The sequence below is a fragment of the Heterodontus francisci genome, chromosome 9, assembly GCF_036365525.1.
Source record: "Heterodontus francisci isolate sHetFra1 chromosome 9, sHetFra1.hap1, whole genome shotgun sequence".
NCBI classification, from domain to species: domain Eukaryota; kingdom Metazoa; phylum Chordata; class Chondrichthyes; order Heterodontiformes; family Heterodontidae; genus Heterodontus; species Heterodontus francisci.
The window spans coordinates 93,870,534-94,896,430 of NC_090379.1; the positions used below are offsets into that span (position 1 = coordinate 93,870,534).

Below are 1,025,897 nucleotides of genomic sequence, written 5' to 3' on the forward strand. Positions count from 1 at the left end.
GTCCGGAGGCGCATTCGGGGCGGGTAGGCCTCCCGGAGCCTGCCGCTCAATTTTATGCTGCCACCATCCAGCCTCTGTGTAGATTGAAGTCCCCCATGATTACACCATGCCCTACATTATCACTACTGTTTGGTAGTTGTTTTTTATAGACCAATGTTTGCTGCCCCTTGCTATTTTCTTAGCTTTTGTTACGACCAGATGAGAAAGAGTTCTAGGGTTCCCTTTCAGCCTTCACCTGGTCTTAATGTAACAGGGCTTAATTTTAAACACACCATGTTTTTAGTTCCCCCTTGGTCAATCCTTGTTCACCGCTTTCCAATTATAAGGCAAAGAAACCAGCACAAACAGATTTTCTTAGGGTTTAAAGAAGAAAAGTTGAAATTGATTAAACTTAAACTAATTCGGTTGGCACCTACGGATACACGCCATGCCCCACACTAGCATGCATATGCGATGCAAATAGAGAGGAAAAAGAGCAGACGAAAAATAAAGTGGAAAGGTTTGAGGCAATATTTGAAGAGTTGTTATTACAGTTCTTCAAGCTCACTGTAGAGTCCTTGATTGTAGGTAGATCTTGCTTTTCGTTGGGACCCAGTTTGGAAGGACAAAGCCTTAAACCTTCTGCAGGAGACTTTTCTCTCTTGAGGTTCATGTGTCTTCAGTGGATTCAGAGGCTTGTGAGAAAGAGAGATGTGAGCAGACAGGAGAGAGGTCTTCAGTCCCGGAGCAATCAGAATTTCAGCCCAAACTGTTTGTACAAATTAAAAAAATTCAGGTTGCCCAGCAGGTTAGTCATGTGACTAACTGGTTTGACCATTTCCGTTTGTGCATTCGGCCATCTTGCAAGTCAACCTGGAATGCGAGCTCCCTCACCTCGAACGTATGGTGATCAAAAGTCCATTGTAGGTTGAATGTGTCACGGAATGACTGCTTTGTCCTTCCAAACACTCTGTGTTAATATACAAATGTCTTTTCCAGCCAAGTCTGAACTGTTTAACAAGTCCTTTCTTCACTCCAGTAACAGTTTAAAATCAATGTTCATGACAAAATGAATGTGCCTCATTCTTGGCAGGTGGGGGCCTAGCATGACAGCTCCACTCAAACTGATTCTACATCTTGATCTTTCGATTTCTCTCACTAATGTACCGATCTCATCCCTTGCTAACACCACTACCCCACCGCCTTTTCCTTTTTGCCTGTCCTTCCTAAATGTCAAATATCCTTGAACATTCAGGTCCCAGTCTTGGTCACCCTGTTGTCACGTCTCCATAATGGCAATTAGATCATACCTATTTACTTCTGTTTGTGCTGTCAGTTCATTTACCTTGTTGTGAATGTTGTGTGCATTCAGGTAGAGCGCCTTTAATTCTGTCTTTATTATTTTCACAGCCTCTAGCCTTATCTGCTGGTGCATTCTTAAGTTTGTACGCTCTGTCCCTTCCTGCCACACTCTGATTATCATTACCCTTATTACTACCTTGCTATTTTTTCTTCTCTCTCTTTAAATTATCACTTCTCTCACTTGGTCCCTCGCCCCCACAATTTATTTTACAGCCTTCTCTACTGCCCTAGTTATACGACTTGTCAGAACACTGGTCCAGCATGGTTCAAGTGAAGACTGCCCCAATGGTACAGCTCCCACTTTCCCCAGCACTGGTGTCAATGCCCCATGAATCGAAACCCATTTGTCCCACACCAATCTTTGAGCTACGCTTTAATCTTGTTTATCCTACGCTAATTTTCTCATAGCTCAGGTAATAATCCGGAGATGATTACCTTTGAAGCTCTGCTTTTTAATTTAGCCCCTAGCTGCTCATACTCCCTGTGCAAAACATCTTTTCTCGTGCAGTCTATGTTATTGGTACCCACGTGGACCACGAAAACTGGATCCTCCCCCTCCCACTGCAAGTTCCTCTCCAACCCGAGCAAATGTCTTGAACCCTGGCACCGGACAAGCAACAGATTTCTAGACTCTTGCTCTTAGCCGCTGTCATGCAGGCCCTCACCTGCCAAGAATGAGGCACATTAATTTCACCACATGGACATTAAATTTCAAATTGTTGCTGGGAAGAGGAGAAGGCCTGTAACAAGGGGTTGCCAGGCCCCTGGCTGAAAAGACATTTTTGCATATTAACAGACGGTCTACTAAGCACTAAGGAGCTATTCCCTGTTTCAATTCAATCCACAAACAGACGTGGTCAGACCGGTTAGTCACATGACTAACTAGCTGTTGCAGAGTTTGAACTGAGAGTTTTTGAACTAGAAAGCAGAATGCTCTTGGACTGAAGCATGCCTCCTCTCCTGTCCTGTCTGCTCCCATCTCTTTCTCACTGAACTCCAAAAACCGACTGAAGACACATGAACCCCAAGAGAGAAAAGTCTCCGACAGTGAACAAGGTTTAAGAAGAATACTGGGCCCCAACGAAAAGCAAGATCTACCTACAAAAGGGCTGTACAGTAAGCTCGAAGAACAGTAATAACTCTTCAGATATTGCCTCAAACCTTTCCACTTTAATTTTTCCTTCTCTTTTCTGTCTCTATTTGCAAGTGTGTATTGCGTATGCATGTGGGCGCGTCGTGTATCCATAGGTGTCAACCAAATTAGAGTTTAAGTTTAATAAAATTTCACCTTTAAATCTAAGAAAACCTGTTTGTGCTGGTTTCTTTGCCTTATAATTGGAAAGCAGTGAACAAGGATTCACCAAGGGGGAGCTAAAAACAGTGTGTTTAAAAATAAAACCTTGTTGCAGTAAGACCAGGTGAAGGTTGAAAGGGAGCCCTAGACCTCTTTCTCACTGGTCGTAACAGCCGCAAAGGACTGTTTATCCTGCTGACTATACTAACTTCTCCTACCGCTACATTCCTGTTTTACTCCCTCCTGCTTGACTGACGTCCTGTTCCACAGTGCTATGGTCAGTTTGCTCATCCACCCTGCAGCCAACGCTCTCATCCATAGAAACTGAAAGACCCTCAAATCTGTTGGACAATTGCAAAGGCTGAGGCTCCTCCACTTCTGCCTTCTCGATCCTCTTACCTGCCTCCCCCGCAGTCACACCTTCCTGACCACTGACCAAATCAGATGACCCTATCCTGTGACTGCTTCTGGAACAAAGTAGCCAGGTACCTTTCCCCCTCCCTGATGCATCGCAGTGTCTGTAGCTCAGCCTCCAGCTCATTGACTGTGATCTGAAGCTGCTCGAGCCGCAGACACCTACTGCAGATGTGTTTGTTGTGGATGACACTGGAGTCCACCAGCTCCCACATGCTGCAGCAGCAACGCATTCCCTGCCTTGCTTTATTATGTTAACTTATTTTTCTTGATTTTATAATTAATAAACCCCACTACTAACAAGCTTTACCACTGCTAGAAAAGCTTACTACTAATAAAACCTTACTAATAAATTACCTGAGTGTCAGAAGATTCTTCTTTCAATTAATGTTCTACTAACCCCTACTAAAATTCCTTAGTTTAGATAAGAGAAAAGTAGAAAATGTTCACCAACCAATCATTTACCACCTTTGCTGTAATGTCACATGTAAGTTTTCTTTGGAATGCTCTGAACCCACTGACTCACTATCCAAGCTCCTAAAGCTTGTGCTGCTGTCTCTAGGTTACCCTCTATTTCTGGGCAGCAACTTCTGTCTTTTATAGCTACTGGAGGCTGAAAAAGAAGCCCCTCTTTCCCCCTCTGCATCAAATTTCCACATGAACCAAATTCCCACCTTCACGCTCTGACTTCGTCTCACTCAGGCAAAGTCTCCTCTCCGTGCAGGGAGAAAGGAGTAGAAGAAAATGGTTAGGGGTTAGATAAAGAAGGGTGAGAGGAAGCTTGTTTGAAGCCAAAGGCTGGCATAGACCAATTGGGCTGAATGGCCTTTTTCTTTGCTATAAATTCTGTGTAACGCAGAGTGAACTAGTGTAGCATTTTCAGCATATCACTTTTACAGGAGAAACAAAGATTCTCTGACTTGCAACTAGAATTTTTTTGAAAATGCTCATCAAATCATAAAATCTATGCTGGATCTCTGTATGTTGATACTGTTGGATCTTGCAGTAACGATTTGTACCTAGATTAGAATAGTTACATCTATATGATAAACTTCATATCTTTAAAGGCAAATTCTGAGTTGAGGGACAAATCAACCAGGTGCTGATGTGTTATTTATGATCTAGATTTCAGTGGTGAGGATTGGAGAGTTTTAAATTTGGTATGTCTTGATTGCTGTTGTAGCTGTAAGATGAAGAGACTCCCCTCTGTGCCTCTGCCCAGTACAGATTTTCCATTGTGACCTTTTCCAGTTGAGAGGTGGGCAGTTCTTATACCTTGGTGTGTTCAGTAAGAGCAACTGATAGCAATAAGATTGGTCTGAATGTCCTTCCCGATTCAATAAACTGGTGACCATCATAAGTGATACTGTGAAATGACTCTATATGACCACACTTTGTCTGTGGGGTTGGAGGAGGGGAAGAACAAAATTCTTCAAATGTATAAGTATACTCTTTTATGTGTAAAATGACTTTTCAAGTGTATAAGACTCAATCTAAAATATGGCGCATAACATGCAGTAAAACCAAAATAGGTCCTAATGCAGATAAATAATACACCAAAAAGAAGGCAAATCATTTACAAGAAAATTGTTCAGTACAGTGTATATACATTTTAATTCCAAAATATTTCTAAAAGTATGTCTATCCTGTGACTCCATCTGCAGAATGTTGGTCCCGTGATGACTAGGATACAAAATTTGTCACACTATTTGTGGTTTTCAGGGTACACTTGCAGTGATGGCAGCTATTATAAGGGCTTGATGGATTAACATTTTTATGTATGTAAAGCATTCCTAAATTCTTTACTCCTATAAAAGCATCCTTCTGCCATTCATAAAATCTTTGGAATCTTCCCTTGTATTCAGTCAGATCCCTCATGTACTGAGGCAACAGACCTTCTCATTGTTGAGGTTTGGAATGCAGTGCTGGGCACTAAGTGGTGCATCATTGCCCCGACCATGTCCAAGATTTCAGTTCAAATATAGCCCAAACTGACAGGATTAAAGTATCCTTTCCCTGTGGGTTGCTGTGACGGTTCAAAACCTCAAATTGACATGAACATAAAACCTCCCTTAATTCAGCATTGATTGGCAACCTCAGCATTTGCTAATTATAGCTAACTTTAAATGTAGCACTTTGTTCGCCATAGTTTTGTGCAAGTTTTGAAAGGTAAATGGTTTGCCAGAGTTTGCTATAGTGATATTTGATAGTTTGGTGGCAAATAAGAAATATAGTACGTGATCCCTGCCCTGTCTTACGGTACGTGATCCCTGCCCTGTCTTGGGGTACGTGATGCTTTCATTAAATCCTGTTTTTGAACAGTTTGGGATACCCTTATTTGGAAAGATGAATAATTTGGGTATTACTTTGAATGTTTTACTTAGAATCATAGGATGGTTACAGCACCGAAGGTGGCCATTTGGCCCATTGTGTCCATGCCAGCTCTCTGCAAGAGCAACTCAGCTAGTCCCACTTCCCTGCCCTTTCCCCGTTGCCCTGCAAATTTTCTCTCTCCAGTTGCTTATCCACTCCCCTTTTGAAAGTCATGATTGAATCTGCCTCCTGCACCATTTTGGTCAGTGCATTCCTGATCCTAACCACATGCTGTGTTTTTATTTTAAAGTTTTTTTTCCTCATGTTGCTACCGGTTCTTTTGCCATTCTGCTTAAATCAATGTCCCCTGGTTTTCAACCCTTTCACCAATGGGAATAGTTTCTCTCTATCTACTCTATCCAGAACCCTGATTATTTTGAACACCTCTATCAAGTTGCTTCTCAACCTTCTCCTCTGAGGAGAATCTGTCCACAGAACTGAAGTTCCTCATCCCTGGAACCATTCTTGTGAATCTTTTCTGCATCCTCTCCAAAGCCTTCACACCCTTGTAAAGTGTGGTGCCCAGAATTGTGTACACGTACTCCAGTTGAGGCTGAACCAGTATTTTATAAATGTTCATCATAACTTCCTTGCTTTCTTGCATCTTCATTACAAATATTAATCCAGGAAAGAAACTGATGTGCAGCATGATGAATTAATTATACTATTGCACCTCAGAGATGCTACTGGAAGTGGATGTGATGTTTTGAATAAGTGGTTTCCCACTTTTAAAGCAATGCAACTCACAAGCTGTTTGCTGAGGGCTACAATCCCAAGCAAATGCCTTCCTCAAGGGCTCTTTCACAAGCACCATATGTTGCTCCATTAGAGCAGAAAAGCCTCTGGGATTTCCCGAGCAGTGAGCTCTTTACTGCAGCTGTGTGATTGTGGCCTGGTATTTCCCCATAAAAAGGAGAGAGGGAGAGAAGACAGACAATCCCATTTGCTCCTTAACAGCCTGCTGTAGGGTGAAAAGAGAGCAGGTCCCATCTTAAATTAATATTTGAAATATTCTTTGTTAGAGGGAGTAAGTGCAGTATAGGAAAAGAGAAAGGAGGAGAAAAATAAATGACTTGGGGAGGGAGGATAAAAATTATTTCTGCATGCAAGTGTTTTATTCTCCTCTGAGGTCGTCCTTTCTTGTTTCTGGTTCTAGGATTTTCCCTTGCATTCCAGTGTGGGAAAACATCAGGATGCTGTTGGGAAAACAGGGACTGGATTTTACCAGCTCCTAGATGGCGTGGGTGGTGGCTGGGAGGCCCACAAAATTCTTGCGGGAGCAGCCTGCCACACTAGGGGGGACAATTTATAATGGCCAATTAACCTGTCAACCAGCAAGTCTTTGGCGGTGGGAGGAAACCGGAGCACCCGGCGGAAACCCACGCGGTCACAGGGAGAACTTACAAACTCCACACAGACAGTACCCAGAACTGAACCCGGGTCGCTGGAGCTGTGAGGCTGCGGTGCTAACCACTGCGCCACTGTGCCGCCCCAGTTGGGGGAGAAGCGGGGAATAAACTTGATTGGTGTGGGGATGGTGGGAAGGTGCCAAGGTTCAAAGTAGCTAGAGGTTGGGATCAGACCAAAAATTGTTTTGGGGAGAATGTCCAATTAATCCATCAATTCTTCCTTGGGCGTGTGTGAGAGCGCAGTGAGAATGTTATTAGGTGTTTCACTTACATTTGCGCCATCCTTTATCTTTAAAAATTTAATGCCATGTAAGGGCTTAAAGCCTTTTAAAAATGGCGCCAGCGCCTGCGTGGTGGCGTTGGACGGCGTTGTCAGGGACGCAGGAGCCGCCCTCTCTGTCATTGGGGGAGACTGCTCTGCCCCTCTATTTAAATGAGCCCCGGCGTGTAATATCGCGGGCACTCACGGCGACACGCCGTGTAGGAAGGCTGCCAACTTCACAGCGCACTGCCATGGAGCCCAGCGTGCTGATAAAATTCTGCCCCAAGCAGTGTGAAAGCTCGTTAAGAAAGACAAATGTCTCCCAATAGATATCCCTTATTTTCTCTCACTGGAGAGCAAGTGGGAATTGCTGAATCCTAGCACAACAACATCCTAAAGCATAAACTGCCATGTACAGAAACCCATGGAGCAGCAAGTCTGCCGGAGAGAGAAAGCACTGACATGAAGAATAGCATTTATTGCCACCTTTGTAATTACAGTTAAGTGCGTTTTTGGAGCAGTGGTGGTGTGGTATATTTTACATTTGTAAAAATGCTTGATATGTCTTTCAATCCATTGAATTAGTGCCATTTCCATTATCCCATAGATCAGTAGCCTACATGCTTTCCTTCTGCTTTGTGCAAGAACATGTTGCATTGGTTATGTTTATGTGAGACAGTGAGAATGTACAACTCTTTCCTTTTAAAAACAGAAGCTACAGGACCGTAACTTGGATGACTGGGTAAACATCCGTGGACCACGTCCCTGGGAAGATTCTAAAACGCTCCAAGATCAGCAGCGGAAGACTCAAAATGCAAATAATACACAGTATTAACATGAAGCACTGAGTTTTATACATGTGCATCTGGTAACTGGCTGAACTGAACACCTGAGCTGCTGGGTTTTCTGAAATTGTAAGAATTGAACATTTGTATTTTTGCATTGATTTAGTAATGGGAACTTTATTGAAACATTGTAATTTAAAATGGCAGATCAGAGGGAATGTGAGAGAGACCTGCTGATTATTGTAAATCTGTTTCAGTATATCAGTTTGATTTTTTTAAATAAAATTATCCTGAAGGTTTCATCAACAGTGCAAAGTGAGTTTTAAACTATTGCTGTAGAAAATTACAGCTTTGTCTTTATTTATTTCTCCAGTAGAAGCCCACTGCTCTCAAACAGCAGCCATCCTTCTGTTTCATAGCAACCAGTTCCAGTAACTCTAAATTAACATAGCATTGGACTTGTGCAAGATGCTGCTTCTCATGAGCTTTTTTTGACTGCTTTCATTATCGAGGTCCAGAACCAAGCAATATGCCTGTTTCCTGCATTCATATAATTGCACCTATAATTGCACATCCCTCGCAATTGTCTGAATATATTTTGAGGAATTTTCACTGTTAACTGAACAGACCAAGTTTCAGTAAGAGTTCTATTAACAGTTTGTCAAAGCAGAACCCCAGAGAAAACCTGTAATTTTGTTTTTAGGTATCCCACTTCAGTTTATTCATCAGGAAAAGAAAAGAATGTAAGCTTGGTGCTATTCAGTAAATTAAATATTGGAAGGATGTACCCATCTCATTTTACCTTTCCTTTTCAATGTCTAAAACAGCCTTGGCCCAAACTAGGAGCTTGTGAGCATAGGCTTTTCTTTGTTACAAGAAGAAATGATAAGTTGGAGAAAATTTCATGCATCCAACCTTCTTCTGATCCAAACAATTTCAGGTGCAGCATATGAGAATTTTTTCTTCATGAAAAACAATAAAGTTTAAATTATTTTTGTCAAAAAGCAGCCTGGTGCAGTTCATTCTTGACTCCTGATAAACTTTCAATTTGTGGGATAGCAGTGTTTAATACGTTGCTATACCTGGAGCGATGATACTTGCGAGGAACTGGTCCATTTCAGCCGAGCCTTTTGGTAAAGAGGCCAAGCAGAAGCCAGGTAAGCAAAGGTTTAAATATTTTTGACGGTAATGGTTCCATGCCTGTTGACAAGATGAATGTCCTCTGTGATATGTTCTAGGGTTCAGCATCACCGTAAGTAGATTTTGTGCCTCCCACATTCCAGAGTGTGCCCAGTATCCTGGTAACTGATGGCTGGACTCAGTGTTTGTAACAGAGAAGTTTTACTCAGTACAGGAGCTTTTGGAACGTATCACGTGCTCCCTATACATCTGTATACTTAAACCTTAAAACAGAAACTTGCTTTTTACACTGTGGAACATGCCTCAGCTTCACACTGGTCTAATTTCTTAGTTGTTTTGGTGCACGCACACACTTTTTCTGTGGCTGAAACGTTAACCAATTAATTCTGGCTAAACATCCTACCCAGAGAAATACAATCCAAACCTTTTTCAGGTTATATTGAAGCAAAAAACTGCATTTCCCTTATCAGTATTACATATGTAGTCAATCCTCGACAGGGCACTATGTTTGCAATGCATTGGGGCAATGCATTACTTGGGTGTACAAGGTGCAATTTCAAAATTTGCAGATGGCACAAAACTTGGAAGTATATTGAAATGAGGATAGTGATGGACTACAACAACTTGCATTTATATTGTGCCTTTAACCTATTAAAACATCTCAAGGCACTTCACAGGAGCATTATAAAACAAAATGACACCAAGCCACGGGCTGCTGGAATGGACGGATACGTGACAAATGTAATTTAATGCAGAGTAGTATGAGCAATACATTTTGGCAGGAAAAATGAGGAGAAGCAATATAATGGGAGCAATTCTAAAGGGGGTGCAGGACCAAAAAGTCCTGGGGGTATATGTGCACAAATCGTTGAAGCTGATGGGGCAGGTTAAGTAAGTGGTTAAAAAGGCATATGGGATTATGGATTTATAAATTGAGGCAGAGGCTACAAAAACAAGGAAGTTATGATAAACTTTTATGAGATGTTGGTTTGGTCTCAAATGGAAGGATGTGAACGTTCCAGAGAGGTTGCAGAAAAGATTCATGAGAATTGGTGAAGCTGTGGTTGTTCTCGTTAGAGCAGAGAAGTTTGAGAGGAGATTTAATAGAGGTGTTCAAAATCATGAGGGGTCTAGACAGGATAGAGAAACTGCTCCCATTGTTGGAAGGGTTGAGAACCAGAAGACGCTAACTTAAGGTGACTGGCAAAAGAACCAAAAGCAACATGTGGAAAAACATTTTTACACAACGTGCAATCTGGAATGCAATGCCTGAGAGGGTGGTGGAGGCAGATTCAATCATGGCTTTTAAAAGGGAATTGGCTAAGTACCTGAAGGTTATAGGGAAAAAGCAAGGGAGTGGGACTAGCCACATTGCTTTTGCAGAGAGCCAGCATAGGCTTGACAAGCTGCATGACCTCCTTTGGTGCTGTAACCATTCTATGATTCTATGTCAAATCTGTAGTCCTATATCCCAATTAACAGCTTAACCCCCCTTTATTGTGTTTCCCTGACACTGCATACATGGTGGAGTCTTCTGCTCCCAGCCTGACGGATTTCTGAGCTAATTGTATTAATGGAAAAACTGTGACTACAGGATTTTAACCCCTCATGCTGTTTCAGCCATAATGAAACCTAATCAATTTAATACAGACATGAAGTCCTGAGGCAGAAATTTTTGAAATAATGCAGATACTGTTTGAAGTCACTGGGTGCAGGTGGCAGAAGCTCCATTTTCAGCCAGCAGTACAAAGGAGTCGGTGTGTCCTGCTGTTTTTGGAGTATCCTCAGTTGTGCCAAGAGGTTCTCGATCAAGTCTGGCCAGGCAATCAGAATGTCACCTATGTTGAAGAATTGTAATTTCAGATTGATATCCTGGAATTTTTATCTGACTACTTACTGGGGAATCGGGAAGAAGATCCAGTCCTTTTTTGGAACTTAAAAGTATTCATCCTCTGACATGAAATTAAGCAACTTTGGGAGATTTCATGTCTTAATGGGTGGAATAAACATGCTGGGTCAACTAGCTTTTTCTTATTGCATGGTTCTCCTCTGCATGTTTCTTCTTTTGGGAAAGAGGTGTGCTGGAGGAGTTAGGAGGCAGTGGGTACAGCATGGTGCATGACAGAAGAAGAACAAAATAGTTTTAAAAATATGCATTAGTATAATAGTATTTAAATAATTTTCTACGATTATTTTCTGACTGTCCCTATTAAAATACCAGGTTAGATCCTTGTACACTACATATTTAATTTTGTCTACTTTAATTTCTTTAAATGCTGGTTTGTACAGAAATAATGTAGGATGCAGGAATAACTATAATTCAAAATATGATTCATTGTCATTATTCTGCTCACAGGTAGTTTCCATTCTGTCTTTATTCTGAAACAGGGTCACTGGAGCCACAATTCAGCTTGTGTCTGATATAAGTGGAGAATGATGTCAAGCATATTTTAATGCAGCACCAATACTGGGGAGCTGTTTATATATAAGTTGTGTCATGGGTATAAATATAGAAACGCAATATAAATATATTTTTTAAATCCTGAGGTGACAGTCAGCTACCTTAATGCTGATTTTCTATGCTCTAAATATCTTTGCAGTGATTTTAGTCCTGCATTGCCACACTCTGCTTGGGTAGAAGTATTCTTTAAATATTCTGCATAATGTGATATGGTGGAACTGTGGTTATTGGAAATGCAATTGTTAATTTATAAAGTATAGATTTTGATTGCCTGGCCAGCTTTGATTGGCATGACTGAGGATACTCCAAAAACAGCAGGACGCACTGACTCCTTTGTACTGCTGGCTGAAAATGGGGCTTCTGCCACCTGCACCCAATGACTTCAAACAGTATCTAACTGCATTATTTCAAAAAAATTCTGCCTCAGTTATTCACATTTAAATGTTCACAAAGTAGGAAATCTCAATAGTGTAGACTGTCTGTTCTGTGGTAGACTAAAATGCAGAGCAGTAGTCTTCAGAGATTCTACAAACCTGTGGCTCTTTACTAGATTAGATTAGAGATACAGCACTGAAGCAGGCCCTTCGACCCACCGAGTCTGTGCCGAACATCAACCACCCATTTATACTAATCCTACACTAATCCCATATTCCTACCAAACATCCCCACCTGTCCCTATATTTCCCTACCACCTACCTATACTAGTGACAATTTATAATGGCCAATTTACCTATCAACCTACAAGTCTTTTGGCTTGTGGGAGGAAACCGGAGCACCCGGAGAAAACCCACGCAGACACAGGGATAACTTGCAAACTCCACACAGGCAGTACCAGGAATCGAACCCGGGTCCCTGGAGCTGTGAGGCTGCGGTGCTAACCACTGCGCCACTGTGCCGCCCTACTGGGCAGATTCATCTCAGCAATGACTCACTCCCTTGCGCAAGTGAAGTAATGAGGAGTGAGCCAATTACATTGCTCCCATACACCTCTCACTTTGGTTCAGAGTGAACAGTTTCCATCTCAAAAGGGATTGTTTTGATCCTGGGAAGAGGATATTGTTCATTTCATATATGACAATTAGTTAAATTAACTTGAATCTACTAATCAGGCTTTTCCTTCATAAATCCAAAGAGAGCGAGTTCATAGCATAGCAAAGCTACAGTCTGGGAATAGAAAGAAATATCCTGTGGAATTGCACAATTACCTATTGTAATAATATTTTATAACTTGTGTACATCTTTGATATGAGGAAACAAAATCTATGTTGATATTTGGATATTTAGCCGAATTTAAGATCAATTGCAAAGAAATGTGGTTAATTCAAAAGACTCTATGATGCTAAGACAGATAATGAATCCCATAGTACATATCCTTACCAAAAGCCTTGTATTGAAACAACACACAACTCCAAACTGTCATTTAAAATAAAAACTCTGCTAAAAAGACAAGGATTGATCTCTTCTGTGCTGCTCAGCTGCTTTCAGCTGGGATAGTAGTGCGGGTTCTACAAATGATTTCAGTGACTCTGGATAAGGGAGGAATAAGCAAAAATCAACCAGGATTCTGGACCTTGATTGCTAAATATCGACCTCCTGTCAGAAAGTGCACCTGAGAAGAAGATCGGTCTTGAGAGACCTTCGGTGATCAAATAGCCTGATGCTGCTTGCTGTGGACGTTCACATACCAAGTGCATCCACTTAGATGAGGAAACAGGACAGCTGTACTGCAGCACGTCGGTGTCTTCAAAATCCAAGAAGAAAACCTAATGTGCTGATTGTGTTGGCCCACAGTTAGGTTCCAAGAATTATTGTTTGCAGTGACAACACAGTCACTAATTCTTCCATTTTTGACTCAACACTTATCAATTATGAGTGCCAATTCAGTCAAATTAGATTTATTAACCAAGCAACTGTCCTCTTTACCTCTATTATTTTACATCTTTTACACGTGCCAGGTATACATTGTGTATGGTAGACTAAACCCAGAAACTACACTGAGAAGCTCCATCCTCAGAAAGTTCACCAATGTTAAAAGAATGTAATCCTTTATCCTATTAAATGTGAAATGTAATTTCATGATTAAGTGTTATATTTAAACTGAGGTGGAAGTTGAAAGCAAGTACCGGATTATTGAATGCAAGCAGTAAGTTCCCTCAAGCCTATAGATCATGTTTAATGGTGTCCCACTGAGCCTATTGTTAGATATTAGAGTGTACATTATTGAATGTTAGCATGTGTGATTCCGCATTGAAAAGGTGATTTCCTTTAACAATTTGTTGCAGGTCACCAGAGCCCCAGCAAAATTGCCTATTTTAAATAAACCAATTGGGGGTCGGTCTAGCAATGGCAATTGCATGAGTGCCTCCTCAGTCTGAGGAGGCATCGCTAATATAATTAATGTAATTAAACATAATATCTAATGAAGCTAAAATAAACTCATTGTAATGTTACTGTATTATCAGAGTCAACATAGAGCAATGTAGGAGCCGTTTAAAACTGGCTGACATACCCAGCTGTATTTAATATTGGCAATGGGTGCTAAACGATCCATTCCTGAATAGTAACATAGCCACAGAAAGAGCCCTTGTATGTAGTTTCTGTTAAAGTACAGTATTACTTTACTTTTTAAAATTTGCCCCGGAATGGGAAGTAAAAATAATCACTTGCATAATTGCTAATCATTTTTAAACTAAAAGCACTGGAGTTGCTCAAATGACTATTTACATTTGTAGAAAAAACATTTTTGGAGGGAACTTGCCTGCTTTCTCCTGTGTTCCTTACAGAAAGAAATGCAAGATTTTTCTCTTTGCATATTTATATTGCACTTTTTTTTTTTTAAAAGTGTTTTATCCTCTGGTCTCCCCCGTCATTTACAGTTTCTGGCAGAAAGGTCAAACAGGTTCTTTGCTCCCAAACCCTTGCCAGTGCCATTTTGTATTTGACCACTAGGATGTGCATGAGAGTACTGTAGAGTGATTTACTCTGGTTTTGTTCCTTGTGAGAAAGCAGCTGGTTTCTGCACAGCATTATGCTATGGATAAGGGTTTCTGGGCTGTGGCACCCCAAATCTTGGTAACCTGGTGCTCAAATCCCAGGTTCCGAGTCTTATTTGTATGTATATTATTTGAATTTTTTTGGCCTTGAGATTTTGAAAGGATGCCACATTATTGGATAAATTCTCAAGCAAAGCACCAAGATCTATTTATATCAGCAACTTGAGATATATGGAAATTAATGAGAATTTGAGTTAAAACTTAGTGTAAGGTCCCCGAACTCCGCGGTACACGCTGAATGCTGTTCATGGATACAACAGTTTGGGTGTTTGAGGTTGGGAATTTGCTCTATTAGCAATGACCAATCAAAACTAGAGCATTTTTTTTTATTGTAAGAACAGTACTCACAAAGAAGTGACTTATTGTGTTGGTATCCAAGGCTCTGGATGTGAATAAGATCTCACTGTTTCTTTTCAAAAAACTTTCAACATTGCCTTGAAAAGCTAATTAAAAGTGAGGCACTCCATCTTCTGCAAGGGAGCATCAAAATGTATAAATCCAGTTTATTCTCTCTCTTCCAAATACCAGCATTGGCCTGAGGAGTTCAGTTGTCTGATGTCTTGGTCAGTGAGTGATGCAAGTAAACCTAATGGGGTAGGTGTAACACAATTTAAAATTGGAGTATAGACATTTAGGTAGTACCTTTCACATCTTCACATCCAAAGGACTTTGCAGCCATTGAATTAATTTTGAACTGTTGTCACTGTTATCTAAGTAAATATGTTAGCCAATTTGTACATGGTCCAACAAACAGCACCTTGTATTTAAGTAGCACCTTTAACATAGTTGCATGTTCCAAGCGGCTTCACAGGAGTGTTATCAAACAAAATTTGACACTGATCCACATAAGGTGGTATTAGGTCGAATGACTGAAAGCTTAGAAAGAGGTAGGTTTTAAGGAATGTATTAAAGGCGGATAGTGAAGCAGAGAGATTTAGAAAGAGGATTCCAGAGGTTTAGGGCCTAATCAGCTGAAGGCACGGCCGCCAATGGTGCAGTGATCAAAATAGAATGCACGAGGAGGCTACAAAGATGGGGTGGGGCAAGGCCATGGATGGATTTGAAAACTGATATGAATTTTAAAACTGAAGTACTGACGGACCAGGTGCCAGTGTAAATCAGCAAGTGCAGGGCTGATGGGTGAACAGGTGACTTGGTGTGAGTTAGGTTACGGGCAACAGTTTTGGATGAGCTCAAGTTTATGCTGGGGGTGGGGGAAGATGGGAGACTGGCTGCAAGAGTAATGGTGAAGTCTAGAGGTAACAAAGGCATGGATGAGGTTTTCTGCAGCAGGTGAGCTGATGGTGAAATTGGGCAATGTCATGGGGTGGAATTTTGCAGTCTTGGTATTGGCACAGATATTTGGTCAGAAGCTCCTCTCAATGTAACAGAACGACACCGAGGATGCGAATAGTCTGGTCCAGCTTCATAGTTGCCAGGGAGAGGCATAGAGTTGGTGGCTAGGGAATAGAGATTATGGCGGGGACAGAAGATGATGTTTTTTGTCTTTCCAGTATTGAGCTGAAGAAAATTTCTGCTAATTCAGTACCAGATGTTGGACAAACAGTGTGATAAATCAGAAGGTGATGGTGAAGGTAGAGCAGGGTGATCGTGTATGTGTTTATGGATGATGTCATTGAGAGGCAGCATTTAGATCAGAAATCAGAGGGGGCCAAGAATAGATCCATGGGGAGCTAGAGAGGTGAGGTGCAGGAGAGGGAAGAGCAGCCATTGCATGTGATTCTCTGGCTATGAGTGGGTAATTAAGAATGGAACCAAGCAAGAGCGATACCACCCAGCTGCATGACAGAGGAGAGGCATTGGATGCGTATAGTGTAGTCAACCATGCCCAAGGCTGCAGACAGGTCAGGAAAGATGAGGGGGGATAGTTTACCACAGTCACAGTCCCATAAAGAGCCATTTCAATACTGTGGCAGGGGTGGAAATCTGATTAGAGGCATTCAAACATGAAGTTGTGGAAAAAATTGACAGATTTGGAAAGTGATAATGCGTTCAAAGAATTTGGAGAGGAAAGGGAGGTTGGGATGGGCCAGCAGTCTGTAAGGGACAGAGGGGACAAGGGTGGAGTTTTTTGAAGAGTGATGTGATGATGACAGATTTGAAGGGAAGGGGACAGTGCCTGAGAAAAGGGAACAGATAACAAGGCAAGGGGGGAGGGGTGGTGGCAGGAAGGGAAGTTTGGTGGGAATAGGCTTCAGGGAGCAAAAGCTGGGGTCATGAACAAGATGAACTCAAAAGAGGGCATGAGGGAGATAGCAGAGAAACTAGAGAAAGGTGAGAGCTCAGGGCTGGAATAGGAAAGGTTGACCTGGTGAGGTAAGGGATGGTAGAGGGAGCTGATCGGATAATCTCAATCCTTGTGGCAAAGAATTCCATGAGCTCCTCACAATTCTTGTTGGAGTAAGGCATTTAAGAACATGGTTTGTAGTGAAGAAAAGAGAAGGTGGGGTGTGGTTATCTTTGCATTTGCAGATGATCCTTGAACAGTAAACAGTTTTGGCAGAGGAGGACAGAACCCGATGGTGCTTTAGGTGGTCCAGCTTGATCAGAATGAATAATTAAACCAGTTGTCTGCCATAGATGTTCAAGTCTGCATCCTTTGGATTTAAGGGAGTGGAAGTGATGGCCGTATCAAGAGAATAACACTATGTTAAAGAGTAATAGTTTTCATGGGGACAAGGACATCAAAGGAGGTGAGGGTGTGATTGAACAGAGCAATAGCTGTAGAAATGTTGTGAATGGAGGGTGAAAGAGTATACAGTAGGGAATTTGAAAGTGCAGTTGTAAGTAATTTGTGTCATGCAGGCCCCTACCTGCCAAGAATGAGGCATATTAATTTCGCCACATGGACATTAAATTTCAAGTTGTTGCTGGGAAGAGAAGGCCTGATACAAGGGGTTGCCAAGCCCCTGGCAGGTAAGACAATTTTGCATTTTAACAGACAGTATTTGTAGACAAAGGACCATTTCCTGACCCACGCAATACACAAGCCAGAAGTGGTTATACCAGTCACGTGACTACCCTGCTGGCCAACTTGGGGAGTTTTAAATTGTAGAGACAGTGTTTGAACTGTCAGAAAGCTGTTTGCTCCTAAATTGAAAAGACCTCTCCTGGCTGGCTCGCCACATCCTGTCTGCTCCCATCTCTTTCTCATGGAACTTCAAAAACACACTAGAGACACATGAACCCCAAGAGAGAAAAGTCTCCTACAGTGAACAAGGTTTAAGAAGAATACTGGGCCCCAACGAAAAGCAAGATCTACCTACAAAAGGATTCTACAGTGAGCTCAAAGAACCGTAACAACTCTTCAGATATTGCCTCAAACCTTCCAACTCTATTTTTCTTCTGCTCTTTTCTGTCTCTGTTTGCACATGTGTATCGCGTATGCATGCTAGCGTGGGCGTGTCGTCTATCCGTAGGCGTCAACCAAATTAGAGTTTAAGTTTTAAGTTTAATAGAATTTCAATCTTCTTTAAACCTAAGAAAGCCTGTTTGTGCTAATCTTTTTCCCTTATAATTGGAAAGTGGTGAACAAGGATTCACCATGGGGGAGCTCAAAACACACTGTTTGAAAAATAAAACCCTGTTACAGTAAAACCAGGTGAAGGCTAAAAGGGAACCCTAGACCTCTTTCTCACCTGGTCGTAACACTTGGGTGAGGAGTTTTGGAGAGCAGACATGGAAGGAAGTGGGATTGGGAGGAGGATACAGGTGCACAGGGATATAAGGAAGTGATCAAAGATGGCCTTATCTGTGATTGACACAATGGGAGTAGTGAGGCCATGTGAGATAAGGTCATCAAATGAGACTGATAGCTTGTTAATCTGTTTTGATTGTGATTAACTGATGAATATTGACCAGGCACCAGAATTCTTTATCCTTTTGAATGGTGTCATGAGATCCCACGTCTACCTGACGAGGCAGTTAGGACTATGGTTTAACCCCATCGGAAAGACAGCCACTGACAGAGACATTCAGTACTACAATGAAGGGTCAGCCTATAATGTGTGTTAAAGTCTTGAGTTGGGATTGAACCCACAACCTTCTGATGTTGATGGGAAATGCAGATGGGGTGGGTAAAGTGCAACCACTAAGCCAAGCTGGCAGTTAAAAGACAGTTACTCAGGGTTCCCTCAATGCCTCAGTGAGTTTAACTCATGAACTGCTCAATCATATAAACGGGAAATATCTCTGATCAAATTTCTAATTTGTGTTGAGCTGCTTGACCTCAGCCAGGAATGAATAAACATGTTATATAGGCTTGAGGGCCTCTCAATTAGAGGTGCGACAATTGGCCTGGGTGTTCTCTCCTAATCCCTTTAGAATGACCCCTCTCCTGGAAATGTAGGCATCCAAATAGCACAAAATGGGACTTAACCAAGATAGGTTTCATAAAGCTTTCTGATACTCATTGTCATAGCTTAAGCATGAATAATCACCACTTGGACAAACTAGAGTTGAGCGCAGACACCAAGGAGTCAAGGCTGTTAAAAGGAGATGATATATGTTGTGGTAAGACAAAATGCTATAAACCATATGATGTGCAAGTATCAGAATAACATTGTCCTGGGCTAAATTATAACCCTTCAACACAGAGGATGGAGGTCAAGTCCTAGGTTCAAAACTGCATGGATTTTCAAGCATCAGCAGTCTCCCTTCACTGAAGCATGAATCAAGACCCATGCTGTTGTAATTTACTTGCCCTTATGGATATATGTGTGTTGGTGACATGAAAATTTTGTTCTATGTCCTGTCAATTGAAGAAATCTTTTAGTGAAGCAAGTCAGAAGAGTTAAAGCCTTTTTTATAAGAAGAACAGGTCTGTGACAGTGTTTCATTGTTCACTGAAAGGCATAATTGATATTTGCAATAGTATTTGGAGATAGATTTTTGTATACTGTGTGTGTTGTCTGCAGTAAAGGCCTTCTACCCGATCCGAACCCGACGGGACCCGATGACGTGTCTGGTTCGGGTTGGCTCAGGACGCACTTCCGGATCGGGCCGGATCGGCCACGCTCTATCACCACCTCAGGTAAGTGACTCTAATGTTAATTTACTTTTTGGACTTTAAAGGTGGTTTTATTACAGTTATTTTAAGCTTGGGCAGGTAAGGAACAAAGTGAAAAACGGAAGGTAGGTTAACTGATGGTTGGGTTGGGCGCGGGAAAAAATGGAAGGAATGGGGTCGGGCTCGGAGTCGGATGGGGTTCTGTCGGGCTCAGGTCAGGTCTCATTTGCAGATCCGAGCAGGCCTTTAGTCTGCAGACTCTCACTTTACACTAAAACTTGAGCTTTTTGCTGATTGGTTCCATCTGGCAAGGCAGATATGATAGGTCATGCCGCTGCTTAGGAGACGAGTGCCATTCTAAACTAATATATCAATCAATTTAAATGATTTTATAAATACAAAAAAAAACCTCTTCAGATGGATGGAGATTTGCAACTGTGTTCACAAAGTATCTTGATCACTATCCAATAGTACGTGCTGGAAATACTGTGCAGATAAAACAGAAAATCAGTTGTTTTTTGATCAATACGTCTTATCCTGAAATTGACGCAACTGTATCCGCTCATGCATTTGCGCGCACGCACGCACACACGCACGCACACACACACACACACACACACACACACATATATACACACACACACACACACACACACACACATATATACACACACACACACACACACATATATACACACACACACACACACACACACACACACACACATATATACACACACACACACACACACACATATATACACACACACACACACACACACATATACACACACACACACACACACACATATACACACACACACACACACACACATATATACACACACACACACACACACATATATACACACACACACACACACACACACACATATATACACACACACATACACACACACACACACACACACACATATATACACACACACACACACACACACATATATACACACACACACACACACACACATATATACACACACACACACACACACACACACATATATACACACACACACACACACACACATATATACACACACACACACACACACACATATATACACACACACACACACATATATACACACACATATATACACACACATATATACACACACACACACACATATATACACACACACACACACACATATACACACACACACAGACAGACAGAGACAGAGACAGAGACAGACAGACAGAGACAGAGACAGACACACAGAGACAGACACACAGAGACAGACACACAGAGACAGACACACAGAGACAGACACACAGAGACAGACACACCGAGACAGACACACCCCGAGACAGACACACCCCGAGACAGACACACCCCGAGACAGACACACCCCGAGACAGACACACACCGAGACAGACACACACAGAGACAGACACACACAGAGACAGACACACACAGAGACAGACACACACAGAGACAGACACACACAGAGACAGACACACACAGAGACAGACACACACAGAGACAGACACACACAGAGACAGACACACACAGAGACAGACACACACACACACACAGAGAGACACACACACACACACAGAGAGACACACACACACACACAGAGACACACACACACAGACAGAGAGACACACACAGACAGAGAGACACACACAGACAGAGAGACACACACAGACAGAGAGACACACACCCATGGAGAGGAAAAAAGGGGTAAGCGATCATAAATGTTTCGGAGGGAGTCACAGTAAGCCTGTTGAATTCTCTTGGAAGTCAAGTTTTTGTTGGTTGCAGGCCTGAGATGTTGGTAGATTTCTCTCTTGGGTGAAAGTTCAGTTGAAGATAGTGGATCACTTCTAGTTCACAGCTGTATAGGTATAGATGTAGAATTCTACAACAGGGCACATGCCTCCTGGTTTGCTGGAAACATGCTTCTGGGGTGCTGCTTTCCGGGTGTCTTCTCTGTCCCTCTCTAGGCTTTTTAAGGTAAAGCTATGTTAAATCTCGTCTCCAGGTAAGAGGCGCTTTGATCTATTCCCCCATGGTGATCACACAATGGCCCAGGACGTGGCTACTTCGCACCTTCTTTGTTTCAGAAGAAGACATTCAATTCTGGAATGTTTTAGGATGGGTGTAGGATGAATGCAATTGACACCTCCTTAGCTTTGAAGATTTTCCTTTGTCCCTGTCAGACAGTTTGAATATACAAATGTGAAGTCCTCGTCCTTTGGTGGCCATTTTGGAGCATTGCTCATTTTAAAAAATAAAAAAAAAGGAATTTTCTTCTAAAAAGACAGTCAGTTTTTTTAACTCTTCAAATTTTGTCCATAATTTTTGTATCATCGCACTTCTTGTGTGCGTGACAGGATGGAAAATGGAAAGCAGTTTACCCAGAGTTTGCTATTTAGTTGCCTAAAGTACGTGAGGACCTGTAGGTGGTATTGGGCCTCAAAGTTTTGCCCAAAGTAGCAGTAGATTAAGAACATGGGCATCACAACTGAGCCCCATCTTGTCCTGGTCCATCAACCCGTTATGTGCATTTTTAATAAGGATCACTGGAAAGAAAATATGCTGGCAATCTGAAATAAAGCCAAAAGTTTTGGACCTACACAGCAGACCCTCCAGCATGTACAAAAAAAATTAGTATTTTGGGTGTCGACCCTTCTCTGGACAAATATCAAGGGGGTAGGAACTCTTGCTTGACTACTTTTTCTCCTGCCCTGGCTTAGCAGTTCTGAAGCAAATTCCAATACTTCTCCACATCCCTACCCCTCCACCGCCAGAGCTGAGATCAGTTAACCCAACACTAATGTGGGATTATACCTGGGATCTCAGCCTCTGTACATCAACAGAGCCATTGGGGAGCCAACTCCATTTATATACCTCGAGTCTGTACAGTCTATGTACTGTAAGATATGGATATGATGTCCTTGGAGGGAGCACAAAGAAGGGCAAAGTAAGTTGATAAGTGGGATTTGAAACCTGAATGACGAGAAGAAAACTATGTATTAGGGATGCTTGCATTAGAAAATAGGTGACAGTTTAGCTTATTGAGGTATTTAAGATCTTCAAAGGAATAGACAAACTGGGTCTCAGAATGATCAATATTAACACAAGCTCTCTGGTAAGAGGACATTGATTCAAACTCAGATGAAAGGGTGGTGCACAATTCAGATACAACTTCCTCACAGAGGGTAGTAACACTATAATATCCTACCAAGGGATGTAGTGGAAACTGAGATCGTTATAAGTTTTGAGGGAGTGATGCATATTTTTGAGAGGGCAATTGAATGAAGGGTTGAAAGTAAAAAAAAAAAATGAATCAAGTCTGTGAATTTTGGGACCGACCACGTGGGCAGTTGTTTCCAGTTCTGTTTAGTTACATTAAGTGTTCAGCACAGGAACCAGCAACTGCTCTATACCAGCATTTAGGCTTCACATGAGCCTCCTTCCACCCTACTTCATATAACCCCATCAGCATATCGTTCTTTTCCTTTCTCCTGATGTGCTTATTTAGCTTATCCTCAAATGCATCTATGCTATTGCCTCAACTACTCCTTGTGGTAACAAGTTCCACATTCTAACCACTCTCTGTATAAAGATGTTTCTTCTTGATTCCCAATTAGATTTATTAGTGATTATTTTATAGTTATAATCTCTAGTTTTGAACTGTTACATGTGGAAACATTTTCTGTGTAGCTACCCTATGAAACCCTTTCATAATCTCTATCAGGTCTTGGTTCTGAAACATATTGTTCGACAAAACTTTTCTGAATACGTTCTAGAAATGTGTTACCTTTACAATTTGGGCTATTCTGCTTCTTCCATTCTCTGTAAAACTTGACATCACCCATTTTAACTGCATAACTTTTGCACCATTTTTCCCTGATCTCCATATTTATATACAGGGAGTTTTCTGTAAGTCAATATACGATAGGCCACGAGTTCTGTGTTCCGAAGAAAATTGAACCAGATGGGGTTAGGAGATGGGTTTGATTAAGTATGTCTAGTAATGTTTCCTTTATCTTTCTTGATTGCCTTAGGGAGTTGTGAAGGAATTTCAGAATTTTTTCCCTGCGATTGGCCATGATTTTTAAATTATTTTTTTGGTGCTTCCTAAGCAGACAGCATTGCTATCAGTTGGGCATTGTGGCGTGAGATTTTATCATCTAATAAACAGGCTGAATATGGATGAGATTTGTGTACTTTTCGTACCTTTTACATCTGTCAAAAAGCAAGCAGGGATGCCCGTATGTATAATTTAATAGTTTCCTTTCAAAAAAAAGATGCCTCATGAAAGCTCAATCAACTGTAAAATGGTTTGTCACTGTGAAACCAAAGAGCAGAGCAGCACATTTAAAACAGTAGTACTCTTGGTTGGTTAAAATGGATTAATTGCTCATTTAATATGCCACAACAAAAATATCAACTTCCCCAATATTTTTCTATTTGATCCAGCTGAAGTATACAAAGTACCTTATTTTCAATTTTAACTTCAAATATTGAACTATCAACATTTCGCTAGTCTGTCTATTACAGCCTTAATTTGTCCCTTGGTACAGAGAAGAGCTTGACAGCGCACTTGAACCCAGTTAACCTAGATTTACTTCGGTATATGCCTACGTTAAATTGATTATCAGAGGTTTGATTGATTTTTGTGACACTTCCACTAATGAGTATACTGTAAAGCCACAGAAATCAAAGGAGCAAAATATATGAAGCATTTTTTTAAATGTTTTACCAGTTTCTGCAAGGAGATATTCCATCTCCATGGAGAGTAATTCATTTCATTTATAGACCATCAGCAGCAGTGCAAATCAAATAATGGGTCTTGGTGCTGTGCATGATACGCAAAGAGTAGCGTCTGATGCAATAAAGCATGATCTGCCGAGAAGTGGTTTTAATTTTGTAATGTACATTCAAACCAGAACAGACCAAGCAACTAGTTATATATTTGAACACGCTCAATAAGCAACAGATATGCTATGTAAAATCTCATGTAGATGCATGGGTTGTGTAAATATGTAAGGTCACCAGTATAACATTGTTTTAGTAGCCAGAGGCTGGTACAATATCCCAGTGCTTCTGTTACCGCTGTGTCTTACAGTAAGTAAAACTGCATCATATACTTTCAGAGACGTTTATGCTCTGGAAAAGAGCATGATCTCCAAGTTCAGATGGTGGTAGTTGTTACCCATACACCTCGACATAGATGGAAACACTTTGTTAGCATGTACTAAAGGTGAGACTGTCAGCTGTTAAATGATTTTGGAAGAGGATGAATGAAGAAGGGAAAATGATCGACAAATGGTGATTTAGAAGAAATGCAAGAAATAATATTGGCAGATGAAGTTAAAAGGCATGTGACTAGAAAAGGATGAGTAAATGTGATAGAGCTAAAATTTGCTTAAATTGTTTGATACATGCACCTGTAATGCAAGTGTACAGGAGAGCTAACTAGCTACTAAGCAGTGGAGAACTTAAGGGTGCATAAGTGGTATCGCAGTTTGGTTCCACTGACTAGTTGCATTTCCTCTTTTAGTTGATTGAACTGTGATCTTTCAATGACATCATTGCTGGTTACTCCACTGTTTAACCATGAAACACATCACTATGACTGATGGAGCTGGGCCATCCAAGAAAGTGAGTAGCAAAAAAATTGTGTGTATAAGAAAGCACACAAAATCCCATACTTACTTTCAGAGTTTTCAAACCATGTTACTTTTCCTGTTTGGGTTGTTTGGTAAACTAAGCTTGTCTGAGTAGTGATGATAAAACTACCAAATTGTCATAAGGAAGGAAATCTGCTGTCCTTACCTGTTCTGGCCTATATGTGACTCCAGACCTACAGCAATGTGGTTGTCTCTTAACTGCTCTCTGAAATGGCCCAGCAGGCCACTCAGTTGTATCAAATGGATGCAGAAAAGTTGAAGAATAAAGCTGTATGTACCACCCAGCATCGACCTAGGCACCAGAAATGACAAAAACACACCCTGCCCTGTCGACTCTGCAAAGACCTCCTAACTAACATCTGGGGACTTGTGCCAAAATTGGGAGAGCTGTCCGTCCCACAGACTAATCAAGTAATAGTCTGACATAGTCATACTCACTACTCACCGAATCATACCTTATAGCCAATGTCCCAGACTCCTTCATCACCATCTCTGCACATGTCCTACCTCACCAGCAGGACAGATCCACCAGAGGTGGCGGCACAGTGGTATTAGTTGGGAGGGAGTTGCCCTAGTAGTCCTCAACATTGACTGTGGATCCCATGAAGTCTCATGACATCAGTCAAACAAGGGCAGGGAAACTGCTGCTGATTACTACATATTCTCCACGCACCCGCCCCCAAGTCACACATCATCCTGACTTGGAACGATATTGCCGTTCCTTCACTGTTGCTGGAACTCCCTCTCTAACAGCACTGTTGAAGTACCTACACCCCAAGGACTGCAGCAGTTCAAGAAGGCAGCTCATCGCCTCCTTCACGAGTGCAATTAGGGATGGGCAACAAATGCTGGCCTTGCCAGCGATGCTCACATCCCATGAACGAATAAAAAGAAACTTGAGAACCACTAAAGGAAGTTTACTTAGTTTAATTTAGTTTAGAGATACAGCACTGAAACAGGCCCTTCGGCCCACCGAGTCTGTGCCGACCATCAACAACCCATTTTATACTAATCCTACACTAAAACATATTCCTACCACATCCTCACCTGTCCCTATATTCCCCTACCACCTACTAGGGGCAATTTATAATGGCCAATTTACCTATCAACCTGCAAGTCTTTTGGCTATGGGAGGAAACCGGAGCACCTGGAGGAAACCCACGCAGACACAAGGAGAACTTGCAAACTCCACACAGGCAGTACCCAGAATTGAACCCAGGTCGCAGGAGCTGTGAGGCTGCGGTGCTAACCACTGCGCCACTGTGCCGCATAGATGTGGCAATCGTGTGTTGACCCTTCTTCATGATGTATCTATAGGACTTCCCATCTGATCACATGAGAACATGTGGAATGGGTTCAAGCCCCACTACTGATTTGAGTGCAAACGCTAAGTTGACACTCCAGTGCAGTCGGGAGGAAATGCTCTCTTTTGGATGAAGCATTTTAACTTAAATCGAGGTCCTGGCTACCTGTTCAGATGGATGTGAAAGAGTCCACACACAATTTCAAGAGCAGAAATTTCTCCTGGTATCTTAGCCAATGTTCTCCTCAACCAATACCACAAGGCAAAATATAGACCTGAAATGTTAACTCTCTTTTTCTCTCCACGGATGCTGCCACACCTGAGTATTTACAGCCCTTTCTAAAAGTAATATATTGGGTGTGTCGTCAGAATACACGTGAAAACTAACGCTGATGATGTTGCTGAAAGGCAGCTTGTAGATGAGAAATAGGACGGGGCCAAGGATAAATCCTTGGGGACACCAGAGGTAACAGTGAGGGAGCAGGAAGAGCAGCCATTGCAAGTGATTCTCTGGCTATGCTTAGATATATAAGAATGGAACCAGGTGAGAGCAGTCCCACCAGCTGGATGACAGTGGAGAGGTGTTGGAGGAGGTGGGTGTGGTCAGCTGTCAAAGGTCACAGGTTGAGAAGGACAAGGAGGGAAAGTTTACCTTTGCCATAATGACATAGGATGCCATTTGTGACTTTGATAAGAGCTGTTTTGGTACTCTGGCAGGGATGGAAACCTGATTGAAGGGATTCGAACATGGATTTCTGGGAAAGATAGGAATGGATTTGGAAGGCGACAACACATTCAAGGATTTTGGAATGGAAAGGAAAGGAAGGGTGGAGAAGGAGTAACTTAAAGGAGGAGAAAGAGGTGGAGAGGATTAGGAAGGAAATTCCAGAGCTTCGGGCATGGGCAACTGAAGGCACGGCCACCAATGGTAGAGTGAAGGGAATCGAAGTTGTGCAGGAGGAGCGTAGAGATCTCTGAGGAATGTAGGGCTGGAGGATGGAATGGTGAGGCTATCAAATAATTAATTGTGCAAGCCACAGGACTTTCCTTGTGAAAAGCACTATATAAATGTAGTATATTGCTATTGAATGCAGGAAAATGGTACATAAAGGGAGTAATTAGCAGACAATCTAGAATTCTCCCACATACATGTCTTGAAGTTTTGTCTTCAAATTAGTGGCAAAAAATACACTGCTGACTTTTCCTTAAAATAAACACTGGATTCTCCTGTGTTGCTAATCAGAAATCTAGTCAGTTTATCAAAGACTGAAGCCATGTAATGAGATATACCAACTGGGTATCTGTGTATGTAACCACATGACTCTGGTCCTACAGGAGTCAGGCTCTACATGTGTTATCTTGTCTGGGATGGACAGCTGGACCTGAACCTTCTCCCCATCTCTTGTCAACAGAAGTTAACATCAGAGCATTTTGTTCTAAAGTGAAGGTTGGATTAAGCAACTCCCAATTATCCTCCTTGTACTCCATTCATTTCCCAATGATACTAAGTTATTTAGGACTGTCACTTTCGATGACATGGATGCTGACGATCCTGAGTTTGTCAGTTCTTATCCCTGACGACCTCCTTTACTGTCAGCATCAATGAGTTTTGCTTGACCTACGCGTGACCATAACCAGGGTCAGTGTCATACTGAAGCGGGATTCATCCTCCGGAGACCCAATAAGCCCTCAAGCCATCTCATGCCTCAGTCAGTAAACTGGAGAAGAGCCTTGTTGAGACCTTGAACTTTAAGGCAATGTGGTATCCATTTGATTCAATATTTGACACAACTTCCTCGGGATCCACACTGCCTCCAAAACCATCTCTGTAACGGTACAGTTGGAATGCAACTCTCCATACAGAACTAAAGCGAGTAGCTTGTTTTTCAGGCTGTGGAGGGAGTACAAGAGCAGGACTCGTGATAATCTAATGGTTGATTTGGTCATTCCCCCCCCCCCCCCCCCCTCCCCCCTCAGCACCCCGATATGATGAGTGTAATGGGAGGAAATCAGGCAGAAAATTGCAGTCCACTGACTCGTAGGGGAACGCAGGAGGAATAAAGTGTAGCCAAATATGTGCTGGAGGATTAGCGGAGCTGAGTAACTATTATCTATCTTCAACCTCGTGTTTTAAGATCAGAGAATAGCACATTTTTGACGATTCAAAGTTACTATCTTTCACCAGGTTAAATAAGGATGAAAAAATCTGGTTGAATTCAGCAAATGGAAATGTAACCTGTAGCTTATTCTCAAACTGGCGCAGATACCTAACTCGAAGTATTCCGCTTCGTGTTACTGATGCCTTCTAATCGGAGACCTTGGTTTATGGTGACACAACAGGTCAAATTTCATTTTTATTAAATCAGATTCTAGGATTTTAGGGGGGCTGTTGGCATTCTTTGTAAGCAGGATTGAGAATCCCACCTGGTATGTTGCCAACTGGTGCCAGGGTGAGGGGCATCTCGAACTGGCTTGAAAGCATTTTGCAGAGGGAGGGGGTGGATCCAGTTGTTGTAATCCATGTTGGGACCAACAATATTAGCAAGAGGTCATATTTGGAGAGTGATAGGAGCGAAATTAAAGAATAGTTCCTCAAGGGTTATAATCTATTATTATCCGAGCAACGTGCAAATTGGCATAGGGATAAACAGATTAGGGATATCCACAGGTGCCTGAAGGTGTAGTGTGGGAAAGAGGGCTTCCAGTTCATCCAACACTGGAACCAGTACTGGGACAGGAGCAGCTGGATCATAGGGATGGTCGAATTTGAATGCGGAATATAGGCTTAAAGACAGGATTCTTGGTAGTGTGGAGGAACAGAGGGATCTTGGGGTCCATGTCCATAGATCGCTCAAAGTTGCCACCCAAGTTGCTAGGGTTGTTAAGAAGGCGTATGGTGTGTTGGCTTTCATTAACAGAGGGATTGAGTTTAAGAGCCGCGAGGTTATGCTGCAGCTCTATAAGGCCCTGGTTCGACCACACTTGGGATATTGTGTTCAGTTCTGGTCGCCTCATGATAGGAAGGATGTGGAAGCTTTAGAGAGGGTGCAGAGGAGATTTACCAGGATGCTGCCTGGACTGGAGGGCGTGTCCTACGAAGAAAGATTGAGGGAGCTAGGGCTTTTCTCATTGGAGCATAGAAGGATGAAAGGTGACTTGATAGAGGGGTACAAGATGATGAGAGGCATAGATAGAGTGGATAGTCAGAGACTTTTTCCCAGGGTGGAAAGGGCTATCACCAGGGGGCATAATTTTAAGGTGATTGGAGGAAGGTTTCGGGGAGATGTCAGAGGTAGGTTCTTTACACAGAGAGTGGTGGGTGCGTGGAACGCGCTGCCAGCGGTGGTAGTAGAAGCAGATACATTAGGGGCATTTAAGCGACTCTTGGATAGGTACATGGATGATAGTAGAATGAAGGGTAGGTAGTTAGTTTGATATTAGAGTAGGTTAAATGTTCAGCACAACATCATGGGCCGAAGGGCCTGTACTGTGCTGTACTGTTCTATGTTCTATGTTCTAGAGTGATTATGAGGGCCCTTAAACTAGGAAATGATGGGGGAAGGGCTCAGGTGAAAAAGATGGCATAAATATCAATTCTAAAACAAACAAAAGGGAAGAGACTACAGTAACAGTCAGAAATTGTGCTTTATGCACTACAGGTAAAGGGAAAACTATATGATGTAATGTAATTAAATTTGATGAGAGAAATAAGAAATGTGTGAGTAAACCATTAGAGCAAAAGGACAGGTGAGGATGTATGGCCCAAATAAGCATCCTCTATGCAAATACATGGTGTATAAGGAACAAACAATGAATTGTAGGCACAAATTCAACTTAGTAGGTATGACATGGAAGTCATTACCAAGACATAGGTCCAAGACGGTTTGGACTGGGAATTAAATATACCAGGTTCTATAATCTACAGGAAAGATGGAGAAAATGACAGAGAGAAAGGGGTAGCCTTAGTGTTTATGGATGAAATCAATTTGATGAAGAATATAACGAGAGGTTATATTATTATTAGATCCATAGATTCATGGTGACTGTGTAAGTCAAATTCCTTTCTTGTTAGGAAATTTTTGAGGAGTTTGAGCTATTGTGTCCAATTTCTGAGTGAAATCAAGTATGTGTGCCTAGTGTATTGACATTTTATTATAGAACTATTGATGCAGAAGGGCAGGGAAAGGAGTGATTGAATGTTATGCTGCCGGGTGGTTCACATCAGACATTTAACTAAGCTGGTGATAACTTAAAGGAGCTTTCAAAAAATGAGATGACAAAAGAAATCAGTTCTCAGATTAGTACAATAGAAAATAACTCACTGTACTTGTAGATCTGAAATTATAATCACCCACTCACCAGGTTTTCTCATTCTCAAATTGACTTGTCACTTTAAGGCTATCCTGTGTGACTCTGTCCCATGTTTTGGGAGACAGCTGTCTCTGGGAAATGCCAACAAGCAAAGTAAAAGTAACCACACCTTTCTGCAGGTGGCTGCGCTGTTCCCTGATATAACCAGAGATGACCACTGTGTCGCCAGTGTTGTCCTATTGGTGCTGGAGGAATGTGTATTGAGTGCTTGCTTTGTGACATGAATGAACTGAACACTGCAATGATGAATGGGAGAGAGCTTGGGCACCCAGTAATGCAGTGGATGTAAAATATGGTTATCCAATAAAATCCATTGAATATTTATCATTGCAAATAGAAATATCTGACCCTAAACAAGGACTAACAATTTCCCAGCAAGAGCAGTTTTTAAAAAAGGTAGTCATTGAACAAGCAAGACATGACCGTGATGGTCACAATCTTCCAGCTGGGAAGCTGCACTATTCCCAATAAAGAAGGAGAAAGAGGAAGTGGTACACACAGGAAGTGAATTCCCACTACTCCCTCAAGGAACCCCACTTGACTTTGGTGTCTAGACCAGCCTTGCGCCATGTCCCAGTAAACTGGGATTGGAAAGGTGGATTGCTTTGGGAAGCTGATGAGTTGTAGGCCTATGGTTGATCCACACTGATGTTTGTGTTCTTGGACCACAGCTGCTCCTGTCTGCCCTGAGGGTGTTCCTGAGCTGCCTTGTTCAGCTTGCCTTGTACAGGTGGCACCATGCATGTTTTAGAAGGCCACAGCCTGGTTTGGTGCTGCAACCCAAAGCAGTGGCAGCAGCAGACACTTGACCTGCACCAGCTGCCCTACCAGTGTGGTTTTAATTTGCAGCCCTAGTCATCTCCCTGATGTCTGGCACAATGACAGCCATCAGGTACACCGTGGTAGCAATGTGTACCATCTACAACGTGCATTGCAGCAACTTGCCAAGGCTTCTTTGACTGCTCCTTCCAAACCTGCAACTCTACCACCTAGAAGACCAAGGGCAACAGGTGCATGGGAACACCACCACCTGCAAGTTCCCCTCCATGCCACACACCACCTTGACTTGGAAATATATTGCCGTTCTTTCTTTGTCACAGCATCAAAATCCTGGAACTTCCTCCCTAAAAGTATTGTGGGAGTATCTTTGCCACACACAATGCAGCAGTTCAAGAAGGCAACTCACTATTACCTTCTCCAGGGGAATTAGAGAAGGTCAATAAATGCTGGCCTTGCCAGTGTAATGCACATCCCATAAATGAATAAAAAGAGACGAAGCCATGATTCATCTGTTCTCCAGTCTGTCATCTAACACCTCAGGAACAGAAGTCCTAACTGCTCCATCACCATTCCCTGCCAGGGCCCCATGTCCCAATATAGCAGCTTCATGCTGCATTGTTTCTTGCAGCATCAACATTGCCTGTGACTGCAATATTGGTGCACTGCAGCAGCTCTGGCTTTCCATTTATTCCTCATCTGGCAGCTCAATCAGCACAAGTTATATAACAAAGCCAGGTTCCATATTCTCCAGTTCCTCTGGAATCTGCTTCCCCGCCCTCACCCCCTCCTCCATTTCACAGCAGTTGCCTTCACGAAGCCTTGAAAGACCTGTCAGCAGAAAAAGCAAAAGGTTAAATCAGTTGCCTTTGCCAGTGCTGAGATAATCCATTGGAAGGATGAGTAAGGGAAGCATAGGCCCCTGTACTGAATATTGAGAGATAGCAAGCAGACTGGTACTCATTTGCTACTGGACTCTTTCCATGCCCCACTCCCTCCTCCACCCTTCACATTGGTCTCCACTACAGCTACTGTGGTAACCCAGGAACTGCACCACAGCATGAGAAGAGTCAGAGATCGGAGGTTTGTGAGGACTGCACCCACCCCACCCCCCCCCCCCCTCCTTTCCTCCCTCTCACGACTGATGCACCATCATTCCTGCAAAGATAGAGTAAAAAATTAGGCATGCGGTTGTGTGGAATAATTGCAGGTAATAATCTGGATATTTCCTTGGGTTTTTCTTGCAAGGTCATTGATCAACTACTTCCACCTCAGACTGTGCAGTGCCGACAGTGGGTGAGGGAGAACATAGTAAATGTTTTACTGTCCCTTCTCAGGTCGGGTTGTTGAAATTCTTCCAGCACCATCCTGGGCACTATTTATGTGTCACTCAGTGCCCATGCCACCTCCGTCCACGCCCGCCTCCCCTACACTACCGAGACTGGCAGGAATTTTGAGCATGACCTGACTGTCCGAATTAATGTAATTTTGGGGGCAAATTCATGGTAGAGCACCAACTGGAATTTCTAAATCTCAAGACTACTGATTCTGATAATTTACGACCTAAACTAAGGCCACCAATTCTAGCAATTTATGTTAGAAACTGAGTCTACTAATTCTTCTACTTCACATCCTAAACCTAGTTATCGAATCTGGTAATTCACATTCTAAACCAGAGTTACCGATTTTGATCACTCACATCCTAAACCACAGTTATTGATTCTAGTAATTCTGATCCTAAGCTAAGGCTCGTGAAGCTAGAAACAGTGGTGAATTAGACGGCGGTATCATTATCCTGGTCGTTGCTTATTCCATTACCCATCTCGTTTGGCTTTTTTTTTGCACCGTTGCTCTGAGGCAATGTTTATGAACCACTTTTAAATTAAAAGCTCGTGAAAGCTGGCAAGAAGAATGCAGACGGGTTAAAAGACCTGACATGAATCTGAATGAAACTGATTGCTGTGTGAACTGCGCTAGCTGCTGGACCGTACAGCTGTGGCATAGCTGCTATTTTACCAGTGTTCTGCCAGGGTAGAACAGTTAACTGCGGAGAACAGCTCACGGCTTGCCTCTGATTTATGGAAATAAAGCCAGTGGTTTTCAAATCGTCCATTTAACTAGTCGGCGATTTTGAATCGCACATATATGCCCGTTCTTTGTGAAAAATATCAGCTTGGGTTTACTGGTGATTTCATTTGCTTTGGCTCGCATTTCTCAGCTCCAGCTCAGACCCGGTCCGAGGTGCCTTTAAATCAAAGGACGCGCCGTGGGGCCACGTTAGTTCGTTTCTCTGCATTTCAGTCAGCATCTCCATCATTTGGAGAAGGATGGGGGATGTGAACACCTGCAGGTGCCGAGACCGCACTTTAACTCCTGGTGGAATGTAGCTTCCAGCAAGAAAACAAGCAAATCCGGAGGTAAGAACCGAGTCTGCACAACGCCAGCAGATGTCATCGTGTTATGCAACAGAGAGAGAGTCGATTTATTGTACTAATATTATAAGCAATGGCATGCTTGGCACCCAGGCTCAGTCTGGAGCTAACTAGATCAATCCCGATGCTGTGGACAGGATGTGGGGTTTACAGCAGCACTGTAAGGCTGGGATCTGTCCCAGTCTCTCAGATAACAGCACAGGGATGCCCCCCTCTCTCAGTCAGCACATGCTCGCCTGATCTAATCTGCCCCAGTGAGAATCGGTCAGCACTTCGGATGTCAGTTGTTTGGCAGGGTACGGTGCAGTCTGGCAGTCCTGTCTATAGATGCCTGGGTGCTGGGCTGGGCATTGTATATTCGCTGTGTTGGACTGGGCTGTCCGGCTGATAGGGTGACGTCGAAGCAGGCAACAAGACTGAGCTTTGCTTTGGTATAGCTGTCAGATCTGCTGATCTTTTCCTCTCTCTCTCTCTCTCTGCTGATACAGAGCAATGTCGGATTATAGGAAAGTCCCTCTCTGGGGTAGGGTGGGTGGGTTTGGATGACTCTGTGGGTCTCGGCGGCGCAAGTGGTTCTCTCTTTCCCCCCCACCCCCGCCCGCCACACACACACAACACACACAATTACTCTCTCGCACTGTCACCGCAGTGGGGATTTTTTTTTTTGGACACCATCATCACCATCCGCCAACACCGAGAACCCCCAACAAGCAGGAGGCTGCCAGCCGAATGGAGCTCTCTCGCCAGCACATCTCCAGCAGCCCATCTCCATCGGCAGCTGCAAAATCGCCCCGTTTTTAGCGAGCCAGGCAAGTTGGTGTCTTGCACAGGATCCCTGTCTAGTTACTTGATTCCAGAGAATACTATGTGTGGTGGTTAGAATCCAGCATTATTTTAGTTTTGTGTGTCTGTGCAGAAAGGAAACAGCAGGTAACATCTCTTTTATCTATATATATGTACTTAATTGTTTTTAAAGGCACACTGTGGATTATATAACACGATCAGCAGAGCTCGATGTGCTTTTTGCTCACCGTAATAATCAGTTGACTCGCTTTAAGTGGACAGAATCTCTGCTAAACTGCTACTTTAGAATACATTGGAAAGAACCTGTTTTCTTATTAAAGGCTGATAAAACGAACAGTTTTTACGCATGAGTATTCCTCCCCCCCAACACTTTTTTTTTCTCACTGTGGTCTTTTCTGGCTGGCAAGATCTTTTTGCTTTTCCGATTGGTTGCAGTGTCAAAAAAGCCAATCGACCCTCTCCCTCAATGTAAATCAGGCAAATTCAGGAAAACCCTGCTTTGCTTGAAGCCACCAGCAAACAAATAACAGTTGTACTTTGCAACGCAGTGGGGTTCTGCACAATATTTAGGATGGCCTTATTCTTTGATTTAAGAGTGTGAAGGGAATGAGCGAACCGTTAGTGCATGTACATATTGCATTCCGCGTCCATCCTGACAGCTGTCGTGTTCATTCACTTCAGCTGAGCTCTTGTTTACCTCGGTCAAATTTAGCGACTGCGCCACCGTCTTGCCTAAATAGGGCAAGCACTTGCCTTTGGGTGGGCAGGCAGGCGGTTCGCGGATGCTGGGGCTTTTGGGGGACTATCCTGACACTTCAGGTCCTCCTTCAGCCACGGCCGCAAGCGCGTTGACATTGCTTGGACCTCACAACAGCAACCCCTGACACCCCACTCCCCACCCCTCTCCGAAGCTGCAGCTCACAGCCCTCCTCCTGCCAGAGCGGCACCAAACTAAACAGGAATCCTCAAGGAAGCCCCCAAAGTGGCTCACGTTGTTGTCGTGCGTACGTGACCGTCTGAATCCAAAGTTGCCCACGGGCCATGTGTCTCTCTTACTTTTAGTCAGTGGAGCTGGTCTCCGGGGTGACTCTATTACACTGTTTACAGTGCACAATTGAGCTGGCTTGCACCATTGGACATTTGTTATTAATCTGCGACATTTCTGCTCCTGTCAGTGGCACCTTTAAACATTTTACATGGAGATCTGTTGAGCTTCGGTTACCTGCTGTAAATCAATTTATCCTTAATTTTCAATTCATGATGTTTAGCTATAAATTACCATCAGATCTCGAGTCGATTAATTTTCTTCAAGGTGGCATTTAGCTCTGCTTATTGCAAACTGGGTGCTCTTTAACACTGTGAGTTTTTTTTTCTTGTAACCCATTCTTCCAGACACTTCCATCCTAAAACAGTAATGCCATGAGTGGCCATTATAAAGCTTTCATTCCTGGGTGCCTGAGTTTCACACAGGTTGAGGCTTAGCCTGGGTGCTGGGAGTGAGTGTTGATGCCTGCACCTTCTGTCACTCATACCCCTCATAGATAAAGTTATTCTGTTTATTTCTGATGTGTGTCGTAAATTTTACATAACTCCTCAAACAGAATTATATTCCTGAACTGTAGCATTAGGGGACTTAACAAATGGCGGAAAGTTATCACCAAACATCGTCTTGGCAATGCAAGCACCTCCATGATGAGTTTAAGAATATATATTCTCGGGGCGTGGGTGTCGCTGGTTAGGCCAGCATTTATTGCCCATCCCTAATTGCCCTTGAGAAGGTGGTGGGGAGCCTTCTTCTTGAACTGCTGCTGACCGTGTGGTGAAAGGACTCCCGCAGTGCTGTTAAGTAGGGAATTACGTACAAACATATGAATTAGGAGCAGAAGTAGGCCATTCGGCCCCTCGAGCCTGCTTCACCATTTGATAAGATCTTGGCTGTTCCGATTGTGGCCTCAACTCTACTTTTCTGTTTACCCCTATACCCTTTGATTCCCTTGTCAATCAAGAATCTATCTAATTCAGCCTTAAATTCCAAGATTCTGATCCAGCAGCATTGAAGGAGCATTGATATGGGCCCAAGTTGGGATGGTCTGTGACTTGGAGGGGAGTTTGGTGGTGATGGTGTTCCCATGCACCCGCTGCCTTCGCTCTTGTTTACTTTAAACGGAAGTAGTTCTGTGTAGATTGGTCCCTGGCACTGTAGAATCCAACCCATTTATGGGGACATATAAACAAGTGGGTTTGCATTTAAAAGTTGTAATTGCAATGCTGTGAGAAGGTCTGTACAGGCCAGCAATTTAACAACTGCTTTGCAGCCTTGTGCAAGATGAGCTGAGTTCCTACCCCATTCACAGCGGAAAACGAGGCTGAAGAGGTCAAGCGTTATTAGAAGCAGTTGTTTCTGTATACCGCTTGAAATGGTACTGTATGTCGCCCATTGCAGTAGCCCTGCCTCATTTATTTCACAGCACTGCCATTAAAAGCTGGGCTGTCACCAATGGTAGCATTGTAGTATGTGCAGCATTAGACGATGAATCATTAGTCTATCTCATTAGTCTCTAAAAGGAGCATGTTTTCCTTTCCTTGCATGCACACTGCATGAAGATGTAAATTGCATGAAATGTGAAAAACATTCCTAAAATAAAGGGTTTGACAAATATCTCCCATGAAGTCCGTACCATTTCAAACCTGATGAGTGTGAACAATGTGAATGTTTCTGCTGCTGTTAACATGAGAATGTTGAGAAAGTCAGAGTTCACCTCATTAATAAACTACCTCTGGATTATATCCACTGATAATAGGCTTCTTACAACTAACTGGTTCAGAAATGCAGGATACATACTGAAAGAAAATATTAACTTGATTTGATTGTCACGAATAAGGAGCAAATGTCTCAATTTGCCTCATTATAGTTAATCTCTCTTTAGCTTCCTGATGTATACCTTATTTCCTGGCTGAGATTGCATAGGGGTCAGCTCCCAGGCCTCAGCTAATGTTACTTTTAAGGGGGACTTGAAAGTCCTATAGTAGCCTGAGGTGACTCAATCTCTAATTTTTTTTCCTCTTCCTGCCTGTGAGGAGATCCCTGACTTCTGCTTGACTCAGTGGGTAAAACCACATATTCATGCTGTTAGGAACCCACTTCCTACAGATCCATGGTACAGCATGTGCCATCCCACACCATACAAATAGACATCTGTTTAAACAGCTCATAAACTGCACCGTAGATTGTTTACTGCTGTTGTTTGCTGCCATCTCCTTGTGAGGCTCTGTGTGATTTCTGAGCTTTGTAGTAGAGTAAAAGTTGTTGTTGGAGTGCATCTGAGTGTCCAAAAATTGTAGCTTAGTTGTTGGTTCCAGCTGAAAATTTGTGTTCTTTTTAAAATTTTATTTCAGATCCTGCAGTGGAGGCTCTTTGGTTCTGAAGATTGACTTGATTCATAGAGGACGTTGGGATTGAACCCATTTGCATGGCGTGGTTTAGGCTGCAGATGCTCATGTCGTTCTGCCTGCATTTGGGCCTCGTAGCTGTAATGCTACTAATGTATCCTCTTCATGTGGAGGCAGATACACCTGGACCTACAAGCTCGCCGAAGCAAAATAAATCCTGCGTGGGCTCATATGAATGCAAACAAGGAGTTATTTTGCCAATATGGTACCCAGAAGACCCATCCCTGGGGGATAAAATTGCCAGAGTTATTGTTTATTTTGTGGCGCTGATCTACATGTTCTTGGGTGTCTCCATTGTCGCTGATCGATTTATGGCATCAATAGAAGTGATTACATCACAAGAGAAAGAAATTACCATCAATAAGCCGAATGGAGAGACTAGCACCACCCTGGTTCGAGTCTGGAATGACACCGTGTCCAACTTGACCCTTATGGCTTTGGGCTCATCTGCTCCAGAAATTATGCTTTCCCTAATTGAAGTGTGTGGCCATGGGTTTAAAGCTGGTGAGCTGGGCCCCAGTACAATTGTGGGCAGTGCTTCTTTTAATATGTTTGTCATTATTGCCATCTGTGTCTATGCCATTCCCGATGGCGAAACTAGGAAGATTAAGCATCTGCGTGTGTTTTTTGTCACAGCTGCTTGGAGCATTTTTGCCTACATCTGGCTGTACATGATTCTCGCCGTCATTTCACCAGGCGTTGTGCAGGTCTGGGAAGGACTGGCCACTTTTTTGTTTTTCCCAGTTTGTGTCCTACTCGCCTGGATTGCTGACCGGAGGCTTCTCTTTTATAAGTACATGCACAAGAAGTATCGCACCAACAAGAACAGAGGCGTCGTCATTGAGACTGAAGGCGAGCCTCCGAAAGGCATCGAGATGGACGGCAAGCTGGTGAACTCGCACTTCATCGATGGGACGCTAGTCGCTTTGGAAGGGAAAGAAGTGGACGAGTCTCGCAGGGAGATGATTCGCATCCTTAAGGACCTGAAGCAAAAACATCCTGAAAAAGACCTGGATCAACTGGTGGAAATGGCTAACTACTATGCACTTTCCCATCAGCAGAAAAGCAGGGCTTTCTATCGTATCCAGGCCACCAGGATGATGACTGGTGCGGGCAACATCCTGAAAAAGCATGCAGCCGAGCAGGCCAAAAGGAGCATGAGCATGCATGAGGTTAGGGCGGAAACACCAGAAGATCTCTGCTCCCGCGTCTACTTTGATCCCTGCACTTACCAGTGCCTGGAGAATTGTGGTGCTGTTTCACTGACTGTCGTTCGCAAAGGCGGGGACATCTCCAAAACAGTAGTGGTGGACTACAAAACAGAGGATGGCTCAGCCAATGCCGGCGCAGATTATGAGTTTAGCGAAGGAACTCTGGTGTTCAAGTCTGGTGAAATGCAGAAGGAAATCACAGTCGGCATCATCGATGATGACATCTTTGAGGAAGACGAGCATTTCTTTGTGCGCCTTAATAACATCAGAGTGTTGGAGCTGGAAGATGCTCTTGAGCCAAATAACGTGCCGTATCCGAAAGCGTTAATCGTTTCCCCACTAGTTGCAACAGTGACTATTTTAGATGATGACCACGCAGGTATCTTTACCTTTGAGAGTGATATCATCCATGTGAGTGAGAGCATTGGTGTGATGGAGGTGAAAGTGCTAAGAACATCTGGGGCACGCGGGACAGTCATTCTCCCCTTTAGAACAATAGAAGGGACGGCTAAAGGTGGTGGAGAAGACTTTGAAGACACCTATGGAGAACTGGAATTTAAAAACGACGAAACTCTGTAAGTAGTGTTCTTATCCCTTTTCCATGAATGTCTGTGTTGATGTGTAGTTGGAGAACTGACTGCTCAATATCTGTTTTGTTCAAAGTGCAGAATTTATAGCAGTGGTCGGTCAGGATAAAGGAAGTTGCTTTTGAACAAAACCAAACCGGTGCAATTTGGGAAAAAACTTGAAAGGGTGTTTTACTTTAAACATAATTTTGACCTGTGTGATCTAGTATTTGCACAAAGCTGAGCGCAAAGCTTACTTTTGTACTTGAATGGATTGGTTTCATCCCTGGAGAGTTACTAATACTGCAGTACATTATTGCCTTTGTAGCGCTTCTGTGGATTACCTACAAATGCACAAAAGTTACATAAATGTTAATGTAATTGGGTATTAACGGGCTCAGACATTGCTTCCTGACTTGGCTTGCTGGACATCAAAGTTTGCAGTGAAAGCAAAACCACTGATTTAGGTAGACTACCGCTCAAGTATTTGAATGCTGTTAAATTGGTGGGATTGGGGGGAAACTTTTCCAATTAGACTGCATACAGTCTGCCCTTATACATTTCTTGCTGTGAACACTACATGTCGTCAAATCTCTCCATAGGATCAAGAGCTAGAATCTGCTAATAACTGAGTAACAGTCAGGTTGCCGTTTTAGACATGGACCAAATCTCCAGTAAATAATCACATTCTTGCTGTAATTTGTGTGTTTTAAAACAAGCTCCTTTTGTGTTTATAGTTCTTTACTAATCTTTATGAATCGTTTAAAATACTAGTTTAAAAAGTAAAGAAGGCTGTATTTTACGTGTAGTATAGTGGTGTACAATGGTAACACTTGTTGGAGAAGACCTGTCCATCTGGTTTTTCTGAACATGTACAAGAGCCTTGTGTTTCTGCATGATTTCTGCCTAGATATCATCATGATTGTAATAGTATTAAAGATCAGAATTTTAAGCATAACTCAGTTGCAGTCATAATCACTTTACATGCAAGTATCCGTGATCTTTACGCTGATTAGAAATTTCATATGCCTGAAGCAGTCCGCACCCACAAAACTGGCCTTATCGCCAGGTTGGCATGCCAAGTTTCTATTGGTTGCACTCGTTTGGGGATGTTTATCACATTGTGCCCAGATCCTTGGGCACACAGGCACCCATGGACACATTAATCCAGCGTTAATCACCTGTACCTGCAGTCATCAATAGTCCATTGAAGCCTGACCCTGCTGTGTTCCTCCCTCTGCTGTTATAATTTAAATTACTTGAAATTCTGTCTAAATTCAGTCTATTACAACTGAGTAGGATGCACCTGTGTGGCTTCAATTGACAGCTGGTCACAGGTCATACATACTAAAAGCAGATCAAAACAGTAAAGAAGCCAGTTAAAAAGTAAGACCAAAGGTATTAAACCAGTCAGTTAAAGAACGGCTCATTTCCTGTCAACATTACTCTTCATGGTGATGCTGGAGAATGCCCAGTCCAGCCATGAATTAATTGCAATTATTACGCTGCGCGAATGCACTGATCCATGGGAGATTTTACTGAGTTTATGTTAATGAGTTTTACATGGGTTTATGCTGATGAGTTTGCACAGACACCTGAGCATAACTTTACCCTGGCAAAACAGTGTCTAGCCCATTTTAGCTGGTTATGCCATGCCAACCTGTAGATTAAGTATCTTTCAAAGAATGATGAACTCTGGATCCCAGTTTGTGAATATGGATATGATATTATGACAAAATAAGGAATTGAATATAAATAATTTTATAATTCTCAGAAAAATAAGAAATTAAGTATTAAGCATACAAGTTTATAATTCTTGGAAATATTGCTTAATGATAGGTCTTTCTCAGTGACATGGTCTAGTATGTGCTGCAATGTTTCTTTTCTCTGTTGTTGCTGTTAATTATGTGGGGTCATAGGGCAAGAAAAAGCAGCACTGGTTTAAAGATGTGTAATTAGAGTGGACTCAAGAGGCATGTTTCTATGGACCTGATGCCTTCTACCCTTTGAAAGGTGGGAACCCATCTGGAATACACTCCTTGCAATCTACCCCTCACACAGATGGCTAGAAACTGGTTTAGTGAAGTGATTTGCATACTGTTATAGTTTTCCCCTGAGAAAAACAGGATCGGTAGTGATTCTCCTCTAAGTTGCTGGCCTTGCTCATCCTGCTTGTCTCCTTAACAAATGACTTAGCATTTTCAGGAAGTGTTCTTATGAGGATTGTATCTATAAATAGCTTTTGTTGAAATAAATGCTGTTCTACAATGAATTGATTCAAAGATCATCCAAACATGTTAAGTGATAAGTATTGCAAATATTTAATTGTAATTATTTTTCATTGACAAGATATAGTCACACACTTATGCATTTTCTTGTCATTTGGTGTATGTGTTAGCGAGCAAGCAGCACACAATGGCTTAAAGACTGCTCAGTGAATTGGCTCTGATGAGTCAATTGATGTGTGGTTCTCTTGCAGTAATATTGGATGTTGTTAGCTGTGTCATCATAGCTTCATGAGCTTCCAAATATCTGTTGTGCAGATCAGTGTTGATATAAACAGTCCAGTGATTTTATTTACATGCAACAAATCCATTGATTTATTTTACTGTTTATTAAAACTGCACGGAAATAGTCCATGGGTTTTTTTCCATGTGCTTGAATTACTCCAGGTTAATGTAGACTAGCATTTCAAAGTGATGTTTATCATGCGTTTACCCATTCTCGATATTCTGAGGTGTCAGGACAATTTAAAGCGGGTCTGTGTAAAATAATTTTTTAATAGAGGAAGTCTGTACATCAGGCTTATAACAGTGCTGCATGAGGCCTAATTAGTCGCTTTGTGTGAATTTAAAGAAAAGATCCATGTTTGAGTGAAAAGATGTTCAGAGTTTTAATTTGCAGTACAGATCTTGAGTAAACAATATCTAACCATTAAGTACTAACTCACTCCTGCATCAGTGGGTAATGTAAGGCTTTTAAAAGAATGCAAATGCTGAAATTTGTGAATAGACAGCAGTAACAATGTTTGTAGCTGTCAAAGTACTCACAAGTCAAAAGTATAACAAAAGTTAATGAAAAAAGTAATTGATTCTCCCTGTAGGTTGCATTTTGGGTAGACCAGCAGTTTAGACTATATTCTGTTATCATAACTTCTAAGTTTTTTGACCGCCCTGGTGGGACATCAGTGTTCCATTAAAGGGACAGTAGTGGAATCTTCTTAGATAATCTACTTGGTGCACTCCAAAATCTGCACCTAATTTTGAGCTTGGATGGAAAGATTTATTGAAAGAAATGCTTCTTACAGTAAAAAGTACTACCAAACATCCCCATTGAAACTAATCTAAAACTCGATATCTTTAAGCTATAATGTCTGTATCATCTCCATAGCTTTTCACTGGCTCTTTAGATCTGAACATAGGATTCAAAATTCAATTCTGGTAGAATCCAATAAACTAATGAAATCTACAAAAATTCTACATCCAGCAACACAGCGGCAACATTCTCTAACAAAGTCCCTTGACACTGTGCTACTCAGAGTGGTGAAGGAAGTAGTTTTTTTTTGAAGAAACAAACTGTGATTTATGTTAGTACTATATAAAGTAAATGCAAAACCTGATAATTGATCAAGTACATGTAGGCAACAGATCTTACTAGAATCTTTGCAGAGCCAAAGGAAAAAAAGAGAAGTTGACTTCAACCCAAGTCTGTCCTTGGAGTACTCTTGAATACTCAATTTGGGATCCATTAGGACCATTGGCTATTTTACAGTCCTGCAAAGTCAACTTGGTGATAATCACGATTTAACCAATTGACTGGAAGAACTAGTTATGATGTGCTATTATAACATTTATGGAAGAATTCAAGTAATGGTTCAATCATGAAAGGCACCTTCTAGCCACAAATACTAGGAAGTTCCTGTTTTGCGCATTGGCCTTCCCTGGATTTGTTGACCACAGCCGCAGTAGTTGTAAGGATGTTAGAATTCATCTCTGTGCTAAGAAGGCGAAAAGTTAGCCAGGGTTACCACCCTCCGTGTCTGCTGCTGGAAAATACATACGTGCAGTCATGCAATGAAGCCTCGATCAGGCTCAGCTATAATGCTTTCCACAGCTGAATGGCCCACCTACACTCATTAGCTGGAATTAATATGTGAAGAATGCCCACTTGGGTGAGCTATCTGGGGGCAGCTGTCACATGTGAAACTATATCTCAGCATGTGTCAGTGCCTTTGGGAGAGAATCCTGGAGCAACTATCCATGGTATTTGGTATGGAAACCATAGATCATATGTTTAAATATTGGTTGGAGACACTTTGAGACTGTATATACCCTGGGTAAATGTACAATGAATTGATTTCTGTCGTCCACTATTCTGAAAATGGCAGCTGTGGCTTCACTGAATCTACCGATAATCTGCACTTCAAAAAAAACCTAACAAATTATGATTTAGCTTGAACAAGGTGGTGATGTGGGAAAAGGTCAGGGTGAGTTCAAACAGGATTCAGATAATGGAACAGTCATTTCCAATTCCTCCTTTCTTGAGCTGAAATTACTGTTAAACTGTAACATATCACTTGAAGAGGAATCCTTAAAAGTCTACTATTGATGACGTGTACTTTGAAATTATAGCGTGCTGTAGTGTGCTAAAATTTTCAAATTAAAATTGTTAGTTTACAGCTCAGACAATATGGTACTACACGCTGACTACTCTATCACAACATGAGGTAAAGCTCTGCTGTGCTGTAACTTCCATGCCTTTGGAAATTAGAAACAAAGGAAATTAATTTATATCTCTAGAAACAACTGCCAGATTTTATTTAATTCACATGTTCTTATGTAGATCAAGAACTTAAGTTCTGACCTTCTCGAACTGCAGATGCTGAACAGGAATTCAGGTTTGACCCAACCACATGTCCAAAAAACCAGTACATGATTGACATTCCACCGCGGAAGGAATCAGTGATGTTCAAAATGGACAGCCTGTGGATTATATTGGAAGCAAAGTTTTATACAATATTGACGTTGGATTCTATTAACACATTTAGGAAACATTAAATCAAATCATATGTACAAAGCACTGCTAAAGATATCTAGATGCAGGATGTTATCACTGCACCAGGGCTTTCCTCATTTGAGCTCTTCAGACTCTGAAGTTTGTGGGGAGGTCTTGGGGAGCAAATTTGGTTGGAGTGGGACCTGCGTCCGTTAGAACTCAGATAGCCAGGCGGTGAAGGATAGAATTGGAGCCTAGTCTTTATATACTTACAAGTTTGTATTAACAGAGACACACATTGCGGAAAGTATATGTCCTAACCCAACAATCATAGTTTCAGTCTGCTCCTATGATACCAGGTGGAATCCCCAGTTAATGTTCACTACTTAAATATAGTTAAACACCATTTGATGTACACCAAACAGGTCACTTACTGCTGACATTCCTGATCCTTGTCCAAAATCCCAGGGTCAGTGCCATTTAAATGGTTTGGGTGGGCTTCCGCATAGTGTATGGAGAAACTGGGATGCCTACCTAAGTGCTTTTTATTTGTTGAACTAAATCTTTATTTGTATATATATATTTATAAAATTCTATTAAGGTATGAAGCTGTTATTTAGAGGCAAATAGACAAAAGTGATTAGTTGGACTGAAATCCTTTTTTTCGTTATCCATGGGGAGCAATTTGGTGGATAACTTGCACCATTTTCACTATCTCATCTACGGTGTTGTCCTAGAACAGCCAATAACAATATTGTGGGGTATAAAAATACTTCAGTTAATGGTAGATGGGTGTTCTGGGGCACACACAGTACCAGAACTGCCCCCTCAACAACTGCCATTGTAGAGGGCTTTCTGAGTAGACTGGCCATTCCAGGAAGTGACCCTATATACATAGCTCCCATCCAGAAGAGCATGCCCCTTTAAATAGAAGTCTGGTTTTGATGAGGCCAAATAACAGAACTTGATGGCCATTATAAGTCAGCATCTTTCAAAGAATAAAATGGCAAAATCTGGAGTGGATAATAAACGCCTACACAAATATATCATAGATGAAAATAGTAGTTGACAGTTGCAGCAAATTGTTGTGTTAGAAGATCTGCTGCAGTGATAAGAGGTGACACAAGCAGCACTTCTGTTATGACTTTCTCTTCTTTTTAGTTTGCTATTATTTTATAAATGCATAGAATCAAATATCTTTCATGCTGCCATATTTGTCTCATTGTGCTGTGAAATGGTGTAACATGTGGTGTGGAATCGTGGGAATGTCAGAAAAGGCATTTAGGAGAATGTTTAGATTAACATCATATGGAGTTGGACATCATGAAGCTGGTGCAGTGATAGTTTTTTTCTCTCTCAACAGCAAACAAACAAAACTAGTGCTTAACTTTTGGAGTTCTTTTATCATTCTTTTTCTTTCCCTTTGTCCCTACTGTCAAGTGATGAGGCATTATTCCCTAACACAGCAGAAAGCTTTTTCTAACTCTCTACGCGACATAGGCTGCGTGTGAGTGTACTCTGGATTGATATGACACTTTTCAATTTTTTTTTGTCACCCTCCTCAGCTGCCACGGCTCTGCTTGGTACAGTACCTTACCAGGGACTGGGACTAGGGACTGGCGATGAAAATGCACATCCTAGCACTCCATGACACAACATTAGGCACAACATTCACATCCAAACGGATGTGAAATCAATTGATTACAAAAATTCCAACTCAATTCAAACTAAATTTTGATGGAGCGGTTTTGAAGGAAAAATAACTTTTAATTTTATACTTTTCCCCCTTGAAATATTTCTAATATTTGTCATTCTTTTTGACCATGTACCATCCAATCTCTCTAGTCAAGAAGGCAGACCAGCGTTCGTCACTAGTATTACAGCACGTGATAGTGGGATCAATTTGAAGTAATAGGTTTTGCATGGTTAGCCTTGGCATAACCCAAAAACATATTGCCTCAAATATAACTCATCCTACCATATGTTGATACTAATATGCTAACAACTCAGTACACTGGAACTCTACAATGGTGTGCCTCTACTCAACTGCATTCTTCCATCTTCAGTCCTTGGTATGGAAATGGTGTAATATTGAACAGAAATACAGTGTGTTTGGGAGGTTTAAAAAATAAATGTGACTAGTGAGGGGGAAAAGGAGAAAGATTGTTCCAGACCTTGTAAACCTCTTACTGGTTATACCCAGAATAATGGTGTCATTAGCAATTGTTGAGGAGATTGTGAGGCTGACAGAGGACAAGTTTAACTAACTTATTGGAGTTTTTTTGATGAGGTAGCAGAGAAGGTTGATCAGGGCAATGAAGTAGTGTACATGGATTTCCAAAAAGCATTTGATAAAGTGCCACACAAAAGATTTGTGAGCAAAGTTACAGCTCATGGAATAAAAGGGACGGTAGCAACACAGATACGAAATTGGCTGAGTGACAGGAAAGAGAGAGTTAATGGATGTTATTTGGCCTGGAGGAAGGTTTGTAGTGGAGTTCACCAACAGTCAGTGTTAGGACCCTAGCTGTTCCTGATATATATTAGTGACATAGACCTTAGTATACAGGGCACAATTTCAAAATTTGTGGATGATACACAACTTGGAAACATTGTGAGCTGTGAGGAGGATAGTGTCGACCTTCAAAAGAACATAGACAGGTTGGTAGAATGAGCAGACAAGTGGAAGATGAAATTTAATGCAGAGAAGTGTGAAGTGATTTATTTTGGTAGGAAGGACGCAGAGAGGCAATATAAAATAAAGAGTACAATTCTAAAGGGGATGCAGGAGCAGAGGGACCTGGGTGTATATGTGCATAAGTCATTGAAGGTGGCAAGATAGTTTGAGAGCGTGGTTAATAGAGCATGTAGTATAAAGGGTCTGAAAGGGTTAATTTGAGAGGGTGTAAAGAATACTGCCCACCATGTTGATGTAAAGGATCATGTGGGAGAGAATCGAGAACAGACACAGGGAGGCTTTTGAAGGAGCCACATAGGCTAGTGTGGAGTGTATATAGTTGTTATGAAATAAAGATTAATGTTTAAATACTACAGTCTAAGAACCTTTCTGGCTAGACTCAGTGCAGTGGCAGCATACAGAACCAAACATATAACATGGTGAACAGTGGTGGGGTGGTGATCAGCAGTGGATCCTACATCCAGAAAAACTAATTTGAAGCAACTGAATTTTGAAGCAACTACCATCCTTCAGCCAGAAGAGAAATTTAAAGCAACTAGCTGAAAAGAGAAAAAAACTACAGATCTTAAGAGACTGAGAGAAGCTCCACAGAACGGAAGTATGGCTGCCTACAAATCAATCGATCGGGTGAGTTATAGTGTCGATGGTCGAGGAATTGTGGAGAAAAAAGCCTTTGAAGAGCTTAAAGTTATTTTCTGAAGGCATCGGGCTAGAGAAAGAAAAGAGGAAAACCCACGCTTCCACACGGGCTGAACATGAGGGCGAAGAATGGAAACCTCCCGAAAAGCGTGTGAACTGCCGAAAAGTGCAGGAAACACCCAAACACAGCAGGGAGATGCCATTAACGCAGCCAAGACTGAAGATGAAAAACAAATGATCTGCAGTTCTCAAAGAAAGAGGAAAACCCTAGGAGAGTCCATTAAAACAGCAGGGAACTTTCAAACAGCTCTGCCAACTCCATTAGACAAGCTGAATAAACAAATAAAGTGAAGTGCTCAAGGAGAGGGGGAAAAACCTAGAACAGCCTATTTAAACCAGCAGGGGATACTCAAAAGCACCTGCTACACTCCATTAAAGCAAGCTTGCCTGAAAAAAAGAGTTTCTTAAAGGGGAACATTCTAAAAAAAAAGTCTATAAAATAAAACAATATGGATCAAAAATTGGAAATACTGGAGACTTTCAAAATCAAGAGGGACCCAATCAGATTCAAAACTGGGTATTATGGGGAAAAAGGATTTCTCAGATATAGAATTGCTTCTAAGTTAGACATCAAGTCTGAAGCAAAGCAAGTGAATACATTATTGTATTCACTTGGTGCTATAACTGACGACATAATCACAAGACAAGGTCTTAATGAAATATCTGCCAAATTTGACAAAGTTTTAAAAGCCTGTGATTCCTATTTCAATTTGTGGTAATAAGATTATAGAAAGAACAAAATTCAACAAAAGGGTCCAGAAACGGGGTGAAATGGTCAACACTTTATCAATGACCTTTACAGGCTTGCAGAGGGTTGTGAGTATGGAGACCTTAAAGATCAATTGATATGAGATCGTATTGTTGTGATGTTTTGGATGATTCCATATCAGAGCTCTTACAATCTAAAGAAGACCTCACCCTGGACAAAGTTATTCAGCTAGTGAGGCAAGCTGAGTGAGCAGTCAGAACCATTAAAGCTAAGTTGAAGAAAAAGAATAAGATTTCCAATTATCACTTCTGATCTACAGAACTATTCCAATATTGTGCAGATTAGCACCATCAGAATTCTTAATGGGAAGAAAACTTCGAATGCAACTTCCAATTCTACCCAATTCACTTCCAGGGTTACAAAGCAAAAATTATCGGAGAATGCAAGACAAAGAAAAGTTGTATCGAAAGAAATCCATAATTATAACAGAAGGTACCATACCAGAAACCTACCAAAGTTGTCAGAGGGAAAAAGTATGGATATGAGACCAAAATAGAGGAGTAATTCTCCAGAAACAGGAAAATCAACAGCATTCTTCTGTACTACAAACTCAAGAAGGTACTATATGGAAACATAAAAGGAATCATTCCTATTCAGCAAATATGTCAATTGGTCATACATTTGGACAAATCAGATGTTGAACCAGAAATTCCGAAAGCACCGAATACTACAAACCTTAATGAAGGCCATCTAAGTCAAGGCACAAGAGATCGGAGAAAGACGACTGATCTTTCACATCTGGCGACAACAAGATCAGGGAGAGTTGTGAAGCATCTTGACAGATTGAATCTATGAAGTCAGAGACTTGGGGTCGCATGTAAATAAAAAAGTGCATGTATGTATATATTTGGATAAAGGCTTCGGGGGAGATATAGTATAAGGGTCTGAAAGTGTTAATTTGAGAGAGAGCAAAGAATACCACCCACCATGATGATGTAAGAGATCATGTGGGAGAGACTTGAGAACAGATACAGTGAAGCTTTTGAAGGAGTCACATAGGCTAGTGTGGAGTGTATATAGTTGTTATGAAAGAAAGATTAATGTTTAAATACTACAGTCTAAGAACCTTTTCTGGCTAGACTCAATATGGTCGCAGCATACAGAACCAAACATATAACAGAGCGTACAACATCCTAGGCTTCGTTAATAGGGGCATACAGTACAAAGGCAAGGAAGTTATGTTAAACTTGTATGGAACACTGGTTCGGCCTCAAGTGGAGTATTGTGTCCAGTTCTGGGAACCACACTTTAGGAAAATTGCGAAGACGTTGGAGAGAGTGCAGAAAAGGTTCACGAGAATGGTTCCAGGGACGTGAACCTTCATTTATGTGGATAGATTGGAGAAGTCAGGACTGTTTTCCTTGGAGAAGAAATGGTTAAGAGGAGATTTGATAGAGGTGTTTAAAATCGTGAGGGTCTGGACAGGGTAGATAGGGAGAAACTTTTCCCATTGGTGGAGAGATTGAGAACAAGAGAGCACAGATTTAAGGTAATTGGCAAAAGAAGCAATAGCGACATGAGGAATAGCTTTTTCACACAACGAGTGGTTCGGATCCTGAGAGTGTGGTGGAGGCAGGTTCAATCGAGGCATTCAAGAGGGAATTGGATTGTTATTTGAAAAGGAAGAATGTGCAGGGCTACAGGGAGAAGGCTGGTGGGTAGCACTAGGCAAACTACTCTTTTGGAGAACTGGCACAGATACGATGGGCTGAATGGCCTCCTGTGTTCCTGTGTTGTAACAATTCTATGATTCTGTGATGTAGTTAAAGTGGACACCTGTCTAATCAAGGAAAGGGAAAGGTAACATCTAAGATACAATATACATATAAAAATTAAGAACTGTGTGCCGAGCACTTAGCTCCTGACTGGCTCTTTCCCAAAATGGCCCTGTGTAGCTTTAAACATAGCTCTGTATGTTATCAAAACTAAACACAGCCTGAAATTGTATAGGGACATTGGAAGTAAATAATAAATGTATGCTAGAATTTTGCGGCGTACCAGTTTTCCTTTCCCAGCTGTGACAAACGGTTTGCACCTGAAGCATTAATCTGACATTTCTGTTTTCACAAATGCTGACAGACCTGCTGTGTATGCCCAACACTTTCTGCTTTTAATTGCAGATTGTTAGCATTCGCATTTTATCTTTTAACTGTTTAGTTGTTTTAACTATCTAACTAGTTGATGGTAGGGAGTGCAGCTTCCCACACTGTGTTCTGTCCATTACCCTGAGGTGGTGTGTTTGCATCCACTGAGCGAATACTGGACTAGTGGTTTTGGGGTACAGGGGAGGGGAGAGACGGGACTGTGCCTGTGCAGAGCTAATTCAAAGTTCTGGTACGCACGGCATTCTGAGTGGTTTGTGTGTCAACTTTAGTTGAGTTTCGAGCATCGCTGCGTGCAATTGTAAGGTAAACCACTTGGCCCCGAATTCTGCTTAAGATATTCCTGTGTTCAAAGAACATATTGGAAGGGCCTCAGAAAGCACTAGTGAATCTTGGAGAATTTGTACTGATGTGATAATGGGAAAAACAGAGTTTCTTTTTATGACCAGCAGCTTGCTGCAAGAGATGAACAGGTTGGCCCAGAGGCCACGGTTGATTTGATGTTGACTCATCATTCACAGGCAAAGCAGCTAGATATTACTTAGACTAGAGTCCACTCTCCCTTCACAGCTACCGTGCCCCATATACTCTGTTATAGAATCATAGAAACTTACAGCACAAAAGAAGGCCATTCAGCCCATCATGGCTGTGCTGGCTTTTTGAAAGTGCAGTTGCACTTCATCCCACGTCCCCGCTTTGTGTGAGAACTCTCAGTCCCTCAACCTCAGGTATGTGGTCCATCTCCCTTTTAAAATTATTTATGGTATTTATCAGATAGAGCGTTCCAGATCCTGACCACTCTCTCAGTGAAAAAAGTCCCCCTCATGTTCCCTCTCGATCTTTTGCCAATGATTTTGAATCGCTGGTGATTGACCCAATCACTAGATGGAATAGTTTTTATTTGTCTACACTTATCAAAACTTCTCATCATCTCGAAAGCCTCTACCAGGTCACTTCTTAACCTCTCAGTTCCCAGGAGAACAGACCTAACCTCTCCTTATAACCTCTTCTCATGTAGACACCAAGGTCCTTCAGTTCATCAACACTTTTGAAAATTGTGCCATTTATAGTATATGGTCTTTCCAAAATAATGCTCTCAAAGCGCATCACTTCAACTTCTCCACTTTGAACAGCATCTGCCATGCTTCTGCCCATTTCACCATGCTGTCTATGTCATCCTGAAGTCTATAATGACCCTCATTATGATCTACTATTTTGTCAAATTTCTTATTAGATTAGATTAGAGATACAGCACTGAAACAGGCCCTTCGGCCCACCGAGTCTGTGCCGACCATCAACCACCCATTTATACTAATCCTACACTAATCCCATATTCCTACCAAACATCCCCATCTGTCCCTATATTTCCCTATCACCTACCTATACTAGTGACAATTTATAATGGCCAATTTACCTACCATCATCTGCAAACTTTATCATATTGCTCCCTACACCCGGGTCTGGGACATTTAGAAAGAATTGAAAACTGTTGTGCATCGTTAAGTTCCAACGTCAGAGGAAAAAACATAAATCACCTTCTTATTGCGTTCAATATAGAAGATACTTGTATTTTTCTGTCGTGCAATCAGTTTCTTAGACCAAACTCACAATTTATATGTACAACCTATGTTATTGTGTGTCCTGGGCTGCCAGCTCCTGTCGCTAAGATCTGAGGGATAAAAGTGGCTGAGTCAGTTTGTGTCTAATATACTCATTCGTCCCAATGCTCCAGAACCAACTTTTTATATAGAACTTCCTATAGTGATTTAATTTCATATATAGTACGTCCACCCAAGATCGAAAGAAAGCTGAAAATAAACTTTTCTTCCATCTGCAAAGCCTTTTCACATTTACTGCATTGTAGTTTGTTATGAACAAGGATACGATCAAATCTTGAATAAATATTTTCAGACCAGCTTAAACTTAGGATCAGTTTTTTTACCCTCTATCCCAGTGGTTGAGTGGAGCTCAATGTTATGAAGGAACACCACTAGATGTCTATCATGTGTATAATATGGTACAGTGCAGTAGTTATAAAGCCTGTCGCCACATCTAGTGGTGAAAATTGGTATTGCATGAACATTTTCATGTTATCGTGACAATTATATCCTAATACTAGATCATATTAATATTCTATCTCTTCTGTTTTCCTTTGCCTCAACCAACAAACAATTACTGTATTTGAACTAGTCTGATTCAGGGTGAATCTTTTATACCTTTAGATCCTGAGTGTTATGCAGTGTTGACATTGAGACCTTTAAGATACTATCTGCTCAGAATAGTACAGAATAACACAATACTGTTCAATTAGTGTCTCATATCAGTACATTGGTGGAGCAGTGACAGCACCCAGCTGCAGACATTACTGTATATCTATAGGGAGCAGTGGGGCATGGAAGGCCATTACAGAATGGGAATTAGCTACTGAGTGATCCATTGACATCAAAACCCCTTAAAGCACCATATCTCCGATATCCATCAATCTCGATGAACAAGTTTATAATTGGCACTAAAGGGAGTGTACATATTTTGGAAAAAATTGTATGTGTGTTCCATGTGTTTGTTTTACTCCACAATGGGCAATGGATGTTAAGTAAAGTGTCAACAGGGAATGCAGTCTGGAATGTAGCAGTTTCACTGACTGATGACTATCCTGATGCATATGTTCTCTCTGGAACCTGCCTTTAATATTTAACCTAATGAGCGCTGTGCAATAGAAATGCAGATTATTGAAAAGTCCAAGTCAATGCTGCCTATAGCTGACAGGAAGGTTTCTGCTTTTAGTGTGTGGGAGAGAAACTACTTTGGGAAGCATTGAAGAATTGTGATTTTTCAATAGATTTCCCGGTGGCCAATGTTTATATGAATATGACCTACTAACGCATGGCAATTTTGTAAGCAGCAGATTGGATGAGAAGCTGACTTTGATATGCTGCATGCCGACTGTATTGCTGGACTCTGGCTGGCTGATGCATAGGCAACTTGGAGTGATCCATAAATAAATTTGGCATAGTTTGCCAGTGAAGTATTTTAGTCTGGTACTGTGATGCGGTGCTACTGCTGCTGTTGCAACTTCTGTGCAATACGTTCAGGACGTCTAACGTCAGAGATTAAACCCTCTGCACATATTCTCGATCGGTTTAATTGACAGAGCACCTGGCTGTCCTGATCTCATTTCTGCTGATTGGTAGATATTCTGTGTATCATCAGCAAGGGACTGGAATAGAATGAACTTCACATGTCCATCTCTCACTTTGCTTTGGATAATTAAAGCAGAAGAGCCTGACCATTGAAACTCTGTATGGTTGCCCTTTTTAACTTGTTCATGCAGCTTCAATGGGAACATTTTTACTCGACTGGCTAGCACATAGTTAAAGGGAATATCTGGGGAAGTAAATGGTTAAACAATATCAAGTTTTGTCAAGACAACCGAAAGTAATAACCGTCAAATTATTTCAGATTTCCAGCACCTTGCAGTATTTTGCTTTTGCAGTAGTTGTTGTGTTTGATTCTGAGGGAACCTGGGTAGTGCATTGGGTCTGCAAATTGCCTTTTCACCCCTCTGATTTGTGCTTATATCCAGATGAGACTGATGGGAGACATCCTCCATTTTAGAGTTATACATGAAGTAGGTTTGGGCTGTCTCAGCTCCTCGGAAACTATCAATGAATCCAGAACAAATGGCACTTGAGGGATGACTGAAGTAGACAATTGATATGGCAATCTGGTAAAGTAGGAGATGGTCCTCTGAGGTAGATGTTGTTCAGGCAGAGTAGAGGAAATTCACTGTCTTTGTGGCCATAATGTTTCTGTGGTGGGATTGTTGACCTTGATACTGGGAAGAAAACCAGGAAAATAATATTCCATTCCTCAGAACTGACATTGTTCAACTTGAGCACAAGGTAAGAAAGAACTTGCATTGATATAGAGCCTTTCACAACCTCAGGACATCTTAAAAGTGCTTCACAGTCAGTGAAGTATATCTGAAGTGTGCTCACTGTTGTAATGTATGAAACGCACGGTTATGATCAGGTGAGGAGGGTTCACAAGGCTCCCCTCTTGTCCTTCCTCTTATTTGACTGCAACAGGGTTATTTCCTTTTTGATTAAACAGTGGATGTGTTTAGCACTTCAGTAAGTGTTTTACCTTTTACCTTTGTTGTGATCGTAAAAGATCCAATCAGACAGGTTTTCTTGATTTTAAACAAGAAAGAGGTGAGTTTATTATACTTAACAATCTAAATCCAATTTAAAAAAATCATGCAGCACATTCACGCACACACTCACACGAGGATCACGCACACATAAATAGATTACAGAGTGATAAGATTTGTGGTTAAATTAGAGTCCAGAACAAATAAAAATTAATACACAGTCTGTGGGGTTGGATGATTCAGTTGTCTTCCAGCTGAAGTCTTTGGCTGGTAAATGTGCAGCTTGTGGCTGGCCCACATGGTTAAGGCTTTTCTTAGGCAGAATTGTAGGTGGTTTTCTTCCCCTGGTGTCTTTGTCTTGGATCCAGTAATCAACAGCTCGGCTTTGTATGCCCCCACCAGGCCTTCTGGAGAGAGAGAGAAAGATCTTCTGGTTTCTACCCAGAATCAGTCACTGGCTTGTCTACTTTGGGAAAGCTCCCAACTTTCACAGAGATGGACAGATGTTCACTTGACTGCCTCAGTGTATTGTCTGGAACCTTCTAATGAGATTCAAGTTTAGGAATTTCAGTCCCTCAAGCCTCAGGATGTTCACGTTTGCACCTGGAAGGATTGGCCCTTTCAAGGGTAATGTTCCAGGATGGCTTTGAATCTCCTGTTAATGAATGCAATCTCCTGTGGTTCACTCAATAGAGTGAGCCATTGTCTTGGGTACAGGCTCATCAGACCTGTGTCTCCTCTTTGGGACCTTGGAATGTGTAAGGTGTTCAAATGCAAATTGCATGGCCATCTTGGCCGCCAGCATTTCTAATAAAAAGTTAACTGTACAATTCCAGCTCTTTCTGTTTCATTATAAGTTTACTGTAGGTTTCCTTTCTGTTTCATTAATAGTTAATGTAGGTTGATGAATTAAAAAATTCCCCTTTGGCATAGCAAGTTTTCTTAACATGCAGCAGCCCATTTGCACACAGCAAAATCCCACAAACAGCAATGAAATAAATGGCCAGGCACTTAGCTTTGTGGTGGCGGTTAAGGGATAAATGTTGGATTGGAGAAATGTCTTGCTGTCCTTCAAATAGTGCCGTGAGTTTTTTTGCGTCCATCTGCGAGGGCAAAATTAATAGTTTCAGTAGTTGATATCACACAGGTTTGTGCACTGTTTCAAAAACATCTAATTAACCTTCCACTCCCAGAGGAAGAATGCTCTTGCAATTGGTTTTGTTTGTTTTGGTGGGTTTTCCCGCTCCTGTGCTCACCAGCGCCCAAGTGGAAATCTCTGGTCAACATGCTGGGAAAACTCACATTGCAGGATGGGAGAAGTCCTGTCTGATCAGAAATGTTTGATTGATCACAGGATCAAAATGTCATTAGGGGAAAGGAAGAACATTTATCCCATTTCACCCATCCAGAAAAAGTCCAACCTCCTATCCCAGTACAGTATCCCACAGTATCACAAATGATTTCAGAGTTTTTGGCATCACTATCCACCCCAGATATCCATTCCATTTCTTGGTTGCTCTCTATTGCGAAGCGGAACTTCCTGATATCAGTCCTGAATTTACCGTTCATCAGTTTGAAACACTGTCTTCTTGGTTTCACTAAAAGTAGTGCTCCAGATTTACCTATTCTACATCTCTTACTATCTTGTATACTTCAATGAGGTTTGCTCTTATTTACTTCCTTTCAAGGCTGGAAAAGGCCAAGGTTATCCAGTTGTTCCTTACACCTTAATTCTCTGATACTAGGGATCAGTCTGGTAGCTGCTCTCTGTCTGCTTGAAGGGCTTTAATGTTCTCTTACTTCTTGGGTGTCCACAAGTAGACAGAGCATTCAAGACACAGTCTGACTAGAGCACTATGTTTTAAACATGACTTGCTGTATCTGATACTTTACTGTTTTATCTATTAGTTCAGCATTCTGTTTACTTTGTTGATTTGATGGGTCTCTCAACTCGAAAGACTACTGCTAAATTAAACATTAACCACATACAGCAAAGTTGGAAGCATGTAAAGTGGACAAATGTATTGGGGAAACAGGAATTTTCATTTTCAGGCAACATCAATAGGAACCACTGTACTTATGAGCGGTGTAACCCACAATAGCATCTCTATATAAGTTGCATCTCCATTCCTGCCTCAGTGTCCTCTAAATGCAAATGATAGCATTTCTTCAAGTGCTTCTGTTTTAACCAAACTGTTAGCCATATAAAAAGGCATATTTATACATTTACTGGGAAGTTCTGTTTTATGATTCAGTTTATGTTTCAGTGTGCTATTTCACTTAAAATCCTTAAGTCTGACTTGATTAAAAAACATTATTGGACTAATATAACATCCCCAGATGAGGAAAGTGTGTTTTCTTTTCCTTGTGCTTACTAAGAGTTCGGACATCAAGGCACTAATCACGCATTGGGGGTCAGTAAACACTTAAATAGTGGGTTCCTTTATTGAGGGTAGCAGCATGGCATTACATTGCAAGAGAACATTTGTACATGTCTGGTTTGTTTGGTGATAACAGCATACTGAGAGTGAGACTCAGTCACATGCTTTGTTACATCATTTCCTCTCTCGCAAGGTGTACTGAAAATGTAACTACACCCACTGAAAGGTGTACTACAACAGAAAGATGACAGATGATTTTGATTTTTGTTCAGATTTTTCACCCAGAGGGTGGTTGGAATCTGGAACACACTGCCTGAAGAGGTGGTAGAGGCAGGAACCTTCACAACATTTAAGAAGTATTTAGATGAGCAATTGAAACGCCACAGCATGCAAGGCTGCGGGCCAAATGCTGGAAAATGGGATTAGAGTAGTTTGGTGCTTGATGGCTGGCACGGACACGATGTGCTGTATAACTCTATGACTCTAAAGAACTTGCATATTACTTCCAGTGATGCAATGTTTTAGTGCATCAGTGTGTACTGCCATTTGCTGTCCAGAACCAAATCTGTTTTAAAAATGAAATACTGTGGATGCTGGAAATCTGAAATAAAAACAGAAAGTGCTGGAAATACTCAGCTGGTCTGGCAGCAGCTGTGGAGAGAGAAGCAGAGTTAACGTGTCAGGTCTGTGACCTTTCATCATCTATTTTAATAGGAGAAATGTATGGCTGCAATCTTTGTAAGAGGTGCTAATGTAGTTTCAGATAAGTTTTATTTTGCCCCAATCAAAGGACAGTCAACATATCTTTTATACAATGATCACATGAGCACGTTAGTAAGCTATATTTTAGACACAAAGGGATTCAAGGGATATGGGGCTAGGCAGAAAACTGTAATTGAGATAGAAGATAAAACATGACCTTATTGAATGGTAGAGCAGGCTTGAGGGGCTGAATGACCTACTCCAGCTCCCTTTTCTTATGTTCTTAAATTAGCCACAATTTATACATCATTAACACATTCTTTCACACACCAGCATCTTTAGGATAAAAATACCTTGATAAACGTCCCAGCAATTTGCAGGGGATTGGGATGGGAATATTGTTGTGATTGATGGTGCTTGCTTCTTTCATTATATGTATTCTGCATTTTCACCCCTCGCAAGGGACAAGCCCAACTGACTGTGTTGATTCCCAGCTGACTACAACTTTAACTGTGGAAATTGTATTGGTGTGACTTTTGTTGTAGTTGTGTTTTTGGTAAACCCCTGCAAAGTATGGCTACTGAATGTAGATTTGCAATATTGCAAACATTAAAGATCCCACTAATTGAATTAGAACAGGGAGTTCTACTGGTTTTGGTTGGCCAATAAATTAACCTGTTAGTCACCTCTTTGCTGTTTGTATTGCTGCAGATTGGCAGCCATGTTTGCTTACAAAAGAACTTTGAAACTTCAATTCACTTTGAAGCAGTTGGAGATGTTTTGTCATGAGTTGCTTTTCTAAATGCCAGTGTTACGACCAGGTGAGAAAGGTGTCTAGGGTTCCCTTTCAGCCTTCACCTGGTCTTACTGTAACAGGGTTTTATTTTTAAACACAGTGTTTTTAGCTCCCCTTGGTGAATCCTTGTTCCAATTATAAGGCAATGAAACCAGCACAAATGGGTTTTCTTAGGTTTAAAGAAGAAAATTTGACATTTAATAAACTTAAAACTCTAATTCGATTGATGCCTACTGATATACAACGTGCCCATGCTAGCGTGCATATGTGATACACACGTGCAAAAAGAGACACAAAAGAGCAGAGGAAAAATAAAGTGGAAAAGTTTGAGGCAACATCTGAAGAGTTTTTGTTACTGTTCTTTAAGCTCACTGTAGAGTCCTTGATTGTAGGTAGATCTTGCTTTTCGTTGGGGCCCAGTATTCTCCTTAAACCTTGTTCATTGTAGGAGACTATTCTCTCTTGGGGTTCATTTGTTCTCTGTGGATTCAGAGGCTTGTGAGAAAGAGATGGGAGCAGGCAGGAGAGATCTTCTCAGTCCAGGAGCAAACAGACCTTCTGCCCAAACTGTTTGTACAAATTCAAGAAAATGCAGGTTGCCCAGCAGGTTAGTCACGTGACTAGCTGGTTTGACCATGTCCGTTTGTGTATTCAGCCATCTTAGCACTCAACTGGAATGTGAGCTTCCCCACCTTCAACGTTTGGTGATCAAAAGTCCATTGTGGGTTGAATGTGTCAGGGAATGGCTGCTTGGTCCTCCCAAACACTGTTTGTTAATATGCAAATGTCTTTCCAGCTAAGATCTGGCAATCTTTTAAAGCAAGTCCTTTCTTCACTTCAACAACAGTTTGAAATGTAATGTCCGTGTGGTGAAATTAATATGCCTCATGCTTGGCAGGTGGGGGCCTGCATGACACCAGTTTAAAAAAAAATGTTCAAAATCCAAAATAATGCTGCAGTTAAAAGATCGGTATAAGTGGGATTGGATCAGGTAGTCAGATTGAAGTTTGGAACATTAGGAAATCGATTATATCGGAGAGTTCGGAATGTCTTTCTGCTGATATTTACCTTTTAAATGTAAAGATAAAACAATTAAACTGTTGCAGGGATGCTGCAAATCTTAATGCTAATTATGACCTGCACCAGAGTAGGTGTGTGTTGTGTGCCTCTCTCTGTCTGTATGTATCTGTAAGTGTCTGTGTGTGTCTGCATGTATAATAACTTTTCAATTGTTATTTATTGATCGGTACATTGAGTTGTTCCATGTACACCTGTGTTAAGTGGTTATTGCTGTCCTATTGAATCAAGTCTAGAAAGGTTCCGAAGAAGGGTCACTGACCCGAAACGTTAACTCTGCTTCTCTTTCCACAGATGCTGCCAGACCTGCTGAGTGATTCCAGCATTTCTTGTTTTTGTTTCAGATTTCCAGCATCCGCAGTATTTTGCTTTTAAGTCTAGAAAGGTGACTAGGTAGTGAAGGGAGAAAAAATGATTTCACATACATCCATAGTGGCTTTTCACAACATTACATGACTCCACTAATGGGCAAAATAAGTAACTCCGCTCCCCTTGAGAATAACTGAATATGAAATACAGTGACTTACTTGAGATCAGTTTGCATTCCACAGCAACAGGGGCATGTCTGAGCTGGAGCCAAGCATCGCATAATCCCAGCACCGTGTGTGTGGCCACTTCAGCTGGCACCATGCATGCCTTCCCCTTGCCGGAATTAGCAGCTGTTTCACTAAAGGTCCTGCCTTTGCTTCTCCTATTCCCCTCAGCCTGATGGCTCAGCTGGTTAGCATGATGAGTGACTGAGCCATACAGAGCAGAAGGGTTCCAAGTCTGATTCAGAAACTGCAGACGCTGGAAATCAGAAGATGTTGCAAGCACCCAGCGGGTCAGGCAACATTTGTGAAGGAATGAACACGCTGACGTCTTGGATATGGACCAATGCTCACTTTAAAATTTAGTTGTTGTGAGCGGCCCATTTTTTTTTAGTGCATAGTCCCTTTAATTTTTTTAGTTCGCGGCAGCACACTCTAATGGCGGCGTGCATCCCGCGCAGATGCGCCATCCGTGAACCCCCGTGATATTATGCGCGGGGGCTCATTTAAATAGAGGGAGCGGAGCGGCCGCCCCCGATGACATAAGGGGGCGGTCGCAACGTCCCTGGAAGTGGTGTCCGGCGCCACTGCGCAGGTGCCGGTGCCATTTTTAAAGAGCTTTAAGCCCTTCAGTACAGTTTTAATATTTAAAGTGGTAGCATTGTGGAATTGTATTAAATTAAAATTTTTGTGATGGAGGCCCTTTTCCAACCCTTGCAATGGTCATTTAAGTGGCACCTAACGTCAGAAACGAATTTGGCCTAACCATCAGCCTCAAGAAAACGAACATCATGGGACAGGACGTCAGAAATGCTCCATCCATCAATATCGGCGACCACGCTCTGGAAGTGGTTCAAGAGTTCACCTACCTAGGCTCAACTATAACCAGTAACCTGTCTCTCGATGCAGAAATCAACAAGCGCTTGGGAAAAGCTTCCACTGCTATGTCCAAACTGGCCAAGAGAGTGTGGGAAAATGGTGCACTGACACGGAACACAAAAGCCCGAGTGTATCAAGCCTGTGTCCTCAGTACCTTGCTCTATGGCAGCGAGGCCTGGACAACGTATGTCAGCCAAGAGCGACGTCTCAATTCATTCCATCTTCGTTGCCTCTGGAGAACCCTTGGCATCAGGTGGCAGGACCGTATCTCCAACACAGAAGTCCTCGAGGCAGCCAACATCCCCAGCTTATACACACTACTGAGTCAGCGGCGCTTGAGATGGCTTGGCCATGTGAGCCGCATGGAAGATGGCAGGATCCCCAAAGACACATTGTACAGCGAGCTCGCCACTGGTATCAGACCCACCGGCCATCCATGTCTCCGCTTTAAAGACGTCTGCAAATGCGACATGAAGTCCTGCGACATTGATCACAAGTCGTGGGAATCAGTTGCCAGCGATCGCCAGAGCTGGCAGGCAGCCATAAAGGCAGGGCTAAAGTGTGGGGAGTTGAAGAGACTTAGCAGTTGGCAGGACAAAAGACAGAAGCGCAAGGAGAGAGCCAACTGTGTAACAGCCCCGACAACCAATTTTATCTGCAACACCTGTGGAAGAGTCTGTCACTCTAGAATGGCCTTTATAGCCACTCCAGGCGCTGCTCCACACACCACTGACCACCTCTAGGCGCTTACCCATTGTCTGTCGAGACAAGGAGGCCAAAGAAGAAGAAGAATGTCAGAAAAAACTGCATTCCCTTCCCAAACTTCCCCCCTCCCCCCCACAAACCTTCTAACATTTGGCCTCTAAGCCCTTCACACTATTCATACAACCAAAAACATTTGTTTTCCCTGCTCCCCACCCCTCCCCCCCTGAACATTTTATTCCTCCCCCTCCCCACCAGGTTCTCGCCTCGGATCTCCGTGCTTAGTTCCGAAGGCACACGAAGCACAAACGGCGGCAGCCTGCAGGTAAGTTTATTTACATATGCTTAACTTTACTTTCCATATGCTGATGAAGGGCCTTCTGCTAGGTGGCGGGGAGAGGGGGGTGCACACCGAGGTCCCCCTGCCGCTGGTAACATGTAGCGGGCCCTTCTTGAAGACGCGGGCTAAGACTGGTCTCTCCCTGTAAAATTTTACCGGTCCCCGTGCCACGACCCACGGTGTCGAGGCGCCAGTAAAATTCAGCACATTATGTATCCCAGAGCAAGGCCTGTGGCGTACCTTTCAGGCTGTTTTAGTGGGAACATTGGTGCGGACCCTCAATGAGAATGTCAGCTGTTCCGATGAAGGGCCCACACTGTCTGTTTCTTCCACAGATGCTACCTAACTTAAGAGTGATTCCAGCATTTTCTGTTGTTGTTCCCAAGTTTGATTCTTGGTCTGTGCCACTTTTTTTGTTGTTGATCTGGCACATTACCATTGTCCTCAGCTGACTTGGATTACGAAGAGATAAAGAAATCAGCCAGGATTCTTGCTCCTCTTTGGTGTCCTGACTCACCTGCTGGTAGTGCAGGTCTGTGGATGTCCAGTGAGGAGAGGGTAGGATTTGACTGTAATGCTGCATGTGGTCAAATAGCTTGCAAACTCTTTCTGGGTGCACACACAAAGAATAGTGAGATGCCGGAGGGTGTGCACCCCCTCCCCCCCCCTATGGGCCTGACAAGGAATCAATATCATCAGGAAAGAAGGAGAGAAAGGGAGGGTGGAACATTGCTAAGGGAAAGCAAGTCAGCCACCAGTAGCCTTGTGATTTAAGCAGATTTATATCAACTTTCATTTCTTTGTGACAGGGTTCTATTGTTTTGCACATCTGATCATGTTAATCAAAATAGAATAAAGGTTTGCAGTTGAGGCATAAAATATATAGCAATACATAATATTAACTGCCATTCCAAAAACATAATTTATTGCATAAAGGACTTTAAGATGGTTCTGTTTGAAAGATGCCATGTAAATGCAATTATTTATATTATAACAATTTTTAATATTCTGAAGTGGTGAGCAGAGTGGGTAATTTGCAAAAGCATCGCCAGCAGTTTGACAAGTACTCCCGACAGATGAATTTAATGACGTGGTTGTCTATTGAATTAGCCTAAAGCTGGTGCTATTTTTAGTTGCGTTCATATTTCAGCAACAGAACAATTTCTTAATGACCAATTTCCCATTATTCCTTGCCGTGGCACATCAGTGTTTGCAGAGAATCAAACCAAGACTGACTTGGTATTAAAATACTTAGTTAAAAATTCTTTGCATCACAACTGGAGACAAGAGTGTGAGAATCCTCAAAAATGTAATTCTCAAGTTGGCATAAATATCCAGAAATGTCTTGAGGAACTTTAAACATTTTTCTGGTCACTCTTTGAATAGATCTATTAGTGGTGTAAATTCTGCCTGTGGCTATGTTTATTTTTAAGTAGTATTGTCTTCACGCAAAATGTGTTGTCAATGAAAACGCTAGATTGTACTAAGTTAAGATATCATTTGAGACTCTATGATTAACATCAGTGACCCTGGACCAGGGACAGGAATATTAGCCAGTGTTCCTAATCCTTGTTGCTATCCTGCTGTAATGTGTGTGTGTATGCGTGAGCAATCATGCATAAAGAATGATTACATGAGTGATGTACTTCTGGCTCACTTGGAAGTCCTGAAGGAAAGGAGAAAAGTGGTTCATGTCGCACATAAACACACCAGAGCCGTAAGCCCATAATCCAGGTTCTTATTTCAGTGCAGTACCAAGGGAATGCTGCACTGTCAGAGGTGCCATTTTCAGATGAGATGTTAAATCAAGGCCCCATTTGCCCTCGCGGGGATGTAAAAAAAAATTCAAACTGTACTATTTGGGAAATAGCAGCCTGGTTCTCCTAGTGTCCTGGCCAACATTTATCCCTTAACTAATGCCACAAAAATTGGTAATTTATTACATTACCCATGAAGCATGTTGGGCCATCTTGAGGTGCTGAAAGACGCTATATAAATGCAAGTTATTTCTTTTCTTAACTGATCAAAGCTGAGCTAACTTTTTTCTTCACATTACAAGTAGGTTTTATCTGCCATTCACAAGTATGCATCTGTATCTGGGACTGACTCAGGCTAACAGCAAGAGAAAGATCCACCATGTGTCTCACTGTCTCAGACGACCTTTCCAGTGAAAAACAAAGATCATCCCCTGAACCTTCCCTCAACTCTGGTTGTCGATGATTTGTTTGCTGAACTGCTAATTCATTACCACCCTGAATGAAAAGCATGTTGTAACATGAAATATGGGCGTGGAATGAATAGGATTCTGTTAGCAAATGTTATCAGGCAAAAAGAAACGATTCAATTTCTTCACGATGAATGAAAGCTGCGTTCCCTTCTCATGTTTTATCAATCCTCATTCTTGTCCTTTAAGGCACGGAGTCTGTCCAGAAGAGGAGGATGGGAATAATGCCACATGGATTACAGCCAGTTTATCCAAATCGTTTTTTTTTAAATTTGCTTGTTGAGCTGAACCTCCTACCTGGCATAATGAATGAAAACCGTTCTATCCCAATGGCAAAAGATATGAATGACCATCCCTTAATGCCCTTCATTGCCTCAAAGTTAATAGAGAATGCATAAATAAATATGATGTCTGTGATGATTGACCTCCTATTTTGGGAACCATCCTATTCAACAGTTGTAGTGTTTTGCATACCTCTGAGAGTTAACCTTTTATAAGCTTAAGAATATGAGCGTATAATAATACCATCTGGGCTCCAAGAGCTGAAGTGTTACTGAAGTTTCATTGGAGAATAAAAGATTAATAGATGTATATGACAGATTTAGTGATAGTTGTAGAGGTAAGCCAATTTTTGAACTTGTGCTGTGATTTTGGACTAGAGGGTATGTAAACAATGTTACCACACTTCTACAATAGAGGTAAGAATAATTCCTCCCTTCCTCTCTGCCCCCAATATTTGTTCTGTGGAATAGACACATAGAAACAATGGTAAATCCTGTGCAAATTTTTTTTTAAAAATTGGATAAACTGGCAGTAATCCATGTGGCATTATTCCCATCCTCCTCTTCAGATATAATTGAAGTTATATGGATGATCCAAGTGTTTTCTATAACACTGTTTCTTCTTTTTACTGGATTATAGTCCTTGTAATGAATGGGTAAGCATTGAATAGTGTTGCAGGTAAATGTTAGATCGTTAATCTGTCGTTTTGTCAGGAATTTCATCCTGCTTTATCATCCTGGAGGTTGTAACTATGGTCAAGATCCTTCTACTGGAGATTGAAAGAGTTGGCAGGAGTCTATATTTAGGGCACAATGTACATGGAAGCATAACAGGCCCATTGACCTTTACTGGTTCATATTTTTGCATGGTGAAAAGGCACATTTTGCTTCTGGACAAGTGTAGCACTTTGCAGCCTGATGGTTGATATTTCCAGTTGATCTAAGTGCTACTGTTCATATTTATCCACATTGCCATTTTCCATGTGTTTGGGCAGTTGGCGAGAGGAACTTCTTAATACACCCTCGTGGATGACAGTTTTTAAAAATAGACTAAATTGTCTGGAGGTGGATTGCTGTGCATTCCATTGAACATTTCCCTCTGGATCTTTTGAACGATGAAATTTTAGAGCAAAAACGAAGTAAAGAAGGAAGTCAGATAGTACCTTTTTAAAGCTTGACTTTGGACTTAATGGGCAGTCTCGTGGCCTGGGTTTCCGCCCTCCTCCCCTTGGTGAGTGTGGGCAACATTGTGTTGGTAAAACCCATCCAAATGTCGATGACAGCCACAACTGTGCCTCTGACAGGTTCATGCTGTAAATACAGCAAAGAAAATGTTCCATCCTCTGGGAAACAGGAAGCTCGTTACAGTCGTGGTATCTCACTGAGATGGAATTGTATCTTGTGACAATCCATTGAGTACAACACAATGTGTTGTGTCTATTTATGAAAGAGACATGAATGAAATGAATGTTTCATTTTCTTTCTTCCCCACTCCACCCAAATCTTTAGTTGTAACTGTAAATGATGGAATAGTGATTTATTAACACATCACTCCCTCAAAGAGCAAATCCATGACTCGCACCTCTGTTATCAACGCCTGCCACTTATATCATATTGCTTTTGATTTATCTATTCCAGATGGTTTCTTAAAAAAAGTATTTCTGTTTTAAAATGTGAGTACTGATGAACTGTTTGGGAGAGCTGGCTGGGAGGAGTTGCTGAACCTGAGTGTGTGAGAGAGCTGAAGTGAATTCAGGAGAGACAGAGAGAGAGAGACGGCTATTAATCCTGATGCTTCAGCTTCAAATGTGTATGCTCTGCTGGAAGGCCCAGTATTCATTCCAGCCAGTTCCACTAATGATGCACTGGTGGTGACACAGTCTGACGGTTGGTACAGAGAATGGTGTGAAAAACATGCTGGGATGGAATTTTCTGAAAAATAATGGCGTCTGAATGATGTGCGCTGTTATTAGTGTGCAAGTCAGAGAGCAACTTGTAGCGAGGAAGAGATACCCTGCAAATTGCTGGATGTTAGCTTTGTCAAAATGGCATCTTGCACTTAACCTCTCCGTGGTTTCCATGAAGTTTCTGGATCTACATAATAATTTTCCATTAAATTTGCACAAAAGATTAAATCTAGTAATTAACAGCACAAGTACCCTTTTAGTGATGTAATAATTGTTAATGTCTGCCAATCAATTTCTCTTCCCCAGAAAGTGAACAGTTGAAAGTGTGACATCTTATTCCTTCAGGTTTTAATTGTTGGGGATTTTTAAAATGCCAAATTTTAAAATGTATTTTTTTTTTCCTTTCAGTCTCTTTTTCTTTCTCTGAGTCCAATCTTTCTTTCCCTCGCTTTATTTCTCTTTCTGTACCTGATTTAACATTGAATTCACCCCCTTTAATTCACCCTCCTTCTCATCCTTAAATTCTCAATCCTTAAATTTCACTGGTGATAGAGATACACTGTCGGTCCTCCCATCGTTCACTAAGGTTGCAGATGGCCTGTTGCGTTCATCACGCTGTTACCAGCTCACACTTTGAGCTGAAGGGTGCAGGCTAAAATGCTAACTGGGCACCCCACAAGATGCCCTGCTCCAGCAAAATCTGGCCTACAACAGTTTATTGCACATTCTGTCTAAAATGAACAGGCTGTTTTGTAACTAAATGAGCCTTTTAATTTTATACATCAGTGTGAGGAATTTCACTGCGTAGGCACCCCCTGTCCATCTGTCTTCATATCAGTACAGCTGTAGAAGTCTCAGATAGCAAGAGTTGGCCTGAAATCTGATACCTGTGTGGGTTATGTAAAAATTGAATGCCTGCTATTGATTTTAGCAGTTCTCTGTCATAACATTTTGAAAGCGAAGAGTAAATTTTAATTTATTTGCAAAATAATGTTGTATTAGTGATGGAGGCAGCGAGCTCCTGATGTGATGGCAGCTGCAGTGACTGAGCCACTTTTTGTAACCAGTGTAGCAAGCATCTAATATACAGGAGCGATCATGTCTTTTCAGCTCCTTTTGAGCACACTGACAAAGAGGACTGTGAAAGAGTGAAAATGGAATTACTGAGAGTGAGATAGCAAGAGAAAGTATATAGGACTCATAGAAATGGACATCAGTGTCGATTATTGCCAGTCAGACTGGTGCAGAGAATAGCACGAGACTGATCTCAGGCATCAAATGATTGAGTCACGAGAAAGACTGGAAAAAGTGGAACCGTTAGCCTTAAAGGAGGGAACTGAGCGAAGACCTTAATAGAAGCATATGAGATATTCAGCGGTGTAGGTAACTTAAACCTGAGCACTATATCAAGGTATGCTGGAAAACTAGAACAAGAGGCCTTTGGTTGAAACTGATGGAAGGAACATTTAAGATAGTGGTCAGGATGTTCTTTTCAGGCAAGGGATCAACACTTAGAATGGGATTTTGGGTAACAGTGAAGGCAAAAAGCTTAAATTCATTCAAGGTAAAATTAAATGGCACAATGGAGAATTGTAAGTTGTTCTATGTGGGCCCAGTGACCTCCATTAGTTGTTTAAGGGATCTTGCTGTGTACATTGACTGCTGCCATTCCTGCACTACAACAGTGACTACACTTCAAACATATTTCATTTGGGACGTTCTGAGGTTGTGGAAGGCACTATATAAGTGTAAGTCTTTCTATGTCTTTTACTTGCTATAGTTCTTAGTGCAGTCTTTTCATGCAGGAAATTGTGGGTAAAACCAAGGCAAGTTCTGGTCAAGATCCCACCTGAAAGATTAACTGTCTTTCTCATTCAGATGAACTTCCAACATTTTCTGGTCTAATTTCAGAGTTCTAACATACACACTATTGTAGAATTAGTATCATATAGCACAAAAGGAGGCCATTTGACCCATCTGCACAAACAGCAACCAGTTCCAATCTCCTGCTCTTTTCCCATATCCCTGCACTCTTTTCTCCTTCAAGTATTTATCCAATTCTCTTTTGAATCTCTATCCACCACCTGATCAGGCAGTGCATTGCAAATCCTGACCACCTGTTGCATATACAATGCTTTTCCTCCTGTCGCCTCTTGTGCTTTTGCCAATGGCCTGAAATCTCTTTCCTCTGGTTATCAACCCTTCAGCCATTAGAAACAATTTCTCTTTGTTTACTCAATCTAAACCATTCATGATTATAAACACTTTTTTATTCTTAAAAACCTTGATGGAAAAGGCTTCTTGTGCGAAACCAGTTTGGCTACAATTCTCACTTTTTAAAAAATCGGTAGCATATAGTCACATACAAAAGAAGCTAGCAAAAAATAGATTCCTGCTGGCATGATGGATGTAACAAATGATGGATGCAGTACTTTTTTTCTAAATAACAGATCTTAACCAAAGTTACTGGAGGAAATCTCTCGGTTTAGCTTGAAAAGGAAGTCTCCAGTGATTTTCTTTTTCCCTGAAATTCTTCTCAAAGTGATAGGATTTTGCCAGTGATATCTTTCATCTACTTGTTAAAAATAACTCTATGTGTCAATCATTCCTTATTAATGCACAGTACTGGAAGCTCTCTTTTTTTTGTTTTGTTCTGCTTTTAAGATTGGCAGGTTCTTTTTTTAAAAATAAACTACTGCGTATTTGCCTTATTACTGAAAGCATGTTCCACTAGGTATTCAAATGCTTCACAAGTGTGTGGCTGATGACAGTGCTGTTAAGCGAGTTGTCTGGTGCCAGTTGGTCTCAGAGCTGGGACTCTTAGTTAAAAGTTAGAGTTTGACTTGTGTTGAGGGAGATGTTGTTGAAATTGTGCTGGTGATGGCTTTTGTTGACAACCTCTTCAGTCTCGTAACATAATTAAGGTGTCTGAGTGTTTTTAGATGTGTGCGATGTTAACAGCATCTCCTTCTTTAAGACAAACATTCTGGTTAAAAAAAATTTTTTTTATGGGTATCAGAACATGCATGGCAACGTAGAAAACTAGCACCAGCAGCTTCACAAAAGCTGACACAGCGCTAGAAAAGGTGACAGCTCAAAAACAGCCCTGAATATAGGCCTTATGGCATGTGACGTTCAGGGCGCTGTATTGAAAATGCAGTGGAACTCAGGCAGATGATAAATGAGCAGGCTTAACATTTGACCATTTTTACAGGAGGAGTAAATGTAGGAATGACTGAAGTGGGAAGATGAACGCAGGGGGAGAAACGTGAGGACTGAAGTTGTAAGAATGATTTTTTACAGGAGATCTGGAGTCATGCCTCCAGCAAGTTTTCACTTTCGATGCTTCATTTGTGTATTTTTCAACATTTTGGAGCCCACTGAAATTCTGCCTAGAATAGAGTTCCACACACTTTAAATATATGAAATTAAAAGTAGTTGTCCAGACCAAATAAAGTCAAAATAAATGAGCCAACGAATAGAGGAACATCAAAGTAATGTGATAAGTATTCCTCTGCTATTATTCCCAGCAGTAATTACTCGCCTGTTTTGCTCTGTTGAACCTGTCAAAAAGGTTTATTTTCTTCCGCTGGAAATAAAAGTCATTACAAACAGCAATCTTTTTTTTTAAGTGGATTCCTGAACCAAGCATGATGGGCTGTATTTGTACCCTCAGAGGCACCAGTCTGCTGGACTCAAGTCTAGCAATGACCATGATACTATTATAGATTATTATAACTGCGCATATTTCCTAGAGAATGTTGACTGCTCTGACAGAAGTGCTATCAGCCTTGTCCCTGAGCATTCCATGGTAACCGAGGGATCTCAGTGATGTGCACGTAAGCAAACTGAATGCAGCTAAGTGACAGAACATCACTGGACCCTGCGACTCCCACGCAAATTAGCCAATACTCTGTAAGATCCTAAATATTGGATTCTCTGTTTAAATTAAGTAAAACTCTTCACCATTTCTACTCCACTTGATTCTCAAACCCTGGTGATTCCACCAGTCCGGTAACAGGAAAGCTTAATAAAGCCAAAGAAAACATTGCTGAAACTAGTTATGAAGAAAATAAACCTTTGTATAAGATAACAGCTGGGCATGCCCCAAAAGCACTTGTGAGGAATAAGTAAAAGAATTAGTAGTGTCAGCTGTGGCTCAGTGGTACCTCCCTCACCTTGGGGTCAGAAGGTTGTTGGTTGAAGTCCCACTCCAGAGACTGGAGCACAAATTTCTAGGCTGACGCTTAGCACAGAGGGAGTGCTGCACTGTCAGAGATGCTGTCTTTTGGATTTTTATAACAAGGCCCATCTGTTCTCTCAGCATCATAGCACTATTTTGCAGATGAGCATGGGCGCTTTCCCCATGCCCTGGCGAATGTTTATTGCTCAGTCAACATCACTGAATCAGATTATCTGATCATTATCACATTGCTGTTAATGGGAACTTGCCATGTGCAAATTGCTGCTGCATTTTCTACATTACAATAGTGACTACACTTCAAAATGAGTTTCGTTGGCTGCAAATAGCTTTGGGATGTCCTGATTTTGTGCAAGGCCCTGTATACATGCGATTCAATGGCTGCAAAATTTGCCTCCGTACCGCCCGCAATTTCAGTGCTACTTGTGTGGTTTTGATTCCACAATAATGTCCACGCTGCATGCGGGTGCACACACTTACAGCTTAGCCAGAATCAGATGCCATTTTGGGGAAGTCAGTAGCTCGGCAAGAGTGTTCTGGAAGTATGTAGAGTAGGCAGATCATTACATCAGTCAGCGGGTAAAGCTGATTTAATGCCAGCACTGCCATTTTGAATCATGCCTCTCCAACTAACACCCTCTCTTAAACTCTTGAACTGAAGTGCCAACCTGGTGAAGCTACAGCACAGGACTACATGCACGCTAAACAGTGGAAGGAGCATGCGATAGACAGAGCTAAACGGTCCAAAAACCAATGGATTAGATCTAAGCTCTGCAGTCCTGCTACATCCAGTTGTGAATGGTGGTGGACAATTAAACAGCTAACTGGAGGAGAAGGTTCCACGAACATCCTCATCGTCAATGATGGGGGAGCCCAGCACACCAGTGCAAAACAAAAGGCTGAAGCATTTACAGCCATCTTCAGCCAGAAGTGCCAAGTAGATGATCCATCTCAGCCTCCTCCTGAGGTCCCCAGCATCATGGATGCCGGTCTTCAGCCAGTCCGATTCACTCCACGTGATATCAAAAAACAGCTGAAGGCACTGGATACTGCAAAGGCTATGGGCCCTGACAACATTCCGGCAATAGTAATGAAGACTTGTGCTCCAGATCTAGCTGCGTGCCTAGCCAAGCTGTTCCAGTTCAGCTACAACACTGGCAACTACCCGGTAATGTGAAAAATTGCCTAGGTATGTCCTGTCCACAAAAAGCAGGAAAATTCCAACCCAGCCAATTATCGCCCCATCTCAATAATCAGCAAAGTGATGGAAGGCACGTCGACAGTGCTAGCAAGAGGCACCTACAAAGCAATTGTCTGCTCTTGATGCTCAGTTTGGGTATTGTCAGGGCCACTCAGCTCCTGAACTCATTACAGCCTTGGTTCAAACATGGACAAAAGAGCAGAACTGCAGAGGTGAGGTGACAGTGACCGGCTTGACATCAAGGCAGCATTTGACCCAGTGTGACATCAAGGAGCCCTAGCAAAACTGAAGTCAATGGGAATCAGGGGGAAAACTCTCTGCTGATTGGAGTCATACCTAGCACAAAGGAAGATGGTTGTGGTTGTTGGAGGCCCATCATCTCAGCCCCAAGACATCGCTGCAGGAGTTCCTCAGGGTAGTGTCCTAGGTCCAGCCATCTTCTGCTGCTTCATTCCTGACCTTCCCTCCATCATATGGTCAGAAGTGGGGATGTTCGCTGATGATTGCATAATGTTCAGTAGCATTTGCAACTTCTCAGTTAATGAAGCAGCCTGTGTCCACATGCAGCATGATCTGGACATACATTCAGGCTTGGGTTAAATGGCAAGTAACATTCGTGCCACACAAGTTCCTGGCAATGACAATTTCCAACAAAAGAGAATCTAACCCTCTTCCCTTGACATTCAACGGCATGAATCCCCCAACATCAACATCCTGGAGGTTACCATTGACCAAAAAATTAACTGGACCATCCACATGTGGCTACAAGAGAAGCGCAGAGGCTGGGAATTCTGCAGTGAGTAACTCACCTCCAGACTCCCCAAAGCCTGTCCACCATCTACAAGGCACAAGTCAGGAGTGTGATGGAATACTGTCCACTTGCCTGGATGACTGCAGCTCCAACAACACTCAAGAAGCTCGACACCATCCAGGACAAAGCAGCCGGCTTGATTGGCACCCCACCCATTGTTTTAAACATTCAGTCCATCCACACAGTAGCAGCAGTGTGCATCATCTACAAGATGCACTGCAGCAATGCACCAAGGCTCCTTCCAAATCCACGACCTCTTCCACATAGAAGGACAAGGGCAGTAGATGCATGGGAACATCACCACCTGCAAGTTCCCGTCCAAGTCACACACCATCCTGACTTGGAACTAATTCGCCGTTCCGCAGCAGTTCAAGAAAGCAACCCACCGCCGCCTTATCAAGGGCAATTAAGGATGGGCAACAAATTCTGGCCTAGCTAGCAATGCTGACAACCCATGAAAGAAGAATGCTCACGCAGCTGAACATGTGCTAACAGCAGATCAGCCCCCACACCAGTGCTATTTAAAGGAATCATCAACTACTCTCAGGTTGGTTGCTGATTAATCTCTACTTGCTGTGTCTGAGTTTGTGGACGTGCTTGGTAGTTTGCAGAGTTATTTAATATTGGTGAAGATGACAGGGAGTGGTGTTGTATATGGAGAAAGCCGTGGTTCTGACTTCAAGGGTTCTGGGCAGACCATTTACTCCCAGTCATGGATGCTGTAGTTACCATCCCAATTGACCTGTAGCATGAGAGGGAGTTTGAGCCGAGGCAGCACAGATGAGGACAACCTGCTCACAGAGGAAGGAGGAGGAAGAGATGAGCTCTCAGCAGGAAACTTTATCCACCTGGGATTGTAAGAGAGCAATTCTCTTGCCTCAACCTACGTCAGTGCGTGCTTTGCTTCCGTTTTAAAAATGTTCAGATAAATCGTTCATATCTATTGGGCAGAATTTTTCATCCCTGGAGGAGACGGTATGGGAGGCAGGAGGACTGAAAAATTGGCCACGGAGAATGGCGTGCCAGTTCGCCAGCATCTTCCTGCCTCTGGGCCATTTTAAAAGTGGATGGATGGGAGGGGTGCACAGCTACCCGCCCGCAAGCAGCGGGTAGTCATTTAAGGCCCTTAAAAGGCCTATTCGGGTCACTGGGGAAATGCCGACTGCAATTTTCCAGTCTGCAGTCGGGCCCTCTGCGACAGCTGTATCCCAGCCAATGCATGGAGGCTGCCTCCTGGCGGAAGGCCTGGGAGGGGCCAACATTCCAAATAACTTTTTTAACCACCCACCACTGTGGCTGCATCTGCTCGATGGTCATAGCTGTGGCCACAGGCCTCCCTGTGGAGGGGTTCCCTCTCCACAGTCACGATCTGGCAGCTGTGGCGAGTGTAAGTTTCATATTTATTAAAAAGTCTTCAGGGGACGCCCCAATCTTGAGACACTCTCTCTCTCTTACCTACATCGGCAGTTCCCACCTCTGATGGTGGGGTTGGCGATCTCTCAGGGCTGGAGGGCCTCCTATTGGAGCCCGCCCACCATCCTTAATTGGACACTGGCCAGCCATTGAAAAATCACGTTGGGCCTCGGGCGCCGACGCTATGCGGAGTCAGATCCCGACCACAAAACAAAAATCCTGCCCATTGAATTTGGTTGTCAGAGTTGCAGAGTGCCAGACTCCTTCAGCAAGCAATGGTCATAGCTCTTGACTGTGAGACCAGATCAGAAGAGAGATGCTTGAAGGGTCATGTCAGAAAATGGAAGCTCTCGCAGTCTCTTTCTGCCAAATGGACATCTTGTTGGCTGGCAGTAGCTTTGGTGCCCACAGTCAAAAATTACAGTGCAATGCAAGAGTAAAAACTGTGAAGTCGTTTTAAACCTCTTGCTAAATATCACAACTTTATTACTTGAACTTGAGCCAGAGAAAATTCAAATGGAAAATAAAATACACATGTTGGGAGGAACAGTTCTCTGAGGGAAGAAACAAACCACATTGGGCCACAAAGGATCAGACACAGCAAGAAACCAGTGATAGAGTAAGTCACAGATTGTTAACGGCAGGATGAAAACAGATGTTTCCTTGCAAATTAAGTGACATGTTGCTTCTCAGTCCTTGGTGATAGAGACACTGTTCATGTATGGCTGGTTGAGAATGGAATTTCCCAGAACTGTAAGAATGTCGTGCACCACTGAGAACTCAGCAGCCCTACATAAGCTAACTGGAGGGAGGAGATCTGAGCAATGATCTTCAGGAAGATGTAGACTGGGGCTGATTGTCAGATACACTATGGAATTTGGTCGTGAGTGGATGGGTTTTTCATCATTAGTGCTGAAAATTACTGTTGAGGAAGAATAAAATTCATCTAGCTTATTTTCACACAATGAAGCCCACTGTCTAATTAAGGCTTCATTAGAAGTACCATATATACTTGTGTAAAAGTCAATCTATGACATTTGGCCAGAAAATCTTCAATTTTTGATATATCTCGTGTAAAAGTCAAGCTTAGTTTTTCAGGGATAGTAGCCCGACACTTTCAGAATGCAGACAGAACATTCTAATAATGCACGAGTACAAATACCCGAGCGTTCAGCTGGGAACCCCACATTTTGTTCAATATGACATCAAGGAAGAACAACAAATACACAGTGCAGTTTAATCTGAAAGTCATTGCGTTTGCAGATTGACGATAAATTGTGTGTCAGCAAAGAATTCAAAGTATCAGAGAGCAGACATTCACCAAGGGAGGCAGCATGTGGGCTCCAACTTTGTGTAAATGGGTTGTGGATTCTTGGAATGGGCTCAAAACTGACTGTTGTGAAATCTTTCAAGAAATGTGGAAATTCCAATGCACTCGATGGTTCAGAGAATGATTATTTGTGGAATGATGAAGGCAATAATGACATAACTGAGGCTGATGATGATCCATATGATGATGTGATGCAAGCAGCTAACAGGAAAGAGTTATTTGGAGCTGCAGACGATGCTGGGAGTGATTTTGATGGATTTTAATGCACGTTCAGTGCTAACTAATTTTCATTACTAAATTGCTCCATGTTGTTATGACCAAGGCGGGAGGAGTGCTCTGTTTATTCTAGTTCCACTTCTCCACGGTCACAACATATATTTACATTTTTTCCCACTTACCGATACGGTCAATCATAGAGTTTATTGTTATCCCAGAACAAAACACACCAACCAGGTGTCTTTAACAAAGAACAAAATTATCAGTTTATTATAAAACAAGTCTTAACCAGTAATGAAGTAAAGCATAAACATACAGATTGAAATATTAAAGTTCCCTTTTTACCTCAGCCTCCTTGCACTCGCATACATATACACTGGTCAAATGGGAAAATAAAGGGATTTTTGTTTTTAGAGCTCTATTACAGACAAAAAACACTTGGGCTAAATACTTGCTCATTCTTGAAGAAACAGCAGATGAGATATGTTGTGTTTCAAAACTGGCATACAGTCTGGCCTCCGAGTAAACGTAGACGGGTCACTGGGACCTTTTAGAACAGTTCTTTTCAGGCAGTGTTGAGAATTAATTTAGCAGGCTTTTTTTCAAAGACAGGAGACAAGATGAGTTGACACAGTGGACTTCTCAGGGTCTTTTAGAGAGGTGCTGGAAAGCTGAGTTGGGTTGTGGTCTTCTCTCCTTCCTTGGAAACTTTCTTCTCTCCTTGGAAGTTCTCTCCCTCTTTATACGGTTCAACCCTAACTCTCAACAATTCAAAAGCAAAACCGACAACAGGAGGTCAACCTTTTGACCTCCATCAATCTTGACCTGTCACTTCCTTGTAAACAACTTCTCCAGGTGTCCAAAGTTCTCTGTTGTTTATTGAGCTGGAGGTCAGGTGGTTTCTTGAACAGGCTTTTTGTTGTTGCTGGAAGTCAGGTGGTTTCCCGGAAAAGCTTGTTTTACTCACAAGACCTCTCAGTGCCCCTTTTAAAAAACATTTCCAGGGACTGTTTATCAAAGTCAAGTGGCCTTTACATGACTCCTTTTAAAAACCCCAAAGTTTAACATTTCTTCAATCTTTCAAAAATGAATCCTCAAAAAATATATTTAACAAAACACAAAGGCACTTTTGTAGCAATGTACTGTAATAAAAATTGCATAAAATTGCATGTGACTTCAGTTTAAATATATATGTGTACACTAATTATGTCTGTCTCCATGGTGGCTATTATTTTGTTAATAAAAGTTTGATATAAACGAGAAACAAAGAAAGGAAAATGGCTGGCAACAATGCCACAGGCATTGGTGGAGAGAGGAGGAGGGAGGTGGTGGTGAGGGAGGGAGGGAGAGGTAAAGGTTTGCTTTAGGTTGGAAAAAGAACCCGACCCGAACCCGACTGAACCACAGTGGGCCCAAGCCCGACCTGACCCGAGTCCCTACGATTTTGCCCCGAACCCGCCACTAGTCAGCCCGACCCGACCATCCCTTTATGTTCCTGACATCGACCCTGTAAGAAGCTGCAGCGCATACGCGAGACGTCATAGTGACGTCACTCGCTCACTGCGCAGACTCAGTTTTGTCCTGGACTCCCAGCTCAGGTACGTTTTTTAAAAATTTTTAATACTTACCAGCAGAACACTTACCATGTGTGTCTGGCCTGACCCGACCCGACCCGACTCGATCTGGACTCGGCCTGAGCCCGAAAGCCGGCCCCGGAAGATGGGCCCGACCCAACCCGAACCCGACACATGTCGTTGGGTCCCGTTGCATTCGGGTCGGGCAGCAAGCTTCTAGGGAGGGGGGAGTAGGCCTACTGTTGTGAGTTTTGTTGCATACCAACTCTCTCCACCCCTTTCCACATCATGCACCCCTCACTCGTTGATATCAATTGGGCTTTTGTTTCATGTTTTGTGAACTCAAAATAAGCATGGATTTCAACCCCTCGACAATATTACTCATATAAAATTCGACCCCCCCCCCCCCCAAATTTTAGTCTTAAAAAATATTGGTCTAAAAAATTCAACTTTTACATGAGTCTATACGGGAATGATAATGCTGACAGATTCGGGGCTGTCTTATGCTCCCATGATCTGACAACAAGACAGGCTTATGACCACCTCGCCCGCCACCATAAATGGTGACTCATCATGAGTGACATTTTTGCTGCTGTTCTCTTTTTGACGCTGTTATTGTGACTTTAGATGTCAGCATTTATATAATCAGTGTTAGTGCCACTGTACTAATTATTGCTAATAATTTTAAGAATTGATAATTGGTTCTGCATCTGGCAATACTATAGTGTCAATGATATCTTTCTGCAAGTGTCTGAATTACATATCCTCAGGATGAAATGTTGATCCTCAGTGACAGAGCAGGGTTCAAAAGTCCCACTGTCTAAATGCCCAAAAGCACGACAATAATCGAGAGGGCACACCCAAATAATATGTGCTTACATTGGGCATATTGGGAATAAACAAACATCAGGTCGGTGATATTTTAATTAGAAATCCTTCATCGCGCTGGGAAGGTTGCGAAAGGCGGAGAGGATAGATCAGAATATCATTTCTGAAACTGCTACAGAGTGGGAAGGGGAAAAAATGGTGAGAAAATGTAAAGAATTCCCAAAATATAGGAATGCAGGGCAATAATTAAATGTGTACTGTCACATTTCAGCATTTTGATTAATTTTTTTAAAACCTGAGATTCCTAAAGTGGTACGACTGTTTTTGTAGAAACCTTTCATTTGCTTTCTATGAATAATACTGCCTTTCAGTTCACCGGACTGGTTGTTTTCAGCTCGCTTTCTTGATGTCCACAGACCCAGAGATGCCCTGGGATGGCCAGTGTGGAAATGGAGGATGTTAAGCCAAGAACAGGGAGCGCTCTTTGGGGTTCAAGGTGGTGGTGATCTGTTGGGAGGCAGTCTTTATTAATCTCCACTACGCCACCACCTAGGAAGACTCAAGTGCTGACACTAGGTGCCAGAAATAGAAAAGCATTCCACTTCTCAGCACCAACATCCTTCTTAATGAGCACAAAATTCATACAAAAAAAATGATTTTTCGAATTGAAGGTTGGTGACACAGAATGTCAGAGCAAAACAATCATACAGCAAATGTTCTTAAACCTTTCATGCAAGTTTCCCTCAAACTAAACGTTTTTTTTTTAAGACTGCATTCACTTTGCAGTTGTAGTGTACATGTGAACCAGTTTTGTACAGCAACAGTTGGGGTCTCAGCTGAATGAGAGTGCCTCCAGGCTGGGCCTCGACTTGCATTACAACTTCCGGGTCAGTGCGAAGAGAAACCGCTATGCACTCTTGCTACAGTTGTAGTATAAATGTAGCTGTAAAAGATTCCGCGTAGAAGTATTAAAAGCCACTGCATGATTCTGAACTTGTCCTGGCCTCAAGAGAGCTTGTATAAGAGACCACCCTCGATTTTAACCAGGGTTGGGAATCATGCGGGCAGGATGGGTGAGGCATGTGGCAAACACCCTGCCCACCCTTTTTATTGACAGGCCCAGGGGATTTTATCTCCCATGCCTCATCTGTATGCTGCCGATCAGGAAGAGCAGATGGCCAGTAGGTGAGATCTAAATTTCAGGTGGCAGGACCTTTAGGTCAGTACCAAACGAACCGTCATCACTAATAAGGTAAGTGATGGGGAGGAGGCTCCGGGAGGAGAGTGGTGAAAAAGGCATATGGAATGCTTTCCTTTATTGGCCGAGGTATAGAATACAAAAGCAGGGATGTGATGCTGGAACTGTATAAAATGCTGGTTAGGCCACAGCTGGATTATTGCGTACAGTTCTGGTCACCACATTACAGGAGGGATATAATTGCTCTGGAGAGAGTACAGAGGAGATTTACAAAAATGTTGCCAAGGCTTGAAAGTTGCAGCTATGAGGAAAGATTGGATAGGCTAGGGTTGTTTTCCCTGGAACTGAGGAGGCTGAAGGGTGACTTAATTGAGGTGTGCAAAATTATGAGCCAAGCTGATAGAGTGGACAGGAAGGACTTGGTTCCCCTGGTGGGGAGGTCAGTTACCAGGGGACACAGAGGTAAGGTGATTGGTAGAAGGATTAGCGGGGACATGAGGAAAAACTTTTTCACCCAGAGGGTGGTGGGTGTCTGGAATTCGCTGCCGGGAACGGTTGTGGAGGCAGAGACTCTCAATTCTTTTAAAAGGTACCTGGACATGCCCCTGAAGTGCTGTAACCTGCAAGGCTATGGACCAGGTGCTGGAAGGTGGGATTGGATTGGGTGGCTAGTTTTTTCGGCTGGCACGGACACGATGGCCTCCTTCTGTGCCGTAGTTTTTTTTATGATTCTATGGTTCACGCAAGAGGGAGCCTGGGGCAAGGAGGCCTAAACTTCCCTTGTGGGGCCTGGAGTTGCACTACTGCTCTTCCTGTCTCCACTAGGGATATTGTAGAATGTACTTGTTTCAGGCTTCAACTGGTCCCTGTTCCCATTGTCTTCATCTTTCATGCCACAGTTAAAATTGCAGTCAGGGCCCAATGACATTATCAGACTCCGATCCACATACTTAAAGAAAGACCCTACCAGCTGCAGCAGGTTCAAATAAAAGATAGTACGACTGGAAAGGGACGTTGGCAGGTAAGTCACCTGGCCAGTTTTAACCACATGCCTGCCCGGTCTTTAGGACAGTCAAGGAGTTGAATGCTGAACCTACAGAATGTCTGGGGTTGCTGCCATAAAGAGATAACAGTTGCTCAAGGCCCACTTTAGTAATATAAAGTCGACTGGATAGAAGTGAATTGTCTTAGCCCACTTGTCGTCATTTTTCTCCTACTGGGTTACTGAGACAACCATTTGGCAGCTATCTCGCAGGATACTAGAAAGCAATGGCAGGTCACAAAAAAAAAACCATGATTACATTTTTGCAAGATTTTGCTGCTGGGCTGAGAAAATGCACTGGTTTATAATATCACCGCCTGGCAGGCCCCGAAGATAGAAGGCAAGGTAGACTTGACACTAGAGCCTGGGGGCACAGCATGAACAACACAGGAATGAGACCAATCACGTCCGGGGCAGCGGCGGACCTGAAAGGAACTGGGCTGAAAACCTATAAATAAAGAGCGGGGCTCAAGGCCCTTCACCTACCTGTCGTCCGGGGCAGCGGCGGACTCTCTGACTGTTCCTGCGCGCGCTCTGTTTGGATTTAGTAAAAAAAATAAGAATAGTGACGACTGAAATTCTGGGCACTGGTCGGTGGGCGGCACCTGTTATTGCCTGGGGATAACAGTGATTGATTGGAGTTAAAAAAAAAGTTCCCTTTAAATTAAAGCCTGAGGATAGCTACTTTTAAATTTTTGGTATTTAATGGCTATTCTAGTGGTGTTTGCATGGAGTGAGGCTGTAAGTTAAATGTGGGTATTTCATTGGCTGGGGGTGGTGGTAAGTGTTCTTTGCTCTTTTTCTTTCTCAGCCTCAAAGGTACAGGGCATAAAAGTTGATTGTAAATAGCTGATAAGTTATTACACTAGCAAGTTCTTTTTTCTCATTGTAAAAGTAAGTAATGGCGAGGCAGCTTGGCCAAGCGGAATGTACCTCCTGTGCAATGTGGGAAGTCATGGAAATGCCATGTGACTTCGGTGAACATGTCTGCAGAAAGTGTCTCTGGTTGCAGAAGCTTGAATTTTGGGTTTTGGAGCTCGAGCGGCGGCTGGAGTCACTGTGGCGCATCCGCGAGGTGGAGGACTACATGGAGGTAGTCAAGCTGGTGCCTAGGCAAGCACAGTTGGGGGGTGACTTGGTGGATGCCGGACGGACAAAGAAGTCAGGGCAGGTAGTGCAGGAGTCCCCAGAGGACATTCTATTTTCTAACCGGTATTCAGTTCTGAGTACCGATGGGGGAGAGGGTTCCTCTGGAGAATGCACCGAGAGTCATGACCGGAATGTCATGGCTAACTCAACTGTGCTAGGATGGAGAAAAAGGGACAAGAGAGCAATAGTGGTAGGGGATTCTATGGTTAGAGGAGCAGATAGGTGTTTCTGTGGTCACAGACGTGATTCCAGGATGGTATGTTGCCTCCCTGGTGCAAGGGTCTTGGATATCACTGAGCGGCTACAAAGTATTCTGGAGGGTGAGGGTGCACAGCTGGAAGTCGTGGTCCACATTGGTACCAATGACATAGGTAGAAAGAGGGATGAGTTCCTGCAAAAATAATTTAGGGAGCTAGGCAGTAGATTAAAAAGTAGGACCTCAAAGGTTGTAATCTCTGGGTTTCTTCCAGTGCCATAGGCTAGTGAGTATAAGAATAGGAGGTTAGAACAGATGAATGCATGGTTGGGGAGATGGTGCAGGAGGGAGGGCTTTAGATTCTTGGATCACTGGGTCTGTTTGTGGCGAAGGTGGGATCTGTATAAGATGGACGGGTTGCTCCTGAACCAGAACGGGACCAGCATCCTTGCTGGGAGGTTTGCTAGTGCTGTTGGGGGGGATTTAAACTAATTTGGCAAGGGGATGGGATACAGGGTGGAAGCACAGTAGGGGGTGATGTACAATAAAATATAAATGTGAAGCTAAGTCAGTCCGGAGGACAGAGTAAATGTAGATCTGTTAAGGCTCAGACAAATAATGCAAGGCTGGATTGTATCTATTTTAATGCAAGGAGTCTTACTAGTAAGGAAGATGAATTGAGGGCATTGATTAACACATGGGATTATGACATTATTGCTATTACTGAGACATGGCTGAGGGAAGGGCAGGACTGGCAGCTCAATATCCCAGGGTATAGAATCTTTAGACGTGATAAGGGAGAGGGTAAAAGAGGAGGTGGCATTGCACTGTTGATTAAAGAGTCAATTACTGCAGTAAGGAGGGATGATATTTTAGAAGGTTCCTCTAATGAGGCCATATGGGTAGAACCTAAAAACAAAAAGAGGGCTATTACTTGGCTGGGAGTGTACCACAAGCCTCCAAACAGTAAGGCAGTGGTAGAGGAGCAGATATGTCGGTAAATCTCAGAGAGGTGCGGTAATAATAGTAGGGGATTTCAACTTCCCCAATATTGGAGGGAATAGTATTAGTGCAAAAAGCTTAAAGGGGGCGGAATTCTTCAGGTGCATTCCGGAGAGCTTTTTGAGCCAGCACGGAGAGCGTCCTATAAGAGGAGGAGCGGTACTGGACTTAATCCTAGGAAATGAAGCTGGACAAGTGGTAGAAGTGTCAGTGGGGGAGCATTTCAGGGAAAGTGATCATAACTCTGTAAGGTTTAAGGTTGTTATGGAAAAGGACATAGAGGGTCTGGAAATAAGAGTACTGAATTGGGGGAAGGCAGATTTCAATATGATAAAACAGGATCTGGCCAAAGTGAACTGGGAGCAGCTTCTTATAGGAAAGTCTACATCAGACCAGTGGGAGTCGTTTAGAAGGGAAATTGTGAGGGTTCAGGTGCAGCATGTTCCTGTAAAGGTGAAGAGTAGGACCAAGAGGTCAAGGCAACCCTGGATGTCAAGGGATATAGAGGATTGGATAAGGAAAAAAAAGGAGGCGTATGGCAGATTCAGAGTGCTGAAAACAGCGGAGGCCCTAGAGGAGTATAGAAAGTGTAGGGGAGTACTTAAAAAAGTAATTAGGAGAGCGATGAGGGAGCATGAAAAATCATTGGCAGACAAGATAAAGGAAAATCCCAAGGCGTTTTATAAGTATGTTAGGGGCAAGAGGATAACCAGGTAAAAAGTGGGGTCCATTATGGATCAAAGAGGCAATCTGTGTGTGGAGCCAGAGGATATAGGTGAGATTTTGAACGATTATTTTTCATCTGTGTTCACTATGGAGAGGGATGATGTAGGTGCAGTGATCAGGGAAGGGATTGTGATATACCTGATCAAATTAGCTTTGAAAAAGAGGAAGTATTAGCTATATTAGTGGGCTTGAAGGTGGATAAATCCCCATGCCCAGATGAGATGTATCTCAGGCTGCTATGTGAGGCAAGGGAGGAGATAGCAGGGGCTCTGGCACAAATTTTCAGATCCTGTCTGGCCACAGGAGAGGTACCAGAGGATTGGAGGACAGCGAATGTGGTACCACTATTTTTGAAGGGTAGCAGGGATAAACCAGGTAATTACAGGCTGGTGAGTCTAACATCAGTGATAGGGAAATTATTGGAAAAAATTCTGAGACAGGATTAATCTCCACTTGGAGAGGCAGGGATTAATCAGGGATAGTCAGTATGGCTTTGTCAAGGGGAAATCGTGTCTAACAAATTTGATTGAATTTTTCGAAGAGGTGACTAGATGTGTAGATGAGGGTGAAGCAGTTGATGTAGTCTACATGGACTTTACTAAGGCTTTTGATAAGGTCCCACATGGGAGATTGGTTAAGAAAGTAAAGATCCAGGGCAATTTGGCAAATTGGATACAAATTGGCTTAGTGGCAGGAGGCAGAGTGTGATGGTCGAGGGTTGTTTCTGCGAGTGGAAGCCTGTGACCAGTGGTGTACCGCAGGGATTGGTGCTAGGACCCTTACTGTTTGTAGTGTACATTAATGATTTAGACGTGAATATAGGAGGTATGATCAGTAAGTTTGCAGATGACACGAAAATTGGTGGTGTCGTAAATAGTGAGTAGGAAAGCCTTAGACTACAGGACGATATAGATGGGCTGGTAAGATGGGCGGAGCAGTGGCAGATGGAGTTTAATCCTGAGAAGTGTGAGGTGATGCACTTTGGGAGGTCTAACAAGGCAATGGAATATACAATGGATGGTAGGACCCTAGGGAGTACAGAGGGTCAGAGGGGCCTTGGGGTGGTTGTCCATAGATCACTGAAGGCAGCAGCACAGGTAGATAAGGTGGTTAGGAAGGCATATGGGATACTTGCCTTTATTAGCCGAGGCATAGAATATAAGAGCAGGAAGGTTATGATGGAGCTGTATAAAATGCTGGTTAGGCCACAGTTGGAGTACTGTGTACAGTTCTGGTCGCCACATTATAGGAAGGATGTGATTGCAATGGAGAGGGTGCAGAGGATATTCACCGGGATGTTGCCTGGGCTGGAGTATTTCAGCTACGAAGAGAGACTGGATAAGCTAGGGTTGTTTTCCTTAGAGCAGAGAAGACTGAGGGGGGACCTGATTGAGGTATACAAAATTATGAGGGGCATTGATAAGACAGATAGGAACAGTATTTCCAACATTTTCTGCTTTCTTTTATTCCAGTTTCTCTAGCCTCTCCAAGTAAATGAAGTCCCTTATCCCTGCACTCTCTCCAAGGCCTCGACATTCTTCCTAGTGTGTGGTGCCCAGAATTGGACACAACACTCCAGCTGAGGCCTAGCTAGTGTTTTCTAAAGGTTTAACAAAATTTCCTTGCTTTTGTACTCTGTGCCTCTACTTATAAAGCCATGGATGCTTTTTTAACATCCTTCTTAACTTGTCCTGCCACCACCAACACTGTGGTTTCTCCATCTTCACTTTGTATAAACCAAGGTCTAATTCCTCTTTTAGGGAGGTTGACATCGTATTGGGACACCTTTCAAGTTGGGTCAGTTATGGAATGTCCAGCACTGCTAATGCTTCTGAGTTCAAAACCAGACATGGTTAGGATAGTGTTATGACCAGATGAGAAAGATGTCTCAAGGGTTCCCTTTTAGCCTTCACCTTGTCTTAATGTAACCGGGTTTTTTTTTAAACACACTGTTTTGAGCTCCCCCTTGGTGAATCCTTATTCACTGCTTTCCAATTATAAGGCAAAGAAATGAGCACAAACAGGCTTGCTTAGGTTTAAAGAAGAAAAGTGAAATTTTATTAAAACTTAACTGAATTAGAGCTTACGAATACACGCTGCACCCCACGCTAGCATGCATACATGATATGCACATGCAAATAGAGACAGAAAAGAACAGACGAGAAATAAATAAAGAGCTTTGAGGCAATCTCTGAAGAGGGCTTTTTGTTACTGCGCTCGAGCTGTAGTCCTTGCTTGGAGGTAGATCTTGCTTTTCGTTGGGGGCCCAGTATTCTTCTTAAACCTTGTTCACTGTCGGAGACTTTTCTGTTTTTAGGTTCAAATGTCTTCAATAGTTTTCAGTTCCATGAGAAAGAGTTGGAAGCAGACAGGAGAGACTGTGGCAAGCCAGCCACAAGAAGACTTGTCAGTCAGGAGCAAACAGTTTTCTGAATTCAAATTCTCTGTGGCAAGTTCAGCAACAACCTCCAACAGCCAGTTAGTCATGTGACTAAATCTATCTCTAAATAAATAAATAGAATAAATAAACTGGTCTGACCACGTCTGTGCATTTGGCCATCTTAGCAGTCAACCTGGAATGCAGGCTCCTCCACCCTCAACGTCTGGTAATCCAAAGTCCATTGTGGATTGAATGTGTGAGGGCATGGTCTTTTGTCCCTTTTAAGCACTGTCTAAATATGCAAATGTCCTTCCAGTCAAGGGTCTGGTGCTTTTTTTTTTAAAAGCAAGTTCTTTCTTTACTCCAGTAACAGTTTAAAAATCAATGTTCCTGTGGCAAAATTAATGTGCCTCATTCTTGGCAGGTGGGGGACTGCATGACAATAGGAACATGGCAGTGGGTGGGTATATAGCTGGAATTGATGTTTGCTTGGCAGCTGACGAAAATGACGCAGAAATCTCAATTACATTAATTAATCATTGTTGTTTCCCCATCAAGGGATTCAGAAGGACAGTCAAAAGCAAACTGTTATTTTTAAAAGAAACTGACATCGGGGGTGAATTTTATGCTCTCCCCCGCGACATGTTTGGAGGCGGGGACAGCATAAAATCAGGTGGGCTGGTGGTGGGGCAAGGTTCCCGCCACCGTCCTGCCTCCGCCGAAATTTAGTCTGGGGTGGGATGGCCTGTGAATGGCCTTCGCACCCCGCTGCCAATTGAGGCCCTTAACTGGGTAACTAACCCCCAATTAAGGGGTTCTTCCCGTTGCAGCCACAAATACCCATGCGGCGGGTAGCCCTGTCGCCACACGCGAAGCACAGCATGAAAAATTGTGCAGGCTGCTTCTCGGCTCCGGGGTCAGATCCTTTATTCAAATGCAAATAGTGCCTGAGCGAGGGATCCAGCATCGGGAATGGGGGGCCCTGCTGAGGGCCAACCCCCCTGCCCTTGCTGCCGATCTCCCTCCCCCACCCTGTGAGACCTCTCCTGCTCTGACCTACCTGAGGCCTGGGTCCAGCGACACTCCTCAGCCTCCAGGGCGGTCACCTCCAGCAGCACCCACCAACTCCGCGATGGTGCTGCAGCTGCCGGCCTCTGATTGGCCAGCAGGTCTCCAAGGCGGGACTTCCGGTGATGGGATCCTAAATCCTATTGAAAGCCTGCTGCTGTTGGCACTAAATTTGGCGGGTCTTCCGAAAACCGAGGCAATGCAGAGATTTTGCGTCAGTGTCCCTTGACATTGAGACACCCGCCACTAGCATAAAATTTCCCTGGTATCTAGTTTCTCTTTCAGAAATTTTCAGACAACCTGTTCAAAAACCAGACCAGTGACTGCCCTGGGAATATCCTGCTCAAAAATGCCTATGAAAATCCAGTAAATAGGCTGCCAAAGTGTGTCTGCAAAGCAGCAGGTGCTGTTGCTGCTGCAGTTAAAGATGTTTGCAAATGCTTTTATTCATGTGCAAAATCTGCAATTGGCTGCCATATTGCCCAATTACAACAGTGGCTACATTTCAGAAGTACTTATTGGCTGTGAATCTCTTTGGGAAATCTAAAGATTGTGAACAATATTCCTTCTAATTTCTCTTTGCTGTGCATGGCCTGTTTGTTTCACTGCACAGTCCCTTTAAGATTGCCATGCAGCTTTGCATGTGTGCATTTTAAAGGGAACATTGCTATGTTTGTTCCCTGTACAGTACATTCCAGATTGCTGTGTGGCTATGATCCCACACAGTTTAGAGGGAATATTGGCCATGAAAGGTGATATATAAATGCAAGTTTTCCTTTTTTTCTTAAAAAAAAATGTTCAGCATGGCAAATGTAATGGCTGTACAGTCACCAATGACATATTTGTGCACCCCATGTAATAAATTCTGTGCAAGCTCTACAAAACATTGTACCAGAGGACAATATCCCTTTATATGTATGGCACCTGGTGCCCTGCTCTGTTATAATGGGCTCCGACAGGACCAAAAAGTAGCCTAATGACATCTGTGCATAAAGTGCAGCAGAGAGCATGTTGAAGTTATATACAGTATGAGGAGAGCAAAGAAGCTTGACCTTTCATTGAATAAATTTGGAGCATGAGTTTGATCCCTGCAGTCCAGAGTGTAATACATGCAGAACCATGTGGGGAGATGGGCCAATCGACCAAGGATACTTAGGACACTTTCTGTGCTGGATTTACGATGCAATGTAGGTAACACTCCTCTAAAGGGATGCAACTTTGCTGGAATTTACTGTGTAGCAGTCAGGGCTATTAGCATTTCTACCCTTTGCTATCCAGTATTCACCTCTGGTTTCTGAAATTGTGTGCGCAGCTGAGAGTGGCTTTGGTGTATGTGGTGTCTCATGAAATAGCCTTAAAGAATTCACTAAGGCTTTATGACTGGATGTACTTCCATCGCAAAGAATAAGCAGAGACAGTGTTAATGCACACCTGAACTGCTCTAACAATGTCTGGATTTGGACCCATCTGGTTTTATAAGCAGGGTATTTTGAATTTTCTAAACTGAAAACAGCTTGATTTTTTAAAATGGAAGCTTCTTTTAGTTCTGGGTTTTAAGATGTGGAGACATTAGCTGTGAGGGAGAGGGAATTTCTTCTGTATGCACGAGGTATAGTGAATTCATAATGCTCTTTTCAATAAACAGATTCATGATGTCACTGCCTCCAGTGCTAAAAAGAAATATTCCCCATAAGTTATTAAAGTTTCTGGTGGATTCCTATCAGCAGTAAACTATAAATGTGCAAACTACGCAAGTTGGTTACCACACTGACACAAAATGCAATCAACTGGGCCGACCTCTAGCTTCGAAATCCTTATCGCTCAATTGCCATCAATCACAGTGTCGAGAGGAGCTTGCCTGTGTCTTCCTGTAGAAACTTATTACAGCAATTGATCTGTCCAGGTAGGAAGCAAGCTTCTGAAAATCCACTAAACCACAGATAGCAAACTGCAAAGTTTTGATATGACAATGAGCTGCGAGCAAGGGTGTCACTGCAATTGGTGCTGAGGCCAGTACTGTTCACAATGAATATAATGAACTGAAGCTACCGTTTGATGCAATCTGGTTTTGGAGAGGACATTTTTCTTTTTTGGGAGGGGTTTCAAACAATAGGAATGAATAAACAAACTACAAAGGGATCAGGATAGGTTGGGAAAGTAGGCCTGATGACTGGCAAGTGGCCTTTAATGTGGAAAAATGTAAGATAATGAGACTGAGGAAAGGCAAAACACTATGGGAGTATAGACTAAATGACTCCAGGCTACAGAAGACAGGAGAGGGATATGGGGTATTGCATAGCTTACTGAAATCAACAGCACAGTGCAGCAGCAGCAAAAAGAGCTTAGCAGATCGAGTGATGTGTTGCTAGAGAGATAAAGAAAAAATAATGATAATGAGTCTGCATAAGGTATTGGCTTAGCCATACCTGAAGTACTGTGTATAATTCCAGTCACTGTACTACAGCAAGCATATCCAGGCATTGGAGGCAGTGAAGGAAAAGGAAAATAAATGGGCACCTAGCTTAAAACATCTGCGTAATGACAAGTTTGAGAGCCTGGAATTGTTTCTTAAGGAGAAGACAAAACTCACAGGAGATATTATTCAATGATTCTTAAAGGAAAAGATAAAGTAAACTTCAATAATTGGTTTGAAATTGCCACAAACTCCGAAACTAGCATAAGCTGAGGAGAAGGAAGATTTAACCACTTTGGGCAGAGGCTGGTGGGGAATGGAATGTCTAGAGAGGCAGGGAGAAGCTGATAGTTATTTGAGAAAGTGGGCAATTGACATATTAGCTTCTGTGCACAGGACAGTCTTTATAGGCCCTGCACCTTTCTATGCTCCGAAGTATTGTATTATTTTATAGAAATAGTGGGTTTTGCACTGTATCACCAGTATAACTACAATAATCATTTCAATTCGTATTTATATAGTACTTTTAAAAGAAAAACATCACTGGGAGAATAGCAGTCCAGCCTTTGCAGGAGAGGTGACACAAATCTTCTTTTGAGAAGACTTCTAAAGGCAGGGAGGAAGGTACAGTAGAGGAAATGTTCGGGAATGAAATTCTGAAAAGAATAGGGCCAAAGGAGCTGAAAGCTCCAGGACCAAAAATGACTGGGGAGGGACGTCTCTCTTGGCATTTCTTCATGGACGAAGATTTTGGAAAGGTTGTAGCTAGTAGCTAGTCAGGCCTGTCCGTGACCGGCAGATTTTTCCACAGCGGGTACAAGTGAAAGTGTAGTCACTGCTGGGGACAATTGGATCTATCCTTCTCCTTTTCTCTTTCATGCTGGTTCTTCGCTCAGTCTCAAAGGTGTCTGTAGCCCTCCTGATGTAGCATCTCCAGGCATCACGATCTATGGCCTGCACTTCCCACTGGTGATGGTCAATGTGGCACACAGAGAGGGACTTCTTCAGGGAGTCCTTGAAATGTTTGCATTGGGGCCCCTTTGTTCCATTTACCCACGGTCAGCTCTCCATACAACGCGATCTTGGGCAGGCGATTAAAGGTCACAGTCAGCAAACTGGAGGATGCAGGTGGGGCTGAAGGAGATTCCAGAGGTGGAGAGGGATGAGACTCTAAAGGGATTTGTAGACAAGGATTTTAAATTCTTCTCAGTGATTACCATTCCAATCAAAGTATTCTAAAAATAGGACAACAAAAAACGCATGAAAATAAAGTGGTTTAAATGTACAGAGACCAGAAAATTCTGGAATAAGAGAGACAACAGCAAAATTGTCCAGTTTCAAGAGGTTATTGGGTTTGTTGGCAATCAACCTGACCTCAGCTCAATTTGTTCTGACCACAAATTCTAAAGTAATGGCAATATACCTTTTGCAGTGCCTTTGCTGAATGCCATACTCTTGTCTTTTGTAATTACTGGCCTTCCAAGTGAAAAACTATTTCATAGCCTGCAGATTTAAAAATCAATAAGATTTTGAATGTTTTCAGCAGACCTGAAGTGCTGTTCTCAAAAACATGGTTCTTGTCTGATTTGCTGTAACATCTTTTGGTGTTTTCCTGTGCAAGACCACGAAAGAAAGAATTTTCACTCCAGGAAAAGTATTTTGACTTCGCTTCTTGCCATCTCCAAAGCAATTTCCTATTGTCTGTGGACAAATTCATAGACAATTTCATGCTACCTCAAAGGAGTTCCAAAGATTCCTTATTATCCCCTATACAGATTCATAAACAGCTTCCCTCTGTCTCATAAACTAGGAGGGCTGGCGGAAGGATAAAAGATAGAGGAAGTTGATGCTAAGGTTTCCAAATTCTAAGCATGAATTTTGGTGAGATTATTTGGTAAATTTGGTCAAAACCCAACACATCCCACTTTACGGAACGAATTCATATCAGGTACTGAATCTCCATGTGCATGCTTCATTTGTGAGATTTCAATATGTTGCAAGCCTAAATATAATAACATTCGTCGTCATTGAGAACTCTTACCATTATCTGCAAGGAAGTTGCAAAATTCTGTCTCCAAATGCAACTTTGTCTGCAGGTAAGTACAATCAAACCTCCCAGTGATGGAGTGGGTAACTGCACTGCATGGTGTGGCACTGAATCGCAACATCGACTCCGGATCCCATGAAGTCTCGTGGCATTAGGTCAAACATGGACAAGGAAACCTCCTGCTGATTACTACCTACTGCCCTCAGCTGATGAATCAGTACTCCTCCATGTTGAGCACCACTTTGAGGAAGCACTGAGGGTGGCAAGGGCACAGAATGTACTCTGTGTGGGGAACTTCAATGTCTATCACTAAGAGTGGCTTGGTAGCACCACTACTAACCCAGCTGGCCAAGTCCTAAAGGACATAGCTGTTAGACTGGGTCAGTGGCAAATGACATATGAACCTGCTGCAAATGCATCTGTCCATGTTAGTATTGGTAGGAGTGACCACCGCACAGTCCTTGTGGAGATGAAGTCCCGCCTTCACATTGAGGATACTCTGTCGTGTTGTGTGGCACTACTACCGTGCTAAATGGGATAGATTTCAAACAGATCTAGCAATGCAAAACTGGGCATCCATGAGGGGCTATGGGCCATCAGCAGCAGCAGAATTGTACTCAACCACAATCTGTAACCACAATCTGTAACCACAATCTGTAACCTCATGGCCCGGCATATCCCCCACTCGACCATTACCATCAAGCCAGGAGACCAACCCTGGTTCAATGAAGAGTGCAGGAAGGCATGCCAGGAGCAGCACCAGACATACCTCAAAATGTGGTGTCAACCTGGTGAAGCTACAACACAGGACTATCTGTGTGCCAAACTGCGTAAGCAGCATGTGATAGACGAAGATAAGCGATCCCATAACCAACGGAACAGATCTGCAGTCCTACCACATCCAGCTGTGAATGTTGGTGGACAATTAAACAACTAACTGAAGGAGGTGGCTCCACAAATATCCCTATCCTCAATGATGGGGGAGCCCAGCACATCAGTGTGAACGATAAGGCTGAAGTATTTGCAACAAACTTCAGCCAGAAGTGCCGAGTTGATGATCCATCTCGGCCTCCTCATGAAGTGCCCAGCATCACAGATGCCAGACTTCAGCCAATTCGATTCACTCCGAGTGATATCAAGAAACAACTGAAGGCACTGGATACTGGCTATGGGCCCTGACAATATTCCGGCAATAGTACTGCAGACCTGTGCTCCAGAACTTGCTGCGCCCCTTGCCAAACTGTTCCAGTATAGCTACAACACTGGCATCTACCCTGCAATGTGGAAAATTGCCCAGGTATGTCCTGTACACAAAAAGCAGGACAAGTCCAACCCGGCCAATTACCGCCCCGTCAGACAACTCTCAATCATCAGTAAAGTGACCGAAGGTGTTATCAACAGTGCTATCAAGCGGCACTTGCTTAGCAATAACCTGCTCAGTGACACTCAGTTTGGGTTCTGCCAGGGCCACTCAGTGTCCTCAGTATCTTGCTCTATGGCAGCGAGGCCTGGACAACGTATGTCAGCCAAGAGTGACGTCTCAATTCATTCCATCTTCTCTGCCTCCGGAGAATACTGGCATCAGGTGGCAGGACCGTATCTCCAACACAGAAGTCCTCGAGGCGGCCAACACCCCCAGCTTATACACACTACTGAGTCAGTGGCGCTTGAGATGGCTTGGCCATGTGAGCCGCATGGAAGATGGCAGGATCCCCATAGACACATTGTACAGCGAGCTCGCCACTGGTATCAGACCCATCGGCCGTCAATGTTTCCGCTTTAAAGAAGTCTGCAAAAGTGACATGAAGTCCTGTGACATTGATCACAAGTCGTGGGAGTCAGTTGCCAGCGTTCGCCAGAGCTGGTGGGCAGCCATAAAGGCGGGGCTAAAGTGTGGCGAGTCGAAGAGACTTAGCAGTTGGCAGGAAAAAAGACAGAGGCGCAAGGGGAGAGCCAATTGTGTAACAGCACCGACAAACAAATTTTTCTGCAGCACGTGTGGAAGAGCCTGTCACTCTATAATTGGCCTTTATAGCCACTCCAGGCGCTGCTCCACACACCACTGACCACCTCCAGGCGCTTACCCATTGTCTCTCGAGATAAGGAGGCCAAAGAAAGTGAAAGGGCCACTCAGCTCCTGACCTCATTACAGCCTTGGTTCAAACATGGACAAAAGAGCTGAACTCAAGAGGTGAGGTGAGAGTGACTGCCCTTGACATCAAGGCAGCTTTTGACCAAGCATGGTATCAAGGAGCCCTAGCAAAACTGAAGTCAATGTGATCAGGGGGGAAACTCTCCGCTGATTGGAGTCATACTTAGCGCAAAGGAAGATGGTTGTGGTTGTTGGAGGTCAATCATCTGAGCTCCAGGACATCACTGCAGGAGTTCCTCAGGGTAGTGTGCTAGGCCCAACCATCTTCAGCTACTTCATCAATGACCTTCCTTCAATCATAAGATCAGAAGTGGGGATGTTCGCGGATGATTGCACAATCTTCAGCACCATTCGCGACTCCTCAGATACTGAAGCAGTCCGTGTGGAAATGCAGCAAGACCTGGACAATATCCAGGCTTGGGCTGATAAGTGGCAAGTAACATTTGCGCCACACAAGTGCCAGGCAATGACCATCTCCAACAAGAGAGAATCTAACCATCTCCCCTTGACACTCAATGGCATTACCATCGCTGAATCCCCCACTATCAACATCCTAGGGGCTACCATTGACCTGAAACTGAACTGGAATAGCCTTATAAATACCATGGCTATAAGAGCAGGTCAGAGGCTAGGAATCCTGAAGCGAGTAACTCACCTCATGACTCCCCAAAGCCTGTCCACCATCTACAAGACACAAGTCAGGAGTGTGATGGAATACTCTCCACTTGCCTGGATGGGTGTAGCTCCAACAACACTCAAGAAGTTCGACACCATCCAGGACAAAGCAGCCCACTTGATTGGCACACCATCTACAAACATTCACTCCCTCCACCACCGACGCACAGTGGCAGCAGTGTGTACCATCTGCAAGATGCACTGCAGAATGCACCAAGGCTCCTTAATTAGCACCTTCCAAACCCACCACCTTTACCAACTAGAAGGACAAGGGCAGCAGATGACTGGGAACACCACCACCTGCATGTTCCCCTCCAAGTCACACACCATCCTGACTTGGAACTGTATTGCTCTTCCTTCACTGTCGCTGGGTAAAAATCCTGGAACTCCCTTCCTAACAGCACTGTGGGTGTACCTACCCTCCAAGCACTGCAACGGTTCAAGAAGGCAGCTCACCACCACCTTCTCAAGGGTAATTAGGGATGGGCAATAAATGCTGGTCTGGCTAGCGATGCCCACATCCCATGAACAAATAAAACAAAAGACCAGAGATTACAGGTTTGATCGCAATGTGGGTGCTGTGTTAATTGATCTCAGCTTTCCAACAGTTGAGACTCTACAGGTGGTCTCATTTTTTCCTCGTGAGAACAAAGATCCTGCTCCCAATTGCTGTTTAGTAATTCCTGATGGAATGTATGGATGTCAGAGTAGGACTGGGTCAAGTTCAAGTTCATCTGTGATGCCCAGGACTGTTGACACTCTCAGTCTAGACTCCCCTTGGATAGCTGCTGCACATGGGAAAGTAACACAGTCAAATGAGCAGGGAAGAACTTTGGACAAAACAAACCCTGCCCTGTTGAGTAGCTGCACAACACTGCCTTCACTGGTCTATTGGAGGCTTATAGCAATAGAAAATATCCTTGGCCTGAAATAGTTAAGCAGTAGCTAGTCAATGTGCTCAGTAAAAGCCTTCACAATGTTCTCTTCCAATAAATTGGAAATCACTTCAGCTTCACTGTTTCTCAGTATGCAGGCAGGGAATTACAAGACGGTTTCTACCACCTCCACATACTCGCAGTGCTGCATTCAACAACAACTTGTATTTATATAGCACCTTTAATGTAGAAAAGTGTCTCACGATACTTCACAGGCCTGGAGGAAGTTAGAGAAATAGGGAGGGGTTTGAACACATAGATGAGAGTTTTTAACTGGAGATGTTGGTGGTCTGGGAGCCAATGTAGGTGAGTGGGTGCAGGGGTGATGGGTAAGCAGAGCTTGGTGTGAGTTAGGATACAGGCAGCAGAGATCTGGAGGAGGTTGTTTGTGAAGGGTGGAAGTTGGGAGGCCGGCCAGGAGAGTATTGGAAAAGTCAAAATTGGAGATAACAAAAGCACGGATGACAGTTTCAGCAGCTGATGAGCTGAAGCAGGGTTGGAGACAGGAGATCTTACAGAGATGGAAATAGGCAGCCTTTGGAGAGGATTTGGGATTGGAAGTTCAGCTCAGGGTCAAATAGATTGCAAACAATCTGGCTCATTGCAAAGAAGCATGCAAACATGCTGTACATGACTGAGTGCTAAAATGGTTATGTGAGGCCCATCAGTTTCTTCAGCCACCAGTTACTGTTTTTCTATTTCATGCTGATCAATTTAGCTATATTCCAATTGCCTAACCACATTTCCTATTGGGCTCATTTCCTCTCCAAACAGTGTCTGTTTGAGGTAAGGTATGTAGGCTGCTGAGAGGAAACAGTTACAAGAGATAAGTGGGAATGTCAGCTCTTAATTGGTTTTTATATTCTTATTTTAAAAATAAAAGCAACCTTTCGAAGGACGTTACTTGGCGGCCTACTTTTATTGTTATCTCTCATCCATAATTTGTTTTGACAACCTTTTAATCATTGTAATGCCCTGTTCTCTCTGGGGAACACAGTGCTAACTACAGAGGTATTACACCAAGATAAATTGGATATTTGTTGGTTGTAAGGAGAAACCATGTTTCTCATACTTCAGAGTCCGTGCATTTGTTTTTCTCTGTGGATTTACTTTCTGTAGCTATTGTGGCAACAAGCTGCCTTTTATATCATCTTCTCAAACTCTGCGTTCTTACCCCGCACTCCACCAAAACAGGCCTTTGCAGGGTGATTTTCAAATTGTCAAAAAAAACATCAGGCTGGTAGCTCAAGGAGTTGAGCACTTGATGTCGATCCATAAGTTTGAGTCCCTGGGTCATTTCATATTTTGATTTGCTTGCACCAGTTTTTTTTATCTGTTAAAATGAGTGTGCTACATCAGTGAGCCATTTAATTGGGCAAGAGGGAATGGGGGAGAAAGCAAAATCGGACATCAAACCACTTGTCTGGCTGACAGGAAGTGAAATCTAACCAGTGATGAAGCATTGACACCAGTCACAGAGAGGTTCCGTGTCAGCCAAAGAGAAGCAGTATTGGCCACAGTCATGGAGAGGTCAGTTTCAGCTAATGATGAAGCATTGACCATAGACAAGGAGAGGTCAGTGTCAGGCAATGCGAATCAGCATTGACCATAGACAAGGAGAGGTCAGTGTCAGCCATTGTGAAGCAGCATTGACCACAGTCATGGAGAGCTTGCTGGTGGCTGACTGGAGATGGATGCACCATCCTGCATTCTGCAACTGACTGACTAAACATGCCAGATACCCTGCACTGCATCACAACTGTAAGTGATACTCATAACTTCAAACTCCACGACAGCTGATGATCAGAGAATGGCAGCAGTTGGCATTATTTCGAAAAGATATCAAGTAAGGTCATGCAGCCTTCAAGGGGTGGGTGAATACATTTGAATTTCCGGTCAGAAAATCATGAGCAATGTGAGCCACATTATCAGCATGCGTTCCCAGAAAGCAAGGCTCCTTGGCAGCCAAGCTGTTTGGTAAATTGGTCCTCATGTGTTCTCGGGAGCCCTCAGAAAGGAATGGATGAAAATAGTAAATAGCTTTACAAAGAAAACTATATGGGCCAATTTTAGCTTGGAAAAACATATTACTTTCAGACAGATGTACAAAGATCCATTATTCTTGTAGAAACAGTTGTCCAAATGTGGACCATGTTTCATAATTCAGTATTTCAAATGTTCGGGATTTGAAATCCCTCAGTGACATTTTCCTTTTTTGTTGCCAATTTTATGCCTTCCCAATGATATTGATTCCTTCCTAGTGGTCCATTCAATAGGTGCAAGGCACCTACATCTACTAGTATCTTGCCCAAGTAGCCATTTTTATGCACATGCCTCAACACTGAGGCCTAGATATTCCAATTTGGCACAGTGGAATGAGAAGGCCCTAGCGTAATTGCCCCCTCCAGCACCTCCCTCTCAGCTTATGGAAGGAAAGAGGCAAGCACAAGCTTTTCTTGCGACAACAAAAGCAATGCAACCAACAGCAGGGCCTTCTCAGTCTGAAAAGGATCCTGCAGAAATGCAGCAGCCATCCACTTCACACATCCGTGCCATAGAGGGAACACATAAGAGAAGTAGGAGATTTGGTTTGAAAAAGCACATAACAGGACAGAGGCATTAGAATGAAACATAATGGAATGAAAGTAGAGAGGTACAAAAGAATGGGTTAGCAATAAAATTACGGTTGCACTAAAGATATGTGCTCATCATTTTTCACTGGAACTGGAAGTGAGGGATAGTGCCAGGAAAAGTGTCTATTTTGATATATATTCAGGAGGATGATTAACTTCATAATTACGGTAACATACACTATTTGGACTGAATACTGTTCATTTGCCTAATCTTTGTTTTAAAAAAAATAATCTGTTTATGGCTGTAGTCTAAGTCTAATAGAGCGTCTGATAGATTGTGTATTCAACTCGTCAAGGGAACAAAAGGAGAATCACATACCAGGAGGTCTGCATATAGTGGGATGGGGATTATGTTCAACCCCTGTGTCTTGCTACCATTTACCTAGATATTTGATGTGTAAAGGCACACTCCAGATCATAGGGGATGTAAGGTCTGTTTATGAAAGTGGTGAGTGGCACTGAACCAGAATAGAATATTAAAATAACACTTCGTTATTAGCACCCCCATTGTTATATAACAACATATCCTACGACTTCATGTGCATGTGCAATTGAACATCTTTTTGTATTCATTAAATTTGCATTTGTGTCAAGCAGGGACAGAGTACCAGTTATGCGAATATGACCGTTTAGAATAATTGGTTAACTCACAAAGCAGCAGTCGAGTCCAGTGAAGCCTGTGTAAGTGCATAACTTGGAAGAGTGAGTGTTCATTTTCATACCTTTTCTCTTAATTGTTTACACGGACCTATGGCTGATTGAATGAAGATATGGACCTGCATTTTCTACAGTAAAAGCAAATTGTGTAGAACCAACCATTATTGCCATTTGATAAAACAACTAGTTGAGGTGAAAATGATGTTTGCATTAGCTAATAAGACATTGCAACTCTGCACGCAAACCCGAGAGTTTAGAGAAATCACATTTACAAATTCATTCTGTTGAAAGGTTTGTATAGAATTTTCTTTTTTAAAAACAGAAAATCAAGAACGCGTTAATGTGACTCAAGCAATTATACTGATTGATTTTATTTCGACAGTGAATAGAAATGCTCAAGGTATTTGATTGAGTTCTGGCAAAAACAACATAATGCAATGGAAACTTATCACATACTTTAAAAATGAAAAAGACTTGTATTTGCATAGCACCTTATCTTATCCAAACATCTCAAAGTACTGCACATAAAATAAATAATTATTGAGGTACAGCAACTGCTACGTAAGGCAACGATAGCAGCCTTTCTGTACCAGAACCTTCCCATCAACCAGGATGCAAAGGTTTAGCTCAGTTGTTTTTGCTCACTGATTGAGGAAGGTATGTTCACCAGAATATGGGGAGAACTTCCTGCTCTTCAGATAGTACCATGGGATCTTCATCACCTCAATCACCAAAACAGATACATATGGTTTAGCATCTGTGTAGTCTGGAATGGGCCAAGGGCAAACACAAGCTAAAATTAACCAAATTGGACAGCTTGTCCCTTTGGTAGCTGATTTGCCTCAAGTCAGAAGGTTGTAGGTTCAAACTCCACTACAGATTTAAAACATATCATCTAAGCTATACTTCAGCGCATTACTGAAGGGAATCTGCAATGTTGGATGAGATCTTATACTAAGGACTTCTACTCAGGTGGATGTGATGGACTTAAAAGACCCCATGACACTATTTCAAAGAAAGGCAGGGAATTCTCCTGTTTTTTTGGCAAACATTCTTCCCTCAACCAGCATCACTAATTCATGCCATTTGCTGCATGTGAAAATTGGTTGCTGCAGTTGCTGTGCTTCAACAGTAATCCATGACTTTAAAGTACTTTAGGACGTGCTGAGCAAGTAACAAGGCACAATATAAACACAAGTTAATTCTTTCTTGATACAATAAGACTGTTGGTCCCATTGCTAGTGGGGCAATTTACACACATTGGGGGGAATTTTATGCTCTCCACCACGACGGGTTTGGAAGTGGGGAGAGCATGTAATTGGGTGGGATGGTGGCGGTTGCGGGGGTGGGGGGGGGGGTGGTGCGGGGGGGTGGTGGGGTGCGGGGGAGCCCGCCATCTTCCTGCCTCCAGCGAAATTAAGTCCGGGGTAGGAAGGCCTGTGAACGGCCTTCCCACCCTGCCGCCAATTGAGGCCCTTAAGTGGGCTATAATGCCATTAGCCTAGCTGCGGTTGGGCCTGTCGCCACACAGGAAGCACAGCAAAAAAAAAACATGCTGTTTGCTTGCTGGTTGCAGGTTGTGGGGGCTGTGGGGGGTAGGGTGTGGTGGTGGGTTCCTCGTTAAAAGGCATTTAGTGCTTAAGCAAAGGGATCTAGCATCGGAAGGGGGGGCGGGAGGGGGTGCTCGCTGAGAGCCACCTGGCTGCCCTTGCTGCCGACCCCCGTACACCTCTCTCCCCGCAAGACCTCCCTGTGGCCTGGGTCTAACGCTGCTCTTGGGCCACCGTTGCTCAGTTAAAGAGCTGCCAGTCTCTGACTGGCCGGCAGCTCTCAGAGGGCAGGACTTCCGTCACCAGGGTCTTTGATCCCATGGAAGGCCCAGTGCTGTCAAGTTAAGTTCCTCATGGTACTTGATTCAGTGGGCTTCCCACAGAAGGGGCAACGCAACACAAGGTTCTCACCAGTGCTTCTGCCAGAGGTTGAGACCCACTCGCCTGGATAAGATCCCGGCCATGCGGATATTTTGGCATGTTTAGCTTGCATCATGTTTGACTTCACATTACATCAGTTGAAAGAATATTTTAAGAGCTAGTCCTTTCAATCTGATGTCCTGTCTCTCAACAACAATAATATCTCAAGCTCGGTGGAACATCTCTATTCTTTTGTCCTTTCCTCTGCTTAATTCAGTTAACAATCACTAACCATGACTCAACACAGAAAATTAAATGAAATGTCTCATCTCTAATAGCTATGAAAGAAGGGCTGGTCCTCAACAGATTGGTCATTACTTTCCTGCAACATGAACAATGCTGCCTATACAATAACTAGTCTTTATATAGCACCTATGACGTAATAAAATATCGCAAGGTGCTTCCAAGGAGCATTATAAAACAAAAGTGAGCGACATAAGGAAATATTAGGGCAAATGACCAAAGCCTTGGTCAAAGAGGCAGGTTTTAAGGAGCGTTTTAAAGGGGGAAAGGGAGTTAGAAATGCAGAGAGGTTTCGGGGGGGAATTCCAGAGCTTAGGGCCTCGGCAGCTGGAGCAATTAAAATTAGGGATGCTCAAGAAGCCAGTTGCATTCCAGATTGTGTATAGACTTTTGGCTCCCGCCATATTCTATGTTATTCATGTCAAGTACAGTTACTAGCAGAGGGATTATCTCAAAATCCATAAACTCGTAACTAGATTTCCATGAGGTTCTGATAATTTTATAGAAGATAATAAGAATTGAGGGGGATAGTTATCTAAATAAAATGGGAATTTATTTTACAGTTTAAAAAATGTTACAGAGAATAGTTTCTGCTCATTGTTGCCCTCTTTGCACTGAATAAGGAAAGAGTGGGGTCAGAGGATAATTAGTACAACATAAGTGCATCCAAAATCTTGCTTATTAGACTTGTTCAACAGTGTAGAACCCAATGATGGATGCATGCCTGGCTAAGAAATAGCTGAAATTGGGCCAGCCTAACAAAAGAGGTTATGATCAGATCCATCTACCATCTGTTTGGAAAGTAATCTGTGCGATGTTTTTACCAGAGGATCATTACTCACCAATGAAGAAATGGGTTGTGCTCTCCCATTCTTCTTTGCTATTTTAGGGCATCCTATGTGATATCCCTCTGATTGAGGGGCTGGGGTGGGTTCCCTGCTCCTACATGGTTCCACTACTGCTCTTAGCTGACTATCAGTGGAGACATAGCAGCAGTCTACTGGGGACATCTTTTCTCAGTTCTCTCCCCCAGGGAGATGATGCCTGACCTTCATCTGGTAGCTCTGCACATAGCAAGACTGAAACTGGGAACTCAGCAGAGTGAGGACATGATCTGGAGGGCCTGGTGTAACCTGCGTGCTCCAACTGGAAGTGTCACCGTTACACCACAGTTTGTGTGACAAATGATGCTTTTAATAGGCATAAGAAGGTCGACATTAGAAAAAGCCTCCAGCCCATCCATCTGACCTGCCATTTAGGCCCAGGTACAGGAGGTGCTGAGGCTATTTTTAGTTCTCCTCTGCCTTAGTGTATAATCCATATCCTTCTACTCACTGATTAATCTTTTTTTTTAATACATAGCTAAGATTATCATTGTATTTGCTAAAGACAGCACAATGAAAAAAGTACTAAATTTGAAATTTTCGCAGGCAGGCAAAGCATGCGCTTGGCATTTGTTTCGGGAGAAAGCCCGTTCAAGCAGGTGCAGTGGAAACCTCTTGTTTGTCCACTGTAAGGATTGTAAATTAATTGAGTTTGGGTGGTTTTAATCTCATCCCCAGAGCACAGCACCACCCTTTAGTTTGGCACTAACTGACATTCTGAGTCAAGAGGGACCACAAGCTGGTGTATAAGATGAAAGATTGCACAGTGATTCAGTGGAGGATGCTTTTCTGAGGTTGAAGGTATTGAGCATGGCTGGAGCAGAGTAAAAGGAGCTTTACCCTGTATCTAACTAGGTTATATCTGAGCTGATAGTGCTTGATTCTAATACTAGATGTCTGAAAAAAAAGACATTTCATTTCCCAGCACAGAATCCCTCATCTTGACATGAATACCAAACATCAGCTTTTAATGCTTATGGCCAAGTTTTCAATCCATCTGTCAGTTTTTCAGCCTCTCTTGAGAAAGATCAGGAGTCCCCCGCCACTTGATTAGAGGCTGTCAACATAAACTAGTCGGGTCAGGTGAAAGGCACAGCTGGAGGATGTCAGGGCCCATCTGATTGGCCAGATTGTTTTCTCTTCCTGTTGGATGTGTATACACTTGAAGTGGAAAGATACTGGGAAGAGCTGATGGATTCTGAGAATTGTATTTGCAGGAGTGTTTTAATCTTTCTACCCCAAAAGATATATAACAAGTAAGCTCCTAAATTCAGCATTTTGCTTAAAAAGGGGGAAAAATTGGATAAGACCTGAAAATGGCAATGTGTGGTTAACCCATGCCCGTTCGTTGTGATGCAGGCAGCATGCAAACTTTGTGCTATCTGCTTGTTATAATAGTATCGTGCAGCCCAGTACAAAATGCTGCATGCCTCAGCAGGGAGGCTAAGATTGTGTGAGGCAAGCACAACTTAAAGCTAGCCTGCACTACTTAAAGGCAGTCTGTACCTCTTAAAGGGGAGTTGCATTCTGGCTGCAGCGGGGGCTGGAAGCAGCTAAGGAAGTGTCCCTAAGCAGGAAGAGCAGTACAAATGGTGTAACAGGGCAGAGAGCATGCTCCAGTGTACTCTGATGCCGCCGTGGAGGGCTTGGCACAGGAGGTGGACAGGAGGAGCGTGGTCCTCTATCCACAGGGGGACTAGGAGGCCCTCTGGACAGACACTCAGAAGATCATGGGAGCAGGTGGCCACCACTGTCAATGCAAGCAGTCTGGCCCCGACTACCTGGATTCAGTGCAGGAAGAAGTTTAATAATCACATAGGAGTGGTCAAGCTCAGTGAATGTATCATCAAATGCCGTATCCTTACAAATGAACCACCAGCTTCACACATTGCTCCATTCACCAGCCCTGCGTACTCACCTGTCAACAATATCTATCAAGCACAACTCATACCTTACATTTATAGCCTCATCTCCCCCTTACACTCTTAGCACTGTTGCAAGTCTCACAGCCACATTTCAGCATGCACACACTGCCAGCTATTCAACAAATACAGGCACATCACCCAAGCACATTGCACCACACTCACTGACACACTTCCCTCTCTCTTGCAGAATCAGGTGGCACATAACCAGAGGCAGCAGAACTTAACTGGCCAGGGATAGGTACGGCTGCATGTCCTCATACCCATGTAGGAGACAGTGCTGGCAATCATTGGAGTGGCCATGACTGAGGCTGTGGTCAGTGTCGTGGCTGAAACCAGTGAAGGTGATGGTGAAGTCCTTCTGAATCTACCTTCTCACGTCCCATTTCCTCCTCATCCCACAATGTCTCCTGATATACAAGCTGCAGATGAAGTAATCTTGCACCTCTGCTTTCCCCCCTTCCCTCACTGCAGCCCTACCCTTGCACCTTTAATTTTTCAGATCCCCCAAGAACTGGTGTGGGAACATGAGGTGCAAGAGGAGCAGGACACTAATGAACAAAAAACACCGTCACCCGATCTAACGCTCGCAGCCACCAGCTCAGATCCTGGCACGACACAAACTTCAGAGGATAGCATAGAAGTAGGATCTGTATGTGGTGAGTCACCAGACATGAGTGGCCTGCAGCCAAGGCAGGGGAAAGGGTAGCGTAGATGCCATCTCCCCGGAGGACGCAGTCACAGATGAGTTCTGCTGCAGAGGACTCAGAAGAGGACTTTGAAGTGTACAGAAAAAGGCTGATGGACATGCACAATTAAATGCTTGGTGCCTTTGAAGGGCTTCCAGAAAGCCTGCTGTCACTGTCAAGAAGCATGGAGGGGGCTGGCTCCAACTTGGCATAGAGCTCGGAGCCCATTTCCAGCGTGGAAGTGGTGGCCACCTCTATGGCAGCGCTTGCCGATCTGACCGTGATGGATTGTCTGATGGCTGATATCTCAGCGTCCATTGCAGTGCAAGCAGAAGCCACCCAACGTCTGAGTGCTGCAGTGGTCATTCAGACTGGTGTCATGCAAGGTCAGCTTGTAGCCATGCAGGTTCAGACTGCTGCCATCATGGCTGCAGATACCAGTGTTCAAAGGGGATTGCAGGGTCTCACAGCAGTCCCAAATACATATTGCTAGGATTTCTGAGGCACCACCTGGGCGAGTGGCAGTGATTCCGTGGAGCACAAAACTGCTGTCCTTCCTGAGGATGACAGCATTCGTGCTGCCTCCACCAGTACCCTTGTTATTGCTTGTCAGCCAGCCAGACCAGACCAGACAGTTGTCACCCATGCTGAGGTGGTGCAGTCCAAAGCCAGGCCCTCAAGGTCCAGAGCTGCTCGAGGATGTTCTGCAAAGCCATCTGCTGTCTCACCCAGTGAAATTCAGCAGCCTTCCACCAGTCATGCTGCAATCACTGGGGTAGCACTGAGTAGGAGCACTAGGACAGGCAAAGGCATCTGCAAGAGAGGCACCAAGGGAATTCACAATGGTGATTAGTTGGCTTTTGTATGGAATATTGGATGTTTTGTTTGATAAAATTGGTTTGGAATGAGTTGTTTTCTTGTAGCTTTTATTTCAGCATTATGATGGTTGTTGACACAGCCACATGCACACTCTGGTCATACAGAACACAATGTACTCCCTTCTCCTGGGATAAATAGTGTCATTCACCTCCTTTACAGTAGTGGACAGCAAACTGGGTGATGTTGCAGATGCCGGCTGTTTTTTGTTTGTTGATTTTTAATGAGTTATAAAAGTGATTTTGAAAGATTATATTGACAGAGCAGTGATAGATACCCAGATTCTAGATACACTCTGAACAATATCTGTTTTGTGACATTTGGTAATTTTTGTGTTGATTTTATACTTTTGCTTCTGCCTCTGTCAGCATCATTGACTTGCAGGTCAGGTAGAGTCTGACAAGATGCATAGTAAAGTCTGTCATTGCCCTGAAGACACTCCTGAGTTTGGAGTCATGTGCCTGGACTTAAATCATATACCACTCCACAGCACAGGATGTTAGAATGTTTTATGCTGTCATTGGTGCATGTCATCCCACATTGTATTTTTTTCCTTCAAACATCAGCTAGTTATATTACATTGACTCTTAAAAATGAATTATAATGCTGGATGTCATTTTTAAATTCTGTTCCACATGTGTATGTTTAGCTTTTACCAGCATACTTAATCAATGTTATATTTAACAATATTTGACATTTTCTCACTGTTCCATATTTCTCTACCAATGTGCTTCAACTTCAATCTCAAAAGAGCTCTGTAGGATTTTTTTCCTTCCCATCTTTTTGGCCTATCTGCATGAGAATGCCAATTCTTGCTAGATTTGTAGGCAGTTTTTGTGCTTTTGGTTTGTGCTCACCAGGAACTGGATTGAGAAAATGCAAACTGGTTTCATTAGCGGGAAGACTTTTTATCTTATTAGTTTGGACTGGGTCTTCAAGACAGTGGTGTTACGGACAGGTGGTAAGGGATGTGGGTGGTTCCCACTTGTTCGCCTCCCAACTGACCGCAATCGGCTTTATTTAAAATTCTGAACATAGAAACATAGGAAATAGGAGCAGGAGTAGGCTAAATCCCCTTGAACCCTCCCATATCAAATTATTGCTACAGATTGTGAATAGCTGGGGCCCAAGCACATATCCTTGTAGTACTGCACTCGTCACAGCCTGCCAAACTGAGAATGACCCGTTTATTCCTACTCTCTGTTTTCTGTCCATGAACCAATTTTCAATCCATGCCAGTATATTACTCCCAATCCCATGTGCTCTACTTTTGCTTACTAACCTCTTGTGTGAGACCTTATCAAAAGCCTTCTGAATGAATGAGTTAACCCCTGAGTGTTTTTAGGGTCAAATAAACAGACAAATGACAGGTTTTCTTGTAGGTTAAAAACAGAAGATTAACTATATGTTAAACAATATTCCATCCCCGAAATGTTCACAACATCACTCGTGCACATATTCTTCTTCTTTGGCCTCCTTATCTCGAGAGACAATGAGGTGGTCACTGGTGTGTGGAGCAGCGCCTGGAGTGGCTATAAAGGCCAATTCTGGAGTGACAGGCTCTTCCACACGTGCTGCAGAAAAATTTGTTTGTCGGGGCTGTTACACAGTTGGCTCTCCCCTTGTGCCTCTGTCTTTTTTCCTGCCAACTGCTAAGTCTCTTCGATTCGCCACACTTTAGCCCCGCCTTTATGGCTGCCCGCCAGCTCTGGCAAACGCTGGCAACTGACTCCCACGATTTGTGATCAATGTCACAGGACTTCATGTCGCGTTTGCAGACGTCTTTAAAGCGGAGACATTGACGGCCGGTGGGTCTGATACCAGTGGCGAGCTCGCTGTACAATGTGTCTTTGGGGATCCTGCCATCTTCCATGCGGCTCACATGACCAAGCCATCTCAAGCGCCGCTGACTCAGTAGTGTGCATAAGCTGGGGATGTTGGCCGCCTTGAGGACTTCTGTGTTGGAGATACGGTCCTGCCACCTGATGCCAAGTATTCTCCGGAGGCAGCGAAGATGGAATGATTGAGATGTCGCTCTTGGCTGACATACGTTGTCCAGGCCTCGCTGCCATAGAGCAAGGTACTGAGGACACAGGCCTGATACACTTGGACTTTTGTGTTCCGTGTCAGTACGCCATTTTCCCACACTCTCTTGGCCAGTCTGGACATAGCAGTGGAAGCCTTTCCCATGCGCTTGTTGATTTCTGCATCTAGAGACAGGTTACTGGTGATAGTTGAGCCTAGGTAGGTGAACTCTTGAACCACTTCCAGAGTGTGGTCGCCAATATTGATGGATGGAGCATTTCTGACATCCTGCCCCATGATGTTCGTTTTCTTGAGGCTGATGGTTAGGCCAAATTCATTGCAGGCAGCCGCAAACCTGTCGATGAGACTCTGCAGGCACTCTTCAGTGTGAGATGTTAAAGCAGCATCGGCAGCAAAGAGGAATTCCCTGATGAGGACTTTGCGTACTTTGGACTTCGCTCTTAGATGGGCAAAGTTGAACAACCTGCCCCCTGATCTTGTGTGGAGGAAAATTCCTTCTTCAGAGGACTTGAACGCATGTGAAAGCAGCAGGGAGAAGAAAATCCCAAAAAGTGTGGGTGCGAGAACACAGCCCTGTTTCACGCCACTCAGGATAGGAAAGGGGTCTGATGAGGAGCCACCATGTTGAGTTGTGCCTTTCATATTGTCATATACACACACAAGAATAGATAGATAGAGAGAAAAGAGTAGCATGCAGTTCAGAGTGTGGTATGTGTTCGTGGTTTGCAGTAAACATGTCGAATTTTCTCAGGAGGACAGTCTCTTTTAAAGGAGCAGGCCTGGGTGCTTATAGTCTTGAACTTGTTGAGGTGTTGTAGATTTTCTGGTGGTTAAGACTTTAGACTGGAGGTGGTGGTCACTTTCAGTTCTCTGCTGTGCATGTTGAAGTGTAGAATTATCAGCACAGCTTCTTCCTTGCCTGGCTGGAATTAGTTCCATATCCACTGGCTGGATTGCTTTCTGTGATGTAAATGTGATCTCTCCTCTCTCTCCGTTGGGCTACCTTTTAAGGTCAAAATCCATCACATTAGCATTTCTCTTAGTTGATACGGCATTCTTTCCTGGTGTGACCACACAATACACTAGGATGTGGAATCGATTGTTATCTATTGATGTCTGGATGGATACCGTTCTGTTATGATCTGGCTACTTTGCACCCTCTTTATCTCAGAAGAAAACCATTCAATTCAGGAATGTCTCTTGATGGTTTCGGCATGGGTGTAGTTAACACCTGTTAGTCTGTAATGTATCCCTTTGTCCTTTCAAGACAGTGAGGCAGTTCTTGAATACACAGGCCAGGTCATCTGACCTTCGGCAGCCATCTTTTCAGCATATTGCCCACTTTTTTAAAGGTAAATCTCTTTGAGGAAGTAGTCAACAGAAACCAGTCTAAATTTGCCAATTTTGACCTCGCTACAATTTGAATGAAAAGGTACAACATCTAAATGTTATAAATCTAAAACAGGGCAAATCTCAATTGCATCATTTTGAGAAAAAATGTACGTTTATCACTTTTTGTGGTACTGAGTGCAGTTAGATGATAATTCTTGGGCTATGCGTTGCATGAATACAGTATCAGCTGGTGTGGCAATGGAAGTGAATGGCTGTGTGAAGGATTGAGAATACAGCTTGTCTCCCGGTGAGTTCCTGATGGCATTTGGGCCATCACAGATAGCCAGAAAGCATAGATCAGCCCAGAATTTCAATGTTGCTCCCATGAATGAGAAGGCTATTCTATCAACTGTATAGCACTACTAGACATGATACAAGAAAATGGTTGTTGTCCAACAGGGGATCCTCCTCTTTGCTCATCACAGTTTTAAAACTTTTTTTACTGCAATGGTCATTGCCTCTCTTAATTTTGTAGGTCTTCCTCAGTACCAAATATGCTATCTTACACACTCTTCTTCCTGCAGGTAGATCTTAACACCATCCTTTATTCAAATTCTTTGCCAAGACTGCAAAAATTCTTACTTTCTTCAGTCTTATCTCCTTCCAACAATCTACAGTTTTGTAAAACCAAAGCCTTCCATTCCCTAACCACCCTACCTTAGCTGCTCCCCTATTCTTTTCATCTTTGTTGTTGGTTTGCACTATGAACTTGGGCCTTTCTTCCAGGCTTCTCAATTTTGAAAAATAATTGCACAGAAGAAACTTGCTCACGCGAATGTTTGGAACCTTAAAGAAGCAGCTGCACAATTATGATTGATAGATACACGTTGTCATGATGTGTACAAGATTGTAAACACCTAATGAAAGGTTAACAGTACTAATGTAATTGCAGTTTTGTTTACACTTGAATTCTGGCAAGGCAGAGTCTGTGCAACGAAATTATACTGATGACAACAAATAGAAGGCTAATAGAACATCAAAGCATCATGTGTGAGAATACAATAGTATCTTATTAATTATACATTGAACCTCATTGTACTTGTGCACTGCAGTCAACTCTACCGACCCATTGTCTTTGGTCTCACTTGTTAGAAAGGCCTGAATTGACTCATTAAATACATATATAGGAATTAGATCAGTGCAGTGTTAACTGTGGTTTATGCCCAACTTAAAATACAGTGTTCATCAATGGTCCAAACATAACACATCCTCTGTGCTGAAATTCAGATGGTGGCAATTAGCACTGAACGTAATTAATGCAAAGCTGAATTTGGCTGTTAATCTAATGTATATCTTGGCTTTTTTAATATGAGAAGTCAACTATTCTCTGCACTTTGTTCCCACTAAAAGCAAATTATATTAATGCCACATTTTGAAAGAACCTTCTATATTTGTAGAATAATCCACAGAGCCTGGCACATTAAATGGAAGAAGGTTTTGAATTGATTACCCAATAGTTGCTGCTGTGCACCAAATGCACTGCACTGCACGGCAGTGCTACTCACAGTATGGCCTGTAGGCCACTTGCAGCCCTCCTCCTCTCCACCTTGACAGTCTTGTTGTAGATTTATTTTTTAAAAGGTAACATGTATTTTAAAATTCACTTTTTAAAAAAACTGTATAGGTACGAGGGAACATATTTTCAACAGCAAATTTTTCTCCCTGGACTTTCCTTCCTCTAAGTTACAACCCTCAAGTGTAAGAAGACCACACTTTAGGAAGGATGTCAAGATCTTGACGAGGGTGCAGAGGAGATTTACCAGAATGATACTAGGGGTGAGGGACTTCAGTTATGTGGAGGGACCAGAGAAGTTGGGCTTGTTCTCCTTAGAATGGAGAATGTTAAGGGGAGTTTTAATTGTGAAGGTTCTTGGTACAGTAGAACTGTTTCCACTGGTAGGAGGGTCAGTAACCCGAGGACACGGATTTGAGATAATTGGAAAAGAACCAGCAAGTTGTTATAACCTGAAATGCGCCACCTGACAGGCTGGTGAAAGCAGATTCAATAGTAACTTTCAAAAGGAAATTAGATAAATATTTGAAAAGGAAAAATTTGCAGGACCATGGGGAAAGAGCAGGGAAGTGAAACTACAAGAACAACAAAAACTTGTATTTATATAGCACCATTAGAGTAGTAAAACATCCCAAGGTTCTTCACAAGAGCATTATCAAATAAAATTTGACACCGAGCCACATAAGGAGGTATTAGGTCAGATGACCAAAAGCTTGGTCATAGAGGTAGGTTTTAAGGAGCATCTTAAAGAAGGAAAGCGAGGTAGAGAGGCAGAGGGGTTTAGGGAGGGAATTCTAGAACTTAGGATTTTGGCAGCTGAAGATGCGGCCAACAATGGTGAAGTGATTAAAATCAGAGATGCTCAGGAGCCCAGAATTGAAGGAACGCAGATATCTTGGAGTATTGTAGGGATTGAAGATTTAACAGAGATAGAGACTGTTGAGGCCATGGGAGGGATTTGAAAATCATAGAAAAGTTATGGAAAGTTTAAGGCACAGAAAGAGGCCACTTGGCCCATCGTGTCTGTGCCAGATGAAAAACGATCCACCTATTCTAATCCCACCTTCCAGCATTTGGCCCGTAGCCCTGAAGATTACGGCGCTTGAGGTGCATATCCAGACTCGTTTTGAATGAGTTGAGGATCTCTGCCTCGACTACTCTTTCAGGCAGTGAGTTCCGGACTCCCACCACCCTCTGGGTAAAAAGGTTTTTCCTCATCTCCCCTCTAATTTTTCTACCAATCACTTTAAAACTATGCCCCCTCGTCACTGACCTCTCTGCTAAGGTGAATAGACCCTTCACTTCAATTCTATCCAGGCCCCTCAAAATTTTGTACATTTCAATCAGAACTCCCCTCAGCCTTCTCTGTTCCAAGGAGAACAACCCCAGCCTATCCAATCTTTCCTCATAGCTGCATTTTTCCAGTCCTGGCAACATCCTCGTAAATCTCCTCTGTACTGCCTCTAGTGCAATTACATCCTTTCTGTAATGAGGTGACCAGAACTGCAAACAGTACTCAAGTTGTGGCCTAACCAATGAGTTATACAGTTTCTGCATAACCTCCCGCTCTTATATTCTATACCTCGGCTAATAAAGGAAAGGATTCCATATGCCTTCTTAATCACCTTATCGACCTGTCCTGCTACCTTCAGGACTCTGTGGACATTCACTGCAAGGTCCCTCACTTCCTCTACACTTCTCAGTATTTTCCCATTAACTGTGTATTCCTTTATCTTGTTTGACCTCTCCAAATGCATCATCTCACACTTTTCCAGGTTGAATTCCATTTGCCACTTTTCTGCTCATCTGACCAGACCATCAATATCTCCTGCAGCCTGCAGCTATCTTCCTTGCTGTCTACCACACGGCTAATCTTTGTGTCATCTGCAAACTTCTTGATCATGCCCCCTATATTTACATCCAAATTGTTAATATATAACGACAAAAAGTAGGGGACCCAGTACTGAGCCCTGCGGAACGCCACTGGAAACAGCTTTCCAGTCGCTAAAACATCCGTCAACAATTATCCTTTGTTTCCTGCCACTGAGCCAATTTTGTATCCACCTTGCTGCATTTCCCTGGATCCCATGGGATCTTATTTTTGTAACCAGTCTGCCATAGAAACATAGAAAATAGGAGCAGGAGTAGCCATTCGGCCCTTAGGACCTGCTCCGCCATTCAAAAAAGATCATGGCTCATCGTCGAATTCAGTACTCTGTTCCCGCTTTCTCCTCATGTCCCTTGATCCCTTTGGCGTTAAGAAATATATCTATCTCCTTCTTGACTATATTTAATGACTTGGCCTCCACTGCCTTCTGTGGTAGAGAATTCCACAGGTTCATCACCCTCTGATGAAGAAATTTCTCCTCATCTTGGTTCTAAATGGCATACCCCATATCCTGAGACTGTGACCCCTGGTTCTGGACTCCCCAGCCATTGGCAACATCCTTCCTGCATCTAGCTTGTCTAGTCCTGTTAGAATTTTATAGATTTATATGAGATCCCCTCTCATTCTTCTAAACTCTAGTGAATATAGGCCTAGTCGACTCAATCTCTCCTCATACGTCAATCCTGCCACCCCAGGAATCAGCCTAGTAAATCTTTTTTGCACTCCTCCTTGGCAAGAACATCTTTCCTCAGATGTGGTCTCACCAAGGCCCTGTATAATTGCAGTAAGACATCCATGCACCTGTCCTCAAATCCTCTTGCAATGAAGGCCAACATACCATTCGCCTTCCAATCTGCTTGCTGCACCTGAATGCTTTCTTTCAGCAACTGGTGTACAAGGTCTCGTTGCACCTCCCCCTTTCCCGATCTATCACCATTCAGATAATAATCTACCTTTCTGTTTTTACAACCAAAGTGGAAAACCTCACATTTATCCCCATTATACTGCATCTGCCATGCATTGCCCACTCACCCAACTTGTCCAAATTAAATTGGAGCCTCTTTGCATCCTCCTCACAGCTCACATTCCCCCCCCGCCCCAGCTTTGTGTCATCTGCAAACTTAGAAATGTTACATTTAGTTCCCTCACCCAAGTCAATAATATATATTGTGAATAGCTGGGAAAAAGACCTGTTTATTCCTACTCTCTGTTTCCTGGCAACCAATTCTCAATCCATGCCAGTATATTACCTCCAATCTCATGTGCTTTAATTTTGCACACTAACCTGTTATATGGGACCTTCTGAAAGCCTTCTGAAAATCCAAATACACCACATCCACTGGTTCTCCCTTATCTATTCTACTAGTTACATCCTCAAAAAACTCCAGTAGATTTGTTAAGCATGATTTCCCTTTCGTAAACACATGCTGACTTTGTCCAATCCCGTTTATGCTTTCCAGGTGTGTCGCTCTTCCCAAAGGGACCCCGCACAACAAGATTGTTAATTAATCCTTTCTCATTGCACAATACCCAGTCTAGGATAGCCTGTTCTCGAGTTGGTTCCTTCATGTATTGGTCTAAAAAACCGTCACGTACACACTCCAGGAAATCCTCCTCCACAGTATTATTGTTAATTTGGTTTGACCAATCTAAATGTAGATTAAAATCATCCATGATTACAGTTGTACCCTTATTGCATGCATCTCTAATTTCCTGTTTAATGCCATCCCTTACATCACCTCTACTGTTTGGGGGCCTATAGACAACCCCCACCAACGTTTTCTGCCCCTTGGTGTTTCTTTGCTCCATCCATACAGATTCCACATCATAATTTTCTGAGCCAATATCCTTCCTCACTATTGACTTGATTTCCTCCTTTACTAACAATGCTACTCCACCTCCTTTCTTTTTTGGCTGTCCTTCCTAAATATTGATTACTCCTGGATGTTCAGTTCCCATCCTTGGTCACCCTGCAGCCATGTCTCCGTAATCACAACTAAATCGTAACCGTTTATATCTATTTGCGCTGTTAATTCATCATGAACACCAGATGCCCCTCTATGTTGCTTTCATAGATCTCACCAAAGCCTTTGACCTCGTCAGCAAATGTGGTCTCTTCAGACTACTAGCAAAGATCAGATGTCCACCAAAGCTACTAAGTATCATCACCTCATTCCATGACAATATGAAAGGCACAATTCAGCATAGCGGTGCCTCATCAGACCTCTTTCCTATCCTGAGTGGCGTGAAACAGGGCTGTGTACTTACACCTATACTATTTGGGATTTTCTTCTCCCTGCTGCTCTCACATGCGTTCAAGTCTTCAGAAGAAGGAAATTTCCTCAACACAAGATCAGATGGCAGGTTGTTCAACTTTGCTCGTCTTAGAGCGAAGACCAAAGTATGGAAGGTCCTCATCAGGGAACTCCTCTTTGCTGACGATGCTGCATTAACATCTCACACTGAAAAGTGTCTGCAGAGTCTCATCAACAGGATTACGGCTGCCTGCAACGAATTTGGCCTAGCCATCAGCCTCAAGAAAACGAACATCATGGGACAGGACGTCAGAAATGCTCCATCCATCAATATCGGCGACCACGCTCTGGAAGTGGTTCAAGAGTTCACCTACCTAGGCTCAACTATCATCAGTAAACTGTCTCTCGATGCAGAAATCAACAAGCGCATGGAAAGGCGTCTGCTGCTATGTCCAGATGGGCCAATAGGGTGTGGGAAAATGGCACACTGACGCAGAACACAAAATTCTGTGTGTTTCAAGCCTGTATCCTCAATACCTTGCTCTATGGCAGCGAGGCCTGGACAACGTATGTCAGCTATGAGCGACGTCTCAACTCATTCCATCTTCACTGCCTCCAGAGAATCCTTGGCATCAGGTGGCAGGTCCGTATCTCCATCGCAGAAGTCCTCGAGGCGGCCAACATCCCCAGCATATACACCCTACTGAGCCAGCGGCGCTTGAGATGGCTTGGCCATGTGAGCCGCATGGAAGATGGCAGGATACCCAAGGACGCATTGTACAGCGAGCTCAACACTAGTATCAGACCCACCGGCCGTCCATGTCTCCGCTTTAAAGACGTCTGCAAATGTGACATGAAGTCCTGTGACATTGATCACAAGTCGTGGGAGTCAGTTGCCAGTGATCGCTAGAGCTGGGGGACAGCTATAAAGGCGGGGCTAAAGAGTGGCGAGTTGAAGAGACTTAGCAGTTGGTAGGAACAAAGACAGAAGCGCAAGGAGAGAGCCAACTGTGTAACAGCCCTGACAACCAATTTTATCTGCAGCATCTGTGGAAGAGTCTGTCACTCTAGATTTGGCCTTTATAGCCACTCCAGGCGCTGCTTCACAAGCCACTGACCACCTCTAGGTGCTTACCCATTATCTCTCGAGACAAGGAGGCCAAAGAAAAAAAAATCATCCACCTTACTGCAAATGCTCCATGCATTAAGACGCAATGCCTTTAGACTTGTCTTTTTAACATTGTTAGTCATCTTAGCTTTAGCCATGTGGGACCTTGTCAAAAGCCTTGCTAAAATCCATGTGGATCACATCAAATGCACTACCCTCATCTAAGATCTTCCTTTTGATTTCTTCAAAATATTCGATCGAGTTGGTCAAACAAGATCTTCCCTTAACAAATCCGCGCTGACTATCCTTGATTAACCTGTGCCTTTCTAAGTGACAGTTTATCCTGTCTCTCAGAATAGATTCCAATAATTTTCTCACTACTGAGGTTAGACTGACTGGCCTGTAATTATTTGGTCTATCCTTCGCTCCCTTTTTAAACAGAGGTACAACATTAACAGTTCTCCAATCCTCCGGTACCACACCTGTATCCAGTGAGGACTGGAAAATGATGGTCAGACCTTCTGCTATTTCCTCTCTTGCTACTTTTAACAGCCTAGGCTACATTTCATCTGGCCCTGGTGATTTATCAACTTTCAAGAATGCTAATCCCATTACTACTTCCTCTCTCCCTCTGTTTATCACATCCAATAATTCACACTCCTCCTCCTTGACTACAATATCTGCATCATCCCTCTCTTTTGTGAAGACAGATGCAAAGTATTCATTAAGAAACATACCAACATCTTCCGCCCCGACACGTAGGTTACCTTTTTGGTCTTTTATGGGCCCTACTCTCTCCTTAGTTATCCTGTTACTCTTAATGTATTGATAAAGCATCTTTGGGTTCTCCTTGATTTTGCTTGCCAATATTCATTCATGCCCTCTCTTTGCTTTCATTATTTCCTGTTTGATTTCACCCCTCCACTTTCTGTACTCCTCTCGGCTTTCTGTAGTATTGAGTTCTCAGTGTCGGACAAAAGCTTTCCTTTTCTGCCTTATCTTACCCTGTAGGCTCCTTGACATCCATGGGGCTCTAGATTTGGCCATCTCACCCTTTTTCTTTGTGGGAACATGTTTACTCTGAACCCCTTGAATCTTTCCTTTGAATGCCTCCCACTGCTCTGACACTGATTTACCTTCAAGTAGCTGTTTCCAGACCACTTTTGCTAAATCACTCCTCAGTTTAGTAAAATTGGCCTTGGCACAATTGAGAACTCTAACTCCTGTTCTATCTCCATCCTTTTCCATAATTATGTTAAAACTGACTGAATTATGATCACTACCACCAAAAAGCTCTCCCACTGCCATCCCTTCCACCTGCCCATCTTCATTTCCTAAATCTAAGTCTAAAACTGCACCTTCTCTTGTTGGACTTCTACATACTGGGCAAAAAAGTTCCCCTGAATGCACCTCAAGAATTCTGCTCCCTCAATTCCTTTCACATTAAAACTATCCCAGTTAATATTGGGGTCGTTAAAATCCCCTATTACTGCCCTATTGTTTTTGCACTTCTCAGAGATTTGCCTACATATCTGCTCTTCTATCTCCCTCTGACTGTTTGGGGTCTATAGTACACTCCTAGCAGTGTGATTGCCCTTTATTTTGTTCCTTAGCTCAATCCATATGGCCTCATTTGATGAACCTTCCAACATATCATCCCTCTTCATTTCCTTGACCAAAATTGCCACTCCATCTCCTTTCTTATCCCCCTCCATATCGCTTCTGAAAATCCTGTAACCAGGAACATTGAGCTGCCGTTCCTGTCCCTCCTTACATCATGTTTCTGTAATAGCTATGATATCATACTGCCACGTGTCTATCTGTGCCCTCAGCTAATCTGCTTTATTTGCTGTACTCCTTGCACTGAAATAGATACTCTTGAGCACTGCCACACTTTTTTTATTTTCTAACCTTTGTCTCCTCTGTCTTCCAGACTCATCCGTTAACTTTCTGCCTTCCATTTTCCTTTCTGATTTTGTCCCAACTGAGTCGACCCTCAGGTCCCCATCCTCCTGCCAAACTAGTTTGAACCCTCCCCAATAGCACTGGCAAAACGTCCTGCAAGGAACTCAGTCCCGGCTCTCTTCAGTTGCAACCCGTCTGGCCTGAGGTTAAAAGTTTGAAAATTAAGGTGCTTCTTTACTGGGAGCTAATGTAGGTCAGTGAGCAGAGGGGCAATGGGTGAACAGGACTTGGTGAGGTTAGGATATGGGCAGCAGTTTAGGATGACCTCAAGTTTACGGAGAATAGAATGTGAGAGGCCAGCCATGAATTCTTTATAATTTGTTCATAGGATCTGGGCGTCGCTTGCACAGCCAGCATTTGTTGCCCATCCCTAATTGCTTTTGAGAAGTCCGCTAGAGTAGTCAAGTCTAGAGGTAACAAAGATATGAATGAGGACTTAGCAGCAGATGAGCTGAGGCAGGGTTGGAGTTGGGCCAGGTTACAGAGGTGAAAATAGATTGATGCTGCAGATATGTGGTTAGAAACTCATCTTGGGGTCAAATAGGTCACCAAAGTTGCAAAAAGTTTGTTTCAGCCTCAGACAGTTGCCAGTGAGAGGCCTGGAGTTGTTGTCTCGGGAATGGGGTTTGGGCAGGGACTGAAAACAATGGCTTTGGACAACATTTAATTGGAGGAACTTTCGCTCATCCAGTGCTAGATGTCAAACAAGCAGTCTGATAATTTAGGGACATTGGATGGAAGGGTCATGAGAGGTAGTAGTGAGGTAAAACTGGGTGTCGTCAGCATACGTAATTGACTCTGTGTTTTTGTATGATGCTGAGGGCCAGTATATCGAAGTAGGGAGGGGCCAATGATAGATCTCTGGGGAAAACCAGAGGAAATGGGACAGGAATGGGAAGAGAGGCCATTGATGGCAATTCTCTGGCTATGGATAGACTAATTGAATAGCTCTATTGAAATGCTGGCACAGGCATGATGGCCTGACTGTAAGATTTGTAATGCAAATATGCTTTTAAACAGCATTATGATAAGGCTTACTGCTGAGCCCCAGTAACTGGGACGCACCAGTTCATTTAATTACATTTTTTTTAACAGCATCAACGAATCTCTGAGCTAAGTTCTTAAACTTAGTTGTAAATAGTTTTTCAAAGATTTTGCCTGGAATTATACATTGGGAAGTCAGTGGCGAGCTCACCTCTGCTGGGCCTGGGGAGCCAGGCCAAGATTTTTCATTCCCCAGGCCCTTAATTGGCCTTGGGCGCGACTTCCACCGCCTTGAGGCAGGAAGTCCCGCCGAATGGAGCTGTCAGCCAATCAGTGGGCTGGCAGCTCTTAGTCCCAGCAGCGCCACCAACAGCGGTGGCCACTGCAGGAACTATACCCAACCATTGGCGGCAACAGGAAGGATGGCCCTGGAACTCAGGTAAGTGTTTCTGGCGAGGCCCTTTAAAATCGGCCAGGCCCCGGCGAGGCAAAGGGGGGTGGCAGGAGAGTTGGGAGGGGGGTGGTGCATTGTGGGAAGTTGGGGCTTCTGGGACGGCTGGCCATAGGCCACAGGGTGCCTAATCAGGAAGGCCCCCCTCCAGCCTGCATGAAGGCCGCCTGATTTTAACAGGCGGGATTCTTGGGGCCTTTGATGTCCATCTGCCGAAGGTACAATGCCCGCGGTGGCAGGAGGAGTTCCCTTAATTGGAAGTTAATTGGCCACTTAAGGGCTTTGATTGGCTTGGGATGGTCGGGCTGTTTCTTGCTGCCGCCCTATGTAAAATTGCAGCAGGGACAGGAAGAGGTCGGGAGTGCTTCCGCCACCTCCCCCACCCCGCCCCACCACCTCCCACTCAATTTTATGGCCCCTCACCGCCACGAGCCTGCTCATTGGGGGAACTGTAAAATTCCGGCCACTGTGATGGAGATTTGAATGAGGAAATTCTGGTTTAGAGTGTACGAGAACGGCAAAAAAATTGACAAGTTTATGCACATATTTTGAGTTATGCAAATGTATTCAAACACTGCATCTCCAAACATGGTTATAAATACCAATGTATCTTGATACGTTAAACATAGGATAAACATGAGGATTTGCATTTTTTCCCTACCAGGATAATTGTAAATGGTGATAATTGTGGTAATTGTGATAAATCAACAAGGAAGTGTTGTTATGGAAACAACAGGAAAGGCCTTTTTGCCTCAGAGTAGTTGATGCAGCACATTAGTAGTAAGGAGATCAAGTTCAAATCTCTGTCTCAGCCAATTCTGGTACTCACTCCCTTCACAACCGCTGCTCCTCCTGGCCAGGTTGTCAGGTTCAGACAAGGCGAGCAAAACCTTCATGCAGTGTAAGAATTTGTACAGACTGCACACTCAGAGCTGGATTTTAAGAGGCACCGCGACTTTGGCGGCGAGTGGGCTGCACGCCAAAGGTTCGATGCAATCTCAAGCGCGGTGGCTCATTTAAATAAATGGGGCGGCCCCTCCCCCGCCCGATCTCGTGAAGGGGGCGGGCTGTCCGTCTCTGGCAATGGCATCAGCTGCCTGTTTTTAAAGGGCAGGCAACTCTGCTGCCCAATTTAAATTTACATTTTGTAAGTCCTAACCCCAAAATTAAAAAAATACATTTCTAATTCCCCTTTCCCATGCCCCCAATAACAATTACAATAACTATTTGCCCTTCCCACCCACCCAAAGCACTTACCTTTTACATCTGACCTTTCTCCCCAAACTGCACAAAGTTTAAGGTTCAACACTTCCCACCATCCCCTATACGTATTACGTGCATTTTGACCCCATTTCCTCCCCCCCCCCCAACCTGCAGTGACAAACTTACCTCCTCCCCCCTCCCCACCAGTGTGGTGCAGCATTTCCCCGGATGGGGATCTGAAGGTGCGGGAGTGCTGGCTGCCGCGACGAAGATCGCGGTGAGCCCTCAAGATCGTAGGTAAGTCTATGTAACTTTATTAATTTTATTCATTTGAATATTTAAATTGTGGTTCCTTTGCCCAGTGGTTCAAATGCTCAGTTAAAGAGGTAGGTTTTAAGGAGTGTCTTAAAGGAAGAGGATGGAAACATTTAGGGAGGGAATTCTACAGCTTAGTCACCAATAGTGGGGTAAAGGAAGTCGGCGTTGGAGGAGTTATCAGAAGAGGGTAGAGTTGGAGAAGGTTACAGAGATAGGGAGTAGTGAGGCTATGGAGGATCTTGAACAGGGGAATGCAAATTTTAAAACCGAAGCATTCGGGGACTGAGAGGTAATGTAGGTTACTGAGCACAGGAATAATGAATGAATTAACACTTGGTGTGAATGAGGATACAGGCAGAGATTTTGATCCCTTATATAGAGAGTTGGTGAGGAACATTAGGAGCTATTCCAGGATATGAAGCAGGGAGAGGGAGGCTATAACCTGTATGCAATCACAAGGACCAGCTAAGGACCAAAATGGTCTTTTCTAATCCTGTAAATTATTACCACTAAAAATAAAATTAAAGGAGTGATACGATTCTCCTCCCATTTCCCAAATTGTTATGTCTATATACAGTGGCATCCTAACAAACATTTCTGTTTTTCATATTGCAAGCAAATACTTTGAACCTGTAACCTTGCCTGTGTGTGTGCAAGGGTGTATGCATACATGTATATTATTTGAGAAAATACATGTATTTCTTGCTGGGGTTGTTATACAATGGTCATTTCATGTTATAGGCTCTAGACTGGCAGATGCCAGTGAATGCAAGCTTGCAGACTCAGTTGTCATCCTTAATGACAGAGACATGGGAGGGAAAGAAAGGTCTGCAGAATTCAAGCCAGGTACTTCAATTTACAAATCAGTAGAATGTGTTTTCCCAGAACTATTCCGATTGAGCCTCATCAAAGCCCTAATTGGGAATGCAAAGCATGGATAAGATATGAACTGTCATTCCTTCAAAAGGTGCCAGGCTGAAAATGTTCCACTTTATCTTTGAAGCTAGCTTATTGATAGCTTTGTGCTTGGAGGACTCTTTAGGCTGTGATAAATATCAGAACCTGTTGATCAGTTTATTAGTTCTCTAAAGTCTACTATATATTCACATCATTGTGGCAAAGCAGAACTCCATGAGTTCCAAAATGTATGTTGAGACAAGAATTCAATTCAAAGAAATCTGAAAACAGCCTATAAGAATCTCAGAACAATTTGTCATGTAGAGTAGTTCAATGTACTGATGGAAGTTAAGCACTGTAGTATATTGCTATTTTATCTCCTGATTTCCCCTTGTATTTCTTCCTTGTAAGAAATTGTAATTGTTGTTTAGCCTGATCGTAATGATCTGGCAGCATTGTGTTTTTTCACCTGTTGGAGAGACCGGACTACCTGGTGAGCATCCTGTAAAGCCCTGCAGGAAAAGGTACATTATTAGCTCTGTATCTTGTTCATTACACATGCCAGATTTAGATTTGGTCCACAACAACAACAACTTGCATTTCTGTAAGACCTTTAACGTAGTGAAATTGACCCAAGGCACTTCATAAATCGGACAAAAAAAATTGACTCAAAGCCAAAAAATATGTGTGGACGGGTGACCAGATCCTTGGTTCAAGAGGTAGGTTTTAGGAGCTTCTTGAAGGAAAAGGGGGCTGCATTTTAATAGCTTGCTACCAATCTTGGTGACGAACCTCTAACATGGCGGCCCGCACGTGCGGACCGCCTGTTGCGGAGCTGCTGTGATATTGCTCGTGGAGGCTCATTTAAATGGCTGGGGTGGACAGCCCACCTCCAATGATGTGGAGGAGGCGTGCACTCCTTCCCTAGCAATGGTGTCTGGTTTAGAGCCCTAAATGAGAAGTTAAAGTTTTAAAGGAAAAGTTGATGCAAAATTAATAAAACTAAATTTTGAAAAATCTTTCCAGCCCCTCTCCCAACTCCATAGTAGCCATACATGTCATTACTGCCCTCTCCCCGCCCCCGCCCCCGACCCTCACAAAATATTTACCTTCAGTACCTGACCTTCCCCCACCAAAGTTCAGACACTTTTACCTTTACCACTTCCATCACCCTCTCGACCCCTGGAAACGTTTAAGCCCGCTCCCACACATCTCCCCCCAGCTCCCCCCTCCCCACCAGTGTTCCGACTTTCTTCAGTGGGCGGGGATTGGATGACGCGGGTGTGCCGGCCACCAACCGTAATATGGGAGCGGGACAGACGGCACAACGAGGTATGTATTTATTGATTGATTATAATGTATTAACATATTTTAATGATGTTCCCATTGCAGAGTGGCAGGGGGCCGCCACAAGGCCTTGCCGCCGGCGGTAATATGGTGTTGGGTCTTCCCGGCATCGAGACCCATGGTGGGCCTCACTTGGAGGTATTTTCCGGGGGCCCCCCCGCCACGACCCCCGATGGCGGGGGCCCGGTAAAATTCGCCCCAGGGTCTTGTTTAGTCAAGCTGCATTTTGTGAGTGCAAATACTATTTAGGACACTGTCCAAATTACAACAGATGCTTTGTCAATGTATTCCAAACCTTGCACTATTTCAGTTGCACTGCAGTTAACTTATAGGCAACCTGGACAGTTCCATCCTGCTTGATTGTGTGTGTTTTGCCATAATTTCTTCTTTGGCCTCCTTATCTCGAGAGACAATGGGTAAACGCCTGGAGGTGGTCAGTGGTGTGTGGAGCAGCGCTTGGAGTGGCTTAAAAGGCCAATTCTAGAGTGACAGGCTCGTCCACAGGTGCTGCAGAAAAATTTGTTTGTCGGGGCTGTTACACAGTTGGCTCCCCCCTTGCGCCTCTGTCTTTTTTCCTGCCAACTGCTAAGTCTCTTCGACTTGCCACACTTTAGCCCCGCCTTTATGGCTGCCCGCCAGCTCTGGCGAACGCTGGCAACTGACTCCCACGACTTGTGATCAATGTCACAGGACTTCATGTCGCGTTTGCAGACGTCCTTAAAGCGGAGACATGGACGGCCGGTGGGTCTGATACCAGTGGCGAGCTCGCTGTACAATGTGTCTTTGGGGATCCTGCCATCTTCCATGCGGCTCACATGGCCAAGCCATCTCAAGCGCCACTGACTCAGTAGTGTGTATAAGCTGGGGATGTTGGCCGCCTCGAGGAGTTCTGTGTTGGAGATACGGTCCTGCCACCTGATGCCAAATATTCTCCGGAGGCAGCAAAGATGGAATGAATTGAGACGTCGCTCTTGGCTGACATACGTTGTCCAGGCCTCGCTGCCATAGAGCAAGGTACTGAGGACACAGGCCTGATACACTCGGACTTTTGTGTTCCGTGTCAGTGTGCCATTTTCCCACACTCTCTTGGCCAGTCTGGACATAGCAGTGGAAGCCTTTCCCATGCGCTTGTTGATTTCTGCATCTAGAGACAGGTTACTGGTGATAGTTGAGCCTAGGTAGGTGAACTCTTGAACCACTTCCAGAGCGTGGTCGCCAATATTGATGGATGGACCATTTCTGACGTCCTGCCCCATGATGTTCGTTTTCTTGAGGCTGATGGTTAGGCCAAATTCATTGCAGGCAGCCGCAAACCTGTCGATGAGACTCTGCAGGCACTCTTCAGTGTGAGATGTTAAAGCAGCATCGTCAGCAAAGAGGAGTTCCCTGATGAGGACTTTCCGTACTTTGGACTTCGCTCTTAGACAGGCAAGGTTGAACAACCTGCCCCCTGATCTTGTGTGGAGAAAAATTCCTTCTTCAGAGGACTTGAACGCATGTGAAAGCAGCAGGGAGGAGAAAATCCCAAAAAGTGTGGGTGCGAGAACACAGCCCTGTTTCGCCACTCAGGATAGGAATGGGGTCTGATGAGGAGCCACCATGTTGAATTGTGCCTTTCATTTTGTCATGGAATGAGGTGATGATACTTAGTAGCTTTGGTGGACATCCAATCTTTTCTAGTAGTCTGAAGAGACCACGTCTGCTGACGAGGTCAAAGGCTTTGGTGAGATCAATAAAAGCAATGTAGAGGGGCATCTGTTGTTCGCGGCATTTCTCCTGTATCTGACGAAGGGAGAACAGCATGTCAACGATCGATCTCTCTGCACGAAAGCCACACTGTGCCTCAGGGTAGACGCGCTCGGCCAGCTTCTGGAGCCTGTTTAGAGCGACTCGAGCAAAGACTTTCCCCACTATGCTGAGCAGGGAGATTCCACGGTAGTTGTTGCAGTCACCGCGGTCACCTTTGTTTTTATAGAGGGTGATGATATTGGCATCGCGCATGTCCTGAGGTACTGCTCCCTCGTCCCAGCACAGGCATAGCAGTTCATGTAGTGCTGAGAGTATAGCAGGCTTGGCACTCTTGATTATTTCAGAGGTAATGCTGTCCTTCCGAGGGGCTTTTCCGCTGGCTAGAGAATCAATGGCATCACTGAGTTCTGATTTGGTTGGCTCTATGTCCAGCTCATCCATGACTGGTAGAGGCTGGGCTGCATTGAGGGCAGTCTAAGTGACAACATTCTCCCTGGAGTACAGTTCTAGGTAGTGCTCAACCCAGTGGTCCATTTGTTTGCGTTGGTCAGTGATTATGTCCCCTGATTTAGATTTGAGGGGGGCGATCTTCTTGATGGTTGGCCCAAGAGCTCTCTTAATGCCATCATACATTCCTCTGATGCAATGTAAATAATAGTTGGGTTATGCGATATTCTGCTACTCTTCTATTTAGCTTATGATTTGTATCCTGCACCCCTCTGACAAGTGACAGTTTCATAATAGAAGCAAAGATTCTGAAATTAAAGTCTGATTCTGTGGCAGTCCAGTGATAGTACGTACTTAAGTATAGATTAGGTTGGGAAGCTTTCTCAGAATTTACATTCCAGCTATTTTCCTTCAGCTTCATGTTGGCAAATGCTTGAGTCTCTCAGGAAAATGGTGATGATGAGTTCCTTTAAGATGGGATTCCCATAAATTGATGTATTCATATGTTGTCATATTACTGGGTCTTTTTTTAAATTTTTACCGTAGATAGTTTGGCTCTAGCGTCATTTATCACTTGCATGAATGTGACCCAACTCCCGAACCTTCAAGATTTAGGTAAGCTTTCTGTAACATGCTGGGTAAACAAACAGCAAATCTTGCCTGGGAGTTGTTTATAAGTATGAACCGAATCTTATGCCTCCATAAGATCCCTCTTTAGTCTTTGAAAATGATACAACGTCACCGCACACCTCACTTAAAGCACAAAATATAAAGTACATTTATTAAACTAACAATGTACAAAGGAATATTCAGAGAAATACCGTTGTTTATGGGAGAATGTTTCTTGCCTAAACCTCTTGACGAGATTAAATAATTAAAAATTGCAGCTCTCAGAACTAAATCTTTTGCAGCCATGCACTGAAATGCCAAGCTTTCTCTTAAGACTTCCAAACAGCCTCTTGGCTCCTCTTGATACTAGTAAACTTTTATTTTTCATGATCATCTAACTGTTCACTGACCACAAATACTCCTATTTATGTGCCGAGAAAGAGCTACTAGGCATCATGGATTTTGAATATTTCAAGTTCAAAAGAGAACTGTTAGTTAAATACAAACAGAACAAATCAAAAAGTTGTATTTGGAAATTGTGTGTTGGACTGCCTGTCGATCCTGTTACCAGGGAGACCACACAAGAAACCCTCCAACATTGTACGGGGACAGGTCTGCTGCAATATCCTGGCTCCAGTTTGCTGTTAATCTCCCTGTACAATAACATGACTTTTAAGGAGACAGCCACTAAATCAGAATTTGGACAAAAATAAAAAGTTTTGGTGACATATGGTGAAGAGCACATTTTATTTCAACACTGAAGTACTTTGATGATATTTGCAACAGGCACTGCTTTAAAGCCTTCAAACAATCTTTGACAAAGCCTCAGAATCTTTAGATTCTGATCATATTGAACTGAGGAAGCCTGTGGGTGTATCGAAATTTCAGAGCAGATATAATTAGGCGAAATAATAGCTAGGATGTAGGAGAGCAATGAAGGGAGATATAGTGGTGGAGTTGCTGTAAATATCTGGTCACTTCTTCATCCCCCTTCAGTTAAAATCAGTGGCTGAAGTGTGAATCGGTCTGAATATCAGACTGTAGATAGCTGACAATGAATGGACCCTCACCCTAATGTGTATAATACTGGCAGTGAGAGGTCAGAGTGTCTGTATATTACTGGCAGTGTGAGGTCAGAGTGTCTGTATAATACAGGCATTGTGAGGTCAGAGTGTCTGTATAATACAGGCATTGTGAGGTCAGAGTGTCTATATTATTGGCAGTGTGAGGTCAGAGTGTGTGTATAATACTGGCTGTGAGGTCAGAGTGTCTGTATAATACTGGCAGTGGGAGGTCAGAGTGTCTGTATAATACTGGCAGTGGGAGGTCAGAGTGTCTGTATAATATTGGCAGTGTGAGGTCAGAGTGTCTGTATATTATTGGCAGTGTGAGGTCAGAGTGTCTGTATAATATTAGCAGTGTCAGGTCAGAGTGTGTATAATACCGGCAGTGTGAGGTCAGATTGTTAATAAACTGGCAGTGTGAGGTCAGAGTGTCCATATAATATTGGCAGTGTGAGGTCAGAGTGTCTGTATATTATTGGCAGTGTGAGGTCAGAGTGTGTGTATAATACTGGCAGTGTGAGGTCAGAGTGTCTGTATAATACTGGCAGTGTGAGGTCAGAGTGTCTGTATAATACTGGCAGTGTGAGGTCAGAGTGTCTGTATAATACTGGCAGTGTGAGGTCAGAGTGTCTGTATTATACTGGCAGTGTGGGGTCACAGTGTGTATAATACTGGCAGTGTGAGGTCAGAGTGTCTGCATAATACTGGCAGTGTGAGGTCAGAGTGTCTGTATAATACTGGCTTTGTGAGGTCAGAGTGTCTGTATAATACTGGCAGTGTGAGGTCTGAATGTCTGTACAAAACTGGCAGTGTGAGGTCAGAGTGTCTATATAATACTGGCAGTGTGAGGTCAGAGTGTTTGCATAATACTGGCAGTGTGAGGTCAGAGTGTCTGTATAATACTGGCAGTGTGAGGTCAGAGTGTGTATATTACTGGCAGTGTGTGGTCAGAGTGTCTGTATATTATTGGCATTGTCAGGTCAGAGTGTCTGCATATTATTGGCAGAGTGAGGTCAGAGTGTCTGTAAATTTTTGGCAGTGTGAGGTCTGAGTGTCTGTATAATACTGGCAGTGTGAGGTCAGAGTGTGTATAATAGTGGCTGTGTGAGGTCAGAGTGTGTATAATACTGGCAGTGTGAGGTCGGAGTGTCTGTATAATACTGGCAGTGTGAGGTCAGAGAGTGTGTATAATACTGGCAGAGTGAGGTCAGAGTGTCTGTTTAATACTGGCAGTGTGAGGTCAGAGTGTCAGTATAATACTGGCTTTGTGAGGTCAGAGTGTCTGTATCATACTGGCTTTGTGAGGTCAGAGTGTCTGTATAATACTGGCAGTGTGAGGTCTGAATGTCTGTACAAAACTGGCAGTGTGAGGTCAGAGTGTGTATAAACTGGCAGTGTGAGGTCAGAGTGTCTGTATAATACTGGCAGTGTGAGGTCAGAGTGTCTTTAATACTGGCAGTGTGAGGTCAGAGTGTCTGTATAATACTGGCTTTGTGAGGTCAGAGTGTCTGTATAATACTGGCTTTGTGAGGTCAGAGTGTCTGTATAATACTGGCAGTGTGAGGTCTGAATGTCTGTACAAAACTGGCAGTGTGAGGTCAGAGTGTGTATAAACTGGCAGTGTGAGGTCAGAGTGTCTGTATAATACTGGGAGTGTGAGGTCAGAGTGTTTGTATAATACTGGCAGTGTGAGGTCAGAGTGTCTGTATAATACCGGCAGTGTGAGGTCAGAGTGTGTATAATATTGGCAGTGTGAGGTTAGAATGGATGTATAATACTGGCATTGTGAGGTCAGAGTGTCTGTATAATTCTGGCAGTGTGAGGTCAGAGTGTGTATATTACTGGCAGTGTGTGGTCAGAGTGTCTGTCTATTATTGGCATTGTCAGGTCAGAGTGTCTGTATATTATTGGCAGTGTGAGGTCAGAGTGTCTCTATATTATTGGCATTATGAGGTCAGAGTGTGTATAATACTGGCAGTGTGAGGTCAGAGTGTGTATAATACTGGCAGTGTGACGTTGGAGTGTCTGTATAATACTGGCATTGTGAGGTCAGTGTGTCTGTATAATACTGGCAGTGTGAGGTCAGAGTGTCTGTATAATATTGGCAGTGTCAGGTCAGAGTATGTATAATACTGGCAGTGTGAGGTCAGATTGTGTATAAACTGGCAGTGTGAGGTCAGAGTGTCTGTATAATACTGGCAGTGTGAGGTCAGAGTGTCTGTATAATATTGGCAGTGTGAGGTCAGAGTGTCTGTATATTATTGGCAGTATGAGGTCAGAGTGTGTGTATAATACTGGCAGTGTGAGGTCAGAGTGTGTATAATACTGGCAGTGTGAGGTCAGAGTGTCTGTATAATATTGGCAGTGTGAGGTCAGAGTGTCTGTATAATATTGGCAGTGTGAGGTCAGAGTGTCTGTATATTATTGGCAGTATGAGGTCAGAGTGTCTGTATAATACTGGCAGAGTGAGGTCAGAGTGTCTGTATAATACTGGCAGTGTGAGGTCAGAGTGTCTGTATAATATTGGCAGTGTCAGGTCAGAGTATGTATAATACTGGCAGTGTGAGGTCAGAGTGTCTGTATAATGCTGGCAGTGTGAGGTCAGAGTGTTTGTATAATACTGGCATTGTGAGGTCAGAGTTTCTGTATAATACTGGCATTGTGAGGTCAGAGTGTCTGTATAATACTGGCAGTGTGAGGTCAGAGTGTCTGTATAATACTGGCTTTGTGAGGTCAGAGTGTCTGGATAATACTGGCAGTGTGAGGTCTGAATGTCTGTACAAAACTGGCAGTGTGAGGTCAGAGTGTGTATAAACTGGCAGTGTGAGGTCAGAGTGTCTATATAATACTGGGAGTGTGAGGTCAGAGTGTTTGTATAATACTGGCAGTGTGAGATCAGAGTGTCTGTATAATATTGGCAGTGTCAGGTCAGAGTATGTATAATACTGGCAGTGTGAGGTCAGAGTGTCTGTATAATGCTGGCAGTGTGAGGTCAGAGTGTTTGTATAATACTGGCATTGTGAGGTCAGAGTTTCTGTATAATACTGGCATTGTGAGGTCAGAGTGTCTGTATAATACTGGCAGAGTGAGGTCAGAGTGTCTGTTTAATACTGGCAGTGTGAGGTCAGAGTGTCTGTATAATACTGGCTTTGTGAGGTCAGAGTGTCTGTATAATACTGGCTTTGTGAGGTCAGAGTGTCTGTATAATACTGGCAGTGTGAGGTCTGAATGTCTGTACAAAACTGGCAGTGTGAGGTCAGAGTGTGTATAAACTGGCAGTGTGAGGTCAGAGTGTCTATATAATACTGGGAGTGTGAGGTCAGAGTGTTTGTATAATACCGGCAGTGTGAGGTCAGAATCGTTTATAATATTGGCAGTGTGAGGTCAGAATGGATGTATAATACTGGCATTGTGAGGTCAGAGTGTCTGTATAATTCTGGCAGTGTGAGGTCAGAGTGTGTATATTATTGGCAGTGTGAGGTCAGAGTGTCTGTATATTATTGGCAGTGTGAGGTCAGAGTGTGTGTATAATACTGGCAGTGTGAGGTCAGAGTGCCTGTATAATATTGGCAGTGTGAGGTCAGAGTGTCTGTATATTATTGGCAGTGTGAGGTCAGAGTGTCTGTATAATACCGGCAGTGTGAGGTCAGAGTGTGTATAATATTGGCAGTGTGAGGTCAGAGAGTCTGTATATTATTGGCAGTGTGAGGTCAGAGTGTCTGTATATTATTGGCAGTGTGAGGTCAGAGTGTGTGTATAATACTGGCAGTGTGAGGTCAGAGTGTCTGTATAATACTGGCAATGTGAGGTCAGAGTGTCTGTATTATACTGGCCGTGTGGGGTCACAGTGTGTATAATACTGGCAGTGTGAGGTCAGAGTGTCTGCATAATACTGGCAGTGTGAGGTCAGAGTGTCTGTATAATACTGGCTTTGTGAGGTCAGAGTGTCTGTATAATACTGGCAGTGTGAGGTCAGAGTGTGTATATTACTGGCAGGGTGTGGTCAGAGTGTTTGTATTATACTGGCAGTGTGAGGTCAGAGTGTGTATAAACTGGCAGTGTGAGGTCAGAGTGTCTGTATAATACTGGCAGTGTGAGGTCAGAGTGTCTGTATAATACTGGCAGAGTGAGGTCAGAGTGTCTGTATAATACTGGCAGTGTGAGGTCAGAGTGTCTGTATAATATTGGCAGTGTCAGGTCAGAGTGTCTGTATATTATTGGCAGTATGAGGTCAGAGTGTGTGTATAATACTGGCAGTGTGAGGTCAGAGTGTGTATAATACTGGCAGTGTGAGGTCAGAGTGTCTGTATAATATTGGCAGTGTGAGGTCAGAGTGTCTGTATATTATTGGCAGTGTGAGGTCAGAGTGTCTGTATAATACTGGCAGAGTGAGGTCAGAGTGTCTGTATAATACTGGCAGTGTGAGGTCAGAGTGTCTGTATAATATTGGCAGTGTCAGGTCAGAGTATGTATAATACTGGCAGTGTGAGGTCAGAGTGTCTGTATAATGCTGGCAGTGTGAGGTCAGAGTGTTTGTATAATACTGGCATTGTGAGGTCAGAGTTTCTGTATAATACTGGCATTGTGAGGTCAGAGTGTCTGTATAATACTGGCAGTGTGAGGTCAGAGTGTCTGTATAATTCTGGCTTTGTGAGGTCAGAGTGTCTGGATAATACTGGCAGTGTGAGGTCTGAATGTCTGTACAAAACTGGCAGTGTGAGGTCAGAGTGTGTATAAACTGGCAGTGTGAGGTCAGAGTGTCTATATAATACTGGGAGTGTGAGGTCAGAGTGTTTGTATAATACTGGCAGTGTGAGATCAGAGTGTCTGTATAATATTGGCAGTGTCAGGTCAGAGTATGTATAATACTGGCAGTGTGAGGTCAGAGTGTTTGTATAATGCTGGCAGTGTGAGGTCAGAGTGTTTGTATAATACTGGCATTGTGAGGTCAGAGTGTCTGTATAATACTGGCAGAGTGAGGTCAGAGTGTCTGTTTAATACTGGCAGTGTGAGTTCAGAGTGTCTGTATAATACTGGCTTTGTGAGGTCAGAGTGTCTGTATAATACTGGCTTTGTGAGGTCAGAGTGTCTGTATAATACTGGCAGTGTGAGGTCTGAATGTCTGTACAAAACTGGCAGTGTGAGGTCAGAGTGTGTATAAACTGGCAGTGTGAGGTCAGAGTGTCTATATAATACTGGGAGTGTGAGGTCAGAGTGTTTGTATAATACCGGCAGTGTGAGGTCAGAATGGTTTATAATATTGGCAGTGTGAGGTCAGAATGGATGTATAATACTGGCATTGTGAGGTCAGATTGTCTGTATAATTCTGGCAGTGTGAGGTCAGAGTGTGTATATTATTGGCAGTGTGAGGTCAGAGTGTCTGTATATTATTGGCAGTGTGAGGTCAGAGTGTGTGTATAATACTGGCAGTGTGAGGTCAGAGTGTCTGTATAATATTGGCAGTGTGAGGTCAGAGTGTCTGTATATTATTGGCAGTGTGAGGTCAGAGTGTCTGTATAATACCGGCAGTGTGAGGTCAGAGTGTGTATAATATTGGCAGTGTGAGGTCAGAGTGTCTGTATATTATTGGCAGTGTGAGGTCAGAGTGTCTGTATATTATTGGCAGTGTGAGGTCAGAGTGTGTGTATAATACTGGCAGTGTGAGGTCAGAGTGTCTGTATAATACTGGCAATGTGAGGTCAGTGTGTCTGTATTATACTGGCCGTGTGGGGTCACAGTGTGTATAATACTGGCAGTGTGAGGTCAGAGTGTCTGCATAATACTGGCAGTGTGAGGTCAGAGTGTCTGTATAATACTGGCTTTGTGAGGTCAGAGTGTCTGTATAATACTGGCAGTGTGAGGTCAGAGTCTCTGTATAATACTGGCTTTGTGAGGTCAGAGTGTCTGTATAATACTGGCAGTGTGAGGTCAGAGTGTGTATATTACTGGCAGTGTGTGGTCAGAGTGTTTGTATTATACTGGCAGTGTGAGGTCAGAGTGTGTACAAACTGGCAGTGTGAGGTCAGAGTGTCTGTATAATACTGGCAGTGTGAGGTCAGAGTGTCTGTATAATACTGGCAGAGTGAGGTCAGAGTGTCTGTATAATACTGGCAGTGTGAGGTCAGAGTGTCTGTATAATATTGGCAGTATCAGGTCAGAGTGTCTGTATAATGCTGGCAGTGTGAGGTCAGAGTGTCTGTATAATGCTGGCAGTGTGAGGTCAGAGTGTTTGTATAATACTGGCAGTGTGAGGTCAGAGTGTCTGTTTAATACTGGCAGTGTGAGGTCAGAGTGTCTGTATAATACTGGCTTTGTGAGGTCAGAGTGTCTGTATAATACTGGCTTTGTGAGGTCAGAGTGTCTGTATAATACTGGCAGTGTGAGGTCAGAGTGTTTGTATAATACTGGCAGTGTCAGGTCAGAGTATGTTTCATCCTGGCAGTGTGAGGTCAGAGTGTCTGTATAATACTGGCTTTGTGAGGTCAGAGTGTCTGTATAATACTGGCAGTGTGAGGTCAGAGTGTGTATATTACTGGCAGTGTGTGGTCAGAGTGTTTGTATTATACTGGCAGTGTGAGGTCAGAGTGTGTATAAACTGGCAGTGTGAGGTCAGAGTGTCTGTATAATACTGGCAGTGTGAGGTCAGAGTGTCTGTATAATACTGGCAGCGTGAGGTCAGAGTGTCTGTATAATACTGGCAGTGTGAGGTCAGAGTGTCTGTACAATATTGGCAGTGTCAGGTCAGAGTATGTATAATACTGGCAGTGTGAGTTCAGAATGTCTGTATAATGCTGGCAGTGTGAGGTCAGAGTGTTTGTATAATACTGGCGTTGTGAGGTCAGAGTTTCTGTATAATACTGGCATTGTGAGGTCAGAGTGTCTGTATAATACTGGCAGAGTGAGGTCAGAGTGTCTGTATAATACTGGCAGAGTGAGGTCAGAGTGTCTGTTTAATACTGGCAGTGTGAGGTCAGAGTGTCTGTATAATACTGGCTTTGTGAGGTCAGAGTGTCTGTATAATACTGGCTTTGTGAGGTCAGAGTGTTTGTATAATACTGGCATTGTGAGGTCAGAGTTTCTGTATAATACTGGCATTGTGAGGTCAGAGTGTCTGTATAATACTGGCAGAGTGAGGTCAGAGTGTCTGTTTAATACTGGCAGTGTGAGGTCAGAGTGTCTGTATAATACTGGCTTTGTGAGGTCAGAGTGTCTGTATAATACTGGCTTTGTGAGGTCAGAGTGTCTGTATAATACTGGCAGTGTGAGGTCTGAATGTCTGTACAAAACTGGCAGTGTGAGGTCAGAGTGTGTATAAACTGGCAGTGTGAGGTCAGAGTGTCTATATAATACTGGGAGTGTGAGGTCAGAGTGTTTGTATAATACCGGCAGTGTGAGGTCAGAATCGTTTATAATATTGGCAGTGTGAGGTCAGAATGGATGTATAATACTGGCATTGTGAGGTCAGAGTGTCTGTATAATTCTGGCAGTGTGAGGTCAGAGTGTGTATATTATTGGCAGTGTGAGGTCAGAGTGTCTGTATATTATTGGCAGTGTGAGGTCAGAGTGTGTGTATAATACTGGCAGTGTGAGGTCAGAGTGCCTGTATAATATTGGCAGTGTGAGGTCAGAGTGTCTGTATATTATTGGCAGTGTGAGGTCAGAGTGTCTGTATAATACCGGCAGTGTGAGGTCAGAGTGTGTATAATATTGGCAGTGTGAGGTCAGAGAGTCTGTATATTATTGGCAGTGTGAGGTCAGAGTGTCTGTATATTATTGGCAGTGTGAGGTCAGAGTGTGTGTATAATACTGGCAGTGTGAGGTCAGAGTGTCTGTATAATACTGGCAATGTGAGGTCAGAGTGTCTGTATTATACTGGCCGTGTGGGGTCACAGTGTGTATAATACTGGCAGTGTGAGGTCAGAGTGTCTGCATAATACTGGCAGTGTGAGGTCAGAGTGTCTGTATAATACTGGCTTTGTGAGGTCAGAGTGTCTGTATAATACTGGCAGTGTGAGGTCAGAGTGTGTATATTACTGGCAGTGTGTGGTCAGAGTGTTTGTATTATACTGGCAGTGTGAGGTCAGATTGTGTACAAACTGGCAGTGTGAGGTCAGAGTGTCTGTATAATACTGGCAGTGTGAGGTCAGAGTGTCTGTATAATACTGGCAGAGTGAGGTCAGAGTGTCTGTATAATACTGGCAGTGTGAGGTCAGAGTGTCTGTATAATATTGGCAGTGTCAGGTCAGAGTATGTATGATACTGGCAGTGTGAGGTCAGAGTGCCTGTATAATATTGGCAGTGTGAGGTCAGAGTGTCTGTATATTATTGGCAGTGTGAGGTCAGAGTGTGTATAATATTGGCAGTGTGAGGTCAGAGAGTCTGTATATTATTGGCAGTGTGAGGTCAGAGTGTCTGTATATTATTGGCAGTGTGAGGTCAGAGTGTGTGTATAATACTGGCAGTGTGAGGTCAGAGTGTCTGTATAATACTGGCAATGTGAGGTCAGAGTGTCTGTATTATACTGGCCGTGTGGGGTCACAGTGTGTATAATACTGGCAGTGTGAGGTCAGAGTGTCTGCATAATACTGGCAGTGTGAGGTCAGAGTGTCTGTATAATACTGGCTTTGTGAGGTCAGAGTGTCTGTATAATACTGGCAGTGTGAGGTCAGAGTCTCTGTATAATACTGGCTTTGTGAGGTCAGAGTGTCTGTATAATACTGGCAGTGTGAGGTCAGAGTGTGTATATTACTGGCAGTGTGTGGTCAGAGTGTTTGTATTATACTGGCAGTGTGAGGTCAGATTGTGTACAAACTGGCAGTGTGAGGTCAGAGTGTCTGTATAATACTGGCAGTGTGAGGTCAGAGTGTCTGTATAATACTGGCAGAGTGAGGTCAGAGTGTCTGTATAATACTGGCAGTGTGAGGTCAGAGTGTCTGTATAATATTGGCAGTGTCAGGTCAGAGTATGTATGATACTGGCAGTGTGAGGTCAGAGTGTCTGTATAATGCTGGCAGTGTGAGGTCAGAGTGTTTGTATAATACTGGCATTGTGAGGTCAGAGTTTCTGTATAATACTGGCATTGTGAGGTCAGAGTGTCTGTATAATACTGGCAGAGTGAGGTCAGAGTGTCTGTTTAATACTGGCAGTGTGAGGTCAGAGTGTCTGTATAATACTGGCTTTGTGAGGTCAGAGTGTCTGTATAACACTGGCTTTGTGAGGTCAGAGTGTCTGTATAATACTGGCAGTGTGAGGTCTGAAGGTCTGTACAAAACTGGCAGTGTGAGGTCAGAGTGTGTATAAACTGACAGTGTGAGGTCAGAGTGTCTATATAATACTGGGAGTGTGAGGTCAGAGTGTTTGTATAATACTGGCAGTGTCAGGTCAGAGTATGTTTCATCCTGGCAGTGTGAGGTCAGAGTGTCTGTATAATACTGGCTTTGTGAGGTCAGAGTGTCTGTATAATACTGGCAGTGTGAGGTCAGAGTGTGTATATTACTGGCAGGGTGTGGTCAGAGTGTTTGTATTATACTGGCAGTGTGAGGTCAGAGTGTGTATAAACTGGCAGTGTGAGGTCAGAGTGTCTGTATAATACTGGCAGTGTGAGGTCAGAGTGTCTGTATAATACTGGCAGAGTGAGGTCAGAGTGTCTGTATAATACTGGCAGTGTGAGGTCAGAGTGTCTGTATAATATTGGCAGTGTCAGGTCAGAGTGTCTGTATATTATTGGCAGTATGAGGTCAGAGTGTGTGTATAATACTGGCAGTGTGAGGTCAGAGTGTGTATAATACTGGCAGTGTGAGGTCAGAGTGTCTGTATAATATTGGCAGTGTGAGGTCAGAGTGTCTGTATATTATTGGCAGTGTGAGGTCAGAGTGTCTGTATAATACTGGCAGAGTGAGGTCAGAGTGTCTGTATAATACTGGCAGTGTGAGGTCAGAGTGTCTGTATAATATTGGCAGTGTCAGGTCAGAGTATGTATAATACTGGCAGTGTGAGGTCAGAGTGTCTGTATAATGCTGGCAGTGTGAGGTCAGAGTGTTTGTATAATACTGGCATTGTGAGGTCAGAGTTTCTGTATAATACTGGCATTGTGAGGTCAGAGTGTCTGTATAATACTGGCAGTGTGAGGTCAGAGTGTCTGTATAATTCTGGCTTTGTGAGGTCAGAGTGTCTGGATAATACTGGCAGTGTGAGGTCTGAATGTCTGTACAAAACTGGCAGTGTGAGGTCAGAGTGTGTATAAACTGGCAGTGTGAGGTCAGAGTGTCTATATAATACTGGGAGTGTGAGGTCAGAGTGTTTGTATAATACTGGCAGTGTGAGATCAGAGTGTCTGTATAATATTGGCAGTGTCAGGTCAGAGTATGTATAATACTGGCAGTGTGAGGTCAGAGTGTTTGTATAATGCTGGCAGTGTGAGGTCAGAGTGTTTGTATAATACTGGCATTGTGAGGTCAGAGTGTCTGTATAATACTGGCAGAGTGAGGTCAGAGTGTCTGTTTAATACTGGCAGTGTGAGTTCAGAGTGTCTGTATAATACTGGCTTTGTGAGGTCAGAGTGTCTGTATAATACTGGCTTTGTGAGGTCAGAGTGTCTGTATAATACTGGCAGTGTGAGGTCTGAATGTCTGTACAAAACTGGCAGTGTGAGGTCAGAGTGTGTATAAACTGGCAGTGTGAGGTCAGAGTGTCTATATAATACTGGGAGTGTGAGGTCAGAGTGTTTGTATAATACCGGCAGTGTGAGGTCAGAATGGTTTATAATATTGGCAGTGTGAGGTCAGAATGGATGTATAATACTGGCATTGTGAGGTCAGATTGTCTGTATAATTCTGGCAGTGTGAGGTCAGAGTGTGTATATTATTGGCAGTGTGAGGTCAGAGTGTCTGTATATTATTGGCAGTGTGAGGTCAGAGTGTGTGTATAATACTGGCAGTGTGAGGTCAGAGTGTCTGTATAATATTGGCAGTGTGAGGTCAGAGTGTCTGTATATTATTGGCAGTGTGAGGTCAGAGTGTCTGTATAATACCGGCAGTGTGAGGTCAGAGTGTGTATAATATTGGCAGTGTGAGGTCAGAGTGTCTGTATATTATTGGCAGTGTGAGGTCAGAGTGTCTGTATATTATTGGCAGTGTGAGGTCAGAGTGTGTGTATAATACTGGCAGTGTGAGGTCAGAGTGTCTGTATAATACTGGCAATGTGAGGTCAGTGTGTCTGTATTATACTGGCCGTGTGGGGTCACAGTGTGTATAATACTGGCAGTGTGAGGTCAGAGTGTCTGCATAATACTGGCAGTGTGAGGTCAGAGTGTCTGTATAATACTGGCTTTGTGAGGTCAGAGTGTCTGTATAATACTGGCAGTGTGAGGTCAGAGTCTCTGTATAATACTGGCTTTGTGAGGTCAGAGTGTCTGTATAATACTGGCAGTGTGAGGTCAGAGTGTGTATATTACTGGCAGTGTGTGGTCAGAGTGTTTGTATTATACTGGCAGTGTGAGGTCAGAGTGTGTACAAACTGGCAGTGTGAGGTCAGAGTGTCTGTATAATACTGGCAGTGTGAGGTCAGAGTGTCTGTATAATACTGGCAGAGTGAGGTCAGAGTGTCTGTATAATACTGGCAGTGTGAGGTCAGAGTGTCTGTATAATATTGGCAGTATCAGGTCAGAGTGTCTGTATAATGCTGGCAGTGTGAGGTCAGAGTGTCTGTATAATGCTGGCAGTGTGAGGTCAGAGTGTTTGTATAATACTGGCAGTGTGAGGTCAGAGTGTCTGTTTAATACTGGCAGTGTGAGGTCAGAGTGTCTGTATAATACTGGCTTTGTGAGGTCAGAGTGTCTGTATAATACTGGCAGTGTGAGGTCAGAGTGTGTATATTACTGGCAGTGTGTGGTCAGAGTGTTTGTATTATACTGGCAGTGTGAGGTCAGATTGTGTACAAACTGGCAGTGTGAGGTCAGAGTGTCTGTATAATACTGGCAGTGTGAGGTCAGAGTGTCTGTATAATACTGGCAGAGTGAGGTCAGAGTGTCTGTATAATACTGGCAGTGTGAGGTCAGAGTGTCTGTATAATATTGGCAGTGTCAGGTCAGAGTATGTATGATACTGGCAGTGTGAGGTCAGAGTGTCTGTATAATGCTGGCAGTGTGAGGTCAGAGTGTTTGTATAATACTGGCATTGTGAGGTCAGAGTTTCTGTATAATACTGGCATTGTGAGGTCAGAGTGTCTGTATAATACTGGCAGAGTGAGGTCAGAGTGTCTGTTTAATACTGGCAGTGTGAGGTCAGAGTGTCTGTATAATACTGGCTTTGTGAGGTCAGAGTGTCTGTATAACACTGGCTTTGTGAGGTCAGAGTGTCTGTATAATACTGGCAGTGTGAGGTCTGAAGGTCTGTACAAAACTGGCAGTGTGAGGTCAGAGTGTGTATAAACTGACAGTGTGAGGTCAGAGTGTCTATATAATACTGGGAGTGTGAGGTCAGAGTGTTTGTATAATACTGGCAGTGTCAGGTCAGAGTATGTTTCATCCTGGCAGTGTGAGGTCAGAGTGTCTGTATAATACTGGCTTTGTGAGGTCAGAGTGTCTGTATAATACTGGCAGTGTGAGGTCAGAGTGTGTATATTACTGGCAGGGTGTGGTCAGAGTGTTTGTATTATACTGGCAGTGTGAGGTCAGAGTGTGTATAAACTGGCAGTGTGAGGTCAGAGTGTCTGTATAATACTGGCAGTGTGAGGTCAGAGTGTCTGTATAATACTGGCAGAGTGAGGTCAGAGTGTCTGTATAATACTGGCAGTGTGAGGTCAGAGTGTCTGTATAATATTGGCAGTGTCAGGTCAGAGTGTCTGTATATTATTGGCAGTATGAGGTCAGAGTGTGTGTATAATACTGGCAGTGTGAGGTCAGAGTGTGTATAATACTGGCAGTGTGAGGTCAGAGTGTCTGTATAATATTGGCAGTGTGAGGTCAGAGTGTCTGTATATTATTGGCAGTGTGAGGTCAGAGTGTCTGTATAATACTGGCAGAGTGAGGTCAGAGTGTCTGTATAATACTGGCAGTGTGAGGTCAGAGTGTCTGTATAATATTGGCAGTGTCAGGTCAGAGTATGTATAATACTGGCAGTGTGAGGTCAGAGTGTCTGTATAATGCTGGCAGTGTGAGGTCAGAGTGTTTGTATAATACTGGCATTGTGAGGTCAGAGTTTCTGTATAATACTGGCATTGTGAGGTCAGAGTGTCTGTATAATACTGGCAGTGTGAGGTCAGAGTGTCTGTATAATTCTGGCTTTGTGAGGTCAGAGTGTCTGGATAATACTGGCAGTGTGAGGTCTGAATGTCTGTACAAAACTGGCAGTGTGAGGTCAGAGTGTGTATAAACTGGCAGTGTGAGGTCAGAGTGTCTATATAATACTGGGAGTGTGAGGTCAGAGTGTTTGTATAATACTGGCAGTGTGAGATCAGAGTGTCTGTATAATATTGGCAGTGTCAGGTCAGAGTATGTATAATACTGGCAGTGTGAGGTCAGAGTGTTTGTATAATGCTGGCAGTGTGAGGTCAGAGTGTTTGTATAATACTGGCATTGTGAGGTCAGAGTGTCTGTATAATACTGGCAGAGTGAGGTCAGAGTGTCTGTTTAATACTGGCAGTGTGAGTTCAGAGTGTCTGTATAATACTGGCTTTGTGAGGTCAGAGTGTCTGTATAATACTGGCTTTGTGAGGTCAGAGTGTCTGTATAATACTGGCAGTGTGAGGTCTGAATGTCTGTACAAAACTGGCAGTGTGAGGTCAGAGTGTGTATAAACTGGCAGTGTGAGGTCAGAGTGTCTATATAATACTGGGAGTGTGAGGTCAGAGTGTTTGTATAATACCGGCAGTGTGAGGTCAGAATGGTTTATAATATTGGCAGTGTGAGGTCAGAATGGATGTATAATACTGGCATTGTGAGGTCAGATTGTCTGTATAATTCTGGCAGTGTGAGGTCAGAGTGTGTATATTATTGGCAGTGTGAGGTCAGAGTGTCTGTATATTATTGGCAGTGTGAGGTCAGAGTGTGTGTATAATACTGGCAGTGTGAGGTCAGAGTGTCTGTATAATATTGGCAGTGTGAGGTCAGAGTGTCTGTATATTATTGGCAGTGTGAGGTCAGAGTGTCTGTATAATACCGGCAGTGTGAGGTCAGAGTGTGTATAATATTGGCAGTGTGAGGTCAGAGTGTCTGTATATTATTGGCAGTGTGAGGTCAGAGTGTCTGTATATTATTGGCAGTGTGAGGTCAGAGTGTGTGTATAATACTGGCAGTGTGAGGTCAGAGTGTCTGTATAATACTGGCAATGTGAGGTCAGTGTGTCTGTATTATACTGGCCGTGTGGGGTCACAGTGTGTATAATACTGGCAGTGTGAGGTCAGAGTGTCTGCATAATACTGGCAGTGTGAGGTCAGAGTGTCTGTATAATACTGGCTTTGTGAGGTCAGAGTGTCTGTATAATACTGGCAGTGTGAGGTCAGAGTCTCTGTATAATACTGGCTTTGTGAGGTCAGAGTGTCTGTATAATACTGGCAGTGTGAGGTCAGAGTGTGTATATTACTGGCAGTGTGTGGTCAGAGTGTTTGTATTATACTGGCAGTGTGAGGTCAGAGTGTGTACAAACTGGCAGTGTGAGGTCAGAGTGTCTGTATAATACTGGCAGTGTGAGGTCAGAGTGTCTGTATAATACTGGCAGAGTGAGGTCAGAGTGTCTGTATAATACTGGCAGTGTGAGGTCAGAGTGTCTGTATAATATTGGCAGTATCAGGTCAGAGTGTCTGTATAATGCTGGCAGTGTGAGGTCAGAGTGTCTGTATAATGCTGGCAGTGTGAGGTCAGAGTGTTTGTATAATACTGGCAGTGTGAGGTCAGAGTGTCTGTTTAATACTGGCAGTGTGAGGTCAGAGTGTCTGTATAATACTGGCTTTGTGAGGTCAGAGTGTCTGTATAATACTGGCTTTGTGAGGTCAGAGTGTCTGTATAATACTGGCAGTGTGAGGTCAGAGTGTTTGTATAATACTGGCAGTGTCAGGTCAGAGTATGTTTCATCCTGGCAGTGTGAGGTCAGAGTGTCTGTATAATACTGGCTTTGTGAGGTCAGAGTGTCTGTATAATACTGGCAGTGTGAGGTCAGAGTGTGTATATTACTGGCAGTGTGTGGTCAGAGTGTTTGTATTATACTGGCAGTGTGAGGTCAGAGTGTGTATAAACTGGCAGTGTGAGGTCAGAGTGTCTGTATAATACTGGCAGTGTGAGGTCAGAGTGTCTGTATAATACTGGCAGCGTGAGGTCAGAGTGTCTGTATAATACTGGCAGTGTGAGGTCAGAGTGTCTGTACAATATTGGCAGTGTCAGGTCAGAGTATGTATAATACTGGCAGTGTGAGTTCAGAATGTCTGTATAATGCTGGCAGTGTGAGGTCAGAGTGTTTGTATAATACTGGCGTTGTGAGGTCAGAGTTTCTGTATAATACTGGCATTGTGAGGTCAGAGTGTCTGTATAATACTGGCAGAGTGAGGTCAGAGTGTCTGTATAATACTGGCAGAGTGAGGTCAGAGTGTCTGTTTAATACTGGCAGTGTGAGGTCAGAGTGTCTGTATAATACTGGCTTTGTGAGGTCAGAGTGTCTGTATAATACTGGCTTTGTGAGGTCAGAGTGTCTGTATAATACTGGCAGTGTGAGGTCTGAATGTCTGTACAAAACTGGCAGTGTGAGGTCAGAGTGTGTATAAACTGGCAGTGTGAGGTCAGAGTGTCTATATAATACTGGGAGTGTGAGGTCAGAGTGTTTGTATAATACCGGCAGTGTGAGGTCAGAGTGTGTATAATATTGGCGGTGTGAGGTCAGAATGGATGTATAATACTGGCATTGTGAGGTCAGAGTGTCTGTATAATTCTGGCAGTGTGAGGTCAGAGTGTGTATATTATTGGCAGTGTGAGGTCAGAGTGTCTGTATATTATTGGCAGTGTGAGGTCAGAGTGTGTGTATAATACTGGCAGTGTGAGGTCAGAGTGTCTGTATAATATTGGCAGTGTGAGGTCAGAGTGTCTGTATAATATTGGCAGTGTGAGGTCAGAGTGTCTGTATATTATTGGCAGTGTGAGGTCAGAGTGTCTGTATAATACCGGCAGTGTGAGGTCAGAGTGTGTATAATATTGGCAGTGTGAGGTCAGAGTGTCTGTAGATTATTGGCAGTGTGAGGTCAGAGTGTCTGTATATTATTGGCAGTGTGAGGTCAGAGTGTGTGTATAATACTGGCAGTGTGAGGTCAGAGTGTCTGTATAATACTGGCAATGTGAGGTCAGAGTGTCTGTATTATACTGGCCGAGTGGGGTCACAGTGTGTAGTATACTGGCAGTGTGAGGTCAGAGTGTCTGCATAATACTGGCAGTGTGAGGTCAGAGTGTCTGTATAATACTGGCTTTGTGAGGTCAGAGTGTCAGTAGAATACTGGCAGTGTGAGGTCAGAGTGTGTATATTACTGGCAGTGTGTGGTCAGAGTGTTTGTATTATACTGGCAGTGTGAGGTCAGAGTGTGTATAAACTGGCAGTGTGAGGTCAGAGTGTCTATATAATACTGACAGTGTGAGGTCAGAGTGTCTGTATAATACTGGCAGTGTGAGGTCAGAGTGTTTGTATGATACTGGCAGTGTGAGGTCAGAGTGTCTGTATTATACTGGCCGAGTGGGGTCACAGTGTGTATAATACTGGCTTTGTGAGGTCAGAGTGTCTGTACATTACTGGCAGTGTGAGGTCAGAGTGTGTATATTACTGGCAGTGTGTGGTCAGAGTGTTTGTATTATACTGGCAGTATGAGGTCAGAGTGTGCATAATATTGGCAGTGTGAGGTCAGAGTGTCTGTATATTATTGGCAGTGTGAGGTCAGAGTGTCTGTATATTATTGGCAGTGTGAGGTCAGAGTGTGTGTATAATACTGGCAGTGTGAGGTCAGAGTGTCTGTATAATACTGGCAATGTGAGGTCAGAGTGTCTGTATTATACTGGCCGAGTGGGGTCACAGTGTGTATAATACTGGCAGTGTGAGGTCAGAGTGTCTGCATAATACTGGCTTTGTGAGGTCAGACTGTCTGTATAATACTGGCTTTGTGAGGTCAGAGTGTCTGTATAATACTGGCAGTGTGAGGTCAGAGTGTCTGTATAATACTGGCTTTGTGAGGTCAGAGTGTCTGTATAATACTGGCAGTGTGAGGTCAGAGTGTGTATATTACTGGCAGTGTGTGGTCAGAGTGTCTGTATAATACTGGCAGAGTGAGGTCAGAGTGTCTGTATAATACTGGCAGTGTGAGGTCAGAGTGTCTGTATAATATTGGCAGTGTCAGGTCAGAGTATGTATAATACTGGCAGTGTGAGGTCAGAGTGTCTGTATAATACTGGCATTGTGAGGTCAGAGTTTCTGTATAATACTGGCATTGTGAGGTCAGAGTGTCTATAATACTGGCAGAGTGAGGTCAGAGTGTCTGTTTAATACTGGCAGTGTGAGGTCAGAGTGTCTGTATAATACTGGCTTTGTGAGGTCAGAGTGTCTGGAAAATACTGGCTTTGTGAGGTCAGAGTGTCTGTATAATACTGGCAGTGTGAGGTCTGAATGTCTGTACAAAACTGGCAGTGTGAGGTCAGAGTGTGTATAAACTGGCAGTGTGAGGTCAGAGTGTCTATATAATACTGGGAGTGTGAGGTCAGAGTGTTTGTATAATACCGGCAGTGTGAGGTCAGAGTGTGTATAATATTGGCGGTGTGAGGTCAGAATGGATGTATAATACTGGCATTGTGAGGTCAGAGTGTCTGTATAATTCTGGCAGTGTGAGGTCAGAGTGTGTATATTATTGGCAGTGTGAGGTCAGAGTGTCTGTATATTATTGGCAGTGTGAGGTCAGAGTGTCTGTATAATACTGGCAGTGTGAGGTCAGAGTGTCTGTATAATATTGGCAGTGTGAGGTCAGAGTGTCTGTATATTATTGGCAGTGTGAGGTCAGAGTGTCTGTATAATACCGGCAGTGTGAGGTCAGAGTGTGTATAATATTGGCAGTGTGAGGTCAGAGTGTCTGTAGATTATTGGCAGTGTGAGGTCAGAGTGTCTGTATATTATTGGCAGTGTGAGGTCAGAGTGTCTGTATAATACCGGCAGTGTGAGGTCAGAGTGTGTATAATATTGGCAGTGTGAGGTCAGAGTGTCTGTATATTATTGGCAGTGTGAGGTCAGAGTGTCTGTATATTATTGGCAGTGTGAGGTCAGAGTGTGTGTATAATACTGGCAGTGTGAGGTCAGAGTGTCTGTATAATACTGGCAATGTGAGGTCAGAGTGTCTGTATTATACTGGCCGTGTGGGGTCACAGTGTGTATAATACTGGCAGTGTGAGGTCAGAGTGTCTGCATAATACTGGCAGTGTGAGGTCAGAGTGTCTGTATAATACTGGCTTTGTGAGGTCAGAGTGTCTGTATAATACTGGCAGTGTGAGGTCAGAGTGTGTATATTACTGGCAGTGTGTGGTCAGAGTGTTTGTATTATACTGGCAGTGTGAGGTCAGAGTGTGTACAAACTGGCAGTGTGAGGTCAGAGTGTCTGTATAATACTGGCAGTGTGAGGTCAGAGTGTCTGTATAATACTGGCTGAGTGAGGTCAGAGTGTCTGTATAATACTGGCTGAGTGAGGTCAGAGTGTCTGTATAATACTGGCAGTGTCAGGTCAGAGTATGTATGATACTGGCAGTGTGAGGTCAGAGTGTCTGTATAATGCTGGCAGTGTGAGGTCAGAGTGTTTGTATAATACTGGCATTGTGAGGTCAGAGTTTCTGTATAATACTGGCATTGTGAGGTCAGAGTGTCTGTATAATACTGGCAGAGTGAGGTCAGAGTGTATGTTTAATACTGGCAGTGTGAGGTCAGAGTGTCTGTATAATACTGGCTTTGTGAGGTCAGAGTGTCTGTATAATACTGGCTTTGTGAGGTCAGAGTGTCTGTATAATACTGGCAGTGTGAGGTCTGAATGTCTGTACAAAACTGGCAGTGTGAGGTCAGAGTGTGTATAAACTGGCAGTGTGAGGTCAGAGTGTCTATATAATACTGGGAGTGTGAGGTCAGAGTGTTTGTATAATACTGGCAGTGTCAGGTCAGAGTATGTTTCATCCTGGCAGTGTGAGGTCAGAGTGTCTGTATAATACTGGCTTTGTGAGGTCAGAGTGTCTGTATAATACTGGCAGTGTGAGGTCAGAGTGTGTATATTACTGGCAGTGTGTGGTCAGAGTGTTTGTATTATACTGGCAGTGTGAGGTCAGAGTGTGTATAAACTGGCAGTGTGAGGTCAGAGTGTCTGTATAATACTGGCAGTGTGAGGTCAGAGTGTCTGTATAATACTGGCAGAGTGAGGTCAGAGTGTCTGTTTAATACTGGCAGTGTGAGGTCAGAGTGTCTGTATAATACTGGCTTTGTGAGGTCAGAGTGTCTGTATAATACTGGCAGTGTGAGGTCTGAATGTCTGTACAATATTGGCAGTGTCAGGTCAGAGTATGTATAATACTGGCAGTGTGAGTTCAGAATGTCTGTATAATACTGGCAGAGTGAGGTCAGAGTGTCTGTATAATACTGGCAGAGTGAGGTCAGAGTGTCTGTTTAATACTGGCAGTGTGAGGTCAGAGTGTCTGTATAATACTGGCTTTGTGAGGTCAGAGTGTCTGTATAATACTGGCAGTGTGAGGTCTGAATGTCTGTACAAAACTGGCAGTGTGAGGTCAGAGTGTGTATAAACTGGCAGTGTGAGGTCAGAGTGTGTAGATTATTGGCATTGTGAGGTCAGAGTGTCTGTATATTATTGGCAGTGTGAGGTCAGAGTGTGTGTATAATACTGGCAGTGTGAGGTCAGAGTGTCTATAATACTGGCAATGTGAGGTCAGAGTGTCTGTATTATACTGGCCGAGTGGGGTCACAGTGTGTATAATACTGGCAGTGTGAGGTCAGAGTGTCTGCATAATACTGGCAGTGTGAGGTCAGAGTGTCAGTAGAATACTGGCAGTGTGAGGTCAGAGTGTGTATATTACTGGCAGTGTGTGGTCAGAGTGTTTGTATTATACTGGCAGTGTGAGGTCAGAGTGTGTATAAACTGGCAGTGTGAGGTCAGAGTGTCTATATAATACTGACAGTGTGAGGTCAGAGTGTGTATATTACTGGCAGTGTGTGGTCAGAGTGTTTGTATGATACTGGCAGTGTGAGGTCAGAGTGTCTGTATTATACTGGCCGAGTGGGGTCACAGTGTGTATAATACTGGCTTTGTGAGGTCAGAGTGTCTGTACATTACTGGCAGTGTGAGGTCAGAGTGTGTATATTACTGGCAGTGTGTGGTCAGAGTGTTTGTATTATACTGGCAGTATGAGGTCAGAGTGTGCATAATATTGGCAGTGTGAGGTCAGAGTGTCTGTATATTATTGGCAGTGTGAGGTCAGAGTGTCTGTATATTATTGGCAGTGTGAGGTCAGAGTGTGTGTATAATACTGGCAGTGTGAGGTCAGAGTGTCTGTATAATACTGGCAATGTGAGGTCAGAGTGTCTGTATTATACTGGCCGAGTGGGGTCACAGTGTGTATAATACTGGCAGTGTGAGGTCAGAGTGCCTGCATAATACTGGCTTTGTGAGGTCAGACTGTCTGTATAATACTGGCTTTGTGAGGTCAGAGTGTCTGTATAATACTGGCAGTGTGAGGTCAGAGTGTCTGTATAATACTGGCTTTGTGAGGTCAGAGTGTCTGTATAATACTGGCAGTGTGAGGTCAGAGTGTGTATATTACTGGCAGTGTGTGGTCAGAGTGTTTGTATTATACTGGCAGTGTGAGGTCAGAGTCTGCATAAACTGGCAGTGTGAGGTCAGAGTGTCTGTATAATACTGGCAGTGTGAGGTCAGAGTGTCTGTATAATACTGGCAGAGTGAGGTCAGAGTGTCTGTATAATACTGGCAGTGTGAGGTCAGAGTGTCTGTATAATATTGGCAGTGTCAGGTCAGAGTATGTATAATACTGGCAGTGTGAGTTCAGTGTATCTGTACAATACTGGCATTGTGAGGTTTTAGTGTCTGTATTTTACTGGCAGCGTGAGATCAGAGTGTCTGGATAATACTGGCCGTGTGAGGTCAGAGTATCTGTATAACACTGGCAGTGTGAGATCAGAGTGTCTGTATAATACTGGCAGAGTGAGGTCAGAGTGTCTGTATAATACTGGCAGTGTGAGGTCAGAGTGTCTGTATAATACTGGCAGTGTGAGGTCAGAGTGTCTGTATAATATTGGCAGTGTCAGGTCAGAGTGTCTGTATAATATTGGCAGTGTGAGGTCAGAGTGTCTGTATAATATTGGCAGTGTGAGGTCAGAGTGTCTGTATATTATTGGCAGTGTGAGGTCAGAGTGTGTGTATATTACTGGCAGTGTGAGGTCCGAGTGTCTGTGTAATACTGGCAGTGTGAGGTCAGAGGGTCTGTATTATACTGGCAGTGTGGGGTCACAGCGTGTATAATACTGGCAGTGTGAGGTCAGAGTGTCTGCATAATACTGGCAGTGTGAGGTCAGAGTGTCTGTATAATACTGGCAGTGTGAGGTCAGAGTGTCTGCATAATACTGGCAGAGTGAGGTCAGAGTGTCTGTATAATACTGGCAGTGTGAGGTCAGAGTGTCTGCATAATACTGGCAGTGTGAGGTCAGAGTGTCTGTATAATACTGGCAGTGTGAGGTCCGAGTGTCTGTATTATACTGGCAGTGTGGGGTCACAGTGTGTATAATACTGGCAGAGTGAGGTCAGAGTGTCTGTTTAATACTGGCAGTGTGAGGTCAGAGTGTCTGTATAATATTGGCAGTGTGAGGTCAGAGTGTCTGTATATTATTGGCAGTGTGAGGTCAGAGTGTGTGTATAATACTGGCATTGTGAGGTCAGAGTGTCTGTATAATTCTGGCAGTGTGAGGTCAGAGTGTGTATATTATTGGCAGTGTGAGGTCAGAGTGTCTGTATATTATTGGCAGTGTGAGGTCAGAGTGTGTGTATAATACTGGCAGTGTGAGGTCAGAGTGTCTGTATAATATTGGCAGTGTGAGGTCAGAGTGTCTGTATATTATTGGCAGTGTGAGGTCAGAGTGTCTGTATAATACCGGCAGTGTGAGGTCAGAGTGTGTATAATATTGGCAGTGTGAGGTCAGAGTGTCTGTAGATTATTGGCAGTGTGAGGTCAGAGTGTCTGTATATTATTGGCAGTGTGAGGTCAGAGTGTGTGTATAATACTGGCAGTGTGAGGTCAGAGTGTGTGTATAATACTGGCAGTGTGAGGTCAGAGTGTCTGTATAATACTGGCAATGTGAGGTCAGAGTGTCTGTATTATACTGGCCGAGTGGGGTCACAGTGTGTATAATACTGGCAGTGTGAGGTCAGAGTGTCTGCATAATACTGGCAGTGTGAGGTCAGAGTGTCTGTATAATACTGGCTTTGTGAGGTCAGAGTGTCAGTAGAATACTGGCAGTGTGAGGTCAGAGTGTGTATATTACTGGCAGTGTGTGGTCAGAGTGTTTGTATTATACTGGCAGTGTGAGGTCAGAGTGTGTATAAACTGGCAGTGTGAGGTCAGAGTGTCTATATAATACTGACAGTGTGAGGTCAGAGTGTGTATATTACTGGCAGTGTGTGGTCAGAGTGTTTGTATGATACTGGCAGTGTGAGGTCAGAGTGTCTGTATTATACTGGCCGAGTGGGGTCACAGTGTGTATAATACTGGCTTTGTGAGGTCAGAGTGTCTGTACATTACTGGCAGTGTGAGGTCAGAGTGTGTATATTACTGGCAGTGTGTGGTCAGAGTGTTTGTATTATACTGGCAGTATGAGGTCAGAGTGTGCATAATATTGGCAGTGTGAGGTCAGAGTGTCTGTATATTATTGGCAGTGTGAGGTCAGAGTGTCTGTATATTATTGGCAGTGTGAGGTCAGAGTGTGTGTATAATACTGGCAGTGTGAGGTCAGAGTGTCTGTATAATACTGGCAATGTGAGGTCAGAGTGTCTGTATTATACTGGCCGAGTGGGGTCACAGTGTGTATAATACTGGCAGTGTGAGGTCAGAGTGTCTGCATAATACTGGCTTTGTGAGGTCAGACTGTCTGTATAATACTGGCTTTGTGAGGTCAGAGTGTCTGTATAATACTGGCAGTGTGAGGTCAGAGTGTCTGTATAATACTGGCTTTGTGAGGTCAGAGTGTCTGTATAATACTGGCAGTGTGAGGTCAGAGTGTGTATATTACTGGCAGTGTGTGGTCAGAGTGTTTGTATTATACTGGCAGTGTGAGGTCAGAGTCTGCATAAACTGGCAGTGTGAGGTCAGAGTGTCTGTATAATACTGGCAGTGTGAGGTCAGAGTGTCTGTATAATACTGGCAGAGTGAGGTCAGAGTGTCTGTATAATACTGGCAGTGTGAGGTCAGAGTGTCTGTATAATATTGGCAGTGTCAGGTCAGAGTATGTATAATACTGGCAGTGTGAGGTCAGAGTGTCTGTATAATACTGGCATTGTGAGGTCAGAGTTTCTGTATAATACTGGCATTGTGAGGTCAGAGTGTTTGTATAATACTGGCAGAGTGAGGTCAGAGTGTCTGTTTAATACTGGCAGTGTGAGGTCAGAGTGTCTGTATAATACTGGCTTTGTGAGGTCAGAGTGTCTGGAAAATACTGGCTTTGTGAGGTCAGAGTGTCTGTATAATACTGGCAGTGTGAGGTCTGAATGTCTGTACAAAACTGGCAGTGTGAGGTCAGAGTGTGTATAAACTGGCAGTGTGAGGTCAGAGTGTCTATATAATACTGGGAGTGTGAGGTCAGAGTGTTTGTATAATACCGGCAGTGTGAGGTCAGAGTGTGTATAATATTGGCGGTGTGAGGTCAGAATGGATGTATAATACTGGCATTGTGAGGTCAGAGTGTCTGTATAATTCTGGCAGTGTGAGGTCAGAGTGTGTATATTATTGGCAGTGTGAGGTCAGAGTGTCTGTATATTATTGGCAGTGTGAGGTCAGAGTGTCTGTATAATACTGGCAGTGTGAGGTCAGAGTGTCTGTATAATATTGGCAGTGTGAGGTCAGAGTGTCTGTATATTATTGGCAGTGTGAGGTCAGAGTGTCTGTATAATACCGGCAGTGTGAGGTCAGAGTGTGTATAATATTGGCAGTGTGAGGTCAGAGTGTCTGTATATTATTGGCAGTGTGAGGTCAGAGTGTCTGTATAATACCGGCAGTGTGAGGTCAGAGTGTGTATAATATTGGCAGTGTGAGGTCAGAGTGTCTGTATATTATTGGCAGTGTGAGGTCAGAGTGTCTGTATATTATTGGCAGTGTGAGGTCAGAGTGTGTGTATAATACTGGCAGTGTGAGGTCAGAGTGTCTGTATAATACTGGCAATGTGAGGTCAGAGTGTCTGTATTATACTGGCCGTGTGGGGTCACAGTGTGTATAATACTGGCAGTGTGAGGTCAGAGTGTCTGCATAATACTGGCAGTGTGAGGTCAGAGTGTCTGTATAATACTGGCTTTGTGAGGTCAGAGTGTCTGTATAATACTGGCAGTGTGAGGTCAGAGTGTGTATATTACTGGCAGTGTGTGGTCAGAGTGTTTGTATTATACTGGCAGTGTGAGGTCAGAGTGTGTACAAACTGGCAGTGTGAGGTCAGAGTGTCTGTATAATACTGGCAGTGTGAGGTCAGAGTGTCTGTATAATACTGGCTGAGTGAGGTCAGAGTGTCTGTATAATACTGGCTGAGTGAGGTCAGAGTGTCTGTATTATACTGGCAGTGTCAGGTCAGAGTATGTATGATACTGGCAGTGTGAGGTCAGAGTGTCTGTATAATGCTGGCAGTGTGAGGTCAGAGTGTTTGTATAATACTGGCATTGTGAGGTCAGAGTTTCTGTATAATACTGGCATTGTGAGGTCAGAGTGTCTGTATAATACTGGCAGAGTGAGGTCAGAGTGTCTGTTTAATACTGGCAGTGTGAGGTCAGAGTGTCTGTATAATACTGGCTTTGTGAGGTCAGAGTGTCTGTATAATACTGGCTTTGTGAGGTCAGAGTGTCTGTATAATACTGGCAGTGTGAGGTCTGAATGTCTGTACAAAACTGGCAGTGTGAGGTCAGAGTGTGTATAAACTGGCAGTGTGAGGTCAGAGTGTCTATATAATACTGGGAGTGTGAGGTCAGAGTGTTTGTATAATACTGGCAGTGTCAGGTCAGAGTATGTTTCATCCTGGCAGTGTGAGGTCAGAGTGTCTGTATAATACTGGCTTTGTGAGGTCAGAGTGTCTGTATAATACTGGCAGTGTGAGGTCAGAGTGTGTATATTACTGGCAGTGTGTGGTCAGAGTGTTTGTATTATACTGGCAGTGTGAGGTCAGAGTGTGTATAAACTGGCAGTGTGAGGTCAGAGTGTCTGTATAATACTGGCAGTGTGAGGTCAGAGTGTCTGTATAATACTGGCAGAGTGAGGTCAGAGTGTCTGTATAATACTGGCAGTGTGAGGTCAGAGTGTCTGTACAATATTGGCAGTGTCAGGTCAGAGTATGTATAATACTGGCAGTGTGAGTTCAGAATGTCTGTATAATACTGGCAGAGTGAGGTCAGAGTGTCTGTATAATACTGGCAGAGTGAGGTCAGAGTGTCTGTTTAATACTGGCAGTGTGAGGTCAGAGTGTCTGTATAATACTGGCTTTGTGAGGTCAGAGTGTCTGTATAATACTGGCTTTGTGAGGTCAGAGTGTCTGTATAATACTGGCAGTGTGATGTCTGAATGTCTGTACAAAACTGGCAGTGTGAGGTCAGAGTGTGTATAAACTGGCAGTGTGAGGTCAGAGTGTCTATATAATACTGGGAGTGTGAGGTCAGAGTGTTTGTATAATACCGGCAGTGTGAGGTCAGAGTGTGTATAATATTGGCGGTGTGAGGTCAGAATGGATGTATAATACTGGCATTGTGAGGTCAGAGTGTCTGTATAATTCTGGCAGTGTGAGGTCAGAGTGTGTATATTATTGGCAGTGTGAGGTCAGAGTGTCTGTATATTATTGGCAGTGTGAGGTCAGAGTGTGTGTATAATACTGGCAGTGTGAGGTCAGAGTGTCTGTATAATATTGGCAGTGTGAGGTCAGAGTGTCTGTATATTATTGGCAGTGTGAGGTCAGAGTGTCTGTATAATACCGGCAGTGTGAGGTCAGAGTGTGTATAATATTGGCAGTGTGAGGTCAGAGTGTCTGTAGATTATTGGCAGTGTGAGGTCAGAGTGTCTGTATATTATTGGCAGTGTGAGGTCAGAGTGTGTGTATAATACTGGCAGTGTGAGGTCAGAGTGTCTGTATAAGACTGGCAATGTGAGGTCAGAGTGTCTGTATTATACTGGCCGAGTGGGGTCACAGTGTGTATAATACTGGCAGTGTGAGGTCAGAGTGTCTGCATAATACTGGCAGTGTGAGGTCAGAGTGTCAGTAGAATACTGGCAGTGTGAGGTCAGAGTGTGTATATTACTGGCAGTGTGTGGTCAGAGTGTTTGTATTATACTGGCAGTGTGAGGTCAGAGTGTGTATAAACTGGCAGTGTGAGGTCAGAGTGTCTATATAATACTGACAGTGTGAGGTCAGAGTGTGTATATTACTGGCAGTGTGTGGTCAGAGTGTTTGTATGATACTGGCAGTGTGAGGTCAGAGTGTCTGTATTATACTGGCCGAGTGGGGTCACAGTGTGTATAATACTGGCTTTGTGAGGTCAGAGTGTCTGTACATTACTGGCAGTGTGAGGTCAGAGTGTGTATATTACTGGCAGTGTGTGGTCAGAGTGTTTGTATTATACTGGCAGTATGAGGTCAGAGTGTGCATAATATTGGCAGTGTGAGGTCAGAGTGTCTGTATATTATTGGCAGTGTGAGGTCAGAGTGTCTGTATATTATTGGCAGTGTGAGGTCAGAGTGTGTGTATAATACTGGCAGTGTGAGGTCAGAGTGTCTGTATAATACTGGCAATGTGAGGTCAGAGTGTCTGTATTATACTGGCCGAGTGGGGTCACAGTGTGTATAATACTGGCAGTGTGAGGTCAGAGTGTCTGCATAATACTGGCTTTGTGAGGTCAGACTGTCTGTATAATACTGGCTTTGTGAGGTCAGAGTGTCTGTATAATACTGGCAGTGTGAGGTCAGAGTGTCTGTATAATAAGGCTTTGTGAGGTCAGAGTGTCTGTATAATACTGGCAGTGTGAGGTCAGAGTGTGTATATTACTGGCAGTGTGTGGTCAGAGTGTTTGTATTATACTGGCAGTGTGAGGTCAGAGTCTGCATAAACTGGCAGTGTGAGGTCAGAGTGTCTGTATAATACTGGCAGTGTGAGGTCAGAGTGTCTGTATAATACTGGCAGAGTGAGGTCAGAGTGTCTGTATAATACTGGCAGTGTGAGGTCAGAGTGTCTGTATAATATTGGCAGTGTCAGGTCAGAGTATGTATAATACTGGCAGTGTCAGGTCAGAGTGTCTGTATAATACTGGCAGTGTGAGGTTGGAGTGCCTGTATAATACTGGCAGTGTGAGTTCAGTGTATCTGTACAATACTGGCATTGTGAGGTTTTAGTGTCTGTATTTTACTGGCAGCGTGAGATCAGAGTGTCTGGATAATACTGGCCGTGTGAGGTCAGAGTATCTGTATAACACTGGCAGTGTGACATCAGAGTGTCTGTATAATACTGGCAGAGTGAGGTCAGAGTGTCTGTATAATACTGGCAGTGTGAGGTCAGAGTGTCTGTATAATACTGGCAGTGTGAGGTCAGAGTGTCTGTATAATATTGGCAGTGTCAGGTCAGAGTGTCTGTATAATATTGGCAGTGTGAGGTCAGAGTGTCTGTATAATATTGGCAGTGTGAGGTCAGAGTGTCTGTATATTATTGGCAGTGTGAGGTCAGAGTGTGTGTATATTACTGGCAGTGTGAGGTCCGAGTGTCTGTGTAATACTGGCAGTGTGAGGTCAGAGGGTCTGTATTATACTGGCAGTGTGGGGTCACAGCGTGTATAATACTGGCAGTGTGAGGTCAGAGTGTCTGCATAATACTGGCAGTGTGAGGTCAGAGTGTCTGTATAATACTGGCAGTGTGAGGTCAGAGTGTCTGCATAATACTGGCAGTGTGAGGTCAGAGTGTCTGTATAATACTGGCAGTGTGAGGTCAGAGTGTCTGCATAATACTGGCAGTGTGAGGTCAGAGTGTCCGTATAATACTGGCAGTGTGAGGTCCGAGTGTCTGTATTATACTGGCAGTGTGGGGTCACAGTGTGTATAATACTGGCAGTGTGAGGTCAGAGTGTCTGTATAATACTGGCAGTGTGAGGTCAGAGTGTCTGTATAATATTGGCAGTGTGAGGTCAGAGTGTCTGTATATTATTGGCAGTGTGAGGTCAGAGTGTGTGTATAATACTGGCAGTGTGAGGTCCGAGTGTCTGTATAAAACTGGGAATGTGAGGTCAGAGTGTCTGTATTATACTGGCAGTGTGGGGTCACAGTGTGTATAATACTGGCAGTGTGAGGTCAGACTGTCTGTATATTATTGGCAGTGTGAGGTCAGAGTGTGTGTATAATACTGGCAGTGTGAGGTCAGAGTGTCTGTATTATACTGGCAGTGTGGGTTCACAGTGTGTATAATACTGGCAGTGTGAGGTCAGACTGTCTGCATAATACTGGCAGTGTGAGGTCAGAGTGTCTCTATAATACTGGCAGTGTGAGGTCAGAGTGTGTATAATAGTGGCTGTGTGAGGTCAGAGTGTCCATATATTATTGGCAGTGTGAGGTCAGAGTGTGTGTATAATACTGGCAGTGTGAGGTCCGAGTGTCTGTGTAATACTGGCAGTGTGAGGTCAGAGTGTCTGTATTATACTGGCAGTGTGGGGTCACAGTGTGTATAATACTGGCAGTGTGAGGTCAGAGTGTCTATATATTATTGGCAGTGTGAGGTCAGAGTGTGTGCATAATATTGGCAGTGTGAGGTCAGAGTGTCTGTATTATACTGGCAGTGTGAGGTCAGACTGTCTGCATAATACAGGCAGTGTGAGGTCAGACTGTCTGCATAATACAGGCAGTGTGAGGTCAGAGTGTCTGTATATTATTGGCAGTGTGAGGTCAGAGTTTATGTAAATTTTTGGCAGTGTGAGGTCTGAGTGTCTGTATAATACTGGCAGTGTGAGGACAGAGTGTGTATAATAGTGGCTGTGTGAGGTCAGAGTGTGGATAATACTGGCAGTGTGAGGTTGGAGTGCCTGTATAATACTGGCAGTGTGAGTTCAGTGTATCTGTACAATACTGGCATTGTGAGGTTTTAGTGTCTGTATTTTACTGGCAGCGTGAGATCAGAGTGTCTGTATTTTACTGGCAGCGTGAGATCAGAGTGTCTGTATAATACTGGCCGTGTGAGGTCAGAGTATCTGTATAACACTGGCAGTGTGAGGTCAGAGTGTCTGTATAATACTGGCAGAGTGAGGTCAGAGTGTCTGTATAATATTGGCAGTGTGAGGTCAGAGAGTCTGTATAATATTGGCAGTGTGAGGTCAGAGTGTCTGTATATTATTGGCAGTGTGAGGTCAGAGTGTGTGTATAATACTGGCAGTGTGAGGTCCGAGTGTCTGTATAATACTGGCAGTGTGAGGTCAGAGTGTCTGTATTATACTGGCAGTGTGGGGTCACAGTGTGTATAATACTGGCAGTGTGAGGTCAGATTGTCCGCATAATACTGGCAGTGTGAGGTCAGAGTGTCTGTATAATACTGGCAGTGTGAGGTCAGAGTGTCTGTATAATACTGGCAGTGTGAGGTCAGAGTGTCTGCATAATACTGGCAGTGTGAGGTCAGAGTGTCTGTATAATATTGGCAGTGTGAGGTCAGAGTGTCTGTATAATATTGGCAGTGTGAGGTCAGAGTGTGTGTATAATACTGGCAGTGTGAGGTCCGAGTGTCTGTATAATACTGGCAGTGTGAGGTCAGAGTGTCTGTATTATACTGGCAGTGTGGGGTCACAGTGTGTATAATACTGGCAGTGTGAGGTCAGAGTGGCTCCATAATACTGGCAGTGTGAGGTCAGAGTGTCTGTATAATACTGGCAGTGTGAGGTCAGAGTGTCTGTATAATATTGGCAGTGTGAGGTCAGAGTGTCTGTATATTATTGGCAGTGTGAGGTCAGAGTGTGTGTATAATATTGGCAGTGTGAGGTCAGAGTGTGTGTATAATACTGGCAGTGTGAGGTCAGAGTGTCTGTATATTATTGGCAGTGTGAGGTCAGAGTGTGTGTATAATACTGGCAGTGTGAGGTCAGAGTGTCTGTATTATACTGGCAGTATGGTGTCACAGTGTGTATAATACTGGCAGTGTGAGGTCAGAGTGTCTGCATAATACTGGCAGTGTGAGGTCAGAGTGTCTGTATAATACTGGCAGTGTGAGGTCAGAGTGTGTATAATAGTGGCTGTGTGAGGTCAGAGTGTCTGTATATTATTGGCAGTGTGAGGTCAGAGTTTATGTAAATTTTTGGCAGTGTGAGGTCTGAGTGTCTGTATAATACCGGCAGTGTGAGGTCAGAGTGTGTATAATAGTGGCTGTGTGAGGTCAGAGTGTCCGTATATTATTGGCATTGTGAGGTCAGAGTGTGTATAATACTGGCAGTGTGAGGTCAGAGTGTGGATAATACTGGCAGTGTGAGGTCAGAGTGTGGATAATACTGGCAATGTGTGGTTGGAGTGCCTGTATAATTCTGGCAGTGTGAGTTCAGTGTATCTGTACAATACTGGCATTGTGAGGTTTTAGTGTCTGTATTTTACTGGCAGCGTGAGATCAGAGTGTCTGTATTTTACTGGCAGCATGAGATCAGAGTGTCTGTATAATACTGGCCGTGTGAGGTCAGAGTATCTGTATAACACTGGCAGTGTGAGGTCAGAGTGTCTGTATATTATTGGCAGTGTGAGGTCAGAGTGTGTGTATAATACTGGCAGTGTGAGGTCAGAGTGTGTGTATAATACTGGCAGTGAGAGGTCCGAGTGTCTGTATAATACTGGCAGAGTGAGGTCAGAGTGTCTGTATAATACTGGCAGTGTGAGGTCAGAGTGTCTGTATAATATTGGCAGAGTGAGGTCAGAGTGTCTGTATAATACTGGCAGTGTGAGGTCAGAGTGTCTGTATAATATTGGCAGTGTCAGGTCAGAGTGTCTGTATAATATTGGCAGAGTGAGGTCAGATTGTGTGTATAATACTGGCAGTGTGAGGTCCGAGTGTCTGTATAATACTGGCAGTGTGAGGTCAGAGTGTCTGTATTATACTGGCAGTGTGGGGTCACAGTGTGTATAATACTGGCAGTGTGAGGTCAGAGTGTCTGTATAATACTGGCAGTGTGAGGTCAGAGTGTCTGCATAATACTGGCAGTGTGAGGTCAGAGTGTCTGTATAATATTGGAAGTGTGAGGTCAGAGTGTGTGCATAATACTGGCAGTGTGAGGTCAGAGTGTCTGTAGAATATTGGCAGTGTGAGGTCAGAGTGTCTGCATAATACTGGCAGTGTGAGGTCAGAGTGTCTGTATAATATTGGAAGTGTGAGGTCAGATTGAGTGTATAATACTGGCAGTGTGAGGTCCGAGTGTCTGTATAATACTGGCAGTGTGAGGTCAGAGTGTCTGCATAATACTGGCAGTGTGAGGTCAGAGTGTCTGTATAATACTGGCAGTGTGAGGTCAGAGTGTCTGTATAATATTGGCAGTGTGAGGTCAGAGTGTCTGTAGATTATTGGCAGTGTGAGGTCAGAGTGTGTGTATAATACTGGCAGTGTGAGGTCCGAGTGTCTGTATAATACTGGCAGTGTGAGGTCCGAGTGTCTGTATAATACTGGCAGTGTGAGGTCAGAGTGTCTGTATTATACTGGCAGTGTGGGGTCACAGTGTGTATAATACTGGCAGTGTGAGGTCAGAGTGTCTGTATAATACTGGCAGTGTGAGGTCAGAGTGTCTGCATAATACTGGCAGTGTGAGGTCAGAGTGTCTGTATAATATTGGAAGTGTGAGGTCAGAGTGTGTGCATAATACTGGCAGTGTGAGGTCAGAGTGTCTGTATAATATTGGCAGTGTGAGGTCAGAGTGTCTGCATAATACTGGCAGTGTGAGGTCAGAGTGTCTGTATAATATTGGAAGTGTGAGGTCAGATTGAGTGTATAATACTGGCAGTCTGAGGTCCGAGTGTCTGTATAATACTGGCAGTGTGAGGTCAGAGTGTCTGCATAATACTGGCAGTGTGAGGTCAGAGTGTCTGTATAATACTGGCAGTGTGAGGTCAGAGTGTCTGTATAATATTGGCAGTGTGAGGTCAGAGTGTCTGTAGATTATTGGCAGTGTGAGGTCAGAGTGTGTGTATAATACTGGCAGTGTGAGGTTGGAGTGTCTGTATAATACTGGCAGTGTGAGGTCAGAGTGTCTGTATAATACTGGCAGAGTGAGGTCAGAGTGTCTGTATAATACTGGCAGTGTGAGGTCAGAGTGTCTGTATAATATTGGCAGTGTCAGGTCAGAGTATGTATAATACTGGCAGTGTGAGGTCAGAGTGTCTGTATAATACTGGCAGAGTGAGGTCAGAGTGTCTGTTTAATACTGGCAGTGTGAGGTCAGAGTGTCTGCATAATACTGGCAGAGTGAGGTCACAGTGTCTGTTTAACACTGGCAGTGTGAGGTCAGAGTGTCTGTATAATACTGGCTTTGTGAGGTCAGAGTGTCTGTATAATACTGGCTTTGTGAGGTCAGAGTGTCTGTATAATACTGGCAGTGTGAGGTCTGAATGTCTGTACAAAACTGGCAGTGTGAGGTGAGAGTGTGTATAAACTGGCAGTGTGAGGTCAGAGTGTCTATATAATACTGGGAGTGTGGGTCAGAGTGTTTGTATAATACTGGCAGTGTGAGGTCAGAGTGTCTGTATAATACCGGCAGTGTGAGGTCAGAGTGTGTATATTACTGGCAGTGTGTGGTCAGAGTGTCTGTCTATTATTGGCATTGTCAGGTCAGAGTGTCTGTATATTATTGGCAGTGTGAGGTCAGAGTGTCTCTATATTATTGGCATTATGAGGTCAGAGTGTGTATATTACTGGCAGTGTGAGGTCAGAGTGTGTATAATACTGGCAGTGTGAGGTCAGAGTGTGTATATTACTGGCAGTGTGTGGTCAGAGTGTCTGTCTATTATTGGCATTGTCAGGTCAGAGTGTCTGTATATTATTGGCAGTGTGAGGTCAGAGTGTCTCTATATTATTGGCATTATGAGGTCAGAGTGTGTATATTACTGGCAGTGTGAGGTCAGAGTGTGTATAATACTGGCAGTGTGAGGTCAGAGTGTCTGTATAATACTGGCAGTGTGAGGTCAGAGTGTCTGTATAATACTGGCAGAGTGAGGTCAGTGTGTCTGTATAATACTGGCAGTGTGAGGTCAGAGTGTCTGTATAATATTGGCAGTGTCAGGTCAGAGTATGTATAATACTGGCAGTGTGAGGTCAGAGTGTCTGTATAATATTGGCAGTGTGAGGTCAGAGTGTGTATAATACTGGCAGTGTGAGGTCAGAGTGTGTATAATACTGGCAGTGTGAGGTCAGAGTGTCTGTATAATACTGGCAGTGTGAGGTCAGAGTGTCTGTATAATATTGGCAGTGTGAGGTCAGAGTGTGTATAATACTGGCAGTGTGAGGTTGGAGTGTCTGTATAATACTGGCAGTGTGAGGTCAGAGTGTCTGTATAAAACTGGCAGAGTGAGGTCAGAGTGTCTGTATAATACTGGCAGTGTGAGGTCAGAGTGTCTGTATAATACTGGCAGTGTGAGGTCAGAGTGTCTGTATAATATTGGCAGTGTGAGGTCAGAGTGTCTGTAGATTATTGGCAGTGTGAGGTCAGAGTGTGTGTATAATACTGGCAGTGTGAGGTCCGAGTGTCTGTATAATACTGGCAGTGTGAGGTCCGAGTGTCTGTATAATACTGGCAGTGTGAGGTCAGAGTGTCTGTATTATACTGGCAGTGTGGGGTCACAGTGTGTATAATACTGGCAGTGTGAGGTCAGAGTGTCTGTATAATACTGGCAGTGTGAGGTCAGAGTGTCTGCATAATACTGGCAGTGTGAGGTCAGAGTGTCTGTATAATATTGGAAGTGTGAGGTCAGAGTGTGTGCATAATACTGGCAGTGTGAGGTCAGAGTGTCTGTATAATATTGGCAGTGTGAGGTCAGAGTGTCTGCATAATACTGGCAGTGTGAGGTCAGAGTGTCTGTATAATATTGGAAGTGTGAGGTCAGATTGAGTGTATAATACTGGCAGTGTGAGGTCCGAGTGTCTGTATAATACTGGCAGTGTGAGGTCAGAGTGTCTGCATAATACTGGCAGTGTGAGGTCAGAGTGTCTGTATAATACTGGCAGTGTGAGGTCAGAGTGTCTGTATAATATTGGCAGTGTGAGGTCAGAGTGTCTGTAGATTATTGGCAGTGTGAGGTCAGAGTGTGTGTATAATACTGGCAGTGTGAGGTTGGAGTGTCTGTATAATACTGGCAGTGTGAGGTCAGAGTGTCTGTATAATACTGGCAGAGTGAGGTCAGAGTGTCTGTATAATACTGGCAGTGTGAGGTCAGAGTGTCTGTATAATATTGGCAGTGTCAGGTCAGAGTATGTATAATACTGGCAGTGTGAGGTCAGAGTGTCTGTATAATACTGGCAGAGTGAGGTCAGAGTGTCTGTTTAATACTGGCAGTGTGAGGTCAGAGTGTCTGCATAATACTGGCAGAGTGAGGTCACAGTGTCTGTTTAACACTGGCAGTGTGAGGTCAGAGTGTCTGTATAATACTGGCTTTGTGAGGTCAGAGTGTCTGTATAATACTGGCTTTGTGAGGTCAGAGTGTCTGTATAATACTGGCAGTGTGAGGTCTGAATGTCTGTACAAAACTGGCAGTGTGAGGTGAGAGTGTGTATAAACTGGCAGTGTGAGGTCAGAGTGTCTATATAATACTGGGAGTGTGGGTCAGAGTGTTTGTATAATACTGGCAGTGTGAGGTCAGAGTGTCTGTATAATACCGGCAGTGTGAGGTCAGAGTGTGTATATTACTGGCAGTGTGTGGTCAGAGTGTCTGTCTATTATTGGCATTGTCAGGTCAGAGTGTCTGTATATTATTGGCAGTGTGAGGTCAGAGTGTCTCTATATTATTGGCATTATGAGGTCAGAGTGTGTATATTACTGGCAGTGTGAGGTCAGAGTGTGTATAATACTGGCAGTGTGAGGTCAGAGTGTGTATATTACTGGCAGTGTGTGGTCAGAGTGTCTGTCTATTATTGGCATTGTCAGGTCAGAGTGTCTGTATATTATTGGCAGTGTGAGGTCAGAGTGTCTCTATATTATTGGCATTATGAGGTCAGAGTGTGTATATTACTGGCAGTGTGAGGTCAGAGTGTGTATAATACTGGCAGTGTGAGGTCAGAGTGTCTGTATAATACTGGCAGTGTGAGGTCAGAGTGTCTGTATAATACTGGCAGAGTGAGGTCAGTGTGTCTGTATAATACTGGCAGTGTGAGGTCAGAGTGTCTGTATAATATTGGCAGTGTCAGGTCAGAGTATGTATAATACTGGCAGTGTGAGGTCAGAGTGTCTGTATAATATTGGCAGTGTGAGGTCAGAGTGTGTATAATACTGGCAGTGTGAGGTCAGAGTGTGTATAATACTGGCAGTGTGAGGTCAGAGTGTCTGTATAATACTGGCAGTGTGAGGTCAGAGTGTCTGTATAATATTGGCAGTGTGAGGTCAGAGTGTGTATAATACTGGCAGTGTGAGGTTGGAGTGTCTGTATAATACTGGCAGTGTGAGGTCAGAGTGTCTGTATAAAACTGGCAGAGTGAGGTCAGAGTGTCTGTATAATACTGGCAGTGTGAGGTCAGAGTGTCTGTATAATATTGGCAGTGTCAGGTCAGAGTATGTATAATACTGGCAGTGTGAGGTCAGAGTGTCTGTATAATACTGGCAGAGTGAGGTCAGAGTGTCTGTTTAATACTGGCAGTGTGAGGTCAGAGTGTCTGTATAATACTGGCAGAGTGAGGTCAGAGTGTCTGTTTAATACTGGCAGTGTGAGGTCAGAGTGTCTGTATAATACTGGCTTTGTGAGGTCAGAGTGTCTGTATAATACTGGCTTTGTGAGGTCAGAGTGTCTGTATAATACTGGCAGTGTGACGTCTGAATGTCTGTACAAAACTGGCAGTGTGAGGTGAGAGTGTGTATAAACTGGCAGTGTGAGGTCAGAGTGTCTATATAATACTGGGAGTGTGGGTCAGAGTGTTTGTATAATACTGGCAGAGTGAGGTCAGAGTGTCTGTTTAATACTGGCAGTGTGAGGTCAGAGTGTCTGTATAATACTGGCTTTGTGAGGTCAGAGTGTCTATAATACTGGCAGCGTGAGATCAGAGTGTCTGTATAATACTAGCAGTGTGAGGTCAGAGTGTCTGTATCATACCGGCAGTGTGAGGTCAGAGTGTGTATAATATTGGCAGTGTGAGGTCAGAATGGATGTATAATACTGGCATTGTGAGGTCAGAGTGTCTGTATAATACTGGCAGTGTGAGGTCAGAGTGTGTATATTACTGGCAGTGTGTGGTCAGAGTGTCTGTATATTATTGGCATTGTCAGGTCAGAGTGTCTGTATATTATTGGCAGTGTGAGGTCAGAGTGTGTATAATAGTGGCTGTGTGAGGTCAGAGTGTCTGTATAATACTGGCAGAGTGAGGTCAGAGTGTCTGTATAATACTGGCAGTGTGAGGTCAGAGTGTCTGTATAATATTGGCAGTGTCAGGTCATAGTATGTATAATACTGGCAGTGTGAGGTCAGAGTGTCTGTATAATACTGGCAGAGTGAGGTCAGAGTGTCTGTATAATATTGGCATTATGAGGTCAGAGTGTGTATAATACTGGCAGTGTGAGGTCAGTGTGTGTATAATACTGGCAGTGTGAGGTTGGAGTGTCTGTATAATACTGGCAGTGTGAGGTCAGAGTGTCTGTATAATACTGGCAGAGTGAGGTCAGAGTGTCTGTATAATACTGGCAGTGTGAGGTCAGAGTGTCTGTATAATATTGGCAGTGTCAGGTCAGAGTATGTATAATACTGGCAGTGTGAGGTCAGAGTGTCTGTATAATACTGGCAGAGTGAGGTCAGAGTGTCTGTTTAATACTGGCAGTGTGAGGTCAGAGTGTCTGCATAATACTGGCAGAGTGAGGTCACAGTGTCTGTTTAACACTGGCAGTGTGAGGTCAGAGTGTCTGTATAATACTGGCTTTGTGAGGTCAGAGTGTCTGTATAATACTGGCTTTGTGAGGTCAGAGTGTCTGTATAATACTGGCAGTGTGAGGTCTGAATGTCTGTACAAAACTGGCAGTGTGAGGTGAGAGTGTGTATAAACTGGCAGTGTGAGGTCAGAGTGTCTATATAATACAGGGAGTGTGGGTCAGAGTGTTTGTATAATACTGGCAGTGTGAGGTCAGAGTGTCTGTATAATACCGGCAGTGTGAGGTCAGAGTGTGTATAATATTGGCATTGTGAGGTCAGAATGGATGTATAATACTGGCATTGTGAGGTCAGAGTGTCTGTATAATTCTGGCAGTGTGAGGTCAGAGTGTGTATATTACTGGCAGTGTGTGGTCAGAGTGTCTGTCTATTATTGGCATTGTCAGGTCAGAGTGTCTGTATATTATTGGCAGTGTGAGGTCAGAGTGTCTCTATATTATTGGCATTATGAGGTCAGAGTGTGTATATTACTGGCAGTGTGAGGTCAGAGTGTGTATAATACTGGCAGTGTGAGGTCAGAGTGTCTGTATAATACTGGCAGTGTGAGGTCAGAGTGTCTGTATAATACTGGCAGAGTGAGGTCAGTGTGTCTGTATAATACTGGCAGTGTGAGGTCAGAGTGTCTGTATAATATTGGCAGTGTCAGGTCAGAGTATGTATAATACTGGCAGTGTGAGGTCAGAGTGTCTGTATAATATTGGCAGTGTGAGGTCAGAGTGTGTATAATACTGGCAGTGTGAGGTCAGAGTGTGTATAATACTGGCAGTGTGAGGTCAGAGTGTCTGTATAATACTGGCAGTGTGAGGTCAGAGTGTCTGTATAATATTGGCAGTGTGAGGTCAGAGTGTGTATAATACTGGCAGTGTGAGGTTGGAGTGTCTGTATAATACTGGCAGTGTGAGGTCAGAGTGTCTGTATAAAACTGGCAGAGTGAGGTCAGAGTGTCTGTATAATACTGGCAGTGTGAGGTCAGAGTGTCTGTATAATATTGGCAGTGTCAGGTCAGAGTATGTATAATACTGGCAGTGTGAGGTCAGAGTGTCTGTATAATACTGGCAGAGTGAGGTGAGAGTGTCTGTTTAATACTGGCAGTGTGAGGTCAGAGTGTCTGTATAATACTGGCAGAGTGAGGTCAGAGTGTCTGTTTAATACTGGCAGTGTGAGGTCAGAGTGTCTGTATAATACTGGCTTTGTGAGGTCAGAGTGTCTGTATAATACTGGCTTTGTGAGGTCAGAGTGTCTGTATAATACTGGCAGTGTGAGGTCTGAATGTCTGTACAAAACTGGCAGTGTGAGGTCAGAGTGTGCAGAAACTGGCAGTGTGAGGTCAGAGTGTCTATATAATACTGGGAGTGTGGGTCAGAGTGTTTGTATAATACTGGCAGTCTGAGGTCAGAGTGTCTGTATAATACCGGCAGTGTGAGGTCAGAGTGTGTATAATATTGGCAGTGTGAGGTCAGAATGGATGTATAATACTGGCATTGTGAGGTCAGAGTGTCTGTATAATTCTGACAGTGTGAGGTCAGAGTGTGTATATTACTGGCAGTGTGTGGTCAGAGTGTCTGTCTATTATTGGCATTGTCAGGTCAGAGTGTCTGTATATTATTGGCAGTGTGAGGTCAGAGTGTCTCTATATTATTGGCATTATGAGGTCAGAGTGTGTATAATACTGGCAGTGTGAGGTTGGAGTGTCTGTATAATACTGGCAGTGTGAGGTCAGAGTGTCTGTATAATACTGGCAGAGTGAGGTCAGTTTGTCTGTATAATACTGGCAGTGTGAGGTCAGAGTGTCTGTATAATATTGGCAGTGTCAGGTCAGAGTATGTATAATACTGGCAGTGTGAGGTCAGATTGTGTATAAACTGGCAGTGTGAGGTCAGAGTGTCTGTATAATACTGGCAGTGTGAGGTCAGTGTCTGTATAATACTGGCAGTGTGAGGTCAGAGTGTCTGTATAATACTGGCAGAGTGAGGTCAGTGTGTCTGTATAATACTGGCAGTGTGAGGTCAGAGTGTCTGTATAATATTGGCAGTGTCAGGTCAGAGTATGTATAATACTGGCAGTGTGAGGTCAGAGTGTCTGTATAATATTGGCAGTGTGAGGTCAGAGTGTGTATAATACTGGCAGTGTGAGGTCAGAGTGTGTATAATACTGGCAGTGTGAGGTCAGAGTGTGTATAATACTGGCAGTGTGAGGTCAGAGTGTCTGTATAATACTGGCAGTGTGAGGTCAGAGTGTCTGTATAATATTGGCAGTGTGAGGTCAGAGTGTGTATAATACTGGCAGTGTGAGGTTGGAGTGTCTGTATAATACTGGCAGTGTGAGGTCAGAGTGTCTGTATAAAACTGGCAGAGTGAGGTCAGAGTGTCTGTATCATACTGGCAGTGTGAGGTCAGAGTGTCTGAATAATATTGGCAGTGTCAGGTCAGAGTATGTATAATACTGGCAGTGTGAGGTCAGAGTGTCTGTATAATACTGGCAGAATGAGGTCAGAGTGTCTGTTTAATACTGGCAGTGTGAGGTCAGAGTGTCTGTATAATACTGGCAGAGTGAGGTCAGAGTGTCTGTTTAATACTGGCAGTGTGAGGTCAGAGTGTCTGTATAATACTGGCTTTGTGAGGTCAGAGTGTCTGTATAATACTGGCTTTATGAGGTCAGAGTGTCTGTATAATACTGGCAGTGTGAGGTCTGAATGTCTGTACAAAACTGGCAGTGTGAGGTCAGAGTGTGTAGAAACTGGCAGTGTGAGGTCAGAGTGTCTATATAATACTGGGAGTGTGGGTCAGAGTGTTTGTATAATACTGGCAGTCTGAGGTCAGAGTGTCTGTATAATACCGGCAGTGTGAGGTCAGAGTGTGTATAATATTGGCAGTGTGAGGTCAGAATGGATGTATAATACTGGCATTGTGAGGTCAGAGTGTCTGTATAATTCTGGCAGTGTGAGGTCAGAGTGTGTATATTACTGGCAGTGTGTGGTCAGAGTGTCTGTCTATTATTGGCATTGTCAGGTCAGAGTGTCTGTATATTATTGGCAGTGTGAGGTGAGAGTGTCTCTATATTATTGGCATTATGAGGTCAGAGTGTGTATAATACTGGCAGTGTGAGGTCAGAGTGTGTATAATACTGGCAGTGTGAGGTTGGAGTGTCTGTATAATACTGGCAGTGTGAGGTCAGAGTGTCTGTATAATACTGGCAGAGTGAGGTCAGTTTGTCTGTATAATACTGGCAGTGTGAGGTCAGAGTGTCTTTATAATATTGGCAGTGTCAGGTCAGAGTATGTATAATACTGGCAGTGTGAGGTCAGATTCTGTATAATACTGGCAGTGTGAGGTCAGAGTGTCTGTATAATACTGGCAGTGTGAGGTCAGAGTGTCTGTATAATATTGGCAGTGTGAGGTCAGAGTGTCTGTATATTATTGGCAGTGTGAGGTCAGAGTGTGTGTATAATACTGGCAGTGTGAGGTCAGAGTGTGTATAATAGTGGCTGTGTGAGGTCAGAGTGTCTGTATGTTATTGGCATTATGAGGTCAGAGTGTGTATAATACTGGCAATGTGAGGTTGGAGTGCCTGTATAATTCTGGCAGTGTGAGTTCAGTGTATCTGTACAATACTGGCATTGTGAGGTTTTAGTGTCTGTATTTTACTGGCAGCGTGAGTTCAGAGTGTCTGTATTTTACTGGCAGCATGAGATCAGAGTGTCTGTATAATACTGGCCGTGTGAGGTCAGAGTATCTGTATCACACTGGCAGTGTGAGGTCAGAGTGTCTGTATATTATTGGCAGTGTGAGGTCAGAGTGTGTGTATAATACTGGCAGTGTGAGGTCAGAGTGTGTGTATAATACTGGCAGTGTGAGGTCCGAGTGTCTGTATAATACTGGCAGAGTGAGGTCAGAGTGTCTGTATAATACTGGCAGTGTGAGGTCAGAGTGTCTGTATAATATTGGCAGTGTCAGGTCAGAGTGTCTGTATAATATTGGCAGTGTGAGGTCAGATTGTGTGTATAATACTGGCAGTGTGAGGTCCGAGTGTCTGTATAATACTGGCAGTGTGAGGTCAGAGTGTCTGTATTATACTGGCAGTGTGGGGTCACAGTGTGTATAATACTGGCAGTGTGAGGTCAGAGTGTCTGTATAATACTGGCAGTGTGAGGTCAGAGTGTCTGCATAATACTGGCAGTGTGAGGTCAGAGTGTCTGTATAATATTGGAAGTGTGAGGTCAGAGTGTGTGCATAATACTGGCAGTGTGAGGTCAGAGTGTCTGTATAATATTGGCAGTGGGAGGTCAGAGTGTCTGCATAATACTGGCAGTGTGAGGTCAAAGTGTCTGTATAATATTGGAAGTGTGAGGTCAGAGTGTGTGTATAATACTGGCAGTGTGAGGTCCGAGTGTCTGTATAATACTGGCAGTGTGAGGTCAGAGTGTCTGCATAATACTGGCAGTGTGAGGTCAGAGTGTCTGTATAATACTGGCAGTGTGAGGTCAGAGTGTCTGTATAATATTGGCAGTGTGAGGTCAGAGTGTCTGTAGATTATTGGCAGTGTGAGGTCAGAGTGTGTGTATAATACTGGCAGTGTGAGGTCCGAGTGTCTGTATAATACTGGCAGTGTGAGGTCAGAGTGTCTTTTTTATACTGGCAGTGTGGGGTCACAGTGTGTATAATACTGGCAGTGTGAGGTCAGAGTGTCTGCATAATAGTGGCAGTGTGAGGTCAGAGTGTCTGTATAATGCTGGCTTTGTGAGGTCAGAGTGTCTGTAGAATACTGGCAGTGTGAGGTCTGAATGTGTGCACAATACTGGCAGTGTGAGGTCAGAGTGTGTATAAACTGGCAGTGTGAGGTCAGAGTGTCTGTATAATACTGGCAGTGTGAGGTCAGAGTGTCTGTATAATTCCGGATTGTGAGGTCAGAGTGTGTATAATATTGGCAGTGTGAGGTCAGAATGGATGTATAAGACTGGCATTGTGCGGTCAGAGTTTCTGTATAATACTGGCAGTGTGAGGTCAGAGTGTCTGTATATTATTGGCAGTGTGAGGTCTTAGTGTCTGTATAATACTGGCAGTTTGAGGTCAGAGTGTCTATAATTCTGGCAGTGTGAGGTCAGAGTGTCTGTGTAATACTGGTAGTGTGAGGTCAGAGTGTCTATAATACTGGCAGTGTGAGGTCAGAGTGTCTGTATAATATTGGCAGTGTGAGGTCAGAGTGTCTGTATATTATTGGCAGTGTGAGGTCAGAGTGTCTGTATAATACTGGCAGTGTGAGGTCAGAGTGTCTATAATACTGGCAGTGTGAGGTCAGAGTGTCTGTATAATATTGGCAGTGTGAGGTCAGAGTGTCTGTATATTATTGGCAGTGTGAGGTCAGAGTGTCTGTATAATACTGGCAGTGTGAGGTCAGAGTGTCTATAATACTGGCAGCGTGAGATCAGAGTGTCTGTATAATACGAGCAGTGTGAGGTCAGAGTGTCTGTATAATACCGGCAGTGTGAGGTCAGAGTGTGTATAATATTGGCAGTGTGAGGTCAGAATGGATGTATAATACTGGCATTGTGAGGTCAGAGTGTCTGTATAATACTGGCAGTGTGAGTTCAGAGTGTGTATATTACTGGCAGTGTGTGGTCAGAGTGTCTGTATATTATTGGCATTGTCAGGTCAGAGTGTCTGTATATTATTGGCAGTGTGAGGTCAGAGTGTGTATAATAGTGGCTGTGTGAGGTCAGAGTGTCTGTATATTATTGGCATTATGAGGTCAGAGTGTGTATAATACTGGCAGTGTGAGGTCAGTGTGTGTATAATACTGGCAGAGTGAGGTCAGAGTGTCTGTATAACACTGGCAGTGTGAGGTCAGAGTGTCTGTATAATACTGGCAGAGTGAGGTCAGAGTGTCTGTATAACACTGGCAGTGTGAGGTCAGAGTGTCTGTATAATATTGGCAGTGTCAGGTCAGAGTATGTATAATACTGGCAGTGTGAGGTCAGAGTGTCTGTATAATACTGGCAGAGTGAGGTCAGAGTGTCTGTTTAATACTGGCAGTGTGAGGTCAGAGTGTCTGCATAATACTGGCAGAGTGAGGTCAGAGTGTCTGTTTAACACTGGCAGTGTGAGGTCAGAGTGTCTGTATCATACTGGCTTTGTGAGGTCAGAGTGTCTGTATAATACTGGCTTTGTGAGGTCAGAGTGTCTGTATAATACTGGCAGTGTGAGGTCTGAATGTCTGTACAAAACTGGCAGTGTGAGGTGAGAGTGTGTATAAACTGGCAGTGTGAGGTCAGAGTGTCTATATAATACTGGGAGTGTGGGTCAGAGTGTTTGTATAATACTGGCAGTGTGAGGTCAGAGTGTCTGTATAATACCGGCAGTGTGAGGTCAGAGTGTGTATAATATTGGCAGTGTGAGGTCAGAATGGATGTATAATACTGGCATTGTGAGGTCAGAGTGTCTGTATAATTCTGGCAGTGTGAGGTCAGAGTGTGTATATTACTGGCAGTGTGTGGTCAGAGTGTCTGTCTATTATTGGCATTGTCAGGTCAGAGTGTCTGTATATTATTGGCAGTGTGAGGTCAGAGTGTCTCTATATTATTGGCATTATGAGGTCAGAGTGTGTATATTACTGGCAGTGTGAGGTCAGAGTGTGTATAATACTGGCAGTGTGAGGTCAGAGTGTGTATAATACTGGCAGTGTGAGGTCAGAGTGTCTGTATAATACTGGCAGTGTGAGGTCAGAGTGTCTGTATAATACTGGCAGAGTGAGGTCAGTGTGTCTGTATAATACTGGCAGTGTGAGGTCAGAGTGTCTGTATAATATTGGCAGTGTGAGGTCAGAGTGTGTATAATACTGGCAGTGTGAGGTCAGAGTGTGTATAATACTGGCAGTGTGAGGTCAGAGTGTCTGTATAATACTGGCAGTGTGAGGTCAGAGTGTCTGTATAATATTGGCAGTGTGAGGTCAGAGTGTGTATAATACTGGCAGTGTGAGGTTGGAGTGTCTGTATAATACTGGCAGTGTGATGTCAGAGTGTCTGTATAATATTGGCAGTGTCAGGTCAGAGTATGTATAATACTGGCAGTGTGAGGTCAGAGTGTCTGTATAATACTGGAAGAGTGAGGTCAGAGTGTCTGTTTAACACTGGCAGTGTGAGGTCAGAGTGTCTGTATAATACTGGCTTTGTGAGGTCAGAGTGTCTGTATAATACTGGCAGTGTGAGGTCTGAATGTCTGTACAAAACTGGCAGTGTGAGGTGAGAGTGTGTATAAACTGGCAGTGTGAGGTCAGAGTGTCTGTGTAATACTGGTAGTGTGAGGTCAGAGTGTCTATAATACTGGCAGTGTGAGGTCAGAGTGTCTGTATAATATTGGCAGAGTGAGGTCAGAGTGTCTGTATATTATTGGCAGTGTGAGGTCAGAGTGTCTGTATAATACTGGCAGTGTGAGGTCAGAGTGTCTATAATACTGGCAGTGTGAGGTCAGAGTGTCTGTATAATATTGGCAGTGTGAGGTCAGAGTGTCTGTATATTATTGGCAGTGTGAGGTCAGAGTGTCTGTATAATACTGGCAGTGTGAGGTCAGAGTGTCTATAATACTGGCAGCGTGAGATCAGAGTGTCTGTATAATACGAGCAGTGTGAGGTCAGAGTGTCTGTATAATACCGGCAGTGTGAGGTCAGAGTGTGTATAATATTGGCAGTGTGAGGTCAGAATGGATGTATAATACTGGCATTGTGAGGTCAGAGTGTCTGTATATCATTGGCAGTGTGAGGTCAGAGTGTCTCTATATTATTGGCATTATGAGGTCAGAGTGTGTATATTACTGGCAGTGTGAGGTCAGAGTGTGTATAATACTGGCAGTGTGAGGTCAGAGTGTGTATAATACTGGCAGTGTGAGGTCAGAGTGTCTGTATAATACTGGCAGTGTGAGGTCAGAGTGTCTGTATAATACTGGCAGTGTGAGGTCAGAGTGTCTGTATAATACTGGCAGAGTGAGGTCAGTGTGTCTGTATAATACTGGCAGTGTGAGGTCAGAGTGTGTATAATACTGGCAGTGTGAGGTCAGAGTGTGTATAATACTGGCAGTGTGAGGTCAGAGTGTCTGTATAATACTGGCAGTGTGAGGTCAGAGTGTCTGTATAATATTGGCAGTGTGAGGTCAGAGTGTGTATAATACTGGCAGTGTGAGGTTGGAGTGTCTGTATAATACTGGCAGTGTGATGTCAGAGTGTCTGTATAATATTGGCAGTGTGAGGTCAGAGTGTGTATAATACTGGCAGTGTGAGGTCAGAGTGTGTATAATACTGGCAGTGTGAGGTCAGAGTGTCTGTATAATACTGGCAGTGTGAGGTCAGAGTGTCTGTATAATATTGGCAGTGTGAGGTCAGAGTGTGTATAATACTGGCAGTGTGAGGTTGGAGTGTCTGTATAATACTGGCAGTGTGATGTCAGAGTGTCTGTATAATATTGGCAGTGTCAGGTCAGAGTATGTATAATACTGGCAGTGTGAGGTCAGAGTGTCTGTATAATACTGGAAGAGTGAGGTCAGAGTGTCTGTTTAATACTGGCAGTGTGAGGTCGGAGTGTCTGCATAATACTGGCAGAGTGAGGTCAGAGTGTCTGTTTAACACTGGCAGTGTGAGGTCAGAGTGTCTGTATAATACTGGCTTTGTGAGGTCAGAGTGTCTGTATAATACTGGCAGTGTGAGGTCTGAATGTCTGTACAAAACTGGCAGTGTGAGGTGAGAGTGTGTATAAACTGGCAGTGTGAGGTCAGAGTGTCTATATAATACTGGGAGTGTGGGTCAGAGTGTTTGTATAATACTGGCAGTGTGAGGTCAGAGTGTCTGTATAATACCGGCAGTGTGAGGTCAGAGTGTGTATAATATTGGCAGAGTGAGGTCAGAATGGATGTATAATACTGGCATTGTGAGGTCAGAGTGTCTGTATAATTCTGGCAGTGTGAGGTCAGAGTGTGTATATTACTGGCAGTGTGTGGTCAGAGTGTCTGTCTATTATTGGCATTGTCAGGTCAGAGTGTCTGTATATTATTGGCAGTGTGAGGTCAGAGTGTCTCTATATTATTGGCATTATGAGGTCAGAGTGTGTATATTACTGGCAGTGTGAGGTCAGAGTGTGTATAATATTGGCAGTGTCAGGTCAGAGTATGTATAATACTGGCAGTGTGAGTTCAGAGTGTCTGTATAATATTGGCAGTGTGAGGTCAGAGTGTGTATAATACTGGCAGTGTGAGGTCAGAGTGTGTATAATACTGGCAGTGTGAGGTCAGAGTGTCTGTATAATACTGGCAGTGTGAGGTCAGAGTGTCTGTATAATATTGGCAGTGTGAGGTCAGAGTGTGTATAATACTGGCAGTGTGAGGTTGGAGTGTCTGTATAATACTGGCAGTGTGAGGTCAGAGTGTCTGTATAAAACTGGCAGAGTGAGGTCAGAGTGTCTGTATAATACTGGCTTTGTGAGGTCAGAGTGTCTGTATAATACTGGCAGTGTGAGGTCTGAATGTCTGTACAAAACTGGCAGTGTGAGGTCAGAGTGTGTAGAAACTGGCAGTGTGAGGTCAGAGTCCTCATATAATACTGGGAGTGTGGGTCAGAGTGTTTGTATAATACTGGCAGTCTGAGGTCAGAGTGTCTGTATAATACCGGCAGTGTGAGGTCAGAGTGTGTATAATATTGGCAGTGTGAGGTCAGAATGGATGTATAATACTGGCATTGTGAGGTCAGAGTGTCTGTATAATTCTGGCAGTGTGAGGTCAGAGTGTGTATATTACTGGCAGTGTGTGGTCAGAGTGTCTGTCTATTATTGGCATTATGAGGTCAGAGTGTGTATAATACTGGCAGTGTGAGGTCAGAGTGTGTATAATACTGGCAGTGTGAGGTTAGAGTGTCTGTATAATACTGGCAGTGTGAGGTCAGAGTGTCTGTATAATACTGGCAGAGTGAGGTCAGTTTGTCTGTATAATACTGGCAGTGTGAGGTCAGAGTGTCTGTATAATATTGGCAGTGTCAGGTCAGAGTATGTATAATACTGGCAGTGTGAGGTCAGATTGTGTATAAACTGGCAGTGTGAGGTCAGAGTGTCTGTATAATACTGGCAGTGTGAGGTCAGAGTGTCTGTATAATATTGGCAGTGTGAGGTCAGAGTGTCTGTATATTATTGGCAGTGTGAGGTCAGAGTGTCTGTATAATACTGGCAGTGTGAGGTCAGAGTGTGTATAATAGTGGCTGTGTGAGGTCAGAGTGTCTGTATGTTATTGGCATTATGAGGTCAGAGTGTGTATAATACTGGCAGTGTGAGGTCAGAGTGTGTATAATACTGGCAGTGTGAGGTTGGAGTGTCTGTATAATACTGGCAGTGTGAGGTTGGAGTGTCTGTATAATACTGGCAGTGTGAGGTCAGAGTGTCTGTATAATACTGGCAGAGTGAGGTCAGAGTGTCTGTATAATACTGGCAGTGTGAGATCAGAGTGTCTGTATAATATTGGCAGTGTCAGGTCAGAGTATGTATAATACTGGCAGTGTGAGGTCAGAGTGTCTGTATAATACTGGCAGTGTGAGGTCAGAGTGTTTGTATAATACTGGCATTGTGAGGTCAGAGTTTCTGTATAATACTGGCATTGTGAGGTCAGAGTGTCTGTATAATACTGGCAGTGTGAGGTCAGCGTGTTTGTATAATACTGGCATTGTGAGGTCAGAGTTTCTGTATAATACTGGCATTGTGAGGTCAGAGTGTCTGGATAATACTGGCTTTGTGAGGTCAGAGTGTCTGTATAATACTGGCTTTGTGAGGTCAGAGTGTCTGTATAATACTGGCAGTGTGAGGTCCGAATGTGTGTACAATACTGGCAGTGTGAGGTCAGAGTGTCTGTATAATATTGGCAGTGTGAGGTCAGAGTGTGTATAATACTGGCAGTGTGAGGTCAGAGTGTGTATAATACTGGCAGTGTGAGGTCAGAGTGTCTGTATAATACTGGCAGTGTGAGGTCAGAGTGTCTGTATAATATTGGCAGTGTGAGGTCAGAGTGTGTATAATACTGGCAGTGTGAGGTTGGAGTGTCTGTATAATACTGGCAGTGTGAGGTCAGAGTGTCTGTATAAAACTGGCAGAGTGAGGTCAGAGTGTCTGTATCATACTGGCAGTGTGAGGTCAGAGTGTCTGTATAATATTGGCAGTGTCAGGTCAGAGTATGTATAATACTGGCAGTGTGAGGTCAGAGTGTCTGTATAATACTGGCAGAGTGAGGTCAGAGTGTCTGTTTAATACTGGCAGTGTGAGGTCAGAGTGTCTGTATAATACTGGCAGAGTGAGGTCAGAGTGTCTGTTTAATACTGGCAGTGTGAGGTCAGAGTGTCTGTATAATACTGGCTTTGTGAGGTCAGAGTGTCTGTATAATACTGGCTTTGTGAGGTCAGAGTGTCTGTATAATACTGGCAGTGTGAGGTCTGAATGTCTGTACAAAACTGGCAGTGTGAGGTCAGAGTGTGTAGAAACTGGCAGTGTGAGGTCAGAGTGTCCATATAATACTGGGAGTGTGGGTCAGAGTGTTTGTATAATACTGGCAGTCTGAGGTCAGAGTGTCTGTATAATACCGGCAGTGTGAGGTCAGAGTGTGTATAATATTGGCAGTGTGAGGTCAGAATGGATGTATAATACTGGCATTGTGAGGTCAGAGTGTCTGTATAATTCTGGCAGTGTGAGGTCAGAGTGTGTATATTACTGGCAGTGTGTGGTCAGAGTGTCTGTCTATTATTGGCATTGTCAGGTCAGAGTGTCTCTATATATTTGGCATTATGAGGTCAGAGTGTGTATAATACTGGCAGTGTGAGGTCAGAGTGTGTATAATACTGGCAGTGTGAGGTTGGAGTGTCTGTATAATACTGGCAGTGTGAGGTCAGAGTGTCTGTATAATACTGGCAGAGTGAGGTCAGTTTGTCTGTATAATACTGGCAGTGTGAGGTCAGAGTGTCTGTATAATATTGGCAGTGTCAGGTCAGAGTATGTATAATACTGGCAGTGTGAGGTCAGATTGTGTATAAACTGGCAGTGTGAGGTCAGAGTGTCTGTATAATACTGGCAGTGTGAGGTCAGAGTGTCTGTATAATATTGGCAGTGTGAGGTCAGAGTGTCTGTATATTATTGGCAGTGTGAGGTCAGAGTGTGTGTATAATACTGGCAGTGTGAGGTCAGAGTGTGTATAATAGTGGCTGTGTGAGGTCAGAGTGTCTGTATGTTATTGGCATTATGAGGTCAGAGTGTGTATAATACTGGCAGTGTGAGGTCAGAGTGTGTATAATACTGGCAGTGTGAGGTCAGAGTGTGTATAATACTGGCAGTGTGAGGTTGGAGTGTCTGTATAATACTGGCAGTGTGAGGTTGGAGTGTCTGTATAATACTGGCAGTGTGAGGTCAGAGTGTCTGTATAATACCGGCAGTGTGAGGTCAGAGTGTGTATAATATTGGCAGTGTGAGGTCAGAGTGTCTGTATAATATTGGCAGTGTGAGGTCAGAGTGTCTGTATATTATTGGCAGTGTGAGGTCAGAGTGTGTGTATAATACTGGCAGTGTGAGGTCAGAGTGTGTATAATAGTGGCTGTGTGAGGTCAGAGTGTCTGTATATTATTGGCATTGTGAGGTCAGAGTGTGTATAATACTGGCAGTGTGAGGTCAGAGTGTCTGTATAATACTGGCAGTGTGAGGTCAGAGTGTCTGTATAATATTGGCAGTGTGAGGTCAGAGTGTGTATAATACTGGCAGTGTGAGGTCAGAGTGCGTATAATACTGGCAGTGTGAGGTTGGAGTGTCTGTATAATACTGGCAGTGTGAGGTCAGAGTGTCTGTATAATACTGGCAGAGTGAGGTCAGAGTGTCTGTATAATACTGGCAGTGTGAGGTCAGAGTGTTTGTATAATATTGGCAGTGTCAGGTCAGAGTATGTATAATACTGGCAGTGTGAGGTCAGAGTGTCTGTATAATAATGGCAGTGTGAGGTCTGAATGTCTGTACAAAACTGGCAGTGTGAGGTGAGAGTGTGTATAAACTGGCAGTGTGAGGTCAGAGTGTCTATATAAAACTGGGAGTGTGGGTCAGAGTGTTTGTATAATACTGGCAGTGTGAGGTCAGAGTGTCTGTATAATACCGGCAGTGTGAGGTCAGAGTGTGTATAATATTGGCAATGTGAGGTCAGAATGGATGTATAATACTGGCATTGTGAGGTCAGAGTGTCTGTATAATTCTGGCAGTGTGAGGTCAGAGTGTGTATATTACTGGCAGTGTGTGGTCAGAGTGTCTGTCTATTATTGGCATTGTCAGGTCAGAGTGTCTCTATATTATTGGCATTATGAGGTCAGAGTGTGTATATTACTGGCAGTGTGAGGTCAGAGTGTGTATAATACTGGCAGTGTTAGGTTGGAGTGTCTGTATAATACTGGCAGTGTGAGGTCAGAGTGACTGTATAATACTGGCAGAGTGAGGTCAGTGTGTCTGTATAATACTGGCAGTGTGAGGTCAGAGTGTCTGTATAATATTGGCAGTGTCAGGTCAGAGTAAGTATAATACTGGCAGTGTGAGGTCAGAGTGTCTGTATAATATTGGCAGTGTGAGGTCAGAGTGTCTGTATATTATTGGCAGTGTGAGGTCAGAGTGTGTGTATAATACTGGCAGTGTGAGGTCAGAGTGTGTATAATAGTGGCTGTGTGAGGTCAGAGTGTCTGTATATTATTGGCATTGTGAGGTCAGAGTGTGTATAATACTGGCAGTGTGAGGTCAGAGTGTCTGTATAATACTGGCAGTGTGAGGTCAGAGTGTCTGTATAATATTGGCAGTGTGAGGTCAGAGTGTGTATAATACTGGCAGTGTGAGGTTGGAGTGTCTGTGTAATACTGGCAGTGTGAGGTCAGAGTGTCTGTATAAAACTGGCAGAGTGAGGTCAGAGTGTCTGTATAATACTGGCAGTGTGAGGTCAGAGAGTCTGTATAATATTGGCAGTGTCAGGTCAGAGTATGTATAATACTGGCAGTGTGAGGTCAGAGTGTCTGTATAATACTGGCAGAGTGAGGTCAGAGTGTCTGTTTAATACTGGCAGTGTGAGGTCAGAGTGTCTGTATAATACTGGCAGAGTGAGGTCAGAGTGTCTGTTTAATACTGGCAGTGTGAGGTCAGAGTGTCTGTATAATACTGGCTTTGTGAGGTCAGAGTGTCTGTATAATACTGGCTTTGTGAGGTCAGAGTGTCTGTATATTATTGGCAGTGTGAGGTCAGAGTGTCTCTATATTATTGGCATTATGAGGTCAGAGTGTGTATATTACTGGCAGTGTGAGGTCAGAGTGTGTATAATACTGGCAGTGTTAGGTTGGAGTGTCTGTATAATACTGGCAGTGTGAGGTCAGAGTGACTGTATAATACTGGCAGAGTGAGGTCAGTGTGTCTGTATAATACTGGCAGTGTGAGGTCAGAGTGTCTGTATAATATTGGCAGTGTCAGGTCAGAGTATGTATAATACTGGCAGTGTGAGGTCAGAGTGTCTGTATAATATTGGCAGTGTGAGGTCAGAGTGTCTGTATATTATTGGCATTATGAGGTCAGAGTGTGTATAATACTGGCAGTGTGAGGTCAGAGTGCGTATAATACTGGCAGTGTGAGGTTGGAGTGTCTGTATAATACTGGCAGTGTGAGGTCAGAGTGTCTGTATAATACTGGCAGAGTGAGGTCAGAGTGTCTGTATAATACTGGCAGTGTGAGGTCAGAGTGTCTGTATAATATTGGCAGTGTCAGGTCAGAGTATGTATAATACTGGCAGTGTGAGGTCAGAGTGTCTGTATAATATTGGCAGTGTCAGGTCAGAGTAAGTATAATACTGGCAGTGTGAGGTCTGAATGTCTGTACAAAACTGGCAGTGTGAGGTGAGAGTGTGTATAAACTGGCAGTGTGAGGTCAGAGTGTCTATATAAAACTGGGAGTGTGGGTCAGAGTGTTTGTATAATACTGGCAGTGTGAGGTCAGAGTGTCTGTATAATACCGGCAGTGTGAGGTCAGAGTGTGTATAATATTGGCAGTGTGAGGTCAGAATGGATGTATAATACTGGCATTGTGAGGTCAGAGTGTCTGTATAATTCTGGCAGTGTGAGGTCAGAGTGTGTATATTACTGGCAGTGTGTGGTCAGAGTGTCTGTCTATTATTGGCATTGTCAGGTCAGAGTGTCTGTATATTATTGGCAGTGTGAGGTCAGAGTGTCTCTATATTATTGGCATTATGAGGTCAGAGTGTGTATATTACTGGCAGTGTGAGGTCAGAGTGTGTATAATACTGGCAGTGTTAGGTTGGAGTGTCTGTATAATACTGGCAGTGTGAGGTCAGAGTGTCTGTATAATACTGGCAGTGTGAGGTCAGAGTGTCTGTATAATATTGGCAGTGTCAGGTCAGAGTAAGTATAATACTGGCAGTGTGAGGTCAGAGTGTCTGTATAATATTGGCAGTGTGAGGTCAGAGTGTCTGTATAATATTGGCAGTGTGAGGTCAGAGTGTGTGTATAATACTGGCAGTGTGAGGTCAGAGTGTGTATAATAGTGGCTGTGTGAGGTCAGAGTGTCTGTATATTATTGGCATTGTGAGGTCAGAGTGTGTTTTATACTGGCAGTGTGAGGTCAGAGTGTCTGTATAATACTGGCAGTGTGAGGTCAGAGTGTCTGTATAATATTGGCAGTGTGAGGTCAGAGTGTGTATAATACTGGCAGTGTGAGGTTGGAGTGTCTGTGTAATACTGGCAGTGTGAGGTCAGAGTGTCTGTATAAAACTGGCAGAGTGAGGTCAGAGTGTCTGTATAATACTGGCAGTGTGATGTCAGAGTGTCTGTATAATATTGGCAGTGTCAGGTCAGAGTATGTATAATACTGGCAGTGTGAGGTCAGAGTGTCTGTATAATACTGGCAGAGTGAGGTCAGAGTGTCTGTTTAATACTGGCAGTGTGAGGTCCGAGTGTCTGTATAATACTGGCAGAGTGAGGTCAGAGTGTCTGTTTAATACTGGCAGTGTGAGGTCAGAGTGTCTGTATAATACTGGCTTTGTGAGGTCAGAGTGTCTGTATAATACTGGCAGTGTGAGGTCAGAGTGTGTATAATAGTGGCTGTGTGAGGTCAGAGTGTCTGTATATTATTGGCATTGTGAGGTCAGAGTGTGTATAATACTGGCAGTGTGAGGTCAGAGTGTCTGTATAATACTGGCAGTGTGAGGTCAGAGTGTCTGTATAATATTGGCAGTGTGAGGTCAGAGTGTGTATAATACTGGCAGTGTGAGGTCAGAGTGCGTATAATACTGGCAGTGTGAGGTTGGAGTGTCTGTATAATACTGGCAGTGTGAGGTCAGAGTGTCTGTATAATACTGGCAGAGTGAGGTCAGAGTGTCTGTATAATACTGGCAGTGTGAGGTCAGAGTGTTTGTATAATATTGGCAGTGTCAGGTCAGAGTATGTATAATACTGGCAGTGTGAGGTCAGAGTGTCTGTATAATACTGGCAGTGTGAGGTCTGAATGTCTGTACAAAACTGGCAGTGTGAGGTGAGATTGTGTATAAACTGGCAGTGTGAGGTCAGAGTGTCTATATAAAACTGGGAGTGTGGGTCAGAGTGTTTGTATAATACTGGCAGTGTGAGGTCAGAGTGTCTGTATAATACCGGCAGTGTGAGGTCAGAGTGTGTATAATATTGGCAATGTGAGGTCAGAATGGATGTATAATACTGGCATTGTGAGGTCAGAGTGTCTGTATAATTCTGGCAGTGTGAGGTCAGAGTGTGTATATTACTGGCAGTGTGTGGTCAGAGTGTCTGTCTATTATTGGCATTGTCAGGTCAGAGTGTCTGTATATTATTGGCAGTGTGAGGTCAGAGTGTCTCTATATTATTGGCATTATGAGGTCAGAGTGTGTATATTACTGGCAGTGTGAGGTCAGAGTGTGTATAATACTGGCAGTGTTAGGTTGGAGTGTCTGTATAATACTGGCAGTGTGAGGTCAGAGTGACTGTATAATACTGGCAGAGTGAGGTCAGTGTGTCTGTATAATACTGGCAGTGTGAGGTCAGAGTGTCTGTATAATATTGGCAGTGTCAGGTCAGAGTAAGTATAATACTGGCATTGTGAGGTCAGAGTGTCTGTATAATATTGGCAGTGTGAGGTCAGAGTGTCTGTATATTATTGGCATTGTGAGGTCAGAGTGTGTATAATACTGGCAGTGTGAGGTCAGAGTGTCTGTATAATACTGGCAGTGTGAGGTCAGAGTGTCTGTATAATATTGGCAGTGTGAGGTCAGAGTGTGTATAATACTGGCAGTGTGAGGTTGGAGTGTCTGTGTAATACTGGCAGTGTGAGGTCAGAGTGTCTGTATAAAACTGGCAGAGTGAGGTCAGAGTGTCTGTATAATACTGGCAGTGTGAGGTCAGAGTGTCTGTATAATGGCAGTGTCAGGTCAGAGTATGTATAATACTGGCAGTGTGAGGTCAGAGTGTCTGTATAATACTGGCAGAGTGAGGTCAGAGTGTCTGTTTAATACTGGCAGTGTGAGGTCAGAGTGTCTGTATAATACTGGCAGAGTGAGGTCAGAGTGTCTGTTTAATACTGGCAGTGTGAGGTCAGAGTGTCTGTATAATACTGGCTTTGTGAGGTCAGAGTGTCTGTATAATACTGGCTTTGTGAGGTCAGAGTGTCTGTATATTATTGGCAGTGTGAGGTCAGAGTGTGTATAATACTGGCAGTGTTAGGTTGGAGTGTCTGTATAATACTGGCAGTGTGAGGTCAGAGTGACTGTATAATACTGGCAGAGTGAGGTCAGTGTGTCTGTATAATACTGGCAGTGTGAGGTCAGAGTGTCTGTATAATATTGGCAGTGTCAGGTCAGAGTATGTATAATACTGGCAGTGTGAGGTCAGAGTGTCTGTATAATATTGGCAGTGTGAGGTCAGAGTGTCTGTATATTATTGGCATTATGAGGTCAGAGTGTGTATAATACTGGCAGTGTGAGGTCAGAGTGCGTATAATACTGGCAGTGTGAGGTTGGAGTGTCTGTATAATACTGGCAGTGTGAGGTCAGAGTGTCTGTATAATACTGGCAGAGTGAGGTCAGAGTGTCTGTATAATACTGGCAGTGTGAGGTCAGAGTGTCTGTATAATATTGGCAGTGTCAGGTCAGAGTATGTATAATACTGGCAGTGTGAGGTCAGAGTGTCTGTATAATATTGGCAGTGTCAGGTCAGAGTAAGTATAATACTGGCAGTGTGAGGTCTGAATGTCTGTACAAAACTGGCAGTGTGAGGTGAGAGTGTGTATAAACTGGCAGTGTGAGGTCAGAGTGTCTATATAAAACTGGGAGTGTGGGTCAGAGTGTTTGTATAATACTGGCAGTGTGAGGTCAGAGTGTCTGTATAATACCGGCAGTGTGAGGTCAGAGTGTGTATAATATTGGCAGTGTGAGGTCAGAATGGATGTATAATACTGGCATTGTGAGGTCAGGGTGTCTGTATAATTCTGGCAGTGTGAGGTCAGAGTGTGTATATTACTGGCAGTGTGTGGTCAGAGTGTCTGTCTATTATTGGCATTGTCAGGTCAGAGTGTCTGTATATTATTGGCAGTGTGAGGTCAGAGTGTCTCTATATTATTGGCATTATGAGGTCAGAGTGTGTATATTACTGGCAGTGTGAGGTCAGAGTGTGTATAATACTGGCAGTGTTAGGTTGGAGTGTCTGTATAATACTGGCAGTGTGAGGTCAGAGTGACTGTATAATACTGGCAGAGTGAGGTCAGTGTGTCTGTATAATACTGGCAGTGTGAGGTCAGAGTGTCTGTATAATATTGGCAGTGTCAGGTCAGAGTAAGTATAATACTGGCAGTGTGAGGTCAGAGTGTCTGTATAATATTGGCAGTGTGAGGTCAGAGTGTCTGTATATTATTGGCAGTGTGAGGTCAGAGTGTGTGTATAATACTGGCAGTGTGAGGTCAGAGTGTGTATAATAGTGGCTGTGTGAGGTCAGAGTGTCTGTATATTATTGGCATTGTGAGGTCAGAGTGTGTATAATACTGGCAGTGTGAGGTCAGAGTGTCTGTATAATACTGGCAGTGTGAGGTCAGAGTGTCTGTATAATATTGGCAGTGTGAGGTCAGAGTGTGTATAATACTGGCAGTGTGAGGTTGGAGTGTCTGTGTAATACTGGCAGTGTGAGGTCAGAGTGTCTGTATAAAACTGGCCGAGTGAGGTCAGAGTGTCTGTATAATACTGGCAGTGTGAGGTCAGAGTGTCTGTATAATGGCAGTGTCAGGTCAGAGTATGTATAATACTGGCAGTGTGAGGTCAGAGTGTCTGTATAATACTGGCAGAGTGAGGTCAGAGTGTCTGTTTAATACTGGCAGTGTGAGGTCAGAGTGTCTGTATAATACTGGCAGAGTGAGGTCAGAGTGTCTGTTTAATACTGGCAGTGTGAGGTCAGAGTGTCTGTATAATACTGGCTTTGTGAGGTCAGAGTGTCTGTATAATACTGGCTTTGTGAGGTCAGAGTGTCTGTATATTATTGGCAGTGTGAGGTCAGAGTGTCTCTATATTATTGGCATTATGAGGTCAGAGTGTGTATATTACTGGCAGTGTGAGGTCAGAGTGTGTATAATACTGGCAGTGTTAGGTTGGAGTGTCTGTATAATACTGGCAGTGTGAGGTCAGAGTGACTGTATAATACTGGCAGAGTGAGGTCAGTGTGTCTGTATAATACTGGCAGTGTGAGGTCAGAGTGTCTGTATAATATTGGCAGTGTCAGGTCAGAGTATGTATAATACTGGCAGTGTCAGGTCAGAGTGTCTGTATAATATTGGCAGTGTGAGGTCAGAGTGTCTGTATATTATTGGCATTATGAGGTCAGAGTGTGTATAATACTGGCAGTGTGAGGTCAGAGTGCGTATAATACTGGCAGTGTGAGGTTGGAGTGTCTGTATAATACTGGCAGTGTGAGGTCAGAGTGTCTGTATAATACTGGCAGAGTGAGGTCAGAGTGTCTGTATAATACTGGCAGTGTGAGGTCAGAGTGTCTGTATAATATTGGCAGTGTCAGGTCAGAGTATGTATAATACTGGCAGTGTGAGGTCAGAGTGTCTGTATAATATTGGCAGTGTCAGGTCAGAGTAAGTATAATACTGGCAGTGTGAGGTCTGAATGTCTGTACAAAACTGGCAGTGTGAGGTGAGAGTGTGTATAAACTGGCAGTGTGAGGTCAGAGTGTCTATATAAAACTGGGAGTGTGGGTCAGAGTGTTTGTATAATACTGGCAGTGTGAGGTCAGAGTGTCTGTATAATACCGGCAGTGTGAGGTCAGAGTGTGTATAATATTGGCAGTGTGAGGTCAGAATGGATGTATAATACTGGCATTGTGAGGTCAGGGTGTCTGTATAATTCTGGCAGTGTGAGGTCAGAGTGTGTATATTACTGGCAGTGTGTGGTCAGAGTGTCTGTCTATTATTGGCATTGTCAGGTCAGAGTGTCTGTATATTATTGGCAGTGTGAGGTCAGAGTGTCTCTATATTATTGGCATTATGAGGTCAGAGTGTGTATATTACTGGCAGTGTGAGGTCAGAGTGTGTATAATACTGGCAGTGTTAGGTTGGAGTGTCTGTATAATACTGGCAGTGTGAGGTCAGAGTGTCTGTATAATACTGGCAGTGTGAGGTCAGAGTGTCTGTATAATATTGGCAGTGTCAGGTCAGAGTAAGTATAATACTGGCAGTGTGAGGTCAGAGTGTCTGTATAATATTGGCAGTGTGAGGTCAGAGTGTCTGTATAATATTGGCAGTGTGAGGTCAGAGTGTGTGTATAATACTGGCAGTGTGAGGTCAGAGTGTGTATAATAGTGGCTGTGTGAGGTCAGAGTGTCTGTATATTATTGGCATTGTGAGGTCAGAGTGTGTATAATACTGGCAGTGTGAGGTCAGAGTGTCTGTATAATACTGGCAGTGTGAGGTCAGAGTGTCTGTATAATATTGGCAGTGTGAGGTCAGAGTGTGTATAATACTGGCAGTGTGAGGTTGGAGTGTCTGTGTAATACTGGCAGTGTGAGGTCAGAGTGTCTGTATAAAACTGGCAGAGTGAGGTCAGAGTGTCTGTATAATACTGGCAGTGTGATGTCAGAGTGTCTGTATAATATTGGCAGTGTCAGGTCAGAGTATGTATAATACTGGCAGTGTGAGGTCAGAGTGTCTGTATAATACTGGCAGAGTGAGGTCAGAGTGTCTGTTTAATACTGGCAGTGTGAGGTCCGAGTGTCTGTATAATACTGGCAGAGTGAGGTCAGAGTGTCTGTTTAATACTGGCAGTGTGAGGTCAGAGTGTCTGTATAATACTGGCTTTGTGAGGTCAGAGTGTCTGTATAATACTGGCAGTGTGAGGTCTGAATGTCTGTACAAAACTGGCAGTGTGGGTCAGAGTGTTTGTATAATACTGGCAGTGTGAGGTCAGAATGTCTGTATAATACCGGCAGTGTGAGGTCAGAGTGTGTATAATATTGGCAGTGTGAGGTCAGAATGGATGTATAATACTGGCATTGTGAGGTCAGAGTGTCTGTATAATTCTGGCAGTGTGAGGTCAGAGTGTGTATATTACTGGCAGTCTGTGGTCAGAGTGTCTGTCTATTATTGGCATTGTCAGGTCAGAGTGTCTGTATATTATTGGCAGTGTGAGGTCAGAGTGTCTGTATATTATTGGCATTATGAGGTCAGAGTGTGTATAATACTGGCAGTGTGAGGTCAGAGTGTGTATAATACTGGCAGTGTGAGGTTGGAGTGTCTGTATAATACTGGCAGTGTAAGGTCAGAGTGTCTGTATAATATTGGCAGTGTCAGGTCAGAGTATGTACAATACTGGCAGTGTGAGGTCAGATTGTGTATAAACTGGCATTGTGAGGTCAGAGTGTCTGTATAATATTGGCAGTGTGAGGTCAGAGTGTCTGTATAATATTGGCAGTGTGAGGTCAGAGTGTCTGTATATTATTGGCAGTGTGAGGTCAGAGTGTGTGTATAATACTGGCAGTGTGAGGTCAGAGTGTGTATAATAGAGGCTGTGTGAGGTCAGAGTGTCTGTATATTATTGGCATTATGAGGTCAGAGTGTGTATAATACTGGCAGTGTGAGGTCAGAGTGTGTATAATACTGGCAGTGTGAGGTCAGAGTGTCTGTATAATACTGGCAGTGTGAGGTTGGAGTGTCTGTATAATACTGGCAGTGTGAGGTCAGAGTGTCTGTATAATACTGGCAGAGTGAGGTCAGAGTGTCTGTATAATATTGGCAGTGTGAGATCAGAGTGTCTGTATAATATTGGCAGTGTCAGGTCAGAGTATGTATAATACTGGCAGTGTGAGGTCAGAGTGTCTGTATAATACTGGCAGTGTGAGGTCAGAGTGTTTGTATAATACTGGCATTGTGAGGTCAGAGTTTCTGTATAATACTGGCATTGTGAGGTCAGAGTGTCTGTATAATACTGGCAGTGTGAGGTCAGAGTGTTTGTATAATACTGGCATTGTGAGGTCAGAGTTTCTGTATAATACTGGCATTGTGAGGTCAGAGTGTCTGGATAATACTGGCTTTGTGAGGTCTGAGTGTCTGTATAATACTGGCTTTGTGAGGTCAGAGTGTCTGTATAATACTGGCAGTGTGAGGTCTGAATGTGTGCACAATACTGGCAGTGTGAGGTCAGAGTGTGTATAATACTGGCAGTGTGAGGTCAGAGTGTCTGTATAATATTGGCAGTGAGGTCAGAGTGTCTGTATATTATTGGCAGTGTGAGGTCAGAGTGTGTGTATAATACTGGCAGTGTGAGGTCCGAGTGTCTGTATAATACTGGCAGTGTGAGGTCAGAGTGTCTGTATTATACTGGCAGTGTGGGGTCACAGTGTGTATAATACTGCCAGTGTGAGGTCAGAGTGTCTGTATATTATTGGCAGTGTGAGGTCAGAGTGTGTGTATAATACTGGCAGTGTGAGGTCAGAGTGTCTGTATTATACTGGCAGTGTGGGGTCACAGTGTGTATAATACTGGCAGTGTGAGGTCAGAGTGTCTGCATAATATTGGCAGTGTGAGGTCAGAGTGTCTGTCTAATACTGGCAGTGTGAGGTCAGAGTGTCTGTATAATATTGGCAGTGAAAGGTCAGAGTGTCTGTATATTATTGGCAGTGTGAGGTCAGAGTGTGTGTATAATACTGGCAGTGTGAGGTCCGAGTGTCTGCATAATAGTGGCAGTGTGAGGTCAGAGTGTCTGTATAATGCTGGCTTTGTGAGGTCAGAGTGTCTGTAGAATACTGGCAGTGTGAGGTCTGAATGTGTGTACAATACTGGCAGTGTGAGGTCAGAGTGTGTATAAACTGGCAGTGTGAGGTCAGAGTGTCTGTATAATACTGGCAGTGTGAGGTCAGAGTGTCTGTATAATTCCGGATTGTGAGGTCAGATTGTGTATAATATTGGCAGTGTGAGGTCAGAGTGTGTATATCATTGGCATTGTCAGGTCAGAGTGTCTGTATATTATTGGCCATGTGAGGTCAGAGTGTCTGTAAATTTTTGGCAGTGTGAGGTCTGAGTGTCTGTATAACACTGGCAGTGTGAGGTCAGAGTGTCTGTATAATACTGGCATTGTGAGGTCTTAGTGTCTGTATAATACTGGCAGTTTGAGGTCAGAGTGTCTATAATTCTGGCAGTGTGAGGTCAGAGTGTCTGTATAATACTGGTAGTGTGAGGTCAGAGTGTCTGTAATACTGGCAGTGTGAGGTCAGAGTGTCTGTATAATATTGGCAGTGTGAGGTCAGAGTGTCTGTATATTATTGGCAGTGTGAGGTCAGAGTGTCTGTGTAATACTGGCAGTGTCAGGTCAGAGTGTCTATAATACTGGCAGTGTGAGGTCAGAGTGTCTGTATAATACTGGCAGTGTGAGGTCAGAGTGTGTGTATAATACTGGCAGTGTGAGGTCAGAGTGTGTATAATAGTGGCTGTGTGAGGTCAGAGTGTCTGTATATTATTGGCATTATGAGGTCAGAGTGTGTATAATACTGGCAGTGTGAGGTCAGAGTGTGTATAATACTGGCAGTGTGCGGTCAGAGTGTCTGTATAATACTGGCAGTGTGAGGTTGGAGTGTCTGCATAATACTGGCAGTGTGAGGTCAGAGTGTCTGCATAATACTGGCAGTGTGAAGTCAGAGTGTCTGTATAATACTGGCAGAGTGAGGTCAGAGTGTCTGTATAATACTGGCAGTGTGAGATCAGAGTGTCTGTATAATATTGGCAGTGTCAGGTCAGAGTATGTATAATACTGGCAGTGTGAGGTCAGAGTGTCTGTATAATACTGGCAGTGTGAGGTCAGAGTGTTTGTATAATACTGGCATTGTGAGGTCAGAGTGTCTGGATAATACTGGCTTTGTGAGGTCAGAGTGTCTGTATAATACTGGCTTTGTGAGGTCAGAGTGTCTGTATAATACTGGCAGTGTGAGGTCTGAATGTGTGTACCATACTGGCAGTGTGAGGTCAGAGTGTGTATAATACTGGCAGTGTGAGGTCAGAGTGTCTGTATAATATTGGCAGTGTGAGGTCAGAGTGTCTGTATATTATTGGCAGTGTGAGGTCAGAGTGTGTGTATAATACTGGCAGTGTGAGGTCCCAGTGTCTGTATAATACTGGCAGTGTGAGGTCAGAGTGTCTGTATTATACTGGCAGTGTGGGGTCACAGTGTGTATAATACTGCCAGTGTTAGGTCAGAGTGTCTGTATATTATTGGCAGTGTGAGGTCAGAGTGTGTGTATAATACTGGCAGTGTGAGGTCAGAGTGTCTGTATTATACTGGCAGTGTGGGGTCACAGTGTGTATAATACTGGCAGTGTGAGGTCAGAGTGTCTGCATAATACTGGCAGTGTGAGGTCAGAGTGTCTGTATAATACTGGCAGTGTGAGGTCAGAGTGTCTGTATAATATTGGCAGTGTGAGGTCAGAGTGTCTGTATATTATTGGCAGTGTGAGGTCAGCTTGTGTGTATAATACTGGCAGTGTGAGGTCCGAGTGTCTGTATAATACTGGCAGTGTGAGGTCTGAATGTGTGTACAATACTGGCAGTGTGAGGTCAGAGTGTGTATAAACTGGCATTGTGAGGTCAGAGTGTCTGTATAATACTGGCAGTGTGAGGTCAGAGTGTCTGTATAATTCCGGATTGTGAGGTCAGAGTGTGTATAATATTGGCAGTGTGAGGTCAGAATGGATGTATAAGACTGGCATTGTGCGGTCAGAGTTTCTGTATAATACTGGCAGTGTGAGGTCAGAGTGTGTATATCATTGGCATTGTCAGGTCAGAGTGTCTGTATATTATTGGCCATGTGAGGTCAGAGTGTCTGTAAATTTTTGGCAGTGTGAGGTCTGAGTGTCTGTATAATACTGGCAGTGTGAGGTCAGAGTGTCTGTATAATACTGGCATTGTGAGGTCTTAGTGTCTGTATAATACTGGCAGTTTGAGGTCAGAGTGTCTATAATTCTGGCAGTGTGAGGTCAGAGTGTCTGTATAATACTGGTAGTGTGAGGTCAGAGTGTCTATAATACTGGCAGTGTGAGGTCAGAGTGTCTGTATAATATTGGCAGTGTGAGGTCAGAGTGTCTGTATATTATTGGCAGTGTGAGGTCAGAGTGTCTGTATAATACTGGCAGTGTGAGGTCAGAGTGTCTATAATACTGGCAGTGTGAGGTCAGAGTGTCTGTATAATATTGGCAGTGTGAGGTCAGAGTGTCTGTATATTATTGGCAGTGTGAGGTCAGAGTGTCTATAATACTGGCAGTGTGAGGTCAGAGTGTCTGTATAATATTGGCAGTGTGAGGTCAGAATGGATGTATAATACTGGCATTGTGAGGTCAGAGTGTCTGTATAATACTGGCAGTGTGAGGTCAGAGTGTGTATATTACTGGCAGTGTGTGGTCAGAGTGTCTGTATATTATTGGCATTGTCAGGTCAGAGTGTCTGTATATTATTGGCAGTGTGAGGTCAGAGTGTCTGTATATTATTGGCATTGTGAGGTCAGAGTGTCTGTAAATTTTTGGCATTGTGAGGTCTGAGTGTCTGGATAATACTGGCAGTGTGAGGTTGGAGTGTCTGTATATTACTGGCAGTGTGAGGTAAGAGTGTCTATATTATTGGCAGTGTGAGGTCAGTGTCTGTATAATACTGGCAGTGTGAGGTCAGAGTGTGTATAAATCTGGCGGTGTGAGGTCAGAGTGTCTGTATATTATTGGCAGTGTGAGGTCAGAGTGTCTGTATATTATTGGCAGTGTGAGGTCAGAATGTGTATAATACTGGCGGTGTGAGGTCAGAGTGTCTGTATAATACTGGCGGTGTGAGGTCAGAGTGTATGTATAATACTGGCAGTGTGAGGTCAGAGTGTCGCTATATTATTGGCAGTGTGAGGTCAGAGTGTGTATAATATTGGCAGTGTGAGGTCAGGGTGTCTGGATATTATTGGCAGTGTGAGGTCAGAGTGTGTATAATTCTGGCAGTGTGAGGTCAGAGTTTCTCTATAATACTGGCAGTGTGAGGTCAGAGTGTGTATCATACTGGCAGTGTGAGGTCAGCTTGTCTGTATATTATTGGCCTTGTCAGGTCAGAGTGTGTATATTACTGGCAGTGTGAGGTCAGAGTGTGTATACATCTGGCAGTGTGAGGTCAGAGTGTCTGTATATTTTTGGCAGTGTGAGGTCAGAGTGTCTGTATATTATTGGCAGAGTGAGGTCAGAGTCTGTATTATCCTGGCAGTGTGAGGTCAGAGTGTCTGTATATTATTGGCATTGTGAGGTCAGAGTGTGTATAAATCTGGCGGTGTGAGGTCAGAGTGTCTGTATATTATTGACAGTGTGAGGTCAGAGTGCATATAATACTGGCAGTGTGAGGTCAGAGTGTCTGTATAATACTGGCGGTGTGAGGTCAGAGTGTCTGTATATTATTGGCAGTGTGAGGTCAGAGTGTCGACATAATACTGGCAGTGTGAGGTCAGAGTGTCTGTATAATACTGGAAGTGTGAGATCAGAGTGTCTGTATAATACTGGCAGTTTGAGGTCAGACTGTATATTATTGGCAGTGTGAGGTCAGAGTTTGTGTATAATGCTGGCATTGTGAGCTCAGAGTGTCTGCATAAAACTGGCAGTGTGAGGTCAGAGTATGTATAATACTGGCAGTGTGAGGTCAGAGTGTCTGCATAATACTGGCAGTGTGAGGTCAGAGTGTCTGTAGAATACTGGCAGTGTGAGGTCAGAGTGTCTGTATAATATTGGCAGTGTGAGGTCAGAGTGTCTGTATATTATTGGCAGTGTGAGGTCAGAGTGTGTGTATAATACTGGCAGTGTGAGGTCCGAGTGTCTGTATAATACTGGCTTTGTGAGGTCAGAGTGTCTGTAGAATACTGGCAGTGTGAGGTCTGAATGTGTGTACAATACTGGCAGTGTGAGGTCAGAGTGTGTATAAACTGGCAGTGTGAGGTCAGAGTGTCTGTATAATACTGGCAGTGTGAGGTCAGAGTGTCTGTATAATTCCGGATTGTGAGGTCAGAGTGTGTATAATATTGGCAGTGTGAGGTCAGAATGGATGTATAAGACTGGCATTGTGCGGTCAGAGTTTCTGTATAATACTGGCAGTGTGAGGTCAGAGTGTGTATATCATTGGCATTGTCAGGTCAGAGTGTCTGTATATTATTGGCCATGTGAGGTCAGAGTGTCTGTAAATTTTTGGCAGTGTGAGGTCTGAGTGTCTGTATAATACTGGCAGTGTGAGGTCAGAGTGTCTGTATAATACTGGCATTGTGAGGTCTTAGTGTCTGTATAATACTGGCAGTTTGAGGTCAGAGTGTCTATAATTCTGGCAGTGTGAGGTCAGAGTGTCTGTATAATACTGGTAGTGTGAGGTCAGAGTGTCTATAATACTGGCAGTGTGAGGTCAGAGTGTCTGTATAATATTGGCAGTGTGAGGTCAGAGTGTCTGTATATTATTGGCAGTGTGAGGTCAGAGTGTCTGTATAATACAGGCAGTGTGAGGTCAGAGTGTCTATAATACTGGCAGTGTGAGGTCAGAGTGTCTGTATAATATTGGCAGTGTGAGGTCAGAGTGTCTGTCTATTATTGGCAGTGTGAGGTCAGAGTGTCTATAATACTGGCAGTGTGAGGTCAGAGTGTCTGTATAATATTGGCAGTGTGAGGTCAGAATGGATGTATAATACTGGCATTGTGAGGTCAGAGTGTCTGTATAATACTGGCAGTGTGAGGTCAGAGTGTGTATATTACTGGCAGTGTGTGGTCAGAGTGTCTGTATATTATTGGCATTGTCAGGTCAGAGTGTCTGTATATTATTGGCATTGTGAGGTCAGAGTGTCTGTAAATTTTTGGCATTGTGAGGTCTGAGTGTCTGTATAATACTGGCAGTGTGAGGTCAGAGTGTGTATAATAGTGGCTGTGTGAGGTCAGAGTGTCTGTATATTATTGGCATTATGAGGTCAGAGTGTGTATAATACTGGCAGTGTGAGGTCAGAGTGTGTATAATACTGGCAGTGTGAGGTTGGAGTGTCTGTATATTACTGGCAGTGTGAGGTAAGAGTGTCTATATTATTGGCAGTGTGAGGTCAGAGTGTGTATAATACTGGCAGTGTGAGGTCAGAGTGTCTGTATAATACTGGCAGTGTGAGGTCAGAGTGTGTATTATACTGGCAGTGTGAGGTCAGAGTGTCTCTATATTATTGGCAGTGTGAGGTCAGAGTGTGTATAAATCTGGCGGTGTGAGGTCAGAGTGTCTGTATATTATTGGCAGTGTGAGGTCAGAGTGTCTGTATATTATTGGCAGTGTGAGGTCAGAATGTGTATAATACTGGCGGTGTGAGGTCAGAGTGTCTGTATAATACTGGCGGTGTGAGGTCAGAGTGTATGTATAATACTGGCAGTGTGAGGTCAGAGTGTCGCTATATTATTGGCAGTGTGAGGTCAGAGTGTGTATAATATTGGCAGTGTGAGGTCAGGGTGTCTGGATATTATTGGCAGTGTGAGGTCAGAGTGTGTATAATTCTGGCAGTGTGAGGTCAGAGTTTCTCTATAATACTGGCAGTGTGAGGTCAGAGTGTGTATCATACTGGCAGTGTGAGGTCAGCTTGTCTGTATATTATTGGCCTTGTCAGGTCAGAGTGTGTATATTACTGGCAGTGTGAGGTCAGAGTGTGTATACATCTGGCAGTGTGAGGTCAGAGTGTCTGTATATTTTTGGCAGTGTGAGGTCAGAGTGTCTGTATATTATTGGCAGAGTGAGGTCAGAGTCTGTATTATCCTGGCAGTGTGAGGTCAGAGTGTCTGTATATTATTGGCATTGTGAGGTCAGAGTGTGTATAAATCTGGCGGTGTGAGGTCAGAGTGTCTGTATATTATTGACAGTGTGAGGTCAGAGTGCATATAATACTGGCAGTGTGAGGTCAGAGTGTCTGTATAATACTGGTGGTGTGAGGTCAGAGTGTCTGTATATTATTGGCAGTGTGAGGTCAGAGTGTCGACATAATACTGGCAGTGTGAGGTCAGAGTGTCTGTATAATACTGGAAGTGTGAGATCAGAGTGTCTGTATAATACTGGCAGTTTGAGGTCAGACTGTATATTATTGGCAGTGTGAGGTCAGAGTTTGTGTATAATGCTGGCATTGTGAGCTCAGAGTGTCTGCATAAAACTGGCAGTGTGAGGTCAGAGTATGTATAATACTGGCAGTGTGAGGTCATAGTGTCGGTATGTTATTGGCATTGTGAGGTCAGAGTGTCTGTATATTATTGGCAGTGTGAGGTCAGAGTGTCTGTATATTATTGGCAGTGTGAGGTCAGAGTGTCTGTATATTATTGGCAGTGTGAGGTCAGTTTGTGTATAATTCTGGCAGTGTGTGGTCAGAGTGTCTGTATATTATTGGCATTGTCAGGTCAGAGTGTCTGTATATTATTGGCATTGTCAGGTCAGAGTGTCTGAATATTATTGGCAGTGTGAGGTCAGAGTGTGTATAATTCTGGCAGTGTGAGGTCAGAGTTTCAGTATAATACTGGCAGTGTGAGGTCAGAGTGTGTATAATACTGGCAGTGTTAGTTCAGAGTGTCTGTATATTATTGGCATTGTCAGGTCAGAGTGTGTATGTTCCTGGCAGTGTGAGGTCAGAGTGTGTATACATCTGGCAGTGTGAGGTCAGAGTGTCTGTATAATACTGGCAGCGTGAGGCCAGAGTGTCTGTATATTATTGGCAGTGTGAGGTCAGAGTGTCTGTATAATACTGGCAGTGTGAGGTCAGAGTGTCTGTATAATACTGGCAGTGTGAGGTCAGAGTGTCTGTATATTATTGGCAGTGTGAGGTCAGAGTGTGTATAATTCTGGCAGTGTGAGGTCAGAGTTTCTGTATATTATTGGCAGAGTGAGGTCAGAGTGTCTGTATAATACTGGCAGTGTGAGGTAAGAGTGTCGGTATATTATTGGCAGTGTGATGTCAGAGTGTGTTTATTATTGGCAGTGTGAGGTCAGGGTGTCTGTATATTATTGGCAGTGTGAGGTCAGAGTGTGTATAATTCTGGCAGTATGAGGTCAGAGTTTCTCTATAATACTGGCAGTGTGAGGTCAGAGTGTGTATAATATTGGCAGTGTGAGGTCAGCTTGTCTGTATATTATTGGCCTTGGCAGGTCAGAGTGTGTATATTACTGGCAGTGTGAGGTCAGAGTGTGTATACATCTGGCAGTGTGAGGCCAGAGTGTGTATAATACTGACAGTGTGAGGTCAGAGTTTCTGTTTATGTTTGGCAGTGTGAGGTCAGAGTGTCTGTATATTATTGGCAGTGTGAGGTCAGAGAGTGTATAATATTGGCAGTGTGAGGTCAGAGTGTCTGTATAATACTGGCAGTGTGAGGTCAGAGTCTGTATTATCCTGGCAGTGTGAGGTCAGAGTGTCTGTATAATACTGGCAGTGTGAGGTCAGAGTTTGTATAATACTGGCAGTGTGAGGTCAGAGTGTCTGTATAATACTGGCAGTGTGAGGTCAGAGTGTGTATAATATTGGCATTGTGTTGTCTGAGTGTGTATATTACTGGCAGTGTGAGGTCAGAGTGTGTGTAAATTATTGGCAATGTGAGGTCTGACTGTCTGTATATTACCGGCAGTGTGAGGTCAGAGTGTCTGTATAATACTGGCAGTGTGAGGTCAGAGTGTCTGTAAATTTTTGGCAATGTGAGGTCTGAGTGTCTGTATATTACCGGCACTGTGAGGTCAGAGTGTCTGTATATTACCTGCAGTGTGAGGTGAGAGTGTCTGTATATTATTGGCAGTGTGAGGTCAGAGTGTCTGTATATTAGTGGCAGTGTGAGGTCAGAGTATGTATATTATTGGCAGTGTGAGGTCAGTTTGTGTATAATTCTGGCAGTGTGTGGTCAGAGTGTCTGTATATTATTGGCATTGTCAGGTCAGAGTGTCTGTATATTATTGGCATTGTCAGGTCAGAGTGTCTGTATATTATTGGCATTGTCAGGTCAGAGTGTCTGTATATTATTGGCAGTGTGAGGTCAGAGTGTGTATACATCTGGCAGTGTGAGGTCAGAGTGTCTGTATAATACTGGCAGTGTGAGGTCAGAGTGTGTATCATACTGGCAGTGTGAGGTCAGCTTGTCTGTATATTATTGGCCTTGTCAGGTCAGAGTGTGTATATTACTGGCAGTGTGAGGTCAGAGTGTGTATACATCTGGCAGTGTGAGGTCAGAGTGTCTGTATATTTTTGGCAGTGTGAGGTCAGAGTCTGTATTATCCTGGCAGTGTGAGGTCAGAGTGTCTGTATATTATTGGCATTGTGAGGTCAGAGTGTGTATAAATCTGGCGGTGTGAGGTCAGAGTGTCTGTATATTATTGACAGTGTGAGGTCAGAGTGCATATAATACTGGCAGTGTGAGGTCAGAGTGTCTGTATAATACTGGCGGTGTGAGGTCAGAGTGTCTGTATATTATTGGCAGTGTGAGGTCAGAGTGTCTACATAATACTGGCAGTGTGAGGTCAGAGTGTCTGTATAATACTGGAAGTGTGAGATCAGAGTGTCTGTATAATACTGGCAGTTTGAGGTCAGACTGTATATTATTGGCAGTGTGAGGTCAGAGTTTGTGTATAATGCTGGCATTGTGATCTCAGAGTGTCTGCATAAAACTGGCAGTGTGAGGTCAGAGTATGTATAATACTGGCAGTGTGAGGTCAGAGTGTCTGCATAATACTGGCAGTGTGAGGTCAGAGTGTCTGTAGAATACTGGCAGTGTGAGGTCTGAATGTGTGTACAATACTGGCAGTGTGAGGTCAGAGTGTGTATAAACTGGCAGTGTGAGGTCAGAGTGTCTGTATAATACTGGCAGTGTGAGGTCAGAGTGTCTGTATAATACTGGCATTGTGAGGTCTTAGTGTCTGTATAATACTGGCAGTTTGAGGTCAGAGTGTCTATAATTCTGGCAGTGTGAGGTCAGAGTGTCTGTATAATACTGGTAGTGTGAGGTCAGAGTGTCTATAATACTGGCAGTGTGAGGTCAGAGTGTCTGTATAATATTGGCAGTGTGAGGTCAGAGTGTCTGTATATTATTGGCAGTGTGAGGTCACAGTGTCTGTATAATACAGGCAGTGTGAGGTCAGAGTGTCTATAATACTGGCAGTGTGAGGTCAGAGTGTCTGTATAATATTGGCAGTGTGAGGTCAGAGTGTCTGTCTATTATTGGCAGTGTGAGGTCAGAGTGTCTATAATACTGGCAGTGTGAGGTCAGAGTGTCTGTATAATATTGGCAGTGTGAGGTCAGAATGGATGTATAATACTGGCATTGTGAGGTCAGAGTGTCTGTATAATACTGGCAGTGTGAGGTCAGAGTGTGTATATTACTGGCAGTGTGTGGTCAGAGTGTCTGTATATTATTGGCATTGTCAGGTCAGAGTGTCTGTATATTATTGGCATTGTGAGGTCAGAGTGTCTGTAAATTTTTGGCATTGTGAGGTCTGAGTGTCTGTATAATACTGGCAGTGTGAGGTCAGAGTGTGTATAATAGTGGCTGTGTGAGGTCAGAGTGTCTGTATATTATTGGCATTATGAGGTCAGAGTGTGTATAATACTGGCAGTGTGAGGTCAGAGTGTGTATAATACTGGCAGTGTGAGGTTGGAGTGTCTGTATATTACTGGCAGTGTGAGGTAAGAGTGTCTATATTATTGGCAGTGTGAGGTCAGAGTGTGTATAATACTGGCAGTGTGAGGTCAGAGTGTCTGTATAATACTGGCAGTGTGAGGTCAGAGTGTGTATTATACTGGCAGTGTGAGGTCAGAGTGTCTCTATATTATTGGCAGTGTGAGGTCAGAGTGTGTATAAATCTGGCGGTGTGAGGTCAGAGTGTCTGTATATTATTGGCAGTGTGAGGTCAGAGTGTCTGTATATTATTGGCAGTGTGAGGTCAGAATGTGTATAATACTGGCGGTGTGAGGTCAGAGTGTCTGTATAATACTGGCGGTGTGAGGTCAGAGTGTATGTATAATACTGGCAGTGTGAGGTCAGAGTGTCGCTATATTATTGGCAGTGTGAGGTCAGAGTGTGTATAATATTGGCAGTGTGAGGTCAGGGTGTCTGGATATTATTGGCAGTGTGAGGTCAGAGTGTGTATCATACTGGCAGTGTGAGGTCAGCTTGTCTGTATATTATTGGCCTTGTCAGGTCAGAGTGTGTATATTACTGGCAGTGTGAGGTCAGAGTGTGTATACATCTGGCAGTGTGAGGTCAGAGTGTCTGTATATTTTTGGCAGTGTGAGGTCAGAGTGTCTGTATATTATTGGCAGAGTGAGGTCAGAGTCTGTATTATCCTGGCAGTGTGAGGTCAGAGTGTCTGTATATTATTGGCATTGTGAGGTCAGAGTGTGTATAAATCTGGCGGTGTGAGGTCAGAGTGTCTGTATATTATTGACAGTGTGAGGTCAGAGTGCATATAATACTGGCAGTGTGAGGTCAGAGTGTCTGTATAATACTGGCGGTGTGAGGTCAGAGTGTCTGTATATTATTGGCAGTGTGAGGTCAGAGTGTCGACATAATACTGGCAGTGTGAGGTCAGAGTGTCTGTATAATACTGGAAGTGTGAGATCAGAGTGTCTGTATAATACTGGCAGTTTGAGGTCAGACTGTATATTATTGGCAGTGTGAGGTCAGAGTTTGTGTATAATGCTGGCATTGTGAGCTCAGAGTGTCTGCATAAAACTGGCAGTGTGAGGTCAGAGTATGTATAATACTGGCAGTGTGAGGTCATAGTGTCGGTATGTTATTGGCAGTGTGAGGTCAGAGTGTCTGTATATTATTGGCAGTGTGAGGTCAGAGTGTCTGTATATTATTGGCAGTGTGAGGTCAGTTTGTGTATAATTCTGGCAGTGTGTGGTCAGAGTGTCTGTATATTATTGGCATTGTCAGGTCAGAGTGTCTGTATATTATTGGCATTGTCAGGTCAGAGTGTCTGAATATTATTGGCAGTGTGAGGTCAGAGTGTGTATAATTCTGGCAGTGTGAGGTCAGAGTTTCAGTATAATACTGGCAGTGTGAGGTCAGAGTGTGTATAATACTGGCAGTGTGAGTTCAGAGTGTCTGTATATTATTGGCATTGTCAGGTCAGAGTGTGTATGTTCCTGGCAGTGTGAGGTCAGAGTGTGTATACATCTGGCAGTGTGAGGTCAGAGTTTCTGTATATTATTGGCAGAGTGAGGTCAGAGTGTCTGTATAATACTGGCAGTGTGAGGTAAGAGTGTCGGTATATTATTGGCAGTGTGATGTCAGAGTGTGTTTATTATTGGCAGTGTGAGGTCAGGGTGTCTGTATATTATTGGCAGTGTGAGGTCAGAGTGTGTATAATTCTGGCAGTGTGAGGTCAGAGTTTCTCTATAATACTGGCAGTGTGAGGTCAGAGTGTGTATAATATTGGCAGTGTGAGGTCAGCTTGTCTGTATATTATTGGCCTTGGCAGGTCAGAGTGTGTATATTACTGGCAGTGTGAGGTCAGAGTGTGTATACATCTGGCAGTGTGAGGCCAGAGTGTGTATAATACTGACAGTGTGAGGTCAGAGTTTCTGTTTATTTTTGGCAGTGTGAGGTCAGAGTGTCTGTATATTATTGGCAGTGTGAGGTCAGAGAGTGTATAATATTGGCAGTGTGAGGTCAGAGTGTCTGTATAATACTGGCAGTGTGAGGTCAGAGTCTGTATTATCCTGGCAGTGTGAGGTCAGAGTGTCTGTATAATACTGGCAGTGTGAGGTCAGAGTTTGGATAATACTGGCAGTGTGAGGTCAGAGTGTCTGTATAATACTGGCAGTGTGAGGTCAGAGTGTGTATAATATTGGCATTGTGTTGTCTGAGTGTGTATATTACTGGCAGTGTGAGGTCAGAGTGTGTGTAAATTATTGGCAATGTGAGGTCTGACTGTCTGTATATTACCGGCAGTGTGAGGTCAGAGTGTCTGTATAATACTGGCAGTGTGAGGTCAGAGTGTCTGTAAATGTTTGGCAATGTGAGTTCTGAGTGTCTGTATATTACCGGCACTGTGAGGTCAGAGTGTCTGTATATTACCGGCAGTGTGAGGTGAGAGTGTCTGTATATTATTGGCAGTGTGAGGTCAGAGTGTCTGTATATTAGTGGCAGTGTGAGGTCAGAGTATGTATATTATTGGCAGTGTGAGGTCAGTTTGTGTATAATTCTGGCAGTGTGTGGTCAGAGTGTCTGTATATTATTGGCATTGTCAGGTCAGAGTGTCTGTATATTATTGGCATTGTCAGGTCAGAGTGTCTGTATATTATTGGCATTGTCAGGTCAGAGTGTCTGTATATTATTGGCAGTGTGAGGTCAGAGTGTGTATAATTCTGGCAGTGTGAGGTCAGAGTTTCAGTATAATACTGGCAGTGTGAGGTCAGAGTGTGTATAATACTGGCAGTGTGAGTTCAGAGTGTCTGTATATTATTGGCATTGTCAGGTCAGAGTGTGTATGTTCCTGGCAGTGTGAGGTCAGAGTGTGTATACATCTGGCAGTGTGAGGTCAGAGTGTCTGTATAATACTGGCAGTGTGAGGCCAGAGTGTCTGTATATTATTGGCAGTGTGAGGTCAGAGTGTCTGTATAATACTGGCAGTGTGAGGTCAGAGTGTCTGTATAATACTGGCAGTGTGAGGTCAGAGTGTCTGTATATTATTGGCAGTGTGAGGTCAGAGTGTGTATAATTCTGGCAGTGTGAGGTCAAAGTTTCTGTATATTATTGGCAGAGTGAGGTCAGAGTGTCTGTATAATACTGGCAGTGTGAGGTAAGAGTGTCGGTATATTATTGGCAGTGTGATGTCAGAGTGTGTTTATTATTGGCAGTGTGAGGTCAGGGTGTCTGTATATTATTGGCAGTGTGAGGTCAGAGTGTGTATAATTCTGGCAGTGTGAGGTCAGAGTTTCTCTATAATACTGGCAGTGTGAGGTCAGAGTGTGTATAATATTGGCAGTGTGAGGTCAGCTTGTCTGTATATTATTGGCCTTGGCAGGTCAGAGTGTGTATATTACTGGCAGTGTGAGGTCAGAGTGTGTATACATCTGGCAGTGTGAGGCCAGAGTGTGTATAATACTGACAGTGTGAGGTCAGAGTTTCTGTTTATTTTTGGCAGTGTGAGGTCAGAGTGTCTGTATATTATTGGCAGTGTGAGGTCAGAGAGTGTATAATATTGGCAGTGTGAGGTCAGAGTGTCTGTATAATACTGGCAGTGTGAGGTCAGAGTCTGTATTATCCTGGCAGTGTGAGGTCAGAGTGTCTGTATAATACTGGCAGTGTGAGGTCAGAGTTTGTATAATACTGGCAGTGTGAGGTCAGAGTGTCTGTATAATACTGGCAGTGTGAGGTCAGAGTGTGTATAATATTGGCATTGTGTTGTCTGAGTGTGTATATTACTGGCAGTGTGAGGTCAGAGTGTCTGTAAATTTTTGGCAATGTGAGGTCTGACTGTCTGTATATTACCGACAGTGTGAGGTCAGAATGTCTGTATAATACTGGCAGTGTGAGGTCAGAGTGTCTGTAAATGTTTGGCAATGTGAGGTCTGAGTGTCTGTATATTACCGGCACTGTGAGGTCAGAGTGTCTGTATATTACCGGCAGTGTGAGGTGAGAGTGTCTGTATATTATTGGCAGTGTGAGGTCAGAGTGTGTATATTATTGGCAGTGTGAGGTCAGAGTGTGTGTATAATACTGGCATTGTGAGGTCAGAGTGTCTGTATATTACCAGCAGTGTGAGGTCAGAGTGTGTGTATAATACTGGCATTGTGACGTCAGAGTGTCTGTACATTACCGGCAGTGTGAGGTGAGAGTGTCTGTATATTAGTGGCAGTGTGAGGTCAGATTATGTATATTATTGGCAGTGTGAGGTCAGAGTTTCTGTATAATACTGGCAGTGTGAGGTCAGAGTGTGTATAATACTGGCAGTGTGAGGTCAGAGTTTCTGTATAATACTGGCAGTGTGAGGTCAGAGTGTGTATACATCTGGCAGTGTGAGGTCAGAGTGTCTGTATAATACTGGCAGTGTGAGGCCAGAGTGTGTATAATCCTGACAGTGTGAGGTCAGAGTGTCTGTATATTATTGGCAGTGTGATGTCAGAGTGTCTGTGTAATATTGGCAGTGTGAGGTCAGAGTGTCTGTATATTATTGGCAGTGTGAGGTCAGAGTGTGTATAATTCTGGCAGTGTGAGGTCAGTGCTTCTGTATAATACTGGCAGTGTGAGGCCAGAGTGTGTATAATACTGACAGTGTGAGGTCAGATTGTCTGTATATTATTGGCAGTGTGAGGTCAGAGTGTCTGTATAATACTGGCAGTGTGAGGTAAGAGTGTCTATATTATTGGCAGTGTGAGATCAGAGTGTGTATAATACTGGCAGTGTGAGGTCAGAGTGTCTGTATAATACTGGCAGTGTGAGGTCAGAGTGTGTATAATATTGGCATTGTGTTGTCTGAGTGTGTATATTACTGGCAGTGTGAGGTCAGAGTGTGTGTAAATTATTGGCAATGTGAGGTCTGAGTGTCTGTATATTACCGGCAGTGTGAGGTCAGAGTGTCTGTATAATACTGGCAGTGTGAGGTCAGAGTGTCTGTAAATTTTTGGCAATGTGAGGTCTGAGTGTCTGTATATTACCGGCACTGTGAGGTCAGAGTGTCTGTATATTACCGGCAGTGTGAGGTGAGAGTGTCTGCATATTATTGGCAGTGTGAGGTCAGAGTGTCTGTATATTAGTGGCAGTGTGAGGTCAGAGTATGTATATTATTGGCAGTGTGAGGTCAGAGTGTCTGTATATTATTGGCAGTGTGAGGGCAGAGTGTGTATAAGTCTGGCAGTGTGAGGTCAGAGTTTCTGTATAATACTGACAGTGTGAGGTCAGAGTGTCTGTATATTATTGGCAGTGTGAGGTCAGCGTGTGTATAATACTGGCAGTGTGAGGTCAGAGTGTCTGTATATTATTTGCAGTGTGAGGTCAGAGTGTGTATATTATTGGCAGTGTGAGGTCGGAGTGTCTGTATATTATTGGCAGTGTGAGGTCAGAGTGTCTGGATATTATTGGCAGTGTGAGGTCAGAGTGTGTATATTATTGGCACTGTGAGGTCGGAGTGTCTGTATGTTACTGACAGTGTGAGGTCAGAGTGTGGATACATCTGGCAGTGTGAGGTCAGAGTGTCTGTATATTATTGGCAGTGTGATGTCAGAGTGTCTGTATAATACTGGCAGTGTGAGGTCAGAGTGTCTGTATATTATTGGCAGTGTGAGGTCAGAGTGTGTATAATTCTTGCAGTGTGAGATCAGAGTTTCTGTATAACACTGGCAGTGTGAGGCCAGAGTGTGTATAATACTGACAGTGTGAGGTCAGATTGTCTGTATATTATTGGCAGTGTGAGGTCAGAGTGTCTGTATAATACTGGCAGTGTGAGGTCAGAGTGTCTATATTATTGGCAGTGTGAGGTCAGAGTCTGTATAATACTGGCAGTGTGAGGTCAGAGTGTCTGTATAATACTGGCAGTGTGAGGTCAGAGTGTTTATCATACTGGCAGTGTGAGGTCAGAGTGTCTGTATATTATTGGCAGTGTGAGGTCAGAGTGTCTGTGTATTATTGGCAGTGTGAGGTCAGAATGTGTATAATACTGGCAGTGTGAGGTCAGAGTTTCTGTATAATACTGGCGGTGTGAGGTCAGAGTGTCAGTATAATACTGGCAGTGTGAGGTCAGAGTGTGTATAATACTGGCAGTGTGAGTTCAGAGTGTCTGTATATTATTGGCATTGTCAGGTCAGAGTGTGTATGTTCCTGGCAGTGTGAGGTCAGAGTGTGTATACATCTGGCAGTGTGAGGTCAGAGTGTCTGTATAATACTGGCAGTGTGAGGCCAGAGTGTCTGTATATTATTGGCAGTGTGAGGTCAGAGTGTCTGTATAATACTGGCAGTGTGAGGTCAGAGTGTCTGTATAATACTGGCAGTGTGAGGTCAGAGTGTCTGTATATTATTGGCAGTGTGAGGTCAGAGTGTGTATAATTCTGGCAGTGTGAGGTCAAAGTTTCTGTATATTATTGGCAGAGTGAGGTCAGAGTGTCTGTATAATACTGGCAGTGTGAGGTAAGAGTGTCGGTATATTATTGGCAGTGTGATGTCAGAGTGTGTTTATTATTGGCAGTGTGAGGTCAGGGTGTCTGTATATTATTGGCAGTGTGAGGTCAGAGTGTGTATAATTCTGGCAGTGTGAGGTCAGAGTTTCTCTATAATACTGGCAGTGTGAGGTCAGAGTGTGTATAATATTGGCAGTGTGAGGTCAGCTTGTCTGTATATTATTGGCCTTGGCAGGTCAGAGTGTGTATATTACTGGCAGTGTGAGGTCAGAGTGTGTATACATCTGGCAGTGTGAGGCCAGAGTGTGTATAATACTGACAGTGTGAGGTCAGAGTTTCTGTTTATTTTTGGCAGTGTGAGGTCAGAGTGTCTGTATATTATTGGCAGTGTGAGGTCAGAGAGTGTATAATATTGGCAGTGTGAGGTCAGAGTGTCTGTATAATACTGGCAGTGTGAGGTCAGAGTCTGTATTATCCTGGCAGTGTGAGGTCAGAGTGTCTGTATAATACTGGCAGTGTGAGGTCAGAGTTTGTATAATACTGGCAGTGTGAGGTCAGAGTGTCTGTATAATACTGGCAGTGTGAGGTCAGAGTGTGTATAATATTGGCATTGTGTTGTCTGAGTGTGTATATTACTGGCAGTGTGAGGTCAGAGTGTCTGTAAATTTTTGGCAATGTGAGGTCTGACTGTCTGTATATTACCGACAGTGTGAGGTCAGAATGTCTGTATAATACTGGCAGTGTGAGGTCAGAGTGTCTGTAAATGTTTGGCAATGTGAGGTCTGAGTGTCTGTATATTACCGGCACTGTGAGGTCAGAGTGTCTGTATATTACCGGCAGTGTGAGGTGAGAGTGTCTGTATATTATTGGCAGTGTGAGGTCAGAGTGTGTATATTATTGGCAGTGTGAGGTCAGAGTGTGTGTATAATACTGGCATTGTGAGGTCAGAGTGTCTGTATATTACCAGCAGTGTGAGGTCAGAGTGTGTGTATAATACTGGCATTGTGACGTCAGAGTGTCTGTACATTACCGGCAGTGTGAGGTGAGAGTGTCTGTATATTAGTGGCAGTGTGAGGTCAGATTATGTATATTATTGGCAGTGTGAGGTCAGAGTTTCTGTATAATACTGGCAGTGTGAGGTCAGAGTGTGTATAATACTGGCAGTGTGAGGTCAGAGTTTCTGTATAATACTGGCAGTGTGAGGTCAGAGTGTGTATACATCTGGCAGTGTGAGGTCAGAGTGTCTGTATAATACTGGCAGTGTGAGGCCAGAGTGTGTATAATCCTGACAGTGTGAGGTCAGAGTGTCTGTATATTATTGGCAGTGTGATGTCAGAGTGTCTGTGTAATATTGGCAGTGTGAGGTCAGAGTGTCTGTATATTATTGGCAGTGTGAGGTCAGAGTGTGTATAATTCTGGCAGTGTGAGGTCAGTGCTTCTGTATAATACTGGCAGTGTGAGGCCAGAGTGTGTATAATACTGACAGTGTGAGGTCAGATTGTCTGTATATTATTGGCAGTGTGAGGTCAGAGTGTCTGTATAATACTGGCAGTGTGAGGTAAGAGTGTCTATATTATTGGCAGTGTGAGATCAGAGTGTGTATAATACTGGCAGTGTGAGGTCAGAGTGTCTGTATAATACTGGCAGTGTGAGGTCAGAGTGTGTATAATATTGGCATTGTGTTGTCTGAGTGTGTATATTACTGGCAGTGTGAGGTCAGAGTGTGTGTAAATTATTGGCAATGTGAGGTCTGAGTGTCTGTATATTACCGGCAGTGTGAGGTCAGAGTGTCTGTATAATACTGGCAGTGTGAGGTCAGAGTGTCTGTAAATTTTTGGCAATGTGAGGTCTGAGTGTCTGTATATTACCGGCACTGTGAGGTCAGAGTGTCTGTATATTACCGGCAGTGTGAGGTGAGAGTGTCTGCATATTATTGGCAGTGTGAGGTCAGAGTGTCTGTATATTAGTGGCAGTGTGAGGTCAGAGTATGTATATTATTGGCAGTGTGAGGTCAGAGTGTCTGTATATTATTGGCAGTGTGAGGGCAGAGTGTGTATAAGTCTGGCAGTGTGAGGTCAGAGTTTCTGTATAATACTGACAGTGTGAGGTCAGAGTGTCTGTATATTATTGGCAGTGTGAGGTCAGCGTGTGTATAATACTGGCAGTGTGAGGTCAGAGTGTCTGTATATTATTTGCAGTGTGAGGTCAGAGTGTGTATATTATTGGCAGTGTGAGGTCGGAGTGTCTGTATATTATTGGCAGTGTGAGGTCAGAGTGTCTGGATATTATTGGCAGTGTGAGGTCAGAGTGTGTATATTATTGGCACTGTGAGGTCGGAGTGTCTGTATGTTACTGACAGTGTGAGGTCAGAGTGTGGATACATCTGGCAGTGTGAGGTCAGAGTGTCTGTATATTATTGGCAGTGTGATGTCAGAGTGTCTGTATAATACTGGCAGTGTGAGGTCAGAGTGTCTGTATATTATTGGCAGTGTGAGGTCAGAGTGTGTATAATTCTTGCAGTGTGAGATCAGAGTTTCTGTATAACACTGGCAGTGTGAGGCCAGAGTGTGTATAATACTGACAGTGTGAGGTCAGATTGTCTGTATATTATTGGCAGTGTGAGGTCAGAGTGTCTGTATAATACTGGCAGTGTGAGGTCAGAGTGTCTATATTATTGGCAGTGTGAGGTCAGAGTCTGTATAATACTGGCAGTGTGAGGTCAGAGTGTCTGTATAATACTGGCAGTGTGAGGTCAGAGTGTTTATCATACTGGCAGTGTGAGGTCAGAGTGTCTGTATATTATTGGCAGTGTGAGGTCAGAGTGTCTGTGTATTATTGGCAGTGTGAGGTCAGAATGTGTATAATACTGGCAGTGTGAGGTCAGAGTTTCTGTATAATACTGGCGGTGTGAGGTCAGAGTGTCAGTATAATACTGGCAGTGTGAGGTCAGAGTGTCGGTATGTTATTGGCAGTGTGAGGTCAGAGTGTGTATAATACTGGCATTGTGAGGTCTTAGTGTCTGTATAATACTGGCAGTTTGAGATCAGAGTGTCTGTATTTTACTGGCAGCGTGAGATCAGAGTGTCTGTATAATACTGGCAGTGTGAGGTCAGAGTGTCTGTATAATACTGGCTGTGTGAGGTCAGAGTGTCTGTATAATACTGGCTGTGTGAGGTCAGAGTGTCTGTATAATACTGGCACTGTGGGGTCAGAGTGTGTATAATACTGGCAGTGTGAGGTCAGAGTGTCTGTATCATACTGGCAGTGTGTGGTCAGAGTGTCTGTATAATAACGGCAGTGTGAGGTCAGATTGTCTGTATAATACTGGCAGTATGAGGTCAGAGTATCTGTATAATACTGGCAGTGTGAGGTCAGATTGTGTATAATACTGGCAGTGTGAGGTCAGAGTGTGTATAATACTGGCAGTGTGAGGTCAGAGTGTCTGTATAATACTGGCAGTGTGAGGCCAGAGTGTCTGTAAATTTTTGGCAATGTGATGTCTGAGTGTCTGTATATTACCGGCACTGTGAGGTCAGAGTGTCTGTATATTACCGGCAGTGTGAGGTGAGAGTGTCTGTATATTATTGGCAGTGTGAGGTCAGAGTGTGTATATTATTGGCAGTGTGAGGTCAGAGTGTGTGGATAATACTAACATTGTGAGGTCAGAGTGTCTGTATATTACCGGCAGTGTGAGGTCAGAGTGTGTGTATAATACTGGCAGTGTGAGGTCTGAGTGTCTGTAAATTTTTGGCAATGTGAGGTCTGAGTGTCTGTATATTATTGGCAGTGTGAGGTCAGAGTGTGTATATTATTGGCAGTGTGAGGTCAGAGTGTCTGTATATTATTGGCAGTGTGAGGTCAGAGTGTCTGTATATTAGTGGCAGTGTGAGGTCAGAGTATGTATATTATTGGCAGTGTGAGGTCAGAGTGTCTGTATAATACTGGCAGTGTGAGGTAAAAGTGTGTATAATATTGGCATTGTGTTGTCTGAGTGTGTATATTACTGGCAGTGTGAGGTCAGAGTGTGTGTAAAATATTGGCAATGTGAGGTCTGACTGTCTGTATATTACCGGCAGTGTGAGGTCAGAGTGTCTGTATAATACTGGCAGTGTGAGGTCAGAGTGTCTGTAAATATTAGGCAATGTGATGTCTGAGTGTCTGTATGTTACCGGCAGTGTGAGGTCAGAGTGTCTGGATAATACTGGCAGTGTGAGGTCAGAGTGTCTGTATATTATTGGCAGTGTGAGGTCAGAGTGTCTGTATATTAGTGGCAGTGTGAGGTCAGAGTATGTATATTATTGGCGGTGTGAGGTCAGAGTGTCTGTATATTATTGGCAGTGTGAGGGCAGAGTGTGTATAATTCTGGCAGTGTGAGGTCAGAGTGTCTGTAAATTTTTGGCAATGTGAGGTCTGAGTGTCTGTATATTTCCGGCAGTGTGAGGTCAGAGTGTCTGTATATTACCGGCAGTGTGAGGTGAGAGTGTCTGTATATTATTGGCAGTGTGAGGTCAGAGTGTGTATATTATTGGCAGTGTGAGGTCAGAGTGTCTGTATATTATTGGCAGTGTGAGGTCAGAGTGTCTGTATATTAGTGGCAGTGTGAGGTCAGAGTATGTATATTATTGGCAGTGTGAGGTCAGAGTTTCTGTATAATACTGGCAGTGTGAGGTCAGAGTGTGTATAATACTGGCAGTGTGAGGTCAGAGTTTCTGTATAATACTGGCAGTGTGAGGTCAGAGTGTGTATACATCTGGCAGTGTGAGGTCAGAGTGTCTGTATAATACTGGCAGTGTGAGGCCAGAGTGTGTATAATCCTGACAGTGTGAGGTCAGAGTGTCTGTATATTACTGGCAGTGTGATGTCAGAGTGTCTGTATAATACTGGCAGTGTGAGGTCAGAGTGTCTGTATATTATTGGCAGTGTGAGGTCAGAGTGTGTATAATTCGGGCAGTGTGAGGTCAGAGTTTCTGTATAATACTGGCAGTGTGAGGCCAGAGTGTGTATAATACTGACAGTGTGAGGTCAGATTGTCTGTATATTATTGGCAGTGTGAGGTCAGAGTGTCTGTATAATACTGGCAGTGTGAGGTAAGAGTGTCTATATTATTGGCAGTGTGAGATCAGAGTGTGTCTAATACTGGCAGTGTGAGGTCAGAGTGTCTGTATAATACTGGCAGTGTGAGGTCAGAGTGTGTATAATATTGGCATTGTGTTGTCTGAGTGTGTATATTACTGGCAGTGTGAGGTCAGAGTGTGTGTAAATTATTGGCAATGTGAGGTCTGACTGTCTGTATATTACCGGCAGTGTGAGGTCAGAGTGTCTGTATAATACTGGCAGTGTGAGGTCAGAGTGTCTGTAAATTTTTGGCAATGTGATGTCTGAGTGTCTGTATATTACCGGCAGTGTGAGGTCAGAGTGTCTGTATAATACTGGCAGTGTGAGGTCAGAGTGTCTGTATATTATTGGCAGTGTGAGGTCAGAGTGTCTGTATATTAGTGGCAGTGTGAGGTCAGAGTATGTATATTATTGGCGGTGTGAGGTCAGAGTGTCTGTATATTATTGGCAGTGTGAGGGCAGAGTGTGTATAATACTGGCAGTGTGAGGTCAGAGTGTGTTTCCATCTGGCAGTATGAGGTCAGAGTGTCCGTATAATACTGGCAGTGTGAGGCCAGAGTGTGTATAATACTGACAGTGTGAGGTCAGAGTGTCTGTATATTATTGGCAGTGTGAGGTCAGCGTGTGTATAGTCCTGGCAGCGTGAGGTCAGAGTGTCTGTATATTATCGGCAGTGTGAGGTCAGAGTCTGTATATGATTGGCAGTGTGAGGTCAGAGTGTCTGTATATTATTGGCAGTGTGAGGTCAGAGTGTGTATATTATTGGCACTGTGAGGTCGGAGTGTCTGTATGTTACTGACAGTGTGAGGTCAGAGTGTGTATACATCTGGCAGTGTGAGGTCAGAGTGTCTGTATAATACTGGCAGTGTGAGGCCAGAGTGTGTATAATCCTGACAGTGTGAGGTCAGAGTGTCTGTATATTATTGGCAGTGTGATGTCAGAGTGTCTGTATAATACTGGCAGTGTGAGGTCAGAGTGTCTGTATATTATTGGCAGTGTGAGGTCAGAGTGTGTATAATTCTTGCAGTGTGAGGTCAGAGTTTCTGTATAACACTGGCAGTGTGAGGCCAGAGTGTGTATAATACTGACAGTGTGAGGTCAGATTGTCTGTATATTATTGGCAGTGTGAGGTCAGAGTGTCTGTATAATACTGGCAGTGTGAGGTCAGAGTGTCTATATTATTGGCAGTGTGAGGTCAGAGTCTGTATAATACTGGCAGTGTGAGGTCAGAGTGTCTGTATAATACTGGCAGTGTGAGGTCAGAGTGTTTATAAATCTGGCGGTGTGAGGTCAGAGTGTCTGTATATTATTGGCAGTGTGAGGTCAGAGTGTCTGTGTATTATTGGCAGTGTGAGGTCAGAATGTGTATAATACTGGCAGTGTGAGGTCAGAGTTTCTGTATAATACTGGCGGTGTGAGGTCAGAGTGTCAGTATAATACTGGCAGTGTGAGGTCAGAGTGTCGGTATGTTATTGGCAGTGTGAGGTCAGAGTGTGTATAATACTGGCATTGTGAGGTCTTAGTGTCTGTATAATACTGGCAGTTTGAGGTCAGAGTGTCTGTATTTTACTGGCAGCGTGAGATCAGAGTGTCTGTATAATACTGGCAGTGTGAGGTCAGAGTGTCTGTATAATACTGGCTGTGTGAGGTCAGAGTGTCTGTATAATACTGGCACTGTGGGGTCAGAGTGTGTATAATACTGGCAGTGTGAGGTCAGAGTGTCTGTATAATACTGGCAGTGTGAGGTCAGAGTGTTTATAAATCTGGCGGTGTGAGGTCAGAGTGTCTGTATATTATTGGCATTGTGAGGTCAGAGTGTCTGTGTATTATTGGCAGTGTGAGGTCAGAATGTGTATAATACTGGCAGTGTGAGGTCAGAGTTTCTGTATAATACTGGCGGTGTGAGGTCAGAGTGTCAGTATAATACTGGCAGTGTGAGGTCAGAGTGTCGGTATGTTATTGGCAGTGTGAGGTCAGAGTGTGTATAATACTGGCATTGTGAGGTCTTAGTGTCTGTATAATACTGGCAGTTTGAGGTCAGAGTGTCTGTATTTTACTGGCAGTGTGAGGTCAGAGTGTCTGTATAATACTGGCTGTGTGAGGTCAGAGTGTCTGTATAATACTGGCACTGTGGGGTCAGAGTGTGTATAATACTGGCAGTGTGAGGTCAGAGTGTCTGTATCATACCGGCAGTGTGTGGTCAGAGTGTCTGTATAATAACGGCAGTGTGAGGTCAGATTGTCTGTATAATACTGGCAGTATGAGGTCAGAGTATCTGTATAATACTGGCAGTGTGAGGTCAGAGTGTGTATAATACTGGCAGTGTGAGGTCAGAGTGTGTATAATACTGGCAGTGTGAGGTCAGAGTGTCTGTATAATACTGGCAGTGTGAGGTCAGATTGTGTATAATATTGGCATTGTTTTGTCTGAGTGTGTATATTACTGGCAGTGTGAGGTCAGAGTGTCTGTATAATACTGGCAGTGTGAGGTCAGAGTGTCTGTAAATTTTTGGCAATGTGATGTCTGAGTGTCTGTATATTACCGACAGTGTGAGGTCAGAGTGTCTGTATAATACTGGCAGTGTGAGGTCAGAGTGTCTGTAAATGTTTGGCAATGTGAGGTCTGAGTGTCTGTATATTACCGGCACTGTGAGGTCAGAGTGTCTGTATATTACCGGCAGTGTGAGGTGAGAGTGTCTGTATATTATTGGCAGTGTGAGGTCAGAGTGTGTATATTATTGGCAGTGTGAGGTCAGAGTGTGTGGATAATACAAACATTGTGAGGTCAGAGTGTCTGCATATTACCGGCAGTGTGAGGTCAGAGTGTGTGTATAATACTGGCAGTGTGAGGTCAGAGTGTCTGTAAATTTTTGGCAATGTGAGGTCTGAGTGTCTGTATATTACCGGCAGTGTGAGGTCAGAGTGTCTGTATATTACCGGCAGTGTGAGGTGAGAGTGTCTGTATATTATTGGCAGTGTGAGGTCAGAGTGTGTATATTATTGGCAGTGTGAGGTCAGAGTGTCTGTATATTATTGGCAGTGTGAGGTCAGAGTTCTGTATATTAGTGGCAGTGTGAGGTCAGAGTATGTATATTATTGGCAGTGTGAGGTCAGAGTTTCTGTATAATACTGGCAGTGTGAGGTCAGAGTGTGTATAATACTGGCAGTGTGAGGTCAGAGTTTCTGTATAATACTGGCAGTGTGAGGTCAGAGTGTGTATACATCTGGCAGTGTGAGGTCAGAGTGTCTGTATAATACTGGCAGTGTGAGGCCAGAGTGTGTATAATACTGACAGTGTGAGGTCAGATTGTCTGTATATTATTGGCAGTGTGAGGTCAGAGTGTCTGTATAATACTGGCAGTGTGAGGTAAGAGTGTCTATATTATTGGCAGTGTGAGATCAGAGTGTGTCTAATACTGGCAGTGTGAGGTCAGAGTGTCTGTATAATACTGGCAGTGTGAGGTCAGAGTGTGTATAATATTGGCATTGTGTTGTCTGAGTGTGTATATTACTGGCAGTGTGAGGTCAGAGTGTGTGTAAATTATTGGCAATGTGATGTCTGACTGTCTGTATATTACCGGCAGTGTGAGGTCAGAGTTTCTGTATAATACTGGCAGTGTGAGGTCAGAGTGTCTGTAAATTTTTGGCAATGTGATGTCTGAGTGTCTGTATATTACCGGCAGTGTGAGGTCAGAGTGTCTGTATAATACTGGCAGTGTGAGGTCAGAGTGTCTGTATATTATTGGCAGTGTGAGGTCAGAGTGTCTGTATATTAGTGGCAGTGTGAGGTCAGAGTATGTATATTATTGGCGGTGTGAGGTCAGAGTGTCTGTATATTATTGGCAGTGTGAGGGCAGAGTGTGTATAATACTGGCAGTGTGAGGTCAGAGTGTGTTTCCATCTGGCAGTATGAGGTCAGAGTGTCTGTATAATACTGGCAGTGTGAGGCCAGAGTGTGTATAATACTGACAGTGTGAGGTCAGAGTGTCTGTTTTTTTGGCAGTGTGAGGTCAGCGTGTGTATAGTCCTGGCAGTGTGAGGTCAGAGTGTCTGTATATTATCGGCAGTGTGAGGTCAGAGTCTGTATATTATTGGCAGTGTGAGGTCAGAGTGTCTGTATATTATTGGCAGTGTGAGGTCAGAGTGTCTGTATATTATTGGCAGTGTGAGGTCAGAGTGTGTATATTATTGGCACTGTGAGGTCGGAGTGTCTGTATGTTACTGACAGTGTGAGGTCAGAGTGTGTATACATCTGGCAGTGTGAGGTCAGAGTGTCTGCATAATACTGGCAGTGTGAGGCCAGAGTGTGTATAATCCTGACAGTGTGAGGTCAGAGTGTCTGTATATTATTGGCAGTGTGATGTCAGAGTGTCTGTATAATACTGGCAGTGTGAGGTCAGAGTGTCTGTATATTATTGGCAGTGTGAGGTCAGAGTGTGTATAATTCTTGCAGTGTGAGGTCAGAGTTTCTGTATAACACTGGCAGTGTGAGGCCAGAGTGTGTATAATACTGACAGTGTGAGGTCAGATTGTCTGTATATTATTGGCAGTGTGAGGTCAGAGTGTCTGTATAATACTGGCAGTGTGAGGTCAGAGTGTCTATATTATTGGCAGTGTGAGGTCAGAGTCTGTATAATACTGGCAGTGTGAGGTCAGAGTGTCTGTATAATACTGGCAGTGTGAGGTCAGAGTGTTTATAAATCTGGCGGTGTGAGGTCAGAGTGTCTGTATATTATTGGCAGTGTGAGGTCAGAGTGTCTGTGTATTATTGGCAGTGTGAGGTCAGAATGTGTATAATACTGGCAGTGTGAGGTCAGAGTTTCTGTATAATACTGGCGGTGTGAGGTCAGAGTGTCAGTATAATACTGGCAGTGTGAGGTCAGAGTGTCGGTATGTTATTGGCAGTGTGAGGTCAGAGTGTGTATAATACTGGCATTGTGAGGTCTTAGTGTCTGTATAATACTGGCAGTTTGAGGTCAGAGTGTCTGTATTTTACTGGCAGCGTGAGATCAGAGTGTCTGTATAATACTGGCAGTGTGAGGTCAGAGTGTCTGTATAATACTGGCTGTGTGAGGTCAGAGTGTCTGTATAATACTGGCACTGTGGGGTCAGAGTGTGTATAATACTGGCAGTGTGAGGTCAGAGTGTCTGTATCATACTGGCAGTGTGTGGTCAGAGTGTCTGTATAATAACGGCAGTGTGAGGTCAGATTGTCTGTATAATACTGGCAGTATGAGGTCAGAGTATCTGTATAATACTGGCAGTGTGAGGTCAGAGTGTGTATAATACTGGCAGTGTGAGGTCAGAGTGTGTATAATACTGGCAGTGTGAGGTCAGAGTGTCTGTATAATACTGGCAGTGTGAGGTCAGATTGTGTATAATATTGGCATTGTTTTGTCTGAGTGTGTATATTACTGGCAGTGTGAGGTCAGAGTGTCTGTATAATACTGGCAGTGTGAGGTCAGAGTGTCTGTAAATTTTTGGCAATGTGATGTCTGAGTGTCTGTATATTACCGACAGTGTGAGGTCAGAGTGTCTGTATAATACTGGCAGTGTGAGGTCAGAGTGTCTGTAAATGTTTGGCAATGTGAGGTCTGAGTGTCTGTATATTACCGGCACTGTGAGGTCAGAGTGTCTGTATATTACCGGCAGTGTGAGGTGAGAGTGTCTGTATATTATTGGCAGTGTGAGGTCAGAGTGTGTATATTATTGGCAGTGTGAGGTCAGAGTGTGTGGATAATACTAACATTGTGAGGTCAGAGTGTCTGCATATTACCGGCAGTGTGAGGTCAGAGTGTGTGTATAATACTGGCAGTGTGAGGTCAGAGTGTCTGTAAATTTTTGGCAATGTGAGGTCTGAGTGTCTTTATATTACCGGTAGTGTGAGGTCAGAGTGTCTGTATATTACCGGCAGTGTGAGGTGAGAGTGTCTGTATATTATTGGCAGTGTGAGGTCAGAGTGTGTATATTATTGGCAGTGTGAGGTCAGAGTGTCTGTATATTATTGGCAGTGTGAGGTCAGAGTGTCTGTATATTAGTGGCAGTGTGAGGTCAGAGTATGTATATTATTGGCAGTGTGAGGTCAGAGTTTCTGTATAATACTGGCAGTGTGAGGTCAGAGTGTGTATAATACTGGCAGTGTGAGGTCAGAGTTTCTGTATAATACTGGCAGTGTGAGGTCAGAGTGTGTATACATCTGGCAGTGTGAGGTCAGAGTGTCTGTATAATACTGGCAGTGTGAGGCCAGAGTGTGTATAATCCTGACAGTGTGAGGTCAGAGTGTCTGTATATTACTGGCAGTGTGATGTCAGAGTGTCTGTATAATACTGGCAGTGTGAGGTCAGAGTGTCTGTATATTATTGGCAGTGTGAGGTCAGAGTGTGTATAATTCGGGCAGTGTGAGGTCAGAGTTTCTGTATAATACTGGCAGTGTGAGGCCAGAGTGTGTATAATACTGACAGTGTGAGGTCAGATTGTCTGTATATTATTGGCAGTGTGAGGTCAGAGTGTCTGTATATTACTGGCAGTGTGAGGTAAGAGTGTCTATATTATTGGCAGTGTGAGATCAGAGTGTGTCTAATACTGGCAGTGTGAGGTCAGAGTGTCTGTATAATACTGGCAGTGTGAGGTCAGAGTGTGTATAATATTGGCATTGTGTTGTCTGAGTGTGTATATTACTGGCAGTGTGAGGTCAGAGTGTGTGCAAATTATTGGCAATGTGAGGTCTGACTGTCTGTATATTACCGGCAGTGTGAGGTCAGAGTGTCTGTATATTACCGGCAGTGTGAGGTCAGAGTGTCTGGATAATACTGGCAGTGTGAGGTCAGAGTGTCTGTATATTATTGGCAGTGTGAGGTCAGAGTGTCTGTATATTAGTGGCAGTGTGAGGTCAGAGTATGTATATTATTGGCGGTGTGAGGTCAGAGTGTCTGTATATTATTGGCAGTGTGAGGGCAGAGTGTGTATAATTCTGGCAGTGTGAGGTCTGAGTGTCTGTAAATTTTTGGCAATGTGAGGTCTGAGTGTCTGTATATTACCGGCAGTGTGAGGTCAGAGTGTCTGTATATTACCGGCAGTGTGAGGTGAGAGTGTCTGTATATTATTGGCAGTGTGAGGTCAGAGTGTGTATATTATTGGCAGTGTGAGGTCAGAGTGTCTGTATATTATTGGCAGTGTGAGGTCAGAGTGTCTGTATATTAGTGGCAGTGTGAGGTCAGAGTATGTATATTATTGGCAGTGTGAGGTCAGAGTTTCTGTATAATACTGGCAGTGTGAGGTCAGAGTGTGTATAATACTGGCAGTGTGAGGTCAGAGTTTCTGTATAATACTGGCAGTGTGAGGTCAGAGTGTGTATACATCTGGCAGTGTGAGGTCAGAGTGTCTGTATAATACTGGCAGTGTGAGGCCAGAGTGTGTATAATCCTGACAGTGTGAGGTCAGAGTGTCTGTATATTACCGGCAGTGTGAGGTCAGAGTGTGTATAATTCGGGCAGTGTGAGGTCAGAGTTTCTGTATAATACTGGCAGTGTGAGGCCAGAGTGTGTATAATACTGACAGTGTGAGGTCAGATTGTCTGTATATTATTGGCAGTGTGAGGTCAGAGTGTCTGTATAATACTGGCAGTGTGAGGTAAGAGTGTCTATATTATTGGCAGTGTGAGATCAGAGTGTGTCTAATACTGGCAGTGTGAGGTCAGAGTGTCTGTATAATACTGGCAGTGTGAGGTCAGAGTGTGTAAATTATTGGCAATGTGAGGTCTGACTGTCTGTATATTACCGGCAGTGTGAGGTCAGAGTGTCTGTATAATACTGGCAGTGTGAGGTCAGAGTGTCTGTAAATTTTTGGCAATGTGATGTCTGAGTGTCTGTATATTACCGGCAGTGTGAGGTCAGAGTGTCTGTATAATACTGGCAGTGTGAGGTCACAGTGTCTGTATATTATTGGCAGTGTGAGGTCAGAGTGTCTGTATATTAGTGGCAGTGTGAGGTCAGAGTACGTATATTATTGGCGGTGTGAGGTCAGACTGTCTGTATATTATTGGCAGTGTGAGGGCAGAGTGTGTATAATACTGGCAGTGTGAGGTCAGAGTTTCTGTATAATACTGGCAGTGTGAGGTCAGAGTGTGTTTCCATCTGGCAGTATGAGGTCAGAGTGTCTGTATAATACTGGCAGTGTGAGGCCAGAGTGTGTATAATACTGACAGTGTGAGGTCAGAGTGTCTGTATATTATTGGCAGTGTGAGGTCAGCGTGTGTATAGTCCTGGCAGTGTGAGGTCAGAGTGTCTGTATATTATCGGCAGTGTGAGGTCAGAGTCTGTATATTATTGGCAGTGTGAGGTCAGAGTGTCTGTATATTATTGGCAGTGTGAGGTCAGAGTGTCTGTATATTATTGGCAGAGTGAGGTCAGAGTGTCTGTATATGATTGGCAGTGTGAGGTCGGAGTGTCTGTATGTTACTGGCAGTGTGAGGTCAGAGTGTGTATACATCTGGCAGTGTGAGGTCAGAGTGTCTGTATAATACTGGCAGTGTGAGGCCAGAGTGTGTATAATACTGACAGTGTGAGGTCAGAGTGTCTGTATATTATTGGCAGTGTGATGTCAGAGTGTCTGTATAATACTGGCAGTGTGAGGTCAGAGTGTCTGTATATTATTGGCAGTGTGAGGTCAGAGTGTGTATAATTCTGGCAGTGTGAGGTCAGAGTTTCTGTATAACACTGGCAGTGTGAGGCCAGAGTGTGTATAATACTGACAGTGTGAGGTCAGATTGTCTGTATATGATTGGCAGTGTGAGGTCGGAGTGTCTGTATGTTACTGGCAGTGTGAGGTCAGAGTGTGTATACATCTGGCAGTGTGAGGTCAGAGTGTCTGTATAATACTGGCAGTGTGAGGCCAGAGTGTGTATAATACTGACAGTGTGAGGTCAGAGTGTCTGTATATTATTGGCAGTGTGATGTCAGAGTGTCTGTATAATACTGGCAGTGTGAGGTCAGAGTGTCTGTATATTATTGGCAGTGTGAGGTCAGAGTGTGTATAATTCTGGCAGTGTGAGGTCAGAGTTTCTGTATAACACTGGCAGTGTGAGGCCAGAGTGTGTATAATACTGACAGTGTGAGGTCAGATTGTCTGTATATGATTGGCAGTGTGAGGGCAGAGTGTCTGTATAATACTGGCAGTGTGAGGTAAGAGTGTCTATATTATTGGCAGTGTGAGGTCAGAGTGTGTAAAATAGTGGCAGTGTGAGGTCAGAGTGTCTGTATAATACTGGCAGTGTGAGGTCAGAGTGTTTATCATACTGGCAGTGTGAGGTCAGAGTGTCTGTATATTATTGGCAGTGTGAGGTCAGAGTGTTTATAAATCTGGCGGTGTGAGGTCAGAGTGTCTGTATATTATTGGCAGTGTGAGGTCAGAGTGTCTGTATATTATTGGCAGTATGAGGTCAGAATGTGTATAATACTGGCAGTGTGAGGTCAGAGTGTCTGTATAATACTGGTGGTGTGAGGTCAGAGTGTCTGTATAATACTGGCAGTGTGAGGTCAGAGTGTCGGTATGTTATTGGCAGTGTGAGGTCAGAGTGTGTATAATACTGGCATTGTGAGGTCTTCGTGTCTGTATAATACTGGCAGTTTGAGGTCAGAGTGTCTGTATTTTACTGGCAGCGTGAGATCAGAGTGTCTGTATAATACTGGCAGTGTGAGGTCAGAGTGTCTGTATAATACTGGCTGTGTGAGGTCAGAGTGTCTGTATAATACTGGCACTGTGGGGTCAGAGTGTGTATAATACTGGCAGTGTGAGGTCAGAGTGTCTGTATCGTACTGGCAGTGTGTGGTCAGAGTGTCTGTATAATAACGGCAGTGTGAGGTCAGATTGTCTGTATAATACTGGCAGTGTGAGGTCAGAGTATCGGTATAATACTGGCAGTGTGAGGTCAGAGTGTGTATAATACTGGCAGTGTGAGGTCAGAGTGTGTATAATACTGGCAGTGTGAGGTCAGAGTGTCTGTATAATACTGGCAGTGTGAGGTCAGATTGTGTATAATATTGGCATTGTTTTGTCTGAGTGTGTATATTACTGGCAGTGTGAGGTCAGAGTGTGTGTAAATTATTGGCAATGTGAGGTCTGACTGTCTGTATATTACTGGCAGTGTGAGGTCAGAGTGTCTGTATAATACTGGCAGTGTGAGGTCAGAGTGTCTGTAAATTTTTGGCAATGTGATGTCTGAGTGTCTGTATATTACTGGCAGTGTGAGGTCAGAGTGTCGGTATAATACTGGCAGTGTGAGGTCAGAGTGTCTGTAAATGTATGGCAATGTGAGGTCAGAGTGTCTGTATATTACCGGCACTGTGAGGTCAGAGTGTCTGTATATTACCGGCAGTGTGAGGTGAGAGTGTCTGTATATTATTGGAAGTGTGAGGTCAGAGTGTGTATATTATTGGCAGTGTGAGGTCAGAGTGTCTGTATATTATTGGCAGTGTGAGGTCAGAGTGTTGAGAAATCTGGCGGTGTGAGGTCAGAGTGTCTGTATATTATTGGCAGTGTGAGGTCAGAGTGTCTGTATATTATTGGCAGTGTGAGGTCAGAATGTGTATAATACTGGCAGTGTGAGGTCAGAGTGTCTTTATAATACTGGCGGTGTGAGGTCAGAGTGTCTGTATAATACTGGCAGTGTGAGGTCAGAGTGTCGGTATGTTATTGGCAGTGTGAGCTCAGAGTGTGTATAATACTGGCATTGTGAGGTCTTAGTGTCTGTATAATACTGGCAGTGTGAGGTCAGAGTGTCTGTAAATGTTTGGCAATGTGAGGTCTGAGTGTCTGTATATTACCGGCACTGTGAGGTCAGAGTGTCTGTATATTACCGGCAGTGTGAGGTGAGAGTGTCTGTATATTATTGGCAGTGTGAGGTCAGAGTGTGTATATTATTGGCAGTGTGAGGTCAGAGTGTGTGGATAATACTGGCATTGTGAGGTCAGAGTGTCTGTATATTACCGGCAGTGTGAGGTCAGAGTGTGTGTATAATACTGGCAGTGTGAGGTCAGAGTGTCTGTAAATTTTTGGCAATGTGAGGTCTGAGTATCTGTATATTACCGGCAGTGTGAGGTCAGAGTGTCTGTATATTACCGGCAGTGTGAGGTGAGTGTGTCTGTATATTATTGGCAGTGTGAGGTCAGAGTGTGTATATTATTGGCAGTGTGAGGTCAGAGTGTCTGTATATTATTGGCAGTGTGAGGTCAGAGTGTCTGTATATTAGTGGCAGTGTGAGGTCAGAGTATGTATATTATTGGCAGTGTGAGGTCAGAGTTTCTGTATAATACTGGCAGTGTGAGGTCAGAGTGTGTATAACACTGGCAGTGTGAGGTCAGAGTTTCTGTATAATACTGGCAGTGTGAGGTCAGAGTGTGTATACATCTGGCAGTGTGAGGTCAGAGTGTCTGTATAATACTGGCAGTGTGAGGCCAGAGTGTGTATAATCCTGACAGTGTGAGGTCAGAGTGTCTGTATATTACTGGCAGTGTGATGTCAGAGTGTCTGTATAATACTGGCAGTGTGAGGTCAGAGTGTCTGTATATTATTGGCAGTGTGAGGTCAGAGTGTGTATAATTCTGGCAGTGTGAGGTCAGAGTTTCTGTATAATACTGGCAGTGTGAGGCCAGAGTGTGTATAATACTGACAGTGTGAGGTCAGATTGTCTGTATATTATTGGCAGTGTGAGGTCAGAGTGTCTGTATAATACTGGCAGTGTGAGGTAAGAGTGTCTATATTATTGGCAGTGTGAGATCAGAGTGTGTATAATACTGGCAGTGTGAGGTCAGAGTGTCTGTATAATACTGGCAGTGTGAGGTCAGAGTGTGTATAATATTGGCATTGTGTTGTCTGAGTGTGTATATTACTGGCAGTGTGAGGTCAGAGTGTGTGTAAATTATTGGCAATGTGAGGTCTGACTGTCTGTATATTACCGGCAGTGTGAGGTCAGAGTGTCTGTATAATACTGGCAGTGTGAGGTCAGAGTGTCTGTAAATTTTTGGCAATGTGATGTCTGAGTGTCTGTATATTACCGGCAGTGTGAGGTCAGAGTGTCTGTATAATACTGGCAGTGTGAGGTGAGAGTGTCTGTATATTATTGGCAGTGTGAGGTCAGAGTGTCTGTATATTAGTGGCAGTGTGAGGTCAGAGTATGTATATTATTGGCGGTGTGAGGTCAGAGTGTCTGTATATTATTGGCAGTGTGAGGGCAGAGTGTGTATAATTCTGGCAGTGTGAGGTCAGAGTTTCTGTATAATACTGGCAGTGTGAGGTCAGAGTGTGTATACATCTGGCAGTCTGAGGTCAGAGTGTCTGTATAATACTGGCAGTGTGAGGCCAGAGTGTGTATAATACTGACAGTGTGAGGTCAGAGTGTCTCTATATTATTGGCAGTGTGAGGTCAGCGTGTGTATAATACTGGCAGTGTGAGGTCAGAGTGTCTGTATATTATCGGCAGTGTGAGGTCAGAGTCTGTATATTATTGGCAGTGTGAGGTCAGAGTGTCTGTATATCATTGGCAGTGTGAGGTCAGAGTGTCTGTATATTATTGGCAGAGTGAGGTCAGAGTGTGTATATTATTGGCACTGTGAGGTCGGAGTGTCTGTATGTTACTGGCAGTGTGAGGTCAGAGTGTGTATACATCTGGCAGTGTGAGGTCAGAGTGTCTGTATAATACTGGCAGTGTGAGGCCAGAGTGTGTATAATACTGACAGTGTGAGGTCAGAGTGTCTGTATATTATTGGCAGTGTGATGTCAGAGTGTCTGTATAATACTGGCAGTGTGAGGTCAGAGTGTCTGTATATTATTGGCAGTGTGAGGTCAGAGTGTGTATAATTCTGGCAGTGTGAGGTCAGAGTTTCTGTATATCACTGGCAGTGTGAGGCCAGAGTGTGTATAATACTGACAGTGTGAGGTCAGATTGTCTGTATATTATTGGCAGTGTGAGGTCAGAGTGTCTGTATAATACTGGCTGTGTGAGGTCAGAGTGTCTGTATATTATTGGCAGTGTGAGGTCAGAGTGTCTGTATATTATTGGCAGTATGAGGTCAGAATGTGTATAATACTGGCAGTGTGAGGTCAGAGTGTCTGTATAATACTGGTGGTGTGAGGTCAGAGTGTCTGTATAATACTGGCAGTGTGAGGTCAGAGTGTCGGTATGTTATTGGCAGTGTGAGGTCAGAGTGTGTATAATACTGGCATTGTGAGGTCTTCGTGTCTGTATAATACTGGCAGTTTGAGGTCAGAGTGTCTGTATTTTACTGGCAGCGTGAGATCAGAGTGTCTGTATAATACTGGCAGTGTGAGGTCAGAGTGTCTGTATAATACTGGCTGTGTGAGGTCAGAGTGTCTGTATAATACTGGCACTGTGGGGTCAGAGTGTGTATAATACTGGCAGTGTGAGGTCAGAGTGTCTGTATCGTACTGGCAGTGTGTGGTCAGAGTGTCTGTATAATAACGGCAGTGTGAGGTCAGATTGTCTGTATAATACTGGCAGTGTGAGGTCAGAGTATCGGTATAATACTGGCAGTGTGAGGTCAGAGTGTGTATAATACTGGCAGTGTGAGGTCAGAGTGTGTATAATACTGGCAGTGTGAGGTCAGAGTGTCTGTATAATACTGGCAGTGTGAGGTCAGATTGTGTATAATATTGGCATTGTTTTGTCTGAGTGTGTATATTACTGGCAGTGTGAGGTCAGAGTGTGTGTAAATTATTGGCAATGTGAGGTCTGACTGTCTGTATATTACTGGCAGTGTGAGGTCAGAGTGTCTGTATAATACTGGCAGTGTGAGGTCAGAGTGTCTGTAAATTTTTGGCAATGTGATGTCTGAGTGTCTGTATATTACTGGCAGTGTGAGGTCAGAGTGTCGGTATAATACTGGCAGTGTGAGGTCAGAGTGTCTGTAAATGTATGGCAATGTGAGGTCAGAGTGTCTGTATATTACCGGCACTGTGAGGTCAGAGTGTCTGTATATTACCGGCAGTGTGAGGTGAGAGTGTCTGTATATTATTGGAAGTGTGCGGTCAGAGTGTGTATATTATTGGCAGTGTGAGGTCAGAGTGTCTGTATATTATTGGCAGTGTGAGGTCAGAGTGTTTATAAATCTGGCGGTGTGAGGTCAGAGTGTCTGTATATTATTGGCAGTGTGAGGTCAGAGTGTCTGTATATTATTGGCAGTGTGAGGTCAGAATGTGTATAATACTGGCAGTGTGAGGTCAGAGTGTCTTTATAATACTGGCGGTGTGAGGTCAGAGTGTCTGTATAATACTGGCAGTGTGAGGTCAGAGTGTCGGTATGTTATTGGCAGTGTGAGCTCAGAGTGTGTATAATACTGGCATTGTGAGGTCTTAGTGTCTGTATAATACTGGCAGTTTGAGGTCAGAGTGTCTGTATAATACTGGCAGTTTGAGGTCAGAGTGTCTGTATAATACTGGCAGTGTGAGGTCAGAGTGTCTGTAAATGTTTGGCAATGTGAGGTCTGAGTGTCTGTATATTACCGGCACTGTGAGGTCAGAGTGTCTGTATATTACCGGCAGTGTGAGGTGAGAGTGTCTGTATATTATTGGCAGTGTGAGGTCAGAGTGTGTATATTATTGGCAGTGTGAGGTCAGAGTGTGTGGATAATACTGGCATTGTGAGGTCAGAGTGTCTGTATATTACCGGCAGTGTGAGGTCAGAGTGTGTGTATAATACTGGCAGTGTGAGGTCAGAGTGTCTGTAAATTTTTGGCAATGTGAGGTCTGAGTGTCTGTATATTACCGGCAGTGTGAGGTCAGAGTGTCTGTATATTACCGGCAGTGTGAGGTGAGAGTGTCTGTATATTATTGGCAGTGTGAGGTCAGAGTGTGTATATTATTGGCAGTGTGAGGTCAGAGTGTCTGTATATTATTGGCAGTGTGAGGTCAGAGTGTCTGTATATTAGTGGCAGTGTGAGGTCAGAGTATGTATATTATTGGCAGTGTGAGGTCAGAGTTTCTGTATAATACTGGCAGTGTGAGGTCAGAGTGTGTATAACACTGGCAGTGTGAGGTCAGAGTTTCTGTATAATACTGGCAGTGTGAGGTCAGAGTGTGTATACATCTGGCAGTGTGAGGTCAGAGTGTCTGTATAATACTGGCAGTGTGAGGCCAGAGTGTGTATAATCCTGACAGTGTGAGGTCAGAGTGTCTGTATATTACTGGCAGTGTGATGTCAGAGTGTCTGTATAATACTGGCAGTGTGAGGTCAGAGTGTCTGTATATTATTGGCAGTGTGAGGTCAGAGTGTGTATAATTCTGGCAGTGTGAGGTCAGAGTTTCTGTATAATACTGGCAGTGTGAGGCCAGAGTGTGTATAATACTGACAGTGTGAGGTCAGATTGTCTGTATATTATTGGCAGTGTGAGGTCAGAGTGTCTGTATAATACTGGCAGTGTGAGGTAAGAGTGTCTATATTATTGGCAGTGTGAGATCAGAGTGTGTATAATACTGGCAGTGTGAGGTCAGAGTGTCTGTATAATACTGGCAGTGTGAGGTCAGAGTGTGTATAATATTGGCATTGTGTTGTCTGAGTGTGTATATTACTGGCAGTGTGAGGTCAGAGTGTGTGTAAATTATTGGCAATGTGAGGTCTGACTGTCTGTATATTACCGGCAGTGTGAGGTCAGAGTGTCTGTATAATACTGGCAGTGTGAGGTCAGAGTGTCTGTAAATTTTTGGCAATGTGATGTCTGAGTGTCTGTATATTACCGGCAGTGTGAGGTCAGAGTGTCTGTATAATACTGGCAGTGTGAGGTCAGAGTGTCTGTAAATTTTTGACAATGTGAGGTCTGAGTGTCTGTATATTACCGGCACTGTGAGGTCAGAGTGTCTGTATATTACCGGCAATGTGAGGTGAGAGTGTCTGTATATTATTGGCAGTGTGAGGTCAGAGTGTCTGTATATTAGTGGCAGTGTGAGGTCAGAGTATGTATATTATTGGCGGTGTGAGGTCAGAGTGTCTGTATATTATTGGCAGTGTGAGGGCAGAGTGTGTATAATTCTGGCAGTGTGAGGTCAGAGTTTCTGTATAATACTGGCAGTGTGAGGTCAGAGTGTGTATACATCTGGCAGTCTGAGGTCAGAGTGTCTGTATAATACTGGCAGTGTGAGGCCAGAGTGTGTATAATACTGACAGTGTGAGGTCAGAGTGTCTCTATATTATTGGCAGTGTGAGGTCAGCGTGTGTATAATACTGGCAGTGTGAGGTCAGAGTGTCTGTATATTATTGGCAGTGTGAGGTCAGAGTCTGTATATTATTGGCAGTGTGAGGTCAGAGTGTCTGTATATTATTGGCAGTGTGAGGTCAGAGTGTCTGTATATTATTGGCAGAGTGAGGTCAGAGTGTGTATATTATTGGCACTGTGAGGTCGGAGTGTCTGTATGTTACTGGCAGTGTGAGGTCAGAGTGTGTATACATCTGGCAGTGTGAGGTCAGAGTGTCTGTATAATACTGGCAGTGTGAGGCCAGAGTGTGTATAATACTGACAGTGTGAGGTCAGAGTGTCTGTATATTATTGGCAGTGTGATGTCAGAGTGTCTGTATGTTATTGGCAGTGTGAGGTCAGAGTGTGTATAATTCTGGCAGTGTGAGGTCAGAGTTTCTGTATATCACTGGCAGTGTGAGGCCAGAGTGTGTATAATACTGACAGTGTGAGGTCAGATTGTCTGTATATTATTGGCAGTGTGAGGTCAGAGTGTCTGTATAATACTGGCAGTGTGAGGTAAGAGTGTCTATATTATTGGCAGTGTGAGGTCAGAGTGTGTATAATACTGGCAGTGTGAGGTCAGAGTGTCTGTATAATACTGGCAGTGTGAGGTCAGAGTGTTTATCATACTGGCAGTGTGAGGTCAGAGTGTCTGTATATTATTGGCAGTGTGAGGTTACAGTGTTTATAAATCTGGCGGTGTGAGGTCAGAGTGTCTGTATATTATTGGCAGTGTGAGGTCAGAGTGTCTGTATATTATTGGCAGTGTGAGGTCAGAATGTGTATAATACTGGCAGTGTGAGGTCAGAGTGTCTGTATAATACTGGTGGTGTGAGGTCAGAGTGTCTGTATAATACTGGCAGTGTGAGGTCAGAGTGTCGGTATGTTATTGGCAGTGTGAGGTCAGAGTGTGTATAATACTGGCATTGTGAGGTCTTAGTGTCTGTATAATACTGGCAGTTTGAGGTCAGAGTGTCTGTATTTTACTGGCAGCGTGAGATCAGAGTGTCTGTATAATACTGGCAGTGTGAGGTCAGAGTGTCTGTATAATACTGGCTGTGTGAGGTCAGAGTCTCTGTATAATACTGGCACTGTGGGGTCAGAGTGTGTATAATACTGGCAGTGTGAGGTCAGAGTGTCTGTATCGTACTGGCAGTGTGTGGTCAGAGTGTCTGTATAATAACGGCAGTGTGAGGTCAGATTGTCTGTATAATACTGGCAGTGTGAGGTCAGAGTGTGTATAATATTGGCATTGTGTTGTCTGAGTGTGTATATTACTGGAACTGTGGGGTCAGAGTGTGTACAATACTGGCAGTGTGAGGTCAGAGTGTCTGTATCGTACTGGCAGTGTGTGGTCAGAGTGTCTGTATAATACTGGCAGTGTGAGGTCAGAGTATCGGTATAATACTGGCAGTGTGAGGTCAGAGTGTGTATAATACTGGCAGTGTGAGGTCAGAGTGTGTATAATACTGGCAGTGTGAGGTCAGAGTGTCTGTATAATACTGGCAGTGTGAGGTCAGATTGTGTATAATATTGGCATTCTTTTGTCTGAGAGTGTATATTACTGGCAGTGTGAGGTCAGAGTGTGTGTAAATTATTGGCAATGTGAGGTCTGACTGTCTGTATATTACTGGCAGTGTGAGGTCAGAGTGTCTGGATAATACTGGCAGTGTGAGGTCAGAGTGTCTGTAAATGTATGGCAATGTGAGGTCAGAGTGTCTGTATATTACCGGCACTGTGAGGTCAGAGTGTCTGTATATTACCGGCAGTGTGAGGTGAGAGTGTCTGTATATTATTGGCAGTGTGAGGTCAGAGTGTGTATATTATTGGCAGTGTGAGGTCAGAGTGTCTGTATATTATTGGCAGTGTGAGGTCAGAGTGTTTATAAATCTGGCGGTGTGAGGTCAGAGTGTCTGTATATTATTGGCAGTGTGAGGTCAGAGTGTCTGTATATTATTGGCAGTGTGAGGTCAGAATGTGTATAATACTGGCAGTGTGAGGTCAGAGTGTCTGTATAATACTGGCGGTGTGAGGTCAGAGTGTCTGTATAATACTGGCAGTGTGAGGTCAGAGTGTCGGTATGTTATTGGCAGTGTGAGGTCAGAGTGTGTATAATACTGGCATTGTGAGGTCTTTGTGTCTGTATAATACTGGCAGTTTGAGGTCAGAGTGTCTGTATTTTACTGGCAGCGTGAGATCAGAGTGTCTGTATAATACTGGCAGTGTGAGGTCAGAGTGTCTGTATAATACTGGCTGTGTGAGGTCAGAGTGTCTGTATAATACTGGCACTGTGGGGTCAGAGTGTGTATAATACTGGCAGTGTGAGGTCAGAGTGTCTGTATCATACTGGCAGTGTGTGGTCAGAGTGTCTGTATAATAACGGCAGTGTGAGGTCAGATTGTCTGTATAATACTGGCAGTGTGAGGTCAGAGTATCTGTATAATACTGGCAGTGTGAGGTCAGAGTGTGTATAATACTGGCAGTGTGAGATCAGAGTGTGTATAATACTGACAGTGGGAGGTCAGAGTGTCTGTATAATACTGGCAGTGTGAGGTCAGATTGTGTATAATATTGGCAGTGTGAGGTCAGAGTGTGTATACATCTGGCAGTGTGAGGTCAGAGTGTCTGTATAATACTGGCAGTGTGAGGTCAGAGTGTCTGTAAATGTTTGGCAATGTGAGGTCTGAGTGTCTGTATATTACCGGCACTGTGAGGTCAGAGTGTCTGTATATTACCGGCAGTGTGAGGTGAGAGTGTCTGTATATTATTGGCAGTGTGAGGTCAGAGTGTGTATATTATTGGCAGTGTGAGGTCAGAGTGTGTGGATAATACTGGAATTGTGAGGTCAGAGTGTCTGTATATTACCGGCAGTGTGAGGTCAGAGTGTGTGTATAATACTGGCAGTGTGAGGTCAGAGTGTCTGTAAATTTTTGGCAATGTGAGGTCTGAGTGTCTGTATATTACCGGCAGTGTGAGGTCAGAGTGTCTGTATATTACCGGCAGTGTGAGGTGAGAGTGTCTGTATATTATTGTCAGTGTGAGGTCAGAGTGTGTATATTATTGGCAGTGTGAGGTCAGAGTGTCTGTATAATACTGGCAGTGTGAGGTCAGAGTGTTTATCATACTGGCAGTGTGAGGTCAGAGTGTCTGTATATTATTGGCAGTGTGAGGTTAGAGTGTTTATAAATCTGGCGGTGTGAGGTCAGAGTGTCTGTATATTATTGGCAGTGTGAGGTCAGAGTGTCTGTATATTATTGGCAGTGTGAGGTCAGAATGTGTATAATACTGGCAGTGTGAGGTCAGAGTGTCTGTATAATACTGGTGGTGTGAGGTCAGAGTGTCTGTATAATACTGGCAGTGTGAGGTCAGAGTGTCGGTATGTTATTGGCAGTGTGAGGTCAGAGTGTGTATAATACTGGCATTGTGAGGTCTTAGTGTCTGTATAATACTGGCAGTTTGAGGTCAGAGTGTCTGTATTTTACTGGCAGCGTGAGATCAGAGTGTCTGTATAATACTGGCAGTGTGAGGTCAGAGTGTCTGTATAATACTGGCTCTGTGAGGTCAGAGTGTCTGTATAATACTGGCACTGTGGGGTCAGAGTGTGTATAATACTGGCAGTGTGAGGTCAGAGTGTCTGTATCGTACTGGCAGTGTGTGGTCAGAGTGTCTGTATAATAACGGCAGTGTGAGGTCAGATTGTCTGTATAATACTGGCAGTGTGAGGTCAGAGTGTGTATAATATTGGCATTGTGTTGTCTGAGTGTGTATATTACTGGAACTGTGGGGTCAGAGTGTGTACAATACTGGCAGTGTGAGGTCAGAGTGTCTGTATCGTACTGGCAGTGTGTGGTCAGAGTGTCTGTATAATACTGGCAGTGTGAGGTCAGAGTATCGGTATAATACTGGCAGTGTGAGGTCAGAGTGTGTATAATACTGGCAGTGTGAGGTCAGAGTGTGTATAATACTGGCAGTGTGAGGTCAGAGTGTCTGTATAATACTGGCAGTGTGAGGTCAGATTGTGTATAATATTGGCATTGTTTTGTCTGAGAGTGTATATTACTGGCAGTGTGAGGTCAGAGTGTGTGTACATTATTGGCAATGTGAGGTCTGACTGTCTGTATATTACTGGCAGTGTGAGGTCAGAGTGTCTGGATAATACTGGCAGTGTGAGGTCAGAGTGTCTGTAAATGTATGGCAATGTGAGGTCAGAGTGTCTGTATATTACCGGCACTGTGAGGTCAGAGTGTCTGTATATTACCGGCAGTGTGAGGTGAGAGTGTCTGTATATTATTGGCAGTGTGAGGTCAGAGTGTGTATATTATTGGCAGTGTGAGGTCAGAGTGTCTGTATATTATTGGCAGTGTGAGGTCAGAGTGTTTATAAATCTGGCGGTGTGAGGTCAGAGTGTCTGTATATTATTGGCAGTGTGAGGTCAGAGTGTCTGTATATTATTGGCAGTGTGAGGTCAGAATGTGTATAATACTGGCAGTGTGAGGTCAGAGTGTCTGTATAATACTGGCGGTGTGAGGTCAGAGTGTCTGTATAATACTGGCAGTGTGAGGTCAGAGTGTCGGTATGTTATTGGCAGTGTGAGGTCAGAGTGTGTATAATACTGGCATTGTGAGGTCTTTGTGTCTGTATAATACTGGCAGTTTGAGGTCAGAGTGTCTGTATTTTACTGGCAGCGTGAGATCAGAGTGTCTGTATAATACTGGCAGTGTGAGGTCAGAGTGTCTGTATAATACTGGCTGTGTGAGGTCAGAGTGTCTGTATAATACTGGCACTGTGGGGTCAGAGTGTGTATAATACTGGCAGTGTGAGGTCAGAGTGTCTGTATCATACTGGCAGTGTGTGGTCAGAGTGTCTGTATAATAACGGCAGTGTGAGGTCAGATTGTCTGTATAATACTGGCAGTGTGAGGTCAGAGTATCTGTATAATACTGGCAGTGTGAGGTCAGAGTGTGTATAATACTGGCAGTGTGAGATCAGAGTGTGTATAATACTGACAGTGGGAGGTCAGAGTGTCTGTATAATACTGGCAGTGTGAGGTCAGATTGTGTATAATATTGGCAGTGTGAGGTCAGAGTGTGTATACATCTGGCAGTGTGAGGTCAGAGTGTCTGTATAATACTGGCAGTGTGAGGTCAGAGTGTCTGTAAATGTTTGGCAATGTGAGGTCTGAGTGTCTGTATATTACCGGCACTGTGAGGTCAGAGTGTCTGTATATTACCGGCAGTGTGAGGTGAGAGTGTCTGTATATTATTGGCAGTGTGAGGTCAGAGTGTGTATATTATTGGCAGTGTGAGGTCAGAGTGTGTGGATAATACTGGAATTGTGAGGTCAGAGTGTCTGTATATTACCGGCAGTGTGAGGTCAGAGTGTGTGTATAATACTGGCAGTGTGAGGTCAGAGTGTCTGTAAATTATTGGCAATGTGAGGTCTGAGTGTCTGTATATTACCGGCAGTGTGAGGTCAGAGTGTCTGTATATTACCGGCAGTGTGAGGTGAGAGTGTCTGTATATTATTGTCAGTGTGAGGTCAGAGTGTGTATATTATTGGCAGTGTGAGGTCAGAGTGTCTGTATATTCTTGGCAGTGTGAGGTCAGAGTGTCTGTATATTCGTGGCAGTGTGAGGTCAGAGTATGTATATTATTGGCAGTGTGAGGGCAGAGTTTCTGTATAATACTGGCAGTGTGAGGTCAGAGTGTGTATAACACTGGCAGTGTGAGGTCAGAGTTTCTGTATAATACTGGCAGTGTGAGGTCAGAGTGTGTATACATCTGGCAGTGTGAGGTCAGAGTGTCTGTATAATACTGGCAGTGTGAGGCCAGAGTGTGTATAATACTGGCAGTGTGAGGTCAGAGTGTCTGTATAATACTGGCAGTGTGAGGTCAGAGTGTTTATCATACTGGCAGTGTGAGGTCAGAGTGTCTGTATATTATTGGCAGTGTGATGTTAGAGTGTTTATAAATCTGGCGGTGTGAGGTCAGAGTGTCTGTATATTATTGGCAGTGTGAGGTCAGAGTGTCTGTATATTATTGGCAGTGTGAGGTCAGAATGTGTATAATAATGGCAGTGTGAGGTCAGAGTGTCTGTATAATACTGGCCGTGTGAGGTCAGATTGTCTGTATAATACTGGCAGTGTGAGGTCAGAGTATCTGTATAATACTGGCACTGTGAGGTCAGAGTGTGTATAATACTGGCAGTGTGAGGTCAGAGTGTGTATAATACTGGCAGTGGGAGGTCAGAGTGTCTGTATAATACTGGCAGTGTGAGGTCAGATTGTGTATAATATTGGCATTGTTTTGTCTGAGTGTGTAGATTACTGGCAGTGTGAGGTCAGAGTGTGTGTAAATTATTGGCAATGTGAGGTCTGACTGTCTGTATATTACTGGCAGTGTGAGGTCAGAGTGTCTGTATAACACTGGCAGTGTGAGGTCAGAGTGTCTGTAAATTTTTGGCAATGTGAGGTCTGAGTGTCTGCATATTACCGGCAGTGTGAGGTCAGAGTGTCTGTATAATACTGGCAGTGTGAGGTCAGAGTGTCTGTAAATGTTTGGCAATGTGAGGTCAGAGTGTCTGTGTATTACCGGCACTGTGAGGTCAGAGTGTCTGTATATTACCGGCAGTGTGAGGTGAGAGTGTCTGTATATTATTGGCAGTGTGAGGTCAGAGTGTGTATATTAATGGCAGTGTGAGGTCTGAGTGTCTGTATATTATTGGCAGTGTGAGGTCAGAGTGTCTGTATATTAGTGGCAGTGTGAGGTCAGAGTGTCTGTATATTATTGGCAGTGTGAGGGCAGAGTGTGTGTAATTCAGGCAGTGTGAGGTCAGAGTTTCTGTATAATACTGGCAGTGTGAGGTCAGAGTGTGTATATTACCGGCAGTGTGAGGTGAGAGTGTCTGTATATTATTGGCAGTGTGAGGTCAGAGTGTGTATATTATTGGCAGTGTGAGGTCAGAGTGTCTGTATATTATTGGCAGTGTGAGGTCAGAGTGTCTGTATATTATTGGCAGTGTGAGGTCAGAATGTGTATAATACTGGCAGTGTGAGGTCAGAGTGTCTGTATAATACTGGCCGTGTGAGGTCAGAGTGTCTGTATAATACTGGCAGTGTGAGGTCAGAGTGCCGGTATGTTATTGGCAGTGTGAGGTCAGAGTGTGTATAATACTGGCATTGTGAGGTCTTAGTGTCTGTTTAATACTGGCAGTTTGAGGTCAGAGTGTCTGTATTTTACTGGCAGCGTGAGATCAGAGTGTCTGTATAATACTGGCAGTGTGAGGTCAGAGTGTCTGTATAATACTGGCTGTGTGAGGTCAGAGTGTCTGTATAATACTGGCACTGTGGGGTCAGAGTGTGTATAATACTGGCAGTGTGAGGTCAGAGTGTCTGTATCATACTGGCAGTGTGTGGTCAGAGTGTCTGTATAATAACGGCAGTGTGAGGTCAGATTGTCTGTATAATACTGGCAGTGTGAGGTCAGAGTATCTGTATAATACTGGCAGTGTGAGGTCAGAGTGTGTGTAAATTATTGGCAATGTGAGGTCTGACTGTCTGTATATTACTGGCAGTGTGAGGTCAGAGTGTCTGTATAATACTGGCAGTGAGAGGTCAGAGTGTCTGTAAATTTTTGGCAATGTGATGTCTGAGTGTCTGCATATTACCGGCAGTGTGAGGTCAGAGTGTCTGTATCATACTGGCAATGTGAGGTCAGAGTGTCTGTAAATGTTTGGCAATGTGAGGTTAGAGTGTCTGTATATTACCGGCACTGTGAGGTCAGAGTGTCTGTATATTACCGGCAGTGTGAGGTGAGATTGTCTGTATATTATTGGCAGTGTGAGGTCAGAGTGTGTATATTATTGGCAGTGTGAGGTCAGAGTGTCTGTATATTATTGGCAGTGTGAGGTCAGAGTGTCTGTATATTAGTGGCAGTGTGAGGTCAGAGTGTCTGTATATTATTGGCAGTGTGAGGGCAGAGTGTGTATAATTCTGGCAGTGTGAGGTCAGAGTTTCTGTATAATACTGGCAGTGTGAGGTCAGAGTGTGTATAATACTGGCAGTGTGAGGTCAGAGTGTGTATACATCTGGCAGTGTGAGGTCAGAGTGTGTGTATAATACTGGCAGTGTGAGGCCAGAGTGTGTAGCATACTGACAGTGTGAGGTCAGAGTGTCTATATTATTGGCAGTGTGAGGTCAGCGTGTGTATAATACTGGCAGTGTGAGGTCAGAGTGTCTGTATATTATTGGCAGTGTGAGGTCAGAGTGTGTATATTATTGGCAGTGTGAGGTCAGAGTGTCTGTATATTATTGGCAGTGTGAGGTCAGAGTGTCTGTATATTATTGGCAGTGTGAGGTCAGAGTGTCTGTATATTATTGGCAGTGTGAGGTCAGAGTGTGTTTATTATTGGCACTGTGAGGTCTGAGTGTCTGTATATTATTGGCAGTGTGAGGTCAGAGCGTGTATAATTCTGGCAGTGTGAGGTCAGAGTTTCTGTATAATACTGGCAGTGTGAGGTCAGAGTGTGTATAATACTGGCAGTGTGAGGTCAGAGTGTCTGTATATTATTGGCAGTGTGAGGTCAGAGTGTGTCTACATCTGGCAGTGTGAGGTCAGATTGTCTGTATAATACTGGCAGTGTGAGGTCAGAGTATCTGTATAATACTGGCAGTTTGAGGTCAGAGTGTGTATAATACTGGCAGTGTGAGGTCAGAGTGTGTATAATACTGGCAGTGGGAGGTCAGAGTGTCTGTATAATACTGGCAGTGTGAGGTCAGATTGTGTATAATATTGGCATTGTTTTGTCTGAGTGTGTATATTACTGGCAGTGTGAGGTCAGAGTGTGTGTAAATTATTGGCAATGTGAGGTCTGACTGTCTGTATATTACTGGCAGTGTGAGGTCAGAGTGTCTGTATAATACTGGCAGTGTGAGGTCAGAGTGTCTGTAAATTTTTGGCAATGTGATGTCTGAGTGTCAGCATATTACCGTGAGGTCAGAGTGTCTGTATAATACTGGCAGTGTGAGGTCAGAGTGTCTGTAAATGTTTGGCAATGTGAGGTCAGAGTGTCTGTGTATTACCGGCACTGTGAGGTCAGAGTGTCTGTATATTACCGGCAGTGTGAGGTGAGAGTGTCTGTATATTATTGGCAGTGTGAGGTCAGAGTGTGTATATTATTGGCAGTGTGAGGTCAGAGTGTCTGTATATTATTGGCAGTGTGAGGTCAGAGTGTCTGTATATTAGTGGCAGTGTGAGGTCAGAGTGTCTGTATATTATTGGCAGTGAGGGCAGAGTGTGTATAATTCAGGCAGTGTGAGGTCAGAGTTTCTGTATAATACTGGCAGTGTGAGGTCAGAGTGTGTATATTACCGGCAGTGTGAGGTGAGAGTGTTTGTATATTATTGGCAGTGTGAGGTCAGAGTGTGTATATTATTGGCAGTGTGAGGTCAGAGTGTCCGTATATTATTGGCAGTGTGAGGTCAGAGTGTCTGTATATTATTGGCAGTGTGAGGTCAGAATGTGTATAATACTGGCAGTGTGAGGTCAGAGTGTCGGTATGTTATTGGCAGTGTGAGGTCAGAGTGTGTATAATACTGGCATTGTGAGGTCTTAGTGTCTGTATAATACTGGCAGTTTGAGGTCAGTGTGTCTGTATTTTACTGCAGCGTGAGATCAGAGTGTCTGTATAATACTGGCAGTGTGAGGTCAGAGTGTCTGTATAATACTGGCTGTGTGAGGTCAGAGTGTCTGTATAATACTGGCACTGTGGGGTCAGAGTGTGTATAATACTGGCAGTGTGAGGTCAGAGTGTCTGTATCATACTGGCAGTGTGTGGTCAGAGTGTCTGTATAATAACGGCAGTGTGAGGTCAGATTGTCTGTATAATACTGGCAGTGTGAGGTCAGAGTATCTGTATAATACTGGCAGTGTGAGGTCAGAGTGTGTATAATACTGGCAGTGTGAGGTCAGAGTGTGTATAATACTGGCAGTGGGAGGTCAGAGTGTCTGTATAATACTGGCAGTGTGAGGTCAGATTGTGCATAATATTGGCATTGTTTTGTCTGAGTGTGTATATTACTGGCAGTGTGAGGTCAGAGTGTGTGTAAATTATTGGCAATGTGAGGTCTGACTGTCTGTATATTACTGGCAGTGTGAGGTCAGAGTGTCTGTATAATACTGGCAGTGTGAGGTCAGAGTGTCTGTAAATTTTTGTCAATGTGATGTCTGAGTGTCTGCATATTACCGGCAGTGTGAGGTCAGAGTGTCTGTATAATACTGGCAATGTGAGGTCAGAGTGTCTGTAAATGTTTGGCAATGTGAGGTCAGAGTGTCTGTATATTACCGGCACTGTGAGGTCAGAGTGTCTGTATATTACCGGCAGTGTGAGGTGAGATTGTCTGTATATTATTGGCAGTGTGAGGTCAGAGTGTGTATATTATTGGCAGTGTGAGGTCAGAGTGTCTGTATATTATTGGCAGTGTGAGGTCAGAGTGTCTGTATATTAGTGGCAGTGTGAGGTCAGAGTATCTGTATAATACTGGCAGTGTGAGGTCAGAGTGTGTATAATACTGGCAGTGTGAGGTCAGAGTGTGTATAATACTGGCAGTGGGAGGTCAGAGTGTCTGTATAATACTGGCAGTGTGAGGTCAGAGTGTCTGTAAATTTTTGGCAATGTGATGTCTGAGCGTCTGCATATTACCGGCAGTGTGAGGTCAGAGTGTCTGTATAATACTGGCAGTGTGAGGTCAGAGTCTCTGTAAATGATTGGCAATGTGAGGTCAGAGTGTCTGTGTATTTCCGGCACTGTGAGGTCAGAGTGTCTGTATATTACCGGCAGTGTGAGGTGAGAGTGTCTGTATATTATTGGCAGTGTGAGGTCAGAGTGTGTATATTATTGGCAGTGTGAGGTCAGAGTGTCTGTATATTATTGGCAGTGTGAGGTCAGAGTGTCTGTATATTAGTGGCAGTGTGAGGTCAGAGTGTCTGTATATTACTGGCAGTGTGAGGGCAGAGTGTGTATAATTCAGGCAGTGTGAGGTCAGAGTTTCTGTATAATACTGGCAGTGTGAGGTCAGAGTGTGTATATTACCGGCAGTGTGATGTGAGAGTGTCTGTATATTATTGGCAGTGTGAGGTCAGAGTGTGTATATTATTGGCAGTGTGAGGTCAGAGTGTCTGTATATTATTGGCAGTGTGAGGTCAGAGTGTCTGTATATTATTGGCAGTGTGAGGTCAGAATGTGTATAATACTGGCAGTGTGAGGTCAGAGTGTCTGTATAATACTGGCGGTGTGAGGTCAGAGTGTCTGTATAATACTGGCAGTGTGAGGTCAGAGTGTCGGTATGTTATTGGCAGTGTGAGGTCAGAGTGTGTATAATACTGGCATTGTGAGGTCTTAGTGTCTGTTTAATACTGGCAGTTTGAGGTCAGAGTGTCTGTATTTTACTGGCAGCGTGAGATCAGAGTGTCTGTATAATACTGGCAGTGTGAGGTCAGAGTGTCTGTATAATACTGGCTGTGTGAGGTCAGAGTGTCTGTGTAATACTGGCACTGTGGGGTCAGAGTGTGTATAAAACTGGCAGTGTGAGGTCAGAGTGTCTGTATCATACTGGCAGTGTGTGGTCAGAGTGTCTGAATAATAACGGCAGTGTGAGGTCAGATTGTCTGTATAATACTGGCAGTGTGAGGTCAGAGTATCTGTATAATACTGGCAGTGTGAGGTCAGAGTGTGTATAATACTGGCAGTGTGAGGTCAGAGTGTGTATAATACTGGCAGTGGGAGGTCAGAGTGTCTGTATAATATTGGCAGTGTGAGGTCAGATTGTGTATAATATTGGCATTGTTTTGTCTGAGTGTGTATATTACGGGCAGTGTGAGGTCAGAGTGTGTGTAAATTATTGGCAATGTGAGGTCTGACTGTCTGTATATTACTGGCAGTGTGAGGTCAGAGTGTCTGTATAATACTGGCAGTGTGAGGTCAGAGTGTCTGTAAATTTTTGGCAATGTGATGTCTGAGTGTTTGCATATTACCGGCAGTGTGAGGTCAGAGTGTCTGTATCATACTGGCAATGTGAGGTCAGAGTGTCTGTAAATGTTTGGCAATGTGAGGTTAGAGTGTCTGTATATTACCGGCACTGTGAGGTCAGAGTGTCTGTATATTACCGGCAGTGTGAGGTGAGATTGTCTGTATATTATTGGCAGTGTGAGGTCAGAGTGTGTATATTATTGGCAGTGTGAGGTCAGAGTGTCTGTATAATTCTGGCAGTGTGAGGTCAGAGTTTCTGTATAATACTGGCAGTGTGAGGTCAGAGTGTCTGTATATTATTGGCATTGTCAGGTGAGATTGTGTATGTTACTGGCAGTGTGAGGTCAGAGTGTGTATACATCTGGCAGTGTGAGGTCAGAGTGTGTGTATAATACTGGCAGTGTGAGGCCAGAGTGTGTAGCATACTGACAGTGTGAGGTCAGAGTGTCTATATTATTGGCAGTGTGAGGTCAGCGTGTGTATAATACTGGCAGTGTGAGGTCAGAGTGTCTGTATATTATTGGCAGTGTGAGGTCAGATTGTGTATATTATTGGCAGTGTGAGGTCAGAGTGTCTGTATATTATTGGCAGTGTGAGGTCAGAGTGTCTGTATATTATTGGCAGTGTGAGGTCAGAGTGTGTATATTATTGGCACTGTGAGGTCTGAGTGTCTGTATATTATTGGCAGTGTGAGGTCAGAGCGTGTATAATTCTGGCAGTGTGAGGTCAGAGTTTCTGTATAATACTGGCAGTGTGAGGTCAGAGTGTCTGTATATTATTGGCAGTGTGAGGTCAGAGTGTCTGTATATTAGTGGCAGTGTGAGGTCAGAGTGTCTGTATATTATTGGCAGTGTGAGGTCAGAGTGTGTATATTACCGGCAGTGTGAGGTGAGAGTGTCTGTATATTATTGGCAGTGTGAGGTCAGAGTGTGTATATTATTGGCAGTGTGAGGTCAGAGTGTCTGTATATTATTGGCAGTGTGAGGTCAGAGTGTCTGTATATTATTGGCAGTGTGAGGTCAGAGTGTCTGTATATTATTGGCAGTGTGAGGTCAGAATGTGTATAATACTGGCAGTGTGAGGTCAGAGTGTCTGTATAATACTGGCGGTGTGAGGTCAGAGTGTCTGTATAATACTGGCAGTGTGAGGTCAGAGTGTCGGTATGTTATTGGCAGTGTGAGGTCAGAGTGTGTATAATACTGGCATTGTGAGGTCTTAGTGTCTGTTTAATACTGGCAGTGTGTGGTCAGAGTGTCTGTATAATAACGGCAGTGTGAGGTCAGATTGTCTGTATAATACTGGCAGTGTGAGGTCAGAGTATCTGTATAATACTGGCAGTGTGAGGTCAGAGTGTGTGTAAATTATTGGCAATGTGAGGTCTGACTGTCTGTATATTACTGGCAGTGTGAGGTCAGAGTGTCTGTATAATACTGGCAGTGAGAGGTCAGAGTGTCTGTAAATTTTTGGCAATGTGATGTCTGAGTGTCTGCATATTACCGGCAGTGTGAGGTCAGAGTGTCTGTATCATACTGGCAATGTGAGGTCAGAGTGTCTGTAAATGTTTGGCAATGTGAGGTTAGAGTGTCTGTATATTACCGGCACTGTGAGGTCAGAGTGTCTGTATATTACCGGCAGTGTGAGGTGAGATTGTCTGTATATTATTGGCAGTGTGAGGTCAGAGTGTGTATATTATTGGCAGTGTGAGGTCAGAGTGTCTGTATATTATTGGCAGTGTGAGGTCAGAGTGTCTGTATATTAGTGGCAGTGTGAGGTCAGAGTGTCTGTATATTATTGGCAGTGTGAGGGCAGAGTGTGTATAATTCTGGCAGTGTGAGGTCAGAGTTTCTGTATAATACTGGCAGTGTGAGGTCAGAGTGTGTATAATACTGGCAGTGTGAGGTCAGAGTGTGTATACATCTGGCAGTGTGAGGTCAGAGTGTGTGTATAATACTGGCAGTGTGAGGCCAGAGTGTGTAGCATACTGACAGTGTGAGGTCAGAGTGTCTATATTATTGGCAGTGTGAGGTCAGCGTGTGTATAATACTGGCAGTGTGAGGTCAGAGTGTCTGTATATTATTGGCAGTGTGAGGTCAGAGTGTGTATATTATTGGCAGTGTGAGGTCAGAGTGTCTGTATATTATTGGCAGTGTGAGGTCAGAGTGTCTGTATATTATTGGCAGTGTGAGGTCAGAGTGTCTGTATATTATTGGCAGTGTGAGGTCAGAGTGTGTTTATTATTGGCACTGTGAGGTCTGAGTGTCTGTATATTATTGGCAGTGTGAGGTCAGAGCGTGTATAATTCTGGCAGTGTGAGGTCAGAGTTTCTGTATAATACTGGCAGTGTGAGGTCAGAGTGTGTATAATACTGGCAGTGTGAGGTCAGAGTGTCTGTATATTATTGGCAGTGTGAGGTCAGAGTGTGTCTACATCTGGCAGTGTGAGGTCAGATTGTCTGTATAATACTGGCAGTGTGAGGTCAGAGTATCTGTATAATACTGGCAGTTTGAGGTCAGAGTGTGTATAATACTGGCAGTGTGAGGTCAGAGTGTGTATAATACTGGCAGTGGGAGGTCAGAGTGTCTGTATAATACTGGCAGTGTGAGGTCAGATTGTGTATAATATTGGCATTGTTTTGTCTGAGTGTGTATATTACTGGCAGTGTGAGGTCAGAGTGTGTGTAAATTATTGGCAATGTGAGGTCTGACTGTCTGTATATTACTGGCAGTGTGAGGTCAGAGTGTCTGTATAATACTGGCAGTGTGAGGTCAGAGTGTCTGTAAATTTTTGGCAATGTGATGTCTGAGTGTCAGCATATTACCGGCAGTGTGAGGTCAGAGTGTCTGTATAATACTGGCAGTGTGAGGTCAGAGTGTCTGTAAATGTTTGGCAATGTGAGGTCAGAGTGTCTGTGTATTACCGGCACTGTGAGGTCAGAGTGTCTGTATATTACCGGCAGTGTGAGGTGAGAGTGTCTGTATATTATTGGCAGTGTGAGGTCAGAGTGTGTATATTATTGGCAGTGTGAGGTCAGAGTGTCTGTATATTATTGGCAGTGTGAGGTCAGAGTGTCTGTATATTAGTGGCAGTGTGAGGTCAGAGTGTCTGTATATTATTGGCAGTGAGGGCAGAGTGTGTATAATTCAGGCAGTGTGAGGTCAGAGTTTCTGTATAATACTGGCAGTGTGAGGTCAGAGTGTGTATATTACCGGCAGTGTGAGGTGAGAGTGTTTGTATATTATTGGCAGTGTGAGGTCAGAGTGTGTATATTATTGGCAGTGTGAGGTCAGAGTGTCCGTATATTATTGGCAGTGTGAGGTCAGAGTGTCTGTATATTATTGGCAGTGTGAGGTCAGAATGTGTATAATACTGGCAGTGTGAGGTCAGAGTGTCGGTATGTTATTGGCAGTGTGAGGTCAGAGTGTGTATAATACTGGCATTGTGAGGTCTTAGTGTCTGTATAATACTGGCAGTTTGAGGTCAGTGTGTCTGTATTTTACTGCAGCGTGAGATCAGAGTGTCTGTATAATACTGGCAGTGTGAGGTCAGAGTGTCTGTATAATACTGGCTGTGTGAGGTCAGAGTGTCTGTATAATACTGGCACTGTGGGGTCAGAGTGTGTATAATACTGGCAGTGTGAGGTCAGAGTGTCTGTATCATACTGGCAGTGTGTGGTCAGAGTGTCTGTATAATAACGGCAGTGTGAGGTCAGATTGTCTGTATAATACTGGCAGTGTGAGGTCAGAGTATCTGTATAATACTGGCAGTGTGAGGTCAGAGTGTGTATAATACTGGCAGTGTGAGGTCAGAGTGTGTATAATACTGGCAGTGGGAGGTCAGAGTGTCTGTATAATACTGGCAGTGTGAGGTCAGATTGTGCATAATATTGGCATTGTTTTGTCTGAGTGTGTATATTACTGGCAGTGTGAGGTCAGAGTGTGTGTAAATTATTGGCAATGTGAGGTCTGACTGTCTGTATATTACTGGCAGTGTGAGGTCAGAGTGTCTGTATAATACTGGCAGTGTGAGGTCAGAGTGTCTGTAAATTTTTGTCAATGTGATGTCTGAGTGTCTGCATATTACCGGCAGTGTGAGGTCAGAGTGTCTGTATAATACTGGCAATGTGAGGTCAGAGTGTCTGTAAATGTTTGGCAATGTGAGGTCAGAGTGTCTGTATATTACCGGCACTGTGAGGTCAGAGTGTCTGTATATTACCGGCAGTGTGAGGTGAGATTGTCTGTATATTATTGGCAGTGTGAGGTCAGAGTGTGTATATTATTGGCAGTGTGAGGTCAGAGTGTCTGTATATTATTGGCAGTGTGAGGTCAGAGTGTCTGTATATTAGTGGCAGTGTGAGGTCAGAGTATCTGTATAATACTGGCAGTGTGAGGTCAGAGTGTGTATAATACTGGCAGTGTGAGGTCAGAGTGTGTATAATACTGGCAGTGGGAGGTCAGAGTGTCTGTATAATACTGGCAGTGTGAGGTCAGAGTGTCTGTAAATTTTTGGCAATGTGATGTCTGAGCGTCTGCATATTACCGGCAGTGTGAGGTCAGAGTGTCTGTATAATACTGGCAGTGTGAGGTCAGAGTCTCTGTAAATGATTGGCAATGTGAGGTCAGAGTGTCTGTGTATTTCCGGCACTGTGAGGTCAGAGTGTCTGTATATTACCGGCAGTGTGAGGTGAGAGTGTCTGTATATTATTGGCAGTGTGAGGTCAGAGTGTGTATATTATTGGCAGTGTGAGGTCAGAGTGTCTGTATATTATTGGCAGTGTGAGGTCAGAGTGTCTGTATATTAGTGGCAGTGTGAGGTCAGAGTGTCTGTATATTACTGGCAGTGTGAGGGCAGAGTGTGTATAATTCAGGCAGTGTGAGGTCAGAGTTTCTGTATAATACTGGCAGTGTGAGGTCAGAGTGTGTATATTACCGGCAGTGTGATGTGAGAGTGTCTGTATATTATTGGCAGTGTGAGGTCAGAGTGTGTATATTATTGGCAGTGTGAGGTCAGAGTGTCTGTATATTATTGGCAGTGTGAGGTCAGAGTGTCTGTATATTATTGGCAGTGTGAGGTCAGAATGTGTATAATACTGGCAGTGTGAGGTCAGAGTGTCTGTATAATACTGGCGGTGTGAGGTCAGAGTGTCTGTATAATACTGGCAGTGTGAGGTCAGAGTGTCGGTATGTTATTGGCAGTGTGAGGTCAGAGTGTGTATAATACTGGCATTGTGAGGTCTTAGTGTCTGTTTAATACTGGCAGTTTGAGGTCAGAGTGTCTGTATTTTACTGGCAGCGTGAGATCAGAGTGTCTGTATAATACTGGCAGTGTGAGGTCAGAGTGTCTGTATAATACTGGCTGTGTGAGGTCAGAGTGTCTGTGTAATACTGGCACTGTGGGGTCAGAGTGTGTATAAAACTGGCAGTGTGAGGTCAGAGTGTCTGTATCATACTGGCAGTGTGTGGTCAGAGTGTCTGAATAATAACGGCAGTGTGAGGTCAGATTGTCTGTATAATACTGGCAGTGTGAGGTCAGAGTATCTGTATAATACTGGCAGTGTGAGGTCAGAGTGTGTATAATACTGGCAGTGTGAGGTCAGAGTGTGTATAATACTGGCAGTGGGAGGTCAGAGTGTCTGTATAATATTGGCAGTGTGAGGTCAGATTGTGTATAATATTGGCATTGTTTTGTCTGAGTGTGTATATTACGGGCAGTGTGAGGTCAGAGTGTGTGTAAATTATTGGCAATGTGAGGTCTGACTGTCTGTATATTACTGGCAGTGTGAGGTCAGAGTGTCTGTATAATACTGGCAGTGTGAGGTCAGAGTGTCTGTAAATTTTTGGCAATGTGATGTCTGAGTGTTTGCATATTACCGGCAGTGTGAGGTCAGAGTGTCTGTATCATACTGGCAATGTGAGGTCAGAGTGTCTGTAAATGTTTGGCAATGTGAGGTTAGAGTGTCTGTATATTACCGGCACTGTGAGGTCAGAGTGTCTGTATATTACCGGCAGTGTGAGGTGAGATTGTCTGTATATTATTGGCAGTGTGAGGTCAGAGTGTGTATATTATTGGCAGTGTGAGGTCAGAGTGTCTGTATATTATTGGCAGTGTGAGGTCAGAGTGTCTGTATATTAGTGGCAGTGTGAGGTCAGAGTGTCTGTATATTATTGGCAGTGTGATGGCAGAGTGTGTATAATTCTGGCAGTGTGAGGTCAGAGTTTCTGTATAATACTGGCAGTGTGAGGTCAGAGTGTCTGTATATTATTGGCATTGTCAGGTGAGATTGTGTATGTTACTGGCAGTGTGAGGTCAGAGTGTGTATACATCTGGCAGTGTGAGGTCAGAGTGTGTGTATAATACTGGCAGTGTGAGGCCAGAGTGTGTAGCATACTGACAGTGTGAGGTCAGAGTGTCTATATTATTGGCAGTGTGAGGTCAGCGTGTGTATAATACTGGCAGTGTGAGGTCAGAGTGTCTGTATATTATTGGCAGTGTGAGGTCAGATTGTGTATATTATTGGCAGTGTGAGGTCAGAGTGTCTGTATATTATTGGCAGTGTGAGGTCAGAGTGTCTGTATATTATTGGCAGTGTGAGGTCAGAGTGTGTATATTATTGGCACTGTGAGGTCTGAGTGTCTGTATATTATTGGCAGTGTGAGGTCAGAGCGTGTATAATTCTGGCAGTGTGAGGTCAGAGTTTCTGTATAATACTGGCAGTGTGAGGTCAGAGTGTCTGTATATTATTGGCAGTGTGAGGTCAGAGTGTCTGTATATTAGTGGCAGTGTGAGGTCAGAGTGTCTGTATATTATTGGCAGTGTGAGGTCAGAGTGTGTATATTACCGGCAGTGTGAGGTGAGAGTGTCTGTATATTATTGGCAGTGTGAGGTCAGAGTGTGTATATTATTGGCAGTGTGAGGTCAGAGTGTCTGTATATTATTGGCAGTGTGAGGTCAGAGTGTCTGTATATTATTGGCAGTGTGAGGTCAGAGTGTCTGTATATTATTGGCAGTGTGAGGTCAGAATGTGTATAATACTGGCAGTGTGAGGTCAGAGTGTCTGTATAATACTGGCGGTGTGAGGTCAGAGTGTCTGTATAATACTGGCAGTGTGAGGTCAGAGTGTCGGTATGTTATTGGCAGTGTGAGGTCAGAGTGTGTATAATACTGGCATTGTGAGGTCTTAGTGTCTGTTTAATACTGGCAGTTTGAGGTCAGAGTGTCTGTATTTTACTGGCAGCGTGAGATCAGAGTGTCTGTATAATACTGGCAGTGTGAGGTCAGAGTGTCTGTATAATACTGGCAGTGTGAGGTCAGAGTGTCTGTATAATACTGGCACTGTGGGGTCAGAGTGTGTATAATACTGGCAGTGTGAGGTCAGAGTGTCTGTATCATACTGGCAGTGTGTGGTCAGAGTATCTGTATAATACTGGCAGTGTGAGGTCAGAGTGTGTATAATACTGGCAGTGTGAGGTCAGAGTGTGGATAATACTGGCAGTGTGAGGTCAGAGTGTGTATAATACTGGCAGTGTGAGGTCAGATTGTGTATAATATTGGCATTGTTTTGTCTGAGTGTGTATATTACTGGCAGTGTGAGGTCAGAGTGTGTGTAAATTATTGGCAATGTGAGGTCTGACTGTCTGTATATTACTGGCAGTGTGAGGTCAGAGTGTCTGTATAATACTGGCAGTGTGAGGTCAGAGTGTCTGTAAATTTTTGGCAATGTGATGTCTGAGTGTCTGCATATTACCGGCAGTGTGAGGTCAGAGTGTCTGTATCATACTGGCAATGTGAGGTCAGAGTGTCTGTAAATGTTTGGCAATGTGAGGTTAGAGTGTCTGTATATTACCGGCACTGTGAGGTCAGAGTGTCTGTATATTACCGGCAGTGTGAGGTGAGATTGTCTGTATATTATTGGCAGTGTGAGGTCAGAGTGTGTATATTATTGGCAGTGTGAGGTCAGAGTGTCTGTATATTATTGGCAGTGTGAGGTCAGAGTGTCTGTATATTAGTGGCAGTGTGAGGTCAGAGTGTCTGTATATTATTGGCAGTGTGATGGCAGAGTGTGTATAATTCTGGCAGTGTGAGGTCAGAGTTTCTGTATAATACTGGCAGTGTGAGGTCAGAGTGTGTATAATACTGGCAGTGTGAGGTCAGATTGTCGGTATATTATTGGCATTGTCAGGTGAGATTGTGTATGTTACTGGCAGTGTGAGGTCAGAGTGTGTATACATCTGGCAGTGTGAGGTCAGAGTGTGTGTATAATACTGGCAGTGTGAGGCCAGAGTGTGTAGCATACTGACAGTGTGAGGTCAGAGTGTCTATATTATTGGCAGTGTGAGGTCAGCGTGTGTATAATACTGGCAGTGTGAGGTCAGAGTGTCTGTATATTATTGGCAGTGTGAGGTCAGAGTGTGTATATTATTGGCAGTGTGAGGTCAGAGTGTCTGTATATTATTGGCAGTGTGAGGTCAGAGTGTCTGTATATTATTGGCAGTGTGAGGTCAGAGTGTGTATATTATTGGCACTGTGAGGTCTGAGTGTCTGTATATTATTGGCAGTGTGAGGTCAGAGCCTGTATAATTCTGGCAGTGTGAGGTCAGAGTTTCTGTATAATACTGGCAGTGTGAGGTCAGAGTGTGTATAATACTGGCAGTGTGAGGTCAGAGTGTCTGTATATTATTGGCAGTGTGAGGTCAGAGTGTGTCTACATCTGGCAGTGTGAGGTCAGATTGTCTGTATAATACTGGCAGTGTGAGGTCAGAGTATCTGTATAATACTGGCAGTGTGAGGTCAGAGTGTGTATAATACTGGCAGTGTGAGGTCAGAGTATCTGTATAATACTGGCAGTGGGAGGTCAGAGTGTCTGTATAATACTGGCAGTGTGAGGTCAGATTGTGTATAATATTGGCATTGTTTTGTCTGAGTGTGTATATTACTGGCAGTGTGAGGTCAGAGTGTGTGTAAATTATTGGCAATGTGAGGTCTGACTGTCTGTATATTACTGGCAGTGTGAGGTCAGAGTGTCTGTATAATACTGGCAGTGTGAGGTCAGAGTGTCTGTAAATTTTTGGCAATGTGAGGTCAGAGTGTCTGTGTATTACCGGCACTGTGAGGTCAGAGTGTCTGTATATTACCGGCAGTGTGAGGTGAGAGTGTCTGTATATTACTGGCAGTGTGAGGTCAGAGTGTGTATATTATTGGCAGTGTGAGGTCAGAGTGTCTGTATATTATTGGCAGTGTGAGGTCAGAGTGTCTGTATATTAGTGGCAGTGTGAGGTCAGAGTGTCTGTATATTATTGGCAGTGAGGGCAGAGTGTGTATAATTCAGGCAGTGTGAGGTCAGAGTTTCTGTATAATACTGGCAGTGTGAGGTCAGAGTGTGTATATTACCGGCAGTGTGAGGTGAGATTGTCTGTATATTATTGGCATTGTGAGGTCAGAGTGTGTATATTATTGGCAGTGTGAGGTCAGAGTGTCCGTATATTATTGGCAGTGTGAGGTCAGAGTGTCTGTATATTATTGGCAGTGTGAGGTCAGAATGTGTATAATACTGGCAGTGTGAGGTCAGAGTGTCTGTATAATACTGGCGGTGTGAGGTCAGAGTGTCTGTATAATACTGGCAGTGTGAGGTCAGAGTGTCGGTATGTTATTGGCAGTGTGAGGTCAGAGTGTGTACAATACTGGCAATGTGAGGTCTTAGTGTCTGTATAATACTGGCAGTTTGAGGTCAGAGTGTCTGTATTTTACTGGCAGCGTGAGATCAGAGTGTCTGTATAATACTGGCAGTGTGAGGTCAGAGTGTCTGTATAATACTGGCTGTGTGAGGTCAGAGTGTCTGTATATTATTGGCAGTGTGAGGTCAGGGTGTGTATAATATTGGCAGTGTGAGGTCAGAGTGTCTGCATAATACTGGCAGTGTGAGGTCAGAGTGTGTATAATACTGGCAGTGTGAGGTCAGAGTGTCTGTATATTATTGGCATTGTCAGGTCAGAGTGTGTATATTACTGGCAGTGCGAGGTCAGAGTGTCTGTATATTATTGGCATTGTGAGGTCAGAGTGTGTATAAATCTGTCGGTGTGAGGTCAGAGTGTCTGTATATTATTGACAATGTGAGGTTAGAGTGTGTCTCATACTGGCAGTGTGAGGTCAGAGTGTCTGTATAATTCTGGCGGTGTGAGGTCAGAGTGTCTGTATAATACTGGCAGTGTGAGGTCAGAGTGTGTATTATCCTGGCAGTGTGAGGTCAGAGTGTCTGTATATTATTGGTAGTGTGAGGTCAGAGTCTGTATTATCCTGGCAGTGTGAGGTCAGAGTGTCTGTATATTATTGGCAGTGTGAGGTCAGAGTGTGTATAAATCTGGCGGTGTGAGGTCAGAGTGTCTGTATATTATTGGCAGTGTGAGGTCAGAGTGTCTGTATATTATTGGTAGTGTGAGGTCAGAGTCTGTATTATCCTGGCAGTGTGAGGTCAGAGTGTCTATATTATTGGCAGTGTGAGGTCAGAGTGTGTATAATACTGGCAGTGTGAGGTCAGAGTGTCTGTATAATACAGGCAGTGTGAGGTCAGAGTGCGTATTATACTGGCAGTGTGAGGTCAGAGTGTCTGTATATTATTGGCAGTGTGAGGTCAGAGTGTGTATAAATCTGGCGGTGTGAGGTCAGAGTGTCTGTATATTATTGGCAGTGTGCAGTCAGAGTGTCTGTATATTATTGGCAGTGTGAGGTCAGAATGTGTATAATGCTGGCAGTGTGAGGTCAGAGTGTCTGTATAATACTGGCAGTGTGAGGTCAGAGTGTCGGTATATTATTGGCAGTGTGAGGTCAGAGTGTGTATATTATTGGCAGTGTGAGGTCAGAGTGTCTGTATATTATTGGCAGTGTGAGGTCAGGGTGTGTATAATATTGGCAGTGTGAGGTCAGAGTGTCTGCATAATACTGGCAGTGTGAGGTCAGAGTGTGTATAATACTGGCAGTGTGAGGTCAGAGTGTCTGTATATTATTGGCATTGTCAGGTCAGAGTGTGTATATTACTGGCAGTGCGAGGTCAGAGTGTCTGTATATTATTGGCATTGTGAGGTCAGAGTGTGTATAAATCTGGCAGTGTGAGGTCAGAGTGTCTGTATATTATTGACAATGTGAGGTTAGAGTGTGTCTCATACTGGCAGTGTGAGGTCAGAGTGTCTGTATAATTCTGGCGGTGTGAGGTCAGAGTGTCTGTATATTATTGGCAGTGTGAGGTCAGAGTGTCGACATAATACTGGCAGTGTGAGGTCAGAGTGTCTGTGTAATACTGGCAGTGTGAGATCAGAGTGTCTGTATAATATTGGCAGTGTGAGGTCAGACTGTATATTATTGGCAGTGTGAGGTCAGAGTGTGTGTATAATACTGGCATTGTGAGCTCAGAGTGTCTGCATAAAACTGGCAGTGTGAGGTCAGTGTATGTATAATACTAGCAGTGTGAGATCAGAGTGTCTGTATAATATTGGCAGTGTGAGGTCAGACTGTATATTATTGGCAGTGTGAGGTCAGAGTGTGTGTATAATACTGGCAGTGTGAGGTCAGAGTGTCTGTAAATTTTTGGCAATGTGATGTCTGAGTGTCTGTATATTACCGGCAGTGTGAGGTCAGAGTTTCTGTATAATACTGGCAGTGTGAGGTCAGAGTGTCTGTAAATTTTTGGCAATGTGAGGTCTGAGTGTCTGTATATTACCGGCACTGTGAGGTCAGATGGTCTGTATATTACCGGCAGTGTGAGGTGAGAGTGTCTGTATATTATTGGCAGTGTGAGGTCAGAGTGTGTATATTATTGGCAGTGTGAGGTCAGAGTGTCTGTATATTATTGGCAGTGTGTGGTCAGAGTGTCTGTATATTAGTGGCAGTGTGAGGTCAGAGGATGTATATTATTGGCAGTGTGAGGTCAGAGTGTCTGTATATTATTGGCAGTGTGAGGGCAGAGTGTGTATAATTCTGGCAGTGTGAGGTCAGAGTTTCTGTATAATACTGGCAGTGTGAGGTCAGAGTGTGTATAATACTGGCAGTGTGAGGTCAGAGTGTCTGTATATTATTGGCATTGTCAGGTGAGAGTGTGTATGTGACTGGCAGTGTGAGGTCACAGTGTGTATACATCTGGCAGTGTGAGGTCAGAGTGTCTGTATAATACTGGCAGTGTGAGGCCAGAGTGTGTATAATACTGACAGTGTGAGGTCAGAGTGTCTGTATATTATTGGCAGTGTGAGGTCAGAGTGTGTATATTATTGGCAGTGTGAGGTCAGAGTTTCTATATATTATTGTCAGTGTGAGGTCAGAGTGTCTGTATATTATTGGCAGTGTGAGGTCAGAGTGTGTATATTATTGGCAGTGTGAGGTCAGAGCGTCTGTATATTTTTGGCAGTGTGAGGTCAGAGTGTGTATAATAATGGCAGTGTGAGGTCAGAGTGTCTGTATATTATTGGCATTGTCAGGTCAGAGTGTGTATGTTACTGGCAGTGTGAGGTCAGAGTGTGTATACATCTGGCAGTGTGAGGTCAGAGTGTCTGTATATTATTGGCAGTGTGAGGTCAGAGTGTCTGTATAATACTGGCAGTGTGAGGTCAGAGTGTCTGTATATTATTGGCATTGTCAGGTCAGAGTGTCTGTATATTATTGGCAGTGTGAGGTCAGAGTGTCTGTAAATTTTTGGCAGTGTGAGGTCTGAGTGTCTGTATAATACTGGCAGTGTGAGGTCAGAGTGTGTATAATAGTGGCTGTGTGAGGTCAGAGTGTCTGTATATTATTGGCATTGTGAGGTCTGAGTGTGTATAATACTGGCAGTGTGAGGTTGGAGTGTCTGTATAATACTGGCAGTATGAGGTCAGAGTGTCTGTATAATACTGGCATTGTGAGGTCTTAGTGTCTGTATAATTCTGGCAGTTTGAGGTCAGAGTGTCTGTATTTTACTGGCAGCGTGAGATCAGAGTGTCTGTATAATACTGGCACTGTGGGGTCAGAGTGTGTATAATACTGGCAGTGTGAGGTCAGAGTGTCTGTATCATACTGGCAGTGTGAGGTCAGAGTGTCTGCATAATGCCGGCAGTGTGAGGTCAGATTGTCTGTATAATACTGGCAGTGTGAGGTCAGAGTGTCTGTATAATATTGGCAGTGTGAGGTCAGAGTGTGTATAATATTGGCATTGTGTTGTCTGAGTGTGTATATTACTGGCAGTGTGAGGTCCGAGTGTGTGTAAATTATTGGCAATGTGAGGTCTGACTGTCTGTATATTACCGGCAGTGTGAGGTCAGAGTGTCTGTATAATACTGGCAGTGTGAGGTCAGAGTGTCTGTAAATTTTTGGCAATGTGAGGTCTGAGTGTCTGTATATTACCGGCAGTGTGAGGTCAGAGTGTCTGTATAATACTGGCAGTGTGAGGTCAGAGTGTCTGTAAATTTTTGGCAATGTGAGGTCTGAGTGTCTGTATATTACCGGCAGTGTGAGGTCAGAGTGTCTGTATATTACCGGCAGTGTGAGGTGAGAGTGTCTGTATATTATTGGCAGTGTGAGGTCAGAGTGTGTATATTATTGGCAGTGTGAGGTCAGAGTGTCTGTATATTATTGGCAGTGTGAGGGCAGAGTGTGTATGTTACTGGCAGTGTGAGGTCAGAGTGTCTGTAAATTTTTGGCAATGTGAGGTCTGAGTGTCTGTATATTACCGGCATTGTGAGGTGAGAGTGTCTGTATATTATTGGCAGTGTGAGGTCAGAGTGTGTATATTATTGGCAGTGTGAGGTCAGAGTGTCTGTACATTAGTGGCAGTGTGAGGTCAGAGTACGTATATTATTGGCATTGTGAGGTCAGAGTGTCTGTATATTATTGGCAGTGTGAGGGCAGAGTGTGTATAATTCTGGCAGTGTGAGGTCAGAGTTTCTGTATAATACTGGCAGTGTGAGGTCAGAGTGTGTATAATACTGGCAGCGTGAGGTCAGAGTGTCTGTATATTATTGGCTTTGTCAGGTGAGAGTGTGTATGTTACTGGCAGTGTGAGGTCAGAGTGTGTATACATCTGGCAGTGTGAGGTCTGAGTGTCTGTATATTACTGGCAGTGTGAGGTCAGAGTCTGTATAATACTGGCAGTGTGAGGTCAGAGTGTCTGTATATTATTGGCAGTGTGAGGTCAGAGTGTGTATATTGTTGGCAGTGTGAGGTCAGAGTGTCTGTATATTGTTGGCAGTGTGAGGTCAGAGTGTCTGTATATTATTGGCAGTGTGAGGTCAGAGTGTCTGTATATTATTGGCAGTGTGAGGTCAGAGTGTGTATATTATTGGCAGTGTGAGGTCAGAGTGTCTGTATATTATTGGCAGTGTGAGGTCTGAGTGTGTATAATTCTGGCAGTGTGAGGTCAGAGTTTCTGTATAATACTGGCAGTGTGAGGTCAGAGTGTGTATAATACTGGCAGTGTGAGGTCAGAGTGTCTGTATATTATTGGCATTGTCAGGTGAGAGTGTGTATGTTACTGGCAGTGTGAGGTCACAGTGTGTATACATCTGGCAGTGTGAGGTCAGAGTGTCTGTATAATACTGGCAGTGTGAGGCCAGAGTGTGTATAATACTGACAGTGTGAGGTCAGAGTGTCTGTATATTATTGGCAGTGTGAGGTCAGCATGTGTATAATACTGGCAGTTTGAGGTCAGAGTGTCTGTATATTATTGGCAGTGTGAGGTCAGAGTGTGTATATTATTGGCAGTGTGAGGTCAGAGTTTCTGTATATTATTGTCAGTGTGAGGTCAGAGTGTCTGTATATTATTGGCAGTGTGAGGTCAGACTGTGTATATTATTGGCAGTGTGAGGTCAGAGCATCTGTATATTTTTGGCAGTGTGAGGTCAGAGTGTGTATAATACTGGCAGTGTGAGGTCAGAGTGTCTGTATATTATTGGCATTGTCAGGTCAGAGTGTGTATACATCTGGCAGTGTGAGGTCAGAGTGTCTGTATATTATTGGCAGTGTGAGGTCAGAGTGTCTGTATAATACTGGCAGTGTGAGGTCAGAGTGTCTGTATATTATTGGCATTGTCAGGTCAGAGTGTCTGTATATTATTGGCAGTGTGAGGTCAGAGTGTCTGTAAATTTTTGGCAGTGTGAGGTCTGAGTGTCTGTATAATACTGGCAGTGTGAGGTCAGAGTGTGCATAATAGTGGCTGTGTGAGGTCAGAGTGTCTGTATATTATTGGCATTGTGAGGTCTGAGTGTGTATAATACTGGCAGTGTGAGGTTGGAGTGTCTGTATAATACTGGCAGTGTGAGGTCAGAGTGTCTGTATAATACTGGCATTGTGAGGTCTTAGTGTCTGTATAATTCTGGCAGTTTGAGGTCAGAGTGTCTGTATTTTACTGGCAGCGTGAGATCAGAGTGTCTGTATAATACTGGCAGTGTGAGGTCAGAGTGTCTGTATAATACTGGCTGTGTGAGGTCTGAGTGTCTGTATAATACTGGCACTGTGGGGTCAGAGTGTGTATAATACTGGCAGTGTGAGGTCAGAGTGTCTGTATCATACTGGCAGTGTGAGGTCAGAGTGTCTGCATAATACCGGCAGTGTGAGGTCAGATTGTCTGTATAATACTGGCAGTGTGAGGTCAGAGTATCTGTATAATACTGGCAGTGTGAGGTCAGAGTGTGTATAATACAGGCAGTGTGAGGTCAGAGTGTGTATAATACTGGCAGTGTGAGGTCAGAGTGTCTGTATAATATTGGCAGAGTGAGGTCAGAGTGTGTATAATATTGGCATTGTGTTGTCTGAGTGTGTATATTACTGGCAGTGTGAGGTCCGAGTGTGTGTAAATTATTGGCAATGTGAGGTCTGAGTGTCTGTATATTACCGGCAGTGTGAGGTCAGAGTGTCTGTATAATACTGGCAGTGTGAGGTCAGAGTGTCTGTAAATTTTTGGCAATGTGAGGTCTGAGTGTCTGTATATTACCGGCAGTGTGAGGTCAGAGTGTCTGTATAATACTGGCAGTGTGAGGTCAGAGTGTCTGTAAATTTTTGGCAATGTGAGGTCTGAGTGTCTGTATATTACCGGCAGTGTGAGGTCAGAGTGTCTGTATATTACCGGCAGTGTGAGGTGAGAGTGTCTGTATATTATTGGCAGTGTGAGGTCAGAGTGTCTGTATATTATTGGCAGTGTGAGGTCAGAGTACGTATATTATTGGCATTGTGAGGTCAGAGTGTCTGTATATTATTGGCAGTGTGAGGTCTGAGTGTCTGTATATTACCGGCAGTGTGAGGTGAGAGTGTCTGTATATTATTTGCAGTGTGAGGTCAGAGTGTGTATATTATTGGCAGTGTGAGGTCAGAGTGTCTGTATATTAGTGGCAGTGTGAGGTCAGAGTACGTATATTATTGGCATTGTGAGGTCAGAGTGTCTGTATATTATTGGCAGTGTGAGGGCAGAGTGTGTATAATTCTGGCAGTGTGAGGTCAGAGTTTCTGTATAATACTGGCAGTGTGAGGTCAGAGTGTGTATAATACTGGCAGCGTGAGGTCAGAGTGTCTGTATATTATTGGCTTTGTCAGGTGAGAGTGTGTATGTTACTGGCAGTGTGAGGTCAGAGTGTGTATACATCTGGCAGTGTGAGGTCTGAGTGTCTGTATATTACTGGCAGTGTGAGGTCAGAGTCTGTATAATACTGGCAGTGTGAGGTCAGAGTGTCTGTATATTATTGGCAGTGTGAGGTCATAGTGTGTATATTGTTGGCAGTGTGAGGTCAGAGTGTCTGTATATTATTGGCAGTGTGAGGTCAGAGTGTCTGTATATTATTGGCAGTGTGAGGTCAGAGTGTCTGTATATTATTGGCAGTGTGAGGTCATAGTGTGTATATTGTTGGCAGTGTGAGGTCAGAGTGTCTGTATATTATTGGCAGTGTGAGGTCAGAGTGTCTGTATATTATTGGCAGTGTGAGGTCAGAGTGTGTATAATTCTGGCAGTGTGAGGTCAGAGTTTCTGTATAATACTGGCAGTGTGAGGTCACAGTGTGCATAATACTGGCAGTGTGAGGTCAGAGTGTCTGTATATTATTGGCATGGTCAGGTGAGAGTGTGTATGTTACTGGCAGTGTGAGGTCAGTGTGTGCATACATCTGGCAGTGTGAGGTCAGAGTGTCTGTATAATACTGGCAGTGTGAGGCCAGAGTGTGTATAATACTGACAGTGTGAGGTCAGAGTGTCTGTATATTATTGGCAGTGTGAGGTCAGAGTGTCTGTATCATACTGGCAGTGTGAGGTCAAAGTGTCTGTATAATTCTGGCAGTGTGAGGTCAGAGTTTCTGTATAATACTGGCAGTGTGAGGCCAGAGTGTCTATAATACTGGCAGTGTGAGGTCAGAGTGTCTGTATATTATTGGCAGTGTGAGGTCAGAGTGTCTGTATGTTATTGGCAGTGTGAGGTCAGAGTCTGTATTATCCTGGCAGTGTGAGGTCAGAGTGTCTGTATATTATTGGCATTGTGAGGTCAGAGTGTGTATAAATCTGGCGGTGTGAGGTCAGAGTGTCTGTATATTATTGACAGTGTGATGTCAGAGTGTGTATAATACTGGCGGTGTGATGTCAGAGTGTGTATAATACTGGCGGTGTGAGGTCAGAGTGTCTGCATAATACTGGCGGTGTGAGGTCAGAGTGTCTGTATAATACTGGCGGTGTGAGGTCAGAGTGTCTGTATATTATTGGCACTGTGAGGTCAGAGTGTCTGTATAATACTGGCAGTGTGAGGTCAGAGTGTCGACATAATACTGGCAGTGTGAGGTCAGACTGTATATTATTGGCAGTCTGAGGTCAGAGTGTGTGTATAATACTGGCATTGTGAGCTCAGAGTGTCTGCATAAAACTGGCAGTGTGAGGTCAGAGTATGTATAATACTGGCAGTGTGAGGTCAGAGTGTCGGTATGTTATTGGCAGTGTGAGGACAGAGTGTGTATATTATTGGCAGTGTGAGGTCAGAGTGTCTGTATATTATTGGCTGTGTGAGGTCAGAGTGTGTATAATTCTGGCAGTGTGTGGTCAGAGTGTCTGTATATTATTGGCATTGTCAGGTCAGAGTGTCTGTATGTTATTGGCAGTGTGAGGTCAGAGTGTCTGTATATTATTGACAATGTGAGGTTAGAGTGTGTCTCATACTGGCAGTGTGAGGTCAGAGTGTCTGTCTAATACTGGCAGTGTGAGGTCAGAGTGTGTATAATAGTGGCTGTGTGAGGTCAGAGTGTCTGTATATTATTGGCATTGTGAGGTCAGAGTGTGTATAATACTGGCAGTGTGAGGTCAGAGTGTCTGTATAATACTGGCAGTTTGAGGTCAGAGTGTCTGTATTTTACTGGCAGCGTGAGATCAGAGTGTCTGTATAATACTGGCAGTGTGAGGTCAGAGTGTCTGTATAATACTGGCTGTGTGAGGTCAGAGTGTCTGTATAATACTGGCACTGTGAGGTCAGAGTGTGTATAATACTGGCAGTGTGAGGTCAGAGTGTGTATTATCCTGGCAGTGTGAGGTCAGAGTGTCTGTATATTATTGGCAATGTGAGGTTAGAGTGTGTATAATACTGGCAGTGTGAGTTCAGAGTGTGTATTATCCTGGCAGTGTGAGGTCAGAGTGTCTGTATCTTATTGGCAATGTCAGGTCACTGACAGGTCACTGGCAGTATTATGTGTGTAATACTGGCAGTGTGAGGTCAGAGTGTCTGTAATATACTGGCAGTGTGAGGTCAGAGTGTGTATATTACTGGCCGTGTGAGGTCAGAGTGTGTGTATATTATTGGCATTGTGAGGTCAGAGTGTGTATAATACTGGCAGTGTGAGGTCAGAGTGTGTATTATCCTGGCAGTGTGAGGTCAGAGTGTCTGTATATTATTGGCAATGTGAGGTTAGAGTGTGTATAATACTGGCAGTGTGAGTTCAGAGTGTGTATTATCCTGGCAGTGTGTGGTCAGAGTGTCTGTATATTATTGGCAATGTCAGGTCAGAGTGTGTATAATACTGGCAGTGTGAGGTCAGAGTGTGTATAAATCTGGCGGTGTGAGGTCACAGTGTCTGTATATTATTGGCAGTGTGAGGTCAGAGTGTGTGTATAATACAGGCTGTGAGGTCAGAGTGTCTGTATAATACTGGCAGTGTGGGGTCAGAGTGTGTATAATACTGGCAGTGTGAGGTCAGAGTGCCTGTATAATTTTGCCAGTGGGAGGTCAGAGTGTCTGTATAATACTGGCAGTGTTAGGTTTGAGTTTGCATTAACTGGCAGTGTGAGGTCAGAGTGTCTGTATAATATTGGCAGTGTGAGGTCAGAGTGTCTGTATATTATTGGCAGTGTGAGGTCAGAGTGTTTGTATAATACTGGCATTGTGAGGTCAGAGTTTCTGTATAATACTGGCAGTGTGAGGTCAGAGTGGGTATAATATTGGCATTGTGTTGTCTGAGTGTGTATATTACTGGCAGTGTGAGGTCCGAGTGTGTGTAAATTATTGGCATTGTGAGGTCAGAGTGTGTATAATACTGGCATTGTGAGGTCAGAGTGTCTGTATAATACTGGCAGTGTGAGGTCAGAGTGTCTGTATAATACTGGCAGTGTGGGGTCAGAGTGTGTATAATACTGGCAGTGTGAGGTCAGAGTGTCTGTAAATTTTTGGCAATGTGAGGTCTGAGTGACTGTCTATTACCGGCAGTGTGAGGTCTGAGTGTCTGTATATTACCGGCAGTGTGAGGTCAGAGTGTCTGTATATTACCGGCAGTGTGAGGTGAGAGTGTCTGTATATTATTGGCAGTGTGAGGTCAGAGTGTGTATATTATTGGCAGTGTGAGGTCAGAGTGTCGGTATATTATTGGCAGTGTGAGGGCAGAGTGTGTATGTTACTGGCAGTGTGAGGTCAGAGTGTCTGTAAATTTTTGGCAATGTGAGGTCTGAGTGTCTGTATATTACCGGCAGTGTGAGGTGAGAGTGTCTGTATATTATTGGCAGTGTGAGGTCAGAGTGTGCATATTATTGGCAGTGTGAGGTGAGAGTGTCTGTATATTATTGGCAGTGTGAGGTCAGAGTGTGCATATTATTGGCAGTGTGAGGTCAGAGTGTCTGTATATTAGTGGCTGTGTGAGGTCAGAGTGTCTGTATATTATTGGCATTGTGAGGTCTGAGTGTGTATAATACTGGCAGTGTGAGGTTGGAGTGTCTGTATAATACTGGCAGTGTGAGGTCAGAGTGTCTGTATAATACTGGCATTGTGAGGTCTTAGTGTCTGTATAATTCTGGCAGTTTGAGGTCAGAGTGTCTGTATTTTACTGGCAGCGTGAGATCAGAGTGTCTGTATAATACTGGCAGTGTGAGGTCAGAGTGTCTGTATAATACTGGCTGTGTGAGGTCAGAGTGTCTGTATAATACTGGCACTGTGGGGTCAGAGTGTGTATAATACTGGCAGTGTGAGGTCAGAGTGTCTGTATCATACTGGCAGTGTGAGGTCAGAGTGTCTGCATAATACCGGCAGTGTGAGGTCAGATTGTCTGTATAATACTGGCAGTGTGAGGTCAGAGTATCTGTATAATACTGGCAGTGTGAGGTCAGAGTGTGTATAATACAGGCAGTGTGAGGTCAGAGTGTGTATAATACTGGCAGTGTGAGGTCAGAGTGTCTGTATAATATTGGCAGAGTGAGGTCAGAGTGTGTATAATATTGGCATTGTGTTGTCTGAGTGTGTATATTACTGGCAGTGTGAGGTCCGAGTGTGTGTAAATTATTGGCAATGTGAGGTCTGAGTGTCTGTATATTACCGGCAGTGTGAGGTCAGAGTGTCTGTATAATACTGGCAGTGTGAGGTCAGAGTGTCTGTAAATTTTTGGCAATGTGAGGTCTGAGTGTCTGTATATTACCGGCAGTGTGAGGTCAGAGTGTCTGTATAATACTGGCAGTGTGAGGTCAGAGTGTCTGTAAATTTTTGGCAATGTGAGGTCTGAGTGTCTGTATATTACCGGCAGTGTGAGGTCAGAGTGTCTGTATATTACCGGCAGTGTGAGGTGAGAGTGTCTGTATATTATTGGCAGTGTGAGGTCAGAGTGTGTATATTATTGGCAGTGTGAGGTCAGAGTGTCTGTATATTATTGGCAGTGTGAGGTCAGAGTACGTATATTATTGGCTTTGTGAGGTCAGAGTGTCTGTATATTATTGGCAGTGTGAGGTCTGAGTGTCTGTATATTACCGGCAGTGTGAGGTGAGAGTGTCTGTATATTATTTGCAGTGTGAGGTCAGAGTGTGTATATTATTGGCAGTGTGAGGTCAGAGTGTCTGTATATTAGTGGCAGTGTGAGGTCAGAGTACGTATATTATTGGCATTGTGAGGTCAGAGTGTCTGTATATTATTGGCAGTGTGAGGGCAGAGTGTGTATAATTCTGGCAGTGTGAGGTCAGAGTTTCTGTATAATACTGGCAGTGTGAGGTCAGAGTGTGTATAATACTGGCAGCGTGAGGTCAGAGTGTCTGTATATTATTGGCTTTGTCAGGTGAGAGTGTGTATGTTACTGGCAGTGTGAGGTCAGAGTGTGTATACATCTGGCAGTGTGAGGTCTGAGTGTCTGTATATTACTGGCAGTGTGAGGTCAGAGTCTGTATAATACTGGCAGTGTGAGGTCAGAGTGTCTGTATATTATTGGCAGTGTGAGGTCATAGTGTGTATATTGTTGGCAGTGTGAGGTCAGAGTGTCTGTATATTATTGGCAGTGTGAGGTCAGAGTGTCTGTATATTATTGGCAGTGTGAGGTCAGAGTGTCTGTATATTATTGGCAGTGTGAGGTCATAGTGTGTATATTGTTGGCAGTGTGAGGTCAGAGTGTCTGTATATTATTGGCAGTGTGAGGTCAGAGTGTCTGTATATTATTGGCAGTGTGAGGTCAGAGTGTGTATAATTCTGGCAGTGTGAGGTCAGAGTTTCTGTATAATACTGGCAGTGTGAGGTCACAGTGTGCATAATACTGGCAGTGTGAGGTCAGAGTGTCTGTATATTATTGGCATGGTCAGGTGAGAGTGTGTATGTTACTGGCAGTGTGAGGTCAGTGTGTGCATACATCTGGCAGTGTGAGGTCAGAGTGTCTGTATAATACTGGCAGTGTGAGGCCAGAGTGTGTATAATACTGACAGTGTGAGGTCAGAGTGTCTGTATATTATTGGCAGTGTGAGGTCAGAGTGTCTGTATCATACTGGCAGTGTGAGGTCAAAGTGTCTGTATAATTCTGGCAGTGTGAGGTCAGAGTTTCTGTATAATACTGGCAGTGTGAGGCCAGAGTGTCTATAATACTGGCAGTGTGAGGTCAGAGTGTCTGTATATTATTGGCAGTGTGAGGTCAGAGTGTCTGTATGTTATTGGCAGTGTGAGGTCAGAGTCTGTATTATCCTGGCAGTGTGAGGTCAGAGTGTCTGTATATTATTGGCATTGTGAGGTCAGAGTGTGTATAAATCTGGCGGTGTGAGGTCAGAGTGTCTGTATATTATTGACAGTGTGATGTCAGAGTGTGTATAATACTGGCGGTGTGATGTCAGAGTGTGTATAATACTGGCGGTGTGAGGTCAGAGTGTCTGCATAATACTGGCGGTGTGAGGTCAGAGTGTCTGTATAATACTGGCGGTGTGAGGTCAGAGTGTCTGTATATTATTGGCACTGTGAGGTCAGAGTGTCTGTATAATACTGGCAGTGTGAGGTCAGAGTGTCGACATAATACTGGCAGTGTGAGGTCAGACTGTATATTATTGGCAGTCTGAGGTCAGAGTGTGTGTATAATACTGGCATTGTGAGCTCAGAGTGTCTGCATAAAACTGGCAGTGTGAGGTCAGAGTATGTATAATACTGGCAGTGTGAGGTCAGAGTGTCGGTATGTTATTGGCAGTGTGAGGACAGAGTGTGTATATTATTGGCAGTGTGAGGTCAGAGTGTCTGTATATTATTGGCTGTGTGAGGTCAGAGTGTGTATAATTCTGGCAGTGTGTGGTCAGAGTGTCTGTATATTATTGGCATTGTCAGGTCAGAGTGTCTGTATGTTATTGGCAGTGTGAGGTCAGAGTGTCTGTATATTATTGACAATGTGAGGTTAGAGTGTGTCTCATACTGGCAGTGTGAGGTCAGAGTGTCTGTCTAATACTGGCAGTGTGAGGTCAGAGTGTGTATAATAGTGGCTGTGTGAGGTCAGAGTGTCTGTATATTATTGGCATTGTGAGGTCAGAGTGTGTATAATACTGGCAGTGTGAGGTCAGAGTGTCTGTATAATACTGGCAGTTTGAGGTCAGAGTGTCTGTATTTTACTGGCAGCGTGAGATCAGAGTGTCTGTATAATACTGGCAGTGTGAGGTCAGAGTGTCTGTATAATACTGGCTGTGTGAGGTCAGAGTGTCTGTATAATACTGGCACTGTGAGGTCAGAGTGTGTATAATACTGGCAGTGTGAGGTCAGAGTGTGTATTATCCTGGCAGTGTGAGGTCAGAGTGTCTGTATATTATTGGCAATGTGAGGTTAGAGTGTGTATAATACTGGCAGTGTGAGTTCAGAGTGTGTATTATCCTGGCAGTGTGAGGTCAGAGTGTCTGTATCTTATTGGCAATGTCAGGTCACTGACAGGTCACTGGCAGTATTATGTGTGTAATACTGGCAGTGTGAGGTCAGAGTGTCTGTAATATACTGGCAGTGTGAGGTCAGAGTGTGTATATTACTGGCCGTGTGAGGTCAGAGTGTGTGTATATTATTGGCATTGTGAGGTCAGAGTGTGTATAATACTGGCAGTGTGAGGTCAGAGTGTGTATTATCCTGGCAGTGTGAGGTCAGAGTGTCTGTATATTATTGGCAATGTGAGGTTAGAGTGTGTATAATACTGGCAGTGTGAGTTCAGAGTGTGTATTATCCTGGCAGTGTGAGGTCAGAGTGTCTGTATATTATTGGCAATGTCAGGTCAGAGTGTGTATAATACTGGCAGTGTGAGGTCAGAGTGTGTATAAATCTGGCGGTGTGAGGTCACAGTGTCTGTATATTATTGGCAGTGTGAGGTCAGAGTGTGTGTATAATACAGGCTGTGAGGTCAGAGTGTCTGTATAATACTGGCAGTGTGGGGTCAGAGTGTGTATGTTACTGGCAGTGTGAGGTCAGTGTGTGCATACATCTGGCAGTGTGAGGTCAGAGTGTCTGTATAATACTGGCAGTGTGAGGCCAGAGTGTGTATAATACTGACAGTGTGAGGTCAGAGTGTCTGTATATTATTGGCAGTGTGAGGTCAGAGTGTCTGTATCATACTGGCAGTGTGAGGTCAAAGTGTCTGTATAATTCTGGCAGTGTGAGGTCAGAGTTTCTGTATAATACTGGCAGTGTGAGGCCAGAGTGTCTATAATACTGGCAGTGTGAGGTCAGAGTGTCTGTATATTATTGGCAGTGTGAGGTCAGAGTGTCTGTATGTTATTGGCAGTGTGAGGTCAGAGTCTGTATTATCCTGGCAGTGTGAGGTCAGAGTGTCTGTATATTATTGGCATTGTGAGGTCAGAGTGTGTATAAATCTGGCGGTGTGAGGTCAGAGTGTCTGTATATTATTGACAGTGTGATGTCAGAGTGTGTATAATACTGGCGGTGTGATGTCAGAGTGTGTATAATACTGGCGGTGTGAGGTCAGAGTGTCTGCATAATACTGGCGGTGTGAGGTCAGAGTGTCTGTATAATACTGGCGGTGTGAGGTCAGAGTGTCTGTATATTATTGGCACTGTGAGGTCAGAGTGTCTGTATAATACTGGCAGTGTGAGGTCAGAGTGTCGACATAATACTGGCAGTGTGAGGTCAGACTGTATATTATTGGCAGTCTGAGGTCAGAGTGTGTGTATAATACTGGCATTGTGAGCTCAGAGTGTCTGCATAAAACTGGCAGTGTGAGGTCAGAGTATGTATAATACTGGCAGTGTGAGGTCAGAGTGTCGGTATGTTATTGGCAGTGTGAGGACAGAGTGTGTATATTATTGGCAGTGTGAGGTCAGAGTGTCTGTATATTATTGGCTGTGTGAGGTCAGAGTGTGTATAATTCTGGCAGTGTGTGGTCAGAGTGTCTGTATATTATTGGCATTGTCAGGTCAGAGTGTCTGTATGTTATTGGCAGTGTGAGGTCAGAGTGTCTGTATATTATTGACAATGTGAGGTTAGAGTGTGTCTCATACTGGCAGTGTGAGGTCAGAGTGTCTGTCTAATACTGGCAGTGTGAGGTCAGAGTGTGTATAATAGTGGCTGTGTGAGGTCAGAGTGTCTGTATATTATTGGCATTGTGAGGTCAGAGTGTGTATAATACTGGCAGTGTGAGGTCAGAGTGTCTGTATAATACTGGCAGTTTGAGGTCAGAGTGTCTGTATTTTACTGGCAGCGTGAGATCAGAGTGTCTGTATAATACTGGCAGTGTGAGGTCAGAGTGTCTGTATAATACTGGCTGTGTGAGGTCAGAGTGTCTGTATAATACTGGCACTGTGAGGTCAGAGTGTGTATAATACTGGCAGTGTGAGGTCAGAGTGTGTATTATCCTGGCAGTGTGAGGTCAGAGTGTCTGTATATTATTGGCAATGTGAGGTTAGAGTGTGTATAATACTGGCAGTGTGAGTTCAGAGTGTGTATTATCCTGGCAGTGTGAGGTCAGAGTGTCTGTATCTTATTGGCAATGTCAGGTCACTGACAGGTCACTGGCAGTATTATGTGTGTAATACTGGCAGTGTGAGGTCAGAGTGTGTATATTACTGGCCGTGTGAGGTCAGAGTGTCTGTATATTATTGGCAATGTGAGGTTAGAGTGTGTATAATACTGGCAGTGTGAGTTCAGAGTGTGTATTATCCTGGCAGTGTGAGGTCAGAGTGTCTGTATATTATTGGCAATGTCAGGTCAGAGTGTGTATAATACTGGCAGTGTGAGGTCAGAGTGTGTATAAATCTGGCGGTGTGAGGTCACAGTGTCTGTATATTATTGGCAGTGTGAGGTCAGAGTGTGTGTATAATACAGGCTGTGAGGTCAGAGTGTCTGTATAATACTGGCAGTGTGGGGTCAGAGTGTGTATAATACTGGCAGTGTGAGGTCAGAGTGCCTGTATAATTTTGCCAGTGGGAGGTCAGAGTGTCTGTATAATACTGGCAGTGTTAGGTTTGAGTTTGCATTAACTGGCAGTGTGAGGTCAGAGTGTCTGTATAATATTGGCAGTGTGAGGTCAGAGTGTCTGTATATTATTGGCAGTGTGAGGTCAGAGTGTTTGTATAATACTGGCATTGTGAGGTCAGAGTTTCTGTATAATACTGGCAGTGTGAGGTCAGAGTGGGTATAATATTGGCATTGTGTTGTCTGAGTGTGTATATTACTGGCAGTGTGAGGTCCGAGTGTGTGTAAATTATTGGCATTGTGAGGTCAGAGTGTGTATAATACTGGCATTGTGAGGTCAGAGTGTCTGTATAATACTGGCAGTGTGAGGTCAGAGTGTCTGTATAATACTGGCAGTGTGGGGTCAGAGTGTGTATAATACTGGCAGTGTGAGGTCAGAGTGTCTGTAAATTTTTGGCAATGTGAGGTCTGAGTGACTGTCTATTACCGGCAGTGTGAGGTCTGAGTGTCTGTATATTACCGGCAGTGTGAGGTCAGAGTGTCTGTATATTACCGGCAGTGTGAGGTGAGAGTGTCTGTATATTATTGGCAGTGTGAGGTCAGAGTGTGTATATTATTGGCAGTGTGAGGTCAGAGTGTCGGTATATTATTGGCAGTGTGAGGGCAGAGTGTGTATGTTACTGGCAGTGTGAGGTCAGAGTGTCTGTAAATTTTTGGCAATGTGAGGTCTGAGTGTCTGTATATTACCGGCAGTGTGAGGTGAGAGTGTCTGTATATTATTGGCAGTGTGAGGTCAGAGTGTGCATATTATTGGCAGTGTGAGGTGAGAGTGTCTGTATATTATTGGCAGTGTGAGGTCAGAGTGTGCATATTATTGGCAGTGTGAGGTCAGAGTGTCTGTATATTAGTGGCTGTGTGAGGTCAGAGTGTCTGTATATTATTGGCATTGTGAGGTCTGAGTGTGTATAATACTGGCAGTGTGAGGTTGGAGTGTCTGTATAATACTGGCAGTGTGAGGTCAGAGTGTCTGTATAATACTGGCATTGTGAGGTCTTAGTGTCTGTATAATTCTGGCAGTTTGAGGTCAGAGTGTCTGTATTTTACTGGCAGCGTGAGATCAGAGTGTCTGTATAATACTGGCAGTGTGAGGTCAGAGTGTCTGTATAATACTGGCTGTGTGAGGTCAGAGTGTCTGTATAATACTGGCACTGTGGGGTCAGAGTGTGTATAATACTGGCAGTGTGAGGTCAGAGTGTCTGTATCATACTGGCAGTGTGAGGTCAGAGTGTCTGCATAATACCGGCAGTGTGAGGTCAGATTGTCTGTATAATACTGGCAGTGTGAGGTCAGAGTATCTGTATAATACTGGCAGTGTGAGGTCAGAGTGTGTATAATACAGGCAGTGTGAGGTCAGAGTGTGTATAATACTGGCAGTGTGAGGTCAGAGTGTCTGTATAATATTGGCAGAGTGAGGTCAGAGTGTGTATAATATTGGCATTGTGTTGTCTGAGTGTGTATATTACTGGCAGTGTGAGGTCCGAGTGTGTGTAAATTATTGGCAATGTGAGGTCTGAGTGTCTGTATATTACCGGCAGTGTGAGGTCAGAGTGTCTGTATAATACTGGCAGTGTGAGGTCAGAGTGTCTGTAAATTTTTGGCAATGTGAGGTCTGAGTGTCTGTATATTACCGGCAGTGTGAGGTCAGAGTGTCTGTATAATACTGGCAGTGTGAGGTCAGAGTGTCTGTAAATTTTTGGCAATGTGAGGTCTGAGTGTCTGTATATTACCGGCAGTGTGAGGTCAGAGTGTCTGTATATTACCGGCAGTGTGAGGTGAGAGTGTCTGTATATTATTGGCAGTGTGAGGTCAGAGTGTGTATATTATTGGCAGTGTGAGGTCAGAGTGTCTGTATATTATTGGCAGTGTGAGGTCAGAGTACGTATATTATTGGCTTTGTGAGGTCAGAGTGTCTGTATATTATTGGCAGTGTGAGGTCTGAGTGTCTGTATATTACCGGCAGTGTGAGGTGAGAGTGTCTGTATATTATTTGCAGTGTGAGGTCAGAGTGTGTATATTATTGGCAGTGTGAGGTCAGAGTGTCTGTATATTAGTGGCAGTGTGAGGTCAGAGTACGTATATTATTGGCATTGTGAGGTCAGAGTTTCTGTATAATACTGGCAGTGTGAGGTCAGAGTGTGTATAATACTGGCAGCGTGAGGTCAGAGTGTCTGTATATTATTGGCTTTGTCAGGTGAGAGTGTGTATGTTACTGGCAGTGTGAGGTCAGAGTGTGTATACATCTGGCAGTGTGAGGTCTGAGTGTCTGTATATTACTGGCAGTGTGAGGTCAGAGTCTGTATAATACTGGCAGTGTGAGGTCAGAGTGTCTGTATATTATTGGCAGTGTGAGGTCATAGTGTGTATATTGTTGGCAGTGTGAGGTCAGAGTGTCTGTATATTATTGGCAGTGTGAGGTCAGAGTGTCTGTATATTATTGGCAGTGTGAGGTCAGAGTGTCTGTATATTATTGGCAGTGTGAGGTCATAGTGTGTATATTGTTGGCAGTGTGAGGTCAGAGTGTCTGTATATTATTGGCAGTGTGAGGTCAGAGTGTCTGTATATTATTGGCAGTGTGAGGTCAGAGTGTGTATAATTCTGGCAGTGTGAGGTCAGAGTTTCTGTATAATACTGGCAGTGTGAGGTCACAGTGTGCATAATACTGGCAGTGTGAGGTCAGAGTGTCTGTATATTATTGGCATGGTCAGGTGAGAGTGTGTATGTTACTGGCAGTGTGAGGTCAGTGTGTGCATACATCTGGCAGTGTGAGGTCAGAGTGTCTGTATAATACTGGCAGTGTGAGGCCAGAGTGTGTATAATACTGACAGTGTGAGGTCAGAGTGTCTGTATATTATTGGCAGTGTGAGGTCAGAGTGTCTGTATCATACTGGCAGTGTGAGGTCAAAGTGTCTGTATAATTCTGGCAGTGTGAGGTCAGAGTTTCTGTATAATACTGGCAGTGTGAGGCCAGAGTGTCTATAATACTGGCAGTGTGAGGTCAGAGTGTCTGTATATTATTGGCAGTGTGAGGTCAGAGTGTCTGTATGTTATTGGCAGTGTGAGGTCAGAGTCTGTATTATCCTGGCAGTGTGAGGTCAGAGTGTCTGTATATTATTGGCATTGTGAGGTCAGAGTGTGTATAAATCTGGCGGTGTGAGGTCAGAGTGTCTGTATATTATTGACAGTGTGATGTCAGAGTGTGTATAATACTGGCGGTGTGATGTCAGAGTGTGTATAATACTGGCGGTGTGAGGTCAGAGTGTCTGCATAATACTGGCGGTGTGAGGTCAGAGTGTCTGTATAATACTGGCGGTGTGAGGTCAGAGTGTCTGTATATTATTGGCACTGTGAGGTCAGAGTGTCTGTATAATACTGGCAGTGTGAGGTCAGAGTGTCGACATAATACTGGCAGTGTGAGGTCAGACTGTATATTATTGGCAGTCTGAGGTCAGAGTGTGTGTATAATACTGGCATTGTGAGCTCAGAGTGTCTGCATAAAACTGGCAGTGTGAGGTCAGAGTATGTATAATACTGGCAGTGTGAGGTCAGAGTGTCGGTATGTTATTGGCAGTGTGAGGACAGAGTGTGTATATTATTGGCAGTGTGAGGTCAGAGTGTCTGTATATTATTGGCTGTGTGAGGTCAGAGTGTGTATAATTCTGGCAGTGTGTGGTCAGAGTGTCTGTATATTATTGGCATTGTCAGGTCAGAGTGTCTGTATGTTATTGGCAGTGTGAGGTCAGAGTGTCTGTATATTATTGACAATGTGAGGTTAGAGTGTGTCTCATACTGGCAGTGTGAGGTCAGAGTGTCTGTCTAATACTGGCAGTGTGAGGTCAGAGTGTGTATAATAGTGGCTGTGTGAGGTCAGAGTGTCTGTATATTATTGGCATTGTGAGGTCAGAGTGTGTATAATACTGGCAGTGTGAGGTCAGAGTGTCTGTATAATACTGGCAGTTTGAGGTCAGAGTGTCTGTATTTTACTGGCAGCGTGAGATCAGAGTGTCTGTATAATACTGGCAGTGTGAGGTCAGAGTGTCTGTATAATACTGGCTGTGTGAGGTCAGAGTGTCTGTATAATACTGGCACTGTGAGGTCAGAGTGTGTATAATACTGGCAGTGTGAGGTCAGAGTGTGTATTATCCTGGCAGTGTGAGGTCAGAGTGTCTGTATATTATTGGCAATGTGAGGTTAGAGTGTGTATAATACTGGCAGTGTGAGTTCAGAGTGTGTATTATCCTGGCAGTGTGAGGTCAGAGTGTCTGTATCTTATTGGCAATGTCAGGTCACTGACAGGTCACTGGCAGTATTATGTGTGTAATACTGGCAGTGTGAGGTCAGAGTGTCTGTAATATACTGGCAGTGTGAGGTCAGAGTGTGTATATTACTGGCCGTGTGAGGTCAGAGTGTGTGTATATTATTGGCATTGTGAGGTCAGAGTGTGTATAATACTGGCAGTGTGAGGTCAGAGTGTGTATTATCCTGGCAGTGTGAGGTCAGAGTGTCTGTATATTATTGGCAATGTGAGGTTAGAGTGTGTATAATACTGGCAGTGTGAGTTCAGAGTGTGTATTATCCTGGCAGTGTGAGGTCAGAGTGTCTGTATATTATTGGCAATGTCAGGTCAGAGTGTGTATAATACTGGCAGTGTGAGGTCAGAGTGTGTATAAATCTGGCGGTGTGAGGTCACAGTGTCTGTATATTATTGGCAGTGTGAGGTCAGAGTGTGTGTATAATACAGGCTGTGAGGTCAGAGTGTCTGTATAATACTGGCAGTGTGGGGTCAGAGTGTGTATAATACTGGCAGTGTGAGGTCAGAGTGCCTGTATAATTTTGCCAGTGGGAGGTCAGAGTGTCTGTATAATACTGGCAGTGTTAGGTTTGAGTTTGCATTAACTGGCAGTGTGAGGTCAGAGTGTCTGTATAATATTGGCAGTGTGAGGTCAGAGTGTCTGTATATTATTGGCAGTGTGAGGTCAGAGTGTTTGTATAATACTGGCATTGTGAGGTCAGAGTTTCTGTATAATACTGGCAGTGTGAGGTCAGAGTGGGTATAATATTGGCATTGTGTTGTCTGAGTGTGTATATTACTGGCAGTGTGAGGTCCGAGTGTGTGTAAATTATTGGCATTGTGAGGTCAGAGTGTGTATAATACTGGCAGTGTGAGGTCAGAGTGTCTGTATAATACTGGCAGTGTGAGGTCAGAGTGTCTGTATAATACTGGCAGTGTGGGGTCAGAGTGTGTATAATACTGGCAGTGTGAGGTCAGAGTGTCTGTAAATTTTTGGCAATGTGAGGTCTGAGTGACTGTCTATTACCGGCAGTGTGAGGTCTGAGTGTCTGTATATTACCGGCAGTGTGAGGTCAGAGTGTCTGTATATTACCGGCAGTGTGAGGTGAGAGTGTCTGTATATTATTGGCAGTGTGAGGTCAGAGTGTGTATATTATTGGCAGTGTGAGGTCAGAGTGTCGGTATATTATTGGCAGTGTGAGGGCAGAGTGTGTATGTTACTGGCAGTGTGAGGTCAGAGTGTCTGTAAATCTTTGGCAATGTGAGGTCTGAGTGTCTGTATATTACCGGCAGTGTGAGGTGAGAGTGTCTGTATATTATTGGCAGTGTGAGGTCAGAGTGTGCATATTATTGGCAGTGTGAGGTGAGAGTGTCTGTATATTATTGGCAGTGTGAGGTCAGAGTGTGCATATTATTGGCAGTGTGAGGTCAGAGTGTCTGTATATTAGTGGCTGTGTGAGGTCAGAGTGTCTGTATATTATTGGCATTGTGAGGTCTGAGTGTGTATAATACTGGCAGTGTGAGGTTGGAGTGTCTGTATAATACTGGCAGTGTGAGGTCAGAGTGTCTGTATAATACTGGCATTGTGAGGTCTTAGTGTCTGTATAATTCTGGCAGTTTGAGGTCAGAGTGTCTGTATTTTACTGGCAGCGTGAGATCAGAGTGTCTGTATAATACTGGCAGTGTGAGGTCAGAGTGTCTGTATAATACTGGCAGTGTGAGGTCAGAGTGTCTGTATAATACTGGCAGTGTGAGGTCAGAGTGTCTGCATAATACCGGCATTGTGAGGTCAGATTGTCTGTATAATACTGGCAGTGTGAGGTCAGAGTATCTGTATAATACTGGCAGTGTGAGGTCAGAGTGTGTATAATACAGGCAGTGTGAGGTCAGAGTGTGTATAATACTGGCAGTGTGAGGTCAGAGTGTCTGTATAATATTGGCAGAGTGAGGTCAGAGTGTGTATAATATTGGCATTGTGTTGTCTGAGTGTGTATATTACTGGCAGTGTGAGGTCCGAGTGTGTGTAAATTATTGGCAATGTGAGGTCTGAGTGTCTGTATATTACCGGCAGTGTGAGGTCAGAGTGTCTGTATAATACTGGCAGTGTGAGGTCAGAGTGTCTGTAAATTTTTGGCAATGTGAGGTCTGAGTGTCTGTATATTACCGGCAGTGTGAGGTCAGAGTGTCTGTATAATACTGGCAGTGTGAGGTCAGAGTGTCTGTAAATTTTTGGCAATGTGAGGTCTGAGTGTCTGTATATTACCGGCAGTGTGAGGTCAGAGTGTCTGTATATTACCGGCAGTGTGAGGTGAGAGTGTCTGTATATTATTGGCAGTGTGAGGTCAGAGTGTGTATATTATTGGCAGTGTGAGGTCAGAGTGTCTGTATATTATTGGCAGTGTGAGGTCAGAGTACGTATATTATTGGCATTGTGAGGTCAGAGTGTCTGTATATTATTGGCAGTGTGAGGTCTGAGTGTCTGTATATTACCGGCAGTGTGAGGTGAGAGTGTCTGTATATTATTTGCAGTGTGAGGTCAGAGTGTGTATATTATTGGCAGTGTGAGGTCAGAGTGTCTGTATATTAGTGGCAGTGTGAGGTCAGAGTACGTATATTATTGGCATTGTGAGGTCAGAGTGTCTGTATATTATTGGCAGTGTGAGGGCAGAGTGTGTATAATTCTGGCAGTGTGAGGTCAGAGTTTCTGTATAATACTGGCAGTGTGAGGTCAGAGTGTGTATAATACTGGCAGCGTGAGGTCAGAGTGTCTGTATATTATTGGCTTTGTCAGTTGAGAGTGTGTATGTTACTGGCAGTGTGAGGTCAGAGTGTGTATACATCTGGCAGTGTGAGGTCTGAGTGTCTGTATATTACTGGCAGTGTGAGGTCAGAGTCTGTATAATACTGGCAGTGTGAGGTCAGAGTGTCTGTATATTATTGGCAGTGTGAGGTCATAGTGTGTATATTGTTGGCAGTGTGAGGTCAGAGTGTCTGTATATTATTGGCAGTGTGAGGTCAGAGTGTCTGTATATTATTGGCAGTGTGAGGTCAGAGTGTCTGTATATTATTGGCAGTGTGAGGTCATAGTGTGTATATTGTTGGCAGTGTGAGGTCAGAGTGTCTGTATATTGTTGGCAGTGTGAGGTCAGAGTGTCTGTATATTATTGGCAGTGTGAGGTCAGAGTGTGTATAATTCTGGCAGTGTGAGGTCAGAGTTTCTGTATAATACTGGCAGTGTGAGGTCACCGTGTGCATAATACTGGCAGTGTGAGGTCAGAGTGTCTGTATATTATTGGCATGGTCAGGTGAGAGTGTGTATGTTACTGGCAGTGTGAGGTCAGTGTGTGCATACATCTGGCAGTGTGAGGTCAGAGTGTCTGTATAATACTGGCAGTGTGAGGCCAGAGTGTGTATAATACTGACAGTGTGAGGTCAGAGTGTCTGTATATTATTGGCAGTGTGAGGTCAGAGTGTCTGTATCATACTGGCAGTGTGAGGTCAAAGTGTCTGTATACTTCTGGCAGTGTGAGGTCAGAGTTTCTGTATAATACTGGCAGTGTGAGGCCAGAGTGTCTATAATACTGGCAGTGTGAGGTCAGAGTGTCTGTATATTATTGGCAGTGTGAGGTCAGAGTGTCTGTATGTTATTGGCAGTGTGAGGTCAGAGTCTGTATTATCCTGGCAGTGTGAGGTCAGAGTGTCTGTATATTATTGGCATTGTGAGGTCAGAGTGTGTATAAATCTGGCGGTGTGAGGTCAGAGTGTCTGTATATTATTGACAGTGTGATGTCAGAGTGTGTATAATACTGGCGGTGTGATGTCAGAGTGTGTATAATACTGGCGGTGTGAGGTCAGAGTGTCTGCATAATACTGGCGGTGTGAGGTCAGAGTGTCTGTATAATACTGGCGGTGTGAGGTCAGAGTGTCTGTATATTATTGGCACTGTGAGGTCAGAGTGTCTGTATAATACTGGCAGTGTGAGGTCAGAGTGTCGACATAATACTGGCAGTGTGAGGTCAGACTGTATATTATTGGCAGTCTGAGGTCAGAGTGTGTGTATAATACTTGCATTGTGACCTCAGAGTGTCTGCATAAAACTGGCAGTGTGAGGTCAGAGTATGTATAATACTGGCAGTGTGAGGTCAGAGTGTCGGTATGTTATTGGCAGTGTGAGGACAGAGTGTGTATATTATTGGCAGTGTGAGGTCAGAGTGTCTGTATATTATTGGCTGTGTGAGGTCAGAGTGTGTATAATTCTGGCAGTGTGTGATCAGAGTGTCTGTATATTATTGGCATTGTCAGGTCAGAGTGTCTGTATGTTATTGGCAGTGTGAGGTCAGAGTGTCTGTATATTATTGACAATGTGAGGTTAGAGTGTGTCTCATACTGGCAGTGTGAGGTCAGAGTGTCTGTCTAATACTGGCAGTGTGAGGTCAGAGTGTGTATAATAGTGGCTGTGTGAGGTCAGAGTGTCTGTATATTATTGGCATTGTGAGGTCAGAGTGTGTATAATACTGGCAGTGTGAGGTCAGAGTGTCTGTATAATACTGGCAGTTTGAGGTCAGAGTGTCTGTATTTTACTGGCAGCGTGAGATCAGAGTGTCTGTATAATACTGGCAGTGTGAGGTCAGAGTGTCTGTATAATACTGGCTGTGTGAGGTCAGAGTGTCTGTATAATACTGGCACTGTGAGGTCAGAGTGTGTATAATACTGGCAGTGTGAGGTCAGAGTGTGTATTATCCTGGCAGTGTGAGGTCAGAGTGTCTGTATATTATTGGCAATGTGAGGTTAGAGTGTGTATAATACTGGCAGTGTGAGTTCAGAGTGTGTATTATCCTGGCAGTGTGAGGTCAGAGTGTCTGTATCTTATTGGCAATGTCAGGTCACTGACAGGTCACTGGCAGTATTATGTGTGTAATACTGGCAGTGTGAGGTCAGAGTGTCTGTAATATACTGGCAGTGTGAGGTCAGAGTGTGTATATTACTGGCCGTGTGAGGTCAGAGTGTGTGTATATTATTGGCATTGTGAGGTCAGAGTGTGTATAATACTGGCAGTGTGAGGTCAGAGTGTGTATTATCCTGGCAGTGTGAGGTCAGAGTGTCTGTATATTGTTGGCAATGTGAGGTTAGAGTGTGTATAATACTGGCAGTGTGAGTTCAGAGTGTGTATTATCCTGGCAGTGTGAGGTCAGAGTGTCTGTATATTATTGGCAATGTCAGGTCAGAGTGTGTATAATACTGGCAGTGTGAGGTCAGAGTGTGTATAAATCTGGCGGTGTGAGGTCACAGTGTCTGTATATTATTGGCAGTGTGAGGTCAGAGTGTGTGTATAATACAGGCTGTGAGGTCAGAGTGTCTGTATAATACTGGCAGTGTGGGGTCAGAGTGTGTATAATACTGGCAGTGTGAGGTCAGAGTGCCTGTATAATTTTGCCAGTGGGAGGTCAGAGTGTCTGTATAATACTGGCAGTGTTAGGTTTGAGTTTGCATTAACTGGCAGTGTGAGGTCAGAGTGTCTGTATAATATTGGCAGTGTGAGGTCAGAGTGTCTGTATATTATTGGCAGTGTGAGGTCAGAGTGTTTGTATAATACTGGCATTGTGAGGTCAGAGTTTCTGTATAATACTGGCAGTGTGAGGTCAGAGTGGGTATAATATTGGCATTGTGTTGTCTGAGTGTGTATATTACTGGCAGTGTGAGGTCCGAGTGTGTGTAAATTATTGGCATTGTGAGGTCAGAGTGTGTATAATACTGGCAGTGTGAGGTCAGAGTGTCTGTATAATACTGGCAGTGTGAGGTCAGAGTGTCTGTATAATACTGGCAGTGTGGGGTCAGAGTGTGTATAATACTGGCAGTGTGAGGTCAGAGTGTCTGTAAATTTTTGGCAATGTGAGGTCTGAGTGACTGTCTATTACCGGCAGTGTGAGGTCTGAGTGTCTGTATATTACCGGCAGTGTGAGGTCAGAGTGTCTGTATATTACCGGCAGTGTGAGGTGAGAGTGTCTGTATATTATTGGCAGTGTGAGGTCAGAGTGTGTATATTATTGGCAGTGTGAGGTCAGAGTGTCGGTATATTATTGGCAGTGTGAGGGCAGAGTGTGTATGTTACTGGCAGTGTGAGGTCAGAGTGTCTGTAAATTTTTGGCAATGTGAGGTCTGAGTGTCTGTATATTACCGGCAGTGTGAGGTGAGAGTGTCTGTATATTATTGGCAGTGTGAGGTCAGAGTGTGCATATTATTGGCAGTGTGAGGTCAGAGTGTCTGTATATTAGTGGCAGTGTGAGGTCAGAGTATGTATATTATTGGCATTGTGAGGTCAGAGTGTCTGTATATTATTGGCAGTGTGAGTTCAGAGTGTGTATTATCCTGGCAGTGTGAGGTCAGAGTGTCTGTATCTTATTGGCAATGTCAGGTCACTGACAGGTCACTGGCAGTATTATGTGTGTAATACTGGCAGTGTGAGGTCAGAGTGTCTGTAATATACTGGCAGTGTGAGGTCAGAGTGTGTATATTACTGGCCGTGTGAGGTCAGAGTGTGTGTATATTATTGGCATTGTGAGGTCAGAGTGTGTATAATACTGGCAGTGTGAGGTCAGAGTGTGTATTATCCTGGCAGTGTGAGGTCAGAGTGTCTGTATATTGTTGGCAATGTGAGGTTAGAGTGTGTATAATACTGGCAGTGTGAGTTCAGAGTGTGTATTATCCTGGCAGTGTGAGGTCAGAGTGTCTGTATATTATTGGCAATGTCAGGTCAGAGTGTGTATAATACTGGCAGTGTGAGGTCAGAGTGTGTATAAATCTGGCGGTGTGAGGTCACAGTGTCTGTATATTATTGGCAGTGTGAGGTCAGAGTGTGTGTATAATACAGGCTGTGAGGTCAGAGTGTCTGTATAATACTGGCAGTGTGGGGTCAGAGTGTGTATAATACTGGCAGTGTGAGGTCAGAGTGCCTGTATAATTTTGCCAGTGGGAGGTCAGAGTGTCTGTATAATACTGGCAGTGTTAGGTTTGAGTTTGCATTAACTGGCAGTGTGAGGTCAGAGTGTCTGTATAATATTGGCAGTGTGAGGTCAGAGTGTCTGTATATTATTGGCAGTGTGAGGTCAGAGTGTTTGTATAATACTGGCATTGTGAGGTCAGAGTTTCTGTATAATACTGGCAGTGTGAGGTCAGAGTGGGTATAATATTGGCATTGTGTTGTCTGAGTGTGTATATTACTGGCAGTGTGAGGTCCGAGTGTGTGTAAATTATTGGCATTGTGAGGTCAGAGTGTGTATAATACTGGCAGTGTGAGGTCAGAGTGTCTGTATAATACTGGCAGTGTGAGGTCAGAGTGTCTGTATAATACTGGCAGTGTGGGGTCAGAGTGTGTATAATACTGGCAGTGTGAGGTCAGAGTGTCTGTAAATTTTTGGCAATGTGAGGTCTGAGTGACTGTCTATTACCGGCAGTGTGAGGTCTGAGTGTCTGTATATTACCGGCAGTGTGAGCTCAGAGTGTCTGTATATTACCGGCAGTGTGAGGTGAGAGTGTCTGTATATTATTGGCAGTGTGAGGTCAGAGTGTGTATATTATTGGCAGTGTGAGGTCAGAGTGTCGGTATATTATTGGCAGTGTGAGGGCAGAGTGTGTATGTTACTGGCAGTGTGAGGTCAGTGTGTCTGTAAATTTTTGGCAATGTGAGGTCTGAGTGTCTGTATATTACCGGCAGTGTGAGGTGAGAGTGTCTGTATATTATTGGCAGTGTGAGGTCAGAGTGTGCATATTATTGGCAGTGTGAGGTCAGAGTGTCTGTATATTAGTGGCAGTGTGAGGTCAGAGTATGTATATTATTGGCATTGTGAGGTCAGAGTGTCTGTATATTATTGGCAGTGTGAGGGCAGAGTGTGTATAGTTCTGGCAGTGTGAGATCAGAGTTTCTGTATAATACTGGCAGTGTGAGGTCAGAGTGTCTGTATATTATTGGCATTGTCAGGTCAGAGTGTGTATAATACTGGCAGTGTGAGGTTGGAGTGTCTGTATAATACTGGCAGTGTGAGGTCAGAGTGTCTGTATAATACTGGCATTGTGAGGTCTTAGTGTCTGTATAATACTGGCAGTGTGAGGTCAGAGTGTCTGTATATTATTGGCAGTGTGAGGTCAGAGTGTGTATATTATTGGCAGTGTGAGGTCAGAGTGTCTGTATATTATTGGCAGTGTGAGGTCAGAGTGTGTATAATTCTGGCAGTGTGAGGTCAGAGTTTCTGTATAATACTGGCAGTGTGAGGCCAGAGTGTCTATAATACTGACAGTGTGAGGTCAGAGTGTCTGTATATTATTGGCAGTGTGAGGTCAGAGTGTCTGTATATTATTGGCAGTGTGAGGTCAGAGAGTGTATAATATTGGCAGTGTGAGGTCAGAGTGTCTGTATAATACTGGCAGTGTGAGGTCAGAGTGTGTATTATCCTGCCAGTGTGAGGTCAGAGTGTCTGTATATTATTGGCAGTGTGAGGTCAGAGTCTGTATTATCCTGGCAGTGTGAGGTCAGAGTGTCTGTATATTATTGGCATTGTGAGGTCAGAGTGTGTATAAATCTGGCGGTGTGAGGTCAGAGTGTCTGTATATTATTGACTGTGTGAGGTCAGAGTGTGTATATACTGGCGGTGTGAGGTCAGAGTGTATGTATAATACTGGCGGTGTGAGGTCAGAGTGTCTGTATATTATTGGCAGTGTGAGGTCAGAGTGTCGACATAATACTGGCAGTGTGAGGTCAGAGTGTCGACATAATACTGGCAGTGTGAGGTCAGAGTGTCTGTATAATACTGGCAGTGTGAGGTCAGAGTGTCTGTATAATATTGGCAGTGTGAGGTCAGACTGTATATTATTGGCAGTCTGAGGTCAGAGTGTGTGTATAATACTGGCATTGTGAGCTCAGAGTGTCTGTATAATACTGGCAGTGTGAGGTCAGAGTGTCGGTATGTTATTGGCAGTGTGAGGACAGAGTGTGTATATTATTGGCAGTGTGAGGTCAGAGTGTCTGTATATTATTGGCCGTGTGAGGTCAGAGTGTGTATAATTCTGGCAGTGTGTGGTCAGAGTGTCTGTATATTATTGGCATTGTCAGGTCAGAGTGTCTGTATATTATTGGCAGTGTGAGGTCAGAGTGTCTGTAAATTTTTGGCAGTGTGAGGTCTAAGTGTCTGTATAATACTGGCAGTGTGAGGTCAGAGTGTGTATAATAGTGGCTGTGTGAGGTCAGAGTGTCTGTATATTATTGGCATTGTGAGGTCAGAGTGTGTATAATACTGGCAGTGTGAGGTTGGAGTGTCTGTATAATACTGGCAGTGTGAGGTCAGAGTGTCTGTATAATACTGGCATTGTGAGGTCTTAGTGTCTGTATAATACTGGCAGTTTGAGGTCAGAGTGTCTGTATTTTACTGGCAGCGTGAGATCAGAGTGTCTGTATAATACTGGCAGTGTGAGGTCAGAGTGTCTGTATAATACTGGCTGTGTGAGGTCAGAGTGTCTGTATAATACTGGCACTGTGGGGTCAGAGTGTGTGTAATACTGGCAGTGTGAGGTCAGAGTGTCTGTAATATACTGGCAGTTTGAGGTCAGAGTGTGTATATTACTGGCAGTGTGAGGTCAGAGTGTGTGTATATTATTGGCATTGTGAGGTCAGAGTGTGGATAATACTGGCAGTGTGAGGTCAGAGTGTGTATTATCCTGGCAATGTGAGGTCAGAGTGTCTGTATATTATTGGCAATGTGAGGTTAGAGTGTGTATAATACTGGCAGTGTGAGTTCAGAGTGTGTATTATCCTGGCAGTGTGAGGTCAGAGTGTCTGTGTATTATTGGCAATGTGAGGTCAGAGTGTGTATAATACTGGCAGTGTGAGGTCAGAGTGTGTATAATACTGGCAGTGTGAGGTCAGAGTGCCTGTATAATTATGGCAGTGTGAGGTCAGAGTGTCTGTATAATACTGGCAGTGTGGGGTCAGAGTGTGTATAATACTGGCAGTGTGAGGTCAGAGTGCCTGTATAATTTTGCCAGTGGGAGGTCAGAGTGTCTGTATAATACTGGCAGTGTTAGGTTTGAGTTTGCATAAACTGGCAGTGTGAGGTCAGAGTGTCTGTATAATATTGGCAGTGTGAGGTCAGAGTGTCTGTATATTATTGGCAGTGTGAGGTCAGAGTGTGTGTATAATACTGGCAGTGTGTGGTCAGAGTGTTTGTATAATACTGGCATTGTGAGGTCGGAGTTTCTGTATAATACTGGCAGAGTGAGGTCAGAGTGTCTGTATAATACTGGCAGTGTCAGGTCAGAGTGTCTGTATAATATTGGCAGTGTCAGGTCAGAGTGTGTATAATACTGGCAGTGTGAGGTCAGATTTTGTATCAACTGGCATTGTGAGGTCAGAGTGTCTGTATAATATTGGCAGAGTGAGGTCAGTGTGTGTGTATAATACTGGCAGTGTGAGGTCAGAGTGTGTGTATAATATTGGCAGAGTGAGGTCAGAGTGTCTGTATAATACTGGCAGTGTGAGGTCAGAGTGTCTGTATAATATTGGCAGTGTCAGGTCTGAGTGTGTATAATACTGGCAGTGTGAGGTCAGATTGTGTATAAACTGGCAGTGTGAGGTCAGAGTGTCTGTATATTATTGGCAGTGTGAGGTCAGAGTGTGTGTATAATACTGGCAGTGTGAGGTCAGACTGTCTGTATAATACTGGCATTGTGAGGTCAGAGTTTCTGGATAATACTGGCATTGTGAGGTCAGCGTGTCTGCATAATACTGGCAGTGTGTGGTCAGAGTGTTTGTATAATACTGGCATTGTGAGGTCAGAGTTTCTGTATAATACTGGCATTGTGAGGTCAGAGTGTCTGTATAATACTGGCTTTGTGAGGTCAGAGTGTCTGTATAATACTGCTAGTGTGAGGTCTGAATGTCTGTACAATACTGGCAGCGTGAGGTCAGAGTGTCTATATAATACTGGCAGTGCGAGGTCAGAGTGTCTGTATAATACTGGCAGTGTGAGGTCAGAGTGTCTGTAATATACTGGCAGTGTGAGGTCAGAGTGTGTATATTATTGGCAGTGTGAGGTCAGAGTGTGTGTATAAAATTGGCAGTGTGAGGTCAGAGTGTCTGTATAATACTGGCATTGTGAGGTCAGAGTTTCTGTAAAATACTGGCATTGTGAGGTCAGAGTGTCTGGAGAATACTGGCTTTGTGAGGTCAGAGTGTCTGTATAATACTGGCTTTGTGAGGTCAGAGTGTCTGTATAATACTGCTAGTGTGAGGTCTGAATGTCTGTACAATACTGGCAGCGTGAGGTCAGAGTGTCTATATAATACTGGCAGTGCGAGGTCAGAGTGTCTGTATAATACTGGCAGTGTGAGGTCAGAGTGTGTATAATACTGGCAGTGTGAGTTCAGAGTGTGTATTATCCTGGCAGTGTGAGGTCAGAGTGTCTGTATATTATTGGCAATGTGAGGTCAGAGTGTGTATAATACTGGCAGTGTGAGTTCAGAGTGTGTATTATTCTGGCAGTGTGAGGTCAGAGTGTCTGTATATTATTGGCAATGTGAGGTCAGAGTGTGTATAATACTGGCAGTGTGAGGTCAGAGTGTGTATAAATCTGGCGGTGTGAGGTCACAGTGTCTGTATATTATTGGCAGTGTGAGGTCAGAGTGTGTTTATAATACAGGCTGTGAGGTCAGAGTGTCTGTATAATTATGGCAGTGTGAGGTCAGAGTGTCTGTATAATACTGGCAGTGTGGGGTCAGAGTGTGTATAATACTGGCAGTGTGAGGTCAGAGTTTCTGTATAATTTTGCCAGTGGGAGGTCAGAGTGTCTGTATAATACTGGCAGTGTTAGGTTTGAGTTTGCATAAACTGGCAGTGTGAGGTCAGAGTGTCTGTATAATATTGGCATTGTGAGGTCAGAGTGTCTGTATATTATTCGCAGTGTGAGGTCAGAGTGTGTGTATAATACTGGCAGTGTGTGGTCAGAGTGTTTGTATAATACTGGCATTGTGAGGTCAGAGTTTCTGTATAATACTGGCAGAGTGAGGTCAGAGTGTCTGTAAAATACTGGCAGTGTGAGGTCAGAGTGTCTGTATAATATTGGCAGTGTCAGGTCAGAGTGTGTATAATACTGGCAGTGTGAGGTCAGAGTGTGTGTATAATACTGGCATTGTGAGGTCAGAGTTTCTGTATAATACTGGCATTGTGAGTTCAGAATGTCTGTATAATACTGGCTTTGTGAGGTCAGAGTGTCTGTATAATACTGCTAGTGTGAGGTCTGAATGTCTGTACAATACTTGGCAGCGTGAGGTCAGAGTGTATATAATACTGGCAGTGCGAGGTCAGAGTGTCTGTATAATACTGGCAGTGTGAGGTCAGAGTGTCGGTATGTTATTGGCAGTGTGAGGACAGAGTGTGTATATTATTGGCAGTGTGAGGTCAGAGTGTCTGTATATTATTGGCCGTGTGAGGTCAGAGTGTGTATAATTCTGGCAGTGTGTGGTCAGAGTGTCTGTATATTATTGGCATTGTCAGGTCAGAGTGTCTGTATATTATTGGCAGTGTGAGGTCAGAGTGTCTGTAAATTTTTGGCATTGTCAGGTCAGAGTGTCTGTATATTATTGGCATTGTCAGGTCAGAGTGTGTATAATAGTGGCTGTGTGAGGTCAGAGTGTGTATAATAGTGGCTGTGTGAGGTCAGAGTGTCTGTATATTATTGGCATTGTGAGGTCAGAGTGTGTATAATACTGGCAGTGTGAGATTGGAGTGTCTGTATAATACTGGCAGTGTGAGGTCAGAGTGTCTGTATAATACTGGCATTGTGAGGTCTTAGTGTCTGTATAATACTGGCAGTTTGAGGTCAGAGTGTCTGTATTTTACTGGCAGCGTGAGATCAGAGTGTCTGTATAATACTGGCAGTGTGAGGTCAGAGTGTCTGTATAATACTGGCTGTGTGAGGTCAGAGTGTCTGTATAATACTGGCACTGTGGGGTCAGAGTGTGTGTAATACTGGCAGTGTGAGGTCAGAGTGTCTGTAATATACTGGCAGTTTGAGGTCAGAGTGTGTATATTACTGGCAGTGTGAGGTCAGAGTGTGTGTATATTATTGGCATTGTGAGGTCAGAGTGTGTATAATACTGGCAGTGTGAGGTCAGAGTGTGTATTATCCTGGCAATGTGAGGTCAGAGTGTCTGTATATTATTGGCAATGTGAGGTTAGAGTGTGTATAATACTGGCAGTGTGAGTTCAGAGTGTGTATTATCCTGGCAGTGTGAGGTCAGAGTGTCTGTGTATTATTGGCAATGTGAGGTCAGAGTGTGTATAATACTGGCAGTGTGAGGTCAGAGTGTGTATAATACTGGCAGTGTGAGGTCAGAGTGCCTGTATAATTATGGCAGTGTGAGGTCAGAGTGTCTGTATAATACTGGCAGTGTGGGGTCAGAGTGTGTATAATACTGGCAGTGTGAGGTCAGAGTGCCTGTATAATTTTGCCAGTGGGAGGTCAGAGTGTCTGTATAATACTGGCAGTGTTAGGTTTGAGTTTGCATAAACTGGCAGTGTGAGGTCAGAGTGTCTGTATAATATTGGCAGTGTGAGGTCAGAGTGTCTGTATATTATTGGCAGTGTGAGGTCAGAGTGTGTGTATAATACTGGCAGTGTGTGGTCAGAGTGTTTGTATAATACTGGCATTGTGAGGTCGGAGTTTCTGTATAATACTGGCAGAGTGAGGTCAGAGTGTCTGTATAATACTGGCAGTGTCAGGTCAGAGTGTCTGTATAATATTGGCAGTGTCAGGTCAGAGTGTGTATAATACTGGCAGTGTGAGGTCAGATTTTGTATCAACTGGCATTGTGAGGTCAGAGTGTCTGTTTAATATTGGCAGAGTGAGGTCAGTGTGTGTGTATAATACTGGCAGTGTGAGGTCAGAGTGTGTGTATAATATTGGCAGAGTGAGGTCAGAGTGTCTGTATAATACTGGCAGTGTGAGGTCAGAGTGTCTGTATAATATTGGCAGTGTCAGGTCTGAGTGTGTATAATACTGGCATTGTGAGGTCAGCGTGTCTGCATTTCCTGGCAGTGTGTGGTCAGAGTGTTTGTATAATACTGGCATTGTGAGGTCAGAGTTTCTGTATAATACTGGCATTGTGAGGTCAGAGTGTCTGTATAATACTGGCTTTGTGAGGTCAGAGTGTCTGTATAATACTGCTAGTGTGAGGTCTGAATGTCTGTACAATACTGGCAGCGTGAGGTCAGAGTGTCTATATAATACTGGCAGTGCGAGGTCAGAGTGTCTGTATAATACTGGCAGTGTGAGGTCAGAGTGTCTGTAATATACTGGCAGTGTGAGGTCAGAGTGTGTATATTATTGGCAGTGTGAGGTCAGAGTGTGTGTATAAAATTGTCAGTGTGAGGTCAGAGTGTCTGTATAATACTGGAATTGTGAGGTCAGAGTTTCTGTAAAATACTGGCATTGTGAGGTCAGAGTGTCTGGAGAATACTGGCTTTGTGAGGTCAGAGTGTCTGTATAATACTGCTAGTGTGAGGTCTGAATGTCTGTACAATACTGGCAGCGTGAGGTCAGAGTGTCTATATAATACTGGCAGTGCGAGGTCAGAGTGTCTGTATAATACTGGCAGTGTGAGGTCAGAGTGTCTGTAATATACTGGCAGTGTGAGGTCAGACTGTGTATAATACTGGCAGTGTGAGGTCAGAGTGTGTATTATCCTGGCAGTGTGAGGTCAGAGTGTCTGTATATTATTGGCAATGTGAGGTCAGAGTGTGTATAATACTGGCAGTGTGAGTTCAGAGTGTGTATTATCCTGGCAGTGTGAGGTCAGAGTGTCTGTATATTATTGGCAATGTGAGGTCAGAGTGTGTATAATACTGGCAGTGTGAGGTCAGAGTGTGTATAAATCTGGCGGTGTGAGGTCACAGTGTCTGTATATTATTGGCAGTGTGAGGTCAGAGTGTGTTTATAATACAGGCTGTGAGGTCAGAGTGTCTGTATAATTATGGCAGTGTGAGGTCAGAGTGTCTGTATACTACTGGCAGTGTGGGGTCAGAGTGTGTATAATACTGGCAGTGTGAGGTCAGAGTTTCTGTATAATTTTGCCAGTGGGAGGTCAGAGTGTCTGTATAATACTGGCAGTGTTAGGTTTGAGTTTGCATAAACTGGCAGTGTGAGGTCAGAGTGTCTGTATAATATTGGCAGTGTGAGGTCAGAGTGTCTGTATATTATTAGCAGTGTGAGGTCAGAGTGTGTGTATAATACTGGCAGTGTGTGGTCAGAGTGTTTGTATAATACTGGCATTGTGAGGTCAGAGTTTCTGTATAATACTGGCAGAGTGAGGTCAGAGTGTCTGTAAAATACTGGCAGTGTGAGGTCAGAGTGTCTGTATAATATTGGCAGTGTCAGGTCAGAGTGTGTATAATACTGGCAGTGTGAGGTCAGATTGTGTATAAACTGGCAGTGTGAGGTCAGAGTGTCTGTATATTATTGGCAGTGTGAGGTCAGAGTGTGTGTATAATACTGGCAGTGTGAGGTCAGAGTGTGTGTATAATACTGGCATTGTGAGGTCAGAGTTTCTGTATAATACTGGCATTGTGAGTTCAGAATGTCTGTATAATACTGGCTTTGTGAGGTCAGAGTGTCTGTATAATACTGCTAGTGTGAGGTCTGAATGTCTGTACAATACTGGCAGCGTGAGGTCAGAGTGTATATAATACTGGCAGTGCGAGGTCAGAGTGTCTGTATAATACTGGCAGTGTGAGGTCAGAGTGTCTGTATAATACTGGCAGTGTGAGGTCAGAGTGTCTGTATAATACTGGCTTTGTGAGGTCAGAGTGTCTGTATAATACTGCTAGTGTGATGTCTGAATGTCTGTACAATGCTGGCAGTGTGAGGTCAGAGTGTCCATATAATACTGGCAGTGTGAGGTCAGAGTGTCTGTATAATACTGGCAGTGTGAGGTCAGAGTGTTTGTATAATACTGGCAGTGTGAAGTCAGAGTGTCTGTATATTATTGGCAGTGTGAGGTCAGAGTGTGTATAATACTGGCAGTGTGAGGTGGAGTGTCTGTATAATACTGGCAGTGTGAGGTCAGAGTTTCTGTATAATACTGGCATTGTGAGGTCTTAGTGTCTGTATAATACTGGCAGTTTGAGGTCAGAGTGTCTGTATTTTACTGGCAGCGTGAGATCAGAGTGTCTGTATAATACTGGCAGTGTGAGGTCAGAGTGTCTGTATAATACTGGCTGTGTGAGGTCAGAGTGTCTGTATAATACTGGCACTGTGGGGTCAGAGTGTGTGTAATACTGGCAGTGTGAGGTCAGAGTGTCTGTAATATACTGGCAGTTTGAGGTCAGAGTGTGTATATTACTGGCAGTGTGAGGTCAGAGTGTGTGTATATCATTGGCATTGTGAGGTCAGAGTGTGTATAATACTGGCAGTGTGAGGTCAGAGTGTGTATTATCCTGGCAATGTGAGGTCAGAGTGTCTGTATATTATTGGCAATGTGAGGTTAGAGTGTGTATAATACTGGCAGTGTGAGTTCAGAGTGTGTATTATCCTGGCAGTGTGAGGTCAGAGTGTCTGTATATTATTGGCAATGTGAGGTCAGAGTGTGTATAATACTGGCAGTGTGAGGTCAGAGTGTGTATAAATCTGGCGGTGTGAGGTCACAGTGTCTGTATATTATTGGCAGTGTGAGGTCAGAGTCTGTGTATAATACAGGCTGTGAGGTCAGAGTGTGTGTATAATACAGGCTGTGAGGTCAGAGTGTCTGTATAATTATGGCAGTGTGAGGTCAGAGTGTCTGTAGAATACTGGCAGTGTGGGGTCAGAGTGTGTATAATACTGGCAGTGTGAGGTCAGAGTGTCTGTAATATACTGGCAGTGTGAGGTCAGAGTGTGTATATTATTGGCAGTGTGAGGTCAGAGTGTGTGTATAATACTGGCAGTGTGAGGTCAGAGTGTCTGTATAATACTGGCATTGTGAGGTCAGAGTTTCTGGATAATACTGGCATTGTGAGGTCAGAGTGTCTGCATAATACTGGCAGTGTGTGGTCAGAGTGTTTGTATAATACTGGCATTGTGAGGTCAGAGTTTCTGTAAAATACTGGCATTGTGAGGTCAGAGTGTCTGTATAATACTGGCTTTGTGAGGTCAGCGTGTCTGTATAATACTGCTAGTGTGAGGTCTGAATGTTTGTACAATACTGGCAGCGTGAGGTCAGAGTGTCTATATAATACTGGCAGTGCGAGGTCAGAGTGTCTGTATAATACTGGCAGTGTGAGGTCAGAGTGTCTGTAATATACTGGCAGTGTGAGGTCAGAGTGTGTATAATACTGGCAGTGTGAGGTCAGAGTGTGTATTATCCTGGCAGTGTGAGGTCAGAGTGTCTGTATATTATTGGCAATGTGAGGTCAGAGTGTGTATAATACTGGCAGTCTGAGTTCAGAGTGTGTATTATCCTGGCAGTGTGAGGTCAGAGTGTCTGTATATTATTGGCAATGTGAGGTCAGAGTGTGTATAATACTGGCAGTGTGAGGTCAGAGTGTGTATAAATCTGGCGGTGTGAGGTCACAGTGTCTGTATATTCTTGGCAGTGTGAGGTCAGAGTGTGTTTATAATACAGGCTGTGAGGTCAGAGTGTCTGTATAATTATGGCAGTGTGAGGTCAGAGTGTCTGTATAATACTGGCAGTGTGGGGTCAGAGTGTGTATAATACTGGCAGTGTGAGGTCAGAGTTTCTGTATAATTTTGCCAGTGGGAGGTCAGAGTGTCTGTATAATACTGGCAGTGTTAGGTTTGAGTTTGCATAAACTGGCAGTGTGAGGTCAGAGTGTCTGTATAATATTGGCAGTGTGAGGTCAGAGTGTCTGTATATTATTAGCAGTGTGAGGTCAGAGTGTGTGTATAATACTGGCAGTGTGTGGTCAGAGTGTTTGTATAATACTGGCATTGTGAGGTCAGAGTTTCTGTATAATACTGGCAGAGTGAGGTCAGAGTGTCTGTATAATACTGGCAGTGTGAGGTCAGAGTGTCTGTATAATATTGGCAGTGTCAGGTCAGAGTGTGTATAATACTGGCAGTGTGAGGTCAGATTGTGTATAAACTGGCAGTGTGAGGTCAGAGTGTCTGTATATTATTGGCAGTGTGAGGTCAGAGTGTGTGTATAATACTGGCAGTGTGAGGTCAGAGTGTGTGTATAATACTGGTATTGTGTGGTCAGAGTGTTTGTATAATACTGGCATTGTGAGGTTAGAGTTTCTGTATAATACTGGCATTGTGAGGTCAGAGTGTCTGTATAATATTGGCAGTGTGAGGTCAGAGTGTCTGTATATTATTGGCAGTGTGAGGTCAGAGTGTGTGTATAATACTGGCAGTGTGTGGTCAGAGTGTTTGTATAATACTGGCATTGTGAGGTCAGAGTTTCTGTATAATACTGGCAGAGTGAGGTCAGAGTGTCTGTATAATACTGGCAGTGTGAGGTCAGAGTGTCTGTATAATATTGGCAGTGTCAGGTCAGAGTGTGTATAATACTGGCAGTGTGAGGTCATTTTGTGTATAAACTGGCAGTGTGAGGTCAGAGTGTCTGTATATTATTGGCAGTGTGAGGTCAGAGTGTGTGTATAATACTGGCAGTGTGAGGTCAGAGAGTGTGTGTATAATACTGGCAGTGTGAGGTCAGAGCGTGTTTGTATAATACAGGCATTGTGAGGTCAGAGTTTCTGTATAATACTGGCATTGTGAGGTCAGAGTGTCTGTATAATACTGGCTTTGTGAGGTCAGAGTGTCTGTATAATACTGCTAGTGTGAGGTCTGAATGTCTGTACAATACTGGCAGCGTGAGGTCAGAGTGTATATAATACTGGCAGTGCGAGGTCAGAGTGTCTGTATAATACTGGCAGTGTGAGGTCAGAGTGTCTGTATAATACTGGCAGTGTGAGGTCAGAGTGTCTGTATAATACTGGCTTTGTGAGGTCAGAGTGTCTGTATAATACTGCTAGTGTGATGTCTGAATGTCTGTTCAATACTGGCAGTGTGAGGTCAGAGTGTCCATATAATACTGGCAGTGTGAGGTCAGAGTGTCTGTATAATACTGGCTGTGTGAGGTCAGAGTGTCTGTGTATTATTGGCAATGTGAGGTCAGAGTGTGTATAATACTGGCAGTGTGAGGTCAGAGTGTGTATAATACTGGCAGTGTGAGGTCAGAGTGCCTGTATAATTATGGCAGTGTGAGGTCAGAGTGTCTGTATAATACTGGCAGTGTGGGGTCAGAGTGTGTATAATACTGGCAGTGTGAGGTCAGAGTGCCTGTATAATTTTGCCAGTGGGAGGTCAGAGTGTCTGTATAATACTGGCAGTGTTAGGTTTGAGTTTGCATAAACTGGCAGTGTGAGGTCAGAGTGTCTGTATAATATTGGCAGTGTGAGGTCAGAGTGTCTGTATATTATTGGCAGTGTGAGGTCAGAGTGTGTGTATAATACTGGCAGTGTGTGGTCAGAGTGTTTGTATAATACTGGCATTGTGAGGTCGGAGTTTCTGTATAATACTGGCAGAGTGAGGTCAGAGTGTCTGTATAATACTGGCAGTGTCAGGTCAGAGTGTCTGTATAATATTGGCAGTGTCAGGTCAGAGTGTGTATAATACTGGCAGTGTGAGGTCAGATTTTGTATCAACTGGCATTGTGAGGTCAGAGTGTCTGTATAATATTGGCAGAGTGAGGTCAGTGTGTGTGTATAATACTGGCAGTGTGAGGTCAGAGTGTGTGTATAATATTGGCAGAGTGAGGTCAGAGTGTCTGTATAATACTGGCAGTGTGAGGTCAGAGTGTCTGTATAATATTGGCAGTGTCAGGTCTGAGTGTGTATAATACTGGCAGTGTGAGGTCAGATTGTGTATAAACTGGCAGTGTGAGGTCAGAGTGTCTGTATATTATTGGCAGTGTGAGGTCAGAGTGTGTGTATAATACTGGCAGTGTGAGGTCAGACTGTCTGTATAATACTGGCATTGTGAGGTCAGAGTTTCTGGATAATACTGGCATTGTGAGGTCAGCGTGTCTGCATAATACTGGCAGTGTGTGGTCAGAGTGTTTGTATAATACTGGCATTGTGAGGTCAGAGTTTCTGTATAATACTGGCATTGTGAGGTCAGAGTGTCTGTATAATACTGGCTTTGTGAGGTCAGAGTGTCTGTATAATACTGCTAGTGTGAGGTCTGAATGTCTGTACAATACTGGCAGCGTGAGGTCAGAGTGTCTATATAATACTGGCAGTGCGAGGTCAGAGTGTCTGTATAATACTGGCAGTGTGAGGTCAGAGTGTCTGTAATATACTGGCAGTGTGAGGTCAGAGTGTGTATATTATTGGCAGTGTGAGGTCAGAGTGTGTGTATAAAATTGGCAGTGTGAGGTCAGAGTGTCTGTATAATACTGGCATTGTGAGGTCAGAGTTTCTGTAAAATACTGGCATTGTGAGGTCAGAGTGTCTGGAGAATACTGGCTTTGTGAGGTCAGAGTGTCTGTATAATACTGGCTTTGTGAGGTCAGAGTGTCTGTATAATACTGCTAGTGTGAGGTCTGAATGTCTGTACAATACTGGCAGCGTGAGGTCAGAGTGTCTATATAATACTGGCAGTGCGAGGTCAGAGTGTCTGTATAATACTGGCAGTGTGAGGTCAGAGTGTGTATAATACTGGCAGTGTGAGTTCAGAGTGTGTATTATCCTGGCAGTGTGAGGTCAGAGTGTCTGTATATTATTGGCAATGTGAGGTCAGAGTGTGTATAATACTGGCAGTGTGAGTTCAGAGTGTGTATTATCCTGGCAGTGTGAGGTCAGAGTGTCTGTATATTATTGGCAATGTGAGGTCAGAGTGTGTATAATACTGGCAGTGTGAGGTCAGAGTGTGTATAAATCTGGCGGTGTGAGGTCACAGTGTCTGTATATTATTGGCAGTGTGAGGTCAGAGTGTGTTTATAATACAGGCTGTGAGGTCAGAGTGTCTGTATAATTATGGCAGTGTGAGGTCAGAGTGTCTGTATAATACTGGCAGTGTGGGGTCAGAGTGTGTATAATACTGGCAGTGTGAGGTCAGAGTTTCTGTATAATTTTGCCAGTGGGAGGTCAGAGTGTCTGTATAATACTGGCAGTGTTAGGTTTGAGTTTGCATAAACTGGCAGTGTGAGGTCAGAGTGTCTGTATAATATTGGCATTGTGAGGTCAGAGTGTCTGTATATTATTCGCAGTGTGAGGTCAGAGTGTGTGTATAATACTGGCAGTGTGTGGTCAGAGTGTTTGTATAATACTGGCATTGTGAGGTCAGAGTTTCTGTATAATACTGGCAGAGTGAGGTCAGAGTGTCTGTAAAATACTGGCAGTGTGAGGTCAGAGTGTCTGTATAATATTGGCAGTGTCAGGTCAGAGTGTGTATAATACTGGCAGTGTGAGGTCAGAGTGTGTGTATAATACTGGCATTGTGAGGTCAGAGTTTCTGTATAATACTGGCATTGTGAGTTCAGAATGTCTGTATAATACTGGCTTTGTGAGGTCTGAATGTCTGTACAATACTTGGCAGCGTGAGGTCAGAGTGTATATAATACTGGCAGTGCGAGGTCAGAGTGTCTGTATAATACTGGCAGTGTGAGGTCAGAGTGTCGGTATGTTATTGGCAGTGTGAGGACAGAGTGTGTATATTATTGGCAGTGTGAGGTCAGAGTGTCTGTATATTATTGGCCGTGTGAGGTCAGAGTGTCTGTATAATACTGGAATTGTGAGGTCAGAGTTTCTGTAAAATACTGGCATTGTGAGGTCAGAGTGTCTGGAGAATACTGGCTTTGTGAGGTCAGAGTGTCTGTATAATACTGCTAGTGTGAGGTCTGAATGTCTGTACAATACTTGGCAGCGTGAGGTCAGAGTGTATATAATACTGGCAGTGCGAGGTCAGAGTGTCTGTATAATACTGGCAGTGTGAGGTCAGAGTGTCGGTATGTTATTGGCAGTGTGAGGACAGAGTGTGTATATTATTGGCAGTGTGAGGTCAGAGTGTCTGTATAATATTGGCAGTGTCAGGTCTGAGTGTGTATAATACTGGCATTGTGAGGTCAGCGTGTCTGCATTTCCTGGCAGTGTGTGGTCAGAGTGTTTGTATAATACTGGCATTGTGAGGTCAGAGTTTCTGTATAATACTGGCATTGTGAGGTCAGAGTGTCTGTATAATACTGGCTTTGTGAGGTCAGAGTGTCTGTATAATACTGCTAGTGTGAGGTCTGAATGTCTGTACAATACTGGCAGCGTGAGGTCAGAGTGTCTATATAATACTGGCAGTGCGAGGTCAGAGTGTCTGTATAATACTGGCAGTGTGAGGTCAGAGTGTCTGTAATATACTGGCAGTGTGAGGTCAGAGTGTGTATATTATTGGCAGTGTGAGGTCAGAGTGTGTGTATAAAATTGTCAGTGTGAGGTCAGAGTGTCTGTATAATACTGGAATTGTGAGGTCAGAGTTTCTGTAAAATACTGGCATTGTGAGGTCAGAGTGTCTGGAGAATACTGGCTTTGTGAGGTCAGAGTGTCTGTATAATACTGCTAGTGTGAGGTCTGAATGTCTGTACAATACTGGCAGCGTGAGGTCAGAGTGTCTATATAATACTGGCAGTGCGAGGTCAGAGTGTCTGTATAATACTGGCAGTGTGAGGTCAGAGTGTCTGTAATATACTGGCAGTGTGAGGTCAGACTGTGTATAATACTGGCAGTGTGAGGTCAGAGTGTGTATTATCCTGGCAGTGTGAGGTCAGAGTGTCTGTATATTATTGGCAATGTGAGGTCAGAGTGTGTATAATACTGGCAGTGTGAGTTCAGAGTGTGTATTATCCTGGCAGTGTGAGGTCAGAGTGTCTGTATATTATTGGCAATGTGAGGTCAGAGTGTGTATAATACTGGCAGTGTGAGGTCAGAGTGTGTATAAATCTGGCGGTGTGAGGTCACAGTGTCTGTATATTATTGGCAGTGTGAGGTCAGAGTGTGTTTATAATACAGGCTGTGAGGTCAGAGTGTCTGTATAATTATGGCAGTGTGAGGTCAGAGTGTCTGTATACTACTGGCAGTGTGGGGTCAGAGTGTGTATAATACTGGCAGTGTGAGGTCAGAGTTTCTGTATAATTTTGCCAGTGGGAGGTCAGAGTGTCTGTATAATACTGGCAGTGTTAGGTTTGAGTTTGCATAAACTGGCAGTGTGAGGTCAGAGTGTCTGTATAATATTGGCAGTGTGAGGTCAGAGTGTCTGTATATTATTAGCAGTGTGAGGTCAGAGTGTGTGTATAATACTGGCAGTGTGTGGTCAGAGTGTTTGTATAATACTGGCATTGTGAGGTCAGAGTTTCTGTATAATACTGGCAGAGTGAGGTCAGAGTGTCTGTAAAATACTGGCAGTGTGAGGTCAGAGTGTCTGTATAATATTGGCAGTGTCAGGTCAGAGTGTGTATAATACTGGCAGTGTGAGGTCAGATTGTGTATAAACTGGCAGTGTGAGGTCAGAGTGTCTGTATATTATTGGCAGTGTGAGGTCAGAGTGTGTGTATAATACTGGCAGTGTGAGGTCAGAGTGTGTGTATAATACTGGCATTGTGAGGTCAGAGTTTCTGTATAATACTGGCATTGTGAGTTCAGAATGTCTGTATAATACTGGCTTTGTGAGGTCAGAGTGTCTGTATAATACTGCTAGTGTGAGGTCTGAATGTCTGTACAATACTGGCAGCGTGAGGTCAGAGTGTATATAATACTGGCAGTGCGAGGTCAGAGTGTCTGTATAATACTGGCAGTGTGAGGTCAGAGTGTCTGTATAATACTGGCAGTGTGAGGTCAGAGTGTCTGTATAATACTGGCTTTGTGAGGTCAGAGTGTCTGTATAATACTGCTAGTGTGATGTCTGAATGTCTGTACAATGCTGGCAGTGTGAGGTCAGAGTGTCCATATAATACTGGCAGTGTGAGGTCAGAGTGTCTGTATAATACTGGCAGTGTGAGGTCAGAGTGTTTGTATAATACTGGCAGTGTGAAGTCAGAGTGTCTGTATATTATTGGCAGTGTGAGGTCAGAGTGTGTATAATACTGGCAGTGTGAGGTTGGAGTGTCTGTATAATACTGGCTGTGTGAGGTCAGAGTTTCTGTATAATACTGGCATTGTGAGGTCTTAGTGTCTGTATAATACTGGCAGTTTGAGGTCAGAGTGTCTGTATTTTACTGGCAGCGTGAGATCAGAGTGTCTGTATAATACTGGCAGTGTGAGGTCAGAGTGTCTGTATAATACTGGCTGTGTGAGGTCAGAGTGTCTGTATAATACTGGCACTGTGGGGTCAGAGTGTGTGTAATACTGGCAGTGTGAGGTCAGAGTGTCTGTAATATACTGGCAGTTTGAGGTCAGAGTGTGTATATTACTGGCAGTGTGAGGTCAGAGTGTGTGTATATCATTGGCATTGTGAGGTCAGAGTGTGTATAATACTGGCAGTGTGAGGTCAGAGTGTGTATTATCCTGGCAATGTGAGGTCAGAGTGTCTGTATATTATTGGCAATGTGAGGTTAGAGTGTGTATAATACTGGCAGTGTGAGTTCAGAGTGTGTATTATCCTGGCAGTGTGAGGTCAGAGTGTCTGTATATTATTGGCAATGTGAGGTCAGAGTGTGTATAATACTGGCAGTGTGAGGTCAGAGTGTGTATAAATCTGGCGGTGTGAGGTCACAGTGTCTGTATATTATTGGCAGTGTGAGGTCAGAGTCTGTGTATAATACAGGCTGTGAGGTCAGAGTGTGTGTATAATACAGGCTGTGAGGTCAGAGTGTCTGTATAATTATGGCAGTGTGAGGTCAGAGTGTCTGTAGAATACTGGCAGTGTGGGGTCAGAGTGTGTATAATACTGGCAGTGTGAGGTCAGAGTGTCTGTAATATACTGGCAGTGTGAGGTCAGAGTGTGTATATTATTGGCAGTGTGAGGTCAGAGTGTGTGTATAATACTGGCAGTGTGAGGTCAGAGTGTCTGTATAATACTGGCATTGTGAGGTCAGAGTTTCTGGATAATACTGGCATTGTGAGGTCAGAGTGTCTGCATAATACTGGCAGTGTGTGGTCAGAGTGTTTGTATAATACTGGCATTGTGAGGTCAGAGTTTCTGTAAAATACTGGCATTGTGAGGTCAGAGTGTCTGTATAATACTGGCTTTGTGAGGTCAGCGTGTCTGTATAATACTGCTAGTGTGAGGTCTGAATGTTTGTACAATACTGGCAGCGTGAGGTCAGAGTGTCTATATAATACTGGCAGTGCGAGGTCAGAGTGTCTGTATAATACTGGCAGTGTGAGGTCAGAGTGTCTGTAATATACTGGCAGTGTGAGGTCAGAGTGTGTATAATACTGGCAGTGTGAGGTCAGAGTGTGTATTATCCTGGCAGTGTGAGGTCAGAGTGTCTGTATATTATTGGCAATGTGAGGTCAGAGTGTGTATAATACTGGCAGTCTGAGTTCAGAGTGTGTATTATCCTGGCAGTGTGAGGTCAGAGTGTCTGTATATTATTGGCAATGTGAGGTCAGAGTGTGTATAATACTGGCAGTGTGAGGTCAGAGTGTGTATAAATCTGGCGGTGTGAGGTCACAGTGTCTGTATATTCTTGGCAGTGTGAGGTCAGAGTGTGTTTATAATACAGGCTGTGAGGTCAGAGTGTCTGTATAATTATGGCAGTGTGAGGTCAGAGTGTCTGTATAATACTGGCAGTGTGGGGTCAGAGTGTGTATAATACTGGCAGTGTGAGGTCAGAGTTTCTGTATAATTTTGCCAGTGGGAGGTCAGAGTGTCTGTATAATACTGGCAGTGTTAGGTTTGAGTTTGCATAAACTGGCAGTGTGAGGTCAGAGTGTCTGTATAATATTGGCAGTGTGAGGTCAGAGTGTCTGTATATTATTAGCAGTGTGAGGTCAGAGTGTGTGTATAATACTGGCAGTGTGTGGTCAGAGTGTTTGTATAATACTGGCATTGTGAGGTCAGAGTTTCTGTATAATACTGGCAGAGTGAGGTCAGAGTGTCTGTATAATACTGGCAGTGTGAGGTCAGAGTGTCTGTATAATATTGGCAGTGTCAGGTCAGAGTGTGTATAATACTGGCAGTGTGAGGTCAGATTGTGTATAAACTGGCAGTGTGAGGTCAGAGTGTCTGTATATTATTGGCAGTGTGAGGTCAGAGTGTGTGTATAATACTGGCAGTGTGAGGTCAGAGTGTGTGTATAATACTGGTATTGTGTGGTCAGAGTGTTTGTATAATACTGGCATTGTGAGGTTAGAGTTTCTGTATAATACTGGCATTGTGAGGTCAGAGTGTCTGTATAATATTGGCAGTGTGAGGTCAGAGTGTCTGTATATTATTGGCAGTGTGAGGTCAGAGTGTGTGTATAATACTGGCAGTGTGTGGTCAGAGTGTTTGTATAATACTGGCATTGTGAGGTCAGAGTTTCTGTATAATACTGGCAGAGTGAGGTCAGAGTGTCTGTATAATACTGGCAGTGTGAGGTCAGAGTGTCTGTATAATATTGGCAGTGTCAGGTCAGAGTGTGTATAATACTGGCAGTGTGAGGTCATTTTGTGTATAAACTGGCAGTGTGAGGTCAGAGTGTCTGTATATTATTGGCAGTGTGAGGTCAGAGTGTGTGTATAATACTGGCAGTGTGAGGTCAGAGAGTGTGTGTATAATACTGGCAGTGTGAGGTCAGAGCGTGTTTGTATAATACAGGCATTGTGAGGTCAGAGTTTCTGTATAATACTGGCATTGTGAGGTCAGAGTGTCTGTATAATACTGGCTTTGTGAGGTCAGAGTGTCTGTATAATACTGCTAGTGTGAGGTCTGAATGTCTGTACAATACTGGCAGCGTGAGGTCAGAGTGTATATAATACTGGCAGTGCGAGGTCAGAGTGTCTGTATAATACTGGCAGTGTGAGGTCAGAGTGTCTGTATAATACTGGCAGTGTGAGGTCAGAGTGTCTGTATAATACTGGCTTTGTGAGGTCAGAGTGTCTGTATAATACTGCTAGTGTGATGTCTGAATGTCTGTTCAATACTGGCAGTGTGAGGTCAGAGTGTCCATATAATACTGGCAGTGTGAGGTCAGAGTGTCTGTATAATACTGGCTGTGTGAGGTCAGAGTGTTTGTATAATACTGGCAGTGTGAAGTCAGAGTGTCTGTATATTATTGGGATTGTGAGGTCAGAGTGTGTATAATACTAGCAGTGTGAGGTCAGAGTGTGTACAATACTGACAGTGTGAGGTCAGAGTGTCTGTATATTATTGGCAGTGTGAGGTCAGAGTGTGTATAATACTGGCAGTGTGAGGTCAGAGTGTCTGTATAATACTGGCAGTGTGAGGTCAGAGTGTCTATATTATTGGCAGTGTGAGGTCAGAGTTTGTATAATACTGGCAGTGTGAGGTCAGAGTGTCTGTATAATACTGGCAGTGTGAGGTCAGAGTGTCTGTATATTATTGGCATTGTGAGGTCAGAGTGTGTATAATACTGGCAGTGTGAGGTCAGAGTGTCTGTATAATACTGGCGGTGTGAGGTCAGAGTGTCTGTATATTATTGGCAGTGTGAGGTCAGAGTGTGTATAATACTGGCAGTGTGAGGTCAGAGTGTCTGTATAATACAGGCAGAGTGAGGTCAGACTGTGTATATTACTGGCAGTGTGAGGTCAGAGTGTCTGTATATTTTTGGCATTGTGAGGTCAGAGTGTGTATAATACTGGCAGTGTGAGGTCAGAGTGTCTGTATAATACTGGCATTGTGAGGTCAGAGTGTCTGTATAATACAGGTCGTGTGAGGTCAGACTGTCTGTATAATATTTGCAGTGTCAGATCAGAGTGTGTATAATACTGGCAGTGTGAGGTCAGATTGTGTATAAACTGGCAGTGTGAGGTCAAAGTGTCTGTATATTATTGGCAGTGTGAGGTCAGAGTGTGTGTATAATACTGGCAGTGTGAGGTCAGAGTTTCTGTATAATACTGACAGTGTGAGGTCAGCGTGTCTGTATATTATTGGCAATGTGAGGTCAGAGTGTGTATAATACTGGCAGTGTGAGGTCAGAGTGTGTATAAATCTGGCGATGTGAGGTCACAGTGTCTGTATATTATTGGCAGTGTGAGGTCAGAGTGTGTGTATAATACAGGCTGTGTGGTCAGTGTGTTTGTATAATACTGGCATTGTGAGGTCAGAGTTTCTGTATAATACTGGCATTGTGAGGTCAGAGTGTCTGTATAATAACGGCAGTGCGAGGTCAGAGTGTCTGTATAATACTGGCAGTGTGAGGTCAGAGTGTCTGTATAATACTGGCTTTGTGAGGTCAGAGTGTCTGTATAATACTGCTAGTGTGATGTCTGAATGTCTGTATATTATTGGCATTGTGAGGTCAGAGAGTGTATAATACTAGCAGTGTGAGGCCAGAGTGTGTACAATACTGACAGTGTGAGGGCAGAGTGTCTGTATATTATTGGCAGTGTGAGGTCAGAGTGTCTGTATATTATTGGCCGTGTGAGGTCAGAGTGTGTATAATACTGGCAGTGTGAGGTCAGAGTGTCTGCATAATACTGGCAGTGTGAGGTCAGAGTGTCTATATTATTGGCACTGTGAGGTCAGAGTGTGTATAATACTGGCAGTGTGAGGTCAGAGTGTCTGTATATTATTGGCATTGTGAGGTCAGAGTGTGTATAATACTGGCAGTGTGAGGTCAGAGTGTGTATAAATCTGGCAGTATGAGGTCAGAGTGTCTGTATATTATTGGCAGTGTGAGGTCAGAGTGTGTACAATACTGGCAGTGTGAGGTCAGAGTGTCTGTATAATACTGGCGGTGTGAGGTCAGAGTGTCTGTATATTATTGGCAGTGTGAGGTCAGAGTGTGTATAATACTGGCAGTGTGAGGTCAGAGTGTCTGTATAATACTGGCAGTGTGAGGTCAGAGTGTGTATATTACTGGCAGTGTGAGGTCAGAGTGTCTGTATATTATTGGCATTGTGAGGTCAGAGTGTGTATAATACTGGCAGTGTGAGGTCAGAGTGTCTGTATAATACTGGCAGTGTGGGGTCAGAGTGTGTATAATACTGGCAGTGTGAGGTCAGAGTGTGTATATTACTGGCAGTGTGAGGTCAGAGTGTGTGTATATTATTGGCATTGTGAGGTCAGAGTGTGTATAATACTGGCAGTGTGAGGTCAGAGTGTCTGTATAATACTGGCAGAGTGAGTTCAGAGTGTGTATTATCCTGGCAGTGTGAGGTCAGAGTGTCTGTATATTATTGGCATTGTGAGGTCAGAGTGTGTATAATACTGGCAGAGTGAGGTCAGAGTGTCTGTATAATACTGGCAGTGTGAGGTCAGAGTGTCTGTATAATATTGGCAGTGTCAGGTCAGAGTGTGTGTAATACTGGCAGTGTGAGGTCAGATTGTGTATAAACTGGCAGTGTGAGGTCAGAGTGTCTGTATAATATTGGCAGTGTGAGGTCAGAGCGTCTGTATATTATTGGCAGTGTGAGGTCAGAGTGTGTGTATAATACTGGCAGTGTGAGGTCAGAGTGTGTGTATAATACTGGCAGTGTGTGGTCAGAGTGTTTGTATAATACTGGCATTGTGAGGTTAGAGTTTCTGTATAATACTGGCATTGTGAGGTCAGAGTGTCTGCATAATACTGGCAGAGTGAGGTCAGAGTGTCCAGATAATACTGGCACTGTGAGGTCAGAGTGTCTGTATAATACTGGCAGTGTGAGGTCAGAGTGTCTGTATAATATTGGCAGTGTGAGGTCAGAGTGTCTGTATATTATTGGCAGTGTGAGGTCAGAGTGTCTGTATAATACTGGCAGTGTGAGGTCAGGGTCTCTGTATAATACTGGCAGTGTGAGGTCAGAGTGTCTGCATAATACTGGCAGTGTGAGGTCAGAGTGTCTGTATAATACTGGCTTTGTGAGGTCAGAGTGTCTGTATAATACTGCTAGTGTGAGGTCTGAATGTCTGTACAAAACTGGCAGCGTGAGGTCAGAGTGTCTATATAATACTGGCAGTGTGAGGTCAGAGTGTCTGTATAATACTGGCAGTGTGAGGTCAGAGTGTCTGTATAATACTGGCTTTGTGAGGTCAGAGTGTCTGTATAATACTGCTAGTGTGAGGTCTGAATGTCTGTACAATACTGGCAGTGTGAGGTCAGAGTGTCCATATAATACTGGCAGTGTGAGGTCAGAGTGTCTGTATAATACTGGCAGTGTGAGGTCAGAGTGTTTGTATAATACTGGCACTGTGAGGTCAGAGTGTCTGTATATTATTGGCATTGTGAGGTCAGAGTGTGTATAATACTGGCAGTGTGAGGCCAGAGTGTGTACAATACTGACAATGTGAGGTCAGAGTGTCTGTATAATACAGGAAGTGTGAGGTCAGAGTGTCTATATTATTGGCAGTGTGAGGTCAGAGTGTGTATAATACTGGCAGTGTGAGGTCAGAGTGTCTGTATAATACTGGCAGTGTGAGGTCACAGTGTCTGTATATTGTTGGCATTGTGAGGTCAGAGTGTGTATAATACTGGCAGTGTGAGGTCAGAGTGTGTATAAATCTGGCAGTATGAGGTCAGAGTGTCTGTATATTATTGGCAGTGTGAGGTCAGAGTGTGTGTATAATACTGGCAGTGTGAGGTCAGAGTGTGTGTATAATACTGGCATTGTGAGGTCAGAGTTTCTGTATAATACTGGCAGTGTGAGGTCAGAGTGTCTGTATATTATTGGCAATGTGAGGTCAGAGTGTGTATAATACTGGCAGTGTGAGGTCAGAGTGTGTATAAATCTGGCGGTGTGAGGTCACAGTGTCTGTATATTATTGGCAGTGTGAGGTCAGAGTGTGTGTATAATACAGGATGTGTGGTCAGAGTGTTTGTATAATACTGGGATTGTGAGGTCAGAGTTTCTGTATAATACAGGCATTGTGAGGTCAGAGTGTCTGTATAATACTGGCTTTGTGAGGTCAGAGTGTCTGTATAATACTGCTAGTGTGAGGTCTGAATGTCTGTACAATACTGGCAGCTTGAGGTCTGAGTGTCTATATAATACCGGCAGTGCGAGGTCAGAGTGTCTGTATAATACTGGCAGTGTGAGGTCAGAGTGTCTGCATAATACTGGCTTTGTGAGGTCAGAGTGTCTGTATAATACTGCTAGTGTGATGTCTGAATGTCTGTACAATACTGGCAGTGTGAGGTCAGAGTGTCCATATAATACTGGCAGTGTGAGGTCAGAGTGTTTGTATAATACTGGCAGTGTGAAGTCAGAGTGTCTGTATATTATTGGCATTGTGAGGTCAGAGTGTGTATAATACTAGCAGTGTGAGGCCAGAGTGTGTACAATACTGACAGTGTGAGGGCAGAGTGTCTGTATATTATTGGCAGTGTGAGGTCAGAGTGTCTGTATATTATTGGCAGTGTGAGGTCAGAGTGTGTATAATACTGGCAGTGTGAGGTCAGAGTGTCTGTATAATACTGGCAGTGTGAGGTCAGAGTGTCTATATTATTGGCAGTGTGAGGTCAGAGTGTGTATAATACTGGCAGTGTGAGGTCAGAGTGTCTGTATATTATTGGCATTGTGAGGTCAGAGTGTGTATAATACTGGCATTGAGAGGTCAGAGTGTCTGTATAATACTGGCGGTGTGAGGTCAGAGTGTCTGTATATTATTGGCAGTGTGAGGTCAGAGTGTGTATAATACTGGCAGTGTGAGGTCACAGTGTCTGTATAATACTGGCAGTGTGAGGTCAGAGTGTGTATATTACTGGCAGTGTGAGGTCAGAGTGTCTATATTATTGGCAGTGTGAGGTCAGAGCGTGTATAATACTGGCAGTGTGAGGTCAGAGTGTCTGTATAATACTGGCAGTGTGAGGTCACAGTGTCTGTATATTGTTGGCATTGTGAGGTCAGAGTGTGTACAATACTGACAGTGTGAGGGCAGAGTGTCTGTATATTATTGGCAGTGTGAGGTCAGAGTGTCTGTATATTATTGGCCGTGTGAGGTCAGAGTGTGTATAATACTGGCAGTGTGAGGTCAGAGTGTCTGCATAATACTGGCAGTGTGAGGTCAGAGTGTCTATATTATTGGCACTGTGAGGTCAGAGTGTGTATAATACTGGCAGTGTGAGGTCAGAGTGTCTGTATATTATTGGCATTGTGAGGTCAGAGTGTGTATAATACTGGCAGTGTGAGGTCAGAGTGTGTATAAATCTGGCAGTATGAGGTCAGAGTGTCTGTATATTATTGGCAGTGTGAGGTCAGAGTGTGTACAATACTGGCAGTGTGAGGTCAGAGTGTCTGTATAATACTGGCGGTGTGAGGTCAGAGTGTCTGTATATTATTGGCAGTGTGAGGTCAGAGTGTGTATAATACTGGCAGTGTGAGGTCAGAGTGTCTGTATAATGCTGGCAGTGTGAGGTCAGAGTGTGTATATTACTGGCAGTGTGAGGTCAGAGTGTCTGTATATTATTGGCATTGTGAGGTCAGAGTGTGTATAATACTGGCAGTGTGAGGTCAGAGTGTCTGTATAATACTGGCAGTGTGAGGTCAGAGTGTCTGTATAATACTGGCAGTGTGGGGTCAGAGTGTGTATAATACTGGCAGTGTGAGGTCAGAGTGTGTATATTACTGGCAGTGTGAGGTCAGAGTGTGTGTATATTATTGGCATTGTGAGGTCAGAGTGTGTATAATACTGGCAGTGTGAGGTCAGAGTGTCTGTATAATACTGGCAGAGTGAGTTCAGAGTGTGTATTATCCTGGCAGTGTGAGGTCAGAGTGTCTGTATATTATTGGCATTGTGAGGTCAGAGTGTGTATAATACTGGCAGAGTGAGGTCAGAGTGTCTGTATAATACTGGCAGTGTGAGGTCAGAGTGTCTGTATAATATTGGCAGTGTCAGGTCAGAGTGTGTGTAATACTGGCAGTGTGAGGTCAGATTGTGTATAAACTGGCAGTGTGAGGTCAGAGTGTCTGTATAATATTGGCAGTGTGAGGTCAGAGCGTCTGTATATTATTGGCAGTGTGAGGTCAGAGTGTGTGTATAATACTGGCAGTGTGAGGTCAGAGTGTGTGTATAATACTGGCAGTGTGTGGTCAGAGTGTTTGTATAATACTGGCATTGTGAGGTTAGAGTTTCTGTATAATACTGGCATTGTGAGGTCAGAGTGTCTGCATAATACTGGCAGAGTGAGGTCAGAGTGTCCAGATAATACTGGCACTGTGAGGTCAGAGTGTCTGTATAATACTGGCAGTGTGAGGTCAGAGTGTCTGTATAATATTGGCAGTGTGAGGTCAGAGTGTCTGTATATTATTGGCAGTGTGAGGTCAGAGTGTCTGTATAATACTGGCAGTGTGAGGTCAGGGTCTCTGTATAATACTGGCAGTGTGAGGTCAGAGTGTCTGCATAATACTGGCAGTGTGAGGTCAGAGTGTCTGTATAATACTGGCTTTGTGAGGTCAGAGTGTCTGTATAATACTGCTAGTGTGAGGTCTGAATGTCTGTACAAAACTGGCAGCGTGAGGTCAGAGTGTCTATATAATACTGGCAGTGTGAGGTCAGAGTGTCTGTATAATACTGGCAGTGTGAGGTCAGAGTGTCTGTATAATACTGGCTTTGTGAGGTCAGAGTGTCTGTATAATACTGCTAGTGTGAGGTCTGAATGTCTGTACAATACTGGCAGTGTGAGGTCAGAGTGTCCATATAATACTGGCAGTGTGAGGTCAGAGTGTCTGTATAATACTGGCAGTGTGAGGTCAGAGTGTTTGTATAATACTGGCACTGTGAGGTCAGAGTGTCTGTATATTATTGGCATTGTGAGGTCAGAGTGTGTATAATACTGGCAGTGTGAGGCCAGAGTGTGTACAATACTGACAATGTGAGGTCAGAGTGTCTGTATAATACAGGAAGTGTGAGGTCAGAGTGTCTATATTATTGGCAGTGTGAGGTCAGAGTGTGTATAATACTGGCAGTGTGAGGTCAGAGTGTCTGTATAATACTGGCAGTGTGAGGTCACAGTGTCTGTATATTGTTGGCATTGTGAGGTCAGAGTGTGTATAATACTGGCAGTGTGAGGTCAGAGTGTGTATAAATCTGGCAGTATGAGGTCAGAGTGTCTGTATATTATTGGCAGTGTGAGGTCAGAGTGTGTGTATAATACTGGCAGTGTGAGGTCAGAGTGTGTGTATAATACTGGCATTGTGAGGTCAGAGTTTCTGTATAATACTGGCAGTGTGAGGTCAGAGTGTCTGTATATTATTGGCAATGTGAGGTCAGAGTGTGTATAATACTGGCAGTGTGAGGTCAGAGTGTGTATAAATCTGGCGGTGTGAGGTCACAGTGTCTGTATATTATTGGCAGTGTGAGGTCAGAGTGTGTGTATAATACAGGATGTGTGGTCAGAGTGTTTGTATAATACTGGCAGTGTGAGGTCAGAGTGTGTATAAATCTGGCAGTATGAGGTCAGAGTGTCTGTATATTATTGGCAGTGTGAGGTCAGAGTGTGTGTATAATACTGGCAGTGTGAGGTCAGAGTGTGTGTATAATACTGGCATTGTGAGGTCAGAGTTTCTGTATAATACTGGCAGTGTGAGGTCAGAGTGTCTGTATATTATTGGCAATGTGAGGTCAGAGTGTGTATAATACTGGCAGTGTGAGGTCAGAGTGTGTATAAATCTGGCGGTGTGAGGTCACAGTGTCTGTATATTATTGGCAGTGTGAGGTCAGAGTGTGTGTATAATACAGGATGTGTGGTCAGAGTGTTTGTATAATACTGGGATTGTGAGGTCAGAGTTTCTGTATAATACAGGCATTGTGAGGTCAGAGTGTCTGTATAATACTGGCTTTGTGAGGTCAGAGTGTCTGTATAATACTGCTAGTGTGAGGTCTGAATGTCTGTACAATACTGGCAGCTTGAGGTCTGAGTGTCTATATAATACCGGCAGTGCGAGGTCAGAGTGTCTGTATAATACTGGCAGTGTGAGGTCAGAGTGTCTGCATAATACTGGCTTTGTGAGGTCAGAGTGTCTGTATAATACTGCTAGTGTGATGTCTGAATGTCTGTACAATACTGGCAGTGTGAGGTCAGAGTGTCCATATAATACTGGCAGTGTGAGTTCAGAGTGTTTGTATAATACTGGCAGTGTGAAGTCAGAGTGTCTGTATATTATTGGCATTGTGAGGTCAGAGTGTGTATAATACTAGCAGTGTGAGGCCAGAGTGTGTACAATACTGACAGTGTGAGGGCAGAGTGTCTGTATATTATTGGCAGTGTGAGGTCAGAGTGTCTGTATATTATTGGCAGTGTGAGGTCAGAGTGTGTATAATACTGGCAGTGTGAGGTCAGAGTGTCTGTATAATACTGGCAGTGTGAGGTCAGAGTGTCTATATTATTGGCAGTGTGAGGTCAGAGTGTGTATAATACTGGCAGTGTGAGGTCAGAGTGTCTGTATATTATTGGCATTGTGAGGTCAGAGTGTGTATAATACTGGCATTGAGAGGTCAGAGTGTCTGTATAATACTGGCGGTGTGAGGTCAGAGTGTCTGTATATTATTGGCAGTGTGAGGTCAGAGTGTGTATAATACTGGCAGTGTGAGGTCACAGTGTCTGTATAATACTGGCAGTGTGAGGTCAGAGTGTGTATATTACTGGCAGTGTGAGGTCAGAGTGTCTATATTATTGGCAGTGTGAGGTCAGAGCGTGTATAATACTGGCAGTGTGAGGTCAGAGTGTCTGTATAATACTGGCAGTGTGAGGTCACAGTGTCTGTATATTGTTGGCATTGTGAGGTCAGAGTGTGTATAATACTGGCAGTGTGAGGTCAGAGTGTGTATAAATCTGGCAGTATGAGGTCAGAGTGTCTGTATATTATTGGCAGTGTGAGGTCAGAGTGTGTGTATAATACTGGCAGTGTGAGGTCAGAGTGTGTGTATAATACTGGCATTGTGAGGTCAGAGTTTCTGTATAATACTGGCAGTGTGAGGTCTGAATGTGTGTATAAACTGGCAGTGTGAGGTCAGAGTGTCTGTATATTATTCGCATTGTGAGGTCAGAGTGTGTATAATACTGGCAGTGTAAGGCCAGAGTGTGTATAATACTGGCAGTGTGAGGTCAGAGTGTCTGTATAATACTGGCGGTGTGAGGTCAGAGTGTCTGTATATTGTTGGCAGAGTGAGGTCAGAGTGTCTGTATAATACTGGCAGTGTGAGGTCAGTGTGTCTGTATAATATTGGCAGTGTCAGGTCAGAGTGTGTATAATACTGGCAGTGTGAGGTCAGATTGTGTATAAACTGGCAGTGTGAGGTCAGAGTGTCTGTATAATATTGGCAGTGTGAGGTCAGAGCGTCTGTATATTATTGGCAGTGTGAGGTCAGAGTGTGTGTATAATACTGGCAGTGTGAGGTCAGAGTGTTTGTATAATACTGGCAGTGTGAGGTCAGTGTGTCCATATAATACTGGCACTGTGAGGTCAGAGTTTCTGTATAATACTCGCAGTGTGAGGTCAGAGTGTCTGTATAATATTGGCAGTGCGAGGTCAGAGTGTCTGTATATTATTGGCAGTGTGAGGTCAGAGTGTCTGTATAATACTGGTAGTGTGAGGTCAGAGTCTCTGTATAATACTGGCAGTGTGAGGTCAGAGTGTCTGCATAATACTGGCAGTGTGAGGTCAGAGTGTCTGTATAATACTGGCTTTGTGAGGTCAGAGTGTCTGTATAATACTGCTAGTGTGAGGTCTGAATGTCTGTACAATACTGGCAGTGTGAGGTCAGAGTGTCTGTATAATACTGGCAGTGTGAGGTCAGAGTGTGTATATTACTGGCAGTGTGAGGTCAGAGTGTGTGTATATTATTGGCATTGTGAGGTCAGAGTGTGTATAATACTGGCAGTGTGAGGCCAGAGTGTGGACAATACTGACAGTGTGAGGTCAGAGTGTCTGTATATTATTGGCAGTGTGAGGTCAGAGTGTCTGTATATTATTGGCAGTGTGAGGTCAGAGTGTGTATAATACTGGCATTGTGAGGTCAGAGTTTCTGTATAATACTGGCATTGTGAGGTCAGAGTGTCTGTATAATACTGGCTTTGTGAGGTCAGAGTGTCTGTATAATACTCCTAGTGTGAGGTCTGAATGTCTGTACAATACTGGCAGCGTGAGGTCTGAGTGTCTATATAATAACGGCAGTGCGAGGTCAGAGTGTCTGTATAATACTGGCAGTGTGAGGTCAGAGTGTCTGTATAATACTGGCTTTGTGAGGTCAGAGTGTCTGTATAATACTGCTAGTGTGATGTCTGAATGTCTGTATATTATTGGCATTGTGAGGTCAGAGAGTGTATAATACTAGCAGTGTGAGGCCAGAGTGTGTACAATACTGACAGTGTGAGGGCAGAGTGTCTGTATATTATTGGCAGTGTGAGGTCAGAGTGTCTGTATATTATTGGCCGTGTGAGGTCAGAGTGTGTATAATACTGGCAGTGTGAGGTCAGAGTGTCTGCATAATACTGGCAGTGTGAGGTCAGAGTGTCTATATTATTGGCACTGTGAGGTCAGAGTGTGTATAATACTGGCAGTGTGAGGTCAGAGTGTCTGTATATTATTGGCATTGTGAGGTCAGCGTGTGTATAATACTGGCAGTGTGAGGTCAGAGTGTGTATAAATCTGGCAGTATGAGGTCAGAGTGTCTGTATATTATTGGCAGTGTGAGGTCAGAGTGTGTACAATACTGGCAGTGTGAGGTCAGAGTGTCTGTATAATACTGGCGGTGTGAGGTCAGAGTGTCTGTATATTATTGGCAGTGTGAGGTCAGAGTGTGTATAATACTGGCAGTGTGAGGTCAGAGTGTCTGTATAATACTGGCGGTGTGAGGTCAGAGTGTCTGTATATTATTGGCAGTGTGAGGTCAGAGTGTGTATAATACTGGCAGTGTGAGGTCAGAGTGTCTGTATAATACTGGCAGTGTGAGGTCAGAGTGTGTATATTACTGGCAGTGTGAGGTCAGAGTGTCTGTATAATACTGGCAGAGTGAGTTCAGAGTGTGTATTATCCTGGCAGTGTGAGGTCAGAGTGTCTGTATATTATTGGCATTGTGAGGTCAGAGTGTGTATAATACTGGCAGAGTGAGGTCAGAGTGTCTGTATAATACTGGCAGTGTGAGGTCAGAGTGTCTGTATAATATTGGCAGTGTCAGGTCAGAGTGTGTGTAATACTGGCAGTGTGAGGTCAGATTGTGTATAAACTGGCAGTGTGAGGTCAGAGTGTCTGTATAATATTGGCAGTGTGAGGTCAGAGCGTCTGTATATTATTGGCAGTGTGAGGTCAGAGTGTGTGTATAATACTGGCAGTGTGAGGTCAGAGTGTGTGTATAATACTGGCAGTGTGTGGTCAGAGTGTTTGTATAATACTGGCATTGTGAGGTTAGAGTTTCTGTATAATACTGGCATTGTGAGGTCAGAGTGTCTGCATAATACTGGCAGAGTGAGGTCAGAGTGTCCAGATAATACTGGCACTGTGAGGTCAGAGTGTCTGTATAATACTGGCAGTGTGAGGTCAGAGTGTCTGTATAATATTGGCAGTGTGAGGTCAGAGTGTCTGTATATTATTGGCAGTGTGAGGTCAGAGTGTCTGTATAATACTGGCAGTGTGAGGTCAGGGTCTCTGTATAATACTGGCAGTGTGAGGTCAGAGTGTCTGCATAATACTGGCAGTGTGAGGTCAGAGTGTCTGTATAATACTGGCTTTGTGAGGTCAGAGTGTCTGTATAATACTGCTAGTGTGAGGTCTGAATGTCTGTACAAAACTGGCAGCGTGAGGTCAGAGTGTCTATATAATACTGGCAGTGTGAGGTCAGAGTGTCTGTATAATACTGGCAGTGTGAGGTCAGAGTGTCTGTATAATACTGGCTTTGTGAGGTCAGAGTGTCTGTATAATACTGCTAGTGTGAGGTCTGAATGTCTGTACAATACTGGCAGTGTGAGGTCAGAGTGTCCATATAATACTGGCAGTGTGAGGTCAGAGTGTCTGTATAATACTGGCAGTGTGAGGTCAGAGTGTTTGTATAATACTGGCACTGTGAGGTCAGAGTGTCTGTATATTATTGGCATTGTGAGGTCAGAGTGTGTATAATACTGGCAGTGTGAGGCCAGAGTGTGTACAATACTGACAGTGTGAGGTCAGAGTGTCTGTATAATACAGGAAGTGTGAGGTCAGAGTGTCTATATTATTGGCAGTGTGAGGTCAGAGTGTGTATAATACTGGCAGTGTGAGGTCAGAGTGTCTGTATAATACTGGCAGTGTGAGGTCACAGTGTCTGTATATTGTTGGCATTGTGAGGTCAGAGTGTGTATAATACTGGCAGTGTGAGGTCAGAGTGTGTATAAATCTGGCAGTATGAGGTCAGAGTGTCTGTATATTATTGGCAGTGTGAGGTCAGAGTGTGTGTATAATACTGGCAGTGTGAGGTCAGAGTGTGTGTATAATACTGGCATTGTGAGGTCAGAGTTTCTGTATAATACTGGCAGTGTGAGGTCAGAGTGTCTGTATATTATTGGCAATGTGAGGTCAGAGTGTGTATAATACTGGCAGTGTGAGGTCAGAGTGTGTATAAATCTGGCGGTGTGAGGTCACAGTGTCTGTATATTATTGGCAGTGTGAGGTCAGAGTGTGTGTATAATACAGGCTGTGTGGTCAGAGTGTTTGTATAATACTGGGATTGTGAGGTCAGAGTTTCTGTATAATACAGGCATTGTGAGGTCAGAGTGTCTGTATAATACTGGCTTTGTGAGGTCAGAGTGTCTGTATAATACTGCTAGTGTGAGGTCTGAATGTCTGTACAATACTGGCAGCTTGAGGTCTGAGTGTCTATATAATACCGGCAGTGCGAGGTCAGAGTGTCTGTATAATACTGGCAGTGTGAGGTCAGAGTGTCTGCATAATACTGGCTTTGTGAGGTCAGAGTGTCTGTATAATACTGCTAGTGTGATGTCTGAATGTCTGTACAATACTGGCAGTGTGAGGTCAGAGTGTCCATATAATACTGGCAGTGTGAGGTCAGAGTGTTTGTATAATACTGGCAGTGTGAAGTCAGAGTGTCTGTATATTATTGGCATTGTGAGGTCAGAGTGTGTATAATACTAGCAGTGTGAGGCCAGAGTGTGTACAATACTGACAGTGTGAGGGCAGAGTGTCTGTATATTATTGGCAGTGTGAGGTCAGAGTTTCTGTATATTATTGGCAGTGTGAGGTCAGAGTGTGTATAATACTGGCAGTGTGAGGTCAGAGTGTCTGTATAATACTGGCAGTGTGAGGTCAGAGTGTCTATATTATTGGCAGTGTGAGGTCAGAGTGTGTATAATACTGGCAGTGTGAGGTCAGAGTGTCTGTATATTATTGGCATTGTGAGGTCAGAGTGTGTATAATACTGGCATTGAGAGGTCAGAGTGTCTGTATAATACTGGCGGTGTGAGGTCAGAGTGTCTGTATATTATTGGCAGTGTGAGGTCAGAGTGTGTATAATACTGGCAGTGTGAGGTCAGAGTGTCTGTATAATATTGGCAGTGTGAGGTCAGAGCGTCTGTATATTATTGGCAGTGTGAGGTCAGAGTGTGTGTATAATACTGGCAGTGTGAGGTCAGAGTGTGTGTATAATACTGGCAGTGTGTGGTCAGAGTGTTTGTATAATACTGGCATTGTGAGGTTAGAGTTTCTGTATAATACTGGCATTGTGAGGTCAGAGTGTCTGCATAATACTGGCAGAGTGAGGTCAGAGTGTCCAGATAATACTGGCACTGTGAGGTCAGAGTGTCTGTATAATACTGGCAGTGTGAGGTCAGAGTGTCTGTATAATATTGGCAGTGTGAGGTCAGAGTGTCTGTATATTATTGGCAGTGTGAGGTCAGAGTGTCTGTATAATACTGGCAGTGTGAGGTCAGGGTCTCTGTATAATACTGGCAGTGTGAGGTCAGAGTGTCTGCATAATACTGGCAGTGTGAGGTCAGAGTGTCTGTATAATACTGGCTTTGTGAGGTCAGAGTGTCTGTATAATACTGCTAGTGTGAGGTCTGAATGTCTGTACAAAACTGGCAGCGTGAGGTCAGAGTGTCTATATAATACTGGCAGTGTGAGGTCAGAGTGTCTGTATAATACTGGCAGTGTGAGGTCAGAGTGTCTGTATAATACTGGCTTTGTGAGGTCAGAGTGTCTGTATAATACTGCTAGTGTGAGGTCTGAATGTCTGTACAATACTGGCAGTGTGAGGTCAGAGTGTCCATATAATACTGGCAGTGTGAGGTCAGAGTGTCTGTATAATACTGGCAGTGTGAGGTCAGAGTGTTTGTATAATACTGGCACTGTGAGGTCAGAGTGTCTGTATATTATTGGCATTGTGAGGTCAGAGTGTGTATAATACTGGCAGTGTGAGGCCAGAGTGTGTACAATACTGACAGTGTGAGGTCAGAGTGTCTGTATAATACAGGAAGTGTGAGGTCAGAGTGTCTATATTATTGGCAGTGTGAGGTCAGAGTGTGTATAATACTGGCAGTGTGAGGTCAGAGTGTCTGTATAATACTGGCAGTGTGAGGTCACAGTGTCTGTATATTGTTGGCATTGTGAGGTCAGAGTGTGTATAATACTGGCAGTGTGAGGTCAGAGTGTGTATAAATCTGGCAGTATGAGGTCAGAGTGTCTGTATATTATTGGCAGTGTGAGGTCAGAGTGTGTGTATAATACTGGCAGTGTGAGGTCAGAGTGTGTGTATAATACTGGCATTGTGAGGTCAGAGTTTCTGTATAATACTGGCAGTGTGAGGTCAGAGTGTCTGTATATTATTGGCAATGTGAGGTCAGAGTGTGTATAATACTGGCAGTGTGAGGTCAGAGTGTGTATAAATCTGGCGGTGTGAGGTCACAGTGTCTGTATATTATTGGCAGTGTGAGGTCAGAGTGTGTGTATAATACAGGCTGTGTGGTCAGAGTGTTTGTATAATACTGGGATTGTGAGGTCAGAGTTTCTGTATAATACAGGCATTGTGAGGTCAGAGTGTCTGTATAATACTGGCTTTGTGAGGTCAGAGTGTCTGTATAATACTGCTAGTGTGAGGTCTGAATGTCTGTACAATACTGGCAGCTTGAGGTCTGAGTGTCTATATAATACCGGCAGTGCGAGGTCAGAGTGTCTGTATAATACTGGCAGTGTGAGGTCAGAGTGTCTGCATAATACTGGCTTTGTGAGGTCAGAGTGTCTGTATAATACTGCTAGTGTGATGTCTGAATGTCTGTACAATACTGGCAGTGTGAGGTCAGAGTGTCCATATAATACTGGCAGTGTGAGGTCAGAGTGTTTGTATAATACTGGCAGTGTGAAGTCAGAGTGTCTGTATATTATTGGCATTGTGAGGTCAGAGTGTGTATAATACTAGCAGTGTGAGGCCAGAGTGTGTACAATACTGACAGTGTGAGGGCAGAGTGTCTGTATATTATTGGCAGTGTGAGGTCAGAGTTTCTGTATATTATTGGCAGTGTGAGGTCAGAGTGTGTATAATACTGGCAGTGTGAGGTCAGAGTGTCTGTATAATACTGGCAGTGTGAGGTCAGAGTGTCTATATTATTGGCAGTGTGAGGTCAGAGTGTGTATAATACTGGCAGTGTGAGGTCAGAGTGTCTGTATATTATTGGCATTGTGAGGTCAGAGTGTGTATAATACTGGCATTGAGAGGTCAGAGTGTGTGTATAATACTGGCGGTGTGAGGTCAGAGTGTCTGTATATTATTGGCAGTGTGAGGTCAGAGTGTGTATAATACTGGCAGTGTGAGGTCAGAGTGTCTGTATAATACTGGCAGTGTGAGGTCAGAGTGTGTATATTACTGGCAGTGTGAGGTCAGAGTGTCTGTATAATACTGGCAGTGTGAGGTCAGAGTGTCTATATTATTGGCAGTGTGAGGTCAGAGCGTGTATAATACTGGCAGTGTGAGGTCAGAGTGTCTGTATAATACTGGCAGTGTGAGGTCACAGTGTCTGTATATTGTTGGCATTGTGAGGTCAGAGTGTGTATAATACTGGCAGTGTGAGGTCAGAGTGTGTATAAATCTGGCAGTATGAGGTCAGAGTGTCTGTATATTATTGGCAGTGTGAGGTCAGAGTGTGTGTATAATACTGGCAGTGTGAGGTCAGAGTGTGTGTATAATACTGGCATTGTGAGGTCAGAGTTTCTGTATAATACTGGCAGTGTGAGGTCTGAATGTATGTATAAACTGGCAGTGTGAGGTCAGAGTGTCTGTATATTATTCGCATTGTGAGGTCAGAGTGTGTATAATACTGGCAGTGTAAGGCCAGAGTGTGTATAATACTGGCAGTGTGAGGTCAGAGTGTCTGTATAATACTGGCGGTGTGAGGTCAGAGTGTCTGTATATTATTGGCAGTGTGAGGTCAGAGTGTGTGTATAATACTGGCAGTGTGAGGTCAGAGTGTGTGTATAATACTGGCATTGTGAGGTCAGAGTTTCTGTATAATACTGGCAGTGTGAGGTCTGAATGTGTGTATAAACTGGCAGTGTGAGGTCAGAGTGTCTGTATATTATTCGCATTGTGAGGTCAGAGTGTGTATAATACTGGCAGTGTAAGGCCAGAGTGTGTATAATACTGGCAGTGTGAGGTCAGAGAGTCTGTATATTATTTGCAGTGTGAGGTCAGAGTGTGTGTATAATACTGGCAGTGTGAGGTCAGAGTGTGTGTATAATACTGGCAGTGTGTGGTCAGAGTGTTTGTATAATACTGGCAGTGTGAGGTCAGTGTGTCCATATAATACTGGCACTGTGAGGTCAGAGTTTCTGTATAATACTCGCAGTGTGAGGTCAGAGTGTCTGTATAATATTGGCAGTGCGAGGTCAGAGTGTCTGTATATTATTGGCAGTGTGAGGTCAGAGTGTCTGTATAATACTGGTAGTGTGAGGTCAGAGTCTCTGTATAATACTGGCAGTGCGAGGTCAGAGTGTCTGCATAATACTGGCAGTGTGAGGTCAGAGTGTCTGTATAATACTGGCTTTGTGAGGTCAGAGTGTCTGTATAATACTGCTAGTGTGAGGTCTGAATGTCTGTACAATACTGGCAGTGTGAGGTCCGAGTGTCTGTATAATACTGGCAGTGTGAGGTCAGAGTGTGTATATTACTGGCAGTGTGAGGTCAGAGTGTGTGTATATTATTGGCATTGTGAGGTCAGAGTGTGTATAATCCTGGCAGTGTGAGGCCAGAGTGTGGACAATACTGACATTGTGAGGTCAGAGTGTCTGTATATTATTGGCAGTGTGAGGTCAGAGTGTCTGTATATTATTGGCAGTGTGAGGTCAGAGTGTGTATAATACTGGCAGTGTGAGGTCAGAGTGTCTGTATAATACTGGCAGTGTGAGGTCAGAGTGTCTATATTATTGGCAGTGTGAGGTCAGAGCGTGTATAATACTGGCAGTGTGAGGTCAGAGTGTCTGTATAATACTGGCAGTGTGAGGTCACAGTGTCTGTATATTGTTGGCATTGTGAGGTCAGAGTGTGTATAATACTGGCAGTGTGAGGTCAGAGTGTGTATAAATCTGGCAGTATGAGGTCAGAGTGTCTGTATATTATTGGCAGTATGAGGTCAGAGTGTGTGTATAATACTGGCAGTGTGAGGTCAGAGTGTGTGTATAATACTGGCATTGTGAGGTCAGAGTTTCTGTATAATACTGGCAGTGTGAGGTCAGAGTGTCTGTATATTATTGGCAATGTGAGGTCAGAGTGTGTATAATACTGGCAGTGTGAGTTCAGAGTGTGTATAAATCTGGCGGTGTGAGGTCACAGTGTCTGTATATTATTGGCAGTGTGAGGTCAGAGTGTGTGTATAATACAGGCTGTGTGGTCAGAGTGTTTGTATAATACTGGGATTGTGAGGTCAGAGTTTCTGTATAATACTGGCATTGTGAGGTCAGAGTGTCTGTATAATACTGGCTTTGTGAGGTCAGAGTGTCTGTATAATACTGCTAGTGTGAGGTCTGAATGTCTGTACAATACTGGCAGCTTGAGGTCTGAGTGTCTATATAATACCGGCAGTGCGAGGTCAGAGTGTCTGTATAATACTGCTAGTGTGATGTCTGAATGTCTGTACAATACTGGCAGTGTGAGGTCAGAGTGTCCATATAATACTGGCAGTGTGAGGTCAGAGTGTCTGTATATTATTGGCAATGTGAGGTCAGAGTTTCTGTATAATACTGGCAGTGTGAGGTCAGAGTGTCTGTATATTATTGGCAATGTGAGGTCAGAGTGTGTATAATACTGGCAGTGTGAGGTCAGAGTGTGTATAAATCTGGCGGTGTGAGGTCACAGTGTCTGTATATTATTGGCAGTGTGAGGTCAGAGTGTGTGTATAATACAGGCTGTGTGGTCAGAGTGTTTCTATAATACTGGGATTGTGAGGTCAGAGTTTCTGTATAATACTGGCATTGTGAGGTCAGAGTGTCTGTATAATACTGGCTTTGTGAGGTCAGAGTGTCTGTATAATACTGCTAGTGTGAGGTCTGAATGTCTGTACAATACTGGCAGCTTGAGGTCTGAGTGTCTATATAATACCGGCAGTGCGAGGTCAGAGTGTCTGTATAATACTGGCAGTGTGAGGTCAGAGTGTCTGCATAATACTGGCTTTGTGAGGTCAGAGTGTCTGTATAATACTGCTAGTGTGATGTCTGAATGTCTGTACAATACTGGCAGTGTGAGGTCAGAGTGTCCATATAATACTGGCAGTGTGAGGTCAGAGTGTTTGTATAATACTGGCAGTGTGAAGTCAGAGTGTCTGTATATTATTGGCATTGTGAGGTCAGAGTGTGTATAATACTAGCAGTGTGAGGCCAGAGTGTGTACAATACTGACAGTGTGAGGGCAGAGTGTCTGTATATTATTGGCAGTGTGAGGTCAGAGTGTCTGTATATTATTGGCAGTGTGAGGTCAGAGTGTGTATAATACTGGCAGTGTGAGGTCAGAGTGTCTGTATAATACTGGCAGTGTGAGGTCAGAGTGTCTATATTATTGGCAGTGTGAGGTCAGAGTGTGTATAATACTGGCACTGTGAGGTCAGAGTGTCTGTATATTATTGGCATTGTGAGGTCAGAGTGTGTATAATACTGGCAGTGTGAGGTCAGAGTGTCTGTATAATACTGGCGGTGTGAGGTCAGAGTGTCTGTATATTATTGGCAGTGTGAGGTCAGAGTGTGTATAATACTGGCAGTGTGAGGTCAGAGTGTCTGTATAATACTGGCAGTGTGAGGTCAGAGTGTGTATATTACTGGCAGTGTGAGGTCAGAGTGTGTGTATATTATTGGCATTGTGAGGTCAGAGTGTGTATAATACTGGCAGTGTGAGGTCAGAGTGTCTGTATCATACTGGCAGTGTGAGTTCAGAGTGTGTATTATCCTGGCAGTGTGAGGTCAGAGTGTCTGTATATTATTGGCATTGTGAGGTCAGAGTGTGTATAATACTGGCAGAGTGAGGTCAGAGTATCTGTATAATACTGGCAGTGTGAGGTCAGAGTGTCTGTATAATATTGGCAGTGTCAGGTCAGAGTGTGTATAATACTGGCAGTGTGAGGTCAGATTGTGTATAAACTGGCAGTGTGAGTTCAGAGTGTCTGTATAATACTGGCAGTGTGAGGTCAGGGTCTCTGTATAATACTGGCAGTGTGAGGTCAGAGTGTCTGTATATTGTTGGCATTGTGAGGTCAGAGTGTGTATAAATCTGGCGGTGTGAGGTCACAGTGTCTGTATATTATTGGCAATGTGAGGTCAGAGTGTGTGTATGATACTGGCTGTGAGGTCAGAGTGTCTGTATAATTATGGCAGTGTGAGGTCAGAGTGTCTGTATAATACTGGCAGTGTGGGGTCAGAGTGTGTATAATACTGGCAGTGTGAGGTCAGAGTGTCTGTATAATACTGCCAGCGGGAGGTCAGAGTGTCTGTATAATACTGGCAGTCTTAGGTTTGAGTGTGCATAAACTGGCAGTGTGAGGTCAGAGTGTCTGTATAATATTGGCAGTGTGAGGTCAGAGTGTCTGTATATTTTTGGCAGTGTGAGGTGAGAATGTGTGTATAATACTGGCAGTGTGTGGTCAGAGTGTTTGTATAATACTGGCATTGTGAGGTCAGAGTGTGTATAATACTGGCAGTGTGAGGTCAGATTGTGTATAAACTGGCAGTGTGAGGTCAGAGTGCCTGCATAATACTGGCAGTGTGAGGTCACAGTGTCTGTATATTATTGGCAGTGTGAGGTCAGAGTGTGTGTATAATACTGGCAGTGTGAGGTCAGAGTGTGTGTATAATACTGGCAGTGCGTGGTCAGAGTGTTTGTATAATACTGGCATTGTGAGGTCAGAGTGTCTGCATAATACTGGCATTGTGAGGTCAGAGTGTCTGTATAATACTGGCTTTGTGAGGTCAGAGTGTCTGTATAATACTGCGAGTGTGAGGTCTGAATGTGTGTATAAACTGGCAGTGTGAGGTCAGAGTGTCTGTATATTATTGGCATTGTGAGGTCAGAGTGTGTATAATACTGGCAGTGTGAGGCCAGAGTGTGTATAATACTGGCAGTGTGAGGTCAGAGTGTCTGTATAATACTGGCGGTGTGAGGTCAGAGTGTCTGTATACTATTGGCAGAGTGAGGTCAGAGTGTCTGTATAATACTGGCAGTGTGAGGTCAGAGTGTCTGTATAATATTGGCAGTGTCAGGTCAGAGTGTGTATAATACTGGCAGTGTGAGGTCAGATTGTGTATAAACTGGCAGTGTGAGGTCAGAGTGTCTGTATAATATTGGCAGTGTGAGGTCAGAGCGTCTGTATATTATTGGCAGTGTGAGGTCAGAGTGTGTTTATAATACTGGCAGTGTGAGGTCAGAGTGTGTGTATAATACTGGCAGTGTGTGGTCAGAGTGTTTGTATAATACTGGCAGTGTGAGGTCAGTGTGTCCATATAATACTGGCACTGTGAGGTCAGAGTTTCTGTATAATACTCGCAGTGTGAGGTCAGAGTGTCTGTATAATATTGGTAGTGCGAGGTCAGAGTGTTTGTATATTATTGGCAGTGTGAGGTCAGAGTGTCTGTATAATACTGGTAGTGTGAGGTCAGAGTCTCTGTATAATACTGGCAGTGTGAGGTCAGAGTGTCTGCATAATACTGGCAGTGTGAGGTCAGAGTGTCTGTATAATACTGGCTTTGTGAGGTTAGAGTGTCTGTATAATACTGCTAGTGTGAGGTCTGAATGTCTGTACAATACTGGCAGTGTGAGGTCAGAGTGTCTGTATATTATTGGCAGTGTGAGGTCAGAGTGTCTGTATATTATTGGCAGTGTGAGGTCAGAGTGTGTATAATACTGGCAGTGTGAGGTCAGAGTGTCTGTATAATACTGGCAGTGTGAGGTCAGAGTGTCTATATTATTGGCAGTGTGAGGTCAGAGCGTGTATAATACTGGCAGTGTGAGGTCAGAGTGTCTGTATAATACTGGCAGTGTGAGGTCACAGTGTCTGTATATTGTTGGCATTGTGAGGTCAGATTGTGTATAATACTGGCAGTGTGAGGTCAGAGTGTGTATAAATCTGGCAGTATGAGGTCAGAGTGTCTGTATATTATTGGCAGTGTGAGGTCAGAGTGTGTGTATAATACTGGCAGTGTGAGGTCAGTGTGTGTGTATAATACTGGCATTGTGAGGTCAGAGTTTCTGTATAATACTGGCAGTGTGAGGTCAGAGTGTCTGTATATTATTGGCAATGTGAGGTCAGAGTGTGTATAATACTGGCAGTGTGAGTTCAGAGTGTGTATAAATCTGGCGGTGTGAGGTCACAGTGTCTGTATATTATTGGCAGTGTGAGGTCAGAGTGTGTGTATAATACAGGCTGTGTGGTCAGAGTGTTTGTATAATACTGGGATTGTGAGGTCAGAGTTTCTGTATAATACTGGCATTGTGAGGTCAGAGTGTCTGTATAATACTGGCTTTGTGAGGTCAGAGTGTCTGTATAATACTGCTAGTGTGAGGTCTGAATGTCTGTACAATACTGGCAGCTTGAGGTCTGAGTGTCTATATAATACCGGCAGTGCGAGGTCAGAGTGTCTGTATAATACTGCTAGTGTGATGTCTGAATGTCTGTACAATACTGGCAGTGTGAGGTCAGAGTGTCCATATAATACTGGCAGTGTGAGGTCAGAGTGTCTGTATATTATTGGCAATGTGAGGTCAGAGTTTCTGTATAATACTGGCAGTGTGAGGTCAGAGTGTCTGTATATTATTGGCAATGTGAGGTCAGAGTGTGTATAATACTGGCAGTGTGAGGTCAGAGTGTGTATAAATCTGGCGGTGTGAGGTCACAGTGTCTGTATATTATTGGCAGTGTGAGGTCAGAGTGTGTGTATAATACAGGCTGTGTGGTCAGAGTGTTTCTATAATACTGGGATTGTGAGGTCAGAGTTTCTGTATAATACTGGCATTGTGAGGTCAGAGTGTCTGTATAATACTGGCTTTGTGAGGTCAGAGTGTCTGTATAATACTGCTAGTGTGAGGTCTGAATGTCTGTACAATACTGGCAGCTTGAGGTCTGAGTGTCTATATAATACCGGCAGTGCGAGGTCAGAGTGTCTGTATAATACTGGCAGTGTGAGGTCAGAGTGTCTGCATAATACTGGCTTTGTGAGGTCAGAGTGTCTGTATAATACTGCTAGTGTGATGTCTGAATGTCTGTACAATACTGGCAGTGTGAGGTCAGAGTGTCCATATAATACTGGCAGTGTGAGGTCAGAGTGTTTGTATAATACTGGCAGTGTGAAGTCAGAGTGTCTGTATATTATTGGCATTGTGAGGTCAGAGTGTGTATAATACTAGCAGTGTGAGGCCAGAGTGTGTACAATACTGACAGTGTGAGGGCAGAGTGTCTGTATATTATTGGCAGTGTGAGGTCAGAGTGTCTGTATATTATTGGCAGTGTGAGGTCAGAGTGTGTATAATACTGGCAGTGTGAGGTCAGAGTGTCTGTATAATACTGGCAGTGTGAGGTCAGAGTGTCTATATTATTGGCAGTGTGAGGTCAGAGTGTGTATAATACTGGCACTGTGAGGTCAGAGTGTCTGTATATTATTGGCATTGTGAGGTCAGAGTGTGTATAATACTGGCAGTGTGAGGTCAGAGTGTCTGTATAATACTGGCGGTGTGAGGTCAGAGTGTCTGTATATTATTGGCAGTGTGAGGTCAGAGTGTGTATAATACTGGCAGTGTGAGGTCAGAGTGTCTGTATAATACTGGCAGTGTGAGGTCAGAGTGTGTATATTACTGGCAGTGTGAGGTCAGAGTGTCTGTATATTATTGGCATTGTGAGGTCAGAGTGTGTATAATACTGGCAGTGTGAGGTCAGAGTGACTGTATAATACTGGCAGTGTGAGGTCAGAGTGTCTGTATAATACTGGCAGTGTGGGGTCAGAGTGTGTATAATACTGGCAGTGTGAGATCAGAGTGTGTATATTACTGGCAGTGTGAGGTCAGAGTGTGTGTATATTATTGGCATTGTGAGGTCAGAGTGTGTATAATACTGGCAGTGTGAGGTCAGAGTGTCTGTATCATACTGGCAGTGTGAGTTCAGAGTGTGTATTATCCTGGCAGTGTGAGGTCATAGTGTCTGTATATTATTGGCATTGTGAGGTCAGAGTGTGTATAATACTGGCAGAGTGAGGTCAGAGTATCTGTATAATACTGGCAGTGTGAGGTCAGAGTGTCTGTATAATATTGGCAGTGTCAGGTCAGAGTGTGTATAATACTGGCAGTGTGAGGTCAGATTGTGTATAAACTGGCAGTGTGAGTTCAGAGTGTCTGTATAATACTGGCAGTGTGAGGTCAGGGTCTCTGTATAATACTGGCAGTGTGAGGTCAGAGTGTCTGTATATTGTTGGCATTGTGAGGTCAGAGTGTGTATAAATCTGGCGGTGTGAGGTCACAGTGTCTGTATATTATTGGCAGTGTGAGGTCAGAGTGTGTGTATGATACTGGCTGTGAGGTCAGAGTGTCTGTATAATTATGGCAGTGTGGGGTCAGAGTGTGTATAATACTGGCAGTGTGAGGTCAGAGTGTCTGTATAATACTGCCAGCGGGAGGTCAGAGTGTCTGTATAATACTGGCAGTCTTAGGTTTGAGTGTGCATAAACTGGCAGTGTGAGGTCAGAGTGTCTGTATAATATTGGCAGTGTGAGGTCAGAGTGTCTGTATATTTTTGGCAGTGTGAGGTGAGAATGTGTGTATAATACTGGCAGTGTGTGGTCAGAGTGTTTGTATAATACTGGCATTGTGAGGTCAGAGTGTGTATAATACTGGCAGTGTGAGGTCAGATTGTGTATAAACTGGCAGTGTGAGGTCAGAGTGCCTGCATAATACTGGCAGTGTGCGGTCACAGTGTCTGTATATTATTGGCAGTGTGAGGTCAGAGTGTCTGTATAATACTGGCAGTGTGAGGTCAGAGTGTCTATATTATTGGCAGTGTGAGGTCAGAGTGTGTATAATACTGGCACTGTGAGGTCAGAGTGTCTGTATATTATTGGCATTGTGAGGTCAGAGTGTGTATAATACTGGCAGTGTGAGGTCAGAGTGTCTGTATAATACTGGCGGTGTGAGGTCAGAGTGTCTGTATATTATTGGCAGTGTGAGGTCAGAGTGTGTATAATACTGGCAGTGTGAGGTCAGAGTGTCTGTATAATACTGGCAGTGTGAGGTCAGAGTGTGTATATTACTGGCAGTGTGAGGTCAGAGTGTCTGTATATTATTGGCATTGTGAGGTCAGAGTGTGTATAATACTGGCAGTGTGAGGTCAGAGTGACTGTATAATACTGGCAGTGTGAGGTCAGAGTGTCTGTATAATACTGGCAGTGTGGGGTCAGAGTGTGTATAATACTGGCAGTGTGAGATCAGAGTGTGTATATTACTGGCAGTGTGAGGTCAGAGTGTGTGTATATTATTGGCATTGTGAGGTCAGAGTGTGTATAATACTGGCAGTGTGAGGTCAGAGTGTCTGTATCATACTGGCAGTGTGAGTTCAGAGTGTGTATTATCCTGGCAGTGTGAGGTCAGAGTGTCTGTATATTATTGGCATTGTGAGGTCAGAGTGTGTATAATACTGGCAGAGTAAGGTCAGAGTATCTGTATAATACTGGCAGTGTGAGGTCAGAGTGTCTGTATAATATTGGCAGTGTCAGGTCAGAGTGTGTATAATACTGGCAGTGTGAGGTCAGATTGTGTATAAACTGGCAGTGTGAGTTCAGAGTGTCTGTATAATACTGGCAAGGTGAGGTCAGGGTCTCTGTATAATACTGGCAGTGTGAGGTCAGAGTGTCTGTATATTGTTGGCATTGTGAGGTCAGAGTGTGTATAAATCTGGCGGTGTGAGATCACAGTGTCTGTATATTATTGGCAGTGTGAGGTCAGAGTGTGTGTATGATACTGGCTGTGAGGTCAGAGTGTCTGTATAATTATGGCAGTGTGGGGTCAGAGTGTGTATAATACTGGCAGTGTGAGGTCAGAGTGTCTGTATAATACTGCCAGCGGGAGGTCAGAGTGTCTGTATAATACTGGCAGTCTTAGGTTTGAGTGTGCATAAACTGGCAGTGTGAGGTCAGAGTGTCTGTATAATATTGGCAGTGTGAGGTCAGAGTGTCTGTATATTTTTGGCAGTGTGAGGTGAGAATGTGTGTATAATACTGGCAGTGTGTGGTCAGAGTGTTTGTATAATACTGGCATTGTGAGGTCAGAGTGTGTATAATACTGGCAGTGTGAGGTCAGATTGTGTATAAACTGGCAGTGTGAGGTCAGAGTGCCTGCATAATACTGGCAGTGTGCGGTCACAGTGTCTGTATATTATTGGCAGTGTGAGGTCAGAGTGTCTGTATAATACTGGCAGTGTGAGGTCAGAGTGTCTATATTATTGGCAGTGTGAGGTCAGAGTGTGTATAATACTGGCACTGTGAGGTCAGAGTGTCTGTATATTATTGGCATTGTGAGGTCAGAGTGTGTATAATACTGGCAGTGTGAGGTCAGAGTGTCTGTATAATACTGGCGGTGTGAGGTCAGAGTGTCTGTATATTATTGGCAGTGTGAGGTCAGAGTGTGTATAATACTGGCAGTGTGAGGTCAGAGTGTCTGTATAATACTGGCAGTGTGAGGTCAGAGTGTGTATATTACTGGCAGTGTGAGGTCAGAGTGTCTGTATATTATTGGCATTGTGAGGTCAGAGTGTGTATAATACTGGCAGTGTGAGGTCAGAGTGACTGTATAATACTGGCAGTGTGAGGTCAGAGTGTCTGTATAATACTGGCAGTGTGGGGTCAGAGTGTGTATAATACTGGCAGTGTGAGATCAGAGTGTGTATATTACTGGCAGTGTGAGGTCAGAGTGTGTGTATATTATTGGCATTGTGAGGTCAGAGTGTGTATAATACTGGCAGTGTGAGGTCAGAGTGTCTGTATCATACTGGCAGTGTGAGTTCAGAGTGTGTATTATCCTGGCAGTGTGAGGTCAGAGTGTCTGTATATTATTGGCATTGTGAGGTCAGAGTGTGTATAATACTGGCAGAGTAAGGTCAGAGTATCTGTATAATACTGGCAGTGTGAGGTCAGAGTGTCTGTATAATATTGGCAGTGTCAGGTCAGAGTGTGTATAATACTGGCAGTGTGAGGTCAGATTGTGTATAAACTGGCAGTGTGAGTTCAGAGTGTCTGTATAATACTGGCAAGGTGAGGTCAGGGTCTCTGTATAATACTGGCAGTGTGAGGTCAGAGTGTCTGTATATTGTTGGCATTGTGAGGTCAGAGTGTGTATAAATCTGGCGGTGTGAGATCACAGTGTCTGTATATTATTGGCAGTGTAAGGTCAGAGTGTGTGTATGATACTGGCTGTGAGGTCAGAGTGTCTGTATAATTATGGCAGTGTGAGGTCAGAGTGTCTGTATAATACTGGCAGTGTGGGGTCAGAGTGTGTATAATACTGGCAGTGTGAGGTCAGAGTGTCTGTATAATACTGCCAGCGGGAGGTCAGAGTGTCTGTATAATACTGGCAGTCTTAGGTTTGAGTGTGCATAAACTGGCAGTGTGAGGTCAGAGTGTCTGTATAATATTGGCAGTGTGAGGTCAGAGTGTCTGTATATTTTTGGCAGTGTGAGGTGAGAATGTGTGTATAATACTGGCAGTGTGTGGTCAGAGTGTTTGTATAATACTGGCATTGTGAGGTCAGAGTGTGTATAATACTGGCAGTGTGAGGTCAGATTGTGTATAAACTGGCAGTGTGAGGTCAGAGTGCCTGCATAATACTGGCAGTGTGAGGTCACAGTGTCTGTATATTATTGGCAGTGTGAGGTCAGAGTGTGTGTATAATACTGGCAGTGTGAGGTCAGAGTGTGTGTATAATACTGGCAGTGCGTGGTCAGAGTGTTTGTATAATACTGGCATTGTGAGGTCAGAGTGTCTGCATAATACTGGCATTGTGAGGTCAGAGTGTCTGTATAATACTGGCTTTGTGAGGTCAGAGTGTCTGTATAATACTGCGAGTGTGAGGTCTGAATGTGTGTATAAACTGGCAGTGTGAGGTCAGAGTGTCTGTATATTATTGGCATTGTGAGGTCAGAGTGTGTATAATACTGGCAGTGTGAGGCCAGAGTGTGTATAATACTGGCAGTGTGAGGTCAGAGTGTCTGTATAATACTGGCGGTGTGAGGTCAGAGTGTCTGTATACTATTGGCAGAGTGAGGTCAGAGTGTCTGTATAATACTGGCAGTGTGAGGTCAGAGTGTCTGTATAATATTGGCAGTGTCAGGTCAGAGTGTGTATAATACTGGCAGTGTGAGGTCAGATTGTGTATAAACTGGCAGTGTGAGGTCAGAGTGTCTGTATAATATTGGCAGTGTGAGGTCAGAGCGTCTGTATATTATTGGCAGTGTGAGGTCAGAGTGTGTTTATAATACTGGCAGTGTGAGGTCAGAGTGTGTGTATAATACTGGCAGTGTGTGGTCAGAGTGTTTGTATAATACTGGCAGTGTGAGGTCAGTGTGTCCATATAATACTGGCACTGTGAGGTCAGAGTTTCTGTATAATACTCGCAGTGTGAGGTCAGAGTGTCTGTATAATATTGGTAGTGCGAGGTCAGAGTGTTTGTATATTATTGGCAGTGTGAGGTCAGAGTGTCTGTATAATACTGGTAGTGTGAGGTCAGAGTCTCTGTATAATACTGGCAGTGTGAGGTCAGAGTGTCTGCATAATACTGGCAGTGTGAGGTCAGAGTGTCTGTATAATACTGGCTTTGTGAGGTTAGAGTGTCTGTATAATACTGCTAGTGTGAGGTCTGAATGTCTGTACAATACTGGCAGTGTGAGGTCAGAGTGTCTGTATATTATTGGCAGTGTGAGGTCAGAGTGTCTGTATATTATTGGCAGTGTGAGGTCAGAGTGTGTATAATACTGGCAGTGTGAGGTCAGAGTGTCTGTATAATACTGGCAGTGTGAGGTCAGAGTGTCTATATTATTGGCAGTGTGAGGTCAGAGCGTGTATAATACTGGCAGTGTGAGGTCAGAGTGTCTGTATAATACTGGCAGTGTGAGGTCACAGTGTCTGTATATTGTTGGCATTGTGAGGTCAGAGTGTGTATAATACTGGCAGTGTGAGGTCAGAGTGTGTATAAATCTGGCAGTATGAGGTCAGAGTGTCTGTATATTATTGGCAGTGTGAGGTCAGAGTCTAAGAGCGAAGTCCAAAGTACAGAAAGTCCTCATCAGAGAACTCCTCTTTGCTGACGATGCTGCTTTAACATCTCACACTGAAGAATGCCTGCAGAGTCTCATCGACAGGTTTGCGTCTGCCTGCAATGAATTTGGCCTAACCATCAGCCTCAAGAAAACGAACATCATGGGGCAGGATGTCAGAAATGCTCCATCCATCAATATTGGCGACCACGCTCTGGAAGTGGTTCAAGAGTTCACCTACCTAGGCTCAACTATCACCAGTAACCTGTCTCTAGATGCAGAAATCAACAAGCGCATGGGTAAGGCTTCCACTGCTATGTTCAGACTGGCCAAGAGAGTGTGGGAAAATGGCGCACTGACACGGAACACAAAAGTCCGAGTGTATCAGGCCTGTGTCCTCAGTACCTTGCTCTACGGCAGCGAGGCCTGGACAACGTATGCCAGCCAAGAGCGACGTCTCAATTCATTCCATCTTCGCTGCCTTCGGAGAATACTTGGCATCAGGTGGCAGGACTATATCTCCAACACAGAAGTCCTTGAAGCGGCCAACATCCCCAGCTTATACACACTACTGAGTCAGCGGCGCTTGAGATGGCTTGGCCATGTGAGCCGCATGGAAGATGGCAGGATCCCCAAAGACACATTGTACAGCGAGCTCGCCACTGGTATCAGACCCACCGGCCGTCCATGTCTCCGTTATAAAGACGTCTGCAAACGCGACATGAAATCGTGTGACATTGATCACAAGTCGTGGGAGTCAGTTGCCAGCATTCGCCAGAGCTGGCGGGCAGCCATAAAGACAGGGCTAAATTGTGGCGAGTCGAAGAGACTTAGTAGTTGGCAGGAAAAAAGACAGAGGCGCAAGGGGAGAGCCAACTGTGCAACAGCCCCAACAAACAAATTTCTCTGCAGCACCTGTGGAAGAGCCTGTCACTCCAGAATTGGCCTTTATAGCCACTCCAGGCGCTGCTTCACAAACCACTGACCACCTCCAGGCGCGTATCCATTGTCTCTCGAGATAAGGAGGCCCAAAAGAAAAGAAGAAGAGGTCAGAGTGTGTGTATAATACTGGCAGTGTGAGGTCAGAGTGTGTGTATAATACTGGCATTGTGAGGTCAGAGTTTCTGTATAATACTGGCAGTGTGAGGTCAGAGTGTCTGTATATTATTGGCAATGTGAGGTCAGAGTGTGTATAATACTGGCAGTGTGAGTTCAGAGTGTGTATAAATCTGGCGGTGTGAGGTCACAGTGTCTGTATATTATTGGCAGTGTGAGGTCAGAGTGTGTGTATAATACAGGCTGTGTGGTCAGAGTGTTTGTATAATACTGGGAGTGTGAGGTCAGAGTTTCTGTATAATACTGGCATTGTGAGGTCAGAGTGTCTGTATAATACTGGCTTTGTGAGGTCAGAGTGTCTGTATAATACTGCTAGTGTGAGGTCTGAATGTCTGTACAATACTGGCAGCTTGAGGTCTGAGTGTCTATATAATACCGGCAGTGCGAGGTCAGAGTGTCTGTATAATACTGCTAGTGTGATGTCTGAATGTCTGTACAATACTGGCAGTGTGAGGTCAGAGTGTCCATATAATACTGGCAGTGTGAGGTCAGAGTGTCTGTATATTATTGGCAATGTGAGGTCAGAGTTTCTGTATAATACTGGCAGTGTGAGGTCAGAGTGTCTGTATATTATTGGCAATGTGAGGTCAGAGTGTGTATAATACTGGCAGTGTGAGGTCAGAGTGTGTATAAATCTGGCGGTGTGAGGTCACAGTGTCTGTATATTATTGGCAGTGTGAGGTCAGAGTGTGTGTATAATACAGGCTGTGTGGTCAGAGTGTTTCTATAATACTGGGATTGTGAGGTCAGAGTTTCTGTATAATACTGGCATTGTGAGGTCAGAGTGTCTGTATAATACTGGCTTTGTGAGGTCAGAGTGTCTGTATAATACTGCTAGTGTGAGGTCTGAATGTCTGTACAATACTGGCAGCTTGAGGTCTGAGTGTCTATATAATACCGGCAGTGCGAGGTCAGAGTGTCTGTATAATACTGGCAGTGCGAGGTCAGAGTGTCTGCATAATACTGGCTTTGTGAGGTCAGAGTGTCTGTATAATACTGCTAGTGTGATGTCTGAATGTCTGTACAATACTGGCAGTGTGAGGTCAGAGTGTCCATATAATACTGGCAGTGTGAGGTCAGAGTGTTTGTATAATACTGGCAGTGTGAAGTCAGAGTGTCTGTATATTATTGGCATTGTGAGGTCAGAGTGTGTATAATACTAGCAGTGTGAGGCCAGAGTGTGTACAATACTGACAGTGTGAGGGCAGAGTGTCTGTATATTATTGGCAGTGTGAGGTCAGAGTGTCTGTATATTATTGGCAGTGTGAGGTCAGAGTGTGTATAATACTGGCAGTGTGAGGTCAGAGTGTCTGTATAATACTGGCAGTGTGAGGTCAGAGTGTCTATATTATTGGCAGTGTGAGGTCAGAGTGTGTATAATACTGGCACTGTGAGGTCAGAGTGTCTGTATATTATTGGCATTGTGAGGTCAGAGTGTGTATAATACTGGCAGTGTGAGGTCAGAGTGTCTGTATAATACTGGCGGTGTGAGGTCAGAGTGTCTGTATATTATTGGCAGTGTGAGGTCAGAGTGTGTATAATACTGGCAGTGTGAGGTCAGAGTGTCTGTATAATACTGGCAGTGTGAGGTCAGAGTGTGTATATTACTGGCAGTGTGAGGTCAGAGTGTCTGTATATTATTGGCATTGTGAGGTCAGAGTGTGTATAATACTGGCAGTGTGAGGTCAGAGTGACTGTATAATACTGGCAGTGTGAGGTCAGAGTGTCTGTATAATACTGGCAGTGTGGGGTCAGAGTGTGTATAATACTGGCAGTGTGAGATCAGAGTGTGTATATTACTGGCAGTGTGAGGTCAGAGTGTGTGTATATTATTGGCATTGTGAGGTCAGAGTGTGTATAATACTGGCAGTGTGAGGTCAGAGTGTCTGTATCATACTGGCAGTGTGAGTTCAGAGTGTGTATTATCCTGGCAGTGTGAGGTCAGAGTGTCTGTATATTATTGGCATTGTGAGGTCAGAGTGTGTATAATACTGGCAGAGTGAGGTCAGAGTATCTGTATAATACTGGCAGTGTGAGGTCAGAGTGTCTGTATAATATTGGCAGTGTCAGGTCAGAGTGTGTATAATACTGGCAGTGTGAGGTCAGATTGTGTATAAACTGGCAGTGTGAGTTCAGAGTGTCTGTATAATACTGGCAGTGTGAGGTCAGGGTCTCTGTATAATACTGGCAGTGTGAGGTCAGAGTGTCTGTATATTGTTGGCATTGTGAGGTCAGAGTGTGTATAAATCTGGCGGTGTGAGGTCACAGTGTCTGTATATTATTGGCAGTGTGAGGTCAGAGTGTGTGTATGATACTGGCTGTGAGGTCAGAGTGTCTGTATAATTATGGCAGTGTGAGGTCAGAGTGTCTGTATAATACTGGCAGTGTGGGGTCAGAGTGTGTATAATACTGGCAGTGTGAGGTCAGAGTGTCTGTATAATACTGCCAGCGGGAGGTCAGAGTGTCTGTATAATACTGGCAGTCTTAGGTTTGAGTGTGCATAAACTGGCAGTGTGAGGTCAGAGTGTCTGTATAATATTGGCAGTGTGAGGTCAGAGTGTCTGTATATTTTTGGCAGTGTGAGGTGAGAATGTGTGTATAATACTGGCAGTGTGTGGTCAGAGTGTTTGTATAATACTGGCATTGTGAGGTCAGAGTGTGTATAATACTGGCAGTGTGAGGTCAGATTGTGTATAAACTGGCAGTGTGAGGTCAGAGTGCCTGCATAATACTGGCAGTGTGAGGTCACAGTGTCTGTATATTATTGGCAGTGTGAGGTCAGAGTGTGTGTATAATACTGGCAGTGTGAGGTCAGAGTGTGTGTATAATACTGGCAGTGCGTGGTCAGAGTGTTTGTATAATACTGGCATTGTGAGGTCAGAGTGTCTGCATAATACTGGCATTGTGAGGTCAGAGTGTCTGTATAATACTGGCTTTGTGAGGTCAGAGTGTCTGTATAATACTGCGAGTGTGAGGTCTGAATGTGTGTATAAACTGGCAGTGTGAGGTCAGAGTGTCTGTATATTATTGGCATTGTGAGGTCAGAGTGTGTATAATACTGGCAGTGTGAGGCCAGAGTGTGTATAATACTGGCAGTGTGAGGTCAGAGTGTCTGTATAATACTGGCGGTGTGAGGTCAGAGTGTCTGTATACTATTGGCAGAGTGAGGTCAGAGTGTCTGTATAATACTGGCAGTGTGAGGTCAGAGTGTCTGTATAATATTGGCAGTGTCAGGTCAGAGTGTGTATAATACTGGCAGTGTGAGGTCAGATTGTGTATAAACTGGCAGTGTGAGGTCAGAGTGTCTGTATAATATTGGCAGTGTGAGGTCAGAGCGTCTGTATATTATTGGCAGTGTGAGGTCAGAGTGTGTTTATAATACTGGCAGTGTGAGGTCAGAGTGTGTGTATAATACTGGCAGTGTGTGGTCAGAGTGTTTGTATAATACTGGCAGTGTGAGGTCAGTGTGTCCATATAATACTGGCACTGTGAGGTCAGAGTTTCTGTATAATACTCGCAGTGTGAGGTCAGAGTGTCTGTATAATATTGGTAGTGCGAGGTCAGAGTTTTTGTATATTATTGGCAGTGTGAGGTCAGAGTGTCTGTATAATACTGGTAGTGTGAGGTCAGAGTCTCTGTATAATACTGGCAGTGTGAGGTCAGAGTGTCTGCATAATACTGGCAGTGTGAGGTCAGAGTGTCTGTATAATACTGGCTTTGTGAGGTTAGAGTGTCTGTATAATACTGCTAGTGTGAGGTCTGAATGTCTGTACAATACTGGCAGTGTGAGGTCAGAGTGTCTGTATAATACTGGCAGTGTGAAGTCAGAGTGTGTATATTACTGGCAGTGTGAGGTCAGAGTGTGTGTATATTATTGGCATTGTGAGGTCAGAGTGTGCATAATACTGGCAGTGTGAGGCCAGAGTGTGGACAATACTGACAGTGTGAGGTCAGAGTGTCTGTATATTATTGGCAGTGTGAGGTCAGAGTGTCTGTATATTATTGGCAGTGTGAGGTCAGAGTGTGTATAATACTTGCAGTGTGAGGTCAGAGTGTCTGTATAATACTGGCAGTGTGAGGTCAGAGTGTCTATATTATTGGCAGTGTGAGGTCAGCGTGTGTATAATACTGGCACTGTGAGGTCAGAGTGTCTGTATATTATTGGCATTGTGAGGTCAGAGTGTGTATAATACTGGCAGTGTGAGGTCAAAGTGTCTGTATAATACTGGCGGTGTGAGGTCAGAGTGTCTGTATATTATTGGCAGTGTGAGGTCAGAGTGTGTATAATACTGGCAGTGTGAGGTCAGAGTGTCTGTATAATACTGGCAGTGTGAGGTCAGAGTGTGTATATTACTGGCAGTGTGAGGTCAGAGTGTCTGTATATTATTGGCATTGTGAGGTCAGAGTGTGTATAATACTGGCAGTGTGAGGTCAGAGTGACTGTATAATACTGGCAGTGTGAGGTCAGAGTGTCTGTATAATACTGGCAGTGTGGGGTCAGAGTGTGTATAATACTGGCAGTGTGAGATCAGAGTGTGTATTATCCTGGCAGTGTGAGGTCAGAGTGTCTGTATAATACTGCCAGCGGGAGGTCAGAGTGTCTGTATAATACTGGCAGTCTTAGGTTTGAGTGTGCATAAACTGGCAGTGTGAGGTCAGAGTGTCTGTATAATATTGGCAGTGTGAGGTCAGAGTGTCTGTATATTTTTGGCAGTGTGAGGTGAGAATGTGTGTATAATACTGGCAGTGTGTGGTCAGAGTGTTTGTATAATACTGGCATTGTGAGGTCAGAGTGTGTATAATACTGGCAGTGTGAGGTCAGATTGTGTATAAACTGGCAGTGTGAGGTCAGAGTGCCTGCATAATACTGGCAGTGTGAGGTCACAGTGTCTGTATATTATTGGCAGTGTGAGGTCAGAGTGTGTGTATAATACTGGCAGTGTGAGGTCAGAGTGTGTGTATAATACTGGCAGTGCGTGGTCAGAGTGTTTGTATAATACTGGCATTGTGAGGTCAGAGTGTCTGCATAATACTGGCATTGTGAGGTCAGAGTGTCTGTATAATACTGGCTTTGTGAGGTCAGAGTGTCTGTATAATACTGCGAGTGTGAGGTCTGAATGTGTGTATAAACTGGCAGTGTGAGGTCAGAGTGTCTGTATATTATTGGCATTGTGAGGTCAGAGTGTGTATAATACTGGCAGTGTGAGGGCAGAGTGTGTATAATACTGGCAGTGTGAGGTCAGAGTGTCTGTATAATACTGGCGGTGTGAGGTCAGAGTGTCTGTATATTATTGGCAGAGTGAGGTCAGAGTGTCTGTATAATACTGGCAGTGTGAGGTCAGAGTGTCTGTATAATATTGGCAGTGTCAGGTCAGAGTGTGTATAATACTGGCAGTGTGAGGTCAGATTGTGTATAAACTGGCAGTGTGAGGTCAGAGTGTCTGTATATTATTGGCAGTGTGAGGTCAGAGTGTGTATAATACTGGCAGTGTGAGGTCAGAGTGTCTGTATAATACTGGCAGTGTGAGGTCAGAGTGTCTATATTATTGGCAGTGTGAGGTCAGAGCGTGTATAATACTGACAGTGTGAGGTCAGAGTGTCTGTATAATACTGGCAGTGTGAGGTCAGAGTGTCTGGATAATATTGGCAGTGTCAGGTCAGAGTGTGTATAATACTGGCAGTGTGAGGTCAGATTGTGTATAAACTGGCAGTGTGAGGTCAGAGTGTCTGTATAATATTGGCAGTGTGAGGTCAGAGCGTCTGTATATTATTGGCAGTGTGAGGTCAGAGTGTGTTTATAATACTGGCAGTGTGAGGTCAGAGTGTGTGTATAATACTGGCAGTGTGTGGTCAGAGTGTTTGTATAATACTGGCAGTGTGAGGTCAGTGTGTCCATATAATACTGGCACTGTGAGGTCAGAGTTTCTGTATAATACTCGCAGTGTGAGGTCAGAGTGTCTGTATAATATTGGCAGTGCGAGGTCAGAGTGTCTGTATATTATTGGCAGTGTGAGGTCAGAGTGTCTGTATAATACTGGTAGTGTGAGGTCAGAGTCTCTGTATAATACTGGCAGTGTGAGGTCAGAGTGTCTGCATAATACTGGCAGTGTGAGGTCAGAGTGTCTGTATAATACTGGCTTTGTGAGGTTAGAGTGTCTGTATAATACTGCTAGTGTGAGGTCTGAATGTCTGTACAATACTGGCAGTGTGAGGTCAGAGTGTCTGTATAATACTGGCAGTGTGAAGTCAGAGTGTGTATATTACTGGCAGTGTGAGGTCAGAGTGTGTGTATATTATTGGCATTGTGAGGTCAGAGTGTGCATAATATTGGCAGTGTGAGGCCAGAGTGTGGACAATACTGACAGTGTGAGGTCAGAGTGTCTGTATATTATTGGCAGTGTGAGGTCAGAGTGTCTGTATATTATTGGCAGTGTGAGGTCAGAGTGTGTATAATACTTGCAGTGTGAGGTCAGAGTGTCTGTATAATACTGGCAGTGTGAGGTCAGAGTGTCTATATTATTGGCAGTGTGAGGTCAGAGCGTGTATAATACTGACAGTGTGAGGTCAGAGTGTCTGTATAATACTGGCAGTGTGAGGTCACAGTGTCTGTATATTGTTGGCATTGTGAGGTCAGAGTGTGTATAATACTGGCAGTGTGAGGTCAGTGTGTGTATAATACTGGCAGTGTGAGGTCAGAGTGTGTGTATAATACTGGCATTGTGAGGTCAGAGTTTCTGTATAATACTGGCAGTGTGAGGTCTGAATGTGTGTATAAACTGGCAGTGTGAGGTCAGAGTGTCTGTATATTATTGGCATTGTGAGGTCAGAGTGTGTATAATACTGGCAGTGTGAGGCCAGAGTGTGTATAATACTGGCAGTGTGAGGTCAGAGTGTCTGTATAATACTGGCGGTGTGAGGTCAGAGTGTCTGTATATTATTGGCAGAGTGAGGTCAGAGTGTCTGTATAATACTGGCAGTGTGAGGTCAGAGTGTCTGTATAATATTGGCAGTGTCAGGTCAGAGTGTCTGTATAATATTGGCAGTGTGAGGTCAGAGTGTCTGTATAATATTGGCAGTGTGAGGTCAGAGCGTCTGTATATTATTGGCAGTGTGAGGTCAGAGTGTGTGTATAATACTGGCAGTGTGAGGTCAGAGTGTGTGTATAATACTGGCACTGTGTGGTCAGAGTGTCTGTATAATACTGGCAGTGTGAGGTCAGGGTCTCTGTATAATACTGGCAGTGTGAGGTCAGAGTGTCTGTATATTGTTGGCATTGTGAGGTCAGAGTGTGTATAAATCTGGCGGTGTGAGGTCACAGTGTCTGTATATTATTGGCAGTGTGAGGTCAGAGTGTGTGTATGATACTGGCTGTGAGGTCAGAGTGTCTGTATAATTATGGCAGTGTGAGGTCAGAGTGTCTGTATAATACTGGCAGTGTGGGGTCAGAGTGTGTATAATACTGGCAGTGTGAGGTCAGAGTGTCTGTATAATACTGCCAGCGGGAGGTCAGAGTGTCTGTATAATACTGGCAGTCTTAGGTTTGAGTGTGCATAAACTGGCAGTGTGAGGTCAGAGTGTCTGTATAATATTGGCAGTGTGAGGTCAGAGTGTCTGTATATTTTTGGCAGTGTGAGGTTAGAATGTGTGTATAATACTGGCAGTGTGTGGTCAGAGTGTTTGTATAATACTGGCATTGTGAGGTCAGAGTGTGTAGAATACTGGTAGTGTGAGGTCAGATTGTGTATAAACTGGCAGTGTGAGGTCAGAGTGCCTGCATAATACTGGCAGTGTGAGGTCACAGTGTCTGTATATTATTGGCAGTGTGAGGTCAGAGTGTGTGTATAATACTGGCAGTGTGAGGTCAGAGTGTTTGTATAATACTGGCATTGTGAGGTCAGAGTGTCTGCATAATACTGGCTTTGTGAGGTCAGAGTGTCTGTATAATACTGCGAGTGTGAGGTCTGAATGTGTGTATAAACTGGCAGTGTGAGGTCAGAGTGTCTGTATATTATTGGCATTGTGAGGTCAGAGTGTGTATAATACTGGCAGTGTGAGGGCAGAGTGTGTATAATACTGGCAGTGTGAGGTCAGAGTGTCTGTATAATACTGGCGGTGTGAGGTCAGAGTGTCTGTATATTATTGGCAGAGTGAGGTCAGAGTGTCTGTATAATACTGGCAGTGTGAGGTCAGAGTGTCTGGATAATATTGGCAGTGTCAGGTCAGAGTGTGTATAATACTGGCAGTGTGAGGTCAGATTGTGTATAAACTGGCAGTGTGAGGTCAGAGTGTCTGTATAATATTGGCAGTGTGAGGTCAGAGCGTCTGTATATTATTGGCAGTGTGAGGTCAGAGTGTGTTTATAATACTGGCAGTGTGAGGTCAGAGTGTGTGTATAATACTGGCAGTGTGTGGTCAGAGTGTTTGTATAATACTGGCAGTGTGAGGTCAGTGTGTCCATATAATACTGGCACTGTGAGGTCAGAGTTTCTGTATAATACTCGCAGTGTGAGGTCAGAGTGTCTGTATAATATTGGCAGTGCGAGGTCAGAGTGTCTGTATATTATTGGCAGTGTGAGGTCAGAGTGTCTGTATAATACTGGTAGTGTGAGGTCAGAGTCTCTGTATAATACTGGCAGTGTGAGGTCAGAGTGTCTGCATAATACTGGCAGTGTGAGGTCAGAGTGTCTGTATAATACTGGCTTTGTGAGGTTAGAGTGTCTGTATAATACTGGCAGTGTGAAGTCAGAGTGTGTATATTACTGGCAGTGTGAGGTCAGAGTGTGTGTATATTATTGGCATTGTGAGGTCAGAGTGTGCATAATACTGGCAGTGTGAGGCCAGAGTGTGGACAATACTGACAGTGTGAGGTCAGAGTGTCTGTATATTATTGGCAGTGTGAGGTCAGAGTGTCTGTATATTATTGGCAGTGTGAGGTCAGAGTGTGTATAATACTGGCAGTGTGAGGTCAGAGTGTCTGTATAATACTGGCAGTGTGAGGTCAGAGTGTCTATATTATTGGCAGTGTGAGGTCAGAGCGTGTATAATACTGACAGTGTGAGGTCAGAGTGTCTGTATAATACTGGCAGTGTGAGGTCACAGTGTCTGTATATTGTTGGCATTGTGAGGTCAGAGTGTGTATAATACTGGCAGTGTGAGGTCAGTGTGTGTATAATACTGGCAGTGTGAGGTCAGAGTGTGTGTATAATACTGGCATTGTGAGGTCAGAGTTTCTGTATAATACTGGCAGTGTGAGGTCTGAATGTGTGTATAAACTGGCAGTGTGAGGTCAGAGTGTCTGTATATTATTGGCATTGTGAGGTCAGAGTGTGTATAATACTGGCAGTGTGAGGGCAGAGTGTGTATAATACTGGCAGTGTGAGGTCAGAGTGTCTGTATAATACTGGCGGTGTGAGGTCAGAGTGTCTGTATATTATTGGCAGAGTGAGGTCAGAGTGTCTGTGTAATACTGGCAGTGTGAGGTCAGAGTGTCTGGATAATATTGGCAGTGTCAGGTCAGAGTGTGTATAATACTGGCAGTGTGAGGTCAGATTGTGTATAAACTGGCTGTGTGAGGTCAGAGTGTCTGTATAATATTGGCAGTGTGAGGTCAGAGCGTCTGTATATTATTGGCAGTGTGATGTCAGAGTGTGTTTATAATACTGGCAGTGTGAGGTCAGAGTGTGTGTATAATACTGGCAGTGTGTGGTCAGAGTGTTTGTATAATACTGGCAGTGTGAGGTCAGTGTGTCCATATAATACTGGCACTGTGAGGTCAGAGTTTCTGTATAATACTCGCAGTGTGAGGTCAGAGTGTCTGTATAATATTGGCAGTGCGAGGTCAGAGTGTCTGTATATTATTGGCAGTGTGAGGTCAGAGTGTCTGTATAATACTGGTAGTGTGAGGTCAGAGTCTCTGTATAATACTGGCAGTGTGAGGTCAGAGTGTCTGCATAATACTGGCAGTGTGAGGTCAGAGTGTCTGTATAATACTGGCTTTGTGAGGTTAGAGTGTCTGTATAATACTGCTAGTGTGAGGTCTGAATGTCTGTACAATACTGGCAGTGTAAGGTCAGAGTGTCTGTATAATACTGGCAGTGTGAAATCAGAGTGTGTATATTACTGGCAGTGTGAGGTCAGAGTGTGTGTATATTATTGGCATTGTGAGGTCAGAGTGTGCATAATACTGGCAGTGTGAGGCCAGAGTGTGGACAATACTGACAGTGTGAGGTCAGAGTGTCTGTATATTATTGGCAGTGTGAGGTCAGAGTGTCTGTATATTATTGGCAGTGTGAGGTCAGAGTGTGTATAATACTGGCAGTGTGAGGTCAGAGTGTCTGTATAATACTGGCAGTGTGAGGTCAGAGTGTCTATATTATTGGCAGTGTGAGGTCAGAGCGTGTATAATACTGACAGTGTGAGGTCAGAGTGTCTGTATAATACTGGCAGTGTGAGGTCACAGTGTCTGTATATTGTTGGCATTGTGAGGTCAGAGTGTGTATAATACTGGCAGTGTGAGGTCAGTGTGTGTATAATACTGGCAGTGTGAGGTCAGAGTGTGTGTATAATACTGGCATTGTGAGGTCAGAGTTTCTGTATAATACTGGCAGTGTGAGGTCTGAATGTGTGTATAAACTGGCAGTGTGAGGTCAGAGTGTCTGTATATTATTGGCATTGTGAGGTCAGAGTGTGTATAATACTGGCAGTGTGAGGCCAGAGTGTGTATAATACTGGCAGTGTGAGGTCAGAGTGTCTGTATAATACTGGCGGTGTGAGGTCAGAGTGTCTGTATATTATTGGCAGAGTGAGGTCAGAGTGTCTGTATAATACTGGCAGTGTGAGGTCAGAGTGTCTGTATAATATTGGCAGTGTCAGGTCAGAGTGTGTATAAACTGGCAGTGTGAGGTCAGAGTGTCTGTATAATATTGGCAGTGTGAGGTCAGAGCGTCTGTATATTATTGGCAGTGTGAGGTCAGAGTGTCTGTATAATACTGGCAGTGTGAGGTCAGGGTCTCCGTATAATACTGGCAGTGTGAGGTCAGAGTGTCTGTATATTGTTGGCATTGTGAGGTCAGAGTGTGTATAAATCTGGCGTTGTGAGGTCACAGTGTCTGTATATTATTGGCAGTGTGAGGTCAGAGTGTGTGTATGATACTGGCTGTGAGGTCAGAGTGTCTGTATAATTATGGCAGTGTGAGGTCAGAGTGTCTGTATAATACTGGCAGTGTGGGGTCAGAGTGTGTATAATACTGGCAGTGTGAGGTCAGAGTGTCTGTATAATACTGCCAGCGGGAGGTCAGAGTGTCTGTATAATACTGGCAGTCTTAGGTTTGAGTGTGCATAAACTGGCAGTGTGAGGTCAGAGTGTCTGTATAATATTGGCAGTGTGAGGTCAGAGTGTCTGTATATTTTTGGCAGTGTGAGGTTAGAATGTGTGTATAATACTGGCAGTGTGTGGTCAGAGTGTTTGTATAATACTGGCATTGTGAGGTCAGAGTGTGTATAATACTGGCAGTGTGAGGTCAGATTGTGTATAAACTGGCAGTGTGAGGTCAGAGTGCCTGCATAATACTGGCAGTGTGAGGTCACAGTGTCTGTATATTATTGGCAGTGTGAGGTCAGAGTGTGTGTATAATACTGGCAGTGTGAGGTCAGAGTGTGTGTATAATACTGGCAGTGCGTGGTCAGAGTGTTTGTATAATACTGGCATTGTGAGGTCAGAGTGTCTGTATAATACTGGCTTTGTGAGGTCAGAGTGTCTGTATAATACTGCGAGTGTGAGGTCTGAATGTGTGTATAAACTGGCAGTGTGAGGTCAGAGTGTCTGTATATTATTGGCATTGTGAGGTCAGAGTGTGTATAATACTGGCAGTGTGAGGGCAGAGTGTGTATAATACTGGCAGTGTGAGGTCAGAGTGTCTGTATAATACTGGCGGTGTGAGGTCAGAGTGTCTGTATATTATTGGCAGAGTGAGGTCAGAGTGTCTGTATAATACTGGCAGTGTGAGGTCAGAGTGTCTGGATAATATTGGCAGTGTCAGGTCAGAGTGTGTATAATACTGGCAGTGTGAGGTCAGATTGTGTATAAACTGGCAGTGTGAGGTCAGAGTGTCTGTATAATATTGGCAGTGTGAGGTCAGAGCGTCTGTATATTATTGGCAGTGTGAGGTCAGAGTGTGTTTATAATACTGGCAGTGTGAGGTCAGAGTGTGTGTATAATACTGGCAGTGTGTGGTCAGAGTGTTTGTATAATACTGGCAGTGTGAGGTCAGTGTGTCCATATAATACTGGCACTGTGAGGTCAGAGTTTCTGTATAATACTCGCAGTGTGAGGTCAGAGTGTCTGTATAATATTGGCAGTGCGAGGTCAGAGTGTCTGTATATTATTGGCAGTGTGAGGTCAGAGTGTCTGTATAATACTGGTAGTGTGAGGTCAGAGTCTCTGTATAATACTGGCAGTGTGAGGTCAGAGTGTTTGCATAATACTGGCAGTGTGAGGTCAGAGTGTCTGTATAATACTGGCTTTGTGAGGTTAGAGTGTCTGTATAATACTGCTAGTGTGAGGTCTGAATGTCTGTACAATACTGGCAGTGTGAGGTCAGAGTGTCTGTATAATACTGGCAGTGTGAAGTCAGAGTGTGTATATTACTGGCAGTGTGAGGTCAGAGTGTGTGTATATTATTGGCATTGTGAGGTCAGAGTGTGCATAATACTGGCAGTGTGAGGCCAGAGTGTGGACAATACTGACAGTGTGAGGTCAGAGTGTCTGTATATTATTGGCAGTGTGAGGTCAGAGTGTCTGTATATTATTGGCAGTGTGAGGTCAGAGTGTGTATAATACTGGCAGTGTGAGGTCAGAGTGTCTGTATAATACTGGCAGTGTGAGGTCAGAGTGTCTATATTATTGGCAGTGTGAGGTCAGAGCATGTATAATACTGACAGTGTGAGGTCAGAGTGTCTGTATAATACTGGCAGTGTGAGGTCAGAGTGTCTGGATAATATTGGCAGTGTCAGGTCAGAGTGTGTATAATACTGGCAGTGTGAGGTCAGATTGTGTATAAACTGGCAGTGTGAGGTCAGAGTGTCTGTATAATATTGGCAGTGTGAGGTCAGAGCGTCTGTATATTATTGGCAGTGTGAGGTCAGAGTGTGTTTATAATACTGGCAGTGTGAGGTCAGAGTGTGTGTATAATACTGGCAGTGTGTGGTCAGAGTGTTTGTATAATACTGGCAGTGTGAGGTCAGTGTGTCCATATAATACTGGCACTGTGAGTTCAGAGTTTCTGTATAATACTCGCAGTGTGAGGTCAGAGTGTCTGTATAATATTGGCAGTGCGAGGTCAGAGTGTCTGTATATTATTGGCAGTGTGAGGTGAGAGTGTCTGTATAATACTGGTAGTGTAAGGTCAGAGTCTCTGTATAATACTGGCAGTGTGAGGTCAGAGTGTCTGTATAATACTGGCTTTGTGAGGTCAGAGTGTCTGCATAATACTGCTAGTGTGAGGTCTGAATATCTGTACAATACTGGCAGTGTGAGGTCAGAGTGTCTGTATACTACTGGCAGTGTGAGGTCAGAGTGTGTATATTACTGGCAGTGTGAGGTCAGAGTGTGTGTATATTATTGGCATTGTGAGGTCAGAGTGTGTATAATACTGGCAGTGTGAGGCCAGAGTGTGGACAATACTGACAGTGTGAGGTCAGAGTGTCTGTATATTATTGGCAGTGTGAGGTCAGAGTGTCTGTATATTATTGGCAGTGTGAGGTCAGAGTGTGTATAATACTGGCAGTGTGAGGTCAGAGTGTCTGTATAATACTGGCAGTGTGAGGTCAGAGTGTCTATATTATTGGCAGTGTGAGGTCAGAGCGTGTATAATACTGGCAGTGTGAGGTCAGAGTGTCTGTATAATACTGGCAGTGTGAGGTCACAGTGTCTGTATATTGTTGGCATTGTGAGGTCAGAGTGTGTATAATACTGGCAGTGTGAGGTCAGATTGTGTATAAACTGGCAGTGTGAGGTCAGAGTGTCTGTATAATATTGGCAGTGTGAGGTCAGAGCGTCTGTATATTATTGGCAGTGTGAGGTCAGAGTGTGTGTATAATACTGGCAGTGTGAGGTCAGAGTGTTTGTATAATACTGGCAGTGTGAGGTCAGTGTGTCCATATAATACTGGCACTGTGAGGTCAGAGTTTCTGTATAATACTCGCAGTGTGAGGTCAGAGTGTCTGTATAATATTGGCAGTGCGAGGTCAGAGTGTCTGTATATTATTGGCAGTGTGAGGTCAGAGTGTCTGTATAATACTGGTAGTGTGAGGTCAGAGTCTCTGTATAATACTGGCAGTGTGAGGTCAGAGTGTCTGCATAATACTGGCAGTGTGAGGTCAGAGTGTCTGTATAATACTGGCTTTGTGAGGTCAGAGTGTCTGTATAATACTGCGAGTGTGAGGTCTGAATGTCTGTACAATACTGGCAGTGTGAGGTCAGAGTGTCTGTATAATACTGGCAGTGTGAGGTCAGAGTGTGTAGATTACTGGCAGTGTGAGGTCAGAGTGTGTGTATATTATTGGCATTGTGAGGTCAGAGTGTGTATAATACTGGCAGTGTGAGGCCAGAGTGTGGACAATACTGACAGTGTGAGGTCAGAGTGTCTGTATATTATTGGCAGTGTGAGGTCAGAGTGTCTGTATATTATTGGCAGTGTGAGGTCAGAGTGTGTATAATACTGGCAGTGTGAGGTCAGAGTGTCTGGAAATACTGGCAGTGTGAGGTCAGAGTGTCTATATTATTGGCAGTGTGAGGTCAGAGCGTGTATAATACTGGCAGTGTGAGGTCAGAGTGTCTGTATAATACTGGCAGTGTGAGGTCACAGTGTCTGTATATTGTTGGCATTGTGAGGTCAGAATGTGTAGAATACTGGCAGTGTGAGGTCAGAGTGTGTATAAATCTGGCAGTATGAGGTCAGAGTGTCTGTATATTATTGGCAGTGTGAGGTCAGAGTGTGTGTATAATACTGGCAGTGTGAGGTCAGAGTGTGTGTATAATACTGGCATTGTGAGGTCAGAGTTTCTGTATAATACTGGCAGTGTGAGGTCAGAGTGTCTGTATATTATTGGCAATGTGAGGTCAGAGTGTGTATAATACTGGCAGTGTGAGGTCAGAGTGTGTATAAATCTGGCGGTGTGAGGTCACAGTGTCTGTATATTATTGGCAGTGTGAGGTGAGAGTGTGTGTATAATACAGGCTGTGTGGTCAGAGTGTTTGTATAATACTGGCATTGTGAGGTCAGAGTTTCTGTATAATACTGGCATTGTGAGGTCAGAGTGTCTGTATAATACTGGCTTTGTGAGGTCAGAGTGTCTGTATAATACTGCTAGTGTGAGGTCTGAATGTCTGTACAATACTGGCAGCGTGAGGTCTGAGTGTCTATATAATACCGGCAGTGCGAGGTCAGAGTGTCTGTATAATACTGGCAGTGTGAGGTCAGAGTGTCTGTATAATACTGGCTTTGTGAGGTCAGAGAGTCTGTATAATACTGCTAGTGTGATGTCTGAATGTCTGTACAATACTGGCAGTGTGAGGTCAGAGTGTCCATATAATACTCGCAGTGAGAGGTCAGAGTGTCTGTATAATACTGGCAGTGTGAGGTCAGAGTGTCTGTATAATACTGGCAGTGTGAGTTCAGAGTGTGTATTATCCTGGCAGTGTGAGGTCAGAGTGTCTGTATATTATTGGCATTGTGAGGTCAGAGTGTGTATAATACTGGCAGAGTGAGGTCAGAGTATCTGTATAATACTGGCAGTGTGAGGTCAGAGTGTCTGTATAATATTGGCAGTGTCAGGTCAGAGTGTGTATAATACTGGCAGTGTGAGGTCAGATTGTGTATAAACTGGCAGTGTGAGGTCAGAGTGTCTGATTAATACTGGCAGTGTGAGGTCAGGGTCTCTGTATAATACTGGCAGTGTGAGGTCAGAGTGTCTGTATATTGTTGGCATTGTGAGGTCAGAGTGTGTATAAATCTGGCGGTGTGAGGTCACAGTGTCTGTATATTATTGGCAGTGTGAGGTCAGAGTGTGTGTATGATACTGGCTGTGAGGTCAGAGTGTCTGTATAATTATGGCAGTGTGAGGTCAGAGTGTCTGTATAATACTGGCAGTGTGGGGTCAGAGTGTGTATAATACTGGCAGTGTGAGGTCAGAGTGTCTGTATAATACTGCCAGCGGGAGGTCAGAGTGTCTGTATAATACTGGCAGTCTTAGGTTTGAGTGTGCATAAACTGGCAGTGTGAGGTCAGAGTGTCTGTATAATATTGGCAGTGTGAGGTCAGAGTGTCTGTATATTTTTGGCAGTGTGAGGTTAGAATGTGTGTATAATACTGGCAGTGTGTGGTCAGAGTGTTTGTATAATACTGGCATTGTGAGGTCAGAGTGTGTATAATACTGGCAGTGTGAGGTCAGATTGTGTATAAACTGGCAGTGTGAGGTCAGAGTGCCTGCATAATACTGGCAGTGTGAGGTCACAGTGTCTGTATATTATTGGCAGTGTGAGGTCAGAGTGTGTATAATACTGGCAGTGTGAGGCCAGAGTGTGTATAATACTGGCAGTGTGAGGTCAGAGTGTCTGTATAATACTGGCGGTGTGAGGTCAGAGTGTCTGTATATTATTGGCAGAGTGAGGTCAGAGTGTCTGTATAATACTGGCAGTGTGAGGTCTGAATGTGTGTATAAACTGGCAGTGTGAGGTCAGAGTGTCTGTATATTATTGGCATTGTGAGGTCAGAGTGTGTATAATACTGGCAGTGTGAGGCCAGAGTGTGTATAATACTGGCAGTGTGAGGTCAGAGCGTCTGTATAATACTGGCGGTGTGAGGTCAGAGTGTCTGTATATTATTGGCAGAGTGAGGTCAGAGTGTCTGTATAATACTGGCAGTGTGAGGTCAGAGTGTCTGTATAATATTGGCAGTGTCAGGTCTGAGTGTGTATAATACTGGCAGTGTGAGGTCAGATTGTGTATAAACTGGCAGTGTGAGGTCAGAGTGTCTGTATAATATTGGCAGTGTGAGGTCAGAGCGTCTGTATATTATTGGCAGTGTGAGGTCAGAGTGTGTTTATAATACTGGCAGTGTGAGGTCAGAGTGTGTGTATAATACTGGCAGTGTGTGGTCAGAGTGTCTGTATAATACTGGTAGTGTGAGGTCAGAGTGTCTGCATAATACTGGCAGTGTGAGGTCAGAGTGTCTGTATAATACTGGCAGTGTGAGGTTAGAGTGTCTGTATAATACTGCTAGTGTGAGGTCTGAATGTCTGTACAATACTGGCAGTGTGAGGTCAGAGTGTCTGTATAATACTGGCAGTGTGAAGTCAGAGTGTGTATATTACTGGCAGTGTGAGGTCAGAGTGTGTGTATATTATTGGCATTGTGAGGTCAGAGTGTGCATAATACTGGCAGTGTGAGGCCAGAGTGTGGACAATACTGACAGTGTGAGGTCAGAGTGTCTGTATATTATTGGCAGTGTGAGGTCAGAGTGTCTGTATATTATTGGCAGTGTGAGGTCAGAGTGTGTATAATACTGGCAGTGTGAGGTCAGAGTGTCTGTATAATACTGGCAGTGTGAGGTCAGAGTGTCTATATTATTGGCAGTGTGAGGTCAGAGCGTGTATAATACTGACAGTGTGAGGTCAGAGTGTCTGTATAATACTGGCAGTGTGAGGTCACAGTGTCTGTATATTGTTGGCATTGTGAGGTCAGAGTGTGTATAATACTGGCAGTGTGAGGTCAGTGTGTGTATAATACTGGCAGTGTGAGGTCAGAGTGTGTGTATAATACTGGCATTGTGAGGTCAGAGTTTCTGTAGAATACTGGCAGTGTGAGGTCTGAATGTGTGTATAAACTGGCAGTGTGAGGTCAGAGTGTCTGTATATTATTGGCATTGTGAGGTCAGAGTGTGTATAATACTGGCAGTGTGAGGCCAGAGTGTGTATAATACTGGCAGTGTGAGGTCAGATTGTGTATAAACTGGCAGTGTGAGGTCAGAGTGTCTGTATAATATTGGCAGTGTGAGGTCAGAGCGTCTGTATATTATTGGCAGTGTGAGGTCAGAGTGTGTGTATAATACTGGCAGTGTGAGGTCAGAGTGTGTGTATAATACTGGCAGTGTGTGGTCAGAGTGTTTGTATAATACTGGCAGTGTGAGGTCAGTGTGTCCATATAATACTGGCACTGTGAGGTCAGAGTTTCTGTATAATACTCGCAGTGTGAGGTCAGAGTGTCTGTATAATATTGGCAGTGCGAGGTCAGAGTGTCTGTATATTATTGGCAGTGTGAGGTCAGTGTCTCTGTATAATACTGGCAGTGTGAGGTCAGAGTGTCTGTATAATACTGGCTTTGTGAGGTCAGAGTGTCTGTATAATACTGCTAGTGTGAGGTCTGAATGTCTGTACAATACTGGCAGTGTGAGGTCAGAGTGTCTGTATACTACTGGCAGTGTGAGGTCAGAGTGTGTATATTACTGGCAGTGTGAGGTCAGAGTGTGTGTATATTATTGGCATTGTGAGGTCAGAGTGTGTATAATACTGGCAGTGTGAGGTCAGAGTGTCTGTATATTATTGGCAGTGTGAGGTCAGAGTGTCTGTATAATACTGGCTTTGTGAGGTTAGAGTGTCTGTATAATACTGCTAGTGTGAGGTCTGAATGTCTGTACAATACTGGCAGTGTGAGGTCAGAGTGTCTGTATAATACTGGCAGTGAGAAGTCAGAGTGTGTATATTACTGGCAGTGTGAGGTCAGAGTGTGTGTATATTATTGGCATTGTGAGGTCAGAGTGTGCATAATACTGGCAGTGTGAGGCCAGAGTGTGGACAGTACTGACAGTGTGAGGTCAGAGTGTCTGTATATTATTGGCAGTGTGAGGTCAGAGTGTCTGTATATTATTGGCAGTGTGAGGTCAGAGTGTGTATAATACTGGCAGTGTGAGGTCAGAGTGTCTGTATAATACTGGCAGTGTGAGGTCAGAGTGTCTATATTATTGGCAGTGTGAGGTCAGAGCGTGTATAATACTGACAGTGTGAGGTCAGAGTGTCTGTATAATACTGGCAGTGTGAGGTCACAGTGTCTGTATATTGTTGGCATTGTGAGGTCAGAGTGTGTATAATACTGGCAGTGTGAGGTCAGTGTGTGTATAATACTGGCAGTGTGAGGTCAGAGTGTGTGTATAATACTGGCATTGTGAGGTCAGAGTGTGTATAATACTGGCAGTGTGAGGCCAGAGTGTGTATAATACTGGCAGTGTGAGGTCAGAGTGTCTGTATAATACTGGCGGTGTGAGGTCAGAGTGTCTGTATATTATTGGCAGAGTGAGGTCAGAGTGTCTGTATAATACTGGCAGTGTGAGGTCAGAGTGTCTGTATAATATTGGCAGTGTCAGGTCAGAGTGTGTATAATACTGGCAGTGTGAGGTCAGATTGTGTATAAACTGGCAGTGTGAGGTCAGAGTGTCTGTATAATATTGGCAGTGTGAGGTCAGAGCGTCTGTATATTATTGGCAGTGTGAGGTCAGAGTGTGTGTATAATACTGGCACTGTGTGGTCAGAGTGTTTGTATAATACTGGCAGTGTGAGGTCAGTGTGTCCATATAATACTGGCACTGTGAGGTCAGAGTTTCTGTATAATACTCGCGGTGTGAGGTCAGAGTGTCTGTATAATATTGGCAGTGCGAGGTCAGAGTGTGTGTATAATACTGGCAGTGTGAGTTCAGAGTGTGTGTATAATACTGGCATTGTGAGGTCAGAGTTTCTGTATAATACTGGCAGTGTGAGGTCTGAATGTGTGTATAAACTGGCAGTGTGAGGTCAGAGTGTCTGTATATTATTGGCATTGTGAGGTCAGAGTGTGTATAATACTGGCAGTGTGAGACCAGAGTGTGTATAATACTGGCAGTGTGAGGTCAGAGTGTCTGTATATTATTGGCAGAGTGAGGTCAGAGTGTCTGAATAATACTGGCAGTGTGAGGTCAGATTGTGTATAAACTGGCAGTGTGAGGTCAGAGTGTCTGTATAATATTGGCAGTGTGAGGTCAGAGCGTCTGTATATTATTGGCACTGTGAGGTCAGAGTGTGTGTATAATACTGGCAGTGTGAGGTCAGAGTGTGTGTATAATACTGGCAGTGTGAGGTCAGAGTGTGTGTATAATACTGGCAGTGTGTGGTCAGAGTGTTTGTATAATACTGGCAGTGTGAGGTCAGTGTGTCCATATAATACTGGCACTGTGAGGTCAGAGTATCTGTATAATACTCGCAGTGTGAGGTCAGAGTGTCTGTATAATATTGGCAGTGCGAGGTCAGAGTGTCTGTATATTATTGGCAGTGTGAGGTCAGAGTGTCTGTATAATACTGGTAGTGTGAGGTCAGAGTCTCTGCATAATACTGGCAGTGTGAGGTCAGAGTGTCTGCATAATACTGGCAGTGTGAGGTCAGAGTGTCTGTATAATACTGGCTTTGTGAGGTCAGAGTGTCTGTATAATACTGCGAGTGTGAGGTCTGAATGTCTGTCCAATACTGGCAGTGTGAGGTCAGAGTGTCTGTATAATACTGGCAGTGTGAGGTCAGAGTGTGTATATTACTGGCAGTGTGAGGTCAGAGTGTGTGTATATTATTGGCATTGTGAGGTCAGAGTGTGTATAATACTGGCCGTGTGAGGCCAGAGTGTGGACAATACTGACAGTGTGAGGTCAGAGTGTCTGTATATTATTGGCAGTGTGAGGTCAGAGTGTCTGTATATTATTGGCAGTGTGAGGTCAGAGTGTGTATAATACTGGCAGTGTGAGGTCAGAGTGTCTGTATAATACTGGCAGTGTGAGGTCAGAGTGTCTATATTATTGGCAGTGTGAGGTCAGAGCGTGTATAATACTGGCAGTGTGAGGTCAGAGTGTCTGTATAATACTGGCAGTGTGAGGTCACAGTGTCTGTATATTGTTGGCATTGTGAGGTCAGAGTGTGTATAATAATGGCAGTGTGAGGTCAGAGTGTCTGTATAATACTGGTAGTGTGAGGTCAGAGTCTCTGTATAATACTGGCAGTGTGAGGTCAGAGTGTCTGCATAATACTGGCAGTGTGAGGTCAGAGTGTCTGTATAATACTGGCTTTGTGAGGTTAGAGTGCCTGTATAATACTGCTAGTGTGAGGTCTGAATGTCTGTACAATACTGGCAGTGTGAGGTCAGAGTGTCTGTATAATACTGGCAGTGTGAGGTCAGAGTGTGTATATTACTGGCAGTGTGAGGTCAGAGTGTGTGTATATTATTGGCAGTGTGAGGTCAGAGTGTGTATAAATCTGGCAGTATGAGGTCAGAGTGTCTGTATATTATTGGCAGTGTGAGGTCAGAGTGTGTGTATAATACTGGCAGTGTGTGGTCAGAGTGTTTGTATAATACTGGCAGTGTGAGGTCAGTGTGTCCATATAATACTGGCACTGTGAAGTCAGAGTTTCTGTATAATACTCGCAGTGTGAGGTCAGAGTGTCTGTATAATATTGGCAGTGCGAGGTCAGAGTGTCTGTATAATACTGGCAGTGTGAGGTCAGAGTGTGTATATTACTGGCAGTGTGAGGTCAGAGTGTGTGTATATTATTGGCATTGTGAGGTCAGAGTGTGTCTAATACTGGCAGTGTGAGGCCAGAGTGTGGACAATACTGACAGTGTGAGGTCAGAGTGTCTGTATATTATTGGCAGTGTGAGGTCAGAGTGTCTGTATATTATTGGCAGTGTGAGGTCAGAGTGTGTATAATACTGGCAGTGTGAGGTCAAAGTGTCTGTATAATACTGGCAGTGTGAGGTCAGAGTGTCTATATTATTGGCAGTGTGAGGTCAGAGCGTGTATAATACTGACAGTGTGAGGTCAGAGTGTCTGTATAATACTGGCAGTGTGAGGTCACAGTGTCTGTATATTGTTGGCATTGTGAGGTCAGAGTGTGTATAATACTGGCAGTGTGAGGTCAGTGTGTGTATAATACTGGCAGTGTGAGGTCAGAGTGTGTGTATAATACTGGCATTGTGAGGTCAGAGTGTCTGCATAATACTGGCGGTGTGAGGTCAGAGTGTCTGTATATTATTGGCAGAGTGAGGTCAGAGTGTCTGTATAATACTGGCAGTGTGAGGTCAGAGTGTCTGTATAATATTGGCAGTGTCAGGTCAGAGTGTGTATAATACTGGCAGTGTGAGGTCAGATTGTGTATAAACTGGCAGTGTGAGGTCAGAGTGTCTGTATAATATTGGCAGTGTGAGGTCAGAGCGTCTGTATATTATTGGCAGTGTGAGGTCAGAGTGTGTGTATAATACTGGCAGTGTGAGGTCAGAGTGTGTGTATAATACTGGCAGTGTGTGGTCAGAGTGTTTGTATAATACTGGCAGTGTGAGGTCAGTGTGTCCATATAATACTGGCACTGTGAGGTCAGAGTTTCTGTATAATACTCGCGGTGTGAGGTCAGAGTGTCTGTATATTATTGGCAGTGTGAGGTCAGAGTGTCTGTATAATACTGGTAGTGTGATGTCAGTGTCTCTGTATAATACTGGCAGTGTGAGGTCAGAGTGTCTGTATAATACTGGCTTTGTGAGGTCAGAGTGTCTGTATAATACTGCTAGTGTGAGGTCTGAATGTCTGTACAATACTGGCAGTGTGAGGTCAGAGTGTCTGTATACTACTGGCAGTGTGAGGTCAGAGTGTGTATATTACTGGCAGTGTGAGGTCAGAGTGTGTGTATATTATTGGCATTGTGAGGTCAGAGTGTGTATAATACTGGCAGTGTGAGGCCAGAGTGTGGACAATACTGACAGTGTGAGGTCAGAGTGTCTGTATATTATTGGCAGTGTGAGGTCAGAGTGTCTGTATATTATTGGCAGTGTGAGGTCAGAGTGTGTATAATACTGGCAGTGTGAGGTCAGAGTGTCTGTATAATACTGGCAGTGTGAGGTCAGAGTGTCTATATTATTGGCAGTGTGAGGTCAGAGCGTGTATAATACTGGCAGTGTGAGGTCAGAGTGTCTGTATAATACTGGCAGTGTGAGGTCACAGTGTCTGTATATTGTTGGCATTGTGAGGTCAGAGTGTGTATAATACTGGCAGTGTGAGGTCAGAGTGTGTATAAATCTGGCAGTATGAGGTCAGAGTGTCTGTATATTATTGGCAGTGTGAGGTCAGAGTGTGTGTATAATACTGGCAGTGTGTGGTCTGAGTGTTTGTATAATACTGGCAGTGTGAGGTCAGTGTGTCCATATAATACTGGCACTGTGAAGTCAGAGTTTCTGTATAATACTCGCAGTGTGAGGTCAGAGTGTCTGTATAATATTGGCAGTGCGAGGTCAGAGTGTCTGTATATTATTGGCAGTGTGAGGTCAGAGTGTCTGTATAATACTGGTAGTGTGAGGTCAGAGTCTCTGTATAATACTGGCAGTGTGAGGTCAGAGTGTCTGCATAATACTGGCAGTGTGAGGTCAGAGTGTCTGTATAATACTGGCTTTGTGAGGTTAGAGTGCCTGTATAATACTGCTAGTGTGAGGTCTGAATGTCTGTACAATACTGGCAGTGTGAGGTCAGACTGTCTGTATAATACTGGCAGTGTGAGGTCAGAGTGTGTATATTACTGGCAGTGTGAGGTCAGAGTGTGTGTATATTATTGGCATTGTGAGGTCAGAGTGTGTCTAATACTGGCAGTGTGAGGCCAGAGTGTGGACAATACTGACAGTGTGAGGTCAGAGTGTCTGTATATTATTGGCAGTGTGAGGTCAGAGTGTCTGTATATTATTGGCAGTGTGAGGTCAGAGTGTGTATAATACTGGCAGTGTGAGGTCAAAGTGTCTGTATAATACTGGCAGTGTGAGGTCAGAGTGTCTATATTATTGGCAGTGTGAGGTCAGAGCGTGTATAATACTGACAGTGTGAGGTCAGAGTGTCTGTATAATACTGGCAGTGTGAGGTCACAGTGTCTGTATATTGTTGGCATTGTGAGGTCAGAGTGTGTATAATACTGGCAGTGTGAGGTCAGTGTGTGTATAATACTGGCAGTGTGAGGTCAGAGTGTGTGTATAATACTGGCATTGTGAGGTCAGAGTGTCTGCATAATACTGGCGGTGTGAGGTCAGAGTGTCTGTATATTATTGGCAGAGTGAGGTCAGAGTGTCTGTATAATACTGGCAGTGTGAGGTCAGAGTGTCTGTATAATATTGGCAGTGTCAGGTCAGAGTGTGTATAATACTGGCAGTGTGAGGTCAGATTGTGTATAAACTGGCAGTGTGAGGTCAGAGTGTCTGTATAATATTGGCAGTGTGAGGTCAGAGCGTCTGTATATTATTGGCAGTGTGAGGTCAGAGTGTGTGTATAATACTGGCAGTGTGAGGTCAGAGTGTGTGTATAATACTGGCAGTGTGTGGTCAGAGTGTTTGTATAATACTGGCAGTGTGAGGTCAGTGTGTCCATATAATACTGGCACTGTGAGGTCAGAGTTTCTGTATAATACTCGCGGTGTGAGGTCAGAGTGTCTGTATATTATTGGCAGTGTGAGGTCAGAGTGTCTGTATAATACTGGTAGTGTGATGTCAGTGTCTCTGTATAATACTGGCAGTGTGAGGTCAGAGTGTCTGTATAATACTGGCTTTGTGAGGTCAGAGTGTCTGTATAATACTGCTAGTGTGAGGTCTGAATGTCTGTACAATACTGGCAGTGTGAGGTCAGAGTGTCTGTATACTACTGGCAGTGTGAGGTCAGAGTGTGTATATTACTGGCAGTGTGAGGTCAGAGTGTGTGTATATTATTGGCATTGTGAGGTCAGAGTGTGTATAATACTGGCAGTGTGAGGTCAGAGTGTCTGTATATTATTGGCAGTGTGAGGTCAGAGTGTCTGTATATTATTGGCAGTGTGAGGTCAGAGTGTGTATAATACTGGCAGTGTGAGGTCAGAGTGTCTGTATAATACTGGCAGTGTGAGGTCAGAGTGTCTATATTATTGGCAGTGTGAGGTCAGAGCGTGTATAATACTGGCAGTGTGAGGTCAGAGTGTCTGTATAATACTGGCAGTGTGAGGTCACAGTGTCTGTATATTGTTGGCATTGTGAGGTCAGAGTGTGTATAATACTGGCAGTGTGAGGTCAGAGTGTGTATAAATCTGGCAGTATGAGGTCAGAGTGTCTGTATATTATTGGCAGTGTGAGGTCAGAGTGTGTGTATAATACTGGCAGTGTGAGTTCAGAGTGTGTGTATAATACTGGCATTGTGAGGTCAGAGTTTCTGTATAATACTGGCAGTCTGAGGTCTGAATGTGTGTATAAACTGGCAGTGTGAGGTCAGAGTGTCTGTATATTATTGGCATTGTGAGGTCAGAGTGTGTATAATACTGGCAGTGTGAGACCAGAGTGTGTATAATACTGGCAGTGTGAGGTCAGAGTGTCTGTATAATACTGGCGGTGTGAGGTCAGAGTGTCTGTATATTATTGGCAGAGTGAGGTCAGTGTGTCTGTATAATACTGGCAGTGTGAGGTCACATTGTGTATAAACTGGCAGTGTGAGGTCAGAGTGTCTGTATAATATTGGCAGTGTGAGGTCAGAGCGTCTGTATATTATTGGCAGTGTGAGGTCAGAGTGTGTGTATAATACTGGCAGTGTGAGGTCAGAGTGTGTGTATAATACTGGCAGTGTGTGGTCAGAGTGTTTGTATAATACTGGCAGTGTGAGGTCAGTGTGTCCATATAATACTGGCACTGTGAGGTCAGAGTTTCTGTATAATACTCGCAGTGTGAGGTCAGAGTGTCTGTATAATATTGGCAGTGCGAGGTCAGAGTGTCTGTATATTATTGGCAGTGTGAGGTCAGAGTGTCTGTATAATACTGGTAGTGTGAGGTCAGAGTCTCTGTATAATACTGGAAGTGTGAGGTCAGAGTGTCTGCATAATACTGGCAGTGTGAGGTCAGAGTGTCTGTATAATACTGGCAGTGTGAGGTCAGAGTGTGTATATTACTGGCAGTGTGAGGTCAGAGTGTGTGTATATTATTGGCATTGTGAGGTCAGAGTGTGTATAATACTGGCAGTGTGAGGCCAGAGTGTGGACAATACAGACAGTGTGAGGTCAGAGTGTCTGTATATTATTGGCAGTGTGAGGTCAGAGTGTCTGTATATTATTGGCAGTGTGAGGTCAGAGTGTGTATAATACTGGCAGTGTGAGGTCAGAGTGTCTGTATAATACTGGCAGTGTGAGGTCAGAGTGTCTATATTATTGGCAGTGTGAGGTCAGAGCGTGTATAATACTGGCAGTGTGAGGTCAGAGTGTCTGTATAATACTGGCAGTGTGAGGTCAGAGTGTGTATAATACTGGCAGTGTGAGGTCAGAGTGTGTATAAATCTGGCAGTATGAGGTCAGAGTGTCTGTATATTATTGGCAGTGTGAGGTCAGAGTGTGTGTATAATACTGGCAGTGTGAGGTCAGAGTGTGTGTATAATACTGGCATTGTGAGGTCAGAGTTTCTGTATAATACTGGCAGTGTGAGGTCAGAGTGTCTGTATATTATTGGCAATGTGAGGTTAGAGTGTGTATAATACTGGCAGTGTGAGGTCAGAGTGTGTATAAATCTGGCGGTGTGAGGTCACAGTGTCTGTATATTATTGGCAGTGTGAGCTCAGAGTGTGTGTATAATACAGGCTGTGTGGTCAGAGTGTTTGTATAATACTGGCATTGTGAGGTCAGAGTTTCTGTATAATACTGGCATTGTGAGGTCAGAGTGTCTGTATAATACTGGCTTTGTGAGGTCAGAGTGTCTGTATAATACTGCTAGTGTGAGGTCTGAATGTCTGTACAATACTGGCAGCGTGAGGTCTGAGTGTCTCTCTAATACCGGCAGTGCGAGGTCAGAGTGTCTGTATAATACTGGCAGTGTGAGGTCAGAGTGTCTGTATAATACTGGCATTGTGAGGTCAGCGTGTCTGTATAATACTGCTAGTGTGATGTCTGAATGTCTGTACAATACTGGCAGTGTGAGGTCAGAGTGTCCATATAATACTGGCAGTGTGAGGTCAGAGTGTCTGTATAATACTGGCAGTGTGAGGTCAGAGTGTTTGTATAATACTGGCAGTGTGAAGTCAGAGTGGCTGTATATTATTGGCATTGTGAGGTCAGAGTTGGTATAATACTTGCAGTGTGAGGTCAGAGTGTGTACAATACTGACAGTGTGAGGGCAGAGTGTCTGTATATTATTGGCAGTGTGAGGTCAGAGTGTCTGTATATTATTGGCAGTGTGAGGTCAGAGTGTGTATAATACTGGCAGTGTGAGGTCAGATTGTGTATAATACTGGCAGTGTGAGGTCAGAGTGTCTATATTATTGGCAGTGTGAGGTCAGAGTGTGTATAATACTGGCAGTGTGAGGTCAGAGTGTCTGTATATTATTGGCATTGTGAGGTCAGAGTGTGTATAATACTGGCAGTGTGAGGTCAGAGTGACTGTATAATACTGGCGGTGTGAGGTCAGAGTGTCTGTATATTATTGGCAGTGTGAGGTCAGAGTGTGTATAATACTGGCAGTGTGAGGTCAGAGTGTCTGTATAATACTGGCAGTGTGAGGTCAGAGTGTGTATATTACTGGCAGTGTGAGGTCAGAGTGACTGTATATTATTGGCATTGTGAGGTCAGAGTGTGTATAATACTGGCAGTGTGAGGTCAGAGTGTCTGTATAATACTGGCAGTGTGAGGTCAGAGTGTCTGTATAATACTGGCAGTGTGGGGTCAGAGTGTGTGTATATTATTGGCATTGTGAGGTCAGAGTGTGTATAATACTGGCAGTGTGAGATCAGAGTGTGTATAATACTGGCAGTGTGAGATCAGAGTGTGTATATTACTGGCAGTGTGAGGTCAGAGTGTGTGTATATTATTGGCATTGTGAGGTCAGAGTGTGTATTATCCTGGCAGTGTGAGGTCAGAGTGTCTGTATATTATTGGCATTGTGAGGTCAGAGTGTGTATAATACTGGCAGAGTGAGGTCAGAGTGTCTGTATAATACTGGCAGTGTGAGGTCAGAGTGTCTGTATAATATTGGCAGTGTCAGGTCAGAGTGTCTGTATAATACTGGGAGTGTGAGGTCAGGGTCTCTGTATAATACTGGCAGTGTGAGGTCAGAGTGTCTGTATATTGTTGGCATTGTGAGGTCAGAGTGTGTATAAATCTGGCGGTGTGAGGTCACAGTGTCTGTATATTATTGGCAGTGTGAGGTCAGAGTGTGTGTATGATACTGGCTGTGAGGTCAGAGTGTCTGTATAATTATGGCAGTGTGAGGTCAGAGTGTCTGTATAATACTGGCAGTGTGGGGTCAGAGTGTGTATAATACTGGCAGTGTGAGGTCAGAGTGTCTGTATAATACTGCCAGCGGGAGGTCAGAGTGTCTGTATAATACTGGCAGTCTTAGGTTTGAGTGTGCATAAACTGGCAGTGTGAGGTCAGAGTGTCTGTATAATATTGGCAGTGTGCGGTCAGAGTGTCTGTATATTTTTGGCAGTGTGAGGGTAGAATGTGTGTATAATACTGGCAGTGTGAGGTCAGAGTGTCTGTATAATATTGGCAGTGTCAGGTCAGAGTGTGTATAATACTGGCAGTGTGAGGTCAGATTGTGTATAAACTGGCAGTGTGAGGTCAGAGTGTCTGTATAATACTGGGAGTGTGAGGTCAGGGTCTCTGTATAATACTGGCAGTGTGAGGTCAGAGTGTCTGTATATTGTTGGCATTGTGAGGTCAGAGTGTGTATAAATCTGGCGGTGTGAGGTCACAGTGTCTGTATATTATTGGCAGTGTGAGGTCAGAGTGTGTGTATGATACTGGCTGTGAGGTCAGAGTGTCTGTATAATTATGGCAGTGTGAGGTCAGAGTGTCTGTATAATACTGTCAGTGTGGGGTCAGAGTGTGTATAATACTGGCAGTGTGAGGTCAGAGTGTCTGTATAATACTGCCAGCGGGAGGTCAGAGTGTCTGTATAATACTGGCAGTCTTAGGTTTGAGTGTGCATAAACTGGCAGTGTGAGGTCAGAGTGTCTGTATAATATTGGCAGTGTGCGGTCAGAGTGTCTGTATATTTTTGGCAGTGTGAGGGTAGAATGTGTGTATAATACTGGCAGTGTGAGGTCAGAGTGCCTGCATAATACTGGCAGTGTGAGGTCACAGTGTCTGTATATTATTGGCAGTGTGAGGTCAGAGTGTGTGTATAATACTGGCAGTGTGAGGTCAGAGTGTTTGTATAATACTGGCATTGTGAGGTCAGAGTGTCTGCATAATACTGGCATTGTGAGGTCAGAGTGTCTGTATAATACTGGCTTTGTGAGGTCAGAGTGTCTGTATAATACTGCGAGTGTGAGGTCTGAATGTGTGTATAAACTGGCAGTGTGAGGTCAGAGTGTCTGTATATTATTGGCATTGTGAGGTCAGAGTGTGTATAATACTGGCAGTGTGAGGCCAGAGTGTGTATAATACTGGCAGTGTCAGGTCAGAGTGTGTATAATACTGGCAGTGTGAGGTCAGAGTGTGTGTATAATACTGGCAGTGTGTGGTCAGAGTGTTTGTATAATACTGGCAGTGTGAGGTCAGTGTGTCCATATAATACTGGCACTGTGAGGTCAGAGTTTCTGTATAATACTCGCGGTGTGAGGTCAGAGTGTCTGTATATTATTGGCAGTGTGAGGTCAGAGTGTCTGTATAATACTGGTAGTGTGATGTCAGTGTCTCTGTATAATACTGGCAGTGTGAGGTCAGAGTGTCTGTATAATACTGGCTTTGTGAGGTCAGAGTGTCTGTATAATACTGCTAGTGTGAGGTCTGAATGTCTGTACAATACTGGCAGTGTGAGGTCAGAGTGTCTGTATACTACTGGCAGTGTGAGGTCAGAGTGTGTATATTACTGGCAGTGTGAGGTCAGAGTGTGTGTATATTATTGGCATTGTGAGGTCAGAGTGTGTATAATACTGGCAGTGTGAGGTCAGAGTGTCTGTATATTATTGGCAGTGTGAGGTCAGAGTGTCTGTATATTATTGGCAGTGTGAGGTCAGAGTGTGTATAATACTGGCAGTGTGAGGTCAGAGTGTCTGTATAATACTGGCAGTGTGAGGTCAGAGTGTCTATATTATTGGCAGTGTGAGGTCAGAGCGTGTATAATACTGGCAGTGTGAGGTCAGAGTGTCTGTATAATACTGGCAGTGTGAGGTCACAGTGTCTGTATATTGTTGGCATTGTGAGGTCAGAGTGTGTATAATACTGGCAGTGTGAGGTCAGAGTGTGTATAAATCTGGCAGTATGAGGTCAGAGTGTCTGTATATTATTGGCAGTGTGAGGTCAGAGTGTGTGTATAATACTGGCAGTGTGAGTTCAGAGTGTGTGTATAATACTGGCATTGTGAGGTCAGAGTTTCTGTATAATACTGGCAGTCTGAGGTCTGAATGTGTGTATAAACTGGCAGTGTGAGGTCAGAGTGTCTGTATATTATTGGCATTGTGAGGTCAGAGTGTGTATAATACTGGCAGTGTGAGACCAGAGTGTGTATAATACTGGCAGTGTGAGGTCAGAGTGTCTGTATAATACTGGCGGTGTGAGGTCAGAGTGTCTGTATATTATTGGCAGAGTGAGGTCAGTGTGTCTGTATAATACTGGCAGTGTGAGGTCACATTGTGTATAAACTGGCAGTGTGAGGTCAGAGTGTCTGTATAATATTGGCAGTGTGAGGTCAGAGCGTCTGTATATTATTGGCAGTGTGAGGTCAGAGTGTGTGTATAATACTGGCAGTGTGAGGTCAGAGTGTGTGTATAATACTGGCAGTGTGTGGTCAGAGTGTTTGTATAATACTGGCAGTGTGAGGTCAGTGTGTCCATATAATACTGGCACTGTGAGGTCAGAGTTTCTGTATAATACTCGCAGTGTGAGGTCAGAGTGTCTGTATAATATTGGCAGTGCGAGGTCAGAGTGTCTGTATATTATTGGCAGTGTGAGGTCAGAGTGTCTGTATAATACTGGTAGTGTGAGGTCAGAGTCTCTGTATAATACTGGAAGTGTGAGGTCAGAGTGTCTGCATAATACTGGCAGTGTGAGGTCAGAGTGTCTGTATAATACTGGCAGTGTGAGGTCAGAGTGTGTATATTACTGGCAGTGTGAGGTCAGAGTGTGTGTATATTATTGGCATTGTGAGGTCAGAGTGTGTATAATACTGGCAGTGTGAGGCCAGAGTGTGGACAATACAGACAGTGTGAGGTCAGAGTGTCTGTATATTATTGGCAGTGTGAGGTCAGAGTGTCTGTATATTATTGGCAGTGTGAGGTCAGAGTGTGTATAATACTGGCAGTGTGAGGTCAGAGTGTCTGTATAATACTGGCAGTGTGAGGTCAGAGTGTCTATATTATTGGCAGTGTGAGGTCAGAGCGTGTATAATACTGGCAGTGTGAGGTCAGAGTGTCTGTATAATACTGGCAGTGTGAGGTCAGAGTGTGTATAATACTGGCAGTGTGAGGTCAGAGTGTGTATAAATCTGGCAGTATGAGGTCAGAGTGTCTGTATATTATTGGCAGTGTGAGGTCAGAGTGTGTGTATAATACTGGCAGTGTGAGGTCAGAGTGTGTGTATAATACTGGCATTGTGAGGTCAGAGTTTCTGTATAATACTGGCAGTGTGAGGTCAGAGTGTCTGTATATTATTGGCAATGTGAGGTTAGAGTGTGTATAATACTGGCAGTGTGAGGTCAGAGTGTGTATAAATCTGGCGGTGTGAGGTCACAGTGTCTGTATATTATTGGCAGTGTGAGCTCAGAGTGTGTGTATAATACAGGCTGTGTGGTCAGAGTGTTTGTATAATACTGGCATTGTGAGGTCAGAGTTTCTGTATAATACTGGCATTGTGAGGTCAGAGTGTCTGTATAATACTGGCTTTGTGAGGTCAGAGTGTCTGTATAATACTGCTAGTGTGAGGTCTGAATGTCTGTACAATACTGGCAGCGTGAGGTCTGAGTGTCTCTCTAATACCGGCAGTGCGAGGTCAGAGTGTCTGTATAATACTGGCAGTGTGAGGTCAGAGTGTCTGTATAATACTGGCATTGTGAGGTCAGCGTGTCTGTATAATACTGCTAGTGTGATGTCTGAATGTCTGTACAATACTGGCAGTGTGAGGTCAGAGTGTCCATATAATACTGGCAGTGTGAGGTCAGAGTGTCTGTATAATACTGGCAGTGTGAGGTCAGAGTGTTTGTATAATACTGGCAGTGTGAAGTCAGAGTGGCTGTATATTATTGGCATTGTGAGGTCAGAGTTGGTATAATACTTGCAGTGTGAGGTCAGAGTGTGTACAATACTGACAGTGTGAGGGCAGAGTGTCTGTATATTATTGGCAGTGTGAGGTCAGAGTGTCTGTATATTATTGGCAGTGTGAGGTCAGAGTGTGTATAATACTGGCAGTGTGAGGTCAGATTGTGTATAATACTGGCAGTGTGAGGTCAGAGTGTCTATATTATTGGCAGTGTGAGGTCAGAGTGTGTATAATACTGGCAGTGTGAGGTCAGAGTGTCTGTATATTATTGGCATTGTGAGGTCAGAGTGTGTATAATACTGGCAGTGTGAGGTCAGAGTGACTGTATAATACTGGCGGTGTGAGGTCAGAGTGTCTGTATATTATTGGCAGTGTGAGGTCAGAGTGTGTATAATACTGGCAGTGTGAGGTCAGAGTGTCTGTATAATACTGGCAGTGTGAGGTCAGAGTGTGTATATTACTGGCAGTGTGAGGTCAGAGTGACTGTATATTATTGGCATTGTGAGGTCAGAGTGTGTATAATACTGGCAGTGTGAGGTCAGAGTGTCTGTATAATACTGGCAGTGTGAGGTCAGAGTGTCTGTATAATACTGGCAGTGTGGGGTCAGAGTGTGTGTATATTATTGGCATTGTGAGGTCAGAGTGTGTATAATACTGGCAGTGTGAGATCAGAGTGTGTATAATACTGGCAGTGTGAGATCAGAGTGTGTATATTACTGGCAGTGTGAGGTCAGAGTGTGTGTATATTATTGGCATTGTGAGGTCAGAGTGTGTATTATCCTGGCAGTGTGAGGTCAGAGTGTCTGTATATTATTGGCATTGTGAGGTCAGAGTGTGTATAATACTGGCAGAGTGAGGTCAGAGTGTCTGTATAATACTGGCAGTGTGAGGTCAGAGTGTCTGTATAATATTGGCAGTGTCAGGTCAGAGTGTGTATAATACTGGCAGTGTGAGGTCAGATTGTGTATAAACTGGCAGTGTGAGGTCAGAGTGTCTGTATAATACTGGGAGTGTGAGGTCAGGGTCTCTGTATAATACTGGCAGTGTGAGGTCAGAGTGTCTGTATATTGTTGGCATTGTGAGGTCAGAGTGTGTATAAATCTGGCGGTGTGAGGTCACAGTGTCTGTATATTATTGGCAGTGTGAGGTCAGAGTGTGTGTATGATACTGGCTGTGAGGTCAGAATGTCTGTATAATTATGGCAGTGTGAGGTCAGAGTGTCTGTATAATACTGGCAGTGTGGGGTCAGAGTGTGTATAATACTGGCAGTGTGAGGTCAGAGTGTCTGTATAATACTGCCAGCGGGAGGTCAGAGTGTCTGTATAATACTGGCAGTCTTAGGTTTGAGTGTGCATAAACTGGCAGTGTGAGGTCAGAGTGTCTGTATAATATTGGCAGTGTGCGGTCAGAGTGTCTGTATATTTTTGGCAGTGTGAGGGTAGAATGTGTGTATAATACTGGCAGTGTGAGGTCAGAGTGTCTGTATAATATTGGCAGTGTCAGGTCAGAGTGTGTATAATACTGGCAGTGTGAGGTCAGATTGTGTATAAACTGGCAGTGTGAGGTCAGAGTGTCTGTATAATACTGGGAGTGTGAGGTCAGGGTCTCTGTATAATACTGGCAGTGTGAGGTCAGAGTGTCTGTATATTGTTGGCATTGTGAGGTCAGAGTGTGTATAAATCTGGCGGTGTGAGGTCACAGTGTCTGTATATTATTGGCAGTGTGAGGTCAGAGTGTGTGTATGATACTGGCTGTGAGGTCAGAGTGTCTGTATAATTATGGCAGTGTGAGGTCAGAGTGTCTGTATAATACTGTCAGTGTGGGGTCAGAGTGTGTATAATACTGGCAGTGTGAGGTCAGAGTGTCTGTATAATACTGCCAGCGGGAGGTCAGAGTGTCTGTATAATACTGGCAGTCTTAGGTTTGAGTGTGCATAAACTGGCAGTGTGAGGTCAGAGTGTCTGTATAATATTGGCAGTGTGCGGTCAGAGTGTCTGTATATTTTTGGCAGTGTGAGGGTAGAATGTGTGTATAATACTGGCAGTGTGAGGTCAGAGTGCCTGCATAATACTGGCAGTGTGAGGTCACAGTGTCTGTATATTATTGGCAGTGTGAGGTCAGAGTGTGTGTATAATACTGGCAGTGTGAGGTCAGAGTGTTTGTATAATACTGGCATTGTGAGGTCAGAGTGTCTGCATAATACTGGCATTGTGAGGTCAGAGTGTCTGTATAATACTGGCTTTGTGAGGTCAGAGTGTCTGTATAATACTGCGAGTGTGAGGTCTGAATGTGTGTATAAACTGGCAGTGTGAGGTCAGAGTGTCTGTATATTATTGGCATTGTGAGGTCAGAGTGTGTATAATACTGGCAGTGTGAGGCCAGAGTGTGTATAATACTGGCAGTGTGAGGTCAGAGTGTCTGTATAATACTGGCAGTGTGAGGTCAGAGTGTCTGTATAATATTGGCAGTGTCAGGTCAGAGTGTGTATAATACTGGCAGTGTGAGGTCAGATTGTGTATAAACTGGCAGTGTGAGGTCAGAGTGTCTGTATAATATTGGCAGTGTGAGGTCAGAGCTTCTGTATATTATTGGCAGTGTGAGGTCAGAGTGTGTGTATAATACTGGCAGTGTGAGGTCAGAGTGTGTGTATAATACTGGCAGTGTGTGGTCAGAGTGTTTGTATAATACTGGCAGTGTGAGGTCAGTGTGTCCATATAATACTGGCACTGTGAGGTCAGAGTTTCTGTATAATACTCGCAGTGTGAGGTCAGAGTGTCTGTATAATATTGGCAGTGCGAGGTCAGAGTGTCTGTATATTATTGGCAGTGTGAGGTCAGAGTGTCTGTCTAATACTGGTAGTGTGAGGTCAGAGTCTCTGTATAATACTGCTAGTGTGAGGTCTGAATGTCTGTACAATACTGGCAGTGTGAGGTCAGAGTGTCTGTATAATACTGGCAGTGTGAGGTCAGAGTGTGTATATTACTGGCAGTGTGAGGTCAGAATGTGTGTATATTATTGGCATTGTGAGGTCAGAGTGTGTATAATACTGGCAGTGTGAGGCCAGAGTGTGGACAATACTGACAGTGTGAGGTCAGAGTGTCTGTATATTATTGGCAGTGTGAGGTCAGAGTGTGTATAATACTGGCAGTGTGAGGTCAGAGTGTCTGTATAATACTGGCAGTGTGAGGTCAGAGTGTCTGTATAATACTGGCAGTTTGTGGTCAGAGTGTGTATAATACTGGCAGTGTGAGATCAGAGTGTGTATATTACTGGTAGTGTGAGGTCAGAGTGTGTGTATATTATTGGCATTGTGAGGTCAGAGTGTGTATAACACTGGCAGTGTGAGGTCAGAGTGTGTATAAATCTGGCAGTATGAGGTCAGAGTGTCTGTATATTATTGGCAGTGTGAGGTCAGAGTGTGTGTATAATACTGGCAGTGTGAGGTCAGAGTGTGTGTATAATACTGGCAGTGTGAGGTCAGAGTGTTTGTATAATACTGGCATTGTGAGGTCAGAGTGTCTGCATAATACTGGCATTGTGAGGTCAGAGTGTCTGTATAATACTGGCTTTGTGAGGTCAGAGTGTCTGTATAATACTGCGAGTGTGAGGTCTGAATGTGTGTATAAACTGGCAGTGTGAGGTCAGAGTGTCTGTATATTATTGGCATTGTGAGGTCAGAGTGTGTATAATACTGGCAGTGTGAGGCCAGAGTGTGTATAATACTGGCAGTGTGAGGTCAGAGTGTCTGTATAATACTGGCAGTGTGAGGTCAGAGTGTCTGTATAATATTGGCAGTGTCAGGTCAGAGTGTGTATAATACTGGCAGTGTGAGGTCAGATTGTGTATAAACTGGCAGTGTGAGGTCAGAGTGTCTGTATAATATTGGCAGTGTGAGGTCAGAGCGTCTGTATATTATTGGCAGTGTGAGGTCAGAGTGTGTGTATAATACTGGCAGTGTGAGGTCAGAGTGTGTGTATAATACTGGCAGTGTGTGGTCAGAGTGTTTGTATAATACTGGCAGTGTGAGGTCAGTGTGTCCATATAATACTGGCACTGTGAGGTCAGAGTTTCTGTATAATACTCGCAGTGTGAGGTCAGAGTGTCTGTATAATATTGGCAGTGCGAGGTCAGAGTGTCTGTATATTATTGGCAGTGTGAGGTCAGAGTGTCTGTCTAATACTGGTAGTGTGAGGTCAGAGTCTCTGTATAATACTGGCAGTGTGAGGTCAGAGTGTCTGCATAATACTGGCAGTGTGAGGTCAGGGTCTCTGTATAATACTGGCAGTGTGAGGTCAGAGTGTCTGTATATTGTTGGCATTGTGAGGTCAGAGTGTGTATAAATCTGGCGGTGTGAGGTCACAGTGTCTGTATATTATTGGCAGTGTGAGGTCAGAGTGTGTGTATGATACTGGCTGTGAGGTCAGAGTGTCTGTATAATTATGGCAGTGTGAGGTCAGAGTGTCTGTATAATACTGTCAGTGTGGGGTCAGAGTGTGTATAATACTGGCAGTGTGAGGTCAGAGTGTCTGTATAATACTGCCAGCGGGAGGTCAGAGTGTCTGTATAATACTGGCAGTCTTAGGTTTGAGTGTGCATAAACTGGCAGTGTGAGGTCAGAGTGTCTGTATAATATTGGCAGTGTGCGGTCAGAGTGTCTGTATATTTTTGGCAGTGTGAGGGTAGAATGTGTGTATAATACTGGCAGTGTGAGGTCAGAGTGCCTGCATAATACTGGCAGTGTGAGGTCACAGTGTCTGTATATTATTGGCAGTGTGAGGTCAGAGTGTGTGTATAATACTGGCAGTGTGAGGTCAGAGTGTTTGTATAATACTGGCATTGTGAGGTCAGAGTGTCTGCATAATACTGGCATTGTGAGGTCAGAGTGTCTGTATAATACTGGCTTTGTGAGGTCAGAGTGTCTGTATAATACTGCGAGTGTGAGGTCTGAATGTGTGTATAAACTGGCAGTGTGAGGTCAGAGTGTCTGTATATTATTGGCATTGTGAGGTCAGAGTGTGTATAATACTGGCAGTGTGAGGCCAGAGTGTGTATAATACTGGCAGTGTGAGGTCAGAGTGTCTGTATAATACTGGCAGTGTGAGGTCAGAGTGTCTGTATAATATTGGCAGTGTCAGGTCAGAGTGTGTATAATACTGGCAGTGTGAGGTCAGATTGTGTATAAACTGGCAGTGTGAGGTCAGAGTGTCTGTATAATATTGGCAGTGTGAGGTCAGAGCTTCTGTATATTATTGGCAGTGTGAGGTCAGAGTGTGTGTATAATACTGGCAGTGTGAGGTCAGAGTGTGTGTATAATACTGGCAGTGTGTGGTCAGAGTGTTTGTATAATACTGGCAGTGTGAGGTCAGTGTGTCCATATAATACTGGCACTGTGAGGTCAGAGTTTCTGTATAATACTCGCAGTGTGAGGTCAGAGTGTCTGTATAATATTGGCAGTGCGAGGTCAGAGTGTCTGTATATTATTGGCAGTGTGAGGTCAGAGTGTCTGTCTAATACTGGTAGTGTGAGGTCAGAGTCTCTGTATAATACTGCTAGTGTGAGGTCTGAATGTCTGTACAATACTGGCAGTGTGAGGTCAGAGTGTCTGTATAATACTGGCAGTGTGAGGTCAGAGTGTGTATATTACTGGCAGTGTGAGGTCAGAATGTGTGTATATTATTGGCATTGTGAGGTCAGAGTGTGTATAATACTGGCAGTGTGAGGCCAGAGTGTGGACAATACTGACAGTGTGAGGTCAGAGTGTCTGTATATTATTGGCAGTGTGAGGTCAGAGTGTGTATAATACTGGCAGTGTGAGGTCAGAGTGTCTGTATAATACTGGCAGTGTGAGGTCAGAGTGTCTGTATAATACTGGCAGTTTGTGGTCAGAGTGTGTATAATACTGGCAGTGTGAGATCAGAGTGTGTATATTACTGGTAGTGTGAGGTCAGAGTGTGTGTATATTATTGGCATTGTGAGGTCAGAGTGTGTATAACACTGGCAGTGTGAGGTCAGAGTGTGTATAAATCTGGCAGTATGAGGTCAGAGTGTCTGTATATTATTGGCAGTGTGAGGTCAGAGTGTGTGTATAATACTGGCAGTGTGAGGTCAGAGTGTGTGTATAATACTGGCAGTGTGAGGTCAGAGTGTTTGTATAATACTGGCATTGTGAGGTCAGAGTGTCTGCATAATACTGGCATTGTGAGGTCAGAGTGTCTGTATAATACTGGCTTTGTGAGGTCAGAGTGTCTGTATAATACTGCGAGTGTGAGGTCTGAATGTGTGTATAAACTGGCAGTGTGAGGTCAGAGTGTCTGTATATTATTGGCATTGTGAGGTCAGAGTGTGTATAATACTGGCAGTGTGAGGCCAGAGTGTGTATAATACTGGCAGTGTGAGGTCAGAGTGTCTGTATAATACTGGCAGTGTGAGGTCAGAGTGTCTGTATAATATTGGCAGTGTCAGGTCAGAGTGTGTATAATACTGGCAGTGTGAGGTCAGATTGTGTATAAACTGGCAGTGTGAGGTCAGAGTGTCTGTATAATATTGGCAGTGTGAGGTCAGAGCGTCTGTATATTATTGGCAGTGTGAGGTCAGAGTGTGTGTATAATACTGGCAGTGTGAGGTCAGAGTGTGTGTATAATACTGGCAGTGTGTGGTCAGAGTGTTTGTATAATACTGGCAGTGTGAGGTCAGTGTGTCCATATAATACTGGCACTGTGAGGTCAGAGTTTCTGTATAATACTCGCAGTGTGAGGTCAGAGTGTCTGTATAATATTGGCAGTGCGAGGTCAGAGTGTCTGTATATTATTGGCAGTGTGAGGTCAGAGTGTCTGTCTAATACTGGTAGTGTGAGGTCAGAGTCTCTGTATAATACTGGCAGTGTGAGGTCAGAGTGTCTGCATAATACTGGCAGTGTGAGGTCAGAGTGTCTGTATAATACTGGCTTTGTGAGGTTAGAGTGTCTGTATAATACTGCTAGTGTGAGGTCTGAATGTCTGTACAATACTGGCAGTGTGAGGTCAGAGTGTCTGTATAATACTGGCAGTGTGAGGTCAGAGTGTGTATATTACTGGCAGTGTGAGGTCAGAATGTGTGTATATTATTGGCATTGTGAGGTCAGAGTGTGTATAATACTGGCAGTGTGAGGCCAGAGTGTGGACAATACTGACAGTGTGAGGTCAGAGTGTCTGTATATTATTGGCAGTGTGAGGTCAGAGTGTCTGTATATTATTGGCAGTGTGAGGTCAGAGTGTGTATAATACTGGCAGTGTGAGGTCAGAGTGTCTGTATAATACTGGCAGTGTGAGGTCAGAGTGTCTGTATAATACTGGCAGTTTGTGGTCAGAGTGTGTATAATACTGGCAGTGTGAGATCAGAGTGTGTATATTACTGGCAGTGTGAGGTCAGAGTGTGTGTATATTATTGGCATTGTGAGGTCAGAGTGTGTATAACACTGGCAGTGTGAGGTCAGAGTGTGTATAAATCTGGCAGTATGAGGTCAGAGTGTCTGTATATTATTGGCAGTGTGAGGTCAGAGTGTCTGTATATTATTGGCAGTGTGAGGTCAGAGTGTGTGTATAATACTGGCAGTGTGAGGTCAGAGTGTGTGTATAATACTGGCATTGTGAGGTCAGAGTTTCTGTATAATACTGGCAGTGTGAGGTCTGAATGTGTGTATAAACTGGCAGTGTGAGGTCAGAGTGTCTGTATATTATTGGCATTGTGAGGTCAGAGTGTGTATAATACTGGCAGTGTGAGGCCAGAGTGTGTACAATACTGGCAGTGTGAGGTCAGAGTGTCTGTATAATACTGGCGGTGTGAGGTCAGAGTGACTGTATATTATTGGCAGAGTGAGGTCAGAGTGTCTGTATAATACTGGCAGTGTGAGGTCAGAGTGTCTGTATAATATTGGCAGTGTCAGGTCAGAGTGTGTATAATACTGGCAGTGTGAGGTCAGATTGTGTATAAACTGGCAGTGTGAGGTCAGAGTGTCTGTATAATATTGGCACTGTGAGGTCAGAGTTTCTGTATTATACTCGCAGTGTGAGGTCAGAGTGTCTGTTTATCTTGGCAGTGCGAGGTCAGAGTGTCTGTATATTATTGGCAGTGTGAGGTCAGAGTGTCTGTATAATACTGGTAGTGTGAGGTCAGAGTCTCTGTATAATACTGGCAGTGTGAGGTCAGAGTGTCTGCATAATACTGGCAGTGTGAGGTCAGAGTGTCTGTCTAATACTGGCTTTGTGAGGTCAGAGTGTCTGTATAATACTGCTAGTGTGAGGTCTGAATGTCTGTACAATACTGGCAGTGTGAGGTCAGAGTGTCTGTATAATACTGGCAGTGTGAGGTCAGAGTGTGTATATTACTGGCAGTGTGAGGTCAGAGTGTGTGTATATTATTGGCATTGTGAAGTCAGAGTGTGTATAATACTGGCAGTGTGAGGCCAGAGTGTGGACAATACTGACAGTGTGAGGTCAGAGTGTCTGTATATTATTGGCAGTGTGAGGTCAGAGTGTCTGTATATTATTGGCAGTGTGAGGTCAGAGTGTGTATAATACTGGCAGTGTGAGGTCAGAGTGTCTGTATAATACTGGCAGTGTGAGGTCAGAGTGTCTATATTATTGGCAGTGTGAGGTCAGAGCGTGTATAATACTGGCAGTGTGAGGTCAGAGTGTCTGTATAATACTGGCAGTGTGAGGTCACAGTGTCTGTATATTGTTGGCATTGTGAGGTCAGAGTGTGTATAATACTGGCAGTGTGAGGTCAGAGTGTGTATAAATCTGGCAGTTTGAGGTCAGAGTGTCTGTATATTATTGGCAGTGTGAGGTCAGAGTGTGTGTATAATACTGGCAGTGTGAGGTCAGAGTGTGTGTATAATACTGGCATTGTGAGGTCAGAGTTTCTGTATAATACTGGCAGTGTGAGGTCAGAGTGTCTGTATATTATTGGCAATGTGAGGTCAGAGTGTGTATAATACTGGCAGTGTGAGGTCAGAGTGTGTATAAATCTGGCGTTGTGAGGTCAGAGTGTCTGTATATTATTGGCAGTGTGAGGTCAGAGTGTGTGTATAATACAGGCTGTGTGGTCAGAGTGTTTGTATAATACTGGCATTGTGAGGTCAGAGTTTCTGTATAATACTGGCATTGTGAGGTCAGAGTGTCTGTATAATATTGGCAGTGTCAGGTCAGAGTGTGTATAATACTGGCAGTGTGAGGTCAGATTGTGTATAAACTGGCAGTGTGAGGTCAGAGTGTCTGTATAATATAGGCAGTGTGAGGTCAGAGCGTCTGTATATTATTGGCAGTGTGAGGTCAGAGTGTGTGTATAATACTGGCAGTGTGAGGTCAGAGTGTGTGTATAATACTGGCAGTGTGTGGTCAGAGTGTTTGTATAATACTGGCAGTTTGAGGTCAGTGTGTCCATATAATACTGGCACTGTGAGGTCAGAGTTTCTGTATAATACTCGCAGTGTGAGGTCAGAGTGTCTGTATAATATTGGCAGTGCGAGGTCAGAGTGTCTGTATATTATTGGCTGTGTGAGGTCAGAGTGTCTGTCTAATACTGGTAGTGTGAGGTCAGAGTCTCTGTATAATACTGGCAGTGTGAGGTCAGAGTGTCTGCATAATACTGGCAGTGTGAGGTCAGAGTGTCTGTATAATACTGGCTTTGTGAGGTTAGAGTGTCTGTATAATACTGCTAGTGTGAGGTCTGAATGTCTGTACAATACTGGCAGTGTGAGGTCAGAGTGTCTGTATAATACTGGCATTGTGAGGTCAGAGTGTGTATATTACTGGCAGTGTGAGGTCAGAGTGTGTGTATATTATTGGCATTGTGAGGTCAGAGTGTGTATAATACTGGCAGTGTGAGGCCAGAGTGTGGACAATACTGACAGTGTGAGGTCAGAGTGTCTGTATATTATTGGCAGTGTGAGGTCAGAGTGTCTGTATATTATTGGCAGTGTGAGGTCAGAGTGTGTATAATACTGGCAGTGTGAGGTCAGAGTGTCTGTATAATACTGGCAGTGTGAGGTCAGAGTGTCTGTATAATACTGGCAGTTTGGGGTCAGAGTGTGTATAATACTGGCAGTGTGAGATCAGAGTGTGTATATTACTGGCAGTGTGAGGTCAGAGTGTGTGTATATTATTGGCATTGTGAGGTCAGAGTGTGTATAATACTGGCAGTGTGAGGTCAGAGTGTGTATAAATCTGGCAGTATGAGGTCAGAGTGTCTGTATATTATTGGCAGTGTGAGGTCAGAGTGTCTGTATATTATTGGCAGTGTGAGGTCAGAGTGTGTGTATAATACTGGCAGTGTGAAGTCAGAGTGTGTGTATAATACTGGCATTGTGAGGTCAGAGTTTCTGTATAATACTGGCAGTGTGAGGTCTGAATGTGTGTATAAACTGGCAGTGTGAGGTCAGAGTGTCTGTATATTATTGGCAGAGTGAGGTCAGAGTGTCTGTATAATATTGGCACTGTGAGGTCAGAGTTTCTGTATAATACTCGCAGTGTGAGGTCAGAGTGTCTGTTTAATATTGGCAGTGCGAGGTCAGAGTGTCTGTATATTATTGGCAGTGTGAGGTCAGAGTGTCTGTATAATACTGGTAGTGTGAGGTCAGAGTCTCTGTATAATACTGGCAGTGTGAGGTCAGAGTGTCTGCATAATACTGGCAGTGTGAGGTCAGAGTGTCTGTATAATACTGGCTTTGTGAGGTCAGAGTGTCTGTATAATACTGCTAGTGTGAGGTCTGAATGTCTGTACAATACTGGCAGTGTGAGGTCAGAGTGTCTGTATAACACTGGCAGTGTGAGGTCAGAGTGTGTATATTACTGGCAGTGTGAGGTCAGAGTGTGTGTATATTATTGGCATTGTGAGGTCAGAGTGTGTATAATACTGGCAGTGTGAGGCCAGAGTGTGGACAATACTGACAGTGTGAGGTCAGAGTGTCTGTATATTATTGGCAGTGTGAGGTCAGAGTGTCTGTATATTATTGGCAGTGTGAGGTCAGAGTGTCTGTATATTATTGGCAGTGTGAGGTCAGAGTGTGTATAATACTGGCAGTGTGAGGTCAGAGTGTCTGTATAATACTGGCAGTGTGAGGTCAGAGTGTCTATATTATCGGCAGTGTGAGGTCAGAGCGTGTATAATAGTGGCAGTGTGAGGTCAGAGTGTCTGTATAATACTGGCAGTGTGAGGTCACAGTGTCTGTATATTGTTGGCATTGTGAGGTCAGAGTGTGTATAATACTGGCAGTGTGAGGTCAGAGTGTGTATAAATCTGGCAGTTTGAGGTCAGAGTGTCTGTATATTATTGGCAGTGTGAGGTCAGAGTGTGTGTATAATACTGGCAGTGTGAGGTCAGAGTGTGTGTATAATACTGGCATTGTGAGGTCAGAGTTTCTGTATAATACTGGCAGTGTGAGGTCAGAGTGTCTGTATATTATTGGCAATGTGAGGTCAGAGTGTGTATAATACTGGCAGTGTGAGGTCAGAGTGTGTATAAATCTGGCGGTGTGAGGTCACAGTGTCTGTATATTATTGGCAGTGTGAGGTCAGAGTGTGTGTATAATACAGGCTGTGTGGTCAGAGTGTTTGTATAATACTGGCATTGTGAGGTAAGAGTTTCTGTATAATACTGGCATTGTGAGGTCAGAGTGTCTGTATAATACTGGCTTTGTGAGGTCAGAGTGTCTGTATAATACTGGCAGTGTGAGGTCACAGTGTCTGTATATTGTTGGCATTGTGAGGTCAGAGTGTGTATAATACTGGCAGTGTGAGGTCAGAGTGTGTATAAATCTGGCAGTTTGAGGTCAGAGTGTCTGTATATTATTGGCAGTGTGAGGTCAGAGTGTGTGTATAATACTGGCAGTGTGAGGTCAGAGTGTGTGTATAATACTGGCATTGTGAGGTCAGAGTTTCTGTATAATACTGGCAGTGTGAGGTCAGAGTGTCTGTATATTATTGGCAATGTGAGGTCAGAGTGTGTATAATACTGGCAGTGTGAGGTCAGAGTGTGTATAAATCTGGCGGTGTGAGGTCACAGTGTCTGTCTATTATTGGCAGTGTGAGGTCAGAGTGTGTGTATAATACAGGCTGTGTGGTCAGAGTGTTTGTATAATACTGGCATTGTGAGGTAAGAGTTTCTGTATAATACTGGCATTGTGAGGTCAGAGTGTCTGTATAATACTGGCTTTGTGAGGTCAGAGTGTCTGTATAATACTGCTAGTGTGAGGTCTGAATGTCTGTACAATACTGGCAGCGTGAGGTCTGAGTGTCTATATAATACCGGCAGTGCGAGGTCAGAGTGTCTGTCTCATACTGGCAGTGTGAGGTCAGAGTGTCTGTCTCATACTGGCAGTGTGAGGTCAGAGTGTCTGTATAATACTGGCTTTGTGAGGTCAGAGTGTCTGTATAATACTGCGAGTGTGATGTCTGAATGTCTGTACAATACTGGCAGTGTGAGGTCAGAGTGTCCATATAATACTGGCAGTGTGAGGTCAGAGTGTCTGTATAATACTGGCAGTGTGAGGTCAGAGTGTTTGTATAATACTGGCAGTGTGAAGTCAGAGTGTCTGTATATTATTGGCATTGTGAGGTCAGAGTGTGTATAATACTAGCAGTGTGAGGCCAGAGTGTGTACAATACTGACAGTGTGAGGGCAGAGTGTCTGTATATTATTGGCAGTGTGAGGTCAGAGTGTCTGTATATTATTGGCAGTGTGAGGTCAGAGTGTGTATAATACTGGCAGTGTGAGGTCAGAGTGTGTATAATACTGGCAGTGTGAGGTCAGAGTGTCTGTATAATACTGGCAGTGTGAGGTCAGAGTGTCTATATTATTGGCAGTGTGAGGTCAGAGTGTGTATAATACTGGCAGTGTGAGGTCAGAGTGTCTGTATATTATTGGCATTGTGAGGTCAGAGTGTGTATAATACTGGCAGTGTGAGGTCAGAGTGTCTGTATAATACTGGCGGTGTGAGGTCAGAGTGTCTGTATATTATTGGCAGTGTGAGGTCAGAGTGTGTATAATACTGGCAGTGTGAGGTCAGAGTGTCTGTATAATACTGGCAGTGTGAGGTCAGAGTGTGTATATTACTGGCAGTGTGAGGTCAGAGTGTCTGTATATTATTGGCATTGTGAGGTCAGAGTGTGTATAATACTGGCAGTGTGAGGTCAGAGTGTCTGTATAATACTGGCGGTGTGAGGTCAGAGTGTCTGTATATTATTGGCAGTGTGAGGTCAGAGTGTCTGTATAATACTGGCAGTGTGAGGTCAGAGTGTCTGTATAATACTGGCAGTGTGAGGTCAGAGTGTGTATATTACTGGCAGTGTGAGGTCAGAGTGACTGTATATTATTGGCAGAGTGAGGTCAGAGTGTCTGTATAATACTGGCAGTGTGAGGTCAGAGTGTCTGTATAATATTGGCAGTGTCAGGTCAGAGTGTGTATAATACTGGCAGTGTGAGGTCAGATTGTGTATAAACTGGCAGTGTGAGGTCAGAGTGTCTGTATAATACTGGTAGTGTGAGGTCAGAGTCTCTGTATAATACTGGCAGTGTGAGGTCAGAGTGTCTGCATAATACTGGCAGTGTGAGGTCAGAGTGTCTGTCTAATACTGGCTTTGTGAGGTCAGAGTGTCTGTATAATACTGCTAGTGTGAGGTCTGAATGTCTGTACAATACTGGCAGTGTGAGGTCAGAGTGTCTGTATAATACTGGCAGTGTGAGGTCAGAGTGTGTATATTACTGGCAGTGTGAGGTCAGAGTGTGTGTATATTATTGGCATTGTGAAGTCAGAGTGTGTATAATACTGGCAGTGTGAGGCCAGAGTGTGGACAATACTGACAGTGTGAGGTCAGAGTGTCTGTATATTATTGGCAGTGTGAGGTCAGAGTGTCTGTATATTATTGGCAGTGTGAGGTCAGAGTGTTTATAAGACTGGCAGTGTGAGGTCAGAGTGTCTGTATAATACTGGCAGTGTGAGGTCAGAGTGTCTATATTATTGGCAGTGTGAGGTCAGAGCGTGTATAATACTGGCAGTGTGAGGTCAGAGTGTGTATAAATCTGGCGTTGTGAGGTCAGAGTGTCTGTATATTATTGGCAGTGTGAGGTCAGAGTGTCTGTATAATACTGGCAGTGTGAGGTCACAGTGTCTGTATATTGTTGGCATTGTGAGGTCAGAGTGTGTATAATACTGGCAGTGTGAGGTCAGAGTGTGTATAAATCTGGCAGTTTGAGGTCAGAGTGTCTGTATATTATTGGCAGTGTGAGGTCAGAGTGTGTGTATAATACTGGCAGTGTGAGGTCAGAGTGTGTGTATAATACTGGCATTGTGAGGTCAGAGTTTCTGTATAATACTGGCAGTGTGAGGTCAGAGTGTCTGTATATTATTGGCAATGTGAGGTCAGAGTGTGTATAATACTGGCAGTGTGAGGTCAGAGTGTGTATAAATCTGGCGTTGTGAGGTCAGAGTGTCTGTATATTATTGGCAGTGTGAGGTCAGAGTGTGTGTATAATACAGGCTGTGTGGTCAGAGTGTTTGTATAATACTGGCATTGTGAGGTCAGAGTTTCTGTATAATACTGGCATTGTGAGGTCAGAGTGTCTGTATAATATTGGCAGTGTCAGGTCAGAGTGTGTATAATACTGGCAGTGTGAGGTCAGATTGTGTATAAACTGGCAGTGTGAGGTCAGAGTGTCTGTATAATATAGGCAGTGTGAGGTCAGAGCGTCTGTATATTATTGGCAGTGTGAGGTCAGAGTGTGTGTATAATACTGGCAGTGTGAGGTCAGAGTGTGTGTATAATACTGGCAGTGTGTGGTCAGAGTGTTTGTATAATACTGGCAGTTTGAGGTCAGTGTGTCCATATAATACTGGCACTGTGAGGTCAGAGTTTCTGTATAATACTCGCAGTGTGAGGTCAGAGTGTCTGTATAATATTGGCAGTGCGAGGTCAGAGTGTCTGTATATTATTGGCTGTGTGAGGTCAGAGTGTCTGTCTAATACTGGTAGTGTGAGGTCAGAGTCTCTGTATAATACTGGCAGTGTGAGGTCAGAGTGTCTGCATAATACTGGCAGTGTGAGGTCAGAGTGTCTGTATAATACTGGCTTTGTGAGGTTAGAGTGTCTGTATAATACTGCTAGTGTGAGGTCTGAATGTCTGTACAATACTGGCAGTGTGAGGTCAGAGTGTCTGTATAATACTGGCATTGTGAGGTCAGAGTGTGTATATTACTGGCAGTGTGAGGTCAGAGTGTGTGTATATTATTGGCATTGTGAGGTCAGAGTGTGTATAATACTGGCAGTGTGAGGCCAGAGTGTGGACAATACTGTCAGTGTGAGGTCAGAGTGTCTGTATATTATTGGCAGTGTGAGGTCAGAGTGTCTGTATATTATTGGCAGTGTGAGGTCAGAGTGTGTATAATACTGGCAGTGTGAGGTCAGAGTGTCTGTATAATACTGGCAGTGTGAGGTCAGAGTGTCTGTATAATACTGGCAGTTTGGGGTCAGAGTGTGTATAATACTGGCAGTGTGAGATCAGAGTGTGTATATTACTGGCAGTGTGAGGTCAGAGTGTGTGTATATTATTGGCATTGTGAGGTCAGAGTGTGTATAATACTGGCAGTGTGAGGTCAGAGTGTGTATAAATCTGGCAGTATGAGGTCAGAGTGTCTGTATATTATTGGCAGTGTGAGGTCAGAGTGTCTGTATATTATTGGCAGTGTGAGGTCAGAGTGTGTGTATAATACTGGCAGTGTGAAGTCAGAGTGTGTGTATAATACTGGCATTGTGAGGTCAGAGTTTCTGTATAATACTGGCAGTGTGAGGTCTGAATGTGTGTATAAACTGGCAGTGTGAGGTCAGAGTGTCTGTATATTATTGGCAGAGTGAGGTCAGAGTGTCTGTATAATATTGGCACTGTGAGGTCAGTGTTTCTGTATAATACTCGCAGTGTGAGGTCAGAGTGTCTGTTTAATATTGGCAGTGCGAGGTCAGAGTGTCTGTATATTATTGGCAGTGTGAGGTCAGAGTGTCTGTATAATACTGGTAGTGTGAGGTCAGAGTCTCTGTATAATACTGGCAGTGTGAGGTCAGAGTGTCTGCATAATACTGGCAGTGTGAGGTCAGAGTGTCTGTATAATACTGGCTTTGTGAGGTCAGAGTGTCTGTATAATACTGCTAGTGTGAGGTCTGAATGTCTGTACAATACTGGCAGTGTGAGGTCAGAGTGTCTGTATAACACTGGCAGTGTGAGGTCAGAGTGTGTATATTACTGGCAGTGTGAGGTCAGAGTGTGTGTATATTATTGGCATTGTGAGGTCAGAGTGTGTATAATACTGGCAGTGTGAGGCCAGAGTGTGGACAATACTGACAGTGTGAGGTCAGTGTGTCTGTATATTATTGGCAGTGTGAGGTCAGAGTGTCTGTATATTATTGGCAGTGTGAGGTCAGAGTGTCTGTATAATACTGGCAGTGTGAGGTCAGAGTGTCTATATTATTGGCAGTGTGAGGTCAGAGCGTGTATAATACTGGCAGTGTGAGGTCAGAGTGTCTGTATAATACTGGCAGTGTGAGGTCACAGTGTCTGTATATTGTTGGCATTGTGAGGTCAGAGTGTGTATAATACTGGCAGTGTGAGGTCAGAGTGTGTATAAATCTGGCAGTTTGAGGTCAGAGTGTCTGTATATTATTGGCAGTGTGAGGTCAGAGTGTGTGTATAATACTGGCAGTGTGAGGTCAGAGTGTGTGTATAATACTGGCATTGTGAGGTCAGAGTTTCTGTATAATACTGGCAGTGTGAGGTCAGAGTGTCTGTATATTATTGGCAATGTGAGGTCAGAGTGTGTATAATACTGGCAGTGTGAGGTCAGAGTGTGTATAAATCTGGCGGTGTGAGGTCACAGTGTCTGTATATTATTGGCAGTGTGAGGTCAGAGTGTGTGTATAATACAGGCTGTGTGGTCAGAGTGTTTGTATAATACTGGCATTGTGAGGTAAGAGTTTCTGTATAATACTGGCATTGTGAGGTCAGAGTGTCTGTATAATACTGGCTTTGTGAGGTCAGAGTGTCTGTATAATACTGCTAGTGTGAGGTCTGAATGTCTGTACAATACTGGCAGCGTGAGGTCTGAGTGTCTATATAATACCGGCAGTGCGAGGTCAGAGTGTCTGTCTCATACTGGCAGTGTGAGGTCAGAGTGTCTGTCTCATACTGGCAGTGTGAGGTCAGAGTGTCTGTATAATACTGGCTTTGTGAGGTCAGAGTGTCTGTATAATACTGCGAGTGTGATGTCTGAATGTCTGTACAATACTGGCAGTGTGAGGTCAGAGTGTCCATATAATACTGGCAGTGTGAGGTCAGAGTGTCTGTATAATACTGGCAGTGTGAGGTCAGAGTGTCTATATTATTGGCAGTGTGAGGTCAGAGCGTGTATAATACTGGCAGTGTGAGGTCAGAGTGTCTGTATAATACTGGCAGTGTGAGGTCACAGTGTCTGTATATTGTTGGCATTGTGAGGTCAGAGTGTGTATAATACTGGCAGTGTGAGGTCAGAGTGTGTATAAATCTGGCAGTTTGAGGTCAGAGTGTCTGTATATTATTGGCAGTGTGAGGTCAGAGTGTGTGTATAATACTGGCAGTGTGAGGTCAGAGTGTGTGTATAATACTGGCATTGTGAGGTCAGAGTTTCTGTATAATACTGGCAGTGTGAGGTCAGAGTGTCTGTATATTATTGGCAATGTGAGGTCAGAGTGTGTATAATACTGGCAGTGTGAGGTCAGAGTGTGTATAAATCTGGCGGTGTGAGGTCACAGTGTCTGTATATTATTGGCAGTGTGAGGTCAGAGTGTGTGTATAATACAGGCTGTGTGGTCAGAGTGTTTGTATAATACTGGCATTGTGAGGTAAGAGTTTCTGTATAATACTGGCATTGTGAGGTCAGAGTGTCTGTATAATACTGGCTTTGTGAGGTCAGAGTGTCTGTATAATACTGCTAGTGTGAGGTCTGAATGTCTGTACAATACTGGCAGCGTGAGGTCTGAGTGTCTATATAATACCGGCAGTGCGAGGTCAGAGTGTCTGTCTCATACTGGCAGTGTGAGGTCAGAGTGTCTGTCTCATACTGGCAGTGTGAGGTCAGAGTGTCTGTATAATACTGGCTTTGTGAGGTCAGAGTGTCTGTATAATACTGCGAGTGTGATGTCTGAATGTCTGTACAATACTGGCAGTGTGAGGTCAGAGTGTCCATATAATACTGGCAGTGTGAGGTCAGAGTGTCTGTATAATACTGGCAGTGTGAGGTCAGAGTGTTTGTATAATACTGGCAGTGTGAAGTCAGAGTGTCTGTATATTATTGGCATTGTGAGGTCAGAGTGTGTATAATACTAGCAGTGTGAGGCCAGAGTGTGTACAATACTGACAGTGTGAGGGCAGAGTGTCTGTATATTATTGGCAGTGTGAGGTCAGAGTGTCTGTATATTATTGGCAGTGTGAGGTCAGAGTGTGTATAATACTGGCAGTGTGAGGTCAGAGTGTGTATAATACTGGCAGTGTGAGGTCAGAGTGTCTGTATAATACTGGCAGTGTGAGGTCAGAGTGTCTATATTATTGGCAGTGTGAGGTCAGAGTGTGTATAATACTGGCAGTGTGAGGTCAGAGTGTCTGTATATTATTGGCATTGTGAGGTCAGAGTGTGTATAATACTGGCAGTGTGAGGTCAGAGTGTCTGTATAATACTGGCGGTGTGAGGTCAGAGTGTCTGTATATTATTGGCAGTGTGAGGTCAGAGTGTGTATAATACTGGCAGTGTGAGGTCAGAGTGTCTGTATAATACTGGCAGTGTGAGGTCAGAGTGTGTATATTACTGGCAGTGTGAGGTCAGAGTGTCTGTATATTATTGGCATTGTGAGGTCAGAGTGTGTATAATACTGGCAGTGTGAGGTCAGAGTGTCTGTATAATACTGGCAGTGTGAGGTCAGAGTGTCTGTATAATACTGGCAGTGTGGGGTCAGAGTGTGTGTATATTATTGGCATTGTGAGGTCAGAGTGTGTATAATACTGGCAGTGTGAGATCAGAGTGTGTATATTACTGGCAGTGTGAGGTCAGAGTGTGTGTATATTATTGGCATTGTGAGGTCAGAGTGTGTATAATACTGGCAGTGTGAGGTCAGAGTGTCTGTATAATACTGGCAGTGTGAGTTCAGAGTATGTATTATCCTGGCAGTGTGAGGTCAGAGTGTCTGTATATTATTGGCATTGTGAGGTCAGAGTGTGTATAATACTGGCAGAGTGAGGTCAGAGTGTCTGGATAATACTGGCAGTGTGAGGTCAGAGTGTCTGTATAATATTGGCAGTGTCAGGTCAGAGTGTGTATAATACTGGCAGGTGAGGTCAGATTGTGTATAAACTGGCAGTGTGAGGTCAGAGTGTCTGTATAATACTGGCAGTGTGAGGTCAGGGTCTCTGTATAATACTGGCAGTGTGAGGTCAGAGTGTCTGTATATTGTTGGCATTGTGAGGTCAGAGTGTGTATAAATCTGGCGGTGTGAGGTCACAGTGTCTGTATAATTATGGCAGTGTGAGGTCAGAGTGTCTGTATAAAACTGGCAGTGTGGGGTCAGAGTGTGTATAATACTGGCAGTGTGAGGTCAGAGTGTCTGTATAATACTGCCAGCGGGAGGTCAGAGTGTCTGTATAATACTGGCAGTCTTAGGTTTGAGTGTGCATAAACTGGCAGTGTGAGGTCAGAGTGTCTGTATAATATTGGCAGTGTGAGGTCAGAGTGTCTGTATATTTTTGGCAGTGTGAGGTTAGAATGTGTGTATAATACTGGCAGTGTGTGGTCAGAGTGTTTGTATAATACTGGCATTGTGAGGTCAGAGTGTGTATAATACTGGCAGTGTGAGGTCAGATTGTGTATAAACTGGCAGTGTGAGGTCAGAGTGCCTGTATATTATTGGCAGTGTGAGGTCAGAGTGTGTGTATAATACTGGCAGTGTGAGGTCAGAGTGTCTGCATAATACTGGCATTGTGAGGTCAGAGTGTCTGTATAATACTGGCTTTGTGAGGTCAGAGTGTCTGTTTAATACTGCGAGTGTGAGGTCTGAATGTGTGTATAAACTGGCAGTGTGAGGTCAGAGTGTCTGTATATTATTGGCATTGTGAGGTCAGAGTGTGTATAATACTGGCAGTGTGAGGCCAGAGTGTGTATAATACTGGCAGTGTGAGGTCAGAGTGTCTGTATAATACTGGCGGTGTGAGGTCAGAGTGTCTGTATATTATTGGCAGAGTGAGGTCAGAGTGTCTGTATAATACTGGCAGTGTGAGGTCAGAGTGTCTGTATAATATTGGCAGTGTCAGGTCAGAGTGTGTATAATACTGGCAGTGTGAGGTCAGATTGTGTATAAACTGGCAGTGTGAGGTCAGAGTGTCTGTATAATATTGGCAGTGTGAGGTCAGAGCGTCTGTATATTATTGGCAGTGTGAGGTCAGAGTGTGTGTATAATACTGGCAGTGTGAGGTCAGAGTGTGTGTATAATACTGGCAGTGTGTGGTCAGAGTGTTTGTATAATACTGGCAGTGTGAGGTCAGAGTGTCTGTATATTATTGGCATTGTGAGGTCAGAGTGTGTATAATACTGGCAGTGTGAGGTCAGAGTGTCAGTATAATACTGGCAGTGTGAGGTCAGAGTCTCTGTATAATACTGGCAGTGTGGGGTCAGAGTTTGTGTATATTATTGGCATTGTGAGGTCAGAGTGTGTATAATACTGGCAGTGTGAGATCAGAGTGTGTATATTACTGGCAGTGTGAGGTCAGAGTGTGTGTATATTATTGGCATTGTGAGGTCAGAGTGTGTATAATACTGGCAGTGTGCGGTCAGAGTGTCTGTATAATACTGGCAGTGTGAGTTCAGAGTGTGTATTATCCTGGCAGTGTGAGGTCAGAGTGTCTGTATATTATTGGCAGTGTGAGGTCAGAGTGTCTGTATATTATTGGCATTGTGAGGTCAGAGTGTGTATAATACTGGCAGAGTGAGGTCAGAGTGTCTGTATAATACTGGCAGTGTGAGGTCAGAGAGTCTGTATAATATTGGCAGTGTCAGGTCAGAGTGTGTATAATACTGGCAGTGTGAGGTCAGATTGTGTATAAACTGGCAGTGTGAGGTCAGAGTGTCTGTATAATACTGGCAGTGTGAGGTCAGGGTCTCTGTATAATACTGGCAGTGTGAGGTCAGAGTGTCTGTATATTGTTGGCATTGTGAGGTCAGAGTGTGTATAAATCTGGCGGTGTGAGGTCACAGTGTCTGTATAATTATGGCAGTGTGAGGTCAGAGTGTCTGAATAAAACTGGCAGTGTGGGGTCAGAGTGTGTATAATACTGGCAGCGTGAGGTCAGAGTGTCTGTATAATACTGCCAGCGGGAGGTCAGAGTGTCTGTATAATACTGGAAGTCTTAGGTTTGAGTGTGCATAAACTGGCAGTGTGAGGTCAGAGTGTCTGTATAATATTGGCAGTGTGAGGTCAGAGTGTCTGTATATTTTTGGCAGTGTGAGGTTAGAATGTGTGTATAATACTGGCAGTGTGTGGTCAGAGTGTTTGTATAATACTGGCATTGTGAGGTCAGAGTGTGTATAATACTGGCAGTGTGAGGTCAGATTGTGTATAAACTGGCAGTGTGAGGTCAGAGTGCCTGCATAATACTGGCAGTGTGAGGTCACAGTGTCTGTATATTATTGGCAGTGTGAGGTCAGAGTGTGTGTATAATACTGGCAGTGTGAGGTCAGAGTGTCTGTATAATACTGGCTTTGTGAGGTCAGAGTGTCTGTATAATACTGCGAGTGTGAGGTCTGAATGTGTGTATAAACTGGCAGTGTGAGGTCAGAGTGTCTGTATATTATTGGCAGTGTGAGGCCAGAGTGTGTATAATACTGGCAGTGTGAGGCCAGAGTGTGTATAATACTGGCAGTGTGAGGTCAGAGTGTCTGTATAATACTGGCGGTGTGAGGTCAGAGTGTCTGTATATTATTGGCAGAGTGAGGTCAGAGTGTCTGTATAATACTGGCAGTGTGAGGTCAGAGTGTCTGTATAATATTGGCAGTGTCAGGTCAGAGTGTGTATAATACTGGCAGTGTGAGGTCAGATTGTGTATAAACTGGCAGTGTGAGGTCAGAGTGTCTGTATAATATTGGCAGTGTGAGGTCAGAGCGTCTGTATATTATTGGCAGTGTGAGGTCAGAGTGTGTGTATAATACTGGCAGTGTGAGGTCAGAGTGTGTGTATAATACTGGCAGTGTGTGGTCAGAGTGTTTGTATAATACTGGCAGTGTGAGGTCAGTGTGTCCATATAATACTGGCACTGTGAGGTCAGAGTTTCTGTATAATACTCGCAGTGTGAGGTCAGAGTGTCTGTATAATATTGGCAGTGCGAGGTCAGAGAGTCTGTATATTATTGGCAGTGTGAGGTCAGAGTGTCTGTCTAATACTGGTAGTGTGAGGTCAGAGTCTCTGTATAATACTGGCAGTGTGAGGTCAGAGTGTCTGCATAATACTGGCAGTGTGAGGTCAGAGTGTCTGTATAATACTGGCTTTGTGAGGTTAGAGTGTCTGTATAATACTGCTAGTGTGAGGTCTGAATGTCTGTACAATACTGGCAGTGTGAGGTCAGAGTGTCTGTGTAATACTGGCAGTGTGAGGTCAGAGTGTGTATATTACTGGCAGTGTGAGGTCAGAGTGTGTGTATATTATTGGCATTGTGAGGTCAGAGTGTGTATAATACTGGCAGTGTGAGGCCAGAGTGTGGACAATACTGACAGTGTGAGGTCAGAGTGTCTGTATATTATTGGCAGTGTGAGGTCAGAGTGTCTGTATATTATTGGCAGTGTGAGGTCAGAGTGTGTATAATACTGGCAGTGTGAGGTCAGAGTGTCTGTAAAATACTGGCAGTGTGAGGTCAGAGTGTCTGGATAATACAGGCAGTGTGGGGTCAGAGTGTGTATAATACTGGCAGTGTGAGATCAGAGTGTGTATATTACTGGCAGTGTGAGGTCAGAGTGAGTGTATATTATTGGCATTGTGAGGTCAGAGTGTGTATAATACTGGCAGTGTGAGGTCAGAGTGTGTATAAATCTGGCAGCATGAGGTCAGAGTGTCTGTATATTATTGGCAGTGTGAGGTCAGAGTGTGTGTATAATACTGGCAGTGTGAGGTCAGAGTGTGTGTATAATACTGGCATTGTGAGGTCAGAGTTTCTGTATAATACTGGCAGTGTGAGGTCTGAATGTGTGTCTAAACTGGCAGTGTGAGGTCAGAGTGTCTGTATATTATTGGCATTGTGTGGTCAGAGTGTGTATAATACTGGCAGTGTGAGGCCAGAGTGTGTATAATACTGGCAGTGTGAGGTCAGAGTGTCTGTATGATATTGGCAGTGTGAGGTCAGAGTGTCTGTATATTTTTGGCAGTGTGAGGTTAGAATGTGTGTATAATACTGGCAGTGTGTGGTCAGAGTGTTTGTATAATACTGGCATTGTGAGGTCAGAGTGTGTATAATACTGGCAGTGTGAGGTCAGATTGTGTATAAACTGGCAGTGTGAGGTCAGAGTGCCTGCATAATACTGGCAGTGTGAGGTCACAGTGTCTGTATATTATTGGCAGTGTGAGGTCAGAGTGTGTGTATAATACTGGCAGTGTGAGGTCAGAGTGTCTGCATAATACTGGCATTGTGAGGTCAGAGTGTCTGTATAATACTGGCTTTGTGAGGTCAGAGTGTCTGTATAATACTGCGAGTGTGAGGTCTGAATGTGTGTATAAACTGGCAGTGTGAGGTCAGAGTGTCTGTATATTATTGGCATTGTGAGGTCAGAGTGTGTATAATACTGGCAGTGTGAGGCCAGAGTGTGTATAATACTGGCAGTGTGAGGTCAGAGTGTCTGTATAATACTGGCGGTGTGAGGTCAGAGTGTCTGTATATTATTGGCAGAGTGAGGTCAGAGTGTCTGTATAATACTGGCAGTGTGAGGTCAGAGTGTCTGTATAATATTGGCAGTGTCAGGTCAGAGTGTGTATAATACTGGCAGTGTGAGGTCAGATTGTGTATAAACTGGCAGTGTGAGGTCAGAGTGTCTGTATAATATTGGCAGTGTGAGGTCAGAGCGTCTGTATATTATTGGCAGTGTGAGGTCAAAGTGTGTGTATAATACTGGCAGTGTGAGGTCAGAGTGTGTGTATAATACTGGCAGTGTGTGGTCAGAGTGTTTGTATAATACTGGCTGTGTGAGGTCTGTGTGTCCATATAATACTGGCACTGTGAGGTCAGAGTTTCTGTATAATACTCGCAGTGTGAGGTCAGAGTGTCTGTATAATATTGGCAGTGCGAGGTCAGAGTGTCTATATTATTGGCAGTGTGAGGTCAGAGTGTCTGTCTAATACTGGTAGTGTGAGGTCAGAGTCTCTGTATAATACTGGCAGTGTGAGGTCAGAGTGTCTGCATAATACTGGCAGTGTGAGGTCAGAGTGTCTGTATAATACTGGCTTTGTGAGGTTAGAGTGTCTGTATAATACTGCTAGTGTGAGGTCTGAATGTCTGTACAATACTGGCAGTGTGAGGTCAGAGTGTCTGTGTAATACTGGCAGTGTGAGGTCAGAGTGTGTATATTACTGGCAGTGTGAGGTCAGAGTGTGTGTATATTATTGGCATTGTGAGGTCAGAGTGTGTATAATACTGGCAGTGTGAGGCCAGAGTGTGGACAATACTGACAGTGTGAGGTCAGATTGTCTGTATATTATTGGCAGTGTGAGGTCAGAGTGTCTGTATATTATTGGCAGTGTGAGGTCAGAGTGTGTATAATACTGGCAGTGTGAGGTCAGAGTGTCTGTAAAATACTGGCAGTGTGAGGTCAGAGTGTCTGGATAATACAGGCAGTGTGGGGTCAGAGTGTGTATAATACTGGCAGTGTGAGATCAGAGTGTGTATATTACTGGCAGTGTGAGGTCAGAGTGTGTGTATTTTATTGGCATTGTGAGGTCAGAGTGTGTATAATACTGGCAGTGTGAGGTCAGAGTGTGTATAAATCTGGCGGTATGAGGTCAGAGTGTCTGTATATTATTGGCAGTGTGAGGTCAGAGTGTGTGTATAATACTGGCAGTGTGAGGTCAGAGTGTGTGTATAATACTGGCATTGTGAGGTCAGAGTTTCTGTATAATACTGGCAGTGTGAGGTCTGAATGTGTGTATAAACTGGCAGTGTGAGGTCAGAGTGTCTGTATATTATTGGCATTGTGTGGTCAGAGTGTGTATAATACTGGCAGTGTGAGGCCAGAGTGTGTATAATACTGGCAGTGTGAGGTCAGATTGTGTATAAACTGGCAGTGTGAGGTCAGAGTGTCTGTATAATATTGGCAGTGTGAGGTCAGAGCGTCTGTATATTATTGGCAGTGTGAGGTCAGAGTGTGTGTATAATACTGGCAGTGTGTGGTCAGAGTGTTTGTATAATACTGGCAGTGTGAGGTCAGTGTGTCCATATAATACTGGCACTGTGAGGTCAGAGTTTCTGTATAATACTCGCGGTGTGAGGTCAGAGTGTCTGCATAATATTGGCATTGTGAGGTCAGAGTGTGTATAATACTGGCAGTGTGAGGTCAGAGTGTCTGTATAATACTGGCAGTGTGAGGTCACAGTGTCTGTATAATACTGGCAGTGTGGGGTCAGAGTGTGTGTATATTATTGGCATTGTGAGGTCTAAGTGTGTATAATACTGGCAGTGTGAGATCAGAGTGTGTATATTACTGGCAGTGTGAGGTCAGAGTGTGTGTATATTATTGGCATTGTGAGGTCAGAGTGTGTATAATACTGGCAGTGTGAGGTCAGAGTGTCTGTATAATACTGGCAGTGTGAGTTCAGAGTGTGTATTATCCTGGCAGTGTGAGGTCAGAGTGTCTGTATATTATTGGCATTGTGAGGTCAGAGTGTGTATAATACTGGCAGAGTGAGGTCAGAGTGTCTGTATAATACTGGCAGTGTGAGGTCAGAGTGTCTGTATAATATTGGCAGTGTGAGGTCAGGGTCTCTGTATAATACTGGCAGTGTGAGGTCAGAGTGTCTGTATATTGTTGGCATTGTGAGGTCAGAGTGTGTATAAATCTGGCGGTGTGAGGTCACAGTGTCTGTATAATTATGGCAGTGTGAGGTCAGAGTGTCTGTATAATACTGGCAGTGTGGGGTCAGAGTGTGTATAATACTGGCAGTGTGAGGTCAGAGTGTCTGTATAATACTGCCAGCGGGAGGTCAGAGTGTCTGTATAATACTGGCAGTCTTAGGTTTGAGTGTGCATAAACTGGCAGTGTGAGGTCAGAGTGTCTGTATAATATTGGCAGTGTGAGGTCAGAGTGTCTGTATATTTTTGGCAGTGTGAGGTTAGAATGTGTGTATAATACTGGCAGTGTGTGGTCAGAGTGTTTGTATAATACTGGCATTGTGAGGTCAGAGTGTGTATAATACTGGCAGTGTGAGGTCAGATTGTGTATAAACTGGCAGTGTGAGGTCAGAGTGCCTGCATAATACTGGCAGTGTGAGGTCACAGTGTCTGTATATTATTGGCAGTGTGAGGTCAGAGTGTGTGTATAATACTGGCAGTGTGAGGTCAGAGTGTGTGTATAATACTGGCAGTGCGTGGTCAGAGTGTTTGTATAATACTGGCATTGTGAGGTCAGAGTGTCTGCATAATACTGGCATTGTGAGGACAGAGTGTCTGTATAATACTGGCTTTGTGAGGTCAGAGTGTCTGTATAATACTGCGAGTGTGAGGTCTGAATGTGTGTATAAAATGGCAGTGTGAGGTCAGAGTGTCTGTATATTATTGGCATTGTGAGGTCAGAGTGTGTATAATACTGGCAGTGTGAGGCCAGAGTGTGTATAATACTGGCAGTGTGAGGTCAGAGTGTCTGTATAATACTGGCGGTGTGAGGTCAGAGTGTCTGTCTAATACTGGTAGTGTGAGGTCAGAGTCTCTGTATAATACTGGCAGTGTGAGGTCAGAGTGTCTGCATAATACTGGCAGTGTGAGGTCAGAGTGTCTGTATAATACTGGCTTTGTGAGGTTAGAGTGTCTGTATAATACTGCGAGTGTGAGGTCTGAATGTCTGTACAATACTGGCAGTGTGAGGTCAGAGTGTCTGTATAATACTGGCAGTGTGAGGTCAGAGTGTGTATATTACTGGCAATGTGAGGTCAGAGTGTGTGTATATTATTGGCATTGTGAGGTCAGAGTGTGTATAATACTGGCAGTGTGAGGCCAGAGTGTGGACAATACTGACAGTGTGAGGTCAGAGTGTCTGTATATTATTGGCAGTGTGAGGTCAGAGTGTCTGTATATTATTGGCAGTGTGAGGTCAGAGTGTGTATAATACTGGCAGTGTGAGGTCAGAGTGTCTGTATAATACTGGCAGTGTGAGGTCAGAGTGTCTGTATAATCCTGGCAGTGTGGGGTCAGAGTGTGTATAATACTGGCAGTGTGAGATCAGAGTGTGTATATTACTGGCAGTGTGAGGTCAGAGTGTGTGTATATTATTGGCATTGTGAGGTCAGAGTGTGTATAATACTGGCAGTGTGAGGTCAGAGTGTGTATAAATCTGGCAGTATGAGGTCAGAGTGTCTGTATATTATTGGCAGTGTGAGGTCAGAGTGTGTGTATAATACTGGCAGTGTGAGGTCAGAGTGTCTGTATATTATTGGCAGAGTGAGGTCAGAGTGTCTGTATAATACTGGCAGTGTGAGGTCAGAATGTCTGTATAATATTGGCAGTGTCAGGTCAGAGTGTGTATAATACTGGCAGTGTGAGGTCAGATTGTGTATAAACTGGCAGTGTGAGGTCAGAGTGTCTGTATAATATTGGCAGTGTGAGGTCAGAACGTCTGTATATTATTGGCAGTGTGAGGTCAGAGTGTGTGTATAATACTGGCAGTGTGTGGTCAGAGTGTTTGTATAATACTGGCAGTGTGAGGTCAGTGTGTCCATATAATACTGGCACTGTGAGGTCAGAGTTTCTGTATAATACTCGCGGTGTGAGGTCAGAGTGTGTATAATACTGGCAGTGTGAGGTCAGAGTGTCTGTATAATACTGGCAGTGTGAGGTCAGAGTGTCTGTATAATACTGGCAGTGTGGGGTCAGAGTGTGTGTATATTATTGGCATTGTGAGGTCTAAGTGTGTATAATACTGGCAGTGTGAGATCAGAGTGTGTATATTACTGGCAGTGTGAGGTCAGAGTGTGTGTAGATTATTGGCATTGTGAGGTCAGAGTGTGTATAATACTGGCAGTGTGAGGTCAGAGTGTCTGTATAATACTGGCAGTGTGAGTTCAGAGTGTGTATTATCCTGGCAGTGTGAGGTCAGAGTGTCTGTATATTATTGGCATTGTGAGGTCAGATTGTGTATAATACTGGCAGAGTGAGGTCAGAGTGTCTGTATAATACTGGCAGTGTGAGGTCAGAGTGTCTGTATAATATTGGCAGTGTCAGGTCAGAGTGTGTATAATAATGGCAGTGTGAGGTCAGATTGTGTATAAACTGGCAGTGTGAGGTCAGAGTGTCTGAAAAATACTGGCAGTGTGAGGTCAGGGTCTCTGTATAATACTGGCAGTGTGAGGTCAGAGTGTCTGTATATTGTTGGCATTGTGAGGTCAGAGTGTGTATAAATCTGGCGGTGTGAGGTCACAGTGTCTGTATAATTATGGCAGTGTGAGGTCAGAGTGTCTGTATAATACTGGCAGTGTGGGGTCAGAGTGTGTATAATACTGGCAGTGTGAGGTCAGAGTGTCTGTATAATACTGCCAGCGGGAGGTCAGAGTGTCTGTATAATACTGGCAGTCTTAGGTTTGAGTGTGCATAAACTGGCAGTGTGAGGTCAGAGTGTCTGTATAATATTGGCAGTGTGAGGTCAGAGTGTCTGTATATTTTTGGCAGTGTGAGGTTAGAATGTGTGTATAATACTGGCAGTGTGTGGTCAGAGTGTTTGTATAATACTGGCATTGTGAGGTCAGAGTGTGTATAATACTGGCAGTGTGAGGTCAGATTGTGTATAAACTGGCAGTGTGAGGTCAGAGTGCCTGCATTATACTGGCAGTGTGAGGTCACAGTGTCTGTATATTATTGGCAGTGTGAGGTCAGAGTGTGTGTATAATACTGGCAGTGTGAGGTCAGAGTGTGTGTATAATACTGGCAGTGCGTGGTCAGAGTGTTTCTATAATACTGGCATTGTGAGGTCAGAGTGTCTGCATAATACTGGCATTGTGAGGACAGAGTGTCTGTATAATACTGGCTTTGTGAGGTCAGAGTGTCTGTATAATACTGCGAGTGTGAGGTCTGAATGTGTGTATAAAATGGCAGTGTGAGGTCAGAGTGTCTGTATATTATTGGCATTGTGAGGTCAGAGTGTGTATAATACTGGCAGTGTGAGGCCAGAGTGTGTATAATACTGGCAGTGTGAGGTCAGAGTGTCTGTATAATACTGGCGGTGTGAGGTCAGAGTGTCTGTATATTATTGGCAGAGTGAGGTCAGAGTGTCTGTATAATACTGGCAGTGTGAGGTCAGAGTGTCTGTATAATATTGGCAGTGTCAGGTCAGAGTGTGTATAATACTGGCAGTGTGAGGTCAGATTGTGTATAAACTGGCAGTGTGAGGTCAGAGTGTCTGTATAATATTGGCAGTGTGAGGTCAGAGCGTCTGTATATTATTGGCAGTGTGAGGTCAGAGTGTGTGTATAATACTGGCAGTGTGAGGTCAGAGTGTGTGTATAATACTGGCAGTGTGTGGTCAGAGTGTTTGTATAATACTGGCAGTGTGAGGTCAGTGTGTCCATATAATACTGGCACTGTGAGGTCAGAGTTTCTGTATAATACTCGCAGTGTGAGGTCAGAGTGTCTGTATAATATTGGCAGTGCGAGGTCAGAGTGTCTGTATATTATTGGCAGTGTGAGGTCAGAGTGTCTGTCTAATACTGGTAGTGTGAGGTCAGAGTCTCTGTATAATACTGGCAGTGTGAGGTCAGAGTGTCTGCATAATACTGGCAGTGTGAGGTCAGAGTGTCTGTATAATACTGGCTTTGTGTGGTTAGAGTGTCTGTATAATACTGCGAGTGTGAGGTCTGAATGTCTGTACAATACTGGCAGTGTGAGGTCAGAGTGTGTATATTACTGGCAGTGTGAGGTCAGAGTGTGTGTATATTATTGGTATTGTGAGGTCAGAGTGTGTATAATACTGGCAGTGTGAGGCCAGAGTGTGGACAATACTGACAGTGTGAGGTCAGAGTGTCTGTATATTATTGGCAGTGTGAGGTCAGAGTGTCTGTATATTATTGGCAGTGTGAGGTCAGAGTGTGTATAATACTGGCAGTGTGAGGTCAGAGTGTCTGTATAATACTGGCAGTGTGAGGTCAGAGTGTCTGTATAATCCTGGCAGTGTGGGGTCAGAGTGTGTATAATACTGGCAGTGTGAGATCAGAGTGTGTATATTACTGGCAGTGTGAGGTCAGAGTGTGTGTATATTATTGGCATTGTGAGGTCAGAGTGTGTATAATACTGGCAGTATGAGGTCAGAGTGTCTGTATATTATTGGCAGTGTGAGGTCAGAGTGTGTGTATAATACTGGTATTGTGAGGTCAGAGTTTCTGTATAATACTGGCAGTGCGAGGTCTGAATGTGTGTATAAACTGGCAGTGTGAGGTCAGAGTGTCTGTATATTATTGGCATTGTGAGGTCAGAGTGTGTATAATACTGGCAGTGTGTGGCCAGAGTGTGTATAATACTGGCAGTGTGAGGTCAGAGTGTCTGTATAATACTGGCGGTGTGAGGTCAGAGTGTCTGTATATTATTGGCAGAGTGAGGTCAGAGTGTCTGTATAATACTGGCAGTGTGAGGTCAGAGTGTCTGTATAATATTGGCAGTGTCAGGTCAGAGTGTGTATAATACTGGCAGTGTGAGGTCAGATTGTGTATAAACTGGCAGTGTGAGGTCAGAGTGTCTGTATAATACTGGCAGTGTGAGGTCAGGGTCTCTGTATAATACTGGCAGTGTGAGGTCAGAGTGTCTGTATATTGTTGGCATTGTGAGGTCAGAGTGTGTATAAATCTGGCGGTGTGAGGTCACAGTGTCTGTATAATTATGGCAGTGTGAGGTCAGAGTGTCTGTATAATACTGGCAGTGTGGGGTCAGAGTGTGTATAATACTGGCAGTGTGAGGTCAGAGTGTCTGTATAATACTGCCAGCGGGAGGTCAGAGTGTCTGTATAATACTGGCAGTCTTAGGTTTGAGTGTGCATAAACTGGCAGTGTGAGGTCAGAGTGTGTGTATATTATTGGCATTGTGAGGTCTAAGTGTGTATAATACTGGCAGTGTGAGATCAGAGTGTGTATATTACTGGCAGTGTGAGGTCAGAGTGTGTGTATATTATTGGCATTGTGAGGTCAGAGTGTGTATAATACTGGCAGTGTGAGGTCAGAGTGTCTGTATAATACTGGCAGTGTGAGTTCAGAGTGTGTATTATCCTGGCAGTGTGAGGTCAGAGTGTCTGTATATTATTGGCATTGTGAGGTCAGAGTGTGTATAATACTGGCAGAGTGAGGTCAGAGTGTCTGTATAATACTGGCAGTGTGAGGTCAGAGTGTCTGTATAATATTGGCAGTGTCAGGTCAGAGTGTGTATAATACTGGCAGTGTGAGGTCAGATTGTGTATAAACTGGCAGTGTGAGGTCAGAGTGTCTGTATAATACTGGCAGTGTGAGGTCAGGGTCTCTGTATAATACTGGCAGTGTGAGGTCAGAGTGTCTGTATATTGTTGGCATTGTGAGGTCAGAGTGTGTATAAATCTGGCGGTGTGAGGTCACAGTGTCTGTATATTTATGGCAGTGTGAGATCAGAGTGTCTGTATAATACTGGCAGTGTGGGGTCAGAGTGTGTATAATACTGGCAGTGTGAGGTCAGAGTGTCTGTATAATACTGCCAGTGGGAGGTCAGAGTGTCTGTATAATACTGGCAGTCTTAGGTTTGAGATGTGCATAAACTGGCAGTGTGAGGTCAGAGTGTCTGTATAATATTGGCAGTGTGAGGTCAGAGTGTCTGTATATTTTTGGCAGTGTGAGGTTAGAATGTGTGTATAATACTGGCAGTGTGTGGTCAGAGTGTTTGTATAATACTGGCATTGTGAGGTCAGAGTGTGTATAATACTGGCAGTGTGAGGTCAGATTGTGTATAAACTGGCAGTGTGAGGTCAGAGTGCCTGCATAATACTGGCAGTGTGAGGTCACAGTGTCTGTATATTATTGGCAGTGTGAGGTCAGAGTGTGTGTATAATACTGGCAGTGTGAGGTCAGAGTGTGTGTATAATACTGGCAGTGCGTGGTCAGAGTGTTTGTATAATACTGGCATTGTGAGGTCAGAGTGTCTGCATAATACTGGCATTGTGAGGACAGAGTGTATAATACTGGCTTTGTGAGGTCAGAGTGTCTGTATAATACTGCGAGTGTGAGGTCTGAATGTGTGTATAAAATGGCAGTGTGAGGTCAGAGTGTCTGTATATTATTGGCATTGTGAGGTCAGAGTGTGTATAATACTGGCAGTGTGAGGCCAGAGTGTGTATAATACTGGCAGTGTGAGGTCAGAGTGTCTGTATAATACTGGCGGTGTGAGGTCAGAGTGTCTGTATATTATTGGCAGAGTGAGGTCAGAGTGTCTGTATAATACTGGCAGTGTGAGGTCAGAGTGTCTGTATAATATTGGCAGTGTCAGGTCAGAGTGTGTATAATACTGGCAGTGTGAGGTCAGATTGTGTATAAACTGGCAGTGTGAGGTCAGAGTGTCTGTATAATATTGGCAGTGTGAGGTCAGAGCGTCTGTATATTATTGGCAGTGTGAGGTCAGAGTGTGTGTATAATACTGGCAGTGTGAGGTCAGAGTGTGTGTATAATACTGGCAGTGTGTGGTCAGAGTGTTTGTATAATACTGGCAGTGTGAGGTCAGTGTGTCCATATAATACTGGCACTGTGAGGTCAGAGTTTCTGTATAATACTCGCAGTGTGAGGTCAGAGTGTCTGTATAATATTGGCAGTGCGAGGTCAGAGTGTCTGTATATTATTGGCAGTGTGAGGTCAGAGTGTCTGTCTAATACTGGTAGTGTGAGGTCAGAGTCTCTGTATAATACTGGCAGTGTGAGGTCAGAGTGTCTGCATAATACTGGCAGTGTGAGGTCAGAGTGTCTGTATAATACTGGCTTTGTGAGGTTAGAGTGTCTGTATAATACTGCGAGTGTGAGGTCTGAATGTCTGTACAATACTGGCAGTGTGAGGTCAGAGTGTCTGTATAATACTGGCAGTGTGAGGTCAGAGTGTGTATATTACTGGCAGTGTGAGGTCAGAGTGTGTGTATATTATTGGCATTGTGAGGTCAGAGTGTGTATAATACTGGCAGTGTGAGGCCAGAGTGTGGACAATACTGACAGTGTGAGGTCAGAGTGTCTGTATATTATTGGCAGTGTGAGGTCAGAGTGTCTGTATATTATTGGCAGTGTGAGGTCAGAGTGTGTATAATACTGGCAGTGTGAGGTCAGAGTGTCTGTATAATACTGGCAGTGTGAGGTCAGAGTGTCTGTATAATCCTGGCAGTGTGGGGTCAGAGTGTGTATAATACTGGCAGTGTGAGATCAGAGTGTGTATATTACTGGCAGTGTGAGGTCAGAGTGTGTGTATATTATTGGCATTGTGAGGTCAGAGTGTGTATAATACTGGCAGTGTGAGGTCAGAGTGTGTATAAATCTGGCAGTATGAGGTCAGAGTGTCTGTATATTATTGGCAGTGTGAGGTCAGAGTGTGTGTATAATACTGGCAGTGTGAGGTCAGAGTGTGTGTATAATACTGGCATTGTGAGGTCAGAGTTTCTGTATAATACTGGCAGTGTGAGGTCTGAATGTGTGTATAAACTGGCAGTGTGAGGTCAGAGTGTCTGTATATTATTGGCATTGTGAGGTCAGAGTGTGTATAATACTGGCAGTGTGAGGCCAGAGTGTGTATAATACTGGCAGTGTGAGGTCAGAGTGTCTGTATAATACTGGCGGTGTGAGGTCAGAGTGTCTGTATATTATTGGCAGAGTGAGGTCAGAGTGTCTGTATAATACTGGCAGTGTGAGGTCAGAGTGTCTGTATAATATTGGCAGTGTCAGGTCAGAGTGTGTATAATACTGGCAGTGTGAGGTCAGATTGTGTATAAACTGGCAGTGTGAGGTCAGAGTGTCTGTATAATACTGGCAGTGTGAGGTCAGGGTCTCTGTATAATACTGGCAGTGTGAGGTCAGAGTGTCGGTATGTTATTGGCAGTGTGAGGTCAGAGTGTGTATAATACTGGCATTGTGAGGTCTTTGTGTCTGTATAATACTGGCAGTTTGAGGTCAGAGTGTCTGTATTTTACTGGCAGCGTGAGATCAGAGTGTCTGTATAATACTGGCAGTGTGAGGTCAGAGTGTCTGTATAATACTGGCTGTGTGAGGTCAGAGTGTCTGTATAATACTGGCACTGTGGGGTCAGAGTGTCTGTATAATACTGGCAGTGTGGGGTCAGAGTGTGTATAATACTGGCAGTGTGAGGTCAGAGTGTCTGTATAATACTGCCAGCGGGAGGTCAGAGTGTCTGTATAATACTGGCAGTGTGAGGTCACAGTGTCTGTATATTATTGGCAGTGTGAGGTCAGAGTGTGTGTATAATACTGGCAGTGTGAGGTCAGAGTGTGTGTATAATACTGGCAGTGCGTGGTCAGAGTGTTTGTATAATACTGGCATTGTGAGGTCAGAGTGTCTGCATAATACTGGCATTGTGAGGTCAGAGTGTCTGTATAATACTGGCAGTGTGGGGTCAGAGTGTGTATAATACTGGCAGTGTGAGGTCAGAGTGTCTGTATAATACTGCCAGCGGGAGGTCAGAGTGTCTGTATAATACTGGCAGTGTGAGGTCACAGTGTCTGTATATTATTGGCAGTGTGAGGTCAGAGTGTGTGTATAATACTGGCAGTGTGAGGTCAGAGTGTGTGTATAATACTGGCAGTGCGTGGTCAGAGTGTTTGTATAATACTGGCATTGTGAGGTCAGAGTGTCTGCATAATACTGGCATTGTGAGGTCAGAGTGTCTGTATAATACTGGCTTTGTGAGGTCAGAGTGTCTGTATAATACTGCGAGTGTGAGGTCTGAATGTGTGTTTAAACTGGCAGTGTGAGGTCAGAGTGTCTGTATATTATTGGCATTGTGAGGTCAGAGTGTGTATAATACTGGCAGTGTGAGGCCAGAGTGTGTATAATACTGGCAGAGTGAGGTCAGAGTGTCTGTATAATACTGGCAGTGTGAGGTCAGAGTGTCTGTATAATATTGGCAGTGTCAGGTCAGAGTGTGTATAATACTGGCAGTGTGAGGTCAGATTGTGTAAAACTGGCAGTGTGAGGTCAGAGTGTCTGTATAATATTGGCAGTGTGAGGTCAGAGCGTCTGTATATTATTGGCAGTGTGAGGTCAGAGTGTGTGTATAATACTGGCAGTGTGAGGTCAGAGTGTGTGTATAATACTGGCAGTGTGTGGTCAGAGTGTTTGTATAATACTGGCAGTGTGAGGTCAGTGTGTCCATATAATACTGGCACTGTGAGGTCAGAGTTTCTGTATAATACTCGCAGTGTGAGGTCAGAGTGTCTGTATAATATTGGCAGTGCGAGGTCAGAGTGTCTGTATATTATTGGCAGTGTGAGGTCAGAGTGTCTGTCTAATACTGGTAGTGTGAGGTCAGAGTCTCTGTATAATACTGGCAGTGTGAGGTCAGAGTGTCTGCATAATACTGGCAGTGTGAGGTCAGAGTGTCTGTATAATACTGGCTTTGTGAGGTTAGAGTGTCTGTATAATACTGCTAGTGTGAGGTCTGAATGTCTGTACAATACTGGCAGTGTGAGGTCAGAGTGTCTGTATAATACTGGCAGTGTGAGGTCAGAGTGTGTATAATACTGGCAGTGTGAGGTCAGAGTGTCTGTATAATACTGGCAGTGTGAGTTCAGAGTGTGTATTATCCTGGCAGTTTGAGGTCAGAGTGTCTGTATATTATTGGCATTGTGCGGTCAGAGTGTGTATAATACTGGCAGAGTGAGGTCAGAGTGTCTGTATAATACTGGCAGTGTGAGGTCAGAGTGTCTGTATAATATTGGCAGTGTCAGGTCAGAGTGTGTATAATACTGGCAGTGTGAGGTCAGATTGTGTATAACCTGCAGTGTGAGGTCAGAGTGTCTGTATAATACTGGCAGTGTGAGGTCAGGGTCTCTGTATAATACTGGCAGTGTGAGGTCAGAGTGTCTGTATATTGTTGGCATTGTGAGGTCAGAGTGTGTATAATACTGGCAGTGTGAGGTCAGATTGTGTATAAACAGGCAGTGTGAGGTCAGAGTGTCTGTATAATATTGGCAGTGTGAGGTCAGAGCGTCTGTATATTATTGGCAGTGTGAGGTCAGAGTGTGTGTATAATACTGGCAGTGTGAGGTCAGAGTGTGTGTATAATAATGGCAGTGTGTGGTCAGAGTGTTTGTATAATACTGGCAGTGTGAGGTCAGTGTGTCCATATAATACTGGCACTGTGAGGTCAGAGTTTCTGTATAATACTCGCAGTGTGAGGTCAGAGTGTCTGTATAATATTGGCAGTGCGAGGTCAGAGTGTCTGTATATTATTGGCAGTGTGAGGTCAGAGTGTCTGTCTAATACTGGTAGTCTGAGGTCAGAGTCTCTGTATAATACTGGCAGTGTGAGGTCAGAGTGTCTGCATAATACTGGCAGTGTGAGGTCAGAGTGTCTGTATAATACTGGCTTTGTGAGGTTAGAGTGTCTGTATAATACTGCGAGTGTGAGGTCTGAATGTCTGTACAATACTGGCAGTGTGAGGTCAGAGTGTCTGTATAATACTGGCAGTGTGAGGTCAGAGTGTGTATATTACTGGCAGTGTGAGGTCAGAGTGTGTGTATATTATTGGCATTGTGAGGTCAGAGTGTGTATAATACTGGCAGTGTGAGGCCAGAGTGTGGATAATACTGACAGTGTGAGGTCAGAGTGTCTGTATATTATTGGCAGTGTGAGGTCAGAGTGTCTGTATATTATTGGCAGTGTGAGGTCAGAGTGTGTATAATACTGGCAGTGTGAGGTCAGAGTGTCTGTATAATACTGGCAGTGTGAGGTCAGAGTGTCTGTATAATCCTGGCAGTGTGGGGTCAGAGTGTGTATAATACTGGCAGTGTGAGATCAGAGTGTGTATATTACTGGCAGTGTGAGGTCAGAGTGTGTGTATATTATTGGCATTGTGAGGTCAGAGTGTGTATAATACTGGCATTGTGAGGTCAGAGTGTCTGTATAATACTGGCTTTGTGAGGTCAGAGTGTCTGTATAATACTGCGAGTGTGAGGTCTGAATGTGTGTATAAACTGGCAGTGTGAGGTCAGAGTGTCTGTATATTATTGGCATTGTGAGGTCAGAGTGTGTATAATACTGGCAGTGTGAGGCCAGAGTGTGTATAATACTGGCAGTGTGAGGTCAGAGTGTCTGTATAATACTGGCGGTGTGAGGTCAGAGTGTCTGTATATTATTGGCAGAGTGAGGTCAGAGTGTCTGTATAATACTGGCAGTGAGAGGTCAGAGTGTCTGTATAATATTGGCAGTGTCAGGTCAGAGTGTGTATAATACTGGCAGTGTGAGGTCAGATTGTGTATAAACTGGCAGTGTGAGGTCAGAGTGTCTGTATAATATTGGCAGTGTGAGGTCAGAGCGTCTGTATATTATTGGCAGTGTGAGGTCAGAGTGTGTGTATAATACTGGCAGTGTGAGGTCAGAGTGTGTGTATAATACTGGCAGTGTGTGGTCAGAGTGTTTGTATAATACTGGCAGTGTGAGGTCAGTGTGTCCATATAATACTGGCACTGTGAGGTCAGAGTTTCTGTATAATACTCGCAGTGTGAGGTCAGAGTGTCTGTATAATATTGGCAGTGCGAGGTCAGAGTGTCTGTATATTATTGGCATTGTGAGGTCAGAGTGTCTGTCTAATACTGGTAGTGTGAGGTCAGAGTCTCTGTATAATACTGGCAGTGTGAGGTCAGAGTGTCTGCATAATACTGGCAGTGTGAGGTCAGAGTGTCTGTATAATACTGGCTTTGTGAGGTTAGAGTGTCTGTATAATACTGCTAGTGTGAGGTCTGAATGTCTGTACAATACTGGCAGTGTGAGGTCAGAGTGTCTGTATAGTACTGGCAGTGTGAGGTCAGAGTGGGTATATTACTGGCAGTGTGAGGTCAGAGTGTGTGTATATTATTGGCATTGTGAGGTCAGAGTGTGTATAATACTGGCAGTGTGAGGTCAGAGTGTCTGTATAGTACTGGCAGTGTGAGGTCAGAGTGTGTATATTACTGGCAGTGTGAGGCCAGAGTGTGGACAATACTGACAGTGTGAGGCCAGAGTGTGTATAATACTGGCAGTGTGAGGTCAGAGTGTCTGTATATTATTGGCATTGTGAGGTCAGAGTGTGTATAATACTGGCAGTGTGAGGCCAGAGTGTGTATAATACTGGCAGTGTGAGGCCAGAGTGTGTATAATACTGGCAGTGTGAGGTCAGAGTGTCTGTATAATACTGGCGGTGTGAGGTCAGAGTGTCTGTATATTATTGGCAGAGTGAGGTCAGAGTGTCTGTATAATACTGGCAGTGTGAGGTCAGAGTGTCTGTATAATATTGGCAGTGTCAGGTCAGAGTGTGTATAATACTGGCAGTGTGAGGTCAGATTGTGTATAAACTGGCAGTGTGAGGTCAGAGTGTCTGTATAATACTGGCAGTGTGAGGTCAGGGTCTCTGTATAATACTGGCAGTGTGAGGTCAGAGTGTCTGTATATTGTTGGCATTGTGAGGTCAGAGTGTGTATAATACTGGCAGTGCGTGGTCAGAGTGTTTGTATAATACTGGCATTGTGAGGTCAGAGTGTCTGCATAATACTGGCAGTGTGTGGTCAGAGTGTCTGTATAATACTGGCAGTGTGAGGTCAGGGTCTCTGTATAATACTGGCAGTGTGAGGTCAGAGTGTCGGTATGTTATTGGCAGTGTGAGGTCAGAGTGTGTATAATACTGGCATTGTGAGGTCTTTGTGTCTGTATAATACTGGCAGTTTGAGGTCAGAGTGTCTGTATTTTACTGGCAGCGTGAGATCAGAGTGTCTGTATAATACTGGCAGTGTGAGGTCAGAGTGTCTGTATAATACTGGCTGTGTGAGGTCAGAGTGTCTGTATAATACTGGCACTGTGGGGTCAGAGTGTCTGTATAATACTGGCAGTGTGGGGTCAGAGTGTGTATAATACTGGCAGTGTGAGGTCAGAGTGTCTGTATAATACTGCCAGCGGGAGGTCAGAGTGTCTGTATAATACTGGCAGTGTGAGGTCACAGTGTCTGTATATTATTGGCAGTGTGAGGTCAGAGTGTGTGTATAATACTGGCAGTGTGAGGTCAGAGTGTGTGTATAATACTGGCAGTGCGTGGTCAGAGTGTTTGTATAATACTGGCATTGTGAGGTCAGAGTGTCTGCATAATACTGGCATTGTGAGGTCAGAGTGTCTGTATAATACTGGCAGTGTGGGGTCAGAGTGTGTATAATACTGGCAGTGTGAGGTCAGAGTGTCTGTATAATACTGCCAGCGGGAGGTCAGAGTGTCTGTATAATACTGGCAGTGTGAGGTCACAGTGTCTGTATATTATTGGCAGTGTGAGGTCAGAGTGTGTGTATAATACTGGCAGTGTGAGGTCAGAGTGTGTGTATAATACTGGCAGTGCGTGGTCAGAGTGTTTGTATAATACTGGCATTGTGAGGTCAGAGTGTCTGCATAATACTGGCATTGTGAGGTCAGAGTGTCTGTATAATACTGGCTTTGTGAGGTCAGAGTGTCTGTATAATACTGCGAGTGTGAGGTCTGAATGTGTGTATAAACTGGCAGTGTGAGGTCAGAGTGTCTGTATATTATTGGCATTGTGAGGTCAGAGTGTGTATAATACTGGCAGTGTGAGGCCAGAGTGTGTATAATACTGGCAGAGTGAGGTCAGAGTGTCTGTATAATACTGGCAGTGTGAGGTCAGAGTGTCTGTATAATATTGGCAGTGTCAGGTCAGAGTGTGTATAATACTGGCAGTGTGAGGTCAGATTGTGTAAAACTGGCAGTGTGAGGTCAGAGTGTCTGTATAATATTGGCAGTGTGAGGTCAGAGCGTCTGTATATTATTGGCAGTGTGAGGTCAGAGTGTGTGTATAATACTGGCAGTGTGAGGTCAGAGTGTGTGTATAATACTGGCAGTGTGTGGTCAGAGTGTTTGTATAATACTGGCAGTGTGAGGTCAGTGTGTCCATATAATACTGGCACTGTGAGGTCAGAGTTTCTGTATAATACTCGCAGTGTGAGGTCAGAGTGTCTGTATAATATTGGCAGTGCGAGGTCAGAGTGTCTGTATATTATTGGCAGTGTGAGGTCAGAGTGTCTGTCTAATACTGGTAGTGTGAGGTCAGAGTCTCTGTATAATACTGGCAGTGTGAGGTCAGAGTGTCTGCATAATACTGGCAGTGTGAGGTCAGAGTGTCTGTATAATACTGGCTTTGTGAGGTTAGAGTGTCTGTATAATACTGCTAGTGTGAGGTCTGAATGTCTGTACAATACTGGCAGTGTGAGGTCAGAGTGTCTGTATAATACTGGCAGTGTGAGGTCAGAGTGTGTATAATACTGGCAGTGTGAGGTCAGAGTGTCTGTATAATACTGGCAGTGTGAGTTCAGAGTGTGTATTATCCTGGCAGTTTGAGGTCAGAGTGTCTGTATATTATTGGCATTGTGCGGTCAGAGTGTGTATAATACTGGCAGAGTGAGGTCAGAGTGTCTGTATAATACTGGCAGTGTGAGGTCAGAGTGTCTGTATAATATTGGCAGTGTCAGGTCAGAGTGTGTATAATACTGGCAGTGTGAGGTCAGATTGTGTATAACCTGCAGTGTGAGGTCAGAGTGTCTGTATAATACTGGCAGTGTGAGGTCAGGGTCTCTGTATAATACTGGCAGTGTGAGGTCAGAGTGTCTGTATATTGTTGGCATTGTGAGGTCAGAGTGTGTATAATACTGGCAGTGTGAGGTCAGATTGTGTATAAACAGGCAGTGTGAGGTCAGAGTGTCTGTATAATATTGGCAGTGTGAGGTCAGAGCGTCTGTATATTATTGGCAGTGTGAGGTCAGAGTGTGTGTATAATACTGGCAGTGTGAGGTCAGAGTGTGTGTATAATAATGGCAGTGTGTGGTCAGAGTGTTTGTATAATACTGGCAGTGTGAGGTCAGTGTGTCCATATAATACTGGCACTGTGAGGTCAGAGTTTCTGTATAATACTCGCAGTGTGAGGTCAGAGTGTCTGTATAATATTGGCAGTGCGAGGTCAGAGTGTCTGTATATTATTGGCAGTGTGAGGTCAGAGTGTCTGTCTAATACTGGTAGTCTGAGGTCAGAGTCTCTGTATAATACTGGCAGTGTGAGGTCAGAGTGTCTGCATAATACTGGCAGTGTGAGGTCAGAGTGTCTGTATAATACTGGCTTTGTGAGGTTAGAGTGTCTGTATAATACTGCGAGTGTGAGGTCTGAATGTCTGTACAATACTGGCAGTGTGAGGTCAGAGTGTCTGTATAATACTGGCAGTGTGAGGTCAGAGTGTGTATATTACTGGCAGTGTGAGGTCAGAGTGTGTGTATATTATTGGCATTGTGAGGTCAGAGTGTGTATAATACTGGCAGTGTGAGGCCAGAGTGTGGATAATACTGACAGTGTGAGGTCAGAGTGTCTGTATATTATTGGCAGTGTGAGGTCAGAGTGTCTGTATATTATTGGCAGTGTGAGGTCAGAGTGTGTATAATACTGGCAGTGTGAGGTCAGAGTGTCTGTATAATACTGGCAGTGTGAGGTCAGAGTGTCTGTATAATCCTGGCAGTGTGGGGTCAGAGTGTGTATAATACTGGCAGTGTGAGATCAGAGTGTGTATATTACTGGCAGTGTGAGGTCAGAGTGTGTGTATATTATTGGCATTGTGAGGTCAGAGTGTGTATAATACTGGCATTGTGAGGTCAGAGTGTCTGTATAATACTGGCTTTGTGAGGTCAGAGTGTCTGTATAATACTGCGAGTGTGAGGTCTGAATGTGTGTATAAACTGGCAGTGTGAGGTCAGAGTGTCTGTATATTATTGGCATTGTGAGGTCAGAGTGTGTATAATACTGGCAGTGTGAGGCCAGAGTGTGTATAATACTGGCAGTGTGAGGTCAGAGTGTCTGTATAATACTGGCGGTGTGAGGTCAGAGTGTCTGTATATTATTGGCAGAGTGAGGTCAGAGTGTCTGTATAATACTGGCAGTGAGAGGTCAGAGTGTCTGTATAATACTGGCAGTGAGAGGTCAGAGTGTGTATAATACTGGCAGTGTGAGGTCAGATTGTGTATAAACTGGCAGTGTGAGGTCAGAGTGTCTGTATAATATTGGCAGTGTGAGGTCAGAGTGTGTGTATAATACTGGCAGTGTGAGGTCAGAGTGTGTGTATAATACTGGCAGTGTGAGGTCAGAGTGTGTGTATAATACTGGCCGTGTGTGGTCAGAGTGTTTGTATAATACTGGCAGTGTGAGGTCAGTGTGTCCATATAATACTGGCACTGTGAGGTCAGAGTTTCTGTATAATACTCGCAGTGTGAGGTCAGAGTGTCTGTATAATATTGGCAGTGCGAGGTCAGAGTGTCTGTATATTATTGGCATTGTGAGGTCAGAGTGTCTGTCTAATACTGGTAGTGTGAGGTCAGAGTCTCTGTATAATACTGGCAGTGTGAGGTCAGAGTGTCTGCATAATACTGGCAGTGTGAGGTCAGAGTGTCTGTATAATACTGGCTTTGTGAGGTTAGAGTGTCTGTATAATACTGCTAGTGTGAGGTCTGAATGTCTGTACAATACTGGCAGTGTGAGGTCAGAGTGTCTGTATAGTACTGGCAGTGTGAGGTCAGAGTGGGTATATTACTGGCAGTGTGAGGTCAGAGTGTGTGTATATTATTGGCATTGTGAGGTCAGAGTGTGTATAATACTGGCAGTGTGAGGTCAGAGTGTCTGTATAGTACTGGCAGTGTGAGGTCAGAGTGTGTATATTACTGGCAGTGTGAGGCCAGAGTGTGGACAATACTGACAGTGTGAGGCCAGAGTGTGTATAATACTGGCAGTGTGAGGTCAGAGTGTCTGTATATTATTGGCATTGTGAGGTCAGAGTGTGTATAATACTGGCAGTGTGAGGCCAGAGTGTGTATAATACTGGCAGTGTGAGGCCAGAGTGTGTATAATACTGGCAGTGTGAGGTCAGAGTGTCTGTATAATACTGGCGGTGTGAGGTCAGAGTGTCTGTATATTATTGGCAGAGTGAGGTCAGAGTGTCTGTATAATACTGGCAGTGTGAGGTCAGAGTGTCTGTATAATATTGGCAGTGTCAGGTCAGAGTGTGTATAATACTGGCAGTGTGAGGTCAGATTGTGTATAAACTGGCAGTGTGAGGTCAGAGTGTCTGTATAATACTGGCAGTGTGAGGTCAGGGTCTCTGTATAATACTGGCAGTGTGAGGTCAGAGTGTCTGTATATTGTTGGCATTGTGAGGTCAGGGTCTCTGTATAATACTGGCAGTGTGAGGTCAGAGTGTCTGTATATTGTTGGCATTGTGAGGTCAGAGTGTGTATAATACTGGCAGTGCGTGGTCAGAGTGTTTGTATAATACTGGCATTGTGAGGTCAGAGTGTCTGCATAATACTGGCAGTGTGTGGTCAGAGTGTTTGTATAATACTGGCAGTGTGAGGTCAGTGTGTCCATATAATACTGGCACTGTAAGGTCAGAGTTTCTGTACAATACTCGCAGTGTGAGGTCAGAGTGTCTGTATAATATTGGCAGTGCGAGGTCAGAGTGTCTGTATATTATTGGCAGTGTGAGGTCAGAGTATCTGTCTAATACTGGTAGTGTGAGGTCAGAGTCTCTGTATAATACTGGCAGTGTGAGGTCAGAGTGTCTGCATAATACTGGCAGTGTGAGGTCAGAGTGTCTGTATAATACTGGCTTTGTGAGGTTAGAGTGTCTGTATAATACTGCTAGTGTGAGGTCTGAATGTCTGTACAATACTGGCAGTGTGAGGTCAGAGTGTCTGTATAATACTGGCAGTGTGAGGTCAGAGTGTGTATAAATCTGGCAGTATGAGGTCAGAGTGTCTGTATATTATTGGCAGTGTGAGGTCAGAGTGTGTGTATAATAGTGGCAGTGTGAGGTCAGAGTGTGTGTATAATACTGGCATTGTGAGGTCAGAGTTTCTGTATAATACTGGCAGTGTGAGGTCTGAATGTGTGTATAAACTGGCAGTGTGAGGTCAGAGTGTCTGTATATTATTGGCATTGTGAGGTCAGAGTGTGTATAATACTGGCAGTGTGAGGCCAGAGTGTGTATAATCCTGGCAGTGTGAGGTCAGAGTGTCTGTATAATACTGGCGGTGTGAGGTCAGAGTGTCTGTATATTATTGGCAGTGTGAGGTCAGAGTGTCTGTATAATACTGGCAGTGTGAGTTCAGAGTGTGTATTATCCTGGCAGTTTGAGGTCAGAGTGTCTGTATATTATTGGCATTGTGCGGTCAGAGTGTGTATAATACTGGCAGAGTGAGGTCAGAGTGTCTGTATAATACTGGCAGTGTGAGGTCAGAGTGTCTGTATAATATTGGCAGTGTCAGGTCAGAGTGTGTATAATACTGGCAGTGTGAGGTCAGATTGTGTATAACCTGCAGTGTGAGGTCAGAGTGTCTGTATAATACTGGCAGTGTGAGGTCAGAGTGTGTGTATAATAATGGCAGTGTGTGGTCAGAGTGTTTGTATAATACTGGCAGTGTGAGGTCAGTGTGTCCATATAATACTGGCACTGTGAGGTCAGAGTTTCTGTATAATACTCGCAGTGTGAGGTCAGAGTGTCTGTATAATATTGGCAGTGCGAGGTCAGAGTGTCTGTATATTATTGGCAGTGTGAGGTCAGAGTGTCTGTCTAATACTGGTAGTCTGAGGTCAGAGTCTCTGTATAATACTGGCAGTGTGAGGTCAGAGTGTCTGCATAATACTGGCAGTGTGAGGTCAGAGTGTCTGTATAATACTGGCTTTGTGAGGTTAGAGTGTCTGTATAATACTGCGAGTGTGAGGTCTGAATGTCTGTACAATACTGGCAGTGTGAGGTCAGAGTGTCTGTATAATACTGGCAGTGTGAGGTCAGAGTGTGTATATTACTGGCAGTGTGAGGTCAGAGTGTGTGTATATTATTGGCATTGTGAGGTCAGAGTGTGTATAATACTGGCAGTGTGAGGCCAGAGTGTGGATAATACTGACAGTGTGAGGTCAGAGTGTCTGTATATTATTGGCAGTGTGAGGTCAGAGTGTCTGTATATTATTGGCAGTGTGAGGTCAGAGTGTGTATAATACTGGCAGTGTGAGGTCAGAGTGTCTGTATAATACTGGCAGTGTGAGGTCAGAGTGTCTGTATAATCCTGGCAGTGTGGGGTCAGAGTGTGTATAATACTGGCAGTGTGAGATCAGAGTGTGTATATTACTGGCAGTGTGAGGTCAGAGTGTGTGTATATTATTGGCATTGTGAGGTCAGAGTGTGTATAATACTGGCATTGTGAGGTCAGAGTGTCTGTATAATACTGGCTTTGTGAGGTCAGAGTGTCTGTATAATACTGCGAGTGTGAGGTCTGAATGTGTGTATAAACTGGCAGTGTGAGGTCAGAGTGTCTGTATATTATTGGCATTGTGAGGTCAGAGTGTGTATAATACTGGCAGTGTGAGGCCAGAGTGTGTATAATACTGGCAGTGTGAGGTCAGAGTGTCTGTATAATACTGGCGGTGTGAGGTCAGAGTGTCTGTATATTATTGGCAGAGTGAGGTCAGAGTGTCTGTATAATACTGGCAGTGAGAGGTCAGATTGTGTATAAACTGGCAGTGTGAGGTCAGAGTGTCTGTATAATATTGGCAGTGTGAGGTCAGAGCGTCTGTATATTATTGGCAGTGTGAGGTCAGAGTGTGTGTATAATACTGGCAGTGTGAGGTCAGAGTGTGTGTATAATACTGGCAGTGTGTGGTCAGAGTGTTTGTATAATACTGGCAGTGTGAGGTCAGTGTGTCCATATAATACTGGCACTGTGAGGTCAGAGTTTCTGTATAATACTCGCAGTGTGAGGTCAGAGTGTCTGTATAATATTGGCAGTGCGAGGTCAGAGTTTCTGTATAATACTGGCAGTGTGAGGTCTGAATGTGTGTATAAACTGGCAGTGTGAGGTCAGAGTGTCTGTATATTATTGGCATTGTGAGGTCAGAGTGTGTATAATACTGGCAGTGTGAGGCCAGAGTGTGTATAATCCTGGCAGTGTGAGGTCAGAGTGTCTGTATAATACTGGCGGTGTGAGGTCAGAGTGTCTGTATATTATTGGCAGTGTGAGGTCAGAGTGTCTGTATAATACTGGCAGTGTGAGTTCAGAGTGTGTATTATCCTGGCAGTTTGAGGTCAGAGTGTCTGTATATTATTGGCATTGTGCGGTCAGAGTGTGTATAATACTGGCAGAGTGAGGTCAGAGTGTCTGTATAATACTGGCAGTGTGAGGTCAGAGTGTCTGTATAATATTGGCAGTGTCAGGTCAGAGTGTGTATAATACTGGCAGTGTGAGGTCAGATTGTGTATAACCTGCAGTGTGAGGTCAGAGTGTCTGTATAATACTGGCAGTGTGAGGTCAGAGTGTGTGTATAATAATGGCAGTGTGTGGTCAGAGTGTTTGTATAATACTGGCAGTGTGAGGTCAGTGTGTCCATATAATACTGGCACTGTGAGGTCAGAGTTTCTGTATAATACTCGCAGTGTGAGGTCAGAGTGTCTGTATAATATTGGCAGTGCGAGGTCAGAGTGTCTGTATATTATTGGCAGTGTGAGGTCAGAGTGTCTGTCTAATACTGGTAGTCTGAGGTCAGAGTCTCTGTATAATACTGGCAGTGTGAGGTCAGAGTGTCTGCATAATACTGGCAGTGTGAGGTCAGAGTGTCTGTATAATACTGGCTTTGTGAGGTTAGAGTGTCTGTATAATACTGCGAGTGTGAGGTCTGAATGTCTGTACAATACTGGCAGTGTGAGGTCAGAGTGTCTGTATAATACTGGCAGTGTGAGGTCAGAGTGTGTATATTACTGGCAGTGTGAGGTCAGAGTGTGTGTATATTATTGGCATTGTGAGGTCAGAGTGTGTATAATACTGGCAGTGTGAGGCCAGAGTGTGGATAATACTGACAGTGTGAGGTCAGAGTGTCTGTATATTATTGGCAGTGTGAGGTCAGAGTGTCTGTATATTATTGGCAGTGTGAGGTCAGAGTGTGTATAATACTGGCAGTGTGAGGTCAGAGTGTCTGTATAATACTGGCAGTGTGAGGTCAGAGTGTCTGTATAATCCTGGCAGTGTGGGGTCAGAGTGTGTATAATACTGGCAGTGTGAGATCAGAGTGTGTATATTACTGGCAGTGTGAGGTCAGAGTGTGTGTATATTATTGGCATTGTGAGGTCAGAGTGTGTATAATACTGGCATTGTGAGGTCAGAGTGTCTGTATAATACTGGCTTTGTGAGGTCAGAGTGTCTGTATAATACTGCGAGTGTGAGGTCTGAATGTGTGTATAAACTGGCAGTGTGAGGTCAGAGTGTCTGTATATTATTGGCATTGTGAGGTCAGAGTGTGTATAATACTGGCAGTGTGAGGCCAGAGTGTGTATAATACTGGCAGTGTGAGGTCAGAGTGTCTGTATAATACTGGCGGTGTGAGGTCAGAGTGTCTGTATATTATTGGCAGAGTGAGGTCAGAGTGTCTGTATAATACTGGCAGTGAGAGGTCAGAGTGTCTGTATAATATTGGCAGTGTCAGGTCAGAGTGTGTATAATACTGGCAGTGTGAGGTCAGATTGTGTATAAACTGGCAGTGTGAGGTCAGAGTGTCTGTATAATATTGGCAGTGTGAGGTCAGAGCGTCTGTATATTATTGGCAGTGTGAGGTCAGAGTGTGTGTATAATACTGGCAGTGTGAGGTCAGAGTGTGTGTATAATACTGGCAGTGTGTGGTCAGAGTGTTTGTATAATACTGGCAGTGTGAGGTCAGTGTGTCCATATAATACTGGCACTGTGAGGTCAGAGTTTCTGTATAATACTCGCAGTGTGAGGTCAGAGTGTCTGTATAATATTGGCAGTGCGAGGTCAGAGTGTCTGTATATTATTGGCATTGTGAGGTCAGAGTGTCTGTCTAATACTGGTAGTGTGAGGTCAGAGTCTCTGTATAATACTGGCAGTGTGAGGTCAGAGTGTCTGCATAATACTGGCAGTGTGAGGTCAGAGTGTCTGTATAATACTGGCTTTGTGAGGTTAGAGTGTCTGTATAATACTGCTAGTGTGAGGTCTGAATGTCTGTACAATACTGGCAGTGTGAGGTCAGAGTGTCTGTATAGTACTGGCAGTGTGAGGTCAGAGTGGGTATATTACTGGCAGTGTGAGGTCAGAGTGTGTGTATATTATTGGCATTGTGAGGTCAGAGTGTGTATAATACTGGCAGTGTGAGGTCAGAGTGTCTGTATAGTACTGGCAGTGTGAGGTCAGAGTGTGTATATTACTGGCAGTGTGAGGCCAGAGTGTGGACAATACTGACAGTGTGAGGCCAGAGTGTGTATAATACTGGCAGTGTGAGGTCAGAGTGTCTGTATATTATTGGCATTGTGAGGTCAGAGTGTGTATAATACTGGCAGTGTGAGGCCAGAGTGTGTATAATACTGGCAGTGTGAGGCCAGAGTGTGTATAATACTGGCAGTGTGAGGTCAGAGTGTCTGTATAATACTGGCGGTGTGAGGTCAGAGTGTCTGTATATTATTGGCAGAGTGAGGTCAGAGTGTCTGTATAATACTGGCAGTGTGAGGTCAGAGTGTCTGTATAATATTGGCAGTGTCAGGTCAGAGTGTGTATAATACTGGCAGTGTGAGGTCAGATTGTGTATAAACTGGCAGTGTGAGGTCAGAGTGTCTGTATAATACTGGCAGTGTGAGGTCAGGGTCTCTGTATAATACTGGCAGTGTGAGGTCAGAGTGTCTGTATATTGTTGGCATTGTGAGGTCAGGGTCTCTGTATAATACTGGCAGTGTGAGGTCAGAGTGTCTGTATATTGTTGGCATTGTGAGGTCAGAGTGTGTATAATACTGGCAGTGCGTGGTCAGAGTGTTTGTATAATACTGGCATTGTGAGGTCAGAGTGTCTGCATAATACTGGCAGTGTGTGGTCAGAGTGTTTGTATAATACTGGCAGTGTGAGGTCAGTGTGTCCATATAATACTGGCACTGTAAGGTCAGAGTTTCTGTACAATACTCGCAGTGTGAGGTCAGAGTGTCTGTATAATATTGGCAGTGCGAGGTCAGAGTGTCTGTATATTATTGGCAGTGTGAGGTCAGAGTATCTGTCTAATACTGGTAGTGTGAGGTCAGAGTCTCTGTATAATACTGGCAGTGTGAGGTCAGAGTGTCTGCATAATACTGGCAGTGTGAGGTCAGAGTGTCTGTATAATACTGGCTTTGTGAGGTTAGAGTGTCTGTATAATACTGCTAGTGTGAGGTCTGAATGTCTGTACAATACTGGCAGTGTGAGGTCAGAGTGTCTGTATAATACTGGCAGTGTGAGGTCAGAGTGTGTATAAATCTGGCAGTATGAGGTCAGAGTGTCTGTATATTATTGGCAGTGTGAGGTCAGAGTGTGTGTATAATAGTGGCAGTGTGAGGTCAGAGTGTGTGTATAATACTGGCATTGTGAGGTCAGAGTTTCTGTATAATACTGGCAGTGTGAGGTCTGAATGTGTGTATAAACTGGCAGTGTGAGGTCAGAGTGTCTGTATATTATTGGCATTGTGAGGTCAGAGTGTGTATAATACTGGCAGTGTGAGGCCAGAGTGTGTATAATCCTGGCAGTGTGAGGTCAGAGTGTCTGTATAATACTGGCGGTGTGAGGTCAGAGTGTCTGTATATTATTGGCAGTGTGAGGTCAGAGTGTCTGTATAATACTGGCAGTGTGAGTTCAGAGTGTGTATTATCCTGGCAGTTTGAGGTCAGAGTGTCTGTATATTATTGGCATTGTGCGGTCAGAGTGTGTATAATACTGGCAGAGTGAGGTCAGAGTGTCTGTATAATACTGGCAGTGTGAGGTCAGAGTGTCTGTATAATATTGGCAGTGTCAGGTCAGAGTGTGTATAATACTGGCAGTGTGAGGTCAGATTGTGTATAACCTGCAGTGTGAGGTCAGAGTGTCTGTATAATACTGGCAGTGTGAGGTCAGGGTCTCTGTATAATACTGGCAGTGTGAGGTCAGAGTGTCTGTATATTGTTGGCATTGTGAGGTCAGAGTGTGTATAATACTGGCAGTGTGAGGTCAGATTGTGTATAAACAGGCAGTGTGAGGTCAGAGTGTCTGTATAATATTGGCAGTGTGAGGTCAGAGCGTCTGTATATTATTGGCAGTGTGAGGTCAGAGTGTGTGTATAATACTGGCAGTGTGAGGTCAGAGTGTGTGTATAATAATGGCAGTGTGTGGTCAGAGTGTTTGTATAATACTGGCAGTGTGAGGTCAGTGTGTCCATATAATACTGGCACTGTGAGGTCAGAGTTTCTGTATAATACTCGCAGTGTGAGGTCAGAGTGTCTGTATAATATTGGCAGTGCGAGGTCAGAGTGTCTGTATATTATTGGCAGTGTGAGGTCAGAGTGTCTGTCTAATACTGGTAGTGTGAGGTCAGAGTCTCTGTATAATACTGGCAGTGTGAGGTCAGAGTGTCTGCATAATACTGGCAGTGTGAGGTCAGAGTGTCTGTATAATACTGGCTTTGTGAGGTTAGAGTGTCTGTATAATACTGCGAGTGTGAGGTCTGAATGTCTGTACAATACTGGCAGTGTGAGGTCAGAGTGTCTGTATAATACTGGCAGTGTGAGGTCAGAGTGTGTATATTACTGGCAGTGTGAGGTCAGAGTGTGTGTATATTATTGGCATTGTGAGGTCAGAGTGTGTATAATACTGGCAGTGTGAGGCCAGAGTGTGGACAATACTGACAGTGTGAGGTCAGAGTGTCTGTATATTATTGGCAGTGTGAGGTCAGAGTGTCTGTATATTATTGGCAGTGTGAGGTCAGAGTGTGTATAATACTGGCAGTGTGAGGTCAGAGTGTCTGTATAATACTGGCAGTGTGAGGTCAGAGTGTCTGTATAATCCTGGCAGTGTGGGGTCAGAGTGTGTATAATACTGGCAGTGTGAGATCAGAGTGTGTATATTACTGGCAGTGTGAGGTCAGAGTGTGTGTATATTATTGGCATTGTGAGGTCAGAGTGTGTATAATACTGGCATTGTGAGGTCAGAGTGTCTGTATAATACTGGCTTTGTGAGGTCAGAGTGTCTGTATAATACTGCGAGTGTGAGGTCTGAATGTGTGTATAAACTGGCAGTGTGAGGTCAGAGTGTCTGTATATTATTGGCATTGTGAGGTCAGAGTGTGTATAATACTGGCAGTGTGAGGCCAGAGTGTGTATAATACTGGCAGTGTGAGGTCAGAGTGTCTGTATAATACTGGCGGTGTGAGGTCAGAGTGTCTGTATATTATTGGCAGAGTGAGGTCAGAGTGTCTGTATAATACTGGCAGTGAGAGGTCAGAGTGTCTGTATAATATTGGCAGTGTCAGGTCAGAGTGTGTATAATACTGGCAGTGTGAGGTCAGATTGTGTATAAACTGGCAGTGTGAGGTCAGAGTGTCTGTATAATATTGGCAGTGTGAGGTCAGAGCGTCTGTATATTATTGGCAGTGTGAGGTCAGAGTGTGTGTATAATACTGGCAGTGTGAGGTCAGAGTGTGTGTATAATACTGGCAGTGTGTGGTCAGAGTGTTTGTATAATACTGGCAGTGTGAGGTCAGTGTGTCCATATAATACTGGCACTGTGAGGTCAGAGTTTCTGTATAATACTCGCAGTGTGAGGTCAGAGTGTCTGTATAATATTGGCAGTGCGAGGTCAGAGTGTCTGTATATTATTGGCATTGTGAGGTCAGAGTGTCTGTCTAATACTGGTAGTGTGAGGTCAGAGTCTCTGTATAATACTGGCAGTGTGAGGTCAGAGTGTCTGCATAATACTGGCAGTGTGAGGTCAGAGTGTCTGTATAATACTGGCTTTGTGAGGTTAGAGTGTCTGTATAATACTGCTAGTGTGAGGTCTGAATGTCTGTACAATACTGGCAGTGTGAGGTCAGAGTGTCTGTATAGTACTGGCAGTGTGAGGTCAGAGTGGGTATATTACTGGCAGTGTGAGGTCAGAGTGTGTGTATATTATTGGCATTGTGAGGTCAGAGTGTGTATAATACTGGCAGTGTGAGGTCAGAGTGTCTGTATAGTACTGGCAGTGTGAGGTCAGAGTGTGTATATTACTGGCAGTGTGAGGCCAGAGTGTGGACAATACTGACAGTGTGAGGCCAGAGTGTGTATAATACTGGCAGTGTGAGGTCAGAGTGTCTGTATATTATTGGCATTGTGAGGTCAGAGTGTGTATAATACTGGCAGTGTGAGGCCAGAGTGTGTATAATACTGGCAGTGTGAGGCCAGAGTGTGTATAATACTGGCAGTGTGAGGTCAGAGTGTCTGTATAATACTGGCGGTGTGAGGTCAGAGTGTCTGTATATTATTGGCAGAGTGAGGTCAGAGTGTCTGTATAATACTGGCAGTGTGAGGTCAGAGTGTCTGTATAATATTGGCAGTGTCAGGTCAGAGTGTGTATAATACTGGCAGTGTGAGGTCAGATTGTGTATAAACTGGCAGTGTGAGGTCAGAGTGTCTGTATAATACTGGCAGTGTGAGGTCAGGGTCTCTGTATAATACTGGCAGTGTGAGGTCAGAGTGTCTGTATATTGTTGGCATTGTGAGGTCAGGGTCTCTGTATAATACTGGCAGTGTGAGGTCAGAGTGTCTGTATATTGTTGGCATTGTGAGGTCAGAGTGTGTATAATACTGGCAGTGCGTGGTCAGAGTGTTTGTATAATACTGGCATTGTGAGGTCAGAGTGTCTGCATAATACTGGCAGTGTGTGGTCAGAGTGTTTGTATAATACTGGCAGTGTGAGGTCAGTGTGTCCATATAATACTGGCACTGTAAGGTCAGAGTTTCTGTACAATACTCGCAGTGTGAGGTCAGAGTGTCTGTATAATATTGGCAGTGCGAGGTCAGAGTGTCTGTATATTATTGGCAGTGTGAGGTCAGAGTATCTGTCTAATACTGGTAGTGTGAGGTCAGAGTCTCTGTATAATACTGGCAGTGTGAGGTCAGAGTGTCTGCATAATACTGGCAGTGTGAGGTCAGAGTGTCTGTATAATACTGGCTTTGTGAGGTTAGAGTGTCTGTATAATACTGCTAGTGTGAGGTCTGAATGTCTGTACAATACTGGCAGTGTGAGGTCAGAGTGTCTGTATAATACTGGCAGTGTGAGGTCAGAGTGTGTATAAATCTGGCAGTATGAGGTCAGAGTGTCTGTATATTATTGGCAGTGTGAGGTCAGAGTGTGTGTATAATAGTGGCAGTGTGAGGTCAGAGTGTGTGTATAATACTGGCATTGTGAGGTCAGAGTTTCTGTATAATACTGGCAGTGTGAGGTCTGAATGTGTGTATAAACTGGCAGTGTGAGGTCAGAGTGTCTGTATATTATTGGCATTGTGAGGTCAGAGTGTGTATTATACTGGCAGTGTGAGGCCAGAGTGTGTATAATCCTGGCAGTGTGAGGTCAGAGTGTCTGTATAATACTGGCGGTGTGAGGTCAGAGTGTCTGTATATTATTGGCAGAGTGAGGTCAGAGTGTCTGTATAATACTGGCAGTGTGAGGTCAGAGTGTCTGTATAATATTGGCAGTGTCAGGTCAGAGTGTGTATAATACTGGCAGTGTGAGGTCAGATTGTGTATAAACTGGCAGTGTGAGGTCAGAGTGTCTGTATAATATTGGCAGTGTGAGGTCAGAGCGTCTGTATATTATTGGCAGTGTGAGGTCAGAGTGTGTGTATAATACTGGCAGTGTGAGGTCAGAGTGTGTGTATAATACTGGCAGTGTGTGGTCAGAGTGTTTGTATAATACTGGCAGTGTGAGGTCAGTGTGTCCATATAATACTGGCACTGTGAGGTCAGAGTTTCTGTATAATACTCGCGGTGTGAGGTCAGAGTGTCTGTATAATATTGGCAGTGCGAGGTCAGAGTGTCTGTATATTATTGGCAGTGTGAGGTCAGAGTGTCTGTATAATACTGGTAGTGTGAGGTCAGAGTCTCGGTATAATCCTGGCAGTGTGAGGTCAGAGTGTCTGCATAATACTGGCTTTGTGAGGTCAGAGTGTCTGTATAATACTGGCTTTGTGAGGTCAGAGTGTCTGTATAATACTGCTAGTGTGAGGTCTGAATGTCTGTACAATACTGGCAGTGTGACGTCAGAGTGTCTGTATAATACTGGCAGTGTGAGGTCAGAGTGTGTATATTACTGGCAGTGTGAGGTCAGAGTGTGTGTATATTATTGGCATTGTGAGGTCAGGGTGTGTATAATACTGGCAGTGTGAGGCCAGAGTGTGGACAATACTGACAGTGTGAGGTCAGAGTGTCTGTATATTATTGGCAGTGTGAGGTCAGAGTGTCTGTATATTATTGGCAGTGTGAGGTCAGAGTGATTATAATACTGGCAGTGTGAGGTCAGAGTGTCTGTATAATACTGGCAGTGTGAGGTCAGAGTGTCTGTATAATACTGGCAGTGTGAGGTCAGAGTGTCTATATTATTGGCAGTGTGAGGTCAGAGCGTGTATAATACTGGCAGTGTGAGGTCAGAGTGTCTGTATAATACTGGCAGTGTGAGGTCACAGTGTCTGTATATTGTTGGCATTGTGAGGTCAGAGTGTGTATAATACTGGCAGTGTGAGGTCAGAGTGTGTATAAATCTGGCAGTATGAGGTCAGAGTGTCTGTATATTATTGGCAGTGTGAGGTCAGAGTGTGTGTATAATACTGGCAGTGTGAGGTCAGAGTGTGTGTATAATACTGGCATTGTGAGGTCAGAGTTTCTGTATAATACTGGCAGTGTGAAATCAGAGTGTCTGTATATTATTGGCAATGTGAGGTCAGAGTGTGGAAATACTGGCAGTGTGAGGTCAGAGTGTGTATAAATCTGGCGGTGTGAGGTCAGAGTGTCTGTATATTATCGGAAGAATCAGGTCAGAGTGTCTGTATATTACTGGCAGTGTGAGGTCAGAGTGTGTATAATACTGGCAGTGTGAGGTCAGACTGTCTGTATAATACTGGGAGTGTGAGGTCAGAGTGTCTGTATAATATTGGCAATGTGAGGTCAGAGTGTCTGTATATTATTGGCAGTGTGAGGTCAGAGTGTCTGTATAATACTGGCAGTGTGAGGTCAGAGTGTCTGTATAATACTGGCAGTGTGAGGTCAGAGTGTCTGTATTATACTGGCAGTGTGAGGTCAGAGTATCTGTATAATACTGGCAGTGTGAGGTCAGAGTGTCTGCATAATACTGGCAGTGTGAGGTCAGAGTGTCTGTATAATCCTGGCTTTGTGAGGTCAGAGTGTCTGTATAATACTGCTAGTGTTAGGTCTGAATGGCTGTACAATACTGGCAGTGTGAGGTCAGAGTGTCTGTATAATATGGGGAGTGTGAGGTCAGAGTGTCTATATTATTGGCAGTGTGAGGTCAGAGTGTGTATAATACTGGCAGTGTGAGGTCCGAGTGTCTGTGTATTATTGGCATTGTGAGGTCAGATTGTCCGTATAATACTGGCAGTGTGAGGTCAGAGTGTCTGTATAATACTGGCAGTGTGCGGTCAGAATGTGTATAATATTGGCAGTGTGAGGTCAGAGTGTCTGTATATTATTGACAGTGTGAGGTCAGAGTGTGTATAAATCTGGCGGTGTGAGGTCAGAGTGTCTGTATATTATTGGCAGTGTGAGGTCAGAGTGTCTGTATATTATTGGCAGTGTGAGGTCAGAGTGTGTATAATACTGGCAGTGTGAGGTCAGAGTGTCTGTCTAATACTGGCAGTGTGAGGTCAGAGTGTCTGTATATTATTGGCATTGTGAGGTCAGAGTGTGTATAATACTAGCAGTGTGAGGCCAGAGTGTGTACAATACTGACATTGTGAGGGCAGAGTGTCTGTATATTATTGGCAGTGTGAGGTCAGAGTGTCTGTATATTATTGGCAGTGTGAGGTCAGAGTGTGTATAATACTGGCAGTGTGAGGTCAGAGTGTCTGTATAATACTGGCAGTGTGAGGTCAGAGTGTCTATATTATTGGCAGTGTGAGGTCAGAGTGTGTATAATACTGGCAGTGTGAGGTCAGAGTGTCTGTATATTATTGGCATTGTGAGGTCAGAGTGCGTATAATACTGGCAGTGTGAGGTCAGAGTGTGTATAAATCTGGCAGTATGAGGTCAGAGTGTCTGTATATTATTGGCAGTGTGAGGTCAGAGTGTGTATAATACTGACAGTGTGAGGTCAGATTGTCTGTATATTATTGGCAGTGTGAGGTCAGAGTGTCTGTATATTATTTGCAGTGTGAGGTCAGAGTGTGTATCGTACTGGCAGTGTGAGGTCAGAGTGTCTGTATAATACTGGCAGTGTGAGGTCAGAGTGTGTATAATACTGGCAGTGTGAGGTCAGAGTGTCTGTATATTATTGGCATTGTGAGGTCAGAGTGCGTATAATACTGGCAGTGTGGGGTCAGAGTGTGTATATATCTGGCACTGTGAGGTCAGAGTGTCTGTATATTATCGGAAGTGTCAGGTCAGAGTGTCTGTATATTACTGGCGGTGTGAGGTCACAGTGTCTGTATATTATTGGCAGTGTGAGGTCAGAGTGTGTGTATAATACAGGCTGTGTGGTCAGAGTGTTTGTATAATACTGGCATTGTGAGGTCAGAGTTTCTGAATAATACTGGCATTGTGAGGTCAGAGTGTCTGTATAATACTGGCTTTGTGAGGTCAGAGTGTCTGTATAATACTGCTAGTGTGAGGTCTGAATGTCTGTACAATACAGGCAGCGTGAGGTGTGAGTGTCTATATCATACCGGCAGTGCGAGGTCAGAGTGTCTGTATAATACTGGCAGTGTGAGGTCAGAGTGTCTGTATAATACTGGCTTTGTGAGGTCAGAGTGTCTGTATAATACTGCTAGTGTGATGTCTGAATGTCTGTACAATACTGGCAGTGTGAGGTCAGAGTGTCCATATAATACTGGCAGTGTGAGGTCAGAGTGTCTGTATAATACTGGCAGTGTGAGGTCAGAGTGTTTGTATAATACTGGCAGTGTGAAGTCAGAGTGTCTGTATATTATTGGCATTGTGAGGTCAGAGTGTGTATAATACTAGCAATGTGAGGCCAGAGTGTGTACAATACTGACAGTGTGAGGGCAGAGTGTCTGTATATTATTGGCAGTGTGAGGTCAGAGTGTCTGTATATTATTGGCAGTGTGAGGTCAGAGTGTGTATAATACTGGCAGTGTGAGGTCAGAGTGTCTGTATAATACTGGCAGTGTGAGGTCAGAGTGTCTATATTATTGGCAGTGTGAGGTCAGAGTGTGTATAATACTGGCAGTGTGAGGTCAGAGTGTCTGTATATTATTGGCATTGTGAGGTCAGAGTGTGTATAATACTGGCAGTGTGAGGTCAGAGTGTGTATAAATCTGGCAGTATGAGGTCAGAGTGTCTGTATATTATTGGCAGTGTGAGGTCAGAGTGTGTATAATACTGACAGTGTGAGGTCAGATTGTCTGTATATTATTGGCAGTGTGAGGTCAGAGTGTCTGTATATTATTTGCAGTGTGAGGTCAGAGTGTGTATCGTACTGGCAGTGTGAGGTCAGAGTGTCTGTATAATACTGGCAGTGTGAGGTCAGAGTGTGTATAATACTGGCAGTGTGAGGTCAGAGTGTCTGTATATTATGGGCATTGTGAGGTCAGAGTGCGTATAATACTGGCAGTGTGGGGTCAGAGTGTGTATATATCTGGCACTGTGAGGTCAGAGTGTCTGTATATTATCGGAAGTGTCAGGTCAGAGTGTCTGTATATTACTGGCAGTGTGAGGTCAGAGTGTGTATAATACTGGCAGTGTGAGGTCAGACTGTCTGTATAATACTGGGAGTGTGAGGTCAGAGTGTCTGTATAATATTGGCAATGTGAGGTCAGAGTGTCTGTATATTATTGGCAGTGTGAGGTCAGAGTGTCTGTATAATACTGGAAGTGTGAGGTCAGAGTGTCTGTATTATACTGGCAGTGTGAGGTCAGAGTATCTGTATAATACTGGCAGTGTGAGGTCAGAGTGTCTGCATAATACTGGCAGTGTGAGGTCAGAGTGTCTGTATAATCCTGGCTTTGTGAGGTCAGAGTGTCTGTATAATACTGCTAGTGTTAGGTCTGAATGGCTGTACAATACTGGCAGTGTGAGGTCAGAGTGTCTGTATAATATGGGGAGTGTGAGGTCAGAGTGTCTATATTATTGGCAGTGTGAGGTCAGAGTGTGTATAATACTGGCAGTGTGAGGTCAGAGTGTCTGTGTATTATTGGCATTGTGAGGTCAGATTGTCTGTATAATACTGGCAGTGTGAGGTCAGAGTGTCTGTATTATACTGGCAGTGTGAGGTCAGAGTATCTGTATAATACTGGCAGTGTGAGGTCAGAGTGTCTGTATAATATTGGCAATGTGAGGTCAGAGTGTCTGTATATTATTGGCAGTGTGAGGTCAGAGTGTCTGTATAATACTGGAAGTGTGAGGTCAGAGTGTCTGTATTATACTGGCAGTGTGAGGTCAGAGTATCTGTATAATACTGGCAGTGTGAGGTCAGAGTGTCTGCATAATACTGGCAGTGTGAGGTCAGAGTGTCTGTATAATCCTGGCTTTGTGAGGTCAGAGTGTCTGTATAATACTGCTAGTGTTAGGTCTGAATGGCTGTACAATACTGGCAGTGTGAGGTCAGAGTGTCTGTATAATATGGGGAGTGTGAGGTCAGAGTGTCTATATTATTGGCAGTGTGAGGTCAGAGTGTGTATAATACTGGCAGTGTGAGGTCAGAGTGTCTGTGTATTATTGGCATTGTGAGGTCAGATTGTCTGTATAATACTGGCAGTGTGAGGTCAGAGTGTCTGTATAATACTGGCAGTGTGAGGTCAGAGTGTCTGTATAATACTGGCAGTGTGCGGTCAGAATGTGTATAATATTGGCAGTGTGAGGTCAGAGTGTCTGTATATTATTGACAGTGTGAGGTCAGAGTGTGTATAAATCTGGCGGTGTGAGGTCAGAGTGTCTGTATATTATTGGCAGTGTGAGGTCAGAGTGTCTGTATATTATTGGCAGTGTGAGGTCAGAGTGTGTATAATACTGGCGGTGTGAGGTCAGAGTGTCTGTATATTATTGGCAGTGTGAGGTCAGAGTGTCTGTATATTATTGGCAGTGTGAGGTCAGAGTGTGTATAATACTGGCTTTGTGAGGTCAGAGTGTCTGTATAATACTGCTAGTGTGAGGTCTGAATGTCTGTACAATACAGGCAGCGTGAGGTGTGAGTGTCTATATAATACCGGCAGTGCGAGGTCAGAGTGTCTGTATAATACTGGCAGTGTGAGGTCAGAGTGTCTGTATAATACTGGCTTTGTGAGGTCAGAGTGTCTGTATAATACTGCTAGTGTGATGTCTGAATGTCTGTACAATACTGGAAGTGTGAGGTCAGAGTGTCCATATAATACTGGCAGTGTGAGGTCAGAGTGTCTGTATAATACTGGCAGTGTGAGGTCAGAGTGTTTGTATAATACTGGCAGTGTGAAGTCAGAGTGTCTGTATATTATTGGCATTGTGAGGTCAGAGTGTGTATAATACTAGCAATGTGAGGCCAGAGTGTGTACAATACTGACAGTGTGAGGGCAGAGTGTCTGTATATTATTGGCAGTGTGAGGTCAGAGTGTCTGTATATTATTGGCAGTGTGAGGTCAGAGTGTGTATAATACTGGCAGTGTGAGGTCAGAGTGTCTGTATAATACTGGCAGTGTGAGGTCAGAGTGTCTATATTATTGGCAGTGTGAGGTCAGAGTGTGTATAATACTGGCAGTGTGAGGTCAGAGTGTCTGTATATTATTGGCATTGTGAGGTCAGAGTGTGTATAATACTGGCAGTGTGAGGTCAGAGTGTGTATAAATCTGGCAGTATGAGGTCAGAGTGTCTGTATATTATTGGCAGTGTGAGGTCAGAGTGTGTATAATACTGACAGTGTGAGGTCAGATTGTCTGTATATTATTGGCAGTGTGAGGTCAGAGTGTCTGTATATTATTTGCAGTGTGAGGTCAGAGTGTGTATTGTACTGGCAGTGTGAGGTCAGAGTGTCTGTATAATACTGGCAGTGTGAGGTCAGAGTGTGTATAATACTGGCAGTGTGAGGTCAGAGTGTCTGTATATTATCGGAAGTGTCAGGTCAGAGTGTCTGTATATTACTGGCAGTGTGAGGTCAGAGTGTGTATAATACTGGCAGTGTGAGGTCAGACTGTCTGTATAATACTGGGAGTGTGAGGTCAGAGTGTCTGTATAATATTGGCAATGTGAGGTCAGAGTGTCTGTATATTATTGGCAGTGTGAGGTCAGAGTGTCTGTATAATACTGGCAGTGTGAGGTCAGAGTGTCTGTATAATACTGGCAGTGTGAGGTCAGAGTGTCTGTATTATACTGGCAGTGTGAGGTCAGAGTATCTGTATAATACTGGCAGTGTGAGGTCAGAGTGTCTGCATAATACTGGCAGTGTGAGGTCAGAGTGTCTGTATAATCCTGGCTTTGTGAGGTCAGAGTGTCTGTATAATACTGCTAGTGTTAGGTCTGAATGTCTGTACAATACTGGCAGTGTGAGGTCAGAGTGTCTGTATAATATGGGGAGTGTGAGGTCAGAGTGTCTATATTATTGGCAGTGTGAGGTCAGAGTGTGTATAATACTGGCAGTGTGAGGTCAGAGTGTCTGTGTATTATTGGCATTGTGAGGTCAGATTGTCTGTATAATACTGGCAGTGTGAGGTCAGAGTGTCTGTATAATACTGGCAGTGTGAGGTCAGAGTGTCTGTATAATACTGGCAGTGTGCGGTCAGAATGTGTATAATATTGGCAGTGTGAGGTCAGAGTGTCTGTATATTATTGACAGTGTGAGGTCAGAGTGTGTATAAATCTGGCGGTGTGAGGTCAGAGTGTCTGTATATTATTGGCAGTGTGAGGTCAGAGTGTCTGTATATTATTGGCAGTGTGAGGTCAGAGTGTGTATAATACTGGCAGTGTGAGGTCAGAGTGTCTGTCTAATACTGGCAGTGTGAGGTCAGAGTGTCTGTATATTATTGGCAGTGTGAGGTCAGAGTGTGTGTATAATACTGGCAGTGTGTGGTCAGAGTGTTTGTTTACTACTGGCATTGTGAGGACAGAGTTTCTGTCTAGTACTGGCATTGTGAGGTCACAGTGTTTGTATAATACTGGCAGACTGAGGTCAGAGTGTCTGTATAATACTGGCAGTGTGAGGTCAGAGTGTCTGTATAATATTGGCAGTGTGAGGTCAGAGTGTCTGTATAATATTGGCAGTGTGAGGTCAGAGTGTGTATAATACTGGCAGTGTGAGGTCAGAGTGTGTATAAATCTGGCGGTGTGAGGTCATTGTGTCTGTATATTATTGGCAGTGTGAGGTCAGAGTGTGTGTATAATACTTGCTGTGAGGTCAGAATGTCTGTATAATACTTGCAGTGTGAGGTCAGAGTGTCTGTATAATACTGGCAGTGGGAGGTCAGAGTGTCTGTATAATACTGGCAGTGTTAGGTTTGAGTGTGCATAAACTGGCAGTGTGAGTTCAGAGTGTCTGTATAATACTGGCAGTGTGAGGTCTGAATGTCTGTACAATACTGGCACTGTGAGGTCGGAGTGTGTATAAACTGGCAGTGTGAGGTCAGAGTGTCTATGTAATACTGGCAGTGTGAGGTCAGAGTGTTTGTATATTACTGGCAGTGTGAGGTCAGAGTGTCTGTATATTATTGGCATTGTGAGGACAGAGTGTCTGTATAATACTGGCAGTGTGAGGCCAGAGTATGTATAATACTGACAGTGTGAGGTCAGAGTGTCTGTATATTATTGGCAGTGTGAGGTCAGAATGTGTATAATACTGGCAGTGTGAGGTCAGAGTGTCTGTATAATATGGGAAGTGTGAGGTCAGAGTGTCTATATTATTGGCAGTGTGAGGTCAGAGTGTGTATAATACTGGCAGTGTGAGGTCAGAGTGTCTGTATATTATTGGCATTGTGAGGTCAGATTGTCTGTATAATACTGGCAGTGTGAGGTCAGAGTGTCTGTATAATACTGGCAGTGTGAGGTCAGAGTGTCTGTATAATACTGGCAGTGTGAGGTCAGAGTGTGTATAAATCTGGCAGTGTGAGGTCAGAGTGTCTGTATATTATTGGCAGTGTGAGGTCAGAGTGTCTGTATATTATTGGCAGTGTGAGGTCAGAGTGTGTATAATACTGGCAGTGTGAGGTCAGACTGTCTGTATAATACTGGCAGTGTGAGGTCAGAGTGTCTGTATATTATTGGCAGTGTGAGGTCGGAGTGTGTGTATAATACTGGCAGTGTGTGGTCAGAGTGTTTGTTTACTACTGGCATTGTGAGGACAGAGTTTCTGTATAGTACTGGCATTGTGAGGTCACAGTGCCTGTATAATACTGGCAGACTGAGGTCAGAGTTTCTGTATAATACTGGCAGTGTGAGGTCAGAGTGTCTGTATAATATTGGCAGTGTGAGGTCAGAGTGTCTGTATAATATTGGCAGTGTGAGGTCAGAGTGTGTATAATACTGGCAGTGTGAGGTCAGAGTGTGTATAAATCTGGCGGTGTGAGGTCATTGTGTCTGGATATTATTGGCAGTGTGAGGTCAGAGTGTGTGTATAATACTGGCTGTGAGGTCAGAATGTCTGTATAATACTTGCAGTGTGAGGTCAGAGTGTCTGTATAATACTGGCAGTGGGAGGTCACAGTGTCTGTATAATACTGGCAGTGTTAGGTTTGGGTGTGCATAAACTGGCAGTGTGAGTTCAGTGTGTCAGTATAATACTGGCAGTGTGAGGTCTGAATGTCTGTACAATACTGGCACTGTGAGGTCGGAGTGTGTATAAACTGGCAGTGTGAGGTCAGAGTGTCTATGTAATACTGGCAGTGTGAGGTCAGAGTGTTTGTATATTACTGGCAGGGTGAGGTCAGAGTGTCTGTATATTATTGGCATTGTGAGGTCAGAGTGTCTGTATATTATTGGCAGTGTGAGGTCAGAATGTGTATAATACTGGCAGTGTGAGGTCAGAGTGTCTGTATAATATGGGAAGTGTGAGGTCAGAGTGTCTATATTATTGGCAGTGTGAGGTCAGAGTGTGTATAATACTGGCAGTGTGAGGTCAGAGTGTCTGTATATTATTGGCATTGTGAGGTCAGATTGTCTGTATAATACTGGCAGTGTGAGGTCAGAGTGTCTGTATAATACTGGCAGTGTGAGGTCAGAGTGTCTGTATAATACTGGCAGTGTGAGGTCAGAGTGTGTATAATATTGGCAGTGTGAGGTCAGAGTGTCTGTATATTATTGGCAGTGTGAGGTCAGAGTGTGTATAAATCTGGCGGTGTGAGGTCAGAGTGTCTGTATATTATTGGCAGTGTGAGGTCAGAGTGTCTGTATATTATTGGCAGTGTGAGGTCAGAGTGTGTATAATTCTGGCAGTGTGAGGTCAGAGTGTCTGTATAATACTGACAGTGTGAGGTCAGAGTGTCTGTATATTATTGGCATTGTGAGGTCAGAGTGTCTGTATAATACTGGCAGTGTGAGGCCAGAGTGTGTATAATACTGACAGTGTGAGGTCAGATTGTCTGTATATTATTGGCAGTGTGAGGTCAGAGTGTCTGTATATTATTGGCAGTGTGAGGTCAGAGTGTGTATAGTACTGGCAGTGTGAGGTCAGAGTGTCTGTATAATACTGGCAGTGTGAGGTCAGAGTGTGTATAATACTGGCAGTGTGAGGTCAGAGTGTCTGTATATTATTGGCATTGTGAGGTCAGAGTGCGTATAATACTGGCAGTGTGGGGTCAGAGTGTGTATATATCTGGCACTGTGAGGTCAGAGTGTCTGTATATTATCGGAAGTGTCAGGTCAGAGTGTCTGTATATTACTGGCAGTGTGAGGTCAGAGTGTGTATAATACTGGCAGTGTGAGGTCAGACTGTCTGTATAATACTGGGAGTGTGAGGTCAGAGTGTCTGTATAATATTGGCAGTGTGAGGTCAGAGTGTGTATAATACTGGCAGTGTGAGGTCAGAGTGTCTGTATAATACTGGCAGTGTGAGGTCAGAGTGTCTATATTATTGGCAGTGTGAGGTCAGAGTGTGTATAATACTAGCTGTGTGAGGTCAGAGTGTCTGTATAATACTGGCAGTGTGAGGTCAGATTGTGTATAAACTGGCAGTGTGAGGTCAGAGTGTCCATATAATACTGGCACTGTGAGGTCAGAGTGTCTGTATAATACTGGCAGTGTGAGGTCAGAGTGTCTGTATATTATTGGCAGTGTGAGGTCAGAGTGTCTGTATTATACTGGCAGTGTGAGGTCACAGTATCTGTATAATACTGGCAGTGTGAGGTCAGAGTGTCTGTATAATACTGGCTTTGTGAGGTCAGAGTGTCTGTATAATACTGCAAGTGTGAGGTCTGAATGTCTGTACAATACCGGCAGTGAGAGGTCAGAGTGTCTGTATAATACTGGCAGTGTGAGGTCAGAGTGTTTGTATATTACTGGCAGTGTGAGGTCAGAGTGTCTGTATATTATTGGCATTGTGAGGTCAGAGTGTGTATAATACTGGCATTGTGAGGTCAGAGTGTGTATAATACTGGCAGTGTGAGGTCAGAGTGTGTATAAATCTGGCTGTGTGAGGTCAGAGTGTCTGTATAATACTGGCAGTGTGAAGCCAGAGTGTGTAGAATACTGGCAGTGTGAGGTCAGACTGTCTGTATAATACTGGGAGTGTGAGGTCAGAGTGTCTGTATAATATTGGCAGTGTGAGGTCAGAGTGTGTATAATACTGGCAGTGTGAGGTCAGAGTGTCTGTATAATACTGTCAGTGTGAGGTCAGAGTGTCTATATTATTGGCAGTGTGAGGTCAGAGTGTGTATAATACTGGCGGTGTGAGGTCAGAGTGTCTGTATAATACTGGCAGTGTGAGGTCAGATTGTGTATAAACTGGCAGTGTGAGGTCAGAGTGTCCATATAATACTGGCACTGTCAATTCAGAGTGTCTGTATAATACTGGCAGTGTGAGGTCAGAGTGTCTGTATATTATTGGCAGTGTGAGGTCAGAGTGTCTGTATAATACTGGCTTTGTGAGGTCAGAGTGTCTGTATAATACTGCTAGTGTGAGGTCTGAATATCTGTACAATACTGGCAGTGAGAGGTCAGAGTGTCTGTATAATACTGGCAGTGTGAGGTCAGAGTGTGTATAATACTGGCAGTGTGTGGTCAGACTGTCTGGATAATACTGGGAGTGTGCGGTCAGAGTGTCTTTATAATATTGGCAGTGTGAGGTCAGAGTGTGTATAATACTGGCAGTGTGAGGTCAGAGTGTCTGGATAATACTGGCAGTGTGAGGTCAGAGTGTCTATATTATTGGCAGTGTGAGGTCAGAGTGTGTATAATACTGGCGGTGTGAGGTCAGAGTGTCTGTATAATACTGGCAGTGTGCGGTCAGATTGTGTATAAACTGGCAGTGTGAGGTCAGAGTGTCCATATAATACTGGCACTGTGAGGTCAGAGTGTCTGTATAATACTGGCAGTGTGAGGTCAGAGTGTCTGTATATTATTGGCAGTGTGAGGTCAGAGAGTCTGTATAATACTGGCTTTGTGAGGTCAGAGTGTCTGTATAATACTGCTAGTGTGAGGTCTGAATGTCTGTACAATACTGGCAGTGAGAGGTCAGAGTGTCTGTATAATACTGGCAGTGTGAGGTCAGAGTGTTTGTATAATACTGGCAGTGTGAGGTCAGAGTGTCTGTATATTATTGGCATTGTGAGGTCAGAGTGTGTATAATACTGGCAGTGTGAGGTCAGAGTGTCTGTATAATACTGGCAGTGTGAGGTCAGAGTGTCTATATTATTGGCAGTGTGAGGTCAGAGTGTTTATAATACTGCGGTGTGAGGTCAGAGTGTCTGTATAATACTGGCAGTGTGAGGTCAGATTGTGTATAAACTGGCAGTGTGAGGTCAGAATGTCCATATAATACTGGCACTGTGAGGTCAGAGTGTCTGTATAATACTGGCAGTGTGAGGTCAGAGTGTCTGTATATTATTGGCAGTGTGAGGTCAGAGTGTCTGTATAATACTGGCAGTGTGAGGTCAGAGTGTCTGTATAATACTGGCAGTGTGAGGTCAGAGAGTCTGTATTATACTGACAGTGTGAGGTCACAGTATCTGTATAATACTGGCAGTGTGAGGTCAGAGTGTCTGTATAATACTGGCTTTGTGAGGTCAGAGTGTCTGTATAATACTGCTAGTGTGAGGTCAGAGTGTCTGTATAATACTGGCAGTGTGAGGTCAGAGTGTCTGTATATTATTGGCAGTGTGAGGTCAGAGTGTCTGTATAATACTGGCAGTGTGAGGTCAGAGTGTCTGTATAATACTGGCAGTGTGAGGTCAGAGTGTCTGTATATTATTGGCAGTGTGAGGTCAGAGTGTGTATAATACTGGCAGTGTGAGGTCAGAGTGTGTATGAATCTGGCTGTGTGAGGTCAGAGGGTCTGTATAATACTGACAGTGTGAGGTCAGATTGTCTGTATATTATTGGCAGTGTGAGGTCAGAGTGTCTGTATATTATTGGCAGTGTGAGGTCAGAGTGTGTATAGTACTGGCAGTGTGAGGTCAGAGTGTGTATAAATCTGGCTGTGTGAGGTCAGAGTGTCTGTATAATACTGGCAGTGTGAGGCCAGAGTGTGTATAATACTGACAGTGTGAGGTCAGATTGTCTGTATATTATTGGCAGTGTGAGGTCAGAGTGTCTGTATATTATTGGCAGTGTGAGGTCAGAGTGTGCATACTACTGGCAGTGTGAGGTCAGAATGTCTGTATAATACTGGCAGTGTGAGGTCAATGTGTCTGTATATTATTGGCAGTGTGAGGTCAGAGTGTGTATAATACTGGCAGTGTGAGGTCAGAGTGTGTATAATACTGGCAGTGTGAGGTCAGAGTGTCTGTATATTATTGGCATTGTGAGGTCAGAGTGCATATAATACTGGCAGTGTGGGGTCAGAGTGTGTATATATCTGGCACTGTGAGGTCAGAGTGTCTGTATATTATCGGAAGTGTCAGGTCAGAGTGTCTGTATATTACTGGCAGTGTGAGGTCAGAGTGTGTATAATACTGGCAGTGTGAGGTCAGACTGTCTGTATAATACTGGGAGTGTGAGGTCAGAGTGTCTGTATAATATTGGCAGTGTGAGGTCAGAGTGTGTATAATACTGGCAGTGTGAGGTCAGAGTGTCTGTATAATACTGGCAGTGTGAGGTCAGAGTGTCTATATTATTGGCAGTGTGAGGTCAGAGTGTGTATAATACTGGCAGTGTGAGGTCAGAGTGTCTGTATATTATTGGCAGTGTGAGGTCAGAGTGTCTGTATTATACTGGCAGTGTGAGGTCACAGTATCTGTATAATACTGGCAGTGTGAGGTCAGAGTGTCTGTATAATACTGGCTTTGTGAGGTCAGAGTGTCTGTATAATACTGCTAGTGTGAGGTCTGAATGTCTGCACAATACTGGCAGTGAGAGGTCAGAGTGTCTGTATAATACTGGCAGTGTGAGGTCAGAGTGTTTGTATAATACTGGCAGTGTGAGGTCAGAGTGTCTGTATATTATTGGCATTGTGAGGTCAGAGTGTGTATAATACTGGCAGTGTGAGGTCAGAGTGTGTATAAATTTGGCTTTGTGAGGTCAGAGTGTCTGTATAATACTGCCAGTGTGAGGTCTGAATGTCTGTACAATACTGGCAGTGAGAGGTCAGAGTGTCTGTATAATACTGGCAGTGTGAGGTCTGAGTGTGTATAATACTGGCAGTGTGAGGTCAGACTGTCTGTATAATACTGGGAGTGTGAGGTCAGAGTGTCTGTATAATATTGGCAGTGTGAGGTCAGAGTGTGTATAATACTGGCAGTGTGAGGTCAGAGTGTCTGTATAATACTGGCAGTGTGAGGTCAGAGTGTCTATATTATTGGCAGTGTGAGGTCAGAGTGTGTATAATACTGGCGGTGTGAGGTCAGAGTGTCTGAATAATACTGGCAGTGTGAGGTCAGATTGTGTATAAACTGGCAGTGTGAGGTCAGAGTGTCGATATAATACTGGCACTGTGAGGTCAGAGTGTCTGTATAATACTGGCAGTGTGAGGTCAGAGTGTCTGTATATTATTGGCAGTGTGAGGTCAGAGTGTCTGTATTATACTGGCAGTGTGAGGTCACAGTATCTGTATAATACTGGCAGTGTGAGGTCAGAGTGTCTGTATAATACTGGCTTTGTGAGGTCTGAAAGTCTGTACAATACTGGCAGTGAGAGGTCAGAGTGTCTGTATAATACTTGCAGTGTGAGGTCAGAGTGTTTGTATAATACTGGCAGTGTGAGGTCAGAGTGTCTGTATATTATTGGCAGTGTGAGGTCAGAGTGTGTATAATACTGGCAGTGTGAGGTCAGAGTGTGTATAAATCTGGCTGTGTGAGGTCAGAGTGTCTGTATAATACTGGCAGTGTGAGGCCAGAGTGTGTATAATACTGACAGTGTGAGGTCAGATTGTCTGTATATTATTGGCAGTGTGAGGTCAGAGTGTCTGTATATTATTGGCAGTGTGAGGTCAGAGTGTGTATAGTACTGGCAGTGTGAGGTCAGAGTGTCTGTATAATACTGGCAGTGTGAGGTCAGAGTGTCTGTATAATACTGGCAGTGTGAGGTCAGAGTGTCTGTATTATACTGGCAGTGTGAGGTCACAGTATCTGTATAATACTGGCAGTGTGAGGTCACAGTGTCTGCATAATACTGGCAGTGTGAGGTCAGAGTGTCTGTATAATACTGGCAGTGTGAGGTCAGAGTGTCTGTATAATACTGGCAGTGTGAGGTCAGAGTGTGTATAAATCTGGCTGTGTGAGGTCAGAGTGTCTGTATAATACTGGCAGTGTGAGGCCAGTGTTTGTATAATACTGGCAGTGTGAGGTCAGAGTGTCTGTATATTATTGGCATTGTGAGGTCAGAGTGTGTATAATACTGGCAGTGTGAGGTCAGATTGTGTATAAACTGGCAGTGTGAGGTCAGAATGTCCATATAATACTGGCACTGTGAGGTCAGAGTGTCTGTATAATACTGGCAGTGTGAGGTCAGAGTGTCTGTATATTATTGGCAGTGTGAGGTCAGAGTGTCTGTATAATACTGGCAGTGTGAGGTCAGAGTGTCTGTATAATACTGGCAGTGTGAGGTCAGAGAGTCTGTATTATACTGACAGTGTGAGGTCACAGTATCTGTATAATACTGGCAGTGTGAGGTCAGAGTGTCTGTATAATACTGGCTTTGTGAGGTCAGAGTGTCTGTATAATACTGCTAGTGTGAGGTCAGAGTGTCTGTATAATACTGGCAGTGTGAGGTCAGAGTGTCTGTATATTATTGGCAGTGTGAGGTCAGAGTGTCTGTATAATACTGGCAGTGTGATGTCTGAGTGTCTGTATAATACTGGCAGTGTGAGGTCAGAGTGTCTGTATATTATTGGCATTGTGAGGTCAGAGTGTGTATAATACTGGCAGTGTGAGGTCAGAGTGTGTATAAATCTGGCTGTGTGAGGTCAGAGTGTCTGTATAATCCTGGCAGTGTGAGGCCAGTGTGTGTATAATACTGACAGTGTGAGGTCAGATTGTCTGTATATTATTGGCAGTGTGAGGTCAGAGTGTCTGTATATTATTGGCAGTGTGAGGTCAGAGTGTGTATAGTCCTGGCAGTGTGAGGTCAGAGTGTCTGTATAATACTGGCAGTGTGAGGTCAGAGTGTCTGTATTATACTGGCAGTGTGAGGTCACAGTATCTGTATAATACTGGCAGTGTGAGGTCAGAGTGTCTGCATAATACTGGCAGTGTGAGGTCAGAGTGTCTGTATAATACTGGCTTTGTGAGGTCAGAGTGTCTGTACAATACTGCTGGTGTGAGGTCTGAATGTCTGTACAATACTGGCAGTGTGAGGTCAGAGTGTCTGTATAATACTGGCAGTGTGAGGTCAGAGTGTTTGTATAATACTGGCAGTGTGAGGTCAGAGTGTCTGTATATTATTGGCATTGTGAGGTCCGAGTGTGTATAATACTGGCAGTGTGAGGTCAGAGTGTGTATAAATCTGGCTGTGTGAGGTCAGAGTGTCTGTATAATACTGGCAGTGTGAGGCCAGAGTGTGTATGAATCTGGCTGTGTGAGGTCAGAGGGTCTGTATAATACTGACAGTGTGAGGTCAGATTGTCTGTATATTATTGGCAGTGTGAGGTCAGAGTGTCTGTATATTATTGGCAGTGTGAGGTCAGAGTGTGTATAGTACTGGCAGTGTGAGGTCAGAGTGTGTATAAATCTGGCTGTGTGAGGTCAGAGTGTCTGTATAATACTGGCAGTGTGAGGCCAGAGTGTGTATAATACTGACAGTGTGAGGTCAGATTGTCTGTATATTATTGGCAGTGTGAGGTCAGAGTGTCTGTATATTATTGGCAGTGTGAGGTCAGAGTGTGCATACTACTGGCAGTGTGAGGTCAGAATGTCTGTATAATACTGGCAGTGTGAGGTCAATGTGTCTGTATATTATTGGCAGTGTGAGGTCAGAGTGTGTATAGTACTGGCAGTGTGAGGTCAGAGTGTGTATAAATCTGGCTGTGTGAGGTCAGAGTGTCTGTATAATACTGGCAGTGTGAGCCCAGAGTGTGTATAATACTGACAGTGTGAGGTCAGATTGTCTGTATATTATTGGCAGTGTGAGGTCAGAGTGTCTGTATATTATTGGCAGTGTGAGGTCAGAGTGTGCATACTACTGGCAGTGTGAGGTCAGAATGTCTGTATAATACTGGCAGTGTGAGGTCAATGTGTCTGTATATTATTGGCAGTGTGAGGTCAGAGTGTGTGTAATACTGGCAGTGTGAGGTCAGAGTGTGTATAAATCTGGCTGTGTGAGGTCAGAGTGTCTGTATAATACTGACAGTGTGAGGTCAGATTGTCTGTATATTATTGGCAGTGTGAGGTCAGAGTGTCTGTATATTATTGGCAGTGTGAGGTCAGAGTGTGTATAGTACTGGCAGTGTGAGGTCAGAGTTTGTATAGTACTGGCAGTGTGAGGTCAGAGTGTCTGTATAATACTGGCAGTGTGAGGTCAGAGTGTTTGTATAATACTGGCAGTGTGAGGTCAGTGTGTCTGTATATTATTGGCATTGTGAGGTCAGAGTGTGTGTAATACTGGCAGTGTGAGGCCAGAGTGTGTATAAATCTGGCTGTGTGAGGTCAGAGTGTCTGTATAATACTGACAGTGTGAGGTCAGATTGTCTGTATATTATTGGCAGTGTGAGGTCAGAGTGTCTGTATATTATTGGCAGTGTGAGGTCAGAGTGTGTATAGTACTGGCAGTGTGAGGTCAGAGTTTGTATAGTACTGGCAGTGTGAGGTCAGAGTGTCTGTATAATACTGGCAGTGTGAGGTCAGTGTGTCTGTATATTATTGGCAGTGTGAGGTCAGAGTGTGTATTATACTGGCAGTGTGAGGTCAGAGTGTCTGTATATTATTGGCATTGTGAGGTCAGAGTGTGTATAATACTGGCAGTGTGAGGTCAGAGTGTGTATAAATCTGGCTGTGTGAGGTCAGAGTGTCTGTATAATACTGGCAGTGTGAGGCCAGTGTTTGTATAATACTGGCAGTGTGAGGTCAGAGTGTCTGTATATTATTGGCATTGTGAGGTCAGAGTGTGTATAATACTGGCAGTGTGAGGTCAGATTGTGTATAAACTGGCAGTGTGAGGTCAGAATGTCCATATAATACTGGCACTGTGAGGTCAGAGTGTCTGTATAATACTGGCAGTGTGAGGTCAGAGTGTCTGTATATTATTGGCAGTGTGAGGTCAGAGTGTCTGTATAATACTGGCAGTGTGAGGTCAGAGTGTCTGTATAATACTGGCAGTGTGAGGTCAGAGAGTCAGTATTATACTGACAGTGTGAGGTCACAGTATCTGTATAATACTGGCAGTGTGAGGTCAGAGTGTCTGTATAATACTGGCTTTGTGAGGTCAGAGTGTCTGTATAATACTGCTAGTGTGAGGTCAGAGTGTCTGTATAATACTGGCAGTGTGAGGTCAGAGTGTCTGTATATTATTGGCAGTGTGAGGTCAGAGTGTCTGTATAATACTGGCAGTGTGAGGTCTGAGTGTCTGTATAATACTGGCAGTGTGAGGTCAGAGTGTCTGTATATTATTGGCATTGTGAGGTCAGAGTGTGTATAATACTGGCAGTGTGAGGTCAGAGTGTGTATAAATCTGGCTGTGTGAGGTCAGAGTGTCTGTATAATCCTGGCAGTGTGAGGCCAGTGTGTGTATAATACTGACAGTGTGAGGTCAGATTGTCTGTATATTATTGGCAGTGTGAGGTCAGAGTGTCTGTATATTATTGGCAGTGTGAGGTCAGAGTGTGTATAGTCCTGGCAGTGTGAGGTCAGAGTGTCTGTATAATACTGGCAGTGTGAGGTCAGAGTGTCTGTATTATACTGGCAGTGTGAGGTCACAGTATCTGTATAATACTGGCAGTGTGAGGTCAGAGTGTCTGCATAATACTGGCAGTGTGAGGTCAGAGTGTCTGTATAATACTGGCTTTGTGAGGTCAGAGTGTCTGTACAATACTGCTGGTGTGAGGTCTGAATGTCTGTACAATACTGGCAGTGTGAGGTCAGAGTGTCTGTATAATACTGGCAGTGTGAGGTCAGAGTGTTTGTATAATACTAGCAGTGTGAGGTCAGAGTGTCTGTATATTATTGGCATTGTGAGGTCCGAGTGTGTATAATACTGGCAGTGTGAGGTCAGAGTGTGTATAAATCTGGCTGTGTGAGGTCAGAGTGTCTGTATAATACTGGCAGTGTGAGGCCAGAGTGTGTATGAATCTGGCTGTGTGAGGTCAGAGGGTCTGTATAATACTGACAGTGTGAGGTCAGATTGTCTGTATATTATTGGCAGTGTGAGGTCAGAGTGTCTGTATATTATTGGCAGTGTGAGGTCAGAGTGTGTATAGTACTGGCAGTGTGAGGTCAGAGTGTGTATAAATCTGGCTGTGTGAGGTCAGAGTGTCTGTATAATACTGGCAGTGTGAGGCCAGAGTGTGTATAATACTGACAGTGTGAGGTCTGATTGTCTGTATATTATTGGCAGTGTGAGGTCAGAGTGTCTGTATATTATTGGCAGTGTGAGGTCAGAGTGTGCATACTACTGGCAGTGTGAGGTCAGAATGTCTGTATAATACTGGCAGTGTGAGGTCAATGTGTCTGTATATTATTGGCAGTGTGAGGTCAGAGTGTGTATAGTACTGGCAGTGTGAGGTCAGAGTGTGTATAAATCTGGCTGTGTGAGGTCAGAGTGTCTGTATAATACTGGCAGTGTGAGGCCAGAGTGTGTATAATACTGACAGTGTGAGGTCAGATTGTCTGTATATTATTGGCAGTGTGAGGTCAGAGTGTGTATAGTACTGGCAGTGTGAGGTCAGAGTGTGTATAAATCTGGCTGTGTGAGGTCAGAGTGTCTGTATAATACTGGCAGTGTGAGGCCAGAGTGTGTATAATACTGACAGTGTGAGGTCAGATTGTCTGTATATTATTGGCAGTGTGAGGTCAGAGTGTCTGTATATTATTGGCAGTGTGAGGTCAGAGTGTGCATACTACTGGCAGTGTGAGGTCAGAATGTCTGTATAATACTGGCAGTGTGAGGTCAATGTGTCTGTATATTATTGGCAGTGTGAGGTCAGAGTGTGTATAATACTGGCAGTGTGAGGTCAGAGTGTGTATAATACTGGCAGTGTGAGGTCAGAGTGTCTGTATAATACTGGCAGTGTGAGGTCAGAGTGTGTATAATACTGGCAGTGTGAGGTCAGAGTGTCTGTATATTATTGGCATTGTGAGGTCAGAGTGCGTATAATACTGGCAGTGTGGGGTCAGAGTGTGTATATATCTGGCACTGTGAGGTCAGAGTGTCTGTATATTATCGGAAGTGTCAGGTCAGAGTGTCTGTATATTACTGGCAGTGTGAGGTCAGAGTGTGTATAATACTGGCAGTGTGAGGTCAGACTGTCTGTATAATACTGGGAGTGTGAGGTCAGAGTGTCTGTATAATATTGGCAGTGTGAGGTCAGAGTGTGTATAATACTGGCAGTGTGAGGTCAGAGTGTCTGTATAATACTGGCAGTGTGAGGTCAGAGTGTCTATATTATTGGCAGTGTGAGGTCAGAGTGTGTATAATACTGGCAGTGTGAGGTCAGAGTGTCTGTATATTATTGGCAGTGTGAGGTCAGAGTGTCTGTATTATACTGGCAGTGTGAGGTCACAGTATCTGTATAATACTGGCAGTGTGAGGTCAGAGTGTCTGTATAATACTGGCTTTGTGAGGTCAGAGTGTCTGTATAATACTGCTAGTGTGAGGTCTGAATGTCTGCACAATACTGGCAGTGAGAGGTCAGAGTGTCTGTATAATACTGGCAGTGTGAGGTCAGAGTGTTTGTATAATACTGGCAGTGTGAGGTCAGAGTGTCTGTATATTATTGGCATTGTGAGGTCAGAGTGTGTATAATACTGGCAGTGTGAGGTCAGAGTGTGTATAAATTTGGCTTTGTGAGGTCAGAGTGTCTGTATAATACTGCCAGTGTGAGGTCTGAATGTCTGTACAATACTGGCAGTGAGAGGTCAGAGTGTCTGTATAATACTGGCAGTGTGAGGTCTGAGTGTGTATAATACTGGCAGCGTGAGGTCAGACTGTCTGTATAATACTGGGAGTGTGAGGTCAGAGTGTCTGTATAATATTGGCAGTGTGAGGTCAGAGTGTGTATAATACTGGCAGTGTGAGGTCAGAGTGTCTGTAGAATACTGGCAGTGTGAGGTCAGAGTGTCTATATTATTGGCAGTGTGAGGTCAGAGTGTGTATAATACTGGCGGTGTGAGGTCAGAGTGTCTGAATAATACTGGCAGTGTGAGGTCAGATTGTGTATAAACTGGCAGTGTGAGGTCAGAGTGTCGATATAATACTGGCACTGTGAGGTCAGAGTGTCTGTATAATACTGGCAGTGTGAGGTCAGAGTGTCTGTATATTATTGGCAGTGTGAGGTCAGAGTGTCTGTATTATACTGGCAGTGTGAGGTCACAGTATCTGTATAATACTGGCAGTGTGAGGTCAGAGTGTCTGTATAATACTGGCTTTGTGAGGTCAGAGTGTCTGTATAATACTGCTAGTGTGAGGTCTGAATGTCTGTACAATACTGGCAGTGAGAGGTCAGAGTGTCTGTAAAGTACTGGCAATGTGAGGTCAGAGTGTTTGTATAATACTGGCAGTGTGAGGTCAGAGTGTCTGTATATTATTGGCATTGTGAGGTCAGAGTGTGTATAATACTGGCAGTGTGAGGTCAGAGTGTGTATAAATCTGGCTGTGTGAGGTCAGAGTGTCTGTATAATACTGGCAGTGTGAGGCCAGAGTGTGTATAATACTGACAGTGTGAGGTCAGATTGTCTGTATATTATTGGCAGTGTGAGGTCAGAGTGTCTGTATATTATTGGCAGTGTGAGGTCAGAGTGTGTATAGTACTGGCAGTGTGAGGTCAGAGTGTCTGTATAATACTGGCAGTGTGAGGTCAGAGTGTCTGTATAATACTGGCAGTGTGAGGTCAGAGTGTCTGTATTATACTGGCAGTGTGAGGTCACAGTATCTGTATAATACTGGCAGTGTGAGGTCAGAGTGTCTGCATAATACTGGCAGTGTGAGGTCAGAGTGTCTGTATAATACTGGCTTTGTGATGTCAGAGTGTCTGTCTAATACTGCTAGTGTGAGGTCTGAATGTCTGTACAATACTGGCAGTGTGAGGTCAGAGTTTCTGTATAATACTGGCAGTGTGAGGTCAGAGTGTTTGTATAATACTGGCAGTGTGAGGTCAGAGTGTCTGTATATTATTGGCATTGTGAGGTCAGAGTGTGTGTAATACTGGCAGTGTGAGGTCAGAGTGTGTATAAATCTGGCTGTGTGAGGTCAGAGTGTCTGTATAATACTGGCAGTGTGAGGCCAGAGTGTGTATAAATCTGGCTGTGTGAGGTCAGAGTGTCTGTATAATACTGACAGTGTGAGGTCAGATTGTCTGTATATTATTGGCAGTGTGAGGTCAGAGTGTCTGTATATTATTGGCAGTGTGAGGTCAGAGTGTGTATAGTACTGGCAGTGTGAGGTCAGAGTTTGTATAGTACTGGCAGTGTGAGGTCAGAGTGTCTGTATAATACTGGCAGTGTGAGGTCAGTGTGTCTGTATATTATTGGCAGTGTGAGGTCAGAGTGTGTATTATACTGGCAGTGTGAGGTCAGAGTGTGTATAAATCTGGCTGTGTGAGGTCAGAGTGTCTGTATAATACTGGCAGTGTGAGGCCAGTGTTTGTATAATACTGACAGTGTGAGGTCAGATTGTCTGTATATTATTGGCAGTGTGAGGTCAGAGTGTCTGTATATTATTGGCAGTGTGAGGTCAGAGTGTGTATAGTACTAGCAGTGTGAGGTCAGAGTGTCTGTATAATACTGGCAGTGTGAGGTCAGAGTGTCTGTATTATACTGGCAGTGTGAGGTCACAGTATCTGTATAATACTGGCAGTGTGAGGTCAGAGTGTCTGCATAATACTGGCAGTGTGAGGTCAGAGTGTCTGTATAATACTGGCTTTGTGAGGTCAGAGTGTCTGTATAATACTGCTAGTGTGAGGTCTGAATGTCTGTACAATACTGGCAGTGTGAGGTCAGAGTGTCTGTATAATACTGGCTTTGTGAGGTCAGAGTGTCTGTATAATACTGGCAGTGTGAGGTCAGAGTGTTTGTATAATACTGGCAGTGTGAGGTCAGAGTGTCTGTATATTATTGGCATTGTGTGGTCCGAGTGTGTATTATACTGGCAGTGTGAGATCAGAGTGTGTATAAATCTGGCTGTGTGAGGTCAGAGTGTCTGTATAATACTGGCAGTGTGAGGCCAGAGTGTGTATAAATCTGGCTGTGTGAGGTCAGAGGGTCTGTATAATACTGACAGTGTGAGGTCAGATTGTCTGTATATTATTGGCAGTGTGAGGTCAGAGTGTCTGTATATTATTGGCAGTGTGAGGTCAGAGTGTGTATAGTACTGGCAGTGTGAGGTCAGAGTTTGTATAAATCTGGCTGTGTGAGGTCAGAGTGTCTGTATAATACTGGCAGTGTGAGGCCAGAGTGTGTATAATACTGACAGTGTGAGGTCAGATTGTCTGTATATTATTGGCAGTGTGAGGTCAGAGTGTCTGTATATTATTGGCAGTGTGAGGTCAGAGTGTGTATAGTACTGGCAGTGTGAGGTCAGAGTGTCTGTATAATACTGGCAGTGTGAGGTCATTGTGTCTGCATATTATTGGCAGTGTGAGGTCAGAGTGTGTATAATACTGGCAGTGTGAGGTCAGAGTGTGTATAATACTGGCAGTGTGAGGTCAGAGTGTGTATAATACTGGCAGTGTGAGGTCAGAGTGTCTGTATATTATGGGCATTGTGAGGTCAGAGTGCGTATAATACTGGCAGTGTGGGGTCAGAGTGTGCATATATCTGGCACTGTGAGGTCAGAGTGTCTGTATATTATCGGAAGTGTCAGGTCAGAGTGTCTGTATATTACTGGCAGTGTGAGGTCAGAGTGTGTATAATACTGGCAGTGTGAGGTCAGACTGTCTGTATAATACTGGGAGTGTGAGGTCAGAGTGTCTGTATAATATTGGCACTGTGAGGTCAGAGTGTCTGTATATTATTGGCAGTGTGAGGTCAGAGTGTCTGTATTATACTGGCAGTGTGAGGTCACAGTATCTGTATAATACTGGCAGTGTGAGGTCAGAGTGTCTGTATAATACTGGATTTGTGAGGTCAGAGTGTCTGTATAATACTGCTAGTGTGAGGTCTGAATGTCTGTACAATACTGGCAGTGAGAGGTCAGAGTGTCTGTATAATACTGGCAGTGTGAGGTCAGAGTGTTTGTATAATACTGGCAGTGTGAGGTCAGAGTGTCTGTATATTATTGGCATTGTGAGGTCAGAGTGTGTATAATACTGGCAGTGTGAGGTCAGAGTGTGTATAAATCTGGCTGTGTGAGGTCAGAGTGTCTGTATAATACTGGCAGTGTGAGGCCAGAGTGTGTATAATACTGTCAGTGTGAGGTCAGATTGTCTGTATATTATTGGCAGTGTGAGGTCAGAGTGTCTGTATATTATTGGCAGTGTGAGGTCAGAGTGTGTATAGTACTGGCAGTGTGAGGTCAGAGTGTCTGTATAATACTGGCAGTGTGAGGTCAGAGTGTCTGTATAATACTGGCAGTGTGAGGTCAGAGTGTCTGTATTATACTGGCAGTGTGAGGTCACAGTATCTGTATAATACTGGCAGTGTGAGGTCAGAGTGTCTGCATAATACTGGCAGTGTGAGGTCAGAGTGTCTGTATAATACTGGCTTTGTGATGTCAGAGTGTCTGTATAATACTGCTAGTGTGAGGTCTGAATGTCTGTACAATACTGGCAGTGTGAGGTCAGAGTGTCTGTATAATACTGGCAGTGTGAGGTCAGAGTGTTTGTATAATACTGGCAGTGTGAGGTCAGAGTGTCTGTATATTATTGGCATTGTGAGGTCAGAGTGTGTATAATACTGGCAGTGTGAGGTCAGAGTGTGTATAAATCTGGCTGTGTGAGGTCAGAGTGTCTGTATAATACTGGCAGTGTGAGGCCAGAGTGTGTATAAATCTGGCTGTGTGAGGTCAGAGTGTCTGTATAATACTGACAGTGTGAGGTCAGATTGTCTGTATATTATTGGCAGTGTGAGGTCAGAGTTTGTATAGTACTGGCAGTGTGAGGTCAGAGTGTCTGTATAATACTGGCAGTGTGAGGTCAGTGTGTCTGTATATTATTGGCAGTGTGAGGTCAGAGTGTGTATTATACTGGCAGTGTGAGGTCAGAGTGTCTGTATATTATTGGCATTGTGAGGTCAGAGTGTGTATAATACTGGCAGTGTGAGGTCAGAGTGTGTATAAATCTGGCTGTGTGAGGTCAGAGTGTCTGTATAATACTGGCAGTGTGAGGCCAGTGTTTGTATAATACTGGCAGTGTGAGGTCAGAGTGTCTGTATATTATTGGCATTGTGAGGTCAGAGTGTGTATAATACTGGCAGTGTGAGGTCAGATTGTGTATAAACTGGCAGTGTGAGGTCAGAATGTCCATATAATACTGGCACTGTGAGGTCAGAGTGTCTGTATAATACTGGCAGTGTGAGGTCAGAGTGTCTGTATAATACTGGCAGTGTGAGGTCAGAGTGTCTGTATAATACTGGCAGTGTGAGGTCAGAGTGTCTGTATAATACTGGCAGTGTGAGGTCAGAGAGTCTGTATTATACTGACAGTGTGAGGTCACAGTATCTGTATAATACTGGCAGTGTGAGGTCAGAGTGTCTGTATAATACTGGCTTTGTGAGGTCAGAGTGTCTGTATAATACTGCTAGTGTGAGGTCAGAGTGTCTGTATAATACTGGCAGTGTGAGGTCAGAGTGTCTGTATATTATTGGCAGTGTGAGGTCAGAGTGTCTGTATAATACTGGCAGTGTGAGGTCTGAGTGTCTGTATAATACTGGCAGTGTGAGGTCAGAGTGTCTGTATATTATTGGCATTGTGAGGTCAGAGTGTGTATAATACTGGCAGTGTGAGGTCAGAGTGTGTATAAATCTGGCTGTGTGAGGTCAGAGTGTCTGTATAATCCTGGCAGTGTGAGACCAGTGTGTGTATAATACTGACAGTGTGAGGTCAGATTGTCTGTATATTATTGGCAGTGTGAGGTCAGAGTGTCTGTATATTATTGGCAGTGTGAGGTCAGAGTGTGTATAGTCCTGGCAGTGTGAGGTCAGAGTGTCTGTATAATACTGGCAGTGTGAGGTCAGAGTGTCTGTATTATACTGGCAGTGTGAGGTCACAGTATCTGTATAATACTGGCAGTGTGAGGTCAGAGTGTCTGCATAATACTGGCAGTGTGAGGTCAGAGTGTCTGTATAATACTGGCTTTGTGAGGTCAGAGTGTCTGTACAATACTGCTGGTGTGAGGTCTGAATGTCTGTACAATACTGGCAGTGTGAGGTCAGAGTGTCTGTATAATACTGGCAGTGTGAGGTCAGAGTGTTTGTATAATACTGGCAGTGTGAGGTCAGAGTGTCTGTATATTATTGGCATTGTGAGGTCCGAGTGTGTATAATACTGGCAGTGTGAGGTCAGAGTGTGTATAAATCTGGCTGTGTGAGGATCAGAGTGTCTGTATAATACTGGCAGTGTGAGGCCAGAGTGTGTATGAATCTGGCTGTGTGAGGTCAGAGGGTCTGTATAATACTGACAGTGTGAGGTCAGATTGTCTGTATATTATTGGCAGTGTGAGGTCAGAGTGTCTGTATATTATTGGCAGTGTGAGGTCAGAGTGTGTATAGTACTGGCAGTGTGAGGTCAGAGTGTGTATAAATCTGGCTGTGTGAGGTCAGAGTGTCTGTATAATACTGGCAGTGTGAGGCCAGAGTGTGTATAATACTGACAGTGTGAGGTCAGATTGTCTGTATATTATTGGCAGTGTGAGGTCAGAGTGTCTGTATATTATTGGCAGTGTGAGGTCAGAGTGTGCATACTACTGGCAGTGTGAGGTCAGAATGTCTGTATAATACTGGCAGTGTGAGGTCAATGTGTCAGTATATTATTGGCAGTGTGAGGTCAGAGTGTGTATAATACTGGCAGTGTGCGGTCAGAGTGTGTATAATACTGGCAGTGTGAGGTCAGAGTGTCTGTATAATACTGGCAGTGTGAGGTCAGAGTGTGTATAATACTGGCAGTGTGAGGTCAGAGTGTCTGTATATTATTGGCATTGTGAGGTCAGAGTGCGTATAATACTGGCAGTGTGGGGTCAGAGTGTGTATATATCTGGCACTGTGAGGTCAGAGTGTCTGTATATTATCGGAAGTGTCAGGTCAGAGTGTCTGTATATTACTGGCAGTGTGAGGTCAGAGTGTGTATAATACTGGCAGTGTGAGGTCAGACTGTCTGTATAATACTGGGAGTGTGAGGTCAGAGTGTCTGTATAATATTGGCAGTGTGAGGTCAGAGTGTGTATAATACTGGCAGTGTGAGGTCAGAGTGTCTGTATAATACTGGCAGTGTGAGGTCAGAGTGTCTATATTATTGGCAGTGTGAGGTCAGAGTGTGTATAATACTGGCAGTGTGAGGTCAGAGTGTCTGTCTATTATTGGCAGTGTGAGGTCAGAGTGTCTGTATTATACTGGCAGTGTGAGGTCACAGTATCTGTATAATACTGGCAGTGTGAGGTCAGAGTGTCTGTATAATACTGGCTTTGTGAGGTCAGAGTGTCTGTATAATACTGCTAGTGTGAGGTCTGAATGTCTGCACAATACTGGCAGTGAGAGGTCAGAGTGTCTGTATAATACTGGCAGTGTGAGGTCAGAGTGTTTGTATAATACTGGCAGTGTGAGGTCAGAGTGTCTGTATATTATTGGCATTGTGAGGTCAGAGTGTGTATAATACTGGCAGTGTGAGGTCAGAGTGTGTATAAATTTGGCTTTGTGAGGTCAGAGTGTCTGTATAATACTGCCAGTGTGAGGTCTGAATGTCTGTACAATACTGGCAGTGAGAGGTCAGAGTGTCTGTATAATACTGGCAGTGTGAGGTCTGAGTGTGTATAATACTGGCAGTGTGAGGTCAGACTGTCTGTATAATACTGGGAGTGTGAGGTCAGAGTGTCTGTATAATATTGGCAGTGTGAGGTCAGAGTGTGTATAATACTGGCAGTGTGAGGTCAGAGTGTCTGTATAATACTGGCAGTGTGAGGTCAGAGTGTCTATATTATTGGCAGTGTGAGGTCAGAGTGTGTATAATACTGGCGGTGTGAGGTCAGAGTGTCTGAATAATACTGGCAGTGTGAGGTCAGATTGTGTATAAACTGGCAGTGTGAGGTCAGAGTGTCGATATAATACTGGCACTGTGAGGTCAGAGTGTCTGTATAATACTGGCAGTGTGAGGTCAGAGTGTCTGTATATTATTGGCAGTGTGAGGTCAGAGTGTCTGTATTATACTGGCAGTGTGAGGTCACAGTATCTGTATAATACTGGCAGTGTGAGGTCAGAGTGTCTGTATAATACTGGCTTTGTGAGGTCAGAGTGTCTGTATAATACTGCTAGTGTGAGGTCTGAATGTCTGTACAATACTGGCAGTGAGAGGTCAGAGTGTCTGTATAATACTGGCAGTGTGAGGTCAGAGTGTTTGTATAATACTGGCAGTGTGAGGTCAGAGTGTCTGTATATTATTGGCATTGTGAGGTCAGAGTGTGTATAATACTGGCAGTGTGAGGTCAGAGTGTGTATAAATCTGGCAGTGTGAGGTCAGAGTGTCTGTATAATACTGGCAGTGTGAGGCCAGAGTGTGTATAATACTGACAGTGTGAGGTCAGATTGTCTGTATATTATTGGCAGTGTGAGGTCAGAGTGTCTGTATATTATTGGCAGTGTGAGGTCAGAGTGTGTATAGTACTGGCAGTGTGAGGTCAGAGTGTCTGTATAATACTGGCAGTGTGAGGTCAGAGTGTCTGTATAATACTGGCAGTGTGAGGTCAGAGTGTCTGTATTATACTGGCAGTGTGAGGTCACAGTATCTGTATAATACTGGCAGTGTGAGGTCAGAGTGTCTGCATAATACTGGCAGTGTGAGGTCAGAGTGTCTGTATAATACTGGCTTTGTGATGTCAGAGTGTCTGTCTAATACTGCTAGTGTGAGGTCTGAATGTCTGTACAATACTGGCAGTGTGAGGTCAGAGTTTCTGTATTATACTGGCAGTGTGAGGTCAGAGTGTTTGTATAATACTGGCAGTGTGAGGTCAGAGTGTCTGTATATTATTGGCATTGTGAGGTCAGAGTGTGTGTAATACTGGCAGTGTGAGGTCAGAGTGTGTATAAATCTGGCTGTGTGAGGTCAGAGTGTCTGTATAATACTGGCAGTGTGAGGCCAGAGTGTGTATAAATCTGGCTGTGTGAGGTCAGAGTGTCTGTATAATACTGACAGTGTGAGGTCAGATTGTCTGTATATTATTGGCAGTGTGAGGTCAGAGTGTCTGTATATTATTGGCAGTGTGAGGTCAGAGTGTGTATAGTACTGGCAGTGTGAGGTCAGAGTGTCTGTATAATACTGGCAGTGTGAGGTCAGAGTGTCTGTATAATACTGGCAGTGTGAGGTCAGAGTGTCTGTATTATACTGGCAGTGTGAGGTCACAGTATCTGTATAATACTGGCAGTGTGAGGTCAGAGTGTCTGCATAATACTGGCAGTGTGAGGTCAGAGTGTCTGTATAATACTGGCTTTGTGATGTCAGAGTGTATGTATAATACTGCTAGTGTGAGGTCTGAATGTCTGTACAATATTGGCAGTGTTAGGTCAGAGTGTCTGTATAATACTGGCAGTGTGAGGTCAGAGTGTTTGTATAATACTGGCAGTGTGAGGTCAGAGTGTCTGTATATTATTGGCATTGTGAGGTCAGAGTGTGTATAATACTGGCAGTGTGAGGTCAGAGTGTGTATAAATCTGGCTGTGTGAGGTCAGAGTGTCTGTATAATACTGGCAGTGTGAGGCCAGAGTGTGTATAAATCTGGCTGTGTGAGGTCAGAGTGTCTGTATAATACTGACAGTGTGAGGTCAGATTGTCTGTATATTATTGGCAGTGTGAGGTCAGAGTTTGTATAGTACTGGCAGTGTGAGGTCAGAGTGTCTGTATAATACTGGCAGTGTGAGGTCAGTGTGTCTGTATATTATTGGCAGTGTGAGGTCAGAGTGTGTATTATACTGGCAGTGTGAGGTCAGAGTGTCTGTATATTATTGGCATTGTGAGGTCAGAGTGTGTATAATACTGGCAGTGTGAGGTCAGAGTGTGTATAAATCTGGCTGTGTGAGGTCAGAGTGTCTGTATAATACTGGCAGTGTGAGGCCAGTGTTTGTATAATACTGGCAGTGTGAGGTCAGAGTGTCTGTATATTATTGGCATTGTGAGGTCAGAGTGTGTATAATACTGGCAGTGTGAGGTCAGATTGTGTATAAACTGGCAGTGTGAGGTCAGAATGTCCATATAATACTGGCACTGTGAGGTCAGAGTGTCTGTATAATACTGGCAGTGTGAGGTCAGAGTGTCTGTATATTATTGGCAGTGTGAGGTCAGAGTGTCTGTATAATACTGGCAGTGTGAGGTCAGAGTGTCTGTATAATACTGGCAGTGTGAGGTCAGAGAGTCTGTATTATACTGACAGTGTGAGGTCACAGTATCTGTATAATACTGGCAGTGTGAGGTCAGAGTGTCTGTATAATACTGGCTTTGTGAGGTCAGAGTGTCTGTATAATACTGCTAGTGTGAGGTCAGAGTGTCTGTATAATACTGGCAGTGTGAGGTCAGAGTGTCTGTATATTATTGGCAGTGTGAGGTCAGAGTGTCTGTATAATACTGGCAGTGTGAGGTCTGAGTGTCTGTATAATACTGGCAGTGTGAGGTCAGAGTGTCTGTATATTATTGGCATTGTGAGGTCAGAGTGTGTATAATACTGGCAGTGTGAGGTCAGAGTGTGTATAAATCTGGCTGTGTGAGGTCAGAGTGTCTGTATAATCCTGGCAGTGTGAGGCCAGTGTGTGTATAATACTGACAGTGTGAGGTCAGATTGTCTGTATATTATTGGCAGTGTGAGGTCAGAGTGTCTGTATATTATTGGCAGTGTGAGGTCAGAGTGTGTATAGTCCTGGCAGTGTGAGGTCAGAGTGTCTGTATAATACTGGCAGTGTGAGGTCAGAGTGTCTGTATTATACTGGCAGTGTGAGGTCACAGTATCTGTATAATACTGGCAGTGTGAGGTCAGAGTGTCTGCATAATACTGGCAGTGTGAGGTCAGAGTGTCTGTATAATACTGGCTTTGTGAGGTCAGAGTGTCTGTACAATACTGCTGGTGTGAGGTCTGAATGTCTGTACAATACTGGCAGTGTGAGGTCAGAGTGTCTGTATAATACTGGCAGTGTGAGGTCAGAGTGTTTGTATAATACTGGCAGTGTGAGGTCAGAGTGTCTGTATATTATTGGCATTGTGAGGTCCGAGTGTGTATAATACTGGCAGTGTGAGGTCAGAGTGTGTATAAATTTGGCTGTGTGAGGTCAGAGTGTCTGTATAATACTGGCAGTGTGAGGCCAGAGTGTGTATAATACTGACAGTGTGAGGTCAGATTGTCTGTATATTATTGGCAGTGTGAGGTCAGAGTGTCTGTATATTATTGGCAGTGTGAGGTCAGAGTGTGTATAGTACTGGCAGTGTGAGGTCAGAGTGTCTGTATAATACTGGCAGTGTGAGGTCAGAGTGTCTGTATAATACTGGCAGTGTGAGGTCAGAGTGTCTGTATTATACTGGCAGTGTGAGGTCACAGTATCTGTATAATACTGGCAGTGTGAGGTCAGAGTGTCTGCATAATACTGGCAGTGTGAGGTCAGAGTGTCTGTATAATACTGGCTTTGTGATGTCAGAGTGTCTGTCTAATACTGCTAGTGTGAGGTCTGAATGTCTGTACAATACTGGCAGTGTGAGGTCAGAGTTTCTGTATAATACTGGCAGTGTGAGGTCAGAGTGTTTGTATAATACTGGCAGTGTGAGGTCAGAGTGTCTGTATATTATTGGCATTGTGAGGTCAGAGTGTGTGTAATACTGGCAGTGTGAGGTCAGAGTGTGTATAAATCTGGCTGTGTGAGGTCAGAGTGTCTGTATAATACTGGCAGTGTGAGGCCAGAGTGTGTATAAATCTGGCTGTGTGAGGTCAGAGTGTCTGTACAATACTGACAGTGTGAGGTCAGATTGTCTGTATATTATTGGCAGTGTGAGGTCAGAGTGTCTGTATATTATTGGCAGTGTGAGGTCAGAGTGTGTATAGTACTGGCAGTGTGAGGTCAGAGTGTCTGTATAATACTGGCAGTGTGAGGTCAGAGTGTCTGTATAATACTGGCAGTGTGAGGTCAGAGTGTCTGTATTATACTGGCAGTGTGAGGTCACAGTATCTGTATAATACTGGCAGTGTGAGGTCAGAGTGTCTGCATAATACTGGCAGTGTGAGGTCAGAGTGTCTGTATAATACTGGCTTTGTGATGTCAGAGTGTCTGTATAATACTGCTAGTGTGAGGTCTGAATGTCTGTACAATACTGGCAGTGTGAGGTCAGAGTGTCTGTATAATACTGGCAGTGTGAGGTCAGAGTGTTTGTATAATACTGGCAGTGTGAGGTCAGAGTGTCTGTATATTATTGGCATTGTGAGGTCAGAGTGTGTATAATACTGGCAGTGTGAGGTCAGAGTGTGTATAAATCTGGCTGTGTGAGGTCAGAGTGTCTGTATAATACTGGCAGTGTGAGGCCAGAGTGTGTATAAATCTGGCTGTGTGAGGTCAGAGTGTCTGTATAATACTGACAGTGTGAGGTCAGATTGTCTGTATATTATTGGCAGTGTGAGGTCAGAGTTTGTATAGTACTGGCAGTGTGAGGTCAGAGTGTCTGTATAATACTGGCAGTGTGAGGTCAGTGTGTCTGTATATTATTGGCAGTGTGAGGTCAGAGTGTGTATTATACTGGCAGTGTGAGGTCAGAGTGTCTGTATATTATTGGCATTGTGAGGTCAGAGTGTGTATAATACTGGCAGTGTGAGGTCAGAGTGTGTATAAATCTGGCTGTGTGAGGTCAGAGTGTCTGTATAATACTGGCAGTGTGAGGCCAGTGTTTGTATAATACTGGCAGTGTGAGGTCAGAGTGTCTGTATATTATTGGCATTGTGAGGTCAGAGTGTGTATAATACTGGCAGTGTGAGGTCAGATTGTGTATAAACTGGCAGTGTGAGGTCAGAATGTCCATATAATACTGGCACTGTGAGGTCAGAGTGTCTGTATAATACTGGCAGTGTGAGGTCAGAGTGTCTGTATATTATTGGCAGTGTGAGGTCAGAGTGTCTGTATAATACTGGCAGTGTGAGGTCAGAGTGTCTGTATAATACTGGCAGTGTGAGGTCAGAGAGTCTGTATTATACTGACAGTGTGAGGTCACAGTATCTGTATAATACTGGCAGTGTGAGGTCAGAGTGTCTGTATAATACTGGCTTTGTGAGGTCAGAGTGTCTGTATAATACTGCTAGTGTGAGGTCAGAGTGTCTGTATAATACTGGCAGTGTGAGGTCAGAGTGTCTGTATATTATTGGCAGTGTGAGGTCAGAGTGTCTGTATAATACTGGCAGTGTGAGGTCTGAGTGTCTGTATAATACTGGCAGTGTGAGGTCAGAGTGTCTGTATATTATTGGCATTGTGAGGTCAGAGTGTGTATAATACTGGCAGTGTGAGGTCAGAGTGTGTATAAATCTGGCTGTGTGAGGTCAGAGTGTGTATAATCCTGGCAGTGTGAGGCCAGTGTGTGTATAATACTGACAGTGTGAGGTCAGATTGTCTGTATATTATTGGCAGTGTGAGGTCAGAGTGTCTGTATATTATTGGCAGTGTGAGGTCAGAGTGTGTATAGTCCTGGCAGTGTGAGGTCAGAGTGTCTGTATAATACTGGCAGTGTGAGGTCAGAGTGTCTGTATTATACTGGCAGTGTGAGGTCACAGTATCTGTATAATACTGGCAGTGTGAGGTCAGAGTGTCTGCATAATACTGGCAGTGTGAGGTCAGAGTGTCTGTATAATACTGGCTTTGTGAGGTCAGAGTGTCTGTACAATACTGCTGGTGTGAGGTCTGAATGTCTGTACAATACTGGCAGTGTGAGGTCAGAGTGTCTGTATAATACTGGCAGTGTGAGGTCAGAGTGTTTGTATAATACTGGCAGTGTGAGGTCAGAGTGTGTATAAATCTGGCTGTGTGAGGTCAGAGTGTCTGTATAATACTGGCAGTGTGAGGCCAGAGTGTGTATGAATCTGGCTGTGTGAGGTCAGAGGGTCTGTATAATACTGACAGTGTGAGGTCAGATTGTCTGTATATTATTGGCAGTGTGAGGTCAGAGTGTCTGTATATTATTGGCAGTCTGAGGTCAGAGTGTGTATAGTACTGGCAGTGTGAGGTCAGAGTGTGTATAAATCTGGCTGTGTGAGGTCAGAGTGTCTGTATAATACTGGCAGTGTGAGGCCAGAGTGTGTATAATACTGACAGTGTGAGGTCAGATTGTCTGTATATTATTGGCAGTGTGAGGTCAGAGTGTCTGTATATTATTGGCAGTGTGAGGTCAGAGTGTGCATACTACTGGCAGTGTGAGGTCAGAATGTCTGTATAATACTGGCAGTGTGAGGTCAATGTGTCTGTATATTATTGGCAGTGTGAGGTCAGAGTGTGTATAATACTGGCAGTGTGAGGTCAGAGTGTGTATAATACTGGCAGTGTGAGGTCAGAGTGTCTGTATAATACTGGCAGTGTGAGGTCAGAGTGTGTATAATACTGGCAGTGTGAGGTCAGAGTGTCTGTATATTATTGGCATTGTGAGGTCAGAGTGCGTATAATACTGGCAGTGTGGGGTCAGAGTGTGTATATATCTGGCACTGTGAGGTCAGAGTGTCTGTATATTATCGGAAGTGTCAGGTCAGAGTGTCTGTATATTACTGGCAGTGTGAGGTCAGAATGTGTATAATACTGGCAGTGTGAGGTCAGACTGTCTGTATAATACTGGGAGTGTGAGGTCAGAGTGTCTGTATAATATTGGCAGTGTGAGGTCAGAGTGTGTATAATACTGGCAGTGTGAGGTCAGAGTGTCTGTATAATACTGGCAGTGTGAGGTCAGAGTGTCTGTCTATTATTGGCAGTGTGAGGTCAGAGTGTCTGTATTATACTGGCAGTGTGAGGTCACAGTATCTGTATAATACTGGCAGTGTGAGGTCAGAGTGTCTGTATAATACTGGCTTTGTGAGGTCAGAGTGTCTGTATAATACTGCTAGTGTGAGGTCTGAATGTCTGCACAATACTGGCAGTGAGAGGTCAGAGTGTCTGTATAATACTGGCAGTGTGAGGTCAGAGTGTTTGTATAATACTGGCAGTGTGAGGTCAGAGTGTCTGTATATTATTGGCATTGTGAGGTCAGAGTGTGTATAATACTGGCAGTGTGAGGTCAGAGTGTGTATAAATTTGGCTTTGTGAGGTCAGAGTGTCTGTATAATACTGCCAGTGTGAGGTCTGAATGTCTGTACAATACTGGCAGTGAGAGGTCAGAGTGTCTGTATAATACTGGCAGTGTGAGGTCTGAGTGTGTATAATACTGGCAGTGTGAGGTCAGACTGTCTGTATAATACTGGGAGTGTGAGGTCAGAGTGTCTGTATAATATTGGCAGTGTGAGGTCAGAGTGTGTATAATACTGGCAGTGTGAGGTCAGAGTGTCTGTATAATACTGGCAGTGTGAGGTCAGAGTGTCTATATTATTGGCAGTGTGAGGTCAGAGTGTGTATAATACTGGCGGTGTGAGGTCAGAGTGTCTGAATAATACTGGCAGTGTGAGGTCAGATTGTGTATAAACTGGCAGTGTGAGGTCAGAGTGTCGATATAATACTGGCACTGTGAGGTCAGAGTGTCTGTATAATACTGGCAGTGTGAGGTCAGAGTGTCTGTATATTATTGGCAGTGTGAGGTCAGAGTGTCTGTATATTATTGGCAGTGTGAGGTCAGAGTGTGTATAGTACTGGCAGTGTGAGGTCAGAGTGTCTGTATAATACTGGCAGTGTGAGGTCAGAGTGTCTGTATAATACTGGCAGTGTGAGGTCAGAGTGTCTGTATTATACTGGCAGTGTGAGGTCACAGTATCTGTATAATACTGGCAGTGTGAGGTCAGAGTGTCTGCATAATACTGGCAGTGTGAGGTCAGAGTGTCTGTATAATACTGGCTTTGTGATGTCAGAGTGTCTGTATAATACTGCTAGTGTGAGGTCTGAATGTCTGTACAATACTGGCAGTGTGAGGTCAGAGTGTCTGTATAATACTGGCAGTGTGAGGTCAGAGTGTTTGTATAATACTGGCAGTGTGAGGTCAGAGTGTCTGTATATTATTGGCATTGTGAGGTCAGAGTGTGTATAATACTGGCAGTGTGAGGTCAGAGTGTGTATAAATCTGGCTGTGTGAGGTCAGAGTGTCTGTATAATACTGGCAGTGTGAGGCCAGAGTGTGTATAAATCTGGCTGTGTGAGGTCAGAGTGTCTGTATAATACTGACAGTGTGAGGTCAGATTGTCTGTATATTATTGGCAGTGTGAGGTCAGAATTTGTATAGTACTGGCAGTGTGAGGTCAGAGTGTCTGTATAATACTGGCAGTGTGAGGTCAGTGTGTCTGTATATTATTGGCAGTGTGAGGTCAGAGTGTGTATTATACTGGCAGTGTGAGGTCAGAGTGTCTGTATATTATTGGCATTGTGAGGTCAGAGTGTGTATAATACTGGCAGTGTGAGGTCAGAGTGTGTATAAATCTGGCTGTGTGAGGTCAGAGTGTCTGTATAATACTGGCAGTGTGAGGCCAGTGTTTGTATAATACTGGCAGTGTGAGGTCAGAGTGTCTGTATATTATTGGCATTGTGAGGTCAGAGTGTGTATAATACTGGCAGTGTGAGGTCAGATTGTGTATAAACTGGCAGTGTGAGGTCAGAATGTCCATATAATACTGGCACTGTGAGGTCAGAGTGTCTGTATAATACTGGCAGTGTGAGGTCAGAGTGTCTGTATATTATTGGCAGTGTGAGGTCAGAGTGTCTGTATAATACTGGCAGTGTGAGGTCAGAGTGTCTGTATAATACTGGCAGTGTGAGGTCAGAGAGTCTGTATTATACTGACAGTGTGAGGTCACAGTATCTGTATAATACTGGCAGTGTGAGGTCAGAGTGTCTGTATAATACTGGCTTTGTGAGGTCAGAGTGTCTGTATAATACTGCTAGTGTGAGGTCAGAGTGTCTGTATAATACTGGCAGTGTGAGGTCAGAGTGTCTGTATATTATTGGCAGTGTGAGGTCAGAGTGTCTGTATAATACTGGCAGTGTGAGGTCTGAGTGTCTGTATAATACTGGCAGTGTGAGGTCAGAGTGTCTGTATATTATTGGCATTGTGAGGTCAGAGTGTGTATAATACTGGCAGTGTGAGGTCAGAGTGTGTATAAATCTGGCTGTGTGAGGTCAGAGTGTCTGTATAATCCTGGCAGTGTGAGGCCAGTGTGTGTATAATACTGACAGTGTGAGGTCAGATTGTCTGTATATTATTGGCAGTGTGAGGTCAGAGTGTCTGTATATTATTGGCAGTGTGAGGTCAGAGTGTGTATAGTCCTGGCAGTGTGAGGTCAGAGTGTCTGTATAATACTGGCAGTGTGAGGTCAGAGTGTCTGTATTATACTGGCAGTGTGAGGTCACAGTATCTGTATAATACTGGCAGTGTGAGGTCAGAGTGTCTGCATAATACTGGCAGTGTGAGGTCAGAGTGTCTGTATAATACTGGCTTTGTGAGGTCAGAGTGTCTGTACAATACTGCTGGTGTGAGGTCTGAATGTCTGTACAATACTGGCAGTGTGAGGTCAGAGTGTCTGTATAATACTGGCAGTGTGAGGTCAGAGTGTGTATAATACTGGCAGTGTGAGGTCAGAGTGTGTATAATACTGGCAGTGTGAGGTCAGAGTGTCTGTATAATACTGGCAGTGTGAGGTCAGAGTGTGTATAATACTGGCAGTGTGAGGTCAGAGTGTCTGTATATTATTGGCATTGTGAGGTCAGAGTGCGTATAATACTGGCAGTGTGGGGTCAGAGTGTGTATATATCTGGCACTGTGAGGTCAGAGTGTCTGTATATTATCGGAAGTGTCAGGTCAGAGTGTCTGTATATTACTGGCAGTGTGAGGTCAGAGTGTGTATAATACTGGCAGTGTGAGGTCAGACTGTCTGTATAATACTGGGAGTGTGAGGTCAGAGTGTCTGTATAATATTGGCAGTGTGAGGTCAGAGTGTGTATAATACTGGCAGTGTGAGGTCAGAGTGTCTGTATAATACTGGCAGTGTGAGGTCAGAGTGTCTGTCTATTATTGGCAGTGTGAGGTCAGAGTGTCTGTATTATACTGGCAGTGTGAGGTCACAGTATCTGTATAATACTGGCAGTGTGAGGTCAGAGTGTCTGTATAATACTGGCTTTGTGAGGTCAGAGTGTCTGTATAATACTGCTAGTGTGAGGTCTGAATGTCTGCACAATACTGGCAGTGAGAGGTCAGAGTGTCTGTATAATACTGGCAGTGTGAGGTCAGAGTGTTTGTATAATACTGGCAGTGTGAGGTCAGAGTGTCTGTATATTATTGGCATTGTGAGGTCAGAGTGTGTATAATACTGGCAGTGTGAGGTCAGAGTGTGTATAAATTTGGCTTTGTGAGGTCAGAGTGTCTGTATAATACTGCCAGTGTGAGGTCTGAATGTCTGTACAATACTGGCAGTGAGAGGTCAGAGTGTCTGTATAATACTGGCAGTGTGAGGTCTGAGTGTGTATAATACTGGCAGTGTGAGGTCAGACTGTCTGTATAATACTGGGAGTGTGAGGTCAGAGTGTCTGTATAATATTGGCAGTGTGAGGTCAGAGTGTGTATAATACTGGCAGTGTGAGGTCAGAGTGTCTGTATAATACTGGCAGTGTGAGGTCAGAGTGTCTATATTATTGGCAGTGTGAGGTCAGAGTGTGTATAATACTGGCGGTGTGAGGTCAGAGTGTCTGAATAATACTGGCAGTGTGAGGTCAGATTGTGTATAAACAGGCAGTGTGAGGTCAGAGTGTCGATATAATACTGGCACTGTGAGGTCAGAGTGTCTGTATAATACTGGCAGTGTGAGGTCAGAGTGTCTGTATATTATTGGCAGTGTGAGGTCAGAGTGTCTGTATATTATTGGCAGTGTGAGGTCAGAGTGTGTATAGTACTGGCAGTGTGAGGTCAGAGTGTCTGTATAATACTGGCAGTGTGAGGTCAGAGTGTCTGTATAATACTGGCAGTGTGAGGTCAGAGTGTCTGTATTATACTGGCAGTGTGAGGTCACAGTATCTGTATAATACTGGCAGTGTGAGGTCAGAGTGTCTGCATAATACTGGCAGTGTGAGGTCAGAGTGTCTGTATAATACTGGCTTTGTGATGTCAGAGTGTCTGTATAATACTGCTAGTGTGAGGTCTGAATGTCTGTACAATACTGGCAGTGTGAGGTCAGAGTGTCTGTATAATACTGGCAGTGTGAGGTCAGAGTGTTTGTATAATACTGGCAGTGTGAGGTCAGAGTGTCTGTATATTATTGGCATTGTGAGGTCAGAGTGTGTATAATACTGGCAGTGTGAGGTCAGAGTGTGTATAAATCTGGCTGTGTGAGGTCAGAGTGTCTGTATAATACTGGCAGTGTGAGGCCAGAGTGTGTATAAATCTGGCTGTGTGAGGTCAGAGTGTCTGTATAATACTGACAGTGTGAGGTCAGATTGTCTGTATATTATTGGCAGTGTGAGGTCAGAGTTTGTATAGTACTGGCAGTGTGAGGTCAGAGTGTCTGTATAATACTGGCAGTGTGAGGTCAGTGTGTCTGTATATTATTGGCAGTGTGAGGTCAGAGTGTGTATTATACTGGCAGTGTGAGGTCAGAGTGTCTGTATATTATTGGCATTGTGAGGTCAGAGTGTGTATAATACTGGCAGTGTGAGGTCAGAGTGTGTATAAATCTGGCTGTGTGAGGTCAGAGTGTCTGTATAATACTGGCAGTGTGAGGCCAGTGTTTGTATAATACTGGCAGTGTGAGGTCAGAGTGTCTGTATATTATTGGCATTGTGAGGTCAGAGTGTGTATAATACTGGCAGTGTGAGGTCAGATTGTGTATAAACTGGCAGTGTGAGGTCAGAATGTCCATATAATACTGGCACTGTGAGGTCAGAGTGTCTGTATAATACTGGCAGTGTGAGGTCAGAGTGTCTGTATATTATTGGCAGTGTGAGGTCAGAGTGTCTGTATAATACTGGCAGTGTGAGGTCAGAGTGTCTGTATAATACTGGCAGTGTGAGGTCAGAGAGTCTGTATTATACTGACAGTGTGAGGTCACAGTATCTGTATAATACTGGCAGTGTGAGGTCAGAGTGTCTGTATAATACTGGCTTTGTGAGGTCAGAGTGTCTGTATAATACTGCTAGTGTGAGGTCAGAGTGTCTGTATAATACTGGCAGTGTGAGGTCAGAGTGTCTGTATATTATTGGCAGTGTGAGGTCAGAGTGTCTGTATAATACTGGCAGTGTGAGGTCTGAGTGTCTGTATAATACTGGCAGTGTGAGGTCAGAGTGTCTGTATATTATTGGCATTGTGAGGTCAGAGTGTGTATAATACTGCCAGTGTGAGGTCAGAGTGTGTATAAATCTGGCTGTGTGAGGTCAGAGTGTCTGTATAATCCTGGCAGTGTGAGGCCAGTGTGTGTATAATACTGACAGTGTGAGGTCAGATTGTCTGTATATTATTGGCAGTGTGAGGTCAGAGTGTCTGTATATTATTGGCAGTGTGAGGTCAGAGTGTGTATAGTCCTGGCAGTGTGAGGTCAGAGTGTCTGTATAATACTGGCAGTGTGAGGTCAGAGTGTCTGTATTATACTGGCAGTGTGAGGTCACAGTATCTGTATAATACTGGCAGTGTGAGGTCAGAGTGTCTGCATAATACTGGCAGTGTGAGGTCAGAGTGTCTGTATAATACTGGCTTTGTGAGGTCAGAGTGTCTGTACAATACTGCTGGTGTGAGGTCTGAATGTCTGTACAATACTGGCAGTGTGAGGTCAGAGTGTCTGTATAATACTGGCAGTGTGAGGTCAGAGTGTTTGTATAATACTGGCAGTGTGAGGTCAGAGTGTCTGTATATTACTGGCATTGTGAGGTCCGAGTGTGTATAATACTGGCAGTGTGAGGTCAGAGTGTGTATAAATCTGGCTGTGTGAGGTCAGAGTGTCTGTATAATACTGGCAGTGTGAGGCCAGAGTGTGTATGAATCTGGCTGTGTGAGGTCAGAGGGTCTGTATAATACTGACAGTGTGAGGTCAGATTGTCTGTATATTATTGGCAGTGTGAGGTCAGAGTGTCTGTATATTATTGGCAGTGTGAGGTCAGAGTGTGTATAGTACTGGCAGTGTGAGGTCAGAGTGTGTATAAATCTGGCTGTGTGAGGTCAGAGTGTCTGTATAATACTGGCAGTGTGAGGCCAGAGTGTGTATAATACTGACAGTGTGAGGTCAGATTGTCTGTATATTATTGGCAGTGTGAGGTCAGAGTGTCTGTATATTATTGGCAGTGTGAGGTCAGAGTGTGCATACTACTGGCAGTGTGAGGTCAGAATGTCTGTATAATACTGGCAGTGTGAGGTCAATGTGTCTGTATATTATTGGCAGTGTGAGGTCAGAGTGTGTATAATACTGGCAGTGTGAGGTCAGAGTGTGTATAATACTGGCAGTGTGAGGTCAGAGTGTCTGTATAATACTGGCAGTGTGAGGTCAGAGTGTGTATAATACTGGCAGTGTGAGGTCAGAGTGTCTGTATATTATTGGCATTGTGAGGTCAGAGTGCGTATAATACTGGCAGTGTGGGGTCAGAGTGTGTATATATCTGGCACTGTGAGGTCAGAGTGTCTGTATATTATCGGAAGTGTCAGGTCAGTGTCTGTATATTACTGGCAGTGTGTGGTCAGAGTGTGTATAATACTGGCAGTGTGAGGTCAGACTGTCTGTATAATACTGGGAGTGTGAGGTCAGAGTGTCTGTATAATATTGGCAGTGAGAGGTCAGAGTGTCTGTATAATACTGGCAGTGTGAGGTCTGAGTGTGTATAATACTGGCAGTGTGAGGTCAGACTGTCTGTATAATACTGGGAGTGTGAGGTCAGAGTGTCTGTATAATATTGGCAGTGTGAGGTCAGAGTGTGTATAATACTGGCAGTGTGAGGTCAGAGTGTCTGTATAATACTGGCAGTGTGAGGTCAGAGTGTCTATATTATTGGCAGTGTGAGGTCAGAGTGTGTATAATGGCGGTGTGAGGTCAGAGTGTCTGAATAATACTGGCAGTGTGAGGTCAGATTGTGTATAAACTGGCAGTGTGAGGTCAGAGTGTCGATATAATACTGGCACTGTGAGGTCAGAGTGTCTGTATTATACTGGCAGTGTGAGGTCACAGTATCTGTATAATACTGGCAGTGTGAGGTCAGAGTGTCTGTATAATACTGGCTTTGTGAGGTCAGAGTGTCTGTATAATACTGCTAGTGTGAGGTCTGAATGTCTGTACAATACTGGCAGTGAGAGGTCAGAGTGTCTGTATAATACTGGCAGTGTGAGGTCAGAGTGTTTGTATAATACTGGCAGTGTGAGGTCAGAGTGTCTGTATATTATTGGCATTGTGAGGTCAGAGTGTGTATAATACTGGCAGTGTGAGGTCAGAGTGTGTATAAATCTGGCTGTGTGAGGTCAGAGTGTCTGTATAATACTGGCAGTGTGAGGCCAGAGTGTGTATAATACTGACAGTGTGAGGTCAGATTGTCTGTATATTATTGGCAGTGTGAGGTCAGAGTGTCTGTATATTATTGGCAGTGTGAGGTCAGAGTGTGTATAGTACTGGCAGTGTGAGGTCAGAGTGTCTGTATAATACTGGCAGTGTGAGGTCAGAGTGTCTGTATAATACTGGCAGTGTGAGGTCAGAGTGTCTGTATTATACTGGCAGTGTGAGGTCACAGTATCTGTATAATACTGGCAGTGTGAGGTCAGAGTGTCTGCATAATACTGGCAGTGTGAGGTCAGAGTGTCTGTATAATACTGGCTTTGTGATGTCAGAGTGTCTGTCTAATACTGCTAGTGTGAGGTCTGAATGTCTGTACAATACTGGCAGTGTGAGGTCAGAGTTTCTGTATAATACTGGCAGTGTGAGGTCAGAGTGTTTGTATAATACTGGCAGTGTGAGGTCAGAGTGTCTGTATATTATTGGCATTGTGAGGTCAGAGTGTGTGTAATACTGGCAGTGTGAGGTCAGAGTGTGTATAAATCTGGCTGTGTGAGGTCAGAGTGTCTGTATAATACTGGCAGTGTGAGGCCAGAGTGTGTATAAATCTGGCTGTGTGAGGTCAGAGTGTCTGTATAATACTGACATTGTGAGGTCAGATTGTCTGTATATTATTGGCAGTGTGAGGTCAGAGTGTCTGTATATTATTGGCAGTGTGAGGTCAGAGTGTGTATAGTACTGGCAGTGTGAGGTCAGAGTGTCTGTATAATACTGGCAGTGTGAGGTCAGAGTTTCTGTATAATACTGGCAGTGTGAGGTCAGAGTGTCTGTATATTATTGGCATTGTGAGGTCAGAGTGTGTATAATACTGGCAGTGTGAGGTCAGAGTGTGTATAAATCTGGCTGTGTGAGGTCAGAGTGTCTGTATAATACTGGCAGTGTGAGGCCAGTGTGTGTATAATACTGACAGTGTGAGGTCAGATTGTCTGTATATTATTGGCAGTGTGAGGTCAGAGTGTCTGTATATTATTGGCAGTGTGAGGTCAGAGTGTGTATAGTACTGGCAGTGTGAGGTCAGAGTGTCTGTATAATACTGGCAGTGTGAGGTCAGAGTGTCTGTATTATACTGGCAGTGTGAGGTCATAGTATCTGTATAATACTGGCAGTGTGAGGTCAGAGTGTCTGCATAATACTGGCAGTGTGAGGTCAGAGTGTCTGTATAATACTGGCTTTGTGAGGTCAGAGTGTCTGTATAATACTGCTAGTGTGAGGTCTGAATGTCTGTACAATACTGGCAGTGTGAGGTCAGAGTGTCTGTATAATACTGGCAGTGTGAGGTCAGAGTGTTTGTATAATACTGGCAGTGTGAGGTCAGAGTGTCTGTATATTATTGGCATTGTGTGGTCCGAGTGTGTATTATACTGGCAGTGTGAGATCAGAGTGTGTATAAATCTGGCTGTGTGAGGTCAGAGTGTCTGTATAATACTGGCAGTGTGAGGCCAGAGTGTGTATAAATCTGGCTGTGTGAGGTCAGAGGGTCTGTATAATACTGACAGTGTGAGGTCAGATTGTCTGTATATTATTGGCAGTGTGAGGTCAGAGTGTCTGTATATTATTGGCAGTGTGAGGTCAGAGTGTGTATAGTACTGGCAGTGTGAGGTCAGAGTTTGTATAAATCTGGCTGTGTGAGGTCAGAGTGTCTGTATAATACTGGCAGTGTGAGGCCAGAGTGTGTATAATACTGACAGTGTGAGGTCAGATTGTCTGTATATTATTGGCAGTGTGAGGTCAGAGTGTCTGTATATTATTGGCAGTGTGAGGTCAGAGTGTGTATAGTACTGGCAGTGTGAGGTCAGAGTGTCTGTATAATACTGGCAGTGTGAGGTCATTGTGTCTGCATATTATTGGCAGTGTGAGGTCAGAGTGTGTATAATACTGGCAGTGTGAGGTCAGAGTGTGTATAATACTGGCAGTGTGAGGTCAGAGTGTCTGTATAATACTGGCAGTGTGAGGTCAGAGTGTGTATAATACTGGCAGTGTGAGGTCAGAGTGTCTGTATATTATGGGCATTGTGAGGTCAGAGTGCGTATAATACTGGCAGTGTGGGGTCAGAGTGTGTATATATCTGGCACTGTGAGGTCAGAGTGTCTGTATATTATCGGAAGTGTCAGGTCAGAGTGTCTGTATATTACTGGCAGTGTGAGGTCAGAGTGTGTATAATACTGGCAGTGTGAGGTCAGACTGTCTGTATAATACTGGGAGTGTGAGGTCAGAGTGTCTGTATAATATTGGCACTGTGAGGTCAGAGTGTCTGTATATTATTGGCAGTGTGAGGTCAGAGTGTCTGTATTATACTGGCAGTGTGAGGTCACAGTATCTGTATAATACTGGCAGTGTGAGGTCAGAGTGTCTGTATAATACTGGATTTGTGAGGTCAGAGTGTCTGTATAATACTGCTAGTGTGAGGTCTGAATGTCTGTACAATACTGGCAGTGAGAGGTCAGAGTGTCTGTATAATACTGGCAGTGTGAGGTCAGAGTGTTTGTATAATACTGGCAGTGTGAGGTCAGAGTGTCTGTATATTATTGGCATTGTGAGGTCAGAGTGTGTATAATACTGGCAGTGTGAGGTCAGAGTGTGTATAAATCTGGCTGTGTGAGGTCAGAGTGTCTGTATAATACTGGCAGTGTGAGGCCAGAGTGTGTATAATACTGACAGTGTGAGGTCAGATTGTCTGTATATTATTGGCAGTGTGAGGTCAGAGTGTCTGTATATTATTGGCAGTGTGAGGTCAGAGTGTGTATAGTACTGGCAGTGTGAGGTCAGAGTGTCTGTATAATACTGGCAGTGTGAGGTCAGAGTGTCTGTATAATACTGGCAGTGTGAGGTCAGAGTGTCTGTATTATACTGGCAGTGTGAGGTCACAGTATCTGTATAATACTGGCAGTGTGAGGTCAGAGTGTCTGCATAATACTGGCAGTGTGAGGTCAGAGTGTCTGTATAATACTGGCTTTGTGATGTCAGAGTGTCTGTATAATACTGCTAGTGTGAGGTCTGAATGTCTGTACAATACTGGCAGTGTGAGGTCAGAGTGTCTGTATAATACTGGCAGTGTGAGGTCAGAGTGTCTGTATAATACTGGCAGTGTGAGGTCAGAGTGTTTGTATAATACTGGCAGTGTGAGGTCAGAGTGTCTGTATATTATTGGCATTGTGAGGTCAGAGTGTGTATAATACTGGCAGTGTGAGGTCAGAGTGTGTATAAATCTGGCTGTGTGAGGTCAGAGTGTCTGTATAATACTGGCAGTGTGAGGCCAGAGTGTGTATAAATCTGGCTGTGTGAGGTCAGAGTGTCTGTATAATACTGACAGTGTGAGGTCAGATTGTCTGTATATTATTGGCAGTGTGAGGTCAGAGTGTCTGTATATTATTGGCAGTGTGAGGTCAGAGTGTGTATAGTACTGGCAGTGTGAGGTCAGAGTGTGTATAGTACTGGCAGTGTGAGGTCAGAGTGTCTGTATAATACTGGCAGTGTGAGGTCAGAGTGTCTGTATAATACTGGTAGTGTGAGGTCTGAGTGTGTATAATACTGGCAGTGTGAGGTCAGAGTGTCTGTATATTATTGGCATTGTGAGGTCAGAGTGCGTATAATACTGGCAGTGTGGGGTCAGAGTGTGTATATATCTGGCACTGTGAGGTCAGAGTGTCTGTATATTATCGCAAGTGTCAGGTCAGAGTGTCTGTATATTACTGGCAGTGTGAGGTCAGAGTGTGTATAATACTGGCAGTGTGAGGTCAGGCTGTCTGTATAATACTGGGAGTGTGAGGTCAGAGTGTCTGTATAATATTGGCAGTGTGAGGTCAGAGTGTCTGTATATTATTGGCAGTGTGAGGTCAGAGTGTCTATATTATTGGCAGTGTGAGGTCAGAGTGTGTATAATACTGGCGGTGTGAGGTCAGAGTGTCTGTATAATACTGGCAGTGTGAGGTCAGAGTGTCTATATTATTGGCAGTGTGAGGTCAGAGTGTCTGTATAATACTGGCAGTGTGAGGTCAGAGTGTCTGTATAATACTGGCAGTGTGAGGTCAGAGTGTGTATAATACTGGCAGTGTGAGGTCAGAAGTGTGATAGTTCAAATTATGAACTAACTCTGAAGAGTTGTAAAAAACTGCCTTTGTCTTTTAAAAATGAGCCTTTATTTTAAAAGTGAACAATGGTCCAAAATGGCTTCTGAAGAAAAAGGATTGGACTTTGTGTATTCAAACAGTCTGACAAAGATGAAGGACAAATCTTCAAAGCTAAGACTTATCCCTGAACCAGAAGAAGAAAGCCTAGAATCAGAATCTGAAAAAAAAAATTCTAGCTGGAATCCAGTTGCAGATGAAAAGGGAAGAGAGAGAGTTTCAATTACAAAAGAAAAAATAGGTAAGAGAGTTTAAGTTACAAAAGGAAAGCTAGGAAAGAGAATTTCAGTTGAAAAGAGAGGAAATACAATTGCAGATGGTTGAGTGATTGAGGCTGCAAACCTAAACTGAAAATGCTGCCAGCCACTCAAATCTCATCCCCAATTCAGAGCAAAACTTTGATGTGCTGAGACACTCAAGACTAGTGCCAAAATTTAATGAGGAGGAGGTTGAGTCATATTTTATTTCATTTGAGAAAATAGCTACCCAGGATAAAATGGCCGAAAGCATTTTGGACTCTCCTCTTACAAGGTGAGTTTGTGGACCTTGTGAAGCTTTTTCCCTGTTATCAGAAGAAAGTTCCTGTCATTATGACTAAAACTGCAGTTCTAAATGCATAGTAGCTGGTACCGGAAGCATATCGACAGAACTTCAGACATACCCAGAAAAGACTTTCACCGACTTTAATTGAATTCAAAAGAATTAGACATATGGCTTTTGATGGCTGGATACGATCTCTCAAGCTAGAACCCATATATGAAAATTTTCAAGATAAGTGATGTTACATACTAACATATGAATTGGGAGCAGGAGTAGGCCACTCGACCCCTCGACCCTGCTCTGCCATTCAATAAGTTCATGGCTGAATTGATTACTCCACATTTCCACCTACCCCCAATAACCTTCCACCCCCTTTTTTAACCAAGAATCTATCTACCTCTACCTTAAAAATATTCAAAGACTCTGCTTGCACTGCTGGAAGAGTTTAAAAATAGCATCCCAAGTAGTATAAGACCCCACATTGAAGAACAAAAAATCACAAGAGTAAGGGAAGCAGCTAAAATGGCCAACGATTATGAATTAATACTTAAATCCCTAACTCTGAATAAATTTGTGTCCAGTAACTCTTACAAATTAGGGAGAGATAGCAGGAGTGCAGATGAAGCAGAAATGGGCTTGAGAGAAAATGAGAGTAGGAAAGGAAAACCTGACCTGTCTCTAACTTTTAAAAGAAGGAACCCAGGTGATAGACCACTTGAAGTCTGCCCAACATGTTTCCAGTGTGGCAAATATGGGCATGTCCTGACAAATTGTTGATATGCCAAAAAACAGCAGGAGGTGCTGCAGTCAAGCCTGTGTCTATGGCTTTGAAAGTGTTAAGCCTGTGTTCTGATATAACTCAAGAGCAGAGCACAAGCCAGAACTTTTTATACAAAGGAGAAATGACTACTTTTGTGCCCCAGGTACAAGATAAAGAAATAATCATCCTCAGGGATACCAGATGTTTTCACACCCTGCTGACAGCCAAATTTACAGAAATGCTACCGGAAAGGCAAACAAATACCACGGTATTGGTAAAAGGGCTTCCTGGAAAATGCTTGAAGATTGCTTTAAGTTAAAATTTACCTGCAGAGTAAGTTGGTCACCAGGATAGTGACAGTCAGAATCATTCTGACCTTAGCCATGCAGGGGGTAGACCTATGGTTGGGCAATAACTTGACAGAAAGCATAGTATTGTACCCAGTGGGTCCAGAACAGTCCAGGAAGACTGGGAAAACTGAGGGGAGTAAACAAAACACTGCTGCAGAGAGCTGGGGAAGTCCTCAAAATCCCATGGGGGTGATAGAGCCTGAAGAACATTAAAACAGCCCATATAGAACCAAAAAGATTGAAAGAAGCTAAGATAAAAGCCACAAAAGTTGAAGGAAAAACACCAGAGATATGGTTAGCTGAAATTTTTTTAAAGATTTAGAAAGGGTCAAGGAAAGTTCCCAAACAGGCAAGCCAAGAGTGAGGGAGATGCCTAACCTAGTTGAAGTGTCATAGGAGAGTGCAGTGGAAGCCAGACAACCACCTGCGAGCAGTAGTGTCCCAGAGGGCATGGTGCAGATTAGGGAAACACCTATCTCTGAAGTAAAATTAAAAGGGGAAGGTAACATACCATAAAGTGAACCACACTTGTCAAAATCATATGAAAACTAAAAGTGAAGTCAGTATGGATTTACCCACTGAAGCAAATGATCAGGCTCCAAATCCAAAACTAATCAAACCCAAAAATTTAAGAGTCAGAACTTAGCAAGAACAAGGGGCAGGAATAAATCCCAGAAGCCTGTATGTATCACCCACTATCACCCTAGATATAAGAACTATCAATGTGCCAGAACCTGAATGGTTAACACCATGTATTGTGGAAGCAGTAGTTAAAGCTTGTACAGACAGGGAACCATGCCACAAGCAGTAATAGAAATTTGCATACTCCAAGCTTCACCAGCAACCACATGGTCCTGAAGATTAACATTCCTAAAGTAGTACAAACGGGTGCGAGATAAACTACAACCCCATTTGACAGCACGTAACCAAAAGTAAGGCAATTTTTTAATGGTACCTTATCCAAAGGAAGGATGATGAAAAAATTTAAACTTGAAACTGAAATGGCTGATATAAACAATGTCAACTGCAGCCATCGCAAGGTGGAGGAGTGAATCAAATGAATGTGTACAGTGGTGTGACCCTAAACCTTCTTACTGTTTTACCCTTCTTTCTAACCACCCCACCCCCCAAAAAAAACACATAACAATGAAATCCAAGAAATTTAATTTTTTTCCCTTTTTGGGGTGCACGGGAAGTGCGATGATACAAATTATGGACTAACTCTGAAGAGTTATGAAAAAGTGACTTTATCTTTTAAAAATGAACCTTTTTTAAAAAAAGGAACAATGGTCCAAAATGGCCACCAAAGAAAAAGGGATCGACCTTTGTGTATTCAAACTGTCTGGCAAAGACAAAGGACAAATCTTCAAAGCTAAGAGGTGTCAATTGCACCCCATCCTAAAACATTCCAGAGCTCAATGTTTTCATCTGAAACAAAGAAGGTGTGAAGTAGCCACGTCCTGGGCCATTGTGCGATCACCATGAGGAAGAGATCAGAACATATGTTACCAGGAGCTGAGAAGTAACAGTGCTTTACCTTTAAAAAGCACAGCCAAAAGAGAGAGAAGCAGAGAAAGTGAGAAGCAACATCCAGCAGCTTGTTTTCCAGCAAACCAGAAGGCACGTGCCCTGCTTTAGAAATCTACATCTCCATTAGACAGCTGTGAAACAGAAGTGACCCACCGTCTTCAACTGAACTTTCAATCAAGAGAGAAATCTACAAGCACCTCAGGCCTGCACCCAGCAAGAACATGATTTTCAAGAGAATTTAGCATGTTTATTTTGACGTCCCCACCACTCAAAAATCGCTTTACTTTTTGTCTTCTCTATCTGTCTCTGCTTGTGTGTGTGTGTGTGTGTGTGCGCGCGAGCGTGCGTGCGCATGCATGCATGAGTGAATGTGTGAGTGGATGTGGTTGCGACAATTTTGGGATAAGTCATATTGATCTGATCTTCTGTTTTCTTAAACCTACGAGAAAACCTGTCGCTGTCCGTTAATTTGAAAAATAAAATGTCAAGGGGTTAAACCCTAATAACAAGACACTTGCTGCAGTCAGGTGGGGAGTTGAACAGTCGGAACCACCCACATTGTACCACGTGGCTGTAACAATAAGCAAGTACAGAGTCAGTGGAGGGAAAAGAACATGAGTTGGGAAGAAAAAGGCAATAGAAAGTTCTGCAATAATTTTGCAAGGGAAAGAGTGATTAAATGACAAAAGGCAAGACAAAAGGCAATGGGCCAATAAAGAAACAAAAGATTGGTCCGATGGTGGTGTAAATGGCAACTCCAGAACCATTTCCAGCATCTGTTGTCCAGGAAAAAGGGAATGGTGGTTATGATTGGAAACTGTTGAACTCAGTTTTAAGTAAAGGCCGACTCGGGTCTGCAAATGAAACCCGACCCAAGCCCGACAGTACCAGATCCGACCCAGCCTGAGTCCTTTCATTTTTTCCAGCGCCCAACCCAACCCAACCCGACCATTAGTTAACTTAGCTTCTGTTTTTCACATTGTTGGTTATCTGCACAAGCTTTAAAAAATTGTAACTGGTCTTGAAAGGCTGTTTAAAAAGTACATTAACATTGGAGCCATGTACCGAAGGTGGTGATAGAGTGTGTCCGACCTGGTCCGACCCGACCCAAGCCCGAATCGGGTCCTGTCGGGTTCAGGTTGAGTAGCCATGCTCTAATGATAAGTCTGAAAGGTTATGAAGTACCTACTCGAATGATCAGGTGCCGTTCTTCATATTTGTCACCTCTAGTTTTAGATTCCGCACAAATGGAAATATCTTCTCTATGTCTACTCGATCAAACTCCTTCAGAATTTTAAAGACGTCTATCAGGACATCTCTCAGTCTTGCACAGCCTGTTGACTCTTTCCTTATAATTGCACCCCTCTCAGTTCTGGTATCATCCTTGTGAACTTGTTTTGCACTCACTCCAGTGCTTCCATATCCTTCTTGTAATATGAGATCAGAACTGTGCACAGCACTCTAAGTATGGTCTAATCAAGCTTCTGTATAAGTTTAACATAACTTCTATGCTTTTTGAGTACTTTTCTTCTATCAATAAAATCTAATGCTTTGTTTGCACTTTTTGTGGCTTTGTTAACCTACTTTTAATGATCTGTGAATCTATACCTCTGGATCGCTTTGTGCCAGTACCCCATTTAGACACATTTTCCCAAGGGATAGGCAGCCTTCTTATAACAAATACCAAAATCTACCACCTCACGCTTGTCTTTATTGAAATTCATTTGCAATTTACATCCCCATTCTGAAAGTTTTTTGTTGTAGTCTTCCTCAGTAATTACTATAACCCCAATTTGGTGTTCACAAATTTTGATATTGTACTTCTGATTCCCGAGTCCAAACAATTTATGTAAACAGTTGTCCCAACTTTGATCCCTGTGGAACACCACTTCCTAGTCTGAATAACAACCTTTAAACCCTGCCCTCTGTTTTCTGTTTTGGAGCTAGTTTCCTTTTCATTCTGCAACTTATCTCTGACTCCACATGCTCTGACCTTAGTTATGTGGTACCTGATTGAAAGCCTTTTGAAAGTCCATGTATATTACATCCAGTGCATTAGCCTTACCCTTATCTACTCAGTAAATAATGAAACTTGACAGTTAATGAAAGACTGACCCTGATGGAAAGATCTTAACACAGGAGCTTCAAAAAAGCAGAAAGCAATTCAGGAAAGTAGAAGAGCAGCCACAGTGGTTTTTTATTTGAGGCTGTGAAATATTTCCGTGTCTGTCAGTACTACCTTCTCGCCTGGAATTGAGAGGGAATGCCAGTGGACCAGCTTCAGAATTCCATTTGGTAGCTGATAAATTCATATATCAGAGATGGAAAAGAAAAGATTATGATTGTATGTCTTTTCCTTGTTAATTAAATGTGTACATGGTCATAGCAAGACCCATTAAGGTTCATATAAGAGAAAGGGAATGACTTTCCTCCTTCTCAGTACCTCCTTCTTTAGGTTCCATCACATGTCTCCGTTGGGTGGGCACAATCGAGACTGAATATTACAGGGATATTATGAGTTAAAGCCTTTCAGATCTTTATTCAATCTGTATGCCCTGACTTCAAAAGACTCCAGTGATGATCATTTCACAATTGAGCCCACCTGTTAATGGATATTGAAAATAATTTAAAAAGACAAGAGCTCGTGCTATGACTCAGACTAATTATTGTGCTATTAGGATAACTTATTAATGAGTCAGACTAATTGAATGCAATTTATGTATGCAAATTAGTTTCATTAGTATCCACACTTTCCTCATATCTCAGAACAACAACTAGTCCTGGGTCCCTGAATTCATGAAATGGCGCTACCTGGGGATAACATCTTAATGACTGCTGCTTTCACACTTAACTAAAGGGAATAGTGCAAAAGCTAACTTTGGAGAATAGCACACCTGGACCATCAACCTCAGAGAAAACTGTAACAATGGTGGGCTAAGAGATCTAGTATATTAGGTTGACACACCTTTCTATCACTACAGCGTTGCCAAGGTCAGATGGAGCATTCTTTTCTTTGTTGGTGAACCTGGATGAAAATCTGTAGTGCAGGGCACAAAAAGTCATTAAGAGAAATTAAGCAGGCATTAGGTAATGCCAAGCTTGGCCTTTAGAAATCTAAATTCTGGAAGAAACGGAAGATTGTGAGAGCTCCTCACCTCCACAGGATTAAGATCCTAAGAAAGAATATTAAGAGATAGTGCAATGAGTCTTAATTTCAACATTGAAGGATGGAGGGCATGGGAATAGTGCAGAGGACACTGTGCATTTGCAGCTTAGAAAGACCAAGACAGAAGAGTTCACAGGAGCCATATGTGTTGCAGTTTTGAAGCAGTACCATCTCTCACTTTGACGAGAACAAAATTCACTGGTTGGGAAATAACCCTATAAACGTGTATTTCAATGACCTCACCAACTGCTTTCCTCACACAGACTGAGACGCCTGCTGCTTTGCAGACCCCAGGACATGCCTTTGGCCTGACTGCTAATTGACACCCTGTTGCCTGTAGGTCTCCACTCCTTATTACTTTCAGTGAGAACTGCATTAGCTTCAATTTAGCTGCTACAGGACACTTGGCAACTGGCTTGCACTGTAGTGAGCAGTTCTGGGATATCTGCTATTCAATTAAACGGACAAAAATCCCATCTCATTGGTGCCACTGTGGCAGAAGCTTGATGGTATGAGCAACAGACAACCAGCAACCCTTCACAACACCTTCACACAGACACATTTGTTGTCAATCAACAGGATTCTCACATTTAATGAGAAACTTCGATGGAAGTCTACAGCTCATTGGGTAGGACACCATGGAGACTGAAAAGAGTAGATTAGAAAGGGAGGTAAATAAATTAATGGTTAGATGGATTCCAAACTGGGGGCTTCATAAAATTTTAGGTTGTAGGAGAAAGTGGAGGTTCTTGGAAAGAATGGGTGGCAGTAGGAGATGCTGCAATGAACTTTTATAACACCACAATCATAATGCAGAGAGGTGAAAGATTGAGTGGGGTCTTGTACTGGGAGCTCAGATGAACAAAAGGGGTAAGTTCCTCGAAGTCATATATGGGTCTTTCAATCATTTACTTTAGAAAGAACCCAGGACTGAGTTTTGTCCTAGCTCTAGGGGCAAAATAAGCATGAGCAAAAAGTGGTATTTTGTCTTTTGACTAAAATTAACAAAGACAGGAATTTCACCAGTGACTCAAATCCCCATTTATCAGTTATAAGCAAGGTTAAAGAGAAGCAGAATTCCTACATTTAAAAAGAATCTTTTTTTTTTACTTGGACTGAGTTGTGGTGAGAAAGAGTGAAATATTTTTCTAAAACTGTTACACTTTTCAAGCTCAATGTACCTTACACGAGAATGCTAACTGTCCAACCGCTAAACTACGGTAAACAGTACAAATAACTGAAATAAAAACAGAAAATGCCAGAAATCACTCAACAGGTCAAGAAGCATCAGTAGAGAAAGGAAGAAGCTTAGAGTAACATATCAGGTCTATGATGCTTCATTTGTGCAGCCATTGTGTATATATTTTTTCTGCAGTTTTCTTGGTGATTTTTAAAATTGCTACTAATGTGTTTTAACTCCTCTACCTGCTTTCATAAGAAACACACAAGAAATTTAAAGACTAGCTTGTTTACTCCACTCCTCGAGTTGCCTCCGGACTCTGTCCAGACAGTAGATACCTGAGGGAAAGGGGAATCTGTTGATTTAGTTTCTGGTGTCTAATACAGTTTTACTGCAGATTGGCAAGGAGTGTAGCTGGGAATGTGAGGTATTATGAGAATATTGAAGAGGTGGGAATGATGAATTTGGTATTTATATTACAGCATTGCCTTCAGAGGGAGGCTGTGTTTTAGATATCGTGCCCTCATGTAAATGAGGTGAAGCTAGTGGCATTGAGACATAACCTGCTGCAGTGCAGCCAAACGCAAAATGTAAATCTTTCTTTCAAACTGCCTGCAGAAAATACCAGTGTGCTTTTCACATCACCAGCTTGTAGACACACTCCTACATGGGGAGATTTAGCTCTGCAAGGTAAGAAAAAAATCCTGGTGCAGTTTGGGCAGCTACTTTAAAGAGGTAATCATGCAATCTGAGTAAGTGCATATACGGTTATTTCAGTGTTCAACAGTACTGTGATTCTGCCTCACAGCACAAGCAGCAACAGCTTCCGCATGTGATAGTACTTCCTATCGAAAGCATGACATTGTGTAAACACATGAGAAGAGGGAATGAAGAATAAGAGGGGTGCTGTGATTGGAAATCATTGTAAAGTAGAGTCAAGGGATTCAGATGATATTATAAACTATGAGAGCATTGACTGTGTAGCTGCCAGCTGTCATCTGAACCCTGAGATTAGATTGCAACCTGTGGATTACACCCTCTTATCTGTTTCTTTATTTCTAATATTTACTTTCGAGGGTTTTGAGTTTGTATCCTTGATGCAGGCTGATGTGTAATCATATGAATTTTGATATTCCTGCAGACTTATTGGGCCAGATTTTCAAACCCCCATGGAGTGCAGAAACGGCTGGGTCTCACCGCCTCCGGAACGCAATGCTATTTTCAAAGTGCTGCAGACAGGGAGTGAACGGGTCAGGTGCACGCCTCCAATTAGGTGTTGAGCTCATTGAAGAGCTCATTGGCATGCTTGTCAATATCAGTGAGCAGTTTTTGTTGAAGGCTGGGAATGGGGAGGATGCCATGGAGGGGAATAAGACAGGATTGTGAAGACTTAAACAGTGTGGAGGGCCACGAGGGCTATGAGAAGAGCTGATTAAATTAATTCCGAGGCAGCAAATAAAGCTCAGTTGCTTCAGATGAGTCTCAGTATGGCTACTACTGCAGCTGGCAGTGTTTAATGTCACACTGGAGAGTGGCAGGAAAGCGGAGAGGGAGGTGAGCCTGCTGGCAGCACTGTGACAGTTGTGGTTGGCACGGGAAGGCCTGGTGAATACACAAAGCCCAGCTGAGGGAGGTCAGATGCAAACATCCCACTCTGACATTGGCCAGAGCAGCCAGGATGAGCTGCAGGAGATGCAACCTCCTGCACAGGAGGTCGTCAGAGGAGCACGACGGGGGGCTGCAAGGGAGTGCCCAGGCAGGCCATCCGCAATCCCTGGTAATTCATTTGTATCGGCAATGGACAGCCCAGCAACGGCTGCTGCTTACCTTTAAATATTCCATTCCATTCCCTGTTCCCAGCTCCATAACTCTTCCGGCCCCTCAAATTGGGCACCGGACTCACTCCCAGGCCAATTTCTTATTTAGAAATTAAAAATAGTGGTTGCTGACATGGAGCAGGGTCAGGACCCGGAAATGCTCCGGTCGTCCAAAACGAAAACCTGGCCCATTATTCCTGAGTTTTATTGGATTTCAGAAAAGGCCTTGAGGAAAGGCAGCTGCAAAGTGGAAGGTTTTATCATAAAAAGCAGATGATTTTCTAACCTCTCTAACATATGGTAGTAGCATGCAGATTTTTGACCATTCTCATGGTACCCATAGTACTGGAAGGAGACACTTGGCATAGATATATGGAGATGGGGTGGCAGTTTGCAAGGAAGATGGGCCAAGAGTTTTTTTTTGAGGCGTGGGGTGATCCTGGGACTAGAGAGGGGAAGAAAATCATCACATGGTTGCGATAGAGTGCCCTTTGCTGGAAAGTGCATACATATTGAGTGCGAGCAGAATCAGGCTCAGCCTGTGATACCCTGCACTCTGACAGTCGTTCAAACACTCAGGCAGTGAGTGTTAGCAAAGGTAATGGATTGGTGAGGAGGTCTGCCAGTGCCCATGCCATTGAACATATAGTAATGACTGGAACAGATTGATTGTAAACGCTGAGATCAAGGCAATAAATTTGAGAAAATAAATGTGAATATACTTGGAAATAGAGTAAACAAACTCAATATTAGGAGTGCCCATGTGGGTTTTCGCCCGGTGCTCCGGTTTCCTCCCACAGCCAAAGACTTGCAGGTTAATAGGTAAATTGGCCATGATAAATTTCCCCTAGTTTGGGTAGGTAGTGTGGGAATGTGGTAGGAATGTGGGATTAATGTAGGATTAGTATAAATGGGTGGTTGATGGTCGGCACAGACTTGGTGGGCCAAAGGGCCTGTTTCAGTGCTGTATCTCATAAAAAAAAATGAAACTGAGAGAAACAGAAAGAACCAATTGCATTACAAGACTGTTTGGGTGCAAAATTCAGCGTCGCAGCTGTATGAAGGCATACTTGAGGTTTTCTTTGTGCGCTTCACAGTGCCACTGCCACTAGTCACATCATGCACCCCCCCCCAGCCCCCCATGGTGCTACCTCAGCGAGCCTAGTAATCTGCTGGAGCACAGACTGCTGTGAAATCCTGCGTACCCCATTGAGCACTAAGATCCGCATCCACAATGGCAGCAGTCTGAGCCTGCGTGGCAGCAGCCAGGGATCTCATGACTTCTGTCTGAACTTCCATTGTAGCACTGAGACATCAGGAGGCTTCGCCTGTGCTGCTGTGGAAGTTGAGACAACAGCCAGCAGATGCTCCATCATGGGTCGTCTGGCAACTTTTAAGGTGAGGTATGAGAGGAGAAAGTGTATTAGGCAGCAACTTACCATCACCCTGGAAGGCCTCAGCAGTGCTGGGTGCCACTGCTCCAGGGATGAATGCGCATTGGTCCTCCATCGATCCTGTGGGCCCCCTTCCTGTTGTGTGCCATCTTCTTCTGCAAGAGAGAGGGCAGAATGTCAGTGATTGTGTGTCACTGTGCTTGGGTGATGTGCCTTCCATAGCTGAATAGCTGTAGATTGTGGAGGCGTGTAAATCTATGTGTGCGGCTGCCGTGATTGGAAGGTCTGTGTGGGTGAGGTGTAGTGTAAGGGTATTAAGGGTGAGTCCTGAGTGTCAGGGCGTGCTGCTGGGTGAATGATGGGGTGTGGTGCAGTGAGCAGTGTGAGAGGTGGGTGATGTGCAGACGCCTCCACTCACCTTGACCACCCAAATGAGGTCATTAAACTTTTTCAGCACTGCTGCCATGTCCTGGGTGCCACGTCCTGGGTGCCACGTTCTTGCCACGTGCTCCTATTCCCTGCAGAGGCTCATTCTTGATGGCTTCCTGCCACCCTGGAGGGAGCATAGTCTCCATTGTAGCCTCCAGATCGCTAACCTGGGCATCCAGGGTGGCATCACAGAAGCGGGGAGACCTTTCCTTCGCGTGGCGTGCCATCCTGCAGTGCTGCAATGTGATTATCCAGCAGCTTGCAGTGCATTGCTGCAACTTCCCTTTTATAGGGATTGTGCCTTTTAAAAGGGAAGACTGGCTGCACCACATGTTTCTTCAGAATGCTACGAGGTCCTCCATGGTGCGCAGAGGATTCCGGCAGTGCATTGGGCTCCAGGGCAGCACAGGAGCCACTCGTGGCCACGTTACAAACAGGGAAATGAGGTGGGTACTCAAATTTTACATGGTGCCCACCGCATTTCCAACAGATGCAGGCAGGTTGTGAATCGCAGCCCCACATACCCCAAAAATGAGGACAAATGAGTTTCTAGCCCTTTAAGCTGAAAAGAAAATACATGTACTGTAAAATATTGGGGAGCATAACAGAGGCAAGGGAAGATCAGAAGTGTTACAGATAGAGGAAGAGAGGGAAAGAAGAGGGTGAATTGCAGATAGAGTGAGAGAATGAGTAGCAGATAGTTGGAGAAAGAAGACAGGAAGAGATGGAGCAGTTATCAATGAAAGAACAATACAACAATTTTAGCTGTCAGCTGATGAGATCTAGGAGGCAATATCGTCTTAAAATTTTAACATTCTCTGTCTGGTGAAGTCTGTCTGCTGAAGTTACCCAATTTACAGAAGTCAGACCTACACGACACAATCACTGAAATGATTGTTGCACTTTTAGTTTTTACATGCAACAGATGATTTAATTTGGACAAAAGCCTTTTCCTCAGGTTACCACATCCTGTTGCATATGGGTTACAAGTTACAAGGTTGAAAGACAGGAACAGTAATGATGTCCTGCATACAATGAAATACATTGGCTTTGTTTCAGAATTTTGATTTCAGTGCAGTTTGCTTTATGGAATGGGTTTACAGTCAGATAAAGATAATCTTCAGTGTGGCTGAAAGTAGGACACTGAAGGCATCATTTAGTTGCCGTCTCGGATTTGATGGTAATATTCTTGCATGGTTACATATGAAGCTGAATAGCAATGAAGTTGAGAAAATTAAATAGACAACTTAGAGTTATGCACACAATGCATTTATGGTGTATTTGGTACTTTTGTTTACAAGGGTTACCTTTAACAATAACAAAAGATGAACCGACAGAACCAAATGGAAATACATAACAGTCTAAAATTAAAATATGAGTAAAAATGGAAAAGGTTATGCAGTTTAAAATAGACCTCCAAATACATATAATCTGTCTAAAATATGGGTACACAAGCAGCACAGATTTCCCTTTGGGGTTATCCAAGTACCCGAATATAACCAGGGAGGCAGCTCAAGGAGATTTCTTAACTGCCTCCCGGCCCCCTGCCGTCAAGTAAATGATTTCCCACTGAAGTGATTATGGGCAGGAAAACCTGGCACCAAATACTGGTGGGCACATTGAAATTAATTCAAAATGACTGGAATATGTCACACATGAACTTCACGTCATAGCTTCAACTGCATGTACCCAAGGTCTGCATCAGTAATCTCCCTGCTTCCCCTCAGATGGGCGCCTCAACACAGCTGAGGGAATTCAGCTGAAGGGTCAAGGATGAAGATATCAATGGATGGAAATCGTACCTCACTGAAGTCGTGTTGCTGCAGGAACTGCGCGCATAGACAACAACAAAAAGTCTGAAATAGAAATACAGATGCACACAGTCGAATAGAAATAGACTCACACAGTCGAATAGAAATACAGAGACACACAGTCGAATAGAAATACAGGGGCACACAATCGAATAGAAATACAGACACACAGTCGAATAGAAATAGACTCACACAGTCGAATAGAAATACAGAGACACACAGTCGAATAGAAATACAGGGGCACACAATCGAATAGAAATACAGACACACAGTCGAATAGAAATACAGAGGCACACAGTCGAATAGAAATACAGGGGCACACAATCGAATAGAAATACAGACACACAGTCGAATAGAAATAGACTCACACAGTCGAATAGAAATACAGAGACACACAGTCGAATAGAAATACAGAGGCACACAGTCGAATAGAAATACAGGGGCACACAATCGAATAGAAATACAGACACACAGTCGAATAGAAATAGACTCACACAGTCGAATAGAAATACAGAGACACACAGTCGAATAGAAATACAGGGGCACACAATCGAATAGAAATACAGACACACAGTCGAATAGAAATACAGAGGCACACAGTCGAATAGAAATACAGGGGCACACAATCGAATAGAAATACAGACACACAGTCGAATAGAAATACAGAGGCACACAGTCGAATAGAAATACAGGGGCACACAATCGAATAGAAATACAGACACACAGTCGAATAGAAATACAGAGGCACACAGTCGAATAGAAATACAGGGGCACACAATCGAATAGAAATACAGACACACAGTCGAATAGAAATACAGAGGCACACAGTCGAATAGAAATACAGGGGCACACAATCGAATAGAAATACAGACACACAGTCGAATAGAAATACAGAGGCACACAGTCGAATAGAAATACAGGGGCACACAGTCGAATAGAAATACAGGGGCACACAGTCGAATAGAAATACAGGGGCACACAATCGAATAGAAATACAGACACACAGTCGAATAGAAATAGACTCACACAGTCGAATAGAAATACAGAGACACACAGTCGAATAGAAATACAGGGGCACACAATCGAATAGAAATACAGACACACAGTCGAATAGAAATACAGAGGCACACAGTCGAATAGAAATACAGGGGCACACAATCGAATAGAAATACAGACACACAGTCGAATAGAAATACAGAGGCACACAGTCGAATAGAAATACAGGGGCACACAATCGAATAGAAATACAGACACACAGTCAAATAGAAATACAGAGGCACACAGTCGAATAGAAATACAGGGGCACACAATCGAATAGAAATACAGGGGCACAGTCGAATAGAAATACAGAGGCACACAGTCGAATAGAAATACAGGGGCACACAATCGAATAGAAATACAGACACACAGTCGAATAGAAATACAGAGGCACACAGTCGAATAGAAATACAGGGGCACACAATCGAATAGAAATACAGACACACAGTCGAATAGAAATACAGGGGCACACAGTCGAATAGAAATACAGGGGCACACAATCGAATAGAAATACAGACACACAGTCGAATAGAAATACAGGGGCACACAATCGAATAGAAATACAGACACACAGTCGAATAGAAATACAGAGGCACACAGTCGAATAGAAATACAGGGGCACACAATCGAATAGAAATACAGGGGCACACAATCGAATAGAAATACAGGGGCACACAATCGAATAGAAATACAGACACACAGTCGAATAGAAATACAGAGGCACACAATCGAATAGAAATACAGATGCACACAGTCGAATAGAAATACAGAGGCACACAGTCGAATAGAAATAGACTCACACAGTCGAATAGAATTACAGATGCACACAGTCGAATAGAAATACAGGGGCACACAATCGAATAGAAATACAGACACACAGTCGAATAGAAATACAGAGGCACACAGTCGAATAGAAATACAGGGGCACACAATCGAATAGAAATACAGACACACAGTCGAATAGAAATACAGGGGCACACAATCGAATAGAAATACAGACACACAGTCGAATAGAAATACAGAGGCACACAATCGAATAGAAATACAGATGCACACAGTCGAATAGAAATACAGAGGCACACAGTCGAATAGAAATAGACTCACACAGTCGAATAGAATTACAGATGCACACAGTCGAATAGAAATACAGGGGCACACAATCGTATAGAAATACAGACACACAGTCGAATAGAAATAGACTCACACAGTCGAATAGAAATACAGAGACACAGTCGAATAGAAATACAGGGGCACACAATCGAATAGAAATACAGACACACAGTCGAATAGAAATAGACTCACACAGTCGAATAGAATTACAGATGCACACAGTCGAATAGAAATACAGGGGCACACAATCGAATAGAAATACAGACACACAGTCGAATAGAAATAGACTCACACAGTCGAATAGAAATACAGAGACACAGTCGAATAGAAATACAGGGGCACACAATCGAATAGAAATACAGACACACAGTCGAATAGAAATAAACTCACACAGTCGAATAGAAATACAGACACACAGTCGAATAGAAATAGACTCACACAGTCGAATAGAAATACAGAGACACACAGTCGAATAGAAATACAGGGGCACACAATCGAATAGAAATACAGACACACAGTCGAATAGAAATAGACTCTCACAGTCGAATAGAATTACAGATGCACACAGTCGAATAGAAATACAGATGCACACAGTTGAATAGAATTACAGAGACACACAGTCGAATAGAAATAGACTCACACGGTCGAATAGAATTACAGAGGCACACAGTCGAATAGAAATACAGACACACAGTCGAATAGAAATAGACTCACACAGTCGAATAGAAATACAGACACACAGTCGAATAGAAATACAGATGCACACAGTTGAATAGAATTACAGAGACACACAGTCGAATAGAAATAGACTCACACAGTCGAATAGAATTACAGAGGCACACAGTCGAATAGAAATACAGACACACAGTCGAATAGAAATAGACTCACACAGTCGAATAGAAATACAGACACACAGTCGAATAGAAATAGACTCACACAGTCGAATAGAATTACAGAGGCACACAGTCGAATAGAATTACAGAGACACACAGTCGAATAGAAATACAGAGACACACAGTCGAATAGAAATACAGACACACAGTCGAATAGAAATAGACTCACACAGTCGAATAGAAATACAGAGACACGCAGTCGAATAGAAATACAGAGACACACAGTCGAATAGAAACAGACTCACACAGTCGAATAGAATTACAGAGGCACGCAGTCGAATAGAAATAGACTCATACGGTCGAATAGAAATACAGAGACACGCAGTCGAGTAGAAATACAGAGACACGCAGCCGAGTAGAAATACAGAGGCACACAGCCGAGTCAAAATACACTCACATACATATTCTGAAATAGAAACACAGATACACAAAAAAACACTCAGACACACACAGGACTAGATTTTACCAACCCCATGATGTCGGACTCTGTGGCGGGGTTGTGGGGGTGTGTGGGTGCAGCTGGAAGATGGTTGCAGCAGAGGCTTGCCACAGAGGTCGATGCTGGGTGGGCTCGGCCTGTCCTCCCGGCGGCGGTGAGGTTCCCTGGTGTCCCTCCTGCCGCTGGGTGACGGGACCTCAATTTTGATATTTAAATTAATGGGATGAATAAATATAAATGAATTTACCTTGAAACTTTCCAGCCTGCTGCGATCCTCAGTGCAGCGGCTGGCACTGCCATGCCTTCAGTTCCCTGTCTGGGTAAAAGCAGCGAGAAACTGGTGGGGACGGGGAATGAGTTAAGATTTTCAGTGCGGGGGTGGGTTTGGGGGACGGGGGCAAATAAACATAATGAATGTAGGGGGTGGTGGGAAGGGCTACACTTTCAACTTTGTGCAGTCTGGGAGTGTGGGGGTAAGGTCAGATTTAAAAGGTAAGTGTTTTGTGGAGGGTGAAGGGCAAATGTTAATGTAATTGTTATTGTGGGGGAGGGTGGGAAAGGGGTTTTAGAATTTTATTTGATAAAATTTGGGGTGGGGTATCTTTAAAAATTTTAAATATGGCGGCATGGCTGGCTGCCCTTTAAAAATGTCCATTTCTGGCATCGGACAGTCCGCCCCTCCACATGATCGGGGTGGTCGCGGGGGGTGGGGGGGGTGCACACAGGCCACCCTGGCCATTTAGATGAGCTGCTGCATGGGCGATCCTGGCTGCTCTATGGCGTGCGACCCACCATTTTTTGAGTTCACCACCGAGATCGATGGTGGGCTCTTAAAATCCAGCCCACAGTGTCTCAAATGGAAATACAGGTCTCATAGAAGTAAATGCACGCGCACACTCTGAAATTAGAACACAAGCACACAGTCTAATAGAAATACAGATACAAACACACAGTCTGAAATAGAAATGGAGATGCACACACAGGATAGGATTTTTTTCTGCCCTTGCAAGCAGGCGCAGAGGCTGGGGAGGGCGGGGGGGGGCACAGATTTAAGGGCCTCTTCCCATCTCCACTTCAATTTTGTGGAAGTGGGAGGGGCCCGCTGCCACATGGAGATGCCGCCATGGAAAGCCTGGCAGCATCCTAGGAGGGTGCATGGATTGGGTGCAATCCATGGCCCCGGAGGGCCCCCCCCCCCTCCCCGCAGCAATCTCCGTCTCCCTGGGGAGACCGCTCCCCCCACCCCCCCCACCTCGTCGCTTCATGGCCCCAGCAATTCCGACCCCACTCACCTGCATACTGCAGTGCCTCCTGCAGTATTAGCAGTGGCCACCTCTCCTGGTGGAGCTACCAGTACTGCAGAGCTGCCTGCCTTCCAATTGGCTGGCAGCTCTGGAGGCAGGAGCTTATTCCCTTAAAGGGACGGCGTCCCCGATGGCGGGCAATTAATTGCCTGTCCAATGTGAAATAGCAATGGGGGTCCGATGGGGGGCCAAGGCGGAGTCTTTCCCACCTTCTGGTCCGCCGCTGGGATCCCCGTCACCAGAATAGAATCTGGCCCACAGTCTAACAGAAATACAGATACACCCACACTCTGAAATAGAAAGAGATACATACATACAGTCTAATAATTATACAGTCGAATAGAAATACAGATACACACACAGTTTAATTGAAATACAGGCCAGGATTTTCCCTGTGGGCTTCAGGACCCTGCCATCAGGCTTAAATTGTGTCAGAAGCCCACATGGTGCGGGGACCAACCGCTCACCTGTAATTTTCCCCAAACTAGTAAATTAGTAGCCGTGGGTTTGCTGCCCAATTAAGGACTGCACGCGGGCTGTTGAAGCTGGAGGGCCAATAGGAGGCCCTCCGGCACTGAGGGAGCAGCAGGATGCCTTTACAGATAATTGAGGGAGAACGCGCCCCAAAATGGAGTCCCCGTCACTACAACTTTTAAAATCTAAAATAAAAAAAGGCCTTTGTAGCCGGGCCACCTTTGTGGGTTGGAACTCCTCCACAGGGTGGCTGGCGGCTGATGTTGAAGCCAGGTAGGCTGGGAGGGCTTCCTTGTTTGCCGCCTCCAGGCAGCAGCACTGTCTCCCGTCGACTGGAAAATCCCAGCGAATAGACATTTGATCACCTTAATTGGCTACCAGCCGCACATTGGCCAGTGGCATGAAATTCCGTGCCCGCCCACCTCCATGCCCGTCCCCATCAGAGGCTAAAAATTTAGCCCACAGATACGCACATACATACACAATCTAACAGAAATATGGATACACACACAGTCTCATAGAAATACACATACACACAGAGTCTAATAATGACTGTCAATTAACATTTTTAGTTTGATCACTCATGGAAATGTATTTGACCTTTTATGTCTGACTCTGGCTACCTATTGCTGAATCACATATTTGAGCAACGTATAATAATACATGTAGTTTGCCCAGAGGTACAATATTACAGAAACACTCTTGAATTTTTTATGTATTGTAAAGAGTTTGCTGCAGACCAGTAAGAAGTCCTGAGCTCGGGAATGTCATCTTTGGCACTGCTTAAGAAATTGCATCATGCTTACTCCAAATGGGAAAGGGTTATACAGATGAGAGCTTAGAACTGAATGGATTCCACATCACTGCTGAGTGTTCAGTCAGTCGCACATAATTTCCTCCACATCTGTCCTTTTCAGATCTGCACCATTTATGAGGAGATGTAAATTTGTGGACTCCAAAAATAAAAATGACGGCGTTCCCAACCAACCAAGCACAAAGTGTTTCTGAACTCTCACAGACTGTTTACTGAAATAAAACAAGTTAGCAATGCCATCTATGCAACCAACCCCTTGCAAAGAAAATGACTGATTACTTTTAAACAGTGAATTTGAATTAAATATGAGGGAGGGAATGTTATAGGAGGGGGATGAGGGGGTGAGTGGTGCAGAAGGGAACCCTAGTGACTCAAGAGCCTAGCTGTCTCATTAAATTGTCAAGCTTTGCGTGCATTGGCAGGGTTGGTTCGGCTATTTGCAAAGCAGTACATCTCTTTGGGTCTCCCAAGCGGCTGTGCATTGAAATAGTGCAGAATCTTCTGTCATTGCTTTCATTATCACAAGTCCCAATTCAGAAAACTCAATTATCGTTTGCCTACTTGTCGGCTTTGGCCAGAAAACAGGCCGTGCACGTGACTGCAGGGTTCCTTACATCAGTGAATCAATTGCCATTTTGCAAATGCTCAAGGAGAGATGAAGGAGTGGTTACGTAATGATTTCATTACCAACTTTGATGCTTGGCTTTTGCACACATTGAAACAGCAAGATTAAATAGATGGAAATGGCAATTATTTCCATCGAGTTGATTAAGAATAAAAAAAAGGTTTCCATTTATTTTTTGGAATGTTCTCCACTCACTTCTAGAAGGCCATTTGTAACAACTTGAGTAGACAATTGGTGATGTAGCACAGATGATGAAACTGAAGCTGAGGCTTTCTGATCTGCTGTACAATCAGCGGGAAATTCGAAACAAAATTAAACCTCTGGCCGACTTGTTTTAGTGGGACAGCACTCTCACCTCTCAGTCAGAAGATCTTGAGTTCATTCTTCACTCCAGGACTTGAGCACATAATTGAGGCTGATATTCAATGCAGAACAGGCAGAATGGCACATTGTTGGGAAACATCAACAAAATACAAATACTTATGAAGTGCAGTTACTGTTACTGAACAGACAAGTATGGCAACCATTTCATACAAAGCAAAATCCCATGAACTTCAATTATGTAAGTGACCAGTTACTCTATTTTTGAAGGTGTTGGTTAAAGGAGGAATGTTTCCCGGACCTCCCAGCTCCTATTCAAATGACACCATGGGATCTTTATCTCTACCTCAACTTGTAGATGGGGCCTTTGCTTTAACACTTTGGGACAGCACCTCCGGCAAAGCAGCAACCCCTCCGTACTTCACTGAATTGTCTACCTAGGTTAGAAACTCACAACCTAACTGTGTCAATGTTGACTATTTATCTTTGTAAAGTCCACAGCCCCAACATTTACAGGGGTGGATGTTGATTGGGGTACGAGGAATTTCACTTGGGAAATTTGGAAGTCTGCATTTCCCTACATGTTGTGGAGTTTTAACATCACAGCGTGCATCTTTTTTTTTTCAAGCAGATTGTCTGCCCAGAAGCCAGTCTGATTGACAGGCTTGGCTCCTTATCAAGCAGGGAATTCTCTGAAGAGGATGCAGGCTGGGAGCAGCTGGGAAGCTCGCATCTAGGTTAGTAGCGGGTTCAGTGGTCTGTATCTTGGGGTGGGTTGTTGCTGATGTCGTGGTCCCGGGGATGGAGAGGGTCTGATCTCCAATCCCAGGAGTGTGATGTCTGAACACAGGCTGGGGAGGTTCTTGGGATCCCGTGGAAGGGTGCCTGATGGCAGGCAGGAAAGAAGGTAAGCTTGGGGCAGGGTCATGGGGAAGCACTCCTGATCCTCCTGGCCCAAGGTTGTGCTATAAAGACAAATACTTTTTATGAAAAGCCTCCCTTCCACTGCTGGGTTTCCCGAAGTCCAGGAAACCTGGCCAGCCAGCCAGGGGTTCAACCTAGAAGATAGGTTAAATCTGACACAAGCATCCTCATTATATTAAAATGATCAACCTGCCTCCGCTTCTGGGAGCGGTTTGGTTGCTCACATCTAGTCTCACATCTGTTAAAATCAGAAGTAGGTGGCTTGGTAACGGGTTGGGGTTGGGGTTGGGTTTGAGAGTTTTTAAATTTTCACATCTCACCCGACCCAAACCACCTGTTTTTGGGGGTTGAAATTCCCTCTATGTTTCAAATATATTTCTGGCAACTTCAAGGTCAAAGACAACGTCAGTGAAAGAAAAGCCTAGTGGCCATCCTGCTTGTGGAATCTGATATGTGTACATAGTGCAAGAGTCACTTCTACAGTCAAAATAACATGTTTAAATAGTGCATTAGCCTCCTCTGGAAACACACTAGTACAATCACATAGTGCGCTAGCTGTACAAAAGGTTTGACCTTATCCCGTAGATTTATTTTCCCATTTCACAATTTCAGGGACTGAACCACAGTGTTTATATTAAAAAAGAGAAGGAAATTTTTCAAGCTTGCATTGACAACAAATCTGTCTGTGTGGAATTGCTGTGAAGAGCTATCTGTCGTTTGCTTTTGATTGCAAGAAGCCTTTGCCACAGAAGAACTGATGAGATGACAGTTTTGTCCATTTAATTGAATAGCAGAGTTCCTTAAAAGCTACTCTAAGACTATTTTGTCATGTGAATACTCCAGAACCAATCTACGGTACAAGCCAGTTGCCAACTAATTGTGTCCCATTGCAGCTGAATTAAAACTAATGGCACTGCAGTTCTGACTGAAAGTAATGAGAAATGGAGACCTGCGAGTGACAGTGACATTACTAGTCAGGCCAAAGGCATGTCCTGAGGTAATCAAGGCAGCAGGAGTCTCAGTCTGTGTGATGAAAGAAACATTACTGTAGTTGGCAGGGATATAGAAATATGGGGCATTTTGGGGCTATAATTTAAGCAGCAAAAATTTGTTCCCATTGAGATGAGGGATTGTAGTGTTTGGAAATGGAATGATCATTATGCGCACCCAATGCCATTGTCAAGCATTCCCAGTTCATCTGTACAGAAGACACACAATAAATATTCCAACTCTGTCCCAACAATATACTGAATCCCCATTGGAGTTACCCCACTTTCCATTGTAGTGTGTTTTTTCCTTTTCCAACACAAGACCATTCTGTGTCCTCTCTGACTGAGATTGTCACTTTAGTGGCAAAAATGCAGCTGATGCATAGCTGAAAATGCCCAAGTGGACTTCATCATAGGATCCTTATAACCTGCAGAAAGAAGAGACTATTTCCCCATTTAATGACCATTTGGAAAATACCTTGTGGGAAGCAAAGTGTTGGATTAACCCTGAGTTCAAATCTCAATCTATTCACATAGTGGCTTCACCCAAGGAGGATGAGGTTGTCAGTCTGGGCCAGATGGTCTGCCAGAGATAGTACCTTTCCTTTTTTTTTTAAAAAGACACTAAACTTTCACACATGTTGCTGATGATTCCCAACCACTTGTAATTTCTGCCAAATGTTTGGAGTGAATTTTAACCCCCGGAAACCGGGTGAGTTGGGGTCAGATGAGATGTAAACATTTTAAAAATCTCAAATCCGACCCCAGTCTGCCTCCCTCCTTTATTTTTGATGGAGGTGGGATGCGAGGGGTGGGAGTTGAAGGGCCGACGACCAACCCGCTCCCAGAAAAATATTTTCATGAGACTGGCGGCCTCTGTTTTAATATGCCTTGCAGGTTAAACCCTGGCCATCCAGCTTTCCAGACTTCAGGAAACATGGCAATTCAAAGGAGGTGAGGATAGCTTTGGTATGGAGAGAAGTGCCTTTACAGCACTGCTTGTGGGCCAAGAGGAGCTTAGCTTCTTCCCTCAGATTGACTCCCCCCACCCCCCCACTCCCCATCAGGTGCCTTCTCTCATACAAAGACAGGGATTGACCTCATCCTGGCACCATGGGTTAGGGCATCGACCCCCTCTCCTCCCTCAACTGGGATCGGACCCCCCTCTTCATGCTTCTAGGAGCAACTGCAGGCTACCTACCTTGGGCTGTGGCTGACTGCCAGCGTGCTTCCCGCCAGACTAGAAGCCAAGCTTGTCAATCAGGCTGCCTTCTGGGCAAGGATGCTGTCCAAGTTAGAACTCCACAGCAAATGGGGAAACCTGGACTTTGGGTTTCCAGTACAAAACTCCACTTCTCCAATGCACCAGCTTACCCAATACATCCCTATCAATATTGGGGCCTTTGTGTTTCTTGTACATTATTTAAGGTCAAGATTGGACAATGATTGTTAAGGATCTCTCTGCTCAGCCCCAACGAAGGACCTTGACTCCAAACTCAGAAACACAGCGTCAATTAGCATTTTCATTTCCGGTCTAATTGTTGTTAGTTTGGGGAATTCTAGAGTCTTTATTTTAAAAATGATTTTGAATCAGCGTAAAAATTGTGTGAGCTGCAAAAAACAGCAGCAATTCATTTTTGACAGGCTTTGTCATGATTTTAGCACCTGCCTTTCCTATCTTTATCAAAAATAACAACAATTTTAATTTTTATGTTGCCTTTGATGTAAAGAAATATCCCAAGATGCATCACAAGTAGTTGTAAAGAGAATGGACACTGAGCATGATCACAATTTAGTACAGTTTGCCTTTGATGGGGTGCTAGAGAGAGAATGAGAAAACACTACACCAGTGGAAGGAAGCCAAATTTCACAACATGCACTACAATCATTAGATTGTGACAAATCTCACAAGCTGTCAATTATCAGATGAAAATTAGTAGGAGTGGAAAATGAAGACCCTTCCATCACTCACACCAACCATCCTTGCGGTCTTGCTAAGTGAGATGATAGTAGCATCTACTGATGTTGCATCATGTGTAGTTTGGGGCAATTACATCCATTAGGAACTGGGTTGAAATTGTCCCAAACTCACTTCACTTCTAACCCTTACAACTGGCAACCCATCAGCCTGCCTGGATTCAAGCCTAGATCCTACAGGTGAAAAGGAAAAATGTTGACCCACTGTACCAGCAGAACTTCAATATAGACTATTTACGTAGCAGTTTTTTGACTTAAACAAAGTTTTGAATTTAGTTTAAAGGTTGCGGTGGAGATTTTCAAATTCTATGGCTTAATGGATAATTAATTCAAAAATGATGAATTATTGCATATAAAAACAAGAACAACTTCATTGTTTTGAAATAATAATATTATCAGTGCAATAGAACTGTGAAGCACTGAGTTCCAGATTATTTGAGGAAGCTTTGGGACACTACCAGCCATTTATGGCATTTAATTTGCCCTGACCAATGGTTGTTAATAGCCTGGAATGCTGCCCTGCCATTCTCCTGCTGTATATTTCTACTTTATGATTATTTTCCATCCTCCGCTACTTCACTTAACGTACAGACTCATTATTTACATGACTGTGCATTTCATGGGTCGTTTGGAGATTTTGACATTTGATTGAACAGTAGACAAGAAATATTTGAAACATCTGTAATTAGTCTTCATATCTACAGTAATTCTGTTGTTAGAGGCACTCATGTTTAAAACAAAAATTGCACTTCAATATTATGCTCATAAACAAAATCATCTTCCAAGTGTTCTCATAGAATTACAGCACTGAAGCAGGCCATCTGTCTCCTCAGGCTTGTGCTGGTGTGTTTCTCCACTTGTGCTACTAAATCTAATCCTTGTCTCTTACTCAGTGCTATATCTTTAATATTCTTTTTCAAGCACATGTCTAATTCCTTTTCAGTTAAGTTTATCGTTTTTGGTGGAGATTTTCAAATTCTAACCATCCTCTATGCCAAGAAATATTTGTCTAATCTCTTTCAGTTTGTGATTATCTTAAAGTGTGACCTGTTGCTACTGTCACAATAAGCTGTAGAAACAATGTTATCATTTATTTTATCATAACTGTTACAAATTGTGGGTCTGCAACAGATATTCTGTCACATTTGGCATCTCTGATCCCTCCCATAAATGGACTCCACGCCCCTTATGATCAGGAGTTTACCTTCACTGTCCAATATTTAATCGTATGATAGCAGGACCAGGAAGTTGTAACAATGAAACTCCTTGATATCTGAACTGGGTACTGCCATTCCAAATGCACCTCGCATTTGTTTCTCCTATTTTTCGAAAGACACTGTGATGAACACTGAAGTGAGATGAGGCCAATTACGAGTTGTTTTATTTTACATATGTGATTGAATAGAGTAACTGTTGCTTTCAATTTTAACCAATTTTGTGATGCTCTTTGTTAACATAGAAAATAACAAAGCATGCCACAGAATTTCATTATTATTATTCCCTGAATATACTTTTAGTGCCTAGTAATCTTTCTGCGCCTACTTACCATTACACTGAAGATCAAAGCTTTCAGTTTTTGTGTCTTCTCCTTGCCCGAGTTTGCTTCAGGCAGTTTCTACAGACCATGCATTTCTTTCTTAACTTGATAGGAAGGAAGCGCCTTGACCTCTGACCCCACCTGTCAGTGTCTGGGGATTGGCCAGTTAAGCTGTCAAACAAATTTTAATTACTGGCTATTCCCTTTCAAAAGAAAGACTGACTTGTCATTTATATAGCACCTTTCAGAACCACAGGACGTTGTAAAGAGTCTTACAGCTCATTAAGTATTTTTGAAGTGTAGTCACTGTTGTAATGTAGGAAATGCTGCAGCTAATTTGTACACAGCAAATGCCCCCAAACAACAATTAGATAGTAACCAGATAATCTGTTTTTGTGATGATGATTGAAGGATAAATATTGGCCGGGACACCAGGGATAACGCCCCGGTTCTTCTTCGTGATAGTGCTGAGGGATCTTTTACATTCACCTGAGAGGGCAGACGGGACCTTGGTTTAATCTCTCATCAAAAGGATGGCACGTCTGACTGTGCAGCACTCCCTCAGTATTGCACTGGATTTTTGTGCTCAAGCCCTGGAGTGCGACTTAAACCCACAACCTTCTGACTTGAGGAAAGAGTGCTACCACTGAGCCACAGCTTTGTTGGAGCTTCCCCCAACAGCATCCCTGCTGTGCTGACAGGGATGAATCCATTCTGATGTTTCATATGTGACTATCACTTGGAAGTGTTGGAATATGTTAACAATCTCCCCATTGTCTCAAATTGATATGGATAACAGTTTTGACAGCTGGCCTGTTGTCTTTCAAGATAGCTCATCAAACTACCTTGTCCCCGTTGGTTGCAGCCGCTCCAGGCTTATTTTTGTAAAAAAAAATGTTGCGCTTTTGGGATTTAATCCTTCGAATCTGAATGTAACATCATATCAAAAACGCATTATGATTTAAATCAAAAATCCCTTCTGGGATGAGTAGTAACAAATCTTGAAATGCAAAAATAACTCCTCTTGATCTTGAAGACCTCTATCAGTTCACCCTCTAGTCATCTCAGCATCACAAGAGAAGTCCCAATTTCTCAAGATGAATGCTGTAAGTATATCTGCATATTGGCAGAAATCTGAGTGAATCTACACTACTCCCATCTCCTTTTTTATATGGGCTGGTCAGAACTCTACACAATACTCCAACTACAGCCTAAGTAAGCTCTTGTATAAGTTCAAAATTACCTCCTTACATTTGTATTTTAGATATTTAACTAATGATTTCATTCACCTGTTTTATATCTAATTGTACTGTCAACTTTAATGACCTCTGTATTAAAATTATGAGGCGTGTGGTCATATGGTAAAGGAACTACTAGAGCACAGAAAGCAAGGGGAAAAGGAAGTTACTTGGATGTGAAACATGTGAATAAAGTAATAAAGAAAGAAGAAAATACCTCTTTTCCTCTAGAGTTTAATAGATATTCATCCCGGTATCATGGGCGCCACTGGTAAGGTCAACATTAAATGCCCATCCCTAATTGCCCTTGAGACATGATGATGAGCTGCCTTCTTGAACCGCTGCAGTCTGCGTGGTGTAGGTATTCCCACAGTGCTGATCGGTAGAGGGTTCCAGGAGTTTGACCCAGCGACGATGAAGGAACTGCGATATAGTTCCAAGTCAGGATGGTGTGTGACTTGGAGGGGAGCTTGGAGGTGATGGTGTTCCTATCCACCTGCTGCTCTTGTTCTTCTAGCTGGTGGAAGTCTCGGCTTTGGCAGGTGCTGTTGAAGATGTTAATGACTATAAAATCATGGGAACGCATCACTTTTTAATATTCATTCCTGAGGTTGTGATATTGTTAGAGTTTCATTGTTCATAGGAGCCTGTTTGGGAGGCCCGCTAGACTTTTCTCTTTACAAATCACAGCATTTAATGGTAAAACATTCTGCAAAGTCGTTGGACAGGTCTTTATTACACAGTTTTTTTTAGAAACTTGGCAGAATTTCTTCACAATCATGAAGGTACAACCTCACACTTTTGTTTAATGTTGATTGTAAGGACATTTGACCTACACAGAGCAAATGTCTGGGGCTGGCTTCCTGTGTTTATCTAACAGAAACTGGTTCCCTTATCCTTAATGACTGGATTGAGGACCCACATTTTTGTGATGTAGATAGTTGGTTCCTGGATACTAGGATTCTTTACACCGCTGACTGCATCTTCAATCCTTGCATTAATACCACGTAACGGTGCCCAATGATGCCCCAAGCACCAGTACCTCCTCATAGATTATCTAGTTATTGGAACAATAAAAGCTGCCATTGTAATGTTCTTGTGTTGTATTAGTGCCATCAACTCCTGGTGTCGGGGCTCATGCAGTTGGCAGCAGTACCAAAGAAATCTTATCAGATTTGCTAGGGTGGAAAACTAGGAAGGTATTGCAAGTGACCAGTCTTCCTGGTTGCATGGCTCAAATGAATCTGGCATTTTTGCTTGGGTGTTGTCACCATTTGCACGGAACCCATCCATTGGGAACCAATGACACGAGAATGACACCAAGCACAATATAAAAGTAGCTGAAGTGAGGTGTGAATAGGGTAATACAGCCCTTCTCCCACTCAAGTACACACATGATGGCTATCCACTGCTCCCTCATCTTTTCATGACCAGCACTCTCATCTCTGGGATCAAGTTCCCACTCCAGAGACCTCAGCATAAAATTTGGGCTGATACTCCAATGCAGTACTGAGTGAGTGCTGCACTGTTGGAGGTGCCATCTTTCAGATTAGATGTTAAACCGAGGCATTATCTGCCCTCTCAGATGGACATAAAATATCCCATGGCACTATTTTGAAGAAGAGCAGGGGAATTCTCCCTGTTCTTCTGGCCAACAGTTATCCCTCAACCAACATCATTAAAAAAATAGATTATCTGGTCATTATCTCATTGCTGTTTGTGGGAGCATGCTGTATGCAAATTGGCTGCTGCTTTACCTACATTACGACAGTGATTCCACTTCAAAAGCACTTCATTGACTGTAAAACACTTCAGAATGTCCTGAGGTCATGAAAGATGCTGTATAAATATGAATCTTTCTTCCAATTCCATTGCCATATCTCACATCTATAGCAAATTAATCAGGCTTGTACACAACACAGCTAAACACTGATGTGTTCCTGTTGACTGTTTGATCCATGCATTTTTAAAGAAACCAACAAATATTTTAAATATCTGGCATAAAGGTAGGCTACATTGTTTGCATATCCATGAGAATGATTGCTTTTTGCAAGGAACATGATCTTGCAGAGATACAGGAGAGAAAACCAAGATGGGAAGCATATTGGGGGAGGGGTAAGATATAGAGACAGAGAAAGAAAGAATGAATCTGTGTATTTTAAAACTGGGAGATTGCAGGGTGAAGTGAAACACAGCAGGCAGAAGATAATGTTTTCTATAAGGACAGAACCAGGCACCACAAAAATAGCAATTTTCATTGCGTGGAGTCCATTATGGACTTGCTGCTTGTACTTTAGTGAGGTACAACAAGCTCGGCTAGTTAAAATTGTTCTATTTAGCACGGATTTAGGAAATTATTATTTAGGAAAGGATGAAGCGCCCATTGTTTCTACACCATTCTTTGTTGTGTTTTCACTCTTGCAGGAATACATTAATGGAAGAGCGATTAAAAACTGACACCAGTGACTGCTGGATAAATACGTGTGTTTCACACAAAGGGTGGTAGAAATCTGAAATTCTGTCCCCCAAGACAATTGGAGTCTCAAGACTGAGGTCGATAGACAAGAGATGTGAAGCAACTGAGTTAGGCACAGATCAGTCCTGATCTAAATGAATGGTAGAGCAGGCCCAAGAGGCTGAATGGCCTACTCCTGTTCCTATGCATTTCCTGCATAAAGTGTTCACTCAAGATCTGGGAACTTGGATAACCCTGAAATGTTGGATCTGAACAAATGCTGATGATGTGACAAATGCTAACTGTTCATTTGTCCATTTTCTTTCTCACCCTGTATCTGGTAAGCAGTATAGTGGCTCTTAAGATTGCACAATGCTGTAATGTGGCCCTGTCACACTGTATGACAAAAGCTCAATTATCTGCAAATATATTATCTACACTTCTGATTATCTGCTGTACTGTTTGAGAAGCTGGGACTTAGTCTTGTAGAAACCAGTTAAAATGCAACCGGGAATGTTTTGAATAGGTTTTTCATAGCTCCTGGGTTCTTGATCCACCAGGATAAGAGAGTCGTGAATGTCCAATATCTGGGACTCTTTGGGAAGTCCTTGGGTCAGGAGATCATTGGAAGTCAGGGTTCTAAGTTCATTCAACCATCAGGAATTTGTCTGCCAGCAAAATTTTCAAGTACTATATATCTCATCTTTAAACGGAAATAAAGTTGGTTTTGCACACACAGGGAGGGAACTTGAGTAGATAATCTAAATAGATCAGCCAGATGCTTAAAAACTCACTAGCCAGTAAATTCCTTGGAGCCCCCTCACTCCCTGGATGTTACTTCGCTGGAAGTGCATCATAAACCCTGTTTACTGCACCTCTGGCAAGGAATGTCAATAGAGAAGGAGACCTTGGGGGAATTTCCCAGCCACTATGTCAGACTAAGTACAAGGGGGCTCTTATCTATCCACCAATTTCCATTAACTGTCAGGAACATCCCTCAGTCGTGGGGTTGATCCAGATTCCATAATGAAGCTACTCAGAAAAAATGTATTTATTGAAAGAAATTGTGTCTATGATAAATAAGGCCACTTCAATTTTTGAAAAAAAGTTACCGGTTTTCTGTATAGTTTGATAAATTCTGTTTCCTTCCACCCTTTGGGGTGTAGAAATACACACTGCAAACCCGCTGAACTACCCCACTCACTAGGAGGGGCTGAACTTTACTGGCCCACCGATGTCAGGGGCTGTGGCGGGGTGGGACCACTCCGGGAGTGGTCCGCCCCATATTATCTGCGGCGGTGAGGCCTCATGGCAGCCTCCCCAGCCACTTGGCGATGGGAGCAGGATCTAAATATGTGAATTAATGACCTATCTGTTCCCATCAGCTGTCCCGCTGCGATATTCAGGTAGGTTGCCGGGACTTCCGTGCCTTCGATCTCCATTTGGAGATCCGAGGCAGCACACTTGTTGGGAGGGGGGAGCAGGTAAGTTTTCGCGGATGGGGGGAGCGGGGGAAACTATTGCGATTGGTGGAGGAGATGATGGGAAGAGGTTGAAGGTAAAAGTAAATAAACTTTGGCGAGTGGGGTGAAGGTCAGGATTACAAGGTAGGTTTTTTTGGGGTGGAGAGGGCAATTAATAAATTGTTTAGTCATTGGGGGGTGGGAGAGGGGTTTGAATCTTTTATTAAATTTTTTACTTTAATTTTATCATGTATATAACTTTAAAAATTCAAATGCAATGGAAGGGCTTGAAGCCCTTTAAAAATGGCGTCTGTGCAGTGGCGCTGGACGCTGTTGCCGGGGATGGAGCGCCTGCCCCCTCCACGTCATCAGTTGGGGGGGGTGATCCGCCCCGGCCTTGTTAATGAGCCACCACGTACAATTTTGCAGCGGCTCTGTGGAGTAAATCCTGTGCGTGCGGCCTGCCATCTTTTATGGCCAGGCGACGGCCAAATAAAATCTAGGCCGAGGTGTTGCTGGAGTAGCCTGGGCAGGTAGCCTAACAAATAATTCCCATCCTTCCCTGGGGAAAGTGCCTGGCTTCCACTTCCTGCTAAAATAAAAGCAAAATACTGTAGATGCTGGAAATCTGAAACTAAAAGTGCTGGAAATATTCAGCAAGTCTGGCAGCATCTTTGGAGAGAGAAGCAAAGTTAACGTTTCAGGTCTGTGACCTTTCATCAGAACTGGCAAAGGTTAGAAAAGAATTAAGTTTTATGCAAGTGAAGGGGAGAGGGGTGGGAGAGAGAATGAAGGGGAAGGTGCTTGATCGGGTAGATCTGAACAGTGCTGAATTCTCTTCTCTCTTTGACCTTCTTGTCTCGAGAGACAATGGGTAAGCACCTAGAGGTGGTCAGTGGTTTGCGGAGCAGCGCCTAGAGTGGCTATGAAGGCCAATTCTAAAGTGACAGACTCTTCCACAGGTACTACAGATAAAATTAGTTGTGGAGCTGTTACACAGTTGGCTGTCTCCTTGCGCTTCTGTCTTTTTTCCTGCCAACAGCTAAGTCTCTTCGACTCGCCACTCTTTAGCCCCGCCTTTATGGCTGTCCGCCAGCTCTGGCGATCACTGGCAACTGACTCCCACAACTTGTGATCAATGTCACAGGACTTCATGTCGCGTTTGCAGACGTCTTTAAAGCGGAGACATGGACGGCTGGCGGGTCTGATACCAGTGACGAGCTCACTGTACAATTTGTCCTTGGGGATCCTGCCATCTTCCATGCGGCTCACATGGCCAAGCCATCTCTAGCGCCGCTGGCTCAGTAAGTTGTATATGCTGGGGATGTTGGCCGCCTCAAGGACTTCTGCGTTGGAGATACAGACCTGCCACCTGATGCCAAGGATTCTCCAGAGGCTGACGTACGTTGTCCAGGCCTCGCTGCCGTAGAGCAAGGTACTGAGGACGCAGGCTTGATACACTTGGACTTTTGTGTTCCGTGTCAGTGCACCATTTTCCCACAATCTCTTGGCCAGTCTGGACATAGCAGCTGACACCTTTTCCATGCGCTTGTTGATTTCTGTATCGAGAGACAGTTTACAGGTGATAGTTGAGCCTAGGTAGGTGAACTCTTGAACCACTTCCAGAGCGTGGTCACCGATATTGATGGATGGAGCATTTCTGATGTCTTATCCCATGAAGTTTGTTTTCTTGAGGCTGATGGTTAGACCAAATTCGTTGCAGGCAGGTTGGTTAGGAGTGCTGAATTACTCGTCTGTATAACAGGAAACTGCCAGTATTTCCTGGAGTGAATTCAAAGCTTTGAAACCATATTCTATGGGCCATCGTGATTACGATGGTAATTACATTACCTGAGCTATGCAGATCAAAATATATCATACGATGGGAAGGAATAGAAAGTATTTCAAGCATTAGCATAAGAGAAGTTTAAATAAATACTCAAAAGAAACATGTTATACAGCACATTTTGTTGAGGAAGATTTAAAATTGGTTCATGGCTTCAATAATCATGTGATGGAAACTCTAAAGCTTAATGGCTGTGCACTTTACATTATCTATGTCTCATTAGGTGCAGTCATTATGCTCAATAAACTTTCACTGATGTGCAGCATTGTATTACTGAAAATTCATTTGCAAAAATACATCATTGGTTTAATTCCTATTAAAACTTTGGACTCCAATTAGTGAGCTTAAACTAGCCAATTAAGGGTAATCTCTTCAAGTATAAAGCCTGTGGATAGAGAAGAGCTAAATTCCTGACAACTTTATAATGACATAGGGGCGGCACAGTGGTGCAGTGGTTAGCATTGCAACCTCACATTTCCAGCGACCCGGGTTCAATTCTGGGTACTGCCTGTGTGGAGTTTGCAAGTTCTCCCTGTGTCTGCGTGGGTTTTCTCCGGGTGCTCCGGTTTCCTCCCACATGCCAAAGACTTGCAGGTTGATAGGTAAATTGGCCATTATAAATTGCCCCTAGTATAGGTAGGTGGTAGGGAAATATAGGGACAGGTGGGGATGTGGTAGGAATATGGAATTAGTGTAGGATTAGTATAAATGGGTGGTTGATGGTCGGCACAGACTCGGTGGGCCGAAGGGCCTGTTTCAGTGCTGTATCTCTAAAAAAAATAAAAAAGACATTTCTTGTGTCAGTTATGACTGTCATCAAGTCTGCCAATGTTCCTTTTCCTCGTCTATTAAATCTCTTCCTAATCAGTTCTTCTTTCTTTAAACTCTGATAGAGGTGTAAGGAGAGGGAGAGAGAGAGACAGATGAGAGGAGCCAGAAGTGAGAGATTTAAATAAACGAGAAAAGAATCATTAACAAACACAGTGATTCTAAAATGAGGTGTACAATGAGAAAGAGTGGGAGAGCAGAAAGACCCAAGGAGCTGGAAAGAATTATAGTGTGTGACAAGCAAAGAGTCAAAGGAAACTAAAAATAATTAGGCTGTGGAAAATGAGCAGAGACAGGACGATGGAAAGAATTAGAGAACGCGAGATTTGTTTATAGGAGGAGCATCACTTTTTTAGTCTGTAAGCAATGCTGGGCCAACAAGTATTTTTTTTTAAGTGAGAAACCTGTATGAAAGGGGAGGCACTCTAGTAGAGGGCATCATCAAGATTGAAAAAAAATAGAAATGATTAACTGAATCAGGAAGAATCAGGAGATATCAAGTTTGAGTTTTAAGAAACATTAGTGAGGAAAGATGGACGGAGATAAAGAGTTCTGCAGTCTTGAAGTTCTGAAAAGCAATGAGTTAAAGCAGGAGACATCTCCTTACATCTTGAATTCAACAAAATGAGTATTGCAGGGAAAAGGAGGAGGAGTATGTGAAAGTAAGGTTCAGAGAAATGCTGGCCATAGTAACATTGGTGAAGAGAGAGAGAGACAAGTAAGGGTGCAATATAGAGAGAGAGGAGGGGTGGTTGAAGGCTATTTGTGAGAGTAGAACAGATGCTGAACTTTTCCTTGTACATTAGTGAGGAAAGAGAAAGTTGTTCGGAGAACCTCCCAGAGATGCGGAGCTGTTTGAAAATGTTGGCTTTTTTTTTACAAGCAGAGATCGATAGCAGAAAATACGAATGAGGTTCTGCGTGGTTCATGATGCTGATGTTTGCTACTCCCCTCTGCTAATCACAGATGCCAGTGACCAGGAAGAGAGCTCTGAGTATCCAGCAGACATGTGCCTAGCTCTTGAAAGCTGCATTGGGAGAAAAAAATCATCAGCTTTCTATATTCTGCCATAAAGTGACAAGTGAAAAGGAAAAAAAAACTGCAAATGCTAGAAATTGAGAAAAATGCTGGAAATATCTAGTAGGTACATCAGCATCTGTAAAAGTCAGGTTAAGATTTCTGGTGTAGGGCCTTTGTCAGTTCTCAGGAAGGGTTACACCCAAAACATTCATCTATCCTTTCTCCTTACTTATGCTAGTATTTACAGTATTTTCTCTTTTTATTCCATAAGTAAGTGATGTTGTACAGATGTAAACAACTTTAGTTCCAACCTTGGCTTCAGAATAATACAATTATATAAATTTACTGCTTTAAATATAGTATTCTCTGAAAATACAGCTTTAAATCTTTTATGGAGAACAATGAGATAATGTAGGAGAAATTAGGTTTCAGTTGTGCTGTAAAGCTAGAATTGCCAAAAAAAAGGATATTGCAAGTTTGAAAACTTTCATCAAAACAATGAGAAATGAAGCCTGCTCCAACCTACTTAGAATGACTCCGCTATGTACTTATTCAGGTTACATTTCCCTAAAATCATGATTTATTCATTATTACTCTGCAACATTATTAGCTTTGGTACCAAAAGGACCTGATGTTCAACATGTCTTATGTGGGTGGGCTATGCGGTGAGGATCAGAGTAATGTTAAAATATTTCTTAATGTATTCTGTTTGGCAAAGGAGCCAGCCTTTGGATGATGCAGTCTTGCCCAGTGGTGATTCCCCCTACTGTGTTTTTTTTTGCTTTGATTTTTGTCTCTAATTTTTCTATTCTACTGTCCTCTCCTGGAGGTATTGAATTCTTCACTCTCTGATACCTTGTCTCAGTGGCCATTGTTCACACGAGGCTTGATGGTGGCTATTAGCAGGACGTTTGACTGTCAACAGATTATCATGGACAAGCCCATTCCTGTCCTTACCTGAGATCCATGGAATTGTGATCAGGAGCAAGAACGCTAGCCAATTACCCCCTTCCTAACTAGAGACACCTCAGAAAATTATAGTAAAATGATCAGCTATCTTAGCACAGAGCAGGGAACAAATTTGGCCCATTCCTGAGCTAGCTCAGCTGAGTACAGCTGGACTTAAGCAGACGGCGGAGGAAGACTAGGTTGTGCTTTCAAAGGCAGGTGAGAACCTTTACTTTTGGGACATCAGCTAATTTGCCCAAGGTGAAGGAACATTCAATAATAACTTTCAAAAGGGAATTGGATATAATTGAAAAGGAGAAACTTGCAGGGCTATGGGTAAAGAACAAGGGGTGGGACTAATTGAACAACCCTTTCAAGATCCAGCACAGATACTGGGCCAAATGGACTCCTTCGGTATTTTTTTTTAGAACATTACAACGCAGTACAGGCCCTTCGGCCCTCGATGTTGCGCCGACCTGTTAAACCATCTGACCTACACTATTCCATTTTCATCCATATGTCTATCCAATGACCACTTAAATGCCCTTAAAGTTGGCGAGTCTACTACTGTTGCAGGCAGGGCGTTCCATGCCCCTACTACTCTCTGAGTAAAGAAACTACCTCTAACATCTGTCCTATATCTATCACCCTTCAACTGAAAGCTATGTCCCCTCGTGTTTGCCATCACCATCCGAGGAAAAAGACTCTCACTATCCACCCTATCTAACCCTCTGATTATCTTATATGTCTCTATTAAGTCACCTCTCCTCCTCCTTCTCTCCAACGAAAACAACCTCAAGTCCCTCAGCCTTTCCTCGTAAGACCTTCCCTCCATACCAGGCAACATCCTAGTAAATCTCCTCTGCACCCTTTCCAAAGCTTCCACATCCTTCCTATAATGCGGTGACCAGAACTGCACGCAATACTCCAGGTGCGGCCTCACCAGAGTTTTGTACAGCTGCAGCATGACCTCGTGGCTCTGAAACTCGATCCCCCTACTAATAAAAGCTAACACACCATATGCCTTCTTAACAGCCCTATTAACCTGGGTAGCAACTTTCAGGGATTTATGTACCTGGACACCAAGATCTCTCTGCTCATCTACACTACCAAGAATCTTCCCATTAGCCCAGTACTCTGCATTCCTGTTACTCCTTCCAAAGTGAATCACCTCACACTTTTCCGCATTAAACTCCATTTGCCATCTCTCAGCCCAGCTCTGCAGCCTATCTATGTCCCTCTGTACCCTACAACATCCTTCGGCACTATCCACAACTCCACCGACCTTAGTGTCATCCGCAAATTTACTAACCCACCCTTCTACACGCTCATCCAGGTCATTTATAAAAATGACAAACAGCAGTGGCCCCAAAACAGATCCTTGCGGTACACCACTAGTAACTAAACTCCAGGATGAACATTTGCCATCAACCACCACCCTCTGTCTTCTTTCAGCTAGCCAATTTCTGATCCAAAGCTCTAAATCACCTTCAACCCCATACTTCCGTATTTTCTGCAATAGCCTACCGTGGGGAACCTTATCAAACGCCTTACTGAAATCCATATACACAACATCCACTGCTTTACCCTCATCCACCTGTTTGGTCACCTTCTCGAAAAACTCAATAAGGTTTGTGAGGCACGACCTACCCTTCACAAAACCGTGCTGACTATCGCTAATGAACTTATTCTTTTCAAGATGATTATAAATCCTATCTCATAATCTTTTCCAACATTTTACCCACAACCGAAGTAAGGCTCACAGGTCTATAATTACCAGGGCTGTCTCTACTCCCCTTCTTGAACAAGGGGACAACATTTGCTATCCTCCAGTCTTCCGGCACTATTCCTGTCGACAATGACGACATAAAGATCAAGGACAAAGGCTCTGCAATCTCCTCCCTGGCTTCCCAGAGAATCCTAGGATAAATCCCATCTGGCCCAGGGGACTTATCTATTTTCACACTTTCCAAAATTGCTAACACCTCCTCCTTGTGAACCTCAATCCCATCTAGCCTAGTAGTCTGAATCTCAATATTCTCCTCGACAACATTTTCTTTCTCTACTGTAAATACTGACGAAAAATATTCATTTAACGCTTCCCCTATCTCCTCTGATTCCACACACAACTTCCCACTACTATCCTTGATTGGCCCTAATCTAACTCTAGTCATTCTTTTATTCCTGATATAACTATAGAAAACCTTAGGGTTTTCCTTGATCCTATCCGCCAATGACGTCTCGTGTCCTCTCCTTGCTCTTCTTAGCTCTCCCTTTAGATCCTTCCTGGCTAGCTTGTAACTCTCAAGCGCCCTAACTGAGCCTTCACGTCTCATCCTAACATAAGCCTTCTTCTTCCTCTTGACAAGCGCTTCAACTTCTTTAGTAAACCACGGCTCCCTCGCTCGACAACTTCCTCCCTGCCTGACAGGTACATACTTATCAAGGACACACAGTAGCTGCTCCTTGAATAAGCTCCACATTTCGATTGTGCCCATCCCCTGCAGTTTCCTTCCCCATCCTACGCATCCTAAATCTTGCCTAATCGCATCATAATTTCCTTTCCCCCAGCTATAATTCTTGCCCTGCGGTATATACCTGTCCCTGCCCATCGCTAAGGTAAACCTAACCGAATTGTGATCACTATCACCAAAGTGCTCACCTACATCTAAATCAAACACCTGGCCGGGTTCATTACCCAGTACCAAATCCAATGTGGCATCGCCCCTGGTTGGCCTGTCTACATACTGTGTCAGAAAACCCTCCTGCACACACTGGACAAAAACTGACCCGTCTAAAGTACTCGAACTATAGTATTTCCAGTCAATATTTGGAAAGTTAAAGTCCCCCATAACAACTACCCTGTTACTCTCGCTCCTGTCGAGAATCATCTTCGCTATCCTTTCCTCTACATCTCTGGAACTATTCGGAGGTCTATAGAAAACTCCCAACAGGGTGACCTCTCCTCTCCTGTTTCTAACCTCGGCCCATACTACCTCAGTAGACGAGTCCTCAAACGTCCTTTCTGCCGCTGTAATACTCTCCTTGATTAACAATGCCACACCCCCCCCCTCTTTTACCATCTTCTCTGTTCTTACTGAAACATCTAAATCCCGGAACCTGCAACATCCATTCCTGCCCCTGCTCTACCCATGTCTCCGAAATGGCCACAACATCGAGATCCCAGGTACCAACCCATGCTGCAAGCTCACCCACCTTATTCCGGATGCTCCTGGCGTTGAAGTAGACACACTTTAAACCAAGTTCTTGCTTGCCAGTGCCCTCTTGCGTCCTTGTAACCTTATCCCTGACCTCACTACTCTCAACATCTGTGATTCTGTGTTTATTCTGTGTATAGTTTTATCACTTTACTGGTTGTGGGCTGTTCTATGTGGAACTGGGTTCAGAATAAAATTGTAGACAGCTGTCAGACCTATATACCTTTTGCAATTGCTGACCCTCTCCCCCCATCTTATCTCAGCTAGCACTTTACAAAAGGAATGACACCACCATCTCCATGCCGAGCTTCCTCTCCAAGCCTAGTTCCCTCTCCTGCAATTACATGCTGGTAGTCTAAGTCTGTCGCACTGGCACGATAATTCACTTGCATTACCACTTAGCATAGCACTTTCTCAAGTGAAGTTGAAGCTTTAAAAGTCTTTAATCTACAAGATTCCCTGATGACTCAAATAATCACACCATGTGGTATTGAGCCAGGCAGGTGAAAACTCCTGGTCTGTGCAAGTTAATTGGCCTCAGTGGTGGTGAAGTTGCTACAATTGGACTCTAGTTCCATGAACTGGTTCCCTAAATTGAGGAATTCGACATGCAACATCTCCCAGGGCAGCTACTGCTGTTGAGAGCTGCTACTCGTGAGAGATGTCTACAAGATGTGTGAGAGCGCAGGATGGCAACCAAGCAATCCAGTCTGTGCATCTATATCCTTTTCATAATATGGGGGACTGGAACTGTTCACAATACTCCATGTGTGATCTAACCAAGATTCAATACAAGTTCAGCATAACTTCTCTGCTTTTCAATTCTATCTTTCTAGAAATGAACCCTCATGCTTTGATTTTTTTAATGGCTTGTGAATCTGCATTGCTACTTCTAGTGAGTTGTGTATCAGTACCCATAGATCCTTCTATTCCTCTATCCGTTTAGTCACTTGTTTTCCAACGAGTATGTGGTCTTCTTATTCTTCCTACCAGAATTTACTACTCACACACTTGTCTATATTGAAGTTAATTTGCCAATTGCATGCCTTTTCTGCAAATTTATTAATATGTTCCTGTATTTTTTCACAGTCCTTCTCTGTATTAATTATACCTCCAATTTGTTGTCATTTTCAGATTTTGAAATTGTGCTTCCTTCGCTAAGATAACACATAGTAGATTCATGACTAAGGACAAAACATGTGGAGTCGGGACAAATAGCAAAATGGAAAGCAAGCTGGCTAGGAAACAGAAAACAGAGAGTTGGGGTTTAAAGGTAGTTACTCAGATTGGCAAAAGGTGGGAGGTGGTGTTTCACAAGGATCACTGTCTCTTTCTTCACTTTCAATGTTTCCCTTATTTCTTTATTTAGTTTTGGTGTATCATTACTGGCTAGTTCTTGCTTTTGAGTGGAATATATTTCTCCTGCAAAATTTTCCAGTTTATTTTCCCTATTTCCAATCTCATTCGCTTAAAATCAGCTTTTAGCCAATTTATTACTTTGGCCTTTGTCTGACATATGTCCTTCACAATCTTATTAAACCTTATTATGTTGTGATCGCTATTGCCTTGATGGTTCCCAAGCTTACATCTGTTATTTGGGCACCTTAAGATCTGAGGCCCTCAATCTGAACATCTATGCTCTAGACTGAAGTTAGTAAACATACAGTGGAAAATTAAGGATATGTTAAAAGTTGGAATCCTTAAATTCTACAGTTAATGACAGGATACTTGGGCTGCGGCAGTCCTCTGAAATGAGGAAGACCTTTCAAAGGCAGAGCTCCCTTGGCACTAATCAAACAGAGGTGGCTTCAGTGGATCAGACATGATCACAGGATGGAAGACAGTCGCATACCCAAAGACCTTCTGTATGGTGAGGTAGCCGGGGTCAGACGACCAGTGGGGTGCCCACAGCTCTGCTTCAGGGATGCTTGTAATCGTAACATGAAGGCCCTAAATGTTGACTATCGCACCTGGGAGTCACGAACTGGCAGAAGAGGGAAATGGCGACTCATCCTATGGACTGGTGTGCACTACCATGACGACCAGTTGCCACAGCATCTTGGCACCAACGTCAAAAACAATAACTCACAGCATCACTTGGCAGCTTCATGTGTGGCACTTGTGGCAGAATCTGCCACTCAAGTATTGGCCTTCACAGCCTTCAGCAAAGGTGCACCCAAGAGAAGACACCTCAACGAAATGGATTGTTTGCTGCATGTTGATTATCTTTCATAGATGGAAGGGTGCCAACCAACTTGGACTGCATCTACACTGTAGGTACCAGTCTTAGAAAGGTAGCTGTGATGTTCATTCTAACCAGACAGTTAACCCTTTTACACTGCCTGGCTGGAACTCTAATTCATCAGCACAAGAAAGATTACATGGATGCACAGAGCTCCTCTCCTACCAGTTAAATTCTAAATGTTAAGAGCAGTGTCTGCACTGTCTGAACATTTACATTAATTGCAGGTATGTGTAAAAAGTCTCCTAAGGAGTCCAAGAGATCCCTAAGCAATTTTTAAACCCAGTTTGACATTGCACTGCAGTTACATTTGAGACAATGTCAAACCCAAGTTGTGTCACACTACCTCTTCAGGGCATCTGTGATTAGGTCAGGCCCTAACTCCATATTTGCAGCTTATCTTTAGCATTGGTACAAACCACTTCCCAATTTGCATCAATATTAAAGTTGCACTGGAAGTGCACTCTTGTGGACTCCAGTACTCAGAACAAGCTAGAGAGCACTTCTAGATTGCATACAAAATTGATGTATTCAACATGATTACAATGCACATTTTTAATGATTTGCTGATCTGCATAGAGACCCTCAAAGGGATTGTGTTTTGATATCATTAGGGAGCTTACAATCTTGAGCTACAAATGACTGGAGCATCAGCTATTTACAATCTATATTAACGACTTCGATGAAGAGATGAGAGTAATGTATCTCAGTTTGCTGATGATACAAAGCTAGGTGGAAATGTAAACTGTGAGGAGGATATAAAGAGGCTGCAAAGAGATACAGCCAGATTAAGTGAGTGGGCAACAAGGTGGCAGATGGAGTATAATGTGGGGAAGTGTGAGGTTATTCACTTTGGTAATAAGAATTTAAAAAAAGAATCTTTTTTAAAAGGCGTGAAACTTTTAAATGTTGATGTTCAGACAGACTTAGGTGTACACATTTTTGGAACACAGAAAGTTAGCATGCAGGTACAGCACGCAACTGGCATGTTATTGCAAGGGGATTGGAGTACAAGACTAATGAAATCTTGCTACAATTGGTATAGGGCTTTGGTGAGACCACACCTGGAGTACTGTGCACAGTTTTGGTCTCCAGATCTAAGGAAGCATATAATTGCATTGGAGGCAGTACAGTGAAGGTTCAGTAGATTGGTTGCTAGGATGAGAGAGTTGTCCTATGATGAGAGGCTGAGTAAATTGGGTCTATACGCTCTGGAGTCTAGAAGAATGAGAGGTGATCTCATGATCTCATACGAGATTCTGAAGGGGCTTGACAGCGTAAACACTGAGAGGTTGTTTCCCCCTGGCTGGGGAATCTAGAATATGGGGGCACAGTCTCAAGATAAGGGGTTGATCATTTACGACTGAGACGAGGAGAAATTTCTTCACTCAGACGGTTTTGTATCTTTGGAATTGTCTACACCAGCATGTTGTGGATGCTCCATTGTTGAGTGTATTCAGGATTGAGATAGACAGATTTTTGATCTCAGGGAATCAAGGGAGTTGGGGAGCCAACAGGAAAGTCGAGTTAAGGCAGAAGATCAGCCACGATCGTATTCAATGGCAGAGCCAAATGGTCTGCTCTTGCTTCTATTTCTTATGTTCTTATGCTCTTAAATTCTGTCATTTATTTTTTAATCGTATCCTTCATGGGTGTCATGCCAGGCTCCCACCTGCCAAGAATGAGGCACATTAATTTTGTCATGAACATTGATTTTAAACCCTTACTGGAACGAGGAAATGTCTTGTTAAACAGATCAACCATGGCTGGAAAAGACATTTACATATTAACAGATGGTGCTTGTGTAGACAAAGGACCATTCCCTGACATTCAACCCACAATGGATGTTGATCACCGGACAGTGAGGGGGTGGGGAAGCGCATTCCAGTGCCTGCTCTGGTGATGCAATCCACAGGGACCAGGACTGGATGGACCAGGTGGTCACATGACTAACTGGCTGTTCCAGGGGTCTTTTGAACTAGCCACAGAGAGTTTGAACTCAGAAAGACTGTTTGCTCCTGGGCTGAGATGATCTCTCCTGTCTGTTCCCATCTCTTTCTCACAAGCCTCTGAATCCACTAAAGACACATGAACCCCAGAGAGAAAAGTCTTCTACAGCGAACAAGGTTTAAGAAGAATACTAGGCCCCAATGAAAAGCAAGAACTACCTACAATCAAGGACTCTACAGTGAGCTCGAAGAACCATAACAAAAACTCTTCAGATATTGCCTAAAATTTTTCCACTCTATTTTTCTTGTGCTCTTTTCTGTCCCTATTTGCATGTGTGTATTGCATATACATGCTAGCGTGGGCGTGTCGTGTATCAGTAGGCGTCAGCCGAATTAGAGTTTAAGTTCAGGTTTAATAAATTTCAACTTTTCTTCTTTAAACCAAAGAAAACCTGTTTGTGCTGGTTTCTTTGCCTTATAATTGGAAAGCGGTGAACAAGGATCCACCAAAGGGGAGCTAAAAACAAGGTGTGTTTAAAATTAAACCCTGTTATGGTAAGACCAGGTGAAGGCTGAAAGAGACCCCTAGACACCTTTCTCACCTGATTGTAACAATGGGAAATAACATTGTGTCTTTAGTTTAAATAAAATCCACTTTTGTGACATTCAGCTGAAAGGATTGGTCAAAATGTTACAGATGTTCTTTTGTAATTAAAAAGGAAGTACTTTTCAATCCTTTTCAGTTTCTAATAACCTTCGGGGTTACATTACTTTTGTTCAAAGGGCTTTTCATAATGGAAGAAAATGATCATCTCATCTTAAATTTCTCCTCCCTTTCAAAAACCGATCAATATTCTTGCCATTATATGATCTCCTATCAGATGATGCCCCAGTTAGCCTCTGTGTTAAAGAACAGGAACTCAAGAGCTGTTCTGGGGATTCTTGATCTCTGGAAATCCCTGGGGCTGCAGGGAAGGAAAGAGGTGGAAAGAGCCAACGAAAGAGGGGCACAGTAACGATGTAAGCTTAACTGCGGCTTCAGAGTTACTGGGCTGGATTTTACCAAGCCCACGACATCGGGCTCCATGGCAGGGGGTTGGGGGGTACAGAAGATGGTTGTGGCAGAGGCCTGCCATGGAGCTCAATGCCGGGAGGGCCTGGCCCGATCCTCTGTGGCATCTTCAATTCCCCGTCTGGGGAAAGCAGGCGTGACACTGGCGGGAGGGGTGAGGAGCTAAGATTTTTATTGCGGTGGTGGTGGGGGCGGGGGTGAGGTGTAACGGGTCAAATAAGCATCATTAGTGTAGGGGATGGTGGGAAGGGCTGAACTTTCAACTTTGTACAGTCTGGGGGTTGGGGAAAGGTCAGAATTCAAAGTTAAGTGTTTTGGGAAGGGAAAGGGCAAATACTGTAATTATTTTTGGGGGGTTGGAAAGGGTGTTACAATTTTATTTTGTAAATTTTGGGGGGGTGGGGGGCGGGGCTCACTTTAAAAATTAAAATTTGCCGGCACGGCTGGCTGCCCCTTTAAAAATGGTGCCAGCACCTGCGCACAGACAGCTGACGCCATTGCTGGCGATGGACAGCCCGCCCACTCCATGGGACTGGGGGGGGCGGTGGGCCACCCCAGCTATTTAAATGAGCCTGTGGCCCATGGAGGGTCCTCGCCAGCAATCAACCTACCTCCGTGAACCCTCTCCCCCTCCATCTCCACCTGTACTCAATGCCAAACCTCCTCAATTGCTGGGCCCTTCTGTACTGGCCCCGGCAACCCTGCCTCACATACCTTGGATCTGGGCTCCACTGCTGGACCTGGGTTCAAGGCCTTGCAGTACTGGCACTAGCCACCACTCCTGGTGGCGCTGCCAATACTACTGAGCTGCCGGCGGCCAGCAGCTCTTGGAGGCGGGATCCCTGTCTTTAAAGGGACAGGGATCTTGGTGCTGGGCTGTTAATTGTCCTGGCGCTGTAGAATCTCTCCGGCAGGGTGGGGGGGGGGGGGTGGTGGTGCTCCAGCTGGCCGATACGAGATTCCCCACGCCTTTTTGGTTCAGCGCTGGGAGCCCTGCCATGGGCACAAGTTCAACCCATAATGTCATTTTTCACTGATCAGGAACAGCTATTTTTCTACTGTTTTTTGTGGGAAATATAATGAACTTTATGCTGAAACTAGGTTATACAAAACTTCACTTAGGAGCCTAGCATTAGCATTGGGTATCAATCAGTATCTCTCACCTTGAAGAGCATAAAATTCACTGAGTTTTAAAAATATAAGTTTTAAAGTGCGCTAGACAACGTAAAGATTTCCATTGCACCAGTGCCACCTAGTTTCATGTAACTTCCTCCGGCTGTACAACTCTCCAAGATCTTTGCATTCCTCCAATTCTGCGCTCTTCCGGATCTCCAATTTTAATTCCTCCACCATTGATGGCCATGCCTTCAGTTGCCTAGGCCCTAATTTCCACCCTAAATTTCTCCGCCTTCCTACTTCACTTTCCTCCTTTAAGACACTCCTTAAAACCTACCTCTTTATTCAAGCTTTTAGTCATCTGTCCTAATATCGCCTTACGTGGCTCCATGTCACATTTTGTTTCATAACACTTCTATAAAGTGCCTTGGGATGTTTGACTACATTAAAGATGCTATATAAATGCAAGTTGTTGTTAACTTTTCACTCAGGGTTATGCCATTCATGCCATGTAGGACATTTACACTTGTGAAAGAATTGATATAACACCCTCTTACTGGTCAGGGATGCTGCATTTATTCAGCATCCAGCCAGCTTATTGGGGTAACTTCAACTTTGAGTCTAACACCACGGTATCAAGTAGTGGAACAGGGATTGTTCTGGTCAAAATCTGTACCTGGGAGAGGACGTGCTTGCTATAAATGGTCGAAGTTTCCATTCATGCTCATTTATTTATAGTTCGGTGACTGCTTGCGCTTATGTTGAAAGAAGACTGAATCGGTACGGTTGCATAGTATTTGTGTTACTGAACTAGTATCCTGAGACGTGAACTAATTATCTGATGGCATGGGTTCAAAGCCTACCACAGGAGCTGGGGAATTTAGAGTCAGTTAATTAAATTAAAATCTGGAATAAAATGCTAGACTCAGTAATACTGACCATGAAACTGCTGGATTACCATAAAAACCCATCTGGTTCACTAATATGCTTCAGGGTAGGAAATCTGCCCACCCAGAGCTGATGTGGTTGGCTCTTAATTGCCCTCTAAAATGGCCTGGCAAGCCACTCAGTTGTACTAACCTGCTGCAAAAAGCTCATGAAGGGGACTCACCAGCACCAAGGGCAATTAGGGATGGGCAATAAATGCTGGTGTTGCCAGCAATCCCACATCCCATGAAGATATAAAATAAAATGCCCTTTGTTAGATTTCATACACAGGGGCTTTCAAAGAATTCCCATCTATTCTGAACTGGGGCTGTCATTGTACCACTCTGTACTGTGCCCATTGAGACTTTATGTAGAGAAGCATATAAAAGAAATAATGAAGTGCTGACTGCCTTTCCAGGTACGTGTCCATTGTTGCAGTCCAAAAGTGTCCCCATATACAGTACGACTAATTCACTATTTGCAGACTTTTTAAGCCTATTGTTACAGATTTATGTGACTTCCTAACTACTAGGAATGAGAGTCAAATGAAGTTGAGCTCATTTTTTTTGAAGTGTGGATAAGTTATCAACGTTCCTTTTTATTTTGTGCACTTTTTTTCAATGTGCCCTGTAAAAGTTAAAAGGGGAAACAACACTGATGCTGAGACGCATATGCACCCACACAGGTTGCTCTCGGAAGATCAGCAACTTTTGTAGTGGGGTGCTCTTTTTAATTACTTCCTCTTGTTTGCCATACCAGTCACTAACTGGGGCAGAAAGGATGCTTGGGTGACCCTGTCCCCCCACCCCCTCCTAGGCTTCACCATTGTTGCTGTGAGCTGAGAATTGATGGGCACCTGATAGCAGGGTGTTGATGACTTTATCCCTGATTTTCTCTGAACCTCCCCCCTCTCCCCCCCACCTCCCCCCACCCCACCCCACCCTCTCTCACCCCTCACCCCGCCCTCCCTCGACTCCCTGTGGTAAAGCACTTAGATTTCTCTGTTTGGCATTTTCTAATAGTGGCTTGGCTGAGATTGGTGACGATCCAGTATTCAGATGTGACCCATATTCTGCCATATTGTGGTGGAATATACTGATGCTCTAAAATTGCACCGTGGCTACCCAACACGTTTGTGTGATGGTCTTGTAGAGCAGCAATTTGTGCGTGAAAATTATTGTGTGTGTTAGAGGATGGTGTTCTTATTTATAAGTTGCTCCTCAAAATAATAGGGTTCGCGGAAATTAATGTCAGACGCTCACAGATTTATTTAGCATACAATAATAACTATTATTGACAATAATTAAACACACGCTTAACAGCAACGCGTTGAAGAAAACCTTGAGATTTAGCCAGGAAATTCAAAACAAAATACAGTTCTGAGCTCAGTGTACTTGGTTGGCCAAACCTTTGTATTCCAAAGTATCTGTCCCAGCAGCCACTTTTTACACCATTTTTCACAACTGGCATGTGACAATTTGTATACTCCATAGCATTACCCAATACATAGCTATCATGTAACACAGATTTAATTGCTCTGCCCTCATAGCCATAAATAGTACTCCCTAACTTGACTCACACTGCTTAACTTTACAGTTCTGTCTTTCTCAGGCAAATGCTTATTCAAGGCCTTCTTAACAAAGGGAGCTTTTCTACCTTTTCTGTATCTTTGCAATAACTTAGTTTTAACAAGTTATTTTTCCATACTTATACCTCTAAAATAGTGTGATTTGTTTGTAGATGTATCCTTCTGCAGAATTTGTTATCCATCAATTACTGTAATGTGATTTTACTTAGGTCCAACCTCACTGTCGCCCTTCACTGCTTTCTATATTATTAAAATAAAGCAAGCCTGTGTTACGATTACACATCCATTCTTCTGATAGAGACTTACTTAACAGGCAAACCTGCTTGTTAATATTACTACCCTATAAAGAGACTTCGAGGCAGTCTAATTAACCCTTCTGTTACATGTACCTTTGACCCTGCAGTGGTCACCTTAGCAAAATGGCTTCCTTATCCCATAAAACTTCTAAGAAAGGTGTGAAAAAAACAAGTGGTCTGATCTCGGTCTCTGTCTCTGTCAGTCTTCCTCCGTACTGCATAAGGTTTTTGGAGGATTCATCTGTAACCATTAAACACAGAAGTGAAGCCAATATGCTGTCATGGGGAATGCCAGAGAGAGAGAGGGAGTATAGCCACTGTGCAGTAAAAAGCCAAGTGGGACTGATTTGCATTATTCCCTTGCTGTTTAATTAATTTGTTTAGTTCTCAGTTTAACCAGTGTTGATGGGTTAGTGCTGATATTAGGAGTCAGCAATAATTTTGTTTAACCCAACAGCAGTAAGATATTCACAATGGCGGATTCATTAAATGAGTAAGCTGCCTTTGTTTTGTTACTGCTGCTCCCAAATCACTGTGATTTGAATCTCAATCTATCCTGCGCCTGATCTGGAAGGTGCATGTTAAGAGCTTCTGTTTCAAGCAACTACTTTTGCTTGGGAAACTCCTGTGACTGTAAGTAACACTATTAAAAGATGTGTTGGTGCTGCAGCAGTTCTCTTTGGCATCTTGCCAGGGAACTCATTCCAACGACCTGAAGACGTGATAGGTGTCTCATTACTGGAACTTGTGAGGAGTGCATGTACTGTACCCATGGAGGGAGGCACAGTTGGGAGATGGCTTGTTATTGATGACACAAAGGTTAAAGGTTTAAGATGTTGGAGCACAGTATAGATTAATTTTCCACTAGCTAGCTTTTCCAAGGTCAACAAAACCAACCAAAATAAATTAGATTATAGCTTCCACTTTGAAGTCAGCTGAAGCTTGCCCTATTATCTGCTTATTCAGAACAGCACAAGCAGCCTCTACCTTCACAGTTACTCAAGTGTTTGAGGTAGTAACTCACTGGGAGTGATAATAACATGATTGTTTAAAAAAAATCGGGATACCCCAGACCAACCAGGGAAAATATAAGGCAAGAGTTGGATTTGAGAGCTTTGCAACATGAGAGTATACCCTGAAGATCTGGGATTAGGTTGCATGCCACTGAAAAGGCAGTAGACATAGATGAGACTATTTTGGTTTGTACAGAAACTGCATTTGATTCCAGTATTTGGTCTGTCAAAGGATTTGAGTTTTGATGAGTTTACCAGCTGATGTCCATGTCCCGTCCAATTTTGAATATGGATTTTATTGAGACATAGGTTGTATACATGTGCACTTATACACACCAAGCTACACCTGTCTGGATCAGACTCCAAAATAAGAGTATCTGGTACCCCAGTACGAATCATGTGACAAATCACCTCAGTCAGGACATAACGACAAGCAGTTTTTTTATTTGTTCATGGGATATGGGCGTCGCTGGCCAGGCCAGCATTTATTGCCCATCCCTAATTGCCCTTGAGAAGGTGGTGGTGAGTCGCCTTCTTGCACCGCTGCAGTCCATGTGAGATAGGTACACCCACAGTGCTGCTAGGAAAGGAGTTCCAGGATTTTGACCCAGCGACAGTAAAGGAATGGCGATATAGTTCCAAGTCAGGATGGTGTGTGACTTGGATGGGAACTTGCAGGTGGTGGTGTCCCCATGTATCTGTTACCCCTGTCCTTCCAGGCGGTAGATTAGACCTCAGAGACAGTGAGTCTAGGAGCCCATAGATATTGAGTTTTGCGTCAGACCATAAACAATAGGAGGTGCGAATTCCACCAGTGGTTTTGTCTTGGTATGTCCATTCAAGGGAGGCACTCCACACATGGTCATTCAATTAGGAACTTTCCAGAGGCTTGAGATACTTCTGAATCGGGGTTGGAATTGTAAAAGTCACCTGACCCTTGGCAGTCATCTTACTCAGCATTTAATGTCCATTGTTCAATTAAAAAGAAAATTCAGTTCCAGAAGATTCTGTGCTGAATACTGTCCATGTTTAAAGTTATGAATAGGACATGCCTTTACTGGGCATGACAAGATCCTCACTCTGAGCTCCATAATACTATGCAGAATAGTCTCCTTCTGTCCGGGAATGTTTATAGTTTCTAAAAGCTAAATGAGTATTCTGGCTAGTGTGAAAGGGCAAGGATCAATACTCTATTTCTATTTAGAGGTAATGAAAATAATTTGTTTGTTGCAAATGATAATTTTATGCGATGGGAGGCAAGAAATCTCATAATCATAAAGCACAGGGCTAGAAACATACTGATTAAAAAGTTCTCCTGTACACATTTTCATTCTCCTGCCCTTTACAATGATTTTTCCCCCGTCAACATTAAGGCAGTTGAAATTTCCCACTCTTGCTGCTCTATTATTTTCATTTTCCTTTGAAAATTGCCGACAGATTTTCTCCTCTATCTCCTTCTCACTTTTTGGAGGTCTGTAGTCAGCACTAAACAGTGTAACAGCTCCTTTTCTGTTCCTCAAATCTTAATCATATAGATGTAATGTTTGAATCCTCTATGCTAGTATATATCAATGACAAAAGTACTATTATTTTTTAAAGTTTTGCAGGTTTTTGGTCAGAAATGAGTGGGAGGGTGCTGTGTCTGGATCAGGAATCAGTGGTTGACTGTTGAAGCACATTGGCTGTCTGGTATTCCAATATCCTGAATGCACTGATAGATTGCAAAGGCTGGTCAGCAACATTGCTTCAGACTCACATTACAAATTCTCGGGTATAGTGGTGTTAGTCACTCCCTTAAGCGGTTTGAGCATCTGATGTTTTGGCAATGTACTGCACAATATCTAACTGTATGATGGTGCAACAGGGTATCCCTTGATGACCAGAACCCGATATTGATGTCGTTTGGATGTGTACGTCTTCAGATTCCTGAAAGTGTGACTGAGCAATCACATGGTGAGGCGAGGCCAGATACAATTTTTTTAAAATTCATTCATGGGATGTGGGCGCCACTGGCCAGGCCAGCATTTATTGCCCATCCCTAATTGCCCTTGAGAAGGTGGTGGTGAGCTGCCTTCTTGAACCGCTGCAGTCCATGTCGGGTAGGTACACTCACAGTGCTGTTAGGAAGGGAGTTCCAGGATTTTGACCCAGCGACAGTGAAGGAACGGCGATATAGTTCCAAGTCAGGATGGTGTGTGTTTCTTTAAGCTGTTTTACTCCATGTGAATAAGCAGAGGAATGGTTATGATCGGACTCACTAATTAAAAAAAAATACAACTTGTGCAATGATACTTCTTTGAAGAATTACCAGAAAGAGGAGATAAGGGTAATGTAGCAGATACAATATACATGGACTTTCAAAAGGCCTTCAATAAGGTACCACATAGTAGACCCATGACCAACGTCTAGGAGCATGTGGAGTCAGGGGATAGTTGCAGAATGGATAGCAAACTGGCTTTGAAACAGAAAACAAAGAATAGGGGGTTAAAGGCAGTTACAGAATGGTGGAAGGTTGGAAGTAGTGTTCCACAAGGATCAGTTCACCATTTAATTAAATGATTAAGACTCAGAAGTTGGAAGCACAATATCAAAATTTTTGCAGGACATCAAATTGGGATATATATTGGTATTGAGGAAGACTGTTACAAAATACAGGAGGACATTAAGAAATATACAGAAAGGGATGTAATTGGTAAATGAATTTTAACGTAAGTCAGTGTGAAGCCATGCATTTTCATAGGAGACCATCTGCTCCTTGGTAAATAAGAGTCTAAATTTGATAGAGACACAAAGTGATGGCAACACATGTTAACAAAGTCATAAAAAGTGTAAACAAAGCACTGAGATTTATTTCTAGAGGAATAGAATTCAAAAGCAGAGACGTTATTTAAAGCTTGTATTGAACCTTGTTTTGATCTCACTTGGGGTACTATCCATAGTTCTGGTCTCTATATTACAAAAAGGATATGGAAGCACTGGAGAAGTGCAAAAATTATTTACAAGGATGAATTGTAGAATAGTAGCATAAAATGGTTACATTGCAGAAGGAGACCATTCAGCCCATCGTATATGTGCCGGCTCTCTGCAAGAGCAACTCGGCTAGTCCCACTCCATCGCCATATCACCGTAGCCCTGAAAGTTTTTCTCTTCAAGTGTGTTACGAGTTCACAGGACACCAGTCTGGTGTGGACTCTGTCTTTATTGAAACTGACTGTAATGGCTTCCCCCAGTCAGAGTCCCTTATGGTGGAGGTCACATGACTACAGCAAATCAGGAGGCATATTGGTACTGTATTGCATTTCTATCCCAAACATCCCCCTTTCCATACAAAAACCCCCCAAAAATTTGCATGCATCATCATTGACACTGCAAGTTGCCCAAGTTACCCACTATGCACACAACAGTTCTCATGCAGTAACAGTTTGTCATTCTTGTCAGTCTCTCTCTGCAAATGCATTGCACACATAGTCATTAAATTATGCTGGTTTCTTAATGGTGCACGTGCATGTTGTCATTTTTTTTTTAGAGATACAGCACTGAAACAGGCCCTTCGGCCCACCGAGTCTGTGCCGACCAAGAACCACCCATTTATACTAACCCTATAGTAATCCCATATTCCCTACCTACACTAGGGGCAATTTACAATGGCCAATTTACCTATCACCTGCAAGTCTTTGGCGGTGGGAGGAAACTGGAGCACCCGGCGAAAACCCACGCGGTCACAGGGAGAACTTGCAAACTCCGCACAGGCAGTACCCAGAATCAAACCCGGGTCCCTGGAGCTGTGAGGCTGCGGTACCAACCACTGCGCCGTCATTGGTTGCTCATATGGTTGATTTTCCTTCTCGTTCCCTTGTCACTTGTTGCTGCGGTAACTGCTGTTGTTCCATTTCCTTTGTTGGGGTGCTGTGGACCTCTGGGACTGATGGTTGTTCTGTGGTCTGTGCAGTTGGTGAATTTTCGTCTTCCTGATTGGCTGACTGCAGTGACAGAACAGCTTCTCCAGTTATGCATATGTGTCTGCGGTTGCGATGATATATCTGGTCATTCACTTCCACCGTGTACGATCGAGGTGACAACTGCTCTATGCAGATCCAAAGTTGCCACTTGGGCTGACTCTTGTTGAGAGCATTGAAAGTTTGTACCCTGACTGGTTCTCCAATGTTCAATTCTGGCAATAGTTTGGCAGTTTTGTCAAAGTGAAATTTGACTTTCTGCCATTTCACCTTGATTTTGTCACTCATGCCTGTTACTACTTCTGGCTTCAGTAGCTTTTTTGCTATTGCAACAGTAGTTTGGGTCCGGCGTGACATTAGTCTTTGTACCGGATGACTTTCCATGCCTGCAGTAGGTGTGTTTCTCCACTCGAGGATTGCCTTGTATATACCTGTGCCAGATTTGCTCGATTTCTTTATGATTCCTTTGGCGATTTTCACTGCCACCTCAGCTTTCCATTGGACTGGAGATAGTGTGGAGATGATGTATGGTGTTGAATTTCCCAATCCTTTATGAAGCGGCTGAATTCTTCACTCATGAACCGAGGGCCATTGTCGCTCATCACAATGTCTGGAATGCCGTAACGATTGAAGTGTGCTTTCAGGCATTCTACAATCTCGCCGGTAGTCATTGAGGTCAGTTGGTCTACCTCCCAGTAGTCAGAATAGTAGTCTATGGTGACAAGATAATCAGTTCCTGCGAGAGTGAAGAGGTCTACTCCCAGCTTCATCCAAGGTATGTCTGGGATGTCATGTGTCATCAGCAGCTTTTTAGCTTACTTAGCTTGGTATTTGTTACACACACTGCACTGGCTGATGTGGTCCTTGATTTCATTGCCCATGTTTGGCCAGTAGAGCACTTCTCTTGCCTTCCTCAGACTTGACTCAATTCCTTGGTGGATTGCATGGATGCGCTTTAGCATCTCTCCTCTCAACTCCTTCAAGATAATGACTCTATTTCCTTTGTACACAATGTGATCTTGGGCTGTTAATTCATCTCTGTAGACCCAATATGCTCTTGTGACCACAGGAATGTCCTTGATGCTTTCAGGTCATCCTTTCATCACTACTTCTTGCAACACTTGTAGAGTTGCATCTTGTTGGGTAGCTCGCTTGATTTGAGCAAGGCGCTTGTCAGATTCAATGTCTGTGCTGCAGCTTCACATTGGATCTGGAAGATTTCACACTCTGTCGTAGCATCTTCTATTTTCTTCATAGGGAGTGCTGATCTCGACAGCATGTCAGCGATGTACATCTGTTTCCCTTGCTTGTATGTCATGTCCAGATGATATCTCTGTAACTGGAGTAATATCCTTTGCAGATGCTTTGGAGCAGATAGTAGTGGCTTGAGGAAAATTCTTTGAAGTGGCTTGTGGTCGGACTCGACTGTCACTTTGTTTCTTTCAAGTAGGTATTGATGAAAATGTTCACAGGCAAAGACAATGGCCAGTCACTCTTTCTCAATCTGAGCGTAGCGCGTTCTGTTTGCTTTAACACCCTGGATGCAAATGCAACCCGTTGTTCTTGCTGCATTAGGGTTGTTCCAAGTCCTGTCTCACTGGCGTCACAATGCAGGGTAACTTCATCTTTTACGTCATTGTATTTCAGCACTGGTGTTGCTGTCACTAGTTGCTTGATTTAAGTGAACACTGCTTATTGTTCTGTGTCCCAATACCACTCCACGCCCTTGGCAATGAGTTGGCATAATGGTTCACAATCCAACGACAAATTGGGCAAGCATTTTGCTAAATAGTTGACAAATCCAACAAATCGTTGCACTGCTTTTACATCTGTTGGTTGCCGCATCGCTGCTACTGCTCTCACATTTCTGGGATCTGGGCGAAGACCTTTTGCTGTCAGTACATGACCTATGTACTTGACTTTGGGCATCTTTAATTCCAAATTTTTCTTGTTCAGCTTTAGGTTCATCGGGCGAGCTCTGGCAAGCAGTCGCACTAGATTTTGATCGTGGTTAGTTTTGGCTTCTTCCATTGTGTCGTCGCTTCCATCAACTAGCAGATCATCCACTATAGCTTCCACTCTGGGAAGATCACTAACTATCTCACGCTATCTGCTTTGATGCTCCTCTGAAGCCATGGAAATGCCAAATGGCATGCGCAACCATCTGTATCTCCTGAACGGCGTCCGGAATATAGTTAGAAAACTGCTGCTTTCATCCAGCTTCACTTGTCAGTAACTATCCTTCGCACCCAGGTAGTGAAGATTTTTGCCGTCGCAAGTTGTGGCAATATTCCTTTGATGGTTGGCATGGAGTAGTGAGATCTCTTCAGAGCTTTATTTAGACCCCTGGCGTCGATGCATACTCTCAGCTTTCCAGGTTGTTTCACTGCTACCATGCTGCTAATCCATTCTGTAAGGGTTGTCACTTTCTCGATTACTCCCTTCTTTTCCAGATCTTCTATCTTGTCTTTCAGGCTGGCCTTGAGGGCAGCTGGAACTTTCCTCGGCAGATGCTGAATTGGTCGTACCCTCTCATCTGCTTCAAGATGATATTCTCCAGGAAAACATCCTAAACCTGTAAATACTTCGATGTACTCCTCTAGGATCTGTTCCGCAGTCAATGGTTTAGTGTGCTGCGACATGTTGCAAATCTCTTTTTGCACGTTGAGGATTACCAGTCCAAGCTTTAGACTTGCTCCTGCTGAGATGAGTAGCTTTTGCTTGCCGTCTATGATATAGAATTCCATATCTTTGTTCTTGTCATTGCAATGGGCTTTCAGAGTAATTTGTCCATTCGGCACGAGTATGGTGCCATCATATAACCTAAACCTTACTTCGAGGGCTTCATTTTTGGATCGCCGTGTTGAGCCACTTTGCACAGGTCTGTGAAGGTCATGCTGTTGCATGCAAGTGTCTCTTTGCCAATTTATGTTGACTTGATATTCTCCTTCTGCCATCATCATTCCAACAGTCACAAACCATTTATCACCTATCGACCTGACTGAACCAAACAGTTTTATGTTATATAGTGATTCGTCAGAATCTTCAGCTGACATCTCTCCAGTGGCCATGTGTGCCTGCTTGTTTTACTTCCTTCTAGCCAAACACTTATGTGCAGAATGATTCAGCTTCTTGCAGTGAGAACACTGCTCTCCCCACACTGGACATGCCTCCTTTTCCTTTGTGTGATCTCCTCTGCAGTATTTTCATCCTGCCCTTTGTCTGTGATCTTTCTGCCCTTTCGGCCTGGAATGTCTATCAGCATAATGCAAGGCCTGGTCTGTTCTGCCATGAATATGCTCTAACTGCTGATTTACAACTCAGCACTTGTGCACACGTCGATTCCTTTCCTGAGAGTCAGGTTCTCCTCTCTCCGTAGATGTGCGCTAACTGTGGGATCTCTTATGCCTAATACAATCCTGTCTTTAATCAGATCATCTTTTAGTTGCACAAATTCACAGGATTCTGCGAGTTGTGTTAGTGCAGTCACATATTGATCAATGGACTCTTTTTTCACCTTGGGCCCTAATATTGAACACAGAACATTCATAGGTTACGTTCATTTGGGGTTCAAAGCGTGCCTTCAAGGCTTTCAAAATTTTTGCTGTCTTGTTTTTTTTGTTCTTCAGAGAGATTTAGGGTGGGATACACTTTGCAACAGTCTCTCCCCAACAGTGATGAAAGTGTAGCTACTCGCAACCACTCTGGTTTGTTAATTAAATCTGTCGCAATTTCATAATTTTGCCATTGCGAGTGGAAAAACTGCCAATTCGGTTTCATATTGCCTTTCATTTCGATCGGTGCAGGCAGAGGAAAATTTGCAGCCATTTTCTTACACTGTGCTTTCAGCTGTTTCCTTGTTTCTTTTCTGTGGCTTCCTGTGGCTTTTAGCAGTTCTGACCATTCCTGTGGACTTTGTTCCATAGCTGTGCTTCTAAACAGCTCTTCAAGAGTCACCTCAGCTTCAGTTCTGACACCATGTTACGAGCTCACAGGACACCTGTCTGGTGTGGACTCTGTCTTTATTGAAACTGACTGTAATGGCTGCTCCGAGTCAGATTCCCTCATGTTAGAGGTCACATGACTACGGCAAACCAGAAAGCACACTGGTACAATATTGCATTTCTATACCAAACATCCCACTCCATCGCCGTTTCGCCATAGCCCTGAAAATTTTTCTCTCCAAGTGTTTATCCAATTTGCTTTTGAAATACCTGATTTTTATCTGCCTCCATCGCACTCTCAGGCAGTACATTCCAGATCCTAACCACTCACAGCATAAAAACATTTTTCCTCATGCCCCTGTTGGTTCTTTTGCCAATCACCTTAAATCAGTGTCCTCTAGTTCTCGAGCCTTCCACCAATGGGAACAGTTTCTCCCAATCTACTGTCTATACCCCTCATGATTTTGAACACTGCTACTAAACCTTGTTTGAACGTTCTCTAAGGAGAACAACCTCAGCCTCTCTAATCTATCTACACAAGATAGATTCACCAATCTATCTACATAACTGAAGTCCCTCAACTCTGTAACCATTCTCATAAATCTTTGCTGCATACTCTCTAAAGCCTTCACATACTTCCTAAAGTTCAGTGTCCAGAATTGAACACAGTACTCCAGTTGAGGCCGAACCAGTACTTTATAAAGGTTCATTATAACTTCCTTGTTTTTATACTCTGTGGGGGGGATTCTATGCTCTTCTCCGTGGCTCCAAAATTGGCTCAGTGACAGGATTCCGAAGGGATCGTTCCCTCCACGACACTCTGGTCCATTCCTCCATTACTCCCAACACTTCGTCCACTTCCCACGGCACCTTCCTATGCAATCGCAGGTGCCCTTTTACTTCCTCTCTCCTCACTATCCAAGGCCCCAAACATTCCTTTCAGGTGAAGCAACGATTTACTTGTACTTCTTTCAATTTATTATACTGTATTCGCTGCTCACGATGCGGTCTCCTCTACATTGGGGAGACCAAACACATATTGGCTGACCGCTTTGCGGAACACCTCCACTCAGTCCGAAAGCATGACCCCAAGCTTCCTGTTGCTTGCCATTTCAATGCACCCCCCTGCTCTCATGCCCACATATCAGTCCTGGGCTTGCTGTTAGTGTTCCAGTGAACATCAACGCAAGCTTGAGGAACAGCATCTCATTTACCGATTAGGCACACTACAGCCTGCCGGACTGAACATTGAGTTCAATAATTTCAGAGCATGATGCCCACCGCCCCCCCACCCCCCCCCCCCCCCCCCCTTTTTATTTTTAGTAATTTTTTCTTTTTTGTTTTTTCTTTTAATTTTATTTTACTTTGTTTCATCATTCATTTTTTTACCATATGCCTGCCCACTTTTTTTTCATGTTTGTGCTTTGGGCCATCCATTTTTCTGTCAATTAACACCCTTTCTGCACTAACACTATGTCTTTCAGCACACCATTAACACACCCTTTGCCCCGTGACGACCTTGTCAGTTATTCTCTGTGACCCTCTGTCCTATCAACACCTCTTTGTTATCTCTTGCCCCACTCCGGCTTTCCTTGCTTAAAACCTATTACATTTCTAACCTTTGCCAGTTATGATGAAAGGTCACTGACCTGAAACGTTAACTCTGTTTCTCTCTCCACAGATGCTGCCAGACATGCTGAGTATTTCCAGCATCTGCAGTATTTTGCCTTGATTACAGGGTTCTCTGCATTGCTTTTTCCCGAATGTCGGGACCCCCGTTGCCTGGATATAATCCCGGCCTATGTCTCTGTTTATAAAGCCCAGGATCCTGTATGGCTTTTTAACCACTTTCTCAACCTGCCTTGCCACCTTCAATGATTTGTGCACATATAGCTCCAGGTCTCTCTGTTCCTGTACTCCCTTTAGAAATGTATCCTTAGATCATAGATCATAGAGAGATACAGCACTGAAACAGGCCGTTTGGCCCACTGAGTCTGTGTCGACCAACAACAACCCATTTATACTATTCTTAGATTAATCCCATATTCCCTACCACATCCCCACCATTCTCCTACCACCTACCTACACTAGGGGCAATTTACAATGGCCAATTTACCTATCAACCTGCAAGTCTTTGGCTATGGGAGGAAACTGGAGCACCCGGTGGAAACCCACGCAGTCACAGGGAGAACTTGCAAACTCCGCACAGGCAGTACCCAGAACCGAACCCGGGTCACTGGAGCTGTGAAGCTGCAGTGCTAACCACTGCACCACTGTACCGCCCTTTATTTTATCCTTTATTGTATCCTTTATTTGATATTGTCTCTCCTCGTTGTTCCTATCAAAATGAATCACTTCACACTTCTCTGCATTAAATTTCATCTGCCATGTGTCTGCCCATTCCACCAGCCTGTCTATGTCCTCTTGACGCTTATCACTATCCTCCTTGCAGTTCACAATAGCTCCAAATTTTGTGTCAACTGCAAATTTTAAAATTGTGCCCTGCACACCCAAGTCTATATCATTAATATATATCAAGAAAAGCAGTGGTCCTATTACCATCACCTGGGGAACCCCAATGTACATCTTCTTCCAGTCCGAGAAACAACCGTTCACCACTAATCTCTGTTTCCTGTCACTCAGCCAATATCGTATTCTTGCTGCCATTTTCCCTCTTATTCCATGGCTTTCAACTTTGTTAGCAGGTCTATCATGTGACACTTTATCAAACACATTTTGGAAGTTCAAATACAGCAAATTAACCACATTACACTCATCAACCATCTCTGTTACCTCATCAGAAATGTAATCAAGTTATGCTTTAACAAATCTGTGCTGGTTTTCCCTAATTTCATTCACTTGTCCAAGTGACTATTAATTTAGTCCCGGATTATCGTCTCTAAAAACTTTCCCATCACTGAGGTTAAACTGACTGGCCTGTAGTTGCTGGGTTTATCCTTACAACTTTTTTTGAACAATTTGCAATTCTCCAGTCCTCTGGCACCACCCCTGTATCTAAGGTTGATTGGAACATTATGGCAAGTGCCTCTGCAACTTCCACCCTTATTTCCCTCAGCATTCTCAGATGCATCCCATCCGGTCCTGGTGACTTACCAATTTTTAAGTACAGCCAGCCTTTCGAATGCCTCCTCTTGGTCAATTTTTAGCCAATCTCACATCTCCTCTTTCACCATGACTTTGGAAGTATCTTCTTCCTTGGTAAAGAGAGATGCAAAGTACTTATTTAGTACCTCAGCCGTGCCCTCTGCCTCCATGCATAGATCCCCTTTTTGGTCCCTGATAGGTCTTACCCCTCTTACTATCCTTTTACTAGTTATGTGCTTATAGAAGACTTTTGGATTTCCTTTTATGTTAGCTGCCAGTTTCTTCTCATACTCTCTCTTTGCCTCTCTTATTTCCTTTTCACTTCCGGTCTGAACTATCTGTATTCAACCAGGTTCTCACTTGTATTATCAGCCTGATATCTTTCATATGATCCCTTTTTCTGCTTTATCTTACTATCTATCTCTCTCATCATCCAGGCTTTGGTTGCCCTACCTTTCACCTCGTGGGAATGTACCTCGACTGTATCAATTTACTTGGACAGATCCGTTCTCATTCCACGGAAATTGGCCGTCCTCCATTTTAATATTTTTACTTTAGATTGCTCCTTGTCTTCATCTATGGCTAGCCCAAACCTTATGATACTGTGATCCCCTAAATATTCCCCAACTGACACTTGATCAACTTGAGGCATCTTATTCCCCAGAACCAGAAGAAATACCACATACACTGCAAAACTCCAGGACAAGATGTGCTAGGAGATTTCATCGTGTACTGAATCCATTGCTGATTGGAAAAAAAAATGATGCATCTCTGCTAAATAAACAAAAAAGAAAGAGCATGCATTTATATAGCATCTTCTATGATCGGGATGTCCCAACGCACTTTACTTTTGAAATGTAGTCAATGTTGTAAGAAACATGGCAGCAAACCCCCACAAATAGCCATGCTATAATGATCAGATCATCTGCTTTTCTTAAATGATGTTGGTTGAGGGATAAATATTAGCCAGGACACCTGCAAAACTACCCTTCAAATGGTGCCATGGGATCTTTTACAAACACCTGAGAGAACAGGTGTAGCCTTGGTTTACCATCTCATCTGAAAGATGGCACCTTTGACAATGCAGCACTTCCTCAGTACTGCACTGCAGTGTCAGTCTGGATTATATGCTCAGGTCTCTGGAGTAGGACGTGAAACAGACTTGATTCCAAGGCAAGAGTGTTCCACTGAGTCATGGCTGACAGGTACAGGTACTTATAATTCCTTTTGGAAAAAAAAGATGCAAGTCTCCACAGGATGCTGTGGCTTTACAAAACTCTGGGTGGCATGCACATAGTGCTTGATGCCATGAGACAGTAACAGCTAGGCATGGATAGACCCATCTATCATTCAGAGGTGATTCTTCATACCTCCTGTTATAATTAAATCTGCCTCTTCATTAGTCATTTGCAATGTGGCGTTAATGGCCATTTCCTGGCTCTGTGTAGCATCAAAATTAAAATGTTAGTAATCACAAAGTAACGGCCCTGATTATTAAAACAAACTGATTTGCCATTCTGGTTATACTTGAGTAATTTTTTGTGGCAATTTATCAAAGGAAAATTGCAGAGCTGGGAAAAAAGTCACACTTGATAAAACATTAGGTGTTTTAAATACAAAGTAAATTTATTACATTTCATAACCTTGCATTCTCAGCATCTGCATTAGTCTTTTTGTTGCAGTGTTCTCTGCTTAGAAGATAAAAGTTTATATTTACTTTGCACCTCTTAATGGGATCAACACTTCTGGAATATGCTGGTCAGTGGCTAAAAAAGCCGGGTCTCAGGATGTCCCCATTGGTCCCTCTTAATGCACTCACATTTAACTTAGTTCTCGGATCATTGTATTCTCAGATGTGCGTATTTCTTTTACACAGAATTACATTGAATTTACAGCATAGAAACAGGTCATTTGGACCAACTGGTCTACGCCGGTGTTTATGCTGCAGACGAGCCCCCTCCTACCCTACTTCATCTCAAGCTACAGCATATCCTTCTATTACTTTCACCCTCATGCTTGTCTACCTTCCCCTTAAATCTATCTATGCTAATCACCTCAACTCTTCCATGTGGTAGCAAGTTCCACATTCTCACCACTCTCTAGGTAAGGAAATTTTACATGGGGCGGTGGCCAGAAACAACCCACCTGCCCCAGGCCAATCAAGGCCCTTAAGTGGCCAATTAACTGCCACTTAAGGGCCTCCTCCTGCTGCTGTGGGTATTTTACCCTCAGAGGCCAGATGGCAAAGGCCACAAGTTATCAGGCAGCCTTCTTGAGGGCTGGAGGGGCCCTCCTGATTGGGCACCCTGTGCCCCACAGAGGGCCGCCCCCGAAGCCCCAACCGCCCCCAACGCATAACACTCCCACACCACCCCCCAACTGAACACCCACCCCTGCTTGCCTTGCAGAGGCCCAGCCGATTGTCCCCAGCGAGGCCCTAAAAACGTACCTGAGTTCCGGGCCCGTCATTCCTGTTGCCTCTGATGGCTGGGTGCAGTCCCAGCAGTGGCCACCGCTCCCAGTGGCTCTTCTGGGACTAAGAGCTGCCGGCAACTCCATTTGGCGGGACTTCCTGCCTCAAGGAGGTGGAGGTCCGGCCCAGGACCAGATGAGGGCCTGGGGAGCGAAAAATTCCAGCCTGGCTCCCCATGCCCAGCGGAGGCAGGCTCGCCACTGACATTTTTGGCCGGCGGGCGGGCCCTCCCACCCAGCGTAAAATTCCGGCCCCTCCCACTCAGCGTAAAATTCCGGCCCAGGTGCCCTAAAGTAGGAGAATGTTGTATATCTCAGATCTTAGCCTCAGCAATAAAAAATATCAAGTTTCTACTTTTAAAGTTTTGCAAAATCTCCTTCATGTTTTTGAACTCTGTCACTTTTTTATACTAAGTCTTTATTAATAAAATGATAAATGATTTTAGCTGAACAATGAAAGTGACATTTGTGCAGCAATTGATTGTTTTTCAGAATTTGACAATGAATATTGACTGGTGTCTGTTATCTTCATGCCTAATTAGTGAATAAACAAGTATTTTGAGCCAGAAAAATAATTGTAGAACAACAGAAGTTTCCAGCATAGAAGGAGACCATTTAGTCCATCATGCCTGTGTTGGCTTTTTGCATTCAAAATTAACCCCACTGCCTTACCTTATGTTTTCTTCTACTTCATATCTGTATTCAATTTTCCCTTAAATGTTCTCTGAGTCAACCACCCACTGAGGCAAAGCATTCCTTGCTCCGATAACCCTCTTTTCTCTATAACAAAAATGGAAAACCAAGCAGAGAACATCCTGATAAGCCAGCCATACATGTTGTATTCTATGAGCAGAACTCAGCTTTCTTTTTTTTAAAAAAAGCATTTGTCTTTAGACAAAATAATATTTAGCTTGTTGTTCCGCTCCACTTTTACTGAAGTAATTTATCAGTGCTACTGTCATGGTGACCATGACTATCAAATGTGTTCCTGCATTTCATTTCCCATTTGATTGATAGTTAAACCTGATGCTCCGGCATAACTTTGGTGTGGGGGGATTGCTGGAGATAGAAAGCATTGTGGCTATTAATTTGTGCATCAGGAACCTGCTAGCAAAAGCTGCAGATTTATTGATACAATGTTCCTGTCTCTTTCCAATTTATATGTAAATGAAATTGAAATCACTCGGATTGATCAGCTGGATGTACAAACCTCTGTTTCCTCCTCGCTGCCTCTTCAACAGCTTTCAGTGCACAGCAGCCATTAATTATAAGATTGTGGATAGACCCACATCTCATACACTTGGAGAATGTCAACAGGCAGCCTGGCAAGATTTGCAGACTTGCACAGCACTAGGAAATATGAGACTAGTTGATTATCTGAGTATCACATACTAATGTATAGGGTTAAATCTGAGAATTGGAGAAATTTCTGCTCCCTGCAGAATACAAGCATGAAGTGTTAAATGTCAATAAGTAACCCCTTTATGACCTCATTCTGTCAGTTTTCTATACTCGTCTCCCAAAAGTGCAGTGAACTTCATAAATGGCAGTGTCTTCTTCTGAAGAGAGAGGTGAAGTTTGTTGCCTTTTTATTTACCATCTATTTGTTTACAATGTTGTTTATCCTCCAATAAAAACTATAACATGTAGTGAATGTACCTGTCAAGAAAACACTATATGCCAGATATATTAATTTCATCAGTTGGAAACTTACATTAGACTTTTAATGGAAAACAAATCCTACAGTTGACTTTTTAAAAAAAACTAGCAGCCGAGATGGCCACTGCAATTTGCATCTGAAATACCAGGGAGACTGAACTGGAGACAAAAGTCCAACAAGAAGCCCAGCCAGAACAATGATTTAGCTAACTGAGTAGATTACCCAGATCATCCTCATTAGCAGGCCATGCAAAGTCATCCTGGGGCATTCATAAGTGGAGATGTCCCTCCAGAGGGTAAACACTGACAACCATACCTGTGAGAGCTTTTGGGTTTCAGATTTTGGACCTCATTAAAGACAAAGGGGATTGAGAGAACCATGTGACCGTATGTTTATCACTGAAAAAGCAGAATTTTTGTTACACTTACAGAAGACAAGCAGTAACTGAGTGTGCAGCAGCAGAGAAAACTGCTGCTTTCCTTTCTCTTTTTCTTTCTCTCCCCCAGAAAACATCAAGTTTGAAAACTGTCTGCGACTGTGGACCTCCAAGCTTACAGACTGCTACAGCCAGCAAACAGGGGAAGAGCGCCAACTACAATTTTGCCTTCAGGAAAACCATAAGCAAAACAGTCCAACCACAAAGTGCACTTTGACCAGCGAGGACTTCAAAAATACAGCTTCAGCTGAGGACTAGCGGATCAATCACTTCACAGACTATGTATTTAAGTTCCATTTATTCTGGACTTTAATCCAACCACTGTAATCTATTTGTGTGTGTGTGATTCTTGTGTGAATGTGTGCGTGAATGTGTCGCATATTTTTTAATATTTTTAAATCGGAGTTAGAGTGTTAGGTATAATATACTTACCTCTTTCTTGTTTAAACTGAAGAAAACCTGTCCAATTGGTTCTTTTAAGATCACAGTAAAGGAAAAAGGTAAAACACTCACAGAGGTGGTAAGCACAATCACTGTTTAAAAGGAATAAACCCTGTTGCGGTCAAATAAGAAGAAGGGCAAGAGGGGAGCCTGAGACCTCCCCCACCCCCCCCCCCACCCCCCCCCCCCCCCAACCTCCTCACCTGGCCGTAACAGTGCACTTATACACTTGTTCAACATTGACATGCTCCTTTTTCAGAAGTTGCTCTGTTATTTGTTAAGCTTACAGCTTGATCACAAAGGCCATGTTACATCCCTTAAAAGACTTCTAGATGAGAGAAACAAAAATAGACTGCTCCCTTGCTATGGCAGGAGGTGAGTTGTTATCTTGGAAGGTTTCTGATGGCTTCTCATTGTTCAGGAATGACAGCCAGTTTCTTTGGAAAACTGGTGATGAATGAGCCATCTTGCCGCATTGAGAAAGGATGCTCCATCAGTCACAACTGTATCTACCGCTCTGAACTATAACTGATAACAGTGTGGAGGAGTCTGGGCTGTCCTTCAGAGTAGGAAGGAAGCAGTTGCAAATGTAAGATCGATGAAGGTACACATAGGTTCAAAATGCAAAACTGGAAAAAGTCAGCATTTAGGAACTGAACAGAAGGAAACAAATCAAAGGCAAGGAAAGATCATTTTGTTTACCTAATATCTCAACTTATCCAACCTGGCATCCAATAATATCTCAGCTCACCCAGCTTAGGATCCAACAGTACCCTGGACTTCCTTAACTTCTTTGATTCTACTACTTTACCTCAAAACATATCTCACCCTATAAATAGATTTTTTTCCAAGGACCTGTTCGTAACTTACCTTTCATTAGTTGAATTTAGATTCTACTTATCTTGAAGTAACATTCTGGGTTGGTTCACCTTATCAATTCCATTTATAATTTCATTTATACCTCAGAAGATTGGCTTTTAACTACCTTCTCTCCAGATTTTCCTTATAGCTCAACCCCATTACATTTGGGTTAATTCTTTTTGCTCTTCGCTGCACCCTTTCCACTAGATATATGACATTTTTTTAATGTGATGACTAGAATTGCACCCAGTACTCTAAGTAAGGTCTGGCTAATACATTATCAAGCCTTAGCACAGTATACGTGTACTCCAACATGCTGGCTATGTATCCCTATATTCTATTTGCCTTTTTAATTGCCTCTTCACATTTAAAGTGATAAGCTAACAATCAACACCACAGCCCTTTGGATCATCCTTTCGTATTGCCACAAAACAGCAAAATGCTGACCAGGATATTTATTAAACTGTTTTGAATAATAATTCATGGACGGAAACATCAATTCCTTAATTCACTTAAAGTGGCAAATAAAAATGAACTGATCCTATTTTCTAAATGAGAACACTTAGAACATTTAAAGCTAATGAAAAATAATTAAGTGGCGAGCAGCCAGTGTTTAATATCATTTGGCACACTTTTGTTTGTTGCAAAATTCCCACTTTGAAAATCCAATTTTCCTCCCAAAACACATTTGCCTCATCAGTCTTTAGATTGGTGCAACGCTGCAGTCTCTAGGGTTCCTCTTAATGGATAAACTGTATTAAAAAAGTCATCAAGCATGTAGCCCATAATCTTGTGGTATACTGGATGAATGCAGCTGTTGCTTCTCGGTATATAAGTTTCTACATTCTATTTTCTTCTTTTCCTCACTGTTTTCTTATTTTATTCCTTCCCAAAGGCATTGATTTATGGTGAGATAGAGCTGTATGATATGCACTGACTCCTTATGGCTTTCCCAAATAGTCATTCTAAATGTGTACTCCTCCTGTGTCGGCAGATTATTCAACTATCAGAGGAGACTTGACAGGCGTGCCTGGCTGTTATCTTGCCCAGCACCAACATACACACTTTCCAGTAGGAACATTCGGTTGAATATTTTTTGCCCCTCTGTAGCTCAGGGGTGACAAATGCTCGGACTCCCGGCTGAGATTAACAAATAGCGTAGACCATAGTTCAAATTTAGACCATTCCTGGTCTGCCTGGCTTAGTAATAAAAAAAAATTATGAGGGCATTATTAGCAAGACCAGCATGTACTGCCAAACCTGAGCTGCTGTTGAAAAGCTGGTGGTGAACCTTCCTGAACCGCTGCAATCCATGTGGTGAAAATATTCCAACAGTGCTGCTAGGTTGGGAGTTCGAGGATTTACATCCAGTGCCAATTGAAGGTAATGGCGATATATTTCCAAGTCAGGATGATATGTGATTCGAACGGGAACTTGGAGGTGGTGGTGTTACCATGCACCTGTTTTCTAGATGGTAGAGTTCAGGGTTTGGGAGATGCTGTTGAAGAAGGCTAGGCAAGCTGCTGCAGTGCATCCTTCAAGTAGGACACATTGCAGCCATAGTGCGCTGGTGGTTGAGGGAGTGGGTGTTTGAGGTGACAGTTGGGCTGCCAATCAAGTGGACTATTTTGTGTTGAGATGGAGGTGAGCTTCTTGAGTGTTGTTGGAGCTGCATCCATCCAGGCAAGTGAAGAGTATTTCAAAAACACTCAAGATTTGTGTCTTGTGGGTACTGGAGAGGTTGTGCGGAGTCAGGAGGTGAGTCACTCGCTGCAAAATATCAAGCCTCTGACCTTCCCTGATAAGTATAGCATTTACCTGGCTGGTCTGAACTGCATTGAAGAGTGAGCCTAGGTAATTAATTGAATTCCAAGATTTTTCACTCAAGTACAGGTGTGAAATTCAAACCTTCAATTTTCTGACCTAGTGATGAAGCCAAAGTACTGACCTAACTGCCTATAACTCAAGCCCTTGACTAGCCAGCATTGACTTTCTCTACTGTTAAATCAAGATTATTGTGAGCTCCCTTCCTTCCACTTTCTTTCGCTCCTGTCCAAGTAATAAACTCATACTCCTAACTCCTCGGCATGAAGAAGTCATTTAGTGGTAAGGTAAAAATCATTTTGCTCCATTACTGCAAAATCAACTGGTCTTCTCAATCAAAGTTTTGAAGGAGAAATTGCCTTTTCAAACAGGCCGTCTTCACCTTGTTATCCCCTGATGTGCTCTTGCTTGTGACTCAGGTCTGGAAATTGTTTCCGCCTCCCTGACGATACTAATAATTACAGTTTTGCAAGTAGATTGAATTTCTGCATCCCTTGTGAATGAGCTGTACAAAATAGGCTAAGATCTAAATTAAATCTGGCACTTTATTGGGCACATCAGTGTTCATGTTTGACAGTTGCTGTATTTTTTGCATTTTGTGTATTTTTTTAAATTAGAATTTTGAATTTCGCAGGATTCAGTGTGGATTATGTATGTTCTAATTGAATTTTGCTTTTACACTAATTATTCAGAAATGTATATTTCAGTGTAAAACAGTTGAGGGGGGTGGGGAGGAGAACTATTTGTGCAATGTGATGGCATGGTATTAATAAGCCAGTGTATGTAATTTAAAATATTTATACAATATACCTGAAAACACCAATTTTTCTTTTAAGGATTGGAAGCTTCTGATGTTTATCAAATTGTAGTTTAGAGACAGATGCAGAGGTGAGGTAAAAATGTTAAAACTTTTTCATCCTCTGTTTACATATAACAGTTGCCTCCAGAATAACTGGCATGTTGAAATGTGCATTCATACCTCTAAACACAGATCTGTGACATAAACTAGGCTGGGCAAGTGTTTCTGGAGCTGTTAGGACTTCTGTTACAGGTGGGGTTTTGAGGGACTTTTGGAGAAAAATGTCACTGGAAGCAAATATAAATACACAAGTGCATGTGCGTGTATATGCCTGTACATACGTGTGTGTGTGTGCATCAGCTTCTGTTCTAAACACTGGAATGAAAATATGGCTACTTATACAGAGAATGAAACTGTCCATTCATAAAAAAGCTGTTGGAATATATTCTAGGTTTTGTACTTCAGTCAAAATGTTATTGTTGTTTATTTTTCTTTTAAATTGTGTCTGACCAATCTAATTGCATTTATTGATGAAGTAATAGAGAAGGTTGATGAAGAGAATGCGGTGGATGTTGTCTATATGAATTTTTTAAAAAGCATTTAATAAAGTACCACATAAAAAGCTGATTAACAAAATTGAAGCTCATGGAATAGGAGGGTCGGTGTCCAATTGGGTAAAACAAATGGCTTAGGCACAAAAAATAACAAGTCGCAGTAAATAATTGTTTTTCAGACTGGAGGATGTTATACGGTGGTGTTCCACAAGAGTCAGTGCTAGGACCACTGCTTTTTTTGCTATATAATAAATGATTTGGATCTTGGAATACAGAGTAGAATTTCAAAATTTGCCAATGCTCCAAACTTGGTGGAGTGGCAAACAGTGAAAATGATACAAATTGCCTGCAATAGGCTAGCTGAATGGGCAGACAAGTGACAGATGGAATTTAATACAGACAAATTTGAGGTGATGCATTTTGGCAAAAAGGATAGGGAGAGGCAATATATACTAAATGGCACACTGCTGAAGAGTGTGCAGGAACAGAGGGACCTCGGGGTGCATGTGCACCGATCTTTGAAGGTGGCAGGATATATTGAGAGAGTGGTTAGCAAAGCCTATGGGATCTTGGATTTCATAAATAGAGGCATAGAGTATGAAAGCAGGGAAGTAATGCTGAACCTTTATAAAACTCTGGTTAGGCCCCAACTGGAGTATTGAATCCAGTTCTGTTTACCGCACTTTAGGAGGGATGTGAGGGTCCTTGAGAGGGTGCAGAGGCGATTTACCATAATGATTCCAGAGATGGGAGATTTTAGTTACAAGGTTAGGCTGGAAAAGCTGGGTTTGTTCTCCCTGGTGGAAAGGAGATTGAGGGGAGATTTGATAGACGTGTACAAGATTATGATAGGCTTAGATAAGTTCGACATGGAAAAACTGTTCCCGATAACTGATGGTACAAGGACCACAGGACACTGATTTAAGGTTTTGGGCAAGAGATACAGGGGGAATATGAGAGAGAACTTTTTTACACAGTGAGTGGTAATGACTTGAAACTCGCTGCCCAGAAGGGTGGTAGAAGTGGAGACAATCAATGATTTCAAAGGCTGGGCACTTGAAGGAAATAGACTTGCAGGGCTACAGGGATTCAGGGGGACAGTGGGACTGACTGGATTGCTCTGCTGAAAACCGGCCTGGGCTCGATGGGCCAAATGTCCTCGTTCTGTGTCGCAAATGGCTCTTTGACTCTCGCAAATTTATCGCAGTTGCATCAGTCTAACTAATATATTTATTTTTAAAGGTATGTATTGTAGAGGAATGATTGATCTTTACAAACCACATTTTACCACAGTACAGTTTTTCCCTTTTCCCAGACAGCAAATCTCTGCTTACCCATCATCTGATGTGCTTTTTGCATCAGACACCATAGTGGGTGAGACTAGTCTCATTATGAAAGGTCTATGTGTCATATGGATCTAGGTTTATCGTTACCTCAGAGATAGCATGTCAGGTGTCGTCTTGTAATGTTGAGAGATGGGCTCTCCCTACCCACATTTCAGAAGATATTTGGCTAACAGACATTCACAAAGGAATCACACTTTATTAAATCTAGTATAAAGCAGGACACATTGGTAAGGGATTTAAAGCGAAACAAGCCTCCCTATCATTTTATTGTGTTATCTTTCTGTTGAAATTCTTACAGCTCATCAAAATAAACAGCTGCTAGGGGGAAAAGCAAAACCCCAACTGCAGATTCTTTCACTTCTTGAGAAATGTTGAAATGACAACTCTTCTGAATTCAAAGCAACAACTTTTCACTTCTGTGTTGTTTATACCTGTTGGCATCAAGGGACAAGTTGCTGGTGATTGTAGATCCAAGGTATGTCGGCGACCTCTGGAGTGAGATTGTCAGTGTTGATGGAAGGTGGAGTCTCTACCTCCTGGCCCATAACTTTGTTCTTCCTGATGCTGATTGTCAGCCCAAACTCCTTGCAGGCCCGGGACAACTGATCTACAAGCTGTTGCAAGTGAACTTCAGTCTGGAATGCCAGCGCGGCATCATCAGCAAACAGCAACTCACGGATTAGGACTTTATGCACTTTGGTCTTGGCACACAGTCTTGCCAAGTTGAACAGCTTGCCATCAGCTCTGGCATGCACGTGGCCACCCTCATTTGAGTCACCGAAAGCATACAATCGCAGCATGGAGAAAAATATGCCAAAGATAGTTGGCACCAGAACTCAGCCCTGCTTTACCCCGCTGCTGATCTTGAAAGTGTCTACTGTTGCTCCATTGTAACTGACGGAACTGTGCATGTTCTCATGGAAAGAAGAAGTGATGTCCAGGAGGGCAGCCTATTTTCCGCAGCATTTTGGGGAGTCCGTCTCTGCTGATGAGATCGAAGGCCTTGATGAGGTCTATGAAGGCGACGTAGAGTGGTCTGTGCTGTTCACGGTACTTCTGTAACTGCTGAAGTGAGAAAATCATGTTAACTGTCGATCTGCCAGCTCTGAAGCCGCACTGAGACCCAGGATAGATGCGTGGCGCCAGGGTCTGCAATGTAGTCAGAGCAACCCAAGCAAAGACAGCTTCACATACCTTGGATCAACAATCACCAGCAACCTGTTCCTTGATGCCAAAATCAGCACCGGGATTGCCAAGGCCACAGCTGTCATGTCAAAGTTAAGAAGAATAGTGTGGGCCAACAGCAAACTAACCAAAAATACAAAGCTCCCTGTGTACCAGGCTTCTGTTCTCAGCACCCTCCTTTACAGTAGCGAAGCATGGACAACGTATGCAAGCCAAAAATAGCAGCTGAACAGCTTCAATGAATATTGGGCATCTCCTGGCAGGACAGAGTGCCAAGAGTGTACATCAGCGTGCAGGGATCCTCAGCATCTTTGCCCTCTTGAGTCAGTGGCGACTCCGTTGGCTGGGTCACGTGAGCCGAATGGATGACGTCCTCATCCCCAAATGCTACATGGCGAGTTTGGTATCTGCACGAGACCAACAGGTTGCCCACATCTGTGATATAAGGATGTCTGCAAGCAAGATCTCAAGTTGACTGGGATGGGAAGTCCTTGCAGCTAACCGGAGTGCATGGAGGCAAGCAATCAGGAAGGGCGTGGAAAAAGTGGAGGACAAAAGAAATGACAAGATTGCGGAAAAGAGAGTCTGGCGGAAGGAAAAAACATCAGTCGACCTCGGGCCAACCATATTTATCTATGCCAGCTGCAGAAGGGATTGCCACTCACGAGTCGGCCTCTGCAGCCACAACAGACGATGTTCAATCCAAAGGTGACATACACCCTGGGTGCAGTCAGTCATCTCCCGAGACAGACGGATATCATCATACCTGTCCCATCACTTCAGGTGCGGGAGGGGAACAGAGACTTTTCTTTAAAATTGTTGCACGTGAGTTGTATTTTGTGGATTCTTTCCATAATCTTTGACCAGGTTCTGAAGCTCTATTCCTGAGGTAACTACAAACATAGTACCAACTCATGCATAGACCTTTCACCAAGAGATTGATCTTGCTGACAATTGAGATTCTGCTGGATGTCAGACAAAACCTGATCTCCAATGTTCAGGCTATGAATTGGTTCTGTGTACTGATGTTAAATCGACTATTCTTTTAAGAAGGAGAGATATTTGGAGTCCATTGGTATTAGGTGTGAGATTAATCATAACAAGGAATTGGTTGTGGAATCAAGTCCCATGTTGAATTAAAAATAATTAAATTAAATTAAATTGAATTGAATTAAATTAAAAATTTGTTGTTCTACATCTGAATAAATATCATCCCAGCTCCTGAATAGGCTTCATGCTCAGACTGATTGAGTGCAATACAAACTTCTGTTGGGTCTTCTACTAGTTACCATCCACCACATCCACCCTGTACAAACTGTCTTTTCTGTTTAGCACTTTACATTGCGCAGAGGTTCTAACTGCACATGTGTGTGCAACAAAAAGTGAATTAACAATTCTGGCTGTGCAACTTCCTTGCCAAGAGCCAAGAGTAAACTCAGAGAGGCTGCACTCGATTGGCAACCATGCATCCCTCTCCTGTGACATAAACTGAGGCCCTGTCTGCCCTTTTAGGCACACTATTTGAAGACAAGCAGGGGATTTGGCTGGGTGTCCTGGCCAACATTTATCCCTCAACCATCATCAGTAAAACAAATTATCTGGTTGTTTATCTCATTGCTGTTTGTGGGACGTTGCTGTGTGCATATTGGTGCCATGTTTCCCTACATTACAACAGTGACTAAACTTTCAAACTTTATTCATTGGCTGAGAAATGCTTCGGGACGTGCTGCGGTTGGGAAAGGTGCTATATAAATGCAAGTTCTTTTTCTATGTGAATGACACCAATATTACAATATGTACTGTGGCTTCTGTTCATGTTGATAACTACTGTTTGTGAAACTGAGGCACAAGACTAGACAAAACTTCAAGGTAATCTTTAGAGGACTGTATAAACTCCTGTCAACAAGAAAAGTCTGATCTTGTGGCTCAAACTTTACTGTCATGGTTTGTGTAGTTATCAGATTACTTCTACTGCTTTGTAGTCACTCTGTATTCTTGATGATGTCATTCCCCACAATATTCATTATTCTTTATGCAATCACTGCTAGTGATCATTATTTCTTTCATGATTTCTCCCGGTAATCCATCGTTCTCTATAAAAATTTCTTGGTTGCATAAGAGAAGAAATGCTGAAAAGATTAATGAATATAAATTGGATGTGTCCAAGAGTAAATCATCTGCACAGTTTTAGCGAAGAGATGTAGAACAGCAATATTGTATTTTTCGCTAATTTCTCCATTAAGGCTTTTCTTTTGCAAATATTATCAGTTTAAAAATACTTTGAGTTATAAACTGACAACAATAAGCAACGACAACCCAGGGAATCATATATTCTGCTCCATAAATGAATCTGAAACAACAGGATTCTGAACCTGAGACTGTGATAAACAACTTCCATGGAACATAAGAGACCTGCAATTACTATTGTAGCTGGCTGCACGGGGCAATCTGCTTTGTGATGACATTGACAATACAAACATTCATTATTTTGACTCTGTTATGGAGGAACATGTTTGTTTAAATTTTTGTTTCATTTTGCTTGATGAAATCAGTTTGCAGCTTGTCACAGAAATACCTTACAACAATTCAATTTTACTGTGAACTGCTAAATTGGTAAAACCTGTTAACTTGGATTCATATGCTCTGCAGTCAGCTAAATGTAATTTTTGAGTTATCTGAGAGTTTCACACAATTTGCTTCTTCAGGGAATATTTCCTCTTCATCTTTTTTAAAAAAACCCAAAAGTTTCATATTTTAATGGCGATTTTTCTTTAATAACATCTAGTACATTGTATTAATATAGCAGTTCAGCCTAAGTTTGTTCAATTGGTTACTGTGATCCTGTGCAAGTGCTGAGCTCCCTCATTTCCCATCCTCATTCCAATCGTAAGTCACTGTATAGCTTCTCTCTCATCTTCAAATTCATCTGTTCCTCTATCCTGGCCTCCTCGCAACCCATTGGCATACCACACAGCTCCCTCTCTTTTACCCAATGCTTGCTGATATCAACAACTCTGTTGCCTCGGGCAGTGTTCCTCTGTTCTTCGAAACAGCCATCAGCGATCCATTCCTCATGCTTCATTCGCCATCCTCTCTTACCTACCTAATCTTCCTTTCCTCTTCAAGGATCTTGGAACCAGCCATCACTACCACAGGTCTATATTTACCTCTTCCATCACGCCCTATCCCAATTACTTCAGTCCAATTTCCAGCCTACATGTGGTGCTGAGGCTATCTTGGTCAAGGTTTCTGTAATTTTTGTGTGCTGTCATTTCTTGTCCTACTTTATCTCTACTATCTGTGCTCTGTGACTGGCTGCATGGCACCATATTTAGCCAGCATATCTCCCATGCACCTCTTCCCATTTTTGCACAGTCACCTTGGGTGTGCTGCAAATTTTCATTCCTGGCCGATTCCTATTCCTTGTCTACATGTTTCTGCTTGGTGATAACATTCATAGATGTGTACATACGCTAATAACACTGAGCTGTACGTCTTCAGCCACTGTTTAGTGACTGCTTGTTCACATTGTTGTGGATGAAGACTGAAGGCATCTGTTGAGCTCTGGTCAAAAATTCTACACATCACCCATGATTCCAAGACGTTTCACCAGTTGCTTACTCAGGCTGAATCTGACTATACCGTCAAGCCGTTCTGTTTGATCCTGAGCTGAGTTTCAAACCCCATACAATTTCCATCACCAAGACTCTCTGTATCCACCTCAGCAACATAGCCTTGACCCCTACCTCATATTCACTTCCCTTGAAGCCCAACTTTACCTCAAGGCTCAACCTCTCCAATGTTCTCCTCAACAGTTTCCCAAATTCCACCTTGCAAAAAGTTCATTTTGTCAAGCTCCATCACCCCCATCCTGTTCTGCACTAGTTCCTGCTCAGGTATTGTCCTCCATACCTGCCACTGGCTTTGGGTCACCGAGTACATTGAATTCAAAATCTTTATCCTTTTCCACAAGTCCAGCCATAGCCTTGCAGCTCACTACGTCGCAACCTCTCCCAACTCTACTTGCTACCATGTGTCCTTTGCCCTTTTGTGTCTGGCCTCCTTATCATTCTGTCCTCCTTCTGCTCTACGTTCAGTGGCAGTGCCTTTAACCATCTCAGCCCTATACTTTGGAGTGCTTTGCTTAAACTCCTTCACTTTTCTATTGCTTCTCCTACCCTCTGAAGCCTCTTCAAAATTTATCTCTTTGACTATGCATTCATTACCTTCACTATGAGACTATGGGTTAGAAATTTGACTTGAGTTGAAAAGGGGCACAAATTCAGCAGAATGAATAGAGTCATAGAGTCGTACAGCATAGAAACAGGCCCATCAGCCCACCGCGTCCAGGCCAACCATAATTCCTATCTATACTAATCCCACCTGCCTGCATTAATTCCATATCCCTCTATGCCTTTCTCATTCAAGTACCTGTCCAGATGCCTCTTAAATGCCACTACTGTTCCTGCCTCCACTACCTCCTCAGGCAGCTCATTCCAGATACCCACTATTCTTTGTGTGAAAAATTTACCCCTTTGATCCCCTTTAAACCTCCTCCCTCTCACCTTAAATCTATGCCCTCTAGTTTTAGTCACCCCTATCATGGGACGGACTCTGGCTATCTACCCTATCTATGCCTCTCATAATTTTATATACCTCTATCATGTCCCCTCTCAGCCTTCTTCGCTGCAGGGAAAACAGACTCAGCCTATCCAATCTCTCTTTATAACTCAAGCCCTCCAAACCAGGCAACATCCTTGTGAATCTTTTCTGCACCCTGTCTAGCTTAATCACATCTTTCCTGTAGTGCGGCGAACAGAACTGCACACAGTATTTCAAATGTGGCCTAACCAACGTTATGTACAACTGTAACATGACGTCCCAACTCTTGTACTCAATGCCTCGGCCGATGAAGGCAAGCATGCCATACGCCTTCTTCGCCACCCTATCTACCTGCGTTGCCACTTTCAGGGAACTATGTACTTGCACCCCAAGGTCTCTCTGCTCAAGAACACTCCCCAGGGCCCTGCCATTCACTGTATATGTCCTGCCCTGGTTTAACTTCCCAAAATGCATCACTTCACACTTGTCTGCATTAAATTCCATTTGCTACTCCCTTGCCCACTTTCCCAGTTGATCTATATCCTGTTGTAACCTTAGACAACTTTCTTCATTGTCCACTATACCACCAATTTTGGTGTCATCAGCAAACTTACTAATCATGCCCTTTACATTCACATCCAAGTCATTAATATATATGACAAACAATAGAGGGAGGGCCCAGCACCAATCCCTGCGGCACACCATTGGTCACTGGCCTCCAATCTGAAAAACAGCCCTCCACTACCACCCTCTGCCTCCTAGCACCAAGCCAATTTTGTATCCAATTTGCTAGCTCACCCTGGATCCCATGTGTTCGAACCTTCTGGACCAGCCTACCATGCGGGATCTTGTCAAAGGCCTTGCTAAAGTCCATGTAGACGACGTCCATCGCCCTGCCCTCGTCAATCCTCTTGGTCACCTCCTCGAAAAACTCAATCAAATTCGTGAGACATGATTTCCCACGCACAAAGCCGTGCTGACTATCCCTAATCAGACCATGTCTTTCCAGATGCATATAAATCCTGTCTCTCAAAATCTCTTCTAATAACTTTCCCACCACTGATGTAAGGCTCACTGGCCTGTAGTTCCCTGGCTTATCCCTGCTGCCCTTCTTAAATAAAGGCACAACATTAGCTATCCTCCAGTCTTCTGGTACCTCACCCATGACTAACGGTAATACAAAAATCTCTGCCAGGGCCCCAGCAATCTCCTCCCTTGCTTCTCATAGCATCCTAGGATACACCTGGTTAGGCCCTGGGGATTTATCCACCTTAATGCGCTTCAAAACCTCCAACACCTCCTCCTTTGTAATGTTGATATGCTCCAGGATATCGTTGTTCCCTCCCTTGAACTCACTAGCTTCCATGACCTTCTCCACGGTAAATAGAGAAGTATTCATTTAAGACCTCGCCCATTTCCCGTGGCTCCACACATAGATTGCCACACTGATCCTTAAGGGGACCTGCTCTCTCCCTAGCTACCCTTTTACTCTTAATATACTTATAGAATCTTTTAGGATTCTCCTTTATCTTAGCTGCCAGGGAAATCTCATGGCCCCTTTTCGCCCTCCTAATTTCCTTCTTAAGTGTAGTCCTACATCCCCTATACTCCTCGAGGGACTCGCTGGATCCCAGCTGCGGTTCTCTTCGGTTTTAGGTCTCATTTGAATGCCAGATGGGCACCCTGCTGCAGGTTGCCGATTGGTAAGTGCAGGAACTCAGCCGGCTGTTGTCCCTGAATTAAGCATTTGGGGTCTGACAACCAGTGTGGGAGCTTAGAACATAGAATCATAGAAAAATTATGGCACAGAAGGAGGCCATTCAACCCGTCATGTCTGTGCCGGGCAAAAAAAAACTAGCAGCCCAATCTAATTCCATCTTCCAGCACCTGGTCCATAGCCCTTGCAGGTTACAGCACTTCAGGTGCATGTCCAGGTATGTTTTAAAAGAATTGAGGGTTTCTGCCTCCAGCACCGTTCCTCGCAGTGAATTCCAGACACACACCACCCTCTGGGTGAAAAAGTTTTTCCTCATCTCCCCTCTAATCCTTCTACTAATCACCTTAAATCTGTGCCCTCTGGTTACTGACCTCTCCACTAGGGGAAACAGGTCCTTCCTGTCTACTCTAACTAGGCCCTTAATAATTTTGTACACCTCAATTAAGTCACCCCTCAGCCTCTTCAGTTCTAGGGAAAACAACTCTAGTCTATCCAATCTTTCCTCATAGCTGCAACTTACAAGCCCTGGCACCATTCTTGTAAATCTCCTCTGTACTCTCTCCAGAGCAATTATGTCCTTTCTGTAATGTGGTGACCCGAACTGTACGCAATACATTCCCATGCGGGAACTTGTCAAATGCCCCACTAAAATCCATGTAGACCACATCCACAGCACTACCCTCATCAATCCTGCTTGTTACTTCCTCAAAAAACTCAATTAAGTTAATAACACATGACCTTCCCCTAACAAATCCATGCTGACTATTCCTGATTCATCCATGCCTTTCTAATTGGCAGTTTATCCTGTCCCTCAGAATTGATTCTAACAATCTATCCACCACCGAGGTCAGACTGACCAGCCTATAATTATTTGGCCTATCCTTCGCACCCTTTTTAAACAATGGTACAATGTTCGCAGACCTCCAATCGTCTGTTACCCTGCCTGTATCTAGTGAGGATTTGAAGATGATCCTCAGTGCATCCGCTATTTCCTCCCTGGCTTCCTTTAACAACCTGGGATGCAATCCATCCGGCCCTGGTGATTTATCCACTTTCAAGGATGCCAGACCCTCTAGTACTTCCTCTCTCATTATGCTTATTGTATCTAATATTTCACACTCCTCCTCTTTAACTACAATGTCTGCATCAACCCTCTCCTTTGTGAAGACAGAGACAAAAAACTCATTCTGAACCCTGCCCAAATCTTTTGCATCCACGCATAAGTTCCCTTGTACATCTCTGATAGGCCCTATCCTTTCCTTTGTTATCCTCTTGCTCTTAATGTACTGATAAAATATCTTTGGGTTTTCCTTGATTTTAGCTGCCAACAATTTTTCATGTCCTCTCTTTGCTTTTCTAATTTCCTTTTTTACTTCACCCCTGAACTTTCTCTACTCCTCTCAGCTTTCTATAGTATTAAGATTTTTGTGATCGTCATAATCTTCATTTACATATTTAGGAATATGACATCTGTTTTAGGTGGGTGCTCTGGATAACTAAAATTTGCCCAAGCTTATATGGCATCTGCACCACTTGCATTTGCAATTAAAGCATGACAATTATGGTACACTATTAAAGCAGTAGTGAGCTGATTAAGAGATGGTAGACATCCTGAATCGTAAAAAAATAAGAATCAGCAGGAACTGAAGGAAATAAAATAATGTAGTATGTCCGAAATTGCCCTGAAAACAGAACAAAGGCAATGACACCAGTGGTAGGCCTACTGTATTAAGCTGCATATGGATTAAGATTTCACAGATGAGCCCTCACTCCTTAGTTTGCAGCCACACGTCTCTGTGTGCACACACATACTAATATATATTATATTTGTATATACATGTGTGTGTGTATATATATATATATATATATATATATGCAGACCCCCACCTGCCAAGAATGAGGCATATTAATTTTGTCATATGAACATTGATTTTAAACTGTTGCTGGAGCGAGGAAATAATTTGTTAAACAGATCAGCCATGGCTGATTATTAGTATTTACATACTAACAGACAGTGCTTGTGAAGACAAAGGACCATTCCTGACACATTCAACCCACAATGGATTTTGATCACCAGACATTGAAGGTGAGGAAGCTCACATTCCAGGATGACTGCTAAGGTGGCCGAATCCACAAACAGATGTGGTCAAACCAGCTAGTCACATGACTAACCTGCTGGGCAACCTGAGTTTTTTTGAATTGTACAGACAGTTTTGAGAGAGAGACTGTTGGCTCCTGGACTGAGAAGACCTCTCCTGGCTGGCTCGCCACAGCCTCTCCTGTCTGCTCCCATTTCTTTCTCGTGGAACTCCAAATCCACTGAAGATGTGACCCACAAGAGAGAAAAGTCTCCTACATCGAACAAGGTTTAAGAAGAATACCGGGCCCCAACAAAAAGCTAAACCTACCTACAATCAAGGACTCTCCAGCGAGCTTGAAGAACAGTAACCAAAACCATCTTCAGATATTGCCTCAAACGTTTCCACTTTATTTTTTCTGCTCTTTTCTGTCTCTATCTGCATGTGTGTATCGCGTATGCATGCTAATGTGGGGCGCGTCGCATATCCATAGGCGTTAACCGAATTAGAGTTTACATTTAATAAAGTTCAACCTTTCTTCTTTAAACCTAAGAAAACATGTTTGCTTGGTTTCTTTGCCTTATAATTGGAAAGCAGTGAACAAGGAGTCACCAAGGGGGAGCTAAAAGCACAGTGTGTTTAAAATTAAACCCTGTTACAGTAAGACCAGGAGAAAGCTGAGAGGGAACCCTAGACCCCTTCTCACCTGGTCGTATATATAAAATCTACATTCACTTCCTGTCCACAAAACCTTACTTCTTGTTGTCACATTTTTACCCACTTTTGTGTCAACATTTTCTGTTAAAAATTCCATTCTACTGTCCCCATTTTATAATGGAAATTTGTCACTTCACCTTCTCAGTATAAATGTATCATGCTGCAATTATAACCTGTGTCCAGCAGCAGTGCTGTAGAAGCTTCATTCAGTGTCTCCCAGCTCCTCAGGCTGTTCTGCATAGAAAGTCTTATCCTCCAATTAACTTTGCCTCTCTCCCATTTAAACAGCTATAAATTTTGCTACATAACAATTAATCAGATACAAATATAAATTCTTAATCCGTAAACCGTTCCTGTCGGCACAACTTGACTTGCTGTTTTCACGTTTTTGTCACACTTAATGCCAACTATTTTACATCATGAATTCCAATGTCTATTCAGCCTGTATTTACTCATCATTCTGATTGTGCAATATGGCCTCTGGGTCCCCACAATGCTCTCAAAATGTATTTTTAAAAAAAATTTTATTTTTTATTTATTTAGAGATACAGCACTGAAACAGGCCCTTCGGCCCACCGTGTCTGTGCCGACCATCAACCACCCATTTATACTAATCCTACACTAATTCCATATTCCTACCACATCCCACCTGTCCCTATATTTCCCTACCACCTACCTATACTAGGGGCAATTTATAATGGCCAATTTACCTATCAACCTGCAAGTCTTTGGCATGTGGGAGGAAACCGGAGCACCCGGAGGAAACCCACGCAGACACAGGGAGAACTTGCAAACTCCACACAGGCAGGTATCTTGTAAATTGTTTTCAGTCATCAATTTTTCTATCAGTTAGAAAAATATAGGGCTTAAGCAAGCTAAAAACATGATTAGATTTATCAATTGATTGTCCTTTGTGTATTTTAATATCCTTCTGTGAAGTGTCTTTGAATATTTTCCCACATTAAAGGTGCTATAGAAAAGCAAGTTGTTGTTGATTTGTGTCTTTTAATGTCAGAGAGAGAAAAAGAAAGGTAGATAGAAACAGAGTAAATTGGGGGATGGTGGAGTGGTGAGGAAAAATGTGCTTCATTGCTTTAATGCTACTTCAGTTTTTCAAAGAACACAGCTGGCTTCTTGACTGCATCCTTGGGGAGAGCAAGTGAGGGGTGAGGTGGAGTGAATGGAGGATTAATGGTGTGATGAATGACAGTATAGCAAAGGAGAGTGAAGGATAAAGAGGTTGAGTAGTAGTTCAGCAGGGAAGAGTTAGGGTTACTGATATGAGTGAGGGTTTAGTAATTGAGCAAGACTGGAAAGAGAGTCATTAATGCTACATTTTCTTTGCAAACCCACCACCCAAAATGCAGCCTATAACTCCTTTCCCTATCGTGCCATTCCAACCCAGACACACCACCTCCTGCCCAAAAAGTAAGGAGAAGAGAGAAATAAAAAGAATTAGGGGGGATAAAAGATGAGGATGAGAAATAAAAAAAGTGAGGCAGAACCAGAGGAGGAGAGACAGTGAGAACCAGCAGGTAAGAGAGACCATATTTGTTGATTTACTGTGTACAATGCCAGAGGAAATCAACTAGTAATTTTTTAAAAATAAGGACAATAAATGGAGATTAAATTATGTCTGTGGGCATTGGTTCAATTAACCCCTGCCCTGTAGCCTTGCTTCCACTGCAGACCACACTGTTGTGGCACTAGTGAGTCAGAGGATGTGCAATTTGAAGCGTGATAGTTAATGTGTGAAATAAGTGTGATGGTTACAGTCACAATATCCAAGATTTTGAATTTAATATATTTGATTTATATATAATACATAATGCATAGTCGTTTGGTAGTACAGAATTTGAGTATTGCTGAAAATAGAGACATGATGTTGAAGCTTTTCGTCTTGTACTCATCAGGACAATCCACAAGAATACCAATGTAAGGGAAAACAAGAACTTGGTACTATATGAGAAGAGAGTGCTGATTGGTTGGCAGGTGAACTCTGGTTGGTAGAGGCATTACCTCTAATGAATAACATTACAATTTTTGTTTTGTGTAAGAGTCTACAGTGATGCAGTTCTATCTCCGTCTGTGTATTATCCATGTATTACTGGGAAATACTTAATGCAAAAGTAGTTTTTTTAAATAAATACTGACATCTGGACAACATCATCATCACTTAACATCAAATTAAACTTTATTTAACTGGAGATTATCTCTGATTAAAGACACCTCAATTGGTCTGTTCAATGAAGTTATACACTCAAGTATCTTGTAATTTGTAAAGTTATTTATGAAAATGAAAGCCCCACAGCAACATTTCAATGTTTATGTGATTCCTCTTCTACTGCTTCTGAATACCTAGCAGCAGATGAGGCAGCTTATTTCTTCCACTGCTTTTGGGTCCAGTAGATCATGCTCTGGGTTGTTTCTGTAACAATATAGACAGGTCATTAGCCTGACTCACAACTGCCTGCCAGGAGAAATCTGTGTGATTAAGCTATTAAAATATTGGCACTGTTGTGAATAGTGCCAACAAAACTAATACAAATGCAAATAGACTTCCCCATCCTTCATAAAGTTTTAGTGGCGAGAATATGCAGTATATTCATAGAGAGGCTGTCTTGCTGATTTCACTGTTGGAAGAGATGCCTGTAGAAAATATGTTTTATTGGAGATAGTAGTAATATTTAGCTGTATTATAGCGAGGATTATCGTCGCTTTGTACATTGTACATTGTGAACCATTTCAAAATGTTTCACACAATACACTGCTTTTGAAGAGCAGTGACTATCGTAAGTAAGCATAACAAGAGTTTACTAGTTTTGCAAAAATGTGATTGATTCTCTGTCTATTCCCCATTGTTTTTTTATAGTAAAAAATGTAATAGTGTTTTCAAGTCTGGTTTTTGTAAGCAGAGGAACTACTTAAGGGTTTTTCCTTATAATCCCTTACATAATGTCAAGGACCCCTTGCAATTATGAGCAAGCTACCTGCACCCCTCCCGCCACCCCCCCCCCCCCAACCCACCTCACTCCTCCAGTTCTAAATTCTGAAAGACTGCATAAGCTACCCAAAGGAAACTGACCTCACCATTGCATAAAATGTGTTTTTCCTTATCACTACAAAGCACCAGAACTAAAGTGATAGCCAGTCAACAAATGGGAAAATACAGCAATCAAAACACTGATAGACACAGAAATCTGGCTTTGTGGATCCTTGGGACACCCTTGTGAGTCCTTTATAATCCATGGAAATGTATTCTTTATATGAGAAACAAATCCTTTCCTTTTCTCCTAACTTATTTTTTGTTGAATCGCTCTTTTGAGGCCACCCGTCAGAAGCTTTGCAGTTATAACTTAAATGTAGCTTTGTGTATCAGGTAATTGTCTTAAGCAGAATGTATGAGGTGATGATTGTTCCAATTCCAGCTTCAATGGATTCTTTCTCTTATGCCCAATGTGAAAGGCAAGTCCCATAGCCATGTAAATTTAGAATAGCATCCCCAGTGGAGACAGTAAAAGAAAGGTTGCAGACCTGAAACGTTACCTGTTTCTCTCTCCACAGATGCTGCCAGACCTGCTGAGTATTTCCAGTGCTTTCTGTTTTTATTTCAGATTTCCAGCATCTGCAATATTTTGCTTTTATTAACAGTAAACCTTTTTATTGTCTGTAGATTTCCATTTAGGATTTCCATTGTATACCCAAGTCATTTCAGAGGACAATTAATAAGAGTTACACTTGACTCTTTCATAACAGACTAAACTACTAACACAAATCATAACAGTGACATGTTGAAGTCAGTCCAAAAGCAAAGCAGCTTTGAACCAGTTCACTGGACTTAAACAAATAAGCCAGTCAGTTGAGCTCCATCGATTGCAGATACCTGTAAGATGGGGAAACACTTGTCAGAAGGAGAAAAGCTACCTGATCCTTTGTCAGTTATAGTGTTCCAAACTATGGATACTTGGTGCATCTTGCCTCTGTGCCTCTTGGAACCAGTGCAAACTGCAATAAGCCAGTACATCCTTATATATCATAGCCCGAAAATTCCCATAACCGGTCAATGAACGACGCTCACTGTTAGTTGGAGTTGCCATTGTTTGTTTTAATCACCATGATATTTTACATTGTATGTAGCTGAAAATGTGAGATAGAAACAGCACAGCGCTCTCTACAGGTCATCCAGAACCTGAGCGAACAGGACAAGCAACTCCCAAGTGTATCTCCTTAACCAGTCAGATTGAAGGATTGTGAAATGAACAGTGCAAGATGAGAACCAGGAAGTGTAAGTTAGAGTGGGTGAATTCAATGCCAAATCAGATTTCAGAAAGAAAAATAAAGGAAAAAAAAGATTGGATCAAGAGAGAGAGAAAAAAAATCTAGAGAGCCTTTGAAAAATCATGACTAACACATTTGCAATTTCCCCACCTGTTTCTTTTCATACCCTAGGATGGAAACCATTAGGTTTCCCACACAATGGGCTGGATTTTACCAAGCCTCCTATGTTAGGCTGCGTGGTGGGGTGAAAGATTGTTCCGGCAGAGGCCTGCCATGGAGGCCGACACTGGGAGGGCCTAGCCCAATCCACGCAGCGGCGGCAAGGCTCCATGGCAGTACCCCCGCCCCCCCTACCGCTGGGCGACGGGAACTGAATTACAATATTTTAAATGAATGGGATGAATAAATTTAAACAAACCTATCTTTAATCTTCCGGGCCCACCGCAGTTCTCCAGGTGGCAGCTGGCACTCCCGCGCCTTCAATACTCTGTCTGGGGAAAGCGGCGTGATACTGGTGGGGAGGAGTTAAGATTTTCATGGGGGGGGGGGTGGAGAGGGATGCGGAGGAACGGGGTCAAATAAATGTAATCAATGTTGGGGCTGGTGGGAAGGGGTGAACTTTAAACTATGTGCAGTCTTGGGGCAGAGGAAGGTCAGATTTAAAAGTTAAATGTTTTGGGGAGGGGGGAAAGGGAAAATCGTTAATGTAATTGTTATTCAATGGGGGGAAGGGGCATTCGAAATGTAATTGATAAATTTTGGGGGGTATCTTTATAAATTTAAATATGCCGGCAGGGCTAGCTGCCCCTTTAAAAATGGCACCAGCACCTGCGTACAGGCAGCTGCTGCCATTGCCGGTGACGGACAACCCGCCCCCTCCACCTGATTGGGGGCCAGGCTACCTTGGCCATTTAAATGAGCCGCCATGTGGGAGATATGCGGGTTGCCATTTTTTGAACTCACCGCGGCTCGTAAAACTCAGCCCTATATTTTCCCAACCTGCCATCATCATGATCCAGGCTGTATGATCTTTAGAGCCTTAATATGCTTCTAAAACAGGGTGTCTAAAATTGCACACAGTACTCTAACAGTGGCCGAGCCAATATTTTGTGCACATTTATCATTATTGCTTTGCTGTTGTACTATATGCTCCATTTATAAAACCTTAAATTTAATCGGCCTTTTTTAATGGCTTTATGTACCTGCACTCATGTGGGTTTCATTCGATACTATTTTACACAATGGTAGATATTTATCCCTGAAGCCCACTATGTATCATTCAGTACACACATAAGGTTAATTCTTGGTTCACGTGAGGCATGTCCTTACTTATTGAAGCTGTCTTTTGCAGTGAGAATTAATAAAGTAGATTGGCAGACAGCCCAAACTGTAATCCTTGTGCCTTATTGGATCTCTCAGAAACATCTCAAAACACTTCTTATACAGTGGCCTCTGCAATAATCAGCCATAGCCTAGCTGGTAGTGCACTCGCCTCTGATTCTGAAGGTTGTGAGTTTAAATCAAACTCTAGGACCTGAGTGCACACAAATCTAGGCTGACACTTGAGTGTAGTATTGAGGGAGTACTGCACTGTCAGAAGTGCTGCCTCTCAGATAAGGAATTAAACTGAGACCCCATCTGCCCTCTCAGGACAATATATAAGGTCCCATTGCACTTTTTTGAAGAAGAGCAGGGGAGTTATCCCTGGTGTTCTGACCAATATTTATCCTTCAATCAACATCACAAAAAAAGGTTATCTGATCATTATCACATTGCTGTCTGTGGGAGCTTGCTGTGCACAAAATTGACTGCTGTGTTTTCCAACATTACAACAGAGACTGCAGTTCAAAAGCACTTCATTGGCTGTAAAGTGCTTTGGCACGTCCGATGGTCCTGAAAGACACTATAAGTCTTTCTGTAATCTCTAACATAATCATAAATGCAATGATGCCATCTACATACAGAATTATCTGATCATTGGATTCTCCTATGTTCACTCACCTGCTACATTGTCTTTAACAGTTCCATGTTTACCAGAAGGCATTGGCCTTTAACATCATGTCTTCCAATTTCCACGGTTGACCCACGACTAGAACCCTAAGCATTCCCCTCTCCTTAATTTTGCTGATAATCTCTTTTTTCAGCCAGACCATCTCATGATGATTTGAGGAAACTTGCATCCACATAAAATTACTGAAAGAGTGTGAATTTTATTTATTTTCCCCTCTCTCGCATTCTTTTTGGGCTGTTATTAAAATCACGAGTGAAGTGAGGGTTTCCTCTTCAGTTCTGTGAAATAAAATGCAACAGATGATTTTATTAGATTTTATTCAAAGGAAATGAAGCACAGACGGCACTTGACTGGCATTTCCTGTCTACTGAAGAGAGACGCATGAAGATAAACCAGCATGGAGCTGTTGTAGAATCTATTAGTTGTTTCCATACATATATCGCTGGTGCAAAGTGGGACTTAATCCAATTGAACTTTGAATTCATAGTTCCACATACTGGTGTGAGATGGTCGAAAATTATTAGTGTCTTGTGAAGAAAGTGAGGACACTTTGGCTCGATTGACGTAAATAAGTCACAAACCGAGAGGTATTTTCAGCGGCTGTACAGTTGGTGTTTCGTTTGTGGCAGCGCTCATTTGCAGTCTGCACTCACCCTAAATCTCTGAAGCTATGAAATTTAGTTGCTTGATATTCACGATTGATGCTGTCTAATAGCAACTGCAATATAGTTAAGAAACCACACTGGCACATGAAAATGTACAGCTTCAAATTTTTATACACTTCAGTGGAAAATAAATCCCAGGCAATGAAGATTAGTTACAGTGATACTTGTGCATTTCATGCTTAAGGGGTTTTATAGTCCCTTGTACTGAAATATTTCTTACGTTAAAAAAGACAGGGATAAAACACTCAGCTGCTGAGGTAGGATATGTTCTTCAGCTCTTCCAGTGTATTTTCCAAGATTGCAAGATAAATACAGATGAGGAAGACCATGTGGAGAATCTTAACACCTTCACCCTAGAGAAAAACACATTATAGCTCTCACCATCAGGACAAAAACTGGATCTTGAATCATTTTTGCTTCCATTGCAAAACATTGATACTCTTTGTATTCAGTTCTTCTTAAATTGACCATTCAGCATTCATTTTGCTGGTTCGCCTTATTGTACTACCATGGCATGCTAGATTTACCTTTAGAAACAAGTTAATGGGGTAATTTTGACTTTGAACGCCAGTGTGAAAGGCCTGATACCAACTTGGTCAGAATTTTCATGACTGCAGAAATTGAGAGGAATGTTTAATGGGTAGCCAAGCCAGCGTCACCTGTTTTACACTGTCATCTAAAATCAAAATTACCCCCAATAACTTTATGAGGAACCTTCTCAGTCACATTCTTTGTTCAAAAACAGAATTTACCTGATGAAACCTCAGCTCTTCCTTCTTAATTTTTCTCATGATTGTGGGGTAGAGTAGGTTGCACTCATTGACAAGAGGATATATTAATGCTGGCAATGGAGCATTTTCCTTTTGAGATCGGATACAGCAGGACATACATGAACACTAAGATTAACCACAGCTTAAAAACATACCTCCTGCAGTACCAATGTGAAAATTTTGACCAGTTCCTTCACCGAGCATCTTTCAGACTTCTCTCCTAACACTACATTTACTGAAAATTAGTGCTGATTCACAGGCAGTAATGCTCTGTGATCTCAAGTCTTGGAGGAATCGAGTCATCAAACACATTTCAGTCAGGACCCTCACAGCTAGTAGAAAGAAAAGACTTTTATCCCATCTGTTTGGGTATGATTTGAACTCGAGTTCCATCGATGAAAGGTCAATGTAACCATACACTGCTGTTTATGCTGCAGTGCAAACAAGAGTAACACAGCGTTTATGCTTGCTCACTGTATTTTATGTTAAACTTTTTATGAAGTATTAATGTTTTTCTACCTTTACAAACCTGGTTAAGTGTTTTGGAAGAAAGGTTACCAGAAGGTAAGGCCCCTTTAATAATCAAGCTAGAGGGTGAAAGTTAAAATAAAGCAAAATAGTAAGATTTAAAGAAAATAAGGAGTAGGATTTTTAGAGTAAGGTTGTTTTGGTTTGGCTTCAGCTAGGTTTATAATACAAGGCCAAGTTTCAGGTTGCTGAGATCTGCTCAGTTTCAAGGCCTCAGAGCTGCGTTTTGGTAAATTTCATCTGCTCTTGGGTGTCACAGTGGTGCAGATGGTTAGCACCGCAGCCTCACAACTCCAGTGACCCGGGTTTAGTTCTGGGTACTTCCTGTGTGGAGTTTGCAAGTTCTCCCTATGACCGTGTGGGTTTCCACCGGGTGTTCTGGTTTCCTCCCACCGCCAAAGACTTGCAGGTTGATAGGTAAATTGGCCATTGTAAATTGCCCCTAGTGTAGGTAGGTGGTAGGGAATATGGGATTAATGTAGGATTAGTATAAATGGGTGGTTGATGGTCGGCATAGACTTGGTGGGCCGAAGGGCCTGTTTCAGTGCTGTATCTCTCTATGACTCTTGGGCTAAGCTGCTGGATAGACTGTCAGAGGGAGACAAGAAAGGTTCCTCATGGGGAAAAATAAAAACAACAATATAGACCACTAATGAGCATGGAGAACATCATGCCAGATTGCCAAACATCTGTACAGATGGAGGAGGATGTGTGATAGGTCAGCAGATACATTATTAGTGAGAATTGTCAGGAATAGAGAGGGAAAAACCAAATCTGATTTAGTTATAGTCAGGGCTACAGGCTGCTCGACTGTTATTCTAACTGGACAATGGGGTGTAGTGCAATAGCAAAGCCAGTATTGAACGTATTTGGGTGGCACAGTGGCGCAGTGGTTAGCACCGCAGCCTCACAGCTCCAGGGACCCGGGTTCAATTCTTGGTACTGCCTGTATGGAGTTTGCAAGTTCTCCCTGTGACTGCGTGGGTTTTCGCCAGGTGCTCCGGTTTCCTCCCACCGCCAAAGACTTGCAGGTGATAGGTAAATTGGCCATTGTAAATTGCCCCTAGTGTAGGTAGGTGGTAGGGAATATGGGATTACTGTAGGGTTAGTATAAATGGGTGGTTCGTGGTCGGCACAGACTCGGTGGGCCGAAGGGCATGTTTCAGTGCTGTATCTCTAAATAAATAAAGCAAGTTAATAGACAAAACAGAATGTTGTGAGAAAGGTGTCTAGGGGGCTTTTACTGTCTTCACCTGGTCTTATCGTAACAGGGTTTAATTTTAAACACACTGTGTTTTGAGCTCCCCCTTGGTGAATCCTTGTTCACCACTTTCCACTTACAAGGCAAAGAAATGAGCACATCAAGTTTTCTTAGGTTTAAAGAAGAAAAGTGACATTTATTAAACCTTAAACTTAAGCTCTTATTCAGTTAACGCCGATGGATATACGCCGTGCCCCACGCTAGCATGCATTCGCGATACGCACATGCAAATAGGGACAGAAAAGAGAAGAAAAATAAAATGGAGAAGTTTGAGGCAAACTCTGAAGAGGTTTTCTTTTTCTGTGCTTCAAGCTCATTGTAGGTTTCTTGATTGTAGGTAGATCTTGCTTTTCATTGGGGCTCAGCATTCTTCTTAAACCTTGTTCACTATAGGAGACTTTTCTCTCTTGGGGTTCATATGACTTCAGTGGTTTCTGAAGCTGGTGAGAGTGAGATGAGAGCAGACAGGAGAGAGATGTTCTCAGTCCAGCTTTCTGAGTTTCTTTCTCTCAGCAAGTTCAGAATCCAACAGCCAGTTAGTCATGTGACTAAACTGGGATGAGCAGGATTTCTGTGTATTGGAGAAGCAGGGACTGGGTCCTTTGTTCCAGCACTGTCTGCTGGCATGCAAATGTCTTTCCAATCAGGGGCTTGGCAATTCCTTGTGATAGGCCCTCTTTTCTTCCCAATCACAATTTTAAGTTTTAATGTTAATGTGGCGAAATAATGTGTACCTCAGTCTTGGTAGGTGGGGGGCTTGCCTGACGGTAGCATTAACTATAACGGAATGGCTACTGCTTTCATGGAGAGATAAACATGGTGAGTGGGACTTGAAAGGACATTGCAGACTGAGATTGTTTGAAGCAAGCAAATAGTCAAAATAACAATCAGGTTGAATCTAAGTATAGAATGCTGTACATACAATCCTTCATACAATGAATCAAATGGATTTTGAATTTTAGAAATACAAATATGCAGACTCTGACAGAGTGACAAATTGTTTAGCCTTAATGAGCAATTCCATCTCTTAAATGTAGAATTTTTTATTCTGTTTCACACCACAAGCTGCCTAATTTGCTCAGTGGGAAGACAATTACATCAAAATAAGAGTTTGGAAGTATAATCCATTTTTAATTGCAGAGGAGCGACGTCAAAGGAAAGAGTTATTGCCTAATCTTTGATTAAAATAAATATCAAACAGACAGTAATTTATTACAAAGCTGGAAAGAGAGTCGTTATAATTTCGCAGTGCAATAGTATTACAGACTTTTATGCACATTAATAAATGGATTTGTGGGATTTAATTGAACGGAAAGGTCAGGCCACAAAGTTGTTTTGACTCAGTTTCACTTTTAAGCAGTAACGTGCTCTACCAGATGTTGTTGAATGCAATTGGAAAGTGGGAAGACCTGCAGTCTTAGGCCAAACTTCATTAAATGAATCCAACACTGTGAAGGTGCCTGCACTGTCTAATCCAGATACCTATTCTTAATTGCCACATCAGTTATGGCTGAACACATCAACAGTATACCAGCTATTCATGAAAAGTGATGAGCATCACAATAGCTATTGTTTTACTCTGTGCTACTGTGTCAGAAATGGATTTTTACTTGTGATGGATTTCAAACTTGTACGTTGTGTTGTTAGAAATTGGATGCAAGTTGTTATCAGTCAACATCACACAGTGTACATCTCAGCAGAAGAGCAACAATCTGAGTCCAGAAAGGTTAGTTGTAAGGGCCTCGTAAGGTGTCAAGACATAAGGGAAAGCAAAATTGGGAGTCAAGGATGTTAATTCTTTACTTAGTTGGAGCTATTAAATTCAATCACAGATTTCTTTGCCATTGTCAAAGATTGGCTATCCATTCAATATTGATAGATGACAATGCGTCTGATGTATCCAAGGATACTGAGGGAAGTGAGAGTGGAAATTGCGGAAGCACTGGCCTTAAATTTCCAGTCTTCCTTAGACTCAGGTAGTGCCAGAGGACTGGAGAATTGCAAATGTTACACCTTTGTTCAAAAAAGGGCGTAAAGATAAGCCCAGCAACTATAGCCCAGTCAGTTTAACTTCAGTGGTGGGGAAACTTCTGGAAACAATAATTTGGGGAAAAATTAATAGGCACATGGGCAAATGCAGGTTAATTAAGGAAAGCCAGCATGGATTTGTCAAGGGAAAATCATTTTTAACTAACTTGCTGGAGTTTTTTGAAGAGGTAACAGAGAAGGTTGATGAGGGCAATGCTGTTGATGTGGTGTACATGGACTTCCAGAAGGCATTTGATACAATGCCACACAACAGACCTGTGAGTATAGTTATAGCTCGTGGAATAAAAGGGACAGTAGCAACATGGATATGGAATTGGCTGAGTGACAGGAAACAAAGAGTAGTGGTTAATGAAGGGAGGAAGGTTTGTAGTGGAGTTCCCCAGGGGTCAGTGTTGGACCCTTGCTCTTCCTGATATATATTAATGACCACGACCTTGGTGTACAAGGCACAATTTCAAAATTTGCGGATGATACGAAACTTGGAAGCATTGTGACCTGTGAGGAGGATAGTGTAGAACTTCAAAATATATAGGCAAGTGGTGGAATGGGCAGACAAGTGGCAGATGAAGTTCAGTGCAGAGAAATGTGAAGTGATTCATTTTGGTAGGAAGAACATGGAGAGACTATATAACATAAAGGGTACAATTCTATAGGGGGTGCAGGAGCAGAGGGACCTGGGGAGATATGTGCATAAGTCGTTGAAGGTGACAGGACAGGTTGAGAGAGCAGTTAATAGAGCATACAGTTTCCTGGGCTTTAATAATAGGGGCATAGAGTGCAAGAGCAAGGAGATTATGTTGAACTTGTATAAGACACTAATTCGGCCTGAGCTGCAGTATTATGCCAGTTCTAGACACCGTGATTTAGGAAAGATGTGAAAGCATTAGAGACAGTACAGAAAAGATTCACAAGAATGGTTCCAGGAATGAGGAACTTCAGTTATGAAGATAGATTGGAGAAGCTGGGACTGTTTTCCTTAAAGAGAAGGCTGAGAGGAGATTTGATAGAGGTATTCAAAATCATGGGGGTCTAGACAGAGTAGATAGGGAGAAACAGTCCCACTTGTGAAAGGATCGAGAACAAAAGGGCAGAGATTTAAAGTAAATTGAGGAAAGGCTTTTTCACACAGCGAGTAGTTAAGGTCTGGAATGCACTGCCTAAGAGTGTGGTGGAGGCAGGTTCAACTGAAACATTCAAAAGGGAATTAGACTGTTATATGAGAAGGAAGAATGTGGCACAGTGGCGCAGTGGTCAGCACCACAGCCTCACAGCTCCAGTGACCTGGGTTTGGTTCTGGGTACTGCCTGTGTGGAGTTTGTAAGATCTCCCTGTGACTGCATGGGTTTCCTCTGGGTGCTCCGGTTTCTTCCCACATGCCAAAGACTTGCAGGTTTATAGGTAAATTGGCCATTGTAAAAAAAATTGCCCCGAGTGTAGGTAGGTGGTAGGAGAATTGAGGGAAGTGGGGATGTGAGAGGGAAAATGGGATTAATGTAGGATTAGGATAAATGGGTGGTTGCTGGTTGGTGCGGACTCGTTAGACCGAAGGGCCTGTTTCGGTGCTGTTTCTCTCTACGACTCTGTGCAGGGTTACGGGGAAAGGGCAGGGTGTGGCACTAGGTGATTTGCTCCTTTGGAGAGCCAGTACAGGCATGATGGGCCAAATGGCCTCTTTCCGTGCTGTAATAATTCTGTGATTCTAATTATGACATAGATTTGTCGTTTGCCCTTTCTTTCTATATAACGTTAAAGTGTTTGATCATATTTCTTTGGCATAAGAAATTCAGACAGCAATGAGTATTAATTTTGCAGCAGCAGCCTAAGGTTGTTAATTTAGTTTCTTTTTGCCAGGTCAGTATAGAAACTGGGCCATGTCTTCAGAGAAAGTGCGCAATGTCGTTATGATGTGTATAAAGGAGGCTAGGGAAATGTATGATTTCTATATACATGTTCACCTATGTTATGTAAATTAAACCATTTGTTACATCACTGTTAGAGTCTCAGCTTGACATCATGCCAATTCGGTCTGCTATTCAGAGAGAGGAGAATCATATGGTGTGTGATATATTCCAGTAGCAGATGTACAGTGTAAAAAGTCTGTGTTACGAACCTTGGATCTTGCTAACATTTACATAAGTATTTAAGGTAGGGATGTGAACATTGCTTATAGGCGTGCCCAGTGACACTGAACCTGAGGAACTATCAAACATAAATATCCAAAAATATGGTAGCTATTCATTGTCATTTTATTAAGAATGCAATTTAGTCAGAAATGCTGACACCTCTGATCTCTTTACTGAGTAAAACCATGAGTAAATTTGAATATTGTCAAGTGCAATGGAAAAAGATAAGCATAAAAAAGATATTTTTTGAATGGCATGTGGAGTATTGTGTGTTTGGGGGAGGGGGGAAGTGAGTCACTGGTTAATTACAAATGTTTAATCAATGACTCTTTTTACAACCGAGGTGGGAGGAGCGCACTGTCTTTTCTAGTTCCATTTCTGCACAGGTCACAACATATATTTAAATGTTTACCCGGTTACTGATACAGCCAATCATATAATCAATTTTTTTTAAAATCCCAGAATAAAATACACCAACCAGGTTTCTTTAATAGGAAAAAATTATCAGTTTATTATGAAACAAGACTTAACCAGTAACAAAGCAAAGCATTAACACACAGATTGAAATATAAATGTTCCCTTTTTAAATTTCCCAATTACACTCTCACACACGCTAGAGAAAATTCAGAAATTCTCTCTGCAGAGGTCTGTTACAAAAAAAGACTACTTTGGCCAAATATTTGCTAATTCTTGATGAAAACAAGAGAAGATATGGAACGATGTCAGTTGTCCCTTTTTTGGTCTGGCGTCCGGGTATATAGAGATGGGTCACTAGGATAGTTTCAAAAGCAGTCCATTCTAGAGATGTTGAGAATTATTCTAGTAGGCTTTCTAGGAGAAATGTGGCATCAGAGTTTTCTACCAGCACACACTTGAATAGCAGGATTTTCTTCCAGCTTCTCAGGAGCTATGCAGCACCTGGGATTTTAGCTCTCCCACACTGGATCTTTGCAGGATTTCCTCAAAGAGATAGAGAAAGAGGTGAGCTGGCAGTTTCATTTCCCTTGGCAGCAAAAACACCAACTGCCTTCAAACAGTTCACACCCCAACTAAAACTGAAAACAATACCCAATCCCCAAACAGAGAATCGACCTCCTGACCTCCATAAACCTTGACATGTGGCTTCTCTGTAACCATTTTCCCCAGGTCAACAAGGGTTCTGTTGTTTACTGAGCCCAAAGCACATGATTTCCAGCACAGGTGGTTTTCAAACAAGTGTCCTTTCAGTGAACTTGGTTAAAAAAAACACATCCATGGAATCTTTTCGGTTTTAACACAAGTCCTCAAAAAAAAGTAAAAAAAATGGAAGCACTTTCATAACACTGTGGAGAAACCTAGAGTCCATTATCAAAGATTTTATAGCAGAGCACTTAGAGAACAGTGGTAGAATCGGGCAGAGTCAGCATGGATTTACGAAAGGGAAATCATGCTTGACAAATCTACTAGAATTCTTCGAGGATGTAATTAGTAGAGTTGATGAGGGGGAGCCAGTGGATGTGGTTTATTTGGACTTTCAGAAGGCTTTCGACAAAGTCCCACATAAGAGATTAGCATGTAAAATTAAAGCGCATGGGATTGGGGGTAGTGTATTGCGATGGATAGAAAATTGATTGGCGGACAGGAAACAAAGAGTAGGGATAAATGGGTCTTTTTCTGAATGGCAGGCAGTGAATATTGAGGTACCGCAGGGATCGGTGCTAGGACCCCAGCTATTCACAATATACATTAATGATTTAGATGAGGAACTAAATGTAATATCTCCAAATTTGCAGATGACACAAAACTGGGTAGGAGGGTGAGTTGTGAGGAGGATGCAGAGAGGCTTCAGGGTGATTTGGACAAGTTGAGTGAGTGGGCTAATGCATGGCAGATGCAGTATAATGTGGATAAGTGTGAGGTTATCCACTTTGGTAGCAAAAACAGGAAGGCAGATTATTATCTTAATGGCTATAAACTGAGAGAGGGGAATATGCAGCGAGACCTGAGTGTTCTCGTACACCAGTCACTGAAGGTAAGCATGCAGGTGCAACAGGCGGTAAAAAAGGCAAATGGTATATTGGCCTTCATAGCGAGAGGATTCATGTACAGGAGCAGGGATGTCTTGCTGCAATTATACAGGGCCTTGGTGAGGCCACACCTGGAATATTGTGTGCAGTTTTGTTCTCCTTATCTGAGGAAGGATGTTCTTGCTATAGAGGGAGTGCAGCGAAGGTTTACCAGGCTGATTCCTGGGATGGTGGGTCTGCCGTATGAGGAGAGATTGAGTCGGTTAGGATTATATTCTCTGGAGTTCAGAAGAGTGAGGGGGGGATCTCATCGAAACATATAAAATTCTAACAGGACTTGACAGGGTAGATGCAGGAAGGATGTTCCCGATGGTGGGGGAGTGCAGAACCAGGGGTCATAGTCCAAGCATACGGGGTAACCTTTCAGGACTGAGATGAGGAGAAATGAGGAGAGCTTGTGAAATTCGCTACCACAGAAAGCAGTTGAGGCCAAAACATTGTATGTTTACAAGAAGGAGTTAGATATAGCTTTTGGGACTAAAGGGATCAAAGGGTATGGGGCGAAAGCGGGAACCGGCTACTGAGTTAAATGATCAGCCATGATCGTAATGAATGGCGGAGCAGGCTCGAAGGGCCAAATGGCCTACTCCTGCTCCTATTTTCAATGTAAGTCCAGGACTCAGACTGTGTCATTACCTTAGAGAGCCAAGAAGACTGGAGAGTGTGCCAAAGTTTTGAGGAAAATGTAAGGATCTTAGAGCACAAACATGCACTATTGTTTTGTTGTGTCCTTGGCATGACTAGGTTGAGAGACTGAATGAGCCTATACAATGGGACATCTTGTTTCTGGGAAAGAGAAAGGCATCATCATCAAAATTCAAGCAATACTGGGCAACAAAAAGAGAAACAAACTAAGTAAACAAATGACAGTTGTATTTATATACTGTTAAAGCGTGCGTGCACACAAACATACACAATTTCAGAAATCCCTGTGTCCTGGTTTCTGAAAACTCGACATGTTTTTTCATCTTTCTTGCAGTGAAAAAACTGCGCTGTGATCTCGCTGTTCTCTTTGAAGATTGCCTTTGTCTCTCTGGCAACCAGTCTCTTAACACTTTTGAATGATCTAACCTTTGAGACTGTAAAATATTTCATAACGCTGTCAATGTTCCTATTATATAGGGTCTGAGCTCAGTCTTCCTAAGGAAGATGGCACAGTGGGCAAAGCTGTAGAGTGAGAAATTTAAACACACGCTAACTGGTACAATTTTAGACAATGTGCAGGAACAGAGAGACCTAGGTGGTGTACGAACACAACTCTTTGAAGGTGGCAGGACAACTTGATAGGGCTGATAAAAAACACATGGGATCCTTGGCTTTATAAATAGAAGTATAGAGTACAATAGCAAGGAAGTTATGCCAAACCATTATAAATCACTGGTTAGACCTCAGTTGGAGTACTGTGTTCAATCCTGATCGCCACGCTTTAGGAAGGATGTCAAGATCTTAGAGAGAATGTAAGGAGATTTATCAAAGTGGCATCAGGGTGAGGGATCTTGGGAGGTACCAACGTGTTTCACAGTCAGTGAAGTACTTTTGAAGTGTCGCCACTGTTGTGATGTAGGGAAATGCAGCAATCGGTTTAGACACAGTAGGACCCCCCAAAAAAGCAGTGAGATAAATCAGCAGATAATTTTTGAATGATTTTGGTTATGGGTAAGTATCACCCAGGATGCCAGAAGGACTCCCCTAGTCTTTGAAGTATTTCATGGTATTTTTTTACCATCACAGAGGGAACTCAGAATTTCTGACAGTGCAGTAGTACTGCACTGGTGTCAGCATAGATATGTCTTGAGTGGGGCTTGAACCCATAACATTCTGATTTAGCGGCAAGCATTTTACCACTAAACCAAGACTGACACCCTAGTCCTCTTTTTTTGCTGTTAACAGAATCTAGCTGTTATATGACCTACCTTTTGACAGCTGTCCACTCTGTGCAAAAAGATATTTCCAAATGTCTGCTCTAATTTGCCTTTCACGGCCATGAACCAGTGCCCTCTTGCCCTGCTGCCCCAGCATATGTGACGGTATTATTTTAGATTTATGTTCTCAACATGGTAAGTATATATACTTTTAGAAAGTTCCCCATAGATGTGCTAAACCCTCTGATAAATGCATATCTTCTTATTTGTTATTTGCTTATTGACAAAGGGTGCGAATAGCTGCCCTTGGACCCCTAATAAAATTAATACAGTTCTTCTTGGGTGAAGTGAAAGGCAGAGGCTTACCAGTGCATCTTTATTATTGCTTTAACATTCACACACAGGAACATTAAACACCACGGGCTGGATTTTCAAAGCACTTTGGAGACGAGCACGGCTGCAGACGTGAATTGAAGATAGCGTTCCCAGAAGCTGTCTCTGCATCCCAATGCCTCCGGAATGTACTGCAGTTTTCAAAGGGAGGGCGGGGGTGGGGGAAGCCAGGAACTCACTCGTCTCCAATTAACGGGCTGCTCAACTCCTTGAGGAGCTTGTTAACAGGCTGGGGAGGGCCAGAAGGGAATTTTCAAAGAGGAGAGCAGGAGGAGTGAACAGTCTGGTGTATGTAAGTGATGAGCTGTCGGGAGCAATGCAGCTGGACATTGTTTGATGTTGATAATTATTCAAAGGAATCGGGGAAAAAAGTGTGATTGAAACATGGTGCTTCACCTGCCTTCCTGTTCACTGTTCAACCACTTGTTTGCACCTGAACGCTGCTGGCCCTCTGATCTGCTGCCTGCACCATTCTGCAAAGCAACAGCAAGCCCTGTCATGGCTGCTGCCTGCCTTTCAACATTGCAGTCTGGAGCCGCTTCCCATCTCCATACCGGACTTAGCAGCCCCTGATTATGCACCACATTTACCCCGGCCCAATTAGAATCATAGAAAATTTACAGCACAGAAAGAGGCCACTTGGGCCATCGTGTCTGTGCCGGCTGAAAAACGATCCACCTATTCTAATCCCAGCTTCCAGCATTTGGTCTGTAGCCCTGCAGATTACAGTACTTGAGGTGTATATCCAAACTCCCTTTTGAATGAGTTGAGGGTCTCTGCCTCAACTACCCTTTCAGGCAGTGACTTCCAGACCCCCACCACCCTTTGGGTGAAAAGTTTTTCCTCATCTCCCCTCTAATTTTTCTACCAATTACTTTAAATCTATGCCCCCTAGTCACTGACATCTCTGCTAAGGTGAATAGGCCTTTCACCTCCACTCTATCCAGGCCCCTCAAAATGTTGTACATTTCAATCAGATCTCCCCTCAGCCTTCTCTGTTCCAAGGAGAACAACCTCAGCCCATCTAATCTTTCCTCATAGCTGCATTTTTCCAGCCCTGGCAACATACTCCTAAACCTCCTCTGAACCCTCTCTAGTGCAATTACATCCTTTCTGCAATGAGGTAAACAGAACTGCACACAGTACTCAAGTTGTGGCCTAACCAATGAGTTATACAGTTCCAGCATAACCTCCCTGCTCTTATATTCTATACCTTGGCTAATAAAGGAAAGGATTTCATATGCCTTCTTAACCACCTTATCAACCTGCTACCTTCAGGGATCTGTAGATATCCACTCCAAGGTCCTTTACTTCCTCTACACTTCTCAGTATTTTCCCATTAATAGTGTATTCCTTTGCCTTGTTTGACATCCCCAGATGCATCACCTCACACTTCTCCAGGTTGAATTCCATTTGCCACTTTTCTGCCCATCTGACCAGACCATCAATATCTTCCTGCAGCCTACAGCTATCCTCCTCGCTATCTACCACACGGCCAATCTTTGTGTTGTCTGCAAACTTCTTGATCATGCCCCATACATTTATGTCCAAATCGTTAATATATACCACAAAAAGCAGGGGACCCAGTACTGAGCCCTGTGGAATGCCACTGGAAACAGCTCTCCAGTCGCTAAAACACCCGTCAACAATTATCCTTTGTTTCCTGCCACTGAGCCAATTTTGTATCCACCTTGCTGCATTTCCCTGGATCCCATGGGATTTTAATTTTTTAAGCACTCTGCCATGTGGGACCTTGTCAAAAGCCTTGCTAAAATCCATGTAGACCACATCAACTGCACTACCCTCATCAATCTTCCTTGTTACTGTTTCAAAAAATTCGATCGAGTTGGTCAAACAAGATCTTCCCTTAACAAATCCGTGCTGACTATCCTTTATTAACTTGTGCCTTTCTAAATGACAGTTTATCCTGTCTCTAAGAATAGATACCAATAATTTTCCCACTACTGAGGTTAGACTGACTGACCTGTAATTATTCGGTCTATCCCTTGCTCCCTTTTTAAAGAGGTACAATGTTAACAGTTTTCCAATCCTCCGGCACCACACCAGTATCCAGTGAGGATTGGAAAATGATGGTCAGACCTTCTGCTATTTCCTCTGTTGCTTCTATCGACAGCCTGAGGAACATTTCATCCAGCCCTGGTGATTTATCAACTTTCAAGGATGCTAATTCCATTAATACTTTCACTCATTCATTAAGAACCATATAAACATCTTCTGCCCCTACACATAGGTTAATCCAGGAAATTATAGGCCGGTGAGCCTTACATCAGTGGTAGGGAAATTATTAGAGAGGATTCTTCGGGACAGGATTTACTCCCATTTGGAAACAAACAAACGTATTAGCGAGAGGCAGCATAGTTTTGTGAAGGGGAGGTCGTGTCTCACTAATTTGATTGAGTTTTTTGAGGAAGTGACAAAGATGATTGATGAAGGAAGGGATGTTATCTATATGGACTTCAGTAAAGCCTTTGACAAGGTCCCTCATGGCAGACTGGGACAAAAGGGGAAGTCACACGGGATCAGAGGTGAGCTGGCAAGTTGGATACAGAACTGGCTCTGTCATAGAAGACAGAGGGTAGCAGTGGAAGGGTGCTTTTCTGAATGGAGGGATGTGACTAGCGGTGTTCCGCAGGGATCAGTGCTGGGGCCTTTGCTGTTTGTAGTATATATAAATGATTTGGAGGAAAATGTAGCTGGTCTGATTAGTAAGTTTGCGGACGACACAAAGGTTGGTGGAGTTGCGGATAATGATGAGGATTGTCAGAGGATACAGCAGGATATAAATCGGTTGGAGACTTGGGCGGAGAAATGGCAGATGGAGTTTAATCCGGACAAATGTGAGGTAATGCATTTTGGAAGATCTAATGCAGGTGGGAAGTATACAGTAAATGGCAGAACCCTTAGGAGTATTGACAGGCAGAGAGATCTGGGCGTACAGGTCCACAGGTCACTGAAAGTGGCAACGCAGGTGGATAAGGTAGTCAAGAAGGCATATGGCATGCTTGCCTTCATCAGTCGGGGCATAGAGTATAAAAATTGGCAAGTCATGCTGCAGCTGTACAGAACTTTAGTTAGGCCACACTTAGAATATTGCGTGCAATTCTGGTCGCCACACTACCAGATGGACGTGGAGGCTTTGGAGAGGGTGCAGAAGAGGTTTACCAGGATGTTGCCTGGTCTGGAGGGCATTAGCTATGAGGAGAGGTTGGATAATCTCGGATTGTTTTCACTGGAACGACGGAGGTGGAGGGGTGACATGATAGAGGTTTACAAAGTTATGAGCGGCATGGACAGAGTGGATAGTCAGAAGCTTTTTCCCAGGGTGGAAGAGTCAGTTACTAGGGGACATAGATTTAAGGTGAGAGGGGCAAAGTTTAGAGGGGATGTGCAGAGGGTGGTGAGTGCCTGGAACTTGCTGCTGGGGGCTGTGGTGGAAGCAGGTACGATAATGACGTTTAAGAGGCATCTTGACAAATACATGAATAGGATGGGAATAGAGGGATACGGTCCCCGGAAGTGCAGAAGGTTTTAGTTTAGACAGGCATCAGGATCGGCGCAGGCTTGGAGGGCCGAATGGCCTGTTCCTGTGCTGTACTGTTCTTTGGTCTTTGTTCTTTGTTACCTTTTTGGTCTTTTATGGGCCCTTCGTTATCCTCTTACTCTTAATGTATTGATAAAATATCTTTGGGTTCACCTTGATTTTGCTTGCCAATATTCTTTCATGCCCTCTCTTTGCTTTTCTAATTTCCTTTTTGATTTCACCCCTCCACTTTCTATACTCGGCTTTCTGTAGTATTGAGTTCTCGGTATCGGACATCAGCTTTCCTTTTCTGCCTTATCTTACCCTGTAAGCTCCTTGACATCCATGGGGCTCTAGATTTGGCCGTCTCACCCTTTTTCTTTGTGGGAACATGTTTACTCTGAACCCCTTGAATCTCCCCTTTGAATGCCTCCCACCGCTCTGACACTGATTTATCTTCAAGTAGCTGTTTCCAGTCCGTTTTTGCTAAATCACTCCTCAGTTTAGTAAAATTGGCCTTTCCCCAATTGAGAACTCTAACTCCTGTTCTATTTCTGTCCTTTTCCATAATTATGTTAAAACTGACTGAATTATGATCACGACCACCAAAATGCTCTCCCACTGCCACTCCTTCCACCTGCCCATCTTCATTTCCTAAAACTAAGTCTAAAACTGTGCCCTCTCCTGTTGGACTTGCTACATACTGGGCAAAAAAGTTCTCCTGAATGCACCTCAAGATCATTAGATCATTGACATTTGAAAATGACATTGCGCCAGCCATGCTGACCTGGCACAGGGTCGGAACCTGGAAACTATCCGGGAATCAGGGTCCTGAGCCTGGAATGAAAATCCAGCCCAAGGTGTTTAGCTTTCATAAGTTGTTGTAGAGATGCTTCTGGGACATCCTATACAGTTGCACATCTGAAAGATTTCTTGTCCTTTCAATGCTGAAAAAGGCTGTGCTGTAGAAGTCCTTCAGGGAGAGCTGTCAGCAGCTGACAAGAAAGTTCTAGTGTGTACGTGGGACAGCATCACAGGTTTATGGCAGTCCATTGCTGTTAACAATGAGAACTGCCAGATACCTCGCTGAGCTCCTGCTTTATTCGATGATTTACAAAGACGCAGCAACAACTTTACCTTGAGGGAAGGGAATTTTGCCATCATAACTGAAGGGGATGCTTAGGATTTGTTAAGCACAGCAAGCAGTAACTGGCTGTGCTCAATATCAAAGTGCGTGCTTAGCTTTGTAAGCACATATCCAAAATAGAAATTTGGGTACTCGTAGCTTTTCTCATGTGTTTCTTCGCATTAGCATCTCCAGGCAGTTGAGAGGGTTTCTCTTTCAGATCCAAACTATTCAGTAGGAAAATTGGATTTCCCAGTCTGGCTATTGGATAAGTTATGTAAGTTGAAATCACTGAATTAGATCTCCAGTTTTTCACCCACTTGTCAAGGTTGTTTTTTTGGTAAATGATTGTGATGTCTCATCTCACCTCCCTTGCTCGCTTGCTCACTCACTTTCTTTTTTCCCTTGTGTCCCCATCCTCCTGTCTCCCTCCCTCTCATCACCCAGTTATTAATACTATTATGATCATTACTCCAGCATTTGTTCCTCCTAAGCTGCACATTCATCCTTCTCCCTTTGTCTCCACTCTTTTGATATCATAACTTGTTATAGCATCTGTGACTCTGACTCGATCCCTCCCAGGAGCTCAAAATCTATGCAGTGACTTGCCTCCTTTAGACATCTCTTCCTCCTGCAGTCTACCAGTATTTAAAAACTCAAACTTTGAATCTCGTAATTGCAGTTGCTTGATTTAATCTGTCCTCTATCCTACTCTTCTCAGTATTGGTTCAATGGTAGCATTGTCATCTCTTAGTCAGAAGGTTGTAGGTTCAAGTCCCACTCCAATCTAGACTGACACGCCAGTGCAGTACTGAGCTGTCAGAAATGCCATCTTTTGGATGAGATGTTAAACTGAAGTCCCATCTGCCATTTTAGTTGGACGTAAATGATCTCATGGCACTATTTGAAGCAGAGCAGAAGAATTATCCTTGGTGGCCAATAGTTATCCCTTAACCAGCACCTGAAACAGATGAATTGGTTGAAATCACATTGCTGTTTATGAGACCTTGCTGTGCACAGATTGGCTGCCACCTTTTACATCTAATGACTACAATTCAAAAGTACTTCATTGGCTTAAAGCGCTTTGAGATGCCCTGAAGTCGTAAACGGCATGGTGCATATAAATGCAAGTCTTTCTGTTTTTCATTCATGGTCATGCAATGTGGATTGTGGCCCTTTCCCTAGACTTCTCAGTGGTGAAAAATGGCAAAAAGTGATGGTGTTCATTGCAGGCGAGGTGGATTGGATTCAGCATTGAAAACATGGGGATAAGGACATTTCACCTCGTAAGTGATTTGAAAGCAGTTCAGTAACAAAGGCACCATCTACAGTCCCTCTTTGTGAGCTCCAAGGTACAAGAAAATGCAGATGTCAACTTTATTCACAGAAAGAGTTTCACTGCAATATTTACATAATTTAAAATCGTCCCCTGACAGTGGTCCATAAAAGCCAATATAAAGCAATGAAGGGCGATACAACAATAAGAACAACATCTTGCAGTTATATAGTTCCTTTAAAGTAGCAAAACAAGAACATCATTTCGTCAAAAATCAAAATATAGCTGGAAGGTATTTTTTAAAGGGACAATACATCAGGAACCTTTCTGACAACTTCTGTGTCTGAATCAAAACTGCTCACAAATATCCACCCTGGTGGGTGCCAGGATATAGCATCTAGCAGATGCTACATCACTGTCATGTGATATTTCTGATGCATTTATTTTGTCTCTTTTGCAAAGGGATCATTTTTAGTCAGAGTACTATAAAAAGAAATAGCATGTGCTGGCAGACGTAGCAACATCAATCAACAAATCATTGTTTACTCGGCCGTATGTGGACCTGATAAAGAATCTCAGAGGAAACTTTACTGTGGTGACAGCTGCCCTTTAAAGAAGGAAGAACATCATTGTGATGCTGCATAAATATTGTCTGATAGCTCTTTCAAGCAACGGAGTGGGGAGAGTTCATATTATGCATAAAGGTGACAAGGCAATTGCAACCTGACTGGGCATTAGTCACTTAGAGAGACTGTGGATATATTGAGGGAGGAGAAAGGGGCGTGAAGGTGTCATAATGATGAAAACTGTCCTGAGGTTGGGATTGAAGCAATATTATTAGGTACAACCGCTATTCATGTACCCATGGCTTATTTAAACGAGGTATGATTAAGGCTCTCGCTGGAAAGAGGCATTTCTCCTGCCATGGACATCACTCATTTATTCTCTGCCCCGCACTCTCGGCAAAAAGGAAAGAATAAATGTGAATATGTTGAATTATCTCTGCCCTATAACTGATCTCTAATTTATAAATTGACATATTATTTATTTATTTTGGGTATTTCTGATGTTCTTTATCCTTCCTTTAATACTTCAAGTTTGAGGCTGTAATCTATTTTTGGTTTTTTTTAGTTGACAGAGATAGGCCCATGCTGCAAGGATGCCACCAAAGTTGTAAAGGGTAGGAGACAAGGTAAATCAAACATGTTAGTAAACACAAAACCAGAGTTTTGAAGCATCTAGAGTCCAGGAGGAAACAAAGACTGAGGGAAGTAATGAGGATTAACATTTTAAGCTCTGGGGTACAATCATGAGTTAACAGTAGGAGACAGTGCAACGAGTATGAATACAAAATTCTGCATCCAAATCATTTCAATGGGGATTCATCCTCCGACTATACGAGAAAGCTACCCTGTTCCCAAGCCATTGAAGTACATAGAATTGATACAGTTTGACCTCATTTCCCTCCATCTTCCCTAATGTAAAGTAATTCTACTGCACTCAGTGGTGCCTCGAGGTGGCCTGAGACTAAGAACTCACAATTAGGGCAAACGCTGGAGTTTTCGCTTTGTTACTTCTGTTTTTGTATGTGATGTCTAATTTGGTCTTGAGACAATGTACAAAGGGATTAAAAGCAACAAATTTACTTCTTCCAAAGGATAGACTGTCCTCCACCCACAGGCCCATGTTTCAGGGAAGCATGGGGGAAGATTCCCTGGAAAATATTAAATTTTTGCCTGGAAAATAGTGTATTCTAGTTTATCTTACACACTTTTTCAAAAGATTTATCAATTGGTATTTATTAATGTTAAAAAAAATAGAGACACAATTAAAGGGTTATTTTTCGCACATTTTATATGGACATAGACGTATAGTCTGAAACTGATTGGTGTCTGAGTTAAAAGGAAAAAACAGTTTGCTCAGGCTTCTCAGCTGGAAACCTGTAAATGTTTACAGTATTGACCTCATTGCGGAGCCACTAACAGCTAAAATATTGTATGGGTGATGAAACTGAAGGGAGTCTCAGCTCGTGAACACTGGATGTCTGATGATCAAACTCCAAGGGGGGAATTTTATGCTCTTCCCTGCGTGGGTTTGGAGGCGGAGAGAGCATGTAATCAGGTGGGATAGTGGCGGGCGGGGGACAACACCATCTTCTTGCCTCCGATGAAATTAAGTCATAGCTTTCCCACCACCCCCCCGCAATTGAGGCCCGTAAGTGGGCAATTAGTGCCCAATTAAGGGCCACATCCAACTGTTGCTGGTATTAGCACAGCTGTGAGTGGGCCTGTCACTGCAAGGGGAACACACCAATCAAACCCATGCAGGTTGCTTGTCGACTCCAGGGATTTGAGTCCCTCGTTAAAAGGCACTTACTCCCTGAACGAGGGACCCAGCATCAGGAAGGGGGGGGGCCCACTTGGAGCCACCCCTCTGCCCTTGCCACTCTCCCCCCCCCCCCCCCCACATCCCCTCCCTTGCACATCCCACCCCGCAAGATCCCTCCCACCCTGACCTACCTGTGGCCTGGGTCCAGCACTGCTCCTGCGCCTCGGGTGGGTGCTCCACCAGCAGCAGCTATCGCTTCCGCAGTGGCACTGCTCAATTAAAGAGCCGCTGGCCTCTGATTGACTGGCAACTCTCAGAGGGTGGCACTTCCATCGCTGGGGCCCTTGATCCTGTAAAAGGCTTGCCACTCTCCAGTTAAGTGCTTAATTGGCACTTGTTTTGGCGGGCCTCCCACAGAAGGGGTGACACAGGGTTCTGGGCAACGCTCTTACCAGAGGTCGAGACCCTCGTTGCCCAGATAAATTCCCGGCCCAAGTCTCACTTGCACACCCCGATGCACAGAAGCTGTGTTCCCAAGGCATTGGAAGGACTCTGTGGTGTGAGTTGGAAGGTAGATTGTTGGAAATAGTCTTTAGCTATGCCAAAGTGTGGATGCAGGGGAACAGTGAAGAGGGAGTTATGCCAGTTGGTATTAAATAAAATGGGGGAATTGCACGATTTTTGTGTCAGCTGCGGGTCAGTTGTAACAGCACCTTCCAAACCCATGACCTCCACCACCTAAAAGGACAAGGGCAGCAGATACATGAGAACACCACCACCTGCAAGTTCCCCTCCAAGCCACACACCATCCTGACTTGAAACTATATCACCGTTCCTTCACCGTCACTGGGTCAAATTCCTGGAACTCCCTTCCTAACAGCACTGTGGGCGTACCTACCTCACATGGACTGCAGCAGTTGAAGAAGGCTGCTCACCACCAGCTTCTCAAGGGCAATTAGGGATGGGCAATAAATGCTGGCCTAGCCAGTGATGCCCGTATCCCATGAACGAATAAAAGAAAAAGTACTGAGAGTGCTGCACTGCCAGAAGTGCCATCTTTCAGATGCAACGTTAAACTGAGGTCCCACCTACCCTCTCAGGAGGATGTAAAACATCCCATGGCACTATTTCGAAGAAGAACAGGGGAGTTATCCCTAGTGTCCAGGCCAATATTTATTCCTCAATCAACATCACAAACACAGATTGTCTGGTCATTATCACAATACTGTTTGTGGGAGCTTGCTGTGCAAAAATTGGCTGCTGTATTTCCTATATTACATGAGAGATTACGCTGCAAAAATAAGTACTTCATTGGCTATAATGTGCTTTGGGAAGTTGTGAAAGGCGCTATATAAATGCAAGTCTTCTTTGTGAAGTCACCCATATTGGTCGAAGCTGGTGCTTGACTGATCGCAAGATGTATATCATGTGATATTTGGATGCTGATGTACTGAATTGACATTGTGCCTGAAGATGTCCCACAATTAATGCTGCCATTTGTTTTTACAACCATCCCACTGGCAAACAATGACTGCTCCTAAGTTTGGCATTACCAGATAGACATGTACATGATATAAGCTCCAAATTCTCGCAAAGACATTTATCTTTGAACCAAAACATGTAACTTGATTCTTCTTCATTGGAATAGATGCATGTACTGATTATTTTTAAGTACTAGCTAATGTCTTGTGGCTTTTTGTGTCAATAGTCTGAGATCAAGAGCATGAATTTGATGTTTGAAATGGTGCTATGTTTAACCTGGCCTCTCCCTTTAAGACCATTGCCCAAGGATTTCCTATGGGGAATGGGCTAAATAGATATTTAAAGGCTCATTGCTAAGAGATTGACAGCTGCTTGTAATGCACTTGAGGAAAAGTAAGAGGACCAAGGACTAAAAACTAAAAACAAGAAATTATCAGCTTCCTTTTTGTTTTTTCATACTTTTGGCACTTTGCAATCTGGAACTCTCTCCCCAAAAGGCTTGGAATGGTAGGACAATTAGAGCTTTCAAGACTGAAATAGATAGATGTTTATTAAAAATGTAACTAGAAGAATAGAGAAGTTAAACACTAGTTTAAGCTCAACTGTGCCAGTAGGACAGGCTCAAAATAGTGAAAGGAAAATGTGAGACTGATGTGTGAAGTTCCTCTTTGCACAATTGGTGATCCATATGTGAGAGGAACTTCTAGATAGGGGGGTGGAGGCAAAGTCCCTGAAATGATTTAAAAAATAATTAGATGCTGTGACGTGGTAAAGGGGAGACTGGAGGTTCCTTTAGAATGAAGAGCAACAATGGAACAAATGGATTTCCTTATCCTTCTCTATCGTCTGATCCAACATTAAACCACTCCATCCTATTCCCCAGTCATTCTGAGCAGAATTCCATACTTATGTCCCTATCCCTCCATCATTGTCATTGTCCAGAAAGTGAATGATTACTTTGAACTGGTCTTGCCATATCTGATCTGGCACTGGAAAGCCTTGGATAGCTTTTGTTGAAAATACAATGCTCCACCTTTCACTCGTGTTTGCAACAGGTGCTCTAGCTGAAAGGTATACCAACTTTCGAAGTGAGGAATTTATAATTGATCACAATAGACCAATGCTTAAGCCTGTTCACTCACAACCTACTACTTCCTGCATTGTGCTGTTTGGAAATGCCATGCCAAGGAAGACCACTGTTATGTAACTTTAGCTCAGCATTGTGATGTTTTGCTTGATTTAGCTATGAGACAGAGAGCAACACAAGGTTTCCACACAAGGTTAAATGGGTTGGGTACAGTCTTTTACCAGAGTGGATTTTCCATTTCATTGGGCTTTGTTGGCTGAATGGATTCCATGCTTCCATTCTATGCTTCCTTGTATTTTTATCTACTGTTGATCCTGATGGACACAATTGCATTGTAGAAGTGATGTGCTTGGAAGACAATTTCTGTTAACCAAATTCCTGAATTCCTGGGGAGCAGAGACTTACGAGTATGCCACCAAGACAGATAAAAATGGTTTGACAGGATCCTCCACATCAGGATCACTCAAATGCAGTGCATCTCTGAGCAGCCATAAGTGAGGATGTCAGTTGGGTAGAATGAGCCAAGCCAAGCCAAGCCAAGTCATGCTGCAAGAGAAACAGGGCAAGACCAGGGCTGAGAATGGATAGGCGGGTGAGACAAGCAGAGGCTGAACTTATCTAGCTGCGTGACAATATGTTCAGTCATAAGAAAGCTTTTGCAAACTGTCAAAGATATCCTGAGTGAAGCTGTTTTCTCTGCCTCTTTTAAAAATATCTTTTCAGTACCAGGTTAGGTTATAAAATATATGCGCAATGAAATTACAGAAGTTTCATCAATGAAGCCAGTCTATTTTTGGGCAATGCTCATCTGCAGTGATATCTTTGAAGCCAAAAAGGACATAATGCCAGTTCAGCAGTTCATCATTCCCTTTTGTTCATCACTCCACCTATTTCATAATTATAAGCCGATATGTTTAGAGATACAGCACTGAAACAGGCCCTTCGGCCCACCGAGTCTGTGCCGACCATCAACCACCCATTTATACTAATCCTACACTAATCCCATATTCCTACCACATCCCCACCTATCCCTATATTTCCCTACCACCTACCTGTACTAGGGGCAATTTATAATGGCCAATTAACCTATCAACCTGCAAGTCTTTGGCATGTGGGAGGAAACCGGAGCACCCCGAGGAAACCCACGCAGACACAGGGAGAACTTGCAAACTCCACACAGGCAGTACCCAGAATTGAACCCGGGTCGCTGGAGCTGTGAGGCTGCGGTGCTAACCACTGCGCCACTGTGCCGCCCTATGCTGGCGATATGCTGGCCATGGAATAGCTCAAGGACTAAATGGCCTTTGCTCACCACAAAGAACAGCCAATTTGCAAACCTTTGCACCACAGCCCATTTAATCACCCATTCAGTGATTCAATCTGAATGAAAACAACAGAAAATAATGAACAAACACCTATAATTTGCTTAAAAGTGATTAGAATTCAAAAATGCACTGCTTTCCCTCAATGCAATTTGTCAGTGGTTTAATTATATTTAATGTGGAAAGCATTCAGCAGGAAAAAATATAGATAATTGGGGACTCTTTTCTGCTCCTACACAATGGGAGGGAAGGGAAGGTAACACAGAAACCTCCTTGAACTGTATCTCTCCAGTTTATTCTCTCCACTCAGCGCTGAAGCTAATTTAGAGTTTCGGACTCTAGATCTGCCGCATTAACAGGGATTTTTTCTTAAAACTTATCATCTACTGTGGATCGAGGAACTCTCTAAGATACTCAAATATAGCCTTGCTTCCCAGCTCCGTGTTTATCTCTCCCAAAACTCCTTGTTCGAATCCGTTCAGTTTGGTTTCTGCTCTGTTTCTGCCATTGTGGTTACCTTAGCCAAAGTCACAAATGCCATCCTTTGTGCCACTGAAAATGGTGCTTTATCCCTCCATGGTTGACCATGCCATCATTTCCCATTGCTTCTTCACTTTTATCCAGCCCAGTAAAACTACTCTTCTGTAATTCCATTCCAAATCTATTCAATCTCAATCAACACAAGTCCAGTGATGACTCCTTTTCTTGCCTGGGTGCAGTTACCTTTCAGAGTTTTCTTAGGATCAGTCCATGGCCCCCTTCTCTTCTTCAGTTATGTGCTGCACTTCAATGACATTATCCACAGGATATGTCTGAACCATCTATCTGCTAACTACGCCCAGCTCTACCTTTCCATCACTTCCCTCTATTGTTAAGGTTCAAACGCCATTTCCTATCCATTGCCTAAACCATGTTACTCCTACCTCTCTAATGTTACCTATGCTCTGACCTCACCCCCTCATCCAAAATTCTTCTCCAAACCTTTGTCACCTCCAGACTCATGGAGGAAAAGCTGTATATGGCCTAAAAATGGGCATGGGATCGCGATGCCCGATTAACCCCACCTCTTCATTGTGATGCCCGATTAACCCCACCTCTTCGTTGTGATGCAGGCAGTACACAGACTTTGTGCTACCTGCTTATTATAATGATAGTAGTGTGCAGCCCAACACTAAACGTGCTGCTGAGTGGCTGCACGTCTCAGCAGGGGGCCCAAGGTCATGTGAGGCAAACGCTAATTAAAGCTGGCCTGCACTACTTAAGACCAGCCTGCACCTCTTAAAGGGGAAGTGCATTCTGGCTGCAGCAGGCACTGGAAGTGGTTGCGGAAGAGGTTCTGAGCAGGAAGGCCAGTGCAAATGGCAAAACAGGACATAGAGAGTGCTCCAAGATTTTCTGATACAGCAATAGTGGGCTTAGTGCAGGAGGTGGGCAGGAGGAGAGAGGTCATCTACCTAAAAGGGTTGGCGGGGGGAATCCTGGAGGCCATCCAGACAGAAACTGAGAAGGCAATGGGAGCAGATGACCATCCTGCCAATGCAAGCATTCTAGCCCTGAGGACCTAGATGCAGTGCAGGAAGAAGTTTCATGATCGCACATGAATGGTCAAGGCCAGTGAATGCATCTTCAAATGCCTTATCCTTACAATGAACCACTAGTTTCACACACTGCTCCATTCACCACACTCCCTTCACTTACCTACTAACAGTCTCAATCAAGCACAATTTGTACCTAACATTCATAGTCTCACCTCACCCTCACTGGAAGTATGTAGCACCAAGTCCAGCTTGACAGAGTACTTCTTCTACAGAGTACTTAACTCGGGAATTTGGTGAGTGGGTAAATTTGGCACTGTGAGGGAAGAGGTGTTGTTCTGGTATTGTATAAAATAAGGAGCAATCCGAGAGAGGGAACGGGAGACAGCAAGACCTAACAGCTGAGATCTTGAGGCGTTAATTAGGTGAGCAGGTAGGTTTTGATAAATATAGGCCACGGTCAGTTTCACAGGCACTAGCACTTCCATCCTTGCCCTGCTCTGAGGCTACAGGTATGACTGCAAGATGTGGCAGATTTCAGTGAGCACCTCCTTCGTAAAACAGAGTAAACATATACACTGTTCCTAGCTTAGTTTGAGGTGAGAGAATTGCTCTCTGAAAACCTTGGGTGGACAAAGTCTCCTGCTGAGAGCCCTTCTTCTCCTCCTCCCTTGTCTTCTGTGCTGCCTCTGCTCAATCTCCCTCCCATGCTGCAGGCCAAGTGTGATGGTAAGTGCTGCATCCATGACACACTGGTCCGACCTGAACCCTTGAAGTCAGAACCAAGGCCTTCTCCACATACAGCACCACTCTCTGTTGACGTCACCAATATTAAACAACTCTGCAAACCACCAAGCACTTCTATAAACTGAAATAGAGCCAGTAGAGATTAATCAGCGACTGAACTGAGAGCGGTTGATGATCCCTTTAACTAGTGCTGGTGGGGGTTGGGGGTGGGGGGGGGGGTCACCCCTGCTGCTGACGCTTGTTCAACTGCGCATGTTAAAGAGAGTGCATCAGCTGGAGTAGCGAGGCGGAAAATGACGGCGCTGGCATGAGATTCGCGTTACCCTCTGACAGACATATTGATCTGCCTACTTCCAGTGCACAATCCTAATGCCCACGCTACTGACCTCCCTGAAGTGCTATCCATTGTGGGCCATTCTGCAAGAGTGCTCGGGCAGCACGCACACTATTTTGGAATCAAAACAGTGCCTTTGCGCTGAAATTATGGGCGCTATGAGGCTGAACTTTGTGGCTAGTTTCTCCAATGCCATCACTGCCAACCTGCAGCCTTTATCCTGGCACTGCATCCAGTTTACCACTCATCCCTTTTTTTCACTGATCCATACTGGCTGCTTATTCCTCAATACACTCAATTTTAAATCCTCCTCCTAACTTTCAGATCTGCCCTAGATCTCTTCCCATTCTACCTCTGCAATCTTCACCAGCCTTACAACCCCTTCAACATACCTTGCTCCTCTGGCTTTTTGTGAATTCCACCCCCCTGCCCCTTTCCCCCACTATTAGTGGCAGAGCCTTCAGCCACTGTAGCTGTTTACTCAAACTGTCTCCCCAATCGCCCCCAACTCTCTATTACTCCACCTTTAAAAACCTTCTCAAAAACCATCTTCTGGTTCAATCTTTATTCACCTCTCCCACCTCTGGCCAAATGGCTTGATAGTCGCTCATTATTATTTTTGCCCTCTCAAAAATACCTTGTGATGTTTATATATTGTTATGATCAGATGAGAAGAGGTCAAAAGGCTCCCTTCTTGTCCCTCTCCTTGTTTGACCACAACAGGGTTTATTTCTTTTAAACAGTGGATAAATTCACTGAGTGTTTAACACTTTTATGTGCTATGATCAGAAAAGAACCGATTGTACATGTTTTCTTGAGTTTAACAAGAAAGAGGTTAGTTTATTGTACTTAAAACCAAAACCCGATCTAAATAAATAATAACCTATGCTCCAACTTTCACACACACACACAGGTGAGAATTACACACACACAAATAGGTTACAGAGTGAAGAAGAACAGATTAGTTGGATCAGAGTCTGGAACAACAAAAAAGAATATACAATCTGTGGATAAAATAAAAACAGCACGTGCTGGAAATACTCAGCAGGTCTGGCAGCATCTGTGGAGAGAAAAGCAGAGTTAACGTTTCAGGTCTGTGATGTAGCAGATGCTCCAATCTGAGTCACATGGAGTAGTAGATACCAATCAGAGGCTGAAATATATTTCAGCAAAGGGAGGGTAATTAGATAGGAGAATCAAGTGGCTATACTGTGAAGCCTTTCAGTTGGTTGCGATAGGGATTTTGCTTGTCAGTATCAGGGCCGGTGGATGCAGCAAAGGGGATTAAACATACAAAGCTACAAAAGGAATAAAATATAGGGCCATAAGAATGAAATTCCCAAAAAGATTGCAATGCCACACAAATTATGGCATGGGCTTAGTGGTACACACCTGCTTGTTACTGACAAAGCTCATTCAATTGCGTGCTGTTTATATGCATTGCTATGATTAGAGCAGAAGCCTTTGCTGACAGAATGTTGAGCTTATGAAAACACAGTCAGTTATTAACAGCATAAGGTGACTGAGGTATGTGACAGTAGCTGACTTACAACCTTGTTACTGTCCCTTCATTTGTATAGGAATGAACTTCCTTTCAGGGTTATTTTTGTATTGGTAAGAAATTTGATGGTCTAAATAAAGGGAGTAATAACAGATGAATATGCTGTCTTCAGAAATCAGCACCAAATGATTCTGACTTTCCAAAGTTTCTCTTCAATCATAACCTTCCCTATATATGCTCACCTTGTATATCTACAACATATTAATACCTTAATTCCACATCTGTAGTTTATTTTCCCATTGAATGATTATAGCAACATTGTCTAAATACATAATGTACAGTCATATTACTACATTCATTAGTGTAATTTAATATTTTAACAGAGGTTGGAAATAAAGGACCTTATTTGATTTCTACTGAAGTGATGGAATGAACTAGTGGTTAAATATATGCGCTTATCAGTGCCTGGTGGAGCTGCCGTAAGCGTGCTGCACTCTAAACACTTGCTACTTGAGCTCAGTGCTGCTTTTGGGTCTAAGCCACTAAAAGGAACAAGTAGAGCACTTGATCATGGAAGCACCCTTACCAATTATAAAGCAGCATGGATACGGGGTATTGAACAGCATACATGGGCTAGGCCATGTGAACTCTGTCTGTCCCTGCTGCCTTAAGCAGGAAATTGAGCAGGAACATGCTTTTAAGTTGTTTGGTTGGCTAAAGCAGAATATGTTTAGATGGTTTGATAACCCAAACTTTGGCTTCAGAGAAATAAACCAATTAAAAGCAAAGCTTGTCTTTTATTTGTTCGGCCATCTGTACTGAGCAGAAATCCAAACACTTGGGCCAGAATGTCAAACCCCACTGAGAATAGGAACAGGTGCCGGCACGATTTGGATATCGTCTTCTCGGAAGTCCGCCCACGGTCCTGCCACCTCCGGAACGTGGTGCTACTTTTAAAGTGCAGCCAGCAGGGACAGAATGGGTTGGGCACCCGCAGCCAATTAATTAACTCATTAAAGAGCTCATTAACAGGCTTGTCAAGAGTAGGGGTTTATTTTTAAAGGCTGGGAATGGGGAAAAAGCCATGTGGGGAACGCAACAGTGTTTTGAACACGTGAACATTGTGGAGAGACATGAGGGCTATGGGAAGGGCTGATTAAATTAAAGCAGAGGCAGCAAATAAAGCTTAGCTGCCTCAGCTGTATCTCTGTGTGGAGATTGTTGAATCTGGTAGAGTTGAATGTTATATTAGAGAATGGCATGAAATCAGATCAGGAAGTGAGGCCACTGGAATCACAGTAGCAGCTAGGGTTGGCATAGGAACGCCTGGTAAGCATTCAAGGCTCAGCTGATGGAGGTCAGTTAAGAACAGACAACTCTGACATTGGACAGAGCAGCCAGGATGAGCTGCAGCAGGAACCTCCTGGACAGCCGGAGGCCAGAGGAGCACAGCTGGAGGGGGGGGGGGGTGCAGCAAGGGGAGGAAGGCGCTACCCAAGACATTGGGTGCATAGCCCAAGAGTCAGCTACCTGCAACTGACAGAGCGCCAGTGCTGTATGAGGCATGTGCCTGTCCAGGCAGATGCTCTCAGTCCTGCGTGCTCTGATCCACAATGACCTGAGGCCAAACGACTTCCTTGGCAGTTTCCTTTCATCAAGGTTTCAACTAGGTATGCAACTAGGCCATTCCAGGGATCAGCTGTGGACTTAGGCGGCATCTCACAGTCAGCATCTCTTAGTCCATCAGGCAGGTCATAGATACCCTTTTAAGGAGGGGAGGGATGACACCCACTTTGACACAGATGGGCCTGCGCTTGCACTAAGGGCATTGGGGTTTGACGCCATTGATGGATTCTTTCACGTTCAGGGCATCATCGATTATACCCATGTGGCCATCAAGGCACTCAGCGACCAGCCAATGAGAACCATCAGCAGGAATGGCTTCAACTTTCTCAACGTTCAACTAGTCTGCGACCATGACAAGAGCTTCCTCCATGTGTGCGCTTGCTTTCCTGGCAGCTGCCATGACTCCTTCACCCTCCACCAGTCTGGGTGGCTCGGTAGTTCACTTCGTCCCCTAAAGTGCATGGCTGGCTCCAAGGGGACAAGGGAAGTCTCTTGAAGCGATGGCGACTTTTTTAAAAAATTCATTCACAGGATGTGGGCATCGCTGGCCAGGCCAGCATTTATTGCCCATCCCTAATTGCCCTTGAGAAGATGGTGGTGAGCTGCCTTCTTGAACAGCTGCAGTCCATGTGGGGTAGGTTTACCCACAGTGCTGTTAGGAAGGGAGTTCCAGGATTTTGACCCAGTAACAGTGAAGGAACTGCGATATAGTTCCAAGTCAGGATGGTGTGTGACTTGGAGGGGAACTTACATATAGTTCCCATGTATTTGCTGCCCTTGTCCTTCTAGTTGGTAGACGTCACGGGTTTGGAAGGTGCTGTCGAAGGAGCCTTGGTGCATTGCTGCAGTGCATCTTGTAGATGGTACACACTGCTGCCTCTGTGTGTCGGTGGTGGAGGGAGTGAATGTTTGTAGATGGGGTGCCAATCAAGCGGGCTGCTTTGTCCTGGATGGTGTAGAGCTTCTTGAGTGTTGTTGGAGGTGAACCCAACAAGTGGAGAGTATTCCATCACACTCCTGACTTGTGTCTTGTAGATTGTGGACAGGCTTTGGGGAGTCAGGAGGTGAGTTACTCGCCTCAAGATTCCTAGCCTCTGACCTGCTCTTGTAGCCGCGGTATTTATATGGCTACTCCAGTTCAGTTTTCGGTCAATGGTAGCCCCTAGGATGTTGATAGTGGGGGATTCATTGCCTGGCACTTGTGTGGCGCGAATGTTACTTGCCACTTATCAGCCCAAGCCTGGATATTGTCCAGGTCTTGCTGCATTTCTACACGGACTGCTTCAGTATCTGAGGAGTTGCGAATGGTGCTGAACATTGTGCAATCATCAGCGAACATCCCCACTTCTGACCTTATGATTGAAGGAAGGTCATTGATGAAGCAGCTGAAGATGGTTGGGCCTAGAACACTACCCTGAGGTACTCCTGCAGTGATGTCCTGGAGCTCAGATGATTGACCTCCAACAACCACAACCATCTTCCTTTGCGCTAGGTATGACTCCAGCCAGCGGAGGATTTTCCCCCTGATTCCCATTTACCTCAGTTTTGCTAGGGCTCCTTGATGCCATACTCGGTCAACTGCTGCCTTGATGTCAAGCGCAGTCACTCTCACCTCACCTCTTGAGTTCAGCTCTTTTGCCCATGTTTGAACCAAGGCTGTAATGAGGTCAGGTGCTGAGTGGCCCTGGCGGATCCCAAACTGAGCATCACTGAGCAGGTTGTTGCTAAGCAAGTGCCGCTTGATGGCACTGTTGATGACACTTTCCATCACTTTACTGATGATTGAGAGTAGGCTAATGGGGCGGTAGTTGGCCGGGTTGGATTTGTCCTGATTTTTGTGTACAGGACATACCTGGGCAATTTTCCACATTGCAGGGTAGATGCCAGTGTTGTAGCTGTACTGGAACAGCTTGGCTAGGGGTGCGGCAAGTTCTGGAGCACAGGTCTTCAGTACTATTGCCGGAATTTTGTCAGGGCCCATAGCTTTTGCAGTATCCAGTGCCTTCAGTCGTTTCTTGATATCACGTGGAGTGAATCGAATTGGCTGAAGTTTGGCATCTGTGATGCTGGGGACTTCAGGAGGAGGCCGCGATGGATCATCAACTCGGCACTTCTGGCTGAAGATTGTTGCAAATGCTTCAGCCTTATCTTTCGCACTGATGTGCTGGGCTCCCCCATCATTGAGGATGGGGATATTTGTGGAGCCACCTCCTCCAGTTAGTTGTTTAATTGTCCACCACCATTCACGGCTGGATGTGGCAGGACTGCAGAGCTTAGATCTGATCCTTTGCTTATGGGTTCGCTTAGCTCTGTCTATTGCATGCTGCTTACGCAGTTTGGCATGCAAGTAGTCCTGGGTTGTACCTTCACCAGGTTGACACCTCATTTTGAGGTATGCCTGGTGCTGCTCCTGGCATGCCCTCCTGCACTCTTCATTGAACCAGGGTTGGTCTCCTGGCTTGATGGTAATGGTACTGTGGGGGATATGCCGGGCCATGAGGTTACAGATTGTGGTTGCGTACAATTCTGCTGCTGCTGATGGCCCACAGTGCCTCATGGATGCCCAGTTTTGCATTGCTAGATCCGTTCGAAATCTATCCCATTTACCACGGTGATAGTGCCACACAACACAATGGAGGGTATCCTCAATGTGAAGGCGGGACTTCGTCTCCACAAGGACTATGCGGTGGTCACTCCTACCAATACTGTCATGGACAGATGCATCCGCGGCAGGCAGATTGGTGAGGACGAGGTCGAGTATGTTCTTCCCTCGTGTTGGTTCCCCCACCACCTGCCGCAGACCCAGTCTAGCAGCCATGTCCTTTAGGACTCGGCCAGCTCGGTCAGTAGTGGTGCTACCGAGCCACTCATGGTGATGGACATTGAAGTCCCCCACCCAGAGTACATTTTGTGCCCTTGCCACCCTCAGTGCTTCCTACAAGTGGTGTTCAACATGGAGGAATACTGAGTCATCAGCTGAGGGAGGGCGGTAGGTGGTAATCAGTAGGAGGTTACCTTGCCCATATTTGACCTGATGCCATGAGACTTCATGAGGTTCGGAGTCAATGTTGAGGACTCCCTGGGCAACTCCCTCCCTACAGTATACCACTGTGCCACCAGCTCTGCTGGGTCTGTCCTGCCGGTGGGACATGACATACCCGGGGATGGAGATGGCAGTGTCTGGGACATTGTCTGTTAGGTATGATTCCATGAGTATGACTATGTCAGGCTGTTGCTTGACTAGTCTGTGGGACAGCTCTCCCAACTTTGGCACAAGCCCCCAGATGTTAGTAAGGAGGACTTTGCAGGGTCGACAGGGCTGGGTTTGCCGTTGTTGTTTCTGGTGTCTAGGTCGATGCCGGGTGGTCCGTCCGGTTTCATTCCTTTTTATTGACTTTGTAGCGGTTAGGAACAACTGAGTGTCTTGCTAGGCCATTTCAGAGGGCATGTAAGAGTTAACCACATTGCTGTGGGTCTGGAGTCACATGTAGGCCAGACCAGGTAAGGACAGCAGATTTCCTTCCCTAAAGGACATTAATGAACCAGATGGGTTTTTACAACAATCGACAATGGTTTCATGGCCATCATTAGACTAGTTTTTTAATTCCAGATTTTTTATTAAGTTCAAATTCCACCTTCTGCTGTGGTGGGATTCGAACCCTTGTCCCCATAGGAATACCCTGGGTCTCTGGGTTATTAGTCCAGTGATAATACCACTACGCCACCGCCTACTCCTGACCCCTCTATGGGAACCCTAGACAGGGGCACAGAGGGGAAACAGCCAATGGAAACTGCTCAGCAGGGTTTCTGAGGATGCGAATCTGATGCCTGGACCAGTTGGGAGTTCCCTCCAATACCCTTCTGCAAGGGTCTTGATCATTGTAGTGGTCTGCTGTGCTCTCCATAACATGGCCCTCCAGAGAGGTGTGGACCTTGAGGACAGTGAGGCCATGGAAGGAGACAGCTTATCAGGGAAGGAGGAGGAAGAGGGGGTGGAGGAGGATAACACTGAACAGAGAGGTGCCTCTGCTGCATGATGAGGAGGCCTCATCCTGCTGCCCTCCAGGAAGAGGACCTTCCGCCTCTCCCTCATGGCCTCCAGCATTAGATCCAGGTGGGCATCGATGAAGCAAGGATTTTCCCTGCCTCTAGTGCCGGGCCTCCAGCTCCCCTGTGATATCTTGCTTCCCTCTGGTGCTGTGGAAGGCAGATCTCTCCCTCAGGGCAACCAGCAGCCTCAGTGATGGCTGCCGTGGCAGTCTATGAACCCCACACCTGATCTAATCCACCAGCATTTTCAATCCCACTGGGCAAGAAGCGCATCTCCGTACCAATTAAGTCTTTTCCACTTGAAAATTGCAATCTGAATCAGCTCCCAGAAGTGGCAGCTTTTAGACCAAAAAGCAGACCAATCTCCTGTTTCCCACTGTCGTGTTTGATTGATCAAGGTTTGATTCTATCAGTCTGTCCACTTATCTGTGTTCCATGTGTTTGATTGCTTGATTAATTGGATATCCAAACTAAATCCAGTAACTCAGCATAAACACAACACCCGCTACCACTTTGAAAATACGGTCCCTTAAGGCTGAATGCTGTCAACATAATAGTAGTGGGGATGTAGAGAGGGGATGTGGCTGCATTACACTATCCTATTCTGTTAGACCTTGGTCGTGACTCAAGCATGGTTGCAACAGACTATTTGAATCTATGTTGATAAAGTAGTTGGCTACAATTCGCATTAGCTGAGTACTTTCTACCTGTATCAGATAACTGCCCTGATACTATTTCAATTAGCGCCATTGACCATTTACCAGTCAAGATTACAACAATTTCAGTTTTGCTCATTAATGTTCATCAGCAGTATTACGAGCTTATGATTATATCTCCACAAACACCTGCATTGATGTGCTGCAGCCTGGTAATTTAGGTAGAATCTGAAATGTGGAAAGTAGACTGTGGAATGTCGAATTTAGAATAGTGTGATTGTCTCGAAGAAAAGGCTTTAGGTCAGGGTCATTAAAGCAATTTTGAAAAGGTTATCAGTCCATCCACAAACAGTAATATCAATCCTGGAAATCCCTCTGTTGGCTGATAGCTTAATTGCAGTGCAGAGAAAGCAAGTAACCCCTGTCCATCTGTTTGGGACAAGGTCAGATCCATTACCTGTTTTGTCAGGTTGGGGCACTGCAGTGAATACTGAAGTGCAAAGAACTTAGAATGATCTCACTTTTTTAGTACTATCTAAGAGGGAAAATCTCATTTGGATTCTAAATAGAGAATGATGGTTTCACAGGAGTGATTACATGGCATTGAGCTCATTGAGGGGGTCTGATTATATCATAAGCCACAGAAGTGCAGTTTTAAATTTATTATCTGAACCCTGATCACTGCTTTGAAGTTGTATCTGTTATTTTGCACAATATGTGGTGGGAACTTGGGGCGCCTTGGGACGTTTTACTAGATTCAACCTGCTAAATAAATGCTACCTATTGTTGTTCAGTTGTCGGGGAGAGTTTTCTTTCCTGCTCTTGCTGTTTTACGTTTAAGGCTGCGTATCATGACAGACATCAGCCAGGAGGCTCTCTGCAGTTCATACTTTGTAAGGTCCTCGCTAAAGATTTAGCAAGTGTGAATCAGTCCTTACCAATTTATTGAGTACTACAGAAGTTGGTTACTAGAGAAAAGCATAATCAATGTATTGGGGGCTCGAAGTTTTGGTCATGGAACCTTTGGTCCCTTAAGGATGGAAAGTAATGCATTAGAAACCCAAAGTGAAAGAAACAGCACCGTAAGTGGAAGAAATCTCCATAAGATCAACAGCTTCCCTTCCCTTTGGACACACACTGTCTTTAATTTCTCTGTAGGAAACTTTAATGGCAGTATACAATCCAGAGGGCTGAATACTGTTAAAACGGTTAGTGTCTGGATCAAAGGTGGTACATAGAGAGCATGTGTATTGCAAACCAGTTCACAGGCTATTTGCATTTAATAGAGTCTGAGTATGATATCCTTTAGGATAATTATTTGCAGTTTTGTTTTACTGATTTTTTTTTCTAATTGGTCTTCCATAATCTTCAAAGATAAGGTGTGGCGACACCTTTCATGGCGATGAAATTTTCTACGTTGTCCTGGCCCTTTTACTTCTGGGACCTACGTTTGAATTCAGCTCAGACTGATGGTATGGTAATGTTTAGTTTAGTTTAGAGATACAGCACTGAAACAGGCCCTTCGGCCCAACGAGTCTGTGCCGACCATCAACCACCCATTTATACTAATCCTACACTAATCCCATATTCCTACCACATCCTCACCTGTCCCTATATTTCCCTACCACCTACCTATACTAGGGGCAATTTATAATGGCCAATTAACCTATCAACCTGCAAGTCTTTGGCATGTGGGAGGAAACCGGAGCACCCAGAGGAGACCCACGCAGACACAGGGAGAATTTGCAAACTCCACACAGGCAGTACCCAGAATTGAACCCGGGTCGCTGGAGCTGTGAGGCTGTGGTGCTCACCACTGCGCCACTGTGCCGCCCTAATCTCTCCTTGCTTCCACCTTTAAGATAAAATGTATTTGAGGTCGTCTCCACCTCGTTCATAGTAGGCTGGACTCAGACGTCAAAACTATAATTGGTCTGTTGCCCCAAATTGGGTACAACCTACTTCACAGGTTCATAGACTAAGAGCAAGAGTTCTCTGCAGTTCTTGAGCTTGGGTGGAATTTAAAACCCTTAGTAGTAAAACAAAACTTGAAGTACAATTTTAGCAATTAACTTGCAATAAAATAAATTGTTAACTAATGGAGTTGTGAACTACAAATAGAACCATAGAATCATAGAATGGCTACAGCACAGAAGGAGGCCATTTGGCCCATTGTGTCTGTGCCACTCTCTGCAAGAGCAACCCAGCTATTCCCACTCCTCTGTCTTTTCCTGTCACCCTGCAGATTTGTTTTCTTCAGATAATTATCCAACACAAAGCCAAAACATTTGGAGGCTCCTGTCATGAATGTCTTAACAGGGAACTAGACATTTTAGCAAGAGCTTGTCTGAAAAAGCCTCAAGTTTTAGTCAGTTTACAGCCAGTATGTGCAATGGTGTGAACAAACACCCCCTCATAGTTTGATTACTAATTGTTATCCTTTTCTGGAGATCCAAAAGAGAGAGAGAGAGGAGCACGTAAACATTAATTATAAACTGAGAAATCTGTATTGCACATTTCAGTTCAGTGAAATTCGCGAATGGAAAGAGTCAGAGAGCAATAATTAAAATAAAACTAGTTATGAATACAGTATTTTAAATAGATGCTGAGAGACTGATTTGATGAACAGAACCTTATATGATCTTTCCAGTGCTCCTGTGGAATACTAGGGATTCAGACACAGTGCAGACTGTAGCATTCTTGTGGATTTTAACAGGTTTTATTGATAACATAAATAAATAAACAACATCATAAAGAGGAAAAGCTATAAATTGGAAACAAAAAACAAAGTTTGTTCACAGCAGGTCTGTAAACGATGTTAACCTGTGTTTTCTCCAAATAAACAGAAACAACCTTACAGGCTGGCTGGTCTTAGTTCAATTGCTGGTGAACTACTGGAATTTAAAATACGTATAATAAGTATTTGGAGAAACATTAGTCAATTATAATCAGTCAGCGCAGATTTTAACAATGCATTCCAGATACAGTCATCTGATTGGAAATGGAATCCAGGAAAAATAATTCTCTCAGTAGCTTCAACACAACTCAACACATCCCTGTCACTGTGACAGAGAGAGGAGCCTCAAGGCCCAGTTAGTATAATAGAAAAATCTTGTATTCTGTTTCTGTCCCCCCATCTACTCCAATCTCCAGTGCCTTGTGTTCCAAACCTGCCTTTCCGTTAACATGCTGTCTTTACCAACTCCCTCCACCACTGTGATCCAATTCCCAGTCACTCCTCTCCCATCAAGTTGCATCATACCGACAGCACAGGAATAGGTCGTTCGGCCCAGCTGGTATATGCTGACGTTTATGCCTCCTCCTCTTCATCTAATCCTATCACCATATCCTTTTATTCCTTTCTCCTTCATGTGGTTATCTAGCTTCCCCTTAAATGTTTCCATGCTATTTGTCTCAACTAGTCCTTGTAGTAACAAGTTCCACATTCTTGCACTCTTTAGGTAAAGAGGTTTCTCCTGAATTTCCGATTGGGTTTATTAGTGACTATCTTATATTTTCACTCCCTCACAAGTGGAAAATTTTTCTCTATGTCTACCCTAACACACCATTTCATTATCTTAAAGTCCTCTATCAGGTCACTCATCAGCCATTTCTTTTCTAAAGAGCCCCAGCCTGTTCAGCCTGTCCTAATAAGTATGCCCTCTCAGATCTGGCGTCATTCTTATGGTAGTCAGCCTCAGTACTCTAGCCGAGGCTTCCCTGCTTTGCTACACTCCACTATCCATTCCTTTGCTGCTATGCTTGGCAATCTGGCTCAGAATGGGAACACACAACAGCTTATATTCTGTACATAACAGTCACACCTGGTCTGCACACAGTGAACACATTCTGTTCCCAGTTATATGCTGGCAAACTGTTCTCTGCCTTAAAATGAATAATTACTGCCTGCAATGAATTAAATATACCAAAGGAAAGGGCTTCTGCTAGTGTGGGTAAAGATTTCCATATGAACTCTAAATGTTCCTATTTTGTGACACAGTTATATAGATATACTTAGCAATTCTAGTTGTTGTGGTTGCTATAGAATTTGGCAACCAAGGGGAGAAAAATAATTGCACTGGTCACTTTGTGTAACAACACTAAATGTGCCCCTGAAGGTTTCCTCTGGAGAGTACCTCTAGCGAAATTGGGAATTTATTCTTTTTGAATTTCTCCCCTGTTAGAACAGCTTTTTTTCATCTAACACTTCAATTGCTGATAATTTTGGAATGACAGTAGACTTCATGTGATGTTTCAACTTATGACAAGATCAACGTGGACTTGTTCGATGTTGAATCAGTCACTACTAACCCGAAGTTTAAATCTCTTGAAGTGGGAAAATTTCACTACTGAATATTGGTTCATGTTTGTAATGTAATTTATGATGGACTAAACATTTTTGTCAAACTAGTTGCTGCATGCAAAGGAGCAGATTAGCAAAAACCCACTTATTGTCAAATCCCAGTCTACAGGTTCAGCGTCTGTAACATTTTCATACTTAATCCTCCAGTGTAAACATATTTCTTTCTTATTCACTTATTTACTGACATAAGCAGTAGCTCTGGACCACTCATAGAAATAATAGGCTACTGAACCACAGACAATAGCCATCTAGGTGCCCACCAAATAAAACTAGCTCATTGTAACAACAGTGTATAATATTTGACTTGGATTACAGTGGGTCATGCCTGGGTTACCAAATATGGAGATTTCGTAGCCATGGTGTAACTTCTACATCTGATCTACAGTAATGTACAATCTACAAAGAAAGAAAGAACTTGCATTTCTGTAGCACCATTCATGACCTCAGGATATTCCAAAGCACTTAACAGCCAGTGAAGTCCATCTGAAATGTAGTCACTGTTGTAATGTGGGAAACACAGCAGTTTAATTTACACACAGCAAGATCCCACAAATAGCAGTGAAATAACTGACCAGATTATCTATTTGTTAGGTTTTAGTTGAGGAATAAATGTTAGCCGAGGAATAAATGTTAGCCAGGACATTGGGAGACCTCACTATTCTTTGAATAGTGCCATGGGACCTTTTACATCCTCCCGTGAAGGCAAATGGGGCTTTGTTTGAACGTCCCATCCAAAAGATGTCTCTCTGACAATGCAGTACTCCCTCAGTCCTGCACTGGAGTGTCAGTAAAATTTGTACTCAAGTCTCTGAAGTGGGACTTGAACCCACAACCTTCTGACTCAGAGGTAAGTGTGCCATTACTGAGCCAAGGCTAACATCTTATACGCTATTCAATGCTCACAGTATTGATGGTAAGGCAATGTCAAATAGATTAGTAATACTTGCATTTAACTTGCACTTTCAAGGGCAAGTGGTCTGTTATGATGTCATCTCTGGCCTTTATAATTGATTTTGCTCAAATAAAGAAAAACTCTATTTCACTTCTTTTTCCATTTTCAATTCTTTGAATGATAACCTGTTTAAAAAAGTCAGATTAAAATAATGTGTGATAGCGCTGAATTCACAGAAATAGTGCTACTATGGATTTGGCAGAATAATAGTGATAAGGGAATCATTTATATCTTAGGTGCTTATCTGTACTTGTCAGTATTCGATAGAATCAAGCAGAATTATTCAAGGGAGGTTGGAGCAAATTCTAGGAATATGCACTAGAGAAATTTAAAATCCAGAAGGTTTTGTACTCCCTGGTGCATGGTCCAATCAATAACATTGGGACTAATGTTTGGCAAATCTTTCATATTTGCAAAGCAAACTGTAACCTACATTAGTTCCCAGTCTCCCCAATGCCTCAAAGTTAAAATTCTCATCCCTATGTTTAAATCCCTCCAGGGCCTGGCCTCTCCCTAACTTTGTAACTTGCTCCATCGCGACAACAACCACCCCCCCCCCCCCCCCCCCACTTTGATCATTCCACTGACCCCAGACTCTTGAACAGCCCCCCAACCCTTTCCTTACCATTGGCAGCTGTGCTTTTAGCCACCTAGGTCTCGTGCTGGAACTCCCCTCCCATAAATTCCTCCGCCTCTCCAGCTCCCTCTCCTACAATAATACCTTCCTTAAAACTCATTATTTGACCAAGCTTTTTGTCATCCCTCATAAAATCTTCTGTTTTTGCCAAGTGTTCTGAGTGCTATACAAAATATAATTTATGGTTTTCTTAAGTGAAATGAGTTTGGGCCGACTTGACCTCTTTCCCAGAAGGTAATGTTCACAGCACAAAACTGCTGTGCTTAAATGTGATTCCCCCATATTTCTCAAGAGTAGCACTGCTCGTATACATAATAGACAGAGTGATAGAATTATTTACGGCACAGTAGGAGGCCATTTAGCCCATTGAGTCCATGCTGGCTCTCCACGGAGCTATGGAGTCAGTCCCACTCCCCCGCTTGATCCCCATAGCCCTGCAAGTCTATTTCCTTCAAGTGGCTGTCCGATTTCCTCTTGAAGTCATTGATTGTCTCCGCTTCCACCACCCTCGTGGACAGCGAGTTCCAGATCATTACCACCTGCTGTGTAGAAAAGTTTTTCCTCATATTCCCCCTGCATCTTTTGCCCGAAACTTTCAATCTGTGTCCCCTAGTCCTTGTACCATCAGTTAATGGGAACAGTTTTTCCTTGTCTAACTTATCTAAGCCTGTCATAATCTTGGACACTTCTATTAAATCTCCCCTCAATCTCCTTTGTTCTAAGGAGAACAACCCCAATTTTTCCAACCTAACCTTGTAACTATAATCCTCCATCCCTGGAACCATTCTAGTAAATCTCCTGTGCACCCTCACATTCTTCCTGAAATGTGGTGACCAGAACTGGAAGCAGTACTCCAGTTGGGGCCTAACCAGAACTTTATAAAGGTCCAGCATAACTTCCCTGCTTTTGTACTCAATGCCTCTATTTATGAAACCCAAGATCCCATATGCTTTACTAACCACTATTTCAATATGTCCTACAACCTTCAAAGATCTATGCACATGTACTCCCAGGTCCCTCTGTTCCTGCACACTCTTTAGAACTGTGCCAATAAGTATATATTGCCTCTCCCTTCTCCTTCGGTCAAAATGCATCACCTCACACTTGACAGTATTAAGTTCCATCTGCCACCTGTCTGCCCACTTCATTGGCTTATCTATGTCCTGTTGCCTGCGGTTCATGTCATGCTCACTGTTTGCCACACCTTCAAGTTTGGTGTTATCGGCAAATTTTAAGATTCTACTCTGTATTCCAAGATCCAAGTCATTTATATATAGCAAAAAAAGCAGTGGTCCCAGCACTGACCCTTGGGGAACACCACTGTCTACCATCCTCCAGTCTGAAAAGAATAATTTACTAGGACTCGCTGTTTTCTGTCCTTGAGCCAATTTTTTTTATATGAGCCTCAGTTTTGTTAACGACTCTATGACTCTAAGCAGCCTTGTATGTGATATCTTATCAAACACTTTCTTAAAATCAATATAAACAACATCCGCCACATTCCCTTTATCAATCTTCTCCGTTACTTCATCAAAAAATTCAATTAGATTCATCACGCATGATCTGCCTTTTGCAAATCCATGCTGGCTCTCCTTAATTAACTGAAGCCTCTCCAAGTGTCTGTTGATCTCTTCCCTAATTATTAAATGGGCTGGATTTTATTGGCAGCGAGCTCAAAAAATGGCAGCCTGCCTTCGTGGACCGCACGCCATACAGCCACTGCGATCTTAAGCGCCACAGCGTATTTAAGTAGCTGGCACAGTCCACCAACACCACCCCCCCTTCACCCAAACTTGTGGGGATAGCAGGCTATCCGTCCCCGGCAATGTTATCAGTTACCTGTGCGCAGGCACTGGCACGATTTTTAAAGGGCAGACAGCCCTTCCAGCATATTTAAACTTTTAAAGAAAGATCCCCCAAAATTAAATAAATAATTTTCTTATGCCCCCTTTCCCACCACCCCCCCATAAAAATTACAATAACTATTTGCCCTTCCCCCCCACAAAACCTTTTACATCTGACCTCCCCCCCCCACCCCGCCACCGCCAAACTGCACAAGGTTTAAGGTTCCACCCTTCCCACCATCCCCTGCACCCATTACATATACTTGACCCCATTCTGCACCTCCAAACACCACACCTCCCCGCACTGACAAACTTACCTCCACCCCCTCCCCACCAGTGTGTCGCCGCGTTAACTGGATGGGGATCTGAAGGCACGGGAGTGCTGGCCTCTGCGCCAAAGAACATGGCAGGCCTTCAAGATTGAAAGTGCATTTACATTTATTAATTTTATTGATTTACATATTGAAATTGTGATCCTGCTGCCCAGCAACGGGTAGGCCACCACGGAGCCTTGCCCCAGCGGGAGGTTCAGGCCAGGCCTTGCCGGCGTCAAGGTTCATGGTGGGCCTCATCCGGAGCCATCTTCAGGCCCCCCCCCCCCCACCCCCTCCCGTCACAGATCATGACGTCAAGGGCTTGTTAAAATCAAGCCCATTGTTTCTAAAACCTTACCCATCACTGATGTTAAACTAACTGGCCTGCAGTTGTTAGGACTCTTCTTACACCCTTTCTTGAACAAGAGTGTCACATTTTCCACTCTGCAATCCTTTGGCACCTCCCCCATATCCAGGAAAGATTGGAAGATTATAGCAAGCCCTTTTGCTATCTTCATCCCCACTTCCTTTAGTAACCTGGGATGCAAGCCATCTGGACCAGGTGACTTGACTACCCTAAGCATAGCCAGCCTTTTTAGTACTTCCCCCCCCCTTTCAATTTTTACCCTCTCCATTGCCTCTAATCTCTCCACTTCTACCGATATTGTGTCAGATTCTACTTCCTTAGTGAACACTGATACAAAGTACTCATTAAGTATATTAGCCTTGCCCTGCACCTCTAAGCATATAGCACCCTCTTTGTCCCTAATAGGCCCCACTCCACCTCTTACTACCCACTTACTATTTACATGCCGGTAGAAAAGTTTTTGGGTTCCCTTTTATGTTGACTGCCATTCTATTCTTATATTCTCTCTTTGCCTGTCTTATTTTTCTCTTCACCTCCCCTCTCAACTTATTGTATACGGCCTCTTTTTAATTGGGAAATCTAGGCAAAGGATTGAAGCTCATGATGTCGGACACCACCAAGGTTTGTAGAGCAGGAAAGGAGATGCAAGAAATTGAGGATTAGTGGTTATCGGATGCCAAGTAAAGTCTGTGGATTACAGAAGGAAAAGATGATTGAAGCGATGAGGAATTCTACATTTGGGAAAGCCTGGGATGAATGAGTTGGAGTAACAGTCAGTGTACTGAATGAATTGAATGAAGATTGAGGAAAATCAGGTGTATTGTTTATGCTATGTTGAATGCCTTCTTGAAAGATGAGCTGGTTAAATGTGTTGAAGGTTGGGACTGAAGACTCTAAGCGTAGACCCAGGTGATCATACACTACACAACACAATTATTCTTGCATGAAAAGAGAAATGAAATACCGCCAATGCTGCAAATCTGAAATGAAAACGAAAAATGCTAGAAATGCTTGTCATCATTTGTCACCTGTCATAATTTTTCAAGAAGTTAGATATAGCTCTTGGGTCTAAAGGGATCACAGAATATGGGGCAAAAGCGGGAACAATGTACTGAGTTGGATGATCAGCCGTGATCATACTGAATGGCGGAGCAGGCTGGAAGGGCTGAATGGCCTACTCCTGCTCCTATTTTCTGTGTTTCTATTCCTGCATTATTGTGTGCAGGAATGAGTCACATGTGAAGTACAGCTGGTAAATATTGTGAGTGTGAGTTCGATCAATATTCTGGAATCCCTTTGGATTTATTGGACGGGAGGGAGCGGGGGTAGGAACTTCACACAGCTTTACTTTCTTGGGGGTTTTGACAGATCAGTTGCTTCCCTCAGGAGAGGAAGTCCATTGGGTAGAGCCCACGATAGTGCCAGTTGTGCATGGACTGAATTGAGTTGGTTTAATGGTCTTTTCTTTAATTTCTTGCTTTGAAGTTGGTTTAATTAGCATTAAATTGATAGTCTTTGTGTTGGCAAAACTCACAATTCACTCATAAGCTCCAAGATCTGCACAAGAAATGTAAGCAGGTTTAGATGTCCCGCATTGAATCATGAGCATTAAAATAAAATTCCAATTCAGGAGTGACTAGCAATGCTTCAACCTCACACCAAGAAGCCACAAAGATGAAAATGTCACACTAATACAGGAGGGGTGCATCTTTTGAGACTGAAGCTGAGGCATACAAGTGACAATGTACCGGGGAGCTTTACTCTGATGCTATATCTAATCTGTGAGTGTTTGATGCTGGCACGGCATGCGGAAATGCTCCATTCCTCAGCATGTGGATTCCTTTCTTTGATGTGCATAAATAGAAAATGAGGCTGTGTTAAAATAAGTTATAGATTATGCACACCAGGTACCCGTTGTAAGAAGCACGTTACTATAAATCACATGACTAGCCGCTTTCACTCACAAGCTTCAGAGATGTCACCCTGATCACAGGAATGTGTGCAGGATGAATGTTCAAAGTGAATAGTTTATTCATTTGCTTTGATGCTGTGAGGGATAGAATATTTTTCTATGCTTGTCTCCAAGGTCAACCACAGTACAAGCCAGAAGTGATATAAAATTCCCTCTGATCTAACAAAGTGCCCTAGTGCCAACCTCAGCAGTCCACTTCCCATTGCAGTGATGTGATGTTCCTGTGACAATCCTCCCACAAGCAGAGAGTCAATGCCATTGCTATAATGAAGCCCAAATTATGCACAGTTTTGTACTTTTCTCTTATGTCTACTGGCAAACGTGATGAGACTAAAGCCACACTCGTTTCAACTGGGACCCTTAATGGCAATTGCAGCCATTTTTCAGGGGAAAAGGTAGATGCAACAGCTGTGATCAGAGAATCATAGAACCAAAGAAGGCCATTCAGCCAGTCTGTGCTGGTTCTCTGCAAGAGCAACTCACCTTGACCCACTCCCCTACCTTTTCCCTGTAGCCCATGTAATGAGTTCTTGATGTTGTCTGATGCAACATAAATGAGATGCTGAGAGTCCAGTTGGTTGAAGATCTCAAACAGGTTTATTACAGCTAAGCTATTATATACAGTACAAAACTAACTATTTACAGAACCTTACTCTATGACTACGTCCTGGTACATAGCTCATTAGCATACCAAGATGTTAAAGGGATGTCCTTCCAAAGGTAAGTCCCGTATGCTAAAAGTAAAAATTCATAAAATTAGATAACATCAAAATTAGTTATGTGGAATATAGATCATAATTACAAGTATAGAAGCTTAAGAGTCCTTGTATTGTTTCGGTGGTTCCACAAGTATTCCAGATCTGGTTATGGTGTAACCTTCCGGGGATGTGAATTTCACCCTTGGTTGTTTTTGGTTTGTAGGCATTTTGTCAATGTGTTGGTTGTTGTCCTGTTGTTCCATCACATCCTCATTGTCGGATTATGTTCTTTTGAGTCCATTGTGTGCAATTGGAGTATTGCACACTTCTCTTAGTTGGCTTCAATTCCTTCTCAACACCACTCTGCTAGATGTTGTAATATTGTAGGACCTAGGCTGATTGCATATTTTGGATACTTCTGCGGGTAACCATGTTCTTACTGTGGGGTGTATGACCATGGCCCTATGGCCTATGTGTCGGTCATGCACCATCTTCATTCTCCCCTGTTTCTCGATCAGTGTCTCCTGCATCTTGGAGAATTTGGACAGATGATGGCTTGGCAGAGTCGTTCGCACTTGTCTGCCAAGTATGATCTCTGCTGGTGATGGGAATCCCATATCTATAGGTGTAGCTCAGGTGTAGTATGGCAACACGAAAATCTTGTTTTGTTGTCCTACATTTCAGGATAAGTGATTTGATTGGGTGAACCATTCGCTCAGTACAACATAAATGAGATGCATGGAGTCCATTTTGTTGAAGATCTCTAACAGGTTTATTACAGCTAAACTAATATATAAAGTATAGAACAAACTATTTACAGAACCTTACTCTGGATGTTACAGTTGCAGAATGACCCTGGCATGTAGTCACAGGAATCCATCCTGTTGCTTAGCTCATTAGCATAATAAGATCTTAAAGGGACATCATTCTTAAAGGCAATTGTACAACAGCCCATAAATTAATATGATGAGCAGGAATATTACACATGGGTGACACAATGATACTTTGCAATGTTGATCCTCTATCTGACACAATTTAGCGCTGTTACCAATTTTTATGTTTGAAAGGTGCTAAATAAATGCAGGTTCTTCTTTCTTTGTTTTTTGTTTTTCCTTTTCCTTCTAGAAGATGTCTTTTGCACTTGTTCCCTGAATGTGGGAGCTGAGTGGAATGGGGCATGAGCCTGTATTTATTCTCACTCTGTGGCCCTGGGAATTTGTATCCTAATCTTCAATGACTAAGCTGTCCCATTAGTCTTCAACATTAATATTCATCAGGTTTTATTACCTGGAGCATTAATTGCAGTAATACCAACAATAAGATATACAACATCCTGGGGGTTACCATTGACCAGAAACTGAGCTGGAGTAGCCATAGAAATACCGTGGCTACAAGAGCAGGTCAGTGGCTGGGAATCCTGAGGCGAGTAACTCACCTCCTGACTCCCCAAAGCCTATCCACCATCTACAAGGCACAAGTCAGGAGTGTGATGGAATACTCTCCACTTGCCTGGATGGGTGCAGCTCCAACAACACTCAAGAAGCTTGACACCATCCAGGCCAAAGCAGCCCGCTTGATTGGCACCCCATTGACAAACATTCACTCCCTCCACCACCGACGCACAGAGGCAGCAGTGTGTACCATCTACAAGATGCACTGCAGCAACGCACTAAGGTTCCTTAGACAGCACCTTCCAAATCCACGACCTCCACCACTTAGAAGGACAAGGGCAGCAGATGCATGGGAACACCACCACCTGCAAGTTCCCCTCCAAGCCACACACCATCCTGACTTGGAACTATATCACCGTTCCTTTACTGCCGCTGGATCAAAATGCTGGAACTCCCTCCCTAACAGCACTGTGGGTGTACCTACCTCACATGGACTGCAGCTGTTCAAAAAGGCAGTTCACGAGCACCTTCTCAAGGGCAATTACGGATGGGAAATAAATGCTGGCCGAGCCAGCGATGCCCACATCACATGAATGAATAAAAAAATTCTCTGTATCCACTTTGAAGCTTTACTTTCCTTCATAAATTACTCTGAGCCTGGTGGCAGCTAAACTCAATTATGGCTTTTCTTAAATTAGCAAAAGCAGTACAGGTTAGAGTCACAATGAGATTTAGTTTTAATGGGATAGAAATTTTCTAATAGATGCTGGGCTAATAGCCCTACACACACCTCAGCCTTTGACTAATGCAACGATTTGTCTGAGTAGTTTATTACAAAAATTCAATTTAAAATCTATTTCACACTTTCCTAAATCCAAAAAAAAAAATCAAAGCCTATTTCTTAACTTTAGAACCTATACTCCTTTATTTCACATTTGACAGTAAGGCTAGGCAGAAGGAGATCAGAATTGCACTTAGGTTATAACCCTCTGAGATGCCCGCGCTCCTCCAATTCTGGCCATCGCTCCACCATTGGTGTCTGAACCTTCAGCTACCTAGGGTTGTGAACTCGGGAATGTCCTCCCTAACCTCACTGCCTCTCTACCTCTCGACCACTCTCTCCTCTTTAAGTTGCTTCTTAAAACCTACCTCATCGATCTAGTTTGTTGGCCACCTGTCCTAATATTTCTTTATGTGGCTCAGTGTCCAATTTTGTTTGATAATGCTCCTGTGAAGCGCCTTGCAATATTTTACTCCATTGAAGGTGCTATAGGAATGTAAGTTATTATTATAATTGGCACTTTAGTTTTAACCACCATATTTTAAAGTGCTGTTCCTCCATCGTTGCTGGGTCAAAATCCCTAACAGCACTGTGGGAGTACTTCCACCACACAGATTGTAAAGGTTCAAGAAGGCGGCTCACCACCAACTTCTCGAGGACAATTAAGGATGGGCAATAAATGCTGGCCTTGCCAGTGACACCCACATTCCATGAACGAATAAAAAAGCTTGTATCAAACCTTGGTTAGACCACATTTGGAGTACTTTGCACAGTTCTGTTTGCCATATTATAGAAAAGATGCAGAGGCACTGGAGAGGGTGCAAAAATGTTTTGCAAGGATGATACCAGAACTGTGAAGTTATACTTATCAGGAAAGGATGAATAACCTGAGTACCTTTTATCTTGAAAAAAAGAAGGCTGAGGGGTTGACCTAATAGAAATCTTTAAAATTATGAAATGTTTTGAAAAGGTTGGCACAGAGAGTGTTTCCACTTATGGGGAAGAGCAAATCCAGAGGTCATCAATGTAGGATAGTCACCAAGAAATCAAATAGGGAATTCAGAAGAAACTTCTTTACCCAGAGAGTGGTGAGAATGTGGAACTTGTTACCATAGGAACTGGTAGCGGCCAATAGTATATATGCATTTAAGGGGCAGCTAGATAAGTATATAAGGGAGCAGGAATAGCGGGTTACACTGAAACAGTTAGATGAGGAAGGATGGGAGGAGCCTCCAGTGGAGCATAAAAGCTGGCATGGATTAGTTGGACCGAATGGCCTGTTTCAGTGCTGTATATTCTCCATAATTCTGTGTAATTCTAAGTGGACCGATTGCAACCAGCTGAAACTAGCCTCAGTGTTACACAGGCGTAGAGAAGTTGACATTGGCATTTTAGCACAAAATACTAATTAAAATGAAGGTACTAGTGAGGAGGGAACATGCTTGAGACTGACTGGATCACACAGGAAGAAATAAATCCACAACAATTGTCCTCAAATTTTGCCATTTGCCCCACAACTGCCCTGTGGTTTTAAAGGGGTATTGCTGTGGATTTTAGAGTAGGCTCACTTCTTGGAGCAACTCAGAACAGGCTGCTCCAAAACCTCTGCTGCAGAGCCAGGTGATGACAGACTATAGAAACTGGGACTGGAACAGATACCACATCTTATGGAGCCTCTACCCTGAGGAAATATTGTGGTGGGGCTTTTATGTTCACCGTTTAAAAAAACGATGAATCTAAGGAAATAGTTGGTAATGTGATGACATCACTGCATCACTAACCTCATAATTTACAAATGGGCTGAGGGGAAGAATCCATCTGGTTGCTCTGCAGGTGCATTTGTACTTCCTTCATTGTTAATGACTAGTAAAATTGTATATATGTCGGATCTGAAAGTATTTATGATTTTTCTAGAATTACCTGGCACAGGAAATCTTACTCTAATAAGCATACATTGATATTCATAGTGCTCAGAGGAAATCTTACATATAGGTTGTTTGAAGTATTGCTGAATTTATTTCAAGTGAAATTCCAGTAATTATATCCATATGCTTTATTAATTAGTTGCTGATCACTGACCAATCTTAACTTCCTATTAAGCTGAAATGAAAAGGAGAGAAAGTAATAAAGGCAGTCAATAATCTTTTTCAAGCAAGGTTTGCAGATGATGACGTCAATGTGTTGGCCTCTTAGCTTTGTTAAATGTGCAGATGGGATGGGAGGAGAAGGATTTATGAAACAACATTGCCTGCTTGTAAGCGAGAGAGGCTCCTGTTTTCACCTAGCTCAGTGATCTGCCTCCTGAATAAAATGGCTGCTTCCAGCACATGTAATTTTAGGGCACAGAGGAAGATCTTTAATATATTGGGGAATGTCTATTCTCAATATTGTTTGCCGTCTGGTAATTTGGAAACGATTGATTTCCAAGGAGGATTTTTGGGGTTGTTTTCTCAGTGCTTTCCTTTAACTGACTTTACTGCTACAAGTATATCAGCAGGGCAAGATCTGTATGATACTTCCTGTATTCTGCCAGCACAACAATTGCCACTGGCAAATAAACTGAGGAGTGCATTGGTCTTTTCTCCTTTCCTGTCAGACAGCAGCTGAATAATTATAGCACAGCCATTATTTATGGGCATAGATCCAAACGACAAAGATTTTACAGGGACGGAGTTCATTCACTGTGCCCTGAAAGCACTTTGGTAGAACATCCTGTTAGGAGTAAATAGTCACAAATCAAAAGATGTTGAGATTATTTATAGTGAAATCCATGAAGAATATTTGAAAATTAAAGCTTGCTTTGGTTTTTATTTAATGTTTTGATGCTGGTTTTAGGACTGTTCACTCAACACTTGCAGTAATTGCTGCTCATTGCATGTGCTGCGGTATCCAATTGGGCCTGTATTGTATTCTCCAATTATTAGACACCATCCCTTTCTTCCCCTTCAGTCCCACATGCCAGAGCTCAACTCTCGAGATTTTGCAAAAAAAAATGTGCCAGAATTCTTTAGAGGTGTCCACTAACCTATCCATCACACAGTGACTGCCCCAGCCTCCCTATGGCTGCTCCATGATCAGGAACAAGAAGGTAACATTATGCTGGCAGATTCTTTCCTTTCATTAACTGTTGACATTTTTTCTCCCTCAGAGTGACTGTGAGTGGCTCTTAGCAGCCTTATTGCATTCTACAGAAATTCATTAAGGTCACCTCGGTTCCCGCGAAGGTTGGTGCTAAGAAGTATATGGAAGTGATTTAATTGAAAGGTCCCAGGTTAATTGCTACGCCTTACCAAGACGGAAGCCTGTTCTGTGTTTGTGTTGCCGTTCTTAGGAGTAGTCACATGGTTCAGTGGAGACATGGCCCTCGTAGCAATGAGAAGACCATTGTAACTGATAGTGAGTGCTGGTATGAGGAATTGGACTGCAGAAAATATCATAGAATCATAGAAACTTAAAGCACAGAAGGAGGCCATCTGGCCTGTCTTGCCTATGCTGGCTCTTTGAAAGAGCAGACATGCTCAATCCCACACCCTGGCTTTTTGTCCATAATCCTATAAGATCCTCCTCCTCAGGTACCTGCCCAACTCAATTTTAAAATTATTTATGGTATCAGCTTCCTGCACTTTTTCAGTTAGATCATTCCAGGTCCCAGCCACTCCTTGAGTGAATAAATTTCTGCTCATCTCCCCACTAAATCTTATGCTAATGATTTTAAACCTATGACCTCTGGTTATCAACCCACTCACCAGAGGGAATAGTTTTACCCTATCTGCTCTATGATGATGCCATCATTTGGCACAAACACCCATCAGTTATGGAATTGCAGGAACTAAGAGAAGTATCAGCGTCAAAAATAATCTACCACAAATAAACCACCAATATTCAGTCAACATGGGTTGTGTTAAAAGGAAATTTATACACTATATCTGGGGAAAGAAATCCCTTCTATAGCTGGTGCCACTGCCCAATGTGAATCTGAGCCATACAGACTAGGTAAGTCCCAGGTTCCATTCCCATTTCATGTAGCATTAGCTGAACGATGATGGAAACACTACAGTTAGCCCCATGTCCTGAGAAGCTACAGAGAGAAAACATTTAGCCACGGTTCCCACTATTGATCATTATCCAATGTTCCCTGCCAAATAAGTCGATGGAGTTGAATTTCCATGGGTGTTTCTTGATCCTCTACCATAACATTATCGGAAGAGTCACAGAAACCCCAGAGAGATAGTGTAAACAGTGTTCTCTGGGGTTTAGAGAATACTCTGCCAGAGTTACGGAACATGATAAGGAAGACCCCTCTCTCACCCTCCTATCTCCCCAGAAATTCAACCCCATGTGTACAGGTTAAGGCAGGACTGGCCATGCCTGTGACAGCACTGCAGGGCTGAGTCATTTTCTGGCACATTAAGAAAGGCCGCTTGGGCAAGGTACATGAGTCAGGGAAGGAGAACAGCAATTTGGATCAGATAATGCTGCTCTCTTTACGCTAGAAGTCGAACAGTGCAACTGCTGGTTGTTATTTTAACACCCAGATGTCCTGATCATATTATGCAATAATATTTTGTGGCACAATCACACTTAGGAACATTGGAACAGGAGTAAGCCATTCAGCCCCTCGAGGCTGTTCCACCATTCAGTTAGATCTTGGCTGATCTGTATCTTATCTGCATCTACCTGACTTGGTAACGTAATCCTTAATACCCTTGCCTAACAAAAATCTATCAATCTCAATTTTGAAATTTTCAGTTGACACCCAGCCTCAAGAGCTTTCTGTGTGAAGAATTGTTTCCTGACATTACCCCTGAATGGCGTAGCTTTAATTTTAAGGTTCTGCCCCCTTGTTCTGGTCTTGCCCGCCAGAGGAGATAGTTTCTCTCTATCCTATCAATTCCTTAGATCATCTTAAACACCTCAATTAGATTTTGCGTCATTGCTTCACAGTCTTTAGGAAACAGTTAAGAGGTTTACCGAGTACTTCAGCAAGGAAGTGCTCTTTAAACTTGATGCATAGCCTGCAGCATGGATATCAGACACTGACTACAGAGGAGCACAGGGGTGTTCCTGCATTTGTTGATGTTGCAGGCATGTTGGGAGGGCAACAGCTTCTAACCCTCCTGTCATTACTCTTGCTATGGTGATGTGGTTTGTTTGCAGGGTTTGTGGATTTTTTTGTGTTTTTCTGCAAGTAATCATGTATGAAATCACACTTGCATTGCCTTGGAATGATAAGTACAACGATAAGTTTGTGCAGGGGAGATAACTAGTAATTGCGTTCAGTGAACCATATTTAAAAGGAAAATTAGCCATAGGTAACTTTCTGTTGTCTGCGCTTTGTAGTCAGGTATGCTCCTGATTGTAACTGGAATCTGAAGATTTACATTGTGGGAGCATTACACACTGGTGCAGCTTCATAGAGCAGCAAAGCAAAAGCCCATGTTTGCATTTGCTGGAGACAAATATTATGAAATGTGTTACATATTTTAATCCTCTCCTCTCTTGTTCTCCTTAAGCTGTCAATCTGCCATCCTGCACAGTCTCCCTCCTCTATGTATTCTAACTGTTTTGAAAACAAGACAGCTCACGCCATCCTCTACCTTAACTTGTTTCTCAACCCTTCCTCTAGTAATGGGTTTTATCACCTCATCACCTAATCACAATTTCATCTGCCCTTTCACCTCTCACAGCCAGAGGATATTGTAGGGAGTAAAAGCAAAGTACAATAGAGAGATAATTCATATTTTGGTTATTGAAGGAGACAGTTCTTCTTTTCTATCTTGTTGGTGTCCTGCACTACAGTCTCAACCAATATTACAGCCACAACACCAACACCAGATGTTCTTGATAACTTCAGATTTTATCTCAGTAGCAACACAGAATTGGTTCTTGGCCTTGGTCCATCACATAAGTTACGAATGCACAGACAGACAATGGCAGACAGATAAAGACACTCTGGTCTATCCAGACTGCCTTACACAATTGTATATCCCAATCCACTCCACCCAAAAACTTTGTCACCTCCTGGGAGAGGCAAAAAAGACAGACTAAAAGCCTAAGCCAATTTGGGAACAAAGTCTTTAAAATTCCTCTCTGACACCCCCCACCCACCCACCCCCCCTAACCCCCAGTCAATCGAAATTAATCCATGAGATCACTCTGGCCCAGAATTCCCTATAGTACCTGCGTTTTGTAAAAGGTGATCTCCGTCCTCACTAAAAACATGTCCAGCTGTTTCTTGAAGAAATTCAACGAATCAGCTTCCACCACGTGAGCTGCCAGCCTGTACCAGAGGTCCACTGTTGGTTGACATCCTTCCATCTACGAAAGATGATGGACACGCAGCAAACAGTCCTTTGAGTGTGGGGTGTCTTCTCTTGGTGCACCTTTGTTGATGGCTGTGAAGGCCAATCCTTGAGGTCCACTATTCCCTGGGAAAAGGACCATCTCTGGACATCTAACTTAGATCTGGCCTTATGCAACTTAAAATGGGGACCTCAGTCCCCCAACTTACTTAATTGGAACAAACTGTCATCTTGAACACAATATATTCCCTTCATCATGTTATAAACCTTTATCAGATCACCCTTAAATCTATGCTTTTCTAGAGTGTAAAGTCCCAAATCTTTTAGCTTATCTTGATAACTAAGATGCTTTATACTGGGAATTAGTCTAGTGGCCTTACTCTTCACCCTTTCAAAAGCCTTAATATCACCCGCCATTTGAGCAGATCAAAACTGGACATAGTATTCCAAATGAGGCTTGACCACATTCTTCTACAAGGATAAAATATTATGCATTGTCATATAATCAATCATCCTATGAATGCACCCCAACACTATATTCACTCTAGTTGTAGCTTCACACCATTGTTTGTGAATATTTGGAGATGTATGCACTAGAATGCTGTTACGCATGTGAAGTGCAGCAATTGAAAATACAAGAAACCAAACTGAAGAGTTACAAAAATTGACTTTTCCTTTAAGAAGTGGACAGTGTGCTTCAAAGTGGCTGCTGAAGGTCAAACTGTATATCCAAACTGTCTTACTGTCTGATAAGGACAAAATAATACATTCCAAGCTAAGAGGTGTCAATTGCACCCATTCTGAACCCATCAAGAGACATTTTTGAATTGAATTGATTCTTCTGAAATGAGAAGGTGTGAAGTAGCCACATCCTGAACCCCAGGGAGGGGGATCTGCGTCTCCTGACAGAGCAAGATGGGAGAGATTTTTGGCCTTAAAAAGTAACTCTTTGGAGAGAGAGAGAGAGGAGAGGACCAGAACAAACATCATGAAAGCCTGTCTAGCTGAGACATAGGAGAAATCCAGGAAAATCAAAAGAAGGTGCCCTGTTGTGAGTTCTACACTTCAACTTATGCAGCAGAGAACTGAAAGTGATCTCCCGACTCTAGATTGAAGTCTCAGCTACCAGAGAAATCTACAAACAACCCAGGCCTCCATCTTTAAAAGAGAAATTGACCTCCGAGAAGATTCAACAGGTTTACCATGAACCCCGAAAACCTACCGCGCTTCAAACCACTTACCTATTTTGCTCTCTATCTATTTCTTCTTGTATGTGTGTGTGTGTGACTGAATGGGCTGGATTCTATGAGGTCGGTGGTGAGCTCAAAAAATGGCAGCCCACCCGTGCAGGCTGCATGCCAAGGAACCATCGCAATCTTAAGTGCGGCGGCTCATTTAAATAGTCAGGGCAGCCCACCGCCCCCCAATCATGTAGAGGGGGCGGACTATCCATCCCCGGCAATGGCATCAGCTACCTGTACGCAGCCACTGGTGCCATTTTTAAAGAGCAGCCAGCTGTGCCAGCTTATTTAAATATTTAAAGAAATATGCACCAAAATTAAATAAATACATTTTGTTTGCCCGTTTCCCACCCCCCCCCCCCCCCCGCAATAACAATTACAATAAGTATTTGCCCTTCCCCCCAAATGTAGCTTTTTACATCTAACCTTCCCCCCGCCAAACTGCACAAAGTTTAAAGGTCAACCCTTCCCACCATCCCCTGCACCCATGACATGTATTTGACCCCGTTGCTCTCCCCCCCACCCAACCCCACCTCCGCACTAACAAACTTACGTCCTCCCCGCTCCCCACCAGTGTCGAGCCTCGTTTCCCCGGATGGGGATCTGAAGGCTCGGGACTGCCAACCTCCATGCCGAAGATCGCAGCGGGCCCTCAAGATCTAAGGTAAGTGTATGCAAATTAATTAATTTTATTGATTTGAATATTCAAATTGTGCTCCCATTGCCCAGTGACAGGAGGGCTGCCATGGAGCTTCACCGCCACCGGGAGGATCAGGCCGGGCCCTGCTGGCATGGAGGTCCGTGGCAGGCCTCATCCAGAGCCATGTTCAGGCCCCCACCACCCCACCCCACCCCCACCCCCCTGCCACAGATCACGGCATCGAGGGCTTCTTAAAATGCAGCCAAATGTGTGCGTGGGAGTGGTTGCAACCATTTCGGGAATGAATATTGCTCAATAAATAGTTAATATTCTGTTTTACACCAACAAGAAAACCGGTCGCTGTCTGTTTATTTGACAAATAAAACAAAAGGGGTTACAATTCTAGTAACAAAAACACTTACGCGGCCAGTTGGGAGTTGAACAGTGGAAACCACCCATACTCCTCATTACTCAGATTTCCAGCATCCGCTATATTTTGCTTTTATTTACACACTCCTTACTACTTGGCCGTAACAGCTCAGACCTCTTTCTTTCTCCACCTTCTTTAATGCTTTTCTCTGAAGGGTGTTTGTATGTTGAGTGTTTGCTTTTCCCACATTCATAACACTGCACTTTTCCAAATTAAACATCATTTACCAGTCATGAGCCCAATCCCCCAGCACATCAAGATTTGCCTGAAGCAGTAGAGCATTGCTTTAATTAAAAAGAACTTTTGTGCAGGTATATGAAATGCAATTCAGGGAAGAATTTAACTAAGTGTTATGTATTTTACTCAGCTTTCAGTAATACTTAGAAACTTTAATGCATCAAACTTTCAGATATGGGAGGGGAGATGGATTAGCAAAATTACTTCTGATATTCTCCAGTGATATTTTTCTGGTGCTACTCAATATCAGAGAAAAATATTTGTGAGACTGGATTCCCTACCATTAAACATTCCTCTTTCTGGTTAAGTAATGTGCTAGTGGCTTTGTATGCTAGAGCAGATAACAAGAACGAACCCCTCATTAGTTGTGTAGCTTTGCTTTTTTTTTGTTCTTTTCAATTTCCTTCACTATCTATTTGTCATCCTGTCAGAGTGGACCCACTGTATCATTTGTATTCAAGTGCATTTACAGCCTGTAACAGGTTAACCTGGCAGTAAATCTGATGCTTTGACAGTTTGATGCGGTGCTCTGAGTTTCTATTACAGCCAATTCATCTTTTGAGGCCCTGGATTTTTTTTAGGTGGATTAGAAAAGGAGGATATCAGTTCGCCTGTTCGCCTTCAGCTTTCACCCTTCTTCCTTGCATGCTGTTGGGGTGATACCAAGAATACTCTTGCCTTCCTCCATCCTGTGTTTCTCTCCTCCCCCTATCCTCCCACATCAAAGGGATAGCAGCAAACTGTTAGTTGGATTAAAATTTTTCTCTCAATATCAATAGAGATTTGTTAGATCAGGGGTATCAAGGGATATGGAGCTAAGGTGAATAAGGTACAAATCATGATCTAATTGAATGGCGGAATTGGCCTGAGGGAACTGAATAGCCTACTCCAGTTCCATGTTTCTATTGCCATTTTGCACCTCATTTGAAAACCTGCCCCCTCTCTCAGCCAGAGGATATGGTAGGGAGCAAAAGCCAAATAAAACAGTGGGTAAAATAACATTTCAGTTGCAGAAGGATACTCACTCCCATTAAACTGTTTAATTTCCTCTCCTTTTATCTTATTTCTTGGCGTCCAAGTGGATCATCCATGATTCTAGTCCGAAACGGGCTAAAAGACGTGCTCTAAAGAAGAACTTGGAAATGATGGAGGCTGGGAACACAACCAATGATGATTCATAGCCTTGTACATGAATAGTGAATTAAGATGAGTAAAATGGGGCGGGGGGAGGGGTAGCCAGTTGCTTTTAGAAGACAGGGTAATCTGATTTCTGGCACAGGGAAGTCATGTCAATAGTTGTACTGAAGAAGTCAGAGTGAAATCCAATTTTGTGTTCATGCCAACTTTTGTTTTGATGAAATTATGAACAGGAGACAGTGTATGTCAAGCTGTCACCTGCTCTCTAAAGTGGCAGAATGTATCAATTCTTGTCAAACCAGTTGTTCTGATGAGCTCCTGGGGCGTCTAAGTTAGAGGATGGCCTGTTGAAAAATTGTCCAGTTAGTTGCCATGGCAAATTTGCACTCTACTGATTAACAGGACTGGAGTTAGCCCTTCCTCCTTCTCCATCACTCCCACCTATTCATTGACAATAGGCGAAGATCCCATCTTAATTTTGCCCCAGAAATTATATTGTATATAACAAGGTGACCACATTTCAAAATTCATTCATTAGGTCTGAAGTGATTGGAATATTGTGAGAGATGTGATGAGGCATTATATAAATGCTCTCCCAATTCTTTCTTATAAGTTAGTATTAGTAAACATGATCAGTGATAGAGTGAAATGCATGAGTTGCAGTCAAGTCACCTCTGTTTACAATATACCAATATTCATTTTATTTGAGATGTCCTGACATGAAGCAACAACAACAAAATGCATTTATATAGTGCCTTTAATTTAAATATATATATATATATTCGTTCACGGGATGTGGACATTGCTGGAAAGACCAGCATTTATTGCCTATCCCTAAATGCCCTTGAGTTGTAGTAAAATGTCCCAAGGCACTTCATAGGCACGTAATCAGATAAAAATTGACACACAGCCAAAGACAGACTATGGAACAGGTCACCAAAAGAGCTGAAGCAGCACCACTGAGAAAAGCAGCCCAAATGTACAAAACTCAGTTGACTTGGAGGTTCTGTGGAAAACTATGCTAGTGCCATAATTATGGGCCTGGATTTCACCCTCTCAACACATTGTAGGATGAGAAATATGGATTAAAGAGTTGGCATTGACAGCACTGCCTGTTTGAATTGAGACAACCACAGCACACCAAGGTCAGTTTTCTCATCTTGCTCCGTGGTTATACATGTTTCCTCCCCACAGCCATCATGTAACTATCTTCATCCTCAGTTAAGGCTGATTGTGTCTATTCCTCTTGCGTGTGATGCCTAAAATGGCTGCTCAGAGAACATAACTCTAGGACCATGCTCTGAAATCACTGATGTATGTGATAAAGTACATTATTTACCTCATGTTATATGCAGGGAGAAAATGGTTAATTTTTATTAATAGAGCCATAAAGGTTTAAAATCAAAAAGTAAACTATTTGCGTTCTACTGCAGGGGTATTCAAACGTTTTGTCTTTATGGGGGTGCAAGTGTCTGCTGCAGGGTCTGAGGACTGTGCATAAAGTTTAAATCCGCATGCAGTTTATTTGCATATATTTCAAGATGCTGATATTAATACATCTTGGTGTTGAGAATTCTAACAGGACAAACCAGCAAGTAAGAAACATAAGCATGAATAAGGGCTTCCAGGCCTGGATTGCAAGGGCCTAGGGACCCCAGTTTGGACATCCTGCTGTGAAGATTGTGGGCATATGTGTAATGCAAAAAGACGACCTGTTCCCATATTTTCACCTTTTATGTGTAATCTATTAGCATATTCAGATACATTTTGCAATGTAGCCCTAGGTGATTAATCGTTGAAGGCTACAGCACCACATGGAATAAGGTCACCTTTAGATTGCTGGGACGTGCTGCAGGTGGAAAAATGTGTTAATAAGCATAATGTCTTGCTTGCACTCGGAATCTGCTCCCATGGGAGTAAATGGAAAAGCACTCAGATGGGGGCCAGCTTGCAGTTAATGAGACGACAAGTGTGAAAATGCTGCCCGCTCAGAAGGCACTGTGACAGTATAATGGTATTTTCTTGTGAGTCAGCACTGCAGCCAGCAAGTGCTAAGCTTAGTGTTCAGAACTTTCAGGTCATCGTGCTCCTAAAGTGAGTGCCGGACTCCTGCAATGGCCAGGAGATGAGATATCATCAAAAATAAAATGCCTGGACATGTGGGCATGAGTTATGAGTACAATCTCTGTGGAAAAAAGCTCTCACTGAAACTTTTTTCATTTGTTTACAAACACATGAAGCAGTCAAATGGCATGATTGGTGTTGACATCGTTGTGAGCTAGTGAAGCATGAATTTCCTTCCCTGAACAAAGTGTGGCCCTTTAAGGAAGCCTTGTCTTACTGGCAGCTCTGTCTCTGAATCAGAAGGCTATGGGTTCAAGCCCAATTCCATAGACTTGAGCACCTAATTAGGGCTGACACTCGAGTGCCATATTGAGGGAGTGCTGCTGTCATAGGTGCCGGGCTTTCAGATGCAATGTTATTTGAGACCCCTTAAGTATACATAAGTGATCCCATGGCACTATCAAAGAAAAGCAGATTAATTTTCCCTGGTGTCCTGGCCAATATTTATCCCTCAACCAACATCATTGAGACAGATTAACTGTTCATTCTCACATGGCTGTTTTTGGGACCTTGTGTGGAAACTGGCTGCTATGTTTTTCTATAACAGGGACTACGCTTGAAAAGTATTTCATTGGCTGTGTAACACCCTAGGACATCCTAGGGTCATGATAGGTCCAATAGCAATAAAAGTTGGTAAAGGCTCAGACAAAAGCCATTTGGTTGATTTTGTCTCGAGTACTTAAGAACCCTTTGTTTTTTCCTGTTTCTCTACTGTTTAAATTTTATGTACTGTGAGTTTGTAATGTCAGCTAGCAATCACTGGGACTTGGGACACAGTTGTGCAAAGTGATTTCAGTTAGAACCCTTACAACCAGCAGAGAGAAGCTAAATTTTATTCCATCACTCTGAATACTTGGCTTTGATAGGTGGAAGTTTAACTGCATCCAGTCCTTCCAGCTTTGAGAATTTATGAAAGCAATTTGAGTACACAGAGAGAAGCCAAGTATTATAGAAAGAATGAGAGGGTGGTTTATATGTAAAAACACCAAATTTGTCCATTCATCTACCCTATTTATTTATGTTGTCAAGCACTTTACCAGAGTAATTTGTTCAGTAGGTTTGTCACACAGGGTTGACTAATCTTGTCGTACTGCGTAGTTCTGAAATTCTCCAAAATCAAGTAGAGAGTGAAAATGGATTTAGTAGTGATTGTCTCCATGGAAACTAAGTCGTCACGACACTGTAATCCTTTGGAGAATACAGTAACATTTTTGTTCCCATGAATGTCAGCAACACAAACTTGTGTGGATCAAAATCCCGTTGCCTAGTTTTGCAACTATGTCAGTTTTATTAATGGAATTTTGAAATGTGACAACAAAGCATTGGCCTGGGAGACCTGTGTAATTGGACTGGTATCTTCCAGGATTTTGCAACAATTCAGTTTCCCTGCATCTCTGTCTAGTAAACAGAACTCTCATATTTTTTGAGACTTTTCCCTGTCTTTTGTTTGTTTTTGCATTTCTTCCTTTTGCCAACTCACCCAGTTGTTTATTGGCCTTCTATTGCTGCCAGTTCTCTAATCCATCTCTCCCTCTCTTTCAGTGCAGGGTATCTTTTTCTTTCCATGTGTTTATTCTTTGCCCATCAAATTGTTAATAACAAGTTGTCGGCTGCTATCACCATACATTTTCAGGAAAGGCCAACAAAAGTATTTTCCTTCTGTAGGATTTGCAACACCGCACTTGCAGCACACCCTGAAGAGCTACTGCCACTATTTTAATTCAGTCACCTCCTTCCTAGAATAAGAAAGCCCAGGATTCGCAGTTTCTTGCTTAATGTTATCTCGTGTCGCTAGATCAATCTTCTATCTCTTACTTGAACACCTCTAGGACCTGAACTTCTTCCCTGTCTTCCAGTGATCAGAATTGGTTGTGGCCTTCAGGGCATCATCCACAGAAAAAAAATGTTTGACAGACACTTAATATGTTAACAAATCCATAATACACTGATGTAAATCACAAAATTGTTACAGCACAGAAGGAGGCCATTCGACCCATTGTATCTGCACCAGCTCTCTGAAAGAACAATTTACCTAGTGGCATTCACAACCACATCCCCACACCCCCCTCCCTGTAGCCCTGCATATTCTTCCTTTTCAGATAACAATCCAATTCCCTCTTGAATGCCTCGATTGAAGCTGCCTCCACCACATTCTCAGGCAGTGCATTCCAGATCCCCAGATCCTAACCACTCGTTGCATGAAAAGGTTTTCCTCATGTCGCTATTGCTTCTTTTGCCAGTTACCTTAAATCTGTGCCCTCTTTTTCTTGATCCTCCACCAATGGGAAGATATTTCCCTATCTACCCTGCATACCAACTCCTCATCCCTGGAACCATTCTCTTGAATCTTTTCTGCACTCTAATGCCTCCACATCTTTCCTAAAGTGTGGCACCCAGAACTGGACACAATTTTCCAGTTGAAGCCGAACCAGTGTTCTTTACAAATTTAACATAACTTCCTTGCTTTTGTACTCTATGCCCCTATTAATGAAGCCTAGGATGCTGTCCGCTGTATTACTCACTCACTCAACCTGTCCTGCCATCATCAATGATATATGCAAATATACACCCAGGTCCCTCTGCTCCTGCACCCCCTTTAAAATTGCACCCTTTATTTTATATTGTCTCTCTGTGTTCTTCTTACCAAAATGAATCACTTCACACTCTCTGCATTAAATTTCATCTGCCACTTGTCCACCCATTCCACCCACCTGTCTATGTCGCTTTGAAGTTCTACACTATCCTCCTCACAGTTCCAAGTTTTGTATCATCCACAAATTTTGAAATTGTGCCCAGCACACCAAGGTCTAGGTTATTAATATACAACATGTCACAAGGCAGCATTGCATCACTTGTGCAGATACCTTAGTGATGTAACAAGTCTTCTCTTGCCCTGAACAACAATAGCTTTACCAAGTCTTCATTAGAATGTAAGAACATAAGAAATAGGAGCAGGTGTAGGCCATACAGCCTCTCAAACTTGCTCCATAATTCAATAAGATTCTGGCTGAACTTCTGCATCAAGTCCACTTTCCCACCCTATCCCCATATCACTTGCTTTCCTTAGTGCCCAAGAATCTATTTCTCTCAGTCTTGAACATACTCAATGACTGAGTATCCATAGCTCTCTGAGGTAGAGAATTCCAATGATTCACAACTCTCTGCGTGAAGGAATTTCTTCTCATCTCAGTCCTAAATGGCTGATCACTTATTTATTTATTTTATTTAGAGATACAGCACTGAAACAGGCCCTTCGGCCCACCGAGTCTGTGCCGACCATCAACCACCCATTTATACTAATCCTACATTAATCCCAGTACCCTCTCACACCCCCACAATTCCCCTACCTACACTAGGGGCAATTTATAATGGCCAATTTACCTATCAACTTGCAGGTCTTTGGCTGTGGGAGGAAACCGGAGCACCCGGCGGAAACTCACGCAGACACAGGGAGAACTTGTAAACTCCACACAGGCAGTACCCAGAATGGAACCCGGGTCGCTGGAGCTGTGAGGCTGCGGTGCTAACCACTGCGCCACTGTGCCGCCCATTATCTTGAACCTGACCCCTAGTTCTGGACTCTCTAGCCAGTGGAAACAACCTTATTTATCAAGATACTGCCACCTTTAAGTATTCTAGCCATTGTAACATTGCTTTGGAGAAAACCAGCTACATTGCAAATTCTGGACTGCAACTGCTGACATATTTGGGAACATCACCACCTGCAAGTTCCCCTCCAAGCCACACACCATCCTAACTTGGAAATATATCACCGTTCCTTCGCTGTCCCTGGATCAAAATCCTGGAACTCCCTTCCTAGCAGCACTGTGGGTGTATCTACACCCCAAGGACTGCAGCAGTTCAAGAAGGCAGCTCACCACCACCTTCTCAAGGGCAATTAGGGATGGGAAATAAATGTTGGTCTTGCCAGTGATGCCCACATCCCATGAATGAATAAAAAAAATACTGTGCAATCTGATTAATGCAATTCTGATTCTACTAATTGGAATTCAGCAGCTACCAATCAATTTTCATTTAACATGTTTACTGGCAAGGATAACTATTACCAAAATAAAAATGTTTACCGCACCTTTCTTGCTGATGCAATTTCTTTGAGGACATATAATACTACAATTTCTGCGCCTTTAGGAAAAGGGAGTGGGTATGTGAAAAGAAAAGACAACATATCGCTCCCCTGATGAATCAATGGATAAATCGAGAAACAGGAGAAACATCTCAGATTCAATCCCCATTTAGCGTCAACTTAGCTTCTGTGAACCAGAGTTGGAGTAAATGCAGTTGCTACAGTCTTGTTTTCTCCCACTAATTTTAAACTGTATTCATGGTCTTATGACCAGGTGAGAAAGAGGTCTAGGGTTCCCTTTCAGCCTTCACTTGGTCTTTCTGTAACAGGGTTTTATTTTTAAACACACTGTTTTTAGCTCCTCCTTGGTGAATCCTTGTTCACCGCTTTCCAATTATAAGGTAAAGAAACAAGCACAAACAGGCGTTCTTAGGTTTAAAGAAGAAAGGTGAAATTTTATTAAACTTAAACTTAAACTCTAATTCGGTTGATGCCTGTGGATACATGACGCGTCCATGCTGGCATGCATACGTGATACACACATGCAAATAGAGACAGAAAAGAGCAGAAGAAAAATTAAAGTGGAAAGGTTTGAGGCAATATCTGAAGAGTTGTTGTTACGGTTCTTCGTACTCACTGTAGAGTCCTTTTGTAGGTAGATCTTGCTTTTCGATGGAGCCCAGTATTCTTCTTAAACCTTTTTCACTGTAGGAGACTTTTCTCTCTTGGGTTCGTGCGTCTTCAGTCAGTTTTTTGGAGTTCCGTGAGAAAGAGATGGGAGCAGACAGGACAGGAGAGGAGGTCTGCTTCAGTCCAGGAGCATTCTGCTTTCTGCCAGTTCAAACACTGCCTCTACAATTTAAAACTCCCAAAGTTGGTCAGCAGGATAGTCACGTGACTAGCTTGTCTGACCACATCTGTTTGTGGATGGTATTGGAGCAGGGGATAGCTCCTTTGTTCCCAAACACTCTCTGTTAATATGCAAAAATGTATTTCCAGCCGGGGGCTTGACAACCCATTGTAAGAGGTCTCCTCTTCTTCCCAGCAACAAATTGAAATTTAATGTCCATGTGACGAAATTAATGTGCCTCATTCCTGGCAGATGGGCGCCTCCATGACAACGGTTATCATGTGTAGAGTGAGTCTCAATGCCGTGAAAGGGATAGTAAGTTACAAGACAAACAATTCACTGTTCAAATACACGAAAGTCCATAATCATTCAGAAGAGATGTCCACTGCACTCACCTGTGTATTTTGAGAAGCCTCAGGCTAAAAGTAATAGAGAAATTTATTAGTAAGTAATATAATTACATGGAATCAGTAACACACAGCAAGTATTAACGCGACAGATATTTAAGGTGGATGGAACAGGAAACAATTAAAATGGAGCAGGATCCCTTTCCCGCTCTATTCTGCAATTTTAACTGCTGGTTTTGGTGGCAGCTGAGCCTCCCACCTGAGTCTAGTGCGAGCCTCATTAATAAATGCAAATCGCTATACCATGATCAGGAATGCTTCTCTGGGCCCCACAGGGAAAGTCTGGATCTCCACTGTCCCATGGTCCACCACCCTCCCCACCAGAAAGAGCTTTGAAAACTCTCTCCTGCCCCTCTTGGACTCACATGGTGCCAGTGTCTTCTGCTGGGTTGCCTCATCTTTGTCCTCTCCCACTGGCCAGTTATCACTTTTCACCAGAAGCCGTCAGGCAGCTGACAGGTCGACCTCAGATCAGTTAAAATCTGCTGAGCCTCCGAATCACATCTCCTGGCAGGATTGCCGACAACTCCTGCAGGATTCCCACTAGAATTAAAATCAGCCGTTTAGAAGTCAGTAAGGATAAATTAATCTGCAAGGGGCTAAAATATCATCCTTTAAACATATTCTGTATGTAGTCTGATAACAGCAAGGCCTTGAAGGAATAAGAGCAAAATACTGTTGGTGCTGGATCTCTGAAATAAGTACAGAAAGTGCTGGAAACAATCAGCAGGTCCGGCAGCATCCGTGGAGAGAAAAACAGAGCCAACGTTCCAAGTCTGTGACCTTTTATCTGTCCTGATGAAAGACTTTGAAGGAAACAGTTTTGCTATTCTTTTTATTTGTTCATGGGATGTGAGCATCACTGGCAAGACCAGCATTTATTTCCCATCCCTAATTGCCCTTGAGAAAATGTTGGTGAGCTGTCGCCTTGAAGTGCTGCAGTTCATGTGATGTAGGTACACCCACAGTGCTGTTAAGGAGGGAGTTCAAGGTTTTTGATCCAGCAACAGTGAAGGAACGGTGATATAGTTCCAAATCAGGATGGTGTGTGGCTTGGGGAGGAAGTTGTAGGTGGTGGTGTTTTGCACGTGCCTGAAGTAATATTCCTGTCCACTGCATGCAGTACAAAACTTGGATGTTCTGATTGGTGCCATTTTTTAACACTTGTGTGTTACCACCTGCATTAAAGTTGTGCTCATTGGAAAATTGAGGCTCACAAAGCCAGAAACTACATGCAAAGCTTGATGTCTGAACTAAACTAAGTCACAACAGCAATGCTGCTCTGTTCAAAGTAGCCAGCCATGACATAACTGTTTATCAGGCAGCTTTATAGCTCCCTGCCAAGTAAAGTCATCAATAGGTCAGTCACTAAAGTGAATGTTGTGGGTTTTCTGCTTTTGAGCTCATCAACCCATAATTTTCCATCCATTAAGATGAATGGGTGGAGAATCAATGGTTGGTAGGCATGGAAATGTAAAGTCTTTCATTGAATTAGTCTGCTACCAAGGCTCTGCCAAATCCCAAAGATAAACATTTGTCAGCAGTAATCTCTGATAGACAGTTCTAATGCCCATTGTTCTTCAGGAGACCACTAATTCATTTAATGCCTAGAAGAAAAGCTCAATGTCTGTTGACATGACTGTGTCGGCCAATGAGTTGGAAACGGGGTGCGAGACTCACGGCAAAACCTATTTTAGAGCAAATAAAGTCTATTTACTCAATGAACAGGCTCTATTTAACAAGATTTTCTAGAACTACAGCAAACAGAGCTCATGATCAAAACTGTAGCAACGTCCCCCAATAAAGGCTGGGTGATTTCTCCAGCAAAATGTAGTGAGTGTACAATAGTTACAGATACAAATTATATGCATAACATCAATCCCAGTTAGTTACAGCAGGGTGGACTCCAGGCATGATTGACGGGGGAGTTACCCTAATCATCTCTATTCTGGCTGCAATAGCATCCAAATTGGACAGCATTACATCGTGTCTGCAAGGAGGTGGAGGCATGCTTGATGTTACAGCTGATTGCTTCTTTCACAGGATGTGCATGTGCTGTAGTGTGTGTTCGCTACAATTGTTATTGGCCTTGATGATAAAGATTTGCATTTGCCCACAGTCATTGTCAGCTAGGTCAGCTAAGGCCTGTTTAATGTTCAGCTTTGAACAAAAACTTGCCTTATAGACTGAATGTCTTAGAATTTAATCTAACAGAGTTATTCCTTTATTAATCAAAGACTAGGAGGACATGAGAGGGTTCCTCTCAATTTCCCTGAGCCAATTACAGTAAGAAAGATGTTCTGTTGACTCCCTAGACAGTTCCATAATATCTGATATTTTGGTTAGAGGTCATACTTTGGTTCATTGGGGTGTGGGGTCATCATTGGGAGTGATCATTGGTGCCGAGCATGTGACAGCTATGTGCTTCAGACCAAAAGTCTGTTCACATAAACAAAGTTACTATTATATCATAAACCAATTTTAAAATCATATATAACTGGTCTGTCTGAAGTCTAGTCAAAACAAAATGGATAACACATAAATCTTAACATCTTTCCTTATTTGACACAGGATAACAATACTCTGCTTTTGTTAAGGCAGTGTCTGATATATTGATAATGTTGCTTTACAAGTGATCTGGGATCATGGCACGTCGTGGCGAGATGTATATCAGTAATAAACTTGCTTTACTTAAGCATGTAACCCGAGAGGACAAGTCAAGTTATTGTGGAGTGAGTGCAGAGAAAGCATGAAATAAACTTACACATGTTACAATAGACATGGTGCAATTGATTCAGGTGTCCCTGGGCTGGGAAAGACAGAAAATGTCATATATTCAGTGACACCTGCTGGAAATTACTCTTGGATTTGGTTTTGCCCTTATGACTGATTAACCTGCTGACACTTGCTATCTAAGCAGAATCATGAAGAATGATCACTTGGGCAAGGTCCTGGAGAGCAGTTCCTGGTTGTGGAAGCAAGCTTCACTATGATTCACCACCTTCAAGAACAGAGGGGAATAACTGGGAGGAAGATAAAGATAATGCAGAATGTGTAAGGTTTCATCTGTGATATTCAGAAAAGTACAAAGAAGAGGAACATTTGCATTCTGTATACATGCTCCATATAAGCGGGGACTTTGAATTCCATATGTATGCTCCATTCATCTATGTCCAGTCATTTATATAGTACATTTCTGGGGGGCAGGGGAAGGAGAATGAATCAGTATATCAGCACCTATTTGATTTATGTAGCAATTCTATATGGTTCATAATAATATGGTCAATATAAGGAAATTACAGAGAGATGCAAGAATTGTAGAGTGGTTATAATGGGGGACTTTAATTATCTGAATATAGACTGGAATAGTAGTAGTGTAAGGGGCGGAGAGGGGCAAGAGTTCCTAGACTGTGTTCAGGAGAATTTTCTACAGCAGTATGTTTCCAGTCCAAAGAGAATGGAGGCACTGCCAGACCTGGTTCTTGGGAATGAAGAGGCCAAGTGGATCAAATATCAGCAGGGGAACATTTAGGGGACAGTAATCATTGTATTATAAGGTTTAGGTTAGTTATGGAAAAGGACAAGGAACAATCCAGAGTAAGAATAATGAACTGGGGAAAAGCCAACTTCAGTGTGCTATGAATGGATTTGACCCAGATAAATTGGAATCAATGGTTGGCAGGCAAAACGGTAACTGAACAATGGGCTGCCTTTAAAGAGATGTGCGGGCACAGACAAGGTATATTCCCACAAAGGGGAAAGGTAGGGCAAACAAATCCAGAGCTCCCTGGATGACAAAAGAGGTAGAGATGAAGATGAAGAAGAAAAAGTGTGCTTATGACAGATGTCAGGTGGATAATAAAACCAAGAACCAGCTGAATATAGAAGGTTCAGAGGGGAAGTGAAAAAGCAAATAAGAGAAACAAAGACTGAGTTTGAAAAGAGACTGCCAGCTAACATAAAAGAGAATCCAAAAATCTTCTATGGGCATATTGATAGTATAAGGGTGGTGAAAGGAGGAGTGGGGCCGATTAGGGACCAAAAAGGGATTTACACATGGAGGCAGAGGGCATGACTGAGGTATTAAATTAATACTTTGCCTCGGTCTTTACCAAGGAAGAAGATACTGTGCAGGTCATGGAGAAAGAGGAGGTAATTCAGACACTTGAAGGATTTCAAATTGATAAGGAGGCGGTCTTGGATACGCTAGTTGTATTAGTTGATCAGGCACCAGGACCGGATGAGATGCATCCAAGGATACTGAGAGGTGAGGGTGGAAATCGAGGAGGCACTGGCCATAATTTTCCAGTCTTCCTTAGACCCAGGAGTGGTGCCAGAGGACTGGAGAATTGCAAATGTTACACCCTTGTTCAAAAAAGGATGTAAAGATAAACCCAGCAACTACAGGCCAGTCAGTTTAACGTCGGCGGTGGGGAAGCTTCTCGAAACGATAATTCAGGACAAAATTAATAGTCATTTGTGCAAATGTGGGTTAATTAAAGAAAACCAGCACAGATTTGTGAAAGGAAAATCGTGTTTAAATAACATGCAGGACTGTTTTGATGAGGTAACTGGGATGGTTGATCAGGGCAATGCTGTTGATGTGGTGTACATGGACATCCAAAAAAGCACTTGATAAAGTGCCACACAGCAGACTGGTGAGCATAGTTATAACTCCTAGTTATAACTCCTGGAATAAAAGGGACAGTAGCAACATGGATACGAAATTGGCTGAGTGACAGGAATCTGAGAGTAATGGTTAATGGATGTTTTTCGGCTTGGAGGAAGGTTTGTAGTGGAGTTCCCCAAGGGTCAGTATTAAGACCCTTGCTGTTCCTGATATATGTTAATGACCTAGAACTAGGTGTACAGGGCATAATGACAAAATTTGTGGATGATACAAAACTTGGAAACATTGTGAACTACGAGGAGGATAGCATAGAACTTCAAAATGACTAGACAGGTTGGTGGAGTGGGTGGATAAGTGGTAGATAAAATTTAATGCAGAGAAGTGTGAAGTGATTCATTTTGGCAGGAAGAATGTGGAGAGACAATATAAAATACAGTGTGCAATTCTAAAGGGGGTGCAGGAGCAGAGGGACCTGGGTGTTTTAGTGCATAAATCATTGATGAGAGTGTGGTTCATAGAGCATACAGGCTTCATTAATAGGAGCATAGAGTACAAAAGCAAAGTTATGTGGAACTTGTACAGAACACTGGTCCGGCCTCAACTGGAGTATTGTGTCCAGTTCTGGGCACCACACTTTAGGAAAGATGTGAAGGCATTGGAAAGAGTGCAGAAAAGGTTCACAAGAATGGTTCCCAGGGATGAGGAACTTCAGTTACCCAGATAGATTGGAGAAGTTGGCACTGTTTTCTTTGGAGAATAGAAGGTTGAAGAGGAGATTTGATAGAGGTATTCAAAATCATGAGGTGTCTGTCCAGGGTAGATTGGGCAAAACCATTCCCATTGGTGGAGGGAGCGAGAACAAGCAAGCACAGATTTAAGGTAATTGGCAGAAGAAGCAATAGTGACATGAGGAAAATCTTTTTCACACAGTGAGTGGTTCGGATCCTGAGAGTGTGGTGGAGGCAGGTTCAATCGAGGCATTCAAGATGGAATTGGATTGTTTTCTGAAAAGGAAGAATGTGCAGGGCTATGGGGAGAAGGGGAGGGGGGTGCGGAGGTGCGGAGTGGCACTAGGTAAATTGCTCTTTTGGAGAGTCAGCACAGACACGATGAGCTGAATAACCTCCATCTGTGCTGTGGCCGGGCTTTATCTGGGCACAGGGATTTTGACCATTGGCTAATGTGCCAGCGAGAGCTCTGCATCTCCTCCTCTCAGGAAGGCCTGCCAAATCAGGGTCCGATTAGGCACTTAAGTGGACAGCAGCGGGCCTTTCCCAGGATCAAGGACATCGGTGACGGAACTCCCGTGCTCTGAACGCTGTTGGCCAATCAGAGGCTGGCAGCTCTTTAACTAACCAGCACCACCACAGAGGCAGTGGCTGCTGCTGGTACTGGACGCACTGGAGGTGCTGGATCGAGGTCACAGGTAAGTCAGGGCAGGAGGGGTTTTGTGGGGAGGGGTTCGCGGGCACGAACATGTTACACCACAGACATTTGACAAAATTATTGACTCAGCCATGGACATGGGAGCAATTAATTTGTATATAAAGGGTTTAGGCAACCTAATACCATTAAAACACAGTCTGATTTAAAACGCATTTTTCCCTATTTAGTGAGATACCTGGTATTGTTTTTGCTTGCAGCAGTTGTCAATGTCTGCCCACACACTAGATGTAGCGATGTGGAGAATCTGGATAGATGTCCATCTGTCAGGTGTGATCTTGATCTCTTTCCCACCCCTCTTGCTCTCCCTCTTCCTCTCTGTGTCCATCTCTCTCCCTCTCTCTGCCCTCTCTCTGCCCTCTCTCTCCCTCTTTCTCTGTCTATCACCTCTCTCCCTCTCTCTTGTTCCTCTCTCTCTCCCCCTCACTCCCTCCTCACCCTTCTCCTATTTCCCCCACTCTCTCACCCCTCTCTGTAACCCACTGTTTCTCACCCACTCTGTCACCCTCTCTCTCTCTCCCCTCCCTCTCACTCTCCCCCTCTCTCCCCTCCCTCACACCCTCCCCCACTCTCTCTGCCCCTCTCTTTCCCTTCTCTCCCCCTACCTCTTCTGCCTCCCTCTCTCTCTCCTTCCTCCCTCTCTCTCTCCTTCCCTCTGTCTCCCGCTCGGTCTCTCCCCCTCCCATTTTCTCTCTGCCCCTCTACCTCTTCTCGCTCCGGCTTTTTCACCTCTCTCTCTCTCCCTCTCCCCCTCTCTCCCTCCCTCTTCCCTCCCTCACTCTCTCCCTCCTCCTCTCTCTCCCCTCTCCCTTTCTTTCTCTTCCCTCTCTCTCTTTCCCCTCTCCCTTTCCCCTCACTCTCTCCCCTCTCCCTCTTCCTCTCTCTGACAGTTGCAGGGAGCAGAAACTCTCCCCAGAGCAGCTTTGTGATTGGTAAGTTTTGAAAAAAACTTTCGCAGCTGGCATTTCCACAGCTGATAGGTGCTGGGAGCAGGAACAGCGGCTTCCGAACTCAGGACAAGTTTGGAGTTTATGGCAGGCTTTTTAAAAAGAAAATCAGAACCCACTGGAAAAAAACGAGGTTGTCCTGCGTTCAGAAGCCGCTGTTTCTGCTCTTCGCACATGTCAGTGTGAAACTGAAACTGACAGCTGTGAATTTTTTTTAAGTCTGTCTTGTCAGGAAAGAAGAAGTCAATGGGGAATTTCTCATTCCTGAAATTGCCAGTCACAGGAACAGAATTTTTACTACGGCCCCTGGTGCCCGTGTACGGACACTTTGCCGAACCCTGTTCGCGGGGGAGGTGGGTATAGGAGGGTCAGTAGCAAGGGCAGGGGGTGGCCCTCAGTGGCCCCCCTTCCCCTTCCCGATGCCAGGTCCCTTGTTCAGGCACTAAGTGTCTTGTAATGAGGGACCCCACCCCCAGAGCCAGCAAACAACTTGCACAGGTTTGCTTGGCATGCTTCCTGTGCAGCAACAGGCCCGACGGCCACTGAGCTAATTCTGGCAGTGGCAGGATGAGCCCTTAATTGGGTATTAATTGACCAAGGTATTAAGGGATTCAATTGGCAACGGGGTGGGAAGGCTGTTCACAGGTCTTCTCGCCCTGGACTTAATTTGGGTGGAGGTGGGAAGGTGGTGGGATACCCCTCCGCCATCATCCCGCCCGATGATATGCTTTCCTCGTCTCCAAAGTCACCGCGGCGGAGAGCATAAAATTCCCCCTGTGATTCTGCGGTATTATTCATAATTATAGCTAAATGATATGGCCGCAACAGGGCAGCAGTGGTTAAAGCTATAGCACATATAGATTTTCTTGACATGTGCCTCGAGGGAAATACATAGGCCAGGACACGAGCTTGCTCATTCATGCTGTCATGCTAGGCCTCCACCTGCCAAGAATGAGGCATATTAATTTTGTCATGAACATTGATTTTAAACTGTTACTGGAGTGAAGAAGACTTGTTTAACAGGTCAGCCGTGGCTGCATATTAACAGACAAACTTTGGAAGGACAAAGCAGCCATTCCTTGACATTCAACCCACAATGGACATTTGATCACCAGCGTTGAAGGTGGGGGAGCTCACGTTCCAGGTTGACTGCTAAGATGTCCGCATACACAAAAAGACTTGGTCAAATCAGCTAGTCACATGACTAACCTGCTGGGTAACTTGAGTTTTTTGAATGTGTATCAGTTTGGACAGAGTGGTCTGTTTGCTCCTGGACTGAGAAGATCTCTCTCCTGTCTGCTCCCATCTCTTTCTCACAGGCCTCTAAATCCACTGAAAACACGTGAACACCAAGAGAGAAAAGTCTCCTACAGCGAACAAGGTTTAAGAAGAATACTGGGCCCCAACAAAAAGCAAGATCTACCTACAATCAAGGACTCTACATGATCTACATTGAGCTCGAAGAACCAAAACAACAACTCTTCAGATATTGCCTCAAACCTTTCCACTTCATTCTTCTTTGGCTCTTTTCTGCCGCTATTTGCATGTATGTATCGCATATGCATGCTATCGTGGGACGTGTCATGTATCTGCAGGCGTTAACCGAATTAGAGTTTAAGTTTAAGTTCAATAAATTTCAACTTTTCTTCTTTAAACCTAAGAAAACCTGTTTGTGCTGGTTTATTTGCCTTATAATTGGAAAATGGTGAACAAGGATTCATCAAGGGGGAGCTAAAAACAGTGTGTTTAAAATTAAATCCTGTTACAGTAAGACCAGGTGAAGGCTGAAAGGGAACCCTAGACCTATTTCTCACCTGGTCGTAACAATGCAAATAACATTACTGACAGTTAATTCATGTTGAATTATCTATTTTTGTCTGATCTTATTCATTTTTTATCTTTTTGCCTTGTTTATTTAATTTTCCATTGTATAAAGATGTTTATCAGGATTTATATGTTAACAGTTCAGGAATATTACAGTGTATACTAATTTATTAAACAGTGGCGAAAGTTTTAGGGGACAATTTTACTGTGAGGCACATTGATTCCATGGATGCTAACCAGAGGAGATCAATGGAGACCTGGGACACTTGGTCACCATCCTTTGACATTGCCTGGGATTTTCTGAGAAGGGGCTCAGCAAACAGCCTGTACCTGTAATAGAAGCAGGCTGCAGAAATTATTTAAACTAGGAAGTAAGGGTGGTTCCCACATATCTGGCCTCATCTTCTCATTCCTCCAATAGGCAGGCATGCATTTGGCCCTAAGATCTTATGCTCAGTCATTCTCGATGAGAGAGTGGAGGAAGACAGGAAGCAGACCCGTCAATAAATCCATTTCTTCTTTTCTGTAACATCGAGTCAGGAACGTGCTGGAGGCCTTTTGACTGTCGTGTTTGGAGAGCAGTAAGAACATAGGAACAGAAGTAGGCCATTCAACCTGGCAAGCATGATCACCTATTCATGTAGATCATGACAGCTCTGGATTTTAACTGCCTTTTCTCACTATCCCTTGATACCATTACCCAACAAAATTCTATCAGTTTCAGTCTTGAAAATTCCAGTTGTTTCAGCATCCTCAGCTTTTTGGTAGCAGAGGGAGAGTTCCAGATTTCCACAACAATTTGTGTGGAAAAGTAGTTCCTGATTTCACTCTTGAATGACTTAGCTTCATTTTAAGATCTGGACCCCCTTCCCCTGCCCCCACAACAGTAGAAATAGATTCTATGTGTTTACTAATGTCACAAATGATGATTTTTAATCCAACCGCTGGAAATCTGAATTGAATTTTTTTTCAAAAAAGAGATTGAAGGTGATTCGATGCTTGTAGCTAAAGATGGCTACCCCAATTTGCATCACTGTACTTTCCACATTCCAGCCATTGAGATGGAGACAGCATGTCTGCACAGACCCATCAAGGACAATGAACTGAGGAATCTGAATGAACCACCTATCCTGTTCCCATTAGCAAGGCATCAAGACCATTACCTGAGGTATTCAACTGATAGAGACGAACCACTCAAATCTAATCACTTGAACAATGGGACCCTCGCTGTGAGAAGGGGGTTCCTAGACATGGACTAATTAAGTTGCAAGTGGGAATACGTTAGTAACCACCATGCTTGAATCACTGGATTACGGTCATGTGACAGGCCAACCCTTTGTGCACTTAAGCTAGTGTTTTCTGTATAGTAGAGGGACAAGCAGCTAGATATTGATAAGAGAAGACCCAAGTGGGGTCCCTCTTTCCTTTCTCTCTCTCCAATACACCTTGCAAGCTTCAAACCCTCTTTGCTGACCGTGACCACTGAAAGACACCCCTGCTGCAGACAGAGACTTCTTGAAGGAAATCAGCCGCACTACTTTCTCGAGGAGAACTACCAAATGAGCCATCCATGTCTTCAAATTGGCAGCCTCAGGCCCACCAAAGGAAGGTTGCATACCACCGAATTCAACCTGAAGCCAGACTGTATACCTCTTTTATTTCTCTGGACTCTAATTTGACCAATCTATACTTCCCCACTCTGTCACCTGTTTGTGTGTGGGTGCATGTGTGTGTGTGAGAAAGTCCGAGTGTAGTTTATTTTTCTTACTTAGATTGGTTTAATATAATAAAGCTAATCTCTTTCTTTGTTAAACTCAAGAAAACCTGTCCGATTGGTTCTTTTTTCTGATCACTGCGTCTCAACAGGTAAACATTCATTGAATTGGCAAGTATATCCACTTCAAAAAGAAATAAACCTGCTGCAGTCAAACAAGGAGAGGTGCAGTTACATTTCTCAGTGTTGTCTATAGGCCACCAGCTAGTGGGAAGGACGTGGAGGAACAAATTTGCAAGGAAATTACAGAGAGGTGCAAAAATTATTGGGTGGTTATAATGGGGGACTTTAATTATCCAAACATAGACTGGGATAATAGTAGTGTAAAGGGCAGTGAGGGGCAAGAGTTCCTAGAGTGTGTTCAAGAACATTTTCTACAGCAGTATGTTTCTAGTCCAATGAGAAAGGAGGCACTGCTAGACCTGGTTCTTGGGAATGAGGTGGGCCAAGTGGATCAAGTATCAGTAGGAGACCATATAGGGGACAGTGATCATTGTATTATAAGGTTTAGGCTGACTATAGAAAAGGACAAGGAACAATCCAGAGTAAGGGTAATTAACTGGGGGGAAAGCCAATTTCAGTGTGCTAAGAATGGAGCTGGGGTGAATAAATTGGAGTCAAAAGTTGGCAGGAAAACCAGTAGCTGAACAATGGGCTATCTTCAAAGAAGAGATAGTTCAGGCACAGTCAAGGTATTTTCCCTTGAAGGGGAAAGGTAGGGCAAACAAATGCAGAGAACCGGAGACAGGCATGGAACCTGAAACAGACAGAATAGCATTAGCCAAGATACAGCTGGAACTGTGGAGACTAGAGCTAGAATTCTGAGCAAAAGAAAGGGAGGGACAGGTTCAGAAGGAGGAGAGAGAATTCCAGGAAAGGAAGTGACTGGAATTCAAGACAGAAAGAGAGTGAGAATTCCAGGAAAGGGAAAAAGAAAGAGCTTTCCAGAAGGAGAGGCGGGAAAGAGAGTTAAGACAGCTCAAACTGAATAGGGGAAGGCCCAATGTACACAGTGAAGGCACCGCTAGTGAAGGAACTACTCCTAGCTCAGGGCCGAGTGCTGATCTGTTAAAGTTCTCCCAGTTGATACCAAAGCTCAATGAGGGGGATGTGGAAGCATTTTTCATCTCATTTGAAAAACTTGCAAAACAGTTGAAGAGGCCAGCTGAGGTGTAGACCCTGCTGCTACAAAGCAAATTAACAGGAAATACCCATGAGGTTTATTCCCTATTTTCTAACAACAGTTCATCAAACTATGACAAAAATGCTATCCTGAGTGCATACGAACTGGTACTGAAGGCATACCACCAAAAATTCTGAACTGTCCGAAAATTGCCAGAACAAACTTATGTCGAGTTTGAAAGGGTTAAGCTACTCACTTTTGACCAATGGATATGAGCAATAAAGATAGAGGCTACCTATGAAATCCTCGGAGAGGTCATCCTGCTCAAGGAGTTCAAAAACTTGCTTTCCTTTTCCATAAAACCCGATGTGGAGGAACGAAAGGCTCTAAGAGCCAGGCAGGCAGCAACCCTGGCTGATGATTATGAGCTTATCCACAAGCCCTTGCCCCAAAAGAAACCCTTCCCTAGTCATCTCAAAAAACCTGAAAAGGAAAGAAGATGGGAGGATGATAGGAGGATGAACAGCCATGGGTGAGAAGGCAAAGCTGGGAACACAGGGGACCCTCCTCAGGCCATAAAGGGAAGGTGCTGAGATCAGGAATGATGCCCGAAAGTCTGTATGTTTCCATTGCAACAAGGCAGGTCACCTTCAAGCTAACTGCTGGAAGTTACAGGGAAAACCCATAGGTTTAATCAACGTACACCACACCAGTGCAGGAAAAGGGGCCCTGATGGAAAGCACAGCAGACCAGGCCTTAATTGGCCTCTGAGCAGGAAGGCCGTCGTCGGTCTATCCTGCCCCCGGGAAGATTGCTGGGCAACGGGCTCTTAGCCTCGCCTCGCTTCCTGCCACCCATTGAGATACTCTGTGCCCCGCCCTCCCATCCACCTCCAATCCTGCCTCGGGGGGGAAGAAAGGAAGAAAGGTCACTGAGCTGAAACGTTAACTCTGCTCATCTCTCCACAGATGCTGCCAGACCTGCTAAGCATTTCCAGCACATTTTGTTTTTATTTCTTAATCTGCCAATGTTCCTTTGTAACTTCCTGCCTTCTCCAACAGAACTTACTGTGCCTCGTGTCTTAGTGCAAACCTATATCTGCAAATGTGGTACCAGTACAGATTCCTGGGAACACCATTTGTCAAATTTCACCAATCAGAGAATGTTCCCTTTATTCCCTACTCTTTGTCTCCTACCTCCCATGCAATTACCAACCCTAATCACACAGCCATTGTTGCTATAGCAGGCCCACCAGATTTGGGTATACTGATACTGCATAGAAAAGATAAAGAAAGCTGCACTGAATTTGCTCAACATCTGGGCATGATATCACAGAGGAATCGGCCCCCACGGTCTCTTCAGAGATGTGTGTTTGTCAATATAAGACTGGCCACCTCTTTTCCAATAACATCATGTGTAATTACAAGATCTTCTCAAAAACCTGCATTGAAAGTAGGGGAAACAGAAGCGATTTCTTGCATGAACCAACGTCAGCAATGTTTTGCAGCACTTGATGAGAGTTACTGCCAACAGAATTGAAAGTGACAATCCACAAGCCATAACGTGAGAGGATTTGAATTGTTTGGATCTGAGCTCAAATGTCTTTTAATTTGAGGCAGTTAATTAGCTTATATGCAGATTTCTCCCAGGAAAATGAGAAAGATAGTTGTTTGGAACGTTAAGAATACATCAACAACAATAAATGTCTTTTTGACATTAGACTCAGGTTCTTTGGAGTGTATCACTTAAAAAGTAAGCTTGGTAATCACTTTTTTAAAAAAGAGGAAGAAAGCCAAAAAATGCAGCCTTGGATCTGACTTGCAATCTGAAATCTGACCTTACCCTTGACAGTTCCCTCAGCGAGCAACTAAACTCTGATTGACCTGAGGCTCTGCTCAGAAATGCAGCTCACCATGTATATTTATGGCTAACATAGGTGAGATGGTACCCTGTCAATCATACAAGTCAATCACAATTTAAAAAATATGTTTTAATACGAAAACAATCTGACCTCTCTTTCACCCAGAATGGCACAGCCATTTTACTTTGTGGCCTTAAAGGAACATGGTAATTTACACACCACTGTGCTTCAGCAAAGCAAATATATTGTACCTCATAAGGTATACAGACAGTGTTGTTATGAAAGAGTATATCCTCTGTCCTGCCATTACATTTACCATGAAAGAATTGCTAGTTAGTGAATGAAAGTTATGAAGTTGCAATGACACTGTCAGTCATCAAACACCAGTGAACTAGTGTGTAACTGCAAAAGTATTATTGTAATGTTAATGCTTTATTTGAAACTCCATTTACTTTGCAATTTCTATGCTAAGTTATGCATCTGTAATATATGGTTATTGGTAGAACTACAGTGAAACACTATGCATGAACAGATGTATTGGTGTCAATTAATGTTGTAATTGCTGTTATTGCCTTAGAATGCATGACACTATAACACTGACAGTTTCAGAAATCTCTCTCTGTTAACTCAGTATGGAGTGCACTGGTTAGCTAGGAGTGATTTTCAACAGTTTTTTAATCACACCTGATATTTAGAAATCCACCAGCTGTTTAAGAGTCTCCAAGCCAAACTGCCAAGCTTTCCATACAAGCAATGCTCCTGTTGTCTCCAGCCAATGCTTTTGAATCCCTATGTGTGCACATAGATACTGCACACGTTTAACTAGATAAAGGTGTGTCATTTACCAGGACATGTGCTCAGGAATGTTTCCCACTGCTTGTCCAGCTGGGTCTGCTGGAGCATGAGCTTGCAAAGGATCTGATTAACAGTAAGAAGGTTATTTATCGTCCTGCTTCAATTAATGAGACAGATTGACTAGCTAAGTGCCCAGAGTGCTGTGGATCTGGCTGGCTTAGCTATCTGATGAATTGCACTAACATGGAGACAAAAGAGGCCCTAATAACAATTTTCAAAGGAGAAATGGCGATATACTTGGGAATGAAAATTTGCAGGTCTGTGGGGAACGAGCAAGGGTGTGGGACTAATTGAAGAAGGAGTCAGTACAGGCATGATTGGCTGAATAGCCTGCTTCTTTGCTGCATAATTCTGTAGTTCTGTGGTTGTTCTCCAATTGTCCCAGGGCAGTACTCACCAGTTTGTCATTAAACAACTGACAACTGAAGTTTGAACCCCCAGTAGGCAGACACCACATGTCAGGAAGTACTCACCAGCTTGCCATAAAATGTGAGTCCATGTCACTATTGTCTTGACCAAAGCATGGGCACACACCACACTCAATGAAAATGGTGGTTCGACCAGATGGAGGATCGAAGCTTCAGCAGAGTTTGCTTGCCTATTCTCCACAAATGGCAAACATGCATTTTGTAATACTTGCATTGTGGGCACCTCTGGCATGTCCATATTTATTGCTCATTCCCTAGTTGCCCTGTACAACTGTGTGGTTTGCTGGTTGACTTCAGAGGGCATTGGGCCTGGTTGGGTAGAGGCGGTTGGTTTCTTTCCCTGAAAGACATTAATGAATCAGTTAGGCTTCTTTCATGGCTATTTTTTCTGATGCTACCCTACCAGATTTATTGAATTCAGCTCTACAACTTGCCGCGGTGCACTTAGTACCACACGTGAGAGGCTTTGGTAAATAGATGCAGCTAATGTGAGGCTGATTTCAATTGCAAGTTACATAGTAGCAGGTCGATTGTAGACAGCAGCCCTCCCTCCCTTTTCCGTTTTAGTCATTAGAGATAGATCAAAGCTACAGTCCTCAAAAACTGTGTCTAACCTAAAGTTGGTGCTCACCAGGATCCCCTCAGGTACCAAAAAGTATCAACAATTGAGACAGGCGACTCTTATGTCTTCCAATCAATGTTCCTCTTGAGATGCAAAGTTATACTGCACCTGGCAACACCTACCATCATACCTCAGTGACTAAACAATTGTGTAGTATGGGCAGCTCACCAAAAACACAGTTTCATCAGCCAAAGCTTTCAAATGTTGCCATAAACCTGCAAAAGCGAAGCCTAAACAGCTAACCACGATCTGAGGCAAAACATGAGATTTAGCCTGAAAGAAAAGAAAGATTTGCATTTATATAGTGCCTTTCATGACCACCAGCCGTTTCAAAGCACTTTACAGCCAATGAAGTACTTTTGAAGTGGAGTCACCGTTTTAGGAAATGCAGCAGCCAATTTGTGCACAGCAAACTCCTACAAACAACAATATGATAATGACTAGATAATTTTTTTTGTGATTTTGTTTGAGGAATAAATATTGGCCAGGATGCTCCTGCTCTCTTCAAAATAGTGCCACAGGATCTTTTACAGCCACCTAAGCAGGCAGATGGGGCCTTGGCTTAACTTCTGATGTGAAAGACAGCACCTCAGACAGTGCAACACTCCCTTAGGACTGCACTGAAGTGTTAGCCTTGATTTTTCTTTTGTGCTCAAGCCCTGGAGTGGGACGTGAACCCAGAACCTTGTAATTCAGGGGCAAAAGTGCTACTAACTGAGCCGCGGCTGACACCAGTTGAGGAGGTTATAAATATACCAGCAGAGGCCCGCCAAACATTTGCGGTCAAATTAGTATCTTTATTGCAAAAGTACATCTTTAAATATAGGATTTCTAGTTGTTTCTTTCACCAAAGACTTTAACAGAATCAAAACTTCTCAATCTGGAAAAAGCTGCATAAAGTTGTTTTTCCGGCCTAGGATTATAAATACAAATTTTGGCAAGAGTCTGGTCTTATGACTTGTTTAGAATATGAAAGTATAATTTGGAACTGTTTTCTCCTGCGTTGCAAAGGGTTTACATCTGATGAGCTCGATATTATTCAAGGAATGAACACTGTCTTCTTTGGCCTCCTTATCTCGAGAGACAATGGATACGCGCCTGGAGGTGGTCAGTGGTTTGTGAAGCAGCGCCTGGAGTGGCTATAAAGGCCAATTCTAGAGTGACAGGCTCTTCCACAGGTGATGCAGAGAAATTTGTTTGTTGGGGTTGTTGCACAGTTGGCTCTCCCCTTGCGCCTCTGTCTTTTTTCCTGCCAACTACTAAGTCTCTTCGACTCGCCACATTTTAGCCCCGTCTTTATGGCTGCCCGCCAGCTCTGGCGAACGCTGGCAACTGACTCCCACGACTTGTGATCAATGTCACACGATTTCATGTCGCGTTTGCAGACGTCTTTAAAGCGGAGACATGGACGGCCAGTGGGTCTGATACCAGTGGCGAGCTCGCTGTACAATGTGTCTTTGTGGATCCTGCCATCTTCCATGCGGCTGACATGGCCAAGCCATCTCAAGCGCCGCTGACTCAGTAGTGTGTACAAGCTGGGGATGTTGGCCGCCTCGAACACTCTATTTCCTTGAAATCTGCCATCAAAGAAAACAGCTCCCTAACTACCAATCTTGTTCCATGACAAAGACCTTATTTAAGATTTAAGTTTTGTAGCAACATTGGGCTGGATTTTAAAGGCTCTCCGTCGCCGGGAATGGTGGCGGGGGAATGAAAATAGCAACGGAGGAGGCCCGCCAATGAACCCACGCCAGCAGGCCCCATACCGATCTTGGTGACGGCCACCCTGCTGCTTGGTGGCAAGACCACGATTTCCATATTTGAAATAATTTACCTACCTGACTTAATGAAGGTCCCGTTGCCTCCTTAATCGCTGCACCGATCTTCATTCGTGCGGCCGGCAATGCGGTGCCTTCGAGTTTCCGTTCAGGAAACGGGGCCCGAGACCTGTGGGGAGGGGGAAGAAGGTGATTTTCTCAGTGCAGGAGTGGGGAACGGGGTTAAAATGCTTCGGATTGGTTGGGGGGATGGTGGGAAGGGGAAAAGGACAAAGGTTCCGAACTTTGTGGGGGGTTGGAAAGGTTAAATATTATCGGTGGGTATTCCGGGGTTGGGGGGGGGCGGGGGGAAGGGCAGAAATTATGTGTCATGCAGTTGGGGGGTTGGGAGAGGGCATGGAAATATTTTTTCATTCATTTCTATAAACGTAACATTAATGATCTCTTTAAAAATTCAAATGATCAGTTAGGGCTGTTAGCACTTTGAAAATAGCGCCTGCGCATTGGCGCCGGACACTGTTGCCGGGGATGGCTCGCCCATCCCTCCACTTGGTAATGAGCTGCCGCGTTTGGTATCGCAGCGGCTCCGCGACGTTGGGGCCCCATGTGTGCGGGTTACAAATTTTTTTGCAACTTCTTCACCTGTCTGTAATATGTGTCAGAAGACAGGGCAGCCAAAAAAAGGGCAGTGATCTCCAAGTCAGGAGAATTTTATAGGATGGAGCAGAAAGTACTTCAGAAGAGTCATGTAAAACAGAAAAACAGAGTGGGACAGGAAGGGACAGAGAGATTAATGGTAAGTATCCAAGACTAGTTTATTCAATTTGGTTGGTTGGCATCCTTCCATCTACAAAGATGATGGGCACGCAGCAAACAATCCATTTAGATGGGGTGTCTTCTCTTGGTGCACCTTTGCTGATGGCTGTGAAGGTCAATCCTTGAGTGGCAGGTTCTGCCATAAGTGCTGCATGTGAAACTGCCACATGACACTGTCAGTTTTTTTTTGATGTTGGCGCCTGTTGCCAAACTGCTGTAGCAACTGGTCATCGTGGCATTGCACACCAGTCCACAGGATATGTTGCCATTTCCTTCTTTTGCCAGCCAGTGTCTCCCAAGTGCGATAGTTGGTATTTAGGGCCTTCATGCCACGCTTGCAAGCATCCTTGAAACCGCACTTTGTACGTCCCACTGGTCTTCTGGCTCTGGCTACTTCACCATACAGTAGGTCCTTGGGTATGCAACCATCTTCCATCCTGCAGATGTGTCCGATCCACCAAAGCCATCTCTGTTTGATTAGTGCCAACACACTTGGGAGCTCTACCTTTGAGATTTATTCATCATGACAAGTTGTTAAACTAGGTGCTGGATTATAAAATACAGAAAAAACATCTCTCAGGGACAAAATGTCATTTACTCACCAAAGCTAGTGACAAAATTAGATGAACACAATTACAAATAAAGAGCACCCTTCAGTTCCTCCAGTAAAGCAATTCTCTTAAATTCATTTATGCCTATATCTCAGTCTGTCACTGTCGATTCTGATTCAGCTTTGACAAGATAATTAACACAAAGCTCAGCTGCAAAATGTTGAGCAGTTGTTACTGCATGCATTATTCAGTTACAAAATGTTTAGTCACTATCTGTAAGATTGTACTCCAGACGAACCAATTTATGTCCAAGCCAAATCTCTTAGCTGTCAGCAAAAGTGCCCTTTTAATGTAATGTAATTATACGATACAGACAACTTTCAAATGTCATTAGCCACTCAGGTTATCTGGCCTCAAAACTGTATAGTAAATGATGCATATTGCAGTTACTGATCTTTGACATTCTTGTAAAACTTGACCTTTAATCCATTTTGCAGCAAAAAAAATCTGTTAATGACTTACTAACATGGTTCATTGAAACATAATAAAATTTTACTATGTCTTCCCTGACAGTTTTTAAAACTGAAAATGCAGCATGGATTTTCTTAAATTGTAGACAGTTTTTCAAAGATTAAGGTTTATTAAAGCTATCCGTTACATTGGAGTTACTAACTATTGTATATGGGTCAGCAGCATCCTGTTGTTGCCAATATCACAGCCCCATTATACTGTACCCTTGTATTCATGAGGAACTTACAGTGCTAACCTCTGGAGATTCCTTGGATTTTCTTACCTGTTTTCTTCTCAGTACAAGTTCTGGAACAATGTGATTCCAAATGGAGAACAGCAGAATTCTGACATTTATATGGAAATAAGAGTTCAGCAACTTTCAGAATGTCACTGAGTCTGTGTCCCAATTGAAAGTAATGTGTGCCAGAGCACAGAAATTGAGACATTCCCCAAGTGACTTTTGCCATTTTCAAATGAGTTACATAATACAAGCCTTTAAACCTGTGTTTTAAGGTAACCAACTGCTAGGTTATTCTAAAACACAAGGTTAAAGGCTTGGAGCAGGGGTGTTTTTTGTGTGGGGGGGCACATGACAATTTTTGTCTTACATAGGGGCCGGAGAGACAATGTTGGATAGATGAAGGCATTAAAAATTGATCTTACTATTAATCAAAACAACAGCAAATGTGCATTTTTGTGAAGAACTTTAGATGCGAAGACTAATTTATTGACTTACTTTCTCATTCCTATGTTGGACAATGATTTAGTGAGATACCTGCCCTTTTTTTTGCTTGCACAAATAGTCAATGTCTTCCTGCACACTTGTTGTAGCGATGTGGAGTATTCTAGATAGATGTCCATCTGTCAGCAGTGATCTTGATCGCTCTCTCCTCCCCCTCCCGTCTTGTCTCTTTCCCCTCCCTCTGTGTTCCTCCCTCTGTGTTGTTCCCCCTCTCTGTGTCATCCACTCCCTCTCTCTGACCTTTCTCTCTCTTTCCCTGCTCTCTCTTTCCGTTGCTCTCTATGCCCTCTCTCACCCTCTGCCCTCTCTCTCTCTCTCTCTCTCTCTGCCCACACCCCCTCTGTCTGCTACCCCTCGCCTCTCTGTCTCTGCTGGCCGCTCCCCCCCCCACAACCATTGCTGAGCGCGGGAACAGCGATTTCCAAACTTCGGACAGCTTTTTGATTTTCCGGCAGGCTTTTAAAAAAAAGCAGAACCTGCCAGAAAACCCCTCAGCTGTCCTGACAAGTGCTGGGAGTGGGAGCAGCAGCTTCTGAGCTTCAGACAGATTCGGAGTTTTCCAGCAGGCTTTTAAAAAAAATCAGGACTCGCCAGAAAGCCCCGAATCTGTCTGAACTTCGGAAGCCTCTGTTCCCACTCCCAGCACCTGTCAGCTGTGAATATGGAAATGAGTATTAATGAGCATTCGATAAAGCTCTGAGCTTAGAAATTCCAATTCAGCTGTGAAATGGACAGTGCGGTTTTTTTTTCAAGCCAGTCTGGTCGCAAAGAAGAAGCCAATGGGAAATTTATCATCCCTGAAATTACCAGTCACGTGTTAATTGGGTCTTACTTGAGCAATTATAAACAGGCACTTACTGAGACTGGTGAAGCGTTTGAGTGAGGAGCTACTGTTTGTAATCCTTTTACTCTGTACAATAAATGCAAAAATTAGTAAAGATAGGCTCCAGCATCATCCATCCACAACAAGCTTCCTGGAATTTAACATCACGGACCTCAAAATGTTTTACCACGGATACTGGTGTCCGTGTATGGACACGTTGCCAACCCCTGCCTTCTCTCCCATGCCATCCCCTCCCTCCCATGCCATTCGCATCCTATGCCATTCCATCCTTCCCATGACATCCCTCTCATGTTATTGCCATTCCATTCCTTCCATCCCTCCCACGCCATCCCTTTCTCGCTCTTGCTCTCCCCATCCCTCCCATCAATCCCATCCCATCCCTCATGGAAACAGTCTCTCCAGCCAAGTTAGCTTTACTTTTGGGCTCCCCTTACCTTCCTCTGTTTTTGTCTCCACCAACCCCAACCCCCGCCCCCCCACCAGCACCCTCAGCCACCGCAGCTGCCACTACCAACCGTTGGCAGCAATACGTGTGTCAGGCGCTCCAGTCCTTCTCGCACACCACGTGCCTCTGCAGCGCTAGGAACCATCCACCAAATGAACCCACCAACAGACATACCCCTTAAACTGACAAATCAAAACAGTCTGGACAGATAAAAACTGACTATTGTTACAGGTGGCACAAAATTGCAGGTGTATGGCACAGCTATGCCAGAAGAGCTAAAGCAGTAACTTACATGACTGCTGGTCGCCTGGATGTACAGGCCAGTAATGTGGTTTACCACTTGCAATCCTGTATAGATGATGGGTACTCACTGGTACTGAAGGAGTGCCGCACTGTCAGAGGTTCCACCTTATAGATGAGACGTTAATCAAGGTACTGCCTGCCCTTTCAGGTGGACGTAAAAGATCTCATGGCACTATTCGAAGAAGAGTTGGTGAGTTCTCCTGGTCTCCTGGCCAACATGTATCCCTTAACCAACATCACTGAAATAAGTCACCTGGTCATTATCATGTTGCCGTTTGTCAGAGTTTTTTCTCGAAAAATTTACTTGATTCATACAAATTTGCAAAAATGCATTACAAAACAGTTTGCTGTGGGCAAATGTGTTGCCATTGCTTCCCGACACTATTACAGTGACTATACTTCAAAGGTACTTAATTGTCTGTAAAGTCCTTTGGGATGTCCTGAAGCTATGAAAGGCGTTATATAAATACAAGTTCTTTCTCACTTATGATGTTTGTTTAGATCCAATGTCTGGTAAATATTGGAACAAAGATGAAGGTGGGATCAACCAGTGTAATGTGCCTCTGCCAAATTGTTTGATACTGTATGTGAATATGCTTAAAATTCAAATTACATGGAGCCTCCATTTTTAGTCATATTATGATGCACATAAATCAAGTTTGCATCCTTTGGGCTCCAGTTTCATGAATAACGGTGTGATTTACTGCCAGCATCAGCCACAGACACCTGGAAGATTCCAAGTTGAAATCCCATTTGTCAGCCGCTTTTGAAATTGAGTAGAAATACAGATCTGTCATTTATTTTGTTGAAAAATCCCATGTGAACAAGCTGAAGGCTCATTTTAGCTTTCTCCATTTCTGAAACTGATTTCTTAGGGGCTTAAATCTGCTCTCAAAATCAAACAATTGAAATTTTATAGCATTACATGACTTGCTGTGGCACACAGTCATGAATTCCTTCCAGAGTCTTTTCTGGGATTCTGCAAACAGTTGCCAGCAGCGTGACTGCAGGGAACAGAAATTGTTGGCAGGAACTTATTCAGCGGAAGCAAATCCAAATCCAAAATGATTGCATACAAATTGAATTCCATTACTCTATTGACTGTTAACACAGCAACAGATAAAAGCATGGTGAGCCTCATTATCATCTTCTCTGTTAAAAGGACGCCACCTTGATGAAAAGGTGTTTGGGGAAGAGCAGGGTCATGCATCATTTCATTTTTTCCATCAGATGTCAGTCTTGGCTCGATGGTGGCACTGTCACCTCACGGGAGTCTGTGCTCTACGGGCTGTTCCCAGGGACGCACACCAAGATAAACATCAACTGCTGCTGGAGGACTATCAATTCGGTGACGACGCCCTTTGGTCTGCCCGAAACCTGCTGGTCTTCCAGTGCAAAGAGTTGTCCATGACTGAATGTTGCAGACTGGCACATTCCAAAGTCCAGGACCACGTGCTGAGGGACGCACTAAAGCTTGGGGCAGCCGCAGCAAAGGCTCAATGGGGAAAGACCACTGTGTAAGATCCCCCCACCAAGCTGAGCTGAGGGGCTGGATCCATGGGAAACCCCTCGAACTGCATGGGGAAAATTTTGTGTGCTGTAAAATGTAAAAATGTATATGGCATAACAAAAGCATTGTGAGGCAACTCATGATTGTATTGAAGGAAACTGATCTCCTTTGCACTGTTTGTTTTTTTTGACTTGGTGCTGTTTGAAACTGTTTGGTAATGTATTTTTTTACAGATTTTTATGAATAAAGTATATTTTGGAAATTAAAAAAAACCTCTGAATTTGAAGCTCGTGGTTTCAAGCACACATGGGTTCCAAGATTTATGCATCATGGTCTGTTTCTGTGCCCTATAACCTATATAATGCTTTGTAATATTCTCGGCTGACACTGCAGTACGGAAGGGATTTGCCACAATTTTGTGGAAGTGCTGTCTTTCGGATGAGTTGTTAAACTGAGGACCCATCTGTCCTTCCAGGGGGATGTAAAAGATCCCATCGAAATAGTCAAAGATGATCGGGAAAGTTTTTCCAATGTCCTGGCCAGCATTTATCTCTCAACCAACATCACTAAAACAGATTTACCTGGTCAATTATCTCATTGTTATTTGCGGAACCCTGCTATGTGCAAATTGGTTGCTGAATTTCCCTACATTACGACAGTGACTAATATGCAAAACAAAAGTACTTCATTGTGAAGCACTTTGGGGAAGCCTGAAACCATGAAAGACAAATATACAAACATTGTTCATTCTTTCCTAATAAGATCACACAAGAGTAGCCCAACAATGTTTTTCAATCCCGTGGAAGATGCCATTCTATTGCATCTGCTCATGAGAAAGAAAAAATGCACAAAGATAGTGCTCCTTTAAAGGAGGGTAATGCAGCATCTGATACTGTGTGAAAACAGATTTGATTAATCTGGGTAGAATATCTTTGAGAGTTCTCCCTCGAGGAAGCTGCAGTGGGGAGGAGACCATCGCCTATCTCCTTCTGGAATGCCCCTTTGCAAAGCAGGTCTGGAAAGAGATGCAGTGGTTTTTGTCGATGTTCATCCCGAGCAGCTCTGTAACACAGAACTCAGTGTATTACAGGTTATTCCCAGTGATGCACACCGAGATGAACATCAACTACTGCTGGAGGACCATCAACCCGGTAAAAGACACTCTGTGGTCTGCCCAAAACTTGCTGATCTTCCAATGCAAAGAGCTGATGACACCCATGTGTTGTTGACTGGCACATTCCAAGGTTCAGGACTATGTGCTGAGGGACACAGTAAAGCTTGGGGCAGGTGCCGCAAAGACTCAGTAGGGAAAGGCAACTGTCTAAGGCCCTCATGCCATAGTATACTGAGGGGCTGGAAACTGTGTAAAACCCCTCGGCTGTATGTACCAGAGAATGTTTGAATGAAATGTAAATGTGCATTGTAATTATAACCTGCAATGGCAAGTGTAGTGTGGCACCTCATGAACTGTATCGAAAGAAACTGATCTCTAATGCCAAATTTGATCAGTTATGTAATATATTTTTACAAATTTTATGAATAAAATTGGGAGGATAGTCAGCAGAAATCTCAGAGTAATGTTTACACCACCAGAACCGTAGTGCCATTGGACAGGTAGCTGGAATGAAGACTGCAACATCTTCTCTCTCTCTTTGGCCTCCTTATCTCGAGAGACGATGGGTAAGCGCCTGGAGGTGATCAGTGGTGTGTGGAGCAGCGCCTGGAGTGGCTATAAAGGCTAATTCTAGAGTGACAGGCTCTTCCACAGGTGATGCAGAAAAATTTGTTTGTCGGGGCTGTTGCACAGTTGGCTCTCCCCTTGCGCCTCTGTCTTTTTTCCTGCCAACAGCTAAGTCTCTTCGACTTGCCACACTTTAGCCCCGTCTTTATGGCTGCCCGCCAGCTCTGGCGAACGCTGGCAACTGACTCCCACGACTTGTGATCAATGTCACAGGATTTCATGTCGCGCTTGCTGACGTCTTTAAAGCGGAGACATGGACGGCCGGTGGGTCTGATACCAGTGGCGAGCTCGCTGTACAATGTGTCTTTGGGGATCCTGCCATCTTCCATGCGGCTCACATGGCCAAGCCATCTCAAGCGCCGCTGACTCAGTAGTGTGTATAAGCTGGGGATGTTGGCCGCCTCGAGGACTTCTGTGTTGGAGATACGATCCTGCCACCTGATGCCAAGGATTCTCCGGAGGCAGCGAAGATGGAATGAATTGAGACGTCGTTCTTGGCTGACATACGTTGTCCAGGCCTCGCTGCCATAGAGCAAGGTACTGAGGACACAGGCTTGATACACTCGGACTTTTGTGTTCCGTGTCAGTGCGCCATTTTCCCACACTCTCTTGGCCAGTCTGGACATAACAGTGAAAGCCTTTCCCATGCGCTTGTTGATTTCTGCATCTAGAGACAGGTTACTGGTGATAGTTGAGCCTAGGTAGGTGAACTCTTGAACCACTTCCAGAGCGTGGTCACCAATATTGATGGATGGAGCATTTCTGACGTCCTGCCCCATGATGTTCATTTTCTTGAGGCTGATGGTTAGGCCAAATTCATTGCAGGCAGCCGCAAACCTGTCGATGAAACTCTGCAGGCACTTTTCAGTGTGAGATGTTAAAGCAGCATCGTCAGCAAAGAGGAGTTCCCTGATGAGGACTTTCCGTACTTTGGACTTCGCTCTTAGACGGGCAAGGTTGAACAACCTGCCCCCTGATCTTGTGTGGAGGAAAATTCCTTCTTCCGAGGACTTGAACACATGTTAAAGCAGTAGGGAGAAGAAAATCCCAAAAAGTGTGGGTGCGAGAACACAGCCCTGTTTCACGCCACTCAGGATAGGAAAGGGGTCTGATGAGGAGCCACCATGTTGAATTGTGCCTTTCATATTGTCATGGAATGAGGTGATGATACTTAGTAGCTTTGGTGGGCATCCAATCTTTTCTAGTAGTCTGAAGAGACCACGTCTGCTGACGAGGTCAAAGGCTTTGGTGAGATCAATGAAAGCAATGTAGAGGGGCATCTGTTGTTCGCAGAATTTCTCCTGTATCTGACAAAGGGAGAACAGCATGTCAATGGTCGATCTCTCTGCACGAAAGCCACACTGTGCCTCAGGGTAGATGCGCTCGGCCAGCTTCTGGAGCCTGTTTAGAGCGACTCGAGCAAAGACTTTCCCCACTTTACTGAGCAGGGAGATTCCACGGTAGTTGTTGCAGTCACCGCGGTCACCTTTGTTTTTATAGAGGGTGATGGTATTGGCATCGCGCATGTCCTGAGGTACTGCTCCCTCGTCCCAGCACAGGCAAAGCAGTTCATGTAGTGCTGAGAGTATTGCACTCTAAACAGGTTAAAATTGCTGAAAATACACACACATCCACACCCACATTCACACAAGAGCCACACACACACACAAATAGATTACAGAGGGGAAAATCGAGTTGGAAGGTTGGAGTAGAGTCCATAATAAATGAAATTGAAATACAGTTCAGTAGTCTCAGAGTCTTTGGTTAAAATTATAGTCCTGAATTTCTCGCTGGGCCATGTACACAGTTCAGGCTTGCTTCTCAGGTTCCAGAAGGCAAAAGATGGGCTTTGATCCTTGTCCCCTAATTGCTGGCTGTGCTCGGCTGTAGGTTTGAGTCTTTACCAACTGCAGCTTAAGACTTCTCTGGATCTCTACTGGAGAAGGAGAGGGAGAGAGGAGAAAGCTGTTCGCGTCATGACTTTCAGTTACAGTCTACCTTCTGAGTCAGAATTCTCAATCTCCCAGAGTTGCACAAGTGGTCACATGACATGACCACCTCCTTGTGTTTTAATGTGGTTCATCTGGAATTTCCTCTGAAATCCAAGGTTCTCCCACAGGCTACCCAAACATACTTGGTGGGGCGGGGGGGGGGGGGTGGCAGTTGGCTCTTTCAAAGTCAATGCATGTCGCCCTCTTTGGATGATCACAGGCTATCTCAGATCGTTGAATCAGAGAGCACCACATTGTTCTGGCTAGGCTGAGCCAATCATGTCTGTCTCCTGTCCAATCCTTTGTTTTTTTCCCTAGAAGCCATAGTAACTCTGCACTGTAACACCCTGGACAAAGGTTCTGTATATCGTATTGTATGTATTAATTTAGCTGTTAATAAACCTTCCAGAGATCTTCAGGGAACTGGAATCCACATACCTCATTGTGTTGCTTAAGATAACACAAAGACACTCTTGATATGGTGGCAGCAGTGGTGAAAAGATAAGATATAAGTTTGAAGATGACGGGTAAAACAGCAAACAAAATGTAAAAGCAATAGAGAAGACAAAAGAGAAAATTTGAAGCAACAAGTGAAGAAACTTTAATGTAAGTACCTGAAAAGAATGCAAAAAAGCTACATACCTTCGAAGGCTGAGAAAAGCTCCATAGAATGGAAGCGTGGCTGAAAAGTCAGTGATCAGGTGAGTTATTGTGCCAATGATCAAAAAATCCCAGTTTAAAAAAAGCCTTAGAAGAGTTTTAAAATATTCATTTTCTAAAGGCTCCGTGTGAGTAAGAGAAAAAAAGAGAAAATGCTGAAAAGCGTGTGAACTAAAAAAAAACAGTCGGATAGTGAAAAAAGTGCAGGAAAACCCAGAACACAGCAGAGTCTCCATTAAGGCAGTCAAGCTGAAAAATCATTAAACCTGTCAAGTGTGAAGAAGATAACTAAACTCCAGCGAGCAAAAAAGCAAAGGGGAAAAATCCTTGAAGTGCTTATGGAACAGCTGTGCAAACATACAAGCAAAGTGCTGAAAGAGAAAAAAAGAGAACACTGTCAAGCACCTGTTACACTACATCAAAGCAGCTAGCCTGAAAAAAAGAATTTATTAAAGGAGGAAAAGTACAGAGTTAATAGAACAGGTTTTAAGCCACAAATAGAAAAGTCATAATAAGTACAGTGCTGAAGACGCACACAGAGCTGAGCAAAGTTAATATAGAGCAGAAAGCAAAAGAACAGCAGAAGGATGGATATCAAATTTCCCAGCATGAACTGGAAGGCCATTGATATCCTACCTGAATTCAAACTTTTTAAACAAAGAATGCAGTTATGCTTCGTAGACCAAGCGGTTGCAGAACCAGAGAAGCAGGCTGTGGAAATACTGATAGCAGTTGGAAATGAGGGGTGATACAAAATCAATGCATCTGGCTTATCAGAAGAGGGCCAGAAAGATCCCGCAAAGATATGGAAAGTGCTAGAAGATCAACTTAGGGTAAGAGCGAATTTTAGAATTCATTGCCTGGAATTGATGTCTTACGGGCAACAGCCACAGGAATCAGTAGATGCCGTAGAAAGGGCAACGAATGCAATTTTTCAGAAGCTGAGCTGTTGGAGTGGATAATGGAGCTTGTGATTGTCTCAACACCTATTGAAGCATTTCAAAAAGACCTCTTGCGGTAAAAGAAAGGTCACAGCATTGATGCGCTGCTACAAGATGGCAGGAAATATGAAGCAATTGTAGTTGGACATCAACATCTGCAAGCACTAGGTGCACCTGGCAGTATCATCACAGTAGCCAGGTTACAAAAAGCAAGCAAGCTGTGTGGTAAGTGCTCTTTGTCCCACTCACCGCGAAGTTGTCCTGAATTTCAAGATCTGTGTAAGGTGTGCTGTGTAAAAGGGCGCTGGGCCCACCTATGCAAGAAATCAGGCTCCAAAGACACAGCCAGAAGTCACAATTGGACACAGATAAACTGAAGACAGGTGCAGCAATGGGGCAACAGCAGCAAGGAGAGTGCCAGAGATCTGCGTAAACATAAGCTGATACATGAAGTCCACAGCAAGATAGACCTGACACATGACTCAGAGTGGAGCAATTCTCAGACAGAAGACAAGCAGGCATTTAACATTGTGAACCTGACACATTGTTTTGATGAAGTCAAACAAATGGAAGCTTTTGCTACGATTAACATCATATGCCCAAAGAAAGTTGGCAACACACACTCAGGACTAAGATTGACACGGGAGCTAGTGCAAATATCCTACCAGTTTGAATCCTGAAGGATATGTACCAGAGTCATTGGAAATCAATGATACAACCAACAGCTGCAAAGTTAACTGTATACAATGGGTCACCCATCCCTTGCAGTGGCGCACTAACAATGCAATGCAGCTATGGCAAGTTGGCATGGAAACCACAAATATTTTACCTAGTAGACATGAGCAGAGCAGCAGTGGCAGGACTACCAGCGTGTAAGGACCTCAACATTGTGACAATCCACGAGATCACAGGGTACCCATTACAGCAGAAGAGACCAAGGGTACCCCCATTGAGTCAGTCCAGGACTTACAACAAATGTACCCGGTCAGGTTCGACGCCATAGGAGGTTTCAAAGGCGATGCCATACTGCACCTCAGAGAGGATGCACTTCCTGTGTCCAGTCCCCTGATGTCTGGGATTGAGTCACAGTTCTTCCAGGATCTCAGTAGTGCTGGTTTGGAGAATATCAGCCCCTTCACAGAGATGCCACACCAAGAGAATGAGGATCCAGATTCAGACAATGAAAATTCTTTATTGACAGGCAATGTCTCTTCGTGCCCCAGCGACTCAGAAGAAGAGATTGATGTTGTAACTATCGAGAAGCAAAGGCTGGCAGTGGGGAGCATTGCCAAAGGAAAGTCTCCAAGGACCAGAACCCACTCGCAGACTCTGGCCGGCATCAAATGGTGCTGTGTGGCAATCCAGCAGCAGCACTACTATGCCATGCACTCACCTCTGCTCTCCAGAGAACCGACAGCACCAAAACGAGCCAGAATGGACAGGTACCTCCTTGTGATCAAGTACTCCTCCCCCAACAAGTCCTCGCCCCTGAGCCCCAGGCCTTCAGACACAGAGCATGAGAAGAGGCGAAGGAAGGATGAGTTGAAGAATTGTCTGTTGGCTCTTCGAGATGAGGTGCCAGAACTTTCCAAGAATGACAAAGCCTCAAAAGTGGTCATCCTGAGAAAAGGCCTGAAGGCAGAGCAACAGAAACTGAATGCAGAAAGGGATAAACTGCAGGAAAACAGCAACAGCTTAGACGCAAATTCTCCGAGATGCAGGAGACACTGCTCGAAACACAAGGTAGAATGAAGATGGTGCATGAGCGACATGCAGTGACGGAACAACAGCACAACAACCAACACATTGACACCATGTCTGCGAAACAAAGAACAGCCAAGGGTGAAATCCACATCCCTGTAGTGTTATACCATAACAAGATCTGGAAGAGTTATCAAACCACTAAAACGATATATGGACTCTTAACTTCTACACTTGTAAATTTCATAGTCTCTGTCCTTATATTTTGATACTATCCAATTTTATGTGTTTTTACTGATCGTGTATGAGATTTATCTTAGGAAAGAAAGAGGATGTTGTATGATTGCTCTAAGTGTGTTGTCTCTTTAAGAACTCAGTATGCTAATGAGTTAAGTACCAGGATGTAGTCATGTGACTAGAAGCCATAGTCTGCACTGTAACACCCTGGACAAAGGTTCTGCATATAGTTTGCTCTGTATTGTATGGACTAGTTTAGCTGTTAATAAATCTAGAGATCTTCAGAGAACCGGAATCCACATACTTCATTGCATTGATTAATATAACACAAAGAAGCTCATGACATACTCTTCTGTCACACTTACTCTCCACAAGCGCACACTCTCTTTTCAGACACGCCCACACACATACACTCTTGCTCGCTTCACACACATTCACACACTCTCTCACATGCTTACACTTGGCTTCCTTTCTCAGTTGACCAGCTAGACCTTGGTGTAATGACAGCTCCAGCAGTAAATGCCCTGCAAATGTGTTTCTGTCTTGTACAAGGCAAACATTTCAGGAGGCAAAGGTTCGAGTGCTGATAACAAGCTGGAACTCATTAAAGCAGGTTCGTCATAACTGCTGCCATTGTTGCACATATCAAGAGCGATTCAGTACTTAGCCTTGATAACTGGAGCAGTGGTTTTATTTAAGCACTCATTTGCATGGTCCTGTCAGTGTTTTTAAAATAAATCCCGCAGAGGGGATCCACCCCATGTTATCTGCTGCGCATCTCAGAAGCCAATTGGTCTGGCATGGGTTGATCTATTTGTGAGCAGCAGGCTTTGAATTTAAGAATGTGTTGTGAATTGCTGCCCTAAATTAACAATGGCTAATCAGAATATTTGCTGTAATGTAACTTGATTAATACAAAACTCTTTAAACCTCCAAAGCTGGCACTATGTTAAATAAGATCAATATCAATGAATGTGTTGTGAAATGACAGGACTTCTCACTTGTCATTAATAATTAATAATGCCATTTACCAAGATAGGGCAGGACTTATTCTTGCACCATTCTCTGCTACGTGGGTTGGAGTTGGCAAGAAAGATTAAGGTTTAAAATGGCATAGCCATTTCCTGGTGCAGAATCTGATTTTGAGGATTTGTTTAAGCCTCAGTCGTGACCATGAAGCTGAGAGAAGAGGATTATAGGGTAGCTTGATAGTATATCACTCTGATCTCTATAATTAATGGCTTGCAACTTTCTACGCTTAACATTGCATCTGTTGACAGCTGACAGCAGGCACTGAATACCGTAATGAGTGTGGACATTGAAATTCTCATTGCACAAACGACAACAGAAGAAACATGTTCAAGGTGTGTTGATACTTATTTGCCAGTTGTGCTTTGTTGTAAACTGTCGCTTCTTCAGCATGCAAAAAAACTTCTTAAAGAGGAAACAGTGGGGCCCACATGACACTTTATACAGATTACTCGCCAAATACATCATGCAAGGATAGCTGTGATATTTAACAGATGTCAGATTTGTGGAAATCTCCAGCTTTAATAAAAAGTATTGGGAAGCTTTGGGCTAATGTTTCCTTGTCTGTGCCATACTGAACAGAAGATTCCACGTTCTCTGGATTGCAGATCTGCTCTGTGCTGATATTTCGCTGATCTCAGCTGGGATTGAAGGAGGTGAATATAGAACCGAGCCTGACTGTGAGGTCCACTACAGTCAAATGGCCTACCAGTGCTCCCTGTTGAAGTTAATGCATGAGTCATGGCCACCTGGGCAAGATGTTGGAGAGCAGTTACAGCCCTTGGATAATTCAAGGAGGCAGCAAGAAATGAAAATGTCTGACTGTTGCTAATCAGAATGGGAAAAGATACAATGCTTCATTCAATTCTCAATGTTGGATTTCGGTGGGCCTCTAGCATGACCACTTATATGCTGGGTTGTTGTGAAAAATGTATTTCATGGATGACCACAATGGAATAAATTTTGTTACTGTATTAACTTGGCTCAGCGCACTGCCCTCTCTGAGTCAGAAATTTGTGAGTTCAAGCCAGACAGCAGGACTTGAGCACAGGGCTGCCACTTCAGTGTAGTACTGAGGAAGTGCTTTATTATTGGCGGTCTTTTGGATGAGACATTAAACCGAGGCCCTGTTGTCTGTTCAGGTGGATGTAAATAATCCAAAGTTGCATTTTTTGAAGAAGAGTAGAGGAGTTTTCCTGTTGTTGTGTCTAATATCTATCTCTGAACACAAGCAAAAGAGATTAACTGGTCATTAACCCCATTGCTGTTTGTTTTAATTTGCTGTGTGAAAATTGGCAGTTCTCTACAAAACAACATTTCAGGAATAATTCATTGTTTATAACACACTTGGGAACGTTCTCTAGATGTGAAAGGTGGTATATGAACACAAGTCCAAGTTCTTTTTTAAAAGTGAAAACATATTTAGTGGAGTTATTCTGTTGTGGCACAATGGAACAGAGAGTCTTCTGATAGTTGATTAGCTCAGCTATTTAATAAACTCATTCAGACCAGGAAGGTTGTAAATTCGGTATTTGGACTGAGCTAACTGATCTCCATATTCCTTAGTCAGAGTGGGAAAAATCAGTTTGACGGATCACTCTCCAGTAAGCCCTGCTGAAAATGTGCACATGTGGACATTAGGTGAGCACTAGGTAATGCTGACATGTGATGCCCAAGAGCTGAATAGTTTGACACTAGTCACTGCATTTGAGATAAATGAATAATAGCCCCATGGACAAGCTAAGAGAGGAACTTTACTCGAGCCAGTAGACAACTCATTCAGAAAAGGATGGGAAAAAATTAACAATAAAAAGCTTTTTTTGTGCCATTTGTCATGCCAATGTACTGATCCTCAAAATCTGAAGACAAAAATACTTTGATGCCTTTTTTGGGGATCAGTCATTGTAGAGCCCTAAAGAAGAATATATTTTTCCTTATGGTTATGCAAAAATCTCATTTATTCCTGGCCCTTGGTCTCCCCAGGCCAAATACCATTTGCACCACTATTAGCCGTTTACAAGAAAGGATGCAAGATGGGATCAGAAGTGAGGTTTCCTCCAATTTTTTTTTCTAAGAATAATATTCTCCCAAGGCAGTGTCACTAAAAAAAAACTGTTCAGTATCATGGAATCAGAAAGTTTACCTGTGAATAACAGGCCCAAATAGACCAGGAAGATAACTGTTTCAATAACTGGGTTAGCTGGTCAAGCCAGGACAACAGTAGAGGTGCAACAGTTGCCCCTGTACCCCCATGTTAAGGAGAAGATCAGTCAGGATTCCTACTCGTAGTAACATGTTAAATAATCCTTTGAAAGGTCTTTTTAAATTTACAGTATTTTATTTCCTTAAGTACATGAAACCATAATGTGTTGAACTGGAGGAAAATCTCCTCATCATAAAAATTGTGCATCCTACAAAACAGTATAAAAAGATGAAGAGAAAGAAAGGGTTGTGTGCTGTTGATCTGGGATTGTGGTAGCATTTGTCCCTCAATGGTAGACCTCTTACCACTGAGTTAGAAGGTTGTGGCTTCAAAGTCTCACTCCAGGGACTTGAGCACAGTCTCTGGGCTGATACTCCAATACAGTACAGAGGGAGTGCTGCAGTGTTGGAGGTGTCTTTCAGATGAGTTGTTAAACTGAGAGCCCGTCAACCCTCTCAGCTGGATGTATGGATCCTATGGCACTATTTCAAAGAAGAGCAGAAGACCTCTCCCTGGTGTCCTGGCTAATATTTATAACTCAACCGACACCTCAAAACAGACGATCTGGTCAGTATCACATTTCTGTTCGTGGGAACTTGCTGTGCATAAATTGGCTGAAGTGTACCCACACTTCAAAAAGACTGCATTGGATGTAAAGCATTATGGGACATCCTGGGGTTGTGAAACGTGCTAGTCAAATGCAAGTTCTTTATTTTATTAGACGTACTTGAAACTCTAAAAAAGCATAATTTAACCTTCCATATCTAATTAAAATGTGGTTGTATTGCAAACAAAGAGCTAGCACATCCTCACATTCCCAAAATTCATCTAACCTTCCTGACAGTCTGTGGGCTGTTTCTTCTACATTTTAACATCCCTTGTGAAATGTTGTCACCTCTTTACTGGGGGGCATCATTGTTTCATTGCCTTATCACTTCTTAATGTCTAGCATCAGAAATGTAATGAGACAGGGTTAAGTAGTAATCTTATATTAACTATGGGGAAGAATGATCATAATATGATAGAATTTCATGTTAAAATTGAGGGTGATGTGGTTAAATCCAAAACTAGGATCTTAAATTTAAATAATCTTTAAATAAATCTTTAAAATTTAAATTTAAATAAAAAATATGGAGGTACGAGGGGTAAGTTGGCCAAGGTCGATTGGGATATTAGATTACAAGTTATGATGGTAGATATGCAAAGACAAACATTTAAAGAAATAATTCATAATTCTTAATGAATATACATTCCCTTGAGTAATTAAAAACTCCACTAAAAAGTGGTATAATGATTGTTACCTATAGGTCGATAAAAGAAGAGGCTTACAGTGTTGCCAGAAGAAGTGTAGTAAGCCTGAGGATTGGGAGGGTTTTAAAAATCATCAAAGGATAACCAAAAAATTGATAAAGAGGGAGAAAATAGAATGAGTATAAACCAGCAAGAAACATTAAAAACAGTGTAAGAGCTTTTTCAAGTATGTAAAAAGGACGAGAGTACCGAAAGTAAACATGGGTCCCTTAGTGGCAGCGACAGGAGGAATAATAATGGGGAATAAGGAAATGGCAAAGACACCTAATAAATATTTTATAACTCCCTTCACTGTAAAATTCACAAAAAACATACCGGAAGTTGTGGGAAACCAAGTGTCTAATACGAGTCATAGAGTGAGGAACTTAAAGTGATTAATATTAGTAAAGAAAAGGTACTGGAGAAATTAATGGAATGGAAAGCTGACAAATCCCCACAACCTGATGGCCCATACCCTAGGGTTTTAAAAGAGGTGACTACACATATAGTGGATGCATTGGTTTTCATATTCCAACACTCCCTAGTTTCTGGAATGGACCCAATAAATTGGAAGATAGCCCCACTCTTCAAAGAAAGGAAGGGGAGAGAAAACAGAGAACTATAGGCCAGTCATAGTGAAAATGCTAGAATCTATTATTAGGTACATAGCAACAGGGCACTTGGAAAATCAGAATATGATTAGGCAAAGTCAACACGTTTCTATGGAAGGCTTTTTGAGGATCTAACTAGTAGGGTAGATAATGAGGAACCAGTGGATGTAGTATATTTGGATTCTTATAAGGCATTCATTAAGGTACCACACAAGAGACTGTTGCATGTGCTTGGGGGAAACTGTTAGTTGTATATTAACTGAATGTTTAATTGTATTCAGGTTGTAAGCATTAGCTGGGGATTCACTTTTGCTCCTATGTATGGTAGCAAACTGAAACTGTGATGGTTGGGTTTGGAAGTGCATGTTTGTTTGTCACTGTAAATAAAAACTTATAAGTGTGTAAAGACTAGGCTCTAGTTCTATTTTCCACTGCTTGACTACCTAAAATGTAACAGTAACATATTAATATGGATTGAGGATTGCTTAATGCATGTAAAACAGAGAATAAGAATAAACGGATCATTTTTGAGTGACAGGGTGTAACTGGTGGACTGGTGCAAGGATCCGTGCTATCAGTGCTATTTGCAATCTATATCAATGACTTCGATGAATGGACTGAGTGTAATATATTCAAGTTTACTGATGATGCATAGCTAGGTGGGAAAGTAAACTGTGAGGAGGATGCAAAGAAGCTGCAGAAAGATACAGACCAACTAAGTGATTGGGTAGGAAAGTGGCAGATGGAGTACAATGTGGAAACATGTGAAACTATCCACTTTGGTAGGAAATATAGAAAAAGCAGAATTTTGTTTAAAAGGTGAGAGAACTGGTACATATTGGCATTCAGAGGGATTTGGGTGTTCTTGTACATGAGTTACAGAACGTTAACCTGCAGGCAATTTGGAAGGCAAATGGTTTGGTCGCCTTTATTGCAAAGAGGTTGGAGTATAAAAGTAAAGAAGTCTTGCTGCATTTATATAGGCCTTTGGTGAGATCATGCCTGGATGTACAGTTTTGGTTTCCTTACCTAAGAAAGAATATACTTGACTTAGAGGGGGTGCAACAAAGATGCACTTGATTGATCCCTGAGATGAAAGAGCTGTTCCCTGAGGAAAGAATGAGTAGAATGGGCCCATATTCTCTGGCTTTTAGAAGAATGAGAGGTGATCTCATTGAATTGTATCAAATTCTAAGAGGGCTTGACAGGGTAGCAGTTGAGAGGCTACTGCACCTAGCTAAAGAGTCTAGAACTAGGGGTCATAGTCTCAAAAAAGAAAATAAGAAAGACTTACATTAATACAGTCAATGAAGTACATCTGAAAAGCAATCACTGTTGTAGGAAATGTGGCAACCAATTTGCACACAGCAAGCTCACACAAACAGCAATGTGATAATGACCAGATAATCTGTTTTAATTGTGGGATAAATATTCACCAGGACACCAGGGAAACTCCCCTGCACTTCTATGAAATAGTGCCATTGGATCTTTTACATCCACCTGAGGGGGTAAGTGGACCTCAAATTAATGTCTCATCCAAAAGATAGCACCCCTAACAGTGCAGCACTCCCTCAGTACCACACTGGAGTGTCAGCCTTAATTAATCCTGGAGTGGGACTTGAACCTCGAACCTTATGTCTCAGAGGCCGCAGTATTACCAACTGATCTACAGCTGACACCTGACAAGAAAAAGGATTGGCTATTTAGGAGATGAAAAGAAATTTCTTCACTCAGGGTTGTGAATCTTTGGAATTCTGTACCTCAGAGGACTGTGAATGCTCGGTAAATGAGTATATTCAACACTGAGATCGATAGATTTTTGACCAGTAAGGGAATCAAGTGACAAGGGTATGAATCAAGGGCATGAGAGTGGGTTTGAGATAGAAGATCAGCCATGACGTTATTGAATGATGGAGCAGACTTGAGGGGCTGTATGGCCTACTCTCACTTCTATTTCATATGTTCTTATGTTAATAGCAATGGTCTTTTGGGGAGAAAAGATCAGCAGAGATTCCCTAAGATAACCATCTCTGACTGAAAATGCATGTTCCTAGATTTCCTTCCTAAAGGAATTGTTTCAGTATTATTAGATATTCCCATTAATTGCCTGCGTATGTTTGAGATCTCCTGTGATTTTATAAGCCTATGTATGGTACTTCACAATATGCACTTTGATAAAGAAAGCTTCAAAATATTTTGGACGTTACTAATATTGTCATCTGCCAAAGGTCGTGAGGATGTTCAGTAGGATATTGTAATGAATTTAATGAAGTTCCACAAGTAAGGCTTTTAAGGATGATTAAAGCTGCTGGAATTAATGACAAGTAAGTAAGCTGAACTGATATAAAAGCAAAATACTGCGGATGCTGGAAATCTGAAACAAAAACAAGAAATGCTGGATTCACTCAGCAGGTCTGGCAGCATCTGTGGAAAGAGAAGCAGAGTTAACGTTTCGGGTCAGTGACCCTTCTTCGGAACTGACAAATATTAGAAAAGTCACAGATTATAAACAAGTGAGGTGGGGGTTGGGCAAGAGATAACAAAGGAGAAGGTGCAGATTGGACCAGGCCACATAGCTGACCAAAAGGTCACGGAGCAAAGGCAAACAATATGTTAATGGTGTGTTTCAACATATAACATATTGTTTGCCTTTGCTCCGTGACCTTTTGGTCAGCTATGTGGCCTGGTCCAATCTGCACCTTCTCCTTTGTTATCTCTTGCCCAACCCCCACCTCACTTGTTTATAATCTGTGACTTTTCTAATATTTGTCAGTTCCGAAGAAGGGTCACTGACCCGAAACGTTAACTCTGCTTCTCTTTCCACAGATGCTGCCAGACCTGCTGAGTGAATCCAGCATTTCTTGTTTTTGTTGAAGCTGAACTGATAGTTGTTTCAGCAGTACAAAGCCAAAGTTGATGAGAAATGAAAACAAGCTTTGCCTAAGAGTTGGGCACTGGTGTAATTTCAGTGGTGTGTTCTAGATCTTGTACTGTATGCACTCTTCATGCATGATATTAAGGAATGCCGTTACTAGTATTGCATTTGATGACAGCAAGCTGAACAGATGATTGGTGTAGGGGAGGTTGATAGCATTCAAAGTAATCTAAACCAATTAAGAGAATGTATTAAGGAGTTGCATTTTCATGTGAATAAGTGAAAGAAAGTGCACAGTTTTGATGAATGAATATCTGATAGCAAACGTGGAAAAGTAAAAGGATTTTGTGAGTATGGACATTTACTGTAAGTATCCCAGCAATTGGTAATGAAGCCAATCAAGTCTTTGGGTCCATTTCAAGGCATTTAACCTGTTCAAATTTGACATGTTTAAAGCTGTTTAAATTACTGACAAGACAACAATTGGAATATTCTGTGCACTTTTGGGCACTGTTGCTTGAAATGAATGTTGTTGCACTGACAGAGTACAAAGAGAAACAACAAGGTTGATTCTGGTGCTTAGGACTAAAAGTTATGAAGGTGGGTTCCTAGAACTTAACCTGTATTCATTGCATAAAAGCAGTTGCAAATAAACCTGATGTAGATCCTTTATGCAATCATGAAAAGAGTGGATTTTGTTGATAAAACAGGTTATCTAATATAGATTGTGGGTGCAGAACTAGAGGACTTGAGTACAAAAGAAATAACCTGCTTAAAACAAAACTCAAGATGAGAAGGACATTTCCCCTGATAGAGTATCAGGTATGTAAAATGGCTTCCCATGCAAACTAGTCAATGCTGTGCCTAATTTTTTTGTGAAAAAGCTGGATAAAAAAAAAATCAATTGAAGAATGATTTGCAGGATACACGGGTAAATCTAGAAACGATTACGACCTTAGTGAGACCGTTAACGTTAAAATATGAGATATGAACACCCAGACCAATTTGAAGAATTACACGACAAGATTTCATGTTTTAAGACTTTTATTATAACAACTAAACTAGAAGAAATCCACAATAACTAAATAGGACTTTGTAAATAGCTGATACCCCAAATTACAAAGAAAGGAATTGTCTTTACTTATTAAAACACTTGAAAACCTCACACCACACTGTCCTTCTTGATGGCAAAATCTTAGTAGTTAGAAGTCCCAAACTCCTCCCTGTTGCAATGGGTTGGATCTCCCAGCCCTTTCTCAAAGTCAATATCCTCTTCGCTCACTTCACCAAGCACTTTCGACCTGGATGTCCGTGAATAAAGCGATTCCTGGTGATCCTGTTGGTCTTTTTTTCTCCGCAAACTTAAACTTTCAAAACAGGTTCAAGTCTTCACAGACTTTTGCTGTATCAGCCTTCTGAGAGCAGGATTTCCCTTTCTCTTCCTTGAACCTGCCACTGCTGGTTAATTGTATTCCTTTCTTACAGCCTGTGCTGAGGCTGCTACTGCTGGTCTCCCTTCTTTCTTATCGTCTGTCTGCCTTCCGAAAATCTATTAGATTTACCTTGAATCAAAAGTCAGTAGCCCTATTGTCCTTTTTCAATATGCAAAGTCCACAAATTTGGCTACAGCAATGCCACTCAGGCTTTTCATTGTTTCCAGATGTTAACAGCTGCCATGCACATTTACATCCTCCAAATCATTGATTCCTTGTTTAGGATCCATTAGTCTGGGAGTTTGAAACCCATTGTCCTTCAGCTGCTATACCCCTGCCGTCTCTGCTTTTCAAAAAAAAAGTCTTTGATCTGTGTTCTCTCTTGTCCTGGCTAACCAAGATTTCTGTCTTGTCTTTGAACAGAGTTGATGTGAGGTCACCTGACTTCTCTGACGCCATCTTAAACTTACAAAAATCGCAGTTTTTAAAACATAATCATGTTACAAAGTCCAGCATTAATAACAAAATCTATGGTCCAGTACTCTAAAGGACAAAACTGTGTGCCTCTGATGCTGCAGATAATGGGTGTGTGGATTGCAACTGGGCAGGGTTGAATAGAATAAGTTGCATAATATGATCAATTGCCATGATTACTTTATCACCTCTGAGAGTGCAAGAAATATAACAGCCTTGAACTTTATCTTGGAGGGTGTATCGGTAGCTGGTTATTTCCCTCAGGAGGTTTAATAGATTGTATGGGTCCTGTGAAATGTTTTTGGTCTGTGGCGGAACAAGCTTGATGATACTATGAAGGGAGTAACCTTTTCTTGCTCTATTTTGTACATTCTTAACAGTCATGTGCTGCTGTGTCATGGTGAAATCTGATTTGTGATGCTGCAAATGCTGAATACTAATTAGATCCTTAGGTTAGCAATTGAATCTTCATTGTAATGTAGTAGAACCTCAAGGAGATCCCACTGAACTGCATTCGGCCCACAGAATATCATTCTTTTCCTGTCATCTTCAATTGTTGCAGAGTGTTCTAGATTTAAAAAAAAAAATCTGTTCCTGTTATGGAAGCGTCACTGTGAGTATCTTTCAAAGTTGTTTTTTCTTGCCCTCTGTCTTCTAGGGAGATGAGCCTGTTTTGATGATATCCCATATGTCTTACTCTTCATCATCTCATTCTCTCCCTTTCTGAGCTTCAAACATTTCTTCATTTAGATTTTCAGCTTTGTCCTGCCAAGCCTTCCAAACTCTTGCCTGCCTAATTCTTGTGCAGAGGCCAAATGTAAGATGGACTCAAAGTAGATTCCAAGCATTGTTATGTATTCTTACAGTTATATAGGAGGAAAAAGTGCATACAGTTTACTCAAATCCACTCCGCATATTCCCATTGGACTCTGATCACAATTTTCATGTGTATGCAGGTGCAATCCCCCAACTCCCTGTGGCACCTATACACAAGAGGTTGCAGTTCAGGCAGAACAGAGGAGATTTTACCCAGTGGCATATGCTGAATCTAACCAGAGAAAGCTTGATGCTGACACCAGAGGGAGGATTATCGGGCCCCACTGAGGCTGGGAACAGAGGTGGACGGGGACCGAAAATACCAGCACGGGCTAGCATGCTGGTTTCCTGATCCTGTTCCTGGCATCAGCCATTTTGGCCAAGGTGTGTTTGGGGCCTGGCAAAGCCGCCCGCCGCCAAGAGGCAGACAGCCAATTAGGCTCGTTAAGAGCCTTGTTAAGGGTAAGTAATGGAGGCAGTTCAACTGCCCGGAGGTGGGCAACCAGCGGCAACCCAAGGTGGGTGGGTGGTCAGCACTCCAGGCAGGCATACAGGCCCTGCCTGCCTGGAGCACTGGGCTCCCCCACCACATGCCCCACCAGTGGTGGCCTGGTGGCTTTTTGTAATTTTTAGTTAATTTTTTTTTTAAAGTGGCTAAGAACACCTTCCTGTTGAAGTGCCCTCTCAGTTATTTCCCTTTTATTGCAGCTGGGTGCTTCTCTGAAGCTGGAAGGCCTCTGACTGGCCCTCCAGCTTTGAGAGCCCGCCCATCACCCTTAATTGGACAGGGAACCTGGCTGCATGCTAGTTAAAGGTGTACCCCAGTCAAAATTTCAGTCAGTGACTGTTTCCCCCCATCGAGGGTGGGATCGGGACCCAGAAATAGGCCTGTCTACTGTTCCTCACCACCCCCCCCAAACCGAAAGTCCAGCCCCAGAAGTGCACAAAGTAGAAGTGTCTCATTCCTCAGCTCTGACATCCTCATCTTGATGATATTTCAACTCACAACATAAATTTAGTCAACACGAGATTAATTAACCAGATAATTACTAAGGAGTGATCCTGTGATCAATTCATCCCTGTGACTGTACGTCCACCGTTTCCCAGGATGCAGTCATTTGCAAGTGCTGTTCCCTGTTAGAAACACTGGATTGAACTGGCACCTATTTCATAGAATAGAATCATAGAAATACCAGCATAGAAGGAGGCCATTCGGCCCATTCTGTCCATGCCAGCCGAGAAAGAGCCATTCGGCCTAATCCCACTTTCCCGCTCTTGGTCCAAAGCCTTGTAGGTTACAGTACTTCAAATGCATATCTAAGTACTTTTTAAAAGCAATGAGGGTTTCCGCCTCTCCCACCCTTTCAGGCAGTGAATTCCAGACCCCAACCACCCTCTGGGTGAAAACATTTCTTCACAACTCCCCTCTAATCCTTCCACTAATTACTTTAAATCTGTGATCCCTGATTATTGACCTCTCTGCTAACAGAAATAGATCCTTCTTATCCACTCTATCAAGGCCTCTCACAGTTTTATACACCTCAATTAAATCTCCCCTCAGCCTCCTCTGTTTCAAAGAGTATACTAGCCTACCCAATCTTACTTCATCGCAAAAATTTTCCAGTCCCAGCAGATTCCTCATAAATTTAGAAATGTAGAGGAAAATTTGTATTTATTTATTTTAAAAAATTATTTGAATAATACCTCCAGTATATCTGGAAGTTGGAGTCCTTTGAATATTGCTATTTGAATGCTTAATGTATGAGTTAAATTGCTTTGTCCAGTCTTTTAACATCGCTAGCTCGTATTTTATTTGGGTAGTGCTGTGTTAAATTGTAATGAAGTTCTTTGTAAATATATTAGGGATCCATACTGTAATATTCAAAGAGCCCAATTTCAGTGGATTGTTTTATTGCCCTTTCTATGAAGCCTGAAATATTTGCATCAGAAGAAGTATCTTTATAGATAGAGAGTTACCATGCCAAAGGAATTGCAAGTGCAGGGACAGCTGGCGAGGCAGGGAAAATTTAATCACTGATCCACAGCAACATAAGATAATCAGATAGAATAATACAGTGGAGCAGTAAGTGAAATCACAACTAATGTTAAATTAGAATAAAATAGGGTTGATTTCCCCCTTCAGCACATAACAACCTCCAGTCAATGCTTCAGGCCGATAACAGTTTTTATCACAGATGATAAACACAGCCACAAATACCTCATCTGACTGTCTGCCATCTTTATTTGTAGCCGTAAGAGAAATGCTTCCAAAGGATTCTCCTGAACTGCGAATGTTATCAAAAACAGATAACATGATTTGTCTTTGGTATTTTTAAGCATGTTGTTATGCAGGCCCCCACCTGCCAAGACTAAGGCACACCTTATTTTGCCACATGAACATTAAAACTTAAAATTGCTGCTGGAAGAAAAGAGGGCCTATCACAAGGAATTGCCAGGCCGCTCGCCGGAAACACCTTTTTTGCATGCTAGCAGACAGTGTTGGAACAAAGGAACCGATCCCTGCTTCTTCAATATGCAGAAGAGCTGGTCAGACCAGTTTAGTCACTGGCAGTTGGAGTTTTTGAATTTGAACTTGCCACAGAGTTTTAAAACTCAGAAAGTTGTTTGCTGCTGGACTGAAAAGATCTCTCTCCTGTCTGCTCTCATCTCGCTCTCACCAGCTTCGAAACCATTGAAGACATATGAACTCCAAGAGAGAAAAGTCTCCTACAGTGAACAAGGTTTAAGAAGAATACTGGGCCCCAACGAAAAGCAAGAATTACCTATAAAAGGACTAAAGTAATACAGTAACAAGAAACACTTCTGATATTGCCTCAAACCTCTCTACTTTATTTTTCTCCTGCTCTTTTCTGTCTCTATTTACATGTGCATATCACGTATGCATGCCAGCGTGGGGTGTGGCGTGTATCCATAGGCGTTTCCCGAATTAGAGTTTAAGTTTAAATATTAATACATTTCACTTTTCTTCTTTAAATCTAAGAAAACCTGTTTATGCTCATTTCTTTGCCTTATAATTGGAAAGTGGTGAATAAGGATCAACCAAGGGGGAGCTCAAAACACAGTGTGTTTAAAATTAAACCCTGTTACAATAAGACCAGGTGAAGACAGTAAAAGACCCCTAGACACATTTCTCACCTGGTCGTAACAATGTCGATAAATCTGCAAATAGATACTGTCTCAGACATTACAAAATTATATTACTTAGATATTCTGTTGAGGTGGCAGCAGGTTCAAGGAAAACGGATTTATGTTTTGCATAGTCTAATCCAATAAAGAATGGCTGAATTCCTTTCTAGTTAATGAGCCTGTGACTTGCTTCAGTCTCCAGAGGGTTTACTTCTAAATGTACTAATGGTGTTGCTTAGTGGATTGTACAGTATGATTTTATTTTGCTGGCATGATTGGAGTTTGGGAGGTCATAGAAATTTTGATGAGGGGTTTAATTGTGACTGTTCTGGTCAAAACTGATGAATAACAAATAGGTATTACGTGGTTTGGAAAAATCTACATTTCTATCACACACATTAGCACCAAAGAAACACAACACAAAATATGGTTGTGCCTTATAGCTCAGTCTGTTTCAAGCCAAAATACAGTTTCCTCTTGTGTAATAAATATGTGGCCTTAGAAATCTCATTACAATTGTATTATCTATAAAAATCATAAACTGTGACCGGGATTGAATGTGTAGTGCTGAGGCACTGACCTGGGCCTTTCATTTCTCTTTTCTTACTGAAGATGCTTACTCTCAAATGTGTTCCTAATTTATTACTTTCCTTCCCATCCTGCAAAAAAAAACCTTTATTTTTGTCTAATTTAATTTTCTTCAAATGCCCACATTGCAGGTAGCTGCCTAGGTTGATCGAATTGTTTGTAATATATTGGACTTCTTAAATAATTTAACTTTAAAGATTATTAAGATGAAAGAGAATCCATCAGATGAAGGTGCCCATTTATCACGGACTTTGGGCATTAATTACTTTCTAAGGTTAGCCATATAACATTATTTTGTAACAGTGCAGCAGAGTTTAATTTTTTTCCACTTTTTTCACATATTAAGCACTCTGAGGTCAGACAGAGGAGAACCACATGTCGACATAAGTATACCTTTGCCTCCAAGCTGAGGAGAGAATCTCCCGCTGCCTGTGGCATAGAAATTCTTAGTATCTCCTTGGGTGATGTTACAAATTTAATCTCAGTTAGTGCATTAACCCTAATTGACTTCCTTCACCTCAGCATTAGCAGCCATGCCTTCAGCTGCCTAGGATAAAAACTCTGGAATCCCTTCCCTAAACTTTTCCACCTTTCTCTTTCTCTCCCTTGCACTTTAAGACGCTCCTTAAAACATACCTCTTTTCTTGGTGTCAATCTTTGATTACATTCCTGCGAAACGCCTTGGAGCATTTTACTATAATAAGAGCGCTAAATAAATACAAGTTGTTGTAGAGCTCAATTATGGTGGCACTTGCAAGAGATAATGAGGGCAGCAGAGAAGGAAACTTCTTTAGCAAGGAATTTGCAAATCTAGATACCGGACTAGTTGAGACATTTTGCAATTCTTTCTTATACCTGGGGAGCCTCTGTTCATAATCAGGAATTATTATGCAATCATTTTTGTTTTGCATTTCTGAATTTTACTGGGAATTAGTAAGGCAGCATGATTGTATGTTTCTGAATTTGACTTTTCTAAAAGAAATTTGTTTTGGAAGCAATTGTCTGCTCATTAAGCTAATCACTGTCAGTACCAGAGCCACTTCTAGGTGAGATAGAGGGCTGGCTTTTGTATTGCTGCCGCCAGGAGCAGAACATGGCGGCCATCCCCCACGGGACCCGTGCCGCCACGCCGACACGGTTATGCACTGGGTGTCCATTTTACATATTCATGGTGGCTGCCCCATCCAATCATGTGGCGGGCTGGCCTCGGCGACGCCGTTGACTGCGTCACCTGTTGAAGGAGAAGGTGTTGGCAATATTTTTAAAAGGCTGCCAGCCATGCAAACAGTACACCATAACACAGAGTTCACCCCTTCCCCAACCCCCACCCCCCCCACCACCCATCAGAGTGCAGAATTCACCCCTTCCCCACTTCCGTGGCACCAGATTTCCCTGGATGGGAAAATGAAGGCACATGAGTGCCACTCGCCACGCTGAGGATCAAGAACTGAAGGATAGATCGCTGCGGTTTATATTTTAATTCATGCAAATATTATATTTAGATATGCTAAGTCGGGTCCTGTTGCAGAGTGGCGGAGGGGGCGCCTCAGAGCTTCCCTGCTGCTGGGAAGATTGGGCCCGAAAATCCCAGCATCAGGTTGTGTGGCAGCTGCTGCCACTCCAATTTTCCGCTGCTCCGCCCCCCCCGCTATGGAACCCAACACCGGGCTGAGAACAAAATCCAGCCCATAGTATGGTGTGGACATAGGCTAGATAGAATTCTCTACTAAGGCCCAGCAATGGAAAAAGATATCCTTGGTACTATATGTATCAAAATTATGATCATGCTTATATAGATTGCTTTCAGAATTTCACTGTACATAAGATGCCCTCTCGAATATGCTTTAGTTACAACCTGAGAAAACGCCATTCCGCAACAATGTGACATTGTCTATCTTCCACCTTAACGGTGCATGCTCTAATGCCCATTATCTCCATATTAGGGGCAGTTTTGTACTGTGGACCCAGATCCACAAGGATCTTCGTTGAGATTGACACAAACTTATTTAAAGATTTGTGACTCTTTAAGTTTTAATTCCCTCTGTACACCATGTTAAGTGAACTCATTAATGTATTTGCATAAATTCCTGACTGCACCATTTTTATTGCAGACAAAAATTCATGTAAATGTGTTAACAAGTGTATTAAAAAATAATGTACAGGGGGAATTAAACCCATTAAAGTAATTAGCGAGATGAGACTTTTCATCTCGCCAGTCTGGGGCTATTAGATATCCCATGTGCACAAGGAGAGTGTTCTAACCTGCTGCATCACTCAATTCCCCCGTGGACGATTTTTATATTGAAGTTCAGTCAGAAATGTGCTTCAATTCAGCAGAGGAATCAATAGATGAGACAAAGTGCTGCTTTAATGGATAGTCCTGCACTTATTTTTACTTGTAACTGAGGAAGCCGTCTCCTGAGGAATAGTGTTTTGCTTGGTCAAAGTTTATTATTGGGAATTTAAGAATGAGGCTTTACTCCAAGCCAATGCTGCTTATTTTCTGTCCACTCATATTCTTGAGGGAGCTTCAGATGAGTTTGTAGCATTGTTAATTATGGAAAACTTCTAACCTACACTACAGGTAGCCAGTGTGAAAAAGAAATCTCTTCCTAGTTATCTGCTGAGAGTACATTAAGATGAGACGATGAGACCACAGTGTAGAATCAATTAGCTCTCTTTATCCTTATCATAACAACAAAACATTATATTTATATAGTGCCTTTAAAGTAATAAAACATTCCAAGGAGAGCATTATAAAATAAAATAAGACACCAAACCACATAAGGAAATATTGGGTCAGATGTGCTGGATGCGAGATCGGGAGGGACAAGGCCGTGGACGGATTTAAAAACAAGGATGAGAATTTTAAAATCAAGACGTTGCTTGACCGGGAACCAATGTAGGTCATACGAACATACGAATTAGAAGAAGGAGTAGGCTATTCGGCCCCTTCATGCCTGCTCTGCCATTTAATAACATCATGGCTGACTAGATTGTGGCCGCAACTCCACTTTCCCACCTACCCCCCAATACCCTTTGGCTCCCTTGTTAGTCAAGTATTTATCTACCTCTGCCTTAAAAATATTCAATGACCCTGCCTCCACCTCTGTCTGGGGAAGAAAGTTCCAAAGACTCTCAACCCTCTGAGAGAAAAAAAATTCTCCTCATCTCCGTCTGAAATGGGAGACCCCTTATTTTTAAACTGTGTCCCCTAGTTCTAGTCTCTCCCACAAGGGGAAACATCCTTTCAGCATCCACCCTGTCAAGTCCCTTCAGGATCTTATATGTTTCAATATGATCACCTCTTATTCTTCTTAACTCCAATGGATACAGACCGAACCTGTCCAATCTTTCCTCATAAGATAACCCCCCCCATCCCAGGTATCAGTTGAGTGAACCTTCTCTGCACTGCCTCTAATGCATTTAGATCCTTTCCCAAATAAGGAGACCAAAACTGTACACAGTACTCCAGATGTGGTCTCACCAATACCCTATACAACTGTAGCAAAACATCTCTGCTTTTATATTCCGTTCCACTTGCAATAAATGATAACATTCCATTTGCCTTCCTAATCACTTGCTGTATCTGCATACCAACCTTTTGTGATTCATGTACCAGTAAACCCAGATCCCTCTGTACCTCAGAGTTCTACAATCTTTCTCCATTTATATAATACGCTGCTTCATTATTCTTCCTGCCATAGTGGATAAGTGAGCACAGGGGTGGTAGGGGAACAGGACTTGGTGTGAGTAAGGACAAGGGCAGCAGAGATTTGGATGAGCTCGAGGTTAGAGGATAGAATGTGGGAGACCAGCCAGGAGTGTGTTGCAATAGTCAAGCCTAGAGGTAACAAAGGCATGACGGTTTCAGCAGCAGATGAGCTGAGACGGGGCGAAGTTGGGCAATGTTATGGAGGTGGAACTAGGCGGTCTTAATGATGGCACGAATATGAGGTCAGAAGCTCATCTCGGTGTCAAATATGACACCAAGGTTGCGAACTGTCTGGTTTAGTTGTAGACAGTCACTGGGAAAGGGATGGAGTTGGTAGCAAGGGAATGGAATTTGGAGTGGGGACCAAAGACAGTGGGCTGGACTTTCGTTATGGAGTCAGGTTCCGGCCTCAGGTGAATTTCCAGCTCCTGACCCCGCATCGCATCGGCGTCAGATGCCTGACATGATTTTTGAAGTGATGGCCAATTAGTGGCCAGGAGAGAAGCAGCCCCACCATCAGAGGTGGGCACTGCCAGTGCAGGGTAAGAGAGAGAGGATGCCTCAAGATGCAGGTGGGGCTGCTTCGCTCCATGCTGGAGGGCCTACTATTGGCCCTCCCACCTTAGGAGCCCGCCACCATCCTTAACTGGATGACCTGCATACCTCTGGTCAGAGTGCCATTGTGGAGGGGGATCCCCTCCATTGGGTGACCTGTGGCCGCAGATGTGGCCATTTATAAGTCATTGCTGTGGGGTGTGGGCAGTCGGGGGATGGGGGCCTGGTTTTAAAAAGCCAACTGGAGTGCTGGCTCTCTTGGTCTGATGCTGGAGGCCACATCCATCCCCCAGCCAGGTTCAGGCCACTGTGGAGAGCCTGCCTGCTGACTGGAAACTTCCAGTTGGCAGTGGGAGAGGGACCTCAATAGGCCCAGTAATAGGCCTCATTGGCTTGTGGGTGAGTAACCATTTCCCACCTGAACCACAATGATCCGAAATGGCCCGGAGGCAGGAACAAGCCAGCAAATCAGCACGCTACCTGGTGCCGGGAAATTGTGGGCCTGCCCGCCTCTGGTCCCATCTCCTCATGCAATCGAAAATTCTGCCCAATGACTTCAATCTTCCCAGTATACAACTGGAGGAAATTTCTGCTCATCCAGTACAGGATGTCGGATAAGCTCTCTGATAATTTATCTACAATGGAGTAAGTAAAGTGAGTGTTGGTCCTCTAGAGAGTTAATCTGGGGAGGTAATGATGGAAAAAAAAAGAAATGGCGGAGGAATTGAACAGATTTTTTGCATCTGTCTTCACTGCAGAGGATACAAATAATATCCCAGAAATAATTGTGATTCAAGAGTTGAAAGGGAGGGAGGAACTTCAAACAATTACCATCACCAGGGAAAGGGTACTGAGAAAATTATTAGAACTAAAAGCTGACAAGTCTCCAGGTGCTGACGGACTTCATCTTGAGGTCTTAAAAGAATTGGCTGCTGAGATAGATGCAGTCGTTTTAATTTTCCAAAATTCCCTAGATTCTGGAAAGGTCCCATCAGATTGGAAAATGGCAAATGTAACTCCATATTTAAGAAAGGAGGAAGACAGAAAGCAGGAAACTACAGGCCAGTTAGCTTAACATCTGTCATAGGGAAAATGCTGGAATCTATTAATAAGGAGGTTATAGCAGGTCATTTAGAAATTCTCAATGCAATCAGGAAGAGTCAACATGGCTTTGTGAAAGGGAAATCATGTTTGACTAATTTATTAGAGTTCTTTGAGGAAGTAACAAGCAACGTGGATAAAGAGGAACCTGTGGATGTGGTGTACTTGGATTTCCAGAAGGCATTTGACAAGGTGCCATATCAAAGGTTATTAAACAAAATAAGAGCCTATGGTATATGGGGTAGAGGCCTGCTACCTGACCCAAACCTGACGGGACCCAATGACATGTGTCGGGTTCGGGTCGGGTTGGGCCCATCTTCAGGGTATGACGTTCGGGGTCGGGCCGAGTCCAAGTCAAGTTGGGTCGGGTCGGGCCGAACACACGCGGTAAGTGCTTTGCTGGTAAGTATTGAAATTTTAAAAACATACCTGAGCTGGGAGTCCGGTACGAAACCGAGTCTGCGCAGTGAGCGAGTGATGCCACGATGACGTCATCGTGCTTGCGCTGCAGCTATGTGGAGATTCCGAGTCTGAAGGCGAGTAAATGGATGGTCGGGTCGAGTTGGGGCAGGTTCGGGTCAGGTCAGGCTCGGGGCAAAATCGGACGGACTCGGGCCAGGTCGAGCTCGGGTTCCCGGTGGTTTGGTCAGGTACGGGTCGGGTTCTTTTTTCCCGACCTGAGCAGGCCTCTAAGAGGGGGTAACATATTAGCATGGATAGAGGATTGATTTGCTAAAAGGAAACAAAGTGTAGGCATAAATGGGTTGTTTTCAGGTTGGCAAGCTGTAACTAATGGAGTGCCACAGGGACCAGTACTGGGGCCTCAACTATTTACAATCTATATCAATGACGTGGATGAAGGGACAGAAAATATGGTTGCTAAATTTGCTGACGACAGAATGATGAGTAGGAGAGTAAGTTGTGAAGAGGACATAAGGAGTATGCAAAGGGGTACCGATAGATTAAGTGAGTGGGCAAAGATTTGGCAGATGGAGTATAATGTGGGCAAGAGTGAACTTGTCCACTTTGGCCGGAAAGGTAGAAAAGCAGCATATTATTTAAATGGAGAGAGATTGTAGAACTCTGAGATGCTGAGGGATCTGGGTGTCCTGGTACACAAAACATAAAAAGTTAGTTCTGAAAGTTCTGAAGAAGGATCACTGACCTGAAGTGTTAACTCTGCTTCTCTCTCCACAGATGCTGCCAGACCTGCTGAGTATTTCTAGCATTTCTTGTTTTTATTTCAGATTTCCAGCATCCGCAGTATTTTGCTTTTATAAAAAGTTAGTATGCAGGTACAGCAAGTGATTAAGAAGGCAAATGCAATGTTGTTGTTCATTGCAAGGGGAATGAAATACAAAAGTAGAGATGTTTTGCTACAGCATTGGTGAGACCATGTCTAGAGTATTGTGTACAGTTTTGATCTCCTTACTTAAGAAAGGATATTATTGCATTGGAAGCAGTTCAGAGAAGGTTCTCTCAACTGATTCCTGGGATGAGAGCGTTATCATATGAGGAAGTTGGACAGGTTGGGTTTGTATTTATTGGAGTTTAGAAGGATGAGAGGTGATCTTATTGCAACATTTAAGATCCTGAGGGGACTTGACAGGGTGGATGTGGAAAGAATGTTTCACCTTGTGGGAGAGACTAAAATTAGGGGGCACAGTTTAAAAATAAGGGGTCTCCCATTTAAGACGGAGATGAGGAGAAATTTTTTTCTCTCAGAGGGCTGAGAGTCTTTGGAACTCAGTTCCCCGGAGAGCGGTGGAGGCAGGGTCATTGAGTATTTTTAAGGCAGAGGTAGATAAATTCTTGACAATCAAGGGAGTCAAAGGGTATCGGGGGTAGGCAGGAGAGTGGAGTTGCGGCCACAAACAGATCAGCCATGATCCTATGGAATGGCAGAGCAGGCTTGAAGAGCCAAATGGCCTACCCCCTGCTCTTAGTCCGGATGTTCGTATGTCGAGGGAGGTGCTGGTGAGGTAGAGTTGGGTGTCATCAGCGGATGTGTGAAAACTAGCTTAAACCCTATTGTGCTAATTTTATTTATTTATTTATTTAGAGATACAGCACTGAAACAGGCCCTTCAGCCCACCGAGTCTGTGCTGACCAATGACCACCCATTTGTACTAACCCTACATTAACCTCATATTCTCTACCACATCCCCACCATTGTCCTGCCACCTACCTATACTAGGGGCAATTTACAATGGCCAATTTACCTATCAACCTACAAGTCTTTGGCTGTGGGAGGAAACCGGAGCACTCGGCGAAAACCCATGCGGTCACAGGGAGAACTTACAAACTCCACACAGACAGTACCCAGAACTGAACCCAGGTCGCTGGAGTTGTGAGGCTGCGGTGCTAACCACTGCGCCACTGTGCCGCCCGAGTGTGGGCCTACCAAGAATTGGATTGAGTCTCCCAGACTTGTGTCATTCCGGTATATTACATCCAGCAGACAGAAGAGACTCAACCCATCAGTCTGGGCTGGCTTCTAGTGTAGATACCAAAGATACGAGTACAATGTCTCGCCCACTGACTCATAATGCAGGTAATTATTATCTTTCAACACATACACAAGCAGAATGGTGAGAGTTTCAAAGATGGGTCTGAATTGTCTGTGGCAAAGACTTCATAATAAAATATTAATGGAGAATTATAAAAATGTTAGTCAGGCTCACTCTTTTCAGCTGTAATGTCTGTCAAACATTATCAGACATTGTTGATATCTTTGATCACAAATTCTATTGTATTGGAGCAACAGAGTCAAAAAGAGATCTAAGGATCTGTCTGCCAAGCCCTTCTTCATTGATAATCTTTTTGTCTTTTTAGAACAATTGACCTGTTTTTATTGTACTTTCCAGAATTTTATAATCACATATATATTTTACCAAGGCATTGTGCCCAGTGCTTCCAGGAGGCGTACATTAATGCATTAAGGTTTCTTGGCACAACTATGGAGTCACTGGAAGCAATGCAGGTTTAAGAGTTAAAGAAATGTATTTGTTCTCAGTCCTCAGGGTTGGGATCATTGTCCTTGTCTGTCTGTGAGTTGGTTGTCATTGTTGGTCACATTCTTTATTTTATTCATTCATGGGATGTGAAAGTCACTGGCAAGGCCAGCATTTATTGCCTATCCCCAATTGCCCTTGAGAAGATGATGATGAGCTGCTTTCTTGAACTGCTGCAGTCCATGTGGTGTAGGTACACCAACAGTACTGTTAAGAAGGGAGTTCTAGGACTGTGACTCAGCGACAGTTGAGGAATGACAATATAGTTCCAAGTCAGGATGGTGTGTGACTTGGAGTGGAACTTGAATGTGGTGATGTTCTCATGTATCTGCTGTCCTTGTACTCCTAGGTGGTAGAGGTTGCGGGTTTGGAAGATGCTGTTGAAGGAGCCTTGGTGATTTGCTGCAGTACATCTTGTAGATAGTACACACTGCTGCCACTGTGCACCAGTGGTTGAGGGAGTGAATGTTTAAGGCACTGGATGGAGTGCCAACCAATCGGGCGGCTTTGTTCTGGATGATGTCAAGCTTCCTGAGTGTTGTTGGAGCTGCACTCATCCAGGCAAGCAGAGAGTATTCCATCACACTCCTGACTGTGCCTTGTAGATGGTGGACAGGTTTTGGGGCATCAGAAGTTGAGTTACTCGCCACAAAATTCCCAACCTCGGACCTGCTCTTGTAGCTACAGTATTTATATGGCTGGTCCATGGTTTCTGGTCAATGGAGACCCCCAGGATGTTGATGGTGGGGAATCAGCAATGGTAATGCTGCTGAACATCAGGACGGATGGTTAGATTCTCTCTTGTTGGAGATGGTCATTGCCTGGCACTTGTGTGGCACGAATATTACTTGCCACTTATCAGCCCAAGCCTGAATGTTGTCCAGGTCTTGCTCAGTAAGGAAGGTTGGGTGTTGGTAGAAGGAAGGATTTGTGTGGTGTGAGTTTCTGATCGTCCAAATGCTGTAGTCGTGGGGAAGGTGTCACAATCCAGATCTTTTATGCTGCTATTTATCCCCATTGAATGTATTTATCATTTTCCAACTGTGTAGTGATGATTAAACTTTCTAAAAATAATTGCTTTATGCCTGTGTTTTATTGTAATATATGTCACATTCTGTAGAAGATCTGAGTGAGCACACAAAATGTATCTAAATCATCAGCTTAATCAAGAAGCAAGGAGTAGCTGCAGCAATTACTCCAGACACAGGTATCTTCCTCCAGGTCCTTTCATTTTGTCCATTAACCACTTTTCTGACATCCAGTCCCATGCTGCAGTCTCCAGGTGAATGACTCATGAACTAGTAGGGGTGGGTGCCCTTGGTAAGCAACTACTTATTCCAGGTGCCTGACTGCACTGCTTCAACCCAGCAGTGATCACAGTTCACAATTATCAGATGATATTTGATACAGAATACACCTAATTTTGGTTAGTCCTTCAATATCTTCCTGGGTACAGCAGTGTTAGTCACTCCTATAGGTGCCCTCCATGCCTTAAAGTTCAGAAATATGCCAGTATTGCCGAGTATCTAATAGCGTAACCAAGAGGACATAACTGATTCATAGTTGTAAGGAAATGAGATAAAATGCAAATCCACAACTAGTTTATTTTCTAATTAGTAAGTGAGCAAACAGAAACATTTGTAGTAACTGTCACCACACTGGATTACCTCCCACAGCAAACAAAATATTGGCCCATGTTTTCCTGTGAAAATACCAGTGAGGCTAATGGCAGTCGACTTTATTTATGCACAAATGCTGCAGCAACAAATGGTTAAATGCAAAGGTTTCTGTCCAAGTTGCATCACTCCGTTAGCTTAACGAAGACAACGTCTCGCTCTCTGCCTCACCATTGAAATACATTGAATGGCATGAAGTTGCTGTTTTTGAGCAGTAGATACAATCTAAATTTGTCACAGAAAGTTAAGCATTAATGACGTGATAAATGTTAATTACTACTAGTCAACTTCTCTAGTGCTTAAAATTGCAAGGATGGAGTCTCATTTCTATGGGTTTTAATTGTTAGTGATTTTAAAAAGTCAAGTTGAAAGTTTTAAAGTTTTATTTTTACTTTTCCTTTCTGTCTTTTTTTCTTAATCCAATCTTTCTTACCCTCTTTTTATTTTCTTTCTGTATCTAATTTAATATTGAATTCACTCACTCTGAATTACATTTCTTTCTCAGTCCTTGTATTGGTTTTTTCTCAATTGTTCAATCTGACTGGTTAGAGAGACACACAGTTTCTTGCCCTGTTTATTCAGCTCCCTGATGCCCTGTTTCCCTCGCTGTGTCATTAGGATCTCACACTTTCAGCAACTTACCATACAAAAAATTTGAAAACCAATACATGCAAAGGTATGTCTAATGAATGGTAGATGCTGTTAGATGCGCAGCTACAGAAAATTATGACCCAAAGAAGCATCCCACACTATCTCATTTAGCCAGATTGCTAAGCTTTGTCTTGTCAATCTTATCACTGAACCTCACTGGTCCAGTTCGGTCTCTTAAACAGGGGAATCCATCCATCACTTGTCTTAACAGATTTTACACCAAACTCAATGGCACATTTGGTCCTTTCTCTTTTTCTTACTTTTGGCCACAGGAAGTGGACGGGAAGAATGGGGTTTCCATTTGCCTGTCTACCTCCTGTTCATTGAGTGGGTCTGTCAATAAATCAGCCAGCTACCTTCCCCACACCCTACCCCACAAAGAGTGGATTCACAGTAGAAACCCCATGTTGGGCTAAAGTGAGTTGTGTGATCCAAATGATAAAAGATTTGTAGGAAGTCTGAAATGAAATAATGAGTCAGACTGTTGTTTCCAGTCATTGTGGAACACATCTTTACTGACTGGCCCATTAACATGTAAATTCTTCTTTACTTCAGTGTCTGCAGCTGGAAATAGAGATTTACGCCACTTAAAATGTAGCTCATTACCAAATTCTTTCTGTGCAAAATTGGTCATGAAATCTTGAAATGTGAAATAGGTACTGAGTCATACATCCCAGGAAGACACCATATTCGATACTATTCAATGTTGAGTTAACTACTCTTGATCAGGCAACACTTGGGCATTACTGTGGGCCTAAGAGCCCACAGGCGAGTGAGGAGAAATTTCAGCCAGGGTTCCAGACCCTGACCATTGCTCAGAAATGCTTGCTGGAAGGAGTACACATTTGAATGAGAGGACTGGCCTCAACAGAGATGATGCCCACAGTCAAATAGTAATGTCATTTTTTTCAGAACAATGATCCTCTTCAAATAATGAAGAAATACAAAAATATTTTACTTATAAATTAAGACTGACTTATGGATAATGTTGCTGCCAAGCTGCACAGGTGGGTGCACAGCATTCGGGAATGTGTAACGCAGGGAGCAAATAGGCCTCGCACAAGCAACATTCCCTTTAAGATGCAAGCATGCGTAACTGCACATCAATCTTAAAGGGACTGTACAATACAACAATCCAGCTGTGCAGAGCAAACAGAAGTTAGAATGAACTTGCTTATGGATAAATAAATTTGTGTTTTCAGCACTGTGAGCTGCTGTACTATCCTCTTGCGACCCATGTACTAACTTGCTGACACACAATGTTATAAACTAATGAATGCCAATGTGACATGGTAAGGTAGAAATGTTACATTAGGAAGAATTATACCAAGTTAAGTACATTCTTCAGCTAAGATGTGGCTGTAAACTGTGGATCACAAAGTCTAATTGCTGCTAAGTAAAAACAGGGTGAGGTCAATCACAGTTCATAGTAGTTTGGACGATGCTTATTAATTTTCTGTTCCAGTTCAATTACTTTTTTTTTAAATTGCATCTCTACCCAAGTGTGATGTCTGGTGTGTGTTATTTGAAGTGTATTAGATGCATACTGGATGTACAATTTCTTGTTTTTATATGCATAATGTAGAAACATAGAAACATAGAAAATAGGAGCAGGAGTAGATCATTCGGCCCTTTGGGCCTGCTCCGCCATTCAAAAAAGGCCTATTTGTTCCCTGTGTTACACATTCCCGAATGCTGTGCACCCACCTGTGCAGCTTGGCAGCAATATTGTCCATAAGTCAGTCTTAACTTATAAGTAAAATATTTTTGTATTTCTTCATTATTTGAAGAGGATCATGGCCGATCGTTCAATTCAGTACCGTGTTCCCGCTTTCTCCCCATATCCCTTGATCCCTTTGGCATTAAGAAATATATCTATATCTCTTTCTTGAATATATTTAATGACTTGGCCTCCACTGCCTTCTGCAGTAGAGAATTCCACAGATTCACCACCTTTTGAGTGAAGAAATTTCTCCTCATCTCAGTTCTAAATGGCATACCCCATATCCTGAGACTGTAACCCCTGGTTCTGGACTCCCCAGCCATCGGGAACATCCTCCCTGCATCTAGCCTGTCTAGTCCTGTTAGAATTTTATAGGTTTCTATGAGATCCCTTCTCATTCTTCTAAACTCTAGTGAATATAGGCCTAGTCGACCCAATCTCTCCTCATACGTCAATCCTGCCATCCCAGGATCAGCCGAGTAAATCTTCTTTGCACTCCCTCCAAGGCAAGAACATCCTTCCTCAGATAAGGAGACCAAAACTGCACACAATACTCCAGATGTCTCACCAAGGCCCTGTATAACTGCAGTAAGACATCCTTGCTCCTGTACTCAAATCCGCTTGCAATGAAGGTCAACAGACCATTCACCTTCCTAACTGCTTGCTGCATTTGAATGCTTGCTTTCAGCAACTGGTGTACAAGGACACCCAGGTCTCATTGCACCTCCCCCTTTCCCAATCTATCACCATTCAGATAATAATATGCCTTTTTGTTTTTACAACCAAAGTGGATAACCTCACATTTATCCACGTTAAAGGCCTGCTACCTGACCCAAACCCGACGGGACCAGATGACATGTGTCGGGTTCGGGTCGCACTTCCAGGTCTGGCATTCGGGCTTGGGTCGGGTCAGGTCAGGTCGGGTCGGGTCAGACACGCTCTATCACCACCTCAGGTTAAGTGACTCTAATGTTAATTTACTTTTTGGACTTTAAAGGTGGTTTTGTTACAGTTATTTTAAGTTTGTGCAGGTAAAGAACAAAGTGAAAAACGGAAGGTAAGTTAACTGATGGGCGGGTCGGGTTGGGCGAGGGAAAAAATGGAAGGACTCAGGCTGGGTCGGGCTCGGGGTCAGATGGGGTTCTGTTGGACTCGGGTTGGGCCTCATTTGCAGCCCCGAGCAGGCCTTTAATCCACGTTATACTGCATCTGCCATGCATTTGTCCACTCACCGAACTTGTCCAAATCACATTGGAGCCTCTTTGCATCCTCCTCAAAGCTTACATTCCCCCTCCCAGCTTTGTGTCGTAAGCAAACCTGGAAATGTTACATTTAGTTCCCTCACCCAAGTCATTAATATATATTGTGAATAGCTGGGGCCCAAGCACTGATCCCTGCGGTACTCCACTAGTCACTGTCTGCCACCCGGAAAAAGACCCGTTTATTCCTACTCTCTGTTTCCTGTCTGTCAAACAATTCTCAATCCAGGCCAGTATATTACCTCCAATCCCATGTGCTTTAATTTTGCACACTAACGTCTTATGTGGGACCTTATCAAAAGCCTTCTGAAAATCCAAATACACCACATCCACTGGTTCTCCCTTATCTATTCTACTAGTTACATCCTCAAAAAACTCCAGTAGATTTGTTAAGCATGATTTCCCTTTCGTAAACCCATGCTGACTTTGTCCAATCCCTTTTATGGTTTCCAGGTGTTCTGCTATCATATCCTTTATAATAGACTCGAGCATTTTCCCCACTACTGATGTAAGGCTAACTGGTCTGTAATTCCCTGCTTATTCTCTTCCTGCTTTTCTAAATAGTGGGATTACATTTGCCACCCTCCAATCTGTAGGAACTGCTCCAGAGTCAATAGAATTTTGGAAGATGACCACCAATGCACTAAACTTCCTTTAGTACCCTGGGATGTAGATTATCAGGCCTAGGGATTTGTCAGCCTTTAACTCCATTAATTTCCCTAGATGTGGATTTCTAGGTGTAGACAAAGTTCCGTGTTCAAGTCCCACTCCGGGACTTGAACACAAAAATCTCGGCTGACACTCGAGTGCAGTACTGAGGGAGTACTGCTCTGACAGAGGTGCTGTCTTTTGGTTGAGACACTAAACTGAGGCCCCGCGTGCCTGTAAAAGATCCCATGGCACTATTTCGAAGAAGACCAGGGGAGTTATCCCTGGTGTCCTGGCCAATATGTATCCCTCAATCAATATCACAAAAACAAATTATCTGGCCATTATTACATTGCTTGCTGTGTACAAATTGGCTGCTGTATTTCCTACATTACAACAGTGACTACACTTCAAAAGTACATCATTGGCTGAAAAGCACTTTGAAATGGCCGGTGGTTGTGAAAATCGCTATATAAATGCAAGTCTTTTTTATGATTTTGCCTGATGGTGAATACAAAGGATAAGCAATTCTTCTGATTCTTTCATCTAAGTAGACCACAGCTTTAACTTCTAAAGCTTTTTTTTCAAGCACTTGGTTTTCAGAAGGGGTTTGCAAGGATTATTAAAATGCAACAGTCTCAACTCAGCTTTGCAATGCTGTGATGCCCCTCTCACCATCATATACTGCACATCCTTTGAAACAGACATCTATATGCCATCAGCCACTTTGAACCAGTTGTGGCTGTATGTCACTCTCATTGTCTGATCAACATGACCCAACATCATTTGTTGTCTGACTGCCGGTTTGCACATTTTGCAAAGATCGTACTGTATTAAATTCTAATGAAAGATTGGAAACTAGCTCTGTCTTGCGCAACTGACCTTGCTGTTGCAAGTCGAGGGCCTGTGAAATGAAGTATAAACAGAGTGAGGTAATTTCAGAAAAGGAAAAGTGAAGCTGGTGTGAGGTAAGTATTAATAAAGAATACAATCATGTTTTGTAATAAGGTTGGTTCGACAAATTATTGTTATTAAACACAGTTTAATAGATTCCCCTTACAACACTTTTCTTGTCAGCCAGGTCCGGGGTTCTCTAGAAATGGAATCTAGAAAAGTGATAGTAGCAACATGTGTTTATCATAATACTGAATCACAGAAACATAGAAAGATTTGCATCATAGAAGGAGGCCATTCAGCCCATTGTGTCCTTGCCGGCCGAAAAAGAGTTATCCAGTCTAATCCTACCTTCCAGCTCTTGGTCCATATTCTTGTAGGTTACAGCACTTCTAGTGCATATCCAAGTGTTTTTTAAAATGTGATGAGGATTTCTGCCTCTTTCACTCTTTGAGGCAGTGAGTTCCTGACCCCCATCACCCTCTGAGTGAAACATTACTCCTCAGCTCTCCTCCCCTCCTTCTGCCAATCACTTTAAATCTATTCCCTCACCCCCCCACCAACTCCCCGCCCCCCCAACACCGCCACTGGTTACTGACCTCTCTGCTAAAGGAACTAGAGGCTGGATTTTACGTTGGGCGGATGGGAGCTGGCCACCGACGTAAAAGTCGGTGGCGAACCCGTTTCCGCCCGGCCCGGGGATCCATCCCGCATTTTACGGGTCCCTGAGCTTTAATTGTTCCGAGGCGGGATTTCCACCTGCTTGTGGAAGGAAGTCCCACCTCGTTGAGCTGCTGGCTCCCGGTGGCACTGCTGGGACTGTGGTCCAGCCGAGGACATGGAGCCAGGACTACAGGTAAGTTAGGGTTGCCTCACCAGGGTAATCGCTGGCGCCCTGGCGAGGCAAGGGTGGTCGTGTGGGGGGAAGGGGGCGTCTCGGGTCCTGGGGGTGGTTGGGGAAGAGGGGGCAACCCTCAATCGGGCACCCTATGCCTCTTTGTCAGGGCCCACCCCCGGGGTGCTGAGAGGCTACCAGCTTTCACTGGGCGACCTATCACATCTCCCGGACACCTGCTGCCATGGGTAAAATCCCTGTGGAGGCGGGCGAAGGACCTTAAGTGGCCATTAAGTGGCCACTTAAGGGCCTTGATTGGCCTAGGGCGGGCAGCCCATTTCATGCTACCCCCCCCCGGCCCACGTAAAGTGGGGTGGAGGTGGGAGTGAGTCGGGAAGGACTCTTGGAGCCTCCTGCTCAATTTTACGCCACCCCCCCACCACCATCCGGCTCGCTGGGGTGGCGTAAAATTCGGTCCTACGTCCTTCCTATCCACTCTATCTAGGCCCCTCATTATTGTATCAACCTGAATTAAATCTCCCTTCAACCTTTTCTGTTCCAAAGAAAATAACAGGGATATCTGGCTGGTGTGAAATCTTGGTGAAGGCAAGGCATATTAGTGCTAGGGGATGAAACAATTTTCCATGGAACACTTTTCCATTTTGAGCATGCAGTGTCAACATAAAGAATGCCCAGGTGACACTCAACCATGTACCTTAATCATAATTGCAGAGTAATCTCTATATTTTTAAATTTAATTTGCTGCGTGCAGATTGGCTGCTGTGTTCCCTCTATTACAACAGTGACTACACATCAAAAGTACTTCATTGACTGTGAAGCACTTTGGGTTGTTCTGAGGTTGTGAAAGGCATTATGTAAATGTAAGTCTTTCTTACCACACCTGTATTAATTTGTTTTCTCACACGGATCATCCTTATGGTGTTTCCGAATGAGAGCTTTTTAATGAATTGTCACATAGTTTGGAATTTTGGGTAGATTTAGTAATCAGATTAAAATTGCCCCAACCCATTTCATGTTTTTTTTATTCATTCATGGGATGTGGGCGTCACTGGCCAGGCCAGCATTTATTGCCCATCCCTAATTGCCCTTGAGAAGGTGGTGGTGAGCTGCCTTCTTGAACCGCTGCAGTCCATTTGGGGTAGGTACACCCACAGTGCTGTTAGGAAGGGAGTTCCAAGATTTTGACCTAGCGACAGTGAAGGAACCTTTACAGCTAGGCAAGTGAAGATAAAAGTCTACCCCACTGTTTTAACCTGATGAGGCAGATGCATATTGTGTCACATCAACATTTGCTAGTATTGCAGGCACAGGGTAATGTGGCTAATTAGCATATATGCTGTTAACATTTTCTTTCCCCCTGATTTGGATTCAACAGATTTGTATACAGAATCTGCCTGAATCTGGGGATAAGCATGATGATCTTTTACTAATTCAGTTCACATAATCCATTTACTTATCACAGGTCTTTGTCAACGTGGCAAGATAAGGCTACAAGGAGCTAGATGTGTGCATGATTATGGATTATTCAAACAGAATTGTCAGGGCTCCAGGATTATCATTTATTATATATTAGTATTTATTATAATATATTAAATTAGCATTTTCTCTGGCAACTGGGCTGACCGATCCTTTGTCCCCTTCACCGTCAGGGCAGGTTACCTGAAGGTGCTGGGGATATGGTTCGGAAGGGCCGGGGCGTGCACCAAAACATGGGAGGAGCGAGTAGCCAAGGTACGACAAAAGTTGGGCATGTGGGGGCAGCGATCTCTCTCCATTGTGGGTAAGAACCTGGTCATCAGGTGCGAGGCGCTCACATTGTTGCTCTACGTGGCGCAGGTCTGGCCCATACCCCACTCCTGCGCCGTGGCAGTCACCCGAGCCATTTTCCGCTTCGTCTGGGGATGTAAAATGGACTGGGTCCGGAGGGACACGATGTTCAAATCTCTGGACAAGGGCGGGAAAAATGTACCCAACGTGGCCCTCATCCTGATGACCACCTTCGTGTGCGGCTGCATCAAGCTGTGTGTAGACCCCCAGTACGCAAACTCCAAGTGTCACTACGTGCTGAGGTTCTATCTGTCCCCATGTTGCGAAGGATGGGCCTGGTCACATTGCCGCGGAACGCTCCGTGCAGTTGGGCGGTGCCGTACCACCTATCCTTCGTGGAGCAGTTTCTGCGGAAAAACACCTTTGACCACCGGTCCATCAGGCAGTGGTCTGCACGGAATGTCCTCAAGGCCCTACGGGAAAAGGAAACGGTGGATCCTGTCGGATGGTTCCCCGAGCAGACCGTCAAAGTCATTTGGCGGAATGCCTCATCACCAGAACTTTCAAACAAGCACCAAGACGTAGCTTGGCTGGTGGTGAGAAGGGCCCTCCCCGTCAGATCCTTCATGCACACCCGAAGTCTGGCCCCCTCCGCACAGTGCCCCCGCGTTGGCTGTGGTGGGGAAGAGACGGTCGCCCACCTCCTCCTGGAATGTGCCTTTGCAAAGCAGGTGTGGAAAGAGATGCAGTGGTTTTTGTCAAGGTTCATCCCAAGCAGCTCTGTAACACAGGAGTCTGTGCTCTACGGGCTGTTCCCAGGGACGCACACCGAGACAAACATCAACTGCTACTGGAGGACTATCAATTTGGTGAAAGACGCCCTTTGGTCTGCCCGAAACTTGCTGGTCTTCCAGCGCAAAGAGTTGTCCACCACCGAATGTTGCAGACTGGCACATTCCAAGGTCCAGGACTACGTGCTGAGGGACGCACTAAAGCTTGGGGCAGCCGCAGCAAAGGCTCAATGGGGAAAGACCACAGTGTAAGGTTCCTCCACCAAGCTGGACTGAGGGGTTGGATCACTGGGAAACCCCTCGAACTGTATCGTTAATATTCTCAATTGCTGTAAATGTAAAACTGTAATTGACATGACAATTGTGAAACGGAAGGGTTGGGAAGAAACTCATGACAGTATTGAAGGAAACTGATCTCCCTTGCAATGTTTGTATTTTTTGGTGCTGTTTGGAAACTGTTTGGCAATGTAATTTTTACAGATTTTTATGAATAAAGTATATTTTGGAAATAAAAAAAAAAAATTAAATTAGCATTTATTATGCTGGATTCAAAAGACTATTTAGTGTTTTCATGTCCTGAAAATTAAGTAATTAAGTTTATGCTGTCTAATCTGCTAATTTATTTTTGCTTCTGCTTAGCTTTACTTCTTACAATAAACTTGGTCAATAATGTTTAGCCTGAGCTCCATAGCCTGCCAGCATGGTGTTGTAGTTGATTCAGAGATATGGAGGACACAGTGTGCAAGCTGTGCTACTTCGGCATACCAACTTTGTATAAGGATTCATTGTTTGCCCCATAGCTTGCTCTATCATATGTATTAAGCATCAGGTCTAGTTTTGGGTTGTAGTAATTGTGCAGGCTTGTTTATTAAAGTTGATATCAACACAGTGCAAAAATAAAACACACTGTTAACAAATGCTACCTGGAAAAGTTGCTCCTGCACCTATAACTATGCACATTGGCTGCAGTTTAGAATCAGCCAGTAGAAAGGTCCACTAATTGCATATATTTATTTTTGAAACAGAAAAATGGTTGCCCTTTTGCTGCTGTCTAGATTTTGAAAAGTGGAGTCTACCTGTCACCTTTGTTTAATCGTTAAAATGTTCCCATCAGTTTGTTCCATGCATCTGAGCCCACATCTAGAACTTTGCCTTTCCCAGCTTCCCAGTAGGGCAAGGTGGCACCATCTTCCCAGCAAGGTGAGGTGACATCAGCTTCCCAGCAGGGCGAGATGGCAACAACTTCCCAGCAGGGTGAGGTTACACCAGCTTCCCAGCAGGGCGAGGTGGCACCAGCTTCCCAGCAGGGCGAGGTGGCACCAGTTTCTCAGCAGGGCAAGGTGGCACCAGCTTTGCAGTAGGGTGAGATGGCACCAGCTTCCCATCAGGGAAAGGTGGCACCAGCTTCTCAGCAGGACGAGGTTACACCAGCTTCTCAGCAGGGCAATTTGGCACCAGCTTCCCAGTAGGGTGAGGTGGCACCAGCTTCCCAGTAGAGCGAGGTGACACCAGCTTCTCAGCAGGGCGAGGTGGCACCAGTTTCTCAGCAGGGTGAGGTGGCATCAGTTTCCCAGTAGGGTGAGGTGGCACCAGCTTCCCAGTAGAGCAAGGTGACACCAGCTTCTCAGCAGGGCGAGCTGGCACCAGTTTCTCAGCAGGGCGAGCTGGCACCAGCTTCCCATCAGGGAAAGGTGGCACCAGCTTCTCAGCAAGGCGAGGTGGCACCAGTTTCTCAGCAGGGCAAGGTGGCTCCAGCTTCCCAGTAGGGCGAGGTGGCACCAGCTTCCCAGTAGAGCGAGGTGACACCAGCTTCTCAGCAGGGCGAGCTGGCACCAGTTTCTCAGCAGGGCGAGGTGGCACCAGCTTCCCAGTTAGGTGGGGTGGCACCAGCTTTGCAGTAGGGTGAGATGGCACCAGCTTCCCATCAGGGAAAGCTGGCACCAGCTTCTCAGCAGGGCGAGGTTACACCAGCTTCCCAGCAGGGTGAGGTGGCACCAGTTTCTCAGCAGGGCGAGGTTACACCAGCTTCCCAGCAGGGTGAGGTGGCACCAGTTTCTCAGCAGGGTGAGGTGGCACCAGCTTCCCAGCAGGGTGAGGTGGCACCAGTTTCTCAGCAGGGCGAGGTTACACCAGCTTCCCAGCAGGGTGAGGTAGCACCAGTTTCTCAGCAGGGCGAGATGGCACCAGCTTCCCATCAGGGAAAGGTGGCACCAGCTTCTCAGCAGGGCGAGGTGGCACCAGCTTCCCAGTAGGGGGAAGTGGCACCTGCTTCCCAGTAGGGTAAGGTGGCACTAGCTTCCCAGTAGGGTGAGGTGGCACAAGCTTCTCAGCAGCGAGGTGGCACCAGCTTCCCAGTAGGGGGAGTTGGCACCTGCTTCCCAGTAGGGCAAGGTGGCACTAGCTTCCCAGTAGGGTGAGGTGGCACAAGCTTTTCAGCAAGGTGAGGTGACATCAGCTTCCCAGCAGGGCGAGGTTACAGTCGCTTCACAATTCTGCATTTGCAATGTTGTGCACTTGTGGGCAGAATTTAATGCAGCCACCGAAGGTGGATGTGGTGGCATGGGGGGACGGAGAATTGTTCCAGATCCATCGACCCAGAACTCCAACTTCGTGATGTCGGTTCCGGATTTTATCAATGGCGGGAATGTGCCATGGCAGCATTGCCACCCCAATGTGATGGAAAGCTACTTTAAATTGCAAAAATGCAAATTTAAATGCATCTGAATGTAATTAATTCTGATTTAATGATTGGCACTCGACTTTGTGAACAGTGGGCGGCATTCACATTCCTTCAGATTCAAGACCATTAAAACCTGGTAGCACTGAGGCGAGTGGCCACATTGCCACAAGGGGGAGACAGCCTTGAGCATTGTTGCAAAGAGGAAGATGCATCTGTCCATGACTGTATTGGTAGGAGTGACCACCACACAGTCCTTGTGGAGACGAAGTCCTGCCTTCACATTGAGGATACCCTCCATCGTGTTGTGTGGCACAATCACTGTGCTAAATGGGATAGATTTCGAACAGATCTAGCAATGCAAAACTGGGCATCCATGAGGCGCTGTGGGCCATCAGCAGCAGCAGAATTGTACTCAACCACAATCTGTAACCTCATGGCCCGACATATCCCCCACTCTACCATTACCATAAAGCCAGGAGACCAACCCTGGTTCAATGAAGAGTGCAGGGGGTCATGCCAGGAGCAGCACCAGGCATACCTCAAAATGAGGTGTCAACCTGGTGAAGCTACGACCCAGGACTACTTGCATGACAAACTGCATAGGCAGCATGCAGTAGACAGAGCTAAGCGATCCCATAACCAACGGATCAGATCTAAGCTCTGCAGTCCTGCCACATCCAGCCGTGAATGGTGGTGGACAATTAAACAGCTAACTGGAGGAGGTGGCTCCACAAATATCCCCATCCTCAATGATGGGGGAGCCCAGCACATCAGTGCAAAAGATAAGGCAGAATCATTTGCAAACATTTTCAGCCAGAAGTGCCAAGTTGATGATCCATCTCGGCCCCCTCCTGAAGTCCTCACCATTACAAATGCCAGTCTTCAGCCAATTCGATTCACTCCGCGTGATATCAAGAAATGACTGAAGGCACTGGATACTGCAAAGGCTATGGGTCCTGACAATATTCCGGCAATAGTACTGAAGGCCTGTGCTCCAGAACCTGCCAAACCCCAAGCCAAGCTATTCCAGTATAGCTACAACACTGGCATCTACCTGGCAATGTGGAAAATTGCCCAGGTCTGTCCTGTACACAAAAAGCAGGACAAGGCCAACCCGACCAATTACCACCCCATCAGTCTACTCCCAACCATCAGCAAAGTGATGGAAGGTGTCATCAACAGTGCCATCAAGCAGCACTTGCTCAGCAATAACCTGCTCAGTGATACCCAGTTTGGGTTCCGACAGGGCCACTCAGCACCTGACCTCATTACAGCCTTGGTTCAAACATGGACAAAAGAGCTGAACTCAAGAGGTGAGGTGAGAGTGACGGCCCTTGACATGAAGGCAGCATTTTGACCGAGTGTGGCATCAAGGAGCCCTAGCAAAACTGGAGTCAATGGGAATCAGTGGGAACACTCTCTGCTGGTTAGAGTCATACCTAGCGCAAAGGAAGATGGCTGTGGTTGTTGGAGGTCAATCATCTGAGCTCCAGGACATCACTGCAGGAGTTCCTCAGGGTAGTGTCCTAGGCCCAACCATCTTCAGCTGATTCATCAATGACCTTCCTTCAATCATAAGGTCAGAAGTGGGGATGTTCGCTGATGATTGCACAATGTTCAGCACCATTCACGACTCCTCAAATACTGAAGCAGTCCGTGTAGAAATACAGCAAGACCTGGACAATATCCAGGCTTGGGCTGATAAGTGGCAAGTAACATTTGCGCCACACAAGTGCCAGGCAATGACCATCTCCAACAAGAGAGAATCTAATCATCTCCCCTTGACATTCAATGGCATTACAATTGCTGAATCCCCCACTATCAACATCCTTAGGGCTACCATTGACTAGAAACTGAACTGGAGTAGCCGTATAAATACCGTGGCTACAAGAGCAGGTCAGAGGCTAGGAATCCTGCGGCGAGTAACTCACCTCCTGACTCCCCAAAGCCTGTCCACCATCTACAAGGCACAAGTCAGGAGTGTGATGGAATACTCTCCACTTGCCTGGATGGGTGCAGCTCCAACAACACTCAAGAAGCTCGACACCATCCAGGACAAAGCAACCCGCTTGATTGGCACCCCATCCACCAACATTCACTCCCTCCACCACCGATGCACAGAGGCAGCAGTGTGTACCATCTACAAGATGCACTGCAGCAACACACCAAGGCTCCTTAGACAGCACCTTCCAAACCCGTGACCTCTACCACCTCGAAGGACAAGAGCAGCAGATGCATGGGAACATCACCACCTGCAAGTTCCCATCCAAGTCACACACCATCCTGACTTGGAACAATATCGCCGTTCCTTCACTGTCGCTGGGTCAAAATCCTGGAACTCCCTTCCTAACAGCACTGTGGGTGTACCTACCTCACATGGACTGCAGTGGTTCAAGAAGGCAGCTCACCACCACCTTCTCAAGGGCAATTCGGGATGGGCAATAAATGCTGGCATAGTGACACTCTCATCCCATGAATGAATGAAAAAAAAAAGAGTGGGGCCACTGTTAGACTGTATTGCTGTGTGCTCTACAAAGGGGTCTGGGGTCTTGGTGGGTTGGGGGGGCTGCGCTCTGCAAGGGGGTCCAGAGGCTCGGGTGCTCTGCAAGGAGGTTCTGGATCTCGGCGGCTCTGCAAGGGGGTCTGGGGTCTCGAGGGCTCTGCAAGGGGGTTCATGTGAGTTTAGGGGTGGGGGATAGGATAGGGTTGACAAATTGCTGTGATGTCTTTGGTTGCTCACACTGCTGGAACAGAGGGTGGACCATCAGCAAGGTTGGGCTCTGACGTCCAGCAGCGACTCTGCCAAGTCAATTGTCAGAACCTCAGTTGCCAAGGCAGGGTCATCTCTGCATCAACAGCGATCTGCAGGCCCAGAGATCACCTGGCATGGGTCGCACACACCCTGTATTTTTGGACCTCCATGGTATGATGCAGTGCCTCCGATGGAGGAAGGGATCATAGGCTGCTGGGCCTGTCCGTGAAGCCCCACAGCGAGAGCAACAGCAGGCAGCCATGCCAAGAAGGGTCCACCAGCGCCACAGAGTGTAGGTGAGAGGACCTCTTCTTGCCATCGCTGGAGAAGAGAACCTCCTGCCTTTAATGCATCCCAGAGGAGAATCTGCAGGGAGGCATTGCTGAACCATGGGGCCACCAGCTGTCTGGCCTCAGGCATCCAGCGCAGCCCTCCTCAGGGGGGTTGAGGTTTCCATAAATGAGCTCAGCAACAGTTTCAGCAGTACAGTGAATGCTGTCAATGATTCTAAAGCAGCAGTGAATGCAGGGCTGGCAGGTCTTTAAATGTGACACCAGCACCTGCTCTGCAGTCATCCGATGCTGTAATCACCAACTCACCTCCCACCCCCACCGCGTGATTTGGAGTGGGGGGGGGTGGTTGGTGGGCATCACCTCCAGTTTGTAAAATGGCTGTGGCTGCCAGTTGCGTGATCGTGGTGAGCGGGCCATCCACATCATATTCAGGAACGGAGCCCCTTGCTGGGCCTGCCGCTGGGCAACAGGCTCACAAAATTCAGCCCGTGCAATATAAAGGTGACATAAATCTCACAGCTTTGTTACACAACTGGTGCCACATCACACTTGCACACTAATAATATCTCGGGATTACCTGGGCTCGTACTGCTGTCACCTGTCATCTACACTTCATAGGATATTCCAGTGCCTTTCTTACTTCAGTCATTACCTGACTGACTTGCCTCATCTCTTTCACTCTTTTCTATTTTAAAGGTGTTCTGCACTGCCAGCTTTGGCTCTTCGAGCAGGTTTTCCAGTTTTAAAGAAAAAACTTTCTTCCTCTGCTTTCCTGGTCTTTACAGACTTTTACACTGTTGCTTCTTTGGTTACGATTAGGGGAGACCAAGACTGTGTACTAGGTCTGTGGGTTTATGCTGCTAAATATGGCTGTTTTACACTGTTGGTAGCCTCAGAGCTAGTTTTCCATGAGGCAGAAGTTTTGCTACAAAGATATGGACCCATATTTCGAAGCTGTGAACAGGGAAGCTACAACTGGGTGCCAGGCTCCTGGAATCCTAACTGTAAAGGCAGCTTGTAACAACCCATCAAACACCTATTTCCCTCTCCTTACCCCCACATCAAAGCAATGGTCTTAAGGGTGACTCCAAAAATACATGCTAATTGTCTTGGGCATCAGTGACTTCCTTGTGTTCTTGTAATTTTACAACATGTCACAAAATGTTGATCAGTCATTTTGCAGTGATGCACTGAGAAACATGTTCAAATCCTTTTAGCTTTAGAGCATATTGTGCTTGTACTGACACAGCCCATGGAGCACTTAATGCTATGCAAATGTTCTTTGAATACCGAACAATTTTACTGATCCAAAATTAATAGAGTACAAAACCCTTAAGGTTGCTCAATGACAAATGCCAATTATATTCTGTCTATGTTAGCTATTAATTAATCTTATGCTCCATGATATGCTAACTGAAGCTGCTGTGTATTCTGTAGTGACACTACTGTCTGTAAATCCCTGCATACCTGAGGCGGATTTGGAATTACAATTCAGTTCTGGACTCCTGCAGCCCAAGAGTTTGTGGTCTGTAGTATTTGCCTACAATCTCCACAATGAGGGTCCTTGAGAGGGTGCAGAAAAGATTTACCAGAATGGTTCCAGGAATGGGGGCTTTTAGTTACAAGGTTAGGTTGGAAAAGCTGGGTTTGTTCTCCATAGAACAAAGGAGATTGAGGAGAGACTTAATAGAAGTGTACAAGATTATGACAGGCTTAGATAGGTTTGACAAGGAAAAACTGTTCCCATTAACTGATGGTACAAGAACTAGGAGACACAGATTGAAGGTTTTGGGCAAGAGATGCAGGGGGAATATGACGAAGCACTTCTTTACACAGCGAGTGGTAATGATCTGGAACTCGCTGCCCACAAGGGTGGTGGAAGTGGAGATAATTAATCACTTCAAGAGGAAGTTGGATTGCCACTTGAGGGAAATAAACTTGCAGGGCGACAGGGATCGAGCGGTGAGGGGGGGGGGGGGTGGTGGTGGGCAGTGGGTGGTGGGCAGTGGGTGGTGGGCAGTGGGCGGTGCGGGACTGACTGGATAGCTTTGTGGAGAGCCGGCCTCGTTCTGTGCTGTAAATGACTCTATAACTCGATAATGCTATAATTCTCTGGGACTCTGCCTGTATTTCATAGTCTACATTTACACAAATCATATTCATTGGACAATTCTGACATTTTTTTCAGAAATATGTTTAATGAATGAATTTTAAGATGGATTATTACGATGAACAATGTGACTGTTAATGTTGCTGTGCTCTGACTGACTATATGTTCTATACTTGGTAGAACTGTCTGTGATTGCACATTCATCTAAGCCTTGAAAGTGACAAACTAACATAGATAACAAGATAGTTACAGATTGGAAAAAACATTTAACTCACATTAATTCATCCATCCAGAGAGATCCTAACGTATGCCCATTGTAGCATTCAGTTGTTTCCAGGGTTTTTGCCTGCATGCTTTCTGAACCTGCATTGTCTGGTTCTACACATGCAGTTTAACTTAAAGCAATAACCGAGCTTACCTTTTCTGTACCCCTAACAATCATACAACTCTATGAGATCACTCATCAGATCCCTCCTTTCCAAGTCGAAATGCCCCAGGTCACAAAATTCGGTTGCGTAAAGCCTGTAGTTTAGGCACTACGGGTACCATCTTGGGTCCAAATGCCGTCTGTTCCTCGCACACACATTTCTGGTATGGACTGCGCTAGATGTCATTTTGGTAATGGCATTAGCCAGGCGCCAGAAGAATGCAGAGTGGATGGATCAGTCAGTGTGTAATGCTGATTTGATGCCAGTTTTCGATGCTCCGGCTAACACCTTCTCTAAACCTCACACAGCTGAACATGCATTCAGCAACAAGAAGGAACCTCCACAAATACTATTTAATGGGACCTTCACTATTTTCAGGATAGCTACTGATTGATTTCTGCTGGCTACTGTTGAATTGGTGGAAGTGTTTGGTGGTTTATATTGTTATTTAAAGTTAACTTAAAAGTTGCAGAAGTTTAGCTTTGGAGTGAAGGCCTTAATTGTGACTTCAATGCTTCTGCTCAGACCACTTGGTCCCAGACATGGGTGCTGCGCTTTTATCCCCCTTGGCAGCATGGCAGAGGCAATACAAAGGAGGATAAGCTGCTCAAAGAAGAGAGGAGGAGGAGGAAGAAGAAGGGCTGTCAGCAGGTGGGCATACCTGCCCATGGTCTTCAGGAAGCAATTCTCCTATCTCAACCTCAGTGAGGAACAATGCGTTAGAAACCTCTGTTTCACCAAGGAGATATCCACTGAAATCTGCCACCTGTTGGGGTCCAAACTACAGCCTCAGAGCAGGATGAGGACGGCATTGCTAGTGGCTGTGAAGGTGACCTTGGCAATGAACTTTAATGCATTGGGCTCCTTCCAGACTGAGCAGGCGATATTCACAACATCTTCCAGTTTGCCGTCCACTGTAGCGTACAGAGGTGACTGAGGCTCTGTACGAAAACAGAGCCGAGCACATTTCATTTTCTCTTGCCATGGAGAAGCAGGCGGAGTGAGTAACTTGACTTTGTCTGGACAGGCTTCCCCATGGTGCAGAGTTCTATTGGCTGCACACACCTTGCTTTGTGGGCACGCCATGTAAACTCTGAGATTTACCACAACTGCAAGGTATTTCAGTCCCTCAATGTCCAGCTGGGGTGCGAGCATATTCAGTACATCATGCAGGTCAGCCTCCAGTATCCTGGCAGCAGTCTTGATGCCTTCATTCTATGGCAGTCCACTGTGTCATCTGTATTTGAGCCACTATGACAAACCAAAAGGTTGCTACTCGGTGACAGGGGCTACCCACTGATCACATGGCTATGACTCTGGTTCACAACCCATGCACACGTGGGCAGCATATATATAAAACAAAAGTCATGCTGCCAAAAGAAATGCCACCAAGCAGACCATTGGGGTGCTTAAGCAACACTCCTGCTGCCTGGACAGCTCTGGAGAACCTTGTACTACTCTCCGGGGCATGTGGCACGATTTATCAGGACCGACTGCATGCTGCATAATCTCGCCATGATGAGGGCACAGCCCTTACCATCAGGTATACAGCTGAGTAGGAGGAGGAAGCAACCAACACATCCTGTCTCTGGCTGGGCTATCTGTGATCAGCTCATCCAACACGGGACCAGTGAACGCAACCTCAAATCCCCATTCACCAACAGTCCCACATTTACCTTCCCTCTGATACTGACCATTACAGAGTCCTCTTGGCCAGAATACTGAAATAAAAACCACCAAGATACAAGCATTCCAAACCAACTTTATCAAACAAACCACCCAATGCTCCATGCAAAAGTCAACTAATCCCCCTTGTGCATTCTTTTAGTGCTTGTCTTCTGTGTGCCTTTGCCTATCCTAGTGCTCCTACACAGTTACCCCAGTGGCTACAGCATGGTTAGTGGAAGGCTGCTGACTTTCAGTGGCCTTGCAGGGTGAGCTCGCACAGCTCTGGGGCCTAGAAGGCCCGGCTTCAGACCACACCACATCAGCATGGGCGGCAGCAGTCTGCCCTGGCTGGCTGACAGAAACAGTCAGGACACTGGCAGAGTGACAGTGGGGGTGGGGGGACAAATGCTGTCATCCTGACAGATCACAACAATTTTGTGCTGCACGGAGCCTCTGGCACTCCAGTGGAGAGGCACCTCAGTAATTCTAGCAATGTGTCGGAGGACAGATTGCTGGACCACTGTGAGATCCTGCATGCTCCTTTGCACCCGGCTATCTGCAGCTAAGATGACAGCAGTCTGAGCATGGGTAGCAGCAAGATGAGCATATATGACTTCAGTTTGAGCTAACACTGCAGCAGCAAGATGTTGGGTGGCCTCTGCTGCTGCTGTAATGGAAGCTGAGACATCGGCCGTCAGACACTGCATGTCGGTTGGATCTGCTAGTGTGCTAATGGAGTTGGAATGGATGGCTCCAAGCCTTGCACAAAGTCCTGCGCCAAATTGATGCCAGATTCCTCCATGTTCCTTAACAGTGAATGCAGCCTTTCTGGCAGGCCTGCCAATACAGTGTGCACACCCATCAGCCTTCTTCTGTAATGTCCCATCGAAGCTTTCATCTGAGTCCTCTGCAGCAGAGCTTGTGAGCTTGTCCGCTGCCATGGCTGCAGGCCACTTGTGTCCAGTGTCTCAACATGTGCAGATCCTGCCTCTATGCTGTCTGCTAAATTACACACAGTGTGAGTATCTGAGTTGGTGACTGTGAGTGTCAGATTGAGTGACAGTGGTTCTTCTTCATCACTGTCTTTGTACTTTTCCATCTCCATCTCTTCCCACTGCCTAGCCAGGTTACATTTCCTTGGTATCTGAAAGGAGAAAGGCATAAGGGTCGGGTTGTGGGGAGGGGAGGTGAAAGGAAAGGCAAGAGGTGGATGTTTACACCATCTGCAGCTTATAAATCAGAAGAGTTTGTGGGATGAGGGGAAAGTGGTGTGTGAAAAGGAGGATTAGGTGTGAGCATACAATCTTCCTCAATGGTTTCAGCACCACTGCTGGCCATAGTCTTAGTCATGGCTGTTAAAATTCAGATAGTCAGGATAGAATACTGGAGCCTTGTCTTTATTCACTTACGAGTTTTTATTTACAGAGACGCACATTGCATATTGCATACTGTGCACCTCCAATTAAAAAGCTGTCTTTCAGCCTGCTCCTATATATATATGGGCACATGTGAGTCCCCAGTTAACACCTAATTGATATACAGTTAACAACGGCCACTCCAATGATGGCAAGCACCATCGCCTCCACGGGTGTGAGGACATCCGATGCACCTGTCCTCTGTAGGCTAGCTCCTTTGCCTCTGATTTTGCACCACCTTGTCATGTAAGAGAGAAGGAAGTGTGTCAGTGAGTGTGGTGCAATGGGTTTGGGTGATATGGCTGTCACGGTCGAATAGCTGGCAGTGTGTGAAAGCTGTTGGTGTGAGGTTTGTAGCAGTGCAAAGTGCGTGAGGGTGAGGTGAAGTACTTGAATGTTAGATGGAGATTGTTGATAGGAGATTGATGGGGGTGTGGTGCAGTGAGCAGTGTGTAAGGTTAGGGGTGCAGTTTGTGGGATTTGGCCTTTGATTGCATTAGCTGACCTTGACCACTAGTGTGAGGTCATTGAACTTGTTGCGCCACTACATCCAGGTCCTCGGGGCTAGACTCTTGGCATGGCCCACCACAGTTATCTGCTGCTTCTGCCTTCTGAGAGTTTGTCTGGAGGGCCTCCTGGCCTCCTGTGGATAGATGACATCTCTCCTCCTCTGCACCTCCTCGACTAAGGCCTGCAGTGCAGCATCGGAAAATCTTGGAGTTCGCTTTCTGCCATGTTGTGCCATCATTAGTGTTCTAGCTCACACTCTCTTCTGTAACCAGTTCCAGCACCTGCTGCAGCCAGAAAAGGTGCCGGCTGGTTTTAAATGGTGCTAGCTTTTCACAATTTTGCACCCCTGCTCTGCCGTGCGGCATTCGACTGCATGCTTAGTGTTGGCTGCATGTAGCCATCATTTAAAGGTGCAGGCAAGCAATGGGCGTGAGTTGATTGTGCATCGCCATCCCCATGCCCATTTTCGAGCCTTCACGTGATTCACAGCCCAGTCTCTCCATTCTTTCCAAAGAACTGGACCCTGGGCTGGATTTTTAGGCCCTGCTAGGGGTGGGAACAGGGGCGGGGGGGGGAGGTTGCAGAATTACGTGCCAACGGCCAGCATGCGGGTTCCCCAGCTCCATCCCAGCCCCAGGCCATCTTCTAAGAGGCAGGATGAGGGGTGTGGCCGGGTTACCCGCCCGCAAGCGTCTGAGACTTTCCAGTTGGCCTCCAGGTCCCAGGAGGCTGCAGGGTACAGTACAGTTGCCTGAAGGTGGAGGCCCGCCCCACCCCCCCCCCCCCACAATCTGACTGGTTTCAGCAGCAGCTGCAGGCCGCCCTATAGAGGGGTCTCTCACAACCCACAACTCCACTCCCACCCCAGCATCCCCACACACAGTTGTGACCTGCTTGCAAATCTGAAAAAAATTGGAGAGAGGTCACCTCCATTTTGAGGTGCTCTCTCCCTCACTCACCTGTAAGGGCATCTTACTGCTCCTTGACCCTCCTATTTACCCTCCAGCTTTGAGAGCCTGCCCACCATCCTCAATTGGATGGTGAGCCTACCCTCTGGTCATTAATTGGCCAATTCAAGGAAAATCACAGATGGGTAACTGTTTCCCACACAGGGTTGAATTTAACCAGCCCCCCAACGCGGGTGTCATGGCGGGGGGCCCGGAAAATACCTCCGGGATAGGCCTGCCACTGGGAAGGCCCCGCCCCACATTACTGGTGGCGGCGAGGCCTTATGGCGACAGGAGCCGAATTAAAATATTTAAATTTATTTAAATAAAGTAATAAATAGCTACCTTGTTGCAACAGCCGTCCTATTGCGATATTCCGGCCGGTTGCTGGAACTCCTATGCCTCAGATCTCCGTTTGGGGATTCGAGGTGGAACACTGGTTGAGAAGGGGGAGCAGCTAACTTGGCAGGGAGGTTGAGGGGGGAGTCGGGGGACAGGGAAAACTAAAACAATTGGTGGAGGCGATGGTGGCAAGGGGGTTGAAGGTTAAAGGTTTTAAACTTTGTTGGGCGGGTAGGTTGGGATCGCGAGATTAGTTTTTTTGAGAGAGGGTAATTAATAAATTGATTAGTCATTGGGGGGGAGGGTGGGAGAGGGGATTGAAACTTTGAAAACATTTTTAACTTTAATTTTCTTTCCCCTATAACTTCAAAAATGTAAATGGTTCAGAAAGGCCTCAAGCCCTTTAAAAATGGCGCCGGGGATGCAGCACCTGGCCCCGATGACATCATCAGACATGTAAATGTGCCACCACCCTAAATATCGCGGTGGCTCCAAGGGCCAAATGCCTCGCGTGCGCCCCGCCAACTTTGAAGCAACGAGTTGGAAAAACTCCGGCCACAGTGTGTGCTTCTCACCCCCACTTGAGCCCTCATGGCAGTGTCCTGAAGCCCAGAGGAAAATCCTCCCCAATGTCTCTGGCTATCAACCTTGTGGTTTTTCTCTGCACTGCCTCCAATTGTTCTTGGTGACCAGAACTCGAAGCATGTGCATGCTGCAGTCTAAAAATTTGATCATTATTTCCACTGTTTTGACTTTGTAGTTTAAAGATAGACTTGCTTGGATAGAGCACCATTCATGACCTCAGGATGTCCCAAAGTGCTTTACAGCAATAAAGTACTTTTGAAGTGTAGTCACTGTTTCAATGTTGGAAATGTGCCAGTTTTTGCAAGGTTCCACAATAGCAATATTCTTTTTCATATAGTTTATGCATCTTTTCTTAATGTCCTATTGATTTTGTTGATTAGTTGCATTAGTTGGACATGTTTAGCATTGAACCAACCATGACTCCTGGATCTCTTTCATCTTTATAGTTTGATATTCCAACATTATTTGTGGAGTGTATGTATTGTCTATTTTCCCTTCCTATTTGCAGAACTCTACAATTTTTTCATTCATGGGATGTAAGTGTCGCTGGCAAGGCAGCGTTTATTGTTCATCCCTAATTGCCTTTAAATTGCCATTAAATTTCATCTACCATTGCATATTTTGACCATGCACTCTATAATTTCTCAGCTGCCTCCTCCAATTACACCTCCTTCCCTAATTTGGTATCATCTGAAAATCTGATCACTTTGCATTGATTTTCTAAGTCCAGATCAGTTCTATAAATTTGAAACAGTAGTGGTCTCAGTACCGAGCTCTGAAGCATGTGACTCAGTAATCTCCCCCACCCCCACAGCCCCCAATATGACACAACAACCACTCCTTCAACCAAATTCTTATCCATTTCTAGGGTTTATGTAGAATCCCAACAGCTTTCAGCCCTTTGGAAGTCACGGTAATATCTCAGTTAGCGTCCCTAGCATCAGACATCCATTCTTTATTACCCATGACCTCCTCACGTGTCAGAACCTTCCCCGAGGCAATATTAGCCATACCTTACCAGCATAAAAATACTGGTATTTTAAGACTTAAAAAAAACTTCATTCCACAGTGCACTCGAAAATGTAGTAAGCTGAATGATGAGCGTACTCTGTAGGTGTCATGTCATGATTAGTTTTAGTCAGGGTTTTTTTATTGGAGTGTACATTTTTAAATTTCTGGTGTATCATTTGATTCTCATAATAATGTCCATGTCTGCCTGAGGCTGTGGGGTTTCTACCACATTGCCATCAGTTGAAAGTAAAATTGTGCAGCTTGTAATCCAGTTGCCCAATCCAATCCCACCAGTTACCCGCTGAGCCAGTGAGGTTAAAACACCCCTGCCCTCAGTTAAAAAGCTCCAGCAGTTTGACCAAAGCCTTGGTGATGCAGCAAACCCCACTGTACCAGTTAGAAAGGCATATTACCACACATGCCTGCTTCAAGGGACGGCAAGCAATGGAGTCATTTCCGAAAGTGAGGCATAACAGGTCAGCATGACAAAGCAATAAGGGTCATAAAGGGCTCATTATAGTTTGGTGGGAGTTTAGCATGTTAACAAGAGGAATTTCAAGAGGGAAAAAAACTGCTAGGAAATAATTTGTTCGGTATGTAAGCCCTTGCAATATTTATATATCAACTACTGGTTTGAGACTATAGCCCAGCATTGTCCCTTTAACAAACCTTTAAATGACATCTTTTTCAAACAAAGTGCAGCTTTTCTCATGGCCTATAAAGAAGATTAATATTACGACAAGATCTGATGCATAGTGCATGAGTCTAGAATTTAGCAGAATGAGATGTAGTGCGTGGAGCTCAAAAGATATTAGTCAGTCTTTAAAAAGCAGGTTTCAAATGAACATGTGCTAGATTTCCCAGGAGGGTTGTGTGCTTTGAATTTCAACACCCAAAAATGTTAAAAATACAAATAATACGTATCATGGCTTGTTTTTTTAACATGCATATTTGTTTTTTTTTAAATGGAGATTATGCTACCTAAATGAATCTGTGCAAAGATGGTTGCCATGGATACAGGGTCAGATCATGAATTCTGAATCTAGAAACTGAAGAGGCACTAGGCCAGCCCTTTATAGTGGTATCGTCCCTGAGTAATCTTTGTAGATATGCCTGGAGCATGGTATACTGAAAACTAGGAGCAAACGATTGCTGTATTATTATTTAAATGTTATTCCAAAAGGAAGGCTAGTTCTTATTTTCATTCTGAGATGTATTAAAAATGTATAAACACTTGAATAATTCAGAGAAGGGTTGGCGAATACCTTAACAAAATTTCTCGGTAGAAGTTTGCAGAGGGATTTTTTGGGTATCCTATCCTCTGTTGATATATTTTTCCTGTGCAGTTATGTTTAATTAAGAGGAGATGCAGGACTCTCTTACTGATATTGAATATTCAATCACTTTTCCCAACAGCTCGGCTGCTCCCTCTGTCAGCTATTGCTGGTGTTTCTGAAAGATTATAAACTTTCGTAGTGGCAAGCTGTCTCATTTGTTTACTTCGGGTTAGTGGTCCATCAAACCTCTAAGAGCATTTAATCTTTCTCTATTGCCATTAAATTAACTTATTAAAAAAATTATATATAGTTAACAGTTGTTTAAGAAGTTGAACTAAAAATAAATGACGGGAGTGATTTTGTGCTCAAGTTGAAGGATATGTCAGTGCAGGGAAATTATGTGGTTTTTTTGGTTTTTAAACCCAGCATCTCCATCAAGCACAGATTGAATCCAGAGTCTGAAGGTCACATGGTTCTTTGGGTGGGGGGTGGGGGGGGTCTCAGGGAAAAGCAGAGCGCTGATAATACAGAACCATTCACAGGGACACTCAGGAAATCTCCCAAGCTCCCATTCAGCCTGTCTAGCTTCTGTACACAACTATGCCAACAGACATACTAGGGCCTGTTTTAACTCATAGTGGTGAGCCTGGGGGAGGCCCGACAGCAATCCCACATGGGAGTCTCTGTCAGAGTCCTGGCAGATTTTAACTTTTGGGCATCAGTTGAATGCTGCTGGCCAACTGCTCATCTGCTTCGATAGCAAAACAACAGATGGCCTTTGGAGGTGGTGGCGGGTGGGTTGGCGAAAATTGGGTGGGCTCCTCCAAGAGAAAGCTGGCACCAAGGTAAGTCTGGGTGGGGTGGGGTGTTGTGATTGTCCTGCAGCTTGGTGGGGGGTGCGGTGGGGGTGTGGTGGGGAGCGTGGCTCAGCAGAAGACCCTTTTGGGGTCTGTCCAGGCCTTACATTTGTTTAACGTACCTAAATCGGCACGACTGACTTGCCAGACTGCTTTACCTGACTGGGTGGCCACATCAAGCATCTCACTGAGGGAGGGGGTTTAAAATGCCAACTGGGTCCTATTTACATCACAGTACCCCGATTTGCATTTATTAATGAGGCTGCTGCCAGAGTCAGTGGGGAGGCTTATCTGCCACCAAAGCTAGTGGTATTAAAATGGGGAATTGATGGCAACACAGCAGGAAATGAAGCCAGTCCATTTTAACAGCTCTTCCCTCACCATTACTGCTGAGTGTGGAGAGTTAAAATTCCCCCAACTGAATTTAGATGTGCACCTGCAAATGCCCTGTACACGCAACATACAATTATGTAAACCAGTGTAAGAATCTGAAAAATAATGAGAGAAGAGAACGTTACTCCAGGTGGAGGGAGGTTACATCAATAAGTATGTTGTGCCTTCGAGAAGATGTTCTCCCTTTCCCAAGTAAGAGCGCAGAGTGCCATGTTGGCTCTCCCAACCCGAAGTCCAACTCTGGTGAAAGATGTGGTTCATCTCCAACAAATCGTCAGATATTTCACATAGAATACCATCCATAGCAAACACTGGCCCCTGGACTGATATTCTGCCTTTAACATTTTTAAACCTATATGACCTCTATGAAAAAGTGCTAATGTTCCCCATGCTGTGATTATGGAGCCATTGCAGACTCGGTGCTTCACATTGGAGCTAAAGTCAGGGCAATTTTGATGCAATCTCGCACCCAATTAGGAATTTTATTGCGGATGCACAAGATAATTTTATTTGGAAGCCTTTCACTCTGTCATTCTGTTCCTCGGTTTGGAACTCCTTCAAGAACATTGAAATAGTTCATAGTGAATCAACTGCTAAATGAGGTGACGTTGTATGGTCTCAACTGAAAATTGTGTTTTTGTTGTGGCCTCGATATTAGCGGGAAGCTAGTGAGGGTGCAGGGGAGTTCGAAATTGGCCAGAGAACCCGGCCTTGGCAAGATCGTGGAAGCCTGCTGATCTTAACAATTTTAAAATCGAGGCCTATATGTCTCTGCTTGCACAAAGTACAGAACTGCTTGTTCTTCATGCCGAGTTTTGAAGAATGACAGATGTGAAAATAAATATTCATATTGAGGAATGATGTCCTGAAGTTAATATGCCTTAAGGCATATTCTTGGGCCAGATAGGGAAAGTTTTACTCTTTATTTAGCTTGCACTATGTCAAAGCAAGGAGTACTTGGCACTGACATGAGATGCAAAATGTCCCATTCACCAGTATGCACATCCCTCACCTCAATAAGTTCAAATATTAATAAGGAAATAAATAGCTGGACTCTAGGAGTAAGTGAATAATGAATTATCATATAACTGAGCAATGGTTGGAGCTGGGCCATCAATCTGCTGTGTTACATCTGCATTGAGTATACAGCCCTCAATATGGAATTAACTGTGTGTTTCAAATGTGGTTACAAATAGTGCTGTGAATGCATTGATTTTAAAATTCTCATCCTGGTGTTCAAATCCCTCCATGTTTTCACCCCTCCCTATCTCTATAATCTTGTCCAGCCTTACAACCCTCCAGTCATTACCCTCCTCTAATTATGGCATCATAACGCATCCCAGATTTTAATTGCTCAACCATTGGCAGATGGTGCCTTCAGCTGCCTAGGCCCTAAGCTCTGGAATTCCCTCCCTAAGCCACTCTATCTCTATACCTCTCATCCTGTAAGGCACTCCTTAAAAGCTACCTCTTTGAGCAAGTTGTTGGTCACCTGTCCTGATATTTCCTTACATGGCTCAGTGTTAAATGTTGTTTGATTATGCTTCTGTGAATTGCCTTGGAACATTTTACTATGTTAAAGGTACAATAAAAATGCAAGCTGTTGTTGTTAAGCATTTAGTTTCCGCACACTATGTGGGTGAAATGTCTGTGAGCACAGGTAAAAACTGAATGTATACTTGAAAAGGAAGGATTTGCAGGGCTATGGAGAAAGAGCAAGGCATTGGAACTAATTGGATAGCTTTTTCAAAGAGCCAGCATAGGCATGATGGGCCGAATCGCCTCCGTCTGTGCTATATAATTTTATAAGGATTGGTTAACTACCTGTAAGTTGAAATTGCACTGTGCAATATTAGTGAGGAATGTTACTATGCAAGTGGAAAATTCCTCTATTTGCTATTTACCAAATGTGAATGGAAGCCTGATGCCTGTCACATTTCAGGATTTCAGGCCATTAATCTGGGAGAGGATCTTGCTGTAATTTGTGTTAGAAATTCTGCTATTAAGGTAAATGCAGGTCTCCAAGAGCTAAATTCACAGGACAGCAGAGCTGGGCTAGATAGGTTAGCATTCAAATAAGGCAGGTTGCTTTTCACAATTAAAATTAATTTAGATATTCCAGTGAACATTGAAGTGAGGATGTTTCTATGCTGCTGATAATATCCTTTTGGAAGAGGGGGTGGTCAGCTTGGTAGACAGACTGACTGGTGAATCCTTTACACAACTCAAAGAGAGAAAGAGAAAAAGGAAATGGAGACACATGGGCAGTCAGTCAGATTTTAACTAGGAGACTGTGAGGTGTCAGCTTCCCAGCTTGAAGCTAAAATGCTGGATGTCAATTCTTGCATCTAGAGTTGTCTAGAAAGAAAGATAACTCCAAAAATCGAATCAGTCAGCTCATGAAAGGGCTAGGGTGCATTAATTTTTTTTCTCACTTTCTAAGCAGAGAAGATTGATGAACAAAAATAGGATTTGTTTTGACTTATACTTTGTATGTTCACTTGCTATCACTACAATAAAGTAGCTTAATGATGTACAGCATCATTGATCTCACTGAAGTGCTTCTTAGTCCACCCACTGAAAGTTTGAGGAATCAAAGGGCAGAGTATCCATTTGGAATCACAGTGGGATTCTATTGTTACACCCTTGGGTTATACTGTTGTAAAATTAGCAGTACAGGCTCGGTCCTAAATGTATGTTGCTTCAACCACTTAATGGAGTGACCAGCAATGCTATGCGAGAGGGAGTATCTGAGGCAGACACAAATCTTGCAACAATGCTTTTGTTAAAATAGCAGGCAGAGGAATTTGATACAAACAATTACAGAAACAATTTGGATTTATATAGCGCCTTCAATACCGACAGGTGAAGAAAACAGACACTGACCACAGAAGATGATGCCAGGAACGTTGACCAAATGCTGAGGGAGGTGTCGAGGTTTAGGGAAGGAATTCCAGACAATGTGACATAGGCAGCTGATAACATCGCTGTCAGTTGTGAGGCAAAGAGAGGGGATGCCCAAGAGGATGGAGACAATGGAATGAAAGATTTGGGGATTGCGTAAAGCTAGACGGAAGACGCCATGGCATGATTTGAACGCAAGATTAAAGATTTTCAGTTTTTCAGGTTGGTGGGCTGGATGCCAAGATTCACAGATGAGCAACACTTGTGGACTAGGATATAAACAACAGAGATTTCAATGAGCGGAGAATTATGCAGGGTGGAAGGTGGGAGGCTGCTTGGAAGAGCATTAGGGTAGTTGAGTCTGGAGATGGCAAAGAGTTATATGAGGATTTCAACAGGAGGTAGACTGAGTTAAGGGGTAGAAATGGATTATGGTGGAAGTAGGCAATGGTGGGGAAGCTCAGATAAGAGGTTAACAGGATGTCGAGATTCAGCCTGAAACAATGGTTAGGGGAAGGGTTGGAATCAATGGTGCGAGTACGGAATTTGTGATGGGTGCTAAAGATGATGGCTTCAGAGCAAGTTAAGGCTATTCCAAGTGTGGAAGTCAGAGAAGCCGTCTGACTGCATGAAGACAATGAGCAGTTGAAAAAGTAATGGAGAGATGAACAGGCTATCATTGATGTACATGTGGAAACTGACCCCATGTCTCCAGATTATATCATCAAGTGGCAATATTTAGATGAGGAAGAGGAGGGGGAAAAGAATGTATTCTCGAAGACTTCAGAGGTAACAGTATGGGGTATGAGAATAAGCCAATGCTAGAGATGCCCTAGCTACAATTGGGTAGGTAGGAGTGGAACCAAGCAAAGGCAGTCTTTGGAGGTGAACAAGACAGGAAAGGTATTGGAGGTGTATCATGACAAACACTGCAGAGGGGTTGAGGAGGGGTAATGTACCATGGTCACAGTCACAGAGAATATTGTTCATGACAATGTTTAGGGCTATTTCAATGCAATGGGAGAGTTCGATTCCTTAGTGAAGAGATTTAGACAGGGAGTTTAGAAAACTATGGGAACTGATCTGGGAAGGGAACAACATGTTCAAAGACTTTGGAGAGGAAATGGTGTTTGGAGAAGGGACAGTAGTTAACATGGATAGAAAGGTTGAGGGTGTTTTTTTGAGGGACTGAAGGATATAAGGAAATAGTTAGAGATAGCTTTGTCAGTGATGGAGAGCATGGGAAATGGCAAGGTCAAAGAGGTTGCTGTGAATATAGGTAGGAGGGTTTATATGAAGGGAAAGGTGTAGAGGGGACATGAGGATGGTGAATGCAGATGTAACAGGAGCTATGATGAAGATTGAAATAACTGAATTAGAGGCTTCATTTGGTTCAGAAACTAAGGCAAAAAGAAGGGTGGATTCATAGCGTTTATATGTATCTTCCTGTTTATGATGGTAGGTACCTAAATTTTGTTGTTAGTGACCTTTAATAAGCAAGCAACAGCACTAAAGAACAGATCTTCAGTAGAGACTGCGGAGTCAAGTATTCAAATGGATGTTTATTAGTCTCTCAGTGGTAGTTGGGCTAGAAACTTGAATACTGGTGATAGTAAAGAGTGGATGGAAAATGTGCCTCATGGTACTTAAACATGAGAAACACTTTACATATTGTTGTATATGTTGTGTTATTGCTTTCTTCAGCAATAAGGTACCAAACAACCATGAGTTGAAAGGTAAATAAATAGTGGGTCCTTTATTATTAAGTAAAAGCTTTACAAGAGAGCTATATAATGCAAGTGACCAGGTGACTAAAACAACTCCAACTGAACTGTCATGTGTTGGTTGACATCACTTCCTATGATGATGTGTGAAGTACTCAAACTGTTAAAGTGATATCATAATATCCCCTTTCCTAAAATGGAAACACACGAGACATAAACTATGTTCACAATAAAAAAGAACAGTTTTGAATAATATTTACTTATGCACTGACTCTAATGTCCTTCAGTCAAGTGTCTCTAAACTTACAGGTAGTTTACTGACTCGAGCTGATCACATACAAACCTAGAAAATAGGAGCAGGAGTAGGCCATTCGGCCCTTCGAGCCTGCTCCACCATTCATTATGATCATGGCTGATCATCCAACTCAGTAGCCTGTTCCTGCTTTCACCCCATACCCTTTGATCCCTTTAGACCCAAGAGCTACATCTAACTCCTTCTTGAAAACATACAGTGTTTTGGCCTCAACTGCTTTCTGTGGTAGCGAATTCCACAGGCTCACTACTCTCTGGGTGAAGAAATTTCTCCTCATCTCAGTCCTGAAAGGTTTACCCCATATCCATAGACTATGACCTCTGGTTCTGGACTCCCCCACCATCGGGAACATCCTTCCTGCATCTACCCTGTCAGATTCCGAATACCTATGTTGGAATAACTGGCCTGTGTGAGTCCTGTTAGAATTTTATAGGTTTCTATGAGATCCCAACTCACTCTTCTGAATTCCAGCGAATATAATCCTACCCGACTCAATCTCTCCTCATACGTCAGCCCCACCATCCCAGGAATCAGTCTGGTAAACCTTCGCTGCACTCCCTCTATAGCAAGAACATCCTTCCTCAGATCAGGAGACCAAAACTGCACACAGTATTCCAGGTGTGGCCTCACCAAGGCCCTGTATAATTGCAGCAAGACATCCCTGCTCCTGTACTCAAATCCTCTCGTTATGAAGGCCAACATACCATTTGCCACTCGTCACTGTGTAGCTTGGTTGAGAACTAGACTTGTTAACTTTGTTTCCTTTTTGACCTGTATATGTGCTTGAACATTACACTCGTCGCTCTTCTTCATTACATTCTGTGAATTGGAATGTGAACATGTTCTCAAGACAATTGGCAGGCACAATGTTGTTAGCTAGTTCCTACAGCTGACATCTGTTTATTTTTAGAACATCTCCGTTAGGGGTGATAACTTCATACGACCTTAACTGCTTGCAGACTTTGGACACCTCCGCGGGAAAACCACATTCTCTCCTGCAGATGGATCACAATGACCTTCTGTACAATCTGTAATGGTGGTAGTTCCATGCCTGCGTGTTTGTCGTGCACTGCTGTCATCTTTTTTTGTTTTGCTAACAGTTTGTCCTGTATTGATGAAGGTTTCATGAAATGATGATTTGGAAGAGTTGTCTTAGTTTGTCTTCCAAATATAATTTCCGCAGGTGATGGTAATCCTGTGTCGATTGGTGTTGCGCTTAGGTGCAAAATGGCTATGTGCAGATTTTGTTTGGTCTCTCTACAATTCACAATCAATGATTTGACACTGGTTTCTTTTGGCTCGACCATTTGACCTGGGGTAATGTGGTGAAGATGTGGCAAGGTTCACTGCCCATTTCTTACACATGTCTTCAAACGGTTTCGTGGTATATTGTTGTCCATTGTCCAAAACTATCTCCTTTGAAAGTTGAAATAAGCTGAATATTGCACTAATAGTATTACCAACTGATTGGACTGACGTGTCCCTCAATTGTCAGATTATGGGAACTTGGAAAAGCAGTCGGTTAGCAATAGATAATTGTCATCTCTAACAGAGAAATGGTCTGTTGCTATCCATGTCCAAGAATGGGATGGAACTTCATGTGGAAGAAGTGGCTCTTTATGTTGGCTTTGTTGATGCCCTTGGCATGCATCACATAACCTTACAGCTCGCTCAATATCATTGTTAATTCCCAGCTAGTAGACAGTTTCACACGCAGGTCATTTGGACTTCTCAATGCCCTTATGAACTAAATGCAACTGTGAAAGAATGTCATGGCGAAGCATTTGTGGAATTAACACCCATCTTCCCTTGATGATCACACCACTCAATACCCCCAACTCATCTCAGTATGGACAAAAGACTCTGAGCTCGGCAGGAACTTCTTGTATTGTGTCAGGCCATCCTTTGACAATGAATTGCCATAACTCCATTAAAACTGGGTCTTTGGAGGTTTCTTCCTATAGTTCCTCATGCTTCCTTTGTCCGAACCGCATCAAATCTATCTTGTGTACATCTTCCAGTTCTATGTCAACTCCATCAACCTGGATGTCCAATGGAATATCTTCACACTTTCTGGCATTGGGTAGTCTACTAAGTGTGTTGGAGGTCATCATAAGATTCCCAGGCTTATATCTGACCTCGCAGTCATATCCTTGCACTTCTATTAATAGCCACTGTGGTCGAGGTGGTGCACTGGTAAGTGGTTTTTGCCTTATCATAGCCAATGGTTTATTGTCCATCTCAACTATGAAATGCTAGCTGAAAAGATAAGTGTGAAACTTGATGATTCCGAATACCTATGTTGGAATAACTGGCCTGTGTGAGTGACAAGCTGTTTGATCCAAAAGCAGTTGGTTGACCTGTTTGCAGTAAGCATGCTCCAGGACCTTTCAATGAAGCATCTACTTCAAGAATGGTATCCTTATTCAGGTCATAATACTGTAAACATGCCTGTGTCAACAGTGATTGCTTCAGAAAATCAAATGCATGCTGGTGGTCCTCATGCCACAGATAAGGTGTAGGATTTTTAATAAGTTCCCATAGAGATGAAGATTTCTTTGAAAAGTTAGAGATGTAGGGAGCTAGGAAATTAAATAGATTGAGACGTCTCCATAGTCGTCTTTGTCTCATGGACTGGATATCCTCTACCTTGCTGGGATCCAGTCTTATGCCAGTATCTGTGTAAATCGAGCCAAAGAAGTTGATTATGACACGTTTCTTGCTGTTGAATATAAGGCCTTCCTTTTGGTAGTTTGCATAGGATGTGCAGATTCCTATTGTGCTCCTCTTTTGTGCTGTCCATTACTGCTATATCATCTGCAATACAGACACACCCTGGAACATTCTCTGTGATATGATCCATACGTTGCTGAAATAAATCCTGGCTTACTGATAAACCAAACAGTAGGTGCAAAATACAGTATCTTCCAAATGTGGTGCCGAAAGTCCTTAACTCCTGTGAACTGTCAGAGAGATGGACTGACTAGTATCTGTGCTTTGCACTTGGCTTGGAAAAGAATCTGGCTTTTGAGAACTTTGGATTCAGTTCTTCCAAGGTGGGGATTTAATGAGGACATTATTTTAATGCCCAGTTCAGTCTTTTAGGGTCTAAGCATACCCTGATGTTGCTGTGTTTTTTTATCACCACTGTTATAGAACTACACCAATCCGTGTGCTGCTGAATGTGCCTAATTATTCTTTGCTTCTGTGTAGTATCCAGCTCAGCTTTGAGTTTATCCTTTGATATGGATGCTACATTTTCTTGGTGGATCTATAGATGGAATGGCATCCTCTCTCACATGTAGAGTAGCTTCTCCTTTGAAATTTCCCACTGGATCAAAACGATTCGGGTACGTTTGTTGTAAGTCTTGGACGGATTCAACGAGATCACATCTGTTTGCACGTCTGTCCTTGGCACTAAAGGCTTGCTACCCGACCCGACTCCGACGGAACCTGACGACATGTGTCAGGTTCAGGTCAGGTCGCACATCTGGGTCCAGCATTCGGGCCTGGGTCGGGTCGGGCTGAATCCGACACGCTCTATCACCACCTCAGGTAAGTGACTTTAATGTTCATTTACTTTTTGCACTTTAAAGGTGGTTTTGTTACAGTTATTTTAAGCTTATGCAGGTAAGGAACAAAATGAAAAATGGAAGGTAAGTTAACTAATGGTCGGGTCGGGTCAGGCACGGGAAAAAATGGAAGGACTCGGGCCGGGTTGGGCCGGGTCGGGCTCAAGGTCGGATGGGGTTCTGTCGGGTTCAGGTCTGGTCTCATTTGCAGACCCGAGCAAGCCTTTACTTGGCAGTCTGCTGATCTCATGGATTGTCACAATTTGAAGCTCGGTAGCCCTGCAAGTGCTGGACCATTAGTGTCAACAATATAGAATGTTTGCTGTGACCACAAAGAGTTTCCACACCTACATTCCACTTTAGTGCTCCCATACAATTGATTGGGAAACCGTTGTACACAGTGAGCTTTGTGTTGTTGCTTGCATCATGGCTTTCCATCTTGCCAGGTACATGTTCTTCAGTATTCTCAGTGGCAAAATATTTGCACTTGCCCCTGTATCAACCTTGAGTCACAGTTTGTGTTGTCCAGTCTTCTTTGGGCAAATTATGTCAATGGTGGTGAATGCTTCCTGCTGAGTAATTGCATCCATCTGGTGTGACATTGTTACAGTGTGAAAAGCTTGCTCACCATCAGCGTCCGTGTCTATCTCCTGGACATGTCTGCATTTCTATTGGCCTCTTACGAATGTATCCCTGTTTCTCTCACAAGGTGGTGTTTGTTTCTTGTCAGGTTGTGGCCTGCTGTGACTTCTGGCCAGTTTTTCATTGCCAGACCTCCTGCACAGCCTTACCTTTCTTGCCACACACTTGCAGTTGTCCAGGTAAGCAGGATAATTTCTTGGTTGGTACATCATACCGCACTTGCCACGTATCTTGCCTTGCTGAGATGACCTGGTTACGTGGCCTATGCTCATTGTTCCAAGTGCTTGTATGCACTGCCTGTTTGCAGCAGTGGCCTCAAACCTCCTCCATCTCTCAGGGAGACTTTCAATGTTATACTCTTTTTCTTTGTCTAATAGCTCTTTCTGAAAAGCTTCTATTGGCAATGACCAATTCCACAATCCTTTTGGATAACTCCACCTTTGAGAATTCACATGCTTTTCCTTTCTTGCATTTTCTGCTTACGGATTTATCAATGGTCTCCTTGGCCTGCTGTCTGTATGCCATCAATTCTAGGTGGGTGAATTCTGAAATGAATCTTGACCTTCAGCTGATCCTCTAATGTAGTCCAGAACCTTGCTAGATCCAGCTGATTCACTTCAGATAGTCCCAAGGTGTTGGTATGGTGCAGCCCCTCATTGCCGATCATGATTTTTATTGTGATGACTTGTTTGTTCAGTTGTGACACAGCCAGATCCAAAAAATACAACTCCATGCGTTGCTTGAAGAGTTGAAATTCATGGAGGAGATCTTGGACTTTACAATTCATTGACAGATATTTGGTAATCATTGTGCCAAATTTCTGGTCTGCAAGAATCCTTAGCTGGAGATTTCCCCTTTAAATGACTCCCTTTTTTTTACCCGACGCTTTCCCTGAAGAGAAAAAAAAAATTGCAGGCCTACTGTGTCTACAGCATCAGCCACATCCTGAACTCAGTGCCTTCAGCCTGCGCTTGGGGAGACTCTGCCCACCAGCAATTATGGCGGGAAAACACATGGCGCGTAATGGCGGTGCTGCTCTGCAGCCCGGATGTGAACCTACTCTGCCCACTTTTCCCCAGCCGATTCCGCCTGATTCTTTCCTTTTTTTGCTGGCCACCATTGAAATAACAACCCCCTTTCGTGTCCTGACACTCCTGACACCGACTACAGCAGATGGTCATCGAGCCTGACAGTGTCATGCCATCACCACTACCTCTGACGATGCATTGCGTAGTCCTGTCTTTGGTGGACTTCAATGGGGGAGATCACTGTTCCCGATGTCTCACTCGTGATTGCTGTCCCCATCGAACACTGTAGCTAAGCCACTCTGTGGTAATGCTACTTCAATGCATTCTGCTACCTCCATGCTGTGGTCTTCAAATGCACATCAACACCACCAGGTTGTGGATAGTGTGCTCAGAACTCGAAAAGATTCAGAAACCACAAGCTGCCACTATGTTGTATTATTGCTTTCTTCGGCAATAAAGTGCCAAACAATCTTGAGTTGAAAGATAAGTAAATAGTGGGTTCTTTATTATTAAGTAACAGGTTTACAAGAAAGCTCTCTAATACACGTGTGACCGGGTAACTAACACAACTCCAACTGAACTGTCACAAGTTGGTGGATGTCACTTCATGTGATGATGTATGAAGTACTGAGACTGTTAAAGTGATATCGCAACAGTATATAGAGAGTGCTATTGTATGCACCTTAACTGGGACAAAATCTGAACATCACATGAGTTAAGTTCATACTCCAGCAAGAATGTATTATTCAACAATATAGTGATGCTGCTGCAGAGATTTGGAACAGCACGGTCTAGAGATAAGTCTGCCTAAAATCTCCAGGACAAAACAGCCCTGCTACTTTAAGATAATTTGAGTTTTGCTTTGTAGATTTGATGAGACTTCTTCAATGAATAGACCACCTTTATTATCTTTTGTTTAATGTAACTTTTATGAACTCTCATGCCTTATGTATGCACTGCTGCGCAAACCAGTCTGCACCTAGGTTAGTAAGACTGTATCAGTCACTAAGCCAGCTGGTCAATGGGAAAGAGTAAAGACATGGTACTGTCTGAGCAGTCCCCTCTCCTATCTATCATGCAAACGTGATTGTAATTCACTATTTAAAAATACATTGGCTCAGAATTTGCATCCTGCGAGTCAGACCTTATCGTTCGTGAGTTTTTTGCCCTGTAAGTTACTGAAGTGCGAGCTGATAATGGCATGGTGAGGGCAACAAGACATCTGGTACCTTGGTGAATGATGGTACCAAGAGTGTGTTTCCTTAACCAATGAGATTTAAGAATTGAGAAAGAAACAGAGGAAGAAATAGGGTAAACTAGATACAGAAAGAGAAAGAAAGAGAGAGAAAGAAAGATTGGATTGAGAGAGAGAGAAAAAAGATAACTCAAAAGTAAAAATAAATATTTTTTTTAAACCTCTTACAAGAATTAGAATTAAGATTCCACAGTTTCCATTGTTGCTTTTCTGGGCTGGAGGGGTTGAGTGTTGAACATAAATCTCATTGAAAAGATCTGGTAGGTAGCAGCTCATACTTTCTGGGGTGAAGTCAATTAGTATTTAATACTGAAATGCCGCAAATTCTTCAAACGCTTGGAGGTTAAGGGTGAGCTGCCATTTTTGTGCGGCCAACAGAAGAGTGGTTCAAGTCGTTCAGCAGCTTAAGGCGATTTGCAATTCACTGGGTATCTCTTCCTCGCTGCTGGGCGATTTGTACATTGAAAACAGTGACAGCCTTTCAAACTGACTGGGGAAGAAATTCATTCAGCTCCATTCCCTGGGGGCAGACATCGCCGTGAGCGGTTATTTGCATGGCCCTCATGGCATTCCTCATTGATATCATTGACGAATGCCTTGCAGGCTACGCAGGTAGTGGCCTGAGGTGCTGCCTACTCCCAGGGAATCAATGTAGTCTGTCTAGTATGCAAACAAATTTCTCCCCCATTGTTATTTTGTCAGCTAAATCTGGACCATTGAGACCATCACTGGCAGCAATGGCAGTTGTTACCTTTAAGTCCATTTGCTTTTTAAATGTTCTGTTTTTATTCTATGATGGTGTAAATAATATCCTGTGACTCTTTATTCATTGGACTTTGATGACAGCAAATTTCAGCTTGTTGGGAACCTGTACAGCCAAACTGCGTGAAAGGTCATTTTACATGTTTACATATCACTTCCAATGGGAGCTGGCAATAAAATATAAAGACCCATCTGTTTCAGCACTGTATCAATACTGACCTCACAGCTGACTGTAAGGAATGTTCCTTTGGTGCCTGAAGGAATTGCAAAGTTTACATGCTTGTATTATGAGAGCAGATCGATTTGGTTGTTCAGGCAGGAATTGAAGTGTAACTGCAGTTTTTAGAGATGGCCTTTAGATAACAGGACATTAATATGAGTGTGACAGTCACTTTTTAGGTATGGAGAAGGTTGGTGGCAATGAGGAGGGGTTATATAAACTGGAGCCCTCCTACAATTGATTCCCTTACTTAACCCCTACTGGATGAGCTCAAGAGTTTCTCAGCATTCTGCCAGATCAGCATTCTAAACATAGTTTATTGCTGATTGACATTCTTCACATTCAGCACAATGGCCTTTGAAACACCATAGAGCTATCGGAGATGGATTTCTATTCCAGCCAATTGCTAGAAAAAGGAAAATAATTCAGTTAGGACTAGATAGAAGCAGGCAGAGTAGAGGCATTATTACACACACTTCATTATAACTTAATCTTGCTGACAATACTTTACTACTGCCGACAGATGTTATCAATAGAGAAGTTAATACAATAGAACCCTGTTACACAGTGTTATTTTACCTCTAGTGAGACAGAGAGACGGGGAGAGAGACATGCACAGAAGAGTCGACTTTTGATTTTTGTAGCTATTGCTGCTTCATTAATGTCAGGTGCAACAAGTTAAAGTTGCCCCCAGACAGAAAGAGAGACATATACACAGGGGGTGATATTGGTCTACCCCAGCAGCACTAAATGGACTTGTAGCAATTCGGCAGCTGATTCTTCTTCATGGTGCCCGATCCTCTTTCCACTGAAGTTCACAGAAGGATAATTCAAGCGCTTTTTGGAGACTTGTTTCCTAGTCTTACTGTCACTTTTAATTGGTGTGAAATTAAAAATCTTGGCAATATTTTCCAAGTCAATGGAAAATAAATTCTGGCACAATGAAAAAACGGCTGCTGATTGGCTACGAGCCTGTTTCCCACTGCTGCCATAGACCAATTTCACTCCTACAGACTGTGACTCCATCCTGTTAATCTGTGCTAAACTCAAGAGGCAAAAGAGCAATTTGGATCTTTTCACTTTTTAACAGTATTTTATTTTTCTTTGAAATAACCAAAGTGCCACAACACATTGCTTACATGCCTTTAAAAGATACTGCAGCTAGATTTGTGTTTCAATGATTGAGATTATTAAAAACAATGTACAGATTAAATCAGTTGGATTAAAGGATGAATACAATTAAAGGCATGGTTCAGAGAACTGGTTTTTGAAAATAGTCCAAAATATGACTTGCATATTTTGCCACTTAAAGAGGAAGTATAGTCTACGGAACTGGCCTATAATCCAAAATGCCATATAGGAAAGACTTAGGGTTGTCTCCCTCAGGCTCTTCTTGCATCATTTTTGATGTTTTGGAAAGAACTTACAGTCTGCCCCCTTCAAAGCAAGCGACTGTTCATTAAATAGGGTTATGCTAGAATGACACTGAACTAAATAATCAAAATAAGGCAGTGCATGTCAGGGGGTGTCCATCACTCTGTCAGACGATACTTAAAGTGTTTTGTGTCCAGTTCTTGCCACTAAGACCCAAAGGAGACTTTCAAGCCCTGAAGACAGTACAGAGAAAACTGAATTATGAGGAAAGACTGGAAAAACCTGGGCTTTTCAGCCTCTAGAAGAGGCAAATTGCTACAGAGAAATAAGATGGTAGACATTCTGGAAAAGGGAAATCTAAAGCATCACTTCAAAATAAACGAGTTCAAAATAGTGAAGTGTAAATTTAAGATTGATGTCAGGAGTTACTTCACACACAAATTGAATTGTGTTACAGCCACATGGTGGAGAGTGTGGGTGGTCCCCACTGTTCAACTCCCACCTGACTGCAACAAGTGCTTTTGATATTAGGGTTTTAACCCCGTTGTGTTTTATTTGTCAAATAAACAGACAGCGACAGGTATTCTTGTAGGTTTAAAACAGAAGATTAATTATTTATTGAGCAATATGCCTTATCCCAAAATTGTCGCAACTGCACCCACTGACACATTCACTCATTTGCGTGCGCACACACACACAAAAGAAGAGACAGATAGAGAGGAAAATAAGTAAGAGGTTTGAAGTGAGGTAGGGTTTCAGGGTTCACAGTAAACCTGTTGAATTCTCTCAGATGTCAAATTCTCTTTAGTGGCAGCCCTGAGGTGTTTGTAGCTTTCTCTGTTGGTTGAACGTTCAGTTTGAAGACAAAGGATCACTTCCAATTCTCTGCTGCACAGGTTCAAATGTAGAATTCACAGCAGGGTGCCTTTCTTTCTTGGCTTGCTGGCTTTTTTCCCAGCTCTCAGCTGGACAAGCTTTTGTGATGTTTCTTCCTGGTCTCTCTCTCTCTCTCTCTCTCTCTCTCCAGAGAGCTACTTTTAAGGTCAAAAATAGTTTCACACAGTTGCCTTTGTTGGTAGATTTTCCTCCTTGCGGTGACCAAAAATGACCCAAATGTGGCTACTTCACACCTTCTTTCAGATCGCCTATTCAGTTCAAAAATGTCTCTTGATGGGTTCAGGATGGGTGTAATTCACATCTCTTAGTTTTGAATGCATTCTTTTGTTCTTGCCAGACAGTTTGAATACACAAAGACAAGGACTTTGAACCTTCAGCAGCCATTTTTAAGCATATTGTCCACTTTTTTAAAAAGGAAAAGTCAATTTTTATAAGTCTTCATGTTGAGTTCTTGTAGTTTCAATTGCTGCACTTTACATGAGTGTCACAATAGGCTTTTGAGTAGGATAGTGGAGACAAAAACTCCAGAATTGTTTGTTCTGATTATTATTGCATGACAGTGATTGAATATATTGATTATTGAGTCTACTAATACCTGTAGGTCCCTTATATCTTAAATATTTCAATACTATTCATGGAATAATCATGCTATTCATATCTTACAGTTGTCTGTGTTAAATTTCATCCACCATTGTTCTGCACACTTAAATATTTTACTGAACTAATTTTCTAGTTCCTAGGCTTCCTTCTCAGAGTTAATTGCCACTTCTAGTTTGATATTGGCTGTAAATATGACCAATTTGCATTTAGCTTCTGAATCAAGTTGTTAATATAAATTAGAAACAGTCCTAATACAGATCCTTGACGTACCTTATTCAGGACTTCCCGCACTTAAAACTTATCCATTGTTTTCTGGCCCGCAGCCAATTTGTTACCCATTCCCAGGCTTTACCTTGTATCCACATCTTTCTTTCTTTTTTTTCTTTCTTTTGGGCCTCCTTATCTCGAGAGACAATGGATACGCACCTGGAGGTGGTCAGTGGTTTGTGAAGCAGCGCCTGGAGTGGCTATAAAGGCCAATTCTGGAGTGACAGGCTCTTCCACAGGTGCTGCAGAGAAATTTGTTTGTTGGGGCTGTTGCACAGTTGGCTCTCCCCTTGCGCCTCTGTCTTTTTTCCTGCCAACTACTAAGTCTCTTCGACTCGCCACAATTTAGCCCTGTCTTTATGGCTGCCCGCCAGCTCTGGCGAATGCTGGCAACTGACTCCCACGACTTGTGATCAATGTCACACGATTTCATGTCGCGTTTGCAGACGTCTTTATAACGGAGACATGGACGGCCGGTGGGTCTGATACCAGTGGCGAGCTCGCTGTACAATGTGTCTTTGGGGATCCTGCCATCTTCCATGCGGCTCACATGGCCAAGCCATCTCAAGCGCCGCTGACTCAGTAGTGTGTATAAGCTGGGGATGTTGGCCGCTTCAAGGACTTCTGTGTTGGAGATATAGTCCTGCCACCTGATGCCAAGTATTCTCCGAAGGCAGCGAAGATGGAATGAATTGAGACGTCGCTCTTGGCTGGCATACGTTGTCCAGGCCTCGCTGCCGTAGAGCAAGGTACTGAGGACACAGGCCTGATACACTCGGACTTTTGTGTTCCGTGTCAGTGCGCCATTTTCCCACACTCTCTTGGCCAGTCTGAACATAGCAGTGGAAGCCTTACCCATGCGCTTGTTGATTTCTGCATCTAGAGACAGGTTACTGGTGATAGTTGAGCCTAGGTAGGTGAACTCTTGAACCACTTCCAGAGCGTGGTCGCCAATATTGATGGATGGAGCATTTCTGACATCCTGCCCCATGATGTTCGTTTTCTTGAGGCTGATGGTTAGGCCAAATTCATTGCAGGCAGACGCAAACCTGTCGATGAGACTCTGCAGGCACTCTTCAGTGTGAGATGTTAAAGCAGCATCGTCAGCAAAGAGGAGTTCTCTGATGAGGACTTTCCGTACTTTGGACTTCGCTCTTAGACGGGCAAGGTTGAACAACCTGCCCCCTGATCTTGTGTGGAGGAAAATTCCTTCTTCAGAGGATTTGAACGCATGTGAAAGCAGCAGGGAGAAGAAAATCCCAAAAAGTGTGGGTGCGAGAACACAGCCCTGTTTCACACCACTCAGGATAGGAAAGGGCTCTGATGAGGAGCCACCATGTTGAATTGTGCCTTTCATATTGTCATGGAATGAGGTGATGATACTTAGTAGCTTTGGTGGACATCCGATCTTTTCTAGTAGTCTGAAGAGACCACGTCTGCTGACGAGGTCAAAGGCTTTGGTGAGATCAATGAAAGCAATGTAGAGGGGCATCTGTTGTTCACGGCATTTCTCCTGTATCTGACGAAGGGAGAACAGCATGTCAATAGTCGATCTCTCTGCACGAAAGCCACACTGTGCCTCAGGGTAGACGCGCTCGGCCAGCTTCTGGAGCCTGTTCAGAGCGACTCGAGCAAAGACTTTCCCCACTATGCTGAGCAGGGAGATTCCACGGTAGTTGTTGCAGTCACCGCGGTCACCTTTGTTTTTATAGAGGGTGATGATGTTGGCATCGCGCATGTCCTGGGGTACTGCTCCCTCGTCCCAGCACAGGCATAGCAGTTCATGTAGTGCCGAGAGTATAGCAGGCTTGGCACTCTTGATTATTTCAGGGGTAATGCTGTCCTTCCCAGGGGCTTTTCCGCTGGCTAGGGAATCAATGGCATCACTGAGTTCCGATTTGGTTGGCTGTATGTCCAGCTCATCCATGACTGGTAGAGGCTGGGCTGCATTGAGGGCAGTCTCAGTGACAGCATTCTCCCTGGAGTACAGTTCTAGGTAGTGCTCAACCCAGCGGTCCATCTGTTTGCGTTGGTCAGTGATTATGTCCCCCGATTTAGATTTGAGGGGGGTGATCTTCTTGATGGTTGGCCCAAGAGCTCTCTTCATGCCATCATACATTCCTCTGATGTTTCCGGTGTCTGAGGCCAGCTGAATATGACTGCATAGGTGTTGCCAGTAGTCGTTTGCGCAACGCCTAGCTGTTCTTTGTGCAGTACTTCTGGCTGCTTTAAGTGCTGCGGATGTTAAATCGCTGGGGGCTTTCTTGTAGTTCAAAAGTGCAATGCGCTTAGCGGCTATGACAGGTTCCAGCTCTTCATTATGAGATTGAAACCAGTCTGCATTTCTCTTCGCACTTTTGCCGTAGGTGGTCAAAGCTGACTCATAGATGACGTCTCTGATGTGGGCCCACTTGGTCTCAGCATCCCCTGTGGGAGTGTTTTGAAGGGCTGTTACAAGTGAATTTAGAAATTTTTCTAACAGCTGTGGGTGAGAAATTCTGCTCGTGTTGATGCGCGGGTGGCCCTTCTGCTTGGAATGATGCAACTTCTTTGGTCTGAGTCTAACCTTGCTGCACACCAGGGAGTGGTCGGTGTCGCAGTCCGCACTGTGGAAGCTGCGTGTGATTTGAACACTGTTTAAGGCGGCTCGCCTTGTGACAATGAGGTCTAGCTGGTGCCAACGACGTGATCTTGGGTGCCTCCATGAAACCTGGTGACAGGGTTTAGTGTGAAAGAACGAGTTGGTGATGCAGAGGTTATGATAGGTACACAACTCAAGCAGTCTCTGCCCGTTCTCATTCATCCTTCCAACGCCATAGCGCCCAAGGCAGGAGGGCCATGAGTCATGGTCGGCCCCAACCCTGGCATTAAAGTCCCCCAGCAGGAATAGGTGTTCGGTGTTGGGGATGCTGCTAATGATGTTATGGAGTTGTTCATAGAACTGGTCTTTAGCTTCAGGTGCGGAACAGAGTGTTTCTTCAAGCTTAAGTAGCAGCCTTTTGTGTTCAACATCTTTCAAGTTAAGTCTATGTACACAGTATTGCTCTTGCTGAAGGCACTTTGTTGGACCAGAGCAGAGAGAGCCTGACTCTGAATTTTAACTGTTCTGTACTTGTACTTGGACTGGTTGTAAAATGTGTAATAACATTGATTTGTAACCAGTGACATTTCTCACCTGGAACAGGTTGGAGGTTAGCTCCAAAATAGCAATGCATTTGACTGTCAAAAAAATGAGGAGGGCCAGGGATCTTGTCCTCACTATTTTAAAGTGCTATAAAAATTATCTTACTAAGAATGACCAACATCTTTTTTAAAAAGGCAAGTCGGATTTTTTATTCTTTTTCTCTTTCCCTGTTCTTTCTTCCATTATTTGTTTTTTCTTCCTACATTCTTTTATTCTCTATCTTTCATTCTCTGCTTTTTCTATATGACTGCTCTTTTCTTCTGTCATTGTTTCTCTTCCTTTCACTCTTTCCTTAATCTCTTGCTTTCTCTGTCCTGTCCACGCATCTATGCTCGTTTACTTTTGTCTTCCCTTTGGGTCTTCCATGGTGCCTCATGTAAAATGCCTGTTTTTTTTAAACATTGAGCCACGGCTGACGTATAAACTTACTGTATTTGGTATCCCCAGGCAGTCTCCCATCGAAGTACTAACCAGACCTAACTCTGGTTAGTTTTTGAGATCAGGCGATTTCAGAATAGTGCAACCATAGTAGATAAAGAGTGGTAGGTAAGCAATATCAACCTGTTTGCATGTACACAGATGTGCAATGGGTGGTGCACAGGAATCCAAGCTAGATTCAGTTGCTAGAGCATTGTAGAAGCATCCTGAAGCTGATGAGCTGTCAGGCAGCTCCAAACATCTTCACTCATCAACACTGGCATCTAACCGGCAATGTGGAAAATTGCCCAGGTATGTCCTCTACACAAAAAGCAGGACAAACCCACCCCAGCCTCTTACTGCCCCATCAGCCTATTCTCAATCATCAGTAAAGTGATGGAGGGTGTCATCAACAGTACCATCAAATGGCACTTGCTTAGCAATAACCTTCTCAGTGACGCTCAGTTTGAGTTCTGTCAGAGCCACTCAGCTCCTGACCTCATTACAGCCTTGGCTCAAACATGGACAAAAGAGCTGAACTCAAGAGGTGAGGTGAAAATGACTGCCCTTGACATCAAGGCAGCATTTGACCTAGTATGGCATCAAGGAGCTGTTTCAAAACTGAAGTCAATTGGAATCAGGGGGAAAACTCTCCTCTGGTTGGAGTCATACCTCGCGCCAAGGAAGATGGTTGTGGTTGTTGGAGTTCAATCATCTGAGTTCAGGACAACAATGCAGGAGTTCCTCAGGGTAGTGTCCTAGGCCCAAACATTTTCAGCTGCTTCATTAATGACCTTCCTTCAATCATAAGGTCAGAGGTGGGGATATTCGCTGATGATTGCATAATGTTCAGCACCATTCGCGAGTCCTGAGATCCTGAGTCTGTTTAGAAATGCAGCAAGACCTGGACAATATCCAGGCTTGGGCTGATAAGTAACATTCGCGCCACACGAGTGCTAGGCAATGACCATCTCCAACAAGAGAGAATCTAACCATCTCCTCTTGACATTCAATGGCATTACAGTCGCTGAATCCCCCAGTATCAACATCCTAGGGGTTACCATTGGTCAGTAACTGAACTGGAGTCGCCATATAAATAGCATGGCTACAAGAGCAGGTCAGAGGCTAGGAATCCTGAGGCGGGTAAGTCACCTCCTGACTCCCCAAGACCTGTCCACCATCTACAAGGCACAAGTCAGGAGTGTGATGGAATACTCTCCACTTGTCTGGATGGGTGCAGCTCCAACAAATCTCAAGAAGCTCAATACCATCCAGGACAAAGCAGCCCGCTTGATTGGCACCCCATCCACAAACATCACTCCCTCCACCACCGATGCACAGTGGCAGCAGTGTGTACCATCTACAAGATGCACTGCAGCAACGCACCAAAGCTCCTTGGACAGCACCTTCCAAACCTGCGACCTCTACCAACTAGAAGGACAAGGGCAGCAAATGCATGGGAACACCACCACCTGCAAGTTCCCCTCCAAGTCACACACCATCCTGACTTGGAACTATATCGCCGTTCATTCACTGTCGCTGGGTCAAAATCCTGGAACTTCCTTCCTAACAGCACTGTGGGTATACCTACCTCACATGGACTGCAGCGGTTCAAGAAGGCAGCTCACCACCACCTTCTCAAGGGCAATTAGGGGTGGGCAATAAATGCTGGCCTAGCCAGCGATGCCCACATCCTATGAATGAATGAAAAAAAAAACAGCTTCTAAACTGTAGCTCTCCACCTTCACTCAGACACTTGTGACTGGTGATTCCTGCTAGGTGCCATAATACTCCTCCATGCTTCTGATAAGGAAACTGTGTAGTAAAGGACATGCTCCTCGTCCTTAGGGGAATGTTGTCTCCATATAACCACTGAAAAATGTTGCACGTGTTAATCCCAGGTATCGTATGGAGCATGCTTGATGTACCAGCTGGTCTCTCCCTGCCCATTATTTTCATATGTTATATGACTACAAGTTTGCAACAACATGCAAAACAAGGTTACTTTTGCATATTTTAAAGCAAGTGATCTTCAATTTCAAACTCCCATGTGGACACTATAGGTTGTCTAAAAGACATCTGTGGACTCCCGGTATATGCTTGGGTGTTTAAGAATTGTGCTGTTAGTGTACACTGCTTGGAAGCCAGAAATTCTTGAATGCAATCTTCCATCATTAAATCAGCCAACCTGACAAGAACACCAAATCTCTCCGTGACATGCTACAAGGAAGGGCTTCTCTTCAGCAATGCATTAGGGTCCTTTCTATTCATCTTGCTAATCAAAGAGTGCCCTCAGTACCTTGCTCTATGGCAGCGAGGCCTGGACAACGTATGTCAGCCAAGAGCGACGTCTCAATTCATTCCATCTTTGCTGCCTCCGGAGAATACTTGGCATCAGGTGGCAGGACCGTATCTCCAACACAGAAGTCCTCGAGGCGGCCAACATCCCCAGCTTATACACACTACTGAGTCAGCGGCGCTTGAGATGGCTTGGCCATGTGAGCCGCATGGAAGATGGCAGGATCCCCAAAGACACATTGTACAGCGAGCTCGTCACGAGTATCAGACCCATCGGCCGTCCATGTCTCCGCTTTAAAGACGTCAGCAAACGCGACATGAAATCCTGTGACGTTGATCACAAGTCGTGGGAGTCAGTTGCCAGCATTCGCCAGAGCTGGCGGGCAGCCATAAAGACAGGGCTAAAATGTGGCAAGTCGAAGAGACTTAGCAGTTGGCAGGAAAAAAGACAGAGGCGCAAGGGAAGAGCCCCGACAATCAAATTTTTCTGCAGCACCTGTGGAAGAGTCTGTCACTCTAGAATTGGCCTTTATAGCCACTCCAGGCGCTGCTCCACACACCACTGACCACCTCCAGGCGCTTACCCATTGTCTCTCGAGATAAGGAGGCCAAAGAAGAATCAAAGAGAGCAACGTGGAATATGAATTCTAGTGTAAAATACAGTACAAAATCATTGAGGAGAGAGGAAAAAAAACTAACTGGACGTTATACCACTGCATTTGGTTAGTAAATATCATGCAGTGATTCAATATAAATTCGAATGTTGTTCTGGCCCAGGATGTGTTAAGTTAGATGGAAGATTGATTAGTTGTGCTGCAGTGTCCGTCATTTACTTCTGAAAGGTCAGGATGAAAAAATCAGTTCCCTATGAGATTAAATAGTTTGGGTATAGTCTGTGAAATAGCAGATCATAATATGGAGGAAATGGAAACCCTCTTTGTTAGAGGTTTTGTTTGGTCCTTATTTAAAGGAAAATGTCATTCCATTGAACTGATACATGTAGGATATGCTATGTAGAAGTGGTTTTGTATTCTGTAGAATACATTATTAGCCCAGATCTTCCTGTCAAAATAATCGTGAGGCTATTGATGCTCACCTTTGGGCACAAATGGTACAGCAACTTCAGGCGAGATGTGCAATTAAATGCGGATATCCAAAAGTTGCTGTTCGAGTTGTGCCACTCACATTTTAGCTCTTTGAAAATGGCTTTTGACTGCCTGCCTCACCATTGAAATGCATGGAATGGTGTGAAGTTGCTACATTGTGCAATAGATACAAATGGAACTCACCATGAAAAGTTAAATCTTATCCATTCGAATCGAAATATCATTTAAACAACATGATAAGTGTTAATTATTGCCAAAAAAACTTCTCTGGCATGGAAACAAACTGTTACAAATATGGAGTCTCATTGTTTCATGTTTTAATTGCTGTTGGAGGTTTTAAAAATGTAAATGTAAATTTAAAAAAAAATGTTTGTTCCTTTTCTCTCTTAATCCAATCTTTCCCTCTCTTTATTCCTCTTTGTGCACCTGATTTGACATTGAATTCTCTCATCTTAATTTATACTTTCTTTTCAGTCCTTGCACTGTTAATTTCTCAGTCTTTCAATCTGATTGGTTAAGGTGACACACAGTTACTTATTCTATTCACTCAGGTCCAAGATGCCCTGTTTCCCTCATTGCGATGTTATCAGCTCGCACTTTTGCAACTTGCCACATAAAAAGTTTTTTGAGAACCTAAATGTGCAAGGGAAAGTCTGACTAAAGGCAAAGACCATTAGGTTCATTCCTACAGAAAATCTGGCCCATTTTGTTGAATGATTATGCCATCTGACCAATGTAATAGAGTAAATGACGGACACTGCAGCACAACTAATCAATCTTCCATCTAACTTAACACATCCTGGGCTCGAACAACATTAGAATTTAGATTGAATCACTGCACACTTTGTGTCTCAGTTATTCCTTGCTGCTTAAAACCATTGGTGAGATGCTTCTCAGGAACTAACGGCAACCAGTCAGATTTAATCATGTCAGTAGGGGCATTTTGCTTGATGAGGACACTGATGGCATAGTCATTTAACATTCTGTCCTTTCACCTTTCGGGTGTGGGTTTGTGTGCAGCCAGAGTTGGGATGAAAGTCTGCCTGGTGAGAAAATCCTAAATGGAATGCTTTTTGGGGACATCTGATTTCTAGTAGTTATAACTCCACAAGAGAAATCTGGGCAGATGACTTCTTTAGTTTAAATTCTCACTCAGATCATATGGGTTACTACTGTGGAAACTGGAAGAAAAATTGAGATATGCAGTAGATGGAACTTCCTTGTGGCAAAATGAGGGCACAATGTAAAAGAAGCTGGTTGAGGTGTGCTGGGCACTGACGGCAAAGAAAGAAGTGGTACACTTCTCATATTGATATGCCCAAAATTGAAAACAAAAATTTTTAAATAGAATAATCTGCTAGGTGAACACTAAAGGATTGAAACTCTTCAAATGTATTTTTTATATAGGATTTCTTGAGTTACATGACTGCTTTAGTATTTTTAGAATTTTGCCATTGCAGTTCTGGCACTGGCAAAAATTATGATGGGCAGCGTACTAGTACTGTGGTATTCATTTTGGAGTTAAGAGTGCCTAACAAGTCCCCCACTAAGACTTTGAAGAGATAACATGCATTGTCAAGGAATGTAGCAGGCAATAAACAGCTTGGGAGCCAATTTAAGTCATGAAGCAGGAAGCCCAGACATTTATTCCAACTAAGAATATATCTGTTACTGAGGACAAGAACAAATTTAAAATGAATGTCTCTTGAATGGCTTGGTGATGTAGTACAGTGCAATCCTAACATACTGAGACATGGAGACGGTGGAGATGAGTTCATTCCTGTGATGCTAATGCTAATGTGAGGAGGCAATGGCAGGGATGACACGTCTGGGCAGAGGAGGAGAAATAATTGAAGGTGGAAACATCCCCAAGTTGGCCTCATTTATTTTAAGGGTCTGACTTTAGAGAAGTGTTGACAGATGTCTGGGAGCAGGTGATCTGCTTGACCTTTCATCCTGAGATAGTTATGACTCGGGCAATGTCTTCAAAGAAGAGGTTACACTTTCAAAAAGTGTATCCTTTGTTTGCCATTCTGGAATCATAACATGTGGTGCACTTTGATGCAATTGGGTGATGGTCATTTGTTATGTGTCACAGTGCAACTGAGTCAGATGTTTGTATTTGACCTATGATCACATCAGCTGGGGTTTTCTACTTCCGTTAAAACGACTGAGCTGAAAATGTCAGGCTGACGAGTATGAAAGCAGAAAACCCTGGTCCTTTTGTCCAGCTTTAGCATTAAATATTCTGCTTCTTGGATCTTTGCCTGTGTCATGCATTATCTAGGGTGTGGGAAGTGTCTGGATGGAGGAAAATGTTACATACAAACTATTCTGAGTGGCTCAAGCCATAGAATCATAGAATGGTTACAGCACAGAAGCAGGCCATTCAGCCCGCTGTGTCAATGCCAGCTTTCTGCAAGAGCATCTCAGCTCGTCCCACTCTCCTTTTCCCCATAGCCCTGTAAAATTTTTCTCTTCAAATAATTATTCATTTTTGAAAGCTATGATTGAATCTGCTTCCACCACAATGTCAGGCAGTGCATTTCAGATCCTAATCACTCTCTGTGTGAAAAAGGAGTTTTTCCATATGTCACCATTGGTTCTTTTGACATTCACCTTAAATCGGAGTCTTCTGGTTCGCAACCTTCCGCCAATGGGAACATTTTTTCCCTATCTACACTATCCAGACCCTTCATACTTCTGAACACTTCTATTAAATCTCCTCTCAATGTTCTCTTCTCTAAAGAAAACAGACCCAGCTTCTCCGATCTATCCTCCTAATTGAAGTTCATCCCTGGAACCTTTCTTGTAAATCTTTTCTGTACTCTCTCTAATGCCTTTACATCCTTCCTCAAGTGTGGTGCCCAGTATTGGATACAATACTCCAGTTGAGACAAAACCAGTGTTTTATAAAGGTTCACCATAACCTCCTTGCTTTTGTACTCTATGCCTCTTTTTATAAAGGCCAGGATCCCATATGCCTTATTAGCCACTTTCTCAACCTGCCCTGCCACCTTCAACTATTTGTGCACATATACCCCAGGTCCCTCTGCTCCTGCACCTCCTTTAGAATTGTATCCTTTATTTTGCCTTTTCTCGATCTTCTTACCAAGATGTATCACATTTGTTTACTCATTTCATGGGATGTGGGCATTGGTGGCAAGACCAGCATTTGTTGCCCATCCCTAAGTGACCTTGAGAGGTTGGTGGTCAGCTGCCTTCCTGAACCGCTGCAGTCCATCTGGTGCGGGTACACCCACAGTGCTGTTAGGGGGGAGTTCCAGGATTTTGATCCGACAACAGTGAAGGAACAGTGACATATTTCCAAGTCAGTATGGTGTGTGGCTTGGAGGGGAACTTGCAGATGGTGATGTTCCCACGCACCTGCTGCCCTTGTCCTTCCAGGTGGAAGAGGTTGTGGGTTTGGAAGGTGCTGTTGAAGGAAGCGTGGTGAGTTGTTGCAGTACATCTTGTATATGGTACACACTGCCATCACTGTGCATTGGTGGTGAGGGAGTGAACGTTTAAGGTGATGGATGGGGTACGATCAAGTGGGCTTATTTGTCCTAGATTGGGTTGAGCTTCCTGAGTGTTCTTGGAGCTGCACCCATCCAGGCAAGTGCAGAGTATTCCATCACACTCCTGACCTGTGCTTGAAGATAGTGGACTGGCTTTGGGGAGTCAGAAGGTGAATTACTCGCTACAGAATTCCCAGCCTCTGACCTGCTCTTGTAGTCACAGTATCTATATGGCTGGTCCTGTTCAGTTTCTGATCAATGATAACCCCCAGGATGTTAACAGTGGGGGAATTCGGCGATCATAATGCCATTGAATGTCAAGGGAAGATGGTTAGATTCTCCCTTGTTGGAGCTGGTCATTGCCTGGCACTTGTGTGGCGGGAATATTACTTTCCACTTGTCAGCCCAAGCCTGGATGTTGTCCAGGTCCTGCTGCATATGGACACGGACTGCGTTAGTATCTGAGGAATTGTGAATGGTGCTGGACATTGAACAATCATCAGCGAACATCCACACTCCTGACCTTACAGAAACATAGAAACATAGAAAAATAGGAGCAGGAGTAGGCCATTCAGCCCTTCGAGCCTTTGAGTCAATACGATCATGGCCGATCACCCAAACTCAGTAACCTGTTCCCACTTTCTCCCTGTATCTCTTGATCCCATTTGCCCTAAGAACTATATCTAACTCTTTCTTGAATATATTTAATGATTTGGCCTCAACTGCTTTCCGTGGTAGAGAATTCCACAGGTTCATCACTCTTTGAGTGAATAAATCTCTCCTCATCTCAGTCCTAAATGGCCTAGCCCTTATCCTTAGTCTGTGACCCCTGGTCCTGGACTCCCCCGCCATTGGGAACATCCTTCCTGCATCTAGTCTGTCCAGTCCTGTTAGAACTTTGTAGGTTTCTATGAGATCCCCTCTCATTCTTCTAAACTCTAGCGAATACAAGCCTAATCGACCCAATCTCTCTTCATACGTCAGTCCTACCATCCCAGGAATCAGTCTGGTGAACCTTCGCTGCACTGCCGCCATAGCAAGAATATTCTTCCTCAGATAAGGAGAGCAAAACTCCACACAATACTCCAGATGTGGTCTCACCAAGGCCTTGTATAATTGCAGCAAGACATCCTTGCTCCTGTACTTGAATCCTCTCGCTATGAAGGCCAACATACCATTTGCCTTCTTAATTGCCTGCTGCACCTGCATGCTTACTTTCAGCGACTGGTGCACAAGGACACCAAGATCTCGCTGTACCTCCCCCTTTCCCACTCTGTTACTGTTCACTTAATAATCTGCCTTTCTGTTTTTGCCACCAAAGTGGATAACCTCATCTTTATCCACATTATACTGCATCTGCCATGTATTTGCCCACTCACTCAACCTGTCCAAATCACACTGAGCTTCTCTGCATCCTCCTCACAGCTCCCACTCCCGCCCAGCTTTGTGTCGTCTGCAAACCTGAAAATTTTACATTTAGTTCCCTCACCCAAGTCATTAATATATATTGTGAATAGCTGGGGCCCAAGCACTGATCCCTGCGGTACCCCACTAGTCACTGCCCGCCACCCGGAAAAAGATCAGTTTATTCCTACTCTCTTTTTCCAATTCTCAATCCAGGCCAATATATAACCCCCAATCCCATGTGCTTTAATTTTGCATGCTCATCTCTTATGTGGGACCTTATCAAAAGACTTCTGAAAGTCCAAATACACCATATCCACTGGTTCTCCCTTATCTATTCTACCAGTTACATCCTCAAAAAATTCCAGTAGATTTGTCAAGCATGATTTCCCTTTCATAAATCCATGTTGACTTTGTCCAATCCTGTCATTGTTCTCCAAGTGCTCTGCTATTACATCTTTTATAATGGACTCTAGCAATTTCCCCACTACTGATGTCAGGCTAACCGGTCTGTAATTCCCTGTTTTCTTTCTACCTCCTTTTTTAAATAGTGGGGTTACATTAGCTACCCTCCAATCTTTTGGAACTGTTCCAGAGTCTATAGAATTTTGAAAAATGACCAGCAATGCATCTACTATTTCTATGGCCACTTCCTTAAGTACTCTGGGATGTAGATTATCAGGCCCTGGGGATTTATCGGCCTTCAATCCCATCAATTTCCCTAACACCATTTCCCTACCAATATTGATTTCATACAGTTCCTCCTTCTCACTAGACCCTATTTTCCCCAACATTTCTGGCAGGTAATTTGTGTCCTCCTTTGTGAAGACAGAAACAAAGTATGTAGTTAATTGGTCTGCCATTTCTTTGTTCCCCATTATAAATTCCCCCCTTGCTGACTGTAAGGGACCCACATTTGTCTTCACTAATCTTTTTCTCTTAATCTTTTACAGTCAGTTATTTTGTTCTCTGCAAGCTTGCTCTCATACTCTATCTTCCCCTTCTTAATCAATCCCTTTGTTCTCCTATGTTGAATTCTAAACTGCTCCCAATCCTCAGGTTTGCTGCTTGTTGTGCCAATTTTATATTTCTCCTCCTTGGATCTAATACTATCCCTAATTTCTTTTGTAAGCCACCGTTGAGCCACCCTTCCTGTTTTATTTCTGCGCCAGACAGGAATGAACAACTGTTGTAATTCATCCATGCACTCTTTAAATGCTAGCCATTGCCTATCCAATGTCAACCCTTTAAGTAACGTTCCCCAGTCTATCATAGCCAACTTGCACCTCATACCTTCATAGTTTCCTTTATTTAGGTTCAGGACCCTATTCTCGGAATCAACTCTCTTACTCTCCATCTTAATGAAGAATTCTATCATGTTATGGTCGCTCTTCCCCAAAGGACCCTGTACAACAAGATTGTTAACTAATCCTTTCTCATGACACAATACCCAGTCTGGGATGGCCTGTTCTCTAGTTGGTTCCTCAATGTATTGGTCTAAAAAACCATCACGTATGCACTCCAGGAATTCCACCTCTACAATATTATTGCCAATTTGGTTTGCTCAATCTATATGTAGATTAAAATCACCCATAATTACAGTTGCACCCTTATTGCATGCATCTCTAATTTCCTGTTTAATTCCATCCTCTACATCACCACTGCTGTTTGGGGGTCTATATAGAACCCCCACCAATGTTTTCTGCTCCTTGGTGTTTCTTAGCTCCACGCATATAGATTCCACATCAGGAATCTCTGAGCTAATATCCTTCCTCACTATTGAATTGATTTCCGCTTTTACTAACAAAACCACTCCAATTTCTTTCCCTTTTTGCCTGTCCTTCCTAAATATTGAATACCCCTGGATGTTCAGTTCCCATCCTTGGTCACTCTGCAGTCATGTCTCCGTAATCACAACTATATCATATCCATTTACATCTATTTTATTTTATATATTTTTATTTTATTTTATGATACAGCACTGAAACAGGCCCTTCGGCCCACCGAGTCTGTGCCGAACAACAACCACCGATTTATACTAACCCTACAGTAATCCCATATTCCCTACCACCTACCTACACTTAGGGCAATTTACAATGGCCAATTTACCTATCACCTGCAAGTCTTTGGCTGTGGGAGGAAACCAGAGCACCCGACGAAAACCCACGCGGTCACAGGGAGAACTTGCAAACTCTGCCCAGGCAGTACCCAGGAGCTGTGAGGCTGCAGTGCTAACCAGTGCGCCACTGTGCCGCCCTAACCACTGCACCACTGTGCCGCCCTATTTGCTCAGTTAATTTGCCTACCTTATTGCGAATACTCCGCGCATTGAAACACAATGCCTTTAGGCTGATCTTTTTAACATTCTTAGTCATCCTAGCATTATTTCGCACAATGGCCTTATTTGTTTCTTGCCCTTGATTTCTATGCCTTCCACTTTTGCCTTTTTGTTTCCTGTCTTTTGTTTCTATCCTTGTTTCCTCCTCTCAGTCTCCCGGCTCAGGTTCCCATTCCCCTGCCATTCTAGTTTAAATCCTCCCCAACAGCACTAGCAAACATCCCTGCGAGATCATTGGTTCTGGTCCTGCCTAGGTGTAACCCATCCCACTTGTACAGGTCCCACCTTCCCCAGAACCGGTCCCGATGTCCCAGGAATCTAAATCCCTCCTTCCTGCACCATTTCTCCAGCCACGCATTCATCTGCTCTATTCTCCTGTTCCTATGCTCACTAACACGTGGCACAGGAAGTAATCCTGAGATTACTAACTTTGAGGTCCTGCTTTTTAATTTAGCTCCTAACTCCTTAAATTCATCTTGCAGGACCTCATCCCTTTTTCTACTGTGTTGTTGGTACCAACATGTACCACGACCACTGGCTGTTCACCCTCCCCCTTCAGAATGTCTTGCAGCCGCTCCGAGACATCCTTGATCAGTGAGGCAACATACCGTCAGAGAGTCTCATTTGTGGCCATGGAAACGCCTGTCTGTTCCCCTTACAATTGAATCTCTTATCACTATGGCTCTCCCAGTCTTCCCCCCCACCCCCCCACCTCTCCCCCCCCCTCCCGCTGTGTAGCAGAGCCATCCATGGTGCCACGAACTTGGCTGTTGCTGCTTTCCCCTGGGAGGCCACCCCACCGCACCCCCCCCCACCAGTATTCAAAGTGATATATTTGTTTGAGAGGGGGATGGCCACAGGCGACTCCTGCCTGTGCCTATGACTCCATCTGGTGGTCACCCATCCCTTTTCTGCCTGTGCAGCCATTACCTGCGCTGTGACCACCTCCCTAAACGTGCTATCCACGATGTTCTCAGCATCGTGGATGCTCCACAGTGAATCCACCTGCAGCTCCAGCTCCATAATGCAGGTAGCCAGTAGCTGCAGATGGATACACTTCCTGAACACATGGTCGTCAGGGACACTCGAAGCATCCCTGATTTCCCACATTGCGCAGGAGGAGCATATTACAGGTGCGAGCTTTCCTGCCATGACTTACCTTTAGATTACTTAGTTACTCCCTTTAATTAAAAAATACTAATTACGCTAGGGGCTTTGTTCCACTCCAAACATTACCCACTACAATCTAAAGTCCTTAATAAATTACACTAATTTAAAAAAACACACTTTAGTAGTACTAACCTTATCACTTATATGATAGGTTTAAAAAAAGAACTTTCCCCTGATTTTTTAAAGCTATTTCCAAGCACTCACAGCTGTTACTCACCAACAAATCACCTTGCAGTTTTCCTGTGATGTTACTGTTGACTTTTTTTTACAAACTCCGGAGTGCTTGGACTGCTCTCCGCTCCGCTCCCGGAAGGTAAGTGACTGGACCTCGATCCTCGGGCTCAGTTTATCCTCTTCTCTCGCTTGGCGATTTCCCCACAGGTCCACACTTCTCCACTCCGGTCCTGGAAGTAAGTGACTGGGCCTTGATCCTCGGGCTCAGTTTATTCTCTTCTCTCGCTCAGCGATCTCCCCACAGTTCTGCTCCTCTCCGCTCCACTCCCGGAAGGTAAGTGATGGAGAGAAGGTCATAATGAAGCAGCTGAAGATGGTTGGGCCTAGGATACTACCCTGAGGAACTCCTGCAGCAATGTCCTGGGTCTGAGATGATTGACCTCCAACAACCACAACCATCTTCCTTTTTGCTAGGTATGACTTCAACCAGTGGAGAATTTTCCCCCTGATTTTGCTAGATCTCCTTGATGCCACACTTGGTCAAATGCTGCCTTGATATCAAGGGCAATCACTCTCACTTCACCTCTTGAGTTCAGTTTTTTAATCCATATTTGGACTAAGGTTGTAATGAGGTCAGCAGTTCAGCAGAACCCAAACTGAGCATCAGTGAGCAGGTTATTGCTGTTTAAGTGCCGCTTGATAGCACTGTCGATGACACCTTCCATCACTTTGCTTATGATTGACAGTAGACTGATGGGGCGGCAATTGGCAGGATTGGATTTGTCCTGCTTTTTGTGGACTAGGCATACCTGGGCAATTTTCCACATTGTCAGGTAAATGCCAGTGTTGTTGCTGTCCAGGAACAGCTTGGCTAGGGGCACAGCTTGTTCTGCAGCACAAGTCTTCAGTACTGCCGCTGGGATATTGTTAGGTCCCATAGCTTTTGCAGTATCCAGTGCCAACAGCCTTTTCCTGATTTCTTACTTCTCTGCATTAAATTTCATCTGCCACGTGGCCACCCATTCCACCAGCCTGTCTATGTCCTCTTGAAGTTTATGTTCCTCAAAGTTCACAGTGCTTCCAAGTTTTATGTCAACTGCAACTTTTGAAATTGTGCCCTGTACACCCAGGTCTATGTCATTAATATAAATCAAGAAAAGCAGTGGGCCTAATACCCATCCCTGTGGAACCTTACTATATACCTTCCTGCAGTTTGAAAAACAACAGTTCACCACTACTGTCTGTTTCCTGTCACTCAGCCAACTTTGTATCCATGCTGCTACTGTCACTTTTATTCCATGGGCTTTAACTTTGCTGACAAGCCTGTTATGTGGCACTTTATCAAACACCTTTTGATACACACCACATCAACTGCATTACCATCATCAAACCTCTTTGTTACCTCATCAAAAAACTCAATAAAGTTAGTTAAACATGATTTTCCCATAGCAAATCTATACTTGCTTTTCTTATTAATTAATCCACATTTGCTCAAGTGACTGTTAATTTTGTCCTGGATTATCGTTTCTAAAAGCTTTCCCGCCACCCAGTTTAAACTGATTGGCTGTCCCTTAATCCTTTTTTGAACAGGGTGTACCATTTGCAATTCTGCAGTCCTCTGGCACAACCCCTGTATCTAAGGAGAGTTGGAAGATTATGGCCTGTGCCCCCACAATTTCCACCTTTCTTTCCCTCAGTATCCTCGATGCACCTGATTTGGTCCTGCTGACTTATCAAGTTTAAGTACAGTCAGCATATCTAATACCTCCTCTTTATCAATTTTTAGCATATCCAGTGCCTCAACCACCTCCTCTTTCACTATGGCTTTAGCAGCATCTTCTTTCTTGGTAAAGACAGATGCAAGTACTCATTTTAGTACCTTAGCCACGCTCTCTACCTCCATGCGTAAATCTCCTTTTTGGTTCCAAATCACCCCACCCCACCTTCTACCACTCTTGCACAATTTATATGTCGACAGAAGACTTTAAGATTCCCCTTTTAAGTTAACTGTCAGACTCTTCTCATACTCTTTGTTTGCTTCTCTTATTTCGTTTTTCACTCCCCTTTGAACTTTCTATATTCTATCAGCCTGACACTTGTTCTACGCACCCTTTTCTGATTCATCTTACTCTCTATCTGTTTTGTCATCCAGGGAGCTCTGGCTTTGTTTGTCCTACCTTTCTCTCCCGTGGGAATGTAACTCGACTATTCCCGCAACATCTTGTCTTTAAAGGCCCTTATAGTTTTGCCTTCCAATCTTTGATTCCAATTTACGTTTGCCAGATATGTTCTCACTCCATTGAAAATGGCCCTGTTCCAATTAATTATTTTTACTTTGATGCCCTATTCACTAAAAAAAAATCAATGAATCACAATCAATCTGTGAAACAAAGCATGCTAATTGACTAATAATAAATAACAAAAATAAATATTTACACAAAATTTACCAGATAACTTTTGAATGACGTGCTTTTTTAAAAATACAGTTATCAGTGAACAACCAACAAGCACAAGCTTACCAATCAAATGCCTTAAACCATGTTCAGGCAGCTTTCTGCCAAGATATTGAATGCCCAGCAAACTATATTCTCCTGAAAATAGAATTCATAACATGATAAAGTCATGAAAAATTAAATAGGCACCGATCACTAAAGTTGCCATAAATATAAACTTCCATATGTTATAAATAAATTCTATGACTTTGCCTCACATAGACCTGCTTCTCTCTTAGGAACTTTTTGTTGCTCTCTGCTATGTTCCTGTGCTGTGAATATTTAGGGGGCCTTAGGCAATTATATTTTCAGCCTCTCTGCATGCAAGAGCTTTCAGGCCTGCATAGATGTGAAACCTCCGTGTCCTTCAAACTCAATCCTGTTTGCAGAAGAGTGCTGGATCTTCCTGATGTGTGACCATGTTTGCAGAACGTTCTGGGAAATGCAATCATATAGGCTGGGCTTTTATCACAGATTTTCTCAGTTGGGCGGCTGATGAAAGAAAGAAAGACTTGCATTTATATAGCACCTTTCATGACCAATCGATGTCTCAAAGTGCTTTACAGCCAATGAAGTACTTTTTGAAGTGTAGTCACTGTTGTAATGCAGAAAACTTGGCAGCAAATATGCGCACAGCAAGGTCCCACAAACAGCCATGTGATATTGACCAGATAATCTGTTTTTGTGATGTTGACTGAGGGATAAATATTGGCCTGGACACTGGAGATAGCTCCCCAGCTCTTCTTCAAAATAGTGCCATGGGTTCTTTTACATCACCCCATGATGACGTAATATATTCTCATTTTCCTTTATTAATGTATGTGCAATGGCCTTGTGTTTGTATAGTAAAAGTAGTGACAAGTTGGACTGGAGCATGGGTGGGAGAGGATGGAAAGGCAAACTTGATATCATAGTAATGAGCATTGGTCAGTTAGTATTGGACAGCATAATTTTCAGGATTAGATCTCTAAAAGCTGTATTATTGGATTTAGTTTGCCGGGATTAACCACTTTTTCTGAACTTTGTTCCTCATTGATGACATTTTATCAGCATATTACATCAGGTGTATGGTTTTCTGGGTATAGTCATAAGCTGAGGAGGAGTTTGGTGAAAGGAACAGAGGGAGATTGTGGACATTTTGATATAACATGGTGAAATAAAAGCACAATTAAGAAAAAATCTACAAGAGAATGGGCAGAACTGCATGAGTTGGGGGAGGTGACAACAATTCAGACAACCTATCTCGCATGGTGATATGAGCAGGCACAGACCTTCAGCCCTAGCAACGGGGCACTTTTCTTTGCACAGGCAATCAAAAAAAGAAAAAAAAAATGCACTCCCCAGCATGACTGGTAGAGAAACTATTCAGAAATACAAGCAGGTAATGTAACATTTGCAGATATGCATACACATTTACCAGAGGAACATCTATACAGAAGTATTCACAACTATTGTGATGGTAACACCACCAGATTGCAATAAACCATATAAACTTATTCCAAAACAGAAAGTGGAACATAGAAAGAGCTTTGATAGGATTCAGAAACGAAAGAAACAGAGATGAGGACAAAAAGTAGAGAGAATTGTTGAGCAACAAGATTGCCAGAGGCGGTCAAATAGTAATTTCATAGTTTCTCTACCATAGTGACGTGGTTGTTAATTGTGAAATATGAAGTTTGCAAGATCCTTATACTGTATTACAGTGACCAATGTGATATCACAGGAGCTTTCGTCTGTGATGTTATACACCAGCCTAATTGTGTATAGTATTTGTGTTTGGCTTTGCATTTATTCATGGAAAAACAATGCAATAATGTAAACCACATTGAAATTATCATCGTATCACTTATTCATAGCAGAAATTAATGTTTTCTGCTGTTTCTGTCCCTGAGTAGAATTGGTTTGTCAAATATAAAATTATTCTCTTTTTAGTATACTACACCAACGTATCTAGAGTCAGAGTCATTTCCGGCAGAGAAGGAGGTCATTCGGCCCATCAAGTCCATGCCGGCTGTCCGTGGAGCAATTCAGCCAGTCCCACTCCCATGCTTGATCCCTGTAGACCTGTAAGTTTATCTTCTTCAAGTGCCATCCAATTTCCTTTTGAAATCATTGATTGTCTCTGCCTCCACCACCCTCATGGGTAGTGAGTTCCAGGCCATTATCACTTGCTGCATAAAGAAGTTCTTCCTCACATTCCCCCAAATCTCTTGCCCAAAACCTTCAATCTGTGTCTCCTAGTCCTTGTACCATCAATTAATGGGAACAGTTTTTCCTTGTCTAACTTACCTAAGCCTGTCATAATCTTGTACACACCTATCAAATCTCCCCTCAATCTCTTTTGCTCCAGAAAGAACAACCCTAGCTTTTCTAACCTAACCTTGTAACTAAAATGCCCCATCCCTGGAAGTATTCTGGTAAATATCCTCTGCACCCTCTCAGGTTCTTCCTAAAGTGTGGTGACCAGAACTGGATGCAATACTCCAGTTGGGGCCTAACCAGAGCTTTAATAGATTCCCCCACAGCAAAAAAAAAATTGATGTGTAGAATATATGTGTAATGTCTATTTACATTTCACCAATGAGAGTGCCTCATATAACTCACTTGTGGCTTTGTTGTTAATGAGCTATAAGGGAAAATCTTCCACTTTTGCCTGACCACTGCTAAACCATGGCCATCAGATACACAAATTTACTGGATAAGGTAATAATATCAATAGGTAATACACACACTCGAATAGAATATAGGAACATAGGAAATAGGAACAAGAGTCGGCCATTCGCCCCCTCGGGCCTCCTCCAGCATTCAGGCAGATTATGGCTGATCTTCTACCTCAAAGCCAATTTCCCACACTATCCTCATATCCCTTGATATCTTTAATATCTAGAAATCTATCGATTTCTGTCTTGGACAGGCTCAATGAGTTAGCCTCTACAGCCCTCTTGGGTAGAGAATTCCAAAGATTTACCACTGTCTGAGTGAAGAAATTCATCCTCATCTCAGTTCTAAATGGTCTACCTCTTATTCTGAAACTATGTCCTCTTATTCTTGTGCCCCCAGCCAGGGGAGACATCCTTCCTGCATCAACCCTGTCATGCCCTGTAAGAATTTTGTATGCTTCAATGAGATCACCTCTCATTCTTCTAAACTCTAGAGAATGCAGACCCTGTCTCCTCAATCTCTCCTCACAGGACAATGTCGCCATCCCAGGAATCAGTCTGGTGAGCCTTCGTTGCACTCCCTCTATGGCAAATATATCATTCTAAAGCTGTACATGAAACTCCAGATGTGGTCTCACCAAGGTTCTGTACAATTGCAGCAAGACTTCTTTACTCAAATCCTCTTGCAATAAAAGCCAACATACCATTTGCCTTCTTGTTATGTTCAGATGAGGAGGGGTTGCAAGGCTCCCCTCTTGTCCTTCTCCTGGTTTAGCCGCAACAGGGTTTATTCCTTTTTAAACAGTGGATGTGCTTACCACTTCACAACCTTTGTTGTGATCATAAAAGAACCAATCGGACAGGTTTTCTTGAGTTTAAGCAAGAAAGAGGTGAGTTTATTGTACTTAACCAAAAACACAATCTAAGTAAAAATAATAAACTACACTAAACTTTCACTGTCACACGCACACGAGAATCACACACGCAAGCAGTGGAGAAGAATAGTGGTTGAAATAGAGTTTGGATCAAATAAAAAGAATATACAATCTGTGGTGTCTGTTAATTCAGCTGTCTTCCGGTTGAATCTGGAGTCCTGAAGTTCTTGGTTGGTAGATGTTCTTAGAGACAGTCGAGCAGGTTGTCTTGGATCTTTTGCAGCCAGAAGGCAAGCTTCGAACGCCCCAAGGTCACCTGGAGAGAGAGAGAGACATACATGGCAAAGGTCTCAGGAACTTGTCCCTTTGTAGCAAAAGACTGCTATTTCTTCACAGATGCGGAGGTGGTCATGTGATTGTCCAGTGTCCTCATTTGCAATTTAATTAGATTTAAATCTAGGAATTCCCAATCTCTCTCAGGTCTCATTGTTTCAGTGTTTACCCCTGGAGGGGTTTATCTTCCACTGTTAATATTCCAAGATGGGTTTGAATGTTTTGCCATTAGAAGTGAAGCTGTTAGCTGATTCCAAATTCATGAGGCATTGTTCTAGTGGTGGCTAGCTCAGACATTCATCTCTCCTTTCATACCTTGCAGTATAAGGTATTCAGATGCAAATAGTGGTGGCCATTTTAGCTGTTTAGCAGTGACTTTTATCAGTTTCTTTCTGTCTCTTGTTTTTTATAAAATTAATCCAAGTTTCCAACTGATGGATTAAAAAATCCTTATTTGGCATAGCACATTTTCTTGGCACTTCCTAATTGTTTGCTGCATCGCATGTTAGCTTTTGGTGACTTATGAACAAGGATATCCAGGTCTCTCTGGAGATCAATACTTCCCAATCTCGCACCATTTAAGAAATAATCTGCATTTCTGTTTTTCCTGCCAAAGTGGATAACTTCACATTTTTCCACATTATATTCCATCTGCCATATTCTTACCCACTCACTTAACCTGCCTAAATCCCCTTGAAGTCTCTTTACATCCTCCTCACAACTCATTTTCCTGCCTAATTTTGTTTCATCAGCAAACTTGGAAATATTACATTTGGTCCCCACATCCAAATCATTGATATAGATTGTGAATAGCTGGGGCCCAAGAACTGCTCCTTGTGGTACCCCACTAGCCACAACCTGCCAATCTGAGAATGACCTGTTTATTCCTACTCTCTGTTTTCTGTCTATTAAATCCATGCCAGTATATTACCCCCAATTCCATGTGCTCTAATTTTGCTTATTAACCTCTTGTTGAAAGCCTTCTGAAAATCCAAATACACCACATTCTCTGGTCCTCCCTTATCTATTCAGCTGGTTACATTCTCAAAAACTCCAACAGGTTTGTCAAACATGACTTTCCTTTCATAAATCCATGTTGACTCTGCCCAATCCTACCATTATTTTCTAAGCGTCCAGTTATTACATCCTTTATAATAGATTCTAGCATTTTCCTTACTACTGATGTAAGGCTAACTACTGATGTAGTTCCCCATTTTCTCTCTCTCTCCTTTCTTAAATAGTGGGGTTACATTTGGTACCTTCCAATCTTCAGGAACCACTCCAGAATCTATAGAATTTTGGAAGATGACCACCAATGCATCCTCTATCTCTACAGCCACCTCTTTCAACACTCTGGGATGTAGATCATCAGGTCCAGGGGATTTATTAACTTTCAGTCCCATTAATTTCTCCAGTTCTGCTTTTCTACTAATACTAATTTCTTTCCGTTCCTTATTCGCGCTTGTCCTTTGGTTATTTAGTATTTCTGGGAGGTTTTTTATATCTTCCTCTGTGAAGATAGACACAAAGTATTTGTTTAATTCCTCTGCCATTTTCTTATTCCCCATTATAAATTCCCCTGTCTCTGCCTGTAATGGGCCCATATTTGTCTTTTTACATACCTATAGAAACTTTTGCAGTCTTTTTTATGTTTCTTGCTAGTTTACTTTCATATTCTGTTTTTCTTTCTTTATCAGTTTCTTAGTTCTCCTTTGCTGAATTCTAAAATGCTCCCAATCCTCAGGCTGACTACTTTTTTTTTGACAACTTTATCAGCCTCTCCTTTGATCTAATATAATCTTTAACTTCTCTTGATAGCCATGATTGAATCATTTTTCCTGCTGAGTTTTTGTGCCTCAAAGGAATGTAAATGTGTTGTAAATAATGTATTAATTCTTTAAATGCTCGCCATTGCCTGTCTACTGTCATACCTTTTAATGTAGCTTCCCAATCTACCACAGTTAACTTGCCCCTCAAACCTTCGTAGTTTCCTTTATTCAGGTTTAAGACCCTAGTTCTGGATCGAACTACATCACTGGTGACCTTATCAGCCACTTCCTTTGACCTAATGCAATCTTTAACTTTTTTTGATGGCCACGATTAATTCATCTTTCCTGCTGTGTGTTTGCGTCTTAGAGGAATGTATATTTGTTGCAAACTGTGTAATACTTCTTTAAATAATAGGCATTGCCTGTCTACCATCAAATCTTTTAATGTATTTTCCCAATCCACCATAGCCAACTTGCCGTTCATACCTTCATAGTTTTATTTGTTCGATTTAAGACCCTAGTTTCGGATCGAACTACATCGCTTTCAAACTTAAAGTAAAATTCTATCATATTATGGTCACTGTTTCCGAAAGGCTCCTTTACAATTAGATTATTAATCAGCCCTTTCTCATTGCACAGTACCAGATCTAAAATAGCCTGTTCTCTAGTTGGTTCCTCAACGTACTATTCAAGAAAACCATCTCTGTACATTTCAGGAATTCATGCTCTGTAGCATTAGTGCTAATTAGGTTTACCCAGTCGAGATGTAGATTGAAGTCCCCTATGATTACTGTATTATCCTTGTTACATGTACCTCTAATTTCCTGATTTATACTGTTCCCTACATTACCATTACTGTTTGGTGGCCTATAAAGAACTCTTGCCAATTTTGATGCCCCTTGCTGTTTCTTAGCTCTACGCAAAATAATTCCACATCTTGATCTTTCGATCTAAGATCCTCTCTCTCTAATGTACTGATCTCATTCTTTATTAAGACCGCTACCCCACCTCCTTTTCCTTTTTGTCTACCCCTCCTGAATATCGAATACCCTTGAATATTCAGTTCCCAGCCTTGGTCACCCTGCAGCTGGAATAGCAATTAGCTCATACCTATTTACTTCTATTTGTGCCGTCAGTTCATCTTCCTTGCTGCGAATGCTGCGTGCATTCTGATAGAGTGCCTTTAATTCTGTCTTTTTATTATTTTCACAACCGTTAGTCCTTTCTTTTGGTGGACTCTTAAGTTTGTGCTGACCTACCCGTCCTGCCACACTCTTATTATCAGTTCCCTTATTGCTACCTTGCTCTCTTGCCTTCTCCTTTCTCTTTAAAATATCACATCTTCACTCACTTAATCCCTCGCTCCCACTATTTAGTTTAAAGCACTCTTTACCGCCCTAGTTATAGCAACAACAATGACTTATAGTTATATAGACCCTTTAATGTAATAAAATGTTTTAAGGTGCTTCACAGGAGCTATATAAAGCAAAGTATGACACTGAGCCACAAAAGGAGATATTAGATCAGATAACCAAAAGCTTGGTCAAAGAGCTAGGTTTTAGGAGTGTCTTAAAGGAGGAAAGTGAGGTGGAGAGGTGTAGAGAGGGTATGCCAGAGCTTGAGGCCTAGGCAACTGAAGGTGCGGCCACCAATAGTGGAGTGACTAATATCAGGGAGAGTCCAAAATTAGAGGTGCACAGATATCTTGGAGGGTTGTGGGGCTGGAGGAGATTACAGAAATAAGGAGGGGCAAGGCCATGGAGGGATTTGAAAACAAGGATGAGATTTTAAAATCAAGATGTTGCTTGACCAGGAGCCAATGCAGGTCAGCGAGCACAGGAGTGATAGGGCAATGGGACTTGGTGCAAATTAAGACCTGGGCATCAGAGCTTTGGATGACATCAGGTTTACAGGGGAAAGTATGATGTGGGAGATCAGCCAGGAGTGCATTGGAATAGTCAAATCTAGAGGAACAAATGTGTGAATGAGGGTTTCAGCAGCAGATGAGCTGAGACAGGGTGATGGCACTAATATGTGGTCAGAAGTTTATCTCGGGGTCAAATGTGACACTGAAGTGATTGATGAATTTAACTCCTTATAGGAACTAAACTAAATCAGGAGTACATCCCGATGAATCTCCTTTAATTAAGTTCAAACCAGACAAACCCTTATAGGCACTTATTTGGGTCCTTCAAAGAAAGAAGACTAACAGAGAATACTACCATCTTTCAGATAGCCTATTTTAAAAATAATTATGGCTTAGTCATCCCAGATATTATAAGGGTCTGGGAAACTCTCTTCAATATGTATCTCTCCACTTAAAGAGACACAGAGAGGGGGTTTCTTGTAATTGTTTACAGAATGCTACATGAGACAATTTATTAACTTTTATCTATTTAATAAAGAATTTAACATGCGATACACTTTTAAGTGGATAAATATATTACAATATCAAAGATTACTAAGAGATGTAAAACATAATCTTATTTTTAAAATAGAATCCAAAAGTTCAACCTTGACAATATTACAGCAAAATATCTCAGAATATCCATCAAAATTCAAAGTAAACTGTTAGGTTAAATTCCCCGAGTAAGGCTCCTGCTTAACAAGACAAAACATTCTCAGTTAAGAACAGAATTCTCTTGTCATGCAGCCAACCATTCTTACCATAGGTTGAGAAGCATTGATGAGGAATTTCAATACCTCTGATTTTCCGATTCAAAACTCTCACGCTTATTCTATTTCTAATCTATTAACTCATCTTTTGGAATGTAGGTGTTACCTTTCTGTGCATGTTTTTCCCATTTTCATTGTCCATATATGGTAATATCATTAGCTACATATTCCCAATTAATTATCTGCTGAGAATTCCCTTCTCATGAAGTTGTAAGCTTTTATCTGGTCAAAATGTTTGTAGTGTTTTATAGTAACACTAAGACTTAACTTTATAGATGTGTTTTATACTTAAAAGATTTTTAATTAAATTTCTGCAGTAACTGTTTTTTCCTTTTTGGGTTAAATTGGGTTTACGTAGCATCATTTTTGTAGGTAACGGTCCATTTTGTGATTGATCGTCTGTGATGGTCCTTTGATGGTACCTTGTACCATCTCCTTAAGTCAGTCTGTCTGTATCATTAACATTATCAACTAATTAGGATTATAGTTATCAGTACTGACCATGTATAGCCTGTCTCATTTAACTTAAAAGGTGTTTCTGGTACACATTCCATTGTAACAGGGATGTTCATGGATTTTTAACTCTGCCCTTAAAGGGAATTTCAGTGAGTCTTGAAAACTGATCATTTATTCAATCTTTAATTCGAAAAGGTATAATGTATTAATTATATCTAAATTCTACCTAATTAAGCCTATTATACCTATATTTCATCAGAACACCAAGGTTGCAAATAGACTGGATTAATCTCAGACCTTTGCCAGGGAGAGGGATGGAATTGGTCACTAGGGAATGGCTTCAGTCTTCACAGTATTTAATTGGAAGAAATTTCTGCTCATCCAGTACAAGATGCCGGATAAGCAGTCTGATTGTTTAGCAACAGTGGAGGAGTCAAGAGAAACGATGGTGAGGTAGAGCTGAGTGTCAACAGTGTACATGCAAAAAATAACATTGTGCTTTTGGATGATGTTACTGAGGGGCAGCAAGTAGATAAGTAATAGGAAGGAGGCACGGATAGATCCTTGCGGGCCCCCAGAGGTAATGGTGCAGGAGCAAGAAGATGATTATTTGGCTACAATTAGATAGATAAGAATGGAAATAGGTGAGAGCAGTCCGACCCTGCTGGACGACAGTGGAGTGGCATTGTACTGTCAAAGGCTGCAGACAGGTCGAGAAGGATGAGGAGAAAAAGTTTACTTTTGTCACAGTGACATAAGGTGTCATTTGTGACTTTGATAAGAGCTGTTTCGGTACTGTGGCAGGGACGTAAATCTGATTGGAGGTATTCAAACATAGAGTCCCAGCAAAGATGGGAATGAATTTGGGAGGCGACAACATGTTCAAGTTGGAGATGAGACAGTAGTTTGCTAAGGCGGTGGGATCACGGGTTGGTTTTTTGAGGAGGGGGGTGATGACGGCAGATTGAAAGGAGAGAGAGACAACACCTGAAGAGAGTCAACCATTTACAATATCAGCTAACATGGGAACCAGGAGGGGAGGTTGGTTGGGAATAGGATCAAGGGTACAGGAGTTCGGGCTCATGGACAAGATGAGTTCAGAGAGGGCATTTAAAAAAAATTCATTCATGGGATGTGGGCATCGCTGGCCAGGCCAGCATTTATTGCCCATCCCTAATTACCCTTGAGAAGGTGGTGGTGAGCTGCCGTCTTGAACCGCTGCAGTCCATGTGGGGTAGGTACACCCACAGTGCTGTTAAGAAGGGAGTTCCATGATTTTGACCCAGCGACAGTGAAGGAACGCTGATATAGTTCCAAGTCAGGATGGTGTGTAACTTGGATGGGGATTTGCAGGTGGTGGTGTTCCCATGCATTTGCTGCCCTTGTCCTTCTAGTTGGTAGAGGTCGCGGGTTTGGAAGGTGATGTCTAAGGAGTCTTGGTGCATTGCTGCAGTGCATCTTGTAGATGGTACACACTGCTGCCACTGTGCGTCGGTGGTGGAGGGATTGAATGTTTGTAGATGGGGTGCTAATCAAGTGGGCTGCTTTGTCCTGGATGGTGTCGAGCTTCTTGAGTGTTGTTGGAGCTGCACCCATCCAGGCAAGTGGAGAGTATTCCATCACACTCCTGACTTGTGCCTTGGGGAGTCAGGAAGTGAGTTACTCACCGCAGGATTCCTAGCCTCTGACCTGCTCTTGTGGCCACGGTATTTATATGGCTATTCCAGTTCAGTTTCTGATCAATAGTAGCATCTAGGATATTGATAGAGCTGAGTGTCAACTGGCATGAGGGGAGATAGACGTGTGTTCAAGGCTAGGGCAGAGGGAGAATTATAGGAAGCTTGGCAAGGTGGGCTGGAGGATGGGAGGGCCACAGCAGAGGCAACTGATCAGATGGTTTCGACTTTAGTGACAAGTAAGCCCATGAGCTCCTCGTACTTACTGTTGTAGTTGAGGGCGGAAGGGATAGGGAAGAGGGGTTTAAGAAAACAGTTTGTAGTAGGGAAAAGAAGTTGGGGGTTATCTTTGGTTTGCAGACGATCCTTATATAGTGAGCAGTTTTAGCAGATGAAAGCAGGACCTGATAATGCTTTGTGTAGACTAGCCAGGTCTGGCAGTGGATGGTTAAACCAGTTGTCTGCCATATCCTTTCAAGTCTGCTTCCCTTGCACTTAACGGAGCTGAGATGAGGGCTGTACCAGGGGGAACGACCAGGATGAGAGAGACTAATCTTTTTATTGGGGACTAGGGCATCAAAGGTGGAGGTGAGGATGTGGTTGAGCAAATCAATAGCTGCAGAAATGTTGTGGCAATCAGAGGGCCAAAGGCGAGATGGTTTAGATTTTGGAAGTGCCGTTGTATGTGAATAGGGAGGTTGTTTTTCCCAGGGATAGATACAGAATGAGGTATGGTTGGGGCTTGGAAGGGAGATGTGGATGGAGAGTGATACAAGGAAATGATCAGAGATGGCCTTATCTGTAATTGATACGATGGGACTAGCAAGACCACATGAAATGGCAAGGCCCAGGGGATGACAGTGAATGTGCGTTAGGGAGTTTGCATGGAGGGAGAGATTTAGGGAGGATAAGAGGGCAGTGAACTCAGAGGAGAGAGAACATGGAGTTGAGATGGAGATTGAAATCACCAAGGATGAGAAATCGCTCGGTGCAGAGGCTGAGGGAGGAAAGCAGTGAAGATATCTTGTACCTGGGAGGGTGGTAGAGAATGATGATTTTGAAAGAGATGTTAGCAGGATGGAACAAAGTGAGATGCTCAAAGGAGGAGAAAGTGCCAGAGGATTAGGTGGTCAGGCCAAGATGTGATCTGGTGATAAGCGCCACACCGCCACCGCAATGGTCTTGACGGGGCAAGTGGTGATAGGTATAGCCAGGTGAGGAGGATTCATTAAGTGGCAAGGTGTCATCACTCCTCAGCCAGGTTTCTGTTAAGGCTATGATGCTGATGCAATCATCCACAATAAGTTTGTAGATAGAAAGGGCCTTGTTCACAAGCAAACATGGATAGAAGATTGGCTGGCTGGCAGAAAACAGAGAGTATGCATAAATGGGTCCTTTACTGATTGGCAGGATTGTGACGAGTGGAGTGCCACAGGGGTCTGTGCTGGGGCCTCAACTTTTTTCAATTTATATCAATGACTTAGATGAGGGGAGCGATGGCATGAGATTGCAGACCGATATAGATAGGTTGAGTGAGTGGGCAAAAATCTGGCAGATGGAGGATAATGTGGCAAAATGTGAAGTTGTTCGCTTTGGCAAGAAGAATAAAAAAGCAGAGTATTACTTAAATGGAGAACAACTGCAGAATTCCGAAGTGCAGACGGATCTAGGTGTTCAGTGCATGAGTCACAAAAAGTTAGTATGCAGGTACAGCAGGCAATAAAGAAGGCTAATGGAATGCTATCCTTTATTACAAGAGGAATTGAAAATAAAAGTAAGGATGTTATGCTTCAGTTATACAGGGCATTGGTGAGACCACATTTTGAATACTGTGTGCAGTTTTGGTCTCCTTATTTAAGGACGGATTGTAATGCGTTGGAGGCGGATCAGAGGAGATTTAGAGTCATAGATTCATAGAGTTTTACAGCACAGAAACAGGCCCTTCGGCCCAACGCGCCTGCGCCGACCATCAAGCACCCATCCAATCTAATCCGATTTTCCCTCACTTGGTCCGTGGCCTTGTATGCTATGGCATTTCAAGTGCTCATCTGAATACTTCTTAAATGTTGTGAGGGTTCTTGCCTCTACCACCCCTACAGGCTGTGTGTTCCAGATTCCAACCACCCTCTGGGTGAAAAGAATTTTCCTCAACTCCCCTCTAAACCTCCTGCCCCTTACCTTAAATCTATGCCCCCTGGTTATTGACCCCTCCGCTAAGGGAAAAAGGTTCTTCCTATCTATCCTATCAGTGCCCCTCATAATTTTGTATACCTTAATCAGGTCCCCCCTCAGCCTTTCCACTCCAAGGAAAACAACCCCAGCCTATCTAGTCTCTCTTCATAACTGAAATGCTCCAGCCCAGGCAACATCCTGGTGAATCTCCTCTGCACCCTCTCCAGTGCAATTACATCCTTCCTATAGTGCGGTGACCAGAACTGTACACAGTACTCCAACTGTGGCCTAACTAGCTTTTTATACAGCTCCATCATAACCTCCCTGCTCTTATATTCTATGCCTCGGCTAATAAAGGCAAGTATACCATATGCCCTCCAAACCACCTTGTCTACCTGTTCTGCTGCCTTCAGTGATCTATGGACAAGCATCCCAAGGTTCCTCTGACCCTCTGTACTCCGTAGGGTCCTACCATCCATTGTATATTCCATTGCCTTGTTAGTCCGCCCAAAGTGCATCACCTCACACTTCTCAGGATGAAATTCCATCTTACCAGCTCAACTATATCGTCCTGTAATCTAAGGCTTTCCTCACTATTTACGACACCACCAATTTTCATGTCGTCTGCGAACTTACTGATCATACCTCCTATATTCACGTCTAAATCATTAATGTACACCACAAACAGTAAGGGTCCCAGCACCGAACACTGCGGTACTCCACTGGTCACAGTTTACTAGATTGATACGTGGAATGAGTGGGTTGCCTTATGAGGAAAGGCTGGACAGACTGGGCTTCTTTTCACTGCAGTTTAGAAGAGTGAGGGGAGACTTGACTGAAGTTTATAAGATCCTGAACGGTCTGGAAAAGGTGAATGTGGTGAGGATATTTCCTCTTGTGGGTGAGTCCAGAACTAGGGGGCCCTGTTTTAAAATTAGGGGTCACCCTTTTAGAACAGAGATGAGGAGAAATGTTTTCTTTCAGAGGGTTGTGCGACTTTGGAATTCTTTGCCTCAGAAAGTGGTGGAAGTGGGGTAATTGAATATTTTTAAGGTGGATCCAAGGGTTATCAGGGGAAGATGGGAATGTGGAATTTGAAACACAAATAGATCAGCCATGATCTTATTGAATGGCTAAGCAGGCTCTTGGGGACGAATAGCCTACTTCTCCTAAATCGTATGTTCGTAACAGACATTCTGGAAGGAGATGCGTAAAGGGGTGGTGAGAGCTGATCCGCTGGCTGAGTCCACAGGGTCAGCAGTGGGAGGGGTAAGTTTGATAGGAAGGAAATTGGCAAGGTTAGCCCCCAGCAGGCACACTTGGCGGAAAGGTCGACTGAGAGTGGGATGAGGCTGTTGGGGTTGCTTTTCATAACGAGCCAGTACTGAGCACTTTGCTGAGCCTGTTGGAGGATGCCAAGAGAGACACAGTGGGAAGCTGTAGGCTTATCTAATAGGGAGTCAAGCCTGGGATGGTGGCAAGACAGCAGGAAGATCGAGGAGTACTGAAGGGTTGGAGATAGGCAATTGTGAGGGCAGAGTACCTGAGAGAGGAGAAGTGAAAGTAGGCATGAGACTAGAAGAGAGTCTAGAAGGGGTAAAAAGAAAAAAAGTTAAAGGGGATCAAGCCGGGGAGTGGGACTGACTGCATAGCTCCAAAGAGAGCCAGTATGGACTCGATGGGCTCAGTGGCCTCCTTCTGTGCTGTAAGTGACTCTATGACTCGAAAGAGAGGTTAGGTAAGGTTGGCATTCTTCTACCAACAAAAGATAATTGACACGTAGCAAACAATCCATTCTGGTGGGGTGTCTTCTCTTGGTGCACCTTTGCTGATGGCTGTGAAGGCCAATCCTTGAGAGACAGGTTCTGCCACAAGTGCCACACATGAAGCTGCCAAGTGATGCTGTGAGTTGTTGTTTTTGATGTTGGTGCCTGTTACCAACCTGCTGTAACAACTGGTCATTGTGGTAATCAACACGAGTCCACAGGATGTGTCATCATTTCCCTCTTTCGCCAGCTGGTGACTCCCAGGTGTGAGAGTCAATATTTTGCATTTTTTTTTAATTCATTCATGGGATGTGGGCATCGCTGGCTAGGCCAACATTTATTGCCCATCCCTAATTACCCTTCAGAAGGTGGTGGTGAGCTGCCTTCTTGAACCGCTGCAGTCCATTTGGGGTAGGTACACCCACAGTGCTGTTAGGAAGGGAGTTCCAGGATTTTGACCCAGCGACAGTAAAGGAACGGCGATATAGTTTCAAGTCAGGATGGTGTGTGACTTGGAGCGGAACTTGCAGATGGTGGTGTTCCCATGCATTTTCTGCCCTTGTCCTTCTAGTTGGTAGAGGTCGCGGGTTTGGAAGGTGCTGTCTAAGGAGCCTTGGTGCATTGCTGCAGTGCATCATGTAGATAGTACACACTGCTGCCACTATGCGTTGGTGGTGGAGGGAGTGAATGGCACCCCATCCACAAACAATCAAGCAGGCTGCTTTGTCCTGGATGGTGTCGAGCTTCTTGAGTGTTGTTGGAGCTGCATCCATCCAGGCAAGTGGAGAATATTCCATCACACTCCTGACTTGCTCTTCATGTCACACTTGCAAGTATCCTTGAAGCGAAGTTTTGGGCGCCCCACTGGTCGTCTGGCCCCGGCTACCTGACAACACAGAAGGTCCTTGGGTACTCGACCATCTTCCATCTGCGGACGTGTCCGATGCACCGAAGCCGCCTCTGTTTGATTGGCACCAACACACTTAGGAGTTCTGCCTTTGAGAGGACTGCCACATTTGTGATTTTGTCCTGCCAGGATATACCCATAATGCACTGCAGACAGCATAGATGGAAATTATTGACCTTCCTTTGCTGAGAAGGAATAAAAGTGGAAATGGATTGATGGGCTCAGGTCCTGAGTGGCAGCCAAAATGCACACACGAATGGGCTCAGAGAGCTCAAGTTACATAGTTCTAGTTATATAAAAATTAGGGTACATAAAGACATGATAGTAAATGGGAAATAGGAAATAAATGGAGATAAGAGGAAGGAGTCCAGAGTTAAAGTCAGAGGCACCGTGGTGGGATAATGATGATTTAGGTAAGATGGAGCAGCAACGAGCTGTTGTCCGAGTTTGGTGACAGGTGAAGCGAGTGAAGTCCAGAAAATGTTTGATGGTGGAGTAACGAAGGGTGCACTGATGGAGGTATTTTGGTAGGAGTGAAGATCCAGAAAGTGTACCGAATCAGTTACAGAAGACAAAGATGATGGTGAAGTAGGAGGACACCATAAAATCCAAAAGAAACAGAGGTTTGTTCTTCAGCCCAGTTGGGTGATCTTCTGGCCAGGAACAGACTGAAGCTGAAATCAGTGTTATCAGTGGCCAGTCATAGGCTCAGCAGGACACTGAGGTCTCCCAGTCACAGCAGTGGTGGGGCAAAGGCAGTGGACTGATCATAGTTACTTTAAATATCGCAAAAGAGCGGCAAATCAGAGACAGAAGTTGGCTCTAATGGTATAAGCAGTGTAGTCCACAGCAGAAGCTCCTTCTTGATGTCGAGAGAAGCCCAGGAATTTGAAGCCAAGTTTGAAAGAAGATCCAGATCTGGATTTTCCCAGATCTTTTCCACAGCTGACAGATCAAAAAATAGCAGATTGTAGATGGAAACAGAGTCTCACGGATTATTCCATTGTAGTCTGACGCAGAAATGTGGTCTTGATGTCCAGAGATGCCAAGGATTTGAAGCCAGATTTGAGAGAAATTCCACATCCAGGCCTTAGCCAGATCTTTACCAGAGCTCATAAGGTACGGTGGGGGGTTGGGCTTAGACAGAGGCTATTTAAACTAACAGTTAACTTGAAGTTTGGGTGAAATTGCACCCACTGTTAGAATCAGGGGAACTTAAGTGGCGAAAGAGAGGATTTATGGGGGAGAAAGAGGAATAGATGGCAGCTGATGGCCACGGATAGTGAGGAGCTCCTCAGGGAGCCGATGCCCGGGAGGCAGCTTGAATTTTGAAACATGCTGAGTGTGGATGTTTGGAGTAAATTTTAATTTCTCTCCAAGAAAATCTGAAAGGTAAGCAGAGTGTCTCACCAGGTAATGTTGCAGCATTCTGATATTCATTGAAAGAAACTTTTAGAATATGATTCATCCTGTGGGTCTCTCTCTCTCGACATGGGAATGAATTATATTAAATTGATACCAAGTTGCAGCATATAACCTCAGCAGAACGTCATTATTGTACTGTTTGAGAACAAGATAAATAGTGAATTATAATGAAGAGCTATCAAGGCTATATTGATTAGCATATATAATATGCTAGAGTATTTCAAAGGGGTAATTTCTTGTGTATAGCGTCTTGCATAAGACTTCTAGTTTGAAAACAAAGGCATATGGACTGATATCACTGTTGCTATGATGACAGCTTGGCCCCGATATTTACTAGGGTGGGGTTTCCAAGTCGGGGATGAGTTTTGATTGAGGATGTGGAGTCTGAACCCCACAGTGTATGTGTTTCTTTTTAGGCAGTTTCTCCACCTGGAACCAGCCTGATTGACAGGCTTGGCTCCCTATCAGGTGAGGAAAACGCCAGAAGAGGCTGCAACCCAAGAGTAGGTAGGTTTCTTGCTGCTCAGGTTATATATTATGGGGGTTGGGGCTGGGTACAGTGTGGTTGATAGAGTTGGGGGGGCGGATAGAAGATTGACTAGCAAACAGGAAATAGAGAGTAGGCATAAATGGGTCATTTTCTGGTTGGCAAGATGCGGTGTGCTGCAGGGATCAGTGCTGGGGCCTCAACTTTTTACAATTTATATATACACCACCATCTGCAAGTTCCCCTCCAAGAAACACACCATCCTGACTTAGAACTATATCACCATTCCTTCACTGTCACTGGATCAAAATCCTGGAACTCCCTTCCTAACAGCACTGTGGGTGTACCTACCCCACAGGGACTGCAGCTATTCAAGAAGGCAGCTCACCACCACCTTCTCATGGGCAATAAATGCTGGCCTGGCCGAAGGTATGTTTGTTAAATTTGCTGATGACACAAATATACGTAGGAAAGTAATTTGTGAAGAGGACATTAGGAGGCTACAAAGGGATATAGATAGGTTAAGTGAGTGGGCAAAGATCTGGCAAATGGAGTATAATGTGGGAAAATGTGAAATGGTCCATTTTGGTAGGAAGAATAAAAACGAAGCATAGTATCTAAATGGTGAGAGATTGCAGAGCTCTGAGATGCAGAGGGATCTGGGTGTTCTAGTGCATGAATTGTAAAAGGTTAGTATGCAGGTTCAGCAAGTAATTAGGAAAGCTAATAGAATGTTATCGTTTATTGCGAGGGGAATTGAATACAAAAGTAGGGAGGTAATGCGACAATTATATAGGGCATTGGTGAGACCACATCTGGAGTACTGTGTACAGTACTGGTCTCCTTATTTAAGGAAGGATGTAAATGCATTGGAAGGAGTTCAGAGAAGGTTCATTAGACTAATTGCTAGAATGAGCGGGTTGTTTTATGAGGAAAGGTTGGACAAGCTAGGCTTTATCTGCTGGAGTTTAGAAGAATAAGAGGCGACTTGATTGAAACATATAAGATCCTGAGGGGTTTTGACGGGGTGGATGTGGAAAGGATGTTTCCCCTTGTGGGAGAATCTAGAACTAGGGGTCACTGTTTAAAAATAGCGGTTATCCATTTAAGACAGAGATGAGGAGAATTTTGTTTGGAACTCTCTTCCTCAAAAGGCAGTGGAAGTAGCATCTTTAAATATTTTTAAAGCAGACGTAGATAGATTCTTGATAAGCAAGAGGGTGAAAGGTTATTGGGGGTAGGTGGGAATGTGGAGTCGAGGTTACAATCCAATCAGCAACGATCTTATTGAATGGCGGAGCAGGCTCGAGGGGCCAAGTGGCCTACTCCTGCTCCTAATTCGTATGTTTGTATGTTCGTATGATCCCGGGGGTTCAGAGAGAGATTAGGGGCAGGGAGGGGATCAGTGATCATGGGGTAGGGGATCTGATCGTGGGGGGGTTGCGGGTCAGCGATCGTGGGGAGGGTTCTGATGGTGTGGAGTAGGAAACAGGTTTGCATGGGGGCCGAGGAGAAGCACTTCTGCTCTTCCTGGCCCACAAGCAGTGCTAGAAAAAGCATTTACTTCTTCTATTGAGCAGTCCTCATCTCCCTTCAGAACTTGGGTTTCCCAAGGCCCAAGAAATCTGGTCAGCCAGCATTAAAGCTGCAAGAGAGACAAAATATGAGGCACGCAGTCTCATTAAAAGTGGGTTACCCACTTCTTGTATCCCACTCTATCAAAACTGAAAGTGGGCAGATTGGGTTCGGGTTTGAGATATTTTACTGTTACGACCAGTAAGCAATGTCTAGGGGTCTTTTGCTATCTTTACCTGGTCTTATTGTAACAGGGTTTTATTTTAAACACGCAGTGTTTTGAGCTCCCCGTTTGTGAATCCTTGTTCAAACTTTCCAATTATAAGGCAAATAAATGAGCACAGACAGGCTTTCTTTGGTTTAAAGCAGAAAGAAGAAATTTATTAAATCTTAAACTTAAACCCTGATATGGTTCATGCCTACGGATATATGACGAGCTCATGCTAGCATGCACACGCGATATAAACATGCAAAATAGGGACAGAAAAGAGCAGAAGAAAAGATAAGTAGAACAGTTTGAGGCAGTATCTTGTTACTGTTTCTTGAGCTCACTGTAGTCCTTGATTGAAGTTATAGTCTTGCATTTTGTTGGGGCCCAGTAATCTTCTTAAAACTTTATTCACGTGGCAAACCTTTCTCTCTCTGAGTTTACGTGTCTTCAATGGTTTCAGTTCCCTGAGAGATGAGCAGGCAGACAGGAGAGGAGAATATCTTTTCAAATCCCTTTGTTTGAGAGTTCAAATTCAAAAAGCTCCCAGGATGCTCAGCAGGTCAGTCATGTGACTAGCTCCTTATATGGAGCAGTCTCTTCAACATCCTTGGCTGGAGGTTTGAATTTCTCTGTCACAGCCAGTCAGACATGCGACCAAAACTGGTCCGACCACTTCGGTGTATTGGAGGAACAGGGACAGGCTCCCTTTGTTTCCACATTGTCTGGTACTATGCAAATGTCCTTCCAGTCAGAGATTGCAATATTTAAAGTTTTAATGTTCATGTGGTGAAATAATGTGTGCCTCAGTCTTGGCAGGTGGAGTTTGCCTGACATTTACATTTTAATATTTTACTCGATGCAAATCTACCCATTTTTGAGGGATTAAAATTCACCATACTGTGTCACCCAATATATTGATCACTATATTATTTTATAAATCAGCATGAAAAGGAATGTGGCACAATTTCACACTCTGGCTGGGACATCGTTCAGCCAGTTTTGACCAATTATCCATTCAACCATTTCTTTTTTAAGGGGAATGGGCTGTGATACAGTTCCACTGTCAGCAGCAGCCTTCTTTCGCCTCCCTCAAATGATAATTCTTTACAGATGAGCCAAGGTGGTGAACGTTGGCACACCTTTCCAAGATAATAGCTGAGCTCAATCCTATATCCTCACCCTGCGAGCCACATATGGGACTTGACCAGCACAAATCACTGGCAAGATGTCAAGAGTGGGAATCCTGGCCAATACTCCTTTCCATAGTCTAGGGCACTGAGGCTATTTGCAGCTTCCTTCTTGCTGTTGGGGGAGGTTGGGGGGGTGGCGGGTGGGGTGCTGGTCGAGGTCCTGGGAGAGCAGTGGTGGTGGTACTTTTAACTTAGCCCGCCAGGTGGGAAACCCACAGGATCGGGCGGAATGCTGGTTTAACACCCCACCCAATGTCACTTCACTGGAGAGTAAAATCAGGCAGGGTGCCAAACCAGCATTACACCCAATCTGATCATTTTGCCAAAGGTTGGCTTAATTTTAAATTGCCTCCCCACCCCAGTCTCCACACAGACCAAAAAATGAACTGGGCCTCCACTGATCTGTATAGCTCAGTGCCACAATGGGCAGCACACTTACGAAGTGAGCTCCAAACCTGGGGGGATATCTTTGTAAGTATTTTAAGTATTTCTACATTACAACAGTGACTATACTTTAAAAGTACCTCATTGGCTATAAAGCTGTCCTGAGGATGTAAAAGGCATGATAGAAATGCAAATCTTTCTCCTTTTCTCTTTTTGAATGTGGGTTTTGGCACTGACAGTTGCAGGTGTAGTGCCTGATGGTGACACACCATTTCCCCCTATCGAAGACTGGCTTTCGATCCATCCAAAGGCTATTGACACGTCACTCTAAATCAAACAGCTGACAGATGGGAAACAAAATGCTTTGTTTAATTCTTGAAGCAGTGGGCACAAAATTAGAATTTATTTAAGTGTTTTTTAGCGTTTGATTTTAAAAGGTTGGAACCCCCAAAGCGTACATCTATATTTATAGCTTTTTATTACCTGCCGATCACTGGTAGCAGAATTCAGATGCTGGAAACAGTGACACTGTGAGAAGGCAGGAAGATGAATTTAGATACCTGCTGGTATGTCACCATTTAATGGCAGGATCCCCAAAGACACATTGTACAGCGAGCTCGCCACTGGTATCAGACCCATCGGCCGTCCATGTCTCCGCTTTAAAGACGTCTGCAAACGCGACATGAAATCCTGTGACATTGATCACAAGTCGTGGGAGTCAGTTGCCAGCATTCGCCAGAGCTGGCGGGCAGCCATAAAGACGGGGCTAAAGTGTGGCAAGTCGAAGAGACTTAGCAGTTGGCAGGAAAAAAGACAGAGGCGCAAGGGAAGAGCCCCGACAATCAAATTTTTCTGCAGCACCTGTGGAAGAGCCTGTCACTCTAGAATTGGCCTTTATAGCCACTCCAGGCGCTGCTCCACACACCATTGACCACCTCCAGGCGCTTACCCATTGTCTCTCGAGATAAGGAGGCCAAAGAAGATAAAAAGAAGAATTTGACACTAGGCAATTGAGACTCAATTCAATTATGCAGGTTTAAAGTTCTGTTTAAATTATATTTCTAACAATCGGCCTCTGCATCACTGGATAATGGAGAGAAAATGTCATCCCGGGTTCTTGCTCCTGGTTCCTATCCATTGATTCATGCTAAACAATGCACATAAGTGGAGATCCATTAAGGATGGTGTTACGACCAGGTGAGAAGATCTAGGGGTTCCCTCTCAGCCTTTGCCTGGTTTAACCGTAACAGGGTTTAATTGTTTAAAAAACGTGCTTTAGCTCCCCCTTAATGAATCCTTGTTCACCGCTTTCCAATTGTAAGGCGAAGAAATCAATTCAGACAGGTTTTCTTAGATTTTAAACAAGAAAGGGAGAAGTTTATTAATCTTAAACTCTTATCCGGTTACCAACTACAAATGTGCGACAGGGCCACGCTAGCTTGCATACGTAATCAACACACACGCAGATAAAGACAGAAAAGTAGAAAAGAATAAAGGGGAAAAGTTTGAGGCAATAGATGGGTTTCTATTTTACTGTCCTTTGAGTTTGCTGTGAAGTCTTTGGTTGCAGGTCAGACTTGCAATTCGTTGGGGCCCAGTTCACGCTTCAACTTGTTTCGAGGTCGGTGTCTTTTCTCTCTTGAGGTTTACGTGTCTTCCGTGGGTCTGGTGGCTTGGAAGAAAGCGAGAGAGAGAGAGGTTTCCTTGCTCCAGGTTCCAGTTCAAACAGCCTACTGAATTGTTCACTGTGGCACAAATCAAAAAACCCCAGGTTGCCCAGCAGGACAGTCATGTGACCAGCTGGTTTGGCCACTTGTATTTGTGGCTTTTACTATCTTAGCAGTCATCTTGAAATGTGAGCTACCTCACCTTCAATGTTTGGCGATCAAAGTCCAATGTGGATTAAGTGGACCAGGGAATAGTCCTTTGTCTCCACAAACACTGTCTGTTAGAATACAAATGTCCTTCCAGCCAAGTGTCTGGTGATTTTTTAACAACTCCTTTCTTCACACCAGCAACAGTTTAAAATCAATATTCATATGACAAAATTAATATGCCTCATTCTTGGCAGGTGGGCGTCTGCATGACAGTGGAATTGGGCTTGGTTGTGACTCCTCTTTAGTCGAATAGCCGACTAACGTGGAGCTTTTCTTTTAGCAAAATGTGGGAGAATCCCAACTTTCTCTGTAGTTGATGACACACTAACAAAATCATATTCTCAGGCATGATTGAAAGATGTATGAGTTCCCACAAATTGGCTAATGAGCTGGAAATGAAAAAGGCTGGCTCCCATTTCTTGTTTTCTCTGTCTGGGCTTATAGATTTAAAAAATGGCGACTTGCTTGAGACATTGGGCTATGGTTGGTATCTGTGAAACAACACATTTGCATGAGCCAGCACATTTGGGAGAGTAAAGGACAAAAGTGTAGAAAGGAAACTTGAAAACAAATCATAAAGAGTGCACCACTATGTCTTTCAGTTCCTCTTCCTGTTTGATAAATCAAAGTGCTTTGGTGTCCATCTTCCAGCCACTAATGGTTGAATGCAGCAAAATCAATTTGATCTGAATTTACCAAAGTACTGCAATGATTCTGTAAAGACAGAGCATATTAATGTAGTGCAATTGAATGAAAATATGAAAATTCACATCAAGCCCTACACATTTACTTTCCATATACCTTGAATCACACATTATAAATCATAGACATTTCACCACGGAAGGAGGCCATGTATCAGTGCCAGCTCCATAGCAGAGCCATCTACTCTAGTCCTACTTTGGCATTCTTTCCTGGTGCACTTTGATATTTCTCTTCTTCAGTTGTTTATTTAATTCCCTCTCAGATGCCACGATTGACTCAGATTTGGCAGTCCCTTGTGTAATCTATTCCATGTTCTAAGAACACTCTATGTGAAAGGCAATCTGCCCTCTATACTTTTCTTAAGTTTATGCCCTTTTGCTACTAATTCACTTATCAGTGCTGATAATCTTTCACTGTTTCTCTCTCATCAGAAAGTTTGCCTACATCCATCTCTGTAATGTCTCCACCTCCCACCCCTACGTCAACCCATCTGCTGCTGAAATCCTCATCCAGGCATTTCTCATCTCCAGACTCGACTGCTCCAATGCTTTCTGAGTCAGCCTTCTGTCCTTCAACATCTGTAAACTTCAGCTTATCGAAAACTCTGGTGCTGATCACCAGTAACTCACGTCCTCTCTGAACTGTGTTGGCTCCTGGTCCCCCAACAACTCAGGGCGGCACAGTGGCACAGTGGTTAGCACTGCAGCCTCACAGCTGCAGGGACCCGGGTTCAATTCTGGGTACTGCCTGTGTGGAGTTTGCAAGTTCTCCCTGTGTCTGCGTGGGTTTTCTCCGGGTGCTCCGGTTTCCTCCCACAAGCCAAAAGACTTGCAGGTTGGTAGGTAAATTGGCCATTATAAATTGTCACTAGTATAGGTAGGTGGTAGGGAAATATAGGGACAGGTGGGGATGTTTGGTAGGAATATGGGATTAGTGTAGGATTAGTACAAATGGGTGGTTGATGGTCGGCACAGACTCGGTGGGCCGAAGGGCCTGTTTCAGTGCTGTATCTCTAATCTAAATCTAATCATTTATAATTTCCATCATCCTGTTTAAATCCCTCCATGGTTTGTCCCTCCCTATGTCTATAACCCCTTTCAGCCCTACAACTCTCGGAGATTTCTGCACACCTCTGAATCTGACCTCTATGCATCCTGCACTCCTTCCCTCACCCCAACACCAGCATTGGCAGCCCTTCTTTCCTAGGCTGTATGCTCTGGAATTCCATGCCTGAACCCATTTGATACCCCACCTCTCTCTCCTCCTTTAATAGCCATGGGACACAACATATTTCTACATTAAAGGTTCTATATTAAAGCTAGTGCTTCTTGTTGGTAGATAGTACACAGAGAAAGGCTTAGTTCTGTTTGTTCACAACCTGATTCTGAAGACAGTATCTACATGTAAGACTTTATCACAAGCAAGGTATTGTTGCCTCAGTCAACAGTGTTGTTGAATTTGACAAGAGCAGCTGATCTCATTCCTAGAAACACATATTTACTTATGTGTATTGTATGTGTGGTATTGTGCATGATTTAAGGTACTATATAGCAAGGACATGTCTCCGCTATAAAGACGTCTGCAAACGCGACATGAAATCGTCTGACATTGTCACAAGTCGTGGGAGTCAGTTGCCAGCATTTGCCAGAGCTGGCGGGCAGCCATAAAGACAGGGCTAAATTGTGGCGAGTCGAAGAGACTTAGTAGTTGGCAGGAAAAAAGACAGAGGCGCAAGGGGAGAGCCAACTGTGCAACAGCCCCGACAAACAAATTTCTCTGCAGCACCTGTGGAAGAGCCTGTCACTCCAGAATTGGCCTTTATAGCCACTCCAGGCGCTGCTTCACAAACCACTGACCACTTCCAGGCGCATATCCATTGTCTCTCGAGATAAGGAGGCCCAAAAGAAAGAAAAGAAAGAATAGCAAGGACAACAACAGTTAGTGAATAGAGTTTTATTAAATGCAAGCAGCCTGCGCAGATGTCTAAAACTCAGGTTAAGTAACTCTTCTGAGACTGCTAAAGTTTACTGACCTGTTTGTTGGAGCTAACTATAATTCTATATCCGAAAAGTTGAAAACAACCATTTTGCAATGTGAAGCCAGGGAGACTTTATCCACTGTCAGCATGTGGCTCCTATAAGTTTGGGACAGTATTGTTCTGAGATTAAAGCTCCTAAGAGGCACAGACTCCAACTGGAAATCCAATTCCGCAGCTGGTCAGTTGGATCATTCTTTTGGCTTTTACATGATTGTCATTTGGGTCTGGCCCATTTGACAGGCAGGGCCTGGGCTGCTATATACTGTCAGGACTGCAGATTTTACCCAGCTGTAATTTATGTGATACATGTGACCCAGTTTAAGCTTTTGCTAAGTAAACAGAATGCATCTGTGAAGTATTTGTGTTTGTGATGTATCACAGTGTTAGCTGCTTTCAGTTTGCCATTGTGCATATGGGGATCATCCACAGAAAATGATCCAGTCCATTTTGATGCACCAGAGCATCAGCATAGATGTTGGGGTAGATTTTCAACTGGGTCCACTACCGCGCCTAGACTTGGCCTGAGGAAAGCAGCACACGCCCGATCCAAGAGGCCCAAATATCACCACAAATTGGTCTTCGGCTCATGTACAGATTCAAAGTGAGTGCCCGGCACCTGTCATGTCTCTACAAGCAGCTCTCCCCACAAGAGAAATCAATCCTGCCTGTCTGCCTCATTGCCAGCAACCTTCAGATAGGTTACCGGAACGGGTAAAGTGGGGGTGGGTTGACTGCAAGGACTGGGAGTTGCGGGGAGCTCGCCTGCTGACTTTTAGTTGCCGGCCACAGGGCTACCTGAAGAAACCTGAGCCGGGCAGGCCTGATGACCCTGCCCCTATTCATTGGTAACAGATTTTATAGAGGCCCCTAATAGGCATTTGGCCCATTTTTAACATATTCATTTTTAAAAATAATTCATTCATGGGAGTAGACATCACTGGTAATGCCAGCATTTATTGCCCATCCATATGCCCTTGAGATGGTGGTGGTGAGCTGCCTTCTTGAACCACTGCATCCATGTGGTGTATGTACAGGGAGCAACAGTGAAGGAACAGTGATATAGTTCCAAGTCAGGATGGTGTGTGACCTAGAGGGGGCCTTGCAGGTGGTGTTTTCATTTACCTGCTGTTCTTGTTCTTCTAGACAGTAGAGGTTGCGGGTTTGGAAGGTGCTTTCGAAGAAGCCTTGATCAGTTGCTGCTTTGCATCTTGTAGATGGTACACACTGCAGCCACCGTGCGCTGGTGGTGGAGGGAGTGAACGTTTAATCTGGTGGATGGGGTCCCAATCAGGTGAGCTGCTTTGTCCTGGATGGTGTCGAGCTTCTTGAGTGTTGTTGGAGCTGCACCCATCCAGGCAAGTGGAGAGTATTCCATCACACTCCTGACTTGTGCCTTGTAGATGATGGACAGACTTTAGGGAGTCAGGAGGTGAGTCACTTGCCACAGAATACCAAGCCTCTGAGAGGCTCTTGTAGCCACAGCAATTATGTAGCTGGTCCAGTTAAGTTTCTGGTCATTGGTGATGCTCAGGATGCTAATTGTAGGGGATTTGATGATAGCAATGGTATTGAATGTCAAGGGGGAAGTGGTTCGACTCTTGAGGTAATCGTTATTGCCTGACACTAGGGAGACATAAATCTTACCTGCCACTTATCAGCCCAAGCGTGAATATTGTCTTTTTTGACCTTGTGTGAATTCAGCATTCACATGTTTGTATTGAACCAATCATTTTTGAAGTGATTAGTGACACTAAACTGCTACTCCCAGTCTCAGTCATCTGACGGTGTCACTTCTAGATCAGGCTGTGTAACCACTGTGGGTCTCAGTAATTTCACCATCTGCCGTGGTGGGATTTGAACCCATGACCCCAGAGCTTAGCCTGGGCTCAGAATTACTAGTCTAGTGACATTACCACTACGCCGCTGTCTCCCCATGGATGTTTTTTCAAAGTCTTTTGTGTGGGTCGCTGTTGGCACTCTTTGAAAATCTTGGTGAGGACAAGAACAGGTTCGCCTCGACAGTTGAACAGCCTGCCAACACTCACTACCTTGGCTGAGACATGAAGAATGGCGACTTAATATGTGAAGTATCAGTCAACTGATCATGATTATGAGAAAGCACCTTTTGTAAAGGGGTGAAGAAATAAATGCTTAAGGTAATTAAGGTTTTGATAGGGCGCATAGAGAGAGAAATTATTTCCTCTGGTGGGTGAGTCCAGAACAAGGAGGCATAACCTTAAAATTAGAGCTAGATCATTCAGGGGTGACTTTCGGAATCACGTTTTTACACAAAGTGTAGTGGAAAACTGGAACTCTCTCCCCCAAACAGCTGTTGAGGCTAGGGGTCAATTGAGAATGTCAAACATGAGGTTGTTAGACAAGGGTATTAAGGGTTACGGCACCAAGGCGGGTTGATGGAGCTCAGATACAGATCAGACATGATCTAATTGAATGGTGGAACAGACTTGAGGGGCTGAATGGCCTACTCCTGTTGTAATGTTCCAAAATAAGTGATAAAGAAGCAGAAGGAAGGAACATTGTGTGAAAGGGCAATAATGAGCTGCCACTGCTGATACTGCAGTCTGAGATTGAGGCTTTGGTGGAAATGCTGATACTAACTGAGGACATCCCCAGAGCCCTGTGTGAGTCTATTAATAGCGACAGGGGATTAAGGAGATACTTAATAGCATGTTGCAATTGAATGGAAAAATCCCAATGGAGTATTGTGATTTGGTAGAATGAATTGCTGCACAGGCAGTCACTGACACTTCCATTTGTACATAGTACCTTTATACGCTGATTTTATTTAACTACTTTTATGCCAAGTATTGATGAAAATTTAGAATTGAGGGTGCTGTATCATCACAGCATTATAAACAGGGACTCAATATGCATAAAGCACATATGTTGCTTAGATTAACGACTTATTTAGACTTAAATTCTTAGTAAATGGGCTGGAATATCCAGTTGAATTTTTGGGCTTCTCCTATGAATGTGGGAGACAGATAATATGCAGTGTGTGTCTGTCTGCAGGAAGATTGAGTGTTTTGATCTTCACAACTTTGTGAATTCTGTGTTTTCTTGAGACATCACCACCCCCTCCTCCCACCACCTCGCCCCCACACACACTTGCAAAGCCTGCAGGTTTTCACCATTTTGAAATACACTATCTGGAATCAATGGCCTAAGAATTGGCTGGCACCTGAATCATGGTGGACTGTGTATGCTGTGCACACCGAAGGAGGTTGTCCATAACAAATTGGTCCACCTGCCTCATTGGTTTATCCCCGATGAGCCGTGGCCGCCAATCACGGTCCCAAGGCAGCTCGCCCATCCAGGGAGGCACCAGGCTGAGGCCCTAACTGGATTCTGGGGGGATGTTGGAGGCAATGGTGGGGTGGGGGATGTGCTGTTGGAAACAATGGCAGAGGTAGTGGCGGCAGTGGGGGTTAGGGTGATGGTGGAGACATTTTGGGGGAAGGAGAGTAAGTGGTAGCTGGGTCATGAATTTAATGTGCAGCTGGGAGAAGCACTCCGACAATAAGGTAAGTTAAAAAATAATTGCTAAACTTAGAATGCTGAATGCACCATGGGCAGTTCTGTCTGTGGACAGTGGCAAATAAATTTTGCAAAAGGGGGCCTTAAACAGCTGGTTGGCATTGTTTTTGCAGGTCCTGCTGTAGGAGCTTTTACTAATATGGGGGGCAGTGTGGAATTCATGGACATGTGCCACCCGGCATATTGGATGATCTGTTACACTCCTGGAACATGGGCTCATTTCTAGATCCCTGTCTTGACATTGAATGTTCAGCCAGCTTGAATAGCTTTGCTGTTCAGATTATTTAATATGTACAGTGCTTTAGGTCTAATTTGTACCAGATGGTGTGGCACAACAGCAGCTGTTTTACACAGCAGGATCTTGTACAAGTATGCCCTCTTCCTCTGGAGGGAGCGAACCTTCCCCTAATCCCACCCCTCCCCTTGTAAAAGGTGCAGTGTTTCCCAACAGCCCACTTTGTCAAATTCAGAACTGGACAGGACGCAGAAAGAAGCAGAGTAATGGATGGAATCCTGGCTTCTGTTCTGATACTGATGAAAATTCATTGAAATCTTCAATGCCTCCACACCATGTAGCACAGAAAATACTAGAATCTGTGCTACAGATCAGGAATTTGGCTTCCAGGTTTCATTTGATACATTTCTGGGGAGCAAGACTCAGAAACAGGCTGTCCAGTCTAAACTAAGACAAACAGTAACTCCACGCTAAGGTGGCCATTTGTAAAACTACACTCTTGCATCTGAAGCAGGACCACGAGCCTAAAATTCTCTGTTGTGGGATAAAAGGGTCCCCATGGATAGTGGAATAACATTGTTCAAGTGGCCTGGATAGTGAGGCTACATGGAAGTTGCTATTGCACCTCAGCAATTGTGTATGGCTGTGTAAAGAAGCCAAATCAGGGGATCGTAAGGCTCAGCAACAAAGTTTGGATGTAAAAAGAGGTTACATGAGGTAGTAAAAACAAGAAATGCTGGAAATACTCAGCAGGTCTGTCAGCATCTGTGGAGAGAGAAGCAGAGTTCTGATGAAGGGTCACTGACCTGAAACGTTAACTCTGCTTCTCTCTCCACAGATGCTGCCAGACCTGCTGAGTATTTCCAGCATTTCTTGTTTTTATTTCGGATTTCCAGCATCTGCAGTATTTTGCTTTTATTGACATGAGACAGTACTTCTCTCTTACTGCTGAACAACATGGTTGGACTAGAAGGATCAACTGCATTGAAATAAATGGCCCACAGTACCTTTATTTTCTGGTAACTGAAGAATTTAATCCTGTACCGTTAACACTACATTCTAGACAATTCAAAAGCAGAGATGGGAGCGACTGAAGTGAGGAGTCTTCATTTGTTGTAAACATTGCGTGAACATATATATATATTGTTAAAAATCCATTTTTATCCATTCCTATGTTTGTGCTTGAGTCACAGAACAAAATGGAAATACATGGAACGATGGCTGTTAGTGTTGGAGTCATTTCTGAGTCAATGGTTCAAAGTACTTTGGTGGTGTAGATCGAAAATTGTTTGCTGCTCCAATTGCTGTTTGGCAACCAACACATATCTTCATCTATGGAACATAATGGTTGCTTGTATAATATGAGGCCAGTTCAATTGGAATATTTTCAATGACCTAGAACAATCTCTTATATAGTTCCATTCAGAGGCTTCGTCTGATTATTCTACCACTGCCTTTCGTATAATTGTAATACTGTTGCTCTCTCTATACCTCACAAATAAGTATTGATCTACCTCCCTTTTAAAGTTTTCAGTTGACCCTATAAGCGAACTATCTTCTTTAGAGATCTATTCTATGCACCAATTCCTCCATAGGGAAGATTCAGGGGATAAATCTTAGCTTTAAAACAAAATCGTCTTTGTCAGTATAGATCTGTTAGTATTTGAAAGGTTGGTTCAACTATTAATATTTGCACCTCCTAACATTTGGGCCAAGTTCACAAAAGTTATAGTGCTGGTGTAATCCTTATTAGAAATTATAGAAGCAATGATGTAATGCAATCCGTTTTAAGCCTTACAGGAGCTTTCAAAGTTATTGAGACCATTTCTTAATGTGTCTAAAAAGACAATTTTTGAGCTGCCAAAAACCTGCATACAGTAAAAAGTCCAGCTGCTGTTAGCATGATTGTATTAGTGAAATTATTTAGTTGTGTTTATAGAAATTGAGGATTGACATTGTGAGCCTGTTTCTTCAAGTAAGGGTGCTCCAATACTCATTGAATTAGAATCATAGTATCTTACAGCACAGACGGAGGCCAGTTGGCTCGATATGCCTTTGAAAGAACTGTCATGCTTAGTCCCACATCCCTTTCTTTCCATGACCCTAAGTTCCTCATCCTCAAGTATGTGGTCCAAATCCCTTCTAAAATTATTGATGGAATCAGCATCCACTATTTTTTTAGGTGAATTGTTCCAGATCACAACAACTCTGAGTGAAAACATTTCTCCTCATCTTCTCTCAGAGATCTTTTGCCAATTATTTTATATCTATCACCTCTGGTTATTGACTCACTTGCTAGAGGAAATAGTTTTTCTCAATCTACTCTATCAAAACCTCTCATATCATTGAAAACCACTATTGGGTCAACTCTGAACCTTCCCTTTTCGATGGAGAACAGTCCTAACTTTTCCAATCTCTCCTCATAATTGAACTCCCTCATCCCTGGTACCTGCTGTGTGTGTGTTAAGAGGTGTGGCTACAAGATCATGTTAGTCTTGTAAAAGCTATGATGTAACACACCACGTGATTGAGTGTTTAGCATTCTTGAACAAACGCCTGTACAGTGAACATCTCGATGTACTAGCAGCTCTAGCATTACTCAATAAAGAACCCACAATATTGCATTACTGATCCCATCTGGAGTGGTCAGCCTTTGTGTACAGTCTACACTAACACAGAGGTTCAAGGAACATGCAACACGTTGACAGCGGTGAGTTGTCTGAAGACCCAAAGATGCAGCACGTTAGCGCCACTGGGTTTTTAGAAAAATTAGACATGTTACAAGCTGATAACAGTGTTAGGATTCTGAAGAAAGTGCACTTTTTTTCCTCTTGGAAGATCAGACCACGTTGCAAGTCATTTTTTCTCTTAAATCCACTCAGCAAAGATCTGGATCTCCAACACGCCAACCTTTCAAGCCGTTTTACCTTCGAAGCAGTGCAGCCAGTAGCCACTGGGTAATCTTCTTTTCACTTCGTGTTTCTTTTCTGTCATTGGGTTGATACAGACTCTTGTTGACTCAATTAATTCAGGGATTCTGAGGTCAGGTTCTCACATCGGGGAGCAACCTGAGGAATTCTGGTCGAGTTGAACGCTGTACAGAGGTAACAGACCCTGTTACGCTGGCGAGGTGCATCAGACAGTGTAGCACCGTCATGGCAGTGGGCAACTGGGTCGAGCACAAAAACGGCATAGTTTTGTTACGGGAAGTGCTGCAATCTGTTGGTTAACAGTGGAACAGGCGACAGTCAAGACACAGAACAGAGGAGAGTTTTTCATGGTTGTTTCAGGAGGAATAATCACTATTGCTATTTTTCAAGGGGAAATCGCTGTTGCAGTTTTGGGCCTTCAATTTTTCTTCGCGCCAAATCCACCCTTCATGGCGGGGCTGAATCAAAAGGTATAAATTCGGCAGCAGCTCCACAACCTCCAAGCCCGTTCATTTGTGGCATGAGAAGAAGTCTCCACAGCAAGAAACAGTGTCACAACTTCCAAATCAGTTCACCAATGGAACTGCAATTCTCTTTTTTTTCATTGCAGAAGACAACACTACACCATCCAAGCCTGTCAGAAGTGGTACTACAAGTCTTTCTATTACTTGCCCTCACAGCTGATCTTTTCTTCTGAAGGTGCAATGACACACAGTCATTGCAATAATGTCAATGCTTTTTTCCTGCTATTAATTGGAAAGCATCTGACCTGCTTTCAGAATTTCTTCTTTTCAAGTGGAGAGTCAAGATTTGTTTCGACATTCTAGCCATTGATGATGCACAGAAGAAAGCAGTAAAGCTATGCATAGTTACTGGTAATGAAGGACTGCATCGTCTCAACATCAACTGACAAAGAACAGCAGAACCCTGCAAAGATTTGGTCCACTCTAGAAGACCAATTATGCCTCAAGCTCAATTTTTAAGTACACCGAATCCAATTCATGTCTTTCAGACAACAGCCGAGGGAATCCATAGACCAGTTTGTCAGGCGTTGCCATGCCAAAGTCCGAGCGTGTGATTTTACTGACCCTGAACTGGCAGATTGCATCATCGAACGTGCGATTACATCTACACCAATGAAACTCTACCAACAGGATCCTTTGCACAAAGCCAGAGATTGCACGGTTGATACCTTATTGAAAGATGGTTGCAAATCTGAGTCATCATTGCAGGTCAACAAAGCCTTCACTCTCTATGTGTTACAAATACTATAGGTGCATTGAAAAGGGATTCCAAATCCAAGACACTATGTACAAGGTGTGGGCCTTTGCATTCGCCTAAAGCCTGTCCAGCACTTACCTCCATCTGCAAAGCATGCGGTGTCAGGGGCCACTGGAAATGATAATGTTGCAAAGCCAAGATAGACACGTCGGGCAAGAGTCCTGAACACAAACAATCAAACCGCAGGACAGCTTCGCACCCTGACAAGCTTCGCAATTTTCCAACGTGACACAATCGAAATTAGTTTGATCTCTCCCCAACAGTACTAGTTAACCTCTCAGTGAGAATATTGGTTCCGGCTTTGCTCAGGTGTGACCCGTCCATCTTGTACAGGTGCCTCCTTCCCCAGAACCAGACCCAATGCTCTAGAATGGGAATCCCTCCCTCCAGCACAACATCTCCATTTACCTGCACTACCTTCTTGTTTCTATACTCATTGCAATATGGCACTGGGAGTAACCCTGAGATTATTAACTGTTGAGGTCCTGTTTTTTAATCCTTTTCCTAGCTCTCAAAATTCTGCCTAAAGGACCTCAACAATTTTTCTACCCTTTGTCATTGATTTTTGATTTGTCCTGGGGAAAATTGATGTACAGAGAGATTTGGGTGTTCAGGTCCATTGTTCCCTGAAGGTGGCAACGCAGGTCAATAGAGTGGTCAAGAAGGCATACGGCATGCTTTCCTTCATTGGACGGGACATTGAGTACAAGAGTTGGCAGGTCATATTACAGTATAGGACTTTGGTTCGGCCACATTTGGAATACTGCATGCAGTTCTGGTCGCCACATTACCAAAAGGATGTAGATGCTTTGGAGAGGGTGCAGAGGAGGTTCACCAAGATATTGCCTGGTATGGAGGGCGCTAGCTATGAAGAGAGGTTGAGTAGATTAGGATTATTTTCATTAGAAAGACGGAGGTTGAGGGGGGACCTGATTGAGGTGTACAAAACCATGAGAGGTATAGACAGGCTGGATAGCAAGAAGCTTTTTCCCAGAGTGGGGGATTCAATTATTAGGGGTCACGAGTTCAAAGTGAGAGGGGAGAAGTTTAGGGGGATATGCGTGGAAATTTCTTTACGCAGAGGGTGGTGGGTGCCTGGAATGCGTTGCCAGCAGAGGTGGTAGACGCGGGCATGATAGCGTCTTTTAAGATGTATCTAGACAGATACATGAATGGGCAGGAAGCAAGGAGATACAGACCCTCAGAAAATAGGCGACATGTTTAGATCGAGGATCTGGATCGGCGCAGGCTTGGAGGGCCGAAAGGCCTGTTCCTGTGCTGTAATTTTCTTTGTTCTTTGTTCTTTGGATCACAATATCTGACTGTTCCCTTCTTCTCCCAGAATGTCCTGCACCTCATTAATTATACCTCATTTTTATAATGAAATGTCATTCAGAGGGACAGGCAAATTACCTCACCATTAACTCTGAGTCCTCTGAGAATAGTCCTGGACTCCATTGGCACCCCCAACAAGGTTGGACAACCTGATATACTACTGACAGGAATAATATTTCCCCCTGCCCATGTAAAATTTCCTTTTGTGTCTCTAAATAAAAAGAAAGACTTGCATTTATATAGCACCTTTCCTGATCACAGGATATCCCAAAGGGCTTTGCAGCAATGCACTATTTTTGAAGTGTAGTTACTGTTGTGATGTAGAAAATGCAGCAGCCGATTTGCATACAGCAAGCTCCCACAAACAGCAATATGATAATGACCAGATAATCTATTTTTATTAATAATGTTGAGGGATAAATATTGGCCAGATCACCAGGAATAACTCCCCTGCTGTTCTTCAGAATAGTGCCATGGGATCTTGTACGTCCAGCTATGACGGCAGATGGGATCTCTGTTTACCGTCTTATCTGCAAGTCGGTAGACTATTGACTTTGGATAAGCGTTGCTACTGATGTAATAATCATAGAATCTTACAGCGTAGAAGGAGGTCATTCAGCCCATTGTGCTTGTGCTTCCTCTGTGTAAGAGCCATCCAATTAGTGCCATTCCCTTGCTCTTACTCCATAGTACTGCAGTTTTTTTTCTTTTTACAAGAATAGATCCAATTCTCCTGAAGTTAATGAATTCACTGTAAGCAATGAAGAGACAGAGAGGCTTTGTAAACTGTAACATCTTTTTTAAGATGCTTACTTGGCTTCATCTGGAGGTCATCACAGGCAGAGATATTCTATCTCCATTGCAGTTGTTGAGTAACTGAAGAGCTGTTTGCTTTATTGAGCTGTGGCATGACTCCCACCAACTCAAATAAGTTATATTTGACTCTGTGCCTACCCTACTCCATATAACTTGATAGGCCATCAGATAGGGCCAATGTGGTGATCATTGTAAATTCAGTGCTTCTGCATTGCTACTTATCCAAGATATGCATGAAAGAAGATAAATAGGCCAGTGAGACCAAAACGGGGAACAATTGGAGAAAAATAATGGGCTAACACTCAATCAAAACATATAGTCTTTTGACTTTTATAAAAGCATTTCAGTAGTGAGACTGCCTGCTTGTTCTTCTTTCTCTTTCAGTTATATATTCTTACGTTGTTTGTCTGCTCAGTAAGTTCAGGGATCTTAGTAAATGAAGGCCTTTACTATTTTGTACAGACTAATGCTTCCCTTGCTTTATCTTGAGAATGCCACTTGACCTTCCAGTCTCAAGAGTACCATTCTCTACACTTGAGTGACAATTCCACTTTCCATATTGCAGCTCTGGCTTTTCTGCAGCAGCATTGTCTTCCCACATGCCTCAAAGGCAATGTCCAAATACTTGAGAACATAATCTAGGATGACATTTAGGGCAGTATTGAAGAAATGCTGCACTGTCAGAGGTGCCATTTTTCAGCTGAGATATCTGCCCTCCAAGGTGGATCTAAAAGATCCTATGGCACTACTTCAAAGAAGAGCAGGGGAGTTCTCCCCAGTGTCCTGGCCAATATTACCTTTGAACCAACATCACTAACAAAAAGAATTATTTAGTCATTCATCACATTGTTGTTCATGGGACTTAGCAGTGCACAAAATGGCTGCCACTCTTCCTACAGTACAACAGTGACTACATTTCATGGAATTGTATAGGATATACAACGCAGGAACAGGCCATTCAGCCCAGTCAGTTTGTGCCACCATTTCTTCTCCACTCCAGCCTCATATTTCCTCATCTATCATCATAACCCACTATTCCCTCTCCCTTATATGTTTATCTAGCCTGTCCTTTAATGCATCTATGCTATTTACCTCAACCACTCCCAATGGTAGTAATTTCCACATTTAAGCCACTCTCTGGGTAAAGAAATTTCTTCTGCATTCCCCACTTGATTTCTTGGTGACCGTTTTATATTGATGGCCTCTAGTTTTGCTCCTCCCACAAGTGGAAGCACCCTCTCTGTATCTACTCTATCAAAATCTTCCATAATCTTAAAGACCGCTATTAGGTCACCCCTCAGCCTTCTCTTGATGCAGTTTGTTTATTCTTTCCTGAAAGGTATAACCTCACAGTTCTGCTATCATCCCTGTAAATCTCTTTTGCACCCTCTCCAGTGCCTCTATATCCTTTTAATAACATGACGACCAGAACTGTACATGGCTCAAAAGTACTTAATCGGCTGTAAAGCACTTTGAGACATTCTGAAGCTGTGGAGCGTGCTATATAAATGGGAATTCTTTCTTTTAAACAAGTCATGTCTCCTGTGAACCAAAACCCACACTTTTATATATGTCATGTTTGCGTGGCTTTGATCAGATTTTACCTCTGATTGCATATATATTGCTCCTGGAGAATACGTGGGATGTCCATAACATTCTCCTGTCTCTTTTAAGATATGGAAAATTAATGTCTTTGAATCAATGTTTCCAAGCTAAAACTACTTGGTTCGGTTTATTTGCAAGTTAAATAACACACAGAAGGAGAAAGACAGCATAGTGCTTAAAACAAAAAGCATTAGACTGAGACAACAGGTGTTTAATATACCTATTTTTAGAACTCAATGGGATTTGTGGATGAGTCATTCTTTTTCTTTATAGGCCTTCAAGGCTGATTGAGGGTAATCTGAGCCTTGAGCTCTTTGAACACCGGTGGAAAACTAACTGTTGAAGATGGGCCACCTGAGCAACTTGATTTGGAGAAGATCCCGATTGGTGAGCTGCATTGAGTTGCCCAATTGGTGCTCACTGCTATTATGTAGATGAGGTCAATGTCCAGCGAGCCATGGGTCATCGCCATCTGGCATGTTGTCCATTTTGCGTTGGTTTCCAGACCAACTTCCCAGGCATAGTATGTAGTTTACCATTGAGAGAAATAGACTGAGTCAGTATTTGTAAGACTGTGCCCTCAGGGGAGGGATAGGGGTTGTCCGCCAGTAATGCTGTGGAGTGCTCAAAGTTAGTATTTGACTCAATTCGACCGTATGTTCAGGTTATTGCAAGGAGATGTGCATTTATGTGAAAATATCAGGTAAAGGACATTAAAGGAAGATTGCAAGAATCTTAAAACATTTAAGTATCCAACAGTGCTAAGTATTGTATACGATTTTATATGCTGGTTTAATTTGCTTTTGGTTCATATTTCTTTCTCATAATACACAATTCATAATTTCGCTTGAGGTATGGTATGTGAGCATGACATTTTCCCACCTACTGGAGAAATTTTGAATATATTGTAGGAAATCTATTATTTCCCATAGAACCCCACTGTAAAAGGGTAGATTATTAACCCTAAGGCATTCATTCACTGTATGCATAAGGTCAAGTATTGATTTATAAGAGGCATGAGCCTGTTTTTGGAAGTTTCTTTTTGTAGGAAGCATAACGAAAGAGCCGAATTGTAACATTAGCAACCAATTGGTTTCGCAGGTCTCTTGTGTTTCTATCTCTACTATCCCACCTGAAATCTCATTCCAAACATGAATTAGAAAGAGCGAGACTCATTGCAAGCACACTTAAGCATATTAGCCTGGTCATTGTTAACAACTTTAACTCCGGTTAAAATAATTATCAAAACAATATTGCACAAATATGTTAAGCATTCACATAATAAGAATGAGAAAAATTAAAATGTGTTTAATTTCAAAACCATTCGACTTTGTTCTAACTTGGCTCCCAGTGGTGAAAGAATACAGTTAAAACCCACTGCACCAGTCAGATGGAGAACAACTCTAGGGCTGATTCCAAGGAGAGTCATTCGCAGCGGCCACAAGTCAGGAATTCATAGGCCTGAAGGTTTTCTGTGCATTATTTAAATGGGGATAAAATGAGAGTGTGGGGGTCCGTGATTCCCCGACCAGTGCTCCCGGCAAGTGCTCAGAGTGCACAATCCGAGAATCAGCTCTCCTATCTTTTAATCTGAAAGATTCCCAGCATAATGTTTAACATGTATGTCTGCTCTCTCTCTCTCTACCCATGTGCGCCCCCCCCTCCATCCCACTCTACCCCCAATCTAATAAAAATCTTTAGCCTAAGCAAGATTTCTGACATACTTACAACAGCACATACTATGGACATATCTATTTGAAATAGAATTGGCGCATTAGCAAGTACTAATGTAGTAATTTGTTTTCCAGCAGTGTGGGTGGTTTATTGGCAAAATATGAAACCTGTGCTTGGGAACAGGGGAGGACTGAAATGTTTTGAGGCAAAGCGTGGGTGCAAGATGGGTTTTGTGCTGCGGTAAATTGAAATATGGATTTGGAACTTCCAGCCTGTGCAGGGTGATTTAAATTGAAGAGCTGCTAGGCATTTTATAAAAAAAAAGGAATTATCCTTTAATGAGGCAACTAAAGATTATGCTTTACTCTCACTGGAAGAGAGAAAATAAAGTTGATTACTTTTTTAATACTCTGTATTCATTTATTATTAAAAATGAGCAGCTTTTACTGTCAAGTGCAGAGGCTAAAACACATTTGTTAAAATTTTCTTCTCCATTGCCCTCTCTGCTGATGGCGCTGACTCAAGGTAGGAGCACAGTTCCATGGACATCAACTGCCTTGCGTTACCTCCGTTAAGTGGCAATCCCGAGAGACGACAGAGTGAGCTATGCTTCCGCAGCGAGCATCATGTTTTAGCCTGATCGTTTCCTCACATGGCATCGATGCTCATAAACATTTGCCGTGAAATGCATAGTGCCTTCACAACCTCAGGACATCCCAAAGCGTTTTACAGCATTGAAGTGCAGTCACTATTGTAGGAAACATGGCAGACAAATATGCGCCCCGCAAACTCCCATAAACGGAAATGTGATAATGGCAACATCATCCATATTTTTTTTCGGTGTTGGTTAAGGGATAAATATTGGCCAGGAAACCAGGGCGAACCACACTGCTCTTCTCTTTTGCACCCACCTGAGAAGGCAGATAGGGTCTTGGTTTAATATCTCTCCAAAGGACAGCACCTCCGACAGTGCAGCACTGGAGTGCCAGTCTAGATTTTGTGCTGAGGTCTCTGGAGTAGGGCTTGAAGCCACAACTTTCTGGCTTAATAGGTAAGAGTGCTACCGCTGAGCCACAGCTGACAATAATATGGTGTATGTTATTTCCACCTGGCATGTGTGGAGTGCTGTGTGGGGCTGATGCAGTTTTCTTTTTTTTTTTGGCCATTGTTTGGTTTTGTTTTCTTCAGTAGCTGGTAAAAGGCAAAGGTGAGTGTGACTGGGCGGTATGAAGGATTGGGTCAGTGCAACACCTGGATCTGCTGCATTCCACCAATAGAGAAAATATGGAGTCGCCAATCGCCAAAGCAGGGAATGGACAAAGAGAAATAAGTGGCTGAGAAGTGCAGTCGGAATCAGATGATTTTATGCCAGTGACAGTGACATTTTCCTAGTCTCCGTTCAGAAAGGTGTTTCTAAATTGCTCAAGAGTTAAGGAACAGTTCTTCTTAAAACTGCTGTTTTCACTGTTAGAACAATGTTATAGTTAGTGTTTCATTAATTTGGGGAGCTGTGTGCTCATGCCCTGCACAGACTCTGATACAAGGTCTCCAGTTCTGTTTATTCCACAGTGACCCTGGGAGTCTGTTGGTTTTACTGGTGATTTTCTGTAAGGTAGCTGAGTGTAGAAATGGATTTAGGAAGTGATTGGGAATGTAGTTCTGATGTGAACATGAGCTACACAACATCAATAGCGATACTTGCTGCACATTACTTAAGGTCAAGAAGCTGAGAAACAGAATTGTCCAGCAACCAAAACTGACAGAGCTGAAGATGGGCCCAAGTTACACATTTCCGGTAGCTGGACACCCAGTGATGCATTCTATGAAAAATTATTATCTCATTGAATTTACAGCACAGAAACACATCATTTGGTCCAACTGATCTGTGCTGGTGTTTCTGCTCCACACAAGCATCCTCCCACCCTGTGTAATCTAACCCTATCGCGATGCTTCTCATTAGCTCTCTGTCTGTCTTTCCGTCTCTTTCTAAATGTGTAGCATTTTGTATGGCTATCAGGGACCTTGATGAGCATTTGAAATGCCATAGCATACAAGGCTATGGGCCAAGTGCTGGAAAATGGGATTTGAATAGTTAGGTGCTTGATGGCCGGCACAGACACGATGGGCCGAAGGACCTGCTTCTGTGCTGTATAACTCTATGACTCTATGATCTGAGTGAATAGTCAAGCAACTGTGTATATCCTAACCAATGAGATGGAAGGATTGGGCCATAAAGAGTGCAACAACAGAGAAGGAGGGTGAATTAAGGGGGTGAATTCAGTGTCAGTTCAGGTACAAAGAGGGAACTAAATTGAGGGAAAGATTAGATTGAGAGAGACAAGAAAAGACAGAAAAAGTAAGAAAAACAATTTAAAGTTTGAAATTTTGCATTTTTAAAATCTCCCCCCAAAATTCAAAACCTTGAGGAATGAGATGCCACACTTGGAATCGTTAATTTTCAGAGCCAGTGAGGTTGATTGGCAGTCATTAACACTTAATGTCATTAACATGTAGTTTAAAAGAATACTTAGCCTTTTGGATATTTACATTTAACTACACATCTGCTGCTTGCCTGAAGTTGCAATAACATTTATCCATAAATAGAAACAAACACTATCAGCTTTCCTGTAACTTTGACAGCAGAACCTGGGCCAGTGTCTCCATCTGGAACCGTGAACCTGAGGTGTGCCTTGTGTTGTTCCTTCTGTGTGAGGGAATGTTTTGGGTAGAACCTCATTGGTAGGGAGTGCGAATGAAGGAAGGATAGAGATGGATAGTGAATTCAGAGGAATCAGGGACTTCTAAGGACAACCTCCAAACAGATTGTTTGATTGCTTCCTCATCATAGGACATCATTTGGATGAAATTGCCAGCACTGGCTGCTAGTTCTTAGCCCTGTTGCTTTGTCAACGTGTGCTAGGGTATGTCAAATTCCATGAGCAGACAGTTCATGCATTACTACCAGGAGGAAAAAACAAACTCTTTTGAACAGTCATTCCTGTTCTATTTACTATAAATTACCACATGTGCTGTATTGTATCTTGAAAAGGAAAAAAAAAGGAATTTAATTGACGAGGAGGGTTCCATGGGATTGGGGTAGAGAGCACAGAGGGTCCTTACCTTGTGTGGGGATGGATCACTCATCTCATGCACTGAAGATAATTCTATATGTTCTTCATCTTTATCGAACTAACCTGTCCCTTTTTGTCTGAGTGAGTGTGGGTGTATGTGTTTTGGCACTGGTGATGAAGACTTTCTGTTAAAAATGATGCATCAATTGAAAAACCATTTGTTTGTCAAAAAGTTTAAGCTGTGCTTTCAGAAGGAGTCCATGTCTGCCTATTCCAGTGATTCAGGTTGCATTAAAGACCCCATGGCAATATCTAACGAAGAGTGAAGTTCGCCTAATATCCTGGACAACAGCCCTCCTTCAATCAGCACTGATAAAAATAAAAACTCAGCACTTGTTTCATTTCTGTTGTGCGCAGAAATGGTTGCTGCATTTGCCTACATAATAACAGTTAATAAAGTTAATTGGAAGTGAAACAGATCAAGACACGTTGAGGCACCACATGAATACAAGTCTTCCTTCTTCCATGCATGACCTAGCATCCAGGATAGGACAATGGGAATGGCCTGAGCACATCTCAATTGCTGTTTCAGATGGAGGCAATAGAATGTTGGACATCTTGGGGAGTTGAGGGTTAATAATTAAACTTCCTCGCACTGTGCAGCAATAAACTTTCCAATATAAACAGGATGACTTTGAAGTGTCATGAGAAGAAAGCATGGTTTGTCTTTTCCTTTTAGTGTCTTGAGTGTTGTATATGAAAAGTACTTGTATAAGGAAGTAAGTGACAGTAATGATATTGACCACGAGTGATTAACATATAATTTTAATGGCTAGGGTAATAAACATGGGTAGAGGAATCCACTAACTGGTATAGAAAGCTAACGGCTAACTAAGTCTATTCTTCAAAGGATTCAGGATCAGATAAGCTGGGCAGTCTTGTTTGAGGGAAGTAGTTTTGGAGTAAACAGCTACAACTCTTTACATGAATAAACTGTTTTCAAGGAACTCAGGAATAGTTATGTCATGAGGTCTTATCTGTGACGTGTACTTTTGATGGAGGCAAAATGTGGCATATAAAGGAGCATGGTTTACAACAGTTCTTCAGAGGCCTCAGGAAGGTAGAACTCGAAACAGAAAGCCATTTTCTATATCTACATAGGTCGAACACCTACACTGGGTAGCATAAAGACTGTTACATATGCTCTGCTATCGAGTGCCTATGCTGACTCGAAATGAGCCATTATGACTCAGAGAAGGAAGGAAGTTGACTGACAGTTGACTGTTAACAATATAACTTTGTAGTTTAATCAATATTTACTCACTACTTGAATGTTCTTTCACTGGCACAGTCTTCAATCATGTATCTCCATGAAGCCCTTGAGCTTGCTAAAAGTTGAAAAGGCTGTTTCCATTTCCATAGATCACCAAATCACTTTCAAAAATTCCTAGTAAACCATCTAACACATTTGCAGTTGGCTTAGGAGTAGGAACTGTCAACATTTGATGACGGTAATAAAATAGTCATGAAACAGCCAGACCTCAGGGAGAAATAAACTGCAGAAGGTCACAGATGAGGCAATGCAGTGGTGTAGGTTTTCAATCTTGTCTCATGAGAAGAAAAAGCTGAAAAATGGATCAAATCTTTAGTTAACTTCAAATACAGTGCAGCAGCCCCTAAGCAGACCTTATTGTTGAACTACTGGGGAATCTATTTGAAGGGTCAAAGCTCACAATGCAAGACATCATCAAAGTTAAGAGTTTGTATAATGCAGATTATGGGTCAGTTGGGATAGAAGTATTAAAATTGTGAAAGGATGGGACAGAATAGATGGAAGCAGACTGTTTCAAGTAGTTGAGGGGTAAAGAACAAGGGGCCATTGATACAAGATTAATTGTAACCGATTTCGAACAGTGGTCCAGAGAAATTTCTTCACACAAAGACGTGAGACAAGAATTTGCTGCAGAGGTTAAGACAGAAAATATGTCAGCATTCAAGATTAGATTGTATAGGTGAATGAATTAAAAGGGTTTAAGGATATGGGTAAATGTAATTAGCTATTTGCTGTTGTGGAGGGTAAATACTGATATAGACTGGATGGGCCGAATGGCCTGTTTCCACGTTGTGACTTCGACATATGTATTTGTGGGAGAAAACACGAAGTAGTGACTGGGTGCCAGCAAGTTTACTTTACTTTTGCCTCCTCCTTTTCCCACCCGCTTCCCGATAATATTGATGCTTTGCTAGAATAGAGAGGCACAGGCATGAAACACACTGCTTTGCCCTTGACAAGGCGCGTCAACAGGCAAATCCCATCAAAGATTTCACAGGTAATCTCTGCCTAAAGTCCATACAGTTGCACTTCCAGCAGCTGGACTGTGATCGTTAGTACTCAAAGAGCTGGTTGGGGACTGTTAGTACTCGAGCAGCTGGATGGGGACTGTTAGTACTTGAGCAGATGGACAGAGACTGTTAGTACTTGAGCAGCTGGACGGGGACTGTTAGTACTCGAGCAGCTGGAGGGGACTGTTAGTACTCGAGCAGCTGGATGGGACTGTTAGTAATCGCGTAGCTGGACGGGGACTGTTAGTACTCGAGCAGCTGGACGGGGACTGTTAGTACTCGAGCAGCTGGATGGGGACTGTTAGTACTTGAGCAGCTGGACAGGGACTGTTAGTACTCGAGCAGCTGGAGGGGACTGTTAGTACTTGAGCAGCTGGATGGGGACTGTTAGTACTTGAGCAGCTGGACAGAGACTGTTAGTACTTGAGCAGCTGGACGGGGACTGTTAGTACTCGAGCAGCTGGAGGGGACTGTTAGTACTCGAGCAGCTGGATGGGACTGTTAGTAATCGCGTAGCTGGACGGGGACTGTTAGTACTCGAGCAGCTGGACGGGGACTGTTAGGACTCGAGAAGCTGGATGGGGACAGTACTCAGGCAGCTGGACGGGGACTGTTAGTACGCGAGCAGCTGGATGGGGACTGTTAGTACTTGAGCAGCTGGATGGGGACTGTTAGTACTTGAGCAGCTGGACAGAGACTGTTAGTACTTGAGCAGCTGGACGGGGACTGTTAGTACTCGAGCAGCTGGAGGGGACTGTTAGTACTCGAGCAGCTGGATGGGACTGTTAGTAATCGCGTAGCTGGACGGGGACTGTTAGTACTCGAGCAGCTGGACGGGGACTGTTAGGACTCGAGAAGCTGGATGGGGACAGTACTCAGGCAGCTGGACGGGGACTGTTAGTACGCGAGCAGCTGGAGGGGACTGTTAGTACTCGAGCAGTGGGATGGGGACTGTTAGTACTCGAGCAGCTGGACGGGGACTGTTAGTACTCAGGCAGCTGGACGGGGACTGTTAGTACTCGAGCAGCTGGACGGGGACTGTTAGTACTCAGGCAGCTGGATGGGGACTGTTAGTACTCAGGCAGCTGGACGGGAACTGTTAGTACTTGAGCAGCTGGACGGGGACTGTTAGTACTCGGGCAGCTGGATGGGGACTGTTAGTACTTGAGCAGCTGGAGGGGACTGTTAGTACTCGAGCAGCTGGAGGGGACTGTTAGTACTCGAGCAGCTGGACGGGGACTGTTAGTACTCAGGCAGCTGGACGGGGACTGTAATACTCGAGCCGCTGGACGGGGACTGTTAGTACTTGGGAAGCTGGACGGGTACTGTTCGTACTCGAGCAGCTGGACGGGGACTGTTAGTACTCAGGCAGTTGGACGGGGACTGTTAGTACTCGAGCAGCTGGACGGGACTGTTAGTACTCGAGCAGCTGGACGGGGACTGTTAGTACTCAGGCAGCTGGACGGGGACTGTTAGTACTCGAGCAGCTGGACGGGACTGTTAGTACTCGAGCAGCTGGACGGGGACTGTTAGTACTCAGGCAGCTGGACGGGGACTGTTAGTACTCAGGCAGCTGGACGGGGACTGTTAGTACTCGAGCAGCTGGACGGGGACTGTTAGTACTCAGGCAGATGGACGGGGACTGTAATACTCGAGCCGCTGGACGGGGACTGTTAGTACTTGGGAAGCTGGACGGGGACTGTTAGTACTTGGGCAGCTGGACGGGTACTGTTCGTACTCAGGCAGCTGGACGGGGACTGTTAGTACTCGAGCAGCTGGACGGGACTGTTAGTACTCGAGCAGCTGGACGGGGACTGTTAGTACTCAGGCAGCTGGACGGGGACTGTTAGTACTCGAGCAGCTGGACGGGGACTGTTAGTACTCAGGCAGCTGGATGGGGACTGTTAGTACTCAGGCAGCTGGACGGGAACTGTTAGTACTTGAGCAGCTGGACGGGGACTGTTAGTACTCGGGCAGCTGGATGGGGACTGTTAGTACTTGAGCAGCTGGAGGGGACTGTTAGTACTCGAGCAGCTGGAGGGGACTGTTAGTACTCGAGCAGCTGGACGGGGACTGTTAGTACTCAGGCAGCTGGACGGGGACTGTAATACTCGAGCCGCTGGACGGGGACTGTTAGTACTTGGGCAGCTGGACGGGTACTGTTCGTACTCAGGCAGCTGGACGGGGACTGTTAGTACTCGAGCAGCTGGACGGGACTGTTAGTACTCGAGCAGCTGGACGGGGACTGTTAGTACTCAGGCAGCTGGACGGGGACTGTTAGTACTCGAGCAGCTGGACGGGGACTGTTAGTACTCAGGCAGCTGGATGGGGACTGTTAGTACTCAGGCAGCTGGACGGGAACTGTTAGTACTTGAGCAGCTGGACGGGGACTGTTAGTACTCGGGCAGCTGGATGGGGACTGTTAGTACTTGAGCAGCTGGAGGGGACTGTTAGTACTCGAGCAGCTGGAGGGGACTGTTAGTACCCGAGCAGCTGGACGGGGACTGTTAGTACTCGAGCAGCTGGACGGGGACTGTTAGTACTCGAGCAGCTGGATGGGGACTGTTAGTTCTCGAGCAGCTGAACGGGACTGTTAGTACTCGCGCAGCTGGACGGGACTGTTAGTACTCAGGCAGCTGGACGGGGACTGTTAGTACTGGAGCAGCTGGACGGGGACTGTTAGTACTCGAGCAGCTGGACGGGGACTGTTAGTACTCAGGCAGCTGGACGGGGACTGTTAGTACTCGAGCAGCTGGACGGGGACTGTTAGTACTCAGGCAGCTGGTGCTGCAATGTTAGTACATTTCAGTTCCCGGCTTAGCATTGGTTGCATTTGAATAACGAGAGCTGCACTCGTAGACTGAAACAGTTAATCTGATGACTTCAGTTATGGGAATACCACAGTTGAGTTTTGTCTGCCTCCTGTTTGCATAGTCCATTTTGTTTGTGCCCTTGCTGAACAGCATTACGGACAGATGAGATTGGTTCTCCCCTGTGCGGTGGGGTGTGAAACAGGATCCAGGTTATTTTAGAGGTCCAGAACCTAGCGTGAGATAGAAACCCATTCCCAATGTCTGATTGTAGGCATGATCTATATGTAGGTGTCGTGTTTCATCACAGCACTGTAATTGAGGTAGAAGGCCATCCATCAGCTGCTCCAAACATTTGTGAGAGTATAAATTCACCAAAGATTCAAGCATCAGTAAAGTTTCAGGCCACTTAATTGGAGAGAGGAATGAAAGATGAATAAAAGTAGCATGCATCTATTCAAAAATAATTTGTTTTTATATAATAGCATGATATATAATTTTATGAAATCATTTCCTGCAACGGTTCAATACCAGGTCAGTGCAACGCATTCGTTCTATGAGAAATAGGCGGCGCAGTGGTTAGCACCGCAGCCTCACAGCTCCAGCGACCCGGGTTCAATTCTGGCTACTGCCTGTGTGGAGTTTGCAAGTTCTCCCTGTGTCTGCGTGGGTTTCCTCCAGGTGCTCCGGTTTCCTCCCACATGCCAAAGACTTGCAGGTTGATAGGTAAATTGGCCATTATAAAATGCCCCTAGTATAGGTAGGTGGTAGGGAAAAATATAGGGACAGGTGGGGATGTGGTAGGAATATGGAATTAGTGTAGAATTAGTATAAATGGGTGGCTGATGGTCGGCACAGACTCGGTGGGCCGAAGGGCCTGTTTCAGTGCTGTATCTCTAAACTGAACTAAAACTAAACTAAAATGTCCATAGCAATAACATCATGGGGGTGATTTGAAGGTTGGGAGAATGGTTTGATTAATCTTTTTCATTTAATATATTATATATCCAGAACACAGAACAGGAATTTTGATGAGGATTGGGTTATCAGTATCAACATTACAGCAATAGCATGCTGTGCTATATCTTCTTCTTTGGCCTCCTTGTCTCGAGAGACAATGGGTAAGCGCCCGGAGGTGGTCAGTGGTTTGTGAAGCAGCGCCTGGAGTGGCTATACAGGCCAATTCTAGAGTGACAGACTCTAGACTCCTTGTGCTTCTGTCTTTTTTCCTGCCAACTGCTATGTCTCTTCGACTCGCCACTCTTTAGCCCCACCTTTATGGCGATCACTGGCAACTGACTCTCATGACTTATGATCAATGTCACAGGACTTCATGTCGCATTTGCAGACCTCTTTAAAGCGGAGACAAGAACGGCCGGTGGGTCTGATACCAGTGATGAGCTCACTGTACAATGTATCCTTGGGGATTCAGCCATCTTCCATGCGGCTCACATGGCCAAGCCATCTCAAGCGCCGCTGGCTCAGTAGGGTGTATATGCTGGGGATGTTGGCTGCCTCGAGGACTTCTGTGTTGGGGATACGGTCCTGCCACCTGATGCCAAGGATTCTCCGGAGGCAGCGAAGATGGAATGAATTGAGACGTCGCTTTTGGCTGACATACGTTGTCCAGGCCTCGCTGCCGTAGGGCAAGGTACTGAGAACACATCCTTGATACACTTGGCCTTTTGAGTTTCGTGTCAATACGCCATTTTCCTACACTCTCTTGGCCAGTCTGGACATAGCAGTGGAAGCCTTTCCCATGCGCTTGTTGATTTCTGCATCGAGGGACAGGTTACTGGTGATAGTTGAACCTAGGTAGGTGAACTCTTGAACCACTTCCAGAGCGTGGTCGCCGATATTGATGGATGGAGCATTTCTGACGTCCTGTCCCATGATGTTCGTTTTCTTGAGGCTGATGGTTAGGCCAAATTCGTTGCAGGCAGCCACAATCTCTGCAGACACTGTTCAGTGTGGGATGTTAATGCAGCATCGTCAGCAAAGATGAGTTCCCTGATGAGGACTTTCCGTACTTTGGTCTTCGCTCTTAGACGGGTAAGGTTGAACAACCTGCCATCTGATCTTGTCTGGAGGAAAATTCCTTCCTCTGAAGACTTGAACGCATGTGAAAGCAGCAGGGAGAAGAAGATCCTAAACAGTGTAGGTGCAAGAACACAGCCCTGTTTCACGCCACTCAGGATAGGAAAGGGGTCTGATGAGGCAACACTATGCTGAATTGTGCCTTTCATATTGTCATGGAATGAGGTGATGATACTTAGTAGCTTTGATGGACATCCGATCTTTGCTAGTGGTCTGAAGAGATCACGTCTGCTGATGAAGTCAAAGGCTTTGGTGAGGTCTATGAAAGCAACGTAGAGGGGCATCTGTTGTTCGTGGCATTTCTCCTGTAGCTGGCGAAGGGAGAACAGCATGTCAATGGTGTATCTCTCCACTCGAAAGCCACACTGTGCCTCAGGGTAGACATGCTCAGCCAGCTTCTGGAGCCTGTTTAAAGTGACTCGAGCGAAGAATTTCCCCACTATGCTGAACAGGGAGATTCCACGATAGTTGTTACAGTCACATGGTCACCCTTGTTCTTATAGAGGGTGATGATATTGGCATCGCGCATGTCCTGTGGTACTGCACCCTCATCCCAGCACAGGCAAAGCAGTTCATGGAGTGCTGAGAGGCTAGCAGGCTTGGCACTCTTGATTATTTCTGGGGTAATGCTGTCCTTTCCAGGGGCTTTTCCGTTGGCTAGAGAATCAATGGCATCACTGAGTTCTGATTTTATTGGCAGTTCGGTCCAGCTCATCCATGACTGGCAGAGACTGGGCTGCATTGAGGGCGGTATCAGTGACAACATTTTCCCTGGAGTACAGTTCTAGGTAGTGCTCCACCCAGCGGTCCATTTGCTTGCGTTGGTCAGTGATCGTGTCCCCTGATTTAGACTTGAGGGGGGCGATCTTCTTGATGGTTGGCCCAAGAGCTCTCTTAATGCCATCATCCATTCCTCTGATGTTTCCAGTGTCGGAGGCCAGCTGAGTATGACTGCATAGGTGTTGTCAGTAGTCATTTGCGCAGCGCCTGGCTGTTCTTTGTGCAGCGCTTTTGGCTGCTTTAAGTGCTATGGATGTTAACTCGCTGGGGGCTTTCTTGTAGTTCAACAGTGCAGTGCGCTTAGTGGCTATGACAGGTTCCAGCTCTTCAAAGTGAGATTGAAACCAGTCTGCATTCTGCTTCACACATATATAGAGTTTAGAGTAATGCAGTGAATGGTATGTAGAGCATTGCTATTGTTCCGCCAAGTTGGCTATACTGTCCATCACCCACTCCCTTAACTGAGTTAATGAGCCTCCAACCATCTCAATCTTATGTTGTGGAACTCTGTCCCTAAACCTTGTTAGCTTTGTGTACACCTTGAGAAATCTGCTCAACATCTGCTTCAACAGTACTTTTGAGTGCCTTCCCTAGTTTTTTTTTTCCTATTTTGTATCATTGCATATCTGTGAAACAACTTGGGATGCTTTGAACTTTGTTGGCTCTGTATAAATGCAAGCAGTAGTAATAATAGCAGTAGTAATAATAGCAGTAGTAATAATGAAGTGCAGCAGTGTTGATGTAGAGTAGTAGCAGCAGCAGTATGAACAGCAGTGAAAGCTAGATTTTCTAATATATATGTAAATAGTCTAGAAATTTGATTCATGAGTATCTCAGAGCAGCAACATTCTGCTCCATAATGTGTTTGTGGTGTGCTGACCGATTGTGGTTTTGAATTAAAAATGCTTCCCCACTATTGAGGTGACCATGCAGCATCTTGGCTGAAGGTTAGAACCAGCACAATCCGTTTGTAACTTCCACTAGCACTTGAACTAAAAGCCAAGTCCTCAGTTTAAATGAATGACTGACTCCTGGTAAAATTCAGCAACTTTACTCTACAATTGCTGAACAATCCTTGAAGTTGGTCAGAATTAAGAAAGTTTTATCCGTCAAGAAATGTCAGTAACCTTGAGCTCTCCAATATGTGATTATTGGCGTGGCAGATTTTGAGAGTTGTGTGCCCATTGGTAACTGGGTTAAGGCTTCCCATAGAACCTTAGAGCAAACATGACATCCATCTACACTTCATGGACAAACGACATTTCAGATTTCGTATCCACTTGACTGCTTTTGTGGATGAAAATCAGTGTGACACAAAACTGCTGCTTCAGGGGACCAAAACCCTGTTACATTTTGTAGATGGGAATTTCTGATCTGCTGGTTTTCCAAGATGGAGAATTCTTGCACTGTGCATAGCAAAGTTTTTGTCCTCGAGCAGCAGCATCCAGGAGGGGTACCTGAACAACTGAGGAAGTGCAGTCACTATAAACTGGGAACAAGAGGAGTAGCAGAATGAACTGGGAGTGGGGGTGGAGCAGAAGAGCAGCAAGGTGAATTGGAGAGGTGAGGAGTGGCAGGGTGATCTGGGGACGCAGAAGAGAAGAGGAGTGACATTATTGGGGGATTCAGGATAATGTGCAGTGTGAACTGGTGAGGAGCGGAGAATAAGAGTGCCTCTGTGTCATTCCGACTCCTGTTCCAACAATTTTAGAGCATCTTAATGCTCTGCTTTAGAAACAGAATATAGTAGTATTATTCAGAATAACCTTCAGTTTTTCTACAAGCATGAGTGAAGATCTCCACAGTTTGTGGAGACCAACTTCCACTATGCACTTATGTATTGTTTTGTACATCTGCAGCTAATGCTATGACAAGCCCTTGACTCCACTAGACAATCAGTGTAACAAACTTGCAGAATGGGCATTTAAATGGCAAATGAATGTCAATATGAGTAAGTGTGATGTGTAGCATTTTGGTATGAGAAGAGAGAAAGACTTGCATTTATATAGCTTCTTTCACAAATTCAGGATGTCCCAAAGAACTTTACAACCCATGAAGTACTTTTAAAGTTTAGTCGCTGTTGTAAGATAGAAAACACGACTGCCAATTTGCACACAGCAAGCTCCCATAAGCAATGTGATAATGACCAGATAATCTGTTACAGTAATATTGATTGAGGGATAAATATGGGCCAGGACACCGGGGATAACTCCGCTTCTCTTCTTTGAAATAGTGCCACGGACTTTTATATGTCCACCTTCGAGAGCAAACGGGGCCTCAGTTTAAATCTCATCCAAAAGATATTACCTCCAGCACTCCTTCAGTAGTGCGCTAAAGTGTCAGCCTAGATTTGTGTGCTCAAGTCTCTGGAGTGGGATTGGAACCCAGAACATTCTGACTCCGAGGCAAGATCGCTCCCAACTGAGCACAGCTGGCATGCATAAAAAACAACGGCCACCTGCTCTTTGGAAAATGCGAGTCTAAATGGGGTAGAGGCACAAAAGAATTTAGGGGTACAGATTCCTAAATCATTAAAATTAGCAATGCAGGTTAACGTGGTCATAAAGAGTGAAAAGAAAGCACTAGGGTTCATTTCTATAGGAATAGAATTCAAAAACAGAGAAGTTATGTTAAGCCTATATAGAACCTTGTTTAAACCACATTTAGAGCACTGTGTACAGTTCTGGTCTCCGTATTCCAAGAAGGATTTAGAAGCACTGGAGAAAGTGCAAAAAAAAAGGATTTACAAGGATGAAACCAGAACTGAGACGTTGCAAGTATTGTGAAAGACAGAATAAGTTGGGGCTCTTTTCTCTACAAAGAAAAGACTGCGAGGTAACCTGATAGAGGTCATTAAAATTATAAAGTTCAATAGGGTAGACATAGAGAAGATGCTTCCACTTGTGGACAAATCCAAAACAAGGGCAATATATATAAGATAGTCACAAATAAATCCAATAAAATTCAGAAAAAACCTCTTTTCTCAGAGAGCAGTGATAATGTGGATCTCACTACCACATGGAGTAGTTGGGTTTGGTCCAAACCTGGACAAAAGAGCTGAATTCCAGAAATGAAGGGAGAGTGACCACACTTTACATCAAGGCAGCATTTGACCAAGTGTGGCAACAAGAAGCTGTAGCCAAATTGAAGTCGATGAGAATCAAGGTGAAAACTCTCCACTGGTTGGAGTCATACCTAGCACAAAGGAAGATGTTTGTGGATGTTGGAGGCCAATCATGTCAGCCCCAGGACATCATTGCAGGAGTTCCTCAGGGTAATGTCCTAGGCCCAGCCATCTTCAGTTGCTTCATCAATGACCTTCCTTCCATCATAAGGTCAGAAGTGGGAATGTTCGCTGATGATTGCACAGTGTTCAGTTCCATTCACAACTCCTCACATACTGCAGCAGTCTGTGCCTGTATGCAGCAAGATCTGGACAACATTCAGGCTTGGGCTGATAAGTGGCGAGAACATTCACACCACACAACTGTCAGGCAATGACCATCTCCAACAACAGAGAATCTAACCATCTCTCCTTGACATTCAATGGCATTACCATTGCTGAATCTGCCACCATCAACATCCTGGAGGTTATCTTTGACCAGAAACTGAACTGGAGCTGCCACATAAATGCTGTGGCTAAAAGAGCAGGTCAGAGAATTCTCTGGCGAGTAACTCACCTCCTGACTCCCCAAAGCCTGTCCACCATCTACAAGGCACAAGTCAGGAGTGCGATGGAATACTCCTCACTTGCCTGGATGAGTGCAGCTCCAACAACACTCAAGAAGCTCAACACCATCCAGAACAAAGCAGCCCACTTGATCGGCAGCCCATCAACTACCTTAAACATTCACTCCCTTCACAGTGGCAGCAGTGTGTACCATCTACAAGATGCACTGTAGCAACTCGCCAAGGCTTCTTCGACAGCACCTTCAAACCCGTGACCTCTATCACCTAGAAGAACAAGGGCAGGAGATGCATGGGAACACCACCACCTGCAAGTTCCCCTCTAAGTCACACACCACACTTCGAAATATTTTGTTGTTCCTTCACTGTCGCGGGGTCAAAATCCTGGAACTCTCTCCCTAGCAGCACTATGGCATACCTATATCGCATGAACTGCAGCGGTTCAAGAAGGTGACTCACACCACCTGCTGCAGGGCAGTTAGGGATGGGCAATAAATGCTGGCCTTGCCAGAGATGTTTACGTCCCATGAACAAATAAGAAAAAGGCGAAGAGCATGGATGCATTTAAGGGGAAGCTAGATAATTACGTGAGGGAGAAAGGAGTAGAAGGATATGTTGATCGAGTGAAATAAAGTAAGGAGGGAGGAGGCTCGGTGTAGAGCATAAATAGCAACATTGACCGGTTGAGCTGAATGACCTGTTGCTGTGCTGAAAAATTCTAGGTAACAACATAACATAGATCTATGTCAGCTTTTCAAGCCTGTTGATTGACTCCTATTCATTTTCTAGTTTAACATGTAATCTTTTATAACCAGCTGAGTGAGAGGGGAGCTTCATTCCATCAGTCTGAGAATGGATTCAAACCCAGATTCCAGATACTGAAAGAATAGTGTGCCGCCTTTTTTTTCCACCCCTTGAACTACAATGAACATTTGACAGAGATAGAAATAATCTGTAATCTCACACAAGCAAACACAGATTAGGCAGGAGATAATTCCCAGCAAGTACAAGTGATGAAGGAACCTGTGTGTGCCTGTGTGTATAATATATATGTATATATCTTATAAAATCTGTTACTTTTAGAAAACAGACAACAGTATTCATCAATAAGAGAAGTGGAAATAAAACCTGTGTGTACAGCACATACCTCAGGGCTGCAGTAGTAAAGTATCAATGCCACAAGGATGCATTGAGTCACAGGTAGCTCTCACTAATGCATTGTGTTGTTTAGTCAGTGTGGGTCTTGCAGCAGGGAGCTGATGTCGACTAACACAACCATAATTGCCGTCAGAGAAACACAGAGTCATTAATGGGAAAACAAGCAGCCAGCAATCTAAATCTTTTGGAAGGGAAGTGTGAGTCTGATTCTGTTATCCAGGGCCCTTTTGTGATCATTTTGCAACCTATTTTTATATTACCAATTCCAAACATGCTTGTTCATGATAGGACATTTGTGGATTTGACATGCACGTTTGTGCAAATGCAATTTGCCCATTATGCGCGATCGCCAGTATAACATGGAAGTATTGATGTCGAGTTATGGTGATATTGTTGGGAGCTGTGCCAATTCTGTCCATTAATGAAACAAAAAACGTATTAAAAAAGAGGGGAAATGGTGAGAGACAGAGGCCAGAATTTTACATTGGGCTGGAGGCCCTGCCCACTGGCCAAAAAGTTGGGGGTGAGCTGCCTCCGCAGGGCCTGGTGGCCCAGAACTTTAATTGGTCTTGGGCTGGACTTTCACCCCTCTGAGGAAGGAAGTCCCACCTCCAAGGGCTGCCAGCCAATCAGAGGGCCGGCAGCTTTCAGTCCCAGCAACGCCATGGGGAGTGTTGGCCACTGCTGGGACTGCACCCAGCCGGAAGAGCAAGAGGGTCTCTGGCCCTGGAATGAAGGGAAGGGTGTGGGGCCCCGGTGAGGCAAGGGGGTCAGTTGGCAAGGGGGAATGTAGTGCAGTGGGGGGGTTTGTGCTTTTGCGGGCCCTCCGTGGAGCATAGGCCGCCCAATCAGGAGGGCCCCACACCCCCAGCTCACAAGGAGACTGCCAGGTTTTACTGAGCGGCCTCCTGAGGTCTTGAGCCGCTCACCCGCTGCTGGTAATATACCAACGGTGGTGGGAGGAGGCCCTTAAGTGGCAGTTAATTGACTACTTAAGGGCCTTAATTGGCCTGGGGGGTGGGGTGTGTAGGCCACTTCTCACTGCTGCCACTGTTCGCAAAATTGCAGCGGGGGTGGAAAGGCAACAGGAATGGCAGCCCCACCTCCCATTCAATTTTACGCTCCCCCCTCCCCCGCCTGCAGCCCGTTCCTGCAGGGTCCTAAAATTCCAACCAGAGATTCTGACATGTGTAGGAAAGTAATGATAAATAACAATCCCAGGTTTGATTCGGACAGCTGTTTTTCACTGTCATTTGGGGATGTGCTATGTTTCTCCCCAGAGTTGTTGATTTTGTGGCATCAGTCATGGCAGCTCCTCACCGTGGCACAGAATTCATTTTCAGATGAACAGAAGTCAAAGGAAGAAAGTTAGTGGATTCAATATACATTAAAGAAAAATGGTAATGGAGAAAATAATGGGAATTAAGACAGACAAATCTCCAGGACCTGATGGTTTCCACACCAGAGTAGTAAAAGAAATAGGTGACAAAATTGCAGATGCATTAGTCACAATTTTCCTAAGTTCAGTGAAGCATAGTGCATTTCTAAGCAAATCATCAAATCATATGTATGAAATAAGGTGCCCTGGAGGTACAGAGGTGCGTTTCACTGAGGTGAGTCTCACTGCAGCAACATCATGCTTTCTAAAGAAACATATGACATGTGTCTCTGACCATGATTCAATTCATGCATGTTATATTCCTGGTTTGCGGAGGGCAGCAATTCGAATCCACTGCACAGGGAAGTGGGAAAGAATGGGAGTAGGAAGGGAAACCTGGAGCATTATTTATTCCAGGATACAAACTAGGAGCAAATCTCCAGCTCACCTTCCGGCACAGATAGTAAAGTGTGGTAATCCAGTAAGAGGTTCAGAAGATAAATTCACAGGAGGGTCAGGAATAATGAAGAGATCAATAATAGCTAACAATGGGAGATGAAGTCTTCTGAATATGTGCAACAACACTGTCAATATATTTATGAGGCTTTCTTGTAGGGAGTAAAGGGTAGAAATAGTGAACAGATGAAATCCATGTTTATGATGTTGCTATACATTAACTTTTATTTATTTATTCATTATTTCTGAACCTTCTGTAAATTTATCTTCCTGACTTCTTTTTATATGATTTCCCCCAGCTCTGCCATTTTGTCATAAAATAAATCCCTGCTGAAAGATCGAATGCTCCAGTTTAATAAAAAGAAATGGGTTAATCTCCAGATTTCAGGTTTCAGCCAATAAAAACTTTCCAATGAATAGCTGCCTTGACAAATGTGAATAACATGATTTGTCTCCTGCATTTAAATACTTCGATGGAAATTAATGTACAGCTTTTGTAAACTAAACAAGGGAATCATTTTTGAATTGTTTTTTTGTTTTCTCCTTTATCTTCATTTAGCATCCTGTTACGACCAGGTGAGAAAGGGGTCTAGGGTTCCCTCTCAGCCTTCACCTGGTCTTACCGTAACAGGGTTTAATTTTAAACACACCGTTTTTATAGCTCCCCCTTGGTGAATCCTTGTTCACTAACTTCCAATTATAAGGCAAAGAAACTAGCCAAACAGGTTTTCTTAGGTTTAAAGAAAAAAGGTTGAACTTTATTAAACTTATACTCTAATTTGGTTAACGCCTATGGATACGCGACGCGCCCATGCTGGCATGCATACGCGATGCACACATGCAGATAGAGACAGAAAAGAGTAGAAGAAATAAAGTGGAAACGTTTGAGGCAATATCTGAAGATGATTTTGGTTACTGTTCTTCGAGCTCACTGTAAAGTCCTTTGTTGTAGGTAGGTCTTGCTTTTCTTAGGGGCCCAGTGTTCTTCTTAAACCTTTTTCGATGTAGGAGACTTTTCTCTTTTGAAGTTCATGTGTCCTCAGTGGGTCCAGAGGCTTGTGAGAAAAAGATGGGAGCAGATAGGAGAGATCTTCTCACTCCAGGAGCAAACAGTCTTTCTCAGTTCACAAACTCTGTGGCTAGTTCAAAAAACCCTGGACCAGCCAATTAGTCAGGTGGCCAGCTGGTTTAACCAGTCCTAGCTTTGTGGATTGTATCACCTTAGCAGTTTCTGGAATGCTTTTCCTTACACCTTCAATGTCTGGTGATCAAAATCCATTGTGGGTTGAATGTGTCAGGAAATGGTCCTTTTGTCTCCACAAGCACTGTATGCAAATGTTTTTTCAGCTAAGTGTCTGGCAGCCCTTGTAACAGGCTGTCTCTTCTTCCCAACAAGTTTAAAATCATTGTTCATATGACAAAATTAATATGCCTCATTCTTGGCAGGTGGGGGCCTGCATGACATTACCGTCACTTAAATGGCTGGTTGATATTGCCCACACTAATTTCTCCCAGCATCCTCAACAACCTGTTCATATAGAAAAATCTCTTTAAAAATCAAATGACACTCAGGGCAGGATCTTTATCAAGAAATGTTGAGCAAACCTTTGTCTCTTGCCAAACACTGTGTAGTATGGCCAGTGCTTAGATTAGATTAGAGATACAGCACTGAAACAGGCCCTTCGGCCCACCGAGTCTGTGCCGAACATCAACCACCCATTTATACTAATCCTATACTAATCCCATATTCCTACCAAACATCCCCACCTGTCCCTATATTTCCCTATCACCTACCTATACTAGTGACAATTTATAATGGCCAATTTACCTATCAACCTGCAAGTCTTTTGGCTTGTGGGAGGAAACCGGAGCACCCGGAGAAAACCCACGCAGACACAGGGAGAACTTGCAAACTCCACACAGGCAGTACCCGGAATCGAACCCGGGTCCCTGGAGCTGTGAGGCTGCAGTGCTAACCACTGCGCCACTGTGCCTCCCATCTATCGCATCACAAAAAATATGGCAACCCAATTTGTAATATTACTTGTTCCTTTGGTATGTGACCTATTGTAAGATTGACAAGACTCCAAGTGATGTCTAAGTATTCTCCAAAGAATACGTGGGTTTTTATTATAACTTAATTAGAATATATATACACAGCTATGACAGGAGCCACATCTACAAACATCTCACCGTGTCAGGCTACACTCACAACTCTCTGTTCATGTGTGACGTGACATCACTTCCTCCGGTAACCTTCACTTACAGCCTGTTAAGGTGTTCCTATCTTAAGGTGGTCCCACAACATCCCTCATTTTTCCAAAGATAAAGACATATGTACAATATACAATGATGTGGTTCAGACTAACTATACATGATTAAAACAAAATGTTTTTTACAAATAAGCAAGTTTACCATTCTCTAAAACCTAGGGGTGGTTTGCTTATTTGTCCCGATCTTGTTATCGTAAACCTGTTCCCAGAGCTGAGCCAGTCTTGATGACTTCTCTGAGACTGTAGTGACTTGGAACTCTGGTTAGCATGTTCTTCCTCTGTGCTCATAGCCTCTGTACGTTCACCTTCAGCCTTTGTCTTTGAACGTCTCCGCGATGTCACAGGGTTGTCTCATGTGTTGTTGTAAATCTCTCTGAGTTGGCTTCGGTTCCGTCTGAGAATCGCACCTTTGGGTGTCTGGACCTGGTACGATCTGGACCTGGTACGATCTGGGCTGGTTGCATATCCTAGCAACCTCTGCAGGATACCAAGTTCCTGACGTATGATTGAGGACTCTGACCTTCTGTCCTACTTGCAATCGAGCTAATTCTGGTCCTGCTTGCCTGTCATAGGATGCCTTCATCTTCCCTTGTTTAGAAAGCTTAGAAAAATGATGACTGGCAACATCAACAATCACCAGCAACCTCTCTGGCCTCTGGGTACTTGTTGCAATGAACTGAAGCCTGAGGAGAGACTCCCGGTCACATTGCCTCTTCGTGCCAAGTCTCCCAGCCTTTGTGTCATCCTTTACATGGACTGACCTGATACACTCGATCTGGATATTTTCTACCATCTTCAGTGCGTTACTGACTCCATGTATTGTGACAACTCGTAGACCTCGACATACTGGAAGTCCTTTTACAGCTGGTCCAGATATGCCTACGATAAAAGAAAATTGTGGTAGCCATTCAGAGCTCTCATAGCTGCACTGCAAGGTTATCATCCCAGTGCACTTGATTGGAGAACCATTGTCAACAGTCAGCCTAGCTGTGGTGGGTTGCACCATAGATTCCCATATCTTTAAGTACATGTCTTTCATTATACAGATGGGTAGAATATTTGCACTCGCTCTGGTGTCGATTTTTACTCTGAACTTATGTTTGCCACTCTTCTATGGACATATAATCCCAATCATTGCAAATCATGTCAAAATCCTGGAACTCCCTTCCTAACAGCACTGTGGGTGTACCTACCCACATGGACTGCAGCGGTTCAAGAAGCAACTCACCATCACCTTCTCAAGGGCAATTAGGGCTGGCCAATAAATGCTGGCCTGGCCAGCGACGCCCACATCCCATGAATGAATTTTTTAAAATGCCTCAGATTGCGTGATAGCATTGATATGTTGATACAAATTAACTATGTGAAATGCTTGCTTGTTGCTCGCATGAGTGCATCCTTCATCCATGTCCTCTTGGCAATCTGTCTCTCTACTGACCTGATTTACCTGCTTGGGCTTTGGTTTTGTGTTGGCATACCTCTTGGTGTTTTTGCCATCCTATCTTGCAGATGTTCCCTCTGTATGTAATCTGCCACCATTCCCGTGTTTAGTATCTGAGCTCAGTCTTTTGTACTGCCTTGCCCAATGTCCTCGCATGCCACAAGCTTTGCACTGGTCTTGGTGTGCCGAACAACTGCGAATTGGGTGAGTCAGGCCACATTTGCCACAAGTCTTAGCAGACTTCTGAACCTTGATTACCATACCAATTGTTGTAGTGACCCCCAGTGCTTTAACTGTTGGCAGCCAGCCATGATGGCTTCAAATTTACTCCCATTATTGAGTAGTGCATCTATGATGTGCCCTTTCTTCTTTTCTAGCAGGTCTTTTTGAAAAGCCTGTAGTCGGGTAGATGCGATTGCTAGCTCTATAGCCTGTTCCGACAATTAAATATTTGCGAAGTCACATTCTTGAGCTTTTTCTCAGCACCTTGCAACAAACTGGTCAATGGACTCATCTTGCCTTTGTCGGTAGGTCATAAGCTCAAGCCTATGTACTCGGAAATTGACCTTCACCTTGAGTTGCTCTTCCAGGAATGTCCATAGCTTACTGGGGTTCTTCTGATCCTCAGCTGAGAACCCTGATGTGTTGATCCGTGCAGGCTCCGTTACCCAGTGAGATGTTGATTTTTACAGCTTGTTTCTCTAGTTTACTCATTTGTTGATCCAGGAAACATAGTTCCAACCGTTGTTGAAACAATTAATCTCAGATGCTATGTCCGCCGCCTTCCATCATTGAATACCTGGAAGTCATTTTCTGGATGATCCTGCTTTTTTATAAATATAGGCATTTTCACAGTTTTATTTTTATCAGGTACATTTCTTTTACACACTCATGCTTTACAGGTTTTCCATCTCACAGGTACAGCTTTCTGTTTCTTTTTTTGCAGGCCTGTCCCTTTTAAGAGTGAGGTGACAGTCGCTTTTGTTTACACAGGCTGGTTCTTTTTTTAAACAGAGAGCAGTTTTTTTTCTCTGCAGAGCTGCAGCTTGCAGTAGCGGCAGCTGCCACAGCCAGCCTTTTACTTTGTGTTGGACCTCCAGTGGTGTTGTTGAGCTCTACACACTCTTTTTAGCTTAGGCCCTGCCCATGAAGCAAAAGAAACTGGGACAACTAAAGCAATTATGGCTGTACTACTTCTTTTCAATTTTTTCAACCCATTGCCAGATTAGTTGAAAGCTCCAATCCCCTGGCAAATTGCCTACTGTGCTCACAGATTTGCAACACTTCCCAGGGTCCTGTCTGTGGGCCTAGCTCACTGCACAGTTGTGAGGTCTCCTGCCAACTGCTCTCCACTTCAGCCACTCCAGGTAGGGAATCGGCTGTTCTTTGTTCTTGATTGGTGTCTCCTTCAGAAAAAAATTAAACGTTGACACGATGTAAGATCTGGTGGGCTTCCAAAAATTAAATGCCATGCAATATTACTTGTTCCTTTGGTATGTAAACTATTGTAAGATTCACAGTACTCCAAGTAATATCCAAAGAATACATGGGTTTTTATTGTAACTTAACTAGAACATATATGCACGGCTACTACACGAGCCACATCTACAGACGTCTTACTCTGTTGGGCTACACCCACAACTCTCTGGTCATGTGTGACGCAACCTCACTTCCTCCGGTGTCCTTCACTTACAGCTTCTTATGGTTGTGCCACCACACCATTGTGATGAAGATACTCTGTGAATGATTTCTCTCCCAGGGACCAAGACAGGTTCTTCTATGGATATGGATGTTGTTCACCAACCCCCCTCCCCCACCCCAATACTGACAGATTTCTGCTGTTTCACATCCCTGACCTTCCTTTGGCAAAGTACTCTGGGATATCAGACATGGTCATGCATGGTGTTATTCTGTACTCTTCTTCCACTAGATTGGACTCAATCATCAGGCCTTTTACTGTATCGGCAACATGATTGGGTAAGGTCTAACAAATGTGGGATTTTTCCCCGTTATTTCAAACTGATTGCAACTATCTGCAATTTCCCCCTATAACAATGTCATCTCCAAACTTGGTAGTAGAATGGGTTAAAACAGGGGCTCTTTTTTTTATTTTTCAGATCTGGGTGTGAACCAGCCAAGGCTGATGGTTTATGTCGTGGTTTTAAGAGACCTATGCCAAATGTGTTTGGATTCACACCTACTGACAACTGGGAGGGAGATTGAAGCTACCTACAGCACAAACTGCCAGCAAATTGGTAATCTGAGGAGGCCTAGATGGAACTGTCACTGCCTTTCAGTAGAGGTGCTCGTTTGAGGTTTGCTGAAGAAATTGCCTTTGAAGGCACAATGGAGAGAGCTTTACTCTGCGTCTAACCCAGTGTTGTAAACTAGACTGGGTAACACTGAGAGCAGAGAGTGGAAAACAAGGTCACTAGATAACCTTCATCCTCCTAGTCAAATAGAATGAATAAAACCACGGGCTATGCATTGCCCACTGGCTGGTTACTGTAAAGTTAACATGTTGCATTTTTGATGGCTTAAAAAAAATGACCCTGCTGTCAGCTCCTGGCAGCTCAGTCTGCACTACCCACAAAGTGTCAGGACCACAAGTCAAGGAAGCCCGTGTTTAATAGCATATCAGACGTTGCTGAAACCCTGGTGACTACACACCCCTGCCTTTAAGTCTGCTTATTGTATACATTTATAGAGATGTGAAACACTTGAACATAATCTTACCTGACTTTGCATGTATAATATAAAACAATGTGAAAATTCATAAATATAAAGCAGCCCATGTTGATAACCATTATGTTCCAATAGTACCATACCCCAGATATGTGTGCTGAAATTAGGTGTTGACCGATAAATAAGGATATTACTTTTCTCTTTTTCTATTTTTTATGCTAGTGATAAATCAATAATTAAAATCAACTATTATTTTGGATCCTAAATTTGATTGTTTTAGATTCCTGTTATCGCTTTTGATGTTAAATGGATTGACTAGTGCAGTATTGGTTCACTGAGTGAACACATGCGCCAGTGTCATCAGCGAACTGCAGCTCAATGACAGAGGTTGGGGTGACCTTGGTTCTGGACTGGAGACGACATAGGTTAAATAGTTTCCTGCTCATTCTGTAGAGTAGATCTACTCCGGCAGAGACCTTCATGGAGATGAGGTGGAGTGTTCCCAGTTTGCACTCGGATTGTGTCATGGCCAATCAGTTACATTGGGCGGGCCACATTAACCGCATGCCTGTCACAAGATTCCCAAAACAAGCTTTCTACTCTGAGCTCCGTCACGGCAAGGAGGGAAGAGGAAACGCAACAAGGATGTCCTTAAAGCCTCCCTGAAAAAAATGTGGCATCTCTACTGATTCGTGGGAATCTCTTACTGGAGACCGCCAAAATGCTAAGAAGCATCCGTGAAAGTGCCAGCCAGCTCGAGCAACATCGACATGCCCAGGCAGCGACCAAGTGCAAATGGCAGAAGGGGCGTTCAGAAATTTGAGCATCCCGTCCGTTCGCCTCATCAAACACCACCTGCCCCATCTGTGGCAGAATGTGCGGATTCAGATGCAAAACTGGGCATTCGTGAGGCGCTGTGGGCCATCAGCACCAGCAGAATTGTACTCAACCACAATCTGTAACCTCATGGCCCGGCATATCCCCCACTCTACCATTACCATCAAGCTGGGGGATCAACCTGGTTCAATGAAGAGTGCAGGAGTTCATGCTAGGAGCAGCACTAAGCATACCAAAAAATAATGAGGTGTCAACCTGGTGAAGCTACAACACAGGACTAGTTGCATGTCAAACAGCATAAGCAGCATGCGTTAGAGCCAAGCGATCCCATAACCAACGGATCAGATCTAAGCTCTGCAGTCCTGCCACATCCAGTTGTGAATGGTGGTGGACAATTAAGCAACTAACTGGAGGAGGTGGCTCCACAAATATCCCCATCCTCAATGATGGGGGAACCCAGCACATCAGTGCAAAAGAAAAGGCTGAAGCATTTGCAACAATCTTCAGCCAGACGTGCCAATATGATGATCCATCTCGGCCTCCTTTTGACGTCCCCAGCATCACAGATGCCAAACTTCAGCCAATTCAATTCACTCCGTGTGATATCAAGAAACGACTGAAGGCACTGGATACTGCAAAGGCTACAGGCCCTGACAACATTCCGTCAATAGTACTGAAGACCTGTGTTCCAGAGCTTGCCATGCCCCTAGCCAAGCTGTTCCAGTACAGCTACAACACTGGCATCTACCCGGCAATGTGGAAAATTGCCCAGGTATGTCCTGTACACAAAAAGCAGGACAAGACCAGCCCGGCCAATTACCGCCCCATCAGCCAACTCTCAATCATCAGTAAAGTGATGGAAGGTGTCATCAACAGTGCCATCAAGCGGCACTTGCTTAGCAATAACCTGCTCAGTGACACTCAGTTTGGGTTCCGCCAAGACCACTCAGCTCCTGACCTCATTACAGCCTTGGTTCAAACATGGAAAGAAGTGCTGACCTCAAGAGGTGAGGTGAGAGTGACTGCCTTTGACATCAAGGCAGCATTTGACGAGTATGGCATCAAGGAGCCCTAGCAAAATGGAGTCAATGGGAATCGGGGGAAAACCCTCCACTGGTTGGAGTTGTACCTAACGCAAAGGAAGATGGCTATGGTTGTTGGAGGTCAATCATCTGAGCTCCAGGACATCACTGCAGGAGTACCTCAGGGTAGTGTCCTAGGCACAACCATCTTCAGCTGCTTCATCAATGATCTTCCTTCATTCATAAGGTCAGAAGTGGGGATGTTCGCTGATGATTGCACAATGTTCAACACCATTCGTGACCCCTCAGATACTGAAGCAGTCCATGTAGAAATGCAGCAAGACCGGGACAATATCCAGGCTTGGGCTGATAAGTGGCAAGTAACATTCGCGCCACACAATTGCCATGCAATGACTATCTCAAATAAGAGAGAATCTAACCATCTCCCCTTGACATTCAATGGCATTACCATCGCTGAATCCTCCACTATCAACATTCGAGGTGCTATCATTGACCAGAAACTGAACTGGAGTAGCCATATAAATACCATGGCTACAAAAGCAGGTCAGAGGCTAGGAATCCTGAGGCGAGTAATTCACCTGCTGACTCCCCAAAGCCTGTCCACCATCTACAAGGCACAAATCAGGAGTGTGATGGAATACTCTCCACTTGCCTGGATGGGTGCAGCTCCAACAATACTCAAGAAGCTCGACACCATCCAGGACAAAGCAGGCTGATTGATCGGCACCCCATCTACAAACATTCACTCCCTCCACCACCAACGCACAGTGGCAGCAGTGTGTACCATCTACAAGATGCACTGTAGCAACGCACCAAGGCTCCTTAGACAGCACCTTCCAAACCCGTGTCTCTACCACCTAGAAAGACAAGAGCAGCAGGTGCTAGGGAACACCACCATCTGCAGGTTCCCCTCTAAGCCACACACCATCCTGACTTGGAACTATATTGCTGTTCCTTCACTGTCGCTGGGTCAAAATCCTGGAACTCCCTTCCTAACAGCACTGTGGGTATACCTGTCCCGCCTAGACTGCAGCGGTTCAAGAAGGCAGCTCACCACTACCTTCTCAAGGGGAATTAAGGATGGGCAATAAATGCTGGCCTAGCCAGTGACGCCCACATCCCACGAACGAATAAAAAAAAAATCCATGATTGGACTATTCAGTCACCTAAGGACCCATAACCCTGGAGTGGAAGAAAGTCACCCTTGTTCCTGAGGGACTGCCTAAGAAGAAGATTGGTTCTTTGTAATACAAGGAGCTATCGTTACCTGCCCTATTGTCTTGTTTCGCACACTTTTAATCCAAAGTCACGAATTTGGCCTACATACGGAGGCCTTGAGTTTGTGTTTTTTCCCTTCATACCTTACCTAAGCCCTGCAACCCATGCTGGGATACCTCACTCAGAGGGTCATTATATGCCAGCCTGAACACTAAAATGTCAACAGGATATTGCACTGCGGGAACATTACCAATGAGCCAGCCGCTCTTCTCAGCCAACATCCACATCCACATATTCGCTTTCCAGCAGTGGCACTAGGTGGCAGTCAGAAGCATAGCTATAATGAAAAGGCTGGAATAAGAGAGGCCTTGCAAACCGTCAAGCCTGTTCCATCTTACAAATGGTATACAAAATCTTAATTGATTGCACACCTCCCAAATAGTTATTCTTAAGTTACTCTGCTTTAAAGCAATATAACACTCTGTGTACATTATGTATCGAGGTACGGAGAGTGATAAAATGCCACTCATCTCATCAAGCAATTTTACATCTCTGATAACACAGTGCAGAGTGCTTATCGTATTGGTCTGAGATAGCTGACTGTTCACTGAAATATGATACAGTCTTGAAATGCTGACAGGGTATATATTAAATATTTGTACTGCCAATTTACTCAGAGTCTAGTGATTTCTGGCTTTTTCAGAATTTCCCAGTGAAATTCCAGTCTGGTTATGAACAGCTATTCATCTGCTACCCAGTATTTACATAACATTGCATATTAAAGGGAGACTTATAAAGTAGGTCTAAATATATGCAAGGAGGAGGTTATTACCATTAGCTTCTATAAATTAACATATTTACTTTGTTGAAAGTTTAGGGGAGCACTTTTCATTCAAGAATTTTTATTTTTACTAACTTTTTTTTACCAGTGGAAGGTGTAACAAAGTTCTGAGTGAATGTAGGAGGGGTTTTCCATTATATTGTACCAGCAGTGATCTGCTGAGGGGGAAACAAATAACCATTGTGTTGATTAATGAGTGTTATGTAGCACTGGCACTTTGTCTTAATCCTAAGGAGGCCTGATGGAGAGTTCGGGCTAAAACCATTAGCAGAATAGTGTGAAATTCCTTTGTCTGGCTTTTTAACACAGCAATGCACCCACATATTTCAGACTGGCCTTTGTTAAAAATAACAGACAGAGAAATTTTGTATAAACACATTAATGTGTTGGTTACTAATACACAAAATGCTTCTGATCACCAGCGTGGAGCTTTCCAAGTTTTGTATGTTGTTTGTTCACAGGTATAGTACAGTTCCTCACTGACAATGTAATCTCTGCTCTGGGGTACTAATGAACTGTGCCCTTGTTGGCGATACTCACCTATCACTGCACCCATGGTCCCATCCTTTCCCTACCCATTCTTTTCCTCTCCCCCTTCCTTTCCCTTCCCTTGTGACATTATTGTTTTTCATTTGCAGCAAAAGAGCTCAGATCAAAATAATTGATGATGAGGAGTATGAAAAAAACAAGAGTTTCTTCATTGAGCTGACGGACCCACGCATGGTGGATATGAGTTCACAGAAAGGTGGAGTACTCGCCAGAATGAGCCACTGCTGAAGACCCTCCTCTCTCCTTCCTTCTTTCCCTTTCTCTTATTTTCCCCACTCCCTTTCTGTCTTGTTTGACTGCTTGATTCCCAAGAGATATTTAACACTGCTGCACTCTCACAGTCAGATCTGTCACATGCCGGCCATTTCAATCTTGGCGTATTAGTGAGCTTCTAATCTGGCCCACCGTCACTGCTTCAATAACCTGCCAACTCTGAGCCTTTCTTGCTGACACTGTGCCTTTTCCTGTTGCCGACAGTTTGCCTGCTTTTACAGTCTCTTGTGCCCCAGTACAAAGTAAGACACATGAGCATATGTCAGTGTGCGGGTCCAACTTTGGTCCTTGCATGTTAATTAATATGTCCCCTTGATATAACTGAACAGATATATGACTGCTTTAAGCAGAATGGTGCTGTCTGGCTGACAGGGGAGAGTCACTGCGTATTTGCACTGCTCAGATGTCGTGAATCGTGGTGTTCAATTCTAGGGGGGAGTGGGGGGGAGGCCTGTACAGCCCATCACCATCATTGTTGCATTGCTGGGCTGCCAATGGTCAGAAAGAAATGGCCATTGCAGCCTTGGCAGGAGCAGCCAAACAGCACCTCTAGAGCTGGTTCTCTCCTCTGTTGGCAGGAGCACCACCTTATCAATACTACAGTGTTGGTGTAAAGGTCAAGACCACCACCATTGGCAGCATTACACTGTAAAGAGGGCACAAAGACCTCGATGTACAAGGTACAGCATGAAACCAAGACAGTGTGTGCCCACGTTCAAGAAACAAAGAATGCCAAGATTTGTCATGGAAACAAACAGAAAGATATTCCTGGTTGAGTAATAAACAATAAGAAAGGAATCCCATGAAAAAGTAATTGCAGCTCAAAATTAATTTTTCATTATGCTCAGATCCACCAAATTTAAAATATCAAAACATCACACAGTTTCTGTGTGGTTCCAAATTCCAGATCAAATAATTGAAAGGGAAGATTACTTTTATACAATGAAGTACATTAAGGGAGGCAGGTGGTCTGGTGTGTGAGTTAAATAATGCTCCTTAACTCACAGCATCTAGACTGCACTGTTTATTCCAAAATGCAGAACTGGCAGGTACAGGCCACAGCTCCCAGCCTCACCTTACCTGAGCATACATAGTGGAGCTCCGATGGAATGGTTACAACAGTGTCCTTTGCTGCAGTATTCCCCAATCAGTAGCACATTTTAGCATAAATAACTCAACCTTGGAAGACCTGATGGCCTCACAGACCAACATGGGCTGTCAGCAAATTAAACACACACAGCAGGATGCCTTCACTTTTAGCAAGAGGGATTAGGGATTTGGAATGATAGCAGGAAGGGACATAAGAGTGTAGTGGTTATGTTACTGGAGTTGTAAACCAGATGCCTGGACTAATAAGCCAGAGAACATGAGTTCAAATCTCATCATGGCAGTTTGAGAATTTGAGCGCAGTTTTTAAAAAAAATGTTTCACCTACCTGGTTCACTAATATTGGGAAGAATATTGTCTCTCGAGACAGGGAGGCCAAAGAACAAAGAACATGACCCAATCTGACCTACATGTGATTCCAATCCCACACCACTATGGTTGACTTTTAACTGCTCTCTGCAGTGGTCTGGCAAGCCAGTCACTGATCACACATCCATGCCTGTGAGCTGATGATAAAACACTGAGATTTGTTTGAATCCAGAATGCAATTTGACTGATCAGTGTAAGCTTACCAGGGCAGGTGAGCTGGCATTCAATGTGCCTCATTTTTGGTGGAACCCCTCCCTTTCAGGAAGTCTTGGCCAGTCCCTGCATTACCTGTAGGCTGTACAATAATAACCACACAAAAGACATTAGAAGCAACCTCTCCATCTGTCTTGACCGACTGCAACAGGATTTCACTAGGCAAGGATGCAGCGACAAAGGTGTCCTAATAAAAACTGGGGACTTTTTGCTTTTCCCAGTTAGTTTCAGTTGTGGTTAAGTCGGCTTCAGAATAAAACTGCTCGGAGTTGGACACTTGAAGGATTTGGCAGGTTATATGACTGGAGCTCTATCATTCTTTTACCAGTGCTTGTTATAATTAAGAGTGGGGGGAGGGGGAGTGGGGGGGTGGGGGGGCGGGGGGTGTGGGTGGTGGGGTGTTGGAGAGAAGGCCTAAATTTAGCTTAACATGTTCTACTAATAAGTCAAGAAAATGGTGGCATGTGACACAAATCTGGGTGTGCTGCAGGCTGCCTCCCACTAACCGTCAAGCAAGTTTACAAAAACAAATCGCATGTGTGACTGCAGTGGTTTTGTAGCAACCCATTGTACATTTTCTTTCTTATATCCTTACAGGAAAGCCATAAGCGTTAAAATAAATGATGATGAGGAATACGAAAAGCAAGAACATTTCTTCATTGTGCTTGGTGAACCGAAATGGATGAAACGAGGAATATCAGGTGTGAGATCCTGAGACGTAACGGCTTTTTGAGAAAATCTATTATTTTTCCTCCTGTATTCCCGCTCTCACCCTGTTTCGGTCATCTACGCCTAGTGCTTTTTTTGTTTCTCTCCTAGACGATGTGCACTGTATTGCCTCGGTCTAGTCTATTATTTGTACTTATCATCTCATCGCCACAGGGCATGGGGCTGCTTCTTTATTTCTGTAAGCTGAACTCCAAAGGTCCTGAGGCTATGAACATGTCTTCATTTTCCTGTGATCAGCTTAATTATGTTGCTCTTTTATTCATCATTTTTTAAAAATGAGATTAGCACCTTTGTGGGATGCTTTCCAGCCAGTCAACCATACATATTCTTCACTGAGGAGACAGCATTCCCTCTGTTTGAACAGCAAAGGATGTACTTCAAACATTTTTTTTAAAGCAGTGTTCATGTGGGACTGGGAAAAGGGTCTATCTCCAGTAGGATCCCAGAGGCCTTTCAGCAGTCAAATACATTTTATTTTTTTTTAATTTACTGCAACTGATTACATGTACTGTTTCAGTGGAAGTAAATGCTGATCTTGCCAGTGACGCTCACATGCCATGAATGAAAGAAAAAAAATTACATTAATGCACTCATAACAAGAGGACTATTTTTTTGACCCATTTCCCCCGCCCCATTTCACATTCCTTCTCTCCTCTCTTATGAAAGAGACTAGAGAAGCTGGGATTGTCCTCCCTAGAACACAGAAGATTATGGGGGTATTTAATAGAGCTGTTCAAAATTATGAGGGATTTGATAGAGTAGATAAGGAGAAACTATTTCCTCTGGCAAGAAGGTATAGATTTAAGGTAACTGGCAAGAGAACCAGAGGGGAGATGAGAAGACATTTTTCTATGAAAAGATTCGATAGGAACTTTCAAAAGGAAATTGGATAAATACTTGAAGGGGTAAAATTTACAGGGCTATGGGGTAAGAGCAGTTGAATGGGACTGGTTGGATGGCTCTTTCAAAGAGCCAGCACTGACATGCTCATATTGTGCTATCCCATCAACATTGGCTGGGCAATGACCACATTAGTAATCACAGGATAAAAAAAATATTCAGTACAACCTGATCTCTGAATCCAAAGGTAGTTTAGTTGCCTTCAAAGAAGTGGGAGGTTACTGAAAGTACGAGGATTGACACAGGCCATTCATTGTGATGGATCCTTAACTGTCATTGCAATGACCCTCAAGCTGTGACAAATCAGACACTGTTTCTGGGAACAGAAATCTAATCCCAAGATTAACAGAAAATGATCAGGCAAAATAGTAATAAGTGGTGGAATTCAAAGCTGTAAATGAATGTTTCAAATCTCCCTGACTAATAATATGCGCTCAGTACAATTGGTTTGAAGCTACTTGAGGCCTAGCGAGGGCTCACACTGTAGTGCCAGCGGTCGCAGTATCGTGCACATATTTGATTCGAGACAGCTTGAAAGTTATGGCTTTAATGACCCATCACAATGAATGGCTTGTGTCACTCCTCATACTCTCAGTTACTTACCCATTTTTTTGAAGGCAACTAAATTATGTCTGGATTAAAAGATCAGGTTTCATAGAATATTTGCCACATACTGTGATTGTTAGTGTTGTCTGTGCTCGGCAGTGTTGATGGGATAGCACAGTATATGCCTGGGTTTTTCAGAAAGTTTGAAAATAGAAATCAGACATCAAAATAGTTTTAAAAAGGGAACACATTTTATTCCACTTCCTTCTGTCTTACAACATGGCAGAATTAACTATTGAAATCATTAATATTTCCAATGAATATTTGTGACTGCTTGTTAGTAAAACACTCAACGATGTTAAACTCCCATAAAATATTTTGCCTAATTAAATGCTATTTCTTTTTGAAAAGATGAACATATTAAATGAGCTGCTTTACACGATTTCAAGTTGTGGCTTTTAAATTATTTTTCTTCCTTGCCACACCTCACTAAATAAAAAGAGGTAACTTTCCAGTCCAGCATTCAGTCAGATCTTATCTTTCAGTTTATATAGTGCTGAATCATAATTACAAAGGGGATGCTGTCTCTTTAAAGACACTTTCATTTGTGCTTGTGATAGTTGAGTACACTTCTTCTCATTTGTTTGCTTTCCTGTTCTGTTGCTGTCCTGCCTGTTGAATGACCAGAATGTGTTGTACTTTGGTTTGGTTAAAGAAGCATGCCAGCGAAGCTCTGAAACTCACCATGGCAGAATCTGCTAGCAAAGTGGAGGCTCTGCAGGTTTAATGGAGCAACAGTACCATTCTTGTGATCTACACAAACCGGATTCAGTTACCTCGTAAAAATGTAACTTACACAGTGTTTCACCTCCGCAGATCCTTTAACCTTCTCGGGAGATCAGCATCTTTTAATTGCTTTGGCAATACGAAGGGTATAAAAAACTAAGATGAAAGAGTCACTCGCCTTTGATATGCAATGCTGTTTATGCATATTACAAAGATTACAATGCAGTGTCTGAAGTATTAAGTACAGGCACTATGGCTTGGTTCACTTTTGACAGCATTTCTTGTGGGAGAAAGTAACACATTCTGGAGTGCTGCGAGAGGTTGGAATCTTACTGTTTAACATAAGCCAAGACCTGATCACCATTTATTCCTAAAGAAGTCCATCAACTATGCCTTTTTAGTATTTACTATTTTGAATGTGATCTGAGTTCTGAGCATCTGCAGTGTCGGGCCAGCAGCTTGGCTTGCTGCTGCTTATGCCTCGGGTTAAGACATGGTAAACACCTCTGGCCACGAGCAGCTCAGGAACAAGTACGCACATCCTAAACAGAAAGTTATTTCACAAGTGAATTGTTTGGGGTTTTATTTGGATTTAAAATTTACTCTTATATACTTACATGAAGCGACCCATTTTTCCATCCCGTGATTTAAAATTACTGTAGGTAGGTATATGTATATACCAAAGCATGCTACTGTGCAGTGCTACAACATCAGCTTGATTCCTAGCATCTCCCTAACATCTGATCTGCTGAGGTCTTGCTTTCAATTGTACTTCTGTGATGAGGGCAGATATCTCCCCACTGGGGGAAGGAGAATGAGATGGAGGGCAGTCACCAAGTGGCTGCTGTTCTCCACCTCTCAGCAGCTGGCTCAACACGGGTATAAACCAAAGGGTTTGGAGCAGATCACTCGCTCACCCTGTTGGTCACAAGAGTCACGTGACCCACAGAAGTAGAACAGGGACAGAAATATGTTTAAAAAAGGCAAAGGCAGTAAGATTGAACACTGCAAATACTGGAAACCAAAATACAAAGGGAACATGCTGGAACTACACAGCAAATCCATTAGCATTTGAAATAAGAAAAGACAGGTTAATGTTTTGGGTCCCTTTGGAGTTATGTTGGCATGTACTGAGGTCAAGAAAAGACAGTTAAGGTGAAAGGTCCACAGCCATGCATCGATCTGTTTTTTCTCCCTGCTGGTACCGAGGAGCCTGCAGCATATTTACAGCATTTTCTGTTCTTAAAAAAAAAACTGAAAAATTAGCCACTTGCATCAAGGAACTTTACATATGAACATACAAATGTGACAGGCAGGAAAAGTCCAGTTGGCCCATCTAACCTACCTCACACTGACAATGACTGGAGTATCACAACTCCAAACTTCATACTCTTCCCCCCAGCATCTATGTAAATCTCCTGAGAGAGGCAAATAAGTTTGGCAGAGGATGGGGGAGGGGGGGGGGGCAGTGAAATGCAGAAAATTCCTCTCCAAACTCCTCAGGCAGTCTGGGAGATCACATTGACTATGCGGACATTTTACGCCTAAGTAATTTGACTGAGTTAAATGTATCCAATTGAGTTCTTTCAAGCTTACGAGGGTTTTATTTGCAGGTAAGCATATTTTAAATCGGGTGGGTTTGATGGACCCAAATTGATGTTCAATTTTCATATGTCGTGTACTTTGTAACATATTAAATTTGTAGGAGAGAGACTCCCCTTTAAATTGAAGTATCCAATTAGTCAATTTGATTCAAGCTAATTGGATGTGCAAGCCTGCATTGTCCAATCAGCTGACTTCTCTCCCGAGGTTACCTTGTCACTGAGCACAGTCAATCAGAATTATTCAGATGATAGTTAACTTAATACATTTGCATTTATTTTAATCAGTATTTTCATCACATGTTAAAGAAAGGCTTTGACATGCTTTATTTTGTTGCTTTCTCCCTTTGTTTAAGGGTTTAAATAATTACAAAATGGAATATATTCTGGAGAAGGAGAGAAAGAACTGGCTAGCAATTTTACACTGTGTATTGTTAGTCAAACTCCTGTTGGGGTTATTTTATTTTGGGTTGTTGGAAATCCGGCCTGTGCACGTTGAATTGAGTGGATACTGTTGACTCCCCATTGTTTTCTATTTGACTCATTACCTAATCCCTGTGTACAGCAAACGGTTGCTACAAAAGGCATTTCCTAATAAAATAAGCAATATTAAGAAGACTGTGTAGGAATGCTTTATTTGATGTGGAACAGGACCTTAGAGGTGGTGTAGCATTCCGTCATTCAGGGACATGAGATTCAATCATTGCAGTGCACTGTTAGAAATTCAGGCTCCACTCTGAAGCAATGCTTGTTTTATCCAATTGAAATTTGTGTCCCAAGTAAAGTTCCAGCATGCAGGATGACTTGTTCTTCATCCTCATTGTGTAGATATCCTGATCTAGGTATATTATAACATGTATAATTCTGATCCCAATTTGCCCCAATTTCACAATTTGCATTTTCGTATAGCACCTTATCACACTGTGCTCCATTCCCTCCACCCACCCCCCGCACCCCCTCCCCCCCACCCAACATTGAAAATTGTGGACTGTCCCAGAGACGTTGGGTTCCAGAGATGACTTCTGGGACCCCCAACCCTCCCCCCCCAAACTCCCACCAAAGTCACATCCGCACCTGGTCATGACCCTGCCAGCATTTGAAAATCCACCCAATGACGTTGAAGTGCAGTGACTGTTGCTATTTCTGTCAATCTGGCAGTCATTCTGCACCAGGAACATCACCCTAACAGCAATGAGATGAATGACCAGTCAAACTGGTTTCATTATGATAATTTCCAGGACACAGAATATTTTCAAGCTATTGCATCATTTAACTTGAAAATAATATCCCATTAAAAGTTTAATTCTATGGATATTAACAACTACTTTATACACATTATGTATATTGTCTCCATCATGAAGCCCACTAACTTCTACTCCCTGTTATCGCCTGTTTCTGTCCATCTGTTCCCGAAACCCTGATCCATGTTTTGGTTTCCTCCCATTTTCAACCCTATGTAACCTTGAGATCATTCAAAACTCTGCTCCCTGTATCCTAACTTGCAGCATGTCCCATTCACCCTTCATGTCTCTGCTCACTGGCCTACATTGGCTCCCAATCCACCAAGGGTTTGATTTTAAAATGCTCATCCCAATGATCAAATCCCTCCATGAACAAAGAACAGTACAGCACAGGAACAGGCCATTCGGCCCTCCAAGCCTGCACCATGGATTTACCCCTCCATATCCCTTTAACCTCATCCAACCCTACAACCCTCTGACAGCTTTGCATTCCTCCAACTCTGGCCTCTTGCACAACCCCACTTCACCATTGGCAGCTGTGCCTTCAGCTGTCTAGGCCCTAAGTTCTGGAATTCCCTCTCCAAATCTCCCTGCCTCTTCACTCCTCTCTCATCCTTTAAGATGTAGCTTAATTCTTCCTCTTTGACCAAGCTTTTAATTACCTGTCCCAATGTCTCCTCCTTTGGTTCATTGTCAGTTTTTGTTTGATTATGTTCCTGAGAAGCACTTTGGAACCTTTTACTAAAGGTGCTATATAAATGCAGAGTGGGAACCCAAAAAAAAAATTGGATTGGGCAGTTGAAACACAACATAAAAAGCATCTCAGAGTAACTGTGGACACAATTAGTAACCAGCTAGGAGATATACCCTAGTTCAGGTGTAAGATCAATGCCTTCTGCTTTATGCTTTGATCAGGATATAATTATATTGTATAATGGTGCAAAATAAATATCTTTTTTAATGTTCCATATCATTAAGTTACTATTTTGGATGTGCTAATAAAATACATTTTGATATATGTTATGCAAAAGTCACAACAATAAAAACTGGATTAAAATGCCAAACATTTCAAGCCAGAAAAATGAAATGAGCTCAGAATGATTGTTAGCTGCAGTCCACCTCTTCTGTTCCAAGCAAAATGGAATGCTGCTAATAATTGTATCTGAGATTTGATTCTTTTTCTCTTTTCCTTCTCTTTCTCCACAGCGCTCTTGTTGGCACAAGGTAAGCAGATCTTTTCTAGTTTTTCTAATTTTTAACCCGTTCTGCATGAATGTACAAGGAGATCTGTTTTGGAAATGCAAATTCTGGCAGCAAAGTGATTTCATTTTTAAAAGGTTAGATTGTATATTTTTTAGAAGTAGGACATGGCTTTCACACAGGAAATGTCATGAACTAGATGCTTAGAATATAGGAGGGATCTTCTGAAGTCCCATGCCACCAAAGGAACATGGCTCTTAGTTGGAAAATCACAAACACACTGCCTCCAATTTACTGACTGCGTATGTCATGTGTGCGATCACACCATTGGCATGCAGGCTTGAAAAATGTATCCTCCCATGTTTTGGTAGCACTATTAAGATTAGGAAAAGAAATTAGTAAATTGTTGCAAATATTTGGGAAGTATCCAGTGATGTCTCTCACCATCAGAATCGCCCTCCTTTCAGAGAAGAGAGCAGTGTGCTCTTTGCTACTGCCGTACTTCCTCTGATTCAGCTGAGAGAGTGGGACAGTCCAGTCTTCTGCAGTGCATTGCTGAGATGGTGGTAAGGCCTAGGCAATGGACTGAACAGCAGCCAACAGTGGTGTTCTGTGATCAGCTTCCACAAACCAGGCTTCTATAGGACAGAAGCTGAAAACAAAATATGGGATAGACCATAGAAAGCCAGTTAAATAAATATTCTAACCTTTAGGAGCTGGAATAACCATTAGGTCCAATAAGAATCACTTTCTCCTAGAACAATCCCACTCCCATTACTTGTCACCATATTGATTAATCCCTTCTCCCTCCAGAAATCTAATTGTCTCTTGAAACTATTTACATTGTCTGATCCAGTGCTGTATTCCCACTGATTATATACAGTTGCCTATATTTATGGACTCTACCTAAACAGGTATAGCTGTGACTGTTATATGCATATGTAATTGAAAAAATATTTTTTTATGATGGTATAAGCTAAAATGCCGGGATTGTGATTTATTTAGGGACAGTCCTATATTCTCATTATTTATCTCCTAAAGTGACTCATGAGTACACACTGTGTTGAACTTGCACTGTTAGTAACAATTTAGTTTATTTCAAATGTTACCTATTGCCTTAAAATAGCAGACAAAGAAATGTCATATTAACATACTTGTTATCATACTGAACCACACTATTTCAAGCCAAAAGGCTTTAAATTCTTCTTGAGATCTTCATTTACATTCTTGGATTATTTAGTCTTTTTGTGCTTCCTCCGCATCAATCTTTGTGTCATCATTTCGTTCAGATTTATAATGCTAAACTTTTCCTAGAAGATCGTGGTTTGAAGTAAGTCAGACTGTGAATTATGCCTTGTTCATTGTGTAATTCATAACTAAATGAGTGATGTAGTCAATGGATTCTAATACGAGTACTTCTGGTCTCCTCCTCTGTGTACTTTTTTTGGTGCTGTGCATTACATAACTCAGTGATTTCACCCCTGCATGAGATAGACATTTGGAGAGAGGCTTAGTTGAAATTTTTCTTTGTTGAATTATTTGGTGTGAGCTAGATTGAAATGCATTCTGACGGCCAACGGCACTCTTACTATCAGCCGATCCAATAGAATAGATTTAGATTTCTTGCTTCATATCTCCGAGACTGTGGGGAGCATCAGCCAGGCTGCCACTCATGTCATCGAGCAATGTGTGTGATGAGCGTCTTGACCTCTCGGCAAGGCTGCAGCAGAGGAAGGGACAGTGAAGAAGGGGAGCGTGCACTCCTCTAACCGATAGCAAGAACCGAGAGAATGATCCAAGTGATTTTCTCCTTACTCCTAGCCAAACTGGAGATAACCAGGTGTAATTATTTCCAGCACTTTTCCTCAACTATGGTGCATTTGTAACCGAGGATTAGTACTATAAACAGAAAAGTGGAAATCAGAAGAAATCTATATATTCTTTGAATTGAATTGTGAAGTGATGCATTTTGGAAGGAGGAATGAGGAGAGGCAACACAAAGCAAATGGTAACATTTTAATAGGAGTGTAGAAACAGAGAGACCTGGCGGCTCAAAGAAATCTTTGATGTCGGCAGGACAAGTCAATAAGACTGTTAATAAAGCATACTGAATCCTTGGGTCTATTAATAGTGGCATAGAATACAAAAAAGAAAGTTATGAGTTGTTACGATCTGAAGTGGACTGTTTGAAAGGATGGTGGACGCAGATTCAATAAGGACTTTCAAAAGGGAAGAGGATCTATACTTAAAGAGGAACAAACATTTGCAGGGTTATGGGGAAAGAGCAGAGGAGCAGAATTAATGTGTAGCTCTTTTAAAGAGCCAGCATAGGCACAGTGGGCTGAAGGGCCTGCTTCTGTGCTGTATGATTCTATGATTATTAGAATATTGAACATGTTACCTCAGTGGCTATTGAAGCTAGATAAATATTTGAAGAAGAAAATGATGAAATGGTACAGCAAAGGAACAAGAGATTAGAGTAAATAGTTTTGGTGTAAGAGCTACAGTGCTCTAGGCACAATGGACCAAAATAATTTCTGTGCTTATATTTCTATGATAATCAAAATTACAAAGCAATAAAGCACGTTAGCTGTTAGTCTATTGTTACTTTGGACAAAGGAGGTTTATAAGAGTGAATACAGATGTATCAAAATCTCTGGTCACAGGTATTTTAGTGAAACACATCTAGTCCCAATCAAGCTATCTTTCATACATTTTCTAAAAAAGTCTATATACTGCCTTACACAACACAATTACCATCCTCATTATCACCAGATGATTCCTGTGCTCCTGTTTTCCCCTTGTCTTTAAGGCTGCTGGCTTTCCTATTCCAAAAGATGTGCACAGCAACTGCTCACTAGACTCAGCATTAAGATGGAAAAAGCAGAAGAGTTTAGTGGCCTGTCCTCTCACTTTAATCCCTGTGCTAAATGTTGGCCAGGACTTTCCTGATCATCCCAAGTTGTGGATGCTCCATTGTGCTGAGCACTGCTTTTGGCGGAGCTTGCATCTAAACGTGATAACTGGTATCTCTCATCCTTTACCTGTCAAAGTTTCAAGGCACCATGCAACATAGCCTTACCCAGAGAATCAATGAGTAGACTTCTTCAAATGTTATCTTTGATCTGGCTGCTGTGAATCCACTAGAACAGCCCAGGGCAGTGGTGGATGGAAAGAAAAGCTGACCCTACTGCATCCCGTTGATGCATGGTACAGGGCAAAAACCTTAAAGAAAGTTAATCTAACTTTATTTTTGCATAAGAATGCATTATATATATATATACTTTTTTTACATACATACACAAAACTCTTAACAGTCCCATGCTTCTGCAACTCCCTCTATGAAAGCATATGTCAAGGCCCATATACCAGATTATCACAGCTCTTCCTATTGTTAAGACTGAGGCGGTAGTAATGCACTGTCAATTCAGTCCCATTACTCCACAGGTCATAGCATATTATTAACATTTTCCCACCTACTGAAAACTTAGCCAAATTAAACACTTTATTAACCCCCCCCCCCAGAATAAAACAGACCAAACCCAGGTATCTTTAAACAACAAGTTAACTATTTATTAATAAACTAAATCTTAAACACTATTGAGATAAACCTATGTCTAAAAGACTTCATAACTTCTTATTTCTCTTAACCTTCCTGCACACACACATACATTCAAAAACAAATGGTTAACCGGCTTTAAAAAGTTATATTTTAAATTATAGCTGTTTCTTAGGAATATATAAATAAATGGGTTGTAAGTCTTTGTGGGTTACGTTCCCGGTTCAGTGAGGTGTCCCAGAGATGAATAGTCAGATGCCACTCGAAGTCTCCAGGCGGATTTGATGAACAGTTTATAATGGATAGGTGTTCAAAGCACTTCGATTGCAGCAGGTGTCACACAGTTCTATCAACAAGGAGTATAGCAACAGGTCTATTTGGGTTTTTAAATTGGCAGACTATCAATAGAAACTTTACTTAGAATTCTAGAACTCCCAGAAACACAAAGGCAACAGAAAGCCACTCCTAAGGCAAATACTTCTTCGAGATTGGAAGTAAAAAGGAATTTTCTACCTCTAACAGTTCAAATGTTCTTTTCCAGGATTTTTCTCTCTCCTTAGGGAATACACCACCTGTAGATCAATGTAGATGTTTCTGCTAAGAGAAAGAGATCCTTCCTTTAGTTAGTGCGCTTCGCTGGTCTCCAGATCAAACTGGTTCTGGCCAGTCTTTACCCACAGTCAACTGATACAATACAGCTGGTGGCCCCCTCCTGCTGTTGCCTAGGAAACAGTCTTGCTGCTGGCACACTATGCCCAGAGAATCTAAAAGCTTCTCTGTGCCTTAAAAGTACACAGCTCCCCTTAGTTTTTAAACAGAGAGAAAAAAAGCTACACTTCCATGACACTATACACAATTCCTGATACAATTTAATATGTTCTAACATGTTCTAAGGTGTTAAACTTTCAGTAGTTATTTGTTTTGCGGTGAATAATTATAAACAAATATTATGCAATAAAAATGCATATACTCACAAAATATTCGGTGATGTATAAAGACATATTAACTTACAGGCTGTATGATCTAATATTGCATGTTCCGCACATTTTTGCCTGTGTAATAGGCAGAGCGGAGTGAAAAGGGGGCTGTGCTGCCAGTATGACCTTGCCAATATATTTTCATTATTCATGCAAAATCCAACACACCAACACTTGTAAAACTTTAGGAGTAATTTTTGTTAGAATAATAGGACCTCATAGTATTGAAGTATGCTGACACACAATGTTCTGCAATTATATAAAACTTACCTTATTGGATCAAAAACAATTAATCCTAACTTTAAGAACCTTCAACAGCATCATCTTGTATTGTGGGGGAGGGAGTAACATATTAATTATTGATGCTAATTAGACCTACAACAACAACAACTTGCATGTATATAGTGCATTTAATGCAACAAAACTTCCTAAGATACTTCATAGGAACATAATCAGTCAAAGTGACAATTGACACCGAGACAAAGGAGGAAACATTAGGACAGGTGCTCAAAGTTTGATCAAAGATATAGTTTTTAAGGAGCTTCTTTAAAGGAAGAGAAAGAGTTAGAGAGGCACAGAGGTTTAGAGGGGGAATTCTGGAGCTTAGGGTCTATCTTGTGAAGGCAGAACTGATAATGGTGGGGTGAAGGAAATCCTGGATGCAAGAGGCCAGAATTGGAACATGGTAGAATTCTCGGAGCGTTGTAGGGCTGGAGGAGGTTACAGAAAGAGGGACCTAATTTATGAGGTAGCCTCTCACTAAGAGCACTAATTTACAAATCACAAGTGACCATCCACCATAAATTTCTGTTACATGGACAGCACATTATCATAGAATCATAGATTCATAGAATGGTTACAGCACACGAAGATGCCATTCAGCTCAACCATTTGGTTCTCTGCAAGAGCAACTCAGCTAGTCCCATTCCCCCCGACCCTTTCCCAGTAGCCCGACAATTTTTTTTCTCTCCAGGTGCACAACCAATTACTTTTTGAAAGCCCCGATTGAATCTGCCTCCACCACACTCTCAGGTAGTGCATTCCAGATCCTAACCACTCGCTGCATAAAAAGATTTTATTCATGTTGTATTTGGTTCTTTTGCCAATCACCTTAAATCGGTGTCCTCTGGTTCTCGACTCTTCCATCAATGGGAACAGTTTCTCTCTATTACACCATCACTATATGTTACATAAGCAAGCAGTTTCTGTCCAGTGTTTCTAGTCCAGGGAAGCCCTTGCCCTCTTGTTACTGGGTTCTATTGGCATTCTGATTTTTGTTGAGGAGTAGAACATGTAAGCGATTTAAATAGCTACAGCACAAACCACAAGACACGGCCTGATCACTTCAAGCCACCATATTGCACTCTGTTTCATCATTACATCAAAGAGAGCCAGTTTGTATATAGTTTATCAAGGCAATTGAATCAAGTGGCTACTGCTGTTTCATAGACTGTATATCACAGTATAGACAGGCAGCATGATATCACAATCATTACAGTTGGATCATTTGCCCAGTCCAGAACCAAATGGGGACCTGTGGGGGTGGGGGGTGGAGGGTTTTTAAAATCATAGAGAAGCCAGGTGGGGGTCACTCAGTCATTATTTGAGACCTGGCCCTCCTTTATGTGCTACTGATGCCAAACCAGTGCTGCAAGGCAGCTCACCACTTGGAATTGGTGGGAAATGAGCCAGCTCCTATGTGGAATGAACTAACAGTTGGAGAGTGGGAGGGGGAGGCAATCCCAGGGGGGCCTTGTACAGATGGCAGAAGGCTGGAGTATTTCTTTGTGGGCAGCTCCTTCGGTTCCTTCAGGCACCACGAAAATAGAGGTTAACCATATCTATGTCTGTTTTTTCAGTGGCTGCCAGCAGTCCCTTTAAGCACCACTGGTTAGGCTGCTGAGTGCTGATGCAAAGGGTACTGTATCAACCATGCACTCTCCAAATGCGCACACTTATTTGTACCCCAAGATTGCAACTGGTGTCCTGTGCAGCCTAATTTACATATCACAAACGGCTATCCACCTGAATCAAATGCCCGTGCTGCCCATTGTCAGGACCTTACACAAGATGGCGGCAGCCGGAATGCCAACTAAATCGGGTTTCAAGTGACTCAATGTTATTTTCAAGCCTCTACCTCCTGCATTACATCAGGATCAAAATGAGTGAATGCATCCATGTAAACCTGACTCATTTACACATTTGAAGTCACAAACTGCACAGCATTTAATTTTAAGTGCAGCAGCTGCTAACTGGACACTTGTCGTCCAACTTTCAATATCAAACTCAGCAACTAAAATGGAGCCATATGATTCAAAATTGGACAGGTGTAAACCCTGCCTGTCTCTCAGGCAAACATTGCTGAAACTGATAACACATAGAAAAAAGCCATGGTGTGGAACAAGCAGAAAGGACAGCATTTCAAATGCCAAACATATTATACCAAAAGCTGACTGAATTGGACAGCTCCCGAAAACAGGCGCGAGAATATTGATCCGTGATTACCCTGCGCCTGTTAACTGTAACGCAGGCAGCACACCATCTTTGTGTTGCCTGTTTATTATCATAATTGCTGTGTGTAGACAGCAGTAACTGCATAGTTTATTGGCTGCATACATCTGTGGGGGCTCAAAATCAATACTGACTTGCACTTATAGCTAGCCTGCACCTCTTAAAGGGAAGGTACACTGTGGCTGCTGGAGATGCTGACATCATTCGGAATAGTGCTGTGCAACAAAGAACAATGGCTGACCGTGGGAGTGAGCATGCACCAAGGTTTTCTGATGTTGCGCTCGAGGATTTGGTGGAGGAGGTGGAAAGGAGGAGAGATGTTCTGTATCTGCAGGGGTGGCAGGAGACTGTTATATCAATGACTTAGATGAAGGGACCGAAGGTATGGTTGCTAAATTTGCTGATGACACAAAGATAGGTGGGAAAGTAACTTGTGAAGAGGACACAAGGGGGTTACAAAGGGATATAGATAGGTTAGGTGAGTGGGCAAAGACCTGGCAAATGGAGTATAATGTGGGTAAGTGTGAAATTGTCCACTTTAGCAGGAAGAATAAAAAAGAAGCATATTATCTAAATGGTGAGAAATTGCAGAGCTCTGAGATGCAGAGGGATCTGGGTGTCCTAGTGCATGAATTGCAAAAGGTTAGTATGCAGGTACAGCACGTAATTAGGAAAGCTAATAGAATGCTATTGTTTATCGCGAGGGGAATTGAATACAAAAGTAGGGAGGTTATGCTTCAGCTATACAGGGCATTGGTGAGACTACATCTGGAGTTCTGTGTATAGTACTGGTCTCCTTATTTAAGGAAGGATGTAAATGCGTTGGAGGCAGTACAGGGAAGGTTTACTAGGCTAATACCTGGAATGGGCAGGCTGTCTTATGAGGAAAGATTGGACAGGTTAGGCTTGTATCTGCTGGAATTTAGAAGAATAAGAGGCGACTTGATTGAAACATATAAGATCCTGAGGGGTCTTGACATGATAGATGTGGAAAGGATGTTTCCCCTTATGGGAGAATCTAGAACTAGGGGCCACTGTTTAAAAATAAGGGGGTCGCCCATTTAAGACAGATGAGGAGAAATTATTACTCTCAGAGGGTTGTGAGTCTTTGAAATTCTGTTCCTCAAATGGCAGTGGAAGCAGAGTCTTCCTACTTTGCATACTTCCGGTGGATGTTAAGTGCATGCGCACAAACTCTTCTGCCAAGATGCCATCCAACACAGTTCAAGGTAGAACTGCGCCTGTATGTTTTGTGATCGCCATTTTGGAACCCTAAATGTACTCGCAGCACCCAAAAAGTGGGCATTACTAAGCCCAATTTTACCCCAAAGCTTTATTTTATTTTGAAAATTGGTGGCTTTCCTGTTGGATGTCAATCTTCACCAGAAGTCTGCATGCATGTCTCTCTCCCAGTATTGCCAATCGAGTGGCCTTTGTACAAGTTAGATGCAGGGGTTGGGGGGAAGCACATCACTGTTGCGCCCTACTAGCAACCTTGGCTGAGATCAGCTGACTTTGTGCAGACCAGATACTGAACCTTGGATCTTCCAGATATGCACTGCTCAATATAGCCCTGATGCTGCATTTACCTGTGGAATAATCAGGGAGCTGCGCTGATTCAAGCCAATGTGTGACTTAAAGCAGAAGTCAAACATAGCACATGAAAACATAGTTCTTTTTTTAAATTTTGAAGTGTTGAATACCAGTTATTGATTAACAATCAATGTGAATTGTCAGACAGAATGCCACTATCCCTTTATTACATAGTGTATCCAGCTGAATAGTGGTTGAAAAATACAGGCGACCCCTTCCATATTGCCTACAATTGCATGTTGAAATGATTAAAAAAAATCTCGGATGGCATGCATAAAACATAACTAATTCTGTATGGCCACTCTGCATGTTGAAGCTGACATGCAAAAGGATTAATTTCTAAAGTGCTTCGGAGAGTGAGGCACCTTGTTTGTGGTTTGTAACATGAAGAAATAAATACATTTGCTTTTAGTATTCATTGTTCTTTACCAGTAGAAAATAGCCTGCTGTTTATTTCGTTGGTGAGAGTAGGCAATCAGAGTGCAAGATGATGGACTTTGGCAGGGACAACCTCAGGGTCACTTCTAGATTGAACATTAAACGCATCAGAGCGTGAAGCAATTTGTTTATGCGTGGCGACACAGGATGCTGACCTGAAAGTCAAACTAATCCAGAGGGCAATGAGGGGCAAGGCAACAGCACATGCAGCATCAGACTGGAAAGTCATATTCACCATGCAGCAGAGCTCTGAGCTGTTATCCCTGCCTCTGAAAGGTTCCATTGTGTGCAGAGGAGAAATTTAACTTGGCAGATTGGTGCCTTGGCATCATTAAAAGTCAACTATAACAGCAAACTGGCCTTCTGCTGATGATGAAAACACAAATAGATTGGTCTGAATACACAGTTAACTTGATGCAGTCTAGCAGTGACGGTTCCATGTTGTTACAACTGTGGAGGGAGGAGTGCACTGTCTTTTCTAGTTCCACTTCTCCACAGGCCACAACATATATTTAAATGTTTACCCTGTTACCGATGTAGTCAATCATATACTCTACAATTTATCACAGAATAACATACACCAACCAGGTTTCTTTAATAAACAACAAAATTATTAGTTTATTATAAAACAAAACTTAATCAATAACAAAGCAAAGCATTAACACACAGATTGAAATATGGAAGTTCCCTTTTACCTTAGCCCCTCGTGCGCACACACACACCTCAAAAAAAATACTTAACAAATCATATAGAAGCACCGTCATAACAATATCCCATAATAAGCATCCATGAGCCTTCTCCTATTGTGCTTGCTTAGTTATTGCCAATTTAGTGCCAAGTTAAGGAAAGGTTTGAAACAATGTTGAAACTGCCTATGACAATTGAATTGGGCTCAGCTGTGATGACCACCCCGCCACAGTAAAATATTGCCCACACTGCATCTGTATGCTTAGACACAAAGCATGCTCACTTGAATGAAGTAATGGGTTGGCAGAAGAGGTACACATTCAAGCTTTCTTGAGGTAAAAATAATTTATTTCCGATTAATGTACCTATCGAGAGAGAGAGAATTTAAAAACAGCGCAGGAACTCCGGGAGCAGCAGAACACATTGAGAGAGAGAGAGTTTAAAAACAGCGCAGGAACTCCGGGAGCAGAAGCACATTGTGTGTGAGAGAGAGAGAGAGTTTAAAGCCAGTGCAGGAAGTTGAGATGTGACATCGCAGGAAAGTCGTAAGTTAATTAGTTGGTGAGTATTGCTGCTTAGGGACTGAGTCTAAACAACTAGCAAATGAAAAACGATAAAAATATCAAGAAGTAACAAGTGAGTAGCTGATGAATATTATCTTGTCTTTTATTTTTAAGTAGTGTTTATTACTACTAGTAGGTGTGTTAGTATTGATGGGTTTATCAGTATTAATAAAGTTTATTAATAACAATAAGGTGTATTAGTATTGGTAAGGTTTTTTTGCAGTAGCAATGTTATCTAATAAATAAAGGAATGGCAGGGCTACTGCAACCTCTGGAGTGCACATCCTGTGCTATGTGGGAAATCCAGGACAGTTCCTGTGTCCTGGATAACGATTTGTGCAGGAACTGCCGTCAGTTGCAGCAGCTCGAGCTCTGGGTTTCGGATCTTGAACAGCAACTGGCGACACTGCAGTGCGTCCATGATGCTGAGAGCTTTGGATCGCACATTTATAGATGTGGTCACCCCACAGCTTGAGAGTATGCAGGAAGAGAGGAAATGGGTGACTGCCAGGCAAAGAGGAACAGGCAGGTAGTGCAGGAGTTCCCTGAGTGCATTCCACTCGCCAACCAGTATTCAGCTCTGAATACTGATGAGAGTGATATGAGAGTGATGGTTCATCTGGGGACTGCAACAAGAGCCAAATCCATGGCACCACGGGTAGCTCAGCTGTATGGGGGGTACAAGGAAGACTGGAAGAGCAATAGGTGATTCAATAGCTCAGGGAATAGATAGGCGTTTCTGCAGCCACAGACGTGAATCTGGGGTGGTATGCTGCCCCCCTGGTTCCAGGGTCAAAGATGTCACTGAGTGGCTGCAAAGCACCCCGGAGGTGGGGGGTGGGTAGGGGGGGGGGGGGTGGTCAGTGATGGGGGGTGGCGGGAGGGTGGCGGGAAGGTGAGCAGCCAGCATGGGTATGGACGACATGGGCAGAAAGAGGGATGTGGTTCTGCAGTCAGAATTCAGGGAGCTAGGTAAGGAATTAGCAAGCAGGAGCTCAAAAGTAGTAATCTTCGGATTACTCCCAGTACCACGCGCAAGTGAGCATAGAAATAGAAGGATAAAGCAGATGAATGCGTGGCTGAATAGATGGTGCAGGAGGGAGGACTTTAGATTCTTGGGACATTGGGATCGGCTCTAGGAGAGATGGGACCTGTACAGGCCAAACGGGTTGCATCTAAATAGACCTGGGACTGAGTTCCTTGTGGGGCATTTTGCTAGTGCTATTGGGGAGGATTTAAACTAGCTTGGCAGGGGTGTGGGAACCAAAAGGTAATATCAGACTGGAATACCAAGGTGCAGAGAATACTGGGAGAGATAGGTAGTACTAGAATAAGGAATAATAATTTAATGGGTGGGGTCAGAATAAGGGAAAAAGAAATAAAGTCTAAATCAGGGTCACTGTGCAAATATGTGAATGTGCGGAGTGTGGTTAATAAGATTGGTGAGTTCCAGGTGCAGATTGCCATGTGGAAATACGATGGTTTGGCTATAACAAAGACCTGGCTCAAAGAAGGGCAGGACTGGAAGTTAAATATTCCTGGATACAAGGTGTTCAGGAAAGAGAGGAAAGGGAAAATGGGGGGAGGGGTGGCTGTATTGATTAAGGAGAGCATTGCAGTAGTGGAGAAGGGATGTCCCAGAGGAGTTCGCGGGCATAATCTATTTGGTTAGAGCTAAGCAACAAAAAAGGTGCAGTTACAATGGTTTGTGTTGTCTATAGGCCACCAACTAGTGGGAAGGATGTAGAGGAACAAATTTGTATTAGATTACAGACAGGTGCAAAGGTTATAGGGCAGTTATAATGGGGGACTTTAATTATCCAAACATAGACTGGGATAGTAGTAGCGTAAAGGGCAGAGAGGGGCAAGAGTTCCTAGAGTGTGTTCAGGAAAATGTTCTGCAGCAGTATGTTTCCAGTCCAACGAGAAAGGAGGTACTGCTAGACCTGGTTCTTGGGAATGACCTGGGCCAAGTGCATTAAGTGTCAGTAGGAGAACATTCAGGGGCCAGTGATCATTGTATCATAAGGTTAGGTTGGTTATGGAAAAGGACAAACAACAATCTAGAGTAAGAATAATTAATTGGTGAAAAGCCAACTTCAATGGGGTAAGAATGGAGCTGGGCTGAAAAAATTGGAATCAAAGGTTGGCAGAAAAACCTGTGGCTTTGCAATGGGTTACCTTCAAAGAAGAGATAGTTTGGGCACAGTCAAGGTATGTTCCTTTGAAGAGCAAAGGTAGGGTGAATAAATCCAGAGCTCCCTGGATGATGAATGAGATAGAGATGAAGATGAAGAAGAAAAATGTGCTTATAACAGATGTCAGGTAGATAATACAGTGGAGAACCAGGCTGAATGGATCAGATTCAGAGGGAAAGTGAAAAAACAAAGAGAAACAGAGAGCATGAAAAGAGACTAGCAGCTAACATTAAAGGGAATCCCAAAGTTTTCTATAGCAGGAAAAATATTGGTCAGTTAAAGAAATCCAGCATGGATTTCTTAAGGGAAAATCATGTTGAACTAACTTGCTGGAGTTTTTAAAAGGGATAATAAATAGAGAGGGTTGATGAGGGAATTGCAGTTGATGTAGTGTGCATGGACTTCCAAAAGATGTTTGAAACACAGCCACACAATAGACTTGTGAGCAAAGTTTTAGCTCATAGAATAGAAGGGACAGTAGCAACATGTATATGGAATTGGTTGAGTGACAGGAAACAGAGTAGTGGTTAATGGATGTTTTTTGGGCTGGAGGAAGGTTTGTAGTGGAATTCCCCAGGGGTCAGTGTTGGGACCCCTTGTGCTTTCTGATATATATTAATGACCTAGACCTTGGTGTACAAGGCACAATTTCAAGGTTTGCGAATGATATGAAACTTGGAAGCATTGTGAACTGTGAGGAGGATAGTGTAGAACTTCAAAAGAACATAGACAAGTTGGTGAAATGGGTGGACAGGTGGCAGATGAAGGGCAATGCAGAGAAATATGAAGTGATACACTTGATAGGAAGAACATGGAGAGACAATGGATCGTGGCCCGGTCACTTACCTTCTGGGAGCGGAGCGGAGAGGAGTGGACTTGTGGGGAGAGTGCAGAGTGAGAGAAGAGGATGAATTGAGCCCGAGGATCGAGGCCCAGTCACTTATCTTCCAGGAGCGGAGCAGAGAGCAGTCCAGGTGCGCAAGAGTTTGGAAAAAAGTTAACAGTGACATCATAGGAAAGCTGCAAGGTGATTGGTTGGTGAGTAACAGCTGTTAGTGCCTGGAAATAGCTTTAAAAATTCAGGGGAAAGTTCTTTTCTTAAACCTACCATGTAAGTGAAAAGGTTAGTACTACTAAAGTGTGTTTTTTTAAATTAGTGTAATTTATTAAGGACTTTAGATTGTGGTGGGTAGTGTTTGTAGTAGAACAAGGCCCCTAGTATAATTAGTATTTTTTAATTAAAGGGAGTAACTAAAGGTAAGTCATGCAGGACAGCACGCACCAATGATCTGCTCCTCCTGTGTTATGTGGGAAATCAGGGATGTTTCCAGTGTCCCTGATGACCATATGTTTAGGAAGTGTATCTATCTACAGCTACTGGCTACCCACGTTATGGAGCTGGAGTTGCGGGTGGATTCACCGTGGAGCATCCGCGAAACTGAGGACGTCGTGGATAGCACGTTTAGTGAGGCAGTCACACCGTAGGTGATGGCTGCACAGGCAGAAAAGAGATGGGTGACCACCAGGCAGAGTAGTAGACACAGGCAGGTAGTGCAGGAGTCCCCTCTGGCCATCCCCCTCTCAAACAGATATATCGCTTTGAATACTATTGGTGCGGGGGGGGGGGGGGGGGGAATGGCCTCCCAGGGGAAAGCAGCAACAGCCAAGTTTGTGGCACCACAGATTACTGTGCTGCACAGCAGTGGGGGAGAAAGACTGGGAGAACCATAGTGATAGGAGATTCAGTTGAAAGGGGAACAGCCAGGCATTTCTTTGGCTGCAAATGAGACTCCAGGATGGTATGTTGCCTCCCTGGTGCTAGGATCAAGGATGTCTCGGAGCGGCTGCAGGACATTCTGAAGGGGGAGGGTGAACAGCCAGTGGTTGTGGTACATGTCGGTATCAACGACATAGGTAGAAAAAGGGTTGAGGTCCTGCAAGATGAATTTAAGGAGTTAGGAGCTAAATTAAAAAGCAGGGCCTCAAAGGTAGTAATCTCAGGATTACTTCCTGTGCCACATGTTAGTGAGCATAGGAACAGGAGAATAAAGCAGATGAATACGTGACTGGAGAAATGGTGCAGAGGGAGGGATTTAGATTCCTGGGACATCAGAACTGGTTCTGGGGAAGGGGGGATCTGTACAAGTTGGTCGGGTTACACCCAGGCAGGACCGGAACCGATGTCCTCGCAGGGACGTTTGCTAGTGCTGTTGAGGAGGATTTAAACTAGAATGGCAGGGGAATGGGAACCTGAATGGGGAGACTGAGGAGGAGGAAACAAGGATAGAAATGAAAGACAGGAAACAAAAAGGCAAAAGTGGAAGGCATAGAAATATAGGGCAAGAAACAAATAAGGCCATAGTGCGAAACAATGCTAAGATGACTAAGAATGTTAAAAAGACAAACTGAAAGGCATTGTGTCTCAATGCGCGGAGTATTTGCAATAAGGTAGATGAATTAACTGGGCAAATAGATGTAAATGGATACGATATAGTTGCGATTACGGAGACATGGCTGCAGGGTGACCAAGGATGGGATCTGAACATCCAAGGGTATTCAATATTTGGGAAGGACAGGCAAAAAGGAAAAGGAGGTGGAGTAGCTTTGTTAGTAAAAGAGGAAATCAATACAATAGTGAGGAAGGATATTAGCTCAGAGAATCCTGATGTGTAATCTGTATGTGTGGAGCTAAGAAACACCAAGGGGCAGAAAACGTTGGTGGGGGTTGTATATAGACCCCCAAACAGCAGTGGTGATGTAGAGGATAGCATTAAACAGGAAATTAGAGATGCATGCAATAAGGGTGCAACTGTAATTATGGGTGATTTTACTCTACATATAGATTGGGCAAGCCAAATTGGCAATAATACTATAGAGGAGGAATTCCTGGAGTGCATACATGATTTTTTTGGACCAATACGTTGAGGAACCAACTAGAGAACAGGCTATCCTAGCTGGATATTGTGTAATGAGAAAGGATTAGTTAACAATCTTGCTGTGCGGGGTCCCTTGGGGAAGAGCGACCATAACATGACAGAATTCTTCATTAAGATGGAAAGTGAGAGAGTTGATTCCAAGACTAGGGTCTTGAATCTAAATAAAGGAAACTATGAAGGTCTGAGGCGCGAGTTGGCTATGATAATTTGGAGAATGTTACTTAAAGGGTTGACAGTGGATAGGCAATGGCTAGCATTTAAAGAGCGCATGGATGAATTACAACAGTTGTTCATTCCTGTCTGGCGCAAAAATAAAACAGGAAGGGTGGCTCAATGGTGGCTTATAAAATAAATTAGGGATAGTATTAGATCCAAGGAGGAGAAATATAAAATGGCCAGAACAAGCAGCAAACCTGCGGATTGGGAGCAGTTTAGAATTCAACAAAGGAGGACAAAGGGATTGATTAAGAAGGGGAAAATAGAGTATGAGAGTAAGCTTGCAGAGGACGTAAACACTGACTGTAAAAGCTTTGAAAGATATGTGAAGAGAAAAAGATTAGTGAAGACAAATGTGGGTCCCTTACAGTCAGCAAGGGGGGAATTTATCATGGGGAACAAAGAAATGGCAGACCAATTAAATACATATTTTGGTTCTGTCTTCACAAAGGAGGACACAAATTACCTCCCAGAAATGTTGGGGAACATGGGGTCTAGTGAGAAGGAGGAACTGTAAGAAGTCAGTATTAGTAGGGAAATGGTATTAGGGAAATTGATGGGATTGAAGACAGATAAACCCCAGGGCCTGATAATCTACATCCCAGAGTACTTAAGGAAGTGGCCCTAAAAATAGTAGATGCATTGCCGGTCATTTTTCAAAATTCTATAGACTCTGAAACAGTTCTAACGGATTGGAGGGTAGCTAATGTAACCCCACTATTTAAAAAAGGAGTTAGAGAGAAAACAGGGAATTATAGACCGGTTAGCCTGACATCAGTAGTGGGGAAAATGCTGGAGTCCATTATAAAAGATGTAATAGCAGAGCACTTGGAAAACAATGACAGGATTGGACAAAGTCAACATGGATTTACGAAAGGGAAATCATGCTTGACAAATCTACTGGAATTTTTTGAGGATGTAACTAATAGAATAGATAAGGGAGAACCAGTGGATGTGGTGTATTTGGATGTTCAGAAGGCTTTTGATAAGGTCCCACATAAGAGATTAGCATGCAAAATTAAAGCGCATGGGATTGGGGGTACTAAACTGACATCGATAGAGAATTGGTTGGCAGACAGGAAACAAAGAGTAGGAGTAAACGGGTCTTTTTCCGAGTGGCAGGCAGTGACTAGTGGGGTACCACAGGGATCAGTGTTAGGACCCCAGCTATTCAGAATATATATTAATGATATAGATGAGGGAATTAAATGTAATATAGCCAAATTTGCAGCCGACACAATGCTGGGTGGGAGTGGGAGCTGTGACGTGGATGCAAGAAGCTCCAGTGTGATCTGGACAGTTTGAGTGAGTGGGCAAATACATGGCAGATGCTGTATAATGTGGATAAATGTGAGGTTATCCACTTTGGTGGCAAAAACAGAAAGGCAGATTATTATCTGAACGGCGATAGATTGGGAAAGGGGGAGGTGCAGCGAGACCTGGGTGTCCTTGTGCACCAGTCACTGAAGGTAAGCATGCAGGTGCAACACGCAGTTAAGAAGGAAAATGGTATGTTGGCCTTCATAGCGAGACAATTCAAGTACAGGAGCAAGGATGTCTTGCTGCAATTATACAAGGCCTTGGAGTATTGCATCCAGTTCTGGGTGCCACGCTTTAGAAATGATGTGAAGATATTGGAGAGAGTACAGAAAACGTTCACGGGAATGGTTCTAGGAATGAGGAATTTCAGTTATGAAGATAGATTGGAGAAGTTGGGACTATTTTCCTTGTTGAAAAGAAGGCTGAGAGGAGATTTGATAGAGGTGTTCAAAATCGTGAGGGGTCTGGACTGAGTAGATAGGGGAAGTTTGTTCCCACTCGTGAAAGGATTGAGAATGAAAGGGCACAGATTTAAAGTAATTGGTAAAAGAAGCAAAAGCGACATGAGGAAAAACTTTTACACGCAGCAATTGGTTAAGGTCTGGAATGCACTGCCTGAGAGTGTGGTGCATTGAAGCATTCAAAAGGGAATTAGACTGTTATATGAAAAGGAAGAACATGCAGGGATACGGGGAGAAGATGGAGGAATGGCACTCAGTGAATTATTCATTCGGAGAGCCGGTGCAGTTTCGATGGGCTGAATCGCTTCCTTCTGTGCAGTTAGAATTCTCTGATTTTATTGGTGCTAAAATACCAGTTGAAATAAACGATTTTTCATAGTTGCCGTCCTTGCAGATGTCACTTATCATGAGTAAGGAATTGTATGTCTTTGACCAGGGGACGATATTGGGTCTGTAATTGGCACATTGTGAAACTGGCAGCTATTTCATATGATGATCCTGTGCAGGCATGGAAGCAGTGCAGACCATTTAGCAAAGCTGCCCTAGACTACGAAATGTTCAATATGTAGGAATTCAAGTTGGTTGCTTGTTTTTCCTAATGTAGATTATTTATCTGCGAAATTTGATAAGGCTCAAAAATGGATGGAGGATCGAGTTGCCCAATTAACCTGTGCCCGTTGCTTCTGATGTAGGTAGCACGCAAACTTTGTGATACCTGTTAATTTAAATGATTGTAGCATGCAGCCAGCGCTAAGCATGCTACTGAGTTGCTGTATGCCTGGGTTTTATTTTTAAACACACTGTGTTTTCAGCTCTCCCTTGGTGAATCCTTGTTCACCGCTTTCCAATTATAAGGCAAATAAATGAGCACAAACAGGTTTTCTTAGGTTTAAAAAAGAAAGGTGAAATTTTATGAAACCTAAACTCAAACTCTAATTCGGTTGGTGCCTACGGATACACGACGCGCCCACACCAGCATGCATACATGGTATGCACATGCAAATAGAGACAGAAAAGAGCAGAAGAAATAAAGTGGAAAGGTTTGAGGCAATATCTGAAGAGTTTTTTTATGGGTCTTTTAGCTCCACTATCGAGTCCTTGATTGTAGGTAGATTCTTGCTTTTCATTGGGGCCCAATATTCTTCTTAAACCTTAAATAGAGACTTTTCTCTCTTGGGGTTCACGTGTCTTCATTCGGTTTTTGGAGTTCCGTGAGAAAGAGATGGGAGCAGACAGGAGAGGCTGTGGTGAGCCAGCCAGGAGAGGTCTTTTCAATCTAGGAGCAAACATCGTTCTGCCAGTTTAAACACTGTCTCTACAATTTAAAACTCCCTAGGTTGGCCAGCAGGGTAGTCACGTAACTGACTGGTATAACCACTTATGGCTTTGTACATTGTGTGTGTCAGGGAATGGTCCTTTGTCTACAAACACTGTCTGTTAATATGGAAAAATGTCTTTCCAGGAGGGGCCTGGCAATCCCTTCTAACAGGCCTTCTCTTCCCAGCAACAATTTAAAATTTAAAGTCCATGTGGCAAAATTAATGTGCCTCATTCTTGGTAGGTGGGGGCCTGCATGACAAGAGACTAGAGCCACTTAAAGCTAGCCTTCTCTGTCTGCACCTCTTAAAGGTGAGGTGCAATGTAGCTGGAGCAGGTGCTAGAACCGGTTGCAGAAGAGAGTGTGAGCTAGTAGATGGTGCAACATGGCAGACAGTGGGCTCCAAAACTAGCTGACATTGCACTGGAGGACTTGGTTGTGGAGGAGAAATGTCATCTATCCTAGGGGGCCAGAGGCCGTTCAAACAAACTCTCAGAAGGCAGTGAAAGCAGATAGACGTGGCAGTCATTACCAGAAATTTAGACCAGAGGATTGGGATGCAGTGCTGCAAGAAGTTCAAAGACCTCACCTCAAGGTCAATGAATTCTTCTTCAAATGCCATATACCGACAACTGCTCTATTAGCCGAACATACTGCTTAATGCACCACACCGCCATCACTCACCTACCAACAATCTCTATCAATTACAACACAAACCTAACATTCATATTCTTCAATAATAAAAACAAGAAATGCTGGAAATACTCAGCATCTGTGGAGAGAGAAGCAGAGTTAACGTTTCAGGTCAGTGATCCTTCAGAACTGGCAAATATTAGAAATGTGAAAGGTTATAAGCAAGTAAAGTGGGGGTGGGGCAAGAGATAACAAAGGAGAAAGTGTAGATTGGACAAGGCCACAGAATAGCTGACCAGAAGGTCATGGAGCAAAGGCAAACAATATGTTAAAGGTGTGTTAAAAGACAAAGCATTAGTACAGATAAGGTGTTAACGAACTGAAAACTGAACAGCAGCAAGTACAAACATGAAAAAAAAAAGTGGTTAAGCAAACTGAACAAACTAAGATAAAATAAAATAAACACACAAAAAAAAAGAAAAAAGAAAAAATAACTAAAAATAAAAGTAAAATGGGGGGCCCGTCATGCTCTGAAATTATTGAACTCAATGTTCAGTCCGGCAGGCTGTAGCGTGCCTAATCGGTAAATGAGATGCTGTTCCTCGAGCTTGCGTTGATGTTCACTGGAACACTGCAGCAATCCCAGGACAGAGATGTGAGCATGAGAGTAGGGGGGTTGTGTTGAAATGGCAAGCAACCGGAGGCTCGGGGTCATGCTTGCGGACTGAGCGGAGGTGATCCGCAAAGCGGCCACCCAGTCTGCATTTGGTCTCCCCAATGTAGAGGAGACCACATTCTGAGCAACGAATACAGTATACTACATTGAAAGAAGTACAAGTAAATCACTGCTTCACCTGAAAGGAGTGTTTGGGGCCTGAGATAGTGAGGAGAGAGGAAGTAAATGGGCAGGTATTACACCTCCTGCGATTGCAGGGGAAGGTGCCATGGGAAGGGGACGAGATGGTGGGGGTAATGGAGGAGTGGACCAAGGTGTCGCGGAGGGAACGATCCCTTCGGAATGCTGACAGGGGAAGGGAGGGAAAGATGCGTTTGGTAGTGGCATCACGCTGGAGGTGGCGGAAATGGCGGAGGATGATCCTTTGGATATGGAGGCTGATGGGGTGGAAAGTGAGGACAAGGGGAACCCTGTCGCGGTTCTGGGAGGGAGGGGAAGGGGTGAGGGTAGAGATGAGGGAAATGGGCTGGACACAGTTGAGGGCCCTGTCAACCCCAGTGGGGGGGAATCCTCGGTTGAGGAAAAAGGAAGACATAGCAGAAGCGCTGTCATGGAAGGTAGCATCATCAGAGCAGATGCGTCGGAGACGGAAAAACTGGGAGAATGGAATGGAGTCCTTACAGGAGGCAGGGTGTGAAGAAGTGTAATCGAGGTAGCTGTGGGAGTCGGTGGGCTTATAATGGATATTAGGAGACAGCCTATCCCCAGAGATGGAGACAGAGAAGTCGAGGAAGGAAAGGGAAGTGTCGGAGATGGACCATGTAAAGGTGAGAGAAGGGTGGAAATTAAAAGCAAAGCTGATAACGTTTTCCAGTTTGGGGCGGGGCAGGAAATGGCACCGTTACAGTCATCAATGTACCAGAAAAAGTGTTGGGGGAGGGGGCCTGAGTAGGACTGGAACAAGGAATATTCGACATATCGCACAAAAAGACAGGCATACCTAGGACCCATGCAGGCACCCATAGCAACACCTTTTACTTGACGGAAGTGAGTGGAGTTGAAGGAGAAGTTGTTCAATGTGAGAACAAGTTCAGCCAGGCGGAGGAGGGTGGTGGTGGATGGGGACTGGTTGGGCCTCTGTTCAAGGAAGAAGCGGAGAGCCCTCAAACCGTCCTGGCGGGGGATGGAGGTGTAGAGAGATTGGACATCCATAGTGAAGAGGAGGCGGTTGGGACCAGGAAACTGGAAATTGTCAAAATGACGTAGGGCGTCAGAAGAGTCACGGATGTAGGTGGGAAGAGACTGGACCAGCGGAGAAAAGATAGAATCAAGATAGGAAGAAATAAGTTCAGTGGGGCAGGAGCAGGCTGACACAATGGGTCTGCCAGGACAGTCCTGTTTGAGGATTTTGGGAAGGAGGTAGAAGTGGGCTGTCCGGGGTTGTGGGACTATGAGGTTGGAAGCTGTAGAGGGAAGATCTCCAGAGGAGATGAGGTCAGTGACAGTCCTGTGGACAGTGGCTTGATGTTCAGTGGTGGGGTCATGGTCCAGGAGGGAGTCCAGGGGGAATATTCTTCACCTCACCTTCATGTGCTTTAAAACCACACCTCACAGCTTGCACACATTGCCAGCTATTCAATTATGACAGCCACATTACCCAAACAAATTGTACCACACTCACTGATATACTTCCCTCTCACTTGCAGGACAAGGTGGTGCATAATTGAAGGAAGCAGGAGCAAACCAGCTGGGGACAGGCATGCCTGCATGTCCAAACTCCTATGGAGGAAACGGTGCTTGCCATTGTTGGAGCAGCCATGACTGAGGCTCAGACGGGTGGCTCAGCTGCACAGTGGGGTACAGGGAAGACTGGTAGAGCCATAGTGATAGGTGATTCAATAGTTAGGGGAACAGACAGGCATCTCTGTGGCCGCAGACATGCTTCCAGGATGGTATGTTGCCTCCCTGATGCCAGGGTCAAGGATGTCACTGAGCGGCTGCAGAGCATCCTGAAGGTGGATGATGAACAGCCAGCAGTCGTGGTCCACATCGGAACCAACGACACAGGTAGAAAGAGGGATGTGGTCCTGCAGTCAGAATTTAGGGAGTTAGGTAACAAGTTAGCAAGCAGGACCTCAAAAGTAGTAATCTCCGGATTACTCCCAGTGCCACGCTCAAGTGAATATAGAAATATAAGGATAAGACAGATGAATGCATGGCTGGAAAGATGGTGCAAGAGTGAGGGCTTTATATTCTTGGAAAATTGGACCTGGCTCTGGGGAGATGGGACTTGTACAGGCCGGACGGTTGCACCCGAACAGAGCCGGGACTGAGTTCCTTGCGAGATGTTTTGCTCGTGCTGTTGGACAGGGTTTAAATTAGTTTGGCAGAGAGATGGGGACCTGAGGGTAGACTCAGATGGGACAAAATCAGAAATGAAAATGGAAGGCAGAAAGTTAATGGATGAGTCTGGAAGACAGAGAAAACAAAGGTTAGAAAATAAAAAAAGTGCTCAACGCTATCTATTTCAATGCAAGGAGTAAAGCAAATAAAGCAGATGAGTTGAGGCCACAGAAAGACACGTGGCAGTATGATATCATAGCTAATACAGAAACATGGCTTAAGGAGGGACAGTAATGGCAACTCTACGTTCCTGGTGACAGGGTTTTCAGACGCGATATGGAGGGGGATAAGAAAGGAGATGGAGGGGCATCTTTGGTCAAGGAAGCTATTACAGCTGTGAGGAGGGATGATATGTTGGAAGACTTTTTTATTCATTTATGGGATGTGGGCGTTGCTGGCTAGGCCAGCATTTATTGCCCATCCCTAATTGCCCTTGAGAAGGTGGTGGTGAGCTGCCTTCTTGAACCGCTGCAGTCCATGTGAGGTAGGTACACCCACATTGCTGTTAGGAAGGGAGTTCCAGGATCTTGACCCAGCGACAGTGAAGGAGCGGCGATATAGTTCCAAGTCAGGATGGTGTGTGACTTGGAGGAGAACTTTCCGGTGGTGGTGTTCCCATGTATGTGCTGCCCTTGTCCTTCTAGTTGGTAGCGGTCGCAGGTTTGGAAGGTGCTGTCTAAGGAGCCTTGGTGTGTTGCTGCAGTGCATCTTGTAGATGGTACACACTGCTGCCACTGTGCATCGGTGGTGGAGAGAGTGAATGTTTGTGGATGGGGTGCCAGTCAAGCGGGCTGCTTTGACCTGAATGGTGTTGAGCTTCTTGAGTGTTGTTGGAGCTGCACCCATCCAGGCAAGTGGAGAGTATTCCATCACAATCCTGACTTGTGCCTTGTATATGGTGGACAGGCTTTGGGGAGTCAGGAGGTGAGTTACTCGCCGTAGGATTCCTAGTCTCTGACTGGCTCTTGTAGCCATGGTATTTATATGGCTACTCCAGTTCAGTTTCTGGTCAATGGTAGCTCCTAGGATGTTGATAGTGGGGGATTCAGCGATGGTAATGCCATTGAATGTCAAGGGAAGATGGCTAGATTCTCTCTTGTTGGAGATGGTCATTGCCTGGCAATTGTGTGGCGCGAATGTTACTTGCCACTTATCAGCCCAAGCCTGGATATTGTCTAGGTCTTGCTGTATTTCTATATGGACTGCTTCAGTATCTGACGAGTCGTGAATGGTGCTGAACATTGTGCAATCATCAGCGAACATCCCCACTTCTGACCTAATGATTGAAGGAAGGCCATTGATGAAGCAGCTGAAGATGGTTGGGCCTAGGACACTACCCTGAGGAACTCCTGCAGTGATGTCCTGGAGCACAGATGATTAACCTCCAACAACCACAACCATCTTCCTTCGCGTTAGGTATGACTCCAACCAGCAGAGAGTTTTACCCGATTCCCATTGACTCCAATTTTGCTAGGGCTCCTTGATGCCACACTCAGTCAAATGCTGCCTTGATGTCAAGGGCAGTCACTCTCACCTCACCTCTTGAGTTCTGCTCTTTTATCCATGTTTGAACCAAGGCTGTAATGAGGTCAGGTGCTGAGTGACCCTGGCGGAATCCAAACTGAGTGTCACTGAGCAGGTTATTGCTAAGCAAGTGCTGCTTGATGACACCTTCCATCACTTTACTGATGATAGAGAGTAGACTGATGGGGCGGGGTAATTGTCCGGGTTGGACTTGTCCTGCTTTTTGTGGACAGGACATACCTGGACAATTTTCTACATTGCTGGGTAGATGCCAGTGTTATAGCTATCCTTGAACAGCTTTGCTAGGGGTGCGGCAAATTCTGGAGCACAGGTCTTCAGTACTATTGCTGGAATATGACGCATCAAATGAGGCCATATAGATTGAGCTAAAGAACCAAAAAAGGGCAATCACACTGCTGGGAGTGTACTATAGACCCCCAAACAGTCAGAGGGAGATAAATGAGCAGATATTTGGCCAATCTCTGAGAAGGGCAGAACAATAGGGCAGTAATAGTTGGGCATTTTAACTACCCCAATATTAACTGGGATAGTTTTAATGTGAAAGGAATTGAGGGAGCAGAATTCTTGAGGTGCATTCAGGGGAACCTTTTTGCCCAGTATGTAGCAAGTCCAACAAGAGAGGGTGCAGTTTTAGACTTAGTTTTAGAAAATGAAAATGGGCAGGTGGAGGGAATGGCAGTGGGAGAGTTTTTTGGTGGTAGTGATCACAATTCAGTCAGTTTTAACATAATTATAAAAAAGGACTGAGATAGAACAGGAGTTTTTTTACTAAACTGAGGAGTGATTTAGCAAAAGAGAACTGGAAACATCTACTTGAAGGTAAATCAGTGTCAGAACAGTGGGAGGCATTCAAAGGAAAGATTCAAGGGGTTCAGAGTAAACATGTTCCCACAAAGAAAAAGGGTGAGATGGCCAAATCTAGAGCCCCATGGATGTCAAGGAGCCTACAGGGTAAGATAAGGCAGAAAAGGAAAGTTTATGTCTGACACCGAGAACTCAAAACTACAGAAAGCCGAGAGGAATACAGAAAGTGGAGGGGTGAAATCAAACAGGAAATTAGGAAAACAAAGAGAGGGCATGAAAGAATATTGGCAAGCAAAATCAAGGTTAATCCAAAGATGTTTTATCAATACATTAAGAGTAAGAGGATAACTAAGGCGAGAGTAGGACCCATAAAATACCAAAAACGTAACCTATGTGTAGGGGCAGAAGATGTTGGTATGCTTTTTTAATGAATACTTTGCATCTGTCTTCACAAAAGAGGGGGACGATGCAGATGTTGTAGTTAAGGAGGAGGAGTGTGAATTATTGGATGTGATAATCATAGGGAGAGAGGAAGTATTAATAGGATTAACATCCTTGAAAGTTGATAAATCACCAGGGCCAGATGAAATGTACCCTAGGCTGTTAAAAGAAGCAAGGGAAGAAATAGCAGATCATCTGACCATCATTTTCCAGTCCTCACTGGATGCAGGTGTGGTGCCGGAGGATTGGAGAACTGCTAACGTTGTACCTCTGTTTACAAAGGGAGCGAAGGATAGACCGAATAATTACAGGCCAGTCAGTCTAACCTCAGTAGTGAGAAAATTATTGGAATCTATTCTGAGAAACAGGATAAACTGTCACTTAGAAAGGCACAGGTTAATAAAGGATAGTCAGCACGGATTTGTTAAGGGAAGATCTTGTTTGACCAACTTGATCGAATTTTTTGAAGAAGTAACAAGGAAGATAGATGAGGGTAGTGCAGTTGATGTGGTCTACATGGATTTTAGCAAGGCTTTTGACAAGGTCCCACATGGCAGACTGGTTAAAATAATAAATTCCCATGGGATCCAGGGAAATGCAGCAAGGTGGATACAAAATTGGCTCAGTAGCAGGAAACAAAGGATAATTGTTGACGGGTGTTTTAGCGACTGTAGGGCTGTTTCCAGTGGCATTCCACAGGGCTCAGTACTGGGTCCCCTGCTTTTTGTGGTCTATATTAATGATTTGGACGTAAACGTAGGGGGCATGATCAAGTTTGCAGATGACACAAAGATTGGCCGTGTGGTAGATAGCGAGGAGGATAGCTGTGGGCTGCAGGAAGATATTTATGGTCTGGTCAGATGGGCAGAAAAGTGGCAAATGGAATTCAACCTGAAGAAGTGTGAGGTGATGCATTTGGGGAGGTCAAAGAAGGCAAAGGAATACATGATAAATGGGAAAATACTGCGAAATGTAGTGGAAGTGAGGGACCTTGGAGTAAATGTCCAACTATCCCTGAAGGAAGCAGGACAGGTCGATAAGGTGGTTAAGAAGGCATGTGGAATCCTTTCCTTTATTAGCCGAGGTATAGAATACAAGAGCAGGAACTGCATAACTCATTGGTTAGGCCACAACTTGAGTACTGTGTGCAGTTCTGGTCACCTCATTGCAGAAAGGATGTAATTGCATGAGAGAGGGTACAGAGGAGATTTATGAAAATGTTGCCAGAGCTGGGAAAATGCAGCTATGAGGAAAGATTGGATAGGCTGGGGTTGTTCTCCTTGGAACAGAGAAGGCTGAGGGGAGATTTGATTGAGATGTATAAAATTATGAGGGACCTGGACAGAGTGGAGGTGAAGGGTCTATTCACCTTAGCAGAGAGGTTAGTGATGAGAGGACATAGATTTAAAGTGATTGGTAGAAAAATTAGAGGGCAGATGAGGAAAAACTTTTTCACTCAGAGGGTGGTAGAGGTCTGGAACTCACTGCCTGAAAGCATAGTTGAGGCAGGAACCCTCAACTTGTTCAAAAGGAGTCTGGATATGCACCTCAAGTGCCGTAATCTGCAGGGCTACGGACCAAATACTGGAAGGTGGGATTAGAATGGGTGGATTGTTTTTCAGCCGGCACAGACACGATGGGCCAAGTGGCCTCTTTCTGTACCTTAAACTTTCTATAATTCTATGATTTATATGAAGCTGTGGTCAACCGAGGCTTAAAAAAACTTAAACCATTGAAGATGAGGGTATGTTCATACTTAATCCTTCTTCTTAAATACATGTCCCCCTCATCCTACGCGCTCTTCTGATTTAGAATTAGAATTAGAATTAGAACATTACAGCGCAGTACAGGCCCTTCGGCCCTCGATGTTGCGCCGACCTGTGAAACCATCTGACCTACACTATTCCATTTTCATCCATATGTCTATCCAATGACCACTTAAATGCCCTTAAAGTTGGCGAATCTACTACTGCTGCAGGCAGGGCGTTCCACGCCCTTACTACTCTCTGTGTAAAGAAACTACCTCTGACATCTGTCCTATATCTATCACCCCTCAACTTAAAGCTATGTCCCCTCGTGTTTGCCATCACCATCCGAGGAAAAAGACTCTCACTATCCACCCTATCTAACCCTCTGATTATCTTATATGTCTCTATTAAGTCACCTCTCCTCCTCCTTCTCTCCAACGAAAACAACCTCAAGTCCCTCAGCCTTTCCTCGTAAGACCTTCCCTCCATACCAGGCAACATCCTAGTAAATCTCCTCTGCACCCTTTCCAAAGCTTCCACATCCTTCCTATAATGCGGTGACCAGAACTGCACGCAATACTCCAGGTGCGGTCTCACCAGAGTTTTGTACAGCTGCAGCATGACCTCGTGGCTCCGAAACTCGATCCCCCTACTAATAAAAGCTAACACACCATATGCCTTCTTAACAGCCCTATTAACCTGGGTAGCAACCTTCAGGGATTTATGCACCTGGACACCAAGATCTCTCTGTTCATCTACACTACCGAGAATCTTCCCATTAGCCCAGTACTCTGCATTCCTGTTACTCCTTCCAAAGTGAATCACCTCGCACTTTTCCGCATTAAACTCCATTTGCCATCTCTCAGCCCAGCTCTGCAGCCTATCTATGTCCCTCTGTACCCTACAACATCCTTCGGCACCATCCACAACTCCACCGACCTTAGTGTCATCCGCAAATTTACTAACCCACCCTTCTACACCCTCTTCCAGGTCATTTATAAAAATGACAAACAGCAGTGGCCCCAAAACAGATCCTTGCGGTACACCACTAGTAACTAAACTCCAGGATGAACATTTGCCATCAACCACCACCCTCTGTCTTCTTTCAGCTAGCCAATTTCTGATCCAAAGCTCTAAATCACCTTCAACCCCATACTTCCGTATTTTCTGCAATAGCCTACCGTGGGGAACCTTATCAAATGCCTTACTGAAATCCATATACACCACATCCACTGCTTTACCTTCATCCACCTGTTTGGTCACCTTCTCGAAAAACTCAATAAGGTTTGTGAGGCACGACCTACCCGTCACAAAACCGTGCTGACTATCGCTAATGAACTTATTCTTTTCAAGATGATTATAAATCCTGTCTCTTATAACCTTTTCCAACATTTTACCCACAACCGAAGTAAGGCTCACAGGTCTATCATTACCAGGGCTGTCTCTACTCCCCTTCTTGAACAAGGGGACAACATTTGCTATCCTCCAGTCTTCCGGCACTATTCCTGTCGACAATGACCACATAAAGATCAAGGACAAAGGCTCTGCAATCTCCTCCCTAGCTTCCCAGAGAATCCTAGGATAAATCCCATCTGGCCCAGGGGACTTATCTATTTTCACACTTTCCAAAATTGCGAACACCTCCTCCTTGTGAACCTCAATCCCATCTAGCCTAGTAGCCTGAATCTCAGTATTCTCCTCGACAACATTTTCTTTCTCTACTGTACAGATGGTGCAAGCATGTACCTCTTGTTTTCCACCCCTCCCCTCAACCCTACCCTTGTGCCTTTCTCCTTTCAGATAGCCAAGAATTATAACCTGGCCAGACAGTGTTGCAAGTGGGAGAAGAAGGTGGCATAGTGGTAATGTCACTGAACTAGTAATCCAGAGGCCTGAACTAATGGCCTGAGGCCACGGGTTCAAATCCCACCACAGCAGCTGTTGGAATTCAAATGCAATTAATTAATAAATACAAGTAATTACTTCAGTAAAAATCTGAAATTGAAAGCTATTTCTCAGTAACGGTGCATTGAAACTACCATTGATTGTGTAAAAACCCATTTGGTTCACTGGTGTCCTTTAGGGAAGGAAATCTGCTGTCCTTACTTGGTCTGGTGTATGTGTGACTCCAGACCAACAGCAATACTGTTGACTCTTAACTGCCTTCTGAAATGGCCTGGTAAGCCATTCAGTTGTCAAGGTCAATTTTGGATGGACAATAAGTGCTGGCATTGTCAGTGACACCTACATCCTATGAAAGAATAAAAAAAAGTGAGGTAGAAGACTTGTTCTCTTTCTTGCAGTCACCAGCTCTGATACTGACACTACACATAATTTATAGGATAGTTTACAGGTAGGATCAGCATGTGCTGAGACACTGGACCTGAGAGGCCTGCAGCCAGGGCACGAAGATAAGGGTAGCACAGGGGCTAACTCCCCAGAGGGTGCGGTCACACACGAGTTCTGCTGCAGATGGCTCTGATGAGGACTTTAATGGGTAGGCTACAGAAAACGACTGATGGGTATGCAAACTGAAATGGTTGCTGTATTGGCAGGCCTGCTAGAAGGCCGGTGGTCACTGTCAAGGAGTATGATGGAGTCCATCACCAACTTGGCACAGCACTTTGCGTAGAGCTTGGAGCCCACCTTTTCCAAAGAGGATGTTGTGGGCCAACTTCATTGTCACAGTTGCTGACCCAAGTATGATGCAGTGTCCGATGGCCGATGCCTGAGCTTCCATTGTAGCATGAGTGAAAGCCATCCATTGTCTGGGTGCTGAAGTGGAAGTTCAGACTTCTCTAATGCAAGCTCAGCTTGCTGCAATGCATGTTTAGTCTACTGCCATCATAGCTGAGGTTACCAGGGGCTTGCAGAGTCCCACAGTAGTCCAGCAATCTGTCCTCTAACACATTGCTCGGAGTGCTGAGGTGCTGGCTCATTGGAGTGGCAGTGGCTCCATGCAGCACGAACCTGCTGTCAGGATGACAGTATTCCCTCCCACTGCTGTCACTCCAGCAGTGCCCTTGCTGCTGCCTGTCAGCCTGCCAGCTCAGACTGCTGACCATGCCAAGATGGTGCAGTCCAAAGCTGGGCCTTCTAGGCCTAGAGCAGCTCAAGGCCTTCCTGCAAGGCCATCTGCAGTCTTCCCCCAATGAAAGTCAGTAGCCTTCCACCAGCCATGCTGCAACCAATGGGGTAGCACTGCATAGGAGCGCCAGCACAAGCAAAAGCAAATGGAAGACAGGCACCAAGGGAATGCACTAAGGAGGTTAATTGACTTTTGTTTGGAATATTGAATGGTTTGTTTAATAAAGTTGGTTTGGAATGTTTTTTTTTGTAGTGACTTTTGTTTCAGCATTATGGCCAAGAGGACACTGATGGTCAGTAACAGAGGGATGGTAAGGCATGAGACTGTTGGTGAATAGGGATCTGGGTTGCATTAATTTGCAGCACAGTCAGATGAGCCGATCATGGGCAGTCTGGCCAGAAAAGGGATGTGTTGGCTGCCTCCTCTTGCTGCTCCTCAGCTGCCTGCTGAATACCTGGTGATATCGAGGTTGTACAGGATGCAGTGGACCACCACAAATTGCGGCATGTACTGTGGCGATTACCGCAGGGCTCCTCCAGAGTGGCCCAGGTAGCAGAAAGATTGATTTAGCATCCCAGTAGTCTGCTCGATGATGTTCATGTGGCTGCACGGCTCTCATTAAACTTATGCTGCCCATGCATGCTTGGGTTGCGGACCGGAGTCAAGAGCCATGTGGTCAGCAGATAGCCCTTGTTGCCCAGTAGCCACCCCATGGTTTGTCATGGTGGCTCAAATGCAGATGGCATACAGACTGCCACACCATTACTGCTGCCAGGGTACTGAAAATTGACTTACATGGCATGCTGATTATGGTCATGCACTCGCTGGACATTGAGGGAGTGGAATTCCTTCCAGTTATGGAACATCTCAGAAAATACATGTTGCACCTGCCAAGTGACATGTGCAGTCAATGGCAGCCTGCACCATAGGGAAGCCTGTAATTCTGGTGAAGCTGTGGGCTTGCTTTGCCTGCTGCTCTCTGGCAAGAGGACATAGAATGTATTCAGCTTTCAGCAGAGTCTCAGTGGCCTCCCTTATGCAACCATGGAAGACAAACTGGGAAATGTTGCAAATAACACCTGCTCCAGCTTGCAAGGAGCCTGATGAATAAAAGTACGTGGTCAAGGACACTTTCATTGGCAATATTGTCTTTGCCCTGTTCTGAGGCTGATATTCAGGCTGCAACAGGAAGCAGATTTCAGCGAGCGCTTCGTTGGTGAAATAGAGACGTCGGACTACTGTCCCTCCTAGAAGAGTTGCCCTCTGAAGACCGTGGGTGGATATGGCCTCCTGCTGAGAGCCCTTCTCCCCCTCCTCCCTCTTCCAGCAGATTTTCCTCCTCTGTGTCACCTCTGCTCATCCACCCTGCCATGCTGCAGGAGGATAGAATCGACTGGACCCATGTCCAGGAGCAAGTGGTCTGAGCAGAACCCTTGAAGTCAGAAGCAAGGCCTTCACCACATGCCACACCTTTCCCCATAAGCTTCATAAACTTTAAATGCCAATACAAACGACCAAACGCTTCTACTTACTCAGCAGCAGCCAGTAGAAATAAATCAACAACTAACCTAAAAGTAGTTGACGATCCCTTTAAATAGCACTGGGGGAGCTCTGGCTGCTGCTGAATGCATGTCCAGATGTGCAAGGTTAAGCAAGGGCATCGGTTGGAGCATTTAGGTCAAAAATAGCACTGCTGGCATCAAATCAGCATTGGACGTTGATTGACATCACAATCTGCCTATTCTGCCAACTTCTGGTGCACATACCCTGTGCCCGCTCTAACGCTGTCAAAAAAATGCCATTTGGTGCAGCCAGCATCAGATGTTGTGCATGCAACACTGTGCTATTTTGGACCCAGAATGGCACTGGAGCGCCAAAAGAATGGGCGCTAGGCAACCGAATTTTGCGGCACCTTATTGTAAAGACACCTGCAGCTTGCTACCTTTACCTAGTAGAATAGTACATGTTTTTTACAGTGAGGAGACTGCTTTCTTTAGGTATACAAACAACAAGGAGTGAATTCATTTATTAATAATCAATGCTTTTGTGCTTCAAACATTTTTGATGAGCTATCAGATTTAATCTGTTAAGTAATCCTATTGGCCATCAACAAAGGGAAAACAAAGAGCCCAGCTCTAGATTTAATATTGATTTCCATTCAACTTTTAATCTCTCCTGCTCCTTCACTCCCCTTGAATTCTTCTGTCTTACTTTCTCCTTCAGATAGGATAATGAGGCAACCTGAGTCACAAGCTTCTCCATTTATGCTATCAACAATGCGGCACAATGCTGACAGAAAATATGCTTCCACAAGGCAGAGTCTGTCCTCTTACAGATTCACCACACTGCACACCACTATTCTTCAGTGATGAGAAAGTTGCTAATCATCCATTGAGCTATCAGAGCTCATTTGACTTTACCATGCAAACACACCATTCTGTGTTGAAGATTTCAGTTTTTTTTAATTCATTTATGGGATATGGGCGTCTCTGGCAAGGCCAGCAATTGTTGCCCATACCTAATTGCTTTTAAGAAGGTGTTGGTGAGCTGCCTTCTTAAACTGCTGCAGTCCATTGGTGTAGGTCATGCACAGTGCTGCTAGGAAAGGAGTTCCTGGACTTTGAGCCAGCGACAGTGAAGGAACAGCAATATAGTTCCACATCAGGATGGTGTGTGACTCAGAGGGAAACTTGCAGATGGTGGTGTTCCCATGCATCTGCTGCCCTTATCCTTCTAGGTGGTAGAGGTCACGGGTTTGGAAGGTGCTGTCGAAGGAGGCTTTTTGAGTTGCTGTAGTGCATCTTGCATATAGTACACACTGCTACTACTGTGCACCAGTTGTGGAGGGAGTGAATGTTTAATGTGGTAGATGGGGTGCTGATCAAGAGGGCTGCTTTGTCCTGGATGGTGTCAAGCTTCTTAAGTGTTGTTGGAGCTGCACTCCTCCAGGCAAGTGGAACGTATTCCATCACACTCCTGACTTGTGCCTTGTAGATGGTGGACAGGCTTTGGGGAATCAGGAGGTGAGTTACTTGCCTCAAAGGTATCGCCTCTAGAATTGGCACTACTGACGTGTTCTGCATTCATTTTTGTGTTAGCAGCTCTCAGCTGTTAACAAGGTGTTGCAATGTGGTAAACTGAGTCGTCTAATAAGTTATTTGACAGAGAAACAAATTTGCTGTGCACAATTTATGCATAACCAGGAATCATTTTGTGGATGAACATGTCATAAAATGCCTTTATAATACCGGATCTCAAAATGATGAATTCATCCAAAGAAACACGAACAGCCTCTTCCATCCCTCTGCCTAGTCCATAGTTCTCAATCGATCCAGTAAATAATTATAAATGTGTTTGATGTGGTGTGTGACTAAATATACCATTATAAATTGTGATTTCAGAATGGATTTATCAAACTAAAGATCATGTTGAGCAGAATCCCCGGATTGCATTTCACCTTTTAAGTATTGACTTTACTAGGCATTTTAATATTGTTTAATGGGATTTTTTGAAACTGTCTGATACTAATGAATGTAGATAGAGATGAAAGATATTCCATCGCAGAGCTGCCACATAAATATTACTCATTGAGTTCTGCAATCGCACAGTGAGTTGAGAGTGTATCTCCCTCAGATATATCCATTTTGCTTTTACAGTTGCTCGAATGATTTTGCTCTGAATACTTTATTGGTTATATGTTAGGGTGTGCCTAATGTCATTTTATTGTCTTGGAGCAAATTGCAACTTTGCCTGCTCTTTGCCAGAAACTCAAAACTAAAATTCTTTACCTCCCTCTTACAAGCTCTAGGCTTTTTACATCCACTGATTCTTGATTTATCTCACCTCTTATGTTTAAACTTTGGTTTTGTTGGGCACTATGTGACTGAGCCCTTCAGGTATGTTTCTCAATGAAAATGTTAATTATTTTAGGTAACAGACTTGGAGTATATTGAACATTCTGCTGAAAAAAATGTAGATCTTTAAAAAAGATCTGGATAACCAACAGTGCAGAAAACTTTCACTCGTCATGTCAAAGAGGCAACAACACAGCAATTTGCATTTATATAGTGCCTTTAACACTGAGAAATCAGGCTCAGTGACACCAAGGCAATAAAGTAGTTAACCAGAGGGGTAACCAAAAGCTTGGTCAGTGAAGGAAGTTTGAAGGGGAGTCTTCAAGGACTGAAGGAAGTGGACAGGCAGAGGAATTTAAGGAGGAAATTCCAGAGCAAGGTGTGTAGGCATGGCTACCAATGGTGAGCTAAAGGGATGAATCGGAGCAACAAAGGGTTCCAGGGTGGGTTGTAGGGCTGAAGGAGGGAGCAGAGACTGGGAGAGACAATACCATGAAGGTCTTTAAACACGACTATTAAATTGGAGGTGTTAGGAGTTTTGTCCAATGTAGATTAACAAGGATGGGAATGATGGGTGAGCAGGACTTGATACAGGATAGGATATGGGATTTGAGTTTTGGATGAGCTGAAGTTTATGAAGGAAGGAGGATGGGGCAACAGCAATGTTCCCTCTAAGCTGCGCAGGTGCATGGCTGTGCAGCAATCCAGAACATACCATGCAGGGAACAAAAAGGCCACACACAACCAATGTTTCCTTTAAGATGCGCACTTGTGTGGCCATGTAGCAATGCTAAAGGAATTGCATAGTGCGAGAGATAAGCTGTGTATCGCAAGATTAGAGGGAAAATTGAAGGCTAGCCAGGCAAGCATTAGAACAGTCAAGTTTGGTTGTGACAAGGGCTTGAATGAGAGTTTCAGCAGCCGATGGGTTGGGGCAGAGGTGGAGTCGGATGATTTTTTGAAAGTAGAAGCAGGCGGACCTTGTGACGCAGAAGATATAGGGTCAGAAGCTCCACTCAGGGTTACAATAGGATGCCAAGGTCGCAAACAGTCTGGTTTAATATGAGACAGTAGCCAGGTAAGGGGATGGAATTGGTAGAAAAGAGTTCTTAGCAAGGGCTGAAAATGATGGCTTTTCTTTTCGTGGTTTTAAATGGTGGAAATTGTGACAAGCAGTTTAACAGAACAGAGGCAGAAGAAAAGTGAAGAGAGAGTTGTCAATGAAAAAAAAGTAATTATCTTACACAATTCACTGTTGCTCTTGTTAGGAACGACCGCTCAACACAAAGCCCCCAATCAAAATATATGATTCTGATTGTGGTGGGAGCAATGCACTGTCAAATCAGTCCTGCCACTCCACAGATCACCTAACATATCACTTTAAAGTTTCCAAATTAAAGAAAACCACAGCCAAATTGACCATCTATTAATGCCCGAATGAGGCGAACTAAACCAGGTGTCTTTAGATCAACAAATTAACTGTTTAATTAGAAAAACTAAATTCTTAAACACTACTAAGATATAAACACCATTTAAATTATAAAAAATTAGTGTCCTTGCAGATTTACACTCCTGCCAAAGTGGAATCTTCCAATGTGGAACAACCCAAGGTTGCTTGAAGTCCTCACAGCCGTCCGATGGGGAAAAAAAAGGTTCTTACAACAGTAGGACAGTGAGTCATCTAGTTCCAGTTGAAGTGATGCTCTTCACCTTTTTCCAGCGATGCATTCAGCAATTACAGTGTAGTAGTTAAAGTAATTGGTTATTTTCTTTTAAGAAATTAATCTGGCTTGATTTACCAGAATTCTGAGAGTATAATAAATAGGGTTTAAATAAACGAGATGGAGGGGGAAGGGATGAACTCTGCACTCAGATGGGGAGGGGGAAGGGGTGAACTCTGCACTCAGATGTGTGGAGGGGGTGAAATCTGCACTCTGGTGGGTGGAAGGGGAAGGAGTGAACTCTGCACTCTGATGGGTGGAGGGGGTGAAATCTGCACTCTGATGGGTGGAGGGGGAAGGAGTGAACTCTGCACTCTGATGGGTGGAGGGGGTGAACTCTGCTCTCTGGTGGGTGGAGGGGGAAGGGGTGAACTCTGTACTCTGGTGGGTGGAGGGGGTGAACTCTGCACTCTGGTGGGTGGAGGGGGAAGGGGTGAACTCTGCACTCTGATGGGTGAAGGGTGAAGGAGTGAACTCTGCACTCTGATGGGTGGAAGGGGAAGGAGTGAACTCTGCACTCTGATGGGTGGAAGGGGATGGGTGAACTCTGTACTCTGATGGGTGGAGGGGTGAACTCTGCACTCTGGTGGGTGGAGGGGGAAGGGCTGAACTCTGCACTCTGATGGGTGGAGGGGGAAGGAGTGAACCCTGCACTCTTATGGGTGGAGGGGGTGAACTCTGCACTCTGGTGGGTGGAGGGGGAAGGGGTGAACTCTGTACTCTGGTGGGTGGAGGGGGAAGGGGTGAACTCTGCACTCTGGTGGGTGGAGGGGGAAGGGGTGAACTCTGCACTCTGATGGGTGGAGGGGGAAGGGGTGAACTCTGCACTCTGATGGGTGGAGGGGGTGAACTCTGCACTCTGATGGGTGGAGGGGGAAGGGGTGAACTCTGCACTCTGGTGGGTGGAGGGGGAAGGAATGAACTCTGCACTCTGGTGGGTGGAGGGGGAAGGGGTGAACTCTGCACTCTGATGGGTGGAAGGGGAAGGAGTGAACTCTGCACTCTGGTGGGTGGAAGGGGAAGGGGTGAACTCTGCACTCTGATGGTTGGAGGGGGAGGGGGTGAACTCTGCAGTCTGGTGGGTGGAGGGGGAGGGGGTGAACTCTGCACTCTGGTGGGTGGAGGGGGAAGGAGTGAACTCTGCACTCTGATGGGTGGAGGGGGAGGGGGTGAACTCTGCACTCTGGTGGGTGGAGGGGGAAGGAGTGAACACTGCACTCTGATGGGTGGAGGGGGAAGGGGTGAACTCTGTACTCTGATGGGTGGAGGGGGAAGGAGTGAACTCTGTACTCTGGTGGGTGGAGGGGGAAGGGGTGAACTCTGCACTCTGGTGGGTGGAGGGGGAAGGGGTGAACTCTGCACTCTGGTGGGTGGAGGGGGAAGGGGTGAACTCTGCACTCTGATGGGTGGAAGGGGAAGGAGTGAACTCTGCACTCTGGTGGGTGGAAGGGGAAGGGGTGAACTCTGCACTCTGGTGGGTGGAGGGGGAAGGGGTGAACTCTGCACTCTGATGGTTGGAGGGGGAGGGGGTGAACTCTGCAGTCTGGTGGGTGGAGGGGGAAGGGGTGAACTCTGTACTCTGATGGGTGGAGGGGGAAGGGGTGAACTCTGTACTCTGGTGGGTGGAGGGGGAAGGGGTGAACTCTGCACTCTGGAGGGTGGAGGGGGAAGGGGTGAACTCTGCACTCTGATGGGTGGAGGGGGAAGGGGTGAACTCTGCACTCTGATGGGTGGAGGGGGTGAACTCTGCACTCTGGTGGATGGAGGGGGAAGGAGTGAACTCTGAACTCTGGTGAGTGGAGGGGGAAGGAGTGAACTCTGCACTCTGATGGGTGGAGGGGGAGGGGGTGAACTCTGCACTCTGATGGGTGGAGGGGGTGAACTCTGCACTCTGGTGGATGGAGGGGGAAGGAGTGAACTCTGCAGTCTGGTGGGTGGAGGGGGAGGGGATGAACTCTGCACTCTGATGGGTGGAGGGGGAAGGGGTGAACTCTGCACTCTGATGGGTGGGGGGGGGGAACTCTGCACTCTGGTGGATGGAGGGGGAAGGAGTGAACTCTGAACTCTGGTGAGTGGAGGGGGAAGGAGTGAACTCTGCACTCTGATGGGTGAAGGGTGAAGGAGTGAACTCTGCACTCTGGTGGGTGGAGGGGGAAGGGGTGAACTCTGCACTCTGGTGGGTGGAGAGGGAAGGGGTGAACTCTGCACTGGTGGGTGGAGGGGGAAGGGGTGAACTCTGCACTCTGGTGGGTGGAGGGGGAAGGAATGAACTCTGAACTCTGGTGGGTGGAGGGGGAAGGGGTGAACTCTGCACTCTGATGGGTGGAAGGGGAAGGAGTGAACTCTGCACTCTGGTGGGTGGAAGGGGAAGGGGTGATCTCTGCACTCTGGTGGGTGGAGGGGGAAGGGGTGAACTCTGCACTCTGATGGTTGGAGGGGGAGGGGGTGAACTCTGCAGTCTGGTGGGTGGAGGGGGAGGGAGTGAACTCTGCACTCTGATGGGTGGAGGGGTTGGGGGTGAACTCTGCACTCTGATGGGTGGAGGGGGAAGGGGTGAACTCTGTACTCTGATGCGTGGAGGGGGAAGGAGTGAACTCTGCACTCTGGTGGGCGGAGGGGGAAGGGCTGAACTCTGCTCTCTGATGGGTGGAAGGGGAAGGAGTGAACTCTGCACTCTGATGGGTGGAAGGGGGAAGGGGTGAACTCTGCACTCTGATGGGTGGAGGGGGAAGGGGTGAACTCCGCACTCTGATGGGTGGAGGGGGAAGGAGTGAACTCTGCACTCTGATGGGTGGAAGGGGAAGGAGTGAACTTTGCACTCTGATGGGTGGAAGGGGAAGGAGTGAACTTTGCACTCTGATGGGTTGAGGGGGAACGGGTGAACTCTGCACTCTGATGGGTGGAGGGGGTGAACTCTGCACTCTGGTGGGTGGAGGGGGTGAACTCTGCACTCTGATGGGTGGAGAGGGTGAACTCTGCACTCTGATGGGTGGAGGGGGTGAACTCTGCACTCTGGTGGGTGGAGGGGGAGGGGGTGAACTCTGCACTCTGGTGGGTGGAGGGGGAAGGGGTGAACTCTGCACTCTGATGGGTGGAAGGGGTGAACTCTGCACTCTGGTGGGTGGAAGGGGAAGGGGTGAACTCTGAACTCTGATGGTTGGAAGGGGAAGGGGTGAACTCTGCACTCTGATGGGTGGAGGGGGAAGGGGTGAACTCTGCACTCTGATGGGTGGAGGGGGAAGGGGTGAACTCTGCACTCTGATGGGGGGGAAGTGGTGAACTCTGCACTCTGGTGGGTGGAGGGGGAAGGGGTGAACTTTGCACTCTGGTGGGTGGAGGGGGAAGGGGTGAACTTTGCACTCTGGTGGGTGGAGGGGGAAGGGGTGAACTTTGCAATCTGGTGGGTGGAGGGGGTAGGGGTGAACTTTGCACTCTGATGGGTGGCGGGGGAAGGGGTGAACTTTGCACTCCGATGGGCGGAGGGGGAAGGGGTAAACTCTGCACTCTGATGAGTGGAAGGGGAAGGAGTGAACTTTGCACTCTGATGGGTGGAGGGGGAAGTAGTGAACTCTGCACTCTGATGGGTGGAAGGGGAAGGAATGAACTTTGCACTCTGATGGGTGGAAGGGGGAAGGGGTGAACTCTGCACTCTGATGGGTGGAGGGGGAGGGGGTGAACTCTGCACTCTGGTGGGTGGAGGGGGAGGGGGTGAACTCTGCACTCAGGTGGGTGGAGGGGTAAGGGGTGAACTCTGCACTCTGGTGGGTGGAAGGGGTGAACTCTGCACTCTGGTGGGTGGAGGGGGAAGGGGTGAACTCTGAACTCTGATGGTTGGAGGGGAAGGGGTGAACTCTGCACTCTGATGGGTGGAGGGGGAAGGGGTGAACTCTGCACTCTGATGGGGGGGAAGGGGTGAACTCTGCACTCTGATGGGTGGAGGGGGAAGGGGTGAACTTTGCACTCTGGTGGGTGGTGGGGGAAGGGGTGAACTTTGCACTCTGGTGGGTGGACGGGGAAGGGGTGAACTTTGCACTCTGATGGGTGGCGGGGGAAGAGGTGAACTTTGCACTCTGATGGGTGGAGGGGGAAGGGGTGAACTTTGCACTCTAAATAATATGGCGGGGCGGTGGAAGGGGTGAACTCTGCGTTATGGTGTACTGTTTGCAGGCTGGCAGCCTCTTTAAAACGGCGGCAACACCCGCTCCTTCACAGGTGATGCTGTGAACGGCATTGCTGAGGCCATCCTGCTACATGATGAAGGGGTCGGGTGGGGGGGGTGGGGGTGGGGTGGTCGTTGTGAATATGTAATATGGCCGCCTGCAGTGTAAGCACATTGGCGTTGTGGTGTGTGTCCCGTTGGAGACGGCTGCCATGTTTCATGCGGCGGGACTACAAAATCCAGCCCAGTGTAGGAATTCGATATCTAAATAGAAAACTCAATCTGTGTAAAAATGGTGTTAAAAAGAGGACTAATGCAGAGATTTAAACAGTGTGTATCGGAGGTGCTAATTAAAATTGAGGGACTCATTCAACTGCTCTAAAACCACACAAAGAAGAGGTCCAATCGAATCTGCTTTAAATCCTTCCTTTCTGAAGAAAATGTTAAACTTGCCCAAAATCTAAATACTAAAAATGTTGGTGAATACATACAAGTCCAACTTATACCCAGAATTGTCTGCTGAGGTGTAACTGGCCAGTGTTTGATCGTCTGAGAGGGCTGATCTCTGTTACTCTATATTGTATGGTTAGGTTCTGTTTCATTTGTCCTTGAAGACCCTTCAAACATTATTGCCACCTGTTACTCTTGGATGAAATTGAAGCATTTCTGGAATTCAGATATAAAGAGGCTCTTTTCCAATGGAGCATTTGACTTGGTAAGACTGTTTCAATATATATTTTTATCTTTATGTTTCCAGTGCCCAGATCAGGAGTTATTGGAAATGGTTGGAAATGTTGTGTAAAGATGAGATCTGTACTCAATCCCATTACCTTCTCCTTGAAAATAAACTGTGTAACCATCCAATATCTATCTTAATTGTTCCACATTATCTTTTATTGTGTGTGACTGAATGAATAGCTTTGTCCCCACTACATGCTTGACACCTTGTCAGGTGAATGCACACATGATTACTGATAAAGCTTTCTTATTGATAATGTTGATGGGCTAGATTTTATCCTGCCCTTGGAGACAGGGGTGTGAGATGGGGGAGGCATACAAAATGGCATGGCGTGGCATCAGGCAGCATGCCTGACATTGTCCTACCCCCATGCCATTTTGTCCACGACTGGAAGTCCACTGGGAGGCCAATTAAGCCACTTAGGTGGCCCATTAAGAGCTGCCTTCCGCCTCCGCTGGTATTTAGCCAGTGTCAGAGAGGTCCACCACCATGTGGAGACACCGCCAGGTAAAACCTGGAGGCCCCTCAGCGAGCTTGGGGTGGGGGGGGGGTCCCTCCTCTGAGGCCAATCCATGGCCCTCTGAATGGCTGGCAGCTCTTGGATGCGGGACTTTGTCCCTTAAAGGTATGGCATCCCCAACAGTGGGCAATTAATTGCCTGTTTGCTGTTGAATTTGGCCTGGGGTCCGATAGAGGACCGAAGTGGGGTTGCCCCCTCGCCATCTGCATATCACCAGGACCCTCATCGTCACTATAAAATCCTGCCCAATTAGTTTGGTGTTGTGCTCACCAAGCCTTTAGCTCAGACAAATTTAACTGTAAGCTGCTTGATATTAGTAGGATGGTATCATGCAACATGATGGGTATTAATAGGCCCATTAAACGACCCAAGGCCCTGACCAAGCTAAATTTTTTCAAATGCTATTTAGGGTTACTCCAAATAACATGCTCAATTGGCTAAGAGAGCATCAAAGCTGGGCGGGCCCTGTATGTTAGTGCAGGAGAGAATCTAGCACTTAGGAAACCCTTATAGCTCAGGATCATTGAGACAGTTTTTACTTGGGCAGGTTTGCTTTGCCTTATTGGTGCTATCAAGGCAATTATTATAAGTACTTATGCTCCTAACTTGAACGTCTTTTCCCTTTAGTATTGTTATTGCTCTAGCCTTAGTCCCAAAGGACTACAGGCACCTCTCCCCATTAGAGAGAGACAGTTGGTAATGTACAGCTTGAGGGTCACCACTCCACAAGTGCAGGGCAAGGGGAGGAGGCGGGTCTCTAAGAACCACACCCAGTATGGAGATTGAACCCACGCTGTCGTTGTCTTTCTGCATTGCATGCTAGCCAACTGAGCAAATCGATCCCTTCCCTGTAGTATTGTTCTAATTAGTTAATGTCCTGCTGTTTATAAAGGGACTTTGGGTTCCTGCTTTAGATGCTGTCTGACAAGACCAGTCCTTGACCTTGGCCCAGTGCAGCAATGAAATCACACTGCAAGAGCACAAAAACCTGCCTTAACAGGAAAATCATTGCTTCTGTTCTGTCTGATTTAAGAAATGAAAGGGAATCCTGGACAAATCCAGCATGACGATGGAGATCCACAGCCTAAAACCACGAGGATACAATTCCAGTTAGCACTGACACTTTCACGTATCTCGAGGTTACGAAATCGAAACAGAATTCAAACATCTTCAGGTTACATTAAAGCTCTGTAGTGGCACTTTGACATATGACTAAAAGGAGGATGCTATGGCTGGTTCATTAGCTAAAACAAAGAAAGACAGCTCAAGCTATTTCTAGCATCAAAGGAGTGTCACAAGCACATTTAACCAAAGCCTCTTAAAGATTTAGTTTAGTATCATCTCATAGAGTCATCACAGCACAGAAGGAAGCTGTTCTGCCCATCGAGTCCATGCTGGCTCTCTGTAGAGCAGGCCAGTCAGTCCCATTCCCCTGCGCTTTCCCGTAGCCCAGCAAGTTTATTTCACTCAAGTGCCCATCCTATTTCCTTTCAAAATCATTGATCATCTCGACTTCCACCACCCTCATAGGCAGTGAGTTCCAGGTCATGACCACTCACTGTGTAAAACAAAATGTTCTTCCTCACATCCCCCGGTATCTCTTGCCCAAAACTTTAAATCTGTGTTCCCTAGTCCTTGTACCATCAGCTACTGGGAACAGCTTTTCTTTGTCTACCTTATCTAAATCTGTCTTAATTTTGCACACCTCTATCAAATCTCCCTTCCGTCTCCTTTGCTCCAAGGAGAACAACCCCAGCATCTTCCATCTAACCTTGTTGCTAAAATCTGTCATCCCTGAAACCATTCTGATAAATCTCCTTTTCACCCTCTCAAGGACCCTCACATCCTTCCTGAAGTGTGGTAACCAGAACTGGACACAATACTCTCGTTGGGGCCTAACTAGAGCTTTATAAAGGTTCAGCATACCTTCCCTGCTTTTGTACTCTATGCCTCTATTTATGAAACCCAAGATCCCATATGCTTTACTAATTACTCTCTCAATATGTTATGCCACCTTCAAAGATCTATGCACATGAATCTCCAGGTCCCTCTGTCCTTGCACACTCTTTAAAACTGTGTCATTAAGCCTGTATTACCTTTTTATCTCTTTTGTCAAAGTGCATCCGCCTCACACTTTTCTGTATTAAATTCCATCTGCCTTCTGTCTATCCATTCTGCTAGTCTATCTATGTCCTCTTGCAGTTGATTGGTATCAGTTTCACTGTTTGCCACACCTCCAAGTTTGGTATCGTTGGCAAATTTTGAAATTTTACTCTGTATTGCAATATCCAAGTCATTTATATCTATCAAAAAAAGCAGTGGTCCTTGGGGAACACGACTATTTACCACCCTCCAGTCTGAAAAACAACCATTTACCACGACTTGCTGCTTTTTGTCCATAAGCCAATTTTTTTTTACCCAAGTTGACACTGACCCTTCTATTCCAGAAGCCTCAATTTTGTTAACCAGCCTTTTATGTGGTATCTTGTCAAACACTTCCTTAAAATCCATTTAGGCAACATCCATTGCATTCCCTTCATCAACCTTCTGTTAAGTCATCAAAAAATTCAATTAGATTAGTCAAGCATGTTCTGACTTTTACAAATCCATGCTGGCTATCCTTAATTAACTCAAAACCTTCCAAGTGCCTGTTGATTTTTTCCCTGATTATTATTTCTAAAACCTTACCCATGACTGATGTTAAACTGACTAGTCTGTAGTTACTAGGTCTGTCCTTATACTCTTTCTTGATTAAGGGTGTCAAATTTGCCGCTCTCCAATTCTCTGGCACCTCCCCTGTATCTAGGGAAGATTGAAAGATTATGGCAAGCCCTTCGTTACCTCCACCTCCACCTCCACTTCCTTTAGCAATCTGGGATGCAAGCCATCTGGTCCAGGCAACTTATCTACTCTAAGCATAGTCAGCCTTTCCAGTACATCCTTCCTATCAATTTTCATCTCATCCATTACACCTGGTTGATGTCCTTCCATTGACGAAAGATGATGGACATGCAGCAAACAATCTATTTAGGTGGGGTGTCTTCTCTTGGTGCACCTTTGCTGATGGAAGTGAAGGCCAATCCTTGAGAGGTAGGTTCTGCCACAAATGCTGCACTTGAAGCTGTCAAGTGACACTGTGAGTTGTTGTTGTTGCTGTAGCCATCGATCCTCATGGTAGTGCACTCCAGTCTAAAGGACTGCTTGGGTCTGCAAATGAAACCCGACCCGAGCCTGACAGAACCACATCCGACCTGAACCCGACCCGGCCTGAGTCCTTTCATTTTCTCCCGCGCCCGACCTGACCTGACCCGACAACTGGAATAAAGTTGATTATATTAAGGAGGTTGTGCTCTTCCTTGGATGGAATCGCTCATTGCAGACTAGTGCAGAGTGTTTCCCGCCTTGACGTCCTGGCTGTCACTGTGTCCAGCTCGACTCGACCCAACCCAAGCCCGAATGCCGGATCCGGAAGAGCGACCCGACCCGAACCCAACACATGTCATCGAGTCCCAACGGGTTTGGGCTGGGTTGCCATGCTCTACACCAGTCCACAGGATGTGTCGCCATTTACCTCTTCTGCCAGCTAGTGACTCCCGGTTGACATTTAGAGCCTTCATGTCACGCTTGCAAGCATCTTGAAGAGGATATTTGGGCGCCCCACTTGTCATCTGGACCCGGCTGCCTCACCATACAGAAGGTCCTTGGATATGCAACTGTCTTCTATACTGCAGACATGTCTGATGCACTTTGTTTGATTAGTGCCAACACACTTGGGATCTCTGCCTTTGAGAGGACTGCCACATTTGTGATTTAGTCCTGCGAAGCAGACAGTGAAGATGGAAATTATTGAGCTTCTTTTCCCGGTAGCTGAAAGTCACCCATGTTTCACAGCCATACAGCAAGGTGCTGAGAACACAGGCCTTATAAACCATCAGCTCGTTCCTAAGGGTCGGCTTGGTATTATCCCATGCATGTTTTGCGCACCTGCCGATGGTGGTAGCTGTTTTCCCTATCGTGTATCAAGTTCTGCATCAAGGAACAGATTATCTGTCACCGTGGACCCAAGGTAACAGAATTTGCTCACCACTTTCAGTGGGGTGTTATTTAGTGTGATCAGGGTTTGACGGTTTTCCTGACGCTTATAGTCAAGGAGAATAATTTACAGGCACAGGAGAGACAGTCCATGAGTTTTTGTAGCTGAGTTTCCGTGTGAGCGACTAGCACAGCATCATCAGCATAGAGGAGTTCTCTGATCAGGACGCAATGTGTTTTTATCTTCGCTTTCAGCCTTGATAGATTGCAGAGCTTGCCATCTGACCTAGTGTACAAGCAGACTCCTTCCATACCTGCAGGGAAAGTGAAGGTCAGGAGCATGGCAAAGAAGATGTCAAACAGAACACCTTTCTAACCATATTTTACCATTAATATTTATGATGAAGATGGCCTATAGCTGACATTCAAACAACCTTTATTAGTTTTGTGAAGATTGAAGTATGAGTACCATGGAACACTTATTCCTCAGTTAGAAAGGTGTTTCCTGGGATCCTGCACGCTAATCTACAGTGGGTGAGTGTCACAATATGTTTGGAGCTGGGACATGGATGATGCATGTTTGAATCTTTGGTTGCTCACACAGAAAGTGTGAGCAGTTATCACTTTAGTGAGAGTGACAGGTTCAATGGTCCAGTAAATATTCTGGAGCTAACATGTGCACATTGCTGTGTGACCCTCATGCTCCAGAAGTTTCCTGTGCACAAACGGCTTTTGGAATACTTGTGCACAGTAACTACATTTTTAGTGTTCGTTACAATAATGGACCATTGACATTCATTAGCTGTTGGTCTTGTTGAGATTCTTTGAACATATAAACATACGAATTAGGAGCAGGAGTAGGCCACTCAGGCCCTCGAGCCTGCTCCACCATTCAACAAGATCATGGCTGATCTGATTGTAGCCTCAACTCTACATTCCTGCCTACCCCTGATAACTTTTCACTCCCTTGTTTATCAAGAATCTATCCACCTCTGCCTCAAAAAATTCAAAGACTCTGCTTCCACCACCTTTTGAGGAAGAGAGTTCCAAAGACCCACAACCCTCTGAGAAAAAAAAATTCTCCTCATCTCTGTCTTAAATGGATGACCTCTTATTTTTAGACAGTGACCCCTAGTTCTAGATTCTCCCATGAGGGGAAACATCCTTTCCACATCCACCCTGGTGAGACCCCTCGGGATCCTATATGTTCCAATCAAGTCGCCTCTTACTCTTCTAAACTCCAGCAGATACAAACTTAGCCTGTCCAACCTTTTCTCATAAGACAAACTGCCCAGCACAGAGAAGTAAACCTTCTCTGAACTGTCTCAACACATTTACATCCTTCCTTAAATAAGGAGACCAATACTGCACACAGTACTCCAGATGTGGTCTCACCAATGCCCTATATAATTGTAGCATCACCTCCCCACTTTTGTATTCAATTCCCCTTGCAATAAATGATAACATTTTATGAGCTTTCCTAATTACTTGCTGTACCTGCACACTAACTTTTTGCAATTCATGCACTCTTCTTTTTTGGCCTCCTTGTCTCGAGAGACAATGGGTAAGCGCCTGGAGGTGGTCAGTGGTTTGTGAAGCAGCGCCTGGAGTGGCTATAAAGGCCATTCTAGAGTGACAGGCTCTTCCACAGGTGCTGCAACAAAATTGGTTGTCGGGGCTGTTACACAGTTGGCTCTCTCCTTGCGCTTCTGTCTTTTTTCCGGCCAACTGCTAAGGATTCATGCACTAGGACACCCAGATCCCTCTGCATCTCAGAGCTCTGCAAATTTCTCACCATTTAGCTAACATGCTTCTTTTTTATTCTTCTTGCCAAAATGGACAATTTCACATTTTCCCACATTATACTTCATTTGCCAGATCTTTGCCCACTCACTTAACCTGGCTATATCCCTTTGTAGCCTCCTTACGTCCTTTTCACAAGTTACTTTCCTACCTATCTTTGTGTCATCAGCAAATTTAGCAACCATACCTTTGGTCCCTTCATCCAAATCAATAATATAAATTGTAAAAAGTTGAGGCCCCTGCACTGACCATAATTCCATAAGTTTTAAGGTACTTGTGGATAAGGATAAGAGTAGTCCTCGGGTGAAGGTGCTAAAATGGGGGAAGGCTAATTATAACAATATTAGGCAGGAACTGAAGAATTTAGATTGGGGGCGGCTGTTTGAGGGTAAATCAACACCTGACATGTGGGAGTCTTTCAAATATCAGTTGATTAGAATCCAGGACCAGCATGTTCCTGTGAGGAAGAAGGATAAGTTTGGCAAGTTTCGGAAACCTTGGATAACGTGGGATATTGTGAGCCCAGTCATAAAGAACAAGGAAGCATTCATAAGGGCTGGAAGGCTAGGAACAGACGAACCTCTTGAGGAATATAAAGACAGTAGAAAGGAACTTAAGCAAGGAGTCAGGAGGGCTAAAAGGGGTCATGAAAAGTCATTGGCAAACAGGATTTAAGATAATCCCAAGACTTTTTATACATATATAAAGAGCAAGAGGGTAACTAGAGAAAGGGTTGGCCCACTCAAGGACAGAGAAGGGAATCTATGTATGGAGCCAGAGGAAATGGGCGAGGTACTAAATGAGTACTTTGTATCAGTATTCACAAAGAGAAGGACTTGGTGGATGATGAGCCTAGGGAAGGGAGTGTAGATAGTCTCAGTCATCTCATTATCAAAAAGGAGGAGGTGTTGGGTGTCTTGCAAAGCATTAAGGTAGATAAGTCCCCAGGGCCTGATGGGATCTGCCCCAGAATACTAAGGGAGGCAAGGGAAGAAAGTGCTGGGGCCTTGACAGAAATCTTTGCATCCTCAAAGGCTACAGGTGAGGTCCCAGAGGACTGGAGAATAGTCAATGTTGTTCCTTTGTTTAAGAAGGGTAGCAAGGATAATCCAGGAAATTATAGGCCGGTGAGCCCAACATCAGTGGTAGGGAAATTATTAGAGAGGATTATTCGGGACAGGATTTACTCCCATTTGGAAACAAACGAACTTATTAGCGAGAGGCAGCATGGTTTTGTGAAGGGGAGGTCGTGTCTCACTAATTTGATTGAGTTTTTTGAGGAAGTGACAAAGATGATTGATGAAGGAAGGGCAGTGGATGTTATCTATATGGACTTCAGTAAAGCCTTTGACAAGGTCCCTCATGGCAGACTGGTGCAAAAGGTGAAGTCACACGGGATCAGAGGTGAGCTGGCAAGATGGATACAGAACTGGCTCTGTCATAGAAGACAGAGGGTAGCAGTGGAAGGGTGCTTTTCTGAATGGAGGGGTGTGACTAGTGGTGTTCCGCAGGGATCAGTGCTGGGACCTTTGCTCTTTGTAGTATATATAAATGATTTGGAGGAAAATGTAGCTGGTCTCATTAGTAAGTTTGTGGACGACACAAAGGTTGGTGGAATTGCGCATAGTGATGAGGATTGTCAGAGGATACAGCAGGATATAGATCGGTTGGAGACTTGGGTGGAGAAATGGCAGATGGAGTTTAATCCGGACAAATGTGAGGTAATGCATTTTGGAAGATCTAATGCAGGTGGGAAGTATACAGTAAATGGCAGAACCCTTAGGAGTATTGACAGGCAGAGAGATCTGGGCGTACAGGTCCACAGGTCACTGAAAGTGGCAACGCAGGTGGATAAGGTAGTCAAGAAGGCATATGGCATGCTTGCCTTCATCAGTCGGGGCATAGAGTATAAAAATTGGCAGGTCATGCTGCAGCTGTACAGAACTTTAGTTCAGCCACACTTAGAATATTGCATGCAATTCTGGTCGCCACACTACCAGAAGGACATGGAGGCTTTGGCGAGGGTACAGAAGAGGTTTACCAGGATGTTGCCTGGTCTGGAGGGCATTAGCTATGCGGAGAGGTTGGATAAACTCGGATTGTTTTCACTGGAACGACGGAGGTGGAGGGGCGACATGATAGTGGTTTACAAAGTTATGAGCGGCATGGACAGAGTGGATAGTCAGAAGCTTTTTCCCAGGGTGGAAGAGTCAGTTACTAGGGGACATAGGTTTAAGGTGAGAGGGGCAAAGTTTAGAGGGGATGTGCGAGGCAAGTTTTTTACACAGAGGGTGGTGAGTGCCTGGAACTTTCTGCCGGGGGAGGTGGTGGAAGCAGGTACGATAATGACGTTTAAGAGGCATCTTGACAAATACATAATAGGATGGGAATAGAGGGATACGGTCCCCGGAAGTGCAGAAGGTTTTAGTTTAGGCAGGCATCAAGATTGGCGCAGGCTTGGAGGGCCGAATGGCCTGTTCCTGTGCTGTACTGTTCTTTGTTCTTTGATCTCTGTGGCACCCCACTCTTACATCTTGCCAACCAGAAAAAGACCGATTTATGCCTACTCTCTGTTTCCTGTTAGCTCGTCAATCTTCTATCCATGCCCATATGTTACCCCCTACACCATGAGCTTTTATTTTCTGCAGTAGCATTTGATGTGGCACCTTATCAAATGCCTTCTGGAAATATAAGTACAGTACATCCACTGGTTCCCCTTTATCCACAGCACCTGTTACTTCTTTAAAGAACTCCAATAAATTGGTTAAACATGATTTCCCTTTTACAAAACCATGTTGACTCTGCCTGATTACCTTGAATTTTTTGAAGTGCCCTGCTATAACGTCTTTAATAACAGCTTCTAACATTTTCCCTAAGACAGATGTTAAGCTAACTGGCCTGTAGTTTCCTGCTTTCTGTCTGCCATCCCTTTTGAATAATGGAATTACATTCACTATTTTCCAATCTAATGGAACCTTCCCCGAATCTAGGGAATTTTGGAAAATTAAAACCAACACATCAACTATCTCACTAGCCACTTCTTTTAAGACCCTAGAATGAAGTCCGTCAGGACCTGGGATCTTGTCAGCCCACAGCTCCAACAATTTGCTCAGTACCACTTCCCCGATTATTGTCATTTTCTTGAGTTCCTCCCTCCCTTCCATTTCCTGACTTACAGCTATTTCTGGGATGTTACTTGTATCCTCTATAGTGAAGACCGATGCAAAATACCTGTTCAATTCATCTGCTATTTCCTTATTTTCCATTATTAGTTCCCCAGACTCACTTTCTATAGGACCAACGCTCACTTTGTTAACTTTTCTTTTTTTTCTAGAAATTCTTACTCTTTTTATATTTCTAGCTCGCTTTCTCTCATACTCTAATTTTTCCCTCCTCATTAATCTTTTAATCATTCTTTGCTGTGTCTTCAGTACAAATTGTGAGGTGCACAGTCTTAGGTGGCAATCAAAGGAAGGCAGTGAGAAAAAGATATGAAGGCAATTCAACTCAACTTACCCTCATATGTCTTCTTGCAGTAACTAAGTGAAAAGATAGGGAAGGAAAGAAAGGAGGAGGGGTGGAAGTATTGAATAAGGAGTATTATGCTAGAGAAAGGCTGTCCTGGAGGAGTCAAGTAAAGAAACAATAGAAGTGCCATTACACTACCACTATTCCAAAGGCCACCAAGTTGTGGGAAAGATATAGAGGAGCAGATTTGCAGGAAAATTAGAGAGAAGTTCAAGAACTATAGCATAGTGATAATGGAGGACTTCAGTTATTTCAATATAGAATGGGATAGTAATTATGTGAAAGACAGAAAGGGAAAGAGGTTCTGAAGTGAATTCAGGAGAATGTTCTTGATCAATATATTCTCAGCCCAATGAGGAAGGCAGCATTGCTGGATCTGGTCTGGGGAATGAGGTGGGTCAAGTGGATCATGTGCCATTTAGGGTACAGTGATCATAGTATCATAAGGTTTAGGTTAACTATGGAAAAGGACAAGGAGCAATCTAGAGAAAAATTATTTAATTGGAGGAGGGCCAATTTCAGTGGAGTGAGAACAGATCTGTCCTGGATAAATTGGAATCGAAGATTGCAGGCAAAACTGTAATAGAACAATGGGCTGCCTTTAAAGAGGAGATGGTTCAGGTACAGTCGAGGTACATTCACATGAGGGAGAGCGGTAGGACAACTAAAACAAGAGCTTCCTGGATGACAGAGGAAATGGAGAGCAAAATGAACCAGAACAAGTGGGCATGACAGATATCAGGTTGATAATACAAGTGAGACCCAGGCTGAATGTAGAAAGTTCAGAAGGGAAATGTAAAAGGAAATGAGAGGCAAAGAGAGAGTATGAGAAGAGACTGGCAGCTAACATGAAAGCGAATCCAGAGGTATTCTATATGCATCTAAATAGTAAAATGGTAGCAAGTTGAGGAGTGGGCTGATTAGGAACCTGAAAGGAGACCTACGCATGGAGGCAGAGGGCATGGCCGAGGTACAAATTGAGTGTTTCGCATTTGTTTTTACCGAGGAAAAAGATGCTGCCAAAGTCATAGTGAAAGGGGAAGTTGAAGCACTGAATGAGCTAAAAATTGATAAAGAGCAGTTACTAGAAAAGCTGGCTGTACTTAAAAGTTTATTATTCACTCGGACCAGATGGAATGCATCCAGAGATCCTGTGGGAAATAGGGTGGAAATTCTGGAGGACTGGCCGTAATCTTCCAATCAATCTTCTGATCCTCCTCCGATACAGGGGTGGTGCCACAGGACTGGAGAATTGCACATGTTACACCTCAGTGGTGGGAAAGCTTTTAGAAGTGATAACCCAGGCAAAATTAATTGTCACTTAGGCAAGAATGGATTAATTAAAGAAAGCCAGCATGAATTTTTTAAAGGCAAATTTTGTTTAACCAACGTGATTGAGTTTTTTGATAAGTAGCAAAGAGGGTTGATGAGGGTAATGTGGTTGATGTGGTGTATATGGACTTCCAAAGGTCATTTGCCAAAGTGCCACATAACAGTCTTAACATCAACGTTGAAGCCCAAATAATAAAAGGGACAGTGGTAGCACTGATATGAAGTCAGCTGTGTGATAGGAAACAGAGTAGTGGTGAACAACAACTTATATTTATATAGGGCCCTTAATGTAATACAATGGCCCAAGGCACTTTACAGGAGCATTTTAAATGAAGTATGACACTGAGCCACAAAAAGATATTGGGTAAGATGCCCAAAAGCTGGGTCAAAGAGGTAGGTTTTAAGGAGTCTTAAAGGAGGAAAGTGAGGTAGAGACACGAAGGCGTGTGGTGAGGGAATTCCAGAGCTTATGCCCTAGGAAACTGAAGGTGCGCCCACCAATGGTGGAGTGATTAAAATCAGGGCCTGTTATGATCCCCATGGAGATCAACGTACCAAAAGATCTGAATTTATTGAACGACCCCAATCCAAAAAAAAATGGTCAAGATTTCACTTTTATAAGTTTTACTTTAACAATCAAGCCAAAATCAACACGAATTAAACATGAATTAACAGACAAATCATGGTCAATATATAAATTACAAATTACACATTAACTATCAGATACAATAAGGATAGATCTCACAGATTTACTGGGCAGTCCACTCAGCATAGATGGCACCATAACAGCCACAAGGTTCTTCAAAGCCCTGAACTTCATCAGGTAGATATCCAGCTCCTTTCTTCCAAGATTCTCATTCAACAGCAGCGTTTCAGTTTCTGTTTTTTTAGTTTCAGTTTCTGTTTCAGTTTCAGTTTCCCTTTCAGTTAGAGTCTGTCTCAGAAAAAAGCAAACTTTGAGACCAGGGTCAATAAGTTGATAAGTTCAGACAACAGCTCGCACACACTCCCCGACCGGTCCGGCAAAACCGCGGATTCCATCACAATTGCACAAAGGGCCAGAATTAGAGAAGCACAGATATCTTGGAGGGTTGTGGAGCTGGAGGAGATTACAGAGATAGGGAGGGGTGAGGCCATGGAGGGATTTGAAAACAAGGATGAGAATTTTAAAATCAGGCTGTAATGTTCTAATTCTAATTCTAAAAAAGACGTTGCTTGACTGGGAGGCAATGTAGGCCAGCGAGCACAGGGGTGATAGGGGAACGGGACTTAGTGCGAGTTAAGACATGGGTAGCAGAGTTTTGGATGAACTCAAGATTATGGAGGGTAGAATGTGGGAGACCAGCCAGGAATGCATTGTAGTTGTCAAGTCCAGAGGTAAGGAAGGCATGAATGAGGGTTTCAGCAACAGATGAGCAAAGGCAGGGGTGAAGTTACGGAGGTGGAAATAGGCGGTATTAGTGATGGTTGTTTTTCAGACTTGAGGACAGGATAGAGTGGGTTTCCCCAGTGGTTGGTATTAGGACCATTGCCCTTCTTGATATGTATTAATGACATAGATTTGGGTGTGCAAGGCACAATTTCAAAATTTGCAGATGTCACAAAATTCAGAAGTATAATGCCATGAGGAGGATAGTGATAGACTTCAAGAGGATTGGAAAGTGGCAAATGTGACACCCTTATTCAAGAAAAGGTGTAAGGACAGTCCTAGCAACTACAGACCAGTTAGTTTAACAATAGTTGTGGGTAAGGTTTTAGAAACAATAATCAAGGGAAAAAATCAACAGGCATTTGGAGAGGTTTGAGTTAATGAGAGCCAGCATGAATTTGTAAAAGGCAGGTCGAATTGAATTTTTTGATGAAGTAACAGAGAAGGTTGATGAAGAGAATACAGTGGATGTTTTCTACATGGATTTTAAGAAAGCATTTGATAAAGTACTGCATAAAAGGCTGGTTAACAAAATTGAGGCTCATGGAATAGGAGGGTTTGTGTCCAATTGGATAAAAATTTGGCTTAAGGACATAAAGCAGCGAGTCATAGTAACTGGTTATTTTTCAGACTGGAGGATGGTAGACTGTGGTATTCGCCAAGGGTCAGTGCTAGGACCACTGCTTTTTTTGCTATCTATAAATGACTTGGATCTTGGAATACAGAGCAGAATTTCAAAATTTGCCAATGATACCAAACGTGGAGGAGTGATAAACAGTGAGGATGATACGAATCATCAGCAACAGGATATAGATAGGCTAGCAGAATGGGCCAACAGGTGCAGATGGAATTTAACATCGAGAAGTGTGAAGTGATGCATTTTGGCAGGAGAGATAGGGTGAGTCAATATAGACTTAGTGGCACTGTTCTAAAAAGTGTGCAGGAACAGAGGGACCTGGGGATGTATGTACATCGATCTTTGGAGGTGGAAAGACATACTGAGAGAGGTTAGCAAAGCGTATGGAATCTTGGGCTTCATAAATAGAGGCATTGAGTACAAAAGCAGGGAAGTTATGCTGAACCTTTCATTATGACCGAGGATGGAGGAGTGCACTGTTTTTCTATAGTTCCATTTCTCCCTGGGTTACAACATATATTTCAATGTTTTACCCAGTTACTGACATGACCAATTATATACTTTATTCTAGTTTCAGAATAAAAATATGGCAACCAAGTTTCTTTAATAAGCAACAAAATTATTAATTTATTATAAAACAAGACTCATTCAATAAATATGCAAAGGTTATTAACACACAGGTTGAAATATGTAAGTATAAATATATCCCCTTCTAAGTAACCCCAACACACGCACACACATACACACCGGTTAAAGAAAAAATAAAGAAACTTTCTCTGCAGAGATCAACTTTACCAAAAACAAAAAAATACTTTGGCCAAGTACTTGTTAATTCTTGAAGAAAAAGTATAAGATATGGAATGTCCCAGTTGGTCTGGCGTCCAGATACACGTAGATGGGTGTCACTGGACATATGCGGTTGTCACTGGGATCTATTCAGAAGCAGTTCATTCAGGAGATGTCAAGAGAAAGTCTTCCAGAAGCTTCTCAGGAGAAATGTTGCATCAGTTTCTCCAGTTCTGACACTGGATTCCCAGGGTTTCTCAAAGAGGTGGAACAGGATGAACTGGTAGCCTCTCTCTTTTTGCAGGCTTCCACCTCAACTGACCTCCAAACAATATCCAGAAACGAAACCAACTCTTGACCACCATAAATCTAGATATGTCACTTCTCTGTAAACAACTATGATAGTCAGCAAGGTTCCTGCTGTTTACTTAGCTTACGGCATGTGACTTCAAGTAAGTGGTTGTTTTTAAACAAAGTGACAAATGTCTTTCCAGTGATCCTTTTTAACAAAACAAGTCCAGCATCTCCTCAGGTATTTCCACAGTCTTTTGAACACAAGTCCTCAAACATATTAACAATGAAAGCAAGTTCATGTCACTTTATAGTGCTCTGATTAGGCCCCAACTACAGTATTGCATCCAGTTCTGGCCACCACAATTTTGAAACAATGTGAGGATCCTTGAGAGGATGCAGTGGACATTTACCAGAATGGTTCCAGTGACGGGGAATTTTAGTTAGAAGGTTAGGTTGGAAAAGCTGGGGTTGGTATCCTTGGAACAAAGGAGATTGAGGGGAGATTTGATAGAGGCGTACAAAATTATGACAGGCTTAGATAAGTTAGAAAAGGAAAAACTGTTCCCAATAACTGATGGTACAGGGACTAGGAGATACAGATTGAAGGTTTCCGGCAAGAGATGCAGTGAGTGGTAACAACATGGAGCTCATTGCCCACGAAGGTGGTGGAAGTGGAGACAATCAATGATTTCACAAGGAAATTGGATGGGCACTTGAAGGAAGTAAACTTGCAGGGCTATGGGGATTGAGCTGGTGAGTGAGGTTAACTGTACTGCTCCGTGGAGAGCTGGTGTGAACTTGATGGGATGAATGGCCTCTTTCTGTGCCATAAATGACTGTATGACACTATGACTATATGACTTGGCAGGCTGATGGAACGGGTGGACTTGGTGCAGACAAAATTTAATGCAGAGAAGTGCAAAGTGATGCAGTTTGGTAGAAAGAATGAGGAGAGGCAACTTAAATTAAAAGGTACAATTCTAAAGGGGTTGCAGGAACAGGGAGACCTGGGGGTATGTGTCCACAAATTATTGAAAGTGGCAAGGCAGAAAGTGGTTGAAAAGGCATATGAGATCCTGGAGTTCTAAGTAGCGGCGTGGAGTACAAAAGCAAAGATGTTATGATGAACCTTTATGAAACACTTGTTTAGCCTCAACTAGAGTCCAATTCTGGGCACTGCATTTTAGTAAGAATGTGAAGGCTTTAAAGAGGCGGCAAAAAAAGTTTATGAGAATGGTTTCACGGATAAGGGACTTCAGTTACTTGGATAGACTGGAGAAGCTGCGATTGTTCTTATGAGCCTTTTCTGACTATTTCTCATGTGATGAGATCTAGATTTCAAATCTGCTAGCACCCACTAATTGCTGGGGAGGGGTCAAACAACCCCCACAGATAGCAAGGTCCCATAAACAGAAATGTGATAATGATCAGGTAATCTGTTTCAGTGATATTGGTTAAGGGATAAATATCGGCCAGGCCAACAAGGAGAACTCCCCTGCAGTTTCTCTAAATAGTGCCATTGGATCTTTTACATTACCTGAGATGGCAGATGGAGCTTCGGTTTCATAGCCAAAAGTTGGCACCTCCTACAGTGCAGCTCTCCCTCAGTACTGCACTGAAACCTCAGATTTTGTACCAAAGCCTCTGGAGTGGGATTTAAACCCACACGTTTTTGACTCAGAGACGAGAGCGCTGCAACTGAGTCACAACTGAACCTTTCTATATTTTGAATAGGGCCATTTCACTGGTCTGTAGACACTGTGGTAGTGTTGCCTTCAAACGATATCATTTTGTTTACTGTCAACAGATAGCAAAAGCAAGGGAAGCAGCAATGCTGAATCTCAGTCTGTCACATCCCATATCTGGGCAGGCCTGGACACTCCTAACTCAATGGCGATGCTGTGAACAGCCTTGTGGGCTGATAGGGTGACATGGGCTACCGTGACTCACAGGCTTGCAAAAGCCTTGAATACAGCATATCTTTTTCCCAATTTCCCAGCAGCAGCATCCAGGAGATCGGTCATCAAATTCAGGCATCTTCCAGGCAAAGCAGGAGGGTTGACATAGAAGGAGTAATTCTGCAATCATTCTGCTTGCATAGGGTGACAACGCTCGAGCCCCAATTCTCCAACTCCTGTTCCCACATGTGGAATTACCCTGAATATCAGAAAGGCAATAGGAAATGCAAACCGGTGCAATAGGGAAAGATAGAAGAAATGTTTCTGCATGTTAAGCTATGCCTGTCTGAAGGGGGTAAAATACTTCGCTTAATGTTAAACTACCCCAGCATCAGTAAAATATCCATACACAGAACCCCAGGCACCCAGTTATATTGTAAATAGTTTCATTGCTCAGCTGAAAAAGTTAAACACTTGCAAGGATTTATTATTTAACTCCTTGTCAATTTTTACTCTGTATTTTTTGTCAATGTCTTTAAGAAACAGCGAGATGCTATAATGGGAAGGAGGAGGATTGGTATTCTTGAAGCTGTCTGTTGTTCTAGTGATTAATATTGTTTTGTTCCAATCGAGAGAGAATTGTCATAAAGAGATTCTGAGCTGGTTTTATTTCTATTTTTAAAATTGTGTTCAAACAGTAGCTTATATTTTTAGAGTGCATTATGACAGCAACGGGGTAACTGATCACAACCAATGCATATTGGAAAATTGTGGGTGTTAGAGGGAGGATTACAAGCAGTGCACCTACCACTTATCAATAGGCACAGTTGGCAGGTGAGGTTTGCACTCGCTCAGAAAGTCAAGCCACAATGTCAGAATGGCCTCAATATGAAAACGTCCCCCCATCCCCGCCCCACCCATGACAGATGGGTGGAGGTCAGGGGAGAAGGTTAAACCCTAAAAAATGTAAACTGCAGCCCCAACCTGCCGCCATTTTTTGTGGCGGAGGATAGCATGCCATGCAAGAAGGGACACTTCATTAACATTTAAATCAGGCTCCCAACGTGCAATTGGAAGATTGATTTAAATTTAACAGCAGCCGCCCAGCTTTCCCAGGAATCCGAAAATCTTGCAGAAAATGGGAAGCTAGAGCTGTTGGCTCAAGAAGGTAAGTGCTTTTCATAGCACTCCATGTGGGCCAGGAGGAGCAAGAAAGCTCTCCCACTTAGCCCCTCAATGAAGCCTTCCTTCTGTCAATCATGGACCCTCACTAGCTCCTGCCGTACTCATGTCCGACCCCTCCCCCAAATCCCCCATCTGTAGCCTATCCTGTGATCCGGTTGTAGCTGACTGTTCCCAACACTCCCTGGCTACGGCATCCTGCCACTGGTTTTCCCACTCGGCAGCCGGCCATCCTATCAATTTGGCCAGGTGTCAGGTGGGGAAAGGGAAGACATAAATTACAATGAGATCCTGCCATTATGTTGAGCAGGACCTTCACATCCCTGGCTTTGCAGGGTTCTTCGGCCTTTCCCACTCTCTCCCCATCTCCCATAAGGATTGGGCTGGATAACTTGATTTATAGAGGGAAGTATTGCTGTTGAGCCTCATGTTTTAACCAAGCAAATGATGCAATGGTACATTTTGGAACTGTATCTTTTATAGCTAGGTGAGCTTGCATGCATACAAATTATGATCGGGTGATTCATTTCTTTAATGATCTTGCACACCAGATACTGATGGGGAATTTGTATTGCACCTCACATGTGTTTTAACATTATTATATGCATTGTGAAATTGGGTTGAACCATAGTAAAGGTTTTTCATAATTCTAGTTTTTCCCGAGAGCCTCATTTAGTCAAGAGGCTTTGTTCTTTAGCAAAGAAATGACTCTATAGTTGTCCTGCAGAAAATAATTAATTCTAGTGCTTAATGTGTACTGTTGTTCAGTGATGCCTACCAAGTTTACTATGCGTGATGGATCGCCAATACCCTGCAGTTCAAGCTCTGTTTGCATCCTGCAAACCATGCTATCAGAATGACTGATGGGTTAATGGTTGTAAGGTTATTTTGTCTATCACTATACCATCAGTTGGACAGCCAAAGAAGAGCTAGCTGGTATAATTAGTCAATGTCCTTCTGTTCATTATTTCATTTCATTGCTCAGTTAGAAATAGCTATCCCTAGTTCAACATAAAAAATAAAGTGAATAGCATGTGCAGCATGCTTGGGGATGCCGTGTTTGGAAGGATTTATTCCAAAGCTTTTAATTTTGTTATGAACAATTCTTCAGAACAGAGACTTGCACTGCACCTCAAGAGGACAATGAGAAGGAAATCATGATTACAACGTAAATACTTTTGACCCTTCAAGGATGCAACTAAAGCTGTCAGTGAGCAGTCAGATGCTGGAGTATGGATCTGTACTTGAGATTTGATCTCAGTGTTGATTTATTTTCTGTGTGATGTTCAACAAACCCTGAGATGCACCTCAGACAAAATAAAACAAAAAAAGGCAGCCTAGGAGCACTAAAGATTGAGTCAACTAACACTAGTCAGGGCCCATTTCAGAATAGAGGAGGAATGAGAAGAAACCTGCCATATTATTTATTGGTCAGATCAGTAGGAAGGATCAAATATTCAAACTCAGTTAGGTACTAGACCGTGCAGTGTATTGAGTTTCCCTGTAATCTACTGCAAACTAAATACTGATACTACTGTGTAATGATGTGAGAGAGAAGGGCAATAATCAGATGTTTATGTGAATGTGCAATGCACAACATGCTCTTTGCAAGTTAATGTTGTATTCATGAGCATCAACATTGAAGAAGATTGTAAACCAGAATTATTTTTGAAACTTAGTGTAAGAGGAAAAATAATAGATAACAATAACAACAGCAACTTGCATTTATATAGCGCCTTTAACTTAGTAAAAACAGGAACGACTCCTAGCTTCAAAGGATAAAAGACTGAGAGGCATTCCTGATTGTCCTTAATTGCTTTTAAAGATTTTTAAAGGCTATACCACTTTGCCTTGGTTATTGACATTTTATACAGTTTCTGTAATCCTACAGCAGATACAGAGCTCTCAAAAGCCTATGGCTCATATCGTCCCTCTTTATCACTCTGTTACAATGGTTAAAGTGCTGGTGTAAAATTTCTTTTTAACTCATTATTAAAATGTACAGTGGGAATCCTATAATACTCGAAAATAAGGTATTGTTAATCCTGGGCTACACAGTCTAAAACATACAATCCAGGATCATGAGGGGTGCAGCTAACTGACAGGGACATTGGTCCGACAGCAACAATGACTTGTATTTATCTATCATCTTTAATGTAGTAAAATGTACCAAGGTTCTTCACAAGAGCGTTACTAAGCAAGCTTCTACACAGAGCTGCACAAGGAGATATTTGCGCAATGACCAAATGCTTGGTTTAATGGAGCTTCTTAAAGGAGGAAACAAGTTAAAGAAACGGTGAGGTTTAGGAAGGTAACTTCAAAGCTTAGGGGAGGCTCAAAAGAGGCCAGAATTAAATGAGTGCTGATATTTCAGAGGGTTGAAGGGCTGGAGGAGATTACAGAGATAGGGAGTGCAAGGCTATGGAAGTATTTGAAAAGAAGAATGAGAATTTTTAAATCGAGACGTTGCTTAACCGGGAGCTAATGTAGGTCAGCGAGCACATAGGTGATGGGTGAATGGCATTTGGTGTGAGTTAGGACATGGGCAGCAGAGTTTTGGATGACCTCACATTTACGTAGAGTAGAAAATGGGAGGCTGGCTAGGAGTGTGTTGGAATTGTCAAGTCTAGAGGTAACAAAGGCATGAATGAGGGTTTCAGCAGAAGATGAGCTAAGGCACTGGCACAAAGTATTTTTTCCATAAGCAAGTTAATCAGTGCACTAGCAATGACACTGAGTAGACTTCCAGCTCCTTTCCTGGATAGAATTTGCCACAGACCCAGATTGGCAATAGATTAACTCAAATTTCCTGACTTTCCTCTGATCTGTTATATTGTGCCATCCTTCCAAATCTTTTTATTTTACTATAATCCTCAAACTTTCAAATATTTTGTCCACAGGCCAATTAATTCAGTTTATTTCCATCCCTATATTCAGTATGAGTGAATAAAGCAACACGTTGCCTGATGGTTTCACTTAGTAACTCTGAAAATGAACTAATTGACCTTTGTTAGGAGTGCCATGTAGGAGGGCTTGAATTGTCATAATAATTTAGACACAATAATGACTAATCTAATAGAAAGATATCTTCAGGCCAGTGCTATCTGGTGGGTTCCTTCATATTGAGGTAGCAGGGTACAGATACTGGCTGGAATGCAGAGCATTCAGAAATAAATCTGCAGGGCTCTTGTATTTTAACTGAGGTTCTGAATAATTAGGTCACTCAGTTCTTAAGGTGTGTGCGTTTCTATTTATTGCAACACACATACTTTCCTGGGAAGTATCACATCGAATAAATGAGAAGCAGATGAAGGAAAGAGGTATTGGGGCTGCTTTTGCTCTGCATACCAACTCATGTAGTATGCCTATTTCCAGGGTGCTAGATTAAAGAAAAAGGGGCAATAACCTGTTGCACGCAGTTCTGCTGCATTTGGACTTGACATGTTGAGTTGGGGAAAAGACATCAGGGTGCTGAAATTTAATCTGAATGTGAAAGAGCAGAATGAGCCCTGCTTGTCTCTTTTCCCCCTAACATTGGTCGCAGGCCATGTGCCAAAATCATGCACATCAACTGTTAATTCTCAGTTGCATGGTTGTGTCTGAAATGCACACATGTTTAAAGAGACAGGTGCCAACCCAAATTCTGACTTGCAAATTGACTTTCAGACAGTTAGGAGACCACAATTTAGAAGGATACCACTGTGGTAGAGCTATACTGTGTCCTGGAGCTTTTCACAAGATCGTACGATAATTACAATGGAGGCCATTTGGCCAATCTCAGCTCTTCTATCTAGAATGACCCTCAGTTGCCCTCACTGCAGCTTTTAATTGGTTCTTAAATAATCCCATGGTTTTTGCTTCTATTATTCCATCCGGATAGCCATTTCATCTATTGAACACTTTTTTGTAAAGAACTTCCTGATATCTGAATGTACAGTAGTTTACCTGTCATGTGGCTTGGGCTAATAATCCAGTGAACACGAATTGAAATCCCACCATGGCAGGTTGAGAATTTAAGCTCACCAAATTTACTTTGACAGCAACTCCCAACTGCTTGAGCTCTGCCACCAAAAAGAATGTGAGCTACCAGATTATAGTAACACCAGCACCCCCAAGTTCCTATCCATTATCTTTCCTACCACTGATGTTAAGCTAATTAGTCTATAGTGCCCTGGGCTTGTTCGCTCCCTTTTTATATATAAGATTCACATCAGCTGTCTGCCAGTCCTCTAGCACTATTCCAATTTTTAGCAACTTTTTATAAATATATAATAGTGCCTCTACTATCTCTATCCTAACTTTTAATATGCTTGATGCAATCCATCTGGACCAGGGGTTTTATCCACTCAAAGCTGGATTAGTTTATCAGTTATCTCCTCCCTTACAATCTAAAATGATTTAATATCCTTTTTGATCTCTTCTTCTAATATCATATCCACTATGTCAGTTTCCCTGATAAATACTGAGACCAAATAAATATTTAATATTTCTGCCATTTCACTGTCATTACCCATGTATTCATTAGTGGGCCTATCCCTCTCCTGATCTTTCTTTTGCTATTTATGTGTCTGTAGAATACTATTTATTTTTATATTCCTTGATAATTTAGCTTTGTTATTTCTCTTTGCCGTACTAATTTTTTTTTTTACTTCTCTCCTAACCTTTTTGTATTCCCTTTTGTCATCCTTTCCTTTGTTGCCCATTTACTTAGTGTATGCAATTTCAATTAGTTTCAATTTTGCCATTATTTCCTTATTCATCCATGGTGTGTCATTACTGGCTAGTCTGTTCTTGCTATTTAGTGGAATACCTTTCTCGTGGACTCTATTAATCACCGTTTTAAATGTTTCCCACTACTATGCTATACCTCTGTGAATAATTTTTTCCAGTTTATTTTTCCCTTAAAAATCAGCTTTTTTTCATTTTTTAAACTTTTGTCTTTATCTTGCTTATATATTGCTCAATCTTTATCTTAAATTTTATTATGTTGTGATTGCTATTGCTTAGATGTTCCCTATACTTATCTTCTTATCTGTTCAGGTTCATTTCCCATTACTAGATCCAGCAGTGCTCCCTCTCTGTTGGGTAAATAGAGGAGTCTTTCACAAATTGTAAAAATCCATTCCCTGTACCCTTTTGCTGCCTCTTGCCAGTTTGTTTGGGTGTAATTAAAATCTCCCATGATTATTCGCCTGTGTCCTTTATTCATTTCACATACTTCCTACATATTCCTTTTATGAAGTGATCTGTAGTATACCCCCTATTAGCCTGAACAATCCCTTTTATTTCAATCCATATGGATTCTGTTTCTCACCTTCTGTTAGTTGTGTCTCTTTTTTCCTATTCCCGTTATGTTATGTCGAATTAGTAGAGCGACCTCAGCCCCCACCTTTCTTCCCTATCCTTTCTGATTATGTCACAACATGCAATATTTAGTTACCAATCCTTGACATTCTTTATGTAGCCATATTTCAGCTATTCCTACTACACCTGCTTCCTCACTTCAGATTATTGTATCCAATTCCACTGTTTTGCTGTCGATGCTATTAACATTACTGGATAATCAATTTAATTCATCTTTAGTAGCTGTTCCTTTTACTTTATTTTTAACAGTCCTTTTATACTTTTGTTTTCTAACTATATTTGTTCCCTGAGCATTTATGTTGCGTTTCTTCCTTACCTTGATCTGACCTTTATTCTTATCTCCTATTTCTTTTATGTTCAGACTTATGTTATTCTCACCAGATTCTTCCCCCTTCTTACTAGTTTAAAGTCCTATTGACAGCCCTGGTTATCCTTACCACTTTGAAAGGTCCCACCCCTGTTCAGGTGGAGTCTATTCCAGTGGTATAGCTCCTTCCTGTCCCAGTACTGGTGCCAGTGTCCCATAAAATGTTACTGCTCCTTACCACACCACTCTTTTGGTCACGCATTCACCTTCCTGATTTGCCTATCCTGTGGCTTGGGTAATAGTGTGCGATTACCACCCATGAGGTCCTTTTTTTAACTTTAGTTCCTAGCTACTGATATTCCCTTTGTAGGATCTCCTCCCTTTTCTTCCCTATGTCATTAGTCCCAACATTGGCCCGAAACTACTGGATCCTCCTCCCACCTCCCCAATTTCTCCAGTTTCTCTGAGATATCCATTACCTTTGTATCAGGTAGGTAACACACCCTTCTGGACTCTCGGTCACAACAGCAAAGGACACTATCCATCCCCCTAATTATCGAATCCTCTCTGGTTCAAGTTTGGCCAATAAATGCAGCTTTGACAGAGTCATCCAAATCCTGAGAGCAATTTTTTAAAAATTAAAATAACATAGCTCTCCTAGGTATCCTCATGTGTAAACTTATGTGCACAAAGGAGTGAGAATCTATTGTCAAAATATAACCTAAGTCACAAATTTAATACAGCTTCATATTTCATGCCATAAACTATTTTAAGGTCCTGTATAGGACTTTGAAATAGAAACAGCAACCCAATGCCACTGAAGAAAATCTACTACATTGTGCAAGTTGTAAGAATTATTATGCCCTCTTCAGATGACTCTCAGCACTTACTGCCATCAGCATTGCTGTCACCTCTTTTACATCAGCTGCTGTTGAATCCAGGCTGCAATTGACAGAAATGCTTTGATGCGAAGAGATCATTAAATGGTTTAGTGAACTTCTGGCACTTCTATAGTTCAGGTGATGAATGTAAGCTTCTCGAGTTTTTCTTTCATTGCTTGTGATATCGCATCAATGCCAAGATTGGGGTTGTACCATATAATATTCTGGGAAATATGCACCATCCAATCCCCATGCTCTGATGGGTGTACAATTTCCTTGTAATTGAGTGAAGATAATTTTTCAACAAGGCTGCAACAATGATATTACAAGCTCTATTATGCAATAAGTTAGGGCAATGTACGTTAGAGATGCATATTCTTGGGCACAGGGGCGGGGGGCATGATTGAGGGTTTTAACATAATGAATGGAGAGGATTCAATCCAATTGCTTATGTTTTGAGATAAAAATAATAAGACCTGATGGCATGATCATACTATTTTTCAGGAAGGGGTGAAGTGACATCCCAGGAAATAGTTATTTTCTCAGAGAATCAGTGTCTTCCAGTCAAGACAATCAAAACATAAAGTGGTTATGGATCGACTATTGCCCTTTAGCAGCTTCCCACACTAAGGGCTGAAACTTGTTCTCCCGCCACTGAGAGTGACGCAGGTGCAGAAAATGGCAGCTGCCATGCATGGTCCCCGCACCACCACAATCTTGCGCCTGGCGGGCACTTTGCATCGGCACGACGGCCGCCCCCTCCCCAATCACGTGGCGGGGTGGCTTCGGTAACGCCATTCACGGCACCACCTGTTGAAGGAACAGATGCTGGCGCCAACTTTAAAAGGCTGCCAGCCCTGAAAACAGCACAACATAATGCAGAGTTGACCCTTTCTCTCCACCCCATGGTGCAGAGATGACCCCTTCCCCACCTCAGCGGTGGCAGCGTTCCCTGGACAATGCCGCACATTGCACTGAAAATCGGGAACTGAAGGTAAGATCGCTGTGGGTTACATTTAAATTAATGCAAAGATCTAATTAGCATATGGAAAGCAGGGTGCCATCGCAGAACAGCAGAGATGCCGCCATGGAGCTTCCCCACGGCCGGGAAGATCAGGCCTGGCAATCCCGGCGTCAGGTTCCGTAGTGGCCGCTGCCTCTCCAATTCTCTGACTCCCCCGCCATGGAACAAAATCCAGCCCTAACTTATTATTTCTGTGAAACTCTTTACTTACCTCAACCTGCTCTTCATATACCATTCTTCAGGCTTTTAAAACTCAAGCTGCATCTGTTTTATTCTAGCTAACTGCACTATGGGCCTCGATTTCTCAAATGTAAAAAAAAAAGCAGGGATACTCCCAAGATTTTGGCCTGCGATATATTATCAAGGCAATGTAGAGGGAGTTTTACAGTGCTATATCTGAGCTGGGTATTAGTTCCAGTGCTAACACCTCTCACTTTGCTGGACACAAAAACAAAATCACTACAAATCATTTTCCCTCGGAACAAAATTCTGTAAAATATACTTGTAAATGAAAACAGTTAAATACATGGATTTATTCCAGCTGCAATTTAGGTTATTCAGTTTATGACATAGTTTGTGCAATGTGCATAAGTTTCTATGCTTAGATGCATGTGTTTCAGTGGTAACGCATTCTTAGATCTGGGATCACACGACCAGGATGGAATAGAAAAGATATTTACTTCTGCCATCAAACCATCACAATTCAGAAAGAACCTACAGTTCCCTTTAAACGGCATCCAACTGTTGGTTAATTTTTTCCGCCACTCACCTACCTCCTGCTGCATTTTGTGAGCCGAGGGATTCGTCTTGTGGCTCTTCACTGTAGCAGCTTCATGGTTTGAATATCTCCCTTGTTCTTGATTACCAGAACTAGATACAGTACTCAAGGAGTGGCCTGACTAGAGTACTTACAGTTTAAAAATGACTTCATACTGTTTAGATGAAATGCCCTAGTTTTTCAGTCATACAGCGCCCAAAATAAATTGCCTCGTAAGCCTCCAATGCAGCAGGCAGGAAGTGCAATAAGCCTGCCATATTAGTAAAGGCCAAGAAATTAGCATTAAGTGCCCCTGTCTGAAAAAGGCATTATCCTTTTGCATATGTTATAGGGGTTTTCCAGAGTGGAAGTGGGGGAAGTTCTACTATTCACATTCCTTTTGCTACTTTTGACACAATGGGCTGGCATTTATCAGCCCTCTGGCATTGGAAGTCGTGGTGGGGTGGGCCTGGATAATTCTTCCAGGAGAGGCCCGCCATGATCTCTGACACTGAGAAGGCCCCGCCATATTTTACCGGCGGCAGTGAAGCCTCAGTGTGGCCCCCCACCGCATGGCAGCAGGATCTTCATCGTAATATGCTAATAAGATTAAAATGGAAGAATAGTTACCTACCTGGTAGCGAAGGCTGTCCCACGCCGATATTCCCGCTGTCGGCTGAAACTCCCAAGCCTTTGGAACTCTATTCGGAGTTCCGAGGTGTGGCACTCGTGGGGAGGGGGAAGGAGTGAAAATTTCAGGGTGGGAGGGGTTGGGGAGAGGGGAGAACTATTGTAATTGGTTGGGGGGATGATGGGAAGGAGTTGAGGGTCAATAGTTCTAAAGTTACGGGGGGAAAGATCACAAAATGAAAAGGTGCTTTTTTGGGGGGATATGTCACTGTAATACATGAGGACTCATGGTGGGGGTGGGGTGTGGGAGAGGGGAATCTAAGTTGAAATAACAGTGTTTGGCAGGTTCTGGTGAAGCAGCACCTTTAATTGTTGAAATGAGATTGAAGGGCCTGAAGTCCTTTAAAAATGGTGCCAGCACCTGCTCGCTACTCAAATTCAGCCCAATTAGTGAAGGAAGGCATATTTCCACTTTATTAGCTTGGTAACAAAAATTAAAAGCAAATTCTGAGTTTTTACACACACTTTAGGCCCCATTCATCGACTATACGACCATGCGATCATATGAATTAGGAGCAGAAGTAGGCCATTCAGCCCGTCGAGCCTGCTCTGCCATTTCATAAGATCATGGTTGATCTGTGTCTGTCTTGAATTCTACACTCCCATCTATCCCCGATAATCTTTGATTCCCTTGCCTAACAAGAATCTATCTAACTCTGCCTTAAAAATATTCAATGACCCCGCCTCCACCACCTTCTGAAGCACAGAATTCCAAAGTCGCACAACCCTCTGAGAGAAAAAAATTCTCCTTGTCTGTCTTAAAAGGGCGACCCCCTAATTTTAAATCAGTCCCCTCTAGTTCTGAACTCACCCACAAGAGGAAACATCCTTTCCACATCCACCTTGTCAAGACCATTCAGGATCTTATATACTTTAATCAAGTCTCCCCTCACTCTTCTAAACTCCAGTGAAAACAAGCCCAGTCTGTCCAACCTTTCCTCATAAGACAACCCGCTCATTCCAGGTATCAATTTAGTAAACCTCCTCTGAACCGCCTCCAAAGCATTCACATCCATCCTTAAATAAGGAGACCAAAACTGCACACTGTATTTGAGATGTGGTCTCACCAATGCCTTGTATAACTGAAATATAACATCCTTACTTTTATTTTCAATTTCTCTCATAATAAAGGATAGCATTCTTTAGCCTCCTTTATTACTTGCTGTACCTGCATACTAACCTTTTGTGGCTCCTGCACTAGAAACCTGGATCTCTCTGCAATTCGGAATTATTAGTTGTTCCCTGTTTAAGAAATACTCTGCTTTTTTATTCTTCTTGCCAAAGTGAACAACTTCACATTTTCCCACATTATACTTCATCTGCCAGATTTTTGCCCACTCACTCAACCTATCTATATCGGTCTGCAAGCTCCTTATGTCCTCGTCACAACATACTTTCCTACCTATCTTTGTGTCATCTGCAAATTTAGCTACCATGCCATTGCTCCCCTTATCTAAGTCATTGATATAAATTGTAAAAAGTTGAGGCCCCAGCACAGACCCCTGCGGGACTCCGCTCATCACATCCTGCCAAGAAAAGGACCCATTTATGCATACTCTCTGTTTACTGCCAGCTAACCAATCTTCTATCCATGCTAATATGTTACCCCTTACAGCATGAGCTCCTACTTTTCATAATAACCTTTTATGTGACACTGTCATGCAGACCCCCACCTGCCAAGAATAAGTCATATTAATTTTGCCCCATGGACATTAAATTTCAAATTGTTGCTGGGAAGAAGAGAAGGCCTGTTACAAGGGGTTGCCAGGCCCCTGGCTGGAAAGACATTTTTGCATATTAACAGTCAGTGCTTGTAGACAAAGGAGCTATCCCCTGCTCCAATTCAATCCACAAACAGATGTGGTCAGACCAGTTAGTCACATGACTAACTGACTATTGTACAGTTTTAAACTGAGTGTTTGAACTGGCAGAAAGCTCTTTGCTCCTGGATTGAAAGGACCTCTGCTGGCTGGCTCGTCACAGCCTGCCCGTTTGCTCCCATCTCTTTCTCATGAAACTCCAAATATCCACTGAAGACACATGAACCTCAAGAGAGAAAAGTCACCTATAGTGAACAAGGTTTAAGAAGAATACTGGGCCCCAACGAAAAGAGGTAACACAGTGGCGCAGTGGTTAGCACCGCAGCCTCACAGCTCCAGCGACCTGGGTTCAATTCTGGGTACTGCCTGTGTGGAGTTTGCAAGTTCTCCCTGTGTCTGCGTGGGTTTCCTCTGGGTGCTCCGGTTTCCTCCCACAGCCAAAAGACTTGCAGGTTGATAGGTTAATTGGTCATTATAAATTGTCCTAGTATAGGTAGGTGGTAGGGGAATATAGGGACAGGTGAGGATTTGGTAGGAACATGGGATTAGTGTAGGATTAGTATAAATGGGTGGTTAATGGTCGGCACAGACTCAGTGGGCCGAAGGGCCTGTTTCAGTGCTGTATCTCTAAATCTAAAAAAAAATCTAAATCTATAATCAAGGACTATACAGTGAGCTCAAAGAACCGTAACAACAATTCTTCAGATATTGCCTCAAACCTTTCCACTTTATTTTTCTTCGACTCTTTCTGTCCCTATCTGCATGTGTGTATCGCGTATACATGCTAGAGTAGGCATGTCGTGTATCCGTAAGCGCCAACTAAATTAGAGTTTAAGTTTAATAAAATTTCACCTACCTTCTTTAAACCTAAGAAAGCCTGTTTGTGCTAGTTTCTTTACCTTATAATTGGAAAGCGGTCAACAAGGATTCACCATGGGTGAGCTAAAAACACAGTGTTTAAAAGTAAAACCCTATTACAGTAAGACCAGGTGAAGGCTGAAAGGGAACCCTAGACCTGGGTGTAACAGGCATCTTGTCAAATGCCTTCTGGAAATCCAAGTACAGTACGTTAACGGGTTCTCCTTTATCCACAACGCATGTTGCTTCTTCAAAGAACTCCAATAAATTGGTTAAACATGATTTCCCTTTCACAAAACCGTGCTGACTATTCCCGATTACCTTAAGTTTTTCTAAGTGCCCAGCTATAGCCTTCTTAATGATCGATTCTAACACCTTCCCCACAACAGACATCGAGCTAACTGGCCTATAGTTACCTGTTTTCTGCCTCCACCACTTCTTGAATTGAAGGGTTATATTTGCTACTTTCCACTCTGATGGAACCTTTCCAGAATCTAGCGAATTTTGAAAAATTAACACCAACACATCTACTACCTCATTAGCCACCTCTTTTAAGACCCTAGGATGAAGCCCATCAGGACCCGGGGACTTGTCAGTCCGCAGAACTCCATTAGTTTGGTCAGTAACCACTTCCCTGGTGATTGTAATTTCACCAAGTTCCTCTCTTCCTTCCACCTTCTGATTTATAGCTATTACTGGAATGTTTTTTGTATCCTCTATAGAGAAGACAGAAGCAAACTATTTGTTCATTTCATCCACCATTTCCTTACTATCTATTATCAAATCCCCATTCTCACTCTCTAGCAGACCAAATCTCACTTTACTTACTCTTTTCCTTTTCAAATACCTCTAGAAACTCTTTGTTTTTACATTTCTAATTAGCTTCCTCTCATACTGTAATTTCTTTCTCCTGATTAGCCTTTTAGTCATTCTCTACCGTTCTTGATATTCTGACCAATCATCTGGCCTGACCTGACTAGTTGCAGCCTTGCTTAAGACAGAGATATGGGGAAATTTAAACCTAACCCACCAGACAGAAAGGCAACCCTTTGTATGGGCTCCCTCTTAGTTTGGGCAATGAGTCATACATGGTTCCACTCAGCACATCAGTCACACCAGTATATTTTCTTTGGTTTCTCTCAGGATTTGTAGATATATGTGTTGCACCCAAAAGTCTCTTCCTCACTCTTCAGCACCACAGACTTTTATCCACCCCAAATGCAGTCCCATTCTTTGGATTCAGGAGTCACTCAGCCTAGTCAATGGCAGGGATCTGAGCAGTTCCTTTGCAGCTAGTTGTCTTTTCACCAGTGCAGTCAATACTTGGGCATTGGCCAGGTCCTCTTGGCCTATCCATCTCTTGATCTAGGGTGGAAGGGCTAGTAGATACAGGTCCTTTATCAATAACTCCACAGTTCTTGCGGCAGAGTTGCTGTCCAGGTTGAAGCCAACACTTGGCAACGTATATCAAGCCACACAACTCAGAGTGGAGTGACTTTTTCCTGGTAGGTCCAGGCATTGAACCTCTGTACCCATACTGTTAAGGTGGTGCCAGCCCTGGTGAGGATCTCCATCTTCAACTGTGGCTAGTTGGCCACCATCTGCAGCTCTAGGTCAAAGTAGGCCTTCTGAGTATCACAGACTAAGTAGGGTGCCACAGTGCCAGCCCATTGATCTTGCCACTTTTCCTGTTCACCTCATATTTCAAAAGACAAGAGATATGCCTCCACATCATCCTTTGGAGTAATTTTCTGCAGCATTAGGTGGTCTAAGATGGTCTGGAAAGGGCATTTCTGCCCCTCCATCCAGCCCTACCACTGCCAAATTCAACAATCTCTACCCAACTCTGGCAACCTGGTTCACTAGTAGTCAGGCGCTCTCCTGCTGAGTACAAGGGTCTGGCTGGTCCTCGCTTATGCAATCTCATGGGCCTCTTTTTTAAAAAAATATTGTTCATGGGATGTGGGCGTCGCTGGCAAGGCCAGCATTTGTTGCCCATCCCGAATTGTCTTTGGCAACTGAGTGGCTTGCCAGGCCATTTTAGAGGGCAGTTAGAAGTCAATCACATTGCTGTCAGTCTGGAGTCACATGTAGACCTGAGCAGGTAAGGATGGCAGATTCCCTTCCCTAAAGCGCATTAGTGAACCAGATGGGTTTTTACGATAATCGCTGATAGTTTCAGGGCACCATTACTGAGACAAGGTTTCAATTCCAGATTTTTATATATTAATAAAATTTATTAAGTGATTGAATTTAAATTCCACCAGCTGCCATGGTGGGATTTGAACTGATGTCCTGGGGGCATTAGTCTGGGCCTCTGGATTACTAGTTCAGTGACATTACCTTTGTGCCACGACCTCCCATCTTGCAGATCTCAAGTACTCAATGCCAGTTCTCTCAATATTTTCTCCATTGGGTTGGTCTCTCTCTAATAGAGACTCAGAGCCTACTTCTGGTACCATGGTTGAAATTTTAACCCACTCAAAACCCACCTACTGTACAGCGTTAAAATCAGGCCCGTCATGTGTTGCAGGGTCCTACCACCATGGTGCCTTTTTAAAAAAAAACTGTAGTCCTTGTTCACTCCAAGTTACAAACATCTTTTATTTTACCTAACACAAAGCCCAATCATGCAAACCATCTTTTAGCTTTTCAACTCCCAGCCTCTCTCTACACTTGCTTCCCCTGAACCTCCCCTTTTATGTTCTCCTGGCTGGGAAAAGTCTCCTTCCTGACTCCCTCTAGGAGCTTTTATTAAAGGGTAGCTTCTTAAAGAGGTCAGCCTTTATTCAGGGTCCAGAACGCCATCAGCCAACAGCTGATATACCGGCTCTCGGTCACACTGCTCCACAATGTCTACCAACATCACAGAATGATACAGCACAGAGGAGGCCATTCAGCCCATTGAGCTGGCTGTTTGATAGAGCAATCCAATTAGTCCGATTCACCTGCTCTTTCCACCATAGCCCTGCTAATTTTTTCCCTGCAAGTATTTATCCAATTCCCACCTGAAAGTTACTATTGCATGAGCTTCCACCAGCCTTTAGATCATAATAAATGATAATATCCAGATCATAACAACTCGCTGCATAATTCTTTTTCCACATAGCCTTGGTTCTTCTGCTAATCACCTTAAATCTGCCATCTCTGGCTACCTCCTGTCACTGGAAACAGTTTTTCCCTAAAGGTTTTTCCTTATTTCATCTATTGGAACCTTCATGATTTTGAACAGCGCTATCACATTTCTTAACTTTCTCTGCTCTAAGGAGAACAACTGCAGCTTCTCCAGCTTCTTCATGTACCTGAAGACCCTCGTCCCTGGTGCCATTCTAGTAAATATCTTCTATATTTCACCAGTCTGTTGTTATGACAGTGCTTCTGTAATTTATTTTTTTGAGGACTCGTATTTTAGAATTGTGGAAGTTGCTTTATTTGGGAAAACTGAAAAGGATTTTGTGGATGTTTGAGGTCATCGGAAGGCCATTTGGACTTGGGTTGTAAACAACCCACCTGAAGTCATCTGAAGTCACCTATCTTCAGATAAATACCCAGCAGGGGCTTTTTGACTTGGGGGAGATGTTTACAGGGAAATGACAGGTCAAGATTTACAGGGGTCAAGAGGCTTGACTCTTGAGATTGCTTTCATTTTCACTTTGGACAGTGAGTTGGGGTTTGGACAGTGTTTTGAAAGGAGTTTAAGTATCAACCTGCCAAGGAGAAAACACCAACTCAGCCTTTCCCCATCTCTTTGAAAGGTCTGCCAGCTTTTCCATCTCTTTGAGAAGCTCTTCAAAGCGAGTGTAAGAAATAGAGAAATTAATGCTGCATTCTTCTTGAAAGGCCTGCCAGAAACCACTGTTGTCGCATTTCTCCTGGAATGCCTGCCAAACTGATCTTCAACGTTGCCTGAAAAGAGCTGTTCTAGAAAGATCCCAGTGACAGCCATCTATTCATATTTAGGATGCCAAACCAAAAAGGGACTACTGATGTCTTTCCATATCTTCTCTTTTTTTCTGCAAGGCCCAGTAAATATTTGGTCAAAGTATTCTTTTTGTCTTTTTTTTGTGGCAGAGTTCTGAAGAGAAAATTTCTATTTTTTGGTTAACCAGTGTGGGAGGGTGTATATGTGTGTGCGTGTGTGTGTGTGAATGGCTATGGTAAAAGGGAACTTTCATATTTCACTCTGTGTGTTAATACTTTGCTTCGTTACTGGTTATATCTTGTTTTATAATAAACTGATAATTTTTTGCTTATTAAAGGTTGGTGTATTTTCTTCTGGGTTAAGGAGTAGAGTCTACGATTGACCAGATTGGTAACTGGGTAGACATTAAAATATATGTTGTGACCTGTGGAGAAGTGGAACAAGAAAAGACAGTGTACTCCTCCTGCCTCGGTTGTAACAGTGTCTATGCCCTCCTAAAGCATGTTACTATTCTCATCACTCTTCACTACATTTCCAAGTTTCGTATCAAATGCAAACTTGGAGATTATGCCCTGTATATCCAAGAACAGCCCATTAATAGGCATCAAAAGTTGTCCTAATATTGATCTTTGTGTACTTCCTCTAATCTGAAAACCCACCATTCACCAGTACGCTCTACTTTATGTCCTTAGCCAATTTTGTACCCAATCAATACCACTGCCCCTTTAATCCCATGGGTATAATGTTGCTAACAAGTCTGTTATGTGGTATTTCATCAAACTTTGTTTGAAAGTTCATATACACAATGTCAACCACACTACCCGCAACAACTCACCCCATTACTCCAGCAAAGAATTCACTCAGGTTAGTTAACTTTTATTAGCCTTTAATAAATCTGTGCTGACTTTCATTTTTTAGCCTTAACTTTTCCCAGTAATTTTGTTCCAGATTATTTTCTCTCAAAGTTTCCCACCACCAACGTTAGGCTAACTGGCCTGTAGTTGCTGGGTATAACCCCCTCCACATTTTTGAACAGGGGTGTATCATTTGCAATCCTCCAGTCCCCTGGCAACATTCCCATATATAAGGAAGATTGGAAGATTGTGGCCAGAGCCTCCCCAATTTCTACCTTTACTTCCCTCAGTAACCGAGGACGCATCTCATCCAGACTGGGAGACTTTTCTATTTCGTGTACTGTAAACCTGTTAAGTATGTCCTCCTTATCTATTTTTAATCCTATCAAATATCATTCCAACCTCTTTCTTTCATGCTACATTGACAACATCCTCTTTTCTAGTGAAGGCAGATACAAAGTTCTCATTTGACAAATCATGCCATCTACTTCCCCAAGATGAACCTTTTAGCCCCGAGTTTGCCTCACCTTTCCTTTGACTACTTTTTACTATTTATATATTTATGAAAGACTTTTGGATTCCCTTTTATGTTAGTCACTAATCTATTCTCATAATCTATCTTTTCCCCTCTTGCTCCCTTTTTAAGGTATCCTGTGTAGTTCCTATATTCAGTTTGCTTCTCTACTATATTATCAATCTGACGTTTATCATAAGCCTCCTTTTTCCATTTCATTTTAACGTCTATATCTTTCTTCATCCATAGAGCCCTAGCTTTGGATACCTTCCTTCTCCCCTCATTGAAATGTATCTACTCTGTACCTGAACTATTTCCTCCTTGGAGGCCTCCCATTGTTCAATTAGTGTTTTGTCTACCAATTTTTGATTCCAATCCACCTGGGCCAGATACCTTTTCAACCCACTGAAATTAGCGCTCCTCCAGTTAAATATTTTTATGCTTGATTGTTCCTTGGCCTTCTCCATAATTATTCTAATATTAATAATAACAAAGTTATGATCACTGTTCCCCAAATATTTCCCCACTGAAACTTATTCCACTTACCCCACTTAATTTCCCAGACTGGATCTAACAGTGCTTCCTTCCTCATTGGACTAGAAACACATTGATTAAGAAAGCTCCCTTGTACATATTTTAGGAATCCTCCCCCTTTTAGCCCTACTAGGGTTATTTGCCCAGTCTATATTAGGATAATTGAAGCCTCCCATTATCACTACTCAGTTCTTGCGTCTTTCTGAAATTTGCCTGCAAATTTGCTCCTCTATCTCCTTCCCAGTATTTGGTGGCTAACCCAATAGTGTAATAGCTCCTCTAATTAGTTCCTTAATTCTAACCAGGTAGCTTCTGTATTTGATCTCTCAGATACATCATGTCTTTACAGTTTTATAATAGTTTCTTTGATCAATACTGCCAACTCCACCTCCTTTTACCCTTTCCTATGTTTCCTAAATACCTTGCAGCCAGGTAACGTAAAGTTTCCAGGCCTTCCTTTGTGCCAGGTCTCTGTTTGTGCCATCATATCATAGAACCATGTGGCGACTTGTGACTAAGCTCACTAACTTTATTTACCACATTATGTTCATTACACACATGTACTCCAAATCCATCTTAGAGTGCTCACTATCTGATCCTTCCCATTTCAGAACTATTCTTTACTCTTGTGATATTTGTCTCCCCCAGTCCTCTGTGCACCTTGTTTTTCCTTTCCAATGTTTCATCCTGGTTTCCATTCCCAAGCCTAATTAGTTTAAATCCTCCCCATGGCACTGGTTAACCTTCTCGCGATAACATTGGTCCCAGCTCTGTTGAAGTGGAGCCCGTCCATCTTTAACAGGTCCGATCTGCCCCAGAATTGGACGCAATACTCCAAGAATATGAAGCCCTCCCTCCATTTCTCCAGCCACATATTAACCTGTCTTATTCAACTATTCCTATACTCACTAATATTTACAAAGGTAGTACATTACTATCTTTGAGGTCTTGCTTTTTATCTTCTTCCCTAACTCCTGAAACTCTGTTTGCAGGACCTCAATCTTTTTCCTTTCTTTGCCATTGGATCCCACATTGGCCACAACTTCTGGCTAGATTGTGCACCCTCTCAGCCATATCCTTTACCCTGGCACCAAGGAGGCAACACACCATCTGGGACTCACATCAGCGCTTGCAGAAATGCCTATCTGTCCCCTGATTAATGAATCCCCTGTGACATCTGCATTCCTACACTTCAGTGTATCTCACTGTGCAGTCCTTTGCCCCACCATTCCATACACTCCCCAAAGGTGTCATTACCCTCACCAGTATTTAGTACTGAAAACCAATCAGTGAGCTCCACACTCCCAGGGGATTTCTGCACTGCCTAGCTCTTTCTGCCCTCCTGAATGGCCACCCACTTACTGTCCTGAGTTAAACGTACAATTTATTCATATGTTTGTAAATGTGCGTTTAAATATACAGTGGCTTTGTAAAATATGTGTAAATCTATAATGTATAATTACTTCATGAAATGTGAATGTACTTTGCGAGAAAATTTAATAAAAAGAATCACAGAAATTTGCTGTTCAAAAGGAAGCCATTCGGCCCATCGTGTCTGGATTGCTACAGCAACCCAAAAGAAAGCCCACTGCCTTGTATCTTCCTATGTGTCAAATTTTAATCTATTCACTTAAACATCCAATGGTCTCTGTCTCAACTACTCTCTGTAGCGAAGCATTTCATGTTCCAACAATTCTGTGTAAAAATCTGCATGAAATATTCATATATGCTTATTCAATTAGAACCTACATATTTGGGATTCTGGTGGTAACAATGATTTTAAAGTAATGGTTCCAGCTTGTGTTCATAACCACTGTTAGTTAGTTGGAATTCCTAAGTACAGATTTTCCTTTTTTTAAAATGGTTATGTTAGGTGTTGTATTTTCAAATGCACATAAGCTGAGAGTTCATCTTTCCCCTTTTTCATTCACTCATCTGTGTTAGATGAAACAGTCTGTGCCTGCATTATGGCAGCTTTCACTATAGTGATGTGGAAACACTCCAGGTTTGTCATTGATTAGTGTTTTGCTAGTTTGTTGTTCAAGTAATTGTTTTTTTCCCCTGCTGTGTAACAAGAGTCTATAACCTAGCAGTTGCACTGTGGAGCTTTGCATTGCTCAAAACAGTGTTTCAACCAAGTAGTAGAGTGCTGAGGGGAGAAATGTTACTGTAACTTAATGACACAGCATATGTGCTTCAATTAATTATGAATGAGTTAAACTTGAGTAGGAGATGCCCCAGCTTAATGTCGACTACCTGCTTGAATTCTTGATGAGCAATAGATTTCTTTTTAACTTGAGGTCCAGTGCTCAGGATAGCCATTTGTAGTTGGTTTTTTATTGGTTCAGTAGCTGGGCTTTGGGGTGAGGGTTCTTACTTAGGGTTTATTCAGGTGTTCCTGAAAGCACAACAGACACTTGGTGAAGTACAACTCCAGGGGTTGTGGATGCCAAGTATCTCACTTGTCGGTCTTTCTGTTAAACATCAGCGGGTTGTTTAACTGTGGTTCGGGAGAGGAGATGAATTTTAACGATTCTGCAGGGACTCACTTTCCAGAATGGGTCATTTGATATAGACATACTTTTTAATAATGTTTCAGTGAGCAAGTACTGAAAAAATTTGGAAGCTGTCTTAGGAATACTGTATCACTGTGTGTCCAGGGAGAATCAGACACTCTCTAATACCCTATCACTGTGTTTAAGATGAATCAGATGCCAGCTAGTACTGCATCAACAACAACAACAGGCATTTTTATAGAGCCCTTAAAATCATAAAAAATCCAAAGGCCCACAGGAGCATTATCAAACAAAATTTGATATGGAGCCACATGAGGAAACATTAGGAGAGCTGACCAAAATCTTGGTCAAAGATATAGGTTTTGAGAAGGAAATAGAGGTAGCAAGGTGGAGAGATTAAGGGGTAGAATTCCAGAGCTTAGGGCTAGGCAACTGAAGTCATGGCTGCCAATGTGCAGCGATTAAAATTGGTGATGTACTAGACCAGAATTGGAGGAGTGCAGAAAACTTGGAGGATTATAGGGCTGGAGGAGGTTGCAGAGATAGGGGGGAATGAGGCCATGAAAGGATCTAAAAATAAGGATGAGAATTTTAAAATGGAGGCATTGCCAGACCATGAGCCAATATAACTCAGTGAACACAAGGGCGATGGGTGAATGGGATTTGATGTGAATTAGGAAACTGGCAGCAGAGCTTTGGATGAGCTCAAGTTTATAGAGGGTACAAGGCGAGAGGCAGCCAGGAGAGCATTGGAACAGTCAAGTCGAGTCTCTGGCTGGGTTCTTGTTCCCCTTCTGACGTCGGGTTCCATGTCTGGGGGTGGGGAGGGGGGAGTGTAAGATCAGAGCGGCAGCAGCCCACCATGGTGCCCGACAGCGGGATTGCCGGACCCAATTTTCCCGGAAGTGGGAAAGCTCCATGGCGGGCCCTCCGCCGCTCTGCAACTGCACCCGACTTTACATATTTAAATTACCTGTTTGCATGAATTAAAATGAAAACCAGAGCAATTTTACCTGCAGTTCCGTATCTTTAGCGCATCCTGTGACACTCACACGCCTTCACTTTCCAGTCCAGGGAAAGCTGGTGCCACCGAGGTGGGGAAGGGGGATCTCTGCATTTGTACTTTAGTGTGGGGTGGGGGCGGTGGGGGGGGAAGGGGTCAACTCAGCATTTGTAGTGTAGTTGGGAGGGACGGGGGCAACTCTGCGGTTTCTTCACAGGGCTGGCAGCCCTTTAAAAATAGTGCTAGTGCCTGCACAGAAGCAGTTGATGCTGTTCACGGCATCGCTGAGATCACCCCCACCGCATGATTGTGGGGGGGACTGCCCTGCACATGACAATGAGCCGCCAGGCTCAAAATCGCAGCGGCATGTCGGCGCACAGCCGGTGTGTGCGGATCGCCATTTTTACACCTGCCACTGCTCTCGGTGGTGGGACCGCAAGATTCAGTAAGATGAGAATCAGACACCTGCTTTCTAATAGTGTATCTCTCCGGGTAAGGTGAGAATCAGACACTATAGCTTATAGAGAATGAAAAAGGGCGTGGGGTAGCTTTAATAATTTGAGAAAACAATGGCACGAGGAAAAATAGGCATAACTAGCATTAATATAGAAATAGAATCCATATGGATTGAGGTAAAGGATAAGAAAGATTGATCACACCAATAGAGGCATTCTATAGGCCACCTGAAGGAAAATGGAGGAAGAAATATGCAAGCATACCTATGAAATAAGTAAAAGACATGCAATAATAATTGTGGGCGATTTCAACTACCACTAAATAAACTGGGAAGAAAACGTAGGGAAAGAGATAAAGTGATTGGAATTTTTATAGTATGTTCAGGACTCCATTCTTACCCAGTTCGTAAGAAGCCCAACAAGAAAGGAATCATGCTGGATCTAGTAATGGGAAATGAACCAGAGCAGATAAGAGAAGTAAGCATAGAGCAACAGCTAGGCAATAGCAGTCGCAACATAATTGTAGTTTATGTAATAGCTGAGCAATTTGTTATACTGCCCTCTCTATTGGGGAGGTGTAATCTCTGCTGCCCTCTCTGTTTGAAGCGGTGTTAATAAATTTTGTTCAAAAATGGCTGCTTGCTGTGCGAGTACATGTTAGACTTACTCAGTGCAATACACAACAGAAAGATGGTGATGTGGATGGGATTGAGTTCTCGATTTAAAGAAACTCTCTCATCGTGGTGGGTGTAGCGTGAATTTAGAAGTCAACCATAGAGACATGTTCGTTGGAGGTCTAAAGAACAATTTATTTCTTCTTCCTTCCTACATACTTTCAATTAACCTATCTGGCTTAGAGGCCTGCTCAGGTCGGGAAAAAAGAACCCGACCCGAACCAGACCAATCCACAGCGGACCTGACCTTGACCTGGCCCGAGTCCCTCCGATTTTTGCCCCGAGCCCAACCCGACCTGAACCCGCCTCAGCTCGACCAGACCCGCGCCCGACCCGACCATCCCTTTACTTACCTTCCGACTGGGAAGCTACACGAAGCTGCAGCGCATGCATGATGACGTCATAGTGACATCACTCGCTCACTGCGCAGACTCAGTTTCGCCCCGGACTTCCAGCTGAGCTAAGTTTTTTTATTTTTAATACTTAGCGGAAGAGCACTTACCGTGTGTGTCTGGCCCAAGCCGACCTGAGCCCGACCTGGACTCGGCCCGACCCGACCCGAGTCCGAAAGCCATACCCGGAAGATGGGCCTGATCAGACCCAAACTCGACACATGTCATCGGGTCCCATCGGGTTCAGGTCGGGTCGCAGGCCTCTAATCTGGCTTCCTTTACTTTCTGTCTGGGTATCTTCTTGACTCTGCTGTTTCAACATCTCAGACTGTGTCAACCCTGAATTTTGACGTTGACTACCAACTCCACTTAATGGTTGAGACTGTGAAATTGATTGATTAGGCTTAATCAAAGACCGTGACTCACTTTGCTCTACCAAGGATTCTGAGATACTGGTAAACTTTCAGTTTCTTTGTAACTTGCATTTTCTTTCTGACTTTCACTTGGGACTGTAGGAATTTGGACTATAGCAGGTTTCTCATGCACTCCCTTTGTCAGAGTTCCTCTTTTAATCAAATGATCTACGTGACATTGATGGAGTTTCTCTCCAATCTGCACTAGATATGTGAATGCACCTAGTCTTTTTACAACAACTCCAAACACATACTTCTCCTTAAACCTCGCTGGTTTTTCACCATGACCTTCTGAGCAGCACTGAACTCTTTAAGGTTCATGCCTCGTGTATCATGACTCATCTTCACTCTGTCTGGCTTTTCTCCTACTTTGCTATTGAGGTCAGGCTTAGGCAAACTAAACCTTGTCCTAGCAGTGTGTTTAAGCACTAATTCATAAGGTAAGTAACCTGTTGTCGACTATGGGGTTATCCTGTAAGAGAACAGAAAATTATCTAGCCTGTGTGACAACTTTCTAAGTGAAAGAATTTACCCTCATCTTCCCTCTATATCTTTTGCTAATGATTTTAAATCTATGACCTCTGGTTATTGACCCACTCATCAGAGAGAACAGCCTTTCTCTATTTACTATGTCAAAAACCTCATCATCTTGAAAAGCTCTGTTAGGTCACCTTTTAACCTTATCTGTCCCAAGGAGAACAGTCCTAACTTTTCCAACCTCTCCTCGTAACTGAAGGCCCCCCGTCACTGGTTAGATCCTGGTAAAGCTCCTCTATACCCGTTAAAAAACAAAAAAATAGGAGCAGGAGTAGGCCATACGGCCCCTCGAGCCTGCTCTCCCATTCAATAAGATCGTAGCTGATCTTCTAACTCAACTCCAATTTCCTGCCTGCTCCCCATGTCCTTTGATTCCCTTAGTACCTAAAAATCTATCAATCTCAGTCTTAAATATACTCATCGACTAAGCATTCCAGAGCCCTCTGAGGTACAGAATTCCAAAGATTCCCAACTCTAAGTAAAGAAATTTCTCATCTCAGTCCTCAGTGCCCGACCCCTTACTCTGAGACTTTGCCCCCTAGTTTGAGATTCTCCAGTTGTCAGCATTTAACCTTTCAAGCCCTCTAAGAATTTTATACATTTACATGACATCACCTCTCATTCTTCTAAAGTCCAGAAAATATAGGCCTATTCTATTCAATCCCTCCTTATAGGACAGCCCTCTTGTCCCAGGAATCAATCTAATGAGCCTTCATTCCACTCCCTCCAAGGTAAGTAAATCCTTTCTTGGAAAAGGAGAACAAAACTGTGTACAAGGTATTCCAGGTGTGGTCTAAACAAAGCCTTATATAATTGCAGCAAGACTTCTTTATTCTTAGACAGCAACCCCTTGCAATAAAGGCGAACTTATCATTTGCCTTTCTAATTGCTTGCTGCACCTGTATGCTAGCTTTCTGTGATTAATTGTGCAACAACACCCAAATCCCTCTAAATACTAGCATTTACTAGTCTCTCACTCCATCTGCCACCTTCTTGCCCAATCACTTAACAGTCTTTGCAGCCTCTTTGTGTCCTCCTCGCAGCTTAATTTCCCATCTAGCTTTGCATCGTCAGCAAAACTAGATCTATTACCCTCATTCCTTCATCTATGTCATTGATACAGATTGTAAATAGCTGAGATCCAAGCACTGACCCTTGTGGCGTTTCATTAGCTCAGCCCTACCATCCGGAAATGACCCAATTATTCCTGATCTTTTTTTTCTGCCTGCTAACTAATCCTCAGACCCTTTTAATATATTACCCCAAATCCCATGAGCCCAATTCTTGATTAACAACCTCGTCTCTGGTACCTTATCAAATATCTTCTGAAATCCAAATGTCCACTGGTTCCCCCTTACCCACCCTGCTAGTTGCACCTCAAAATACTCTTACTAAATTTGTCAAACACATTTTTGCTTTCGTAAAACCGTGTTGATTCTGGCTAATCATATTGTGATTTTCCAAGTGCTCTGTTACCACATCCTTAATGATAGATTATAGCATTTACACTGATATCAGACGAACTAGCCTAGAGCTCCATGTTTTCTCTCTTCCTCCTTTCTTAAACAGCGGGGTTACATTTGCTACCTTCCAATTTAGGAAATTCTGAATGATCAAAACCAATGCATCCACTATCTCTGCAGCCATCACTTGGTGTAGGCCATCAGATCCAATGGATTTTTTGGCTTTTAATCTCATTAATTTCTCCAGTACTTTTTATTTATTAATATTAATTACTTTAAATCCCTCACTCTCTTTAGATCCATGTTCCTCACTATTTCGGATATGTTTTTTGCATCTTCCACTTTGAAGACAGATACAACATATTTGTTTAATATCTCTGCCATTTCCTTATCCCACGTTATAATTTCTCCTATCTTTGCCTCTAAAGGACCCATGTTTACTTGCACTAATCTCTTTTCACATACTTGTAAAAGCCCTGACAGTCTGTTTTATATTTCTTGCTAGGTTACTCTCATTCTATTTTCTCCCTCTTGATCAATTTCTTGGTCATGCTTTGCTAATTTTTACACAAGAACACAAGAAGCAGGAATAGGCCATTCTGCCCTTCAAGCCCACTCTGCTGTTCAATGAGATCATGGATGATCATCTAATTGAATACCATTTTCCTGCACTATCCCTCCGGTCTTTTGGGGTCAAAGTTTAAGGAGGCCGGATCACCGTCCCTTTCAACACTTAATAGGAATGGGGGTCCTGCCCCCAAGAGCTGCTGGCCAATCAAAGGGCCGGCAGCTCAGCAGTATCAGCAGCACCACCGGGAGCAGTGGCTGCTACCAGTACTGCAAAGGCCTCAGACCCAGGCCCAGCATTGAAATGCCGGACCCGAGGTAGGTGAGGTGGGATCACCAGGGTCGGTCCGGAAGGCCCCAGCAGTGTGGGTGTTCAGTCCAGGGGAGGGGGGTCACGGGGTTACAGTGGTTCCCAAAGGGGGGAAGTCCTCCACGGGCCACGAATCCCAAGCCCCCTGGGGGGGACGGCCAGGGGGGTGCCTCATTTTCCAAAGCATCTTTCCCGCACGGCGGAGGCCCCCCTCGCCATTGGTACGATCTCAGCGGTGGCGGGAAGAGGCCCTTAATTGGCCATCAATAGGCCACTTAGGGCCTCGATTGGCCTCTGGGTGGGAAGGCTGACATCTGCCTATTCTGCCCCCAGGAAGATTGGGTCCAGCAATCCCGATGCGGGTTCTGTGACGGGCGCTGCTACTCTGATTCTCTGCCACACCCCCGTCACGGAACCAGCCCTGTATTTCTGTTTTTCCTACCAAAGTGGATAACCTCACATTTCTCCACATTGTTTTCCATCTGCCAAATTTTTGCCCACTCGCTTAGCCTCTCTAAATCCCTTTGAAGTGTCTTTGCATCCTCCTCACAATACACACTTCCACCTAGTTTTGTGTTATCTGCAAACTTGAAAATATTACATTTAATCCCCACATCCAAATCATTGATATAGATTGTGAATAGCTGGGGCCCAAGCACTGATTCTTGCCGTACCCTATTAGTCATAGCCTGCCATCCTGAAAATGACCCATTTCTTCCTAAACTCTGTTTTAAAACTGTTCCAATTCTCCAGCTGACTACTCTTTTTGGCAACATTATAAGCATCTTCTTTTAATCTAACAGTATCAAAAACTTTTCTAATTAGCCATGGCTGTGCCACTTTTACAGTAGAGTTTTTATTCTTCAAGGGAATGTATATTCAGTGAGAATTATAAATTGTTTCTTTAAATGTTTGCCATTGCTTATCTACTGTCATATCTTTTAATCTAATTTCCCAATCTACCTCAGCAAACTCACCCCTCATCTTTCAATCATTGGCTTTGTTTACTTTGAAGACCCTAGTTTGGGACTTAACCACATCACTCCCAAACTTAATATGAAATTCTATCATATTATGATCTGTTTTCTCCAGAGGTTCCTTTACAATAAGATTATTAAGTCTATAAACTACTCCCTATTTCGTAGCTCCACCCATATTGATTCTACACCCTGTCACATCAACCTGCTTTGTTGAATGATAATTTTCTCTAATCCACTTACTGGAGATCTGAATTTTTTTTAAAAGAAATTTTAAAAAGAACAGACGAAAGATAATTTTGCTAGCAGCTTAAGATGGCCACCTAATTTGCAACACTGTATCCTACATTGCAAGGTCTGTAAGGAGGGAGACAAAATGTTTGCTCATCCCAGCAAGAATCAAGACCCAAGCAGTTTAAGGGAACTGCTTGTTCTTTATTTTTTAGCAAGAAGAAATACTGCTAACTACTATGCTTGAATTACTGAGTGACTGTCATGTGACAAGCCCCCCCCCCCCCCCCCCACCCATCTGTGGTTTTAAGCTTGTGTTTCTCTGCAGCAGCAAGGAGAAGCATCTGGACTCTGACACATGCAGACCCATGTGGGGGTCTCTCTCCCTCTCCATTGCAGCTTACAAGCTTCAAATCCTGCCTCTTGACCGACCACCTTTGTATACTCTGCCTACAATCAGAAATTCCTTTGGAGGAAAACATCCACATCACTGTCTCCAAGAGACCCACGGAATCAGTCATCTACCTCTTCAAACCAAAAGCCTCAGAAACACTGAATTCAGCTAGACACCAGCCAAATCACCAAACTCCGCAGACAGTATACCTTTTTTTCTAACTCAACCAATCTACCCTTCCCCACTCTGTAACCTATTTGCGTGTGTGTAAACCCCTAGTGTATCTACGTGAGTGAACGTTGGCGCATAGTTTATTATTTTAATTTGTTTGGTTTAAGTACAATAAAGTTAACCTCTTTCTTTGTTAAACTGAAGAAAATCTGTCCGATTGGTTCTTGTTATGATCATAGCAAGTAAATAATCAAGCATCTACTGCATTGGCCAGTACATCCAGTTTAAAAAAGAATTAAATCTGTTGTGGTCAAACAAAGAGAGGGAAAAGAGGGAAGTGATCGTAACAACCCTGATTTTCTGGGCTCAGATCCTTTCTCATTACTGCCTTTATGTCATCCTTTATTATCTGGGCTAGCCTAGCTCCTTTTCTATTTTGCCTATCTTTTCTAAAATTCAAGAACTCTGGAATATTTAGTTCCCAACCTTGGTTATCCTACATCCATTTCTCAGTAATGGCTATTAGATCAAACACATTTATCTCTATTTGGGCCTTTAATTCATTTATCTTGTTACAATTGTTTGTGCATTCAGTTATAGTGCTTCTAATTCTAACTTTTTACTACTTTTCCCTGATGTGGCCTTAGGCGCACCACCTGCACTTTATATTTTTATATGATATTTTGGGGTTCAGTTTAATGTTGCCTGTTGATCTTGTAAGCTTTCTTTGTGTCTTATAACTTTTCAATTCCCCTCATAATCCCCTCCATAATCTACCTGGTTATTAATTGAATCTTGCTTTGGATATTCGTCATAAATCTCCTTTTTCTGTTTTATTTTCACTTTTATTTCCTTTGTCATCCAGGGCACATTAGCTTTGGATGTTCTACCATTTCCTTTCAAAGGAATATGCTTAGTTTGTACGTGAAATATCTCTTCCCTGAATACCTTACATTGCTCTATTACTGCTCTACCCTGCAATCACCTTTTCTGATCTACTTGTGCTAGGTCGCTTCCTAAATCACTGAAATTAACTCTTCCCCGGTTGAGCATTTTACCTTCAATATTTGCTGGTCTCTTTCCACAATTACATTTAGCTGAATTATGTTATAGTCACTATTAGCTAGATGATTTTCCACTGTAACACTTGCCCTACTTCATTTCCATGAACTGGATCCAACAGTGCTTCAATCCTCGTTGGACTGCAGACATACTGATTGAGAAAGTCCTCCTATATACTTATCAGAAACTCCTCTCCTTCCCTACTCTAGCACCATGTTTTTCCAGTCTATATTAGGATAATTAAAGTTTCCGAATATTACTACTCTATTTTTGTTACATGCCTTTGAAATTTGCAGATAAATTTACTCATCTATTTCTTTCTCACTGTATGGAGGTGTAAAAGAACACCCAACAATGTGGCAGATAGATCCCCCTCTGTTCCTCAACTCAAGCCAACTAGATTCAGTCCTTGAACCATCAAATATATCCTTCCTATTTTAGAACTGTAATACCATTCTTTATCAATGCTGCACTCCCTCTTTTTCCTTCTCTATCATTCCTGAATATTTGGTAACCAGGATTATTAAGAACTCATTCCTGGCATTGTTTGAGCATTGTTAATGCAACCATGTCATAATTCCATGTAGCAATTTTTGTTTGCAGCTCTCCAAACTTACTGCTTACACTATGGACATTGGCATACAGCCAATTTAATACCTCGTTTGTCACTTTTTCTATTTTCCTCAATCTAGTCCATGCAATTTTTGGTGTATTTCTAATTTTACTGTTGTTTATATCTCTCTCTGTCCTCTGATCTCATTTCTGCTCCTCTTTGCTATTTGTGGCTCCCTTGCACCTGCCAAATTAGTTTGCTCCCTCCCTAACAGCACTAGTTAACCTCAGCGAGAACATCAGTCCCAGCTTTGTTCAGGTGCAACCCGTCCATCCTGTTCAGGTGCCTCCTCCTCCAGACCTGGTCCCAGTGCCCCAAGAATCTGAAACCTCCTCTCCTGCACTACTTTCCCAGCCGCACATTTACCTGCACTATCTTCATGTTTCTGTACTCACTAACATGTGTCACTAGGAGTAATCCTGAGATCGCTATTTTTGAGGTCCTGTTTTTTAATCTTTTTCCTACCTCCTGAAACTCTGTCTGAAGGACCTCAACATTTTTTCCACCTATGTCATTGCTTCCAATATGGATCATGACTTCTGGCTGTTCCCTGTCTCCTCGCAGAATATCCTGCAGCGGCTCAGTGACATCCTTTAACTTGGCACCGGGGATGCAACATACCATTCTGGAATCACATTTGCAGTTATAGAAGCACTTGTCTATGCCCCTAACTATCAAGACCTCTATGACAATTGCATTTCTACTCTCTTTTCCCCCTGTGTAATCAAATGGTGTGAGGGTCTTGATTGTCACTGCATTCCTCCAAGCAGTAGTCAACTTCCCCAATATTCAAAACTGAAAACAATTTAGCAAGTGCCTCTGTCTTGGGGAATTGCTGCAGTACCTGTGTCTTCCTCCTTACTTGTCCGGTGGTCACCCATTCCCTCATCTCCTGCATCTTCTGTAGCTGTGGGGTGAACTCATGCTGGAACATACCTTCGAGGAAATTCACAGACTCCTAGATGCACTGCATTAACACCAGTCACTCCTCAAGCTCCCAGAAATTCATTTAACTGGCTAACACAATGAATACCATTACTTCTATATATGAACTTCTCTTGGGATTTTCATTATTGTAGATGAGTTCTTACAGCTCCAAGGATGTATCAGAAGAAGGAGGCTCTGAAACATCAAAGCAGGAATGAAATATTTTTGAACAGGGTTTTGATTATCTATCAAGGTTTCCCATGCGTTCATGTTATTTGCTCAGAATATTTTCCAGCATAATTGTGTTAGCCCATCCAGCTCTTTGTAACTAGCAAGATTCCTGCTACTGAATTAATGGTGCAAGCTACTGATAGGTAGGAGGTAGAAACTATTTCTGACACAACCTCATTCCCATGTGATGAAATGAGTTGTGTTCATTCTTCGTGATGTGGATTCTAACAAAAGTACAATTATTGACTGTCAACAGTCCCATGTTCTGGTGAATCTGGATTCAAAACCAGAATTGCCCTGGATCCACTGCTGCTGAAATATGAAATGAGCCAGGCACTAGGGAAGGGCGGGGTGACATCTTCAGTAATATAAAACCTTCCCAAAAGTTCAAGGATTGTACAGAATGTGACACTTCATTAGGGCCCATGCTTCAAGCAACAATCTAATGCTTTACCTGTGTTGTATTGTTGGTGCTGTTAATGAAAATGTCATGTTGAAAGTCCAGTATGATTTTGCCCCCCAAGTTTGGCTACTTAAGGTAAGCTTTAAAGAGCCATAACTTTGCAAAGGATTATGTATTGAAATATTCTAGCAACAATATTAGTGTATTTCTGAGAATAATTGCAGGACAGCAATATGATGAGGCTATCAATATCTCAAACTTGAATATCTATAACAATCATGTAGATACCTAAACAAGATGATTTTAAATGGCTGGGACCCAGGTATCTATTGTTCTCTATTTAAAACATCATGATGGTTCTCTTCCATCTGAGAGGCTTCATTGGAGCCAGCAGCAACTCTTAGTCTTCACTGAAGAATTAGCATTTGTGACAAAGTTATAATAAGTTTATCGAAAAATAATTTGCAATTGATTACACAGAAATATGAATGCATCCCAATCCATCATTCGCATTGCTAATAAGGTTTTATTGTTTGTGTGATATGAAAGATTACAATAATGAACCATTGTAATGAACATAACAAATCTCTAATGGTTTCTAAACTGTTCATGATTATGAAAAGATGTGGGTGTTCAGTGCAATTATTAGACCAAACGTCTTGGTAAATTTTTAATTAAATAAAATATAGAATGATCGTAAATGAAAAGTAGTTCCGTAAGATCTTCGATATTATTAGCTTCCAGTGTGGAGTTTTGAGGAGGTGGAGGTAATTTGTTGTGTTGAATTTTCAAATGGAAAATTAGTTAGGAAAGCAAAGAACATTTGAATGGCAGCCTGTGGCGATGACTCAACAACATACAAATGAAATCCAATTGACTCTTGATTTCTAGTGGGCAAAATTGGGCTCAGTATCGCCTGTTTTCTGGGTGCTATGAGGCCCCTTAAGATTCATAAATGGTATCTGTGGTGCATGCACAAACTTCCATCGGGAAGTGCACTGGACACCGTATTGGTGAAGGGGTTAGCGCGCGTGCACCTAACGTCTACCGGCAGCATGCAAAGCAGGCGGATCACAATGTCAATTAGCATGCGACACTAATCAGACACCAGCTCTGCAGCCACCAGAACCATCTTCCACTTTATCTAGAGATCGAAAATGGACCGTGTCCACAGGGACACAATGGACAAACCTCTAGATAAAGGGGGAAAAATGTACCCAACATCGCCCTCATCCTGCTGGTCACCTTTGTGCATCAAGCTGTGCGTAGATCCTCGGTATGCAAACACCAAGTATCACTACATGCTGAGGTTCTATCTGTCCCAGTGTTGTGAAGGATAGGTCTGGCCACGTTGCCGCAGAACGCTCCTCTCAGTTGGACTGTGCTGCACCACTTGTCCCTTGTGGAAAAGTTTGTACAGAAAAATATCTTTCACCACAAGTCCATCAGGCAGTGGTCTGCAAGTAACGTCCTCGAGGCCATGTGGGAAAAGGAGATGGTGGATCCAGTTGGATGCTTCCCTGAGAAGACTGTCAAACTCATTTGGCAGAATGCCTCATTGCCAGAACTTTCAAACAAGCACCAAGACGTAGCTTGGCTGGTGGTGAGAAGGGCCCTCCTTGTCATATCCTTGCTGCATGCCCGGAATCTCTCCACCTCCGAACGCTGCCCTCGGGATGGCTGCAGTTGTGAAAGACTGTCGCCCACCTCCTTCTGGGATGTGCCTTCACAAAGCAGATGGAAAGGGATGCAGTGGTTTTTGTTAAGTTTCATCCTGAGCAGCTCCATAATGCAGGAATCTGTGCTCTATGGGCTCTTCCCAAGGACACATACCGAGATAATCATTAACTGCTGCTGGAGGACCACTGACTCATTGAAAGATGCTCTTTGGTCTGCCCAAAACTTGCTGGTCTTCTAGTGCAAAGAGCTGTCGATGACTGAGTGTTGTTGACTGGCACATTCCAAGGTCCAGGACTATGTGCTGAGGGATGCACTAAAGCTTGGGGTAGTTGCCGCAAAGGCTCAATGGGGAAAGGCCACTGTCTAAGGCCATAGTATACCAAGGGGCTGGAAACCGTGTAAAACCCCTTGGGCTGTATGCACCACAGAATGTTTGACACGGAATGTAAGTGTACATTGTAAATATAACCAGTATTGGCAAGGGTAGTGAGGCACCTCATGTATGGGTATTGTAAGAAACTGATCCGTATTGCACTCGACGTAATGTCCAATTTGAACTTTTACAAATTTTATGAATAAATTATATTTTTGGAGAAAAAATTAGATGCCACCACTGCCATCTTAGACCTCCATGCTCCGGCCTCTGCCCTCTCTTAACATCACAAGGCTGAACATGATGTTAAGCAGCATGAATGAGCCCTCTCCCCTTGCCCCCCCCCCCCCCCACCCCATCTCACCAGGGCTATTTGAATGGATCATCTACTACTTACAGGTTAGTTGCAGGTTTATTTCTTCTGGTTGCTGCTGCAATTCTATGTGTTTTGGGTACTGTCTATCACTGTCTAATGTTTCAAAAGTCCACAGGAAGTGGTGTGGCAGGTGCTGAATTACTTTTGTGCTGATTTCAAGGGCTGGATTTTATGCAGCCAGCAGGGGTGCCAACGCCGAGCACTAAAAGCGAGGGGAACCACGCCTCGGCTGTTCGGAGGACATGTCCCCTCCCCCAGCTGTATTTAATGGCGTGGATCCTGCCTCCAAGAGCTGTGGGCCAATCAGAGGGCAGGCAGCTCAGCAGTCCCAGCAGCACCATCAGGAACAGTGGCCACTGCTGGAACTGCAGCAGGCATTTGAAGAAGAACGACCATGGAGCCTGGACTGAAGGTAAGTGGGGGCAGGCTCGTCGGAACCACTCATCCAGGTCCCGGTGAGGGGTGGGGTGGTGGGTACTGAGGGCAGAGGGGTGGGGTGATGCCACAGGCATGGCCTTTGCTGCCAGAGTCTCTTCGTGGGCCACAGATTGCCCGTGGAGGAGAGCCCCTCCCCCTCACCAAGCCCACTCAGAGGTCGCCTTGAGTTACTGGGCGGGGCTCCCACCAGCCGCTGGTAAAATATCAGTGGTGGTGGGAAGAGACCCTTAAGTGGCCATTAATTGGCCACTTAAAGGTCTCGATTGGCTTACGGGTGGCAAGGCTGTCCTCGGTCTTCCATGCCCTGGACTAAATTTGAGGTGTTGGGAAGGCAGTGGGCACTGCGAGCCCAGCCTTTCAACGCAATTTTATGGGTCTCTCTGCCTCTGTTCCTGTCCCTAGGGAGCCCATAAAATTCAGCCCCAAATCTTTTGCACAAACCATTTGCTCTAATACATGAGTGCACAAGTAGGCTTTCCTCTTGGAATCGAGCAAGACTAGGGCCAGGATTTTTATTTAAATGCAAGGGCAGGAATGGAGGTGAGTGGATGTTTAAACCTGCCCCTCGGGCTACCATGCCCGTTTCCCAATGCAAAACTGAAAAGCTAAGTTTAAAAGGCTTGGCCGAGAGAGGGAAGAGGCACCCTGCCCAAAATGTATAAATGGCCAGTTAAGGTTGTTAACGTGCTCATTAAGGGCCAGTCTGACCGGGAGGGGGAGGCAGTGACACAGTGAAGAGTGAGTCAGGATGGTGGGATAAGGTGGGATGGCAAAAGGCACCATTAAAGAGGGAAGGCTCAGAGGAGGTCCTCATTCACAGGCAACCAGTTGTACAGCATCAGGAGAATTATCTGTAATATCTCTTCACTCTTGATAAGGGCTTTTTGGGGGCGGGGGGGGGGGGTGGTGGTGGGGGGTGATGTGGGGATGGATGGGTCTTTCTGCATACAGGCCTCATGGGATCATGAGAAGGGTGTTCAGGAAGACTCCACATTCCAATGGAAAGGAGGGAAGGACATAAGAGGAAATGAGATTTATCTACTTCGAGATAGGTTTGACTAGGGATGAGGCGCAGCATCTACAGGAGCAGAGTTGGACCCCTGGGCTACAGGGTTGAGGAATGAAGGGCAGGAAGCCAACAAAGGCGATACCCTCAGCAGAGGGTCTACCGCCAAAGGAGACGCTACCTGGACATGCCGGAGCGTCAGTGATACAGAAGGCTGCACCTGTCCAGGCAGATGGTTGCTGACCTGCCTGCCCTCATTGACGGTCATCCGAGAGTTCACAGCAACCATTGCCGTGGCCTTCCCATGGCTGTAAAAGTCACAGTAGCCTTGCACCTTTTTGCAACCTGGTCCTTCCAAGCAGCAGCAGCAGCCATTGGTGGCATCTCGCAGGCAGTAGCACATCATTGCATCATGGAGGTAACAGATGCTCTGTTCGAGAGGTCACAGAATTACATTGAATTGCAGGTGGATCGCAACACTCGAACTCAAAGGGCAGTGGGATTTGCCTCAGTGGCTAGACTCCCTCAGGTGCAGGGGATCATGTGTAAAACTGCCACAGAGGTTGAGAAATATTATAACCAATGCCATCTGTGCAAAAGGGTCATCATTGAGCAGGCCATCGACCTCCTGAAGATGAGGTTCAGGTGCCTTGACTGGTCAGGTTGCGCCCTCCAGTACATTCCCTCAAGAGTCTCGCGCATTGTGGTCGTCTGCTGTGCACTTCATAACATACCCCCCCAGAGAGAGGTGTGGACCTTGAAGAGTGAAAAGTACTGAAGCAGCACAAGTACTCGGAAGAGGAAGATGAGGAGGAAGACAAGGAGGAGGAGCCTGAAGGAGAACTGGAGAACAGTCCCCATACTTTGCAGGGATGTCACCGTGGTAGACTCAGGAGGTGGCGCACTCATCAGGATGGCAGGGACGCCAGGACCACTGTGATCCAGACATGTTTCACCTGAGCGAGCCCGTGGTGCTCGGCCTCGCCGTGGAGGTGCCGGGGTGGGGTGGGGGGGCACCTCCAAAAGCCGCTGCACTGACATCGCTGCAGGGGCAGCCTCTGTCACAGGGAGTAACTCTATTGATGCTTCCTCTGTCAGAGGAACCATGGAGGTGAATGATGATTCACTGTGAGGGGTGACTCCCTCAGCACTATCTCACATCTCCTCAGCTCTTTCATGGCACCCTTCATTGAAATAGGAAACCACCAGCTGGGACACAGCTGGCATCCACTCCTTGCTTCTTTGTGCCATTTGCACCACTGACCGGTCAATGCTACAAACTGCAGCATGCATTCTGTGCATATTAGTGCACTGTTCCTGCATCCATGCAGAGTGATGCTGCATATGGCTCTCCATGAGGTTGGCATTCTCATCCCATGACTCCGCAGTGCCTCAGGTAAATCCAACGTGTGGGCACACATATCACGCTTGTTCTCCAGGTAGAGCCGCTTGTTTCATGACTCCCGAGGCTCTGCATCTCTGTCCTGCTGAGCAGGGCTGTGCCTGTCCTCCATCCTCCGAGGAGGACGGTTCACAGCTGACTCTGCCTCCCCCGTATCCTCCTGCTCTGAAGTGATGTGCATTTCACCTCGTTTCTAATACCGTGCGAGGACCCACCGAGGTGTGTGTGTCTGTGCTGGTGGAGGATGTGCAAGAATGATATGACAGCGCAGGCTCTAAAGTGTCTTTCTCCTCTGACTCCTCCATAACATGCTGGTGGTCTCTTAGCTCCACTGCCCTCTGTAGCTCACTCTGTGGGAGATATCAGAGAAGGTGGTCATGAGAAATTGGCACTATCAACAGATGCTTCTGTTGTTTAAAATAATGCTTATGCATTGACAGCTTGTTGCATGGGAAGGATTGCATGCCCTAAACCTGGAAATGTTGAGTTCTTTTCACCCTGTCTATGTTGGACTCCCATTTCTCCATCTCCAATATCCGAGTGTTTTGCCACTCTGGTCAGATCAAAGGCCAGCTCCTCAAAATGTGTTAGATACGTGAACTGGGGGGGGGGGGGGGAGGCAACCCCACTGTCCAGACATGCCCTCACCCTCTCCCTGCTGTTCATCTCCCATTTGGCTGCAAATTGAAGAAAAATTCCTTTACGACTGCATCTCCCTCCCCACTTGCAACTTTTCATTTGCATAAAATGTTGCAGTCTGCATTGTAGCCTACTGTCCAGTAGCACTAGGGATTTGAACTATGTTTCTGGGTCATCAATGCTGCTGAGCACACATCTCTTCCATGGTCAAGAGAACTCTATGCGCCCTCAGGATGCCCCTCTCTTTTGCATTCTGGTGACAGCTGACCAGGAGCAATTCTCCTATCTGAACTTCAGTGAGGACCGTTGGTTGAGATGACAGTGCTTCACTAAGGAGGTTGTGGCTGAAACCTGCCTGCTGCAGCCATAACTCCAACCTCAGTTGGAGGGCAAGGACTGAATGGCAGCAGCTAGTAAGGTGACTGTGGCTAGGAACATTTATGTGTCTGGCTCCTTTCAGGCTGCTGCTGGAGATATTAGCAGCAACTTGCCATTTGTAATCCACTGTTGCATGGATTTCAGGCTTCCCTATGGTGCAGGGTGCCATTGACTGCATGCACATTGTTTTGCATGCGTCTCATGTCATCTCTGTCATGTACCTGAACCGGAAGAGATTCCACTCCCTAACATGCAGCTGCTGTGTGATCATAGGCAGCACATCACCCAGGTGTACATCCGGTATCCTAGCAGCAGTCATGGTGCCTTCATTCTGCACCAGTCCTCTGTGCCAGCTGCATTTCAACCACCATGGCAAACCAAAGGGTGGCTACTGGGCAACAAGGGCTGTGCACTGATGACATAGCTCATGACTCTGGTCAGCAGCCCAGGCACACATGTGCAGCAGGCAAACAATGAGAGCCAGGCTGCCACAAGACATCTGATAGAGCAGCAATTCCATTGGCTGGACTCTGGAGAAGTCTAGCAGTACTCAGCTGTGTGGGTCTTGTTGTAGGTATACTGCATACTCCACAGCCTTACATCATGAGAGAACAGCCCTTGCCACCACCTATCAAGCAAGAAGCTGAGGAGCAGAAGAGGAGGAGGAGGCAGCAGAGGAGGGGGAAGAGAAGGTTGCAACCTGGACAGCTCCGTTCTGGCTGAGCTGTACGTGAACAACTAATTCAAGAGCAATACCAGGGACCTCAACCCAATTCCCCATTCACCACCAGTCCCACATTTCCTTACCTTCCCTGTGCCAATGACTATCACATTGTCCTCTTGTCTACAATGTAAAAAGTAAAAGCCAACACAAAATACACAGTCCAATGCAAATTTATAAATTATGTCAATCCATATTGCATACAGAAGTCAAGTAATCACGCTTGTACATTACATTAGTGATGTTTTAATGTGCCTTTGCCTGTCCTAGTGCTCCTATGAGGTGCTACTCCACTGATTGCAGCATGGATGGTGGAAGGCTGTTGACTTTCATTGGAGGAGACTGCAGATGGCTTTGTAGGCTCTGGGCCTAGAAAGCCCGACTTCAGCTGCAGCACCTTGGCTTGAGTGACAGCAGTCTGGGCTAGCTGGCTGACAGGCAAGAGCAAAGACACCGGTGGAGTGGCAGGGGTGGGAACAGGAATGCTGTCACCTGAGGGGGGAACAGCAGATTTGTGCTCCATGGAGCCATTGCTGCTTTCCTGAGGTGGCGCCTCAGCAATCCTGTCATGTGTTGGAGGGCAGATTGCTGGACTGTTGGGATACCCTGGAAGTCTCTTTGAACAATGGTATCCAGAGTCATGATGGCAGCATTGTGAGCCTGCACCACAGCACTCAGACATTCAGTGGATGCTGCTTGTACCGTAATGGAAGTAGAAACATCAGGCATCAGATGCCGCATCATAGTATGGTCCCATGCTGGAAAGGATGGGCTCCAGGCAATGTGTGAAGCCCTATGCTGGGTTGGTGCTGGACTCCTCCATGCTCCTTGACATTGAGTGCAGGCTTTCTGGCAGGCTTCCCAATGCATCAAGTATTTGCTTGTGCACACCCATCAGCCTTCTTCTATAGTCTGGCCCTCAAAGTCCTCATGGGGGTCCTCTGCAGCAGAACTTGTGTGTGACCTCGCCCTCCAGAAAGATGGCACCTCCACTCTCCTTGACCCCTACCTTTATGCCCGGTGCTTTACCATGTGAAGATCGCAACTTGATGTTATCCTCTATATTATGCACAGTGTCAATATCTGAGCTGGTGGCTGTGCGTGTGAAATCAGAATATGTGTATGACCTCGTCCTCCAGCGAACTGGCATTTGCGTTATCCTTGACCCTGCCCTGGCTGTAGTGCACTTGTGCCCAGTGTCTCACCATGTGCTGATCCTGCCTCTATGTTATCCTCTAAATTTTGCACAGTGCCAGATCTGACTTGGTGGCTGCAAGTGTGAAATCGAGTGACGGTGTCTTCATTCTCATTGTCTTCCTGCTCTTCCTTCACTGCCTAGGGAAATTAAAAAGAGACAAGGATTGGGTTGAGGTGAGAGGAGAGGAGAAAATAAGAAGTGCATGCTTACACCAACTGCAGCATCTTAGTCAGAAGAGAGTTAGGGATGAGAGAAGTGGGATGCAAAAAGGAGTATTAGATGTGAGGATACCATTATCAACGATCACTTCAGCCCCGCTGCTGGCCACAACATCAGCAATGTCCCTCTCCTCAGTGGTAAGCACCGTCTCATCCATGGGGTCCAAAACATACAGGCATGACTGTCTTCCTCCAGTTAGTTCCTCTAGCTTCAGATTGTGCGCCACCTTCTTCTGTAAAAGGGAGTGAAGTGTGTCGTGCTATCTGCTTGGGTGATGGGACCATCAACAGTGTGAGGGTGTGGTGAAGCATATGAATTTTAGGTATATCCTGATTGTTGATAGGTGAGTGATGGGGGTTTGGTGAATTGAGCAATGGTTGAGGCTAGTGGTGCAGTTGAGAGCATAAGGCATTTGAAGATGCATTCACTGACTTTGACCACTCATGTGAGGTCATTGAACTTCTTGTGGCACTGCATCCAAGTCATTGAGGTTATACTCCTGGCATTGAATTCTGTAGTTATCTGTTCCCACTGCCTTCTCATCATGTGTCTGGAGGGCCTCCTGTCCCCCTGAACATACAGGACATCTCTCCTTTCCACCTTATTCAGGAAGGCCTCCAGTGGAGCGTTGGAAAACCTGGGGGTCTGCACTGTCCCATGATCACCCATTGTTCTGTCTTTCCCAGTTTAGATTCAGTTGCAGAATGACTCCCAGCACCTGCTCGAACCACAATGCATTACCCCTTTAAAAGGATGCAGGCTAGCTTGAAGAGGTGCAGGCTAGCTTTAAGTAGTGCTGGCCACTTACAATATTGAACCCCTTGCTGATGCTTACAGCCAATGGGAGCTATGCTGCACACAAAAATTATTAGCGGCAGCACATAGCATGGTTTAATCGTGCATTGTGATCCCCATGCCTGTTTTCAGGGAGTAACCAAGCTAAACCCTCCCCCTGCCATTGTTCTTGCATTGGTTAGAAGGATTCAGTAGGTGTTGGAGTCAGGGCTTGGCAGTGCATTCAACAGCTAGTAGCAAGTTTCTTCTCAACCTTTTGGTTTATGCAGCTGACTATTCACATCTACCTTCTTATTAAACTATCCACAGAGCCACATATAATCCTTAAGTGGGAGGGGCTATGAAAATATTTTCTCGGTCATGGTTTGAAGGGGTGAGATGGGATTTCAAGTGCATCATAGGATTTAATGTGGTTTAGAAGGTGTTGCAGTCCTGGATGAGACTGAATTCAGTTCTATTTCTGACATTTTCGGAGTACAGAAATGATAATATGTTCTTAAACTAGTAATTGGATACCAAAGAATTTCACAGGGAAACTTTGGAAAGGTAGAATTCACATACTCATGAGATGAGTACTGTGATTGCGCATTGCACTGTTGAACTACAAGAAAGCCCCCAGCGAGTTAACATCCGTAGCACTTAAAGCAGCCAGAAGCGTTGCACAAAGAACAGCCAGGCGCTGCGCAAATGACTACTGGCAACACCTATGCAGTCATATTCAGCTGGCCTCCGACACCGGAAAAATCAGAGGAATGTATGATGGCATGAAGAGAGCTTTTGGGCCAACCATCAAGATGCTCGCCCCCCTCAAATCTAAATCAGGGGACACAATCACTGACCAACGCAAGCAAATCGACCGCTGGGTGGAACACTACCTAGAACTGTACTCCAGGGGAAATGTTGTCACTGAGACCGCCCTCAATGCAGCCCAGTCTCTGCCAGTCATGGATAAGCTGGACGTAGAGCCAACAAAATCGGAACTCAGTGATGCCATTGATTCTCTAGCCAGCGGAAAAGCCCCTGGGAAGGACAGCATTACCCCTGAAATAATCAAGAGTGCGAAGCCTGCTATACTTTCAGCACTCTACCAACTGCTTTGCCTGTGCTGAGCAGTACCACAGGACATGCGCGATGCCAATATCATCACCCTCAATAAGAACAAGGGTGACCGCGGTGACTGCAACAACTACCGTGGAATCTCCCTGTTCAGCATAGTGGGGAAAGTCTTCGCTCGAGTCGCTTTAAACAGGCTCCAGAAGCTGGCTGAGCGTGTCTACCCTGAGGCACAGTGTGGCTTTCGAGCAGAGAGATCCACCATTGACATGCTATTCTCCCTTCGCCAGCTGCAGGAGAAATGCCGTGAACAACAGATGCCCCTCTACGTTGCTTTCATTGATCTCACCAAAGCCTTTGACCTGGTCAGCAGACATGGTCTCTTCAGAGTACTAGAAAAGATCGGATTCCACCAAAGCTGCTAAGTATCATCACCTCATTCCATGACAATATGAAAGGTACAATTCAGCATAGTGGTGCCTCATCAGACCCCTTTCCTATCCTGAGTGGCGTGAAACAGGGCTGTGTTCTCGCACCTACACTGTTTGGGATCTTCGTCTCCCTGCTGCTCTCACGTGTGTTCAAGTCTTCAGAAGAAGGAATTTTCCTCCAGACAAGATCAGATGGCAGGTTGTTCAACCTTGCCCGTCTAAGAGCGAAGACCAAAGTACGGAAAGTCCTCATCAGGGAACTCCTCTTTGCTGACAATGCTGCATTAACATCTCACACTGAAGAGTGTCTGCAGAGACTCACCGACAGGAATGTGGCTGCCTGCAACGAATTTAGCCTAACCATCAGCCTCAAGAAAATGAACATCAAGGGACAGGACGTCAGAAATGCTCCATCCATCAATATCGATGACCACGCTCTGGAAGTGGTTCAAGAGTTCACCTACTTAGTCTCAACTACCACCAGTCACCTGTCTCTCGATGCAGAAATCAACAACCGCATGGGAAAGGCTTCCACTGCTATGTCCAGACTGGTTAAGAGAGTGTGGGAAAATGGCACACTGACACGGAACACAAAAGTCCGAGTGTATCAAGCCTGTGTCCTCAGTATCTTGCTGTATGGCAGCAAGGCCTGGACAACGTATGTCAGCCAAGAGCGATGTCTCAATTCATTCCATCTTCGCTGCCTCCGGAGAATCCTTGGCATCAGGTGGCAGGACCGTATCTACAACACAGAAATCCTCGAGACGGCCAACATCCCCAGCCTATACACCCTACTGAGCCAGCGGCGCTTGAGATGGCTTGGCCATGTGAGCCGCATGGAAGATGGCAGGATCCCCAAGGACACATTGTACAGCGAGCTCGTCACTGGTATCAGACCCACCGGCTGTCGATGGCTCTGCTTTAAAGACGTCTGCAAATGTGACATGAAGTTCTGTGACATTAATCACAAGTTGTGGGAGTCAGTTGCCAGTGATCGCCAGAGTTGGCGGGCAGCCATAAAGGCGGGGCTAAAGTGTGGCGAGTCGAAGAGACTTAGCAGTTGGCAGGAAAAAAGACAGAAGCGCAAGGGGAGAGCCAACTGTGTAACAGCCCCAACAACCAACTTTATCTGCAGCGCCTGTGGAAGAGTCTGTCACTCTAGAATTGGCCTTTATAGCCACTCCAGGCATTGCTTCACAAACCACTGACCACCTCCAGGCGCTTACCCATTGTCTCTCGAGACAAGGAGCCCAAAGAAGAAGACTTTGATGGTCAGCTGCTAACAAGACATTCAGTAGCAGGTGTAATTCTGATCCATTGAGAACGCCAAGGTGCATTTTGAGTAGCTTTGTATGAAATATGTTTACCCCCTTCTCTTATTTTGAGCTCTCTTGAGATACCCATTGGTACTCCCACTAGTGAACTTCCTCCAACATCTGTATCCATATTGTGACAGGAAGCTGTCACATTTCAGGCTGAAGAATCACACTTGAAATCACAACTTTAACTTTACCAAAGATTTAACAAGCATTTTATTAAAGACACTTAATAAAGTAGAGTTCTTTTCACTGTTCTGCATACTGTGGCTACAAAGCTGTTTGACCTTACAACAATCTCCAGGTCAGGTGTTTTCCCCAAGCACAAAGCTACTTTCAGTTTCCCTTCCAAGTACCATACATTCTCTAATACTCAAGCTCACACATATAATCATGACAGAAGCTGGCATCTGCAACGTGGTTCTTCGTGCTTTACCTTCTCCCCCTTCCTGCCCCTCCCCAGAGTTGTGAAAATCCACCATCATTCTTTACATCCCAATTGTGGAAAATAAAACATAGATATTAATTGAAACTGAGGGAAAATCACAAGCAAGCATGGGGTTGATAGGATTTTGAAAATGGGGATCCAATACTGCAGTGCTAAAGCTGAATGTCCTGACCCCCATTTCTCTCTTGAGTACTTATCTTCAATGTACTAACCTTACGTGCAAGGCAAAGTGATTAAGCGAATTGCAGAAGCCTGTCACTGAGCAAGTTAATCATTATGAAGACAGCACTGTCTATTTTCTTACTAAGCTGTCACTGAGCTCCTGGAAAGCGACCTGCATTATTAGCTGTATTGCTTTCTTAAATCATCGATCAGGAGAACTCTGAAAGGTCAGCATCTTGCAGATGACTGGTAATTTTTATTTTGTGGAATAGTATTGTTTACTCGCACTTTTAAAAAAAAACAAGTGAATAAGGTTTATGCAGTCTGATATCTTTGTAGAAATACAAACGAGACATCCCAGGCTTTTTCACTGATAAAGCTTTCATTTGATGCACCTTAAAATCATTCAGCTGTCAACATTTGGTGCATTGACAAAATCAATTGAATGGTTTGGCTTCATGAACATCTGAAGGTGCATTTACACAATAGGCTTAATGTAGCTAGGAGGATTTTGCCTTTGAACTGTCACTAACCTTGGAGTGTAATTCAGATATTAAGACCTTGTAAAGTGGAATGCTGCTCTTTCCTCCCAGCACTTTGCTGTGATGTGAGTCAAGTCCTGACTCTGGATTTAGGCTGCATTTGCACTATAACAATTGCTTTGGTGTGAAGAAAGAATTATTCATGAGGCTTCCCCTATGTAAAAAGCATTCCGTAGCTCTGAGAGTTAGCAAAGCTCCAGCCAGGATTATTTTGTAACAATGACATGCATTTATATAGTGCTTTTAACATAGTAAAATGTGCCAAGGCACCTCACAGGAGCTTTAGTAAACAAAATTTGACACCGAAACACATAAGGAAATATTAGGACCAGTGACAAAAAGCTTGGTCAAAGAGGTAGCTTGTAAAGAACGTCTTAAAAGAGGAGATGGAGGGAATTCCGGAGTTAGGAGAGAGGCAACTGAAGGCATAGCCACCAATGGTGGAGTGATAAAAATCATTGTTGTGCAAGAGGCCAGAATTGGAGGAGAGATTTCGGAGAGTTGTAGGACTGGAGGAGGTTACAGAGAAAGGGAGAAGTGAAGTCATTCGAACACTAAAGTTGCACAACTGCCTCAGAGAATGATAGCAAGAGGATTCGAGTACAGAAGCAGGGATGTCTTGCTCCAATTATACAGGGCCTTGGTGAGGCCACACCTGGAATATTGTGTGCAGTTTTGGTCTCCTTATCTGAGGAAGGATATTCTTGCTAAAGAGGGAGTGCAGTGAAGGTTTAACGGACAGATTCCTGGGATGGCGGGACTGACGTATGAGGAGAGATTGAGTCGGTTAGGATTATATTCGCTGGAGTTCAGAAGAGTGAGGGGGGATCTCACAGAAACCTATAAAATTCTAACAGAACTTGACAGGGTAGATGCAGGAAGGATGTTCCCAATGATTTGGGAGTCCAGAACCAGGGATCATAGTCTAAGGATACGGGGTAAACCTTTCAGGACTGAGATGAGGAGAAATTTCTTCACCCAGAGAGTGGTGAGGCTGTGGAATTCGCTACCACAGAAAGCAATTGAGACCAAAACATTGTATGTTTTCAACAAGGAGTTAGATATAGCTCTTGGGTCTAAAGGGATCAAAGGTTATGGGGCGAAAGCCGGAACAGGCTACTGAGTTGGATGATCATCCCTGATCATAATGAATGGCGGAGCAGGCTCGAAGGGCCGAATTACCTACTCCTGCTCCAATTTTCTATGTTTCTATCTAGCTCCCTCCAGCATGCCAAGTGGAACCAGGACATCAGCATCTGGGGAATCACAGCTGTGAGCCCATGGCACATGGGTCCATGACACAGTGTGCTGGATCATTAAATTATTCTTTCTGTTTTAGCCTTTAACTAATAACCTGGTTATCTTTCACCTATAAAATACCAAAAACCACCACAGAATAATCATACTCCTAACTTCAGCAAAATGCAAAAAAAACTACAAAAGAAACTTATGTCAGCTGCTGTCATGTCTGAGTCATTGTTACAAAATCCCAAACTGTTTCAACACCATTAACAGCCTCCATTTATTATTAAATAGTGATATAATTAGCCCAAATGCTGGATGTGAAGTAATGATGCAGTGTTTTGCTGTATAAACAAGCCAAACCATGGAGCCCTAGAACATAGGTTCATAGTCATGATTCCCAGGCAGCCAGGTCATGACCTTGCCACTGTGTCCTGAGGAAGGTGCTTGTGGAAAGACCCAGAGAGTGAGAGGGAAAGATTAAGGTCTACATGTGCACCGGTTCGGGCAGTACAGTGGCGCAGTGGTTAGCACCGCAGCCTCACAGCTCCAGCGACCCGGGTTCAATTCTGGGTACTGCCTGTGTGGAGTTTGCAAGTTCTCCCTGTGTCTGCGTGGGTTTCCTCCGGGTGCTCCGGTTTCCTCCCACATGCCAAAGACTTGCAGGTTGATAGATAAATTGGCCATTATAAATTGTCCTAGTATAGGTAGGTGGTAGGGAATATAGGGACAGGCGGGGATTGTGGTAGGAATATGGGATAAGTGTAGGATTAGTATAAATGGGTGGTTGATGGCCGGCACAGACTCGGTGGGCCGAAGGGCCTGTTTCAGTGCTGTATCTCTGAACTAAACTAATGGCTGGTTCAAATCTTCTAACCAGATTAAGATCTTACGTGGATGAAGATTCAGCCAGTTCTCAAAGGCATGGCAAGTATCCAATTTTCAGGATTCAGGTGCCTCTTTGGACCCCCAGAATGACAGAAGCAATACTTTACTGTCTACAATTCTGGTACCAAGTTTAAATCTTTGTCTTCATTAAACAAGGCGGGGGGCGGGGCGGGGGGGTTGGTGGGGTGTTGTTGGTGGGGGAGAAAAAATACTGAGAACATTACAACCAAAATCTAGTCGTAAGTGCCCTTTCATCTTAGCCAAAATTTTAACTAGGTTTTAGTCTTGTGTGTTTCTGATAGTCTGCAGCAAAAAGAAAACATTGAAACCAAATACAGACCAAAATCACTCAGGCTCAGAAATGGAGTTTAAATATAGTGTTAGATTCTGCAGGATTTGTTTTTGTTTGTAGCTGCTCAGAGATGAGCTTGGATCAATACTAAAGTTAAATTCAGCAATCAACAGTCACCTTGTGGCACTCAGAGTAATGGTGCAGCAGTACAACATCCTTGGTATCAATTTCTGTCTCGGAAGCTTTAGAAACAATGTTGAAAGTCACTTGCACAGGAAATACTCCACAGTGCAGCTTTAATTAATGAATAAGGTGTTTGTTTTGCAGAGGACTCTGGCCGGAAGCTGTCAATTGAAGAGGAGGAGGCAAAACGAATCGCAGAAATGGGGAAACCTATTTTGGGTGAACATCCAAAATTAGAGGTGATCATTGAAGAATCCTATGAATTCAAGGTAAGAAATCATTGTGATTCATTTTAAAACTATTACAGAGCAACTGATAAATTGTAATAATGGAAATAAGTAAATAGTTACAAGTACAACTTGAGCACAACTGACTTAGCCATCCATTACTAGATTTGGCTGGACTACTTAACGCTTCACTGGACCTCATTCTGTTCTGCTAAAACCACCCACCACTGTAAGATCATCCAGGAGACCAAAGATAACTCCTGGCTTCTTTACTCAATTAAGGTAAATGCTCTTAAAGAGTAAAGTCAGCCTCTTTAATCTCTACTCCCCTGCTCCTATTCCCTCACATGCAGCAACAAGGACAAGGAACTCATGGATTTCTTCATCATTGTAATAGAGAACACCTTTTCAGTTGCCTTTGTTGCATCTCCTTCTTCCCCTTATTCAAAAGTCAAACCTTCTTCCTACAGTCCTCCCCCTAGTCCTGAACCCCTATCTCTTTAGTTTCTCTCCCATCTCTCCTCAGGTATTGATTGCCTTATTTTCAAAACTACTGTCATCATCCCCTCCTCAAAAAAACCCAGTCTATTTACTACCCCGTCTTTACCCTCTCCAAGGTCCTTGAACATGGTATCATCTCACACCCGCCGGGTGCTCCGGTTTCCTCCCACAGCCAAAGACTTGCAGGTTGATAGGTAAGTTGGCTATTGTAAATTGCCCCTAGTGTAGGTAGGTAGTCGGAGAATGGTGGTAGGGAATATGGGATTAATGTAGGGTTAATATAAATGGGTGGTTGTTGGTCGGCACGGACTCGGTGGGCCAGAGGGCCTGTTTCAGTGCTGTATCTCTCGATGACTCAATGACATGCATGCCCATCTCTCCTGCAACTCCTGCTTGAATTCCACCCATTCCCCAACACCAAAATGGCTTTAACCAATCATGAATGATACTCTCTGTGACTGTGACTTCTTTGTCTTCATCAAACCGTCTGCAACCTCTGCACACTCGAGAGCACTGTGCTCCTTCACTTTGCTGCCCAGCTTGGTTGGACTGCTCTCAGTTAGTTCCACGCTTGTTTACTTACTCCAATTAATGGAGACCAGGAAATTATATCTCTACCTATAGAATGAAAATCAGGCAGATTCTACAATGGATGGCCGAACTCGCATTAAGTCCCCTCCTTCATCCATCACCTCTGTGCTCGCTGACCTTAATTGGTTCCAGGTCAGGCAATGCCTCAATTTTAAAATTTTCATTCTTATTTTCAAATCCTTCCATGGGCTGCGCCCTCCCTATCTCTGTAATTTCCAGAAGCCCTTCAAAATCTCTGTGCTCCACTATTTCTGTCTTCTCCCCAATTTTCATTGCTCCACCATTGCTGGCTGTACCTTCAGCTGCCAGGCCCCTAAGCTCTGGAATTCCCTCCCTAAAGCTTCCCACCTCTCATACCTCCCTTTCCTCCTTTCAGACTCTCCTTGAAACCTACCTCTTTAACCAAGCTTTTGGTTACCTGTCCCAATATTGCTTTATGCAGTGTGGTGTCAAATTTTATTTGATAGCATTTCTGTGGAGTGCCTTGTGAAATATTGCGACACAAAAAGTGCTTTATAAATGCAAGTTGTTATTGTTACTTAGCCAGGGTTGGTGGGGAGCAAGATTTAAGGGTATGAAATATACCCACCTTGCCTCCATTCCATTCTCCTGCGTCGGTCTGTGCTCTTAGCACCGGCCAAGGTTAGAGTCGTAAGGTATGTGCTCTTCTCATGTTTGGCACAACCTCTACCCTACTGTTATATTACAGATTAGTAAACAGAATCCTGGCTGTCAGTTCATCCAATTATGTTACCAAGAGCAATGATGATTTAAAGAGAAATAAGAGCTTTAGGTTTAATTATTTTTTTAAGTCTGATTTTAAAAGTGAACCTTGCTATTTTAAACAGTGACTGCTATCAGGAATTAAGTTAGTACAGATTTTAAAATGTGATTTTAAAGCTATCAAAACACTGATATTGAGAAAATTTCTAGAATGCCATGGTCAGCTGCATGGTTACTTTTTTTGTGAGACAGAAGTGCATATCAATAATGCATCTTTACTCATTTGGCAACATCTTTTAGTAGATGGATTATTAAATATTGCGATGTTTTCTTTATGGCCAAAATAGTAATAGATGCATTCTATATCTTCAGAAAGCAGTAATTATGGAATACTGGATTGTTTTAACATGAACAACATGATCCAAAATAAGTTCTCTGTACCCTTTCATAGATGTGTACTGTTCAAATCTGCCAGAGACATTATGAATCCCAACTCTATCAGCCTCCTCAGTTGTCCTTTCAGGCTAAATCCTCTGGTTTGCAATTTTGGTATCTTGTTTAACCCCGAATTGAGCTTTTCTATCCCACATTGGCTCTGTCGATGAAACTTAGCTCTGCCCAACCTCTAATCCATGCCATCATCACCCAAATTTCAGTGTTGTGAATTGTATGGAAGAGGACTCTCATGTACACTGTTTTTCTGGGAATTCATTTCCTCTCTCCATCCCCAAATACATTGCCCCCAACTTGATACTGAGCCACCGAGAACAGGAAGATCCTGAGATAAACGCAAAATACTGCAGATGCTGGAAATCTGAAATAAAAACAAGAAATGCTGGAACAAACTAAGATGAAATAAAATAAATACAAAAAAAATGTTAAAAAACGGAAAAAGAAAAAAATAACTAAAAATAAAAGTAAAATGGGGGGCCCATCATGCTCTGAAATTATTGAACTCAATGTTCAGTCCGGCAGGCTGTAGTGTGCCTAATCGGTAAATGAGATGCTGTTCCTCGAGCTTGCGTTGATGTTCACTGGAACACTACAGCAATCCCAGGACAGAGATGTGAGCATGAGAGCAGGGGGGAGTGTTGAAATAGCAAGCAACCGGAAGCTCGGGGTCCTGCTTGCGGACTGAGTGGAGGTGTTCCGCAAAGTGGTCACCCAGTCTGCATTTGGTCTCCCCATTGCAGAGGAGACCACATTGTGAGCAGCGAATACAGTATACTACATTGAAAGAAGTACAAGTAAATTGCTGCTTCACCTGAAAGAAGTGTTTGGGGCCAGGGATAGTGAGGAGAGAGGAGGTAAATGGGCAGGTATTACACCTCCTGTGATTGCAGGGGAAGGTGCCACGGGAAGGGACGAGGTGGTGGGGGTAATGGAGGAGTGGACCAGCGTGTCACGGAGGAAACGATCCCTTCAATAGGTGAAGGGAGGGGAAGATGCGTTTGGCAATGGCATCACACTGGGGGTGGCGGAAATGGCGGAGCATGATCCTTGGATATGGAAGCTGATGGGGTGGAAAGTGAGGACAAGGGGAACCCTGTCGCAGTTCTGGGAGGGAGGGGAAGGGGTGAGGGTAGAGGTGTGGGAAATGGGCCGGACACGGTTGAGGGCCCTGTCAACCACAGTGGGGGGGGAATCCTCGGTTGAGGAAAAAGGAAGACATATCAGAAGTGCTGACATGGAAGGTAGCATCATCAGAGCAGATGCATCGGAGACGGAGAAACTGGGAGAATGGAATGGAGTCCTTACAGGAGGCAGGGTGTGAAGAAGTGTAGTCCAGGTAGTTGTGGGAGTCGGTAGGTTTATAATGGATATTAGTAATATGGATAGGCTTTTTTTAATGTTTATTTTATTTTATTTCAGCTTAGTTTGTTCAGTTTGCTTACCCACTTTTTTCATGTTTGTACTTGCGGCTGTTCAATTTTCAGTCCGTTAACACCCTATCTGTACTAATGCTTTGTCTTTCAACACACCATTAACATATTGTTTGTCTTTGCTCCATGACCTTCTGGTCAGCTATTCTGTGACCTTGTCCTATCAACACCTTCTCCTTTGTTATCTCTTGCCCCACCCCCACTTTACTTGCTTATAACCTTTTACATTTCTAATCTTTGCCAGTTCTGAAGAAAGGTCACTGACCTGAAACATTAACTCTGCTTCTCTCTCCACAGTTGCTGCCAGACCTGCTGAGTATTTCCAGCATTTCTTGTTTTTATTATAGGAAGATCCTGAGGTCGAACCTTGGTGTCAACATGGGTGGTGATGGAAGCACTGCAAATGATCTCAGTGCTCTTTGGGTAGAGTGGACAAAAATCAGCTCTCCTGATCCCTATCCGATAATCGTTGCTGGAAAATATATGTGCCGACATGGGGTGCAGGCATGATCTGGTTCCCATAACTACTTGACACTGTCGGTCCAGGCTCAGCAAATGAAAAATGGCCATTTGGATGACATACTTAGGGTGCTGGCGAAGCCCCTGTTCCCCTCTGGATGGGAGGGAAGCCAAAGAAACAGGATGTTTGCTAAACAATTTTTTTTGTGCAGTGAAGCAAAATGCCTCTTTAAATTATTAGGCTTTTTCATCACTTTGGTGCAAATAAAACCAGGCCTACGTAGGCTGCACAGCTTGCTCTCTTAACTTACTGCGGGTATGTATTACTAACAATGATGAAATCTCATTAAGCCTCATTGTAATTTCCATTAATATTGAAATTCGCAGAAGTTATAATCGCACTGACACCCCCTCCTGTGTTTCAAATCCAGCTCAGTGCTTCATTGTGCAACCTGTCACCAGTTCAGCATAAGACAATGAGACAAAGCATGAGACAATTTTAAAGAGCAGTGCACCTTAATTGGTGTCTGCTTGCAGCAGAGTTGTTAACATCTCATTTGTAACCCTCTGCCAATTAAAATACACGGTTTACATATTTTTAAAGTGCAGTGTCACTCCAGCTAGCCCACTGAAGCCAATGTTTTTACCGTGGGCGTGCTGAGCAAACCGCAGTTGTATGTTCTTGCTCACCTGCAAGCCTGGTTCCATTTCCCTAAGCAGAAAAAGTGACAGAAGTGATAAGCTAGTTGAAGGCACACAGAACCCTGTGGGTTAGGCGAATGCTTGGCTTTTTAAAAAAAATAGTAATTTTTGTTCTTAAAAATAATGCTCTCTTATTGTTTCATTTAAAAAACAAAACAAACAGAAAAGGTTGGCATGCTGCTGCTTTAATTGATGACAATATAACCACAACAATTAAACCCACTCATAACAATTGGTGTACCTTGTAGAAAATAGCAATGTCAAGCGTTCTTCCAAAATAACAACCATTTTGCTTGAGTATCAATTTCACAGTGCAATTGCAAATTATAACCCTGAAGGTTCTTGCACTAGGAAGGAAGTGCAATTTCAAGTTTGCTCCGTATCCACTTGACTGACAGCCTCATCTGTTTACCAGTGTGATTGCTGTTCAGACATTCATGTGTGAATGTACTAGTGCCCTGCAGGGCTGAGAAGTAAAATCTATTTTGTTAATGGGAAAAGGGAACAGTGGAGATTGGGAACTAAAGAATAGGGCACGATTTCTGAGCTTTCCTGAGAAAACACATGGGACTGAAGAGAGGGAGGTAAACAGAGAAATAAGGGAGCACAGCAGGATCTATTTTCCTTTTTTTTCAGTGGAATAGGAAAACAGACACGTGATGAGTTAATTCAAGCTGCAATTATGCTTGAGGTTTAAGATAGTTAGGCTGTACTTGGAGATTAGTGTACAGTTTGAGCAGCCCAATATAGGAAGGATATGGAAACAGTGCGAAATGTTCAGCATTTCATTTGGATGGTACCAGAGGTGAAGGGTTAGTTATGAAGAGAGGCTTGAAAAGATGAGACTTGTTTCACTGGCGCTCAGAAGTTTAAGGGACAACCTTTTTGAGGTCTTCAAGGTTATGAAAGGTTACGATTAGGTAAATAGAGAGTGGTTAGGAAAAAGAAAAACTTGCATTTCTCTAACATCTTTCACAGACTCAGGATGTCCTAAATGAACTACTTTTGAAGTTTAGTTACTGTTGCATTGTAAAAAGTCATTAAGTTGGTTTGAGGCAGTTAGATTGAAAAGGAAGAATATTAAATACGAAATCGTGTGAGCACGAGAGTGGAATTAGGAGGCTCATGTAGAGAAAAACAAAGGCTGTGAAGAAATCTGTGTCTATGCTGTGACCTTCTCTGATTCTAGCTGCTGGTTTGAGAGTAGCACCTGATAAGGGTGATATAGAGCAGGGAGAATCAAGTTTTATTTGCATCTCTGCATCAACACTAAAACAGTTAAAAAGGAAGGTGTGCAAAATGCATGTTGGAATTAATGAAACTTCACTTTGCATCAGTCTGTGAAGAGATACCGACTCAAGGTGGCCACCTGCTGAAGTGCGATGGTGCCTATTTATCAACTTCACATCCATGGTTGTGCTACATTTTGCAGAGCAGAAACCACATCACACTGGAACAAAGTATATGATATATCTGATCTCTTAATAAGTTCAAGTCTCATAAGAGTGGCAGAAAACCACAGGATCAAAAGACTGATAGTTTTGGAACTGTACAAATAGGGAGTCTCTTAAGAATTAAGCCGAAATAAGGTGACCTTGGCCGAAAGGAATTAATCCACTAATTGTAAGGTGTGTAAAAGCAAGACCACTTGACACTCTGGCACAATCCTTGCACAATGGACGTAAATCAATCAGTTGTTTGCTGGCATAACTGGAAGATAATAATAGCATAATTAATCAGCATGGAGTAATCCAATCAGTATTCAGAAGAACATTTAAACAGTGACTGAGGCAAGCCACCGGCCAAAACAATGAGCGCACAAAGCCCCATGAATTTTAAAGGAGCGAGAATTGTCTTTGTGTTGAGGGAAAAGATTACTATGATGAAGTTGCTGATAGGTGATACGATGACTTTGATCTACATGAGAGGGGTGGGGGCAATGTAGTTGGCAATGAATCTGGCAAGGCTGGGGATGTGCAGACCCTGTGATCTTAATGACAAGGCCTCATTTAAATATAACTCTGCTAAGTCCCACTCAACTGCTGACCAGATTGACTCTCTGGCAGGTGTGCAAGTGTGCAAATTTGGCCACTTGTACCTATTAAAGGGATTGCCTGACTGAATAATTAAATTTGACTTTATATACACCCACAAAATATTAAGGATTGATGGAAGATTTGATCGGGATTGGATTGCTGGTCTGATTTGAACTTGGATATAAAGGCCTGCTCGGGCCTGCAAAAAAAACCCTGAGCCGAGCCCGACAGAACCACATCCGACCCGGCCCGAGTCCTTCCATTTTTTTTCCCGCGCCCGACCCGACCTGACCTGACCATCAGTTAACTTACCTTCCGTTTGTCACTTTCTTGCTGATTTGCACAAGCTTAAAAAAACTGTAACCAAACCTCCTTTCTAGTCCAAAAAGTAAATTAACAGTGGAGCCACTTACTTGTGATAGAGCATGTCTGACCCGGCCCGAACCGAGCCCGAATGCCGGGACTGGAAGTGCAACCTGACCCGACCCAAACCTGACACGTCATTGGGTCCCGTCAGGTTCGGGTCGGGAAGCAGGCCTTTACTTGGATTTATATCTCCATTAGCTCCAGAGGCTCCAGAAGCTGGCCGAGCGCGTCTACCCTGAGGCACAGTGTGGCTTTCGTGCAGAGAGATCGACTATTGACATGCTGTTCTCCCTTCGTCAGATACAGGAGAAATGCCGTGAACAACAGATGCCCCTCTACATTGCTTTCATTGATCTCACCAAAGCCTTTGACCTCGTCAGCAGACGTGGTCTCTTCAGACTACTAGAAAAGATCGGATGTCCACCAAAGCTACTAAGTATCATCACCTCATTCCATGACAATATGAAAGGCACAATTCAACATGGTGGCTCCTCATCAGAGCCCTTTCCTATCCTGAGTGGTGTGAAACAGGGCTGTGTTCTCGCACCCACACTTTTTGGGATTTTCTTCTCCCTGCTGCTTTCACATGCGTTCAAATCCTCTGAAGAAGGAATTTTCCTCCACACAAGATCAGGGGGCAGGTTGTTCAACCTTGCCCGTCTAAGAGCGAAGTCCAAAGTACAGAAAGTCCTCATCAGAGAACTCCTCTTTGCTGACGATGCTGCTTTAACATCTCACACTGAAGAATGCCTGCAGAGTCTCATCGACAGGTTTGCGTCTGCCTGCAATGAATTTGGCCTAACCATCAGCCTCAAGAAAACGAACATCATGGGGCAGGATGTCAGAAATGCTCCATCCATCAATATTGGCGACCACGCTCTGGAAGTGGTTCAAGAGTTCACCTACCTAGGCTCAACTATCACCAGTAACCTGTCTCTAGATGCAGAAATCAACAAGCGCATGGGTAAGGCTTCCACTGCTATGTCCAGACTGGCCAAGAGAGTGTGGGAAAATGGCGCACTGACACGGAACACAAAAGTCCGAGTGTATCAGGCCTTTGTCCTCAGTACCTTGCTCTACGGCAGCGAGGCCTGGACAACGTATGCCAGCCAAGAGCGACGTCTCAATTCATTCCATCTTCGCTGCCTTCGGAGAATACTTGGCATCAGGTGGCAGGACTATATCTCCAACACAGAAGTCCTTGAAGCGGCCAACACCCCCAGCTTATACACACTACTGAGTCAGCGGCGCTTGAGATGGCTTGGCCATGTGAGCCGCATGGAAGATGGCAGGATCCCCAAAGACACATTGTACAGCGAGCTCGCCACTGGTATCAGACCCACCGGCCGTCCATGTCTCCGTTATAAAGACGTCTGCAAACGCGACATGAAATCGTGTGACATTGATCACAAGTCGTGGGAGTCAGTTGCCAGCATTCGCCAGAGCTGGCGGGCAGCCATAAAGACAGGGCTAAATTGTGGCGAGTCGAAGAGACTTAGTAGTTGGCAGGAAAAAAGACAGAGGCGCAAGGGGAGAGCCAACTGTGCAACAGCCCCAACAAACAAATTTCTCTGCAGCACCTGTGGAAGAGCCTGTCACTCCAGAATTGGCCTTTATAGCCACTCCAGGCGCTGCTTCACAAACCACTGACCACCTCCAGGCGCGTATCCATTGTCTCTCGAGATAAGGAGGCCCAAAAGAAAAGAAAGATATCTCCATTGCATTGTGTGCATTGCTGACTCTCGAAGCTCCTTTCCCAGGTGCAAAGTGATTGACAAAGAGTGAGACAGTATACACATCCAGCACTGACTGCCTGCGATTGTCCCCACAGACAGATAATTGGGGAATGGTACAGCTTCATCTCAGTGGCAACCAAGCTCTGCCTCAAACCCAACATCCAGACAAGAGGCGGTGGCGTACTGGTATTATCACTGGACTAGTAACTCAGAGACCCAGGGTATTAATCTGGGGACATGGGTTCGAATCCCACCACAGCAGAAGGTGGAATTTGAATTTAATTAATAAATCTGGAATTAAAAGCTAGTCTACTGATGGCCAAAAAACCATTGTCGATTGTTGTAAAAACCCATCTGGTTCACTAATGTCCTTTAGGGAAGGAAATCTGCTGTCCTTACCTGGTCTGGCCTACATGTGACTCCAAATCCACAGCAATGTGGTTAACTCTTACACGCCCTCTGAAATGGCCGAGCAAGACACTCAGTTGTATCTAACCACTACAAAGTCAATAAAAAGGAATGAAACCGGACGGACCACCCGGCATCGACCTAGGCACCGGAAACGACAACGGCAAACCCAGCCCTGTCGACCCTGCAAAGTCCTCCTTACTAACATTTGGGGGCTTGTGCCAAAGTTAGGAGAACTGTCCCACAGACTAGTCAAGCAACAGCCTGACATAGTCATACTCATGGAATCATTCCTTACAGACAATGTCCCAGACACTGCAATCACTATCCCTGGGTATGTCCTGTCCCACTGGCAGGACAGACCCAGCAGAGGTGGCGGGACAGTGGTCTATAGTAGGGAGGGAGTTGCCCTGGGAGTCCTCAACATCGACTCCGGACCCCATGAGGTCTCATGGCATCAGGTCAAACATGGGCAAGGTAACCTCCTACTGATTACCACCTACCGCCCTCCCTCAGCTGATGAGCCATTACTCCTCCATGTTGAACACCACTTGAAGGAAGCACTGAGGGTGGCAAGGACACAAAATGTACTCTGGGTGGGGGACTTCAATGTCCATCTTCAAGAGTGGCTCGGTAGCACCACTACTGACCGATCTGGCCGAGTCCTAAAGGACATAGCTGCTAGACTGAGTCTGCGGCAGGTGGTGGGGGAACCAACACGAGGGAAGAACATACTTGATCTTGTCCTCACCAATCTGCCTGCCGCAGATGCTTCTGTCCATGACTGTATTGGTAGGAGTGATCACCGCACAGTCCTTGTGGAGATGAAGTCCCCCCTTCACATTGAGGATACTGTCCATCGTGTTGTGTGGCACGATCACCGTGCTAAATGGGATAGATTTTGAACAGATCTAGCAATGCAAAACTGGGCATCCATGAGGCGCTGTGGGCCATCAGCAGCAGCAGAATTGTACTCAACCACAATCTGTAACCTCATGGCCTGGCATATCCCCCACTGTACCATTACCATCAAGCCAGGAGACCAACCCTGGTTCAATGAAGAGTGCAGGAGGGCATGCCAGGAGCAGCACCAGGAATACCTCAAAATGAGGTTTCAACCTGGTGAAGCTACAACCCTGGACTACTTGCATGCCAAACTCCATAAGCAGCATGCGATAGACAGAGCTAAGCGATCCCATAACCAACGGATCAGATCTAAGCTCTGCAGTCCGGACTGGCCACATCCAGCCGTGAATGGTGGTGGACAATTAAACAACTAACTGGAGGAGGTGGCTCCACAAATATCCCCATCCTCAATGATGGGGGAGACCAGCACTTCAGTGCAAAAGATAATGCAGAAGCATTTTCAACGATCTTCAGCCAGAAGTGCCAAGTTGATGATCCATCTCGGCCCCCTCCTGAAGTCCCCAGAATCACAGATGCCAGTCTTCAGCCAATTCGATTCACTCCACTTGATATCAAGAAACGACTGAAGGCACTGGATACTGCAAAAGCTATGGGTCCTGACAATATTCCAGCAATAGTACTGAAGACCTGTGCTCCAGAACTTGCTGCACCCCTAGCCAAGCTGTTCCAGTATAGCTACAACACTGGCATGTACCCGGCAATGTGGAAAATTGCCCAGGTATGTCCTGTACACAAAAAGCAGGACAAGTCCAACCTGGCCAACTACCGCCCCATCAGTCTACTCTCAATCATCAGCAAAGTGATGGGAGGTGTCATCAACAGTGCCACCAAGCAGCACTTGCTTAGCAATAACCTGCTCAGTGCTACCCAGTTTGGGTTCCGCCAGGGCCACTCAGCACTTCACCTCATTACAGCCTTGGTTCAAACATGGACAAAAGAGCTGAACTCAAGAGGTGAGATGAAAGTGACTGCCCTTGACATCAAGGCAGCATTTGACCAAGTATGGCATCAAGGAGCCCTAGCAAAACTGGAGTCAATGGGAATCAGGGGAAACTCTCCGCTGGTTAGAGTCATACCGAGCGCAAAGGAAGATGGCTGTGGTTGTTGGAGGTCAATCATCTGTGCTCCAGGACATCACTGCAGGAGTTCCTCAGGGTAGTGTCCTAGGCCCAACCATCTTCAGCTGCTTCATCAATGACCATCCTTCAATCATAAGGTCAGAAGTGGGGATGTTCGCTGATGGTTGCACAATGTTCAGCACCATTCACAACTCCTCAAATGCTGAAGCAATCCGTGTAGAAATGCAGCAGTACCTGGACAATAATCAGGCTTGGGCTGATAAGTGGCAAGTAACATTTGCGCCACACAAGTGCCAGGCAATGACCATTTCCAACAAGAGAGAATCTAACCATCTCCCCTTGGCATTCAATGGCATTACCATCGCTGAATCCCCCACTGTCAACATCCTAGGGGCTACCATTGACCAGAAACTGAACTGGAGTAGCCATATAAATATTGTGGCTACAAGAGCAGGTCAGAGGCTAGGAATCCTGCGGCGAGTAGCTCACCTCCTGACTCCCCAAAGCCTGTCCACCATCTACAAGGCACAAGTCAGCACAATACTCTCCATTTGCCTGGAGGGGTGCAGCTCCAACAACACTCAAGAAGCTCGACACCATCCAGGACAAAGCAGCCCGCTTGATTGGCACCCCATCCACAAACATTCTCTCCCTCCACCCCGACGCACGGTGGCAGCAGTGTGCACCATCTACAAGATGCACTGCAGCAACGCACCAAGGCTCCTTAGACAGCACCTTCCAAACCCGCGACCTCTACCACCTCGAAGGACAAGAGCAGGATGCATGGGGACATCACCACCTGCAAGTTCCCGTCCAAGTCACACACCATCCTGACTTGGAACTATATCGCCGTTCCTTCACTGTCGCTGGGTCAAAATCCTGGAACTCCCTTCCTCACAGCACTGTGGGTGTACCTACCTCACATGGACTGCAGTGGTTCAAGAAGGCAGCTCACCACCACCTTCTCAAGGGCAATTCGGGATGGGCAATAAATGCTGGCCTGGCCAATGACGCCCACATGCCAAGAATGAGTGAAAAAAAAAGACTGATTGCAGAGACAGGCTCTTTCATCCCATGTATAAGCACCACGCTGGGGATTAGAGAGTAGTCCGTAAATGACCTTGAGCTGACACTAATGGAAAGGGTGAAATTTTGATTGGTGGGCCATTCAAGTAAGTGTGTTTGTGGCAATATTTGGTGGCAAGGAGACCTTTTTTATTTACAAAACTGAGATTGATGATGAAATGCTTTCCATTTAATTGAAAGGTTAGTCACTTTCATAACATGCTCTTGAGTTCTATTTATAAACTGCACTGAAAACTTAAACAGCCCTGGCTTCTCTGCTGCACAAAGTGCACTTGAAGCATTTACTTAGATTCCCCTTGGTCAATGTTTTATTACATTCTGTTATATTGGAAATAAAAACTTGAATATAACATGCTCATATTGTTTGCAACAACTAACATATGCAGTGTATACATTAAAGGAAGGATTTGCAGTCAACAAAAAGCTGTTTGCAATTGCAATTGTACGTTTGGAAAACTACAACAGTGCTTCAAGTTAATTTATATGTGTCGGCTAGAGACTACTTGAATTCAATCAAGGTGCTTAATGCAGGTGATTGATGAGAGATGAAGACACTACCCTGACACATAGCTTCATTTAAAGCCAGCTTCTAATTAGAGTTTATCTGTTGTCACTAACAAGATTTCACACATTGCACTGGTAATACTGGGACCTAATTTCCCGAGAGTTCGGAATGACACGATGGCCGTTGAATCTTTATTCTATTCCCAACCAAGTAAATGTAATCACCAAGTTGTTATGGGCCTGACACCTGCTGGAACTCTGTGCTTGAATCTCTCCAATTCAAATTTTGCCCCACCAGACCACCACAACAGCCCTAATCAAATTCACACAAAAAGACATTTTCTGTGACTGACTGTGATGCGTCTCTCCTTGACCTCTCTTCAGACTTTAACACAGTCAGACGTACCTCCTCCATCGCCTCTCACCCATTATCCAGCTCAATGGGACTGCCTTCCCTTCATTTCAGTTTTATCTATCTGCTCATAGCCAGAGTACCTCCAGCAATGGCTTCCCTTACCATGCTCATGTCATTATCTCCAGGCTTCCCCAAAGATTTATCATTAGCCCACTCTCGCTCCTCATTTACATGCTGCCCCTTGGTAGCATCATCCGCTGACCGAGGGTTAGGCTCCACTTGTAGGCTGACAACACCCAGCTCCATCACCCCACTGTGTTGTCAGACTGCTTGTCCGAAATCCAGTTTTGGATGAGCTACAATTTCCTCCAATTAAACATTAGAAAGATTGAAGAAAGAAAGAACTTTCATTTATATAGCACCTTTCAAGACTTCAAGACATTCCAGCGTACTTTACATCCAATGAAGTACTTCTGAAGTGTTGTAATATAGGAAATGCAGCAGGTAATTTTTGTGCAGCAATCTCCCACAAACAGCAATGTGATAATGACCAGATCATCTGTTTTAGTGATTTTGGTTAAGGATAAATATTAGCCAAGGCTTTCTATGAACTCCCCTGTTTTTCTTCAAAATAGAGCCATGGGATCTTTTACATCCACTTGAGAGCATAGATGGAGCCTCAGTTTAACATTGCATCTGAAAGATGGTGCCTCCAACAGTGCAGCACTCACTCAGTACTGCCTAGATTTTGTGCACAAATGGGACTTGAACCCACAAATGTCTGACTCAGAAGATGGCCCTAATAGATATACATACAAAAGTGGACTATCATTTGGGCAAGTTTAGAAACCATTTTGAACGGAAGTTTGAACCTCTTAACTGATCAATAATCCTAGCTAAATTGCTAGCTGTTCTGTCTTTATGGTTCACTCAGTCAAACATATTTCCACATCTTGGCAAGTCAAGCCAAAGTGTCCACATTATATTCATCCAAGAGTCACAAAGGACAAAGAGACTTTCAAATATTTAGTTACTTTGGTTTCAATAAAAAGGTTTAAAGTATTGTTGTAAACTACTGTGTTGTCATTTATCAGTTGAGTTATCTTGCTTCTGAGTACATTTCTGTACCATTTTGTAGCATCAATGGTCAGGATCTGACACAGAGATGTGTATCAGTATTACAGTGTCTGGATGAACTGGCAGCTTTTACTCGGTCAATACTGTAGATTTGTTTTGCTACAGTTTAACTTCCATTAGAATGGAAGAATCATATGAAATCATGAAGGGGAAATAGAATTGTCATTTATTTTCCTTCCTAATGTAGGATTGATAACTAAAAGATAAGCTTCATAACATCATAACGTTTAGGAAGTCAGGGAGACATGTCAGAGTCCTCTTCATTTCCCCCTCTGATATTCTCCCCTCCTCATCTGAAAATGGTAATCACCACCACCCCCCCCCCCAACCCTCACCCCCCAATGACCACCCAAGTATAATGCACTGAGATACTAGCTGCCATGGCTATTCTTCATGCTAAGCATTGGAGACAAAGGCTCTGAAATTTGGGGGCTCGCTCTCTGTCAGTTTTGGTCTCCTTATTTGGTAGGGGATGTTGAGATTTTGGAAAGCGTGTAGAGGAGGACCACAAGATTACTCAGATAGGCTCAGTGAGCTGGGTCTCTGTCCTTTGGAGAAATGTTTGACTTGAGAGTGATTTCATCCATATTTATCGGATAATGAAAGGACTAAATTGTGTTTACATAGACCAATTATTTCAACTGAGTAAGATAGGGAGGAGATCGGGTCATGACTGCAGGATAATTGGCTGTATTCTTTCAAGTTAGAGCTGGAATTTTTTCTAGCTGGACTAGAAATCACCTCATACAAGTGGTAGGTATCCTGTAACATAAGTCAGGGCTAATATGATCTCTTGGACTAGTTTTGGTCACCAAATGGGATCAAAGAGGAATTTTTCAAGTTTTTTTTTCCTCAATTGACCTTGGTTTTCATCTGATATTTCAATATGGCTTAAGGTGGGGTGCGAGTGTTTATATTGTGATCTGTAATGCATCACAACTGTGGGACAGATTGAATGGACCTATAGGTCTTTTCTTTGTTATATTTGTATATATAAAAGTATTGCTATAAAAAGAGATTACGGCAAATGTAAATTGTGGAGCGATGGGGCAACAGCAAGTGAGTGGGTCTAATTGGATAGTTCTTTCAAAGAGCTGGTACAGGCACAATGGGCCAAATGGCCCCCTTCTGTGTTGTATGTTTCTGTGATTCTATGATGTGTATTTTGTCCAGTGGTTTATTCTGTGTCCTTTAACTGGCAGAGCACAGTGGACAAGCTCATAAAGAAGACGAATCTTGCACTCGTGGTAGGGACACATTCCTGGCGGGATCAGTTTATGGAGGCCATCACAGTTAGTGCTGGTAAGAAATATTACCTTAAATGTGCCTGTTCTGTAGACAATTTTTAACATGGGACATAATGTTCCTCTGAGCTAGAAACAAGATGAAAAACTGTTACAAAGCAAAACCTAGACATGTGCATCTGCTGCTTGGCTGTGACGCTCAAGGACAACTTTCACTTTTCTTTGCCAAGGCTTATAAAGTCTCTCACATTTTTGGATGAATTTTGTCATTGGAGTTGCTTATTGATCGTGTATACTGTTTGACTACCCAAATTTGCAGGTTGGTGATTAAATAATAACTCTCTCATCGTGTTGGAAAACAAAGAAGCTGTTTAGAGAAGGGCTAACTTGTGAGTAGCCCAGTTCTGTAGGTATCCAATCTTCTGCAATGTCAACAGATCAATATTGTTTGAGCAATTTATTTGAATAATTTTGGCTGAGGAACACACGACGAATATAGAAAAACAACAAAGGCCAGAATTTTCTCAGCTGGTAAGTAGTCCCACCACCAGGACTAAAAGCAGGTGGGCAACGGGATCCTGGGTCAATTAATGGGTCCGCCGCTGGGACAGCCATCCAATTGAGGACAGCAGCCCACCTCCCAGAACTGCCGACCCAATCGGAGGGCCGATAGAGATGGCCGCTGCTGAGGCTGCAACATTCATTCACAGAAACGTGCCGGAAAACCAGAAAATTTCAGGTGGACCAGTTGGAGAGACCAGTTTGCCAGCAACAGTGGAGACCTTTCTCAGAATATGCACTAGGAAATAATCCACAGCACAGAGTCTGCGATTGTAGAAGAGTTGTGGAGTTGATAGCAAACAGTTGATTTTGTCCCCCAACTATCTTTATAAGCTTAGGCTGCAGAGGAAGCTGTGCAACAATCGTTTCAATGCCACAGCCACCTCAATGATAATACAGTGTTGGAGAATTTTCAGTTGTTTATGATTTGAATGGAAGGCCCCCACACAACCATCCTATGTGTTGTTGCTTACTTCTTATCCTTAGTGATGAGATATGTTGCCATATGCAGAGGGAACCTTCCAACATATAGACGTGAAGAGGACTAGCAAAATCAAATGTGACAAGTTGTTCTCTTTGGTGATATATCCCATTACCCGGAGACACAAGATGACAAATGCAGAAGTTCAGTGTAAGAACCTCTTTACGCAATGGGTGGTATAATTCTGGACTGTTACCAGTAAAGTTCCTTTGAAACAGAGAATAAAAGTGGGTACAAGAGATAACTAGATGTGATATGTTGGGTATCTGAGGTTGGGAGCAATCAAAAATGCGGGGGCATTTTGAAGCAGATGCCTTTCCCTGTTCTAACAAAATCATGTTCTTGCATTCAGTGTCTCCTCATTAAGAGCTGTAAGGATATTCTTAACATCCTAAATAAGCAGAATATTAGGAATCAGAACTGGTTCATGTTCAGTAAAAATTCAAACCCTAGTGTGCAGCACACCACTAAAAACTGAACATAAACTAGGCAAAACCAAAACAGAAGTAACTAGCTGGTAATTTCCAAAATGCTGAATGGGAATCAGAAGACGTCTACAACTGGAATCATTGATCAGTATCTCTCCAGTCCAACAAGGATCTGGAATAAAAACAGAAAATGCTGGAAATACTCAGCATGTCTGGCAGCATCTGTGGATCTGGATCTGCTTTTGGGAAATTAAGTAGGGCAAGTGGAGTGTGTTACAGTAGAAGATCAACTAGCACAACATAATTCTGCTTAGAGTAATTATGGAAAGAGATCAGAAAATATCAAAGACGAAAATGTTCAACTGGGCAAGAGCTAATTTCAGTGATTTAAGAAGGGACATAGCACAGGTAGATTGGAAAAGGTAATCAGGGACTAGAAAGTTCAGGTACAAGCTAGGCATATTCCTTTGAAAGGAAAAAGTCGAGCATCCAAAGCTCTAAAGCTTTATTAAAAAGATTAGCATTACTGAAAGTTGGTAAGTCACCTGGTCCAGATGGAATATAGCCTCGGTTGTTAAAAAAAACAAAGGGAGAAATAGCAGAGGCATTGGTCACAATCTTTCAATCCTCTTGGAGAAATGCCAGTGGACTGAAGGAGTGCTAATGTTATATTACTATTCAAGAAAGGGGAGAGGGATAAATCAGGAAACTACAGGCCAGTCAGCCTAACATCGGCAGTGGAGAAACCGTTATCTGGGATAAAATAAACTTTTATTTGGAAAGGCATAGATTAATCAGCATGAATTTATTAAATCAAATTGTGTCTGACTAACTTGATTGAACTATTTGAATTATTTGATGAGCTATCAGAGACGGTTGATCAATGTAGTGCAGTAAATATACAAATAGACATTCTGGAAGCATTCGACAAAGTGCAATGCAGGAGGATTGTTAAGAAAATGGAAGCCCATTGAAAGTGGGGAAAGTGGCGTTAGGGATATGGAATAGGCTCAGTGGCAGGAAGCAGAGAGTGGTGATGGATGGATGTTTTTTGAGACTGGGAGGTGGCTTGCAGTGATCTTCCCCAAGATCAGTTTTAGGTTGGTTACTCCTTTCAGTTTTTATAAATGACCTAGACTCGGATGTAGGGAGCAGCATTATAATTTTTGCAGATGATATGAAAATTAGCAATAATAGTAAGTAGTGATGTGGAGAGTTATAGAATTCAGAATAACATAGATAGGATGGTGAAATGAGCAGAAACTTGACAGGTGGAGTTCAATGAAGAGAAGTGTGGTGATATACTTTGGGAAGACTAAGATGGAAACAGAATATACGATATATGGCACAATTCTGAAAAGCAGAGATGAGCAGACCAACTTTGGTGTCCACATACATATGATATGAGGAACTTCAGTTATGAGGAATGGTTCCAAAAGTTAGGACTATTTTAATTGGAACAGAGACTTTTAAGAGGTGACCTAATAGAAATTTCAAGATGACAAGAAGTTTTGAGATCGATAGAGAAAAACAGTTCCCTCTGGTGAGTGAGTCAATAATGAGAGGTCGTAGAATTAAGATCATTGACAAAAGATCTAGCCGGGAGATGAGGAGAGACCTTCTCACTCACTGGACTGAATTTTATTTGGGCGCCGCACTGCACAGCGGCGCCATTTCAACTCAGCGCGGCGCCCACATTTAGCAGCTGCCGCAGAGCCCCCCCCACCCCCTGATATTACGTGGGGAGAGGTGGGACATTCGGCGCAGTGAGGAACCCTTTGACAGTTGTGCAGCAGGTGTTGGGGCCCTATTTTAAGCGCCCCAGCACCTGCTTCCTGACAGCTGTCGAAGAATACTTACCTGACTGCTGAAGAGTGGGGCGGCTGTCAATCTGGCAGCAAAGCAGAAAGTGCTGCAGAAATCCAGCAGGTCAGGCAGCATCTGTGGAGAGAGAAGCAGAGTTAACTTGTCCAAGTTCACAGACCTGAAAGTTAACTCTGCTTCTCTCTCCACAGATGCTGCCTGACCTCCTGAGTGACCCCAGCACTTTCTGCTTTGTTGCAACATACTTACCCTGCTGTGTCCCCAGTGTCCTGTGAAGTTGCGATTCTCTTCTCCCACTCAAGTGTAACATTCCTTCTTGCAGGTGTGCTGCACCTGGGTGAATATTCATAAATTTGCACATTCCAGGACATGAGACTTAAATAGACCATAAAAGGTATTCCAGAGGTTTACAGAGAATACACTGACACAAATGGGAATGCACGGGTGTCACAGCAATGTAAATACGTCTTTCACTAAATGTTCCTCACCAACATGTGTGTCCTTTTCTCTGTGCGAGTGATGTGTGCCAGCATGTAGCACCAGTGTCACATCCCTTTTGCACTGTTGGCCCCTTCAGAAGAGCCAACGTATGCAATAACATCATTGCCATACCACCATTACACATGAGGTTCTCCATGGATGCAGTGACGTGGACATTGGCAGAGTCAGCTGCTGCCTCTAATGGTTTACACAGGGATGCTGCAGATGTGGACTGGTGCACAGCGGGTGAGCAAGGGTAATGTGTGGCTTGTAGAGCTCATGTCGGTTCCTATGGAGCAGACAGCCTTTGTCTGATAAGCCACTTCCGTACATCCCCTAGCTCACTGCTAGCCCTTCATGCAGAGCCTGGGTGCCATCTGCCCTCCCATGCGTCTTTCATATTGTAGGTCCTCAGCGTCCTCATAGTCCGAAGAGGAATCCTGGTGATGTCTCTCCTCATCATGCCAGGCCTGGCCCCTATTGGGTGCGTAGTTGTTCAGAGCAGCAAAGAAAGGAGCTGGCCTTTTCGGCCTGTAGTACAGGGCATCACCCTATCCATACAGGCATTGGAGGCACTCTTTCTGCATGCTGATCTCCTGCTCAATGGTAGCTCATGTAGCTCAGTGGTTGGCGTTGTATCTCTCCTCTGCAACAGTGCTGGACTCTCTCACCGGTGTCGGGAGCCATGTCTGCAAAGGATAGCCCTTAACTCCAGGAAGCCACCCCTCCATCTGAGCCAGTTCAGTGAACAGTGGTGGCAGCTGGGAATGGCGCAAGACCCAGGTGTCATGGCAGCTGCCTGAGAAGAGGTCACACATTTGCTGCAAGCATCTGCAGTGTTCACATATCAGCTTCACCTAGATTGAGAGGGCACCTTTAATGGTGACGTCTGCAGGTGGTAGCCTGGCAGTAGGCCTGATGGCCACATGAGTGCAGTCTATGAACATTACAACCTATGGTTCTCCAGCAATGATGCCAGAACCAACATCTGGGCTTGGCTGTGAGAGTCCGTCCTGAAGCGGACGCACTCACTGGCTCTTCGGTGCAGGGCATTGGTGACCTCCCTGATGCAGCAGTGCACTGCTGATTGTGTGACCCCACAAAGGTCTCTGGTGGGCCCTTAAAGGGCTGCAGATGCGTCAGGCTTGAGAACCGCTGCCACTATGAGGAACAAAGACATGGGATGTCCACTGGAGCCCGTGGGCTGCAGGTCATCCTTGAGCAGGATACAGAGACGTGTCACCACCCTCTCTATATGTGCAATCTCCTCTGACACTGGTGCTCTGACATCTGATGCCATGTCATGTGGGGCCTGAAGATGCACGACAACCGTAATGGCGGGTTCCCTTGGGGACTGCTGCTCACGACCGGGGGCCTCTACGTGGATTGCACCTGCCTGTTGGTATTGCCTCTGGCGCATACAGATCCTCACGTGGCACAGCATGACCACATCAAGATCCTACCAGCTGAATAGATTGCCTCCACCATCCATAAAACCTTAATGCTCCTGCCCTTTCTGGCACCCTCCCCACACACAGGGTGGCTATTGTGCCATTGACCCCTCACAAACAAGAGCGTACATTGTTAACGGAGGGATGGTACACAGTACCTCCCTTCAAGCCAGCACAGCTTTCCTTCCAGTAATCCCAGACCCCCTCCCTTTCAGAATGTAGAGTGTGACCCCTATGTATCCCCCTCCCTCCTCCCTTCCAGAATGCAGAGTTAGACCCCTGTGTATCCCCCACTCCCTTCCGTAATGCAGAGTGAGAACCCGCTGGCTTTTCAGATCGTGAACGGGACGGCACGTGACCGCCGCCCGTTCAACGAAAAATCCGGCAGTGTCGGTGGAGAGGCGGCGGGCTGCATAATCAGCAAAGGTACTAATCATTACCATATGCTAATTGTGGTGCCGCCGCCATGCGGTGAGGAGGCCACACCGAGGTCCCGCCGCCGCCGGTAAAATGCGGCAGGCCCGTCTCGACGTTGTGAGTCGAAGCGGGCCTCTCCCCGCAGCATTTTACCAGCCCTCGCTCCGCAACCCGCGGTGTCGAGGGGCCGGTAAAATTCAGCCCAGAGTGTCGGGATCTGGATCGCTCCACCTGAAAATGTGGTGGAAACTGATTCCATAAGTAGTTTGAAAAGGGAGTTGGACAGTTAATTGAGGATGTGAAATACGAACAACAAACAGGTGTGTGGGACTAAGCATGACTGCTCTTTCAAAGAGCCAGCACAGGCACGATGGACTGAATGGCCTCCTTCTATACTGTAAGTTTCTATGATTCTAAGAATCACATAATGGGAGTTCATTTTGGCTGGACCACAGAGAATGTAAATCACCTTTCAAATCCGTTGCCATCTGCTGCCTTGAAAGAAGAGTTGCATCAGCTCTGTACAAGGGGGTCGTAAAGATGGCACATGAATAATAAGGATAGAAGAGGCACGTGCGTTTGCAGTTACTAGACAGGCTGTCTCATGAGTGTGCTGGCTGACAACATGGCAGCAGTGCAGATCATTCTTATTCCTGCAGTTGCCAGACCATGCAAGCATTATTAATTATCGTTCTGACATGTTAACACTAATTCAACTGATCAACGCATGCTTATGTAATAAGCAACAGGATATGATGGTCAAGTCCCAAACATGAACCACAAGGCCCACGTCAAAATATTTTGTCTGGCAGCATTTAAATTACTAAGAGTACTGTTGGCATTTGCTTGACTGGCAGGCTGAATTAGTTTGACAAGTGAACATTGTTAAAGGGTGACAGTTATGTTATGTCATCAAGAACATTTAGGGGCAGTTCCCATTTTGTCAGATCTCAGAGTCCGAATTGACTGTCCAGAAATTGAAACAATCATCATCTCTGTCGTAACCTTTAAGTATTGAATGTACTCAATGGATGCCAGTGTTGCAAAAATCAGCATCATTTAATAGGAGGGGCAACAAAATGACAGTGCAAAGTTTTGACATTAATTTATGCATGTTACATTTTGTTCTTTTACTCATTCTTGTCGGCAAGACTGGCATTTATTTCCCATCCCTAGATATCCTAAGATCTTTGTAGCAGTTTAATACAACTGAGTTGTTCATTAGGCAATTAGCAGTCAACCATGTTGATGTGGGACTGGAGTTTCATATAGGTCAAACCAGGTGAGGACAGCCAGATACTCTTCCCGAAAGATATTAATGAACCAGTTGGCTTTTTATGACATAGTGACATCTTCATGGTCATTTTTATTGACACCGTCATTTTTAATTCCAGATTTTTGAACTGTCATGGTGGAATTTAAACTCCTATTCTCTGGATTATCAGTCCAGGCCTCTGGATTATTAGTCTGGTATCATAACAATCCCCTAAGTATTAATGGGCTGGATTGACCTGCAATAATTTTTCTGATATCTTTTTGAAATAGAGGCTACTGTATGAGAAGCAAAAGGCACAGTGGTTCTCACAATCCCGTGGAACTTGCAGACTTTTCTCCTGAGCTTTAGACTTCTTTTCAGGTTTAAAATCTTCCCCTCTAAATATTAAAAATACCCCCAAAAGTCCTTTGGTGTTCCAAGCATGCCCCCGAATGGCTAAAGCCATGCAGGTCCCACCCTTGTGCCAACATATCCTCAATGATTTCTGGAGCAAAACTTCCACCCACTCCAACCATGCGTAGAACTGAGCAGGGAACTGGTATCTACCTCCCTGTCAGGCATTTACTGGCTGGGCTTTTTTGACCTCTTTGGTGGGCAGGTGCCCATAATGGCAGGGGCACTCATCATTGCCACTCCTGACCACAGAAAGCCTGGCAGCATCAGCAGTAGAGGCTCCCCGCAGGCACAATGCCAACAGAATTGCTCTCCTGTGCTTCTGCCCAGAGTTTGGGTAGCTTCCAGAATGGCACTGGAGCTAAAACGATTAAATTGTGAGGACATGTTACAAAGACTATACTTGTATTCCCTTGAGTATAGAAGATTAAGGGATGATCGAATTCAGATACTTAAGATGATCAAAGGATAGAAAGTAAGAAACTATTTCCTGTGGCGAGGGAGTCCAAAATAAGGGGGCATAACCTTAAAATTAAAGGTAGGATATTCAGGGGTGATGTCAGGAAGCATTTATTCACACAAGGGGTAGTGAACATCTGGAAATCTCTCCCCCAAAATGTTGTCGAGGTTGGGGGTCAACTGAAAAATTCAAACCTGAGATTGATAGATTTTTGTTAAGCAAGAGTATGAAGGGTTACAGAACCAAGGTGGGTAAATTGAGTTGTTACAGATCTGCCATTTTCTAAATGAATGGCTGAACCAGTTTGAGGGCCTGAATGGCCTCTTCCTGTTCCTATGTAACTCTTCCTCTGGACTCAACATCTTCCATCATTGTGGACCTCCCTGGGGTATTTCTCTGACACCAGTTGTAGGCCAGTTTTTCATAAGAACAGAAGAATGTAAGAAATAGGAGCAGGAGTAGACCTTACAAGCCACCGAGCCTGCTCTGCTATTCAATACAATGATGGCTGTTCTTCTACCTCAACTCCACTTTCCTACCCTTTCCCCATGTCCCTTGATTACCAGAGTGGCCAAATATCTGTCTCAGTCTTAAATATACTCAACAATGGAACATCCACAACCCTCTGGGGTAGAGCATTCCAAAGATTCACTACCCCTGAATGAAAACGTTTCTTCTCATCTCAGTCCTAAATGATCAACGCCATATCCTGAGACTGTGTCCCAGCCAGGAGAAACATCCTCTTTGTGTCTACCCTGTCAATCCCCTTCAGAATCTCAGATGTTTCAATGAGATCACCTCTCATTCTTCTAAATTCTGGGTACTGCCTGTGTGGAGTTTGCAAGTTCTCCCTGTGTCTGCGTGGGTTTCCTCCGGGTGCTCCGGTTTCCTCCCACATGCCAAAGACTTGCAGGGTGATAGGTTAATTGGCCATTATAAATTGCCCCTAGTATAGGTAGGGAAACAGGTGGGGATGTGGTAGAAATATGGAATTAGGGTAGGATTAGTATAAATGGGTGGTTGATGGTCAGCACAGACTCGGTAGGCTGAAGGACCTGTTTCAGTGCTGTATCTCTAAACTAAACTAAACTAAACTGTAGCGAGTATAAGTCCAATTTATTCAGCCTATTATGGGACACCCCTCTCATCCCAGGAACCAATCTAGTGGAGGGAGAATATAGATCTGTGAGTGGCACTTTCCCTATACAAGTGCATGGAACCATGATGACGAGAATTGGAGGTTTATTGTTCTTGAAGACTAGCAGTAACCCTTGTGGCAGGAAAAGTGAGTTGAGAGAGTGGCTGGATAGTGTAGATGGTGCTTGACTGTTTGGGGGTTGTTGGCTCTTGTATTCAGAGTTCACTGATGCCCAGGTACTGAGATAAATATAGTATGGGGTCAGGAGGTAAATGAAGGCTCCATTGATGGTAGATTGTTGGCGCAACTGCCTTGACTTAGCGACCCTTGTGAAATCAATGCACCTGCTTTGACAATGCAAGGCAGTTCTTGGGGTGATGAATATTGCTCTAATTGCGCTGCCATCTCCCTCCAGGCAGCCTCTGCCACCTTCTTATGGGGCTTCCTAAATCTCAGTGACCATGAGACTGTACTTCCTTGTACCTAACTTCTGCTGGCAGCATTTCACAGAGGCTTCTGAAGACCTGGGTGTCCTCGTTGCTGCTCCCATGTCCAAAACTTCTGCTCACCCACCCATCTTACAGTATCTGGAGCATTAAATGCAAGGTCCCCTTTAACTGGCCACAGCTTTTAAAGGCTGCACCAGAACAGTATTTCTCTCCCTCCCTCCCTCCCAGTGGTGATAAGCTAACGAGGGACACCATTTTTGCATCCTAAATGCCTTGTGCAGCTACTGAGGGTTCTGGGAAAAAATAGTGGTGGCAGTTTCACGGGTGGTAAAACCACTGTATATTGAACTGGCCAGTGGAAGGAGAATCCAGGTCATCATGTTAGAAGACTACTGCATCTTGTTTGTGGACGCTTGAATCTCTGCATTTTGTTTACCTGCTCAAACCATCTCCTGCTGCTGTCAGGGTCAGCTTGGGAAGTAAAACTGAAGTATTTTTATAAATACAGTCCGATCAAGTTCTTGATGTGAACCTGAAATGAATACCTTCAGCTCACAGCTGGTTTGAAATTGAGTAGAGTTCGGTTATCCACAGTCACAATGGGCTGGAATTTACCTGGCAGCAGGAATGTGAGTGGAGGAGGGGGGGCGGGGGGGGGGGGGGCAAATAATTGGGGTAGACGTGATCGCCTGGAAATCTAATGCTGTGACATCGGTTCCGGATCTTATCAACGGCAGGAAAGCTCCAAGGCAGTGTAGCCGCCATGACGCGTGGGACTGCAATTTGAATTGGTGAACAGCTAGTTAGAAAGCATCGGCATTGAATATGAAGTCAATTTTATGGGGGGTTTCAGATTTAGTCAACGGTGCACAGGAGATCAGATGCCTTCAGATCCCCGGCCATTTAAAGGCCTCAATGTCGCCACGGGAAGGCAGCCACGGAGAGCAGTGGATAAGGGAAGAGGGTGGAGTAGAGGCCATTGTCAGCCAGCAGTGCTGTTCTCTCTGCATGGGTGGGTCACTCTAGGATGTAAGGGCCAGGTGGGCACAGTCTCGGGTGCAAGGGTTGGGTGGGTTCACTCTCAGGTGCTGAACTCTCTGCAAGGGTAGGCACTGGGGGCATTAGCACATCTTCAGAGGAGAGTAGCAATGGGAAGATCCCAAGGTAAGTTCATCTTTGCAAGGACAGCACATAGGAGGGGTAAAAATCAGCTGGCAGCGGTCTCATATGCCCAGTCTTTGTGGACTCCTGTACCGCGCAGCAGCAGCTCAGAGGGAGCAAGGGCCAGGCTGCAGCTGCACCTGCCCATGTAGCTCCAGTAGGAGAGTAGCAGCAGCCAGCCATGCCAAGAAGGGCCAACCCACACCAGAGAGTGTACCGGACTCGACTCAGTTACCTCTAAATGTCCAAGTGGCAGTGTCACCAAAGACTGCAGCTGTCTAGGGAGACTGTCACTGACTTATGTGCCATGCTGCAGGATGAGCTGCCACTCATGGGCTATGGCAGACATCCAATGCCCATGACCCTGAATAGAACTGTGGCACTCAACAGTTACGCCTCCGTCTCTTTTCCACCACTGCATCAAGGAAGTGACCAATGCCTTGTTCAAGAGGGCCAGCCATTTTGTGCAGTACCGACTGACCCTGACAGTCAGGAGGAGAGGCCCATCGGCTTCAGGGCCATCGCTGGATGCCCCAGGTGCAAAGTGTCATCGACTGCACACATGTGGCCATCAAGGCTCCCATGGAGCAACCAGCCGCCTTCATCAACTGTAAAGCCTTTCATTCCATCAACAAAAAACCGGTCTGCAACCACCGAAAGCAGATATGATGCCTACATACTTTGACAGTCCCAGGTTCCACAACTTTTCCAGCCCCCACTCGCCCTCAGCAATGGATTCTCAGGGACAAGGGCTACCCATTGAAGACATGGCTACTGACACCTGTGAAGAACCCTTGAATTGCAGCAGAGGAGAGGTACAACACTTGCCACAGGTCCACCCGAGCGACTATCGAGCAGACCATTGGGCTGCTGAAGATGAGATTCCGGTGCCTGGATCGATCCGCTGGAGGCCTGCAGTCTGCCCCAGTGAGGGTCTCCTGCATCATGATGATCTGCTGTGTCCAGTACAATCTAGCACAGCAGAGGGGGGGGGAGGCCTTTCATGCAGAGGACATGATTGATCGCCACTCCTCAACTGATGAGAAGGACGTGGAGGAGGCTGCTGAGCAGGCAGCTCTGTATCTTGCTTCCCATGCCTGGATGCCAGGGCCATTGAGAGATATGCTTGGGAGCCACAGCACAATCTCATACATACCCACCTCCAGCCACCATGATGGCCTATCAAAGTGAACTGAATAAAGATTCACCTCACTGTATTCCACCTGTCGCCTCCTTCCTATCTCACTCTAGTGCCTAGCGCCCAGCTTCACCACACACACTGACATATCTGAGATGCTGACCAAACGTGGCCTATGCCTACACTGGCAGCTCATTGAGGGAGCAAGGATGAAGATTACACCTCACAAGTCAGCAACCAAAGCATAAGCCACTTACAGCAATGAACCTGACCCCTATTTAATACCACAATTGCAGGAACCAATGCAAAGGTCACAATTAATACATCTGTGAAGCCCCAAGTGCATCTAGGTGCTCTTCTTCATTCAATTTTTGTGTGCCTCTATGTGTGTGACCCTGCACTGGCAGCTGTGCTGGAGGCAGGCTGCTGATCAGGCTGTCCCTTGGCCTTGGATGACTTTGGAGGCCGTCCTCTGGCTGCCCGAGGCCTGAAGGGCCCCGGCTGCCTTAGGGGTTGTTGCACAGGTGCACAAGCTTCCTCAGTCGTTGTAGCTACTGGAGCTGAGCTCACTGGTGGAGGGACTGAGGAGCCGCTGTCCACACTCAGAGCACCCTGAGGGGAGCCCCCAGCTGTGGAGATCAGCCTCTCCTCCTCCCTTTCAATGCTCACTTGAACCTCCCTGTTGACCAGAGAAGGACGAGGAACTGGAGAAGACTCCAGGCACTTCGTCCTGTCACTGCTGCGTTGAGCTCATGGCCAGGGTGATGGTGTGCAGGTCTGCACACATCTGTGGGATCTGGCTCTCCATGAGGGTCGCCAACCTCTCGATGGAGGAAGCCATGCGCTCACATGCCTGAGACATGGCATCACTCATGGCATGAATGAGCTCCTCCATCGTCTGCTCATGGTTGCACCTTGCCTCTGGCAGCTCAGCCAGATGTTGCCTTACCTCTCACTGCAACTCTAGCATGTTCTGTGTTGCTGACACCGGAGGCTCATCATCAACGAGGGATCAGCATTGACCAGGCCTCTCATAGTCCTCCGACTGTCGGTAAACTTGGCTGTCACAGCCTCAGCCAACTGCTCGGGCACGTGCGTGGTGCTCTCACTAGCTTGTGACCTTGAATCTAACCCTGAGCACAAATACACTCATGTGACAAGTGGCGTCCCGCAAGGGTCTGTGCTGGAGCCTCAAACATTTTACAATTTATATCAATGACTTAGATGAGGGGAGCGATGGCATGGTAGCTAAATTTGCAGATGACACAAAGATAGGTAGGAAAGTATGTTGTGAAGAGGACATAAGGAGGTTGCAGAAGAACATAGATAGGTTGAGTGAGTGGGCAAAAATCTGGCAGATGGAGTATAATGTGGGAAAATGTGAAGTTGTTTACTTTGGCAGGAAGAATTAAAAAGCAGAGTATTACTTAAACGGAGAACAACTGCAGAACTCCGAGGTGCAGAAGGATCTAGGTGTTCTCGTGCATGAGTCACAAATAGTATGCAGGTACAGCAAGTAATAAAGAAGGCTAATGGAATGCTATCCTTTATTACGAGAGGAATTGAAAATAAAAATAAGGATGTTATGCTTCAGTTATACATGGCACTGATGAGACCACATCTCGAATACTGTGTGCAATTTTGGTCTCCTTATTTAAGGACGGATGTGAATGTGTTGGAGGCGGTTCAGAGGAGGTTTACTAGATTGATACCTGGAATGAATGGGTGGTCTTACGAGGAAAGGTTGGACAGACTGAGCTTGTTTTCACTGGAGTTTAGAAGAGTGAGGGGAGATTGATTTCACTGTGTAAGATTCTGAACGGTCTTGACAAGGTGGATGTGGAGAGGAGGTTTCTCTTATGGGTGTGTCCAGAACTAGGGGGCACTGTTTTAAAATTAGGGGTCACCCTTTTAGGACAGAGATGAGGAGAATTTTTTCTCTCAGAGGGTTGTGCGACTTTGTAATTCTCTGCCTCAGAAGGTGGTGGAGGTGGGGACATTGAATATTTTTAAGACAGAGGTACATAGATTCTTGTTAGGCAAGGGAATCAAAGGTTATCGGGGGTAGATGGGAGTGTGGAATTCGAGACACAAACAAATCAGCCATGATCTTATTGAATGGTGGAGCAGGCTTGAGGGGCTGAATGGCCTACTCCTGCTCCTAATTCGTATGCTCATATGCTTGACTTTTCTTACCTTGCATGACCTGATAAGTTCATTAACCTTTTTCCTGCACTGAATGGCCATGCCTGGAGTGGTTGGAAGAGCACTCAATATCCTGGCTGCCTCCTTTCACTGATTCTGAGCCGCAGTCCTTGGGGCTCCATCTGTTAATCCAAATACAGCCTTCCACCTCAATCTAACATCCTGTAGTAATACTTCACAAAATGGAGTGAGCTCTGTGCTGTGCAGCCGACTTCTCTGACATTTTGACAATAACAAATGTATCTCTAGCAGTGAAAATAATGTCGCTAATGACTGCCCCTTTTAAGCTGCTGGAGGTATTTAACCTCAATTACAACATGCTATTTGGTGACCCCTGCCCCTCTCTCCCTCCTCCCCTAGCAATGGCAAACACTCACTCAGCTGGAGCTCACCCTCTTTATTCAAATAAGACTGATCCCAGAACTAACAACAGATTCAATGAGCACGACATCTGATGGGCACCATTCCAGCTCACTACATCACAATTCTGGTGAGGTTTGCGCACATAGGAAAGCTTGGATTCCTAAGACTTGAGAAAACAGCTGCTGAAAGGGATTAGCTTGAGGCTAGTTTAGTAAATGTGCAGATAAGGTTAGGGCTCAGTGCCTATTAGGATTGGGTTGTATAGAGCCGAGCAGCTGCTGCTGAAATACCTCCAATTGATGCAGTCACCAATCCATGGGATAGGGTGACAGTAATGGCAATGCTTGCTGGCATTTTTTACAGAGGTGTGCTGTTCATGAAGAGCTCCTGGTACCTGCTGTCCACCCGGTGAGAGCTAAAACCCACATTTGTGGGCTGTTTAACTAACGTGACTGTTACCCTTGGGGGTTAAAATGACTGCAACATGTCAGATCTAGTGATGAAATTTCAGAACCAGGTTAAACAACTATAGAAAACTTGGTAATCAGATAACTGAGCCAAGCAGAGCTAATGATTGACCTACCAGCTCAACCAAGCTTCTCCAAAATAGCTTCCTGTCACTGAATGTTGCTGTTGTCTATTATAATTCATGGCTCAATCTCCTCGGAGACGTCATGAATTCAACATTGTTCTGAGATATTTCACTGCTGTGTATGTTCATAGCAGATGTCCTTCTGGCTTCTCCTGACACCTGTAAAAATTCACTTTTTTGGGTATTGATGCAACACCAATTCTGTTGCTTTTTTTCAGACTGCCCTTTTAAATGAATCCCATCTAAAAAATCTCAGGCTAATTATAAACTCATCTTATCTGCAATTCTGTGTGAGACTTAGTGGATCCATCATGACTGATTGGAAACAACAGTTCAATAAATTGGAGAGACTGAGTACTCAGCCTAAGCTATGATCTAATCTCAGCCAAATCTTCTCACTGTGTTGATCAGGACTAATATCTTAATACAGTCCTGTGAAAAACTCAGGATAGATGTAAAAAAATACATCTGTAGATTCCTGTTGAAGCAATTGACATAAATTACTTTTCATTAACCAAACACTTATCTGCATTAGTTCATAATGACAGAAAGTACGGAAATACTACTAAATGAGCACTGATATAACAATGTGATGTCACCTTAATATCTTTCTTTTTCATCAGAGCATTTCTTTCCTGGCATTTTGCCGCAACCATTATGGATTGGTTATACCATCAAGCCAACATCTTAAAAGGATTATGAAGGTGGCATAAAAGAATTGCTAACAATTGGTGTTTCATCTTCTTATAATTGGTTTTAGAACAAAGTTAGATCACTGAGTAATGTATTATCAGATCAGATTGTCATCAGCATCCCTTGCAATCTGTGATATCATGGCCATTTTATTCACAGTATGCAACTCAATGCATGGTATTAAGGTTTCTGACAAAACAGCTGTTAACTCTTGCGTTCCCTCTGTTGGGACTAGGCATTGCATTTAGTAAATATTTGGCAAGTTTGTGTAACTGTAGCAAAGAACAGGAAGCGTGGTTAGTTCAGCCCTGACCTGTAATACATAGTTAAATGGAAATAAACTGCGATCCATTGGTTATTCACATGTTGGAGACCATTTGGCACATTGTAACCCCTCCATTAAAATGAAGGCTTACATTACCCCCATCATGTTATCTAAATGTTTCTTGAATGTATTCAAAGTTTTTACCTTCACTACTCTATTTGGTAAACTACTCCAATTGTTGATCCCTCTGCATGAAGAAGTGTTTCCTCCTGTCTGCCCTAAGTTCTACTTTTACAGTTTTTATCTATTTCCTTTTGTTCTAGTGCCCTGGTACACCTTAAAGCAGTGTCCTAGGTTTACCTTTTCCACACAAGTTGAGTAGTGAATATTAGGGAGGGTGGTGTTAGTTGTGGAGGGAAAACTTTCAAAAAACATGTTAAAGGTATCTTTCTTATCTTGTTCTGTTTATTTTGTCAACTTAGTTAATGTTATTGTTGAGTATGGTTCTTTCTGTTTCTGTCTCTATGCTTCTCTATCAGAATGAATGAATTTTATATGTTCCTTTTGCTCACTTTCCTCACCTCACCTTCCTTCTCTCTCTCTCTATCTCTCTCACACCATGCCCCTGTCTAAATATGTTTGTGTTGCACTCTCTCTCTGTCTCTCCCTCTTTGTACACCTATTAGTTTCTGTAATTTTGCATCCATCTGTTGTGCTTCTGTTTCATTGTCTTCTGCCTGTATGTATGCTTGTTCCTGTATATATGCTTCTCTGTATGAGAGAAATTAGTCTGCACTCAAACTGATTGGTCCACAGCCAGCTTGAAATTGGGCCAAGGGCCTCATCTAAATATTGCAGGTGAGCCGCTGCCACCTGTCGCACCTTCCCATAGGCAGTTTGCCCTTCAGGAAGATTAAACCGGTGGGGATTGGGGGGTGGGGAGGGGCAGGAAAGTCGGAGCAATGGCCGTCAGCAGTTCTGTGATTCCGAGAGCACACCTGCTCCTCCGGGCTCCATACTAATGAAAATTTACACAATGTTTTGGTGGCGGTCACTTGCCACACCACATCCATGCCAGCAAAGCCTGCCACTGCTCCATTCAGGGAAACTCAATTTCTCTAAAACAGGCATTAGGCCCTTCATTAACATAGGCAAGCGATCTAATGCTTGTTTTATGAAAAATCAGCCAGTGTCAATACGGCCTATGACATTGGTCATGATGACCCACATTTCCACCCTGAAAACAGGCCCAACAATGACCAATGTCTACCCTTATATCTCATTCTTTCTGTGTGTGTGTGTGTGTGTGTGTGTGTGTGTGTGTGCATGCCTCTCTCCTTGTGTATGCCTGTGCGCATGGGTCCCTCTCTGTAAATATGTACCTGTAAAGTCGGTCAAATGGCAGAGTCTGGAACTGAATGAATACGAAGAGCAACATGAACCTTTTCTTAACCAACCATTCTTGATGTGTGTGAAAAGAACCTCCTAGTGAAAAAAATGAATTAAAAATAACACAAAACTTTTTTTCCCCTCTGAATGTCAGTCTTTTTGGCATAGTGCCAGTCTCTTATAAGTAGTTTCAAAATAGATTATTTTCAGTATGTGAAGCTTGTTGTGCGGAGCAGCTTTGTTAGCACTGTATAGTATTAAAAGCTTATGACATCAGGACTTTCTGGCTTGTCAGTTCCTTTCTTTAACCAGATAATAGTATGTGATAATACAGGTGCTGACAGAGACGTCAGATTAGAAAATCCCAAAGGTGGCAGTAAATGCTTTCCGGGTTTACTTCTGTGATTGCCTCAGAGGGCATCGCCTGTGGTTACCTCATCATGCTAGTGGTTGACACTTGCTCCATTTTGCGAATGCCTTCATGGGGATGTCTACAAAATATCTTATAGTTCAGCAAGCAGCAGAATGCTCAAAGTTTTAAGTGGCTGTTGAATGAGAATTGGTCCAAATTTGAGGCCTGCTGCTGAGAATCTGTTTGTGGCCACCAACTCAGAGCCTTTTTGATTTGGTTATGTTCCATCTCTTTAAAAAATAGTGTGACCATTGGGTAGGTAGGTAAGTAGTAGAGCATGGCTACCCGACCTGAACATGTATCAGGTGCAGGTTGGATCAGGTCTCTCTTCTAGGTCTGGCATTCGGGCTCAGGTTGGTTTGGGCCGGGTCGGACACAGCGCTGCCTTTAGGTCAGGGAGGGAAAAGCTTCCAGATTTGAACAGCTAGGACATCAAGGCTGGAAACGTGCATCCAGACTCCGCACTAATCTGCAGTGAGCAATTCCATCCAAGGTAGAGCACAACCTCTTTAATATAATCAACTTCATTCTGGTGGTCGGGTCGGGTTGGGACGGGCACGGGCAAAAACCAAGGTACTCGGGCCGGGTCGGGCTCAGGTCGGATGTGGTTCTGTCGGTCTTGGGTTGGGTTTCAATTGCAGACCCGAGCGAGCCTTTAATAAGTAGGTAGCTAGGTTTGCAGAAATATCCTCTTTTCAAATGTCAATACCTTTCCTTTTTTATGCTGTAACTTTTCCTGCAATAATTATGGCCACTATGACTTCAACAGCCAAGGCTTATTTTATTTATCATTGTTGTGTTATTGGGTTCTTAATACAAACATACCAAATATTATGACAATGATTGGTAAACTAAACGTAGGGTTCTTTATTAGAGCATAACAAAATTCCAGGCATGCTCTTCAATACACGTGCTACCTGCTGACTAACACTACTCCAACTACTGTATCACATGTTAACTTGCATCACTTCCTGTGATGTATACTAAAGTAATTACATATTCAGTAGTATGCTAACTAGTATTAAAGCAGTTAAAGCAATATCACAATATCCCCTTTCCTTAAATAGAAAATTACTTGTTATAAGCTACGTACATAATGAAGTAGGATAATTGTGAACAGCATTTACACATGTATGGACTCTCACATTAATTACTCAAGTGTTTCTGAAATGTGCAGTTGGTCTGCCGACTCAACCTGATCTGGCGACAGTGAAACTTTGCTGAGATCTGGAATTGTCAATTCTTTTCTCTCGACTCGTAGGTCAAGAGTGACAACTATCTTGTACTTGAGTGTTATATGTGCCATCTCCCTTAACTTCACTCTGACAACCTGAATGTGAACATTTTCTTGATGCTACAGGAGTGTTAGATATGATGTTGTAGGATGACTCTTTCAGCTGACATCTATTCCTCCTCAACATCGTTCCATTTGGTGTGGTTACCTCCTATGACTGTGGCTCATTACAGATCTTGGACACTTCCACAGGGAACCATGTCTTCTTTGCAGGTGGATCACTCTGACCTTGTGTCCTACATGCAGCGAAGGCAACTCCTCACCTACATGTTTGTCATGTGTGATTTTCATTTTCTCTTGTCTTACTAGTAATTTGTCTTGGACTGCCGACGATCTGATCAGATGATGACTTGGAAGAGTTATCCTGACTTGCCTTCTGAATATGATCTCTGTTGTGGGTGGTAATCCTGTATCTAGTTACTCGTAGGTGATATTGCTATTTGGATATCTTGATTGGTCTCCTTACATTTCAAGATTAGTGACTTTACCATCTGCACCATTCTTTCTGTCAGTCCATTTGACCTTGGATAGTGTGGAGATGACATAATGTAATTTACAGCCCACTTTGCACACATTTCTTGGAATGGCTTATCAGTGTACTGTGGATAGTTATCTGACACTATCTCCTTTGAGTAACCAAAAAGACTGAAAATAGCACTCATCGTGTTTGCTACCGATGTACTTGATGTATCCCTCAGTTGGCGAATGATAGGAAATTTGGAGAAGTAGTCGGTAACAAGTAAGAAGTCATCACCACTGACAGTAAGTAGGTCAGTGGCTATTCGTGACCATGGATGTTGTGTAATATCATGAGGATGAAGTGTCTCTTTGAGTTGGCTCAGTTGATGCTTCTAACATGCATCGCACATCCTCACTGTTCATTCTATGTCATTATTGATCCCTGGCCAATAAACTGTCTCACGTGCAAGTTGTCTTGATCCTTCAATGTCCATGTGACCATAATGTAATTGGTAAGGATATCCCGATGAAGCACTTCTGCTATCAATACTTGTCTGCGCTTGAAAATGACTCCACTTGATATCCCTAATTCATCACGATATGGCCAAAAGGTTCTGAGGTCGGTGGGAACTTCTTGCATTGCATCTGGCCATCAACTGACGATGAGCTGCCATAATGCTCTGAGGATAGGATCTCTAGAAGTCTCTCTGGATCTCCTCATGTTTGTTCTGTCCAAATTGCATTAGGTCAATGTTGTACACATCTTCTAATTCCACATCTACTTCATCCACTTGGACATCTAATGGGACATTTTCTGACTTCTTGGAGTTGGTTAGCCTGCTCAATATGTCAGACGTAACCATGGGGTTTCCAGGTTTATATCGGACTTCACAATCGTACCCCTGTGCTTTGATTAGTAGTCTTTGGAGTTGCGGTGGCGCGCTGGTGAGTGGTTTTTGCCAAATCATTGCCAACAGCTTGTGATCAATCTGGACAACAACATGTTTGCCAAATAGGTATGTGTGGAATCTACTAATACCAAACACTAATGCAAATGTTTCTCGTTCTATATTCAAATAGTTCTCCTGAGTGAGTGACAAACTTTTAGAACCAAATGCAATTTGTCTACCTTTCTGTAACAGATATGCTCTGAGACCCTTTTGTGAAGCATATACTTCGAATGTAGTTTCTTTCCTTGGGTCATCACTCTATAATTACCATCAAGCGATCAACCCTAGTTCAAAAAAGAGTGCAGGAAGGCTTGCCAGGAGCAGCACCAAGCATACTGAAAAATGAGACGTCAACTTGGTGAAGCTACAACACAGGACTACTTGCGTGCCAAACAGCATAAGCAGCATGCGATAGAAAGAGCTAAGTGATCCCACACCAACGGATCAGATCTAAGCTCTGCAGTCCTGCCACATCCAGTCACTGTATTCACACCAGTCATGAATAATGGTGGACAATTAAACAACTAACAGGAGGAGGAAGTCCACAAAGATCCCCATCCCCAATGATGGGGGGAGCCCAGCACATCAGTGCAAAGACAAAGCTGAGGCATTTGCTTCCATCTTCAGCCAGAAGTGCTGAATGGATGATCCATCTTGACCTCCTCCTGAGGAGCCCAGCATCACCTGGAAGGGACAGGCTGTCTTACGAGGAAACGTTGGACACGTTCGGCTTGTATCTGCTGGAGTTTCGAAGAGTAAGAGACAACTTGATTGAAACATATAAGATCCTGAGGGGTCTTGACAGGGTGGATGTGGAAAGGATGTTTCCTCTTGTGGGAGAATCTAGAACTAGAGCTCACTGTTTAAAAATAAGGGGTCACCCATTTTAGACAGAAATGAGGAGTAATTTGGAACACTCTTCCTCAAAAGGTGGTGGAAGCAGAGTCTTTGAATATTTTTAAGGTGGAGGTAGATAGATTCTGGAAAAGCTACAACACTGGCATCTAACTGACAAAGTGGAAAATTATCCGGGTATGTCCTGCATATAAAAAGCAGGACAATTCCAACCCGGCCACTAAGCACCCCATCAGTCTACTGTCAATCATCAGCAAAGTGATGGAAGGTGTCATTGACAATGCTATCAAGTGGCACTTACTCAGCAATAATCTGCTCAACGATCCTCAGTTTGGGTTCCGCCAGGCCCTTTCAGCTCCTGACCTCATTACAGCCTTGGTCCAAACATGGACAAAAGAGCTGAACTCAAGAGGCGAGGTGAGAGTGATTACCCTTGACATCAAGTCAGCATTTGACAAAGGATGGCATCAAGGAGCCCTAGCAAAACTAGAGTCAATGCGAATCAGGGGGAAAACTCTCCACAGGTTGGAGTCATACCGAGCACGAATGAAGATGGCTGTGGTTGCTGGAGGTCAATCATCTAGGTCCCAGGACATCACTGCAGGAGTTTCTCAGGGTAGTGTCCTAAACCCAACTATCTTCAGCTGCTTCATCAAAGATTTTCACTCCATCATGATTGTACAATGTTCAGCACCATTCATGACTCCTCAGATACTGAAGCAGTCCATGTCCATATGCAGCAAGACCTGGACAATATCCAGGCTTGGGCTAATAAGTGGCAAGTAACTTTCATGCCCTACAAATGCCAGGCAATGACCATCTCCAACAAGAGAGAATCCAACCATCTCTCCCAGACATTCAATGACATTACCATCGCTGAATCCCCCACTATCAACATCTTGGGGGTTACCATTGACCAGAAACTTAACTGGACCAGCCATATAAATACTGTGGCTACAAGAGCAGATCAGAGAATGGGATTTCTGTGGCGAGTAACTCACCTCCTGACTCCCCAAAGCCTGTCCACCATCTACAAGGCACAAGTCAGGAGTGTGATGGAATACACTTCATTTGGCTTGATGAGTGCAGTTCCAACAACACTCAAGAAGTTCGACACCATCCAGGACAAAGCAGCCCACTTGACTGGCACCCCATCTACCAGCTTCAACATTCACTCCCTCCACAGTGGCAGCAGTATGTACCATCTACAAGATGCACTGCAGCAGCTCACCAAGGCATTGTTGGCTAGGCCAGCATTTATTGCCCATCCCTAATTGCCCACTGTAGGCATTTAAAAGTCAACCACGTTGCTGTGGGACTGGAGTCACATGCAGGTTAGACCAGGTAAGAATGGCAGGTTTCCTTCCCTTAAAGAACATTAGGGAACAGATGGGTTTTTATGACAATTGACAATGGTTTCTTGACCATCATTAGACTAGCTTTTAATTCCAGATTTTTATTAATTGAATTCAAATTCCACCTTCTGCTATGGTGGGATACGTGGAGTGAATCAGATTGGCTGAAGACTGGCATCTGTGATGCTGGTACCTCAGGAGGAGGCCAAGATGGATCATCCACTTGGCACTTCTGGCAACTGCTTCAGACTTGTTTTTTGCACTGATGTGCTGGGCTCCCCCATCGTTGAGGATGGGGATGTTTGTGGAGCCTTCTCCTGCTGTCAGTTCTTTAATTGTCCACCACCATTCACAACTGGATGTGGCAGGACTGCAGAGCTTAGATCTGATCCATGGAATCGCTCAGCCCTGTCTATTGCACGTTACTTCTGCTGTTTGGCATTCAAGTAGTCCTGTGTTGTAGCTTCACCAGGCTGACACCTGATTTTTAGGTATGCCTGGTGCTGCTCCTGGCATGCCCTCCTGCACTCCTCATTGAACTGGGATTGGTCTCCCAGCTAGTTGGTAATTGGAGAATGGGGGATATTCTGGGTCATGAGGTTACAGGTTGAATACAATTCTGCTGCTGCTGATGGCCCACAGTACCTCATGAATGCCCATGATCATTTGACCTAGCACGTTTTCGTGACAATATGGACACTGCACTTCAGTGGTGGATCTATGGCGGGAACTGCATCGTCTTTCAGATGAAGAACAGCATCTCCTATAAAACTGCCCATAGTGTCCAATCTATCTGGATACTTCTGTTGCAGATCTTGAATAGACGTGACGGGGTAGCACTTTCCTTGATTGTCTGGCATTGACGCTTTGCTGATCTTATGAATCATCACGATCCGGAGTTCACTGCATGCTGGTAGTCCTGCTACTGCTGGGCCATTGGTGTCAACAACAAAGAAGACTTGTGGTGACCATGCAGAACTGCCATATCTGCACTCTAATGTCAGTGCTCCCACACAGTTGATTGGTGAACATTATATGCAGTGAGTCTAGCTTTTGTTGGCTGTAACATAGAGTCCCACTTCATTAGCGACATGTCCTTGAGTATTTGCCGTGGCAAAATATTGGCGCTTACCCCAGTATCTATCTTCAGTCATAGCTTGTGCTTGCCACTTTTGTTAGGACATATTATTTCAACTGTGTTGAAGGCTTCCAGTTGTGTGATTGCATCCATGCGCTTTGTGACTGTCACCCTTTGGAAAGCTTGTTCACTTTCAGTGCTTTCTATCATGTCCAAGTCTTTGTCTACCTCCTGGATGTGCCTGTGCTTAAAATGGTACTTGGTGAACTCATTTTTATTCTTTCCACTATGCAGTATCTGTTTTTTTTATTGAGCTGTGGCCTGCTGTGGTTTCTGACCACTTCTTTGCTGCCAAGTTTTCTGCACAGTCTTGCCCAGTCTCCTTGCAGGTATCTCTGAATGCAGGACAATTATGTAGCTGATGCATTAGGTCACACTTGGCGCACATCTTGCCGTGTCGAGGTGCCTTGGCTACCTCATCTATGGCTGTTGCTGCTCCAAGTGCTTGTATATATTGCCTGCTCACAGCTATGGCTTCGTACTTTCTGCCATCGTTGAGCAGACTGGTGATGTCATATCCTTGTTTCTTGTCAAGCAGATCCTTTTGGAATTCCTCTATTGAGTTGACGCGATTACCAGGTCCATTATTCTCTCAGAGAGTTCTGCATCTGAGAAATTGCAATCTTTACCTTTTTCTCGACATCTACTGATGAACTAGTCAATAGTTTCTTCGGGCTGTTGTCTATAGGCCATCAGTTTGAGTTCATGGATCCTGAAGTTGACCTTGATTCTTACCTGGTCTTCCAGCATTGTCCAGAGTTTAGATGGGTCTTTTGGGTCTGCTTCTACCAGTTCAGAAGTATTGATGCAATGGAGACCTTCACTGCCAATTGCTATCTTTATTTTCATTCTTTGCTTGTTGGATTCCTTGACTGCAAGATCTGAAAAGCATAACTCTGTTGTCGAAATAGCTGAAATTTGTGAAGGACATCTTGAACCTTCCAATTTATAGCTGGATATTTTGTTGTCATGGCTTTCATCCAAGGAAAAAGCAAAGCAAGTCTAATGTGTCTGCAGCACCGGACCTTTGCCACACCCTGAGCTCTGTGGCTGCAGTGGGGGTTTTCAGCCTCTGGACGGGGTCTCTGCCCACAGAGCTCCTGTTGGCAGGGAAACCACAACACTTAATGGTGGCACAGTCTCACAGACCCGACTCGGATCGACTCTTGTTTTCCTTTTTTGTGCCCAATTGCGCCAGAAAACTGCCTTTCTGGCTGACTACTGTTCAATAAAACAACTCCACCCACCCAACACTGGTCTCCTCCCACTTTGATCTGCAATCCTGGCATACCTATGTGATGTATCATCTCAGTTTGAAAAATGGTGCGCATCAGATTCCAGGCAAGAGCCACGTTCCACCCTCCTCTTGCCACCTTCCAGCTGGCCCCCATCATCCTTGACCACCCAACATTACCTTGAATCTTCCCTCTGTGACTCTTCAACCTCCGTCATTACCCTGGACCGCGTCATTATCGACGTATACATGGCATCTCTCCCCCGTGCCTACACCCGTCAATTTAATGTAGTCGTCCAATCCCGTGCCCATCCCTACGACTCCTCCGCACCTCCAGGCACCCGAAAGCCCCAACCTCTGCCCTCCCTGTCTTTCCTCCTCTGCACCTCCAGGCACTCTCCAACTATCCCCCTGCCCTCAAAAGAATCACCCTTGCCCGTCCTGAGCCTGGAACCAAACATCAATTCCAATGTTGCCCTTTCGTCTGCTGAAGAGTTCAAGAAAAAAAAAACACTGATCTTAGACACAGCGGCACAAAGTCGACTAGTGCATGCCACCTTTAAACGAATGGGAACCGAGTGCCACGAGAGTCTCGTGTGCCACTGACTGAATCTGGCAGGTAGGACTTAATTTCAAATAATTATGAGGTAATGAGTATTCGTGGTATGCAAATGTATTAATAATTGGAACTCAACACATAAGGGCGTTAGGCCTGACCCGGCACAAGCATGCCGCTGACATAATCTCTAAAGCTGAACTTGCATCAGGAAATTGAAATATCACCTCCTGCCCACCACAATTTCTGCTCTTGCAGGCACCATAAAAAATCCCCCCTGTCCTAATTAGTGAGATACCCAAAGGACTATCACATGTCACTACTAAAAATAATCAAATGCAAATATTTCCACAATATCACTCTGCACAACCAATAAGCTCATCAAACACCCAACATCTTATAACACTTCAACTTCCGATGCAGCCTTTTACATGCTAATTATTTATGCCAATCTCTTTGTATTGCCGTTAACAATCTATATGGTTATCTTCTTTGAATTCTCTTTACTCCACATTTTTAACTCGAATTTCTAGCATCACCCATCCTCAATCATGCTGATCTCGAAAACTGGTAAAAGCTCACCAGCATCTGAAAAATCAAGAAGGACTTTATTATAGAACTAAAGCATGTGAAACAAGAATTTACCTGGGACTTTGTAACTGACTCTGTAAGAAACTTAACCGGCCTGGCCATATAAATACCATATAAATACTGTGGTACAGGAACTGGTCAGAGGCTGGGTATTCTGTGGCCAGTAACTCACCTCCGGGCTCCCCAAAGCCTGTCCACTATCTACAAGGTACAAGTCAGGAGTGTGATGGAATACTCTCCACTTGCTTGGATGGGTGCAGTTCCAACACCACTCAAGAAGCTCGACACCATCCAGGACAAAGCAGCCTGCTTGATTGGTACCCCATCCACTACCTTAAATATTCACTTCCGCCACCACTATCACACAGTGGCAGCAGTGTGTACTATCTACAAGATGCATTGCAACAACTCGCCAAGCCTCCTTCAACAGCACCTCCCAAACCCGTAACCTCTACTGCCTTGAAGGACAACGGCAGGAGGCACATGAGAACACTATCTGCTCCAAGTTTCTCTCAAAGTCACATGCCATATTGACTTGGGAACTATAATCACCATTCCTTCATCATCATTGGGTCATAATCCTGGAACTCCCTATTCAACAGCACTGTGGGGGTACTTTTGCCACAAGGACTGCAGTGGTTCAAGAAGGTGGCTCACTACCATCTTCTCAAGAGCAATTAGGGATGGACAATAAATGCTGGCCATGCCAGTGACGTCCATATTCTGTGAATGAACAAATAAATAAAAAAAAAATCCAACATTGCTTTTCTTACTTTGGAGGAGAAAAAAAATCCATATGTACATGAAATACTGATGGGTAAATCCAAATATTAAAGGCAAAAATGGTGGTACATTTCAAGGGAGATTTGGGGCATGGCTCTCCCACAAATCTTTAAATTTTTACCTAACAACAAGTGCTTCACAATTAATAGATCTTTAATCCAAAACAACCCAAAGTGAATTTGGATTTTCACCAGATCATCACTTCCTCACAACTGGAGCCGGAAAGAATAAAAGCTGAGATAAAGTGATTCGTAAGTTGCGAACAGTTAGCATATTGCTTGGGTTTTAAAATAATGATAATTGTGAGAGGACAAAGGACTTCTGTGAGTGGTAAAGAGCTCCACAGGAAAGGATGAGTTAGGAGAAGACATTGCGCGATGAATCTTCACTTCGACACTATAGAGATTAAAGGCGGCAGGAACATATCATGCTCTTTGTGGAGTCTTGCTGTTTGTAAAATGGCTGCTGCATTTGTCTACAGAAGTGTCAGAATTGCTTTGGGCTTGCTGCCACAACAAACTGGAGTTGAGGCTGGCTAAACTGATTGTACGTAGAGCCTGTACAGTTAGCAAACACTTTCATCTCCATTAGTCTGGGCCAGTTTTGAATGTGCATCTCAGTTTGGAAAATTTGTGTCTAACCCAGTCTTCTGGGGCTGGATTTTGTTCTCCCCCAGGAATCAGGGTCCATGGGGGGGGGTGCCTGAAGATGCCTCTGGGAGAGGGCCACTACGCATCCCGACGCCGGGATGTCCCCGCCCAATATTACCGGTGGTGGCAAGGCCTCGTGGTGGCCCCTCCACTGTTCGGCGATGGGATATTTAAACAAGTGGGGAGGTAGTGGTGTAGTGGTAATGTCACTGGACTAGTAATCCAGAGCCCAGTTAATCCTCTGGGGACATGGATTCGAATCCCACCATGGCAGAAGGTGAAATCTGAATTCAATTAATAAATCTGGAATTAAAAAGCTAGTCTAATGATAACCATGAAACCATTGTCAATTGTTGTAAAAACCCATCTGGTTCACTAATGCCCTTTAGGGAAGGAAATCTGCCATCCTTACCCGGTCTGGCTGACATGTGACTCCAGATCCACAACAATGTGGTTAACTCTTAACTGCCCTCTGAAATGTTGAGGGCAATTTGGGATGGGAAATAAATGCTGGCCTAGCCAGCAACACCCACATCCCATAAACGAATAAAAAACAAGAAATTAAAATGCTTGAATAAGTTATACTTCTGTCACCGCCTGATGTCCAGCTGCGATCTTCAGGCCGCTGGCCAGCCCTCCCGCACCTTCGGATCCCCATCTGGGGAAACAAGGCACCACACTGGTGGGGAGAGAGGAAGAAGTAAGTTTATCAGTGTGGGAACGGGGTCAACTTAACATCATGGGTGTAGGGGATGGTGGGAAGGGTTGGAGTGTACAGTTTATGCAATTTAGGGGGTGATGGGGGGGGAAGGTCAGATGGACAAGGTAAGTGTTTTGGGGGGGAGGGCAAATCATTAATTTAATTGTTATTGGGGGTGGGAGAGCAGCAGAAGAAATGTCTTTATTTTTAATAACTTTATCTTTAAATATTTAAATTTCCCAGTGGGGCTGAAAGCTCTTTAAAAATGACATCAACGGCTGCGCACAGGTAACTGACACCATTGTTGGTGTTGGACAGCCAGTCCTCTCCATGTGATCAGCCCCTGGATTCCAGGTATTTTACACTTTATTCACAGCTACTGCCAATTTTAACAGTACCATTTGCAACTATCTTTGCCACTCCTAATACCAGAATGGATTATATTAACAGCCAATTAACATTTGTAAGGACAAGTACTTCCGCAATGTCATTGGAATATCAGGGCTGTTTTCAGTCTTTAGACGCTGGTGATTTAATAATTAATTATATTCTCATTATTTACTGCCCATCATTGTTAAAAATGAAATGTGCAATAATTCTGCATTCAAAAAATACATATCAATAAAATAGACTAATTAAAACTCAATTGAAATGCAGAATCCAATGTCGCAGCTCGAGGATTAATTAAAGTTCAGATTACAATAAAATAATGACAACACAGGGCTCCAATCATTAAAAATAATAATTTAACCAAGATAAATCACCATATTCAAAATTAATTAGATTAGAAAAATAACAACTGTTGGTTTTGGTTAACAAGAGCAGAAAGCTTACTGCTCTCAGTCTAATATGTCATGGTTGAGTCCCTGTTATATTTTCAGTTTTGACACTTCTTATGCTTTCTTCAGCCTTCCTGCCCAACAACTCTACAATTTTAGTATGAGTTGCCATCAGGAAAGTAAGACTCAAGCAGTTATTGGTCTGAAATAGCATTGTGTGGTACTGGTATTGAATGGCTAATATTTAAAATTCCTTTTTTTGCTATTTTAATAAAGGTTAAAAATGTTAACCCAGTTATTTTAAATGAATGAATTCTATAGTTAAAATAATGGACAAAAGAATTTTATACAAAGGCTATAACATCACTCCTAACATCAGACAATGACATTTTCAAATTCCCATAATAACTGCATGAGCCCTTTACAAACTGCTACGTCTTCTGTTTTGTTTTATTTTTGCTCATTTTTAAGTTGTATCTTGCACTGTTTGGCTTTATCCACTGTTAGACTTCAGTCTACATAACTACAAATCTCCCACTGTACAGCAACAAACATTCTCTCTGATTCTTGTCGATATGGTTTGATGTTTTCCATATCAAGCCACTTACAAACAAAAACTGTGTCTTTACTCTCTGCCCTTCTTGGTTTAGTGCAGCTTAGATCTTACAATTAACTATAATTGTGTTGAATGACTGACTGGAGAAAACATGAGATATCCACCATGTTTTCTGGCCACCTCAGAAAGTGGGCAAGTGTCACATCTCTACATCACCGTGTAGAGGCTAAACCTACTTGTCCAAATGTATTTGTTAATGACACAAAGATGTGCATGGAAGTTAAGAATTGAAATGAAATAGACTGCAAACTGATGGAGAAACAGTAGAAAAACGGGTCTGGGTATGATCAATGTCCTTCAATGTCAATAAATGGAGTGGGAAACATTTGGGCCAGCGTAATTCCTGGCATGTCATTTGATTATGGCTGCGGAACAGGAGAAGGACCTCGGGTCATAGTTCATGAAACAATGAAGATCCACAACCAGTGTCATGAAATCATAGGGAAAATTAACGAGGTGCTTGGATGCTTATCTATGATGGGTCAACGTCAAAATAGAATTACCATACTTAATATCACTGCAGCCAGTGCTCCGTTATGGTTCCCTCACATTTTGGATATATTGAGGCCCAGATGAGGACCAGCAGGGTAATACATACTTAAGGCTTTTAGTTATCAGGATAGGGTCAAAGTATTGCAGCTTTTTCCACTGGAGATTTTGAGATGCTATAACAATTCTTTAAAATTAAGGAAATTGGTTCTATTGGGGTAGATAGGTTGGTTGAGCTAGTTGGAATTTGAGGCGTGGGGCATCCGTGCAAAACACAAAAACACAGGTTAAACACAGGTTAAATGCCAGGATGTACTTCTGCAAAGAGTCATCGATGTCTGGAATAGATTAGTAGAATGTGAAATGAGTATGGATTCATTACAGGTCTTCAAAACGGAGCTAGATAAGTTCCTAGAATAGAAGACATCTCAAATTGTAGAAAGTAGGTGAAGGGTAGCTGTAACCATCAAGCTTCTTCTAGGAGGTTGTTTGACTGTGGGTGATGCTGCTTGTTGCTTACATCAAGTTGGAATGGGACAAGAGACAGACTGAACGGACTAGCCCTGTCTTTTCCTGGCCTTTTTTGTACGCCCATATTTACAGACAAATTGGGTTGACTGTTGGAAGAGAGTCTGAGTGCACAATGCTTGTAGCTGTTAGAAATGTAGAGTGGAATTTTCTGTCCATGCCCTTTGGGCATGCCTCCTGTATGCTAGCGTTTCCAGGATTGGAAATATGGCTGAGGTCAGGGCATCTGGCATCTCCATGGTGGGCAGAGGTCTCACTCCTCCAGAGATACCTCTCGTTGGAAAATGTAAGATTATTCTTACTGAGATTACATTTATAAAGGTGTGGCAAATAGAATGGTGAAGTCCACAAGAAGACCCCTGGATTAAGAATGTCTCTTCTAGAAATTAGTATTAGCCATATAGTTCTAATTGCTTTTGGCAGATCAGCAATAGTGGCATCTTAACCCATGACTGTAACACCAATCTTAAACTACACTTTACCGTGGAACTGTAACTGCTTTGCAAAAATGAAACACAGGGCCATCTGAATCTAATTAAAACCAAAATACTGTGGATGCTGGAAATCTGAAATAAAAACAAGAAATGCTGGAAATACTCAGCAGGTCTGGCAGCAGCTGTGGAGAGAGAAGCAGAGTTAACATTTCAGGTCAGTGACCCTTCTTCAGAACTGGCAAATATTAGAAATGTAAAATGTTATAGTGATCACAAGTGTGACATTGTGGACAACAGCTTCTCCCATAAAATCCTGGAACAACACTAAAAATAGCTGGAAGAAGCAGTGGCAGCACAACAGGAGGCCATATTCGAAAACCACTCTCGAGAATCAGAACTCTGAGAAAGTAAGTAATCAAAAAGGGGAGGCACCTTTTTTATGCAATGGGTGGTAATGATCTGGAATTTGCTGCCCACAATGGTGGTGGAAGTGGAAACAATCAATGACTTCAAGAGGAAGTTGGATGGCCACCCAACGAGGCTTGCAGGGCAGTGGGGATCAAGCCGGGGAGTGGGACTGACTGCATAGCTCTTTGGAGTGCCGGCATGGATTCAATGGGCCGATTAGCCTCCTTCTGTGCCATAAATGTCTCTATGACTCCTCCTTCCTGCTGCACGTCCAGTAAAGTTACAGCGGAGCAGAGCGCAATGCAGTCATAAGGAAATTACTAGTTTTGACATCCAATTTTTTTTTTGTGAGCTGTTCCTTTTTTATATCTTAAAAAATTCTGAACACCTAACGCTAGATATTCTACACAGCTGCAGTGTGAGCCTTGCCAGCTGGAAGTGAATATTGGAAAATGAGGCATTCCATAATTTTCCATACATCAATCAGAGCATTTCCCCTCTAGGGTCTATTTGTTGTACATGTTTTATGTCTTCAGTTATCTAATCTTAAGGTTCCTAACAAAGCAAATGTTAAAACTCGCATCACTCCAACCCAGTCATATCCTGCCCTCGTTTCAGTTTTGCACTTGATAAAAAATAGTAGCTTTAGTTCCATATCTGATATACCTTTTATTGCCACAATGGGACCAAAATCTGGAGGCGGGTGCATCCTGGTATAAGGGCCAGGAGGGGCCTGCCCAAGTGCTCCACTACTGATACAGCCATAGTTTGCTGGTTCAGGGAAGTCTTTCGGTTACCCTAGGTGAATCCCATATCTGTCATTTTGAGGCCTAGTATGGCAGGTCTTACAAGGCACTTACCTGGAGAGAGTCGGGAATGGCAGTGGTAGTAATGGACCTGCGAGAAACCTACTGGGGAGAGAATAAATCCAGACCCAGGCTCGGGGCCTTCCACCTCCCTGAAGAGAGTCGGGAATGGTGGACCTGTGAGGAACCAACCTCTACACGTCGGAGTTTGGAAAAAAAAGGGAAAAATATCAAACCGTGACATCACAGGAAAGCAGTGAGACGATTGGCTGGTGAATATTTGCTGCTTAGGGACTGAGTCTAAACAACTAGGAGTTTAAAAAATGTTAAAAATATTAAGTATTAATCACAAGTAGCAAGTGGGTAGCTGATGAATCCTATCTATTATTTTTATATAAGGTTTATTACTATTGGTGAGGTTATTACTACTATTGTTAGCGTTTTAGTATTGGTAGGGTATATTAGTAGTGGTAAGGTAGATTAGTATTGGTAAAGTTTAGTATTAGCAGTTGTAAGGTTATTATTACTATTGGTAGGGTTATTAGTATTATTAGTAGCAGGGTTAATTAGTAGCAGGGTTTATTTGTCATACCAAGGTTTATTAACTAATAAATAGAGGAACGGCAGGGCTGCTCCAGCCTTTGCAGTGCACATTCTGTGCTATGTGGCAACTCCAGGACGCTGCTCGTGTCCTGGATAACCATATGTGCAGGAAGTGTCATCACTTGCCGAACCTTGAGCTCCAGCTTGTGGAACTTGAGCAGCAGCTGGTGTCACTGCGGCGCATCCATGAGGATGAGAGCTTTGTGGATAGCACGCTTATAGATGTGGTCACCCCACAGGCAGAGTATGCAGGCAGAGAGGGAATGGGTGACCACCAGACAGTCAAGAAGAAACAGGTAGGGAGTGCAGGAGACCCCTGAGTGCATCTCACTCTCAAACAAGTATTCAGTTCTGAATACGGAGGAAAGTGATTGTTCATCTGGGAAGTGCAGCCAGAGCCAAGGCCATGGCACCATGGGTGGCTCAGCTGTACAGGGAGCCACAAGGACGACTGGAAGAGCAACAGTGATAAAAGATTCGATAGTCAGGGGACCAGACAGGCACTTCTGTGGCCGCAGACATGAATCCAGGATGGTGTGTTGCCTCCCTGGTGCCAGCGTCAAGGATGTCACGGAATGACTGCAGAGCACTCTGAGCGGGGAGGGTGAACAGCCGCAGTGTGGTCCACATTAGTACCAATGACATAGGTAGAAAGAGGGATGTGGTCCTGCAGAATAAGTTTTCTGAGCTAGGTAAGAAGTTAGCAAGCATTTATGGAACTATAGAATGCTCCAAACAACTTTATAGCCAATGAAATACTTCTGAAGCTTAGTCATTGTTGCAATGTAGTAAATGCAGCAGCCAATTTGCATACGGCAAGGTCCGACAAAAAACAATGAGACATATGACCAGATAATCTGTTGTATTGATGTTGGTTGAGAGACAAATATTGGCTTGGACACCAGGATGAACTCTCCTGCTTTTTTTTGAAAAAGTGTCGTGGGATCTTTTCTGGTTTACCATTTCACCTGAAAGACGGCATCTCCAACAATGCAGTATTACGCTAGAGTGTCAGCCTGGATTCCATGCTCGAACCTACAACCTTGTGATCAGAAGTAAGAGTGCTAACAATTAAGGCATGGAGAAACCGGAGCCATTTAACCAAAGTCAGTTTCAAAGACCAGCAAGGAAGAGAAGTGTTGCTATTTGTCTGGCATTGGGTTTAATTGTGAAAGACAAAAAAATAATGAGATAAATCTCTTGTTCTTTTCGTGTTCAGAACTTTCAGGTCTACATAAATTTTTAGGCCCAGTGCATCAAAATGATGCTGTATAGAAGAGACAGCGAAGGATTGTGTTCCATTCCAGAGTGATTAAGCACTTATAATGGAAACATCAAGCTGAATATAAAGAAGCTGTCTATTAATGCTAATTTTTCATTCGAAACTGTTATCTCTCTCATTGTACAACATGGCTGTTGCAGGGAAAATACTACAAAATATTGTGCACGCTAAGCGTGAACGCTTGTGCAAATTCAGACTTTAGGTCAGATTTGAACCAGGAGTAAGAATCGAACGAGTTGGAGAGGCGAGTTCCATCCCTGCAACCCTGCACCCACCCCCCCCCCCCCCCACCCCCAATTTCAGCAGAATGAGGCCAGGTAGATTTTAACTCCCAGGGTTCATCTGCATGCCCCCCTGGTTAGTTGCCCACCCAGAAATGGGCAGGAAGGTGGTGGGAGGGTGAGAGTCGAATGTTTGCAAGGTCAGCCACCGGCTGCGACTAAAGGGCCATTCTGTGTCCACAGGGGGAAACCCACCGCAGGGGAAGCCTGAACTTTTCCTGTTCCTCCTTGCCCCACAAGGTAAGTTAAATTAAAGTGGAAACACTGAACCTGTTTGGTCCTCTTGTGGCCCCACCGCTACGTTCCCTTGTCTACACCTGGTGGGAAAACCCTGCATAGCTCACGGGTTATCATTGCAGTTGGGATCTGGTGGCCATCAGGGCCCCCAAGAAGGGCCCTCACCAACATCGGGTGGGGGTCCACGCAGCCTGCTCAGAAGAGTATGTTAAAATAATGAGAGTGGGGACGCGAGTAGGCATTGATGGGTAAGTCTCCCTCCCATTTCTGCCAGGTGAGCAGGGTTAATGTTGTCCCTTTTGGGTCTGGACTTGATTATGTCCCTGAGACAAAAAAAAAGTGATCAGTTGGTGAAGGTGTCACATTGTTTGATATAGAAGCCCCACAGAATAAAGAGCTGCTAGCTTCTGGTGACAGTGTAGAAATGCTACAGTTGATATCAGAGCCCTTGGCTATCTGCCTGGTATAAACATCAAATTACTGTTGATCAGAATTATGTTTTACAAACACTAATGCGTACTGTTGCAGCCCAATAAAATTAAAGGGTTAACACCACCATTAAAATAACAAAGGGATTTCATTTATTGTGTATGCTAATAATCGTACAACAGGATTTCAAGTACTTTCTCTATATAACCCACATATGTGTTTAATATCATACTTAGTTCTGTGACAGCGAGGTTCATCAAGCTTACTGCGTATTGCTTTGTAGAGAATTTCCCACCGTGCTGACTAAAGTAGCCCCTGGAGTGTGTAACACCTTTTCTGTTCATATTGCTTTTGTTATTTATTGGAGCAAACGTTGTACATTTTGGGCGTCTGTGAATGAAGTACATATAGAACAGATGCAATGGCAATTGTAGTAAAATAATGATTCAATGACAGATGTTCAAAGACACCTTTGCAACAGCTGGAGCATGGGACTGCACTGAGAGCTTCAGCGGCTGATAGCAGGATAAAAGCCTCGGAAGAAAAAGTTCTGATGACATTTCTTAAGAATTATAAATTTGCTTTCTCTTTCTGTTTATGTCTCCTTTACTTTCCTGAAGGTCGTGACTCTTCCATAGGTACTGACAGCACACCAGTACCTCACCAAGTGGTTGTTCTTCTTAAGTGAGCCTGGTTAGTGAGTGTTATCAGGCTAATCAACTGTGGAGGTCATCACTCACCTTACTTTACCTTACTATATATCCACATAGCTGTATCTTGCAGAAGGGGGTTACAAATTGATGCTCAGAATCTACTGTTGTTTAGCAAAGGAAGCTGAAGTTAAATATTAGCACGTGTGCTGTGTTTCTAGCTGAGTGCAGCTCAATAGAGTCAGTGGATCAAACCTGGAATCTTACTGGTCTACCTGACTCAGTTCCACACAATGAATGGAGCATGCTTACATCTTTATGCCCGCACGGGTTTTGTTCAAACACTGCACCTGTGAGGTCGACTTGCTTGTATCCCATGTGATTTCCTACTGATTTAACACAATCCCTCTCTGATATGTCCATCAGGTGATGAAGAGGATGAGGACACGGGAGAGGAACGGCTGCCCTCATGTTTTGACTATGTGATGCATTTTCTGACCGTTTTCTGGAAGGTCCTGTTTGCCTGCGTGCCTCCCACTGAATACTGGAATGGATGGGCCTGTTTCTGTACATCCATTATCATCATTGGCATCCTGACAGCCATCATTGGAGATCTCGCCTCTCACTTTGGTTGCACAATTGGCCTAAAGGATTCAGTCACAGCTGTGGTATTAGTAGCTCTAGGCACCTCAGTACCAGGTAAATAAACATGAAGACAAAAATGATCTAAATTCTACTCACTTCTCATTTATATGTTTTTTTTTTATTTTCATGTTTTAAAAATTGCTCAAGAATCTCCACGTTAACAAAGCGTTACAACTCAGGCGAAAGAAAAGCATTTATATGTTGCCTTATTACATATCTCAGAAATGTCTCCAAACACTTCAGATGGAATGAATTACTTTTGATGTGCAGTCATTGTTATATAGGCAAATGCGGCAGCCATTTTGCACTCAGTAGGATCCCACAAAGAGTCAGGTGATCAGCCAGTAATGGGGCTGATTTTCCTCCGCTTTCCAATTGGGTTATGCCTATTTCCCAGACTCAAAACAGGGGAAGGAAAAGCAGACTGCGGCTGCCCGAAGAATAGACAACCATATGTATATGGCACAGGAATAATGTCAGAACACCTCCTTTGCCTTTGCCATTTTCTTGGGTCTCCTCCTGATTGAAACCAAAACACTGCAACACCCACTGAAAGTGGCCTCAGAGGTTGCATTAAGCCCCCCCTCAGACTGGAGGATTCAAGATAGGTGCGGACCAGAGGATCACTGTGGGCACAATCCTAACATAATAACCAGGAACACAGGGTCATGCATTTTCGGCAATACAGCACTTCCTCAGTGCTGGAGTGATGTGTCAACTTAGATCACATGCTCAAGTTCTAGAGTGGTGCTTGAACCCATAACCTTCTGACTCGGAATAGCTCATCCCTGCCATTGCTTCACTTCTACTTACACTAAGAACCTCAGCCATGCTTTTATCACCTCCAGCCATTGCTGTCCTCACAACCTTCCACACACTACAACCTGCCCAAACCTCTGCTTTCCACATCCTCTTCTGTCACCCCTGTCCTTGCCAAATTACATCAACTTCCATTGCCCAGTGCACTGAATTCAAAACCCTTCTCCTCATTTAGAAAAGCCTCACAGCCTCATCACCACTTTTTTTTTGCACACTCCTCCAATACTAATGCCAGTGTGCACCTCCAGTCCTCCAACTCTGGCCTTCCTTGGCATCCTACCTCCCTCCCTCTGTTTCATTTCCAGTGGCGGAGCCTTCAGCCATGTAAGTTTAATGCTCTGGAATTCTCTATCTGAACCTTTCAAACACGTACCAGCCACGTGTTACCAAGTATATAATACCATGTAAATTGTGTATACAGCAGATGCCAGACCATACATTATGCTGTGCATGTGATCTTCTGCGCTGTGTTATTCTGTATGTAGGAACATCTCAGGATCCCAACGTAAGACCGAGGCTGCAAAATGCAGCAAAGGTTGCCTGCTCCAGTGAAGCTGTAGCTCTCCTGGAAAATTGTTCCAGAGTGGCCCATTGTCCCATTTACAAGGGAGTAGAGAAGATTATGCCCTAAAATAATTTCTACAGGGACCTCTGTAACTGCTGCTCTATTGGCTGGTGCACCTCATTCTCCTGGCAGAACCAAGCAGACCACCAATGCATTGCCAGACCAGGAACATGGGAATGCCTGAGCCGGTTACCATCTCCCCTGGGTACAGCCCCGATGACATTGTGCCCCCACCCTTGGGATAGATGGGGGTTCCAACCCAATCAAGTTCCTCTGGAAAATTAGCAGAGAGGCTCGGACTAACAATCCTGCCTCAACAAACACCACTGCACAACCACAAATCTTGCCTTCAGTCACCTCACCATTAGCTTTTCAAGCCTCAGCAATCTGGGTCCTACCCTGAAATTCCCTCCTTTGTGTCTCTACTTCTCTCTCATCCTTGACAAAACTCATCAAAACCCATTTCTTCAACCAAACATCAGACCACTCCTCCTATTCTCTTCTTAACTGGCTCGATGTCTGTTCTCCATATGCTTATCCCTGAAGTATATTCTTTATTGAAAAGGCAGTATATAATGTAGGGGTGTTATGTCACGTAACGCACAATGTAACTATCAGGTTGACTGAGTAACTCTGACTGAATAAATCCAATTCCGTTCTGTCACATCAACAAAATGTATTGGGGAAAGTGATAACACCGACTGCATGTTTTACTATATGCAAAACTTTAAAGATGGAATGGTCCGACACTCACCTCCTAGGACTGTGCCTGCAGTTGATGCAGGCCAGCCAGAGAAATACAAAGGAGGCACGGGCACTCAGTAAATGTGGCACTATGGCCAGGCCTCAGATTCCTGTTGACCAGAGGGTCCAGGGAGATCCCAGGGTTTGGGCGTAGAGCTCCTGGTAGGGACATTTATGCAAGATTCTGATATCCAATGTCCAACACACACTTTGGCTACACTGCTCCTGTCTAGCACCAGGGGAAGGGAAGCTGGAAACTCCACCCTTTAATGCATTATGATTATATATAGATGTGACATGGAGAAATCTTGTGTAGCTCACTCAAAGACACTACCACAGTAATGCTGTGTGTTTCATATCATAAATTACTACCTTAGTAATGCTTCAATTCATCCAGGACAATCCCAGATTGGTTGTGGCAGTTCCCGATTTGTGATGTTGTATAAAGAAACCTCCCTTCTGTAGTGTTCTATTGTCCTATATGGAGCCATGCTGTCAGAACGTTTGCCTGCATCTTTGGATATGAAAAGCCGACACATGATCCAGGATCGCCCTGGATCTCTTGATGTTCTGGTTGATCCCAAATTAGACGATCAATATTTCATTACATCCAACATTGCAAGCCAATATTCTATCTGTCCATGAAAAGGCAGAAAGGAAAAATTTATATTTATATATTTCCATATCATGCCCGTCAAAAACTTGTCCAAATGCCTCAGACAATAAATTAGTTTAAATTGCAGTGACTGTTCTTATAAAAGTAAAAGCACCAGCCATGGTGTATGCACAGCAAGATCCCACAAACAGCAATGTGATAAAATGATCAGATGGTTTACTTTGATGTCGTTGAATGGAGGAAGGAATGTTACTCATAACAATGGGTGAATTCCTGACATTTATTTGAATATTGCCATGGAACCACCAGAACAGACAGATGGAGACTTGGCTTAACTTCTCATCAAAAGACAAATTCTGTCACATCCCATGTCAGTACTCTGATATCCCTCAGATCCTATCTCACCAATTCAATATTCCCTCAGGAACTAACTCACCTTGAAATGGAAATGAAACATGGTAATGTTAAGGAGAAAAAAAACTAAAAAGAGCATTCACTGCTTTGTGCACATGTTTCAGGTACTTTTGAGTCAATTTAAGGGACAAAAAATTGAGCTTCACTCAGTGGAAAATGGATTTCAGCACATGGACTGCAGGGGGTTCAAGAAGGCCCACCAGCACCTTCGCAAGAGCAACTAGGGATGGGCAGTAAACGTTGGACTTCCCAGCAATGTCCATATCCTAAGAATTTTTTTTTTCTTGAAATAATAAGGACCCTCCAGCTACCAGTTTATTCACTTCCATCTACCTTATGAAGCCAAAGAAATGCAGAGGATCTGGTACTGGTCTGGATTTGTAACTCTCAGAAATTCTGGATTACTTGAAGCTCTGTGCATGGTGATAAAATAATACTTCAATGCGAGAGTGCCGGTCAGAAATGACGGCACCAGACCTGTGCTGTTGCCCAGTAGACCAGGCAAAAAAAAAGAGCTTCTCAGATTTCAGAATTGCTGAACTGTAGCTTTAGTACATCATCCACCAGGCAAATGTTTATAGGTATCTCCTTATTCAAACAAAGGCTGGGTGCTCTTCCAGTGATTCATATGGTAAATGTAATGCCAAGTGCAGAGCTGAGCAGGATGACCCCCAAGTGCAGTCTCCACTGCAGCAGTGAGTGGGGCCCTGCAGTTAATCTCTGCTAACCGTTGCTCAGCCGGGGCAATGATGGCCTGCTCTGATGGTTCAGGTGGATGTGTGAGCAGAGATAAGCCAGCCAGGGTTCCCACATCAGATTGCTGCCCCTTGACTCCTGCTGAAAGGTGTGACTGTCAGGTGAGGACACAGTTGCACTTGGCTGTATTGCCATGCATGGTTCAATAAATTGTTGACACTTTTAGGCTAATGCATGAGAATAGCGTGGAAGCTTTTGCCTAATCATTGTTCTGATCTGTTGTGCCTCTTGATATTTTTACAGACACCTTTGCCAGCAAAGTAGCAGCCTCCCAGGACCACTATGCTGATGCCTGCATTGGAAATGTCACCGGAAGCAACGCAGTCAATGTTTTCCTGGGCATAGGATTGGCATGGTCCATTGCTGCCATCTACTGGGCATCCCAGGGCAAGGAATTCCATGTTGACGCAGGCACCTTGGCCTTTTCAGTCACTCTCTTCACCATCTTTGCTTTCGTCAGCATCAGCATCCTGCTGTACAGGAGGCGGCCGCACATCGGGGGAGAGCTCGGGGGTCCATGGGGACCCCGCATTGTCACCGCCATGTTATTTGGGGGATTGTGGTTACTGTACATTCTGTTTTCTAGTTTGGAAGCCTACTGCTACATAAAGGGGTTCTAAAGGAAAGGTGGCCTGTGCTACCCCCAAAGAGACACTTGAATCTCTTCGAACACAATGCAATACTTGCCAACAATATTCCACTCTTTAACAAAAAAACATTGGAGATAGTCCCAGTGAAGAGGGCAGCACACATCCTACAAAAAAAACGCAAGACATTTTGTAGAAGACTGTCCTGTGGCTTCATCAATTACTCCTGAGCTTTCTTGCCTTACAGAAGGGTTTTTATTAAACTACAATGGGGGTGGGAGGGGGGGGGGGCGGAATGGGAGGAAGGTTATTTGGATCCTGTTAGGTTATTTGAAAAGAGTTGAATAAAGGTTTGTCTAATTGAAGAATCAATTAAGGAGGAAAAAAACAGCAATGAGAACTGCCCTTCTTGAGTGGAAAGGCCTGCTGTGTGTCCAAAGAAATTATTATGTCCAGTCCTTGCTGTTGAGAGGTAATCCATCCAAAAAAATAACAATGTTTCATAGAAGGAACTGGACAACAGTGCTTAAGTACACCACGACTGGCTGTAGAATTCAGTTGAAAACTTGCTTGTTGCAAAGGCTCCCTTTAATTTGATTACATGTCCTGTAAATTTTGAAAACCGGTTTTTACATGTCAATAACATCGTAGGAATCTTGCTTGTGTCATCACAAATGGAAAGAATTGAAGCATCTGTGGGGAAGGGGTGTTCCGGTTAAAGGTCAACTCATCTCTATTCAGAATAATTGTTCAGTTCTTTTTGACTGGCTGGTTTAACAAAACCAATGCCAAAGTTTTTTATGTAAATACTGTCTCACCATTTTAAATCGCCCCCACATTAACCTAAAGGGAATCGCCATTCAGAGTCTTAAAATATTGCTTCCAGTTGATGCATAAATGATGGGTTTTAAACATGGGAACAGGAGTAGGCCATTCAGCCCCTCAGGCCTGTTCTGCCATTCAACGGCATCATGGCTGATCGGCATCTTAACTCCATTTACCTGCAATGATAGCAAGATTGTTGGGGGAAAAGGGTGGTGAAGCATTTCATGCATCACAACAGATTTTACAGTGACACATTGTCCATAGAGCTAGATTACAAATGAACAGTCCTATGAGGTGCTGGGAGCAACACTGCAAAGATGTATGGAAACATATCTATTTCAGATTGTTTATACACATTACATAGGCAGAGATTTTCTATATAACAGAACATTCAGTTGCCTGGTTGAATGGGCTACACTCACCACAAGGTATACAGGATATAAGATGAGGTTGCTGAATGCATCATACACTGTAAATAGTTGAACAGGTGCACAAATTACCTTGTATGCTTACCAAACTTAAGGCAGCAGGGAGCAAGCTGCACAGTTATGAAAGGCAAGTCCTTGCTTCTAGCAACAGCAAAGTATCTTGAGAAGAATATTTTTAACTCCTACACAGCTTACTGTGAAAATGAGATCTATAGGACCTGAGGCATTAATAGTTCGAGGGAGAAACTGGAGGGAATAGCTTGAATGCAGAATCTCTGGGATGATCAAATGGACTGCAATCAAAGAAGTAGCTAGATACTCAAAAGTGCTCTTATATTTCCTGCTGCTAGTGGCTTGTATACCTATCTGCTTTCTAATGCTTTTCTTTTCAATGGGAAAATAAAAGCTGGTCCTGCACAAGTAGAGTTTTTTGACAGGCGCAATATGTTAGCCAGTCTGTGTAGCCAAGTGCTGTTCCTGCTGATGAGTTCATTGGATTGTTGGTTTTGTCCAAAGTATTATCCCTTTTTATCGGAAGAAATCTGCATGGATAACTTCAACATATTTGTGTGCATTTCTTTCTTTCTGGTTATAAAAGGTTTGTGTAAAATCACAAAAAAAATGAAATTGTTAACAAAATGAGTAATTTTGAATAACTTTTTTTCTTATTAGTTAAATTTGGTCTGGGTTTTGACGTGATAATTTGTGACTGCATTGACGCTGGATGGTTGCTTTTGATTTAGTCGCACATTCTGGTAATAGTGATCAAGCTAATGTTATTGTCTGCTTTGCTCAGGGTATGTTTCTAGTGACTAAAGGCTCTGATACAGGCTAGAAGAGGATGGGAGATCCCCCCCCCCCAAGAAAAAACACCTTGAAGGCAGCTCACCCTCACTGATTGATAAATTGAGAATATTCTGCCCATGGTTGTAGTTGGTATTACATAATAGGTGCAAGTCAAGATCAGGTTGAAGAGGGGACATGGAACAACACCCCAATAGTGCATGTATAGTCTGGGCCCACTTGACAACACAAAAGTCACATCATTATCCATCAGGTAGAGTGGCTGTTGTCTCTTTGGCCTAAGAAAAGACAGTTCAAGTGTTCTGAAGAAATCTAAAAATGGCTTAAAAATGTATTTGCCAACAAAAGCCTTGAGGTAAACCTTTTCTTTGATACTTTTTTCTCTATCTCCTCCCCACCCAAAACCCCAATGGTATGAATGAAACCATTAATAATAGAGATTTTCAGGTGTTTGTCTGGGAAGATGGAGGCACCAAAGAATGTGATGGCAGTGAAGGCATGGCCTGGCGGATTTGAGGTATATTATAGAGTTCATGATAGGGGGCCTTAATTCAACATATGCAGTCATGCTCCACTGCGTCATTTAATATGCAAAATTACTTTATGCAGTGATTACTATTTAAAGCTTCTTGCTACACATTACAGATGCCCACTTTATAGCACATAGTTAAACATAAGGACCTAGGAATTCGGGCAGGCCCATTATTGGGCGCCTCACCGCACATTGTTAACAGCCCGCACTCAAATGGGGAGGTCTGAGGGGATTTAGGGCCTCAGATCTCATCATAAAGGCACTATGGTCAGAGCCCACACAGATTTGTGCTCCAAGTTCCAGTGTGAGTGGGTTGAACATTGGGGATCTGGAGGAGGAGCAGGTGGGCTTCGGAGTCAGTGTTCGGTGGGGGATCGGGTAGGAAGATCACAGGGTTCGGGAATACTGTTTGGGGGTCAGGAGTGCTGTCGGTGGTCAAGTAGGAAGATCGCAGACCTCGGGAGTACTGGGGGGGGGGGGAGGCGGGGAATCAGGGCAGGGGTCTTGGAGATAGGAGTCAGGAGTGAGGTCAGAAATCTCGGGACTGGGAGCAGCAGTGATTATGGTATAGTTAACCCTTTTTCTTCTATGTGGTGTTTAGCGTGTCTTTCCCTGGAGCAAGTCAGCCAAAGTGCAGCAAGGAGCAGAAGCAGGTATTAAGCCCATTATTTGCAAATGCAAATATACTAGCACCTGCTTCAGACATGGATAAAGGACACCTCTTGTTTGTCCTTTATCGAGATGGTGTCTGGTGCAATTCATGGCAGACGTGTGCACGTGTGCTTTGGATCCCATTTTGGTCCCAAACTAGGATGCTGCCAATCATAATTTCACCCCCAGATGGTTTGCATGGGCATTAAGATTAATGTCTTTACACAAGAGTGATTCCCTGTTAACTGACCCTTTATACAGACTATATCACTGTCAATTGTTCCTTTTGCAGAGTGATTCACTCCAACCAGAATTTTTTACAAAGTGATTTACTTTAACTTTTAGACATTCATTATAAATGGCCCTTTTAGAGAGATCCGGACAATTAACCCTTTATATAGAGTAACTCAGTGAACAGAGGCCCTTTATACATACTGTAGTTACAGCCTATAGATAATTCCTTATCCTGGAGGAATCACTGTATATCATATTACAGTACAGTGATAATGGGATGGTCTTTACAGATTTTCATTCTCATTTCAAAAGCAAATATAGGATAATCCCCACAATTTGTCAAAAAGTAACTGCAAAATGCTAATTAATTCATCTCAGAAATGTCGACTTAATTTTCTAATACACAGCGTGTGGCTTCTGCAGCACTTTCTGACGCTGAGGTGGGTGCTAGTGAGGAGAGCTTGTGCAGTAATGTAAAATGGGTGATCGTGTGTCAGAAGCTATTACATCTCTTTTTACTTCAATGGCGGGCGGTAAAATGGGCTAACTCACTATCGCTTTTATTAACACCGTCGCACAAGTCACTATCTATCCCCTACATATGCTTATTTCTTCTGTAATGGATCACTGTGTATATGAATCGTCATTTCTATTCTTGTGATATTAGAGCACGTGGAAGCACCTCCTGTTTAAAAGACTTCGGCGCTTGCTAGACTTAGTTGTAATTGATTCAGCTTTGGAGGCTAATGATGAAGAGAAGCCACATTTAAAAACCAGGCCGTCAAACAAAACATCTGTAGCATAAAAAGACTCCCCGGCCTACTGCCACGTGTAGTGTACACCAAAAAAATCACAATTGTTTTGTTGCATAAACAGACCACTTTCAACTTAGAGACCATCTGTGGGTATTGGTGTCTGTAACCTTCAATCTTCCATCCGTAGTCTGCATGCCTTGCATGTTGCATTGACTGGAATTGTTTAATTGTTTATTTTTTCCACTGTTGTCTTTAGTTTTATTCTTTCCTAATTTATTTTCATTGTTTTACTGCATCAAAGAAATTCGGTATATGATACCATGTGGCATAGCTACTGGACATAGTTCCATTTGCTATACATAGTGTACTTGATGATCATGGCTAGATTTGTTAAAAGGCAGGATTGCTCACCGTGAAGTACTTCATTGGGAAACCGACTGCAGGAAAACTCTAGGTAGACGGGTAATCACATTGCCTGTTCACTTAGGGTCCATTGGTGTAAACACCCCAGACTTGCATACAAAATTGCTTTGTACAGTAACCTGAAGGGAAAATGTGTGAATATTTACAATAAAAGACTGAAAACTATTGAAGAGTTTGGAGTGCTCACTTTGTCCTGAACAGCGAGAGGTTTCTCAGTCACCTCTCAGGTGGATGCAAAAGATCTCCTGGCACTATTTCAAAGAGAAGCAGGGGTGATTTCCCTGTTGTCCCAGCCAATGGGTTGGATTTTATAAGCTCGGCAACCAGCTGCAAAAATGGCGGTCCACTTGTCGCAGAGCCCCCATAATATTTAGTGGACCACACTCCCCCACCTCCCCCAGCTAGATGACATCACTGCACAGGCGCAGACGCCATTTTTAAAGGGCTTCAAATCCTACACGACAATTTACATTCTTAAAGATATAGGCATTTTAAATTTATTTAGAAAAGTTAAATAAATGTTTCATGCCTCCCTCCCACCAAGCATACAGTCCATTCCTTGCCCTCTTCCCCACCACCACAAAATACTTACCTTGTGTACCTGACCTTCCCTCCCAAAGTTCATTATTTTTTACCATCAACCCCTTCCCACCATCCCCTCCACCAATCAGATTAGCTTGACCCCGCTTCCCCACCCCACCACCGAAATACTTAGCTGCTCCGCCTCCCCACCAATGTACCGCATCAACATCTGAAAGTGCGGGAGTGCTAGCCACCGCCACCAATATGGCACTGGAACAGACTGCAGGTGCGGGTAAGTATTTAATTCATTAATTGAACTAAATTAACATATTTACATTTTGGTCCTGTCACCTAGCAGCAGGGGGCCGCTACATGGCCTCGCCCCCGCCAGCAATATCGGCCCAGGCCTTCCTGGCGTTGAGGCCCGTGGCAGGCCTCTCGCGGAGGCATTTTGTGCCCCCCCGACCTTGCCACGACCCCTGACATTGGGGGGGTGGGGGTTGCTGTAGAATCCAGCCCTGTATTCATCACTCAAGCAACACCTAAAAACAGATTATCCGATCATTGTCACATTGCTGTTTGTTTTTTTTTTACTCGTTCATGGGATGTGGGCACCGCTGGCTAGATCAACATTTGCTGCCTATTCCTGATTGCCCTTGAGAAGGTGGTGGTGAGCTGCCTTCTTGAACCACTGCAGTCCTTGGGGTGTAGATACACCCACAGTGCTGTTAAAAAGAGAGTTCCAGGATTTTGACCCAGCGACAGTGAAGGAACTGCAAAATAGTTCCAAGTCAGGATAGTGTGTGGTTTGGAGGAGAACTTGCAGGGGTGGTGTTCCCATGCGTCTGCTGCCCTTGTCCTTCTAGGTGGTAGAGAGGATCTTGCTGTGCACAAATTAACTTCTGCGTTTCCTACATTACAGCAGCGACTACACTCAAAAGTACTTAATTGGCTGTAAAATGCTTTGGAATGTCCTGAGGTTGTGAAAGGTGCTATATAAATGCATGTCTGTATTGCTTTCTTTAAGTGTACCTTCCTATTAAATGTTCTGAAGTGCTTTGGGAGAAGAATGGGAGTGTATTCACACTCACTGGGAGTTCTATCAGGCTCTCAATCCATGGTTGTGCAGCACCTTTGGGTGCCAGGAGATAGTGTTGCCATTAGATAGTGTCATCATCAGCCTTTGAAAAATATTCTCCCAATCTCGGTTGTGGTGTGATAAATAAAAGTACCTAGCATCAGCGGTTCCTAATACTGACCCACTTCGTAGTATTGTTTCTTTACAGTGCCTGGTGTACCTACAATTTATCTCCTAATATTATATAAGGCTAACAGCTTGATATTAGAACGGGACACATTTTGTGTCATGGACATCAGCTGAGGGCTGAATCAGTCTTGACTATGCTGCCTCGATGGATGAACACTGTTGTATTTCAACTAACACTATGCCAGACAGAGGGCTGGATTTTATGGGCCCCACCAAGGCGGAATTTCTCCTGTGGTGAGGGGTGCCTCCACCATGCACAGAAGACGACTTGTAAAATGAGGCACCCTCCCTGCAGGCTTGAGGTGGAGGGAGGGGGGTGGTGCTACCTCCTCCGTGGGCAATTTGAGGCCCACGATGGGTCCCGGCCGAGAAACAATGCACCTCCCAGGTCCCTCCTCCCCCTGGACTTTATGACCACCCCCCACTTGCCGGGGCCTTGTGGACTGGCCCTGGCAGACCCCACCTCACTTACCTGAGGTCTGGTGTTCCAGCACTGGGCCTGGGTCCAAGGCCTCTGTAGTACTGGCAGTACCGCTCCTGGTGGCAATGCCGATCTGCTGAGCTGCCGGCCCTGTGATTGGCTGGCGGCTGTTGGAGGCGGGATCCCCGTCTTTAAAGGGATCCTGGCACTGGAAACGTAACTTCCGGAACGACAGAAGATTGCGCCGGGAGGATGGTGGGTTTGCGAACAGGCCGAGGTGGGGCTGCACCCGCCGTTTCGGCCTAGCACCGGGACCCCTGCCTCCTGCACAAAATCCAGGCCACCACCATATTATAGTTAATGCCTGTAGAACTATACCCTACCAAGATCCAATGGCTGTTAAGCCATACTCTACCAAGAGTCAATGCCTTAAAAAAAGGTGGAAAAATGAAAGAAAAATAAATTTAATTTATTTATAACCTCCTGTGTTGTCGTGGTCTAGGAAATACATGACTACGATCAGGCGCTGGTGTTTTCTAACCTCCAGAGTGCACAACATATACATCTTATCACAGAAAACAAATCAATGCCTGTGTGCAGAGTCAAGATAATTGCTGAAAGCGATTTGCTGCCAAGAACCACTTTCCCCTCCCCCAATTTATACTTTTGTTTTCTTTTTATAGAAAAGATACTGGGCTAGGTGGAACTCTGATAGGATGAAAACCCCCTCTTTTTGCCAGCAGAACGAATAAATTTGACCTGCCACTGTTTCCCAGGATGTGGGAACATGCAGTACAAACTGTCCAAATAAAGCACAAATTAGACATCTCACCAAGAGCTTATAAGGATACCTGGGAGGTAGAGTATGTAGAAAATGTGCAAGAGAGCATGCTCCCTAACACTCAGTTAAGATTCAACTAAAACCACTGAGCTCCAGACTATGATATAGTCACCTCGATCCAGGCAAGGACACAAGGGCTAAATACCATAAGAGAGTAAAGAGTAGTTACCCTACAAATCAAGGCAGCATTCAAATGATAATGGCACCAATGAGCCCAAGTAAAGCTAAGATCATTGGGAATCAAAGTGGAAATCCTCCAGTGGCTGGAGTCATACCTGATATAATAAAAGACGGTTGTGTTTGTCAGAAGACAGTCATCACAGTGCAAAGACCATCACTGCAGAAAATGCTGACACTCAACTCAATATCTTCAGATACTTCATCATGAAATTCCATCTGTCTTCAAGTCTGGAATGGGGCTGTTTACAGACAATTGCAGAGTTCCATTTAAAACTCCTCTGATAATGAACCAGCTGATGGCACCTTACAGCCGGATCTGGGTAACATCCAGACCTGAGATGACAAGTGACTGGTAACGTTGCACCACATCAGTGCCAGATAATGACTATCTCGAGCAAGAGAAAGCCCAGCTATTTCTTCATGGCCATCAAAAGCATCATGGTAAGTCCCCTGCCAGCAAAACATCTTGGGGGTCATCATTGACTTAAAACTTAACTGAACCAGCTGCATCAACACCATAGCAACAAGAGCAGAGTAGAGGCTGGGCACTCTCTGTCAGGTAACCTGATTCCTCAAAGCCTGTCCAACATCTTCAAGGCTCAAGTCAGGAATGTGAATGAATACTTACCACTCGCATGGATGAATGCAACCACAAAAACACTCAACAAGCTTAACAGCTCCTCCACCACCAGCACACGGTGATAGAATGCACCATTTCATGTGACCTCTGCCACTGAGGAGGACAAGATCAATAAAGTCATAAGAGCATTATCATCTCCATGCCCCCTCCAATTCATACACCATACTGAAATAAAAACAGAAAGGGCTGGAAATACTCAGCTGGTCTGGCAGCAACTGTGGAGAGAGAAGCAGAGGTAATGTTTCAAATCTGTGACCATTCATCAAAACACGATACTGACTTGTATATCTATCGCTGATTCTTCATCTTCAATGGGTCAGTATCCTGGAATTCTCTATCCAACATCATTGTGGGAGCACCATCCCCACAGGGACTGCAGTGGTTCAAAGACAAGGCCCATCACCACTTTCTCAGAGCAACTAGGGATAGCCAATAACTGCCAGGCTTGCCAAAAGGTGTTTGATACAGTGTCACATAACAGACTTCTGAGCAATGTTATAGCTCATGGAATAAAAGGGATACGGAATTGGCTGAGTGACAGGAAACAAAGAGGAGTGGTTAATGGATGCTTTTTGGGCTGGAGGAAGGTTTGTAGTGGAGTTCCCCGGGGATCAGTGTTGTGACCCTTGCTTTTCTCAATATATTTTGATTACCTAGATCTTGGTGTGCAGGGCACAATTTCAAAGTTTGCGGATGATATGAAACTTGGAAGCAATGTGAACTGTGAGGAGGATAGTGCAGAACTTCAAAAGGACATAGACAAGTTGGTGGAATGGGCAGACAGATGACAGAGGAGATTTGATAGAGGTGTTCAAAAGCATGAGGGGTCTGGACAGTGTAGATAGGGAGAAACTGTTCCCACTCATAAAAGGATCGAGAACGAGAGGGCAGAGATTTAAAGCAATTGGTAAGAGAAGCAAAAGCGACTTGAGAAAAAAAAATTTCACGCAGCAAGTGGTTGAGGTCTGGAATCCATTGCCTGAGAGTGTGGTGGAAACAGGTTCAACTGAACGCCACAGCTGGAGTACTGTGTGCAATTCTGGTCGCCACATTATTGGAAGGATGTGATTGCACTGGAGGGGGTGCAGAGGCGATTCACCAGGATGGTGCCTGGGATGGAACATTTAAGCTATGAAGAGAGGTTGGATAGGCTTGGGTTGTTTTCGCTGGAGCAGAGAAGACTGAGGGGTGACCTGATCGAGGTGTACAAGATTATGAGGGGCATGGACAGGGTGGATAGGGAGCAGCTGTTCCCCCTAGTTGAAGGGTCAGTTACGACGGGACACAAGTTTAAGGTGAGGGGCAGGAGGTTTAAGGGGGATTTGAGGAAGAACTTTTTCACCCAGAGGGTGGTGACGGTCTGGAATGCACTGCCTGGGAGGGTGGTAGAGGCGGGTTGCCTAACATCCTTAAAAAGTACCTGGATGAGCACTTGGCACGTCATAACATTCTAGGCTATGGGCCAAGTGCTGGCAAATGGGATTAGGTAGACAGGTCAGGTGTTTTAATGCATCGGTGCAGACTCGACGGGCCGAAGGGCCGCTTCTGCACTGTATTATTCTGTGATTCTGTGATTCTGAAGCATTCAAAAGGTAATTAGACTGTTATATGAAAAGGAAGAACGTTCAGGGTTACAGGAGAAGGTGAGGGAATGGCACTAAGTGAATTGCTCATTCGGAGAGCCGGTATGGACACGATGGGTCGAATGTCGTTCTTCTGCGCTGTAACAATTCTATGATTCTGCATTTCCCACAACCTTAGAAGCAAATACAAAAGGAAGAGGTTACAGTCACCAGGGTTGTATATTCTATGATAGAGATGATATGACATTTATTTTTGGTAAAATTATTCATATTCTTTAACTTGTACCCACTGTAAACTGGGTAAATTCAATCATTATTCTTAGGACTCTTATAGCAATTGCAAAATAAGGTAAGATTTTGATTCAATCAGACTGTGAATTCCAACAGTAAGTTCTAATGTACAATGTGGGTATTTATTATTTAATGCAGTACATGCGGCTGCAGCTGGAACATGACTGGACAATCTACATCATTTATATCAAAATTTTAGATGAAGCAAAATTAAATGTCCTGTTCTAAGAATAGTTGGGTCACCTTCGTCGAAGGTTATTGTAATGACGTTAGCCGTTTAGACTGTTCGGACTCTAAACACTAGATGGTACAAGCAGAAAAAGCATTGATACAATTAGATAGTCCTGAGCAATTGATGCAATTCACTTTTCCATCTTTAGAGGGTGCTATCATTACAGCTATGGGGATTGACTTCAATGAAATCTCTCAAGATTGCCTTCTCTCAAAAGTGAAGTATCGCTGAAAAAATGTTTGCCCAACTTTTTTTTGTTTGAAGAGGGAGAAAAGCCAGAAAAGCTGTTTGCCGCTATTATTATGATGATGATGATTTTTGAGCATTCTGAAAGGGCTTGACAGGGTAGACATTGGACAGTTGTTTCCCCTGGTTGGTGTCACTCACTGCACACTTCCCTGCATTAAATTTCATCTACCATGTCTTCCCATTTCACCAGTGTGTCATGTCCTCTTGAAGTCAGTTACTATCCTCCACATTGTTTACTACATCTCTCAGTTTTGTGTCATCTGCAAATTATATTCTGTATACCCAAGTCCAGGTTACATCAAAAAGGTCCGAATATTGACCCCTGAGATCACCACTATATACTATCCTACAGTCTGAAAAACACCCATTTACCGCCACTTTCTGCTTTCTGTTCCTTAGACAATTTTGCATCCATTCCACCACTGTCCCTTTAATCCCATGGGCTTTAACTTTGCTAACAAGTTTATTATTTATTGCATTATCAAACGCCTTTTGCAAGTCCATATACATAACATCACCACACAATCTTTGTCAACTCTCTCTGTTACTTCAAAGAACTCAATCAAGTTAGTTAAACACAATTTGCCTTCAACAAATCTGTGCTGACTTTTATTTATTAACCCATGCTTTTCCAAGTGCCAATTTATTTTGTCCCAGACTATTATCTCGAAAGGTTCCCCACCATTGATGTTAGGCTGACTGGTATACATTTGTCAGGTTTATCAACTCCTCTTTTGAACAGAGGTCTAACATTTGCAATTCTCCAGTCCACTGGCACCCATATTGAAGAAGCATTGGCAGATTGTGGCCAGAGCTTCCGCAATTTCCACCCCTACTTCTCTCAGCAACCTAGGATGCATCCCATCTGGACTACTTTGAGTACTGCAAACTTCTTTAGTGCATCGTCTTTATCTATTTTTATCATATCCAATATTGCTATTGCCTCCTCCTTAATTGCTACATTGGCAGCATCCACTTCCTCAGTGAAGACCAATGCAAGGTATTGATATCGTACCTCAGCCATAACCTCTGTCTCACAAGAAGATCTCCTTCTCGGTTAATCGACCCCACTCTTCCATTGATTACCGTTTTACTATTTATACATTCAGAAAAGACTTTTGGGTTTCATTTTCTGTTAGCTGCTAATCAATTCTCATAATTTCTCTTTGCTTTCATATTCTCCTTTTTCAGGTGTCCTCTGCACTTTCTATATTCAGCTGGGTTCTCTGCTGTATTATCAACCTCACATTTATCATAAGCCTCCTGTTCCTGTTTCATTTCAATTTCTATATCTTTACTGATCCAGGGAGCTTTGGATTCCCTTCCTTTCCTCCTCCTGGGAATGTCTGTACTCTGCACCCTAACCATCTTCTCCTTAAAGCCTCCCCTAATTCACTTACTGTTTTGCGTATCAATATTTGAGTTCAGTCTGAACCAGATGGGTTATCAACTCACAGAAGTTAGCCTTCCTCCAGTTAAGTATTTTTATGCTTGATTATTCCTTGTATTTGAATTCCAATTTGAATTAAATACTCCATTTTGTGGGTAAAGTGCAGCTTCTGCAGTGATGTGGTGAAACACTTAAGGGCACAAATTTCATTTCCGTAGCGCCACGTCAAGCAGTGCTACAGAAGCCCTTTTGCTGGGGTGCCCTGTGGCACCAACTGCTTCCAGCATGACCCGCATGGTGAGTCCTCAAGAAGGAGGCCGGAGTTTGGTGTCCCCAGTCTGCGCTGGAAGCCTCAGAAGGAGCACTATCCTGACATCACACAACCCGAACTGGCTCATGTGACGCCAGAATGCCTAATTCGGAACACGCAGGTCCAGGCCATGAATTATAGAATCACAGAATGGTTAGAGCATAGAAGGAAGCCATTCAGCCTTTGTATCAGTGCCGGCTCTCTGCTGGAGCAATTTAGCTATCCCCACTCCCCTGCCCTTTCCCTGTAGGCCTGTAAATCTTTTCTCTTCAGGTGCTTATCCGATTCCCTTTTGAAAGTCACAATAAAATCTTCCCCCACAGGCAATGCATCCAGATCCTAACCACTTGCTGCATTTAAAAAGTTTTTCCTCATGTCGCCATTGGTTCTTTCACTAGATACCCTGGGCTGGATTTTACCAGTCCCCGACATCAGGGGTTGTGATGAGGGAGTATGGAAAATACCTCTGGGAGAGGCCCGCCACGTGGCCTCGACGCCAGGAAGGCCCCACTGCATTTTACTGGCAGTGGCGAGGCCTCGAGGTGGCCTTAATTTCAATATTAAAATATATGTTAATCACTGAATAATTACCTGCCTTTCCACGATAGCCAGCCCACGCCGATATTCTGGCCCATTCAGAGATCTGAGGCAGAACACTGCTGGGAAGGGGGGAGGATTGAAGATTTCAGAGCAGGTAGTCGGGGTGGGGTGGGGGGGGGGGGGGGGGGTGGGAGCAGGGAAAACTCTTCCTATTGGTTGCAGGGATGGTGGGAAGGGGTTGAGGGTCAAATTACATTCGGGGGAGAAAGTTCGCGACATGAAAATAAGTGTTTTTGGGGGGGGGGGAGAGGGCAATTTACATATTTATTACTTATTAGGGGTTTGGGTGAGGGAATTAAAAATATGAATGAATGTCTATATTTATTTTTCAGCATTCTGTCACTTTAAATATTTTAATAAGTCTGAACGGCCTGAAACCCTTTAAAAATAGCGCCGGCGCATGTGCGGTAACACCAGACGCCGTTACAGGGGATGCAGCGCCCGCCCCCTCTACACAATCGGGGGTGTGCATTCCGCTCCTCCATGTTAATGAGTCGCCATGCTCATCTCGCACGTGTGCCCTGCCGTTCCAGAAGCTCACCGCCGAGATCGGTGGCAAGCTGTAAAACTTCAGCCCCTTAAGTCTGTGTCCTCCAATTCTCGACCCCCCTATAATCAGGAGCTGCCAACATATAATGAGTTCTTTTTTATGCTGTCTGATGCAACATGACTGAGTTGCATGGAGTCCAGTTGGTTGAAGATTTCAAGCAGGTTTATTACAGCTAAACTAGTATACAGGAAAGAGCTAACTATTTACAGAACTTATCTCTAGGTGTTACAGTTACAGAGTGACGCAGGCTTGTAGTTACATGACTCCATCCTGGTACTTGCTCATTAGCATACTAAGATCTTCAGGGACATCACTCTTCAAGGCAATCACACAACATCCCGTTGCCAAAGATAAGTCTCGTATGCTAAAAGTAAAATACATAAAATTACATATCAAAATTATTTACATGGACTATAGATTATAAAATTTACAAGTATAGAGGCTCAAAAGTTCAAATATCATCTCGGTGGTGCGACGACTCTTGCTCGTGGAATTTGATCTCTTTCTGAAGTTTCTCCCTCTCTGCATTCAGTTTCTGTTGCTCTGCCTTCAGCCTACTAATATACCCTGTTGCTTTTCTCAAGATGACCATCTTTGAGGCCTTGTCATTCTTGGAAAGTTCCAGCACCTCATCTCGATGAACTAACAGACAATGTTTCAACTCATTCCTCCTCTGCCTCTTCAGAATATTGTATGCCCTTTGCCCCTCTTTATCCTCCGCATTTGAAAGCTTGGGGCTCATGATCAAGGACTTGTTGGGGGAAGAGTACTTGGTCTCATGGAGGTATCTGTTCATTCTGGTTCATTGTGGTGCTGGTGCTTCTCTGGATACCAGAGGTGAAGGCATGGCATAGTTGTGCTGTTGCTGGGTTTCCAGACTGCACCATTTGATGCTGGTCAGTGTCTGCAAGAGGGTTCCGGTCCTTGGAGATTTCCGCTTGGCAATGATTGTTATGATGCTGAGATCCTTACACACCAGTAGTCCTGCCACTGCTGGTCTGCTCGTGTCTACTAGGTAGAACATTTGTGGTTTCCATGCCGACTTGCTGTATCTGCATTGCATTGTTAGTGTTCCACTGCAAAGTATGGGTTGTATGCAGATAACTTGGCAGATGTCGGCTGTATCATTAATTTCCAATGACTCTAGTACATACTTTCAGGATTCGGACTAGTAGGATATTTGTACTAGCACTGGTGTGAATCTTGACCTTGAGTGTATGTTTGCCAGCTTTCTTTGGGCACATATTAATAGTGACGCAAGCTTCCAGTTGTTTGACTTCATCAACATGATGTGTCAGTGTCACAATGTGAAATGCCTGCTCATCTTTTGGCTGAAAATTACTTCTCTGAGTCTTAGTGTCATAGAGTCATAGAGTTATGCAGCTCAGAAACAGGCCCATCGTGTCTGTGCTGGCCATCAAGCACCTAACTATTCTAATCCCATTTTACAGCACTTGGCCCACAGCCTTGTATGCTATGACATTTCAAGTGCTCATCTAAATACTTCTTAAATGTTGTGAGGGTTCCTGCCTCTACCACCCCTTCAGGCAGTGTGTTCCAGATTCCAACCACCCTCTGGGTGAAATTTTTTTTCCTCAAATCCCCTCTAAACCTCCTTCCCTTTACCTTAAATCTATGCCCCTGGTTATTGACCCCTCCGCTAAGAAAAAAGTCTCTTCCTATCTAACCTATCAATGCCCTTCATAATTTTGTATACCTTAATCATGTCCCCCCTCAGCCTTCTCTGCTCTAAGGAAAACAACCCTAGCCTTTTCAGTCTCTCTTCATAGTTGAAATGCTCCAGCCCAGACAACATCCTGGTGAATCTCCTCTGCACCCTCTCCAGTGCAATCACATCCTTCCTATAGTGTGGTGCCCAGAACTGTACACAGTACTCCAGCTGTGGCCTAACTACCATGTTATACAGCTCCATCATAACCTCCCTGCTCTTATATTCTATGCCTCGGCTAATAAAGGCAAGTATCCCATATGCCTTCCTAACCACCTTATCTACCTTATCTTGTCTTAGGTCTGTTTTGTTGTGGACTTCGTATATCGGCTTGTATTTACACAGGTCTCTGGTGCTTTCCTTGCTGCTGTTGTCCTGTGACTAGCCTGCTTGGCAACCTGGTTTTTCTGAATTGTACAAAGAGTTTTAAACAGAGAGACTGCTGGACTGAAGAAGACTTCTCGGGTATGGCTCTCCCTCTCTTTCTCACGGTACTCCAAATCCACTGAAGACACATGAACTCCAAGAGAGAAAGGTCTCCTACAGTGAACAAGGTTTAAGAAGAATACTGGGCCCCAACAAAGTGTAAGATCTACCTACAATCAAGGACTCTACAGTGAGCTCGAAGAACCGTAACAAAAACCCTCTTCAGAGATTGCCTCAAACTTGTCCACTTTATTTTCTTCTGCTCTCTTCTGTCTCTATCTGCATATGTGTATCATGTATGCATGCTAGCGTGGGCATGTAGTGTGTCCATAGGCGTTAACTGAATGAGATTTTAAGTCCAAGTTTAATAAATTTCAACATTTCTTCTTTAAACAGAAAACCTGTTTGTGCTGGTTTATTGCCTTATAATTGGAAAGCAGTGAATAAGGATTCATCAAGTGGCAGCTAAAAGCATGGTGTTTAAAATTAAACCCTGTTATGGTAAGACCAGGCGAAGACTGAGAGGGAACCCTGCACCCCTTTTTCACCTGGTCGTAGCAATAGCTAAACTACTATTACAGAACTAACTATTTACAAAACTTGTCTCTAGGTGTTACAGTTACAGATTGACTCAGGCTCGTAATCACATGACTGCATCCTGGTACTTGGCTCATTAGCATACTAAGATCTTAAAGGGACATCACTATTAAAGGTAATCACACACCTATCACCAATGGAAACAGTTTCTCTCTATCTACCCTGTCCAGACTCCTCATAATTTTGAATACCTCTATCAAATCTCCTCTCAACCATTTTTTCTCGAAAGGGAACAACACCACTTCTCCAATCTATCCACGCAACTGAAGTCCCTCATCCCTGGAACCATTCTCGTGAATCTTTGACTTGTGCACATATATCCCCAGGTCTCTGTTCCTGCACCTCCTTGAGAATTGTATCCATTATTTTATATTCCCTGTTCTTCCTACCATAGTGTATCACTTCACACTTCTCTGCATTAAATTTCATCTGCCACATGTTTGCTCATTCCACCAGCTTGTTTATGTCCTCTTAAAGTTTATCACTATCTTCCTCACAGTTCACAATACTTCCAGGTCTTGTGGCATCTGCAAATTCTGAAATTGTGCCTGTTACACCCAAGTCATTAATATATATCAAGAAAAGCTGGGGGTGTGGGGGAAGGAAGAAGAACAAAAGGCAAAGTTTGTGATAGGGCAGAGGGCAGGAGAGATTAAATGACAAAGATGTCCTGGAATAAAAGGTAAAAGGAGTGGTAATAGCCATAGTAAAAGACAAAGCATTTGTCCAAAGAAAGTGTTAATGGAAGAATAATGAACAGCTCTGTCCAAAAACAAACACATGAAAAACAATTTTAAGACTGACAAAGAGTAAAAAAACAATGAAAATGGGTGTCATCGTCTGAAGTTGTTGAACTCAATGTTGAGTCCAGAGGGTGGTAGAGTACCTAATCAGAAGATGAGGTTCTGTTCTTCAAGCTTACATTGAGCTTCACTGGAACACTGCAGCAGGCAACAACAGAAATGTGGCCGTGAGAGCAAGGTGGTGAATTAACATGGCAAGTAATTAGACGCTCAGGTTCATGATTGCAGACTGAGTGGAGGCGTTCCACAAAGCAGTCACCCAATCTGCATTTGGTCTCCCCAGTGTAGAGGAGAGCAGTGAATACAGTATACTAAATTGAAAGAAGTACAAATAAATCACTGCTTCACCTGGAAGAAGTGTTCAGGGCCATGGATGGTGAGGAGTGAGGAGGTAAAAGGGCAGGTCTTGTACCTCTTAACATTGCATGGGAAGATGCTGTGGGAAGGGGAGGAGGTGTCAGATTGATGGAAGAATGGACCAGGGTGTTGTGGAGGGAATGGTCCCTTTGGAATGCTGACAGCAGAGGGGAGGGGGAGATGTGCTTCCCTACCAACTCCCACAGCTACTTTGACTACACTTCCTCACACCCTGTCTCCTGTCAGGACTACATTTCATTTTGTCAGGCTCTCCATCTCCGTCGCATCTGTTCTGATGATTCAAACTTCCACAACAGCACTTCTGAAATGTCTTTCTTTTTCCTGAACCAAGGATTCCCCCCACTGTGGTTGACAAGGCCGTCGACCGTGTACACCCCATTTCCTGTACATTTGCCCTCACCCCTTCCCCTCCCTCCTAGAATCGCGACAGGGTTCCCCTTGTCCTCACTTTCCACCCTACCAGCCTCCACATCCATTTCCAGCATCTCCAGCATGATGTCACCACCAAACACATATTCCCCTCGACTATGCCAGACATTCCTTTTTGTTCTTCGTCCTTCCCTCCCCCTTTCACTTGCTCAAAACCTATTATATTTCTAACCTTTGCCAGTTTCATAGACTTGAAACGTTAACTCTGTTCCTCTCGCCAGAAGCTGTCAGACCTGCTATGTATTTCCCAACACTTTCTGTTGTTCTTTCAGATTTCCAGTATCTGCAGTATATTGCTTTCATCCTTTACCCCTGGCCTGACTGCTACTCACCAATGCTGCTGACTCACAGAATGCTGATCCCAACTGTATACTAGCCTTCAAAGTAAGAGCAGTGCCAATATCTGAGCTGGTGGCTGCAAGTGTCAGATCATTTGAAGGGGCCTCTTCATTAGTGTTATTCTGTCCTGCCCTCTCTTCACCCCCACCCCCCACTCCCCCCCACCCCCCAGGCTGCAGTGGCTGGAACCCTCTCTCTGCCCTGGTGTTCCATTTTCCAAGATTTAAATTGCAACAATATAACTCAGCGCAGCTTCCTAGAAGAGGGACAGACTGCCTTTAAGAAGAGCAGGCTGGCTGCAGCATGTGCCCTCAACACAATGCTGTTCGCCCCCCTGCTGGGTTACAGACTTGAAACGTTAACTCTGTTCCTCTCGCCAGAGGCAGCCAGCAGGATGAGGAAGCAGCCAGCAGCGAGGTAGATGCTCGGTTCTACACTACAATCATGGCAATGAGATGGGAGCAGCAAATTTATGTGCTGCCCACCTCCAGCGAAATTAGTGTGGGCAGGTTGCAAATCACAACCTCCATGACCGAAAAATGGAGCAAATCAATTTTTAGCCCTTAGTATCAGGATAATAACAGTTAAATCTGTAAGAGTGGCCTTTATCCACATCTAAGATTTTGAAACTCTGATCTTCTTATAGATATATCTATCTGGTTGACAACAAAATGTTTATTCTTTTCTGTAAAATAAATAAGGTACTTTATGTTACATCATGAGACCATGCTGTGGAGTCTTTTACCTCCTGTTACCAGGAGACAGTGAGTCTTTGGAGTATTGTGTTAATAATACCTGATTTAATCCAAGAATAAAGGTTATGAGGGAGGTGACAGAATGGCCCTTTAGCTGCGCTTAAGAAGCAAGAGCATTGTAAGGAAATGAGGGTTGGCCACCCTGTAACTTGAGTTCAGCAACTGCAATGTGAGGTCTTCTGCAGTCTTCGTATCTCCATGTGTGTTGCCTAAGTATCATTCCTATACTAAAAATCGGTAAAACTAGGACCCTGACTTTAGAACTTTAATTCTTGCCACAAAGAAAATGGCTGGAATTTTATGCCTCCCCAAAAGAGCGGGATGGTGGCCGGAGGTTGGGGGGTGTGTAAAATGGAGTGGGAGGCTAGGGAGGTCCTTCCTGACCCGCTCCCACCTCCACTGCAAATTTATGCGAGGTGGCGGTGGCAAGAAACGGCCCACCGACCCCAGGCAAATCAAGGCCCTTAAGTGGCCAAGTAACTAGCACTTAAGGGTCGACACCCGCCACCATGGGTATTTTACCCTTGGCTGGCGGGCAGCTGAAGCCTCAGAATGCCTGCCTGATGAAATTAGGTGGCTTTCTTGCAGGCTGGGGCGCAGGGGTGGGGGGGGGGGCCCTCCTGATTGGGCACCCGTGCCCCACTGAGGACAGCCCCCGAAGCCCCAACCACCCCCAATGCACAACATGCCCTCTGCCCCCCTCACCCACCACCCCCCCACCCCTCGCCTCACTGGGTCCAACTGATTGTCCCTGGCGAGGCCCGAAAAACTTACCTTTTTTTTCCTGGGGCTGTCCTTCATCTTCCTCTACAAGCTGGGTGGTGCTGCTGGGACTAAGAGCTGCCAAGTCACTGATTGGCCGGCAGCTCCATTAGGCCGGACTTCCTACCTCAATGAGGTGGAAGTCCCACCCAAGACCAATTAAGGGCCGAGAGAGAGTAAGATCCGGTCTGGATCCCCAGGGCTGGCGGAGGCAGGCTCGCCACCGACTTTTCGGCCGGTGGCCGGTGGATGGGGCACCCCCCCACCTCTCCCCACCCCACACAAAATTCAGGCCAATGCCTCCAAGCTGGTTTCTCTAATCACATTAATTAACCGCTCCCCCACTAGTAACAACCTACCATCCTGAAAATTACCCATTTATTCCTACCCTCTGTTTTCTATCTTTTAACCAATCCTCAATCCATGCTAACATATTACCCCCCAATCCTATGAGCCCTTATCTTGCACAACAACCTCTCATGTGCACCTTATCAAATCCCTTTAGTAAATCCAAATTTTATACATCCACTGGCACCCTTTATCTATCCTCAAAGAACTCTAGAAGATTTGTGAAACACAATTTTCCTTTCATAAAATCACATTGACTCGGCCTAATCAGATTATAATTTTCTAAGTCCCCTGTTACCATTTCCTTAATAATGGATTCCAGCATTTTTCTAAAGACTGATGCCAGACTAACTGGCCTGTAATTCCCTGTTTTCTCTTTCCTTCCTTTCTTGAAAAGCTGTTTTGCATTTGCTACTGTCCAATCCACTGGGACTGTTCCAGAATCTAAAGAATTATGGAATCTCAGAATCAATGTATCCACTATCTCTGCAGCTACCTCTTTTAGAACCCTAGGATGTAAGCCATCAGGTCCAGGCGATTTGTCAGCTTTCAACCCCTTAATTCCTCCAGTACTTTTTCTTTACTAATATTAATTAAGGTTCCTCATTCTTATTAGATTCTTGGTTCCCCACTATTTCTGAGGTTTTTTAGTGCCTTCTATTGTGAAGACAGATACCAAATTTGGAACAAATTTGCAAGGAAATTACCGAGAGGTGCAAAAATTATAAAACAGTTATAATGGGGGATTTTAATTATCCAAACATAGACTGGGATAATAGTAGCATAAAGGACAGTGAGGGGCAAGAGTTCCTTGTGTGTGCTCAGGAAAATTTTCGACAGCAAATTTTCTATAGCAGTATGTTTCTAGTCTAGCGAGAAAGGAGGCACTGCTAGACCTGGCTCTTGGGAATGAGGTGGGCCAAGTGGATCAAGTCTCAGTAAGAGAGCATTTAGGGGACAGTGATCATTGTATCATAAGGTTTAGGCTGACTATGGAAAAGGACAAAGAACAATCCAGAGTAAGAATAATTAACTAGGGGAAAACCAACTTCAATGGGGTAAGAATGGAACTTGGGCAAATAAATTGGAGTCAAAGATTGGTAGGAAAAACGGTAGCTGAACAATGGGCTATCTTCAAAGGAGAGATAGTTTGGGCACAGTAAAGGTATGTTCCCTTGAAGGGGAAAGGTAGGGCAAACAAATCCAGAACCTCCTAGATGACAAAAGAGGTAGAGATTAAGATAAAGAAGAAAAAGTGTGCGTATGACAGATGCCAGGTAGAAAATACTATTGAGAACCAGGCTGAATATTGAAGGTCCAGAGGGGAAGTGAAAAAGCAAATAAGAGAAGCAAAGAGAGAGCATGAAAAGAAACTGACAGCTAACATTAAAGGGAATCCCAAAGTTTTCTATAGACATATAAGTCATAAAAGAGCGGCAAAAGGAGCAGTTGGGCCGATTAGGGACCATAAAGGGCATTTACGCATGGAGGCAGAGGGCATAGCTGAGGTATTAAATGAATACTTTGCAACTGCTTTTACCAAGGAAGAAGATGCAACCCAGACAATGGTGAAAGAGGTGGTAATTCAGATACTAGAAGGTTTTAAAATTGATAAAGTAAATGTATTAGATAGGCTGTCTGTACTTGAAGTGCATTAGGCACCAGAACCGGATGAGATGCATCCAAGGATACTAAGGGAAGTGAGGGTGGAAATTGTGGAGGCACTGGCCATAATTTTTCAGTCTTCCTCAGATGCAGGGGTGGTGCCAGAGGACTGGAGAACTGCAAATGTTACACCCTTGTTCAAAAAAGGGTGTAAAGATAAGTGCAGCAACTACAGGCCAGTCAGTTTAACTTCCTTGGTGGAGAAACATCTAGAAATAATAATTTGGGACAAAATTAATAGTCACATGGATAAATGCAGGTTAATTAAAAAAAGGCAGCATGGATTCTAAAGGGAAAATTATGTTGGACTAACTTTCTGGAGTGTTTTGAGGGGGTAACAGAGAGGGATGATGAGGGCAATGCTGTTGATGTGGTGTACCTGGACTTTCAAAAAGCATTTGATACAGTGCAACACAACAGACATGTGAGCAAAGTTATAGCTCATGGAATAAAAGGAACGGTAGCAACATGGATACAGAATTGGCTGACGAATGGTTAATAGATGTTTCTTGGGCTGGAGGAAGGTTTGTAGTGGAATTCCCCAGGGTCTGTGTTGTGATCCTTACTTTTCTCGATAGATATAAATTACCTAGACCTTGGTGTACAGGGCACAATTTCAAAGTTTGTGGATAATATGAAACTTTGAAGCATTGTGAACTGTGAGGAGGATAGTGTAGAACTTCAAAAGGACATAGACAAGTTGATGGAATGGATGGATAGGTGGTAGATGAAGTTCAATGCAGAGAAATGTGAAGTGATTCATGGAGAGACAATATAAAATAAAGGGCACAGTTATAAATGGGTTGCAGGAGCAGAGGGACCTGGGTATATATGTGCATAAGTCATTGAAGGTGGCAGGACAAGTTGAGAGAGTGGTTAATAAAGCACACAGTATCCTGGCTTTATTAATAGGGGCATAGCGTCAAGAGCAAGAAAGTTATGTTGAACTTGTACAAGACACTAGTTCAGCCTCAGTTGGAGTATTGTGTCCAGTTCTGGGCACCGCACTTTAGGAAAGGTGAAAGATGTGAGGGCATTGGAGAGAGAGCAGAAAAGATTCACGAGAATGCTTCCAGGAATGTAGAACTTCAGTTATGAAGATAGATTGGAGAAGTTAGGGCTGTTTTCCTTGGAGAAGAAAAGGCTGAGAGGTGATTTGATAGGGGTATTTAAAATCATGAAGGGTCTGTACAGAATAGATAGGGAGAAACTGTTCCCACTCGTGAAAGGATGGAGAACGAGAGGGCACAGATTTAAAGTAATGGGTCAGAGAAGCAAAAGCGACATGAGGAAAATCTTTTTCACGCAGCAAGTGGTTAAGGTCTGGAATGCGTTACCTGAGAGTATGGTGGAGGCAGGTTCAATTGAAGCATTCAAAAGGGAATTAGACATTATATGAAAAGGAAAAATGTGCAGGGTTACAGGAGAAGGCGGGGGAATGGCACTAAGTGAATTGCTTGTTTGGAGAGCTGGTGCAGACACGAGGGGCCAAATGGCCTCCTTCTGCGATGTAACAGTTCTATGATTCTGTGAAATATTTGTTAAACATCTCAGCCTTATTCCCCATTATAATTTCTCCTGCCTCAGCCTCTAAAGGACCCACATTTACTTTCCTATGCTCTTCCTTTTTGCATACTTATAGAAGCTCTTGCAATCCATTTTTACATTTCTGGCTAGTTTACTCTCATTTTTTCCCCTTTTATCAATTTTTTGCTGGTATTTAAAATGTTCCCAATTTTTGGGCTTACTGCTCTACTTGGCAATATTATAAGACACTTCTTTTAATCTAATACTATCCTTAACCTCATTAGTTAGCCAAAGATGGATCATTATTCCCCTGGAGTTTTTATTTCTCAATGGAATGTTAATTCATTGAGATTTATGAAAGATTTTTTGTTGATTGGTTCATCTACCATCATAACGTTTAATCTAATTTCCAATCAATCTTAGCCAACTTGCCCCTCACACACATATATAATTGACTTAATTTAAGTTTAATTCTCTAGTTTTGCACTTATGTTCACCACTTTTGAACTCAGTGAGCACCTTTCCCCAGAGGACCCCTTATTATGAGATAACTAATTAACCCTGCCTCATTACTCAAGACAAAATCTAAAATAGTCTCTTCCCCGTTTCCTTCCACAATGTATTGTTCTAGGAAACTGTCTCAAATGCATTCCATGGACTTGTCCTTCAAGCTGCATTTGCTGATTTTGATTTATCCAGTCTATGTGAAAATTAAAGTCCCCCAAGACTTTTGCATTGTCTTTGTCATATACTATAGTGCCATTCTTTCACTGTAGCTGGGTTAAAATCCTGGAACTCCCTGCCTAACAGCACTGCGGGAGTCCCTGCACCACATGGATTGCAGCAGTTCAAGAAGGCAGCTCACCATCACCTTCTCAAGGGCGATTAGGGATGGGCAATGAATGCTGGCCACATCTCGTGAAAGAATAAAAAAAAAACAAGCTGCTCCTATTTCTTGATTAGGACTCTGTCCAACAGTATAACCAATGTTAGGGGGCATATAAACTACACTTACCAGTGTTTCTGTCCCTATTATTTCTTATTTTCACCCATACTGATTCTACTTCCTGCTCTTCCGAGCCAAGATCCTTCCTCGCTACTGTCCTTATGTCATCCTTTATTATCAAGGTTCCCACACCCCGCAACCACAACACCAACTCCCCCAACCTTTTCCATTTCATCTATCTTTTCAAAATGTCAAATACCCTGGAATATTCAGTACCCATCCTTGCTCACCAATAATGGCGATTAGATCAAACCCAATCTCTGTTTGTACAATTAATTCATCTATCTTGTTGTGAATGCTTTGTGCATTCAGATAAAGCACTTCTAACTTGAACATTTCACCATTTTTCTCTGATTTGACTTTATGCAGTGATGCACAATTACCATTAAACTCTTTGTCCCTTCCTGCCATACTATGCTTATCTTTACCCAAATCACTACACATCGCTACAGCCTTGACTTTTCTCTTCAGATTTATAAAGTTCCCCTCACCAGGACCCCTGCCCATATCACCATTTTAGCTTAAAGCCCTATTAACAGCCCCAGTAGTTTGATTTTCCAGGAGCCGGATGCCAGCACAGTTTAAATACAGTTACACAGACAGCAAGAACCTCGTACCTGTTGGATAATGACAAAGGCCTAGGCTCCTCTAGCACTACAACTGGGATCCCCTTACCTCCATGACCCGCACAACACCCTCTTGTCCCAGACCATTAACTAGACCTGTACCACTCCAAAACTTGAGGGGTATGAAGGTCTCCTGAATCAGCTAACTCTTCCCGTCCTGATGCATCGCAATGTCTGCGTCTCCGATTCAACGCAACAACTATGAACTGAAGTTCATCGAGAAGCAGATGTGGTTGTCCAGTGATGCTCTCCATGATGCAGTTGCAGCACACCATCTACATTGCCATCCCATATAACCTTGTTTTATTTATTTAATTAATTAGTCCCTTGACAAACACTCATCCCTCAGACAATCTTCATCCCTTGACCAACACTCATCCCAAGGTAGCACAGGGGTTATCTTACTGGACTAATACTCCAGATTCCTGGGCTAATGATCCAGATTAATGAGCTCACTTCCCACCATGACAGCTGGGATTTTTAAGTTCAGCTAAATAAATATAACCTGAAATAAAAAACTAGTACAAATAACGGTGACCATGAAATTACCAGATTGTCATTAAAAACCCATCTGGTTCCCTAAAGTCCTTTACAGAAGGAAATCTGCTGTCCTTACCTGGTCTGAACTTCATGTAACTCCAGACCCACAGCAACGTGGTTGACTCTTAACTGCTCTCTGAAATGGCCTAGCAAGCACCTCAGTTGTATAAAACCACTACAAAAAGAACTAATATGAATAAAACCAAATGGACCACCCAGCATCAACCTAGTCACCAGATACGACAAAGGCACACCCTGCCCAGTCGCACCTCCAAAGTACCCCTCACTAACATCTGGGGACCTGAGTCAAAATTGGGAGAGTAGTCCCACAGACTAATTTAGCAACAGGCTGACGTAGTCATACTCACCAAATCATACCTTACAACCAATGTCCCAAACTCCTCCATCACTACCCCTGGGAATGTCCTGTCCCACCGGCAGGACAGACCCAGCAGAGGTGACGGCACAGTGGTATACAGTCAGGAAGGAGTGGCCCTGGGGGTCCTCAACATTGACTCAGGACACCATGAAGTCTCATGGCATCAGGACTGACATGAGTAAGGAAGCCTCCTGTTGATTACAACCTACTGGCCTTCCTCAGCTGATGAATCAGTACTTTTCCATGTTGAACACCACTTGGAATAAGCACTGAGGGTAGCAACGGCACAGAATGTACTCTGGGTGGGGGATTTTAGTGCCCATCACCAAGACTGGCTTTATAGTACCACTACTGACCGAGCTGGCCGAACCCTAAAGGACATAGCTGCCAGTCTGGGCCTGTGGCAGGTGGTGAGGGCACCAACATGAGGGAAAAACCTACTTGACCTCATCCTCACCATCTACCTATTGCAGATGCCTTTGTCCATGACAGTATTGGTAGGAGTGACCACCGCACAGTCCTTGGGGAGACAAATCCTGTCTTCACACTGTGGACACCAATCATGTTATGTGGCACTAACACCGTGCTAAATGGGATGGATTCAGAACAGATCTAGCAGCTCAAAACTGGAGATGCCCCATGAGGAACTGCAGGCCATCAGCAGCAGCTGAATTGTATTGAACCACAATCTGTAATCTCATGTCCCAGCATATCTCTCATCCTACCAATACTATCAAGCCAGGGTACCAACCCTAGTCCAATGAGGAGTGTAGAAGAGCATGCCAGGAGCAGCAACAGGCATACCTAAAAATGAGGTGACAACTTGGTAAAGCTACAACGTGCATGCTAAACAGTGGAAGCAGCATGCAATAGACAGAGCAAAGCAATCCCACAACCAACAGATTAGTTAAAAGCTGTTGTGAATGGTGGTGGACAGTAAAGCAACTAACAGGAAAATAAGGCTCAATAAACATTCCCATCCTCAATGATGGAGGACAAACAAACATATGTATTAGGAGCAGAAGTAGGCCACTTGGCCCCTCGAGTCTGCTCCGCCAGTAAATAAGATCATGGCTGATCTGATTATAACCTCAACTCCATATTCTTGTCTGGCCCCAATAACCTTCCACCCCCTTGCTTATCAAGAATCTATCTACCTCTGCTTTAGAAATATTCAAAGACTCCTTTTGAGGAAGAGAGTTCCAAAGACTCACAAACCTCAGAGAGAAAAAAATTCTCATCTCTGTCTTAAATGGGTGACCCTTTATTTTTAAACAATGACCCCGAGTTCGAGATTCTCCCACAAGAGGAAACATCTGTTCCACATCCATGAACAGCCCAACACCTGAGTGCAAAAGACAAGGCTGAAGCATTTGCAAACATCTCCAGCCAGAAGTGCCAAGTAGATAATCCATCTCGGCCTCCTCCTGAATCCTCACCATCACAGAAACCATGTGATATCAAGAAATGGCTGAAGGCACTGGATACAAAAAAGCTATGGGCTGTGACAAGATCCTAGCTTCAGTGCTTAAGACACATGCTCCAGAACCAGCTGTGCCTCTAGCCAAGCTGTTCAAGTAGAGCTACAGCACTGGCATTTGCCCGACAAAGTGGTAATTTGCCCATGTATGTCTTGTCCACAAAAAATAGGAAAAATCTAATCTGGCCAATTACTGTCCCATCATCAATCATCAGCAAGTTATGGAAGGTGTTCATTGACAGTGCTATCAAGTGGCACTTCCTCAGCAATAACCTACTCACCGATGCTCACTTTGGGTTCTGCCAGGCCACTTAGTTCTGGACATCATTAAAGCCTTGGCTGAAACATGAACAAAGGAGCTCAATTCCTGAGAGTGACTGCTCTTGACATCAAGGCAGCATTTGACAAAGTGTGGTTTCAATAGGCCCCAACAAAATTGTTGTCAATTCAGGCGGAAAACTCTCCATTGGTTGGAATCATAACTAACATAAAGGAAGATGGTTGTGGAGGTCAATCATCTCAGCCCCAGGACATCATAGCAGGAGTTCCTCAGGGTAGTCCTAGGCCCAACCATCTTCAGCTGCTTCACCAATGACATTCCATCCAACATAAGGTCAGAAGTGGGGATGTTCACTAATGATTGCACAGTGTTCAGTTCCATTCTCAACTCCTCAGATAATGAAGCAGTCCGTTCCTGCATGCAGCAAGCTCTGGACAACATTCATGTTTGGTCTGATAAGTTGCATGTAACATTCACTCCACACGAGTACCAGGCACTGACAATCCACAGAAAGAGGGAGTCTAATCACCTCCTCTCGACATTTAACAGTATTACCATTGCTGAATCCCTCACCATCAACAATTTGGGGTCACCATTGACCAGAAACTTAACTGGACAAGCCGCATAAATACTACGGCGACAAGAGCAGTCTAGAGGCTGGGTATTCTATGATGAGGAATTTACCTCCTGACTCCCCAAAACCTTACCACCATCTACAAGGCACAGGTGAGCAGTGTGATGGAATACTCTCCACTTGCACGGATCAGTGCAGCACCAACAACACTCAAGAAACTTGACACCATCCAGGTTTAAGTAGTATAAGAAATGCCAATTTTTCATTGTGTATCATGAATTTTATACTATGTACCTTTTATGCATGTTTTGTATTAACTTCTAGTAAGCAAAGAGGTAACTGCTGTGTTGGGTTCTAATGGAAATTACTGATTAGGTTAGGTGTAACTAAAGAATGTCATGCGATGCTTAGGGATTGTGTCATGAAGTGTTTTTCTCCTCTGTTTAAAAACTGAAGGGGGTCTGTGTGCCTTTAAGACAGAGCAGTTTTTATATTCTCTGGGAACAGTGTGTGAGCTGCAAGCCTGTTTCCTAAGCAACAGCAAGAGAGAGAGATCACCTGCTGTATTGTATCAGTTTGACTGTGTGTAAAGATTGGCTAGAACCGGTTTGAACTGGCAGACCAACGAAGTGTGTTCTTCTGAAGGAACGAAGAATTTTGTCTCTCTCAGCAGAAAATCTACATTGGCCTACAGACTGTTTCGCATAAAGAGGAAAAGACCCTTGGAAAGGAACATTTGCATTATTGGAGATCTATGACGCCTACTGCAACCGAAGTACTGTGAACGCCTATCCATTACAGACTGTTCATCAAATCCGACTGGAGACTTCAACTGGCATCTGAGTATTTGACTCTGGGACACTTCACCAAATCGGGAACATAATCCACCAAGACTTACAACCCAGTTGTTTTATTATTCCTAAGAACATAGGACAGTACAGCACAGTACAGGCCCTTCGGCCCACAATGTTGTGCCGAACCTTTAACCTACTCTAAGATCAAACTAACTACCTACCCTTCATTCTACTATCATCCATGTACCTATCCAAGAGTCGCTTAAATGCCCCTAATGTATCTGCTTCTACTACCACCGCTGGCAGCGCATTCCACGCACCCACCACTCTCTGTGTAAAGAACCTACCTCTGACATCTCCCCGAAACCTTCCTCCAATCACCTTAAAATTATGCCCCCTGGTGATAGCCCTTTCCACCCTGGGAAAAAGTCTCTGACTTTCCACTCGATCTATGCCTCTCATCATTTTGTACCCCTCTATCAAGTCACCTCTCATCCTTCTTCACTCCAATGAGAAAAGCCCTAGCTCCCTCAATCTTTCTTCGGAGGACATGCCCTCCAGTCCAGGCAGCATCCTGGTAAATCTCCTCTGTACCCTCTCAAAGGTTCCACATCCTTCCTATAATGAGGCGACCAGAACTGAACACAATATTCCAAGTGTGGTCGAACCAGGGCCTTATAGAGCTGCAGCATAACCTCGCGGCTCTTAAACTCAATCCCCCTGTTAATGAAAGCCAACACCCCATATGCCTTCTTAACAAACCTATCAACTTGGGTGGCAAATTTGAGCGATCTATGGACCTGGACCCCAAGATCCCTCTGTTCCTCCACACTACCAAGAATCCTGTCTTGAAGCCTGTATTCCGCATTCAAATTCGACCTTCCAAAATGAATCACTTCACACTTTTCCAGGTTGAACTCCATCTGCCACTTCTCAGCCCAGCTCTGCATCCTGTCAATGTCCCGTTGCAACCTACAACAGGCTTCCACACTATCCACAACTCCAGCAACCTTCGTGTCATCGGCAAACTTGCTAACCCAGCCTTTCACTTCCTCATCCAAGTCATTTATAAAAATCACGAAGAGCAGAGGTCCCAGAACAGATCCTTGTGGAACACCACTGGTCACCGAGCTCCATGCTGAATACTTTCCATCTACTACCACCCTCTGACTTCTATGGGCCAGCCAATGTTGTATCCAGACAGCCAACTTTCCCGGAATCCCATGCCTCCTTACTTTCTGAATGAGCCTACCATGGGGAACCTTATCAAACGCCTTGCTAAAATCCATATACACCACATCCACTGCTCTTTCTTCATCGATGTGTTTTGTCACATCTTCAAAGAATTCAATAAGGCTTGTGAGGCATGACCTGCCCCTCACAAAGCCATGCTGACTGTCTCTAATCAAACTATGCTTTTCCAAATAATCATAAATCCTGTCTCTCAGAATCCTCTCCAATAACTTGCCCACTACCGACGTAAGACTGACTGGTCTATAATTCCCAGGGTTATCCCTATTCCCTTTCTTGAACAAGGGAACAACATTTGCCACCCTCCAATCATCTGGTACTACTCCAGTGGACAGTGAAGACACAAAGATCATCAACAAAGGCGCAGCAATCTCTTCCCTCGCTTCCCGTAATATCCTTGGGTATATTCCATCTGGCCCCGCGGACGTATCTGTCCTCATATCATTCAAAATTTCCAGCACATCCTCCCTCTTAACCTCAACCTGTTTGAGCATAACAGCCTGTTCCACGCTGTCCTCACAAACGACCAGGTCCCTCTCACTAGTGAATACTGAAGCAAAGTATTCATTTAGGACCTCCCCTACCTCCTCCGACTCCAGGCACAAGTTCCCTCCACTATCCCTGATCGCCCTTACCCTCACTCTGGCCATCCTCTTGTTCCTCACATAAGTGTAGAACGCCTTGGGATTTTCCTTAATCCTACCCGCCAAGACTTTTTCATGTCCCCTTCTAGCTCTCCTAAGTCCATTCTTCAGTTCCTTCCTGGCTACCTTGTAACCCTCTAGAGCCCTGTCTGATCCTTGCTTCCTCAACCTGAAGTAAGCTTCCTTCTTCCTCTTGACTAGCTGTTCCACATCTCTTGTCATCCAAGGTTCCTTCACCCTACCATCCCTTCCCTGCCTCATTGGGACAAACCTATCCAGCAGTCGCAGCAAGTGCTCCCTAAACAACCTCCACATTTCTGTCGTGCATTTCCCTGAGAACATCTGTTCCCAATTTATGCTCCCCAGTTCCTGCCTAATAGCATTGTAATTCCCCCTCCCCCAATTAAATATTTTCCCATCCCGTCTGCTCCTGTCCCTCTCCATGACTATAGTAAAGGTCAGGGAGTTGTGATCACTATCACCGAAATGTTCTCCCACCGAGAGATCTGCCACCTGGCCTGGTTCGTTGCCAAGCACCAAGTCCAACATAGTCTCCCCTCTAGTCGGCCTATCTACATATTGAGTCAGGAAACCTTCCTGGACACACCTGACAAAAACTGCTCCATCCAAACTATTTGCACTAAGGAGGTTCCAATCAATATTAGGGAAGTTGAAGTCACCCATGACAACAACCCTGTTACTTCTGCACCTTTCCAAAATCTGCCTCCCAATCTGTTCCTCCATGTCTCTGTTGCTATTGGGGGGTCTATAGAAAACTCCCAACAAAGTGACTGCTCCTTTCCTGTTTCTGACTTCCACCCATAATGACTCAGTAGACAAACCCTCCTCGACGACCTCCCTTTCTGCAGCTGTGATACTATCCCTGATTAACAATGCCACTCCCCCACCTCTTTTACCTCCCTCCCTATTCCTTTTGAAACATCTAAACCCCGGAACATCCAACATCCATTCCTGCCCCTGTGATATCCACGTCTCTGTAATGGCCACAACATCGTAGCTCCAAGTACTGATCCGTGCTCTAAGTTCATCACCCTTATTGTGACACTTCTTGCATTAAAATAGACACACTTCAATCCATCATACTGGCTGCAACTTTGCCCTGTCAACTGTCTAACCTTCCTCACAGACTCTCTGCACTCGGTATCTGCCTGTTCAACAGCTACCCCATCCACTGATCCGTGGCTCCAGTTCCCATCCCCCTGCCAAACTAGTTTAAACCCTCCCGAAGAGCTCTAGCAAACCTCCCGCCCAGGATATTGGTGCCCCTCCAGTTCAGATGCAACCCGTCCTTCTTGTACAGGTCCCACCTTCCCCAGAAGGTATCCCAATGATCCACATATCTGAATCCCTCCCTCCTCCACCAGTTCTGTAGGCACGTGTTCAGCTGCACTCGCTCCCTGTTTCTAGCCTCACTAGCACGTGGCACCGGTAACAATCCTGAGATTACTACTCTGCTCGTCCTGCCTTTCAGCTTCCAACCTAACTCCCTATATTCGTTTTTCAGGTCCTCATCCCTTTTCCTAGCTATGTCATTGGTACCGATATGTACCACGACCTCTGGCTGCTCCCCCTCCCCCTTAAGAATCCTGTGGACTCGATCCGAGACATCCCTGACCCTGGCACCCGGGAGGCAACATACCATCCGGGAGTCTCGTTCGTGACCACAGAATCTCCTGTCTGTTCCTCTACCATTGAATCTCCTATCACTATCGCTCTCCTATTCTCCCCCCTTCCCTTCTGAGCCACTGAGCCAGGCTCAGTGCCAGAGACCTGGCCACTGTGGCTTTCCTCTGGTAGGTCGTCCCCCCCAACTGTATCCAAAACGGTATACGTATTATTGAGGGGAATGGCCACAGGGGATCCCTGCACTGTGCGCCTATTCCCTTTCCCTCCCCTTATGGTCACCCAGCTACCTTTATCCTGTAACTTAGGTGTCACTACTTCCCTATAACTGCTCGCTATCACCCCCTCAGCATCCTGAATGTTCCGAAGTTCATCCAGCTCCAGCTCCAGTTCCCTAACGCGGTCTGCGAGGAGCTGAAGTTGGGTGCACTTCTCACAGGTGAAGTCAGCAGGGACACAAGTGGTGACCCTCATCTCCCACATCCTGCAAGCGGAGCATGCAACTGCCCTAGCTTCCATCCCCTCCGCACTAAATTGACAACAGAGATTTTAAAAAAAGGAAAACCTTACCTTACCAAAACCTCCACACAAGAGTTTGGGCGGCACAGTGGCGCAGTGGTTAGCACTGCAGCCTCACAGACCCGGGTTCAATTCTGGGTACTGCCTGTGTGGAGTTTGCAAGTTCTCCCTGTGTCTGCGTGGGTTTTCTCCGGGTGCTCCGGTTTCCACCCGCAAGCCAAAAAGACTTGCAGGTTGGTCGGTAAATTGGCCATTATAAATTGCCCCTAGTATAGGTAGGTGGTAGGGTAATATAGGGACAGGTGGGGATGTGGTAGGAATATGGGATTAGTGTTAGGATTAGTATAAATGGGTGGTTGATGGTCGGCACAGACTCGGTGGGCCGAAGGGCCTGTTTCAGTGATGTCTGTCTGAACTAAAGCTAAACTAAACTAAAACTAAGAGTCCTTTTTTTTTGGTTAGAGGCGGAGGATGGGTGGGAGACACTACACGTGTAGTGTTTCGGGTTTAGCCACTGCCCGAATATATAGGTTTACTTACCCATCAGTCCCCTTGTCTGCCGAAAGGTAAGTTATTTTAAACTGAGAAAAGAAACAGCTCTAATTTAAAACATAATTTTTAGAATCGGTTAAACATTGGTTTTTGAATGTATGTGTGTGTTGGGAGGAATAAAAAGTTATACAGTCTTTTCAGACACGGATTTATCTCAGTATTGTTTAAGATTTAGTTTATTAATAAATAGTTAATTTGTTGTTGGAATGGCATCAGCAGTTGCAGCAGTTTTTCTGGGAAAGGAGAATGTGCCCCTCAGTGACTTGACAACTTCAGCTAAGGTTTAACTAAAAGATGTGGCAGCACAATTAGGGTTAGAGTTGAAATCAGGTGCTAAAAAAGCACAGATAATTGACGAAGTAGCCCAACATTTAAAATTGGAAGAAGAAGAGGTACAAAAGAATACTAAGTCAGAGAGTGATGCAGTTGAATTGGCTAAGATTCAGTTATAAATGAAAAACTTGAGCAGGAAAAAGAAATAGAATTAAGAAGACTTGACAAGGAAAAAGAAAAAGAAACAGCAATAGCATTGGAAAGACTTAGGCTTGAATTTCAAAGAGAAAGTGAGAGAGAAGCAAAGGAATTCAAATTAAAATAGACGGAATTAAGACAAAGGAATAGTCTTTGAATCCAGGGAAAATTCCAATAATGAAGAATATGAATTCAGCCCAGGACCCAGCAAAAAGCTGTTTAAATTCATTCAAGCTCTTCCTAAGTTTGAGGACAGGGACGTAGAAGCGTTTTGCATATCTTTTGAAAAAATAGCCAAACAAGAGATATTGGCCAAAGGAAAGCTGGACACTGTTTATGCAAAGCAGGTTGATGGGTAGAGCTCATGACGTTTATGCCATGCTTCCTAAGAGGCTTCTACAAATTATGAGATGGCAAAAAAGGCTATTCTCACTGCATATGAGTTAGTCCCTGAAGCTTACCATCAGGAGTTTCGGAACTTTCAGAGATTGGCTTTGCAGACATATGTAGAATTTGAGAAGGTGAAGCAAATTAATTTTGATCATTGGATACAGACATTTTGTTTTAGAGATACAGCACTGAAACAGGCCCTTCAGCCCACCGAGTCTGTGCCGACCATCAACCACCCATTTATACTAATCCTACACTAATTCCATATTCCTACCACATCCCCACCTGTCCCTATATTTCCCTACCACCTACCTATACTAGGGACAATTTATAATGGCCAATTTACCTATCAACCTGCAAGTCTTTGGCATGTGGGAGGAAACCGGAGCACCCGGAGGAAACCCACGCAGACACAGGGAGAACTTGCAAACTCCTAAAGATGGAAACCACGTATGAGAACCTTAGAGAATTGAATCTCTTGGAACAGTTTAAAAATTCAATCCCTTCAGTAATGACAACTTATGAAGATAACCTGAAAGTTTTAAAAGCTAGGCAAGCAGCAAAAATTGCTGATGATTTTGAGCTTGTGAATAAGCCAAAACCTTTTGTCTGTCACCCCCATAAGCCCAAGAAGGATAGAAAGTGGGAGAGTGAAAGGAAGGCAAGTAGCCAGGGGCAAGCAGGAATATCTGGGAATGTCCCAGGATCACCTCCTCAGACCAGAAAGGAAAGTGCTGAGGGTAGAAGTGAGGTCCACAAGCCGAAGTGTTATCATTGCCACAAAACAGGTCATCTTCGTTCAGAATGCTGGAAGTTGTGAGGTAAACCCATAGGACCTGTTGGGGTACACAAAGCTAATGCAGAGAAAAGAGTTCTGACTGATCGTACAGCAGACGATAGCTTTAATGGTAGCTGTAAAACCATATAAAAAAACTAAAGTGAGTGTAGAGGTTAAGAATAAGATACCAGAAAGTTATAATGAATTCTTGTCAAAGTGAAAAGTGACTCCATTATCCTTTAAGTGAGGCAGCAAAACCTATCATTGTACTCAGGGATACAGGAGAAACCCAAACACTTTTGCTGGGAAAAGGTATAATGTTTCCACCAGAGAGCATCCTGAATGCTAAAGTTTTAGTGAATGGAATTGGCAGGGAGTATATACCCATACCTTTATATAAAGTGTGCCTAGAGAGTAATGTCTGGGATGGTAACTATAGATGTTGTCCACAGTTTGCCAGCAGAGGGTATTGATCTACTCCTAGGAAATGATTTGGCCGGATCAAAAGTATCAGTTTCTCCTATAATTACAGAGAAACCAAGTGAAGTTAAAGAAACAGAACAATTACAGGAACAAGTTCCAGGAATATTTCCTTAACGTAACCTGAGTAATGACTAAACAGGATCCATTGTCGGAGGTAAAATTGGCACCACAAACAGATAGCCAAGTATCTGAAACCTTATTTGGAGATTTAGATAATCCATATGAAATGTTTAACAGATCTTCTATAATTGTAGCACAGCAAGTTGATCCAGAGTCATACAGAATAGCACAGTCAACTCTGACGGAAGCTGAGGCGAAAGGAATTTCAGAAGGCTATTATATTGAATATGGGGTTTTGAGGAGGAAATGGAGACCACCTCATAGACGTGTGGATGATGACTGGATAGTTGTTGAACAGATAGTGGTGCACCCTAAATATCGCCAGGGATTATTGAGGTTAACACATGACATTCCTTTTGCAGGACATACGGGGATTCGGGAGACAAAATCACGTATAAGTCAACATTATTACCGGCCAGGCCTTACAAAGGATGTGAGATAACTTTGTAGGACATGCCATACATGCCAAATGGTGGGAAAACCACAACCTACCATAAAACTGACACCACTAAATCCCATACCAGTGATTGAGAAACCATTTAGCAGGGTATTGGTTGACTGTGTATGACCCTGGCCATAACAAAAGTGGGACATCAATACATACTATCATGGAGATAGCTACTTGATTTCCAGAGGCCATTTCTTTGAGGACAATTACTGCTAAAATAGTAGTAGAAAAGTTAACCCAATTTTTTACGAGATATGGATTACTACTTGAAGTTCAATCAGATCAACGTTCTAATTTCTAAGATATATCAAGGAGTCATGGGCAATTTGGGTATCAGATAGCTGAAATCTTCAACATATCACTCACAGACACAAGGAACTTTAGAGAGGTACCATCAAACTCTCAAAACAATGATTAGAGCATACTGTCACGAATATACACATGACTGAGCTAGACGTTATTTTATTTGCCATCAGAAATTCACCAAATGAGTCTACTTGTTTCAGTCTTTTCGAATTGGGTTACAGACATGAAGTAAGGGGTCATCTAAAACTCATCAAAGACAGATTTTTACAACAAAGGAATGAATCTTCAATACTAGACTATGTATCCATATTCTGGGAAAGGCTCATGAAAGCTTGCAGTGTAGCTCATGAACACCTTAAAGCATCCCAAACCATTATGAGAAAGTGGGCAGATAAAAATGCAGACATGCAATTTTCAACCAGAGGATGAAGTATTGTTATTGTTACCATTACAGGTTGAACCATTAAAAGCACGGTTCAGTGGTCCATAAAAAGTGATTAAAAGAGTGGGTAAGGTAAATTACTTGATTGATACCCCTGATACTGGAAGAAGAATTGGTTGTGTCATATCAGTATGTTAAAGCAATATTATCGCAGGGAGGAGGATAAGTCAGTAGAGGTATGTCAGGTAATCGGGACTGTTGCGAAGGAAAAGGATAGTGAGGATGAGGCAGAAGGAGGCCTAGACAATTCTCAGATTGAACCTCCAACTATCTGGTTAACTAATACAGAATGGCTAGGAAATTGGAAAACATACTTTTGTGCTTAGATGCAAAACAACGTGAAGACCTAACCAGGCTTTTCACAACATTTAAAAGAGTCTGTAAGGATAAGCCAGGATGTACAGCCTTAGCCACACATGATGTGGATATAGGGGATCCAGTCCTTTAAAACAACATCCTTACTGCTTAAGTCCAGACAAATAGGGCCAAGTAAAAGCAGAAATCCAATACATGCTGGAAAATAACTTAATTGAACCTAGTCAAAGCAGCTGGAGTTCACCAATAGTCTTAGTGCCTAAACCTAATGGGTCAACTCGACTTTGAATCAACTACAGATAAGTCAATGCAGTAATGAAGGCAGACTCCTATCCAATTTCTCGCTCAGAAGACTGCATTGACACAGTGGGCAGTGCCAGGTTTCTTACAAAGATCAACTTGTTAAAGGGACACTGGCAAGTTCCTTTGACTCCTTGAGCTAAAGAAATATCAGCTTTTGTCACACCAGATGGTCTTTATCAGTGCCGGGTGAGGCCATTCGGGCTAAGAAATGTCCCAGCCACTTTTCAAAGATCAGGTTGTAGTCAGTGTTCCCAATTGCTGTGTGTATTTGGATGATGTACTGATATACAGTAACACCTGGAAAGAACACTTAAACCCGTTTCAAAAAACTGCAAGCAGTGGACTTAGTAGTAAATCTGGCAAAAGGCAAATTCGGAAAGCATGAGTAACTTACCTCGTACACATGGTAAGGCAAGGACAAGTATTGTCATGAACGACAAAAGTACAAGCCTTAGTAGAGTTCCCTATTCCCAAAACTAAACGTGAAATCATGAGGTTCTTAGGAATGTGTGGTTTCTACAGGAGGTTTGTATGGAATTTTAGTGCTGTAGCTGCTCCATTAATCGATTTGCTACAAAAAAAAAGAAAAACTAAGTAGTGCGGTCAGATAAATGCCAGGCAGCTTTTGACAAACTCAAGGCAATCTTAACTAATGAACCAATGTTGGCTGCTCCAAATTTTGTTAAACCCTTCAAGATAGGGATTGATGCTAGTGACCTGGGGGTTGGTGCAGTTCTTTTGCAGGATAATGAATCAGGCATAGAAAAAACAGTAGGGTGCTTTTCAAGAAAATTAAATTGCCACCAATAAAGGTATGCTGCTGTAGTAAAAGAAACATTAGGACTATTTCTGGCCTTTAAACATTTCAAAGTCTATGTCTGCCAAGACCATAAAGAAACACTAATAAACACTGACCATAACCCATTAAAGTTTGTGGAAAAATTTAAAAGCCAAAATGCTAGAATATTTAGATGGAGTTTGTTGTTCCAACCTTATCATTTGAAGATTGTACATATTTTTGGTGCTTTGTCAAGCATTTAACCTTGTTAAGTTACATGAATAATGATGGTACAAAGAAAAAATTCTATTACTTACCAGTAGAGTGAATGGGGGGCATGAATGTGAAAGTATGTTTAGAGTGATTTTTCAGTTCTGTTTTGCATTGTAATGAAACACATTTTAAGAATGGTGTTTCATTTCGCCAAGGTCAGAGGTGTCATGGAAGTGTTTTCTTTTCTCTGTTTAAAAATTAAAGGGGGTCTGTGTGCCTTTAAGACTGAGAGCAATTTTTATATTCTCTGGGAACAGTGCGTGAGCTGCAAGCCTGTTTCCTAAGCAACAGCAAGAGACAGAGATAACATGCTGTATTTTATCAGTTTGACTGTGTGGAAAGACTGGCTAGGACCGGTTTGAACTGGCAAGCCAGTGAAGTGTGTTCTCCTGAAGGAACAAAGAATTTTGTCTCTCTCAGCAGAAAATCTACATTGGCCTGCAGGCTGTGTTTCGCCTAAAGGGGAAAAGACCCCTGGAAAGGAATATTTGCATTATTGGAAATTTGTGACGCCTACTGCAACTGAAGTACCGTGAACACCTATTCATTACAAACTGTTCATCAAACTCACCTGGAGACTTCGAGTGGCATCTGACTATTCGACTCTGGGACATCTCACCAAATCGGGAGCATAACCCACCAAGACTTACAACCCAGTTTTATTATTCCTAAAAAACAGCTCTAATTTAAAACATCATTTTTAGGATCGGTTAACCATTTGTTTTTGAATGTGTGTGTGTGTGTGTGTGTGTGTGTGTATGAGGGTTAGGAGGAATAAGAAGTTATAAAGTCTTTTCAGACACAGATTTATCTCAGTATTGTTTAAGATTTAGTTTGTTAATAAATAGTTAATTTGTTGTTATTTAAAGATACCTGGTTTGGTGTGTTTTATTCTGGGGGTTAATAAAGTGTTTAATTTGGCTAATTTCCAGTAGGTGGGAAAATTTAATAATATACTGTGACCTGTGGAGTAATGGGACTGAATTGACAGTGCATTATTCCCACCTTGGTCATAACAATAGCATGTTTATAGATGCTTATAGAAACAAAGAGTGGATTGGTTGGGGGGGTTGGTGGCATAAAATGCAGTGGGAGTCTCGGGTAGCCCTTCCCAACCTGCTCCCACCTCCGCAGGGAAGTGGTGGTGAAAACTGGCCCGTCCACCCCAGGCCAATCAAGGCCCTCAAATAGTCAGTTAACGTCCACTTTAGGGCCTCCGCCTGCTGTCACGAAGATTTTACCCTTGGCCGGTCGGGCGGCCCCGGCCTCAGAAAAGACAACTGACAAAAGCCCCTCATGATTTGGCACCCTGTTCCCAATGGTGGGCTGCCCCCAATGCCCCAACCCCCCAATCGACCACACTTGCCTCACTGGGGCCCGACCGATCACCCCCGGCAAGGCCCCAAAAACTTACCATTTCCTGGGGGCACTGCTGGGATCCCAACTGTGAAGAACAATGTAAGCCTATTAAGGTGTTTGCATGCTTATTTTGTCTATTGTAATCCAGGATATGGTCATGATTATGTGTAATGCTCTGACATAACTGTAAATTGGCTATTGATTATATTAATAATATGAATGATGTCAACTGATTACCTTTACCAAATATGGTCGGGGAGAGCCTGGAGATGTCAGTCAGAGAGGGAAATGAATGGCTCTCTGGGGAGGTTCTGTGCAGTTTCATGAAAGAGAAAAACCAGAAGAAGCAGAATTCGAGAGAAGAAAAAGGACAAAGCCAGTACACGTCGAACTGTGCCCAGGCTGCACCCTGGAGTAAAGACCGTGTGCAGTCCTTCAACTGCGGCCTGTTGTTAAGTATAATCTTTACTTAATACATCTATCCGTTTGGAATAGCTTTGTTGTCTGTCAACTTTTGTCTGCCCGAGAACATTTGTTCAAAATTGACAGCAGCCCACTAGATTGGCACCCAAACCACCTTAAACATTCATGCCTTGCTTAGTTGGCACACTATGGCCAAAATCCTGGAACACCCTGCTAACAGGACTGTTGAAGTATTTTCACTACATGGACTGCAGCAATTCAAGAAGGCCACCAACTTTTCAAGGGCAATTAGGGACGGGCAATAAATGCTGGCCTTACCAGTGATGCCCATATCCCATGAACAAATAAAAAAAAGTGAACCCTCGACCAAATCTCATCCCTCGACCATTCCTAGCAACTACAGGCCAGTTAGTTTAACATCAGAGGTGGGTAATGTTCTAGAAGCAATAATCAGGGAATAAAATCAACAGGCACTTATGGAGGTTTGAGTTAATTAAGGATAGACAGGATGGATTTGTAAAAGGAAGATCATGCTTGACTAATCTAATTGAATTTTTTGATGATGTAACAGAGAAGGTTGATGAAGGGAATGAAATGTTGTTTATATGGATTGTAGGAAAGCGTTTGATAAAGTACCACATAAAAGGCTGGATAACAAAATTGAGGTGCATGGAATAGGAGGGTCAGTGTCCAATTGGATAAATGGCTTAAGGACAGAAAACAGCATGTTGTGGTAAACAGTTGTTTTTCAGACTGGAGGATGGTAGACAGTGGTGTTCCCCTAGGGTCCGTGTAGCCTTTTTGCTATATATAAATCACTTGGATCTAGGAAGACAGTAGAATTTCAAAATTTGCCATGATACTTGGAGGAGTGACAAAGGTGTAGAGAGAGGCAATGTAGACTTAATGGCACAGTTGTAAAGAGTGTACAGGAACAGAGGAAGCTGGGGGTGCATGCGGCTCGATCTGTGAAGGTGGCATGACATATTGAGAGAGTGGTTAGTAAAGCATATGGGATCTTGGGCTTCATAAATAGAGGCATAGAGTACAAAAGCAGGGGAGTTATGCTGAACAGCTATAAAGTTCTGGTTAGGCCCCAACTAGAGTATTGCATCCAGTTCTGGGCACCACACTTCAGGAAGGATGTGAAAGTCCTTGAGAAGGTTCAGAGGAGATTTGTCAGAATGGTTCCAGGGATGGGGGATTTTAGTTACAAGGTTAGGTTGGAATAGCTGGGGCTGTTCTCCCTGGAGAAAAGGAGACTGAACATAGAGATGTACAAGATTATGACAGGGTTAGATAAATTATACAAGGAAAAACTGCTCCCATTAACTGATGGTACAAGGATTAGGTGATACAGATTGAAGGTTTTGGGTAAGAGATGCAGGGGGAATGTGAAGAAGGACTTCTTTACACAGCAAGTGGGAAGGACCTGGAACTCGCTGCCCACGATGATGGTGGAGGCAGAGACAATCAACGATTTCAAAAGGAAATTCGATGGACACTTGAAGGGCTATGCAGATTGAGTGGGGGAGTGGGACTGATTGGATTGCTCTGCAGAGAGCTGACATGGACTCGATGGGCCAGATGGCTTCCTCTATGCCATAAATGACACTATGACTCTATGAAGAACATCCATCCCTCAGTCAACATTTATCCCTCGGCCAACATTCATCCCTTGGCCAACATTCTTCCCTCGGTCAACATTCATCCCTTGGCCAACATTCATCCATCAGCCAATATGACCTAAAGCAGATTAATTAGTCAAGTGTCACTTGCTGTTTGTGGGGTTTTGCTATATGAAAATAGACTGTAGTTTGCCTACATACCAGTGATTAGACTTGAAAAGTAATCATTTAGTTGTGAAATACTTTGAAAAAGTGATGAAGTACTGTGTAAATGAAAGTTCTTTCTTAAATCTCCAGGCAAAAGCTGCACCTATTTTACAAATGCTCCATTTTTTACTTGCTCCATTACTTTAAACCTTTGACATGATTTGCAATGAGCTCACATTAGTCGTGTGCCAGAGACCAGTATTTATAAATCAGTGAGTAGAGGCATTCTGAATAGGTCAAAATGAAAGGAAAACCAAAAACAGCAAAGATTCCAGCTTTATTTTGCTCTTTTGACAACCTTTGGGCAAATGTTATTGTCTGTGGGAAGAAAATACAACTTATACTGTACTCCCATTTCTGATTTGTTGCCAACAACATAAATGGCAGAGTCACTGAGGTGGTGCTGCTGCTTCCTGAGGTGGTAAACATCATTAAAAGGGAGGTTTTTGCATGGGTACTGCCAAAGATAGTGCTATCAACACAAATAGACTCGAGGTGACAAGGCAAAGGTAGTCATCTGATGATCCAATTTGCATTGAAATGCATCACTGAATGGAAAAAGTATCACTGAATTAAATGATACGAGTGCTTCTTTTTGTTGTTAAATTTTGAAGATTTGTGGTTTCACACTGAAAAGGGGTCCATGGATGTCTTTTTTTACAAGGGTCACTGAAAGGTCTGGACTGTAAACACCTATCTGGAAGGCACCTATCTTCAAATAATTACCCAGCAGTCATTGTTTTGACTTGGGGAAGATGTTTACAGAGAAGTAGCAGGTCAAGATTTATAGAGGCCAGGAGACTTGATTCTTGTGACATTGGTTTTAGTTTTGCTTTGGACATTGAGTTGGGATATGGACAATGATTTGAAAAGACAGTTGGAGAAAACTTGCCAAGGGAGCAACACCCAGCTCAGTCTGTTCCAGCTCTTTGAAAAAGCCTGCCAGTTATCCATTTCTTGAGAAACTGAGAAGCAACTATAAGAAACTGCCTGAAACCCCTATTACTGAATTTTCCCTGGAAAGCCTGCCCAAACTGATCTTCAACGTCACCTGTCAAGAACTGTTGTAGGAAGATCCCAGTGAAAGCCGTCTATACATATTTGGGACGCCAAACCAAAAAGAACTTCTGACATCTTTTCATATCTTCTCTTTTTTCTTCGAGAATTAGCAAGCATTTTAGCCAATGTGTTTTTTTTTGTACTAGGGCTCTAAAGAACAAGTCGCTTTATTTTTTTCAATTAACCGGTGTGTGTATGTGTGTGTGTGTGTGTGCGCGGAACAAGGTAAAAAGGGAACTTTTATATTTCAATCTGTGTGTTTATGCTCTGCATCATTACTGGTTAAAACTTGTTTCGTAATAAACGGATAGTTTTGTTGTTCATGAAAGAAACCTGATTGGTGCGTTTTATTCTGGGATAAAAATAGTTTATGATTAATTGTATCGGTAAATAGGAAAAAAATGTAAATGTATGTTGTGACCTGTGCAGAAGTGGGACTAGAATAAACAGTGCACGCCTCCCGCCTCAGTCATAACGTAAAACAATATCAGCATGTCAGCTGTGTGCAATGTCATCAGTGGATCTGACAAGCAGCTGCTCCAGGTCTCCAGCAGCAATGCAGAAATGACAGAGGTTAGGTATTTCCTTGGGTGGGCAGAACATTCGGAGAATTTTATACTTAAGACTTCTAAATTAGAAGCAATTTAGTCCTTTGTCAAAACTGTAGCTTAATGTCACACCGCTCTGAAAGTACGACATTCTGTCATTGCTTTGACAACCCAAAGCAGCAACCTAAAAAGGACGGAAAAGCTGCAAGTTAATTTTCTGAGCCATTAGACTATAACTTCCGACATTTACAAAGAGGATTAAATATCATCTGATGAATGATCTCTAGTATCAGGGCTTTACACTTTATTGCAGATTTCAATTAATGGGAATCTTTGTTGCTGCCACTCACGTGGAACCTCTCCAACCCTTTCCCCACATGGGTATGCCAGGAGACTTAGCTTTATAACATGGTGCTGCAGCTGGTGGCAGACCCATCTTCAATTGGATGATGTTTTAAATTAAATGCACTTGTGTTAGTGTGGCACTTTGGTTCTGGTGACAGCAATGAAGCCTGGGAGTTTGAGACTTGTAGGTTCAAGCCCAATGCTAGGATTTCAACCTATAATTTAGGTTCATCCTTACTGTGCTGCATTGTCAGAGGTGCTTCCCTTTGACTGAGTCTACCTATTCAGGTGGATATAAATGAGTGCCTGGCACTTTATTGAACAAGGGCAGAAAGGTATTCTCAGGTTGTGGCCAACAGTCCTCCTTTTACAGATTAACTGGCCATTTATCTCCTTGCTACTTGAATGTACCTTCCCATGCACAAATGGCGACCACATTTGCCTACAATACAACTCCTTGGGATGCACTGAAGAAAGGCACTAAATAAATCCAAGTTCTTCCTTTCCAGTTGCATGGAGCACCATTTGGAGACGTGGGGCAGGATTTTGTGTTTTGGGTTGGGACACCAATGTCGGGGTCAAATGCGGGTCTCAACCCCACACTGTGTTGGGAGCAGACACCCGACATGGATTTTGCCTGGATTGACCAATGCGCGGCCAGAGGGTGTGCTTGGTGTCCAATAGGAGGCCCTCCAACAAGGAAAGAGCTGCAGCCTACCGTTGCAGGTAAGGGAGAGAGAGAGGGCACCTCCATCTTGAGGCGCCCTCTCAGCACTTGTAAAAATCTTGACAAAAAAGGCCACAGTTGCTGGTCCACCATTGTGGAGAGGGAAATTAAAACTTCCAGTCAGCCTCTGATCAATGGCCTTAATTGGCTTGTTAATTATCTTAACGCCACCTGCGAGCAGCTAGTCATTCTGCCCCAATGCAGACTTCCCCAAAATGGCTCGGGGGTGGGTGGCACAGTGGCCGATGGCACAAAATTGCAGTCCACCCACCTCTGTTACTGCCCCCATTGGCCCACATAAATCCTGCCCCACAGAGTTTCTCCTGTGGCAAACATTGATAGGTGTCTCCAGTCCCACTCAATGCCACATTCTCTCACTATTTGTTCCAGTCACTGGCTAGGCCAGCTCATTGAAGGCCAGTCATAATGTTTTCGGATTGGTCACCGACACAACTCTTGCCCAGCTATTGGGAAAAGCATGCTAAGCTGTTTGGGGGTATTGCCATTGTTCTGTGTCTGTCTCACAGACTATTGGGAATCAAAACAAACAAACCACTTTTATTTCAACAAGATTTCTGCATGAAGCAAGGCCACTTTAACTGACAGAATCAGTTAAATGCTTTCCCTTAATGATTCTCTGCCTTAGTATCCATTTACTTTGCAAATTTTTAATAAAATACAAATGCATCTTCCATGTTTCTCACAGAGCAAAAAACTGTCATATGGGCTGGCTTTTATCTCAATCGAAACCAATTCATTCCCAGTTAAATTGGGCCCAATAATCTTTCTGGTATACCGTGCTCCATCTCTATCTGTCTGTGCCAGTCACTGTGTCTATTCACTCTGTCCTGTTGTTCCTATTACTATCACTTTGCGTTTCCCACTTTAAAAAAAATCACCAGCTACATGCTGTACCATTGCATCAGAACTGAAGGGCTGGGAATGGCAGGAGCAATAATGATGCAACAGTCGTTTCTAGGTTAAAAAAAACCTCAAAAGCTGAGAATAGTCATGTGATACCATTGGCCAATCCAATTACTAGAAAGCAACACTTAACATTTGGAACAGTCGAGTGATCTCTATTGGACCACGAGATGGCTCGAAAGCAACGCTAACATTTGGAATGGGCACGTGAATCACATAATTACTGTTAGCTAATAAACTGGTTCAAAGAAACATAGCAATTTTAAAAAAAAGAATGTTTAGGTAATTTACACCATATACCATGTAGCCTGGGCTGGCTGATCGGAGGACATATTCTAAAACAACATCAAGGTGAGTGAGACAGCAGGTCAATAAAATTGATTTTTTAAAATAAACCAACCACAATAATTAATAATTTTTTTAAAAGTCCAGGCAGTGTCTGAATATCAAATTGCTCAAGTTTTATTGATTTTAATTAAGGCATATGACTCTTTCAAAATCTTCATTTCTTTTCATGGAGACCTTGACTTCAGAGATTGAATCAACCAGACATTCTGGTATACAATGAAAAATGGGGAGTTCTAGCCTAATATGACTTTGGACTGACATTAATAATGAAAGAATCTGCTTTTGTTCCAACTTACTCTTAAAATATAATTTTCTCCCTTTGGAAATGATCCGACAGCTTTGTTCAGCCAGAACTGGACACCTGTTCTCACAAGTATAACTTCATCTGATGACTTTCTGTCCGCCTTGCAGGGAGACATGAGGCTGGATTTTGCAATAAGAGTAACAGTGAGGCTAACACGTTATATTAGAGAAAGTCTGACAGCTATTCTGCTGTATGAAGATGCGCCATTAAATGTGGAAATCAGAAGTTGCTGTCAGAGGTTGTGCTGTTGCAGTTCTCGCTAATAGATTCATCACTGAAATGAACCCAGTGGCATGAACTTGGAGTACCTACCTACCAGTTCAACACTAAAAGTGGCTGAAAAAGTTAGGGTTGGTGCATTCAAGAGTAAGTGAATTTTTAACTGCGTGATAAGTGATAATTACTGCTGAACAACTATTGGCTCTGAAAATTTAATTTTACAAATCTAAAGTTCCCTTCCCTCAGAAGAAAATTAGTGTTGGAAATTAATTTTTCTTTTGCTGTCTTTATTTCGCAATTTTTATTTTGCTTTCAGTATGTCATTTAAATCTAATTTATGCTTCCTGATTTATACATCAAGGTTTAGACACTGTGGGCAGGATTTTACCAGCCCCATGGGAGTTGAGTCGGAGTCAGTGGGGGGGCCATATGAGGCTGGCTCCACAATGTTGTCCCATGCCAGCCAAACTTCCCAAGTGCAGATGGCCTATTGGATAAGCCTTACACAGAACGGCGGCATGCAGGTAATTAAGGCTGTTAAATAGCCGCTTGACATTAATTTTTCCAGCGATTTGTATTTTGCAAGGGGAGCATGGACTGCATGGAGCATCAGTGGCTCACCTCGTCTGTGGCAGGGGAGTGGTGGCAGGAAGTGGCAGCCACTGCTTGTGCGGGCTGAGTGGTAAAGAAGTGAGGGCTAGCGAGTTTGGAGCTAGTGCAGAGGATGGGATCAGAGTGAAAGGATACTAGTAGAAGGGTGTCTCCCAGCTCCACTGCAGCGACTGGAGGCAAGACTTGGTGCTTGAGAGGCTCATCGCCGCAAAGGCTTCCTTTGCCAATGTTGGGGGGGGGGGGGTCTGCATTCAAAGTTTGAATACTCCAGTGAGGAGGTGAGCCACAGAGAGAAGGTGTGCAGCCACATGGAGCAGCTGTGTAGTGGCTGGGGGAGCTCCAGCAACTGGAAGAAACAATGGAATGTGGACGAGGAGGGCACATGGGGGCAAGAGAGCAGCCTGGTTGCAGAAGGCACTATCCAGCTGAAAGGGTCTTCCATCAGAGACTCAGCTTCATCGAGATGTCCGAGCACCAGTGCCTCCAAAGACTGTGTCTGTCCAGGCAGTTGCTGGCGGACCTGTATGGAATGCTGGAGCAGGAGTTGACGCCATTGGGAAGTGGTAGACACCCATTGCATGTTGCGATGAAGGTTATAATGGCGTTAAACTCTTTTACCTGTGGGTCATTCCAGGGATTAGCTGGAGTTATGTGTGGCATCTATCAGTCAGTAGCCCATCACTGTGTAAAGCAGGTGACGGATGCCATATACTGTTGGGCAGGCCAATACATCAAGTTCACAACTGATCAAGCCAGGAAGGCCAAGAGGATAGTTGGCTTTGGGGCCTTGGCTGGATTCCTTCAGGTGCAGGGGGTGATCAGATGCACACATGTGGCCATTAAGTCTCCCTTAGAGCAGCCAAGTGCCTTTGTGAACATGAAGGGTTTTCACTTGCTAAATATTCACATTGTCTGCCACTACCATAAGCGGATCCTGCAGGCATGAGCGAGGTTTCCAGGAAGGTGCCACAATGCATTCATCCTACACAGTCCCAAGTACCTCAGTTGTTAAGACCATCTGAATGCCCTTGTGGCTGGTTTCTGGGGGATGAGGTGTCTCCACTGAGGACATGGCTACTGACACCTGGACGCAATCCCAACCACAGGCAAAGGATACACACAACCGCTGCCATGCCACTACAAGGGCTACCATCGAGTCGGCCATTGGCTTTTTGAAGATGAGGTTCCGATGCCTCGATAGGTCTCTCGAGCCCTTCAATACACCCCCCCAAGGATTTCCCACATCATTGTTGTTTGCTGTGCCTTGCACAATCTAGTGTTCCAGAGAGGAGTAGCTCCGGAGCCAAAGGGTCATATTGAGCGCACTATCTCCTGGGAGGAGGATTCGCTTGAGGTACTTTGACAGCTGCCAACCAATGGAGATGGTGCCGCAGGGCCCAGGTCAGCAGGCAGTGATGTACATACCAGGGAGACTCGTGACACTCTCTTCAGCACAAGCTGCTCATGAGTACCAGTGCAACAGGCCACCAAAACATTAAGTCCTCTCCTTGAGATGACCTTGTTGTCCTTTCATCAAAAGCCCTTACCATTTCACTGGCCCCATCATCATAACATGTCATGGCCTCTGGCAACAGTGGTATTCATGAGGCGCTCACCTTTACACACCATTCATCTATCCATCTAATTGTGTCTGCATCTGGTCAGGACCCATTAGTGCAGGAATAAACACTTGAGTTTTTAATGAGTGCATCACAACACCTTTAACTCTCATCAAACATGTCAGGCTGCTGCACTGAGCAAAGAAGTATCTCCCAGTGAAACCCCAAGTGCTAGTCCATGTATTTGTGCACTCACGTGTGGTCATTGCTACAGATGCCCCCCCTGCCCTGGAGTTGATGTGAAGACAACCTGCTGCCTTTCTTGCTCTGGTGCATGAGATGGCTGCAGTGTATGTCCTCCGAGTGCCTGAGCCCTACAGGGACCTGGCACATTTGGGACCACCTGCATCTGTGCAGGGACCACCTCAGTAATCGGGCCAGCATGCAGTGTTTGTTTCACCATCAAAGGGGATAAGGATCCGCCTTCAGCGATCTAAATACCTTCAGAGGAACTTCCTTTGCTTTCAGCATGCCCCTCCGCCCTCCCCTGGTGGTTCAACTCCTGCCAACAGGGAGATGAGTGGAAGACCCATCTTACCCACCCATCACTCCACACCTTACAGATGAGGCCATACACTGGAGGTCTGTGCACACCTGCTGCATCCACTTGGTGTTATTCTCCATGTGTTTCCCCATGAGGGTCGCCACTCTATTAATAGAGGACCCCATGCATTCACATGCCAGAGAAAAGGAGCCACTCGTGGCATGGATGGACTCCTCCATCGTTTGTGCATGGGACTGCGCTACTTCTGGAATCTCTGACAGATGTTTACACAGTTGACTCTGCTGTTTTGCTGATGACACACGAAGCTCACAATTTGCATGAAGCTGGGCATCTCTGGGCCTCTCCTTATTCCTGCAAAGGAAGTGGGTTCTTTATTTGTAGAGTAACACATTTACAAGAGAGCTCTGTCTAACACGTGCAATGAGGTGTCTTACTCATCTCCAACTAACTGATCACATGCTGAATGACATCACTTGCTGTGATGCTGTGTGGTGTATTTACATTGTTAAAGAGCTAGCTTCAACACACTTTGAGCCATGGAGTCAGGCAGATTTGATCCTTTTTTTAAAACCAGTTCCTCTTTTAAGCCACAAACAAGCAGAGAGACACTGCGTAATGACTGTCATGGTCCAGATTTTGCAGTCAGTGACGAAGGAATGCTACCCGCCATTCATCTTGCTGACAGCTGCCCACAAAGTTTGTGCAGACGTTTGAGAGTAGACTTGCTCTAATTTGGTATTTTATTCAGCGCAGGGTCCTCTAGGGGATCTGTGGTATCTGTGAGCAGGTCAAGAAACAGTGAGGCTCTTCAATCTATCAGATTGAAGAATCCTCACTGAGGCACACAGGGCGGGTCTGGCCAACATGTGACTCCAGACCCACAGCAATGTGGTTGACTCTTAAATGGCTTAGCAAGCCACTCAGTTGTATCTAACTGCTAGGAGGTCAATAAGAACCTAGGCACCAGAAATGACAACGGCAAACCTTGTCGACTCTGCAAAGTCCTCCTTACTAACATCTGGGGGCTTGTGCCACCAAAGTTGGGAGAGCTGTCCCACAGACTAGTCAAGCAACAGCCTGACATAGTCATACTCACGGAATCATACCCGCACAGACAATGTCCCAGACACCACTATCACCATCCCAGGGTATGTCCTGTCCTCCCGGCAGGACAGAACCAGCAGAAGTGGTGGCACAGTGGTATACAGTTGGGAGGGAGTTGCCCTGGGAGTCCTCAACATCGTCTCCAGACCCCATGAAATCTCATGGCATCAGGTCAAACATGGGCAAGGAAACCTCCTGCTGATTACCACCTACCGCACCACCCATCCCCACCCCACGGCCTCAGCTGATGAATCAGTACTCCTCCATGTTGAACAGCACTTGGAGGAAGCACTGAGGGTGGCAAGGGCACAAAATGTATGCTGGGTAGGGGACTTCAATGTCCATCATCAAGAGAAGCTCAGTAGCGCCACTACTGGCCGAGTCCTAAAGGACATAGCTGCTAGACTGGGTCTGTGGCAGGTGGTGAGGAAACCAACAAGAGAGAAAAATATACTTGACCTCGTCCTCACCTATCTGCCTTCCGCAAATGCATCTGCCCATGACAGTATTGTTAGGAGTGACCACTGCACAGTCCTTGTGGAGACAAAGGCCCGTCTTCACATCGAGGATACCCTTCATTGTGTTGTGTGGCACTACCACCGTGCTAAATGGGATAGATTTTGAACAGATCTATCAATGCAAAACTGGGCATCCATGAGGCGCTGTGGGACATCAGCAACAGCAAAATTGTACTCAACCGCAATCTGTAACCTCATGGCCTGGCATATCCACCACTGGACCATTACCATCAAGCCGGGGGATCAACCCTGGTTCAATGAAGTGTGCAGATGAGCATGCCAGGAGCAGCACCAGGCATACCTCAAAATGAGGTATCAACCTGGTGAAGCTACAACCCAGGACTACTTGCAGGCCAAACAGCATAAGCAGCATGCGATAAACAGAGCTAAGCGATCCCATAACCAACGGATCAGATCTAAGCTCTGCAGTCCTGCCACATCCAGTCGTGAATGGAGGTGGACAATTAAACAACTGACTGGAGGAGGTGGCTCCACAAATATCCCCATCCTCAATGATGGGGGAGACCAGCACATCAGCGCAAAAGATAAGGCTGAAGCAATTGCAACAATCTTCAGCCAGAAGTGCCGAGTTGATGATCCATCTCGGCCTCCTCCTTAAGTCCCCAGCATCACAGATGCCAGACTTCAGCCAATTCAATTCACTCTGCGTGATATTAAGAAACAACTGAAGGCACTGGATACTGCAAAGGCTTTGGGCCCTGACAATATTCCGGAAATAGTACTGGAGACCTGTGTTCCAGAACTTGCCGCGCCCCTAGCCAAGCTGCTCCAGTACAGCTACAACACTGGCATGTACCCTGCAATGTGGAAAATTGCCCAGGTATGTCCTGTACACAAAAAGCAGGACAAGTACAACCCAGTCAATTACCGCCCCTTCAACCTACTCTCAATCATCGGTAAAGTGATTGAAAGTGTCGTCGACAGTGCTCTCAAGCGGCACTTCTTAGCAATAACTTGCTCAGTGACACTCAGTTTGGGTTCTGCCAGGGCGACTCAGCTGCTGACCTCATTACAGCCTTGGTTCAAACATGGACAAAAGAGTTGAACTCAAGAGGTGAGGTGAAAGTGACTGCCCTTGACATCAAAGCAGCATTTGACTGTGTGTGACATCAAAGAAGCCTAGCAAAACTGAGGCCAATGGGAATCAGGGGGAAAACTCTCTGCTGGCTGGAGTCATACCTAGCACAAAGGAAGACGGTTGTGGTTGTTGAAGGTCAATCATCTGAGCTCCAGGACATCACTGCAGGAGTTCCTCAGGGTAGTGTCCTAGGCCCAACCATCTTCAACTGCTTCATCAATGACCTTCCTTCAATCATAAGGTCAGAAGTGGGGATGTTCGCTGATGGTTGCACAATGTTCAGCACCATTCATGACTCCTCAGATACTGAAGCATTTGTATAGAAATGCAGCAAGACCTGGACAATATCCGGGCTTGGGCTGATAAGTGACAGGTAACATTTGCACCACACAAGTGCCAGGCAATGATCATCTCCAACAAGAGAGAATCTAACCATCTCCCCTTGACATTCAATGGCATTACAATCACTGAATCCCCCACTATCAACATGCTGGGTGTTACCATTGGCCAGAAACTGAACTGGAGTAGCCATATAAATACTGTGGCCACACAAGCAGGTCAGAGGCTAGGAATCCTGCGATGAGTAACTCACCTCCTGACTCCCCAAAGCCTGTCCACCATCTACAAGGCACAAGTCAGGAGTATGATGGAATACTCTCCAGTTGCCTGGATGGGTGCAGTTCTAACAACACTCATGAAGCTCGACACCATCCAGGACAAAGCAGCCCGCTTGATTGGTACCACATCTACAAACATTCACTCCCTCCACCGCCGACGCACAGTGGCAGCAGTGTGTACCATCTACAAGATGCACTGCAGCAATGCACCAAGGCTCCTTAGATGGAATTGGTGATTGCCTCTACCCCGAATAAATCTTTTCAGAAAGAGCTACTAGTCAAGGAAAAAGTGTATGATGTCGAAAGTCTCATCAGAGAAGGCAGGAAATTTGAGGCCATTGCTGCAAGTTGACTATGCATGTGGGTCCTTGTTACTACAGCGATAGGCAAGGTAACCAGAACACCTCAGCCAGGCAAGATATGTGGCAAGTGCGGCCTGATGCACCAATCTAGTAGTTGTTCCACCTACATGGAAAACTGTTACTAGGGGACATAGGTTTAAGGTGCGAGGGGCAAAGTTTAGAGGGGATGTGCGAGGCAGGTTCTTTACACAGAGGGTGGTGAGTGCCTGGAATTTGCTGCCGGGGGAGATGGTGGAAGCAGGTACGATAGCGACGTTTAAGAGGCATTTTGACAAATACATGAATAGGATGGGAATAGAGGGATACGGTCCCCGGAAGTGCAGAAGGTTTTAGTTTAGGCAGGCAACAAGATCGGCGCAGGGTTGGAGGGCCGAATGGCCTGCTCCTGTGCTGTACTGTTCTTTGTTCTTTGTCAGGTGTGTGGCAAGAAAGGGCACTGGGCAAGGCTGTGCAGGAGCTCCAATAATGTAAGACTGGCCAGCAGACAGCGACTTGATCAGAAGCAGACACCACCTTGTGGAAGAAGCAGAGATATATTTACCAAACCAAACACAGACATGCCCACGAGATTGACAGTGATGTGAATAATGAAGCTGAGGAACCCTTCCACACAGTAACCCTTATGCACCCAACGGATGTGGTTACATAGAGGGAAACATTGGCAACCATTGACATCATGTGCCCAGAGAAAAGTGGACAACATACGTTGCAGCTCAAGGTCGATAGAAGTCAAGCGCAAACATTTTGCTGCTGCGAATAGTGAAGAACATGTACCTGGCAAGATGGGAAACCATGACACAACCAACAAAGAGAAATCTCACCATGTACAATGGTACACTGAACAATTATATAGGTACACTAAGGCTGAAGCGCAGGTATGGAGCCTCTGATTGGTCACAAACAGGTTTTCTACAACGTTAACACAGATGGTCCAGCAGTTGCAGGTTTGCGAGCTACAAATTGTAACAATCAATGGGATCAGTAGCGTGCCAAAGACACATGATCAGAACAGATGCAGCCCTATCGCGTCCATCCAAGATTTACAAAGAATATACCCAGACTGTTTCGACAGAGTGGGAAGTTTCAAAGGAGAAGTTGTCCTACATGTGAGGGACAATATGGTTCCTTCTATAGATCCACCAAGGAAATGTAGTGTCCACGTCATGGACAAGCTGAAAACACAGCTGGATACTATAGAGAGGCAAGGAATCATCAGGTATGTTCAACAGTACACAGATTGGTGCAGCTCGTAAACGGCTGTAGTCAAAAAAGATAGCACCATCCAGGTTTGTTTGGACCCCAGAAGGCCAAACAAGGCATTGAAATGCTGTCCTCATAAAATCCCCACATTAAAAGAGCTGAATTGGAAATTTGCAAGGGCCGAATCTTTTCTCGAAACTAGATACAAAGCATGGGTACTGGTTGGTCCATCTCTCTGAATGTTCGCAAGAGTTGATGACTTTTAGGACTTCGTTTGGGCAATATTGCTTCTTGCATCTATTGTTTGGTTTATCAGTAAGCCAGGATTTATTTCAGCAACGTATGAGTCACATGACAGGAAATGTGCCAGCGTGTATATGTATCACTGATCAGATCACAGTTATGGGCACTGTAAAAGAAGTTGACCGGAACTTAAATATCCTGATAGAAAGAGCCAGAAAAGAATGTCTTGTATTCAACAGTAAGAAATGTGCCATAAACACTAGACACATCAACTTCTTTGGCTTCATTTATCCACACATAGGCATAAGACTGGATCCCAGCAAGATGGAAGATATCCAGTCCATGCCAAGCCCACAGGATGATAAATACTTGCAAAGAAGTCTCCGTCTTTTCAATTTCTTAGCTCCTTACATTTCAAACTTTTCCGAGAAATCTTTGATTCTGCGGGAACTCCTCAGAAAGGAAACATCATTTCTGTGGCATGAGGATCACTAGCACGCACTCGATTTGCCATATCGGCATGAGTTGGGTATTTTTAACGGTTTATCTTCAAAGGCAGGCAGCTAATAATTCTGCAGACGCTTTGCCCTGACATCCTCTCACAGTTACAAATTGGCCATATAGGTGTTGAGAAGTCTAGAAGACTTGTGTGCAAAACTGTCTACTGGCCAGGTATGAAAAGTGACATTGAGTGTGTGGTAAGGTCATGTGGTGCTTACCAGCAGCACTAATCATGCCAGCATAAAGAGTCACTTCTTCCTCAGGACATCCCATCGCATCCTTGGTGAAGGATAGCCACTGATCTTTTCACAATCAAAGACGACGTGTTGTTTGTCGCTGATTACTGCTCTAAATTTCCAGTGATATATCGATTAAGGGGCATTTCAATCACATCAGTTGCCAATACCATCAGTGCAATTTTCAGCTTGTTTGGTCCTCTGGAAGAAACAGTATCGGACAACGGTCCACAACATGTTGCCAAGCCATTCGAAGACATGTACAGGAGATGCGGTATAAACCATGTCACTTCTTCACTGCATTACCCTAGATCAAATGGCCTCACAGTAAGAATGGTGCATACAGTTAAATCCCTAATTGTAAGGTGTAGTGAAAGAAAGCAGGATCTACATATAGCCATGTTACACCTGAGGGCGATACCAATCAATACTGGGCTGTCATCCCCTGCAGAAATCACATTTGGAAGACAGGTTAAGACAACGCTTCCACGTCACCATCTCATTAAATTATCTTCAAGACAAGACAAGATGAACACGACGTATGATAAGCATGTGGGTGTGGAAGTACCACTGTTACAGATAGGGAAGAAAATCAGGGTAATTCATCCACAAGAAAAAGTGTAGTTCCCTACAGAAGTGTCCAAGTCTGCAACGAACCAAGATCTTATGAAGTAACCACCCCCAACTGAGCAGTGCTGAGAAGAAATTGAAGTCAACTACGAGAACTAGCTAACAACACTGTGCCTGACAATCCTATTGCATCGAGAACATGGTCACACTCAGATCTGTAGAACATAGCAAGGGAAAATGACCAGTGTAACAATCAAGCAGAGGATGGCTCTCAGAAAACATACAAAAGTCAAGCCAAGAAAGCTGATCAGTGTAGTTCTCCATCAAGCTATACTGTCACAAGGTCAGGTCGATTCAGTAGACCACCTATATGGTTCAGAGACACTTGACTAAAGAACGTTAGAGTCAATGCATGTGTAAATATTTTTTAAACTCTTTTCATTTCATTATCTACATTATTTATATTTTGTGTATTTCCATTTTAGGAAAGGGGGATGCTGTGGTATTTCTTTAACAATGTAGGTATTCCACACAGCATCACGGAAGTGATCAGTTAGTTCGAGTTGAGCAGGACACTTAGTCACACGTGTAAGAAAGAACTCTCTTGTAAATGTGTTACTCTACAAATAAAGAACCCACAGTTTATAACCACTCAACATAAGATTGTTTGATTCCTTATTGCTACTTAAAGGCAATAATGCAACAGCGTGAGCAGTAGTTATACCTTATCGCTCATCTGAAGCGTATCACCAATGAAACTGTTAATCTCAAGTATTATTAGGTGTTTGTCATGGTGTTTTACACTGCAGTGCTTAGGAAGGATTTATAACAAACTGTCAGCTTGGCTCAGTTGACTGCACTCACATTTCTAAGTCAGAGGATTGGGGCTTTGAGTCCCCTTCCAGGACTTCTTCACCTAGGCTGACACTCCAGTGCAGCACTGAGGAGTGCGGCATTATTGGTGATGTCATCTTCCAAATGAGATGTTAAACCAAGGCCTCGTCTGCCTGTTCAGGTTCCATGGTGCCAAACAAAGAAGAGCAGAGATTTCTCCCAGTGTCCTGGTCAGCATTCAACCCTCAACCAATACCAGCAAAGCAAATTCTTTTTATCTCATTCCTATTGGTGGAACCTTGCTATGCTGAAATTGGCTGCTGTATTTGCCCACTTAACAATGACTGCACTTTATTGGCTGTGAAGCACCTTGGGATGTGATTGCAATGTGACAATCACTAAATTCTTTCTAAACAGGTACTGGTAGGTGGGTATTTAAATCTGTAATCATTGTTTTCTTAGCCCCTTATTTACCGATACCTCACTTTCACTTCTTGGCCTAAGCAGGTACTCATTGTTGCTACACATCCTCCTTCACCTGGACTGTGGTTCAGACTTCTTCTTGCCCAATTTCATCATGACAGTCTGCTTGGCTGACTGTAGATATCTTTCTGCAGGAAGGACTGACATTATGAGTTTTTCTTCTTTTGACGCCTTCATGCTTCTCCCTGCTTCATCAATTCTCATTCCAAAGAAAACAGGCAAAACACCTTTCTGGCTGGATAACAATACTCCATCCCTCGAGTTAACAGAATCCTTGGGGAAAATATTGTAACGCCATAACCTTCAAAAACAATCGATAGTTGTTCACATCACAGGACTGTATTGTAATCATTTGAAATAGAATACAATAGAGTACAAAAGCAAAGAAATTATGCTCAACCTTTATAAATTACTTGATAGGTCCCAGCGGGAGCAGTGTGTCCAGTTCAGGGCACCACACTTTAGGGCGGATGTCAAGGCTTTAGAGAGGTTGTAGAGGAGATTTGCTAGGATGGTAGCAGTAGCAGCAGAGTCAGTAACAGAGGACACAGATATAAGATAATTGCCAAAAGAACCAGAGGTGAAATGAGGCGATTTATTTTTTTACACAGTGAGCTGTTAGCATCTGAAAAGCACTGCTTAAAAGGCTAGTGAAAGTAGGTTCAATAATAACTTTCAGAAGGGCATTGGATGATTACTTGAATGGGAAAAAGTTGCAGAGCTATGGGGAATAGGCAGGAGCATGGGACTAATTGGATCGACCAAAAGGCCTCCTTTTGCACTGTATAAATCTGTGATTTTATATACTAAATTTATGTTTTTGGTTAGAAGTGTCGGATAAAGCTGATTTGCCTTAAAAGCAAGAACAGTCTGTTCTGTGATCAGGTCAGTGCTTTCCCATTAGACACAAGGCACAAAGCAAGCAACTACTACTCATTGTTTATACTGAACATTGCATTCTGAACCCATTATGTCAATACATAATCACATACCATAGCTGGGAAATGGCCAAAGCAAAAAAACAATAAGAAAATACTTTTTATTTCATTCAAGGCCTACCTCAGCCTGGATGACATTCTTTTCTGTAAAGATGCCAACCATGAAAGAGGTGTTATTTTCAGCATGTGATCATATATCTTGAAGAACCTATTTTGTAAAGTCGAAATAAAATTCCTTCTCCTGCCTGCAATCTCAACTCTTCTCCTTACAACATTGATCAGGACATGACCTGTCAAGCTACTCCAAATAGAGCCCATCGCCATCTTACCTCAAAGCAGCTTCCTTTCACTCCCCTTCGCTGTCCCAAGGCATTCATATCGATTGATGGCATTAAATTTTAATTTTTACATTTTCTGCACTTGCCCTGAAGGCTGGGCAAGTAAGATTTCCTCTGAAATGGCATCATAAAATTGGTTGTCGATCTGATTCAGAGAAAGTATTTCAAAGGCTAAGGCAAAGAACTTCCACAGCAGAGAAACTCTGATCTTCCTGTCTCTCCCCGTTTATGAGAGGAAGTTGTACAACTCTTCAGGCAGGCATAAGGTGGGACCAGCAAGAGAAAGGGTGGTAGGAGGTAAGGTGCTGACTGTAGGTTTGTGATTAAACTCCAAATACAGGGCTGAATTTTGTTGAGCTTCCGATACCGGGCTCCATGGCGGGGGGATGGTTGGCCAGAAGATCACCAGAGGTATTGATTCTGTATAACCCCTCATTTCCAACTGCTATCAATATTTTCACAGCCTGCTTCTCTGTTTCTACAACTACTTGGTTTATGAAACATAACTGCATTCTTTGTTTAACAAGTTTGAACTCAGATAGGATATCAATGGCCTTATAGTTCATGCTGGGAAATTTGATATCCATCCTTCTGCTGTTCTTTTGCTTTCTGCTCTATATTTAATTTTGTTCAGCTATGTGTATGCCTTTAGCATTGTACTTATTATATTTTCTATTTGTGGCTTAAAACCTGTTTTAAAACTTGTTCTATTATCTCTGTGCTGTTCCTCCTTTAAGAAATTCTTTTTTCCAGGTTAGCTGCTTTGACAGAGTGTAACAGGTGGTTGACAGTGTTCTCTGATTTTTCTCTTTCAGCACTTTGCTTGTATGTTTAGACAACTGTTCAATAGGCAGTTCAAGGGTTTTCCCCTTTGTGTTTTCTTTGCTATGGTTTGGTTAGCTTCTCACATTTAACTGGTTTAATGATTTTTTTTCCAGCTTTGGCTGCGTGAGTGGAGACTCTGCAGTGTTTGGGGTTTCCGTGCTTTTTTTTTTTCCAGACACCTCCTGTAATCGTGCTGACCTTGATCAGCCCAAGAGAGGAATTGGCTTTTATCCATTTCCGTTCACTCTCCTAGGGAGCCTTTAAAAATATCAATTTTTTAAGCACTTCAAAGCTTTTTTTTAAACTGGGATTCCCCGACTGTCGGCACAATGACTGACTCAATCACAGGGATTTATTTGCAGCCTGTCATTTAGTGTTCTGTCTCCCACAGCTGGAGATAAGGTTTTTCTTCTTTTGTTTGGGCCAGTATTTCTTTTGAACTTTCTTTTGGCTATAGGCAGGGTCGCTTTCACAGCTGTTTTACACATGGTCTTCAAGCTTATATCTTGTCTTTTCACCACCACTGCCACCATATCACGAGTTTCTTTGTGTTATCTTAAGCAACACAATGAGGTTCATGGATTCAAGTTCCTTGAAGATCTCTAGAGGGTTTATTAATAGTTAAACTAATATATATAATACAGAGCAAACTATATGCAGAACCTTTGTTTCGGGTGTTCCAGTGCAGAGTGAGTATGACTTCCAGTCACATGACTACATCCTGGTGCTTATCTCATTAGCATACTGCATTCTTAAAGGGACATCACTCTTAAAGCGATCATACAACATAGATGTGAACAAAATGAAAAGATAAGAGTATCTTATGATTACTTGACAACTGTAACACAAGGATTTCTCAGAATGAGAAAAGTAAAAATGGATTTAGAGGAAGTTCATCAGCATCTGAAAAGAGGAAATGGCAGGTTAGCTTTTCTGTAACTTTAGCCCAGATTTTTCACTATCATGTACTTGGAGGTCAGACACTCAGGAGTTGGCAGTGCAGAATGTTCCTATATGCACTCCCAGCATGCAGCAGGAGTGGTGAAATGAGAAATCTTGGCTCATTTCTCAGAACCAGATCTATCATCGTAATTTCCTTCCAAAGCAGTAGGCTGTTTTATTTTCCAGATACCGATGAATCTGCTGTGTATTTTCAACATTTTCAGATTTCTGGCATTTGCTGTTGTCTTTCTTTTTATCTGCAGTTAGGGAAGCAACTGTCTCAAGAGAGACATGTGTTAAATGTCATGGTTTAACAATTTGTACTTTAAGGATGTCCTAAGGAAATAGTACGTCAAGACTCATTTAGTTCTACAAAACAAAGCACCACTTCTGGGAAATGAATCCAGGTTTCACACATTAGAGTCAAGTTGGAATGCTTTTGGACAAACAGATGCAATTTGTTTGACATTTAAACACAAATGTCCAGTGAAAAATGCAAACTAGACCACCACAAGATCACAGTTAAAATCTCTTGTACGTCAGCCCCAAGACCAGGCAGTTGTAGAATTGTGAGACTTTGGGAAATATCAGCATAACAACTATTTTTTGCGCAACATGAAGCCACTTTTACGCAAAATTAACTTTGCTGAAAGACCTTTGCAGTTACATGAAATATTAAATGGAAACCCAAAAATATAGCATTCTTCGCTTGATAGCGATAATTTCCTGATGTGTAATCATGTAACCATCTTCCAAAAGTAACAAATACTTGATCCATACCTGGCCCAAATTGTTCACCTGCATTCTGTAGTTTGTATTTGAATTTATTCTCTCATTGCTGATGGAGCTTGAGTCTGTATGGCAGTCTCCATATAATAACCAGTTTGCTGCCAAATTCTACCCATCTGTTGGTATTCACTATTGACAATTTAGCAGCAGTATGATCTATTTTGGAATTTCTTAAGTACCTTGAATTGTACTTGTTGACTTGAAAAAATGGCTTGCAGCAGAAGGCAGGTCTTCTCAGACCAGGTGTATCCTCCCACAGGATTCTCCTCAGGAAACCTTAGCCCCCTTCTCCCTACCTTCTGTTAAAGTACTTTTGCCCCGAATGCCCATAAATTGATAACAGGACAAAGGTGGTGTCCAACTCACGTTCTTTTCTGTACAAGGTAATGAAACACTGGAAGTCAGATGTCATTGAGAAGCTAATGAGTAACAAAATGTTTACACTCCAAACCTCAGTTGAGGTTAAAAAAGAAATTCAGACTTAACACCAATCTTTTGCAACTGTCACTAAATGACAGCACAGCACTTCTTGCAAAAGCCTTTTCACATTCTACTGCCAAGCAATTATGTGTAAAGAATACTTTGTTTATTTCTTTATAACTTGTCCTTTACACAGTGCTGTCACAGCTTGCAGCAGTTCTTTATGTATCAGCATCACTCAGTTAGTCTCACTTGCCTCTGGGTCAGAAAGTTGTAAGTTTCAGGCCTAATACCAGGAGTTGGAGTGAATAAGATTATGAGTATTGCATTTTCAGAAGTCTTACAATTCAGATTTTCTCCTCAATACTTATAGACAGAGACATGCTACTCAGAAGCAGACTGAGTCCCCTATGAATTGATCTTCCACCATTTTGCATACCATGGTCTGAATTTTGTGCTCCCATCTAAGGTGGGTTCGGGAGACGGAGAATTGCCGTCCACCCCAAAACCCGGCGCCGTAACACAGTGTGCCGATTATGTCAGAGGTGGGGAAGTACCGTGGGTACTGATGCCCCGAGGTGATGGCAACCTAATTTAAATTGCTGAAATGCTCTTTAGCATTAATTTGAATGTAATTATTTGTGATTTTACACATGATTGTAAAATGCAGTCCCTGACCCCACAGTGGTAGCATGGGCGTTACAATCCCATCCAGCCGCACCACAATTAAAACTGTGCAGGTACCAATAACTGGCTGGTGATATTAAGCATTCCAGCTTTACTCCCCACCTGCTTTACTTAGTTGGAAATGGCAAAGAATGTAAGGAAGTAAGGGACATCTCAGAGTGATTACTTACCAGTAATCTGACCCCGGCCTGAGGTGACATCATACTTCATAATGATGAATCTTTATAACTTGAACCCTGGATTGATGATTCACTTCCATATATCCATTAGGTTTTACTACATGCTCTGTGGAATTGGTCAGGGTGGGAGTTGGGTGGATTTTATTCCAATTTTTGCCACCATTTTAAAACTTTCCAGCCAGAGGCCATTACGGCTGCCAAAGTTGGCTAGAGGACTCCATGGGGTACGTTTTCAACTTGCAGCTTGGGCATAACACTGGGTCATGGCTGCTTGTTATAGCAACCATTTGATTTTCATTTCCAGTTGATATAAATGGTAATGAGCATTGGGCAGTTTCTGTCGTGGGTTTCTGATCTGCCATGACAGTTCCATGCCCAGGCAGCAAGTTACAAATCCTAATCCCATGTCACTAATATGCGATGGGACCCTCCCTAAGGATTGTGACATAATCTCTGTGCACCTATTGAGTAATAATCTGCACATAGAAAAAAAAAAATCAATATTATTTTAATAAGAAATAAATCATTCCTTGTTTTGGGCAGCCAGCTCTTAAAATAAATCTAATATGTAATAAGAATATCAGGTCTTTTAGTTTGCACTTATTAACTGCATCTTATTTCAGGAGAGTTGATGCCACACAAGACTGTTTTGATTTTTGGAAATGGGGAGTTGAGCTGGTAAACTGGAAGTATCCTGGTTCCTCTGTTTGGCCTGATATCCAGGCAGAGAATAGTCAGGTCTGATTCCCCATTTTTACAGTCTGTGAGGCAGGCAGACCTATAACAGTGTCGTGCTTTTACACTGGGTAAGCTGAGTCAGTATGTGTTAGCACACCAGGCCTATACAGGCAGGCTCCCTCCTCCATGTGAAGACAAGGTCATTGGGCTGGATTTTGTCCCCTAGGTGTCAGATTACATGGTGGGGATTGGTGGGGGGCCTGAAGATGCCTCCGGGAGAGGGCAGCCATGCACCCCGACGCCAGGAGGGCCTGGCCCGATATTATCGCCGGCGGTGACTTCCTGGCGGCCCCCCTGCTGCTTGGCGACGGGACCCCAATTTGAATATTTAAATACATTAAAATGAATGAATTAATGAAACACATGTCATTGCCTGTTGTCCCGCTGCGATCTTCGGCCTGGTGGCCACTCCTGCGCCTTCGGATCCCGGTCTGGGGAAATGAGGTGCCACACTGGTGGGGAGGGATGGGAGGCAACGGGCTCAAATTAACGTCATGGGTGTAGGGGATGGTGTGAAGGGTTGGAGTTGAAAGTTTGTGCAGTTTGTGGGGGGGGTGGTGTGAGGGTCAGATGGTAAAGGCAAGTGTTTTGTGGGGGGGAGGGGAAGAT

At 43.7% G+C, this 1,025,897-nt stretch overlaps 3 protein-coding genes across 21 annotated transcripts in view; 2 read left to right on the top strand and 1 right to left on the bottom strand.

The window, feature by feature from the left end:
- cox16 (cytochrome c oxidase assembly factor COX16) overlaps nucleotides 1-8,882 on the top strand; it is a 121,628-nt gene extending 112,746 nt beyond the window's left edge. Inside the window, 2 exon segments of the mRNA XM_068038375.1 lie at nucleotides 7,806-7,919; nucleotides 7,921-8,882. Coding sequence (XP_067894476.1) covers nucleotides 7,806-7,919; nucleotides 7,921-7,941 — 135 coding nt within the window. The 3' untranslated portion in view covers nucleotides 7,942-8,882.
- Nucleotides 8,883-20,123: 11,241 nt separating this feature from the next.
- Nucleotides 20,124-22,054, bottom strand: LOC137373344 (uncharacterized). The gene is made up of 3 exons (XM_068038166.1): nucleotides 21,953-22,054; nucleotides 20,958-21,153; nucleotides 20,124-20,875 (listed from the first exon to the last, which is right to left on the bottom strand). The coding sequence occupies exons 1-3, from the start codon at nucleotides 22,052-22,054 to the stop codon at nucleotides 20,124-20,126; spliced, it is 1,050 nt and encodes a 349-aa protein (XP_067894267.1).
- A 16,337-nt stretch (nucleotides 22,055-38,391) lies between these two features.
- On the top strand, nucleotides 38,392-961,989 carry slc8a3 (solute carrier family 8 member 3). Of its 19 annotated transcripts, none has more exons than XM_068039529.1 (11): nucleotides 38,632-40,157; nucleotides 791,613-791,719; nucleotides 800,495-800,512; nucleotides 820,567-820,576; nucleotides 842,043-842,067; nucleotides 854,162-854,184; nucleotides 865,586-865,602; nucleotides 905,293-905,432; nucleotides 921,086-921,185; nucleotides 957,237-957,509; nucleotides 961,613-961,989. In XM_068039529.1, the coding sequence occupies exons 1-11, from the start codon at nucleotides 38,647-38,649 to the stop codon at nucleotides 961,987-961,989; spliced, it is 2,601 nt and encodes an 866-aa protein (XP_067895630.1). In that variant the 5' UTR covers nucleotides 38,632-38,646. The 19 variants fall into 19 exon arrangements, with proteins under 19 accessions (XP_067895627.1, XP_067895622.1, XP_067895623.1 ...); XM_068039527.1 differs by lacking the exons at nucleotides 820,567-820,576; nucleotides 842,043-842,067; nucleotides 854,162-854,184; nucleotides 865,586-865,602 and adding exons at nucleotides 825,362-825,391; nucleotides 886,254-886,266; nucleotides 890,793-890,821; nucleotides 894,983-895,027 and having other exon boundaries at nucleotides 905,308-905,432; XM_068039526.1 differs by lacking the exons at nucleotides 791,613-791,719; nucleotides 820,567-820,576; nucleotides 842,043-842,067; nucleotides 854,162-854,184; nucleotides 865,586-865,602 and adding exons at nucleotides 794,083-794,186; nucleotides 921,656-921,658 and having other exon boundaries at nucleotides 38,392-40,157; nucleotides 905,308-905,432.
- The last annotated feature ends 63,908 nt before the right edge of the window (nucleotides 961,990-1,025,897 follow it).

Coding starts and splice junctions, on each gene's coding strand:
- slc8a3 (XM_068039521.1), top strand. CDS start 38,392: ATGGCGTGGTTTAGGCTGCAGATGCTCATGTCGTTCTGCCTGCATTTG. Junction 905,433..921,085: donor AAGAATCCTATGAATTCAAG/GTAAGAAATCAT, acceptor TTTAACTGGCAG/AGCACAGTGGACAAGCTCAT. Junction 957,510..961,612: donor TCTAGGCACCTCAGTACCAG/GTAAATAAACAT, acceptor ATATTTTTACAG/ACACCTTTGCCAGCAAAGTA.
- LOC137373344 (XM_068038166.1), bottom strand. CDS start 22,054: ATGCCCATGTTCTTAATCTACTGCTACTTTGGGCAAAACTTTGAGGCC. Junction 21,154..21,952: donor AACTAAATAGCAAACTCTGG/GTAAACTGCTTT, acceptor GTGTGTGTGTGT/GTCTCTCTGTGTGTGTGTGT. Junction 20,876..20,957: donor GTCTCTGTGTGTGTCTGTCT/CGGTGTGTGTCT, acceptor GTGTCTGTCTCG/GTGTGTCTGTCTCTGTGTGT.